We start from the raw sequence: 1,153,433 nt of genomic DNA on the forward strand, positions 1-1,153,433 counted from the left end.
CAAAAGGCAGTGTCAGGAGGAATGGAAGGAGCGTGGCAGGCAGTGCTCTTATCAGCTGGGGGAGGCAGAGCAGATCCCAGGGGCAGAGCAGACCAGGTACCAGGAACCAGATCTTAAGGTTGCATTCCTCACATACGTGGGATTGCCTGTGGTCCCCCCTCAGTTTTCTCTGCAAATTGAAAGTCTAAAACCTGCAAGGGGAAAAAAAAAAAAGTCTTAGTGAATAAAAGGTGATTAATTTTCTGCACTGTATTAATCTATAAAGTAATACAGCACGAAGAAATCCTTAGCCCAACTTGGAGGGAGTGTATTGTTTAAACCCCAGGAGAAGAAATGTTTAATTTAATTTCACAGGTAGCTATTTTGCAAAGCCTCTGAGGGAGGAAACTGCCAATACCACCACTCCAAGAATTTGACACGATATAATTTATGTTGCCTTTGTACTGAGAGACCTCAGAATGTTGCACACACATGTGGGCACCCCCACACGCCCACAGAGGAACCCTCCCGTGAGCTTCCAATGCAACAACACAAAAGGAAGCGGGGGAAAAATGGAAAAGAGCAGTGGAGTTGGCCAAAGTCTCAACACAAGCCTGTGCTGAGCCAAAGAGAGGGATTTCTGGAATCCCATGACCCTGTGCTGGCTCTTCCCTTGGGATCACATTGCTCTCCTGCCTGCCTTTATTTTTGCAAGGATGAGGACACAAATAATTTCTAAAAATGATGTTTTATAGAATCACAGAATGTCCTGAGCTGGAAGGGACCCCCAAGCATCACCAGTGCAGCTCCTGGCCCTGCACAGACACCCCAACAGTCCCACCCTGTGCATCCCTGGGAATGTTTTCCAAATGCTCCTGAAGCTTTCACAGCCTTGGGAATGTGACCATTCCCTGGAGAGCCACCACCCTCTGGGGGAAGAACCTTTCCTGATATCCAGCCTAAACCCCCCCAAACCCAGCTCTGTGCCATTTTTTGCCACTCTTGGTGGCCTGTCAGAATGGCACAGCCCTGCCAAGGCTGCACAGCCTGTGCCCAGTGCTGATGCCAGCAGAAGTCACTGCTCTGCAGGGTAAGAATGGGCACCTCCACACACCATTCCCTCTCATTTCACTCTCCCATCCATCCCAAACCTGAGGGAGTTTGCTGTGAACAGTGAGAGGTTTCAGTTTGCTGGGACAGAAAGCACTAATAATGTCACAGGCAGCCTAAAACTTTAATCCAAGCCCCAAGGGCTGTGATGGTTCAGTGCCTTCTGGCAGAAGTTTTATTTCATTAACTCCTCTGAGGCTTGATTTACCCTTATCTTAAAATGGGAAGAGCCTTTTTCCCATGTTATTCCCATCAGGCAATGATCAGACCTGCCAAAAGATGGGACATGTGGTGCTCAGGGACGTGTTTTAGTGGTGACTTGTGTTAATGGTTGGACTCAGGGATCTTGGAGGTCTTTTCCAACAAAATGATCCTATGATTCCATGATCTCTCACAGAATCTCTCCTACCACATGGGGTGGTGGAATTTCAGGGTTGGTTTCCTCCTTCTCTCCTGCTGCAACTTCTTGTCTTTTCCTCCAAAATCCCCACCAGCCAGACTCAGCTGGGGTGAGCTCTGACTTCCAGCCTGTTTGCACATTGACCTCATGGAATCATGGAACTGTTTGGGTTGGAAAGAACCTAAAGATCATCCAGCTCCATGGGCAGGAACACCTCCTGATATCCCAGGTTGATCCAAACCCCGTCCAGCCTGGCCCTGGACACTTCCAGGGATCCAAAAACAGCCACAGCTTCTCTGGGCAACCTGTGCCAGGGCCTCCCCACCTTCACAGTGAAGAAACTTTTCCTAACATCTAAATTTCCCCTCTTTTAGTTTAAAATTGCTCCCCCTCATGCCATCACTATCTGCTCTGTAAAAGTCCCTCCCCACCTCTTTCATAAACTCCTTTCAAGTCCACAATAAAATCTCCCTCGTCCCTTTTCTCCTCTGGGCTGAACAACCCTAACTTCCTCACTCTGTCTCCACAGCAAAGGTGTGGAATCATCCTGGTGACCTCCTCTGGACCTGCTCTGACAGAGCTGACTTGGAAGGGGTGAGACTAAATCACCCCAAAATATGCCAGGCCCAGGAAAAGGCAAAGGAAAGCCTCAGGAATGGACATGTTTCTCAGGCCCAGACTGATCCTGCAGAGAGCAGACACTGCCCTCCCACTCCAGCCCCATGATGGGATTTTCATGAAGTTTTCACAGGAGTTTCTTGCCAAGGTCCGTGCTCTGTCAGGGTGGGACAGCACAGCCCACATCAGTCCCTCTGCTGGATAAAGGACTGAAGGGACTGGGGTTATGTCCCAGGGGCATCCACTTAGCTCCTCTAATCCCTTTCCATTCCACAGCTGTCCCATGGCACTCTGCCACCCGTGAGCTTGTTGAGTGTGAAAGTCTCTTGCTTCACAGCTAGCTTTGCAAAATCTGCTCTGTCCCCGCTCCAAGATAAACAGAGAAACCCAAGCAGCCTGTGAGAGCAGCCTCCTGATGGGAGAGACCTGAGAGGGCAGATTAGAAAATAAAAGGAGCAAGAAATGTGTAAGTCCTGGCCAAATTATGACTAAGGCCAAGATAGGATAACGGCATTCGGTTCTTTGAAGAGCGTAAACACCACGATGGGAGAGCAGATACGGTGAGGTGGAGGAGGCTGAGCAGAGAAAAACATTTGCTGTGGGCTAGGAGATGATTTGAGGCCATGAAGGAGGCTCAGAGGGAGGAGAAGGAGACCTGTGGCTGTTGTCCATCCCACACGGACAAGCCCACGTGTGGGGAGAGCTCCTGGATGGCAGTGGCAGTGGCAAGCTAGAAATTGGCAAACTTTGCTGGATTTCTCCAAAATTAAAGCTGCCAGCAACTAGGACTCTGCAAGTCCTTACAGCCCCAAAGGCCACCTTTAATCTGATACCCAGACTCTGGGGAAATAACTTCTTTTTCCCATGGAAAATGGCCTCTGTATGTGGCCACTCGCACTGGCAGACCATGGGGTGCCAAGCTAGAAATTGGCAAATTTTATTTCTCCAAAATTAAAGCTGCCAGCAACTAGGACCCTGCAAACCCTTAGAGCCCCAAAGGCCACCTCTGTGCTGATATCCAGACCTGAGGAAATGACTTCTTTTCCCCATGGAAAATGGCCTCTGTATGTGGCCACTCGCACTGGCAGATCGTGTGATGCCAAGCTAGAAATTGGCAAACTTTGCTGGATTTCTCCAAAACTAAAATTGCCAGCAACTAGGACCCTGCAAGCCCTTAGAGCCCACAAAGCCCCCTTTGATACGATGCCTAGACTCTAGGGAAATGACTTCTATTTTCCATGGAAAATGGCCTCCCTTTGCAGCCACTCGCCCTGGCCGACAGGGCGGTGCCAAGCTGGAAATTGGCAAACTTTGCTGGATTTCTCCAAAACTAAAATTGCCAGCAACTAGGACCCTGCAAGCCCTTAGAGCCCCAAAAGCCACCTTTAATCTGATACCCAGACCCTGGGGAAATGACTTCTTTTTCCCACGGAAAATGGCCTCTGTATGAGGCCACTCGCACTGGCAGACCATGGGGTGCCAAGCTAGAAATTGGCAAATTTTATTTTTCCAAAACTAAAGCTGCCAGCAACTAGGACCCTGCAAGCCCTTAGAGCCCTCAAAGCCCCCTTTGAGATGATACCCAGACCCTGGGGAAATGACTTCTTTTTCCCATGGAAAATGGCCTCTGTTTGTTGCCACTTGCCCTGGCCAACAGGGTGGTGGCAAACTTTGTTGGATTTCTCCAAAACAAAAGCTGCCAGCAACTAGGACCCTGCAAGTCCTTAGAGCCCCCAAAGCCCCCTTTGAGATGATACACAGTCTCTGGGGAAATGACTTCTTTTTCCTATGGAAAATGGTCTCTGCTTGTTGCCACTCACCCTGGTCAACAGGGTGGTGCCAAGGTAGAAATTGGCAAACTTTGCTGGAATCAGATGGGAGAAGGTTGGGAAAGGAGGGAGTTGTTCCTGTGGTTCCTGGCAGCAGGGCTGGGTTTGCTCATTCCAGCCAGGGATCACCATGTCCAAGGCTGCACCACACCTGGCAGCAGGTCCAGGGAGGGGAATTTCCCCCTCTGCTCTGCTCAGGTGAGACCCCACCTGCAGAGCTGCCTCCAGCCCTGGGGTTCCCAACATCAGAAGGATGTGGAGGTGTTGGAGTGAGACCAAAGGAGGCCACAAAGATGCCCCCAGGGCTGGAACCAGGCTGGAAGAGCTGGGGGTCTTCACCTGGAGAAGAGAAGGCCCCAGGTAAACCCAAGTGTGAAGGTGTTTGCAGGGGTTCTTGGATGAGGGAAGAAACGAGGATCTGATTCCATGTTTCAGAAGGCTGATTTATTATTTTATGATCTATATTACATTAAAACAATACTAAAAGAATAGAAGAAAGGATTTCATCAGAAGGCTAGCTAAGGATAGAAAAAGAAAGAATGATAACAAAAGCTTCTGTCTCAGGCAGAGGGTCCAAGCCAGCTGGGCTGTGATTGGCCATTAATTACAAACAACCACATGAGACCAATCACAGATGCACCTGTTGCATTCCACAGCAGCAGATAATCAATGTTTACATTTTGTTCCTGAGTCCTCTCAGCTTCTCAGGAGGAAAAATCCTAAGGAAATGATTTTTCATAAAAGTTGTCTGTGACACCCAAGAGTCCTTTCCAGGGCTAAAGGGGCCCTATAAGAGAGTGGGGAACAGACCTTTTAGCATGGCTGCAATGACTGGACAAGGAGAGATGGTTTTAAATTAAAAGAGGCTCCATTTATACAAAAATAAGAATTTTTCTACAATGAGAATGGTAAAACACTGGCAGGTTGCCCAGAAAGGTGGTGGATGCCCCATAACTGGAAAGATTTGTGGACAGAGTGGACAGGGCTTGGACCAACCTGGTCTAGTGGAAGATGTCCTTGCCCAATACAGGGGGTTGGACTAGAGGGGCTTTGGAAGGTCCCTTCCAACCCAAACTGCTCCATAATTCTCTGATTTAACTTAACAAAGCACAGCTTGCAGCTTTTCTGCCACATTTGGGACAGACTGTGCCTTTCCTGCCACATCTGGGACACAAACTGTGCCATGGGACTAAGGGATGAAGAATTGGTATAAAACCCCTTCTGTAAATTAAATACATCTACCTTTAAAAGAACCTGGCCCCAGATGCCTGAGATCCCTGAGTGCCCAGGGTGTAACCTGTGCAGCCAGCCCTGGCAGAGCACCAGTCCCTGCAAAACAGTGATTATGTTGCAAAATAATCCCCAAACGTTAATCAGCTCTTAATTAAGAGGTGCCTCAGAACTAAAAGAGCACATAGCATTTAAATCCCTTGGTGCATTGCACCAAGAAATCATCCTCCTGTCTGCAATCCCAGGATTGCACAGCTTTCCAAGGGGGCAGAGGAGTGAGTATTTCTCAAGCAGTTCTGAGGCCAACGTGACAGCACATTTAAATAACATTTACATAGGGCTGCTGAGAGATCTACTTTTTGCTTTTCAGCCTACCAAATCAAATAAAGTGAACTTGACACAGAAAAGGAAAAAAAAACCCTCCAGGATTTCCAAGCTCTGTAGAAAATCACCAGGAGCATTTTGGGAAACTTGGCTTCAGAGCCAAATCTGCAGCCTAAGCTCAGGCATCTGGGAGCAGTTTCACTGGTGGGATACTGCAGTGAAAATTGTTTCAGCCAGAAAGTCAGTGTAATACCAGGGGAAATAGCAGAATTGGTGTTGCTAAGCCTTTCAATTTGATCACGTGTGTTTTGGATGTAAAGCCCCACAGCTGCTGCAGTGATGGTGTGTCTTGGAGCTCCTAGAATTGCACTGCAGTTGGAGCACACTTGACTGCAGAGAAAAATGGTAAAATAGGACAGCTTCCCCATCAGAAGGGAAATAAGTGTCTTGGGCAGGGTTTCAGCAGTGCTTTAAAATAGGCAGTGACAAAACTTGAACAGGGGGAAGAGGACATGCTGCTCCAGAGCAGCACATGGGGATCAACACAGAGAAATCAAAGGGTCAGCTCTAACCCTGGATGGAAATTTTACCACCAGCCATCAGTCTGGGCATAAATATTTGCTTTCCACCTGCCACCTTCTTTTATTTAGAGGAAAAATTATCCATGGTGGAAAGAGAGAGGATGGAGAACTCTGAGGTGTTTTGGAAGTGGGACCTTTGCTGTGCAAAGCCCACCTGCACCTGAGGGCTCTGCAGGAACATAGAGTGAAGCTGTCAGCGCCCTTTCATGAGGGCTTGCAGAGAGAGGTGGAGGCAAAACTCATTGAAACAGAAGATTTTGGGAGACCACAGTGGGACACAGCGTTTGGAACAAGGCACCTGAGCAAGGATCATCCCAGAACAGCCTGGGAAATCAGTGCCTTGGGCAGGGTTTCAGCAGTGCCTTTAAAATAGGCAGCGACAAAACTTGAACAGGGGGAAGAGGAGATGCTGCCCTTGAGCAGCACATGGGGATCAATGCTGAGATTCCAAAGGGTCAGCTCCAACCTTGGGCAGAACTTTTAGCACCACCCATCAGCCTGGGCATAAATATTTGCTTTCCACCTGCCAGCTTCTTTAATGTAGAGGGAAATTATCCATGGTGGAAAGAGAGAGGATGGAGAACTCTGAGGTGTTTTGGAAGTGGGACCTTTGCTGTGCAAAGCCCACCTGCCCCTGAGGGCTCTGCAGGAACACAGAGTGAAGCTGTCAGTGCCCTTTCATAAGGATTGCAGAGAGAGGTGGAGGCAAAACTCATTAAACAGAAGATTTTGGGAGAGCACAGTGGGACAAAGGTGTGGATTAAGGCACCTGAGCAAGGATCATCCCAGAACAGCCTGGGGGAGGGACAGAAAAGGAGCAACATTTTATTCATTTTATTCTCACTCCTTACCATGAGATTGCAGGGAATCTCCCTCTGCAAGAGCTGGGAGCACTTCTGCTGCCAGACAGATCCTGGCAGAGCCACATCCCCTCCCTGGTGCTGACAGGGCTGTGAGTTAGGGGCTCTGTGTTGATGTGAGGCAAAGACAGCCTGGGATGGATTTTTTAAATATTTATTTATTTTTTCATGCTGCAAAGGTATCAGCAAATAGTTTCTCCTCGTTCCGTGTGGGAAAAGAGCTGTAGCTGAGTGCAGAGGGGCTCTCTGCAGCTTGGGGGGATGCTGTGTAATGCAGACAGCGTGGGAAAATCCTGGGAGTGACCCCAGAGAGAGGAGGAGGAGCAGGCTGGGGGCAGGACGTGGCCTTGCTTTACAGGAGGGCAGGTTACACAAACATCTGCCAGGGGGGCCAGAGGAGAGCTGATCCTGCCTTGGGGGATGTCATGGGCTGGGTGACCTTTCCAGGGCCCTTCCCACCCTCTGAGGCTGTGGGCAGGGGGGGGCTGGGGGCAATAAACCCCCTCTGGCAGTAGGGAAGGGGATGTGTGGGGCAGTCCTTCCCTGGGTACAGGCAGCACCAGCACGAGTCCCACAGCTGGCTGAGACCTGATTTGGGTGAGCAAATGTGGGACACATTGGTGTCTGCAGCCCTGCTCAGCTGCATTTGGTGCTTCTTGGCTGCACTGTCCATGGATTTCGACCTGGAGAGGCTGGGCTGAGACTTTTAACAAGGGAGAACTGAGATGAGGATATTTTAATGTGCAAACATAAAATAAACTGGATGTCGCAGACATCTTTTATGAAAAATCCTTTCCTTAGGATTTTCCTCCTGAGAAGATGAAAGGCCTCAGGAACAAAATGTAAACATTGATTATCTGCTGCTGTGGAATGCAACAGGTAGATATTTGATTGGCCCATGTTAAATGTTTGTAATTAATGGCCAATCACAGCCCAGCTGGCTCAGACAGAGAGCTGAGACACAAACCTTTGTTATCATTCTTTGCTGTTCTATCCTTAGCTAGCCTTCTGATGAAATCCTTTCTTCTATGCTTTTAGTATAGTTTTAATATAATATATACAATAAAATAATAAATTAGCCTTCTGAAACATGGAGTCAGATCCTCGTCTCTTCCCTTATCCAAAAACCCTGTGAACAGTCACAACTGGAGAGCACTGCAGCTTCCCTGGGGTTGTGATCTCTGCTACTTCCCAAGGATGGAAATCAAGGGAAAACCAAGGATGGGCTGGCAATCACCTCTGGATGAGTTTGTGTGAACTGACAGCCAAAGCAGGATCAGAACACAAAGCAGAGCAGGAAATTGGGAACAGTTTAGTGCTGCCACCAAGGCTGAGCGACTTGACCAAGGTCATGCAGAGTCAAGATGCAATCCTGGAAAAGCTGTGGCTGGTCCTGGATCCCTGGAAGTGTTCAAGGCCAGGCTGGATGGGGCTTGGAGCAACCTGGGATAGTGGAAGTTGTCCTTGTCCATGGCAGGGGTTGGAACAGGATGGTCTTTAAGGTCCCTTCCAACCCAAATCATTCTGTGGTTCTATAATTGCAGACCTTTTTTAGGAGCCCCCAAACACTACGAACGCCCTGACCAAAAATTGCCAAGGGTCTTAGGAACACTTGGGACCGGTAGCAGCCATAAGAGAAACTTCTGCTGACTTCACCAAATGGAAACATCCTTTTATTGCAGTGCTGGCTGTGAGCAGCACCATCTCCTCTGGGAGCACCCCTCAAACCCCACAGAGGAGCCAGCTGAAGGTGTCCCTGGGATGGAGGACGGATCTGGGCTCTGTGTGTGTGCCCTCAGAGGGAAGGAACTCAGGGTGGAGCCCGGGGAAACAATCCCGGCTTCGTAGTGGTGATTAAAGTGGAGTTAGATTGGAGCACCGGATCAGGTCAGATTAAACAATGAGGTCAGATGACGGAAAGGAGCCATCTGTGCCTTGTGGAGGGCTGGGCTTGCTCCAGGGATGGAGTGTGACTGACATCCCGCAGCCTGTCCCTGCTGGCTGCAGCTCCCTCCCGCAAGGAATGCTGTGGGGAGCAGAGCTCTGCCCAAATCTTATCAGCTCCTGATAGGGAAATACCCCACACAGTGAGAGGGTGTGCAAAGCCAGGGCACACAGGGAATATTCCTCTGTCTGCTCTGGGGTGCCCTGACCCCCAGGGCAGCACTGACTGTGACCCTCATCCATGGAGAAACTTTCCCAGACTTCAAGATGGACTAGAATCCACAAAAGTGTGAAATAGATTATAGAGAGTAGTGTAGAGAAATTAGTGATGAATATGGTGGTGGTGCTGTGTTGATGGTTGGATTTGATGATCTTAAAGATCTTTTCCAACCTAAATGAGTCTATGAAATGGAAAGGACCAGGGATGGTGGATAAACACAGCAGTAAATTCAAGCAGAGTTTATTGGAAGGACATCACTTGGTGAAAATTTGATGTTTTGGGATTTTTAGTGTGTTGTGGATGGGAGCAAGATGGAGGGCACAGGGTGTCGTTCTGAGTTCCTTCTTCATGCTTCTTCTTCCTCCTTCTCCATGGGTTAGGGTGGCATTTTGTAATTGGGCAGAAAAGTCCCTATTGCAGCTCTTTGGGATCAGTTATTGGGTTAAAAGGGAAAATAATCCAGGTGTCAGTTCTTAATTGGATAGGTCAGTCTTAAAAGCCCTTGTAACAAGAGATTGTTGGCCATTTTGTGCCTTCTAATGAAAAGCTGCCCAACTCACAGTAGTGAGACTATTTTACTAATAAGAAATAATAAACACCTGAGTGTGAACATGAACTGCCATCTCAAGTGCCTTCAATCCAGACCCAGAAAAACCAACAACTGGTACCCTGGCAACTGGGACCCCCACAAGAGGGGAAGGCATGTCCACAGTCCCCTTTCCTGTCTCTGCTTCATCTGTCACCTGTGCAAGTCAGGGATGTGAGGAATGATGGAATGGAGCTTCCTTGGGCCATTGGGCTGGAGGGGTGGGAGTTCCACCATGGCCAGGGCACGTAGGAATGGACAGGAGGGGCTCTGGGCATGTAGGAATGGGCAGGAGGGGCTTTGGAGGGTCCATCCTCCTGTGTTCACTGTGAGGATGGGGGGCACAAAGAGTTGCAGAGGTTGGAGAAACACCTTCTTAGGGAACTTGTGTAGTTCCAGCCGCACTTCTCACCCTTGATTTACACAATGAGATGTTCCTTGGAGACATGAGGTCTTTTCTTTTTCCTCCCTCAGCCCTGAGCTCACAGCCTGGAAAGAGACGCTTGATTTTAGAGAATTTTTGTTGCTTCTCCCTTCTGGCCTCCTGCATCCCGAGGCTCAACCCTGGTGGGCAGTAGGAAGATGCTTCAGGGAGCAGGGGGACTCTTGGCTCTGGATCTCCTTATTGCTGTGTTTATCCACCATCCCTAGTCCTTTCCATTTCATAGACTCATTTAGGTTGGAAAAGACCTTTAAGATCATCAAGTCCAACCACCAACACACCACCACCACCATGTTCATCACTAAATCATGTCCTCAGGTGCCCCATCCACATGGTTTTGTAACACTTCCAGGGATGGGGACACCATCACTTCCCTAGGCAGGCTTTTCCAATTCTTTACAACCCTTTCCATGATTTTTTTTCCCCCAAAATCTAACCTAAACCTTCCCTGGTGCAACTTGAGGCCATTTCCTCTCATCCTATCACTTGGTACCTGGGTGACATTTGTTGTCCCTCACTTGGTTCTCCAGTGTTTTTGTCCCAGGAAGAACTGCAGGGACTTGACCAAGCTACCTGAACACAACTGATGTCACTGGAGATGTCCCAGAGCACCTCCAGTGTCCACAGAGGAGTGGCAGATGTGGCACAAGACCATGGGAGACCTTTGCATCCTTTGAGTGGCACTTTGGTGTCTGGCAGGACTCTGGTGACACGAAGCATGACTTAGAAAGTTAATAATTTAAATTATTTATGAAACTGTTCTAATTGTTTTGATATTAAAATTATTATTTTTAATGACATTTTAAAAGTAATTTAAACTTTTAAAAGTTTATTTTCAGGATGGATCTAGGCCACCCCAGGAGGAACTGTGGAGAGAGTGAGAAGCTGCAGATATGGTACAACCGTTGTCTTCTTCCCCCATCCTTCCCATGGCCTAACATTGATTTTTAAATGTTGGTGACAACTTAATTCCTTCTGTGTGCCTTTGGCAGTTTTCTACTGTTATTAACCATAACAACCCTTGGCTGCTGGCAAGAGCTGATAGAGTCAGGCTGGGGTTTCCCAGGAAGCATCAGGAGGGCTTCCAAAAACTAAATTATCAAAGACAGCAGAAATGCTTCTCCAGAGGAAGGTGTGTGGAGAGGATCAGCCAGGACCTTCCCTTGGTGTCAGCAAAGTTAATCATGAGCTGAGCTATCCCCTGCCCTGTCCCCTGCCCCTCTGCTCTCTCCCATGTTCTGCAGGGGAACACGTGTGGCTGTTTGCAGCCTGGACCTCTGTTGCTGTGGGAATTATCGACTGTGAGGTGCACTGGAAAAAGCCCTAATCTCCTTCCTGCCAAACTTTGTGCTTATCTGCAAACCAAAAAGGCCATGTTGGGTTCTTGCCTTTTTTTTTTTCCCCTTTTCTTTCAGGACTTTGGTGATTTACGAGTTTACGGAGTTACAGCTTTTTTTCTCTCTTCATTTGCCACCTCCTTTGGCACTGAGTGTGAGCCAGCTTCTCCTAAAAGGAGGAGATGTCTTTTGAGGCCTGTGTGGCCCCAATGTGTCTTTGAGATGGTTTGAAGGGGCTTTAGATGCTTCTTAAAGCAGTACAGCTCCAGAGGCCTTCTCCTCACAGCCTTCACCTGGCCAAGGAGCCAATGTGGGGAAGGGAAGGATTTGGGAATAGCAGCAGAAAAATGAACAACTCTCCTTTGGTGTCAGGAGATGAAGAAAAATAGAAATCTTGGCTTGCTCGTTGCTCAGAAAAGCTGTGGATTCCCATCCCTGGCAGTATTCCAGGCCAGGCTGGAGGGGGCTTGGAGCAGCCTGGGAGAGTGGAAGGTGTCCCTGCCCATGGGATGTTCTTTAGGCCTCTTCCAACCCAAACCATTCTGTGATTCTATAGAAAACCATGGAGATGTTTGAGTCCCCATCCTTCAGCACGCACAGGCAGATGTGGGAATTGCTGCAGTGCACCAGAGAACAGAATGTGACCCTTCAGGACCCTGTGCCACCACTCCAACATCAGCAGCATCCTCCAGATACCCCTCCTCAGGCAGTGGGAGTGTCTGGGGAATGCCCATCCCTCATGTGCCGTGGAATCATTATGGCTGGAAAAAGCTCTGAGGGCACTGAGCCATACCCCCCCTTGCCCTGTCCATCCAGACCCTTGTCCAAAATCCCTCTCCTGGAGCCCCTTCAAGCACTGGAAGGAGCTCTAAGGTCTCCCTGGAGCCTTCTCTTCTCCAGGCTGAACACTCCCAGCTCTCTCAGCCTGTCTGAGAAAGGTGGATGGAATTTTTTCAAGATCATTACTCAGAACTGCAAAAACCAAACCAGCTGGTTGCCAACCCCCTCTGCCATGCCCTCTGCTTTCCAAGGCATCACATCTCAGCAGCTGCCTTGTATCTGGCCATCCCTGCCTGTCCCTTATCTTACCTGAATGCAGGAGAAAACCCCTGGCCAGGCAGGAGCAGCTCACACTTCACTGTGAGCTGAGGGGAAGCTCTGACTCTCAGGGCAGCTTGGTTTGAACTTTGCTGGTGTCTTGTTCACCTCAGCTCTGCTCTTTCAAAGAACCTGGTGCTGCAGAAGCTCTTGAGACTCCTTTCACAGAGCCCTTGTGCTTCTTGCCACCCCTGCAGAAAGAACAGTAACCTCTAAACCAGCTTTGGGGTATTTTATCCCCTAAATCAAAAGGGTAGCACAGAGAGCTGCTGTGGCAGAGTCCTGTGTCCTTTTTGTCAGAGGACACTTCTGCATTGACCCTCACAGAAATTTCCTGTCACAGCACTGTAGGTTCAAAGCAATCCTCAGTGGGGTCTCAGACTTGAAGGGACATCATAAAAAAAAGGGCAGAGGAATAAAGATATCTAGAATCTGCTCTGATGGGCAGGCTGATGAATTATCCTCCATGTCCTTCATGATGGTGATATAATAACTCATCATTTTGCTTTTTTCCCTATCACTCCGAATTTACCTGCTCTGTCCTAACTTGCAGAACCCATTCAATGTCATGCAGCACCTGTGAACACAGCTCTTAGGTAGAAAATAGTTCCTAAGTAGAAGGTTTTTTTTTAGAGTAAACAAAGGTGCACTGTTTATCTTGACAGGCTGAGAGAAGTGGGGTTGTTGAGCATGGAGAAGAGAGAGGGCTTTGAGGAGACCTTAACGTGGCCTTCCTGTACTTAAAGGGGGCTGATGAAAAGAGGGAAAACTGAATTTGCACAGGCAGATAGTGATAGGACAAGGGGGATTTTAGGACTTTGATGATTTACGAGTTTACAGTTGCAGTTTTTTTCTCTCTTCATTTGCCACCTCCTTTGGCACTGAGTGATAGGACAAGGGGGAACATTTTTAAATGAAAAGAGGAGATATTTAGATGAGATATTAGGAAGGAATTCTTCCCTGTGAGGGTAGGCAGGCCCTGGCACAGGCTGCCCAGAGAAGCTGTGGCTGCCCCTGGATCCCTGGAAGTGTCCAAGGCCAGCCTGGACAGGGCTTGGAGCAGCCTGGGATAGTGGGAGGTGTTCCTGCCCATGTCAGGGGTGGCACTGGATGATCTTTAAGGTGCCTTCCAACCCCGACCATCCTGTGATTCAGGCTGATAAATGTCCTCCCACACAGATGAAGAGCAGGTGAGGTGGAAATCAAGGTGTCATCTCTCTCATTTGAGGTCCCAGGCTGGATCAAAGGGAATGTCAATATTCACCTTTCCACCACCCAGCCTTTCCTCCCACACTGGAATTCTCTCCATGCCCTGATCCCCTCTGTTTGAGCCATGAGGGTGCCAAGTAGGAGAGGATTTCACAGCTCTTCTATCCTGAGCAAACCTTTTCTGGGGTGTCCTGAGTTAACCCACTTTTATCTCATCCCACATTTTCCCTCAGCGTGGTGCCAGGATAAGAGGACGAATTTCTCTGCAATAAATGGCCAATTCTTCTTTTACATGTTTATCTTTTTGTGCCAGTTGCTTGCTAATTTATTTCTTATTTGGAAGGGTTGGCACCAGAATAAACCACACCCAGTTATCTTTGGGTTTGCAGAGAATGGATGCTCCCCTTTCCCCTCTCCTTCTTGCCAACGAATTAAAAGCACACCATCCTCTGATGCACAAATTGCTCTGTCAGATATAATGATTTTTATCCCAGCTCTTAATTTGCTTAATATGTTAAGGCTGGTGCCAAATTCACTCCTGCTCCGATAGTCAATTGCTCATGTTCAAGCAAAGTGGGTGTAAATTGATAATCTTCCTGATTAACTTGCTGGGACAGTCTGCAGAGCTGAGGCATTGGGGAATCAAGCTCAAGGCTTGAATTTCTGCACAAATTCAGCTTGCACAGGCTGTGAATGTTCATCAGGGTGGGCTCTGGGCTTTTTGACAAACACACAAAACCTTCTGTGTTTGGGTTGTGGCAAGCCCAGGAGGATGCTGAGATGAAGGCTCAGTCCATGGGAAAACACCATTTCTGTCTGGAGAGGGGAAGGAGGAATCCTATAACACAGAGTTAAAACATAACTCATCATAAAATTCTTTAAAGGCACCTCAGGGAGAAATCTGGGAGCAGTCCTTCAGGAGTGATCACAGAAACAAGCTCACTTCATGATGGTCACTGCTGTTCCTCCTCTCCAGAGATGCTGACTGCAAGCCTGGCATCCACAGCTTGGAGACAGCAGGGTTTTAATAATGCTGCAGCTCTGGCTCTTCCTGCTGCTCTCTGCTTTAGGAAAGCAGCTCCTTTACCTCCACTGGGCTGTGAGTGCACAAATCAAGAGGAGGACACAACCCAGGGCAAAATATGTGTGTAATTCAATGCCTTCAGTGGGATGTTCTCTGCCCACACACAGCAGTGACTCCAGCAAACAGCAGCTGATAAATCTGCTGCTGCCTCTGGGTTGCAAGAATCAGCTTTTATTTATCTGCTGTACGTGGTGGCTCTTGATGTAAGAGCCAGAAGAATGAGGTTTGTGCCTGTTGGAGATGACTTGGCCAGGAATTCGGTGTTACTCACACAGGACTCATCAGTCATCGCAGTTATTTCATTTGTTTTAACCCCGTGCTTTCAGTGGCCACAGTTTGAGGTGTGGGAGTACTTTCAACTCTGTCCTTAAGCAATGTTCCTGTAGCTCCAGGCATCCTTTTCGAAAGCCCTGTGATGATTTTTATTTTCTTTTAATACAATAGAACAATATTTCATAGAATAATTGAATCATTTAGGTTGGAAGGCATTTCTAAGATCATCAAGTCCAACTGTCTGTACATCTCTCGTTGAAAATCATCCAGCAGCCGGTGTCACCACAGCAATGCTATCATCAAGGGACCTCAAACAAGCTAAAGAGCCTTTAATCCTGGATTTGGGAAGATTTTTGACACGGGAAGGTGGAAGAGGCTGCCCTCGCGTGGTAGAATTGGCAAAACATCCCTTTCTGACATCTGGCTTTCCGAAGTTCAGGGGATTCCCTGAGAAAGAGAAACTCTGGAGGGGCATTCCCTGGGTCACATCTGCATCCCAGCCAGAGACACTGGGGATTCAAGAGGTGGGGGAAGGAATAGCCCTCTCCCAAAGTTCATCTAGGAAAGAAACACTCTGAATTAGTGTTGGTCAAATTAAAACCAAAGAAAATTCCAACACAAAAACCCCCAAACCACAAAACAAACATCAAAGAAGTTTCCTAAAACAAAGCAAGATCACGTCTCAGGAGGTGCTTTGATGAAGAAACAGGTTTGGGGTTTTTTTTCCCCAAAGGAATTGAAACTTCTGTGGTGCCAACAGGGCAAAACCCACCTGAAAGGCACTTCCATTTTCCTGAGAATCTGCCCTAAAAAACATTCAGACACTTTATAATCATTAAATTGATTTACATGTGGGCCCACAAGCAGCCAGGAGGGTGCATCATGTCCTCTCAGTCCCATGACATCACAGTGACATTAAATAAGAACATTGCTGCTAATTGAGTCATGGTCTGAGTGATGCTGCCTGAGGCAATGGCTGGAGCTGGGCCAGAGGAGGTTTAGGCTGGATATCAGAAGTTTCCTCATCCAGAGGGTGGTGGGGCACTGGCCAGGCTCCCCAGGGAATGGGCACAGCCCCGAGGCTGCCAGAGCTGCAGGAGAGTTTGGACAACATTCTCAGGGATGCCCAGGGTGGGATTGCTGGGGTGTCTGTGCAGGGCCAGGGACTACAGTGGATGATGTTTGTAGGTCTCCAATTCAGGATATTCTGTGATTTTAGGGTTGCAATGCCAGAGTAACTGACCTCATTAAATACCCTGTTTTGTGGAAGGAATTTATTCCCCTTCCTCTTGCCCAGGAGCTGATCCAACCCAGTTTAGCGCCCTGTGCTCTGGGAGCCCATACTTCTTGTTGGGGTCTCTAGCTGCTCAGGGTGACACCAAGATTGTTAAAAGTCTCTTTTCCCAGCCCGGCCCTTGAAGAAGGAGTCAGAGCTCTTCATTTCTCGGTCTCAAGGTTGTTTATTGTTTCTTATCTATAAAATTCTTTCTCCTGCCCTGCCGAGGTCTGTCCAGCAGGACAGTTCCAGGCATTCTGCCTGCCCCAGGGCAGTGTTATGTCTTTATACTAAAAACTACCTGCACATTATTTACCATAACTTCCAATACCTATCACCTGTGTTAGACAGTGAGCTTTTACTCTAAACCAATCTGTAAGTGCCACCATCACAGCAGGAGATGGAGGCCAAGAAGAAGAAGGAGAAAGGCTGGACACACCCAGATCCCTCCATCTTGCCTCCTGAAACCCATACCAGAAACCCCAAAAATCTATTTTTCACCCCGTGATAACTTCACTATCATTCTACCTAAACTGTTGTGTCATGCTGATCTTCATACAAGGTTGGAAATTTGCTCCATGGGTCATAATCAAACCCACAGGTGTTCTGGGCTCTGTGCCAGGGTCTCTGAGCCCCCTGGCAGGGGTTCTGGCCTTCATGGACAGCCAGAGGGATGTCCTGGGTTCCCACAACTACTCACCCCTTTATCAAGGGTAAATCCCTCTTTCCCTGTCTACCACCAACATTTTACAAATCAGACCTCTGTTTTCTAAGCTCTTCCAACATTTCCAGTGCTTTCCCTGCTAGCTGTGATGCTGGAATTAAGAATTAACACAGCCCATCATGGAAAGCTCAGCTTTTCCCTGCTCTGATGCTCCCAGCTCTGGTTGTGTCACTGTTCATGAAGTTTGGAGAGAGGGGCGGCATCAAACGGTGCTTGAATGATGCTGAGGTGAATTCTTCTCTTCTTCCTCACTTCCAGGGGCTGGGATTTTGGAAATTGAGCCCTTTGCATTGCAGAGAGCAGCCAGCTGAGGGCAGGAGAAGCCCGTGCATCAGTGCTGGGTGTTCACACAGCCTGACTGAGAGGAGGAGGGGGAGATGGGGGAAAGAATGAAGCAGCGCTGCCTTCAGCATGCCTCCTGTGCTGATCGCCCCTGTTTTATATCTCCACAACTCAGGGTGATCCCAAAAGAGGGCCTGGAGGGAGGCTGGGATGGGAGGTGGTGGTGTTGAGCACCACAGAGCTGGAATGATGGAAGAGAAGAAGCGTTGGGGCTTTGCACTGGAAAAATTGAATGGTTTGGGTTGGTAAGGACCTTAAAAATCATCTCATTCCATCCCCTGCCATGGGCAGGGACACCTTCCACTATCCCAGGGTGCTCTAAGCCCTGTCCAACCTGTTCTGGGACACTTCCAGGGATCCATGGACAGCCACAGCTTCTCTGGGCACTCTGTGCCAAGGCCTCTGACCCTGAAGCACAAAGAGAAGTCCCCACGAATCTCAGGGGTCACTCTACAAACACCCTGGGATGGAGCAGCCCTGCCCAGGTGTTGGGGAAGATGGAACAGGAAAGCCTTATAAATATGATTGTCTGGCAAAAGATTTTGAGAATACAAAAACTATAAGTGAGATTGAAATGAAAGCAAGCTTTGAGATACCTCAGTTACTGAACAACAGGAAAACAATGGTGTGGCTGGCTGAAGGTGATCCCCTTTTGATGGAACAACACCCCCTGCTTGCAGACAGGCCCAAGGGTCAGAGCAGACCCTGCAGCTTGGCGGAAGGGGCCCAAAGAGGAGTTTTTAGGGTTTAAAATGTAACACAGTATGGTAATGTAATGATTCTTATAGGCTGTATAGAAATGCTATAAGATTTGTATGTTGAACTAGATAAGTTAGTAAGAATCAGAATATTTGACACAGAAGATGATTGATTGTATTGTAACGGGAACTTCTCACTCTTGTCTCTTAGCTCTTGCCTTTTACTCTCTTACCCCTTTTACTCTCTTACCCTTTTACTCTCTTATGCTTTTTCTCTCTTACCCTTTTATGCTCTCACCCTCTCATTGTCTCTCCCCCTCTCTTCTCTTGGGCCTGCTCTGAGCTGTGGCTGGCAGCTCCAGCAGGGCCCTGCACCCAGGCCCTTTGCAATAAACCCCAAATCCCAGCAGGGCCCTGCACCCAGGCCCTTTGCTATAAACCCCAAATCCCAGCAGGGCCCTGCACCCAGGCCCTTTGCAATAAACCCCAAATCCCAGCAGGCCCCTGCACCCAGGCCCTTTGCAATAAACCCCAAATCCCAGCAGGGCCCTGCACCCAGGCCCTTTGCAATAAACCCCAAATCCCAGCAGGACCCTGCACCCAGGCCCTTTGCAATAAACCCCGAATCCCAGCAGGGCCCTGGACCCAGGCCCTTTGCAATAAATCCCAAGTTCCACCACCTGGCTTCAGAGATCTCTCGTCTCCGTCCGTCCCGACCGTCCTACCCCCCGACACTCTTACACCTGGGCACTCAGACTGGTGCTGGTACTATCCCACCCCAGCAACTGGTGGAAAAGGAGCTCCAGGTGGGCAGATGGAGCAGGATATCTCCCCTTCCTGAGGAAGGACGCTGGCCAGGCAATGAGAAAAGTTCTTGTGATGGGAACATCTTCGAGTAGTGGTGCTTCTGTGTACTCCTTTCCCATCCCAAAATGATGTGCAAGAAAATGCTTAAAATTTGTTCTTGTACCCTTAATTTTAAGCCTGACTCTTAAAGGTTTTTGTGTTTTTATCACTATCGTCCTCTTAGATTAATCTTTGGTCTTCAAAATTGCTTTGCCAATCCCATTTTCCTTCAGCTTTGATCCAGAAAGTTTGCAGGAGTCTCATAGCTACTTTCTGTGGGTATTTTCACCTTAGCAGGAAGGAACTGAGTTTTGAATCTCTGGCAAAAATTGGTCTTTCTCCCAAGTCTGATGCTGGGATTTGTGTTAATTAAGAAATCAACCCAAATGAAAGAGTTTTAAATTGTTTGGCCCCTTTTTGCAATGACTGTTCACGATTCACTTCCTGTACTCTTGCAGAAATGTGTTCTCTTGGAAATATCATATTTTCAGTGCTTCAACCAGCATCCATCTTCTCTAATTTTACTCATCTAAAAGTTATGCAGCCAAATTGTAACTGATTACAAAATTTCCTTCTGAGAGCAGATTGAATTTTGCATTGACTGAGGCACATCAGCCTTTCCATTACATTGAAATGTTGAAATCATGTTTGATATTGGCTGCAAAAAATAAAACCCAACACAAAACCAACAAACCAACCCCACAATTTTGATATCTATATATTAGAAAACTGGTTATGTAGGAAGAACTCATTTCAGGTTTGAATCAAATACAAAGGGAAACTGCAATACTAATATAACCATAGCAACGCAATAATATGTGCTTGAAATGATCTGTGTGGTCAAAAAGAGCAGAATATCTGAATGTCTCAGCTAGAAGGGCTAAGAAATGAGTATGGAAAAATAAGATTTGAAGAAGCATGTTTAAAGAGAGGTGGCTGTTGGGAACTTTCTGGGGTGAATGTTTCTGAATGCCCCCAAGGATAAAACCTTGATGGGAAATAACTCCACGTATTCTAAGCCTGGATTTTAACAGAGATTTTCTGTGGTGAACTGAAGCCTGACTGGCCTGAGTTGGAACAAGACGTGCTGATCAGATCCTTTTAATGTTTCCTTGTGATGGACATCAACTTTTGGGCTTGCCTCAGCACTCAGAGTGGGAAACGTCCCCAAATTCTGCAACAGATGTGGTTTTGCCCCAAACCATAGAAACAGAGAATCACAGAACGGTTTGGGTTGGAAGGCAACTGAAAACCACCCAGTTCCACCCCTGCCATGGCAGGGACACCTTCCACTGTCCCAGGTTGCTCCAATCCCCATCCAACCTGTTCTTGGACATTGCAGGGATCCAGGGGCAGCCACAGCTTCTCTGGGCACCCTGTGCCAGGGCCTCCCCATCCTCACAGAGAATAATTTCTTCCTAATATCCAATCTAAATCTACCCTTTACATCTCTAAAATCTCTTTGGTTTTGCTCACCAATAGCAGAGTTTCAAGGTACACCCCACCAGAGCTCTGCCCAAATGATCTCAGGAATGGCACATGGAAGTAACACAGACCTAAATACCTATGAAATATACCCAAAGCAGAGCTGTTTGCCATCCCTTCAAGCATGTCTTGCACCCAGCCTGCATCCCTGGGGATGCACAGGCAGAGGAAAGGACATCTGTACCTTCTGACTGTGCTTGATTAGTTAAATCACCTCCAGGAAATAATTTGCCTTCTCTGTTAGTACAACACAGCCAATTTTCTTCTCCTTGCCCCAGGGAGGCAGCAGCAATGTCTGTCAGTGCTACAAGGCTGGTGCCCAGACCTGGAAATCCTGTGCTTCAGTAAAGAATTCACTGCAGAATGGTGTAAAAAGCCACTGCCTTCTCTCTGTAAATCCCTTTGAGGGTGCAGATTTCTTAGAGCAGAGAGCCTGACCATTCAGCAATCAAAAGATCCATGCAGCTGGCATCCATGGCAAGGGGAAAATCATTTGTGAGTGCTTAAAACTGGGGAAATCACACTTTTAAAACATTGTACTGATTGAGGGTGGAGGAGAAAAAGATAATAGGGACCAGGTGGATTGTCCTCTAAGGAAAGAAAACCTGGATATCTCTTTTTCACAGACCCTCTTGTCCCAGCCCAGGCTCTGGATTTAACACCGGGACGCTCAAGGCAAAGCCATGGAGATGTGGGAGGTCAGGGAGCAAGGCCAGAATACGGGCTGGGGTTTGAGGGCAGAGCCTCAGGCAAAGGGCAAACTGCTCTGGTTAGAAACAAAGGCAGCATTTTTTTTCCTCCTTAAAAAAAATTAATTAAATAGAGAAACAGAAGAACAAAAGAGCGAGGCAAGAACGCCTGAAATACAACATGCAAGTCTGCCTCTGTTTAGGGCCTGGCTGGAGATGAAACCCGAATGTTTCTGAATTAGAATAAAAACAACAAAGTGAAGGACATTGTGTTTTGATGGGTTTCATTTTATCCTTTGATAATTTTTCATTTGTATCCCGCAATGGCATTTCATTTGGGTCTCTGCCTGACTGCACATTTTATTCTGGAGCTTGATTTCACTCTATTACTGCATACATCAGTGGTTCCCCAGATTCACTAACTTGGTCCTGCTCCTTAGCAAATAGACATGTCTGTGCTGTGCTTTGCTGTAGATACTTTTACAAGCCATTTCCCCATTGTGCAGGCTCATAAATATTCCTCTGGCATGGCCTTTTCTTCTGTAGGGAAAAAAAAATGCCCACGGCAGTGAAATTGAGAGTCAGTAAAAACTAACCAATTTGTCAGTGGCATCTTTGGACAATTAAGAAACCTTGTGTCTCTCCTTGCTTTTTTTTTTCTATCCTTCAGAAGAATAGAGAAATACAGAAGTGAGAGGAAATGCACCTGCTGCTCATTTAACTTAATTAAAATCCAGGAATAAGGGGAAAATGCAGATGAATTGGATGCTTTTAATACTGGATCTTCTAAAAGCAAGAAACAACTGATATTAGGAATGGCTGGGAATAACAGGCATAGAGAGTCTTGGCTTTGAGCAGAGAGGAGTGTTTAAAAAATCTCCAAGTCCCTTTAAGCTCTGTTTGCTGATCCCACTTGATGCTGAGATTTGGAGAGAAGCTGTGTCAGAACACGAGTTCAGTGCTCTGTGTCTCAGCCAACCCACCAGAAAAATAAAAGTGCTCCTTCTTCGTGGCACAGGCAGTTAGTCAGGGTTCAAAACCCTGAGCCTTCCTCCTGAGAGGAGATGCTCAAGTGGTCTGCACTGGCTGCGCAGTCAGTGTGCATAAAAAAGGCAAATATTTGCAGATGTTTTCTGTTTTGCCAGGTTTCTCTTTCTCTCTGACATTGCCATCAGGATTCAGAGGTGTCTCTGCATCCAGCTCTTGGGCCTCAGTACAAGAAGGATTTGGACCTGTTGGAACAGCTCCAGAGGAAACCACTAAGTTGATCACAGGGCTGGAGAACCTTTGTTATAAAACAGGCTGAGAGACTTGGAGATTTCAGCCTGGAGGAGAGAAGGCTCCAAGGAGAATTTAGAGCCTCTTCCAGTACCTAAGGAGGCTCCAGGAGAGGTGAAGACAGACTTTGGACAAGGGCCTGGAGGGACAGGACAAATGGGAATGGCTTCAAACTGACAGAGGGCAGGTTTGGGTTTAATATTGGATAGAAATTCTTCCTTGTGAGAGAGGTGAGGGCCTGGCACAGAGAAGCTGTGGCTGCCCCTGGATCCCTGGAAGTGTCCAAGGCCAGGTTGGATGGGTTTTGGAGCAGCCTGGGACAGTGGAAGGTGTCCCTGCCCATGGCAGGGGGCTGGAACTGGATGGGCTTTAAGGTCCCTCCAACCCAAACCATTCTGTGGTTCTTGGTCTTCAACCTCTCTGGCCTTTCCTACAATACAGAGACAGAGGTTGTGGGTCCATCAACACCCTCCAAGGTCCAGCTAAGGGAGATGCCATCCTGAGGCCCAACATGCTGCAAATTCCACTCCTGAGTGAAATTTGGTGGAGGGTTGTGAATCTCCTTGGGGACATCCCTCTGCACTATGGGGTATCTGCTGTGTCACAGCATTCAAAGGCAAAGGGGAGAAAATGGGAGAGGAGCAGAGCAGGTAAACAATACTTGGAAAAGAGCTAAACCTCCCAGCTAATGCAAATATTCCCTTCACCGTGTCCTACAGAATTTGGCCTCCCCAAAGTTGATAAAATATCTCCAGAGCAGCTGCTTCCAGCATTTCCCTTTGAAAACAGTCAAATATCCACGAGACTGCTCAGGGAGCTTTTCCCAGCCATATTTGAACTCCCCAGTCCTGCCCATTAACCTGTTAATGCCTTTCATGTTTTCATAAGTAACCTCACTTCCCCTGTCCAAACCACACCCATCTCATGCTCAGCTTGGTTCCCTTGGTCATTTCCACTTGGCCAAAATTGTTTGGTTCTGTAGGGATGGAAAGCTGAACAGAAGTCAGGATTTTAGCTTCAATTTCCCTTTTCTACCAAAAATGGATCCCTACTGAATCTTTCCTTGAGGTCATAATTTCTGTTTCACACTTGAAGAACAGAGTCTGTGCTGCAAATCCTTTAGAGGCCAGGACTGTGCTCTCTCAGAAAAGAACTCCTTCCTACAAAAAGTTCAGCCACCCCAGCTACAAACAGTGTGATCACAATGCCAAACAGTGAAATTTCTTTTGGCTGAAATGATAAAGAATGGTGGGTTTGGGGCCAGGGAATGGTGTTTTGTGCTCTTGTAGTTCATGCTGCTCATTGTGGCTGTGATTTACAGCCTGTTGATGGGTACCTGGGGTTGTACTCTCCCCAAAAATAGCAGTCTGAGCCCCAAAGATGTGGCCTTCTAAATTGAGCAGCCAGACTGGAAAAAGGGGAATTATTTACTCATTTTGTACAAATTAATCCCCTGGAGTTCTGTAATTAATAGATGCAAAAATAGACTGTGAGCCTGCAGCCAGGTGAGGCTCTGAGCCCAGATCCCTGCCCAGCAATCACAAACCTTTCCCTCCTCTATTCACAGTGCATTAAGAAAAGGTCTCTGTGACCTAGAAAGATCATTCAGTGACTCACTTCTCAATCTTCCAGCGTCCTCTCGGAAGGGAGGAGGGATGGGGAGAGAGGCAGAGCTTTGGTTATTGTTGTTTTCCCTCTTTTTAATTTGCAGCTACATTGCTTGTTAGTCTAAAAGCAAATTGAGACAAGGCTGAAGTAACCATCTCAGCAATAAAAGCTCTCTGCCAGAGAGACAGACCAAACACTCCAGGAAAGTGCAAGCAGGAGGGAAAAATTAGCTGCTGGGGCTAAACAACTGCTCAGGTTGACTTTCAAAGGCAGGTGAATCTCACGGCCTGCAGGGGGACGAACTGAGGGGACAAACTCCTTGATGTCATCCCCTGAGGGGACACTCCTTGATGTCCTCTCCCCACTCTTCCCATCTACATTTAGAGCCCCTTTCCTGCTCCGGGACTGTGTGTGGGACACAGCTGGGGGAGCAGATCTGTGTTGTCCTGTGTTGGATATTTTGCCAGGTGTTTTGTAAGGTGGGAGAATGTTGCTTGGCTGCTGTGATTAAAGAAGTCCAAATGCTTCCTAAGGCAGGCAAATTCCATGTATTCCTTGTCATTCCATGGCCAGGAACCCCTTTGGTGGCAGGGAACCTCAAGTCTCAGGTGTGGGAGGGAAGGAACCAAGTGCCACACTGGGGTTTTGGCGGGAGCAGCCACCCAGCAGGATTTCTGGCTAAAGGAGAACAACATCCTCTCCTCTGGAACCCCAAAACTATCAATTCTCAATAACTTCACCTTTGCCTACACAAATATTGAAATTCCCAGCCTTTCACCCTAGCCTGAAGGGGTTTATGGAATGGAGGGGAGTTTGTATGATGGGCAGTGATAAGACAAGGGGCAATGGTTTCAAGCTGAAGGAAGGCAGGTTTAAGTTAGATATTAGGAACAAATGATTTATTCAGAGGGTGGTGAAGCACTGGCACAGAGAAGCTGTGGCTGCTCCATCCCTGGAAGTATCCAAAACCAGGTTGGACAGGGCTTGGAGCACCCTGGGACAGTGGAAGGTGTCCCTGCCCATGGCAGGGTGTTGGAACAGGATTGTCTTTAATATCCCTTCCAACCCATTCTGGGATTCTATGACCACAAGCGCAAAAGCTGGAAGAGAAATTAAAAAAAAAAAGAAATCTGAAAGTCTGGAAATATTCACATAACTCCAGAAGCAGAGGCTTCCAGAAAGCCACAAAAGTCATCAGCCATCAGACTGGGGGCTTTGTCTTTAAGCATCAGGAAATGTGATCCCAGACATGATTCTCTGGTAGGAGCCAGAGTGGTGCTCTACTTGGAAGTTTCCATGGGTAAATACAGAGGATTCAAGTGAGAGTGTGGAAAAAAAGACCTCCTGAATGCTTTCCCAGCTCAGCAGGGAATGCTCACTTCCCTGCAGAGCCTGGGGATGGTACCAGCCCCACTTGTGTGCTGGAGCCAGGATCTGCTCTTTGCTTTGAGGCTTTTCCTCAGCAGCTGCCTCCTGAACAGGGGTTGCACGTCATTAATGCATGGGAGCTTTTCCAGACTTATCTGTGCTGAACCTCTCAGGGCTCCCTCACTAAACCCCTTCTGTCTAATGAAGTAATTGGATTAATAGGCAAACAGCAAATCAGTGTGCTTAATTGATGTTCCCAGGTAAATCAGCACAGGTAGTGCTTGTGTTTAAGGGCTGTTCCTGAAGGAAAAGCAGAACTGAATTAAATCCTTTTTTGCTGCTTTCTTGTGATGTCTGAGACTGATGTGAAAGGTTATGATTTTCTCCCCATTTGATTTTTGCATTAGGAATAAATTTGGTGTCCTGCTTGTATGTGCCTCAGACTCCTGAAAGGTACCATGGGTGACTGGAAAACTGATGAGGCTGCAATATTGAACACTGAGAAGTGTGAAGGGACTAATATTTAGGGATGGAGAATTTTTTTTCCTAGCCCTGGTTTAATTTGCACCCTTCATTTACCTGCATGTAGCTGAAACGCCTGTGGGATGCTTGAGAGGAAAAGCACTTTTGCTTCAAACCAAACACCCTGGCTCCTCGATAGGGGCTGTGCAGGAATCAGGAGCTTCTGCCTTTGCCCTCCCAAAGGAACATTCCCCCAGAGAGGGAAAATCTTCATGCCACCCTGCTCTTCCTCAGGATTGAAAAAGCAAGGGAAAGAATTCACCTATGTTGAAATAATGTTGTTAAAAACAGAAACAAATATTCTAAATGTGTTCTGATTCCCTTTCCAGCTCCCTGTCACAGACAGAGCACTGCTGCTGCTGTTCCAAAGGCCTGTTAAATCAGGGGAATTCAGGATGTAATATAAAATATCCTAAATTAACTATATAATACCTAGATCCCAAATAATCTCTTCTATTTATGCTAAATAATAAGTTTTAAGAGTAGTTCCAAGAACCAAGGGGGGAGAGAGAAGAAGCGCAGAGTTTGTTTTCAGAAACTCCACTCACTCCTCCCCATTCCAACTCCTTAATTTGGTTTTTCAGAGACTCTAGAGAGACACCACAGTAGCTGGACCCCTGTGCTCGACCACAGAGTCTGTCCCCAGAGAGGGGGACAATGATGAGCAGGAGGGGACAGGGCAGAAGACAATGACCTGGAGGATGGTCAGAGAGAGCACAGCAAGGACGGGAAGGTCTGGGGCAGCTCTTCCTCACAGAGATCTCTCCCTGCCCCAGAACAGGGAAAAACTCTTTGGAGAAACTCAGAAATGTCTCCCTAGAGGTTTGTTCTGGATGGTGGCACAGCCTCTGTTGCTCCTTGAGGCACTTAAACCAGGTCAGGGTGGCTCAGAGCCCGCGTTAGGAGGACAACAGGCAAAGCTGATGCACAGGCAAAATCCTTCCTGCATCCTTTAGAGCAAGGCTTTTCTTGCAGCCCTTCACCTCAGGAGTGAAGTGAAAGGAATGCCTGCTCTGGGGAGTTATTTTGATGTTTTTACAGCTGTCTCTGCTCCCTGTGAGCAGTCCTTGCCTCTGGGCTCACGATGGCAGCAATGCGCTGTGGCAGAGCACAGCCAGGCACCAGGTGCTGCCTTCCCCCACCCAGAAATTCAGCCTCCTCCTGAAACATCCCTTCCTAAGGCTGGATATACCCAGAGGGCAGCTGAACCTGTCCCTGTGCCCTGGGGTGAGGAGAAGCCAGGCTGGACAGAAGCTGGGACCTTGCTTCCTTGCCACAAGCGAAGTCTCCATCCAAACGAGATTTTTGCAGCTGAATTCTCCCCTTTTTCAGGATGAACCCAAGGGGTTCCTGTTGCTCAGCCCCTGCTTTTTCCCAGCTGCTGAGGTAAGGCAGTGGTGGCTTTGTGTGGAGCAGACCTTGGAGAAATGTCACTTTTGGGAGCTTCAGAGTGAAGGGACAAGGTGACAGAGCCCCTGCTCCACCCTGACTTTGGAGAGGAGGAAGGTGGCTTGGTCCAGCAGGAGAGGGCAGCAACACCCTCTGTGCTTGGTGTAAGTGCATTTTGTGCCCAGTTTGGCCCAGGTGCCTTAAGGTTTGTGCCTTGCAGAGCCTGTGGGTCGCTCACTGTTCTCTCTTGGGCAGCAGCTCCAGGCCAGACCCCACAGAGCATCTCCTGCCACCATCGAGCACCTTCCTCTGTCATGCTCCTGCACCTTCCTCCACCTCCTCCTGGCCTTGGGATGAGAGCAAGGACGGTGGGGGACACAGGAGATTTCTTTTCTGGTCCTGCATTTACCATTAGCTTTTTACCTGGCCATGCAAGGGCTGTAAAACCTCTCCCAGTGTGACCTGGGAGGGCTGTGAGCTCCCTTGGGAGCTGGGATTGGAGTTTGGGAAGGATTTTGCACGAGGCAGGAGGGGCTGCGTGAAGAGTCCAGGCAGCACTGGGGCAGAACAACAAGAAATAATTTTTTTAAAGGTCAAACAGATTTACTTCCTTCTGATCTGGTGTGGATGCTTACCTGGACCTGTGCTGGAGCAATTCAAGATAATAATTTGCCAAAACCCCAATGTTTTTTTTTTAAGTTGGGTTAATTTTATTCCTCTTTAGAGAGCTGGACTGTTGCACAGGTGCTGTGCAAGAACCAGAGTGTCACCAAGGATGGTCTGAGTGAGAAAGGGGCAAGCTCAGAGGATTTTTTAGACAAGTCCTGCTGGTGTGGTGAAGCCACATTTTCACAGAGCCAGGATGCTGCTGGCTGGAGTCAGATCCAAGGGTTTGCTCATCTCTGGATGCTCAAGTGCAAAGACAACCCCACAAGCGAGCTGCTCAGTGGAAAGCCATCCTCTCCCCTAGAAATAACGATGTCACAAAGCCATCAGTGACCTCCCACGCTCCAGACCTCTCCCCCAGAAGCCATGCAGAGGTTTCCCAACTCCTCCTTGTGAAGGAGCCTTAAATCCCAGCCAGCAGTTCTCACAAACTTGCCATTGATTTCTGGCAGCTCGCGAATACGGCGAGTGGCATGGAGTTGATACTGCAGATCCATAATTAATGCTTTGTGATCCCACATCTGAAGGCCCTTTCACAGACAGAGGGACTGTTAAACTGCCCCTGAAGATGAGGGATAGAGTCGTGGAAGGGATTAACAGCCAAGCCAGTAATGAGCTCAGAAAAAAAAAAAACCCACAAGCATGGGAGATGAAAAAAAAAAAAATCTGTGAGTGAAAAACATCCATTTATGAAGTGCTCTTTTGCAGGAGGCGAGTGCTGCTGAAGCCACCTAAAGTGCAGATATTCTCATTGCCTCTGGAAGGCTCAGTCAGACAGTTTGGAGTCTAGAATTCCCAGGATGTGGCTCAGGCAGACCTGGCTGGGAGGAGGTTTGGGGGCTGATGGTGCAGAGGGGTGACACAGCTCTCCAGGCTGGGGGATCCATCCCTGGGATTCTCTTTTTAGGAATGTCCCAGTGTTTTTCCTTATGTTTTTTTCACAATTGCATGGGTGGCTTTGGTGGGGGAAGAGAGTAAAAGGACGTGGGGCAAGGAGCTGAGTGAGGACCCAGCACTTGGAGTAGCAGGAAGCATCCTTATTCAACCCCTTAGTCCCAAAAATTCCATGTCCAGCAGAGAACCTGTTTATTGGTGTGTCTTTTTATTATAATGTCTGTATAGAAGAGCTTTTCCCCGTTTCATCCTGCCCTGTTCTAAAATGCTGCACCCAGAGCCCATCCTGTGGTGCTGGCACCCACTCTGAGCTCACCCACTGTGGGACTGGTGACATTCAAGTGGCAGATGGGTCATTTGAAATGTCCTTTCTTCACCAGAAAGGATAGAGCATTGTCTTGTCAAGCTTGGTGATGGATATTCACTAAAACTTAAACAAAAAAATAGATATATAAATAAATAAACAAACACATATATAGAATAATCATAATTATATATAAATTATTTTTGGGCAACAATTCCAATATTTTCATATGGGTTGTGGCAAAAAAGAAAGAAAAATAGACAGTGGAGGGGTTTTGAGGACAGATGCAGGCAGTCTCCCTCTTAGGAATATTGTCTATCTTGAAAAAGGAGGGATTTATATCAGCTGGAACCAATAGGTAGATAAAGAGCCCACTTCAACAGGAAAAAGAAGCCATTATCCATTGCATAGTTAGCTTATGGGAATGAAAAAAGAGCATTTGGAGAAAATATCTGCCCATTAAATATGGAGTTAAGAGCTTGGCTTAGGCTCAGAAGGAGAAAAAAAGGCTTTTGATTAACCAATAAAGCCAATGGTGATGTTGAGATTATTCAGGGTTTATTGCTTTTATGAAAAGGGGGGAAAAAAAGGAAAAAAATTAAAACAAAAAAAAAAAGGAAATAAGGAAAAGCCAGTCTGTTTTACATTTGTTGGGACTGCAGTAGATTGCTTTTGCCAGGGTAATAAACAGTAGCTTGGATGCATCATGCAAGGCTGGTTATGAAGATGAAAACATGCAGCTCTTTGGGTTTTAAAATGCTGGGAGGCATTTCAGCTGACAGTTCCCCCTGCTGATGCCTCTGTGGAGGGAAGATTGACTGCAATGGCCTCGCTTGTGGTTACTTAATCTCGGTGCAATTCTTCTCCTTGATGGATCAATGCGAGGCCTTCAGCTGGGTTATGACATTTAGATGGACCCATTAGAAAAAATCAAGAGGAGAGAGATCCCAGGGCTCCCTGTCCATGGGGAAAGGTGGGAGGATGAGGAAGGCTTCATCCACTGAGGTGGGGGCATGAGAGGCATGGGGGCACCTCTCAAGCTGCAGAAGATCAGCACAGAGGGAAAGGAACATGCTCTTCTCCATGGGATAAGTCAACATATAGGTTTGAAAAGCCAGGTGTCTGCTAAGGAAGGTAGGAACCTTCCCTGAAATGGAAAATGTAAACCCCTCCCTCCAAATTATTATAATTTTGTAATTAAGGGGCTCTCAGGCAAAGATATGGGCGCAGGAATAACAGTTCTTTACTAGGAAAATTAAAAATACAAATGCAATAGTACAAAAAAGAGAACAACCCCCTGTCAGAGTGAGAGCAGTCCCTGCCCCTGTGTGTCCCAGCCCCATCCCATGTGGGCTCAGCCCTCCTGCAGTGCCAGCTGTGGCTCTGCTGCAGCAGGGATCCTGCACAAGGGGGGAGTTTTCCTCTGCAGCCCCAGGGCTGCTGCAGATGGGCCTGGGCTCCCTCTGGCCATGCAGGGCAGCAGAAAGCTGCTCCTCTGGCAATGCAGGGGGCAAAGGCTGCTGTGCTGTGCCAGGCCCAGATTGGATCCAGGTAGGAATGCTTGGCTCCTCCCCTGGGCGGAGCATCTCCCCATGGGATGCTGGGATTGGATCAGCCCTGCAGGGACACTCAGTGGCCATGGACAGCAGAGATCTCCTGGAGGGAGGGTTGGCTGTGGGAGAGATAAAGAAAAAACTGCCCCATGGACAGAGAGAACTGCCCCAGCACTGACAGAATAGAACACACAGCCCCAGCCACATCTTGTTACCTTAGACAGTCAGGGAACTCTACAGCTCCAGAAGAAAATCAGGGAAGGCACAAATAATGACCTGTGAGTCATTTCCTAAGGGGACACTGGAGGTGGTTTGGGGGGATTGGAGGAATCTCACAGCAGATTAGAGGCACATCAGCCTGGGAGTGCCCAGCTTGGCTCCGCATGGTAACACAGCTCAAGGTTCCTCCAAGACTTTGCTATCAAAACTAAAGCTGTGGATGGCATAAAATGTGGGAAATCTTGCCTTTAAATGGACTAATGAACAGGACGTAACACTGCTCAGGCCTCTCCTACAGCAAAGCAAAGTTGCTGCTGCCTGGGAAGTAAACATAGACGAATATGAATGATAAATAGAGGTAAATTATCTTTAAAAGAAATTTTGAGATTAACTGTTGGAATAACTTGCCAAATGAGCTACTGAATTCCTCTCCCCAAAGGGAAAATGGATTGTCCCCTAGTCAAAATCTGAAGTAAGTTTTGGAGACATCAGCACAATTTATACAACAAGCACTAACTGATTTCCAGCTATAGGCATTGTAGGAACTCAGGGTTATCTGAGAGGTCCTTTTTAGCCTGGAGTTATCCCCTGTTCCACTGAGTCTATCAGCTCTTGTGTCCCCTCAGCCTGGGGCTCTCTTCATTTTGAAGACATCAGTCACACAGAACTGGACTCTGGCCATGGCCAGGACTTGACACCCAGAACAGTCAGAGTCTCTTGCAAAGAAGGATTCCCTTCTCTGGTCCTGACAGCTGAAATCCCATCAGGTTTCAGCCCAAGTTCCCTCATTTCAGCACTTTTTCTAGTCTGAGTCCGGAAAGGCATTAGGACTCTTCTGAACTAACTGTGAGCATCCTATGGGGCCCCAGTAGGGTTTTAATTAAAGCTTTAGGAACCAGGACAGATTAAAGGAGAAACAATCACTGCAGAAATCCAGTTTGGCTTTGCTGAGTAATAGGAAAGAAAAGAGGAAAGAAAGCAGCCCCATTTTTTTTTTTTTTATTTTTTTTTCACCTGTCAGAAGACAATTCCTGGCTTTTTCTCCCAGTGCTCCACATTACGTGTGCCCCTGGGTGTTTTGGAGGTCCATGTTCATGAAAAAAGACACGTTATTTCCATAGGAAAGTTCTCACAGGAGACCATTAAAAAATGGTCTCCCATTGCTCAGCTGTGTCCTCCTGGCTCCCCATAGAATTGTAGAGACATTGGATTTGGGAAAGACCTCTGAGGTCATCAGGCCAAGGTCACCAGTGATCCACGTCCCCAAGTGCCACATCCACATGGCTTTAAATCCCTACAGGGATGGGAACTCCACCCCTGCCTTGGACTGCTCTGCCAGGGCTGGATGCAGCCACAACCACAACCTCAGTGGTTGTATTGGACAGATTGAAATTAGATATTCTTGGACTGCTCCAAGCCTTCTTCCAGTGATAATTTAAAGTAGGGTAAACTGAACCAGCTGCTCCAGAAGCAGGTCCCAGTTCTGGGACTCCTGTGGATTTTAGCAGGGGTGCAGCAGTGCCAGGGACTGTGCTGGGCAGTGCATGGTAAGGGAGAGACATAAAGTTTTCTGAATATTCCATCCAAACCTCCTCACAACTTGAGGCCATTTTCTCAATTATGGTTGATCTTAGAAGACTTTTCCAACCTTAATTATTATAGTCCTCTCATTCTGTTTTCCTTGGGAGCAGAGCCCAAACTCCCCTGGATGCACTCTCCTGTCAGGAGCTGTGCAGAGCCACAAGGTCCCCTCTGAGCCCCCTCCTCTTCTCCAGGCTGAGCCCCTTTCTAAGCTCCTTCAGCCACTCCTGGCCCTCCAGACCCTTCCCCAGCTCTGTTCCCTTCCCTGGACAAGCTCCAGTGCTTCTTGGAGGAAGGACTGGAGCCAAACTCAGAATTTGAGGTGGGGCCACAATGCTCCCAGCCTTGCGCATTTGAGAGCCCCCATTCAGTGGTGAATGACCAGTGGGATGTGGGACTGACCCACAGTCCTGCAGCCACCCTCAAATCATCACCCAGCACCCCGTGGGAGGAACTCACCACCCTTTAGTGAGCCACCAGCACCTCCAGGCAGACTGTAGCAGACCCAGAGCATCCCTGCTGTCCCCAGCATGGCTCCAGGGTGTCCCAGCCCTCCATCAGGGTGCAGGGATTTCAGCTTGACCTCCTGGGCTGGGTCCTGCATCCCTCTCCCTCTGCCCACAGCCTCTCTCTAATCCCTGCCTGCCTTCCCAGAGGTTCCCTGCAGCCATCAGCAGAAGCAGGGGCTGTGTGTGCTGCCAGGATAATTAGAGTGCTGCAGGGTGCTTAATATGCAGGCAACGCTGTGCTATTGCCGGGAAAAAAAAAAAAAAAGAAAAAAAAAAGAAAAAGAAAAGGAAAAAAAGCAACTGAAAAAAAGCCCATTTGCCCAAGCTAAAGAAAAACACTTTTTACCACTTGTTTCTCTGCTTCCCCAAGAAAGCCAAAGCTCTGCACAGAGGCACTTCTGGCTGCCATGGGAGGCTGGCTGTGCAGGGATTACCAGGCAGTTTTTTGCCCCAAAACATGGCAATGCTTTCTGCTGATGGCTGCACAGGGAATGGCTCTGTCCCTCTCTTTCTGCCATGGAGAAGCCTGAGATGGAGCAGGGGGGGCAGGTCCAGTGCTCCCTTCAATAGCAAGGGCTGTACTGGGGTCTGATGGAGCTGAGACATTCCAGGTTTGTGTGTTTAGGGCCAGTTGAGCAATGCAGACATGATGCCCTCCTGGTGTCCTTCATCCTACACACGGTGGGAACCAGCTTGGATGTCCTTGGTGTGGGAAGCAGAATCCAGACACAGCCCCAGGGGTGAGTGAGGGCACACCTTCTACCCAGGGCCTTGTTCTTCTTCAGACATTAACAGGGGAAATCACCTCTGGTTCAGTCTGCTCCATGATGAGAGAGGAGAAAGCAGGAGAGGCCACTCATCCAGGAGCATTTCCACAGCAGATGGCAAGCAGGAGGCTGGGAGCTGTCTGGATGCTGTGTTTGGGAAGGGAATGAAGCAGAGACCTGATGCTTGGCCAGCACAGAGCAATCACCACCTGCCTGCCACCAACCTTCAGTTTGCAATGGCCAGGGTCCTCCCCTATTCCCATCAGGCATTCCACCACAAACCCTGCAACTTTCCACCAGAAGTGGTGGCTTTTCAGGTGGAGCTGGAAGGGTTAAACTTCTTTTTTCATCTAAAGCACGTGAACAAGGCAGTGATTGTAACAGCAGAGGTTGCAGCAACACCTCAGAGTCTGAGGCACTACTGGTGCACCTGGCACACAAAGGCAGCAGAATCATCACCCACCTGTAAAATTCAGGTGGAAACAAGGGAGGAGAGTGAAAAAAGGGACATTCTCTGTTACAGATATCTTTTATGAAAAATCCTTCCTTTAGGATTTCTCCTCCTGAGAAGCTGAGAGGCCTCAGGAACAAAATGTAAACAATGATTATCTGCTGCTGTGGAATGCAACAGGTGGATCTGGGATTGGTCTCATGCAGTTGTTTCTAATTAATGGCCAATCACAGTCAGCTGGCTCGGACTCTGTCTGAGAGAAGCTTTTGTTATCATTCCTTGTTATTCTATTCTTAGCTAGTCTTCTGATGAAATCCTTTCTTCTATTCTTTTAGTATAGTTTTAATATAACATATATCATAAAAAAATAAATCAAGCCTTCTGAAACATGGAGTTGAATCCTCATCTCTTCCCTCAACTTGAGACCCCTGTGAACACTGTCACAATTCTCCTTTTTCTGTTCCCCATGGAAGGAGCTGAGGTCAGAGGGGATCAATGCCATGAGCTGGCTGTGGGATCTCAGGGTTCCTTGTTGTCATCAAGAAACCAGAGCTTCCAGATAACACGGGCTGGGAAAAGACCTTATCCCCCCTCCTGTACCCTGAACCCACCTCCTGTCCCTCTTTCTGTGGTGAAAAGGTTGCTATTGAGGATCTTTTGCCATTTTGGGTATCTCCACATTCTTGTGGCCACCCACCAGACCAGGCAGAGCAGCTGGCCAGTGTCCAGCAATCCCAAGGAATGTCACTGTCACTCCATGGGATTGCCTGTACCTGTGACATCCATGGAATTGCTGTCTGTGCAGATGTGACAGGCAGGATAACCTGTCCCAGCACAAAAGAAGTTGCTGCAGATGTGACAGGCAGGATAACCTGTCCCAGCACAAAAGATGTTGCTGCTTTCCCTCCCCAGGAGCCTCCTCCAGTGTTTCACAGCCCGGGTGTGAAGACAATTTTCCTCATGTCAGCAACCCTTGCTGGAAATTAAGCAAACTAAGCAACTTGGCTTTCTTGGAGAGCTCCAGGGACAAATGAAAGGAATTGTCCTCCTATCTGCATGAAGTACAGAAATGCTCAGTGTTCTCCTTTGTACCTCCCAAAATGAATTTGCTTTCAACCTCTGAGTGTTCTCCATTCATGCCCCTAATTCTCTGTTCCAAATTTCTGCCTATCCCATAATTTCCCTTTTTTCAGTCATATCTAATTCTCTTTCATAAGTTCAGCCACTTGTACTAGGAATGAGGGCAAAAATTTGGTGAGCTGTTTTCCTGGATGAGGAAAGGACACACTCAGGATCATTCCTGCACTGCTGGTGCTTTTTGCATCTTGTTTCAGTCCTTATCTCACTGGGCAGAATTCTAAGCAGGTAGGTGTGAGGGAGGGCATTTGCCTTTTCCCAAATAAACTGTATTTGCCTTTTCCCAAATAAACTGTATTTTCTTCAACCAAACATCTTCAAGTGTCTGGAAATGTTGACTCAGAATCCAGACAGATTTTCCTGACTGGAGATGGAGCAGTGGGCAGGGTGTGTACCAGAATTACAGATGGATGATGCAAACAGCTTTCTCTCTTGCACATTTACTGATACCTGATATCCTGAGGCAAAAAGTTCTTCTGATGGACCAGGAACTTTGTGAACAAAGACGCCCTTGGCTTCGGTTGTGATGATCTGACTTTTTCACTGGGAACCTCTCAGCCCTTGCATGGTGGGGTCAAATTAATTTCAGTCAACCCCAGCAGGCCAAACTTTAGAAATCCTCAGGTGTTTCTTTCCTCCACTGGAGAGCCCTGTGCTGCACAAATCAAACAAATTCACCTCCAAGACCTTCTCTCTGAGCTGATTTTTAAGCTGTTTCCAGCAGTTTGTCTCAGTTTGGTTTTCCTCACAACGAAGTGTTGCTGTGTGGCTGTAGGCTTGCTGTCCAGGAGTCCTTGATCTTGGGGTAGGAGAAACTTTTCCAATGTAGTAACACCTCCAGACCTCTCATAAATGCTGCCTTAACAGCAACCAGGTTTGCCTAGGCTTTGATGCAGAAATTGGCTTAATTCACATCGGCTGCTGAGGGATTGATTTTGGGTGTCTGGCTCTGTCCCACAGAGGGGCAGGTTAACCCTTTCTCTGTGGAGAGCCCCAAGCACCCTGCCACAGGCCTGGTGGGAGGGAGAGGGGCTGTTTGCCATGGCAAGGGAGTACTGATGCCTTAAATTTTAGTTTTTACATTTCCCAGCTCCTGTCCTGCATCAGTGTGTAGCTCTGAACTCCCTGCAGTGTTTGTGAGCTCTCCTCACACTTTGGGCACACAGAACAATCCCTCTGCCCTGAGAACCAAGGACACCTCGCAGCCTCAGGCCTGAAAAGCACAAACAAAAGTGAACTGGGAGGAGCAAACTGGGGGAATGTGACTTGATCACCTGAAGCTGCAATTGGACAATTAACCCCTGATATGCAAATAGACCAAACTTATATCTGCCAAAAAAACTTGTGGCTGTCGTGAATCTTGGTCCATCTTTGGTGTAGCCTCTGCCAGGTTCTTGCACTGCCCAGGTGTATCTGTTAAATGCCTTTAATAAATCCCACTTTATTCTCTAGCTCTGTCCAGCCTCTGTTCTAGGCAGCCAGTCCAAGGCATCAGTACAGGCTGCTGGAGAGGATGGGCTGGCAAATCCAACCTGGATTGCAGTTGTGGATAATATGAGGAGTGCCTTGGCCTCCTCCTCAAGATCCATGTGTGTCAATAAACAGATAATCATTGTTTATATTTTGTTCCTCAGGAACAAAATATAAACAATGATTATCTGCTGCTGTGGAATACAACAGGTGGATCTGTGATTGGTTTCATGTGGTTGTTTCTAATTAATGGCCAATCACAGTCAGCTGGCTCAGGCTCTCTGTCCAAGCCACAAGCTTTTGTTATCATTCTTTGATATTCTATTCTTAGCTTAGCTAGCCTTCTGATGAAATCCTTCTATTCTTTTAGTATAGTTTTAGTGTAATATATATCATAAAATAATAAATCAGCCTTATGAAACATGGAGTCAGATCCTCATCTCTTCCCTCATCCTCAGACCCCTGTGAACACAGTCACAGTACTGGAGGCTTCGGAGAAATCTGATGGAGAGGAAATCCTGAGGGGCTCCAGGGAGGAATGTGAATCACCTGTTCTAAGATCCAAGGACAGCTGGGCCAGCATCTTCTGTGCTGAAGTGATTCCCAAGCACATCCTTGCTCAGGCAAGGGGAGCACAGGCGGATTTACCCCATCCTGCAGCTGACTGGGAAGAGGGATTGCCAAAGTTTTCCTATCGAGTTTTCCTCCCTCTCCTTCTCTGCACCAGGTCCTGAGTCATGGTGACTCATTTAGCACTCCGTGGTGTTGAAGTCACTCAGCGCATTTTTGATGGGTTTTCCTCCGGCTGAAGGCTTTGTGGGACGTGTGGTACAACAGATAAGGCTGTGAATGGGGATGTAGGGGACTTTGGGAATTCTTTTCCTTGTGCCTCTGTTCCTGCCTTAACTCGAGATGATTCCACATCTGAGGGAGCCCATGAATCATGATATCTTTGATGAGGATTTGGGCTCTGGCTCTGCTCCACTCCTGGAATTTGTGTGTGGGTGTGAGTCCCTGTGTCCCTGCTGCCCTCATCCAGGGAATGAGGTGATCCAGGTGGAAACTGGTGCTGAGAGGTCTGTCACAGGTTGGGGGAAAGGCAGGGAGTGATTCTTCTGTTGAAAGCAGGATTTGGGCAGTTCTCAAAGGGAGAGGCCCTTCTCAGCTGTTGAAAAGTGAAATTTCTTGTAAAAGCAAGTTGTCTAAACTTCTTGGAGGAGGTGGTAGAGAGACAAATGAATTTTCAGGGAAAATTTCCGTCCAGCTCTCTCCAGCTGGGCTAACAACCTTCTGGAAGTGTCTGTCTCTATCCATCTGCTACCAAAGTGGCTGTTCAACCTGGGCACTTACCTTGCTAAATTCTACAATTAGGTGGATACTAAGGGAAAGGGAATTCCTCCACTGAGGAGAGAGTTGTTTCAGTGATGTTGTTGAATTCCTCCAGCAAGGAGAGAGTTGTTTCAGTGCTGGAGATGTGCAAGACAACATGGAACATTTTTGGGTACTATCTGTGGAACCCTCTAAGGGAGAAGACAGTCATCCAATTGGTCAGAATATGGGATTCTGAGCAAATTTCCTTCTTCTTTCCATTTCAGCCTTATTTCTGTTGGGTACACAGCAAAGCTCAGAATAGCTGATTGCCCTTCCTCAGAATGGCTGGTGTGACTGAAATGAGAACAGAGACAGCTTCAGGGCTTCACATTCTCCTTTCTCTCTGCTCCTCCCGGTCCCTCCAGCAGCAGGGAGCTGTTTGAAATCCGTGCTGAATCCCTTTCAACACCTTCACCCACCTCAGCATCTCTAACAGGCACGTGCACAAGCAGCCACAAAAGCTGCCATGGTCTTTGTTGCTGCTGCTGTTGTTTTGATGCTGAACAAAAGTCCTGGCTCCAACCCCCCTCCTTACTGGATCACCTTCAGGAATCAATGCTGCAGATGTTGACTTAAGCCATGGTGCTAGCAGGAGACTTTTAATACATTTCAGATACAACAACAAAGAGCAGATGCCAGTTCATAGGGAGGGAAGGGAGGTGTTTTGATCTGGGGTTTTTTGGAAATGAATTTTCATGCAGCCTTTATTTCAAATGTTATAGTTTTTTTCTTTTCCTTGGAATGCATATTAAATGCTGATAGCCTGTTATCCTTGACCTTTAGAGCCTGTGAATTTGAAAATCCAATTCCCTGTGAAAAGCAATGCATACAATATGGACTTTGAAGAAAATGCCAGTAAGTGAGTTATTTTCTTTATGGCCCTGCAAGAGTCTCTTAATGACTGAAAAAAGGCAGGAGCACAACTTGGGTGTGATAGAGGCAACAAGGAGAGAGGTTTCCATGCTTTGCAGGCTGTGGGTCTTGTTCACCCAGTGGGTAGGAAGGAAGATTAAGTTGTTAGGAGAGATAATTCACATTCCTCTTTCCCAGCACTCCAGTTCTTATGCTTTTTAACTCCTCTAGTGCTGCCAGATGGGCTCGGAGCATCTTGGTAGAACGTGGCACCAGATGTGCCACTGTGTCCTGGTTGGATTGTCTTCAAACACGGATAGGTTATGTTGGGAATATCATAATCACCTTTCCTTTCTGGTGTGCTGATGGAGTTCTGGTGACCTCCAGTCCTGTTGGTGAAACCCCTGGAAGCTGTTTTCTGATGTGCTGGAGATAGCCCAAGGGAGTTTTCTTCCAGCTGTGCTAGGAGCATCCTTGGGGAGTTTTTTTCCAACTACTTGTCCTACAACCCAGTAAACCCAGTGCAGTGCTCAGTTTGCCAAATATTTCCTTTCTCTTGTCCTCAACCTATAACAACTTTTTTTTAAAAATGCTTTTTTAAAATGGCACTTACACACTCTGCTTACAACAGCAGAATTCCCCCGCTCTCCAGCTTCTGGCCAGGCATGATGGTCACCTTATTCTTGCTTTAAAAAAATATCCCATGGAAAAATATCCCATTGAAAAAGGCTGTGAGGGGTGTTTAAGGACTGTGTTAAACCCATAACTGTACTTACTGTACTTATTAATGACAATTAATTTATTAATTTATTAATGAGAGTCATATAGCTGTGTGGTTGGTAAGATGGGAAATCCAGATGTTTTAAGAACAAAATAAGATATTTCACAAGTGACAGGGTACATTCATCAGTGGCAGACCCCATGGATCTGCTGTCTTCTCTGAGCATTAGAAGAGCATCAAAACCAAGGAACAGGAGATGGAATTTACAGAAGAAATCCTTCTCTGTGAGAGTGGTGAGGTCCTGGCACAGGGTGCTCAGAGAAGCCCCTGGATCCCTGGCAGTGCCCAAGGCCAGGCTGGACAGGGCTTGGGGCACCCTGGGATAGTGGAAGGTGTCCCTGCCATGGCAGGGGTGGAACTGGATGGGCTTTAAGGTCCCTTCCAACCCAAACCATTCTTTGGTTCCATGAGGTTCCATTCCTGAAGAATCCAGGCATGATCGCATTGCTTTAGGATCCTAGCAGATACACGAGACTTCTGCAGGAGGAATTGGAATTACCCCTGTGTGCAGGAACTGCAGTTCAGGACCAGCACAAACCACAAATTACTTGGGATTAGGTTCTCTGACTTTTACAAGGAAGCCAAATGTTGCGTGAAATCCAAAGGCTGGAAAGGCACATGGACCCAAACTCCCCAAAGTCAGGAGCTTTCAGAATCGTTTTGCTGGCAGCTAAGCCCTGCCTCAAACAAGACACAGCTCCTAAGCCCCTTTGTGCATCTGGACCTTTTCCCCACACGCAGGCTCAGGCAGGGAACCAGGTCTGTCAGACTCCAGTGATGGGTGGACACCTTGCCTCTGGCTGTGCTGCCTGTGAGTGGCATGAAATGAACCTTCAAAGGGCTCTGTGGATCCCCTGCCCTCTCTCATCTCAGTGGGGGCAGCCCCTCAGGTCTTTGCTCTCAGACAATGACACCACGGGGTGGTTGGCACACACAGATATTCTCTGCCATGCTTGGCTTTTCTGATTTTTTTTTCCCCTCCCCTTCTTATTTTCTCCCCACTCTTTTCCTTCTAATTTAGAGCTCTAGATTAAATTCAACTTAATTAGAAGGATTATACATCTTATAAATTTAATATTTAATATGCAAGCGTAGGCTTTTATTAAAGGTGTCCTAGGAGGAATGGTAATGAGTTATTGCACAATAAATAGTTGGGCGGAAATGAGTGTGATAAAGGACTGGAACTTCTGGAGAAAGGGAGGGGGAAAGGGGATGGGAATGCTTAGGGAACATCTCTGGTGACTGCTCAGAGCGCTGCTGTCATCTCTCTGCTGCTCACGCAGTGACCCTTCCAAAAGCAAGAGGAATTTTCCTTCAGCACAGGCAGGAGAAAAGATTTGAGAGGCCAGGGAGGGCAGCAGGGAGGGAAGGGTGTGGGGAAGGTCAGGAATTAAAGGTCCTTGCAAAGAGAAGAAACTCTGATGTAGGATCCAGTCCCAAAGCCATGAGCAGGAGCTGTGAGCTCACTGTCTCCAGAGCAGAGGTGACAATTTGGGCTTGGTTGGGGTTTTTTAACCCATCCAAGTCTCCTGCCCTCAGGAGAAAGAGCCAGGGCCCAGTTGTGATGTGTCAAGGAGAGCCTGTTGGGGAACTGGAACATCCCATTAGGCTGTTCTGTTCTGTTCTGTTGCGTGACCGTGTTCACAGGGGTCTGAGGATGAGGGAAGAGATGAGGATCTGACTCCATGTTTCAGAAGGCTGGTTTATTATTTTATGACATATATTATATTAAAACTATACTAAAGAATAGAAAAAGGATTTCATCAGAAGTCTAGCTAAGAATAGAAAAAGAAGGAATGATAACAAAGGCTTGTGGCTTGGACTCTCTGTCCAAGCCAGCTGACTGTGATTGGCCATTAATTAGAAACAACCCACATGGGCCAATCACAGATGCACCTGTTGCATTCCACAGCATAGGTAACCATTGTTTGCATTTTGTTCCTGAGGCTTTTCAGCTTCTCAGGAGAAAAAATCCTAAAGAAAGGATTTTTCATAAAAGATTTCTGTGACACTGTTGTCCTTCACATCTGCTTTTTACAGAGCTCATCCACTAACTATGCCAAGAACAGGAGCTGGGTGATGGAGGGATGGATTCTGCTGCATCTCCTTAAACCCTGGTGCAGAACTGGTCCCCTTTGGGCTGAGATCTCAGGTGGGATTCACCTCTTGGAGTGTCTCAAAGGTGGGTGGCTTGTGAGCTGTGTAGATAAGAGGGATCTAATTAACACCATCATCAGACTGGGGCCGTGAGTCAGGGACCAGGAGTGGGTGTTTGCTTTAGGATGACACAACTTGCACTCTGAGTTGTGCACAGGAGGCTCCTCCAGGGACTCTGAGGGATCAAAGGCTTTGTTTGTGCTGGCAAATAAATAAAGAGGGCCAGGGATTTGCCCTCTTCAGCCTTGAGGGCAAACAGAACAGTCTGACTCACGCTTGGCATTGTCTGTGAGAGCTCCAGCAGGTCCCTTACCTGTGGCAGGATGTTCAGCAACAAAATAAAGTGGATGCTGTAGCTGGTACTTTGTACCATGCCCAGTCCCTTTTTGGTTCCTGGAGATGATATTTCATGTTCAGACCTAGGTGTTTATTATTTTTTATTTATATTACAGCCTTACTAGGTGTGAATTTTGTAGTATTTTATTAACAAGGTACAAAATGGCTCACAATCTTTTTCTATAAGGCCTTTTAAGGTTAAACTATTTAATTAAGAAATGGTACTTAAATTGTTTTTACTTTTACCCTAATAACTAATCACTCGAAGTCTACAATATGGACTTTTCTGTCTAATTTTAAAATGCTACTCAAACTTATGAAGAAGAAGGAAGAAGAAGGTAAAGAAGGACTAGCTTCTGTTCTAAAACTTTTATCTTACTCTCTATATATTACTATATTCTAAAATTTTAACCTCTAAGTTTTCTACCCTGTGATATTATACACTTTTATTCAAACTACACACTTGCAGTTCCAGTGTTATTAATCAATTTTGGAAGCTTTCTCGATGGCTTCAGGTCAAATGTAGTATTTTCTTGTGGGTCTGTGCCTTTTAGCACAGAAAGTTTAAAAATTCTCAACTTCCAGGGTTCCAACAAGCAGCCACTGTCCAAACACTGAAAGCACCCAGGTGAGTTTTTCCCCTCCTGTCAAGTGATTTTCACCACCAGGGTTGTCCAGCAGTGGCAGAGCTGTTCAGGGCACTGGTGGAGTCCCCATCCCTGGAGGGATTTAAAAGACATGTAAATGTGGCACTTGGGGTCATGGTTTAGTGGTGGCCTTGGCAGTGCTGGGTTAATGGCTGGACTTGGTGATATTGGAGAACATTGATTTTATATTTTATGAGGCCAGCCAGGGGAGTGTCACTGACATATTTTATGAAAATCCTTTCGCTAGGATTTTTCTCCTGAGAAGCCTCAGAAAATAAATGTAAACAGTAACTACCTGATGGCTGTGGAATGTGGTCTGGAGATGGTTTACCAACAGGTGCATCTTTGATTGGTCTCATGTGGATTGTTTTTACTTGATGATCAGTCCCAGTCCAGCTGTGTCGGGACTGTGGTCAGTCACAAAATTTTATTATTCATTCCTTGCTAGCCTTCTGATGTCTCCTTTCTCTTTCTTTGGTGTAGTTTTAATATATCATTATAATATAATATAATATAATATAATATAATATAATATAATATAATATAATTAATATAATATAATATAATATAATATAACATGACATGACATGACATGACATGACATGACATGACATAATATAATATAAATGTATAATGTAATATAATATATCAGCCTTTTGAAACATGGAGTCCAGATCCTCATCTCTTCCCTTGTCCTGGGGACCCTCAAACACCACCACATTTGGTGACCCCAAGTGAGGAACACGGGACAAGGCACCTTTTCCTGGAGGTGAATTCTAGCCAAGGCTTTGAGGAGTTGGAGCATCTCCTGAGAGTGGTCATGCCTCACTTCATGTCCATCCTTTCAGGGACCATCCTCTTATTGTGCCAAAGCCCTTCCCTCTTACTAACCCAGATTTTCTCAGCCAGATAAAACCTTTTCCAGCACTTCCCCTCTATTTCTGTATGGGAAATTGCTCTGTGGAGGGTGTACCTGAATCCTGGTCTCCTTGCCCACACTCAGGATTCATCTCCATGTGTCCCAGTCTGGCTCTAAGGGATGAGCAGGATAAATCTGCCACCCATGTGACAGGCAAGCCAGGCTTCAGGGCTTGTGCAAATAAACACCTTTTTATTTCCATCCGGGGTGGGAAGGCTGCCCTTGACAAGAAGGCAGTTAAGGAGCCATGTAAACACACAATTTTAGGCCCTTTGGATTTATGCAGCAGAGCTGGCAAGTAGCTGGAGCCCTCTCTGGTTGCTCTGGTCAGCAAACAGGGCAGTTGTTATCTCCACAGATGGGCCCCCCCGGCCCCCCACGCCTGATATTTGTAATTACAAGCAGGGATTATGCAGGAAGGAGATGGAATCAAGTCTGAAAACCCAGCAGGCAGCAGGGGAGCTTAGACACCGGCTGGTTCCTCCTGATGGAGGCAGAGATAGCACCAAGCCCTGCGAGCAGGCTTGGGGTGCATATGTCAAACCTTTAGGGATCCTGATAGAGGGATTAAAGCCGGGAGGAGGGAGGGGGGAAACTCTGATTAACATTTCTGATGCATGCCCAGGGCTAACATGGTGTGCTAATGAATCCTGGTGTAGCAGCAAAGCTTTCTTAGTGCCCTCTGCCCTGAACAGCCTCACAGGGAAGCTGGACATGGACAGGATTTAATTCTTGCCTTTTTTAAGGACAGCTTGGGACCCTTTGACAGGGACCTTGTGGTGACACAGCCCACAGCCTCCCCATGTCCTTGGGAAATGGGATGGTGGAGTCAGCAAAGAATCCTCACAGGCACCAGCTTCAGGAAAAACTCTATCTCCTTCTTTCCCTACAGGAATGCAGTGGGGATGTCAATCCTCACTCCTACCCTGAGGGTAAAACAAGCACAATTTCCTAGGGAAGCTGAAAGGTGTTCCTGCAAACAGCATGGAGTGTTTAACTACCTCAGGATTATAGGAAAAAGGGCGTCCAGGCCTTTCTATGGGATATCTGCCATATCTTTCTATGGCAGATATCCCATAGAAAGATATGGCAGATATCCCATAGAAAGGCCTGGTTGAGGAGGTCATTCTGATCCCCTCAAAGATCAGGATAACATGAGGACGCTGCACAAGCCCAAGGCAGGATGATCCCTTTGGGCTGGAAACACAAAGCTCCCTTGGTCTTTAGGCAAGAAGACATTCCCTTGGCATGAAGACACCTGGGGAATGTCAGTCTGGGCAGGGGATGGGGAGATCATCCCATCATGGAGATTTGGAGCAGGCTATGCCCCCTTTTTGGGCTCCAACACATCCCACTGGCTCACACTGCCCTACAGAACACAGCAAATCCCCCTTTTCCTTCCTTCTCTCCCTTCCCTGCACCAAGGATTGGGAATTCCTGCAGCAAATTCCCCTTTTCCTTCCTTCTCTCCCTTCCCTGCACCAAGGATTGAGAATTCCATACATTCTTGGGAATGAAAACAGACAGAAAAATATGGGTGACAACACTCTGCTATGTATTTTTATCAGAAAGAAAGGGAAAATTTGTGGTAAAAGAAAAGGAGGAGGAGAGAGGGGGAAGACGCTGTGTGGGTCCAAACTGTGTTTTCAGTCTCCTGCATTGTCTTTTTTCCTCAAAGCATCCAAACAAGACAACAGGAGCTGATGATTCAATAATGCAGAGCCAGGAGACAATGGGGGGAAGAACAACAACAAAGTGAAGAGGGTTTTAATAACCGCTTATTGAGGCTGTAATTAAATTTTGGTGTCTGTTTGGAAAACAAGAATCTCATTTTGTGCGTGCCCCTGCCTCCCCACCACATCTGCACCCGCGTTTCCTCGTGGGCAATTACTGAGCATGCTGTGAGCTGATTAGCAAATACAGGTGTGGCAGGCAGGGGAAAAGGAGGAGGAGAGGAGAGGATGAGGAGATTTTTCCAAGTGTGGCCCCAGCCCTGTGCAGGTGGGAAGCAGGATCCTGGAAACAAGGTGTGGAACCAGCTTGGGACCTGAGAGAGGTGAGGGAATGTGGCAGTGCTCACAGGGGTCTGAGGATGAGGGAAGAGATGAGGATCTGACTCCATGTTTAAGAATTGATTTATTATTTTATTATTTTATGATATATATTATATTAAAAATGTGCTAAAAGAATAGAACAAAGGATTTCATCAGAAGACTAAAAGAAAGAATGAAAAACAAAGGCTTGTGGCTCAGACAGAGTCCAAGCCAGCTGACTGTGATTGGCCATTAATCAGAAACAACCAACATGGAGCAATCCCAGATGCACCTGTTGCATTCCACAGCAGCAGATAATCATTGTTTACATTTCTTTCCTGAGGCTTCTTAGCTTCTCAGGAGGAAAAATCCTAAGGAAAGGATTTTTCATAAAAGATGTCTGTGACAAGGGAAGGTGTGGAGTGGGGGGAAAGTGGGGCTGAGCCCTGGTCTCAGTGGTTGCCAGCCAGGCAGATTTGGCTTGGAAAAGGGATTCAGTCCCTGTAGAAGGGCAAAAGGATGCTGAGAGTTGTGGCACCACTGTGTTACAGTCCATGTATTTTCCAAGGAAAGTTTTTGTGTGGCTAAAGGAAGTTTTCATAGGTGCTGTAATGTATGAATTAAACACAGCAGAGCACACGCCCTGTGGCTCAGGGCACATAGTACAGGTATTTATGTCCACAGATCTCTTCTCCTTTCTCCCATCACATGGCCTGATGGGCTCAGGTGGTGTCCATGCCATCTCCTCAACCCTGCCAGGGCGCTGCTGGACTGTCAGGGTGAGGGTGGCACTGGCCAAGGCTGTGCCAGCAGCTGTTTTCCTGGCCCTGCACTGTGTGTTTTACAGGCTTAGCCTCAGAGGTGAAGGTTTTTGCAGAGGGATGAAGAGCACACCAGGATCACAATGCCCTGCCCACATGGAGAGCCATGGCAACCCTGGGCTGACACAGCTGTGGCCAGAAAATGGGAGAGAGAAAGATGCAGCTCACTGTCCCTCCTGGAGGGAATTCCACTTGGAGCTGCAGTTTTCCAGCAGTTGTCTTTCCTCCTCATGCTTCAGTTCAAGGAATGACCAAGGAAAAGTCTACCCCAGCTGGACGAGGCTTCCTGGGGGACTAAACCAGCATTTGCCCCATCACAATGTGCTGCAGGTCTCATTGCCTGGCTTCTGCCTGCTCATTAGAAGGCACAGCAGTGACAGTGCTCTGGTCACTGCCTCAGAGCCCATCACCTCCCTGCAGTAGCTCTGCCTGCTAATTGCCAGGAGCTGGGTGGAGGAGCTGCTCCTGGTCCCTGCCAGAGTTTTCCCTGGGCAGAAGGGCTGCACTCGACCTTCATTTGTATTCTGGGAGCACCACTCACTTAGCAGTATCTCCTGCCATCAATAAACCAATGCAAACAGAGATAAGCCAGATAAAGAGAAAGTAGGTCACTTCTGCAGCACAATGACATCCAGCTCCCTTACTCCTCACACAGCCTAAAAGTTAACTCTCTCTCCCATCACTGCATTTCTTTTCTTTGCTCTTGCTCCTTTATTTGCCCAGAGTGGCCAGGGAGATGGGGCAGGGTGACAGGGCAGGTGTGAAACCCTCCCCACAGCCCCACCATCCATGAGGATGTGTGCTGGAGCTGATGGAGGGGCTGGTGTCACTCACTGATTCCATCAACCCTTTGTTGCCTTTTTTACCAATTGAAGCCCTGGAAAGCTGTTTTCTGGTGATGCCTGGGGGAAGGTGGCTTTGGTCCTCTCAAGAGCTGCTCTCCTTGGTTGTCACTGTCACATTTTCTGAAAAATCCCTTCGGCAGGATTTCGTCTCCTGGGAAGCTGAGAAGATTCAGAGAGAAATGAAAGCAATAATTATCTGCTTCTTCTGTGTTTGCTGCTTTGGAATGTGGTCTGGAGATTGTTTATCATTGTTTCATTAGTTTCATGTGAATTGTTTTAATTTAATGACCAATCACATCCAGCTGTGTTGAGGCTCTGGAGAGTCACGAGTTTTTCTTTCTCATTCTTGTTAAGCCTTCTGTAAGTATCCTTTCTGTATTCTTTAGGATAGTTTTAGTATAGTATTCTTTTATATAACATAATATAAGTATCATAAAATAATAAATTAGCCCTCTAAGAACATGGAGTCAGATTCATCAATTTCTCCTTCATCCTGGAGACCCCAAAAATACCACAAATGGTGACCTCAGACATTGAGGAGCAGCCAAAGAACAGACCCACACTTGGTGGCATCCCTGGGGTTGGTTGGATCATTTTTAAGGTCCCTTCCAACCCAAACCATTCCATGATTGTGTGAAGGACACAGATTCTGTGTATGCAGAGTTCCCTGCTGCACCTCTGGAAGGAATGTCACAAACTATTCCCTCAATATCAGCTCACCTTTAGGCCTCAGTGTTCATTTAACTACCTCTGGTAGTGAGATAAGATTTCATTCCTAATTGTCAATTACATCATTGTCTTTTTCACTGAGAATGCTAAGAGCTGGTTAATGTCCCATAAAATATCACTTCTGCAACATGAGATGATGGTGGCTTTCTCTTGGTGTCACCTGAGGCCACGTTTGGGCTGATAGCACAAGGTGAAGCTTTGTGACCACCACCAGACACCTCAGTTATCTGTAATTTTACTATCAGAAGGTATCTGTGCTATTTATTGGCTGTTACACAGATTTCAAGTGCTGTTATAAAAGCAGAAGAACCTCTGGAGATGCTTCTAAGACCTTCTAACCCTGCAAAGGAACATGAGTATTATCTCAGTCTTGGATGATCTCCAGGAAAAGAAGACAAGCAGGAGTGATTCAGTGCTGCTTTTTGGAGTTTTCTGTAAATGCTCTCTTCGTTAGCATAAATGCTTATGGGAAATACATTTTAAAATGTCTGCTTTAAGAGTTTGTGCCCACAAAAAGAGGTCCTAAAAGTGACCCTCATCCATCCAAGAAAACAGAAATGACACCATAGTATTGGGTATATCACCAGCTTGAACAGCAAATAATCTCAGTGCTACCTCTGCAGCAGCAAAGAAACTCGTTGCAGAATAAAAATATAAAATAAATAAATCTCAGAAAGCAGCAGCCAAATTTCCAGGTATTAACCAAAACATTTGTCTTGCTCTCTGAGCCTTGCTGAAGGTTCCAACTTCTCCCAAAAGCATTGGTCATGCCTCTCACCAGAATTGCCTCTCTGGTGCCTAAGGAAGGACAGAATACCTAGAGAGGAGATATCTAGAGGGTCTTATCAAAGTTCTGAAACACCTGTGTGTCCTGAGATGCCCCTTGCACTAAGACAACCTCAGTTTGTGACCCTTTGAGCACCATCTGCCCTCCTGATACCCATTATCTGTATTTCACAGGCAGAGGGGGAGCAGGAATGCTCTGGTTCTTGTCTCAGAGGGGTGGTATCGAATTTTCTCCACCCTTTCCAGAAGTGTCAGGGGGGCTGGCACTTCCCACACAATCATGGGATGGTTTGAGTTGGAAGGAACCTTGAAAATGATCCAGTTCCAACCCCAGGGATGCCACCAAGTGGGTCTGTTCTTCAGCTCAGGCTACAGCCAACGTCTGAGGTCACCATTTGTGGTATTTTTGGGATCCCCAGGACCAAGGAGGAATTGATGAATCTGACTCCATGTTCTTAGAAGGCTAATTTATTATTTTATTATATTTATATTGTGTTATATAAAAGAATACTATACTAAAACTATACTAAAGAATAGAGAAAGGATGCAGACAGAAAGCTTAACAAGAATGAGAATGAAAAACTTGTGACTCTCTAGAGTTTCGACACAGCTGGCTGTGATTGGTCATTAAGAGGAGTGCCTGCAGGACAGAAAGGATCTCAGTATGGATGGACTTTCTATTTGGGCCTGTTACCCCTTAGAGGAGCCATCCTCACATCTGTGTCAGCTGCATTTCTTCTAGAACTATCCATCTTCCCATTAAATCTGCCTCTTCCAACAGCTCCACCCTGCTGGGCTCCTGGGCCAGCAGAAATGCCGTGGAAGCCTGTCTGTAGCCAAAGGCATGGGAGAAAGGGTGGACCTGGCTTCACATCCTCTCCCCTCTGCTTCCTTGGCATCTCCTGCATGGGAGTTACTCAGATGACCTTTCTGAAGTCTCTCCTGGAGCACCAGGCTCGTTTACCAGCAGAGGTCAAGAGTAGGGAGCTGAGCCAAGAATCCCTGGAGCTTTGTGCCAGATTCTCTCCATCCACTCTGCCTCTCATCCTTCATCTAAGCCTGCTCTTCCCGCTGTATTTGCCATTATCAAACTCCCCAGGAGGCAGCAAGGAACTGCTGCCACATCCTGCCACACCCCAGATTCTCAGATTTCTGTGATTGAAATTACCCCTGAGGTATTAAAAGTCTTTTTTCCCAGCTCTGTGACCGAAGAAGTCGAGATTCCTCAGCTCTGCTTTTCAAAGTTATTTTCCCTTATCTATTCTATTCTTTCTCTGACCGGCTGAGATCTGTCCAGCAGGTTGGGTTGTGGCACAGTCCCTGCCCTTGGGGTGGTGTTGGCTTTTTATACTAAAAAATGCATGTACTTTATTTACAATAATTTTCCAATCCTTATCACCTATGTTAGACAGTCTGTCTCTACTCTAAACCAATCCAGAAGTGCCACCATCCCAGCAGAAGATGGAGGACAAGAAGAAGGAGAAGGACAGGATACGCCCAGATTCCTCCATCTCGCCTCTTGAACCCCCATTCTAAAACCCCAAAATTCTACTTTTTCACCCTGTGATAATTTCACTATCATTCTACTCAAACTCTTGTGGTTTGTAAATCTTCAGAAGTTGGTAATTGTTTCCATGGGCTAAAATCAAAGGCACAGGTGTTTCTGACTCTGTGCCGAGGTCTCTGAGCCCTCTGTCAGGGTCTTGAGTCCTCCAGGGCAGCCAGAGGAATATCCTGGGTTCTGACACCAGATTTGGTGTTGGATCATCCCTGCATCCACTTCATCTGCTCCTGTTTGGAAATGAAGCTCTGCTGGCAGCACGTGGTGTGGGCACATGCCTGGTCTGGCAATGAAACCTCCACCAGAAGGTCTCCCATCTTCCTCCTATGTTAATATGACCCTGATGGCCTCATTAGTTCTAATTTGTTTGGCCACCAGATTTAGATGAGTGTTCCAGTGATAACGTGAGACTTGGGTAGTGCAAATAGCAACTAATTAATGCAGTTAAAATTCCTGCCCAGGGTGGCTGTGGAGGAGGAGGAGGACAGTGCTGGAAGGCAGATTTTTGTGTACCTGGAAGCTGCTGGGCACAGATTCACAGCTTCTGCAGAGGCTCAGAGCTGGCAAACATCATCTGCAGCCTGGCCTGGAGAGAGCTCAAAGAACCCTCCCAGAAATCACCAAGGCAGGGACAACCCCTCAACGAGCAGGAAAAGCACAGAAATGTGGGGATCAATCCAAGGGGTGATGCTGGATGTTGGAGAAATAGGAAAGAGGTGAAATGACTGTCCCAGATTGCAAGGCAAGATGTATTCAATTTGCTATCTGTATGGCAGCTGTCTTCTATTAAGTGGGCAGTTTTCCTTATCTCTTCCACACCACTCCTCCCTCTGGGCAGACATCTGCTGATAACAGCTATTAAATGTCACTGCATGACTGATAAGAACTACAGCATCCCATTGGGAGATGTGAGCCCAGAGGGAGGAGCCAAGCATTCCTACCTGGATATAATCTGGAGATTCTGGAACACCAGCACAGCTTCTCCACTGGGTTTCCCAGAGGAACAGCAGCTGCCTCTTCCACTGGATCTTCAGAAGAAGAATACATCCTTCTCTACAGATCCCTGCTCCAGCAGAACCACCCCTGACACTGCAGGAGGACTGCAGCCACAATTCCAATGGGACTGCTGCCAGCACCCTGACCCACAGGGTGTCAGGTTGTGTTCTGACTGCCAGCGTTCTAGTTTACTGCATTGTTTATCTTATCCTTTTATTTTCTTGCCTAATAAAGAACTGCTATTTCCCGCTCCCATATTTTTTGCCTGATGGCCCCTTAATTTAAAATTTATAGCAATTCAGAGAGGGGAGGTTCACATTCTCATTTCCAAACCAAGACAATGACTCGCTGCCCAGTTTCTCTGGGGTTCAGACAATTCACTTTAACAGGCTCTGAGGGGAGCTGCCTGCAGAGGCTGGTGTCAGACAGCATCCTGCATGTCAGCACAGCAGAGGGAATTTGCACCTTCATGTGAAAATGTGGATGTGGATGAAAGAGTCTTGAGAGGGCAAAATGCTGGCCAGTGCAGATTTTCAACTTTAAAAGATATTCCCAGTGGAAAACCAGCTTCAAATGCTTCCTCCTTTGCAGACCTTTGCTCTGTCACAGTCCCCGGGGTGTCCTGCTTGGAGTCCTCTGATAAATGTGGGGAAAACAAAGCAGAGAGCAGATGTACTGGAGGGCTTTTTTGGCTGAAGAAAAGTCTCTCAGAAATAGTTGGTCTGTCCTGGATTTTGTTCTTGTGACAAAGTAATTATCCTTACCTCCTTCCTACTCTCTACATCTTCCTGAGGACTGGATTAAATCACTGCAGCCCTTGGATGTACAGGGTGGTCCCTCCTGCTCAGTACAGAGTATTCTGCTTCAGAACTTGCCTGTGACCACAGTATTTACTGGCTGTCTTCCAATCTGAACCCTCTTCCCCCTCTTCTTCCATATTTTCCTTGCACTTTCACATTCATGTCCCCCTTTCTGCCTGAAACAAGAGATGAAAAAATAAGGGACTGTGATAGCAGCAAGTTGGCTGATTTACCTTGGATTTTATTGAGAAAGTCTCATGCAGTCCCCAGCACTGGTTTGCTTTCACTGAGGGCTGCATTGAAACTTCAGCCAAGTTCTGGGACAGAGGGACTCGAGCCATTCTTCATCTCCTGCTGTGTAAATAATTTTTTTAATGGATTAGTGGGTCCTCTAAGAACAGCGATGCTTGAAAAGAAAAATGTATGGGAGACTTCCCATCTTGTATTATCTGTTCCCAAAACACTGAGATTGCTGCGAGCCTTAACTCTATCACAAAACATCCTCTCACCCTTGGCCCCACTCCCGTGCTCCTCCTCACTGATTTCATCTGGTGTTAAACATTGCTTTGCTTTTGCAAGCCGAGAACAAACCCTCTGTGAGGCACTGCAGGGAAATTCCTTTCCTCTCCAATGGCCTCCAGTACCAGGAGAGAGGCAGTTCACCTCTCCCTGTGTGTTTCCTGCCCTGTACTGGTGGTGGCTGGTTCCAAGAGCAATAAAAGGTGTCAATTTTACAAGGTTTTGCTCCACTGACAGGACAAGGATCTCATCTTTGTGACAGTGTAGTCACCAGTTGTTGAGGTGTTGTTGGGGTCTCTAGGATGAGGTGAGAGATGAGAATTGAATCCAAGTTCTCAGAAGGCTGATTTATATTATATTATATTATATTATATTATATTACTTATATTATATTGCATTATATTGCAGTATATTATATTGCATTATATTATATTCTAAAACTATAATAAAGAAAGATAAAGGAGATATCACAAAGCTAGAAAAGAATGAATAATAAAAACTCGTGACTGACCAGAGAGTCTGACACAGCTGGACTGTGATTGGTAATCAATTAAAAACAATTCACATGGAACCAATCAAAGATGCACATGTTGGTAAGCAATCTCCAAACCACATTCCAAGCAATCAGATAATCATTGCTTACATTTCTTTTCTGAGGCTTGTCAGCTTCTCAGGAGAAAAATCCCGGTGAAGGGATTTTTCAGAAAATATCACGGTGACAACAGAGATGGAAATGGTTGGAAGTTTTTGACTGTCAAACCCAACAGGTAAAGACTCAGCTGGGCTCAGATTCTCCCTGTTGGGAAAGGCTGAGATGGGGATGGTGCAGCCTGGAGAAGGGTCTGGGGAAACCTCAGAGCTGCTTCCAGTGCCTAAAGAGGCACTGGAAAATCTGGAGAGGAACCTGGGACAAGGGATGGAGGGACAGAACAAGGGGAAATGGCTACAACTGACAAGGACAGGGTTGGACGGGATATTAGGAAGAATTTTTGACATTGAGGGTGGTGAGACCCTGGCACAGGGTGCCCAGAGAAGCTGGGGCTGCCCCTGGATCCCTGGAAGTGTCCAAGGCCAGGCTGGATGGGTTTTGGAACAACCTGGGGTAGTGGAAGGTGTCCCTGCCCACAGCTGGACATGGAACTGGAAGAGATTCAAGGCCCCTTTAAATCCAACCCATCCCGTGATTCTGTGATAGTCATTAATCAGTAGAATAATGAAACCTGGAACTGCCCCCAGAGCCAAATCCCATGATCCTGCTCTCCTACAGATCCTGCTGTCGTTAAATTAACCTGTATCAAACCAGGGATGCTAACAGCAAGCCATACATCAAGATTATGTCTTCTCTATTAATTAAGTCGAGGTCAAAGCCCTTCTGCAAGCTCAGGCTCAGCACTGTTAAGGACTCACTTTGACACAAATGGTGCCTGAGTTCTGGAAACACAGCAAGAAATGAATGCACACGAGTTTTTTAGTGAGTCCCAGCCCTGCATTTTGAGCCCTGGATGTATTTATTAGGTGTGGGCACTGTGGGCAGGTCTTTGTCCAGCTCATGGGCACAGAACTGGCTGCAGCTCTTCACCTGCCCCTTTCACACCCGAAGCTCCTTCCAAAGGTTTTCTGTGTAGGTGTTTATGATGCTGCATGGATGGGACACTGAATTCTCTAAGGAGATGCTCCCCAGCTCTGGGACTCTGGATTTGATCCTTTTTCCCAGTTTGAGCCCTGACTTTGGCAAGGCTGAGAGGTAGCACTGTCAGGAAAAGCAGACAGAGCACAACACTCATCATTTCGCGGTTTGAACATATCCTTAAGTTACTTGCGCTCTCTGATATCTCTTCTGCTCTGTTTGAGCAGGATCCTCACCATCTGAGCAGTGTAAAAATACCCCCAAATCCACCCACATCCAGATCCTGAGCGTGGCTGCCTAGTCTGCTACCTTTACACACCTTCTCCCACCTTCTCTGAAGAGCAGAATTCTCTTTTCAGGAGACAACAGCAGCCCTTGCTCTCATCAGGTCACACTGCTCATCATTAGCTGTCACCACACAGCATGGGCCAGAGTACAGCTCAGCTAAAGCACGACTGACAAAATTGCTGGAGGATTCATTAGAGCCAACGATCCCGGGGAGATGAGCACCTAAAAAGACACTGGGGTTGAATTCATGAGCTGGCTGTCTAGACTCCTGCTTTAGCTGGAGCAAAACAGGTGCTTCCAGGGCGTGATTAATCTCATTCTGAAGCAGACATCTCAAATAGGTCAGATGACTCACGTCCTGGCAGGGCTTGTTTCTCTCTACACACTCTAAAGATGTCTGAAGGTGACCAGTGTGTGGCTGCAGACACCAACGTGGTGCACATCAAACGCCAGGTGAGATGAATCCCACCCCCAGAGAGAAATCAAAGCAGTGGACTTTGCAGGCTGCAAGGAAGAGGTTAGAATTGTCTGTCTGGCCAGGTAAAGCCACTGGAAAGAGGTGTTGAGGGAGGTGAATTTAAAGAGATGCGGCCAAAGTAAAAAAGCTCTTTGTGTGCCTGTTGTCTGGCAATTATTGCCCCAGGAGCTGTATTTTCAGCAAAGAAGGCAGGGAAGCTGAGGAAGAGGGTGAAGCAGAGCCAGGAATGCTGGAGGCAGTGCAGAGGATCCAAAGAGGTCGGGTGTCATAGTTGAGATGGAGACAATACAAAGCAACACACTCCATTTTCAGAAGGCGTCAAAGTGTTTTTATTCCAGCATTGATGCTTTTTATACACTCTTACACAACTCATCAGTTTGCACTTTACTCATTGGTCACAAGAGACAAACAAGGTGCTCATTGGAACAGGCAGTTGCAGTTTCTCTGATTTATCCTTCTGTCTGTCTTGGGTTCTGTGCCAATGACCTGGGTAGGAAATTCTTTCAGGGGTAAACATGGATCCTCTTCTTCTCAAACATGGATCCTCTTGTTATCAAATACGGATCCTTCTATCAAACATGGATCCTCTTATCAAACATGAATCCTACATGGATCCTCTTCTTCTCAAACATGGATCCTCTTGTTATCAAACATGGATCCTCTTATCAAACATGGATCCTCTCACCAAACACAGATCCTCTTATCAAACTTTTCTCTGGCTCTTAGAAGTTGCTGTAAAACCTCTTCCACACTCGGGCACTTCCCATCTCCTCCGTGGCCATCAACAGCCTCTGACGGCAGGGACAGAAGTGCAGGTGGCTCTTTGGGAAGATACAAACAGCTTAAGGGCAGTAGCCTTGCAAAGTGAAGGGTAAGCAGGGTGAAACTACTCAGAGTTTACAAACTGAGCCTGTTTCTCCGTGTTCAGTGCTTCTGTCACCCTTCAGCCCCAGCCTGTGTGTGGTATGGGGCTACACCAGGATGGAGAGGAGGGACAATTGTGATGGTGTTCACAGGGGTCTGAGGATGAGAGAGGAGATGAGAATGTTGACTTCATGTTTCAGAAGGCTTGATTTATTATTTTATGATATATATTATATTAAAACTATACTAAAAGAATAGAAGAAATGATTTTATCAGAAGACTAGCTAAGAATAGGAAAAGAATGAATGATAACAAAGACTTGTGTCTCGGACAGAGTCTGAGCCAGCTGACTGTGATTGGTTATTAATTAGAAACAACTCTATGAGACTAATTACAGATCTACTTGTTGCATTCCACAGCAGCAGATAACTATTCTTTATATTTTGTTCTTGAGGCTTCTCAGCTTCTCAGGAGAAAAAATCTTAAGGAAAGGATTTTTCAGAAAATATCATGGCTACAGACAATGACCTGCCCCTCTTGTCCTGTTCAAGGGGTAGACTCTCACCGCTCCTACAAGGGATGCAGACTCCGGCCTTGAGGTCTGGAACAGCAGAAAGTGCTTCCCAAAAGCACAGTTTGTGTCTGCAAGAGCATTTGGCAGCTTGGATGCATCTCCCTTCCACTGGTTTACTCAAGGAATGACCTTACAACATCCACACTCTTGCTGTGCTCTGCAAAGTCTTGTCCATAAAAGAAACCCTCCTGTCTGCTGGAGAGGTGACCTGTGTGCAGCCAGAGCAGCTCAGAGCTCAGCTCCAGGTCTCCTGATCAGCTCCAGCTCTGGCATGCACCGTGGCTCAGCTGTGCTTGGCACGCACGAGGGAGGTGAGATGTCTTGGGACACGTTTGTTCCAACTGCGCACCCCGCCTGCTGCCAGGAAATCAGCTCCAGCAGCTTATCCAGCCATATGGGAACCTTCTGGGGCATCTCCATGGGACATCCTTGCACTCTTGGCTTTGCAGGATTGCAATTCCCTCCCTCCTGTGGCCCGCAGTGAAAGCTGGCAGGGAGGGGGCTGAAGGAGATATGTTTGAGAGTGGAGATCTTGGAGGGTTAAAACCCAAAAGGTGTACACTTAAAATGTGTGAGATTTCGCACACTTAAACCCCTCCCATTTAACGAAAAAAAGGAGTATATTTTATATATTTATAAATAAATATATAATATATCTATATAAAATATGTGTTTAAAAGAACCATTTATTATATAACAGAAACATAAACATAAACATAAACATAAACATAAACATAAACATATGAAATATATATATTATATATATATATATATATAAAATGTATATTATATAATAAATTATTCTTTTTTCCTATTAATTTCTTCCAGCTCCCATTATATTTTAGCCTCTGATTCCCTCACTCTGGGAGAGACCTTCCTTGTTTACCTGTGGGCTTATTGAGTGGCATGGCACCAGTCCCAGGGTCCTCCTGTTTCTTCCAGTGATTGGCAAAGGAACAAGTAAAAATATCCTCTCTGTCTAACACCTGAGCTTCCTCCCCTACAAAGCCCAGCCCTGCTGTTGTCTGGGCACAGATCCCTTTTGGAAAAGAGCTTTTAGCTCCTCAGGAGCCTTTTTCTCCCAGGAGGAGGCCCTTCCTGTGAGCAGAATTGTTGGTTAGTTAAAGCCTCTTGTTTGGGAAGCTCAGACTCACTGTGCTCGGGCTGTGATTGCAATTCACACCGAGCCATCACCATGTCAGCTGTCACAAAAACAAAGCCCTTAATGGATGGACAGGGATGGGCTGTCACCACAGCTCCAGAGATGGACATTTGCTCAAAGGGAGATGTCATTCCTTGCTTGACAAGACCTAAATAGTCCCAGGAGCTGCTGGTCCTGGTGTGTCAGGACTTCCTTCAGGCATTTTCTCTTCCCTGATGCCTGATCCAAGTTACAATTTTGCCTGACAAGCTCATCACAAACCCTGCTCTGCTCCTTCTCCTGCTGCATCTCCACCAAACCTGTCTTGCTGCTGCTTCTCACGGGTTCACTCTGCCTGCAGATGAAGGTGAGCACCCATTTTGGGATCTCCATATGTGCCAGGAATCAGATTCTTTCTGGTCCCAGGCTGACATGGCCAGCCTACGGTGTGAAGAGAATGTCCTTGTCCTTGTCATGCAAATTGAAGGCTGGACAAGCCAGGATTGTGATGATGGAGCAACTGCTTGAATGGCAGCACTGTCTGGAGCCTCCTGAGAGGAAACAGAGGACAAAAAGTCACCAATAGCCTGACTGAGACAGGAGGTGGTGGGTGATGATTGCATGGCAGAGCAGCATCGTGGAGCTGAACTTCCCTGCCCCTGGTGTAAAAGGATGCTGGGAACAATTCCTCCTCTGGAGGAGGCTGGAATGGATGGAAAAAGAAGAAACTGAGGACTTGGGAGTGTTCAAATAATTTTAGGAACTCAGACTTTTACTAGAGAAGGTGAAAGTTTAAATCCACAGAAAGGTAACTTTTAATGGAAGTGTTCTGTACACACTGGAAAAGAAAACTTGCTGTCTGGCCAAGGCTGTGCCCACCCAATGGGATGCAGTTCCCTCATCCAAAGTGCCTCTAAAGCAGTAAATCTGGGGTAAATTTAGGGTAAATTTGGTGGTGATGGGCTCCAGATTGCACCATCAAGACCAATCCTTATGCCCAGAGTATGTCCAAAGAGGCTGCCCAGCATCTCTCTGCCACCCTGCTCTGCACTGGGTGGAATGGAAACACAGAACATCCACAGGGGAAAGCTTTGCAAGGTATATGGAATACTGCAATACGGAATATGGCATTTGCTGGCCTCAAACTAGCAGAAAGGAGATTGCGCCTTCCAAGCAGGGCTGCTCTCTTCCCTTTAGGGGATCAGTCTGCCAAGACCAACAGTGAAGCAAAAATTGGGAGAACTCATTGATGCAGAGTTTGTTGCTTTGCCCTAATAGCTCAGCGAATGAGGTCATTGTGTTGTTTTGTTTGGAGAAGGGGCTTGGGGAGGTTTGCAGCATCCCCAGACTGCACTGCAAGTGTCACTGTGAGTTTTATACTCGTGTTACTGTGAGTTTCATACTCATCCCTTCCTCCTTACCTTCTGCAGACACAGTTTCTCAGACAAGAATTTGTTCCAATTCATAGGGGTTACTCAGGCTTATCACTACTTTTAGTCCAAAAGACTTAATTCAGGCCTAACTCAGGTGAGCTGATGATTTAGAGTTGTTACCTCAGGTGACACGTTCCCATTTGAGATCAGAAGCATGGTGTCCACTGAAAAGCCACCATCCACAGAGTGACCTTCTCCCCAAAAGGACACTGAAGGCTGGGAATGTCTCTGTCTTGGCTGAGGGCTGTCACTCAGGTTTCAGAGCCGAGCAGATGCAGCTGGGGAGTGGGGATGGTGTGAGAAAAGTGACTTTAGTGAAGTTTCAGAGCAGAGTCAGGAATAGAAGCAATGTCCCTTGGCCCTTTTTGGGATGAATCATCCCTGTAAATCCGCTTGCCTTGGCTGATCTGGTAAATATAGGGTGGGAGAAAGGGTGATTAAGTGACTTATCTGAAGTCACATGTGGCGTTTATGGGATTTGGACACAATCCTAAACTGGCTCCACTGCTTTAACTCCTATGCTTTCCCTGCTGTAGCTGTGACCCTGAAAGCATGCAAACACCATCATGTATTAGAGCAGCAAAGAATAAATTCACAGCCAGCCCAGAAAATCAGCTCCCTAAGGAAATACAAGCTTAATCCCATACGGGAGAAGATGCAATCTAAAGCAGCCTGTTAATTAATTATTATTATTATTATCTTAACTAACCCAAGTATGGAGTCAGGGACACAAGAAAGGTTACAGATTTTGACAGATGCAGACTGATTTCTTAGAGCATCCGCACCAGGCAGAACAGCTAATCCCTTTCACAGAGGTGCAAATTGTTAATCTGATTTGCATGCTTGGCTGGCTGCTTTTGTCCCACCACTAGGCAACAAACAGGAGGAGCTGGAAGAGCTGGAATCGTTCAGCAGGAATTTGATAGTTGGACTTGCTGATCCTAGAGGCCTTTTCCAAGCTGAATGATTCAATGAATCTGTGATTAGGAGATTGGGAAGTCGCTGGAGTTTGATGAATAAATGAGAAGTTGTGACTCGGCTGCCACCTGAAATTAATTTTTGATTGACTTTGGAAGGCGTCTCTCTGGGGCTGGTTTCTGTCTTCTGAAACAAGGCAAACCAAAAAAGGGGGGAAGCAGGTGGGTGGGGCTGGGGGGAGAAGGAATGAAATTAAACCAAGAACAGCTCTTAATTAAGGCCTAGGAGCACATCTGAAGATCCTGACAGGTGGTAGCTGGCTTTAGTACCTCGCAAGTGAACTCATTAAGCACCAGCCTCTCTCTGCATTCTTAATATCTGTGAAGAAGGTGATTGAGTCTCTTCTCCAAGGAAAACAAATCTGTTTAGATTTATATTATATTTAAAGCAGTGCTAGAATTGTGACTGGATCCCCAGTCCTTTTGAGCCAAAAGGCACAGCTCAATCTGATAAACAACAACTTGTAATTAACAAAACTTTCTTTCCCTCTTAGTGTCTTTCTTATTGCTGATGAAAGTTGGTCTCTTATTTTATCTTTTTGTTTTGGGCAAGTGATTTTATGGTCAGTTTGTACACTGCATCATCCAAATCTCCACACCAAGGGCTCAAACAGGCACTAAATGTGGGCGTCTCTGTCTGTGACCCCAGCCCTAGCCCTTGATATCAAACCTGTAGATGTTTATAAATGAGTTTTTCCCTTCAGTCTCCTTCGATAACCAGTCAAATGGGACTTTCTGCCTTTTGGGGTAAAATCCTGTTGGTTTTGTGGTGTAATTTCAGGGCAAACTCCCCTGACCAAGCTGCCATGGGAGGACTTGCACCCAGCTGGATTTGGGAGCAAGAAGTGACATAACAACGCCTGGGTGAGCCAAGGTGGGCAGATCTTTTGGAAGTCAAAGCTCCACGAAGCAGAGACACCTTGAAGTGTGTTTTTCCACCTGGAAAGAACTTTGAAGTGATCACCCAGCCCTTGGGACTTCCACCTGCCCCATCCTCACACAGATTGGTGCAAACATCTCCATTGATTTGTCCAGTGCTGGAGGTCTCAGCAAAGCTGAGAATTGAACCAAGTTAAATTCCCAAGCCACGAACTTTCCCTCCTTCCCCAGGAAGACCCAGAGGTGAAGTCCTGGTGTGATACAGCAATTAATCCTGCCCGATGCCTGGCTACCACAGCAAGTTTGATGGCTGCAGTTGGTGACACTTAGTTACCCAGAAGTGCTATCAGCTCTGTAACACAATTTGCAAGAAGTCACCATTAATTAATGCTAAGTTATGAAGCACTTCTAGGGAAAGTGACACACCAAATCGACATCAGTGCAAGAGGAGTTCATTATGGCTAATGTTACGACAATAAAAGACAGAGGAATTAATGATGAATCTCAATGTTAAGTATCACTTTTCCCATGCTTTAATGCGTTGTCTCAGGAGGGAGGGGGCACTTGGAGAGGAGCTGGGAAAGGACAGCATAATTTAGCTTGGAAAAAAAAAAATAAAACCAAATAATTCTCCAGCATTTCTGCGTACAGAGTATGTGAGCTGTGCTCTGCACAGTCCCACTCGCACACTCCACTGATCCTCAGCCCTGTAAACACATCCTGAAGTGCTCCCTCACATTCCATAACTCCCAGGAATCCCTCACAGCTCTCCACTTAGAGCAGGTTTGACATTAATAGACTTACCTACAGCTCCCAGCCTTGTTTTGATGGCTCAAGTGCTCATCATTTACTCAAATGCTGCTGAGTCCTTCCCACCCCACTGCAGACAGGCCCATCTTTCTCCCTGTCCCTCCTCTCTCCCCTCTTGCCTTTCCCCTCCAAAATCTCTGCCAGATCTTTTGTTTTTGCCAAATTCTGCTTTGTTTTTTTGTGAATCCGCCTGAATGAGTGAAAACGTGAGGAAGAAGGTGGTGATTTTAGGGGTTTTATTATTTTTTTTTTCAAATTTGTTCTCAGTTGGATTCAGAGGGCAGCATGAAGCCTCAGGGGAAAAAAAAACCTCCCAAACATTGCACTGAAGAAATGAAAAGTTTTCATCTTCACATTGGTTTAAAAATATAAAGGAAACCACCTGAAGAGCTGAGCATTGACTAACAAACTACTGCAAGGTGTATCCACACAAATAACTGCACTGAAAACCTCTGAAGGTTTAGTATGGCATCAAGAACTCCAAAGAAATTAGTCCCAGGGATTAAAACACCTCAGGGTGATAAAGCCATGGGTTTTATTTTAAGGAAGGAGATGTTTGGTGTATCTTCCTTTTCGGGCTGAAACAAGCTTACTTTTATCACTGCTACCCCAAAATTGCAAACCTGCATGAGACTGTAGAACAAAAAACTGTTCTGCAATGGGCTGTGAAGCCAAACCATGGCAATTCCCTCAGTTAATCAATACACAAAGTGCTGCTGAGGTTCTGATCTCAGGCAAAGCATCCCCTCATCACAGAGCCCTGCCAGATCAAACCCAGGAATTCAATAGAAAACCCACTCCAGCACTGCAGAGCGGCACTTCTGAGACAAAACAACATTGGTGCTCAAGTGTTTGATGGTGGCAGCCCCACTGAGCAACAAAGACACTCCTGTCCTGGGAACAGGCCCTAAAAATAATAATAAAAATCCAATATTCGGGAAGCTGGGAGGATCAGAGTGGAAACAAGGAGTTGGTTTGCAATGGATCAGGATGGGATCCAGGATCCCAAGAGCAGAAAATGTGACCTCCTCCCTCTTCTTTGCCCCAGGGTCACACAGCCAGAAGCTTGGGGGTGAATGATTATAGTGGCCCTCGGGAGGAGAGACTGAAAGAGAAAAGTGTTTTCATCTGCATTGTTCCAAATCTGGTGAGATATGAAGAAACTTCCTTTCTCAAATGATCTGAAAGGGAATGGAAGTGTTCATCAGACTGGATCAGGGTTGGAAGCTCCATGACATACCAGGAAGGTGATTTACCCGAGTGAATTTGAGGAAAGTATTTTCCTTTGACTCTGTTTTTCCTCCTTTTGCTTGGTCTTGGATATTCACTTTTTTGTTGGTTTTTTCTTGGTTTTGTTGTTTTTTGTTGGGGTTTTTGTTGTTTTTTCTTGTTTTTGAGGACAGGGACATAAATAAATCTAATCTTCTCCTTTCTTTCAATGCCCTGTGGCCCTGCACACCTGTTCCCAGGTGCATCCCCTTGGGACAGTGCTCTGAAGCTCTGCTGTCCCTTCCAAGGTGTGTCTCTTCCTTCTCAGCCTTGCCCTGCCGCCAATTGACACCTCAGCTGATGAAATGCTTGAATATTTTGGTTTTTGCTCACTCTGAGACCTCTTCCCTCCACTTTCCTGCCACCTGGACATGTCACCTCTTTAGATGCACTTCTGCCCAGTGTGCTGCTGTCCCCTGGCCACCCCTGCATCCCCCTGCCCACAGTGGCAATGAGATGGAGATTACAGCCCCTAATTGCACACAAACAAGTGATTAGGGGGACAATTGCAAAGCACACCCCACCCTTGCACTAATTCTTCATTCCCTGCATAGAGTAATGCCCTTTTGTTTCCCTGCATAAGTCCCTAATGATGTTAGGGGGCATGCAAAGAACACGGTGGCACCAGGGTGAGCTCATTAATGAGATTAGCCGAGTTTTAATTTAGATGAAAAGCAGGCAAGGCAGGGAACAAGGCCTGTTATTATTTTGCATTACAAAAGGTGGGTTTGGGAAGCAGGGAGGCGTGGAGGCAGCTGGATGAGGGCTGGGCTGGAGACCTTACAGAGGGAATGGCAGCAGATGTCCCGGTGAGTCATTCTGTGTTTCTGTCCTACACTTGCTGGCCAGCATACACCTGTAGGCTGAGGCGAGACAGTGAAATTTTTACTTTAATTATGTATTTATTTATTATTTGTAGAGGTGTGATTGGACTTTGCTTCCCCAGGAAGTTGCTGGGTGTGGAGCTGGTCTGGGTGAGGCTCCTGGTTTTGAGCTGAGGGAATTACTGGGGGATGTTTGTGTTCATGGTTGGGCAGTGACCACTCTGTGCCTGCAGCCTTATTTTTGCCTACCAGATCTTTACAGGTATTCCTGATCGCTCTGGCTCAGGTGGGATAATGAGCTGTTGCCTCACCATGAGTTTAAAATGAGCCAGAACCTCTCCCTGCTGATTTCCTTAATGCACCCAAATTTCTTCTCCTAATCCAGTGATGCCGGATGGGGCTGCTGTGGAACGTGCCTTGAGCTGTTTTATTTTCCAGCATCAGTCTCATTCCATGGTTATGACAATGGGAAGATGCCAGCAGCTCCTATCCCAGGCAGCAGACACAGAACTTAATGTTACAACTTACTTTATAAGCTTCTTGACCAATCTCACTAAGCAAAAGCACATTGACAGTAGTTCTATCCAACCACTGTAAGCACAGGTACCTTTGGTTAAACAATGCTGGCTTATTTCAAATTCAATTCCTGCTTGTGAGGCTTTAACACAATGCACAGAGCTCCATTATTAAGCTTTAACCTTCCTAATATCTTGCTAGATAAACTTTCTGTAGCTTAGAGAGCTCTTCAGACAAGAGTTAATACACAGACCATTGTTCTATTTGCCCTTGCTTTTCTAGAGTTTAAATACTTTTTCTGCTGACCAATCTCATGGCTGCTGCACAGCTCTACTCACAGTTCTGCTGCCTCTGAGGCCTGCATCTTGCAGCTTTCCCAAAACCCTCTGATTTTGTGGATTTCCACAGGCCAGCACTGAGGAACATCTCCAGAGAGAGTCTAAATGCCACATCAGCAGGATCTGTCCTATCTCATTCTGTGAGGTCTCTGAAGGGCTTGTGGCCAGGAAATTGCCCTTTCCTGCAGCTTGCCCACTCCAGGAGCTCCATGCCAGGCTATCTGGGGATGCACTGGCCAGCCACACCTGGCGCATGGGCTCCTGGAGCTGTGACCCTTCAGGAGTCTCCCTTTAGGAAGTGTTCCTTTAATGGAGAAGGGTAATGACCTTCTGCTTTCCTATCCCTGCTGAAACACAGCTCAGCTTCCCAAAACAAGCACTCAGGACTCCTTTCCCATCTGCCCTGACTCTTCCTGTGCATCCTCATCAGCTGTGAGCATCTCTGCCCCCAGCACAGATCTGGGATGGGTTGGTTAATCCACATTTATCCCTTTGCTTTGCAGTACTGAGAGTTTTTCACCATAGGAAGAGTCAAACTTGTGCCAAACTATTCCCATTTGTCACTTTCTGAGTAGTTCACTATACTTGGAGCAAAGCAAAAGAAATAAACACTTTGTAGGTGTAGGGCGGGACATTTGAGAGATCCACTAGAATCAGAATTCTTAGAAAATGAAGGAAAGAGACAGACATATTGTCACCATGATATTTTCTGAAAAATCCTCTTTGCCCAAGATTTTCTCCTGGGGAAGCTGAGAGGCCTCAGAGAGGAATGAAAACAATAATTATCTGATGGCTGCTCCTGTGTTTGCTGCTTTGGAATGTGGCTTGGACATTGTTTACCAACAGGTGAATGCTTGATTGGTTCCATGTGAATTGTTTTTAATTAATGACCAGTCACCATCAGCTGTGTCAGACTCTGAGTCAGTCACAGGTTTTTATTATTCATTCTTGTTAAGCTTTCTGATGTATCTTTATCTTTCTTTAGTATAGTTTTAGTATAGCATAATATAATATAATATAATATAAATATGTAATATTATATAGTAAATAATATAATATATATCAGCCTTCTAAGAACATGGAGTCTTATGTTTCTCATCTCTCACCTTGTCCTGGGGACCCTCACAAACACCACAACATATCAAGCAATCCTTTAGCTGCATTTGCAAACTGTGGATGCCACCAGTAAATGGAAGGCAGGAGCTGACTCTGTTTCTATCAATTGCTGGTTGTGAATTATTCAGGGCTTTTAATGGTTTGCAGTTAGCCCAGGTAGAAGAGGCCAACTACAAAACATGGAGAGAGAAATCTGAAGGGCCCTCCACTCTTGAGCAAAAATGCAAGCTGGGAAGGGAAGATGAAGTGTTGCCTCTTCTTCCTTAAATGAGAAAGGACAAAGAAGAACAGCAAAATGGGGGAAAGATGGTGATTTGCTATAAAGTGAACAAGTTTTGTCCCCTTTGACTCCATGAGACCACAGAACCACAGCATTACCTCAATAACCCTGCACCACAGAGACAGAAGAAACATCCTTTGGGGCTGACATTAATTTTAAATAAGCCTCTGTCTCCTTGCCTCTCACCTTACAGACAAATTGCTGTTTACAAACCTGATTTTCTTTCTTTTTGAGCTATTTTTTTTCGCAGGGATGGGGCTGTGGGAAGGGGTATCCAGTGTGCTGGGAGGTGTCTGTCTGTGCTGCAAAGGGTGAGTCAGATAACGGGGTCACTGTGGATCTGCAGTCAAAGGCACCGAGTGCAGAGCATTGATTTTTGTGTCTGTGCTTGTTAATGGCACCTCTATGAGCATGATGACTCTGGCCTTTGCTCGTGCCATCTCTCTGATGATATAATATTGCTCGTGTGGAATAAGGAATAAAATCCTCTGGTGAGAATTATTGATGAAGGATTGAAGCTCCAAGGAGGTCCAGCAGTGTTTTTGATGACCCTTTAACCTCCCCTCCCTCCAAAACTGTGTGTTGGAAAGGCCATAAAGGATTTTTCTGTATTGATAGAAGAGATGGGAATCACACAGGGCCCATGCCTCAGCTCCAAAATCATCCAGCTGCAGAACAGTGGGGAATCAACATAATTTGTAGCCTGAGTTCCTCTCATCTTGAGACAGATCCATCCCCACCTATAATGGAGACCCTCCTCTGGCAGAGCTGGTTAAATGTGAACTAAATCTCAGCAGGGAAAATTTTAGCCAGTTCCTGTTTCTCTTCCTGCTGCAGCTCCCAAAGTAAATAAAAATACTGAAGGCCTGTGTTTGACTTGCTTTTCACTCGTCCACAAACAGGATTTGGGAAGAGGAATGGAAAGGTGTTGGGGCAATGGGATTTGGGAAGAGGGATGGAAAGCTGTTGGGGCAATGGGATTTGGGGAAGAGGAGTGGAAAGCTGTTGGGGCAATGAGATTTGAGAAGATGAATGGAAAGCTGTTGGGGCAATGGGATTTTTTGGGAAGAGGAATGGAAAGCTGTTGGGGCAAGGGCTTGGTAGGAATAAAAATATCTGTTGAGATGAGCAGCCTGGCACAGAGATGAGCTGGGAAGGTGATGCTCAGGGACTGTGGTACCTGGATCAAGGCTGGTTCCTCTGTCACCTGTCCCCATCTGGGATGGCTGTGGGTTGGAGAAGATGTGAGACAACACCAGAGGTGTCAGAATAACCCCTGAGGCTCTCTGGGCATGGCAGGGGAACCAGAGCACAGAAAAAACCACTTGTGAGCATGAAATAAATGCCAATTTTGAGGTGATAGCTCCAGCTATCATGTCTATGGGCTTGACCACCACAGAGAGGCCAGGAGTGATTGGGGAGGCCTGAAAGACCCAACTGGAATTTTCCAAAACACATGGAAAACCTCTGCTCTGACACCAGATGTCAAACTGACGTTCAGCCTGACCTGCCAGATGTGAAGGACACTTCTTGGAAGCCAAAGGGATTTTTGGATCACACATGAGGGGGAAGAAGAATCTGTGCTGCCAAGGGATGATGTGGGGAGTGCTCAGATCCTCTAAAGGATTTACTGATGGCAATGGTGCAGGAGAGGCACGTGAAGCAAGGAGGAAAATCAAGCACATGGATCTATCAGTGCATGGTTGTTATTGTCATAACAAACAATACTGGCTTTCTTCTGGGTATTTCAAGACTTGTTCTTTTGTCCTGAATTCCCTGTGATTCAGGGATAATCCTTGCAGTAGTAGAAAAAAACCTGGTTTTTTGGTGTTGTATTTTTTTTTTAACTGACAGAGAGTTTTAGGTTTTATCCATGATTCATGGTCTGCCCTGCCCTGTCTCTAGAAGCCAGACAATATTTATCCTAGGGTAACCTAAGGGTGAAAATCCAGGATGCAAATAAAAGCAGCGCACGTTATCACGTTTAATCTTTATTTAGTCAATTTTGAGCCAGTCTCCTGATGTTGAGGAACCTGGCCCTGAGTTTGGGCTGCTGGCCAGGCTGCTGGAGGTGGAGCTGGCAGATGGCCTGTTGGCACGCTGACCTGTCACACCAGGTCAGGGAGACAGCAAAGCACTCCCAGGCTGCCAGGTGCGCTTTGGGAAAATTCACTTTGCCTGCTGAACACTGCTGGGGTTTTAAGAGACGGAGAAAAGGGATAAAGACAGCAGGGAGAAGATGCTTCTGTTTAAGATACCTACATAGCAGCTCTGCTTTAATAGCTTTAATTGATGTTTGACTTCAGTGAGAGCAGAAAGATAGAGATAAATGAACGAGCTGTAGAAAGAATGATCCTTGCAGGAGCTGCCTGGTAGGGAGAGACAGGGAAAGCACGAAGGTTAAAAGTCTAATGACAAGCATTCTTAATGATTGCTCTTCCTGTATTCCCTCTGGGTAACATTTCCTGAGACTAAATTGTCTTAAAACCACTCTAACGTGGCTGAAACATTTCTAAATATAATTCAGCTCAACTAATGCTGAAGAATATAATGGAATTTCAGGAAGGAAAATCAAGCACAGTAAGTTTTTTAACCATTACATGTCTTTCAGGGCAGGCCAAATGGTGCATGAATTTGGGTAAATAAAGGGGGAAAAGCCTTTTTTTTTGGGTGTCAGATGGAAGTTCACCTGTCTACAGCAGTGCTGAGGGTCACTGCAGACTGTGTCTCTATGGATTCATGCAGTGTGTTGGCAATAACAGAAATCCCACCTATAATCCTGAGGGGAAAAAAAATCAAGGCAGCTTGCTGAAGCATCACTAAGAGTTGCCACAGATGGTGATTTTTCAGTGCTGGGCACACAGATGTGTGTGTTTGTAGCCATAGGTGTCCAGGGGAGGCTGCATCACCCCTTCTCCAGCAGCCCCACCTCGCTGGCTGCTCCAAAGTGACGTGGAGATGCTGCAGAAAATGGCTTAAAAGCACAATTAACTTTCTGCAACAATAGCCTCTTTATTCTTCATTATGAAAAGGCCTGAAAGGGAATTTGTTTTCCAAGATAGATGTGAAATGAAGCTCTATCAGAACAAGGAACCTTGCAAGCCAGACACAATAGCCGGTATCTACCCATCTCTTCCTCCCCGGCCCTCCCCAGGCAGTGCACAGCTTACATAACTGTAAGCCTGGTTTTGTCTGCTCCCCCTGCTTATAAATTACACTCATTAATGTGATTTTTATTTCTTGGGGAGGCAATAAAATAATAAATGTGCCTCTGCTGCAGTTCCTGCCCTGCTCGGGGCCCGGCTCCGGCGTTTCCCGGGCAGGGAGGTCAGAGGGGTGGGATGGATTCAATGTGCTGGGTTAGAGGCTCTCTGTGCTGCCACCCTCTGATATTGGCACTGCCTCCCTCCCCTGACCCTCCCATGTCCAGCCCCAAAGCTGATCTGTAACTCAGAGACTCACAAATAGCGCAGATTTAGGATGCGGGCACAAAATCCACCTGATGGCCTCATTTGTGCATTTCCACTGCAGTATTTGAGAAGTTAATGCAGGGAATGGCCAGGCTCATGCTTTGGCTCAATTTTGCTGTAGCAGATGTGAGGGAAAACACCTGAGACAGCTTCACCTGTCCTTGAGGGACTTCAGACCCAGACCTGCCTCTAAGCATTGCTGCTCGGGTCTGTTTGTACTTTCCTAATGTGAAGATGATGCAGCTGCTTTTGGTATCATGGAAATATTTTCCTTTTATCTCTTTGGAAAGCCTAGAAGTAAGAACAAAACTGGAACAAAAGGGATTCTGGAGAATAACAATTGGGATTGCTAATTTCTAATTGCTATGTTGCTAACCCGCCCTCTTGGGGGGCCATCAACCCCTCTTCCACTAAAAGTTTCCTTTTGCATATGGGATTGTCACAAAACCTCTCCTTTGCGCTGAAATGTTTGTATTCCCAGTATTTTTGGAGAGTTTTCCAGTGGAAAGCTTGTTTCAGGACCAGGAAATAAAATTCATTGCAAAAATATGGGGCAAAACCCAACAAAACCTTCCCCTAAAATCAATCAACTCCTAAATAATGACAAATAATGTCAGTCAAGAAAAGATGATGACAGAAAGGTGACAGAAATCCAGTGTGGCAGTCTCCAAGCTCCAAAACTGGGTGCTTTTTACAGAGTAACCAAAAGCTGTGCGTACCTCAAAAGAAAAGGTTTCTTAGGAATTTAGGTGGGCAAAGCAGGAGGAAAGGATTTGTTTTCCCAAGCTTTGTCAGAGTCTCAACAGCAGAACAGAGATGTGAGCTGTGCTTCCTGCTGGCAGCAGGACACTGGACACACCTCCCTGGGGTGAGGTGACCCAACCCCAGACAATCCAAATAAGGGGCTCAGTGGCATTTAAAGGGAAGGACGTGGCAAAAATGCTGTGTTCCCTCATATCAAATTGATCAGGAAAAGGTTTTTGGGGAACTTGTTGCTCTTGCAAGGCAGGAAAGGGTCACACCTTTCGACTGCAGTGTAACAAGACTTGGCTGCTGACTCCCTGATGGCCAAAGACCTTTTCAGAGGTCTGACCTGCCTAGAGATCAGTAAATAATAAGGTTTTCTCAGCTCTGAGGCTGCTCCCTCCAAGTGTGCTCATTCCCCCAAAAGGCAGCGGTGCTGAAATGAGAGCTGCAGCTCCAGGCACATCTGGGGGCACAGCTGGAGCTCTGTAGCCTGGGACAGCCCAGGGCTGGGGCAGCCAGATGGGGACAGGCAGGACAACAGGGCAGAGTTAACTGGAGCTGTTGCTAAAGCAGCCAGCTAACCAGGGCTCTGTTTGCAGCAGTGTTTTGACCAACATCTGCTGAGCACAGTCACATTCCATGTCTTGAGGGATAACACAGGCTAAGAGCATCCCATCAAGGCTTCCTGATTCTGGTGTGAGGAAAAAGTTTAGTTATATGGATGAGAGCAGTGCTGCCTAGCCCAGGAGATGATCCCTGGCTTTAGCCATGGTATTTTCTGAAAAATCCTTTCCTTAGGATTTTTTCTCCTGAGAAGCTGAGATGCCTCAGGAACAAAATGTAAACAATGATTATCTGCTGCTGTGGAATGCAACAGGTGCATCTGTGATTGGTCTCAGGTGGTTGTTTCTAATTAATGGCCAATCACAGCCCAGCTGGCTCAGACAGAGAGTCCGAGCCACAAGCCTTTATTATTCTTTCTTTTTCTATTCTTAGCTAGACTTCTAATGAAATCCTTTCTTCTATACTTTTAGTATAGTTTTAACATAATGTATATAATAAAATAATAAATTAAGCCTTCTGAAATATGGAGTCAGATCCTGGCCTGTTTTATTTGGGAGCAGAGCCCCAGAGTGACAATGCCTGGTGCACCAGCCCTGGCAAGTCAGCAATCAAATCACTCTGCCTGCCTGACTGCTCAGCTCAAATGAGTGCTGCCTGTCCAGGGCACATATTCCTAGAGCAAGGAGGAGTTATTAAACCCTCCCAAAGCCCACGGGGGCTCAGATCCATCTCCTCTGGGCACAGAAATGAATTCCTGCTCCCTCCATCAGGTAATTATTTGCCTGCTCAGGTTCCTTGTACATGCATGTGCAGTCGTGATTTGCATGTGGCCAGGGCTGTCTGTCCTCCCTGTGGCTGTGCAGGTAAAACCAGCAGGGAAATGCTGGCTGTGGCTGTCACCAGGCTGGGTTCCAGCTTCTCCAGAGGTTGCTGCTCTCTGTCAAGGCTCAGGAACAGCCTCAGGGCTAGAAGTGATGCAGGGAAGAGGGTAGGACTGAGCTGGTGATCCCCAGGCGATATGTAAAAGCGTCTGCAGGAATTTAAATGGGAAGGGGGGATCTCAGAGGATAGAGGGGAGGAAAAAGAAGATAAAAAAGCATGGAGAACAACAGGATTTATTCAGCTGAGGCTGATATTGCCACATCTAGAACCCCAGTTAGTGGATATTTGTAGTTTCTTAAACCTAAGCTAGAAATAAGGAATTACACAGGTGTGTGGATTGCCCTAAACTATGTGCTGACATGTTGCCTGTCACAGACATCTTTTCATGAAAAATCCTTTCCTTAGGATTTTTCCTGCTGAGAAGCTGAGAGGCCTCAGGAACAAAACGTAAACAATGGTTATCTGCTGCTGTGGAATGCAACAGGTGCATCTGGGATTGGTCTCATGTTGGTTGTTTGTAATTAATGGCCAATCACAGCCCAGCTGGCCCGAGCCACAAGCCTTTGTTATCATTCTTTCTTTTCTATTCTTAGCTTAGCTAGCCTTCTGATGAAACCTTTTTTTCCTTTTCCTTTAGCATAGTTTTAATGTAATATATATCATAAAATAATAAATCAAGGCTTCTGAAACATGGAGTCAACATTCTCGTCTCTTCCCTCATCCAAAAACCCCTGTGAACACCATCACAGTTGCCCTCTGGAGAAAATTATGATTCCTACTCACCTTGTAAAGACCATGGGCTTTCCTACAAATCATAGTGACTACAGCAAACCAAGAGCCTTCCCTGCAGGACCCCATCCCTGCAGGGTCTGATGGGGAAGCTGTCCTGCTTTCAGGAGTTGACATGTGAAGCAGGAGGGCCCCACCAACACCTTTGCAATTTGCATCAAGGCAGGGAAAATTACTGTCATGTTCAAGCTGTCTTGGAGATAAACGGAGTGGGTTTATTATAAACCTCCTGTGTGACAGAAATACTGCACAGAGTGTCTCTCCTCTCTCAGGAGCAGGCACACAGAACTTGGTGTGGCAGCTCCTCTTTCCAGGACCTCAGGGCTGCCACAGGTCTTCCCAGAGCTCCAGCCTGATGCTGGCCTGGTGGGAGATGCTCCATGGGCAGCTTGTGGGCATTCCCACCTCCTGCTTTTCTCTCTGCTGCTCCACAGTGGGTTGAGGAGCTCACTGGGCTTCATAATTTCTGTTTGGTGGGTCCAGCATGAGTGCTCACTCAGCTTCAGGACCAACACACCTATAGGGCACAAAACAACACGAGCTTACACACTGCTGCTCTCAAGGGGAAGAAAAGGGAAATTTATTTTATGACTCCAACATTTATAGATTTCCAAAAGTGACAGTGGATTGGAGGGTGACAGTGCCACCTCGCCAATGACACTGGGCAAACCACCAGTCCATCAACTTTCTCCTCTTCCATAAAAGAATGTGAAACAATGAGTTATTTACAGAAAGTGTGTGAGAAAGTTTGCTGCAAGAATGTAAACATCAGAAGGCTTAGAAAATCATAAAAAATCAGGGTGACACGCACCTGTTGAAGATTGCAATGCAAGTTGTTTTCCATTACCATCTGTATGGCAGATTATCTTTTGTAAAGTGGGCAGTTTGCCTTATCTCTGTCTTTGAGTGACCACATTCACACCTCCCTTGGGAGGGGACATCTGCTGATAACAGCTATTGAATGTCACTGCATGGCTGACAGGAACTACAGCATCCCATTGGGAGATGTGAGCCCAGAGGGAGGAGCCAAGCATTCCTATCAGGATATAATCCAGAGGTTTTTGAGACACCAGCACAGCTTCTCCACTGGATTCCCCAGAGGAACAGCAGCTGCCTCTTCCCCTGGATCTTCAGAGGAAGAATACATCCTTCTCTACAGATCCCCCTGCTCCAACAGAACCACCCCTGACACTGCAGGAGGGCTGCAGCCACATTTCCAATGGGACTGCCACCAACACCCTGACCCACAGGGTGTCAGGTTGAGTTCTGACTCTGTCCATTTTGTTCTAGTGTACTGCACTGTTTATTTTATCCTTTTATTTTTTTTTCATTTCCCCATTAAAGAACTGTTATTTCCTGCTCTATTTCCTGCAGGACTTGGAAGGGCAGGAATCACTCATATTTTTGCCTGAGAGCCCCTTAATTTAAAATTTGTAGCAATTCAGAGGGGTGGGGAGGGTTTACATTCTCCATTTCAGGGGAGGCTCCTGCCTTCCTTAGCAGGCACCTGTCTTTCCAAACCAAGACACACCCAATCAGTTTGCTGCCCCACCACGTCCCAAACTTCCCAAGTGGAAATTACCACAAAAACTTTCCCTGTTTCTGACAACAAGCATGAACCAAAAAGGACCTGCTTGGGGATAGAGAAGAATAGAGAAGAACAAGCCTGAAATTTACAGGGAAAAGCATCCAAGACAAGTTGTCCCAGCTGCTCCCACCACCCCTCTGCAGAGCCAGGTGATGTTTCCAGTAAGGTCACCCAAGCTGCATTTTCACAAGCACGATGAACAGGCTCGCCAGGCTCCCTCCTGCTACAGCAACATATGGTGGTGGGAGGGTGATTGACTGGTACAATGTGATTTTCAATAAAATGTCTCGCAGACAGAAGAGTTCCAGGTGACTAGAAGTAAGCAATCATCGTGCCAATCTTTCAGCAAAAAAGGGTCACACGTTGAGCACGGCAACTTGAGGGAATAAGGCAGCTTTTTATAGCGAGTAATATCTCTTCTGACAGTGCAAGTGAACTGCTTCAAACCACACTTGGCTGGGAATGTGCGAAGATGAATGGCTTTGTCTCTCAGTAAGTATTACCAGGAGCACTAGGAAGGATGAGAAATGGTCTGGAAAGTAAGCAATAGCTAGAAATCCTCCTCTTTCCTGACCTTATTGTAAAGAAACCTTTAGCAGCGCAGGGAGGAAAAAAAAAGAAAAGAAGAAGTGTAACGAGGTGTCCCTGAGGAAAAAGAAAAATCCATCCTAAAGGGAAAGCTGGAAGCTTTTAGTGAGGATTGGATGTGATGAGCTGGGGTCTCATAGCCCACAGTGGCAGCAGCCTCATCTTTCACTCCTGTTTACCTGATGGTGGACTGAGGCCTGGCTGGGTCTGGGAGCACAGTGTGAAAGGTGTTTGTCCCTTTAGGAAGAGATCGCTGGACACACTGCCTAAATAAATAAAGCAGGGTCAGGGGGACTTTTATCCCCTTTATTTTTCAAGGTTACTCTGAGAAACTGAAGCTATGTGGGGAAATGACCTCAGATTCCTGTATCTTCACAGTCTGACCTGTTGGTGGTCACTACATCTTTGAAGGGCTCAGAATTCATTTTCCTGGTGAGGACCTGGTCCTTCACAACCTGAAGTTCAAAATAATGGTGCCTCCAGGATTTCAAGGGAAGTGTTGGCTTCTTCACAGCTCTGGGGGGACTGAAGAGGGAGGCATGTGAAAATTCCTGTTTAAACTGGGATGGGTTTATTTATGGGAATGGTGCACTCTGCCTTGTGTCTTCCCAGGTGCAATCTTGAAAGGATTGGAAAGCATGGGAGGACCTACATTCACTCTACAAAATATCTTGTTTCCAGATTGGAATATGGAATCTCTCATAGAAATCTCTTAGAAACAGGGCTGGGAGCTGCATGGCATTCAGGCACCCATCTCTTACTCAGCCCCAATACCTGCAGGATAATTAACTCCCCTGTGAGTCCCCACCTGTAACCAGCCCTCTTTGGGGGGGCATCAACCCCTCTTCTGGTTAAACTTTCCTTTTGCATGTGGGATTGTCACAAAACCTCTCCCTTGCATTGAAGTATTTGTATTCCCCATATTTTTGGAGAGTTTTCCAGGGGAAAGCCCTCCCAGCACACCTGGACATGCATTACTAATGCATAGAGTTTACTGATTATTGTCTTAATGCAAACTGGCTGACTCGGTGTGTTCAAAGGGAAAAAAACTCTGGTGATGGTATTTTTCTGGATTAATCAAGAGGGGGAAAAAAGTATGAGAGAGAGGAATTGGAGACACCACGAAACAACAGTTGTGTGTCTTGTACTGTGGCTGCCTGAGCATATGGCCTTTAATGGGTGCCATTCAGGCACCTTGGTCTGTGCCAAACCATCTCTTACTCAGCCCCAACACCTGCAGGATAATTAATCCCCCCTCTGAGTCCCCACCTGTGTCCAGCCTTCTTTGGGGCGGCATCAACCCCACTTCCACTAAAAGTTTCCTTTTGCATATGGGACTGTCACAAAACCTCTCCTTTGCATTGAAATGTTTGTATTCCCAGTGTTTTTGGAGAGTTTTCCAGGGGAAAACCCTCCTAGCACACCTGGACATGCATTACTAATGCACAGAGTTTACTGATTATTGTCTTAATGCAAACTGGCTGACTCGGTCTACTCACAGGGAAAAAAACCCAAACTTTGGTGATTGTATTTTTCTGGATTAAGCAAGAGGGGAAAAAAGTATGAGAGAGAGGAATTGGAGACACCACCAAACAACAGTTGTGTGTCTTGTACTGTGGCTGCCTGAGCATATGGCCTTTTATGGGATTGCAGGCCCTGTCAACTCAGAAAGCAAATCTTCCCTCTCTGCTCAGGCTGAGAGTGAGTCTGTTTCTCCCTGACCCTGTCACCGAGGCATCTGGCAGGAATTATGAACTCTCCATCTCCTTGTGTTAAACCTGAGGTTATTGGTTGTTTTGGTTCAGTTATTATTTGTTTTTCCCTCAGGGGAAGAGAGGAGCAGGGACAGAACTAAAGGAAGTTATAACCAGATGTTTGGTATTTCCATTCCAGCTTAGGCTTTGCTCAGATGGAGCTTCCCCACTGATTTAATGAGGGCAAAAGTCCCTTCCACCCTTGTCTCCAAAACCAGCTCCAGCAGTCGTGGGTCTGCCTGTTTCCTTTACCACAAGTGCATCCCAGATGTGCCCTTGTTCTGCACACAGAGGCAGAACATCTGTGCTGGAACAAGGAAGGAAAAATGATGATGTTGTTTGGTTGTCTGGGATGCTGAGATCCTGTCAAATGTATGGGCCAAGGGGAACCTTTGTGGGTCTAAATTAGGGGCTGCAGGACTTGGAAGGGCAGGAATCACTCATGGTTCTCAAACCTGAACAAGCAGATCCTTTTCCTTTCAATCAGGACAGTGAGCACAAGACATGATGCTCTTCATTTCCCAGACCAGTGCTGGGATGATGATGGTGAAAGTGGTGGTCTGACATCTAGCTATCAGGGGTGTGGCAGCTCTCAGGGGGACATGCAGAGCTGCAGTAATGAAAACTGGCATGTGAAAGGTCAAGCAGGAGTAATTGCTGTGCATTTTTGCCTCCCACAGATGTGTGGCCAAACTCCTGCTTGTCACTTCCACAAAGGTTCCAACTGTCCCCTTTTAATCCTTCATCATCCAGGTCACACACCACCAAAATTACCTGCAAGCTCCCAGTATTATAAACTATATAAATTATTAATATAAATCTCTGCTCCACAAGAACAACGCCTGGGTGGACATTTCAAGAGTTAATGATACATATTTCTGGCATAATTGATGTTTACTCCTTTTTTAGTTTGAGATACAAAAATGCCTAGAAGGCATACGGGACTTTAGGATCTCTTTTATACCCTTAATTCCTGAAGATCATTACAATCAAGGAGACTTTAAATCCCTAGATAAGTCTCAGAAAAAGGGATGATGAATAGATAAGAAGCAGCAGTGTATTGCAATAATACTCATCCATAAATCTAACAGGGTACTTAGAGTGAAGGGAAGAGTTTGCAAAATAAAAGTGAGGTGGGAGGAGGGGTAGGCATTCAGCCCAACACAAAAGTGTGAGCTGTACCCTGTGGATGAATCACACTTTTCTCACCAAAAACAAGCAGTCCCATGACACCAGAACAGGGTTTGGTTTCCAGAAGAACTTCATTTGGGATGAGCCAAACACTTCTTTATCAGTCTCTCCTCTTCCCAGTTGTTCCTTCTCCTTAAAACTGGTAAGGTGCTTCGTGATTTTTGGTTAAATTCAGCCAGGGTGTTTCACAGCTCTTTGAAAGGACGATGCAGAGACAACAGAGAAATTCTTCCTTAAGGAATCAGAGATTTAAGGCTACTCAGCCTTTTTTTCAGTCCCTCCCTTTAAGGGGGTTTGGATACGCAATTTTTGGGGAGTTTAGGAACACTGGTTGTCTTGAAGGAGGGAAGAAAGGCAACAGCCTCGAACCGAAGCATCTTACATTAAAGCATTGGGCATTTCCTTGATGCCTCTGAAGCTCCAGCATTGGCCTGCGTGGGAAATTAGGACCAGGCCTGGAGGAGTGTGTGCTGCCCATGGGGTCTGACTGTCAGAGAGACACTGGGTGTTGGTTTGGAAAGCCAGGTGTCTGCTAAGGAAGGCAGGAGCCTCCTTTGAAATGGAAAATGCAAGCCCCCTCCCTCTGAATTATTATCATTTTGAAATTAAAAGCTCTCAGGCAAAGATATGGGAATAGGAATAACAGTTCTTTACTAGGAAAATTAAAAATACAAATGAAATAGTACAAACCAACCCACAGCCAGAGTGAGAGCAGTCCCTGCCCCCTGTGTGCCAGGGCGGTGTCCCAGCCCCATCCCATGGGGGCTCAGCCCTCCTGCAGTGCCAGCTGTGGCTCTGCTGCAGCAGGGATCCTGCACAAGGGGGGAGTTTTCCTCTGCAGCCCCAGGGCTGCTGCAGATGGGCCTGGGCTCCCTCTGGCAATGCAGGGCAGCAGAAAGCTGCTCCTCTGGCAATGCAGGGGGCAAAGGCTGCTGTGCTGTGCCAGGCTCAGATTGGATCCAGGCAGGAATGCTTGGCTCCTGCCCTGGGCGGAGCATCTCCCCATGGGATGCTGGGATTGGATCAGCCCTGCAGGGACACTCAGTGGCCATGGACAGCAGAGATCTCCTGGAGGGAGGGTTGGCTGTGGGAGAGATAAAGAAAAAACTGCCCCATGGACAGAGAGAACTGCCCCACAGATGGGGATAGAATACACACCCCCATTTCCAACCTAAGACATGCAGAATGGAGAACAAGAATACTTTATTTATTTTGCTTTCTGGAGCTCTCAGACCCAGAAGAAAAGATTTTGCAGCTCTAGATTGATCTCTTGGCTGTATCTTCCTGGACTTGTGAGGCCACTCATCAGGAAGAAAGGCTGAGTTTCCTCAGGAATCACACAGCAGTGGTTAAAGTGAGATGCCAATATTGTATTTGCATTGCCCCCAGACAAAGGGAGGAATGATGAGTCTAGCTCCATGCTCTCTGAAGGCTAATTTATTATTTTATCATACTATATTATATTAAAGAATGCTATACTAAACTATACTAAAGAATACAGAAAGGATATTTACAGAAGGCTAAAAGATAATAATGGAAACTCGAGACTCTTTCCAGAGTCTCTACACAGCTTGGCCCCAGTTGGCCAAAGAGTGAAAACAACTCACTGCAGAATCCAATGAAACAACCACCTATGGTAAACAATCTCCAAACACATTCCACATGAGCAAAAGAGAGGAGAGGCAAATGAAATAAGAATTGTTTTCCTTTTTCTCTGAGACTTCTCAACTTCCCAGGAGAAAAATCCTAGGCGAAGGAATTTTTCAGAAAATGTGAATGTGACATGCCATCATATTTCTCTGCTATAATCTGGGATTTCAGGTACAGGAAAAGTGGTGCCACCCTATTGTTTTGCCTAATCAAAAACTGGAGTCAGAATTCAGCTCATTGCAAAATACATCAGTAAGGAAACCCAGCAGGAAAGTTTGGCTTGTTGTGATTCAATGGTTTTTTTTCCTATCTTATATTGGATAGTCTGGTTTTCCCAAGGGCAGAGAATTATTTGCCTCAGCAAAATCTGTATGAAACTGTATGTATAATGTCCAAATCAACTCTCTCTGTCTATCCCATTAACAGCTTTCTTTTCCACTGTTTTTGGTGACACAAAAATGACCTTTCAAATCAAAGACTTCTGAAGCTTATAACAGAAAGCTTTCACTTTTCAAAATTATTTCAGCTTTGTAATAAAGACTGTTTTTTCCTTCCTCAATTTTCTGCTTCCTGCTCAGCACAAGGAATAATGTTGTCTCAACTTTCCACACCCTTTAAAAAAAATTATTGCATTAGTTTTTCATTTCCAAGTGTTCCTTCAAACTGTTTCTGGTGTTGGAAACAGTTCAATAAATAATAATTAATAAAACTGACCAGCCAAACAAGAAGGTGAAATTGAAGTTTGCTAATTGAGAACTTCTGCAAAAATTGAAATGTTTAAAAACTTGAAGTGTTGCAAAATATAAAATAGGAGAAAGAATATGAAGAAAAGCTAAAGTAAACAAACAAAATGCTTAAATTGTTTGAAGTGTTTTTTTAACATCAAATGTTTCCTACTACCAACACTGAAAACAATGGAAAGAGGTCTGAACTTTTCTTTTGGTAATTACATTCTTATCATCAGTGTGGGGCACTGATAAATACTGTGGCACCTCCTTCCTGGTCTATAATGGGATAACTTAGCATAAATTGCAGCAAGTTGTCTGAATTCCCAATATAATCTGGAGGAATCAACTTTCCGCTGGGTAAGACCTTCATCCTTCTATTTCCCAAACTCCTGTGAATGTGTCTGCAAAGGTGGCAAAGCATCCCTTAGAAAAGTTAAGAAAACAAAGTAAAACAAAAGAAGGAGCCCACTGGCACTGATGGACATGTGCGCTGTTACCACTCTGTAATTTATAATTTACAGATCTCTGTGAATTTGACACGATTCTAGAACTGTTGTTGTAAGCTAGAGGGGGAGAAAACGGCTGAATCCAAACTGAAATAATTATTTGTGGGAGCCAGAAAATGAGTGTGTCAGTTGTTAGAAGAGAGTATCAGAAGCATGAAATATAGATCACCAACACTCTGTAGCTGGGAGCGAGTTGTCCCTGCAGTGTTCTGCCAGACTGCTGCAGAATATCCTTGAAATCTTTTCTTTTCAAGAGGCAGCAACAGCTTCAAACCCTTTATGGCATGTCCAATCTCAGAATGCAATCCTTTGCCTGAAGAAGTTGTTGCCCAGAGAGGCTGTGGATGGTCCATCCCTGGCAGTGTCCAAGGCCAGGCTGGATGGAGCTTGGAGCAACCTGGAATAGTGGAAGGTGCCCCTGCCCATGGGAACTGGTGGATGACCTTTAAGGTCCCTTTCAACCTAAAATATCCATTAATTCCATGATTCTCAGTCAGGATCAGAGCTAAGGAAGGTAGAGAAGCTGGCTTGGAGTGCAGGATGCATGGAAAGCCCAGGATATAACTTTCAACTTCTTATTTTTTGGATAGAGGAGCAGCTCAGTCCCATTAACTTGAGACTCCCAGAGTGTGGGAAGCAAGTGTGGGCTTGTGCCACCATCAATCCCATTCCCAGGTCACTGAGTCACTTTAATGCTACCCAGGCAATTGCATAACATTTAGCCACCTGAATTTGTGGGATCACTGACTTTTTCACACCGAGCTGGGAGGTGCCATTCTGCTGAGGGATGGGCTGGAAACCAAACAAAGGCATGAGCTTGGCAGGCCTTGTCTGGGAACACTCTCCTCAATGCTTCCACTGGAGGCAGAGTCATCTTCACAGCAGCTGACCTTAAAAGTGGGGGCCTTGCTGGGGAGTTTGCAGCTTTAGTTAATCACTGGCAATAGCAGGAATGCTGTGATTTTCAGCAGTGATGATGGGAAGTATCTGTAGGTGGCACTTTTCCCAGGGAAATGAGGATGCTGCCTGTTCTCTCTGCCTCTGTCCCAGCCACGAATCACAGGGGCTGCTTTCTGCAGGGTTCTTTACAGGAGGGTTCACTGCTCTGTGCTCAGGTGAATATTTAGGTCAGGCTTCTGCGAATAAACCAGAAATACTTTTTGTTTGCCAGCTGTTAATACAAAAATTAACACCAGCAAAGAGCACTGGAGGAAGAGGTGAAATCAATTCCTTCAGGCTGCTTGGGAGAAATGTGGTCACTGGATTTGATGGGGGTAAAATATTTCACACAAGGACTTATGGGAGTAGATGATGATTCCCACTCACTACACCATTTCTCCTGATTCAGAATGGAGGGAAGAAATTTTAACCATCCTGGGCCACGAGCCTTCCTGCTGTGCCAGTCAAAGAGCTGCCTCTGCTCATGCCTTTCATTCCTGTAAATTCCTGCCCATTCCAGTTGCTGTTTCATTCCCAGAAGATCTCTAAAACTAAAGTTATCCTCCAGTCATTATCAGGGGAAGATGCTCTCAAGCCACAAACTTAAAAGCAAGAGAGAACCATGCCATAACCCAAAGCACAGGCCATTGATTTCTACAAGAGTTATCAGAGAAGAATCCCAGCACTTAACAAAGAGATTAGGAACTAATGAGGAAAAAAATATCACTCACAATGCAAGTCAGAACAGGTCACTTTCCTTTTCCAAAGAACTGAGAAAAAGATTAACTTTCCAGCAGAACTTTCTTTGTGTCAGAGGAGAGCTCCTGACCCAAATGTCTATTGATGTCTTCCTCTCTGTTGGCAAAACAGAGATCATCACTTTACAGAGCCCATGCTGCTGAAACGAATATAACAAATTAGCATTAAATCAAATGAAGTCTATCCATGGCTTTGGACAGCAAACTGCTGGGTCTTGATCTTAAACCTCAATAATGTTTCTGAAATGAGCTTCCGTAGCAGGGCTCTGTCAGCAGGGCTGCAGCTGGAGAGCTGGGGGTTGAGTTAATCACCAAGAAGGGACTCACAGAGCCACCAGGAGCAGGGGATTTTGTCTCCTGGGTGGGCACAGGAGGTCTCACAGTGAGGACCCATTAGTGGTGCAGCAAGATGTGTCATGGTAATGACTCTGAGCCCTGCTGCAAAGTCATAAGGCACTGGTAAGAGTTGGTGCGTGGGAGAAATCTTGCACATCAGAGGAGAAATTAAGGGTTTTTCTTTCCTGCAAAGAGAGGTGAAATGCTTCTGTTGCATTCAGTAGTCAAAACTGAAAAGCGGCTGTCCTGATGCCCTGTGAAGGCTGACCTAGAGCAGAGGCTGGGCAGAGTTCCAGAATAAAGCAGGGATTTATTCACAGGATCTCCTCCATGGCTGCACCTTGGGCAGCACCAGAGCCCAGCCAGGGCTGCACCCAAGATGAACCAAAATGGCCCCAAAATGCACGAGCGCTCCCGGGGTCTCTCCCTGGGATCAGTTCTGCTCCATTTGCACCTTGCAGTTCATTGTCCCATCCCAGCTTTAGCCCAGGCAGTCCCACCCTGCTTGTTTTTCTCTCTGCAGCCCACGGGGTTTGTGCTCCTGGGCTGAGATTTGGGTCATTTGTCCTTGGTGCCCAGCTGGAGCAGGAATTGTTTTGTCTCCCTGCTCTGTGCACAGAGCTCACCATCCCATAATATGAAGCTCATACCCACACACTAAAGCAGTACAGAATGTGAAAAATATAAAAGATAAACCTTAAGGCATCAATGTAAATTTGTATCTCAGATATTGTGTGAGTGAGAGGTTCTGGAAGTTCAGGTGTGTTTGAAACCACTGGACCAAATGTGGAGAAAAGTCCTGGTTGAGACTTTGGGAGCTGCTCTTCACACACAGAATGAAAGTGGAGTGCACATCTAAGACTGGACATTCAACTCAATGAGGGAAAAAAGGTTTATGGATGAAGAGGAAAGGAAAATCTCTTTGCTTTTTTGTGTTGATGGAGAGCTGAGGTCCAGATATCTAAGCCCTTGGAGAAACCTGAATTTGGGTTCTCAAAGCAGTTCAATCCACACCATCTGTGAAACAAACTCCCCATTCATAAATATGGAGTAATCTGAAAAATTTTCCTTCAGGTGACATGTTCAGGACACTGATATTTGTGCAGCATGAGATCTTGTAACATCTTTTACTTCCTCACTGAAGTGAGAGGGTTCACAAGTGAGGAGAGTTCAACTTCTTAGTTCTGTCCATAAACCAAAGGAGAATTCCATGAAATTCCCCATTATCATCCTCAATTTCAGAACTGCACACAAATATTGGGATTGCTAATTTACCATCGTTAAATCTGCCAGTTTCTTGCAAACCTATAAATTACAAGTATCCTTAGAATCTATCTGGTTGCTCTCCACATGCACTGGTCAGGCCAGATCTGGGCTGGAAATGTCCTGTTCTGTAATTAAGAGCTCATTAAGGGACTGAATCCAGCCAGAGAAAACCAGCTGCTCTTTCCACAGCCTGCACTAACACCAGCCCTAAAGACAGACATGGCATTAAAGCTTCACTGCCCACCAGGAGAAATGACCAGGTTTTCCCTTTAAACTGAGGAAAGGCTTGGAATATCAGAGTTGAATGAGATTGGTATAAGCTGAATTTCAACCCATGATGGATGTTTGGGTGGGTTGGCCCTTGTTGATTTGCAGGTCTGTGAGGATTTGCCTGGTGGCTGCCTGTCTTTATTTCCATTTATTTTGTTCTTCTTGCACTGTTTCATCTCCTTTTCTCAATGAGGAAGAATCCTGGTCGAGCTCTGAGAATTTGCCCAAGTGGTTGTAAAATTTTGAGTTTCCTGATGAATTTTGAAAAGCCTGTCAATCCCTGTCCTGTCCTCTTGTCTCTGATTCTCACTTCACAATAAATGCAGGATGAAACCAGAGGAAGCAGCAGCCCCTGGAGTGGTTTAGAAACCTTTAACCAAGAGGAAAGGTTAATGGAGTAGAGTTAATGCAGTGGAGTTTATTTTTAATAGAAAAGAAGAGACTTTGAGATGACTTGGCAGAAATCTTCAGCCTTAGGAAGGAAAAAGATGATAGTGGGTAGTTTTCCTCTCTGATGTCATGGTTAATAAACTCAGGATATAATTTAAAGCTGAGATTATTTGGGAGATGTGCCACATCGGGCAAAGGGAAGAAGATATAAGCAGTGAATTTCTAATAACTCAAAACCTCCTCCATACTTGGGTTAACAGTCCTCTGGATTTTCAGGTTTGTTTGTTATCCAATAAAATCCACAAACACTGACCTTGATTCTTCACAGGGCTGCATTAATAAATTGTTGAAGAAAGGCAACTCTGTAATTATGCCAGAGAACCTTTCTGCAGGTAGGCGAGTGCTTGGTTCTCAAGATGAAATAAGGTACCATATGTTAACATTTTGTGGGATATATTACAGTTTTATGTTTTCCTGTGGCTTAGATTTTTCCCTTGGTAAATAAAGGGAATGTGGAACGCCTCAAACCATGGACAGTATCAGTTGTTGGTTCATAAACATTTACAGAGAGCTTGGATGGCAGAGACTGAATAAGCACAAAGCATTTTTTCGACCCAGCTAAAGAATTTGTTACTTCTGGAATATTTTTGTTTTTCTTTTTTAATGTACATCCTATTCAACCAATTTGCAATTAACTCCAGCCCTGACATTTCTGGCTGTTTGAGCCAGCAATACATCTGTGTGCTGGACAGCAACCACGTGAAAAAATGCAATTTTTGGAAGATAATTTGGAAGAACATCGGCGCCTCTTCATGGCTTGGAATGGATGAAAATTCTGTCGTGTCTTAGGGGTCTCGTTCCCTGAACATTCCCCTGGAAGCTGTGTGGGAAAACCTGCCCTGAAGTGCATTAGCAGCTCCCTCAACACTTACTGTGAGCTCTGTGGGTCTGAAGTGGGGCCTGGTGGCATCACTGTGCTCCAAGCCACGCGGCTCATTAGGTAATCTCAGGAGATGACACAAAGCTTTGGAAGCTCAATTAGCCCTTAATTAAGAGAACTTAAAGAAATGTAAGAGCTCTTAGCTGCTCTTACCACTCAAGCCATGATTAAAATGCTGCATCTAGCGCTCATAACCCCGTGCAAGGAGGTGGGTTGGTGCCAGCTGGCTGGGAAGCAGCTCTGTGCAGGAGGAGCTGGGGGTTTTTGGCAGCTCATGAGTCAGCAGTGCATCCTCGTGGCAAACTGTGCTCAGGGAAGTGTTCACCAGGAGGCCCAGTGAAAGGATTCTTCACCTCTGAGCCGCAGTCCTGACACCGCTTCTGCAATGCCGGGCCCAGTTCTGCGCTTCCCAAAACAACAAAACCAAAGAACAAAAAAAAACCCCGAGAATTCAGGGGTGAGCCCTGCAAAGTGTCACCAGGAGGTTCAGGATTGTGGAGCACACAATGTGGGAATGGCTGAGAGCTGGGTGTGCTCAGCATGCCCAAGAGAAGGCTTGGTGACATCTTGCCTTGTCTTGGTATCCGCAAGACATCTTGTCTTGATATCTGCAATATCCAGTATGGCCCTGCAGAGAAGGTGGATGTTGTAGCTGAGACAGAGACAATACAAAGCAACACATTCCATTTCCAGAAGGCTTCAAACTGTTTTTATTCCAGCATGCCTGTTTTTTATATATTCTTACACAACTCATCAGTTTGCACTTTACTCATTGGTCACAAGAGACAAACAGGGTGCTCACTGGAACAGGCAGTTGCAGTTTCTCTGATTTATCCTTCTGTCTGTCTTGGTTTCTATGTCAATGACCTTGGTAGGAAATTCTTTCAGGGGTAAACATGGATCCTCTTATCAAATGTGGATCCTCTTATCAAACGTGGATCCTCTTACCAAATATGGATCCTCTTATTAAACATGGATCCTCTTCTCAAACATGGATCCTTTTATCAAACGTGGATCCTCCTATAAAACACAGATCCTCTTATCAAACATGGATCCTCTTCTTATCAAACATGGATCCTCCTCTCAAACATGGATCCTCTTATCAAACTTCTCTCTGGCTCACAGAAGTCACTGTAAAACCTCTTCTACAGGTGGAGCCTGAGTGTTCAGGATACAGAAAGATGAGGTTGACTGAAGAGTTTAAAAGATGGTTTATTGCAAAATCAATCTCATGGAAGGGTGAGAAATTTCTTTTCCAATCAGATACTTCCACAAATCTCGCTAGCATCTTCACAACCAATTGCTAATTGCTACGTTTTACACAATTTACCCCAATGCATCTTTTTCTATCCAATCACATAACTCTTTTAATAAGAAGAAACTTATTATTGTATCTTCTACCTTTCATCAACTCTACAACGAGTTCTATTGTTAAACTACAAAATCTTCTACTATCTTGCTTGGCATATTTCTTCACTCATATGAGGCCTATATCCACTTGCTTAAAACATATTTCTGCTTAAACTACTTTATTCTTATTTTGTGTCTGTTTCACTATTCTATTCTAAATCTTCAAGCCTTCTCCAAGGTCTTATCCATCTCTATCTCTGAGCTTGAGGCCTTGGGAGCTTTCTGTGCTTGCATTTTCCACACTTGTCCAGGGCACAGGTGAAAAACCAGAGGTGATGCACGTGGGACGTTCTTATTGGATATAATGGACAAAAAAAGGCACCCTGTGACTGCTGAAACACTGGAATGGGCTTCCCAGAGAGGTTGTTGGCTCTCTATCCTTGGACACATTCAAATATTGGGTAGACAAGCCCTGCTTGAGCATGGGCTCTTTTACATCCTTATTATATTATATTATATTATATTGTATTATATTATATTATATTATATTATATTATATTATATTATATTATATTATATCATATCATATCATATCATATCATATCATATCATACCACATTATATTATTCTCTAAAATTGACTGCTGTCTCCTGTAACAGATTTCTCCTTTTATCAGCTGACAGAGCTCTCTGGTGAGGTTATCCTAACCTGCATCAGTGAAATTGAATGGACATAATCAGTATATCTTTACTAAAAAATGTATTTTTTGTCCGCAACAAGCCAAGAAATGAGAGAATTGATTCTTCCTGGAGAGGTTGTAGCCTTCAGCAGAGTGTGAATAAAGAAAATCTGGGGGAAGTGATCTCTGGATCTAGAAGACGACTGCTCTCGACAGACTCAGATATTTAATTTTTTCTCACTCTCTCAAATCAGGCCAGCTCTTGCCTGGGGCTCTTTTTGAGTTGTAGCATACAAATTGCTTTGGGGGCAGCCAAACCATGGAATTTCTGCCATGGGAAACACATGGAATGATAATAAAGGCAGTGACTGGAGGCAGGGAGATTTTGAGTCCGTGGCTCCCAGGCTTCAAGCAGGGTCTCCGAGCTTGCAGCATCCTGGTGGTGCAGAAGGAGCAGGCAGACACTGAGCTATCAGATTGAGAACTGTGTTGTTCCATGAGAGATACGAGCATAAGATGGGCTGTAGAGGGTCAGACAAAGCTTTCTGCCTCCAGAAATGGCTAACAGCAGATGCCTGGGGAGCAGTGCGAATACGTGGCAGCACGCAGTGATGCTTCTGCAATATGTTCTGCCTGTCTCCAGCAGGTGGGTAAGGGGGTTGAGAATTGCTGTTATCTTTGTCTTTAGAAGCCCTTGAGTTGATTTGTCCTCTGTGAGTGGGTTTTTGCTGCTCCTGGGAGTACTTGGGCTTTGCTATAGGCCACGTGGATGCCCTTTGCTCCTTGTCAGCCCAAAAATGCCAAAGGACGAACTCTGGGTTTGGTATTAAGAGTTAACGAACCTTTACCTTCTCTTCATCTTCTTCATGCTGGTCCAGAAAGGAGATTGCATTGACTGGAGTTTGAACTGAGCATCAAAATGGAGATTGTGAAATGACAGAATGGTTTGGGTTGGGAGGGATGTTAGAGATCATCTCATTCCAATTCCGATTCCGATTCCAATTCCAATTTCAATTCCAATTCCAACTGACACTTTCCACTACCCCAGGTTGCTCCAAGCCCCATCCAACCTGGCCTGGAACACTTCCAGGGGATGGAGCATGAATGCTCATGAAGGTTCCATGGTTCATGAAGGTCCACATGAGGTTGCTCCTGACCTCAGCCAGGAGGCTGGAAGGTCCCCTCAACCCCATTTAGATCTATAGCACAGCCTGGGGGGTGAGAAGAAATTATAAATCATGGAGGGAACAAGTGAAAGTGAACTGTCATGAGTTACAAAAATTTGGGTTGACATCAGCACTTCTGGAGCTAAGATATCATCCCCCAGGGAGAGCAAAATAGGGAAGGCCAGGCTGCAAGAGGTCTTGGAGGCTGGAGCTGACTTCACTGCAGTAAAATAGGCAGCTGCCACGGTTGTGGTTATTCCTCTCTACATTTTTTTTTTTGCCCCTGCTGCTGTTTAAAATGCATGGAGAGGGACTTGCCAGCTCCTGTTCCTGCTGTGAGTGCTGTCTTATTCCTGCATCCCGTGTTTTCAGAGTGAGTATATAATGATGGACCAGGGTTCAGCTCATTGAGAGTTTGTTACAGAGTTGGAGCCATTATTATGAAATTACCAAATAAAACATACATTTTCATTCCCATTGGTAATAAAAATTATCGAAGTACCTCTCCTGGGACAATTATAATGAGATAATGCAGAACTCCTGACTGATTCCTGTGACTGTAAAAAAAAATAAAATCGAAGAGGATTCAACAAGACATTAGTGTATGCCTTGGCTCCAATCACTTCCCTGTCTCAGGGGGTAATGAAGTTATCAAATTAGTTTTAAAAAGGTGAAACTTCCATTTTTCAGCCCATCTGACAGGTTCTTCCCTGAATAATGACATTATGATGAGGTGCACAGGACAGCATGAGCTTTTATTGCTTTAGGTCTAGACACTACAGGACATTAAGAAATTTTGCCCTCCTGTCTCCACGGTGTAATGTTTATACTCAGAGTGTCCAAGCCAATCAAATGATAAAGAACAGGGGTTTAGGTTTTAGGGGTTTTTTTTTCCCTTCTGCACACCCAAAACATAAATACAACCGTATGTTCCAGCCTGCATTTGCAGAAATGAAGCATAAATGGCCTGCTGGGTTATATAGCTCATCTGTTTCCCATTACTGCTCTGCAGCAAATTACATTCTTTCCAAAGAGCAACGCCGGCATGGACAGCCTAACAGCTCCATTCCCGGGGTTCCAGGATGGAGGTCATGAAAGATATTCAATGCTGCTCTAAAAACCAGTTTGTCAGCCTGGCATGAGCAGAAACCCTGCCCTGAGATGCTCCAGTGACATTGGAGAGAGTAAAATGCTTTGAGAAGATGTTTCAACCATCTCTGGAAGCATCCCCTGCCTTTATTGAGCGTTAGGAGTCACAGGACACCAGCGCTCCTGATTCAGGCACTCCAGTCACGTTCCAAAGGCAGGGCTTTGCCCCAGGGCTGATGCCTCCCACGGCGTTGAGTAAGAGGAATATTTTTCATTTTTCAAGCGTTGCCATCTCTCCATTTGCTGGGAAGTGAACCCCAAAGTTTCAGGAGCAAGAGCATCATCTCCCGCGGTTCCCGGCTGAGCGGCTGGGTGACCTCCCCGAGAGCAGGAGCACATCCTGCATCCTGCACCGGGTCAGGCTCAGCAGGGAGTGATTTACATTCCCAGAGACACTGGGAGCCCCCTTTGGGAGCAGGGACGGTCTCACTGCCTGGCTGTGGTAGCCCAGGTAACCTCGGAAAAATGGAAATGGGCAGCAAAACTGCGCAACCTCCGCGTCCTCCCCAGCGACCTGTCAACACATCAGAGCTGGACACCCCCCCACCGTGATCCCAGCCACAGAGCTGTCTCATTTCCCTTGTAAAAGAGCCCCACAGGCAACAAATGCACACACAGAGCAACTTCTGTATTTACCTTGACACTACATGAGTCACGGCGCTCGCCTCTTGCCGAGCAGCCGTATTCATTATCATCGCTTTGGCATCTTGGTTGCTGCTCTCTTCCATTCTCCTTCTGTTCAGCAGAGCAGAGAGGTTGTTTAGGGTCCCCCCCCAGCCCCTCATGCCTGCACTCCTTCCCAGAAAACCATTACCCAGAATTCCAGCTTTCCTTGAAGCAGCACTGAACAAGCTGTGCCGTGTTTTTCCCCCTCCAGGCTTCTTTTTTAAATTTTTTTTTTTTTTTTAGCAGTTCTTGCAGGAAGGAGTAATTTATCCAGAATTAAAACATCTGGTTATCGTGCTCTCTGGGTTAGTCAGCGCTGAAATAAGAGGGAAACAAAGTGCCTGGCTGTCTCCATCATGGGAGGGGAGGAACATGACCCATGTCTCCACAGGACAGCCTGGGTTGGAAGGGACCTTAAAGAACATTCAGTTCCACCCCTGCCATGGGCAGGGACACCTTCCACTATCCCAGGTCGCTCCATGCCCCATCCAACCTGGCCTTGGACACTTCCATGGATGGGAAATTCACAGCATCACTGGGCAACCTGGGCCAGAACTTCACTACCCTCACAGTAAAGATTTTTTTTTTTCTAATATCCAATCTAAACCAACTCTCATTCAGTCTGAAGCTTTTCCCCCCTTGTTCTCTCACTCCAGGCTCCTGTAAATAGACTCTCTCCATCTTTCTTGTCAACTTCTTTCTCTTCTCCAGGCTGAACAGTCCCAGTTCTCTCAGCCTAATTCTTCTGGCACTGCATGGTCTCTTTGTCAGGGACAAAGCAGGATGGCATGGCAGGGACACAAATTTACAAATCATACAATTTACAAATAGTACAAATTTATAAATAGTACAATGTGATAGCAAGTGAGGGGGTATGTCCAGAGGAGAGCTCAACTCCTCCACCTGAAATCCAAGGATATTGAATTGATGCCTTGAGAAGGCTGAGCTAGAGCAGAGGCTGGGCACAGTTCCAGAATAAAGCAGGGATTTATTCACAGGATCTCCTCCATGGATCCACCTTGGGCAGCACCAGAGCCCAGCCAGGGCTGCACCCAAGATGACCCAAAATGGCCCCAAAATGCACGAGCGCTCCCGGGGTCTCTCCCTGGGATCAGTTCTGCTCCATTTGCACCTTGCAGTTCATTGTCCCATTCCAGCTTCAGCCCAGGCACTCCCACCCTGCTTGTTTTTCTCTCTGCAGCCCACGGGGTTTGTGCTCTTGGGGCTGAGGTTTGGGTCATTTGTCCTTGGTGCCCAGCTGGAGCAGGAATTGTTTTGTCTCCCTGCTCTCGGCACAGAGCTCACCATCCCATAATGTGAAGTCCAGACCCACACACTAAAGCAGCACAGAATGTGAAAAATATAAAAGCTAAACCTGAGGTATCAATGGTGTTTGGTGCAGGCTGGGACAGTGGTGCCACATCTGGTGCTGGCCTGTGGAGGAACCTTGAGCAAATCACTCCACCCCTCCACTCCTTCTCTCTCCTCCCATTTTTGCTGGGATGAGTTGGGGAAGAAACTTTCCATTCCAGAGCGTGCACCCAGTGTTTATCACTCCAGTGCATCCTCAGGCTACTGGCGTACAAATAATGAAGAGCAATAATAACTGGTTGCCAATCAGCACAGGATCAGGTTTGCTGTTTCCAAATCAGTTTGGAAATTGTTTTTCTCTTGCTTTGAATAATGTGATGGCAATATGTAAGCAAGAAGAAGCCTTGTTTCTTTTTTTTTTTTTTTTTTTTTTTTTTTTTGGCTAGCAGCTAAAACACCCTTTATCAACATTCCTAAATATGATTAATGCTAATCTTGACCTTTCCAAAGTTCCATGCCAGGCAGTTGATGATGCTTCTGTGTTGTAAAGAATCAAACAGAAGGTGTTTCTATCCACAATGAAGTGTTCTTTATTAATGAATTATTTGCTTACCAGGAAATCCAAGAATTCCTTTGCACTGACTTTTTTTTTTTTTTTACAAGCCTGAGGGATTTTAATCATTTGGAGTGGATTGAAAGCATAAATATATTTATGAATTTCTCATCTCTTTTCCCCCTTTCTCTAAAGTCAGAACACGAACTCTATTAGCTTATTACTTTAGGTCAGAGATCTTTTTTTTTTTTTTTACCTTTCCAAGGAAAACACCTGGGTTATCAAGAAAATTAATGTATCAAATCAATCAACGTTGTGATATCTGGTGTCAGCTGTTTCTGAGACTCCCGACAACAAGCACAGAATACATCTGCAAAATGTGAAGCAGTAAAGGCTGCAGTTGTCCAGCTTCCAAAAAGGAAAATATCAAATAATTTTCTAGACTTGAGTGAGGTGTAGGATCTGACCCTGGACACCCCAGGATGTTGACAAACTTCTTGTTCTCTTCTTCTGTGAGTAAAGCAGAAAATCCTAAACAACTTCCCAGGCACTCATAAACATCATGAAAATATTTCAACCACTGCTCTGAAAACCTGTCAGAACCTGAAGTTTTGTCAGGTCCTTCCAGAATCCTCCAGTCCAAGGGCAGAGAACAGTGGAATGAAGATTATGGAGGGCAAAATGCTTAATAGCCAGAAATTGAGGGATCATTGGACATTTTGCCTAATTAATTCCCAAACGCAGCATATTAAGGTGACCAAAATCTTCTGCCACCAAAAGGGTCACATGGATTCATTAAGTTCTTTGAGAGTCACAGGCTGGGGGTATGAAAGACCTGTAAAACATATTTCTTATTTATCACTATTCCTAATTCAGGCCACTTATCTGCAATCATATTTCTCCTGACTCCTTGTGTTCTCTGTGATGGGGATGTCTCAGGCCATTAGTGACTAACCCTCTGAATAATTAGGCTGTGAAAATCTAATGGCAGGATTTATTATTTTTATTGTTATTAGCCACTTTCCTCTCTGTTGTACTAAGTCCATTTGGTAATGGTCTGTTTTCTTGGAGAACAATGCTCACTCACATAAAATCTTTTTGTTGTTGTTGTTCAAAATGCCTTTCATCATGTGATTTAACAGACCATGAAACATCTTAACGTTGGTTTTTAGATTTTCAAGCCAGTGCCAATACTTTGATGACATTAATACGTTCCTTGCATCACCCCTGGAATACTTATATGAAGTCACTGTATTATCTTCTCCTTTTTCTGCTGTCCTTTGTGTCCTTTCCTCATCATCCTGCTGTGATGCATAACAATTTCTGTGCTAGAGGTTTCACTGATGGGCTTCTTTCACCCTAAATGCCACTCTTGGGCACACCTCTGGATGAGAACCATGAGAAACTCCTGGCTCCTGCCCACCCTGCATAAAAATGCTGATTTTTCTGATTTCCTCATCCTCAGTGACCATCAGCTGGCCAGGGCCCTCACAGTCCTCTGCATTTCATTTACAACCAGATTTGTTTCAACAGGCCCTGCTGCATGTCACCCTCAGCATCCCATGGGGATGAGGGGAGCAGGGGATTCCTGATCAGGAAATAAATCCTGCCCTGGGACTCTCTTGCAGCAGTGTTACAGTCATGGAATCATGGAATTCTTTGGGTTGGAGGGACCTTAAAGCCCATCCAGTGCCACCCCTGCCATGGCAGGGACACTTTCCATTATCCCAGGTGGCTCCAAGCCCTGTCCAACCTGGCCTTGGACACTTCCAGGGATCCAGGGCAGCCACAGCTGCTCTGGGCACCCTGTGCCAGGTCCTCACCACCCTCAGAGGGAAGAATTCCTTCCTTTCCTATTCCTATTCCTATTCCTATTCCTATTCCTATTCCTATTCCTATTCCTATTCCCATTCCCATTCCCTTCCTATTCCTAATCTAAATCTCTCCTCTTTTAGTTTAAAAACATTTCACCTTCTCCTATTGCTGAGAAAAAAGTCACTCTACCTCTGTTTTATAACCCCCCTTAAAGCACTGGAAGGATGAAATGATGCCTCTCCTCTCCTCTCCTCTCCTCTCCTCTCCTCTCCTCTCCTCTCCTCTCCTCCCTTTAAATACCAGATTTTTCTCTCTCTCCACACCTTAATTTCAAACCAGTCCCTTGCATTTTCCATTCCCCTCACGAATCCCTGACTCTGTTGCTTTCTGCATTCCCTGCACTCGAGCAAACTCTGCTCATTTATCTGCAACTTACTGAAAAAAAAACCCACATTTTTTTTTCCCCCACTGCAAAAAGCTGTTGTCAAAAACTTCAAATCATCTCATCCATCAAGTGCTGTGTGCAGGGACGAGTGTGTGACACGTCCAGCTGACAGATCCCTGCTCCTCCTGGGGCAGCTCCAAGGTTAGCTGGGCTCCCTGGGCTTTCTCTGGACCAATATTGAGCTCAGACACAAACCACGCACTCCCCCAGGGCACTTCCACACTTCCCTTTTCCTTAATTTGGGGAGCTAAATTATGGGCACAGCAAAAATGCTGTGAAAATAAAAGGGCCATTTCACCAGAGCTCTTGCCCTGAAGCAACTTGAACCCTTCAAACCCTGGGATTTGTGAGGGAAATGGGTTCCTTCTGAAAGCCTCAATGCCTTCTCCTCACCCCATTTGTTGTATAAATTTATTTCTCCCCCCAAAGGGGGCTGGAACAGCTGGGCTCTCTTTGCTTTCCTGTTTCTGCCTGTTCTGCTGGCTCATCTGAGAGCTCAATCGCTGCATTTTGGAGCCAGTTTTGCCTGTGAGAGTCTAAATGCCTCTATTTCAGGAGGCCAGTCTGTTGGTGAGAGGAGAGGACACCACATTTCCAACGGGCTGCTCTGCCTCCAAAGCCAAGAGGTGACACCAAAATTCCAATCCCATGGACTGGCAAAGCCACTTCACCCCCTGGCATCTCCTGGGGTGCTGATGCTCCACCCTGGCACACAGGGAGGGCTCTGCTGGGGAAGGTTTGAGGGCACTGGGAGCCAGCACAGCCTCGAGCAGAGAGTTCTCTATGGCAGATTGAGCATCCTGCAGGTCCTTGTCCCATCTGTGCCTCCAGCTGGGGCCCGGAGGAGCTGGAATGTGTTTCCCTGCAGAGCTGAGGCTCTCCTTGGAAGAAGCAGAAGTGGAGAATGGTGGTTGAATGGCAGCTGGAGAGGTTAAACTCCACAAATCTCCTTTAACTCTGCTGTTTTGCTTCCTAGAGGAGACATCTTAAAGGCTGCCCCATCCCTGGAAGTGTCCAAGGCCAGGTTGGATGGGGCTTGGAGCAACCTGGGATAGTGGGAGGTGTCCCTGATGGGGTGGAACTGGATGGGCTTTAAGGTCCCTCCACACCCAAAACATTCTGGGATTCCGTGTAAAAATTAAAATGATGTGCACACTTCCCTGAGCTTTGTGAGTGGCACCTCAAAAATTAGGATGTGCCCAAATCACCTTGGAAAGAAAATTACCTGTGCCCCAGCTAACAACAGCTCGTTCTGCCATCCTGTGCCCCGACTCCTCCAGCAGAGACAGATTTCACTCCACATTTCAGATTTCACCCCACATTTCAGATTTCACCCCACATTTCAGATTTCACTCCACATTTCAGATTTCATTCACATTTCTGTGGCCTTTTGTCGTGCCAAGACAACAGGAGTGGTCAATTCCCAGGTGAGATGGGAGCTTCTGGTGGGGCTCAGGGAAGAGCTGTGTGGTTTCTAAACTCACTTTACAGCATTGTAACACTGAGTATCTTGATTTTCAGTGCCATTTCTGAGCAATTTGCAGAGCACAGTTTGCTCCTTCAAGGCACTGAGCCCTTTTTAGAGGACACAATTCCAAAAGGAAGGAAAAACCTGAGTGAAAAGAGGCTGGGCTGGAGGTAAAAGTTGAATTTCAGGGCTGAACTGAAGCTGTGAGGACAGGGTGGTAAATAAGGGGGTGGCTGAGCATCCTGGATGCTCAGGAAAGGAAGGATCAGGCTTGCTGACATCTTTCCTGACTCATCCCTAACAAGACTTGCTGATCCTGCTTCCACAAGCTGCACCCATATCTGATGCCTATAAATACAACTCCAGTATGAGGCAGGCTCCCACAATAAATCAGGGAAAAAGCCATGTGGGAGACTTTCTCTCTTTGACTTTCTCATTTCTGAGTAATTATTTGGCCATGCTTCATTGGGACAGAAGTTGTATCTTTATTACTCCTTATTATGTCTTTATTTTTAGCCCTCTTCACTTTTTGGAAACGGGCACAGCTGTTGTGTCCTTATGGGATGACCTTTACATCAAAACCATTGTCCAGGTCAGTCCCATTTTCCTTGGAAAAATGTAATTCCCCATCTAATTTTGTCTCCCTCTCAGTCTCCCAATCTGTTTGTTTAAATCATAATCATTGATTTGGAAGAGGATATGTAGGTTTTTATTTAATTTTGGAATCATAGCATTCTAAAAAAATTACTAGGCTGGGACGTTTTATAATATTTTTTTTTAATTATTCTCATTTCCTCCAGCTATTTACTTTGAACTGGCCAGGCCTGGAGAATTTCAGCCGAAAGGTGATGAAAAATGAAAGCAGAAATGTAATACTGAAATGTTTAAATAATGTCAACTGCAGCTGTCACCAGTTGTTCTCAAGGGAAGGAGTGAAGAGGGGGACCCTGTCAAACAACCTGGCCATATTTTATAGAATATATAATATTCTATTATATTAATAGATGCATTTTGGAGACTTCTGACTACATGGATCTTTTATCAGTTTGATTTTGGAGAACTCATGGATGCAACAATGACTTTTACTTTTTATTTTAATGAATTATTTTTCCTGGGAAATGTGTTTATATTTTATATTTTATATTTTATATTTTCACTTCTCCCTGCTGCAAATGTGTAATAAGTGGGAAGGAGTCTGCTGGGGGTCCTGTTCTTTCTTTGCTCTCCTTCAATTTTTTGCTGCTGTGGAAACCCCTCCTACCCTGCTGAAAACAGCCTCTTTCCCCATAAGAACATTTGCAAACATAAGGCATTTTCACCACAGATTGGGGGAAAAAAAAACCCGAAAGCGTGCCTCACATTTCGAGAATATTTTGTTTTATTGCCCAAATCTCACTCAGCTCCAGGAAATGCAATTCCCATGTTTGCCCTTTCCCTCACCAGCTCGCCCATGGTCCTGTCTGCAGCATCTGCTCTGCCAACCCTCCCACCAGGCTGAGCTGCCTTCCCCCCATAAACTCCTTCCTGGGTGATTATTTATTTCCAGCGCTGATCTAAGGCTCTTCTAAGGGAAGGATGGAGAGGTTGTATGGACTTCTGAGCAAGGAATGGCTCCTCAAACTGCTGTGGGAAGCAGTTTGCAGGACAAAATCTGGGTTTTTTAAGAGCACCCACCCTTGAAGGTATTGCTCACATCCATTCCAGCCCCACGAGGGAGCCCTCCTGGCAGGAAAAAGAGACAACAGAATCAGACCAAATGGGTTTTTTGCCATGAAAAAAAAATTTGATTTTTTTTTTTTTTTTTTTTTTTTGCATGAGCTGAATGCCAGGAAAGGGAGGAGAGGGCTCGTTGCAGCACATTGTGCCTGCAGAAGCAAACCTGAAGTATTCCCACATGCTCTAGATACAAGATTCCCCTCTCCATCTGCTTCCAGAGCTGAACTGCTGCTGTCCCTGATGATTTCATTCCCAAAAATGCAGCGGGCTGCTTCTGCCACAAGTCATGTGGACAGGAGGTAGCTGGGAGGAGGAGGAGGAGGGGTATAACGTCACGAAGATAACGAAATCATGCCCCTAATGTGCTGTGATTTATTGCTCTGTCTTGTGGCCTCAATAACTTCGGTATCTTTGCACAGCATCTGCTCTGGGTTCTGGAGTTTTACCCTGTTTTGTGCTGCTGCAGCAACTCAGAACTTCCCAGCCTACAGGATCTCAGGCTGGGGTCTGTGTGCAAATCACAAACAGGACAGAACTGCTGGGAATACATCTTGAGCTGTTTCATTTTCCAGCACCAGCCTCATTCCATGGCTATGACAATGGGAAGGTGCCCTCAGCTCACACCCCAGGCAGCAGACACAGAACTCAATGTCACAGCTCACTTTAACAGTTTTGTGACCAATCCCACACAGCAAAAGCACATTGACAGCAGTTCCATCCAACCACTGTAAGCACAGGTGCCTTTGGTTAAACAGTGCTGGCTTATTTCAAATCCAATTCCTGCTTGTGAGCCTTAAACACAATGCACAGAGCTCCAAAATTAACTTAAAACTCCCCAATATCTCACTGATAAACTTTTCTGCAGCTTAGGGAGTTATTCCAGACAAGCATTAATACACAGACCATTGTTCTATTTGTCCTTGCTTTTCTACTTCTTACATATTTTTTCTGCTGACCAATCTCATGGCTGCTGCTGAGCTCTAATCACAGTTCTGCCTTTTGCAGCTTTCCCAAAACCCTCTGAATTTATGGATTTCCATTATTCCCCCTCTCAGGTCACTTCTCCACACAGGAGAAGTTAAGAATGGTCTTGTTGCAGTGTTGTTGTGAGGTTGCCCAGGATGAGGTGAGAGATGAGAATCTGACTCGAAGTTCTCAGAAGGCTGATATGTTATGTTATGTTATGTTATGTTATGTTATGTTATGTTATGTTATATTATATTATATTATATTATATTATATTATATTATATTATATTATATTATATTATTACTATACTGGAGAAAGGAGACATCAGAAGGCTGGACAAGAATGAGTAATAGAAACTCGTGACACACCAGAGAGTCTGACACAGCTGGACTGGGATTGGTCATTAAATAAAAGCAATTCACATGCTGGGTAAACAATTCTCCAAATCACATTTGAGAGGAGCAAAACATGGAGAAGCTGAAGCTTTTTATCTTGCCAGGAGAAAAAATCCTGGTGATTTTTCAGAAAATATCACGATGACAGGGCCTCATCTCTGAGGTTTTTTCCCACAGTTTCAATGTCCCCAAGTTATCTGCAGCATCCTCCATCTCTGGGAGGCATCTGGTTTCCTGGGGAGGGGTGGCCAGGTGTAGATTTGAGATATAAAATCATGTCTGTGCCTTGAGGGCAGGAAACAGAGCCAGGTGTGGCTCTGGAGGTGTGGGAAGGAGAAGTGGCATCACCAGGATGTCACCACCAGGATGCATCAGGGATCACCAGGATGCCTGCCCCAAACTCCTGAGGCAGTGGTGCTTTCTTTAAGGCTTTTCTCTGCATCTGTTTCAGTTTATTTTCCAGGGAAGCCCTGCCTTTCCCAGTCTTGCAATCCCATTCTCACCTGGGCTTAAAGCCCTGGGACCTCTCCTCCTTCTCTGCCCCATTCACCCCAGAGCACAAGAGCTGCAAAAGGATGGGTCAGGGAAATTATTTTGCATTAAAAAAACTCATTTTATCTGAACTTTTTCATGCAGGGAAGAATCCACAGTTGTGCCAACAGGGAATTTCTGCTCCAGGAGAGCAAACAGTCTCATAAACCCACTCATCTGTGATGGTGGAGATCCAGGGCATGAACCAGCACAACCCTCTGGTAAATCCTACTGAAATGAAGAGTTCTAGCTGCAGACCAATCCCCAGGACATTTTTCTTAGGAGGGAGAAATTTCTTTGTTCTGTGACTGGCACAGCAGGGATGTAACATTTGGCTTTGCAAATGCCAGGAGAAAACTGATGGGAGGAAAGGGAGTTCTCCTCTCACCTGCATTTCAGGAACAAAACTTGAATATTCTGAATGCATCCCTACATAAAACAGAAATTATTTTGAATTTTTTCAGGATATAAAATAGTTTCCCAAACAGCTTTAATAGTCACAGACTCATTGAGGTTGGAAAGGGCTTTTGGAGGTCACCTGGTCCAACCTCCCTGCTCATACAGGGACACCCAGAGCCTGACACCTCTTGATCACCTCCAGGGATGGAGATCCCAGCGATTCCACATTCCCTCTGCCATTTCAGGGAAAAAGGGACTCAAGCCTTGCAGCTCACTCTGAGAAACCCTCAGCCCTGTCAGCTGTTTGTGGATGCAGCACTTGACACTGCATGTCTTTAATTCCAAAGGTGTGAAATATCGCCTCGGGTCAATTTGGAAAGCTTTTTTTTTTCCCTAGAATTTAGCCTTGAAACCCACAAATCTCATCAACGAGAAGCAGAATGAATCTTTGGAATTGGGCAGCGTGTAGGGCCTGCTGCCTTAAATTCTCTTTTAACCTTTGCTGTGCTTCTGTTCTTTAAATTGCTGCTACAGCTACTTAATTCCCTCCCCAACATTTTGGTTGTCTATTGTTATTACTATTGATGTTATTGATGGTGAATTATTGTTGTTGTTGTTATTATTATTATTATTATTATTATTATTATTATCATCATCATCATCATCATCATCATCATCCATCATCATCATCATCATCATCTTGGTTAGGGGTTTTTTTTAAGGAAACAGCTCCAGTCCAGATCCCACCATGGTCCTACAGGCAGCTGGAAGTTCCCCACAGCCACCACTGGAGATCCTCATCATCCACCCCCTTAACTGTGTGTGAAACTTGTGACAGAATCAGAAAGGCACAAAAACAACAAAAAAAAAAATCTCAGAATTCTGATTCATGAGTCCCTTCAATAGTTCTGGTGGTTTGTGTTGTGGTTTTTTGAGGGAAGTCTTTTGGGGATTTTCTTTACTGTCCTCATTTTCTTATTATATTTATCATGGAATCATGGAATGGTTTGGGTTGGAAGGGACCTTAAAGCTCATCTCATTCCAACGCCTGCTATGGCAGGGACACCTTCCACTATCCCAGATTTCTCCAAACCTTGTCCTTGGACACTTCCAGGGATCCAGGGGCAGCCACAGCTCCCAGGGCCTCTCCACCATCACAATAAAGAATTTCTTCCTAATATCTAATTTATGTATCTTATCTTTTTAAGCAAAGCATTACTACAGTAGGTGCTGGCAGGGGCATTTCTCACCTTCTGCCCAGATGCTCCCCCTGCCCTCCTGGCTCCTTCCTTGTGCCAGGATAAACATTCCAGCAGCCACAGGGAATCTGATGAAATCAAAATCCACCTTAAAAAAAAAGCCCTGTCCTCTCCCCCTGCAATCTGGAGCAGCTCCCTGAACAAGGGCTGTAGTTTGAGGCCGAGTTATTGCGTTATTATTGCTGCTACAATTGCTACTTTTATTTTTCTATTAGTGTTATTATTTCTGCTATACCCACCTGGCTTTCAGCGGGGAAATCTCTGACAGTGCTGGTTTTGGTTTTTTTTTTTTTTCAAAAACTCATATATAAGGGTTCTTTTACCTCTGGAAGCAGCCAATGATTTGGGTGCAGCTCAGTGAAATTTGCAGATGAAGAGAATTCATCTCAGATGAAGAAAACTCATGGAATTTTCTCCCCCACCATGGCTTTCCTCCAACAGAAAGCGCAAGTTACTCCTAATTTTCTTTATTAGCACTGAGTTGTTGGAGCATGTCTCTCTCTCTATCAACTCAGCGCAACACCTAGAAGAGCCAGGCACTTTCCCCAGGGAAGGCAGCTCCATTTAAAAATGGGAATTACAAGTGTTTTGGTGCTGAAGTCAGTTGTTTGAAGCCATCTGCAGTCTTGCTGCAGTGCTGCTGTATCCTAATTCCATCTGTCAAAGCCCAGGAGGGTTGAGGCGATGGGCTCGGCGCTGTGAAACAGCAGCAAGCTCAGGCAGGCAAGGGAATTCCACATCCATGAAAAAAATCAGGGAATCTGAAGCTGTCACCGCTGCAAATAATGCTCCCTGGTTAATGAAGGCAGGGGCTGCTGAAATGCTGTGCTTAAAAAGATGTGAGCAGCAGAGCTGTGGAAAACGTCCTGTGTGCTGTCTTCAAAAGCCTGTCTGAGGTGTCTTCTGCAGAGCTGTTCTTCCCCCTCAGCTTAAAAGCCAGAAAATTCCCCTTGTCTTCCCCAGCACAATCTTTATTGGAATGATTGCAGTGCAGTAACTCCAGCTCTAAAACCTTCTCCCCCCAATTCTTCATGTGTGAGCCAGGTTAGTGGAGGTGAGGATTTTTATTTTATTGCATCTGTTCACCCCGGAATGGGCCAACTGAGAACATTCAGATCCTGTTCAGGATTTCCTGCCCTTCCAAAGACCTCCCAGGTGTCTTTAACTTGGCTTCCTAAACCCTCCTAGAGGCATCTCCGAACTCCTCAGCCCCTCTGATCTCCATCCTCTTCCTCCTCTGCAAAGCACACAAAATTCCCTCTTTCCCAAGTTCAGGAGGACTGAATTATTCATGGCAGTGGGATGAATTGAGCTCTTTTCATGTGTCCCTGTAGGGATTCTGATTTTTTGGTGAATGCTTATTGTTGTTCATAACTCTTCTCCAGCTAGTTTGGGGAAACAGCTTCAAAACAGGGAGTTTGTTCCAAATTCTACCTTGCTGTTTCACCCAGGGCTGGTGGTGGCAAAGTGCTTTTGGTACCAAGTGGGTGGCTGAAAGTTCAGTGAGGAAAGAAGAAATATGGGAAGCAAGGGAGAAACAGGGAATTATAATTTATTTTTCACACTGCCATCCTTCTTTTTATGCTTATGCGGATATTTGCTGGGAAAATGAGCATTCCTTTAAAGCTGAATCCTTTTGTGGGAATGCTCCCAAACAGCAAATGACAATGGATATGGACACTGTCACCCTGAAGAGCTGTCAGGGATTCAGACAAATGTGTGTGAAAATGGCAAATCTCACTGAAAATGTTCACCTTTCTTGCTCCTCTTCTCCCGCTCCTCCTCTTAGAGCAGCCATTCACCTCCCCACTTTGTTTCTCTCACTGGGAAATCTGGAGGGGCTGTGGAGAGCAGAACACAGCTTTGGATGTGAGGATAAACATCTGGAGCAAAGCTTCAGCTCAGGCATGGCCTGGACTTCTTCAGAATCAAGGTCAACATCTGAATTTGCATCCAGATGAAATATGGGGCTGAGGCTGCAACTGCTGGATCATTTTGTATTCGAGAAATGACTGGATTTGGCACTCAGTGCCATGGCCTGGTTGTCAAGGTGGTTATCAGTCACAAGTTGGACTCAAAAATCTCAGAGGTCTTTTCCAACCTAAGCAGTTCTATAATTTTAAATTCAAAAAGGTTTTGCTCCTTGCTCTGCTTTCCTAAATTGCATCTTTTTAGGGACCTTGAAGAAAACTCTATGGATCACCCCAAAGTAACACTTGGAGTGCTATTCCCGGGTTACAGCGGAATAATCTGCCTTCACTGCTCACACCTCAGCTTGGTTCTCTCAAACGTGTTCCAGGGGATTTCAGGGCTTCTCACAGAGCATTGCACAGTGCACAGTGAGATGACAACATGTAATTACCTGCTGGAAATGTGTCGCTTCCCATATCCATGGGGAGCAGACAGAGCCAGGCAAGGTGGATAACTGTGTCACTGCACCTCTCCCCGAGCTTCACCTTGTCTGATGCTTTGGGAAAAAGGCACCACTTTGGCAGTGACAGGGGAAATTCTGTTTGTAAACAATGTGTAAACCTTCGAGGGGAATGGTAATGGAGTGGGTTAAGCACTGCAGGCTCCTGGGCAGAGGAGAACATTTATCAGGGCAAGAGCAGGCAGGGAGAGACAAACTGGGAGTTTATAAAGGAGTCACATCCAATCTCTGAGGGGAATAAGGAGATTGCAGTGCTGTGCTTGTGTCCAGCTGGAGATCACAGGTAGAGAGTGTGATGGTGTTCACAGGGGTCTTAGGATGAGGGAAGAGACGAGGATCTGACTCCATGTTTCAGAAGGCTGATTTATTATTTTATGATATATATTACATTAAAACTATACTAAAAGAATAGAATAAAGGATTTCATCAGAAGGCTGGCTAAGAACAGAAAAAGAAAGAATGATAACAAAGGCTTGTGGCTGGGCTGTGATTGGCCATTAATTAGAAACATCCAACATGGGCCAATCACAGATGCACCTGTTGCATTCCACACCAGCAGATAATCATTGTTTACATTTTGTTCCTGAGTCCTCTCAGCTTCTCAGGAGGAAAAAATCCTAAGGAAAGGATTTCCCTAGGATGTCTGTGACAGTAGAGAGCTCAGTGAACATTTCTGCAGTGCACACTCAGGGGAAGGATGGTCCAGTGATTCGAGCACGCTCGGGGGATTGTGAATTTATTCCTCCTTCATCCTCCAAGTCCTCATCTTCACTTGCATCCCTGAGCCCTCTATACAGCTGGGAAAGCAGCAGGAAAGCAAAACTTCCACATTATCCCTCAAACTGCAGCTGAAAGTCCTCCTGCAGAAGCTCTTCCCTTGGTGGATGCTGATTGATGGACAGATGGATTATTCGCATTCCCAGTGTGGAAAGTAAGAGAAAAGCAACCTCTTCTTTTGCTTTCCCATCTGAGCTGAGCTGATCTGGAAGGTACTGAGAGTAAATAAATAAACTAGCATGGCTGTCTGTCCTTCCCACATGCTCACAGCTACTGGACTATTGCCATTACCCTAAGGAATAAGTATTATCTCCCACCTGCATAAATCAATACTGGCCTCAGCATGAGTGTGGGCCACATTGTTTGAGCTATTTTAAGTTATCCTGAGAGAAGGAGGGAAAAAAAAAAACTACAAGGAAATTCAGCTGTATTTATTAGGCTACAGCACTGCCACAGGCATGGCAGTGAGATCTCCATGTGAGGAAATCCATGTCCAGAGTTGGGAGCAAGGGACCAAACTCTGAAGAATCTTTGTGATTCAGGACCAGCTGAACCTGTGAAAATCTGAAGACCACTGCTTTTAAATTCAGCTCCCAGATAAATCTAATGAAGTTCTTGATGTTGAGAAAGAGTGGTAGAGTAAAATATGTCTTCTGATAACAAGAGATGTGGCAGGGCACCTGTAACTGGTAACATTGGCAACATTCCCTTAGAGGAACTTTGCACTGGCATGGGTTACATCTGGCTTCTGTAAGGCCAGAAGGAATTAAGGAGGGTCAAGGAGTGATGCTGCCTGCAGGATCTGTGTGTGCCTTCCCTGCTTGCAAGAAAAGCCCAGTGCTTGAGAGGAGGAATGAGGTTGGAGACCTCAGCTGAGGCCATTGCTGGAGCTTGAGTTCCTTTAGTGCATCCAAGACCTGCAGCAACCAGAGTATCAGTCTGCAACAACTTAAAAATGGGGAAAAAAAGAATTCAAGAGTCCGCTTTAAGCTAATATTTACGTGTTTAGAGGGTAGAAGAGAGCGAGTTTTTTTCTTCCTCAGTGTGCAACCATCGCTGTTCGTTGGGGTGTTGGAAAAGAAACATCTCCCAGGTGTTTCTGGGAGGGAAGGGAAAGAAACATCTCCCAGACTTCAGGGCAGGAGGTTTTTCTCTTTATTGTGCTGCAACTCTCCTCAAGGGTCCTTTTATGGGGAGTTCTGGATGGGTGTCCTCTGGTAATGAGTGCCAGCCCTGCTGTGTTATCACAACAAGGTTTACTTCCATCTTAGGCATGGAGCAGGCTCTCAGACTCATTTTGGCTTTCTCCTGACCCAGATGAAAGGGAAAAAGGCATTTACAGACCTTCTGGAGAGAGCCTTTGGTTAGTGCCACTCATCTAGGGTTCCACTTATTTGAGGAGTTGTGTATTTCCCTCACAGCTGCAGTTTGCAGCACAGTGCTCCAGCAGGAATGCAGGTGCATTTCCAGATCCTTCCTTACCTGCTCTCCCCTCTCCTTAACATCTTTGCTTTATTTCCTGCACTCTGGAGGAAGTTTAGGCTGGGGCTGGGATGCCATGGTCAATTTTAGGTCCAATTTGCTGTGAATAATCACGCAGGACTCAATGCATGCATTAGTTGCTCTGCAACTCAGAGCAACTTTGACCCTACATCCCCATCCCAAATGAATGGGAATGCTGGCCTGAGTGCTCACATCCCCCAGGGTGGGATCACTTGGCTCCCTCATGCACTGCTCTTCCATAAACACACCAGACAGTGCTTTGAGTAAGAATCAGCAAATTCTCTTCTTCCATCCTCTGCTCAAGACACCTGAACATTGAGCACCTGGACGCTTTCCCCTGTATCACATATTCTCCACATCTGCAGGATCTCTGCTTTGCCTGGCAGAGCTCCCTAAAGGACTGCACAAATAATTTAAATGGCTGGTTTATTGTTAAAGGCATGTACCTGATTTCCCTGGCGCTGAGGCGGAGTGAAGCGTCCCAGCTCCATTGATTTCAGAATTAGAGTGTCAAGGATCCAGCCCACACCTTATTGGAATCAATAGCAGTGATCAGGACCACACAGAAACTGCTCATAAGCTGTTATCTTGATATCAACCCCAGTTAACTGGCGATGACAATAAGTTCCATTGAATCAGATGGGCCATTGAATTTCCACACTCAAACTCCAGAGCTGAAATTCCAGTCAAACATTAACGGGAGAGAGAGAGAGAGATGCCAGCTCTGAGTCTGACCCTCCTCACGTTGGACTGGTGTTACCAGAGGTTTTAATTACACAGGGTTTCCTTTGGAGCTGCTTTATTAGCTCGCTGCTTTTGCAGGTTTTCTTCTTTAATGGAGCGTGGCTAGACGAGAGCAAAAATAAAAAACTCTGCTCACCTGCATCTCCAGCGAAACCTTGGCCTCCCCAGGGCAGGCAAAGCAACAGTGCACACCAATAAAATCATCATATGCCCAGCTGGAAAGTGATAAGACAAAATCAAACTGCCTGCAATTACAAAGGCAGAGCCTTTTGATGGCCAGGAAAGAGGGAGGGTGTCATTCTGCACATTTTATTACTGCAGCTCTCAAACCTCGTGGTGATGGGGATTTCATTCCCTGCCACACTGGAGCTGCACCTGGAGCAGAGAGGGAAGGAGGGAGTTTTTAGCTATCCAGGGTTGGCAATCAGAGCCTCCTGGAAGCAGGAAGGGTGCCCTCACTTTGGCCATGTGTCTTGGTTTGGAAAGACAGGAGTCTGCTAAGGAAGGCAGGAGCCTCCCCTGAAATGGAGAATGTAAACCCTCCCCACCCCTCCGAACTGCTATAAATTTTAAATTAAGGGGCTCTCAGGCAAAAAAATACAGGAGCAGGAAATAACAGTTCTTTAATAAGGAGAAAAAAAGGATAAAATAAAGAATGCAGTACACTAGAACAACACTGACAGAGTCAGAACCCAACGTGACACCCTGTGGGTCAGGGTGTTGGTGGCAGTCCCATTGGAAATGTGGCTGCAGCCCTCCTGCAGTGTCAGGGGTGGTTCTGTTGGAGCAGGGATCCTGTAGAGAAGGATGTATTCTTCCTGTGAAGATCCAGTGGAAGAGGCAGCTGCTGTTTCTCTGGGGAATCCCATGGAGAAAGCTGTGCTGGTGTCTCAAAAACCTCTGGATTATATCTGGGTAGGAATGTTTGGCTCCTCCCTTTGGGCGGAGTATCTCACAATGGGATGTCACAGTTCTTATCAGCCATGCAGTGACATTCAATAGTCTGTTATCAGCAGATGTCCCCTGGGCGAGGTGTGAATGTGGTCACTCAAAGAGAGAGATAAAGCAAACTGCCCACTTGACAAAAGACAATCTGCCATACAGATGGCAATTGAAAACAACTCGCACTGCAATCTTCAACACCCTGCCAAGCAATTAAAGTGTTGGGCAGCTCAGAAAGTTCCTGTGGGCTGCTGAGCCCTCCTGCCTGTGTGCTCAGCCCTCCCTGGGCTGCAAAGTAAAACGTGTTTGATTAAAGGCAGATTGTTTATTGATTAATAATCCTTTTTAACTTGGCTGCTCCGGATGATTAGGAATGGCCAGCAATCCGAGCTAACATGTTGCAGGTCCTGGTGGATGCACATGTAGGAATAAAGCTCAGTTAGGAGGTAAGTAAGAGTTTTTGGGTTTTTTCCAGTTAAAGGGGAGTTAAGGGCATGTGAACAGCCCTTGGGAGAAGCTCACTCTGCAAAACTGGGGAAGGGGAGGGTTACAGGGACAGGCTATTACTGCTGACAGGCAATAAGAGGCGAAAATGCAGGCATTGGAGCACTTGTGATTTTGTCCCCATGCCCTTTATTTACACACACCTCCAGCTCGCCCTTCACATCAGGGGTTTTAAAGCACAACTATGCACAAAATAATTGAGGTGGCCACTGAGCTCTGAAGGTCACCTGGTCCAACTCCAATCAAAGATCAGATTTAGACCCAGCTCCAAAGTCAGAACGTGTGGATCGAGGTCATGAGCCCATGTCCAACGTGTCACCCCACTTAGAAAATTACATCTAGGGCAGGGTTTCACCCCAGGGGACGGGAGCACCTTTGCTGCAGTTTTCCCACCATCTCTGAGATGGTCAATATGGCCTTGAAATCAACAGGCATCTCCAAGAGGTCTTAATGAAACACATTTCAAAGGCTCTTCACACCTCAGCGCCATAAAAGAGACTGCGGCCAACTAGAAATTACTCTTCCCCCATCATTCACAGCTCAGGCTTATTTCTCACAGGAAGAAGCAGGAAGATATCATTTGTGGGGAAGAAAAGGGGGAAAAAAATCAACTTTTGTTCACCATGCGCCAACAGCCAGTGATAAGGTGCAGCTAAAGTGGCAGCCTGTACTTCATGGGGGTGAACTAATACCCAGATAAGATGGAGGCAGGAGATCTTCCTTGGGCTAAGGGAAAAAAATCCTGGTTTAAGGTTATTACACAGGAAGCGCCCTGCTGCATGAAATCTATGGGAAATTGCATATTTTGTCACATTTAGTTATTGAATCCCAATTTCATCCTAGCACGAGGAAAATATACATCACCCTCCCTTGTAGCTCTTATTAGATTTCACAGCCTCTCAATATTAAAATGCCAGCCCGGGGAGCTCTGCTTCCCTTTCCATTTTCTCCCTCCTCCCCTCCCCTCTGCGACACTGCAGGGATGGAGGTGGGGTGCAGCACAGAATGAGGTGGAATCACCAGCTCTGGGCACAAAGATCCCTCCAGCTTTCTCCCTACCACTCATTTATCCTCTACAAATTCATGGACAGTCCCAGCAGTGCCCATTCCCATGCCAAACCAGCCTAGGGTTGCATCCCCACTCTTTTTTCAGGGATTCCCCAAATCTGCGTGTTTTTCAGGGTGTTTTAGCTCCTGCTCAGACCTAGAGGAGCTTAAGAGGGGCCAATTCAGCCTGTTCTCCCTTTCCACTTGGATTTATTCTCCCAGCAACACCCTTAATGCATTTGAGTTGGTTGATGAACCAATGTGCTTATGCAAGAGGAGGATAAATTGCCTGGCAGCCCAAATTCCGAGGGCTTGGCATGGGTCCTCCAGTGCCACCCCCTTTTATAGTGGGGTGGCACTGGAGGACCCTTCTTGATTGCAGCTAGAAGGATCATGTGGTCAGAGAAGACCTGAGATTTTAGGAATGTTTGAATGGGTTAAGTCATGCTCCCAAAGTTTGTTCAAAAACTGAATTTATTATCCAACCTCCAACCGCATCCAACCTCCAACTCCATCTTCCTGCTGTCCTACAAGTGAGAGAAGGTAAACTCTGCTCTGGTAACAACCAGAAATGTTCCTTTGCCATCCCCAGCCTTGTAAATCTTTCTTTTTTCTGCAGGAACTGGCTCTGGAGTGAGTGGGTGTTGAGGGTTTCAGAGAGGGGCTGTGAGTACTGTTCTGTAAAGTTATCAGTCTCTCTCTAATAGAAACCAAAATGCTGCTGCTGCAGGGAAAAATGTGCTGATTTCTCTAATATTAGAAAAAATAACACTCTGTCTATAAACAGATTGAAGGGAACAACTCATTTTCCCCAGTTAAATATTTTAAAGAGCAATCCAGGCTTTAGTTATCACCTAAGGTAGGGAGGAGAAAGCAGTTTCAGGCTAAAGGAGTGGATTGCTTTCCCAGTCTGCAGGATGCACCTTGCATATTTAACCTGAGTGCTCTCTACCTGTGATGCTTTCCTGGCTTTGGGGAGGAGGAAAATCAGGATGAACTCAGGTCAGGTCAGGTCAGGATCAACCCCAGCTATCTGATCTGAATTTGTAACAGGCCACAGGAGAAATAAGTCCCATGGCTCCACAGCAGAAATGGGAAAAATCCTGGAGTGCTTGAGGCTCAGCTCAGATAAAAGTTGCAGCTAATTATCCAAACAAAATATTCATATCTTTGAATCAGCATAAAACAGGGCTGGAAATGCAAAGGGAGCAGCCTCTCCTGTGATGTCTCAGTCTAAGATTTCTGTCCCTGACCCTTGGCAGAAGGACAGAATTAAGAGAACTCCAACCAGGACTCAGGGAAGACCTTGCCGAGGGCCAGAGGAGCAGCTCACTTTTCTATTTTCCTCTTTAAGGAAAGAGGAAAATAATATTGCACCATCCCAAAAGCTTCACCAGCTCTGCTGGACCTTTCCTAATCTGTTCCCATCCTTCTTAGGTGTGTTCTCTCCCAAATCAGAGCACTGCCAGGTGAGACACAGAGGCACAGGTGTGACATGTGCTTCCTCACACAGCCCAAAAGGATGAGAGCCGAATTCCCTTAGTGCTCTTGGATGAGCAGCCATAAAAAAAAAAAAAAAAAAAAAATAAAAGAAGTACTAAAACCCCTTCTGCCTCTGAAGCACTCCCTCTGAATAAAAATAATACTGCTGAAGCAGCACTTTCCATCCTTAAATCCCTGTGTGCTTTTCCAAAGGAAGGTCAATCCCACTGCCCTATTCACAGGTGTGGGACAGGAGCTGCTGTTTTCCACAAAGGTTTTTCCACCCCACAGCCCAGCCCTGTTTAATGAGCCACTGGCCTTGCCTTTTTCCAGAGGCTGGAGCCACTCCTGAGAGTTTCTACGGGGGCTTTTATGCCCTTTCTTGTCCTTCTTCCTTTAAAGAGTGCAGGGGTGTGTTCCCCCATTCTGGAGGGCAGACTGGCCTGACATTTTCTGTGTTCCCTTTCTTGATCCAGCCAAAATCCCTCAGCTTTACTACAGTGAGCATGGAGCAAAGAGTGAATGGGGGTTTCATGAAATTAGGATTTTGCTCTTCCTTGTGCCCTTCTTGAGATGGCATCTAACCAAAAGTGCTCAGTTTCTGCCTCGCAGCACCTGAGTCTGAATGAAAACCAGACAGTGGGGCCAAATCCACCATCTTCTCACCTGTCCTACCCCTACCATACTCCTTGTTTCTTTTGGAAGTGCTTGTGTTCATCCTACAGGTCTGTCTAACCCCTCTATCCCTGGCTTTCTCTTCCTTTTCAAGTTCATGGACACCTTCCACTACCCCAGCTTGCTCAGAGCCCCATCCAGCCTTGAACATTTCCAGGGATGGGGCATCCATAACTTCCCTGAGCACCTTGTCCCAGTCATGCAGTTATTGTTGAAGGTCTGGTTTCAAGTCATCCTAACTTATGAAGAAACAAATTCTAAAAGAAAGCAATTTTTTTTGCCCCAGATTTACATTAATATGAATAGAATCAGGACCACGTGTGCCATTTTTAGAGCATTAAAGCAAATCTTTTTTAGCAGTCTGCTAATGGCTATAGACTGTAATTCACACCCTGTCTGCTGGGTAATTTTGCATGGCATCAAAGATTTTTGCAGGCAGAAATATGGCCAAAATAACACTTCAGTGGATCAATACCACTGAAGTATAAGGCTATCCAGTTGCTAAAGAGGTCTATTTAGTCTCTGTCAGATGCTGATCCTGGGTAGAATTAGTTGGTTTTCCTTACAAGCCTTAATCCATTTTGTGTGGAGGACTCCTACCCCAGAGCAGGAGTGTTGTTGTTGATAGGGAAGTGGAGAAAGGGCTGTAAAATACATGCAGAGCACTAAAAAAATTAAAATCTGTGATAGTAAAATGGCCTAATTTTGTGGCATGACATCATTTCATCAGTTGTTTAAATTATGGAATTGTTAAGGATTGAAAAACTTCTGAGATCATCAACCCAGCACCACCATCATATTCACCATTAAACAACATCCTCAAGTGCCACATCCACAGGTTTTTTGAACACTTCCAGGGGTGGTGACACCACCACTTCCCCAGGCAGTCTGTTCCAATGCTTGGTAACACTTCAGAGAAGAAATTTTTCCTAATATCCAACCTGAACCTCCCCTGGCACAGCTTGAGGCTATTTCCTCTTGTCCTGTCACAGAAAATAGATGGATGTCTGCTCTCTTGCTGATGGCCTGGGAAATAAAGAACAGAGACTTTCCAGCGTTGGTCAGACTGCGTGGATACAAAATTCTGCCTAGTTCAGGGAGAATATACAACACACATGGGAAAGAATTTAAGGAAGTGTAAAGCTGTGAAGGGATGGAGGAGGCTGAACTCCTCCTGTCTCTGTCATTTTTAATAGGTTTTTGAATTAGCATTGTGCCTGTGATGAAATAAATGTACTTCAACTGCTTTGCCTCAGCCTGTCTTGCAGTAATTACCCCAGAGAAATTAGGACTCCTTGTTTCTTCTCAAAAAAATAACTCATGGAGCTTTTCTTAAAGAGAAATCCCCCAACAACTTTTCCCACTGATACTGTTGGATACTATTAATTAAAAGGGGTCAGACAAAGTTGAGAACTTGGCTGGTGAACCTCAGAGGATCAAAGAGTTGGTGCTGTGGCCTTTGAAAATGTCCTGTCCCCTAATTCAGCCTGTACCAATAGTTAGGAAGAGCATTAGGGGGCACTGGAGGCACTTTTGTAACTTATCTGCATGTTTTGCTTAATTAACAGCTGGTTAAGCAAGTGTTAAGCCACCTAAAAGCCTTTCAAACCCTGCAGTGCTTATCTTCCCAGCACCTGCAGCTTTCTTCCTGCCAGTGCAAACCTGCTCCTTTTCATTCCCCTGCATCAATTGCAGAGAGAATACAGCAGTAAAAAAAAAAAAAATAAAAAAAAGGAGATATTCACTGAGGTCTCCAGGTGCCAGACTCCAAACTGATGAAAGCAGACACAGCTCCACACAATCAGGCCGTGGCTGTTATTTCCAGGAGGTATCAGCATTGAGGCCTGAACCTCTGTGGGTTTCTCCAAAGCCTTGTGCGTCTCTGTGGGGAACGAGGCCATCCAGGAAAGAGATTAAACAGCCTGACACAGTCTCTGTCCTCAGAGTGCCAGCCAACGTCCAGCTAATGAGCTTGGGGAAGGATTTCACTGCCTGGGAAAATTGTTTCATGAGTGTCAGCTCCAAAGTCTTCCTGTCACCTAGAAGGAAACACCCAGCCAAGAGTAACACAATGGAGGCCCTGGCACATGTTGTCCATGAAACTGTGGCTGCCCCATCCCTGGAAGTGTCCAAGGACAGGTTGGATGGGACTTGGAACAACCTGGGATAGTGGAAAGTGTCCCTACATAACAGGAATTGGAGCTAGATGGGCTTTGAAGATCTTTTCCAATCCAAACCATTCTGCGATCCTGTGGGTCTACGAATAAAGGCTTTAATACCTCTGTGGGTTTCTCCAAAGCCTTGTGCATCTCTGTGGGGAACGAGGCCATCCAGGAAAGAGATTAAACAGCCTGACACAGTCTCTATCCTCAGAGTGCCAGCCAATGAGCTTGGGGAAGGATTTCACTGCCTGGGAAAATTGTTTCATGAGGGTCAGCTCCAAAATCTTCCTGTCACCTAGAAAGAAACATCCAGCCAAGAGTGTCCCTCATGGGGACACAATGGAGGTCCTGGCACAGGTTGTCCATGAAACTGGGGCTGCCCCATCCCTGGGAATGTCCAAGGCCAGGTTGGATGGGACTTGGAACAACCTGGGATAGTGGAAGGTGTCCCTACATGACAGGGGTAGGAACTGGATGGGCTTTGAAGATCTTTTTGAATCCAAACCATTCTGTGATCCTGTGGGTCTATGAATAAAGGCTTTAATGCCCCTGCTGCTGAGGGTAGTAGAACATATTTTCCCTTTTGGACTGAAAAATCTTCTAATATCAGAGCCAGAAAACAACAATCTAACATACAATCCCCAGTTTCTGGAAAAGAAGGAAGGACAAACACAAACTTTTTTTTGGGGGGGTAGGGCAAAGTTTTCTGTTGCGTTTTTTTTTTTTTTTGTCAAATTTGAAAATGTTGTCAGCAATTTGCAGATTCCCCACCTGTTCTGTGCATACATGAGTTCCTGCTCCTTTCTAAGTGACTTTTAATGTATAGCAAGAACGCACAGTGTTGACAGCTCTCCAATTTTAGCACAAATCTCATTATCCTATTTTTTAAGCTAAGGCCACCTATCCCAAAATAAAAGATGTGTTGGTTTTGGCTGTTTTTTTGTTGTTGTTGTTCGTTTTTTGTTTTTTGTTTAGTTTTGGTTTGGTTTTTTTTTTTGTGAAAATATGCATGAAAACGTCTATTTTGGTTTTTTCCTTTTTGTTTTAATCAAGAAATTTCAAGTGCATCAAGCAACTCTATTTAAAGATCCACCACTTTTAGGGGGATCACAAGATTACTTGTGATTCTTGTCTTCTGCTTGGAAAAGGAGGCAAGAATGTTCCAAGCCTTCATACAGATGGGCAAAAAATGCTTGGAATGCCATTTCCACCAAAGCAAAGTATGGAAAGCCTAGTTATTATTTAAATATGGGAGGTTTTTTTAGAAGGAGTTTGCCCCATAGCTTTTGCATGTGTTGGATTTGGAAATCATGGAACCACAAAATGGTTTGGTTTGGAAGGGACCTTAAAGATCATTCAGTTCTGCCATGGGCAGGGGCACCTTCCACTATCCCACATTGCTCCAAGCCCTGCCCAGCCTTGCCTGGAGCACTTCCAGGGCTGGGGAATCCAGAACAAGGCTTACAAGAAAGAACCAAAGGTATTTCTTACGGCAGGGTAATCCTATGAAGGTTGTAGCAAGGTAGCAATTGCCTCCAGGTGAAGGTAGGAATTTTGTCAGCTTGAAGTTGTGACAATCAGTAAAAAATCAAATCAAAATAATGACAAGGCTTTGTATCTAGGTCAGCTGTGGGTGGACATTTCCATTACTCTGTTCCTTGGTAGATCTCCTTCTCCTTAGGTCTGAAAACTGATATGAAAAGTTCTTCAGATACCCAAAAAGGGAGTTACAGTGAGTACAGACTTAAGTCTTTAGGGCCTTAAATTCAGCTGGAATTCTGGGCTGAGCATTCCTGTTCTTTAAATGACTGAGACTCAAATCCATGATAAGCATGGAGTTATGATGGAGCCCTCCTGGCTAAACTGGGAGAATGGAGTTAAACCCTCCTTCAGATAGTCTAGATTAGCTTAATTACCTCATAACAACAAATTCAACTCCTCACATGGAGTTCTTGGGTTCTTTGAGTCTTGACTAGTGAATTTGTTTTGCTGACATGCATAAATATCCCTAAAAAGGCATGAATTTCTGTGTTGTCCATTTCCCTTACTGATGCTTCCCCAAGTTTCTATCCCACCAAAGTTTCTCCACATTGGTTGCTTTGTTGCCTCTTTCCCTTCATACCTTGGGTCTCTTTCTCCTCCTGACATACAATCTCCTCTTAAACCATTGCCTGCACTCTTGAACCCATATTTCCATCCCCTTTCCCTCTCTTGGAGTGGGAGACATACAATCTCCTCTTAAACCATTGCCTGCACTCTTGAATCCATATTTCCATCCCCTTTCTCTTTCTTGGAATGGGAATCGTGCACTCTGCCTATGAACAGCTTCATTCTGTGAGGGAGACTTGACTACCCCAGCGAAAAGAAGAGATCAATATAAAGTTCATTGACAGTATAAACACATGAATTATCTGTTCTCCATTTCTCTTACTGATGTTTCCCCAAGTTTCTGGCACCAAAGTTTCTCCACACTGGTTGCTTTATTGTCTCTTCTTTCCCTCCACATCTTGGGTTTCTTTCTCCTCCTGACATACAATCTCTTCTTAAACCATTGCCTGCACTCTTGAACGCATATTTCCATCCCCTTTCTCTCTCTTGGAGTGGGAATCATGCACTCTGTCTATGGACAGCTTCATTCTGTGAGGGAGATGACTCCAACCCCAGTGAAAAGAAGAGATCAATACAAAGTTTATTGACAGTATAAAGGCATCACTTTACATGAGATTGCCTAAAGGGTTTAAGATCCTAAAGGACCCAATATTGCAAGAATTGTACACAAAATTTGCATTCTGTTTGGAGGGAAGTTGTGGCTTTCGAGTCCATTTTCCGCGAGAGCTCTGGTGAGGTCGGACCCAGCGATTTTGACTGACCCCGCACAATGAGAGGAGCTGTGAAATTTAGATCCAAAATTCGAAGCTGGTTTAGTTCAGGTCTTATGATTCCTGTCTTTGCCGTGCTGGTCTTGACAGATTAAGAGAATTACCCATGCTCCTCTTATTTACACGGCCGAGTTGGTTTGTGATCCCCCGTAGAGCTCATTTCCAAACCCCCTTGCGCTTGGCGAAGGAAGAAACTTCAGTAACCATCAGCTGTGGCATTGATCCTTCAGAAAAATTAACCAACTGAACTGAGACTTACTGCGAAATCAGTGATGCTCAGCAGCCACTAACTTCATTTGGAACTCACCAGTGTTAATGCATTTAAAGTATTGATCCTTCCTCGTGTGCTTTGCAGCCCCAGCTCCCTTTTGGCACTGCGAACACAAAGGCAGCTCTCTCCAAAGCCAGGATGAGCAAGCAAAACCCTTCAACCCCGAAAACAAACTCATTATTCAAAATGCTTGTTGGGCTCGCTGCAGCAATTGAATTGATTGGGGAAAAAAAAAAAAAAGGAAAAAAAACTCGCTGTGGCAGATAAAAATCAGATTATTTCAGACCATGGGAAAGGAACAGGCAGAGGAAACATCCTGATGTCTGAAGGGAACAAATCTTCCTTCAAGTCCCTGTAATTTTTTGCTTTATTATTGCATTATTGTGATATTGTTGGGTTTTTACTTATGTGCAGCACGTGGGATTGAGAAGGAGCACTCAGAGCTGTGGCTGTGATGAGAATTGGATATTCAAAACCACAAGGACCACAGGATTTGCCTGACAGCACTTCTGGCAGTTTTGCAGGTAGTTTTGGGGAGGGACAACATTGCCCCTTTCACATCCTGGGCTCCTAAAGGGGAGGCTTAGGAAGTTTAATTTTAACTGATTACTGAACTAGCCTTATTTTTTTTTTTTTTTTTTTTGCTTTTGCAGCAATAAATGAGCCTTCAAATAAAAACTGCAGCTGAAAGCAGAGGAGCTGCAGTTTGCAGCCCACTCTCTGTGCTTTCCAGCATTCCCTGGGCTTTGCAGTGAGTTTGCTTACACAGTGCTTTCCCTTGCCCTATTTAAGTGCCTCTGCAGTGTTCTCATGGTGAATTAGGTTACTCTGTAGAAAAGGATACTGCAAATCCCCTTCTCTGCTTCAGCTGTTCCCTTTCCCTGCATGGCAGGCTGAGGGCTCTCTCTCTTCTTCCAGTTTTTGGAAAATTTAATCCACCTTGTGGGGGCTTCTGCACAGCAGATTTGGTTTCTCCCTTGGATTAGTTTCACTTCAGAAGCTGCTGGTTCTCCAGCTTCTCCACAGACTCCAAGGCTTCTCCACTTCCAGTTCTTAAACTGTTCCTAATTCTTTTATCCAGGCATCCTGTGCAATGCCAGGCTCCAGTTCTCAGCAGTGATTGCACTCAGTTTATGATCTCTGCCTTTAAATGTCACATCTGGGCATCTTCAGATGCACACACCTCACTCCTTAAAATATGCAGGTGTCTTATCCTGACCTTCATTAGTGCTGTGACAGATTCCAGCCACCCTGCTTGTTAGTGCACTATTTAGCTGCCTGTCAGCCACTCTCTGCAGCTCCCTGTTCCTTCTGATGCAGAGATGCAATAATTGGCTGCTTTGTTTTTCAGGCATCTTCAGCATTACTTGAACCTACTAAACTCAGCCAGGCTGAAAATCCGGCAGTATCCAGGCTGTTTGTAGAGGCCCCATTATTTTTAGTGACACAGAACAGCTTGGGATGTGTGGAGGAGTGAAGGATCTGTGGCCCAGACCCTGCACAAAGGTGACTTCACTTACTTTCAGCAATGTCTGCTCCAGGAAACACACAGCAGTGCTGCAAAACTTCTCTTGCACGAACCAGGTAGTTTTTGATCCCTTTTCCGGCATAAACCACAATGAGGTACCTCTAAGTGGTCTCTTAAATAGAGACACACTCCCCAACCACTGTGGAAATGCTCTAATGAAGACATTTCTTCTAATTCTTCTGACTGTACAAAAAATACCTGATTTTTTTTCTGATTCTTCAGGAGTTGTGGTGTTTACACAAACTGCACTTTGATACAAAAGCTTGTGCTGGTTGCTCCTTCTTTTTTTTTTTTTTTTTTTTAATTATGTGCTTTCACCTGCATGCTGCCTGATTTTTTGGGAATAAATAGGATCAGGTCTGTGGTAACATACCTGCAATCTCACCCCCCTATGGATTTACCAGCACTATGATGGAAGGGAGGCTCCAATACCTCTCTCAGGACTGAACAAGTGGACTGAGCAAACCTGAGGTGCAAAAGCTCAGTGGAGAAGGGAAAGGACAGGATTTTTACTCCTGCCCCTTCTCTCTCCTTGAAGAAAGGGGCTGGTTGCTGTGAGATCACCCAAGGCGGATAGAGCCCTATTCCTTCAATGTCTTTTTCTCCTTTTTTCTGATTTTCCTGCCCCTGCCCACTGACCAGACACCATTCCTGACCTTGAGAGGACAGGGAGGTCACTGTTTCAGTCTGTCCCTGAGCATCAGCAAAACAGGAAGCCAAGACCTGCTGGAGATTGTGCTGTGTGAGGGCTTGTGTGTTTTAGATACAGAGAACAAGCCTAATTTATTATGAAACAGAAGTTAGCTTTACATTTTCATAATTAGGGAGGATGCTAATGTTGCATGATTGGAAAATGTCACCCTGCACAACTAATTTGAGGCCTAATTGAAGTTCAGCATCATCTGCAGCTCCTCCAGTGATAACTTTTCCTCAAGGTGCTGCAGAAACATAGAGAGTGCTTAGCAGGGAGACATTTATCACCAGCAGATAGAGAGATCTGGGAGGAAATGGCCAGAGAGAAGCAATCCTAAAGGCCCTGGTGGAACAAAGCACTCCGTATAAGCACAAGTGACAGGGTTAATTATCCCAGAGCACAGTGAATTCCTTGGGCACTCTGTCCAGCAGCTGCTGAGGAAAGTTGGATTGGGTGTGTCACTATCACAGCCTGGTGTCACCAAACTATGGATGGGCCTGCCCTTATCTGAAACACACTGAGGATTGCTTTGTGTTTGCAATACAGAGGAGACAAGGGCCAAAAAGAAGGCACAAAAAAAACCCCCACTACAAGAGTCACATCTTTGCCATCCAGAATCTGTGTTACCATGGGGAAAAGCCAAGCCTTGCTCTGGTTTCAAGTGCTGTCACACCACTGAGGCTTAGTCAGGCTCGATCTAAGAAAAAAAGCTGTGATTTTAACTCTTCTCAGACATCCAAGGTTTATCCTTTCAGTACTTAAAGGGGGCTTATCAAAAAGAGAGAGGGAGACTTTTTACATGAGCAGGTAGTGATAGGGTAAAGGGGAACGGTTTTTAACTGAAAGAGGAGAGATTTAGATTTGGATATTAGGAAGAAATTCTTCCCCTTAAGGGTGGGGAGGCCCTGGCTTAGGTTTCCCAGAGAAGCTGTGGCTGCCCCGGGATCTCTGCAAGTGTCCAAGACCAGGATGGACAGGGCTTGGAGCACCCCTGGATAGTGGAAGTTGTCCCTACCCATAGCAGAACAGCTCCACAGGTTGACCGGCTCTCTCCAAAAGTAGCTCCAGGCACATGAATAATGCATAAGGACAAGTCGTGGGTTTGTGGAGTTTCCTCCCTGGTACTTTCCCTGCCTCCAGCCATTTGAGACTCAGGGACTTCCATATGTTCTCCCTGAATTTAATAACACTGTCTGGATTTTTCTTTGAACTTCTCTGCTCTTCCCTGAACCCTCGTTAACTTTGAGCACCAACTATATATCCCTGGCAAGAAACTCCACAGCTTGATTGCACTTTCACTGGGACCCCCAAGTTCCTGCTCCGGAAAAGTCCATGAGTAACTATTATCCAATCATCCTTTCCTTGGCACTCTTGATTTTATGTATTCCATCTCATGCCTTCCTAGTCATCTCTGCAGCATCCTGGATTTTACTCTTACTCTTCATGGAGAGCTCTTTCCAGCTCTTTCAGCCTCCCTGCATTTGTCTTTCCCTGAGTCCCATGACTCCCTCTCCTCTTTCCCTCTTTGATTAAAGGTTTTCCATTCACACCTGATGGTTTGGGAGCACTAAGGAGATCCTAGCAGGTCTCATGAAGATGAAAGCTTCTCCATGGCCCCCCTTAACAAATAACCACTGGGAGAGCTCAGGTGTTTGCACTGATAATTTCAAATTAAGATAATCCTGCTTGGCCAGGATTAACAGGCCACAGCCACAAGAAAACAAATGAGAAGATTTGGCAGGAGGGAGAGAGGGAAGGCTGCCTATTGAGCTGGACTTCATCCCACTGTCATGCTGATCTAAGATCCTGGAGAGCTGGAGAAACAACAACCCAAAGGCTGGGCTCTGCTGGCTCTGACACAAAAAAATCATATTGGCTCCCACCCAGGCTTCTCTTCCCCAGCCAAATCTCCACCAAGGAGAGGATGCTGCTGCTATTAGCTGGTTTCTCCAGTGCCCCCATAACAACTCCAATTCTGCTTAGTCCATTGAGGAACACCAGAACTGTGAGATCCCACACCCTCCTCCTGATCTCCAGCTGCCTCCTTGCCTTGGTTTGCAAAATGTGGTTGGGGGTGTGTGCTCTATTTCCATTTGTCAGAGCTGGGGCAGTTCTCTCTGTTCATGGGGCAGTTTTCTTTATCACTCCCACAGCCAACCCTCCCTCCAGGAGATCTCTGCTGTCCATGGCCACTGAGTGTCCCTGCAGGACTGATCCAATCCCAGCATCCCATGGGGAGATGCTCCGCCCAGGGGAGGAGCCAAGCATTCCTACCTGGATCCAATCTGAGCCTGGCACAGCACAGCAGCCTTTGCCCCCTGCATTGCCAGAGGAGCAGCTTTCTGCTGCCCTGCATGGCCAGAGGGAGCCCAGGCCCATCTGCAGCAGCCCTGGAGCTGCAGAGGAAAACTCCCCCCTTGTGCAGGATCCCTGCTGCAGCAGAGCCACAGCTGGCACTGCAGGAGGGCTGAGCCCCCATGGGATGGGGCTGGGACACCGCCCTGGCACACAGGGGGCAGGGACTGCTCTCACTCTGACAAGGTTGTTTTGTATTACTGCATTTTAATTTTATTTTTATATTTTTCCTAATAAAGAACTGTAATTCCTATTACCATATCTTTGCCTGAGAGCCCTTTAATTTCAAAATGATAATATTTCAGAGGGAGGGGGTTTACATTCTCCATTTCAAGGGAGGCTCCTGCCTTCCTTAGCAGACACCTGGCTTTTCAAACCAAGACACTCCTCTATCCCAGTGCAGGGTCATCTCACCTGCTGGGGATGGGGCAGCAACTTCTGGAGACCTTGGGACCCCCATTTGCAGGTGGCTCCCATTCAGCCCCATCCTGAGGAGACAGCCTGGTATTTTAGGGTGACTTTGGCTGACAGAAACACACAGCAAAATTTAATGTCCCACCCTTACACAAAGACAGGTATCCATTTCACTGTGTGGCCTCCTCCAAAGCCCAAACACCTCTAACATCTCCCTCCCCACAGGAATACCCAGAACATGCCTCATGCATGGATGTCCTCTGAGAGATTTAACATGGGCAGGGTTACAATGAGACACACACACATCTCAGTTTAATGTGCCAGTGCCACCCAACAGGGGAACCTCACCAGCTCTGCAAAGCCCCCTGCACTACATTAGGGGAGAGTTAATTCACTGGAGGAAACTGTAATCTGATTTCAGCCTGACAAGCCAACATTATTATTCTTTTCCTTTCTATTCTTTCATGCTTAAACTGATCCCCTGTCATCCTTTGTCTCTCTCCATCTCCAGCCTGTATCACTTTCAGGGCAGCCTGTCTCCATTAGATTTTCCAGCTCCTAATATTCAATTTAATTTTAAAGCTTGTCCGTGCTCCCTCCCTTTCCCCCTTCCCCTTCCCCTCCTAACCTGCAAATCCCCCACCCCTCCCTGATGACACAGCTTTCTTCCTGATTTCCTCCCTGTGATTTCTCCTCCCTTTCTTCATTATCAGCATGTCAGATTAGGATCTGACAAGAAAGTGGAATCGACTGTTCATCCAGGGCTTTATAGCATAAGCAGGATTAGTTACCCTGATCTAAAGAACATTTTCATTTTTCTGTAGCTGGAATACATCTGGAGATTCCCATCATCCAACCAAACATATGGGCTCCTGGCCTTTTCCACTGGGAAATGGGCATTTCATCCAAAATTGCTCTTTGGTGCTGTAGGGCTCTTACGGACATGAAGAGGAGAGAGAGCTCGGGCAGAGGAAACGTGGGAGATGAAATCCCAAGGCTCGATGGATGCAGAAACCTGGAATGGGAGATGTTTGGTCCCACAGCAGCCTCACCATGGGTCACTCTCATCCCAGGGGATGTTTTGCTGCTCAAAATCACCCGAGGAGCACCAGCAAGCCCCAGTCCACAAACATTCCTGCTCCCTCCTGCCACACCATCAACCAACCCACCTCAACCATAGGGTATTGCTCCAGGTTTGAAGCAGTGAAGTGATTAACACATTTTAATGATGAGGCTGATTTCCATACCACAGCACAGATTTTCACAGTGAGACCCACTGGCCTAGGAATTTCCTGGCCTGTAAAATCCCTGTGTTTAGTGCAAACTCTCTGGCTGATTTATCCACAAAGTTCACACCAGTAATGCTCTGTCTCAAGCCATAAACCCTTAAAATTGGAAAGGGAACACAGGGGATGGCAGTGTAGAAGCAGAAAAAAGGCAAAGAGGGTTGGTGTTTCCTCGTGGTTATAATGACTGAGGGAGTGAGGGCTCCTGGGTGTCCAGAGTGGGGGATACAACAGCAAAACGAAGGTGAAATTATGTTCCTTGTGGGCTGAGGGCACAGATACATCCCTGCTGTTCTGGCTGACACAGAGAATTCAGGGTGAAGAACCCCATTGTACAAAAACCATGAGCTGGGACCAGCAAGATTTTGCCTTCCTGTGCAGAGTTTACCTTCTGCTCTCACCTTGGCATCTGAACTAGATCACCAAACACACAGATTTAAGGGATATCTTCTCCTTTGTCACACAGGGTGTCTTAGGCTGGGGGTGTGTGTTCTATTTGCCACCTGTCAGAGGTGGGGCAGTTCTCTCTGTTCATGGGGCAGTTTTTTCTTTATCTCTGCCACAGCCAACCCTCCCTCCAGGAGATCTCTGCTGCCCATGGCCACTGAGTGTCCCTGCAGGGCTGATCCAATCCCAGCATCCCATGGGGAGATGCTCCGCCCAGGGGAGGAGCCAAGCATTCCTGCCTGGATCCAATCTGGGCCTGGCCCAGCACAGCAGCCTTTGCCCCCTGCATTGCCAGAGGAGCAGCTTTCTGCTGCCCTGCATTGCCAGAGGGAGCCCAGGCCCATCTGCAGCAGCCCTGGGGCTGCAGAGGAAAACTCCCCCCTTGTGCAGGATCCCTGCTGCAGCAGAGCCACAGCTGGCACTGCAGGAGGGCTGAGCCCCCATGGGATGGGGCTGGGACACCACCCTGGCACACAGGGGGCAGCTCCTGTTCTCACTCTGACAGTTCATATTACTGCATTTTAATGTTATTTTTATTTTTCCTAATAAGGAACTGTAATTCCTATTCCTGTATCTTTGCCTGAGACCCCCTTAATTTCAAAATTATAGTAGTTTGGCGGGAGGGGGTTTACATTTTCCATTTCAAGGGAGGCTTCTGCCTTCCACAACAGACACCTGGCTTTTCAAGCACAGGGGTTCTCCCAGCACCCAGGGATCTGGGCTGTCAGAGCAGGACACTGCTCCTGGCTGAGGTCATTGGCAGAAGGTTCAAAGTAAAGTGTTGGTAAACTCCAAGACAGAGGGAAAATAATTTGCTCCCCCATAACAAGGTATCCTCCTAATAACTGAGAGATTAATTTAAAGTCTGAAGCATAGAATGTTAGATCCCTCCTGAGAGTTTTTTTATTTTACATCGGCTGTTACAACTTCAGATGTTCGGGTTATCCTCACAAATGTCTGAGCCATCCTTGTGTCTGGCTGAGTTCCTGGCCTCATTGACATCTTATGGAAATGAGTCCCTCAGTCTAATTACACTTTGGAAGACAAGAGATTTCCTTTGCATTGAATATCTGTCTCATTCCTGTCATCTGAGACAGAGCGAGCCATTCTCAGCCTACCTCCCTCATTTTACGTGCATCCTCTTGGCTCTGCCCTTTCCCCCCCTTTCCAATATACCAAAGTGTAATTTCATTGGCTTTATTTGCAGAAGACATTTCTCAGGAAGTTAATCCTTTTTATTTTTCCCCAAAACCTCCCCTGTGTCCTTCTACAGATGTGGTGACCTTCCAGGTAAATCATGGCTGCAGTGATTTATATGATTGCAATGCCAGATGTTCTCTAATGTTCACCAATTCTTTCCATGTGCCATAAGGAAATGCGATAATGATATGGTAAAAGGAAAGGCTTGGTCAGTAAAAATATGTCATAAAATATGCAATATTTGGGTAATTTTTGGAATACAACTGTCTGTGGATCTGGAGCCTCTGCTGGGCTGACTGAGTCCCTTCTTGGTATAATATAGCTAAATGAGAAGTCAAAAAAGCCAGTGAAAAGCCTATTTTTATTTTTATCCATGATGTTTTATTCTGGGAGAGTAGATTTTCCATCTGCCTGAAGCAGCCCTTGGTGTTGCCAGAGTTATGGGAGAATCTGATAAGTGAGGAATGCTGTAGAAGATGCTCTGAACTTCTTAGGGTAAGGACAGGTGAATATGGGATGTGAATGGGTGTTAAATATGTGCAGAAAAAGGATGGCAGAAAAATTCTCCAACCAGCCCTTCAGAAATTTAGGGACAGGCTGTGACACTGACACTCCCATGTGTTGTGTATTTCTTTCCTTTAAGCAAGATTTCTTGTAATGGAGGGGATTTGGCTGAAGCTGAAGACTGACCTAAACAGGCTGTGAGACATTGCAGAGAGATCAAAGGGAGTTAAAGGTGAGTGAGAGGGAGGAAATGCATGAGCAAGAGAGGGGAGCAGCATGAAAGGGGGGCTCAGGTGAGAGCCTAAACCACGTTGTTCACATGAAAGGAAAGTCTGTTATTGTTCATGTGATTTCCTCCCAATCAGAGCCTAGAAGCAAAGGAATATCTTATTTTACATTGAAATGCCTCTCATTTTCTGTCTGCAGCTGCTAATTCCAGAGTCATTAGGGGAGCAATTGCCAAGGCACCTTTGACTGAGGTGCTTTTGTGAGACCAAATCTCCAAACCTGCAGGGTGAGGGTGGTCCTGGGACACTGAGTGTCCACTCTGAGCCAGCAGGTCCCACTGTGGAGGCCAACAAGAGACATGAAATTTTAGCCCCCAGCTTGGAGTAACCAGAGGCAATTTAGTGACTCCCACCTGCGGCTGTTCCAGCTGTCCTGGGTGTGTTTAAGGACAAGCTGGATGGGGCTTGGAGCAACCTGGGATAGTGGAATTTTGCCCATGGCAGGGGGTTGGAATTAGATGACATTTAGGATCCCTCATCATGAAAAAAAAAAAATCCTTCTTTATCTCTATTCTGTTATAACCTAGTCTAGAATCCTATGATTCACCACAAAACCCCAAAGCAAATCCATTTACCACTTAGAAACATGCAAACAAATAAACAACCAATAAACCCAACTCAACCCACAGCCCACAGGGGTGAGATCTATAAGTTTTATTTCTCCATTTCCTTACAAATCACTGACTTGGGCAGACCTGAAGAGCTGGGTGAATTTTGATTGACCTGACACCTGCACTTAAGGATAAGAAGCTCCCAGAGCAGCTCAAGAGGAGATGAAACGGTGCCAGCCCTATTTAAAGCAGTGGTTTTAAATTTAATTTCTTAGCTGGGGGAGTTGGGGGAGGGATAGAAGGCAACAGCTGTCTCATTATACCACAGAGGGTTCCTTAAGTGAAAACTGAATAGATTAGTCATGGAGAAAATTAAGACAAGGTCTTTAAGCCATCAATATCTCCCAATTTGAGTGCAGGAGGGTAGGGAGTTGGTATTTCACTTCAATCTCCATGACTAGGGGTTCAAAGTTTATTTTTAAATGTGTCTCAAAGCCAGATGTGAAATATTTTCTTTTCCCCACTTTTTTTTTAAGTTTCCAATCCAGTAATGATGTTTTTCCATCAGTCCCAAGACCAGTGTGTGGGATTGGAGAAACTTGCAGAAGTCTGCATTGCATTTTTAGTCAATTATTTGAGTTTTCCTTCCAAGTAGAAAGGATCAGTTCTGCCTCCCACCAAGGGATTATATCATGGCCAGTATCTGCAGATCCATCCCATCACTTCACCAGAGAGACCTGCAGGTGTCAGGAGAGACACGAGAATGGTTTTGGGGGTATTTTTGATGTGTTGGAGACTCCCCTGAGCATTTGCATCTCACCACCAGCACCCTGGGAAACGATCATTGAGCGGTCAGTGCTTCTGACCACTGGTTTGAGGTGGTGGCTCTCATGTCCTCCAGGGAACCACAGGATGGTTAAGATTGGAAAGGAGCAGTGGGGTCATCATCTCTGATATCCTTTCCTGATGCTGGCTGTGCTCCAGACTCCAGCCAGGTCTCCAACTCCTCCTCCCTTTCTCTTTCTCTCTTTCTCATCCTCTTCCTGCTCCCCCTTGGCAGCTTCCCAAAGTATTTGACTCAGCAAGATGAAATGTGGTAGGGAGGGACCCCCAAACGGATCTTTGCCAACTGCCCCAAACAATTTGGCTGATTTTTGATCTCACCAATTGCCAGTTTGGGGTGACCAAGTCACCAAGACATTTATTGATGGAGAGGACGTTGCGTGAGCATGTCAAGAGCTTTGCTGAGGTTAAGCTGTCTTACATCTGCTGCTGCCCCCCTGACCCACGAGGGTCATTACACTGTCATAGGAGGAAATTAGGTTGGTTGGATGTGATTTGTTCCTCAGAAATTGAGGCCGGATGCTACTTATCCCCTTGCCATTTTCTAGGTGCTAAGAGACAGATTGCTTGACTCTTCACTCCAAGATTTTTCTGAGCACTGAAGCCAGGCTGATTTGTCCCTAATTCCCCAGACTCCCCTTTCCTTTTACTCTCTTTCAAGAGGATGATGCATTTGCTAGGTGATAATAGCTTTACATTTCTACCAGACCTGTAGGTTCAAATTGACAGAGGGTTGTTCTGCAGCGCTGAAGGTCCTTCTGTGGGGTGTGGGCACATCATCATTTGAAGTTTCAGTGATTTTAGTTGCTCCATCCTAGAGATAAGTGGGGCAGTTCTGCCCCAAGCTGGTACAGTTTCTCAGGAGAAGAAACTCACTCCTTGTTTGCTTGTGTTTTAATCAAACCAACCTCTTATTAGGCAAAACTGTTACAGAAGACAGACAGGGAAATAAAAATGTACTCAAACTCCCTTTTTCCTTTTATTTTGTTGTCCAAACGAAGTATCATCTTTGTTGAGATTTTAATTATTTTTTTTCCCTTTAATAACGAGCCGCTGCATTGTTCTCTCCCCGCGCCCGCATTGTTGTGCCTCTGAAAACACAATTAGAGTATACAGAGTATTGCTAATTTAGTTTTGAAGGATGTATTGCGGGGAATTAAAAAATAAAGGCGAGGGGGGGAAACCTTGTGTTGGCTGCTGTTGCTGCAAACAAAAGCGAGCAGGGTTCAGACAATTGGCTGCCTGGGATGGCTCTTTTTCCCTGCCTGGAGAGAATGAGCAGGACACAGAACAAAGCCCGGGCTCACCATCTCGTGGAGTACGCTCTGATGGCCAAAATGTAAGGGTTGCCGTGTGTGAATGGCACGAAACAAAGGAGATTTTAATTGCAAACATTGATCATCCCCTTTGGTCTCTGGCACGGGCTGCTGTGGCTTCCTCACTTGGAAGCTTTGCTCGCTGCAACTTTGCAAATGTTTTTCAGGGGGCCTCCGTCACGAGACCTTGTCAAAATGACAGAAAGTTGCTTTCTTTTTTCCACCCCCAAACAATAACAATCCAGCTTTTTTTTTTTTTTTTTTCCCACTTCCTTCTTTTTCTATTTTAAGGTTGAGGCAAAACCCTGTTAGCAGTGAGGGTGCCACATTTCCACTCTCATCTGACCAAGCTGCAAGAAACCAGGACTCCTGTGAACTCAGGCTAAAGAATAAGGTGGTCTCTGACTTTTTCCCTGCTCATAAATTCTGTTTGGGTAGATAAAGGTAGCAAAAGGTCTGTGTTATGGCGTTGCCGGAGATCTGCTAGCTGGGAGCTCTCCTGGGAGGCCAGGAGAGAGATTACATCTGCCTCCTGGAAAACCTCTGCAAATGCCAGGCTGCAGAGCAAACGGAGCAGCCACAGCAAACGGAGCAGCCACAGCCTCGTGTGAGCACTTAGCCAAGGAGGGGGATGTGGTGCAGGCAGTGGAAGTGGGTCAGGAGTAGCTCTGGGTCTGCCAAGCACACAGAGGCAGAAAAACAGTCCAGGTATTGGATTTGCGGGGTGCCCGTGGCAGAAAGGAAGGATGAATCTGACTCCATGTTCTCAGAAGGCTAATTTATTACTTTATGATACTGTATTATATTAAAGAATACTAAACTAAACTAACTAAAGAATACAGAAAGGATACTTACAGAAGGCTGAAAAGATAACAATAGAAACTCGTGACTCTCCCCAGAGTCCTAACACAGCTTGGCCCTGATTGGCCAATGAATGAAAACAACTCACACCAGAATCCAATAAAACAATCACTTGTGGGTAAACAATCTCCAAACACATTCCAAAGCAGCAAAACACAGGAGAAGTAAATGAGATAATTGTTGTTTTCCTTTTCTCTGAGGCTTCTCAGCTTCCCAGGAGAGAAATCCTGGGCAAAGGGATTTTTCAGAGAATGTGAATGCCACATCCAGGGGCAGTCTTCTCATCCTTCATGCCTGGCATCCACACTGCTGAGCTCCCCTTGTCCCCACATCATTTTCTGTTGGGAATGGCCCTGGATTGGGACAACCCCTGAGTGGGGTTCAGGAAAGTTCTGTCTGGCCACAGACCCATTGCCAGGCATGTGGGTGGTGGAAGGTGAGTGCTTGGTCAGGTATAGCCAGAGCTTAATGCGAGAAACAACTGCTCACTTTGAAATTTTAAAAAGGTTTATTAAACTTTGATAAAAATACAACAAAAGGAATATATAAGGAAAAATTCACAGCACTGGGAACTGCCCTTCATGCATACCACATGGCTGGTTCATCTTCAAGGTGGATGCTCAGTCTTTTATACCCCTGGGGGTTGCATCAGCCAGCCCTGGCCCCTCCCAAAGTCTGCCAGTCAGCTCTTCTTTGCCTTTTATCAGTGGAAACTGCTTTGTAACTGGATTGGAGGTCAGATGTTGCCATGCCTCACCCCCTAAGCACCAATCTTTTCCATTCCCAGCTGCCCCATGCAAGGGACACGTGTGCAGCTTCTTTGTACCTGTCCCGGACAACCCAGGCTGACTGATGGTCATAATACAGGGGGAAAAGGGAACTATGGGGAGAACAGAGGACATCTAAACTACAACAACATAACAAGAACTATATATATAACTATAACTACAATAAAATAACTACACATTACTAAAGCTTTTCTTAATATTCACACAATAGTTATCTTTTAATTGTGAGAGCCAATCATCTCATTTTCCATCTATAACCCAGGGAGTGAAGATGGGTCATGAGTAGCTCTGGGTCTCCCAAGCACACAGAGGCAGAAACAAAACAAATCCAGGGGCAGTCCTCTCATCCTTCATGCCTGGCATCCATATTGCTGAGCTCGCCTTGTCCCCACATCATTTTCTGTTGGGAATGGCCCTGGCATGGGACAACCCCTGAGTGAGGTTCAGGAAAGTCCTGTCTGGCCACAGAGCCATTGCCAAGCATATGGGTGGTGGAGGGTGAGTGCTTGGTTAGGTGTAGCCAGAGCTTGGTTAGGCCAGTGATAGCTTAATGGTGATGTTTGTCTTAGATATGAAACATTTCCTATTTTATCAGTGAGGGCAGCAAGGAAGCCGTCAATGAGGAGCATCATGCCTTGGTTACAATATTTAACACTTTATTTAACACAATATTATTACACCTGAGGGCTCCAGGACAAAGCTGAAGTGAAATAATGGATAGAAAATGTCAGGACTTGCTGTTCAGGAACTCTGGAGTGCTCCAGCATGGCTCAAGGTTTCCTGACAGCAGCAGAGCTAAGCTTAAACCTCTCCTCCTTTGATGCTTTTTCTCTGCAGTGTCGTTGTGACTCTCTGCCTTTCTTCTACCATAATAAAATGTCCTCTCTCCTTTCTCCTTCCTGAACTTTTCCTGGTTTTCTTTAGTTTTTGGTGGGTTTTTTTTGGTTTTGGTGTTTTATTTTTGGGGTTTTTTTTTGGTTGGTTGGTTGGTTTTTGTTTTGGTTGGTTGGTTGGTTGGTTGTAGGTTTTTGGGTTTTTTTGGGTTTTTTTGTTTTTGTTTTTTTTTTTGTTGGGCTTTTTTGGGTTGTGTGCTCTGCATCTTTGGTCTGTTTGGCCTGGAAATTGTAGCTGGAGGTACAGGTGTGAGTGAGCTGGAAAAAGGCAGCATGGCAAGTTCAGCTGTAGCTGGTTTGTTATTTTAAAGTTCCCACCTTTCTTTAATTTTAAAACATTTTTATGAGGTTTTCCCTCAGCAGATAACTGTCCCTCACAGGGCTCCCACTGCCTGGGCCCAGAGCATCTCTGAAATGAGCAGTGCTGCAGAATTACACCGCAGGCTTTGCTAATGTCAAGGTACATCTGAGCTCAGGCACAAATGTAGCTCTGGTTCCTCTCAAGGCTCCTGTGTGCCCCATCTTCCCACCCAGCAGGAGCTTTCCAGAGCTTTTTTCAGCTTCCTCCAGTGCCTCTGGTGCTGGAGGCTGAGGATTTGCTGTGTGCAATGGTATTGACGAGGAAAGCAGTGTTAGAAATTACACATTTAGTGTTGTGGCCCTGGGGAAGGAAAAAACCTCAGTCTCACACACTTCCTGATGTTGTCTCAGGTAAAAACAAGGGGTGAAAAATTCCAGTCCAGAGTTTATTGGGTAAACCTAGCCAGAATCTTGGTTACATTTAGAAACCTTTTGTAGCATGAAGGGTAAAAAAAGCAGCAAAACTCTGACTGTTGATGGTCCAAAGGCTGGAGGAGCTCTGCTCTGGAGCCAGGCTGGAGTAGCTGGGAGTGTTCACATGGAGAAAACTCCAGGGAGATCCTTCAGGGCCTAAAGGGGCTCCAGGAGAGCTGGAGAGGGACTGGGGACAAGGCCTGCTGGGACAGAACACAGGGAATGGCTTCAGACTGATGAAAGGCAAGTTTAGATTGGATATTAGGAAGAAACTCTTTACTATGAGGGTGGGGAGGCCCCGGCACAGGGTGACCAGAGAAGCTGGGGCTGCCCCTGGATCCCTGGAAGTGTTCAAGGCCACGTTGGACAGGGCCTGGAGCAAACTGGGGTAGTGGAAGGTGTCCCTGCCCATGGCAGGAGGTGGCACTGGATGATCTTTAAGGTCCTTTCCAACCCAATTCTGTGTGATTCTGATTGTGTTTGGCACTCTGGCCACACAGAGCTGTCAGACTGGGACATGGACATTCCCAGTGTTCCCTCTCCTTCCCCAAGTCTCTCCACACACAAGGTCACGGAGATATCAACAGCAATAAAGATCCAGGCTCTGACAAAGCAAAGGCCCCTTTGCTGATGTGCAGCAGAAACAGGGCAGAGTGCCAGGCTCCTGTTAACCCCTGACACCTGCTTTTTGAGTGGTCCTCGTGGTTTGTGTATGGAAAACAGACCTGGTCTGTCCTGGGAATCTCAGCAGCTCCCCGGGGTCCTCAGTGCAATGCTGGGGCTGTGTGTGGCCCTGGCTGTAATGCAGCATGGGAAAGTACAAATGCTACTGCAGGGAGATCATCTATAATAAAATTTAGAATGTTTTACAGTCATTTACACAGAGATCTGCCAAATATCTGGAGTTTGTCTCCGATTTTATTTGGAGTTTCTCTGTGTGTGTGTGTGCAGGCACAAGTTCTGGGTGGGAGATGCTGTTGCTTTAAATTCCTACCAGCATTTGCAAGTTTCCAGCCCTTCAGGGATAATTTCTCAGAATAACTCCAGTTCCCTGTAAACATCTGAAGCCTTCATTCAGCCCAACTCAATTCCCAACAAGTCCTTCTGCCCAGTATTCTTGATGGACTGGCTCTCCACATCTCCCTCTGTAGCACTTTCCTTAAGCTGGCTGAGTGGCTGAGTCTCAGACAAACAGGGAATTTAGGAAGGAAGTTTAAGCTTCCTGCATCTGGGCTTTACTTCCCAAAGAGCCACGGGCACAGCAAAACGCTCATCATTTTCCCCAGCCATCCCCAGCTTTGTGAAGGGGCTTTGAATTCTTTGGATGCTTGAAGACATCACCTCACTCAACCATTCCTGTCTCAAGAAAACACTAAATGGATTTGCTTTGCTGCAAAAAAATAAAAATACACCAAAAAAATTCCACTCTGCGAATGGCTTTTTATTATGTTTGACTTAATGCTAGCATAAATTCTCCCAAATTTATTTCAAGTTTGCTTGAAAACCTCATTTGCCTAATTGTAATAATAAAACAACATCATATGCAGATGTCTCCTGTCTCTTTCAAACTCAATTTATTTTCAATTAGCAGTGATTCAGTGTTTGTTTTTTGGGGGGAGGCACGTGGATGGCTGTTGGGGGAAAGGTGTGTATGGCAGGTGGCATCTCAGAGTTGTTAGAAAAACAGCAAATTTGAGCACAAGGGATACACATAACCCATTGCCCTGGTATGACTGTGTAAATATGCAAGATTTAAATCCAAAGCATGAAAAAATCTAATCTGGGAGGCTGGGAAGTGCCAGGATAGGAATGTGCTGTCCAAAGGGCTGTGCCATGGGCAGGTGCTGCCTACCAGCCTTGGAGAGGTCTGGACCGCAGTGTGAGTCATTTGGGAGATGCAGCCATGCAAATTAGGGAAAATCCAGAGAATATGATGAGATTATGAGAGGAAATGACTCCACTTCTCCTTGCTTCGGACAACACTGAGAGTCCTGCTCTGCTCCACAGCTGATGGTGGGCTGAGAACTTCAGACCACAGTTAAACCCTGCAGGCACTGGCTTGGGGAAAATAAATGGCATCAGCTTCATTTCAGAGAAACTGAGACAGAGCAACTCTGCCCATGGCAGGAGCCAGGAGAGGTTGTGTCCTGGGTTGTAAAATACTGTGTATTCTATTTCCCATCTGTCAGAGATGAAGCAGTTCTCTCTGTTCATGGGGCAGTTTTCTTTATCTCTCCCACAGCCAACCCTCCCTCCAGGAGATCTCTGCTGTCCATGGCCACTGAGTGTCCCTGCAGGACTGATCCAATCCCAGCATCCCATGGGGAGGTGCTCCACCCAGGGGAGGAGCCAAGCATTCCTCCCTGGACCCAATCTGGGCCTGGCACAGCACAGCAGCCTTTGCCCCCTGCATTGCCAGAGGAGCAGCTTTCTGCTGCCCTGCATTGCCAGAGGGAGCCCAGGCCCATCTGCAGCAGCCCTGGAGCTGCAGAGGAAAACTCCCCCCTTGTGCAGGATCCCTGCTGCAGCAGAGCCACAGCTGGCACTGCAGGAGGGCTGAGCCCCCATGGGATGGGGCTGGGACACCGCCCTGGCACACAGGGGGCAGGGACTGCTCTCACTCTGACTGTGGGTTGGTTTGTTTGTACCATTGCATTTGTATTTTTAATTTTCCTAGTAAGGAACTGTTATTCCTACTCCTATATCTTTGCCTGAGAGCCCCTTAATTTCAAAATTATAATAATTTGGCGGGAGGGGGTTTGCATTTTCCATTTCAAGGAAGGCTCCTACTTTCCTTAGTGGACACCTGGCTTGCCAAGCCAAGACAGGTTGGAACTGAATGATCTCTAAGGTCTCTTTCAATTCAATGCACCGCATGACTCTGTGATTGTATGAGCTCACTGACTCTGCTGTGGCCTCTCAGAGTAACAGGATTATACAGAGTAATGAATCAAAGCCTGTCACCATCATATTTTCTGAAAAAATCTCCTTGCCCAGGAGTCTTCTCCTGGGAAGCCGAGAAGCCTCAGAGAAAAAGGAAACCAATATTATCTTATTTGCTTCTCCTGTGTTTTGCTGCTTTGGAATGTGTTTGGAGATTGTTTATTCAACAGGTGATTGTTTTTTACTTTTTGGCCAATTATGGCCAGTTGTGTCGAGGCTCTAGAGAGAGTCACAAGTTTTCATTATTATCTTTTAGCCTTCTGTCTGTATCTTTTCTGTATTCTTTGGTATAGCTTAGTTTAACATTCTTTAATATAATCTAGATCATAAAATAATAAACTAGCCTTCTAAGAACATGGAGTCAGATTCATTCATTCCTTCCAACATTGGGGGACCCAGAAAATACCACAAAAGCCTTTCTCTCCATGTTGTGGCTGTTAACAGGCTCAGATGTGAGCTGATGGGGAGCTGAGCTGCCTTCATCTGCTGCAGGATTTAAAGTGACTTGAACCAGGCTAAAACCCACATAGCTGCAACAGATCTGGAATAAAATCATCCACCTCCCTGATAGACACCTCTGAAAATCTTGGATGCAGCACCTGAAAGCAGCAGAGAAGCTGCAGCATGGCTGAAGTGCCGTGGCTTTGCTTCTTCCCTTCCCTTCCCTTCCCTTCCCTTCCCTTCCCTTCCCTTCCCTTCCCTTCCCTTCCCGTGCTGGGATAAATGAGGCAGAGATCTTCCAGGGAAATCAGCATTTTCCTGGCATGTGTTTGTACAGGAGAGGTCAGACAGGGCTTGCAAGAAGTGCAGGAACATGCAGGGAGAGCAAACCATCACTGACCTTTCCAGGTGTTTGCAGAGTCATGCTGGTCATGATGCCCTGGCATATGGTTGGAATTCGAGCCCTTGTACAGCCTTTGGCTTTCTTGAGTTGTGCTGAATGAGATGCAAATGAATTGTGATGAGCATCTGGAATTCAAGGAAATTGCTATAAATAATGCATATGGCTTGCTCAGGTTTGTAGGTTTCCCAGGCAGAACTGTTCTGTAAATCATTTAGGGCCAGTGAAAGGTGCCAGGTCAGTGTTTGTGCAGAAAGAGGCTCAGGTTTCTGTCCCACAGCCCTGATCAGGCTGCCCAGAACTGCCACCTTCTCTCTCCAGTTTGTCTTCCAAAAATTTTCAGCTCTTGAACTTCCCCAAGACACTCTGGAATAGCGTCCATCAGTGCCAGCTGCCACTGTGGTGTTCCAAAATGGTCAGCAGAGTGATAAGAACAGGTTGGAGAAAAAAAATAATAATTTAATAGGTTCTTAAAATCATAGGATCACAGAGTGGTTTGGGTTGGAAGGAACCTTCATGATCCTCCAGTGCCATGGGCAGGGACACCTTCCACTATCCCAGGTTGTTCCAAGCCCCATCCAGCCTGGTCTTGGACACTTCCAGGGATCCAGGGGCAGTGACAGCTTCTCTGGGTACCCTGTGCCAGGGCCTCATCATTTTACAGGATGCTCAGCAGCCATCAGCTGTCAACCACCAACCCTAATATCCCTCCTGCCTCTGAAGACATGCTATTATCCAAGACAAGAGTGCTCCTTTGTCCCATGCCTGGTCTTTCACTTCATCAGCCTCACTCAGCTGGTAAAGAGGCATGGAGGACTCTCCCAGCAATGCTCTCACCACAGGAGTTCTGCTCCCTCTCTGCTGGTTTTAATTGCTTGGAAAAAATCTGACAGAGGGTTTGTGCGCCCTGAAGCTCGTCCACTCCTGCCAGGTGCATGAGCTGATGTAGCAGATGATTCCTCCCTCCCTTTGAGCTGCAGATGAGCTGGGAGAGTTCATTCTCTCAGCCCTGCACGGGGTTGTAAAGCACCTTGTAACTGGGTCACTTGAAGGTTTCCAACTCTGTGTCTGGGTGAAATCCAGCCCTGTGCCAATGTGTGAGGGAACAGATTAGAACTGGGAATTCATTTGCTTTGGTTTTAGCTCTGTGAAATTTGTGAAAGCAGAGAAGCCTGGTTCTGCAGTCCCCAAGGAAAGACCTGCTGTTGACTCCAACATCCTGGCTCCTGCCATGGGACTGGGAGGTTTCAGTGCCATCTGCCAAAGGGCAGAGGGACCCACGCCTGCTGGCTGGGGCACCAACGTGAGACTGAGCACACAAAACTCACACAAAGTCTGAGAGGGGCCTTGCATGCAAATGACTACAGGATTATTGCTTTCAGCATCAGGGTGAGACTTTTCCAGAGTCTGGCAGGTGAAAATTCAGACACATTTTCACATGCCTCCTGCTGTGGTTGTGTTTTGGTTAGAAGCATTGAAGAGAAAACTTTAAATCAGCTCCGTGCCATCCTCTCTTTTAGCCTCTCCCTTGAAAAAGTCACTTATGAAATAGATTTAAATGCAATATTTAAGGCAGGATAGCTGCAGCTGAAGCAATAATGTCTCATGAAATGCTTGGAGCAATCAGAAATCTCCATTTCCTATCAGCCAGTTTATTTTACAATGTTCCTGGACAAAGCAAAATAAAAAGTTGACTTTTGCAGCTATGCAGGCAGGAGAGAAAAGTCTCATGTGGGGATAGGACTTTTCATCTTTGATTGTTCTTGGGCTGCAAATCTGGTCCTTCTGAGCTGAAATAAGACTTTTCTGCAGCTCAGCCTGAGATGTTTATAGGGTCTTTTCTCTGAGGGTTTCACAACAAGGATTTTGGGGAGTGGCTAAGCTCCCATGAGACACAGGAAATTCTGTTTAAACATAAAAAGAAAACAATTTTTTTTTACTGTGAGGGTGACCTAAGACTACTATGGGTTGCCTGGGGAGGTTGTGGCCTCTCCATACATGGAAATATTGAAAACCCAATTGGACACAGCCCTTGGTTGAACTGCTCCTATTTGAACAGTGGGATTTGGCCAGATGATCTCCAGAGGTTCCTCCATCCTCCAGCAATTTGCAAATGGAAAATTTTAATTATTTAGATCAATCATTCTTCCACAGGTCCTTAAGAAAAGAAGAATTTAATCTCTGCCTCACCATCCAGACCCAGGTGTGTTGGCCTAAGATGAGCATTGCCACCCTGTTCTCAAGCCTGCTCTGGGGCACAGACACAAGAAATGGTGAAAGCTCCAGTGCAGGGAGGTGATGGAGCTGCTGAGATGAAGATGTGTTTTTCTGTCTGTCAAACTGACTGCTGAGCAGGAGCACAGGACTGGTACAAACCAGCTCATCAACCAGACACAAAAATGGGAAATGTGGCGCGTTCCAGCTGTTCACCAGCGCTTCCTGTGGATTTGCACAGCGTCTTCCAGTGGCTGCAGCTGCTCACCAGCACTTCTCCCTCTGCATTTGGAGTGGTTTAACAAGCCAGCTGCCAAAATCCAGCTGTTACACATGCACCCAGCCTGCGAGCCTCTTCATGTTACCTTTAACAGCAATTTGTGCTTCCTCATCAGGGGACTGGGCTGGTCAAGCAGCCAGGGCATCAACCTCAGATTGATTCATCTGCTGAGTTACTGACAGCCAGAAGAGAAGGCAGATGTCCATTCAGTTCAGATGATCCCAGCCCAGCTCTTAAAAAACCCTTAATCCAAAAAAAAGAGGAAAAATCCAACAAAATCTAGGCTGCTTTTCTCTAAAACCATCTCCTTTTACTGGTACTCTATGCTTGGTCCTATTTTCTTTTTCAGTCCCCGTGCTGCTCTTGTCTCCAATTAAAGCTGATGAAAATAAAAGCCTTGTCCCTTAGTTTTATGGGGAAAATTATGTATCTAAACCCTGTTATCTTTTGTTTGACCTTTCTTTTTAATTTTTAATTTTTTTAAACCAATTTTTAAACACCCACTCAGTTTTCACAGCCAGAGATGTCAAGTCCAGACTAAATTTGACCTTAGTACTAAATGACCAATGCATGGTATCTCTCTTTCTGTGCTGACCTCCTCTTTTTCCCTCATGTTCTTATTCCAAGCCTCCTTTGTTCCACCTGATTTCTAATCTGATTCCTTTCCTCCTCTTCCCATGAATGTTGACTGCAGCCTGCCCTGCTAAACAATTGAATTTGTAAACCAATATATATTGTAATTACCACCTGAAGCTGATTTCCGGGATGTTATCTTTGCCCTGAGACTGTGAGGCTGGAAAATAATGAGCAGAGAAGGTGAGTTAGGATGGCTTCCAGGAGAAACTGGGAGAATTATCATGGGATGACAGCCTTTGGATACAGGCAAGCATCATCCTTAACTGTGGATTTGCTTTTCTCTCTCATGGGTTATGCAGGGACTCTGGGTAAAGCTGTTGCTGACCTGAGAAAAAGTATTGCAAAACTTTCAGGACGAGATAGGAGCTTTACACCTCCACTGCTTGGATTTTACTGCTCCATCAGTTCAATGGTTCCAACCTTTTGGACTCCTGGACTGTGTTGTGATTCCTGAAATCTTTGTGCTTGTTCACTCCCACAAGCTGATCTGGAAGATAACGCACCTGATGTAGGTTATGGGCCAGTAGAAGCCTGAAGACAGCAAAATAAACCCCAGAGTTTTTTCATTTTGTCTATTCCTCTGTCCCAGGAGAGAGCCCATCCTACCCTGTACCTGCTTTCATTAACCTTCAATGAGGAGATCTCTACACCTGTCAAAGGCATTTTCTTAAGCATTAAATATTCTCCCAATTTCTCCCCTGCATGTCTCTCTCTGCCCTTTAAGCTCATTATTGTGTCCTCCATGGAGATCCCCATCACCAGCAGGCACAGGGAGCAGTGTTGCCTTGATAAAGATTTTTTGTCTGTTGAAGACCATTCTTAAACCACCTCTCAGTCCTGTCTCCTTTCTGCTGAGCAGCACTGACTTTTCCAACAGGATGTGTTTTCTGAGCCCTTTTGTGGCCTTTCCAGACTCTCCAGTCACCCCACATTATTTTGGGAGGAGCACAACTTTTGCTGAAAGCTGTCATGTGCTCAAGAATAACAACTTTATCCTAAGGATTTCATCCCAAATCTTCCAGAAATTTATCCTGTGGTCTGTGACAGCTTTCAAATATCATTCTGGAACGCTGCTGCCCTGCCCTACACACAACACACTGCCCCAAAATATGTTCTGTCCCTGTTCAAATTGCTCCTATTTTCTTTCTCAGTCCATTTTCTCTGCTCCCTGATCTTTCTCTTTCCTACCAGGTTTAGCACCAGGAAAGAGGGATGTTGACTTTTAAAGCTGGTAGGGGTTGTAACAGAAACCAGGTGGATAATTGTGGCAGGGAATAATAATTTGCCTATCAGCTGATTGCAGCTACTTTGAATTTGAAGCAATCCCTGCTGATGTTTCTCTCAGTGGATTGTTCAGAAGTGATTTCCTGGAATGTGTTTCACATTTGACAGCTGAGCTGTGCAGCCCAGCTAGTTTAAAGGAAGAAATTCCCAGATTGGATTTCAGGTGTTTTCCAAGTACCATCCTCTGCTGGAGTGAATTTTAAGCTAGGACTTTGTGGGTACCCCTGGAATGTACTCCCACCACTCTGGGTGTGATGAGGAGCTGCTGCTCAGTTCCTCTGAGTTGTTCCCTCTGTGTTGGTCTTGCAGCAGAGGATTTTTGGCTTTTTTTTTTTTTTTTTTTTTTTTTTCTGAAATGCTCATGGACCATCTCCATGGCTCTTCTGTAATGAGACTGGGACACTTTGCTCACAAGATTTGCTGCTGTGTTTCCAACACTTGATCCAGATTTCCTCCAAGCAGACACAGCTCTGAGCATTGGTTTGGCCTTCAGGCAACCTCTCCTGGGAGCATTGATGCTCACAGAACCTTGTATTACCCAGCACCCATAGGAAGCCCATTTTGTCCTCATTTTGCGCTCAAAAGACCCAGAATTTCCTCAGATTTCTTCCCACTGGAATCAGCAGGTGCTTGAAAATCCTGACCAAGGCTCCCAAGTGGTCACTGCAGGAGTTTGGAGAACTCAGGGGATGTCACCAAGCACCAGTCAGGGTCAGGGATGCAGCTGAGGACATCAAGGCTGCAGGTGACATGGGGAGATGTGAGTGATGGACTAAGGACAGATTCCAAGGGATGATTTTTTTAAATGGTGCAGTCCCAAACAGGTTTCAAAATAGGTTTAAATCATGGTCAGAATGAAACCAGGATAACTGGTGAAACTCGGCAAAAACGAGCAAAAAAATACACTCAAATAAAATCATGGAGTTCCCCACCCCCAGTTTGATGATGGTTTTTTTAGTAGAAAAGTGTAGCAAATAGCCAAATAAATAGGATCACAATCTCATCTTGGAAAGTGAAAAAAAAACAAAGAAAAAGAACCTGTAGATGCAGAAACAGGAAAATTAATTGTGTTTTCTGATTAACAAACACAATTAAGGCACCAAAGCAAGAAAACCTCTGGCAGTGCTGAGCAAGGTTATTTTTATATTATTCTGATTACATGAGACGGTCAGTGCTGGGTGACAGCTTTATTCTGAGAGCTATCAGAGGGACAGAAGCCGATAACACCAGCAACTAATTATTACTGCAATCTGTAATTTCTCTGCAGGGAACTGGAATTGCAGGGGACCGGGGTGAGAAAGAGAAATAACCAGTAACGACAACAACAAACGCGAAATTGAGGGGATGAAGGAGGAAAGTGGAACCAATGGGGAAATTATTCTCATAAAGCAGGAGCGAAAGGATGGGAAAGTTGTTAAGCTGATTTCATGGACTAACACTGGCAGGTCTTTTAAGGTCAAAACAAAGATTAAAGAGTCCTGTACGAGGGAAACCAAACAAACTGTACTGCTGTTGGGAGAAAATAATACATGGCTGGGTTATCAGCAAAAGCCAACAACTATTGCTGCTATTCCTGGAGATTACAGGGACCTTTTCAACTGTGAGGGAAGCAGGACCACACTGTCACTGCAGATGGGATTTGGGTGATTAAGAGTAGCCAGCCAAAGCTGAGCTGGTGTCAGAACCCAGGACATTCCTCTGGCTGCCCTGGAGAACTCAAAACCCTGGCAGGGGGCTCAGAGACCTTGGCACGGAGTCAAAGACACCTGTGCCTTTGATTTTAGCCCATTGAAACAATTACCAACTTTGTATGAAGATGTACAAGTAACAAGATTTTAAATAGAATGATAGTGAATTTATCACAGGGTGAAAACGTAGAATTTTGGGGTTGTAGAATGGGGGTTCAAGAGGCAAGATGGGGGAATCTGGGCGTGTCCTGTCCTTCTTCTTCTTCTTCTCCTTCTTGTCCTCCATCTTCTGCTGTGATGATGACACTTCTGGATTGGTTTAGAGTAGAGACAGACTGTCTAACATAGGTGATAAGGATTGGAAAATTATTGTAAATAAAGTACACATAGTTCTTGGTATAAAAAGCCAACACCACCCCAAGGGCAGGGACTGTGCCACAACCCAACCTGCTGGACAGATCTCAGTGGATCAAAAAGACAATGTATTAGGAAAGAGAAAATAAACAACCTTGAGAATGAGAGCCAAGGAATCCTGACTTCTTCTTTGGTCTTAGGGCTGGGAAAAAGAGACTTTCCAACTTCTTGGGGTCATCTCAACACCAGAGACTTTGTCAGGCCGGTTGCCCTTGGACTCTTTCAGATGAGCCGACCATAAATCCAGCCAAGCTCTGCTCTAGGGTGACAGGATTGTGGGGAAGGGGGGTTTGCTTTGCTGGGGGTGTCTCAAGGAGGAGAAATGACTCTGAGGTAATTGCAGCTTCAGGAGGGTAGGTTTATATCACTGACATATTTTATGAAAATCTTTTTGCTAGGATTTTTCCCCTGAGAAGCTGAGAGGCCTCAGAAAAGAAATGTAAACAATAATTATCTGATTGCACTGGGATGTGGTCTGGAGATGGTTTACCAACAGGTGCATCTTTGATTGGTCTCATGTGGATTGTTTTAACCTAATGACCAATCCCAGGTCCAGCTGTGTTGGACTCTCTGGTCAGTCACAAGACTTTATTATTCCTTCTTTTCTAGCTTTCTGATGTCTCCTTTCTCTTTCTTTAGTATAGTTTTAGTATATAATTATAATATCATATCATATCATATGCAGAAAGGATACTTACTCAATGCTAAAAACACAATAATGAAAACTCGTGACTCTTTCCAGAGTCCTGACACAGCTTGGCACTGATTGGCCAAAGAGTCAAAACAACTCACACCAGAAATCCAATGAAGCAATCACCTGTGGGTAAACAATCTCCAAATACATTCCACATGAGCACAACACAGGAGAAGCAAATGAGATAATTATTGTTTTCCTTTTTCTCCAAGGCTTCTCAGCTTCCCAGGAGAAAAATCCTGGGTGAAGGGATTTTTCAGAGAATGTGAATGCCACATGATGGGACAATCTTGGTGTCATTTTTCCTTTCAAAGATGTAACAGGAATGTATTAAATCAATGAAAAAAAGAAGGCTTCCAGAAGCTGACTTGTTAAAGGATGCATTCCATTGATCTGCTGGAATTAGTTCCTGGTGTAAGAGGGGAAAGAGGACAGGTGGGTTTTGTGTCTGCTGGAACCAGAGGACAGGAATTCTGTGCTTTCTGTAATCCTGCCAACAGGCCTTAGAGACAAGAAAAATCTATCCACTTGGCAACATGGCCAAAAAAATGAGTATTTTACACTATAATTCCAAACCTCTCTCATCTCCCCACTCCATTTTCCTCTTGAGATCTCTTCTGGCACATGAGAGCAGGGAAAACTGTTGTCTGTGGCAGCCCATATTGCTGTAAAAATAGAAGCCTACACCTGACAGCATCATGAGTGACATCAGTTATGGGATCGCAGGCAGAATGTTCATGTGACCCTTGAAACCTGTTACTCCCTCCTGTACAGAGCTGGGTTTGCTTCTTGGGGTGTGGAAGGTCAAAATATCTCAATGTGTGGGTGCTGAGGCAGATTGGTGAGATGGGAAAACATTTTGAAGGGAAAAGATTTATTTTTCTAGATTGTTCAGATTGGAAAACGTCTTTGACATCACCAAGCCTAACCATTAGCCCAGCACTACCAAAGCATATTATTTCCAAATGTCATATCCACACATCTCTTCAGCACTTCCAAAGATTGGTGACTCCACCACTTCCCTGGGCAGCCTGGCCACCCTTTCAGTGAAGAAATTTTCCCTATTCACCAACCTAAACCTCTGAATGCTTTCTGAGGTGTCAGCATCCTTGTGGAAGTCATCAGGAAATATTGAACATTTGAATCCCTTCTAAGGCCTGATCCCATGAGAAGTGGGATCCCCTTCTGCTATACAATAAATTACTTCCTCATTGAGCCTGGCATTTAATAATTCCACCTGCTGGACCATGATGTCACACAAACCTCACTCTATTGAAGGAACCAGAAAACCCTGCAGGATGGGATTTCATGTTGTCCATCACACCTCCTGCTTTCCCTGATCTAGGGGAAAGCTGTGCTATCAAACATTCTTCATGGTGGGTTGCATGTAAAATGTGATTTATATCACAGTATAAATCAGTTTATATCACAGTATAAATCAGATGTGTGGGGCAGATGTAACCCCCAATAATAATTTAGAAATTTCCTCCAAGATCATCCTAAGATTGAGATTAGGATGTCCAGCCTTTAGCTTTTCTCTTTCCCTTCTAAGACACTTCCATGCTCACTGCTCTCCTGTCCTCTGGGGCCTCCCCTGCCATCCCTGGATTATTAAAAGGAGCAAACTGCTCAGAGCCACTTCCTTTAGCATTCCAAACGATTCCACGAGGTCCTGGTGGCTCAGATCCATCTGTGTTACCCCCACACCACTTCTATTTCCCTCACAGGGCTCCTTCTCCATCAATTTTATTACTAATTGTATTATCTATCAGATCACAATTAACCTTTCTTTTTTTTCTTTTCGAAGGAGATAGAAATGTCTTTTCAACTTTGTGAAGATATGGTCTATTTCATGCCAGCTCTGCATCACAGGATGTATATTTTCCTTCCCAATGAAATACCAGACTTGCCCTTTTTTAATTCCCTTATTTTGAATGATTTCCAGATCTTTCTTTTGTTGTTGTTAACTCACTTTTATTCACTATCTACATTAAACTCCCTGGTTTTATTCCTACATAGTTGCACTTTTCCTTTATTTTATCATTCCTGGTTTTATTCCTCCACAGTTGCACTTTTCCTTTATTTTTTCATTAAATTTGCAGCCTCCCTCCCACTTTATGTGCAATTTTTGTTTTCCTTGACCAAATATTCAGGCTTTTAAAGCATTCCTGGTACAACCACCTTGGTCTCCTGCCTTGTTTTTTTCCTGTGACACTGAGGTTTGCTGATATGGATTTGATGGACTCTTTCGGCAAGAGCCAATATTTATTTCATTGCTACTGAGCCTGTTTACCAAGGAAGCAGCATTATTTCGCATTTGTTGCCCACTTTGTCAAGCCTGTTTCTGTTTTGCTGTTTCTACTCCTTCACTTCTTTAATAAAGTGACAGTTACTGCCACTAATATTTCCTGAGAGAAGTTACCTTTCACCTTTAGATTTTTAGCATTTTTTCCCCCTGTATTTTTTTTATTACTTTCCTTTCTGAAATTAAAAGAAAAGACCAGAAATCTCAGCTCTCCCTAGGTCACATGCTGCTGCATTTCTTCTCTAATAAATATTCACATCCCCTGGGACTCACATGGTCTTGTTCAGCTGCAGCTCCCTCTTTTCCCTACAACAAAACTGCATTGTGGAATTCAACTGTTGGGGTTTTTTTGGGTCATTTGCCACCATATTCCTTCAAAATTGGTCTGAAATGGTCCTGGTATTACACTCAAGAGTTTTGTTGTGTGTGAAATGGAGCAGCCCCCATGCAAAAAAAATATTATTATTAGCCCATCTAAGTATAATGTGGAACTTAATTAACTCACACTCATAATCCATGCTGATGAAACTCAGTTATAATTACATTAAAACTGTTATATAAGGAAGCTTTGCATCATCCTCCCTTCTTCTCTGGTCCTGCCAACATCTCTCTGCACCCAAGGGTTGACAGATTCCAGTCCCTTCAGCACAATCAGAGAAAGTTATGAAGAGTTGTCACCATCCTGAGAACTTCCCTGGATGATTTGTGATGTTCATGGTGCTGTTTTTACCTCCTCACTCTTGGGTCCTCCCCCGCCAGGTGTATTTCCACCCCTCCCTTTCCCATCCCACCACACCTGCAGGGACTCTCAGCACCTTCCAAACTCCAGGAATCCTCCTGCTCTGCAGGAATTTCTATTCCCCAGCAAGCAATGCCCACTCCTGGGCTGCTGCTTTTATTTATATTCCTGCCTGCCTCCTGGAAAGTCACACAGAGAAATGTGTTTGCAAACAGAACTTGAAGTAGCTGATAGCTCCCCCCAGCACAAAAGCTCCCTTCTTCTCTGGTCCTGCCAACATCCCTCTGCACCCAAGGATTGACAGATTCCAGTCCCTTCAGCACAATCAGAGAAAGGTTATGAATGCTGTCACCATCCTGAGAACTTTCCTAGATGATTTGTGATGTTCATGGTGCTGTTTTTACCTCCTCACTCTTAGGTCCCACCCCCAGGAGTATTTCCATCTCTCCCTTTCCCATCCCACCACACCTGCAGGGACTCACAGCACCTTCCAAACTCCAGGAACCCCTGCAGGAATCCTCCTGCTCTGCAGGAATTTCCATTCCCCAGCAAGCAATGCCCACTCCTGGGCTGCTTTTATTTATATTCCTGCCTGCCTCCTGGAAAGTCACACAGAGAGAGAAACGTGTTTGCAAACAGAACTTCAGGTAGCTGATAGTTCCCCCCAGCACAAAAGCTGGCAGAGAAGTGATTGCTGCAGGGAGGGATGTTCAGAGGCTTCCCAAACTTTGATGCTCTGTGATTTGCAACTCTCTGTAGCTGGAACTTGCAGCCTTGTCTCTGCTGCACAATCCTTCAGGGGATGCAAACCTGTCGAAAAGGCTCTTGCTGATTTCTGTGGGGTTTTGACCAGATCCTCATTGAACTTTTTAGATGACTTCAAGTGAGCTAAAGCTTCACACATCCTTCTTTACCCCATGCAGTGGCTGACTGCTCTAAAGTTTCCTGGTTCTCAGCTTGCTGAGGAATTGAAGAAATTGTGTCACCTTGCCTGAGAGCTGTCCTTCCCTTTTAGCTCCCTGCTAGGTATTTCATATGTTAGATGAAAATATTTGCCACGTTAGTGAACACATCTCAGTGTCTGAGTGGGATCCCATGGGATTCTGATCCTGCATGCAACCTTGGGCACTGCTCAAAGACAGAGAATAAATAATCACAGCACAAAATATGACTGATTTTGCAGCTGTAAGCTGCTCTCAGTCTGGTCACTTCAAGCTCTATGAAATGTGCCATACAAACTGTCTGGAATTGGTTTTAGCTTCCTCCAAAACTGCAGGCTTGAGGGTTGGGAAAAGATGAAAGAAAAAATGAGATCACAGGAATGGGACAAACCTGTGCCTGGTATGAACTTTTAAGATCTTCTGTGATAATCCTACAACCCACCAGAATGAGTCAGCTGCATGAATATCAATGTCATTAACATCCTACTTGTGTGACAATTAATTTTCCTTGCTCTGTCCTTGCTGATTGTAGCACTGCTGAAAGACATAGAATAAATAATCATAGCACAAAATAGGAGACATGACTGATTTTGCAGCTGTAAGCTGCTCTCAGTCTGGTCACTTCAAGCTTCATTAAATGTGCCATACAAACTGCCTGGAATTGGTTTTGGTTTCCTCCAAAACTGAAGGTTTGAGGGTTGGGGGTTTCCTATTGAAAGAAAAATGTATCAATAGGGGGTTTCCTATTGATAAATCACAGGGATGGGACAAACCTGTGCCTGGTATGAACTTTTAGGATCTTCTGTGATAATCCTACAACCCACCAGATTATTTCAGCTGCAGGAATATCAATGTCATTAACAACATATTTATTTGACAATTAATTTTCCTTGCTGATTATAACTCCAAGCACAGGACAGTCACCACACGTGTGTGGGCAATGCAAAGCACTGCACAAGGAATGGAAGGGGAAAATATAATCTTGCTGTTGGTGTGGCTTCAGATGAAGTTCAGATTGCTCTGGGAAGTGGATTCAATGTGCTGAGAGGCAACCTCAGGTGGGAAGGATGGAGGGGAACACCTCAGCCATGGAGAAAGAATGTGCAGAGAAACCTCAATTAAATTAAAAAGCTCCATCAAGTCGTGCTTGCAGGCAGGAACAGCTGGAGCTGGCTGCACCACTAATCTGAAAAGGGTCAGTGGCCAGCACCAGGTCTGGGGGAGAGACATATGTAGGCACAGATAAGGAATGATCATCACCCTGATTTCAAACAAGGTGAAAACAGCAATTAAAACACTTTATAGTGCTGGAACTGGGAGGAACAGAATCCACTGCCCAAAGCCATGGCCCACCCAGCAGCTGGGCTGTGTGACCTGAGAACACATTCTCTCCTCAGTTTAATTATTCAGGGAATAAATATCTATTTTTCTCAACTCCTTCTGCAGTCAAAGCAGGGAAATGTGGTAGTTTGCTCTTCACACCTTAAGCTGAGATTTCTTCCTCCTCCCTCATGGGTGTCCCCAGGATAAATTCATCCCCTCTTCCCACCATTTTCTCCCTCCTTCCTTGTCTCCAGGTAATTTTCCTGTGATGCTCAAAGGCGTAGCTGGTGTTCTACTTTTGCCTGACAACATTTGTGTCCACCTCTCTCATGTCCCAAAATGACACCTTAACCTCTCTCAAACATCAGCTGTAGGGGACTCAGGATGAGGCAGGAGGCTGCCCCTCATTATTGTATTTGATGGGAATGTCCCAATGAAGGCAGGAATGATGAATCTGATTCCATGTTCTCAGAAGGCTAATTTATTACTTTATTATTACTATATTATATTAAGAATACTATACTAAAGAATACAGAAAGGATACTTACAGAAAGTTAAAAAGATAATAATGAAAACTCGTGACTCTTTCCAGAGTCCTGACACAGCTTGGCCCCACTTGGCCATTAAGTCAAAACAATTCACATCAGAAACCCAATGAAACAATCACCTGTGGGTAAACAATCTCCAAACACATTCCACATGTGAGCACAACACAGGAGAAGCAACTGAGATAAGAATTGTTTTCCTTTTCCTTTGAGGCTTCTGAGCTTCCCAGGAGAAAAATCCTGGGTGAAAGGATTTTTCGGAGAATATGAATGCCACAACTCATTGCTGTGAAAAAATGGGGAAAAACCTCCACTTGAATAAATCATCTTCATTGATGCTCTGTGTGCAACAGGAGGGAAGAGTTTGAGTCAGGTGGAGGAAAAACCAAGATTTGGGTCTCCACAGCCCAGGAGACTCTCCCAAGCTATTTTATGGATGGAGGGAAGAAGGAGCTGTTGCATTTTGAAGTAAACTATCAGCATCTCTGCCTTTGTGGCTGCAGAGAGCCTCAGGCTGTCTGGGAACTGCTGAGGGATAAAGGGATGCTCAGGGTAGGTTAACTAAAGAGCAGGGGGATTTCTAGTTAGGAACTGCTCAGCTTTGCCATGACCAAAGATCTTCTGAACATGCCAGTACAGGGGGGAAAAAAATGGTACCTGTGCAGCTGAGGAACCTCTGGGATCCGGTGATGGATGAGTGGGGATTTTCAGGTTGGCTGTTTCAGAGTTAGGTGCCCAAATTCCCTTTAAATCCCCCTTTAGGTTTGTAAATCCTTTGTGAATGCTCTGGGTAAATAGGATTGCCGCCAAGAAATACCTGGATTGTGTCAGCCATTCCTCTCCTCCAGAAATTAATCCTGCAAAGGAGTCAGGGTTGGTGAGGCTGTGCTGAGCCCCACACGCTGGCAGCAGGAGGATGGAGCAGCAGAGCTGCTGCCTGGTCACTGCTCTTGGAAATAAGGGAAAAGGGAGGGGGAAATGAGATTTAAGCCTCCCAAGCTAAAATGAATCCCACTGTAAACCAGGTAAGGGCATAGAGAGGTAAACCCTGGTTTTGTCACACCACCAGGGCGCTGAGATCTGCCTGGTGCTCAAGTCCTGCTCTCTAGGGCCTGGCTCCATCACAAGGGGATGGATCCTCAGTGAAATTCATTCCTTTAGTTCAGGAATGCCCAGCAGTGGCCAGGGTCCCTGGTTCTCCCTCCTGCCACAGGGAAATAGGCAGAGATAAAGGAGAGTTAACCTCACACCAGGGTTGCTTCCCCAGCCCCAGCACCCCTCATTTTCCTCCCTTTTTTCTTTTCTAATTTACATTTTTCATTCATTTACACGTGATGTTAATCTTTCCTTAATCTCCAATTCCTTGGTGTGTGTGTGGGGGATGAATTCCATTTGTTTTTGTTCCACTCTATCAGACACAGCAGCTATAAGATTAAATGATAACTGTGGACCTAATAATAAAAATACAATATAATGTAATGAAAGTAATGTAGATCTAATCCTCTATTTTATTGCATCCTGAGTGCCTTTGGTGCTATTATTTCTTTTTTCTTCCCTATGTCTCCGTCTTTGACTTAGCTGCATCTTTTCAAGGAAGCAAAGGCATTTGTAAAGATTATGGTATTATTCTGTTGAGAACAGCCTTGCTGTGGGGCACCTTTAATTACAAAATACTATCACTGCTTATAGGGCTGTGTGTTTCTATGTGTGCAAAGCAGATATTCCAAGCCCCCCAAAGCAGCTCAGGCAGCTGCTCAGGGAAACTTTTGCTGCCTCCTCCTTTATTTTTTTGTGCTTCTTGGTGCAGTTCCTACACACACACACACACAGTTTCTTTCTTTCTTTGTTGTTATTTATATTGTTTTAATCTTTGTTTACAGAGAAACTTCAGAAGTGTTTAAAGCAGGAGTGAAAAGCTCCAGTTTGGTTTCATCTGTGGCCTTGCTCTTTGGGCAGAGAGGTCTCAGAGGCACAAGGCACCGTGCCCCCTGACCTGTGCTGCCCTTGCTGTCTCCTGTCTGTCTGTCTCACGCTGGGGATGTCACTCTGAATGCTGAGAGTGGCTCCATCTCCCAGGGCCTCCGAGCAAAGCTAGCCCTTCACCGCAAGGGCGCTCTGAAGGCACTTCAGGTGAGGGCTGGTGTTATGAGTAGAAAAAGCTGTCCATTTTGTTTAAAAGGTTGCAGAGTTCACAAGTTGGGCCAGTCACTGCCAGGGTGGAGTTCTAACTGTTTGTTGTTGTAATCACCTGTCGTTTTCATTAACTACCTGTCCTTGATGGTTAAGAATTCCCCATTTTACACCCTGCTGCTGCCTGGAGGATGGCACCCCGATGGTGAAGGGGAGGGGACATCACATGCAAATGACATCGGATCCAGCATGCAATGGGAGAAGCCCCTCACCAAACCTAGCTAAAACCCCCTAAAAACAACGAGCCAACACAAAATTGATGAATCAAAGTGATGACTAGACGTGAGGAACAGAATCTAGTATCTGCCAAGGCCTTTTTACTCCTTACCCAACCTCCTGTTGGCTAGACAGAGGACCTCGACTGTTAAACCAGATAATTAGGGAATTTCCTGGTGCTCTTATGAGGAGAGATCCCAGCTCTGCCCACAGACCAGGGGACAAAGCTGCACTGTTCCTCCTCCTCCGTGTCACCCCTGTGAGTGTGGACCCATCAACTCTCCCCACCTGACCTGATCACTTTTAATAAAGGCATTAAAAAGGAGAAAGGTCTCTTGCCCGTGTTTACTTCAGCTGGGATGGGGAAACAGCTGGATGACGGTGTTTGGTGGGGTCACAGCTGGAGTTTGGTGTGTCCAGCTGTGCTGGCCTCAGTGAGAGAGGGGAGGAGCAGGTGAAGTGCCTGGTTTGTTGGCCCTGTGCTCACTGCAGTGATTAACATCACCCTGCTGCTGGGTTTGATCCTCTGATTGAACCAGGGACTGTGTGCAGCTCAGAGAGCCTCAGAAGGACCCTCACCTTGTATTTTATCAATCCCAGCCTGGAATTTCACAAACCACTTTTAAATATGGGATATCCAACTTTTCTTCTCAGTTTCCTGTAGGAGGATAGAACATAAGTAAATAAAAGTAGTATAGAAAGTAATTTTGCCCCCCAAAAGAGTTGCAGCTGGGTTAATTATTAAGGATTAGGAGCAGGCCTGATGTTAACAGGCCACAGCTGTAGCCAATAAGAACAGTGGTATAAAAGAGTGGATTGGTTGGTTGAGGAGAACTGGAGTCAGTTGGCTGCTGTGAGGACAAGGAAGAGTCAGTGCTAGAGGAGCTGCCTACACGAAACATCAAGGAGGTGTGAAACTGGTGATATCGAACCCTTGCAATGTAATGGCTATAGGACTCTTGCACCATAATGACAACAGTTTCCCAATGCTCTTATAAAGCTTGTTCTCCTCCCCTAGTCCCCCTGGCCCATGACAGATTAAACCTGTTGCTTCAAACACAGGTTCAAGGAAATAACTTAAACAAACTCTACCATTATTCTGTGCAGGAAAGTAATTCAGATGTAAGCAATTTTTTTTTTTTTTTTATTCTGCATTGTGGAAACATTAAGCCACTGATGTTGCTCCCCAGAGAGGGGAAAGGAGATATTTTTTACTCTGGACATCCCAGAACTCACCTGATGTGTGAGTTCTGGGATGTCCAGAGTAGAAAACATGTGGGATGTGACATGGGCTGCCCTGGCCCAGGAAGGACCTGAGAAACCATTTTAATGTCACATTCATTGGGAGCCCTCTGGAGCCATGAGTACTTTTGGTTCCCGTGAATTGGTGTTTGCTGATGCAAACCCAAATTGTGGGGAAAACTCTGACATTGACTGAGAGCACGTGACCTGCATCTTGGCCTGAGTGCTCCTGCCAGCCTGGCCTCTCTGCAGCCCCCCTGTAAATCAGCAGATGAGAGGGTGCAGTTATACTGCTCAAACACAGACTCCTACCTGAGTCTTTTTCCTAGAGCATCCCCAATGCCCCTGCAGAGAATCTGAGATTTCCCGTTGGGCTCATGTCACAGATCATCCCTATGGGAGAATCTCAGGATGTTACCTCAGGTTTGAGCTTTTATATTTTTCCCATTCTGTGCTGCTTTAGTGTGTGGGTCTGGGCTTCATATTATGGGATGGTGAGCTCTGTGCACAGAGCAGGGAGACAAAACAATTCCTTCTCCAGCTGGGCACCAAGGACAAATGAGCCAAATCTCAGCCCAGGAGCACAAACCCCGTGGGCTGCAGAGAGAAAAACAAGCAGGGTGGGACTGCCTGGGCTGAAGCTGGGATGGGACAATGAACTGCAAGGTGCAAATGGAGCAGAACTGATCCCAGGGAGAGACCCCGGGAGCGCTCGTGCATTTTGGGGCCATTTTGGTTCATCTTGGGTGCAGCCCTGGCTGGGCTCTGGTGCTGCCCAAGGTGCATCCGTGGAGGAGATCCTGTGAATGAATCCCTGCTTTATTCTGGAACTCTGCCCAGCCTCTGTCCCAGCTCAGCCTTCACAGGGCATCAAGGTGACACCAGACCCCATAAAGCTTTGCAGATTTGAGCTTGGTTTCTGCTGCTACCTCAGTTTCCCCTCAATGAACCTCTGTGCTCCCAGCTTTCCCCCTGTGTCTGCTCACCTGTCCAGGCTCTGAGCTCCCCCTGGCATGGGTCTGTTCCCAACAGAGTGCTCAGGTGCTTGAACAGAGGGAAAACAGATCCTGCAGGCAAGATCCAACTCCTTAGGCACTGTGAGTTTAGATACAGATTTCAGGAACCTGGTCTTGTGGAAGGTGTCACTGCCTGGGCAGGGGGATCTTCAAGATCCCTTCCAACCCAAACCATTCTCTGATTCTTTGATGTTTCTCTATCCCACATTAAAACCAGACTAGTGAGTGTGGCTAGGTGACCCAGCCATACAATTCAGCCTCCTATTTACTGTCCTGAAAACTATATTTTTTCCATTTTTGTTTTTCCTTTGGAGAGCTCCAAACTATGAGGCTTCTGGCAGGGGGATGTGAATGCTGTCTGTGAGCTCCTGATGCACCTCCTGTGGTCTCTCCCCGTGGCAGCGCCATGCTAACAGGGTTCATGGTGTATCCACAGGGGCACAACCTCCCGCTGCTGGATATAACGCCCCATCCCTGCTCTCTGAACTGTTGGAACATCAGCAGAATGCAAATCCCAGCTGCTGGAGGATGCAGTCTCTAGAGGGAGATGTGGCCATACCAATTTCAGCCAGGCATTTCCTCCTGGGGAGGTGAGGATTTTAGAACACCAGGGGCCACCCTGCATCCCAAATGTCAACTTTGCATCTGGTCTCCATCACCTGCAGGTGCAAAGTTTTGGGTAATTGTGGGGAATGGCAATTCCTTGGATAATAAACTCCACTCAGCAAACGGTTTTGGCTTTCTCTTTTCCCTTTCTGCAGAGCAATGCACTCCTCCCACTCTGGGAAAGTGCTCCTTAAACACAAGAGTAATTTTTCCTTGAGTGATTTTCTTATCAGTCTCACACTTGAGTGTTGATGTCACCTGTCCTGCTCAGTGCTGCTGTCTCCAACCTGCTGTCAGAACACAAGGAGGCACTGAAGCAGAAGGTGCAAGGCCCTGGATTGATGGAATTGTCAGGTGAGCTGAGTCGGGTGCCAGGCAATCACAAACCTCAGCTGTGGCTGTAACCTGGCTTTGTGGTGATGTTCTGGCACTGGAAAATCACATTAAATGCTGCAATGATGGGGTTTCAGGCTGTCTGATGTGGTGGATGTCATGTCTGGAGGGTTTTTTGGGCACGTCTCTGCTCTTGATGCAGCTGGGTGATTCTGTGAGCTGCAACTTCCAGTGACTGCATCAGATTTGCATCTCAGAGCCACAGGAATCCAGCTGTGCAGTGACAGCACATCTTGCTTTCTGCAGGGCTTAGCAGAGTTTAGTCCCCACCTCTGGAATTTGTCTGCTTCTCTGAAGGAAACTTTCATCCATCTCCAGTTTACCACTGGAGCAAAAGGGAAAATTTTATGTTCTACTTGGGTATAGAAGCTCTAGTGACAAAAACTGGATTGGTTGACTTTCAGAGGACTTTGGGGAACATACAGATTGAAAAATAAGGAGAAAATATTGACATTGTTGAAAGGAAATATTTCTGTCAACTCTTACAAAATCATGATTTTAGGGGTAAATGGTGCTGCTGAATGTCCAGTCTGTGGTTTGTACTTGCCAGGGTGTGGGAGGACAGAAGCTCAGACGCTGATATCTTTCTCCAAGCACAGCTCCTGCTGACAATCCCCTGGATTTACCAGGTCAGGATTTATCTTCTCTCTCCCCCTGTTGATGTTCTAACCTTGCAGGGCAGGTTAGATCATCTCCATATGAGGAGATGTATACCTGGACTTGTTTAGACCTTGGGACACCCAGGCAGGAGAAGTTTCTCTCTACAAAATTGACTTTTCAGCTCATGGGAGGAGCTGTGAGAGGCTTTTCTCACCCTGTCCTGTATTGAAAGACAGTGTTTTTGTGAGACTCCATAACATGCACCTGTGAGGTATTCTGCCTTGACCTTTAAATAAAATGGCAATAATGCAACTCTGTACCCCCCTGGATGGATAAAAGCACAAGAAAAGAGCTGTAATAAAGGTAGAGCCTGAATAAAAGATTATCCAGTGCAGACACAGGGTGTGATGTAATGCAAGACACTGGAAAAGAGCCAGAGAAAAGTGCCCTGAGCATCCCTGCTCCTGTGCAATGTGCAGAAGGACCCTTAATGACCACAGTGGTTGGGTCTGTGTCTTACATCTCATTTGAAAGGCCATCTCATGCAATTAGCCACCTATTACTGGCAGTTAATTGACATCCAAGAGACACCAGGATTACAGTTGGAGCTAAAAGTCAATTAATGGCTCCTTGCTCTGCTCCAGCCGTGTTAAAGTGCAGGAACAGCCCTGGTCCCAGGGACAAGTGATGTGTCCCAGCTCCCCCAGCCAACAGCTCCCTCCCCTTGCCCTCCTCCCTGGCAGAATCAATTGTTATGATTGATGCTAAATGGCTGTGGTTTCCCATTATTGACAGATTTCCTCTTGGTTCACGAGGGGTTTCTCCCTCCAGCAGAAAGCTCTTGGTTCAGCCCCAAGAGAGGCTCAAGGTCAGCTGGGAATGGGGCACTGCAGCCCTCAGGTCTGCCAGCTTCAAGGGGTGCACGGGGGCTCTCCTGGCACTCAGTCTGGGGGGCAAAATGACATGAGAAACCCATGCAGGGTTTGGGACAACTGGGATGTACTCACCCCAATGAGGGGTAAAACTCATATTGTGATAGTTCTTTCAGGGCAAAGGTTGACTTGTGTGCCTTACCGCCAGTCACTTCCAAACTTGCCAGAGCTCCACTTCCATTTGCCAGCAGCAGGAACTGCTCAGAATCAGAGAAGGAATGGTTAAGAGTGAGGGGAGGGTGTACAAGTCAACACAGACATGAATTTACGGAGGGCTTTCCTCAGATTTGTCATAGAGACTGGACACGGCACTTGGTGCTATAGTCTAGTTGAGGTATTAAAGCACATGTTGGACTCGATGATCTTAGAGGTCTCTTCCAACCTCATTATTCTGTGATTCTGTAAACACACAGATCCTTGTTCCCCCTTTACAGTCCAATTTCCCCTCAACAATTCATACCAAAGTCTGACCATGGCCATGTAAAGCTCTGACCAGTTTTGAGCAGGATATTTATTCTCTGGCTCAGTCCTGCTCCCCAGATATTGCAAAGCCTCTGACAGAGAAGTCCACCAGATTATGGGCTTTTGTCTGGGGACAGGGCAAATAACTCCTGAGGTCTGAACAGCCTCACTTTTCCTCCTTAGGGTAATTTTTCTCAGGTTTGCATTAAAAGCCAACAGCATTTTTGTCTACAGCACCCTAAAAATTATGAACATTGAGTGTTCTCATCTGCACTGGGCTTTCCTGTCTTGGTTTGAAATTCAGGTGTCTACTAAGGAGGGCAGGAGCCTTCCTTGAAATGGAAAATATAAACCCCCTACCTCTGAATTATTATAATTTTGAAATTAAGGGACTCTCAGGCAAAGATGTGGGAATAGGAATAACAGTGCTTTATTAGGAAAATTAAAATACAAATGCAATGGTACAAAAAAGAGTCAGAGTGAGAGCAGTCCCTGCCCCCTGTGTGCCAGGGCGGTGTCCCAGCCCCATGCCATGGGGGCTCAGCCCTCCTGCAGTGCCAGCTGTGGCTCTGCTGCAGCAGGGATCCTGCACAAGGGGGGAGTTTTCCTCTGCAGCCCCAGGGCTGCTGCAGATGGGCCTGGGCTCCCTCTGGCCATGCAGGGCAGCAGAAAGCTGCTCCTCTGGCAATGCAGGGGGCAAAGGCTGCTGTGCTGTGCCAGGCCCAGATTGGATCCAGGTAGGAATGCTTGGCTCCTCCCCTGGGCGGAGCATCTCCCCATGGGATGCTGGGATTGGATCAGCCCTGCAGGGACACTCAGTGGCCATGGACAGTAGAGATCTCCTGGAGGGAGGGTTGGCTGTGGGAGAGAGAAAGAAACCTGCCCCATGGACAGAGAGAACTGCCCCAGCTCTGACAGGTGGCAAATAGAACACACACCCCCATCTGCACTTTCAACCTGAGACATTTCCCCACTCTGCCCTGTAGATCAGAGGCAGAGCTGTCACCCCTCTGTAGGACCAAGGAGAAGGTCAAACCCACCCCACTTAGCGATGAGGTGACTTTCCCCGCTCTTCTGCTGCTTGTGATGCCTCCACAGCAATTTCTATTCCAGTTGCACTCTTGCAGTTGAAATAATTTGGCCACCAGGTGTTCAAGGGCTGTCGTTCTCCTGTTCTTCAAGGTCTTTCTCTCCATCATCAGGCACATGCCTGGAATCCCTGCTGCTGTGGCTCTGGCCACAGCAAGGACACAAACTGTGCTCCCTATTTTTGTGCTGAAAAGGTAAATGAAGATAAACAAATCAATAAACAGTGGCAGCTGGTGAGCTGCCCTCACCTAGAAGATGCAGTTGTGTCTGTGTGTTATTAAAAACACATCAGAATGCAAACAACATGAGTGAAGAAATCCAACACAAGCCAAAATAAAAGCACCAAGCCTTTGGTTTGCACCTTTTCCAGTGGGGAAGCCACCATGCAGATTGATAGCATTTTAAATTGGGTTGGTCATGGATGAAGAAGAATTTTAAATGGGATCAATTTGTTTTCTTCTTCTGAAAGACAGTGTGTGCTCCTAGAACAACTTGTCAGGTGAAGAAGAAAAATAAACTCAGCATGAGATTTCTCCCTATTAATAAGATTTTGGGAAAGAGGTGGGCTTGGAAATTTGAGTTGTGCACTTTTTTACCTCTTTTTATTTTATTATGGGGCATGAACCATCACTTTTGCATGAGGTCTGTACAGGACCTGGTAGATTGAAGGGCCAAGAAATCTGCAAAATATGGAGAAAACTGAGAAATTGCTTAATTGTCATAGAATCAAAGGATGGTTTGGGTTGGAAGTGACATTAAAGATCACCCAGTTCCAACCCCTTCCTGTAGACACCTCCCACTAGGCCACAGTGCTCAAATTCTGACAAATTCTGGCAGTTCCTTACAAGGGGAGGGTGGTTTGGTTCATGTCAGCTGTCTGTGTCCATCAGCTCTTTATCAGTCGTGGGTTCCCCTGGGGAGGGCCAGAGCTGGGAACAGAATGGCTGCAGATCCACGGCCTTGGGTGTCACTTCATTTCCCTGCTCCAGACAGCCCACACAGCCACAGCCATCGTTAATGTGTTATGAATCTAATTATTGTCATCCCTCCTGCAGACATCCCCAAGCATTTGAAAGGGCTGTCATCAAAAAAAAAAAAAAACCCAGTTCTGGGTACTGCTGCTATGAATGGAGAGACAGCAGCTTTGTCATTACTACTTGTGCATCCATCTAGTGAGAACTGCCCTAAAAATGTTGGGAACTAAATAATAATTATATAATTAATTATATAAATATATAATTAATTATATAAATATATATGATATTTATATAATGATATAATATATTTTATATATATAATTCTATATATTTTATATATAAAGTATATATATTTTATGTAATTATATATATAATTAATTATATAAATAATAATTAGTAACTCCATTGTTAAAGGCATTTTTAGCTTTGTTTTCTTTAAAAAATAAGTATATTCCTTTTCAAAGAGCCACGGTGAGAGGGTCCTTTTTATTTGCCAACACATTCATGGAGAGGAGGGCAGGAGATTTATCCAAGTGTTGTCAGAGTTTTAAAGGACTTATATTTTAAGTCCTTTACACACTAGTGAAGAAACTGGAGTGACTCTTATTTTAGGCCAGCCTAGCTATGAGCACAACTTTTCTGCTGGGGATTTGAAGAGGGCAGGTTCTGCTGGCTTATCTCCATAGGAGGGTTCCTGAATTTTGGAGAGGCTGCCTGGTCTCATAGTGGCCAGTGGTTTAGAACCTTTACCTCCCATTGCTGCCTGTGGAGCTTGGCTGTGTTTTGTGTTGGTTCCTCTGGGATGGATTATTCTCTGGGAATGCATTGCAGATGGGCTGTGGCACGACAGAAAGCTTAAAAACACAGACAAACTCAGTTTCAGTGTGAAATGTTGCTTGCAAGATTTAGGGATCCTCTCAAGAAAAAAGAGATAATTTCACTGTGAAAGATTGCAGCCTCCCCTCCCAGTTCACCCAGTTTCCCAGTGCAGAGACTGTGCTGGGCTCTGGATGAAGGCCAAGCCCCAGCTGGGAGCTCTCACTCCCCTCTTCCCCAGCATTCCCTCGTCTGGGAGGGTCACTTAAACCTGACAGGACTTCCTGGTGAATTATCTCATCACTCCCAAATAATCCTATTTGCCTGATGGGGCTGCCTCCCAAACAGCCCCCCCATGGGCTATTCCCGCATCTCTGACTCTTCCATGCATCCTCTCCTAATGACAAGCACTCCATTTGGAGCCTGTTTTCCCAGCAGCCTGATGGATGTCACGTGTGGATTGATTTGCAGCTGGAGTCACATCCTCCTCCTCCTCCTCCTCCTCCTCCTCCTCCTCCTCCTCCCCCCCACCACGAGAGGACTGCAGTGCTGTCCACTGACACCTGAGGTTGCTTCTCTTCCCTCTGATACTGGACATTGGACCACCCTTAAATGTTGATGGATCATGGCCCCAGTGCCTCTGTTTGGTTAATTCTTCACCTCTGCCACCTTATTTATAATTTTAATATTATATATTAATTTATAATTAATAGCCACATCTATTCCAGCAGATGAAATGTGCAGGCTCTGCTCTTCTTGCTGCTGGTACAGCCTGGTTTCTCTGCCAGGGTTGATCTCTCTTATCCCTGATAACACATTCCCCTCCTGTACTACCCCTAGAACACCTCCCTGTCCAATGCCCAGGACTGGGCTGTTCGGCATCAGTCAAAAATCAGGAAAATGCCAGCAATGAAAGCACAGGGCTGTGCTCAATTCCTACATAAATAAATCCTGACCCATTCTCACTGCTGCTGAAAAGCTCAGGAATGGCCTGGTGGGAATCTAACTCCCAGGAAGGCTTCTGAGATTAGGCTCAGCAGCAAGAGCTATGTCCTGCTCACTCTGGACGTGCTCTTATCACCGGCAGGATGTGCCCATACTCTGGAGACTGCTCCAGGCTGGCAGGGACAGACATGCACATGCTTGATTGAAATGAATCAGTTCCTCAGCCAAAGCAGCGCTGGTCAGCTCTTTTTTTTTGGCAGTTTATGCCAAGATTCCTGCTGTTGAAGATGGACTGACACCTTGCAATTTAAAGAACATGGAAAAATCCAGTTTCAGGCTCACGGAGTAGAAAACGCCTGCAAGCTTGGGATCTGCGGCAGCACTGGAGGGGGTGGAGGCACATACACATTATGTCTACAAGTGTGCAGGCTCTCTAATTAACTCTTTGGAGGGTCCCTGAGAGGCACAAAATCCCCCTTCAATAATGGAACTTATTCAATATTTAATTGGATGCTAATAATTAAAATATACCTCCTTTCAGCCCAAACCTTCTGAGCACACACGAGCTGCCACCGTAATTACGGAACCGCGCTGATCACTTCATTTCCATGGGCCTTGCTTTGGGAGAGGCAGCACTGAGGGTGTGAGACACGGCAGCACTGCACAATTCCTGGCAAAAGATGCCTCTGCAGATCGTGGGAACAGGCATCCATCACTTGTCCCTCAGTTTTCCAGCCTTTTCCCTGCACCTGTATACAAATAACTGATGTGAGGGATCAGTGAGAGCTGATGCCACGAAGAGAGGAGCAGCCACAACTGCTGCTGCTGCTGCTGGAAACTTCACCTCACAGAGCATGAGCTCAGGGAACTTTGTTGGTGCTGTTTTTACCTCTGTTTGATTGGTTTTGTTTTGGTTTAACAGCAATTGGAGAGATTCTTATAGGGCATTTTCAGATCAACATCTGTAATGGGGCCAAGTTCAGACTACCAGACTGTGACAGTGTTCACAGGGGTCCCAGGATGAGGGAAGAGATGAGGATCTGACTCCATGTTTCAGAAGGCTTGATTTATTTTTTTTATTAAAACTATACTAAAAGAATAGAAGAAAGGATTTCATCAGAAGGCTAGCTAAGAATAGAAAAAGAAAGAATGATAACAAAGGCTTGTGGATCGGGCTCTCTGTCCGAGCCAGCTGACTGTGATTGGCCATTAATTAGAAACAACCACATGAGACCAATCACAGATGCCCCTGTTGCATTCCACAGCAGCAGATAATCATTGTTTACATTTTGTTCCTGAGTCCTCTCAGCTTCTCAGGAGGAAAAATCCTAAGGGACGGATTTTTCATAGGAGATGTCTTCGACACCAGACCACTGAGCTGAATAAATCAAACACTTTTTCCAAGGTGGAAGCCAAACTGGGAATTATTTTGCTCTTCTATGGTCTTTCTATGGACACTTTGGGAGAGGTGTGAAACATTGAGAAGGAGGGAACAGAAAGATTCAAGATGTGAAAACTCAAAAACTCAGAACCTGGGGGTTCTTGTAAAATCATTAAGGATTAGCCTTGCAGCTATTTGTATGAGAGAGATGGAATGGTGTGCTCCTGCTATTATTATTATTATTATTATTATTATTATTATTATTATTATTACTACTACTACTACTACTACTACCAGTGAGAGCTGGATTAGCCTTGCAGCTGTTTGTCTGAGAGAGATGGAATGGTGTGCTGCTGCTATTATTATTATTATTATTATTATTATTATTATTATTATTATTATTTTGCTATTATCATTATCATCATCATCATTAATGTCCCACTTGAACTTAATGTAATTTTTAGTTAAAGGAAGTCCAAGGAAATGTGCTGGTCCATTAGTTCACTGTCTCAAGGATGACCCCAGGGATCAATAGCAGAAGAATTCACTACACCTTAGCAGACAGGGCTCTTTAATCTGACCAAGCCTGAGGGACTTTTCCCCCCTTTTTCTGCCAATGTTATCTTAGTGCAGAGGTTAGAAGAACTCTTAAACTGGCCAAATTATTGCCTGTGAAGACACACAGGCAGTGTGTTCACTGCCTAAGGAGAAAGAGGTGCCATGTGCTTAACTTCCCAAAGGCTCTGCCCACCCTGCTGTCTGTCCAGAGCTGATTTTTATGGAATTTCCTGCAACTTCACAGAGAGTTTGAGCTGTTTCTGCTTTGCCATAGCCCTGCTGCAATGTCTGGGGTTAGGCTAAGCAGAGATTTAATTCCCTTCCTGCCAGGAGATCCTCTGACCCTTTTTAAAATCCCTTGGGAAGAACCTTACTCAGCTCCCTGAGCTGGAGGTGTGCTGCTGGTTTAGAACAACTCTTCAAAGCCAGGAGCTCTGCAAAGTGCCCTCAAATCTGGCATTGGGACAGCAGACCTGGAGCTGAGATCAGAGATGGTTTTTTTATCTAATTTATCTTGAGAGTTTGCCACTTCTATCCCCAGAGCACCAGAGAATGAACCCCTGGATCAACACTGGACTGGCATTAGAAAGGAGCAGGGAATTGTCACAGAAATGGGCAGTTGAAGCTGTGCTTTCCCTGCTTTTCTCCTTGGCATGGACACCAGGGATGTCATTAAATCTTCCTGTCCTGCTTCAGACTCAGTTATTTCCCAAATCTTTATGCACACAGAAATACTCTGCCTCTGCTGGGCTTTTGCTCCAGTGAGCCTTCAAGAGGAATTCCTCTATCAGATCATGCCAAATCATGGAATAAAGGATGGTTTTGCCTTCAGAGGGGACTGGGTAGATCTACTAACACATCCTTTCATTCATTATCAGGCAGGACAAACCTCTCAGGAGTGCTGGGAATAACCCAAATTACATCATTCATTGCCATGGCTCTTCCTCTTGGACCTTGTAGCTGTGAGGAGCAGCTTTCCCCTCTGCAAAGCTGCCACTTTGCCTCCTCACATGAGCCCTTCATGATTTTTGGTGGGTGAAGCCTTGTCCTTTTCTTGTCCTGTTTATCTGCATTTTTCCATCATCTCTCAGCCAGAAATCATCTCACACTGACCATCTGCCAAGCTCTGTGTGCTCACCCTGCTTGGGGTTTTTCATGCACACAGGAGCAACTTCACAGAGAGAAGATCCGGGACCCACATAAGTTAATTTAAGAAAGGAAAATCTGGTTTGCAGTTTCTTTTTTCCCTTCTTTCCCCTCTTCATTTGCCCTTGACTGGCTCAGCTCCTCTGTCACCAGTTTGCTGTCTGGCCAGGGCACGCTGCCAGGAATCCCTTGCCAGCCCTGAATAATAAATACCAGCTAAGTGATGGACTAATGCCAGGGTGAGCTGCTCAGAAATATTCCCCCTAGGTCCCAGATCAATAACACTTAGCTCTTGTTCTGTGATGGAAGACAAGCAAAAAAAAAACCACATCATCTCCCCAGGAGCACAGGAGGAGCCTGCAAAGAAACCCATTTACCCCTCCTCAGGTCCCCAGACATCCACACGTGCTTTGAAGGCCAGAGCTCAGGTGTGAGTTTCTGTCTGGAAATGCTTTGCTGGGACATGATCAGCCAGGGGATGGCTGATTCCAGGAAGGGAAAGATGCCAGAGGAGAAATTTGCTTTTTTTGGAGTGGGGGGCTTATCTCCACCAACATGATAATGGTCATGTGTTGGGGTGTCACTCACTTGGGGTCACCAAATGTGGTGGTGTTTGAGGGTCCCCAGGATGAGGGAAGAGATGAGAATCTTGACTCCATGTTTCAGAAGCCTGATATATTATTTTATTATATATATTATATTAGAAATATAATATATTTAGAAATATAATTATTATATAATATAATTATTTCTAATTATAATATAATTAGAAATATATGTATTATAATATAATTAGAAATATGAAGAAAATGATATATTAAAACTACACCAAAGAAAGAGAAAAGAGACATCAGAAAGCTAAAAAAGAATGAATAATAAAATCTTGTGACTGACCAGAGTCTGACACAGCTGGACTGGGATTGATCATCAAGTAAAAACAATTCACATGGAACCAATCAAAGATGCACCTGTTGGTAAACCATCTCCAGACCACATTCCAAGCAATCAGATAATTATTGTTTACGTTTCTTTTCTGAGGCTTCTCAGCTTCTCAGGAGAAAAATCCTAGGGAAAGGATTTTTATAAAATGTGTCAGTGACAGTCATGAGCATCTTGGATGTATCCAAAACTTCCAGAGGTTCTCCAGAGAATGGAGATGGAGGGATGGGTGATGGAAATGCTGGGATGTGGTCAAAAATGGGAGAACATCCCTTTGGTTCAGCAGCTTTAGTCAAGAGATGGATTTGTCTGGGTTATCAGAGTTACCATTCAGCATCCTGGATTCTCTAGACCCTGTGAATCAGGGCATGGCACTCCAAACTGGGGCCCTGCCAGTGACAGAATTAATATGGATTTATAATAACTCAGCAACCTTCTCAAAAGTTGCTTTAGCACCTTGGCTGTGTGGTTTTGTCCCCCTCTTCCACAGGTGCAACACCTTCTGCTGACCAGGGGTCTCTCTGCTTCTGCATTTTTGATGAAACCAACCTCACAGAGCTCCTCAGCACTGGCTGGGAGTTTAACATGCCAGGCAGATCTCTGAAATCTGATGGCTTTTAAATTACTCGAGTGCTGGAAAATAATACATTGCTCTTCCTGACAGGTTAATTGGAAAAGCCCGTGCCCCAGGCAGTGGGAGAAGCTGCTGGAAGCCCCTGGGGTGAGGGATGGATGTCGGGCAGTGACAGGAGAAGTGTGGCAGCCCAGCCCAAAAGCACTTTTAGGTTTCAGCACAATAATTCTCCTCTCCAGAAGGAGCATGAAGCTCTTCTAGTCCCTCTCCATGGTCTTGAGAAGACTTGTGTCCCACAAGGGAGGTAAATCCTCCTTCTCTGCCTGGGTTCAAGGTTTAAATCAGTCTGGTGTTGGCTGGAATTGCCAACACCCCTGGAGTTCAAAGGGAATATTGGGATTTCTCACTTTTGGGGCAGGAGCTGGAAGCATTTGGGAGATATCCACAAAAGGAGTGCTGAGATTGTGGTTCTCAGTCACAGACTGAGGTGTCCAAGAGGTGAATTTACAAACATTCTTCAGATATGCAAACCCAGTCACCTAAATTCTAATTCATGCCCCAGGAACACTGAAGGTCTGGAGTGAAGAAGCAGGACCCTGAGAGGCTCAGTTCTCTGTCAGTCTAAATAACATAATCCCTCTCCACATGCAACATCTGATGGAAAGGCTGATTCTTTCTGTGGAGATGTGTTCAGTTGCCTAGAAAAAGATTCTGTTTATTTTATTTTATTTTATTTTATTCATTTTTTAATATTTTATTTTATTTTATGTAATTTCATTTTACTTCAATGTTGGTTTTTATCCTCTATTAGTTATTTTATTTTATTTTATTTTATTTTATTTTATTTTATTTTATTTTATTTTTTATATTTCAATTATTTTTTTATTTTATGTCATTTCATTTCATTTTTGTTTTTCTCTTATTTTAGTTTTTCTATTTTATTCTATTTTATTTTATTTTTTTATTTTGTAATTTCATTTAATTTCATTTTTTATACTTTATTTTATGTAATTTTAATTTTATGTAATTTCATTTTTTGGTTTTTGTCTTATTTTAGTTATTTTATTTCATTTAAATTCATTATTTTATTTTATTTTTATTTTATGTTATTTAATTTTATTTTATGTAATTTCACTTTATTTTAAATTTTATTTATTTCTTTTTATTCTATTTCAATGCTCCTCTATTGGAACCCTCTGATGGAAAACCAGATGTCCAAGCACCAGCACCAAGCCTTGATTTGAGACAGAGCCATTCCCTTGGAATCCCAGGAGTCAGGAGACAGTGAAGATGTGTGTTGTGTTCCCCACATGGCTGGCAGGATCTCAGGCACCTGTGGTGAAGGAATTGTGCCCATTCATTTCCTTTGGTTCACTTGACACCATTTTCCTCACTTAACCCTTCCCATCTCAGGGCTCTTCCAAAAGTCTTTGAGTTTTATTGAGCATGAACATGAAGGAGAATTTAGGTTGAAACCCTTAGCTGACAAATAGAAGTGGATTTGTGCAGGCACAACAACATCAGAAAGGGGAAATTTTGCTTCTGTGGGGTTATGGTGGCAAAGTGTGAATTACTGAGCACATCAAAATGCCACATTAATGTGTCATATATAATATGTATGTGTCATATATAATAAAAATGCCATGTTTGCCATGTTTAGGTGCTGTGGCCAAGAGCAGCAGTGATGGAGCAGATAAACCAGTGCCTTTCTCATCCACCTGTGGATGATCTTTCCTTGCCCATCCCAGAGGTGAGCAGGTGAAATTACCTGCATTTATCCCTGTCTGCACCACTGCCTGGGGAAGATGTCTTGTATTAAAATAAAAACCAAGGCAAAACCTGGATAAATTCCTCTGTGGTGTGGCAGCATCCCACAGCCTGCAGATCAGGAGTGAGGCACAGAGAAAAGGGCAACTCACATACAAGTGGAACTAGAACTGCTTTTGTTAAAGCCTAGCAGAACATGAATTTTTCTCTTTGTTTCACACCTTTTCTGGACTGGCAGGAATGTTGTTTCTGAAGAGACTTCCTCCCACTGAAATGTCTCAGAGGGTCACAGGTGGTGAGGGCAGGGACAGGACCAGCCTCTTCTTTTTTTTTGCAGCGATTTTTTTCACCTTGTCACCAGGTTGAGATGGCTTTCTGCGGCATTTACATTCTCTGGAAAATCCCTTCACCCAGGATTCTTCTCCTGGGAAGCTGAGAAGCCTCAGAGAAAAAGGAAAACAGTTCTTATCTCATTTGCTTCTCCTGTGTTTTGCTCATGTGGAATGTGTTTGGAGATTGTTTACCCACAGGTGATTTTTACATTGGATTTTGATGTGAATTGTTTTGACTCTTTGGCCAAGCTGTGTCAGGACTCTGAAGAGAGTCATGAGTTTTCATTATTCTTTTTAGCCTTCTGTAAGTATCCTTTCTGTATTCTTTAGTATAGTTTAGTATAGCATCCTTTAATATAATATAGTATCGTAAAATAATAAATTAGCCTTCTGAGAGCATGGAGTCAGATTCATCATTCCTTCCTTCATCAGGGCATCCTGCAAATACAGTAGGTGTCCTGCACACATCCCCTGTCCCAGAGATTTCCATTTGTGTGCCTTGCATGGGAGATGTCACCTCAGAGCCTGCTCCCCACCAGGCACAGGGAGCAGGCAGAGAGGCAGGAGGAAATATGAGCTTTGTTTGTTTAACATGGAGAAGCAAGGACAGGGATTAAAAGGATTTAAGATTCAACAAAAGGTGAATGCTAAATTGACACATGGCTGATTTAGAATAGAAGTTATCTGAGGAGGATTAGCAATGCAAGGGCAACAGCACCACAGGGAAGGGAGATGGGTGGCAACAAGTGGATCCAATGTCTTGCAAAGCTGCTCCAGCCTTGCATAGAAAATAGAGCATTCCTAACAGCAAATGGAGAGATAATGGGGACAGGATGGATCACATCCATGGGAGAATCTGCATAATTAAGTCATAAATAAGTCACAAGGGGTCAGGGGGGAGAGAGAAGCATGGCCTGAGTGTGAGACGCAAAAAGGGTGCAAGGCCTGAAGATCATTCAGTGCCACTCCTGCCATGCAGGGACACCTTCCACTGTCCCAGGTGGCTCCAAGCCCCATCCAACCTGGCCTTGGGCACTGCAGGGATCAGGGGCAGCCCCAGCTGCTCTGGCAATGCCAGCCCAGGCAGGAATTGCTCATTGCCAAGATGCCACCCATGGCTGCCCTCTGGCAGTGGGAGCCATTCCCTGGGTGCTGTCCCTGCAGGCCTTGTCCCCAGTCCCTCTGCAGCTCTCCTGGAGCCCCTGCAGGCCCTGCCATGTGCTGGAAGCTCTCCCTGGATTCTTCCTTTCTCCAGGTGAGCACCCCCAGCTCTCCCAGCCTGGCTTCATGGCAGAGTTGCTCCAAATCTTTGAGGATTCTAGTGGCCTCCTGTGGACTTTTCCCAAGACATTCCCATCTTTCTTATTTTGGGCTCTCCAGAGGTGGGCACAGCACTGCAGGTGGGGTCAGGAAGCCAAAGAAGCCAGGGCAGGTCTGGGAGGGGTTGGAGAGAGAAGCTTCAGATGCAGAGATCATCTGTAAAGCACTGGCCATGGGATTCTTCTCCTCTGTTTTTCCTGGAGTTTGCTCCTTCCTGCCAACGCTGGCTGCTTTAACTTCTGCAGAGCAGTGGAAAGCCAAAGCCTCTCTCCCATAGTGAAAACCACCTCTGCTGACCAGGGAGTCCCAGGATGAGGTTTTACTTCCAGCATCTTCCATGGCCAAGAGACATTTCTGGTTTGTAATGCCTTTCCTGGGGACTGTGGGATCATCAGGGTCACAGCTTCCATCTCAAAGGAACACATTCATTCAAACACAGTCAAAAGAAACACGACAGACCAAACTGTTCTTTCAGCCAGGTAATTGAGTTAGAATAATGCCATTTCATGGCTTACCCAAATGGCTGCTACCTTCTCTGTCTCAACTGCTTTTCTTCCTTTTCAAACAATACAATAATGTATATGGATTATATCATACCAATTTTTTATTGGTATTTATTTTTTTTATTGGTATTTATTTATTTATTTTTATTGGTATTTAGTTATTTTTATTGGTATTTAGTTATTATATCATGCCAGTACCTCAGTGGGAAGATCATGGTGCCCTGTGTATTCAGAGAGGCAGCTTTGCCCTGCTCTCAACCAGCTGCCTGGAACTCAGATAACCCTGCACTGTAAAGCTGGGACCTGCTGTGCCAGGACAGGAACAAAAGAAGGAAACAGGATAAAACAAAAAAAAATAAGGAGCAGCAGCATCATTCAGTGTGCAGCAGACAAAAACCTGCCTGTGCATTGACCTGAATCATCTTGTCACGGGCAGTTTGTTGGGTGTAAAATAACAATAATTACTACTGGAGTAAATATATAAACTCTTCCCCACACATAAGTGTTTAATGAGCTGGTTTTTAGCTGTCAGGGTGCCTTCCTGCTGCTGTCCAGTCAGCACCAGGAGAGATGAAACATTTAAATCTGTTTATTTCCCTCTCCCTCCATCCTGCCTCCTCTGACGGCACATGAACAATACACAAGATCCAAAGCTAATCCCACCCTGTCACTCTGCTTTTCCAGTCTGCAGCAGCAGAGCTGGACTTGTTTCCTTTGAGTTGCTCTCTCTCTCTTTTTTTTTTTCCCTCCTAGTGTGGCTCAGCAGGAGAAAAAAGCATCCTCCAGTTACAGAGTGATTTGAAGGTTAACACAACGACCTTCATCGGGCTCCTAAGAGGGATAATGATCTCTCCCTCTAATCAACAATGCAGACTCCTTTTGATACCAAAATAGCAACTGTTAAGTAAAGCCGATTTTTTCCCCTCTGCTTTTTTTTTTTTCCTCCCTTCCTTCTTCTTTTCTTTTCTTTTCTTTTCTTTTTTTTTCCTTTGCCTTTTTCCTAACTCTGAGCAGAAGCTCAGAAAGCAAATTGGGAAATCCTATGAGCTTGAAATGGACGTGAGACAGTCTTCAATTACACTGTTGATCATGCTCCAATTCAATTAGTTAGGAGCTGATGCTAAGTTTGTTACGGGGTCCTGGGGAGGAAAGGTGCTGACCCTGTTAAGATGATCACTTGTTGGAGTGGTTCCTAAGTGGTGTTTGGATATGGATATGCTCACAGTGCAGGGTGCAGATAATGGCAAAGCTTTCCTTTCAGGCCCTGCTCTGGAAAGGAGCCTGGCCAGCTCTGGGATCTGAAGGTATTGATGCTTAATTGCCATTTATCTGTGCATATCACACCCGATCTGCAGTGTCAGCCACCAGTGGCAAATGCAGATTAACTGCCTGTGAGTGGTACATCTACTGACACCGTGCACCTGCGTGGGTTAATGGTGTTTGTCTGCATTCTCTGGGGGTACCTGAGGTGTGACAGCCAGTCAAGTGACACAGAAATGTGCCCACAGAAATGCACAGGATGATTCTAGAGTGCTGTGGTGTCCCTCCATGGCATTATGGGGTGTTTTTCTTTGCATAAGCTGCATGGAACTGTTGTTTCTTAAAACCTTGTGTTTGGAAGCTCTGCCTTCATGAGCAGCTGTGGATACTCCAGCTAACGTCAGTTACACCATGGAAGTGTCCAAGGCCAGGTTGGATGGGATTTGGAGCATCCTGTTCCAGTGGAAGATGTCCCAGCATGTGGCAGGGGCTGGAATTGGATGATCTTTAAGGACCCTTCCAACCTAAACCATTCTGTGGGACTTTGTCACTTCCAAATGAAATCTGAAAGTATTTATGCTGCAGGGTGTAATATAAATCACAGAATCATTGAATATCCTGAGCTGGAAGGGACCCAGAGGGATAATGGAGTCCAACTCCTTAACTGACAGTTCAACTGTGTGCGTCTTATTTATCTTTTATCCCAGTTTCCACAATTTGGCCAAAAAGGCAGGAAAAGTAAAATTCAGCACCACCGGGGGCAGATTGCATCCTGTACGGACCCACAGCTCTGGTGCAGGCAGGACATGACCCCAGTGCCTCATCAGCTTGAGGTGAAATCTTCTGCTCAGCCTGCTGACCATTCAGATTTTCATAATTCCCTGACATCCCAAAGTGTCCTTGCTGCTGGGTTGCTGCTGTGTCTGCTCAGAGGGGCAGTGCTGGCAGCACTGATGTCTGTCTGATGTGCTGTCTGGGTCCCTTAGAAAATGGATGGGGAAATGTGTCAGAATCACTTGGGGGGAAATGTCGCAGCATCCACAGGGTTTGGTTTTCTGCCTGGGCAGTTCCTGGTCTGGAGTGCTGAGGTGAAGGACAGCTGAAGGGAGGTTCTGGCAGAATTGTTTCCCACTTCCACACATGCTGCACTGGGAGGTCACCACAGAATGTCCAAGACTGTAGAGAGAAGAGAGGATGTTCTCAATCCATGGAGTTGTGTCCTCTCTCCAAAAAATGACTGAAGGAAAATAGAAAAAAAATGAGGCTGGTACATTGTGGCATTTTTACATCTTGTTGCCTTCTGGGAGTAAGAGGCCTGAAATTATATTTTCATGTTTAATGCACTTTCTATGTTTCTATTTCATCAATTTCCTTACGTTTTGAACCATTTGTATGCCCCATAGCATCCTAAGACCAGGAATTTCAGAGGTGAACTTTTGTGTGTGAAGTATCTCCACCCAGTTATGCTGAATTTACCTTCTGATGATTCTCCCTTCTTTTGGGAACAATCAGCCCGTTTCCCTTTCCTTGTACCTCACACTGATCAGCAACCAATGAAAAATGGGCCAGGTCTGTAAATCCCCCACACAGCACTCAGGAAATGAGGTTTGCTGGGATGATGTGACCCCATCACACCATGGTTTGCATTAAAGAAGGAGGTTATGCAGGAGAAATGTGGAGAACACCACTGTGGATCTTCTGCTAGGGTGGACTTGTGCAGCTCCAGTGGAATTTGAGGTGTGAATACAGCTTTACACCCCTGGTCCAGTACGGAAAGGTGGTGGGAGGATGCTGCTGCCCTGAACCTGGGAGACAAGGCAGAGCTACCTGAGCTGTGTGTGAGGAATGTGTGGTCACCATCAGAGACAGGGCTGAGTGATAGACGGTGATTTGAAATGTTTAATATTCCTGCCCTGTTGAAGGATGTTTCACATTCAGATAAAAGGAGCCATAAATCTTTCCTGGCAATTGAAACTCTGCTCTACCACTACTCCTTCTTTCCTTTTTTTTCTTTTTTTTTTTTTTTTTTTTTTTAATTGAGAACTCACCTGGAAAAGAAAAAAAAAAAAAACCAGATGAAGAAATGATGATGAATCATAGCAGCCATGGAACAGCCCAGATAAGGCACGATTTGCATTTTCATGTGATAATTTCCCTCTCTTGATGCTTTCAAATTACCTTTAGAGCCACATTAATTCTGTCACCACAAACTCCACCGTGGGGAGAGACCAGACATGAGAATGGCAACTCAACGGGCTCTGCTTGGCTTTTCTGGGCCTTGAATGACATCTGGCACACAACAGCTGGATTTGAGAGGACACTTAGGTGGCTTTATCACACAGCCCTTGTCCCTTCCAGGGGGCAAAGCCATTGGTCCGAATGGGCTGGTTTGTTCCTCCTGCTCCATGTTAAGTTCTGGAATAATGATTTTCTTGTGATGTATCAGCCTGTGCTAGGAGAGTACTGTGGTTTCATAAGAGCAGAGTCACCACAGTCAATAAATGCTGAAGGAAAATCAGTGTCCCTGGCTCTTCTGCTCCATCCCTGCAAGTGTCCAAGGCCAGGTTGGACAGGGCTTGGAGCAGTCTGGGATTTTGGGCTCTCCAGAGCTGGGCACAGCACTGCAGGTGGGGTCAGGAAGCCAAAGAAGCCAGGGCAGGTCTGGGGTGGAGAGAAGCTTCAGGTGCAGAGATCATCTGTAAAGCACTGGCCATGGCAGTCTTCTCCTCGGTTTTTCCTGGATTTTACTCCTTCCTGCCAACATTGGCTGCTTTAACAACTTTTCCAGATCAGTGGAAAGCCAAAGCCTCTCTCCCATCGTGGGAATCACCTCTGCTGACCACGGGGTGCCAGGATGAGGTTTTACTTCCAGCATGTTCCATGGCCGAGACATTTCTGGTTTGTAATGCCTTTCCTGGGGACTGTGGGATCATCAGGATCCCAGCTTCCATCTCAAAGGAACACATCAGTGGGAGGATCATGGTGCCTTGTGCATTCAGAGATGCAGCTTTGCCCTGCTCTCAACCAGCTGCCTGGAACTCAGATAACCCTGCACTGTGGAAGGTGTCCCTCTCATGGCAGTGGGTTGGAATGAGATGATCTCTAAAGTTCCTTCCAACCCAAACCATTCCATGATTCTATAATTCTGTGATTCTTACTATGACTACTGGAGTGATTATCTGTGGTATTTTCGGGTTCCCCTGTCGTGGGGAGGAAAGATGAATCTGACTCCATGTCCTTAGAAGGCTATTATATTATATTATATTATATTATATTATGCTATACTAAAGAATACAGAAAGCATACAGACAGAAGGCTTAACAAGATACTAATGAAAACTCATGACTCCTTCCAGAGTCCTGACACAGCCTGACTATGATTGGTCATTAAGTCAAAACAACTCACATGAAACCAATGAAACAATCACCTGTTGGATAAACAATCTCCAACCACATTCCAAAGCAGCAAAACACAGGAGAAGCAAATGAGATAATATTGTTTTCCTTTTTCTCTGAGGCTTCTCAGCTTCCCAGGAGAAGAAATCCTGGTGAAGGAATTTTTCCAGAAAATGTGACAATGACAATTATGTTCTTTAATTTTTTTTTAAACAACGACATGGATTTGGTACAGAAGGGAGCTGCTTAAACAGCCCTGCACTATTTAATTCTCTCTGTCTGGAATGAGCATCCCTCTGAATGGTCTGAAGTGAGCCCAGCCTCAGCTGGATGCTGTTATCACCTCATCCCTATCCAAGAGGCACTGACTGTCTGTGATCCTGCTCCCCAACCTGCCACAGCCAAAGTGAGCCAAACTGCTTAAAAAACACCTTCAGAAGTGCATTTCTGATACTCTAGTTCGTATCAAATGTGGGGAGTTAGGAAGGAGCAACAGCAGCGCTTGGGCTGATCAGCTGGAGGAAGCAGGAGGAAGGTGATAAAGAGCTGCAGGTGCCTTTGGGAGCTGTAAGCGCTTCAAGAAGAACAGCTGGGGCTGGAAGTGCATCCTGAGTATTCCTCTTCACTCAGCACTGCACAGCTGCAGCAAGGCTGAAGTCAGGCAGGTTCAAACCTGACAAGAAGCTGCTGGCGTTGGTGGAGCAAGAAAAGGTTCTTTGAGAGCAGGTTACGGATTTCAGCCTGTTTGATTCCACTTCTACAGCAACACTGCATCCGTGAAAAAGTGTTTGTCATGGGAGAGAAAATAAATAAAAAAAGAAAAAAAAAATTCTTATTGCATTATCTTTATGGCTTCTGCATGTGTGTATGCTCTGGACAGGAGATTTTGGAAGTTAAAATAACCTGGTTTCTTTTCCTAAGCTCTGGACAGGAGATTTTGGAAGTTAAAACAACCTGCTTTCCGACTTTTCCTGTGCTCTGGACAGGAGATTTTGGAAGTCAAAATAACCATTTTCTGCTCTCTTCTATGCTCAGGACAGGAGATCCTAGAAGTCAAAATATTCTGTTTCTGTCCTCTCCAGGACACAGCCAAAAATATTCATTGCTATTTCCCTCCTCATCCTAATAAAGAGCTGTAAATGCTCCAGGTAAGAGGCTCCACGAGATAACTGAGTACTCCTTAAGCAGTCTTGACCCTCATAAAAACCATCCCCACCATGGTCATCTTTCTTCCTGAATAATGCATTTCCCATCTGGTCCTGCTGACGATTATCCAGGCTGGCCAAGCTCATCTTTTTTATGTGCTTATCACTCACATGGCTATTGATTAAGTGCCTTCTCCTTTTCCCTTCAAAGCTGAAGGCACATCTCTCTACATGCTCTGAAACAAGGCAGGATCAAACTGCAGGGTAATGCTTTCTCAAATCCCGTGTCCATGAAATGCAATTCCGTGTGCTGGGGGAAGAGCAGCCTTCCCATCAGTGCTGGTGACAGATAAGTGGAGCTAACACTGGATTCTGACCTCTCTTTTGTGCCAGGAGATAAATAAATGCTCAGGGCACCTGAAACCTCTCCTTGTAACAGTTGCTGAGTGTAAAGGGTTGAGAATCAACTTTAGAAATGGAGCAGAAATTTCTTATTTCACCATTAGTATCAAGCTGGAGAGGTTTTCCACGAAAATGCTTCTCCTGCAGAGCGACTTCATCTAACTGTGACATGAGAACTTTCTCTATTGACCCTGATGGGGTTTGGAGCAAAGGCTGCCACGGGTCACTTGAAACCTGATTTAAGCCTGATTTATTCCACAACTTAGTGTTTTAGTGTTAAAAAAAAAAAAAAATAAATAAACCAGAGAAGGAATGGGTGGACTACATTTTAGGCTGGAGAGAATGGAACAGTGATCATGAACAAGAAGAGGTCAGTGCCCTGTGGTTAATGCCACTGGGAATAACATTGATACACACCCTGGGACATCTCTGTGCTGTCCTTTGCAGCCCAACTAATGTGATTTCAGCCACTGGTAGTGAAAGGCCACTGGCTTTGAGCTGACCTGACACTGGGGGAGCTCAGGATGTCTCTAAACGTGCTGAGCCCAGAGCTGGGTGTCCCTGTGATGACCACAAGTGTCCCATGAATAAGGGTCTTGTGCCTGAGCTCAGCACTGGGGACACCCCATGGCCACTGCCCAGCAAACCCCAGCCCTGGGTGGGGACAGGGGGATGGACAAACCAAGAGTGAGGAGAAGAAACCCCAGTGTGGCCATCACAACGCTGCCAGCAAGGAGCTCAGGGTGGTGATGGCTTTTAATGCCCCCGCCTCATTCCATGGAGAAACACTGGATCTGTCCACTTTGGGGTGAAGAGGAACACTGGGAGGGTCCTGGAGTCTCTGCTGCTCAGAGTGACCCTGAGATGTGTTAGAAAGTCTCTTTTTCCCAGCCTGGCAGTTGAAGAAGGAGTCAGGATTCTTCTGTTCTCGTTCTCAAGGTTGTTTATTGTTTCTTATCTATAAATTCTTTCTCTGCCCTGCTGAGGTCTGTCCAGCAGCTCAGGCAGAGGCACACTGACCACTTTGGGATGGTGTTATCTTTTTATACTAAAAACTACATGTACATTATTTACAGTAACTTCCCAATAGCTATCACCTATGTTAGACAATGAGTTTCTACTGTAAACCAATCCAAAAGTGCCAAAATCACCCAGAAGATGAAGGCTAGGAAGAAGAAGGAAGGAGGACAGGGCATACCCAAATTCCTCCATCTTGGGACCCCGAGCCCCCATTATAAAACCCCAAAAATCGATTTTTCACCCCGTGACAAACTAACTGCTATTTTACTTAAACTCTCTTGACTTGTAATTGTTCATATAAAGGTGATAATTTGCTCCATGGGTCAAAATCAAAGTCACAGGGGTCTTGGACTCTGTGCCAGGGTCTCTGAGCCTCCCTGGCAGGGGCTGGAGCCATCCAGGACAGTCAGAGGGATGTCCTGGCTTCCAACAGCAGGGTGAGCAGGACACCAGAGGTGAGGGATGGACACTGGGAAGGCAGGAATGGCTCTGTACAGCAGTTTGAACAACATCATGAATGAAATTTTATCATACTAATTGGATAACTTGAACTATCAAACTGTTAAAACACTTATTGGCATAAGAATAAATTTTTAGCTCAGATAGATGGTATTCCCTTGTCAGGTTTGTTGTTGCTGGAATGGCTCCTGAGGTATTAAAAGTCTTTTCTCCCAGCCCCGTGCTCGAAAAAGAAGTCGAGATTCCTCGGCTCTGCTTTGCAAGGTTGTTTATTTTCTCTTATCTGTGACATTCTTTCTCTGACCCACTGAGATCTGTCCAGCAGGTTGGGTTGTGGCACAGTCCCTGCCCTTGGGGTGGTGTTGGCTTTTTATACTAACAACTACCTGTACTTTATTTACAATAATTTTCCAATACCTATCACCTATGTCAGACAGTCTGTCTCTGCTCTAAACCAATCCAGAAGTGTCACCGTCACAGCGGAAGATGGAGGACAAGAATGTCACTGACATCTTTTATGAAAAATCCTTTCCTTACGATTTTTTCTTCTGAGAAGCTGAGAGGCCTCAGGAACAAAATGTAAACATTGATTATCTGCTGCTGTGGAATGCAACAGGTGCATCTGGGATTGGACTCTCTGTCTGAGCCGCAAGCCTTTGGTGTAATTTCTTTTTTTTCAATTCTTAGCTAGTCTTCTGATGAAATCCTTTCTTCTATTCTTTTAGTATAGTTTTAATATAATATATATCATAAAATAATAAATCAGCCTTCTGAAACATGGAGTCAGATCCTCATCTCTTCCCTCATCCTAGGACCCCGGCAAACACTGTCACACAAGAAGAAGAAGAAGGACAGGACACACCCAGATTCCTCCATCTTGCCTCCTGAACCCCCATTCTAAACCCCCAAAATTCCACTTTTTCACCCTGTGACAAATTCACTATCATTCTACTCACACTCTTGTGGCTTGTAACTCCTCACACAAAGTTGGTAATTGTTTCCATGGGCTAAAATCAAAGGCACAGGTGTTTGTGACTGCGCCAAGGTCTCTGAGCCCCCTATCAGGGTCTCAAATCACCCAGGGCAGCCAGAGCAATGTACTGGGTTCCCACATTTCCTTGGCCCACAACAGGATTTTGACAGCATTGCTAAGCCCTTTTATCACTCTGGGAGAGAAACGTGCCCTGCTGGTGTTCAGAGCATCTCATCTGGAGACAGAGCTGTCGAAAGCAGGGCAGACAAATCTCATTCTGGAAGTGCCCGTCTCTCTCCCCTGATTATAAAGAGCATCCAGACAGCTGGCTCAGAGGGTGATGCTTGTGCTGAAATAGGAGAGGCTAGGTGAGATAAATCCCCAGCTGGGTGAATAAATTTTCAATTTGACTTCAGGAGAGATGTGAGGGACGCTCTGGGGAGCTTTCCCTGATGGAAGTGTCATTAAATCCAGCATGTTGGAGTGCAGATAGTCCCTGCTCCTCATTGTTCCCCTGACCTCAAACACCACAGAAAATGTCTGTGTTCACCTTAGGGGACTCTGATGGCAGCCTAGAAATGGCCACCCATGTTTTTAGGAAAGAGAAACAAGCTGGAGAGAGATTTTAAGATTAAATTTCCTCTAGTGAGGAAATCCAGATCCATCTGCCACACCCCTGATGGAATAATTTAATAACACGATTCTCCTGCTTTTGGGGGCATCCCTCATCTGTGGGTCTTTTAAGAGAGAAAGGTCTAAAACCTGTTCTTCTTTTTCCTTTTTGTTTTCCTGGAAATTTCTGTGAAATGAGTGGATCATTTGTCAAAAAGAGCTGTCCCTCCTCACCAGACACACCCTGTCTGCTCACAACCAAAGAAAGACCCTGGAAAACGTCAGGAAAGATGTTTTAGAGAGTAAAAGAAGGTATATAAAATAGCAGATAATGAAGTGAATCACAGATTTTATTCTGAGTATTAGAGGGAATTTGAAGCCTCTTCCTAAATGAGTGGAGCAATGGTGAAGTGAAAAACTAAAATGCTGAGTTTGGTTTCTCTGTAGCTAAAATGTGGGAGATGCTGTGCCAGGATGTCAAAAATACCATGAATTCAGGTCTCAGAGGAGGACTAGGCTGTGAAGGAGAAAAAGAGTGGGAATTTCTGTAGGTTGGACAGGCATGAGGGGCAGAACCCATCACTGCTCCCACTGGGTTGAGGGAAAAACCTTTTGGTCAGGAAATTCTTCCTCCTTGAGACTTCCTTTGAAAGCAGCTAGAGGGTGCAGCTATTGGATGTAGGTATAATTTCAATATCAACCACTCTGAGAAGCCCCCTGGCCTGGCAAATTTTACATTCCTCAAATATTCCCAATAGCTGTTATTTTAAAGGGCGAGCAAGAAAAGGAGGCACGTTCACAGATCGATGCCGTAGAAAGAAATCCTGCAGAATTAGCAGAAAGAGAAAAGGGAGTTTCCATGACAACCACCTTCAACCAGCACCACCACCACCACCAGTGAGTTCAGAGTGTGAAAATAGAGAAAAAAATTGGGAGTTTGGGGTGCAGCTCCCTGGGTGTGTTTGGGGCGTGAGCATCTCCCTTGGGAAAGGATCAGGAGAGCTCCCAGAGAACAAAACAGCCTGACAAGGGAAGGTCTGAGCAGCTCCTGGGAGCTGGGGTGATGTGGAGAACCTGGATTTGTGTCTGGTGAGGCTCAGCAGGGCACTGTGTGGGGCTGTGGTGGTCTGGTCCAGAGAATGTGGAGAAATCCATGGGGAAAACTCTGAATTCCATCCCCACGTTCACTGTCCCAGCACTCATCCTGCACCCAGATCCCACCCAAATCCAGCCCTAAAGATGCCCAAACTGCTTCCATGGCCAAGTGGCCACTCCCTGACCACCCCAGGAGGGGCTGATGTTAAACTCCTGCGTTCTCTCTAGGAACAGACTGCCTAACCTCAGCCTCTTGATGAGCATTACCCAAAGGGATTTCCATCAAAATAATTCCCAGGGGTTAATAAATAGACAGCAATACCTGCAGGGTTGGAGTAAATAATTCCCAGTGTGTTGTTCCAATGTCATTGTTTTACTGCCACATAAACACATATATTAGAGGGGGGGAGAATGGGCAGCTGTAAGTAATACAGAGAGGTTTGTATAAAAATGAATTATGCAAATATGATCTCCCTTTCCTTGTGAGCGCAATAATAAAAATGTAAAATAAATCTTAATAGCATGTCTTGGACTTAAAATGCTAAGGGGTAAAAGGGGAAGGGGGGAGGGTCAATGCTTGTTGTTTATTATTGAATTCAGTGCTGAATCCAACATGCCTAATGTTCTTGGAGAAATTGAAACATCTAATGTCAAATAAGATCTCCATGGTCTAATTCTTCATTCAGAGCCCTGGGGATAATGTATCCGACGTGACAATCCAATAAGCTTTCACATCTTCATCCATTTGTTTTCAGGGAGCCCTCACACCTCTGCATAAAAAGTAAAAAATATCTTTAAAAAGTCATTATTTCTTACATTGTAATAAATTTCACCAGAGTAATAGGCGCAATTTAAGGAAGGGGAGGGATAAAAAAGGGAAGGGCGGCTGGGTGACAGATTGTCCACAATTTTAACATACGGGATTCAAGCTGTCATCTATCTATCTGTCTATCTCCATATCTGTCCGTCTGTCTATCCACCTATCCATCTTTATTATCCTGGTGACTTCCATTCCATCTCGAGTGAAGGTTGCAGGACTGCATCTTTGCTGGTGAAATTTCCCCTGATCAATCACTGCCTCTCCTCAGCTCCGAGGTTTGGCAGGGAGGGCCTGAGCCAAAATGAAAAGAGAGAGGAGCAAAGGCAGCAATTCCTGCTGTGGGCTGAGCAATCCCACCGCGGATTCAGCAGGACAGGACAGGCCCCTCTCTCTTCAGGAATCACTGAATTATCCAGAGGCACAGTGTGGGAAACCAGGACATTCCTCTGGATGGCTCGAGGCCCTGCCAGGGGCCCTGGCACAGGGCCCAAGATTCCTGTGCCTTTGATTTTGACCCATGGAAAAAATTACCAACCTTATATGAGGATCTGCAAGCCACGAAAGTTTAAATAGAATGGTAGTGAATTTATCACAGGGTGAAAAGGTAGAACTTTGGGGGTTTTAGAATGGGGGTTCAGGAGGCAAGATGGAGGGAACTGGATGTGTCCAGTCTTCTTGGCCTCCATCTTCTGGGTGACGTTGGCACTTTTAGATTGGTTTGAGGTAAAACTCACTGTCTAACATAGGTGATAGGTATTGGAAAATTATTGTAAATAAAGTACAGGTAGTTGTTAGTATAAAAAGCCAACACCACCCCAAGGGCAGGCACTGTGCCACAATCCTACCTACCTCAGCAGGCCAGAGAAAGAATGGAATAGATAACCAAGAATAAACAACCTTGAAAAGCAGAACAGAAGAATCCTGACTCCTTCTTCGGTTACTGGGCTGGGAAAAGAGACTCTGACACATCTCAGGGTCTGCCAGGTCCACAGAGACCCCTGAGAACACAGTGGGTACATCCTTGGAGGGAACAATCCCAGAGGGGCAGGAAAGCAACAGCCTGGGGTAAAAGGGAGGCAGCAGGGAAATTGGGCTGATCTGAGTTGAATATTCCCTGTTTGGTATTAAATTGTCCATATGAAGAAGGGTTTCTGGGAGGGACTGGAGGCAGGATGGTGATGTGAAGTGGGATGCAGAGACATCTGCTGACCCTAATCTGGGATCTGCCCTAAGTATCAGACTCCTTTCAACTCTCCCAGCCAGGCACAGGATGCAGAACACGAAGGCAGAAATAGTTTTTGAGAGACTTGCAAAAACTCCTTTATTCTCTGATGAGGTATTGTGTCACATTTGGTGACAGCAGCATCCCAGGGCTCCGATGGCAGCCTGCAATCCCAGATGGGAGTGAATGTTAATGCCTGGTGAAAGCAGCAGAGATCTGAGCAGAACCTGAGCCTCCCTCGGGACTGGCATTTGGTGCTGTCCCACGGAGCCCACATCAGCCCTATTCATCTATTTCCCTGCCGCGGATTTTCGCCACTTTTTTGTCGCTGTAATTTGCATTATTATCTGCCAGGTAGGAGCCGGGACTGCAGGGTTCTGCTGCTGGCTTTATCTGCATTGCCTGCTAATGGAGAGGACGGGAAATTAGAGGAGGACCTCTCATCTGTCATTGTGCTCTAAGGCTGGGACTAAGCTGTGCTATCAGAGCTGCTGCACAGCAGCACAGACACATCAAGGTAAACAGCAGTCGCTCTGTTGCCTTTGGCCAGCACGCAGATCAGTCTGCTCCTTGGCACATTAACAAAGTGTTAATTGTTCTTTTCTGATGTGTTTTCCCTGCCAAGCTTGCAGGAGTAATCCTGACACTGCCTTGCGTCCTAGGCTTTGGGGCTTAGGTCAGGCTGGAGCAGGGGTTGTGGAACAATGAGCCAGCATCAGGCTTTCATTTGGAAAGGCAAAGCTCTGCAAAGCCCCGGGGCTCAGGGATGCTGCAGCCAGCTTTGAAACCGAGGTGAGGCTTACTGAGAAGTTTATTAAAAAATGAAGAAGTTGAGAATGAACCCGTGGCCTCCGGTCTGGAGAGGATCTGGCCAAGAGATTTCAAAAGGAGGCTTTGGGTAAATGAAGAGAAAAGGCAGTTTGTATAAAACGAAGTAGAATAGGATCATGTTTTCAGTCACCTTCATTTGCAGCAGCAATGGGAGCAAATTCCAGACTTTCTGAGGAGTCCTGAGGCTCGGTGCTGGACAAATCTGTGGCCAAAGCCCAGGAAAGCATCGTGGGCTAAAGTTCAACTTTAACAAGGAAGCCAAGATTGCTTTCTCAGGCCTCAGATGGGGTTTCAAACAGGTCCAGAGCATCATGTGCTCCATGCAGCACCCCAAGTCTGTGGTTATTCATATTTAGAGATAAGTTCTGTGAGTTGCAGAAGACTAAATAGGGGAATTATTACTGTGGAACCTGATCACTGTGTCATTTTCCCAAACAAAGCCCTTTCTAATAATAAAGATATATATTTATATATAATATATTATATTATATTATATATAATGTTTAAGAATATATTACATATGTTATTCAATATTATATATTTATATATTATATAATATTTATTATATATATTATAAAATATATAAAATTATATATATTTATACGTATATTATTTCTTCATATATAAATTATACATATAAACCTATAATATAAACCTATATATAAAATATAATATATTTTAAATATGTTATATGTAAGAATTATATATTTATATATATAATTTAATAATAATAAATATATTAATCTTACATAAAATAACATTTAAAATTTTAAATAGATTAAAACATTTTAAATTTTTAAAAATTCAATAAAATTTAATATATTTTAAATTTTTTAAATAAGTTATAAATAGGGGAATTATTACTTCCTATCTGTCTCCTGGTAAGCTGTGGATTGTATGGGTTGGAATTGTTTCTTCAGCTCCTGGGGGTAAATGCAGGGCATATCTCTGATATGGGGCTGCTCTGTTTTTCTTTCAGCAAAGGATGAGTTTTCCTGAGATATTCCCATATTCCCTGGCCTCCAAAAACACATGGAACCATGGCAGGAAAAGGTAACCAAAGAGCATAAGCCACATGAAAGGGAGATGTTGTGTTGAGGCTTTCCTTGTCCCAGGAAAACAGAGCAAAGTGATTTCCCTGAGAAAGACTTTGCCATGAGGTTTTCTGGGGTTGGTTTTGTTTTGTTTTCCTTTTCCTGGGAGAAGGGGAAATCCCAGCTTGGACTCTTTTATTTTCTCCCTACAAAACCCGTGTGTTTTTGAGCAGCCTGGTGTTTTTACAGAAACAAGCACAGACACATCACTCAGGTGTCTGTCTCAGCAGCTCTTCCTGAGATCTGCTGCTGTCAGAGAGTTTCTCTGAAGCAGGAAAGGTGGGAATTACCTTTGGCTTTGGCTGCCCTCCATCAGAGCACTTTGTCAGGTCCCTGGTGTGATGTGCGCAAGCTGAGCCCATCCATAACACCAGAGTAACTCCCCCTAAGACTCTTCATCAAGAAAGTCCAAAACAACTTACAATTTTCTCTTTACACCTGTAGCTTTCGCTGCTCCACTCTGTATTTTCCAGGTGATTGAGAACCTGCAGGACAACAGGAAAATAGACTGAAAATAAACCAAAGCTTTTCTGGGCCAGAATGACAAGCCCATGATGCAGAGAAGAAAAATTGATAGAGCTCAACTGAGTGGTGCTGCCATTTTCCAATCTCAACAAAAATAACAATGCAATGAGATCTGGATTTCTGGGATTATTCTTCTGTAGTCCAAGAATCTCAGTTGATGTCCCTTCCACTGAGTCATGAAATGAGTTCTTTGTCCCAGTTAAACAAGGCTGGAACTTGGAAGAAAGAGGAATTTCCTCTCATCTGCATTGCATGGACAGAAAGAGAACAGGAGAAAGAAACAAAATACAGAGTTACTGGAAAAGGAAATAATTCCCAGGCAAATAAAACATTTCAACTTTGCGAGGCACATTCATGTGTATGTATGGACTTCCATCATTTGCACATAATTTAGCAAAAGCAGGAGTGAAATACAGTAGAAAGTTTCAAACATGTAACAGAGCCATAATTTTCCTCTGAATTATGACTGAGTAGTTATTATTTGCTCAGGAAGTCTTTCTTTCTTCCTTTTTTTTCCCTTCTCCTTTAACATCTCATTAATGTTAATGCAACCCCAGCTCGATAAAAATGGGAAGATAGGGCAATAGCAGTTTGGCAAATTTATTTTTGTGAGAGCAATATCTTTGGTCTGTGTAGATGATTGTACTCCACAGCTGTGCAAAATGAGCATCTCTGGGTCCCATTAACCCAAAGTGAAAGGATCTGGGCAGGGATGAGCAGTGGGGAAGTGGAACAGGTTTTTCACTTTGTTTCTTGCTTCCACCTGGGAGACTGAAGGGTGAGTTTAAACCTGGTGGAGCCATCAGAGGGGAAATTAGGCTGCAAAAGGAGAAGACAATTCTGTGGGGTATCCAGGGGAAAAGTGACTCTAGAGCTCCATGGGAAGAGCCTCTGTTTAAACACCAATTTTGCACTGTGCCCGTGGTTGGTCCCACCTGTCCTAGATCCAGGAGAGGCCTGGCTGTTCCCATGGTCCCAGAAAAACCTTCCTGCCCCTCTCAGGAGAGTGGAATGCTGGCAGTGTTGGTCCCCATGGAGTGAGAATCCTTGCAAAGAGCATTATGGCCTCTGTTTTGGGTAATTTTCTTCTGCTTCTTTCCATGGAAAGAGAATCCATGCAAAGAGCATCATGGCCTCTGTTTTGGGTCATTTTTTTCTGCTTCTTTCCATGGAAATCCCATGTGGGATGAAGAAGATGATGGTGTGGAGTCAGACATAGATGCAGCTGAGCCTGGGCAGTCAGGTTTGTTCCCACTGTGCTAAACTGGAGCTGAAACTGCTAAACTGGAGCTGGACAGTGCCCTGGAGGAGCTTTCCTCTTTCCTTCTGTGGGCTGAGCATTTCCAGCTGCAGATCTCCAGGGGTATCTGCTTGTCCTCCATGGCTAGATGTGTTCCAGGTCTCAGAATTCAAGTAATTCACCTTCCCATGAGTTCTGGTGGGTCAAAACAGGCATTTGAGCATCCAGGAAGGTCAGGGAAGCAGCGGACTCAAGCAAACTCAGGATTTTCTGCCTAAAGGTTCAAATTAGAACCTTCAAATCCTGCAAACCCATCATGGTAAAACTTCCTAGGCAGAAGACAGTGGGTGGATTATTTTCCTTCTTTTTCTCCATGCAAAAATAGGACTTTTATTCCATTTATCCAAACTCTACTATTCCTGGTAGAGAAACACCTCCTGGGGGTGATTCAGCCATCACTGGTATCAAGCCCTGCTTTCCACTCTCCCACTTACAAGCCTGCCTTGGTTTACAGCTGTGAAAAGACATTCAAACTTGGTTGCATGATAATGAACCCACACCTTCACAGGTCTCTTGTGCAGATCCCTCTGTCTGAATTAGCCCTTCACTTGTCTCCCTTTACACCCAGCAGGAAGGGATGGATACCCAGAGGTCCAGTTTGCCTTCCTGAGTTAAGAATCACAGAATAATTCAGTATGTAAAAGACCTGAATAGGTCTCTACACCACCACCATCCAAGAGACCGTGCCAGTTAAATTTGCTTCCCTAGAGGTCCCACCCAGCCAAGCTCAGAAATATCCATGGATTTGGAGCCTGCAGAGTCTTTGAGTTCCTGCCCTGATTTTTATCTGTTGGCTCAAGCACCAAAGGAACAAGGGAACAAACAAAGAAACAATTCAGTGCTGACTTTGTCTTTGAAGTAGGTGCAACATCAGCCATTTCTGACTTGGTTTGATAAAGATGGAGCTTGGTGTGTGGAGCTGGGGTTTGGGAGGCATCCATCCAGGGAAAAGGACATCCAACACATCCATTCCCTGCCCAGTGTCAGACAGGACACCCAACCTGGACACCCCAGGACACAATGCCTGAGAGAGGGCAGCTGAACCAACTGGCAAAACACAACCAAACAATTCCTTCTCTTTCATATAAGAGGAACTGAAATGGCCAGGAATATGCAAACAGTGGAAGCCTTGTTTCATAAATTCTGTTACATCCTCTGGAGATGGAAGCCCCCATCCTGTTTTTCCATTTTTTTTTTCCATTCTTAGTGTCCTCCATCAGGACTACACCATCATCTCCTGTGTCAATAGCACATCCAACTCTTCCTTTCCACCTCTTGGGGAAGCCAGTTACTCTTCTCTTTAACAAAAATGTGAAAAAAATAAATTTAAAAAAAATGAAAGGTAGAAAGGTAACAATTATCTTTTTCAATCAACATTCATATGAAAGGTCTCTAATAATAATAGCACTTAACACTCTTGAGCTCCAAAGTGCTTTTCAGACATTAACTAATGAATCAAGGAATCAGGGAGGAAAGGCAAGCAGCTCATCCATCTTGAGCTTTCCAGCTGTCACAGGATTCAGACCAGGCTACTGCAATTGGAGGAGCAGGAGGAGCCAGAGGTTTCTGTGGCTGAAGGCACAGGAGTGTTTTCAGTAGTCCTGGGAGCTCTGAATGCTAGATTGGAGTCCAGTTTGGGGGTCAGGAGCTCCCCATGCTTTTTATTTGAAGGGAAAAGGCAGGATGACTCCACAAGGCACAGCTGTCAGTCCAGCCCAGTGCACATCTGTCCCTGCAGACAGGGCTGGTTTTGGGGTCTCCTGCAGCTGCCTGCAACTGGAACTGGGTCTGGCTGCACCTGTGACTCTCCACTGCACTCCTGAGCTTAGGCTCAGCCTGGTTGAGAGGATTTACAATCTACACAGACAGGGTTTAATAGAGGGAGGCTTAACCCAGCAAGGGCCTTCCTCAGTCACTGGAAATTAGGGATGTAAAGACAGCAAGGCAGGGTCATTTCCACCTAATTAGTTCCTGACAAAGGTATTTCTTCAGCCTCTGGAGGATGGCAGCCCTACCACTGTAATCACCTCCTTGGCAACCTCCCTAAGCACACCAATGCCACCAGGGCAGTTTCTTATCCTGAACCGTTCTTTAAAACATCAATTTCTTGCTTTACTCACTCATGAGATTCTTTCCTCTCATGTATGATAAACCCTTCTCCAGAGCAGCAGAATTTTACCAAATCCAACCCTGACCCCATCTCCCTGCTGTCTCACCTCAAGGAGTGCCTTTACCCCATGTTTCCCAAACCTGTGTTTTTTAATAAAAATCTGTGGCAGCAACAGGAAGAAACCCCATTGTCCTGCCTTTAAATTCTCAGTCCTGATGAGCCTTTAGTCCTTCTGTTTTAAAGTCGTGGATAGAGAGGAGTTTGACACACCATAAACACAAAATTTCCATTCTTAGGGAGCTATGTTATTTATTGTTCAGGACAGAAGGAAAGGGAAAAGGGGAAAGAGAAAGGGAAAAGGGGAAGGAGAAAGGGGAAGGAGAAAGGGGAAAGGAGAAAGGGGAAAGGAAAAAGGGAAGGGAAGGGAAGGGAAGGGAAGGGAAGGGAAGGGAAGGGAAGGGAAGGGAAGGGAAGGAAAGGAAAGGAAAGGAAAGGAAAGGAAAGGAAAGGAAAGGAAAGGAAAGGAAAGGAAAGGAAAGGAAAGGAAAGGAAAGGAAAGGAAAGGAAGCACCAGTTCTTTAAATAACTGCTTTAAAAAAGTATTTCCCCATGGGTGGATGTTTTACAGGGACTGGATCCAAAGTTTAGCCACAAAGTCTGTTCAAGAGGATGAAACAGGCAGAAACTCCCAATTCCAACACTCCCATAGTTTTGCATTTCATATTCAGTGGGAAACAATAAAACCAGAGCAGGGATCACAGGTTTGCCTTGATTTTTTGGGGGGAAATTGTGAAGGTGTGAGGTAAAATCCCAAGTGAAGTCCAACTGTTAACTCTGCCATTGAGAAGGGAAATTGGTCACTCAGGGAAGATGGAAATGGACTAAGCCCTTCTAAAAGTGAAGGAAGGAAGGGAAGAAAACCCACTTTATATCCTGATGAGGATAAAGCTGAGAAATTATAAACCCTTTAAAACAGCCTTTAGTTCACAGCATAATTGGATTTCATGTTTTGGCAGCAAGATGTGATTATTCCTTCCCAAATAAAACATTCTTCCTGTGAATGATGACCGTGTAGAATTACCATGGCTAAGGAGTTTAGTGAGGAAGATGCTTTGCTCATCTTCCATTTCCTTCACACCAGGATCTCAAAGCACTTTGCACGTGGTGATAGCAAATATTTCTGCCCAGTCTCTACTGGTATTCCCATTTGCTGATGGAATAGGGAACATCATTTAAGGACATCCTGAAGTTTGCACAACACCTCAGAGAACCACAATCACTGATGTTCCTGCCTCCAAAATGACTTCAATGTTCTATAATTGATGAGAAATCCAACTGTATTGGAATAATTTGTTTCATTAAGTTTCCTTTACAGAGCTTATTTCTACTCCTCTGTGTTTGTGGAGAGGACACAGCAGGATAAGGAGATTTCCCATTGTGTCCCAGTGCACACAGGACATTTTTGTGTCTTGTTTAGGTTCTTTCTGGACCCCACAATTCAGAGCTTGCAATGCCCAGGGTTTATCAAACCCGCTGCATCTGTAGAAGAAATTTCATATTCTTGCCCTTGCCATCACATTTTCCCTTTTCATATTCTCTTGTTGGCTTGTCTTTGAAAAATCATCCTGGGATTCTGTTGGATTGACTCCAAATACTGGCATTCACAGACATGTGGAAAGATAAGGAAATGCACAACTCGCTGAACTCAATCATAAACATTATCTCAGACAACAATAACTGCAGGCAAGGGGCCAAGATGTGCTATGGTCAGAGCTGTGCTCCAAAACAGACAAGGGATTGTTAAGCACCACAATAATTAGAACAAATTGATTTCTTGGCCAAAAATAATGGTGGTTTGGGTTTGGTTTTGTTTTAGTTTGAAAAAAGCTGCATGGAAACCATGCAAAAATGGGTGTGAGAGTGGAGAGCTCTGATGGCAGAGCCCCTGTAAAATGTTAAAAGGACTGAGAAAGAGAAATACCACTTAGGTACCAATCAGGATGGGCTTGGACATGGAGTTATGGGATATTCTGAGCTGGAAGGGACCCACAAGGATCATCAAGCCCAACTCTAGAGTGAATGGTCCTCACAGGATCTAACCCACAATCCTGGCATTATCAGCACCACACTCCAGCCAGCTGATCTGATCTCAGGGTCCATGTCAGGCAGGTTGGACTCTTGATTTTACACCTGACCCAGAGCCCAGACATGGTTATTAAGCTTGCTCAGCCAGCCAGGAGAAGGAAGCAATTTTACAAGTTAGGAAACTGATAAAAGAGTTATTCTGTTTGCCATGGATTCTGCATCAGTCCTGGAGAACAGGCAGAGCTTTCACTGTTGGGGTTTGGGTCTGCATCAGTCCTGTTCTCTGTAAGTTTCTCCTGCCAAGTCTCCACAGTGCAACCAAGCCATTTCTCCGGGTGGGCAACACACACCAGCCTTAAACTTCCCTGCCAGTGCTCTCCCTGGAAATTCTCTTTTTTAGCCCTGACCACCTTCCCCAGCAGGGGTGGAACGTGGCAGTTCAGGTCAGAAAGTGATGCAAAGTGGAGGGGAAAGAGCTGCAGCCTTTCACAAAGCTCACAGTCCTGTTCCTGAACCCAAAAAAACCTGACCTGGAGCTGCAGCAGCAATTTCATCAGGAGCAAGGTGTTATAAAATAGCTCAAAGCAGAAAATGGGAATACAAAGAGAGAAATACACCCAGGCAGAGCATAAAGCATCAAGGCAAAATGAGGGTCATATAAAACCTTGAGTCACAGAGGAACAAACTTGAACGGTGCTGCTCATTGCCTAAATGAGAAAAACATACAGCAAAGCAAGAAAGAAAGGAATAGTTTCAGTAATTGAAATTTCAGGAGAACACAAAGAAGCAGGCTGTGATTTACCATAGGTAAACATCCTCTCTGATACAAATCACCCCTGTGGCAAACATCTTGTGAACTTTATGGGCAGGAGCTCAGCAGTGAGAATATACGGCCATGGGAGAGGGAGAAATCTCAACATTTGTTTTTCTCTGAATCCTAAGCATGTTTTACAGGGTGGAAGGGGTGGAGATGGCCTTTGGATTGCACTTCCCTGGAGTGCTGAGCAGCAGAGGGGAGGTGGGTGACAGTTCTGCGTGTCAGCAGGTGAGGGGGATGCTCAGGTATTGAATTTTTTGGGTGCCCCATGGCAGGAAGGAATGATGAATCTGACTCCATGTGCTCAGAAGGCTAATTTATTATTTTATGATACTATATTATATTAAAAAATACTATACTAAACTATACTAAAGAATAGAGAAAGGATACTTACACAATGCTGAAAAGGTAATAATAACAACTTGTGACTCTCTCCAGAGTCCCAACACAGCTTGGCCCTGATTGGCCAAAGAGTGAAAACAACTCACACTAGAATCCAATGGAACAATCACCTGTGGGTAAACAATCTCTAAACACATTCCACATGAGCAAAACACAGGAGAAGCAGATGATATAATATAGTTTTCCTTTTTCTCTGAGGCTCCTTGGCTTCCCAGGAGAAAAATCCTGGGTGAAGGGATTTTTCTAGAGAATGTGAATGCAACACTCAGGAGGGGAGGATCTTCTGTCCCCTTGTAGTACCTGACACAACTTTTGTCAGCCTTGGTGCTGATTTATGTGGCTGTTGGGTTGTTAGGACCCAAGACATTCTCCTGACTTCCCTGGGTGGTTTGAGACCCTGGGAGGGGTCTCAGAGACCTTGGCATGGAGTCACAAACACCTGTGCCTTTGATTTTAGCCCAAGGAAAAAATTACCAACTTTGTGTGAGGAGTTACAAGCCGCAAGAGTTTGAGTAGAGTGATAGCGAATTTGTCACAGGGTGAAAAAGTAGAATTTTGGGGGTTTAGAATGGGGGTTCAAGAGGCAAGATGGAGGAATCTGGGCGTGTCCTGTCCTTCTCCTTCTTCTTGTCCTCCATCTTCTGTTGTGATTGTGACACTTCTGGATTGGTTTAGAGAAGAGACAGACTGTCTAACATAGGTGATAGGTATTGGAAAATTATTGTAAATAAAGTACAGGCACTTCTTAGTATAAAAAGCCAACACCACCCCAAGGGCAGGGACTGTGCCACAACCCGACCTGCTGGACAGATCTCAGTGGGTCAGAGGAAGAATGGAATAGATAAGAGAAAATAAACAACCTTGAAAAGCAGAGCTGAGGAGTCTTGCCTTCTTCTGCAGTCATGGGGCTGGGAAAAAAAGAATTTTAATATGTCAGGGGTCATCTCAACCACAGAAACTGAAGATTGGGTGTGTGCCAGGTAAGAGCTAGAGGAGAAAGGAAAACTGAGTCCTTTTCCATGGAAGAGAATCATGGAATGTTTTGGTTTGGAAGAGACCTTCAAGATCAGCTCATTCCAAGCCCTCTGCCATGGGCAGGGGCATTCTGCTGCTCAGAGCCCCATCCAGCCCAGCCTTGAACACTTAACTCACTTTTCTAGTGAGTCTGAGCTGGTGGCCTCAGAAAAGAAACTTCAAGGGAAGGTGCTCCAGGCAAACTTGACCCTGAGCTTTGCAGCCCGCAGAATGCAATGAATCCTCCTCTTTTCCAAGGCCATCTCCACACAGGGGATGGATGGAGAAATGCAATTTTCTTCCCAGAGACTGCCAGTCACTCCTCTTTTTCTGTGGGAAATGGGTTGCAGCCATCACAACTGGACCTGGAAAAACCCAGCTAGACAAGGAATTTTACCAAAGGGTTTGTGCTTTTGGGTGTTTTGGTCTAATAAATTTTAAAGAATTTTTTAAATATGATTTTTAGAAATGTAGAAAAAGGAATAGTGAGGTGAACTTCTGTGAGTGAATTTTCTTCCTGTGCCATAAAAGAAGTTGTATAGAAGGTGCTGTGTGCTTGTGAGGGCTGAGTCTGGGAGGGGAATCCAGAGGGATGTTCAGGTGTGCAGGGCCAAATGCATTGGTAAGAATGCCCAGAGATGGGAGCTGAAAGGACCAGGAGGGTTCTGTGTGGCTGGGGAAAAACCTTTCCTTGCAGTTTCTGCTGGGATGAAGGCTGCCTGGAGAACAGGGTGCTGACCAGAGTCAAGAGTTTGAAAAATCAAAGGAAAAGATCAAAATCAAGAGTTTGAACTAGACAAATCTGGGATGTGAATCTTGCTGTTCCCTTTCCACAGGTGGTGAATGAAGAGGTGAAAAACTCTTTGTTCTTCCTCCCAGTCCTCGTCCTCGCTCTTGGTTTGTTTTCATTCAGGTTGCTGCTGCTGCTTTTGTGAAATATAGAACAAATTGATTTCTTGGCCAAAATGATGGTGGGTTGGTTTTGGTGAAATATAGAATAAATTGATTTCTTGGCCAAAATGATGGTGGGTTGGTTTTGGTTTTGTTTTAATTTTAAAAAAGCTGCATGAAATATCCCCAGTCCAGACAGGAAAGGGGATATTCCAGGCTTTCTGGGGAACGCGCTACAAGCTTGAGACAGCAATCCTGGCTCTGGGGAGGCCCCACTGCCACCTTTTGCTTCCTCTCTCCCACAGCTGTTTGAGACCTGTCTTTGACCTGGGCAAGGTTCAGGCAGTTTTCAAGGGCCAGGAGTGTAGCCATGATATTTTCCGAAAAATCCTTTCCTTAGGATTTTTCCTCCTAAAGAAGAAGGAGAAGCTGAGATGCCTCAGGAACAAAATGTAAACAATGGTTATCTGCTGCTGTGGAATGCAACAGGTGCATCTGGGATTGGTCTCATGTGGTTGTTTCTAATTAATGGCCAATCACAGCCCAGCTGGCTCGGACAGAGAGTCCAAGCCACAAGCCTTTGCTATTCTTTCTTTCTTTTTCTATTGTTAGCTAGGCCTCTGATGAAATCCTTTCTTCTATTCTTTTAGTATAGTTTTAATATAATATATATCATAAAATAAAAAATCAGCCTTCTGAAACATGGAGTCAGATCCTTGTCTCTTCCCTCATCCTCGGACCCCTGTGAACACCGTCACACAGGAGTGCCACAAGTTTTAATAATTTTTTGGGCTTGGTCCCAAACTCACATCATTTCCCAGAGAATTCCCACTCTTGTGCACCATCTCATTTTCCTATTTGTTTTTTTTTTCAAGAGGTGCATAACACCAAGCTCAGGAATGGCCCTAATTCTGCTCCCTGTTGCTGTGCACCTCTCCCACATCTCCTCACAGCAGAGAAAAGTCTTTGCCTCTTCTTTCTCCTCTGTCCAGCAAGGTCGTGCAGAGACACTGCAGATTTCCCCCTCTGCAGATTTCCCACATCACCAGCTCTTTATCCTCTGCTCCGAGAGGACAGATGATTTGATCAGGAAAGCTATTTTCCTGCAATGTAGATTATAATGGAAATCTGGAGAACAGCCCTGACTCCAAGCCTCCGCAGCTTTATCCTTTTAAAAGCACAAGCCAATTAACCTCAGCCTGTAGGGAAAGAGCCCCTCTCTTAGAGGCTGCCTCTTGGAAAATGAGACGTAGGGGATTTAAATTCACAAGGCTCTGAAACTCCAGCACAGAGCACTGCACAAACCTCCCCAGTGATGCCACACACATGGACATGGGGCTCTGCATGCTCCATGGATGTCGGGACCCAGGACATTCCTCTGGCTGCCCTGGGTGATTCCAGACCCTGCTGGGGGCTCAGAGACCTTGGCACAGAGTCACAAACACCTGTGCCTTTGATTTTAGCCCATGGAAAAAAATTACCAACTTCTGAAGATTTACAAGCTACAGGAGTATGAGTAGAATGATAGTGAATTTGTCACAGGGTGAAAAAGAAGAATTTTGGGTTTTTTAGAATGTGGGTTCAAGAGGCAAGATGGAGGAATCTGGGCATGTCCTGTCCTTCTTCTTGTCCTCCATCTTCTGCTGTGATGATGACACTTCTGGATGGGTTTAGAGTAGAGACAGACTGTCTAACATAGGTGATAAGGATTGGAAAATTATTGTAAATAAAGTACACGTAGTTCTTAGTATAAAAAGCCAACACCACCCCAAGGGCAGGGGCTGTGCCACAACCCAATCTGCTGGACAGATCTCAGCAGGTCAGAGAGAGAATGTCATAGATAAGAAAAAATAAACAACTTTGAAAGGCTGAACCGAAAAATCTCTACTTCTTCTTCAAGCATGGGGCTAGGAAAAAAGACTTTTAAAACCTCAGGAGCCATTTCAACCACAGAAACCTGAGACATGGACTCTTTGCTCCACTTCCCTCAGGCTGCTGTGGGGCTTGAAGGGTCAAGGTTAAGGACTGGAATTCCTGGGGACAGGGATATAATTCATATCAAGGTGGTTTGTGAAGGATGGTGTCAAGAGCTCTCTCACCTGGAGATGTTCATGGAAGATTAAAAAACAGCCCAAGGCCCAGGCTCAATAAAGAGATCACGGGAATGGTGTTCTCACCATGGGAAATGAAGGGCACAAAGACTAATTAGCTCCTAAGGGTTACACCATGAGGACAGAGCTCAGCTCATCATGAAACAGAAAAGATGCTGGAAATTTCTGTTTTCCCCCCATTTCAGGAGCTGTGATTGGCACCTGGCTGAGCCAAACCTGAGTGTCACTGATGCTTCACAGCATCACTGGTTGGAAAAACTCTCTAAGATCACTGACTCCAAACATTAAACAGCACTGCCAAGGCCATCACTAAACCATGTCCCCAGGGGCCACATCCAGGTTTTTGGAACCCTTCCAGGGCTTGTGGATTCACAACCACTAAACCATGTCCCAAAGGGCCACATCCATGTTTTTGGAATGCTTTCAGGGCTGGTGGATTCACCACCAATAAACCATGTCTCTAGGAGCCACATCCATGTTTTTGGAACCCTTCCAGGGCTGGTGGTTTCACCATTTCCCTGAGCAGCCTGTTCCAATGTCTGACCACCCTTTCAGTGAAGAATTTTCCCTAAAATCCAGTCTCAACCTCACCTGGTGCAACTTGAGGCCGTTTCCTCTGATCTTTTTGCAGGTTTCCTGGGAGACGAGACCAAACCCACCTGTCTACAACCTCCTGTCAAATCCTTTTTTTTCACCAAAGAAAATGAATGACAGAGACAGGGGAATTTTCCACATCTCTGCTGGTCTTCCACATCGAAATGTTCTCTGCTTATCCCACAAAACTCCTCTGCCATCTGATGTGCTACCCTGGCACCAACTGTTTCCTGGGGAAAGGCAGGCAGACACAGAGCACCCTCTCACCAGACACCTCTCCCCAAATCATGCTAAATACCTGTCTTTGTGTTCCTTCCATGACAACAGCTCCTCTTTGAGACGTTCACATCTCCAGACATCTGACGAGCAGCTGAGTAAATGTCAACACCCTTCCAGAGGAAGTGTGGGATTTCAGGGAATTTAGCACTGACTGGGAAATTGCAGTTGGTTCTGGGGTGAGACATGCTGGTTCCTACAGCTGAAGCCATGCCAGCATTTGAGGCCAGGCAGCAAACACTGCTGTACCCATGGGGGTGAGGGATGGACAGAGAAATATCCCTGCTCCTTTTAAGTCACAACCTGTGTTGTGGTGTTTTACAATGGGGGAGATAATTTGGGGTTATTCTGGAATACTGGAGAAATACAGGAAATATTCCCTGAATAGCCTTGGATGTGCATCTACTAGGTGGCAGCCCTGCCCTTTGTGGAACCAGGTGACTTCTAAGGTCCTCTCTGACCCAAGCCACGGTGGCATTCACATTCTCTGAACAGAGATAATAATAAAATAATAATTAGATGAACAGAGAGAGACATAATTCTCTCTCACAGGATTTTTCCTGGAGAAGCACAGAGAGAAGAGGAGAGAACAATTCCTATCTCTACTTGCTGCTCCTGTTGTTTTTGCACATGTGGAATGGGTTAGGGAGATTGCTTACCTGAAGTGATTTGTCAATTGGATTCTGCTGAGGATTTTGTTTCCTTGGCCAATTGGGTCAAAGCAATTGTGTCCTGACTGTCTGGAGACAGTCATGGGTTTTTCTTTAGTATCTTTTGTACATAACCTAATAACATAACATAACATAACATAACATAACATAACATAACATAATATGATGTGATGTGATGTGATGTGATGTGATATAATGTAATATAATATAATATAATATAATATAATATAATATAATATAATATTTTAATAAAGCAATTATTCAGCATTCTGAATCAATGGAGTCAGATGCCAATCATCCCCAGACATTGGGATCACCCTGAATTTGATATAATTCTATGATCCAGTGGCTGTTGGGCCTTTGATCCTCACCCAAAAATTCCTTGCCAAGGTTTCCTGGACCTGTTCTCCTGATGAGCACATTGTTCTGGCACTAAGAGTAGTCCCCCAAGGAGAACATCAAGGGATTGCTTCAGCACAGCCTCAGTGGAAACAAATCTTCCCTGTTGATTGTAGCATTTCCCAAAACACATATTTCCCATTGGAAAATTATTTCCAATTATTTCCAATTAATTCCATTACTTCCAATTACTTTGCCAGGCCTTTTCCTGTGAGTTCCTACAGCTTCCAGGCCCACAGGTCATTTCCCTGTGTGGGATATATGGGCTGGGACTCATTTTCCTAAAGCTTTTTTGGAAATAAGCACTGCAGGTACCTTCCTCCTTCTTCATCCCTTTGCAGGCAGGAAAAAACACTATTATAGAGAAATCCAACTCACCTGGGAATAGATCCGTGGAAAGGATGAGATGAATAGCTTCTGGACAATGCCTATGCCTCTCCTTCAACAGGTCCTACAGGGAAACCACTCTGGGAAATCTTCCCCAGAGATTTCTTTCCTGAGATCTTTCTCTTTCAGAGATTTCTCTATTGAATTTCTTCAGGAAAGATGTCCATGATCAAGGACAAGGTTCACTGAGTCACAGAGCTCTGCTTATTGGAGATATTTAGGGTGAGGTGGACTTGAATGATGATTTCTCCATGCAAATTTCAGGGAGATCAGGGAGAACGGACTAGGAGAATCCCTTCCCTCTTGGCCTGTTGGATTCTCCATGAAGAGCCATTATTCATTTTAATTCAGAGCACAACAGGCTGGTGGAATGCACTGCTGCAGGACATTAGAGTTTGCTGTGCCTTTAAATCGTGGCTGCACTGAGGGTTTGTGTTTTTAAGCAATAACTCCAAGCCAGTGGGTTGAAAGCTTGCTGAAGCTCATTTAGGCAAGATTAACATTGGAAAACATTTTCTAACGACACAGAGAGGAACAGAATGCCCATGGGGGATGTGGGATGTCCCTCCCTGCAAGAAAAGCCCCAATAAAGAGGTGACAGCACAGTTTTGGATGTCCCTCAACCTGCCAGGAGCAGGGGGAGGCTCAAGTGATTCCTCAGGACTCTTCTCTGTTATAATTTCTGGCAGTGTGGAATTCACTTTTTAACATCTTTAATTAAAAACAAAGAGATTGGATGGCATTGTTGAATAGCACAGGTTGAAAGGGACCTCTAGAGGCATCTGGTTCAGCCTCCAGCTCAAAGCAGGGCCACCTTCAAAGCTGGGCCAAAAGACTTCTCATGTAAAGTTTGCATCACCTGTGTGGGCCCCAGCGACCCAATTGTGCCAAATTGTGAAGATTTTGTCCTTATTTCCAGCTGAAACTGGGGAAATTTCAACCAGTGGCTGCCAGCTTTGGCCATGTCCCTGCTTCTCTGGGGACAGCCCTGCCTTTTCTGTCACCTGCTGGAGCTGGTGCCCACAAAGAAAATACTTCTCCTTGCCAGCTGCCAGGCTGAGCACATCCAGGGTTGTGGTGTTTCCTTCCCAAGTCACACCCCCAGCTCACCAATGGGTTATTTCTTCTGGCATCCCAGGGGCAAAGGGGATCCCAAAATCCAGATCCTGTGTTTACAGCAGCCTCCATCCCTCTCTGCCTCCAGTTGCTAAGCGATATCTCTGCTCTCCAAAGTCACTGACACAGACCCTTGGCTGCTGCATTTCACTATTCAATTTGCAATTTAAATTCTCTGACAGCCAGAAGCAACCAAGCTGTTCACTTAAGATTGCAAGAAGTTATATTGAAATCCAGGAAATCGCCAGTGCCTCGAGCTCTTCATAAATGTCACTTTGATAATAATAAAGACAGAGGTTGGAAGAGGGGAGGAGAGAGATAGGTGCTCGTGTGTGGGACAAAGGATGGAGCAGAGACACTGGGGTGCAATCACAGGGTGGAGTTTTCTCTTTTATTTGTGTTGGTTGTTCCGTGTTCTGACCTCTAAGACCTTGTGCTTCTGCTTGGGCTGGTTAAATACCTTTTAGTGAAGTTAAACACTCACTTTTATCTCTTTTGCAATCCTCCTTTTCTTTGTTAGCATTTCCTAGAGATGGAGATAAGTTCCCTTTGCACACATTTTCCTTTCCTAAAACACCCACAGAAGGATTGTGGCATGAAGGACAACAGGGAAGTGTCCCTCATCCCAGGTAGGAGGGTCAGGTTTTGGATATCCACTGCCTTTAGTTATTCTGGCTATCCCCAGCTGCTTCCAGGGATGTCCAGACCTGAATTTTGGCCAGCTACAGAGGAAGCTGTATTTTAGTTTTGGTCACCTGTGTCCTCCCTGCACACGTGGGATTTGGAGAGAGTGGCATTGCTAAATCAGACAGAAACAGGCAGGAATTATTTGGGATGGGAAAAGGATCAGGAGCTCCAGTGCTGAGGGAATGGAAGCCGCCCTGGGCAGGAGTTGGGTCCTGACACCGGGGGAAGGTCAGGGACCCTCTGGAGGCAGCGCTCCCCTTTGATTCTCTAAAATAAATAAATGTCTAAATAAAATAAATGAAATGAATGTCTCTAAACAGACATTTCCCGGCGCTGAAAGGCTCCGTGGGCTCGGAGCCGTGGGGTTTTCAGGCCAGCAGAGGGAACCCTGCACCGCAGCCATCCCAAATCCCGCAGCTGCAGGGGATGGGAGCAGCAGGGCTGGGGGCACTGGGGGCCTGCAGCTCCCCAAAATGGGGCTGATCCTTCTCTGTCTGTCCAGATTGACGGAATTCCACTTTTTAAACGGGAACACCTTAAAACCCTCTGTGGATATCTATTCCCTTGGGTAAGGCAGGGCAGGGATCAACCTAACCGTTATCTGCAGGACAGCTGCCAGCAACCCTGCCCAGCTGTGGGGCAGACAGGGACAGGGACCTTCCCTAAAACCCTTCAGCAGCAAAAACCAGGCAGCCAAATCCCCTTCCTCAGTGTGAGGCTCTGGGTGAGGGGGCTTGGTGCAAGGATTCTCCCTGTTGGGACAAGAGGGTGACATCCAGCATGACCATGGCAGATGCTCTGCAAGAGGCTGGTGTGAGCATCACTCTGTTTTTTACCTTTTCCTCCTTCACTCTGTGTTTCTCCAGTGCCCTTTGTCTGACAAAGGACAGAGTTTGGCCAGCCAGGTCAGTACAAGGAGCTCTCAGAAGTTTCTCACTGAGATTTGTCCCCTTGGCAGAGGCCACCAGGCGCCCTCAGGGGAAAGAGACAGCTCCGAAAGAGCTTGCTGGAGCTTTATTCCCATTCCTAACTGCAATGCTTTTCACCTCCAGCTTCCCAAAGTGACACAATCTGGGAAATTTTCCCCACCTAAATTCCCAGAGGATCTGCTCCCTGTGACAAAAAGGGACAGCCCTGGAGGTGCTGCTTTATACCCACGGACACTGTGTCACAGACATCTTTTCATGAAAATCCTTTTCTTAGGATTTTTTCCTCTTGAGAAGCTGTGAGGCCTCAGGAACAAATGTAAACAATGATTATCTGCTGCTGTGGAATGCAACAGGTGGATCTTTGATTGGTCTCATGTGGTTGTTTCTCATTAATGGCCAATCACAGTCAGCTGGCTCAGACAGAGAGTCTGGGACAGCTGCTTTTGTTATCATTCTTTCTCTTTCTATTCTTAGCTTAGCTAGCCTTCTGAGATGAAACCTTTTCTTCTATTCTTCTAGTATAGTTTTAATGTAATATATATAGTAAAATAATAAATCAGCCTTCTGAAACATGGAGTCAGATCCTTGTCTCTTCACTCAACATAAGACCCCTGTGAACACCGTCACAGACACTGTACCAGAGGGAGTGTTTGCAATGCATTTTAGGAGTCAACCTTCCTTTTATTTTTGCCTAGGACTGGGTGATATCAAGGCACAGACTGACTCTGAGGAGCAGCCAACAGCTCAGGCTCTGGAATCCTTGGTTTGAAGAGCTCCAGTGGGCATCTCTGGATTTTTCCATCCTGAACACTCTGTGTCAGAGAATCATTCCAGCACCCCCAGGCCCGTTAAATACAGGGCAAGGTTAAACTGAGAACACCAGGATGGTGAACAACCTGAATTTTCCATTCTTGACTGCAATGTTTGAATAATGAAAGCTCCAAAAATAAAATAAAGGGGTGCTTGGTCAAAGGATGTTCATTTCTGCTTGGTCTTCTTGCACTTTCTTGGGATTAAAACTGTTTTGCTCTCAAAAGCATGCTCAGAATGAAGGTTTTGCATTGTAGGTAGCTGGGCCAAGCTCTTCTCCCTCCTTCTCAAACTCAGGGAATGTGACTTGGTGAATTGCCCCCTGCTCCTGCAGCACCCACATATTTTCACTGCTCTGCCTTTATCTTGTGTGCTGCTCCTTCTTTACAGACCAGAAATGATGAATAACTCCAGTCCTTGGATGTGTTCAAGCTCTTCAAGGAAGGCAGCTCTAACCCCCTGTCCCTACAGAGCCCTGAGCAGTTTAGAAGTCTGGTGTTGGTTTTGCTCCTTTCCCATCCTTTTTGGGCTTTGTCACTCCTGAGGTCACTGCCAAGGGCAGAGGACACAGAACAGAGCTGCCCAGCCCAGCCAGAAGTAGGGTTGTGTCCCAAAGCCTGGAATATCAGCAGTTTCACAGGGAGATTCCTCAGGAATATTCTGGGCAGGTTTTGAGAGTTAAAGAAAGTTGGGTGGAATTCTGGTCCTCAGTGTTGAGCACTGATGGAAGTTGATGGCCAGGTCTTTTCACAGACAAGAGAAATGACAAGTGCTCACCTGTGATATTTTCTGGGCCCCCCGCCATGGTTGGAAGGGAATGATGAATCTGACTCCATGTTCTCAGAAGTCTAATTTATTATTTTATGATGCTATATTATATTAAAGAATGCTAAACTAAACTATACTAAAGAATACAGAAAGGATACAGACAGAAAGCTAAAAAGATAATAATGAAAAGTGGTGACTCTCGCCAGAGTCCTGACACAGCCTGACCATGATTGGTCATTAAGTCAAAACAATTCACATGAAACCAATGAAACAATCACCTGCTGGATAAACAATCTCTAACCACATTCCAAAGCAGCAAAACACAGGAGAAGCAAATGAGATAATATTGTTTTCCTTTTTCTCTGAGGCTTCTCAACTTCCCAGGAGAAGAATCCTGGGCAAAGGGATTTTTCAGAAAATATGACAGTGACACCCACCTAACTCTTGGAAGGACAGGGACTGCTGGGGGACACAATTCACCCTCTGCTCCACATTTTCTCCCCATTATTCTCTCTCTCTGGTCTTGTTGTACATTTCTGGATAAACTTGAGCCTGGATTAATTTTTCTCAGGTGCCTGAAGGAAACAGGATGCCACATCCCTTCAGCTCAGCCACGAGCAATCCTGTTCAGATGCTCCCTCTTCCAGGCCATCAAAAATGCTATTTTGAGTGTTTAGGAACCCCAAGAGATTGTTGCTCTCTTTCCAGCCAGAAAAAACTTGCCAAAATCAGAATTTTTTCCCCAGTGTGTCTGGCATGGATCAGCTGCCATGCTCCCCACTCCTTAACCTCACCTCACCTGTGTGCAGGATGCAACAGGCTGGATTTGAGGCAGCACCTGGGGAAGGGCTGGCCTGGCGTCCTCCCCTGCCTTTGGGATTGTCACAGCAGCCTTGTTGGACTCATTCCCCTGTTCCTGCAGAAACAAGCAGAGCCCTGAGCTGCAGCGAATTGATTCTCCGTGCTGTAACTGAATTACAAGCCTGAAATGCTCTCTCTCTCTCACCCTTTCATCTTCTCCCTCTTCTGTTCCTGCCTCACAGACAGGAGGAGTTTTTCTCCCAGTGAATGCAGGGATGGACAGAAGAGCTGGGCTGTGACCCTGAGGGACAGCTCCACTTTTGTCCTCTGGAAAGGAAATTCAACACGTGTTAATGGGAAAAGGTCAGAAAAAGCGGCAGCGCAAGGACATGGATGTGGAAGAAGATGCTTCAGCCTTCAGGAGGAAGTTACCAAACCCTTTTCTCTGTCCCTGAGAGCTGTAGAAACATCCCCAAGCTTCCATGCAGGAACATCTCAGAGGAAAAAGTGATTTAGGGGATGAGACTCAAGTTGCTCTGTCTTGAAGTGGAGATGGAGATAAGGACCTGCTCTCCCAGAGGTTTCCTTGGTTTGACCACAAACTCCCAAAAAACTCACTTCCTTATCAACCTAGGACATTTGTGCATCTCAGAGCCATGAGCACTGACCACGTGGAGTGACCAAAATGAATTTTACCCCCAGGACAAAGGATGTGGGATCTGCACTTCTCTGGCACCATACACTGGCCATGATGACAGGATGCTTCTTTTCCTGATGGTCTGTGCCTGTGTCCAAATTTTGGCAAGTTGATTAATTCCTGGAAATTGTCAGTACTAGGTTGATGATGATCCAAGGGGAAGATGTTTTTCCCTCTTGCACCGTCATGGTGTTTGGAAAGATACCAGTTTCCAACTCAGGGAATGATCCATGGGAAAAATGTTTTCCCCTCTTGCACTCTTGTGGTGTTTGGAAAGACACCAGTCTCCAATTCAGGGAATGAGAGAAATAAAGAAAATCTGAGTGTCCTCCTGTGGAAAAATGTCCCGAGTTCAGGGCAGGTTTGTCCTGTGCCTGGGGTCACTAGGGGAGCACAGAAAACTGACAATCCCACTTTCAAAACCTGGTTTATGGCTCCCAGAGGAAAGGCAGGAGAAAACCTTAGTGCCCAGAGTGGATTCAGCCTGGATCCAGGGCTGCTCTGTGGCTGTCATCAAATTCCCTCTGTAATCAGCACAGAGAAATCAGAGCTGCTTCAGGGAGATTCAGGCCCACTTATCTCACACACCTCTCTCAGGAGGCTGAGATTTCCCTATCTCCTTCCAGAGTGTGGAGATGGGGCCCAGGCCAAGGCCTTGGGAAAGGCGCTGAACTTGCAGGCCGGAGGAGATCCCAGGAATGCATCCAAGGCCAGGAGCTCTGCTACAGATCCTGCGGGATTCAGAGCAGGCTCAGGGCTTTGGGGACCCACTGGTGTCCCAGCACACACTCAGGGGAAAGCCAGACTTTCAAAAGCAAGGGGCAATTGTGGCAATGCATTCCCAAGGGTGCACCAGCCAGCCTGATTCTAAGTTGCTTATCAAAGCCTCAGGAGTTCATCAAGGCTGTTGGAACATAAATTGTGCTAAATTAAGAAAGAGGAGGCTGAGAAACCAAGTACCAAGACAGCAAGAACTGGATAAGAGAGGGCTGTGAAACACCTGGACTGTAACCAGTCACAAACTTGAGAAATGCAGGCAGAAAATGAGGGAACAAGACAAAGGCACCAATCTAGGAGTGTCTACTCAGTAGTTTGTAGAATCCATAAATGTGTGTGTAATGTAAACAATAAACAGCTTCTGCTTGGTCATGTTGGTCAGTTGGTCAGGAGTCCTGGATTTCCTGCAATAGACAATCCCCATTTTGCTGCCACTGGTCACCTCTGCCTGCTTCCAGAAGGTTCCATGCACCCAGGGACCATCAGTATCCACTACAGCAGCCTGTTCTGGAAGCACAGAGCTCCCTCTTCCTTCTTTCCACCTGAATTTTCCAGCCTCTTCCCTTCTCACACATCCATTTGTATCCACAGCCAGAAACCCTATTTTTCCTTCCTATTTTTCCTACTTAACCTACTTCCTATTTAACCCCTGTTTTTCCTTCCTATTTTTCCTTCCCCAAACACAACTTCCAATTCCCCTATGAAAGCACAGAGCTCTCTTTTCCTTCTTCCCTCGTGATTTTTTCCACTTTCTTCCCTTCTCAAACATCCACTCGAATCCACACCCAGAAATCTCTGGTTTTCCTTCCCCAAGGAAAGAGCTCCTTTTTCCTTCTTTCCACCTGATTTTTGCAGCTTCTTCCCTTCCCGAACACAACTCCCAATTCCCCTGTGGAAGTACAGAGTTCCCTCTTCCTTCTTTCCACTTTCTTCCCTTCTCACACATCTACTCATACCCAGTCAGAAGCCCCTATTTTTCCTTCTTTTCTTCTTTTTTTTTTCTTATTTAACCTATTTCCTATTGAACACCTATTTTTCCTTATTTTTCCTATTTAACCTATCTCCTATTTAACCCCTATTTTCTCTCTCCCAAACACAACTTCCAATTCCCCTGTGCAAGTACAGAGCCCCCCTTTCCTTCCTCCCACCTGATTTTTCCACTTTCTTCCCTTCTCACCCATCCCCTCATACCCACACCCAGAAATCCCTGTTTTTCTTTCCCCACAACTCCCAAAAGTGTGGAATTTGTGTTTTTCTCTGCACACACCTTCCAATCTCCCAGCCCAGTGAGGTTTCATCCCCAATGGGTGAGACAGAGCTGTCCAAAGGAGATGAGGAGCAGCCTTGCCCTGCTCTCCACGCCCAAGGGGATGCCAACGCTCACAACCCGGTGATAAATGAGATCCACCCCACATAAATAAATAAAACCCAGAGGGGAGCAAAATCCCCAGGTTATTCCTGTATTACTCAGTCATCTCAAGGAGAGAGCAGCTATCTGCTGGCAGCTGGCTGAATCATCATCTACCTAATGCTGCCTGGAATGAATACAGATGCTTTGGAATTGCCTCGTGCGAGCTCCACAATAAAGGCAGCGAGAGCAGCTTTGCCATCTCCAGAATGGTGGCTGACAAATTCAATCAACAAACCTGCTCTGAAAGCACTCCTGGCAAAATATGAAAAGGGAATTACAGGCTCTGCAAGCCCCAGAGCCCGTTGTCTTTGTGGCTTTGCTGGGGGAAAGGGCTGGCAGTGCCCTGTCTGCTCTGAGCGTTTAACACCTCCTAATTCATCATAGCCACTTGCTCTTGGCGTGATTTATTTCATTTATTTCATTGCTCCCATTATTCCCAGAGCCTCCCTAGCACGGGAGTGTGCCTGTGTAGGAGCAACAGCCCTCTCCATCATATCTAATGGCAAGAGTCTGTCAGCAGGGGCCTGGAGGGATGGGAGCAATGGGAAAGGCACGTTGGGATGGATAGACCACCAGGAGCATTCATCTCAGCTGTGTGCAGGAGTCAAGGAGCCTGGCCTGCAGGACTGACATTTAGGGATGGGATTTCTAGGGGATCACACAGAACCCACATCCATGGCCCAGTTTGCCCCAGTAGGGACTGGGTGTGTTCAAGGACAGCTGTGCCCTCAGGGCTGGGCAGTGCCACCGCAGCCCCTGGCATGGAGGTGTTTCCAGACCATCTATTTTCCCTGCTCTGTGCCCAGGGAAACAGGGCCTGGCTGCTGCTTAGCCTGCAGTGGCTGAGGTTTAATTGATGGATGGCTCTAGACTGAGCCACAAATTAATGACTGCAACACCTACTCATTTTAAATCCTTCTTCTCAAGCTTATGCTCACTCAGCCCAGGGGAGTCCATGTGCAAGGGAGATCAGTAACCTGCAAGGAAAGCATTCATAATTAACTCCTCCCCAGTATCTGCTCTTTGTCCACTTTTTCTTTCACACACTCCCTGTTCATCCCAGCCCCACATGTCACCAGGTTCTGCCTTCCTTCAGCTCCTCAGGGTGGGGGAGATGCACCATCACCATCACCATCACCATCACCATCACCATCACCATCACCATCACCATCACATTTTCTGAAAAATCCCTTCGCCAGGATTTCTTTTCCTGGGAAGCTGGGAAGCCTCAGAGAAAAAGGAAAACAATATTACCTAATTTGCTTCTCCGGTGTTTTGCTGCTTTGGAATATGGTTTGGAGATTGTTTATCCAACTGGCAAATTTTATTCTTTATTCCTTTTAGTCTTTAAATAATGAAGAATTTTTAATTTAATTATTAAATTAATTTAATTATTTAATTTAATTATTAATTCTTAAATTTTATTTAATTCTTTAAACAATAAAGAATTTTATTCTTTATTCTTTATTCTTTTTATTTAAAGAATAAAGCAGGTGAATTGTTTTGATTAAATGACCAATCACAGTCCCCCTGTGTGGGGATTCTAGGCAATCAGGAGTTTCTAATTAGTATCTTGTTAAGCCTTCTGTATAATATATGATATGATATGATATGATATGATATGATATGATATGATATAATATAATATAATATAATATAATATAATATAATTGCAATTCTCCTTGGACTCAAGAATAAAAGGAAATCACTGCCCCCCTCTTCCTGTCCAAAGCCTTCTCTTGACAGTAGTGGGGCCAGCATTTTCATTTTTCTCAGGTGTCCAGAGCACACAAAGCTGGACTGATCTCCCCATAAATCCTGCCCCACCCAGCAGGGATCAACCTCCAAAGACTCTGTTATCTGCATCTGGCAGATCCACCTTTCCCTTCCGAGCTCAATTGTACCATATGATCATCAATTTAGAGCTAATTGCCAGCTAATGAACCCAGTTTTGCTCCCTCCATTTCAATGTCCTTGTGCTGCTGGCTGAACACTCCTGTGCATCCCACTCTGAACCCTCTCCCAGAGCCTTTGCTCTCACCCCTGCTCCTGACTGGGATGCTGGAAGGGAAAATATTTGTCCTTTTAAAGGTGCAATGTGAAGGAACAACTGCTGGTTTTTGTACAGGCCAGAGAGAGCAGGATCCCAGGGTTTCCAAACAGGAATAGATACAGGAGAAATTGAAGCACCTTGAATTATTAGGACAGAATGTTAGGGACCAGCTTGGCACTTGGTTTGAATTCCTGGCTCTGTCACTCTGTTATGTCCCTGAATCAGTGTAGATTTTTTGTACATGGAAGGATGAAATCAGGCTGCAAATGAAGAGCAGACATTTGGAGTGGCAAAAAATGCTGGAAGGGAAGAAGAAAGAGTGGGTCAGGAGAGTGAGATATCAGAAAATCCTCCCTGGTCTGCCTTTCGCACCAGCCCTGCTTCAGGCCAGTACATTTATAGCCTATGAGGGCTGATGTCACCTTTGTCACTCTCCTGGATAACCTGAATGTCTACAGTGACACTAAACATGATGCTTCATATCCCACCTGGGTTTGTTCTCCAACATGGCACACCAAAGAACTTTCATTTCCTGAATCCATGTCAGTGCTCCCATAGATAAATGACTGGGCAAATTTATGGGCAGAAAAACCCAGCCAGGGCTGGTAAATATAAAAACTCAAAACATTCATGATGCGTGGCTTGCTGGGGGCAAAATCACATTTACATGGGTTTTTTTTTAGATAAACCCTTGCCACCTACTTCTGGCCACTCCTGGCAGCAGGACACTGAGCTGGAATGATCTGCTGGATCTGCTCTGGCTGTTCTTATCCTTTAAATCCTGTCAGTTCTGTAAATGATCCCTTATTTATGTGATCAGTGACTCCTCTGGCTTCCCTGCATTTCTGTGGGATACTGTGAGGGATGAGATTGGTCTCAGTCTCCAACAGCACAAGGAGAGCTTTGGGATGGAGCTGTATTGGTGAGGTTTCCATGGAGCTTTGTGCCTGGATAGGCAGAGGGAACAAGAATGGAAGAGAATCCAGACCAAAAACCATTGTGGTGATGTCACCAAAACTGCAGGACAAACAAAACCTCTCCAACTGCATTTTTTTCTGCTCCAGAATTAAGGCATTACTTTATTCTGGCCAGGATGTTTAATAGAAATAACTTCATTCACACATTGCCCAGATGGTCCTTTATTAGATTTTTTTACATACTTATCCACACAAAACCAAACCAATTCTTTGTTTCAATGTTCATTGGTCCCAAATAACACAATTCTTAGTTATTTAAAAAATTTTAGAAGTTGTATCATTTCCAGCAACGATACTCAGCATTATCCAGGGAGGGATGGAGGAAAACAACCCCGATTTCCATGTTGGTGATGTGCAAGACAGGGAGTCTTACAAGAGAAAGGGAACTTAAATCTGCTTCCATCTCCAAAGAAATTGTGAATCCACAACCCAAAGGGATAACCATATCTACGTGGTTTCCATGGAGCTTTGTGACTGGATAGGCAGAGGGAACAAGAATGGAAGAGAATCCAGAGCAAAAACCATCATGGTGATGTCACCAAAACTGCAGGATAAACAAAACCTCTCCAACTGCATTTTTTTAGTGTTCCAAAATTAAGGCATTATTTATTCTGGCCGGGATGTTTAATAGAAATAATTTCACCCACACATTGCCCAGATGGTTCTTTATTAGATTTTTCACATACTTATCCACACAAAACCCAAACCAATTCTTTGTTTCCATGTTCATTGGTCCCAAATGACACAAATCTTCGTTAGTTTAAAAATTTTAGAGGTTGTATCATTTCCAGCAGCCATACTCAGCATTATCCAGGGAGGGATGGAGGACAACAACCCCAATTTCCATGTTGGTGATGTGCAAGACAAAGAGTCTTACAAGAGGAAGGGAACTTAAATCTGCTTCCATCTCCAAAGACATCGTGAATCCACAGCCCAAAGGAATAACCACAACCCAAAGGAATAACCACATCTAGGTGGGAATATCCTGAGCTACTGCTGGAAATTACACAATTCCTACAATTTTGAAGTGACTTTAGTCAGGGGGTTTTTGTTCATCTTTGCCCAGGGGGAAGGAGGCTGAAGTTTCTTTTCAAAGGACTGTTCCACCACTTGAGGCCTGATGAGATTAACATTTCAACAGGCTGAGAGTAGCACAAAAGATATGCACAAGATAACGACCATTAATGAACATCAACTCCAAATATCACCTCTGGCTTGGTGCAAGACTCCTGGCCTGGGAAAAGAGAGATAAGAGAGTGAGGACCTCATTAACATTGTAGGCAAAAGGATCAATAACCAATAGGAAACCAAATACTAAAAATTGTGCAACTTGGGACCAATGAACATTGATCCAATGAATTTCTCTGGATTTTGACTGTACAAAGTTTGTGAAAAATCTAGTGAAGGTGACGTGTGATGGAGTGATTTTCTCCTCACAACCCAGGCAATGTGTGGATGAAATGAGTCCTGCTGCACATCCTGGCCAGAACAGAGTGATGCCTGAATTAACACTAAAAATGTTATTGGAGAGATTTTGTTTTTCTCTCAGTTTTGGTAAAATAGTCCTCTTATCCCTGAATACCTCACAGCATGCCATCACTTCCCCTTCATCCCTTCCAGGGAAAGTCAAACACCTAGGAAAACCACTCTTGGAAGGCTCTGGGGCTCCTCCTCACTGGGAGCATCGATGGGCATCGAGGCACGAACGATGAGCTGACTTTTTGATAAGCTGATTTTCACTGATTTTCACAGCACCCGTGGCCCTGAGGGGGTGTTAATCCACACCTGGGAATGTCAGATCCGCTCAGCAAAGCCCTAATGGATTGCTTGATTTTCAGCAGAGTGGGGAAAGGAGCAATTCCCTTGTGCCAGCTGGGACAGGCAGGATTTGGTGGTGACAGAGGGACACGTTCAGACACTTGATATTTGGGATGCTCCTGCCTCGTCTCTCCAGGGAGCCAAAGTCTGGCAGGCACTGGCAGCAGGATGTCTGAAATGCCTTCTCCTTGCTCGTCCTTGGAGTTGCAAAGAAATAAGTTCTACCCCCACCTCCTGAACAGGCAATTCCTTCTGTCTCAGTCTCCCTGAGAATCTTTCTCCACGACTCAAAAATTGAATCACATTCCGTGCACAGATATTTATGCACTCTCACATAGGTGTACAAACAGGGAGTAGTAAATATCCTTAAAAAAACCCCAACAAAATGAGCAGTTTGCAAATGAGTCTAAATTCACGTTGAATTTAATGAGTAATTTAGAATGAAGAGATGAAAGGGGAATTCCAGGAATAAAATAATAAAAAAAACCCTTGTGCTTGGACAATTTCAAGAAGAATGTTTCAGGTGATTCAAAGCAGGATTTTAATTCAAAGAACTGACCCAATTTTCAAAGAGGAAAAGGACCAAAACAGAAAACATGAATTTGGAGGGAAATTATTTTTCCCTGTTGACTGAAATGTTTTGCTTTTAAAACACAAATGCAAACAAAACTGCTTGGTTTCAGGTCAGCGAGTCACAAACACAACTTCTTCAGATTTTGTAGGTTTATTTCCCTTTTAAATAATTGTTCTGGGTCAAAAGCAACCAACTTGGCCTTTGCAGTTGTGGGTTCTTTGATGTAAAGTAAACCTATTTCTGCCATTGACGTAAAGTGAACCTATTTCTGGCCATTTCCAAAGTCAACAGAAGAGCTATTTTCCTTGTTTTTCTGAAATTTTTCTTATTTCCAGTACTGGGGCACCCCACATCCCCCACATTGGTGGTAGGGAATCCTTCCCAACCCTTCTGGGATGAGTCTTGGATCACTCTGCTGGCACCACACCTCCATGGATGGGATATTTCCATATGAGCATGGTCTGGCTGTCCCATATAATGGAGGTGATGGCCCCAGGAGTGTCACTAGATCCTGGGAAAGCTGTTCTGTTGCCTTCTGGATTTTGGAGGAAAAACAGAGGACAACAAATAGGCCAGTCTGGAAGTTGGGCACCAAGGGGAGCTTGATTTGGGAGAATTTAGTCTGAATTTGGGTTCATTTTGATTGAGGTTGTAGATGGGTCTCACTGACACAAAAACCCCATTATTTTTCATGTGTCCTCCTGACCTGCTCAGGTAATTCCCTGTGAGCCCAGGGATGTGACCTGTCCATGCTCTGGCACAAATGAAAAATCACATCCTCCAGAAAAAGATCAGGAGTTGGACTTTGCTCATCCTTGGGAGTCCCTTCCAACTCAGGATATTCTGGGATTCTGTGATAGATCACTTCCTCTTATCATCATCATCATCATGTCAGAATCTTGGTCTTGAGGTTATGAGCCTCTCAACTTGTGGCTGTGAGTTTGAAAAGAGGAATTTCTCTTGGAAGTTGAGAGCCAACATGAAACATTTCCCCCTCCATCTGCAAACCCAGTTCCCCTCCCCAGCCTCTCCCCAGCTGATGTAAACTGGCCATTCTTAGCAAAGATGTCATTTACTGGTGCTTGAAGGATTTGCTTGAAGGATTAAAGGCTTACAGAGCTGCCTGAATAAGGGAATTTGAAAGGAGAACTTTTTTGTTAATGAGAATGTTTTTTGCAATTATGATGCTTTTGGTATTGTGACATTTTAAATCACGGCAGCATTGTTTAAAGGACTTAGGGAGCAGTCAGCAAAGCAAGTTCAGCAGAGCAGGAATATCTGTCAAATTCCTTGCTTGGAGAAATGTCCACCACAAATCCTTTCTGACCCAGTGGTGTTTCAAACTCCTGGCAAGGAAAATGATGTCAGGGAGTTCACTCCAAACATTATCCTTTTCCACACCTCATTTGTCTCCCTGGTGGCTTTTCCCTGGCAAATCTTGGGTGTGCACCCTCTTTTACTGAAATCCCCTGATTTACAGCAGATCCTCCAGCTCAGCCCTGTGCAAGGCAAGTGACCCAAATCTGAAGGTAAAAAGGGAAAAAAAAAAGAAAAAAAAAAGCCTTGTGAAACTCTCTATTCTGGTGTCTAATCACAGAGAAAATAAATATAAGGCATTGTTTTTCCTTTTTCTTGTGTGGTGTCAGTGATGCTTCTCTGAATTAAGGCACTTTAAGGCTGCTGAGAATTTGTCTCTTGCCTATAATTGAATTTTTCTGACTTCTCATTTCTGAGCTCCTCTGATTATTTGCTGAAAATTTCTGGCGAGCTGGAACTGGCTTCGACAGCATCTGTCAACAGTTCTTGTTTAATTACAGAGAAAGGGGAGAGGGGAGGTCCTGGGAGATTCTGGGGGACACAGGCTCACCAAAATCTGCATGACAGGAAAAAAATAAAGAGAAACAGGACTTAGTGAGCTTGGCATGAAGTTATGCAGCAGTTATCCTGGCAGAGAGGGTGCCTAAGCATTGCTGAAGAGCTGTGAAACTGCCAGCATGAATTGATGGGATCCTGGGGGATAGGAAACATCTCCCTGCAGCCTGGGATTGGAGAGAAATGGGTATTTACAGAGCTGATCCTTAGAGAGCTGAGATTCCTCATGCATTGTGTTCCCACTTCAGACCCTCCAGAAACACACAGCCAGGAACACAATGATTTTTCTCTGTGGTATGGTCTGACCACATGGATAGAAATTGTAGGAAATGAGGCATCTCTGGAAAATGTGGTAGCTTAGGCTGCCTTGTATCTCCAGCACAGGAGCTCTCTTGGGCTCACACCTCCCTCTGTGCTCACACAACACCTTTCAGAGGCTCTGTGTTTTGCCCATACTACTTTCTTCTTCTTCTTCTTCTTCTTCTTCTTCTTCTTCTTCTTCTTCTTCTTCTTCCTCCTCCTCCTCCTCCTAATATTATTATTATTATTATTATTATTATTATTATTATTATTATTATTATTATTATTATTATTAACTAATATGTACCATTGTCGCAGACATTTTTTCACAGAAATCCTTTCTTTCAGATTTCTGCATTTTCTGGGAGGCCAGAGGCCCCAGAAGATGAATGTAAACAATTGTTATCAGCTGCTGTGGAATGTAACAGGGACACCTTGATTGGCTCATGTTTGTATGTTTATAATTGAGGGCCAATCACAAGAGCAAGCCAGGGGACCGAGTCCCTGGGCACAACTTTGTTTTGGATTCTTTCTTTTCTATTCTTGGCTTAGCAAGCATCTGCAACTTCTCTCTTTATTCTATTTAGTACAGTTATAATGTATTATATATCATATATCAATAAATCCAGCCTTCTGATCAAGAAACAAGATTCACCGTCTCTCTCTCACCAGCAGCGACCCACTCAGGCGCAGTAACATCTGGTGACCCCTCGCGTCAGAGCAAAAATTAATTTGATAAGACCAGAGGAGCAAAATTGCTGCACTGGGTAAAAATCCTGTATGTGTAGCATTTGATGGTTGCTTTGAAGCGACCACAGAAGTGGATTCAAGCCAGGAGCTGAAGAACTGAAGATCCTGATTTGGACAGAGTTCACAGCCAAGGCTGACCACAAAGAGAACCTTCTTCTGGAAAACCTTCAGGAAAGATGATGGAAAAGAGCAGCAGACCTGTGGAGCTGGCCAGAGCAAGCTGGACTCTTTCAAAAGGTACTGTGGGCTTTTCTATCCCTGATGAACCAGCCCTTCGTAGCTTGTGGCTGTTTGTATGGCAGACACATGCCTTGCCAGAAGAGATTCAATTCTCCCCTTCAGAGGAGAAACTTATAGCCCTCTGGAACCATTGGTCTAGAGAAGATGGTTGCTTTTTGTCAGAAACAGATCTCTATAAATTCTTTAGATGGGCAAAGCTTTTTGGGTTCTTTACTGATGTCCTGTACGCTTTAGATGCTTTTGTCTGGGAGTGCATGGACTCCATTTTCCAGTTCGTCTGGAGCCAGGGACGTGTCCTGCCTTCTATCTACCCAGCATTTATACAGCTTTTCCCACTTCTGAAACGCAGAGCAGCTTGTTTCCAATGGATTTCTAATTGTTATGGCCAGGCACCGTTTCCCCCCTCCTTGGCAGAAGACCCGGTGGGTGATGACTTTGGACTTTTCCCCCCGCCCTGCTTCGCGGCGGGGGGGGCTGAAACTTCGCTGGGCGAAGAAGTTTTTTTTACTCTTGCTCCGGAGCATGCTCAGATGGAGTTTTCTCCTTCCCCCCCTTCTCTCTCTCCGGGGGGATGGGAGTGGCCGCTCAAGCCAGCGCCGGCCTCTCAGACTCCGCCTTCAGACATGGGGGCGGCACCGGTCTCTGAGGTTTCTCCGGTCCTGCCAGAGCCGTCACTCCAGGAGATCCCGTCTCCGCCTCTCCAGGCTGTCCCGCCCGCGGTTTCACCGGCCTCCCCGCCCCCTGAGCTGTTGCTAGGCAACGACGAGGATGCGTCTCCAGCTTCCGGCTCAGCGTCGGAGAAGGCAGAAGAGACAGCACTTCCTGTGCTTGAGCTGTTGCTAAGCAACAGCGATGCTCCGCCGCTTCTCCCGGCTCCGCTGCTGCCTGTGCCGTGCCTGCCGCCGCTTTCAGAGCCAAGGGACGCAGCAACAGCGTGTTCCCGCGCATCCCCACCGCCTCAAGGCGAGACAGTTCCTGTTCAGGATGGGGCTGAAAACGGCGCTGAACCTGCGGGACCCTCCGAGCAGCCCGCGGCTGATCCCACTCTCAGCGCGGTTCCCTCCCCAGTTCCGGCCCCCCCCTCGCCGCTCGGACTGGCCGCTCCAGCGGCTCTGACGTTGTCGGAGGCTCTGTCCTCCGTGTCGGCGTCAGAGACTGCCATGGCACCGGCGGCTGGTTCGAGCCCGGACCGTCCCGGACCGGCTGCCCCCGCAGCTGCTCCGGCCGGGGGTCTCTCCTTCGGTGGAGCGGGGGCTGCCCGCCAGCTGACTCTTGCGGCAGCCCGGCTGCCGGCTTTCAAGCTCGGCGGTTTGGGGGGTGGTGTTTCGGTTGCTGTCCCATGGAGGCTGCCGCCTCTCCTGCGTCCTAGTGGCATGGGGGGGCAGGTGCATCCCGAGAGCCCTGCCTCTGATCCCCAGCCCAAAGGGGATGGGGATGGTGATGCCACGGGGCGGATGAGAGACAAACCCGATGCAGTGCAGGGGAAGATGGCACAGCTGGAGGAGACCATAGCTGGTTTGCTGTGGGAAACAAACATCTCCAGACCCCAGATGGGATTGCTGGGGAAGGCTTCTATTTCCTCACTGCTGGCATGCCTCAGTGGTTTTGGGGAAAGGAAGCATCTCACTACCCGTGCTGCCACTGTGCTGGCAGCAGGGTTCAGGCCTGCGGGAATGCAGAGCCTCTGTCATGGGTTTGGCCTGGGCCATTGGGCTGAGAAAGTTTCTGGGCCAGGGCCAGCATTTGGCCTCCTGATGTTTCTGGGGGTTGTGGTCTATCCAACAGGCCCTGGTCCCCCTTTGTGAGCCAGTTTTGGGGTTCCTGGTCCAGCATGGGCCAGGGCCCCCAGGGCCTTTACTTCTCTGGCACTGCTCTGCTCGGCTGCTGCTCTTTTGCTTCTCGATCAAAAAAAAAAAAAAAAAAAAAAAAAAAAATTTAAAATTAAATTAAAAAGATTGAAAATAGCGGGCAGCAGCTCTGAAGCACTGAAGCATTGAAGGGCCAGAAAAGGACATTCCAAAGTTGTTCAAATTGTTTGAAATTGTTTGAAATTGTTGTAAGACTCTCAGTGGGTTTTTGATAACTATTGATGGGATTCTTTTTGCAGCAAGTTTGTTTTCAGGACCAAAAAGGACTCTCAGATGTCCAAAAGAAACAACTTCAGCTGATGGACTGTTCCTGAAACTCAGCTGCATGGGCTTGAATTCTCTTTGCATTGTTTTTTGCATTTTCTTAGATTGTAGGATTGTTTTTAGTGATTTGTTAGTATTGTATATTTTACAGTTGAAGAAATTTCCTGTTCATTCCACATCAGCATTTTTCTTTTATTTTATACAATTTAGAAAGGTGAGATGTCGCAGACATTTTTTCACAGAAATCCTTTCTTTCAGATTTCTGCATTTTCTGGGAGGCCAGAGGCCCCAGAAGATGAATGTAAACAATTGTTATCAGCTGCTGTGGAATGTAACAGGGACACCTTGATTGGCTCATGTTTGTATGTTTATAATTGAGGGCCAATCACAAGAGCAAGCCAGGGGACCGAGTCCCTGGGCACAACTTTGTTTTGGATTCTTTCTTTTCTATTCTTGGCTTAGCAAGCATCTGCAACTTCTCTCTTTATTCTATTTAGTACAGTTATAATGTATTATATATCATATATCAATAAATCCAGCCTTCTGATCAAGAAACAAGATTCACCGTCTCTCTCTCACCAGCAGCGACCCACTCAGGCGCAGTAACATACCATCTCACGTAACTCTAGCTAAGTGCCTAAAATTAATTGCTTAGTTATGTCTGCTGACAACAAGCAACAGATTACAGATAACAAATCCAAACTCAAAAGAGCTACCTGTGAAGGACCAGATGATGTTAACTAGTTTTGCCTGTTAGTTATGGAGAAAATATAGACAACTAGATTATTAATAATTAATATATATTAATATATCAATAGTATCGATATTATCAATAATAATAATGATAATTGTAATGATAATTTGATTATAATGGTGATGATGATAATATTAACAACAACAACAACAACAACAACAACAACAACAATAATAATAATAATAATAATAATAATAATAGTAATAATATTATGGGACTGAGCACATCACCTCAGCACAGCATTGACTGCAGAGCCAGCCACGCAGCCAAGAATGAAGATTAAAAGTGGGAAAGAAATCTGGCAGAGAATTACCTAATTTAATACATTTGAAACTCAATAATTATTTCTTTAAAAATAGAATTTGCTGAAACAACTTCTGGCTTTTAATTCTTTTCTTTTCCTTTTTTTTTTTCCTTTAATCACTGCATAATAAAGTAATTAGTAATTTGTGTCACTTCTGCATTTTTTTCCCCTTAGTATAATCACAAGGGGTGACACATTTTCACAGCACACTTAAAACATATAATGGAGAGAGGCAAAAATCAGAGCTGGTGTTTGAACTCTATCAAAAGTCAGTAATGCACATCAAAATGATGATTACATCACTGAAGACAACTTATTAATTAGAGCAACCCAGGCTGGAGGGCCAGGGCAAATATCCTGGGACAGATTTTGGGCTTAAGGGACCCCAAGGATTCCAAGCAGGAGGACTAGAGGCAGGAACTGATGCACAGGAATTTAACCCTGAATATGAGGCTCAGAAGGATCCTGTGAATGCCTGAGAGGGATTTTGTAGGAATTCAGGAAGATCCTCTGGTTGTCCCAACCCTGGAAGTGTTCCTGCAGTGTCTGGAGCAAGGTGGAGGCATCTGGATTTATCCCTTGTCCCTAAAAATGGATGTGAGAGAGACTCCTGAACTCTAGAGCAAGGTGGAGACATCTGGATTTGTCCTTTGTCCCTAAAAACGGATGTGAGAGAGACCCCTGAGCTCTACAGAAAGGTGGAGACATCTGGATTTATCCCTTGTCCCTAAAAATGGATGTGAGAGAGACTCCTGAGCACCCAGGAGCCAAAATATTGCTGGGACTCCTCTCTCTGAGCCTGGCTTGACCAAGGCTGGACCAGCACTGTCAGACTGAGACAGAAAATAATATTGAATTAATTTGGCTCTATTTCTCCAGAAAAGCCCCATCTCACACACACCTTTAGCTGTGGTCTCCGCAGGTTTTGGGCTGCTTTTGTCTAGTTTAGAGCTCTCTGAGCCCTCTTAGCCCTGCCAAGGAGGTCAAACCACACATTTGGGCTGAGAAACTCTGCTAAAAGGAGGGACCCTTCCTCCCAAACTGTTATTCCCAGTTTCTCCCCATAATGGTCAATGTCCTCCCCTCCCTCTCCCAATTTCATTAGTCAGGGCAATGATCCCAACAAGCAGACAGACCCTGAGGGACAGGCTTTGCTCCTCAGCAACCCAAATTTTCTAAAAATACCGGAGTCAGGAGATCACAGAGGAGCAGCACGCTGCTGCATACATATTAATGCTGCCTTTAATCCCCCTCCATGAATTTTAGGAGCTGAGAGGGAGCTTGGATATCCTCGGGCTGGAGGGTTGCTCACTTCTGTCCCTGCCTGCTGACACTCTGTGCCTCTGCTGTTGCCCCCAGTTCCTCCCTGCTGCCACATGTCCTCAGGTCACCTTCTTGTCCCTTCCCTGGCCTGATTTTCCCCCTAACATCACACAGGAGCCGTCACATTTCCCTTTGATCCCAATCTCACCAGTCAGAGACATCATTTACAAACACAAGTTAAGCCCTATCCACTTTTTTCTTGGAAAATAAGTCAAATTTGAAGCCTCTTTTCCCTGACTTTCTGCAGTTCTGGTGTCTCCAGAGGCTGGTTCTGAAGTCCTTGGGTTCAGTAAAATCTCTTTCTTCAGTATTTGTGCCGTATCTTGTTCAGATCCCTGCAAATTAGTTAAAAACAAACAAACAAAGCCCAGTTCCAAAGCTGCTGCCTGAGGTGGCTGCACATATCCATGGCCAAGCCTCAAATCATGCCTGGGAATTGCTTCAGGGCATGCAAACTAAAACTAAAACTAAAAACTAAAACTAACACTAAAAAACTAAAACTAAAACTAAAACTAACACTAAAAAACTAAAACTAAAACTGAAAACTAAAACTAAAACTAAAGCTAAAAACTAAAACTAGAACTAAAACAACCTAAAACTGAAACTAAAATTAAAACACTAAAACTGAAATTAAAAAACTAAAACTAAAACTAAAATGCTCAAACAAAAAAACCCCCTAAAACTGAAACTAAAATTTAAAATATTAAACTGAAAGCAAAACTAAAAAACTAAAACTAAAACTAAAAACTAAAACTAAAACAACCTAAATCTGAAACAAAAACTAAAACTAAAAAACGAAAACTAAAACTAAACAACCTAAAACTAAGAATACCTAAAACTGAAACTGAAATTAAAAAACTAAAACTGAAATTTAAAAACTAAAACTAAAACTAAAACACTAAAACTAAAAAAACCCTAAAACTGAAACTAAAACTAAAAAACTAAAACTAAATCTAAAACTAAAACCAAAACTAACACTAAAAACTAAAACTAAACTAAAAGTAAAACTAAAAAACCAAAACTAAACCTAAAACAACCTAAAACTGGAACTAAAACTAAAAAACCAAAACTACAACAAAAAACCTAAAACTAAAAAAACCTAAAACTGAAACTAAAATTAAAAAACTGAAAAAAAACTAAAACTAAAAAACTAAAACAACCTAAAACTAAGAAAACCTGAAACTGAAATTAAAAAACTAAAACTGAAATTAAAAAACTAAAACTAAAACTGAAAAAAAACTAAAACCGAAACTAAAATTAAAAAACTGAAACTAAAACTAAAACTAAAAACCTGAAACTAAAACTATTTCAGGAGCTTCCTAACACCAAAACACTGCAGGAACTTCTGTTCCTATCCCCAGGAACTTTCCTGCACTGCTGGTTCCCATGTGAAAGGGAAGGTAACACATCACAGCCAGGCTGAGTTTGGTGGACAGAGATTCAAGTCTGGATCTATTCCCAGTTTTCCTGGCTGGGATGAATTGAGTTTATTTCCTGTCAGAGCTCGGCATGTGCAGCTCTACTTCATGGCCAAGGAGGAGATGGGAGCTCCTGGAGCCTGATTAATCTGGGCTGTCCTGGGAGCAGCTCTCCCTCACAGAGGTGATTTTTCAGCCATGTACAGGGTGCACAGTGCAGAAGTGGCTGCAGGCACCAGCCTTTAATGAAATGTGTGAATCTTCCTTTCCCTTGCTTTCCCTGGACAAGTCACTGTGTCTCTGTTTCCCAGCAGAGGAGTGAAGCATTTTTCTTTTTCCACCTCCTCAGAACAGAGAAGGATGTGGCACAGAGGCAGGCTGGATGTCTGACCCTCTGACCCTGCAAATCAAATACGAAATCAGATTTATTTTCATTCCCAGTGGTTTTTATGCACTGACACAGGGATTTGGCCATGCACCAGAGCAGAACTGGTGGTCTCCATCTCTCCAGGCACTCTGCACCCTGCAGCTGCTGTGGGTGGGCTGGTAGGGGGCTACATTCCCCAAAAACACCTTGAATTCCCTTTTTCAGGTGGGTTCAGGAGTGCTGTGACCTCCCCTTGTCCCCAGCACCCTCCTGGCCACGCTGGGGACACACAGCTTGGGCATGGGTGACAACCACGTGTCCTTGACCCTACGTGTTGTGGAGAGCAGAAGAATTTCCTGACCATCCCTTCTGCCAGAGCTGAGCACTTCAGGGGCTGCTTTTGGGCTTTTTCTGGGTGCTGCCATTTCCATTCAAACCTCTTAATAATCCAACACAGGAATGCTTGTTCTGGGTGCTGCCATTCCTATTCAAACCCCTTAATAATCCAACATAGAAATGTTTGTTCTGGGTGCTGCCATTCCCATTCAAATCCCTTAATAATCCAACGTAAGAATGCTTGTTCTGGGTGCTGCTATTCCCATTCAAACCCCTTAATAATCCAACGTAGGAATGCTTGTTCTGGGTGCTGCCATTCCCATTCAAATCCCTTAATAATCCAACACAGGAATGCTTGTTCTGGGTGCTGCTATTCCCATTCAAATCCCTTAATAATCCAACATAGGAATGCTTGTTCTGGGTGCTGCCATTCCCATTCAAATCCCTTAATAATCCAACACAGGAATGCTTGTTCTGGGTGCTGCCAATCCCATTCAAACCTCTTAATAATCCAACACAGGAATGCTTGTTCTGGGTGTCAAAGGTTATTTCAGCCTTGTGGAAAAAGGTATCAAAGGGGGAGAGGGATGGAGGGGGCTTGGGGGAGTGTTGGTACATTGAAACTACAGAAAGATGATTTAATCACATTTTTTCCCCATTAGAATTCCTGGATGCAACTGGCTCTGTCCCAAGACATGAGCTGCCATCACCAGAAAGTTCCTCATAAATTATTTTGGGTGGATCTGCAAAGAAGCAGGTGAACCTGTGGGTTGCAATTTCCAGTTTCTTCTGAGGATAAACACCATTAGCTCCAGCTGGAAGGAAATCCCACAACCAAATCCATTTTGTGTTGTCTCTACAGTATTTACTGAGGACATTTGTTTCTGTGAGAACCCTCTCAGAGTTGGCATTGCAGTGCCCTTGGCATTGCAGTGCCCTGGATTTCTTTCTCACTGAGTTAAATCAATATTCCAGCAACTCCTCTGTCCCCTGGAAGGAGCTGTGTGAGAGGCAAAGGCACAAATCATCCATCCCCAACCCTGGGCAATACTTTAATAATACTTTAATGGCTGGAGGTGGCACTAATGACTGGATGTGGCACTCAGGACTGTGGTTTAGTGTTGGGTTTCTGGGCTGTTTAGATGGTCTGGGAAAAAGCCCAAAGATGGCTTTGGGCCCCCGGGTTCGAAAGGACGAGAGGAAGCTTCAGATTTGTTCTTGGTCTTGGTGTTTATTAATTGCTTATCTAAAAGATTTTCTCTTGGCCTGACAGAGTTCTGCTCAGCAGTCAGCTATGGGCACACACTGAAAGCCTCTGGGGCGGTCACCTATCTTTATACTTGGAGTTACGTATACAATATTTATCATTTTTCTCCAATACCCTCTATCCTTATTAACCAGTGTTCCCCTAGTAAGGTCCAATCCCGGAGTGCCAACTCCACCACAGAAGATGGAGGCCTAGAGGAAGAAGAAGAAGGAGAAGGGCACGCCCCAATTCCTCCATCTTACCTCTCTAGACCCCCCTGTACAGGGATCTTAAACCCTGTATCTCACACTCCAATTAACTTGTCCCTTCACCATTCACCCCAGTGAAATCCTCCCGTCCTCATACTGATGTCATCTCCCATGTGGGATCAAAGTCCAGCCACCAGACATTTCTGGCAACATTCCAGGACTCTCGAGCCCCCCAGGGGGGGTCTTGTTCACCCTGCACCCCAGTTCTGAGAGACTGAGATCCCACAGTTTAGTTGCTGTTGCTTGGTCAGAAGTTGGACTTGATGACACTGGAGGTCTTTTCCAGTCTTAATGATTCCATGATTCTGGAGAAATCCAGGCCAGTCCTGAAGTCCAGGTGTGTGGTGTTTGTGAGGGTTTTTAGGATGAGGGAAGAGATGAATCTGACTCTATGTTTTCAGAAGGCTGGTTTATTAATTTATGGCATTCTATTCTATTCTATTCTATTCTATTCTATTCTATTCTATTCTATTCTATTCTATTCTTATGCTATCCTAAAACTATACTAAAGAAAGAGAAGGCTACAGATGCAAGACTTCACAAGAATGAATAAGAAAAACTTGTGACTCATTCCAGAGTCCCAACACAGCTGGCCGTGATTGGCCATTAAGTTAAAACAGTTTACATAGAACTAATTAAATATTCACCTGTTGGTAAAAAAAGTCTAAGCTACATTCCAAAGCAGCAAAACACAGGAGAAGCGAATCAGAAAATGATTGTTTACATTTTTCTCTGAGGCTTCTCAGCTTCTTCCCAGGAGAAGAATCCTGGTCAAAGAGGATTTTTCAGAAAATGTGACAATAACACAGATGTGTGCAGCACTGGGCTGCCCAGGGAGGGGTCAGGGCTGCCTGTACTATACCCAAAACAAGCAGCAGAAATCCTGATAGAGCTCCTGCTCCCACCTTAGGAGGGATCTGGGAGGCAGCAGCAAGAAGGACTGACAGGGAGAAGCAGGCAGACAGCTCGAGTGAAAGCATCCAACATCTGGAATCCCTTCCCTAAAACCTCTGTACGAATTTCAGCCCTCAAAGGCACAGCAGACATGGATAATTCAGTTTGGGAAGCTGCCGGGGGGATGGGGGGCATTTTGTGCTGCTAACGAAGGGATCTGATGAATGTTTCCATGCTGTGTGAACTTTGTGGCAGGAATCTGAACCATTTCAAACGGAATATTTACTTTCTTCCTACAAGCTCCAGCGCCGGACAGTTGCCATGGGAACTCAGCCCACTCACCAGCCTGCCACGTGAACAGGTTTGTTTTGTTAGGAGTAGTAATATTCCCATTATTTTCGGTGTCAGGGGCTGATCATTGCCACCACTTATGCTTCAATAACTCTTAACTGTGGTATCTTTGATAGGATTGTGCCCAGCGCTGTCCTGATGAAGAACTGCTGGCAGAGGTGCCAGAGTGGCTCAGAGGAACCTTCCCTTCATTAGGACATGATCTATTTGCCTGTTGCTGCTGGGTCCTGAGTCCCTGTGCTGGGAGTGAGCCATGAATCTCAGAATGTCATCACAGCAAAGCAGAAAAGGGAAAAAAACCAGAGTGGTGAGGAGGTAAGAGTGGGAGTGAGCCCTTGGACAGCTGCAGAGCTGATGGGGAGAGTCAGGGACTGACTGAGGAGGGGAAGATGAATACTGGAGGGAAGGAGCCTGCCCTCCAGTGCAGTTTGTCAGGCCCTCTGTGGGTCTGGCCAGGCAATTTGCAGATTTTCTCACTGGCTGTGATGAATGGAGCGTGTAACACATCATGTCTGCAGGAGAGATCCCTTGGCAAGCAACAGCCACAGAGACCCCTTTGTTACAGACACGTTTTATGAAAAATCCTTTCCTTACGATTTTTCCTCCTGAGAAGCTGAGATGCCTCAGGAACAAAATGTAAACAATGATTATCTGCTGGTGTGGAATGCAACAGGTGCATCTGTGATTGGCCCATGTTGGATGTTTCTAATTAATGGCCAATCACAATCCAGCTGTCCAGACTGTCTGATCAGTCACAAGCCTTTGTATTCATTCTTTTTCTATTCTTAGCCAGCCTTCTGATGAAATCCTTTCCTCTATTCTTTTAGTATAGTTTTAATGTAATACATATCATAAAATAATAAATCAGCCTTCTGAAACATGGAGTCAGATCCTCATCTCTTCCCTCATCCTGAGACCCCTGTGAACACTGTCACACCCCTTGTCAGCAGGGGAGGGCTGGAATAAAAAGGGAGGTTAAGGCAGAGGTGATAAACAGGGTCTGAGCAGCAGGGGAAGGTTGGGGCCATGGTGGACTGGGTAGTTCCTGTAGAGACAGAGCAGAGGGTGATGGGCAAGTGTGGGATCTCAGTCTCTCAGAACTGGGGTGCAGGGTGAACAAGACCCCCCCTGGGGGGTTCGGGAGTCCTGGAATGCTGCCAGAAATGTCTGGTGGCTGGACTTTGATCCCACATGGGAGATGACATCAGTATGAGGACGGGAGGATTTCACTGGGGTGAATGGTGAAGGGACAAGTTAATTGGAGTGTGAGATACAGGGTTTAAGATCCCTGTACAGGGGGGTCTAGAGAGGCAAGATGGAGGGATTGGGGCGTGCCCTTCTCCTTCTTCTTCTTCCTCTAAGCCTCCATCTTCTGTGGTGATGTTGGCACTCCGGGATTGGACCTTACTAGGGGAACACTGGTTAATAAGGGTAGAGGGTATTGGAGAAAAATGATAAATATTGTATACGTAACTTCGGGTATAAAGATAGGTGACCGCCCCAGGGGCTTTAGTGTGTGCCCATGGCTGACTGCTGAGCAGAACTCTGTCAGGCCAAGAGAAAATCTTTTAGATAAGCAATTAATAAACACCAAGACCAAGAACAAATCTGAAGCTTCCTCTCGTCCTTTCGAACCCGGGGGCCCAAGGCCATCTTTGGGCTTTTTCCCAGACCATCTAAACAGCCGAGAAATCCCACAACTGGCATCCGCTGTGCGGGCTATCTCCCACCAAACCTTTCGGGGGGGGGAAAAGCCCTGAAGAGCTGAAGAGCCAAGAGAACAGCACTGATAACTCCAGAGGAGAGAAGCCTGAAGAAAGAAAGAAGAAAAAGAAAAAACCGGCCGGGAGAAGCTGCAAAAATCAGCAGTCACTGAGAAATCCCATCTCTCAGCTTCTGCTGAAGACAGTTCGTAGCAGAGCGGCCTGGACTGGGACCAGAAAGGCGCCTCTGATCCATCCCTCGTGACCTGCTGGACGGAGAACAAGGGCCTCCAGACCACTCTGACGACAGATTCGGTAAGAAGGCCAAAATAAAATCATGGGGGCCACACTCTCCCAAGAACAACGGGAAATCTTATCCACCTTACAAAGTGTAGCAGAACTATATACAGAAGGGATCCCAAAGAAAGAATTAAAACAGCTGTTATTATGGGCAAGGCTCAATTACCCACTTGCAGAAACATATCTTTTGTTCGAAGTCGGGTTTTGGCAGGAAATTAATAGGCATTTATATATTTTAGCAACAAAAAAAGATGAGACAGCGTTAAAGCTACTCTCGCCGGCAAGAATCATGTTACAAGGTATTTCAGTGCAGTCTAAAAGACTGGAAAAGCAGCGAGAAGCTGCGGTACCCTCAGAGAAGGGGGCGGAGCGGCAGAGCTCCGGGAAAAAAATTGCTCTGGCTTTGAAAGGCCAGGGGGAAAGGGCTCTCGAAAAAAGAGAGCAGGAAAAAATATTAAAACCCCCGATCAAAAAATGCAACAAACCCCAAGGGCGTCCTGAAACTCCAGAGAGTGTGGAGGAGTCAGGAGCAGAAGGGGGGGAGCAGGAAGATAAGGGATCGGGGGGGGGGCCTGTTCGCGGTGAAAGCGGCGACGCGGCGGCGGCGGCAAACGCGAGCAGCGCGGGTGAGGATGAGGACACGCGCGCGGAGGGCGAAACTCGCAAAAACCGGGGTGTAGACTCACACGCGAGCGCGCAAGGCGGGCTGAGGGAAAACGCGCGGCCCCGGAGGGCCGCCGCGGCGGGACGCAGGAGGCACGCGGGTGTGACGTCAGAGCCGGTGCGACGGTCAGCTCGAATCGCGGGTAGAGCCGGGGTGCCGGCGGGGGAGGCGAACACAACATCAGAGGAGGAGGGGTCGGATTCCGGGACAGACCGAGGGGCGGGAACCTCGGAGGTGAAACAGGGGGGAGACGATGATGACGTTACCTTGGGGGACACCGGAAGTAGCTCAGAGAGCACGCACGCGCAGAGAGTAAGACGCGGGCGGGCCCGAGCCCGGTCCCCTGTGACGTCGCGGGTGAGGAGGGGCCGTGTTAGGGATTCTACGTCCCGCGGCTCCACACCGTCTCCAGATCTGGTGCCTTTGGTCCCGAGCCTCGGAGTTTCAGTTCCTTCCCCTCACGGGGGACGCCGAGCAGGAAGAGGAAGTAGGGCAGTCGAGATCGCTCCGTCATCCGAGCCAGGGAGGCCGGTGACAGCGCCACCTAGTGGCAGGAGGGCAGAAGTGCACGACATGCCGGGTCGGCTCGGCGGAGCCACAGCGCCATCTCGTGGCGAGACTGCAACAATGCAGCAATTTTTTCCAACAATATATAAAAAGAAAAGCACCTCGAAGAAGACAATGTTAACACGACAAAGGGATTATCTATCTGATCCACCGATCGTGAGACATTTTCTAAACAACACACAGGCAAAGCTAAAGGGAGATCCTTTGGTTTTGGTCAGAAACCCAGAAACAGGTCAAATAGAGGGTCCTTTCAAACTAATCACTTGGGGAAAGGGTTTTGCTTGTATCTCCACAGATCGAGGTCTGAAGTGGGTGTCGGCACGGCATGTGAAGCCATTCCGAACGCGAGAACACGAGAATGCTGATCCAAGAAGCAGAGAGACGAGTACTCAGACAGAAGTCGAGACTCGGGCTGCGGAAAACGACCCAGAAGAGAAATGAAAAGAAACTAAGGACTTTGGGGGGTTTTCACATAAAAGCAAAAAAAAAAAAGATCTTTTTGGTGCAAACAGAAGGGGGAGATGTGGGATCTCAGTCTCTCAGAACTGGGGTGCAGGGTGAACAAGACCCCCCCTGGGGGGCTCGGGAGTCCTGGAATGCTGCCAGAAATGTCTGGTGGCTGGACTTTGATCCCACATGGGAGATGACATCAGTATGAGGACGGGAGGATTTCACTGGGGTGAATGGTGAAGGGACAAGTTAATTGGAGTGTGAGATACAGGGTTTAAGATCCCTGTACAGGGGGGTCTAGAGAGGCAAGATGGAGGGATTGGGGCGTGCCCTTCTCCTTCTTCTTCTTCCTCTAAGCCTCCATCTTCTGTGGTGATGTTGGCACTCCGGGATTGGACCTTACTAGGGGAACACTGGTTAATAAGGGTAGAGGGTATTGGAGAAAAATGATAAATATTGTATACGTAACTTCGGGTATAAAGATAGGTGACCGCCCCAGGGGCTTTAGTGTGTGCCCATGGCTGACTGCTGAGCAGAACTCTGTCAGGCCAAGAGAAAATCTTTTAGATAAGCAATTAATAAACACCAAGACCAAGAACAAATCTGAAGCTTCCTCTCGTCCTTTCGAACCCGGGGGCCCAAGGCCATCTTTGGGCTTTTTCCCAGACCATCTAAACAGCCGAGAAATCCAACAGGCAAGAGCAGAGGGGATAGGATGGGGGGAATGGCTTTAGATTGACAGAGAATAGGGTTAGATTGGATTTTTAAGAAGAATTTTTTCCCTGTGAGGGTGGTGAGGTCTTGGCACAGGGTGCCCAGAGCAGCTGTGGCTGCCCCTGGATCCCTGGAAGTGTCCAAGGCCAGGCTGGATGGGGCTTGGAGCAACCTGGGGTAGTGGAAAGTGTCCCTGTCCATGGCAGGGAGTTGGAACTAAATGATCTTTAAGGTCCTTTCCAACCCAAACCATTCCATGATTCCACAATCTCAGCATTCTCCATCTCTCTAACTATGCTGATTCGCTGTCAGGAAGATCACTCCTGTGCATAAATACGTGGATGGAGTTGACACAGGAAAATTACAGAAAGAGCAGCACTCAGGCTGAATTCAGCTTACACTGAAGTGCAAATTATTCCACTTTGGCAAGTTGTCTCTCTTCCAAAACATCCAGAGATCTTGACCAAGACAGCAGGGAGAATGGTTCAGGCATGAGAATTCTGAAATTTATGAGTCTTCTGCATTTTTCAGTCATCAGGATCTGATGTGCCAGACTGGTATAATCCATCCCATGCCTCCCAGGTGGAACACCTTCCATTTTGGAATACTTTCCATTTCCACAAGGGAAAACTGTGAGGATCACATCTGTGTGTGGATGTGAGTGAGTGGTATCAGCATAAATGGGATGAGGTGGAGGGAGAGCAGCAGTGAGCTGGCACAGGTGCCTTCCCCATCTTAGAAAGGGGGGAGAATCACAATTTTACTCCAAAAACCCAAAGCTTTGGTAGGAGCATGGCAGAGAAAAGCTGTCCTCAGTCCTTGCCAGTGATTCCTGAGCAGTGTGTTGGGACATGGGATGTGTTTTCAGGCTTCATCAAACCACTGATGAGCCTCTTACCCTACAACAAGTGTTCCTGCTGTTTGCAAACCCTTCCTGGTACCATCAGCAGCACTGCCATGAAAATAACACCACTCACGGAATATGTGTCCTCCTTCTTTGCCAAAGTTTTCCCAAGGAGAAACCCAAAACCTCCTAAAAACCCAAAATCTCTTAAGAAGTTTGTCAGGGCACTGAGCCCTGAAGAGGCCACAGGTAGATCCCAAATGAGAGATAGCCTGTGGTGGTGAACTATTGACTCCAAAATTCCAAAACTGTGGTGCCATCAGGTTTGTGGGCTACACGAGCTGGTGATTTGCCTCCTTTGGATATTTCCCTGCCTTTGTCAGCCATCACAGCATCCTGTTTGCTATTCCTGTGCTTGGTAGAGTTCCCAGTGCTGTCAGCTTTCCCAGCTGGGATGGAAGCAGTGCTGTGCACATTCTGCCATCCAGAACGGCGTGGGATGCTCCAGAAGAGCCTCCCTTCCAGAAAAACCAGCTGGACCCTCTGCACTCCCCAGGGGAACCAGCTGGGAATCCAGGGCGACCAGCTGCACCAAGAGACTGTCAAGGAGTTTCTGCCAGGAGATGTTTACAAGGGGAGCAGAGGAGGGCAAAGATTTGACCATCAGCAGCTCAAATCCTGCTCTGGATTGTGAATCCTGCAATGAGATTACTCAGTTACTCCTTGTATTAAACTCACATTAGAGCTTTGCCATAGTTACTGATCAATAGCAGCGCTAACAAACATCTCCTCTGTCTGACTGTGGAATATACTGGTTTTGTTTTCCTTTTTTTAACCCACAAACCAGATTTTTTTTTTTTTCTGCAACAAGAGAGCTTTTATACATAATTATACCCACCATTCAACTTGTGTCAAGCAATATTCCTGGGTATAAATCTCCCTGTACTTGTTCCTGCAAAATAAAAACCAGAAACCTCAGCAGGGTCAGTGTGGTGGGGAGCAGAAAAATTCAAAATGCTTTGGTTTCCTGGAGGAGCCACTTGCCAAGTCTGATGCTGTTGTATTGCTGCTCTCTTTCCAACAGTCTGTCTTTGATGCAGATTATTCCTTTAGTAGAAGTTTATCCCTAGGAAAATGCAGGGATGTGTATCACCAGAGATTTTTTGCAGTGCATTATTGAGCAGGAGGGTTTTTAAGCAGATTCCCAAAGCCAAAGGGCATGTGGTCAGCCTGAGTGGTTGTTTCTAATTAATGGCCAATCACAGTCAGCTGTCCAGAGTGTCTGGTCAGTCACAAGCCTTTGTTATCATTCTTTTTCTATTCTTAGCTAGCATTCTGATGAGTAGAAGGATGGAGCTCATCCCAGCAGCTACAGGAATCTACGTGTGGACATCACCACATGAATTCCACATGGGAAATCTGCTCCAGGGGAATCAATAATCTGAGTTATTACAGTCAAGATAATGCCTGAAGGACCTGATTCATTTTTTCCAAAAGTCATCCAGACTGGATCATGAGGAAAGGTCCACTCTGCATCACAGAACAGCAGGTGGAGTAGCTATTCCAAGAGCTGAGGGGATCATTAATAAGTATCTCACTTACTAATAACTATCTCACTCACTAATAACTATCTCACTAATAACTATCTCACTTGATCACACTTTCATTCCAGTTTGACCTTGATCATCCCTGCTGCAAATCACAATGTGTCATTAGGTGCTGGCTGCACTCACACTGGATAAACTTGAGCGTGGTGTGATCCTGTTCTTGGACAGAAGTTATTTGAAAATGCTTTTAGAAGGCAGTTTTTAATTAAAAAAAAAAAAAAGAAAAGAAAAGAAAAGAAAAACAGAAGAGGATTGTTTAAGAATGACTGCTGCCTGCGTGGCTTTTCCGAGTTTTCCTGTGGCAAAGTGATGTGGATAATTATTGGCACATTTCAACACATGGAATGATGAACAGCTGGAAGTGTTACTCATGGACACGGCCCTGAAGAAGCTGTAACTCTTAAAACAGGCTGAAAGACAAATAATTATCATTCAGCAAGTCTGACTGGAGCCTTCCTTAGGGCAAGGGTGGAGGAGGTTACAGAAACTTACTCAATTAATCAATTGGTCCACATTATAATTAAACCCAAAGCAGAAAAACAATTATCTGGGTAAGTGCTGGTTAGAGGACATTTCTTTTAATGGCTTTGCTCCGTTCCATTTTTAGTTGTGATGCACTTGATGAGATGAGGTGGATATGAGCCTTCCCTGTGTAATTCGGAGCTAAAGAGAGAGGGATTATCTCTCCTTAAAGGTGAGAATTCCTGAGATGTGCTTTGGTTTCACATCCACTCACTTTTCATCCTCCATGCCCCACATGCACCATTAAAACAAAGTGCTCTGAGTGTGGAACAGTGGAGCATTAAAAGGCCATTAATCACGGCTTTGTGCTCCTTGCTGCTGGATGTTAATTTTAATTTACAGTCACTTACTCAGTTCCCCTTCAGTGGAGTGGCTGGCTCTGCTCCTAAGGGCCAGGACAATGAGGGAAGGGGAGAAAGTGACCTCAGGCAGGGACAGGAGGGGTGTGGAGGGGCTCCCTGGGGATCCCCATTCTTCTGGTTCCTCCTCCTTCCCCTGTGTTTACATTGGGAATTTGATTGTCCAGATGGAGGAGCTTTCAAACTCTACTGGAGGAGAGAGAATGACATTTCCCAGCTGCTCTTAAATAAAAAGAAAAAAAAAAAAACTAAGGAAGGAAGAGGAAAATTACTGATTAATCATGTCTGGCCCACAGGGTAACAATTACCATGTTAATTGGGGAAGAGTCAATAGTGAGGAAATCAGGACGAGATCACCTGGTCTCCTGCCAGCCACTTTCCACTTTCTAGGAGACAACTCCTGCCGGTTTTGGGGACACAGGCACTGCCACCCATGTAGGTGTGGAGCCGCCCCATCAGAGCTGCAGGTAGGGAATGGAGAACTTTGGTGGGTTCTGATTTATGTTGGCATCCTCATTGTCCTTCCTGGGCTGCTGGGAAAGCTGGAAGTGGCAATGTTCCTGGAGGGAACACCTCAGAGCAGGGCTGGGAAGGAGCTGCTTGGAGGGGGTGGATCACCCTGCGGTGATGAATGTGTCCATGAGGTGAGGAGTTAGCAGATGTTTAACCCAGATGTCAGCTTGGTTGTTCCCAGTGTTAGTCATCATAGGTATTAACTCATGGGGAAAGTGTTTGTTATCATGGAATCATGGAATGGTTTGGGTGGGAAGGGACCTTAAAGATCATCCAGTTCCAACCCCCTGCCCATGGGCAGGGACACCTTCCACCATCCCAGGGTGCTCCAAGCCCCATCCAACCTGGCCTTGGACACTGCCACAGCAGCTCTGGGCACCCTGTTCATTGTAATGTGAAGAAATTGAGACATCTTCCTGCTACAACAGATATAAGAAAACACCTTTATTTCTTTAATAAAAAACCTGTATTTCTATATTAAAAAATCCATTTTTGTTTATTCCTAGAGTGTCTACAAGTTCTGTTGCCTGTCCCCACTGTCCCTCACTCCCTCAGGGATGATCTTTTCATTGCTTCTAGAAGTTATAGTTTCTTGCTATATGGGGTTTAGGGTTAGGGTTAGGGATGCTTGTTTAGGGTTTTCCCTAAACAAGCATCCAGCTTTCCCTTGCACTGCAGGGTGAACCTCCATGGTTACAAGCCTGCAGGAAAACATGGAATTTTTCCATAGAATATGGAGAGCTCCTCTTCACATTTCTGATCAGGGATCCTTAATCATATGGGTCCCACATTGTTATAGATAAATAAATCTACCCAGCACAAAGGGGAGAAGTGGAGAGCAGCAATGTGGGATGCTGATTGAGTGTCCTGAGCCTCTTCAACTTCAGCTGGATGGTCTGGTCTCATTTCAAAAGTGTCAGTGACAGGCAGACCAAAAAGGACAAGATCTGTGAATATGGGCATGTTCTGAGAGTGCATTTCTTTAAGAGGAAAAAAAAAATCCCTGTCATCCACCTCTGGCTTCTACTGGACTGCATATGGGAGCAGCCAGTGATATGGGCAAAATATTGAGTCCTGCTAAGGCTGTGCTGGTTGGCAGCTAGGAATGTCATGGCCCTCAATGTGTTGTTTTCCAAGTCTGCTGCCAGGAAATGAGTTTCATGACCTAGAGCATGACAAAAATTTGCCTGAGTGAGCATTGTCCCTTTTGGGACAGCACTGGGCTCGATTGGTTCAGCATCTACACATGGAGAGGATTCCTGGGAAACTGTCCTGTCAGCTTACCCAGAGTCCTGCCTGCAGAGAGCCACTGGATGTGGCTCTTAAATAAAAAAAAAAAATTATGAAGGAAGAGGAAAAATACTCATTTATTAATCATGGATGGGTGCCCAAGAGCCTGGGCTCTCTGAGAGGTGAGGCACAGCCCTCTCTTGGCTGTGAGCCTCTCTGATCAAGAAGAAAGAATGAAGTCTCCATCTCCTGCACTTCTTCTGTGAGCAGCCCTTCAGAGGCAGCAGATGGGTCCAGCGTGGCACCAACACAATCAGAAATAGCTCTGGCACAGCTCCCTGTGTGATTTCAGACTGTCTCATCCCTGGCCACATGGCCAAGCTGCAGGAACTGCTGGAAAAAGTCAACTCTGAGCTTTGCAGAGCCAGGATCTCATTAGGCACGGCAGGGAGGAGCAGGAAAACAAACACCTGGCACCACCACGTCCCTTCAGCAAGGAGGATTGTGGTGAAAAAGGCAAAGACTGTGGTCTGTGGTAATTATAATTCCCTCTCTCCCAGGATTTCTCCTGAGGAAGGCAGTGAGAAGCTCAGAGAAGAAGACAAAACAATTCTTATCTCTACTTGCTGCTCCTGTTTGGCACATGTGGAACATTTTATGGAGATTGTTTGCTGAAGGTGAGGGTTGTTTGGATTGACTGGCCAGTTGGGTAAAAGCTGTGTTGCAATGGTTGGAGGCAGTCATGGGTTTTTCTTGAGTATCTTTTTAGTATAGTATCTCTTTAGTATTCTTTAGCATTGTATCTCTTTAGTATTTATTGGTGATATTTTTGCCTGATATCCAGGAAGAACGATGAGGAGGACTCCATCTTATCAGAAATAAGAAGTCAGTCAAGAATAATATAGTATAATAAAGAATAATATATTATTATATTTATTCTTTATTATATTATTAGATTATTCTTTATTATACTATATTATTCTATATTATATTACACCATATTACATCACATCTAAATTGAATCTGCCAAGCACTCAATTGCACAGAATCTCGTGACTGTCCCGACACACACACCTGGATTCAATTGGTCAGTGAATCAAAATACTCACACCAGAATCCAATTCCGTTCAGGTAAACAATCTTCCACAATGCATTCCACTTGTGAACAACACAGGAGCAGCAAATGAGGTAAGAATTGTTTTGATCATTCTTTTCTCTGCTTCTCTCAGGTTCAGGGAATGTGAATCCCACAAATATTCTTTAGTGTAGCATCTCTTTGGTATGTAATTTAGTATAGTGTTAGTGTAATATGGTGTAGCTCAATAAAGCATTTTTTCAGCATTCCTGAATCATGGAGTCAGAGCACATTATTCCCTGGATGGGGGTCACTCATCTACTACAGTCGTCCAAGAGGCAAACCCAGTATTTGCAGAGCATCCTCCCACCTGCCGTGGGCTGGGACTGGCAGAAGGTCTCATTGCAGACATCAGCTGTGGGGATGACAGGATTTGTGGATTTGTGCTCCCAGCTGGGCTCTGGGCTGGTCTCAGGGCCTTTGAGATAGGCCAGGCTGCTGCAGTGGGCTAGAACAATAAGAGGGGTCTCCTGTTAGCACCAGCCTTTGAGGATGTGAAAGTGAAAAGAGCAGTGAAAAAACTAAAAAAAAATCAAGTCCAAGCCAGTGGAATGTCTCTGTTTTATTCATTGCTGCCTGACTTCTTATTTGCTATTTACTTATTTACTTGAAGGCAAGGTGACCTTCAAAGCTGCTGCTTGTTCCTGGCAGCCTCTTGGTTGCAGGTTGCATGTTAATTCTGGCTGGGCACTGACACTGAGCATCCCAGGCCTCCTGTGGGGGAATCTCTGTCCCTTAATTTCAGTGCTGTTTAAAAGCAGGAGTCTGCTTTGGGTAGCCAGGCTGGGTTTGGAAGCCTAAACCATGAAAAGCTGTAGGGAAAATGTGAGCCTGGTGATGCAAATTCCCCTCAAATTTTGTTCCACCTCATCCCACTCATGTGAGGGATGAGTGGCTCTGACTCTGTGCCATGGAGGGACAGTTTGCACGTCCCACAGCAGATGTGGGAATGTTCTCTCCCTCCAAACTCTGCCTTTGCAGAGAACAATCATCCACCATCCACAGATCCCATGCAACACAGTTTATTTTCATTTTTAACAGCCTGTAAACCCAAGCATCTTTCCCTCCAGCCTTTTCCACTCACCAGGGATGTCCATGCAGTCCTCAAGGTGCTTTTAGAGCCTCCAGAACAGCAAGGTGACCACAATCACAGCTACAAATGCATCCAAATTGTGTCTGGAGAATGACCAAGAGATGATGACAAGAGAGGCTCCCAGGGCAGGAGCCAAAGGAAAAGATGGGATGTCTGTGGTGTTTACAGCACTGCCAGGATGTCAACAATGATTTGATGGCAGCAAAACACTTCAAGCCAGGACCTTGAAGGCCAGGCATCTCATTCAGGGTCTGTAGTGTGCCCTGGACACTTCCCACCTGGGACATTTCCCTTTATTACTCCAAATAAATTCAGTGCTATGCTCAGTGTCCCAATTAATGCAGCAGGACCGTACTCTGGGATATTGTGAACACATGAAAACATTTCCCTGTGCTCTCAGACAGATGCCACACTTCACCCAGACATGGAGGGGTTTTCTGGGAGGGAAAATTTGCCACCCTGGGTTTCACTTCTGCAAACAGAAAATTCTGCTTCTTTCAAAAGCAGGGGAAATGAAGCCAGGAAATGAAGGCATGCAAAAAATAAAGGCAGGAAACTCATTTCTTGAAGGAGAGGGGTGTGAATGGTCTAAAGTCTTCCTTTTCTAACCTTAAAAATTAATTATGGGGAAAACAATCCCAAAGAGTTGGCATACTGAATTCAAGATAAAGGTGCCACTTTGGTAAATACACAACCTTAATCTGGCAAATCTTACCCATAATTTTAGATGTGCATCTCTTTAGGAAGATTCTTCCCCTTGGCACCAGGAGTGGCTTCAGAGGAAAGAACAGAGACAAAGAATGGTTTGGGTTGGAAAGGACTTTAAAGATCATCCAGTTCCATCCCCTGCCATGAGACAGGAAAATTTCCACTATCCCAGGTTGTTCCAAGCCTTGTCTAGCCTGGCCTTGGGCACTTCCAGGGATCCAGGGGGAGCCTCATCTGCTCAGATATGACCCAAATATATTCTAACCCCTTCTCTACAACACTTCCCATAAATCACTCTATTTTTTAACCAATAAAAGTTCAGCTCTGCCAAAGCAGAGCCACCAAAAATTCCCAGTCACTCCTGACTGTTCCTCTCCACGGAAATCTTTAGTAAAAGGCGAAAGATTTATTCGCTCTGAAGAGAAACCAGAGGATGCCCTCCTGGCCCTGCCCAGGCCCTGATCTGCATGGAGGCTCCTCTGCAGGACACGGTGACCTGTCTCACCCCCAGTTTCACCCTGTGCTGTCCCCAGACGGGTCCCCTGGCAGGGTCACAGCCCAGTCCCGTGTCCCCACCCGAGTTTTCCCACGGCAAAAGTGGGAATTTGGAGCAGAGCTGTGCTGCTGGCCCGCAGTGCACCGCGGGTATGCAAATTGGCTGAATGCTAATGAGGCACAGGTAATGAGCTCTAGGGGAACATGAGACAAGCGCCTTTTGGCAGCTGGGCAGAGCCTGGGCTGGCTCAGCTCAGCTCCTGTTCCACCCCACACAGAATGCCAGCAGGGGCTGGGTGGGAAGGGACCTTAAATCCCACCCAGTGCCACCCGTGCCATGGCAGGGACACCTCCCACTGTGCCAGGGGGCTGCAAACCCTGTCCAGCCCGGCCTGGGACACTGCCAGGGATCCAGGGACAGCCACAGCTGCTCTGGGCACCCTGTGCCAGGGCCTGCCACCCTCACAATAAAGAATTTCTGTGCAATATCCCACCTAAATCTCCCAGGTTTAGTTTAAATCCATTTCCCCTCATACTATCAGTAGCTGCTGGGGTAAAGTCACACACACCTCCTTCTCCGTCAGCCCCTTTGGGCCCTGGCAGGGGCTCTGAGCTCTGCCTGGAGCCTCCTCCTGTCCAGGTGAGCACCCCCAGCTCCAGAGCAGAGGGGCTGCAGCCCTTGGAGCAACTCTGGAGCCTCCTCTGAACCACTGCAATGAGTACAGGGGGGAGTGTGAGAGCCTGAATTAGGGATGTGGGACTCCAGGGGCTCTCCAAAATGCAGTTTATTGCATCCAAAATGCAGTTTATTGTATCCAAGGTGTCACAGCAGCCCAGGGTGGTGGGTGACAGAGCTGTGCCCACAGCTGTCAGCTCCAGCTGCAGCAAGCCCTGCAGACCCTTTGGTTTTGGTTACAATGCATTATAGACTTTTCCTTGCCGAGCATCTTCATGCAGTAGAACCAATCTATACCTGAACTGTTATCTATAGCCTATCATAACTCCTGTAATTACCATATTCATGTTACTGTTCCCCAATCACTAGAAGTTAGTACATTAGTTTAAGCTAGAAGTTCTTTTTCAGTTTTCTTGCAGTGGAAAATTCTGAGACCTTTTTGCTACTTGCACCATTTGCTGCCTTGTTTGCCTGTGCTCTCTTTGTGCTTGGTAAAAAAATCTTCTTGTTTGGGGTGGGTTTATCCTTAAAAACCCTTAAAAAGCCATAAAAACCCCTTCTAACTAACACACCCTTTGCCTCCTTGGTTAGCCAGTAAGGCTGTCTCAGCAATTCTTCTCTTCTAGATTAAAACTTTCTTTCATTTTTATTCCTTAATCACACTCCACATTCAAAAATCTCTCTGCTAAGCACACATACCTGTGAGACCTTCTTGTCAAACTTTCATCCTTCCCAACAGTGGAGGATCCTGAACCCAAATAACTCATTTCCTCAGTCTGAACAGGCTGAGTTACTACCAATTACATTCTAAACCCCACTTTGAAACAGTTTCTACTAGAAAGTTCACTATAACAACTCTATTTTTTAACCGATAAAAGTTCAGCTCTGCCAAAGCAGAGCCACCAAAAATTCCCAGTCACTCCTGACTGTTCCTCTCCACGGAAATCTTTAGTAAAAGGCGAAAGATTTATTCGCTCTGAAGAGAAACCAGAGGATGCCCTCCTGGCCCTGCCCAGGCCCTGATCTGCATGGAGGCTCCTCTGCAGGACACGGTGACCTGTCTCACCCCCAGTTTCACCCTGTGCTCTCCCCAGACGGGTCCCCTGGCAGGGTCACAGCCCAGTCCCGTGTCCCCACCCGAGTTTTCCCACGGCAAAAGTGGGAATTTGGAGCAGAGCTGTGCTGCTGGCCCGCAGTGCACCGCGGGTATGCAAATTGGCTGAATGCTAATGAGGCACAGGTAATGAGCTCTAGGGGAACATGAGACAAGCGCCTTTTGGCAGCTGGGCAGAGCCTGGGCTGGCTCAGCTCAGCTCCTGTTCCACCCCACACAGAATGCCAGCAGGGGCTGGGTGGGAAGGGACCTTAAATCCCACCCAGTGCCACCCGTGCCATGGCAGGGACACCTCCCACTGTGCCAGGGGGCTCCAAACCCTGTCCAGCCCGGCCTGGGACACTGCCAGGGATCCAGGGGCAGCCACAGCTGGTCTGGGCACCCTGTGCCAGGGCCTGCCCGCACAATAAAGAATTTATACCCAGTATCCCACCTAAATCTCCCAGGTTTAGTTTAAATCCATTTCCCCTCATACTATCAGTAGCTGCTGGGGTAAAGTCACACACACCTCCTTCTCCGTCAGCCCCTTCGGGCCCTGGCAGGGGCTCTGAGCTCTGCCTGGAGCCTCCTCCTGTCCAGGTGAGCACCCCCAGCTCCAGAGCAGAGGGGCTGCAGCCTTTGGAGCATCTCTGGAGCCTCCTCTGAACCACTGCAATAGCTCCAGGGGGGAGTGTGAGAGCCTGAATGAGGGATGTGGGACTCCAGGGGCTCTCCAAAATGCAGTTTATTGTATCCAAACCACAGTTTATTGTATCCAAAATGCAGTTTATTATATCCAAGGTGTTACAGCAGCCCAGGGTTGTGGGTGACAGAGCTGTGCCCACAGCTGTCAGCTCCAGCTGCAGGCAGGCCTGCAGACCCTTTGGTTTTGGTTACATTGCATTATAGACTTTTCTTTGCTGAGCATCTTCAGGCAGTAGAACTTATCTATACTTTAACTTTTATCTATAGCCTATCATACCTCCTATAATTACCATATTCACGTTACTGTTCTCCAATCACTAAAAGTTTGTGCATTAAACTTGAAACAAGAAGTTGTTTTGTTTTTCAGTTTTCTTGCAGTGGAAAATTCTGAGACCTTGTTTCTACGTGCCACATCAGTAGACTTGTTTGCCTGTGCTATCTTTGTGCTTGGTAAAAACATCTTCTTGTATGGGCTGGGTTTATCCTTTGCTCTAAGTCATAAAAAACCCCTTCTAACTAACACACCCTTTGCCTCCTGGGTTATCCTTCTGAGTCAGCCCTGCTCAGGGATCTCAGGCATTGATCTGAGATTTTTTTCTCAAATCATTGAACTGAAGTTGCTGCCTTCCAGCATAGATACTCCCCCTACTTCCCATGCTCCAAAAGATTTTTTTTAATCCAAAGTAACCTTTGCAAAGAGTCTGTGCCCTGGACCATCTAACTCAAGGCATGGAGCTGATGTGCCCCTGCCAGCAGCCCAGTCACAAAGATTGTCACCAGATACACCCAAAAGAGTCCCATTTTCTGCATCAGCAGGGGCTCTCAGGATGTCCCTGGATCCCTGGCAGTGTCCCAGGCCGGGCTGGACAGGGTTTGCAGCCCCCTGGCACAGTGGGAGGTGTCCCTGCCATGGCACGGGTGGCACTGGGTGGGATTTAAGGTCCCTTCCCACCCAGCCCCTGCTGGCATTCTGTGTGGGGTGGAACAGGAGCTGAGCTGAGCCAGCCCAGGCTCTGCCCAGCTGCCAAAAGGCGCTTGTCTCATGTTCCCCTAGAGCTCATTACCTGTGCCTCATTAGCATTCAGCCAATTTGCATACCCGCGGTGCACTGCGGGCCAGCAGCACAGCTCTGCTCCAAATTCCCACTTTTGCCGTGGGAAAACTCGGGTGGGGACACGGGACTGGGCTGTGACCCTGCCAGGGGACCCGTCTGGGGAGAGCACAGGGTGAAACTGGGGGTGAGACAGGTCACCGTGTCCTGCAGAGGAGCCTCCATGCAGATCAGGGCCTGGGCAGGGCCAGGAGGGCATCCTCTGGTTTCTCTTCAGAGCGAATAAATCTTTCGCCTTTTACTAAAGATTTCCGTGGAGAGGAACAGTCAGGAGTGACTGGGAATTTTTGGTGGCTCTGCTTTGGCAGAGCTGAACTTTTATTGGTTAAAAAATAGAGTTGTTATAGTGAACTTTCTAGTAGAAACTGTTGCAGAGAGGGGGTTAGAATGTAATTGGTAGTAACCCAGCCTGTTCAGACTGAGGAAATGAGTTATTTGGGTTCAGGATCCTCCACTGTTGGGAAGGATGAAAGTTTGACAAGAAGGTCTCACAGATATTTATGCTTAGCAGAAAGATTTTTGAATGTAGAATCTGAAGAAGGAATAAAAATGCAAGCAAGTTTTGATCTAGAAGAAAAGAATTGCTGAGGCAGTCTTACTGGGCACACACTCTTTGCAAAGGTTTGTTTTAATTTTAAAAAAAAATCTCTTGGAGCATGGGCAGGAGGAGGAGAATCTGTCTTGGAGGGCAGCAACTCCAGCTCAATGATTTGGGAAAAAACCTCAGAGCAATGCCTGAGATGCCTGAGCAGGACTGACTCAGCCCTGGGTGCAGAATGGGACGTGGTGAGTGAGATGAGGAGAGTCATTTCTCATCTGGGCATGGCAGAAGGGGGGACACCCTGCTCTGATGTCTGTGCCTGCAAGGGAGCATCCAGGGCTTGGAGAGAGCAGCAAAAGTGACTCAGAAGTCTGGAGGACAAATTCTGAGCAGGAAATGTGTCAAAATTACCCCATTCAGTTCCTGGGGGTGAGACTGGAGAGGCACCTCCTTATGGTGATGTTTGGCTGATTCTGCAGGGGAGTTTCAGTTTCTTTGATTCGGGTCAAATCAGGCTGGAGGAGGGAAAGACTGAGGTGAATCAGGGAGAGGATTTAACATGCTGGGAAAAGGTCCTGAGCAATCTGGTGGATTTTCTTTCACCTCAGAACAAACTCTGGAAATCAGGCTGTAGTTCAACACAAAGCACTGGATCCCCAACAAGAGTAGGTGGGGAAAAACAAGTGAGTTATTGTATAAAGATATGTAACATTTATGATATTTCACAAGATTTTATTTATTAATTAAAAACATTACATTTATTGTGTAATAAATGTAAAGTCCATAGTTAATTCCAGGTGGGGAGAAACACGTGGGTTATGATATAAAATATGTAGCATTTATGATATTTCACAAGATTTTATTTATTAATTTAAAACATTACAATTATTATATAATAAATGTAAAGCCCATAGTTAATTCCAGGTGGGGAAAAACAAATGGGTTATGATATAAATATATGTAATATTTATAATATTTTACAATATTGTATTAATTGATTAAAATACATTTATTATATACTAAATGTAAAGTCCATAGCTAATTCCAGGTGGGAAAAAACAAGTGGGTTATTATATAATGATATGTAATATTTATAACATGTTACAATATTTTATTAATTGATTAAAAATACATTTATTATATACTAAATGTAAAGTCCAGAGTTAATTCTAAGTATATAAATCTCTGAAGTCAAGCCAAAATTCAGGCCAGCAGAAAGGTGGTGCAGCTCGGTCTAGAGCAAGATCCAAACCCTGTGAGCACATTTAAGGCTCCATCACTCTGCAAAATTTAATTTTGCAGCCTTGCCCTGCTCTGGTCCAGCAGGGGATGATTTGCTGCAGCTGTACAAAGGGAACAGGATGGAGCAGCAGCAGATGCAGAAGTGCAGGAGAGTCCTGAGACTGGGATGTGCTGCTCCTGCTGTTGGGAAGATGCAAAACAGTTGTTTTTTGTTTTTCCAGGAACATCCACACTGATTCCATGAGTTTCTGATGCCCCAAACTGAGTGAAGGCTTGTGCAGGGATCTGCTTTTCTCTGCTGCACCATTTCCTCCATCTATTCCTAGGGATGGTCCTGGCAGTCCAAAGAGCTGAGCTTTATTTTCGCCCCTTCATTTCCCAAATTTCAGCTTGGGGGATTCTAACCTGGGCCCTCCTGTATTTTTTTTTTCCCTAAAAAAGTCTGGTATCTTCAGCCCTGTCTTTCTCACAGAAAGCCCATGTTTTTCTCACAGATCCATATTCTTCTCCCACTCCCAGAAGCCTGTGAAGATCTTGTCCTGCCAGGCTCATCCAAGGCCTCAAGATCTGCTGTCAGAAATGATGAAGATGTTCCCAATTCCCAGGCTGAGCAGCCAGGATGGCGTTTGCAATCAGTTTTAATCACAAGTAACCGAGTGGATTGCGAGCCACAAGCCCTGTCTGCAGGCAGCTGTGATGTAATGGAGATGACACTTCAGAGCTGGGTCTGAGGGTTGTTTTTGGGCAAGGCAGAGAACCACAAAATTAGCCTCAGTGCAGGGGAAAAAGAGAAAAGTATAAAGAGAGTGAGTGCTGCAGGCTCACACCAATAAGAGTTCCCTCCCTGCTGGGCAAGACAATAATCAAAATTAATTTGTGGAGGAAGGCAGGCACTCAAAGAGAAATAAAACAAGTGACCGCAGCTGGTGTGAAATTTCACAGGATGGGAAAGGAAGAGGGCTGGGAGGAAACAGCTACCAGCTGTCCCTGCCTTCCTGAGCCTGCAGGAACAGAGAGCCCTTTCCTCAAGATGCTTGGATGCTGAATGCATGAGAAACAGCCCTTTGGAGGAAGGAGAAATCTTCTGGGAGCAAACCTGATGTCTTTAAATGCATGTTCAGGGTAGTCAAGCAGCACATGGCAAGTGATGGATATCACAGGCTCTTTTCAACAGAGCAGAGTCCCTGCTTGCTGCTGCTTCTGCCCTGCTCTGCTGCATCCACATCCTGGATCCAGCCTGGACAGCTGTGCTCTGGAGCTTAAAACAAAGAATTAATGGCTTTATACTGAAATAAAGTAGGTTTAGATGAGATGTCAAGAAGAAATGCTCCCCTGTTAGGGAGGTGAGGCCTTGGCACAGGGTGCCCAGAGAAGCTGTGGCTGCCCTTGGATCCCTGGAAGTGTCCAAGGCCAGCTTGGACAGGGCCTGGAGCAGCCTGGGATGGTGGAAGGTGTCCCTGCCCATGGCAGGGGTGGAATGAGATGAGCTTTAGGAAAAGGACATGGCTCATGATGTCAGATCTCACAGAATAAAACTGCTCCCATCCTCAGCTAAGGAAGGTCACTCTGGATTTGTCTCATTTACACACACACCATGGAGGTTTTTACCTCTCTGGATTTGTCCCATTTGCACACACACCATGGGGGTTTTGGCCTCTCTGGATTAGTCCCATTTGCACACACACCGTGGGGTTTTTTTGCCTCTTTAGATTTGTCCCATTTGCACACACACCATGGGGGGTTTTGGCCTCTCTGGATTTGTCTCTTTTGCACACACACCATGGGGGTTTTGGCCTCTCTGGATTTGTCCCATTTGCACATACACCATGGGGTTTTTTTGCCTCTTTAGATTTGTCCCATTTGCACTCACACCACGGGGGGTTTTGCCTCTGGATTTGTCCCTTTTGCACACACACCATGGGGGGTTTTGGCCTCTCTGGATTTGTCCCTTTTGCACACACACCATGGGGGTTTTGGCCTCTCTGGATTTGTCCCATTTGCACACACACCATGGGGTTTTTTTGCCTCTCTGGATTTGTCCCTTTTGCACACACATCATGGGGGTTTTGGCCTCTCTGGATTTGTCCCATTTGCACACACACCATGGGGGTTTTGGCCTCTCTGGATTTGTCCCATTTGCACACACACCGTGGGTTTTTTTGCCTCTCTGGATTTGTCCCTTTTGCACACACACCATGGGGGTTTTGGCCTCTCTGGATTTGTCCCATTTGCACACACACCGTGGGTTTTTTTGCCTCTCTGGATTTGTCCCATTTGCACACACATCATAGGGGCTTTGGCCTCTCTGGATTTTTCCCATTTGCACTCACACCATGGGGGTTTTTGCCTCTCTGGATTTGTCCCATTTGTGCTCACACCATGGAGGATTTTGCCTTTTTCGATTTGTCCCATTTGCACACACACCGTGGGGGTTTTTGAGAGGTTTTTGCCTTTTTAGATTTGTGCCATTTGCACACACACCATGGGGGGTTTTGCCTCTCTGGATTTGTCCCATTTGCACACACACCAAGGGGGTTTTTGCCTCTCTCCATCCTGCCCTTGCTGGGTCACTCCAGGCTGCTGGACCATCCATCCACAGCTCTCCCCTTGTCACAATGGATCATGGCATGGCCCTTTCCTGCAGCCTGTGTCCTGCTGCACTGCTGGTGTGCTCCCTCCTGCCCTGTCACATCAAATCACTGCCTCCCCCTGCCTCCAGCCATCTCTAATATTCAATGACTCAGAAAGGAGCTGACCTTTATCAATAAGATGATGTCACCTGCTGAAAGAAAGTCCTGATAAAGGTAAGAGCAGGCAACCTGATCTCCTTCCTGATCTCTGTGTCCAGAACTGCAAACCACAACAAAAGGATCTGTTCCTGATGAAAATTCAGCTCCCTGTGCTGACCTCAGCCTGCTGTGTGCTTGGAGACAGGGATGTGACCAGGGAAGGGCAACCTGCTGCATATTCACTCCCTAGATAAATTCTTCTCTAAAGCCAGATTGGGGGAAGGTCAGTCAGAGTGGAGGAGAGGGGAAAGGTGGCCAGCACATTTCACTTAAATAATCTTTTGTTAAAAATGTACCTGGTGCAGGGTTTTTTTGCCCTAAAATCCCTTGATTCTGTGCTCTTGTTGTCAGAGGGAAGGAAATCTGAGTGAACTGCAAATGTGGATTAGCTGAACTGCAGGAAAGCACAAGTATTTTTATTCAATTACAGCATCCTTAGCCTGACTCATCCCAATCCCTTTGGGCAGAGTTATTTTCCCCACAGATGATAACACTGTGTGACTGCTCCACCTGTCCACTGTGGGCTATCACTTCCAAATTCCCAAGTCCAGCCCAGCTTGGGTGCTGCTCGTGCTGCTCTCTGTGATGGTGTTCACAGGGGCCTTAGGATGAGGGAAGAGATGGAGATCTGACTCCATATTTCAGAAGGCTTGATTTATTATTTTATGATATATATTATATTAAAACTATACTAAAAGAATAGAAGAAAAGGTTTCATCTCAGAAGGCTAGCTAAGCTAAGAATAGAATCAGAAAGAATGATAACAAAGGCTTGTGTCTCAGACTCTCTCTCCAAGCCAGCTAGGCTGTGATTGGCCATTAATTAGAAACAACCAACATGGGCCAATCACAGATGCACCTGTTGCATTCCACCGCAGCAGATAATCATTCTTTACATTTTGTTCCTGGGGCCTCTCAGCTTCTCAGGAGGAAAAAATCCTAAGGAAAGGATTTTCATGAAAATATGTCTGCGACAGCCTTCCAACCAGGGGCTGTCAGAAGGAAAGAGTTTTAGGAGATGTCATGCAGGACACAGGGGTTGAATCTCCACTGGGTGCATGACCTCAAACTGTTGACTCTCTGCACCTCCTTGTCCCATGTTTCTAAACACAGCACTCACAACCATCTGTTCTGCCTCCACATCAAGCCCACAGGTTCCCAAGATGATTCTGGCACCAGCCTGGGTGCTGCAGGCTCTCAAGTGTGTGTGTGTGGCCCCTCATCACTTCTCCAGGGCTGGAAACATCAGCACACCTTGGCTTGCAAATGGATAAGGTGAATCCATCATAAAAATTATTCTGTAGCTCAGCTAAGCCTTCCTGAGGGATGGAGAGGGAGGGGACAAGGCAGGGCACGTCTAGGGCTGTAAAACACCTGTCCACAGTCATTCCATGACCTGGTTGAACTTCATAACCTGAACTCTGCCATTTCTACTCTTTCAGAAGGGCTTTGCCTTCTTCAAACTCTCTTGTGCCTCACCAGTGAAAATATCCAGCTCTGTCTACAGCAGTCAAGGGTCCCACTGATTGTTTCTGCTGCCGGAGGACTGAGAAATATTTCTGAATCATCTGCCTGCCTAAATTCGCTTAGATTAGCTCACTAATATTCCGTTGTAGAGTGGGGGTTTCTTTCCACGATAAGAGAAGGAGAAGGAGAAGGAGAAGGAGAAGGAGAAGGGGAAGGGGAAGGAGAAGGAGAGAAGAGAAAAGAAAAGAAGAGAAGAGAAGAGAAGAGAAGAGAAGAGAAGAGAAGAGAAGAGAAGAGAAGAGAAGAGAAGAGAAGAGAAGAGAAGAGAAGAGAAGGTGTGAATGATGAAGGAGGTGCTGTGCCATGGACAAGGTCATACAGGAATGACAGCAGTTCTCATTCCCTTTGCACTGTGATTCTGCTTCTGGGGCCTTACATGGTCCTGCAGAATTGAATTCTGGCACAGAAAATATTCTTTAATAGAGTTAAATCCTTTTCCTCTCCTGATCTGCCCCTAATTCAGAGAGGCAATATCAGCTTCATAATACAACCACAGAGCAGTGAGGTTTGGTTTGTCCTCAAAACTCCAATAACCTGAGAAAATTTCGAGGTCTTCAAATCCTGCATAACATAATTCAGGAAATGTGAAAAATTAGTGTCGAAAAACTTCTTCAGGAGCCTTGAAGCTGATCCAGAAAAGATTACAGAGAGCTGCCCTCCTGAAAAGCCAGGACCAAGTCCCAGGTCCTTCACCATTTATTCATAGAATAGTTGGGGTTGTAAAATACCTCTAAGATAGTTGGGTCTAACCCATTATTACCAAGTCCATCACTAAACCAGGTCCCTAAGCACCACATCTAGACTATTGCTGGCATGGTGATTCCCCCATAAATCTTCCAGGGGAATAAATCCTCTGGAGGAGACAGGAAATCAAGCACTGATAACATCCCCCACACTCTTGCTCTGCCCAACCCAGTATAAGGTGAAACACTGGATAATGCAGATATTTTTATACCCTCTAGAGAACAAAATCATAATTATTCCTGAAGTATCTTTGTATTTACTATGAATCCCATTAATATTTCCACATTAAGTTGTTTTAACATTTTTCCATCGAGTAAACTTCCAGCATTTGCAGTATCCCTAGGCAAGGGGGGATTATCTCTTGATTACCTTCACCTTGTGTGAAGCAAGTCCTTTGTTCTGACCTGCTATCATCTCAAGCACCCTTTTTTTTTGTCTTTTCAAAGGAACAAAAAACAATAGTTGCTCTCTTTCATCCTCTTCATGCCACTCATAATCTGATAGACTATTATCATACTCTGCTGCTGTCATCTCTTATTCAGATGAAATATTCCTGGAGTACTTCATTGTTCTGTACCTTTGATCACTCTATTGCCCTTCTACACATCTCTCCCTGTTCTGCTGCATCCTTTCTGTGGGTGGAACAGCAGAGCTGCTCAAAAAATTCCCGAGGCAGACACGCACTGAATTTACACAGGGGTGTAATAATGGCTTCTATTTTGATCTCCATTCCTTTGCTATTAATTCTTAACATTCAATTTGCTTTTTGTCACCGCCATTGAGCACAGAGGTGACATGTTCATAGAACTGCTCATTATAAACACCAACTCATTCCTGAGTAAGTAATAGCCCATTCAAAGCTCATCACTGTAGGTAAAGTTAGGATTTCTTTCTTTTCCCCGTGTGCACCACCCTGCACTTATTTCCCCTGAATTTCAGCTGCTCTTTAGTCACAGAATCGCTCAGCAGTGTGACGTCCCTGTGCGAGCCTCCCACATCATCCCTCATCCTTACTGCCTCTCAGAGCACCAGCAGAGGATTTCTGTCACCTCATTGCATCACTCAGCACCAGCACACCTGAGTTATGGCCCCCTTGGGGCTCCTGCTCGCCTTTCCATGCTGCTGGCCAGGCTCTGCAGCCAGCACACCCCTGCAGAGACAACTGTCCTGGTTTAGGGCAAATTTGGGAGAAAACCTCCAAAGGGGGCCCTTCCAGAAAGCAAACCCACTCGGCCCCTCCCCACAACCGGTTCGGGAAGGAGTCCTTGGAGAGAAGTGGAAAGAACCTGTTTATTTAACAGGCACAGCACACAGAATGAACAATACCGGGTGACAACACTCTTTCACTGCTCTGAAAAGGATGACAAATTCAGAAAGTCTCTCTTGGGGGTGGTCACTCTGTTATCAATCCCTCCAGTGCTGGGGCAGCTGCTGCCCAGAGTAGGCCCCAGTAGGCCACAAGGCGCAAACTCTCAGTGTTTGCCAGGCCCCAGTCCAGAACAGGCTCAAGTAGGTCCAAAAAAGGGAAAGAAAAAACAGTCCAGGGAAAAATTCAGACTGGTTAGCTAAACTAACTAATAAGCAGAAGCAAAGAGCAAGAGCAAAGCAAAAAGCCCAGCAAAAAGCAAAAGCAGTACCATGCACTGCCCTGTCTCTGTGTCCTGCCAGCTGTGGGGGAGCGGCTGGTAGCAAAACCAAAACAAAACTTTCACTCTTCAGAGTCAGTCTTGAAGGCACAGAACATGATATCCAGCATAAACAAAACACACGAATGGGGATACAAGCATCATAAGATCATAGGATACGTCACCCTAGGACAACAACACTCCTGTGCTGTTTGCTTCTCCAGCTCCTTGGGCACAGGCAGGTAGCCCTGGCACAAGAGATGGCTCTGCCTTTATCTGTGGGGTGTGTGCTGCATTCAGAGCAGACTGGTTTGGATAGTTTTGGTTTGAAAAGAAATGTAGGAGCCTCTTGTGAAATGGAAAATGTAAACACTTTCTCTCTGAATTATAATAATTTTGAAACTAAGAGGCTTTTAGGTAAATATATGAGAATAGGAATAACAGTTCTGTACTAAGAAAATTAAAATACAAATGCAATAGTACAAACAAAAAAAACCAAAACCAAACACTGGCAGAGTGAGAGCAGTCTCTGCCCCCTGTGTGCCAGGGCGGTGTCCCAGCCCCATCCCATGGGGGCTCAGCCCTCCTGCAGTGCCAGCTGTGGCTCTGCTGCAGCAGGGATCCTGCACAAGGGGGGAGTTTTCCTCTGCAGCTCCAGGGCTGCTGCAGATGGGCCTGGGCTCCCTCTGGCAATGCAGGGCAGCAGAAAGCTGCTCCTCTGGCAATGCAGGGGGCAAAGGCTGCTGTGCTGTGCCAGGCCCAGATTGGATCCAGGGAGGAATGCTTGGCTCCTCCCCTGGGCGGAGCATCTCCCCATGGGATGCTGGGATTGGATCAGCCCTGCAGGGACACTCAGTGGCCATGGACAGCAGAGATCTCCTGGAGGGAGGGTTGGCTGTGGCAGAGATAAAGAAAACTGCCCCATGAACAGAGAGAACTGCCCCAGCTCTGAGAGGTGGCAAATAGAACACATGCTCAGCTAAACCTGAGAGAGAGAGGCTGTGGAACAGAAGCCTCTGTGTGTGGGTTTTCCTCTGGATCTTTTATCTGCTGCGTTTTACGGGCGTACGTGACTTCACGTGTGGCCTCCCTCGGAATTTATTCCCCTGGCTTTTTGATCACAGTAATAATCCCACTGCTAAAAAGGAACCTTCCCCTTTAAATTCCCCAGTGCCAAGAAATGAACTTTGAAATATGAAGGTTAGCAAAGACTTTGGGAACAACTTTGAAAGCAGCTAAGCTGTGAGCGATCTCGGTGTCCTTTAATCAGATGCTCAGCTCTGCAGCTCCAGCCATCTTCACGGATTAACTCCCATGAACTTCCTGAACTGCTTTCATGGAAAAGCACATCAAACAGATGACTCTGCTAAGGAGGAATTAATCAATTAAGTAGAAGCAAAGTGGCCTTGTCTCTGCTGAGAAACTGCTCCATGGACACCTTCATCCTGCCCACCTCCTTCCTTCCGCCTTGCTCCAAAACTTGTTTTATTTATATTAGATGGAGACTGAATTTTAGATTTTTAGAATTTTAGTTTCACCACACACACAGAGCTTCCCTTCCTGCCATATATTTTTGGAGATAAATATGTTTTTTCTAATGTGTTGCTGTGAAATTTTAGGGCCAAGCAGCCTTCAGCTGTCGGAATATTCCTGGTATGCATTTCCCAGTAATGCAGACTGAACCATCTTGCACTGTCCTGCATGATGAGTGTTGTGGTGGAGGGTCTTAGCTTTTCTGTCTGCATCTCCAGGAGAAGATATTTGGGATCTGGCATTTCCAGAGCTATTCCAGAGGCCAGCTGAGTGCCCCAGTCAATCAGTTCTTTGCTTCTGCCTGGTCTTGAGTGAGTTGTGCAGGCTTGGATAAAATGTCCAATTTTAGCCATGTAACAGGTATCTGGCCCAAGCTGGTTTTCCAAGAGCTTTCTAGTGTCCATAGAGAGAGAGAGGAGTTTCCAAGGAGAAAATTACCCTTTCCTGAAACAGGTGTGGATCAGGTGTCATGAAGTGGTCACTGGAGGTGTGGAGGAAGAAATCCAGGTGTCTTGGGGCCATCATGCTCCTTCATGTCATCAGAATTATCTGTACCTATTCAGGCCACCCATCAGTCTCCCAAAGCTGGATTCACAGTGTTTACCTCCTCTTTGTGTGCCAATACAGGGAAATGAGGAAGGCAGGCTCAGATGTCCATTTTTCTCCCCCAGATCAGGTTTCTTTTGACTTAAAAAGGGATCTTTCATGACAGAGAGAGTTATGAAATTATGGCCGTGCTGCAGATGGCATTTAAGGGAAGTTCCTCCCATCTGCTCACTCTCTAGAGTGGAAAATTCCTGAGGTTAAATTTTTTTGTAAAGGGCAAAGAATCTGAATTTTTATTTCTGAGAAGATGAATTCTGAGCTGCCATGTCAGCCTTCACAGCCACATGGACAACAAGCATGGAGATGCTCTGGAGAAAATTGGGTTTGTGGCCTCTGTAAAAGCAGTTCTGCATTTCTCCTGCTGTTTGCAGCAATCTTCTCCCAGGAAAAAAATCTATTCCCAGCTTTAGGAGTACTTGGAGCCCAAGTCACAGCTTTTATGAACAGGAGAGCTGTTGTTTCTCTTGCAGAAGTGAGATGGTTTCTACATTTCCTCTCAGAAACAATCCTTGTGAGCGTGTCCAGGATCAGCTGTGGTATAAGGTCATTCTCTCCTCTGTCACATTCACTCCATCACCTCAGGTGAGGAGGAGGCAAATTAACACTTCTGTTTCTGGTCCTGAAGGGAGGTTGATCAACAGGAAAGGGTGAGTTTTAACTCTAATTCCCACCCTAAACCAATTCCTGGGCTATTTATCCTCATTTTCACTGTCATTTTATGAAGTACCTCTTCATCCTCCCTGGTGCTTACTGCAGGTTTATTTAGGAAAGTGCTTTAATATGTGGAAATCTACTATTTTTCAGCTTATTTCCAGCTGGGAAGGTGTTTGAAGTGTGGCTGTGCAGGGTTCAGGTGGCAGGGGGACAGAAATGTGTCAAAAAGAACAAGTTAACATCAAAACTCCTTCACACAGAGATCCCTCCTTCTTTCCAGAGGCTACTCCATCAGGTTCTGTGGGATACCTCTTATTTCTGGATGCCACAAGAACACCAGTGGTCTAATAATTCCTGCACAGCTCCTTTCCTGCTGTCACCCATCTGGCTCCATGGATGATTCATGCTTTTGGTTATAGTTTGGGATGAAACTCCAGTTTTTCACAGCAACATTAAATCATAGATTGGTTTGGGTAGGAAGAGACTTAAAAGATCATCCAGCTCCAAAACCCTGCCATGGGCAGGGACACCTTCCACTATTCCAGGTTGCCCCAAGCCTGGACACAGCTTCTCAGAGAAACCTTCTCCAGTGCTCAATCACCTTCACAGAAAAAAAAAAATAGTTGTTTTTTGGTGGGTTTTTAAAATTTTTAATTTTTTTTATTCCTTTAAACATGTTTTCTTTATTTATATTTATATGTCCATGCCTCTCTTGCACTGGGAAGCACTCCACATGTGTCCTCAGCAGAGGGGAAGGATCATCCCCCTAAACAAGCTGTCAATCTTCTTCCTTAAAAAAAAAAGAAAAAAAAAAGGAAAAAAAAAGAAAAAAAAGAAAAAAAAAATCCTTCTGCGCTGAAAAACCCAAGACCCAAAAGCAAATCTGTGCTGTCTGTTTGAGAGCTGCAGCACACAGCTGAGCACTTTCAGTGCCCAGCACACTCAGTCCTCAGCTGAGATATTTTTGTAACGGGGAATTCCAATAAAGTCAGAGGATCTGCAGCATTTTTGAAGTTTATCAAGATCGCTTTTGCAGCAGTAAGCAGCGTTGAAATGTCTTGGGAAGAAATAAAAGGGAGAGGAAAAGGCATTTTTATTTTGGGACTGAAAGTTAAGACCCTACAGATTGTACCATTTCCTGACTTTAATGAGCAGGGTATCTTGATCCAATCTTTTTTACTGCATTTTTGTCCCCCAGACACAGGATTTTTTAATTTTAAAGGACACAAACCTGCGAAGATTTTACCCAGCTCTTCTTGAGCCTTCTGTAAAATGATAGGCCAGTTTTGGATAGGATTGCAGGAAGTAACTGGCAAAAAGAGTGGGCCTGTGGTTTGTATTTGCATGTTCATTTAGATAAAAAAGAGAAAGCGGCTGATCACAGAGAGGCAGCTCTGCAGGTTCAGTGCCCCTTCATTTCCTGACCCTCAAAATCTTGTTAACAGGATACACTCTGTCTGCAGGAAAAAAATCCCTCTTATTTTTGGCTTAATTACAGTATTAGCAGTTGGATCAAAATGCTGGTTATTAGTCTAGTTGTACTAACAGTGCAAAGCAGCACAGAAAACAGCATTAATAATGAAATCAAAAGCATTATGTGACTTACCTGTCTCTGCAGCCTTCACCACCCTGCTTCCACAGGTGCTGCCTAAAACTGATCCCATCATTGCCAGAAAAACACAGGAGAACACCCTGCAATTAAGTGTCTTGGGGCAATAAAATTGAACCCAGAAGTGTCTCAAAAGCAACATGTGTTCTCCTGGAAAAAAACCCTCTCCTCTGTGAGCAGTTCCTCTGCATCATCACCATTCCTTGCTCCACACCGTGTTGGGGGAAGCTCAGCTTTGCCCTCAATGGGGCTGAAGAGAGCAGATGACAGAGGAAGGGGGGTGAAACTTCCATGAGACAGCCAGCTGCATTTATTGGGGCTGGAATTGCAGGAGTGGGATCCAGCTGCCCATGAGAAGGAGTGGCATGAACAGAGATGATGGATGAGGAGGGTGATGGTGCCCTTGATCTTCAGTGAAGAAGATGATCTCTGTTCTCAAGACCCCTTGGCCCCAGGGGGTGAATTTGGGGGGGATAGGTGTCCCAAAAGTGAGAGACTGTTGCTTTTTTGGAACTGGGCAAGCATCCTTAAAATGGAAACCCTAGAAGCAGCTCTGGTCCATGTGCAGTGGTGAGAGCACTGGGCATGGAAGGAAGAGGTCACGATGGCAAATGATCTCCAGGCGGTGCCACGTGTGACAGGGAAACACAAGAGGTCTCAGCTGTGTTTCCTGTGATAAAAGAGGGACTCCTCTCTTCTTAATGAACTGAGAATTTATTATCTAAAGGGTCTTGAACTGAGAGTTGGTTATCTGAAGGGTGGTAACTGAATTGAGAATCCAAGGTTTTGTCTTACTGTGATGTGTTGGAAATTTTTTGGGGGGAGGAGGAATGTTTTTGGAAGGTTTTCATACTGAGTTCTGTGTGTTTTACATATTGTAAGTTAATGGAGGAGTTTTTCCCTTTATTCCTAAGTTGGAGCCTGCTTTGCTGTCCTTCTGGTCACATCTCACAGCAGACATTAAGGAGAATATATTTTCATGGGGACACTGGCATTGCACAAGTGTCAAACCATGACAACATGGAAGGAAGATGTCACAATGGCAAATGTTTTATGGGCGGTGACATGGAAGACCAAAAGGTTTCAACTGCGTTTCCTGGGGAATCCTATGGTACAAGAGGGACTCATGTCTCCTTGATGAACTGAGAATTGATTATCTGAAGGGTGGTGATGAACTGAGAGTTGGTTATCTGAAGGGTGGTAACTGAATTGAGAATCCAAGGTTTTGTCCTATTGTGATGTGTTGGAAATTTGGTGGGGGGAGGCGGAATGTTTTTGGAAGGTTTTCACTCTGAACTCTGTGTGTTTCTTTTATATATTGTAAATTAATAAAGTTTTTTTCCCCTTATTCCTAAGTTGGAGCCTGCTTTGCTCTATTTCTGGTCACATCTCACAGCAGACATTAAGGAGAATATATTTTCATGGGGACACTGGCATTGCACCAGCAACTAATGATGGCACCCACAGCCAGCAAATGCCACTTGAGATGTCCCAGCATGTCCCACCTGGCCTGCACTTCCAGCCCAGAAGGGCACAGCACTCCAGCTGGGCCTGTGCTATATCCCCCACCCTCAGGTGGCACTTGGGTGTTCATTTAGAAAAGTGCCTCACCACTCCTGTGACCTCCAGGCCAGGTGAGCTGTCTGACATCCACTGTTTTTCCAAATACAGGCAGGAAACAGAGGAGATGTCTGGTGCTGTTGTCTCCAAGCTGTTCCAAAGTCAGAAATGGAAAAAACGAAGAATATTTCTTGATAACTGCTGGGCCCAGGGACCTGTTTGTCTTGGTTTCATGAGAACATAATTGAAAGCCAGGCTGTTTTCCACTTCATTCTGCATTTTGGTTCATCCCTTCAGCCATAACTTCCCACAGCCCCTTTTAATGATGAGCACAAAAGCCTGCTTTTCAAAGAACAGCTTTTCCTGTGGTTTTGGCCCTGCTCCTACAGAGAGAAGCCTCAGAGCAGTGCAAAACAAACACATCGGGTTCTGCCACGTGGGAACTGCCTCCTCCTGATCCCTTCCTTGGTTTAAGAATTTCTCAAGCCTCTTTTCACTCTCAGATGTGTCACAGAAGAGCAGTGTGGAGGATCAGAGTTTCTTCCCTGCTCTGGAGCCCAGAGGTTGCCCTGTGGAGGTCCATAACCAAGGAGATGCGTCACTATAGGACACAAAACAACACAGCACATACACTGCTGTTCTCAAGGTGAAAAAAGAGAAGTTTATTTCCTGACTCCAACTTTTATAGATTTCCCAAAAGTGACAGTGGATTGGAGGGTGAAAGTGCCACCAATGACACTGGACAAATCAACAGTCCATCAAAGTTCTCCTCCTCCATAAAATAAGGCAGAACAATGAGTTATTTACACAAAGTGTGTGAGAAAGTTTGTTACAAGAATGTCAACATCAGAAGGCTTAGAAAATTTTAGAAAATCTTAAAAAATCAGGGAGATAGAGATTTCTCCCTGGAAGGTGCAGTTGAGGGCTGCTGCCAAAGCACAGCCTGCAGATATTTATCTGTGGAGATTTCACCTCCTAATGATACCCCTCAGCACTCTTATCTGGGCTGGTGGATGCTCCAATGCTTTCCATGCCATCCCTTTCCTGACCCAGTCATTGCTGCCACTTTTACTTGGTGTTTTTAAGCAGTTTGAATTCTCCAAAGAGTTGCAAGGCTGCTCTCATTTTCAGATGTTGGTTTTTTGGTCCTGATCTTGCCTCTGTTAGTCTCACAGCTTCCCTCTATGCAGGAAAACAGGAGAGTCCACTTTGTTCCAAGTGCCTGGGATAAACTTTGTGTTGAAAATAAAACTACACCAAGAGCACAGCCACAGCCCTTCTGTGCCTGTCCCCAGAGTGAAATTTGGCTTTTCTGAGTCCACAAATCTCCCTGCGCCTTGCAAATAAACTTGACAGTGAGCCCTGCCTCATGTCTTCAATCTGATGGCAGGTGTTGGTCTGGTGGCTGCTGAAAAACTCACCTGGCCTCTCCACCAGAGCCTATTTAAAGCCAAGATGAGGAATCCTTCCTACATTTGCAAGGCTTAGATTTTATCTGGATGAGAAAAATCTCATTTTAGCATGTTTTCCAACTCACAGCCTGGTGTTGGTGATGGTGTTACTGGTCAGAGCACTTGCACATTCAGTGGAGAAGGTCAGAACTGGGGAGAAGGGGAGATAAAATCCCAGCAAATCTTATTTTCAGGTGGATCCTCTGCCTTGCTGCTTTCTCTGGTGCAGGTGTGGAGGTGTTGGGACATTTAGTCTGCAGCAGGCAGGGAAGGGCCCTGGTGGGTGTGTGGCACAGACATCTTTTATGAAAAATCCTTTCCTTATGATTTTTCCTCCTGAGAAGCTGAGAGGACTCAGCAACAAAATGTAAACAATGATTATCTGCTGCTGTGGAATGCAACAGGTGCATCTGTGATTGGTCTCATGTGGTTGTTTCTAATTAATGGCCAATCACAGTCAGTTGGCTTGGACTCTCTGTCCGAGACAGAGCCTTCGTTATCATTCTTTCTTTTCTATTCTTAGCTATCCTTCTGATTAAATCCTTTCTTCTATTCTTTTAGTATAGTTTTAATATATCATAAAATACTAAATCAGCCTTCTGAAACATGGAGTCAGATCCTTGTCTCTTCCCCAATCTGAAAACCCCTGTGAACACTGTCACAGGTGTGGGGAGGGTTGGGTCACCCTGGTAAGACCTTTCTGAAAGGATTCACTGGTCAGGAAGGTGAACAGCAGCTGGGAGGTCCAGGGGGGCTGCAGGGAAGGGAAAAAGCCTGAAGTGCAAAAAGTTAGGGGTAAATTGGTGCTGAGAAATGGGGATTGTGGGACCTCAGCTCCCTCCCTGACCTGACTGCAGCTTGGTGAGGCATTGTTATAGGAACAAAAAGTGTGACAGTGCTCACAGGGGTCTCAGGCTGAGGGAAGAGACATAGATCTGACTCCATGTTTCAGAAGGCTGATTTATTATTTTATTATAATTAATATATATATTATAAAATTATTATATGTATTACATTAAAACTATACTAAAAGAATAGAAGAAAAGGTTTCATCTCAGAAGGCTAGCTAAGCTAAGCACAGAAAGAGAAAGAATGATAACAAAGGCTTGTGGCTCGGTCAGAGAGCCTGAGCCAGCTGGGCTGTGATTGGCCATTAATTAGAAACAACCAACATGGGCCAATCACAGATGCACCTGTTGCATTCCATAGCAGCAGATAATCATTGTTTACATTTTGTTCCTGAGTCCTCTCAGCTTCTCAGGAGGAAAAAATCCTAAGGAAAGGATTTTCATGAGAAGATGTCTGCGACAAAAAAGCACCATTTAACACTCTTTTTCTGTCTCATCTTGAAACTTTGAACGTTTTTTTTTTCTGTTTTCCCTCCAGGGTATTGCTTGTGAGCAATGTACCTCTGCCTGTCTTATCTGCCTGCTGATTCACAGGCCTCTTCCAGACCCACATCACTTTCCTGCCTCTTCATATCCTAAATTTCACCTTAGAAGTGGTGGGGTCTACCAGGCAGACTTGATGTGGATGGATTAGGGAGTGATGGATTTTATTCCATGATAAATGAACACCTCTCTACCCTTGACTTTCAGAGTAAAGGTGACCCAGACACAGCCCTGGAGAAAGGACTGGTGCATCTGGTTAATTTTTGCTTTCTTCCTTGCTTGTTCCTTATTCTGACAAGAAAAAAAAGAAGGGAACAGCAGAGGGGCTGCTCAGTTCCTCATCTGGCAGTACCCCTGGAAGGTCAAAGGAACACCAAATCGTGATGAGACTGGCACATTTTTAATTCTCTCTCATTACAGCCTCTGTTAAACTACATTACAATAATTGCTTTAGTTCTGCTATGGTATTTTCAGGTCTCTTAATACAGCTGTCAGCTCAGTGTGCTGGGAACTAACACCAGAAAAAAAAAAAAGAAGAAAAATCCCACAAAACCACAAAAAAACCAGAATAAAAATAAAAAAAGGAAAGAAAAAGGAGAGGAAACGCACAAATGAAAGCCTGGTGGACTGGCAGAGAGGGGCCAGGACTGGGGCAAATTTGGGATGAGAGCAGGAGATTGCAAAGTCCAGGTTTGCCTGGGGGGCTGCTCAGATCCTGCTCCTGAGGGACCTCTGTGAGCTGGAGACAAGGTTTGGATTCTCACATCTCACCACAGGGTTTGCACCAACCCTGGCCATAGGAATGGTGGAGTTTGGCACTCTGCAAGGTCTGGCATGATGGGGAGAGGATGCTGAAGAGGCATTTGGTATTTTGGATTTGCTCGAGAGGTTTTGAAGCACTCCTCTATATGGGACACTCATTCTAACCAGCTCCCTCCTTGGGGCACGAATTTAGGACTAACTCAGCTCTGTGGATTCACTGCAGGGCTGACATTTACTCACAGCACATGGACCATGGAGAGGGAGGATTCAGCATCCCCACTGAGGTGTTTGCTCAGCTCAGGAGCCCTCCCAAAAGTCAAGGAGCCCAAGTCACAGCTTTTATGAACAGGAGAGCTGTTGTTTCTCTTGCAGAAGTGAGATGATTTCCACATTTCCTCTCAGAAACGATCCTTGTGAGCGTGTCCAGGATCAGCTGTGGTATAAGGTCATTCTCTCCCCTGTCACATTCACTCCATCAGATCAAGTGAGGAGGAGGCAAATTAACACTTCTGTTTCTGGTCCTGAAGGGAGGTTGATCTACAGCAAAGGGTGAGTTTTAACTCTAATTCCCACCCTAAACCAATTCCTGGGCTACTTATCCTCATTTTCACTGATGTTAGCACTGTCATTTTATGAAGTACTTTTTCACCCTCTGTCGCAGACATCTTTTCATGAAAAATCCTTTCCTTAGGATTTTCCCTCCTGAGAAGCTGAGAAGCCTCAGGAACAAAATGCAAACAATGATTATCTGCTGCTGTGGAATGCAACAGGTGGATTTATGATTGGTCCATGTGGTTGTTTGTAATTAATGACCAATCACAGCCCAGCTGGCTCGGGCTCTCTGTCTGAGCCACAAACCTTTGTTATCATTCCTTTCTATTCTTAGCCAGCCTTCTGATGAATCCTTTCTTCTATTCTTTTAGTATAGTTGTAATGTAATATATATAATAAAATAATAAATCAGCCTTCTGAAACATGAAGTCAGATACTTCATCTCTTCCCTGATCCAAGAACCCCTGTGAACACGGTCAAAATCCTCCCTGGTGCTTACGCCAGGTTTCTGTGATTTCAGCTTTCATTGAATTATAGAATCATGGGAGTTTAAAGGGATTCAGAAGGATCATTGAGTCCAACTCCTGGCGCTGCAAAATCCCCCAAAATCCCACCCTGTGCCTGTGGGCATCGTTCAAACACTTTTTGAGTTCTGTCAGGCTTGGGGCTGTGACCATTTCCTGGTGAAGAACCTTTTCCTGACACCCAAACACTCCCTGGCACAGCTCCATGATTGCCATGGTCCTTTCTGCAGCCACTCCTGGATTATTTGCTGCCATTCTCAGACAATGATCCAGCTGTGCCTGAGCTTTCCAGGCCATCCCACAGCCAGCTCTGCATCCCAAACCCTCGTGTTCCTCCACATCTGCAGCACCATCTGCACCCCAGCCCCACAGAGCAGCAGCTCCTCATGCAAACCATCCCTCCCACCACAAGAGAGACCTCCCCACCCTCAGAAATGCTCCCCTAAACCTCTGCCTGCTTCATAAAACCATAAATACACACTTCAAAGGTCAGACACTCCCTCCCTCCCCACATGTGCACTCCAAAAACAATCCCACCACAAAAAAATCCCCTTTTTCAACCCCACACATGCTGTCACACTTTCTCCATTCCCACAGCCATGCCACATTCATTAATGGCTCCATAGGAATTTTCAACTGTGTGGAGAATTGTTCATAATTAGCTAACAGGAAAGAAAAATAAAGTCTCCTAAGCTGTCAGCAATCCTCCAGAAAACCAGCAACAGATCTGAGCACCATTTGGTCTAATTAGTCTTGATATTTCACACAACATATTTCTCAATTTTTGGTGGAGAAGAGGATAAAAAAATCCCTCTGAGGAGAACAACAGGAGTATTTTTGTAGAGGGATTCAGTGGCAAAGCCAAAAGGAACTCTTAATCAACAAATGTGCATTTCTATTCCTTTACTAAATCTTTCATAACAGTTGCTTCATCTTCTGCTTCTATGGGCATGTGCAGGCCTGGGGTGGGGCCAATCTGCAGCTGACATGGATCAAAATAGTTCTTTTGTCAGTATATCCTTAATTTCTCTCCTGTGGCGAGGTTGAAAGCCTGCAGGAGGGTGTTGGTGGAAGGATGCTGAGATTTACAGCACAGGATCCAAGCACATCATTCCCACCTCACACCTTCATGGACATTCACATGAATATCCATGGATATTTCCTCCTCTTCATGGATATCCACATGAATATCCATGGATATTTCCTCCTCTTCATGGATATCCACATGAATATCCGTGGATATTTCCTCCTCATCATGGATTTCCACATGAATATCCATGGATATTTTCTCCTCTTCATGGGTATCCATGAGAATATCCATGGATATTTCCACCTCAAAAACTTCATGGATATCCACATGAATATCCATGGATATTTCCAGCTCACATCTTCATGGATATCCACATGAATATCCATGGATATTTCCAGCTCACACCTTCATGGATATCCACATGAATATCCATGGATATTTCCAGCTCACACTTTCAAGGCTGCACTGAGAGCTGAGCTCTGCGGTCCCATCCCTGCAAGTGTCCAAGGCCAAGTCTGACAGAGCTTGAAATAAAACCTGGTTTAGTGGGAGGTGTCCCTGCCCATGGGTTTGGAAGAAGATGATCTTTAATGCCCATTCCACTTCACACCTTTCTATAATTCCCTGATTTTGTGTTTCAGAACAAAATTATACAGAGCAAGTGAGATCTGCCTCCTCTGAGAGGTGCTTTTCAATCCCCATGTGGTGTCTCCGGGGTTCCTCACATTCCTGGGTGGACAACCAGAATTTAAGGTGATGCCCTCAAGGTGACCATGGTGGTGGTAGTGGTGTCCCACGGATTGGAGCAAACTGCAGATTTGTCATGTCTTAGGTTGGAAATGGGAGTGTCTATTCTATTTGCCATCTGTCAGAGGTGGGGCAGTTCTCTCTGTCCATGGGGCAGTTTTTTCTTTATCTCTGCCACAGCCAACCCTCCCTCCAGGAGATCTCTGCTGTCCATGGCAAATGAGTGTCCCTGCAGGGCTGATCCAATCCCAGCATCCCATGGGGAGATGCTCCGCCCAGGGGAGGAGCCAAGCGTTCCTACCTGGATCCAATCTGGGCCCGGCACAGCACAGCAGCCTTTGCCCCCTGCATTGCCAGAGGAGCAGCTTTCTGCTGCCCTGCATTGCCAGAGGGAGCCCAGGCCCATCTGCAGCAGCCCTGGGGCTGCAGAGGAAAACTCCCCCCTTGTGCAGGATCCCTGCTGCAGCAGAGACACAGCTGGCACTGCAGGAGGGCTGAGCCCCCATGGGATGGGGCTGGGACACCGCCCTGGCACACAGGGGGCAGGGACTGCTCTCACTCTGACTGTGGGTTGTTCTCTTTTTTGGTACTATTGCATTTGTATTTTTAATTTTCCTAGTAAAGAGCTGTTATTCCTGTTCCCATGTCTTTGCCTGAGAGCCCCTTAATTCAACACTAAAATAATTTGGAGGGAGGTAGTTTACATTTTCCATTTCAAGGGAGGCTCCTGCCTTCCCTAGCAGACACCTGTCTGTTCAAACCAAGACATGTCACCACATGAGGCATCCAGGAGGGAGGCAGGATGCAGGTGCCAATCTCAGCAGTGATTAGGGAAGGAGTCTGGACAATCACCCAGGGATACAACAGAGACTCTGCCTCTGAGCACGTCACCCTCAGTGATCTCTATCAGGAGAGACAGTCGGTGTGGGCACTGAAATTTCGTGTGGTTCATCTCTCATCCGCTTCTCGTCGCTTGAACGACAGCTTTAACTGCACTGATGATCTCAGCTCAAGCCCAGCTGCCTGCAGGGAGCCAGGACACTCAGCTCAGGTGCACATTTGTAGATTAAAGATGCTCCAGAGGGGAGGGGAGTTTAGCTGTGTGAACAAAGATGTTCGATGACATTTATAGTTAAGGATGGATTTATAAACAAACCCACGTATGAGCTCATGAAGATCTCAGCATCAGTGTCAGTGATCAACCCAGGGTTCACAAAATCCTCTACTTTAGGGTGAGATAAAGCACTTTTTGGTGGCTTTAGGGGGTTTGGCATGATTTGGCAGAGGATGGACACCCAACTCCCATGGAGAGCAGTTCCTCACAGACCCCAAAACTCAGGAGTTTTTATGGTCTGGTTGGCAAGGTGGTGCTAGGTCATAGGTGAGACCTGATGATCTCAAAGCTCTTTTCCAACCTGATTCTGTGATAGGAGATGCTAAATTTTAGGTGGAAATGTCCATCTGAGATGATCCCAAGACAGAGCACAGTGGTAAGTTAGAGCCCAATGAGCTGCAGATCCCAGGTTCTACAAACCCTGGCCATAGGAATGTCATAAATGGCATGAGAAATTAGTTCCCAGAAATATGTGGGGCATCCCATGCATCTTGCTGATAAACATCCTTGGATTCATGACATTTCTGATGAACTCTCAGCTAACAAACTGTAAAAATTTCACCCCCTCCCCAGAAAATCCTCTGTAGGAAATCCAACAGCACCTATTATAAGGACTTGGAAATAATGTATATTTATATAATGTATTATTATTATTATTATTATTATTATTATTATTACTACTACTACTATACTACTACTACTACTACTACTACTACATTATACTCCCAAAATATTTTAATTGATTTTCTTTTTGTTCTTCAGAAAAAAAAAAAATCAAATTCTGCTGTTAATTGACCCCTTGGCATCTCCAGAAAAACTCTGACATTGTTTATGCAGAATTTTGTCAACTTTAGGAGAAAATCAGTCCTGGAATGAGCTGCAGCTTTTACCTTTGGAGTGTTAGGACTGAAAGAAACAACAGTCACTAAGTAAAGGATGAGCATCTTTGGCATAAATACTGAAAAAATAAAACCTTTCCACCCTAGAGGGATGGGAGGGCACAGAGGACTTTGAAAACAGAAGTAATATGAATTTCTTTCTCCAGACAGAGCAACTGAGGCCCAGAGATGAGAGGACAAGAGGACATTTCCCAGCGCTGAAGAGCAATTGAGGTGTTGTCCCATCTCCTGGGACATCTCCCATGTCCAGGATTTAACATGATGGATTCGGGAATCAGTCTGACCCCCAGCCTGGGAATACTCATTTCCCAAAGTGTTTTCAAGTCTATTTTGAGCTTATTTCAATAGTTAGGAGTAAAGGTGATCACTTACAGGTATTTTTGAGGTATTTAGTTTTAAAAATCTCTGCTTTAAGCTCTTAAGAATCATTATAACCTTAGGAATTCAGTCTCCTGGTAGACTAATAACCATTAGATCAAGAAGTAGGGTCACAGAGCACATGGTGGGGACAAATTTAAAGATTTCCCCTTTCAGCCATGAATACAGGAGAGCAAAAGCTGATTTAATTCATATATTTTACATTTATTTCATATATTTTATTCATTTATTTCACACGGCACTGAGGAAGAAAGAGAGGGATTTTATGGAAGCAGGAAGAGACATGAAGGGGAAGATATTTAGCGTCTGGATTGGAACCTGTCTGCAAGTTTAACAGCTGTTTTTACCAAATGGGAGCAAACCTCCCCCAAAACCAACGAGCCGTGGTGTGTACAGCACTAAATCTTCAAGGGGGAAAAAAGGAAAAGGAGATTTAAACTGGTCTGCTGTCTCCATCAGTGATCCTGCAGGGAATTGTGCAGTTGTTGAGAGGTTAATGTGGGTCCTGACTGTCCCCCTGACCCAGCCTGCCTGCTCCTCTGGGCTGGGTATGGAAATCTTTTCCCTTTGCTGTCTTCAAGTAGGGAACAGCTCAGCCAGGGAGCGGTAATGGAGCCCAGCAGGGAGCAGCTGTGTTCATCTGTTGCTTTCTGGATGAAAAACGATGCCTGAAATGCACAGAAGAAACCAAATCCCTGCTCGCTGCAAACCCTTTGTGGGTTTTGAGCCCCAGTGTTTGGTATCCGTGAGGAAACTTTTCACTCTCCCCAGGGGAAGAGCCTGAGGGTGTGAGAGGAGAGGTGGAGCAGTAAAAAATACAGAGTTCTTATCCCTGGCTGGAGATATCACCCAGAAATCCATCCCCATGGGTCTGCTCACTCCCTCCTCCTCCTCTACAAAACACAAAGGATGTTCCTGAACATCCTCTGGAGTTCATGTCAAGTACCAGAGCTACAAATGACACCAGGAGGGACAAGGGATTCTCTAGGGGTACGTTTTGGCCTTGCTGCAATTGGTTCTGTATGGTTCAGGGCCATGAAAGAACTGATGGACTAATGTGGAGTGCAGAGGTTCAGGGATATCACATCATAACCAATATGATCCAGTGAAGCCAAATTTATTATCCTTAAAAAGGCTATATTTATAATAAGTTTCTACTGTCCACGCATCTCTAGCTAATACATGATTTGTTAATCCTAGCTGTTCACACGTCTAAAATAGAATGCTGATTGGATTTTCAAATTTTTCATGCATCTTGCTGTGGTCGTCTGGCCCACCCATGACTCACTTTTTTCTCACTTTCCCAAGCTCGCTGACAAACTTGCTGAGTCCTGATGACTCTTCTTCTTGTATCTTTTTCAAGGATATACCCACCCCATTTCTGAATGTGTCCATTATTCATTGTTTGTGAACGTGTCCATTGTCCATTAGTACAAGCAGGCTGGATTGTGCATTGGCTGAATATGGCCATTGTCCAGCAAGAACTCCTCAATCTGCAAAAAACTCTCAACAGACTAAAGGCAGAGAGTGGTGCCTCATTTTGCACACATTTTTGGAGAGTCCTCTCCTCATAAAACTCAAACCCAGGGCTCCACGCAGCTTCAAAGCAGGAAAATCAGCTCTGCCTGTGCAGCTCGAGGCTTCACCAGCACATGCTCCTTCATGGAACAGGGTTGGGCAGTCATGGTCCCTGGGCTGAACCTCCTTGGAGCTCCTCCTTTGCAGCCTGGCAAGCAACAGGAGCTTGGGAAGATCCCCAGAGGCTTTTATCTGTCCTTGTGGGATCTTCTGTGCACAGCTCTGGGTGTGAAGGGAGTCTGAAAAGACAAAGAAAAGCTCTACACACTATTTCACACCCACATCTAGGACTCAGATTCCTTCCTTCCTTCCTTCCTTCCTTCCTTCCTTCCTTCCTTCCTTCCTTCCTTCCTTCCTTCCTTCCTTCCTTCCTTCCTTCCTTCCTGCCTTCCTGCCTGCCTTCCTCCTTCTTCTTCCTGGCCTCCATCTCCTGCTGTGATGGTGGCACTTTTGGATTGGTTTAGAGTACAAGCTCACTGTCTAACATAGGTGATAGGTATTGGGAAGTTATTGTAAATAATGTACATGTAGTTTTTAGTATAAAGACATAACACCACCCCAAGGTCAGGCAGAGTGCCTCTGTCTGTCTTGCTGAGCAAACCTTGGGAGGACAGCAGAAAGAATTTTTATAGATAAGATACAATAAACAACCTTGAGACTGAGAAATGAAGAGCTCTGACTCCTTCTTCAAGCGCCAGGCTGGGAAAAGAGACTTTCCAACTTTTCTCAGGGTCACTCTGAGCAGCTAAAGATCCCGACACCTCCTCCCCGTGCAGGCAGGAGCAGCACCCCATGCTTTATGGCCCTTGTCACCAGCAGATTAATGAAAGCTGGGAGGACAGAGGGGGTCACAGCCCATGAACCACGACCAGACCCCAGCACCACCCACCCCTCTGGCACAGGGATGATTTCTGCCTCAATCTCCCCCCCTGACAAGGTGCAGGACAAATGGTGAGCTCTGGTGATAAAAGGGACCCTGAGCATTAAACACAGGGCTGGGATAAGCTCAATCACATCCCTGGGATTTTCCCTGGGATGATGCTGTACTGATGGAGGAGGCTGGAGAAGATTTTGGGCTTTCCACACCTCATTGTTTTGTCTAGCACAGCCTGGTTTTGTTTTGCAGCTCCCTTTGACATAATCTTCGAAAATACATCTGAATTTCCTTCCTAGACAAGTACCATGCATTTCCTTTCCTCGTGCCATCTGAGATGCTCCAGGCTAGCAGATGTGACACAGACTGAGACTCCCAAACCCTTTGGAAATTGTGCTGGGGCCAGGTAGGCAATGGGATGTCTAAAATGACACCTATTTGCAGACAACCCACGAGCCTGGCTTTTCCCAGGCTGAGCAGCAGCCAAGTAAATACTTCCTCATTCCTGGAACCATTCCCACCATTTGATTTGCACAATATTCCTTCAAATTTCACAGTTCCTGGCAGGAGGAAGGTCTGAAGTCACCCCCAAAAGTCATGACAGGTTTATTCACTTAAAGGGTGCCACCCCACCACGGGTTTATTCAAGATTTTCTGGCAGTAGGCAAATAAAAATGTCAAGAGAGCAAGAAGTTATTTTAAATAGCTGAGGTTCTTAGCAAGATGAAAATTGATATTATTAATATGGGATGAAGTCACTTTTGTCCAGGATCCCAACTCTAATTTCTGTGGCATTGCCTGCACCTCACCATGGCATTTTTAGACTGAAAATTTACCAAAAAAAAATTAAAAATCTGTGCTGTGACTTAGTGGAAAAGTGGAGAGAAAGGAGGAAAAACTTCAACATTTGGGGATTTGTTTTGGTCAAACTCTGCAGGTTTGAAATATGAAATTTATTATCTCTGTCCCAGCTGTTGTCTGTCTGGAAACCTGAGAGGGAATTTGGATGTCTTGCACCTGGGGAGTAGGTGGATTTTGGGAAGGACACTGATTGGACCAAGGTGCTCCTGAGATCCAGCCCAGTCTCCCAGGAGCAGCTGATCACACGCTCCAAGACTGAATTTGCACCGGAGATGGAAGCAGGAGAGGGACTGAAGAATGAGGAATTGCAAGGGAGATAAGAAGAGGAGGAGGGTAAAAAACAATCCCCAAAGACGTTTTCAAAATGAACATCTGTTAGGAGGGAGTGTGGGAGATAAAATAATAATAACAACAACAACAGCAGCATAAACAACTCGACTCTTCTACCTGCCTCTGAATCCCTTATTTTGTCCCTCTTGCAGGAATAATTTGGCTGAGGATGTGCTCCCTGCCACATCCCAAACTCTCTGTCAGGAAGGGAAAGTTTCCTGGTGGCTCAGAGGTTTGCAGAGCACATCCCAGGTGTCAGATGCAAGAGGAAAGTTAAAAGAGAGAAAAAATTTGTTCAGCGGAGCATCAAAAGCAAATATTCCTTTGGCACTGTCATTGATTCCACACCTGCCCCAGAAGTTCCTCGCTGTTATTCAAATCACTTTATCCTGTTAATCCACAAAAGGCAGGTGAGATTAGACTGGGTTGGCAGAGAATGGCAAATATATTATTGGGATACTTTCTGTGAAGACAAATAGGCCTTAAAGCGCTTTAATGCCTGATGCCAGAACACCGTGCTTAATTAAGCAGCTACAGGGGCCATTTACAAATGTGATTTCTGCATTGATTATCTATAACTCTCCCTGCAGCCCCGATTAACAGCCTCCTATGGAGAGGATTGTTTCCCATAAGTGGCTCATCCAGGGAGATGGGGTGGCTGCCTTTGCCAGGCGTCCTATTCCAAACCATCAGCCTGAAAATATTGAATAATCAGCAACAAATGTGGATGGGGCAGAGGAGGAGGGATAAATCTCCTCGGGGGCTCGTGGGGGGAGGACAACAGTGATGAATCTGCAGATTAAAAGGCTGTTGAGTTATCATTAGGAGAGAATAGGATGTGTAAAAGTGTTTTAGGCCAGATCCCAAAGCTTGTCCTGTGTGTTTGTATAGAAGGCTGGGTAAAAACCTTGCCCAAGGTAAGAGGGAGAGATTTGGGTGCCCTGTTGAAGTGGTCACTCAATAAAATGTCCAGAGGAAACTGTCAGAGCCAGGACAGGCTGGCTGTAAAGCCCTTCCCAGGAGGATCTCAGAACAATATGCAGCATTTTCTATCATAACTTCCCATTGATTTCTATGGAGTTGTTCTGCTGTACATCACCTGTTCTCTGCCCCTAAATAACCAAGATTTACAGCCTCCCTGCCAAGAGGCATAGCCAGGAACAGAGCTGGTTCTTTGTCTTCCCATCAGGAGCTGCTGGCTGCCTTATGTGCAATTTGAAAAACAAGATTTGGGCAAGTCTGGCAAAAAGCACAAGAGAATCCCCCCAAATGGAGAATCCAGCAGGAAGGGCACACAAACACCTGTCCAAAGGACACTTCCAGGGGTGAGGCATCCATAAGTTATCTTAGCAGGAGAGAGGGATAGCCAGCATCTCTAGCAACAAAAATAACATGATCCTGTGCAGAGAAAAGCCTCCAGATTTCCAAAAGCAGTTGGTTTTTTTGGGGGGTTTTTTTGTTTGTTTTTGTGGTTTTTTGGGGGTATTTTTTTTTTGTTTGTTTTGGTTTGGTTTTGTTTGTTTGTTTTTGGTTTTTGGTTGTTGTTGTTTGGGGTTTTTTTCCAAGAAAGGGACATTTTCTGCTCTGCAAGGAACAGCCTTGTGCCCACTCAGGTCAATGAAACAAAGGCATTATCCCTCATCTGATGAATGGAGCCAGCCCTATCTGTTGGATTTTTCCTGAGAGGACCACGGGGATAAAATCTGCCTCCTCCCAACTGCCTGTGCGCCGTGGGGAGGAGAGGGAAAAGAAGAAAAAAAAGGAAAACACACAGAAGAAGAAAAAGAAAAAAACAAAAAAAGGAAAAATATATCAATAATTTAAGAGACAAAGCTCCTGCCATGGAACCCAATCTTTTCCAGGCGCCTGCAGCAGCATTTGGACACCTTGATTAATCATAACTGGCTACATATTATTTCCCTATAAGCAAACTACAATGTTACTCATACAAACAGCTTAATCTTGACAGCTGCAAAATGCCAGGATTTAATGTGGGATGGAGGGAGTTTTGCCATATGTTGCCACTCCGGGCCTGAGCCATTGTAATCCACAGCATATTGCCTGCTGGAAACAGCCATTCCAGGGAATGCCTCCCTTCCCTTTTAATTGCATTTCTTGTCTCCATTTCACGTTGGCTCCTCGTTTTCCTGCCAGCACAGAATAAATCAGTCTCTGGTGTGGGGAGTTTGGGTTGGATTGTTTTCTGCTCTCTGTTCCTGTTCTTGAGGAAAGGGGGTTGAGTCTCAGAGTCTCTGTGGTCAGGATGACCCCGAGATGTGTTAGAAAGTCTCTTTTCCCAGCCCAGCAGCTGAAGAAGGAGTCAGAGCTCTTCTGTTCTCATTCTCAAGGGTGTTTTATTATTTTTTATCTATAACATTCTTTCTCTGGCCTGCTGAGGCCTGTCCAGTAGGTCAGACAGCGGCACTGTGCGTGCCCTCAGGGCACTCTTACCTTTTTATACTAAAAACTAAGTGTACATTATTTACCATAACTTCCCAATACCTATCACCTATGTTAGACAGTGAGCTTCTACCTTAAACCAATCCAAAAGTGCCAACATCACCCACAAGATGGAAGCTAGGACAAGGGAGGAAGAAGGACAGGACAGGCCCAAATTCCTCCATCTTGGGACACTGAGCCCCCATTCTAAAAACCCCAAAATTCTACTTTTCACCCTGTGATAAGCTAACTACCATTCTACTTAAACTTTTGTGGCTTGCATATCCTCATATGAGGTTGGTAATTTTTTCCATGGGTAAAAATCAAAGGCACAGGTGGGTCTTGGGCTCTGTGCCGAGGTCTCTGACTCTTGAGCCATCCAGGGCAGCCAGAGGGATGTTCTGGGTTCTGACAGGGGAGAAGGCACTGAGGGTTCTTGTAGGGGTCACACACCCATCCTGGCTGGTCCCACTCCCAGCCCACTGTCCCACAGGCTGCCAGGTCAAGAGAAGATTCCTGATGTCTATATTCACTGGAATTGCCAGATGGCTCGTGCAGGGGAGACTTTTAATCTCCTTTTCATCTCTTGCTTGCTAATTTTCCTTGATAAAACAACCTGGAATGGCAATGTTGACCTCAGTTTTTTTCCTGCTCTCTGTCTGAAATTTGAGGATGTGGTCAAGTTCTCCACCCCTGTTTGGAGATGTGAGCACAGGGAGGCCAGAAGGCAAGAGGAGTGCTCAGGAGGGGATAAATTGGTTTTGGTTTACGTGTGTCCCCACCTTTTTCTCTCTCTCAAGACCTATCCCAGTTAGCAGAATTGTAGCCATGATATTTTCTGAAAAATCCTACCCTTAGGATTTTTTCTCCTGAGAAGCTGAGAGGACTCAGGAACAAAATGTAAACAAAGATTATCTGCTCCTGTGGAATGCAACAGGTGCATCTGTGATTGGTCTCATGTGGTTGTTTCTAATTAATGGCCAATCACAGCCCAGCTGGCTTGGAAAGAGAGTCCGAGCCACTAACCTTTGTTATTCATTCCTTCTTTTTCTATTCTTAGCTACCTTTCTGATGAAATCCTTTCTTCTATTCTTTTAGTATAGTTTTAATACAATATACATCATAAAATAATAAATCAGCCTTCTGAAACATGGAGTCAGATCTTCATCTCTTCCCTCTTCCTCAGACCCCTGTGAACACCATCACACAGAATATGTGGAAAATGCACCAGTGCTGCTTGATCCTGGGCAGGAATGAGGTGCTGTGGGTACCATCTGAGTGGTGGTGGACAACAAATAAGGGAAATCCTCTGTATCCTTCATTTTCCAGCGCCAGGTAAGACAAGTCTGGAATTTTACACTGGCTGTGATTGAAGCAGAATCCTGGGAACACACAACTGTACAGAAATGACCCAGGACGAGTGGAAATCAGCCAGGTCCCCACCTTCCATGCCAGATCTCTCCTGTGCCTCTAACACAGAATAATTTGGGTTGGGAAGGACCTCTAAGATCACCAATTCCAGCTGTTAACCCAGCACTGCCAAACCCAGCACTGCTCCATGTCGTAAACACTCCTGCCTGCACATCTGTATTTGCTGTCCCTTGGTTTTCTGCAGGTGGCCAAAGAAGGGAATTTTTTGCACTTTTTCTTTTTTTTTTTGCATAGGTTTGGTTGGTTTGAACTTGTGATTCTCTTTACAGCTGCTGAAAAAGGAGAAAGTTTTGGCCACCAAGCTGTTCCAGCTCCTGCAGGCTCTCACAAGGCTTGGATGCAGTTTCCAGCTCTGTTGCAGAATTCCTGTGTGACCCAGCTCATGCAATTTTTATAAGTTTCATTTTTTTCCCCTTATGAAAAAGGAAAACAAACAAGATACCTGCTTTTCTCCCTGTTCCACTGCTCTTCCTGCTGGTTCCTACCAATTTCTCTGTTACATCTTTATGGGGTGGATGAGCCCTCAAATCCCTTTCTCGAACAGTGGTGTCCACCTCACAGTCCCTTTTATGCTATAAATCAGAATTCTCCACAGGCATTGGAGGCAAGAGAGGAAAGCCATGGGGTCAAATTGCAGCAGGAAGATTAACCTTGATATTAGGAAACAGTGAAAAGGAGAAGATTGTTCTGATCCCCAGCCCTGATCATTGTTTTTCAAGGAGCAAAACCATTGTCCAACTTGTTCCTGGATCTCTGGTGATCAAGGGACCTTTCCCAGTTCCAGTACCCTGATGCTCTTGTCCTTTGTCATTCCATTTTTCTCCCTGTTCCACTGCTCTTCCTGCTGTTTCCCACCAATTTCTCTGTTACATCCTTATGGCGTGGATGAACTCTCAAATTTAAATCCCTTTCTCTGTCAGTGGTGTCCACCTCACAGTCCCTTTTATGACATAAATCAGGATTCTCCACAGACATTGGAGACAGGAGAGGAAAGCCATGGGGTTAAATTGCAGCAGGAAGATTTAACTTTGATATTAGGAAACAGTGAAAAGTGAGGAAAAATTGGGAAAGATTGTTCTGATCCCCAATTCTGATCATTGTTTTTCAAGGAGCAAAACCATTGTCCAACTTCTTCCTGGATCTCTGGTGGTCAAGGGACCTTTCCCTGTTTCAGCACCCTGATGCTCTTGTCCTTTGTCATTCCTCATGGGCTAAATCTCCCTGTCACAGTGAAATCCCAGACTTTGCTCCCTCCTGCCCCACTCTCCATGAGAAGAGCCCCTGTTCCTCCCAGGAAGGTGCCTGAGGGCAGGCTGCTACATGATGCATTTTGTTAATCAGATCCGTGCCATGACTCAAATGATGGAGAGGCACATGGTAATTCTTTGGGCTAAATAATTCACATTAAAGCACTTCTTTGTTGCCCCTTTTACCTCATAAATCCATAACTCAGCGTGGAAAGGGGAAAGAAAGGTTAATTGCCCACTTGCCCGAGTGGAATTGTGATGGAATTCATCTTCCCCCATCTCAGATGTCTGATGACAGTACCCACAACTCAAATTCATGTCTTTTATGCAAAGCAATCTCTGCACAGCTCTTCTTAGGAGCACAACATGAATTGGAAAATCACTGGAACAATTTTCCTGGCTAAAAGGCACTGAAATCTTGAAATACTGAAATCTTTCCTCTAGATGTGGTGCAAGGGCTTCACCTGTGTCTGGTGTGGGAGCAGGGTTAAATTATGTCTGCTCATAATGAGTGGAATATTGGAATGGTTTGAGTGGGAATGGACCTTAAGGATCATCTTGTTCCAGTTCTTGCCATGTAGGGACCCCTTCCACCAGCCCAGGCTGCTCCAAGCCTCATCCAGCCTGGCCTTGGACACTTCCAGGGATCCAGGGGCAGCCACAGCCCAGCCAGGAATTCCTTGCCAATATCCCTCTGACAGTTTTAAGCCATTCCCTTTGGCCCTGTCCCTCCATCCTTTGCCCAAAGTCCTTCTCCAGCTCTCTCCTGGCTCCTTTAGGTACTGGAATGTTCTGTAAGATCTCCCTGGAGCTTTTTCTTCTCCAGGCTGCTGAGTTGCTTGGGGAGCTTCCATCAGTCCTGATTTAAGGGGCCCTTCAAAGAAAATCAGCTCTTGCCTGGTTACTTGGACAAACCTTGTGAGCAGTGGGAGAAAAGAGCATCTCCAGACATCTCATCCTGCAGCTGTGGCCTCCAGGAGAAAAGTATGGATTGTGCCTTGGATACAGGAATGATTTGGGGCTGAGGGGCTCAGACACAAACTCAGCTTGGTGGCCAGGGGATGTCTAAGGTCAAACCAAAGGAATTCCAGCTGGAATGGAGCTGGGCTCCATCCAGCATCTGCACACTTCAACACCAGACCAAACAGGTCATGGATAATTGTCCAGTGTTGCAGTGAGGTTGAAAAATCATAAAGAAAGGTTTTGGAACCCAGGACATCCCTCTGGCTCTCCTGGATGGCTCGAGCCCCTGCCAGGGGGCTCAGGGACCTTAGCACAGGGCCCAAGACCCCTGTGACTTTGATTTTGACCCATGGAAAAAATTACCAACCTTATATGAGGAATTACAAGCCACAAAAGTTTAAGTAGAATGATAGCTAGCTTATCACAGGGTGAAAAGTTAAATTTTGGGGGTTTTAGAATTGAGGTTCGGGGTTCCAAGATGGAGGAATTTGGGTGCGCCCTGTCCTTCCTTTTTCTTCTTCTTGGCCTCCATCTTCTGGGTGATGGTGGCACTTTTGGATTGGTTTAGAGTATAAACTCACTGTCTAACATAGGTGATAGGTATTGGAAAATTATTGTAAATAATGTACGTGTAGCTTTTAGTATAAAATGTTGACACCAGCCCAAGGGCAGTCAGTGTGCCACCAACTGACCTGCTGGACAGACCACAGCAGGCCAGAGAAAGAATGTAATGGGTAACAGAAAAACAACCTTGAAAACCACAGCTGAAGAATTCTGACTCCTTCTTTGACTGCTGGGCTGGGAAAAGAGACTCTCTAACACATCTTGGGGTCATCCTGACCAACAGATATTCTGAGAGAAAGGCTCCATAAAACCCAGCCTGCTCTCCTGGAATCAGTGGTTGGCCTTGTCAAAGCTGGCATTTTGCAAGTTCCCATGTGAAAGCAATCCTGGTGTGAGCAGTTCATTAACATAACAATCTATTCCTGGGTAAAAAACAACCAGCACCTGTATAAACTGGTTTTACACTGTTAGATAGAAAAATGAAAACTATTTCTTACAAACAACTTTCTCTACATGTACACCCTGAGAGTTTGAGTGACCAATAAATACAGAATAAGAATTACTAACCGATGAAGTAATTGGCAAGAAATCTCCCAACCAATTGGAGTCACACACGAGCTCTGTAAAACTATATAAAAAGGAGTTATGTGTATAAAAAAATGGCCTTTTTTCCACCACAAAGAAAATAGAGTCTGTGTGATTTATTCCCATAGTCCAGGACTCTTCTCCTGCTCTTTCCTCTCTTCCTGGCAGTAGATAAAGTTGTTATTTTAAGCCTAACACATTTGTACACAAATGGGGATCCATGTCATGAGAACAAATCATGTCTGAGCTTATCAAGAGTGGATATCTGTAAGAACCTAAATGAGAGATGTGAGACTCCAGGGGCTCTTCCAAATTCAGTTTATTGTATCCAGGGCCATGGGTGACAGAGCTGTGCCCACAGCTGTCAGCTCCAGCTGCAGGCAGCCCTGCAGACCCTTTGGTTTTGGTTACAATGCATTATAGACTTTTCTTTGCTGAGCATCTTCATGCAGTAGAACCAATCTATACCTGAACTGTTATCTACAGCCTATCATAACTCCTGTAATTACCATATTCATGTTACTGTTCTCCAATCACTCAAAGTCAGTGCATTACAGTTTCAGCTAGAAGTTGTTTTTCAGTTTTCTTGCAGTGGAAAATTCTGAGACCTTTTTTCTACTTGCACCATTTGCTGCCTTGTTTGCCTGTGCTCTCTTTGTGCTGGATAAAAACATCTTCTTGTTTGGGGTGGGTTTATCCTTTGTTCTAAGCCATAAAAACCCCTTCTAACCAACACACCCTTTGCCTCCTTGGTTATCAGCAATTCTTTTCTTCTATATCAAAACTTGCTTCCATCTCTATTGCTTCATCAGATTCTACATTTAAAAAGCTTTCTGCTAAGCACACATATCTGTGAGACCTTCTTGTGAAACTTTCATCCTTCCCAACAGATATCCACACATCTTGTAAGTGCTGTCCCTGCTGTCCCCAAACCCTCAGCTGCCAGCTCTGGAAAAGGGTCTGGATTGGAGCACAATTTCAGTTTGCCATCTCTTTTAGAGCAGCAAGAAGTTTTATTGTTTAATTTTTTTTTTTTGTGCTAGTGAATACTTTACCTGTAAAATAAAAACTTTTTCCCACTTTTCTCCAAAGAGGTATTTTTCCCAAACCAGTTAAAATAAGAGACAACTAAATCTACTTTCTAGAAGAACCCCTTCAGAAGTTCTCTCCCAATTTACCCTAAATCAAGATGCATACATTATTGCTGACTGTATGATTCCCGTATCCCCATTTGTCTGTTTTGCCCAAAAATAAGTTTTACACCTTTAAAATGAAGGGAAAAATGCTCCCTAGGACAGTCATGAAAAGCATCAAAAAATGTTCAGTAAAGTTCATCTTCAACTCTTCTCAAGAAATATATTTCACTATTGCTGAGAATATTAAGAGCTACGCAGCACACAACCTGTTAAACCCTAATTAAAATTGAAAAAAAAAAATTCCGCTTTTAGGTCTATAAACTGGGAGTGCAGAACCCTCAGAAGACGTAAATTATACAAAATATTTTTTATCTCTGTATGTATATTTAATTGTATCATTATTATCCCCAATTACATCACAAATCTTTGAAAATTTCATGAAACAGGTAAACTATTTATACTTTTTATGCAAAATATGACAGTAATTCAGCACCAGCTCGGCCCTGCACACACGCCTTCGGATTTGCTCTCATTTGCATATTGCTGAATTTACACAGTGTGTTTTGCTAATTAATTTTTATCTGGAAGCCTCTAAAGCAGTGCTGAGGTTTTCCCTCCTCCAAGGATGACTTGTGTGGTTGTCTCTTCCCAGGGAATGATTTAATAAGAGAGAGGGACTTTTCCTGGGGAAGTTAATGGGGTTCATAAATTCCAAGTGAAGAGTCTTTTTTATGGCTTGGGTGGTTTTAAACAACACAAAAGATGTCCTCTGGCCTTGACTTAAATCATTCCCTGTGAACTCACCTGATTTCAGAATCACCAGCACAAAACCTGAATTTTTTGGGGGGTTTTTAGAAGCAATATCAGCCCAACCAGAGAAAATCTTTGTGCTGCATCTGAAACTCTTCATGTGATCACAGACTCTCAAAGCTGACCTGATTTTGTGATAACTTGCAGAGGTCAGAGTTGTAATCCCATGGCTTTCAGCTTCCAAACCATCACAAAATGTGCAGGAAAAATTGCTTTGGCCACCAGAAGAGTTCCCATTATTCTTTTTGTAAGCAGTTATGTAAGCACCTTGCACTTTAATGGGAGTTTTTAGTAGTAATTTCTCCCCTTAAAACTTAGGCTCATTTAGGCTGGAAATGACCTTTCAGATGGAGAACAAAATCAGCTTCAGCAAAATCAGCTGAAATCCTTGTAAATCAGAGGAGTGCAGCTTTTGGAGAAGCTTTCTCCTCCCTTTATGATTGCAGCTAATTAACATAACACTCTTTCTGCCTTACAAAATGTTCATTTCATCCACCCCCCTGAATTTTGCAACAATTCACCAAAGATTAATCACTAAAAGTGGCATTTCTCTGTGAAACTAAATTAGTCAGTGTCATTAGAATTTCCCAACACGATTGGTACCAGTCAATGGGAGCTCGTGGGTCCAGCATGAGGCTGAATTCAGAGGGGTTTGCATGAAATTAATTTTAGTCAGGCCTTACTGCCAGGGCCTCCAGCTGTGCTGAACTCTCTTCTGCCAGGCACTGGAGTGAAATCAGCACCTGCCTTAATCCTGACTGCATTTGGGTGAGCTGAATCATTCCCTGCAAATGCCAGGATCTCCCTAAAAGTTCCAAATGTGATCACCTATTGCACAGATGTTTGCACTCAGTCAAAGGAATCCTACCCTTCAGAGGGTTGTTTGTGCTCTTTTTTCCTGCTCTGAAATCATGGGAGGACCCACCAGTCTCACAAGGTTTTGTCTGAAGGTGATGGGACGTGCTGGGAAGCAACATTTGAGCAACCCAGTACTGCCCTGTTGATGGCAAATGTGCAACCTCCAGGCACTCAGAGCTGAACAGCTCAGAATAAAAAGGGAAACTTAAAGCTGGCCTGTCCCACTCCCTGCTCCAGACAAAGCTGCCTCTGCCATGCTGAGCATGGTCAGGTTATGAAATATCAGTGTTTTTAAGACCAAGCTCTGCAGCTGTCAAGCACCACAAGAGAGACACCCTGGTGCTTCCTCCTCCTCCTTTTTCCCATGCTCCTGCCTCCAAACTTGGTTCTTTTCCATGCTTTTTGTCAGGCCTTTCTCCTTGGGTGATCCCTGGCAGGAATTTAGGATTACAGCAACGAGTGACCCATTTTGGGCTCTGGGGAAACTGTGGAGAGATGAAACCAGAACTGAGGCTGGCCTGGGAACTGGGAAGTAAAGGTTATTTCTTTAGATGTCAGCAAGGAGAATGAATCAGTCACAAGTACTTAAGGAACCTCAGGGAACAGTTCAGGCATGTGTGATGCATGAAGGCAGATCTAATTGGGGTGATTTTTTTGGGAAGAGGTTCATAAAAACCTGCCTATCTCCATGGCAACTGAACATGTAGGGGGGCACTTAGCCTCAGTTTGTGACTGTCCATCTCTTAAATAAAACCAAATTCATTGTTTTCCATCTTCTTTCTTAGGCAGCAGCCTAACTCTCTTCTCCCAATGTTACATGAATGATATTTTTTCTTTCCCTTAAAATACAAAAAGCTGAACAGATCCAGTCTGCTGGAAGTGCAGGGGGACATTCAACCCCTTGGTCTCCAAAGAAAACTTTATCTCATGTGTTTATTGTGTGCTAAATCTGGCCCAGATGTGGCACATTTCCTAAAAATCTCTGGGCAGCACATGCAGGGGACGAATCAAGCAAAGCAATCATGACCTTATGTCAAATCTGAGGACTCTGCCCATGGTTTCCATTAGTTAATTGAATTTAATCCCCACGTGGATCTGTCCTTATCAATCAGCAGGTCCAAACACACTCAGCCAGAATCCTCTGCTCCTGCCCAAAGAATGGGAATGGATCATTGGAGAGAGCAAAAAGCCTTCCCCAGAGCAAATATTAAAGTTGTATCCAAGTTGCTTGACATAGATTGGCAAATACAGGAAAGCAGGGGAATATAAAAGATGATAAAAATAGTTCTATTGCAGCTCCTAAAAACAAAACTCTTAAAAGTGTTTTTTGTTCTGGAGGAGGGACAGAGGTGCTCTGTAGTGTCATTATTGTAGCTCTTTGTGTAGATCACTGGATTGGGGCAGTTAATTGTTTTCCAGGATTAGCCCATGGATAAAATCATGCAGATCTGGAGGACAGTGCTTTGTGTATTGCCAACAATATATTAGCTCCTCTTTCAATTGATAAAATAATTAAGGCCTTGGTTGAAAGGGCACATTTCTCTCTGTGGCCACTGATGCCTGAAAGCATGAAATTTCAGAATGTTTCCAATAGTTGTTCATTGAAAGAGGAATAATCCATTTTCTGTCTAATTATTTTCAGGAGAGCAATAAAAACTGAATTAGGAATATTTAAAAATGTAAAAAGTGCTCTACATTCAAATGGCTTGAACTTTGGTGATGTACCATCGTTTGCAGATGATAATAAAAATGTTAACCTTGGGAGAAACCATTTTGTCCACAAATTAATGACAAATAAGAGGAATATTAGCTGCAGATTAATTGCTAAATTCACATACTGCAGAATGTGCTATATTTAAATTGTCATTTGGTTCTGCAGGTTATATAACTAACTTTTAATTCACTTTTCCTCATCTAGCAAAAGGTTTCAGAATGACAGAAGAGACTTAATAGCTTTCACTATGGAAAATATGAAAACACTGAGGAATGGCACCAGTAAATGGATGACTGAATAACCTGAGTGAGTCTTACGACATTTCCCAGTTATTAGAAATTAACTATTATGGCAGGAGAAAATTGATCAGCTACAATTTTCATATTCCTGAAGGATGATGAAAATGGAGATGATACTTTTAGGAACTCTAACTGATTTCATTTCTTTTCACAGAAAGTTAAAAGCTGATCTGGGTTGTGGAGTTTCTTGATTTTTTTTTCTTCTTTTTAGTAGCACAGTCATAAAACTAAAACAGTCTGATGTTGCATGAGAAGGAATTTATGATATAATGAGTTTGCTGAAGAGTGAAGTTAAAACAAAAAAAATGATAAATCCTTTGGTCACACTGGTAACTCCTATCAGAAAACAAACCATGACAAAATAGAAAATACAGAAAGGGACTTTAGTTCTCTAATGCTTGACTTCACAATTTGATTTCTGCAGGGAAAATCCCATTCATCAAGGACCTATCTCTGAAACACATTTACTCTGGGGCTATTTTCAACCCTCAGTTCTCTTATTTTTTTAAAAACTCATGGAAATTATGCTGGGCAGTTTTATCCTAAATGCAGCATGGAAGGATTATTTTTTGAAAAAAAAAAAACCACTCTGGGCTTACTGTGCCCTGATCTGGGTATCTCTGGGGTCACAAATGTCCTGAGGACAAGGGCAGTGCCCAGAAAAATATCAGCTCTGGATGTGCCTGGGCTGGGCACTGGGAATCTGACAGCAGCACTGGGGACCAGGGACAATCAGTGAAAATCAGAGTTTGGACAAGGAAATCAGTGTTTGGCTGTCTTTTCTTTATGAGCATGGATTTAAAAGGGCTCTGAGTGAATTCCTGGGTGCAATGGGGTCTGTACATTTGTCCTCTGCTGCATTTCTCCTCTATTCAACTCTAATTCATGGTGAAGGCTTGTCTGGCCAAGGAAATAATCTTCTTTTCTTATGGGATAAACAAATGGATTCCAAGTACACACTGCAGGAAATGAGTACCCAAAACTACTGGAATTAATTTGCAGACAATGATTGACTCAGGTAGTGCAAGAAAAGCCACCAGCTGCTGAAATGGCACCTGCTGGGATGTGAACTAAGCTGCATATGGGAAAAAAGAGCAATTTTAATCATTAATGTTGCCCATGGCACTTGGCCAAGCATCCCTTAGACTTCAGGAGTGGATTCTCTGGTGTTAAATTGGCACTGACACCCCTTGCAGGGTTGGGCTGACACCAGTTGCTCCATCCTTCATATGGATTATTCTTGTAGACCTCACCCAGATCAAGCTGTGACAAGGTCTCTCCTGCCTGTGCAGCAATGTGCTTCCACAAAATCATTCAAGATATAATTTATGAATGTTTGACACCAGTATTCCCAGAGTGAGACCATGGAGAGAAGATTCATTGCTTCAGCTGATGGATAAAAGTTTGAATTTTGGTCATAGAGTCCTTAACAGGTTTGGGATGGAATTATTCTTAAATTTCATCCAGTGCCACCCCCTGCCATGGGCAGGGACACCTTCCACTATCCCAGGGTGCTTCAAGCCCCATCCAGCCTGGCCTTGGGATCCAGGGGCAGCCACAGCTGCCCTGGGAATCTATGCCAGGGCCTCCTCACCCTCCCTGGGAAAATTTCTTTTTTAGTATCACATCAAGACCTGCCTGCTATCAGTTTCAAGCCATTACTTCCTATCACTTCATTCCCTTGTAAATAGTTCCTTTTCATAACATCCTCCAAAATGGATATGGGCTCCTCCAAGGAGTGAGGATTGTGTGGGAAGCCAGGGAAATGCCTATCCTCTTGCTAGCTGAACCATTCAGAGAAAAATGATGGTTTTTCACATCATTTAAATTCTAGGTATATTTGTGGTTGGTTTCTTTGTTCGTTTTTATTTGGTTTATTTTTTTCCTATTCATTCCTTTCCTAGCTGTACCATCTAGTTCACATTTCATAAATAAATAAAATAAATACTTTGATCTGTCTTCTGATGGTTAGTGTGATTTTCAGCTAACATCCCATCACTTTCCCCTTAGAGGTATCATGATCCTAAAATTGGGTCCAAACTCCAAAGCTTTAACATAAGCTATAAAACACTTCAAGGGATAATGGGATATGCATCCACTTTCTCTGCATGGATGAGCCAGCACTGCAGAGGTCAGGAGAAGGAGAACTGTCTTTAACACCCAGAAATGAGCAGGAAAATTTGTGTTGCAGGGAAGAAGGGAGCACTCCTGACATGCTGAGGTGCTGGGGAAAGGCTTGGCAGAAAAAAAAACTAGAAACAAGTTTTAAAGATGGCTTTGCAAAAAAGACCAGATATTTTAGAGAATTAGAACTGTGAAAGATGTATGGTAGTAAGACCACATGGAGTAAAATAATAGGTGATTGGTGTTAGAAGTGTTAGTAGCATTGTATGGCAAAAGTTAATAGGTTGAAAAACATTTATAATTAGGAAATAAGTTGGTTTCTGATAGAATGGAATGTTTCACTTTTTCATGAGACTGGAAATGGAATAAAATCTTTTACAACACTACTCAGCTGCCCCATCTCTGCAGAGCTGGGATCTTCCAGCAGGGAAAGGCTTGGTGTCACAGACATCTTTTATGAAAAATCCTACCCTTAGGATTTTTCCTCCTGAGAAGCTGGGAGACCTCAGGAACAAAATGTAAACATTGATTATCTGCTGCTTTGGAATGCAACAGGTGCATCTGTGATTGGTCTCATGTTGGTTGTTTGTAATTAATGGCCAATCACAGCCCAGCTGGCTCAGACAGAGAGCCGAGCCACAAATCTTTGTTATCATTCTTTGCTATTCTATTCTTAGCTAGCTTTCTGATGAAATCTTTTCTTCTATTATTTTATTATAGTTTTAATATAATATATATAATAAAATGATAAATCAGCCTTCTGAAACATGGAGTCAGAGTCTCGTCTCCTCCCCGATCCAAGAACCCTTGTGAACACGGTCACAGGCTTGGCAGGGAGGTGTGGAGGCTCTGGAAGCAGGGAAGGACAGTGGGAATAGGGCTGTGACCATGAATCCAACAGCACAGCCAGAGAGGAGCGGGATCATAAAGATAATTAATGGCTGTCACTCTGGCACTCACATTTTTCAGCCAGACCCCCTCGTGGAAGAGGAAGGATCCATCCTCTCCTGGATGTTAGATGGTGGTGAGATTAGTGGCCTAGGAATTATGAAGTCCTCCCTCTGACTCCCTCTGGCTGCCAGCATCAATCAGGTTCTTGTCTTGGGTGTGAGGTATTTCCACCTGCTCCTTCATCCCAAGCCTCTGTGCTAAATCTTAGCCCTGCTTTGGGCTGGCTTCACCCAGGCTGGGCTTGGCTGCTGTGGAGTTTCTGGCTCCTTTATTCTGCATTTCTGCAAGAAAACAGAAAATGCAGTGAAGAGGGATGGTTTTAGGGACACAAGACCAGGCGAGATGCCTCAGTCCTCTGCTGTTATGATATCTATGCTATAAAATCTTTTAAATAAAATTGGTTAAATAAAGGCATTAAGATCCATTTAAGCAGCTTAGTTCCTTACCATTTCTCTTCTGATAGCTCCTCTAAACATTCTGGTTCTGATGATTTAACTGATTTTTCTTCATTATCAGCTAAAATTTATTCATGAGCTCTGTGATCTCTCCCTTTCTGTGTTCATGGTGTCAGTCCTGCCCTTCTTCCTAAAACCCAACCTAAACTTATCTGAAGAGGTTTTACCACCTTCCCTTGTTTTCACACAGTCCAGTGGAAATTTTCTGAGTGATAACTTCCTTCAGGAAATGAAATGTGGTGAATCTCCTCTCCTGAAATGTGCCTTGCTGCCCCTCAATCACCTGATCAGCCTTTACCTGGGCTGTTCCCAGGAAAAGTTAATTTATGGAATAATGTCTTAGGTTGGAAATGCAAGATGTGGCTGGGGCTGTGTATTCTATTCTGTCAGAGGTGGGGCGGTTCTCTCTGTCCATGGGGCAGTTTTTTCTTTATCTCTCCCACAGCCAACCCTCCCTCCAGGAGATCTCTGCTGCCCATGGCCACTGAGTGTCCCTGCAGGGCTGATCCAATCCCGGCATCCCATGGGGAGATGCTCCGCCCAGGGGAGGAGCCAAGCATTCCTACCTGGATCCAATCTGGGCCTGGCACAGCACAGCAGCCTTTGCCCCCTGCATTGCCAGAGGAGCAGCTTTCTGCTGCCCTGCATGGCCAGAGGGAGCCCAGGCCTATCTGCAGCAGCCCTGGGGCTGCAGAGGAAAACTCCCCCCTTGTGCAGGATCCCTGCTGCAGCAGAGCCACAGCTGGCACTGCAGGAGGGCTGAGCCCCCATGGGATGGGGCTGGGACACCGCCCTGGCACACAGGGGGCAGCTCCTGCTCTCACCCTGACTGTGGGTTGTTCTCTTTTTTGGTACTATTGCATTTGTATTTTTAATTTTCCTATTAAAGAACTATCATTCTTACTCCCATATCTTTACCTGAAATCACCTTAATTTCAAATTATAATTTGGAAGGAGGGGGTTTGTATTTTCCATTTCACAAGAGGCTCCTGCCTTCCTTAGCAGATACCTGTCTGTTTAAACCAAGACAACACTCATGTCCCAAACTGCACACTGTATTTACCTCCTCACCAGCACAAAATGAGATTGTGCTGACCTGCAAAGAAACTCAATTTCACAGAGAGAGTTATCAGGGAATATATGGGAGTGGAAGACAGATGGGAAAGGCTGGATATTATTCCCAAGATCATGCCTGAGACGGGATCCATCACGTCTGGTACCATAAGGAAGCAGTGCCAGCACAACTTTGGCTCTCAGGGGTTCCTTTTATGCATTTTTTAATCAGCATCAAAGCAACTGGCAATCATGGCTTGTACCAGAGCTTGGAGACAGCAACCCCCTGAGAGGAGTGGAGACAGCTGTGCCTCGGAGATGTGGGGTCCTGCCCTCTGCAGATGCTGCTGGCTCTGTTTTCATCTGCTGCACCATTCAGGGATTTCTCTGCAAACCCAGGACCTGCCTGGAATTTGTCTGGCTGGGTGTGGGCACAGAATCATGGAATCATAGAATCACAGAATCATGGAATCACAGGGTGGTTTGGGTGGGAAGGAAGATCATCTGATTACAACTCCACCTTCCACCATCCCAGGTTGCTCCAAGCCCTGTCCAACCAGGCCTTGGGCACTTCCAGGGATCCAGGGGCAGCCACAGCTTCTCTAGACACCTGTGCCAGGGCAATTTCTTCCTAAAACCCAACCTAAACCATCTTTCTTTCAATTTAAAGCATAAGATGGACACTTCTCTTTGGACAATCAGCCACAGCTGCCTTTACAGCCTGGGGAGTGCATGAGGCTTCTTGATTTAGGACCCAAAAATTCTGACCTTAAAGAGTGCCAAGGATGGGATGCAGCCATATGTCCTGGATCTGGCTAAAAGCAGCTTGGATAAGTCCTGTGGATATTTTCCCCTTTGAATGAGAGCTAAGAGTGAGCTGAAATGCAGCAACATCCACAGGAAAGGAGACTCAGAGCCCCAGGACCTGCTGGAGTCCTTGTGCTTCACAGCTGCCTCTCTCCACATCAGGATTTTATCCACAGGGTCCAGAAGTGTTTTATATGCACATGACATCCCTCACATTTCAGGCTTGCATGGCCACTGCAGTGTGGGGAGTAATTTTTCTCATGGCTGCTGCTAAGATTTCATCTCTGACAGTGGGATACACCTTGCTGGATATAATACGAGGAGCGGGAAGAATTCTGAGTGACTTTTTGTCTGCCAAGCAGGGGTTGCAGCTTTGTAATTCCACACAAAATAAGTTCATTGCTGATTTGTAAACAGGGTTGTACTTGAGGAGGAGGAGTTGAAGGGTTTTCCTTTGAAGGCTCTTGTCAGCGCTGTCTGAACACAGCTGGCAGACAAATGCAAAATGAGATTTGACGGCATGAAGGGGAAGGTGGAAAATAAATGAAGGTGGAAAATTTAAAATGAAAATGTGAAGCAAACTTGTAATTTTGTTGGTTTTTTTTTTTTTTTTTCTGGTGGGATGGATCATCAGTAAAATGAATCATCTTGGGCAAGGAGTGAGATAAGTTGATCAGTCCTGCCCTTGAGACCTTTAAAGAATGAGAGAAAAACTTTGCCTGCCTCAAAGCTAAGAGAGAGTGGTCAGATTTCTCTGGAGGTCAGGCATGATCTTCTGGTTTTAATACCAAGGAATCTCACCTTGCAGGGCAGAACCCCTGTTTATGGACGGGGGAAGCAAACCTGGAGGCAGCAAGGGGCATCCTGAGAACTCAGGATGAGCAATAAATGGAATTCTGCCCAGAGAAGCTGTGGCTGCTCCATCCCTGCGAGTGTCCATCCAGTTTCGATGGGGCTTGGAGCAACCTGGTCTGGTGGGTGCCCATGGCAGGGGGTTGGAACGAGCTGGTCTTTTGTGACCGTGTTCACAGGGGTCTTAGGTTAAGGGAAGAGACGAGGATCTGACTCCATGTTTCAGAAGGCTTGATTTATTATTTTATGATATATATTACATTGAAACTATACTAAAAGAATAGAAGAAAGGATTTCATCAGAGGGCTAGCTAAGAATAGAAAAAGAATGAAAACAAAGGCTTGTGGCTCGGATAGAGTCCAAGCCTGCTGACTGTGATTGGCCATCAATTAGAAACACCCACCATGGGCCCAATCACAAATCCACCTGTTGCATTCCACAGCAGCAGATAATCAATGTTTACATTTTGTTCCTGAGTCCTCTCAGCTTCTCAGGAGGAAAAATCCTAAGGAAAGGATTTTTCATAAAAGATGTCTGCGACAGTCTTTCTTGTCCCAACCCAAAATTTTCAGGGTTTCTGTGGTCCTCTGGCACCCTGAGGAACTAGTCACTTCCCCTTCTCCCAGGGAATGGCTTCTCCCACCTCATGCTTGGCTTTCCATGGGCTCCCAGGAGGTGCAGGCTCAGCCCTAGTGCAGGTTCTCGGCTCTGCTCCCACGTCAGGAAGGGCAAAATGCAAGGAAAGCAAAGTTGCCTGCAGGATTGGCCAGTTCTCCCTAAAAATAAAATAATGTTTAGAGGTAAAACACAGATCTTGGGCTCCTTTCCTTGCTTTGATGCAACCTCCCTCCTCCTCCTCCTCCATGAGGAAGTTCCAGGTTGGGATGATGAGAAAGGAGAATGTTTTCCCCAGATCTCCAATCTACCCCTGGGAACTGGCATCCCTGCTGTGGAACGTGCCTTGAGCTGTTTTATTTTTCAGCATCAGTCTCATGGTTATGACAATGGGAAGATGCCAGCAGCTCACATCCCAGGCAGCAGACACAGAACTTAATGTTACAACTTTCTTTATAAGCTTCTTGACCAATCCCACAAAGCGAAAGCACATTGACAGCAGTTCCATCCAACCACTGTAAGCACAGGTACCTTTGGTTAAACAATGCTTGCTTATTTCAAATCCAATACCTGCTTGTGAGCCTTAAACACAATGCACAGAGCTCCATTATTAAGCTTTAACCTTCCTAATATCTCACTGATAAACTTTCTGTAGCTTAGAGAGTTATTCTAGACAAGCTTTAATACACAAACCATTGTTCTATTTGTCCTTACTTTTCTACTTTTTAAATAATTTTTCTGCTGACCAATCTCATGGCTGCTGCTTAGCTCTAATCACAGTTCTGCTGCCTCTGAGGCCTGCATCTTGCAGCTTTCCCAAAACCCTCAAATTTTGTGGATTCCCACAGATTGACCAGTTCTCCCTAAAAATAAAATAATGTTTGGAGGTAAAACAGAGATCTTGGGCTCCCCTCCTTGCTCTGATGCAACCTCCCTCCTCCTCCATGGACAAATTCCAGGCTGGGATGATGAGTAAGGAGGATGTTTTCCCCAATCCAGATCTCCAATCTACCCCTGTGAACTGTGGGAAAGAGTCAAAGCATGATTCCAACACATCACAACTCATCCCAGAAAATACACAGAACTTTCCAGAGGAGGAAGAAACCCATAAAATCCAGCTGACACAGCCCTGGGAATCCGTGGCTGTTGTCATTACTTGCCTGGTAAGGAGTCAGGACCACGCAGGGATTGTCACTGCCAGGAGGCTTTTGAACATCTGTGGCAACTGCAGCAGCATCCCAATGAGGAGGGAGAGATTAATCATGCTCTGGCCATTCCTGGCTAATGCATCTTCCCTGGCAGCCTGCAGTCAGTGACAGGGATGTCCTGAACTCTGATTTGCAGTGGGCTCAGCAGGGACACCCAGACAGCTGGGAGGATCTGCCCTTAAATGGCTTCATTTAAAAGTTGCTCTCTGGTTAAATTGCTTTCAAATGTTGCTAACTTCTCCCTTGTTTTTTGTTTTTGGTTTTTTTTTTTTTTTTTTCTCCACTTAATCCCAGCTTTGAGAGCAGCCTGGAAGGGGATGCAAACAGAATTTGGAGCTGGAATCAAGGCTGGTTTCATTTGAGCAGAGCAATCAGCACAGGCAGCGGGGTTCTTTTGGCTTTTGGGATGGGAGAATGGGGATGCAGGTGGGGATGTCACATGTATAATAGGTGAAAAGAGGAAGCAGTTACAGCCCCTAAAACCCTGCTGGATCAGTCAGGGAGTGTCTGCCTCCCCCACAGGTCACAGCTTTTGTCCCAACATCAGGAAAGGAAAAGGGAGGGGAATTTACTGGGGCCATTAATGAGCTGCACAGAAACATAGAATTATTAAGGTTGGAAAAGACCTCCAAGATCATCAAGTCCAACCTTTGTCTGAACAGCACCCTGCCCACCAAACCATACCACAAAATGCCACATCCACTCATTTTTTGACCATTTCTATGGATGAGAACTCTAGGAGCTGTCCCAACAGAAGGGTTTACAGGTTTTACAGGCTTTTAATGTCAGCTGAAGGCACTGGGGAGTCTTGTGTGGCTCATGGTAGGTGGAAGAGGTGGTGGTTTTATGGTCCCTTCTATTGGCTGTCTGATGAACATGGTAGTGATGGCTCCATCTCCTACACACCCACTCTCACACAAAAAGACAATTTTTATACTGGATCACAACATTTTTTTCTGCCTTTGAAAAGTCAAAGTGATCTCTAGAGTTTCACCTCACACAAATAAGATTCACTCAATTCTTATGATCCCTTAAAGACTTCTCCTTTCTGAGCCGTCTGGAAAGGATGGAATTGCAAGGGATCCAACCCAGCCCCACATCAGGAATAACCAATCTGTCTGTGCAGGTGAGGGGCAGCAAATCCATCAGTGAGCACATCAGGGGAAGCACCAGCAGTGCTGATCAGGTAACTCCCAGGGGCTGAGGTGGTGGAAGGTAAAATTATTGAGCTGAGTGCAGGAACAGGCCGTGGAGGCAGCAAATTTTGGTGCTGTAGCACTTCACAGTTCCCTCACATTTTTGTTACCTCACAGATTCATGGTGAAAATGGGGTTTTATTCAGCTTTGACAAGATCATCTCTCCCTCTGCAAGACAGGCCAGTTAAGATATAAAGGTTGTGGAACAGCATTTATTTGAAGGCTGTGGAAGAAGGAAATAAAACAGGGAGCAAAAGAAACGGTTTCTGGCTCTCTGTGAAGGCAAAGCCACAGAAAGCAAAGAGCAGATTCAGCCAGACAGATTCCTCTTGGCCCCATTGGTGTTTCCTGCTGCCTTCAGAGGTGAACAGGCATCCAGAACCAGAGAGAAATACCATGGGGTAATGGACAGTGACACCTGACCTCAGGGAGAAAAGATATTCCCAGCTCTAAAATACTATTTCTAGGTAATTTTACTCCAGATTTTGCTGCCATGCTTGTTCCATCTCCTTTGATGAAGCAGAGCAGGGCTGTGCCCATTCCATGCTAGTCACCCATGAGGAGCCCTGGGCTCTGGACAGAGCATGGCCACAAGCCACAGCTCTCCTGGGGCACACAGGAGGGTTTCAAGGTCACTCTGTCTTGATTGTGGCACAACCCAAGAGCTGCTGGCAGCTTTTGTTCCCAAGCTCCACCATTACAAATCTCCCCCTGCCTTGAACTATTGAATTTGGTAGGACCCCTGTGGCAGGAAGGAATGATGAATCTGACTGCATGTTCTCAGAAGGCTAATTTATTATTTTATGATCTAGATTATATTAAAGAATGCTATACTATAGCATATATATACTATACTATGCTAAAGAATAGAGAAAGGATACTTACAGAAGGCTAAAAAGATAATAATGAAAACTTGTGACCCTTTCCAGAGTCCTGACACAGCCTGACCCTGACTGGTCATTAATTAAACAATTCACATGAACCCAATGAAACAATCACCTGTTGGGTAAACAATCTCCAAACACATTCCAAAGCAGCAAAACACAGGAGAAGCAAATGAGATAATATTGTTTTCCTTTTTCTCTGAGGCTTCTCAGCTTCCCAGGAGCAAAATCCTGGGCAAAGGGATTTTTCCAGAAAATGTGAATGTGACATTGAACCACCTCATCCTTCCTTCAGGAGCCATGGGGAGCTGGGATTGGCACCTGGGAGTGCTCCCAGAGCAGCTGGGAGTGAAGGCAAGTGGTGTCTCGGGCCATTAGCCCTGGCTCTGTGCCACCAAGCCCTTCCACAGCGTGTCTGTCACTGTGATCGATGATAGCACAGCTCAGCTTGTCCCCAGCCAGGGACTCACAGAAACCTCCTCAGGGGGCTGAGGGCAGGGAAGAAATAAATTGGGTGTGAAGAATCTGTGGGGGAAGGAGGGAATGCCCATTCCTGACCACACAGAGACATCACCTACAGGGTGTGGTGGAGCTGGGGGAAGGATAACTGGGGGTGGTAGCCAGAGGAAAGGTCATTCTCAGGAGAATGGAGATTCAGGACACTGCTGGGGGTGCAGGGAATGGGGTGGGAGAGGGAAAAACTGCTGGAGGGGCTGAGATGAAGCAGAGCTGGGGAAGTGCTGTAGCCAGGTGGGTGGCAGGGATGGAATAAGGAATGAAGAGAGGTAATGTCTTGGTTTGGAAATTCAGCTGCCTGCTAAGGAAGGCAGGAGCCTCCTTTGAAACAGAAAATACAAACCCCCTCCTTCCAAATTATTATATTTTTGAAATTAAAGGACTGTCAGGCAAAGATATGGGAATAAGAATTACAGTTCTTTACTAGGAAAACTAAAATACAAATGCAATAGTACAAAAAAGAAACCAACCCCCTGTCAGAGTGAGAGCAGGAGCTGGTCCCCTGTGTGTCAGGGTGGTGTCCCAGCCCCATCCCATGGGGGCTCAGCCCTCCTGCAGTGCCAGCTGTGGCTCTGCTGCAGCAGGGATCCTGCACAAGGGGGGAGTTTTCCTCTGCAGCTCCAGGGCTGCTGCAGATGGGCCTGGGCTCCCTCTGGCCATGCAGGGCAGCAGAAAGCTGCTCCTCTGGCAATGCAGGGGGCAAAGGCTGCTGTGCTGTGCCAGGCCCAGATTGGATCCAGGGAGGAATGCTTGGCTCCTCCCCTGGGCGGAGCATCTCCCCATGGGATGCTGGGATTGGATCAGCCCTGCAGGGACACTCAGTGGCCATGGACAGCAGAGATCTCCTGGAGGGAGGGTTGGCTGTGGGAGAGATAAAGAAAACTGAACAGCAGAGAACTGCCCCAGCTCTGACAGATGGCAAATAGAATGCACACACCCAGCCACATCTTTCAACCTAAGACAAGGTCACCCAGTGCCACCCCTGCCATGGCAGGAACATCTTCCACTATCCCAGGCTGCTCCAAGCCCTGTCCAACCTGGCCTTGGACACTTCCAGAGATCCAGGGGCAGCCACAGCTGCTGTGGGCACCCTGTGCCAGGGCCTCACCACCATCACAGGGAAGAGTTTCTTCCTAATATCCAGTATAAACCTATTTATTTCTGTTTAACATCACTTGTAAAATGCTCTTTACAAGGACACACCACGCCCTTCTAAAAGTTCTGTCCTCCTTGCCTTTGCTATAGAAGCAGCAGCAGGGCAGCCCCAGCCCTGTTCCACCTCCATTTCTGTGATCCTGATTGTTCCTAATGATAATAACAGCATTTACAGGCCCTAATCAGAGCCAGTGCTGGGCTGGCTCCTGACTCAAACACCCCACAAGCAACACAGACACCTCTTACATCTCCCTGTTCTTTTGTGACACCGTAGGAAGGTGTAATTAACCTGACACCAGCAAGAAAGCTGCTTCTTGGTATTTCTCCCCATCTTGCTCTCCCAAAATTTTCCCTTTCCAGACCATATTTGAGATTCACCATTAATTTTCTGTATTTTCTCCAGACACCAAAATGCTGCTCCTCCCTTCTAGAACAACTAACATTACCCTGAAAGCAGAAATGTTGTTTTTGTCGACTTCTATAAATCACTACCCAAATATTTCACCACCTGTTTGATTTGTGTAGTCCTATTAATTTCTTTCAGGTTTAAGCCCTGTCACTTATAAACCCAAGGCCTGTGGTGTGCTGTAAATTTGAAAGCACATGAAACATTTGTGCCCAATTTAAGAGCAGTTTGATAAAAGAGCGGTTTTCTGTGCTGGAAACCCTTGAACGACGTGCAAAACCCTCTCAGTTTAGGAAGTAGTAGATGGAGAAATTATGTGTATGTTACAGTTCTGATTATATGTGGGGAGACATCGTTCAGAGGTAAAGAAAATGCCTTGTAAAATTGTCAGTGACCAGCAGAAGGAAAACATTCTGGATCTGCTGCTGAGGGTGCACTGCACACCAAATGCTTTGCAGAGAGCTGGATTCTGATCCTGACATCCAAAATAGCCAGCTTGTACCCCCCAAAAAATGATGTCTGCCCAGCTGGTGCTGTCAGAACTCAGTACATCCCTCTGGGTGTCCAGAGTTGCTGAGGACCCCGCCAGGGGTCTCAGAGACCCCTGACCAAAACACCTGGGTATTTGATTTTGACCCCTGGAACAAATTACCAGCTTTGTATGAGGACATGAAAGTCACACAGGTTTGAATGGTGTAATAACAAAATAATCCCAGGGTGAAAATGCAGATTTTAGGATTTTTGGTATGGGGGTTATGGGGACAAGATGGAGGAACTAAGGCGTGTCTAGCCTTTCTTCTTCTTCTTCTTCTTCTTCTTCTTCTTCTTCTTCTTCTTCTTCTTCTCTTCTTCTTCTTCTCTTCTTCTTCTTCTTTTCTTCTTCTTCTTTTCTTCTTCTTCTTCTCTTCTTCTTCTTCTTCTCTTCTTCTTGTCTTCTTCTTCTTCTTCTCTTCTTCTTCTCTTCTTTTCTTCTTCTTCTTCTTCTTCTTCTTTTCTTCTTGTCTTCTTCTTCTTTTCTTCTTCTTCTTTTCTTCTTCTTCTTCTTTTCTTCTTCTTCTTCTTCTTCTTCTTCTCTTCTTCTTTTCTTCTTTTCTTCTTCTTCTTCTTCTTCTTCTTCTTTTCTTCTTCTTCTTCTTGTCTTCTTCTTTTCTTCTTGTCTTCTTCTTCTTTTCTTCTTCTTCTTCTTCTTTTTCTCTTCTTCTTCTTCTTCTTCTTCTTTTCTTCTTCTTCTTTTCTTCTTGTCTTCTTCTTTTCTTCTTCTTCTTCTTTTCTTCTTCTTCTTCATTTTCTGCAGTGATGTTGGCACTTTGGGATTGGTCTAGAGTAGAAGTGCACTGTCTAACATAGGTGATAGGTATTGGGAATTAAGTGTAAATAGTATATATGTAGTTTGTAGTATAAAAAGACAACACTGCCTTGGGGGTGGTCAGAGTGCCTGTGGCTGCCCTGCTGAGCAGATCCTGGCTGGGCAGAAAGAAAATTTTATAGATAAAAATTAGCAAACAACATCAAGACTGAAAAGTGAAGAGTCCAGACTCGTTCTTCAGTTGCGCAGGCCGAAGCAGAGACATCCTGTACATCTCAGGGCAGCAATTAACAACAGCAACCCAAGAGTGCCACCCAAGTGTCACCTGAGCTGGGATTTCACCTCCCTCCCACCCAGCCTGGCTTACAGGACTCCAAGCCCACGAGCTCTGCTGCTGCCAGCTGATGTTCCCAAGGGACAATGAACATATTTCAGCAATCAGTCATTAGGAGCCTGTTTGCTTCCACTCGTGCCACAGCTGAGTCTGGGCTCCTCTGGGGAATTGTCTCACTTCATTGCCATGGAGAGATCAAGTCTTAGGTGATCTTGCAGATATTGTGGACCTACCTAAAAAGTATAAAATCATTCTGCAGGAAAACTTCTGAGGAAACTTATTAGCAAACCCTGAATGTGCATTGATCCAAGTCACTTATCTCTCTTCCTCTCTGGGAAGTAAACAGATTTTTTTTGTTGTTTTCCAAAGTAAAGCAGACTTGAGGCTGAAGTGGGAAGCCAAACACACTCTCTTCAATATTGCTGCTGTCATCTTTGTCCCCATGGGGTTCCTCTCAGCCATCACCCATCCCTGGCAATTTTCCTGGGCTGTGAGCAGTGAGCTAGGACAGATCCCCTGGTGCAAGGGGAGGCAGAGTTTCCAATATACCAGCACTGCAGTGGGAAGGGAGAGCCCTCTGCTCTGCTCTGCTCCTTCCCTGGGCACAGAGAGAAGCAGGTGGGCAGCTAAAGGGAGAAGTCGGCAAAGTTTGAAGCAGATTTTTTTATTACAAAATGTAATGCTCCAGAGCCCTCTGGGCCCTGTATTATTTTGAGTTTTGTTCTGCTTCCAAAAGGTGCTGCTCAGCCCTCTCACTTTCTCAGTGCTGAGGATTGTGAACTGTATTTGCCTTCTCCTTTTTCCTGTTGTTTCTCACTGTAAAACCATCCATGGCAGAGGAAGAAAAGGGGATGGATAATTCTTGAATTTCACTTCTTAAACCATTCCTAACACCCTGAATTATCTGCCCCGCCTCCAGGTGGTTCTGCAGAGCCACAGGTTTCTATATCACATTGTTCCTGTGTCTCCTTTACCAGCCCTGTGTGGGGCTGTTGGCATTTTCAGCCCTCTTGAATCCAGCTGATGGATCAGCCTTGCTGATGAATTAAGGTGAGGAGGTTCCTCTGAGCCCAAAACAGGATAAAAGCATGAAACATTTGTGCCCAATTTAAGTGAATAAACAAGATGTGCAACAAGGAGTAAGAATTTAATTTTTCTCTTTTGCTGACAGACATCTGGTGTGGCTCAGGTCCACCTGGGAACCAGGAGGAGGCAGGTGATCTGCCCTACCTGCCTCCAAGGGACCAGCCCAGCCAAGGAGGGATATTTTTAATTCTATTATTTTTATTATTTATTATTAATTCTGTTATTTTTAATTCCTGCACCTCATGTGTTCAAGCCAAGAGAGAGAGGAGGGATCCCTTCACAAGACAAGGAGGAGAAGAAAAGCTGCATTACACAGCGCTGTGGACTTGAAAGCTTCAGCAGAAGAAAGAGCAAGCCCTGGAGCTCTACCCTAGCATAAATTATTCCCACTTCTCCATTCTTCTCTCTTTTCCTCATTTTCTCCCCTTTGATCTTGGCTTGCTGCTCCTGAGGTTTGTGTAATTTACCCCCTGGGCAAGGCGAAGAGCTGCAAACCTTCATTTTCCCTTCTGAAGACAGAACCCCATGCACTTTTCTCATTTGGGTGCCTGTGGACTGGATCTGCCTTCCAGCACCAGATCACCTTCACCTGGGGTCTCCAGGAATATTTTTTGGCCTCAGAGGACTGGCCATGACTTTTCTCCAGAGAAAACTTCACCTGGGATCTTTCCAGGGTGTCTTGGTTTGGAAAGAAAGGAGCCTGCTAAGGAAGGCAGGAGCCTGCCCTAAAATGGAGAATGTGAACCCTCCCCAACCCTCCGAATTGCTATAAATTTTAAATTAAGGGGCTCTCAGACAAAAATATGGGAGCAGGAAATAACAGTTCTTTAATAGGGAAAAGAAAAAAAAAAGGATAAAATAAGCAGTGAAGTACACTGGAACAACACTGACAGAGTCAGAACCCAACCCGACACCCTGTGGGTGTTGGTAGCAGTCCCATTGGAATTGTGGTTGCAGTCTTCCTGGAGTGTCAAGGGTGGTTCTGTTGGAGCAAGGGGGATCTGTAGAGAAGGATGTATTCTTCCTCTGAAGATCCAGTGGAAGAAGAGGCAGCTGCTGTTCCTCTGGGGAATCCAGTGGAGAAAGCCATGCTGGTGTCTCAAAAACCTCTGGATTATATCCGGGTAGGAATGCTTGGCTCCTCCCTCTGGGCTCCCATCTCCCAATAGGATGTTCTTGTTCTTATCAGCCATGCAGTGACATTCAATAGTCTGTTATCAGCAGATGTCCCCTCCTGAGGGAGGTGTAAATGTGGTTACTCAAAGAGAGAGATAAAGCAAACTGCCCACTTTACAAAAGATAATCCACCATACAGATGGTAATTGAAAACATCTTGCATTGCAATCTTCAACACAGGGACATTTTCTGGCCTCAGAGGACTGGCCATGACTTTTCTCCCGAGGAAACTTCACCTGGAATCTTTGTGATGCTGGTGGCTGGCAAGTTTGGAGTCCACGGCCAAGCCAGTGTGGCTTTGGTGTCTGAGGATGGCTCAGCTCCTTTCCCACATCCCCAGAATGATTTGCTGGTGTCTTAGAGCACATTAATCCATCAGGGCTGCTTGTGCTTGAAATAAATTGAGTTTGAGAGGTGCTTCCATGCATTGCTGAGCCCACAGCAGCCAGGAGAGGAGAAGAGCTGAGATATTTCAGTCCTGCAAGGCTCAGGCTGCAGGTGACACTCAGATAGTCCCACTGGATGTTTCTGGAGTGATCTCTATACAGGTGGATAAAGGCAGAACTGGATTTTTTTCCCCCAAGATTATGCTGTGACTGGAAAAGGAAATATTGTTTCACCAACACTTACTGGCCTCATGGTTTTAGAAAGACTTTTGGGGTTTTTTGTCTTTTCATGTCACTGAGAAAGAAAAAAATAGGAGATTTTTCTCAGCACAGGGAAGTCACTATCAGGACCAGGGAGCAGTGATGGCTGAGCTGGGCTCTTTTCAGTGCTTGAAGGGTTAATATGGGCTTAAACCAAAGCAGAAGTCCCAAAAAAATTGCTCAGCAGGCCTGTGGGGGACCCCAAATCTTCTCTGTGTTCAATCTTCTGCTGCTGACAGCATCTCTGCAGATCAGAGCCCTCTCTCTGTGTGCTTGGAGTGGTTTCCTCCCCTTTGATGCCACTATTCTGAGTTACACTTCATCCTCTCTCGTCTGAGATGAAGATGTAGAGGGATTGCCCTCCCATCACAAGGAAATTCCTGCTGTTCTTAAAGAAGCCAGAATCTAACCCTGAGGAAAGTCTCAGGGAAGAGTTCATCCTCCAAAAACTGCTGCTGGCCCCATGCAGGCTTGAACTATTTTAGAGCTTTAACTCATCCCCCAGACTGAGAATTTCTGCCATTTTTCCTGTGAATTATGTCACATTCCTCATCAAATCTATGCTAGTCACATGTTTTCCAGCATTTCTTAAACAGGATTTTTAGGCTCCAAATTACTGCAAAAAGCAATGATGGTTTGTTCTGCATATAATGTTTTAATTATGATTTTTGTTTCTGCTTCCTGACTGGAAAGATTCTTTTTTTTCCTCCTCTTTTCTCTTTGCTGATTGTGAATATTCAAAGGCATTGGCCAGGTGCCTGGAGCTGTGCACACTTTTCTGTTGCAGGTATTTATCCTGAAAATATTTAAAGGAGATATTGGCAGTGGCACAAACACTCAACTTGCTGCAGAAATCCCACTCTCAAGCAAGTTGACTAATTTCAAATAAAGAGAAAAGGAGCTGAAATCTGATGATTTTAATGTGAAAATACCTATTCAGTTGAAACTGAGGAAACAGTTTTAAAGCCCAAATCTGCCATAAACTGGTGATGTAAAATGTCTTAGGATCAGCCCATACTTCAAAAATAGGAAAGTTGCCTTACATTGAAAATCTTGGTTTCTTAAGAATGAGAAAACACCAAATGAATGCTCCTGCATTCTAGAACCATCTCAATGTCCTCCACCCCACCTGGGTTCCTGCAGCTTTCATGGGTCTCTCAACCCTCTCATAAGGGAAGGTTCAACAAGAAACTTTCAGCTGGATTATGGAAATATCCACTCAAAAGGTGTTTATAGGTGTGCCTAGAAGTTTATATTGACATTTTATGAGTCAGATGCTGCAGTTTGGGTGTCCCTAATGTACCCTTTTTTCTTTTATCATCTTCTTTTGCAGTTGAAAGTAGCAATTCATAAAACAGCCTCATTCCCACCCATTTCATTCCCTCTCTGAAAGTCACAGTGATTATTTGTCTTTTTTTATTTTTAAGGGTAATCTAAGCTTTACAGGACCTCTGTTGTCAGGCTGCTCCAGATATTGCATTGACAATTCCCAGCTAGATTTATCTCCAAGGATATTCAGTGCTTCCCAATGGCATTATCCTTCTGCTAATTGAAATTCTGTCCTAAGGAAGAAAAAAATGAGAGATTTCCAAGGGAGGGCAAGAAATTGCAAGGCAAAAAAAGTAAACCAAAACAAGCCTCTAAGGCAATTCCCCAGGCTAGAAATCTGGAACAATGTTTTATTCCTTTCCCTTACAGTCAGCTTCCCAAAGGGGCTGTGTTATCAAATATTACATGGGGTAATCTTAGTAACTGAAGAGTTTATACATATAAATGAAACCCCAAAATGCTGATCACAGGGCACAATCCAGTGTACAGAGCACTTTTCTGCTGGGATTCACCAATACTCTTGCTGATTTCTTATCAGTTGTTTTTTATAAGGGTTCCGAGTTTTCATCCATTTTTTCCCAGATGTTTTGTCCCATAACATTTCAGGGTTTGTTACTTGGCTTAAAGCCCATGTATGACCCTACCTGTATTTTTGAGTAGTGAAAGAATCTTCCCAGAGTCAGGAGCACAAAATACACTCAAAATTTGTACAACTTTTCAGAAAAAACATTCCAAATGTTCTGGAGCTGCTGCCTAGGTCAGAGCACCACAAACCCTTTGGCTTTTCACCTTTGAGCTCACAATAGGATTTAAATTTAAACAAACACAGCAAATCTGGTTTAATTGTGGTTTGACATGGGTACAACTCCCTCCTGTCTTCAAGGGAGTTGGCGATCATTTATATCATAAAATGCATGACAAAAATGACAGAGAAGGCACAGAAATCCCTGAGTCACTGAGAAATGCTGTGCTATCGTATCTCATATTGGGATGTCCAGCACTTCCAGGTCCTGCTTCTTGACCTATCACACCAAATTCCTGAATGCAGGAGGTTGTAGAAGTTCTGGTGGAAGGAGAAAAAGGGACTCTGAGGAAATGTGAAGTGTCCAAACCCAGTTTTATCTTACTTATTCAGACTGACCAGCAGGTTAGGTAGAAGAGATGGGGTGACCCAGCATCTTCCAGTCTCAGCTTTGTGCCTGACCCTAGAAAATCCTTCCTTTATGGACTTTTTTTTTTTTTTTTTCTTGCTGAATTAGTGCTGAGGGTGTTTTATGATGCTTCCCAGATTTAACTTCCAAAGGATTTGCAGTCTTGTTTGTCAACAACTGAAGAGATTCTTTGGGGAACATTGACCAGCCCTGAAGCCCAGGGTGCCCAAAACACCTCACAAACAGAACAAGGCTGCAATCACTTAATTTTATCTAACTTATAATGCTGAAATATTCCAGATTTTGTAAATACCAGCAAAATTATAAAGGGGTGTCCCCAAGCCCCTTCTTGTCCCTTGAATCATCAAGAACAAACAATTAGGGGAAAATTGTTGTTTGGAAACAGAGCAAGTTTGGAATCACTTAATTTTATCTAACTTATAATGCTGAAATATTCCAGCCTGGTTTTGTAAATACCTGCATGTAAAAGCCAGCAAAATTATAAAGGGGTGTCCTCAAACACCTCCTTGTCCCCTAAACCATCAAAAATAATGCAATTAATGGAAAATTCTTGTTTGGTCCTTGTTTGGCCCAACTGTAAAAGAAGCAGGGTGTGTTTCCATTGAGGAGGTTTAGGATGTTTGCAGTCTGGCTTGTGCCAGGGAATTGGTTGTGGATAAAGAGGATTGAGGAGTAGAGTGAGAGCTGCTCTCACTCTCCAGGTGAAGGGGAAGGGATTGGCTGTGAGCGGCCAGCAGTGTGAGACACCCACTGCTTTTATGGCTCCATTAAGAAGGAAGAGAAGGAGAAAGGAGATGAAGATTGGATGGGTGGGGAAGGCGAGGAGCCCTGGGTGAAGGCTGGAAGCCCCATCCTGTGAAGATGGAAGAGTGGCAGGAAAAGGGATGGATTTATAGCCCCAGATGGCTCCTTGCATTTGTCCTCCGGCAGACAAACAGCCCCCCTTTGAATCATGGGCCTGTAATTCTGCTTGGGGACGGTGCATGGGAAGAGGGGGAGGCTGTGAGAGCTGTTTGGTGGTTTTGTGACCTCCCTAGAAGCCCTTGGTGGAATTCCAGCCCCATAACTCACAACTGCCTCCTCTGGATCCAATTCACTGGCAGTCTCTGATGTGGAAGCTGAGCTGGGGCTGGGAGCTGTGCCTTGCTCCTGCTGGGGAGTTAATCACATTGCCTCTGCTAATGCAGAGCAGGGCAGGTTTATGAGCCAGTTTCTCTGGATTCTGGCCCAGCTGGGGCACTGGGAAAGCACAGAGCAAACTTGGGTGCTGTTAATGGAATTGGATCAGTGTCTGAACTTCTCCTTTTTGAGCCATCCATCACCCAGAAGGAGCACAGGCCATGGTGTGGCCCCTGAGGTGACCCTAGTGAGCCCTGGAGATTTTCCATGTGGCTCTTCCCAAGGGCTGAAAGCTGCCTGCAGTGTAAGCGCCTGAATGAGAGATGTGGGACACCAGGGGCCCTCCAAAATGCAGTTTATTGTATCCAAAATGCAGTTTATTGTATCCAAGGTGTCACAGCAGCCCAGGGTGGTGGGTGACAGAGCTGTGCCCACAGCTGTCAGCTCCAGCTGCAGGCAGCCCTGCAGACCCTTTGGTTTTGGTTACAATGCATTATAGACTTTTCTTTGCTGAGCACCTTACTGCAGCAGAACCAATCTATACCTGAACTGTTATCTATAGCCTATCATAACTACTGTAATTACCATATTCATGTTACTGTTCTCCAATCACTCAAAGTCAGTACATTACAGTTTAAGCTAGAAGTTGTTTTTCAGTTTTCTTGCAGTGGAAAATTCTGAGACCTTTTTTCTGCTTGCACCATTTGCTGCCTTGTTTGCCTGTGCTCTCTTTGTGCTTGGTAAAAACATCTTCTTGTTTGGGGTGGGTTCATCCTTTGCTCTAAGCCATAAAAACCCTTCTAACTAACACACCCTTTGCCTCCTTGGTTATCCAGTGAGACTGGCTCAGCAATTCTTTTCTTCTAGATCAAAACTTGCTTCCATCTCTATTCCTTCATCAGACTCTACATTTAAAAATCTTTCTGCCAAGCACACATATCTGTGAGACCTTCTTGTCAAACTTTCATCCTTCCTAACACTGCAGGTTTTTCCTGAACTGCAGACAAGCAAGACTCAACTCAGGGCCACCAGTCCTGATTCAGTGTGGGAGATCAGGACTCCTGGACAACTAACCAATATGATTAGGCAGAAGCTGATTTATTGTTTACATTACGCTTTATTTATTGTAAAATAGAACTTCTACATTCTAAAACTACTGCACACACTGATCACACATTTCTTGTCTGATTCCTCTGTCTTGTCCACCTGTTCTGCATGCACTTCTCAGGATATGTGATTGGTTACAGTCACATGTTCCAGGTGCATCACCACCCTCTTCTACCTAGTTCTTGTGGTCTTGGCATTCTGTTCCTCACCCTCTTCTTTCTTAATTTAGCACAATTTATGTCTTAGCAACCTTGATGAATTCCAGTTATTCTTATTCCAGTAAGAATAACCAAAAGCGCTTTGGCTGGAGCACACTGTGGCCTAAACCTTGCAAATGCATTGCTACAATCCAGGACATGAGATCTGGATCAGTTCCACACCTGTGGCCCTGTTCCATAACATTCCAGAGAAGGACAGGTCCTGATGGTAGCTCAGGGTCTGTATTTTGGCACCCCAATGCTCCTCCAGTAAAAGTTCATCCAACCCAACAGGACACCATGTCCAGGCTAACCTGACACCAGCCACTCTCAGACAAAGCTGGAGTGTCCTGGGATATAGAACTTTTTCCAGTAGATAGATTTCCCTCTGGCATCCTCTCTCTGCCCCCAAACTCTGTGTTTCAAAGCTTAAATCCAACTCCAGACCATTTTTTAGGGCTCATTCTCTTCCCCCTACCAGCCCCAATGAAGTGAACACCACACTGTCACTGTCAGAGCAGACTGAACCTTTAAAGCACCTCCTTTTCCAATATTTTTTAATAAACATCTCTTGATCCAGTAGACCTTTTCCCAGTAATTTTTTTTGTTTAGCTCTGTATATTTTGCTCTCTGGAGCCACAATGTCTTAGAGCTTATGGGACAGAGAGAGCCAGACTGTGTCACAGACATCTTTTATGGAAAATCCTTTCCTTAGGATTTTTCCTCCTGAGAAGCTGAGAGGCATCAGAAACAAAATGTAAACAATGATTATCTGCTGCTGTGGAATGCAACAGGTGCATCTGTGATTGGCCCATGTTTGTTGTTTGTAATTAATGGCCAATCACAGTCAGCTGGCTTGGACAGAGAGTCTGAGCCACAAAACTTTGTTATCATTCCTTTCTATTCTATTCCTAGCTAGCCTTCTGATGAAATTCTTTCTTCTATTCTTTTAGTATAGTTTTAATATAATATATATCATAAAATAATAAATCAGCCTTCTGAAACATGGAGTCAGATCCTCGTCTCTTCCCTCATCCAAGAACCCCTGTGAACACCATCACAAGACTGGATGCATTTTTACCCATGAAAGGAAAAAAAAAAATCCACGATAGATGCTCATCCCAAGCTGTGCCTGGCCATTTTCTGGGAGAAAATCATCCAAAAGTTGTGCTGGGGGCCTGCTAACAGCTGAACACCACAGACACCTCATCACAGAGCCTGGTTCTCCACCTTGGCCTCCTTTTATTTACTAGCACAGATGCAGCCAGGAAAAACACGATTCCTGCTGGTGTTCTCTGCTTGTCACATCCCTGCCCACAACATGTTTGTGTGCCATGAGCTCTGCCTGGGTGCTGACCTGCCTGCCTGTGCTGTAGGAATGAGGGCTGCATCCCAGATGGCAAACTAGAGGAAAGCTGGCCCGTGGAGAAGTCGTGGCATCATGTTTGGTTTGGGGACTTATGAGGTCAGTGAGTAAATTTCCCACTAGAATTTATGAGAAGGCAGGAAATTCAAAAGGAATAATAATAATAATAATAATAATAATAGTAGTAGTAGTAGTAGTAGGAAGAAGAAGGAAAATAAGAAGGAGGAGAAGGAGAAGGAGAAAGAAGAAGAAGAATGAGGAGAAGAAGGAGGAGGAGGAGAAGAAGGAGGAGGAGGAGAAGGAGAAGAAGAAAGAAGAAGAAGAAGAAAGAAAGAAGAAAGAAGGAAGAAGAAGAAAGAAGAAGTTGTTGTTGTTTTTCTTCTCTCAGTTTTCTTTCCTTGAATGTCTTTGCTGAAGGCAAAAGACCAAATACCAAATTGATTCCTGCTTTCCTCCCAAATGCTTATTTCATTGTGGGAACACATAGCACATGGCAGAGAAGTTCAGGGCTCTGCTGTGCAGAGAAAAAGAGAGTTTCTTCCTAAAACCATTACAGAAAAAAGGTCAAGGGAGAGGCACTGCTGGGATTCATCCCACCTGGCTTTGGAAAGGCGCAGTACAGCTGGGTGAGCTCCTCCCTGGAGCCAGCCAGAGGAAACAGCATTTCCCTCTGTCACTCACTGCTTTGTTTGAGCCAGCAGGGCTGTAATGAGATTAATTGGAACCTGGAAGGGCTCAATTATCACTGGTGGCTGCACAGAGAGAACAGGACAAGCCCCACAGGAGAAAACACCCACAGCCACTCAGAAAACTCCTCATCAGAAGGGGTGATTCTGCAGAGATCCTGCTCTGATCAACCTGATCTAGTGGGAGATGTCCCTGCCCATTTCAGGGGGATGGAACTGAATCATCTTTGAGTTTCCTTCCAACCCAAACCATTCTGTGGTTTTATGAATAAAGCCTCATTATCTGTGGTTTTATGAATAAAGCCTCATTGACCCCAGGATCATTTTCTTGCTGCTCAATAAGCTGGAACACCTTGGCACTAAAGCTGGCAGGTCTCTTCAGGGCAAAGGATTCAGAATTATTGTTCCAACCCCTGTCACCACCTTGGTGAGCTGCACCTGGGGCTGAACACAGGGAAGGGATGCCTTGGACAAGTGATATCCAGAGAGAGCTGATGCTGGAGTCATTCTCTGCTGAAGCAGGATGGGGAATGGTGAGGGGAACATCTTAACGCAATCCAGGCAGCTGAACCTGGGAAGAGTCAGAAAGCAGGAAACAGGAAATCATAAAGGCAAATTGAATCCTCCCCAGGGTGCTGGAAATGGTCCCTCTCAGCTGACATCTGGGATTGCTTTGGGAAGCTGAGCTGCAGAGGAGTTACCTGGAGATAAAGGCCATCTCTGAGCTTTGCAGGGCCCTTTCCCCTGCCAGGTTTCTGTGGGACACTTGGGGATGTTATTTACTCCAGGGATGTCACAGACCTGAAGCAAATGGTCACCATTTCCTCACTGGAGGAGCTAAAAGAAGGCAAAGACTGAGGTGTAGGAAAGGGTTTTAATTTCTCACAGACCATAAAAGCAGGAAAGCTTTGAAAGCTTTGAAAATGCCTCTTTTCTGTAGCTTGTGGGAGGGAGAATCCAGCATGGACAGAGTGTGACGGTGTTCACAGGGTTTCTTGGATGAGGGAAGAGATGAGGATCTGACTCCATGTTTCAGAAGGCTGATTTATTATTTTATGATATATATTATATTAAAACTAGACTAAAAGAGTAGAAGAAAAGGTTTCATCAGAAGGCTAGCTAGGAATAGAATAGGAAGGAATGATAACAAAGGTTTGTGGCTGGGACTCTCTGTCCGAGCCAGCTGGGCTGTGATTGGCCATTAATTACAAACAACAAACATGGGCCAATCACAGATGCACCTGTTGCATTCCACAGCAGCAGATAACCATTGTTTACATTTTGTTCCTGAGGTCTCTCAGCTTCTCAGGAGGAAAAATCCTAAGGAAAGGATTTTTCATAAAAGATGTCTGTGACAGACAGAGAAACTTTAGGGAAAGGATGTGGCACTTGGGGACATGGGTTAGATGTGGCTTGGCAGAGCTGGGTTAACAATTGAATTTGGTGATTTTAGAGTGCTGTTCCATCTTTAATGATGGCAAGGTGGCTCCTGCCTGCTTTGTAAACACCTGCTTGGCCTAGAGTATCCAACTTAGCTCATTTGGGAGCTGGACAGAGCCATTCCAGAGGCTGGAAATGGGAGAAGAGGCTGTTGCCTCCAGTCTCTGTCACACAAATGTGACCACAGCCAAGCATCAGAATGATGCCCTGTCCTGCTGCAGACAGATCCATGTCAGAGCCTTTCCTCCTTCCTCCTATTCTTTCATTAAATCCACAGGGAAATTCTCTGCTGAGCAGCAGCAGGAAGCCCACACATGTAATCCCCCCAAAAACAAACATTTTCCAGCTGACAACAGGGAGTTCCCTCGAGCCTGGAGTCTGTTTGCTTGGCTGTGCTCAGTAATTCCAGCTCCATTTAATATTTGTAAGGGTGTTTTTGTGGGAATGGTTGGTGTTTTGTTGTTTCCCTCTCTTGGCATAGAAGACAAGAGGAAACTGGTCCAGGATTTATCAGCAAGGTCACAATATTGGTGCCAACCATGCCCTGCCCTTTGGATTCTCCCAAAGCTGTGGCCAGACACAAAAACAGTGATTGGGTGGGTCGGGGTTGGTATTGGGCTGCACAGAGCTTTGCTTCTGAGATTCCAGGCAATCCATTTCACCTCTTTGTGCCTCAGGTCCTTTTCCTTTTCCTTTTCCTTTTCCTTTTCCTTTTCCTTTTCCTTTTCCTTTTCCTTTTCCTTCTCCTGTCTGGTCTTACTGACATGGAAGCTGTTATTTCTACAGGGACATTCTCTCTCTTGTTATGCAGTTTCTGATGGAGACACATCCTAAAACTACTCTGGTGGAAGTGTAAATACAACCACTTTGTCTGAAAGGAAGGTTTTAGTGAGATATTTTAGGTTTAACAATGCCCTGGAAAACAAAACACTTTGTAATTCTTTATTTTGAGGTGGTTTTGGGTTTTACCCTCAACCCACTGATAATTCAGAAGATCGAAAACCTGAAGCTCTTCCTTGCACACAGAAGTTTTAGCATCAATTCCCACAACTCACCCTGCTGGGCTGAGGGGTCTGGTGGGGGATGCTTGTGTGGGTGACACTGGTGGGACTGGCTGAGCTGGGGCTGACCCCCAAGGGAACCCTGCATTGACCTCAGGCCATGGAGAAGGCTTCAAAAATTCACTGATAGCCCTGGGATTGTGGGTGTGCAGTTTGAACAGAAGTGTGTGATATCACAGGGCGGGAAACTCAGAGTTTAAGGGTTTAGAACACAGTAATAGATATATAAAGCAAGATGGAGGTTTTGGGTTTTGGGCTGGTCCTTCTTCTTCACCTTCTTCTCCATGGGTTTGGGTGGTTTTGTGTCGTTGGATAAAAAAGTACCCATTGCAGGGCATGGGTGGTTGGTTATTGGGTTAAAAGTGAAAATAATTTAGGTGTCATTTCTTAATTGGACAGTTTATCCTTAAAAGACCTTGTAGAGAGAGATGGGGCAATTTTGTAGCTTATTAAAGTACTGTAGAACTCACAGTTTGTGAGACTGTAACACAGATAAGAACTAATAAACATCTGAGTCCCAACAAGAAATAGCATCTCACACATTTAATCCTGACCCTGGCAGAGAAAAGAAGCAAAAGAATCTGCATTATTTGAGCCCCAAGCCTTTTCCTCTGTGTCCCAAGGAGCAGCAGGACAGAGATGTCTCATTTCCATGGCTGGATGTGGTCAGTTACAGGTGTGCATGTGCTGCTCTTCTATAGGTGCCCAGACATTGCTGAGCAGAACCAGCTGAAGCTGTCAGGGCTTCATTCAACTCCTTTCCCTCTCTGAAATCCACTCTCTTGCTTCCTTTTCGTGGTCTCCATGGAGCTGAGACTGTGGAAAGCTGTTTGCTTTCCACAAACCTCGTATGTGGTTCCTTTAGTAGCATCCCTGAATTAGTCAGCTTGTCAATATTTTTTTGTTTATTTTTATTTTTTAATAGAGCTAATGACACCTCTAAAGCAAATGGAAAGGTATAACCTGTCTGGATCCCACCTCTGCAAAGAAAAAAAAAATCAAATTATCCAAAAAATGTCTTTTTGTGTGATGGGAGAAGGAAAAGAGAGATGGCAACAAAGGGGGGAAGGGAAGGGAAGGGAAGGGAAGGGAAGGGAAGGGAAGGGAAGGGAAGGGAAGGGAAGGGAAGGGAAGGGAAGGGAAGGGAAGGGAGTTTGGTTCCAAAATGTGGATATGGGGACATGGTTTATTGCTGGATGTGGCAGTGCTGGGTTAACAGCTGGACTCAATGATCTTTAAGGTCTTTTTCTAACATTTCCTTGACTTCAGTTCCCTCCCTCTGGCTCCATTTGACACAGAAAGCAGCAATCACACCCTGGGGCATTTTTATTTCTTTATTTTTTTTTTAATAAACTTTATTCTATATTACAAATAGTTGTTTTTTTTTTTTTCTTTTTTGTTCTGGACTGCAAAATAGGAATGCCTTATATTTACATACACAGGTATACAATTAATTATAACAAAGGTACAGAAGCTTTGCCTTTACCAAGTAACAACGGGATTCCAATTTAAATAGTATAGATTTTATTTCTTTCTTTTTTTAACTAGGATCAGTTCAAAAGAAAATCAAACTAACAACAACAACAACCTAAGAAAAAGGATCCCAACCTCCTTTCTAATGCTGTCTTGACATCTCTTTGAGGCTGTTAGTAACACTGTGGTGAAAGGAAATGTCTTTCCATTGATTTTGAGTTGGAAGCTTTAGCAAAACAGAGAATGAGACTTCTGGGCTCACGTGTATGTCCAAGACACGGGGTCAGACACAAGGAAGGGCCTCTCTTGTGACCTTAAATAATCCAGTTGCCTCTCTAATCCTTGGGGAAAACACTGGGAGCATTTAGCTAGCACCTAATCTCTCTGCTTCCTTACCCCAGCCTGGGCTGGAAAGCGGAATTTCTCCAGGGAACGGAGAAAGAGCAGCATAGAAAGTTCAAATAACACCAAGTTTCTCTTAAGATACTTCAGAAAGGACTTCAAGCTTGGACATGTGCCTTGATTTCTCCAGCTGGCTCTTGTGCCTCAGTTCTGTGTGAAAGTGAACAGCAGCTTCTCCACTGGGGAATGCCAGACCACACCAGTAAAAGAAGGGAATGCTGAGAAGAGCCTGAATGTCCTGGTTTTCCCTCTGTTTTCCACACCCAAGTTTGCTTTACTGAGCTTCCCTGCACACTGCTCTCTGCTGCAAGCGTCTTTGAGGTGATCTGTTTCCAAGCAGAAAGAATTTCTTGAGGTAAACTCTCCATTTTTAGAACAGAAGATTAAAAAAAAAAAACACAACCAAAACCAACACAACAAAAAAACCAAACCAACCAAACAATGAACAAACAACAACGACAACAGAAATCAAACACGTGACAGGTTGATCAGACTAAGCAGCTTTGTAACTTCTGTGGGGTTTTTGGTGGTTTATTTATTTCTCCAAGTGTAAATCCTGTTTGGTTATTTTTTAAACTTTTTTTTTGACATCTTTCTACAAATTCTTTTTTTTTTTTTTTTTTTTTTTTTGCTGTAAGTCTGTGTCCCCTTGGGTGCTTCTCCAAGTGTAGAGAACTGGGCCACCCCAAATAAAACACGGTTGACAAGCCCTATTTTCAAAGCATTCTCCACAAAGTCATTATTCCCAGTAAGACAGCAAGATTTTTTTGGGGGAAAGGGGCATTGCACAGTCACAGAGGTGAGGGAAAACTGCAGGATTTAATGGATCAAGCACTACCCTGAAATGGGAGCTGCACCAGGTGCAAAGCAGGAAAATTCAGGCTGGAAATGAGCAGGAGGTTGAGGTTCACACCATGATGTTGAGGTTCATATGTTTCACCAATTTCCTGCCACACAGCACACCAAGTTTGGATGGCAAGAGTTAAGACATCCCAAAACCTCCTCCTGCCCTGAAGGACAACTCTCTCTACTTATATTTTCTTTTCTCCTCTTTTGGAAGAGTCCCCAAATAGCAGTGTCTCTTCCCAAAGCACTTTGTTAAAGCCTTGGAGAAGGACAGATCTACATTTCATGTTTTGACTTAGTTCTGAACAATTGTCCTTCTGATAGTGGCTGTTGTGTGCTTGGGTTTTTACCTCACAGGCATCCCAGACTCCAGGAAATTCAGAGGGGACTCAACAGGAATGCTGACCACTTACTGGACTCCTCACATTTGATCTGTTGGTTTGCAACAGCACTATTAAAAATAATGATAATTATCTGATTTGCTCGGTCTCATTCCCTTCATGGCAAACATTTTCATGTGGGTGAATGCAGAAGATTGGGAAACTTTGGTAATCATTTTTTTAATCTAAGAAATTACCAAATGAAATTCTGGTAAATCTTCTTTATGACCCAATAAATTTTATGGTCTTCAGTGTCAAAGATGCAAGATAAGACAACTGCAGTGGTACCACTACAGGGATGAAAATTGGCATCGCCCTCTTATCTAATGGAGCAAGGCTGATGTGTGCTGGGTGAGACCAAGCCTTTGGATACGTTCAGGACAGGATGAAGAGTGGGAAGAGAAGGACTGGGGCGTGATTTAACATTCAGACTCTGTGATCTTAGAGGTCTTTTCCAGCCTAAATCATTCTATGATTCTGTGCTAGGAGAGGAAGGTGGCTGAATTTCTCCTCAATTGTTCTCCTGTGCTGTAAACCCTGCAGTGAAGAAATAATCTTGACTCTCTCCACAGAACCTCAGAGAGTCTTCATGAGTTCTCTTTCCCCTGTTTCTGATGGTGCTGCAGGTGCCAGCATTAATTATTTGATTGCAGCGTTTGAGAAATGCCCATAAATATCAGCCTATCATCAGGAATATTCTGGATATTAGGAGCCTGTCCATGGGCTTTTAGGAACTTTGGGTCCAGTTCTCTCCATGGGACTTGAAAAACAGTGTGGGACACTACTTATTTGTCAGGAATTTTTGGTCAGTGTTGAGAGGGAGGTGGGGGGAAAAGAAATCAAAGGAAAAGAAAGCATCCGTGTTGTAGTAGGGCTCATTCTTCTGCTTGTGTCTTTGTTTTTAGTTGTATTTTACATGCACTTAAAAAATAGTTAGCTCAACAGGTGAGGCTGGGAAGAAAGATGCCAAGACTTCTCATAGACTGGGGGATTCTGGGACACTGGTTGGAAATGGGAAGGGCACTGAAGGGGACAGGGGAGGAAGCCCACGCATTTACATCACAATTCTGGCACATTTTCCAAGCAAAAAAGCAAATCCAGCTCAAACACCAAACTAAAGAGAAACAGAAAGACAAAGAAATAAAGAGGAGATGAAAGAGAAGCAAAACGCAGATTTTCTTTCAAATCCTGGGCATGGGGGAAAGAAGAGGGTGGAGGGAAAGCAGAAATGCCTAAATGGGAAGTTTGGAAAGGGTTAAGACACCAATCTCCTGGTGCTTCCCATTTCCCCTAAGTGTTTCATTCTCAGTGTCTCTGAGGTGTTCAAGTTTTTCCTCAAAAAATATATATATATAATATACAGATGAAAAACTCCGTACCAGCAAGAAGAAATAAAATAACAACCATGGAAAACAACCATAACAAACCAAAAACACAGCCCTGAAAACATCGAAAAGAAACAGGGTGAGTCTCAGATTTCCCCTGTGGTGTTCCTCTGACTTCAGTAACAGTACAGGATCACACCAGTTCATTTTGATTTTTTTTTTGTTGTTTTTTTTTCTGTTAAACAGCTTCTTCTTCCTCTCATGTGCGCATGTCCAGGCAGGATCGCCCATCACTCATAACCACTTCCCTCCAAGCCAGCTCTTTGTCCTTAGACTCCTACCATCCAGCTGTGAGTACAAGGCATGACAATAGGGTCCATATTTATCTGTTGTGGCACTTTGTTTGTCAAAACCTTTGGTTTCTTCCTTTTTTATTTTTTTTAATTTTTTTCCCCCTTTTTTTTTTCTTTTTCTTTTTTTTAAATTTACGTACTTATAAAAAATACTGTGTTTGTGTGTTGTTTGTTGTCATTTTCTTACCACTGGCTCTGGTGGGACTTCCCACTTTCACAGCCATTAATCAATGGATCTGGAACATGCGCCGACATTACTAAAATGGATCAACAAAACCATGGCAGAACCAACCAAACCCAAACCATCCCCAATGCGCAGGCCTCTTAAAACTGCTGAGATGTCCATAAGGTGCATGATGAGTCCATCAGCTCAGCAATCCCACAGAAAGCAAGCAGAACCAAAAATAAAAAAGAGGAAGGAAACGCACACGCGCACACAGATACACACGCACACGCACAAAATAATTGGAATTGCAATCAAGAAAGAAATGTCTGGGGGGTTTAAAACCAAGACGTGTCCCTAAGTTTGCTGTTTCAACGTGAATGTGGTGATTTTTCTCCCCACAGACACGTCCAGTGTTGGACTGAGTGGTTTTGGACTCGCCTACGTGTGTATCTGCCTGGCTGAAGGAAACCCTCCCGCTGCCTGGCTCCTGCTTGCACCACACCATCCCTCACGCACACCCGGGATCTGTCACTCCCAAAAGGTTCTGGTTTGACAGCAAGAGACAGGAATGAACCCAAACAAACTCGCTCTGTAATCACTTTACACACCCTGCACCCCTTCCTCCCTCCAGGTGCAAAGCAGATCCAGGCTGTTGCTCCAAGGATGGGGTGAGGTGGATGTGGGCTGATCCTCCAGCCACTCCTCCATCTGCCAGGGAGCTATGCTTTTGGCTGGAGAGATGGATGTTGACCCAGCTCTTGCCTCCCTGGGGAACAAGGAAGGTTCTCCACACCCGGAGGGTCTCTGGTCATGGTGTTATCTGGGCTGGCAGCCGTGTGAGTGGAACAGCTGAAGGCAAAAAGAGATGCAGGAGCTCACTCCCCTTTGGTTGGCCATAAAACGAGTTGAGATGGTCTGGAGAAGCTGAGCAGAGGATGGCACAGGGACAGGGTGATCCCCCACAATTGTCCCATGGTGACAGCGATCCCTGAAGGGATAAGAAGTGCAAAGAGAGATAAAATCCTTCCTAGGCAGCAACTGTGCCTTCAGCAAGGCCTGTTGGTTCCAGAAATGGAGGAGAGGAAAGGCCAGGAGCTGGCACCAAAAGGCAGATGGGCTCACAGCAGTTCAGAGACCTCCAGGAGACAGGCAGTTCAGCTGGGGGGATCTAGGTAGAAGAATTTTTTTGCAGTGTTTCATTTGGATTTCCTCCAAGATTTCCTTCCAAAGTGTGTGGTGACATTTCCTCTTAGGAGCAGCTTGGAAGGAAGGCTTCACCATCAGCCTCGTGCACCACCTCACTTCACAGCAAGCATTTCAGTAACCCTCTGATATTCCACTGTGGGAAAACAACAGCTGTGTTCCAGTTGAGGAAACAAAATGGAAAGAACAGCTTAAAAAAACAAAACAAAACAAAAAATCCTTCTGGTTCTTCTTTTGAGGCTGAGCTCCTTGCCTGGAACAATCCGAGGCCTGTGGCTCCTGCTTTCCAAGCCAAGGTGGGAACAAGGGGCATGATGCTGTGCTCTCCATGGCCGGGAGGAGCAGGACCACCACCACTGACAGGATGCCACCCAGCAGAGAGAGCGTTTTGCTGCAGTGCTACGACCAACAGGACACGACGGGAAAGACGGAGGGGGACACGCGGCTCTTGGGAAAATAAGAAGAACCATATGAAACACATGGGCAGGGCAGCGTCGGTCTCCTCGTCCCCTCTTGACCCTTTCCCTGGCCCAGGAGAGCAGCTGTTTACACAGGCAGGATGAGCCACGGTGGCCCTGCTCTGGACAAAAGCTGTGGCATTTTTCGGGGAGCCTCCTCTCCCAGTGGGTGGCTATCGAGGGATAGAATTGCAATGGCTCTGCCCTCCAGGAGCCCTGCAGGCAGGCTGCCTTCCCCTTGGGGACACTTGAGTAATACTGAGTTCATTTCCATGTCCTCTCCAGAGGCTACAGCCCTCGGAGGGCAGTTAAAGCAGCATGACAGAAGTTACCCCCCATTTCACCTCTGCAGAGTGAGGATGCGATGCTGGGCGAGGGTTGGTGGGGTTTTCACGTGTGTTCAATAGTTTCTCTCTAGGGCAAAAGGCAGAGGGGAAGCTGTGAAAAGGAGAGCTCCACCCAGATGTCTTCATGGCCCCAGAGCCAAGATTCCTCTGCAGTCTTTTCTTTTAAACCCTGGGGCTCTGATGCTTTGTCCATAGATTTGGAAAGAGAAGGAAAAGAGAGAAAGAGAGAGGGAGAGGAGAGAGAGAGAGAGAGAGGAGCGCTGTTCGGGTGACTCTGCTTACAGCCCATCAAAACTTGCACTTGGTAAAGATGATGATCTTGAGTGAGGCACGACTTGGTTTATCCCTCCCAGGGTGTCCCTGGCAGGACAGTTCTCAGCTGTCTATGCTCATGAGGGTTATAACTTGTTCAAGTTTGTAGGCAAGTTTCTGTTTCCCAGCCTGGTCGTCTTGATCGAGGGCTCCGAGAATCTGGAAAATGAGAGAGGAAGAAATGATAGGGATTTCAGTTTCTTTCCCCAAAATGACTGAGCCCATCATAAAGCAGCAGAGGAGGTTGAGCTTTCTCTAAGGCAGGTCTCAGGCTTAGTTTAGATCATGCAAGGCAAGTCAGTCAGCCAGGAAGGAGCTGGGTGGAGAGTTTGAATCCAATCTGACTCAATGCAGACCTTTGGATTGCAACCAATCACATGGATTCTTATCTTGAAGATCTGTTATTTTTTTATTTATAAGCTTTATCCATCACCTGGCCATGCCACTTGAGATGCCCTAAGGGGTCTCACATGGCCTTCAATACATAGAACCATGCTGGACACCTTCAAGTCTGTGTTGGACCATTTTGGGGTGTTTTAGGGTATCTGGAATGATGTTGGGCACAGTCCTTAAGCAACTTTTGGCCATTTTAGGTGTAAAACTCATGTAGGGCTTCTCTGCAGTGAGTTAACATCTGACTATCAACTACTTCAAACCAGCTGAGCCTGACTGAATGAGACAGACACAAAACAGGGATCCAGAATCCCAGACCTTCCCTTTCCAAACCCCAAGCCTGGTCTCTCATTCCTTAAATCCTCCACCCTCCCAGCAAGGATGCAGACAGGTATCAGTGACCCACCAGGGGATGGGTGGGCTGTCCCCTGGTCCTCCAGAGGTGTCCCCAGGCTCTCACCTCCTCTCCCATGGCCCCTCAAAGGTGTCCCCAGGCTCTCACCTCCTCGCTGTACTTGCCCACGTAGGAGTAGATCTCGGAGAGTGCGCTCATGGTGTTGAACTCGTTCATGTGCATGCGGGACTGCTCAGCCAGGTAAGCATTCATGTCCTGGTCACTGATTGCTGGCATCTTGGCGATGTCTGAGTAGTACCTGAGGGGCACAAACACAGGGGTTTCTTGAGGGGAAGAGAAGGAGATCAAGAAGTGAAAGCCACAAGCAAAACAGAGAAAAAAACTCCACACGTAGTGTTGGGTTTTTCTGGTTCCTGAGTGAAACACCTGCTCATGCTCTTCTTTTACAGCAAGAAAGGATGATTTAGCCAAGGTGGAAATGACTGAGCATTCATCCTGAGCACCACATATGTCTTTTTACTCACCCCAATCTGAGAATGAAGCCCCAAAGAGTATCCTGTAAACTTTCCCAGTCAATAGAAGCTGGACTGAAGCTGGATCACTTTGTCAGATACTCAAGGGTTTTTAGCCCTGCCTCTCTTCCCAGAGAGACCTTGCTGCCCACTCATGATTTCACTCCCACATAGAGAAAAACCCTAAATATTTGTATTTTTTCCTTGCACCATTCTCACCACTACATCTGCCCCCATTGCTGGCATCCCCCACCTTCCACAGTCAGTCCAGTCTATCCCAACAACTCTCTTGCCCAGCATCTCCTTTTTTCCCCATATTTTAAGCTAGCCTGATATTTGTGGCAACAGCCTTCAACTCCAGTCTGACTGGGAAAAAATCTGCTTTTCCTAGAAGAATCTGCTTTTCCTAGGAGTCAACAGCATTCCCCTGGAGCTCAGGAGGACTGGGGGTTTATCCATAGGCTCTGGGTCCCCCAGAACCATTGCCCATCAGGCTTCATGTGCAGAGTGATGTCTCTTTAAGGAAGTTGCTATTTTGGATGTCCTTCCTCCCCTGGGTAAGGCAGGTCTTGGAGGACAAGGTTTGCAGAAGGTAATCAGTCACTGTCACTCGCAGCTGTGCTCTGCTGTCAACTGGTTAATTAGACACCATCATTTACATTTTTAATTTCTGCAATTTGACATTTTGTGCAGAAGGAAAAAAAAATACGAAGAGGAAGGAGGAAAAAAAAATAAAAAAATCCCATAGCTGCAGCAATCCACAATTTTATAATTAGGAGGCAGAGGGGACGGGGAGCCAAAAGAGCTGACAGGTGTCCTGTAAACAGCGTGGAGACACCTGCTGAGATGGGGGCTGTGTGCCACTGCAGGGGAATTGGACATGGAAATGCTGTGTGGTGAGCATCCTTGAGGTGAGTGAGTGGGAAAATACTCCATGACAGAGCAGGATGAGCAGCTGCTGGAGTGAAAACAGAGCAGTGCAAGAGCATGGGGGGAAACCCTTCCACACCAGGAGGCTCCAGCTGTGCCCAGTCTGGTTTTGTGCCCTCCAATCCCACCCTGATTTACCCCAATGAGTCAGTCCCTGTTGATAACCTGTTTTTGGTGGTGGGATGCTGATGTAATCCTTGGCAGAGGGAGGCTCAGGAGGCAGAGGTCCTTCTTGCTTGACATTTTCCAAAGCTAAACTCTGTTTCACCACAAAAACTCATGCAAACCTCATTAATTTTACTGCAACTTCCAGCAGGCACAGAAACATCTCTCTCCCTGGAGCCCTGGCATTTTGTCTTCTGGGCTTAGGACCAGCCAGAAATCTTAGGCTAACTCAGTCCTGTGGTCTAAATATTCCCCATTGCCAGTGCTCTCAGTGAAAAGTGGTGTGGGTTTGATTTTCTTTACACTTTGCCTGACCCTCCATCCCCAGGGATTGAGGTGGACCTGGGGATCCAGGTCCAGGTGGGCCTGGAAAGTTGTTTGTGATTAAAGTGAGCACCTGGAAATCCCAGGAGGCTCTGTCCTGCAGAACTACCCCCAGGAGAAGATGCTGAGCAGGAGGAATTAATATTTCTTAGACATTTGCCACTTGCAGAAAAATTTCAACAGGTCATGACATCACCTGCTGGAGAAGATCAGATCTGTGCTGCACACAGGAGTTGGTGGCATGCATAACATGGGAAAACAGGCAATCTTAGGGTCAAAGAGCAAGGAATTTTAGGGTTAAAAAGCAAGGTGTGCCTTGGCACTGGAAAAAAAAAAATCCACGTGCCACCAGCACAATTCACAGACCCGTGGGGAAAACAGGCTGCAAAGCAGTGAAATACATTGATTTATATTGGATAGGCACCCTCCTGATGGGTGAAATGAGAAGAGGGCTCACCACAGCAAAAATAAATGGGGTTGCTGGAGGAAATCAGAGGTGCCAGTCTGGCTCTGACAAGAAGTTAAAATCCTCATTTTCCTCTCTGGCTGAGCTGTCACCAAGTGGTGGCAGGATAGTGGGTGTAGGGACAGGGTGCTCCCAAAAACTGGAGCACAGACACACTTATCAACTCCTTCTCCAAGTTTGTCCTGTTTCCTTTCCACCTGGTAGCAAACAGACTCTTGAGTCTGTGACTCACAAGGGTTTGAAAGCTCCCCACCCCGCTCCAGCCCTGCAGAGATCATTCCCCAGCAGCACAACACTCCTGTGACTCATCCAAACAGGGAAAAGCAGCGGGAAATGTTCCCTGGAGCCAGGGATGGCATGCACAGATCTGAGTTTCAAGAAGCACAGTTTCAGGGCTCTGGCCATGACAGACTCCCAGGATGTGATCGCAGTGCTCTGGGGTCACTGGCCATCACCCACCAAAGTATCCTGGTCTTCTCCAGACTCAATTCCCTGGCATCTCACACCTAAACAGCCATTTCCCATTCAACCAAGGTGTTTTGTGGCAAAAATAAAAGAGAAAGAAGTGGAAACGAACATGTACCAATGCCTCAATCTAGCTGAGTGAGAAGATGTAATATCCTTCCATCCAAATTCTGCCATGGCCCAGTGACTTATTTATGCAGAAGAGTCTCTAATGAAGCCATCACTGTGCTCTCTAAAGAAATGATGAATGTGTGTATTAAAGCATCCTAGCAGGGAGATGACAACATCCCTGCTGAGTCTTTATTTACCTTCCATTCCAGCCCAGATCCTCAGAGGTACTTAGAGCCTCTCTGCCATTTGCATACCCCTAATGCAAAAACCACTGAGGAGCTGTCACCAAACCCCAGAGGCCCCTTCCATTCCCACTGCTGGAATTTGCTGCCTGTGCTGCTTCCATCAGCCCTGCAGCTGACAGGTCCCACAGCACAGCTGGGCTGGGAGGCAGTGCCAGGGGCACAGAGGGGCTCTGTCACCTGTGGAGGGACACCTGGTCTCACCTGAGACAGGGACAGGGCTTTGTCTCACTTCCACAGCCAGCAGAAGGTTGGGAACACAACACTGAGCCATATTCTCTCTCAATGAGACCGAAAATAGCAAAGCAAAGCAGTAAATGCAGTTTAATCTGCTCCCAAAAATGAGAATCCTGAGCAGATTTGCTGCTATTGCTGTACTCCAGTTTTGCTCATCTCCAGTGGATCCTTCCCCAGCTGTTTCCAGAGGATCCTCAGATGGAGATCAGAAGATCCAGCCTTATGTGTCTGAGTTTCCCTGGATTCACAGGAGCAGCCTCCATTCTTGCCTCAAGGCTCTCCGTCCTCTGATGTGACCACAGGAAATTTGTTCATTAAGCTTCATAAGCAATTAAAATCATGAGGAACTGGGGTGAACCCATCATTCCAGTACTCCAGGATGTGAGGATAACCAGGCCATGGGATGTGTCCTCACAGATATAAAAGGAAAAACAACTCACCCCAGCCTGCCTTGAATGGAGAGAGAGCCCAGGAGACCCCACATTGCCACTGGAGGATGGAGAAGGATTTGGGATGTACCAGGATACAGCTGGCACTCTTCTACTGAAAAAATAATTATTCTTGTTCCTTCCAACCTCATCTTTCCCCGGGTTGTGTTTTGTTTTTTGTTTTGTGTTTTGTTTTGTTTTGTTTTCCCAAGGAAAGCAACACAACAGTGACCTGGGCATCCATCACAGCGACCTGGGAATACATTTTGTCTTCTGTTTATCCAGGGATAAATGCTCTTTCCCTCGGCACCGACAGGGAAAGGCTCCTTAGTGGAGCTGTTTCACAAGAATGACTGTGCCTGCTGCCGCTCAGTAACTCATTAACTCATCAAAAGAGAAGAGAAAAGCCACGTTTGCCAGTGCTCCCTCCCCAGCCCCAAATTTCCCAGCACAGCCCATGGTTTAGGCAGCTTAGCATGGAGCTAATTGCCTTCCAAAAGATCTTTTTGTCATGCCTGTTGTTTGTCGCTGGGATGGGACTGCACTCATTAATAATCATTTTAGCATATGAAAAGCTTGTAACGAATCCATGTGCTGCAGACGGCAGACGCAATTACAGCAATAACATAATTAGGGTTATGCAATAGCCGGCTGGATCCAGACCACTGAAGGATGGAGAGGTGTGTGAAAGGGATCTGGGGGGCTCTTCCAGCAGGGAAGGGCTGGTGGAAAGCTTGGGAACAACCAGCTCTTTTTTTGGGATGCACTGAAGCAGTGCAAGGACATGCACTGACACAGAATGGCACTTGGAGTTTCCTGGGGAGCATCTGAGCTGCTGGTGAGGCACTGGAATAGATTTCCCAGGGAAATCCAGAGATTCCCCATCTCTGGAAGTGTTCAAGGCCAGGCTGGACGGTATCAAAACAGGATGAACCCCGTGGCAGGGAGAAATGATGAGGAGGATTCCATCTCATCAGAAGGCCAATTAATTAATTTATTATACTATATTAGTCTATATTATATTGCATTATATTGCACTGCATCTAAAGTGAATCTGCTTAGCACTCAACTCTGCACACACTGCACAGAATCTGTGACTGTCCTGACAGTCCTGACACACACACACACACCTGGCCCTGACAGGCCCTGACAGGCCAAGGAAACAAAACACCATCACTTTGGTAAAACATCTCCATATTGCATTCTACTTTGGCACAAACACAGGCACAGCAAATGAGATAAGAATATTCTTGGGAAGAATTGTGCCTTGCTTTTCTCTGTGAAGAGAAATGTGGGGCTACACACTTGGCCCTGACAGGCCAAGGAACCAAAACACCATCACTGTGGGTAAACCATCTCCATATTGCATTCCACTTTGGCACAAACACAGGCACAGCAAATGATAAGAATTGTTTTTCCTTTCTGTGAGGTTCAGAGAATGTGAATCCCAGAAATATTCTTGGGAGGAATTGTGCCTTGCTTTTCTCTGTGAAGAGAAATGTGGGGCTACACACTAGGCCCTGACAGGCCAAGGAACCAAAACACCATCACTGTGGGTAAACCATCTCCATATTGCATTCTGCTTTGGCACAAACACAGGTACAGCAAATGAGATAAGAATCGTTTTTCCTTTCTCTGAGGTTCAGAGAATGTGAAACCCAGAAATATTCTTGGGAGGAATTGTGCCTTGCTTTTTTCTGGTGGTGACAGGATGGGGCTTGGAGCGCCCTGGGACAGTGGGAGGTGTCCCTACCCATGGCAGGGGCAGAACGAGATGAGCTTCAAGGTCCCCTCCAACCCAATCTGTTGAAGGGAACAATTCTGTGTGCGCAAGCCCTAGAAAAGGAAATGCTTTTATTTTGCCTGTTCATGGCTTTTGCTGCTGCTTGTCCCTTCAGAATAAAGAGTGCAAGGCTGATGGGCAGCCCTGCCTCAGTGGCTGAAGAGTGAATTGGTGCACAGGTAGAGCCTCTGGGAGAGGAGATCACCCAGCAGCACCTAAACCAGAGGATGTGTGGGGCTGCACCCTCCCCATATGGACACATTTTCATCTTGCCATCTTTTCTTCACTGTGTAAAAACAGCTCCTTGGCATGATGAGAAAACATTGGGATGATTTTATTTTTTTGTCTTTTGAGATGAAAAGTGAAGAAAGACAAGCGAGCAATCTTCAGATACGCCAAAAGCTGCCCCAGAGAGGCTGGGAATGAGCTGTACCCCCTGCCACGGCCATGCCTGAGCTTTAATTACAGCCAGGGAGATTTTGGCTGCCCAGCAGGGAAAACTCTGATGGGGAGGACAGGGAAGCACGGGAATGAATTGCCTGAGGACAGCAGAGGCTCTGTTGTTGGAGGCCTTTCAGATGGGGGTAGACAAGCATCTGTCAGGACGGCTTTAGACAGAGCTGATCCTGCCCTGAGGCAGGAGATGGTCGGGTTGACCTCCCGAGGCCCCTTCCAGCACTGTTTTTTATTATCTCCACCGACAACACCCCCTGCCTTGACCTTTGGTATGCTACTTCTTGAGCCTTCCTTCCAGCAGAGAGAGAGGGGGCACAGAAAACTCATTTTTTTAAAGCAGAGCCAGGATTTGCACATCTCTTTTTTAAAGCCCTCAGAGTTTCTCCTTAAAACCTCAATAACTCACAATGTTAAGGTACATGCAACTTTTTATTGCTTTAAACTGGTCCAGTTTGTCTTTCTTTCTAAAGTTAGCTGTAAAGTGGCCAACAGACATCACAAGCATTGCACAGGTAGAGATTTCCCAGTGACTTGAGAGCCCTAAAACACCAGGCTGACACTGGCTAGGTGAAATCCCAAATGGGTACAGGATGTCTGTTTTGTGTACTCCAAACATGCTCATAAAGCTCTTCCTAACAAGACCTAGACCTTGACATCTAAAGGCTAATGGGATGCAAATCATAGCTGCTGAATGAATCACCGATTCAAAAATGGTTTGGGTTGGAAGGGACCTTAAAGATCATCCTGTTCCATCCCCTGCCATGGCAGGGACACTTTCCACTGTCCCAGGGTGCTCCAAGCCCCATCCAACTGGGTCTTGGACACTGCCAGGGATCCAGAGACAGCCACAGCTGCTCTGGGTAACCTGTGCCAGGGCCTGCCCACCCTCTGAGTAAAGAATGGCTTCCAAAAATCTCACTTAAATCTCTCCCTTTTAGTTAAAAATTGTTCCCCCTTATCCTAAAAGTATCTGTACTTTTAAGGAAAAAAGGTAGATGGGATCATGGCATCAGGAGCAGCACCAGCTGTGTCAGGCACTGTTTGCACCCAGGTTAACACAATGAAATGCAAATGTTCTAATTCTGAAACCACATATCAAATCACTTTAAGCTTCTTTTGATCATGAACCTGGCAAACCTATTTTGAACGGTCTTCATTGGATGACTCCTAAGTTAAGAACACTTGTGATGTCTCCTTTAAGTTTTTCTTAGAGGGGCCCTTTTCAATGCACAATAAGCAGCCAAAAGGAGACAGAGTCCCTGCAGGGATGAGGGAAAAAAAAAAAGAGCACCAGATCCTCTCCTTGCAGCCCTGCAGGTGTTTTGGGCACCAGTGTGAAATGGAAAAAATCTTTGACTTCTGCTTTTTGTGCTCTGCCCCTTTTCAGTCTCCCACATCCTTGCCTCCGTGCCAGGCTTCAGTAGGGAAACATCATATTGATTGTGATGCAGGCAATTAAATGGTGTTAATGAAGTTCAAACAAGTGTTATCATAAGCTTGGCAGCATGGAGAGAAATGAAAGGTCAGCCACAGCCCTTTGTCATTTTTCAGTGTGGTGTTGAATGCTAATGAGACAGTCCCAATTAGAACAGGCTCCCCTTTGTATTGCTTGGGGATTGCATCAAATGCTCCCAAGTTCTCCAGATTTCCAGGCTCAAAGGGGACATTTGAAGTAAACTTGAAAAGATGCAGATCTGAAGCTGCTCTAATGTAAATTCAGCAGAGCCTATGGAGTTTTACTAACTGAAGTCAGATGAGATTCTGCTCTATCATTACCATTCTTTTCCTTTTTTTTTTTTAATGATAATTGAAAAGCCTCCACTTTGTTTTAGAACTACAGCCTGACTCTTCATGGTGGCTTCAACAAAAGCCAAATAGCCTGTCCCAATTTCCTGGGTTAATTGTCCTGCCTCATCAGGCCTCATGTTCTTCAGCAGGAAATCCAAGATGTGCCTGCACCAGGACACTTTTTTAGCCACGTGTTTCCAGCTCTCTGTGTCCCATTTGAACAGGGAACCTGCTTTTTCCCAAAAGCCAGAATTTGTCAGCTGGATTGCTTCAGCAGGCACAGTCCACCTCTGCTTCCAACAATGTTATAAAAGGACTTTCATAAAATCACAGAATAGTTTGGGTTGGAAGGGACATTTAGAAGTCATCTAGTCCAACCCCCCTGCAATGAGCAGGGAGCATCTTCAACTAAATTTAACTGATGTAAAATAATCTTTCTATTGCTGTTGTCAGCAAATCCACTATCTTGAATAATTATAGAAATGGGCACTGAAACAACCAACCTCCCAAAATGTCATGCAAGATGTCCATTTCTTATATAGTTTTCCATTAAGTCGACAGGAAATTACAAAAATTGGTAAATTTTAAAATGTCTTAATTAGTCATTGTCATGCATCCCAATTCCGAAGGCAACACTTGCCTCACCACAAAGAAGTAAGTGAAAACATGAGAAAATCCCACGCTAAAACATGAGCCAAACAAATAAAACCAGTGAAGATTCCTGAGAATCTTGCTGTTGAAATCTTTTGGAATCAAATTTCCAGTTGACCACCCTGTGGTCAACTGGTGAGGCCAGAAGCTGTAACTATTCCCTTCCCAATGCACATTCCCAGGTGGAAAACAAATGTTTGAAGGATTGGAGAGAAGTCCTTTCATCCCTGCCTCCTTCTCAAGCCAAGGTCATTCCGTGCTCTGGGTTTTGTGAGTCCTAAAGGTGAAAGAGAGAAAAGAGAGAAAAGAGAGAAAAGAGAGAAAAGAGAGAGAATGAAAGGGGAAGGGGAAGGGGAAGGGGAAGGGGAAGGGGAAGGGGAAGGGGAAGGGGAAGGGGAAGGGGAGGGGAGGGGAGGGGAGGGGAGGGAAGGGAAGGGAAGGGAAGGGAAGGGAAGGAAAGGAAAGGAAAGGAAAGGAAAGGAAAGGAAAGGAAAGGAAAGGAAAGGAAAGGAAAGGAAAGGAAAGGAAAGGAAAGGAAAGGAAAGGAAAGGAAAGGAAAGGAAAGGAAAGGAAAGGAAAGGAAAGGAAAGGAAAGGAAAGGAAAGGAAAGGAAAGGAAAGGAAAGGAAAAAAAAGAAATAGCTTGAAGTAACCCAGCTCAGCTTCATTTCCAGACCTCTAAATCGAGGCATGTTTTAATCCAGAGTGCCTCAAGTTGGGTACAATCTTCCACTGACTAATTAACCCTCTTAGAGTTTCCTCTTTCTCAAAGAAGTTTGTTTGATTTCAGGTTTTTCTGATTTACTCAACCACTTCTTAAACTCCCTGACTTTTTATCTCCTGATTCACTCTTTGAAGAAGTCTAGTGGTCTTGAAGGATGCCATCTCCAGCTGATGCTGACTACAGAAATAGCTCCAACCAGCACTGGAAGCCTTTGGATTTGGAAAAAACTCCCTCAAAGCACAATCGCAGAACGGAGAGAAGGAATTCATTAGCTCGGGGTAGAACTCAAATTATATTTTATTCATCCCTGATAGGTTTTTTCTTTTATCTCCCAGAGCATCCAGGTGCCACTGCCTTGAGTCAGTGGAACTGACACACAAAAATAAAAGCAAGGAAGAAGCTCTAACCATATTCCAAAACCTGCAGTCTCCCCTTGGGCTTCAGTTCAAGTTGACAGGCATCAGTGCAGATAACAACCCAGCACATGCTGGGGACAGGAATCCAGGGCTGTTTACAAGCAGCAGGAGGTGTTATGTACCACGTTTGCAAACCCAGTTGTTTGGGAAAACTTCCAAGGAAATGCAGCACCTATTGCTGAAGATCACTGGGCACCAGGATTTAGCTCCAAAAAATTGTAAAGTGAAATCAATACTGGAAAAAAATAAAACAAAATGGAAACTGCAGCTTTTTGTTTATCCAGAGGGAAAAGAGAAAAAGAAAAAAAGATGTTTGTTGATCAGGAAATATCCCATTCTCCACTTAAATACCTCAGTTTGTCACTCACATGTAGCATCTCCAAGGATAAAATCAACCCCTTTGAGATGAAAACCATTATTTGTCTACAGAAACAGCCCAAACACATAGATTGCTGCTAAAGCATCACTAGAGAATGACACCTTTGGGTCACTGTGGGTGCAAACTTGATTTCTAAATGGAACCTCCAACACTTGCTTTCCATTATCCAGGTCAATCCAGCAATCAGCCTCAATACATTCTAAGAAACTTGGACACGGTACCAAAAGTAGGTCATAATTAAGCAAGGTAGCTCATAAGAGCCTTGCAGGTTGCCTAGAAACGACATTTGCTGAAGTGTTTAACCACGTCTAAAAATAATTGTCCAGACAAATCACAGACCAATGGGAGAATTGTTGGGAAAAAAAGCTGCCTCGTGCCGAGTAGGGGACGGAGCTCTTTGATCAGCCACACTCCTGTCACAAAACGAGAGAAAACCATCCCCAGCAAAGGCAATACAGGGATTTATAGCCCAGTGTGAGGTGTCTGCAGCAGCAGAGGCCTTGTACAGCCTGCAGGACATGGTGTCAATTTTAGGCCATGCCTGGGAAGTCATTCAGAGGAAATCAAGGCTGGAAGCTGGATGCAGTGCACAGGAATGATCTGTAGGATAAACCCGCCTTTGTATTTACAGAGCAGCAACTGTTCTCCATCTGTGCAGTTCCCAAACCTGTCAATAACGCCAGGCAAGTGCAGAATATTGGAAAGCAAAGCTCAGCTCCTGCTGGATGAAGAACAGGATGTGCTGTTTGCTTGTCCTGGGGGAAACCCTATGGAAAATGAGGCCCCAACATGCTGCAGGAAGAGATGTTCTGATTGTATTCCCCGTGGAGCAGCTTTGCCAGGCACTGACCCTTGGTACAGCAGATGGAAGTACAGTCACAGGTCTTGGGAATGTGGACAAAATGCTTGGAAAGACCTCTGACCTGACATAAAATACCTGCAGAGCTTCAGTCAGCAGCCAGTCAATTGTCTGGCATCTCACAAAAGAACCTCCAAGGGAATTTGCTGGGGGATAATTATAAATCCCTTGGGATCCAGACAGTGTGGGGACTGTCACAATGGTGCTGAGAGCAGAAAACCACTCCAGGCCTGTGTGGAAAGGCTGAGAAGCCCGGGTGCTTCCCAGGGTTCATACACATCACCTCCCCTTCCTTCCTCCCTCTGCCGCTTCTCAAGAGTTTCTCCTCAAAGGAAACCATGATGGCAAACACCTTCAACTCCCACCATTAGTTAAATTTCCATCTCTGCTGCAAGGTAGACGAATAAAAGGCTGACATGGAGATTTCTACTAAGTAAAAGTCAGAGACAAAAAAGCCCCAAGGGCAGTTTCCAAAAGCAACAGTGATGCTGCCTCCTACCTCCACCCACAAAGCAGAGCTTGGTTGTGTCACTTTATGTGATTCTGTTGGAACCCTGGGCGTTGAGAATTTCAGAATTTCTGTGCTGCCAGGCACTGACCCCCAAGAGAACACTGCACTGACCTGAGGCCTGGAGAAGGTTCCAAAATTCAATGATAGCGCTGGGATTGTGGGTGTGCCGTTTGAACAGAAGTGTGTGATATCACAGGGTGGGAAACTCAGAGTTTGAGGGTTTAGAATATAATAATATATATAAAGCAAGATGGAGGGTTTAGGGTAGTGGTTGGTCCTTCTTCTTCACCTTCTTTCCATGGGTTTGGGTGGTTTTGTGTAATTGGATAAAAAAATCCATATTGTGGGCATGGGTGGTCAGTTATTGAGTTAAAAGTAAAAACAATTTAGGTGTAATTTTTAAAATTTTTAATAATCCTTAAAAGGCCTTGTAGAGATAGATATGGGACCATTTTGTATGTTGTTAAAGTACTGTAGAACTCACAGCTCGTGAGACTGTAACATAGATAAGAATTAATCAACATCTGAGTCTGAATACAAAATGCTGTCTCTGAGCATTTAATCCGAATCCTGACCCAGGCAGAAAAAGAAGATAAAGAACTGACATCATTGCATAGCTGAAACTCACCTTTCCACCCAGTTCTTGTAGCTGGGGATGTCCTTGGCGTAGAGGAGCTTGTTGGAGGGAGAGTCTTTGCCCAGGCGGTGCTCTGAGGTGGAGCAGGAGTCCATGAAGGTCTGAGCCACCACGGACAGGCAGGCGTCGGTGATGCTGTTTTTGTGAATGTCGAACACAAACTGGGGGTTCTTGATCATGTTGACCCAGAACCGCAAGGGGAGGCTGCAGGAGGGGCAGCAGAGGGGACACAGTCAGGGCACAGCTCACAGGAGACACCACAGCAGCAAATGGAGGGTGGGGAACAAAGATTGGGCTGTGGATATGAAGATTCTGGGATAAACTTTGCTATGCAATGAATCCCTCCCCTACAAAGTCTAGGAATCACCTTTTGTCCCTGTAATCCTTATAAGGCAGATTTTGTGAGTCTTAGAGTCAATGCAATCTTGTTGAAGGCACCCATAAATTAATGGGAGTAAAATTTAGGTGATGATGACAAAGACTCTGGATCTGGATATGAAGGTTCTGGGATAAACATTGCTACAAAATGAATCCATCCCCTACCAAGTCTAGGGATGGTAGAGACATCACCTTTTGTCCCTGTAATCCTTACAAGGCAGATTTTTTCAGTCTTAATACAATCTTGTTGAAGGTGCCCATAAATTATTTGGAGTAAAATTTGGGTGATGATGACAAACACTCTGAATCTCTCTGTGTTAAGTTGCAATGGAAAGTTGACCCTGTTGGTTGCTCCACCAGATGAAGACAGGCATTGAACCCACAGAAATTATTACAGTGTGGGTTATGAAGCATTGGGACAGGCTGTCCAGAGAAATTGTGGCTGCCCCTGTATCCCTGGAAGTGTCCAAGAACAGCTTGGACAGGGCTTGGAGCAACTTGGGATAGTGGAAGGTGACCCTGCCATGGTGGAGGTGGCACTTGATGAGTTTAAGATCCTTTCCAACACAAACCATTCTGGGATTCTACACATTTGTCATTGAGGGACTTGGCTTTTAGCTCTCACAGCAATCCCATGGGAAAAGAGGCAGGTAGAGCTCCCAGGTGGAGACTGGGAATGCTCATGGCACACCCTGTAGGACAATATGTCCTGTTACTCTCTGCTGCTCCAGCCTGAGCCTGCATAAGATCTCAGTACCCTGAGCAGCAAGCAGTTGCTACATGACAGGGAAAGCCCCATTGCCTCAAGGAAAAAGAAAAAAAAAAGGAGCTGGGAAACAAGTACCACAGCCTTTGATATGAAAATATATCTGCCCTAACCAAGGAAAAGCTATTCCCGTTGCAACCCAAAGCCCTTTTCCCCCTTTTCCTCCAAAGAGCAGCTCATTTGTATGAGATGCCCTGAGGTACATGTATGAGGTACCTCCAGCCTTTGCCTGGAGCCTTTTGTCAGGGCAGATGCACTGCAGTGATCAGGCCCAGGAGCTGGGATGTGTCACTGAGCACAGAGCCCAGCCCCTGTGTCTCTCTCAGGCAGATTGCTAAATCTACCTTCACTCTCTGCATCTTTCAGCTTAAAGATTTCTCCTGATATTCAGGACAAACTCCCCAGTTCCTCCCATTTGCTGATTGCATTCACAACACTGTAAAAAACTCATCCCCGAACCTGATGGATTTTGGGTAACAACTTTCCTGACACTGTGTTTTCCTAAACCCCTGTGTGTTCTCCTGAGCAGCAAAATTACAGAACAAATGTGAGGAAAGCCCCACAAAGGGAATCTGGTCAGCCAAGTTCAGGGGAAGAGGGAGATGCTGGAAAACACAGAATCATAGAGTGCTTTGGGTGGCAACAGGCCTTAAAGATTATACAGGTGTAGGGACACCTTCCACTATCCCAGGTTGCTCCAAGCTCCATCCAACCTGGATTTAAAGAATCCAGGGATGAGGCAGCCACAGCTTTTCTGGACAGCCTGTTCCACAGGGTCTCAGGGAAGAATAAGTAAAAAATGTCAATGAGACACGATGGAGTTTTGGGAATTTATGCTGGGAATGGAGAATCATCACTGGGGGGATGAGGTGGATGGGTGAACCTTGCAGAAGTCCTTGTGCAGGTGTTTGGTGAGGAGCAGAGCGTGTGTATGTGTGCCTGGCTGTGGGGAGGGGATAGGGGACGATGTCCCTGGCTGGGAATAAAGGAGCCCTGTGATGTGACTTTGAGTTAATTTGATCTGATTGAACAGATTTCTTCACACTGCCCCTTTTCCCACAAACACACACGCTCTGCCTTCCCCCCTCCCCCCTTAAATAAACCTCCTGCTCATTTAGGCTGAGTGGCTGCAATCAGCCTTAGATTAGCGCCGCAGATAATGTTAATAATATGCTAATGTTTCATTAGTTGAAAGCCTCTTTGGTGCATGGGGTTTCTTTTTTTATGTCACCGGCGCTGTGACGATCTGCCAACTGCATGGCTGGGAAAAGGAAAAAATGCATGAGCTGGGAGCCCCACGGCTCTCCTCTGCTGCTCCTTTTATAGTCCCTGTGTTTGCACAGGAGACGGGGAGGGAGCCATTCCCCAGGGAGCTCTTTCCAACCGGGAGACTCAGCAGAAAGGAGAATTTTCTTCACCGATCCTGGCTTTTCCCACTGTCCCTTTGCAGGGATGAGGAGCTGGAGCAGGGGGCTGATGTCACACTTTGTCACTGATGTCACACTTTGTCCCTGATGTCACACTTTGCCACTGATATCACCCTTTGTTACTCACTCCAAAGAAGACACACATCCAGCTCCATGTGTGGGCAAACAAATAGGGCTGGGAATTAAAACACCCAGTGCACATTAAGCCAGTGGTGTTGAATATTCTCCCATTCTTCCCTAAATATTCCTATGTGAGCCTGGGCATATTCTGGCATCTTCTGCATATTCCTATGCAGCAGGGGGCTGATGTCACACATTGTCCCTGATGTCACACTTTGCCACTGATGTCACCCTTTGTTACTCACTCCAAAGAACGCTCACATCCAGCTCCAGACCCTTTAAAAACCTAGCACCATTGGAGATGCTCTCCTGGCCTCTACCCAGGAGGGTACAAATCTCCTGTGGGCGCTCCACATCCTCTGAGGATGTCTTGGGTACCTCAGAATTCTCAGCTGGCATGAGATACCTCTGTGTTGGCAAACAAATAGGGCTGGGAATTAAAACACCCAGTGCAGATGAAGGCACTGGTGTTGAATACTCTCCTGTGCCTCCCTAGATATTCCTATGTGAGCCTGGGCATATTCTGCATATTCCTATGCAGAGCCTGGGCACTGCAGCAATTAAAAACTTCATTTTTCCTCATCAAATCCCTCACAAATCCTGCCATTTCCATGTAATACAGGGCGATCTGGGACCCGTTTAGCCAAAAAGTGCTGATCCTTTAGATTTTGGTATCTTCCGACTTCTCCATGGGCTTGGCCAGACTGAGCCTCATCCTTTGAGCCCCACACCAGATTCCTCAGCTCTTCCAGCAACCAGATGCCAACCACACTTCCCTCTGGTCTCCTTCCAGCCCAGTATCCATGCTGGGCTGCGCTGGGCTGTCTCTCTCACTCACCAGTTGCTTTTCCAGGTGTGCCGCACGTGTGGGTCGTGGATGTTGTGCTTGTCTGCCTGCTCATCCAGGAAATCAAACATGTACTTAATGGCCAGGGGGAGGGCGCTGCCACGGTGGGCAGTGCTGAAGATGGTCTCAAAGAGGTCGTCCACAAATTTCTGCAGGGTGCCCTGGTGGGAGAAGGAAGGAAGGAAAGAAGAGCATGAGGTACAAGTGGGCAGAGGATGTTGAATTTTGGTACCCCACTAAGACAGGGTATGTCTGTGGATAAACCAAGGTGTGATTGAAAATTGGGGGCCATCTAATATCAGTTAAACGTGACACGATCTGGGAATTTCAATACAAATGTCTTGAAGCAGGAAAGTTTATCATCACAAGAACCATTACACCTCATTTCCACACAGATTCCTCTCTCTGCATCCCATCCTCAGTGCTTTAATGCATCCATGAGACAAAACCTAGCCATTTTCCAGGCTGGCTTTCACCCAGGGCCATCTAAACTGGGAAGAGAAGTCTGTAGAAGGTGTCACAGAGGCAAAAAGGACAAGAGAACCTAGAGAGGTGGGTGGTTAATGTGTGACCAGTGTCCTAAATAACACAAACTTCATTCCCAAGAGGCCTCTTTATCTTTTATTCCCCACTGGCAGAAGAATCTCAGATTGAGAGCTTGGAGTCACCCTTGTGAGGACAATTGACTTTTAGCAGGAATGAGAGGAGCTGGAATATCTGAGGGTGGCCAGGCTTGGAGGAGGGGACAGCTGAGGAGTTCTAGGCTGGGTTTGGGATGGAACCAGGCAGGGCACGTTTTCTCTGTCACCAAAGCATTTATTTAGCACCACAGCTGCTAAAATAACCAAAAATCACCTGAATCTCCAACAAACATCCCCTGCTATGAAAAATTTCCTCTCCTGCAAGATAAAACTCTGCCCTTTCTCCAAGGACCTAGGGAAGAAATGTCTCCTTTCTAGAAACAAAGCCCCGGGTTCCACCAGAGTGGCTCAAGTTTACCTAGAGCTAACAAACACTTAATTAGAAAGCTGGTGTCTCTGGCTGATTCACCACCTGATTTATTCTTTGGGAAACAAACAGAGGCAGGCAAACTTTTTGTTTGTGTGAACTCCTGCGGGGTGAACAAAGCCCTGCAGCACATCTGACTCAGAAAGGGCTCAGGAGGGGAAATCCTCTTGGTCTGACATGGGAGAGCTGCCCTCAGGTTCAGTTCCTGCAGGGAATTAGTTCTCTACATGCTCACCCTCACAAATGCCACAGAAACCTTTGAGGCTTTTAGGGGAGAGGCTCTTGGGTATCAGAGGTCAGGGATTTACCAGAATAAAAATCATTGTCAGTTTAACAAAGTCTTCCTGGGGATTGTGTTACAGCAACTGCTCTCTCCCCTTCCCTCCCTCAAACGGCCACAATGAGAAAAGAAAATTGTTCAGCCCAAGAGGGGAAACAATAAAACCCCAACCTTCCCACTCTTTCTGTTGCTGTGCAGGTTTTGCAGCTGCTTTCCAGGTACCTCCACAAAAAAACAACAACAACAAAAAAAACCCCCAAAACCAACAAAACGCATACAAAAAACCCCCCAAAAACCCCAACAACAACCCCCCCCAAAAAAAAATCCCAAAACCAAACCAACCAACCAAACAAAAGAGCAATAACAATAAAAAAGCACCCAACAAAAAAGCCCAACCCAAGTGTTGAGTTTGTGACCTAGAACAGAAAGCAAAAGCAGTTCAGTGGTGGGGTAGGGGCTGCATCCCCAGACAACATAAATCAGCATCAGTCCAATGCTTGCTGGTCTACACCAGCTGGGGCCTGAGCCCTGGGGAGCAACACTTTCCTTTTTCAACGTTTTTCACATGCTGTGTGATCCATAAAAGCCTCCTGATGCCAGGGAATGGGGCATGGACCAGGGGCTAAAGACAAAGCTGCCTTTCCTCCAAATCCCTCTGCAGCTCAGCCAGCCTGAGTGGGGCTGCAGGGACAGCCAGACATCAGAGGCAAAATGAGCTGAGGAATAAATGAGCAGGTAAATCTGGAAAGTAGGACTTAAACTAGTGATGGAAATGTGTCTGATACGGCAAACTCAGGCAGCATTTGCGTGAGCACATGGAATTGTGTTTGTGCCTATTAATACCTGACAGAAAATGAAAAAGTTACGGATGTGTTTGGAGACTCAGGTCAGGATGTCCCTGCTCTGCCCCCGCTTGATTTCATCTGTATTTTCTCTCTGTGCATGCTGAGTTTTCATGTCTCACTGTAATGTCAATGTAACCCTCTCCAAGTCATCAGCACAAGAGTCTTTATTGGCCCAGGGAAAATATGGAGGAGGATTTTTACCACAAAACTCACGATTTTGTGGTATAGGAGCCATTTCAGACTGTGAGGCCTGACACATCTTTGGAGCTTGCTCTGAGCACCTGCCCTGGCTCTTCACTTGCTCAATTTTGGTACAAATTACAAACCACTATAATTGACAATTCCAGCACCTCCTGCTGTGCTTTCCCCACCAATCTCATGGCCCTGGATTGTTACTCCTCCTTGCTTTTTCAGTGTCTCTTTTCGGACTCTGCTTTCAAAGCTCAAGCTCCTTCTCCACATGCTTAGAACTCTCCCCTCGCTCTATTTCCCTTCTGTTCCTCTCTTTTTACCCAACTTTGGCATCCTTTGAGCGGCCTCTCATTTCTTGCTGGCAAGAAATTCCACCCCGCTCTCAAACCCACCCTGTCCCCTGCCCTCACCACATACCTTGGTGGCCAGTAACCTGGTCAGGTAGATCTCAGAAACCATCTTGCTGCCTCGGTCACCCTCTTTTTGGTCTCCATGCTCGTGGTTCTTGACCAGGTGCCACATCTTGACGCCGCTCTCCAGGTCAGGGGTGATCATGGGCGTGCGCGAGCGGAGGCTGTCGGGGCTGCCTGTGTAGCGGATCATGTTTTCTGCAGAGACACACACACAAACAGGGGTCCCCACGTGTCTCAGCAGCTCTCGGTGTTATAAGTTAAGTTATGCTAAATTAGGGTATAGTTCAATTATATTGTATTAATTATATTAACTGTATTATGTTAAGAGGCTATTTGGGCTGCCCGTGTAGCGGATCATGTTTTCTGCAGAGACACACACAAACAGGGGTCCCCACGTGTCTCAGCAGCTCTTGGTGTTACAAGTAGAAGTTTAGTTATGTTAAATCAGCGTATAGTTCTATTATATTGTATTAATGGTGTTATATTAATTGTATTATGTTAAGAGGCTGTTTGGGCTGCCCATGTAGCGGATCATGTTTTCTGCAGAGACCCACACAAACAGGGGTCCCCACATGTTTCAGCAGCTCTTGATGTTATAAGTAAAAGTTTAGTTATATTAAATTAGGGTATAGCTCAATTATATTCTATTAATTATGTTATATTAATTGTATTATGTTAAGAGGCTGTCGGGGCTGTCCGTGTAGCGGATCATGTTTTCTGCAGAGACACACACAAACAGGGGTCACCATGTGTCTCTGCAGCTCTCGGTGTTATAAGTAAAAGTTAAGTTATGTTAAATTAGGGTATAGCTCAATTATATTGTATTAATTATGTTATATTAATTGTATTATGTTAAGAGTGGTTATTAGAATGTTCTAGGAGAAGGGTCCAGGGTTTGGTGGAAGGGTAGTCTGGAGGGACAAGGTGAGGTTGAAGAGGGATTGGATGGAAGATCTGACCATCATTCGAAGCCCTGCAGAAACGATGGGTCCAGAATGAATGGCGTTCAACACCAATGAGAAGCCTGGAAATGAACCAATCACCATGCGGATCCAAAATGGACCAGTCCTGGACTCAAAGGGGGCTATAAATGGGGGAAGTTCAGTTGGGTCAAAGTTCTTCTTTTTGGAAACTTGTTTTCTGGGGAGAACCCAGTGCACTTGGGGGTAGCGCACTGTTCTGTTTTTGGCTTGCTGTGTGGGTGTCTGGGCTTATCCTGCGTACTCCATTCCTTGTAGCTATTTTAATAAACGAGAACCTCTTTCTCCAGAGAAAGTTTGGCCTTGTTCATATTCATATTCATTGGCACTGGGATTTTCAGGAATTCTGTTTGTGACGTGCCACCAAGTGCGTTTTTCAAAGCATTGCCCCTGTGGTTGGCTCAGCAACCACGAGCCAGGTGTGATGTCACAGAGCCAGGTGTGATGTCAATGTCTACACTACTAAATTAAGTGAGGCTCAAACACTGATTTCCAGCTCTCTGTAATCTTTACCTCTTATCATGTTCCCTGGCAAGTGGCACTGTCACTGTCAGACACTTTGGTTCAGGGGGTAGCGCCAGTTCCTTTTGGTAACCAGTTCATTATGTGACTGGTTTTCCCATATTTTATCCATGCCATGCCATGTTGCTTAACATAAAAATAATGGTGTCTCTAATGTGATCTCCTATTTAGCTCCTTATCCCCTGATTTATAAGAAGCTGCCTCCCCTCCCTCCCTTGGTTTCAAAGCAAACAATTCCTGCCCAGCCATCCTCCTTACTCCCTGCTCCAAAATCTTGTTTTGGCAGAAATCAGCCAGAACCCCAGGTGGGCATCCACAAATTTCCTCTCCAAGAATACTTTTAAGCTCCAAATTTTACCTCTCTTTGCCTCTGTGTGATGGCACAAGGCATTCCCCTCTCCCTGACCTTCTAGCAATGTTGCCTTTTCCAACCATAATTATCAGAAGTGTTGCACCTTTCTGTAGCAAGATCTGAATCAGCCTCATTAATGCATTACCAATCTCTACATATTAATTATCAGATGGAATATCCTTTTTCTCTCTGGATGCTGTTTTCTTAATTGCAATTAACAATCACTTTTTGACCCACCACATCTTCTCCTCCCCCTGCCTCCTTCCCTATTCCGTCCTCCTGAAAAAATCAAATGGCAAAAGAATTAAAGAAATCCAACAGAAATTAACCCCCCTCAAATCTTCCTTTCCAAAGGTCACTGTGTCTTTCAGTAATTGCAACAACATGGCAAAGAGGATGAATATTAATAAGGCCTCATGGATCATTTATGTCCTTGGAGAAAGAGGAAGGGGGCACCTCTGGACATTGAGTAACTGCTCTTTCCTTTAAGATAAAGGGAGTAAGGAGGATTGGAGATGCTTCCATAAATTAAAAATATGAATAAAGTGATATGACAGCAGCATTCAGGTTGGAAGGGGGTCTGCAGCACCCTGGTTGTGCATCAGGGATGTTTTGCTTTGCTGTCCAGCATCACCTTAGTGAGACACGGGCTGGATGCAATTCTAGTGCAGGTAGGAAGGTATGGAGGAGGTGGGTGACACTCAGGAGGTCCCTGTTTGGCCCTGCAGAGGAGTTCCCACCTGGTGTCCCTTCCACAGCGGTGTCACTCTGCTGTCTCATGGGGACAGTGGGAACAACAGTCCACTGCCTTGAGATCTGCTGATAAAGACCTCAGATCTAAAGAGTGACATTTGGTGATCTAAGAGGGAGGCAGCTAATTATACAGACTCCTCCCTTCATTAATGAGGGAGGAGAACCTCCCAAGAGCAGTCCAACCACTTGGACCAACACTTTGAATGAGCTGCCAGAGTTTTAGATGGCTAAATCCTCCCCTCCTGCCTAATTTCACCAAATAATCATCTGCCCATCATTGTCTCTACTGGTGCTTAGAGTCTGGTGACCACTGTGACATTTGGGATCTCTTCCCAGTGCTCTCCCAGTCCATCCCAGCACACATGTCGGGACCCAGGACATTGCTCTGGCTGCCCTGGAGGACCTGAGACCCTGACAGGGGGCTCAGAGACCTTGGCACAGAGTCACAAACACCTGTGCCTTTGATTTTAGCCCATGGAAACAATTACCAACTTTGTGTGAGGAGTTACAAGCCACAAAAGTTTGAGTAGAATGATAGTGAATTTATCACAGGGGGAAGAAGTAGAATTTTGGGGATTTAGAATGGGGGTTCAAGAGGCAAGATGGAGGAATCTGGGCGTGTCCTGTCCTTCTCCTCCTTCTTGTCCTCCATCTTCTGCTGTGATGGTGACACTTCTGGATTGGTTTAGAGCACAGACAGACTGTCTCACATAGGTGATAGGCATTGGAAAATTATTGTAAATAAAGTACACGTAGTTCTTAGTATAAAAAGCCAACACCACCCCAAGGGCAGGGACCGTGCCACAATCCGACCTGCTGGACAGATCTCAGCAGGTCAGAGAAAGAATGGAATAGATAGGAGAAAATAAACAACCTTGAAAAGTATAGCTGAGGAATCCTGACTTCTTCTTTGGTTGTGGAGCTGGGAGAATAGACTTCCTAACACCTTGGGGGTTATTTCAACCACAGAAACCCAAGACACACACACCCTTACCATACTTGCTGGCTGACGTCCGGGACACCGTGGAGTTGTTGACTGCGTTGTAGGCAGTGACTTGCTTGGAGACCAAAGCCACCACAGATCCATCTGGGACCTGCATTACAAAAATGACTGGGTCAATAAACTTCTGAAAAGTGGCTGAGGACCACGCCCAGGGCAGCATGAGCTGCAAATCAGTGTCTCTGTAGGCAGGGCACAGTTTACGCTCAAAGCTTCCATTTCTTGCTTTGTTGAGTTGGTCTAGTAATAAAAAGGGACAAAAGCTGCTGTTACACAGCCAGAATCTGCACTTGGACAAAGGGACAAGTGGTGACAATTGGAGATTCTGCTCCATCCAGGCCCTGATTCAAAGCCCAGTGACGACAGTGTGAGTCATCGAGTCATTTAGGTTGGAAAAGGCCTTTAAGATCATGGAGTTCAACCATTTACTCAGCCCCACTGTGTTCACCACTAAGCCATGTCCCCAAGGGCCACATCCAGAGGCCTTTTAAACACTTCCAGGGGTGGTTTTTGCGTTAACCCCAGTAAATCTGACAATAGGTGCATCCCAGGGAAGGTCTTAGGCAGAGAAGGAGCATGAGAATAATAAAACCATCTGAGCTACTTCAAACAGGCCTGTTCCATTAGGATGATAAAACCGATGTGAAATGTTCCATTGCTTTCTCCTGGATTGCAGGTGACATCTGGGTGCCTGGTTCAAAAATTCCTGTCTACAATTTTCCACTACGATCCTGTCACCCTTCCCTGTGACAAAGGCACTGCTGGGCTGAAGGGACAGGCACAACTTCTTTCTCTTTGTGGTGTCAGAGGGTGGAAAAGCAGCAGGTTGGAGTGGCTGATGTCCAGGATGTCGTGGGACAATATTTTGAGGGACCACAGGACTCTTTTAAAGGAGCCAGGCTTTCTGTTTCTACAACAAGGCAAATCATGTGGGTCCCATGTCAGAAATGTTAACAAGCCTGTGGCTCAAAAGAGCCCTATCAGGAACATCTGTGATAAATAAGACATCATAAAGAGGAGATGGGTGAAAAAAATCCCTTCTAACGACATCTAACTCTTGTCTGTGTAATAATAATAATAATAATTAGCACTTGCATGGAGTTTTTCATCTTCAAAGCACTGCAGAGGCTAATTAAATAGCCCCTCAGCTATCAGGGAAGGCAATTATTGGCTCTTTGTAGTTTTAGCCCCACACCACAGATGGGGAAACTGAGGCAAAGGCAATCTCAGTGTCTGTCCCAGCATGATCTGTGTCAGCCTCCAGGACAGCCAGGAAAATGATGTTTCCTGAGGACCTGGCCCAGCTCATCATACAGCTAGGAGCTCATTGCCTGAGGCAAAGAAAACATAGAAAAAGCACAGAGAGGGAAGAAAATTATGCCTGGTTTGTTGATGAAATAAAGCAGGAAACGTCCTTGCTCTGTCTGGGGAAAAAAAAAATCAAATCAAAATCAGCCAGCAATGCTTCAATCAATCTGAAGTAAAAGTTTTGTTTCCTTTTCAAATTATTGCTTGCTGCCTCCTCAGCTCAGCTCTTAAGTGACAAGAGAAAATAATCTTGTTATGAAACAGAGGTTGCTGAGGTGTGATGGAGGAAATAACAAAATCGTCAGCATCAGATTAAATTTAATGAGGTCTTTTTTGTAGGTGTTTTTTTTTGCAAGGGAGAAGACTTTGACCAAAACTTCACTTTTTTTTTATTAAATCTACCACTTGTGTAAGACATTTCAGACATCTCTAACCCTCTATTATGAATTTCAGGTCATGCAGGGAGGAAGGGAAGCAGAGCAGGTCACCTGGACCAGGTTAAAGATCAAAAAGTTCCTTGTAATAACAACTCCACTGCTCCATGCTCTCCAGCCACGCTGTTTTCCACCTCCTTTGTCCAGCCATCAAGCCTCCCTCTTTCCATTTTTCCTTTTTCCATCCTTCTGAACTCTGCCTGCATTAAAAGGCCATGGATACATTGGGAAAAGGGGCAAGAGAGGCCTTGGATTTGTTTGTCTGCAGGAGAAATGTTTGCTCATGTTGTCCTCATCTCCTCTTCACCCCCTCCACTCACCAGGGGTGTCCTGGGAGGGAGAAAGAAGAATTTTTTTCTACCCTTGTCTTTCTCTTTAGTGCTATTCAGGATAACTGGGACAAGGGTAGGATGTGCTCAACATGGGAGTTCTGCCCAGTTACTGCCCACTCAACCACTCTTTACCTCTGCACCTTAGCACAATAAAAACCACAGAATTCTTAAGGTTTGGAAAAGACCTTTAAGATCATTGAGCCCAACTGTTCACTCAGCACTGCCAAAGCCACCACCAACCCACGTCTCCAAGTGCCACATCCACAAGGTTTTGAATGCTCCCAGGAGTGCTGATTCCACCACTTCCCTGGGCAAGAGAATAAATAATATTTTGCTTTTTGCTTTGCTGAAAAGAAGACCCAACTCCTGCCCACCCTCTCCAACAGATACCTGGTAGTGTGCCAGTGTGTTGAGTCTCTTCCAGTCATTCTCTATCTTGGTGGTGATGTCCTCATCCTGAAGGATCATCCTCGCCCCGCTCGTCTGCCGCCACTCTGCAAGGAGAAACAAAACAACCAAACAAACAAACAAATAAATAAATAAATAAATAAATAAGACAGGTGTTTGTTGCCTTTTTCCCCACCTGGAAATGAAACTTGAGACAATTTTAGCAATATTTAGTAATATAAGAGAGGGTCTTTATTTGAAGGACTTCAGGGACAGTTGTGGAAAGATGTCCACAGAAGTCCAGTGAATATGATTTTATAGGTTTTAGGAAATTAGCATAATTGATAAAAAGCACCAGTTAGGAGGATAAGTGGTGATGCAATTCCAGCCTCCCCAGGTCAAGTCCCTTCTCTGGAGCCCCCCTTGGCATTGGCTGTGCTTTGTCCATGAGAATGTAACTCAAAAAGTTGTTCTCGACCTTGGCTCCCAGGAAGAACCAAGGTAGCACTGGGACCCTGCACCTCCTGGGGCTTGGGGCTCTGGTATTTTGTTTTGTCTTTCAGCCTAGGGAAAAGACATGGAAAATTACTGGGAAAACTAGCCATAAATACAACAGGCTACCAATATATGTGTGAATTCACAGAATTCACAAAATCCCTGGGTTGGGAGAGACCTTCAAGGCCATGGAGCCTTCATCAAGCTGGACCATTCTTGGTTGTCACATTTCAGTCACAGTGATCCAGTCAAATACAGCTTAGCCAGAGCCACATCTAAAAGTCCATTCATTAGCAGGAGTTAATTAAAATGAACTCTTGGATTTGGAGACATCACCTGCCACCCTTGTTTGTTTTTCCCAATATAAAAATGCAAGGACTGCTGCAAATTTCTTTTGGTTTCAGCACTTTTCTTATCACATAATTAAAATGCAATGGGAAAGCTGCACTTGCCTTTATTATTCATTGAAATTAGCAGCGAGGGGTCAGCAACTGTGCTTATTGCTGGGTGTTACTTTGGCTGGAGACACTGAGGGTGAGCAGGGGTTGTGTTGGCTGAGCACTGATCCTGAACCGCCCTTCAGCCACTGCAGCCCCTCACATCCTCACCTGCTGGGGTGGCTTTGCATGGGAGGCATTGATGGAAGGGATGGAAAGCTTCCAGCTACTATAAAATTGTACACACTCTTGTGAAAAACAAATGTTAAAGGTGAAAGAAGCTCAGGAACTTTCAGGAGGTACAGATAACACCTATAAGTGAGCATAAGACTAAAGAATAAACCTAACCATAAACAATATTTCTCAGATTATCCATAACTGTGAGACTACCATCAAACAAACCAAACAAACAAAAGCCATACAGAATAGCAGACAATATTCCAAATATAAGTACAGAAAAGCCTAACTACATCTGACTACCCCAAACACACCAAAGTAAACACTGTGTACTCACAATAATAAAAAACCAACACTTAATAATTTTTTAAAATAATTAGAGACTTACCCTATACCTCACACTATGTCCTGTAACACCATCTTAGGTCTTAAAAAACAAGTCCTTTAAAACATAATACCCTTAAAAATATTGAATCAAACAACAAAACTCATTTCAAAACCAACCTTATTAGCACCCAAACTAAAGAACATGACATTGGGTGTACCATATCCCCTGCCATACACCAAATACAAAGTAAAGAAATGCAATAAACTATTAAAAACCACTGCACCTACATCACCCCTGTGGAGCCTGAGGATGATGCTCTCTGCTCATTCCCACCTGGGCCACATCCCTGCCATCCAACTGCTCCCAGACACTGCTAAGAAGAGTAAAAAAATGCTGAAGTTTGGGCTGGGATGGGAAATGGTGCTCTTAGGAAGTGCCTCACTCAAGGCCAAAGCCCAATTCTGCTGTCACAGAGCATTTCTTGTGTGCCTTTCTCACAGGGTCATGGGGACAGTGTCACTTTGACCTCCCTCCTTCATGGCTCTGCATGTTCCCGTTTTCTGCATGTTTTCTGCCCTGCCTCATCTTTGGAGAGACACACACTCGTGTTTTGGGAGGGATGCACAGGTTCTTGAGCACAGATTTCCTCGTTCTGGGGTTTATTTGTATCTCAGGGCTGGGCAAGGTGCTCAGAGCAGGTTTCCCCCTGCTCCAGGGACATCCTGAGATGTTTCATCAAGTCTTTTGTGCAGAGACTCAGGGGATCCCTGAGGCCTTTCCTTGGCCTTTCTGCAGGGAAGGGTCATGTGAGGAAGAGTCAGGGCCAGCCTGACTGCTCAAAACAAGGAGGAAAACCTCCAGGGCAGGCTTAGAGTCTCCAGTTTCAGTTTTACAGCCTGATTTCCCTGCCCAAACACAAATCACCTAATCTCTGATAGTTCCTGGGCTTTATTTGTATCCCAGGGCTGGGCAAGGTGCTCAGAGCAGGTTTCCCCCTGCTCCAGGGACATCCTGAGATGTTTCCTCAAATCTTTTGTGCAGGCTCAGGGATCCCCTGATTCCTTGGCCTTCCTGTGAGGAAGAGTCAGGGCCAGCCTGACTGCACAAAACAAGGAGGAAAAGCTTCAGGGCAGGCTTGGAATCTCCAGTTTCAGTTTTACAGCCTGATTTCCCTGCGCAAACACAAATCACTCCACCTCTGATAGTTCCTGGGCTTTATTTGTATCCCAGGGCTGGGCAAGGTGCTCAGAGCAGGTTTCCCCCTGCTCCAGGGACATCCTGAGATGTCTCCTCAAGCCTTTTGTGCAGGCTCTGGGGATTTCTGAGCCCTTTCCTTGGCCTTCCTGCAGGGCCTTCCAGTTATGTAAGGAAGAGTCAGGGCCAGCCTGACTGCTCAAAACAAGGAGGAAAAGCTCCAGGGCAGGCTTGGAGTCTCCAGTTTCAGTTTTGCAGCCTGATTTCCCTGCCCAAACACAAATCACTCCACCTCTAATAGTTCACTGAGCCCCTGAGCAATGACAGGGAAATGATGGGGAAAGGAGCCCCAGTTGTCCCCAGCTCTTCCTGGCCTCACTGCTCCCCTTCTCCACGAGCTCAGGGGGTCCCAAACAGACCTGCACGAAAATGGGGAGGGAGAAGGTGACCCTGCCATCCATCCTCACAGCATTCAGTGTCAGCTCTGTCCTGCTGGCAGCACCCTGTCCCCTCTCTGCTGGGATCCAGCACAAAGGACAGACACACTCCAATCCAATTTGTTACACTCCCACCTTCCAGAGAGAGGGAGGAGAGGGGGAGGGAGGTAAAAATCCCATTAACTTTATCAAGTCTTCCAATCAGGAGCAGTGGTAAATGCAAACTCAGGAGACAGCTGCTGTGAAGCCTTTATATTTCATTCAGCAGATAGTGTATCTTTTTATTGCACGCAGGAATTACTTCTTTGCCTCTTTTTTTTTCTCTTTTTTTCTCCTTTTTTTTTTTTTTAAGGAACAACCTTTCTGTTCAACTTGACTGGGAAAAAGGAAATTCCAGGGGCCCTTTGGCAATGAGGTGAAGGCAGCAATGCCTGGCTAGGGGGTGACTCTGTGGGGAGAGGGAAGATGGGGAGATGTCACCCTGCACCTCAAATCCTACAGAAAATGTTACATGTCCCTCTGATTCAGGTCTAGGAAGAGAGGAGAAACTCAGCTCTGTTTTTGGGATGGAGAAAGGGATGGGAACAAAAGTTTATCCCAGAACATGGAGCTGGGAAACGACAGAGAAATATTTTGTCCTGTATGGAGTGAATATAGAATCAAGGATTGGTTTGGGTTGGAAGGGACCTTAAAGCCCATCCAGTGCCACCCCTGCCATGGCAGGGATACCTTTCACTATCCCAGGATGCTCCAAGCCCCATCCAACCTGGCCTTGGACATTCCAGGGATCCAGGGACAGGCCCAGCTTCTCTGAGCACCCTGTGCCAGGGCCTCAGAACCCTCAGAGTAAAGAATTTCTGTCTTAAAATCTAATCTAAAGCTCCCCTTCTTTTAGTATTAAAAAAATTTTAGTATTTTCCTCTGTCCTGTCACTCCAGGCCCTTGCCCAAAGTCCCTCTCCAGCTCTCTTGGAGCCCCTTTAGGCCCTGGAAGTTGCTCTGAAGTCTCTCTGGGGTCTCCTCCAGCTCTCCCAGCCTGTCTTCAGGAGAGATGAATGCAAACTCTCTGTCTTACTCTATGCATTCTAAATTAGACCCAGTTTAAATGTTTCCAGCTTAAATGAACCCACATCCCAGCCCTGCAGGGCTGGTGAGGCAGTGAAATCTCACCTGGCATGGTCCACAATGAACCTGGGACAGCATCACTGAGAGCAAGCCAAGCCAGCAGCTTCCTCCCTCCACCTCTGACCTCAGCACCACCTTCCAAAAAGCATCCAGACCCCAGGGAAGAGCAAACAGCTCGGCATGAAGCCACATTCCTGTTTTGTGACCCTCACACCTTGATGCCTTCCCAAAGATGGGGTGTTTCATGTGCGGGAGAGATCTTTTAAAAAATGATAATAACAAAAATCACCACCGTGGAAAGAAGTCATTACTCAGAGGGCTGCAATTTGGGGGTTTGCACTAAAACCTAACCTCAGGGTGTCCAAAATCAAGGCTTTCAGCTGACAACCCCCTCCAGGAGTTGCCTGGGCAACTGCAAAACGTTGTGACATTTGCCACACACACAAGTCCCTCTGCCTGCAGCTACCCTGCATTTAACAGCTCAAAACAACTCATTAGCTTGTTTGCTTTCTGCCTTGCAAGCAATCTGGCCTGAGCGTGGACAGAAAGCCCAGAAAATGGTGATGGGAGCAGGAAATGATGCTGCTGTTTGAAAGCCATGGGTTCCAAGGCCAGATTGCAGCCATCTGCTCTGCTCTGCTCCAGCCCCTGAGCTCAGGGCAGGCTCAGGCTGATCCTGAGAGCTCTGGGACGGTTCCTGAGGGCCAGCAGGGCTTTCTGCACTCTCCTTGCTGCCTGCAGCATCTCTGAAGGATGCCAGGTGCCAAGGAGCATCATTTCTTTGAGGAAAAGCTGGGATGGAGCTGTGACTTGGTGTGTGGACCCTCTTGTATTTGTATTCCCCCCAGATGAAGGAAGGAATGATGAATCTGACCCCATGTTCTCAGAAGGCTAATTTATTATTTTATGATACTATATTATATTAAAGAATACTAATCTAAACTATACTAAACAATACAGAAAGGACACTTACTGAATGCTAAAAAGATAATAATGAAAACTTTTGACTCTTTCCAGAGTCCTGACACAGCTTGGCACTGATTGGCCGAAGAGTGAAAACAACTCACAGCAGAATCCAATGAAACAATCACCTGTGATAAACAATCTCCAAATGCATTCCACATGAGCAAAACACAGGAGAAGCAAATGAGATAAGAATTGTTTTCCTTTTTCTCTGAGGCTTCTCAGCTTCCCAGGAGAGATATCCTGGGTAAAGGGATTTTTCCAGAAAATGTGAATGCTACACTCTTGTTCCTGTTTCACCCATGCTCCCCCCACCTTGTTATCTGCATTGCTGCTATCTTCTACTGGATAAGGACTTTTTATTTATATTTTAATTGTTTTTTCCCCCCAGCTGCCTCATCAATGCTCCCAGAGCTGCCCATTAGCCAGTCTGTCATCACTGTGGGCAAGCCTGTTCTCTGAGGGGTGCACATGCTCATGCCAACTTTCTGGAACTTTCTGCTCCTCAGGAGGTCATAGAATCACAGGCTGGATTGGGTTGGATAGAGAATCACAGTCTAAAATGAGTGGGAAGAGATCTGAAATCTCCAGCCCCTTTCTAGCTTCCGCCAGACCAGGTTGCTTCAAGCCCTGTCCAGTCTGGTCTTGAAGAGGTCAATATTTCCTAAACCAGAAACAGAATTGTCAGGCCCCAGCTGGGACCCTGCACACACATACAGTTCTGGCTCCCAGAACTACAGTGGAATCCAGTTAATCCCTGTATTTACAATGTGCAGGTAAAATTCCTGCATCTCATTACGGACGCATCCCTCATCCTCTCAGCAGAACAAACAATCCCCAGCCACACCCAGCCTGAGATCTGCAGGAATTGCTCTCTGTGACCACCAGATGGGCCAGGAGATGTGGCTGTGAACCCCATTGCTGTGCTGTGCTGTGCCCTGGCACCCTGCCCTGCCTTCCCCCAGGCTCTCCCCACCTCTCAGCACTCCAGAGCCATAGTGGGTCCTCTTCTGGATGATGTACGTGATCTGCTCTTTACTGCTGCTGCTTTTGGCAGCTCCTTCCGTTATTCTAACTGCCTTTGATGGGCAATTTCTGTCAGGAACTCCTCCCTCCCCTACACATACACACACTCAGACACTTAACTTCAATCCCTGACCTCTCATTGCTGCCTTCATTATTGCTGTGAATCGTTTCTTGGCCTCGGTCCATTCCTTCTCCTTTTGGTTCCTCTACAGCTCAGCTGGTTTTATAGACTCCATCACTTTCCAGCCCAGTCTCTTTCACTGAAGGTCACTGAGAGCAAATTCTGGCAGATTCAGCCACAATGGAGTCCCCAGCTCTCCACCAGACATCTCAGCAATGGCCTGAGCAGATTTTTCTACAATTTTTCATACCCTTCAGATTTTTCGACATTTTTTTCATATTCTCCAGGTGTGGTACCACACCTGCCTGTGGATCCCAAATTCAGACTACAAACAGCATTCTCTCTCCAGGTTTCTTTTTTCCAGGGGTCTTTGGCAAGAGAACAAGAACAGCCCCACTCATGCCTTTTCCAGACATTTGTCCAGGATGAATTCTATGGGCAAAAAGCATGGCACTGGTCTTTTTATGGCCAAATATTTCCTAAGCCAGGAGCATAAACATCACCAAAATGTCCCCTCTGCCCCACTGTGGTTTCTCTGCCTTGCAGGGAGTGTGGAGAGGGGCACTTGGTGTTCTTTAAAATGATCTGAGCTGCCCTGCCAGGCCAGCAGCTGGTGCAGAAGAGCCCAAAATCTCTTGTGGGTGCTGACCACACCAGCACCCAGCTGGAAGGTGACAATGGTTACTTGATCTGGGATATCCTGGAATTTCACAGGGATACGTCAACTTTAGAAGGTGCCAGGAAAACTGTGCTGAGTGAACCACACTCAATCCCACCCTGTAGGGGGATACAGTATGGGTAAATGAAGGTGATATAAAATGTAATCTTATCCCCTAAAGAGTTGCAGCTGGACCAATTACTAAAGATCAGGAGCAGGCCTGATGTTAACAGGCCACACTTGTAGCCAATAAGAGCAGTGTTATAAAAGAGTGGATTGGTGGGATCTGGAGTCAGATGGCTGCTGTGAGGACCAGGAACAGTCAGTGCTTAGAGGAGGTGCCTGTGAGAAACATTGAGGAGGCACAAAACTCTGGCAGTATGGAATCCTTGCACTATAATGATAATAGAACTCTTGATGTATAAGACAACACCACCCTGCCTGCAGTAATCCTTGCTTCCCTCTTTTCCAGCTCAGCTGGAAGAAGGAGCAGGGCAGGCAATTCTTCCAAGGGCTGTTCTTGTGCTCCAAACACAGATGGGGCAGTTGGCGACCCCTGAAAACCCCAAAACACCTCTTTGCTCTTTGTCCAGAGCAAAGTCTCTGCATGGAGTTTGTCCATCTCCCAGCTCCCCTGTCCCCCCCTGGCCAGCAGCAGTCTCCTACCCAGGTCCATGTCAGCAGCTTTGGGCCGGTGGGAGCAGGGCACGTTCTTGAAGATGGCATCCAGGATCTTCTCCTTGACCTGGGTGATGGTGTCGCAGTTGAGGATCTTCACCGGGATCTCGGGGCTGTTCACGTTGTCGGGGTTCACGCAGCTCAGCACCTGAGGAGAGGCACCAACACCTTGCACAGGCTACTCAAACCCTCTGCCTGCCCCCCTTGAGGTGTCTGCATCCTACAGGAGGGGTCTAGGGTGCAGAAAATTGTTGCATTTATGGGGTGCCCCATCATTGGAAGGAAATTATGAATCTGACTCCATGTTCTTAGAAGGCTAATTTATTATTTTATGATACTGTCACCCTGGTTTTTTAAGATTTTCTAAGCCTTCTGATGTTGACATTCTTGTAGTGAACTTTCTCACACACTTTCTGTGAATAACTCATTGTCTTGCATTCCTTTATGGAAGAAGAGAAAGTTGATGGACTGTTGGTTTGACCAGTGTCATTGGAGAGGTGGCACTGTCACCCTCCAATCCACTGTCACTCTTGAAAAACTATAAACGTTAGAGTCAGAAAATAAACTTCCCTTTTTCCTTCATCTTGAGAACAGCGATGTGCGCTTGTGTTCTTTCATGTCCTATAGCGACATGATACTAGAATATATTAAAGAATACTAAACTATACTAAAGAATACTGAAAGGATACAGACAAAAGGCTAAAAAGATATTAAAGAAAAACTCGTGACTCTTTGCAGAACCTCGACACAGCTTGGCCCTGATTGGCCAAAGAGTCAAAACAATTCACATGGAACCAATGAAACAATCACCTGCTGGATAAACAATCTCCAAACACATTCCAATGCAACAAAACACAAGAGAAGCAAATGAGATAATATTGTTTTCCTTTTTCTCTGAGGCTTCTCAGCTTCCCAGGAGAAAATCCTGGGCAAAGGGATTTTTCCAGAAAATGTGAGTGCCACAAAGAATGGGTACCAAGGGTATTTCCTCCCTCACATGGGCACAGAGATGTGGTCTCACCTGGGGGTATCTTCATTGTATTTAATCATGGAGTCACAGAAGGGTTTGGGTTGCAGGGGTCTCAATAATCACCTCATTCCACCCCCTGCCATGGGCAGGAACACCTTCCATTGTCCCAGGTTGCTCCAAGCCCCATCCAGTCTGGCCTTGGACATTTCCAGGGATCCAGGGGCAGCCACAGCTTCTCTGGGCACCTCTAACCCTCACCACCCTCACAGGGAAGAATTTCTTTTTTAACAGCAGAAAACCCATGAACACCAGCTGAGTGCTCTCAGTAAAAAATGCTCATTGAGATGTCAAGGTGACCTAATTCAGGAGTGTCCTCCTTGCATTGTCACCTGGTTTTGATAATCCCAGGGAAAAGCTTTATGTTTGTCCATCAGCACAGCCATGGAGCTGAGCAGACCCTCCTCAGAAGAATGTTATTAATCTGAAATGCAGGGCTCTTTAAGAAATGAAACACAAAGCAACATCAGCAGCCTTTGCTTTCACATACAGAATAAGAAAATCAACCCAACTGGAGAGGCCTCTCTTTTCTCAGAAGGAAAATTTAATTTTCTCTGCTCTGTCCAAGAGTAAATGCAAAGCATGTGGTGAGGGGGGGGGGGGGTACCTTAAACACAGAGCATTTAACAGCAATCTCCCTGCTAAGCCTTGCCTGTGTCTCTGTTGATCATTCTGCTCATTTCTGGTGGCACAAGTGTGAAGTCTATAAAGTTTTATAAACTTAGCACACCTTTGCACTTGAAAGGGGTGTTCAGTGATGCTCCAGGCTGTACATGGTCATTAAAATGTTTCTGTGGCACTTTTACAAGCACAGAGATGTTGGTTTTTGTGCTTCAGACAAATTTTAACTTGACTTAAATTCCCTTCTGTAGCATGCAAGAGGTGCTGGACTGTCCATCTCTTTCCATCTTCACCTCCTAAAATGCAGTGGGAACTCAAAAATGGGGTGAAATCCTATCAGCCTAATTACACACTGCCTCACCAGGCTTCCTTTGGTGATGCTGTGCTCAGGCAAGAGGGACTTGTGAAGATACTGCTTTCAAAGAGCTCTGTGATCTTGCTGGATGAAAGGGGAGATGTAAATAGGAGATATTGATTAGATCATAATGCTATTATTTGTATGTCACTTCCAGAAGTATTGAAAAAGCATCAATTCAGATCATAATAACAGCACAGATTTACAGTTCTGGGGCACCTTTCATCTCAAAGGATCACAGAATTGTACACAAAACTGTTGAAATGAGTCCAGTGTTGAAGGCCATTAGTTGGTCTGCAGCTCTCCTGGGTTATGCCCATTCCCAGCCCAGAGGAACCTCTTCCTCTGCAAACTTCTTGGGTACCTCCAGAAAATCTCACCTGTTTGCTGAGAGCCTGCACTGGTGTTTAGTTTATGATCTTAATGATCTTAAAGATGTTTTCCAGCCTAAATTATTCTGTCACAGGGAAATGGAGCAGTGAGGGCAGCCTGGGACAGCTCTTTGGGGTCACACCTGGCTCTGGGCATCAAGTTACTCTCCAGGTTTCTCTCTCAGTGGTCTGAGCTCAGCTAAAATGAGCTGGTGCCAGTCAAGGCAAGCTCTGTGGTGTGATAAATCTCTGATACAAACAGCTGGATTTTGGGTCAGTTTCCCACAGAAGGCACTTGGTGATCTTTAAAATGATTTGAGCTGATGATGCCAGGCCAGTAGCTGGGGCAGAAGACCCCAAAATCTCCTGAAGGTGCTGACCAGTGTCCCCACACCAGCACCCAGCTGGAAGATGACAGTGGTTACTTGATCTGGGTTATCCTGGAGTTTTACAGGGATTAATCACCTTTAGAAGGTGCCAGGAAAACTGTGCCTGAGTGAACCACACTCAATCCCACCCTGCCTGCAGAAATCCTTGCTTCCCTCTTTTCCAGCTCAGCTGGAAGAAGGAGCAGGGCAGGCAATTCTTCCAAGGGCTGTTGTTCTGCTCCAGGCACAGATGGGGCAGTGGTGACCCCTGAAAACCCCAAAACACCTCTGTGTTCCTTACAACGACTGTCAAGGCTGTCCCTCCAACATTTTAGGGAATTCTAACCCCAGTTATGGAAGCCAACTCCACTTCCAGAGCACAGTGGCTTTGGCATATATTCCCCAGGTTTTACATCATCTTTCCAGTGGAGTTTTCCAGCTGTTCTCGAGTGAAGTATGAGAACTCAATACTCAATACTTCTCCATACTCAAACCAGAAACAAATCCAGCAGTGCTGCTCAGAGACTTCAACACAATCTCTGATGTCAGCTGGTGGGGAAGAGACCCCTTGATGGGTTGTGTTCCTACAGGACTGGTCACTCTGAGGGAAGTTTTGTGGATCTCCCAAATGCAGTGCTGCTGCTCCATCACCCACCAGCTTCATTTGGCCTTCAGGGTCACTCAAGGATGTGACTATTTGGGCACTGAGAGGACACCAGCACTGTTCTGTCACTCTGTGTCCCTTCAGGATGAGGGGTCAGCATGGATGGGAATGGGACTGGAAGCAAATGGAGAAGTTATCTCTGAGCTCTGCTCTCCCACTGACTCTGTGTTGCCTTGGGACATCTCATTTCTCTGGATTTCTGTTTATTGACCTTTTACTCCATCCTTGGGCTTTTTTATTTTTTATCTGCCAGCTCTTCCAGCCATGATCTGTCTCTGAGTGTCTGTGCACATGCAAAGCTTGGCTCAGCTAAGCCCTGATTTCCACTGCACATTAGTGGCGTTTAAATAATAAAGGCACAGCTTGTGATTACTCCCATGGTAAGGAAGTAATCCAAGGTGGCAGGGACACCTTCCACTATCCCAGGGTGCTCCAAACCCCATCCAACCTGGCCTGGGACATTCCCAGGGATCCAGGGGCAGCCACAGCTTCTCTGGACACCCTGTGCCAGGGCCTCCCCATCTTACAGGCTAGAATTTTTTCTCTGATTTCCAGTCTAAACCTACTCTCTTTCAGTTTGAAATCATTCCCTCTTGTCTTGTCACTCCAGGCCTCTGTAAATATTCTCTCTCCATTTTTCTGTTGGAATTCCCATATTGCAACCACTGAATCAGTTCTGGCTTTATTTCATTACTCTATATTTTTAATAAAAGATGTCAGGCAGCTCAAGGAAGGTAGAAGAAGGATGAAATAAAACAGAAATAAAGAGAAACAGAAACGAAGAACAATCCTATTCATATTCTGCTCCTTCCTAATCTCCTTCACCAGAGCTGATCTCTGTAAATCTGCTGAGATTCCTATCGGGGTATATTTGTCTGCTCTTGAGATGTAAGAGGGAGAGCTGATTATCATCAAACAGCACAAAGCCAGCAGAGGAGAGCTTTGTTCAGCCTGATGTATAATTACTACCCTTTGCTGGCTGCTTCAGATCAAGCCTAAAAGGATCGGGGGGATTTCCTTGGGTGAAAGTGATCGCTCTGTGGCTGCATTTTTTTCTCTTTTCTGCTCATTTTCTCCATGTGTGATCAGTCTTCTGAAATTTTAGACAGCCACGCATAACAGCAGAGAAGCAGCACTCTGCCAGCTCAGTAGGAAAGTCACGTTTTTAATATGCAGAATACAACTGTGGCCTTATTTAAGAATTAAGTCCACCCCCTCATCAGACTTGGATTCAATCAAAGCTCAGCTCTAGACTGGAGTTGAAGAACATGAAAGGGCATTTCTAGCATCAGCCTGCCTGGGCTGAAGTCTAAGACAGGTCTAAGACAGGTTAAGGTCTAAGACTTGGAACTAAATGATCTTTAGGGTCCCCTCCCAAACCACCCCATGATTCTGTGATTAGACACAGCCCTCAGAGGTATCTGGAGCTAAGTGAGATGAATTTCCCTCATTTGAAAGTGCAAATAAAATAATCTGATCAGTTTAGAGCATCTTCCGACTGTCCTGAAGCTTGGGATTTGCTGAGAATAAAGATAGGAAACAGAAAAATTACAAGGATCATTGAAGGCTTAGAAAGTGTTTTTCATCCAGCAGAGACTTAGAGTGGATTTAATGCATCCAGGGAAGAAAGAAGGCCCACAAACACTCTAAGAAGAGATATCTAATGCTCTTTAATTGATGCTCTTTAATCAAGTGGGAAGAGGGTGTAATCTCAGAGCAGAAGCTAAAGCTGCACATATGCAACGTGTATCTTACCCTATGCAAACAATTCCATTTTGGGGAAAATGGCTCAGTGACAGGGATTGGTTTTCTTTCCCTTGAAATCTTTAAATCAAGCTCCTTTTTCTTTGACTTGTGCTCTCTCAGGAGGGAGGGTTGCACCAGCTCTAGAGCTGACCTGATAGGTCTATCTACAATCTCTGACTATTCCTTGATGCTGAAATCCTCATAATTTTAAAATTTTCACAGCCATCCTTAGGCAGTATTACTCTACTAAAACACAAGAACAAATCACCCCAGAGGTTCAACCACTGCTTTCTGCTGTCTAAAGGCCCTTTAGGCCTTAGAAGGTTGTGGATGAGCCCAGGGGAAGGCATGCCCAGAGCACTCACCAGGGTCTTGTAGTCGATCTGCTGCCGGATGAGCTTGTCCTCGCTCAGCGAGTACCGCGCCTCCCCCGTGATGGAGTCGATGGGGCCCTTCTCCATCTGCTGCTTGATGGCACAGAAAAGGGAGAAGAGAGGCTCTCCAGCACACTCCTGCAGGGATGAGAGGCAACCACCAGGTGAAACTACAGGCTGGAATTGAGAGTCCAGCATGGGCATCCCAGGTCCACCATTCAATATGGCTCATGGTGGATATCAATGGAAACCAGTCCATTCCAACAGCACAGGATCAGAGGTGACCCTCCACTTCCACAGAGTGCAACCAGCATGGTGGGACCCTTAGGGATGGTCCTATGCAGCCCCAGGAATTAAACTTGATGGTACAAAGCTCTTGGGAACATGGTGGGACCCTTGAGGATGGCTTTGTGCAGCCCCAGGAATTAAACTTGATAGTAAAAATGGTGGCACATGGTGGGACCCTTGGGGATGGTCCTGTGCAAGCCCAGGAGCTGGACTTGATGGTACAAAGCTCTTGGGGACCTGATGGGACCCTTAAGGATGGCTTTGTGCAGGCCCAGGAATTAAACTTGATGGTACAAAGCTCTTGGGCACATGGTAGGACCCTTGGGGATGGTCCTGTACAGCTCCAGGAGTTGCATTTGATGGTACAAAGCTCTTGGGGACATGGTGGAACCCTTGGGGATGGTCCTGTGCAGCACCAGGAATTAAACTTGATGGTACAAAGCTCTTGGGCACCCGAGGGAAGTTTTGTGATGTGGATCTCCCAAATGCAGTGATGCTGCTCCATCACCCACCAGTTTCATTTGGGCTTCAGGGTCACTCAAGGATGGGACTGTTTGGGCACTGAGAGGACACCAGCACTGTTCGGTCATTAAGAAGTCTGTGTCCCATCAGGATGTGGGGTCAACATGAATGGGAATGGAAGCACATGGAGAAGTTATCTCTGAGCTTTGGGACCCTTGGGGATGGTCCTGTGCAGCACCAGGAGCTGAACTTGATGGTACAAAGCTCTTGGACACATGGAGGGACCCTTGGGGATGGTCCTGTGCAGCACCAGGAGTTGGATTTGATGATCCTTGTGGGTCCCTTCCAGCTCAGCTTATTCTGTGACTCTCTGAGTGTCCTGTCATGGTGTTGGTGTTCCCTGACAATGCCAGGGCTGTTCTGGTGATTGCCACTAGGCCAGGGCTTTGCACTGGTGGAGCATGTAGTGGGATAGGTCCCAAATGGCCTGGAAGGAGATTTTAAAGGGAGATGGATGGCTGGTGCCACGTCCTGGGTGTCTGGGCAGAGTCCACAGACTCCCTGAGCACTCTAATGCTGCAGGCAAACAGAAATTTGCAGGCAAACAGGAATTCTCAGGCCCAGATGTGCCCCTGAACCCACGTGGAGGTGACAGAGGTGTGGGACCCAGCACAGGACAGCCGAAAGCAGCCCCAGGCAGGCACAGTCCAGCTCATCTGTCCCTAATTTCTCCTCCTCATCGTTTCCACTCACTCTTCCCACGCTTTCCCTCCCTTGCTGCACCCCGAGCTTTCTGCTCCTGCCTTCCTTCCCCTTCATCCCTCCCTCCTTCCTGCCCTCCTCACCCTCTCCTCTCGTGTCCCAGCTCAACCAGCCAGGTCATTTTCCTCTGGTGTAAATCCCGGCGAAAACAAGTTAATAATCGAGGCAAAGTGGCCCCTTTTTCAGTCCCTACACCTGTCTCCCACTTAATTAGCTTATCTGCCAGCAGCATATTGCTTCTGTGTGCCTGTCTCCTGCCCTTATCAGGCCTCTGTTCAGGCTAAGGCAAGAAGACAAGTAGCTGAGTGGGGTGAAAAAAGCCTATTATAAAAGCAGCTCTTTAGAGAGTCACCTCCTTATATCCTTTCCTTTCAGCTGAAAGCAGGGATCTGATACTGGAGTCACTGAAATTACCTTCCAGGGACCTTCAAAACTTTCCCATGTGCTCGTCCTTGAACTGGGGAAGGCTCAGGAGGATTGGGGTTTATTTGTGCAGCCTCAAATTGCCTGGCAGAGGTGGTTATTGTGTCCAAATGAGGATGTGAGGTGGGAGGATATTTAGCAGCTGCAGTGGGAATGGGGGAGAGGTGCAGAGCTCAGCTCCTTCCATGAAGGCTGGCTCTGAGCTTGGCAATTGTGATTCTTGAGGCTCAGGGAAAATTGGATTCCCGTGCAGTCAGTGGCAGGGCTCAAAGACTGAAAGACTTTTTCAACTCCACAAAGCCCAAGGAGACCTTCCAGGAGGAATGAGAGAGCTCAGGGGCTGCCCCAAATCCTTGTACTCAAGCTTTGCTGATGGGTGTCCCTCCACTTCTCATGGGGCTGTGTCTCTCTCAGTGCTGCACCTGAGCTGGGGTGGAAGGAGATCTCCATCCCCTGTGCACTGGAAATATGGGTCACCACATGATGGAGACCTCAGGCTGCTGTTGAAAGGACAGCACTTTCCACACAGGTCTCAGGCAGGCTCTGAAATCCTTCCCATTTCTGCACTGACCCTTAGATCCCACCTCTGTACAAGAGAGTGACCACAAGTTGCCTCTCTCTAACAAATTGTCCCTCTTTGTTCTCCCTGGGTCGGAAAATAGCCCAGCTCCTATTAGGCAGTGACCTCCTTCCAGAGGCAAAAAAAAAAAAAGCCTTTAACTTGTCATCTGGGAAGTTTTCACCCCAAGTAATCCTCACCAAGAAGGAATGCTTTTAGAGCAGCTGTTTTTCCAGGTATGGTCCTGCTCTTACCTTGAGGAACTTGTAGAGGAGGAAGGTGAACCAGTTGGTGAGCATTTTCTCAGCCACAGACTCTGTCCTAAAGTGGAGAGAAAAGAGAATTGGAAATGAGTTTGTCATGCTGGTCCTATCAAAATATTGCACTTTTCCATCTTCCTGCCCAGTGGGAATTCCTGCATGGCACCATCAGGATTTAGCACGTCCTAGGTTCCCTGTTTTAGTTTTGGATTTAGGAAACTTGCAGGAAAACCCTTGCTGCCCTGTTGACTCTCCTGTGGCTACAAGTCCCTGTGTGTGTCTGTTTTCCAGTGTCTCCAACAACGAGAAGGAGTTGATGACATTTGAGGGAATCTTCTCCAAAGAGCTCAGGACGGATAAATCCATCAAATCTGAGGAGCTCAGAGTGAGGCCATATGTCAAGGAGGCTGGATAAATACTCAGGAGAGACAGATCTAAGTCTCTGGGGAGCAGTTATCTGGCACTGCCTATCTCCCTGGCATTTGGGAGTGATTACACTCCTCAATGTGTCACTGTAGCACACGCACAGAGCTCATCCTTCTGCCCTTGAGCACTCCGTCCTCAATCAAACAAAAATCCATCTCCAGGCTTCAGGGTGAGCTTCTCCTGCAGAAACTTGTGCTGGCTTCAGCACAGGCACTGTTGTCCCTCTCTTCTGCTGATTTCCACTAACTCCCAGCTATGGGAGAGAAATGAGATCCCAAAATGCAGCTGAAGACTCTCCAGGTGTCTGTAGTTAACTCAGGAACAAGAGGCAAAGCTGGGAAATCCATGTCCCAGGCAGGAGATGGAGAAAAAAAACAAGAGAAATTTGGGGAAACCAAGAAAGAAGAAGAATCCCTGCCTGGAAGAATTAAAGTGGGTCCTCCTTGTCATGGCTCTCATCAAAGCCATGCAGAGGTTCTTGTTTGTTGTTGCTGCTGCTCCTGTACAGAAAACCTTTTTGGGGCCATAAATGTCATGCAGGGTGAACACTGGACACAGGTGAGGTGGGAAAACCACTTCTACCAGCTCCTTTCTTCTGTCAAACTCCTCCAAAACTGCAAAAGACTCCCTTTCATAGACTCATGGGGAGAGAAGGGAAGCACCAAGTTAAATCCAAAGAGCTGTCTGAGGACCTCACACCAACATCTGACCCAAGGCACTGAGCTATTCACGTGTTCTGCTCTGGTGCTGCTCAGTGCAGAACTTCTCTGACTTCTCCTGGTGCTCCCAGGGTTTGGAGCACTGGACGTGCCTTCTTTGTTCACTGGCTCTCATTCCAAAGACCACAATTAGTGTCCAGCAAAGAGGATTAGACTTAGAAAAGGGCTGGAGGAAGGAAGAAGAGAAAAGATGGGATGCTCAGAGTGAGCAAGAATCTAAGACAAAGAGATGGAGAAAAGGGAAGGAAAAGGAGGAAATGAAGGGGGAAGGCTGTGCCATCCAGCATCAGGAAAGAAGCACAGGCAGGATGTCTGGGGACAGCCGGAGGGTGGTCACCAGCCAGGCTCTAGGGCTTGATCACATCAGAAAGTCAACTGACACCAAAGCAAAGCCTCTGCCCCTGGCATTGCTGCCCTGAATACCAGCAAGTGCCTTCTGCTCCTTTTCTGCTGGTTCTGCACAGTGGGCCATGTGCCAGATGAAAAATCCCCCCAGCCCAGCAGGCACCAGAGATCTCCTCTGGGTCCAAGCTGTCCATTGTAATCATCTGGGGGCTCCTCAGAGTCAGCTCTGAGCTGTGGCAAAGGCCACTCATCCCCAGAAACCCCCCCTTATTTTATGTAGGGTCCTTGAACCAGGAGGGTTGGTCCAGTCTGTGAAAGGGAGATGAATCTGATCCTAAAGGCAGAAGAGGGAGCACTTCCCTAGGCAAGGAAAGGGCTTTAAGTACAGAGCAGTAGATTCCAAACTTGAGGCTTCCCCCAGAAGTGTGGAGTTTAGACCTTAGGCCAGGCCAAGAAGCATCAATTCAAACTTGTTCCCTGTATGAATCCAGTTCTGTTGTCTCTCTCTTCTGCTGATTTACACTAACTCCCAGCTCTGGGAGAGAAATGAGATCCCGAAATGCAGCTGAAGACTCTCCAGGTGTCTGTAGTTAACTCAGGAACAAGAAACAAAGCTGGGAAATCACTGTCCCAGGCAGGAGATGGAAGATGACATCCTCTCACCAGGGATTTAATAGACCATATATGTGATATTCCTATACACAACATGATCAGAGTTTTCAGATTAAAAGGAAATGTAAGCATAAATTAACATTTTAAGCATACAAAGAGCCCAAAATAAGGATTGAGCTTTTTCTGTCCTTATGGAACTTTCTGAGGATCCACATGAAAATCCAGAGGTGGATTCATTCTGTAAATTTTGATCATTGATTACTTTCTGGTTAGGGAGGAGACAGAGCAATCATCTCCAAAGATGATTTTGATGTTTATGTGGGCATTGTGGGAAATACTAAAGGTAAGAAGACTTCTGTAAAAGCAGGACTTAGAAACAGAAAGAACAGAAACTTAGATCTAGCTGCAGCTGCAAAGTCTGAAAGTAGAAAAAGTTTCAATAGTACAGCAAGCAAGGACATGAAACAATAGCTTGAGTTATAGGCTTGTCTAAGATAGACCTTAAGGCTGCAGAAAAATATGCTCAGCAAGATAGTAGAAGGTTTTAAGCTTAATAATGGTTTAGGTAGAAGGTTTTAAGCTTAATTGTGTACTGCTAATAGAACGCATACAAGCAAGCATGTGTGAAGCAGGTGTACGTGTGCTTTTAGTAACTGGCTAGAAAAATTGTATGCAAGCTTTAGCAATATGCTATTGGCTAGAGAGTTTTTAAAATGCTCTGTAACAAAGTGTCTTAGGTTGGACATGGAGTATTTTATTCTTATCTGTCAGAGGTGGGGCAGTTTTCTTTATCTCTGCCACAGCCAACCCTCCCTCCAGGAGATCTCTGCTGTCCATGGCCACTGAGTGTCCCTGCAGGGCTGATCCAATCCCAGCATCCCATGGGGAGATGCTCTGCCCAGGGGAGGAGCCAAGCATTCCTACCTGGATCCAATCTGGGCCTGGCACAGCACAGCAGCCTTTGCCCCCTGCATTCCCAGAGGAGCAGCTTTCTGCTGCCCTGCATGGCCAGAGGGAGCCCAGGCCCATCTGCAGCAGCCCTGGGGCTGCAGAGGAAAACTCCCCCCTTGTGCAGGATCCCTGCTGCAGCAGAGCCACAGCTGGCACTGCAGGAGGGCTGAGCCCCCATGGGATGGGGCTGGGACACCGCCCTGGCACACAGGGGGCAGCTCCTGCTCTCACCCTGCCTGTGGGTTGTTCTCTTTTTTGTACTATTGCATTTGTATTTTTAATTTTCCTAATAAAGAACTGTAATTCCTATTCCCATATCCTTGCCTGAGAGCCTCTTAATTTCAAAACTATAATTATTTGGAGGGAGGAGGTTTGCATTTTCCATTTCAGGGGAGGCTCCTGCCTTCCTTAGCAGACAGTCTTTTCAAACCAAGACACAAAGAAATCTTTGGCTCCTGCTGGTTGTACATCAGCTGTTGCCATCTTCCAATTGTCTCAAAAATGTAATGATGCTGCAATAAAGCTCAAAGAACATCTCCCAGCACTCCCAGCCTGTTCATGAAAAACCCCAACACAGGCACAGCCCTCCCAGCCCTGCTCCCTCCATGCCCAGCCATCCTTACCTCCGGAGCAGCAGCTTGGGGTGGTTCTTGCTTTCCAGGTTCTTGTCAATGAGGTCAGCCAGGAGCTGTTTGAGGACGTCGGTGGCGTACTCCAGCTTGCTCTGCAGCACCGTCATGATCAGCGAGGCCACGTTGCCGCGGTCGCGCATGGAGAAGCTGCGCTGCGACTCCAGCGTGCGGATGAACGACAGCAGGAACACCTTGTTGTTGATGAGCTGGGCAAAGAGCTTCAGGCCCTTCTCCACCCGCTCCTGACGGTAGCCAGGGACCTGAGCAAGAAGAAAGGGAGTTTTCTTGGGTTTTGTGTTGCTGGAATGGCTCCTGAGGTATTAAAAGTATTTTTCACAGCCCCGTGACCGAAGAAGAAGTCGGCATTCCTCAGCTCTGGTTTTCAAAGTTATTTTTAATTTTCTTCTTTATTTTTCTTTTCTATTACGTTCTTTTTCTGACCTGCTGAGATCTGTCCAGCAGGTCGGATTGTGGCACAGTCCCTGCCCTTGGGGTGGTGTTTGCTTTTTATACCAAGAACTACGTGTGCTTTATTTACAATAATTTTCCAATACCTATCACCTACGTTAGACAGTCTGTCTCTAAACCAATCCAGAAGTGCCACCATCACAGTAGAAGATGGAGGCTAAGAAGAAGAAGGAGAAGCCCAGATTCCTCCATCTTGCCTCTTGAACCCCCATTCTAAATCCCCAAAATTCTACTTTTGCACCCTGTGACAAATTCACTATCATTCTACTCAAACTCTTGTGGCTTGTAACGCCTCACACAAAGTTGGTAATTGTTTCCATGGGCTAAAATCAAAGGCACGGGTGTTTGTGACTCTGTGCCAAGGTCTCTGAGCCCCTGCCAGGGTCTTGAGTCCTCCAGGGCAGCCAGAGGGATGTCCTGGGTCCCAACAGGAGTTTTTCCCTTTCCCTCATTTTCCCACTGTCAAATGTACTGTTGTTACTCTCTCTTTGCTCTCATCCCTCCAGCTTCTCCACTAAGGAAAGACAGGAAGGGAATCCATACATCATCTAAAGATTAGGAAGTCTGAGAAGACTCCCAGCCACGTTCAGATGATGTTTCCAGTCCTGTGTTCCCCTCTCTGATTAGAACACCTGTGGCAGCAGCTCTCTGGCCACAGAGAGAAACACAACTTTCCCAGGAATTGTTCTGGGAAAGGCTGTGAGAAGAGCAGAGAAAAGAATGAGAAACAATTCTTATCTTCAGTTGGTGCACCTGGTATTGTGAATGTGTGGAATGTGTTATGGAGATCTGTTTACCAAAGGGTGGTTTCTTAATTAGCCAGTGGTGATGCTGTTTTAATTAGAGGACAAATTAGGTCTACCTGTAGTGAACTAGGGTATAAAAGTATGTGTTTCTTAATAAAGATTTTTATCATGAGCCTTCTGAAATGCATGGAGTCCATGCTAATTATTACCCAGCCAGGGGCCAGCTTGTGTTAAAATGCCAAATTTGGGTGGTTATTAATTCATATATGCCTTGGTGACATGTGTTGCTCTGTGGTGAGACCCTCCAGCTTCCAAGAAACGTTTTCAAGGGCTTTCAATGCACCCAAAAGGGATTTCTGGTGCCTGAATGTGTCGTCATGCCACATTATATTTTTATTTTAGTCAGGCTGAAGTCTTACTCTGATTTCATGCAAAACTTCTTTCTCATTCCTGGAAGAATCCTGCTTGCAGGGGTGTGGGGTTCAGCTTTAGGGAGCTGGGAGAGGCAGCAAGAGAGTGAATGTTAAAGAGAGCCCAGTGTGAGGTTTTAAGGAGATGAAGAGAGGCAGTGAGGCAGTGGCTGAGATGGTGACCATAGAACTGGGCCTTGGTTTGAAGAGCCGGGCAGGTGAAAGTGTGAGAGGACACCCTGAGCTCCAGCAGAACCCCTGGGCTTGGGAGCTGAGCTGTTTTGAAGACAGAGTGATTGATAAGTCTCTTATTTCTCAGCTGTGAGAGACCGATGAACTCATTTTTATATGGAACAAATTATATGGACCTCAGTGCTGGACCTTGGGCTCCACACAGGTCTTTTTGATCCTTCTGGCTCTAGGCAAAGATGGAACCTAAATAGAGAACCCCAAACTCATCCCTCCACTTGCTGAAGCTGTTCCAGCCCTTGAAAACTTTTATTGGAAGCTGGAGGGTCTCACCACAGAGCAGCACATGTCACCAAGGCATATGTGAATTAATAACCACCCAAATTTGGCACTTTAATTCAAAATAAGTTGGCTTGCTTAAACAGACAAGCAATGCAAGGCCTCTTATAGAGTTGTTACTTTTTAATTCTGGAAATTAGAGTTCTGAACTCTTTTTGCATCCAACAAATAAATTACTTCCTAAATAGATTGAGGCAACCAACCAACCAAAAAACCACCACCACCCATCCTGCCAATAATTATTTTTAACTCACTCACTTGAACATTTAATATTGTCTATCCCAGGGTTATTATGGAGAATTAAAACAAAATAACAAGAAAAGTATTTTGTGCTGCATCTGGAAGCAGTTAATTAGCAAATGAACTGGAAATAAGTAAGGCCTTCTCACTGTGGGATCTGTGCTGGGGCCTTTTGCAATAAATAGCAATTCCTTCTGGGTGCTACAGAGAAGGGAGGAGAATGGGAGCTGCCTTCACGTTGGTAGCCAAAGATGCTGACACAGAGAGAGCTGGTGAAGCTTTACAAAGGATTAAGGGAAAAAAAAAAAAACTCAACAAATGGAATGAAAGGAAGGAGAGATCAAAGGTGCTGGATTGGAACATTAGCTCAGTGTGTATCTACATAGGGGAGCATCCGTGCTAAGGCCTCTGCAGGGGTCAGATGCTGCTCTGTGATCAGCTGGATGGGGTTAATGAATGTAGGGATGGAAATTGGCTGTAGGGATGCTGGAAATGTTTGTGTGTACACACATGTGAGAGGGAGGTTCAGCACCCCCCGTTCCTCCTTTGTTGGAGCTGCTCGTCCTGAGGGAAAGCGGCTGGAAGCCCCTCAACCGGCACTCCAAATCTGTATGGTAGCTACGTGTAACTCAGCCTCCTGCCCAGCCCCACAAGCCCTCCTTGCTGACAGATCAGGTTTTTTAATGTCTCTCTCCACACAGTGGATGAATTTTGGCTCTTCGCCATGGCAGGAGCAAAGGCGAGCAGGCATCTCTGATTACACAGCCAGCCAAGCGTGGGCCTGCCTGTGCCAGCTCCTGCTCCTCCTCCCTGCCAACCAAGCCCAGGCCTGGCCTCCAGCAATCTCCCAGGCCTATGCCAGAACCTCTCTGGAGCTCAGAGCCTGCCAAAGGCTTTGCAGAGAGCTCAGCCAACACCTTGGCCGTGGTGTCGCTCCTGATTCTCCAGCCCAGGTATTCCTAGAGCAGAGCCTGTCCATCTGCCTAAGCCTGGAGCAGATTTTAGCCTGGCAGACCTCACCTGGGCTGCCACCAAGCTCCTGTCACCACTCAGGTGATACAGGCTCTGTGTAGACCCAAAGATTTGTGAACAATGTCTCACAAATCTCCATCCAGAACGTTGGGGTGGAGGAGGAAGATGTGGGCAGTGTATGGACAGACTGACACTGTGTTTTCTGACCTCACTGAAAACCAGAATGCAGCAAAGGTGAACCTCCCTCAGTGGCAGAGGGTTATTTTTATAGGGGTGGGTTATTTTTATAGGAGTGGGTTATTTTTATAGGGGTGGGTTATTTTTATAGGGGTTGCCATAAAGAAAACCTGGCCTCATAGTAGTGTGAGGGTCATGAAAAGCTGGATGGCACAGGCAAACATGCTCCTCTGTCACACAACAGGTTTTCCTTGCCCCTGCATGGCAGAAAATATTGAATCCAATCAAAAACTCAAGCCACAGAAGGGTTAAGACCAAAGAGAAGCTTAATTGAGTAAACCTATGATTTATGAGTTTTCCAAATAAGGGAGTGATCAGACAGAATTTAGCAGGTAACAAGTGACAGGATGAGAGGAAACAGCCTTAAAGTTGTGCCAGGGGAGGTTTAGATTGGAAATTGCAAAAATTTCTTAATTGAAAGGATGAAACATGGTGTAACAAGCTGTCTAGGGGAGTTCTGGGATCACAATCCCTAGAGGTTTTCAAAAAGTGTGTGGATGTCACAGAGGGGGACATGACTTAGTGAAGGAATTGACAGCTTTAGGTTGATGATTGGAACAGATGGTCTTGGAGGTCTTTTACAACCTAAATGATTTTATGATCTAATATGATCTAAAATAACAGCAAACTTTTCCTCTTTCAATCCAGATTTTTAATGAGGACCTGTTTCACCCCTTGTAGGACACAGCATAATCAAATCATCACATCCCCACCACTGACACAGAATCTCTGGAATTTAGGACTGAACAGGGAGGCATGAGAGAAGCTAGAAGCAGGAAATGTTGTTTTACCTCCAAATCCCTCAGGACTGGATGATCTTCAATGCCAGGGAAAAGCACTCTCATCGTGTAGGTTCGGTAATCGAGGAAAGGGATCCCAGCTCCATCCAGGTCACTTGTCAGCTCATGGATGTCTGTCTGCAGCTCTGCAAAGGCTGGCACAAAAACAGAACAACTCAGGGAGCAGTGAAAATGCAGATCAGCCTCACCAGAATGGGAAAAACCCCTGACCCTCATGACTGAGAATAAGGAATAAGGCAACATGTGGAGAGGAAGAAGGTGGATGAGAGCAGGGTCACCATTCCCCAGGGACGTGTGCCAAGGCTTTCTGTGGATTTTGAATTATCAAGTCCAGTTAGGAGAGGATTGGGTGAGAGAAAGTCTGAACTTTCCTGAACTCTAGGATAGGGTGGAGAAAGTCTGAACTAAGTGAAAACAAGGAATGTCAGATTAGATCCAGGCCTGAGCCGCACCCACAGGGTTCAACACCGTGGTTCAACACTGTGATTTTGGCTCAAAGCTTTATGACTGATGTCTCCCTTCTACCAACACTGACACATCATGCCTCCCTCAGCCTACCTTCTTTGCACTCCAGGGCCACCCTGGACTCCAGGTTGTCCATCTGCATCTGCAGGCGCTTGAGGGTGAGGTCGCTCTCCCGGGACTTGCGCTTGTAGGCGATGAGCACGGCCACGATGAAGATGATGAGCAGTCCGCCGGCCACCGCGATGCTGACGATGGCTGGCAAGCTCAGAGGGCTGTCTGGGGAGATGTACACCATCCCTGGGGAGAACTCCATCCCTCCTACACGAGCCTAGAGGGAAAGCAGCAAAGAGACTGTCAAACTGAGCAGGAGCACAGAGGAGCTCTGTCACCCTCTGGCTGAAGGTGAATGGTGACAGCCCCTTGTCTCCCAAGCCAAAAGGGAGGTATTTGGATATGGAATAGCTTAAAAACACTTGAAATGATAGAATCACCTCTGTTGGGAGTCATCATGAACCCAGCCACAAAAGGATTTGTGGTGAGATAAGTCACCAGTCACAATTTCTCCAAACCAGTTTGGGTTTCATTCTGGACTTTTCATACCCCATCTTGATGTGTTGTGTGGGGCACTGATGTCACTCAGGCCCAAAATACACACAGAAAACAGAGCTCAAATTGTGGTTTGATGGGTCCTAACCCCACAATGGGGCAGAGGAGAGCTGACCCATTGAGTATAGTGGGACTGCAGAAATCAGAGTCACTATTTTCTTTTGACTCTCCCACCAGATAAAACTCTACTTGGGAGCCTCTGGGATAGTGAAGATCCACCACAAACCCCACAAAGCCTGGCCCATTCCCTTTACGGCCCCTGTCTTAGCCACACATTGTCAGGGTGACTGCAGATGTGCACCAGTAGGAGCTGAACACAGCTTTTTGTTCTCCATCTACTTCCAGAGGTTTCCATAGCTGCTTCCAGCCTCTGGAAGAAGTACCTGTGAAAGGGCCTTGGTTTTAACAACCAAGAAAGAAAGAAACCCTGCAAGCACTCCTGTTCTGAGCAAAATGTTCTGCTGAAGCAAGTCCCTTAGAGCCCTTTTTTACAACATGAACACCACTCCCAGCAGGAATCCCACAGGATACCACTGGCTTTAGGCTGCTGCAAGGCTGTTCAAAGCTATTTGTAGAGTAGGCAAAGCTTGAGTGGTGGTAGAAAAGCTGTTCTGGCTGGACTGAAGTACAAAAAGGCTTCTAGGTCTGTATTGTGCTTTGGCAATGCTGGTTGTAGGTCAGCAGAAAGCTGGGAAGGTGCCATGCAAAGAGCTTGAAGGATGATGAGCTCCATCACTTCACCCCAGCTGAGCTGTGTCACAGAGAGGCACAGCTGGCCCTGCACAAAGGGCAATCTCTTATTGCCAGGCAGAAATGCAATTAAGACCCCAGGAATGGCTGTTTCCTGCTCCCATTGCACCTGGGACCACTGCAGTGTGGAATTAAACTGTTTTCTTCCTCCATTGTGAGGAGCTCTCCCTTACATTTCCTCACGTTTCTCCCCCACACCCCAGCCTGGTGTTCAGCCTTGTCCTGCATCCCACTGGCTCTCAGTTAATCTCCAGCCTACCTGCATTTACTAATCCCAGGGCTTCCCCCATCTCAGCTCAGGCACCTACTCAGGTTTCCTCTCGAGGCTGCAGAGGAAGAAACTGGGCCAGCTGGAGCCAGCAGAAGGGACTACAGAGCAGAATCATGAATTAATGAATTTTCCCAGGTGCTCTCCACTGCAACCCTTTTTGGGGACTTGAATCTCAGTGACTTTATCACTCCTAGATGTTGTTTCAGCCTCAGGGAAGAAGGTTGTTTTGCTTTACCACCAGGCGTAGGCTGCTCCTCAGTGGCCAAAGAGACACAACTACAACCCTCATGTCATGGACAAGACCAAAGTGAATGTCTAAAAACTGCTAATTTCCATCCATCCCGCTCATGCCATTTTGGGAGGGGACTGGAGAGATGAAATGTCCACAATGAAAAACAAAGCCAATCTTAAACTCATCTTCAAACGTAACAGTTTCAAGATGACCAATTGCTACCATGATACTAAGGGCTTGGTAGAGCATTTTCAGTGGCCAAAGAACCTCAGACACACAGTTGGGATGCAGCAGTAATGAGTTTTCCCATCTATTTCAAGATGGAGGGTCAAACTCACTTATAAATCCTGAGTTTTGTTGTTGGAATGTGGCCTGCTCAACTGGGAAGGCAAACTGCCAAAATCACATCCTAATCCACGCACTGCAAGTTCCTCCCTTTTGCCTTAGACCACTGTCCCAAAATTTTCTCACAGCTCGCACACTTTCCTTCCTGTCAGTGGATCAATAAATTGCTTAATTCTTTCCAATTTTCTCCTTCTCCAAGCCCTGCAGTCAGACGAGTCCATTCAAGGAATATCAGACTAGACTCAGACAACCCCAATCCCAAATCCCAGTGCAGATCCATCCTCAAAGCTGGAAGAGCAGCCCCTCTCCATGGGTGGCATTTCTCTCACCAAATATTCCGCGTGCTCATCCGAGTTCAACACTGCAGCATGATTCCAGAGCCAACAAAGAGAAAAAACACTTTCAGGATGTGATTTATGTGAGCTGCTCCCGACACTTTTGACATTGGGATGAGGCATTTCATTGAGTGGAAGTTCCCATTTCTCTCCATTCATGACAAGGGGATCTAAGCTCCAAAAAAGCAGATGTTCAAAGTCAGGCCCAGTGTGTTCCCCTTCAAAGGTGGTTTCATCACTGGGAAGGTCTCACAGTCCACAAGTGAAGCTGCCATGATCTGAGGGAATCTGGCTCTTGAAGAAGAAAGCCTATGAGGCTGCAGTGTTATTGTGAGCTTTTAAAAGAAACACAAGAAAATATGCACATACAGCTGTCCTTTACTTCTTAATCCATCAAGTTGCTCTGGAGGAAGCGCATTTTACCTTCCCGAAGACTGACCATGAACCCACCAAAGAACAACAATCTGGCCATTTTTAAAGACTATTAATAATGAATTTGTCTTAAATTAGACTAAATGTTCTAAATGTTTTCTCCAATGAAGTCTTAGTGGCCACCTGTAGGAGTTCAGGAGTTCTGAAGGAGCATCTTTCCTGGTGCAAATAAAATTATCCCTCTAAGGATGAAATGAATCATGCCCTGACCTTCAGCTGCTGCATTTGACCATCTCTCCATTCATTATACAGAGTCTGGTGTACTTTCCAGGCTGTGTCAGAAACCAGCAAACCTTCAGATGTGTTCCACATTTTCCCTCCAGACCTTCTCTGGCGTAGCCACTCGTGGATTTTTCTCACATCTCTTTCTTTTCCTTGGAAATACTTGCCTCTGGGTTTTAGTCAATCTTCTTTTTAACCATCACCCAAACCTTTTATTTCCTCGCTATTTTTTTTCAAACACTTAACTCTGTCATTGTGTAAAAGACAGCTCAAAAGAAGACAGATCAAAAGCGTGTTGACATCAACGTGTGTCATTGCCACTGCTCCTTCACTTAGAAATAATCTCTGTGTTGCACCAGTTGATTCATTCCCATGGCTCCCTCTCAGTTTATGCCACCTCACTTTGCAAGAAATGGTTTGTTCAACAATTTCCTCAAGGTCAGAGAGTAAATTTTTGGCAAAATCAGGAGGAGGAACTTCTATCAGTTATCCAGGGCCTCAGAAAGATGATTTGATGCGTTAAGAAGGCTGAGCTAGAGCAGAAGCTGGGCAGAATAAAGCAGGGATTTATTCACAGGATCTCCTCCATGGATGCACCTTGGGCAGCACCAGAGCCCAGCCAGGGCTGCACCCAAGATGAACCAAAATGGCCCCAAAATGCACGAGCGCTCCCGAGGTCTCTCCCTGGGATCAGCTCTGCTCCATTTGCCCCTTGCAGTTCATTGTCCCATCCCAGCTTCAGCCCAGGCAGTCCCACCCTGCTTGTTTTTCTCTCTGCAGCCCACGGGGTTTGTGCTCCTGGGCTGAGATTTGGGGCATTTGTCCTTGGTGCCCAGCTGGAGCAGGAATTGTTTTGTCTCCCTGCTCTGGGCACAGAGCTCACCATCCCATATGAAGCCCAGACCCACACACTAAAGCAGCACAGAATGTGAAAAATAGAAAAGCTAAAACGTGAGGCATCAGTTTGTGTGAAACGTGGTCCCAGCCTGAGCAGCAGAGATGCTGTGCCATGCTGGAGGAGGCATTTTCCAGCCCTGGTTCCAGATGCAAAGTCCATCCTTGAGCACCACCATCATCTTCCCAGTTTCCCAGCAGTATCCCTCATTTCACCAGCATCAAAATAAAAAACAATCAAAAAGGGATTGTTTTTTAATCTTTGCTTCACTTAAACTGTCCAAAGCTGCAGGAGCAGGGGAGTCTTCCCAATTAGTGCAGCCTGGCCAGATGCCATCATCCTGGATCCCCAGGGGTTGATTATTGCTCACCTAGCTTTGAGTTTTGTCTCCCCAGGATTGGCTTTGTCCGTCTCTGACTAACCATATGTTTAATCATATCCATGAAAATTACAGGGAACATTTATTGCCATGCTCAAAAGCTTTGGTTTTCACACAGAGAAAATCTCTCACTTCATTATTGCTCTTCTTGGAGAGTCTTAATGTGCTTTGCAATGAATCGAGAGTCATGGTGTATTTGCATGGCTGGAGAGGATTATTGCCTCTATTTTCCAGATGACAAACTTTGGCACAGAGAAGTTAAGTAGCCACTACAAGGGATCCCAGCAGCAGCCACAAACAAGACCCAGAATGGTCATCATGAGCTCTGCTTTCTTCAAAGTTCCCAGAAAAATCTTTTTAAAGATCAAACTCTCTGAGTCTCATTGCACTGAAATAAATAAATAAATTAATATGTGACAGATACAGCTTTGGGAGGCACAACAGAAGAACAGTTGTTCACAAGGAACGAGAAACACTGATGTCAGTTGTCAGCTTTTGTTGTTCCCACCCACAGCTTGGTACAACTCCAGGGTGTTTGCTGATATGATGTTTATCAAGCACCAGCATCAAGGAATTCAAATTATTGAGAGGAAAGTGAAAAAAAAGGAGTAAATAAATAAACAGTGAGAGGAGGAGAAGCTCCCTCTGATGTAATCACCAGGTCCATTCTTCATCCAGGAAGGATTTGTAGGAGCACACTGAGTTTTATAGAACTCAAAATTCTGGAGTCCAGTCACACTACTGTCCACATGCTGTTTTTTTGGTTTTTTTTCTCTCTTACATAAAGGCAAATTTTAGTCACCATCCTGTCAACAAAGTGATGGGGACTGTGCTGAATTTAACACTTTCCTGTAGGAACATGTTACACGTGATCTCACATGAGAATTCAAGGTTCATACAGCCCATACAAAAACAGAAGAGAGGCAAACTCCCCTACTGGGGTTTGATCATGAAAAGTGTCTCACTGCCCACAAAGACCTCCAGGTCACTTTTCCATTGTTGTACCTCTCCAAGTTACCCTTGATGAGAATACTATATGAAGAAGGGGTCTTGATGTTTCTGGGAACTCAAGCAGTGATGCAAACCCCTTGGAGCCCTCTGCCAGCTCTCCAGCTCTGCTGTGCCCTCTCAAACCACCCAGGGAGAAGGGGCTGGGGGTCAGGCATCACTTACCATCACCTTGTGCCTCCCAATGAGGTTTGGGGACTCACAGAGGAGCTGCACGTCTGACACGGTCACCGCACAGGGCTTCTCCCCCACCAGCACGGTGTAGTTCAGCCTGGCGTTGCCTCCTGCCACAGGTGGGATCAGATTCCTGCCCTGCACAGAGAGGAACATCACACCCCAAAATAACCAAATAAACACCAGGAAAGAGTTCTCTTTCCCCCTCTGGTTCATTCTTGGGATGCAAGTGTTGATACTGCATTTGATGGGATCACTGCTCCAGGCCAGGTTGGATGGATGGGGCTTGGAGCAACCTGGTCTAATGGAAAGTGTCCCTGCCCATGGCAGGGGGTTGGAATGAGATGGTCTTTAAGGTCCCTTCCAAGCTAAATATGATTCCATTATGACATTTGTAGCTTGCCATTTGCTCACACAGAGAGGAAAAGCCAATTTAGGAACTCACGCAGAGAACAGCATGAGTGGTCACAGACTCAAAGCAGTCACAACAGCCTGTCCTGCTCCTCCCTCTCTGCAGCTGAGTGGGAAATGCTCCATCTAAGTCCTGCACGATAAAGCCCTCACTAAGCATAGGCAGGCAAGCAAGTCAGACCCCTTTCCAAACATGTAAAAAGTATCTGCAGGTAAAACAACCTCTTTGCATATTCACAGTGTAAAAATAGTGATACAGAAATGCTGCATCATAAAATTCCTTCTCTGTACTGCTGTGAAGCTTACAGAAATTTCAAGGGACTGATTTGGGTTAAAACAAAGGGAAGAGGAAGGTCTTGAATTAACAAGAAATGAAACAGAGTTGAATATTTCACCATCAACCACATTGCAAGGGTAGAAGATGGTCTCTGGTGAACAGCAGTGGGTGCAAATTTAGGCTGCACCCAGGGGTTTATAATTTTTAGTTATGATTGTGGGCAGTGCTTCGTGTTTGCTGATGGTGACTCTGATATGGTTGGAATGGAAGAATAGAGGAAATTTCTGGGGTGCAATCAGGATGATTTATGGGGGTGCGGGCAGGCACAGAGAGGCAGAATTTCAGTCCAGTCCTTGGAGCCCATCTCACCTTCAGGATAATGGGACTTCCAGGCTTCAGCTCCAGGATCCCTGAGGGATTGAAAACCTCAAAGATGGGGTTGGGATAGTAGGTGAAGTTGGTTTTGTTGAGGATCAGCAGGGACTGCACATTGTCAAGGATGAAGCCAAATTCCTCCGGGCGCTCGGCGAGCTCAGACTGGTGATTGGGGTCCACAGCCAGAGCTGGGGCCTGACAGGTCATCTCTGTGCTGTTCTGCACCTCACAGTTCTGGGGAAAGAGAAACCCAAAATGTTTATGGGAATAGGGACCCTGGGAAGTGATCTCTGTGCTGTTCTGCACCTCACAGTTCTGGGGAAAGAGAAACCCAAAATGTTTATGGGAATAGGGACCCTGGGAAGTGATCTCTGTGCTGTTCTGCACCTCACAGTTCTGGGGAAAGAGAAACCAAAAACACTGAATGTTTATGGGAATAGGGACCCTGGCAGGTCATCGCTGTGCTGCACCTCACAGTTCTGGGGAAAGAGACACAAAATATTAATGGGAATAGGGACCCTGGCAGGTCATCTCTGTGCTGTTCTGCATCTCACAGTTCTGGGTAAAGAGACCCAAAACAAGGAGTATTTAGGGAAATAGGGACCCCGGAAGGTCATATATGTGCTGCACCTCACAGTTCTGGGGAAGGAGACACAAACCAAGGAGTGTTTATGGAAATGCCCCCACCCTTCCTGGTGGGCAGACGGATCTCAGGGAGAGGGAGGAGCAGACTCCCATGGGTTATTTTTATCTTATTCCCCACCACACAATCAAGGTTAGGAAAGCCTTGCTGGGGCAGGTGTATGGAGCAGTTTGCACTGCAACAGGGCCTCCTGTGCCTCTTGAGAGAGCTCAGACTCTGTTGCCAGCATCAGAATCTTCCCCGACTTTGTTTCCTTCTGGAAATAGAAGATTCTTCCCTTATTTTTTGCACAGCACAGATTAGTAAAAACCTTGCTGCCACCTTGCAATCAGGTCTCTCACTCTGGTTGTTTTTCCAAAAGTGTTTGTGCAGTGCATGCTCAGTTATGCTCAGTTTGGATATCAGGTTACCTGAAATTAATCCCAGCAAGCTGGAGAAGCAAAAACAAAGGTGAAGGTCTCAGAAGACCCTGAAGTTTGGTTCCAGCCCTGCCAAAAACCTTTTTTTCTGTGTGTGTCCTTCAGGGATGGGGTAATATTTCTGGAATCAAACCATGCCCTCTTTTTTGGGCTGCAATAGGAGATTTCAAGCTCCAGAGGTGTCAGCCAGGCCCTGTCTCCAGCGTGGCATGTCCGGTCCTATTGGAATATTACCAATAGTCCAGCTCTGCAGTCATACTCACATTGACATGCTCCTTTCCACCGTGCTTTGCCCGGATCTGGGGGTTTTGGATGAGGTCCAGGTGAGTTCCCCACACAGCAATGGGAGTGTTGCCACTGGAGAATAAGAAATGGAATTAAAAAAGAAACCCAGGTGAGGGATGTCAGAGCTCATCACACCAGGAATGGGTGATCTGTGTTCCTAAATGTTGGTTGCAAAGTGTCTGACCACATCTCATAGTCCCATAGAGAGGGAAGGAAGAACAACACAAAAAGTTTTCATTCATTCATAAGGGGAGAAATAAGTTGTTGGGAAGGATGAAAGTTTGACAAGAAAGTCTCACAGATATGTATGCTTAGCAGAAAGATTTTTAAATGTGGAGTCTGATGAAGGAATAGAGTTGGAAGCAAGTTTTGATCTAGAAGGAAAGAATTGCTGAGCCAGTCTCACTGGATAACCAAGGAGGCAAAGGGTGTGTTAGTTAGAAGGGGTTTTATGGCTTAGAGCAAAGGATAAACCCACCCCAAACAAGATGTTTTTACCAAGCACAAAGATAGCACAGGCAAACAAGGCAGCAAATGGTGCAAGCAGAAAAAAGGTCTCAGAATTTTCCACTGCAAGAAAACTGAAAAACAGCTTCTAGCTTAAACTGTAATGCACTAACTTTGAGTGACTGGAGAACAGTAACATGAATATGGTAATTACAGTAGTCATGATAGGCTATAGATAACAGTTAAGGTATAGATTGGTTGATAATGTATGAAGTTGCTCAGCAAAGAAAAGTCTATAATGCATTGTAACCAAAACCAAAGGGTCTCCAGGCCTGCCTGCAGCTGGAGCTGACAGCTGCATGCACAGGCTCTGTCACCCACAACCCTGGACTGTTGTGACATCTTGGATACAATAAACTGCATTTTGGAGAGCCTCTGGAGTCCCACATCTCTCATTTAGGCTCTTAAAATAAGTGAAGAAAAATGCTTGCTGAAACTGCCATGTGAGGCAACCTCTGGGTATTGATGCAGGGCTGGTGGGGGCAGAATGTTCCAGGGCTGAAAGGAGAAGAGATGTCCAAGAAAGCAAAACCTTCACCTGTTGTCTTATATATCAAGAGTTCTATTATCATTATAGTGCAAGGATTCCGTACCACCAGAGTTTCATACCTCCTCCATGTTTCTCACAGGCAGCTCCTCTAAGCACTGACTATTCCTGGTCCTCACAGCAGCCAACTGACTCCAGATCCCACCAATCCACTCTTTTATAACGCTGCTCTTATTGGGTACAGGTGTGGCCTGTTAACATCAGGCCTGCTTCCAATCTTTAGTAATTGGCTCAGCTGCAACTCTTTAGGGGATAGGATTACATTTTATATCACCCCTACTGTATCCCCCTACATTCACCTGTCAGGGCTCCCCCAGCCACGACAGGAGGAGGATTTGCCGTCAGCACACAGCCCCATCTCTGAGGGTTTCCCAGGGTGATCAGTGCTCTCAGCAGTTTCAGCACCTGCCTCCGTAACTCCCTTTGGAAACTGTCCAGGATGCAGTTTATTTCCTGCTGGGAAGGGGAGGCCATGTGGAAATCAATGGGGCTGTGAGAAGAAAGCTCAGAATCCCTTTCCTGCCCCCAGGTAAAGCTGCACATAGAGGAAAGGTGAGGCATGTGCATTATAAATGAGAAAACACCAGAGAATAAACACCCTGGGAGGAAGAAGGCAGCAAATCTCCCTCGTTTCTGACCTTTGTTTTCAGTGCTCCTGATTTATCTTCCATTATTAATCAGCAGGAGTGAATGCAAACACACACAGGAGAGCTGCCAGGTTTGGGTGAGCTCTGCTCCAGCCCCTCCAGTGGTACCCACACTGATGAACCAAGCACTTTTGGGGTTTATCCAGAGAGAATTGGCACAACCACATCTCTCAGCAGATGTTGGGGGACACTTTTCTGGGAGGCTCCTCGTGGTCTTTCACTCAAGGGCTGGACTGGTCCATGCTTAGGGCAATATTTGACCTTGAGTTTTGCAGAGTATCTCAAGTTTTTTCTCTCTGAAATATCAGCTATAGTGGGAAATTTTACTGAGCAAACCCACATTTTGCTGTTTCTATAAGATCTGGGTGAGTTTTTTTGAATGCACAAGGGATCCTGATGAAGTCACATGTCTTACAAAAGACCTTCCCTGCTTTACAGAAAAAAATATCCTCTCTCCAAAAGTCAGCTTCCATGTAAAGATTCCTGACATAATCTAGAGAGAATTCTTCAACACTCAAAAGTGGATAAACCAAATTGTTCTTTCTCCACTGTCCTGGATCTTCTGAATTTTGGCTGTGTGCATTTATATTATTGATAAAAATATAATTTTATTGCTATTATTGTATAATTTAATGATAACATAATTACTACCATAAATAATATATATTATATATAGTACATATATTATATAGATTACGCATATATAATATATATATTATATATACTATATATATAATATATATTATATATAGTGCATATAGTATATATATTATATATATTATATTTATATATATATATAGCATATATATAATATATATATTATAATTAATCTCTGCTGATTTAAACTAGAAGGGATTTTATATCTTTACTTGGCTAAAAGTTTTATGTGTTCCACAAAAATCCAATGTGTGAACACACCTACAGATATGTGTGTCTATATAAAGACAAATCCTTTTATTTATTCAACCAAATCTGTGCACACAGCTTTAAACCCACGAGTTAAATATCCTCTATTTGGGTTGGAATCTGAGCTTGCAGGCTCAGACCACAGGTAATAAACACAACCACAGCGCCCAACCAGATAGAGAGGAAGAAAAAAGGTAAAGCAGTTTTTTGTTTGCTGAAGACTTAAAATCACCCCCAAACCCTCTCTGGCTTGAAAATAAAGGAAATAAAAATGTTTCTTGCCTTGAAAATCACTGGCCATTGGCATCTGGATGCTCAGCCAGGTGAGAGCAGAGCCTGGAGACCTTTCTGCTGCCCAGCAAAATAACAGAGGTGCCAAAAGCCCTCAGAATTTAACAGTTTATTGCCCCAAAAGACCCTGAGTATCATTTTCTGCCTTCAGACTCAGGTAATTGCTGGATGTAACTCAAATCAAACCCAGATCAAAAGTATTAATGGAGCTCATAAAATTTTATTTACTTGCCAACCCAGTGTGACTTTTTTTTTGGCTATGGAAATAAATTGGCAGTAATATTTTCTTTATTGTTTTGAAAAACAAAGGTTTTAAGCCAGGCTTGGTGCATTCCTTCACTGGTTTTGCAAAGCTGGTTTAGTGGCAATCATCTCTCCCTGGGAACAGCTCGGTCCCACAGTTATAGCACCTAAAACTGTCCCTGACACCACAAATCCCCATGGTAATCCTGGATATTCCATCTTCTCTCTCCAGGGTTGTGCACCTTTGGAAGGACTCAAAAGTGCTTAAGAAGGAGGATGAAATTGGAGAGGTCTGGTTAAAAATGCTCAAGTTGATGCTTCCTGATCTCAGATGAAGAAAGCAAAGAGGAGAGGTTGTACCCAAAAAATGCTCCATCCCCCTATGCTCAAATAATCCCTGGAAGTGTTCAAAAGTTGCGTGGATGTGTCACTTGGCGACACATTTTGGTGGTGAACATGTCAGTGCTGGGTAAAGAATTGGAGACAATTATCTTAGAGGTCTTTTCCAGCCTTAATAATTGCATGAGTGATGAGACGTGCAGTCCCAGCCATCCATCCCAGCAGCTACACACCCCACAAATAACCCAGTACCCCCTAAACAAACACCTCACCCTTATTTCCATTTTTGGGGGATTTGGGATGGGAGATCCCATCCATCCTAGCAGCTACACATCCCACAAATAACCCAGTACCCCCTAAACAAGCACCTCACCCTTATTTCCATTTTTGGGGGATTTGAGATGGGAGATCCCATCCATCCCAGCAGCTACACACCCTACAAATAACCCAGTACCGCCTAAACAAGCACCTCACCCTTATTTTCATTTTTTCTGGGATTTGGGATGGGACATCCCACCCATCCAGCCATGGGACACAGAGTCCCTGCACCTGCAGGCTGGGCAAAGCTTTGCTGACACACCTGAGGCCAGAGAGGAAGAGGAAGGTCCCTGTGCTGCAGCTTTCCAGGGGATTTTCAGGAATTCACTCTCCTCGGCTGTCAATCTTGCACCTTTTTAAGCAGCACTGAACTGGCTTTCTGAGGGAGTAAAGTGATTTCTCATTTCACTGATAACCTGGACTCTGACTGGAAATAAAAGCCCCAAATGGAAAATCCTGACATTAAAGCTTCAAGCCCAACGTGCAAAGACTCAATCCGGCTAAATCAGTAAATTCCCTCACGGTAATTAAAGGCACTAATTGATTTGTGAAAACATCTTTGGGATGGGAGCTGAAGTGGGGGGATTTACAAGCCCTGCTCCTAATCCCCAGGGACTCCAATCAGTCAAGTTTGACAGGGAAGCAGAGAGCTGCCCTGGATGAATGAGGGGAGACTAAGATTTCTTATTTTGTATCTTTTCAAGGAAATACCAGTGCATTTAATGACCAATTTCTCCCTTCCTGAGGCCATTCCTCCAGGCTTCTGAGAGTTTGGGCATCACTTTGATGCTTTCCACAACCAGGGCAAACGCTGCTCTCAGGCACCTTCATGTGAACCCTGTGAATTCACCAAAGCAGCATCAAGGGGGTGAGGAGAAAAAGGGATCCCTAACGAGGAGAAAGGCTCTTGGATGGGGCAGGGAGCAGGGCTCCCTTTGTGTTTCATCTCAGGACAGAGCCCTGGGGCTTCTAGGCACCATGGCCAAGCAGGCAGAGCTTAGTACTGAGGCATCAAGGCCATGAAGGCTGTGGGAAATGTAGAAATTTCAATTCCATTAAAGCTGTGTGAAATATAGGAATTTTAAGTCCATGAGGGCTGGGGGAAATGTAGAAATTTCAAGTCCAAGAAGGCTCTGAGAAATGTGGGAATTTCAAGTCTATGAGAGTTATGAAAAATGTAAAATTTCAAGTCTATGAAGGCTATGGGAAAGGTAGGAATTGCAGCTTGCAAACTGTGAGAGAATGAAATGGTTCTTGGCTTAAATATTGATAAAATCATGGAAAGGCTTTTTCCCACTGTAGCAAACTCCAAAGAAGCAGCTGCTCATCCGTGACCACTGAAGCCACCCCTCCCCAAATACACCTATAAACAGAATTTGGAGTGTGGAGGGAACTTGGGATAAGACAAATGTGATACAATTGTCCAGTCCTCCCAGGTCTAGGGAGAAGAATGTGATTCCAGAAGAGACACTGGGATGCTCAAACACTCAGGGGAAGCTGCCATGGGCAAAGCATCCACCCAGGTGCCAGGGCCAGGCTCAGCCCAGCTCAGGCTGCAGCTGGTGTGGGACCAGATAAGGAAAGAGGTGAACTCTGGGAGGAGGAACTTTGTCCTTATCAAGTGTGATGCCTTGAGAAGGCTGAGCTAGAGCAGAGGCTGGGCATAGTTCCAGAATAAAGCAGGGATTCATTCACAGGATCTCCTCCATGGATGCACCTTGGGCAGCACCAGAGCCCAGCCAGGGCTGCACCCAAGATGACCCAAAACGGCCCCAAAATGCACGAGCGCTCCCGGGGTCTCTCCCTGGGGTCAGTTCTGCTCCATTTGCACCTTGCAGTTCATTGTCCCATCCCAGCTTTAGCCCAGGCAGTCCCACCCTGCTTGTTTTTCTCTCTGCAGCCCACGGGGTTTGTGCTCCTGGGCTGAGATTTGGGGCATTTGTCCTTGGTGCCCAGCTGGAGCAGGAATTGTTTTGTCTCCCTGCTCTGTGCACAGAGCTCACCATCCCTGAATGTGAAGCTCAGACCCATACACTAAAGCAGCACAGAATGTGAAAAATATAAAAGCTAAACTCTGATGGAGTGAGCTGGGCTGGTGCAAGAGGCAGCTGTGTTGACTTAGAAGGTGTAAAAAACTCATGATCCACCACATCCACCTGGATGATCCACCATCATCCAGGTGCCCCTGATCCACAGCTTTCCACCATCCAGTGGGAAACTCCCTGCTGGGTATTCCCACCTGAGTATAAACCCAAGAGAGGTTGTGTTCTGAGAATTTTCTTCATCATTTCTTTGGGATGCCCCTTGTCCTCTGATGGATCGAGTCTGTGACCATCACTTCAACTGACAGACATCAAAATTGCAATGACCAAGTTCTGTGGAGCCTATGAGTGGTGCAATCTTTCTACTCTCATCCTTTCCTTTTCTTCCTTGTGCTTTTTCTTATGTGATATTTTTAGGCTTTTGTATTTTCATATTGTTGGAGATAATAACAACCAGAATGGCTTTGTAGCTGCTTTCCCTTAAAACCAAATTGTTCTAAAATAAACCTATATATATATAAATATAATATATATATATTTACACATATATAATATATATCTATATATCTATATATCTATACATATATATATATATATATATACATATATATATATATTTACATATCTATTATATTATACAAACACTAATTATTCAGTGTCATTTCACTCTAATCCACCCTGAGGGATCTATTGGCTTTGGAAAGTATCACTGCACAAATTCTTGGTGGACACAATGCTTGGAAAGCAATGCTTTTGCCTTCCAAGCTCCAATGCTTGGAGTTTTCTACACCAAGGGCCAAAGTTATCAGGGCAGTGCTCCTTTAAAAAACCATGGGAGTTGGGAGAAGGGTTTTCCTGGGATTCTCACCTGAAGATGCTCCACTCAGGCTCGATCCTCAGGATGGTGGGATCCTCTACATATTCATAGTGCAGCTCCTGATGTATCTTGGCCTTGTCCACTCTCACAGACACCTTCACCTTCTCAAAGCCTTCATAGGAGGCCGTGGTGTTACAGACAATGTGCTTGGTGGATCTCCTGGGAGGAGGAGAAAGTAAAAGTGAACCAGCAGCAAAATGGTGCCAAAAAGAGCCCAGATATTTATTCTCATGTCCTGTGGCCCAAACCTGTGCACTGAAGAGGTGGAACTCAGTGTGAACCATTTGTGTTCCTGTAGCAGTCTCTGGGGAAGTGGCATTGCCTTTTCGCTGGTTTAAACAAAACCACAAGAGCCCTCATCTCTCAGGACTCAGAGCAAAATCTGAACCCCAAGGGCAGTCCAAAGCAGGCCTCTCTGCAGAAGTATTTCTCTGTGATTAAACATTTGATGGATGTTTCCTTCCTGCCTGCAGACATGTGCAGCAGCAGCTCGTAAAAGGGGTGTTTGCACCTCAGCTTTGCAGCCTGGGATCATAAAGTTTGCTTTGCATTAGGACTCTAAGTCTTGTTTTAAGTGCAGTTTGCAGCATGCCTGGGACCTCTGGAAGTGGTAATACAGTGGGAAGCATTTTATGATTAAAGAGGATTCTGCATAAACCTTTCCTTTTTGGCAGGGCTCATACCCAGCTCCAGGTCTGCATTTCTTTCAAAATGAGTCAAAAATCTGGGCACTAACCATTCTCAGACTTCCCAGTCCTGTGATTTGTGATGCAGCCTCACCTTATACCCCTAAAATGGGGTGTAAGCCACCTCCAATGACTGCACCCTCCAGGTGCCCTCTGAATTCCCCCAAAAGACAGTGCTCAATCCCTCCTAAAATTCCCCAGCCTTCAGCGAGCATCTCCAAGCAGCTGTGGCTCCCACTTGGCATTTCAAATCACAGGCTGTGACTTCACCCTGCTGAATTTTGGATGCTGGATCACTCCACAGCCATGACAGGCTGCTAAAGAGGATCCCCACAGCCAGGAGAGGGAAGGGCATTGCCCCAGGGCAGTGCTCCCAGGTCTCCTGCGAATGAGCTCTTCCTCTGCCAAGGACATATTTGGGAGAAATGTGCCAACTTCATCTTCAGCCCCCATCTCTACTGGCAGCAAAATGTGTTGCTCTGGGTAGTTTGGAGCTGCAGGAGCCCCTGGGAATGGGATTCAGGCTCATTCTCACAGGGATCAGGGAACATCCAGCAGGTAACACTGACATTAAGCCTCTCTGAAGCGCCATTGAGCAGGAGCCAACACAGAGCTGAAATGTTGCAAATCATTCATTTCTTAGCACTACAGGACTATTCTGGGATAAAAGGGAGGTGGTTTAGTACTTCGAACTGATGTTGTCAGATTTTCTTTGTCACCTCCACTAAAGCAGGGACATGAAAATGAATCTTTTAAACGACGCACTCCCAGAGCAAGTAGCGGAGCGCAGGACCGTGGAGAATTGTACTGAAATCTGACAAGAGGCCACGGGAAAAAGCACATCAAATACTAGTCAAAACAATGAAATAAATCCTATTTTCTTTCCCCAAAAACATGGCCAGCAAGGCTGTGCATGGTGCAGAATGCACAAGTCCTGTTGCAGCAAAGGAGGCGCTTGAGGGACAAGGTGTCAGGGCTGCAGGAGAAGTTTCCTGCCTTTAATTGGCATTTAATCTTTCACACTCAGGCATGAGCAGCAGGGAGGGCTCATCTGTACCTGTAGAAGAGGCAGGGCTGTCTCCCAAAGGTCACAATGACATTGCTGCCAGCGTTGAGGTTGTTGCCTGTGATTGTCACCTGGGTGCCACCCGACACTGGTCCTCGCTTCGGCTTCAGGTCAGAGAGGGTCAGAGTCTGTGGAGGCAAAGGGAGGTGTTGGAGACACAGCACAGGGACCTTCCCTCTCCTGTCAGTGCTGGAGAGAGGGAGGCACCCCCAAGGATTAATCAGGGTAATTCTGAAGTTGGCCACATCTGGCTGATAAAGGAGCCTGGGGTGATCCAGACCTGTCAGAGACCCTCTGCTCGAATGCCAGGTTGGTGGGATGAGTTCAGACCCAACCCCAGTCTGTTCTCACTCCTCCAAAATGAGATCTGCCCTTGTACCCACTCAGAAATAATCCTACAAAGACAGGCCCGTGCCTGGAGCACCTTGGATCACAACCTCTCATCCCCACTGCTTGTTTGGCACAGACCAGGGCTCTTTTATCCAGCTCTGCAGGATAACTCAGGCAGTGAACTGGTTTGATTGCATCTGAATGGGGAATCTCCACCTCCAAACTGTGGAACTCAGATGGAAATTGTTTGGTTTTGAGAAGATCACTCAACTTAATTGATTCTCAGAATCACAGGATAGTTTGGGTGGGAAGGGACCTTAAAGATCAGCCAGTCCCACCCCAGCAGGGGCATCTTCCACTATCCCAGAGTTCTCCAATCCCTGTCCAACCTGGCCCTGGACACTGCCAGGGATGAGGCGCAGCTTCTTTGGCCTCCCCACCCTCACAGGGAACAACTCCTTCCCAATATTCCATCTGACCCTGCCCTCTGGCAGGGGGAAGCCATTCCCCTTTGGATGGAGGAGAGCTCAGCAGAACACCTGAGTGTGCTCTTGCCTCTCCCACACAGGATCCCAGAATCACTCCAAGGTCATCCAAGTCCAGCCTGTGACCCACTGCCAGCCTGACAACCACAACAGAGCTCATTCTTTGAACACCTCTAGGGATGGGACTCCATCACCTCCTGGTGTGATTCCAATGTTCAACAACCCTTTCCATGAAGAAATTCCTCCTGATGTCCAACCTGGACCTGCCGTGGTGCAAAATGCCCTAAATAAAACCCTAAATCTTTCTCTTTTCTGGCCTGGATGTTGAGACAGCCTTGAGCTGTCCTTCAGTGAGACATGGTGGTGGTGCTTCTCTGAAATGCCACAGCCACAGGAGCAGCACTGCCCCTTGATCACCTTTTCCCTTTTTCTGCTGATTTTCTGAGCCTCTTTTCCCAGCCTAACACAGCGTTCTGTTAATACATCAAAAAGGGGCACAATTCCTTTAGAGGCCCCAAATCTCAAAACTCTTTTTCTTACCTTGCCACCCTCCCTTCTTCCCCAAATCAAGATAAAATACTCGCGCTCTGAAGGCACAGATCACCCTGTTACCACAATGCAGAGAGGAGACATCAATATTCAGGGAGAAATTTGGTGTTACAGTTTATTCTTTCATTTGCATTTTAATAGAAAAACTTTCCATTCAGTCCCAAGTGAAAAGCTACTATATGCATTTAAATGAAGATTATTTCTTTCCCCCTCTCTTTAAGAATGATGACACAAGTGCTTGAAGCTCTCAGCTCCTCTGAGCGAGCAGGTACATCATGCAGTCACCTTATTGAGCTTTGGAGACCATTAATCCATGTTTATAAAACCACCTGACACACACCACAGCTCCCACTCTCACACACACAGAGCCACCTCTGTTCCCAGGCCCCTCTGGTTTAATCATTTTGAAAAACAGCGGCAAGATTTCCATTTTTCCATTTTGCTCCTGTTCTAAATGCAGCTCTTGGAGGAAGGGCAGAACATGAAAACCAGCTCTGTAGAAGGATCTGCTGTCAGAGCCGGGCACTTTCTGTGTTTAAACCTGGCTGGTTTTCACCTGATGGTTTGGAAGCTGGTTTTATACTTAGAATCATGGATTTTTTGAGGTTTTTGAAGGACCCCTATGATCTGCCAAGTCCAGGCTTTAACCCACAACTAAAGCACAAGGTCCTCCCTGAGCCTCCTTTGCTCCAGGCTCAGCCCCTTCCCAGCTCCCTCAGCCCCTCCTGGTGCTCCAGACCCTTCCCCAGCTCTGTTCTCTTTCCTGAGGAGCTCAAAATCCAGGATTTGAGGTGGCGTCTCATCAGTGCCAGCACAGTGGGGTGAGCACTGCCCTGCTCCTGATGGCCACACTGTTCCTGATATAACCCAGGTGCCCATTGGCTTCTTGGCCACCTGGACACACCTGGCCTCATGTCCAGCCACAGGTCCTTTTCCACTGGGCAGCATTCCAGCCATTCTCCAAGCTTGGAGTGTGATTTTCTGGGAATATTCTCTACCATTGTCTTTTAATGGGATAAAAAACCACAGGAAGAGTATGGAAACGCAAAGGATGCACTTCAGTACTGCTCATTTATATTTTGGGCACCACCTTAAGCTCTTATGGCAGCTCCCTTAATGATGGACACCCCCACCAGTACAAATTCCCACTGACGTTGATGGCTGGCAGAAAATGGGTTGGGAATGGCCAACCTGGTGCCCAAAGCCCACACAGCATCACTGTAGCAGTATCTGATTCAAAAATCATAGAGAACATCTGAGTTAAAGACCCAGAAGAGCTTTGTCCCACCCCTGGGTGGGTTCCCTGCCCTCTCCTTGGGGTAGATAAAGCAGCCATGGCATTTTGAGGATCCTCACAGGTCGCAGCCACACCAGGAAGGCTCCTTGGCAAAGCTGTGCCTGGAGCCAATCTTACAAATGGGTTTGTGGCTCAGCTTTCAAAGGTGTGATCAGCCTTAAATTATTCACAGTGGCATTCCTGAATATTGCACAGCACATTCACAGCAAAACTCTAAACTATTCACCATTTCCTCACTGGTGAAAGGTGGTGGAAAATGCAAAGACAGTCTTGTGGATCTGTGATAGGCTGGAGAGTGACAACGAGGGAAAGAGGACATGAAATTTTCTGCGTTTTTTAGGATTTTATCTACTTTCCTCAGCTTCCCAATCCTTTTTTTCCTCCAGCATCTCCTGCACACAGGTTTTCCACAGAGAAGCACCATCAGAGGTGGGTCTGAACTGTTCCCCATGGAGCTTGTCAGAACCTTGGTTCCCATTCCATTCCTCCTGGGAACAAGGAAGAGCAAGCTATGACTCAAACATAGCTTGGGCACCTGAGTTTCCTTCCTAGAGGTTCCACAGTAGCAGTAAGAGGGGAAAAGATGAAAAGGATGGATGGGAAGTGCTCTCCAAAACAAGGATTTCAGGAAGAAATGTGGAGCAGCCCACAACACCTGCACTGAGACACAATATTTTCATCTAAAGCCAGAATAAAGATAAATATTCTTCAGTAAATGTAACATTTTTTTCATTGAAAGACTGGGGCAATAATTACAGCAAGAAAATGAATAATTAAAAAAATATATTTCATTTAGATCATCATAAATTTCATTTCAGCTTTGTTTCCCTCTTGGCTTATTGTACTTTCTAATGCAATTTGCAGGTTTTGATCACAGACAAGTTTAAAACAAACGAGCAGCTATTTGAATTTAAAAGTTCTGGTTAGAAAGGTGGAGAAGAACCATTCTGGCATCTCTAAACTAAGCCACCTCTTTCTTAAAACACTGAAATTAAATACTCATCTGAGCCCAAACTATCATCTCTTCGAATTCCTGCAAGACAGGGAAAGGCTGAACCAATTGGCCAAACTCCAACCAAGTTTTCCTTCAAACCTCTTGAAAACCAATTTTCCAGAAGATTTGCTATGAGTCAAGAAGTGACATTTATCTCCCAGGTGCTGCCCTTCCTTGCTTTTCAAACATCTTCTTTCCCTTCAAGCTGCCACGCACCGCTGCAGGATGCCAAGGCGCGTTGAGATTCCTGCAACAGCATCTCTGCCCTCCTGGCAGAAAAAACCCAAGGAAGCCAAAAAAACACAGCTCCCACTGTGAAAGCAGCAGACACGGGAGAGGGAATATGATGGGCAGGCTGGAGAGTGCCTATATTTTGGGTTTTTTTTTCGTTTAGCACAAAGGTGTGGAGGTACTGAGCAGAGAAAAACCCCGGTGGCTTCGTGCTTGCGCCCTGGCAGCCGGGAAGGCAGTGAGAGGAGGGAAAAGCTGTCACAGATGGACACGGATGATCAAAAGCAGACAGTAATTCCAGGAGTAGCAAAAGGTGACACGTTGAAGTGTAATGTCCTGGAAAGAGCCCTTCTGGCTGCCTGGTAGGGGCTTTCTCTCAAGGTGTTTCTGTGCCCCTGCCACCGCAACACCTGAGTGACACCGAGAGATGCAGAGAACAGAGGAATTTCTGTAGCTCGAGGGGGGAATCCAAGACATTTGCATTCATTACAAGTTCCCTTTACCATAAAGAAATGTTCAGGCATGTGAATAATTTCAGAAGAGACCCATTCTCTTGCAAGTGCGGAGAGCTTTTGATGGGAACAAAGGGACCCTCTCATCTCAAACCTGCACAGATCTGAACAGATCAAGGCCAGACAATGCTTGCATGTCCCCAGCAAGGGGCCTTAGAGGAATAATCAGGTCTCTTGGACAAGGAACATCATCAGAAGGGAGGAATAAAGCACAGGTTGAGTGTACAACATGTGTTTGCACTTGAACTGAAGCTGAAGCTTGCAGGTGTCTCTTGTTTCATCATGGAGCATCCAAAAGCAGCACTGAGCCCCAGTCACATCCTACAGCTCACCAGCAGCCTGAGCTGGATCTGTCCTGATCCCAGTGGTCCTGGGATGAATAAACACCTGGGGAAATCCAGGAGGGAGGAGAAAGAAACCCAATCAAGACCATCACACTCATGCTGCTGAAGATCCTGAGGTTGTAATCAGTGGTGACAGCGCCCAATTTCTTCTGGACAACACTGGTGGCTCCAAGCAGCGGGTGTTGGTAGCAGGAGCATCATACCCAAAAAAATAAGATACTAGGGAAATTTTCCCCTTTTTTAGCTCTTTTTTATTCTTTCCTGTACAGCACTTTTAACTATTAATGAGAATTTTCTGTATTAATTTGGACCATGACTGCATGGAACTGTAACTGGACTAATAATCTGGACTATTATTAGGTTGTTAAAACTTTAATTACACCAGCTATTTTTGCTGGGAACAAGATGTTGAAAGGAAATGGAATGAACAATTTGGTGCACTGGAACGGCAGAGAAAGCTCAGAGGCTCAATGTAGTGAAGGACAATGGACAGAGGGAGCAAGAGGAGCAAGGCCAAGGAGTTCAGGGCCAAGGAGAACTTTTTCAGGAACTTACCATGAAGTAGTAGAGCTGAGAAGACCTGGCCATGAACTCTGGCTTGCACTCGGCCACGCAGATTTCCACAAATCCGGCGTGCTGGCTGGGCTTGGCCTCCCCCATCTCACACACGATCCTGAGGGGAAAACACCAACCAGGAGCAGAGTTTGAGGAGAGGTTCTGGTAAGATGGAGTTGCAGCTAAGAGCCCTCAGTGCTGGGGGATGGACTGATGATTAATCCACCCTTTTCTGTCCCATCCAGAACCAAAATTGTGGATGAAGTTATTCTTTAGAAAGTGGTGGCTTCTGGCTGAGACAAGTGCTGAGGTGGTGTAAATCCACTTAAATACACAGAGAAATGTTAGGCTGAAGTCTAGCTCCATCCCTCTCAGCTCCAGCCTGGCGTGTTGGAGGCAGCTCTAAGGTTTAATGATCACTCCTGCATTTAGCAAGAGGATTTTCAGGATTGCTGCCTTCCAAACTGGGATTGAACACTTTGGGGTGACTGCTTGGTGAAAAGCAGGATAACATACGGGCATTTGCCATGAGGATCACCTATGTATGCAATCTAAACATAGTAATAACTGGATTATTAAATAAATGGAATATCCTGAGCTGTACATGAGGAATGGCCTCCTCCATCCCTGAATTCCCAGGCTGGAATGGATCCCTTGGAAGGCACTAAAAGTAGGAATGTTATTAGGTGTGCTGTGGCCTTTGCTGTGCCACACACCCCACTTACTGCTCTGCTGGGATGTACCCTTCCACCAGGGGCTTGCACTCCACGCCGGCCACTTTGACGTGGGAGGCGATATCCCGGAATTCCAGCCCCAGGTTCTCCCCACGGATGGTCACTCTGGTGCCTCCCTCACGAGGGCCCGTCACGGGGTTGATCTGGGGAAACAAGCCAAAAGAAAGGAGAACAATCAAAGCAGGCACCAGAATCCTGTCCGTGGCATTCACATTTTCTGGAAAAATCCCTTCACCCAGGATTTCTTCTCCTGGGAAGCTGAGAAGCCTCAGAGGAAAGGAAAACAATTATTATCTCATTTGCTTCTCCTGTGTTTTGCTCATGTGGAATGTGTTTGGAGATTGTCTACCCACAGGTGATTGTTTCATTGGTTTCTGTAAATTGTTTTTACTCTTTGGCCACCAGTGCCAAGCTGTGTTGGGACTCTGGAGAGAGTCAGGAGTTTTCATTATTATCTTTTTAGCCTTCTGTAAGTATCCTTTCTGTATTCTTTAGTATAGTATAGTTTAGCATTCTTTAATATAATATATTATCATAAAATAATAAATTAGCCTTCTGAGAACATGGAGTCAGATTCATCATTCCTTCTCTTCATCTGGGGGCAACACAAATACAAAACCTGTTAGGTGAAAGAACAGACAACTTTTGGGGATCACTAGGGACACTTATAAAGGCTGAACAAACGTACTTCAGATACACAGAGTATGCAAAATTCTGCCTCAGACCTCATTTACTCTCTTTTAACTACTTGCAAAACATCCAGAGATGAGTTTAAGATTTTTTTTGTGGGGATCTATGGAGCTGCAGCTGAGCTCTGCACTTTGTAGATGTAAGCCATGGAAAGGCAGCAGAGGCACACGGTGGAGAGAAATGGGAGTAAGGACAAGACAAGGACATAAAGGGTTGTGCCAGTCACTGGAAATCCAAAATTCCCAGCCCACAGCACATGGAGGGAATGGTCATGCAGCAGAAATTCAGCTGAAAATGTCCACCTGGAAAAAAACCGGCCAAGCCACAGCAGGAACAGGGTGTTGGGTTAGGTGTGGAGGAGTTGGATGGTGACTGAGACAGCAGCAGCAGCTGCTCTGTGCCAACACCTCCTCCTGAAAGAGCTCCAGTTTCCCTCCTGGTAGAGCTGGAGCCATTGGAAGGGCATGCAGGGAGCATGGACAGATTATTTGTGGAGCCTCTGGGTCTGAGCATGAGAGGACCAACCATCCCAACCAGCCTGGGGGCTGCTGGGATGGTGTTTGCATGCCAGCCTGGCCCTGCATCAGACCCTCACAGGGCCTTGCTCCATCCCCCTTGTCCAGAGCCAGGCTGGAATCAGCACTGGAACTGTCTCCTGAGCATTGGAACAACACCAGAATCACAGGGCTGGCCCTTAATTATCTCCATCCTGCCCTTCCAACTCCTCACCATGCCCACTTTGCCATGCCACTGCCCTCTTGAGAAGGGTTCAAACACTTCCCTGCTGCCTGCTCAGGATGCCATGGCTGCCATCTGCCAGGGCTGGCACAGCTCTCCCTGCAGGGAGCAAAGGGGAATTCCCTGTCTCAGGGCCATTCCCACCTGCCCCTGGCTCTGCCAGGTGGGAATCCGGGGCTGGCAGCCATGCCCTGCTGCTCCCAGCACCCAGCCTGGCACCAGGGTTGGTGTGATGCCCACCCAAAGGGTGAATTTTAGAAGGTCCAACCTTTAATAGAAGGAGGGAGAGCCAGGCGCCTCTAGGAGATATTTAATTTTAGGATATTAACTTTAGGATATTAATTTTAGGTGTTGTGAACCAACTCCTCAGTGAGTGTGAGTTATCTCTGACTCTAAAGGGAACCAGGAGGTGTTTGTAGTGGTTTGACAGGAAAGAAAAAAGAAAGGGAAAGAGGAAAGGGAAAAGGGAAAGCGAGAGGGAAAGGGGAAAGGGAAAGGGAAAGGGAAAGGGAAAGGGAAAGGGGAAAGGGAAAAAGGGGAAAGGGAAAGGGGAAAAGGAGAGGGAAAGGGAAAGGGAAAGGGAAAGGGAAAGCTGTCTAAAACACAAGATTTAAAAAAATTCTTGCTATGACTCAAAAAGCATCAACAGGAAGCCAGGTTGTTTTCACAGCAGGAGAGGAGGAGCCTGTTCTATCACAGGTGGAAAATGTGGCACGAGACCTGTCAGATTTGGAGAGGAAAACCCAGGCAGGGAAACAAAAGCTGCCAGGAAGCCTCAGCTTCTCTGGAAGCCCCAGAGCTGCATCTCAATTTCCAGTCTCTGCTCACATCAACTGCTTCTTGTCACTCCTAAAGGAGGTTTTTGTAGCTCAGCGAGTCTCTGAGTCCCTTAATTTCCCTGTGTGGCTCTGTAAATGCCAGGGCTGGTACAGAAATGGGGGGATCAGTGCTGCAGGGGGTGTGAGTGCCCCTACAAGTGTGAGTACACGTGTTCTTCCCTGCAGAGACCCAGCCCTGGCTCCTCTCCAGGCTCTGGATGCTCCCATCCCACAGCTCCAGACCTACCATTAGCTGCAATATATATCCAGTCACTTGAGATTACTTCCATGCTAATGGCTCAGAAAAAAGGCCTTCCAAGAGCTACTTAAGGATTGCAGCAGGCAGCTGGAATATTTCATGAGTGAGTGTTGCAATGATCTGTTTGAGCTCAGAGAGCTGTTGGAGGAAATGCCAGCAGAATTTGAAGCACTCGGGAACTGTAGGGTGGAGAATGAGGGGTTTGCTTTGCAAAATGAGGCTGGAGATGAAGGATTAGGGTTAAAGCATGGCAGGGAAATGTGGGTGAACCTTCTGCACACCCAGGTCCTTGTGTTTTGGATTTCTTCTCTAATTGATCCTCCATCAGCTGCCCCTATACCAAATTCTATCATTGTTTCACAGGGTCTGAGAATCTGAAAATATTTTTAAATGTTTCCCCCAGCTCCAAGTGATTTTCAAGACCTCAAAGCTGAATTTTCAGTTGAATTTAGCTGTGCTTTCTGGCTGCCTGGGTTTGATTTCACAGCTTCAGGTGGTTCAGGTGGGGTCAGAATTACCAGTCTGAGATAAATCCAAGTAAAGTAGAGACCTTCACCTTGGAAACACCAGAATGAGCCATAAACATCAGAATAAACTGAACTCCAACAGTTCAACTGAGAGAGAGCTTTGAAAGCTGGTGAATGACAGGGAGATGGCTCAAAACACAGGAAAAGGGGTTATTTTCAGTAACATCTAGGAAAAACAGATTCAACCCAGCCTTTGCTCTCCTCAAATGTTCAAGCACAGATATTGGTTTAGGGCTCCTCCATAACACCCACACTTTTTGAATCTGAATCAAATACAACTTTAAAAAGCTTTTCTTGCTTTCTAGGAAAATAACCCACCTAACTATTCCTATTAAAGCACCACTGTGGAGGCTGGATTTTCCTCTTTTGCATTTCCCCATGTTTTCCCTGTTTCGTTTCCCTCCTGACTTTTCCCATTTGTAAATCAGGCCCTGCCACACTGAAAGGGTGCTCATGTTGAGTAAGGCCTGGTGACTGAGAGGTGCCCAAGGCAGGAGGCAACTGGAAGGGATGGAGCCCCCATTTTCAAGGCTCAAATCTGTCCTGTGACCCTGAAAATGTGCCTGGCATTATGGCAAAGGCTTCCTAAGACAGCAGAAAAAAATTCCCTTTAGATTTCAGGCCTGACTTGCCTTCCCTGCCTTCTCTCCCTTATTCTGCTCCTTGTCTTATGGTCTTCCTATTCTCTTATTTCCTTTTTGAACCTTTCCTCCAGCTTTTCCTTTGGCCCAGCCAACATGATCAATAGATAACTCCAACAAGCTAAAAATGGAGCCCCATCTTTCTGTCTACAAGGCCTTTTAAGGATAAACTGTCCAATTAAGAAGTGACACCCGAATTATTTTCACTTTTAACTCAATTACTAACCACCCATGTCCTGTAATGTGGACCTTTTTATCCAATTACACAAAACCAACCAAACCCATGGAGAAGAAGGTGAAGAATAAGGAGAAGAAAGAGAAGAAGAAGATGAAGAAGGACCAGCCTCCACCCTAAAACTTCCATCTTACTTTATAGATATTACTATGTTCTAAACCCTTAAACTCTAAGTTTTCCACCCTGTGATATTACACAGTTCTATTCAAACACATTCAGTACTCCACACCCACAATCCCAGTTCCATCATTCCATTCTGGAAGCTTCTTCAGGCCTCAGGTCAATGCAGTGTTCTCTCGGGGGTCAGTGCCTGGCAGCACAAAGTCTGAAATTCTCAGTAACCAGGATTCCAACACCCAATGTCACCCCTGGGTTGAAAAAAAAAATTGTAAAAATTCTGTTCCTGCCTTTGAAGCCACCATGGCCTCACACTCCCAGAATGCCTGAGGCTTTTCCTGACCTATCAGAACTCACTCCTGACCTCCCCATCCCCAACCCAAGCCCAAACCAAGAAAACAAACCAAGGAAAGGGAATCCCCCAGCTTCTGGCAGATCCACGACTTACATCCGTGATCTTGGGGTTGGTGCACTTGCCCTTGGTGCTGGAGAGCTCCAGCCACTGGCTGTCCTGGGCTGGGCAGTGCTGCTTCAGCGTGCACTGGTTCTGCCCCTGGCACCAGCCGCACTCGAAGTCGGGGTCGGCTTTCAGGCAGAGTCCGCAGCTGTCCCGCATGGCCCCGCACTTGTACAGGTGAACTGCAGGGACAGCAAACACACACAGGGCCTGAGAGAGGCAGGCAGCTCAGGGGTGGGCGGGATGGCAGTGGGAGAAAGAGGGGAAAGTGTTCTGGGCTGCTCGTGCCAGAGGTACGACAGCAACTCTCCAGGGAGGTGAGTAATGGGGCGAAAAACATGGACATCCTCCTTGAAATAAAGTTCGTTAGTTCATTCTTCATCAATGGTGGTTTTGGAAACTGAGAGCAGGAGGGATGAGGTATGGGAGAGGAAAAGGTATGGGAGAGGAAGAGGTATGGGAGAGATAGAGGTATGGGAGAGGAAGAGGTATGGGAGAGATAGAGGTATGGGAGAGGAAGAGGTATGAAGAGGAACAGGTATGAAAGAGGAAGAGGTATGGAGAGGAAGAGGTATGGGAGCAGAAGGTAAGGTGAGGGGCTACAAGCAAGAAGTTGGAGTAAATGATGCCTGGGCAGTGATTTGGCCTCAGTCCCTTCCTTTCTCACGGACTGAATGCCATAAAGTGTCACCAACAACCAGCCTCAGACTCAGCACTTCATCCTAAAGGAATTTTCTAGACCTGGCCTGTCACTCTGGTTTTTTAAGATTTTCTAAGCCTTCTGATGTTGACATTCTTGTAGCGAACTTTCTCACACACTTTGTGTAAATAACTCATTGTTTTGCATTCCTTTATGGAGGAGGAGAAAGTTGATAGACTGTTAGTTTGACCAGTGTCATTGGAGAGGTGGCATTGTCACCCTCCACTCTGCTGTCACTTTTGGAAAACTATAGATGTTAAAGTCAGAAAATAAATTTCCATTTTTCTTGAGAACAGAGGTGTGAGCTTGTGTTCTTTCATGTCCTATAGTGACACAGGCCAACCCACAACTTAAACTTGGGTGTGAAACTCCCCAGGATTTTGGGTTAAGGTGATGCCACTCAGGTTTCCCACTTGACAGAAATCCCAAAAGGTAACAGTGAATACACAGTGGTTCATTATTAGGCTGATTCCACAGATCTACAACCAGCCTTTACCCTTTCTTCTGCTCCAGAAATTCAGTCTGCTTCCCACTTTGAAGCAGAGTTGATTCCACTCTAATACAGACAGCAGTGATTAATGCTTAGCTCCATTTTGAGCTGTTAAGTGATTAGAAGCACTCTGAGGTTTTTCTAATAAAACCTAAAAATATTGAAGTCCTCCTACAAAATGAGATCATATTATTTATCCTTATTTTACAGATGTAGAAATGGAGGCCTGTCTTGCACAGGAGACTGATAGCAGGATTCTCCTCCTGGAAGATGAAGGTGACAGGACCAAGGCTCTCAGACTTTTTTCTTTCCTTCATTTGTGGGCATGTTGGGAAATTTTCCCTCTGTGCTTGTGTTTTGCTGTGTCTGTGGGTGACTAAAGTGGTTTTTATCTTTATACACAATCCCAGAGCTCAAAGGCTTTGGAAATATTTTTGCTGAAAGGCTCTGTCTCTCCATACCTTCCCCCTTAATGTCAGCAAGTATTGGCCAATGCAAGAAAATCTCACAAACTCTTTACTTCTGCAGGCTGTGTGCAAGAACAGCACCTAAAAGTACCCCAAAAAGCCTGAAAAACATCTGTCAAATACAGTGTTTTCCAGACCTCATGGAATATACTTCTTTCCTTAGTTTTTTTTTGGGATTTCCTCAAATTTGCTGAGTTGTTCTGCTTGAGCTGCTACCAGTGGATATTTCTGTAGATAATTTAGCAGGTTTGGGTCAGTTTGGCATTTGAATCTCCCAGCCCAGCCCATGGTGATGCTGGATGTGAAAGCAGTGGCATCTTGGTCACCTCTGTGTGGCACTGCTTCCGTGTGGTATCTCTATGGGCACATGCCTAAACTCTCCTCCTGACCAAAAAACATGATGATAATATCCAAATTACTCATCTGGGAGAGCCACCAGCCAGTGCTGCTTCCCAGATTTTTTCCTAGTCATTATTTGCAACATTTTGGCTTGGAATAACCCAAGAAGGTGCTGGAGATAACTCTTGAGTTCATCCCCTGGTCTGTTTCATGTTACTGGCACAAACAGTCATAAAATATTGTCATCATGATTATGAGATTTATTTCACTCCCACATCACCTAGGATAGCTCAACGCAGACCAAGAAAAGGATTTACATTTTGGTGTGGATCACCTTGTGTTGGGGTGCTCATTTTATGGCAGCAGAAAACTAAGCAGGACTGGAGAAAGCATCCAAATTCTGACCTCCAAGCCACACTGTTAAAGGTTCTCCCAGTCCTTGGCACTCTTTGGGCCATGGAAATCAGCAGTGTCCTGAAACATAGCTTGGAGAGAAGGAGACAACTTCAGAGCAGAGGCAGGGTGGACTTTGAGCACAGGCTGTGCCTGAGCGCCAGGGCTGGGCAGGAATCTCCAGCCTGTTGTGTTTGCTGAGTGGATTTAACCCTCAAAAAAGCCACAATTTTCGGGTTTTGGTGCCAGATCTCTGCCGTTCAGAGGTGAAAAAGGGCAGATGGGGCTGTGCCATGGGGAGAAGTGTTGCCTTCTGTGTTGCTGCCCAGGTTGGATGTGGTGTTGGGTGGAACCTCTCTCACCATCCCTCAGCATGAGGGTGGGTGTGTGCCCTAGATTGCCAAGTAATGTATATTCTATTTGCCATCTGTCAGAGCTGGGGCAGTTCTCTCTGTCCATGGGGCAGTTTTTTCTTTATCTCTCCCACAGCCAACCCTCCCTCCAGGAGATCTCTACTGTCCATGGCCACTGAGTGTCCCTGCAGGGCTGATCCAATCCCAGCATCCCATGGGGAGATGCTCCGCCCAGGGGAGGAGCCAAGCATTCCTACCTGGATCCAATCTGGGCCTGGCACAGCACAGCAGCCTTTGCCCCCTGCATTCCCAGAGGAATAGCAGCTGCCTCTTCCACTCGATCTTCAGAGGAAGAGACTGCACCTTTCTACAGGATCCCTGCTCCAACAGAACCACACCTGACACCAGGAGGGCTGCAGCCACAATTCCAATTGGACTCTACCAACACCCTGACCCACAGGATGTCAGGTTGTGTTCTGATTCTGTCAGTGTTTTTTTATTTTACTGCACTGTTTATTTCATTTTTATTTTCTTCCCTAATAAAGAACTGTTATTCCTATTCCCATATCTTTGCCTGAGAGCCCCCCTTAATTTCAAAATTATAACAATTTCGAGGAAGGGGATTTGCATTTTCCATTTCAGGGGATGCTCCTGCCTTCCCTAGCAGACACCTGTCTTTCCAAACCAAGATAGTGTGGAACTGTGTGACAGCACCATGGCAGAACCTGCTGGGGACAGATTGAGTGGGAGAAGGTGTGGGAAGTGTCCACGACAAGGTAAAGAGAGGGAGGGAGACATTTCTGAGAGGTGATGATGTGAGAAGAGGAGAATCTGCAGGTGTGAGCTGCAAATGCAGGGCAGCCAAGGGGAGGGGTTGCCTGGGGGGAAGGTTCCAGGGTGGAAAGACAAGAAGGAAGAAGAAGATGTGGACAAACCATCCATCTCCAGAAACACCCAGGGCTGTGGCTGGATGTGCAGCCCCCTCTGAGAGGGGCACACCAAACCTGTGCTACCAGTGGTGCTTAAACACAAGTGGTTTTCAGATCCTTTTTATCATCATCATCATCATTTCATTTTGCTCAGAATTCTCGCACTGGAGAGCTGCAGCCTTCCTGCTCCCCTCCTGCCTTCCCCTGCTCATTACTAAATTGCCTCTGAGCAGAGAGCCCGTTCTCCTGGCATGTTAACTTGAAGAGCATCACTGCAGGAGAAATAAAGAGGGGGAGAAAAAAAAAAAAAACTGGAGAGGGAGGGGCGTGAAAAGCAGACACGAGGATGCGGGAAGAAGCAGGGATGGTGAAGGGAGAGGGGGAGCAACACAAGTGGGAGGGAGAGCCACGTTTCTCAGGTGGAATGAGAGAACTGGAGGGCTGGGGGGAGGCACACAAAGCACTCAGAAATTGGTAATTTGCAGAGTGCAGAGAACAAGTGTGCGGCAGCCAGCACGGGGAGACGGTGGCGGCTTTGTTAAGTGTAGGGAGCGAGGGCCCGTTGCTAAGGTTACTGCTTCCAAGGACAAGTTGAAATAACTCTTTACCTTTGTTCTGTGCTGGGTTGTCAATGTTGAAATTCCCGTTCCACACGACTGTCAGCTCCACTGGCAGGCTGTTAATCTCCATCCCTTCGTACGAGTACTAGAAGTGGGAGAGGAAAAACAAAACAAACCAAAAAAAAAAAAAAAATAAAACCCAAAGCCAGACTTAGAGAGGAGGTGGGGAGAGGATGGGATGAGGCAAGAGGTGGTGCTGAGCATGGAGAACAAGAGAAATGGAGCTGTCACTCACCTCCCTAATCAGCAGCACCTGCCAGAATGCCATGGGATGCTCCCAAAGCTGTGGAGCTCCAACCATGCCCCTCCCAAAAGCCCATTTATCCATTAGATGAACATTCATAGAATCCCAGAATGGGGATGGAAAGGACATTAAAGATCATCCAGTGCCATCCCTGCCATGGGCAGGGACATCTTCCACTATCCCAGGTTGCTCCAAGCCCTGTCCAGCCTGGCCTTGGACACTGCCAAGGGCAGCCACAGCTGCTCTGGACAGCCAGAGCCTCACAGCCAAGAATTCCTTCCTAATATCTGATCTGAACCTTTCTTCAACTTAGAGCCACTCCCTCTTGGCCTATCAGTCAGAAAAATATTCCATGATGTAAGTGGGTTTGCACGTGATGGGCCTTAACTTTGAAATCCATTTTTTGGGCATTGAGCACTGCTTTGAAAAGTATTTTTCCAAGCTGGGAGCAACTTTGAGGTGTAAATCACACATTCGGGGTCTTCCATCCAGCTGTGCCTCTGCTGGGTATCCCATGGGTGCTGAGGGGGTAGGTGAGGTTATTTACATTAAGGACGTCCTGAAGAACTCTTGGAAGCTGAGTAAAGTCTCAAAATCAGGGAAATCCTCTGAAAAAGGGGGAAAATGGAGCCACTGTGTGATTATAGACCTGTCAGCCTAACTTGGCTTCCCAGAAAGAAAGAAAGTACATCAAATTATTAAACAATCAATTTATAAGCACCTGCGAGATGATAAGGTGATAAAAATCAGCCAGCACAGATTTGTCAAGAACAAATTGTGTCAACCCAATCTAATTTCCTTTTTGAAAGGCTTAATGACTTTGTGGATAAAGGGGAGGCAGCAGATGTGATTTATCCTGATTTCAGGAGAGTGTTTGCTACTATCCTACAGCAGATCCCCATAAACAAACCAGGGAAATATGACCTAAGAAAGGCCACCATAAGGTTTATGCAAAAAAACCATTAAACAAAAAAAATCAGATAATTCCATGTCAAGCTGGGAGGATGTTTCAAAAGCAATATTGTCCTGAGTCTGGCATTACTCACTATTTTCACTACTGACTTGGATGATTTCATGACTGTTCTGGAGGGGCTGTAAGAACCTTCAACACCAGGGTTAAGAATTCAAAACAAACTTGACAAATTGTAGAACTGGGCCAAAATCAACCAAATGAAATTCAGTGCTGGCAAATAGGGACGATTTTTTTCAGTAGGAGGAATTGATGCAAACTGCTCTGAAATTGGAGTGGCTGGGCAGTGCTGCAGGAGAGGGTCTGGGGACTGCTGGGGATCATGAACAGACTGTAAATCAACAATGCCATTTTGCTGCCAAAACCCAAACAATTCTCCTTTGGGGATGGAGCAGATAGAGCTTGTTACATGTGTAAACCCCTGGAGGCAATCACTTTTCCCTACTTGGATCCAGAAAAGCTTCAGCTGGAGCAAGGAGTATCCAGTTTCCAGCAAATATGTCTTAAAAAGCTGCAAAAAAACTTCTGAGAGAGTTGGACAGAATTAAACAAACACTTGTCAGGGGCAGTCAAGGCACACAGAGGTGACCCAAGGAGGGAAATGGAAGCTGCTCTCTGGAGGCCCTCTCCACGTGGTGCTGAGAGCCTTTTTTCCACCTAGATTTTGATTTATCTCAAGCCAGTTCACCCAGGGCTCACCCCACTGCCCACCTCCATCAGCAGCTTCCACCCAACACCTCACCAAAAGGCCAAAACCTCATGGTGGGAGAGGAGATGGTTGATGAAAGGACAGAAGGGAGCAAGAAAGAAGGGGAGAAACATTTTGTGTCTGCTGCTATTGCTGAGCACAGTGCACAATAGGATTTACCCTCTCCAGTAGCATCAGATGCTCCTGCAGTTTGTGCAAATCCATATCCATGCCTGAGCACTTGCAGCATCCTGCCCTTTGGTGATTTGGCTTGAGCACACTCAGGATGATAAATCCAGAGTGGTTTCATGGTATATCCCCCCTTGTACCTCAAATATTTCCAATAATGGGGAAACTTCTGCAGAATTTTAAGAGCAGGGATCTCCCACTGCACTGGGATCTACAGCAGGACAAAATCCCACTTTGCAAGAAAAATATTCTTCCAACTAGATATAACTCAGCAAGCTGGTTTGGCTGGGCCAAAAAAGTCACTAAGAGTCCCCCATCCCTTAAACTCCTGTTGTGCTTATCCACAGAGATGCCAAAGCTCTGAGCATTGCAGGTAGGTTTTCCTGGATCCATTAATTGCTCTATAATTGGGGAGTAAATGGTAACTGGTGATTTCTGTCCATTACAGCAGAGTGGGAGCTGCTTGCTCAGTAATTCCTCTTTGCACAGACTAAACACAATTAGCCATTAATCTGCAAAATGCTGTGATTATGATCCAGTTGTGGGGAATTGATGGGTATTTGTGGTTTCCATGGAGGTAAAGAGCAGCCCAGGTGAGCCAGGCCCTTTGTAGTAGACATGCCATCATTCAGGATTTGCATTTTTAGGACAATTTTGGGTGTCACTGCCAGCAAGATCCAAGATGATGCTGAGCTGTCTGGACTCACACCACTGGATGCAAGGATGGAGAGACAGGAATGGGAAGGAGAGTGCCTGAAGAGTGGTGAATAATTAAACTTCTGCCACTCAGGAACAGCTGCTTTGCACAGCACTTTGAAAACACTGATTGGGAATGGAAAATGAGATATATTCAGAATAACTGGTCATCCTGAAGTCAGAAAATGAGTCTTAGAAAGGGTCTCCCAGAGCCTTGTGTGTGTTTTGGGATTGAGCTGGAAGCAGAGTCTAGGTAGAGACAGGCAGGTGGAATCTCCTGGAGCCTTTCTTCCCATGGAAGACCCCACAGCAGGAGCTCAGCTGGGATTTTAGACCTCATCTGTCTGCAGCACCAGGGGCAAACACATATTAGACTTTTTAACCCATCAGGCTCAATCCAGACCTGGAAAGGGGTGTGAGGGGATGAATCCCATGGCAGAACTGTGGGGATGAAGCCAGCTGGGATGAGGATGCTCACACTGGCAATTTGCAAAGGAACCACAAGGAAATGCTCTGTAATTTTGACACCACCTTCACTGTTTTGCTTTAGAGAGAACTTTGCTTTTCTTCGTAAGAAGCAATCTAGTTTTGAAAAATTCTATATTCATCTCTAAAAAAATAAGACAAGTATTTGTATTAAAAGATGGAGATCATTGATTTCAGCAAGTTATGGCTTTTCTTTTTTCCCTAGTGTAAGCATAGATATATATTTTTGAAACAAGTTTCAGTAAGTGTCTGGGTGTTAGCACATATTTTCTGTTTCCAGAAATGTTCAGTATTGTATGTGCTTTGCACCTCAGAAGTGAGTCTGCCAAGGCACTTAGAGAATGTAAGCAAGTCTTCCAGGGACTTCATGAAAATGGGCTACCACTGACAAAACACAAGAATCCACCTGCAGAGTCAATCCCCCAACCAAGCACATTTCCTTAATATTCACCTGCTAGAAATTCCACAGTCAATAACAGCAGTATAATAATAATTTTAAAAAAAGTTATTTACCACATGTCACTAACAGAGAAAAGATTTCCCCTAATAAAAGCTCAGAAAAGTAGATCTCAGCTGTCACTGATAACAGCACAGGGGGGTTGTTTTGTTGTTTTTTTTTTTTTTTAATTAACAAAAAACAAATACCACAGGCTCACTTAAAGAAACAAGTGACTCCAAGAAGTCCTTTTCCTTTTACCTGTCCTTGGAGGTGAGTTTTAGACATATTAGATTTTTTAACTCATCAGGCTCAATCCAGAGCTGGAAAGGGGTGTGAGGGGATGAATCCCATGGCAGAACTGTGAGGATGAAGCCAGCTGGGATGAGGATGCTCACACTGGCCCTGCCTGAGCCCATCTGACGCTGTGTGGGCTGCAGGGCAGTGGAACAGAGCAATTTGCAAAGGAACCACGAGGAAATGCTCCGTCCTCCTCAGACCACAGGAGCTGCTCACTCATTGTGACCCCTCTTCAAAGCCCACTGAGCTCAACAGGAGTCTTTGAAGAGGACTTGCTCAGCCGTGACAATAAGATGGGAATGTGTTTCAGGGGAGAATAAAGGGCTGGAGCATCGATCTCCAGGAGAGCGGAGCTTCCCGGACACTCCTGAGCAATGCTCATGCCGTCAGGGCTTGTGTCTCCACCTTTCCTGGCACAGCTGCCTCCAACACAGGCAAAGCACCCCAGAATATGTAAATCTGATCCCTAAGTCTGACCAGTCTGGATTCTAATCACAATAATCTCATCAAAGCGGGAAATTGTGGGCAATTCCCAAGAAGGAAAGTCTGTGCTGCCTGGAACACAGACTGGCTCTCTTCAGGAAATGGCAAAAATCTACTAGAAGGAGCTGTTGCACTTCAGAGGAGCAACGTTTAGAACTCACAAGTATCCTTTCTTTGCTTTTTAAACTCTCCAATAGCATCAGACGCTCCTGCAGTTTCTGCAAATCCATATCCATGCCTGACCACTTGCAGCATTCTGCCCTTTTGTAACTTGGCTTGAGCACACTCAGGGTGATAAATCCAGAGTGGTTTCATGGTAAATCCCCCCTTGTGCCTCAAACATGTCCAATAGTGGGGAAACTTCTGCAGAATTTTAGCAGAATTTTAGTGTTGGTCTGTTTTCTCTGACACCAGTTTTGTGATTAGAGCTCAAATCCAGGGATTGATTCCTGTACCTGGTTCTGCCATCAACCCCAGGGCTGATCCTGTGGAAACCATTTAATCTTCCTTGCATCAATTTTCCAGCCATAAAAAGGCAGAAAACTTCTTGTTCACTGTCATTCTGTTCCCTTGGATCCAGAAAACTTCTTGCTCACTGTCATTCTATTTCATTGGATCCTTTGCTTCCCAGAGCTGGGACTGAAATTTTGTATCTGGATATCACCCACAAATAGAGTCCACGTGATTATTGGGGTTTCTCTTTCATTTAAATATAGATAAATAACAATTAGAGAAGTGGATGCACAAGGGTGACATTGCCAGTGGGAGGTTTGGAACTAGATGAGATTTAAGATCCCTTCCAACCCAAACCATTCCCTGATTCTACAACTCGCAGCCCTGTGCTTGTCTTTTAGCCACCCACTGCTGCAGGCATCTTTTATGGAAAATCCTTTCCTTAGAATTTTTCCTCCTGAGAAGCTGAGAAGCCTCAGGAACAAAATGTAAACAATGATTATCTGCTGCTGTAGAATGCAACAGGTGCATCTGGGATTGGTCTCATGTTGGATGTTTGTAATTAATGGCCAATCACAGTCAGCTGGCTCGGTTTCTCTGTCCGAACCACAAGCCTTTGTTATCATTCTTTCCTATTCTATTCTTAGCTAGCCTTCTGATGAAACCTTTTATTCTACTCTTTTAGTATAGTTTTAATATAATATATATCATAAAATAATAAATCAGCCTTCTGAAACATGGAGTCAGATCCTCGTCTCTTCCCCAATCTGAAAACCCCTGTGAACACGGTCACAACCCACAACTCTGTTTTCCCATGACTTCTATGAATAGCTCATTTTTTTTCTCAGCTTTGCTTTCTATTGGAATTTTTTATTTTTTTATCACTCCCTTCACTGTGAGCCACACCACGGAGTCAAATGCCACCGAGATCTCTTGCAGGAGTGCGATGATGTGACAAATAGAGCTGACTTCTCTCCTGTCCCTGAGCCACACAGCACTTTGAGCTGCACCACCTCGGGTCTCACAGCAGGCAGAGGTGCGAAGGATTCAGGACAAAACCATCAGCAGGGATTTTGCTGGTGGGAACCAGGGTGTGCCAAGGCCAGGAACCAAGCAAGGATGAGGGATCAGCCCCTGGAGCAGGTAATGGCCCTGATCATGGCATGCTCAGGTGGGTCAGCCCTCCCCATTCCCTCTTCCTCGATCATTTTGGGCTGATTGAAGTGCTGGGGCTCCCATTGCTTCCCACTGGGAAGATTGCACTCTGCCCTGATACATCCAGCAATTTCAGCCCTTCCTGCTGACATTTTTACTTCCTTATTTCTGCGTCTCCTTAGCTCCCCTGCTTTTCATCCCCTCCCATCCCTCCACGTCCAGGCTGTTGGCAGAGCTATCACCAGCGCAATAAGGGATGGCAGGAAGGGTCCCTGTGAGTGGTAATTGTGTGCCTTGGGTGGTGTGACAGAGGACAAAGCCCAGAGCTGAGAGTCTCAAACCACTTGACAAGAACAATAATTGTCCCGAATGGTGCTGCCTGCAGAGACTTATTGCTGTTATCAAATGAAATATCTCTGGGAAAGACAGGGGGAGAGGCAGATCTGCCTCCTGACAGGGCTGAGCACCCAGGGGTCATCAGTGCTGGATGTGGCATTAGTGACAGACAGGCTGCTCACACCTGGGTGTCCTGAGAGCATCTTTCACTGGACTTGGAGCCACTTAGAAAAGGTGCTTAAGCTGGCTCTGACTCCTGGTATAAATCCTGAGGGAAGAGGAAATGCAAAGCAGAAGTTAAGGCTCTTTCCCTGATTCTATCCCATGTGAAAATAGGAAAAATCCTGAGTTTTGCAGAATTTTTTTCTGTCAGAGACAAATTTGAGCTCCTGGGTGCCTCGTATGAGATGGGAGGGGGCAGATCTTGGAGAACAAGGCAGGACTGACTGCTTAGTCTAGCATGCAGCACCAACAGAGGGATCTGCTGGCAGGACAGCATCCCTTCAGGGACATCACAGCACATCCTCCCACCCTCCCCTGGACCTCCTCCAAGCCTGCAATGCAGGTGCTACCTTCAGTGCCTCCTCCAGCAACTGTGCTGAGTAAAACAGCTCTGTCAGAGGGGGTTGGTTGGATTTGCAAACAGGCTCAGACAGCTCTCTCCAAAGCCAGGTGACCCCCGGAGCAGAGGCTCATTGTGCTGCAGTGGCTCCTGCCTGAATGCTAATTCTGGCAGGGAAGGAAATAATCATGATGGAGACAGATCTCCAGCACTCCTTCCCTATTGTCTGTGTCCTCTGCCACCTGCTCCACCAGCCAGGGCTTCTCTGCTGCCTTTTTGTATCTCTCTGAATGCTGCTTTCTTTTGTCTGCCTCTCCCTTCCACATCTCTTTCTCTCAGTGTCTGGCAAATTCCAAGCAACAATGAAATAACATTTCTCAGGGGAAAAAAAAGGAAAGAAGAAAAGAAGAAAGACCTCAAATCAGAGAGTCAAAGCTCCTTCAAAAGGAAGGGGAAGAAAAGGGGTGGAAAGGAAAGACAAGAGAAGGAAAGGGGAGGAAAGAAAAGACAAGGGAAGCAAAAAGAGGGAAAAAGGAGGAAAGCAAGGGAGAGGAAAAGGGGAGGGCAGAGGGAGAGAAGAGGCAGAAACAGGATAGAAAAGAGTTGGTTTTATTCCCAAATGAGCTTCTCTCCCTGGAGAAGAATTAAATCCACCTGGGCCACCAAAAGCACAGGACAAGCATCCTGCAGACAGCACTAAGAAAGTGAGGCCATGCAGTGCCTTGGCACCAGCCTGAGGCTCAGCCCTACCACCCTCTGCAGCTCTGGCTTAGGAAAACACACATTAAAGTCAAAATGGTGCAGTCACAGCACTCAGACATCCTATGAGCAAATCCACCGGGGGACTCATCAAACCCCACTTCTCCAGTCCCAGGCACTGGCAAGTTCTTGGAGCATGCAGGTAGTGTGGGAATAATCACCATTGCCTGTCAAAACCACTCTTTTAGTGGGTTCTGCACAGTGGAATGCTGAGGCTGGCTGGAGTTACTTTCCTGCTCAGCCCAACTATGCTTAAATAATCCTTAAATGAGATAATTCATTGGAATACCTAAGTGTGCCAGAGAATTCCTGACTCTAAAGAGTCATTAAAGGTCTGTCTTGCCTGCTAAGGCTCTTTGGACAGATATAATCTCTGCCCACCACCATGCAATTCCCCCTTAGCTTCCACCATTTAAAAAATAACACTCTAAAGAAAATGTGCATCCCTCCTGAACTTCCCAGTCTGTCCATTTCTAACCTGAAACCTGAATGCTCACAGGTCATTAACCAGTAATGGAAATCAGGGAGAGATGGGAGGGAGGGAGGGAGACAAAGGAACAAATAAAGGAACATCGGTGTGGAAGTTGCTTGTTTGCAACAGATGTAAAATGTGTGAACTGCCTGCAGTCCTCAGCCCTGCTTAATGCAGCAGAATGTGTTGTGACAAGCACTGCCCAGCGTGGAGTGGCTAAAGCCTGTAATTAGCTCTTTGACTAATAAATCATCTCGCAGCAGCAGCAAAGGAGATGACTCAATGCATATCCTGGAGACATGGATAAACCTCTGGAGAAGCAGGGGCCTCCATTGCATTGGGTGCTGACTGGGTTTGTCCCCAAAAGTGACATTGCTGTGGTGACAGCACTGTCGTGACTCACACAGGTTCCTTGCAAGGAGAGTCACAGGTCCTGCCCTTCAGGTGGGGAGCTGGAGGTGGGCAGGGACAGACAGGCTGCTCAGAGGGCATGTCAGGGCTGGAGGAAGGTTTGACTCAGCCTGATCCCATCCATCCTTGGATGGCATTTGGTGCAACCTGGTGCAGTGTTGGTGTCCCTGCCTGTCGCAGACATCTTTTATGGAAAATCCTTTCCTTAGGATTTTTCCTCCTGAGAAGCTGAGAGACCTCAGGAACAAAATGTAAACAATGGTTATCTGCTGCTGTGGAATGCAACAGGTGCATCTGTGATTGTTCTCATGTGGTTGTTTCCAATTAATGGCCAATCACAGTCAAGCTGGCTCAGACAGAGAGTCTGAGCCACAAACCCTTGTTATCATTCTTTCTTTTTCTATTCTTAGCTAGTCTTCTGATGAAATCCTTTCTTCTATTCTTTTAGTATAGTTTTAATATAATATATATTATAAAATAATAAATCAGCCTTCTGAAAGATGGAGTCAGGTCCTTATCTCCTCCCTCATCCTAAGACCCTTGTGAACACTGTCATACCTGCCCACACAAGGGGTTGGAACTGGATGATCTTCAAGGTTCCTTTTAACCCAACCCATTCTGGGATTCTGTGTTCTCACCTTCTTCCTGACCTGTGTCATGCTGGCACATGTCAGACTGTTTATACGGGGTTTTATCATCAAACTCCCCCAAAATAACCTTCACTCTCACGTTGACATCAACACCTGTCCCACTGGAAGCCCTTTTTGTAGGAATATGAGCAGGTTAAGCTGATATTGCTGCCTGTGGGTCGCAGCTGAGGTGCTCCAGCCCAGCCTGAGGATGAGATCCAGGGGCAGAAGCAACAACTGAGTGGTGGCACCAGCCAGCCCAAGGCGAAAAATGGGCAGTCTCAAGCTACCAGCCAACCTTCTCCTGCCTGAGTTTGGAACCACAGAATCATGAAAGCTGGAAAAGGCCTCCAAAATCATCAAATCCAACCTTTGAACACTCCTGCGCCCACTAGACCCTATTGTGAAGTCTGCACCTCGTTTGAACTCTGCCAGGGATGGTGACTCCTGCCTTCATTCTATTTAAATGTTTAACTACTATTCCAGTGAAGAAATTTTTCTTAATATCCAGCCTGAACCTCTCCCAGGGATGGTGACTCCACCACTGCCTTCATCCTATTTTAATGTTTAACCAGTCTTCCTGTGAAGAAATTTTTCTTAATATCCAACCTCAACCTCCCTTGGCACAACTTGAGGCCATTTCCCCTTGTCCTATCACCATGTGCCTGGGAGAAAAGCCAAACCCCAACCTCACCACAACCTCCACGTTGTTCCAGAGAGCAATAAACTCTCCCTTGAGCCTTCTTTCCTCCAGATAACCAACTCCAGCACCCTGAATGAGGTGAGAAGGGCTGTGCCAGGAGCCCATCTCCCCTGGGCACAGTGCTGTGGGCACGTGTGTCCCCTGCAGCTCACCGAGGTGTTCTGGCACTGCACGCTGGAGCTGTTGAACCTCAGGGCCGGCACCCTCTGCTCGCTGCCCTGGATGTTGAGGATGCACTCGTAGCCCCGCTGGCCTGACTGGGGCTGGGGCAGGTTCTTGGCCTTCAGAGTGATGGGCTTGATCACCTCCACGGGCACCAGGATCTTCTCGGCCTGCAGCAGCTGGGGGCAGTCCTGGGGAGAGAGCAGACACCAAGACAAGTCAGCACATGGGTTTGCCAGCCTCAGGAAGAGTCCTGTGGTGTCGCAGATGTCTTTTAATGAAAATCTTTTCCTTAGGATTTTTTCCTCCTGAGAAGCTGAGATGCCTCAGGAACAAAATGTAAACAATGGTTATCTGCTGCTGTGGAATGCAACAGGTGCATCTGTGATTAGTCTCATGTTGGTTGTTTTTAATTAATGGCCAATCATGGCACAGCTGGCTCGGACAGAGAGCCTGGGATAGCTGCCTTTGTTGATTCATTCCTTTCTATTCTTAGCTTAGCTAGCCTTCTGAGATGAAACCTTTTCTTCTATTCTTTTAGTATAGTTGTAATGTCATATATATCATGAAATAATAAATCAAGCCTTCTGAAATATGGAGTCAAATCCTTGTCTCTTCCCTCAGCATAAGATCCCTGTGAACACCGTGACACTGTGGTGCTTCCCAACCTTCTCAGTTTGCCTGATTACAAAGCCTTTGCAGCTCCCTGGGCTTTGGTTAATAAAGGAGCATTCTCCTTTATGAATGCTCCTCAAGGAGCATTCCTGGGTAGGCTCAGATAAACAGGTGAGGAAGGATTGCTTTCCTTCCTCCTTTCCTACATACCATCCCTTCCTATCTCCCTGGCTTATTTCAGCCTCCAGGACCCAGGGAAGACACCTCTGGTACTTTTTTATACCTGCCCTGTTTATTCAGGTAATGGAAAAGCAATCATGTTCTCTCCACAGACTTAACCCAGTCACAATGCCATGATAAAAGTGAATAAAGCAAAAATCTGAGCACAATTCCTCACTTCCCAACAGCCAACACACCACTGTACAAAAGGCACAGCTCCAGCAAGACCTGTTGGAACCTATGGAGTCAGGGTTGTTAAAAAGAGAATTTATTTTGGCTCAGAAGAGGACAAAATATCCATTGCAGAGATCTAGACCCAGCTGCCAAGAAACAACAGTCACAAAAAGCATGGAGACCCCTTGGAAAAGCTTTCCACTGGCTCACAAAAGGAGAAATGCCAAGTGGATGTTGCTAATGTGGTGCTTTTTCATGGGTCCCTCACACAGGTGAACCCTGGGCACCCAAAGCTGCCTAACAGGTGGCTGCATTTAAAATTTCATTAATTAGCACAGCTTAATTAGACAGAGTAGACATGCTCTGCTTCTTCATAGCACAGTCAGGCAGCTGCAAGATGTCCCTTTCATGGATTCTGGGGTGATATCAGCTCTTTAGGAAATTACTGCAGCCTTTGCCTGTCCTGCCCAAAGTTAAACCCAGGTCCAGTTGGTTCCAGTAGAGACAGGGAATTGAAGGTGAGGGCAGGAGGAAAATGAGTGATTCAGGGCAGAAGAGTAGGGAAGGGTTCAAAAGTGGAATTTATGGCTCATTGAGAGCCTGGGATCTTGTTAGAGCAGATGGTGGGAGCATCTTAGTGAAGCAAATAGCTGAGGGAGATAAAGAAATGGATCAGATGTGCAACATCTGTAGCTACACCAACCAGAGACAGAATTATCAGAGCCAACAAACAGCACATGGAGGATGTGAGCTCATCCCTGGCCAGGGGCAGGCAGAAAATCCAGTAACCACCCAATCCATCCCTGCAGTGAAAGTCCAGAACTTTCCCCAGGCCCAGAGAGGATCTGAGGGTCTGTCCTAAGGGGCTGCCAGACTGAGGAGCCTGAGAGATGATTTTTCATCTGCATTTACAGGGTGATGCTCATGGAAGAAGTAACTGAGAGCCACTGATGGGCTTCAACTGGGCTGGCACCAGAACCAGGAGAGCCAAGCACAGCCCCTGGAGCTGGGTGGAGCTGAACCACCTCAGATCCAGTGGCTTTTTTGCCTGAGATAATCTGGCACAAGGCCTGACTTGATGTGTGATGCCAAGGCTTAACAGGCCATGCCATTAACCTGGCTGGAAGGAGGAAGGGTTGGAGGTGGAAAACCCATGCAGTACTGCAATGCAGGGATGAGCTTTATCACTGCCACCCTCTGCACTCTTGGGGCTGCAGGATTGAGGAGCTACACCCTGATCCAGCCCTCCCTGTCCTTGCTGCTGTTCTGTTCTGTGATGGAACCTCTCCAGGGAGCTCCTAATGCTGAAACACAATGGGTAAAGCGTCACTGAAACATTTTTCTTGATAAAAGAGCAAGGCTTAACCATCTGGAAAGTCTTCCCAAGCTTGGGTTCAATGGTTCTACCATACCATGGCACACCAGCATGAAGGCTCCTTGCAGCTGCTCAGCACAAAAAAGTGAGGCATAATCTGTAATCCTGGCTGATTTAAGACAAATAAAAACCCCAGAGAGCAGAAGAAGGAGGTGATCTAGGCTATAATAAAGAGTTTTCATTACTGATCGCACTAGCAGATGCAGACACCATTTGGGACCTTTATCTTCAACACCCCTGACCCTTCCCCATCACCTGCCCAACAAATCCTGGAGCCTCTGCCTCAGCTCCCTCTCTCTCTCCTGGCACAAGGAAAGACATTGGCAGCAGCCTCTCCTTGTTTGTTTCCAGGAGCTGAGAGAGAGAGATGCCCTGGCAGAGGGAATCAGTGGGGCAGGAGGGTGGGTGAGCCCTATCAGCCGCCGCACAGCCGTTCCCCAGGAGCGGGCATTTCACTTGATGTGTGTCACAGAGAAAAGCCTCTGGTGGGGGCTGTGGCATGGAGGATGGAGATAGTCCACTCTGCTACCTGCAGGCCAATCCCAGCCCTCCAGCCTGGTCTTTCTTGTGGGGCTTTATCCTGTCCCCCTCCACCACTGGTGCTGTAACCTTTCCGATAACACTTGTTTCAAGTTCATTAACGAGCCGTGATTGAGGCAGCCCCAAAACAGGGTTCGTTTGCATATAAAAAGCTTTGCAGTGCTGTGAGGAAGTTCATTATAGATAATTGAAGAGGCAAGCGCCATAAAGAGGAAATCCTCCCAATGTGGCTTTATCTGATTGACCTAATGTTCTTTCTAATTGAAACGGGGAGGGGAAAAGGCAATTTCATTGGGTGATGTACTGCATAAAACCTCAGAGCTTGGACCAGGCTCTGGGTTCAGATTCAAACACAGAACTCATTTTGCAGCCTGTGTCAAGCTTTGGGTGGTTTGTGTTTTTGGGAGTAAAACAGGCCAGGTTTGTATTTTTGGGAGTAAAATGGGCCAGGTTTGTATTTTTGAGAGTAAAACATCAAGCTGACCAGAGTAGACCCAAGCAGAAAGCTTTGTAAAAAAGAGTTATTTTGGACATTTTGCAGTGGAGACACTTTCTCTTCACCCTTCTCCTTGTTTGGAAAAATACAGTTTTCACAGGATGTAGGGAAATAAAATCATAGACTGCCAACAAATGCACCAAGGATGGGCACAATCCCATCCCTTTTTGCCTTTGATATATAATAAATTGAACCTTTTGCCTGACTCTAAGGGGAGCTGGCAATCCAGAGAATCATTGTTGATTCATTTTGTGTGTGTAGCTTCATTCTAGCTCTTGAATGCTTTCAAATGAGTCAGTCCATTTAAAATAATATCTTCCACCCTTGCCAATTACTGGTATCAGCAGCGATGCACACCTCACATCACCAAAATTTTGCCAATTACCGAGTCAGAGAGCTTTTGCAGTGAAACCACTGCACGAAATGAGCTGTACTCATTGGGTCGATGGTAGTTTAATTTTCTTTATTTATAACTCCTCATAGAGCGCCTGCAAATGTGTTTTTGTTGTAGCTAGCAGGAATAATAAAGTCTCAGAAATATGAGGACCTTTTCTCTCACATGTGTGTTATGGCCTTCATCAGAGCTGAGCTGAGTTGGTCTCCAGTGAGAGCCATCGAGAGGATGCTGCTAAAGAGGATGAGGAGGCTTCTCTGAGGCTGTGTGGTCTTAGCCCTGAACTAATTAGTTTGGTTTCTTTATGGTGCTTCATACATCCAGAGTTACGATTTTATGGAGGTTTCACTGTGTTGTTTCCCACTATAAGCTGGAGACTGACAAAACACCCCAAGTTCCTCTCCTAGGAAAAGGCACATCAGGATGTCTCGCAGCCTTGTGATACTGCACAGGTTTTCTCCCAACTTATTTTCACAGTTTCACTCTCTGTTAGTGTTTCTGGCCAGGATTGTGATCCAAAGGATCATTAAAGTGTTTTCCAGTTCCCAGTAGAAAAGGAGTTTTATCTACCTTGGCTGACAGACATTCCACATGGGAACAGGGAACACATCCATGGAGGTTTAATACAATGAACCCCCCACCTACCAACAACCCCCAGGTTTTACTGGGGCTCACCCATCCCCAGTTGTGCATCTCTTGTCAGCCAGAGCATCCAGGGGAGGGAACTTTTCCAGCTTTTCCTTCATACTCCTCCCTCACCATCCCTGGCAGCATTGGCTGGATCTCCTCTTTCCATAGAAGGAAAATAAAGCTCACCTAATGCTGAGGGCACTGGGGGCACCACTGCCCAGATATTAATTTACTTTATTTCTTTACTCAACCCTTGGCAGTGGGTTTTCACCCTTCCTCTCCCAGAAGAGTAGGAGTCACCTCCATTCAGGAACAGACCATTAATTCCTTCACTGCTCCTTCATTACTTCATTCCAGCACTAACTCCATCAAAGTATCCATTTCCTCTTTTCTTCTGCCATTAAAAACCATTTCTTTAGCTTTATAGGGTTTTTTTAAGACTTTCCTTTCAATATCCTTCATCCAGCAAACATCTTTGTACCTTATCTAAGGCATCTTGCCTGAAAAAAAAAATGACCACACAGTGAATCTAAGCGGTGACCAAGATTGACTCACTCAGGCCCTTTGGGACCATGTAAGAAATGAAACTCAGAATGTTATTTACTCAGTTATTACGTAAATAAATACATCTTTTGTTCATCTGCTCTGCCGAGCTGCAATGTTCTGTTTTCTCTGCGTTCCCTCTGGCTTTGTCACCCGCCCACTCTGCTGTAATCAAGTCAAGAGGGTAAGAGTTGAGAGGCAGGGATTGGGTTTTTATAAAGATATCTAGACCACAGCATCTGGATGCTCTGTAAATTAAACTAGATTAAAAAAAAAAAAAAACTAGATTAAAAACAAAAACAGACCAAGGAAAGAGAAAGAAAAGGCAGAAGAGGAATGGGAAAAAGGAGAGGGAAAACAGGCAAAAGAGAGGCAAAACCCCCCTGACCTTTCACTGACCTTGCAAAAATCAGATTTCATCTGGATAAAATGCAGGAAAAAAGCAAGTTTACAAAAGAGAGGCAGCAGGGACTGCCTGGAATTTGTTTCCTGCAGTTGTCTCTCACACCTCTGCACAGTCACACAGGGTCACCACCCTGTACTGCTGCAAACCCAGGGCTCCAGGGCTGCCAAGCTGGTTCCTTTTAAACTCCTGCACAGTTTCCCAGACCTTGGATAGTCTGGAGAAGGAAGCAGCAAGGAGCTCTCCATCCCCAGTGCAGGAGGAGAAGGGGTGAGTTACAGTCCATGCTGTGTTTACATTATTATACCACTAATTCTTAGCGTCATAAAAATTATATTTAAAATTTACACAAACAGTGCTGGGGAACGTTATTATGTTATAAAGTGGAATCAGGTCAATGCCTTGTAGGCAGGAATCCAAGCTCCATAAATTTCTGGATATACTTCTCCCAAATTTACATCGGCACCAGCAGCAATCAAACCAGCTCCGAAAAAAAGCTCACCCGGTCAAAGAATTTTTTAATGCACCATATATTTTATCTGCACTTCCTAAGTTTACAGTGTTGTTAGCTTGATTGATGGTGTGCTTATTTATTGGCACAGCAAAAGTAATAATACATGAGGAAAACGCTCCGAACTTTAAAGGCAGCTGATGAGGAGAAAGCAACAGGATTTATGGGAAGCGTAAACATCTGCAGAGACAACAAAGGAATAATTGAGTCCCTGCATCTCTGTCACTTCTGGGGGCTCCTTTCTAGTCAAGAGTCTTCCATGCACTCAGGAGCAAATTCCAGCTCTCTTTTGTCAGGCATTGCAAAGGGTTCTGGTGCCTGGCAAAAGGGGGTTGGCCTGGAAGCTGGTTGCCAGGCTAGGGAAAGATTTGGTTCTGTTTTAGCTCTGTCCACTCTGGCAGCTGCACATGTCTATTGTATTTCCTAGGTGCCCTGTGGCAGGAAGGAATGATGAATCTGAGTCCATGTTCTCAGAAGGCTAATTTATTATTTTATGATACTATATTGTATTAAAGAATACTAAACTAAACTATACTAAAGAATACAGGAAGGATACAGACGGAAGGCTAAAAGATAATAATGAAAACTCATTATTCTTTTCAGAGTCCCAACACAGCCTGACCCTGATTGGCCACTAAGTTAAAACTATTCACATGAAACCAATGAAACAATCACCAGTGTGATAAACAATCTCCAACCACATTCCAAAGCAGCAAAACACAGGAGAAGCAAATGAGATAATATTGTTTGCCTTTTTCTCTGAGGCTTCTCAGCCTCCCAGGAGAAAATCCTGGGCAAAGGGATTTTTCAGAAAATATGACTGTGACACATGTCAGTGGTGGCTTGCACAGATACCACAGCTGGAGGGAGACCAGCACGTCATAAAATGGGCTGGGATGGAAAGGATATTAAAGATCATCCAGTTCCACCCCCTGCCATGGGCAGGGACACCTTCCACTATCCCGGGTGGCTTCAACATGGCCTTCAACCCTCCCAGGGATGGGACATCCAAAACTCCTCAGGAAAACCTCTAGCAGAGCCTCCTCACTGATGGACTGGAGATCATCATCTCAGCTGCCCTGGGTCCCTGGCCTGGTGCTGTGGAGGCTGGGGAGTGATGAGTGATGCTGATCACCAGAGAGTGGCTGCTCACAAGCAGGATCTAAATGAAGACAAGCAACCTCCCCTGCCATGGCTCACTGCCCACTCCTGGTGATTGGGAGCAAAGTGATTCCACCAAGGCCATGCAGGCAGTGCTGGGAAATGACCCAGGTCTGTTGAGAGCTTGATCCTAACCCAGGACTGTTCTGCCTCTGAAGTCAGTCCACACATCACTGCTGATGAACATTAATGATTTTACCCTGCTTTAATTCTTTATTAATAGAGTCTTTCTTAGCTGGTCCATTATTTCACGAGGATCAAGGTCAGGCTGCCATAATTATCCAAGCGCCACATTTATCCTTTTTAAATAGAGACACAACATTAGCTTTCTTTCAGCCCTTTGCTGCTTTGACACACTCTCAGAAGGAGAAGTAATGATCCAGAGAGCAGGAGCCTTCTGGTCACTGGATTAGGGGAGTGGACCAGTGACAAAAATAGTCAATGGTTTTGTCATGAGGTCCATCTGCTTGCTGGAAAGAGGCTGCTGGGGACACATGAGCAGCCTCGGTCCTGATGCTTCCCGAGCTTGGAAATAATAAATAATATGAATATGTGCATTGAGAAAGGTGGTGTGTGTGCAAGAGACAAGAAAACCATGTATTTACTTGGGCAATCTGCCTTTTGTTAAAGGAAAACCCTGGTTAAGTAAGGGAGTTCTTCCGAACAGCTCACACAGGAAAAGTGGATTGTGCAAAGCTGTGGAAGGCACGGAGTAGAGCACAGACAGCTCATAAAACAGTAATTAATTCCTTCTCTTATTATGCCTATATAAATCAACACCCTTCCCAGGCAGCCTTCTGTAAGGAGTTCTACCAGAAGTTCACAAGAACTTCTGTGCATGTTCCTGCCCACAACAGAGGGGTTGGAATTAGAGGATGTTTAAGGTCCCTTCCAACCAAAATCACTCTGATTCTATGATAATGACCTGTAACTCCTCAATGAAGTTCATTATTAACCAGTGCCAAGAAATGGGTTTGGCACACACAAGGGACATTATCCAACTAAGAATTCCTCAGAAGTGGGAGGCATTCCCATGACAACACCCTCCCATGGGGATTTCTGGGGTCTAACAATGGTTGAGCCTAAGCTGTAGTGCCTTCTTCCTAAGAGGACTGAAGGCCTATTTCTCCTCTAAAGCTGTGCATTTTTATAGCCAGCAGGAACCTGAGAACTCCAGACTCTCTGGAACTTTGAGGGCTCCAGACTTTGGCCCAACGAGGCCCAGAATGGTCAGTGAGCTTGGCAGTGGATGGAGGAGACAGAGGAACAGATGGGCTGGAGGTTGCACAGAGGCCACTTCCTTTAGAAACCAGGACAGAAGCCCAGGGAATCATCACAGCTTGGCTCCCACAGTGGGAAGGTCAGGACCACGATATCACAGCTCTTATCATCCTTTCCCTCCCCGAGATCCATGGCATCATGAGATAACACCCAAGCCAAAGCAAATGGACTCATGCTCAAAGAGCAGGCAGGAAAGGAGGGTTTGGGCTCCTGGAGATGCCCCAAGAGAGGCAGGACACACATTCCAGCCTCACCTCTTATCTGCACCCCCAACATCCTGAGAATGTTTCTCCTTGGCCAGCCCCCAAAGCGGTGAATGCAGCTGATGCTACAATGCAGAAAAGCAAATTCTTCCAAGCCAAGACATCACCCTGGACTGTCTGAATGGGGAATTGTCCTTCCTTCCTCAGACTGCAGGGTGCCACAGGCATCCCAGCAGTCCTGACAGACATCCAGAGAGCCCAAAAACCCTGTAGCCACTTGAGGCATTACAATAGCACTGCACTGAGCTGGGCTTTCAAAACAACATAAGCTCTTCCCGGTGTTTTGTCAAGGATGCTGTGTTGGCGGGGACAGATGAACATTAGCCTGCTGCATTCTGAGATCACTCTGTCCTGTGGGATAGATAATCCTGCATGACAAAGATGAGCAGCCCAACTGTTATGAAAAACAGCAGGGACACAGTGCTGAGTGTCAGATGTTTCTTGTATCTCTCATTCCAACCCTGAGCCGCTCCTCGAAATCACACGAGCAGGTCCTTGATTAGTCACTCACAAGGTGAGGCTGAGCTCTAAGAAAACAAGATGTGCATTAAGGTAGGATGTGCTGCTCTCAGAAAAACCCTTTTCCATCATTTCTCAGATCCTCTGGTGGTTTGGCTGGACATCTCAACAAGAGGACAAAGGATGGAGCTGTTGTGCACCAGGGCAGATTTCCTGAAGGTTCACTACCATAATGATCAGAAATAGATTAGATATTAGACACATGAGATATATATTAAGAAGAAATTATTTATTCTGTGGGTGGGGAGGCCCTGGCACAGGTTGCCCAGAGAAACTGTGGCTGCCCCTGGATCCCTGGAAGTGTCCAAGGCCAGGCTGGACAGGGCTTGGAGCAACCTGGGATAGTGGAAGGTGTCCCTGCCCATGGAATGAGATGATCTTTAAGATCCTTTCCAACCCAAACCACTCTATGATTTTATGAATTAATACATCTCTGAAACTCTGCAGAAATGGAACAAGTTACCAGCCTTTTTCCCTGCCAGCTGGATGACTGCAGGGCAGAAAGGCTCAGAGATGGCAAAAGATACCCAAAAATAACAGAAGAAGCCTCTTCACACTTTCCTTCTTCACCTCAGTGCAAGTCATCGTGACTGGCAAACAACAGCAAATTATCTAATTTGTTTTTACGTGTTCAAAGGGCTTCTCATGAGCAGCCCCCACTGTGAGATCACAGTTCCAGGAACTAAGGATGGTACGAGTATCCATTAACTGGAAGTACTTACCCAAATCAGAAGGTGTGAGGGAATCAGGGGCACGGAAAGGTGAACGTGTCCAAGCCAACTCAGAGTCAGAAATACAACTCTCATCTGCTGAAATCAAACCTGTGGCTCTGAGCAGCATTTTCATGCTCTAACAAGGCTCCCTGAAAAAAGGGCAGCTTTTTGCCCAGCCTCCATTTTCTGTGTTTAATTTCCTCTCATCATTATCTGAAGCACCCCCTCTGAAGAGGATGTACCCACTACAGGACACATCTCCTTTTCTGGGAAAGTGCTGTAATGATGGATGAGGGCTGAAATGCCACAGCCTGAAATGCCAAACCACCAGGAGTCCCAAGGCACAGCTGGATCCAAACCACCAGCTGCAGCCTCCTCCTGGATTACCCCTGCTTTCCCTGGGCATGATGCAGAGCAGACCAAACTCCATCACACGTGCCTGGAAACCTTTCTAGGAGTGAAACAGATGCTAAACACCAACCCCCTGTGCTGCAGGTGCCATGAAATGTGTGCAGATCCTACCTGCATGGGGTGGCTGCCAGTGCCCCTGAGGCCTCAGGTATAAAATAATATACCTGAGGCATATACAAGGTATAAAAAAGGCATATTTTATATGCCTTTTATATTATTTTTCATATATTTTTCACATTCTGTGCTGCTTTATTCTGCAGTTCTGAGCTTCATATTATGGGATGGTGAGCTCTGTGCACAGAGCAGGGAGACAAAACAATTCCTGCTCCAGCTGGGCACCAAGGACAAATGAGCCAAATCTCAGCCCAGGAGCACAAACCCCGTGGGCTGCAGAGAGAAAAACAAGCAGGGTGGGACTGCCTGGGCTAAAGCTGGAATGGGACAATGAACTGCAAGGTGCAAATGGAGCAGAACTGATCCCAGGGAGAGACCCCGGGAGCGCTCGTGCATTTTGGGGCCATTTTGGTTCATCTTGGGTGCAGCCCTGGCTGGGCTCTGGTGCTGCCCAAGGTGCATCCATGGAGGAGATCCTGTGAATAAATCCCTGCTTTATTCTGGAACTCTGCCCAGCCTCTGTCCCTGCTCAGCCTTCCCAAGGCATCACCCCTGCCTTGCCCAGCAAGCTGCCTGCAGTTGCCATAGAAACTCCACCTCACACCCTCCCCTTAATGACAGACAGGTGCCAGGATAAGTGAAGGGATAATTGACAAGCCAGGAGAGGGTTTGGAGCTCTGGGATTGGCCTGGCTGGAGCTGTCATTGCAGCCCCTGAGAGAGGAGAGGTGCATTCATTTGAGCAGGGATGGGTTTTCTCCTCTCCCCATGCTGAGGCTTCCAGCAGTCGCCTCTCTGGATGGGTTAAGTGAAGCTGGAAAGAGGAGAGGGATGGAAACTGAGCAGTTGCCACAGCAACAGCTGAAGATGCATCACCAGAAGGGTTTTTGATGCAAAGGAGCAAGGAGTTGGCCATGCTCCTCCCCAATGGCCCAGCAGGTCCTTTGTCCCCTCCCCAGTGCAGCCACCTCATTCACTGGGGTGCATTTTGGGAGCAAGTGGGTGCAGCGATTTCCTTCTGCACCTCAAAAAGAGGACAAAACTAAACATTTGGAGGGCCTAGGAACACGTCTGGGTTTTGGAGGCCTTGGGGCAAAGTCCCCTCTGAGTCTGAGAGGGAGCAGCAGGATGGGGAAGGCACTGCTGAGTTTATTACAAAGTCCATGATAAGGAGACATGGACATTAAACAAATAAATTGGGATGGGATGGAGTAGAATAGAATAGAATTACTTTCCCTAACAGAGCAGAACAGAATAAAATATTGTATTTTCTGTTCAAAGGGACCTACAACCACCATCCTGCCCAACTTCAGAACTAACAAAAATTTAGAGCCTGTTACTAACGACATTATCACAATGCCTCTTAGATGCCTGTCAGTTCAGGCATCATCACCCTCCTTCTTTTTCCCCCCTTCCTTCCACTCCATTTCCCAACAAACACCTTCCCAAGAAGGACCAGCAGCCAGGCCGAGCCAAATCAGTGCAGGGGCGATGGAGGCCACCAGGGCCGCTCTTGGTTTGGCCCAAGGCAGAAGCAAAGCCATGCTCTGCTCCTCAGCAGCTGCTCGCCAGCACGCAGCTCACAGGGCTCCCCATCACTCCTGACAAATGAATATTTGAAGCAGTTGTTCCTTTTATGTGGGCTTTGCTGTCATTAGCACGTACAACTCCACATAAAACACCTCAGTGAGAGAGATCTTTTCTTCTCTCCCCTTTTTAGGCAGCAGATGAAAATCCTTTTAATGAAAGGCTTGTTTGGGGGAGAAAGAAAAACACATGCACGCACATGTCGGCTGAACAGGGAAAGATGAAAACCTCCTTCAAGGTAATTAAATTATTATGTATCTGTTAAACCTGGTGAATAACAGATTTGTTATCTAGGCTTGCTTTTGGCTTGTGCCATTTTCCCCCTTCTTTTTTCTCCCTACACAAAGCTAAAATCCTTGCGAGGCCTGGAACAAGATAATGTTCATCTCAGAGAGAAAAGCACAAATAAAAGATTTATTCCTTTATCCCATCAACTCAAGCAGGCTATCCCAGCATCCCATCCTTTTACAGAAACATTGATATGAAAACTCCTCCCTGGATCAGAGCAGATCTGAAAGGGGACAAGACAGATGATGTAATCAGCATTGGGTAATTGATATATTTTATCTGATATCTAATTGAAACCACAGGTGTTGTTTCTACAGCCCCTGTCACACTGGAGACCCTCAAATCCATTGTTTTACCCCTCTTGCCTCAGTTTCCCCCAGTTCTTGTTGACTGTCTTGCCCATTTACAGAAGAAGTGGCTGACCTCCCTTGCCTGGGGATTGTGTCAGGTGAGGGTTGATTTTAGAACAGGTATCTGCAATGCAATGGTTTGTACTTAGACTCTGAGCCTGCACTCTGACTTCAGCTCTGGTCAGCAGCAGATGTCAAAAGCAGAGACAAGATGAAAAAGAAAAACCCCCAGAAGTCCATTCCCTTCTGTCTCTGAGACTAATTCTCTCTACTTTTGCCATCAGCTCTTTGGGAAAAACAGCAACAGCAGCAACAACAACCCACTCCAGTATTAAAATGTCCTTTTTCCCTCATGCTTTCCCTTCCTGCCTCAGCAACAATAATATCAGCTCCCCTTTCTAAAGCAAGAAGTCACTCAGTATATTTCAAGTGAGTGGGCCCGGCTTTAAAAACCACACTGTAAAGGGAAATTACACGCCAAGGTGAAGTATTTCTTCTACAAATCATCTGGGGACATCATGAACCCTCTGTGATTAAGATCAGTGCCATAATCATAAATACTCCTGCTTTATGACTAAGCTGGAGCTCTTCACTGGAGCAAACCTGGGCTTTCCCAAAGCTCCCAGAGTGGCTGATCCACATCGGTTACAGACAGAACTGATTCACCTGACAGGTAAGAAAGTCAGATCTCAGAGCTGATGGTGAGGGATCAGACATTTTCTGTCCTTTCTCCATCCCTGGTTGTTTTGCCATTCCCAACCTGGGGCTGTGATCCCAGCTATCCACAAGGCAATTCAAAGGCTCCCTTGGATGGCAGGTTACAGGATTTTCTGGACAATGTGGGTCACTGCCAAAGCCTTTCTGCTGTCCCTCTGCATCAGTCTCACATCCATCCAGCATCCAGCACTAAACAGCAACTCATACTACAAGGAAATACAAGAAAAAATCCTGATATCCTCTCAGAGAACATGAATAAGGTAAGAAAGTCATATCTCAGACCTGATGGTGAGGAAACAGACATTTTCTGTCCTTTCTCCATCTCTGGTTGTTTTGCCACTTCCAGCCTATCCACAAGGCAATTCAAAGGCTGCCCTTGGGTGGAAGGTGACAGCGTTTTCTGGACCATGTGGGTCACTGCCAAAGCCTTTCTGCTGTCTCTCTGGGTCAGTCTCACATCCATCCAGCATCCTCCACTAACCAGCATCTCACACTACAAGCAAAAACCCCAAGATCCTTTCAGAAAACATGAATAAGGCCTAGATGAAAGGCTGAGCTCAGAAATATGTGAGGCATCCTAAGGAAATGATGGAATCAGGAGGACACAAAGGCACAACCTTCCTTAGAGAGCACTCCAGACTGGCTCAGGGCTGAGGGGTGCCAGCCTGAATGAGCCCATTTGCAACCCAGACCATCTGGAGAGTGGGAAGCCTCTTCCCACAGGATGGCAAGATATTGTACAGGCAAATAGAGAAAAAAAAATCACCTGAGGGTGGGCATAGCAAGAGAAGGTGAAGGCCACAGTGATGGGGAGGGGGAAGGCTTGGTGTGCCAGCACTGATGGCTCCAGAGGGAAGGAGGAAGGAGTTTCTGGCATGGGTCCATGTGACAGAGTAACACCAATATTTGTTTTGGGAGGATGCCTGAGTTAATCTGCTCAGCAAACTCATGGAGAGACAGCAAATGGGATGGTCCAACCACCCCATGCTTCCCAGTAAGATTTACTTAGCAGGTACTCATGCCTGGATGGAGGCAAAACCTTCCCTCTCCTCATCCTCCAAATGCTCCAAGGCTCCAAATGTTGGTAGAGGAAAGGATTGAAAGGAGAGTGGACGTGAGAGGCCAGAGAAAATAGAGCCACTATTATAGTGAGGGTGACTTTGAGCTCTGCTGAAGATGGGGACAGACCTGGGTCTTGCCAACCAAGTGAGTCATGTTGCACCACCAGGAACCAGGGAAGGTCTGGGTGTCACAGACATCTTTTATGAAAAATCCTTTCCTTAGGATTTTTCCTCCTGGGAAGCTGAAAAGCCTCAGGAACAAAACGTAAACAATGATTATCTGCTGCTGTGGAATGCAACAGGTGCATCTGTGATTGGCCCATGTTGGATGTTTCTAATTAATGGCCAATCACAGTCAGCTGGCTTGGACTCTCTGTTTGAGACACAAGCCTTTGTTATCATTCTTTCCTATTCTATTCTTAGCTAGCCTTCTGATGAAATCCTTTTTTCTATTCTTTTAGTATAGTTTTACTGTAATTTATATCATAAAATAAATAAATCAGACTTCTGAAACATGGAGTGAGGTCCTCCCCTCTTCCCTCATCCTGGGACCCCTGTGAACACTGTCACAGTTTGGGTTGGCAGTGAGGAGCCAGGCTGGGCTTCTTCAGGGAACAGAATGGTTTCTGTTGTTCAGAGAACCCACTAAAGTGCATAGGACAGAAAATTATAGAATTGCAGGTGACAGTGAAAAACAGGTAGTGGAAGTTTTGGTGAGAGCAGTGAGTCAGTGACAAGATGGCTTTGAGGAGAAGCGTGGGAGATAGACATTCCTTCAAAGTGCCATTTGACAAAAAAGAAGAAAAACAAAAAAAAAAAACAACCTTTCTGGCCATAGAGTGATTGCAAATCTGTTTGTCAGAGGGCACTTGTGATGCCATCCTTCCCCAGCCCTTGAGAGGCACAAACACAGAGGGAATGAGAAGGAGCCTGAAGCTGCAGGGCATTTCTCGCACTGCCAGGCACAAAGCAAGCTCTGAAAGTTCTGGGAGTTGCAAGGCCTTTATTCTTGCAGATTTTATCATTCCATTCCTTCCTCTGTGGAGCAGACAGCAAAACGAGTTCCTGGGTTTAGCAGATAATTCCAAATGTTGGATCCCACAGGAATGAGATCCCATTTGTGCCCAGAGAAGGCAAAGAAATGCTGCAGCCCCAATTAGCAGTGTGACATCCATGATGCTGTCATTGCCTTGTAGATCAGTTGTGGCTTTCCCAGGTCAGGTCTGTGCCTCTTCCTGCTGCCATGAAAATCTCACTTTTACAAGATCAGAAAGGGAGTACACAAAGCTTAGCAGGGAATTCTCTGTTAAAGGGGGTAGAAGAGAGGAACAGCAAACTCTGCTGACAAAGCCCCCCCAGAATGGAGCTGTCTCCTGAAGAGGACATCTTTCAGAAACAGAACTAGACAGAAGAGAAGTGATGAAGCTCAAACCAGGCAGAGTTTGATGAATTCCTGCCTCTCCTCAGCTCTGCAGAGCAACACCTTGGAGAGAACAAAGCAAAGAGCACTGGCTGTGCCACCCCCTGTCCCTACCCTAAGAAACTGGGATAACTCTCATGATCTCCTCTTTTCTGGTGGATCAGGAGATCCACTGAGGTTTGTGGGCATCTCACTTTGGGCAGGGGATTCAAGGGGAGGAGAGCTGGGAAGGTGAGTCCTGGGCTTGAAGCACACCAGAGGAGAGCAGGGGTGGTGGTGGTGATGACATGGCACAGTGGAAAACTAAGACAAAGTGTCCCAGAATATCCCACTGAGTGAGAAAATGAGGTTCCCATAGTGCCTGGAGTGGATGGGACAGAAACCTGTGGCCAGCAAGACTGGCCAAAGTGTGACAATGCTTTAGAATAACCCAAATTTTGGAATAATAATTTGGAATAACCTTGGGCTGCCTCTCCTCACCCCTCCACCACCAAGCTCAGGGTATCAAACTCTCCAGCTCCTCAGCACATTTTCTAGTACTTCTACAGAAAATCCTGAATCCTGGCAGGTGGAGAACTCATGAGTATTTATGGCTTTTCCCAGTGCCAGAGCAGGTCAGGACATCTGATGCAGGACATCTCAACCAGCACAAATGTGACAGCTCCACCAGCATTTACAGAAGGGGTGGGAGGGAATGGCAATGTCACAGACACTACATGTGGCACCAGGAAGGAATTAAGTGGTTTCCTATTTGTATTCTCCTTGCCTGCAAGGGCTCCTTGCTTACAACATCAGCCAGGCAGCATTTGCAGCTCTGTGTTAACACCCAAGCTCCAGTTCAGCTCAGTCAGTGGCAATCTGGATGCATCTGCCATTAGGCACCAAGCCCACAAAGCCCCAGAGGTGTTCCAAACACAGCTGGGATCTACTGAACCCATGGCCAAAGCCCTAAATTCTCCCCTGGGGTTGGTAACCTCCTTCTCTCTTGGAGGAAATGCACAACCAGTGTTTACCATCCCTCCCTGAGCTCTGGGGCCAGAAGTTTGTGATGAGTTTCCAAGGTCACACACTGTTGTATTATGCCCTTTTCTGACCCAGAGATGGGGCAGCTGAGAGGCATGTTAAAAACTTTTATTCCAATTTCAGTCTCATGTGAAGGGTGATACAATACAGATGTTTTAATTCACACCATCACAATCAGAAGACAACTATTTCTTAATTACAAGATATTATAAGTGTTTCTTGGCCTATCAGCTTTAGCCACACAATGCTGTAAATGCCTTAAAGCCAATCATCTAAAATTACCCCTTGTGGGTCCCACTGCAATGCATCTTTCGCAGTTCTATTTCTCCAAAGCATCCATTCTTATTTGCAAGGCCACCCTTTGAAACTTGTTTCCAGTTCCATTTCTCTCTCAGTAATGTCTGTCCCATTCCAGGGCATTCCTAAATCAGCATTTCTCATCTCAAAGTTTGCATACAGATGTGAGCTCTCTGTCAAATTTTGAGAATTCTCTACAAATCCATTTCCCACACTACACTGCCTGTGGTGTGCAGGAGGGAGGGAGGGATCAGGTCCCTGGGGTCAGGCAGAGCAGAGAGAAGAGGAGATTCCTGCAGAGAGAATGGGGAGGGCGAGCAGAGGAGGGAAAGAGTGGGACTGGAGATGGAGAAGGCTTTGTGGGCTGACAAGGCTAGCAGGAGCAGGGAGGTCACTGTGCCCTGGTGGGGTGGCCAAGGACCCGGTGCCACCTGGCTGTGCCACAATGGAGGGCACAGCAGCAGGGAGGTCACTGTGCCCTGGTGGCCAAGGACCCAGTGCCACCTGGCTGTGTCACAATGGAGGGCACAGCAGCAGGGAGGGCACTGCCCTGCCCTGGCACGGGGAGGGCTCAGCTCCAGGGCTGTGCCAGCTCTGCCCCCTCAGCCTGGGCAGGACCTTGGCACACTGAGCAGGGCCAGAGGGGCAGCGGGGCTGGAGAGGGGCTGGAACACAAACCCTGAGGGAGCCCTGAGGGAGCTGGGGGTGCTCAGCCTGCAGGAAAGGAGGCTCAGGGTGCCCCCAGCACTCTCACAGCTCCTGAAAGGTGCCTGTGCCCAGCTGCCCTTGGGCTCTGTCTCCAGCAGCACTGGCACAGCCAGAGCACATGGCCTGAGCTGTGCCAAGGGAAATCCAGCTTGGAGAGCAGCAAAAAGCTTTTCCAGCAAGGGGGAGAAAGTTCTGCAATGGCTGCCCGGGGAGGGGGTGCAGTCACCATCCCTGGGTGTGTTTAACCAGCCTGGAGGTGGCACTGGGTGCCAGGGGCTGCGCTGGGCTCCAGGGCCTTGAAGGGCTCTCCCAGCCCAGGGATTCTGGGAATTCTGTGAAGGTGGCACCAGCCCTCTGTGGCACATTCCCTGTGCCTGTGCCTACCTCAGGCATCTTGACTCGTCCCTCCTGGAAGGAGCAGGAGCTGGGGTCGTGGGTGCACACGTGCCGGTACTTGCACCAGTGGCAGCGGTAGGGGCTCTCCACGCACGACAGGCACCTGCAACAGACACAGAGAGCAATCACTCGGCCAGCTGGGTCCTTAAATTTTAGTTTTTACATTTTCCAGCTCCTGTCCTGCATCAGTATGTGGCTCTGAACTCCCTGCAGTGTTTGTGAGCTCTCTTCACACTTTGGGCACACAGAACAATCCCTCTGCCCTGAGAACCAAGGACACCTCACAGCCTCAGGCCCAAAAAGCACAAACAAAAGTGAACTGGGAGGAGCAAACTGGGGGAATGTGACTTGATCACCTGAAGCTGCAATTGGACAATTAACCCCTGATATGCAAATAGACCAAACATATCTGCCCAAAAAACTCATGACCATCATGCATCTGAGGTCCATCTTTGGTGTAGCCTCTGCCAGGTTCTTGCGCTGCCCAGGGTGTATCTATTGAAGGCCTTTAATAAATCCCACTTTATTCTCTAGCTCTGTCCAGCCTCTGTTCTAGGTAATCCAAGGCACCACTGACATCTTTTCCCAGAGGAAAATGGGAAATGTTCTCCACAGCCTGGAGAATTGTTTTTGCAGAAAAACACAGGCTTTGCACTGATCCAAAGAGCTGGATTTGCTCTGGACTGAGCTGGTTGTCACTGGCGTCTCAAATGTCTGATAGGATTAAATAATTTAGATTGTATTCATATCACTGCAACTAGAGGAATAATAAATATTTATTATATTTTGGCTGCTCTGGGCACCAACAAACCAGTCTGGTTAATTCTCCCACACATGATACAGAGGCCAGAGACAAACTGGGATGTACCAAAGCCAGAAAACCAAAGACGAAGCAGGGAATTTTCTCCCCCTGGGTCCCACAGGTTTATTGGTGTGAGTTCTGCTCAGGGTGATGAGGTTCCTGCCAATGTATTCACTCATATTTTTCATCTCAGAGGAGAAGTAAAGACCACTGGAGCAAGTACCTGGGAAGCAGAGGGCATATTTAGGGCATCACCTCCTCTGGGTGCAGGAAAGAGCCATTCCCTTCATCTTACAAGGTTTTGCTCTCCTGGGCACAGAGTCAGGGCTGCAAACACCTCCCCTGGCTGTGTTACACCACTGACTGGACCTACATCACACTTCCCTTTCAATTTAATGCGATGTCTGCTCAGCAGCAACCAAACCCTGCTCTCTGCACAGTCCTGGTCGTTCACACTCTGGAGACCTTCATGACAAACACCTGGAGGGACTGGGGAGTGTCCGCGGAAGGGAATGGAGCTGGGGAAGGGTCTGGAGCAGCTGAGGGAGCTGGGAAGGGGCTCAGCCTGGAAAAAAGGAGGGTCAGGGGGGACCTTGGGGCTCTGCACAAGTCCCTGCCAGGAGGGGACAGCCAGGCTCTTGTCTCAGGTAACAAGTGCCAAAATGAGAGGAAACTGCCTCAAGTGTGTCAGGGGAGGTTTAGATGGGATATTAGAAATTTTTTTTCATGGAAAGTGTTGTAAAGCACTGGCAGAGGCTGCCCAGGACAGTGGTGGAGTCACCATCCCTGGAAGTGTCAAAAAGCACTTGGGGACAAGGTTTAATGGTGACCGTGGTGGTGGTGCTGGTCGACTTGGGCTTGGTGATCTTAGAGGGCTTTTCCAACCTTAACAATTTTGTGATTCTATGAAGGCTTTTTCAACCTTAACAATTTTAGCTTGGGCTTTTAGAGGGCCTAACCTTAGAGGGCTTTTCCAACCTTAACTATTTCAGAGGGCTTTTCCAACCTTTAAAATTTTCTGATTCTATGCAGCTGCAGTACCTGGAGGGTACCTTGAGGAGACTACAGGGAAGCGAATTTTCCTGGTCCTTCTACGCCTCTGGGTTTTTAATGGGCAGGAGAGAAAAAACTCCAGAGCTCCTGTGTGAGCCCAACAGGCAGACACACCCCCTCTCTCCTGTCTCTGCGAAATCTTTCTCAACCCCAATCCACTCTCAGCTCTGGTACAGCAACTTATTCTTCAAATTGGTAACAAGTGCTTGCTCTGATATATCGAATTAAAAATGGATAGCGTATTATAGTTTGTCAAGTAAGAAACCAAAACACGCCATAAATATTTAACAGCACCATCTCTGCTGCTCTCCCCCCGCCTTCCCCAACACTTGCTTTCTGACACTGTTTGTCAAAGCAGCAGGAACATGGAAATAAGATTTGCCTTTCCTTGTGAATTGCTGAGCCGCAGTAATTATCTGCTTTTGGCACTTGTGACGGCTCAGTGGTGGGGACAGAGCCACTCAGCCTTGCTCAGGGCTGGAGCAGCCTGCTGCAAGGGCATCTTCTGCAGGTATTTGGGGGTCTGCTCCACTGGGACAGATCCTGGGTGGCAGCAAAATCTGAGAAAAATGGGGTGTGAGGCAGGGAAGGTGCTCACATCATGGGAACCTGGTCTTTAGGGATGAGCTGGGCTCAGTGCATGTCCTGCAGGAACCACAAGCTTTATTTTTCCAGGTTGGGGGGTTTAAGTCTATGTTAACCATCTGGGGTGGGCTACTGGTGGGACTGGCAGCATGGATGAGGGCTGGAGGTGCATATGAGGAGCCAAAATAAGGGGACCATATGTGTGGGAATCCACAAAATTAAAAGGTTTTGGGAACCTGCTAAAGGCAGCCTCAGAGGCAGCAGAACTGTGATTAGAGCTAAGCAGCAGCCATGAGATTGGTCAGCAGAAAAATTATTTAAAAAGTAGAGAAGCAAGGACAAATAGAACAATGGTCTGTGCATTAACACTTGTCTAGAATAACTCCCTAAGCTGCAGAAAAGTTTATCTAGCAAGATATTAGGAAGTTAGAAACTTAATAATGGAGCTCTGTGCGTTGTGTTTTAAGGCTTACAAGCAGGTATTGTATTAGAAATAAGCAAGCATTGTTTAACCAAAGGTACCCGTGCTTACAGTGGTTGGATGGAATTGCTGTCATTGTGCTTTTGCTTTGTGTGATTGGTCAAAAAACTTATAAAGTAAGTTGTAACATTAATTTCTTGGTCTGCTGCCTGGGATGCAAGCTGCTGGCATCTTCCCATTGTCATAACCATGGAATGAGGCTGATGCTGAAAAATAAAACAGCTCAAGGCACGTTCCACAGCAGCCCCATCTCGTTCATGATTTGCACAGAGACCCTGGCTGGCGTCACATGTGCTGACAGCACAATTCAGTTTTGACTCAATTCTGTGGCAAATTGCTCCTAATTTGATGCTCTGCCTGCAGATTAAGTGGTCCCCACACTCTGAGTCGTCTCAGGAGGGACCCACCACTGTGGGCATCACACAAGTGACCCCAGCCCCTGGTCACCTCCACACTTTAACATCCTCCTGAGGGACACGAGAAACAGGTACCAAAGGAACTGAACATACGAGTTGTGGACGCTGCAGTTGTAGAAGACAAAGCTGGTGCTGGCAAAGGTCATCCCTGTTTCCTTGGACTTGAGCTGCAGCTGGACAATGTGATGGTCACCTGGGGGAAAAATAGGCACATCAGTGTCACAGACATCTTTTATGAAAAATCCTTTCCTTAGGATTTTTCCTCCTGAGAAGCTGAAAAGCCTCAGGAACAAAATATAAACAATGGTTATCTGCTGCTGTGGAATGCAACAGGTGCATCTGTGATTGGTCTCATGTGGTTGTTTCTAATTAATGGCCAATCACAGTCAGCTGGCTTGGACTCTCTGTCCGAGCCACAAGCTTTTCTTGTCACTCCTTGTTATTCTATTCTTAGCTAGCCTTTTGATGAAATCCTTTCTTTTATTCTTTTAGTATAGTTTTAATATAATATATATAATAAAATAATAAATCAGCCTTCTGAAACATGGAGTCATATCCTCATCTCTTCCCTCATCCAAGAACCCTGTGAACACCGTCACACATCAGGGTATGACTGCTCTGTTAGCCCTGTTGGCCAGGCCACCAGCCTGAGCCTGGAGCTGTCCCACATTTTACATCAGTACAGATGTAAAATAGATGTAAAAAGTGTTATAAACTCCTTCTAGAGCCCAGTTCTCCCACAGGCACAGTATGTTTTTGCCACTGGAAATTGAAATTCTTGTGCCTGGTAGCAGAGTCTGGACTGGAGGGTGACAGCAGATCTAATTTCAAAAATGTGGTGACTGAATTCATCAGGTAGGAGAACCAAGCTCAAAGAATGAGTGAGATGTCCGGAATTTAGAGGCCATTAAAATATAATTTTGTCCTTAAAGTTGTTCTATACTGCTGGTTCACTCAACATTCCCACAGAAAAAGGGCATGTGGACATTCCTTCCATGTTCACTTAGCCCACTCACCCCAAGCTCCATTCCCCTCAGCCTGTGGCTGCAAACAACCCATCTCAGTGTGAGAGATGTGAAATCCATTGCACTTCCAGGGGGATCCACCCATTTCTGCAGCTTTCCCTTCTCACCTCAGCTCCTCCACACCATTTCCCCATCCCTTTTCCCACTGCTCCCAAGCTGGGCAGTCAGCTGCTGCTTCTCCCCACAGTTCAGAGAGGGCAATCAATGGGTGCAGTGGAAGTGACCCAGGTTTAATTCAAGATTTACCTGGGTGGCCCTTCCCCTGTTATTTATAAAAGGGCACAGAGTGATAGGACAAGGGGGAATGGCTTCAAACTGAAAGGGGGCAGATTTAGATGAGATATTAAAAAGAAATCCTTCCCTGTGAGGGTGGTGAGGCCCTGGCACAGGCTGCCCAGAGAAGCTGTGGCTGCCTCTGGATCCCTGGAAGTGTCCCAGGCCAGGTTGGATGGGGCTTGGAGCACCCTGGGATAGTGGAAGGTGTCCCTGCCCATGGCTGGGGGCTGGAATGAGATCATCTTTTAGGTCCTTCCAACCCAAACCAGTCTATAATTGTATAATTTTCCTCCTCACCTGGAAGATTCATTAATCAGTGAGGCCAGACTGAACTTGAGAAGGGGTCACAACGAGCACCTGGTGCTCACTCACCCACCTTGGGGCACACACACCCCACACACTCCACTGGACACATCTTGCTTGGCCCTGCTGCACATCTGCTCTGCCATATTTAACAACTTTGCCACCATCCTGCACATATTTTAAACCAGGATATGAGGATTGGATGGCTTCAGGTGTGATAGTCACACATCCTTTGGTTCAAATCCAGGGAGAACTATATTTTTGCAGAGGTGCAGAGCAGCAGCCTCTGAAGCTGAGACAAGCTGCCGGGGCCCTGAAAGCAGATAAATCTCTCCCTCTTTTCCTGTCTCCACCTTTCCCTGCTGTTTTTGTTTGCTGGTTGATGATAGCATGGCCTGGGACAGATGTCCATAGCAAGGAAAGAATTTCTGGTGCCTGTCTTGGTCAGCAAACATGACTGATAACTCAGTGGGACTTGAAAGTGGTGACAGCCTCCTGGGAGCTTGTTTTGGGGCTGCAGTGGAGAGCACAGCAGCTGTGTGCTGCTCAGGCAGAGCACAGGTGATGGTGACAGTTCATGCCACCTCATTTTCTGCGGTCTGAGGGTCCCCAGAGGCAAATTTTACAGCAAATTTTCACAGGATGCCAAGGACAAAAATTGGCAGCATCCTCTCTGTGTCTCATGGCGGTGATAGCAGGGTCAAGGTTTTTGTAATAAGTCCCTGTAAAGAGCCACAGGAATTCTTGAAATTACCCAGAAAGTTTGTTAGAAGAGGGAAAGAAAAAGTGCCGGAAGTTGTGGACAGGACAAGCACCCTTGGAGACAAAGCAATTTTCTGTGCTGGACCACTGTGGGAGAAGGAGCCAGAAGCAAACCTGGAACAGCTGAAGGCAGTAAAGGATGGGAATAGAGACAGAGAGCTGAGCACACAGACTTAAATCTGGGAGGAGCAGGGTGAAATTACAGACAGGATTGTCCAGCTCTGCAGGAATTTCTGTCTGTTATATGGGATGGGATGTGTTGGGAGCCTGTAAGCCTGTACCCCTGGTGTGCAACTCCAGCCTGGCCAAAAGGAGAGGGAGTATCTCACATCCATGTCGTGTCTCTGCTGGATTCGTGCAATTGCCACTCGGTGGCAGCCTGCAAACACCTTGTGTCACACAGAGGAGCACCTCAGGGCAGGTGCTGGGGCTGCAGATCAAGGTTGGCGCTTCTGAAACACTCTCACATCCACAAAACTTTGCCATGATGCGCTCTCCTGCTCCCAGGCCTTCCTTGCCCTCTCCTCAGGCTCTCATGAGCCAAATCCTGCTTTGTGCAGATGCAGGATGATGCCTCAAGTTTTAGCTTTTATATTTTTCACATTCTGTACTACTGTAGTGTGTGGGTCTGAGCTTCATATTAGTGAGTTCTCCTCCCAGAGCAGGGAGACAAAACAATTCCTGCTCCAGCTGGGCACCAAGGACAAATGAGCCAAATCTCAGCCCAGGAGCACAAACCCCGTGGGCTGCAGAGAGAAAAACAAGCAGGGTGGGACTGCCTGGGCTGAAGCTGGAATGGGACAATGAACTGCAAGGTGCAAATGGAGCAGAACTGATCCCAGGGAGAGACCCCGGGAGCGCTCGTGCATTTTGGGGCCATTTTGGGTCATCTTGGGTGCAGCCCTGGCTGGGCTCTGGTGCTGCCCAAGGTGCAGCCATGGAGGAGATGCTTTCCATAAATCCCTGCTTTATTATGGAATTCTGCCCAGCCTCTGCTCTAGGGCAGATTCACAGGGCATCAAGGACAGACACACAGGGTGTGGAGTGAGGATGGGAGGGAGAGGTGCAGGTGGAGGAGCTGTGGGGTACTCACCATTCTCTGTGATGATCTGGGGCACCTCCTTGGCAGCTGGAGAGATGCACTGGATCTGGCTGCCCACCACCAGCCCATCCATCTCCGAGAGGTCCTCGAAGGTGCAGTTGACTCCTGCAGACAGCTCGGGGACGTTGTAGGTCTCCAGGACCAGCTGCAGGCAGAGATGGAGGCAGACAAGGAGAAGCAGAAAAAGAGAGAAGAGAGAACACTCAGCCAAACACCAGAGCTGGGCCAGCAGGAGAGAATTACACTGGAGAGGTCGCACAAAGAGCCTCTTGCTAGAGAGAGCATCCTCCTTCAGCAGAAAGCAGCGACTGGGGAGAGGGACGAGTGAGGAGGGGAGGGCACGAGATGCTGGTGCTGGCACAGGTGGCAGGTGGCTGTGCAGGGACACCTGCACAGTGTCCCACTGCTGGCTGGGAGGTGCAGGGCAGGGAGTGCTCGCTGTCTGTCATGCAGGTGTCAGGTTAGGCAGGGAGCCTTTGGAGCCAGCCGTGGGTCCCAGGGCTGTGGTGGCCCCCAGGGTTTCTGAGGAAGGTGACTGCTACTCACAAGAGGCACTCTGCAGACTCCAGAGAAACTGGAGCGCTCCAGTCTAACTCTCTACGGGCTGCTCTGCCAGCACCAGCAGGGGGGAGCACTCTGTCCCCAAGTTTCCTGTGTGAGGAGAGTCTAGTTACAGCCTGTCACAGACATCTTTTATGAAAAATCCTTTCCTTAGGATTTTTCCTCCTGAGAAGCTCAGAGGCCTCAGGAAAAAAATGTAAACAATGATTATATGCTGCTGTGGAGTGCAACAGGTGGATCTTTGATTGGCCCATGTTGGATGTTTGTAATTAATGGCCAATCACAGCCCAGCTGGCTCGGACAGAGAGTCCGAGCCACAAGCCTTGTTATTCTATTCTTAGCTAGCCTTCTGATGAAATGCTTTCTTCTATTCTTTTAGTACAGTTTTAATGTAATATATATCATAAAATAATAAATCAGCCTTTTGAAACATGGAGTCAGATCCTTGTCTTGTCCCTCAACCTAAGACCCCTGCGAACATGGTCACAACAGCCTTCAGTCCACCACAAAAACATCCCCTGTCTCTGCAGGCACAGAAACCTCTCCTGCCCATCCCACCAATTGGCTCCTCGTGCTATCCTGGGGTTCCATATGGGAAAAAAAACCATGAAGGAGGATTTCCCCATGTTTTCAGAGTTCACAGCATTCTCTGGCATTGCTCATGGTCATGGGAAAATGAATCTCAGGGCTGGTTTGCACCATGTCCATGCTTTGGAAGAGCACAGTCATGCTGCCAGCTTCCCAAACAAAGATCCTGTCCCACGGCTCTCCATCACTGAGGGTCCTGCTCAACTCACCAGGCCATGCCTGAACACAGAGGGCACCCCAGGGGACCCCAGCACCTGGTAATTGGTGTAAATTTAGTGGTTTTGTGACCAAACACTGGAGCCAACCACTCAGCACATGTTCAAATGCAGATATTCTCCACACTTGCCTCATCCCTGAGCTGGCTGAGGTCCCTCTGAGGTGACAGGCACTGAAAGGAGACACAGGTGCATGCTGAGGTTGTTGTTGTACCAGCACAAAGAACAGGGGTCAGTCCAGGTGACAAAGCAGGACAGATGAGAAGGTGACACTCAGTGCTCCCACACACTGTGCTTTCCTCTCTTAGGGAAAGGCTGGAGTTGTTTCTCCACACTGAGGACCATCAGGGAGGAACGCTGAGCAAACAGGCCTTAGCCCTGGATGCCATTAAGCCTTTGAGAGAGTAGGATCTCTCTCAAAATTCTGGGGCCATGGGAATGGCAGTGGGAAAGGTGATTATTTTTTTGTTTCGGATGGGGAACAGGAAAAAGGTTTGGTTGTTTGGATGGGTTTTGCACTGAGGCTGAATTCATTCTCCCTGCTAGCAGTGGAATCTGGAATCTGTCCTGTTAACAAATCTCCCTCTGGGGATGGGTGATGCAGGTGGAAGCTGTGCCATGCAGAAGATGATACTGTCTGGTGGGCAGAGCAGTGCTTACCCACAAGCTCCATGAGCCTGGGCACACCCCAAGCAGACCAGAAGTCCTACATCCCACACTCCTGGGACAGCCTAGAGCCTTCCCTCAGCAAGAAGCTCCTCTCAGAGAGCCCAGAGCAGTGAAACAGACTCAGGTAAGATTTTCCAAGGCTCTGTTAGTGCCCAAAATTTACAAGCATGGCTGACCACACAAAGACCTGCTCTGCCTCTATGGGAAAGACTTCACTGTCACTGACACTTTGCTAGAACTCAAGATCCTAGCATTCTAGATTTGAGATTTGCCAAGGACACCATCAACCCTTTGTTTGTTCCCCTCCTGGTTTGCCTCTGGTGATGGGATGAGCTGGGTCACCAGTTTAGCTGGGACTGGGCTGAGACTTCCTTCAAAAGGCCCATGCAGATTGTTGGGTAACAGATGATGGCAACTTCTGATCCCAGCAGCTCTGGGCTGACTCACCCTGGGGGTAACCCAGAGGAAAAGGTCTCTTATTCTGTTATCATTTTCAGTCTCCCCGAGCCAGCCAGTCCCTCAGGATTTATTCCAACATGAAAGAATTCAACAGCTACTGAGAGAATACGGAAAGGAAACCTTGAACTCCCAGAAGAACAAAGAACTTAAGATGTCTCAGATCAGTTTTGTTTGAAGCATGGGGAAAGTAAAGTCACAGCAAAGTTAAGAGGCTGAAACAAAGCAGCAATGATTGGACATGCAGGCTTTGAAAGGCTGATTTCATTATCCCTGGAGAAATCCAAACCTGTCACCTGCTGGAAGGGGTCTGGCAGCTGCCTAAATTCCATTTAGGCCTTTCAGGGTGTGGGGCTAATGACCAGCTTGTCTAGGAATGGAGCTTTCAGGGCCTGGGTTATTAACTTTATTGCAGCCCAAATTAATATGGTCAAAAAGAGCACAGGTAGCCTGAGAGAAATGGGGTTTTGTCTCCTTCTTGGAGCATGTTGGGATCTCACCACATCTGGTGCTGCTGCCATGAGTCAGGAGGGAAACCACAAACTGGTCAGATCTTCAGCAGAGATTTCCTGCCTCAAGTCCAGGGATGATCAGGATCATCTGCTGCTCTGCCAACACTCACTGTGAGATTTCCTTGGCTGCTGACTGAGTAGCTGGAAGCCAGAAAGGTTAAACCTTGTGATGTGAAAAGTCACAGGAGACAGCAGGAGCCCTGGAAACCTCAGGTTCCTCTACACGGCATCCTGCCTCTCTCCTCCCTAGTGCTGGAGCAGGGTGGACTTCCTGGGGGCTTAGAAGGAGACATTTCCACCCAAAATGATAGGAACTTGGAGCTCACTGACATAACATCATCCTTCACTTGGCTTTCTTCTAGAATGCAATTTCTAACCACAAAAATGTCCCTTGCCTAAAGCTATTCATTAATTCCTCTCCCATGGCAACACAAAACGCTTGCAGGACACAAAGTCCCTTCAGATCTGCTCTCACAGACAACAAGGAAGACTCTTCCTAGTCCACTTCTAGACTTCTAAACAGAGAATAACCAATGGCAAAATGTCAGAAAATAACCAATGGCAAAATGTCAGAGAATAACCAATGCCAAAACGTCCTCCTGTGGCGAATCCTTCCCTGCGCCAGCAGAGCCACTGGGGAAGTTAACGGAATCTGGAGAACCTCTTGCTGCTGAATCCCTGGACCTACCACGCTGCACATGCAGGTGAAACCCAAAGAGAGGGGGCAGGGGTTGTCATTGCTCACCAGAACGTTGTACTGGGACACGGAGATGTTGTTGGGGTGCACGGTGAGGCGGACGCACTGCTTCATCTCCGAGGCGAATCTGCGCGGCTCGCTGGAGCGCTCGCACCGCTCCTTCCTCGTGCAGCTGGGGAAACAGGAACACACAGGGACAGGGTGAGCACACAGCCAGGCTGGCAGCGTGGGGACAGCCCTGGGCAGTGGGAGCAGCAGTTAGTGTGGATAGAAAGTTGGCTCTGTGCTCTTTGGGAGGGCACAAGTGGAAAACCATGCTCGTGCCCTGGCGCGCTCCGGCTCATGGGATGGTGGGGAATATCCTGAGCTGCAGGGTGTTATAAGTAGAAATAGCTGTCCATTTTGTTTAAAAGGTTGCAGAGTTCACAGGTTGGGCTAGTTGCTGCCAGGGTGGAGTTCTAACTGTTTGTTACTGTAATCACCTGTCATTTTTATTAACTACCTCTCCTTGATGGTTAAGAATTCCCCTTTTGTCCAGTGACACCCTGCTGATTCCTAGAGGATGGCACCCAGACGGTGAAGGGGAGGGGACATCTGAGTTGGCATGCAAATAACATTGGATCCAGCATGCAATGGAAGAGACCCCTCACCAAACCTAGCCAAAAACCCATACAAACAATGAGCTTACATGAAATGGATGAATCAAAGTGATGTCTAAACATGAAGAACAGAATCTAGTATCTGCTAAGACCGTTTTTACTCCTCACCATAACCTGTCAGATAGACAGAGGACCACAAATGTTAAGCCAGAAAAGCAGAGAATATCCTGATCCTCTCATGAGGAGAGAACCCCCCAGCTCTGCCCACAGACCAGTGGACAAAACTACCCTCTTCCTCCTCCTTGTAGTCACTCCTGGGAGCAGGGGCAGCGTGAGCGTGCGCCGGTCGGTTCTCCCCACCCGAGCTGATCACTTTTTATAAAGGCATTATAAAGGAAGAAGGTCTCCTGCCCGTGTTTATTTCAGTTAGTGTGGACAGAAAGTCGACTCTGTGCTCTTTGGGAGGGCACAAGTGGAAAACCACGCTCGCGCCCTGGTGCACTATTGGGATTGTGGAGAATATCCTGAGCTGAAGGTTACCCACAAGGTTCATCATGCCCAACTCCTGGCCCTGCACAGGACATTCCCAAGAGCCCCACCACATGCCTGAGAGCATTAACTGCTGCTGGCAGCTGTGGGGTTGCTCAAGCAGACTGAGGAGTCACAAGGAACCTGTAAGAGGAGGGAGGGTGATGGGTGAAAGCTCCATCCCAGCTGCAGGAATTCTCTGTCTCCCCACACACCAGCACAACCTTCCCTGGGCCAAACCCCCAGCCCTTCAAACTCTGCTGCCCAAGGGCTGGGGAACACCTCAGGCAGGGCTGTCCTTGTAGGGAAGCCATGCACAGCCCATGGTTTTTGTCCCTCCTGAGAATGCTGCACACTTGTGGTGTCTCTGGGCTGCTGGTACCTCACCTCTGGGATGGAGCCAGCCCCCAAGCAGTTATGCCTGCAGACTGAGGAGCTTTTTGCATCTGCCTTTGTGGGATACACCAATAAATACTTATAATGTATTGTAATTCAGAAGTAGTTAGCTTCTGATTGTGATGGTGTGAATGATAACATGTGTGTTGTCTCACCTTTCTCATAAGACTAAAAATAGAATAAAAGTTTTTAAAACACTTCTCAGTTGCCCCATCTCTAGGTCAGAAAAGAGTATAATTCTACATGTATTGAAAATGGCTGACTAGAAGTGCTGAGAGTTGAATCTTAAAAATTCAGGTGTCCCCAGTAAGTGACAGCCCAGTGAAATCTGTGTGCACACACCTGGGCTGCACAAATGCATGAAGTTCACACCACTTGCTAATTGTTGATGTTTTCAGTGCTGTCACTACCCCTCATCTCACCTGTGAGGTGCAAACACAACCCAGAAAAGTGGATTGGTGGCTGTTTCCCCCGTTTCCACCCAGGTTTGCACTCGTTTAACATAAACCACATCTGTAATTCACTCCACACCCGCTGCCAAGGCCACTGCTCCAAGGAAGGTGTCTGCCTGGAAATCCACAGGGTTAATCCAAAAGGACAGCTCCAGCTGCATGCCAATTACCTCCTGCCATTAAGTTAATGTTATGGACTTGCACAGGGTGTCTTCAATGGATTTTGTTATTAGCAGTGCTATTACCCCCCATTAAAAGCAGCTATAAAGACTTAAGTGCGGATGTTAAATTATTCACCCGCTCCCAGACTTCAGAGTCTCACTTGTGAGAGAACCTGGGGGCTGCTGGAGCTCCAAGATCACCCCACACCTCAGCATCCCTGCTCCTTGGAGCAGAGACTGCACCCTCGTGCACAGGGATTTGCAGATGAGGATCCATGGAAACACACACCAAAAATCTCTATATGTGGTTAATCCAAATGTTACAAAGCTTGAGGCTGGCTAAAACTTCAGGGCTTGGCTTCTCTCTATGGAATGACTAGATAAAGTGATAACCCCAATTCCAAACTCCAGTTTCTCCATCTTTCTGGCAAAGTTTTGTATTTCCAGAGGAAGAACCTATAAAGGGATATTTAGGCCATTCTCAGCACACTTTGCAGGTTTGAGAGAGCAAAAGGAGCACTGCAGCTCCTGTTCTCTGCTCCCCAGGAGTCCTCATCCCATTAAATCTCCTCTGGCACTGCCACATGCTGGACCAGGAATTTTAAATGGGCATTCTCCAGAGGGTTGGACCAACAGCCCATTACATATCCCCAAAAATTCTGAGTCCCCCATGGTGGGACAAAAGCCAAAAGGCAAAATGCTGACCTGAGATTTTTCCAAGCACTTCCATAAAACAATCAGCCACAGCAATCCCATTAAAGCTCCACAGGGTGTGTGGGAGCTCCTCTCCTAGGAATAGCTTGGAAAGGAAACCTTTTTGGGCTCAGAATCAAAAGACAAGTGCCCAAATTCTTCAAGGTGTTCCGTTATCTCCCATTTTTTTCCTTCAGCTGCAGCACAGCAGAAATATCTGAATTTTCTAAAATTAAACAGGCTCAGTTCAAATCTGTGGATATGGATTAAGCATCCAGGAATGTGGTTTGTATTCCCAATCCAACCACTGAGCAGGAATATAATAATCCACATTTTACCTTGCTGTTTACAGGTCACACACATTTAAAAAATGAAACTTTTCAGCCTAAACTCTTGCTCCATATTAGACTGATGTGCCTTGCAGCCTTGATATCTGCCATAAGGTGAAAATAACGTCATCCAAAGCATGAATTTATGAAAAACCAAACCAAACTAAGCCTGGGTTTAACATAATGTTAAGGCTGCTGTGTCAGGGTCTCAGGAATTAGGGACTGCCAGACTGAAAGCAGCTTCTGTACTTCCAAATCTGCTGCCTGCACTCACACACTGCAAGCCAGATTTTAATTACAGGATCACAGGTTATTATTCCTTTTTTCCACGGTGACCTCAATTCTGCCACTTCCTAACTTTTGACTTTCACTGTCTGACTTTTTCAGTGCAATTCCTCAGTTGGAAAAGCTCTAAATACCTGTTCCTGGAGCTGGAGTCTGGTGGTGGGAGTGTTCTGCTGAGCTGGGCTCTGGGTCAGGGTTCAGGCTCTGGGGTCAGCACCCACAGCTGCCTCAGGAATCAAACCTGAAGGGATGGAGCCACCTGCCAGTGGCTTTGGCAGGTTTGTGCATGCAGAAAGGAGTGATGGTGGCTCCTTGTTGGAACACAGGACATTCCTCTGGCTGCCATGGAGTACTCGAGACCCTGGCAGGAGGCTCAGAGACCTTGGCACAGAGTCTAAAACATCTGTGCCTTTGATTTTAGCCCATGGAAACAATTACCAACTTTGTGTGAGAATTTACAAGCCACAAGAGTTTGAATAGAATGTTAGTGAATTTATCACAGGGTGAAAAAGTAGAATTTTGAGTTTTTAGAATGGGGGTTCAGAAGCCAAGTTGGAGAGATTTGGGTGTGCCTTGTCCTTCTTCTTCTTAGCCTCCATCTTCTGGGTGATGGTGGCATTTTTGGATTGGTTTAGGATAGAGACAGACTGTCTAACATAGGTGATAGGTATTGGAAAATTATTGTAAATAATGTAATTTTAGTATAAAAAGATAACACCACCCCAAGGCGGTCAGTGTGCCTCAACCCAACCTGCTGGAGAGATCTCAGCAGGTCAGAGAAAGAATGTAATGGATAACAGCAAATAAACAACCTTGAAAAGCCGAACAGAAGAATCCTGACTCCTTCAGCTGCCAGGCTGGGAGAAGAGACTCTCTGACACGTCTCAGGGTCATCCTGACCACAGAAACTCCAAGAGCTCCTATTCAGATCATTTTGACCATGGTTTCCCCCATCTCCTCTCCCATGACCACCTCATGTCTCCTAAGCTGGAGCACCCTGTGTGTTCACACATCACCCAAGGTATCTGTCCAGCACTGCAGCTGAAGTTATCCATGTGGTGGGTTCTCCTGTGATGGATTGCCCTGAAGGAAGGGAGATTTAGGTTGGATATTATGAAAAAATTCTTTGCTCAGAGGGTGGTGAGGCCCTGGCACAGGTTGCTCAGAAAAGCTGTGGCTGCCCTTGGATCCCTGGAAGTGTCCAAGGTTGCATGAGGCTTGGAGAAACCTGGGATAGTCCCTGCCCTTGGCAATGGGTGGAACTGGATGATTTTTAATGTCCCTTCCACCCCAAATCCTTCTGTGACCCTACAATTCAGAAAAAGATACCTGACACAAAGAAACCTTCTCCCTCCAGCCTTCCTCTACACCACCAAAAATGTTCTGCCCTCCCCACAGAGAGGAAAAAACAGCAGAGAAAGTTGTTCCAACACAGGCAGAGGGAAGTTTTTCCTTCCAGCAGCAGCCTCAGATCCCTGGGTGGTGAGGCTGAGACACAGGAACAAAAGTGACAAAAGATCTGGTCACAGAAGGATCTGCCCAGAGGGGACGTGGCAGCCCCAGAAGTTCAGCAAACTGTAAATAAAGGCAGATGGACTTTTAATAAACAAGTACATCCAGGCCCTGCTGATGAAAGTGGTCACCGGGCAGGCAGCTGGGCTGAGGGAGGGATAATGAAATATCCCAACCTCAACTCATCATTTCTGCTGTCCCGGGTGGCAGTCATTGTCTACCCTGGGAGCTCCTGTGGCTCTCACCTGGTGTGTTTATTATTGTTTACACAGAAAAAAACCCCTTTTACTGCCAAATTTAATTTCATAAAATAATAAAATACCTGTAGCCCTAACATTCCAAGGGTGTCCATACACCAAGATCCTTTTCCACTGCCACACTCCCTAATTCCTTAATTGGGGGATGTGTAGCTCCCACCCAGTGGCACCACATCCCACTCCAGGCCCCTAAAAGAGCATTTCCCACCCCTGAGCTTGTTTTGATCATGTTGCAGACACCACACACCTCTGGGTGCCTCACCAGCAGCTCCTCTTTCACCATCAGCTGTGACTTCAACAATTCCAAGTGTCCTGCTTGGTCCAAAACTATCAGCACAAACACTGAGGAGCTGCTCCTACCACTGAACCATGAGGAATGTGATTTCCTCCTCATCTCCCATTAAGAATAAATACCACTGGTGCTCACCCTCTGCTCGCCAGCCACCAACCAATTATTTTAATAATGTTCAATTAATACTTTCCTCTTCTCTCGTGTCTCTCCCCCAAGAATCTCAGAGGGCTTTGCCTGCAGCTAATTAAACTTCAGGATACCTCCATGAGGTTGGAATTAGCAGGCAGACAGGAAAATGAGGCACAGACTGAGAGCAAGGCAAAGCCTGAAGTGGAGGTCCTGGTTTGGGACACAAGAAATCATCATTAAATCCCTAAATCAGGCCATTATATCCCTAAATCTTGGCCAAACCAAGCCCAGACTCTCATCTCCATCATCCTGTTGTAAACAAAAAACCCCAAACCATCACCCTACACACATAAACCTCTTCCCAGCATCCCCAAAATGACCTTTATTTTTCACCTGACCAAGCCTTGCTTGCTCATAACCATTACTGTTGAAAAAGGAGAAGATTTGGATTCTCTTTTACTTTTTTCCCCATAATTTCCCGCAAAGCAGACTAAAATATCCAGCTATTTGAATGTGAGACCCAAAAAAGTCAGTTTTCTGGCAATGGAAAAGGTCTTATCTGCAATTCTGTTAATTAATAACAAATTTCAAGACAAAAGAGCGGTGATTGGATCTGATCAGAAATTGCTACTCAGAACAGAGTGTTGGGGGGCTTTTTACAAGTGGTAATTAGCACACAATGTAATTTTTTTTTTTATTCAGTGGGGAAAAAAAAACATCAAAAATTTTTAATTCCCAGAAATAAATTCTAAAGAAATTAATCCTTTTTGGAGAAGCCTCACCATTTGATGCACAGCAATTTTCTTTTGACTCTGGGTGTTCAGGTGGGCTCTCAGGGAAGGAGAGGGATGTGAAAAATCTGTGTTTGATGGCAAAGCTCAGAGACAGCTCAATGGTTTGGGTCATCCCAGTAGTCCCAAATGACACCTTTCCACCACCTCCAAACAGGTAATTTGCTGGAATCACTCTTTTGCAAAAGGTTTTGACATTTCAGTTTTCCTTTCTGGTTCTAAACAGTGACATTTCCCTCAGGGGATGAATTCTCTCACCCTCTGATGGATCAGCTCAGCCCCCTTTCCTCACACCTTCCCTCCAGTGCTGGGGGGCAATCAGGGCACCCCCAGTCACACCAGTGAGGAGGGGTCACCAGGCCAGGGTGGGATATTTTGATAAGATACAAGTTTCACGTTGGAATTCTCATTTTCACTCCCAAACTGTTCATTCCTAAGCTTTTTTGTGGTGTAGGGTCCTCCCCTTGTCACGTTGGGAAGATCTCAAAGTCCTGGTTAACTCAAGGTTCTATTATTATCCATTGCTGAGGCAAAGAAGTTCCCTGGACTGTGTTTTTTTTCCTTTTTCCCTTTTCTTTGGAGCTGTTTAAACCTGCTCTGGACTGAACACCAGAAGAGCACCAGCAGCTACACCTGTGGCCCACCGGGCTGGGCCGGGGCTGCAGCAATTCCAGCACTGATAAGAGACTGAATGAGCTGAGCTACAACCCAGGGAGGGGATTTCTCTGTTTGTCATCCCTTTTGGAGCAGCAAGGGGTTTTATTGTTTAATTATTATTTAAGTTTTATTGTTTAATAAACAGTTTTTTTCCACTTTTCTCCAAGGAGGTATTTTCTCCCAAGCCGGCTGGGGGGGAGAGGCCGATTGAATCTGCTTTCCTAAAGGAGCCCCTTTGGGAGTTCTCTCCCAAATTTGCCCTGAACCAGGACAGGAGTATAGCTACCAAACGTGGAGAGACTAAGTCCTTGTAGTCCAGCTGATAGAGTTTGCCTAGTCATGTCGGGAAGATCTCAAAGTCATGGTTAACTCAAGGTTCTATTCTAGTCCATTGCTGAGGCAAAGAAGTTCCCTGGACTGTGGCTTTTTTTTCTTTTTTTTTCCCTTTTCTTTGGACCTGTTTAACCTGCTGTGGCCTGAACACCAGAGGAGCACCAGCAGCTCCCACCTGTGGCCCACAGGGCCGGGCCTGGCCTGTGACATTTCCAGCACCGGAGGGACTGATCAGAGCCTGAGTGAGCTGAACTGCAACCCAGGGAGGGGATTTCTCAGTTTGTCATCTCTTTTGGAGCAGCAAGGGGTTTTATTATTTAATATTGTTTAGGTTTTATTGTTTAATAAACAGGGTTTTTTTCACTTTTCTCCTGGACCGGTTGAGGGGAGGGGCCCATTGAATCCGCTTTCCTAAAGGAGCCCCTTTGGGGGGTTCTCTCTCAAATTTGCCTTGAACCAGGACATACTATAAGCTGGAGCAGCACAGAACCTAGGAGGTGGCAGAGGGGTTTCTGGCACTGCTGCAGCCCTTGGGTTTCCCCCTCTCTCTCTACAAAGCCCCACGTTCCCCAAGCAAGCACAGGCTGATGGATCCCAGAGCATTGTGCCAGCATCACCGAGGGGTGCCTGTCCCTGTTCCCGTGAGGAACAGGCAGGTCTGAGGTGCCTTTGGGGAGTGATCAGCAGCGGGAGCTCAGTGGGAGCCAAGTGCAAACCCTGGGAATGTCATTTTCAGCCAGAACTGGGGGGCAGCAATCTGGGAAAGATTCAGGACAGAGATGCTTGGCTTTGGGAGGCTTTGGAGATATAAATTATCCAGCTCAGGCTCATCAGTCTGGTCCCTCTTTCAGGGTGAGATGAAATGTGACAGCTTCATTCCTTAGTGGGCAAAAGTTTTTTTGATTTTCCAGTCAGAAAGGAGGGTGAGAGGAGAACAGAGCAATTAAAGGAATCTGGGGATGCACGAAGAAATTTGTTTTAGCCCAAATCTGACCAATGTTCAGAGCCAGCTTTGGGTCTCCTGAGGTGGATTTATCACCAAGGGGGAGCAAGGCTGGGGAAAGAGGGAGCCGCTGAAATTTGCCTTTCCCTCTGCTGCAGCCAAAGCAATTTTCTGGCTGGAGCCAGGAAAAGGGAGAAGACTCAGTCCCACTCTCATGTAAAGTTTAAGGTCAGTTTTAGCAATGTTTTGACATTTTCCAGGTTCCCTGGGGGTCCTGAGAACAGGGATGCCATAAATGTCGAGACACAGACATAATTGACCTTAAACTTTACATGGCCATGTGGTGAACACCCCACTGCCTCCCTGCCCTCACTGTTTGGCCTCCAGGCTGCCCAGGGCATGGCTAAAATTTAGCTCTCCCTGGCACCAAGAAGTTTAATTTGACCAACTGCCCAGGATACTCCATTCTGGACAAAAAAAGGCAGGAGATGCTCCAAGAAAAGTGACAAATTGGAGCTGGGATAATGCACAGGATTATTGCTGGGAAACCTGTCCTGCTGGTGAGGAGTTTTCTCAGCAACTTCATGAGTATCTGAGGAAGGAGTTGAATATTTCATCTGTGGTTCTAACCACAAACAGGCTCAACTCTCCAAAAACTGCTGTTTGGGCATCAAAGATGAACTGGACAAAGGAGGGAAAAGTCATTGGGGGAAGCAAAAGCTGTAGGGTCTTCAATATGGGCACCAAGACATCTGTAGATTTTTCCAAAAGGACCTGGAAGTAGAAACTCAAAAAATCTGGGTTATTGCTGGGAGTAATCACTGGGAATTTCACTCTTTGGAGCTTTGCATCTTCCAGGGATGCAATGTTCAAGGGACCACAAGCCACGAAATTCTTCAGACCACCATCCAAAGCTGCTCTTCTCAATGTCCCAGCAGGCCAGTCCTGGGTTGAAAGAGCAGAACTCCATCCCTGTCCTTGTGCTGCAGTTTGAGGAGGGAAAATCTGCCCTGCCAAAGCTGCTCCCCCCAGCATCACCGCCCCTGTCGCCTGGCCAAAGAGGAGCGAGGCTGCTAATTGCTCTGCCTGCTAATCTATTCTAATGCATGGTAATAGAAGCCGAGTTTCTGCCCTGATAACTCGTGCGGCTCACGCTGCGGAACCGCAATCCCCCCGCCCGCCCCTTATCTCTGTCCCCAGGTGGGCTCCTCCCTGCAGCCCAGCCATTGTGCCAGCCCACCCCCGGAGCCCCACGGGGCGTGGGGGAAAGGGATTTATTCTCCATCTCCCGCCCTACAAAGCCAAGAGATCCACAAACAGCATCCCCCTCCCCTGCTTTGAGGGATTTCATGCCCCTTCTCCTCTCCCCCAGCATCCGTCTCCCTCTTCTTTGAAGGTTTTCATGACTCTTCTCCTTTCTCTGAGCCCCCTCCCCAAGTTTCAGCATCTCTCCCCACTCCTTTGAGGGATTTCATGTCCCTTCTCCTTTCCCCCAGCTTTCAGCATCCCTCCCCTCCTGTTTTGGGGGATTTCCTGCCCCTTCTCCTTTCCCCCAGCCCCCTCCCCAAATTTTCAGAGCTGTGCATTGTCTTGGCCCTGCTAATTTTGTCTGGGGGAGGCAGGGTTGGAGCATCAAATGCAACCACAAGTAGCCCAGATCCTCTCCTGGATCAAGACAGGCTAAGAGACAATGATTTTCCATCTTTTCCATCTCCAAGGGAAAATTTGAGAATTCCCAGCCCAGCCAGAGCCCATGGCAAGCCAGGCTGTACCTGCAGGCAAGAGTCCAAACTGGAAAAATGGAAGAGATCATCAAAATTGGGGATCTGCAATCTAAGATGGAGTGACCCCAAGAACCAACCCAGATCATGCATGGCTGGAGTGTGGCCAGGGACCAGGGATTTGAGCATTTTTCACATGCAAATCCCTGGGAATTTGGACCCTTTGTCCAATAGCAGAGTGGAAATAGTTTGCTGGCACAGAGAAGGAGGGTGTAGGAATGAGGGAGGGGTTCTGTGGAAGGTGATGTTCAAATCAGCTGTTGAAACCATCCATCCATCCATCCATCCATCCATCCATCCATCCATCCATCCATCCATCCATATCAACTCCTCAGCTGGTTGACATGGAAAAGTGGAGTTCTCAGTGAATCACAGGATCATGGACAGGCTTAGGTTGGAAGGGACAATAAAGATCATCCATGGGCAGGAACCTTTCCAGCACACCAGGCTGCTCCAAGCCTCACCCAACCTTGGGCACTTCCAGGGATCCAGGGGCAGCCACAGCTTCTCTGGGCACCCTGTGCCAGGGCCTCCCCTTCCTCACAGCCAATAATTCCTTTCAAAAATCCATTCCTAAATAATTTCCTGCTGTAGAAAGCAGCCTGAAAACAGCCAGCACAGATGGGGATCTCCTCCCTCCATCCTCTGACCCTTCCCAACCTCCTACAAGGGTCAAAGACACAAGAAAAGGACATCTCTGAAGCTGCAGGGTGTCTGCTTTGCTGCCCCTTCAATCACAGCCCTCCAGGTCCTTTTGCTGCTGAACTTACCAGGCACAACATAAGCTTGGTAGCTTAAAGGAGGAGGAGAATCTCAGAGCACAAAAACCACAGAAAAGAGGCAGAACTTGAGCCAAAGGCATGAGAACTGCATTCAGTCCAGGGCACAGGAAAGGAATCACAGGAATCTTCCTTTTGCCATCTGTCTATGAATGGCTGAGCTTCAAATGGAGATGGAGAAACCCCTGGAGGCTCAGCTGAAGGCTACCTGAGTAATACAAGCTGCTGTCTCTGAGGAGGCAGCAAAATAACTTTCCCCACACTGAATTCACTTAGAGGCATTTTAAAGAAAATTAAAAGAAGACGAAAGAGAGAGAAAAGGGAACGAGGCTGCTAGATAAGGCAAGTAATTAATGAACAAAATTACTTTTCCCAGAGAGCATCCTATCATGGTGCTTCCTATTCATGCTAATAATATTTGTGAGTGTCTTCCCCAGAACCTGAGTTGATAACACCTACACTCTCCCGTGCTCCTACACGCTCTCCTCTGCAAGGGCTGATGCAAATAATCTGTTCAAAGGGGCTCAGGTTCTTTGTTCCTGGCCTGATTCAGAGCATCATCCCCAAATTCTTCGTGGGAGTTTATCTGGAGTTGCTCCAAGGAAATTCATTTGGTGTTTTCCCTATCACTGTGGTCCAAATGCCAAATATCTGTTGGTGAAGATGATGAGAGCTACCCTTGCCTTCACAAAGGTCAAATTTGGGGTGTCTTGCACCTGATTAATGGTGCTGAGGCTTCCTCAAGGCTGCAGTGAGACCTGGAAGTCCTCCAGGTGGAGGGTTTGGTGCCACTTCAGCCTTGTCTCTTAGAAGGCAAATCAGGTCTGTGTTCAAGGATGATCTGTAAATAACAACTTAAATAAACAATAAACACTCACAAGCAACAAGCTGATCTTCAAGGTCCTTTTGTTGCAGCAGACAAAGGGCAAACAGTAACAAGAATTTGGAAACCAATGCTCAAAATTCAAGCTAAAAAGATGTCTTAAACACTTGGAAGAGATGCAAGCCAACAGAAGGAGCAGTGACCCAGCCCTGCGTGCTGCCCTCCTCCTCCTGCTGGCACCAGCATCCCCACAGCTCTTAGGTGATCCACACTGGGAACCAACCCACATCAGCTCAGCACAGAAAATGGCTCCTTCCAGCCTCAGCTCCTTCCCACTTGGCTCCACAAACACTTGTGCCAGCAGGAGGAAAGGAGAAGACACAGGAACAACCAGAGCAGCTGGAGCCAGATGATTGAAATACCTCTCAAGGTGGTACAGTTTGAAGTGATTGTTGAAAATGTGGCCAAAAAGTCCTCCAGGTGGGAAGGTCTGGTGCCACTTCAGCCTTGTCTCTTAAAAGGCAAATGAGGATTTGTGTCCAAGGATGATCTCTGTTCAAGGATGATTTTTGTTCAAGAAGGTTTTCCAGAAGGTCAGGGAGCCATGGGAAGGGTGCTGTAAGGAGTCCCCACTCACACAGACACTGAATTCCTGCCAGGCTCACCAGCACCTCGTTTCACTGCTCTTTTGCTGTCAGCATCTGCTGTCCTGCCTTGGGGGAGCACAGCAAGGAGAGGGAAAACATTCCCACATATTGCATTTGTGGGGTGCCCCATGGCAGGAAGGAATGATGAATATGGCTCCATGTTCTCAGAAGGCTAATTTATTATTTTATGATACTATATTGTATTAAAGAATACTATGCTAAACTATACTAAAGAATACAGAAAAGATCCTTACAGAAGGCTAAAAGATAATAATGAAAACTTGTGACTAGTTCCAGAGCCTCAACACAGCCTGACCCTGATTGGTCATTAATTCAAAACAATTCACATGAAACCAATCAAACAATCACCTGTTGGATAAACAATCTCCAACCACATTCCAAAGCAGCAAAACACAGGAGAAGCAAATGAGATAATATTGTTTGCCTTTTTCTCTGAGGCTTCTTATCTTCCCAGGAGAAGAATCCTGGGCAAAGGGATTTTTCCAGAAAATGACTGCCACGCCCACAGGATAGACTGATCAGGCCTGAACACTTCTCATCCAAATGTCCCACCCCTGGAAACCTCTGGAGCAGTTTTACCCAGAAAGGTGCAAGGCAGAGGGAATCCCACAGAGTTCCTCAAACCAGATTCTCCAAACGCACTGCTCCTTTTAATCTTCACCAGTATCTCTATTTTCACACCGCTAACTGATAACCTCCCTTCCTCCTCCTTATCCATCCCTCCGTCCATCCCTCATCCATCCATCCATCCATCCATCCATCCATCCATCATCCATCCATCCGATCCGTCTGTCCGTCCGTCCCCCAGCAGTAGAGCCTACACTGATGGGTGCTGTAACTCCAATATTTGCTCCTGGCAGAGACATTTCCTCCCTCTGGGCCCAGAGTTTTCTGCAGGAAAAGCAGAATTTCTGCAGTGAGCAGCCAGAAAAGCCAGAGGACAGCACAGAGGGAGTTGCATTGAGTCCCCATTCCCACACAGGCCTGGGAAGGGACTCTCCAGAAGCTCCATGGCTTTGGTGGGAGAGGAGACTGTGCAGGGAACTGGGAAAAATAAGCCAAGGAACCTCTCAGCCCAGGCTTGGCTTTCCCTGTGGGCTGTGAAATCAGTGGGATGGGATTTGCTACCTGAAAAAGGCACCCATGAACCTCCACCAACCCCACTCAGACCGTGCCTGAGGCTCTGGATCCATCCCTAAGCTATTTGTTCCTTGGAACAAGGAAAAAGGCTGGTCTGAGCTGGATGCACAGCCTTCAACAGGTGAACAGAGGTCAGAAATAAGGAGAAGCTGTGTTTCCATGGCAGTTTTCAGACCCTCACATGACCAATGCACAGGCTTTGGATCAGAGCTGCAGCTTCCCAGCTACTTCAATCAGCTCTGAGAAATACAACAATAAGAATTCTGCCTTTCACCCCCCAGCTCCTTCTAGGAATGGGAATTTGGGGGGCAGAATGATAAGATGAAAAATAGAGCAAGAAGGATTTTAATTTTAGTCTCACTGCCTTTCTCTGCCCAAGCCTGATCAAGCCAAAAAGTCAAGGAACAAGCTGAGTTTCTCTCTTCCTAAGGCTCCTCTCAAGCTGGCTCTGCAGAGAGGTTTGTAGTGGAGGGAGGATCCATCCAGAACCAAGCCATAAGAAACAGAAATAGAAAATTTTGGGGCTCCAAAACACCTTAAAACCAATCCTGGCTTCATCCCTCTGGTAGTTTAAACATGCGGCCAATAATAATAATAATAATAATAATAATAATAATAATAATAATAATAGTAGTAGTAGTAGTAGTAGTAGTAGTAGTAGTAGTAGTAGTTGTTTTAATTATTCTTATTTTAGGAGTAATTCTCCTGAAGCAATCAGGTCATGCACATCCTCCCTCACACTGTGAGGCTCTGGGAAGCACTCCCTGACCCGAGGCTACCCCAGGAACCCCTGCTCACACTCCAGCTGCCAGGAAAACGCTGTCAGCAGGTGATGGATGGATTTCCCCCCTCTGCATGGCTGGAGGGGGTGGGTTAAGCACTGAGAAATCACCCTGGTGCTGGGGGTGACCTCCAGCAGCCTGGGCTGTCGGATGCACGGTGATGGAGCCATCCATTACACATTCCAGGTGTGCCTCTCCCAGGCTCATTTCCTAGTTCCCTGCCCTTTAAAAGCACGGAATTTCTGGACACAGCTCATGTGGTGCTGCTCTCTGGGCATGCCTGGGGTGAGCCACATGTGATGGGAGTGACCATGGGAAGGGGTTATTTCTTCTGGCTGAGGCAGTGCTGTGTCACATTCACATTGTCTGAAAAATGCCTTCACCCAGGATTCTTCTCCTGGGAAGCTGAGAAGCCTCAGAGAAAAGGAAAACAATTATTATCTCATTTGCTTCTCCTGTGGTTTGCTCATGTGGAATGTGTTTGGAGATTGTTTACCCACAGGTGATTGTTTCATTGGATTCTGCTGTGAATTATTTTCACCCTTTGGCCAATCAGGGCCAAGCTGTGTTGGGACTGTGGAAAGAGTCACAAGTTTTCATTATTATCTTTTTAACCTTCTGTCTGTTTCCTTTTTCTATTCTATAGTATAGTTTAACTTAGTATTCTTTAATATAATATAGTATCATAAAAAAATAAATTAGCCTTCTGAGAACATGGAGTCAGATTCATCATTCCTTCCTTCATTGGGGCCTTTCCCAGCAAATACAATAAGGAAGGATCCACTATGGGCAGCTGGTTGGAAAAGGCTGGGAATGCTGAAGGAGGCAGGAATTCAAGTGCAGTTTCATGATGTTGTCCTTCATCCACCTATACAAGACATCTTCTCCCAACATGATAATTTGTGATGGATAGAAGTCCAATTATGCACTTGAAGGGCAAAAATGTCCTGCTTGAAGTCCCTCAGGATCAATATCCAATCCAGAATCCTGGATTCAAGCTATCCATCTTACGGGTTGGTGGCAGAACTCAGGTTTTTAATTGCACCTCCCAGTTTTCAGTCTCTCCTTCCAGGTAATAAGCAGCAGGACAAGAGGCAATGGCCTCAAGTTGTGCCAGAGGTGGGTCAGGATGGATATTAGGAAATGTTTCTTCATTGAAAGAGTGGTTAAGCATTGGAACAGGCTTCCCAAGAAAGTGGTGGAGTCACCATCCTTGGAAGTGTTCAAAAAATGAGTGGATGTGGCACTTGGCTCTATGGGCAGGGGGGTTCAAGACAAAGTTTGAGTCTCATGATCTTTGAGGTCTTTCCAACATGATGATTCTGTGATGCCCCAGCAGTGGAGAAGGCTTTTACCTCAAACTGCAGAAGTGTTCTTGGCAGATTGGCAAATCCAGGGGACAAAGGGTGCTTGGTGCAGGCTCTGCCCCTTCCCCTTCTCCTGTGTATCCATCCCTCCAGCCCAGGGTGTTAAGTGCCATTGGAATCAGGTGCTGTGCAGGAGGTGAAGGTGTTATTATCCAAGCCACTGCTTCCAATGAGATTATCCAGCCTAATGGAGCAGCTTGCGTGGACCTCCTCTAAGCCTGAATTTTCACTGTCAGAGGATCCCCAGTCAAGTGGAAAATTAGAAGGAGAAGGGAAGAGGGGGTTGTGGAGGGGAAAAGGGAGGGGATGATTAAGTCCTCTAGAAATTAATTCATAACTAGAGAAATGGAAATAATAACTCCCCAAGCCAATGGACAATCCCCAGCAAACATATTTCAATTTGGAAGCCGGCTCTGCTGCCGGTGCATCGTTTGCTTTCTGGCTCCTGCTGCTTCACTGATTTAATTTTCCACCCAAGGTGTTGACTTTGTCCTGGGATTGTGGCTCCTGCCAAGGCTGCAGTGGCTCAGAGCCCCCTCATTGCTGCTGGTTGCTCAACCTGCAATGCCTGCTGCTGGGAGCACTGGCTCAAAGGGAAAGGCCTCACTTTTTAATTCTCTTTGGGTTTGGTTGTTTGGGTTTTTTTAAATTTTTTTTTTTTTTTTAATCCCAGCATCCAACAGGTTTAGAAGCTCTTGTGCAAAGCACACTAAGGCTTGGTGGTGTTCACAGCCAACACCAGCTCCACCCTGATAGTAAAATGTCCACACACCTTTGGTGGGCTGGGGTCCCACACTCTGTCCAAGGGCAGGACAGGATCTGGTCAGAGCCTCTGGACTGTCAAAGCTCTTGGGTGAAGCAGCTTCTAAGCACAGCTGGATATTTAATTCAAAGCCAGCTTGTCTTTGTTTAATAGCAGTGACACAAACAGCAGATCTATCCCCTGTTGTCAGAGATACCACAGCACAGGTTCATGAATGGTTTCTTATAACCTGACTCTCAAAAACCACATCCTCAGCCATGAAATGCCAGGCCTCTTCCCCAAAATCTGTGTGGACCTCAGAAATGGCAAAATAACAATGCCGAGCCTTTGGTCACAGCCTGGTCCAGTGGGAGGTGTCCCTGCCCATGGCACAAAATAGGAACTGGATCATCTTTGAGGTCTGTTCCAACCCAAACCCTTCTGGGATTTGATGATTCTGTGCCAGGACTATGGGTTCAACTGAACAGCCACACAAAATTGGGACCTCAGGCTGAGTCAGGGACAGAGGATCTCCAGCTGAGCCTTCCATCTCAGGGGTTCCTGAGCTCAGGGACCTTCTCAGCCTGGCTGGGTTTGCACAGATGGGCTTGAAATGGGGCTGGAGAGAGTTAACAATTGTTTACCTGATTCCCCAGTGCAGCTCTGTGAAATGTTACTTCTTCCCAGAGGCACAAAATATAATTTTGCCTTAAAGGTTAATAGTATTCGACTCACTGAGGGAAGAAAGGAGTGCTCAGGAAGCTCTTTCATTCAGATCCCAGCCTGCTGCACTTCAGGTGGTACCCAGGGCTCTGGTCATTGAGGGGAATTGGCCTCTCCTGGCCAAACCCTGCTCTCCCTCTCCTCCTGCTCTTTGGCAAGCAAGATCTCTTTCCAGTGATTCAGAAGTTTCCAGCACTGAATTTAAATTAAAGGTACTACTCCTGACCTGAGGCAAGAGTCAGCCCCTTACTCATGAAATGCCAGTAGTGTCTCTGTGCTTTGTGGGGATTTATCAACCCTAAAAATTATAAATTCTCCAAAACAGAGTGGGGGAAAAGCCCAATCTTTGTGGCAGGGAGAAAGCTGAGTCCTCACTGACCCAGAGGCCAGCCAAGAACAGCCTCAGTAGAATTTGGGGGTGGGAAAGGAAAGGAAAGGAAAGGAAAGGAAAGGAAAGGAAAGGAAAGGAAAGGAAAGGAAAGGAAAGGAAAGGAAAGGAAAGGAAAAAAGGAGGAAAAAAAAGGAGGAAAAAAAGAAGGAAAAGGACAGAAATTTCAGGAGAGGAGAGGAGAGGAGAGGGAAAAGGAGGAAAGGGGAAAGGAAATTTCAGGAAAGGAGAGGAGAGGGAAAGGAAAGGGAGCTGCTCCCAGTTTATGTGTAACCACGCCAGGTGCTCTGGCCCAGTTGCTTCCTGCAGCCACAGAGGGTTTAGTGAGTGTCTGATCACAGAGTTTCCCACCAGGCAGAAGCTGTCTGGGTCCTCCTGGGCTGTGGGTGACACTCACAGTGTTTGTTGCCTCTGAAGCCTGTTCCAGGGTGGTTGTGGTGGTCCCTGGCTGGATCAGACAGTGCCTGCTCACACTCAGCCCTGCCAGGCTGGCTCTGCACCCTGATCCTGAGGGATCCTGGTGGGTGTCTCCGTGTGTTTCCTCCCAAACACAGCTATGGGAACACCTGGATGGATTCAGGGCTGTTTAATGGCCAGTGTGTGAGTCTGAGGCACACATGAGGCTCAGAGAACCTGTGCTCCACCCTTGCTCCTGCTCTCTGCTCCCTGCTCTGGGCTCAGATCACCCAAGGAACAGGCTGCCAGTCACCCTTTGCCCAGCTGGTAGCCACAGACAGAAAAGCAGAATAATCACTGGGACAAATAAAAGCTGCAGGGCACTCCCCAAGCTCCATGAGCCTCCCAACAGATCCATCACCTCCCCCAGCAGCTCGGGAGGGGATGTGAGCCATGAAAGGCAGCAGAAGTTAATCCTTGTGCTGCATAAACCAGCCAATAATATGCAGGAGGTTTCCTATTAACCACCACACATCCAGACAATTACTCTGATTGATTCCAATCAGGTTTTACACCAGGCTTTATCCATCAGCACAAAGCTTCCCTGCCTGTTAATATCATGGGGAAAGCCATTCCTAATGGAGGCTGCCAAACTCTACAGCATCAGCATTAAGCAGTCACAAGAATTGATGAAGCAAAGGCAGCCTTGGGATGGCTGGGGATTTGCAAACTGCATGGAAAGTGCAATAAAAAATCCATTGGAGCATCCACACAACACCAATCACTCTCCCTGTGCTCTGAATGGATTTCTGTTCTGATGGGGAGGAGTGGAGAGATACCTGGAGGTAGATGTCTGCTGCAATCGGGATTATTACAGATGGGGGATGGATGGATGGATGGATGGATGGATGGATGGATGGATAGAAGATCTGTTTTTATCCCTGCTGTCTTTTAGAGGGAACCTTCCCCTCTGTCTATTCCAGCACAAATTCTGTGTCACATTCATATTTTCTGAAAAATCCCTTGCCAGGATTTCTTCTCCTAGGAAGCTGAGAAGCCTCAGAGAAAAAGGAAAACAATATTATCTCATTTGCTTCTCCCTGTTTTGCTGCTTTGGAATGTGTTTGAAGATTGTTTACCCACAGGTGATTGATTCATTTGTTTCATGCGAATTGTTTTGATTAATGAACAATCACAGTCCAGCTGTGTCGGGACTCTGAAAGTAGTCACAAGTTTTCATTATTATCTTTTAGCCTTCTGTAAGTATCCTTTCTGTATTCTTTAGAATAGTTTTAGTATAGCATAATATAATATAATATAATATAATATAATATAATATAATATAATATAATAATAAATCAGCCTTCTAAAAACATAGAGTCAAATTCATCAATTCCTCCTTCATCAATTCATCAATTCCTCCTCCTGGGGACCCTGAAAATAGCACAATTCTGTGATTTTTGTGTTTTCTCTTTTTAACACATCTGCAGCAGGCACAGTGACCAAAAGGAGGGTGCTGGATGTAAAAAACAGAGATATCCATGAACTTTAGAGTCATCAATCAACTATTACTTTCTCAATTATTTTTGTCCTCTGCCTCCTGTCCTGATGCCAAAATCTCTGTGCAGCAGAGGGTAAGGTGCATGAGGAGGATGCTGTGCCTCAAGCTGTTCAACCTTGAACTATTGCTGCCAGAAGCAGCATAAAAACAGAAAATCACAGAATATCCTGAGCTGGAAGAGACCCTCAGGGATCCCTGAGTCCAAAAGGAGATTCCCCATGGGAGACCCTGCAGGGTGAGAGTGATAAGACCTTCCCCCATAGGGAGAAGGTGGCCCAGCCATCCCAAAAACCACACTGAGCACACAGCAGAGCCTTCCAACCCCAAACACAGCCACAAAATCTCACCACAAAACCAGCAAATCAGTGACACAGTAGGTCCAGCCCAATAGCTCTGCCTGCAGCAGCTCCTTGGGCCCCTCTTAGTTATTCACCCCCAAAATCTGAACCTAGAGCCAACATCTCAAATCACCCTCACTGTGTTTTCCAGTCCATAATGTTCTCCAGCCCCTCCTGGATGCTTTATTGATGTGTTGCTGCCTCTTCTACTAGGAAAAGTACTCCACAAGCAAATGAATGCTCGTGTCAGGATTTCCCTGGTGGCAGTCTCAGGTGACAGGTTCACTCCCAACCAGCCACTCTGCAGAATCCCTGTCCCACACTGATATTCCCTCCCCCAACCTGTTAATTGTTTACCTACAGCAGGTGGATTTAGCTGTTTTGGCCATAATGATGAGATTCTCCACAGCCTGCTGTTGAACAAGACCTTAATTCAGAATCATGGAAGTGATAAGAGCTGGGCAGTTGTCCTTGCTAATTCCATGGCTGAATGTGTGCCAGGATGGATTAAAACCTTCCCAGCACTTTATCTCCTTGTATTTTCAGTTCAACAGCGCTAAATTACCAGCACTGCACCTCCAGTAGGTGTCTGTGACCACCTTTACACACTTTACCCCAACATCAGTTTTCCCCCTACTTTTTTCCTGACTTGATCAGTTTTCCCCCATTTTTTTCTCTCTTTCTTACCCAGCAGGAAAAAAATACCCAACACTTTCAAAGTGCTATCAATATCGCAAAATACTTTTATTTTTTGACCAAAGCCCTGGGTTATTTTGTCAGATGTTGAGGAGAAAAAGCAATGGCAAACAGCCCAGAGCACTGATCAGAAAACCTGGTTCAGCTTATTAATTTAACACCTGGCATTGGCTGCCTTGTGCAGCAAGGTCCATAATATGGATTCCAAATAATTAGAGGAAGGTCAGGGGCAGGTACAGACCTTCTGCCTGCACTGAGGCAGCCAGCTCAGGCACAGCAGGTGGGAGATGCTGACCTCAGATTTATGTAGGGGTCTCATTTCTAGTCAGTGACTCAATATCTAATTAAAGCATGTGCAGCACCCATGGAGGGATTTGTTGGAGCTGCTCTGAGGAAGCACCAATTGGACCAGAACTTTGTGAGAAGCAAATCCTTATTCCCACCCAGCAATGTCCCACTCTCACACAGCCCCTGAGGTACAATTTTATTTTTTGTCCTTCTGTAATAGCCTTGAATTGTTCCCTCTGATTTCATAGGTGTTTAAAGGAAAGAATCAGAGATTTCTGCCAAGAAGGATGAGGACAAACTGGAATGTTCAGCCAGACTGTTAATTCCAGCCCTAATTCCTTCCCTAGGCCCAAAACCCCCAAAATTCAGAGGATAAATCCTTACATGTGAGGAGTGACAGCGTCAATTCGCAGTGACACACACATAGACCTGGGTGGAGGCAGGAGAGAGACTCAGAGAGCTCTAAAGATATTTAATAACTTAATTACTCTGGAACAAGGATCGTGATGCATCCTGAGAAGCTCTTCTAAGGAGCTTTTCTTGTAACACAAGAGGAAATTCACTTGGAGGGTCTGTGGGATGCTGGGTGATTCAGGTGGTTGATCATTATTTCCATCCTGCTGCAAGGTTGGTGTTTCTTTTATTTGCACTTTCCCTCCATCCCTTCAAACAGCTCAATCTCAGTTTGTGTTTGCTTTATGGATTCCTTTCCATACTTTCCCCCTCAGGTCTTTGGCAATTGCCACATGGAAGGAAAGGGGATTCTTTCCAGAAAGATCCTCAGCACCGAGGAGGTGGCTGGAAAAGAGGAGCCAGCAGCAGCAAGTCAGATCCCTCTCAGGCTCAAAAAACTGATCCTGTTAAAATAACTCTTCCTTTATTCCCAGTCTGACCAGAATAGGAGCTCATCAGCTCATCCCAGAGCTCACAGTGGGCACAGATCTCACCAGACATCCACATTCGGGGTTTTCTCAAATCTGCCATTAAGTCTGAGGTCCAGCAAGATCCATGCAGTAATTCCCTGAAGGCTTCCTGCAGCTCAGCTCAGGGATTTCTCCACCCTGCTATCTCTCACGACCTTGTCACAGTGAGTGGCAGGTTGAATTTTAGCCCAGCTGGTGGCTGTGACATTGACACACCTCACGCTGGAACCATTTAGATGAGCGGATAAAGTTGTCCTTCAAAATCCACCCTTAAAGCATTCCCCATCACACGTCCAAAGGGAATCCATAAATCCAGCACATGTCCCCCCTGTGCTGGAGGGGAGTAAAACTTTTAGTCATATTTTTTTTTATTTTTCAGGCTGTGGAACCTGAGATCCACAGGACAAATATCACTCACCCATGGAACCTCAAGTTTTAGATGGAAACCAAGAATCCTGATGGATTCTGCAGGGAAAAGACCACTTAAAATGAACCCAGCACGACAGCACTGATCCAAACTTCATCAGCTGCAATCAAAGGCAGGAAAACAAAGGAGGGGATGGAGGGACACAGCAAAAATGAGAGAGTGGAGATGAGCCGAGCACACGTTTTAATGGGGATTTGGGCTCCCCGCTGCTGCTGCTGAAAGGCTTCTGCAACAATCTTGGCTTCCCCTTCCTGGATTTACTGAGCTAATCAAACACAATTCAGTCTGGACTGTGAGCCAGCAAAATCCACAGCTGCTGAGACGCAGTTTGGGAGCAGGAGCACGGGGTGGCTGAATGGGAGAGAAGCCTCTGCTGCAGGGAAATGCCACAGGGAAATGGCCAAACATCACTCCAAAGAGCCAGAGCTGCTGCCAAGAGCAGAGCCAGGGGCACCTCCAAGGAGTGCTGGGCATGGGGAAGAGCAGTTTGGTGGCTCCATGTCTGCAAAGAGTGTCCAGACTCCTCCTGGCTGGATGGGCAAGGCCAAGGTGCTCATCAGGCTCTGCATCAGCGGCTCTGGGTCAGTGCTGGGGGCTGGACTGGCAAGGACACATTCATGGAGGGGTCTCATTATTAGTCACTGATTCAATATCTAATTAAAGCATGTGCAGCACCCATGGAGGGATTTGTTGGAGCTGCTCTGAGGAAGCAACAGTTGGTCCAGAACTTTGTGAGAAGTATTAATTCCTATTCCCACCCAGGAATGTGCCACTCTCTGGTCTCACACAGCCCCTGAGGTACAAATAGTATTTTTTGTGCTTCTGTCATAGCCTTGAATTGTTCCTTCTGATTTCATGGGTGTTTCAAGGAAAGAATCAGAGATTTCTGCCCATGGCCTTGCCAAGGAGGACAGGGATGAACTGGAATGCTCAGCCAGGCCCAGGCTATCAATTCCAGCCCTAATTCCTTCCCTAGGCCCAAAACCCCCAAAATTTAGAGGAGAAATCCTTACATGTGAGGAGTGACAGTGCCAGTTTGCAGTGACACACACACACACGGACCTGGGTGGAAGCAGGAGAGAGACTCAGAGAGCTCTAAAGATATTTAATAATTTAATTCCGAGGAGAAATCCTTACATGTGAGGAGTGACAGTGCCAGTTTTCAGTGACACACACACAGACCTGGGTGGAGGCAGAAGAGAGACTCAGAGAGCTGAGGACACAGATCAGGGGGTTTTCATGTGCAAAATTTCATTTCAGAGGGTCTTGAAAATGCAGAAAAGCAGAAATGGCTGCAACAGCTCAGCCCAAACATCCATAGAACCCTTCATTCATTCTCCCGCTCCAATGGCAGGAAAAAAATGACAAAACAAAGATAATAAAGTGAAAATTCTCCTGGTTTAACCTCCCAGCTTCCAGCCAGCACTGGCAAGGGACTGCCTGCCCTGGAGCCTGCACTGATGTCATTGTATTGAACAGCTCTCAACAGATCTTTCTTTCATTAATTTGTCTAATTGCTTTCCAGCCAGTTGTGTTGCTGGTCTCCATAATGTGCCTCTCAGTGCTGCACAGATGAATGATACACTGTATGAAAATATCCTTTCTTCTGTTTGTTTTAATATTCCGCTTGATAAGCTCATATAAAGTTCCCCAGATCTTGTGTTATGAGAAATGGGCAGTAATCATCCCTTCTTCCCTGTCTTCATTGCCCTCCTGATTGTCTGGATCTATTGTGGCCCTCTCAGTCATCTCTCTTTTAAGATGAAAATTGCCAAGTCACACAATCTCTCCTTGTGTACCTCTGAAAAACCCTCTCTAGCACCAATTACCTTTTCTACTTCATTCTTCACCCATTTTTAGCCCATTTATAAATACACCAAACACCCTCAGCAGACATTCCCATGGGACCCTCTCAGAGTCTCCCTCCCTCCACCACAACCCTTTATTCATGGTCTTTATTTCCCACCTTTGAACTGGCTGCTGATCTATCAGAGGACTCATCTTCCTGTCCCATGACAGCATTGTTGAGGTTCCTAGCTATGGGAAAAGCATAAATTCCTTTGTATTAACCACATCATCCCTATCACATGGGCTTTGATTTATTTAAAGAGCAATAATTGACTCGTGACACCCACTGCCCTCCCCCAGTGTGTCATGTGCTTCTTTTTTTATTTCATCTATTCTTAATCATGGCTCAACCAAATTAATGGGAATAAAAATATTCCACAGAATCATAGAATCCCAGAATGGTGGCTTGGAAGGGATCTCAAAGATGATCTAATTCCAGTCCCTCTGCCATGGTTTCCTTCCACTATCCCAGGTTGCTCCCAACCCCATCCAGTCTGACCTGGAACACTTCCAGGGATGGGGCAGCTAAAGCTGGATTCAAATTTCATGGTTTCAAATTCCAGATCTTGAACCATTCACGAGTTTCATTTAAAAAAACCCACAAATATATATATGTTTTCCACCTTTCATTCTTCCATCAAGGCCAGAATAGGCAATGAGGTGTAGAGCAGATTTAATAACGTGGCAATTTCACACCAGAGTTTCCCAAGATCTTACAGTGAACATCACTTTTATGCTGTAAAAGCATTTTTTTGCTGAGGCCTCAGCCACTTCACACAGCTTGTGCCCTTTGGAAAGTAAACTTCCGGGGGAACCTCGTTAAATTTTAATCGGTTATTTTTATGAGGTCAGCAATGTGTTTCCTATGTGGGCTGCCTGATGATTGTTTTGCAATTCACACCCCAGACTCAGTGATCTTTTTATTCTTTGTTTTTATCTTTTATTGAGTGCAACTTCTAATTTTAAATAATGTCTCTTGACTTTGCCATTTAAGCAGGTATTTTAATTCTTTTTTCATTCACTTTTACTATCTTTAGGTCTTTTTTCACAGCTCATATAACTTCACAAGCCTGTTACATGATGTTTTTATGCAGGATACTGTGAGGCAATGCACCTTTTTTTTTTTTTTTTACCCTATCTGCTCCTTTTAACAAGCTACTCAATTTTACGTTGTCTCCACTTTGAAGTTGAACTCTGCTAATTTTTATTTATTTATTTTACTCTGCCTCTACATGATTTGAGCACCATGTGGTCGCCCTTTCAGAGCAATGCACTGCATATCTGTGTCCTGCAGCACATCCTGGGAGCAAATCAAGAATAAATCCACAATTGTGTCTCTTTTCCTGGGTTCACAGGTAGGAGCTCCGAGCGTTGTGACATTTGCTCGGTACCGCGGCCACTTGAAGCCTCTCATTACCACATTCTCTGCCCTCCCAACCTCCTGCATTTCTCTCAGCGTGTCACTGTCACTGTCACAGCCTTCAAGTGGTCAATAAAGCAGCCTTAACACCCTGCCCTTCCCTGGGGAGACCTTGTCACTCGTGCGCACATTGACCTTATTTTCTTTCTTTGATTTTACATTTTCTTTAACACGGAAGCCCTTCCTTTATCATTTTGGCCTCCTCTATTGTTCCTGGGTGATTTATGCCATAAATGAGCTTCCCTTTATCGAGGTTTCAGGCTGTGTATCCCATTAGCATCTTCATTTAAAGCAGTCTGTGCACAGGAGCAAGTATATATTTAATTCTGTCTGATTGCCTATTCTCACGTGCCTTGATTAAAAGGGACATTCATTGGCATTGATTTTTGATGCTTTAACCTGAATTTTATCAAGTTCCAATCCAATTGCCTTCCAAGGATAAAGGCATGTTATGACTTCACCTTTAGACAATGAGTTTCAACCTTTAAAACCTCTTCCCTGCCTAATTTTTATTTAACTGGCAACAAATATCTTGCTTCCTCTGTCAGTTCCCATTCTTTGAAAAGGTTTCCTTATTCCTCCCAAATTTTTCTTACTCTCTGTTTTCTCTTTCCTACTCTACTGTTTTCTTAACTAATGCACTGAAACATTTTCTCTGTCCCTGGCTTTGCATTTGAGAAAATGTCTCCATAAACACATTGATTTTTAGCCTGTTATCTCAACAGTGTGAGTCTTTCCTTCAGGATTTTCCTCCTACTGTCCCCCTGCAACTGGGAGCTGTGGCAACATCCCATTAGTGCACTGAACAATACCAGGAAATATTCCCTAATTCTGGGGGAAAATGACATGGTCTGATCACAGCCACATTACTGAACTCTATTAACTTCCAAAACACCTCCTGGAAACCCTCCCTGATCCTTTTAATGCCCAAACACGTCCAGGAATTGTTTGAAGGAGCCATAGGTGGCCCAAGCCAAACTCCATCCTAATAAATTTGCAGCATTAGGAATTGTCTTCCAGTGCCTAATAATATTCTATGGAGTTGTTTTAATTCCTGCTGTAAATATATTGTTATGTGGCCCAACACCACAGGATTCCTCCCACTGGAGCCTCTCTGATTGCCCTCAGAAATGTGCAGAGATATTCTCCTGTCACCAGTTAATGGCTTTAAACTGAGAGAGGGCAGATTTAGGTTGGAGAGTAGGAAAAAATTCTTTATTGTGAGGGTGGGCCCAGGGTGTCTAGAGAAGCTGTGGCTGCCCCTGGATCCCTGGAATTGTCCAAGGCCAAGTTGGATGGGGCTTGGAGCAACCTGGGACAGTGGAAGGTGTCTCTGTCCATGGCAGAGGGTGGAAGGAAGTGGTCTTTGAAGCTCCTTCCAACCCAAACCATTTTATGATTCTGGCAGACCCACACCAGCCTCTTCTTGCCCAAACATCTCTCCCAGCCCACCTGAAAGCATCTCCTATCTCTATTTGTGGTTTGGGTTTTTTTCCCCAGTGCAAACAAAGAGTTGAAGTGTCCTAACCTGGTAAACCAGGGAAAAGAACCTCCTTGATATGAACACTATAAAATACAAACCAAGGCAGCAGGAGAAGGCACTTGGTCCATGTTCCCACCCTACAGAGATCTGTCAGTCTGTCCAGCAGTGCAGTGACCCTGGGCCTGCTCTGGACCCCTCCAGGGTTACACCAATGTACCCTTGAACAGATTTTCTGCTCCAGGATTACACCAATGTAATCCTGATCAGATTTTCACCTCCAGGTTTATGTCAATGTAGGTCTGATCAGATTTTCTCCTCCAGGATTACTCCAATGTAACCTGGACCAGATTTTCTGCTCCAGGGTTGTGCCAGTGTAACCCTGGACCAGATTTTCTCCTCCAGGGTTGTGCCAATATAACCTTGATCAGATTTTCTCCTCCAGGGTTATTCCAGTGTAACCCTGCTCAGATTTTCTGCTCCAGGATTACTCCAATGTAACCCTGCTCAGATTTTCTCCTTCAGGGTTACTCCAATGTAACCCTGCTCAGTTTTCCTCCTCCATTTGTATTGGAAAATGTGAGATAACTTCATGCCAAGTATCCCAAAGGGGCAGCTGCAGGAGCGGCAGGCAGGCCAGACAAATTCCCATCCACTTTGGGAGAGATGTTTCATCTGCAAATGGGTTGTACATGACAGAGACAAGTTGCTATTTCAGATTTTTAAAGATATGCTATAACACACTGCTTGGCCTTAATTTTGGGCTCCAGCAAGCTATTGATTTTTTGATTCTTTATATAATGTTAATGATGTCATGATCATATCAGAGCAGCAATGTACTCCTGCAAAGCTCCAGAGTGCAATATTTAATAGATACTGTTAGTATTAATTGATTTTGCTGTAATTCATTCTACTCATGTTTTCACGCTTAAGGGTTGAGGTTTTTCTTGTTTGGTTTTTGGTTTGTTTTTTTTTTATTAGCAGTAAATTCCCTAAACATCCAGGCAGAATGAAAAAGTCAAAGCATTTACTTATTTTATTTTTAAATTTGGGGATGGGGGAAGTGGGGAAGGCTGTCCTCTCCAGCTCACCCCAATCAATAGCAGATCAAATATAACACTCAATAATAGGACTGATGTGCTCCTCAACAGCTCAAGAGGCCATCAAATGATATTTTGTCAATTGGACAAATGAGTTTATGCTGTGGGTCCACTCCCCTTCCTTTCTCATCAGCCCTTTATGATCCTGATCCAGATGCCCCTGGATCCCTGGAATGTCCAAGGTCAGGTTGGACAGGGCTTGGAGCACCCTGGGATAGTGGAAAATGTCCCTGCCCATGGCAGTGGGTGGCACTGGATAATCTTTTAGGTCCCTTTCCACCCAAACCATCCTAGGATTCTCTAAATCTATTATCTTCTACCAGATAAACCCAGGAGGGAATTATTCAGGTCAGGATTTTTTTTTATGTCCTTAAAAGCAGAGAGGGGAACAAAGAACACAGACTTACTGTTGCCCTACAATTTGGTAAAATTTAACTCTCCACCACACAGGTCCAGGTACACTGAGACCCTGCCCAGAGGTACTCCAAAATTCAGAAAATTTTCTGGAAATAGGCAATAGCCTCAAGATGGAGAAATCATTTCTGCTTCTGCTTTCTTGGCTAATCATACACTGAAAGTTATTTGTGAGTTGTTTGCAGGGCTGGAGCTGGGTGAGGATGAGGAAGGGATCAGGTTGATTTGCTTGTATCCATGTTTGCATTTTCTCTTCTCCCTGAGAAAAGCACAGAGCTAAAGCTCCTGGCAAGCATCCCAACACTATCCTCCTTCTCCTGTTATTAACTGGCTGCCTCTTCAGAGGTGCTGGGTGGAAAAGGGCCAGGGCCACCTGCAGAAAAGGCACCTCTGGCCCTGCCACATCTCAGAGATGCTCTGCTCTGATAACACCTTATCAGGCCAGGCAAGCTCTGAGAAAGCAGACAAAGCAGGCAAGTGTTATCTGAACTGAATCCCTGCCCTCTTGCCCTGCACAAAATCACCCTGTGCTCCCTGGCAGGGCTGGCTGGCAGCCCTTCCAAAGTGGTGTTGGGGGCAGGACGTGTCTGGCTGCCTGTTCCCATCCATGGGGAGGCACAAGGTCTAAGGGTATTGTATTTGCTGGAATGATGAATCTGACTGACTCCATGTATTTAGAAGGTTAATTTATTACCTTATAACTTACTATTATTATTATTATTGGTAGTAGTAGTATTAGTATTTACTTTTATATATTTATAAAATAAATAATATATATTATATAAAACATTATATATTTATATAAATATAAAATATTTATATTTTCATATGAAATATATAATTATTAAATATATTATTATATAATTATTAAATATATTATTATGTAAAATATGTAAACATAAATAAATATAAATATATAAAAATAAAATCATTATTAAATATATTATTAAAGAAAACTAAACTATACTAAAGAATACAGAAAGGATACTTACAGAATGCTAAAAAAGATAATAATTAAAACTTGTGACTCTCTCCAGAGCCCTGACACAGCTTGGCCCCAATTGGCCAAAGAGTGAAAACAACTCACAGCAGAATCCAATGAAACAATCACCTGTTGGATAAACAAACTCCAACCACATTCCAAAGCAGCAAAACACAGGAGAAGCAAATGAGATAATATTGTTTTCCTTTTCTCTGAGGCGTCTCAGCTTCCCAGGAGAAAAATCCTGGGCAAAGGGATTTTTCAGAGAATGTGAATGGCACACAGGGGGGCTCCTGTCCCTCAGCTACAGCTGAGAAAATCTACAGGCAAAACCTCTTTGTGGTGGGGGTTTGGGTCTGAAGGACAAAAGGAACTTGGTTTTGTTGTGGTCATCTCCTCACCTCAGCTCTGTGCCATTAGATTGACGTTTCCTTAATAAAGGAGACTCATTAATACAGGGGTCCCACTAATCCAGGGTCCTCATCAATACTGGTTTTCATTTAATGCTGGGTCAATTTAGGTGAGATATAAAAAGATTTTTTTACATTAATGGTGGTAAAATACTGGCAGAGGCTGCCCAGAGAAGCTGTGGCTGTCCCTGGATCCTTGGGAATATCCAAGGTCAGGTTGGATGGGGCTCTAAGCCACCCTCACCCCAAAATATTCACCAAGCTAGCAAAGGAGAAGCCTTCCAGGCATGGGAAGTTAGGCTGAGTTAGATTGAGGTTATTTTCTTCACATGTCTCAATTAAAATGCAGATCTCCTCCACTGCCTGGGGCAGAGGGGCAGGAGGCACTGGGAATGAGATATGGGAGGGAAAGCAAGGCATGGGGAGTGTTTGCTTCATCCCTGCCTGCCTTAACCCTTCTGCTGCCACCCCTGCTCTGACAGAAGGGGGATCACTGGGATAATCAAGGAATTGCACGTGTGTTTGCACCTTGTCATGTCTGCCAAGGCTCCTTCTGCTCTAATTACACAAACTCACAACCTACTCACACACTTGTGAGATAAAATTATTATTTTTGTGCTTTATATGTGCTTTCTATTTATATATATTTATATATTTTACTGCATTTATAGATATTTATGCATTTTATATATACATATCTATATTATATATGTTATATATGTAATGTATTTATTTATAAATATATAGAATGTATTTTATATATATAATGTATTATATATAATACATTATATATAAATAAATCTATAAAATTCTTATATATATAAAATACATTATATATATAGTCTTTTTTATATATACATATAAATATATAATGTATTATATATAAATATATATTTATATAAATATATAAATATATAAACATATATAAATATATATAAAATATATAAATATAAATATATATAAATAAATAAATATATATATGTATTTTACTGCAGTCATCACATCCAGCTCCTGACAGGACTTCTGCAATCCACCCCTTGTCCAAAATACTTTAAGCCTTAGCATCTCACACCCACTCATGAGCTGCTCCTGTCCTACAAACAAGGGGCTAAAACACAAGGAAATTAAGGATTGGAGTCATTTTAAGTCAGGCATTGTTTGAAATTGTCCTTTAAGGTTCCTCAATGGCTACTAAAAGAAACTGGCACTTCCAGAGGGCAATTATTCCACTGCCTTCAACAGCTCAGGGTTAGGAGGAATGTGCTCAGAAATGTCCTTGTCTCCACTGTGTGCAGAGACAGGAAACCAAGGAGCAGATGAGATAAATGCCATCCTCAGTCATTTGTCCAGATTCATACAAGGTACCACGGCAGAGCAAGGAAATTAATTCTGCTCTCTCTTGCCTAAGGAAAACCCTGTGATCAGTGGATCATGCTGATGTTCCTTTCTCAGTGTTCCAAGGGCTTCAGGACGTGTTTTCTGCAGCCAGAACCTGTCCCAGATCTTGTCTTACAACAGTGACTCAGTTCTTCAGCCCACAGCAATTCCTACTTCCCTGACCTCCCAAATCCCTTTATCCAGGCTAGGTAGGATCATCCTCCAGCTCCTCCACCCTTTCCCAGCATTTCCCATCCTCCTCAGAATATTTATCTCAACTTTTCCTCAGATTCCTCTTTATCCTCTTTTTTTTTTTGCCACAAAAAGATGGGCTAATTGCTGCTGAAACTTCCCAGGCAGGGAAGATGATGGAGGGAAATGTAAAGAAACCTGCTCGTCCTTCCATTACCAGGTGGATGCTTTTCTGCAAGAAACAGCCAAGCTGTTTGCTCTGGGGCTGCCCCATGTCCCTACAGCACACAAGGAAGCAGTGGCAGGAGAAATTCAGAGCCAATATTTCTGTTCTTCACTGGGAATTTGGCCTTCCCTGCAGAAAAAACCACGTTTTCTTTGAATATCATGGTTTCTTGCATCCATATCTGAAGTTGGAGGCAATGGAAGAGAAGATGTTCAAGGAAACAGGACAATGAGTTGCTCAGAGCCACTCACCAAGCAAAAGAAATGCAGTTGTTGCTGGGGTTAGGAAGAAAAGGACTCTGAGGAGGATCCCCCACAAAACAAAGCCCCAGAGCAGGATGAGAGAATCAGCTTCAATCCCAAAAAGCTCCTGTGAATCTCAGAACCTCCCTCTGGAACCACAGCTCTGCTTGGAAGGGAATCCTCAGTTGGAAGGGACCCACAAGGATCATCTCCAGAACACCCTAAAAATCCATCTCCTGGCCCTGCACAGAACAGCCCAAAAATCCCACCCTGGGCATGAGAGTGTGGCCCAAATTCTGCCTGAACTCTGGCAGGCTTCATGCTGTCACCATTGCCCTGCAGAGTCGGTTCCAAAAATACCCAGTTCTTGTATCCAAAAGGTTGTTGTTGTTGTTGTTGCTATTATTATTATTATTATTATTATTATTATTATTATTATTATTATTATTATTATTTACCTGGTACAGAAGTCAAAGGGAAAGCATCTACCTCTGCAGCTCTGCTTGTGGGATGGAGTGCAGGGGATGTGGGAGCAATGGGGAGATTTAGGGGCTGTGCTGGTGGCACAAGGAGAGATTGGTTGGCAGGTCACTGAGTGTGGGATTGTACAGCAGAAGATCTTGGGAAGGAATTCCTGGCTGGGAGGGTGGGAAGGGGCTGGAGTAGAATTCCCAGAGCAGCTGTGGCTGCCCCTGGATTCCTGGCAGTGTCCAAGGTCAGTTTGGACAGGGCTTGGAGCACCCTGGGATAGTGGAAGGTGTCCCTGCCATGTCAGGGCATGGAATGGGATGATTTTTGAAGGGTCCTTCCCACACAAATGGTTCTCTGATGGCCTGAATTTATGGGCAGGAGTGTGAGCAGATCCATGGAGAGACTGAGGCTGGACAAAGACACACCTTAAAGGTTTGCTGTGCTTTTCTTTAGGAGGGATTTCTCCCTGATCCTCCTCTGCTCCATTCCCTTCTGAGACTTGTCATGGGTGGAGGCTGATGAAATGTCAGAGGCAGCAGTGGCAGCACAAGGCTATGCCTCCCTACCTCCCCAGCCTGGTTTCATGTGCCATTTTCCCTCCTGACCATTGGCAGGTCATTGGCTGCAGAAACACCAGGGAGCACCTGACAGCAAAACAGATTCCCTAAAAAGAGAGAGATCCCTTACAAACAGCCCAGCTCCCTGAACCATCCATATTCCCTGACACTCACTGAGTGCCACACTCACTGAGTGCAGCAAAGCCTAGCCCTGCTCCATTGCAAATTAGGGCACTGCAAGACTTGAAAATTCACGGGAGGAGTGAGAGGGGTCACATTGCAAAAAACCACGGAATTTTGTCCATTCTGAGAATTTGAGAGGGGAGAACATCCCAAACTGGGGTTAGGCTCTATTGTGTTGCCAACATGCAGAGCTCTAAAATCACTTGAGATGTCCTCAGGACCCCATCTTATCCTGAAGAGGAAAAGTAGACTCTGTGCCATATTTGTCAGCCCCAGGTGAATGTCTCACACCTGAGATTCCCCAGTTGCAGCACAGCAGGTATGAGCTTCTGAATCAAGTTCTTTGTCTACATAAAACCACCTATAATTCAAAGTCTCCTTATATTTCCGTTCTATCTGTGTTTAAGCACCTGAATTATTGTTATTTTGCTGCTTCTAGAGGTCTGAATCTCCCTTCTGGCTCTGCCAATATCCACATTGTGATTCCAGTCAGGGAATACTCCTTTCCTCCTTTTCATCTCATGTCCGGTGATTTTTAGATTTTTAAAGCTGCTTGGGGTGGCCATGCAGCTTTCCCCTGCCCCTGTTCCCTCCCTGGATGTCTCCTGTGGGATATGTTGATATTTCACCCAGAAACCTTCCCATGAAGGGGCTGAACTTTCCGCAACGCTAAACCCGAGCTGCCCACGTTCCTGTGACGGAGACAAATCCCAAGTAGGACACCAAACTCACAGGGCTGCAGGAGGAGAAAGCTTCTGCTGGAACCCTCTGCACAAACTAATTATCTTCCCACCCTTCCCCACTGCCCTCCAGCAAAATAAGCTAATCAAAGGAAAGGTTGTTATCAAAACACATTTACCACACGCCTGCGTCTTATGGCCCACAGTGCCCAGTGCCGTCCCTGAGTTGCCTCAGGCAGGTACAGCCACAAAGATAATCAACCTGTGAAGGGCACAGCTCTGCCCTGCACTGCCTGGCTCACCAGGGCAGGAAAAGTGCTCCCAAAAGGGACACGATGGCATGGAGGGAAGGGATGCTGCCACGGGTCAGTTCTCTGGTGTCGCCACATTTCTCTTCATAGAGAAAAGCAAGGCACAGCTTCCCAAGAAATTTTTGGGGTTCATGTTCTCTGAACCTCAGAGAAAGGTTCTGATATAAAGAAAAAAAAAGGTCACTAATAAATGTCGCAGACATCTTTCATGAAAAATCCTTTCCTTAGGATTTTTCCTCCTGAGAAGCTGAGATGCCTCAGGAACAAAATGCAAACAATGATTATCTGCTGCTGTGGAATGCAACAGGTGCATCTGGGATTGGTCTCATGTGGTTGTTTCTAATTAATGGCCAATCACAGTCAGCTGGCTCAGACTCTCTGTCCGAGAACCAAGCCTTTGTTATCATTCCTTCATATTCTATTCTTAGCCAGCCTTCTGATGAAATCCTTTCTTCTATTCTTTTAGTATTGCTTTAATATAATATATATAATAAAATAATAAATCAGCCTTCTGAAATATGGAGTCAGATCCTCAACTTTTCCCTCAACCTGAGACCCCTGTGAACACCGTCACAATTAACTATTAGAAATCTATTGATAGTTATCAAACAATATTAAGAAAACTCCTGGAATGCCCTGGCCACAGCCCTTAATTGAACCACTTAGGCTGAGGCTGATTCGTGGCTTTCCAGCACTTTGAACTGACAATGAGAGGTCAGCCTTTTCCTCCACTTGTGAACAAACACAGGCAAATGAGATAAGAACTGTTTTTCCTTTCTCTGAGGTTCAGAGAATCTCAGAAATATTCTTGGGAAGTTGTGCCTTGCTTTCCTCTGTGAAGAGAAATGTGGCGACACTCCAGGGCTGGGGATCTGCTCAGAGGGGTTTATGCAGTGTTATCTGCAGAGAAACAGGATTCCCAGGAGCCTCTGATTCACCCAGGGCTTTATCACCATGAATAGCCATGCTCCCAGTGCTGAGAATTCCCTCGTCCTCCTCCCTGGGGATCTCATTTCAAAAGGCCATTGCAGAGCTGTCCCATTTGGGGCTATTTCCTTGTCCAAAGGTGTGAAAAGATGGGTATTTTTGCTGTACCTCAGCAGGCAGATCAGAGATTCCCTGGGCTGAGGCAGGGTGCTTTGATGTCCCCCTGTTCTGGTTCCCTCTGAAACACCAGCTCCAGTTCCCATAACTGTCCCAGGACATTCCTCTGTCTGCCCTGGGTGATTCCAGACCCTGGCAGGGGGCTCAGAGACCTTGGCACAGAGTCACAAACCCCTGTGCCTTTGATTTTAGCCCATGGAAACAATTCCCAACTTTGTGTGAGGAGTTACAAGCCACAAGAGTTTGAGTAGAGTGACAGTGAATTTGTCACAGGGTGAAAAAGTAGAATTTTGGGGGTTTCGAATGGGGGCGTGTTGGGGCAGGAAAGGAGAAAGATTTTCCTATAAAAGTGGCACCAACCAGGGGGTGGTCAGGCAGTGCAACAGGCTCCCCAGGAATGTGGTGATGGCACCAGCCCTGCCAGAGCTTAGGAAGAGTTTGGACAGTGCTCTCAGGCTCCTAGTGGGACTTTTGGGGCCGTTCTGTGCAGGGCCAGGAGTTGGACTTTGATCCATATGGTGTGATGGTGTTCACAGGGGTTTGAGGAAGAGGGAAGTGATGAGGATCTGACTCCATGTTTCAGAAGGCTGATTTATTATTTTATGATATATATTATATTAAAACTATACTAAAAGAATAGAAGGAAGGATTTCATCAGAAGGCTAGCTAAGAATAGAAAAAGAAAGAATGATAACAAAAGCTTGTGGCTCAGACAGAGAGTCCGAGCCAGCTGACTGTGATTGGCCATTAATTAGAAACAACCACATGAGACCAATCCCAGATGCACCTGTTGCATTCCACAGATATTCAGCAGATAATCATTATTTACAATTTGTTCCTGAGGCTTTTCAGCTTCTCAGGAGGAAAAATCCTAAGGAAAGAATTTTTCATAAAACATGTCTGTGACAATATGGGTCCCTTCCAGCTTGGGATATTCCCTAATTCTATGACTTTTCCATCATTTCAGGCAAGTGCAAAGCACCCACAAATTTCTGCCTTATTGGAGGGACTCCAGTCTGCACCTTGGGAAAAAACAGAGTGGGGAGTACCAGGCAGGGACAGCTGAGGGTTTATAGGATCACAAACCCCTGCAAGAGTCAGGAAATCCCTTTTTTCTCACTGTTAAAACTCAGGAGTGATATTCCAACCTCCTGCCCTACTGAGTCCCTGCAGCCTGACCCACACATCCCTTTCTGGAAGCAGCACTGGAGGAAAAAACTGTGAGACAAAAACAAGGAGGGAAAAAAGGGGAAAAAAAAGAAATAACAAAACCCCTGAGCCTGAAAGAGTCATAGGCTTTCAGACAGCAGAAAGTCAAACAAGAAAAAGACCCCTCAAGAAAGGTCTTATTGCAGCCTGTGTAGGCAGCTGGGGTTACCTGAGACTCTCTGGTGGTTCAGAAGACTTTGACCAAGAAAGTTAAAGCCAGGGTCAATCAATGAGCTCTGCCAGAGGCAGTGCATCAGGTTACCTGCTGAGCCCAGGCACCACGAGCTGCACTTTGGAACTTTTCCCTTTTTTTCCTCCTGGTCTGGCAGTGAGTCTGAGCGTGGATAACAAACCTCCCTCCCCCTCCACTGTGATCACTGGAAAACAACTTGTTTAAATGGCTTTTTTTCCCCCTTCATGGCATGTTAGAAAGGAGAGCTGTAGTTTCAGGGTGGATGAGTTGTCCTCACAAGGGGCTGTGGTGGATGGGAAGAGGTGGAGGGCAGGAGGATGTAGAGGGCAGTCCTGGACACCAGGGTGGGTGTCTGTGCCAGAGAATGGCATCAAACCCCTCTGGACAGGGCTGGTTTATGTTGGGAAACAAAAAAATTTCTCCTATTGAGCCTCAGAGTTTAGCTTTATATTTTTAAGATTCTGAGCTGCTTTAGTGTGTGGGCCTAAGCTTCATAATATGGGATGGTGAGCTCTGTGCACAGAGCAGGGAGACAAAACAATTCCTGCTCCAGATGGGCAAATTGTCACTGTCATATTTTCTGAAAAATCCCTTTTCCCAGGATTCTTCTCCTGGGAAGCTGAGAAGCCTCAGAGAAAAAGGAAAACAATATTATCTCATTTGCTTCTCCTGTGTTTTGCTGCTTTGGAATGTGGTTGGAGATTGTTTATCCAACAGCTGATTGTTTCATTGGTTTCATGTGAATTGTTTTAATTAATGTCCAATCAGTGCCAAGCTGTGTCAGGACTCTGGAAGGAGTCACGAGTTTTCATTATTATCTTTTAGCCTTCTGTCTGTATCCTTTCTCTATTCTTTAGTATAGTTTACTATAGCATTCTTTAATATAATATGGATCATAAAATAATAAATTAGCCTTCTGAGAACATGGAGTCAGATTCATCATTTTCTCCTTCTTCCTGGGGACCCAGCAAATACCACAACAAATGAGCCAAATCTCAGCCCAGGAGCACAAACCCCATGGGCTGCAGAGAGAAAAACAAGCAGGGTGGGAGTGCCTGGGCTGAAGCTGGAATGGGACAATGAACTGCAAGGTGCAAATGGAGCAGAACTGATCCCAGGGAGAGACCCCTGGAGCGCTCGTGCATTTTGGGGCCATTTTGGTTCATCTTGGGTGCAGCCCTGGCTGGGCTCTGATGCTGCCCAAGGTGCAGGCATGGAGGAGATTCTGTGAATGAATCCCTGCTTTATTCTGGAACTCTGCCCAGCCTTTGCTCTAGCTCAGCCTTCTCAAGGCATCACAGTGACTTCTGAGGTGTCTCATAACAGGATCCAAAAAATTAATAGTTAATCCAGACAAGCTCAACCTGAGGAATTGTGTGTGGGAGATTTTGGCCATCCCTTGACTAACCCAGAGCCAAAGGGATCCAGGAAGGTGGCCCAGATATGAGAGATTTATGTCACAGCTTCTTCCATGGGGCGAGGATGCCTTCAGGAGGCCACTGGCTCCCATTCCCAAGGCTCAGGAGCAGCAGGATCTGCTGGCACATGCTCTGCAAAGCCAACAGAACCAGCTTGGGTGCCTTTGGGAGGCTCTGGGTGCCAGAAGGACACACAGAGGACACGAGCAGCTCCTCAGAGCTGAGCAGAGGAGTGCAGGGAGCAGAGCCAGCTCCTGGCTCAGATATCTCCAGGCAGGACAGACTGGAGATGCCTAAACAATCCCTCTTCCCTCCACAGCAAATGTCAGCTTCTCTAAACCAACAGCTCTTGTTGACTGCTTTGCTCAGTCTCAAGGGCTGGTAAAGGTTTCTGGGGGAGAAAGAAATCACAGATGCCCAAATGTTTCATTCTAATGGAAAAAAATAAAATTAAAAAGTAATAATGCTTCCTTTCAGAATGACTTTTTATTTTGAAATCTCAAGCAATTTGCTTAAAACTGAAATCAAACCCCAAAACAAGGACTTCCAAAGTCTAAATGAATCATTCTCCAATTACTAAATGGAATCAGCCCCTTCCAGAACAGCTTTCAAGAACATTTCTTATTAAAAAAATAATTGGCCACTGCGAGCTGGAGGGGAAAAAAAAAAGTTTTGAAATATCAAAAGTTCTCCCAGAAAATGGGACTGTTTCCCTCTCTGATTGCAATTAATGACCTGCCAGGCAAGGAGTCCCCAGACCTGCAAGGGCAGATTCCAGAGCAGGAGGAGGCTCCTGCCTGGGGCTGCATCCTCCTGGAGGACAGCTTGTGTGTGCTCAGCTAATCCTCCTGGAATTGGATGGATGCTGCATGGGATGAAATGAGGCAGCAAAGCCCAAATCCAGGGGTGTCACTGACACAGCAGAGCCTGGGAAAGGTGTGACAGTGTTCACAGGGGTCTCAGGATGAGGGAAGAGAGGAGGATCTGACTCCATGTTTCAGAAGGCTGATTTATTATTTTATTATATATATTATATTAAAACTATACTAAAAGAATAGAAGAAAGGATTTCATCAGAAGGCTGGCTAAGAATAGAAAAAGAAAGAATGATTACAAAGGCTTCTGTTTCAGACAGAGTCCAAGACAGCTGGACTGTGATTGGCCAATAATTAGAAACAACAAACATGGGCCAATCCCAGATGCACCTGTTGCATTCCACAGCAGCAGATAATCAATGTTTACATTTTGTTCCTGAGGCTTTTCAGCTTCTCAGGAGGAAAAATCCTAAGGAAAGGATTTTTCATAGAAGATGCCTGTGATAGTCAGGTCCCTTTGCACCCAGCAGGGGATTTCCCTCTAATAAAATGTTGCCCTTCTCTATGGGGATGCTGCTTTTCTGCCCCAAATTTCCAGTCTGGGGTGATAAGCACAACCCAGGGATGCTGTGCAGGGTTGAAAAGCTGCGTGGTGACCACATGCAGATGGACCAGGGAATGTACATAGAATAAACCTGGAATGGTTTGGTTGGAAGGGAATCTCAAAATCATCCAGTTCCACCCTCAGCCATGGGCAGGGACAGCTTCCACTGTCCCAGGTTGCTCCAAGCCCCATCCAGCCCGGCCTTGGGCACTTCCAGGGATCCAGGGGCAGCCACAGCTTCTCTGGGCACCCTGTGCCAGGGCTTGCCCATCCTCACAGGGAAGGATTCCTTCCAAATATCCAACTAAGGAGAGCTCTTTAAGTAGCTGAAGGGTTTACCTGTGCTCTGGGGATAAAGAGTTTGAACTATGGATGGGAAAGAAGGAAGAGGGGTGGTTACAGCTTGGGTATGGGTGAGGCAGGAGTGACTTGCCAGGGGATTGTGTAGTCAGATTTGGGTGACATCTTTGGGCAGCACTGCCTCTGACACAGGAGGAAGCTGCTGAATTCATTTCAGGCTTGCAGAAAACTTCCCTTTTCTCCCAGCCCTCTGTGCAGTGCCCATCCAGGCTGCTGACATTGCCGTGACCTTGCAGCAGGCACCCGGTGCCAGCTCTGCTCCATCCCCACTGCTCCCACCCCAGCCAGCGAGAGCCACAATTTCAATTTACACCAAGTAAATGATTCATCACCACCTAAAGAGGCCGGAGAGAGCCCGGGAGGGAGCAGGGCTGGGAAAAGGAGGGGGGACAAGATGGGGGTAAAGATACAGAGATGAAAAGCTCAGGTTAACCTGCTCTGTATCACTCCTCTCCTCGGGGCAGCAGCCAATCAATGCTCCCCCCTCTCTGCTGTCTGTGGGTCTGTCTGTCTCTGCCTCTCTCTCAGAGGACTCGAGTTTCTCAGTGTAAGGTTAGGACAGCAGAGCTGTGGAAATCAATTCCTGAGCCCTGGCGCGCTGCCCTGGGCACAGAGAGCCCAGCTCTGCTGGGAAAACCTGGATGGGGAGAGGGAGCTGAGGAGAGCTGGAAATGGGGGTCTGGGGAAGGGGAGCTGCATCAGCCCTTGTAGGGAATATCCCAAAATAAGAGAGGTGTGTCACCCTGTTCTTCTAAACTTTCTGATGTTTACATTCTTGTAATAAACTTTCTCATACATTTTAATGTAAATAATTATTGTTTTACGTTCTTCTCTAGAAGAAGAAAAGTTTAATAAACTGTTGGTTTGTCCAGTATTATTAAAGAAGTAGCACTTTCATCCTCCAATCCACTGTCACTTTTGAAAATCTATAAATGTTAAAATCAAAAAATAAACTATGACCGTGTTCACAGGGGTCCAAGGATGAGGGAAGAGACGAGGATCTGACTCCATGTTTCAGAAGGCTGATTTATTATTTTATGATATATATTATATTAAACTATAGTAAAAGAATAGAAGAAAGGATTTCATCAGAAGGCCAGCTAAGAATAGAAAAAGAAAGAATGATAACAAAGGCTTGTGGCTTGGACAGAGAGTCCAAGCCAGCTGACTGATTGGCCATTAATTAGAAACAACCACATGAGACCAATCACAGATGCACCTGTTGCATTCCACAGCAGCAGATAACCATTGTTTGCATTTTGTTCCTGAGGCTTCTCAGGAGGAAAAAATCCTAAGGAAAGGATTTTTCATAAAAGATGTCTGTGACAATATACTTCCCTTCTTTTTACCTTAAAAGTTCCAGTGTAGATGTAGTTTTATTTCATGTTCTGTAGTGACAGAAGTGTGCATGGGAGAGACAAAAGCACCCTGCTGTAACCCACTGGGCAGTTTTCACCTGTCTCCCATTCCACTTCTGCTCCTCTTGATGGTTTATACTGGAGGAGGATGAGGAAACAGCGTGACTTTGCCCAATAATTTGTCTCCCAGCCCTGCTGTACCCCAGCTCCAGCACAGCCCAGCTGCCTCCTCCGTGCCTTCCACATCACTGGATCCAGCCCTGCACTGGGAATCCCCTGGGATTCCTGACTGAGAGGGTTGGCAGCCAGGATGGGAAATGTTTATGGCATTTTTCCCCAGGGATCCTCGTGCAGGAGTTGTTGATGGCGTATCCCACTGGAGGAAAAGTCTGTTAATGAGGCTTGAGGGGTTCTGATGTGCAAAAATTTCTAATTAGAGACTCAGTATTCCAGTGTCCTTAGCCTGAATATCCTGTACAGCCAAAACTTGTGGAGTGGGATGTAATTGGCTCCTTTGCTCTCAGGGCTGCCCAAAAGGATGAGGAAGCTGAGACTCAGAAAGGAGCACCTGGGGCTGCCCTGAAAACCCTCTCAAACTAGGACTGAAAATCAGATTCCTTAACTGAGAGGGAAGCAACAGACTTGAAGTGGGATTTGATAACATTTGCCTTAAAAGTGCTTCAAGAAAACCCCTCAGGGAGTCAATCTGAGTGACCCTGCTGTGAGGTACATAAACAAGAGGAGTTTCTCTTTTCCAGATAAGGAATCAGAGGTTAAGTGGCCAGAGGGAGGAGGGCACACTGCCATCAGCCAGTCCAGACTCCAGCCTCACTTCTCCCTCAAGGACTGAGCCTGCACAGAGATGTTTTTAACCAAATTCAATCTGCCAGCCCCACCCATCACTCTCCATTTCATTTCCAGCACTCCTCACTCTGCATTGTCTGTGCCCCTTCTCTCTCTTTTGGGGATTTATTGTTGCAAGTTTTGACTCTTTGTTGCCACTGACCCTGGATGCAAGGAGATGAAATATCCAGCATTTCTGTGGTACAACCAGTGGACAAATTCATGCCTTTCTGTGCTGCTTTCACATCTCTGTGCTGTCCCTTCACTGACAGCAAGCACACTGGAGGATGGATGCAGGGTGAGACGGGGTGGGAACACACTATAAAGCTCTGTGTCAAATGGAAATATCCTCAGCTCAGCAGGATGAAAGTTTTCTGGGCTCTTACCCACCACACCACAATTCAGGACTGGTTTGCCAAGGTTCTCTTGAACAATTCCAGAGAATGAGCCCCATTTTTGGGCATGTTTTGGGATGGATCCCCCAGATCTGATTTGAAATCAGGCAGACTGCCGTGGTTTTGGATGGGGGTCACACAAGCTGACAGAAGCAGAGCATTCAGAGAACTGACAGAAGGCTGGAATATGGTCCAGGTTTGTTCCCTTCTGTTCCAGTAAGGAGAGGCAGCAAAGTCTATCACATCAACTGGATCCCTGTCTCCACCTGGAGAGTTTACAACTCAACAGGAAGAATTCAGGTGAGCTCAGAGGGTGAAGACCTGTGGGAAAGACATTCTGTGCTGTCCCTGTGAGCTAGCAAGGGCCTCCTGAAGATAAGGAGAAGCCCTATATGTCTCCTGAAGGAACACCAAGGTCATTAGCCTGGAGAACAGAGGAAGGAGAGAAAGTTGGGAGATTTGGATTCTCACTGGCTCACAGAGTGACGTGGCTCTCTGGTTGTCTACTGAGAACTTTGTTTCTCTTTTATGGCCAATGGGCACTGTATATGTGTTAGATGGGTGTCAATATCTGGAAGAACTATAAAAGCTATGTTGGTTTAATAAATCTCTCTTTTTCACCCTTCTGATGGAGTTGTGTATTATTGTACTGTGTCGCGCTCTGTAGTGACACACCACAATTCAAGACTGGTTTGCCAAGGTTCTCTTGAACAATTCCAGAGAATGAGCCCCATTTTTGGGCATGTTTTGGGATGGATCCCTCAGATCTGATTTGAAATCAGGCAGACTGCCATGGTTTTGGATGGGGGTCACACAAGCTGACAGAAGCAGAGCATTCAGAGCACTGACAGAAGGCTGGAATATGGTCCAGGTTCGTTCCCTTCTGTTCCAGCAAGGAGAAGTAGCAAAGTCTATCACATCAACTGGATCCCTGTCTCCACCTGGAGAGTTTACAACTCAACAGGAACCATTCAGGTGAGCTCAGAGGGTGAAGACCAACAAGAGCACCAGAAAAATCCTCCAAGGCTGCCAAGGACACCGTGAGCCTTGGAGTGACAGCATCCTGCAGAGCCACTCTCAGCTGGAAACCTGGGCTGGACAGATCCCAGCCCTTCCCAGCCCCTGTCTGTGCTCAGAGGGGCTTGGCAAAGGAGACTTCCCTGCCTCTCACGGCCAGGAGCTCAGCCAAGCTGACACCTCCCTCTGCAGGGCTTTGGCAGGAGATCACTCAGGGAAAGGCTGCAGAGAGGCAGCTTCAAGATCAATGGCATCATTAAAAGGCTTAAAGAAAAACAAGAGTGAATTGATATCCCAATGAACTGATATCCCAATAATTGATAACCCAATGAACTGATATCCCAATAACTGATATCCCAGTATTGAGGACACCTGGACCCAATATTCCTTGTGAGACAGTGGATAAACCAGTACAGCAAAATGATGGGAGAGTGGAATGAGGCCCCTGCCTGACCTGTTAAACCATAAGGTACCAATGAAAACTACTTTGGAGTGGACCCCTTGGAGTGGACCCCCATGGATTCCTCTCTAAGGGCGATAGAGATAATGACAAGTCCAAAAGAAGAGAGGTTCAGGTCATCACTGGAAATCAGGAGGTGCTGAGACAAGGGCTGATGGCCGGAGTCAAATTCCCTCGAATGGAATGGGAACCACCAGGAAAATGTGACCCAGAGAAGAGCTGCTGGAGTGCTGAATTCAAAACACCAACCAATTGGTGGAGAAGCTCTGTCCAGCCTTTGCCACCCTTCTTTCTCTGAGTCTTCCAAAAAAACCCTTCCAAAAAAACCCTGGAAGTCACTCCCCAGCAAATCCCAGAGACTTTTTTGGAGTTTCTTGGCTCAGACAGGGACTGAGACATCATTTTGCCTCTCTACCTTGATGCCTTAAGTTTTAGCTTTCATATTTTCCAGATTCTGCATTGGTGTGTAACTCTTAAATTCATATAACTTCAATTCTTAACTTCAAGTTCTCCTCACAGCTCAGTCAGACAGAACAATCCTTTTCCAGCCTAAAAACCAAGGACACTATTGCAGCTTCAGGCCCAAAAAGTGCAAACAACAGCAAATTGAGGAGAGCAGTCTGTGAGGATGGGGCTGCATAACCTGGAGCTGGAATTGGACAATTAACCCCAAAATGGAAATGGAACAAAACTTGCAAAATTGTGAAAACTCATGACTCAGAGTTCATCTTTGGTGTAGCCACAGCCAGGCTCTTGCACAGCCCAAGATGTATCCTTTGAAGACCTTTTAATAAATCCCTATTTTATTCCTTTAACAGGAAATCCCTATGCAGGAAAGTAGATAAATAATCTGGATTAAGTTGAGTGATTATTCAGACTGTTGAAAATAAACCATGTACGGTGTGCTGCTAAGTGCAAAACATAAGAAAAAGGAAATGTACTCACTTTTTTCCTCACAATGGCAATAGATGATGCAGTGAGGTAAGCAAGCACATTTTGGTCCTAAGAAAACTGTTACATTGAACACCCTGAACCTGTTAGTTTTGAAATATTTCCATTATAGAGTTTGCACTAGAATCAAGGGTTAAGATTATCATCTTAGAGGGTTGGATCATCACCCAAACATCACTGTTTTCTTAGGTTTTAATAATGCCACTGCTCACTTCATTTTGCAGGATATGGCTTTGCTACCGAGTAAGTTGGGTTTTTTCATGAAAGATGATTTCAGGTATATGTATTACCTTCATGTAACCACTTAAATCCCTACTTAATGAAGAAAACTACTGTTTTCCTGAGTAGCCTCTGCTCTAGGCAGCCTCTGCAGGCCTCAGCTGTGTTTCTGTGAGGGCAGGAGGTGGGACAGGCAGGGCTGGGGTGGCGGCAGAGCCCAGAGGTACTCACGTGTTGTGGAGGACGCACCATCCGCAGTGCGGGTCTCCCGAGCCCAGGCACTCGCTGCAGGTCTCGTGCTGGCTGCAGGACTCCACGGGCACCCTGGTGAGCTGCAGGAGGAAAGGAACAACCCGTCAGGCTCCTTACACAGCTCAGAATGGCTGGATGGAGGTGCCACCCTCCCTGTTCCCTTCCCCTGGTGCCGGTCTATAGTGGATATTTTTCGCCCCCGATGAAGACGGAATGATGAGGAGGACTCCGTCTTATCAGAAGGTTAATTAATTACTTTATTATATTATATTAGTCTATATTATATTTCATTATATTTCATTACATCTAAGCTGAATCTGCCAAGCACTCAACTCTGCACACACTGCACAGAATCTCGTGACTGTCACCAACAGTCCCAACTCACACACACACCTGGCCCTGACAGGCCAAGGAAACAAAACACCATCACTGTGGGTAAACCATCTCCATATTGCATTCTACTTTGGCACAAACACAGGCACAGCAAATGAAATAAGAATGTTCTTAGGAAGAATTGTGCTTTGCATTTCTCTGTGAAGAGAAATGTGGGGCTACACACTGTGAGGGTGATTGCAGGGGTCTGAGGATGAGGGAAGAGATGAGGATCTGACTCCATGTTTCAGAATGCTGATTTATTATTTTATGATATATATTATATCAAAACTATACTAAAATAATAGAAGAAAGGATTTCATTAGAAGGCTAGCTAAGAATAGAAAAAGAAAGAATGAATAACAAAGGCTTGTGTCTCGGACAGATAGTCTGAGCCAGCTGACTGTGATTGGCCATTAATTAGAAACAACCACATGAGCCAATCAAAGATGCACCTGTTGCATTCCACAGCAGCAGATAACCATTGTTTACATTTTGTTCCTGAGGTGCCTCAGCTTCTCAGGAGGAAAAATCCTAAGGAAAGGATTTTTCATAAAACATGTCTGTGACAACACACTTGGCCCTGATAGCCCAAGGAAACCAAACGCCACCACTTTGGGTAAACCATCTCCATATTGCATTCCACTTTTGCACAAACACAGGCACAGCAAATGAGATAAGAATTGTTTTTCCTTCCTCTGAGGTTCAGAGAATGTGAAACCCAGAAACATTCTTGGGAAGTTGTGCTTTGCTTTTCTCTGTGAAGAGAAATGTGTCTACACCTGTCCTCCTGCAGGAACACACATGCAGCGCTGGCAGGCAGAGGGATGGGGATGGGCATGGGGATGGGGATGGGGATGGGGATGGGGATGGTTTGCTCCAGAGCTCAGCCTGGAGCAATCCCTGTCCACATCCTGGTCCACATCCCCTATGGCCTTTCCCTCTCCCTGTACCCCTTCATGCCTTGCAGGATTTCCCAGCAATCAGCAAATCAGGCAGGCTGTGGGGATGAGGTACCTTGAAATAAGGTTAATACGTTTCAATTGGACAACAGGAGATCTTCTGCAGTAAGTTAAACTCCCTGAATCTCATTGATCTCTCTGGTTTTGGACTGTGTTTCCTTCTGGCTTCCTGTGAGAACTGAGGTCTTGTGATGTCTTTGTCTCCCTCCCATGACCTCCTGCCACCCCCAATCCCCACTGCCACCATCACTGCTGGTCCCAGGGAAGGATTAACTCCACTCCCTTTTGTCCATGCATCTTTCCAACCATCTCTTGTCCCATCCCTGGAGAGGTTGCTCCCAGCAGGGAAGGGACAAAGGCTACCAGGCTGGGTATTTTCTTCCTCTAGCCCTGCTTTTGCAGCTCAGAAGGCGTCAGAGTAGGACCTGAAACACCCAGGTACTGCCAAAATATCGCATTTTATCATCTATTTTTTCTTTTATTTTTCCTTCTTAATTAAAGTGTTTCAGCGAGAGGTTTCAAAGGTTGAAGGGACTGCCCAGCCTGACCTCCTGTCTCACAGATTTTGATTCCCTTTACATTTTGTAAGCCCCTCACAGCTTTTGAAGCCAAACACACAATTTGGGCCCAATGACCTGCTAGTCCCTTTTCCATTGAATAAGCTTCAGAGAGCCTCTGTAATATCCAGTCAATTGCTGGTGTCTTCACCCCAGTTCCTGTCAGCAGGGAGAGTTGATTCCCTCAGATGATGGAGTGAGGCATTATCCTGATGAAACGCCACTGAGAGCTGCCAGCTCTAAACTGCAGAACAGTTACTCCTGACAAATGACGAGGGAATGCACCTGGATCCCAGGGACAATTTTTTTACTTGGCACTGCGTTCAGGAGAGTTTGAGCTGTGGAGTGACAGACTAAGATCCATCTCCACTGTGTCTGTAAAGGAACCAAGAACTGGCTTTTCAATTTTTTTATTTATCCATTTTAATATAAATATATATCAGGCAAAATTCCAGCTGCGTACGAAGACCATTTACTGGTTCTATCAGAAATTGTTTTTCTCACCCCAAATCCCAGTTGATAGTCTATAAGCAAAAGCTGAAAATGTACAGCTTTGCCTCTGGCAAGTGGCAGAAGCTTTAGAAAACTCCAGGTAGTAACACGATGGGGTTTATTTATTTACCATTGCACCAGTGCCTGTGCCAAGTCACCCAGAGGAGCCAACTGCGGCTACTGAAAGCCTTTAATGAAAAAGTGAGAATGGGGGGGAAAAACTCAAACAAAAACCAACACAAACTCACTTTTCTCAAGTGAATCTATGGCCATGAGCATAAAATCATAATCAGAACAAACCACAGAGCAGTAAAAGTTATAAGAATAAGACAGGGAGGGAGTAATTCAGATTTCTCTAATTATGGTGGCTGTGGCAGTGGTGAATTAATGGTTGGATTTGATGTTTTTAAAGGTATTTTCCAAGATTTTATGATTCTTCCAAGAAGTTTAAAAATTAAGATTGTTTGGCCATGAATGAAGTTGTTTCACCTTCCTCAAGCTTCTGATCAAGAAGGTATCACCTATTAATGAAGAATAAATTTTATGCCTCAGGTTTTCACCCAATTGAACTTGTTGAACCCAATTGCCTGTGTTGGATCCAAATTCCAAAAAGACAAAAAGTTTTTACAAGAAGATACCAAAAGGTATCATATAATATATAATATATAATATATAATATATAATATATAATATATAATATATTATATATTATATATTATATATTATATATTATATATTATATCACATTATAATTTGTAATTTACAATTTATTATTTATAAATTTATAATCTATAAGGCTCACATTATAATTCATTATGTCAGTCATTTCCACCTCGTATTTCCACCTGAGATAAATATATTGTGAGTTACCTCAATCACATCAAGCTTGGCCATGTCTGCACTGCGGCCACCAGAGGATTTGAAGAAGAAGCAGATAATTTAATTTTGAAAGACTCTAAACCTGCCATTCCTCAATCCAGATGCAATTCCCACCTGGTAATTAGAATTTTGTGAGCACAGTTGGGTTTGGCTCTGCAGTTCCCACCCAAACCACCCTCAGTTTGACATATGGTGCTGCTTGATTTATCCTCATTAGCTCTAGATAGTTCCATCCAACCTCGTTTCTGAGCCAGTTTTACACCTGTCTGGTAAAAGTGAGCCTTGGTTGAGAAGTTTAGATCAGAAAATGAACTTTTCCAACACCTGGTGATCCTGGCTTGAATATTCAGAGTTAAAATCCACCTGTGGCTCAGATATAGGTAGAAGAAAGAAGTCCTAGAGGATTGAAATTTGCCATTTCTTGGCAAATTGCTGTAAAAAAAGTAGATAAAAGTTGGTCTCTGTATGTTTTACTCTAATTAGTTAATTAGTCATCAAAGGACAGCCAAGTTCATTGGCAGGAGAAACCTACTGGGAACCCAGACTTCATCTTTGCAGAAATGTTTTCTTTTCAGTGTGTTTGGGGATATTTTGTGGGATTTGAGTTGTTTTTAGGAGCACACTGGGCCTGTGCTGCTGCCCCAGAGCCCACAGGGATGTGTCAGGAGCTGCCCACACCCCAAATCCTCTCAATCCCACCAGGGTGTGTCTCTGTGTGCATTATTCCTGCCCTAAAAGTCCTTTTAGGAGCTCACCTCTAGCAGCTTTATTGTGAGATTAATTAAAACTGTACCACGCTGATAAATGTCTTGGGCTGCAAGTGTCAGACCTTCCAATTAATGCAGAAGGAAAACACAAAAAAACAAAGGAGCTGCAGCAGAAAGAAAAGCCACCTAAGGGTCGTCTGCTGAAAAGAGGAAGAACATCAAGCAAATAAGGCACATCAGAGGTCTTATTTTCTTTTTTGGAGCATAAACTGTAATTAATTCAGCTCAGCTTTCCACGTTGAAGGGTTTGAGAGCTGACTGTGTCCCTCCAGGGAACAGCCACTGAAATGTCAGCACAAGGGAAGCCCATGCAGCCTCCCAGTTACAGAGCCTTGCCATTATTCACTTGATGAATAATGATGAAGGGACCAAGGCAGTGCTGGAGGTGGAAATCTCCATGGCAAACCAGGCTGTGCTCACTGCCTCCACCCCTTCTCCATCCTTGGAGAGCCTGACAAATTCTTCAAGGTTATTTCCTGACCTTGGTGAGGGTCCCTAGCCCTGGTTCTTCGTGGGAGTGAAACCTGGAATCAACATTTTGCAGAAAATACCACAGAATCCTGGAATATCCTGGGTTGGAAAGGACCCACAAGGATCATTGAAGTTCAATCTTTGATTGAAGGGCAACTCCAAGAATCCACCACATGCCTGAGAATGAGAGAGGGTCCCTACTCCTGGTTCTTCGTGGGACTGAAACCTGGATTCAACATTTTGCAGCAAATATCACAGAACTCTGGAATATCCTGGGTTGGAAGGGACCCACAATGGTCATTGAAGTTCAATCCTTGATGGAAGAACAACTCCAAAAATTCACGATGTGCCTGAGATATATCCCAGATATAACCAGGGATTCAGCAGGATTAGAAAAGGAAAGTGTCTTTCTTTCATTTTTGGGCATTAGGAGCCTGTTTGGAGTAATTTATATTCCTGCAGTGGTCACAGCCTCACTGATATTTTAGTCTCACTGTGCCAGAGCAATATATGGATATAAGAACAGACTGCTGTTGTCCTCAGGGCTTAAATCCCATATATTAGGAAAATACTTGATATCAGGAAAAGTTTCTGCCCCCAGAGGGTTGTGGGGCACTGAACAGGCTCCCCAAGCAATGGGCACATTCCCAAGGCTGCCAGAGCTCCAGGAGCATTTGCACAATGCTCTCAGGGATGCACAGGATGGGATCTGCGGTGCCTGTGCAGGGCCAGGAGCTGCACTGGATGATCCTCACAGGTCCCTTCCAGCTCAGGATATTCCCTGACTGCATCCCCACATCTCCCCATCTCATCAAGGAGAGCTGAAGCTGGAAGACAGGTCTCAGCAGCAGAAGGAGGAGCTGTCTCAGTGTCTCTGAAGGTGTGGGCTTATGGCATCTGAGCAAGTTTGAGGAGGAAGTTCAGCTAACACCTACTCACTGAGCACCAGGTTATTAAAAACAACATATTTAAGCTCTGAGTTCATGGGAGTATTGAAGATATGAAGGTAAGGTCCCTTCAGATACCTGTCCACACACCTGGTGGACATCCAGGAGCTGCTGGCTCTGATATAGGTACAAGAGAGAAGTCCTAGAAGACTGAAATTTGCCAGTTCTTGGCAAATTGCTGTAAATCAGGTTATTAAATACAACATATTCAGGCTCTAGGTTCATTGGAATATTGAAGATATGAAGGTAAGGTCCCTTCAGATGCCTGTCCACACATCTGGTGGACATCCAGGAGCTGCTGTGCTTCCAAAGATCTGCCCAGGGCAGAGCAGAAGGACGGATGATCCCTGTCCCAGTGAGATGCATCTGAGCACATTTGAGGAGGAAGTTCAGGTAACACCTCCTCAGTGAGCACCAGGTTATTAAATATAACATTTTCAGGCTATGGGTTAATGGCAATATTGAATATATGAAGGTAAGGTCCCTTCAGATGCCTGCCCACAACCCTAGTGGACATCCAACAGCTGCTGGCTCTGATATAGGTACAAGAGAGAAGTCCTAGAGGACTGAAATTTGCCATTTCTCAGCAAATTGCTGTAAAATAGGTTATTAAATCTAACATATTTGTAAATTAGGTTATTAAATATTGAATATGTGATTAAATACAACATATTCATGGGAATGTTGAAGATATAAAGGCAAGGTCCCTTCAGATGCCTGTCCACACCCCTGGTGGACATCCAGGAGCTGCTGTGCTTCCAAAGATCTGCCCAGGGCAGAGCAGAGGGACGGATGATCCCTGTCCCAGTGCGATGCAATCCCAGAGCCAGGGCTGGACAAGGGGAAGGTGACTCTTGTGCCCTTCTCAGGGACAATGAGCAGGCCCAGCTGCCATGGCTGCAGCAGGATTGCAAGAGATATTTCACCTCATCACCACATTCATTCACTGCTCCCCAAAGAAATCACACAGGAGTTTCTGGCTCACAAGGACATCTTTAAAATCTGTCGAAATCTGCAAAGTGCTGGATGGTTCAGGGCTCAACTGCTCCTTCAGGGTGTTTCACACAACACTCACCTCTGATCCTGCCTAAATTCCAAACTGCACATGGCCCAGCTCCCAGCCTCCCTTCCCCTCCCTATTCCTAGTATGAATGAGTTACAAAAAGTCATTTAAAACAAAATGATTGAGTTTTTTTGGATCTGATAGACAGGAACAGCTAATCCTGTTAGAAATTTGGCTCCTGCTTCTGCCATTATGCATTCACAAAAGCTCCTGCTATGTGCTCAGTCACAATTTTCTGGCTCCCATATTTGACTTTTTTATTTCAATATACATTACTTCTTTTTTCCCCCTTAAACTGCCAACATTCTGGTCAAAACCTGAATCATTGCTCAATCTCTGTTGTTATAATTGGATGTTAATACAGCAGCAGGATTTATTCAGTCTGATGGGCTAAGTTAATTTAAATGTACAAAAAGGCATCTTAAGTAGCCAATTTCCTTCCCAACAGTGAAAAGATACATTTCCAAAATACTGAACAGTGGCTCTGTCAAGCCATGTGGGTTCTGTGAATGCTGCTATCTTTCAAGGCTCAGCCAGCCCCACAAAACTGCAGGGAGATTAGGAGTGGAGCTGATTTGATTTCAAAGCCCTGAATAGAGTGTTCATGATAATACAGTTTATTAAATAGAGGAAGGCAAAAAACCACCTGAAGGAAGCACAGGTTGAAGCACTTCTGCACCTTTATAGCAGTCAGTGAGGGTGTTCAATCACCTGCACAGCATCCCAAGATGCTGATTCTATTCTGGCCTGAATTATGGACAAAGGGATTTCCCCTGTCATGTTTGATATCCTGGGCCTTATTACCTGATCTACAGACCCAGTAAAAAAGCAGGAACAGGGAAAAGCAAAGCCTAGAGTGGGTAAATAAATAAAAATTATGTATCTATAATTAAAAAATAAAATATATTATTAAATAAAATAATTTATTAATATCAATATTAATATATTTCATTAATACTAATAAATTTTAATAAAATAAAAATAAAATAAATTATTAATATTAGTACTAGTATTAGTATTATTATATCTTACCAGGGTAAATAAATAAAAATTATTTATTTACCCTGGTAAGAAACCCCAAAAAACTACAGGAAGATTTAGAGTGGAGCTGATTTGATTTCAAAGCTCTGAATAGAGTGTTCATTATAATACAGTTTATTAAATAGAGGAAGGCAAAAAACCACCTGAAGGAAGCACAGGTTGAAGCACTTCTGCAGATTTATAACAGCCAGTGAGGGTGTTCTATCACCTGCACAGCATCCCAAGATGCTGATTCTATTCTGGCCTGAATTATGGACAAAGGGACTTGGATTTCCCCTGTCATTTTGGATATCCTATGCCTTATAAGCTGACCTATAGACCCAGTAAAAAATCAGGAACAGGGAAAAGCAAAGCCTAGAGAGGGTAAATAAATAAAAATTATATATCTATAAATAAAAAATAAAATAAAATAAAATAAAATAAAATAAAGTAAAATAACTATAAAATAAAATAATTTATTATTCATAATATTAATATAAATTGTTAATAGTAATAATTTATTTAATGAAATAAAATAAAAATAAATAATAAATTTTTATTGTTAATATTATTGTTGTTGTTATTATTATATATCTCAACAGGGTAAATAAACAAAAATTATATCTCTATTAAAAAAATAAAATGCATTATTAAATAAAAGAATTTATTAATATCAATATTAATATATTATATTAACATCAATAATTTATTAAATAAAATAGAAATTAAATAAATTATTATTAGTATTAGTATTATTATATCTCACCATGGTAAATAAATAAAAATTATATCTCTATAAATAAAAATAAAAGATATTATTAAAATTTAGTTTATTAATATCAATATTAATATATTTTATTAACATTAATAATTTATTAAATAAAAATAATAAATAAATAAAATTAATTATTAGTATTAGTACTAGTACTAGTATCAGTACTATTATATCTTACCAGGGCAAATAAGTATTAAAAAAATAAATAAAAATTATTTATTTATCCTGATGAGAAACTCCAAAAAACTGCAGGAAGATTAGGAGTGGAGCTGATTTGATTTCAAAGCCCTGAATAGAGTGTTCATGATAATACAGTTTATTAAATAGAGGAAGGCAAAAATTTATATTTAAATTTATATTTATATTCATTTAGATTTATACATCATCAGAGTAAATAAATAATTTTTATTTATTTACCCTGGTGAGAAACAGGACTCACAAACAGGGAGATGTCAGACTGCTGGGAGAGGAGCTGGGTGTGATCCCAGCCTGTCACTTCTGCAGGATAAGCACATAACCTGCCAGTCCCGCTGGGACAGGGAATGTCATTTCTCATCAGACCCCTCCAAGCTCTGCCTCTTTATTGTAGCCCTTTTCCCAGTAAATCCATGCTTACATCCTTGGAAAACCAGGGGGTTTAATTAAGAGTGTTAATTGGAAGCAGCAGTAGCTGTCAAGGACAAATGACACAATAATTAAAGTGGGGGTCAGTGTCCTGCTGTGTGGCAGGATAAATTACCTGATCAAATATCCTTGTTCACCCCTACCTCCAGTTGTGTGTTTGCTGTTCCTCCTCTCCTCTCTCTGTTCTGGGCACGTTTGGTGAGAGATTTCTCCACTCTGGCACTGCCAGAGCAAATCCCCACTCACAGTCACACAACACTCACACCAACAGAGGCTCACCAAGAAGATGAAAAGATGAACAGAATGATTTGGTGCCCACAGCCTCTGTGGCAACAGCTCCAGGAGGCTTTGAGGTGAGGCTGAGCGCTGGCAGCTCCCCTCAGAAGCTCTCAGGATGAGATTGCTGCTCCTACAGCAGTGAAACTGGCTCTGCACACCTTGCAGTGCAGCTCTTCTCTGCATCCACCCCTTGGCAGGACCCTGCCCTGCAGCTGGCTCAGAAAACCCCTCAGATCAGGGGTTTTCTATGTAAACCATGCTGGGCTACATTTCTGATCTATCAGGTCTGTCAGTCTTGCAGCTCGTAGGGAACAGCTTTGTCGTGGCAGGTGTGAAAAGGGACGGCTCTGCCTTCTCACTAAACTCTGTCTGCAACATCAGAGTCCAATTCTGAGCTAGGAACTCGTGCTCTGTTGAAGGAGAGGCCTTTTGCAGGGCAGGATTTGTCTGCTCTCTGTTTCAGATGTCAAGCAGGGATGAGATAAATCACACCCTGGATGTTTCTGTGGCTGTTCAGTGAATAGAAAGGACAGCCAGGTCAGGTGGAGACACAATGTACACCACAGTCACTGGGTGAGGTGACTCCCACACCAATGCCACACTGCTTGAAGAGCATTTTCTGCTCATCCTCAAATTTTTGTCGCTGAGAACAATCCCCAGATATGTCCAGGCCTTTCCTCTGCCTAATCACAGCACCAGAATAACCAGAATTTTGTGTCACAACATAAAATATATTTTCTTTAATTTCCTGGGGAGTGCTGTAGAAATTCCCCTGTATTCCACAGCTTGTGAACCATTGCAGAACCCCAAAACCCCTGTGTGGTGACAGGGGTTTGAGCAAGAGCCTTTCTCCATCTGCTTTGTCACAGCCGTCACACCAACCTCATCCCTGCTCTCTCTCCTGGCTGTATTTACAAGGGAACAGACAGATAACAAAGATTATCTCAGTCCTTTTCTTACAGGTTTGGCAAGTTCCCAGTTTTCCCTGCTCAGCCTCTGCCCTGGGCTGTCCCTTCTTCAAAGCATTCCTCCTCTCCTGGTGACACCGCTCCCAAAAACATCACTACAGGAGGAGCAGGGACACAGCATCCTGCTGGGAACTTGGTTGGCATCCTGGAGGTTGAAAAGTGTGGGAATCCACAAAATTAAGGGGTTTTAGGAAATCTGCAAAAGGTAGCCTCAGAGGCAGCAGAACTGTGATTAGAGCTAAGCAGCAGCCATGAGATTGGTCAGCAGGAAAATTATTTAAAAAGTAGAAAAGCAAGGACAAATAGAACAATGGTCTGTGTATTGATGCTCGTCTAGAATAACTCCCTAAGCTGCAGAAAAGTTTATCTAGTGAGATATTAGGAAGTTTGAAGTTTAATGATGGAGCTCTCTGTGTTGTGTTTGAAGGCTCACAAGCAGGAGTTGGATTTGAAATAAGCCAGCACTGTTTAACCAAAGGCACCTGTGCTTACAGTGGTTGGATGGAACTGCTGTCAATGTGCTTTTGCTGTGTGGGATTGGGCACAAAACTGTTAAAGTGAGTTGTGACATTGAGTTCTTGGTCTGCTGCCTGGGGTGTGAGCTGAGGGTACCTTCCCATTGTCATAACCATGGAATGAGGCTGGTGCTGGAAAATGAAACAGCTCAAGGCACGTTCCACAGCAGTGCTGTTCTGTTTGTGATTTGTACAGAGACCTCGGCCAGTGATAGAAAAGTGTTTCACACACTCAGAGGTTTCAGTTCAGATTTCCACCAAATTCACCCATGTTTCCCTTACCCAAGGGTGCCAAACCCTTCCTCAGCTGGGACTGCATCCCAGTGGCAAAAGGCAGGAAAATCTTTAATTTTCCATGTAAAAATCAGAGTTCACCAGCTCAGAGGTATGGAAGGAAACAGAGGTGATTTTACACAAACCTGATGAAACCAACCACCTTCTTCCCCACCCTACAAACCATCAGCTCTGCCTGATTTCCTCTGCCTGCACCTCTCCATCCTTGTTTCTCCCTGCTACATCCAGGTACCTTCACACTCCCCCTGCCTTGTTTACAATAAATCTTGATCCCCTGGTCAAGTGTTTCACTCTGTAAACTGTGAAACAAATGAGGTTTGGCTAAGCATTTGTGTTCAAAAACCTTCAAAAAAAGAGATTCGTGTCACAATTAATGCAGGGCCAGCCCAGGCTTAATGAGAGCTGGTGCCTGTGTGGCCACTGAAGCGTGGCTGCTGAGCAAGGGAGAGGTTGTTACCCAGGCTCCAAAAAGGCTATAAATAGATTTAATTGGGACCTCTGAAGGAATTCATGCCACTGCAATGGGTTTGTCAAAGCTCAGCATCCCTTGAAGGCTCTTGGTGGAGGCTTGGAAAGTTAAAAAACACAGGGAGAAGTTAGGAGTTGTTTCTGCTGGTGATGGTGCTTTGCAGGTCATGTTGTTCTTTCCAGATGTTCCCACCCCAGCATCAGAGAAAGACTTGAGTTGGAAGGGACCTTGAAGATCATCTGGCTCCAACACCCCATCATGGGAAGGGATCCTTATCCTCAGTTATCAGTGAGCATCTTCCTGTAGATTAATTCTCCTCAGCAGCCCTCTCAGGTATCTCATTGTGTCCATTCCCATCTATTCAATGCTGTCACCACTGCAAATTCCATCTTTACGCATTTAATATTGTCAGAACCCAAAACACTCCTCTGACTGCCCTAGAAGACTCCAGACCCTGGCAGGGGGCTCAGAGACCTTGGCACAGAGTCACAAACACCTGTGCCTTTGATTTTAGCCCATGGAAACAATTCCCAACTTTGTGTGAGGAGTTACAAGCCACAAGAGTTTGAGTAGAATGATAGTGAATTTGTCACAGGGTGAAAAAGTAGCATTTTGGGGATGTAGGATGGGGATTCAAAAGGCAAGATGGAGGAATCTGGGCATGTCCTGTCCTTCTTCTCCTTCTTCTTGTCCTCCATCTTCTGCTGTGATGGTGACACTTCTGGATTAGTTTAGAGTAGAGACAGACTGTCTAACATAGGTGATAGGTATTGGAAAATTATTGTAAATAAAGTACACGTAGTTCTTAGTATAAAAAGCCAACACCACTCCAAGGGCAGGGACTGTGCCACAACCCAACCTGCTGGACAGATCTCCACAAGTCCAAAAAATAATGTATTAAATAAGAGAAAATAAACAACCTTAAAAGCCATAGCTGAAGAATCTCAACTTCTTCTTCAGTCATGGGGCTAAAAAAAAGACTCTTTAATACCTTAGGATCCATTTCAACGACACAAAACACAAAAAATACCTCTCTGGGCTATGAAGTTCCATCCTCATCCAAGAGTCTGTAGGAGCTTTGCCTCCTCTCTCTGCCCTGGCACCCTGACCCTGTCCCAGGTTTCTGGCTCCACCACCCCTGACCCAGGCAGTTCCTGAAGGACTGTGCTGATCCAACTCCCTTGGGCAGGATGCAACCCCTGCCAGCACTACCAGGCTACAGAAACTGGGGCAGTTTGATAAACGCTCCTTTTTCAGTTGCAATCAGATTTTAAATCCCCCATAATAACACACAAGAACAGCTGTGCTGGCTGGGGCCAACACCCCAAAATCCCAGTTTCCATCAGCCATGGCCTGAAAGAATAAGACCAAAGTAAACACATTTACGTCCCCAGTAGCTGCCCAGCTTTTGACTATTTCCATTCAGGAGAACTTCTGTATTTTGTCTGTTTCTCCATCATAATCCCGAGAGCTATTTCTTCATTTATTTATTATTCTGCTTTATCATTGAAATTGCATTGTTGCATCCACAGCATGCTTTGCCAGGGATTTTCACAGATCCACAGAGCCCCACTTGCTTGAAGGAATCACCTGCTTTCATTTGTTCAGGGCTTGATTTTTCAACAGTTTAATTTCATGCCCTGTAATTCTTGTATTGGCAGAGGTGTTGAGCAGTCAGCTCCTATCCATCCCCTCCTGCCACTCCTGACTTTGCCAATGTCTCCATGTACCCCAGAGCTCACCTCCCTCAAGGCTGAGGAGCTCCTGCTTCTCCAGTCACCTCCACATGGAAACAACCTCTGATCAGATTAAGGTGAAGAATCATTAATGATCATTAAGGTGGGAAAAGCCCTCCGAGGTCATGGAGCCCAACCCAGCCCTGCCAAGGCCACCACTGATGTGTCCCCAAGTGCCACATCCACAAGGTTTTGGAGCATTTCCAGGGATGGTGGTTCCATCACTGCTCTGGGCAGTCTGTTCCAATGCCTGACCACCATTTCCATGAACAAATTTTCCTGAATTTCCAATCTAAACCTCCCCTGGTACAACTTGAGGTTGTTTCGTCCTGTCCCTGTTCCCTGGAGCACAGCTTGACCCCATCCTGGCTGTGCCCTCCTGGCAGGGACTTGTGCAGAGCCACAAGGGCCCCTCTGAGCCTCCTTTGCTCCCCTTTCCCAGCTCCCTCAGCTGCTCCTCATCAGAATTCTGCTCATCCTTTCTCTTTTAACCATTTATTCACCCTTTTTAGCCACATGTTGGGCAAAGTAGTGCCCAAGGTCATCTCTGTAGCCTTCACCATCTTGTCCCCTCCCTCTCAGGCCCTTATCTCACCAAAAGCTATTAAATCACTTATTAAATCACTGCCTTTAGCAGGGTGTCACCTCTCAGTTTGATGCACAGGGGTGTCCACATCCCTCAGGCTCATCCCAGGTGACAAACACAGCACATCAGGGTGACCTGTGACTGTTTTATCAGAGGCAGGTAGCTCATAAATCTTGACTGCTTTTAGAGTGAGTGTTCAGTGGCACTGATCTTCACACAGCTCCCCAGAGACCACAAAAAGGGGCGTTTGGATTGCTCTCAGACACCCTCACACACACCCCACCCCAAATTTTCTCCCCCTATCTCTACCCCCTCTCCTTTCACACATCATTCTCCAAGCAGTGCGCTCAAATCTCTCTGACAGGAGCTCCACAGGCAGCATCAATCAGAGTGATAACATCAGCTGGAGAGTTCTGAGGTCACACTGCTTAATCTGCAGCCCAGAATCTTCAGATGTGAGGCAGGCAGAGCCGTGATAATGTTTGCTTGCAGCTGTTCCTGAGCAAACACACACCAGCAGCCCCAAAATTGGGGTTTTCAGGGCTATCACAGCACCTCTGCCTCTGCAGAGCTCTCACCACCAGCAGCCTTCCTGAGGGTTTCACTCAAGAGCTAAGCAGGATTCAGGGAGAAGATGTGAAAATTCCCAAACCTTTAAATGTATGTGTCAGTTTATTAAAGGAGAGAAAAGCAGACAGCACTCCCTGCTCAGCTGGTGCCTGGGGGATCCCTCAAGGTTTGGGGGGTAATCTGTGCTACCAAAAGGGGAGTGGCCAGGCAGAGATGCAGGCCACAATTTTGGGGCACATCCATTTGTCTTTAGATATCCCTGCTGTTTGTTTTGGCATGGAATTAGAGGGAAGAAGATACCAGCAAAGCCCAGCTCTGTTGGGAAGGATGAAAGTTTGACAAGAAGGTCTCACAGATATGTGTGCTTGGCAAAAAGATTTTTAAATCTTGAGTCTGATGAAGGAATAGAGTTGGAAGCAAGTTTTGATATAGAAGAAAAGAATTGCTGAGCCAGTCTCACTGGATAACCAAGGAGGCAAAGGGTGTGTTGGTTAGAAGGGGTTTTATGGCTTAGAGCAAAGGATGAACCCACCCCAAACAAGAAGATGTTTTTGCCAAGCACAAAGAGAGCACAGGCAAACAAGGCAGCAAATGGTGCAAGTAGCAAAAAGATCTCAGAATTTTCCACTGCAAGAAAACTGAAAAACAACTTCTAGCTTAAACTGTAATGTACTGACTTTGAGTGATTGGAGAACAGTAACATGAATATGGTAATTACAGTAGTTATGATAGGCTATAGATGAAAGTTAAGGTATAGATTGGTTCTGCTGCATTAAGATGCTCAGCAAAGAAAAGTCTATAATGCATTGTAACCAAAACCAAAGGGTCTGCAGGGCTGCCTGCAGCTGGAGCTGACAGCTGTGGGCACAGCTCTGTCACCCACCGCCCTGGGCTGCTGTGACACCTTGGGTACAATAAACTGCATTTTCTATACAATAAACTGCATCTTGAATACAATAAACTGCATTTTGGATACAATAAACTGCATTTTGGACAGCCCCTGGAGTCCCACATCTCTCATTCAGGCTCTTACACAGCTCCCTCTCTGGGTGGTTTTAACTCACAAAGGGGGCTTCAAATGCAGAATTCCTACTGAGTGCAGCAAGGGTTGCTAATCACTCACACCATTAAAAACTTGCACATGCTTTACTTTTCTTGTGAATTCATCAGGCTTTGGCTTCCAACCACTGATCTTTATTTTGGCTTTCTCTTCCAGGTTGTAAAGCCCTTTAACCTGCTGGTTTCACCCCATGAAGATGCTCAGAGACCCCAATCAAGTTATCCCTCAACATTCCTAGTGATAAATTAACACTGAGATGCTTTCAAACGCCATGAGGACCTGCCCACTTCCTACAAATAATTTTTGTGGGTCTTTCGTCCTGCTTTTCCCACCTGGCCACAGAGCATGACTACAGCTCTCCCACTCTCCTCAAAGTGCAGGACGTCAACCTGCTTCTACAACAGGCCAGATGAGGAAAAATCCCTTTGGAAGGATGTGAAGAAACGGGCCCCTCATCCATTTCAGTCTCCCACTTCCCAGCCTGACCTAAATTCTTTCCTGTGACACAGCAAAGTTTGTGTTTGTTTTGTCTGAGGGAGCCAAAGTGGCCCAGCCTGTGTGCCCTAGTGGTGGTTAATGCTGAGCTAATCATCGTTCCACTGAATATTTTATCTGTGGGATTTAATATCAACTTCCTGCTCATTCATGAAAGTTTTCAATAGATTTGGGCCCAGTATTGATCCCTGGAGAATACTACTAGGAAAACCCTCAGGTTCTTTGACAGCTACCAAGTATCCAGCCATTTCAGAGATCTCTTCATGCTATTTTTAGGGTTTTGGGGCTTTTTTTTTGTAAATGGGAACAGACTGTGGAGTTGTCTCAAGCACTGTGTGGAAAGGTGAAGACAGGGCATCCACAAAGAAAACTTCATTATTTCCTTCAAGAATGGATCACCTATTTCCTCACAGATTGAAAAATATCCTGTTTTTCATAAAATCATACTGCCCAGATGTCATTTGGCCCAAATCAGGAGCTCCAGATATATTCAACATTACTTAATATTACCCCTTGTAGCCCTCAGTAATCCTTAGAATGGGAGGCTGGATGATCCTAAATCATTAATGTAGTCCCCAGCATTTTAGATGTAGGATAACAAAGAAAACTTCATTATTTCCTTCAAGAATGGATCACCTATTTCCTTACAGATTGACAAATGTGCTATTTTTTCATAAAATCATACTGCCCAGATGTCATTTGGCACCCAAATCAGGAGCTCTAGATTTATTCAACATTCTTTAATATTGCCCATTGTAGCCCTCAGGAATAATTGGAGCAGGAGGCTGGATGCTCCTAAATCATGAATGTATTCCCCAACATTTTAGATGTAGAATAATTCAGGTCTCAGGTGTGCAGGGTCATCCTCAGAAGAGCCATGCATTAACCAGTGCCTGTTTATTGTAGCTTTACACCTAAATTCCCTGCTGAAGATCCCAAAGTTACACAGGATCAACCTGGGAAACCTGTGGAGCTGCAAAACCCTACTGACTCTGGTAATAACCCCAAATTTAGGCCTCTGCACCATCCCCGAGCTTCTGCAGCAGCACACAAGGTTCTCATTCCTCCAATTAGTTTCATTTGTACCCTGGTGAGCTTTATCGCATTCCTCCCCAGCCAAAGCAGAAAGACGAGACTCCCACCGCACCTTTCTTTTTATGGAGCGACAGACCCGGCGCCCAGATTTCCTGGGGAAAGAAACAGCTGCCATGAGGCTCTGCAGAGAAACAGAAGTTTTGTCCCTGCAGGGAACTATTCAAATTTGATTTGAGGCACGGCTTTGGTGCTGTATATAACAGGGAGATCTCGTTTCAGCTCCTCCAGCCAAGCCCTGAGTTCACAAAAGCCGCCGTGCAGGGAGGCAGGGACGGGGATGGGGATGGTGTTCTTGGATGCCAAATGGCATCTGGGCAGTGTGATTTTAGGAAAAAATAGCATATTTGTCAATCTGTAAGCAAATAGGTGATCCATTCTGGAAGGAAATAATGAAGTTTTCTTTGTGAATGCCCTGTCTTTACCTTTCCACACAGTGCTTGAGACAACTCCACAGCCCGTTCCCATTTACAAAAGAAAGCCCCAAACCCCTAAAAATAGCATGAAGAGATCTCTGAAATGGCTGGATACTTGGTAGCTCTCAAAGAGCCTGAGGGTTTTCCTAGTAGTATTCTCCAGGGATCAATACTGAGCCCAAATATATTGAAAACTTTCATGAACAAGGTTAGCACTGCCAGCTGGCCTGTGCACAAAGCACAGAGACCCAAGAGGCCCCACAAAGCCCGTGCCAGCTCCATCCAGGTGGTTCCCAAAGTGGCACCCTGAATGAGAGCGGGATTATCCCGCTAAGGCACCCTAAAGGAGCCCTCCACCTCAAAGATCAAAGGCACGCTGGCTCCAGGGCTCTGGTTACACCTGCCTCCCTTACAATAGGGTTTGGGCTGGGGGATTTGCTCAGGTGCATTTCACAGTGCTCACCAAAAGAAAAAAACCCAAATAATACAACCTCCAAATACCCTTTTGTCCCTGGTCACAAAGGAGGGAGCCGTGCTTGGCATGTCATGCAAGGGGACAGAAAGGAGAGCAAGGAGCAGTGCCAGGCGCTCAGAGAGCACCTCTGAAACACAAGATGCCCTGTGCAGCTCAAAGGACTTTCTCCTGCCCTCCACCTCCAGCAGATGGGAGAGCAAAGCTTCCTCACTGCCCCAGCACCTCCCTGCAGGGCTGGCTCACAGGCAGGTGACATTTCTGCCTCTTGGCAGGACACTAACCTGAACCCCTTTGTCCATTTCTCACCCTCGCCCCCAAAAAGAAACCAGTGACTTCAAAGAGTTTGGAGTCCCCTGAACCCCTTTATCCATGTCTCACCCTCATCCCAAAAAGAAGCCAAAAGCTTCAAAGAGTTTGGAGTCTTCTTGAAGAGCTCAGGGCACTTTGCTTCTCCATCTCAGTAGCAGAGGTGACCTTCTCATTGCTGCTCTTTACTCCTCCTTCCCTCCAGCCAATGCACACACACTCACAACAGGGCCAGTGCTCCTCACCTGTGGCTCTCAGGCCCTTCCAGGAAGGGAACAGGGAATAAAAAGCATCTGGGATAGGAGAAAGCCAGGCCTAGCACTGAAGTGGCTGCCTGAAGGTCAGACACACTCATCCTTTGGTTGGCATGAGAATTGACACCAGTTTTATTAAAGCAATCTGGCCATTGTCTAAATACTGCTGTGGCCACACACGGCCTGGCTGAGGAACCCTCTGATGCACAGACTGGCTGAAGTGCAGGGAAGCTGGGCAAGCTGAGATCCCTTCTCCTGAGCTCTGGACGCTGCCCTGGCCTCCTGCCAGCCACAACGGGCTTGTGGCATGCACAAGATCAGCAGAGGTGCTGATTGTGAAAAATGTGTATTTTATGATTGGGTTTTCGCAAATATTAAAATGAATATTATATGTGTTGTGTTAGAAAGTTATGCTGTGTTAATTTTCTTAAGTAGTGTGGTAAATATAGTTTTAGGTTATAACAAAATGTTAAAATAGAAACAATGCTATGTAGGATACTTTTTTTCTAAAGAAAGGACTCACAGTGAGATAGCAGCCACAGGACACCTGAATCTTTCAGAGAAAGAGAATTTGTTGCCCCATTACCAGGAGAAATTAACTTCTTCCTGCCTTGCTTGAGAAGGACAACACCGTTAGGATTCAGAGGAAGAAGCTGACACTGACCAGACAGAATCCTGTGTTTGAATGGAATTTATGCATCATGTATGAGGTGTATGAATATGCAACAGGCTGTTGTTTTTAAGGGTTAATCCTCTGTTAACGTGGGTCCTTTTTCAGGCTTATTTTGCCCAGAAAAGGTACCCGGACTGTCTGTAACTTTTTGTTTCTATTGTCTCCTATTGTCCTAATCCAAATTGTCCAAAATTGTTATTGCTCTAATTACATTGCTATTTCTATAACCATTTTATTACCATTAAACTTTTAAAAATTTAAAACTGATTGGTGTCTTTCCCACTGATGATCCCCAATCCCACTCCTCCTGACCCTGGCAGCCAGCTCACGGTGTTTGTAAGCCCTGTCAGGTTTGTACAGCACAGCAGAGGGGCTGTGGGGAACATTTCTTTTATTTCTCAGATTCCATTTCACACCAGTGAACCATAAAATTATAACCACAGCTTTTCCCCAGCCCGTTACGGATCTGTGACATCTGTCTGTCTGTCTCCCTCCTACCCACACGGGTGCAGCCTGGTGGCAATAATGGATGTCCTGAAGGAGCAATTTCACCTCTGCTTCCCCAGGATTACAGGCTGCCTCTTCCCAAAGCAGCAATCCCTGCCCCTGGTTTATTAACCCAACAGCAGGCGTGGAGAAAAGCCCTCACCCGGCACAGGCAGGAGAGTGGTTTCCTCAGCATTTATGGAGAGCAGGAAATTAGGGATGTGTTATCAAGCAGGATGAGGATCAGGTTCAAATCTCACCAAAATAATGGGTGAGGAGGAGAGTTTTCTTCCAGCTGTCTGGGATTTTACCTAAGGAGAGCTGTAGTTGTCCTGCTTTAATGCCAGGAGTACAATATCACCTTTTTGGCTCATGTTCCAGGGAAACACAAGAGTTCATGCTCCTGTTCCTTTATCTCCTCCAGAGGACACACAGATTTTATAGGTGTTTGTCCCAAAAGGAGGTGAAGTGAAAGTGAGGTTTAACACTTATTTTATTTCTTGTTTCACCCACTACTCCTTGAATCAGCAACTCCAAACATCCTTTCCTGTCTGAAGATCTTATTTATACCTTTGCAAACAGAAATAGTCTGGGAAGAAAGGAATACAAACCAGGTAGGAGCCCAGCTCTAATCCCTCTCTGGCCAGAGAACCTTTATTTAGAATTTATTTAATCTCCAATTCCCTCCATGCAGCCAAAGCATCTCTGAAATGGACACAAACCCCACCCAGGACAATTTCTGCCCATTCCTTATGAAGAGAGGTGGGATAAATCTGGAGCAGGCTTTTTTTTCTTTTTTTTTTTTTCCCCTTCCCCATACACAGCAAGATTAGATCCTATTTGCAGCTCCCAAGGATGCTGTGAAGCTCCAGGACTGCTGGGATTGCCTGGTGCTAATGGGGGATGTTTAGAAAAGCATGTTCTGAATCCCTGGAAACATTTATCTCAGCTCAGTTTGTTTTCCTAAAAGATATGAAATATTGCTGAGCTGAGGGCTCAGAGCAGACATCTCCCCGAGGAGCTCTGTGACCCGAGTTATGCAGATCACATTAGACAATCACACCAGTCTCTTTTTGCTTTCAATCCCATGAATTTATAACTAGCCACCAAATAGTTCCAACCATAATTGTCAGCCTGGGCTGAAAAGAGCTTAGCTAGGCACACAGGCTTTATGTGAAGTGAAAAGGGTTTTTATTATTATTATTATTATTATTATTGTTATTTTTATTTTTATTGCAGACGGGTTTCGTCTCGCTCAGCTTTAAACTCCATTTTCTCCATCAGGATGCAGATTTCACAAGACAAGTTGCCTGACCCTGTGACCAGGCCTGTAATGGGACTGGGACAGTAATTGCCATATTTGCCAGACAAGGATGAATTGCCTCTTCCAGATGAGCCACACAGACAGCAGAGATGAAGTTTATCATCGCCCTAGATGTGTTTTGTTTTCTGCTGATGCATAAACATCCCAGCAATTAGCTTGCTGTGTTAGGGGCTCCCTTTTCCACCTCATTTTCCTGTTTATGTCAGAGGTTTTGTGGGCTATTGACAGCACAGGCTTTTAAGACAATTCACAGGGAAATAAAGAGTGGTCAGACATTGGAGCCTGCCCAAGGAATCACATCCTTGCAAGTGTTCAAAATCACCTGGATGTGGCACTTGAGGACAGGGCTCAGTGTTTGCCTTGGCAGTGCTGGGTTAATGGTTAGTCTTGATGATCTTGGAGGGTTTTTTTCCAAGCCTGAACAATTCTGTGATTCTATGGCAATTCCAGCAAAACTCCTCAAATATTAGTGCATAAATCTGAATTCTTTGTTGTTTTGGAATCTCTCACAGATTTAAAGCATTTGTGATGCTGGAAACTCTGGGAAAGAGGAGGATGTTGGCTGGTGGTGTAAAAAATTATTTACCAAGTTGAGAGTAATTAATTCAATTCCCACCTAATTAGACCAGGGTTTCAAAAAACACCCCAGTCTTTTCCTACTGATTTCACAGAATTCCAGGATGGTTTGGGTGGAAAGGAACCTTCAAGATCATCCAGTGCCACCCCCTGCCATTGGCAGGGACACCTTTCACTATCCCAGGTGCTCCAAGCCCCATCCAACCTGGCCTTGGACATTCCAGGGATTCAGGGGCAGCCCCAATTTCTCATTTCCTCCAAGATGTTGGTCTGTAGCATCAGTGAAACCTTCACTGGTAATTCCTACAACTTGACCACATCTGAATCCCCGACTTCAAATTCAGAGTAGCCCATGAAAAATCATCAAAACTGGTTTTTTGAATGTAGACTGAACAGTTATTCTCAGATAATACCTGCAGAAATCATAATCCTTTCATAAAAAGAATCTAATTGATTCATTATCCTATGACTCCAGTAAAATTCCATTTCACCGGAACATTTAGTCATAGTTTAGTAATAACTTCTCCATTTCCTTGGCTTTGTTTGTGGTTTTTAATTTTTTTTTTTTCATACAATTTGTCAGGCAGAAGTTGATGCATGGCCCTCCTTGCAAAGGATAGCTCAGAGACCAATTAGTCAACCCAGGGATGGGCAAGCTCCTCCTAACAGAACTGCAGGACTGCCACAAAATGGCAGCTGAACAAAGATCTATCTAGCTTTTAAAAATATTAACCTTTTTATGGACAGTGCCATCTATCAGGGGGTTTATCCTCTGAGTGACAAGGTGGGGGAAGCCAAAAGCTGAGCTAAAGGCCACCAGCTCGCCCATCACCCCACAGATGGGGAGCAAATGCCCTGGGGTGCTTTTAGCCATAAAGGCTCACTAAGAAACCATTTTGGCAAAATAACTGAGATTAAAGAGTGATTTAGAAGTACAATTTATATCAAATGCTTCCTTAATTATTTAGAAATTGACAGATTTAATAAAAACTAATATCCAGCCCTCTCCATCTCCTGCTTCTGCTGTCAGCTCCAGTGAGATGCTTCATAAAAGGGGAAAGTGTCCTATAAAAGCCAGGGCCTTGTATTAGGTATCTGTATTTTCCAGCACCTAGAGAATGGTTTATAAACTGAATAATTTAAGTCTTCTAAATGTCTAGGTAGTTAATATTTTTTAAATTAAAAATCACAATAAAGGATTAAGCTGCAAAATGTTTCTCTTTTTTTTAGGTTTTTTTTTTTTAGGGTTTTTTTTCCTGCCTTTGCTTACAAATGCATTGCCAAGAATGTTGTTTAGAGTGAAAGAATGAGGACTAAAACATAAATAACCACCTCAGTCCTTGTCCTGGGGAAATGCTGTCCAACAATGGAGAGAATCATTGCCAGGACCCACTGCAAGGGCTGAAATTAAACTTCCATGGGGAGATGCTGCTTCACAGAATTCAGTCCACTGAGCCCTGACAGATTGCAAGGAGCTGTTTTTAGGCTCAGCACATCAGAGAGGAGGCAAAAAAACTTGTAATTTGCAAGTTGTGCACCTGAACTTAGAAATGCTGAGCTGGTTTTGGAGCAATAAGAATAATCTTTTTTTCCAAAATAAACCTTTCCCCCCAGAAAGGAATTAGAGGATCAGGAGTTCTGCTGGAAATATCTGTGGTAGCAATTTATCTGGGACAGCTGGAGGGGTGGGAGGTGGGAAGAACTTGGACCCAAAGCACAGGAGATGAAGGGTCTGATGCAGAATAATCCTCCAGAGATCATAATTTGGATAAATATATATGAGCCAGCATTAATAAGTCATTAATGAGTAGAAGTCTGGGAGATCTCTCTGCAGAACCTGTCCCTGCTACAAGAGATCACTGAAATCCTGGGTTGCACATCCTGAGAGGCAGAAATGGTAAGTGAGGACAGTTAATTCTCACCTTTCATGAGAACAAGAGATGCTCTTCAAACTGTCCACCAGAAGGAAGGAAATTAAAACCTCTGCTGGTTGTTACAGAATTCCCAGGCTTGGGAAACGAAGCTGAATTCCCAGAGCATCCTTGAGCTCCCCTGGCTGCTGGATGTTGATAAGCTCAGGACAAACCCCATGGATTATTGGGAAAGGAGGGGGGTCAGAGTGCAGCTCCACCTTTAACAAACTGGTTTGGTTTTCAGTTTTTACCTTTTCTGCTGTGTTTTCTCCAGGTCCTGCAGCCACCAAGCAGGACTGACAGCTGGAATCTGCTCAGTGCTGTTTGTGGGGCAGGATCTCACCTGGAGCTCAGGCTTGGGGAGCTGTTTCCTCCTTTTTAGAGGTTAAAACCATTGGCCTTAAAGGAGGGATTTGCTAGAGAAGCTGTTCTGCTCTTTTCTCCTCATTTTTTTTTTTTTTTTTTCAGTTAAACTTTAAGGAAAGACTGAGGATTGCAAATGTGATATTTGGCTAGGAAGGATTCTAGCACGAGGAACCACAACTCTTCCTCTTGGTTTGAAAAGACCAGTCTATTTAAGGTTCAAACCCATCTGTTGCTCCATCCCCAGTGCAGCTCCATCCCTTTTGTTGCCTGGCTGCCAGCACAGAGGATGCCACTTTCCTTCATCTGGCTCAAAGCCGTGGTGTTGCTGATGGTACAGCACGGATTATTCCCTAAATCTTGCTTGTGTGAGGATGTGACATCTCAACAGAGCTCCCTGCCAATGCTGTGTAAAAAACACTCCCAGCTGATGCCACCGTCACAGACAGAGACATTTGCCTGGGAAGTTGCTGCTGCCTTGGAAAACAGGAAAAGGGCAGGCAAACAAACCTCCTCCTGCTCAGCTCCCTCCTCTAATATTGCCTGCTACCTGCTGGTGTCCTCAAAATTTGAAGCCAGCTTCCTAATCAGGGGTATTGTGTCTTCCTGAACCCAAAAGAATCCCAGATTTGAGTGGCAAAACCTTCAGATTCTGGGGTGTGGGGAATCCACTTCATTGTCCCTTACCATGGAGTCATCAAGGTGGGGAAAGACCTCCAAGACCATCAGATCCAACCTTCAATCAAAATACCCCTAGAACCCAAAAGAATCCCTGATTTGAGTGGCAAACCCTTCAGATTCTGGGGTTTTGGGGACCCATCTCATTGTCCCTTACCATGAAATCATTGAGGTGGGAAAAGACCTCCAAGACCATCAAATCCAACCTTCAATCAAAATACCCCTAGAACCACTAAAACCCACTAAACCATGGGGTGAAGTGCCAGATCTGCTCAGTTTTTTAATGTTTCCACCACTGTTTTTGGCAGCCTCTTCCAATGCTTAACCATTCTTTCAGTGAAGAAATTTTGTCTAATTTTCAACGTGAACCTTCCCCGCCACAACTTGAGGCTGTTTCCTCTCATGCTGTCACTTGTCTGGGAGAAGAACCTGACCCACCTCACCACAAGATCCTTGTAGGTGTTTGTAGGGTGTAATAAAGTCTCCCATGAGCATCATTTTATGCAGAAAACAACTGGAATTATTCTTTCTGCTCAGCACAAAGCCCCACATCTTTTGCTGATGGTTCCTGGTGCCTGAAGGTGAAGAGTGAATTAAGTCCCAGCTCTCATACTCAGAGCAAAAGCAGAATTACTACTGTGAGTAGGATTTGTGCTACTTCATCTGCATTTCCCACCTGTTTTGAATCAAAAAAGAGGGTTCAGCTGATGAGTGGACATTAATGGCAAGCAAAGCCATCAGTGCAAACACGGTTCAGGTGCATGAAGTTCAGTTTTGGAGGAAATAAGCACACACACGTGAGTGAAGTCAGGAGTAATAACATTTTAGCAGTTCTCAGATGACACAGGAGAACTGCAGAAATGTCAAACCTAACCCCATTATTCAAAAATAGGAGCACGAGATTAGACAAGCAATTATACACCGAGGAGCTTAACATAAATTGTGGGTAAAAATATCAGAAACAATTTTTCAGGATTTAGTGAGGGAAGCACCTTGTAAAGCATAATTGGATTAGAGGAGACAGCCAGCATGGATTTACAAGCAGGAGGTCTTTTTGCTTAACTAACTTGTGGGGAGCTCTTTGAAGCTGCAGCATTACTGCCAAGGTAGGCAAGGGAAATGTAATAGATGTTATGCACTGAGATTTCCCAAAAGCAATTGCACAAGTTGTACAGTGAGATTATCAGCTAATGGAAGCAGCCCTGCTACAAAAGTGGGCTGGCTTGGAAAAATGGCTCAGAAGCAGAAAACAGCCAGTGTGTGGGCTGGCTTGCCATGTTCCCTCTCAACCTCAAAAGGGAGTGATTTAAGTGCTTGGCCTGGGGAAGAAGGAGGTGGAGGGCTCCAGGCTTAGAGATCTCTTGTGCTGGGATTTCAGAGAGCTCGCAGCCCTTTGCAATGCGCACATCTGCCAGCAGAGCTCAGTTTATCAGTGCCCAGGATGGGGACAGCCCAGGGACATCATTCCTCCCCCAGACTCTTCAAAGGCAGCACAGGCTGCTCACAGAAGGAAAAACCAACTTTCCTTGCCCTGAATGAGTGAGGAAATTGAAGCACAAGCAGGAAAAGGTGCTTGAGCTCGCCCTGATCAGTGCCAAAAGGAGCACAGATCCCTCTGGCCCAAAGCAGAGGAGATTTGTGCATGTGCAGGGTGGGCACAGCCTGTCCTTGCCACAGGGAGAGAGGAAAGGTTTTGGGAAAGATGGATGCTTCAAGGAGTGAGTGGGCAGAGCCCTGCAGCAGGAGATGCTCTACTCTCAACACTCAGCTGTAGCCACAGACAAATTTCATAGAGTCACAGAGGGGTCTGGGTTGGAAAGGACCTCAAAGATCACCCAGTGCCACCCCTGCCATGGCAGGGACACCTTCCACCATCCCAGGCTGCTCCAAGCCCTGTCCAACCTGGCCTTGGGCACTTCCAGGGATCCAGGGGCAGCCACAGCTTCTCTGGGCTCCCTGTGCAGGGCTCCTCAGCCTCCCAGCCAGGAATTCCCTCCTAACATCAAATGTAAACCTCTCCTCTTCTAGTTTTAAACCACTTCCTATCAGGACTTGTCCAGCTTTCTTCTAAGCTCCCTTTAAGTACTAAAAAGCCACAATAAATTCTGCCCAAAGCCTTCTCTTCCTCAGGCTGGACACCTCCAGCTCTCCCATCTCTGGGCCTGCTCTGAGATCAGTGGATTTCCATCAGGAGGAGGTTAAAGGAGAGGGAATGAGTGATGGGATTTCAACCACAGTTCCCCAGCTCTCCCAGGAGCCAGCTGTTCCCTGTGCTCCCTTTCCACACCATGTCTCAGCATCAAGCAGGGTTTTACTCCCAGGCCCAGCTGCTTTTCTTGGCTGCCCTTGGAGCCTCCAGAGCTGATAATGTTGGAATCCAGGTTCTGCCACCCAGCAGTGGGATCAGCAATTCCCAGGCACTCTGCAAGGCTTTTATGGGATGCCCTGCAGAGCCCAGCCCAGCTCACAGACCTCAGCCTGCCTCTCTCCTCCTCCAGCACTGTGTGTCACCCACATCACTCCTCCTGGCATCCTCAATTCCCTGATTCCCTCTTCCCCCTTTCCCCCACAACATGACCCACGTTTGTTATGGATCATTGTATTTACAAAGCTTAAGCTGAAAATCAATTTTAATTACCAAAATCAGATTGCTGTATCAATAAATCACTTGGGGCCTCTTGGAGACACGGACAGAAGGTTGCACCTGGATGTGAAGGATATATAATGCCTCATTTTCCCCTGCATTCACTGGACAGTATTCATCAGTGTCATTTTCTTTTGTATTAATATGTAAAAGGCTACCAAAGGGACAGGAATAAAACTGGAGCCAGTTTTAAGCAAATAGTGTTGGCTGAAACTTGATTTACCAGTGACCTCCTGACCAGAGCTTTTTAAAAAATATATATTTAGGATAGTTGTGATTACCCATCACCATTTCTACCAGAGTCAGCCTTAGTGGGGCATGTGCTGCTTCAAGAGATTTTCTTCTTTCTATTTCCCTTTCTTCATTCTATTCTTTCTATTCTTTCTATTCCATTTTTCAAGACAGGCCCAAAACTTGAAGAGGAAAGAGGCTCCAACCCAGAGTGTGGGTGGGATATGGGGTATCCCAAAAGGTTCTTGTCTCCTGTACCATGATAAAGGATAAATCTTTTTTCAGAAGAAAGCCAAGGCCCACCCAGTGCCAAACTTCAGGCACCCTTGGAGAGGCCACTATAGCCAAATCAAGCCTGATTTGACAATTATTATTTGACAATTATTTACGCACCTTCGTGTCCAGATCCACAAAGGGATGTAGAGGGTTGCCATCACTGATGTCAGAGTGAAGAAAAAGATTAAATAATCCCAGATCAGCCCAGAGTAGAAAGCCATGATCACACCAACTCTCCAAGACAGACACAAGCATTTCACTGTTCTTGGCAGCCCCAGACCCTTTCCCTGGACACTTCTCAGCACTTGGGGCTGAGCCCTTTGGGAATTCATATTATCAGAGCCAAATCGTGGGGATTTATATAAATTTTCATCTCCTGAGGAAAGTCTAATTAAAATAAAAGCTGGAGTTTTGTATTTTTTTTTCCCTGATGCATAACTGCCAAGGACTTTCTGCATCTTCCTCTGCAAAATTAGACCAAGTGTGAGGAACACTTGGTGAAAAATTGGGGGGAAAAATTGTGTTCAGAGAGCTGTCCAGAAGCACCTGGGAACAGACACACGTTGTCTCATCCATCAGAGTTGCTCTCCCTTGGCTCTCAATTCCCCTCTAATGGATACATCAGGCAGGGTACCAGGGAGCAAATAAATAAATAAATTGGAATTTAATGGAATAAATGGTACTCCCATCAGGGCAGAAACAGGAGAAACACAGAAAGCAGTTCCAAAAAGAGAGAGGTGAGAGATGGTGAATTTGAGAAAAGCCCAGAGACTTCCTCCACCCTCCTCCTGCACCCTGGATGTGGGAACTGCATCCAAACCAGAGAGAGTCAGACAAACTCAGACTCAGATGGAGAAAACAAAGCTCCTGTGAGGAAAAAGAGCTTCCTTGGCAGGCAGCAGAGACATTTCTTGCAAAGATACCTCCTTTATCTCCCTGATACTTTTATGAGCACCCAGACGATGCTGCCAGGGAAATGAGGTCAGCGAGGGCCAAGCCAGATCTTCCCACCAGAGGTGATAACAGCTCCTGGCTGGATCTCTGGCAGTTTCCTCTAGTGCTAAACCCCCAGGAGTTATTGGAGGTGATAAGTTCCCCCCCACAGCCCATCTCCTCACATTGCATCCCCCCCTGTTCATCCAGCATGGACAACACACAGCTGGGCCCTTGCTGGATGCAGCTTCCAGGGACTGCATCCCTTTTCTCTGTAACCTCATGAGGACATCTCAGCTCTCTATCACATAAACCATGAGAATTTCAACCAGCTGAGCCTCCATTTGGGGCAGGAGCATTCCCTGAGTGAATCAAGGTGCAGTAGGACAGGAAAAACCCAGTCCTATGTCAGCAAGACCCCGGTGCGGATGAGCTGGCCGACGGGAACGAGGAGGATTTTTGGCAGCTTCTCTCTGCTGGGCCTGGTGTTTTTCCAAATCCCTTGCCCTTTTTCTGCCGTGGGTGGCAGCAGGAGTGCCAGCTGCTGGAAGTCTGTGTGCTTTTCACCCACCCACGGCCCCACGTGTCCTCTCCCAACACTCGGTCCTGATGCACAGGGAGGAATTTTCCGGGAATTTGCAGCGCTGAGTGATTGCAAGAAAGGATGACTCTGCTCCTCCACAGATGGCCCCTCTTGCCATGCTCTCCTTTCCACAGAGGATTGCTGTGCTCAGGGCCCTTCCCAGATGCTAATATTAGCCAGGCACTCCATTCCCATGCTTCCTATGTGTCCTGGGTTGTCAAGCAAATTGTATTCTATTTGCCATCTGTATGGCAGTTGTCTTCTGTAAAGGGGGCAGTTTTCCTTATCTCTTCCACAACTGGGGAGATATCTGCTGATAGCAGCTATTGAATGTCACTGCATGGCTGATAAGAACTGCAGCATCCCACTGGAAGATGTGAGCCCAGAGGGAGGAGCTAAGCATTCCTACCTGGATATAATCTGGAGATTCTGGAATAATGCACGGCTTCTACACTGGATTCCCCAGAGGAACAGCAGCTGCCTCTTCCACTGGATCTTCAGAGGAAGAATACATCCTTCTCTACAGGATCCCTCCTCCAACAGAACCACCCCTGACACTCCAGGAGGGCTGAGCCACAATTCCAGTGGGACTGCTACCAACACCCACAGGGTGTCAGGTTGGGTTCTGACTCTGTCAGTGTTGTTTTAGTTTACTGCATTGTTTATTTTATCCTTTTTATTTTCTTCCCTATTAAAGAACTGTTATTCTCTGCACCCATATTTTTTGCCTGAGAGCCCCTTAATTTAATAATTTTAATTTTTTATAGCAATTTGGAGGGAGGGGTTTATATTTTCCATTTTAGTAGAGGCTCCTGCCTTCCCTAGCAGGCACCTGGCTTTCCAAACCAAGACACAATGGAAGCTTTGCTGGAGGCACCTGCAGGAAAGAGGCAAAGGGTTTGCTGGATAGTTGAAAAGAACTTTGGGCATCAAATATGAGTTTTCAAACCCTCCTCCCACACACTCAAACTCAGCAGGAAGAGAAATTTTCTCTTTTGTCTTCCTAACATTCCTAAAGCCTAACAAGGGACCAGCAGCTGGAATGATGGCTCTTCAGCTCTGGGTTTGAGGACTTATAGATGTGGCATGTGGGGACATTATTTAGTAGTGACTTTGGTAATGCTTTGTTAATGGTTGGACTTGATGATCTTGGAGGTCTTTTCCAACCTAAACAGTTCTTTGATTCTGTAGAAAAAGAAATTTAAGGATTTTCTGGGTTTGGTATTTTGGTTGGTTTTTTTGGTTTTTTTTCTGATTTGCATTTCTTTGGGTTTTTTCCACTTTAATAAATTCACACAGAGAAATTTTTTCACAGAGACACAGAATTTTTTTCCTTCCTGGAAAATCACAGAACAAGAGTAAGAAATGACACAAATTTGGTTCTCATTGTCTTCCCCAAACAATGACAGTCAAGTTTTAAATAAAAATCTATAAATAAAAGACTGATATTAAGAGGGAGATGAATGCATTCATGAAAAATTTTGAATGAGGTAAAAAATAAAAGGCACAATTGTCTCTGTGACCAAAAATATCTATCTTTGTTGGTGCCTCCAGAGCCTCCTCTTGCATTTGGATGCTGTTTTTTGCATATGTTACCCATCACCCAGCAACTGCCTCCACAGCATATACATGTGTTTTATTTTATATATTTTTTTCAAGTGGATGAACATTTGACCCAAGATTCCTTATGGAGGCAGAGTAGTCTTTTGTTGATTGGGTTTTGGGGTTTTTTTACTATAATGATGCAAAAAAGGGAAAAGGGGAAAACAAAAGTTGGACTTTTCCTTCTTAATGCATGAGGTTATCATGACACAGGACAAGTGAGAAAAATCATCATTGCAGAAATGGCATCCAAATAATGAGATTCCAATGAGTTGCTTCTTTCCTCTTTACTTTTGCCAAAGTTCCAATAGTTCAGTTCCCAGTTTGGTTTCCTGCTTCAGCTGAAGGATATATCCTTGCTACTTGGCAGGGAAATTTTACTTGTGGATGGTGTTTTTTATCATATTTAGACAGTTTTATGGTTATCAGCATGGGGATTGTTTTATTATCCCAACACGTACAGTAAAGCCCCCAGTGCAGAAACCTTAAAATTTCTTTGGGGTGCCTTGATGCAAGATAGCAAAATCTCCTAAATGCTGACCTTCCTCTTTGGATTTGGACTTTAAACCTCACTTGAGCTGGCTCTTGAGACAAGAATTTTGCTGGCCTTCAAGCAGGTGTTTAGCCCAGAGTGGACACCTTGATGTGTTCCCTTGGTGGAGACATGAAAAAGACCTGAGCCTCTCTTACCCTTTACTCTATTTCAAAGAGGAGTTCATTCGGGGGAGTCCCTGGTTTGATTTATTGGGTTTTTCTTTTTTGTTAGGAGATTGCCACAGTCCACTCCCACCTTGCCGGATTGAAGTCTTATCAGATCCTGAGGGTATTCTTGGGAAATAGGGATCACAAGCCTGAACTGTCACACCCCAAAAGAAGTTCCTTTCAAACATCTGGTGCCTTGCACACCCAAATCTGGGTGGGCTGCACTAGGAAGTGAGTTAATTCTGCAGGAGGGGATAAATGCAGTGCCCACTCACTTGTGCTGTCACAAGCAGGGGGGAAGCCCTGAGCTGGAATCTCTAGAGCAGGGACAGAGGGGAGATCAACGAGAGGTGACACTGCTGTCCTAGGCAGAAAACCACGTCCAGGGTCACACTGCACACAGCTCCCTCTCCTTCCAGCCATCTCCTCCTTCTCCTGGCTCCATTTCAGTGATGGGTCAGGTAATTTTTCCCCCTGGCCATGATCAAAAGCAAGGCCCAGGCACGGCTACAGATCTGATTTGGCAAAATCTTCTGAAAAGAAACAATTCCCAGAGCAGTCTGAGCTCCTGGAGAACACTCGGGCTGTCTGACAGCTGATGCTGTTTTGTGCACTCAGCTATCCTTTCATTCACCAGAAATGTATCGTGTTAGGATTTATTAAATTACATTTATTAAATTAAGAAATAAACTTGAAGCGAGCTGCCTCTATTTGCATAATGGGAGGCTGTGCAGCAGATGGGGAATGGGGACCGTGGGCAGGCAGGAGCCTGCAAGTTTGGGAGATGAATATCCTCCAGAAAATTCTCCCAGTTGTCTCTGAATGGAAAATAACCACAAATTTCCATGGGCTGGGTGGTGACAGCAGGGTCAGTGGCAGGGGACAATGAGCAAACTCGTGGACCCCAGCTGGCTGGGACAACCTTATCTATTCAGCTTGTTCATCTGGAGCTGGCTTGTATTCCCAAACAAACCTTTGGAGGACTTCTGGAAAAGCATAGCAAATACAAACAAATGTAATTTTCCCAAGAGGGCAAGTGCTGCCCAGATAATCACACAACTCTGCACAAATAAAGCTGGCAGTGATTTCTGTTCCAACACAGCAAAGTGGAGGAGAACTGCTGGCCAGAGGAAGTCCTAAGTCTCCTCTTAATTAATTGATTTGTTAATTTTGATACCTAGCAATTATCTCATCGTCACCTGATCAGTGTCTGGTTAAATAACAAAGTCTGGAAGACAAACAAGGAAAGGCTCCTGGGGCAGCAGAGAAAGCTGATGAAATTAGGAGCAATTTATGCTTCATAATCCTGATCCTGCTTTAATAAATGGTTTCATGCCAGGTAAAGATCCTGTTGGTGGCATGCATTGCTGTGTCCCCACGCAGAGGCAATCCCAGCAAGACTTCCAGGAATCCTGGCTAACAGTCAATTATTTACCTGATTAACAGATTCCCTGTTAAGCTGCATATCAGGTATTTATCACTGAAATTAACTTAGAGGAATGAGTGCAGAATTGCAAGGAATTGCCGAAAGCCAGCTGGAGAGATGTGGAATGAAATGGTGCTTGGATAAAACATCTGTAATTCAGCTTGTCCTGGATCCACTTCCTTGTGGCTGATCCCATCCCAGAACTGCAGAGGACCCAGCATAGAGAATTGCTTGTGCTGAGCCAGATTATCACAGAAATCTGTGGGTTATCACAGAACCACAGAATGGCCTGGAAGAACCTTAGAGATCACTCAGCTCCACTCTTCTGCCATGGGCAGGGATACAGGGAACATTTGGATACCAGATCCAGGAGGATGGGAAGAAGAACAGAGCAGTCAGAGGGGGTAAAAAGAGAGATGAGCATCAGAGGAAGGTAAACAGCTCAGACAGCACTAGCAAGGCCTGAAGGCCAGGAGGTCAGTGAGGTCCAAGGATGAAAATCAACCACTGGCCTGATTTTCTGCATTTCCACCAAGGTCCTTCAGCACAGTAGAAAACTTGGCCACGTCTGTTTCACTGACAGAAGGGGGTTTGTGCTTGTGATTTTTGGTGTCTTTTTTTTCTGCTCTAAGTAAAACCAAAGACTTCCTTCTCCCATGGGAGAGTTTTTAGCTGTCTCCTACCTATTGCTGAGTTCCAGATCATCAAACAACCCTTCTCCTCCACAAAAAGCTGTCCATTAATGATCTCCAGGAGAAACAAATCAGATCTTGCTCCTTGATTTGAACCTTAACTTGCCAAAACAGAGCCAAAATTAAGATCAGCTGTGGAGAAGTGGTCAGACCCACATCAGCATGTGGTTAGTCAGGGCTGGTTGAGTCCTGGATTAGTTAAACCACAGATGCACAGTGGTGAGAGACAGCTGAGAGCTCCTGACACCTCTGTGCCACACAGAGCTGGCCCTGGGTGGACTCTGGAGTTAAAACTCCCCAGCCCTGCACTGTGTGGACCATCTGGTGTGCAGATCTCCCTGGCGCTAATTCCTCACAGATCAACCTTCATTAGAGCAAATACCTGACAAGTTGCAGCTCCTGCGTTTCTTCCTCTGAGTTATATTTAGTCTTATATTTATATTCCTGGTTTAGCTGTATCCTTGTGTTTATTCCCCCAGGCACGTGTTACAGCCAACTCCAAAATGTTGATATGCTCTAGGTGCTGGTGACAAGATGTAAAACCTGCAGGGCTGCTTTTGCAAATGCTGTTTGCACAAGTTTTGCAGTCCCCACCCTGGGAAAAGGTTTGCTTGCATTGCTTTCTTTTAATTTCCATTTGTTCAGTTTAGTAAAAATGTCATAAACCAGTAAAAGCAAAGGAAAACTCTGTTCTTCTATGTATTAAGTCTCAAACCTCCATTTTCATTGGTTTCTCCTCTTACAACATGATAAAAATGTGGAATTCATCACCAGAGCTCACACACTGTGGGGCAAAACTTTAGCACTATAAATTGCATATTTGAGTGCAGGGCTCATCCAAAACCACCAGTTTATATGTCCACAGAAGTTAAGTTAGGATTTGGACTTGTTTACACACAAGCTTTATGTGAATTTAATTTAACCTAGCATATTTCAACCAGAATTTAATTTCAACTAGCATATTTCAACCCGAGCACGTTGTTCATTGACTTTTATTTCAGTTTAAAACTTTATTTTGTTGGGGTTTTTTTTAAATTTTTTTTTCTTTAGCAGAGCTACTGCTCTGCATCATCCAACAGCAGCTAAACAGACATAGAAACTATGAATAAATAAATAGAACAGGACCATAAAAAATGCTGAGCACATCTAAACACACCAGTTTAAAAATGGACACTGGAATAAATCTTGAGTGTCTGGATTTTAGTGTGGCACCTAGGAGTGCTTTGAAAATCTCTTATTTTGCTTTCTCCTGAGAAAAGGATGGAAGATTCCATTCAGCTCCTAGCCAGAGCTGCTTGACACTGATTCCCTGGGGAGAAGGAGCTGGGAGTTCATCATGGCCCTGTGTAATCACACTATTTTCAAATGGGCATCATCAGAGTAAGCCAGACTCTTCTGCTTAAAGGATCAGAAGAGAATCAGAAGAGACAACAGAACAAGATTCTTTGGGCAAATAATTTTGCCGGGCATTTCTGGCCAGCCTGGGAGCACTGGCATGTGCATGTTGTCCCATGGCATTAGAATGAAATCCCTGACTCCCAGCATGTTTTAATGCATGATTCACAATTTCCCCTGTGGGTTTCTATTTTATGTGTTCCCCTTCAGGCTCAGAATCTCCTCTTCTGCGTGAAAACACCTCCAGGACAAACTAAATTTCATGGGCAGCAATTTAAGAAACAAGGAGGAACGTGCCCCACAACATGAGCTGACATCTGCAACACATGGAAAACTCATCCTTCCCAAAAAACTCATCCATAAAATGTTGGAACCCTGGGGGTTGAGAATTTCAGACTTTCTGTGCTGCCAGCACTGACCCCCAAGAGAACCCTGCACTGACCTGAGGCCTGGAGAAGCTTCCAGAATGGAATGATGGAACTGGGACCGTGGGTGTGCAGTTTGAACAGAAGTGTGTGATATCACAGGGTGGGAAACTTAAAGTTTTAGAATATAGTAATATATATAAAGCAAGATGCAGATTTTAGGGCAGTGCTGGTCCTCCTTCTTCACCTTCTTCTCCATGGTTTTGGGTGGTTTTGTGCAATTGGATAAAAAAGTCCCCATTGCAGGACACAGATGGTTGGTTATTGGGTTAAAAGTGAAAATAATTCAGGTGTCATTTCTTAATTGGACAGTTTAACCTTAAAAGGTCTTGTAGAGAGAGAGATGGGGCTCATTCTGCTTCCTCTGCCATAGTTAGGGATATCTCCCACCATCCCAGGTTGCTCCAAGCCCCATCCAGCCTGGCCTTGGACACTTCCAGGGATCCAGGGGCAGCCACAGCTTCTCTGGGCACCCTGTGCCAGGGTCTGCCACCCTCACAGACAAGAATTTCTTCCCACTATCCAAACTAATTCTTCCCTCAGTCAATATAAAGCCATTCCCCCTTGTCCTATCACTCCATGCCCTTGTCTCAAGTCCCTCTCCAGCTCTCCTGGAGCCCCTTTAGGCCCTGGAAGGTCTCCCCAGACCCTTCTCCAGCTTGAATTCCCCAACTCTCTCTGCCTACCATCATAGGAGAGTCTCTGTTTGTAATCTAGATTGAGGTGTGTGCTTCAACCACATGAATCCTGCAATAATAATGTTCAAATACGCATTAGAGACAGTGCTGCATCACCCCTGTGCCAGGCATGTGTGTGTGCAGTGTGCCCCAGATCCCCTGCAGTGCCCAACACTGGGGGATACTTGACAGGACAAAGTCCCCTAAAGTGCTGTCTGGTAAGAAAAACCCAATTTAAATATGCCCATGTCACCAACAGAGACACAGTTTGACATTTCCACTGCCTGGAGGGAAAATATTTTATGCAGCTGCACATTAGGTTTGTCAAACAAGTCAAGGGAAAAGGAGATCCATCTTGCATCTCATCTCCAGGATGGGGATGGCAAAAGCAGCAGTCTGGAAAGCTCTGCATGCATGAGACACTCTGAACCTTCACTCTCTGTCTCATTCCTTCCAAAAAAAAATGTTATCAACCATGGAGGGAGGCAGGAGGACAGGGAAAAAAAAAAAAAAAAGCAGGAAAAAGAGGAAGTTATGAATGTGAATATAAGTAATGGAAATGAAATAACAAAAGGACAAAGCTCTGATCAGAGCAGCTGGGTTGTCACACTACCCCTGACAATGTTGATTCTCTCTTCAGTCTCATCCCTCACCTCTTGATTGTCTTCTCTTCCTACAATGACTGAAGGATTGGTGCTCTACTGCTAGAAATTATCTTTTCTAGCATGGTTGTCCATAGGAACTCAGACTGTGCAGGTCCAACTCCCATCTCAAGCTGACCAGCCATTTCCAACCCATCTCTTCCTCCTCTCTATCTGTGTCTTTGTGTATAAAATGTTAAATAGAACGGATTAAATTCCCACCTTTTATTGGATCAACTCAAAATTGAATAAATCATGTGTAAGTTTGGGCTAGACTTGAATATCCACAATGTTTTTTTTCTCTATTTCTTTTGCAGACATTTAAGCTGATTATTAGATCTGCTACAGGGCGATGGTTCCATTTAACTCATTTTCTCTAAACACATTATCTGACTTGTAGATATAGAAAAATCCCCCCACATTTGTCCTGTGGCATATACAGGCTATTTATTCCTGGTTTTCTTAATTATTATTCAAAGTAAGCACTGGCTGTGTGGCATTTTGTCATGTGCTGCTAGGATGGACTTGTCCATCATGAGCAGAATTAAAACCCTTCCATAGATGCAGCATCAACAGATTTAAGATCCCTTCTTGGCTGAGGTATCCCAAAGGAAAATTATGAAGTTTAGTGGCAGATAATGTCTGGAATATTGGGCAGCAGCAGGGGTCTCTTCTGTAGGACCCATCATTGCACAACCCAGGAAAAATAGTGGAAGGTTGAAAATGGTGACAGAGGGTTGTTTAATTTACCTGGTTTTGTAAAAAGAGACAGTGGAGCAAGGGAGGTTAGGTCATGGATATAGCCAGGCATGCCATAGATGGGAATTCAAAATTCATAAAAATAAGAGCATCTTATGGTCTATGGAGTAGCTTAGAGGGGGATGGGATATCAACTCCCAAAATGTGTTGCCTGTACCACAGTCAGACACCAAATCCACTCCAGTGCCCCTGATGACCCTTTCAGATGGACAATTAGCCAGGAATTCCACGCTTTGGCCCCTGATAGGGTGAATAGAGAGAAACACTCCTGAAATATGTGGCTGTTTTGAGGAGAATTCTGGCATTTCTGTGCTGCTTGCAGGGTCTGGCAGCAGTGAGGAGCAGCAGGCTGGGCTGTTTACTGTCCCTTCACGTTATCACAGCTAGTGTGTCAAATATGGTTTGGGACCACAGAGGGATTGCAGAAATTCCTGCAGGGTTCGATCAAGAAGCCCGTCTGGCCAGGTCTGTGTGTCCATCCAGGCCACAGCAGGATGCTCCCTCTGGGACAGCTGTCCTGCAAAGGCTTCTGGGGTTTGTTGGAAAGTGACCCAGGACTGCTCAGCTCGGTGTGAAAATCCCTGGCATTAAATGGCATGGGCAGAACCATCCCTGCTTCTGCAGCAGATGGAGAGAATTCCAGGCCAGCCTCTGCTTTGCAAACACTCCCAGGAGCAGCCTCCCCATCAGCAGTGCTGCCACTGACTCACCACAGCATCCCAAACCCCTCAGCACGGCCAAGCACAGACTGTGATGCTTGTGAGGGTACCCAGGATGAGGTGAGAGATGAGAATCTGACTCCATGTTCTCAGAAGGCTGATTATTATATTATGTTATGTTATGCTATATTATGTTATGTTATGTTATGCTATGTTATGTTATGTTGTTATGTAATGTTACGTTACATTACGTCATATATCATATCATATCATGTCATATCATATCATATTTATTATGCTATACTAAAACTCTACTGAAGAAAGAGAAAGGATACATCAGAAGGCTTAACAAGAATGAATAATAAAAACCGCTGACTGACTCAGAGAGTCCAACACAGCTGATGGTGATTGGTCATTAATTAAAAACAATTCACATGGAACCAATCAAACATTCACCTGTGGGTAAACAATGTCCAAGCCACATTCCAAAGCAGCAAACACAGGAGCAGCAATCAGATAATTATTGTTTTCATTCCTCTCTGAGACTTCTCAGCTTCTCAGGAGAAAATCCTGAGCAAAGAGGATGTTTTAGAAAATATGGCAGTGACACCAGACCACAGGGAATGTCCTGGTCCCCATCCCAAGCAGCTCAGGCTGCATCCCAAAGGTCAAAGAGACAAATCCTTTGGTGTGAGAGACAAAATCAGCCCTGTTCCTGCCAAAATGTGGTCTGGGCCATCCCTCCTGGGAAGGTGGTGTGGAGATGGTGGATTTGAAAGCTCCTGGCTGTTTAGAGCTCTTGGCTGTGCCTGATATTTGAGTGCTGGATGACTCCCTCAGACCTGTGGGGTCAGAGCATCCTCCCTGCAGAGGAGATGCAGGATTTCCCTGTAGATCCATCACCAGGCACACACAAAGCTGTTCTCATCCCACTTTTACCTTCCCCACCTGTGAGGAGTCCCTGAGCCATGACAGGGGCTAACCAGTGAAGACACAGCCTCGGGATTGTCACTGACATATTTCCTGAAAAATCCTTTCGCCAGGATCTTTTCTCCCGAGAAGCTGAGAAGCTTCAGCTTCTCCATGTTTTGCTGCTTTGGAATGTGCATTGGAAAATTTTTTACCCAGCATGTGAATTGTTTTTGCTTGATGACCAATCCCAGTCCAGCTGTGTTGAGGCTGTGAGCAGTCACAAGATTTTATTTTCATTCCATTCTTTTCTTTGCAAACCTTCTGATGAAATCCTTTCTTCTATTCTTTAGTGTAGTTCTAGTATATAATTTTCTTTTAATATAATATATATCATAAAATAATAAATCAGCCTTCTGAAACATGGAGTCAAGATTCTCATCTCTTCCCTCATCCTGGCTTCCCTCAAACACCACCACAAGGCATCTCCATCACTGAAAATTGTCATTGTCACCTGAGGACTCCTTCTTTCCCCTCTTTGCTGCGAGATTTGAGCTTCTCCCCCTTTCTGAAGTGTTTTCTGCAGGTGTAAGACACAGCTCTTGACATCATCATCACTGCCCATCCCTCCCACAAACTGGACCTTTGTGATGATGACAGAAGCCAGTCAGGGACACAAACAGTTTGGCTACAGGAACAAAATTCATCCTGAAATAGTGTCAGAGTGAGGACAGTGCTCCCCCCACATCCCACAGGGCAGCCAAAGAGCTGAGATTCCTGTAGGCTCTGGGTTGGGCACCAGAGCTCCCCAAAAAACCCAGGAAATTTGGGTTTTTATCTTCATTCTGTGGTACAATCTGACATCTGCTGCTGAAAACATCTCCCCATGCACACCATCATTTATTTGCACTAATGGGTTAGCACTGATGAATTTATAGAGACAGGTAAATGGGAAGAGTGTTTTGCACCACTGTAATATTTTTTAACCTATTCTCATCTTTTCTATCCGCATTGTAACTTCCATAATTTTTAAAGAAAGTTCAAAGAAAAAAATCAAACTAAATCTCCAAGCTTGAAGGGGGCCAGTGCAGCATTCCAAGACCTTTCTTCCTATTCTTTAATTTGACTCAAATCTAGAGCATTCCCTGTCTGGCTCTGACCATTTAGCTGCACAGAAAAGGCTCTAAAAATGCAGTTTCAGGCCAGAGAAAAACCTGCGTTTTGAGTTTCTCTTGCAGGATATGCTCATTTCCACCCCACAAATAAAACAGAACAGCAGAAGAAATTAAATTATCAATTCCAGCCTCAAAATAACTCTTGTAACAACTTGCTGCTGAACCAGGTGTCTGAACACTCACGCCAACACCCCAACATGTGCCTGCAGACAGAGCCCAACTCCCAGCCCCTCCAGGGCTCCTTCTGTGCCAGTTTTCTGATCAAACTCGCTTCAGGAACCATCAGTTTCATCTTCCCTCACCTACATCAACGTTTTTTCCCTGTGCCCATGGTCATTAGAGGCTTTTGTAGCTTTTTGCTCCCTCTGGTTCCCCTCTTCAAAGCCAATCCTTTCATTCCCACTCCATTGTCATGGGAGGACTCGGGACTTTTGGACAAAGGAAAATGACAAATTTTATTACAATTCATCTCATTGCCCTCCCTATCCGCTGGCCCAGAATGTGGCAGGAGCCGTGATGCTGCAGGTCAGCACTGGAGGCTGCCTGCCCTCCAGTTTACCTGAACGTTGCATGGAATTAATGGATAGCCCAGGAAGAACAAAGTGCATCCCTACATCAAGTGAATGCCATAAAAATCACACACTCAGTTCTTGCAGGGGAAAAAAAAAAAATCTCCTTTTTTTTTTCTTTTTTTTTTTTTCTTTTTTTTTTTTTTTTTTTTTGTGGGAAGATCAGTCGAGCTTACAAATGATCCATGCCTCCATATAGATATATTTGGAAACTACTATTCACCCCAAAATAAATCTCTTTGCTGAGCACAAAACCACCTGAGGACACATAGTAGTTTGAAACAATCTTATAAATATTAGGTCTCTTTGTCTCCTTATCATTATTCATCTCCTGGTGCCATGAAAGCACATAATAAAAATAATCATTTAAAAAAATGTCTTAGAGAGGACATTATTTGGAAGAACAGGGATCATTTGAAAGCATGACCTGTCAACCCAAGGGTGCAGCCAATGGAAATTGGGTCAAAAATATGGTGCAAAAGTGTTCAGTGGGCACAGGAAATAATGTCAAAAACTGGGAGACTGTTGAAACTGTACAAGGGCAGAAGTTAGGGAAAAAAATTATAGTAAACAAATTTTCTCTTGTTATGTCTGCCAGCCCTCAGAATAAATCTAGGAACTGGGATCAAACTGAAATTTGGATATTTGTGGGTTTTATTCCCTCCCCTTACCATAAGGACATTAACAAAAAAACAATGAGAATGGTTGAAGTGGTCTGTAAAGGAAAAAATAATTTCATTTTTGTCTCTTGCAAGGAAAGGGAAGAAATGAACTTCTATTTATAAGAGAGGAGAAAGTCAACATGTCTTTAAACAATGGCTTTCTAGACAAAATCTGCATCCAAGATTGGTTGTTGTCCAAAGTGGTTGAACACAGACTTTTCCTTTACAAAAATACTGACTCCTTCAAATAGCCCAACTTTGTTTTGTCCAGGGTTTTCTCTTTCCAGAGTACAATGAGGATCCCCCAGGGAGAGCAGAAACACACTGAATTTTTTGAGTTTCTGCAGAGGGGAAATTCCCTCTGCACCCAAAGAGCAGAGCTGGTGGTTTGCATGCTGGAAGCAGAGCCTTGCAGAGCCAGGCAGGGTTTGTGCTCTGCTTTTCCCAAAGTCAGCTCTTTTCCACATCCAGCAGTCCCACAGGACACCAGCAGCAACAGCAAGGCAAAGCTGAGCCCACACAGGCCTGAAATCCATCTAATTAGTCCACCTTTCCAGCCTGCTAATGGTGAATCCAAGCTGAATCCAAACTGGGTTTTCCAGCAGCTTGGCTGTGAGAGGAGCCTGCTCCCTGCTCCTTCTGCCCTTGAAGAGGAGAAAGCCTGGACAGACACTTAAAGAGTGACAAACTGTGTCTGGACAGATTTGTCCTGCTTACCTAAGTTGAGTCCAGACAGAGGACAAATTAAATCACATTTATCTGCTCCTGCTGCTTGTCAGACCATCATTCCCACTCTGCTTAGCTGGACAGTGTCACCCTGTCCTCTACAGAGCCACACCAAATGAAGAGTCATGGGTAGAGTGAACCCTGTCAGGATGGGGAGAAATGTGAAAATAATGAGTCTTAGAATTATGGGGCTTGCCTGGCAAAAGGTGGAACACCAAGAGCTCCAAGAACTCATCCAGCTGCCCTTGTTCCAGAGGCAGTTTTGCAATGACTTTGCTTGTCTTGGGGCTGGACACTCAGCACCAGTGCCCACCTGGGTTTGCTTTCCCTGTCCCACAAACAGGTACAGCACAAACACATCCCACACGCTCACAGGTACAGGCAGACACAGAGCTGGGGATAAAACTGGATGTGTGAAATGCCCGTGGCTGTGTGCAAACAAGCTGTCCATGCTGCCTCCCTGGGGAGCACAGAGATGCAGGAAGGATGGGGGGAAGGATTGGTGGAATCCTGGTACGGACAGCTAAGGAAGTGAGAGAGGTCACAGCATAAAAATAACTCTGCCAATGCAGTCTCAGGTAACAAATCAGATGAAAATCATCATCACAGAATCCTCTCAGAAAGGTTTGGGTTGGAAAGGACCTTAAAGATCATCCAGTTCCACCCCTCAGTTCCCTCCCTGTTCCCACCATCCCAGGTTGCTCCAAGCCCCATCCAACCTGGCCTTGGACACTCCCAGGGATCCAAGGACATCCAAAACTTTCTGGGCAAGAAGAGATGCTTCCATGGTAGACAAAAGTTAGTTGAGTTTCCCTTTGTGTGTCTCAGTTTCCTGGGAGCTCTTTCCATCCCAGCACAGGACACCAGAAGAATACCAAAGCCTGAGGTTTGCAGCCAAAATTCCAAATGGATTTGAAGGACCGTGACTGGTTTAGGTCTATTTCTGTTCTACCTATAGAGCCTGAGGATCCAGTTATGGGAGTGAAGCCATTAAATTTACAGGCATTTTAATTCTAAGCAATTATGAAAATCATCATCACAGAATCATCCCAGAATGGTTTGGGTTCAACAAGACCTTAAAGATCATCCAGTTCCACCTCTGCCATGGGCAGGGACACCTTCCACTATCCCAGGTTGCTCTAAGCCCCATCCAACCTGGCCTTGGACACTTCTAGGGATCCAGGATCATTCAAAACTTTCTGGGCAAGAAGAGATGTTTCCATGGTAGACAAAAGTTAGTTGAGTTTTCCTTGGTGTGTCTCAGTTTCCTCTTTCCATCCCAGCACAGGACACCAGAAGAATACCAAAGCCTGAGAGGTTTGCAGCCAAAATTCCAAATGGATTTGAAGGTCCGTGACTGGTTTAGGTCTATTTCTATTCTACCTATAGAGCCTGAGGATCCAGTTATAGAGGTGAAGCCATTAAATTTACAGGCATTTTAATTCCAGGCAATTATATAAACCCTATCTGCTTGTAGAGAAAGCCTCCCTGTGTCAGAGCTAATATTAATTTTAAATCTCCAACCTTTTCAAATTAATGTGAAACTGTAAGTTTCCACATTCTTTGATTAAACATTCTGCTGTGTAATGACTACTTTATTATTTCCCCCCTCCAAATTACTGATTGTTGTCTTACATTACAGCCTCATCGGTACTTATTAAATTAACAAGACTTTGAAACACTTAATGAATCAAAACTCATCAAGTGTTTCCAAAGTTAATAACTAATCTAAAGATTCTTTTTTTTCCCCTTCCTGCGCTCTATATCTGCATGTGAATTTATACATTCCCCACACAATCGCTGAGGTTCAGATGGTCCTAATCTCATGAAAGATTTATTACCCCATAGCTCAGTGATTTATTCAACGTTTGCTGGAGCAACACGTGTGAGGAAGAAAGGGAGGGAGGAGGGTCTCTATTTATTATTTCATTTCCAAGCCTTATTCCAAGTTCTTGGGACCTCTCCATGTGTGTGTGTGTGTGTGTGCAGACTGGAGCTGAATAACGAATTTGTGGTTGTTAAATCGGGAGCAGAAGCTGGGGGTGCAACAAAGGATGGCTGAAATCCAGGGAAGAGTGACTGGATAGTGACAGGGACAGAATAATGGAGAAATTGGTGCTTTGTGTTCTAAAATGTAAAACCAAAAGGAAAAGTACTTTTCGGGATTATGAAAAAGCAAACAAGATTTAACAAGATGTTAAGAGGATAATTAATGATATAGAAGAGATGTGCTTGGTAGGTTTTTAGGAAGAGTATGAAGGTACAGCACAAAACCCAGGGAGAACCAGCGGGACAGCATCCTTATTCCCAGGCTCTTCATCCTGGAGAGGAGAAGGATCCAAGGAGACCTCAGAGCCTCTTCCAGGGCCTAAAGGAAAGCTGCAGAGGGACTGGGGACAAGGCCTGCAGGGACAGCACCCAGGGAATGGCTCCCACTGCCAGAGGGCAGCCATGGGTGGCATCTTGGCCATGAGCAATTCCTGCCTGGGCTGGCATTGCCAGAGCAGCTGGGGCTGCCCCTGATCCCTGCAGTGCCCAAGGCCAGGCTGGAGCAGCCTGGGACGGTGGGAGGTGTCCCTGCCATGGATGGGGTGGGACTGGATGAGATTTAATGTCCCTTCCAACCAAACCATTCTGTGGTTCTTTGAGATCTTATGAGAGCAATTCTTGGAGCAGAATCTGTTCCTGGGGAGTAGCTTGGTGAGCAGAGCTTTTCCAGTAATCCACTAGCTCCAATTATTCCCAAAAATTCCAGCAGAGATGTCTCCCTGTGAGCAGAGCACAGGGAAATGCCCTTCCTGCTCACCTGCACCCATAGAGAGGGAGGGCTGAGAATGGAAATTACCAGGACATGAAAGGGAAAAGGAAATGCAGGAGAGGGAAGGGGAGCAGCAGAGAGCTGGCAGGATGGCCACAGCAGCACATTCCAGGCTCCAGCACCAGCACAGGCCCAGGTGCTCAGCTGCCCATATGGAACCTCCTGCAACTCCAGCAGGATTTATGCTCCGTCCATATAAATTGCATCTCTCTGCCAACAGTGTGATAAATGTACCCTACAAAGCTCCCTCAGGCCCCACTACCCTTTTCCCCCTGCCCTGCACCATCTCTGTTCTCAGCTACCTTGGGGCAGCTGGATTTGTGATTATCCACTCCAACACCCCATTAATCTCAGGCTCCCTTTTACACGTGTAGGGAGAGAAATCTTGGTGTAATGACAGCGCTGTAAAACAGGGAGCCTGAAGTGCAGAAAGAGCTCAGCTACAGGGGCTGTGAGGAGAGACCAACAGAGCAGGCTTAGAGCACAAATCCAACCCAGCCATATGGGGCTGGGTGACAAAACCCATCAGGCGGATACGGGAGAGGGGAAATTCATCTGCAATTTGTGCTGTAGCAGCAGCTGAGACCCCAGAGTGGCCTTTTAACTGGATTTTACACCAATTCTCTCTGATGCATTGTGAGGAGAGAGGCAGGCGCAGGAGGGCCGTGGTTCAGCCCTGCAGGCAATTGTGGAAGAAAATGCAATTACATCTGGCTGCTGAACTTGCCCTTGCCTTCCCCCGGCTGCACGAGCTGTGCTCCCGCCTGGGAAAACAGCCATGCAAAAGGAAGGGATTGGGATAGATGGCCCTTCCGTTCCTATCAGTGACCCCGTGCCCAGGCTCCCTGCTCCCTGGAAAAAACATTCATGCTGTTCCAACCACAGAGTTCTTGTATTTGTGGGGTTCCCAGACATAAAACGAAAGCCCAAGGATATTTAATTCAGGGATCACATAAATGCATAACTTTTAAGATTAGAAGGGACCATTACATTATTGTATTTGCTGGGAATGTCCCAACAAAGGCAGGAAGGATGAATCTGACTCCATGTTCTCAGAAGGCTGATTTATTATTTTATGATACTATATTATATGAAGAATACTGTACTAAACTATATTAAAGAATACAGAAAGGATACTTACAGAAGGCTAAAAAGATAATAATGAAAACTCATTACTCTCTCCAGTGCCCCAACATAGCCTGACCCTGATTGGCCACTAAGTTAAAACAACTCACATGAATCCAATGAAACAATCACCTGTTGGAAAAACAATCTCCAACCACATTCCAAAGCAGCAAAACACAGGAGAAGCAAATGAGATAATATTGTTTTCCTTTTTCTCTGAGGCTTCTTAGCTTCCCAGGAGAAGAATCCTGGGAAAAGGGATTTTTCAGAAAATATGACAGTGACACAGAGTAATTGCAATTAGGGCAGGTGGAGCTTGGCCCAACCACCTCTCACAGAAATCTTGTCCCACGCTCTGGAGACAATTTAGAGCAGTTTCTCTACAGACTGCACTGAATTCCACCCTTCAACTCCTCACTTCTCCTCCTGCATACTCATCCAGGTATGGCAGGGTGAACATCCCATGGCCAGGTGTCTCAGGAGCCACCACGGCTGGAGGACAAAGCAGAGGGAAGATGAATTCTCTGTCATAACCTACCCAGCCAGGCTTCCTTCCATAGGGTTAGGGCTTCCCTCAGGAGGGGACTGGAACCAAATTCACCCCCCAGATCTCAACCACATCTGCAGCACACTGGTTTGGACATGAAAATCCCCTCTGTGTCTTTTCCCTGCTCCTCACAGCAGTGATGGTGCTCCTTCCCTCCTAGTGAGTTAATTAATGCATATGACATTAATTACCACTCTCACCTTCCCTGCTCCAGTTATCCCTCTTGATCCAGAGCATTCATTTGTCCTGAAACACCAAGATCTGGATTGAAACAGGGACAAACTGGAACTGAGCTCCACCTCAATAATATAGCCATGTTTCCTTACAGATTCCCAAATAAGAGTGAAGTCCTGGCATGCCTGGTGCTCAGCATTTTTACCAGACCATGACATGTGATTTTCTGAAGGTCAAAGATGAAGTGACACATCTGCCCTTCTGGCACAGTGTCCTCACTGCTGGTGAGATGTTAAACCAGATGTCCTCACCTCCAGGCTGGTGTCTCACCCCAGAGATGAAACCCCTCCAAACCCAAAGCTGTCTTACTGAGGGTTGAACAGGAATTTGGATGTGGAGCCCGCCAAGGAGGCAATTTTGAGCCAGAGACAACACAGAGCCCTCCAAAATACCCCAACCTGCCAGCAGTGTCAAGTAGTCCATAAATTATACTTGAAGCCTTCTGGTTTTAATCAGTCCCAGTCCCTGATTACTCTTGGAACGTGACTCCAGGCCCCTGCATGGAGTATTTATCTTGCATTAATTAGATTAGAAAAGCAGGGGTATTCAATACACCAACTAATCAAGTCAAGGGATCAATACAGCACGTGGCAGAGCCTTCCAATGTCCTCACTCAGTGAGATGACAATGAATCTGTTCCAGAAGGTGCTCAAAATAACCCTTGGAGACTTAACAGAGGGGAAATCTGAACTTTCATCTGTCTCCCCACTTGAGAAGAAAGAGATGGGGCTGGGGTATAAATAACCATCCCTGCAAGGCAGAACTGGTGGGGCTGAGCACTAAAACACAACTCCAGGTCTTTGGCCAATGTGGAAGGGTTGCCAGGGCTTCAGGAGCATTAATTACAGCCAGCCAAAGTGCCTGGCACCCCTGAGGCAGCAGCTCCAGGGCTTGTTGTCAGGAGGTTTTTCACATCAATTTTGGTGCTCTGTGGTTTAGCCACTGGGCCATGACAATACTGAGTTATTTGATGAGGAGTACAAAAATAAATTAAGGCAAAAAAAAAAAAATTACTTAGCAGCAGCCATCAGCAGATGATGGAAGTGCAGCCTGCTCTGTGTTCCAGGCAATGATGACTTACCCATGGAGGAATGGGCTTACTGAGCATTTCGGGGCGCTGTTTATTATGTTACAGGGCTGAAAGACAGAAAGACAAAGAAAGGTGACCCCGAGTTCACATCAGCACTGAACTGGGGCTGAGAGCCTGTCTGGTGAAGCCCTGTGGGCTCCTCAGGACTCGTAAGAACAGTCTGCAGAGCTGTTCCCACCCACAAGCCATCCCCTGACAAGGATGAGTAGAGCAGAGCCCCTGAGCTGCAAGCACAGATTTGATGTGAAAGACTGTCCAAGCAACCTTTTAACCTCCTGCTTTCCTCTCCTCCCCTCCAGGGCTTTCATCACTGTTAGAAAAGAAGTTATTAGAAGAAAGGAAGTTGTTGTTAAATCAGTAGCTGCTCTCTGATATTCCACATGCTATTAAATTGTCATGTTGGGTAGAGGGATGCTGGTTCCTTGTTTATAGCAATAATAAGGTGAGGATGGAGAGCTCTCAGTTGGTTCTGTCTTGTGTTTCAGCCCGTTTGTTCCAAGCCTTATATTTGTCCAACATGACTTCCTAAAGCAGATCACCCATTTCCATGGAAGCATGGAATGGTTTGTGTTGGAAGGGACCTTCAAGGTCATCTCTTTCCAGCCCCACTGCCAAAATTGATGAGAAAACTCTCCTGACAACAAGCCCTGGAGCTGCTGCCTCAGGGGTGCCAGGCCCCTTGGCTGGCTGTAATTAATGCTCCTGAAGCCCTGGCAACGCTTCCACATTGGCCAAAGACCTGGAGTTGTGTTTTAGTGCTCAGCCCCACCAGTTCTGCCTTGCAGGGATGGTTATTTATACCCCAGCCCCATCTCTTTCTTCTCAAGTGGGGAGACAGATGAAAGCTCAGATTTCCCCTCTGTTAAGTCTCCAAGGGTTATTTTGAGCACCTTCTGGAACAGATTCATTGTCATCTCACTGAGTGAGGACATTTTTGGGAAATGTACCAACAAAGGCAGGAATGATGAATCTGACTTCATGTTCTCAGAAGGCTAATTTATTATTTTATAATTCTATGTTATATTAAAGAATATTTACTATACTAAACAGAAAAGATACTTACTAAATCCTAAAAAGATAATAATGAAAACTTGTGACTCTTTCCAGAGTCTTGACATAGCTTGGCCCCAATTGGCCGAAGAGTCAAAACAACTCACAGCAATGAAACAGTGAAACAATCACCTGTGGGTAAACAATCTCCAAACACATTCCACATGAGCAAAACGCAGGAGAAGCAAATGAGATAATATTGTTTTCCTTTTCTCTGAGGCTTCTCAACTTCCCAGGAGAAAAATCCTGGGTGAAGGGATTTTTCAGAGAATGTGAATGCCACACACAGGGACACCTTCCACTTAAGTGTGGAAATAATACTTCAACCCTAACTCAGAGACTATCCTTCACTGAGAAATTCATGTGAGGGTGAAGACTCTGCCACCTGCCTCAAAAAGACGGGGAAATTGTTCCCACCACTCACTGTCTGGAGGGAAGCGGAATTTCTGCGTAAGCAGCATCTTTGTAAAATAATTAACTTTGTTCCTCCTCTTCTGAGCATTTGCTTCACAGGAATCCTGACCAAAGGGGCTGCATTGAGGGAAGTCTGGCAGTCATCTCCTCCATGCCCCTGGCTGCAGCTCCATCCCAGCCCGGCAGAGCTGGATGTGCTCCCTCCTCCCTGTGCTCTGTCACACACAGAAGTTGTGCAGCATCTCTGCAGATCGAGCTCCCACTCCAGTTAATTTTCTCTCTCCCTGTGCAGCCCGCAGCAGTTGGAGCCTGCACTGAGATGTAATGATCTCCTGTTTTTGTTCTTGTGAGTCAGAGTCTGCTCAGTACAAACCTCTGAGCTAATCCCAGCGTGAACAGCTGTTTCTGGCAAAATGAGGGACAACAGGCAGACAAAGCTGCTCTGGCTGTTTGTTTCCTTCTTCTTCTTCAGGAACTAAATCTTCCCACTTAAAAGTTCTTGAGGACGTCCATTAAGTTTATTGAGCTTGCAGGAGGTCTCAGCTACAGCTCCCTGTTTAGGGCAAGGCTGTAAACATTTAATAACCTGATGGGAGGGGAGAGAGGATTGCAGTTGAAGGGTGAGGGTTTTCTTTCCCCAGGAATTATCATTAAAAACTAAATTCTCTGCAACTGGAAACATGGGGAATGTCAGAGAAGAGATTTCAGTAGTCACAGTCACTGAAGGCTCTGCTTCCATTGTCTTCCATTAAAAATCTTGCCAGAAAAGGCTGGATTGACAAGATTTGGTGTGCCCAGGGGTTTATAGGCATTGAGAATGAAGGAGCTCCTTTACCAACTCCATTTCCCTTTACTAACTGTGTGGATCACATGAATACACATGTAATCCATGTGTATTCATGTAATCCACACAGTTAGTAAAGGGAAATGGAGTTGGTAATGTGTATTGAGGTCTAGGGATGAGATGAAAACCCCAGATCTGATCTTCCTTACAATTTTCCATTATGAAAAACTTCTCCTGGTCTCTTCTCAGCCTCCAGCCTGAGGAGGAGATGGGGAAGAGGTGGTGATGTACCCCAAATTCCATGGCAAGTACAAGCCTAAGGCAGAAATCTCCAGTGCCTTGGCCCCCTCCGCTCTCTGCTTTCCCTGCCAAATTCCCCCAAAAAGTAGAAAAATTTGCTTTTCCTCTCACAGATGTTGGGAGAAAAGGGATGATGAGGAACGTGCACACGCCAGGGTCACCACATAGTGTAGCCTTCTAACTCACTCTGCTCTTACTTCATCTTTCCTTCCTGGGAGCAGCTGATTTATCTTTATTATTCTCCTCTGTTGTCACTGTCATTAAATTTTGTTGAGCCAAGAGACTCCACTGTGTGCTTTAGTAATTCGATCAGAAGGGAGGGGAAGCAGAGCTGAGGTAATAGGCAGCATGGAAGAGGTCAGGACAAGCAGCCAGTGGCACATTAAGGGAAATACAGATCCGGCTTTGCTTGGAAATGCTGATCCTGGAGCGTGCCTGAGCAATGGGCAGCAGCAATCGGGAGCAGCAGCGACCCCGTGTCCCTCTGCTTTGGCTGCCTCATCTCCCTAAGACCTCATCTTGCAGGGATGTCACATCCCAAGCTTTGCTCTGGCTTTACCAATGCAAACCAGCCCCTGGAATCAGCAAGGGAAGAGCTCAGGAATTGCTTTTCACAACTCCCTGTTTTCCGCTCCGTGCGGATTTGGGGGTTGTTTCATTTTAAGCATCAACCACCAAACGATGGCATCAAACCATCCAGCGGCAAAGCCGTCGTTTATCTCTGCTGTTTTATTGATGTGCCACGGTTTCCCTGCTGGGAGGTGCTGTGCCCTCCAATTGGGCCTGGCTGGGATGGAGTTAATTCTCCCAGATCCCTCTCAGCGCTGGGGACTGGCAGATGGGAAGGTGTTGGTAACACTCCAGTGTTTTGGCCACAATATCAAGGCTGTCTCTCCAACATTTCCCCCTCAGCAGCAGGCTGGGGGTGGGAAAGATCCTGGGAGGGGACACAGCCAGGATGGCTGTCCCAAACTGACCAGAGGGATATTGCAGACCATATGGTGTCTGCTCAGCAATAAAAGCTAAGAAAAAGGAGGAAGAGGAGTTGGATTTGTTAGTAAAATATTTGTCTTACAAACTGCTAGACGTACTGAAAAGTCCTGCTTCCTGGACATCACCTGCTGATGGAAAATAGAGGATAAATCTTTTGCTCTCCTTTGCTTCTGTTCACAGTTCTCCTTTCTGCTTTATTTAACTGCCTTTATGCTGACTCACCAGGTTTTAAAATCTCATTTTCTGTCCTGCTGAGGAGAGGAGTGATGGACTGGTTGGGTGGAGGGCACCTGGTGTCCAGCCAAGGCCAGCCCACCCCAACCCTGCTGCACAAATGGAGTAAAAGACATTTTGGTCCACATCTAAATGATGAGAGGGGCAGAAAATTCAGGGAGAAAGGAGCTTCAAGGCACTGGAAATTGAATAGATTGATCTCCTACAGATCAGAATAACAAAGAGAGAAAACAGAAATTATTTACCCCGGAGGTCAGTGGCAAAGCCCTGTTTCTGGAAGGCCTGGTTGCCAATGCAGGTTGGATGAAACCTTGAGCATCCTGATCTGCTGGGAAATGTCCCTGCCCATGGCAGGGCTTGGACCGGATGAGCTTTAAGTTCCTTCGGACCCAAACCATTCCATGATTCTGTGGCTCCACAGGTAACCTCAGCCCCTCAACTACAACAAGAAGATTGTTGCAGACATCTCTTATCAAAAATCCTTTCCTTAAGATTTTTTCTTCCTGAGAAGCTGAGAGGCCTCAGGAACAAAATGTAAACAATGATTATCTGCTGCTGTGGAGTGCAACAGGTGCATCTGGGATTGGTCCATGTTGGATGTTTGTAATTAATGGCCAATCACAGTCCAGCTGGCTCAGACAGAGAGCCGAGACACAAACGTTTGTCATTCATTCTTGCTTTTCTATTCTTAGCTTAGCTAGCCTTCTGATGAAAACTTTACTTTTATTCTTTTAGTATAGTTTTAATGTAATATATATCATAAAATAATAAATCAGCCTTCTGAAACATAGAGTCAGATCCTCATCTCTTCCCTCATCCAAGAACCCCTGTGAACACTGTCACAGAAGATGACCCTGAATGTCACTTTTTTGGTGTTTCTAAGGCAGACCCTCAAAAAGCCCACACAGATTTGGGTATTTTGTCATTTTGTTCTGGGTTTATTTTCTCTAGTGTCTCATTACACTGGGTAGTGTTATAAAGTGCTTTATGATCAGACACTTCTGTCCATGCAGCATCCCCATCCCAGGTACTCACCTGGAAAACTGCAATTTGCTAATTATACAGCCACATAAAATCACATTATTATAGTCCACTGCACAAACCCCACACGTGTTTACCCATACAAAGAGCACAAAGTTCATCTGGTGTGTTTTAAATGGTTGTTTAGAATGAATAAAAAACCTCACCAGGAGCCCCAGTGACCAGCAGTGACCAGTCCTGCTCTGCAGAGAGGTGTCAAGCATCCAAATTTGTGTTGGATTATGAAGGGAGCCTGCACATCCAAAACGGAGTGTTGGAGCTCTTTTTTTTACAAATAATCAACTGGATGATCTTTAGGTCCCTTCCAACCCAAACCCTTCTACGATTCATGTACAGATAGAAATTACAACTCTTTGTTCCTGTTTCTTGCCTTCACATGCACATGCTCTCCCTCAAATAAAAGTACACACACACAAACTTCATGGACTCCCTGAAAAAAAATAATAAAAATTATATAATGAGAATATAGACAAGATGTCCCAGATCCCATGTGCACTCCAAGCTATCTAAAGTTTGGCACAATAAACTGCAATTTCTTCTGAATAAATTATTTATTAGTTTTTGAGGCTTTTGGAGTTTATTTTTTTTTCTTGAAGCTCATAAAGGCAACAATGAAAAATTACTCCAGAATTTATTCTTTCTGCATGCTGGGAGAAACATTGTGTGTCTCTGTACATATGCAGATATAAAGCAGACCATGCTGTGATCTTATGTTGTCATGAGCAGGCTGCAAGTTCCTGCACGCCACAGAAAGAAGCAAAATGCCACAAAAATTAAAGGAGCAGTGCAGAATTGCAGTATTTTTGTGGGCACATAAAAAGGAAGAGGTCCAGTTTGCTCTAGATACTGGAAATGGCTGTTCACCTTCAGGTTATGGAGGTGATTTTTGCCAGATGATCTCCACTCTATCTTCAGTCTGTGCTAGACCTGGGACACTGCCCCAGAGTGTGACAAAATGCACAAAATGTGATTAGGGCTGCCCTAAAAGGATACCGTGCACAAACACCAATGAAGACCTCATTATGCCCCTAATTTTTCCCTGCAGTTTCCTCTCTACACAATCCCAACCGTGCCCAAAGGCTCCCCATGGTCCCAGGTTGGTTGGTAGCAACACCACAGTGGATGTGCCAAAATCTCCACAGCTTTGAAGTAATTTTTCAGTTTTACTGCTCTCCTGCAGCTCTGTTATTCCATTCACAGCCCATGCCCAGCTCCCCCACTGCACCTCTACCAAAGCTTGACAGCACCTTTGAGGTTCCAGTTATGATGATAAATGGAGATAATTTATATTTTCTTTTCCTTCAGTGTGGATTAAACCTTAAGTCCATTTTCAGCTGTTTCTAGACCCTTAGCACTTGATCTGGGCTTTTTGTTAAATTTATATTCCTGTTACACAGAAGCCTGAAAGTGTTCAAAAAATGCATTTATGTGGCTCTTAAGGATATGGTTTGGTGCTGGGCTTGGCAGTGCCGGGTTGATGCTTGGACTTGATGATCTTAGAGGGGTTTTCCAACTCTAATGATGCTGTGATTTGGAGATCAACTTTACAACTTTACTTTTTGAACAACTTGTTCAAAAAGAACAACTTTGTTTTTGTTTTTGTTTTTTTAAGAACAATTTTATGCACTGAAGCCCCACTGCAATGTTTAACAGAATATCCTCCAACATCTAAGAATCAGCAGCTGAATCAGTGCAGTGCCCTGAAGGTCAGAGGAGGATGGAAATAATCCAGGGGATGAACAAAATTTTAGGAAGAATGTCCTGATCCCTACTGCAATTTGTCCTTAAGAACCAAGCCAAGGAACTTCCACACCTCAGGGAGCCATTCCCACAAATTCCCTGCTTCCCTCTGTGCTTGTTGCACTCTGAGAAACAACCCCACAAATGTCCTTGAAGGGCTTTGCAATGGATCACCGATTTTCCTAATTTCTCTGGAGTTCTCTGTCAGCACTTTCACCTCTGGCATCCCCAGACACATTTCTTACAGCAGTGATGTGGGTTTGGGTCTTTAAAAGCCTTGGAACTGAGGGCTAAAATGCTTTAATTAATGGGAGATCATGTGCAGTCATCCTGACACCCCTTGATGTCTGAGCCACGCTGCTGATTCCAGGTGGGTCATCTCTAGTGTGGGGTCTGTGTCCCTGGAGTGTGATGTGTCCTTCACAGAAAGCCTGCGAGCTAGAATAGGAGGTGAGAAGAAAATCTCAGCAGGTAATGTCATGGTTTGACACTGGTGCAATGCCATTACCCCCATGAAAATATATTCTCCTTAATGTCTGCTGTGAGATGTGGCCAGGAATAGAGCAAAGCAGGCTCCAGCTTAGGAATAAAGGAAAATAAAAGTATTAATTTACCATGTGTAAAAAGGAACACACACAGGACTCAGAATGAAAACTTTCCAAAACATTCCTCCTCCTCTGTCGGAATTCAGGACATCTCTCTGGCTGTCCTGGACTGCCCAAACTCCTGCCAGGGGGCTCAGAGACCCTGGCACAGAGCCAAAGATGCCCCTGTGGTTTGGATTATGAGCCATGGAGCAAATTCCCAACCTCATATGAAGATCTGCAGGCCATGACAGTTTAAGTAGAATGATAGTGAATTTATCACAGGGTGAAAAATAGATTTTTGGGGTTTTTTAGAATGGGGGTTCAGGGGGTAAGATGGAGGAATCTGGGTGTGCCCAGCCTTTCTCCTTCTTCTTCTTGGCCTCCATGTTCTGCTGTGATGGTGGCACTTTTGGATTGGTTTAAGGTAGAAGCTCACTGTCTAACATAGGTGATAGGTATTGGGAAGTAATTATAAATATTGTACACATATTTTTTTAGTATAAAAAGATAACACCGCCTCTGAGGTGGGCAGTGTGCCTCTGTCTGTCCTGCTGAGCAGACCTCGGTTGGACAGGAGAAAGAATTTTATAGATAAGATACAATAAACAACCTTGAGAATGAAAAATTAAGAGCTCTGACTCCTCCTTCGAGTGCCAGGCTGGGAAAAGAGACTTTCTGACACATCTCAGGGTCACTGAGCAGCAGAGACCTGAGACGACTCCTCCCAATTTCCACCACAGCACAGTGAGACAGAACCTTGGATTCTCAATCCAGTTACCACCCCTCAGGTAATCAACTCCCAGTTCATCGAGGACTGAGGAGTCCCTCTTGTACCATTGGCTTCCCCAGGAAACACAGCTGAACCTGCTCTGCTTTGTTTCTGGTCACATCTCACAGCAGACATTAAGAACAATATATTTTCATGGGGGCACTGGCATTGCACCAGCATCAAACCATGACACTCTAAAGTAAAGCTCAGCTTGAGCTTGACAGAATGTTCAGTCCAAGCACTCAGATTTAAAGCTGAAGAAGTGATATTATTATGTGACTTCTCAGAACCCATTTCTGGCCATTCTTTGGGTGGCAGACCCCAAAATCATCACTGTTCAGGGCACCTCAGATGCACAGAGCAACGACCTGGGCAAGCTGGGGATGGAAAGAAATGAAAGGGGAAACGCTGCACACTCCCAAAGGGATAAGAATTCATTCCCTTGAGGGGGAAAATGTATTTGTTGCCCAGCAGAGACAAAGGCATGTGCTGCCACTGTGGCAGAATGATTGGAATAATTGTCAACAACCTGGTCTCTGCTTTGGGTGTGAGCTTTGGACAAAAACCTGAGCTGCTCCTTGGAGACAGAGCCAGAGACTCCAACATCTCTGTAAGGATCTCAGGGAATCCTGAGGAGTAAAAACACAGACACTGGATACAAGCCAAGATCCCTTAGCTGTGCTATAAAGACTTGAAGTAAAAATAATTTTTGACAGACATTGCACATAACTCCCTAAAATGAGCTGTTTTGGTTCTCCTTGCAGAGCACTGCTGTGAAGCAGCCACTGCTGAGGGTCCCTCATGTTATCCTAAAGCTAAACCTGCAGGAAATCCAGTGTATTTCACCCAATTCCCACCAATTTCCCACTCCCACCACCAGCAGGTATCTGGATGCTTTCTCTGGATGCTTTATCTGCTTTACCTGCTTAGAAGGGAGGATGCCCCCAGATTCCTCCCTCTTGGGTGGGTTTGGATGCTGCCAGCTTCAGGCAGAGGTTAAAGATGCTGCCTGCAACCCTTTTCTTGGCAGGAACTCACATCTGCAGCTCTGCTGTGCTCCCCTCTCATTGATAAAAGGTGTCCCTTGCTCACAGGGCTCACAGAGATAAGTGCTTGAGGGATGCCCTTGGTGCATTTGCAGCTTTGCCCCAGTAGTTTTATGGTTATTGGCCATAGCTGCAGCTTTCTCAAAGGAAGCCAGAATTAAAATAGCTTTCTATATTCCTTGAGTACCTTCCATCATCCCTTGGCAGCAGCCATCCCTTCACATCCTCCTCTCAATGATGTTCCTGGCACCAAGCACGGGGCCCAACCATTCCCAGCTCTCTGATGCACTTAATTAAAGCAGAATCACTCAATAATTCTGTTGTGCTTTCCTGGGCATCTGCTTGTTCACCTCTCCTGTGCACAGGCAATTAATTTTTAGCTTTTCCTGTACAAAGGGATTGAAATAAGAATATTAATTCCAGCCCAGCAGGAAGTTTTGCTGGGGGGGGGTGAGTGCACCTGCAGGGCTCTGCCCATGGGTTGGGAGGGCAGAGTTGCCCAAAGGCTTCCCCGAGTGCTGGGAGCTGGAAGCAAGGGAAGGTTTGGGAGATGAAACAAGTTCTCCTCTCCTGCTCGATTCCATTAATTCTGAGAATAAATTAATAAGCATGTTCCTGCCTGGAAACCTCACCAAAATCAGTGGCTTTGGGTGTTACATAAGAATAAATGCCAGACTTTTCTGCAAAGAGCTTTTTGTGGCCTTGGGGATCACATGGAGACCACATAGAAATCACAACCCCAAAACTCCTGATTTATGGGCTGGGGTGTTTTCATGAGTTCATACTGTCACTCTCAAGTAAAAATAAAAATAAAAATAAAAATAAAAATAAAAATAAAAATAAAAATAAATAAAATAAAATAAAAATAGGCAGAACAGAATCATCATTTGCCCCTGGCATTTATTGAAATGTCATCTGAATGAGAGCAAACAATGCTTTCTGCTCCTTTGGGTAACTGATATGGACAAAAGTCCATAAGAACAAGCAAACTGCAGCTCTGATCTACTTAATGGATACTAGAGGCACAAAAATGCTTTCAAATGCACACAATTATTTTTTCCTCAGCTAATTGAGGGGGTGAAAGCCTCTTTCTAGGAAATATGGTAATATATATTGATCAGAAAAAAAATAAGCTTCTATAGCAAACCCTGAGCACGATGCAAGGTTAAGGGACTTTAATTAACGAAAAAGCTTTTTTATGAAATGATGCCACCACTCAAGGAGAGTGTACACTGTGACCTCCAGTTAAGTGGAGACACCTTTTAAATATGACACTGCTCACACCAGCATCACTCACTCCCTTTCTTGGCCACATAAATATTGATCAGACCTCCTGCCAACCCAGCCTGCCCTGCTGAGGTGACCACCCCAAAAACGTCAATCCCAGACAGGGAGGTCTTTCAGATGTGCCACAGAGCTGTGAAGGCATCAAGCAGCAGTTGGGTGGGATAAAATCTCTATTGGGGAGTCAAACTGGGGCTGCCCCATCCCTGGAAATGTCCAAGGCCAGGCTGGACAGGGTTTGGAGCACCCTGGGATAGTGGCAGGTAGGCTTGGAATGAGATAATCTCTAAGTCCCCTCCATCAGAAAACATTCTGAGATTCTGTGAACAAATTCAAAACAACAAAGAAGATGCTCCCACAAATCCCGTGCTCTTTGCTGCTCAAAACTGTTCCTCTGCATTTATTTTAGCTCCAGACTCCCACGGTTACCAAACACCCAAGCTGCCATTGAAATTAAAGTCTCCCAGCTCCCCTTGAGCACCTGGATTTATTTACTAGCTGCTACAAGCACGAACAGAAATATAAATTAGCTCCTTTTCTCACTTATTTTGAAACCCGCCCAGCTCGCCTTGCAAATGGAAATATAATGAATTTCAACTTCAATCAGAAACAAGTTCTTTAATTGTTCAGTATATTAGAGCTACACTGTTTACAGGATTATTCTTTCTTAGGAGGCACAGCCAACTTAGACTGAGTCCCTAATGGTTGGCAAATTGGCAGAAATTTAACCTGCAGCAGTGATTTTGCTACCTGCAAGGCAATGTATTTACTTGCACCCCACTGGGATCCTTCTGCAGCTCCGACTTGTAGGGGACAGATGTTAAATTGCCCAAGGAGGCAGAATGGCCATGTCCAAGGGCAGGATGGAGCCTTTGCTGCAGAGTTCAACTGAGGAGCTGCAGTAAAGCAGGGAAACAGAGACACTTTTGTCTTCTATTACGAATTTATGGCTACAACCCTGCCAAAAATCTCAATCTTTTTTGCCAGCAGGACAGGTGAGACCAACTCGGGATGGAGTGACAAGATTATCCTGCACTGATCTCCAGTGAAAAGAGGAAATTTTTGTCATGGAAAATTGCTGATGTGTTTGCACATCTTGCAATGTCCATGGTAAATTTTTGCTGTCCAAATTCTTTAGAGAGCCAAATGGGGAAGGATTGCTGTGTGCTGGAAGTGATTTCACCAGGCTCAGAGGCTGAGTTTAGAGAGAGGAACCCACCAAAGAGCCTCATTAAGGCAGGGAGAAGTGGACAGCACTATACAACCCTCCAAGAGGAGCACTCCCTCCTCCTCCTCCCATGTTTTTATCTTGCTTCTGCCACTGTGCAGCGAGTTTGGGAGAGTCCAGGGGAAATTCAGAGAAAAGCAACATTATCCATTGAAACATCAGACAAATATCGACTTCTCCACTAAGGGCTTACTCAGACGCCCTCAGAGAGTCAATATTTGGTGGGGAGCATTAAAATTTCAGAGCTCCTTGGCCAAGGTGACTTTCTACAGGCAGGAGGGATTGTGTCTCACAGCAAACCTGCCCACCAAAGCTCTGCCAGGTGTGGGCAGAGGTGTTTCAGTTCCCCCCAGCCTCAGGTCTGCCCCAAAGCCAATTCACCTGGATGAGAATGGAAATCTAGAGACTGAAAATGAATCTAGGTGAATTTAGATCTAGAATTCTAAAATCTAGAATGAAAATCCTCCTGCTTGGTGCTTAAGTAAGAAGTTTAAGGTCCCAATAAATCCATCAGAAAAGTGGAAAAAGAAGGGGAAGTCTGGATGCTTCATGAATAGAACTGATTGTTCAGACACATAGAAAGGTAAATTTTGGGCATTTTAGCCCATGAGCACACTCTCTGTAAAGGCCAGACTTAATTCCAGCTGCAGAGAAAAGGGAGATTTTGTGCTCTGCAGGAATTGTTAGTCCCCAGAAAGCTTTCAGGAGCTCATGACTGCATTTCCTGCGCATTACATCCCATTATGCAGACGCCTTAAAGTAAATGTAAATCACATCAAGACTAATTGTGAAGGGCTTTCAGTGGTGAGAAGCAAAGTGCTTTGAGATGGCTCCTGACGCTCCACCAGCCTCGTGTCTTTGCCCTCTTCCCCTCTCCCTCCTCTCCCTGCCTCCCCTCATCCACGTCCTGCTGTCCTGAGCTCTCACAGACAAGGCCAGCCGGGCTCCCTGGGTTAATTAAATCAGCCTCATTTGCTGTCTGGAGCTGGAGTGACAAATGTATTGCCAAGTGATGGTGGCTCAGGGCTCCCCGAGCCTGTGCTGGCATTGCCACCCAGCTGGAGCCACCACAGCCCAGCCACCTTTGGTTTTCCAGAAATCCCCAGCACTGCATCACTGCAGCAGTGTTGGAACCCTGGTTACTGAGAATTTGAGATTTCTGTGACCCCAAAGAGAACACTGCACTGACCTGAGGCCTGGAGAAGCTTCCACAATGGAATGATGGAACTGGGATTGAGGGTGTGGGGTTTGAACAGAAGTGTGTGATATCACAGGGTGGAAAAATCAGATTTTAAGGATTTAGAATACAGTAATGTATACAAAGAAGGATGGAGGTTTTGGGGCTGTGCTGTTCCTTCTTCTTTACCTTCTTCTCCATGGGTTTGGGTGGTTTTGTGTAATTGGATAAAAAGTCCCCATGGTGGGCATGGGTGGTTGGTTATTGGGTTAAAAGTGAAAATAATTCAGGTGTCATTTCTTAATGGGACAGTTTATCCTTACAAGACCTTGTAGTGAGAGAGATGGGGCTCCATTTTTAGTTTGTTATTGAAGTGCTGTAGAACTCAGAGTTTGTGAGACTGTAACATAGATAAGAACTAATAAACATGAGTCCCAACAAAAAATATCATCTCACATATTTAATCCCAACCTTGGCAAAAAGAAAATCAACTCAACAACCTGCTGTCCCTCAATTCCGAATTATTCCAGAGGAAATCAGCAATTAACTTGTTGGAACCCTGGCTGAGGAGAATTGAAGATTTCTATGCTGCCATGCACTGACCCCAAGAGAACACTGCACTGACCTGAGGCCTGGAGAAGCTTCCAGAATGGAATGATGGAACTGGGATTGTGGGTGTGCAGTTTGAACAGAAGTGTGTGATATCACAGTGGGAAACCCAGAGTTTGAGGGTTTAGAATACAGGAATAGTTATAAAGCAAGATGGAGGTTTTGGGTTTTGGGCTGGTCCTTCTTCTTCACCTTTTTCTCCATGGGTTTGGGTGGTTTTGTGTAATTGGATAAAAAAGTCCCCATTGCAGGCCATGGGTGGTTAGTTCATTATAAAATAAGACTCCAACACAGCAGCACATTTTCACTCTGCTGCAAGGCTCCCCTTTGCCTCCTTCCCTTCCTGGGCTGGAATGAGATGTCAGGGGATGATTGGGAAGACTGAAAGGGACAGTTCCCCTCCTCCCCACTCAGGCTGTGAATGCCAGGTTAATTTTATTAGCCCAGGCACTCCATTATCCCCAGAGCCCCTGGGCAGGCTCCCATCTGTGGATGCATTACTGGAATGGTGCTGTGCCCTGCCAGGCCCAGGCTGCCTTCCAGCCCAGCCATGCTTCCCTGGCAGATAAGGTGATCCCGCTGGGTTTGGATATAGAAATGTCTAAAAGTGCCAGGTAATGCCTCTGTGACAGGACTTTCACAGAATTCACAGAATGGCCAGGTTGGGAGAGACCTTCAAGAGCATCAAGTCCAGCCCAGTCTCAGCTCAGCCAGCTCCTGGCACCCAGTCTGAGGTACATCCACAGGGTGCTGTGTGCTAAATCTGAATCTTCCCCATCAAACAGGAAACAGACTTGCAAATACAGGTGGAGGAGACTCCAGATTTGTTTAGAAACCTGGTTTTTTCCACATTTGCTGTGGACAAAATTCTCCATCCTCTGGAAGCTTTGTGGTTTGGCAGCACCAGCTGAGCTCTCTGGGCCTGTGACTGCCTGTGGGACCTGCCATGGTGTCAGGGAAAGCATTGCACAGAATTGCCAGGATCACAGAATCACAGAATTTCACAGAATTCACAGAATGACCAGGTTGGGAGAGACCTTCAAGGCCATGGAGTCCAGCCCAGCCCCTGGCACCCAGCGCCACATCCAGGCACCCAGTAAAATTGCTTTTTTCTCTTTTTCCAGGATCCTGGGGTAAAACTGCCAATGCTTACACCTACAAATAGTCCCTCTGATTTAAGGAAAAACTATTCCAAAGTGCAGTTGTCAGGTGTGAATCCTCCTTCCTTCCAAACTGCGCAGGAGGAAGCAAACAAAAGGCTACAAACACAAAAATACCCATCAGACACAAATACTTCAGTGTTTAAAGGGGTTTTTTTGCATCTTCACCATTACCACTCCTCTAAGGAGAGAGAATAACATCCCAAAAGTGTCAGAGCACTGAAGACTGGGGAAAGGAGTCCCTACAAATTTTGGGCTGCGCAAACTTTGTGCCTCAAAGAAGCAGCAGCTGGATTGGTTGTCAGCTGAAAAAGAAAATCTGGAAAAGAGGAGGGGGGGATGTTGAGTTGTGTGGGAGCAGGGATGTTTGCCACAAGCACTTTTGTCTGTTTAGCTATGAAAATTAATGAAAATAAATCATCAGGCAGGCAATAAGTGGGTCTGCAGTGAAGGAATGCTGCTCCACTGTTTACACATCTAATGTTTGTTTGGAGACTTCGCAATCTCCACGGGATGCTTCAGTGCATATGGTGGTGTCACTGTATTGCCTTTTCCCTTTTTATTTATTGATCCAGTACAGGAAAGTGTTCCCCAAGCCCAGGATTGGTTTCCAGAGGTTCCTGTTGATGCAGGAGGGTGCACCTCAAGAAAACCATTCCTTGAAGAACAAAACCTCAGCAAATGGAGATTTCTCATGGTGTAACAGCTGTAACATCTGAGGCTGTGTCCCTGTTATGAGATAAAAGAGGCCAAGACCCCCACATTTTGTTTTCTCGCCTTTTTCCAGAAGATTTAGGTTGATAAAGCCTCCAGAGGCTGCTTCAGCTTTCCCCAAACATGGCCCCACTCTTCTACTCCTGTTTATAAGAAGCTCTTCATCAAGATTTTAACTGTTTAATTACCACCACAAGACAAAAAAAAAACAAATGAAATGCTTGACAGCTTGAAATGGCTCCTGTCCTGCAAAGTATCACAGAATCAAGGAATGGGTTGGAAAGGATCTTAAAGATCAGTTAATTTCAACTCCTGCCCTGAGCAGGGACACTTTCCACTATCCCAGGGTGCTCCAAGCCCCATCCAACCCGGCCTTGGACACTTCCAGGGATCCAGGGGCACCCACAGCTTCTGTGGGCACCCTGTGCTAGGGCCTCACCACCCTCACAGGCAAGAATTCTTTCCTATTATCTAATTAAAATCCTTCTTTTCTTAATTTAAAACCATCATCCCCTTGTCCTATCATTTCCTGTCCATGCAAATAATCATTCTTCCTCTTTTTTTATAATCTCCCTGTAATCACTGGAAGGCCACAATGAGTAGCAGAGACTCTGAACCCTCCTACACAAATCACACAGCCATGCACTGTGGCATTCACATTCTCTGGAAAAATCCCTTCACATAGGATTTTGCTCCTGGGAAGCTGAGAAGCCTCAGAGTGAAGGAAAACAATTCTTATCTCATTTGCTTCTCCTGTGTTGTGCTCATGTGGAATATGTTTGGAGATTGTTTACCCATAGGTGATTGTTTCATTGGATTCTGGTGTGGGTTGTTTTCACTCTTTGGCCAGTCATGGCCAAGCTATGTTGGGACTGTGGAAAGAGTCACAATTTTTCAATATTATCTTTTTAGCCCTTAGCATCCTTTCTGTATTCTTTAGTATAGTTTAGTATTCTTTAATATAATATGGTATCATAAAATAATAAATTAGCCTTCTGAGAGCATGGAGTCAGATTCATCATTCCTGCCTCCATCAGGGCCTTTCTCAGCAAATACCATTCTGTACCAGTCTGGGCAGCTGTGCCTGCACTGGGAAGTTTCGTGTGCCTGCCTCAATCTGCTCCTGAGGCCAGTGAATGCAGAACATCAGAATTACACCTCATTTGGCTCCCTTAGCCTGCAAATGGAGCAGCTGCAGCCAAAATGGCTCTCAGGAGCTGTCACTGGCTGTGGTCATCCCTGAACCACATCCAAGACTGTCTGGGAGTCACTCCCAGGCCATTCCTGCTCCCATGCCACAGGTACCTTGCTCCAACACAGTCCTGACGCCTTGCCACAAGTCAGGACAGCAAAATTCCCACTTTTAAACACAATTCTAAAAGAGAAATTAATTTAAATATTTTATTTTTCAGCTGTCATCAATCTAGAAGCACAAAGCCCAGGAAGGGCTATCACTAATCCACATTGACACAGGAGATAAGATACCATCAGTCCATGATCTGAAATAAATGTTCTCCCAAAAAAAGCCCCATCTTTGCCTCCTTGGTGGGCCACAAACGGCTGGATTTTCAGATGAGCAGTACAAAAGGTATTTTTTCTCTTTGCAAGCCCACAGTTGAGATGGGCTGTGCAGAGATTGAGGTGGATTTTCCCAGAGGTGTGAGCTCAACCTTGGGAAAGTGCTGAGTGGAGGGATCAGTAATTAGTGATGGATAGTGCATTCACCAAGGCCATTAGCTGGAAAGAAAAGCAAACCTGCAGCATTCTCAGCTGCAAAGAAAAGCAAACCTCCAGCAGGCTCCACATTCCTTGCCTGCATTTTCCTGCCTCCTGACAGCATCCCCACCACCCCTTCCCAGCACAGCCCTCACCACAGCTCTGCTCTCATTGGGGACTGGCATTTCCAATCAATTACAAGTGTCACTACTGAATTTCCCTGCTAATTACTCCAGTTTATTATGTCTAAAGCCAGGTTAAATGCAGAATTGCCCAGGTCAAGCGGGGTCGCCCACACAATCAGTTCCACATTTTCCACAGCAAAAGAGATCCCCACCATCAGTCACTGCCAAGGGGGTCCTAATGGCCAAGCTGCCAGTTCATGGCCTGGGGTGGAAGTTTCAGCAGGAGATAATGCTCTTGGAGAGGAGGAGGAAACCTGCCAGAGTCCAGGGATGGCTTGGGTTTATTCCCTATTAATTTGAATGGGGTTATCCTTTTTGGGGGGAGAGAAGAAAGCTGAGATATAGAGGCACAAGGTACTAAAACTGTTCACTGTTTTATTGCATTTAACCAAAAAGTGGAATAAAACAAGAATAGAACTTGTGGGAATAAAGGAAGCTTTGTCCTGATGGAGCCCAGGTCAGTGCAAACATCTCCCTCTTTCCAATGCTCTGTGAATCCAGCATTAAATATGTGACTTAAGTTTCAGCAGGAGATAATGCTCTTGGAGAGGAGGAGGAAACCTCCCAGAGCCCAGGGATGGCTTGGGTTTATTCCCTATCAATTTGAATGGAGTTATCTTTTTTGGGGGGGAGGAAGAAAGAGGAAACCTCCCAGAGTCCAGGGGTGGCTTTAAGGTTTATTCCCTATCAATTTGAATGGAGTTATCCTTTTTTGGGGGAGAGGAAGAAAGCTGAGATCTACAGACACAAGGCAACTTTTGGCTTCACTGTTCACTGTTTCATTGCATTTAACCAAAAAGTGGAATAAAACAAGAATAGAACTTGTGGGAATAAAGGAAGCTTTGTCCTGATGGAGCCCAGGTCAGTGCAAACATCTCCCTCTTTCCAATGCTCTGTGAATCCAGCATTAAATATGTGACTTAAGTTTCAGCAGGAGATAATGCTCTTGGAGAGGAGGAGGAAACCTCCCAGAGCCCAGGGATGGCTTGGGTTTATTCCCTATCAATTTGAATGGAGTTATCTTTTTTGGGGGGGAGGAAGAAAGAGGAAACCTCCCAGAGTCCAGGGGTGGCTTTAAGGTTTATTCCCTATCAATTTGAATGGAGTTATCCTTTTTTGGGGGAGAGGAAGAAAGCTGAGATCTACAGACACAAGGCAACTTTTGGCTTCACTGTTCACTGTTTCATTGCATTTAACCAAAAAGTGGAATAAAACAAAGATATAACTTGTGGGAATAAAGGAAGCTTTGTCCTGATGGAGCCCAGGTCAGTGCAAACATCTCCCTCTTTCCAGTGCTCCATGAATCCAGCATTAATTATGTGAATCACCCTGGGGTCCATGCTCCATTAAAACACATTCCTGGAGTGATGCTTGGGTTACCTTCCCTCCTAGGGGCAGAAACTACTGACACGTGAACTCACAAGTGCTTGGAAGACTCCTTCCAGGGAAAGCTTCCCAAATTATGTCACGAGGGCAGGGATCTTGTACAAACACTGTCTTTCATCCTCCAGAAACCTAAAGGGGTTTGCAAGTTATAAATCCATCACGAAGGCATCCATGGATCCAGGCTCTCAGAGGAGGGACACAAGAGCAGGTGTTTATGTAGGAAAAGAAGTGAATTCAGGAGGTGAACTGAAGGAAAGGATTCCTAAGAATGATGTGAGAAATTCAGGAGGTGAATTGAAGGAAAGGATTCCTAGGAATGATGTGAGAAATGCTGCAACTGGGATGAGACAGTAAAACTAAAAGTTTAAGGACCATTATTTCAAAAAATCCCATTATTAAAAAAATCTTAACACGCCCTTTTCCAGGCAATGACATGAGGGACATTTGGCAGAGAAATTCCCTTTTCTGTGTGCAAACAGCCACTGATTCATCCACACAACTTTTTGCATGGATTTTGCTGTCCTCTCAAATCTTCCCAATCACCCAAACACGAGTGAAAGCCAAGTTTACACTACAAACTAAAATACAGCAGAGTATTGACCAAGTGCTCAGATTGCTGGTTCAAAATGTCTTTCTAAAGAAAAAAAAACATAAAAAAAAAAAAAAACAAAAAAACCCCAAAACCAAACAACAAAGCAAGACAGACTAATTTAAGTCTCAAGTATTCCCATTATTTCTTCATCCAGTTAGGAAATAAAATAAGAAAATAATTTTCAGGGTAGTTGAGTACACTTGTCTCCAATCACAAAATGGAAAATCACAAGAACTGGGAAGAAAACCCAAACCCTGAAAAAATAGGGAAAAAATAACATAACAGTATGACTTTAAAGGGTTTTTTTTAATAGAAAAGAATATAAAAGCCAGTTTGCTTTTCAAGGGCAGGTTCTGGAATGGATTTCATTTTCCAGTTCTTACTACATATGATGAAAATGACTGTATCAAGTAATACAAAGTGATGAAAGATATTTAGCAGGGGCCTTACAGCAAGAAAGACTTAAAGCCATGAATGCAGAAGACACAGCAAACTCTGGAGCACTGAAAAAAATTCTCCTTGAGTCTTACAATGAAATTCCTATTAATCCACTAACATGGAGTGTGCTTAGGAGTTCAGGGATATCACATGAAAAATAGAAAATGTATTAGAAAATGATAACTCTGTGCACTTATGGTGCAAGGAAATGCCCCCAGAGAGCAAATACTTGCCTCAAAGAAAGTAATAAGACACATGAGCCTGAAATGGAAAGAACTTTGGAAAAATGTTTAAAATACAATAATTAAGAGAATGGTCCCAGACAGGCACTGGGCACCTTATGCCTTCTAAAGGCTGAGCTAGAGCAGAGGCTGGGCACAGTCCCAGAATAAAGCAGGGATTCATTCACAGCATCTCCTCCATGGATCCACCTTGGGCAGCACCAGAGCCCAGCCAGGGCTGCACCCAAGATGACCCAAAACGGCCCCAAAATGCACGAGCGCTCCCGGGGTCTCTCCCTGGGATCAGTTCTGCTCCATTTGCACCTTGCAGTTCATTGTCCCATCCCAGCTTTAGCCCAGGCAGTCCCACCCTGCTTGTTTTTCTCTCTGCAGCCCACGGGGTTTGTGCTCCTGGGCTGAGATTTGGCTCATTTGTCCTTGGTGCCCAGCTGGAGCAGGAATTGTTTTGTCTCCCTGCTCTGTGCACAGAGCTCACCATCCCTGAATGTGAAGCCCAGACCCACACACTAAAGCAGCTCAGAATGTGAAAAATATAAAAGCTAAACCTGAGGCATCATCCCCTTGCAGGATTTGCTTTATGGGCACCCCATCCCTGACACAGCCAAAGTGGTTGGTGTTGTAAAAAATGGGTTGTATTGTTTAACAAAATTGTCACAAGATGTCACCAGGATGTGAATAAGCTCCTAACATCAGTACTAATGTACAACGTGGTATTTTCATGGTGGAAGGTTCCTCTGTGTCTCTGGGGCTTCAGAAGGGCTCAGATGCCCTTTGTAGAGCCAGTGTTGGCCCATTTAGATGTGAAATAAGGGACATCTCTCAAGGTGCAGGGTGAATGATCACTCAGCCCCTGCTCCTGTTAAACCTGAGATTTGGGTCATTTGTCCTTGGTGCCCAGCTGGAGCAGGAATTGTTTTGTCTCTCTGCTCTGTGCACAGAGCTCACCATCCCATAACATGAAGCCCAGACCCACACATTAAAGCAACAAAGAATGTGAAAAATATAAAAGCTAAAACTTGAGGTATCACAGGATCTGGGAAAGTGCTCAAGGGTGTGTTAGATGGAAAAGCTCCACCCCAAGATCTCTGGATGTGCCTGTAGCTCTGAGCCTTTTGGGGCATTATCCTGCCAATTTGGGCATTGTCCTGCCCAAATCCCCCTCCCTGGGAGCTCTGGCTGGGCTGTGGAACCCCAGAGCAGAGGATGGTGATTAACAACCCCTGCCCCTGGGTGACCTGCAAGGGCAGCAGAGGAGGGGACCTGGCTGTCAGGGAGATTGGAGCAGACAGATGTTTAATGGAGCCCAGGATTACACATCTGCCAGGCTTCACATGTAATCACCAACTTCTTAAGTTTCCTCTTTCTTCTCCCCTTCTCCTGGGTCTGTTATGGGGTCAGGGGCTGGGGGAAGGGATGGAGGGAGATTTTCAGATTTCCAGCTCAATTCCTTGAGCTGCCCTTAATACTCTGACCTATTCCTAGCTGAAAACACAACCTACCAGGCTGACAGGACTCAGGGAGAAGAGAATGGGGTGGTTTTTTTTTTTGTTTAAAACATGAGAGGGATGCATTAAACTCCACATATCCACCTTCTTTCTCCCAGAACAGCTGTAGTGAGCAGCCTGTGTGTGACTGCACAGAGGAGCAGCAGCACAATCAATAGTGCCAGGTGACCCCCAGGCCATGTGCTGGGCAGCACTGTGCCCCAGTGGACACATCTCCATGGCTTCCCACCCCAGGATCAATAGTCCCTGCTCTCCTCACCCAGGGAGTGACTCTGAAAGTGCTTTTTTGCATTTCTGGGCATTGCTCACTCCTTCCTCCACACTTTCTTGTTTTCCGTGCAAGGCAGGGGGGAGCTGTCAGCAGACCCCATGAACTAAAGGGAATAATTAAAACCTAAAATCAAGGTGCAGGAGGAAGGAGACCCATTCCTCACGTCCTGACAGCAGGCAAAGCCCTGCAGGTGTGTCCCCCCTACCTTAAGGCCAGGAATCCCAAATATGAATTAAACCAATCTCTAAATACCACAGCACCCTCAGAGCCCTCTGGGAATCCTCCAGCTCCTGTGCTGCTTCTTTGAGCAGCCTGTGGAGGAGCTATCCTGGCATGGGGACATGGCTTTTTTGGCAGGCTGAGAGATGGATGCTGACATTAGTTCAGGCTGCAGCTCGAGCCAAATGCAGATCCACAGATGGCACTGGGAAAGCTGTGGTTCTACCCTCAAATATTGAACACGCAGAGCAGGGTACAACTGGAGAGTTCAGGCACAAATATGCCACCACTGTGTCTGAACACAGGTCTTTTAGTGTGACACGCAATAAATTGTGTTAATGTGGGCTAAATGCACCCAAGTCCTGGCCCAGGGGGGACCCAGAGACTCAGTCCTGATGCTCTGCTCTGTCACAGGCACAACCAAGGATGTGACTCTTGGCCCCTCTGCTCATCAGATGCAAAATTTCACCAGCAGTGCTCTGACCCAGCGTGACAGTGTTCACAGGGGTGTGAGGATGAGGGAAGAGATGGGGATCTGACTCCATGTTTCAGAACGCTGATTTATTATTTTATGATATATATTATATTAAAACTATACTAAAAGAATAGAAGAAAGGATTTCATCACAAGGCTAGCTAAGAATAGAATAGGAAAGAATAGAAAAGAATGATAACAAAGGCTTGTGGCTCAGACTCTCTGTCCAAGCCAGCTGGGCTGTGATTGGCCATTAATTAGAAACATCCAACATGGGCCAATCAAAGATGCACCTGTTGCCTTCCACAGCAGCAGATAATAATTGTTTTCATTTTGCTCCTGAGGCCTCTCAGCTTTTCAAGAGGAAAAATCCTAAGGAAATGATTTTTCATAAAAGATGTCTGTGACAACCCAGAGTTAGAGGAACTCATGTCCTGCCAGCAGTGAGGGTTTAGGCTCTGCCCACGACCAGGATCCATGAACCCAAAGTCCTGCAGCAGCTGCAGATCCTCCCCCACAGCTGGGCCCAGTGATTAATGCAATGTGCTTGAATGGAGGTGATTTCTCTGGGATGGTTCTGGCATGGATCAGCAAGGCCAAGCACGAAGCAAAGGGATCCCAACCTGCATTTTGTGTGAAATCCTTCCCTCCAGTGAGCAGCTGTCAAACTGCTCCCTGCTGGTCCTCTCCACACAGATTTGGCTCATCAAGGTTCCTCTAGATGGGATCAAGGAAGCTCTAACTCATGACACTTAGAGGACAGGGTGGCTACAAATTGTTTTCTGAAGGAACATTTCTCTCTCTGATGCACAGCAAAACTCAGACTGGACATCTGATGGTGACAAAGCAAAAGTCCTTCTGACCTTTGGGAACCAAAGCTCTCGTCAGGGCATGGACAGGAGGACAGCTGAGTTTTCAATGGTCAGTGGCAGGTGCTACAGAGAGTTCCAAAAGAGGTCCTGATCTTTTGCTGTTTGCCCACAGCTGATGTCACAGAATTCCCAGAATGACCAGGTTGGGAGAGACCTTCAAGGCCATGGAGCCCAGCCCAGCCCCTGGCACCCAGTGCCACCTCCAGGCTGGTTAAACACACCCAGGGATGGTGACTGCACCCCCTCCCCGGGCAGCCATTGCAGAACTTTCTCCCCCTTGCTGGAAAAGCTTTTTGCTGCTCTCCAAGCTGGATTTCCCTTGGCACAGCTCAGGCCGTGTGCTCTGGCTGTGCCAGTGCTGCTGGAGACAGAGCCCAAGGGCAGCTGGGCACAGGCACCTTTCAGGAGCTGTGAGAGTGCTGGGGGCACCCTGAGCCTCCTTTCCTGCAGGCTGAGCACCCCCAGCTCCCTCAGGGCTCCCTCAGCGTTTGTGTTCCCAGGCCCTGACCAACCTAGTTGCCCTCAACTGTCATTGAATCATAATTTCCTAAATATCCTGAGTTGGAAGGATCGCCAAGTCCAACCCCAAAAATCATATTGTGTGTCTGAGAGTGCCAGGAGTCTGTGAGCAAGGCAGGGAATGATCCAAGGTCTCCCAAATCCTGGACTTTCTCCCAGCCTTTCCTCCTTCCCAGTGCACTTTGCAGAGTCCTGCTTTTAGGGCAAAGTGAGACACTTCAATACAGCATCGACTGGCTCATGAAAACCTTTCCAAAGCATAAAAAGAGCTTAGTTCAAGTGTGAAAAACCCAAGGTTGAGGAAAAGTGAGAGCTGGAATTCCAGCTGCCTGTGCAACTCATGGGATGGAGGCAGCCCCAAGTGGAGTTCCTTCCTTTGCCATGAATGATGCATTTGGGACACCTCCAAGACCTCAAATCTGTTCCTCTCCTGCTCAGCTTTCTCAGTTATTCACATCCCTTCTGGAACACACAACCAACCCAGCAGGAGGTTAAGGGACTCCCTACTCCCTGAATTATCCCAGCTTACTCCAAAACACCCACATGAAAGCAGCAAATGAGTTAAAATCAAGCTAAATGACGACTTTTTGCAATAATTTGCCTTTTGCTGATAAAGAATTATTTCAAAAGAGTCTGCAGCACAATGCACTGCTGTTTTTGCCAGTGGGCCAAATCAGTTTTATCCTTCTTGGCTGAGAAACACAGGCACTCACACAGTGTCTTTTCCATCCATAGCTGAGCATCCATGCGGGATTTTCCATCTATTCAGCCATTTCTCAGAGGGCATCTGACCTTATTTAACAAGCCCTTAATTAGGTGAAAGCAAATGCGAGGGAGAGCGGAGTTCAGTCTCTGATATTGCTGAGGGTAATGAGGAGTGTTCCAGGGGCAGCAAAGAACAATCAAAGAGAACAAAAGTTGCCTTTGCTGCCAACTGGGATTACACTCATTGCTTGAGAGGCATTGAGTGAACTCTAGGAACTGCTCTTGCCTATCAATTTTGTGCAGGGCTGCCCAAGAGTGGGACAGCTGGCAAGGAAATGGGTGGTTTGGAGTCCTCTGCTTTGGAGGGTTTAGAGGGAGAGGAATGTGACTCATTTTTGCAAAGCTGGCGAATTCAACCAAGTTTTGGGTGCCTTAGAAGCTCTGGTGGCCTTGATGTTATGTAGGACGTCAGTCTGGTTTGGGAGCAGCCAGTTATGGAATCATGGAATGGCTTGAGTTGGAAGGGACCTTAAAGAACATCCAGTTCCACCAAGGACACCTTCTACCATCCCAGAGTGCCCAAATCCCATCCAGCCTGGCCTTGGACACTTCCAGGGATCCAGGGGCAGCCACAGCTGCTCTGAGCACCCTGTGCCAGGGCCTCCCCACCCTCACAGCCAAAAATTTCTTCCTAACTGCCTGACAATTAATCCAAGGAAAAGATGATGATGCCAATACCCTTCCAGAAGTTGAGTAGTGAAGTCCTGAGCACCTCCAAAGAGTGGATGTGCACAGTGGTCATCTTTCACAGCCCTTTCTAAATCAACATCCCAAAACGGCAGAAAAACAGAAATCTGCAACAACAGCACCAAAATTTACAGTTTCTGGGTGTAAATTTACAGTTTCTGGGTTTCTGTCTGCTGCTTTTAAATCCCCTGGTTATAAAGTTACACCTGTAAGATAATCTCAGCTTTCTGTTTTCAAAGATCTCTCTGCATTTTCTGGTTCTGGCCCAATGTTGAAAGACATGGTCTGTACACAACCTGATGGCTCACAACCAATCAAATTAAAATTACAATGAAAACAAACAAACAAACAAAAACAATCTCTTGAGTTATTTTTAAAACTTGTGATCTTGAGCCAGTGTTTTTGGGGACAGCCTTAAACTGACAATCCCCTAGAAACAGCCACTCCAACCCCAGGAGTTAACGCTGCTTGATATCTTGTGCAAAGACCACATTTGAAGAAATTAAGCCATAATTAAGCAAAGTTATTAATGATTGCTTTAACTAATTGATACAATAACATAAGCAGCAGACAAGATTTTAGTCAGTGGTCATGAAACCAGAAGTAAACTGGCCAGACACCCCCTCCTCTCTGGCAGCTAATTTGCAAACAATAATTCTGCTGCTGATAGTGACTCAGCGGCTGAGGGGAGAAGAATAAATCTCAGGAGACAAATAGGTATAAGCCTTCCCCATTTTAATGAGAAACAGACACAAAAAGGCCAAAAAAACCCTGTCAACATGATTTGCAGTACAGTTGCTTAATTTTTACCAAATGTGCTTTCTGCCATGCTTTAGTTGAAGTACATATTTATTTGATATTTCGCTGGCAAAGTTTAAAAGAGCCTCCAAAATACCCATCTGCTTCTGCTACGCATGACCCTACCAGCCTCACCTCTGACACACTGTAATGGTTTTAGGGAATGATAGCACTGCACAGATGTGATTTATTCACAGATTGTGGGTGACTTTCTGCTAATTTACAGGGGAAAAGCACAGCTTTCCACTGGAGCGTGAAGCTGACCCACAGAACAAACCTGCCTGCACAGGGAGGGGCAGAAAATCTCCTTCCTTGAGGTAAATACTGAAGCACAGGATGGTTTTATAGGGGACAATAAAAACCATCCCATTTTCACCTCTGCCATGGGCAGGGACACCTTCCAATAGCCCAGGTTGCTCTAATGTCCAACCTGGCCTTAGACACTTCCAGGGATGGGTAAAGTTACTCATAAGTAACACAAGATTTCTCAAAACCTGGTTGCAGAACAATCTTCCCTAACCTTCAGTAATCTGAAAGTAAGAGGAAGCTCAAAACCATGAGATTTAAATAAAAACCCATTTCCACCCCTGCAATGGGCAGGGACACCTTCCACAGCCCAGGTTGTTCCAATGTCCAACCTGGCCTTGGACCCTTCCAGGAATGGGTAAAGTTACTCATAAGTAACCCAAGGTTGATCAAAATCTGGTTGGAGAACAGTCTTCTCTAACATTCAATAAATCAAAAGTAAGAGGAAGCTCAAAACCATGAGATGTTAATAAAACCAATGTCCACCCCTGCAATGGGCAGAGACACCTTCCACCATCCCAGGTTGCTCCACTCCCATCCAACCTGGCCTTGGACACTTCCAGGCATGAATAAAGTTGCCCTTAAGTAACACAAGGTTGCTCAAAACCTGGTTGCAGAACAGTCTTCCCTAACCTTCAGTAAACCAAAAGTAAGAGCAAGCTCAAACCCATGAGATTTAAATAATATGAAGTTGACACTTCTTTCCCTTTACCTTCTGGACTTTGAGCCTTTAAGGTTATTTCCTGCAGCTCTTCCCTTTGATCCCTCTGTATCAAAAGGAAGGGCTGAGATTCCTGTCTTGGAGTTGCTTCCATGTGTGGTATCAACTTTGTAAAATGCTGGGAGAGATCCAGGAGCCCAACTTGCAGAAACAGAGTTATTTAGGGGGTGATAGAGGTGACCTTCCAAAGGTGGGACAGGGGAGGGAGCATCCTGCACCTCCTGGCATGCAGAGCTGGGCTCTGTGTGTGTGTCAACACTTGGGCAGCAAGGGAACAAGGAGACAGCAGTGTGGAGACAGAGAAACAGGGATGCCAGGAGTGCAGGAGTGTCGCACACATCTTTTATGAAAAATCCTTTATTTAGGATTTTTCCTCCTGAGAAGCTGAGAGACCTCAGGAACAAAATGCAAACAATGGTTATCTGCTGCTGTGAAATGCAACAGGTGCATCTGTGATTGGCCCATGTTGGATGTTTGTAATTAATGGCCAATCACAGCCAGCTGGCTCAGACACAGAGTCCAACAACAAACCTCTGTTATCATTCTTTCCTGTTCTATTCTTAGCTAGCCTTCTGATTAAATCCTTTCTTCTGCTCTTTTAGCATAGTTTTAATATATAATTTACTTTTAATATAATATATATAACAAAATAATAAATTAAGCCTTCTGAAACATGGAGTCAGATCCTCATCTCTTCCCTCAGCCTGAGACCCATGTGAACATGGTCACACAGGAGGGCTGGAAAACCAAGTGCAAGCCTGGAAATGAGAGGAAAGGGCTGCAAAGAATCAGAGATAAAGGCAGAGAGAATGAGAAAGGGGCAGAAGAATTATCTCCATCCCTGCAAGGAGTTCCAGGGAGTTTCTCAGCTGGGAAGAGAAAGAAATTCCAAGATGATGAGGTGAGGGAAGGAAGCCCAGGCACGTGTGATGAGGAGCAGGGAGGATGCAGAGAAGCTGCAGCAGAGACCCTCCTGTTCCTCCAGCATTTCCCATCTGCTCCTCATCCCCTGAGATCAGCACGTGAGGCACAGGGCTCCTCTGCACTCTAGAAACAGAAAAAGGAGAAAGGAATAGCCCCAGCCTCCAGGGCACTGACATAAGAAATGTGGAGAGGAGCTGTTTGCAGGGCATGTAGTGACAGGACAGGGGAGAATGGCTTCAGAAAAAGGGAGTGGGTTTAAATGGGATATCAGGAGGAAATTCTTGGCTGTGAGGGTGATGAGCACTGCCACAGGCTGCCCAGAGAAGCTGTGGGGGCCCCTGAACCCCTGCAAGGTCCAAGGTTGGGCTGGATGGGGCTTGGAGCAAGCTGGGATAGTGGCTGTAGCTCCATCAGAGTGTTTGTGAGGGCTGAAGTTACGGGGATGATCTCCTGATCCATCCTGGCAGTTCCCATGTGCGCACCAACCCTTCCCTGTGCTGTCAACAGGGACTTGAAACCCATTCACACCTAAAGCACAGAGATGTCCATACCTCTGGGAAATGATGGGACCTCTGTATGCTCTGTCTCTGGGTGTCAGTGACAAATCTCGTCTCCCTCCTTCAATCACTGTCTGTATAAAATATGTATTCCTAGATAATGGTGAAAAGCTGTTGATGCTGCTCCTCAGAGCATTGCACCTCTGATTGGGTGGGCAATGCTGCTTGTCACGTCTCAGTGCCCTCAGGAACAGCAAGGCAGGGCTTGTTTCAGCCACAGACCACAAGGCTGAGCTGGGTTCCATCTCCCTTGGAGGCCCAGGGAGTTCAGTTCCAGAGGAAAACCTCCATGTGCAAACCAAGGACCCCCAGGTTCACTGGGGAAAACTCTCGCATGCAGAAGTTTGTCACAGACATCTTTTTATGAAAAATCCTTTCCTTGGGATTTTTCCTCCTGAGAAGCTGAGAGGCCTCACGAACGAAATGTAAACAATGATTATCTGCTGCTGTGCAATGCAACAGGTGAATCTGTGATTGGTCTCATATGGTTGTATCTAATTAATGGCCAATCACAGTCAGCTGGCTCAGACAGAGAGTCCAAGACAGAAGCTTTTGTTATGATTCCTTCTTATTCTATTCATAGCTAGCCTTCTGATTAAATCCTTTCTTCTATTCTTTTAGTATAGTTTTAATATAATATATATCATATAATATATATCATAAAATAATAAATCAGCCTTCTGAAACATGGAGTCAGATCCTTATCTCTTCCCTCATCCAAAAACCCCTGTGAACACCATCACAGAAGAGGCCCAAGGCAGTGGTGGAGTCACCATCTCCAGAAGTGTACAAAACACAAGCAGAAGTGGCACTTCATGATATGGTTCAGTGAGCACAGGAGTATTTGGTCAAAGGTTGGACTTGATCTTCTTAGAGGCCTTTTCTAACTTTAATGATTTTATGATTCTGTGAAAACAGCTTTTAATAATTACACAGGTAATAACAGAACCACTGTTATCTCTGGGGCACAGACAGGGCTGAGCTGAGGAAAAAAAAGAAACACAAAACAAGGAGATACCTCCTCCTTCCCCAGGGATAGCACAAGCCCTGGTGCCTGTCTATCTTTAAAAAGGTCAGGTTAAGTCATCACCCCCTGTCCCTCACCTCCACAGATCCCCCAATACCACTGTGGGCAGTGAAAACCTCTGATAAGTCAGATTTCACCCTTTTATAAAAGATCTGTACATGGCTCGTAGAGTGGGTGGGATATTTGCTCCCCAAGGGCAGCCTCTTCATAATCCTGCCTCCAGCAAAGGCAAACCCCTGCATCCACTCACTGAGGCTCTCCAAATGTTAATTTATTCCAGCATTAAAGTGTGTTCTGTCATGAGCACACAGGTAGTGACTGCATTGCTGGGATGGCAGTGCTGTCACTCACAGTGCCTGCCTCAGATAAAATCAGATTTGGGCAAAGGCTGATGTAGTGCTGAGTGTTCACAGGCTTACATCAGATTTTAAATAACAACAGCCACTGCCTTTTTCACCAGCCTCTCTCACAGAGACACCCATGGGCAGCAAAGATGGGTGGGAGGAGATGATTGATAAATCACAGGGGGTTCAGAGCTCACAGAATCACAGAATAACTGGGTTAGAAGAGACCTTCGAGATCATCAAGTCCAACCCATGCCCTAAACACCTTAACTAAACCATGGCACCAAGAGCTCTCTACAGGGCTTGGGGTCCCAAAAACACCAGCTTTGATTTGTGCTTTGGAACAGCCAAGCCCAAAATGAACCTGCTCATGCTGTCATGGTCAGGGAAGTGCAGGTAGTCAATGGACCAGCAAGAAGTTGTTTTTGGAAGTCTCTGGAGGAAAAATGAATTGTTTCTCTTGTTCCAGATTTCATGTTTTAAGGATGTGAGGGAATGAAGGTTGCTGTCCCACTGCCCTTTCCCCCAGAGGCTTGAGACAGCCCCTGGGAGTGTCTGTAAATCTGAAGGGCTGTGCAAAGGCAGCAGTGGTGTCTGAGTCTTGGGTTTCTGTGGCTGAAATGACCCCCAAGGTATTCAAAGTTTCTTTTCCCAGCCCCATGACTGAAGAAGTCATCGAGATTCCTCTGCTCTGCTTTTCAAGATTATTTTCTCTTATCTATGACATTCTTTCTCTGACCTGCTGAGATCTGTCCAGCAGGTTGGGTTGTGGCACAGTCCCTGCCCTTGGGGTGGTGTTGGCTTTTTATACTAAGAACTACGTGTGCTTTATTTGCAATAATTTTCCAGTACCTATCACCTGTGTTAGACAGTCTGTCTCTACCCAAAACCAATCCAGAAGTGTCACCGTCACAGCAGAAGATGGAGGACAAGAAGGAGAGGAAGAAAGAAGAAGACAAAGAAGAAGAAAAGACTGGACATGCCCAGATTCCTCCATCTTGCCTCTTGAACCCCCATTCTAAATCCTCAAAATTGTACATTTTCACCCTGTGACAAATTCACTACCATTCTACCCAAACTCTTCTGGCTTGTAAATCCTCACACAAAGTTGGTAATTGTTTCCATGGGCTAAAATCAAAGGCACAGGTGTTTTTTGACTCTGTACCAAGGTCTGTAATCACCCATGGCATCCAGAGGAATGTCCTGGGTCCCAACATCTGAGGTGACCTCAGGTGGGGCCGCACAAAGAGGACACTGGGCACACTTGAAAACCCTGGGTTGGTTATTGGCGTATTCAATGTTCTTCTCCAGGGTTTTGGTCCTCAAGGAGCCCCACTCTGTGCAGAAGGAAAAAGAAAGTGCCCAGACAGCAAAAAGATGAGGAAAAGGAATGGTGTCATGCTCAAAGCCTTACAGGAGTTCAGCATCACCTGCCTCCAGCTTCTCACCCATCCCACAAGTGATTGGAACTGTTCTCCCTTCAGGACTGGAAGGGAAATCCCATCCTTGCCCAGCATGGAGCAGATGAGAAGGAATCCCAGCTGTCATCCTGTCCTTTCTCCTGAGTTACGGTACCTCTCTTTAATCAGGAGGAATTTACACAGCTGCTCCCCTCCCCACCCCACACCAAATTTCAGGTATAAATATGCACAGTAGAGGGAAATGGTTGGAAGGAGGAAGAAACGCAGGAGGAAGAAATGGCACTTGCAGATTAAAAATATAACCAGTACTACTTGTATGATAAATCATTGAACATGTATGGGTGAACATGTCCCACTCAAACTGCAAGCCTCCACTGCAGGGCAAGTGCCATCAACCACCACAATCCCTCATTGCTCCCATTCTTTTTGTGGATTTAAAGCTCCTCACGAGCATCTGTGAATCAGCCAGGTATGATAGCTCAAGTAATCCTGCACACCCACAGGAATAAGTATAAACAGTGAGTTCTTCATGTAAAAGTAGCTCCTCCTCCCACCATCATCCCAAGCAGCAAACTCCCCAAGGCCATGAATTCCAGTGAAATCAGCCAGGATTCCATGCTGAATACCCAGATTCCTTCCCTGGGATCTGGCTGGCAGGCAGCACTTTCAATCACAGTACTGACAACACAACAGGAACACCACACTAAACTTGGCCTGAACACCACACTAAACTTGGCCTGCACCCTGGCAGGCAGCATCCTACACTCCTGCCCAGCGTCCCAAAGAGGCTCCAGCCTCTCCAAAAATTCCAGTTAGAGCCAATTATTCAGGGCTACACCTTCCTGTGTCTGTGGCAGGTGCAGTCATAGTTTGGGTGGAGGTGGAAAACAATACAGCAGCAGCAACTCCTTGTCCAGCAGTCAGCAGGGCAAAACAACTCCAGGGGTGGTTCCTGCCCCTTGAGCTCTGTACCCCTGGTCCCTCAATATTGCAAAAGTATGTAAATGCCATGGGTTTATGGCATAAAAACCCCGAGGTCGACAACAAAGCACATCCTTGTGGGAAACGGCGGAATTCATGAGCAGCCTGATATCCACAGCAGGATGGAGCGGAAAGGTTTATAAAGCAGCATAAGCTGCTGGAGTTCCTTACCTGCTTCTCAGACATGATGTAGAGGTGCTCGTGGTCCATGGAGAAGGCCATGTCCCGGAGGATGGGGCCAGTGTCCACCACCTGCACGATCTCGTACTCCAGCGTGTTCTTGGTGGTGCCATCCACACGGATCTGTGCAGCAATAACAAGAGCAGAGGGAGATCATGAGGATTTTCCCCTCCTTCCACTGAAAACAAATAATTACAGAACCACAAAATGATTTGTGTTGAAATGAACCTTAAAGATCATCTCATTCCAAACCTCCTGCCATGGGCAGGGACAGCTTCCACCATCACAGGCTGCTCCAAGCCCTGTCCAACCCGGTCTTGGACACTGCCAGGGATCCAGGGGCAGCCACAGCTTCTCTGGGAAGCCTTCTCTCTCACTGCACTCACAGTAATATATATCTTCTTATAATATATACACAAAATTATATATTTATATACTTATTTTAAAATTTATAGCTATTTTTAATTTTTTATTTATATTCATAGGTTTATTAATATGTTTATATTTATAGTTATATGGTTTTTATCGTTATAGTCATATTTACATTAGTTATATTTTGTATATTTTATATATTTATTTTTATACATAATGATATATTATATATGCACATTATTTATATTATATGCATATATTAGATGTTACATAAATATATACATATGTGTAGATATATAATATATAGTGTGTATATATAATATATAATACAATATATAATATATAGAACATATTGTATATTTATTTACATATATACATATCTATCTGCGTACTTATAGATAGATAGATATAAATAAATATACAATATGTATTTTATATATATATATATATATACACAAAATAATCACTGGACAAATGTATTGTGCCCCAGGTCTTTCAGACAACCACAACAACTGTCAACAAAAAGTGAACTTTCCCCAGCCTCCCCACCAAAAGGACGGAGCAGATTTCATCACTTCTGCTGGTCCCATTAACACAAGAGCACTGTAAGAACAATGCAGATCCTGCTGGCTTTTATCTGGCACTGTCACTGTGCTCCTGTCACCGCCTGGACAAATCCACCATGCTCAAAATGATGGCAATGAGGGAAGGATCTGTGGTGGTGATGAGCAGGAGATAAAAAGCCACACAAATCTGCAGGAGTGACTCACTGGAATGCCACTCAGATAATATTATTGCTCTTATTGCTAATGTTCCACAGGGCAATTTATTATTGCAGGGTGTTCAGTGCAACATAGACTATTTCTCTTGCTGATTGCACATATCAGGTATTGAAATCAGTCCTGCACCAGTGTGGCACCTTATGATCCCAGACACCTCTCATAACAGGGTGTCACTTAGACATCAATAACAGGGATTATGAGGAGGAACCAGAAAAACAGTCCCAGTCTGTCCCTGACAGTGATCCAGTGATGCAGAAGAAAATGCAGAAAATTACAGACTTTTCTTTGCCTGCTTAAAAACAATTTCTAGAGTTTGGGCTCAAAAGCAGCTGGAGAAGGTTTGCAATCTCTTTCAATATAGAAGAAGTCATGATAAAACAGCTGTTCTCAGGAGTTCTCCTGAACTTTGTGAGGCTCTGTAGAGCAGCAAACCCCACAGTCATGTTTCAGAGTTTTATGTTTCCACATTCCTTATCTCCCTCTGTTTCCCATGTGCTGTCTTTCACTTCCTGAAAATATTCCATTCTGCAGTAACACAAACACCCCAGTACCTTTCCCTAAAAGAAACAAAGTTGTAGATCTTCATTACGCCCCACATTATAATCTCCATTCCTTCCTGACCAAAGATTCCCAGCCTGCAGTTGGATAGCTGAGCAAAAAGCACCCTTCCCATCCAAGGGAAATAACAAGCTGTGGAGAACTTATGGTGTCAAGACCTGTTCCCACTATTCCCTGGCACAGTCCTTGAGTTTGCTCCTTCTGTATCAAACTCTCAGCCAAGAAACTGAGCCTGAATCATCTTCTGTACTGGAAAGTCAAAGAGAAGGGAACAGAGGGAATGATAAAGGGTCTGGAAAGTCTGTATGAGGAAAGGACAGCAGTGACATACAGATTGTTATCTTTGTCCTTCCTTGATGTGCTCACCTGCTGTGGGACAACAAAGGAATATTATTTCCCCAAGAAAGATAAGGAAAATGAAGCAGAAAGGACTTAGAGGGGCTTTCTGTGCCAGCAAAGGGTGTGGAGGGTGCTCAGGGATGCTCAGATCCTGCATGTTATCCATCAGACTCCCCAGAAGTGGGAGCACGTGCTGGCCTTGGCTGCTGGGCTGCCCCAGTGGCAGGGGAGGATTTGCAGTTAATTTGTCATCTTGACGGAGCTGCTGGTGAGAGCAACACACGTCCAACAGCAGCACACACAGAGGTCAGGGCATGAAGTCCAGCACTGAGCATCCCTGATGCACCAAGGGGTCAGGGACTGAATCCCCGCACTGAACATCCTTTAAATACAAAGGACTTGAGGTCCAAAGCCCAGCACTGAACATTCTGGAAACACAAAGAATTCAGAGTCTGAAGCCCAGCACTGAACATCCTGGAAACACAAAGAATTTGGGGTCTGAATCCCAAAGAATTCAGGGTCCAAACACTGAACATCACTGAAACACAATGAATTCAGAGCCTAAACGCCAGCACTGAACATCCCCGACTCCCACAAGCTCTAGCTGCCTGGGAGCCAAGGCTTGCTCATTTCTGTGGTCTCTCACAGGGAAATTTAGCTCCTCTGAGTTCTTCTTTCTTGAAAGTGGACCCTGATGTAAATCACCCATGAGGTCAAGGGCAAAGATGCCAAGAGGCTTGGGCTGAGTCATCCCTCTTAGGCCAGGCAGGGGAAAGGAAGGAGGCAGGAGGACCTGCAGGCTGAGGAGCACAGGGTGCTCCCTGTTGGGGCTCTGCTCCAAGCACACCAAATACCCCCAGGGCAGGAGCCTTTCCTCTTTCCCTCTGAGCCTTTCCAGCTCCAAGTTCTCCCTCTCAGAGAGCTTTTTCTGCTGTCTCCACTCTGCCTCCCCTCAGTCCCTCGTGGCTTCTCATTCCTGTCACAGCATCCTCGCTCTCTGCTGATCCCTGTGCTGAACAAACCTCACATCTCCACTTTGACCTTGATTTTCCAGCACCACCGTGGTCAGATCTGCAGGCTGCCAGATATGTAAGCAGCCAATTATCACCCCAGGGCTCAGTCACTGTCCTCAGCCTTTGCCAGGCCCCATTAGAGGGGAAAGAACTGGGAGATGGAAGAGGCAGGCTGGAGAGGAGTTAACAAACCATGGAGACAGGAGGCACAGCCCCTAGGGATCTCCCCTGTGCATTTGGTGCAGGTAAAACATTGCAGAGGCTTCACACCAGGAATGCAGAGCTACTCGGAAGTGATTTAACAGCTATCGCTGGCCTAATAGCCTGAAAAGTCATTATTTGGCAGAGGGGGAGGGAGGGAAGGAGGGACAGAGCTCACATGTGCAAACACAAACACGTGTGCTCACACATCCACAGCTCTACATACAGAAAGCCCTCTCTCTATTAAATCTAGTGGCTAATAAAAAGGAAAATTCAGAAAAAGGCCAGAAAATCTGGCAGACACCAACCCATGCTGCACAGCCTGTGTGAGCCCTGTGCCAGCAGTGAGGTGATTATTGGAGACTGCAGCCACAAGTGTAGCCTCTAACTCCAACTATCCCTTTACCTGTCTTAAACACTCTCTTTCTTATGTTGGGCCCCAGGCACAGAGCCCTGAGGATCTCCACCTCTCCTGCACATTCTTCACAGTCCTGAGCATCAGACAACACAACTGGATTTTCTCTTAGAGATTTATTCCTGCCTCCAAGGCTCCTGCTAGAACCAGGGCACTTGGGCTGGTGAAAAAAAAAAAAAAAAATCAGAGAAGAGTCTGTGAAGGAAAAATGGGAAGATTCTCATCAAAGCCTGCAGTGATCACCACTAAAGTCAGGGAGCCAGAGACAATCTCTGCTTGGAAACACAACTTTCCAGCTGCAGGGAATTTGAAGAATGTACCACCCCTTCCTTCTGCTCCTGCTCTTCTCTGCTGGCATCAACCCCAAGCCCCACCTGGAGCTGGGGTGCTGGCATGGATGGAATTTTCTTCTGACTGAATGATGGGCATTTCCATATTCAAGATGTTTTTGGGGGGCTGTGGGATGAAAACCTGGCTAACAGTGCAGTTGGGATGATTTCTGGGAGCTGCCTGTGAACCATGAGCTCCTCCATAGGGCAAGAGGGAGGGGGACAAGTGACAGAGGGGGCTCCAGGACCATAAGGGAGTCTCAAAATGCCCAGTCCACCACAACCCACAGTCCACAAAAACCCTCATCATCCACCTGCTCCCACTCCCTGAATGTCTGTCCTGGACATGCCCACCCCTCAGAGCCCCAGATGCTCAGCTGTTGCAGACATCTTTTATGAAAAATCTTTTCCTTAGGATTTTTCCTCCTGTGAAGCTGAGAGAGGCCTCAGGGACAAAGTGTAAACAATGATTATCTGCTGCTGTGAAATGCAACAGGTGCATCTGTGATTGGCCCATGTTGGTTGTTTCTAATTAATGGCCAATCACAGTCAGCTGGCTCAGACTCTCTGTCCAAGACAGAAGTTTTTGTTATTCATGCTTTGTTATTCTATTCTTAGCCAGCCTTCTGATGAAATCCTTTCTTCTATCCTTTTAGTATAGTTTTAATATAATATATATCATAAAATAATAAATCAAGCCTTCTGAAATGTGGAGTCAACATTCTCGTCTCTTCCCTCAACCTGAGACCCCTGTGAGCACGGTCACACTCAGCTCAGCTCCCTTGTCCTCCTTTAACCCAGGACATGTGGGAGGGCCCAGCACTCTCAGGCTGCACATTAATCCTTCTCTTCCTGGAAGGCTTCACTCCCTGGGCTTGGCTGCTATTAAAACATCAGCGTGATGCTTCCCGAAGGTCAACTACCAAGGGACCCATTCTGGCAGCTGTTTGTTTGTTTGTCTGAACATTATCTAGGGCTGGCTGTTTATTTACATCCATTGAAGTATCAGACAATAAATATCCTCTCCCAGTAGCAAACAGATGCTTGCACTCGGATGTTCTGGCTTCAAAACGATCTCCTTAATGAGCAAACAACACCATTAATCTTTAAAGACACAGGCTCCGGCCTTCTCTGAGCTCCCACCCTGGCCATGGCTACACACACAGGCATCCCTGGCAAGCAGCCCATGGGTCTGGTAGATGAAAGAAGGTAAAAGATACCTTCCATCCCTTGGCTGGTGGTTTTCAGCCTTATCTGGGCCTCCCCAGCTGCTGAGGGATCCACAGGAGGCTGATGCTCAAGGACAGTTTCCCCAGCAAGTTGGTGGCAGATGCCTCAATCACACTTCTAAGAGGGGCATGGAGGTTGGTATCACGTAGTTATCAAAGGGAGGGACACAATAATCCTCTCCAAATCATGGGGGTGGACTCAAATTTGCCAAGGAAAGAGCAGTGGGATTGGGGGAGCAAGTATTTGGTGCCTTTGCTGGAAGATAAATCATGATTGTGGCAAAAAAGAATATATCTTTAAGCTCAGCAGAGTGACAGAAACACCTGCCTTTCAGAGAGGGCCACATACCTCTGTTAGCACCTCTATTTTTTCCTATAAAGTGACATTTCCTGCTAAAACCCATCCACACCAATGTACTTCAGGAGCTTTACTCCAGGCCCATCAAAGCCTGATCCTGTAGACTGAATCAGTGTTTGGAGCATCTTAACATGGCCCAGTTTTGGTTTATTCAAGAAAAAGGCACTGGCACAGGTTGTTCAGAGAGGTTTTTGATGTCCCATCCTAGGAAGTGTTCAAGGCCAGGTTGGATGCGACTTGGAACCTGATCTAGTGCAATGCGTCCTTTCAAAATTATCTCCAGACTCACTTCACAAACACACTCCTAACCCAATCTCCTGCTGCAACCTCATTTCTATTTTATTTGTCCAAGCACTTGAACTGGTCTCTGGCAGCAAAATAAAAAAAGGAAAATTTCCACTGTGCCAGCTGGGCTCAGCTGTTTCCTGCTCCTCTAAAACCATCACTCCTGGCCTACCAGAGTTAAAATAAGTTCCCCTTCAATTAATATCTCTGTATAAAGCACTTTAAAACCATCCAGAGCTGCTGGAAGTGTGGTGGGGAGCAGATCATGATGACCAGCCAGGCAGGCAGCAGGAGCAGACGCTGGGTGGATGAGAGTCATTACAAATAATTAAACCAATAACTAAGCAGAAGAGGAGCTTGGTGAACCATGGCAAGCTTGGCCAAGCCATCCCTCCCCACCACTCTGCTTTTTGTGCAGTGTCAGCAGCCCCTGGGCTGATGGAGTTCCAGGGAATTCATCACCTCATGCCCCAGCGCTTCCAGCCGCTCTCACTCAAGTCATGCTGGTGGCTTCTTTTGGCCGTGAAATTGCCCCAGTTCCCCAGGGAGGGGTGTCCTGGTTTAGGGCAAATTTGGTAGAGAATCTCCAAAGGGGGCCCCCTCCAGAAAGCAAACCCACACAACCCCTCCCCTCAACCGGTTTGGGAAGGATTCCTCGGAGGGAAGTGGAAAGAACCTGTTTATTTAACAGGCAAAGCACCCCCCAGCACACAAAATGAACAATACCAGATGACACCACTCTGAAAAAGATGACAAATTCAGAAAGTCTCTCTTGGGGGTGGTTGCTCTGTTATCAGTCCCTCAGGTGCTGAGTATGGCTGCTGCCCAGAGTAGGCCTCAGTAGGCCACAAGGTGCAAACTTTCAATGTTTGCCAGGCCCCAGTCCAGAGCAGGTTCAAGCTGGTTCAAAAAAGAAAAGGTGAAACAGTCCAGGAAGAAATTTAGACTGTTTAGATAAACTAGCTAACTAGCAGAAGCAAGAGCAAGCAGAAGCAAGAGCGAGAGAGCAAAGCAAAAAGCCCAGCAAAAAGCAAAAGCAGCACCATGCACTGCCCTGTCTCTGTGTTCCGCCAGCTGTGGGGGAGAAGCTGATAAGAAAACCCAAACAAAACTTTCTCTCTTCAGAGCCAGTCTTAAAGGCACAGAACATAATATCCAGCATAAACAGAACACATGAATGGGGATACAAGCATCATAATGTCCCCCTAGGACAAGGGGATTAAATGGGCTGCCAGGAAGATTGCAAGGGTGGATTTCAAAGGGTAAATCCTTCAGGTCACAGAATCAGGCCCTGCTGCTTCTGCCAGGGTGCAAGGGAGCAACCATGACTGTGGTACTGCCTTGGAAAGTAGGGAAAATATTTTGAGCAGGGAAAGCAAGAGGTGGGAGGAGAAGCTTTGTCCTCCCCATCCTCTCAGGCAGCCTTCCTTTGCTGTCCCTGCTTCTCCTTCTTGCAGGGCACCTCACTGAAATCACCATCATCATTTCTCACTATTGGATTAAGGATCTGCAAACACCATTTCCAAACACCATTTCTAGGGCATCCAAGCAGTCCTGGAGCCCAGCACATCAATCCAAGCTGCTCTGAGAAGGGCCTAGCCAGAGCCTTACGACTGCATAGTGGCCACTAATACTTCATTGCTTTTCCAATAGCAGTTCCTCCCTGTTTTATGAACCTAATGTTCCCCAGAGGATGCCAGGACTGCTGGCTGCTGTTCCTGACATGGAGAGGGAGAAAGGACACAGCAAACATGAGCTCATGTCGGGCCCTTCTGCTGGATCACCTATTCCTGCTTTTCCATTGATTTGTGTCTCATTATGGAGCTCTATTGATCTCAGCAAAGACAGGGAAGTGGCTGGTGACACTCCATGTTCTGCCCATTTCCCTCCTTTTTCCAGTAAAATAATCTGTTCTAATTTGCCTAAAGCCTATTAACAGGAGATCAATTCCTAATAGAACATGGCATTTCAATAGCCTTGTCTATCCACAGATCCTAAAGACCTTTAGAAACACTAATTGAAAAAGCAAGGCATGAGGTATCCTTAACTCCTGCCTCAGCCAGCAGCTCTCTTTCTTCTCCTGTACACGTGTTTTAAAGTGCTGAGTGCCTGGACCATGCCAGCCCAGCCAAACAGATCTCAGAGCACCTCCAGCCATGTGGACACCAGGAAATCCTGGTGTTTACAGTGTTCTTGAAGCTTCTGCTCGCAGTGCAGTCCAGAACCCCAAGTGTCATGACAGGAGCCACTCTGAGCAGAGGGGAGAGCTGATCTGGACAGGAGAGTCATGGAATCATGGGATGGTTTGGGTGGGAAGTTACCTTAAAGGCAATCCAGTTCCCTCCCTGCCATGGACAGGGACACCTTACACTATCCCAGGTTGCTCCAAGCCCTGTCCAACCTGGCCTTGGGCACTTCCAGGGATCCAGGGGCAGCCACAGCTCCTCTGTGCCAGGGCCTCTCCACCCTCACAATGAGGAATTTCCTCCTAATATCTAATCTAAATCCCTCCTCTTTTACTTTAAAAGGGTTCCTCTATCACCCAGGTAAAAGTCACTGTCCCAAAATGTAGGTGCACCTGAGTACACCCCACAAAACAGAAGGAACAGCAAAGCAGGCTGGCCTTGCAAATCCATGAGGTTCTTGGCTTGTATTTCCTTTGTCCAGGAGGTCTCATGTGACTTAATCACTAAGGTTGGAAAAGACCTCCAAGATCATCAAATCCAATCTCACAGAACAAATCTTACTGTCAGCAAACAAGGCTTGTTTGCTGTGCCTACAGCACAGCAACAGCCAGGGAGAATGGTTCTTCTTCAGCTCTCCCCCAGGCCCTTTTCTCCCAGCAGTAACACAGGGTTTTGAAGAAGACAGCTTTCCTGGAATAACTGCTGGCTAATCCTGATCATCTGCAGGCACTGCAGTGTAATCCCCACCCCAGGCCAGGGGGCACAGGGCCTGCACTGGGCAGGCCATAGGGTTTAATCCCCGCACTGGAGTCACCCACTGACCTCTGGTGTAATCCTGGAAAATTGGGTCAAACACAGCTGTGCCTGGCTGCTGGATAGGTGGAGATCACCCTGCAGAGCCAGCACAGAGGGCAGAGAGAGCTTCTGCTTCAGGAGGCCCAAGAGAAACAGGGGACAAGATGCTGGTGGGCATCTGATTTGGTTTTCTAGAGACACAGGGGTCACTAAGCCTTGACAGAGCTCCTGGGTGTCGTGGTTCCATGGTGGGTCACTGTCTCACACACATCCAGCACAGTGGGATCCACTGGGATCATAGACTGGTTTGGGTTGGAAAGGATCTTAAAGCTCAGCTCATTCCACCCCCTGCCATGGGCAAGGACACCTCTGACTACACCAGGTTCCTCCGAGCCCTGTTCAGCCTGGCCTTGAACACTTCCAGGGGTCCAGGGGCAGCCACAGCTTCTCTGAACACCCTGTGCCAGGGCCTGCCCACCCTCACAGGGAAGAATTTCTCCTTAACATCCAATCTAAATCTACACTTTGTCAGCTTAAAGACACCTTCTTTGGGCCAGAGGGTCCTTCAAGCCCAAAGACAAATTCCCAGCTGACAGAAATCCCCTTTTTCCAGTCCACAGCACAGGACTGTTGCCCTATCCCCATTAACATCTATTGCAAGACATACTCCTGGCTGCAATGGAGTTATGAATTAAATTAGACAAAGTGAAAGAATCGCTGTCACCTTATTGCAGTGGTTCCATACCATCTTAGCATTTGAGCAGCTCCTCAGAGCTCTGACTCTTTCTTCTTCACAAAGCAGCCAACTGACTCCAGTTCCCTTCTCAACACCACCCCACTCTTTTATAGCACTCTTCTTCTCATTGGTTACAGCTGTGGCCTGTTAAAGTCAGGCCTGTTCCTAATCTTTGATAATTGGCCCAGCTGCAGCTCCTTAGGGGTAAGATTACTTTCTACACTATCTTTATGTTCTTATATTCTACCCCCCTACAAAGAATGACTTTCTCTTCAAGCCCTTCATTCTGGGCTTGGACATCACCTAACACAGTGAGGGCTTCTGACTGCTGCTCCCAGCACCATAAAAATTAACAATTACAGCTTGAAGTGAACTGCACGGTTCACCCCACAGTGAAACAGCAGAGGGAAGGGAAGGACATGAGTAGGTCCCTGTCCCCCAGCAGGGAGAGCTGTCAGGTATGTGCAGCTCTCACAAGCAGGAGCCCCTTGACAGATGACATCATTTTTGAGAGCGTGGTTTACACGCGCTCCCCCGGCGCTCCCTGATTGATAAATTAGACACTCATGAGCCATGTGCTAATCAATGCAAATCATTAGTTTGTAACAACACAAGGCAAGCTCGGCGCAGCTCATTTTTCAAGGTAATGGCCTGCCAAGCATCCGTGTTCAGCTCAGAGCCCTGCCAGGCAATCCATTATGGGGCTGCTGGCACTCACCTATGGCACCAGGCTGGGTGAGGCCTCTGCAGTCCAGTCCCCACCAAGGGCTGTGAGCAGTGCAAGGGCTCTAAACCTGCTCTTCCTCCTCCTCCTCCTCCTCAGCTCCTGGCTCTGCTGCCAGTGGCCAACCTAAACCGAGACATTTGGGGTGCACTTGCTCCCACAGACCCTGTGGTACCTCAGGTTTAGCTTTTATATTTTTCAGATTCTGTTCTGTGATGCCTCAGGTTTTAGCTTTTCTATTTTTCACATTCTGTGCTGCTTTAGTGTGTGGGTCTGGGCTTCATATTATGGGATGGTGAGCTCTGTGCTCAGAGCATGGAGACAAAACATTTCCTGCTCCAGCTGGGCACCAAGGACAAACTGTCACTGTCATATTTTCTGAAAAATCCTCTTTGCCCAGGATTTCTTCTCCTGGGACGCTGAGAAGCCTCAGAGAAAAAGGAAAACAATAATTATCTCATTTGCTTCTCCTGTGTTTTGCTGCTTTGGAATGTGGTTGGAGATTGTTTATCCAACAGGTGATTTTTCATTGGTTTCACGTGAATTGTTTAGATTCATTGGCCAATCAGTGGCAAGCTGTGTTGCGACTCCGGAGAGAGTCACAAGTACTCATTATTATCTTTTAGCCTTCTGTCTGTATTGTTTCTGTATTCGTTAGTATAGTGTAGTATAGCATTCTTTAATATAATATAATATAATATAATATAATATAATATAATAATAAATTAGCCTTCTGAGAACATGGAGTCAGATTCAGCATTTTCTCCTTCATCCTGGGGACCCAGCAAATACCACAACAAATGACCCAAATCTCAGCCCAGGAGCACAAACCCCGTGGGCTGCAGAGAAAAAAACAAGCAGGGTGGGACTGCCTGGGCTAAAGCTGGGATGGGACAATGAACTGCAAGGTGCAAATGGAGCAGAACTGATCCCAGGGAGAGACCCCGGGAGCGCTCGTGCATTTTGGGGCCATTTTGGTTCATCTTGGGTGCAGCCCTGGCTGGGCTCTGGTGCTGCCCAAGGTGCATCCATGGAGGAGATCCTTTCCATAAATCCCTGCTTTATTCTGGAACTCTGCCCAGCCTCTGTTCTAGCTCAGCCTTCCCAAGGCATCACCTGGACATTTGTTCTCCACTTACCCCAACCCTGAAACCTAAAATTAAAGTTATTTAAGCCTGAAAAACTGTGTTCTGTCCTTTGTCAATGGAAAATGAAGGTGGGTATTCAAGGTGTTGACCTGCAGGTGTGTCCTAGGAAAGCCCATGCTGGCATCAGTGGCATCTCTAAAGGACAATGACTGCATCAAATTGTGCCTGGCCGAATAAAGAGGCCATTGGAATGCTGCAGCCACCAGATTTAACATCCAAATTTCTGGCCTCAGGCTCTTACAAGCTCTGTCCAGCTGAGTGAGTGCTTTGGGGGAATGAAACTCCATCAGGGAAGGATAAGCCACCACTGACCATCCTGTGGAAGGGACAAAGGTGGGACAACTCTGCTCCTGCCCCACAGGAGCCCATCCAGGCTTTGTGTCTGCCTCCCAAGCTCTGCAGGATTTCAGTCTCACTGGCAACAGAGCAGTCTCTTCATCCTTGGGTTATTCTCAGGCACAAATCCTGCCATGGGTGCTCTGCAGAGCCACTCCAGGTCCTTCATGGAAAATAAGGAGTCTCTGTTTGACATTCCCAGAGGTAAAGTTCAGGTCTCACAGAGAGGATCCTGCTGCTGGATGTTCATATTTATGATCCCAGTGGATAATCTCAAAGGTCGCCCCAGTGCCACTCGTGCTTCTGTTTCTCCCAAACTGGTGGAATTTCTTTTAAAAGACCAATATTTTGGGAACTTGCAAACTTCTAAATATTTATGGCTGTTATTGCCATCACTCCTGGTTCTTCATAAAGAGACTGCTTTGGGTCGCAGTGGTTTTGATTGGGATTAAGGGAACAATAATGAAAAAAAGTATGAAAATTAAATTTTTTCATGTGAGAGCATGGATGTCAGCTCGCGAGCTGCAGAAACCAAAATGCTCCCTCAAATCTGGTCAGCTCTTCAGCGGGCTCAAACCCTAGATAAAAATAATTCAGACAAGTTGCAACACCAGAGAGACTCAGAGTTTTGCCTCAGAAATTTCACCCAGTGTGTGTGAACAGGACTGACCAGACACAACGATCCCAACGCAGCTGGCCTGGAGCACAAACCCTTCTGTGGGACAGCTCAAAAACCCAGGCAGGGAGTAATATGGGATGGAATGAAGACAGATGCACCACAAGACAGGCTGGATGATGAATGCAAGCCCTTTATAAGTGTCCGTTCACAGGGCTGAGAGACCAGACTCGGGCAGGGATGAGCTCATCCCGCCGGGAACGCGCTGACCCCGAGGCTTGGGGGCCGTGGGGAGGGGGTCCAGGGCAGCACCACAAAGGGTCCTTTGAGTGTGGCCAGACAGGGAGAGCTTGGAGACACCCACGGATTCTCACCACGCTGTGGCACTTGAGAGGGAGCCAGCTGCCCTTTGGCAACGGGAGGGAAGAGTGGAGACGCGGGAATTTTCATGGGGAAGCGGGAATTCTCGTGGAGATGCAGGCAGCAGGGCATACATCAGCACAGCAGTGTGAAAGGGTATCCAGGCAGGCAAAACAGGGGGTGTGGAGGCACCTGGATCATCCAGGATCATCGTCCTGGCTCGAGGGTGTGCTCACCAAGGAGTGATGGAGAGATGAGCACACACATGTGCTGACCAAATATGAGAGAAAAACAGAATCATGGAATACTTGGGCTGGAGAGGACACCTCTAAAGGGCACCTGGTTCAACAGCCAGGGACATCTCCAACTGGATCAGGTTGCTCAGAGCCCCGTGCAGCCTGGCCTGGAATGATTCCAGGGAAGGTACATCCTCCAGCTCTCTCTACAACGTGAGCCAGTTGTAAAAACTCCCTTATATCTCATCTAAATCAACCATTTTTCAGAATAAAACCATCACCCCTTGTCCTATCACACCCAGCAGAGTCTGTGGAGACCACAGGCATTCCCCCAAAAGGAGCTGGGATAGATAACCCAGGGATAGATAACCCAAAGGGGGCATTTCCACACCTGGGGTGGTGCAGGGCCCTGGGCAGCTCCAGGCGCCAGCGAGGGCAGCGAACTCAATCACAGCCTGTCACATTCAATCTTGGAGATAGAGAGAAACATTTGCAATCTCCCTTTCAAGCTTAAGAGAGGCAGACCAAAGCTCCTGCTTTGCTGAGGATTTGGGCACTTTCTCTTAAAAAAATAAAAGAAAAATCAAAAATCATATCCCAGAGATGATATCACCAGTCAAGTGAGATTGGCTGTTCTTGCACTGATATTTGTGTCAGATGCTGGTGCTAAATGTCTTCAGAATTGCAGAGTGATGGGCTGTGAGTGCATCACTGAAAACAGAGAAATCTGGGACCCACAGCTCTTTCCTCACTCCCTCACTGAGAGCACAGGGTTTGGGTGGGTGTCACGGGAACAATCCCTGTCAGCAAAATGGGAACAGGTTATCTCCAGGGCCAGGGGAAAGGGGAACCTGGAAGAAAAGCTTTCCCCAGCCCCTTTTGTCAGCTGACACCCCTGGCGCTAAGGTTGTGATAATGAGGTCCCACATATCTCTGGGCCCCAGCCCCACTGACAGGGCTGTGCTCTGCAAAAAGGTTATTGTGATTCAATTGCTGACTCTTTCAGCTCCTGGGCTCCTCAATGCCAAGGTGACCTATTAAGAACTTAATATCAGATAAAAAAAACATCCCTCAAAGCTTTTTTAACCTTCATAATCTATGTTTATCCACAGAAAATAGAAGGAGGAGAGAAGAAGAGAAAGCGAATGCTTATCTTCCAATATTGCCTCAGATAAAAGGGAAGCACCACCTGGAGAAAAAACCTCACATTTGACCTTTCTCCCCTCTCATGAAAGCAGCCAGAAAACTGATCCAGCACTGAAACAGTGGACGAGGCCTCATCCATTCATGTCCCATAGACTGAAGGATGCTTCCAATCTACCTCTGATTTTGTGTCTGACACCTGACCAAGGAGGACTCTCTGCAGCCCAGCCCCAGCACAGACTCCTTTCTCCCCATCCAGCCCCAAATGAGCAGCACTGAGCCCAGCAAGTCCCAGCTCTCCCACCAGCCAACCTCAGCAAAGGTCTCACTGAGGTCTTTGTGTCCCCAAGAACTCCTCTCATCTCCCACTGCTCCCTCATTAGTGACCCAGAGATGTCTCTCATGCTTTTTTTCCCAGATTATTTGTTGTTCCTCTCCATTCAGAGAATCACAGACTGGTTTGTGTTGGAAGTGACCCTCAAAGATCATCTCATTCCAACCCCCTACCATGGGCAGGGACACCAACCCTGCAGGGATTTAAAAGCCATATAGATGTGGCCCTTGGGGACATGATTTAGTGGTGGTCTTAGGTTGGACTCCATGATCTTAGAGGTGTTTTCCAACCTTAACAGCTCTATCATTGTATAATTTTTATTATTACCTCCAATAGTGAAAGAATGGCATATATCCCCAGACCCTTAATCACAGGGGTTCCTGGCACATCAATCAGAATTAACCAGAAGTGTATTCAAACCTCTTGATTGAATTATTCAAAACTAATTCAAAGAAGTTTAAAAATAACAGTGTGGCAGGCCCATTTTTAATGTCAGTAAATCACCAGCCAGGACCATCACTGTGAAGCCCTTGTTCAAAGGGAAACAAAAGGTGGGAATCCAGGCTTTTTAAAGCACCACCAGGGATGGTGACTGCGCAGAATCTTTGCTTCTTTTTTGTTAAGGCTGGGATTGAATGTAGATCTCATGAAATGAGATGGTATTTCTTGTTGGGACTCAGATGTTTATTAGTTCTTATCTCTGTTACAGTCACAAACCATGAGTTCTACAGCACTCCACTCTAACAAACTAAAAATGGAGCCCCATCTCTCTCTCTACCCGGTCTTTTAAGGATAAACTGTCCAATTAAGAAATGATACCTGAATTATTTTCACTTTTAACCCAATAAGCAACCACCCATGCCCACAATGGGGACTTTTTATCCAATTACACAAAACCACCCAAACCCATGGAGAAGAAGGTGAAGAAGAAGGAACAGCATTGCCCCAAAACCTCCATCTTGTGTTATATCTATTCCTGTATTCTAAGCCCTTAAACTCTGGGTTTCCCACCCTGTGATATCACACACTTCTGTTCAAACTGCACACCCATAATCCCAGTTCCATCATTGCATTCTGGAAGCTTCTCCAGGCCTCAGGTCAGTGCAGGGTTCTTTTGGGGGTCAGTGCTGGCAGAACAGAAATCTCAAATTCTCAGCAGCCAGGGTTCCAACAGGTGATTCCACCACCTCTCCGAGCAGACAATTCCAGTGCCCTATCACTCTTTCAGTGAAGAATTTTTTCTGGATTTCTAACCTAAACTTCCCCTGGCACATTTGGACAGCAGAATGTGGGGAAAATACTGCTTCCCTAAGACAATCACAGCACTGCACCAGGCTTCCCAAACTGGATATTTCCCCACTATTTTGAACATGTCCATCAAGGAGGTGAACACACAGCAAGCTCAGCTGCACCCATGGTGATGGGAAGGTGATGGAAGAAGAGCCTGGGCAGCACCTCCTGTCTCCACAGCCATCCCCTCTGTCCCGTGGGCAGGGAGGGACAGCAGGATCATGTCCCTCACACAAACAGAGGGATCACTTTCCTCTGGGACCTCAGGGTAACCCGGGCACTGAAACCCGACCCAAAGCCACTCTGACATCAGGTTGTGGCTGGAGACAAAGCAGGGTCAGGAGTTCAGCATCAATACAGCCAGTGCCAGCCAGGACACAAAGCTCAGGGATCAGATGTACCTGAGAGGGCTGCAGGGGAGGGAAGGCATTGAGATGCATAATTACTGCTCCTTTCATCCCTGCTGCTCCTTCCCCCGTTCACACGGCTCTCCTGGCTCTGTGCTTGCACGGGCTGTGTCCCAGCAGGGTCCCCCTATCACAGACACAGCAAAAAGGGGCTGGAAGGTGAGGGGTGTCAGAGCTGAACCCCCCCAGCACTAAAGCTTTCAGCAGAACCACTTGTAAGAGCAGCCAGGTGTATCCATGAGCAGCTCCAGCTTTGGGGTGGAGTAAATCATGGAATTACAGGATGGTTTGGGTTGGAAGGGACATCAAAACTCCCAGGGGGGAGTTCCATTCCCAGGGGGCTTCAAGCCACATCCACCCTGGCCTTGGGCACTGCAGGGATCAGGGGCAGCCCCAGCTGCTCTGGCAATGCCAGCCCAGGCAGGAATTGCTCATTGCCAAGATGCCACCCATGGCTGCCCTCTGGCAGTGGGAGCCATTCCCTGGGTGCTGTCCCTGCAGGCCTTGTCCCCAGTCCCTCTGCAGCTCTGCTGGAGCCCCTGCAGGCCCTGCCATGTGCTGGGAGCTCTCTCTGGAGCCTTCCCTGCTCCACAGGAACATTCCCAGCTCTCCCAAGGTTACCCCACACCGGCAGCACCAAAAACTACTGTAAATCCATGTGTGCTGATGACTGCAGCTAAAAAAAGGACTTTAAACCTCCAAAGTAAGAGTGACTCCTTTTCCTTGAAGTGCTGCCAGAGTGGGATAGTGCAGGTGTTTCATATTCCCAAAGTTTGGGGTATTTTGTACAGAAATCCTGAGTTAAGGAGACATAACATGCAAAACCCTGTGCATTTTGAGGTACACACTGACCTTACCCAAACAACAGCTTGAAACATCTGCAATATTGAGGATTCTCTGAAAAATCAACATTTTACAGGAATTGTCATTTGCTCCCTCTTTCTCAAACCCTCATCTCCTTTTCAGGGAAAGCCTTCCACATTTCTGGCATTTTGTTGTGGTGAAATTAGATCAGTTCCACAAAACTGAAACAAAACAGAGCAACCCCAGGTTTGGAGATCATCACAATCCCTTGAGGATGCTTCACAGAGCCCTGGGGGAAACTGATTGACAACTGCCTGGAGCTCATTTGTTTTATTCTCTCTCTCCAGATCTGCCTCATAAGGCAGAAAAGGAGGAGAAAAAAGGTTTTTTAACAGGTATTAAACCAACCCTTCCCAAACTGCATCAAAAGTTTTCCTAGTCCACCGGAGATGGCAAAAAAACAGCTCTGCCTCAACATCTGCTGCAAAAGGAGGGGAAGTGTCACAGACATGTTTTATGAAAAATCCTTTCCTTAGGATTTTTTCTTTCTGAGAAGCTGAGAGGCCTCAGGAATAAAATATAAACAATGGTTATCTGCTGCTGTGGAATGCAACAGGTGCATCTTTGATTGGCCCATGTTGGATGTTTCTAATTAATGGCTAATCACGGCCCAGCTGGCTCGGACAGAGAGCTGAGCCACAAACCTTTGTTATCATTCTTTCCTATTCTATTCTTAGCTAGCCTTGTGATGAAATCCTTTCTTCTATTCTTTTAGTATAGTTTTAATATATATCATAAAATAATAAATCAGCCTTCTGAAACATGGAGTCAGATCCTCGTCTCTTCCCTCATCCTCAGACCCCTGTAAACACTGTCACAGGGAAGGAGAAGGGGCTGGGACTGGACTGCTGATTATTTTTGGAAAGGACCAACCCAAAATGCTCCTTTTTGGCCAGAGCTTCTCCACATGTGCACCAGATGGCGCAGCTGCAGTGGCTGTCCCACTGCCACCTCTGTCCCCAGTGTCCCCCTGCCAACCCCAGGACCATTCAAAGGCTGTCCCTCTGTCTGGGTGTCACAGACATCTTTTAGGAAATATCCTTTCCTTAGGATTTTTTCTCCTGAGAAGCTGAAAGGCCTCAGGAACAAAATGTAAGCAATGGTTATCTGCTGCTGTGGAATGCAACAGGTGCATCTGTGATTGGTCTCATGTGGTTGTTTGTAATTAATGGCCAATCACAGCCCAGCTGGCTCAGACTCTGTCTGAGCCACTAACCTTTGTTATCATTCTTTCCTATGCTATTCTTAGCTGGCCTTCTGATGAAATCTTTTCTTCTATTCTTTTGGTATAGTTTTAATATATATATATATATATAATATATATATATATATTAAATATATATAATATATTTAATATATTTAAATATATATTAAATATAACTATATATTAGTAATATATATAATAAAATAATTAATCAGCCTTCTGAAACATGGAGTCAACATTTTCGTCTCTTCCCTCAACCTCAGGCCCTGCGAACATGGTCACATCTGGGGGTCCCCTCCTGCCCTTTTTTTGACTGAGTCTGGCCCCAGCCCTGGATTTTAGGACTCTCCAAGGAGTTCAGAGGGATGAAAAGCCACACCAGCTGTCCCAGACAGGGGGACAATCCCACCAGGGATGCAGGAGGCACAACTCCATCATGGATGTGCCATTAAAGCCCAGCTCGGTGCCTCCTGGGGCCCTGGCATCATTCACAGCCCTGAGCCCTGCAGCTCTTCCCAGGCTGTTTAAAACAGGGTGAGACAAAGGACAAGCCCCAAAAGGGACCATGGGGAGCAATCCAGGGCTGGCTCAGGTGCTTCATTTCCCCAGCAGGAGTGCAGAGCTGCATCCCTGGTGCAGGGCAGTGCCAGCCTGGGTGATGGAGGCCAGACCTCATCCAGCTGCCCCAGGAACCAGCAGCCATCCCCCTCCCACCGCCTGCACCCTCCTTCATTCATGGCAGGAGACTGGAGCTTCTCATCCTGCCCTTAATGGTTCCCCCTGGGCTGCTATTTCTGTTTCAGAATAAATGAACATTTTTCTGTGGGGCAGTGACAGAGGCAGGCAGTGTGAAGCCTTTTCTTTTTGGGGCTATCTATCTTTGCAGGCTTTGTTGTTTAAAGGGCCAAGCCTGCTCCGTCCATGACAATCAGCTGCTTCTCCTCTCATCTTGAAAGGCTGCAGCTAAAACTCATCACACTGCCAATTTTATCCCAGGCCAACAACTCCCCCCATCCCTTTTTGAGTCGAGGAGCAGAGCATGATCCTGCCTCTCCTTCTCCTTATTTTTTTTTATTATTCCTCTCCTTTTCTTGCTCTCTCCTGGAGGAGGAGGAGGAGTTGGTGGCTTGTAAAAGGGAGAGATTGGTGTTTTCACAGAGGCCTCTTGGAGGCTGGGAAGGAAAACACCAAGAGGAAAATATTGCTCTGTGTGGAAGCTGTGACTAACCATGAGAGGAGAAGGAAGGAGAAAGAGTTAAAGAAGTTATTTTGGTGAAGAAGTGGCCATGTCTCATATTCATATGTCTGTTGGCCCTGGCCTTTCTCCACCCCAAATTGGGAGCTCTTCAAAGCTTCCTGCCCTCAGCCCATGGCCTTGGGAGAGGAGCAGGGACAGCCACAAGCAGGCAGCCAGCCAGCCAGCTGCCACCTTTGTCCCTGTGGCAGCACAGCTGGGAAATGTCTGCTGCATTTGTTTCTCTCTTTTTCTTTTTCTTTTTTTTTTTTTTTTTAATTCCTAGAACAGTGACTTTTTTTCTCTTTTTCCTGGAAGAACATTTTTCAAGCCCAAATTTGCCCAACCCTCCCGTGAAAATCTCTGCGTTTCTCCCCGACAGCCACAGGGTGTCAGCAGCTCTATGGAGTGGGTTCCTAAAGGGATCCCAATTCCCTGAGATGTCCCGGAGCTAGAGCTTTGGGTTTGGGAATCATCCTGCCCTGTCCTCCCATCAGAGATCCCAGTGGGCAAATGAGAGCTTTTTCCCACAAACTGCAGCCAGGATTTGCCCCAAGCCCCACACACAGAAGATTTGGGGGGTTTTAGGGTGATGTCAGCTCTTCCCCAGAGGTGAAATTATCCAAAATGATCCATGAGTTTGAGTTGGTGGCATGTCCTGGCACAGAAGGACTTTGAGGGGCAGATGGGGATTTGGAAAGGGAAAAAGCCCAGAGGTGACAGGTGACATGTAAATGTACATTTAGTACATTTTTGTGACAACAGAATGGACTAAATTTCTAAATTCCTGTATTTCTGAAGGTTTAAAGCCAACTGCCAGGAAATACTCCCACAGGGACATCATTGGGATTGGGGACAGCCAATTCCCACCTCAAACACCGGTATGGTTGCATTAACACAGAGGTTTCTAACCCACCAAAGAGTTAAAAACTGCCCTTGGCCTTCCCAGCTCCACCTGGGCAGGGAAAAATCCATGGTCACACCCATCCCTGGTGTTGAGAAGGATCAAATCCTGTGCCAGTCCCACTCTGCCCTTCCTTGTCCCATTATGGGAGCAGTGAAGTCTCCTTCCCTTCCAAAGCCTGGGCAGCAGGAGCTGCCTCAAGGATGGAGAAATGTGGCAGAAACTCTTCAAATTCCACATTTGTCACAAACACTGCCCCATCCTCTCCCCTGACTGTGACAAAATGAGGTGCCACTCATAGTAACCCAGCTCAAAGCAGGATATTTTGGGTGCAAAGAGGGGCAAATGAAACCAACCTGAAAGCAAACAGCTGAGGAGAGAGCAGCCAGGCTGTGCTGGCTCTCCAGAGACATTTTGCTGTCACCAGAGTCACCTTCCTGCCCTCCAGGCACGCACTAAATGTGGGATTCATCTTGTTTAACATGGTCCTGCCCAAAATTAGACATCTCACCTAATGAGTCAGGCAGGTTTCCCCTGGAGTGGATGGGAAGAGACAGGTTTCACCAAGGGCTGATCTGTGCCATCCTAAATAGGTGTCTCAGGCAGATGGAGTGAATTGCTCTCTGGAGGTGCCAGTCTCTCTCCATTATCTATAAACAGCAGCTCATTTCGATTCAGTGCTGATGACCAGCATTGGGTGAGACAAATTTCAGGCTCAGTGAGTGTCTGGCATCTCTCACAGCTGGGCCAGACTCATTTTCACACATCTCAACCTTTCCTGGCTTCCTTGTGCTACAAGCTGTGCATGGGCTAGTGCAGAAAAACTTAATTTTGAGGGCAAAATTAATTAATTAATTTTGTTTGTTTGCTCAATGTGGCCTATTGCAACAAGAGGGTCCAAGAGCTGTGCTTTAATCTCTGTTTTTCTTGTTATACTCAACTGGCACACAGTGGGGATTGTTGGGGTGTCTTGTGCAAGCCCAGGAGTTGGGCTTGATGATCCTTGGAGGTCCCTTCCAACTCAGGATATTCTATAATTTCACAATGGAATCAGTTTTAACATAATTTGACCAATTTTCAGCTCCCCACGACCCTGGTTCCCGCATTTTATGGTTGGGAATAAAATCCCACAAGACTACTCTAAGCATCAATTCAGGTGCCAAAGCACATTGATCAGCTGTGAGGGGAATCTGGAAGAAATTACAACCATAAAATCATCAAGCTTGGAAAAAACCTCCAAGCTCATCAAGTCACCATCAATTCACATGAAACCAATGAAACAATCGCCTGTTGGATAAACAATCTCCAAACACGTTCCAAAGCAGCAAAACACAGGAGAAGCAAATCAGATAATATGTTTTCCTTTTTCTCTGAGGCTACCCTGCTTCCCAGGAGAAAATCCTGGGCAAGGAGATTTTTCAGAAAATGTGATGGTGACAGAAGAGGAGGCTTTTGAAGGATTTTTTTTTTGATTGTTGCAGAAATACACAGGAGCCCAGGGCCGTCCAGGGGCAAAAAGTGTTCCATTGTGGATTTGAGCTGGTGTTGGATGTTAGATGGTGAGGAAAACATGGATGAGGGTGGGGAGAGGGGAACTGGACAGAGGTCCCGTGGAGGAGGCACTTAGATGGAGATTGTTTATCCAACAGGTGATTGTTTCATTGATTTCATGTGAATTGTTTTGACTTAATGACCAATCAGGGTCAAGCTGTGTTGGGACTCTTTCCAAAGTCAGGAGTTTTCATTATTATCTTTTAGCCTTCTGTCTGTATCCTTTCTGTATTCTTTAGTATAGTTTAGTATAGCATTATATAATATAATATAATATAACATCATAAAATAATAAATCAACCTTCTGAGAACATAAAGTCAGATTCATCATTTCCTTTTCCATCTGGGGAACCCAGAAAATCCAACACTCTTCCTCCTGCTGTCCCATGGAATTCCTCCCAGTGGGGACCGTTCCCAACACCTCTGGCGCAAGTGGAGCATGCCAGGCTCCCAACATCTGCCAGGCACATTTCCCAGCCCCTGCAAGGGGCTCTCAGAGCAGCCCTCAGCTGGCATGTTTGTACAAACATGTGTATTTACTGTGTCAACACACATTAGAGAGCAAACACATTAAAAGGAAAAGGAAACAGACTGCGAGATGAGGCCTCTCCAAACCTCGCTCCATGGCCTCTCAGGCTGATGGGGAAAGATCTCATTCCCAAAATCTCAGCCCCAGCTTCTGCCTGCCCACACATCCACAGGGATCAGGAGATATCTATCTCTCTGGCCAGGAGATGTCTCTCTGCTGGACACCTGCCTGAAGATGGAACATTGAAATATCTTTGCAATGAAAGGATAGGAATGGTTCAGCATGAGGAAATCCAACTGGGATGGAACCAGGGAGTGGGAAGGACATCCACAGGGATCAGGTCTCTCTGGCCAGCAGATATCTCTCTGCTGGAGAGATAGATGATCTGGAGAGGGATGGTTTCTTCATTTCTGAAGATGGAACATTAAAATATCTTTGCAATGAAAGGATAGGATGGGTCCAACTTGAGGAAATCCAACTGGGATGGAGCAGGGAGTGGGAAGGACATCCACAGGGATCGGATCTCTCTGGCCAGGATTTACCTCTCTGCTGGAGAGATAGATGCTCTGGAGAGAGAAATTAAGATCTTCTCCATTTCTGTAGATGGAACATTTAAATGTCTTTGCAATGAAAGGATAGAATTGGTCCAACATGAGGAAATCCAGCTGGGATGGAGCAAGGACTCAGAAGGAAATCCACAGGGATCAGGTCTCTTTGACCAGCAGATATCTCTCTGCTGGAGAGATAGATGCTCTGGAGAGGGATGGTTTCTCCATTTCAGAAGATGGAACATTTAAATGTCTTTGCAATGAAAGGATAGGATGGGTTCAACATGAGGAAATCCAACTGGGATGGAGCAGGGAGTGGGAAGGACAGAGGGAAACAGAGGAATTCTGCACAAACACAATTCTGGTTCAATCCCAGCCATCCCCAGGGCTGTTCTGCCTTGTCTGTCATGAAGTTTAACCTGAAGGTATCCTTCTCACAAGAGTCCCAGGAGCCCAACCCCTGGGGAACTCTCCTTGATACACCATCCCCAGGCAGGAGCCAAGTTCACACAGACACAACCAATATTTAGAAAACCTCCATTATTTTTTTTTCCCTCCAACAGGCTAAGGATTTCCAGGGTTTTTCATTCAGGAAAAGCAGCATTGAGATGGAGATAAAAAGATGTTTAAAGCAAAACAATCCTTTCTGACGTGTCACATAGTGGATCCAGCTGTTCCTTGCATTCACTGCTTCCTTTTGAGCACAAGTGCACGTGTGAGTGTGCATGAACGCACAGGCAAGACAGACAGAGGTAATTATAAAGCTGGAGCCACCTAGAACTTCCCAGCTGTCAGTCCCAGGAAAATAAAACGTCATCATTTAAATGCAGAGACATCCACTGCTTCGAGTAAAAGTAGGATCCCTGCTACAAGATTTGAAAAGTAATTTAAATATGTCCTGGGGAGGAAGGGGGTCTGGAGGTTTGATGTGAGTCCAGCAAAAAAGAAAAAATATTGAAATAAAAATCATAAAATTGGGTTAGAAGGGCCCTTAACGATCATCCAATTCCATGGGCAGGAACAACTTCCACTTGCTCAGGGTGCTCAGAACTCCACCTAATCTGACCTTGAATGGGTTGGGGCATCCACAATTTCCCTGGGGAACCTCTGCCAGGTCCTCACCACCCTCAAAGGGAAGAATTTTATCCTAATATCAAATCTACACCTATTCTCTTGTCAATCCAGTGCCATCCAAGGACATGGGGAAAACCCCGCTGTTGTGCCATGTGGAAGTTTTCTGGGTCTGTCCCACAGCATCAAGGGTAAAATCAGCTCCTAAATTCCATTCCCTGCCAAGAAGAGCCCCCAGGACCAGGCATCCAATCCCATACTGGTGCAAAGCCAGCTCCCAGCCAGTGCAGCAGCAGGATATGGGAACTCTCATTTGGGGAGCAGGGGTGGCCCCATTTCCAGGAACCCAAATCCAAGGCAGGTTGTGGAAGTATTGCACTGCACATCCTCGAAATTCCCACACCAGACAGCCTGTCAGCAGATAGCCTGGCTCCTGGGAGGGCAGCAGCAGGGAGAGCTTTACAGGAAAATCAATGCCAAATGATGTGATTGACACTTCAAAGGGCGTTTGGCACCTTGCTGAGGAAAACTCTCCATTGTTTTCAGGATCCCTGACCCAGATCCTCTTGCCTGCCTCAAAACCATCCTTCCTTGCTTGTCCACGAGCTGGGGAATCCTGGGCATGTAGATCCAGAGTCCTGCGTGCCACAGGCTGCTGCTGGTGAGGGAAGGAGTGACAGGACCCAGGACATCCCTCTGGCTGTCCTGAGCAGCCCAGACCCCTGCCAGGGGGCTCAGAGACCCTGGCACAGAGCCCACGATGCCCCTGTGGTTTGGATTATGACCCGTGGAGCAAATTACCAACCTTAGATGAAGATCAGCAAGCCACAACAGTTTAAGTAGAATATTACTAAAGTTATCATGGGGTGGAAAAGTAGATTTTAGGATTTTTGGTGTGGGGGTTCAGGGGGCAAGATGGAGGGAACTGGGTGTGTCCAGCCTTTCTCCTTCTTCTTCTTGGTCTCCATGTTCTGCCGTGATGGTGGCACTTTTGGATTGGTTTAGAGTAGAAACTCAGTGTCTAACACAGGTTAGATGGAGTATTGAGAAGTAATTGTAAAAAAAAGTTAGATAGGTATTGAGAAGTAATTGTAAAGATTGTACATGTAGTTTTTAGTATAAAGGCATAACACTGCCCTGGGGGCAGGCAGAGTGCCTGGAACTGTCCTGCTGAGCAGACCTTGGCAGGGCAGGAGAAAGAATTTTATAGACAAGATACAATAAACAACCTTGAGACCAAGAAATGAAGAGCTCTGACTCCCTCTTCAAGTGCCAGGCTGGGAAAAGAGACTTTTAACAATCTCGGGGTCACTCTGAGCAGCAGAGATCCCGACAAAGGAGTCCTTCCCACCCTGGGAGGCAGGAGAAAGGAAATGTACGTGAGCAATCTCCAAGAGATCTCACCCTTCTGCTGCCTCTGGGAATTCAATCCCTCCTTTGAGAGTACCAACCTAGGGCAGCCTGAGCTTTTGCAGGGTGCATCAAGCTCCTGGGAGCTGTGGGAAGACCCCCAAGCCCTTTTGGCTGGCTGATATTCCCTGGATGACCAGGATGAAGGAAGAAGGTTGTTAAATCAGGAAAGGCTGTGAGAGCACTGGAGAGCCTGCAAAAGCAGCTGGATGAACTGAAGAAACAGTTCAGGAAAAGGAAAAAGAAACAGGACTCGACTCAGGGAGGGTAAATACTCTCAGAAAACAAGAAATGAAAGCACAGAGTCAGAGCAGGACTCGGTGGCACTGTGGGACTGAGGAAAAAAGGGGATAAATGTGCTTAAATCAGCTGCTGCAGGAGATACAGACCCCAATCCCAGGGAAAATGGGCACGTGGGCACATGGCACAGTCCAGCTGCCCTGCTGGTGCTGCCAAGGCCAGGAGTGGGGCACTCCAGGGCACCAGGCTCAAGGGGGACCTTGGAGAGCCAGAAATTCCATGGCAACACAGGAGGAACTGGAGGGTTGCTTAGAGGGGAAGCAGAATAATCAGCTTCAAATGTGGAGCAGAAAAATGAAGAAAATAAATCTTTCTCCCTGTCTGGGGTGGGTATTCTGTGGATAACAGTAGGGAGGCTGGCTTTAGACACTGAAGAAGCTTTTTAGTGGTTTGGGGAGCTTGGAAGTGGATGAACAGGCTGGAGGAGCTTCTGTCAGGCTGGATATGGGTAAGAGTGGGTCCTGCCTTCAATGAGATGGGCTGGGCAGGCTCTCAGGTGTCTCCCAACCCAATTATCCCCTGTTTTTGGAGAGCCTCCCCATGCACAGGGGAGGTTCTGGCTGGGGCTGACGCTGCAGCTGCTGCTTTGGATGAGAGGAGCTTCCCAACCCTGCTGAGCTGGCAGGGACCCAAAGCCACCTCCTAGAAATGACAAATCCCTGCTCCTCACCCCTGCTGGCTCCATTCAAAGAGTGGATACTGTTCAAATTAGCAGCCACCTGCACTTCCAGGGAGCCACAGCTCTCCTGAGGACATTTATCCCGGGGCATGGGCTGCATCCTGCTGCACCCTGTTGTTCTCAGTGCTGCAGGAAAACAAAGCACTTTTTAATTGCTTCTTTCCCTGGACACCATGGGAGGTGATTTTCTGTGCACATGGGGGCAAAGATATGGCAAGGATTTTGGGGGGAAAATGTGGTGTTCCCTCCTGGAATGATTAAACAGCACCAGCACACCAAAGGATATTTGCCCACGGCAGGGAATGAGGGGCAATGGAGAGCAGTCCTAGAGTCCATCACAAATATCACCACCAGGCCCTTTTCCCAGCACAATCCATGGAAAAGGTAACACCAGCTGCCAAAACACTCTTTGGGGTGCAAAAACACCTTGGAGGCTGTGCAACCTCTGCTGGTCCCCAAAAAACACACAGCAGCCACACAGAACCCCTCCTAGATTCACAGGGGGAATCTGTTTAGGTGGAATTTCACTCCAGATCCTCGATTTAGGGATGGCTGCCCAGGCTGGACATACAAGAACCTCCTGGCACACAGAATGCAGTTATCCATCCCCACCTGCAGCTCCCAAACCTTCCTGGTAATGGGTCATGTTGAGTCAGGTTTGTTGTCAATCACTGCGCAACTTACCTGGCAAATTCAGAGCTTGTTGTGCAAGTTCATAAATGCACTTAGTTCATTGTTACATGAATTAAATGTGCTCAGGTTCATGGTCTGAGGGTCCAGCAGAGTTTAATCTCTGCAGCTATGAAGTGAATAAGTTATGAAGTGCTTATTCCTTGTTAAAGTACAAAATGGAGATTTGGGGATGTAAAACCTTCCACAGCAAATCTCTCACCCAGGTGGGCTCAGGGGGTGCGGAAGGTGGGATGGTCACACTCTAAATGCTACAAAGATTATAAAGTCAGAAATGAGCATAATTTCTCAGTGTATCTTCTCTGGATCGCCAGGAAAGCAGAAAAAAAGACAAGTGTGCCCCGAACTCCCATCCTGGAGAGAGCAGGCCCAAGCTCCAAGACTTCAAAAAAGTAAAATACACTTCAGACCAAGCTATTGAAAAGGTCTTGTCAGAGAGATCACGGAATCATTGAATGGTTTGGGTTGGAAGGACCTTCAGGACCGTCCTGTTCCAACTCCCTGCCATGGGCAGGGATACCTCCCACTATCCCAGGGTGCTCAAAACCCTTGGAAGTGTTCAAGGCCAGGTTGGACAGGGCTTGAGGGCTTGGAGCAACCTGGGATAGAGTGTGGCATCCCTGCCCTGAACAAGATGATCTTTAAGGTTTGTTTCAAGAAAAACCATTCAATGATTCAATGATTTTAAAGCAGTTCACATGTTATAAAAATTCCTAATTTTTTCCACAAAATGTGTGATTTTATAGGAAACTTGAGGGAGAATTTAATCTGATTCAAGCAAGATAGTCCCTAAATTAGAGGATGGGGAGGTAGGACAGACAGCCTGAGAGTTATGCTGCACTAAATATCTGTTTCAAGTGTTCCAGGCCAGGCTGGATGGGGCTTGGAGCAGCCTGCTCTAGGGAAAGGTGTCTCTGATGATCTTTAAAGTTCCTTCCCACCCAAGCCTTTCTATTATTCTGTGATATATCCAAATCCCAGTTTGGATGCAATACATCCAAATCCCAGTTTGGGACACAGGACAGAGAGGAGCAGTGATCTTCTTAGACTCCTGGTAAATTTAATCCAAAGCAGAAAGTTGGCTGCAGCCTCACATCAGCTGAAAGCTGTGGGGTAATAGCAGATGTGGAATCCCCAAAGGAGGGCCCCAAATGGGGGAGAGAGCAGAACAGAATGTTTGAGGCTGCACACATGGACGTGGACACTGCCATGAGTCACGTTCAGCCTCCTTGCCAAGGAGAGCAGCCAGGATGGAACAGGTCAAGTTTGGCACTGCTGGGGACACAGGGGACATGGACCAGATGGTAAAAACTGAGGATATTTTGGGTTTGGGACAATCATAAAGGGAAAAGTGCATTTTTGGAGTCATGTACCTTATCTCAGAGCACTTCATAATTTCTCTGCACCAGAAGTTTGCAAACCTTGCCTGCCCCAACACAAACCCCTCAGCCCTGCTCTACCAAAGGTTTCTCTGGCTGAAGTTTTTCCATTTTAAGGACAAAAACGTGCAGAATGGGAGCAGTATCCCCTGGGAGGAGGGTCAGGGAAGCTCCTGTAGTGCTGTGTGCCCAGCAAAGTCAGGCTCCTTGCTGTGTGACACGCTCCAGCCCAAAGCCTCCTGCAGCACACGCTGAATATTTATGAGTGCCAGACAAGGATCAGCACAACTACACAACACAGGTTGCAACTTGGCAAAAGGAATGATAAAAAAAAACCAACTGGTTGGAGGAGGGGTGGGATATCAGCTCTAGAGTTGCCAGCCTGTGGAGAGAAGAGAGAGCCAGGATGCTGTAGGGGCATTATTCTGCTGGGTGTTGCCAAAAAGGAATGCAGGAAATACATCTATGGGCCATAAATAAAACATAATACATCTACATCTGTGTGGCCAGGAGGGGCCCTAGGCTGCCCACCCTCTCTAGGGGACATCTCCTCAGCTCAGTCATAACGAGGTGTGTTGGCATTAACTTCATGCATCTCAAAACTGGCACTAACCAAGTGTGATGGCAGCTCTTGAAGTGTGGTGTTTGTGAGGGTCCCCAGGACGAGGTGAGAGATGAGAATCTGACTCCAAGTTCTCAGAAGGCTGATTTATTATTATATTATATTATATTATATTATATTATATTATATTATATTATGCTATACTAAAACTACACTAAAGAAAAAGAAAGGAGACATCAGAAGGCTAGAAAAGAATGAATAAAAACTCATGATTGACATAGAGTCAAATTCTCATCTCTCACCTCATCCTGGGGACCTCACAACCACAACACCACAAGAAATTCTAAAAAGTTTTATTCCATTTTCAGTCTCATGTGAAGAGTGAGACAATACAGATTCACTCCATCACAATCAGAAGCCAACTATTTCCTAATTACAAGACATTATAAGTGTTTTTTGGTTTATCAGCCCTCAGTGTGGTGGCCACATTCTCTGCTTGAACAACCATCTCATTTGTCCCTGAAGCCTCCAACCTTGGCATCTGCAGGGACTTGGCTGAGCAAACACCATGGAATCACTGCCCTTGGCATCTCAGGGATGCCACAGGAGGAGTGGGAATGTGGGGAGGGGGACTTGGCACTGGAATGAACCCAGCACCAGCCAGGAAGGGGCTGTCCCCCTCCCTCCACCAGGATGTCACTTTGACTCTGTCCCCTTCTCCCAGCTGGCTGGAAACCTACCAGAATCACAGAAGAATCACAGAATAATCAGGTTGGAAGAAACTTCTCAGATCATTGAGTCCAACTCATGCCCTAACACCTCAACCAGACCATAACACCAAGTTCCATGTCCAGTCTTTTTTTAAACACATCCAGAGATGGTGATTCTACCACCTCCCTGGTGGTGGGAAGCATTCCAGTACTTTGTTATTCTTTCAGTGAATAATTTCTTCCTAATATCCAACCTGTACCTTCCCAGATGTAGCTTGAGGCTGTGTCCTCTGGTTCTGTCAGGGACCGACCCCACCTGTCTGCAGCCTCCCTTCAGGAAGGTGCAGAGAGCAATGAGGGCACCTCTGAGCATCCTCTTCTCCAGGATAAACAACCCCAGCTCCTTCAAATGTTCCTCACAGGGTTTGTGTTCCCAGCCCCTCTCCAGCCTTGTTGCCTTCTCTGGATGTGCTCAAGCATCTCAACATCCTTCCTGTCAGAACTCAGGACATTCCTCTGGCTGTCGTGGATGGCTCAAGCCTCTGCCAGGGGGCTCAGAGACCTTGGCACAGAGCCCAGGACACCTGTGCCTTTGATTATGACGCATGGAAAAACAATTATGAAGCTTTATACGAAGAATTACAAGTCAAGAGAGTTTAAATAGAATAACAGTTAGTTTGTCACAGGGTGAAAATTAGATTTTTGAGGTTTTTAGAATGGGGGCTCGGGGTCCCAAGATGGAGGAATTTGGGTGTGCTCTGTCCTTCTTCTTTCTCCTTCTTGGCCTCCATGTTCCAGGTGATGTTGGCACTTTTGGATTGGTTTAAGGTAGAAGCTCACTAACATAGGTGATACTTATTGGGAAGTTATAGTAAATAATGTACACATAGTTTTTAGTATAAAAAGATAACACCACCTCTGAGGGTGGTCAGTGTGCCTCTGTCTGACCTGCTGAACAGACCTCAGCAGGACAGAGAAAGAATGCTATAGATAACAAAGAATAAACAACCTTGAGAAAGAGAACAGAAGAATCCTGACTCCTTCTTCCACTGCTGGGTTGGGAAAAGAGACTTGTACCTATCTCAGAGTCACTCTGACAGCAGAGATTCTGAGACCTTCCTAAACTGAGGGGCCAGAACTGGACACAGCACTCAAGCTGTGCCCTCCCCAGTGGCCAGTGCAGGGCACAATGACCCCCCCTGCTCCTGCTGGCCACACCATTTCTGATCCAGCCCAGGAGCCATTGGCCTCCTTGGCCACCTGGGCACACTGCTGGCTCACATTCTACCCTCTGCAGAACCCAAGAGGCACCAGGTTCCTCCTCCCCTCGGGGGTTTCCATTTGGAAAAGCACAGGCAGGCAGAGTCCAGGCTCCCTGGGAACGCTGTCAATGTGGCAGGCAGGGCCCTGTCCCCCTCCCTCCCCTCTCTCCTCCATGCAGAGCTATTTTAAGCCCCACTTGTGGCTGCCTTTGTGATTTCCCTGGCAGAGCTGCCTCCCTGACATCAGAGCAGCACAACAGGCAGCTGGAAACCCTGGAAGCACAGAGGCACCATCCCCTCCTCCATCCCCAGGCTGATCCCACAGGATGATCCCTGTGCAGGACCCTGAATCCCCTTCAAAGCCGCAGGAGTGTGCAGCAAAGGGATTAGGGGAATAGGTTGGATAAAATAACCTCTCCTTGGTGCAGGTATCTGCCAGTACCTGGTGGTCTCACCTGGCTGATTACAGCTTGAAACATGACCAGAATTCCAGAGACAGCCAGTTTGGGATGCTTCCAGCATCCAAAGAGCCTCAGACAGTGGCAATGCATCAATTATTGGGATAACTTGTGGTTTTAAGTAGCCTAAAAATCACCTTGCCTGGCCACATTTGAAAACCACAAGGAAAAACATTGATTAAAGAAACTTCTGGCTCCATGGCTTGTACTGGCTCCACCAGCAGCAGCAGAGGATGGATCCACCCTGATGGAGATGGTGGAATCTGTGCCAGTGGGACGCAGCCCTGGCTGCCCCCATGCTGGAAATTGAGCCTGAAGGGCTTTGAGCACAACATGGGGCCACCAGTGACATCAGTCTCCCTTAGCTGGTGGCTCCCAGGCTGCTGACACTGCCTTGGATGGTGGCAGCAGGATGGAGAGCCAGAGCCCTGCCCCACGGGGCATTCTCCAGAAAAACAGCTCTGCTGCTTCCTTTTGCACTGCCTGATGCCAGAATAGTCTGGAAAATGTCTTGGTGATGTCTACGCCTCTCCCAAAGCTCCTCCTGTGAGTGATAACAGGAAAGATGGGCTGGAAGGAGCCCTAAATTCATCCCAGCTGGCAGATTTGGTTTCCCAGGCTTTGAGGGACCATGGGACAGTTGCTCTATGACTGCCTCAGAAGATCCTATATAAAATAAATGCAATAAAAGTTTGGGAATTAAGGCAGAGGAAAGAGCTGATGTAAGGGCAACCCAAAGATCTGGTGTTGTCACTTGCCTCCACATCCCAAATGGCCTTGGAGCCAGCATTTCCAGGATGCCGTGGCTCACTGTCACAGACATGTTTTATGAAAAATCCTTTCCTTAGGATTTTTTCTCCTGAGAAGCTGAGGAGAGGCCTCAGGAACAAAATGTAAGCAATGATTATCTGCTGCTGTGGAATGCAACAGGTGCATCTGGGATTGGTCTCATGTGGTTGTTTCTAATTAATGGCCAATCACAGTCAGCTGGATCGGAGACAGAAGGCTTCTGAGACAGAAGCCTTTGTTATCATTCTTTGCTATTCTATTCTTAGCCAGCCTTCTGGTGAAATCCTTTCTTCTATTCATTTAGTATACTTTTAATATAATATAGATCATAAAATAATAAATCAGCCTTCTGAAACATGGAGTCAGATCCTCGTCTCTTCCCTCATCCTAAGATCCCTGTGAACACGGTCACACAGGCTCTCCTGTGAGAGAACTCTAACAGAGAGGAGCCAAGGTCCTGCAGTCTGATCAGGAGCACTTCATGTCCCTCCTCTTTCAGACCCCCAAAGTCTGTTTGTATCTGCAGTTCTCTGCTTTTGGAGGTGAGCTGTGACCATGTTCACAGGGGTCCCAGGATGAGGGAAGTAGACGAGGATCTGACTCCATGTTTCAGAAGACTGATGTATTATTTTATGATATATATTATATTAAAACTATACCAAAAGAATAGAAGAAAGGATTTCATCAGAAGACTAGCTAAGAATAGAATAGAAAAGAACGATAACAAAGTTTTGTGGCTCAGGCTCTCTGTCCGAGCCAGCCAGACTCTGATTGGCCATTAATTGAAAACAACCACATGAGACCAATCACAGATGCACCTGTTGCATTCCACAGCAGCAGATAATCATTGTTCACATTTTGTTCCTGAGGCCTCTCCTCAGCTTCTCAGGAGGAAAAATCCTAAGGAAAGGATTTTTCATAAAACATGTCTGTGACAAGCCTGCAGCCTTCCCACAGAGGAAGTTTGGTGCTGACCCCACGAGGGTCCATCCTGAGGCTCCAGTGGCACAGCCTGTCCCAGCATCACCCCAGCATCCCCAGCAAACAGCCTTGAATAACCCCTGTGCCTTTCCCAGCCAAGTCTAAATCCCCTGAGAAGCAGCACCTGGGAGAGAAGGGGACTGCAGCCAGCATTTGGCACCTGATAGTTCTTTTTCTGGAAGGTGCTGAAGTGTCTCAAGGACACGGATGGGAACAGTGCAGCACAGCCGTGAGTGTTTTGGGATCCTCTGCCTTTGTTTTGACACTGTGTCTTGTGCATAATTATTTGAGGCACAGCCTGAAGTTTCCTGCTGCTTAACAGGGGGAGTCAGAGCATCTTGGCAGGATCGTTTTGAGAGAGTCTGATGGTGGGAATAACTCCTCAGAGCAGCAAAACCACTGAGCTCGAGATTCAGCAATAAGTGAGGAGTGCCGGGAGCTGACTTGGACACTGAATCCTCAGGAAGCAAATGCAAACATCAGCCAGAGGTTTCAGCCAGAAGAACTTACCCAAAATCCATGTTATCTGGTAAATCCAAAGAATTACCAGAGCCTGGGCTTCATTTCTTGGGTTCTGCCTTGGTGTTACCAGTGAACACAGAACATCATGGGAGCATTAGGATCCCTTCCATCCCCAACTATTCTATGGCTCTGTGGTGTCTGGGACCCCTCCTTTGTTTGACACAAAGCCTCCAAAGGACTTTTGAAGGAGTCACTCCATTCCCAGGAATGCAGTTGTCCAGTGCCAAGTGGACAGGTCAGAGTCTGCCCATGTGTCCTGTGCTCATGCACCTGTGAGTTTCTGGTTTAATACATAAATATTCTAGTTTAATACACAAATATTCTGGTTTAATTAATTCTGGTTTCTGGTTTACTACACAAAGCTGGAGACAGCCAGCTCAGTACCACCTGGGTCTCCATCAAGACACCCAACACATATTTTCATACTTTTCCAGCTGTGGAGAAGCAGTTCTGTGATAAAACCCTAAACAGAGTGACAGCTTGGGAAAAATAGGTTTGTTGCACCCTGGCTGTGGCATCTACATCTCCCTGCCTCTGGTGGGTCAAATACCACTGCTGGAGGGTTGGATAGCTGCACAAATGGGGAGGGTCAGGTCTCTCACATCAGTGTGATTAACACCTCCTGCTTCACAGCATCGAGTATTATTCCAGGTGACAGCAAGGTTTGCATAGAGGTGCACATGTGGCCACCATCCCACATCTGGGCTCAGCATCTGGGCTCACTCTACGTGGCTTTTGTTTATTTCTACAAAACCTCAGAGACTTTGGCTGTGCTTCTGACAGGAATCTGGGTTTGCTTAAGGGGTAGGAAAAATGTTCAGCCTTCACAGAGCAGCTTGTTGGAAAGGTGATGATGACCCTGGAGTAGCTGTGCTCTGCATTCCTTATCCACAGGGACATACAAAATGCAAGAACTCACTTCCATGAACCCTGTGGCCCCAAGAGTTGAGGTTGTGTCCAACACTGGTGATAAAACTGTGTGAGATAAGCCCAGCACAGGCTGCAGAAGGGACCCCAGACACACAAAGCTGCTTCTCCCCTCAGGGCACAGCTCCTTTCCATTCTGCTTGGCCTCTCCACACCCTCAGGAGGGCCAAGGGGCCACTCTGTCCATCAGGCTGACAGGACTGCAGGGGCAATTTCATGCCTGCCACTGCCCCTCCAGCTCGAGGGCAGAAGCACACAATGGAGCTGCTGATGGTGTGTTTCCTGCAGCTCTGCCTGCATGAGGCCAGGTCTGACCTTGCTTCCCCATCATTGTTCAGCTCTGGCAAGACAGCAGGACCTCCAGCCCTCCCTTTTTGTCCCAGTCTTATTCAACAGACACCAAAGCTCACCTGGAAAAGGGTCTGGAAAAGCCCAGCCTGGCTGAGCACCACACCAGATTGGAAGAGGATGGAGGATTGCAGGCAAGCTCCTGCTGGAGCTGCAGGAATTGAGGACTGAGAGTGAGGAAAACTCTGACAGGGAAAGGAAAAAGGTGATAAGCAGGACACCATCAAACCTTCTTTGCCCTCCTGGCTGGAAGCACCTCCAACCCTCGTCTCCACCTGGATGCAGCTTCAGCCTCTCTGGTTTTGATGATGTGGCAAAGCCAGAGGACCACAGCAACTGCAAATCTTTTGGCTCCTGCAGGAGCTGATCCCTCCCAGACCCAGGCTTCTCCTAGGGTCAGTCACTTTTTTTGGCAGCTCTCCATCTGAGCAGCATCCAGCTAAAATCCATCCAGGGATGGATCTGCTCTGCTCTGTGCTGTCTCTGCAAGAGGGAACCAAGCCAGCAAGCCTCAACAGCTCAGAGCCAGCCCCACTTTCTCTCACCTGTTTTGTTCTCTTCACCTCAGGTGCAGGTGCCTGGCTCCCAACCAGCAGAGCTTTCTGGTGTCTGGCGCTCTCTTCCCCCTTCCCACCCTCCTGTCCCTTCTCCTGTTCTATTCTTGCCCTCTCCACACAAAACCAGGTCCTCTCCTGTCACAGACATCTTTTATGAAAAATCCTTTCCTTAGGATTTTTCCTCCTGAGAAGCTGAGAGGACTCAGGAACAAAATGTAAACAATGATTATCTGCTGCTGTGGAATGCAACAGGTGCATCTGTGATTGGTCTCATGTTGGATGTTTCTAATTAATGGCCAATCACAGTCAGCTGGCTCAGACTGTCTGACACACAAGCCTTTGTTATCATTCTTTGCAATTCTATTCTTAGCTAGCCTTCTGATGAAATCCTTTCTTCTATTCTTTTAATATAATATATATCATAATATAATAAATCAAGCCTTCTGAAACATGGAGTCAGATCCTTGTCTCTTCCCTCATCCTAAGACCCCTGTGAACATGGTCACATTCTCCAACTTGTACCAGTCCCTTTTTGCCAGGCTGTGAGAAGGGCTGACCACAGAGAAGATGCCAACAAGTTCATTTAGGGCAGGAGACCTGTCCCACACACATTTTATTTTATTCTGGGGCATGGGGGAGCAAAGTACCAACCTGCACATCCCACTCCACCATCCCCAGCATGGGGGATGCCTGAGCCTTTGGGTTTTCCTTCTGGAGGGACTGGCCAGGCCCTTGCCCAGCTGGCAGTGGCTGGAGCAGAGTCCCTGTCCCTCCCCAGGAACATCCATGGCTCCTGCATGTGTTAATCAGCATCTTTGTTCTGCACCACCTCACCGTGTAATAGCAGCAGGAATTTACACACCCACAAATGAACAATTAGCACAGAAAGCAGACACATCATCCTGGTGCCCTCCCTGCAAGGGGACAGGGATGCTGGGACACCCAGCCTCTCCACCCTGCCAGCTGGGCTGTGCTGCCACCACTAACAAGCTGCTTCCTGCTGCCAAGGATAACAGAGCCACTGGCACCCAACCCTGCACTCTGCTCCTGGCTGCCTCAGGAACCCAAGTCAGGAAGGATGGCTTTTTTTGGTTTTTTTGCACTTGTCATTTCTCAAGGAAGGAGGAACATCTCTCCCAGCTGTTTGGGCTGAAATCCAGTTTTTATGTAATCAAATGTGACCTCTAGCTGTCTGTGTTTAAGGCTGCTATGGCTGAGATATCACTCAGACTGTTAGGACCAAGTCATCCATCTCCTCAACTATAAATACCTTATAATCATCCCCAAGGACCTGCAGTGCCTGACAGATGAAGATGCCTGGAGAAAAGGGGGGTTCAGCTTCCAGTGTCACTGCACTCCTGAAATGCAGCTGGAATGCACACAGTGGATTTTTAACAGCTTCTGGTCAAAGTTACCAGCAGAAAACCCACGGAAATTGCCAAAAGGATGGAGAGCCACCCACACCCAATCTGCAGCCAGATAATAGACTGCGTTAACACAGGCACTTCTGCAGAAATTATATCCAGACCAGTTCTGCATGTTCATCCCACTTTGAATCCTGCTTTGGGGGGAGGAAAAACCATCCAGGCTATTTCAGACAACACCAGCCACTCCTGCCAGGCTCTGTAACGTGAGGTGGAAGAGAGATCAGAGCAGACACAAAGCCCTTGCAATGCAGGTTTCCACAAGAAACCCAAACTGCCGACTCTTATTTACTCGTGTTACACAGTGTGATGTTAATTCGACAATTAACGCTCGGGCTGATAATTGCTGGTCCCACCTCCTCCAAAGGCTGCACCTGCTCCCCCTTGCAATCGTGCACTCCCCAGGAATCCACAATGAGGTGAGGGAGGCTGCAGCAGCCGCCTTGTGCAGCAGCTCTGCTCCTACAGCCTGTAGAACTCGGGAGGAAATCCCTAAATTTGGGTAAGATGGGTGAGCGTTCACAAATCCCCAAGTTTGGGTGAGATAGATGTGCATTAACAAGTCCCCAAGTTTGGGTAAGATGGATGTGAGTTCACATGCCTCATCTGCAGCGTGTGGCAGCAGCTTTGCTGGGGTGCCTGTCCTAGGGTGATGTTATGTTGCTTGTATCCCCATTCGTGTGTTCTGTTTATGCTGGATATCGTGTTCTGTGGCTTCAAGACTGGCTCTGAAGAGTGAAAGTTTTGTTTTGTTATCAGCCTGCTCTCCCACAGCTGGTGGGACACACAGACAGGGCAGTACAAAATGCTGCTTTTGCTTTTTGCTTTGTTCTTGCTTCTGCTTTGCTCCTGCTTTGCTCTTGCTTTTTGCTTCTGCTCATTAGTTAGTTTAGCTAACCAGTCTGAATTTTTCCCTGGACTGTTTCTCCTTTCCCCTTTTTGCAACTACTCAAGCCTGCTCTGGAGTGGGGCCTGGCAAACACCGAGAGTTTGCACCTTGTGGCCTACTGGGGCCTACTCTGGGCAGCAGCCATCCCCAGCACCTGAGGGACTGATAACAGAGCGTCCAGCCCCAGAGAGACTTTCTGAATTTGTCATCTTTTTCAGAGCAGTGAAAGAGTGGTGTCACCCAGTATTGTTCATTTTGTGTATTGGGGAGTGCTGGGCCTGTTAAATAAACAGGTTCTTTCCACTTCTCTCCGAGGAATCCTTCCCAAACCAGTTGCGGGGAGGGGCCATGTAGGTTTGCTTTCTGGAGGGGCCCCCTTTGGAGGTTTTCTCCCAAATTTGCCCTAAACCCAGACAGTACCTGTTGCCAATTCCCTGACTTCTGGGACTCAGGCTGGGCCCTCCCAGGGGGCTTCCCTGTCCAGGGAGATCTGCCTGGAGTGGTCTTGTGTCAGAAAACAGAGACCCACTGGATCTTTTTGGTCTTCAGGTTCTTGTTTATTATTATCTTATCTAGAGTTTTGCATGCTGTCCACACCAGGCTCAGCACACTGGAAAAGCACTGCACAAAATGGCCAACAATCTCTTGTTACAAGGTCTTTTAAGACTAAGCTATCAAATTAAGAACTGACACCTAGGTTATTTTCCCTTTTAACCCAATAACTGATCCCAAAGAGCTGCAATGGGGACTTTTCTGCCCAGTTACAAAATGCCACCCAAACCCATGAAGAATCATGAAGAAGAAACCCAGGATGACACCCTGTGCCCTCCATCTTGCTTCCATCCACAACATAGAAAAATTCCCAAAACCCTCAATTTCTCACCAAGTGATACACCTATACTACTCTCTATAATCCATTTCACACTTTTGTGGGTTCCAGTCTATCTTGAAGTCTGGGAAACTTTCTCCATGAATGAGGGTCAAAGTCAGTGCTCCCCTGGGGCTCAGGGCATCCCAGAGCAGACAGAGAAATATTCCCGGTGCCCTGGGTTTCTGCACAGCTTCACAAATTCCCTCTGTTCATAGACATCCCTCTCAGGCACCAGACACCTCTGCCAACTGGGATCCACTGGCACAACTTGCCTGTAAGGCCTCTTCCTCCTCCTCCTCCTCATCATCACCCTCAGCCACCATTGCAGTGGGACACTGATTTATTTATTTATTTATTTATTTATTTATCTTTTTATTTGCTGGCTGGTGGTTTGGGGTTTGTTTTCCTTTTGTAGGAAGGGAGGAGAGATTGCGTTGTGGTAAAGAAATCACATCCCCCTTTTCCTGTGCGGTGGTGTCGGGCTGGAAAAGATCTTGAAACCATCGAGTTCCAGCCTCCTGCCTGTCAGGATGGACAGATGGACACTGTGCTGTCCCCTGCCTTCTAAATGGACACAGCCAGAGGTGGTGGGAGCTGCCAGTGCTGTCTCAATTGAAGAATTGATAAAATTTCCCCACTGTCAGGGTCAGGGTAGGAGGAAACCACTGACAGTAAAGAAAAACTCAGCTCCACGGATGCAGGAAGAGCCCTGTTCACACCCACCCCTAAAAACCCTTTCTCCAACCTGTTGCAGCTGTAGCACATCTCATAGAATCCTGGATGAGCTCTGCTCTTCCTGCCAGCCCCTTCCCCTCACCCTATTAAAGGATAAAAGGTGCTCCTAAAAAAGGAAACCACAAAAATCATATTCTGGTGAAATCATGCTCTGCTCTCCATGCCTTCCAACCTCTGCCTCTTTGCATACCGCTTAATTACCTTCATTAACAACATGAAAGAGATTCCTAACAGCTTTGCTTTGTTGTGAATTGTGGTTATTTGCCTCCCTGAGTGTTTGCAGGTTGGGATATAAGAGCAGAGACTGCTTCTGGATTTGCTCAAATTTGCCAAGCCTGATGCGGCTCTGCCCAGGACCCTCCAAGGTTCTGCCCTGGGAAGCCTGACCTCTGGCCAAGGAGCAAAGGCAGGAAATTCCAGAGTCCAAGGAGAAGCCAGGCAGCCAGGGAAGGTGGTGGAAACCTGCTTGTGGACACCTGGGAGATAAGCACGGAGAAGAGGGCAAGAAAAGCTTTGTCTTCTCCACTTTTATACTCTTTTCCTCCACTTTTATACACTTTTACACTCATTCCCAGCACTGCAATGTTGGATAATTCACCATGGAGAAGCTGAGGCAGCGTGGCTGCAGGGCACATGGCATCAGTGTTCCACCAGGATTTGCAGTTAAATGGCAAAATATGGAAAACAAACAAGGGACGACGAAGAGACAATAAAGCTTATTCCCAACCTGGACCAAGAGATGAGATTTGCTGCCAGGCTATGGGAGAATTCCTTCACAGACACACAAACTCCTGCTTTCTATGTTTTTCCAGACTTGAAAAACACCAAGAGCAGCAGGGGAGATGTCCCAGCCACACAGAGTGCACAGACAGGAGAAATAAGTGCTTTTTCTTTCCGTGTTCCCTTTTATTCCTCAGACTGAACACCTTTTAGCACCTAGTGCAGATGCAGTTTAACACCTCCAGGGTGGAATTAGCGGGTCCCAGTGCACCCCAGGAGGGAGCAGCTTGTGTGGGCACTCTGCAGGGAAAGTGCTGAGAGAGGGCAGCGAAAGAAATCTCCATTTAAGGGGAAATTAATGGCATTTATTTAACACAGTCTCAATCTTTTTGTTTCAATGCCATCCTGAGGAGTGGAGCTGGGAATACTCTGAGGTGTGGCTCCACCAGCATCCCCCAGTTGTCCCCAGGTGCTGCTTACCAGGTCACACCAGAAAAAAACAAATCCCCCGGAGCAAAACCCCAACCAGAAGATGGGAACACACTGACCAGGCTCCACCCCACAGCAGGAATTGCCATTAAATTTCCATCAAAGTAAAATCCCTACAAAATATAGGGTGGCCAGTAAAGGGATGGGGCGTGAAACAGCAATTGGGGTCTGCACCAGGTCACACCACAAAAACCAAATCCCCCTGAGCAAAACCCAACCAGAAGATGGGAACACACTGAAGAGGCTCCACCCCACAGCAGGAATTGCTCGTCCTTCCCTCAGGGCTACTAAATTTCCACCAAAGTAATCCCTATGAAATATAGGGTAGCCTGTAAAGGGATGGTGCGTGAAACAGCAGTTGGGGTCTGCACCTCTTCTCCTACAGCCCTGCCCCTTGCCAAGGGGCACATCTGTCCCCTGATTGTGCATCTGTGGGTGCATCTGTCGCTCCAGCCCTGTCCCTCCTTGCCATGTGGCACCGGACTGGAGAAGTTTGCTCCAGCAGCCTTTGAAGTTTTATGCCATGCCGCATTTTTTGCTGCTAAGGGGACCCTCCACGCTGACAAAAAATAAGGGTTGGGGCCATGCTTGTGCCTTGAGGGACAGAGCAAAGTGGTGTCAGCTCTGCTGGCTCATAAATCTCCTCCAAGGAGGTGTTGCTGGTTTTCCTGTTGGAGGGAAGGTGCTCGGGGGAGCGCAGGAGCACTGCAGTGCTGCTGAGCAAAAAGTCAAACTGCAAATCCTGGCTCCTCTGTCAACTCCCAGCTGGAACATAAAATGAGCCACAAACACTTCTGCTGTCCCCAAACGACATGGCACAGCTTGGGTTTGTGCTTCCATGTCCTTTTTGCTACAAAACGAGGGGGATTGCCCCGACTCTGCTTCCTGAGGATGGGTTTTGGGACGTGTTAACCCTTGGAGCAGCTCAGCCCTTGTTGAGACACAACAGATTGGCCAGTGCCAAAACCACATTGGCACATGTGCTGATAATTAGACAAAGTGGGCATTCAAAGGGGCGGGGAGGGTGTTTAGCATCCTCCCAGAGACAAGTCCTGCAAAGTGCCTGCAGCAGCATCAGACAGAGGAGGCACGGCAGCCAGCAGCAGTGCCAAGAGACAGATTCCAGAATTCCAGCTCTCTGGCATGGCTGACAGCCCAGAAGATACTGCAGCCCCTCTCTGGAAGCTGGCTGAGGAGGCAGGAAAGCACAGCTAAAGCTTTGACAGTCTGCCACCTTCATTGTGCACACAGTGCTCCTGTGGGCTGCTCAGAGGTCTGGGGACACGCAGTGTGAGCCCCCGTGTGACCAGCCTGGCTGGGATGCTCTGGGGACTCTTACTGCTACAGAAGGGACCTGTGGGGAAAACTCTGCTGGAACTGGGACAAGAGGGGGTGGCAGAATGTACCCAGGGACAGCTGTGTGCACCTATCTGTGGATAAATGCATGGGCAGGTCCGAATCCTGATTGTAGAATTACAGAATCATAGAATGGTTTGGGGTGGAAGAGACCCTTTAAAGGTCACATAGTCCAGCTCCCCTGCAATGATCAGGGTCAGGGCCTGATTTTAGCAATGTTAATGAACTCAGGGCTGCTCATCAGATCCATCATAATTTTTGTGCTTTAGGGGCATTATTGTCACCCTTAGGAGCTTCAGGAAGAGCCTAGCCCCATCACCCTGAGTGCCCTCCCAACACCAAACCAGAAGGCAGAATCACTCCACAGGAGCACCCAGCTCATCCCAATCTCCCTGGCCCACCCCAGGATTACCTCAGAACAAGGTAAAACCCAGTAAATTAACGATTTCCCTGAACCATCTTTCTCGGAGGAACCTCCACTCACCATCCTTCACAACCAACAGACATCCCGTAACATTTTTCACCTCTCCTGTCAGGAGGGGATGCCCCGTTCTCTCCAGCTGACTCATGAACCAGCCCCACCATCCATCAAACCCCAGCAGCCATCCCCACTCGGTGATTTCACTTTTTGGGTGTATTCCACATGATTTTGGGTCCCATCTGTCAGGCCCTCAAACATCTGCAGGCGTTTAGGAGAGCAGAGCTCAACACTTGGCTCTGGGCTCTGGAGGTGGCACCAATGGCAAGCACAGTGTGGGCAACATCTGCTAACCCAGCCCTTCTCCCCACTGCATACCAAAGTGTGCTGAAGGACAAAGAGTATTTTCTCCATATTTTTAAGCTGTTTTAACAGACCAGGGCTTTGATCCCAACTGCTGGGTCAAATTAAAAGAAAGTCAGAAAGAAAGCGCCCCATGTAAAGGTCAGGCTTTACCTCCATCAAACCCCAGCAGCCATCCCCACTCAGTGATTTCACTGTTTGGGTGTATTCCACACGATTTTGGGTCCCATCTGTCAGGCTCTCAAACATCTGCAGGCATTTAGGAGAGCAGAGCCCAACACTTGGCTCTGGAGATGGCACCAATGGCAGGCAACATCTGCTAACCCAGCCCTTCACCCAGCCCTTCTCCCCACTGCATACTAAAGCGTGCTGAAGGACAAACAGGATTTTTTCCATATTTTTAGGCTGTTTCAACGTACCAGGGCTTTGATCCCAGCTGCTGGGTCAAATTAAAAGAAAGTCAGAAAGCTCCAGGTCAGGCTTTACCTCTAACGACTCGCAGAACACACTGACATATGGTGAGGAAACAGAAAACATGGGTTTGCTGGGGTTTGGGGGGGTTGAATTCTTGCATAATTTGAGCAACATTAAGGGCATTACATGTGGTTTGTTGCTGTTATATCCTGCAGCCATGGAATGGTGTTGGTTGGGGTTTTTTTTTAGTTTCCTCACAGGCCTTTGCACGAGCTCCAGGAACCAACTGTTGCTGAGCGAACTTTTGAACCTCTGCAAAAGCACAATGTGTTAAATTGCTAGAAAAGGGGGAAAACAAATGTATGATGTTCTGTGACATCCACAATCTGCAAAGCTTCACTGCTTTGGACTTCCCAAGGAGAAGAAAGGGATAACTGAGACATTTTTTGCTTTAAACAATCATGAGCACAGTAATAGATCAAGGCTTTAAGGCAACTCAAAAGCCTTCAATACTTCATCTATGAGTTGTTTAATAAAAGAGAGTCAATTAATTTGACCAACTTAGGAAATTGGGCAAAGGCCACCCTTGCATGGAAAGAGACCAGCCACGAGTATGGGTGGGGAAAAATCCCAGCATAAAGCTAAAAATGCCCTCAAGCCCCCCCAGCCTGTTGGGTGGAGACCTGCCCCACAAAGTGAAGCAGCTTTTGCACGCTGCTTTCAACAGACTTGAATAACTCCATCACTCCCCTATTTCACGGGGCACAGAGAAAAAAAAACCCTCTCCAAGTTGAGAAGAAAAGCAGCTCCCCACCCTCAAGAGGGGGAGACGGGGAAGGCTGTCTGCTCCCTCCCAGCCTCTCACCCCCACGTCCCGCTTTGCAAACAAACCCAAACTCGCTGCCTTTCCAACAGCTGCTCCCAGTCTGCCCGGCTCCCACATGGCACAAGCCCCCCAGCCTTCTGTGCAGCCCCGGCACGCTGCCAGCTCCCACCAGCGCCGGCATTCCCCGAGCTCCAGGACAAGGAAGGGAGGGGGATGCTTCAGTGTTTGACTGCTGGTGGGTTTGTTACAGGATGGCCTCTCCAAGACAAGATTTGGGAAGTGATGGGGTCTCTAGTGTTGAGATGACTCCGAGGTGTTGGAAAGTCTCTTTTTCTCAGTCTTGAGACCAAAGAAGAAGACAGGATTCCTTGGCTTTCTCAAGGTTATTTTCTCTTATCTATAAGATTCTCTCTCTGACCTGCTGAGATCTGTCCAGCAGGTTGGGTTGTGGCACAGTCCCTGCCCTTGGGGTGGTGTTGGCTTTTTATACTAAAAACTACTTGTACATTATTTACAATAATTTTCCAATACCTATCACCTATGTTAGACACTCTGTCTCTACTCTAAACCAATCCAAAAGTACCAACATCACAGCAGAAGATGGAGGACAAGAAGGAGAAGGAGAAGGACAGGACATGCTCATATTCCTCCATCTTACCTTCTGAACCCCCATTCTAAAATCCCAAAATTCTACTTTTTCACCCTATGACAAATTCACTATCATTCTACTCAAACCCTTGTGGTTTGTAACTCCTCACACAAAGTTGGTAATTGTTTCCACGGGTTAAAATGGAAGACACAGGTGTTTTTGACTCCTTGACAAGGACTCTGAGCCCATTGCCAGGGTCTCAGGCCCTCCAGGGCAGCCAGAGGAATGTCCTGGGTTCTGACAGAGAATGAAAGGATTTCCTGCCCGCTCTCCATGGAGCTTTCAAAGCACCCATGTGCCCCCAGCACAGCAGCTCGTAAATGCACATTTGATCCCCCAAGGTACTGCTGGCTTTCATCTCCCACAGAATTCAGGGCTCACCAGAAGAGGGGTCCCAGGTGGGAGAAGAATTTGACAGATGCTTGCAAAGGATTAAGAGTTTCCAGTAGCACTGATGGGGACACGAGCAGAGGGGGAAGCTGTATTCAAGCTGCAGCAAGAAAGCACCTCAGTAAGTGGATTAGAGGAGTGTTATCATCCAGCACGAGCCTCTCCTGGCAGGCATGGTACAATATTAGAATAATCTGGGCACCTGGTGCAGCAGCAGCTCTGCAATGAGATTAATGGACCTGCTGATGGGCAAGGAAAACTTTGGGGAACAATCTGCCCTGCTGCTTCTTTCAATTCCCCCCGGCCGTGGCAGAAGGGGGAAGAATAGGTCTGGATTCAAGAGGAATTTAGGGTCGTACATTGGTATTTCCCATGCAAAGCTGGAGAGGCTGGAGAGGCTGGGAAGATGCTCAGAAGCGCTTCACTACAGGATTTAACCTCCCTGCCTTGAGGGAGTGTGGTGTGGAGTGGCTGTGCACACATTGAACGCCACGGTCATTCCCAGGATCAAACACCCTGGTTACAAGCCCAGGAAAACCTCTCTTGTTGGTCTTAATTTTGGTCAGGGTTAATCCACACCACTTGTCTCCTGAGCTTTTCTTACTTAAATGAAAGCCTAGTGAAGGGAAATGGGTCAGGTAAAACAAAACAACTTGCTTGACCTGAAACAAAACATATTTTTTCCGTCTTCTGTTCTTAGTCTTTTATTATTATCATCAAAACCAATGTCACCACCATGCTGATGTTAATCAATAATATTACAGTTGGCTGTTTTGTTTCAGTGAATTTTGAAGATAAGCTCGGTTCCCAGAGGAACAATTCACAAGTTTCATTTCAAAACCCTAAACCCACAACATTTTCCAAATTCCTATCCAAGCCTTGCTTACAGATTGCTTTCATTGAAAAAAAAAATCAAAAATTGCCTTGAATTTGATACAAGTTTTCAGTTAGCATCACCCTGCACTTTTTGGTGATTAAAATAACCAGGAAAAAGAGCTTGCAGCAGCAATTCCACACTCCATGGAATGAAGTGGGATCTCGCAGCAGCAATTCCACACTCCATGGAATGAAGTGGGATCTCCCAGCCTGCTCCAGCGGGGTTGTGCAGAGCACAGCCCTTCCCGGATGTGTTGGATTTACAGCTGATCCCTACACGTGCCTGGGAGCTGCTCAGGGTTTCTGGGTGGATGGCAGCCAGACCAGAGAGGCTTTGCAGTGGTTCTGCTCCTTCCCAAAGGAGAGAAACCCACTGCAGATTTATATACAGGGGAAAAAACCAAAAGACCAAACCCAAACAAAAAAACCACAGCACATGAAAACCTCAAACCTCAAACACCACCTGGACAAGAACTCTAAGTAGGAAAATGAATATAAATGCCCAAAAATCCAGATGCAGCAGAGCTTTAACCTGAAGGCAACTCTCTTAATTCAGCACAGCAAATTCCTTCAATGTGTAGCACTGGTGACAGCTCGTGCTGTTACCCACCCGAGGACACACAGCCAGACAAGTGCTGGCACTTTGGAAGGTGCCACTGTTTTCACCAAGCCATGACCATCTGGGCTGTTGGATACACTTTTTTTTTCAGATATGTTGTGCTTATTCATGTGGTACCTAAGCCCTGAGCAGGTAAATCAGTCAGAGACAGATATTTTCCCTTCTCAGTCTGGTTTTGAGCATCCCTAACTGGGGTGGGACGAGCTCTGAAGGGCAAATCAGTTTTAGTTTGGAGGATGAATGACACCAGGACACTACTGCGTAATTAGAAGTGTCTCAAGCAGATGCAAGTGAAGCTAATCAAGCACTGCTTCACAAGAGTGATCATCAGCCTCATAATTATTATTATTCAATTCCCAGGAGGCAGAGACAAGGGGACTTCTCCTTCACATGACGTGTCGCACAAAGGCAAATCAAAAATCAGAGTCCCTGCTCAAAACTGCTCCTGACTTTGGTCGTGTGCACCTCCCACTCACCGGCCCAGCCCATCCTGAGCCAGCTCATCCCTGTCTGGGGGGAAAAAGCCAGGAAAAGCAGCTGGGACCCCTTTCAGGTAGCAGGGTGAGATGGAGGCAAGGTGTTATCAGGTGCCTGAGGCTGCCTGTGTCTCAGCCCTGTGTGGCTGTGATGTCAAAAGCAGATGGCTCTGTCGTCAGGGGGGAGGTGGGGCTGCACAGCAGATGGGCACTTCACAGACAAAGATCCCTCTCATGCAAATTGCCCCCGATGATAATTTAAAAAAGAAAAAAAAAAAGATTACACAGAGAGAGAGAGAGAGAGAGAGAACTGGAGAAAACATCTGATGTGTGAGCAGTAGAGTCTCTAAATAGAATATTTTCCCATTTTCCCATGAAGCATCAGGAGGTTCTTAAGCTCCAAAGTGTTCATTTAACTCCTCGAGGCTCTGGTCTCTCATTTCCCTTGCACTTTGCTGTCCTAGCACACCACAGCACACCCCAAACTGCTGCCGCTGGGTTTATTTCTAGAAAGCCAAACCTTGTGCAAGTGTTTACACACAGAACTTAATACAGCACAGATTATTTTGTTAAAGGAAATTCCATCCCAAGTGGGATGTTCTCGAGTTCTTTAAGTTTTTAAAATCAGACAATAGTTGTTGGAGCCCTGATTGCTGAGAATTTTAAACTTCCTGTGCTAACAAGCACTGACCCCCAAGAAAACACTGCATTGACCTGAGGCTGTGGAAAAAGATTCCAAAATTAAATTATAGAGCTAGGATAATGGGTGTATAGTTTAAATTGAAGTGTGTACTATCACATGGTGGAAAACTTAGAGTTTAAACAGTTTAAACAATTTATTTTGTAAAATCTTCCATCTCAAATGCCTCCCGGGGATTTAGAGCCAATGCACATCCAGGGTTAGAAATCAACCAGTGTGCACCAGTATGCCAAGTTTATACTTCAGATGGACACACTGTGATTTCAAACAGCATAATCAGTTATTTCCTCCTCTTGGAGCACCACAGAGAAAGAGAGAGAGAGAAAGATAAGATAGGTAGGTAGGTAGATAGATAGATAGATAGATAGATAGATAGATAGGAAAGTTCTTAAAATCAGACAATTGTTTGATCTTCAAGATCATCTTATTCCACCCCCTGCCATGTGCAGGGACACCTTCTACCATCCCAGGTTGTTTCAAGCCCCATCCAGCCTGGCCTGGGACACTTCCAGGGGCAGCCACAACTTTTCTGAGCACCCTGTGCCAGGGCCTCACCACCCTCACAAGTATTTCTGGTTAATAACCAATCTGAATCTCTCATCTCCTAGTTTAAAACACTCAAAACACCCTTTAAAACCTTAAAACACCCTTGTTCTGTCCATACATGCCCATGTAAAACTTTCAGTCAAGTTCACTCCCAGTTTACAGCAGTGATGAGTGAGGGGAGAACCCAGCTCATATCTGAGAATATCAAGATTGGTATAAATTAGAGAGTACAGAAAATCCCTTAATCCATTAAAGAAATGCAGCTGATTTCAGGGTGAGACACAGCAGCAATGGAAAGTTTATTCAGCCTCTGAAACTCTCACAGATGTTCCCAAGGTGCCTAAATGAGCAGTGAACATGGGGAAAGTGAATATGCAAACAAAGCCACAGCTTCAAACCAAGAGACACCATCAAAGAACAGAATCAAGGAGTCATTAAAGCCAGAAAAGATCATTGAGTTCAACCAGTCTGTCACTGTTATCTTCAGCACTAAACCACGTCCCTAAGCAATACATTTACTCATTTTTGGGAGATTTCCGGGGGCAGTGATTCCACCACTTCCCTGGGCAGCTTGTTCCCATGTCTGACAATCTTTTCCATGAAGAATTTTTTTTCCTAATATCCAATCTAAACCTCAGCTGGCTCAGTGAAGCCATTCCCTCCAGTCCTATCACTTGTTACCTGGGAAACAAGAGCAACCCCCAGCTCTCTACAACATCAGGGAGCTGTGGAGAGCAAAATGTCAGGAGGAACAGGTGTATTTCAACCTCCACCAAACAAACAAAATATGTTAAACACAATTCTCCATCCACAGGCATGGGGAGCTCTAAATAATGGATGTGAGATCCATTTCTCCCAAATTAGAGCACAATCCATCTCCAGTGTGGTGATGCAGACAGGGGGGCTCAGGATGTTGGATTAAGCCCAATCAACAAAATCATAGAAAACATAAACCATCTACAGCCTAGACTTCCTTCTCTTTCAATAGTTCCAAAAAACTAACCTCTTGTTGTCATCAACTTAACAGAATATTTTTTTAACATTCCACTGCATCCAGAGGATGCTCCTCAATTTACCTTTCCAGTTCCAACCACCAGTAGGAAAGAACCACAACTCTTCAAAAAAACCCAAAACACATCATTATACTCCAAAAAACCCATACATATTTACACAGAAACACACATACATATTTACATACAAACATACACACATATTTACATACACATATATTTACATGCACATACATATTGACATACAAATATACACACATATTTACATACACATTTATTGCATATATTTGCATACATATTTACATACAAACATACATATATATACAGACATACACATATACTTACATACAAACATACACGTATATTTACATGCACATACATATTTACATACAAATATACACACATATTTACATGCACATACATATTTACATACAAACATACACACATATTTACATACACTTAGATACTATATAAACATTCTATCAACACTTAAGAATTTTCTACAAATCTATTTTTCCCCACAAATAGATTTTCTACGAATCTAGTTCCCCAAATCTAATGCCCCCAGAGAGCATTTTTGGGGTGTCAGAGGAATGCAGCTGATGGAGGTGGGGAGCTGCTGTTGCACAGGCAATGGGGATTGGTCTCCCTAAGGGCTTGGGCAGCCCTGCTCTCCAGAGGCGGTGACAACTGAAAAGTAGAGATGGGACAACCTCTCGCTCTCAGAAGAGCCTGAGAGGCCAACAAACCACCCTGACATGATGGGTTTTGATCCACCTCTGAGCAGTGGGGAGTCAAAGCCAGGAGCTCCAGGGAGCATCCCACATTCCCAGACCCTTTTAATCCCCCTGGCCATGAGATTGCTGGCCGCATGGCAGCCTGCACTCCTGCCCTGCCAGCACCAAGGAGGATGGAAGGACAGGAGAGTGGGAAGAGGGATGGATAAAATCCATCAGGTGATGCTGGAATTTTGAATGCTTTGCTGGCCAAATCACTCAAGCTGCTGAATGCAGAGGGAAGATCAGCCCTGCTGACCAAGAGCCTGGATGATACCAAATATTACTGGCCTGAATCACCACTCATTTCTTTCCCTGCCACCTCTGTGTCAATGAAGCCAGACCAGTGACATGAGAGGTTATGGCCAGCAGAGGTGCAGGTCCATCCTTCCCATGTTACCCATAGTCACTGCTCAGGGGTTAATGCAGGTTCAGGTCAGATTTCTGTCCCAGATGAATGAACTCATGGGCATAAAAACACACACAGAGTGATTTAGGATATCACACCAGCCCCCTCCCAGCCCCTGCTGCCACCATTGGCTGTGCTTTGGGCTCCCAGTGGCATCGACAGCCACGGGATGAAAATGAAACCAGCACCACTCTGTGGCTTCCAGTTTGCAGCAGGCTGGTGTCCAGCTGGCCTGGAGCATCAAGAGGGTGAGACCAGAAGACCAATTGCTTGGTGACCAATTGCTTGGTGACCAGTTGCAGAAGATGGCAAAGGTGGAACCTTGGTTTGGCTGGAAGGGGTCAAAGCAATTGGTCACCAAGCCTGGGTGGACCAACCTTCAGGGCACAGACCTTGAGTCCCTGCAGAGATATTCAAACCACCAGCCCCGAGTGGTTTGAATATCTCTGTGGAGATTTCCCCCTCCACTGTAGCCAAATCCAGCTTTTCACTACAACAATCACACAGAATCACAGAATATTCTTAGCTGGAAGGAACCCATAGGGATCATCGAGTCCAGCTCTTAAATGAGTCCATATGGGGACCAAACCTTAAATCTTGGCATTATTAGCACCATCCTCCAACTAATTGAGCTGATCTCAGGGTCTTCTTCAGCTGTGACTCAGCCTGAAGTCATGTCTAAAGATTTGTCTTCTCAGAAGAAAATAGTAAGGACTAACTCTGAGAAGTTCAGCTCACAGACAGCAGCAGATTGGTGGCAGTTTGGATGGTGGATTTTGGTGCAGAACATCAACTCTGCAGGGCCAGAAAAATAGTCTGATTCATCATTGAAAGCTCCTCAAAACTGAAAGATTGGAGGTTTTGGGGCTCTGCTTTGAATCCATCATAATCAATATCAAGTCTAACAGAGATAATTTTTGTTTCAAACACAAGTTGGTTCAAATAGGAGGCCCTAAAAGCTGTATAAATTATTAGTTTTTACTTTTCCAACACCACTTTTTCTTTTCCTTTCTGAGATCTGACAGCCCCTTTCACAAAAAATGATCCTAGCATAGAAAAATGAAGTCAAAACCAGGCTTGTGACTGCTTTTACCCCACTGAGCTTTAGTTAGTCACAATCTTGAGCTGGAAATTGTCATCTCAGGCTTCCATCCAGTCAACAGGAAAAAGACAGATCCCTTGCCAGGGCAAATGAGATCTGAATTACCTTCTAGAGACTGTAACCACAGAGTAATTGGTGCATTGACTTAACCGGTTATTTTTAAGTCATTTCTAGCAGCTGGACAATGGGAAATAATTTCACCCTCATGGGATCCAGCTGTACAGCCTCTTGTTCCTTCTAAAGCAAGAATCTGGCTGTTGGCAGCTCTTTTGGAAGGGGTCATTCTGGGACAAGTCATCTCTGCTGCTTCCCCAGGATCTCTAATTAGAGAAGGGTCAGCCCTGTGCTGGCCACCTTTGAAAACCCTGCCACAACATTTTACCCAGTGTGTTAACAACCACCTCACATTTAAAACAACAGTAATCCACTGAAATGCCCACTCAGTTGTCAGAACCCAGGAAATTCCTCTGGGTTCCCTGGAGCACTTGAGCCCCCATCAGGGGGCTCAGAGACCTTGGCACAGAGCCCAGGACACCTGTGACTTTGATTTAGCCCTTGGAAAAAAACAATAACCAACCTTGTATGAAGAATTAGAAGACACAAAATTTTGAGTAGAATGATAGTGAATTTATCACGGGGTGAAAAATAGATTTTTGGAGTTTTTAGCATGAGAGTTCAGAGAACAAGTTAGAAGAATCTGGGCATGTCCAGCCTTTCTCCTTCTTGTTCTTGGCCTCAGTCTTCTGGGTGATGTTGGCACTTTTAGATTAGTTTAAAGTAGAAGCTCACTGTCTAACATAGGTGATAAGTATTAGAAGGTAATTGTAAATATTGTACACGTAGTTTTTAGCATAAAAAGATAACACCACCTCTCAGGCAGGCAAAGTGCCTCTGTCTTGCTGAGCACACCTTAGCAAGACAGGAGAAAGAATTTTATAAATAAGATACAATAAACAATCTTGAGACTGAGAAATGAAAAGTTCTGACTCCTTCTTTGACTGCCAAGCTGGGAAAAAAAACTTTCTGATGTATCTCGAGGTCCTTCTGACCAACCAGAGATCCTGAGACTCAGCAGCCTCATGGCAATGAGTGCGCTGAGAGCATGCCCAGGCAGCAGGGATAGAGATACTCTTCTCACCATTCAAAGATCTCACCTCTCCAAAAATTAACCCTTGAAGGATGGAGCTAAAAAATCACCTACAAACAAACTAAATTTCCCCTTCTCTTCAGGATTATTCCATGTTTTAGCTTTGCCTGCAGTCCTGCTCATCTCATGCCTGGCGTCAACTACCAGATTTTATTAAGAATTATTTTCACTCGTATGAGAACGCATCCAAAATGCCTTACACAAAGCCAACTTCACCTGCGTGTCTGTAAAAAAGCTGCCCCTATAGAAATGTGAGCCCAAGAGTTGCCTTTATCCAGTTGCTAATGGATGTTTAGCGTGTGAGAATCCGTATCTGGCGAATTTTGAACATAATAAGCTTTCTGTGAGCTTTTCATATAAGAGATATCGACTGGAAGTAATTCAGAGAAGTTATTCAGCAATTGCTTGGCACAACAAAAGAGCTTGAAGCAGATTTACTGCCAGTTGACAGCCTGCATGCCACACTGGTGCAGCTGCCCACTCCTCCAGGAAAATTCCTGACGTGCTGTCGGATTGGGCTGGCCTAGCCCACCAAGATACCTTCAGAGAGGAAACAACTGGATTTTAACCAGCAAAAACCATCCCAGCTGAACCAGAAAACCCAGCTGTCACCTCTGGAGCCAATAACCTGACTGTTTTATTAATGCATGTGTAGGATCTGCAGGCTGTGGGTGTTGGAAGGAGAAATTCACAGTGAAGATGGTCTCGAAATCCATGCAGGGAAGCCAGCAACACTCACACAGGGACAGACACACTGCAAGATAATTTATTTCTCTCCCCATCATCTGTCATTTGGATACACACATACTATCCTCCAGGCTTGCTCCCTACGTCAAGCAGCACTCCGGCTGCCTCAGTGCAAGATTTGGCTACTTTTACACCCTGCCAGGGGTATCTGATTCCAGTATCTCATTCCCTGGCAGCTTTGAAGTGTCACAGTGTACTGGCTGCAGCCGTTTGGAGCAGGTGCAGCCTCACTGTGGCTTTACAAGGATGCATTTTTTGCCTCTTTGCTCTCTGTGACTCGGTGCTTCACATCTGAAGTGTTTGTGGGCTCCTTGCCAGGGCATTGCTTTCAGCCTGGATCCTGCTTGAGTGTCCCTTGTTTTCCTGCCTCCTGCCAGCAAGTGCCATTTTTTTTTTCCTTTTGAAAAGTCTTCACTGCAGCAAGTGGGAGAGGGCGTAGACTCAGCAAAGTGTGCACAGGAAAAGGCAGAGGGGGGGGAAAAGGGGAACAGAGGTTCCAGTCTCAGCTCCTACTTCTTGTGTGAGTTGGAGATGAAAGGAGATAAACCCAACGGAGTGGTTTGATTATCACAGGGGCAGAGGGGAAGATGAGAGATGGAGGATCTCCCCTCCTTCACCGCCTGCAGGGCATCTCTTCCCCAACCCCTCATCTCAGCTGGGCAACCCACCTGGTTTGGAGCAGGAGAAAAACATTCCGTAAGGATGGTGTGTCACAGACAACTTTTATGAAAAATCCTTTCCTTAGGATTTTTCCTCCTGAGAAGCTGAAAGGCCTCAGGAACAAAATGTAAACAATGGTTATCTGCTGCTGTGGAATGCAACAGGTGCATCTCTGATTGGTATAGAGTTGTTTCTAATTAATGGCCAATCACAGCCCAGCTGGCTCTCACAGAGAGTCTGAGACAGAGCCTTTGTTATCATTCTTTCCTATTCTATTCTTAGCTAGCCTTCTGATGAAATCTTTTCTTCTATTCTTTTGGTATAGTTTTAATGTAATATATATCATAAAATAATAAATCAGCCTTCTGAAACATGGAGTCAGATCCTCATCTCTTCCCTCATCCTGAGACCCCTGTGAACATGGTCACAATGGTATGGCAGAGCAAAGGACCTACAGAAGGCCAAGGAAGGGGGGAAAGGTAAAAACAGCATCAAAAAGAGGAGGAAAGAATAAAAGCACTTCTTTGCTGATCCACAGCTGAGCTGGGCAAAGTTAGACACGATAAATAATGCTGACATTACAAAGCTCTAGTTAATTCATTTTTCTACTTGTCACCCCTTTGGATAATTGGCCTCTACAACAAATGGTGGGGAAGGAGGTTGGCTTCTTTTTGTCTCTTTCTTTTTATTTTTTTTCCCTTCCTGAGAGGTACAGCTAGGATTAGGCGGTGTGCTACAGCACTGATAAAATAAAGAGAATGATCCAAAACACTCCAACTTTAATCCAGAGGGGTCACCAGTGAATAGCAGCAGTGCTGGGGGATGAAGTGAGACCTGGTTGTCTCTATGGCAACTAAACCATCACGGAGCAAGGACTGACCTGGAGCCTTCCAGAGAGTTTGGCTACATCCAAGGCACTGTCTGGTGTGAGCTATTCCCTGTCTGCTCTCCTGATTCCAGGGAGGTTTTCACGGCAGGTCGGAGTTTATTTGGAATTCCTGGAATCACTGAACCATTTGGGTTGGAAGGGACATTTAAAGGTCATCTTGTCCCCTTTCAATCAGCAGGGACAAATTCAACTAGAGCAGGTTGCTCAGAGTCCCATCCAACCTGACTCAAATATTTCCAGGCTTCTCAATTCTCCAGCTTCTGGATTCAAGTGATTCATTTGTAATCCCAAAGTTGGCTTCTTCATGTAAAAGGAAATTCTGAGTTCTTGGGAGGGTGAGGCCTCAAAATACAACCTCAACTACTTCAAACTGAGCAGGGCCAGTCTTGAAGCAGCTACCCATTTAATGGACACCACCAAACAGAAAGCACTGCCTCGAGGGCTTGCAGAATACAAGGAGAATCCAAGATAAAGAAAGGAGGCTGGAAATCAGCCACAAACACAGAGAAACTGTAAGACAACCAAAAAAGTTCAAATTTATGACAATTTTTAAATGTGATGGTTCCTGATGCTTGACTCAGGATTTCAGAACCTGAGGGACTGCAGAGCAGATGGCCCCAAATGGCCACTGGCTTTCAGTGCTGCTTTTTCACTCCATGAAAGGTTCAAAACGTGGCTTTGAACATCTTCCTTCCTATCAACCACAATATTGTCTCTTAACATCCAATCTAGCCCTGCCCTCTGTCAGTCTGAAGCTATTCCCTCTTGTCCTGCCTCTCCAGACCTTTGTCCAAAGTCCCTCTCCAGCTGTCTTGGAGCAGGTCAGGCTTTGCTCCTGGGCTGCATTCACAAGCCTTGGGAAAACACAGGTAAATAAAGGAGAGAGAAAATACCCAGCACCAGGGCTGGGAACGGAAATTTCCCAAATCGTGTCACCTTTTCCCATGGAAAAGCACCCCAAAGCCTGGGTGGGGTGGACAGAGCAGTGCAGGCAAGGGGCATAGGACACACCAACATCAGTTGTGCTGCTGCACAAAGTTTTAGAAACGAGGAGGGAGTGCAATTTCCTGACATGTGAGGCTCTCAGTGCACAGCATTTGGAAATAAATCCATTTCCTCATTGCTTCTCATGTTCTTCTATCTTGCCTCAATAAGCCAGAGACATTTAAGGAACTTTAGGAACCTTTCAAGAAGTTTGTAAAGTAATTTATTGGGACAAGGATTCTTGCCCTCTATGAAACTGGATGACTGAGTCACTCTGGGCTTAAATGTGCAGAGCACAGAAGGAGCCATAAAAACCTTGAAAAGAATCCTGAACAGCTCCAGTATGCATTAAAAAAAAATCACATTTTTATATCTAGCATTTAAATGCTTCTAGGATTAGAAATAAATATGACACTTCCTAATGCAGACCCAGTCCCTTGGATCAGAGAACTTCCACTTCTTCACCTCGCTTATAAAGACATTTTTAGGCCCAAGAAATTTTGGAAACTTGCCTGTCCTGAGCTATGGGAAGGATTAGGCAAGGAATTGAAACTGCAGAATTTGGGGCAGAGATGGGAAGTACAAACCTTGGCAGAATAATGTCATTTTTCTGTGTCCTTGGTTATGACCGTGCTCACAGGGGTTCTTGGATGAGGGAAGAGACGAAGGATCTGACTCCATGTTTCAGAAGGCTGATTTATTATTTTATGATATATATTACATTAAAACTATACTAAAAGAATAGAAGAAAAGGTTTCATCAGAAGGCTAGCTAAGAATAGAATAGGAAAGAATGATAACAAATGTTTGTGGCTCGGGCTCTGTGTCCAATACAGCTGGGTTGTGATTGGCCATTAATTCAAAACAACCACATGAGGCCAATCAAAGATGCACCTGTTGCATTCCACAGCATCAGACAACCATTGTTTATATTTTGCTCCTGAGGCCTCTCAGCTTCTCAGGAGGAAAATTCCTAAGGAAAGGATTTTTCATAAAAGTTGTCTGCGACACTTGGTCGCTGAGGATGCACAAGAGTTTGGGGGGTCAGAGTGAATTGAGGGACATGGATGAAGAGGAGGGGCCAGCTGAGCATTCCATGGCCACGAGGAGTGGTGCAATCAAATCCCACATGCTCCATGAGATCTGGCTTGGGGTCACCATCAGCAGGGAAGGCTTTGGGATGAAGAAGATGACAGCTCCGTTCCTGTCACCACCTCCTGCACTACCCCAACCCTTCCTTCCTTTACTGCCTGCCAGCTCTCCGTCCCCCTTCAATCCCAAACATTCAATCCAAAGCATCCATCCCCCACCCTGTTGCCCCCATCCATCCCTGCAGGATGGATGAGGCTTGGGGTCTGAGATCTGGCATGGGGTCACCGTCAACAGGGAAGGCTTTGGGATGAAGAAGACGACAGCTCCATGCCCATCACCATCTCCCGCCCTACTCCAACCCTTCCCTTGCTCACTGCCTGCCAGCTCTCCCTCCCCCCTCAATCCCAAACACCCAATCCCAGGCATCCATCCCCCACCCTTCTGCCCCCATCCATCCCTGCAGGATGGATGAGCTTGCCAGAGCAATCTGGCCCTGGCTGGAGGAGCTGCCGAGCAGCCAGAGCGAGCGCGGCAATCGATTGGACACGGGACATTTACGGAGCTTTGTCAGGCTGAGCACACGTCAGGATTAGGGCAGTAACAAAGCTCCCTTAACCCACCAGCTTGCCCCTAGGTGGATGGGGGGACAGGGCTGGGCTGGGCAGGAACAGGGATAAAGGGGTGGCAGCGTGAAGTCGCCTTCCGTACAAAGGAGCGGAGGAATAAGAGGTGCCAGAGACACAAAACTGCCACCTGGGACTGCAAAGCCACAGCGCTGCTCATCAGGGCTCTGGGCCAAATTTCCTACCAGCATAAATCTGTTTGATGCCAAGAGAGTAGCCCAGAGATGGATTGGACCCGATGGGGAGGGTTTGTGGCCTTTGGTTCAGGCAGGAGAGCGGAGCTGTGCCAGCTGGGGTGTCAGACTGCTTGACTCAAGGGGGCTTAGGCACCTAAATCTACTAGGTGCTCCAAAAAAAAAAAGTGTTTTCTCTTATTTTAAGATCAAATCATTCCTTATTTCCCCTTTATTTCTTTTCCTGGAAGCAGCTCTGTTTACTATTGTTCTTAATCGAAAAATAACAGTAACAACTTGCGAGTACAAAGGGCCTTTTATGTTCCTGCAGAGGCTTTTATCTCCACGCATTTTAGTAAGTGCTACATCAAAATCACCCCGCCCACCCCCGAAATTCAGTCATCTGTGGGCTGCAGAGCAGCAGCTGGGTAAGTGTGTGCAGGAAAGCTGAGCAGGACAGCCAGGGCAGGGGAGCAGGGGGTGAGCTTGGAGCTGACAGCCCCCCTCCAAATCAAGAGGTACCTCAGAGCAGATGGGCTCTGCAAAGGGTTCAGCAGCCTGAAGCAGGTCCAAGAGGTTGTAGATTAAATATTACAAAAGAATTTCTCTGCTGGGAGAGTGGTGAAGCCCAGAGAAGCCCCTGCATCCCTGGAAGTGTCCAAGGCCAGGTTGGATAGAGCTTGGAGCAATCTGGGATAGTTGAAAGTGTCCCTACCCATGTCACTGGATGGTCTTGAAGGTCCCTTTCAGCCCAAACCATCCTGTGACTCTCTGATTCTAACCAGCATCTTGAAAAGATCAGATTCCCACCCAAACAAGCTCCCTCAAAGCATCTCCAGAACGGCCATTGCCTAAACATTGCAGTTTTTATCTCCTGAGAGCACTCTGCAGGGAAAGGAAGTCTCACCAAGCCTGTCAGATTTCAGGGAGCATTTGGACAGTGCTGGTTTAGTTTCAGGTAGATCTGTGAGGAGGAGGAGGAAATTGGACTTGATCTTTATGGTATTTTCCTACTTGAGATATTCTGTGATTCTATGAAGTGTTAATGCTGGAGCCTAAAGGAATCAGGGATTTATGAAGTTTATCACAGAGAACAAAATGTGGGACAATAATGAGGCTGTTGACAAGTTTTCTGTAATATCCTAAATTTATGGAAGAGAATTAACATCTCCCAAACAAGCCAAGGAAGAGAGCACCATGGGCTGCTAATGGACATTGCAATGTTGGCGTAGAGGGAGGGCACGGGGAGGTTTAGGAACAGAAACTCTGAAAGAGGATGGGGCCAGGGAAAGTTTTAGGGGTATGGATGGATAGAAAGAGCTGTGTCTCTGAAGCTGTCAGTGAAAGGCACCTGCAAAAAGCTTGTTCTGAAGGTCATATCCTGAGCTGGGGCTGAGTGATGGTCAAGGTAATGATTTTGACCATGGTGCCTAAGAAAAGTAAGGCACAGAAAACCTGAAAGGGAGACCTGAGCCTTTGCAGTTTGATATTCACTGCTTTTCATTACAGATTCCAACCTGGGATGCCTTTAGAGAGACTTCCCACAGCCAGCAAATGAAACAAGTGGAAAAGAGGCAACCTGCTGAGGTGAGCTGTCTCCTGGCCCTGCTTTGGAGAGAACCTTTCCCTTCCTAAAAAGGGAGCAGCCATGTGGAGCCCCGTTAGAAGAGAAAAAGGGGCCAATTCCCTCATATTAAGCCTGTTATTAGGCTCAGAATCAAATTAAACCACAGGACTTTTCACTAGCAAAGTGCTATTTTAAGGCTTATTAGACTATATTAGGATTGGCATAAATTTCCACTGACATAATATAGGCTTTTAATTGGATTTAAGGGCGAGGAGGCTGCATTAAACTAAAATCAGTCCTCACAGAGGGAAATTGGGTATTCTCCTCACAACTCCTCTCCTTTCCCTTGGCGTGGATCCCAAACAGCCGAGCAGGCTGGGGAACCCATTGAAATCCAGATGCAATTGCTTATAGGCTCCTATATCAATTTGATAAGCAAGCTGGCTGCCAGAACACAGCACTCACCACTGTTTGTTAGCCAAAGCCTAGCTGCCATGGCCAGAGCTCTGCTTCTCTGGCAGCCTGGGCAGAAAATGGCATTTTCTTGGCCACAGCCTGCCTGCCAGAACTTCATGTGAAGTATCTGCCCGTGCAAGGTTAGAACAACAAAAAATCTCAAAGCCAAGACCTTGACTTAACCTCCAGAGAGCTGAGAGCATCAGAGCCACAGGCAGTAATGAAAACATGACCCTGCTGGTCCCCCCCGTGCTGGGAGGGTGAGTCAGGAGACACTGCCACGACCTGGCTTGTTTCATGTGTCCCCTGATTAGACACGGGAGGGTCTCAGGAGCTCGGAGGTCAGGGGCTCTCTGTGACACGTCCCTCCCTCTCCCAAAAAAACCACTGAGAGCAGCCCTGAGACGTGCACAGACATGTGGAACGTGGTGGGTTTTGCACTCAGCAGTCCCTAGGCTGCTCTCCTCTGAAGGAGATGCTGGAGAAATTAGTAATTTTTGTTTTCTGTCTGCTCCTGAGTCACCCACCCCATGTGAAATATGAAAACTTGGGAAGGAGATAAAACTCACTTACATACTGGGTGGAGCACCCTCAGGTAACAGGAGCAGAGGCTGAGTGATCATCCATCCTGCACATTGAGAGATGTCCCTTATTTCACACCTAAATGTGCCAACACTGGTTCTACCAAAGGACATCTGAGCCCTTCTGAAGCCCCTGAGACACAGAGGAACCTTCCACCATGGAAATACCATTTTGTGCATCAGTACTGATGTTAGGAGCTTATCCACATCCTGGTGACATCCTGTGACAATTTTGTTGAACAATACAACCCATTTTTTACAACACCAACCACTCTGTCTGGCTGTGTCAGGGATGGGGTGCCCATAAAGTAGATCCTGCAAGGGGATAATGCCTCAGGTTTGGCTTTTATATTTTTCACATTCTGTGCTGCTTTAGTGTGTGGGTCTGGGCTTCACATTATGAGATGGTGAGCTCTGTGCTGAGAGCAGGGAGACAAAACAATTCCTGCTCCAGCTGGGCACCAAGGACAAATGACCCAAATCTCAGCCCAGGAGCACAAACCCCGTGGGCTGCAGAGAGAAAAACAAGCAGGGTGGGACTGCCTGGGCTAAAGCTGGAATGGGACAATGAACTGCAAGGTGCAAATGGAGCAGAACTGATCCCAGGGAGAGACCCCGGGAGCGTTCGTGCATTTTGAGGCCATTTTGGTTCATCTTGGGTGCAGCCCTGGCTGGGCTCTGGTGCTGCCCAAGGTGCATCCATGGAGGAGATCCTGTGAATAAATCCCTGCTTTATTCTGGAACTCTATCTCAGCCTTTAGAAGGCATCAGGGAAAGCAGTTAACTCCAGGTCCAGCAAACTTAAGGTTTTCCTGACAGGATGCTTCAAGATCCATTTTCCCAAGGAATGAAAGTTTCTAGAGAAGCTTTAGAGTCTTTCCTCTCCCAACCCATGACCTCTTAAGTTTTGGGGGTTGCTACTAAAGCTTCCTTTTTGAACTTCCCAGTCCATAATCCCTAGACAAACATGTTCATCATTAGTGGAATATTAGGAAAAGGAATGAGCTTTGTCCTTCTCTTCAAAGAAATTTCAAAGGATGCTCCCAGGTGGGGATGGGCATTTTTGTGAAGTAGATTTTAGGAGAAATTCTGTTATTTCACATTCCAGATATGGGTGCATTTGTCCATGCATGGGGTGTGTGTGTGTGTGTGGTGAGATCTGACATGTCACAGCTCTGCAGCTGCAGCCCATTAGCACAAGCATCGAGCTGCCCAAGAAGATTATGCTTTTCATCTGATGAAACAAACCTTATTCCTTCTCTAACAGCCTGGGGATTGCTTCAAGATGTATCTGGGGAGCTCAGACAGGCCAAATGGGGCTGATGGATCCAGGCTGGCAGCACAGCCCAGCAAGGCTCTGTGGCTCCCAACAGCCACAAACCTTTTGCTGTCACATCCCTTCCCAGTGGCCTGAATGGACATGGTTTTATCCATGCTGTCCTGGCTCCCTGACACTCACCCAGCCCAGTTTGAACTCTGTGGGACCTACCTGCCTCTCAGTGGTCAGCAAAACTACATGAGAGTAGCTGGAGCTGGACAAAAATATTTTATTGCTCTGAGATCTCAATCTTTGTGCTTGGCTTTAACCACATCCATTAGAAAAGCCAAGATAACTTTGTTGGGCAGTGCCCAGGGGAGCCAGAGGAAGGAAAAACAAAGCTGGGAACCCCAACTTGCTACTGAACATCAGGAATAAAGACGAATTTACTGGTTGAGAGTCACAGCTGTGAACTTGAGACTCAAAAGTCTCTCTCAGCAACCTCCACTATTCATTTACCTCACCAGCAACCAACACAGCAATGTTTGTAGTGCAGGCATCATGGAAAACATGCCCTTGCTTTGGAGAGTTATTTCTCAGTGGTTGTATTGTAGGGATCTTTTCCCATCAGTTTGGACTGAGAAAACCTTGTTTAAGAGTTTTTGGTGATCTGTGCCACTCTGCAAGTGAGCCATAGACAGGCCAAGGAATGGAGCTGCAATGCTTTAAAGCAGTTTCTGAAATAAGTGCCTCTGACATGGGCTCCTTTGGAAAAACACCATCCTGACAGGGCTGCTCTGGTCTCTGCCCTAGATGCTCCCACAGCCTTCTGGTCCAGTGGGAAACAGGTGATGGAAAAGGAGGAGAGAGCAGGAACTCGGAGCAAGCAGGAGCTGCCTCCTCAGGGCATTCCTATTTTTAATGCTCCACATGATTCTGCACTTTGTGGCTCCAGATGGGACCCAAATACCAATGGATCAGGAAAAATGCTGTCCTCAGGATATTCCTGAAGTAGCCAAACTCAGGGAAATTCTAGACAGAAGATGGATTTCCCTGCTGTAGAGAAACTGGGTCAAACATTTGAGCTTTTGGGTGCTGCCTATGGCCAATTCTTGCCCGAGGTGCCAGGACTGCCCAGTGCTGCCAGAAAGCCAAACCAAGAGGGGGAGATGATTTTCCAGGCAGCTTTAGAGATGCCTTACAGATGCCTTTCTCTTCTCCTCTGCCCTCAGGTATGATCTCAAGCCCTTCTTCAAGAGTCAAGAATGGATTTTCTCTGTTTTGCAGCTGAATTCTGCCTCAGCAGGAAAGCAGAGGCTGATTTTAGAGTCCCATTTCTGTCAGTCTGCAGGCAGCTCCCTCCTGAGACACAGAGGAGAAATCCCATGGCTTGGGGGTCTCTGCAGTCAGGATGACCCCAAGATGTGTTAGAAAGTCTCTTTTTTCAGCCCAGCAGCTGAAGAAGGAGTCAGAGCTCTTCTGTTCTGGTTTTCAAGGTTGTTTATTTGCTGTTATCCATAACATTCTTTTCCTGGCTTGCTGAGGTCCATTCAGCAGGTCAGTCAGTGGCACACTCCCCATCTTCAGGGCAGTTTTGTCTTTTTATACTAAAAACTACATGTACTTTATTTACAATTATTTTCCAATCCCTATCACCTATGTTAGACAGTCCATCTCTTACCTAGGTTTAAGGTTCATACCTTAAACCTATCCAAAAGTGCCACCATCACCCAGAACATGGAGGCCAAGAAGAAGGAGAAAGAAGGGCAAGGCACACCTAAATTCCTCTATTTTGGGACTCTGAGCTCTCATTCTAAAAACCCCAAAATTCTGCATTTCACCCTGTGACAAACTAACTATCATTCTACTTAAACTTTCATGTTATGGTGTTGACAGGGATCTCAGGTTGAGGGAAGAGGCGAGGATCTGACTCCATATTTCAAAAGGCTGATTTATTATTTTATGATATATATTATATTAAAACTATACTAAAAGAATAGAAGAAATTATTTCATCAGAAGGCTAGCTAAGAATAGAAAAGGAATGAATGATAACAAAGGTTTGTGGATCAGGCTCTCTGTCCTAGCCAGCTGACTGTAATTGGCCATTAATTACAAACATCCAACATGGGCCAATCCCAGATGCACCTGTTGCATTCCACAGCAGCAGATAATCACTGTTTACATTTTGTTCCTGAGGTCTCTCAGCTTCTCAGAAAGGAAAAATCCTAAAGAAAGGATTTTTCATACAAGATGTCTGTGACACTTTCATGGCTTGCAGATCCTCATACAAGGTTGGTAATTTTTTCCATGGGTCACAATTAAAGTCACAGGGGTCTTGGGTTTGGTGCCAAGGTCTCTGAGCCCCCTGACAGGGGTTTGGGCAATCCAGGGCAGCCAGAGGGATGTCCTGGTTCTGACAGAATATCAAGTCCCTTTTCTTGATATGGGGGATTTTGGGAATATTTCTTCCTGAGACACAGAGGACAAGTCCCATGGCTTGGGGCATTTAGAGTGAGACTGCCCAAAGCTCCAGGGAGTCTCTGTGGGGAGACAGCCCTGCCTCTGGAGAGCAGAGCAGCCCTAATCAGCCTTCCCTGTGTCTGATTCCTCTGATCCTCTGATTAAAGTATGTTCATATCATTTGCATTTGAATTTGCTTTTATCCAACCCCCCCTCCCCAATGCCAAAACATGTAGGCAGGCGGTTCAGGAGATGATGTGTTTATGTAACTGCAAACTAGGTTTATAGCAGTTTAATTAGTATTAATTAGTATTAATAACGTCACCTAAGCTTAATGATGCCAATTATAACACAGTAAATATTTCTTGTTGGATTACAAGTAGCAATATTGAAGGATGAACTTTCATGCTCGGTCAAACTTTCTAAACATATTATTTAAAAAGAGAGATAAGACAGTTTGCTTTCCACATGTGAATGGCTCTTTTAATCTCAAAAAAAAAAGGATAATTATTGCAAATAAATATTTGCAAGTGGGAAACATTGTCCCATTTGACAGCACCTCTCCTCTCTCTTCTTCTACAGAAAATTGGGAGGGGAGAGTGGGGTTGGCCAAGTGCACCAAGTGAAAATACCTCTTTAATACCCCAAAAGGTGATTATGAGCTGCTGGGATGCACAGAGGGGGAGAAAGGATCACAGATCTGCAAGGGAGGAAGATCAAGATTACATTAATCTGCTTAAGATGTGCTGTGTTCTTTGAGGAACTGTGGATGCAGAGGAGCCAGAGTCAGGAATGAGCCTCCAGGTCATCTGGGGTGGGACTTGCACTTTGGCCCCGAGGCAGCTTTGGAAGGTGGCAGATGGAAACAGTTAAGGCAACTGAGAGCTGTTTAAAACCCCATCAACAGCAGCCCATCTCTCCCCTGACCATGTAGGATTATCCTTGGTGCTGTCTTGCCTCTCAGGACTGCTCAGGTCTTGCTCACTCTGTCCTGAGCCTGGTGAATTTGTCCCACTTCTCATTCCTGTACCCTGATACAACCTGGATTGCCTCTATCTATGCCTACCCCACATTGAAATCTTTGGGATAGGAATTCTCTTTCATACATTAATACCTTTATCAATTATCTGGATGAGGAGGCTGGGAACACCCTCAGTCAACCCTCAAAAAATTTATGGACACCAAGTTGGATGGGGAGGCTCTACAAAGGGATCTGGACAGGCTGGATGCATGGCCTGGGAACAGCTGGATGGGGTTCACCAGGGCCAAGTGTTGTGTGCTTGGGTCCCACCAACCCCATGGAGCTCCACGGGCTGGGCCAGAGGGGCTGGAAATGTCCCTGGGGGTGCTGGTGACAGTGGCTGGACATGCCCAGGTGTGCCCAGGTGGGCAGGAGGCCGCTGGCACCTGGATTTCAGCAGGAATGGAGCGGCCAGCAGGGCTAGGGAAGGGACTGTCCCCTGAGCTGGCACTGCTGAGGGACCCCCTGGAACCTTGGGGGAAACTCTGGGATCCTCAGGGCAGGAAGGGCCTGGAGGGGCTGCAGAGGGTCCGGGAATGGAGCTGGGAAGGGCCTGGAGAGGCTGAGGGAGCTGGGAAGGGTCTGGAGAACCAGGAGGGGCTGAGGGAGCTGGGAAGGGTCTGGAGAACCAGGAGGGGCTGAGGGAGCTGGGAAGGGTCTGGAGAACCGGGAGGGGCTGAGGGAGCTGGGAAGGGTCTGGAGAACCAGGAGGGGCTGAGGGAGCTGGGCAGGGCCTGGAGAACCAGGAGGGGCTGAGGGAGCTGGGCAGGGGCTGAGCCTGGAGCAAAGGAGGCTCAGGGGCCCTGGTGGCTCTGCACAAGTCCCTGCCAGGAGGGCACAGCCGGGGGGTCGGGCTGTGCTCCAGGGAACAGGGACAGGAGCAGAGGGAACGACCTCAGGCTGGGACAGGGCAGGTTTAGGTTGGATGTTGGGAATATTTCTCCACTGGAGGAGTCATCAGGCAATGGAACAAGCTGCCCAGGGCAGTGGTGGCATCACCATCCCTGGAAGCATTCAAAAGCCATGTGGATGTGGCACTTGGGGACATTGTTCCATGGTGGGTTTGGCAGTGCTGAGGGAATGGTTGGCCTCAAAGTTCTTCCCCAGCCTAAAAGATTCTCTGATAAGATCCTTATTTATCCAAAATGCTATCATAGAAGCAGACTGGCTGCATTCTGTCTGTGCTTCCTCAATATTCCCTTCCTGAGCTTGGATTTACTAGAACAGCCTGGAGAAGCAAAAGACCATTCCAGTTTCCAGCAGGGAGGTGCTCTTTAGAAGCTGTGACTGTGCTCACAGGGGTCCCAGGATGAGGCAAGAGATGAGGATCTGACTCCATGTTTCAGAAGGCTGATTTAATATTTTATTATATATATTATATTAAAACTATACTAAAAGAATAGAAAAAAGGATTTCATCAGAAGGCTAGCTAAGCTAAGAATAGAAAAAGAAAGAATGATAACAAAGGCTTGTGGCTCGGCTCTCGGTCCAAGCCAGCTGGGCTGTGATTGGCCATTAATTCAAAACAACCACATGAAACCAATCCCAGATGCACCTGTTGCATTCCACAGCAGCAGATAATAATTGTTTGCATTTTGTTCCTGAGGCTTTTCAGCTTCTCAGGAGGAAAAATCCTAAGGAAAGGATTTTTCATAAAATGTGTCTGTGACAGAAGCACTCCAGAAACAGTTCAAGAATATAATTTTCCTGCTCTTCCTCTTCAGTTCTTTCTACATCACCTGGAAACTTTCTCATCCCACTTTCCTTGCCCCAACCAACACTTCCCTGTTAATCAACAGGAGCAGAGCTCATTTCCATTTGTCCTATGGAAACTGGGGGAGTTTTCAGCAGTGGTTCAATGGAACTGGGGAGTGAGGAGAGAAGGGGAGTCCTGTGTGGGGTCTGTTGCCATTGCAGTTATTTGAGCTCTGGAGAGCACACAGCTCATGGGCTGGGCTGAAAACCAGGTCCCCAGGTCACAGCTTGAGACAAGGCACCCTCAGGAGGTGCCACTGATCCCTGAGCTGACTGCTGTGCAAAAAAATGACAATTTTAGAGGTCTAAAATGCATGGGTGGGAATCCCAGCCTCAATACCACCCCTAGCAGGTCTCACAAAGAAACCAAGGGATGAGCAGAACTCCCAGATCTCCCTTCTCATGGCAATGTCCCCTCTATGTATGTGACATTTTTCTCTCTCTGATTGATGGGGTTTTCGTTTTGTGCTTTGAGGGAAGAAGGAGAAGAGCAAAAGCGTCTGCAGAGGGTAAGGAAGGGGTAAGGAGCAGAGGGAGGGAACCTGTCTTTATTCACAACCTCACCATACGATTTACAAAAGGGGGCAACTCATCATAAATAAGCTGGAGCTCCTGGGAACAGTGACCTAATCAAGATGTATAATTGCATGCCTTATCTAAATGAAAGCATCATTTCAGAAATGATAATGTGCATTGCCGTGGATTCAACTGCTGTGGAGTTCAGCACTGAAGGGTAATTATAATGTTTAACAAATATATTCCCTTTGGTGGGCTGCAGTTAAGAGATAGCATGTCCTGGTTTCCCCTCATGGTGCACTTCTACCACCAGATTCTGAGGGTTTCCTCTCCCTTCTGGAATTTCTTATTGATTTTCCAAAAAATGGTTGGATTTTGTCCTGAAAGGGGGGCAAAGAGGAAAGGAAAGGAAAGGAAAGGAAAGGAAAGGAAAGGAAAGGAAAGGAAAGGAAAGGAAAGGAGAAAAGGAAAGGAATAAACTAAGAAATGAAACAAGGAAAAAAGCAGTTTCAGAGAAAAAGGTGAAACCAAGCACAGCCAACACCACAGAGATCTAACAGCTTTGGGTTAAAGAGTGTGACCAGACTCTCCTCACCCTGTAAGGAAGGATGCTCTCCCCTCTAACAGCCCCTGCTGCCTGGAAATTGGATACGATTCCTCAAAAACCTCTTTGTTAATTTTCTCCCCTTCCTCCTCCTCATATCCCTGCGGATAATTCCTGTCCCTCAGAGGGGAAAACACGGCTCAGATTGCTCCAGGTTGGTACCATGCAGAATTGATCTGCTACAGCCAGTGTGAGAGGAGGCCTGACACAAACAGGTGCTTTTATATTTATGCCTCATATTTATTTCGTTATCTCCATGCAGAAGAAGGGCATAAAATAAGGAGAAGTACAAAACAGCTTCAGAAAAGGAGATATTGGACCAGTAGCTTTTAGCCTGGAGAAGAGAGAAGTGATGAGGTGTCTATGAAATCACAGATCAGAGGCAGGGAAGAGCAAACATATTTTCCTTTTCTGGCACACAGGAGCAAAGGGATCTGGCAGAGAAAGCAGCAGGCAGCAGGTTGAAGACAAAAGAAGGGAAGCACTTTTTCATCCAGTGTGTAATTAAATTACAGAACTGGTCTGGGCAGGATGTCAGGCAGGCCAACAAAATATGAATGAATTAAAGAAAAAATAAATTAAAGCTCGGGTGGTTGAAGGAGGATGAGTCCATTAAGAGCCATTAAACACTGCTCAGGATATAACCTTCACCTCAGGAAGTCCTTACACCACTGTCTGCTGGAAGTCCACAGGATATCCAGGACAAGCTGAATTTCCGTATTCATCTCCATGGTGCAGGTTAAGCACATCGGTGCTCACCACCAACATTTTTTGGCCTCTCCACGACAAGGTCTGTCACCATCATATTTTCTGAAAAATCCCCTTGCCCAGGATTCTTCTCCTGGGAAACTGAGAAGCCTCAGAGAAAAAGGAAAACAATATTATCTCATTTGCTTCTCCTGTGTTTTGCTGCTTTGGAATGTGGTTGGAGATTGCTTATCCAACAGGTGATTGTTTCATTGGTTTCATGTGAATTGTTTTGACTTAATGACCAATCATGGTCAGGCTGTGTCAGGACTTTGGAGAGAGTCACAAGTTTTCATTGTTATCTTTTAGCCTTCTGTCTGCATCTTTCTGTATTCTTTAGTACAGTTTAGTTTAGTATTCTTTAATATAATATAGATCATAAAATAATAAATTAGCTTTCTGAGAACATGGAGTCAGATTTATCTTTCCTCCCTATGATGGGGGACTCAGAAAATACCACAAAGGTCCAAGTGCCACCAAAGGGGCAGAGTGACAACAGAGCTGCCCAAGGATGTTCCAGTTCTCCCTCAGAGGCACAAACAGCACTGGTTGATCCATGGGGATGCCTTAGAAAATATCCCATAAATACCCCACTGAGCCCTCTGGGAGCAGAAAAAACACCCCAAAAACATTTGATATTGCAGTGTTGTCCTGGTTATCCCATGCAGGGAGTGGGACTTTCAAGGCATGGATGAGCTCAGGTCATTGTTGCTGCAGGGAGAGATGAGCTCGTGGAAAAGAAATATTTTTTTATTATTCTTTTCTTTTTTCTATCTTTTTCTGTATTTTTTTAAACTTCATACATGATGGATGAACTCAGCAAGGAAGACAATCTAGTTTAGAGACAGATCTGTCAGCTGCAAAATAGCTGATCCTGCTTTGGGTTATTAGTTGGGAAAACAAAATTGAGCCAGCACTGTAGTTTGAGAATCTTTTTAAACCCACATTAATAAAAAAAGAGAGACAGAAAAACAGAGAGAAAGAGAGGGGAACTTGGTTAGATGAATAATTTTTGTGTCGTCTCCAACACTCTGATTAAAGCCTTGGTGCCTAAATCAAAGATACCAACAGCAACCTTAAAGGGAGACTGAAAACAATTTTGTGCACTGCCATTTTTCCCTCTGCCTGTGTTTCATTATATAGAAAGTTTTATTTTGTCCTCTTTTGATCTTTGAAAGCAAAGAAGCAAGAGGGAGGTAGAGAAACAAAAAAAAAAAAGAAGAAAACCACAAAAAAAAAAGTGACACCAATCTTGTTTGCCTCCTTCTCCCTGCCTGCATCGATAACTCAATTGGATCAGAAGTGAAGCGCCAGCAGAAATGAGCTGAGCAAGGCACCAAATGAAAACCAAATGCTGGGCTGCAAAAGCAATATTTCCAATAACACCAAATTACTGGGCTGGCTCTGCTCCCTGCCCCCATCCCATCACAGCCAGGCTGCTGTGGCCACCAGAGCAAACTTTATCTGCCCCAGAGGGGACAGGGACACGGCCTCTCAGCAGCCCTGGAGCTGCATTGCTTGGCATGAGACTGGCAGAGTGGGAGACAAATAAAAATAAAAATAAAAAATAAAAATAAAATAAAAATAAAAATAAAAATAAAAATAAAAATAAAAATAAAAATACAATAAAAAATAAACTGTAAAATATAAGTATAGATATACATCTAAATATAAATCTAAATATATATCTGAATATAAATATAAAAAAGATACAAATATATAAAATATATAAATAGAAATATATAAAATATATTACAGTATAAAAATAAATATAAATAATATAAATATAAATATAAATATAAATATAAATATAAATATAAGCCTTGGGTCCCAGGCTGCCAGGTGTGTATGGAAAAATGAATTCATGAGTCCAGTTCCATTTCCAGCTCTGCTGAAACACATGCTGGACAAGATATAAAATCCCAGAATGGTTTGTGTTGAAAGACACTTTAAAGATTATCTCATTCCACCCCTGCCATGGGCAGGGACACCTTCCACTGTCCCAGGTGGCTCCAAGCCCTGTCCAACTTGGCCTTGGACACTGCCAAGTCCCAGCACCACCGTCCATATAGAATCACAAAATACTTTGGGTTGGAAGGAACCCCAAAAATAATTTAATTCCAACCCTTTTTCCATGATCAGGGACACCCCTCGCTGGACCAAAGTCACACAAACATCTATATTTACAAATTAGGAGTGATGTCACCTCTCCTCCTTTATTAAACCTTTAGAAACAAATGTGCAAACTGCTTAAGAGTGGGAATTTTTAAAGTGTTCAGCCTTAACCTTAAAAAACAAAACAAACAGGGAAGATTTCTGCTTTTAAAAGCCTTCTCTTTGCTCCCTGCAGAGCAAATTCATCTGTATTACAATTCATGTAATTGCAATGTATTGCAATTATCTGCCATTGCTGGGACAAGGGTCACTGATGAGACACACAAGAGGATGAGGGTGATCCTTCATCCCAATCCCATCCTCCCATGGCTGCTGCCATTTCTCCTCCCTCCTCTTTCCAGGTCTTCCTCTCCCAAGTTATGTGGCAGCTGTCTCTCAATTCCAGGAATACATGATCCATCAGCGTGTCCACCTCTTGTCCAAGTGACAAATTAATTGCCAAAATCCAAAGGGAAGGACCTTCTTGCACACCCAAATACCTGCCTGAGAATGTGGGCTAATGCCTTTTTGAGGTTGGGATTCCTGTTGCAGGAAAAAAATCCCCTAAATGTGAAGTCAAACAACATGATTTGGGGAAATATAATCAAATTTACATTTCCCCAAATATGCATTTCTTCCACCACTGCATTTGCAATCCACAGAGTGGACAGAGAGTGAAGAAAACATTTCCTAATCCTTCATGCTACCCATCCAGGGACACAAACCCTTCCTGATCCATCAGCTCTCAGCAGAGGAACCACAAGCTTCAGACACGTTTCTCTTCACAGCATTCAAGTTCTGAAATAGAAGCCACCAGTTCCACATAAAAAATAATGGGACTTCCTCAGGTTTTTACCTCAGTATCTGGATTATCCCACCCAAAACCTGCCCCACAGTGGTCTCAGCAGTCCCACAGCGTCACTATCATATTTTTTGGAAAAATTCCTTCACCAGGTTTTTTTCTCCTGAGAAGCGTCAGAGAAGAATGAAAACAGTAGTTATCTGATTTGCTTCTCCTGTGTTTTGCTGCTTTGGAATGTGGTTGGAGATTGTTTATCCAACAGGTGATTGTTTAATTGGTTTCATGTGGATTGTTTTGACTTAATGACCAATCACAGCCAGCTGTGGCCTTTCTACTCTGCTGCCCCAGGGTATTCCCTATTCCCCATTTTCCCCACTTTTGCTGTAATTTTGTCCCCTGATTTCACATCCCACTCCAAGCAGAGTGGGGATGAAACAGAGAGGGGATGAAACCCCTCTTCCACGAATGGTCTGATGCCTCCATCCCTGGGTATCTCTGAGGAGCCCAGGTTCCTCCAGCCTGCCCAGAATGGGTGGTGCCATTTTGAGGAAGACCCACAGGAAAGGTGCCTGTGCCCAGCTGCCCTTGGGCTCTGTCTCCAGCAGCACTGGCACAGCCAGAGCACACAGCCTGAGCTGTGCCAAGGGAAATTCAGCTTGGAGAGCAGCAAAAAGCTTTTCCAGCAAGGGGGAGAAAGTTCTGCAATGGCTGCCCAGGGAGGGGGTGCAGTCACCATCCCTGGGTGTGTTTAACCAGCCTGGAGGTGGCACTGGGTGCCAGGGGCTGGGCTGGGCTCCAGGGCCTTGAAGGGCTCTCCCGACCTGGTCATTCTGTGATTCTGTGAATTCTGTGATTCTGTGAAAACACACTGGAACACAGCATCCATCTCCAAGAGCAGGATTTCATCCAGCCCATCCCAGGGACAGAAGGGCCATGAGAGAACAGCCCAGGAGATGTGCTCAGAACTGCACAGATCCCTCAAAAGCACAGCAATACATTCTCCCCACCTTTTCCTCCCTGGAAGTTCATTAGAAAGGGAAAGGAAATGACCTTGCACCCTGAGAAGGTCTCGTGGACCTTGTGAGGGAGCAGCGAGGTCTCCACAGGAGCCCTGCCATAGGAAGAGGCAATTGTCTCATTAGTTTGAGTTGTATGTTTGTTTTTCTGACCACTGCTGCTCCTTTCAACTCTTCTCGTCCCCTCAGGCAAAAATTACTTGCACAGGCTGTATTAAGCTTTTCACTAAGCCTCCTCTTTGATTACAATTCCCAGCAAACCACCAGGGTGCAAGTGCCATAATTAAATACCTTGCTTGCTCTGTAAACAGCCAATCCCCAGAGAAAGCAACCCAGGGCTCCCCAGATGGGCTACCCAGAAAAAGTGTCCCCAACTCCAAGGTGAGACTGGAGAAGCCATAGGAGCTGCATTTCTGTCCCTGAGACACCATCCCAGGAGTGGAGTAACCCAGAAAGGATAAAAGAAATCATTTAAGAGATAAGTGACTTGAACTGATAAAAAGTAATAACTGTGCAAAGTGTGCAGCCAGCGCTCCTTCCCTGCCCTGAATGCATTGCTTTGAACACAAAACTCATCAAAAGCATTTAGTTCTCATACAATTTCTCCAGAATGCCTAATCTAATATCTGATCTGTTCCTGACAAAGCCCTGGGAATGGCCTGGGAAGGAGCACAGATGCAATCCAGCAGTGCTACAAAACCCTTCCCCACTCAAAGAACTTTATTAGAAAACCTCCCTCAGATTTCACCTATGTGGAATAGTGGGAATGCCAGAGGTTTGCCTGTTGCTGTCTCTGGAGAGCCTTCCCACAGCTCCCAGCCACAGCACGGATCTCAGGAGGATAATTAGAGCAGCAAACCCGAGGCACAGCGATGTGTGGATCAGAGCACCTGTGGGAAGTGCTGCAGGGATGTTCCCTGGGGAAGGCTGAGGTGGGTCTCTGAAGACTGGGGTGATCAAGCACACGTTTTTTTAGTGAACTTTGGTGACTTCTGCGATTACCTGAGTGAAGGAGATAAAAGTAAGGGGGGAAAAAAAACAAACCCAGAAGAATCCTCATGCTTCATGAAGGAAGTTCAAAAGTTCATTCAAGGAAGTTATGGAGTTTTTTTCACTTCCAACAGTAAGTGCCCGTCTGCATTTGTCCCCCTTTCTGATAATTCCACCACACCATCAACCAAAGATCTGCTGGAGTCCAAGCAGAGCCACATTTTGAGAAGAGCCAAGGCTGTCAAAGATCCTTTGACATCCCAGAAATGTCTCAGGATGGGCATAGGCAGCATGGCCAGGGCAGAACAGGACACCAGGTGTGAACATGAGCTGATGGAGCCATCCAAGAGTGGAAATAAGAAGCTGTCCCCAAGCAGAGGGATGTCACCTTCAGCTCCTGCAGACTTGTACAAGGAGGCTTGTGAAGGTGTTCACAGGGGTCCGAGGATGAGGGAAGAGACGAGGATCTGACTCCATGTTTCAGAAGGCTGATTTATTATTTTATTATATATATTATATTAAAACTATACTGAAAGAATAGAAGAAAGTATTTCATCAGAAGGCTGGCTAAGAATAGAATAGGAAAGAATGATAACAAAGGCTTGTGGCTACGACAGAGAGTCTGAGCCAGCTGACTGTGATTGGCATTAATTGCAAACAACCACATGAGACCAATCACAGATGCACCTGTTGCATTCCACAGCATAGATAACCATTGTTTACATTTTGTTCCTGAGGCATCTCAGCTTCTCAGGAGGAAAAATCCTAAGGAAAGGATTTTTCATAGAAGATGTCTGTGACGGAGCTTGCTCAGACCTCAGCACAAGATCGGTGGTGCTTCCAGAGCAAACCATGACGTGCCTGGCGGACCATGAAGTCCAGATGTCCTCCAGAACCTGGGGAAACCTCACAGAACAGCATCTTCAGAATGTGAAAGCAGAAGGAATTCAGGCACAACGCCCAAGACACTCTCCTTGACACACAAACCAACTTTGCTCTCCCCTTTCCATCTGCTTCCCTCTGGGAAGGGGGATTGCATGACCCACCAGTGCTTGGGATGCCGATGGGAATCTTTGATGCCATTGTGCTAATTTAGGACTTCTATGGGGCCTTCCTTAAACAATCAAACATTTGTGGTGATAGGGTTATTAATTGCCTTTTCAGCTGTTGCATTAAATAATGAGACACCCATATGGAGTTGGGGGGAGGGGGAGGCCACAGTAGCATAAAGGAAAGGAAACCAGGGAAATGTGAAACTTTCATGTGAGATAAGAACCTCATAACACTGTTATTATATCCCTCTGCAGTCAGGCGGTCTCCTGGTTTTAATAAAATCTCATTTTCCTTAAATTTTCCCATGTGGCCAACGTATTATGTGTGGAGTTTAATGTAGCAGGATATGATCTAAACTTAGACTCAGGTGGTCCAAGCCCTCTGGAACAGACAGGCTGGATTGTCAAGCCCTGATGGGGAATATAAACAGCAATAAAAAACTCTTCCCTTTTATTTTTTTTTTCTTTATTTCTTTCTCTTTTCCAAGATCTGAAAAGACCTTACTATATTCAATTAATGATCCAGCCAGCCCAAATCAAAGAGACATGCATGCAGCTGTGAAGGGAGGGAGCACAATCAACACTCACTTTTCCTTGTTGGAAGCAACAAAGAAATGAAAATTAAAAAAAAAATGCTTCAACATTTTAACAAATGATTGATTGCTGCATTTTTGTTGGTTTTTGAAATTATTTTTTATTTTCAGGGGCATATGTTTTCTGTGAACCTCTACATTTTTATTCCCTGCAGAACTCCTTTAGGTTTTCATTAGGACAGGGATATCATGTTCATTAGGATCACTGGCCCTGATGAATTCATTTTTGTTGTCACATATGATTCCATAAGTGGATTTCACTTAGAGTTCCAAGGGTGATCCTCTGTCACACAGCATCACTCACCAGATCTTTCAGAAATACTCCTGAATTGGGATGGATTTCAGTACAGAGAAATATTCTCTGCCACAGCACTACCCAAAAGCATTGGGGCATTTTGTTTTTTGATTTTCTTGGTTTGTTATCAAAGATGCATTCCGTTAAATTGTTTGTTATTAAGAGAAGCTCACCAAGAGGAGCTTCCAGAGCTGATGCAGCACTGAAGGAAATTCTTTGTTCTGGTTGTAAAGTTGAATCCAGCCAACTTCTGATTTTATTTGCAGTGTTTTCTGCCCTGTGATGTTCCTCCATGCATTTCCAGGAGGCACAGCCAGGTTGTTGCTGCAGAAGGGAGAACGTGGGGGGCAGCTAAACAAGACATAATGGATCTGTGGTGCCCTGCTGAGCATCAATTTAGGAATTTCTGGCCCTGCCTGCAACCTTCCAAATATAGGATCTCACAGTCAGAGATGCTCAGGATTAACTGGCAGGACTTGCTGGATCTGCACTGACTGGTCATCCAAATCAAGGTCAAAACAGGTCCCTTCAGAGCAGGAAAAGGGGAAAAGGAGCCCTGCCATAGCCAGGACTGAGTGGTGGGGACATTTAAAGTGCAATAATTGGGGTCGGATTGGTGAATTTGGGCACGAAGGAAATGCCCAAGCAAGGAAAGGTGACAAATCCACAAAGTTTCTCACAACCTGAGGGAACTTCAGCCTCCTCTACGAAGCCAGCAAGACACCATCCTGCCTGTGGAGGTAGGGAGCTTGAGGACACTGGAACAGGCTGCCCAGGGAGGTTGTGGGGTCTCCTCCTCCTCTGGAGATAATCAGAATGTGCCTGGATGTGACTCAGTGCAATCTGCTCCAGGTGATCCTGCTTTGGCAGCAGGGCTGGACTGTGTGATCTCCAGAGCTCCCTTCCAGCCCCAGCCATCCTGTGATTGAGGCAGAGAAGCTTTAAATGCCAGGATCTGTGGCAGAGGACCCAGAAAGTCTTGTTTTCCTGCTTCCAATGTTACTTTGCAATAAGATATGGAGGGAGCAGGTCTCCACTGGAAATCCAAGGTGTGTTATCCCCAGTGCTTCCCTCAGATACCAGCCTCATTTGGAAGCTCCCTACTTCCAGCTGATGTTCCTGAGCCGCCCTCCTGTCGCAGACAACTTTTATGGAAAATCCTTTCTTTAGGATTTTTCCTCCTGAGAAGCTGGGAGGCCTCAGGAACAAAATGTAAACAATGATTATCTGCTGCTGTGGAATGCAACAGGTGTATCTGTGATTGGTCTCATAGAGTTGTTTCTAGTTAATGGCCAATCACAGTCAGCTGGCTCTGACTCTGTCCGAGACATGCTTTTATTGTCATTCCTTTCTATTCTTAGCTAGCCTTCTGATGAAACCTTTTCTTCTATTCTTGTAGTGTAGTTTTAATGTAATATATATAATAAAATAATAAATCCGCCTTCTGAAACATGGAGTCAACATTCTCATCTCTTCCCTCATCCAAGAACCCCTGTGAACACCATCACACCCTCCTGTCCTGCAGAAAACCACCACCTCCACCACGGTGCCCCTCCAAGCCCAGAACAACACAGCCTAAAATCCTTCCCAAAAACAGAAGCAGAGTTTTAAGAGGGAGCTTGGCTCTTTAACCCTGGAGGAGGCTGAAGGGAGACTCACCAAAGGCTGCAGGTTTCTCCTGAGGGGCAGCTCAATCTCTGCTCTCTGTGACCAAGCACAGGGGACGAGGGAATGGCTGGAGCTGTGCCAGGGAGGTTCAGGTTGGAGATCAGGAAAAGTTTCTCCATCCAGAGAGTGCTGGCACTGCCCAGGCTCCCCAGGGAATGGGCACAGCCCCAAGGCTGCCAGAGCTCCAGGGGAATTTGGGCAATGCTCTCAGGGATGCCCAGGGTGGGGTTGTTGGGGTGTCTGTGCAGGGGCTGTACTGGATGATCCTTGTGGATCCCTTCCAGCTCAGAATATTCCATGATTCTGTGAAACTGCAGCTGCCATTTCTCAGTCAACGTTTTGAAGGTATCAAGTGAGCAAAAGTGCAAAGAGGGAAGGCCTATCTCATGTCACATTGTAGGGAGCAATGGTCTTAAGAGTGAAATCCCACCCAGCTCCTTGCAGAGCTGCAATAATTGCTGCAAAGCAGAAATCCCCTGGTCTGTGTGGTTTTTACCCACGTCGTGCTTCTGTAAATGGTCCTGGTCAGCAACAGATGGGACCTTTGGGGACCCATCAAAAGCTGCAGATATTTTACATCAGAGCTGGGAATTGCACCTTGAACTCCTAAATTGCAGCCCAAAGCATTAACCAGGGGCTCATCCACTTATATTAAAACAGTGGAAACATTGCCTCCCTGAGGACTTGTCTTCTGGAAAAACTCACTGCCTTTAAATTCACACTCTGTTATGCTCTGGAAGAACGTTCGTATGTCAACAGCTAAGCAAAAATGATTAAAGATAACTGTTTCCTATTCCCCTGATTGTAAAAAAAAAAAAAAAAAAAATTAAAAAAAAATAATAGCATCAGACAAAGCCAGCCTCAAAATCCCTTTTTCCATTTCCTACATGAATAGACACAATGAGGTACCCCGAGCCCACAGCATCCCCCATCAACCTGCTGAAACAACTCATTCAGAGTTGTTTCAAAATACATCTGGAAGGAAGAAAATCTTTTTGAATGAGCACCTTTCAAGCCGTGTCAAGTGAACACAGGCTTTGTAACGAAGGGGCGTTGAGCAAGATGCAGCTCATCAAGACTCAGAATGCAGGGCTTAGATGTGAGGCCCGGGAGGGAGGCCCTTGCCTTCCAGATAAAATGCTCCCAGGGTTTTGATCAATCTCAGATAACGCCGAACCCCAAGAGGGAAAATTAGTAAAAAACTGGTCAACTGATCTCCCAGTCCAGCAACAGCATAAGAGCTAATCTCCCTTAATCTGATTCAATGGACTCGACTTAACATCTCCTGCCCTTTCATTCTTGGTGGGGAACGGCGAGGGATGAAATCGGCTCCTTTCCGCTCGCGGGCTGTGCTCAGCTCCTGCAGACCCCCTCCTCTCCCACCCACCCACCAAGTGCCACCCCAACGCCATTCTTCCCCTGCCATCTAAGGTTTCACCCCACCTGAGACCCCTCCGTCCCCCTGCTGTTGGCCCCCACGCTTTGAAGTCTCCTGGAGCTAATTAGATCACTTGATTGGAGCAGGAAAAGGGGGACGCAGCCCGGAGCAGTGTTTGCTTACGGGGGGACTCGTCCTGCCTGCGTGCTTGCTCTTCATCAAACATGAATGTCAACAAAACCTCACTTTCCTCTTTCATGAATTTTGAAAGAGCTCTTCCTGGTTTCTATTTTTCTGCTAATTTTTTTTTTTCCTTCATTTTTTTCCTCCCCTTCCCCTGGGATTTGCAGAAGGGAAATGGTTGAGTTTTATTACAGAGGTCACTACGTCAGGCCTGTGAGTTTGATGGTCCACAGCCTTCCTGGTTGCCTCTTGACCCCCTATAAAATTATTATAAAAGCCTTCCATGTGACACCAATCATACAACAACCCCCCAGGAGAGAGGATGAGCAGAGGCTGCCCACAGACCTCAAATGCAGCAAAGAAAAGGAGAACAGACCCCAAGGAAGAAGGAAAAGGCACATTTCCCTTCCAGAGGCCAGGAGCACCCCTGGGTGTTTAACACCAGTCAAACCCATGGATGAGGACATCACCTGGACAAGGCACTCTCTGATTCACATCCTAATGAGCCATAAATGATGAGAAAGTTGTAAACAACCAGGCTGTGAAATTGCAAGTTTGGCATCTGAATTCAGCCTCTCTGCAGCACTGGGATTGAGTTACTTTGGGCACTTTCTTCTGCCCGAGTGATGAGATGAGCCTGACTGATTTCAGTCCTTTCAGGGTCTCATTCCAACAGATCTGAGCTGTACTACTGAGAGACTTTTCCCAACCCGTGAGGAAAATGTTAATTCCAAACAAGAAAAGAAAAAGTGGAAGACTGGGGAGACTTTTTAAAATTATGACTTTTCTTTAAATTGCACCAAAGTACATTTTTACCTTTATCTGACAGCATGGAGATAATATTTCTATTGCACACAAAGCCCTCATTAGGAGAAATTTTCCACTTAAAAATTAGGCTTTTGCTTTTTATTTCTTCTTAATATTTTTTTTTTTACTGAGAACTATCTCATCTTTATTCTTCATTTATCACCCTCTTTTTTTACAAATACCAGTAGACTGGCTCCCCTACACACACTTCTCCCATTACCACTTTGTTTCTATTGCCCTTTCTCTGTTTATTGATTACAGCAAGAGCCAATCTATTTTTTTCTGCTTTTTTCACCCTTTTTTTTTTTTTAAGGATATATATCACTGAGCCTTACAGCCACAAAGAACAGGTATTGTGAAACTGGTCTGAGCTCCACATGCTGAGTGGGCCAACGAGGATTTAATTCAAAGGCTCCTGGAATCAATACTAGCCTTTGACTTGTCCTTATTTTATCCTTGTTGATGGTTGATGTCTGTTGTCAAAACTCCTGGAAGGCGTCTGCTGTGATTTGCTGTAGTGGCTGTGGAGACTTTAATGAGCAGAGTTGTTCTTCTATTTGAGATCACCTTCAAAATCCATTACCTGCTCTCACTAGAGAGATCTTGGAAATCTTCCACATGGAGAAGCAACCAAACACATCCTGCTGCTCCCTTTTCTCTTTTATGGTAGGACTTATCCTTCCTTAAATTGGCCACTTTGCAGGGCACAGCTCTCGTGATCCCTTCCACCGTCCCTGAGAAGCTGTGCACAGGGTTTGGGGTCATCCAGCCTCCTGCATCCCTCAGGTTCCAGGCTGGCAGCCCCACATTTCACATTTGTCTGGTAGTTTTTTTCACAGGAATATTTCAAAGAGCATCCCAAGCTGACAAGGAGCCATTACCCTCATTGCTCTACCCAGGAGACAATCAAAGGCAAAGATTCGCCCCAGGAAACATTCACTGGTGAGTCACACACAAAACCCCACTCCCAGCCCCTGGTCTAGCATTGACATCACGCTCCACATGCAAGAGAACTTAAAATCTCCCTTTAAAGAGCTCATTAAACCCACCCCAATTCTGCCTTTATTCAGATAGAACAGACTTCTGATAAAAACTTGAGATGAGACTGGATCTTTATCACCCTATTTTGGTCTCCAGCCCTGAGCAAGCAGAGAAACAAGGTTTTTTTCTGGCACTCGTTTCAACTGAGCCATAAAAACTCTCACACCAGCCCTGACCACAAGCCCTCCTGTTTGGTGGATGGGCGCGTTCCGTGTAATTTACCTTCTGCTTAATCGTTCTCATGCACACGTTAATTGTTCTCCTGCATGAGCAGGATACTAATGGGGGCTCAGATAACCCCTCCATCCTACTTTACATGCTGGTTCACGCTTTCCCTTATTTTAACTGGAGCCGTTTTTAATTCCAGTTAGGAAATTGATTATTCACACTTTTATTTGCCTTCTTTAAGAAGAAAGCGCAAGGAGCGCGAGAGGAATTGTAAATGCCTGGGTTAAGAGCAGCAATGGAAACCCTGCATGTCAATGTGCGCCTGTGGACGTGTGGTGTGCAGGAAGGGACAGGCAGGGAAGTGTCCCCATCGTGCCCCTGATCAATATTTGGGATGCTTTCTGCACCAAAGGTGCTGAGGCCAGGTCAGCAGGGCACAGAGGATATAAAGATTTTAGGTTGGTTGTAGGATATCAGAGAAAAAAAGTCTCAACCCAGCACTTGGTTTTGCATTATTTCTGTTTAAACTGCTTTTTTTTTTTTTTTTTTTTTTTTTTTTTGTGAAGCCTGTGCAGGTCTCAGGGGTTCTGAAATTTAGGAGAGAAGCTCAGCTTGGGAACATCAGAAATGAAAGTGTGGCTGCTCAAGAGGTGGGTCGGTGAAAATGGTCACAGAATTACAGAATGGCTCAGGTTGGAAAGGGCCTAAAAGATCATCAAATTCCAACTTCCCTGTCGTGAAAGAGCATCTTCCACCAGAGCAGGGTGCTCTCAGCCTGGTCCAGCTTGGTCTTGAACACCTCAAAGGTGTCCTGGCCTTGGTCACCAGAAGGGAAGAGTGGGGGTGGTTTATTCTCAGCTCCTGCTGGGGTTTGCTTAGGAGCAAGTGGGTATTGAAGTCGAAATGCTGGTCCCAAATCTCTCTGTGACCCCTCAGACCTCATAGCTTTGTCTAGAAACTCTAAACTCAGGCTCCACTGTGCTTTCCTTCATCCTGAGCTGGTCACTCACCACCCTCAGCCAACAGAGAATTGGGCAGCTCTGGGCACCGTCCCCCTGAGCTCTTTGAGGTGGGATGAGAGGGTTTCAGTTCAGAAATTCCCATCCCTCCCCACACAAAGGCATGGGATGACTGCACCCTGTGGAGACATCACAAGGCTTTTGGAGACAACCATGAGATGTCCTCCAGGGCACTGCAACTTTTCTAAGGGGTTTACAGAAAGCAGAGGGAGGTAAAAAGGATCTGCTGGAAAACACACAGCAAGAACAGATTTCAGCTATGAAAAGCCATGAGATACTGGATGTATCCAGAGAAATTCCCCACCAAAAAAAAAAAAAAAAATGTTTTTTTATAATCCAGGCAGCCCATTCAAAGCTGCAATTTAAGTTTAGCCTCACATTCCATGCTTCTGGGCAGCCTGAGGTCTCCAGATGAACACCACCCCTCATTACACGGCACTGTGAGTGGTAGGAAAAAAGGCATCATGTCATTCTCTGGCAAATGGGGAAAATTGGCAAATTCTGCCACAAGTAAGGAAAATTGTGATTCTCTGGCAAATTGGGGCTGTTGTTGCTGGAGCAAAGGAGGACAAACAACCAAACCATAGCAATCCCCAAGCCCAGCTGGTATATTTTCTTTTCTAGTATTCTTCTCTTTCTTCTTTATTTCATTGGGGTTTTTTTGCTTTTGATAGAAATACCAGAAATCTCTGCATAGTGCACATTCTTCTGAAAATAAAACCTGCTCAGTAAAAAGCTGGCTTTGTGCTGAAAACAATCATAATAATAAGAAGGAATAAAGCTATTTTAGGCACATAATGCTTGTCTGGCTCTTCTAAAATCCTAGAGGAAGGATGCAGAGCCTGATTCTGTGTTCACATGCATGGACAGCCCTGGCTTGCTCTTGCACACTTGAATCCACCGAGGTCAAATCGTCAGCCTGGTTACATGATGTGGACAAACTCCACCCTTGGGATAAGAAAACACACCAAAAAAAAAAAGAGCTTTTCTTTCCTTTTGACCTGCTTGGGACTCAAACCCAGGAGTCAGAAGCCAGCATGGTGCATTCACCAGCATCCAGCTATTTCATCTCTGGCCAGACACGCTCCGATGAAGCAACAACAGCAGCAGAGTCCAGATGTATTTGAGATAGGCTGGGTGTCCCTGTGCAGAAAGCAGCAAAACCCCACTCCCCGAGCCTGGCAGGGGCAGTAGCATCTTTATTTCAATCTAGTTTCTACTTTTCTGGTTGAATGCACCAGGAAGTTCCATTATCAGACGTGGAATGTTTGGTGCTGCTGAACCGGAACCGTGTTGCTGATATCATCGACCATTAGGATCCAGGCTTTGCTTGTGATTTCCCAGGTCCCTGTTAAACAACAGAGGACTACAACTCCTGGAAGCTGTGGGGATTTGAGGGCTCCTGCACTGCCTGCACAGCCAGGCAAGTCCTTCCCTTAGTATTTACAACAGGCTTTAAGATCCCCTTTTAGGAGCTTGATTTTTCAAGCAAATAGTTGAGGACACAAATAAATGTTCTTTCCTGCTTGCAGCAAGACACATTTCCAGGACTTGTCGTGTCCTTTCACTCCTGTTCCCTTCAGGCAGTGCATTGCCGAGTCCCAGTGGGATAAAATTTCTTGGATGTGGGCTGAGATCTCAAAAATCAAATCCATTTCCTCCCAATGGCTGCAGTTTGGAAACATCAAATTCTGCCTGCATTTTCCTCCCCCTCCCCAGATTGGAAGCTGACCAGCAGGCAAGGAGTTACTTTGATAAAAGTAGAGGTGACAGCACTGGGTCCATAAAAAATAAAACCAAACCAACAAAACCAACATCTGCCCTCAAATTTCCCTTGAAGTGACAGATATTTTAGGTACTGTCTGCAGACAACAACCCTCTCTAAAGAACATCTGCTCTGGTGAACACCAGTTCTGAGTTCTCCTCCTGGTAAACCTCTATAAATAACAATGCACTGAAGGCTGGGTAAAACCTCATTAAATTTGGAAAGCCTGAGAACTGCTCTTTGCCCAGCACCCAGGGAGGGGAGGGAAAGAGAAGAAGCAGAAGGCAATGCCCAAAACTAAGTCCATGTGCAATGTCAGAAGAGGAGCCCCAGAGGCCAAGCCCGATTGGAAGGCATGCATTGGATGGATTCAGATCCTGGGGTTTGATGAGGTGCCAGAGCCATAAAGAAATCAGGCTGGGCTCCCCATAGATAGCTGGAAGGGTGGAGGGAAAGTTTTTAGGCAACGTGCTAAGTAGAAAAAGGAACCACAAGCAACTTTACCCCCGTTGTTTGGCTGCCAGACGTATTCAGGGAGCAGAACTTTATGCATCCTTTATCCGAGAGTGGGATTGCATCAAAGGGATAATAACTGCATCATCAATTTCTCCTTTGAAATGAAACCCAAACATTGCCTGAATGCAGAAGCCAACAGCAGTAGCAATAACAGTGCTGGAAAGAAGTCTGTAATTGCAATGCCATAAACCATAATCTTTGTTTTAGAAATAACACCTGCTCTCCTAGTGCCTTACTCTCCGTGGTACCACCTCTAGAAACTTCCTGCCTGCAGTGGCTTAGGAGCTCATATAAAACGCTCAAGCACCCCCGCCTCGTGAGAACATATTAACTAAATGGAGCTGCAGGCTTCATTCCTCTTTCCTGGAAGATGATTCCTGCCTCCAGCTCCACTCCTCATAATTTATTTTCCCTTTTTAAGTGCTGATATGCACGCTGGTACAAGAAAAAAGAAATGCTTTTTCTGATTATAGTGGCAGTGAGAAGGCTGCAGAGCTGCTTTGCTGCTCTGCATGGGAAACTTTAGTTCACTTCTCTCCAATGAAGATTTCTTTTTTATCTCCTTTGGGTGTTTTCGTTTTTGGTTGGGTTGTTTTTCATTTGGTTTGGGTTTTTTTAGTTGAAAGCTCAGACATACTTATTATCCTCTCCATCAAGCAACCTCACAGCTGCAAAAATGAGGGGGAAGTTATTAGCCCAGAGAGCAACAGGGACTTATTTAAAGCAGGGAAGGAAGAGGGTTTGCGCAGCTCGCTGGGAGAGGATGGGAGCAGAGCAAACGACTGTTCTGAAGGGGGGCAGATGGAGTTCAAGCCACTCCAGAGTTCAGGGCAAAGTGAACTGAGGATTTGTGGAAGGTGCTGGCTCAGTGGCCTGGGTGGCAAAGCTGCTTTTCCTGCTCCTCATTCACCTCCCTCAGCCCATTCTGGAGCACTACAGAATCCAGGCTTAAGATTTAGGCTAAGTCTGGACCCCTGCCTAACTCTATGCCTGTCTTTGTAGGATCAGCAATTCAGGAGGACTGAGTCAAACTCAACAGTGAAAACCAAGATGTAAAACAGTCATGGGAAGCCTTTTCCTTCATGAGTTTGGAAGAGCAGCCAGGACACAGCTGAATTTCACATCTGACCCAGTACTGTGCACTGATTTAAATACTGACGAGGGCTGTGACGGGTCCTACAACACAGGATCACAAAAGCATTGAGATTGGGGAAGCTCTCAAAGACCATCGAGTCCAGCACTGCCAAACCATGTCCTGTGAACCCAAACCACTCAACCCTCTGCTCCCAAGGCAGGTGTTTTCCTGCCCTGATGCCAGGCCCAAGAGGGCATCCTGGTACTCTCCCTCCCCTTGGGCTCACACCACTAACTCCAAAGTCTCAACTCCAGCTTTGTCATCTTCCCACAGTGACAGAACTCACAGAATTCTCAGAATTCACAGAATTCCCAGAATCCCTGGGTTGGGAGAGCCCTTCAAGGCCCTGGAGCCCAGCCCAGCCCCTGGCACCCAGTGCCACCTCCAGGCTGGTTAAACACACCCAGGGATGGTGACTGCACCCCCTCCCCGGGCAGCCATTGCAGAACTTTCTCCCCCTTGCTGGAAAAGCTTTTTGCTGCTCTCCAAGCTGGATTTCCCTTGGCACAGCTCAGGCCGTGTGCTCTGGCTGTGCCAGTGCTGCTGGAGACAGAGCCCAAGGGCAGCTGGGCACAGGCACCTTGACACTGACATCTTTTATGAAAAACCCTTTTGTCAGGATCTTTTCTCCTGAGAAGCTGGGAATCTTCAGCTTTTCCATGTTTTGCTGCTTTGGAATGAGATTTGGAGAACTGTTTACCAGCATGTGAATTGTTTTTAATTAATGACCAATCCCAGTCCAGCTGTGTCAGACTCTGGTCAGTCACAAGATTTTATTATTCATTCCTTTCTAGGTTTCTGATGTCTCCTTTCTCTTTCTTTAGTATAGATTTAATATATAATTTTCTTTAAATATATAAATATCATAAAATAATAAATCAGCCTTCTGAAACATGGAATCAAGATTCCCATCTCTTCCCTTGTCAGGGTTGCCTGCAAATTCCACAGCACCTTTCAGGAGCTGTGAGAGTGCTGGGGGCACCCTGAGTCTCCTTTCCTGCAGGCTGAGCACCCCCAGCTCCTGTTGGGAGCCTTTCACTGCTGTGAACTTTCTCTGCCTCCAGCCCTGGCGCTCTTTTCCCAGCTCTCTCTCTGTGGGACTTTTGTTCCTCCCAGCAAAGGGAGAGCTCTGTTCCCCAGCCAGGGAGCTCCTTTTCCCCGTCTGGGCCCTGATGAAAGGAGAGACACTTGAAACCAGCCGGGATGGCTCTGGCCCTGTTTCTAATTAGCGCATCATCTGCTCGCTTCTAAAAACAGCCGCCCAAATGTGTGCCTGGAAGGGGAGCTGCTTGCAGCAGCATCTCCCTCTCCAAGCAGCCTGGAATCAGCCTGGCTGGGCCACCTGGACACGCACCAGGGCATCTGACGTGGTTTTGTAGCCCCAAAACCCAGCCACGGGGCGTGCAGCAAAGCCAAGCAGGGTGTTTTCCCCCAAGGGGAAGCAGCTGAGCAGGCAGACTCCTCATCCCCTCCACCCAGGGAGCTCTCCAGGACATCAAATCTTGGTGGAGTTTCTCTCCATGCTTGAAGTTTCGTGTTGGGTTTCAACCTGACTTCAAATTGACACCCAAACTGCTTTTACACAGGGCACAGGGCACAAAGAAGCAAACTGGAATGGGGATTTATGGGGAGATTTTTAGCTGGAAACAACAGTTTTGTTACAGAATCATTAAGGTTGGAAGAGATCCCTGAGATCATGTCCAACTATTAACCCATTTACAATAACATCCAGAACCAACCTTCCTTCCTTCCTTCCTTCCTTCCTTCCTTCCTTCCTTCCTTCCTTCCTTCCTTCCTTCCTTCCTTCCTCTCCTTCCTTTTTTTTCCTTTTCCCTTTTATTTCCCTCTTTTTTTTTAATTCATTAGGCAGCACAGCAGGATCTCAGCCATTGAGAAACTTTCAGTGACACGAAAATACCGTGTGCCGTCTCGGGGAACAGATCCGTGTGGGAGAGAGGTAATTACTGCTCTCCATATCTGTCTTTGGCTCTGGAATTAATCCACAGAGAGCCCTGAATTAACTCGGGAGCGGGGAGATCTGAGGATTGTGTCTGGCAGCCCATCCCAGCAATGCCAGACCTGGTGCAAGCCTCTGGACAGGAGCCAAGGCTGACTGAGAGCCAAAGGCAGGTCCTGCTGGGACACACGCAGGCCCTGGGAGGGATGCACATGGGAAATTGGGGGAGATTTGTTGTCCCATCCGCCCTTCCAGATCATCAGGAACCCAAAATTCTGCATGTTAAAGATCTGTCCTTAAATCTCTCCTAGGAAGGGAGATTTAAAAGGAAAACATCAGAAGGGAAGGAAGAGTGAGGCCCAGGTCAGCATGTAGGACCAGGAAAGGATTATATTCTTTCCATCCTGTCTCCTGTTTCAGATCTGAGCCCAGTCTAATCCAGCCTCTCCTGGGCTTTATTTCTACAACAGCAAGGAAGCAAGAATTTTAATTTTTTTTAACTGTGAAACAGCCACTGTGTCCAGCAAAATCTCTCTCTGGAGAGAAGCAGGAAGGGATGTAAAGATAGCAAATATCTGGTGGGAGGTGTCCCTGCCCATGGCATGGGGACTGGAATGAGATGGTCTTTAAGGCCTCTTCCAACTCAAACCATTTTAGGATTCTATAAAAAAGAAGCAAAGGTTCAAAGAAAGGACAAAGGGTGAATGGTAAAATTCAGATATTTGAGTCCTGCTGGCTCTCAAAAGCTTAGGTCTTCTTTAAACTGAGTTATCAGAGATGGGAAGCATAAATTTGTGTCTATATTGTACCTTTCATTATGGTCTTGTATTAATAAATGAATCAATCCTGGACTGTAGGGCTGTTAAAGATCTGTCCTTAAATCTCTCCTAGGAAGGGAGAGGAGAGTGAAAAGGAAAACATCAGAAGGGAAGGAAGAGTGAGGCCCAGGTCAGCATGTAGGACCAGGAAAAGGATTATATTCTTTCCATCCTGTCTCCTGTTTCAGATCTGAGCCCAGTCTAATCCAGCCTCTCCTGGGCTTTATTTCTACAACAGCAATGAAGCAAGAATTTTAATATTTTTTAAATTGTGAAACAGCCACTATGCCCAGTGAAATCCCTCTCTGGAGAGAAGCAGGAAGGGGTGTAAAGATAGCAAATATCTGGTGGGAGATGTCCCTGCCCATGGCATGGGGACTGGAATGAGATGGTCTTTCAGGCCCTTCCAATTCAAACCATTTTAGGATTCTACAAAAAAAAAAGCAAAGCTTCAAAAAAGGACAAAAATTCAGATATTTGGGTCCTGCTGCCTCTCCAAAGCTTGGGTCTTCTTTAAACTGAGGAATTGGAGATGGGAAGCATAAATTGTGTCTGCATTGTACCTTTCAGTATTATTTCATTAACTCCAAAGCTTGGGTCTTCTTCAAACTGAGGAATCGGAGACGGGAAGCATAAATTTGTGTTTGCATTATACCTTTCATTATGGTTTTGAATTAATAAACTAATCAATCCTGGACTTTAGGGCTGTCAGGTAAATGCTGGATGTGCTCCAGCCTGGATTCAGCTTCCTACAGAGAGCAGGAGCTCTTTGAGCTCAGGCCAGGCTCCACATTTTGCTTGTGACTTCTCCAAAGTTCACATCCCAAACCCAAGTTCAGCTCACACCAGAAGACACATAGTCCCAATCCAGTCTTGATCCCAGGATCCATTCCTCCCACTCATCAGCTCTCAGATTCACTTGGCCCATCCCTGCTCCAATATCCCTGCTGCTCTGCCAGCGTGGGATGCTCCACATGCCCGGAGAGCTTGGCTGGGCAGCTCCAGTGCCAGCTCTGCCAGCTTGCCCACATGACAGGTCTGTGGCCCTCTCCAAAGGGTGTTTGAGAGCTGTGGGATTTCCTTTCTGAGCACAGCTCATCACACACCAAGATGGGACTTCTCTGAAGCTTTGCCCAGTCAATCTCCAGCTCGCTGTAAACCCCTGGGGATATTGAGCTAAACGGGGTCCAGATGGCACTGGGAGACACCAGACATCAGCAAGTCACATCCAGCCCAAGACAGGGATGTCTTTCCAGGGGCTGCCTGTGCCCAGATGATGACAAGGAAAATCAGAGCTGACCTGATAAGGAAATGGAGCTTTCCCTCCCCTCAATGCTGCCTCTGCTTCACGAGACTGTTTCCAAACCTATCGACTCCCTTGCTTTTCCTTTCACAGTTTCTTCACAGCTCCATCTCAGCCAGAAGTTGAGCCATCTGAGCTCACATGAGAAAGACTTTTCAGATGTGAAGTCTGGCTCAGTGGCAAACCTGAAAATCTCACAGGCAAATCGGGCACATTGGGTTCACCACCAAACATCCCAAAGGTTCACGTGTGTCGCCAAACAACTGAGTCTCAAGCACTTAATGAACCCTCTGAAATTTCTCCAGCATGACACAAATCTTCTTAAATCTGTGTTTAAAATCTTATAAACCTTATAAACCACATTTCCCATTCTCCCTGGTGCAGTTCACCTGGCAGTGCCAGCTTGGGAGGATTCAATTCTTACTGAAGGATATCCTGGCATTTCCCAGGCATCCATGAGCACCCTGGAGAATCAGGGACACAGCAAACAGACTCATCTCTCTGGAGAATTAATGCAGAGTAAATTACACCAGCTGACCTTCCCCACATCCCCAGAGGCCATGGCAGCATCCTGTGCATGAGCTCCCAATGCCTGACAGAGATGCTGAACAGCTCTGTGCTCATGTGACAGTGGGCACCGATTGAAAAACCTCTGGCACAGAATGCCCTCACATCACCTCTGAGCACTGCTGACATCCCCCAGCCTGCTCCACGCTGGGGAGAATCTGCTGGATCAGTTTGCAGCCATTTGTCATCAGGAGAACTGGGAGTCACCTTTGGGATGTTTCCCTCTGAGCATCCCCTTGCCCTGCCCTGAATGCAAACACAGCCCAGCAACTCAGCTTGGTTCCCACTGTCATTGTCACATTTTCTGAAAAATACCCTTGCCCAGGATTCTTCTCCTGGGAAGCTGAGAAGCCTCAGAGAAAAAGGAAAACAATATTTATCTCATTTGCTTCTCCTGTGTTTTGCTGCTTTGGAATGTGGTTTGAGATTGTTTATCCAACAGGTGATTGTTTCATTGGTTTCATGTGAATTGTTTTGACTTAATGACCAATCACAATGCCGTTTGGAAGGAGTCACAAGTTATCATTATTATCCTTTAGCCTTCTGTAAGTATCGTTTCTGTATTCTTTAGTACAGTTTAGTATAGTATTCTTTAATATAATATAGCATCATAAAATGATAAATTAGCCTTCTGAGAACGTGGAGTCAGATTCATCATTCCTCCCTGCCATGGGGCACCCCAAAAATACAAGACCCACAAGTGTATCAACCAGGTTGTTTTTATCTCTGCTCCTCTCTGCATAAAATAAATAATAACAATAAAATAAACAATAAATAATAAATAATAAATAATAAATAATAATCAGCAATCTCTGCTTTGCCCACAAGTATTGATGGGAGAGCTCTGCATGCCAGTTGTCAGCATTGGGGAAACTGGGGATACACCCAGAGTTCCCATCTGTGCCCTGCCAGAGCTGCACCTCAGTGCCTCCTTCCCTAACAAGGGGGATCTCTCACCACAGGGGGATTGTGAGCACAGGGATTTGGGAAAGGCTTAGGCATGGAAGGGAGATTAACACAGCCTTGAGCCGTCTGGCTGCAAAACGTGGGAGGCATCAGAGTGATATTCACTGGATCCAACACTCCAGTGAGGTAGGACATTGCTGCCTTTCCTCTCACCTACTGCATGGAAAACTAAACAAAAATTTCCTTAAGATTAAGTGTTTTGTGGGCTTTTTAAATTTATTTTTTAAATTATTCCCAGCTGGCCCACAAGTGGCTGATGCTTTCCAGGGAGTGAATGGCCCTGCAGAGTGCTGGGAGGAGGGTGGTGATGGTCCCTCCTCCCTGGGAAATCCTGCTCTGAGGGATTGCCTGCTCCCTGAGGCAGGTGAGTGGAGGATGCTGCATGGTTGGAGCCCCACAGATGTGGGTTAGCACCCCCCTTGTGGCAGGCTCCCCATCTGACCCTGAACATGCTGCTTAGAGGTTCATCTCAGAGCCGATTAGGGGATTTAAAATAATATTCCTTCAAACTAGCAGGAAGGGTTTACTTAGGGGTTGGTTTGGGGTTTTTTTATTCCATTTCTCTTAAATCTGTTAGGTGGCTTCAAATATCTCAATCCTAATCTGCTTGGGTTGCAGATGCAGCAGATCCAACGGCTCTATGTGATCATTAATGAATTTCAAGCCTTGCAGCAGATCCAACGGCTCTATGTGATCATTAATGAATTTCAAGCCTTGCAGCAGATCCAACGGCTCTATGTGATCATTAATGAATTTCAAGTTCTTTGGACTGAAGGCATGGTCCCCATATTATAATTTCACAGTCTGACCAGATAAACTGACTTTTCAGAATCAAATTTCATTGCAAAAATGAACATGAATTGTGGTACCTGAAAAAAAGAAATCATCTGTAAGAGTGCTAAAAAAAACACTTTGAGAGTATCCAGACAGAGCAGACAGAAATGAGCTGCAAAACACCAAGCAGCTCATCCCTTCACACCAATCATCCTGCTCAGCAGGACTCGGACACCTCAGGTGACCTGGAACTGGACCAGATTTAAAAGTTCTCCTTGGTCTTCCCATGCAGCTGGAGCTAAACTTGCTATGAGATCTCTTGTGGGCTCCACCAAAGGAAGCAGTGCAAGCGCAGGGAGGAATAGAAACCATGCTATATTTAATCTTGTCTCTTATTATTAATGTCTTTTCTGAGGCCAAATTAAAGCACAGGATTTTGCGATACTGGGGTGTGAGCTCCTATCAGATCCTGAGATAAACAGGGACAGAGCTGTGTGAGATTTCAGCAGATAAAATTTCTGCCTTATCCCCGATCACTCTGGCACTGTGACATTTCTGCCCTCCAGCTACAGGGCCTGGGTGATCACAGCCTTCATTTCATCTAAACCAGAACTGGGTTTAGATCTCCTGCTGCATTGTGGATGCTTGTTTTGCTCTCAGGTTGAGAGGACTGCTCCAGACAGAGGAATCATCAATGATCCTAGAGAAAAAGGATGCCACCTTCTGTGTGACCTCCCCAGAGAAAGCTGTGCTCTCAAGTTCAGGTGTTGTTAATATCCTCCATGAGGAGGAAAACACAGCAGCTGGTCTTGTGAGACTGACTAAAAAGAGAAAACTCCCACCTCAAGGCTTCAGTGTCCTGGGAGAGGGAAATATTAATCCAAACCACCTCAAGCTTTTGGTGGAGGTGGTTTAATTTCATCATTTTTCTCCTAAATTATGCCAACACGGGGATATAAAAAGCACTGAGACAGAGATGAGCAAAGCAGGTCTCAAAGCCAGAACTTAACACCAAGATACCTCTGGTGCGAGTGCTTTGGGATTGAGGTGGTTTGGGAACTGCAATTTGCTTCCAGAGACCACCAGAAAAACAGGGAGAACAGACACAGGGAGATGAGGGAGGTGAGGGTTTACTCTGTTTAGATTATATTCCTCCATATCCTGAATTTTCAATGGGGATGGTGGGCAATGCTGGGCTTAAGAATGGGCTGATAAATAGATAATAAATAGATAATATATAGATAAAATGCAGATAATGTAGATAATATATAGATTATATAGATAATATTCTCATAAAGACAGAATAAGAAAGCATAAAATTTTGAAAAACACAGAACCCACCACCAGTGCCTTTGCAAACACCCAGGACTTCCCTTCTGCTGAATCCAGCACACCATCCCCGTCATCTTCTATAAGACCTCTCAAGTGCTCCTAAATTTGGCAGCTGTCATCTACAGGAGTTACATGATCTGGAGCTAATGCAATTAGCTGCGACTTTGAAGGCACACAGCAGCTTCTCATCATTCTCAGAAGAGCCTCAGACAACTTGGGGACAGCAGCCAAGCTCAGAACGACTGCCAGGAGTGTCATGTGCTGTTCCAGAGCTGAGAGAGTGTCTGCAACAGGAGCCTTGAACAGACTGGGGAAGGGATGGAGCAAGGAGGCAAGGCAGGGATGAATGAAGACAAAGAGGGATCAGCATCACAGAAGGGATGGCCACAAGTTATGGGGTCACAGTGCAAAGGGAACGTGGAAGGATGGTGGGAATGAAGGAAGATGGGACAGAGTAGATAGAGGGGGTAAGGTGAGGAAAAAATAATCAAGTGGATTAAACTGGGCTAGCTGGGGGAGAGAATTGAGATCGGGAAGGGGAAGGCAGTGCACTGAAATCGGGAAGCCGAGCTCAGTTTGCACTAACTGTAAGAAGCTTTTCATGGATGGGTATGATTGACCATGGCCTGGCAAAAAAGGTGATACCAATAAAATGCCATCAAACGCAGGAAAGGGACACTTGTCTGCAGCAGATAAAGGAAATAAATCAAGAAATAGTCCCCACTGGCCTGTAAAGCTGTTCCAGTTCATGTGGTTGTGTCTTTTATTGGACTTGACATATGACAAAAAGTTGTAATAACTCCTTCCAAGGATCGGGAGTTTTGCCAGAGGCTCTTAGAGGCTCCATCTTCTTCTTTCATCTTTTTTGCCAGAGAGACACCAATGGTGCAATGCCTTAACCAAAGAGCCCCTTCCACTGGTTTTGGGGGAGCAGGGTCCCCCAAATGCCAATGCCTGGTCCAGCTGGACCAGGACAATGATTTTGTGAATTTGGGGGTGTTCTCCCTGAGCACTGGGGAGGGAGGGACTATTCAGGCACAGCTACACAGGCAGGAGCTCTTCAAATTAGAGGTAAAAGAGAAATTTTTTTACAGTGGGCATGATGAGGCACAATTTGCACAGTTACTTCATCCCTGGAAAAATTCATGTTGAATTTGGACAGGGTTCTGGACAATCTGATGTAGTGGAAGCTGTGGGTTGAACTAACCTTGGAAGGTCCCTTTCAACCCAAATTATTCTATGTCTCATGGAAGGGATCAAAAAGAGCTGTGACATTACAGCAAGCCATGATTGCATTCCTGAAGATTTCCAGCTCTTTCCCCTTATCTGCCAAGGCAGCAGGACTCCCAGATCCCCATTTTCCCCCAGGGTGCACACACGTTTCCCAGGCTGATCTGCGTCACTCCGTGTGCTCAGGGTGGCTGTGCCTGATGTCCCACACGGAGCTGTCACACCCACTGGGGACAGCTGGGCTTCTTGGCCACACAGCATCCCTCTGTGGGACGCCTGTGCTTGCAGACCGAGTGTGGCACCTGCAAAGCAGGCACAGTCAGAGCCTTGTGGCGTGGGGAAGCCTGCCAGGATCCAGGAGCCACGGAGAAATGCAGAACTGCCTCCAGCTCTGCGTGGGGAGGAGCGTGCCCTCGGATGTTCCCCGTGTGTGGAGGCTGTACACAGATATCTGAGCGTGTTTCTGCCCTGGGAGCTGGTTCTTAGAGCAGCTCAGCAGGGAACTGTGCACAGACAAAGTGCCTGGTGTGATTTCGAGCTCTGCAATGAGGTGTGTGTGAATCCACGGGTCTGTTTTCAAGGATATGATGTTCATCCAATCTGAGAACAGATGATAACCCAGCTAGTGCCACCTGTTTTGTGTGGCACAGACAGGAGCATGGAGCTGTCCCTGGGCAGTGCCACAGGCCCACTGTCTGGATATATTCCATTTGAGGTCTGCCTGATTTTACAACTCAAAAGAAAAGCCCAGCCTGGAGGTTCACACCTTCCAGGAAAAGGAATCACAGAGTGGTTTGGGTTGAAAGGGATCTTAAAACTCAACCAGTTCCAATCCCCTGTGTCACATCTTTTATGAAAAATCCTTTCGTTACGATTTTTCCTCCTGAGAAGCTGAGGAGAGGCCTCAGGAACAAAATGTAAACAATGGTTATCTGGTCCTGTGGAATGTGACAGGTGCATCTGTGATTGGTCTCATGTGGTTGATTCTAATTAATGGCCAATCACAGTCAGCTGGCTCTGACAGAGAGCCCGAGCCACAAACCTTTGTTATAATTCCTTCCTATTCTATTCTTAGCTAGCCTTCTGATGAAAACTTTTCTTCTGTTCTTTTAGTATAGTTTTAATGTAATATATATCATAAAATAATAAATCAGCCTTCTGAAACATGGAGTCAGATCCTCGTCTCTTCCCTCATCCAAGAACCCCTGTGAACACCGTCACACCCCTGCCATGGGCAGGACACCTCCCACCAGACCAAGCTGTTCCAAGCCCTATCCCAATGAATGGCAATGAATGTATCCACATGAGCAGCTCCTTTGAGACTAGAGGGTCTGTGGGAGGATATTGATGTGATTATAAATCACTCCAGCATCAGGTTTAGCCCTCATAAGCCTAAATTCCAACATCCCACCTTCCTCACCCTTTCCAGTCCACACCCCTCAGTGCACAGCACAGTAACAAAGAGCAGAGCAGAGAATCTGCTGCAAACACATGCTGAGGCTGGCCCAAAAAGGCATGGAAAGACAAGCAGGTATCAGCATCAGCATCTCCCCAGCCCTGACCCCATCTATCCTGCAGGGCTGAGACAGGCAGTCTGCACACAGTATCCTACACCACAAAAGCCTTGGCTTGGCACGCACTGTGGTGATGCCAACCACGAGAGGACTGATGGGGTGGAGGAGGAAAGCATCTTCCTGTGGTTTGCAAGAGGAGTCTGCCTCCCTTCCTGCAGCAGCTCGAGCAGGCAGTGAGGATGAGGATGGAAGGAGAGATGTGCGGGTGCTCGAGATGTTCCGGAGAGACGAGCGGTTCACCCACAGCACACAACTTCCCCTGCCAGAGCAGCTCAGGTAATAAAAGCTGCACAAACACTGTCTGCACTGCCAGGAGACTGGGAAGTCAATCACTGAGCACTTTAGAAAGTGAAAGGAAACTTGGGAGCAAACATAATTTTTTCCCCAGAGCAGCATCCTTGTGCCTTGATGGAAGAAGGCGACAGCTCCGAGCCCAGCCCTGTGCTGCACCAGGGAGAGATCACAGCTGGGGCATCTCTGTGAGCTGTACCCACCCTGATATAAATTAGATGGAAAAGGACATGAAAACTGAAGCTAATATTCCCAGAACAGCCAGGACTTGGAGGTTATTAACCCCTATTTTCTCATTAAATTCTAGCTTAGACAAACACTTTTCTCTCATCTAATGTAACCCAGAGAGATGAGTCACTTCTCCCCCTCCACAGCTGTCAAAAGCACTGCTGGGCTGTTCCCCCACTGCAGGGAGAGCAGCTTTTCTCTCCTGAGTGCAGCACAGTGGGATAGACCAGAGCCCTTCCCTGTGCCCTTTCCCAGATTTGGTTGTTCACAAGGGATTGGACTCTGTGATCCTTGTGGATCCCTTCCAACTTGAGATATTTTATGATTCTATGAACAAAACCTCCCATTTTAAGCCTAAAAACCTCATAAAGGATCACTTTGGCCACATCCAGCTCCCAATGTCACCATGTGTACCTTTAATTCAGTGGCTCTGCAGAGCATGCCCTGCACTCACCACAATGCAGAGTCACCAAAGTGTTCCCCAAGACTGACAGCACGAGGATAAAAAGCTGTAAAATCCAAATGGCACAGGAGGAGGGAGAGAAGGACAATGCCAACACGGGCTCCTTGCAGCAGCTGCTTAATTTGTCAGGTAGTAATTCATTAGGTCTTAATACACAGGGTGGATTTAGAACAATGAGAACTGAGCAGCGCTCAACGTACACATCCTGTGACGTGCCAACAACATGGAACTCTCTAGACAGCCACAGATTTGTTATGTTAATACCCCCTCGTCTCCTTCTGAGATTATCAAAAGGCAAGTGCTGTCACGCAGGAAAAGAAAAAAATTACAGTTGGGGATGGATGGATGTGACTGGTGCTTATTGCTCATTCACTGCTGGGAAGGCACTCAAAAGAACACTGAAAAAAACAGAGGGAAAAAAAGGATTTTGCCATTTTTCTTCTGATTTATGGAATATCTCCCAGTTGGGGACTCTCTGGACCAGACACTGCCTTCAAGAATATGCTGGAGTAATGGCATGGATTCCTACAGAGAGCTGCTCCAGCCCAGGATGGAGTAAAGGTGGTGGGAATCCCACCTTGCCTCTGGAAGTGAGGCTGCCCTCAAAAGCTGCAAGCCCCAGGGAACGGGGCAGTGTGGGAGTGCTCAGAGCCTGCAGGCAGAGCCCACGGCTCCTAGACAGTGTTCAGGAAGAGCTGCTTTAGTTATCAAGCTCCTAATTGAACTAATTGAGCTCCTGCAATTTGCAGGAGTTAACCCTCCCCTTGCCCACCGCGGGAGGCCAGAACTTGAAGCCGGTTTGGTTGTGCAGGACGTTTTCCACAACAAAGGGGAGATGGAAAATGTTGTTGCTCCCGGACCTCTGAGGGTGTCCCTTTGATTGTTGCATTTCCTCCCGGTGTCAGCACTTGTGATATTAATGATGCAGGCAACGGGTCATTAAAAACCATCGGGGAGGGGGGATGCAGGCACCTAACGAAGGATTAGAGCCCCGGCGTTATTAAAGAGTGAATATTCACTCTGTCCAATTAAAGGGATCTTTGCCTAATAGCGGGAACACCACTCCTCCAGCTCCCCTCTGGCAGCAAAGCTGAGGAATAATTTCATCACCCTCCCGAATGAAGCTGAGGAGATGGGGAACAAAGGAGCTGTTTGCCTGCATCTCAGACCTGCCCACTCCAAAACATGAAAGTGGCGCCGCTCGGGGAATCGCGGGCTCCGGTCTGAGGAGCTTCACAGAGCTACTGCAGCCAAGGGAGACTGGGGGCCACGGCAAAGGGAGCCTTCAATTTCAGTGTCCTTTCATTTTCTTTGAGTGTTAATTGGATTAACATTTCAATTGGTTGGAGGTGTATTTTTGTATGTGTGCGATAAAGGCGCGCCAACGCAAGCGCTGTCGATGGGAGAGGAAATGGGGAAAGAGGAGGATGAAGAGGCCGTGGTGGCTCAGAGAGGAGCATCACCCACAGCTTCTTCTCCAGCAATATCTCTTTATTCAGAGCTGTGAACTTTATCTTACCCCCAGGCTAGAATGGTGGGAAATCCTTTCTTTTGTTTGTTTTTTGGCAAGAAGTACCATTAATACAAAGACAAAACAATGAGCTGTGCAGGAGGAACAGCCCAGGAGGAGTTTGGTGAAATGAATCCAGTGCAAGTCCATGTTACCTTAAAGGGGAAGGAAAAAGAGCCACAAAACCAGAGTCCTCTCCTCTGCACAGCCTTCACCAGAGCTGCTCACAATTCACAGCATCTTCCAGTATCACCAGTCCAAGAGGTCAACAAGCACCAGTCTCCCTCGGAGAGATGGCGCACAAAGAAAATAAAAATTCCAGCTCCTTCTCTCACATCCTTTGCTCTCCTGGCCCCCAAAATGACCCTGCTTCACTTAATTGGACCCCCACCTGACCTCCAAACCCACCTCCACCTGCAGAGCTCAGAGCAACCTGCCTTCTCCAAATGAAATCCCTGCCCACGGGGATCCCAAAATCTGCTGCCAGCTCACGTCTTGCTCTGCTGTTCTCTGAGCTCCCGAAAATCACCTTGCCCAAGCATGAAAAGAGAGCCCCTCTCCCTGCCCTCTCCAGGTTATCGGCTGTAATCTCCTCCAATGAAAAGCACAATGAGAAAATGCGATATTATTACAGCTACTTTCCCCTCTGGAGCTGAATTTAAGGAAGGTAAATAATTGGCATAAAAGAGGCTTTTGAAAAGCAGGTCTCTGTACCCATTTGTTGTGGATTTCTGGCAAATGCATCACACCCAGCTCTCGCCAGCGAACTCCATCACCATCTCATGGGGAGAGAGAGATTAAAAAAAAATTAAAGGCTTCTATTTATTATAAAACTTTAATTGGCTTTAAAGAGTGACTGTCGTGCTGTCTGACACTTGAAAGTGTTCTCTACAGTAAGAGACATAGAACATGAATCATTGCACTTGTTTTTCATTGTCTTTCCTGCCACATTTGCTAATTATTTAATCTCCTGTGTCATAAGTGGGTCTTTTGCTCCTTTTTCTGCCCCTTTTTTTTCCTCCTTCCAATTCTCTCCCACACTAGAATATGGAACAGGTATTGCCCTGGTGCAGTTTGGGTGCCAATGGCAGGAGATTTGGGGGAAGGGTTCAGAAGATGAGTTAAATGTGTAGGGGTGGAAAAATTGCCCACAGCAACTGAACACAACCATCCCAATGCAACTTTTTGCATGGATTCCTCATTTTTTTGGTGGAAGCCAAGGGTTAGGCATCAAGTCCACTCTCTGCCCTTATCCCATTCCCATAACCATGGTCAGAATTCCTGGAGGGATTTAAAAGCTCTGTGGATATGGCATTTGGAGACATGGGTCAGTGGTGGCCTTGGCAGTGCTGGGGAAAGGTTGGACTTGATCTTAAAGGGCTTTTCCAACATAAACAATTCTATTGTTTTATTCCATTATTCCAAAAGACCTTTCCAGCCTGAGCACCACCATGATTCTATGCTGGATATGGGATATTTGTCCCAGGCTGGGAGAGCCTCTCCTGACCCTTTTTCCCTGTTAAATTCTGGCCAACTTCAAGCTCACAGATCACAAGTCCTGTTCACAAGGGACCCAGGGAAATTTGTTGAACAACTCCTGAAGCATCAGAGTAGCTCTGCTTTGTTGGGACAGAGCAGCTGCTTCTCTCCAATCACAAAATAAAAGGGTTTTCTCTGCAGAATAAGGGGAGCAACACCTTCGTGCAGCATTTCCTACCACATCCATCACCCTCTGAAGAGAAACACACTCTGCTCTTCATCCACATGACAGTGTCATCCCCATGGAGAGAAAACATCATAAAATAACAGAATTACAGAAGGGGTTGGGTTGGAAAGATCTTCTGATTCCAACTTCCCTGCCATGGGGATGAAAATCCTGATGGAAGTCCCTGCATCCACTAGGAATTCTTGGAAGATTACAGAGAGCAGAAATGTAATATTTGCAGTTTGTCTAGTTTGTAGCACTGAGACAGAATCACAGAATAATGAGGTTGGAAGAGACCTCTCAGATCATCGAGTCCAACCCATGCCCTAACACCTCAACTAAACTATAGCACCAAGTGCCAGGTCCAGTCTTTTTTTAAACACATCCAGACAGAGGTCCTAAAATAATTCAAGATATTCCAGGATAAAAGAGAAGAGCCCATACCAACAAATGGACAAAGTCACAGTCTTGTTTTTCATACACTGTAACTAACAAAATCCTCCAAAAGTAAAACATAAAACAAACAAAACCAAAAAGGCAAAAAACCCAAACCAAAAAAACACCAAAAAAAAAAACCAAACAAAAAACAAGCAAATAAAATTAAAAAAATAACACAAAAGATACAAAACAAATCAATGAAAAACCAAACAGATTTTCAGCTAGAAGCTATTGATGCTGATGTCTTTTGGAAGTGACACCAGTCCCTCAAGGAGAGTGTGGCTCAGCATGCCTCTGTGGCAGTTTCCACTTCCAACAGGGAAGTTTCCTCCTTGGCAAAGTCTTAAATAACAAAAATGAGGGTGAAAACCCTAGCAAGACCTCATCCACCTTCCCACGCTTCAGGGCAAGATCTGCAGGGTACAAGATCCCATTTTCCAGCTGGGAAAAGGTTTCCAAGTTGTCGATTCCCCATCCTGGAGGTGTCCAAGGCCAGGTTGGAGGGGGCTTGGATCAACCTGGGATAGTGGAATGTGTCCCTGCAGGGGGTTTGGAATGAGATGATCTTTAAATTCCCTCCCAACACAAACCATCGTGCAATTCTATGATTTCCAGTGGAAATTGGGCTTTCTCCTCTGTTTCTCCTCTGTTGCCCAGCTCCCAAGGGCTGGCACCCCAGGAGGATGCTCCCCTCTGCCAGGCTGAGTGCCCATGCTGGGATTTATCTCTTGGCACCAGAGCTGCGTGGCACAGAAGCTTCTGAGGCACACATGGCCCTCCTGGAGAGATGAATCTGGGAAGGGAACAAGAATTCACCCCCCTTGGGACCCCCATGTGCAGTTTGGAGCTGCTGAGTGGTGCCCTGACTGCAGGTTCCTGGAAGCTGCCACAGGATTCGGGAGCAGGGGCAGGGGGGGATGAAGAAGAGTCTCAGATGTTTGCAGAGAAGAAATAATAACACCACTAATAAGGCTGCATAATTTTATGGCTCCTGCTTCCCCATCTTCAAAGGGCATCCCACAGCTTTTGGCAGGGCCCTGTGAAGCAGGAGCCAGCCCAGGGTTCAGCAGCAGAAGGATTTAAGATGAGTGTTGGTACCATTAATACAAACACTGGAACACAAATAGGGAGAGCATGGGCCTGGGGACTGCTTCCCCGGGGGAAGAAATCCTAATTCTGGGTGCTGTGGGGGCAGAGGAAATAATAACAGAGCAATAACTACTCCAGGTAATAACTGAGCACCTTGAAACGAGAGTGACCCAAGGACACCCCTCAGTTTCGTGTCAGGGGGTGACAACATCACTCATGCCCTGCTCCTCAGGGTGTGGCGGGAGATTTGCTGCCCCACATTCCCCCCATCCTGTGCCTCCCTTTGAGCCATCAGAGGCAAAGCTCCACACTGTCTGAGCAGAAGGCTCCAGGTCACCTCTCCCCACCTGAGCTGAGGTTCCCCAGTGTCCCTGTGATGGTGTTCACAGGGGTCTGAGGATGAGGGAAGAGATGTAGATCTGACTCCATGTTACAGAAGGCTTGATTTAATATTTTATGATATATATTACATTAAAACTACACTAAAAGAATAGAAGAAAAAGTTCTCATCAGAAGGCTAGCTAAGAATAGAAAAGAATGAATCAACAAAGGTCTGTGGCTCGGACAGAGAGAGAGCTAGCTGACTGTGTTTGGCCATCAATTCCAAACATCCACACGAGCCCAATCCCAGATGCACCTGTTGCATTCCACAGCAGCAGATAACCATTGTTTACATTTTGTTTCTGAAGCCTCTCAGCTTCTCAGAAGGGAAAAATCCTAAGAAAGGATTTTTAATGAAAAGATGTCTGCGACACATCCCCATCCCCCGCTCCAGGAGATGGAGAAGTTTCTGGGCTGCAGGGAGCACACCCTGGCCATGCATGGCACCTCTGCCAGGTGGCCTCTTGCAGTCACAGCCTTCAGACATGCTCAACAACACTCAAAGGCACCTGAAGAAGGGATTTCTGCACCCATGGAGCCTCTCTGGGTATCGCAACCCTTCCCAGATCCCTCGTGCACTATGAAAACAACATGTGAAGCATTATCAGCGCAGGGCTGCTGGCACAACTGACTGACCCATCCAGGCAATCAGCTTATGATATGAGGGATGGGATCATGCTGGCTGAGCAGGCACAGCTGCTAATGTTATTCTTGTTCATCAGAATATTTAATCCGACTTTTTTTTTTATATTTTTTAATAAAAATAAATCCTCAATGACTATTTGCCCGAGGCTTAAGCTGGAGCAGCTAATGGGAGAGGGGGGGATCACATGAACTGAACCCTCTTTATGGAGTAGTGAACAGTAGCAAGATTGCTGAGCTGGGGTTGGGAGGGCCCAAATGTGGGAGGAAAAAAATCCATTCACGTGTGAGCCTGGGTAGGGAGAGGTCAGGAATTGCTACAGCTGGAAAAAATCCCAAACAAACAGTGGGGATGAGAAATGTGGCAGGCTGGAGTAAGACAGAGCAGAGCCCAGAGGATGAAGGCGCTGGGCAAGCAATGAGGCACAGCTCTCCTCCCAGTGAGGTTTCTCCCCCCTTGGGATGGCCCTGAGATCCTGAGAGACAGCACCCAAACCTTTCCTCCTCCAGAAGCACGAACACTCCAGCTCCTGGCACACGGCAGCAAAGCTCATTCAGGAGGCAGCAAGGAGCACGTGCAGCCCCATTGTGGTGCCACAGGATGGTGTTGGCACTGTCCCACCCTGCCAAGGCATCTCCCAATGCCTGACACCCCCCCAGCACTCCAGGGAGCCAGATCCTGCATTCCTGACACAGCTCACCAGCCAAAGGAACCACAGAGAGCCCTGTAAAGGGGTTAAAAGGTTGAAAAAAAAACCTCATCCAGTGTCAGAACCCAGGACATCCCTCTGGCTGTCCTGGATGGCTCCAGCCCCTGCCAGGGGGCTCAGAGACCCTGGCACAGAGCCCAAGACCCCCCTGTGACTTTGATTATGACCCATGGAGCAAATCACCACCTTTAAATGAAAAATTACAAGTCAAGAGAGTTTAAGTAGAATAACAGTTTGCCACGGGGTGAAAAACAGATTTTTTGGGTTTTAGAATGGGGGCTTGAGGTTCCAAGATGGAGGAATTTGGACATCCCCTGTTCTCCTTCCTCCTTCTTCCTAGCCTCCATCTTCTGGGTGATGGTGGCACTTTTGGATTGGTTTAGGGTAGAAACTCACTGTCTAACATAGGTGATAGGTATTGGGAAGTTATGGTAAATAATGTACATGTAGTTTTTAGTATGAAATGTAGCACCGCCCCAAGGTGGTCAGTGTGCCTCTGTCTGACCTGCTGGACAGATCTCAGCAGGTCAGAGAAAGAATGTTAAGGATAAAAAATAACAAACACCCTTGAGAACGAGAACAGAAGAATCCTGACTCCTTCTTCAACTGCCGGGCTGGGAAAAAGAGGCTTGTACCTATCTCAGTCACTCTGGCCAGCAGAGATTCTGAGAATCCAGCTGATGGAGAGACATCAGGAAGAAGAATGCCAGAGGGACATACCCCAGCCTGAGCAGGCAACTTCACCATGCAACACTTCTTTTGCAGTTTTTATTCTTTATTTTTGCATCTTTTATTCTTTATTTTTGTGGGGCTTGCAGCCCCACTCCTGCTCCTGTCAGAGCAGTTCACACCTGCTTTGCTGTGGGCACTGCAGCCCTCTGAGCCGAGTTTGAGCCCAGAGCCCCAGCACCACACGAGTCCTGAAGCCAACAAGTTTGCAAGGCACGCTTGGCACACAAAGGGAAGAAAAGAAATGCCGGAAGATTAGACCCCGAGCTGAAACTAATTGTTCAATAAGCCATGAACAATCCAGCCCTGGTGCAGCTTGCTTCCCTGCCTTTCATCTGTGGGAAGGAAAAATAAACAGCACGGGGAGAAGGGCAAGAGGTGCCAAGAGCCAGGACAGGGTTGGAAAAGCAGTGTGCGAGCCAGGGTGGAGCTGGGATGCTCCCTCCTCACCACTGAGCTCCTTCAGCAAGGCTGGCAGGTTTTTAGGCCAAAGAAGGCTTGATTTAGCTCAAAATAATTGAACAGCATCATTCTGGGGCCAGCAACATCGGAGTGTAGTCCACGAAGCAGATGAGAAATAAGACTTTACATTCAAGGCTATTATTCCATGAGCAGCAGCAACTCATTCTGATCAGATTAATTGACAGGAATAAAAAAGAGTATGTTGATAACTCTGGACATACAGAACATTTTTATTCATGCTGGAAAGAAGCCCAGATGTAATAGACTTGCCCAGACGCCTCCCCCCTCTCCATGGAGTGGGCACCATCAGCAATTTTTTTTCCTGATCCTTAATAAACCACGGGCAGGACAGGATCTGTGTGCAGGGGCACCCAGCATCGACACAAGGCAGATTTGCTGGTCTTTGGCCTAGTGCAAAAATTAACCATCCACCCAACATATGGGTCCCAGAGAGTCTCCTGCAGAGCCCACTCCTGCCTCCAGTTCCCACCCCCTCAAGGAGGATAATCCCCTCATTGTTATTTAGAGACACAGAGGTGGATCTGAGCCGTAACCCCAAAATCCCTGTGTCTGGGAAGAGCCGAGGAAGAGATTAGAGATTCACCTCCCACGAAGGGAAAGAACTGAAGAGTCACATCTAGGCTGCCCTGAAATCTGAAATCTGTGGGTGTCTGAAATTTGGCCTCAGACCCAAATTTCTCAGACACAGCCCAGCTCCATCAGCACTTTGGGGCTTGCTGCAGCCTAGCAACCAACAGCTGATTTCCTCATGAGCTCAGAGCTTAAGGAAGAAAAAAGAGGATCAACTTCAAAACAAGGACAACCTCTGAGCAAACAGAGAGTTCAGGCTGGGGAAACATCCATATAAGGAGCAATTTTTTCCTGATAGTGGTGGTGAAACATTGGCACAGGTTGCCCAGAGAATTGGTGACTGCCCCATCCCTGGTAACATTGAGTCAGCTTGGACAGGGCTCTGAGCAACATTTTCTTTTTGAAGAACATGGCAAGGGGGTTGGAACTGGTGATCTTTAAAGGTCCAACCCAAATCCCTTATGGAGAAAATTACAAGGAGAAAAATGAGCAACATCTGTGAGTCAATATTGCCAGATGTTTTCTTTCCAAGCACTATCCTTACCCCACTCCTGCTCATGTGGCATGGAGGAGGCAAAACCTTGGGCACAGGACCCAAACATTGGCTACATCAGCATGGTGCAATCCTGCTCTCTCTCCTGCTCCATGGCTCGGGGTGTTGGACACATCCAGGAGACAAATCCCAGCTCAGAGCCTGGCAGGGAAGCAGGAGAGAGCCAAATACTTCATCACCTGAAGACAAACTCAAAGGCAACTTAATCTGCTCCAAGAGGGAGTGAGATGACCATAATGTGCTGAGACTGGAAGGGGCAGCAGCTCACCTTGCCAAGGTCCCATCATTTGGGATGTTTTCCTGCAGGACAGGGTCTCCCAAATGCTGCCTCCCACAAAATGAATCTCTGTTCCTTTCACACACGGTTTCAGCCCCATCACACAAGGGTCAGGTAAAAAAAATCACTTTTATTCCTTCCCAGATTCTATAATTACTGATAAAACAAGAAATTCTGGATTGCTTTGCTCACACTCCAGAATCAGTGCTAGGTCAGACCCAGAGGGAACTGAAATGCAGTGAAAACTTTCTTTCAGCCTACCAACCTGGAAAAGATCAGGAAGTCTGTCAGTGTGCCCCAAAGCAGCCAGGAATAGCTGGGAGGGAGACGAGAGGCTGGAGCTATGGGGGTTTTGGGGAATATCTTCCCAGCATTTGGGAGTGGGAGGTGCTGCCATGTGCTGTCCCTGATTCAGTGCCCAGACCTATTCTAGAGAACACACACTTCCCTGCTGGAGCTGAATTCCCAACTTTTTTCCAACTCTGCTGAGGCAAACTCAACTCTTGTTTCCCCAGATGTCTTGCAGTATCCCTAAATCCTTGCAGGAATCAGCAGGGAGCTTTATTGACAGACTTGTTGTGGCAGCAGAATTAACTGCTGGGCTGATTTTACCAGCCCAACCCATCAATCCCATTTTCCATTATTAGGCACCTGTGTGTTATGTTCATTGATTCTGGGCACTGAATTTCCTCAGGGGTTAACAATACTTTTAACACACAGGCAAAAATCCATGGAAGCTTTAAGAATACTCAAGCCCAAGATTCCCAGAAGTCTCCAAGGCCTATGTTTTCTTCATTTTATACAGACACATCAATATATCTCCTTAATTCCATCTCCTTGTTCCTCCTGTGTAGTGTGTGTTTCCTCTAGATGGAATTGAAAGAGTTTTTGATGACAGAGAGGGAGATTCACTGCCCCACTCTTGAGGTACACCTTGTTTTTTGGGAGCTTGGTGGCCAGGCTTCAAGATCAGAGTGAAAACATGTCCAACTCCTTTAGTTCCCACAAGAAAAAAAAATAAATATATAAGAATTAAGGTCTCTTGTGGATGCAACGTGCGATTCCAAAGGGATCCCATTAGAAAAGTCTAATTAACGCCCTATTAGAAAATGAGATCCAGAGAATATCCCTATTAGCTAAGCAAAGATGGGCAGGGATTTTAACATGCAAAATCAACAGTGAATAGGTAAATGGAGTCTAAATGAACAGTCCAGGGCTGAGGAGAAGAGCAGAGGGAGGACAGGCAGAGGAATTAGAGAGCACAAGGAGAGGCAGGAATAGGAAGAGGGATGGATGGATGGATGGATAATGTTGGCAATTCCACTGTGTTCAACCTAGACCTGTCCTGGCTTTTCACTCCTCAGCACTTCCCTAAAAATGGCACTTGAACACCAAGTCAGGCTCAAAAGAAGAGAATCAAAAAGAAAGGAAAGAAACAGCTTTCCTTTATTTATTTCCTGCAAGGGGGAAAGTGCTTCCCCAGAAATGGTCACAATCCAATCATGATCCCAATGTCTTAAAACCTGGAATCTCCCTCATCCACCAGTATCCTGTAGAGATGATTTAACAAGTACTGAAGGGTAGATCACTGGTGGGGGACCAATTTTGGTGCCACAGTGCTACTCTGAATGCTGAAGAGTTTCTTAACTTCTTCAAAGTCACACCAGAACATTCAAAACCCAAATCAGGCCCGCTCAGAACTGCCATTTACCTTCTGTGCAGAATGCAATTTCCTTACATCTGTTCTGGCTAACAAGCAGACAGAAAGGGTGAGACACTGAAGGCAGGAAAGACAGGAACAGGAGCTAAATGATGGCTAATGGGCAACTGATGGAGTGGAAGGACAGATGCAGAGAAAGATTAATAGAATAGATAAACAGGCATCGGACCCCAATCTCCCAGCAATTACAGTCTGCTCTGGATATCCTAATCTTCTGCAGTGTCTCTCTCCAATAAGTCCAGTTAAATTAGTTATTATCCCTCATTTGTGTTCGTCCCTGGAATTATTTTGGTGGCGTGGATCAAAGAAGCACCACGGGCTTTAATGCGGCGTGTGCTGCCGAGGAGTCAGAGCATTAGGAAATGCTCCCTGCTCTAATGCATTCCCATCTCGTGCCAGAATGTGGATCTTTAACTCCTAATTAGTGCATCCCAGGATCTGTCCAAACAAGCCTGCCGTGCCTCTCCTCACAAACACAAACACAGATGAGTTTCCCCAGGGACCCAGCTCAACACCTATGAGGGGCAGCAGTGCTCTCACAATTAATAAGGCATGAGCAGGCACTAAGCAGAGCTGAATCGAGCTCTGCAGCCCGTTTGTGGTACTTTCTTTTCCCCTTTCTCACTCAATTCACTTAAAAAAAATATATTAAAAATTCCTTCTGCAACCGTAGTGAAAAATAGATGAAAAGGGGGGAAAAGGATCTCATTACACATTTAATTTAAAGCTCTATCAGCAATTAGGATATTTATGGACTGATCACCTGCCAAATGTTATGGTTTGAATCAAAGCTGCTCTGGAGTGCTGCAGTTAAAAATCTGGTGTAGTGGAAGGTGTGCCTGAGCTCAGCAGGGGCTTGGAGGGAGATGGCCTTAAAGGTCCTTTCCAACCCAAACCATGCCATGATTCTATGAATCAAAAATACACAGAAGCTTAGGGATTATTTTTCCCTCAGCTTTGGAAGATTCTTTTAATTTCAAAGTTTAATTTAGGAGGTCAAACAAAATTAAGGTCTCAGACCATAGCAGGAAGGTCTAATTGGAAAACTGAAGTCACACATTCTACGCTTCCCATGTCACCTGAATTTGAAACCAGAGCTGGAGGAACATGCAGAGACAGCTTGGATTCCCAGATCTATGACAGGGTTTCCTCTTTAAAAGGCACAAAAATAATTAAAATTAGCCTTGAACAAACAGCCTCTTCTCATTCTGAGCAGGCCTGTGTGGAGTTCAGCCCCAGTGGAACTGGCCAGGCTATCAGGAATGGCCCAGGGGACAGCCCTAATCTGCTTTGTGACATGCACAACGCCCATAAACAAATGATTACGCTTCTGTGCCTGAGTCTCCCTAATTTGCAAAATGTTGATAATGATCGGGGCTAATTGAAAATTTCCCATCAAGCATTATTAGGATGGGGAATGGGGATTTCGAATGAAGCACTTGCAAAAAGCCCAGTTTCCTCCATCTATCTGATTTCTGACAGCAAAACAAGCAAACAAACAAACCAACCCAAAACAGTCTTGAGAATTTGGGTGATTTTTCTGTGGAAAACAGCATTTACTATTATCTGGATAATTCAATGATTTCCCAGGGTTCATAAGGCTTCAGAGGGTTATTTTATTGCTCTTTTAAATAAGTACAGATGCTTTATTGGGAGGCTCAGTAGAGGAAGCTTTATTAGCAGTGATCATGCTCAGGCCTCTGGCCAAGTGTGACTTAAATCTCAAAAAAGGCATTTCATAAACTAATGAGAGGGACATCCAGATGATGAAGAAATTGCACAAAAAATGGCCAAACCTTGTGGTTTTACACCTGGTGCCAGCAGGTTTTGGAGGAGCAGCCGCTGGCAGGGAGAAGAGCAGGTCTAGACCCTTTTTCCCTGTGTTTTCTGGAGGAGTGGGTGGCTACATCTGTGGATAAGCCAGTAAATCAGATCAGAGCTGATATTCTCCTTGCTTCCTGAAGCAGTTCATGACCACACTCCTACCAGGGCTGAGCTGCTGTCTTGGGGTGAACTCCAGCCCAAACTATCCCAAACCTCATTAGGGCATGAGTTGGGAATTAAACTGTGGGGACAGCCATGGGCCACAGTTTGTGCCTGGTGGAACTTCTAAACCTGGCACTGTCGCAGACACCTTTTATGAAAAATCCTTTCCTTAGGATTTTTCCTCCTGAGAAGCTGAGAGGCCTCAGGAACAAAATGTAAACAATGATTATCTGCTGCTGAGGAATGCAACAGATGGGTCTGTGATTGGCTCATGTGGTTGTTTCTAATTAATGGCCAGTCATAGTAAACAGGCTCAGAGTCTCTGTCTCTGTATAGTTTTAATATAATATATATCATAAAATAATAAATCAGCCTTCTGAAACATGGAGTCAGATCCTCATCTCTTCCCTCATCCTAAGACCACTGTGAACACGGTCACACTGGCACAGCCTGAAAATCCAAGCCAGGCTTGACCTGGTGCATCTCTCCAGCCCTCACAGCAGGGTGGGAGATCTCAACCAACTACCAGCAACCTCAAATTTGGAGGTCAGTGCCAAAATTGACTCCATCCTCTGCACCTGCCTTGATCTCCTGCCCAGCCAGGCCTGGCCTTGGTTAAGGTTTAATTGCAGAGGTGGCCACGGGCTCTGGGGCCAGCAGTGCCACTTCCATTTAAGCAGATTGTCCCTGCTTAGCCCCTGCTTTTCCTGGGAGAGCAAACACACAGGGCAGGAGGACACAGCAGCTGCTGCACCACTGGACTAACAAACACTTAACACACAGCAAAATTACCAAGCAATTAATCAAGGGGAATAATTAGCAGAGCCCTGATTGAACCCATGAGCAGAAACACACTGAAAGCAGAGGAAGGCTTCTGTCAACATTATGACAGTGTTCACAGGGGTCTTAGCATGAGGGAAGAGATGAGGATCTGACTCCATGTTTCAGAAGGCTGATTTATTATTTTATGATATATATTATATTAAAACTATACTAAAAGAATAGAAGAAAGGATTTCCTCAGAAGGCTAGCTAAGAATAGAAAAAGAAAGAATGATAACAAAGACTTGTGGCTCCAACAGAGAGCCCGAGCCAGCTGACTGTGATTGGCCATTAATTAGAAACAACCACATGAGACCAATCCCAGATGCACCTGTTGCATTGCACAGCAGCAGATAATCATTGTTTACATTTTGTTCCTGAGTCCTCTCAGCTTCTCAGGAGGAAAAATTCTAAGGAAAGTATTTTTCATAAAAGATGTCTGTGACACAACATGAGGGGACATTTGGGATCAGGCACCAAAAACACCTCCATGGGCAGTGAGTTTTGGACACCTACACCCTACCCTGCAATAGATCTTCAATCCTGGCCTCTGCTCTTTTTTTGCAGCCTAAAAGGAGCAGAGACGCTGGAAAAACCTACAAGGAGAAATATCACTGACAAGGGTTGAGGTTTCAAAGAAAATTGGTTCCAGCAGGACTGGATTTGCTGCTGCCTGAGAGCTCAGGGTCCTCCTGTCAAAACAGATCTGAAATCCCAGCTCCCACCTGAGCCACAGGAAGGTTTTTGGGTCTGAAACCCCAAATTTCTGTGCCCTGCAGCTGGGAAATCAGAGTTATGAGGGGACCCCAACTTCTGGTTCACAGCAAATTCCACAGTTTGGGCTTTTGTTTGTGTTTGCTCAAGTGGATAAAATGTCATATTTGGATATTTCTATGAGTGACACTTGGAGGCTTCTTTATTGTCAGTGGGGAGGCTTCACTTTGGGTTTCCTTAAATGAATATGGCAGGAAAAACCACTCATTGCAGGGCAAGAGTTCATTAAAAAAGGCAAAGTACATAATTTTACCTCCTGATCAAACACAAAGTAGCTGCTTTCAGCACAAAAGCCCCCCCCAACAAAATCAATAAACCCTCGCAGAGAGATTCATAGAATCATAGGATAGTTTGTATGGGAAGGGACTTTAAAGAGCTTTTAATTCCACCCACTGCCATGGGCAGGGGCATCTTATAATATTCCAGGTGGCTCCAAGCCCTGTCCAACCTGGCCTTGGGCACTTCAGGGATCCAGGGACAGCCACAGCTTCCCTGGGAATTCTATTCCACCCTCCCACACAGGAGTTCCTTCCCAATATCCAATCTAACCCTGCCAGGTTGAAACCATTCCCCTTTGTCCTGTGACTCCATGCTCTACTCCAAAGTCCCTGTTCTGTGCAGCCTTGCTTTAAAAACAAATACCTGGAAATACAAACATAAATGCCCCCTCTCGAAAAAGCCCACAGTGCTCCTCACGATGCTGCAGGGATTGGCAAAGGGGTGCTCCCCATCCCCACTTGGTTCCTGACCATTATTATTATGGATAATGCAATATTTAAAGTGGCCCAGCAGGATTTATGTTGTCATTATAGTGCAAGAGTTCTGTCTTTACGTTGCAAAGGTTCCATATAGAGTTTCATACCTCTTTGATGTTTCTTGTAGGCATCTCCTCTAGGCACTAACTCTTCCTCATCCTTACAGTAGACAACTGACTCCAGTCCCCACCAATCCACTCTTTTACAACACTGTTCTCATTGGCTGCAGGTGTGGCCTGTTAACATCAGGCCTGCTCCTAATCTTTAGTAATTGGTTCAGCTGCAACTCTTTAGGGGATAAGATTACATTCTATACCACCTTCATTTACACATACTGTATCCCCCTACGGATTTATCCCCCAGCACAAGTCACCTGCAAACTCTGAGCTGCAGGACACCCTGGCCACTGCAGGAGGGATCAGCAGGCAGAGTTCAAGGAGGATGTGCAGAGAGGAGGGGATGGGAGAGGAGGGGATGGGAATCCGTCACTGGGGAGAGAGGAGAGCACAGAGGTGAGCTGTGCTCAGAAAAGGGATTAGCCAGAGTGCCTGAGCCCCTGCACCTTCCCAAACCGATTTGGAGCTCCTGCTCTGCCTGCTCAGGGGAGGAAACACGCTTCCTCCAGTGCCCACACTGCTGTAGAACCCAGGACATTGCTCTGGCTGCCCTGGGTGATTCCAGACCCTGGCAGGGGGCTCAGAGACCTTGGCACAGAGTCACAAACACCTGTGCCTTTGATTTTAGCCCATGGAAACAATTACCAACTTTGTGTGAGGAGTTACAAGCCGCAAGAGTTTGAGTAGAATAATAGTTAATTTGTCACAGGGTGAAAAAATAGAATTTTGGGGTTTTAGAATGGGGATTCAAGAGTCAAGATGGAGGAATCTGGGTTTGTCCTGTCCTTCTTCTCTTTCTTGTCCTCCATCTTCTGCTGTGATGGTGGCACTTCTGGATTGGTTTAGAGTAGAGACAGACTGTCTAACATAGGTGATAGGTATTGGAAAATTATTGTAAATAAAGTACATGCAGTTCTTGGTATAAAAAGCCAACACCACCCCAATGGCAGGAACTAGGCCACAACCCAACCTGCTGGATAGATCTCAGCACGTCAGTGAAAGAATGTCATAGATAAGAGAAAATAAACAACCTTGAAAAGCAGAGGTGAAGAATCTCAACTTCTTCTTCAGTCATAGAAAAAGAGACTTTCTAACACCTCAGGGGTCATTTCAACCACAGAAACCCAAGACCCTGCGTGCAGCCCCTTTTCCATGCCACACAGTTCTCACAGCCATCAGGGACCCCTTTTTTCTGCAGGAAAGCAGGGAAAGATTCCAATCACAGCCAAGCTCTAAATGCAGGGTTATCCTTGGCCATGCATTTGTCATGGACATGGATGGAGCCCTGCAGGAACAGAGTCACAGGGGACAGGGATCCCGAGGGGTTTGTAGAGTTTTGGTGGGCTGCTGGTGGTGTTTTGAGGGAAAATGGGAAATGCTAGAAGGTGGGGAAGGTGGGATGAGTAAAATCATTATCCAGGAACCCAGAATCACAGAATGGGTTGGCTTGGAAGGGACATTTAAGGGTCACCTAATCTAAGCAGGGACCTCCCCCACTATCCCAGGGTGCTCCAAACCTGTTCTTGGACAGTTTCAGGGATGAGGCAGCAACAGCTTCTCTGTCACCCTGTGCCAGGGCCTCACCACCCTCATTGTAAAAAACTTTCTTCTCTAACTTACCTAAATCCAACCTTTTTCACTTTAAAACCATCCCCCCTTTTCCTATTGCAAAAGGCCCTGATAAAAAGTCTGTTTCCATCTTCCTTCCAGCCCCCTTTAGGCCCTGCCAGGGGCTCTGAGCTTTCCCTGGAGCTTTGTCCAGGTGAGCAGCCCCAGCTCTGCCAGCCTGGCTGGGGAGCAGAGGGGCTCCAGCCCTCTGAGCATCCTCGTGGCCTCCTCTGGACCTGCTCCCACAGGTTGTTCATTTGTCTCTCCTTAAACACCCCTTCCAGGCAGTAAAACCTGACCTTGCCTTGCCATCCCAAAACCCTTTCCTGGCAGCACTGGGATTTTGGGAGCATGGTAGCCATGGGAAGAGGGATGATTGTTGGGTGGAAAGAGCTCAGGTAGAGCTGCTCTGCATGGCTGGAGAGCTCTGGCTGCCTGTGAGCAGGCATTCAAGATCAAGGGAACACCAACATCCCATCCCATCCCCTCCTTGGAAGCAGAAATCCAGCTGCTGTTGCTGTCCATGCATTGCTCTTCTCTCCATGGGCTGGGGCAGAACAGAGGTCCCCACACTCCAGAGTTTCATACTTTTAAAAGAATAAAATTATTTAAACCCAGTGTTTCTGGGTCTCTGGAGAAAGGCTCATAAACTCCCACAATAATTTGAGGGCTTTGCAGACCTCATCTGCTCCTGCTGCACGTGCAAGGGGAATTTCTGCCTTCCCAAGCACCAACATCTGGCCACACACTTATTAAACAAATACCCCAGTGCAAAGATCAGCTTTTAAAGGCCCACTCCTCCTGCCATTCCCTCAGAACAGGTTCTCCTGCCAGCTCCACACTGTGGAGCCCCTGGTGTCCTGTAACAGGGCTGTGCTCACACTGAGATTTTCCCCAGGGGACAGCTCTGATTTGTGTCTTTCTGCTTCCAGAAATGAACTGAAAACCTTGGAGCCCCTTTCCTCCTGGTGGAAAGAGAGATGATTTCCTTCACTCACCCATTCACTGACCACTTTGCTGGCAGAGGGGTGGGAGATGCTGGGAGCCAGGGTGGGCCAAGGCTCCCTCCAGCCTCCATCCCACCTCTGGCAGGGCTTGTTCTGGATTGCAATGCAAGATGTTTTCTATTACCATCTGTATGGTATATTATCTTTGTCAAGCGGGCAGTTTGCCTTATCTCTCTCTCTTTGAGTGACCACATTCACACCTCCCTTGGGAGGGGACATCTGTTAATAACAGACTATTGAATGTCACTGCATGACTGATAAGAACTACAGCATCCCATTGGGAGATGTGAGCCCAGAGGGAGGAGCCAAGCATTCCTACCTGGATATAATCTGGAGATTCTGGAACACCAGCACAGCTTCTCCACTGGGTTTCCCAGAGGAACAGCAGCTGTCTCTTCTTCCCCTGGATCTTCAGAGGAAGAATTCATCCTTCTCTACAGGATCCCTGCTCCAACAGAACCACCCCTGACACTCCAGGAGGGCTGAGCCACATTTCCAATGGGACTGCCACCAACACCCACAGGGTGTCAGGTTGGGTTCTGACTCTGTGAGTGTTGTTGTAGTGCACTGCATTGTTTATTTTATCCTTTTTTTTTTTCCCCTATTAAAGAACTGTCATTTCCTGCTCACATATTTTTGCCGAGAGCCCCTTAATTTAAAATTTCTAGCAATTTGGAGGGGTGGGGAGGGTTTACGTTCTCCATTTCAGGGGAGTCTCCTGCCTTCCTTAGCAGGCTCCTGTCTTTTCAAACCAAGACTGGGCTTCATGCTGATGTTTCAGGAAAAAGCAACTCAGTCAGAGCATCCCACAGCTGATCCATGCTTCGCAGTGATGTAGGAGAGGGTGGGATTCCAGCTGAGCTTGGGCAGCCTGGGCATTCAATGAGAAGACAGAACATGAGGGTCCTGAGTCAGATCTCAGCATGATCCACAATATTTTGGGTGGAAAAGGACCTTAAAGATCATCTCATCCCAACCCCTGCCATGGTTTCACTAGGATGGTCAGAGCCCCATCAGGGCTGGAGAAGAGGGGTGAAAAATCTTCATCCCTCCACTAGATCTCACACAAAAAAGTAAAATGCTTCATTCCTCCACTAGATCTCATACAAAGTCTGGTAAAAAAGGCAAAGTGGCTTTTGATTTCACTTAAAGGCCCTTAATGAGACTGAACTTAAGTTGATCCACATGGGAAACTCGACAGAATAGTACCAGCTGCCAGGAGTGCACTGGGTGGTCCCATCACTCCAAAACAATCCAGCAAAATCTGTCCCATGCTAATCTCACCAGCTGAAGGCTCCCAGGATAGAGGGACAGCAGAATGAACCTCCCTGAAAAAAGGCAGGGAAATTAAAAGAGAGAGGGTGCTTCCCACATCACCCAGCAAGCCAGGGATTGCCCATTCATTAGGCGATCACATCCTTCCTACCAACAATCCCTGGGAGTGTATCATGGATCCCTTAATTACTCAGATCAGATGGGATTTGCAAATTAATTCCTGTGGAGGTATTGCAGGCTCACTCCAGAAACCATCAACTCCGTGTTAGTCCATCAGCTCTGTGCTGAGCAGAAAGATCTGACCTTCAAGAACTCTTAACTGTGCAAGATTAGATGGCATCTAAACCCCAGATGCAAGTTTGCAAAAAACAATCATTATTGAAAATAATTATAATCGCCTTATTTCGGAATAAGCCTCGGAGTTTTCTGGGAAAAAAAAAAAAAAAAGCTGCTTATCAGAGATCTCTGTATGCTTTAACTCCAAGACTGGAAACCTCATCTAAAGAGCACATTGTCATTCTTACAGCTGAAGTGTCGGCCAATTTCTCTTTAATAGAATAAGATCTTCCTTGGAGGAGATTGTGTGTTGCTGATAATTATCTGGTGACATGTCGGGGTTTAGCAGGTGGATTAATTTCATTTTACATTATTGTATTAGTGCCACAGGAGGGGCGTGTGGCTGCATCCTTTTGGGCATTAAGATGAGTAGTTTGTAGTGTGTTTTACAGGCTGTAGAAAGAGCTGGGCTAAAAACAAATCTTCAGTGTTTTGGGTTTTTTTTTTTTGGGAAAAGCATCCCCTGTGGCTGGTGTGCTGCCATGCCAATCACAGGGAAAGGCCACACTCAGCCTGTTAACTGAAGGATGAAACAGGTGCCCAAGTCCCTGTTTGGGGCTCAGGAGAGCAGGGTGTGATCCCAAACAGCAGCGAACACCCACACAAAGCTGGATATGATGAGATGTGACGTCCTTGAGGGCTCCCTGCCACCTGCAGCACCGAGGAGCTGCGAAACTTTCTGCCCTCCACGGCTCCTGCTGCCAAGCATCCCAGACCTCCTGATCCTGCCAGAGCAATTTTCTGTGCACTCTGCTGCAGCCTGGGCGTTCAGCAAACCAAATGACTCCACACACCACGGGCTTGTTTTTAAAAATGCTCCCCAATCTATCCACCCCTGCTTCCCAGAAGATTTATTATACACAGGCACACGCGATGGGGGAAACAAGAGGCTGCTGCTCTCAGAATATTAAACAAATAAATTGGTTGCCCTCTAACACACCTTTTCTTTCCCTCTCACAAGATGACCCAGCCGACTGAAAAGCTAATCCAGCTTTCTGCAAATTGGGATAAGAGTGTGTAGAGTTCAGGAGGGCTCAGCTGTGGAGCTGGGTTGGATAAACAGCAAAGGTGAGGAGCAGGAGGGTGAAATGGCTCTAAAGAAGGATATTGACTGATTATCATGAGGAATGGCTGGAAGAAACTTGAGTGGTATCTACAGAAAATATACTGACAGTAGCATCTATTAGGCTCTGAAACACTCTCCAAGAACAGGGGTGTCTCCCTGTTCTTCTAAGTTCTTCTAAGCCTTCTGATGTTTACATTTCTGTAATGGAGTTTCTCACACACTTTTCATGTAAATAATGATTGTTTTGCATTCCTTTCTGGAGGAGGAGAACTTTGATGGACTGTTGGTTTGACCAGTGTGGCTGGAGAGGTGGCAATTTCATCCTCCAATCCATGGTCACTTTTGAAAGTCTATAAATATTGGAGTCAGAAATAAACTATGCTCTTTTTACCTTGGATGTCCCAGCTTCTGTGTGTCATTTGGTGTCCTATTGCTACAAGGGGAAACTCCATTACCCTCAGCAGGAACATTTTGGCTGGGCAAAATAAGTGAAGGAATAACCTGGCACTGAGTTACATTACCATCCCTTCTCTTGCTGTGATGGGACTCCAGGGACAAGAGTAGAGCTCAGAAACTGCTGCCACTCTGAGGGGCTGAGCCTCCACAGAGATTGAAGGTCACTGTGCCTGCCCTGGCACAGGGAGGGCTCAGCTCCAGGGCTGTGCCAGCTCTGCCCCCTCAGCCTGGGCAGGACCTTGGCACACTGAGCAGGGCCAGAGGGGCAGAGGAGCTGGAACACAAACGCTGAGGGAGCCCTGAGGGAGCTGGGGGTGCTCAGCCTGCAGGAAAGGAGGCTCAGGGTGCCCCCAGCACTCTCACAGCTCCTGAAAGGTGCCTGTGCCCAGCTGCCCTTGGGCTCTGTCTCCAGCAGCACTGGCACAGCCAGAGCACACGGCCTGAGCTGTGCCAAGGGAAATCCAGCTTGGAGAGCAGCAAAAAGCTTTTCCAGCAAGGGGGAGAAAGTTCTGCAATGGCTGCCCGGGGAGGGGGTGCAGTCACCATCCCTGGGTGTGTTTAACCAGCCTGGAGGTGGCACTGGGTGCCAGGGGCTGCGCTGGGCTCCAGGGCCTTGAAGGCCTCTCCCAACCTGGTCATTCTGGGAATTCTGTGTGTGAAGGAGAAAGGCAAAGTTTGTGTTTCTATGATTTTACATCCTCCCCAAACCAGCCTTCTCCAACAAAACTCCCAGAGGCTGCACGAACATTCCCAGGTTTTATTCCCACTCTTCAAGACCAGGTTTGGTGCAACCTGGTCTAGTTTCAGGGGATGGAGCTGGATGATCCTGATGGCCTCTTCCAACCCAAACCATTCAACAATTCAATTAGAAAAACAGGCACTGATTCAGCAGTGAGTATTCCCACTCTTTGGGCACATTTTGGGGGACATGGGCCATGCTGCCAGACCCGACAGGGCTGGAAGAAGGAAAGCTGCTGGCTCTTCAGGATACCATGGATGCCACTGCTGCTCCTTCCCAACCACAGCAGCTGAGCAGCAGCATCATTCCATGGTGGAGCATAAAAATGACCTTCTGCCCATATTTTGGGCAGCTCTGGTTACAAACATACATAATTTTCATTTTCTTCTCTATAACCTAGAGCTGGCTGGGACAAGGCAGAAAAATCCAGCATGTTACTGGACCAGATTTCAGAGGTGAGGAGAAGCTTTTTGGTCTTGCTCCATTTCTGCTTCATCCCAAAGCTCCCAGGCTCCCTCAGCACAGCACGTGGAGCCTGGTAGGTGTTTAAGCATTTCTCTTGAAAAAAAATGACAGAGCCCGGGGCAGAGGCTTGGGATGAGAAATGGTTCTCATTTTTGTGAGTGCCGTGGGTTCAGCCCAGGTCGATGGCGGCGGCGCCGAGGGAAAGCCACTGGAAAATACAACTAACTTTGCCATCACTCACCTGCCTCCTCCCTCAGCAGCCTGTGGGTTTGTGGAGACAGCAGCTGAGTGGACAGGCTCAGGGAAACGGGGATGCTGCAGCAGCTTGGGCTGAGGGCTTTGAGCTCCTTTCCATCCGAGGATGAAAAGGGCAAGTGATGCCAGAGACACTGATGGACACAGCACACCTCAGCATGGGAATGTTGTGGCTCTCAGTGCAACCCCTCCAAGGATGTGACCTCCCTCCAAGCCCAATTCATTTAAAAAAAAACACCTGTAAGTCACCACACAAATATTATAGATGCAACACAACATGTATAGACATAAAGTCACACATGGTGCAGGCTCTGATTACATCTGCCCATACACTCACATGGGGCTCATGATCCATCCCATGTTGGAATCTGAAATGTAAGGAATTCTCAGAACTTTGAGAATTACTTTGGCCATTAAATTAAAGCCAAATAAACTTTGGTTTTAATTCTAAGCCAAAGCTTATAAGTAAACACAGGATTTGATTTGAGAACTTGGAAAAGGCTTCCAAACTCATGTGTTAGAAGCAAGAATGTGGATTTACAGTTTGAAGTGGAGACACATTAAACTAAGAGGAGGAAAGTTTAGAGTTTTAGAGTTTAAGCTAAGTAGAGGAAAGTTTAGAGTTTTAGAGTTTAGGATATAGAAAAAATAAAAGCAGTTCCGGAGGTAAACAATGCGTTTAGAGTGCAATACTGTAGGTTTGTGTGCCATAACGTGATTGGTTAAGAAAGTTCACACTGTAGCATGGGTCCATAAGACCAAATATTTAAGGATTGGGTCAAAACCATAAATATCTTTCTTGATAGTATTTTATTGGTCAATAACTTCTTAAAAGGTCCTGTAACTAGGGGTCTTGTGACCTTCTGAGCCATGCAGTGAAGATGTGAGCTGAACTCACCCTTCCTGCCTATATAGAAGAAAATAAATTGCACCATCAAAAACAACTCAGAAGTCCCTCTCTAACTCATTGAAAATACCTTCAAAAATCCCCATAATCCCTCACTTTCTAACCCCCTAAAAAGAGCATCTCTCTGGAGCACTGTGAGAAAACTGCTGTTCCCCAAAAATAGTCCCCAGTGTCACAAATGGCAAAGTATTCGAGCAGCTCATCTGTCTCAGGTACCTCTGGGATGAATTTGTGGAATTAGAACTAAGCAGGACCTGCTTATTTTAATGAAACACATCCCCAAACAAAGCTCCCCTGCCATTGTGTGTTTTTACATTAATGATAGAGGGGAGTGGATGAGCACAATGGCCTAAGAGTGAAGTTAATTGGATCAGCCAGAGTTGTGAAATGCTGCTGCCACACAGCCCATGGTTACAGCTGATCCCTGAGCTGTGTCCCCTTGGCTTCCTGAGCTCCTCTGACTCTGGTTGGAAGGCTGCAGGTCTGGGCAATTCATCCCATCAGGGGTGGGATGTCCTGGCAGTCTGAACTGGAATGCTACAGGGAAAGTGAAGAGGAACGGGGATGGCTGCCAAAGGAAGCACAACAAAAGCCAGCCCCAGAAATTCAGTCCCACATTGAAGGCAGACCTTAATTCTGTGAGCAGTTCAGGCTCTGCATTTGTTTTAGTTTCTCTGTACAATCCATTTGCCACAATAAGAAATACCATCACTAACACAGTGCTGCAGGTTGGGTTTTAACTGTGGGATCCCCATTCAGCTCCAAGATTTCTCTTCTGCACCCGTGATCTCTGCATCAAGACTTGGGATTACATTCCTTATCCGTGTTTAGCTCTGAATAAAGATGAATATCCCATTTTTTAAGGCTGCTGGGATCACATTTTAGCTCAGGAGATGTGGTGTTAGTGCTGAAGGAGCTCTGCTTCTCCAACATGGTCATTCCACCCACTCCCAGCACTAATCCAAACCATGTGTGGGGGTTGGCTTGCACATGTGGAGACCACAATTATTATATTTTACAGGAGCTGTATATTAAACTTTAGTCCCCAAACTCCTATCATTTTCCTCACAAGTTACCACCCTGCCCACATGCACGGCAGCAGGACTTCTGAAGGGATTATACTGGGCTTTGACAGGAAAACTGCAGCTGCTCAACAAGAACAGCCCATCCTTTGCTGCCCAGAATTTCCCCCCAGAGAGGAGACCTCTCTGTTAACACTAATCATAAAACCATATAATAGAATTATAGAGAAGGATTTGGGTCAGGAGGAACCTTCAAGATCATCCAATTCCAATCCCCTGCCATGGGCTGGGACACCTTCCACTATCCCAGGTTGCTCAAAGCCCCTTCCAACCTGGCATTGGGCACTTCCAGGGCTGTGGAATCCTTCAGTGACATTTTACCTGGCTGCATAAACCTCCTGCCACATTCCTGGCAGGCCTTTGTCACCCTGTCTCATCACCAGCTCCTCTCTCATGACACAATCCAGGAGGAGCAGTTCTGGGTCCTGGCCAGGTAGACTTGGCACTCAGTGCCTGGCAGGGATGTAGGATGTGCTGCCCACAGCCTTCCTGGGCTCCAGGCTTGTGGCATTCACATTCTCTGAACAGAGAGACAAAATTCTCCCTCTCAGGTTTTTTCCTGGAGAAGCACAGAAAGAAAATTTTTTTTTATCTCTGCTTGCTGCTCCTGGTGTTTTGCATATGTAGAATGTGTTGAAAAAGTTATTACCTAAAAGAATTTATTTAATTAAATTCTAGTGGAAATTGTTTATGTTAATTAGCCTATCAAGTCCAAGCTATGTCAAACTACAGACAGTCACAAGTTTTTAGTTAGTAGTAAGTATTTTTTAATATTCTCTGTAATATATATATATATAGTATAGTATAGTATAGTATAGTATAGTATAGTTTTAATAAAACAAATATTCAACATTCCAAAACCTTAGAGTCAAATATCAATCATTCCCATGACAGGGGCACCCTATAACTTCTATACAAGCTCACTGCAAATGGAAATAAAAACCAATCCAGCTCCTGCCTGCATGTTTTACCCATCCCGGCTGCATCTGCAGGGAGTATTGCACTGTTTGCTGTCATGTCACTGTTTAAAGGTTGACAGGTTTGGTCCCAGGAGGAGATGCAATTAAGTGCCATGCTTGTTTTCTTTTATTCATCTCATTTCACTGTGCTGGAAACCCAGCAGCCAACCCTCAGCTCTGCTGAAGTTAACTCTGAAACTCTGACCAGGCACCACCAAACTTCCCCCAAGACATCATGGAACAGAGTGAGTGGAGTCCTATTGTGTTTGCTGGAAGGAACGATGAATCTGACTCTATGTTCTCAGAAGGCTAATTTATTATTTCATGATACTATATTATATTAAAGAATGCTATAATAAACTATACTAAAGAATAAAGAAAGGATACAGACAGAAGGCTAAAAGATAATAATGAAAACTCGTGACTCCTTCCAGCGCCTCAACACGTCTTGGCACTGATTGGCCAAAGAGTCAAAAGAACTCACACCAGAATCCAATGAAGCAATCACCTGTGGGTAAACAATCTCCAAACACATTCCACATGTGAGCAAAACACAGGAGAAGCAAATGAGATAAGAATTGTTCTCCTTTTTCTCTGAGGCTTTTCAGCTTCTCAGGAGAAAATCCTGGGCCAAGGGAATTTTCAGAAAATATAATGCCACAGAGTCCAACTTCATTTTCCCCTCCAGCCATCTATCTCCCAGGATATTTATTTGATCTGCTGTCACTGCAATATCTGAGTTCTCACAGCACCCCACCAAAGCTAAAGGAAAATCCTCAACAGTGTTTTGGTGTTGTGCTGCCCCTCCAGTGCACAGGAATGAAAAAGAGAGATCCTCCCAAGCCCTCCACTGATAACTCACACAGAGCCTGGGGTTTGCTGAGGGCTGCCTGGGTGCAGGTTGGAGATCCTGGATGAATAATGGTTTAGCTTATTGGAAATTCGCTTTTCATTTTGCTTCAATTAAGTGACCGGCAGAATCAATCACTCGCCTTCTGCAAACACTAAATCTTCCAGAGGGAAAATATTTATCAAGTCCCAAGCCAACAGCTTTAGTCCCCTTATCCCTCTTGCTCTCTAGGATTGCTTAGAAGTGTAGAGGGAAAAAAAAATAAAGGAAAAAAAATGGACAAATTGGAACTTCTGAGGATGAAAAGCAGGTTGTGAAGCAGCAATGAGGGTGCTCAATAGAGAAACTTCCTCTGGATTTTAGCAGAAACAAACCCTAGTGTGCATCCAAGTGTCACTGAGATGACAGATCCTGGGGGAATTGCAGGAAGGTGTGTTAGGGAAGATTTTGGCTGGATATCAGGGAAAGGCTCTTTCCCCAGAGGGTGAAAGGATCCCCAGGGAATGGGCACAGCCTCAAGGCTGCCAAGGATCCTGGAGAGAGTTTGGACACTGCAGGGTGGGATTTTGGGGTGTCTGTGCAGGAGTTGGACTCAATGAACCTTGTGGCTCACTTCCAAGTAGGATATTCTGTGATTCTATGGCACAGCTGAGGATGAGCCTCTCTGCACAGAGTTACTATATTAAGCTATTTTTTAACATCCTCTAGGACCTCAGTATAGGTACAAAACTCCTCAGGCTAGAAGTTGGCTAAAGTGAAAAGTTTGTTGCTTAATTCTGTGAGACTCCTCAGTATGGCAGCAGCAGGGATCTGCCATGGGGGAGCTGAGGTGGAGCTGGAGCTGCAGCAGCTCTGGCAGACTGGAAACAAAACTAGGTTTGTCTCCAGCATCAGGTTCAGGGTAAAGTCTCATCTCATTAAACCTTGCTGAGCCTGGCTCACAGCACAGTGGTCAGGGATGCACAGGCTGTCCTTGGCATTGCCCATATCAATATTACTGAGGATTTTATCTGTGCTGCCTTTTCATCCCAATGGATCCAGGGATCCTGTTCCCATTCCACTCCCAGTTCTCATTTTCTGAGTACAGGGACACTGCAGGACCATCACCCTCAACCCAAACTCAGCTAAGTGGGGAATTTGCATCTGCATCCTCATCCATACCCAGATTTCCTTTAAGTGGGATGAATAGAGACCTGGATTTTCTCTCTTCCTTGCTCACATGGTGTGGGATTTTCTGCTGGATTTGGAAATGCCACCCATGAAATTGCTCCTCAGGAAAGGGAAGTGACTGCAGGCTGCTGGCAGAGGACAGGGGATTTAGCCCCCCTTGAACTCAGTCCCTGCAGGGTGCTCTGAGGTCTGAAAAGGTCTGGAGAACTCTCCAAACTCCCAGAACAGTGGGGCTGAGATCCTTAGTGCTAACACCATGGGGAGGAGCTGATTTACAACATTCCAGGCACTGGAGATCACTTTAAAGAGCTGCTGCCTTGATGCCTTGAGAAGGCTGAGCTAGAGCAGAGGCTGGGCAGAGCTCCAGAATAAAGCAGGGATTGATGAAAAGCATCTCCTCCATGGCTGCACCTTGGGCAGCACCAGAGCCCAGCCAGGGCTGCACCCAAGATGAACCAAAATGGCCCCAAAATGCACGAGCGCTCCCGGGGTCTCTCCCTGGGATCAGTTCTGCTCCATTTGCACCTTGCAGTTCATTGTCCCATCCCAGCTTTAGCCCAGGCAGTCCCACCCTGCTTGTTTTTCTCTCTCCAGCCCACGGGGTTTGTGCTCCTGGGCTGAGATTTGGCTCATTTGTCCTTGGTGCCCAGCTGGAGCAGGAATTGTTTTGTCTCCCTGCTCTGTGCACAGAGCCCATCAACTTAATATGAAACTCAGAACTGCACACCAAAGCAGCACAGAATGTGAAAAATATAAAAACTAAAACTTTAAGCATCAGCTTCACCAGATGCTTTTACATCCTCCTCCTAAAGGTGCACAGGAGATTCTGCTGGGGCAAGGGACAAAACTCAGAGTGCAGACCTTGTCCCACATGAGGTCAGTGCTTTACCTTGTCCCACATGAGGTCAGTGCTTTACCCTGGCCTTTCAGGGCACACAGCTGGCACTGCCAGCTGAAAGCAAGAGCAGAAATCTCAGCAGAATCAGGGTCTCTCCTAGGACCACCGGGACTATGGCTCAATGGAGGAATCTTCTGTGTTAAACCCTTCAAAAAAAGCTTTCAAGTACAGAGGCATTTTGGTGAGGGAGGCCTTTCCCAGCACTACATGAAAGCCTCTATTAAATACATCTGAGAGAAAAGGAAAAATTCCAGTGTGGACTAAGCAGAAGCATTAAATAAAACTGTCTCAGGAAACACCACTTGGAAATGACAGTCACCTGTTCCACTGAGCAACCCACAGGAGATCTGAGTGCAAACACAGTTCCCATCACAGGCACAGAGATTCCTAAAGGAACCAATCCTCTGCCTCTCCCAGCTGATCCATTGCTGGGATGGGGGATGGAAATGGTCAAAAAGGATCAGAGCTCTGGGAGGGACCAGCAGCCACCACCAGACAGCAATCAGGCACCAAAGAGGTTTGGGCATTTGAGATGCAGGCTGAATAAATCAATCCAAAATTCATGGGGAGGGTGAGGGCAGGAACAGGAGTTCCAAATGTTGCTCAGTGATCAGACAAGGGTTTCAGACAGGAATCAGCAGCACGGCATCAGAGACAGCTGAAATGTTTTGTTACACATGAGAAGACACCAGAGCCCAGTCCTAGCAGAGCTCCTGACCCACGGATTCAGCCTCCTGCAGCCCCACATTCCCATGGGATATAAGTGGCTCTCCTCATGCTTGCTTTGTCCCAGGTTTAATTTCCCACTTCTACCCCTTTGCTTCCCACAACAAAGCAGTGTCAGGATGTTTCCTCACTTCACTGCCAGGGTGAAACAACTAAATCCTTATTTCCTATCCCATAACATTCCCACACCTACTTTCCTGCTTCTGATGCACAGATTTTTTTCCTCTCTGCAACTGCACAAGTCATCCAACATCCCTTAATTTACAGCCTTCACAACACTCTGCCTACCCATGCAACATCCACCTGGGAAAAAGGGATGATTTAGATTGGATATTAGGAAGAATTTTTTCCCTGTGAGGATTGCCCAGAGAAGTTGTAGCTGCCCCATTCCTGGAAGTGTCCAAGGCCAGGTTGGAAAAGGTTTAGAGAAACCTGGGATAGTGGGAGGTGTCTCTGGGGCAGAGGGTGGAATTTGTGGCAGGGGGTGGAATTTGATGACCTTTAAGGTCTCTTCCAACCCAAACCATAAAGTGCACATCACTTTTACCTTCACTCTTTCTTGTCTCTCTTCCTACAGCTTTGTCCTAACTCTTCCCTTCTCAGCCATGGATAGAAAACATCCAGAAAAGAGAAAAGGGGTCATTTAGTGAAGACCTTAGTCTAAGACCTTAGACTAAGTGTCCTAGAAGGATTCTGAATCTCAGCCCTGGTTTATATGAAGATAAACCCAAATTCTCCCAGAGAGGTTTCCACAGGTGGTCTTAAAACCCCTTCACATCATCTCGAGATGATCAGCTTAATACTCCTTCCTACTCAATACCTGAAGATTTGGAGAATGTTAGGACTCGATGGTTTTTTAGTCTCCATAGGCACCTTCTCTAGCCACATAAAAAGGTGAGAAAAAAGCAAAGTAATCCATAGATACTATGAGGAAGACATTGTACATGACAGTCCTAATAAAAAAAATAGTCCATAAATCCAAGAACTCGGAAAACACCCACAGAACAGTTAATCCCACTCAAGTTGCTTTGAAGACCTAAGCTGAACTTGGCCAGGATGCTGAGGTCCATCACCTCAGTCTGCTGGTTTGGGCTGTGGGGCACTGTCCATGTAAAACAACCACAAGGAAGTCAGGAATGAAACTTTAACAACTTTAACAACTCCAGCCTAACATCCTGCCAAAACATCAGCACATTCCAGAAAATACCACGCACCCCATTGTTCCACAGCTCCAGCTTCTGCCACTTTGGGGTTTTAAAGCTCCTGTCCAAATGCTAACCCAGCCCAAATATTTTAGCTTAAAAGTTAGAGGAAAATTAATGCTTTGGGTTCCCTAACTTCAGCTAAGGATGCTGCTTCCAGCAAAACTGCCTGACTGAGGACCAAATAAATTCCTCTCACAACTCCAATAAAGCAATTCCAACGGGTGGAAAGACTTTAGAGATTTATCTAGTTGCAGGACAAGGTCGTCTTTTCATGCAAAAATCAGCAACTTTCCCGTGAATCTCATCTAAGTAGCAAGAGAATAACAATTCATTTCAGCCCTTTATGGATCCTCACTCTTGGCTTCCGGAGGACAGAGGTTCCGCCAGGCGTGTCCAGTCCTGTGTTTTTATCAATGGTTATTGATGTTTTTCAATTACTCCTGTGACACTTTCTGAAATACATTTGTGTGTGGAAAGCACTCGATATAATCCCATGCCAGCACTTTCCAGGCCGGGATCCTCTTACTGCTGAGCTGGGCTCACATTTTGGGAGTTTTTACGGCAGCTCTTCGCTGCTTGGCCAACACATCCCTCAGTGCCACCCCATGGATCCTGTCTTTGCTAGGATAACTCCACCTCCCTCTGTGCATGCAGCTAATATGGATTTGGGTCACATCTCTCAAAAGCATCCCTCTGCAGCAATATTTTCGCAAAACACCTTTGGAATCACTATATTAATGTCCTGGAATTAAGACCCTTGCAATAATATTCCGAAGTGTGGTTATTCTGCCTCTCGACCCCTCTCTCTAAAGTTTTTCCTTTCCTAGTCTTAACTGCTTATTCCTTTCACCATTTTCTGAGTCTCCAATTGTATTTTCCTACAACTACCACAATGTGCTGGTTTTGCACCACAGAAGTTTCTGCCTAGTGTCAAACTAAAATGGCCACACACAATCAAAAAAATAATCTCCCAACATCGCTAATACCAAATACTGTCCCACGCTGGATTTTACCAGAGACAATTAAATAATTAAATTGTATTTTCCTACAACTATCACAATATGCTGGTTTTGCACCACGGAAGTTTCTGCCTGGTTTTGAACTAAAACTGCCACACACACTAAAAAAAAATCTTCCAATATCTCCAAACTTCTAGTACCAAATACTGTCTCATGGTGGATTTTACCAGAGACAATTAAATAATTAAATTGTATTTTCTTACAACTACCACAATATGCTGGTTTTGCACCATGGAAGTTTCTGCCCGGTTTCGAACTAAAACCGCCACACACACTAAAAAAAATCTCCCAACATCTCCAGACCTCTACTACCAAATACTGTCCCATGCTGGATTTTACCAGAGACAATTAAATAATTTAAAGCTGTGTGGAGTGAAGACCTTGCCTTGGTGGCAGCACACTCCCAATCTGTGCCCCAGCTCCCAAGCAGTCCAGCAGTCTCCACTGCAATCACTTCTTCCCTCAAACTTCCCACAAGCCAACAAATCACAAATTAAACCAGACCTTGGCACTTTCCATTCTCGCCTTGTTTCTCTGGGAAGGAGCTCAAACTCTGCTGTAACTCTGCTCTACAAGATATCCATGCAAACCCCTGGATCATTCCATTCAGGATCATTCCAAAACACAGCTCATTTCATCCAAAGAACCCAGGGTCCTCATGGAAACTACAGAGTTAGCACAAAACCACGACTCTACCACAAAAATGAGCTAAAAAAGATCATGAGCAGAACTGATGGGAGGAACATTTTTTCCTTAAAAAAAAAACAAACCCTGCTCAGATTTTTTTTTTTCCATTCCTGGCCTTTATTGTGAATTCATAAAATATTTTCAAAATCAATTTGGAGAACTAAAATTCCAGTTTTCACTGAAATTAAAGACCATGGGCTGTGCAGAACTATCAGTTTTATGGCCATATACAGTGATGGCATCTCCCTTCTGCACTGGAATTGAGAGCATTTTTTCCTCTCTCCCACTGTGTGGGACCTGCCTCCTCCACTGTTTCTACCACTCCTCTCGGCTTTTCAGATGCTAATTGCTTTTCTCACTAAATTGAAGGCTTAATTAGATTAAAGGAAGAACAATAATTGTGTCTAACTAGTATTTAACCGGGATTTTCCTGTTTCTTTTCAGATCCCATGAAGAGATTTCTATAGAAAACTGGAGCCTATTTGTTTTGGGTTCTATCTGGAGATGCAGAAGATTTTTTTACCTCTTCTGGAAGATTTGACACACTCATTCCATCAATCTGGAATGACCATGGCTAAACCCACATTAGACATTTAGAAGATCATATATTTATTGTTATTGTACTCACCACACTTGTATTTAGACTAGTTTTATACAGTGGAAATGGACACAGCTAAATAATAAATTAGACATATAATTATCATGGCTGCATTCAATATTTTATAGTGCCTGTCAACACCAAAAGGGATTTCTTTAGCATGATCAGGTGGTTTTCCAGTAAATGGAACACAAATCTTTGTGCCAGGAGGGTTTTTGGTGGAACAGTCAAATTCTGGAAACTGAGATTGGAGCAGAGCAGTCCAAATATTTTCACCTCTCACCTCCCACATTCTGGATGCAGCATTATCCCAGGCATTTACAGCTGAAACCCATGCTGGCTGCAGGAGTTATTCCAGGTAAGCCACAGCAACCCTGCCCTTGGCACAGACTGGCAGGATCCATCAGAAATGAGAAGCAATTTTCTGTCTCAGACAGAGACAACCACATCCCTCTTCGATGCTGCCTCAAACTTTAATTGTTAATAAGGAAACCAGCAACTGGCTCAGGCCCTTCCTGACTCTCGTTTCCCACCCCACTTTTTCACTGCATACTTAGGGCTGCACTGAGCTTGGCAAGAGCCCCTTAAGGGAGGAATATTTAGGATCCTCCTTTTAGCAGTTTGTAGGAATTAAAGGTAATGCAGTACATCAGCAAGATAAAGTGCTTTCCGCCCCAAAAAAAGCCATGGGGAGCTTTTTCTTTGAGGAAAAAGTTATCCAGACCTCTGTGTTTGGTCTGTTACACTCTGCACAATATCCTCATGCCAACAGCTCTGGAAATGGGGTACAAAAAAGAAACTTCTCCTACCAGGAGGACTTGCTGAGGAATATAAGTTAAAGAAGATAGGAGTTTTATTTATGCATGTTAAGACAGGAGCTGAAGAGGTTTAAATCCTCTGGATAATCAAAATTAGATTAAATTCTTGCTGTAAGATGTGATTCAAAATAAATTGTAATTATAATGAAACGCTCAACAGTAAAAGCACTTTCTTACAGGACTCTTTTATCTTGAAAGATCCCCCAAGTCACAAGGGGCAGTGGTTTTCTCCAGGATGAGACACAGCCAATTCATGATAAACCTTGCACACAAGAGAGATTCTTTTCTAGCTGGGAAGAGGGGAAGCAGAACAAGGAAAAGAAGATTACAATTTGCTGGGACACTCAAACTTCTCCTTCCCTGCCCTTAGTGCCCACAAACGAAATCAGGTCACAGCATCACAGAATTGTTAAGGTTGGAAAAAACCTTCAGGTATTTCCAACAATTGTAGGACAGCCTTAGAAGAAATCATCAAAAATCATCATAATCAAGAAGAAATCGTCAAAAATAAACATAATGCAGGGCAATTCCACAGAGCAAGGTAACCACAGGGCAGTGTAACCTGCCTGGCAAATTCAACCTCTTCCTACCCCGTGGAGGGATTCTCAGGGAGTCAGACAATGTGTCAAACACATCTGGATTGGTCAGACAGGGAAAACAGGGGCTCCAATTCACATTAAAGCCTCCTTACTCTGCCTGGTGGTGTAAAATGGATATAAAAAGATGTGAATAGGATGAGCATCCATCCCAACCAATCTCTGCCCTGTTATCCAGAACAGGGTGAATATCCTCACTGCAAAAAAGGATGGGATGCTCAAAACCAAGAATAATTCCCTGAACAAAACCTCATCAACTCTTCCTCTACTTGTTTTGTGCCTGTACATCTTGTCAGCTTCTTGTCCAATTCCAAAGTGAGGTTCCTGCTCCTCACACTGGTCCAGAGGACACCACGGAATCCCAGAATGGTTTTGGGTTGGAAGGGGCCTTAATGATCATCTCATTCCAACCCCACTTCCATGGGCAGGTGATGCCTCAGGTTTTAGCTTTTACATTTTTCATATTCTGTGCTGCTTTAGTGTGCAGTTCTGAGCTTCATATTACAATTCCTGCTCCAGCTGGGCACCAAGGACAAATGCCCCAAATCTCAGCCCAGGAGCACAAACCCCGTGGGCTGCAGAGAGAAAAACAAGCAGGGTGGGAGTGCCTGGGCTGAAGCTGGGATGGGACAATGAACTGCAAGGTGCAAATGGAGCAGAACTGATCCCAGGGAGAGACCCCGGGAGCGCTCGTGCATTTTGGGGCCGTTTTGGGTCATCTTGGGTGCAGCCCTGGCTGGGCTCTGGTGCTGCCCAAGGTGCAGCCATGGAGGAGATGCTTTTAATAAATCCCTGCTTTATTCTTTAGCTCTGTCTGGTTTCTGTTCTAGCTCAGCCTTCTCAAGGCATCACAGGGACACCTTCCACTCAACCAGGCTGCTCAAAGCCCAGCTCCAACTTGGTCCTGAGCACTTCCAGGCATGGGGCATCTGCTTTTCCCGCAAACTGGGAGACCCATGGAACTCCTACACCATGCAGATCTCAGCAGAGCCATTCCTGAGGGCTCTGCTCCACTCTGGTTTCCTCCACGGGACAAACCACACTTGCCACCTCTCCCTCCTGCAGCCTGGAGCCCTCAGCTCTTGTTTACAAAGTTTGTGCAGCTTTGCTTAATTTAGAGCAGCTCTTCTGGTGAGTGTCACCAGTTCCACTTGGCTGGCTTTGACGAGAGCAATGTGACTGCTGGGAACTGAGACAAACCTTCCAGAGCTTCCACTCTGTTTCTCCCTGTCTTTCTCTCCCTGAAGCTTTTTTTTTTGTGGGCGTGGAAGGAGGAGAGAGGAATGAATGCTGTCGGATTGAGCAGCACAGAGTCATTTGCAAACTGGCCTCAGGAATGGGTCACTGCCCCAGGCCTGAGCAATCGGAGCCATTCAAGCCCTTGCTTGACAGCAAGTAGTTTAAAGAAAAGAACATTTTCATCTTCAGAGAAATCAGTGATCACCCCAAGTCAGATGCTTCCAGAGACAGCAATACTCCCTGTCCCTAGGACAGTTAAAATCAAGGTTTCATCTTCCCTGTTTAAAGACTTTTTGAACAAAGGCACAGGAAATAAAAATATTTTTCCCTATATCCTACAGACTTGATAACCAACACTAAAACAGAGCCTTCATCTCCTCCTCTGTGCCTCATCCCTCAATGTTTCACATCTCTTTTTACATTATCTTTGCAAATGCACCCCTGTCTGATGTGTTGGCACTGGACAGGGCAGCAGCATTTGGGCTCCATAGGGCTGCTCCATCAACCTCCTCCCCCAGGCTCTCAGGCATCCCCTCAGCACAGACCACTTCTGGTACCATGGTCTGGAAGAAGAAATTCCAGAGGTTTGCAAGAGCAGAGAGCTGGAAACTCTGTGACAGGAGCCAGCTTAGAAAGAGGTACCTGTGAGAGGAGCTGATGGAGCAGTGGTGTGGAAGGGAAGGACGGTAATGGAAGAGAAGAGTGGAAATGGAAAGGAAGGATGGAAGAGAAGGATGGAAATGGAAGAGAAGGATGGAAATGGAAAGGAAGGATGGAAGTGGAAGGATGGAAATGGAAGAGAAGGATAGAAGTGCAAAGGAAGGATGAAAATGGAAGGGAAGGATGAAAATGGAAGGGAAGGATGGAAATGGAAAGGGATGGATGAAAATGGAAAGGGAAGGATGGAAGTGGAAGAAAAGGATGGAAGTGGAAGGGAAGGAAGGAAATGCAAGGGAAGGATGGAAATGGAAAGGGATGGATGGAAGTGGAAGGGAAGGATGAAAATGGAAGGGAAGGATGGAAATGGAAAGATGGAAATAGAAGGGAAGGATGGAAGTACAAAGGAAGGGTGGAAGTGCAAAGGAAGGATGGAAATGGAAGGGAAAGATGGAAGTGCAAGGGAAGGATGGAAATGGAAGTGGAAGATGGAAGTGGAAGGGAAGGATGGAAATGGAAGGGAAGGATGATGGCAGGAGGTGCCAGAAGCCCCCTGAGGGTTGAGGGAGCACTAATGAAGAAATACATCAAGAGCCAAAGCTGAAAAGCATCAGAGCCCACAGCTGCAGGCTGGGGACCTGCTTTGTTTTGAAAATCTGCCCACCTTCACTGGCTTGATTAAGAAGTATTAATTAGCCAAGCAGCAGTGAACACACTCGCCAAGGTTTGGCCATTATCTACAGAAGAGCAAAAAAATGATGTGAATTCTTGGGGGAAAGGAGGATAAGAGGTGGAAACCAATACAGGTCTGCCCCATGCCACTTGTGTCTCTCCTTCCTCTTCCTCTCACCAAATACTTAAGGAAAGAGCTGGAAACCAACACAGGTCTGCCCCGTGGCACTTGTGTCTCTCCCTCCTCTTCCTCTCACCAAATACTTAAGGAAACCTTGGAAAATTGGTCTCCTTTTTCTCCCTGTGGCAGACTGTGTTTCCTTGTTACTCACAGTGACTGTAATTGCATTATTTCCATAACAACAGACTGTGAGATCAGAGAGCTGCACATGAGAGGCTGGAAAAGGAAATCAGCCACGTAGGAGGACTTAATTTCTCCACGTTTCTTGTTTGCTGAATGGGACCTGGGGAGAATCAACACCAAAACCACCCCATGAAAAGTCACTGGGGCGACACCAGTTACTCCAGTTGAGACTCCAGCTCGTGCCCACCAACACCAAAGGAAGGAGCAAATGTGGAGCCTCTCTGTCAGAACCCAGGACATCCCTCTGGCTGCCCTGGATGGCTCCAGCCCCTGCCAGGGAGCTCAGAGACCCTGGCACAGAGCCCAAGACCCCTCTGCCTTTGATTTTGACCCATGGAGTAAATTACCACCTTTATATGAAGAATTACAAGTCAAGAGAGTTTAAGTAGAATAATAGTTAGTTTGTCACGAGGTGAAAAATAGATTTTTGGGGTTTTTAGAATGGGGGCTCGGGGTCCCAAATTGGAGGAATTTGGGTGTGCCCTGTCCTTCTTTCTTCTTCCTGACCTCCATCTTCTGGGTGATATTGGCACTTTTGGACTGGTTTAGGGTAGAAGCTCACTGTCTAACATAGGTGATAGATACTGGGAAGTTATGGTAAATAATGTACAGGTAGTTTTTAGTATGAAAAGATAACACCACCCAGGGGCAGCCAGAGTGCCTCTGTCTGAGCTGCTGGACAGACCTCAGCAGGCCAGAGAGAGAATGTTATAGATAAGAAACAATAAACAACCTTGAGAACGAGAACAGAAGAATCCTGACTCCTTCTGCAACTGCCAGGCAGGGAAAAGAGACTTTCTAACACATCTCAGGGTCACTCTGAGCAGCAGAGACTCTGAGATCTCTCTGATGTCAGGGTTGGAGGAGATGAACGAACCCTGTCAGTTATCAATCCCTAAACAAACCCCACATGCTCTGATTTGTGTCACAGTGAGGTCCTTTGTCCTCATGTAAGAGATGCAAGAGGCCAGCATCTCCCCAAAAGCAGGGACGAGGCTCCATCCCTGGTGTGGCAGGGCAGGATCTGTGGTGGGAGCAGATGGGGAGAGCGACAGCCCCTGAGCAGGAGCTGCCACCCCAGCTCTGTGGGCTGCACAACCTCAGTGCTCTTGAAGAGAATGGCAAGTGACAGGAGAAGAAGTCACCTCAAAAAGCAAAAGGGGCCTCAGTCTTGTCACGCTAACATTTTGTCCCTCTGAAACCACTTGACATCAGGGGAGAGGGGAAGAGGGAGGGAAACAACCCTGGAAGGAGGCAAGGAGCACTAATGAAGGGAGAACATGCCAAGAGCTGAGCGAAGAAGCATCAGAGTTCACAGCCAGAGGGTGTGGAGCTATTTTGCTCTGCAAAGCTGTCCACCTCTGCTGTGGAGATCAGGAGCAGTTGTCAGTGTCTGCAGGAGCACAGACGGAAGGCACCGAGGGCGATCTCCTGCCGCGGCCTGAGTCACGCAGGACAGACACGTGGGGAGCACAGACCACCCTGGCCCTGTCCTCCCTTCACCTCAGCGCTCAGCATGCTCGGGAAGGATCACAGAACACACAGAATTCACACACAGAATGACCAGGTTGGGAGAGACCTTCAATGTCATAGAGTCCAGCCCAGCCCCAACCCCTCAGGCAGCCCCTGCACCCAGTCTGAGTTACACCCACAGGGTGCTGTGTGCTAAAACTGAATCTTCCCCATCAAACATGAAATAAACTTGCAAACAGAGGTGGAGGAGACTCCAGATTTGTTTAGAAACCTGGGTTTTTTTCACATTTCCTGTGCACATCTGTCGCAGATATCTTTTATGAAAAATCCTTTCCTTAGGATTTTTCCTCCTGAGAAGCTGAGAGGCCTCAAGAACAAGATGTAAACATTGATTATCTGCTGCTGCGGAACGCAACAGGTGCATCTGTGATTGGCCCATCTTGGATGTTTATAATTAATGGCCAATCACAGTCAGCTGGCTCGGGCTCTCTGTTGGAGCCACAAACTTTTGTTATCATTCTTTCTTTTTCTATTCTTAGCTAGCCTTCTGATGAAATCCTTTCTTCTATTCTTTTAGTATAGTTTTAATATAATATATATAATAAAATAATAAATCAGCCTTCTGAAACATGGAGTCAGATCCTCGTCTCTACCCTCATCCTGGAACCCCTGTGAGCACTGTCACACATCCACAGGGTGCTGTGTGCTAAAACTGAATCCTCCCCATCAAACATGAAATAAACTTGCAAACAGAGGTGGAGGAGACTCCAGATCTGTTTAGAAACCTGGTTTTTCCCACATTTGCTGTGGACATCTATGTGAACAAAAAACTCCATCCTCTGGAAGCTCTGTGGTTTGGCAGCACCAGCTGAGCTCTCTGGGCCTGTGGCTGCCTGTGGGACCTGCCATGGTGCCAGGAAAAGCATTACACAGAATCACAGAATGACCAGGTTGGAAGACCTGTTTTTATCATTGAATTGTTGAATGGTTTGGGTTGGAAGGGGCCATCAGGATCATCCAGTTCCATCCCCTGCCCCGGGCAGGGACATTTGTCATTAGACCGGGTTGCTCCAAAAGAGAGGGAATAAAACCTGGGGATGTTCATGCAGCCTCTGGGTGTTGGGTTGGAGAAGGTTGGTTTGGGGAGGGTGTAAAATCATAGAAACACAAACTTTGCCTTTCTCCTTCACACACAGAATTCCCAGAATGACCAGGTTGGGAGAGACCTTCAAGGCCCTGGAGCCCAGCCCAGCCCCTGGCACCCAGTGCCACCTCCAGGCTGGTTAAACACACCCAGGGATGGTGACTGCACCCCCTCCCCGGGCAGCCATTGCAGAACTTTCTCCCCCTTGCTGGAAAAGCTTTTTGCTGCTCTCCAAGCTGGATTTCCCTTGGCACAGCTCAGGCCGTGTGCTCTGGCTGTGCCAGTGCTGCTGGAGACAGAGCCCAAGGGCAGCTGGGCACAGGCACCTTTCAGGAGCTGTGAGAGTGCTGGGGGCACCCTGAGCCTCCTTTCCTGCAGGCTGAGCACCCCCAGCTCCCTCAGGGCTCCTCTCAGGGTTTGTGTTCCCAGCCCCTCTCCAGGGGTTGGAAAGGAGCTTAACAATCTTTCAAAATCTTCAGGGACACTTTCCAGCATCCCAGGCTGCTCAAAGTCCCATCCAAGCCAGCCTTGGACACTTCCATGGATGGAGCAGCCACAGCTGCTCTGTGCAGCCTGTGCCAGGGCCTCCCCACCCTCCCAGGGAAGAATTTCTTCCTGTTACCTAAGAGAACACCCCAAGGAAGGCCAGGCAGAGCAGCCTGGCTGCCAAGGTTTCACTAAACCAAGTGTGAAAATGGCTCTAAAAACAAGAGTTTGTGGCACCAAAGAGTCCCAGCCCTGGCGCTACCACATGATATCAGCATCCATGTGGCAGGAATTTGGCTCATAGGACACATTTGGATTTCACGAGGCCACAGAGAGCCCAAGATTTCTCATGAGTGAGTCAGCAGTAGTGCTGAGTTAGTAGTTAATGTTAGTAGTAGTGTTAGATTAATGGTTGGACTCAGCCTTAAGGGCCTTTTCCAACCTAAAGGATTGTATAATTCCTGCACCAGGCTCTGGCTGTACTCCACACTTCTGTGGAAGCAGAACAGACCATTTTTCATCCTGCTGCATTCCCAATTGGAGTTTTCCCCAGCAAATACCAAGCAGGCACAATTAGCTTGAAAAGAAAAATATCTTTAAGATGCACACGGTCAGACCGATGACCAACTGCTTTGTGGCTTTCATTTAGGGGCTGGGTAAGGGGTGTTTTTAATAGCTCATTAGCCAGCTTTCTCCAGCAGTCATTAAAATCTGCTAATTATCCCATGGTCTGAGAAAGAAGTAAAAAATTTCTCCCTCTGGATTATTCTGGCGCTGGTGAAAAATCTTCAAGGCCAACAAGTTGTCACTTTCAAACCTGGAAAATAAACTCCAGGAACTCAGCTTTGTGTGGGGATTTTCACTGCAGCTTTTCTGCCTTGCAAATGCTTCCTCAGGGCTCAGTGGTGAGTGGGCTTCCCAAGGAGCTGCATCCAAACCAGAGGGTTTTAGAGGAAAGTTTTGGGGTTCCTGATCTTTGTGTCAGAGTTTTACGTGGGTCTGGAAAATGAGATGAAACTACAGGGATTGTGATGGAGCCTGGCAACATTTTTATGGCACCATCAGTGCCACAGCCTATTTGAGCTGTGTTTTAGGAGATCCTCAACCCAGGGGTTTGATTCAGGGGTCAGTGTTGTCCAAAAAGATGGATACCCTGCACCCCTGTTCTGTAGGCCACAGAGAGCTTGACAGCCTTGAATAATCTATCATTTTGTGTTAGTGCTGAACATGCCTCAGCCTGGACACAGCTCAGCCCCTCTCCTGTAGAGTTCATGGCAGCGTTGACCTGTGCAGAGACAGAAAAACCCAGGCTCCCTGGAAATATTGGCACAGAGCTCTTGAAGGATGGCTCTGAGGCCTGGTTTTAAATCAAATTAGTCGTTGAATAGGTCTTCATCACATGAAGGATTTCCCTTCGAGCTCTGTGTTGTTTATTTAAGCCCATACCTTAATGCTTAATGTACTTTTATGAGATGAGCTGAGCATCAGGAAGCTCATTCCAGCAAGAGCCTCACCCTCTGCCCTGGATTTTGGATCATCACTGAGAAGCAGGAGTAAATGACAGCCCCTGGTGAATGTTTTGCCTCATTATCTTACACCTACAGACAGCTCTGAATGCTCATTTTGAAGGTTGAAACCGATTTTCCAGCAGTTTCAGTGCTCTGGTAGGAGAGACACAGAAAATGGGAGGGATATGGATTTACAGGATGGAGTTGGGAGCAACCTATGGGGGTTTAGGACCACAAGAAATCAGACTGGAGCCACAGAAGCAAAGCAGAGAGCGTTTGGCAGGTTGTTGAAATCATTCACAAGGATAAACTGAGACAGCAAAGTTTATTCATCACCAAAAAAATATAGTGTATTGACTCAGACTCCCCAAAGAGAAAGGCATTAAAAACAGCAAGCAAATAAAAACATTGCTCCTGAAGGGGGGAAAAAAATTAAAAAAAACAACTTAGGATTTTGTACTGGGTAAAATGAGCTGCAAATCCACAGGCAGCTAGGGGATTCAGGTAAACAGAACAAAAGCAAGATCCTGCAGAGGAACGTGGCTGGAAGAGAGAGGCTGGGATTTCCCAGCTCAGCTCTGAAGGAAACATCTCTGGATTTTTTGATGACCAGAAGTCAAGACATGACTGTTCCCACCACCAAGGCCTGCCTCTCCCCATGCCCTCCACAGCCTCCCTGAGCTGCACTGAAGCAGGAAAGGAACAAGAACCATCTCACAGCAGCTTTCTGCAGCTCCCAGGAGCTCCATTCAATGGCTCAAATGGGGTAACCTGAGACCAGGACAGGAGGGGAGTGGATGCAGAGATCACCTCTGGTAAAAACCAACCACAAATTCATTTAGGCTCCAAAAACCCTCTGAGACCATCAAGTCCACCATGAAGCCAGCGCTGCCAAGCCCACCATTAACCCATATCCCTAAATCCCTCCAAGGATGGTGACACCACTACCCTGGGCAGTGCTTGGCAACCTTTTTTGATGAAGGAATTTTCCAGATGTCCAACATTTCCTGCACAACATAAGACCAAGAGGAGAAAACAGCTTTGGTGCTGCTGCCTTTGTGCAGAAGGAAACAAGGTCTGCAGGGAGCAGGGACCTGGAGGAGATTTAACTGGAAAACAGAATATTCCAGGGGAAAAAAAAAACAGGAAAAGGATAGAGGGACAGCAGGAGTGCTGCAAGGGTACTGATGCAGGTGAGTCTGGTTGCTGTGTATTTTTATCCAAAACTTAACCCTTAAAAACAACAGCCTGTTGCATATTTAAATACCTCATAAATGATGCATAAATTCCATTCAAACAGAGGATTCTGTCTGGTCATCCTCAACTTCTTCCTCTGAATCCTGACAGTGCCTTCAAGGCTCCTGATAATGGAGCAATAAATTCTCTTTCTCTGAAAGATTCAGGTGTCCTGTGGCTGCTATCTCAGTGTGAGTCCTTTCTTTAGGAAAAATGTATCCTACATAGCATAGTTTCTATTTTAACATTTTTATAACCTAAAACTATATTTAAGACAATACTTAAGAGAATTAATACAGCATTACTTTCTAACACAACACATACAATATTCATTTTAATATCTGTGAAAAGCCAATCATAAAATACGCATTTTTCACACTGATGTATCTCTCTTATGGGATGGGAGGTGCTCCTACAGCAAACAAACCCTCTTGGCCCTTTTGGGATCAGGATCAGCTCTGGAGGAGGCTCTGAGCCAGCCCTGATTTACCTTCCCCATCTCAGCCCCTGAGTGTTTAATTTCTCTCTCAGCCCCCATGTCCTGGCAGTGCTGATAGCTGGGCAAGATGCTGAGAAGGGAGGGGAAAAACAGAATTTTCCAGAGCTGCCCTGTCCTCCTCCAAAGCCAGAGCTGCTCTGCTGTTTTCTGGGGAGCAGAGGTGTGCCAGGGATGGGGGAAGGCTTGGAATTTCTTGAATGCAACACAGAAAATTGCATATGCATGAGCCTGAATGAGACATCCCCAGGCGGCACCTCCCAGCCTGGCAGAGGTTCAGGTGTCCCCTCCATTCAGGTCCTGCCATCCAAGTCTCCACCGCGGATATTTTAATTTTTTTTCCCTCTTTTTCCTTTCCTCTCTCCCTTCCTGGAGAGTGCTGCACTGGCAGCCTGCCATGCTCACGTCTGCCTCCCACTTCACCCCCATCTGCCATTGTTTCCAATCAGTTTAGGAAACAGCACTGAGAACAATTAGAAAAGATAACGAGGAAGAATTACATAATTACAGGCCACCGCATCCAAAGCATTTTCCCAGTCTGAGCTCTGCCTGGGGGAGGGAGAGGGACTTCATCACACTCTGTCTTTGCCTTAACTTGACTGTCTCACCACCATCATCATCATCATCATCACTGTGGTACCGGGAGAGAGGTCCCCTCTGCAGCTGGACACTGCAAGCTGCCTCAAGAAAGGGTTTCTCCCAAAAAACCAGAATTGGGCTCTTGAGGAAGGGAAATCTTTCTTCCTGCCATGCCTTGTCTGTCTGGGGGAGGTTTCAGCCCTGCCCAGCTGGATCTCCTCAGAGCAGCAGACTTCACCAGCAGCCAGAAGGAGGATGCTCAAGGAATTAATCTGCTCTCGAGGTCCCCAGTGGGGCTTATGCAATATTCCCCAGCTAAGCCAGGCTCTGATGTGCCAGCAGGAAGATCAGGGACTGCCAGCAAGACATTGAGGGCAGCTCCACACAATGGGACAAAGCTGCGCCCATATTACATGCACCACCCCAAGCCCATTCCCCCAAGGACATTTTGCTCCAAGGAAATCTGCTTGTGGGGCTGTAGCTCAGCCAGGTTACACCCCTGACCTCTCCTCCACCCCTGTGGCATTCACATTTTCTAGAAAAATCCCTTCATCCAGAATTTTTCTCCTGGGAAGCTCAGAAGCCTCAGAGAAAAAGGAAAACAATATTATCTGATTTGCTTCTCCTGTGTTTTGCTGCTTTGGAATGTGTTTGGAAATTGTTTACCCACAGGTGATTGTTTCCTTGGATTCTGGTGTGAGTTGTTTTCACTCTTTGGCCAATCAGTCCCAAGCTGTGTTGGGACTCTGGAAAGAATCACAAGTTTTCATTTTTATCTTTTTAAGTATCCTTTAAGTATCATGTAAGTATCCTTTCTGTATTCTTTAGTATAGTATCATTTAATATAAAGTAGTATAATAAAATAATAAATTAGCCTTCTGAGAGCATGGAGTCAGATTCATCATTCCTCCCTGCCACAGGGCACCCCACAAATACAATATAAAATACCCCTCACACCCAAGTCCTGCTGGGCATTTCACCTGTGTGGCCCCAGCCCCTCATTGTTCCAGTATTTTCCCAATTTTCTGCAGTGACACAAGAGCCCAGGTTCCTCCAGGTGGCCGGGAGGTGAAGCCGGGAATTCCAGTGCTGAATGGCTGCTGCTTGCCTTGCTGAACACCTGCCTAATTCCCCTTCTCCAATTCCCGTGCATCCCCCCAGAGCACAGGTTCACCACCTGCCACCTCTGGCATTAGAGCTGCAGGGAATAGGAGGCCTGGAAAGGAGAGGTTTTCCCAGGAGAGCACTGTCTTGGATGGGTTTTTTTAGAGGGTATCAAAGCAATTCTCCTGTCATCATGCTGGTGCAGGTGGAGGCAGGGGCTGCAATGTGAACTGGTATTTGATCTGGCTTCAGAGCAGCTCTGAGCTCACTGCATCCTCCTTGCCTTGCTGGGGTTGGTTTGCTGCTCAGCCATTATTTCTGGGAGCAAAAAAACCAAACAACCTTGAATTTAAGAATCGACTTCTTTGGCCGTAAAGTGACTCTTAACCAACATCAGAGTAATTAAAAATCTCCCAAAAGCATGGGAACAAGGAAATGGCTTTGATAGCTGCTCTGAGGATGGAGGCTCTCTCATCCTGGTGTGTCACAGATGTGAACTGTGAATTTCCCTTCGTTCTTTAACCTCCTGAGCTCAGCAATTCCACCATTGCCACGTCCTTCCTGATCGAGGTCTAATTCAGAGCTTTTGAAATTAAAGCCCTTTCATGGCACCTTTGATTGAGACGTTCCTGCTGAAGGACTCCAGGGCCTCCCTGCTCCCTTTTAAGATGACATGAAAGTGAGGAACTGTCCAAGCTTTGAGGGAGGGCTTGAAATTTGAAAAATCTGAGAAATAACACACAACATGGGGATGTACAGAAGCTCCTACAAGCTTGGAGCAAAAGGGCCGGGCTTTTTGGAGGTTTCTTCTCCAATTTTGGCTCTTGGGTGTTCCCCACTTATCATCAGGTCTTGCTGGCATTAGGAGGTCTTTGCCCAAAGCATTAGGAGGTCTTTGCCCAAAAATACTCATTTTGTCATTTAAAATAAGTCAGTGCAGACCAAATTTGGGGAATTACACAGATAAAAGATGGACAAGTTTACAAATTAACTCCTCTGAGGTCCATCGTCACAGGGAATGTTCAGACCTGGATTCACATCACATAAATGTAAGGTAATTTAGGAAACCAGTCACTGCTGCTGCATCAGGCAGTGAGAGGGAGAAGGCACCTTTGGAGAGCAGCTCAGGTCCAAGGGAGTTCACACCTGGATGCAGAATTGGCCCAGCAGGGCCTGTGGAAGGTTCTGGTGGAGCTCTCCTTGCCCATGGCAGGGGGTTGGAACTTGATGGACTTTGAAGTCCCTTCCAAACCATTCTGTGATTCCATGAAGCCCAGGGGAGGTCTAGCAGGTCATCCTTTCTATTCTTTATCTTTATGGCCTGTGTTACTTGGGGATTTTACCATAAATACATAAAATAAACCACAAATAGGGACTGTAGTGTCATTAGCTTCCTTCCTGCTGAGGCAGTCTGGAGAATGATGCAATACTGAAAAATTTAACAGATTTTCCATCTATTTTAGCAAATCCATGTAAGGTTACCTCGGATTTCATAACCCCTGCCATCATTTGGGTTGGAATAACCCTCCAAGAGCATCGAGTCCAACTGTTCCCCCAGCACTGCCCAGGCCACCACTGACCCATGTGTCCCCAAGTGCCGCATCCACAGATTTTAAATTCAGGGATGGCAATTCCAGCACTTCTTAGGGCCTTCAGTAAAGAAATTTTCCCAAATATACAATCTAAACCTCCCCTGGCACAAATTGAAGTTGTTTCCTCTTGTCCTGTCCCTTATTCCCTGGGAGCAGAGCCCAACCCTCACCTGGCACCACCCTCCAGGTAGCTGTAGAGGAAAATCTTTGGAACTTTTAGAACACAACAGAAAAGCCATCCCAGGTTTAGGATTTCCCAGGCCTGCTCTGGATGCAGTAAAACAATGAAATAACTCCTTCATACAATACAGTAAAATAATATATAACATTATATATAACATTATAGTATCATATCCTCACAGCTCCTGCAGAGAGGAGTTTCATGCAGGATTTGAGGAGCTTAGGATGGACTTGAAAAGAGCCAGGGGAGTTCCCAGGGAAGAGACAAAAGCAGCAACACACAGGGAGGAGCCTATGCTTATGCAGATGCTTCTGTGTTTCAGAAGAAAAGGCAAAAAACAAAGCAGGAGGTTGGTAAAAATAAAAAAATCGACGTCTGAAAGGAGGGCTGAATGATCTCTGAGGAAAATTCTCCTCAGAGCTTTGCAGGGGCCCTCAATGGCCCTTCAGCACAGCTGCATAATGACACCAGCCCAGGGGAGGGGCTGCTTCTCTCCCACCTGAGAGCAATGAGAGCTCCTCTCTCCCAAGGTGGGGAGCCCAGGCAGGGCTGGGGAAGGAGGAGGGGGCTCCTCTTTTGCCTCTCAGAACCACTCCTCATGGCACTGGATTGACTTCCCATTGCTCCAAAGGTGGCTTCCCATCACTGCCACCATTCCCAAGAGGGCATGGAGCAGAGTCACCACTGAAATCAGTGGGATAGAGCCCTGCAGGGGCTCAGAGCACCCCAGCTCTGATGGCAGGAGGGTTTCCCTGGGATATTCTCCCCTGCCCGTCTCGGGTTGCTGTTGTTAATTGCTGCCCCAAGATGTGCAGGATGTCTCTGTTTCGGCCCGCGGGTCTGAAGAACGAGTCAGAGCTCTTCACTTTTCGCTCTTGAGGTTGTTTATTAATTCTTATCTATAAAATTTTCTTTCTGCCCGGCCGAGATCTGCTCAGCAAGGCAGCCACAGGCACTCTGACCGCCCCCAAGGCAGTGCTGTCTTTTTATACCACAAACTATGTATAACATATTTACACTTAATTCCCAATACCTATCACCTATGTTAGACAGTGCACTCCTACTCTAGACCAATCCCAAAGTGCCAACATGAGTGGAGAAAATGGAGAACAAGAAGAAGAAGAAGAAAGGCTGGACACGCCCAAGTTCCTCTATCTTGTCCCCATAACCCCCATACCAAAAATCCTAAAATCTACATTTTCACCCTGTGATAATTTTTATTATTATGCTATTTAAACTTCTGTGACTTTCAGATCCTCATACAAAGCTGGTAATTTGTTCCATGGGTCAAAATCAATTCTAAAAGTGTTTCTGGGCTGCATGACAGGGTCCCTGAACCCCCTGGCAGGGTCCTCAGCATCTCTGGACACCCAGAGGGATGTACTGTGTTCTGACATGCCCCCACAACATTGTGACTCTCCAGGGTTCATCCACACCCCACTTTGCAATGTCCCTACAAGCAGAGAGGGTCTCCCATCCTCCCAGCCCTCCCTGGGATGAGCAGCTCCTCTCGGTACCTTCCTGGTCCCCAGAGCCCACCTGGCAACACCTCACCCCAGGAGAGCAAATCTCCAACAAAACAACAGCAGAAAAGAAGCCTGGAGGGTGGGAGAGGAGGGAAAAGTGGTTTCAAAACCTGGACACATCAAGAGAGTGTTTCCATGGCAACCTCTTGTTCCTACAGCAGCTCAAGCCTGTTTTAATCAGTGGTAGCATTTACCAATAAACTCTGCTGGGGTCTGCACTCCCTTCCCAGAGTACCTGAGCTGGGATGGGTGGGGCCAGGCATTCCCAGAGGCAGGGAACAGGGAAATTCTTTGTTCCATGGTTTGTTCCATGTTTGTTCAATGGGGCTTCCTGCCCCATTGCCTACCCCGTGGCAGGGGTGGGGTGCCAGGGATGCTCCAGGCACACTCACCTCTGCCACCATCCTCATTCTCACTACTCCTCCTCCTGGAAAACTTCCACCCAAGCAGCTTCACAGCCTCCTCAACCAGAAAATTTAGTCCTTGGTGGTTTGCAAATCTGCCCCAAAAGCATTCAGGTGGCATTGATGGCTGTAGGGAACAAATCAGGTGGAAAAGGTCCAGAGGGAGCTGTGACCATGTTCACAGGGGTCTCAGGTTGAGGGAAGAGATGAGAACCTGACTCCATGTTTCAGAAGGCTGATTTATTATTTTATGATATATATTACATTAAAACTATACTAAAAGAATAGAAGAAAGGATTTCATCAGAAGGCTGGCTAAGAATAGAAAAAGAAAGAATGATAACAAAGGCTTGATAACAAAAAGCTGACTGTGATTGGCCATTAATTAGAAACAACCACATGAGACCAATCACAGATGCACCTGTTGCATTCCACAGCAGCAGACAATCATTGTTTACATTTGGTTCCTGAGGCCTCTCAGGTTCTCAGGAGGTAAAATACTAAGGAAAGGATTTTTCATAAAAGATGTCTGTGACAGGGAGTTGCTGTGGTGGAGCACACAGGGACACACTGTGCTCATGGAGGTGGCACCTGGAGCAGTTGAGCACCTCAGTCCTCAGCACTGCACACAGGGGATCCTGGTTTGGGTTATTCCCACTGGTCTGGTCCAAGCACACTTTGCTCTTTCCTGCCTGGAGCCTGTGAGATGCCAAATTTTCCATGGATTTGTAATGGTGTCATTCATAAGGAGAAAAGGTTGAAATTCAGCTTTGGTTCAACTCCAGAACAGCAGGTCTTGGTTAGAGGGTTCAAATCAACCCCCAAATCCCCCAAGATACCACAGTGCAAATTTAACCCAACTGATGAAAAACTCCATAATGCCCTTGGCCTCTGGAAAAAAATTAAAATAAAATAAAATAAAATAAAATAAAATAAAATAAAATAAAATAATTCCTCAAGCAGGAAGCATCAGAATCCTCAGTTAAAAATCTTCCTGCTCACTCCTTAAACAGCGTCTCTCACATTGGGGTCTGAGTTAAAACTGGACAGAGATGTTGACTTGGCATCAATCAACACAGGGCAAGTATTACCCACAGCAAAATATTCCTTAATGGCTTGGAAAAGTTTGAGAAGTTTCTTTGTAAAATTGCAGCATTAAAGATTTTGATCTTTCATTTTGAAGGAATTTTTAGTAGATTTTTTTAAATGACAAAAGTTAGAAAGTATCAAAGTGAGGAGGAAAATATTTCACGAAGCTTCAAATATTTAACAATGCTCTGTGTTAAAGAATTGCATTCTCTTGCTGCTTTTTAAATGCCTTCATTTCAACAGAAAACGGAGAAAAAAAGAGTAGTTTAGGTCAACCAGAAGATTTTCCATGTGTTTTTGCTTTGAGCCACTGAACCTAAAATCAATTATTTGTACATGTTTAGCCCTGATCCATGACTAGGACTTATCCAGTAATTCAAATAAGCACAAATTGACAGTAATCTCATTTGTTTGGGTTTGCTCTCTGCAGATGTTCTAATGGACCAGTTTGCTTTCTGCAGATGGGCCAGTGCAGCACCACGGAATTTTTCAAGCATAAACATGGGGAGCAATTTTCAGGGAATGCCTGCGGAGGGTGAATTTTGAACACATTCACCCGCTTTTCTGAGCACAGAAACAAGTGGTCTGTGGCATCAGACCCCCAAATTTCATGGGATTGAGGGAAGTGCCTGATAAAGCTCCCTGCTTTTTCCAGCAGGGATCACCCTGTGGACCTGAAACAAAAAAATTCTTTGCACAAAACAAAATTCCAGGGAATTTTTCAAGCATAAACATGGGGAGCAATTTTCAGGGAGTGCCTACGGAGGGTGAATTTTGAACACATTCACCTGCTTTTCTGCCTAGGGCAGAGCACAGAAACAAGTGGTCTGTGGCATCAGACCACCTCAATTTTCATTGAGGGAAGTGCCTGATAAAGCTCCCTGCTCTTTCCATGGACCTGAAACAAATTCTTTGCACAAAACAAAATTCACTGGAGAAAAATCCACCACCTCACTTAAATACAGGAGCAGCAAATAAACCATGCCAGGAATGCCTCTTCCCCATAGCAAACTCTGTCCCTGGTGCCTCTGTGCACCTTCACTGCAGCTTGTGCTCACTGTAAATATTTCAAATGCTGGATGTCCCTGGGGACCCCCTGGGCTGAGCAGCGAGCAGCTGAACAGCAGCCAAGGTTAACAAATCAGAGTGAAATGTCACAGCTTAGCCCTTCCTTCCCTCCCTGGCACCCTCCAGAGCGTGGATTGGAGCTCCACAAGCCACAGGGTGTTGTTGTATTTGTTTTTTCTTGCAGGGAGCTATTCCCAATCTAATGCTTTGCCTGACAGCTGCTGTGATTAATAGGTGATGTGCCAAAAGCCACAGACTATTATTGTTATTATTGTGGCAACATTTGGAGGTCACCACCAAGAGCAGGGGGGCCCATTGTGCCAGGCACTGCACGCTGCTAGAAGTGGTCCCTGGCTGGGAAAACCTCCATCTAAATAGGAATTCCTGCGAACAGGTAAAAAAAATACACAAAATTCTAAGTGTTGTAGGCTTTTTCTACACTTTCATGCAGAATGCAAGCAGAGGAAGAGAATAACTGTCCCCCAATACCCTGACACCCAACATGCTCAGGATTAATTGATGTTCATGCATAATCACTCCAGCATTTCTCATGGCTACAAGGTTGAGCTTACATCTGCAAGGTTAGACCAGCACATTCATGAGGCAAAAAAAACAAAAACCACAGGCAAAACCAAGAAAAAAAAAACCCAAAATGATGTTAGTCAATGTTAGAAAGCCATGCCTTCAGTATGGATTTCCTGCTGCTCAAGGTTCCCTCTTTGTCACATGCAGGTTATCAGAACTGCCTCACTTTCTAAAAAGATGGACCTGAACACCAGGTCAAGGCATTTGGCCAAGGATTCTGAGAAATTTGGTGGCAAAGGCACAGAGAAAACCCTGAAATCAGAACAGCTTGTCCAGTGTGTTGTTAACTGGATCCTACACCCAGCCCTGGAAGATTCTGCATCCCTCATTTCCCTGCACCATGGGCTTTATTGGAAACCTTTTGGCCTCCCAGGTGGAAAATACAGGTTTTGCTTGATTTTTGTCAGCTGGGGAGAAATGGAGAATCAGGCACTCAGAGGGAATATTTTGTGTCCTACAGTCACACAGATGAATTCCCAAATTCAGTCAGTTGTAAAACAGGGGTGTGTAATATTCTACCTCCAGTTTTCTGTCTGCCTTTGAGCTCAGGTTTCATTCCATCCCCAGTAAGACACTGATGTACAGAGGGAGAGGAAACAGCCAAAAGGATAAAATACACAGCACTAAAAGCACAGACATAAATTATTATTTAAAAGCTGCATTCACCTACAAGCTCTAAGTTCCTTATCCCCCTGAAGTATTTAATTTTCAAGCTTTTAACAGGTTTGTGCCCAGGGGCTGAAATCTGAACCCTGCCTACATCCACTTTTCAGCACTTATTCCAGAATTGATGGATTTTTCAAGTCTTCATGGACACCTGTGTTGTCAGCACTGGGAAATGAAAAAAAAGACCCAAAATCAGGCTGGGTCTGGTTTTGGGTCTTTTTAGCTGAACCCAGACTGGGCAGAAAGAGACCTAAGGACAGGGAAGATCAGTTTTAGGATTTTTTCCTGCTTTCCCCTTGAAGGAAACCACAGGGTGGAAATGGGCAGAGGGATGTTTTGCCCTCTGAAATTCACATTCATAACAAACATGTGCCCATTTTTCTGCTCTTTCAGCCTTGAACCTCCACTGGCAAAATATGGACAAGTGACCTCCTAATCTCTGTCACCCTCCTCTGCCCTTCCCACCTCCCGGCTGTGGATCTCAGCTGTGTTATCCAAGTGAAAAAAAAAAAAAAAAAACCAAAAAAAAAAAAAAAAAAAAAAAAAAACCAAAAAATCTTCTCATGTCATCTCCCAAGAGCAAGGTGTCAGTCAGATCCATGGTAAACCCTCTTCCCAGGGTTATTCCAGCCTCACAGAATGGGAAAATAACTGAAAACAGGGAGATGGAGAAGTATTTCTGGCAATATTTCGTGCAGCACACGAGTGACTGGGATGTTGTTGTGCACTGGGGCTCCTTTCTACACCCAACAGGAATAAATCCTCCATTATCACACAGCACAGTGTGGGCTTCTATATTGAGTAAGAGCCACTTCCACTTCAGAAATAGCATATATAAGTAAATAAGAGTAAATAATCCAGAAAAGCTGCCGTGGATCCTGTTGGGATATCACATTTGCCCAGGCCTGTCAAGCCACACACTCGCCTGCAGGTCAGAAATTCCATTATGATACAAAACAGCCAGCATGGGAGAGAAAGGAAGTTGTCCCCCAATAAAAGCCAATTTGCCTCCTTTTTGCAGTGCTGTCTCTGAACTAACCAGCCTGAAAGTGCCTAAAAACAGCCTGACACGTAATTTATACTATGGTGGAGGGAAATAATTTCCCTTAAAGATGAGAGGTCGTCAAGTGAATTAGAAAAGAGTTACACCTGTGGAAGAGAAGTTTAATGTAACAGTTGTGGGAGAATGAAATCAATAATTCTCCCTTATATATTTCCACTTTAAAAAAAAAAAAAAAAAAAAAACAAAAAGACAAATAAAGCTCAAATCCACCATAACTCCCTGCAATGCTGCTGATGGAATCAAACAAATCTCTCCTCCATGGACAGTTATGAACTGTCCCTTGTTTGTCCAAAGGACAAATCAAACAAGAGCTGGGGCTTTGCAAGTGCTTCTGAGCTTTTCCATGCTCATGAAATAATCATCATGTTTATCTCTGCAGAAGGAAAAAAAAGGAAAATCTCTTCTTAGGGGGGAAAAAAAAAATTAAAAAAGAAGGAGGCTTGAAGGCAAGAGCCACACCAGAGGAGAGGGGGGGAAAAAAGCACCAAGAGCACAAAGCCATCCCCAGCAGAACCTTAGCCAGAAACAGCCCCTGGAAATCCTTTCCCTTTATTACAGAGTGTTAAAAGAAAATGAAAACCAACAAGAAGCAGGGATGGTTTTATCAAACCTCCACAAAAGTTGAACTGCTCCTGGGAGCCTCTTTTTTCCCCGCCCTGTTCTGAGGAATTCAGCAGCGACAGAAGAGATGATTTCTCCTGTGTACACCACCCAGAATTCCACTGTGGGATCTGATGGTTCAAAAGGGAAGCTTCAATCCCCATTAATAAAAGCAAGTGTTTGAAAGAGATTATTCACCTGCCATGTCACCCAGACAGGGGGCAGCTGCTGGCTCACAGCAGGTCTGTGACAGGGCAGACTTCACCCCCCCAAGTCTGGATCCAAGCAATGAATTTCCCTCAAGTGCTGATAGGAGAGAAGTTATCTGCAGCTCTTCCTTCTCTTTGTGTCCTCCTCACACCTGGAGCACCAACCACAGCCTGGGCTGTGCCTTTCTCCCAGGACTGATATGGTTTTGCTATTTCTAAAAGAGCAAAAAAGATCTGACTTAAGAGGGAGCCTTACTTATTTGTTCCAAAGACAAATCTCCATCTCATGGTAATTGGACTCTCCTCCCACTTAAATCTGTTTTTTGCCTGCTCTGAGCTCCCTTCACATTCTCCCTGCTGCTTGACTTTCCCCATATTACCTGTGCTACAGACCTTGGGAAGGGACAGCCAGTGATAACCTTGGAGATAACTCCAGGTTTTCCATCTACTGGGAGGAGAGAAAATAGCTTTAAATAAAAATGTAAATTTAAAGTAGAAGGAGGACAAGAGGTGATAACAACAGCCAGGTCCTGCTGTCAAATAGCTCAGTGTAGTGTTTACCCTTCATATAAAGCCATGAGATAGTCAAGGGCTTTTCAATCTTGAAAAGATCCAGCAGTGAGTCCAGCTCAGTTCCTCTGTTGTGCAGGTGCTCTCAGAAACATGATTAATTAAACAATTAATTAAAAGCACCCTCCTGCCTGCCCAGTTTCCCTCCAAACAGCCCCAAAATCACTCTTTTCCCCCTGCTTTCCTCCTTTCTGGGCCAGCAGGTCTCTTTTGTGTTCCTGGGGCTCATAAAAGCATCATCCATCCTAAAGCATGTAGAAAAGAAAGGAAGAGAGCAGTTCCATCTTCCCAGGAGAGACAGCACCACCTCCATGCTCCAAAGGATGCTCAGACACCTCAGCTGCCCCTCATGAAAAATTGAGGTTTTTTTTTTAAAAAAATTCCCTCAGAACTCTTCCTTACAACACCCACACTACTGGAAGCTGGGAAAATGGAGCTGCTTCATCTTCACACTCTTCCTCAGGGTCCTGCTCACTTTTCGGACACACTGGTCCTAAAAGTGACCTTGGCCAGGCAGCACTTCAAGCACCTGTGTGAAGATGAAAGACAACTCTACCTCTTATTTAACCTCTCTCAGTCCAGACAAAAAAAGGTCACCTGGAATAGCAAGTGTAAAACTTCTGTGAAATTTCAGTGAAATTTCAGTGTAGACAATAAAAACTGTGTTTTACCATAAGTTCATTTATTTTGCTTTAGGGAAGCATTAGGGAAAAGAGAAAATGGAAGAAGCAGAAAGTAGTGGGAGAAGAAGACAGAGGGAAAAAAAAAACTAATAAAGAGGAAGGAGAAAAAAATCTACATTAAAAAATATATAATTAGTAGAAATTCTGCCCTGACACAAATTAGTCCTGATCTTTTAGGCATCATCCCAGGGAGGTAAGAAGGGTCAGGAAGCTCAATTTCCTGCCCTTCTTCAATGGAGATTCTCAGTGCCAAAGCAGCAGAGTATTCCCACCATCCCAGGATATATTTAATGCCACAATAATTTATATTTGCATGGTGGAGGAAAGAAAAATACAGATGCTCTGGGCCAATCCTACAAGGAATTTGTTGTTTTGCTGCCCAAAAGTCCTTTAAGGGAGAAAGCAATGAATCTGGATCTGAAGCCAAGATGAGCAGATGTGTGATGGTAGAGAATTCCAGCATCCAGACCTGGCATTTTGTTCCATGGGTGTAATCTGGTATTTTTGACCCACAATTTGTGGGATAAATGGACTGCACAGTGGGAATTCTGTGCTATCACACTGCTGCTTCCAGCCTCACTCAACCTTCCCACTCATAGGGAAATGCTTGTAACCTCCAACATTATACTGCAGAAAGTTTAGAGCAATTCCCACCTCTGCCTGAAAAGCTGAAACTCCAAGAAGAAGCAGAGACCAGATCACCAGTAACCCTCAGAACCAGCTTGTTCCTCATTCACAGAACATTTCCCCCCAAAAAACAACAAATCCCAGGCAATCTCTGAGGTCACCTGGCTCAGAAGTTTTATTCAGATCCCCAACAGGTCATCCCATATCACCTATTTTTCCTGTGGCAGCCTAATTGCTTTTTTCTGACTGGAAGAAGGATTGAGGTTCTGCTTGTCCTTGGTATGACTGGAAAAAAGTAATAATTTGAAAATAATTAAAACTTGAAATTTTTCATTCCAGAGATGACTCATTCCCTGCAAAAGTCTCTCATTCTTACAAAAAAGACAATGAACAGTTGATCTCTATCCAATTCCCATGGAAATTCCTCCAGCCTCAAAAAGAACACACCAAAACCTAACAACAACAAAATCAAACAGTGCTAAAAGCTGGATTTCTCAGCAAGAAAGTGAAACAGAGGAATTATGTCTGGTAGGAGATCTGTCTCAGTTTCCAGGTGATTTTTAATCCATTCAGACTTTATGTCTTTTGTCCATATTTTGCTGTTTTTACCAAACACTTAACCACTCCATAACAGCTCCTTCTTTACCAAAATCTCCTTTTCAGCACCAAAAACTGACATTTTTCACTTCCATGCTCTCCCAAGTCTTGACTTTATGGATATGTCAGATCCATCTCAGCCTGACCAAACTACTTCCAAATTTCAGCAGCAAACCCAGGCTCAGATCGTTCCAGAGATGACTCATTCCCTGCAAAAGTCCTTCTTTCTTACAGCAAAAAAGACAATGAACAGCTGATTTCTATTCAATTCCCATGGAAATTCCTCCCTCCAGCCCCAAAAAGAACTCACCAATGCAACAACAATCAAACAGTGCTAAAAGCTGGATTTCTCAGCAAGAAAGGAAAACAGAGGAATTATGTCTGGTAGGAGATCTGTCTCAGTTTCCAGGTGATTTTTAATCCATTCAGACTTTATAACTTTTGTCCATATTTGCTGTTTTTACCAAGCACTTAACCAGTCCATAACAATTCCTTCTTTACCAAAACCACATTTGCTGTTTTTACCAAACATGTAACTATTCCATAACAGCTCCTTCTTTACCAAAACCTCCTTTTCAGCACCAAAACCTGACCTTTTTCACTGCCATGCTCTCCCAACACTTGACTTTATGGATATGTCAGATCCATCTGAGCTTGCCCAAACCACTTCCAAATTTCAGCAGCAAACCCAGGTTCAGATCCCCTCTCTCCTCACAGCCTCTGGTTGTGCACACCCATCATGCACATTTTCATTAGGAGCATTTTGCAAGGGATCTGTTGATGCATTGTAATAGAATTGCAAACAAATGGCATCATTTTCCCCTCACACTCTTCCTGGAGAATGCAGAGCTGATTTCCAGGCATTGTCAGGCTACTTGACTGACACTTCTGCTTGATTTGAGCCCTTGGAGGTTTCTCCCTGCAGCCACTTGTGCTCATCAGTTCTTCTGCAAGAAGTCAAGAGCTTGCAGGAACTCAGGCACCTGTTTTAACTGACACAGGCTCCACATTTCCCCATTCTGTACATGATTTATCCCTGCTTTGCCTTGGAATCAGAATGTGGCAGTGAAAAGTGGGGACTGAGGGGGCAAATTCTACATTTCATGTAATTCCACTGATTTCAATATGTATTTTAAGATGTGCATTTTTATCCCACCCAGACCTCCAATGCTCTAGGCAGTCAATGCACTATTTAATCCATCAAGTGCAGAGATTTTTTTTCATTTTTCCTATGTGTTTTTTTTCTTTTTATAACAGACAAATGTGAATTTGCCATGGCTGCTGTTAGATCTGAAACCACAGCAAAATACCTTCAAATGCTGTCACATTGTTTGCTTGCATTGTTATGGTCTCACACCCATTATGAAAATCACAACTATTCCTGGATCCTGATGTGGCAGATTTGCATAGAGAGGTTTAGGATCTTGCAGAGGAAAATAAATGTACAGCAGCAGGAAATTATTTGATCCCAGTTTTGCAAGGAAGATCAATGCCAACAGACCAATCCATGTAAAGGTGGCACTTTGAAAAGTCTTTCTTCTCATCCGAGAAGACAACAGGATATAAAAACTCCTTTTGGGATCTGTGAGGCTCCCAGGGAAATCTGCAGGAATTTTTGCACTGCTGCCACTGGGAGCTGCATCCTGATGGAAGATTTTTAGGATATTTCAGCATATTCTGCCTTAAAACAATGAGATTTGGGCACCTTCAGTAACAAAGTGTCCTCACACTCCCATGAATCAGAGAATCCCAGAATGGTTGGGGTTGGAAGGCACCTTAAACACTGCCCAGTTCCAACCCCATTTCCATGGGCAGGGACACCTTCCACTATCCCAGGTTTCTCCAAGCCAGGCTTGGGCACTTCCAGGGATCCAGGGACAGCCACAGCTTCTCTGGACATCTGTGCCAGGGCCTGCCCATCCTCATAGGGAAAAATTTCCTCCTAATAACTCTCCTCTTAGTTTAAAACTGCTCCCCTCATCCTCTGCCTGGGGATAAAGTCCTTTATCTTCCTCCCTTTTTTCTAACCCCTCTAAGAGCTGCGAGGCCACAGTGAGCCTGGACTACAATGTCAGAGATCAGCTCTCCCTGCAAATGACCAATTAGGGACACCGAGGTCCCATCCATCTACTAATTTATGACTTTAAAACAAAGCACCAGGGCATCAAAGCCACCTTCACTCAGTAGCAGAGCAGCATCCCCAGCCCACGAGGCCAAGGGGGCTTTGGATGGTTCAGGATGTTAAGCAGGAAGTTATTTTAGTGCAGGAAACAATCAATTCAAGACAAATGAAATTATTTGAGACTTTTAAAACCCAATTGTGCAGAGCCCTGGGTAACACACTGGGATGATGTTAACCACGAGGAGAGATAATTGACAAACCCTTCCCAAGTTTGCTGACTGGACAACTGAGCCCTCCTTCAGCTGGATTCAAAGTGATCCTTGCAGAGACCTGAGGGCATCTCAGAGCAGGAATGAGCTCCTCTCTGCTCCTCTGCCTCCTGCACAGCTCGTGGAAAGCCTGGCCCAGTGCCATTAATAATGATATCTCCTGGGTGTGTTTCCCTTCCGACTGGCTGACTGATTTTATTACTGTGGCAGAGAATTGCAAAATATGAAGTGCTCAGTGTAGCAAAATGACATTTGTGTAAGTTATATTGTAAATAGTTCCTGACATGCTGACGTTGTTGGTAATGTAAGGACGGTAAGAGGCTATTAATTACATTAGTGCTTCATCAGCACTGAGCTCTGCTGCTCTCCTCTCCAGCCCAGCTGCTGAGGTGTCCTCCAGAGAGGAAGATGGGGATGCCAGATGATGGTGCACGGCAGGGCAAGGCTCTGCTCAACATCTGTGCACATCTGGAGCCAAGATGAGATAGCTGCCTTTATGAGCCCTAAATGGATGGGGTGTCTGGAAGATTTCTGTGGTGTCCAAGCCCTGAACTGAATCTATGAGGAGATTCAGATTCAGCCTTTTCCTGGTTCCTCGGATGAGCATCAAAAATCATCTTTCTTGTGTTTTTCGTGGGGTTTTTTTCTGCCTTCTCTTCCCTGTTTCTTCACATCCCTGCTGCAAATCTGAGAAACAGTCTCAGTGCTGGAATAATTCAGGCTTTCCCCATGGCCCCAGAAATACTGCACATCCAGGACAGAAAGGACCATTTCACACCTTCATGGTACAATTCTCGTGTTTATGAGAATGTCTAAACCCTTGGGATTTATGGACTCAAATATCTTCATCACTTACTTGAGGAAATGGCCTCAAGCTGCACCAGGGAAGTTTGAGGTTGAATTTTTTAGGGGGAAAAAAATTAATGGGAAGAGTTTTCAAGCCTGGGAACAGGCTGGCCAGGACAGGGGTGAGTCCCCATCCCTAGAGGGATTTAAAAGCCATGTGGATGTGGCATTTGGGGACACTTTGTAGTGGTGGCCTTGGAAGTGCTGAGGGAATAACTCAGAAACAGTGCTAGAATAACTCAGGCTTTCCCCATGGCCCCAGAAATACTGTACATCCAGGACAGAAAGGATCATTTCACACCTTCATGGGTACAATTCTCATGTTTATGAGAATGTCTAAACCCTTGGGATTTATGGACCCCAAAATCTTCATCGCTTACTTGAAGAAATGGCCTCAAGTTGCATCAGGGAAGGTTGAGGTTGGATATTAAGGAAAAAAATTAATGGGAAGAGTTGTCAATCCTGGGAACAGGCTGGCCAGAACAGGGGTGAGTCCCCATCCCTGGAGGGATTTAAAGGCCATGTGGATGTGGCACTTGGGGACACAGCCCAGTGATGGCCTTGGCAGTGCTGAGGGAATGATTGAACTTGATGATCTTAGAGGGTTTTTTGCAACCTTAATGATTCCATGATTCTGTTTGGTAAAATATGTTCTTTTGCTCATTCTGCCTGAGTTCATTGCAGGACACATCCAGAATCTTTGAGACTCTGTATCTAGAGACTGAAATTGAGACTCTAAGCAGCCAGAGCACGAGGGCAGAAAAAGATCTGTAAAGTCATTGAGTCTCTTTTAGTGCAAGAAGAGGCTCCCTTGGGGAGACCAGGGCAAAAGGACACAGAGAGACAGCTCTTGCACTGGGAGAACTATCAGCCCAATGAGTTGAAAAAGTGACAGACTGATAAGAAATAGCCTGAGCATGAGGGATAACTTCCTGACAGCAAGAACCACCAGTCTGCAGGGGAGAGGCCAAGGGGAAACGTCGGGAGGAGCAGCACTCGAGACACTCAGAACAAAATATATCTGCAAAGAAACCTGCAGTGACCAGGAGACTAAACTACGCCCAGTATCTTGGCAATAAGTCTTTTCCATAGCTAATAATTCACAAGGAGATATCTGGAGACACAAACAATGTCCAGAGAGGAATGCAGTTGACATATCCGACTTCATTGAGAGAGCGAACTTCTCCAGCTCGTGTGTCCCCTGGGAGCTGGTGCAGCTGAACTGGGCTGAACACAGAGATTTGCAAAGAGGCCAGAATGCAAATCCCTCCCCAGCACTGGCCAGCAGCAGCAGCCATGCAAGATTCACCACTACACGTGTCCTTACAGGCAGCAATGTCACAGCACTTCAGTCTGTGACAGTCTCCAGGTGATCCAGGAATGATCCAGGAATGATCTGAGGCTTCCAGTCTCCAGCTGATCCCAGGGAATGGTTTGAGAATCATTCAGTGAAGATTTGAAATTAAGGACAGGTCTTTTATCAATAGAAAGCCATGCAGGAAAGCCTCTGCCTGATCCCTTCCCACAATTTTCACCTTGGATATTGAGCACAGCCAAATAAGAATGACAGAATGGTTTGGGTTGGAAGGAACCTTAAAGATCACCCAGTCGCAGCCCCTGCCACAGACAGGGACACTTTCCACTATCCCACTTTACTCCAAGCCCCATCCAACCTGGCCTTGAACACTTACAGGAATGGGATATCCACAACTTGTCTGAGAAACCAGCTCCAGGGTCTCATCACCCTCTGAATAAAGAATTTCTTCCTAACATCTAATCCAAAGCTGCCCACTGCCAGTATGAAACCATTCCCCTGTGACCTATCACCATCTGCCCATGGAAAAAAATCCTTCTCTCCTTTTTTATAAGTCCTTTTTAAGTATTGAGAGGCCACTGAAGAAGTCATTCATCACCACCACCAAGGACAACGTGCTCATCAACATCTTCACGAAGGTCAGGCTGATTCCAAAGAAAAACTGAAAAATGGTTGGGATTATCCACTTGCAGGGCTGAAATCCTCTTGCCTGGGATAGGAGATGCTGGGGCATCAGACCCAGAAAGATTGAGTGCATCCAGCCCTGGAGATGTGAGTGAGAGCTACTTGAGAATCAAAAACTGAATCAAAACTCACCTTCATTCCCTGGATCTGCCTCTGACTCACTGTCTGACCTTGAGAAAGTCATTTAATCTTTCTGTGCCTCGGGATCTGCATAAAAATAATTATTGTGGCTGATGTTTTATGGGAGAAGACTCCTACCATATAAAACATCTTTCCAAAACGCCCTTTTCAAATCCTTCATCAGAAAAAAAAATAAAAAATCTACAGGGGGTCAGAATTGCAGAATCTGATTAAGCCTTTCCCAGTGCCTCAGAGTGTTTGACTAACTCTCAATACATATACTGCTACATTTAAATCAGAATTTGAGACTATGAATTCTACATAAAACCTTCCATCTTACACCCATGGCAGCTTTAAGTTCTGATGACGAATTGTATCTAATTAGTTATTTTGTCATTTGCAAAGATAGCTGGATAATAAATCACTATTTCTAGCTAGAAAACTTTGACTTAGCATCTCCCCTCCTTCTTAATCAACTTTTGAGCCATTCATTCGGTTTTCAACCAGATTTCTTTTTTCAAACTATTGTCAAGCCACCAACATTTTTCATGTTAAAATGAAGCTGGAGATTGGGCAGCTATTTTCTTATTTTAGGGGGAAAAAAATAAAATTTCTGATTGCTGTCAGCCAAAACAGCATCATATATTCAACTTAAAGCTTATCTTCTGTAAAATAAACATTACTGAAATTTTTCACCACATTCTGAGCTCTCCAGCCAGAGAGCCAAGGCAGGGCTTTGTTGACAGCATTGTTGACCAGAACAGATTTTCTGTTTTCTCCCTCTGGTTCTGGTTATCATCTCTGGAGAAGATAGTCAGGAAAAGGGGGAGTTTCTGATCCTTCTTCATGCCAGCATAAAGAAGGATCAGAAATGGAATGGAAGACCATTCCTCAGCTGGAGTGGTCCCTCTAAGAGCAGCAGCCTTCACCACCCCAATGCAGAGTGCAGAGGAAAATGAATGAAGGGATTGATCCGTTCAGAGGGCTCAGTTCTTCCCTCCCACATCATTCCTCCTGCTCTCATGGCACAAATTAGGAAGCAGATCTTTTTATCTGCCACTCATCCCAAGTGCAGAGACAAAAGTCTTCTGAGGGGAGCCACCACAGCTCAATCAGTGTCACAATTACTCCTGTCACTCACAGATTGCATGCTTCCTTCAGATTAAAGACCTCCTCAGAGCTGAAACTCTAAAACACCTTGGCATCACCTGCTCCTCACACAGCAGGAACAAAGGAAAGAGTTCATTCAGGAGCTTTGGAAGCTGCAGTGGTGGTTGTTGATGTTGTTTAATGGACAAAAGAACTCTTCCAGGGCCAAAAAAAAGGTGCTTGGGTGTCACAGACATCTTTTATGGAAAATCCTTTCCTTAGGATTTTTCCTCCTGAGAAGCTAACAAGCCTCAGGAACAAAATGTAAACAATGGTTATCTGCTGCTGTGGAATGCAACAGGTGCATCTGTGATTGGTCTCATGTGGTTGTTTGTAATTAATGGCCAATCACAGTCAGCTGGCTCAGTCAGAGAGTCTGAGCCACAAGCTTTTGTTATCATTCTTTCTTCTTCTTAGCTAGCCTTCTGATGAAATCCTTTCTTCTATTCTTTTAGTATAGTTTTAATATAATATATATCATAAAATAATAAATCAGCCTTCTGAAACATGGAGTCAGATCCTCATCTCTTCCCTCATACTAAGACCCTTGTGAACACTGTCACACTTGGGCTTTTTTTTTTTCTGGCATGACTTATACCTCCAGTGATTTTGAATCCAAATACTGATGGGTATTTTGATTTGTTTTGATTTGAAATATTTGATCAGCTTTCTGATCACAGCTTGGGTTTTCCTCACGGAGTTTCCAGCCAGCAGGATGTTCCCTGCTGCAGCACTGGAGGGTTTCTGGAGCTCTTTGGATGCCTCCAAGCAGGGAGCTGTGAGGCACAGCCAACACCCAGGCCCGGGGGATGGACCCTCCCTGTGCCCTGCACTGCACGGAAGGTCAGGATGAGCAGAGACTCAATGTCAGGAGCAGGATTGAGGGAGGTCTGGAGGCACTGACCCTGGCACCGAGCTCCATCACCCCACGGCAGGAGAATATTCCACCTTCAACTCAATACCTGCCTAAAAAGGCCACAGGGAGTGTCAGAGGGAGTACGAAGGAATACAGCAGGAATATCCAGAGCATGCTGATGAATCCCAATGGTCTGACAGGGAGGCAAACTCATGGCCAGGTCCATCCTCAGTGATTACAGGAGGTCCCAGGGCACCCAGGAGGGAGGGAAATCCCACAGGAGCTTTGATGGAACATCCTGCTCTGCATGCTCAGCTGTGTCCCTGCATTGGTCCCGAGCTTCACCATGAAAAAAATGACAGAACCATTGAATCCTTTAGGTCAGAAAAGACATTTAAAATCAAATCCAACCATTAAGATGGTTTGGGTTGGAAGGGACCTCAAAGATCATCTCATTCTGCTCTCTGTCATGGGCAGGGACACCTTCCACTGTCCCAGGTTGCTCCAAGCTCTGTCCAATCTGGCTTTGAGCACTTCCAAGGATGGGGTAGCCACAGCTTTTCTGGGAAACCTCTACCAAGGCTTCACCACCCTTCCAATAATGATTTTTTGCCCCTAATATCTAATCTAAACCTTCTCTCTCCCAGGTGAAAGCCATGCCCCCTTGCTCTGCCCCTCCACAGCAGCAGGCAGATCCCAGCAATCCAACCCTGTTTCTCCAAGCTCAGAAATGAGCCCCGGTTTCATTCACATGCACTCAAATCCTGGCATCTTTCACATGCCTGAAGGTTTCACCATCTCCTGAGATTTCCACTTGAATTACAGCAGCAGTGGGAAAGGAGTGAATGAGTCAGAGGCTGGAGCTCTGCCCTCCTGCCATCCCCTTGAATCACACTCAGATAACCTGAGGAGAGGCTGTGCCTCACTTTGGAATGTGCCCAATGTCCCATCCCAAAAAACTCAACTTTCAGAGCAGTGGGAGGAGAAGCCAGAGCCAGCTCAGGCACAAATCCAGCCCTGCTTTCTGCTCTCTCAGCCTCAGAGCTCATGCCAAGCTTGCAGGAGAACGTGAGGGAGCTGCCAGTGGGTGTCTGACATGAAGGGCAGGGTCATGGGGTGGTAAAAGAACACAAGGAGGAGTTTTGGATGGCCCTGAATCCCACAGAAAATGGGCTGAATCCCACTGAAATACCCCTGAAATGGGTTGAATCCCCCTGAAATGGACTGAATCCCACTGAAATGGGCTGAATCCCACTGAAATTGGCTGAATCCCACTGAAATACCCATGAAATGGGCTGAATCCCACTGAAATGGGCTGAATCCCACTGAAATACCCATGAAATGGGCTGAATCCCACCGAAATACCCATGAAATGGGCTGAATCCCACTGAAATGGGCTGAATCCCACTCATCCATCTATCTCACACCCCTTCCACAGACACTATTATTTATCCTTCACAGCCCTCAGGGCATCAGTCGTTGAAAAGCTCAGGAGGTCTGCAAGGAACACAGAGATTTATCATGGAGTAACAGAATGGTTTGGGTTGGAAAGAACCTTCAACACCATCCAGTTCCAACCTCTGCCATGGGCAGGGACAGCTTCCATTATCCCAGCATGCTCAGAGCGCAATCCATCCTTGTCAGGAACATCTCTAGGGATGGGGCAGCCACAACTTCAAGGCTTTGGCCTTGAAACTTTACATTTCAATGGAACTTTACATTTCAATCCTATGGATCCACCCCTACAAAGGCAGGTGAAGGAGAAATATTCCCATAGGTTGGAATATTTAATTCCATCATAAAGTCACTACAGCTGGAAAATACCTCTAAGATCATCCAACATAACCATCAACAAACACCACCACGCTCCTTTCCTGACAGTTTTCCTGCTCCTTGTCCTGGAACCAAGGGCAGAAAAACCCCCAGAGGAGCTGGACTTCACATCCACTCAGATTCTCTCTTTGGTCAGCGGCTCTTTCTGCCCCGTGAAGCACTCAGGTGTCATCTTTGTAATGGGAATTTTGGTCAGGGAGACGGGGAGCGGAGAGAAAGCAAGAAGCTGACACTTCTACATGCACCACATTCTAATTGGGGTCAGGGGATGCAACAGTTGGAGAGCAGCAAGTTATTTTCTGCATCACTGGCCTGTCAAAATTATGTTTTTTGCTCAGAAATAAGGAAGGAAAAGGACAGAGTCTGGGAACAGCTCCCTGTCAAGTCACTTCTAGGAAATGTGGAGCGCCAGCAGCTGCCACCCTGAGCTGGGCACAGCAAGGTGCTCCATCCTCATTATGCTGGAGATGGTGTGGAGCTGGGATGGTGATTGGAGAACCTCAAATAGCCACAACTGAAGGAGGAAAAGCAATTTGAGGAAAAAAGTCACCCAGAAATCATTTTCACAGGTAGCTTTTGCCCATGAGGTGACACAATCCTGCTGGCATTTGGTGGACTTTGATTTACCAGGAGCGTTTACCCAGTTCCCAAGGGCATCAGGGGTGAAGTAATCACCTTTTTTACAGCACCTTTGCACTGTCAGGCAAATTTCCCAATTCCCAAAAAAATCCAGCCACACCTGAGTGCAAAAGCCAAACATTTCCCTCCCTTCCCAGCTCATTCCAGGAGAAACATTGTGAGCCAGAATCTGGAAAGCTAAAGACCCAGGTTCCAGCTGGTCAATGGTGTGAGCCCAAATCCCCAATAAATCCCCAAATTTCCCTAGTAAATCCCCAAATCCCCAGCTGGAAAAGTCTCTCCCTGATGATAGAACAGCTACAGAATCAATGTGGATGTGGAAGAAGAGAGAGAAGAGCTCTTGTGGTGATCATCCCCAGCTATGGCTGGAGAGGAGAGAGGGTTTGAAGGGCAGGATGAAAGTGAGGACAGAGACAGAGAGCTAAAATCTGTGAAAGGCAGGACATAATCCTGTGAGAAAACCACAAAAAGTGTTTTTATCACAGAGCTGGAGTGGAAAACATATAAAATTTGGGGTGTTATCAAAGTTAGAATGGCTGAACTGGGGATTCCAGAGGCAGATACACCTGCACACCCCCAGGAGGGATCCCTGCACTGCACTGCCCCACTAAAATGGTTTAGATTGGACACAAAACCTCACAAATCATGCCAAAAGCACAGCTCAGTGTTAGCTCAGGCTTCCCTGCTACATCACTGCATAAACCCCCAGTCTGATGCCCTCCCCATGCCAGAAGATGCCCAGTCCCCCATCACAGACCCCTCAAGAGCAGCACCCAGCTAGAAACAGCTCCTCAGCACACAAAGAGATGTTCCCTGTGCACAGCCCTTTGTAAGCCTCCCTTCCTCATAAATGAGTGATGAGGCCCCTTTAATTGAATTAATTGTGAATGCTGATCCCGGGGTGAAATATCAATGGAAAGCAGCAGCAGCACAAGCACAGGGTGCTCACACACTGTCACTGCTGTGACTGCTCTCTGGTGTTCCCAAACTATGGGAAAGGAGGAAGAAAAGGGCCAGGAGCCCAAGTGGGATCCTCAGGAGCTTCTGCAACACCACTTCTCACCTTCTGGAAACCCCCAGAATGCCCAGGACGTGTTCAGAAGGTTCCCTGGATGCAAAAATAAAATCAAAAAAAATCCCTTCAGATGGTGTGTGAAGGTATTGTTTGAAATAATGGAAGTGTGTGAGAGAGGAAGAGGCTGCTGCTGCCCAAAGAGACCTCCAGGCACCGCAAACCCACCCCATCACCCCAGGCAAGGACATAGAAACAAAGAGTCATGGAATGGTTTGGGTGGGACAATGAAGGATCAGGCACAGCTGAGAGTTTGAACACAGAGTTGTGGGGGCCCAACAAACTCAGGTCCTGCAGAATGGAGCAGCACCTGAAAATGGTTTTTAAGCAGCCAGGTCAACCAGCAATCCCTGAAACATTAAGGGTTTTCCTCCCTCAGCACAAAGGATGTTCCCTGTCTCACTGGAACATCCCATGGAGTAGGATCCAATATCTGACCTGCAGAAACATTTACCCTCAATGGAGCAGCACCTGAAAATGGTTTTTAAGCAAACAGGTCAACCAGCAGCCCACTGAAATATTAAGCATTAAGGTTTTTCCTGCCTCAGCACAAAGGAAGTTCCCTGTCTCACTGGAACATTCCATGGAGTGGGATCGTGTGGCAGGAGCCAAGCAGCCAAAGCTGCTCCCACCTCTGCTCCTCCCAGCAGGCAGGTGTGAGGAGCCCAGCCAAGCAGAGGGAGAGCTGCAGACGGAAATGTGTCAGGCTGTGCTTTATCTCTTCCAGAGCCAGCACAGTTGGAAGGGAGGGGTGAAAAAACAGCAGCATGGTGGAGATAACTGAGATGTGAGCAGCGGTGCAGAAAGCAGGATGGAAGCAGGTGAGAGCAATCCACTCCCCTCCTCCCACAAGCACTTTCTCCAGAAAAGATGCTTCATTCCACTGCCACAGAATTCCCCCAGATATCCCCAGGGCTGTCCACTCTCACAGAAGTTTCAGCAGGACAAGGATTTTACCCATTCAGCTAAAAAAGCCCAAACCCACGATTGTCACAGACATCTTTTATGAAAAATCCTTTTAGAATTTTTCCTCCTGGGAAGCTGAAAGGCCTCAAGAACAAAATGTAAACAAAGATTATCTGCTGCTGTGGAATGCAACAGGTGCATCTGGGATTGGTCTCATGTGGTTGTTTCTAATTAATGGCCAATCACAGTCAGCTGGCTCGGACAGAGAGTCCGAGCCACAAGCCTTTGTTATCTTTCCTATTTTATTCTTAGCTAGCCTTCTGATGAAATCCTTTCTTCTATTCTTTTAGTATAGTTTTAATATAATATATATCATAAAATAATAAATCAGCCTTCTGAAACATGGAGTCAGATCCTCATCTCTTCCCTCATCCTCAGACCCCTGTGAACACTGGATGGCTTCACACAGCCCAGACACACACCCAAAATAAACTGCTCTGTGTGAAGGTGTTGGCACCTCAGCAGCTCAATCCCTCCCTCTGGGATGGGCTCTCTGTCCTGCAAATTCAGCATATCCCACCTGTGATTACCTTCTCTCTCCAGTTAATCCTTGGCACAGCCAGCAGCTCAACACCCTCCATGAGCTCCATCCCTGGCAGTGCTGATCAAAGACTGCTCCTGAATTTCCTGAACCAAAGACTGCTCCAGAATTTCCTGGACAGGTTTTCCAGAGAAGCTGTGGCTGCCCCTGGATCCCTGGAATGTCCAAGGCCTGGCTGGATGGGGCTTGGAGCAGCCTGGGACAGTGCAAGGTGTCCCTGCCATGGCAGAAGTGGAACAAGATGACCTTTAATGTCCCCTCTAACCCAAACCATTCTGGGATTCTCTGATAATTTCCTTACACTAAGCAGCCACTCAGCCCCAGCCCTCTGTGGCCCATCAAATTTTCTTCAACCAGTAATCTAAATCAGAATCTAATCTAAACCAGAGTCTACCAGTAATCTTCAACCAGGGTCTAAACAAATAAAACCAAAGCAACTCTCCCAGTCACAAGTTTTAGGGTCAGATTTTGGTGGTACAGAGTCTATCCAAATCTTGTCTCCTGTCTCCAAAAGCAATCAGAGATGACATTTGATGGCACAGGGAGCAGATTGATTTTTCCTCCAGTGCAGGAAATAAGCTTGGGAAAATCTCAGCAGACACATAACACCCAAACACAACAGCAAGGAGGAAGGAGATAGATGATGGAGCTTTACAAATCCAAGCTGGAGGCATTGGTGGAGGTGTAACCAGTGAATAACTTTGGGTCAGTGCCTTAGGTTGGAAATGGGAGTGTGTGTTCTATTCCTGTCTATTAGAGGTGGGGCAGTTCTCTCTGTCCATGGGGCAGTTTTTTCTTTATCTCTCCCACAGCCAACCCTCCCTCCAGGAGATCTCTGCTGTCCATGGCCACTGAGTGTCCCTGCAGGGCTGATCCAATCCCAGCATCCCATGGGGAGATGCTCCGCCCAGGGGAGGAGCCAAGCGTTCCTCCCTGGATCCAATCTGGGCCTGGCACAGCACAGCAGCCTTTGCCCCCTGCATTGCCAGAGGAGCAGCTTTCTGCTGCCCTGCATGGCCAGAGGGAGCCCAGGCCCATCTCCAGCAGCCCTGGAGCTGCAGAGGAAAACTCCCCCCTTGTGCAGGATCCCTGCTGCAGCAGAGCCACAGCTGGCACTGCAGGAGGGCTGAGCCCCCATGGGATGGGGCTGGGACACCGCCCTGGCACACAGGGGCAGCTCCTGCTCTCACTCTGACTGTGGTTTTTGGAATTTTTTTGTACTATTGCATTTGTATTTTTAATTTTCCTATTAAAGAACTGTTATTTCTATTCCCATATCGTTGCCTGAGAGCCCCTTAATTTCAAAATTATAATAATTCAGAGGGAGGGGGTTTGCATTTTCCATTTCTGGGAAGGCTCCTGCCTTCCTTAGTAGACACTTGGCTTTTCAAACCAAGACAGGTCTTGTAAAAAAGGTCCTGTAGCTACAGAGCACTTACTAAGAGTTTAACCCCACATCAAAGACACATCAATCAATTACCTCAGTCTGATCTTTCATTACACAACTGCCATTAATACAGGCAGAAAATAAGTGGCAAGGCTGTTTTCCTAGTCCTTGCACTCTCACTGTGCTCAGCACCATGGCTTCTGGGGAGTGGATTTATTTACTACACCCAGTTTACAACGTGTTTATTCTCATCCGCGCCATGACCTTTGTGGTTGGGAAATTAGCAATTATTAGAAACAGCTAAAATAATACAAGATAAAATAAAATAGCCGCAGCATCATTAAGTTGTAATTATGATTGAAATGTGACCTAAAAGGGATTCCATCCGTGTAAAAACCCTCTCTCTCTTTAGATGCACAGATATAGATAACATTTAAAAATAAACAGCAACAGATCTCTCTCTTCCTCTGGAGGTGTAATTATTCAGAGACATCATCTATACACAGCCACCCTGGGTGTAAATTCCACCATGCAGATACAGTAGGAGGTGTATGCATGAGAAGAAAGTTATAAACTATATTTAAAACATGATCATTACTCAGAGTATTTGACACCTTGAGTATTAAGAGCTACATTTGCAACAAAATCATGTTCTGTTTGCTAATCATTCAAGCCCCAGTTTCCTATGAGCTTCCCCTCTCCTCCAAGCAATGGACTCAGCTCTCTGAAAAGACCAAGAGATATTTCCTGCTTGTCAATTAAAGGCAAAGCAGAACTGGCTGTACCCAAAATAACAAATAAAATCAGTGCAAATTCCTCTGAGCAAGGGCTGGGTGCTGTATGCTGACTCAGCTCCCCCAGGACACAGAGCAGAAGGAAAAGCAGCCATTAGAGGAGCACTCAGAAGGAAAACCAAACAAAAAGGCAAAACTAACCTTGTCCTGCACCACAAAATCAGAGGAGGCAGCAGCAGGAGCACATTTCATATTATCTGCTAATAAATCCCTTCATCACATTTAGCTGCTCTGTGTGAGGTGAGCACACATCTCTATCAAATATTCCTAGTGGAAGCATTTGCAGAAAAGACATGCTCAATGCACTGGTTTTGCTGCTTTTTATGAAAAAAAAAACCATGGGAGAGGCAATTTTTAAGCATCACTCCAAATCTGGAGTCACTTCCCATCACAGCAAACAGGGAAGACTCAGGTTGGACTTGATGACCTTGGAGTCTGGAGGAATTTCTTCATGGAAAGAAGAAATTCCAGTCAAACACTGGAATGGGCTGCACAAGGAGGGATTGGTGTCCCCATCCCTAAAAGTGTCCAAGGAATCACTGCTCTGCTTTAGCTGAAAAGGTGGCCACAGGTTGGACTTGATGACCTTGGAGGTCTTTCCCAACCCCAATGATTCTGGGACAATGGTTCTGTGGCTTTGGGGCTGGGGTTGCACCCCAAAAGGAGCAGCTGCACCCCACAGACACCTTGCACAACGCAGCATTTGGGCATCCTGAGCTCACCAGCTTTGTGCACACAGATAAAAAACCTCTCCTTGTTTGGGGTGATCTTCTCTCCCGACACTAAGCCAAAAAGTGCCTTTGGCCCAGCCCTAGGATGTCACCTCTGGGCTCCAGCAAGGACATCTGGTGGAGGTGGCACCTTCCTAAATCTCAGTTTAGGCCCAATTCCTGTGTCCAGTTCCAGGGTCTGAGTTTACGCCCAGTTCCTGGGTCTCAGTTTAGGTCCAGTTTCTGGGTCCCAGTTTAGATCCAGTTCCTGGGTCTGAGTTTAGGCCCAGTTCCTGTGTCCAACTCCTGGGTTTGAGTTTAGGCCCAGTTCCTGAGTCTCAGTTTAGGCCCAGCTGATCCCGCCTCTCCCTCACCAGCAGTGAGGAATCCTTGGGCTGGGCCAAGCAGAAAGAATGAAGCCAAGAATGGGCCAAGAAGAAAATTACGAAGGCAAGGATGGAGCCTTCAAGGTTTGCAGTCAGAACCACACGAGGGGATGACATGGCAGGGACAGGGATTTGACCCAAAATTCCCTTTCCAGTCCTAGATCTCGATACAGGAGCTCTGCTCCCTGACCCTTCAACATGTCCTGATGTAGCAGTCAGAAAAGTCCTCCTAATCCAGAGCAGGTCACATTTTGGAGAGGACATTGATCTACCTCCTTCCTTGACCTGCTGTGGTTTGAATTGAAGCCAAGGAAGGAATCAGGAACTGATCCAGCAGCTCTGGGAACGAAGCAGAGTGAAAGTTTTGTTTTTCATCACAAAGCCCCAACTGTGCAGAAAAAACTGCACAGAGGTGACTGGCAATGACCCTCTGGGGACAGCATGAATGAAATCATGGTGACAAGGGGCTCAGAGACAGAGGGAGAATGGGATAAAATGCAAAAATATCTGGCTGATGCATTAGAGGCTGAGAGCAAAGTGTGGCTGTTCTCCCTGGCACAGAGACATCCCTGAGATTGAGAACTCTTGGTCTTCAGGAATCAAAAAGCACGAGCAGTTGAGTAGAAGGGGAGCTGAGATGTTCCCAGGAAGAGGAAGGTGCTCCCCATGTGGCTAATTGTGCAAAGATAGCTTTGGGAAATTTCACCCCAACATCACAGATGTTACATCTCCTAGGAAAATCACATAAAATAATAAAATAATTACAGGGCCATGTGTGTTTGGTGGCAAAGAATGACCACAGTGTCCCCTCTGCCCTTTTAAACATTTCTCTCTTATAGTGGGAGAACCAGAGCCTGCAGGAGTAGTCTTGGGCAGTGGGATGCTGTGATGGCAGAGGCTTTGAGGAGACACAAAACTCTGCCATGAACTCTGTGGGTTGAGGATGTTTTGTTTGAGGATAGAAACCTCTTAGACATCAGAATATCAGGATAGGGCACCAAAATTGAAAAATGAAGCCAGCCATGGCTGGGGAGCTACAAGACCAGAGAAGACTCCTGCAGAAATGTGGGATCAACGAGGGCATAGACGTAAAGAGGGTATAAAATGCCACTGCAAGGCACTCTGGAGGCTGTTTGAGCACCAAGCCTGCTTTCCCTGCCCGTGCACACCCCGAGCTCTGCTTCCCTCCTAACTTATTCATGATGTTCTGGCAGGCTTGCCAAGCTCACCCCAACACAGCTCATGCAAAAAACAAAAGCTGGGAGCATTACAAAGGGCATTTCCCCAGCGAGGCAGAGGGAGGAGGGAGCCCACAGAGCTTTTCCAGGGAGCTGCAAGGGGCAGGGAGGGAAGGTTGTGAACTTCTGGGAAGCCAGGGCCTCCCACAGGGATGCAGAGTCAGCTCCAAGGAGCAGGGTTTGAAGCAGAGCCACTGCGGGGAGCTGTTTCCAATTGGGACTCAAAAAAAAAAAAGCAGGGAAAGGAATCCTATAATCAAGCTGCAGCCCTTCCACCTCTGTTATCCCTCCTCACAGGCACTCTCAGGCTGAAAGAATACAGATTGGCTCTCAGCAGCTTCCCTGGCAAAATAAAAATCAGTTTATTTTAAATGCTACTCTGGCCACTGCCTCCTGGTCATTGCCAGCACATGGACAGAGTTTGCACCCTCCAGATATCCATGGAAGAGGCAGGAGGAGTGTGGTCACCTCCCTAACACCACAGGGCTGGTGTTCAGGCTGGAAAGGAAACAGTCATGGAGACTCACTCATCCAGGCTTTGCTAATTCCCCACTTTTTTTTAATGCTGTTGTCAACACTGGGAGACGTCCCCTCATGTCAGCACTGCAAGGAGGAGATACAGCAAATGTGATAATGCCAGATGCTGCTGATAAGGGAGGGAAAAGAGGCAGGTAGGGCTGCTTGCTCCCCTCCAGGGAGAAGAAGTGAGATAAAACCACAGCTCAGAGCAGCCTGGTACCTTCCCTGTGAGGATCCTGATTCCATCTAAGAGAGATTCTCTCCTCCTGCCATTCAGAAATGCTCAGCACTGACTTGCAGGACTCCAAAAAGATTTCCTGGATCTCCAAGGGGGCACATCCCAAAGAGAGCCTGTTCCTGCACAGAAATTGTGTTCATTTTTAATATTATTAACAATAAATGGGTTTGGCTCAAGGCGAACACACAAACTACAGAGGTATAAAACCTTGAAGAATATTCCCTTTAGTCCTTCCTAACATCATCCTGCAATATATAATTCAGGTTTTTGCTGCATTTCATTCCCTGCAGGCTCTGCCCTGAGGGGAAAATGAGGATGAAGAGGATGAAGCCAGAGCCCTGTGGCCAAGGGCAGCAATGGGTCAGGGTCAGCTCCTGACCCTGGGCTGAAATCCAGCCCTGCTGCAGGGCAGGGGAGCAGGTGATGGAAACCCAAGCTGGGCTCCAGCTGCCCCCAGCTGCTATAAATAACATCCTGATGGCTCTCAGGGAAAGCCAGGGCAGCAAACACAGCAAGCAGGGCACCCCACACACGTGGGGCAGGGCATGCCAAGGCAAATCCAAACCCAGGGAAACATATCTCAGCTCTTGGGCAGGCTGGGGAGAATGATAATCCTTAGGTTTGGGGGGAAAAATTCAGGGATTTCAGGGAATCTCTGAAAGATGTGGCCCCTTGTGAGACTCAGCTGGAGAACTGCACACAGCTCTCAGGACATGGACCTGTCAGAGAGGGTCCAGAGGAGGCCATGGAGATGCTCCAAGGGCTGGAGCTCCTCTGCTGTGTCCAACCTGGAGAAGAGGAGGCTCCAGGGAGACCTCAGAGCCCCTTCCAGGGACTAAAGGAAGCTTTTAGAACAGAGGAAAAATAACTTCTTACACAGGCAGGTGCTGAGGCCCTGGTACAGGATGTCCAGGATCCCTGGAAGTGTCCAAGGCCAGGCTGGACAGGGCTTGGAGCACCCTGGGATAGTGGAAGTTGTCCTTGTCCATGGCAGGAGGTTGGAATTGGATGATCTTTAAGGTCCCTTCCAACCTAAATCATTCTGTGGTTCCATAATCCTAACCTGGCTCTATAAATTATTTAACTCCTTTGCATCCCAGGTTGGACAATGCTTGGAGCAACCTGAGATAGAGGAAGGTGTCCCAGCCATGGCAGGGATTGGAATTGGATGATCTCTAAGGTCCCTTCCAACCCAAACCAGTCTGTGGTTCCATAATCCTAACCTGGCTCTATAAATAATTTAACTCCTTTGCATCCCCAGCCAAGGGAATTGATTTCTTGTATTTCCAGTATTTCCTGAATATCCAGTATTTCCTGTATTTCCAGTATTTCCTGCCTTTGGCAAATTGAGAAATCCAAGGAGGAAGGTCCCTTCAACACTGGAATTGTGTTTTTTCCAGGCCACCCTCACACCCACCTGCTCACAGCAGCCATGGCAAACACTGACCAAGCTACAAATCATGGAAGGGAGAGTGTGAATTTTGCAGCTTCCAGCTTCTCATGTGCCTCCTGCCTGGCCCACCCTGGAGATGCCAGCAAGGTTCAGCATTGCTCCCATTTGAAATCAAGTCTCCCCACATCATTTAAAAATACCCCACTCTCATGCCAACAATAACTCTGTGCCACGCTACGCTGGCTCTGTATTTATAGCCATGATTTCTCCATGTCACACCCCCCAACAGCACATCCAGTCCCATAAAAAGGGATTTTGTTGTTTTAACCCTCATTTCTGCCCAGGAGTGAGCTCCAGCCCCAAAACCACATGTCCACATCAGCACTGAATTTCCCCAGCAGCAATGACAAGGCAAAGCCTCCCGAGGGTAAACACAAAACTACAACCACTTCCATTTGAGCCATAATTGAAAATCAATAGGATTGGTAGCTGGAATGTTCATGTGCTTAAAGCAGAGCTCTGGGAGTCAGGAGTGATTTCTCCTCCCAGCCATGACCATAAGGAGAGATATTTTTTAGTTCTCTCAGCTCGTGATCCAGCACCAGTAAAATGGAGATAATCCAGTGTTGGGTTGGAATGCACCAGAGCTTCAAAAGTGCTGAGGCAGAGAGGCGCTGGGACACGCTCACAGAGGAGTTATTTTTAAATATATTGCAGTGAGAGGCAGAGAGGGATGCCGAGCCTCCCTCCTTTTTATTTTTTTAGGACCATCAAAGAAAACTCTGCATCAGCAATCCCTGCTGCTCCACCTGACTGATGCCAAGGAGCAGCAGTGCCAGGACACCCCAACTGAGCTCAGCATGCCGGTGCTGCCTTAGGTGGAATTACAGATAAAATATCCTCATTTGGGATGGACCCACAGGGATCATCCAGTCCAATTCCTGGCCCCAAAAAGGACTACACAAAATATCTCACCCTATGCCTGAGAGCATTGCCCAAACATTCCTGGAGCTCTGGCAGCCTTGGGGCCCAAATACCCTCTGGATGAAGAACCTTTTCATGATATCCAGCCCAAACCTTCCTGTCAACACGGGCAGCCCATCCTTGCTATCAAAATAATGGACTTTTTTACGTTCCCTGACCTCTGGCACCTGGAGCCCCAGGAATGGCACTGCCTCTTTATGGATATTGCCTGCAGGCTCTGGAAAGAAGGGATTCATTTCACTAACAGGGTGAAAGACCATTGTGGAGGTGAAAGGGAAGGAAGGTGTAATTACTGATTTATCCTAAGTCAGGATGTATGACAAGAGGAGAGCATAAAGGTGCCACCAGCTACATTGTCGTTAAATCAATCAATCAATCAATCAATCAATCAAAAATCAATCTGTTTCCCCCCTCAGCTGCAGAGAATTCCACCATGCACTGCTCCACATTACCCACCAAGGAGAACAGGGGTTTTAACCAAATCAATGCTCCAGTGGGAGCAGAGCTATCCCAGATCAGGAGGATTTGCTGCCACGACACACTGTCCCTGTGCCACGGTGTCCTGGGTTGTAAAATAAATACACATTCTATTTCCATCTGTTAGAGCTGGGGCAGTTCTCTCTGTCCATGGGGCAGTTTTTTCTTTATCTCTCCCACAGCCAACCCTCCCTCCAGGAGATCTCTGCTGTCCATGGCCACTGAGTGTCCCTGCAGGGCTGATCCAATCCCAGCATCCCATGGGGAGATGCTCCGCCCAGGGGAGGAGCCAAGCATTCCTCCCTGGATCCAATCTGGGCCTGGCACAGCGCAGCAGCCTTTGCCCCCTGCATTCCCAGAGGGAGCCCAGGCCCATCTGCAGCAGCCCTGGGGCTGCAGAGGAAAACTCCCCCCTTGTGCAGGATCCCTGCTGCAGCAGAGCCACAGCTGGCACTGCAGGAGGGCTGAGCCCCCATGGGATGGGGCTGGGACACCGCCCTGACACACAGGGGGCAGGGACTGCTCTCACTCTGACTGTGGGTTGTTCTCTTTTTTGTACTATTGCATTTGTATTTTTAATTTTCCTAATAAAGAACTGTTATTCCTATTCCCATATCTTTGCCCAAGAGCCTCTTAATTTCAAAATTATAATAATTTATAGAGGGAGGGGGTTTGCATTTTCCATGTCAAGGAAGGCTCCTGCCTTCCATAGAAGACACCTGGCTTTCCAAACCAAGACACACAGGAACTGCTGTCCTGGTAAGAGCCGTTTCATAAAACATCACGGAAAACATCGAATTTCTTTACTACAGCCCAAGCAGCACAACTCCTGTGGCACTCAGGGTTTGTGCCTGAGCTGCTTCACATCTGTCCTTCAGCTCCCAAGCAGCTCCAAACTTGTGCCAGCCAGGATCAGGAGCACAAACCCTGTAGCTTTGGTGGAAACCCTCATTTTTCCCAGACCCTCCTTTTTCCCAGCCTAGCTCAGAGGTGTCATTAAGAATCCAATCAGTGTGACGTCACGGGTGTAATTGAATTATGTGTATGCTCAGCAGACCCTTTTCCACTTGGTATCCCCATTGGCTAATGTTGAATTATGATGGATCATACACAGGGATATGTGAAACATGCATGAATAACCCAAGCATGCATTTTTAATGATACGATCCTGATAACTTCCCCCTCCTAACAAAATCAAAATGAATTAAACACAAGTAGCTGTCAGTGGCATTAAAGGAAAAAAAGGAAAGAAACCCTCATCATTTAAATGGGAACACGAAATGTTCCCTGAATTGCAGGGTGACTGGGACCGTTTGTTGCAATGATTCCAATTAACATATCTATCTATATTTAAAGTTTCCAGGGCAAGAAGAAAGAGCAGCTTGGGTGATATTCTGGGTAGGGGAAGAAAGGTGAGGATAATGGATGGCTTGGAGTGAATAGGGCTGAAATGAATGGGGTAATTCAGATGAATGCTCTGACAATGGCTGGATAATCCCCCAGAAGAGCACATCCCCAGATATAGGACAGAGCTTGCAGGCTTGTGACATTCATTAAAATAAAATAAGGGTGAAACCTGCAAACCCAACAGTCAGAAATGATCCGAGTCAGGCAGAGGCCACTGGACTCCAGGGGTCTGGCTTGAGACTCTGCAGTGGCTGAGTTAATGGGAACATCCCAGAGGAATGGTTTGGCTGCAGTGGCTTTGTTTTGGGGCACGGGGGATTTCTTGGGGTCACTTCCATACCTGTATTCCCTGTTGTAACTGTATTCCTGATTTAATCAGGATGAAAGAAGAGAGACTCACTTGCAGGAATGCTCTGGCATCTTGTATTTGCATCTGAATTATGACTGAGCTCTTCCAGCTCCATCTTACCCATCCCTGGACATGTCCAAGGCCAGGCTAGATGAGGCTTGGAACAGCTGGCAGAGTGGGAGATGTGCTTGGAACTGGGTGATTTTAACATCCCTCCCAACCCAAACTACTCCATGACTCCATGGCAAGGAGTCAGCATGGCCCCAGGTCTGTGTGTCTGCATCTGTCGCAACCATCCAGATAATCTTTTACCTTCCACCACACCAATTTATCAATATCAATTACCTAACAAGCTGTCATGAGCAGTCTGGTTATAGCTCCAACTACCTAGGGTAGCACCGTTCTGATTTCTGAATCCCTGGAAAAAATGGGCAGCAGCTCTGCCAAAAAATAAAATTTAAAAAAAAAATCCAATTTTATCCAGTTTTTAAAGGTAAGCCCTTGAGGACTTCTAAAGATTTTTGAGTCATAAAGGAGAAAAATTTGTTCCCACTCTGCAGATCAAGAGTTTCTGTGTGTTCAGTGAAAATCAAACATTTATTTCTGGTTGCAGATTTGGGATAAAGCAGTGTCACAGACCTTGTTCCTAATTGCAGGCTGGCTGGACATGGTGGCAGAGGCTGGAGCTGCCAGAGATCCCAGGATATGTCTCATAACAAGCTCATTAGCTCCAACATCAGCCCCCCTGTTCCTCAAAAACTGACCCAGGGCTCTTTCAGGATTTGTGCTGGAGCAGCAAATCTCCTGGAAATCTCCTGTGGAGGGGAAGTCAATACACTTCATAACAGATGAGTGTCCTTTGCAATGACTAAAGAGTTAAATAAATAAATGGGAGGTGTTTATCTCCTCTGAGTGAGTGTCTGCCATGCCTTTCTTGCTTTTTAACAAGAATTTGGCACACCAAGCACCACCAGCACATCCTGAGGATGTTGGGACCAAGGGTAAAACACAATTTAGGGCAGAAATAGGGTCAGGGAAAAACCCTCTTCCCCAAGTGCAGCAGAATAACTTGTTAAGGACAATTGCTGTGATTAAGGGAATAATTTTGCTGTCAGCCCAAGGACCTTGAGGTTTATTTCTGTTGTGCAGCTTGGTGCAAACCCAGAGTTTCTGCTGTGATTTCCCCCATGAAGCCACCCCTGCAGCAAGTCAGGAAGGGAATTATGTGGCTCTCCCCTTAAGGACTGGAGTTATTTATAAAGAAAATAGGCAAATATCTCCAAGATATGCCCACAAATTATGCTTTGAATGCCACTGACTGTACACACAAGGACATCCTGGCTAGAAGGTGATGTGATCCACTCTCAAAATTAAATATCGGCCTCTTTTCCAGGTAAATCCACTTTAGCTCAGAGCCTGAATGGTTTTGCTCCCTCTGCAAGTCAGAGACAGTCCCAGTTCCACACCTATCAGCAGAACTGGGAGGATAAACACATTTATTGATTTGATCTGCTGGGCAGCCAAATCCTACAGCTGGAGAATCAGAGTGGCAGCTTCAGCAGCATCCACAGCACCCAGCAGACACAACCACAGTTTGGTTGGAGCACCAAAACTTCACTTTCCTTCAAAAAAATCAGTAGAGATTTTTTTTAGGGAGCTGGTATTCATCAGGAGATGAAGACTGGGAAAAGACACATTGATTTCTAACAATCCACACATTCTGAAATGTCAGCATTTCTGATGCAGCAAGAGCTCAGAGGTCAAAGTCACATCTGAGTTTTCCTGACCATGGCTTTGAGTTTGTGTTTGAGTTTGTTTGAGAGTGGAAACACCATCCCTTGAAGGGATTGTTGGTGACCAGAGCTGGGAACTTCTCTTCAAAGATAAATAATCCCTTAAAAACTGACATACACCAAAAAAACGCAGACTGAGGTGGGTTTTTTCCACTTTCTTCTTTACACTGCCTGCTCTGCTGTATGTAAATGCTAAATCATGGCATAATTTAGAGACAGGGTTTTTTTTCCAGTTTAAAGAGAAGCAGTTCATCTTTTATGAAGAAAAACCTGAACGAAGAAATGCTTCAGCTTTGTTAAATTTCAGAACTCAAATCACTTCATAAAAAGCTGTTCAGCAATGGCACATCACTGGGAGATATTTAAGTGCAGACAGCAGGTTTTTAACTGTTCTGGGGAAACCTTCCTGTTGAGCAGAACGAGGGCCACGGGGTTAAAACACAGCCATCATAACCTTTATTGCTTCATTTTTGTGAAGTCATTAACCACAGGAGGACCCCAGATGTGCCACAGCTCTGGCAGCTGGAGTGAAATCCAATCCCCGCATCAGAACCTAATTTATGGCCAACCTGTTGGGAGGGGGTGAGGAAATCAGGGATACTCAGGGAGCTGGGGAAAGCCTGGTGTTGACAGAGCTCAGCCCAAGCCCTTGCACAAACACACAGGGGAGGAGCCCCCACTCCCATCAGGGAATTTTTGCACGTGGAAATTTCTGCATCTGAAAGCAGCTGAAGCCCACGACAGCACCCAGCTTTGAACTCTGGACTCAGCAGCCTGGGAAGCATCAGGATGGAATCAAAGGGTGGCTGTGTGTTCAGGACAGGCTCATTGCAAGTGACAGCCCATTCCCCTGAAGAGCTCGGGGAGGAGCAGGGCAGGGATGGGGAGAGGGGAGTGAATTGCCCGAGGTCATGCTGCAATCAGCAACAGAGCCAGGAATAGATCAAGGCTTCCTGCTCTGCCATGATGTCACACTGAGTTGTTTCTGACCATTCCTTGTTGTATTTGTGGAGTTCCCAGATGAAGGGAAGAATGATGAATCTGATTCCATGTTCTTAAAAGGCTAATTTATTATTTTATGATACTATATTATATTAAGAATGCTATACTAAAGAATGCAGAAAGGATACAGACAGAAGGCTAAAACATAATAATGAAAAATTGTGATCCTTCCAGAGTCCTGACACAGCCTGGCACTGATTGGCCATTGAGTCAAAACAATTCACATGAAACCAATGAAACAATCACCTGTTGGATGAACAATCTCCAACTACATTCCAAAGCAGCAAAACACGGGAGAAGCAAATGAGATAATATTGTTTTCCTTTTTCTCTGAGGCTACTCAGCTTCCCAGGAGAAGAATCCTCGGCAAGGGGATTTTTCCAGAAAATATGACAGCGACAATTCCTCATGCTCTCCACATCACCCTCCAAACCAAGCTGGCCTTTCCCATCCACTCCTTCTATGGAATTTGCTCCTCTCCACACTTAGCCCTTTCAGGGTCTGCTCCAGTTACTTGTGCCCTTTTGATTGCAAGTTCCTGGGTGTCAGGGCCTCCTGTAAGTGCAACCATGCACCTGAAAGTATCTTGATTTCATCTTTGCATGCCTAAATACTTCCTTGCTTCTTTAATCCACCCCTTCCTGCCAAGTCCAGTCTCCAAATCACGTGGAAATACTTTGGGAATTCCAAAATACCCTCAAGTGTGCTGTGCCACCCAAAGCATCCCGTGGTGCTGCTGCTGATGCCTTGAGAAGGCTGAGCTAGAGCAGAGGCTGGGCAGAGTTCCAGAATAAATCAGGGATTCATTCACAGCATCTCCTCCATGGATCCACCTTGGGCAGCACCAGAGCCCAGCCAGGGCTGCACCCAAGATGAACCAAAATGGCCCCAAAATGCACGAGCGCTCCCGGGGTCTCTCCCTGGGATCAGTTCTGCTCCATTTGCACCTTGCAGTTCATTGTCCCATCCCAGCTTTAGCCCAGGCAGTCCCACCCTGCTTGTTTTTCTCTCTGCAGCCCACGGGGTTTGTGCTCCTGGGCTGAGATTTGGGTCATTTGTCCTTGGTGCCCAGCTGGAGCAGGAATTGTTTTGTCTCCCTGCTCTGTGCACAGAGCTCACCATCCCATAATATGAAGCCGAGACCCACACACTAAAGCAGCACAGAATGTGAAAATATAAAAGCTAAACCTGAGGCATCAGTGCAGCAAAACTCAGCTGCGAGTGTCAGATGTGTGATCCCAAGGAGATCCCAGCCTCCTCCCTGGACTCACAGGCAGAAACCCTGCTCACTGCAGGTGCCATAAATCCTGCAGGCTTCCTTTTCCTTCTAAGCAAGACTAAAGGTTTTTCCCTCAGCTTTGAGCAGTTTAGGGCGAGTTTGTGATGGCATCAAAAGGAATCGATGGATTAGGGGGTCCTGATGTGCCAGGTCTGTTCCAACCCTTTTCCCCCTAAATCACCTGAGTTGAAGTTGCAGCGCAGTGTCTCTACTCTTGAGCCACCTCCTCTGTACTCTTTGCCTGGACCAGGTAGAAGACCCTGACCTTCAGAGAAAAGTTTAAATTCCACCTGCAGTAGAATGAAGAAAACAGGAAGGACCAAAAGAAATGGCCCCATCTGAACATGTTAATCAGATTTCCAGCAGGAAAACCCTGAAACCCTGCATGAAATAACCCAGCACTGAGCTTTTCTATTATCATAATATTGGAGCACCTCACAACCACCAACTGTTGATGAGACTCTTATCAGAGCAGAGAAACACCATTACTGTCACTTACACCCAGGGAACAGAGAAATAAGGGATGTTCACATCTGAACAAGTTGTCCTTAGCTCTCCTAAGCTCTAATGGAGAGAAAAAAGAACATTTTTGGACATAATTCACCTGCCCTGCTTTAGGGCAGTCTCATTCCCTTGCAGAATGAGATGAGCTGTGTGTTGAAAGGTCTGATTTCTCTCCTTGGAGTGGGAATGAAGCTGGCAGAACTTCCTGGGAATGGAGATTTCCCCATTTAATGAGCTGAAACCCCACTCTCCAAAAGCTAGGTCCATAAAAGTCAGTAGCAAAGCAGGAAGTGAGTGCAGGATTCTCATATTTGAGTCTGATCAAACTGTAGGTGGACATCAAAGGTGAACAGAGCCAAAGGGTCTCCCCAGGAGTAAAAAAATTGTGGGGGCTTGAAGGAAGCTCCTTATGGGTAAGGAACAGAGGGGATGGAGGAGGGAGAACTGGAATATCCTAAAAAGCAAGTTAAAAGGACATTGAAGCAAGGTGATTAGTGGAAGAAAGGGGAGAGATGACAGAACAGCAGAGCTGGGGGTCACTGCACATAAAACACTGCAGATGTGAGGATGATCCACAAGGAGCACACACTGACTGTCCCAGTGAATATATATGGGAAAAATCTTGCTAAGACACCATCTCCAGCCCAGATATTGTAAAGGGGGAACTCAGTCCTGTCCCAAACATCATCTTTCCACCCTGGTCTTCATTTTAGTAACTGCAAGATAAACAGGGAGAGCAGATAGACATGCTGGAGATCATCCAGAGATCACCCATGGAACAAACTGGGAGCAGATCTCACCTCAGCCTGAAACCCTGAGAGGGAAATTCTGGGCAGTTTGGCTCCAATTCCACATTTTGCAGCTTATTTTTATTTAAAAAATAAAAATAAAGTTGTCTGTTTGGGAGGCAGGTGACAAGGCTGACTTGGAGGGAGGGACTGCAAGGTGGCCACCAGCACCTTTCCATCAGGAGAGTGGAAACAACAAAAAGCAAGAGCCATCAAAGAGCAGTTAATGAAATCACCTGCCACAGAGAATTGACAAAACATAGAAAATAAGTCACTGCAGAGTCTGCCAGAGCATCCCTGGCATGGACAAGGGGATATATTTAGTGCCAGTGATCTCATCTTTCCTAGCAGTGAGGAGAAGGGCAGCACTGCCATGGCAATGTCAGGGAGGGCTTGCACAGGGAAGAGCCTGAGATTGCCTTAACAGGGAAGGAAGCAGCACAGAGGCTCCATCACTGGGGCAGGGGCTGCAAAATGAGCAAGGTGAAAACCCTAGAGAGAAAAAATAACCCCACAGAATATCAATGTTGGTTAACGAAAAACGACAGAATCTGTGTAATGACTTTGGGGGTGTTCAGCTCCTGTTGCCCAGAGCTTTTCTGGAGGGGTTGAGCTTAGATCCCCCTTGCCAGGTACCCTGGTTCAAGCTAAAAATAATCTTTTTTTAACAAAAGGGCATAAAACACCTTGGTGAACAGCCCTGCACCTGCACTTCCACCCATTGTGCTGACAATTTGTTAAGGCAGAGCATTGGAATATTAATTACAACAGATCTACCAATCTCCTGCCCTCCATCTCTCTGCCAGTCCCCTAAGAAGAACCAGATTCCTCTAAAAACTGTTGAGAGGTTGGCTTAAAAATCACAAATTAACAATCAGTGCTCAGCTTGTTATTATAGTTGCTTTCAGTGTCAGGATGTGTTTGGGACTGTATTTATGTTATATTTACCTGCATCCCTTCAGCCTCCTCCCCTCAAAACAGGAATATCCCAGTCGTGTGCCCCAAAGCCAAAGCCATATCTCACATCTCTACATGAACAGATGTAATACACCACGGCAGTCCTGCACTGCTCACCACCTTAAAATATATTCTTTTCCTGCTCTATTATGATAATTTATTTCACTACTGGAGCTCCCAGGTGAGTTCAATCCTCCAGCTTCCAAGCAGACAAAAATGCTAACCTGGCAGAAGAAGTTTAACAAAGAGACTAAAGGCAGCAGTCTCATAAGATCTCCCACCTCTCCACATATTGCAGACTAAGACAGACGTGCAAGGAAAACAGACATACAAATTTGCAAACATTTTCCTTTTTTTTTTCCTCTCTCTCTACATTAATAGAAAAATTAGCTAAAAATTCAGAATTTAGGTGGGATTTGGGGAATTAATTTACATCATTGCAGGGGGAGAAGGGGCTTGAAAGCATCAAAACATTTTGACTTTTCCATCTCACGGTAGAAATATCTGTGAGAAGAGAACTAATTAAATAAAAATAAAAAAGAAAGGAGGGAAAGGGAGGAGAGGAGGTCAAATAACCATAAGTGGTTGTTTCATAGACCACACAACTTTCACAGCTTGTTTGTTGTATTGAAAAGGAGAGGAGGGAGAAGCAATCAGTTTTGATTTGGCACGGGGCTGCATTTGGGTTGGGTTTATTTATTTCTTGTAAAATGTTGCTCCGTTCCATAAGAAAACAACAAAATGAGTAATTCTCATTGTAAGAGACACTCCAAACTAACAGGGTGCCACGGTCCCATCTCTTCCCAGAACACAGGAGAAGAGTCCTTGTCACTCAGGTTCCCTCTCTGTCCTCAACACCTTCCCTTAGAGCCCGAGATCAATCAGTGGCACAGGAAACCCGAGAAAAACCCACAGAAATTTGTGAGCAGTGGGAGGGAAAAGATCAAAGTGCCTGTGCTGTGTGAACACACATCCAGCCCAGCAGATATCACAAGCCATAAACTCCCCCTGGTAACCCAGCCCTGATCAGCCACATGACAAACACAGGGAGATGTGCACAGTGCCAGTGGTGGTGTTTAATTAGAATTCATCAGGAGGGGTCCTGAAAAATTCATATGATGAATACTGCTAGTCTCAGTGATAACCTTTTTCCTCTGACATCACTGGGATTTATTGCCAGCTTCAGTTTAAAAATAATTAATGAAATTACAAGAAGTCAGGAGGATGACTCCAGAGCTCATCCATGAGGATATCAGCGGGGTGGGATGCCAGCACAGCTGCCAGGGTGCCACAGATGGAGTGTGCTGGGCTCCTCTGCCAACGCACCACATCAGCTGCAAAAACAACCCTCAGCAGAACTTCCCAAAGCCACCAGAACCCCCCAGGAGCTGCTGCTTTGTTATCCAGAGTGACCCAGCCCTGGGAATCACCAGCAGAACACGTTCAGCACAACAGAGTGCAACCAGAGCTCAAACCCACAGAGGAACTTGCTCCCAACTTTCCTCTCCAGACGTTATTGTATTTGCTGGGTGCCCCATGGCAGGGAGGAATGATGAGTCTGACTCCATGTTCTTAGAAGGCTAATTTATTATTTTATGATCTATATTATATTAAAGAATGCTATACTAAACTATACTAAAGAATACAGAAAGGATACAGACAGAAGGCTAAAAAGATAATAATGAAAACTCGTAACTCTCTCCTGAGTCCTGACACACCTTGGCCCTGATTGGCCAATGAGTGAAAACAATTCGCATGAAACCAATGAAACAATCACCTGTTGCATAAACAATCTCCAACCACATTCCAAAGCAGCAAAACACGGGAGAAGCAAATGAGATAATATTGTTTTCCTTTTTCTCTGAGGCTTCTCAGCTTCCCAGGAGAAGAATCCTGGGCAAAGGGATTTTTCCAGAAAATGTGACTGTGACACAGACTTGGCTTCTCTTGGCACCCCCTGGGGTCCCAAACCATCTCTCTTTAGAGCCTTGGAGTGTTCCAGTGGATTCCAGCACTGGATTCCAGCACACACTTCCAGCCTGGCAGCTCCAAGGGGAATCCCAGCTTGTTGCCTATGGGTGAAAGGCTCTCAGGGGAGATGTTCCATAGGTTAGGGGGTATCTCCACAAAAACAGTCCTGACATCTCTAGTCAAGTGTGGACACCAGCCCAGCTGGCAAACCTTTTTTTTGGGGGGAGGGTTATGAATTCAATCATCACTCCAACTCTATAATTCAATGCCTCTTTTAGTTTAGAGGAGGAAAGACCATCCTTGGTGCCATAGTGACATTGGCCAGGATGAACAAATCCAAGTAATTAAGAGTCAAATTGTGAGAAAAAACTCATTGACATCAACCTAGATTTGACACCCCCAGGTTACAGGCAGGTTTATCTGCTGCTGTCACAGCCAGGAAGATTCTTTTGGGTCACCCTGGGCACAGCATCCCAGGGGGACTTGACAAATCTCATCTTTGATGGACTGCCCTGGTCTGGCCTTCAGTCCATATTTCTACACCCCTCACCCAGCAATCAAAGCCTTCCTAATTCCATTTGGGGCCAGGAACCTGCAGCTCTTCTATGTGGTTTCATTTAGGAGAGGTGAGAGGTCACCAACAGGGTTTGGGAGGTTAAAGGAAAAAAAATCAAAGAAAAACAAAAAGACAAGTGTCAGAACAAGCAGGAACAGACCCCTGAGTCCCACAGAGCAGCACATCTTCACTCCCACAGACACCAGGTGGGCTGGGGCCTCCAAACACCACCACAACTCCTCACACACCAGTCTAAAAACCAGAAATCCATCAAATTTGGAGGCTGGGGCCTCCAAAAACCAGCACAACTTCTCACAGACAAGCAATCCATCAAAGCTTGCCTCCAAAAACCAGCACAATTCCTCACACACCAGCACAACAACCAGCAGGTTTTTGCCTCCAAAAACCAGCACAACTCCTCACACACCAGTCCAACCACCAGCAAGCCAGCAAAAGTTACCTCCAAAAACCAGCACAACTCCTCAAACACCCGTCCAATAACCAGCAATTCAGTAAAGCTTGCCTACAAAACCAACCTCATACACCAGCACAACAACCAGCAGGGTTTTGCCTCCAAAAACCAGCACAACTCCTCACAGACAAACAATCCATCAAGGCTTGCCTCCAAAACCAGCACAATTCCTCACATGCCATTCCAACCACCAGCAATCCATCAGAGCCTGAGTTCTCCCCAGCCAGGCTGCCACCACAGAATGGGACAGGACAGAGCCAAAGCCAAAATGAAAGAAGCACAATGGGAAGGGCTCAAGTTGGAAAGGAGCAAGGGGGATTTTATTTTATTTTATTCCTGCTTGTATTTCTCAAGCCCCACCAGCAGCACTCACAACTCCAGGGTGTGCTGGTGGCACTGAACTTCCCTCTCAGGGGTTCACAATCTCTGCACTGATCAGGACATGGGGTGTGTGCAGGGGAGATGTGGAGAGAGATCTCCAAACCATCCCCAGCTCAACGTTGCTTATCCTAACAAAGAGAGGCACATTCCTTTTTGCCTTCTAATTAAAAGCTGGCTCAAATAAAACCTCTGGTTGCTACACTTCATTGTCATTTGAGGGAAAAGCTCATTTTCCAAGCTGTGGTCCCTTCTCCAGTTCCAACACAACTAATTACACTGCTTTTGTTTGCTATGAACTCACCCTGCCTTTGCCAGGCCAGGAGTTGGACTCCGATCACCACCACAAATGCCTAATTATGGGTCACAAACCAAACAAAGCCTCCCCAGCTTGAGCATCAGCAGAAAGGAGGAGAAAATTACTGTTAAATGCACATTCCCCTGTATTTCCTCAGGGGCATCCCACAGCTGCTCTCAAATTAGAGGGTTCCTAGAGGTGGGCTGGGAGAGCTGCTTAAGGCAAATTGTTTTTATAGTGCAAAAGTCAGAGAACAAAAGCTGCAAGGCATGTGTTTACTTAGGAGATTTTTTTTGCATTCATACACATATTTGCACAAAATACATTTCAGAATTATGCATCTGTGGCTGTTGTGTTTTCAGCCCCTCCAGCCCTGCACAGCAGTGATTTCCAGCACCTGGGAGAAGGTGTCAGCCCAGAGTGCAGCAGCTACCTGCAGGAAATAGCTCAGCTGAGACTCAACAAAACAGTCAATGTGAAGAGTGGGGACACGAAATTTCTGTGCAGAACATTCCCCACAGGCACAATGGGATCCTGTAAAGAGCTCCAGAGAACCACAGAATATCCTCAGTTGGAATGGACCCACGAGGATCATCCAGTCCTGCTCAAGACACCCTAAAATCCCACCCTGTGCATCCCTCAAAGCATTGTCCAAATGCTCATGGAGCTCTGGGAGCCTTGGGAATGTGGTCATTCCTTGGGGAGCCTGGGCAGTGCCCAACCACCCTCTGGGGGAGAACTTTTTGTGTCGGTGTTCACGGGGGTCTCGGGATGAGGAAAGAGATGAGGATCTGACTCCACGCTTCAGAAGGCTGATTTATTATTTTATGATATATATTGCATTTAAACTATACTAAAAGAATAGAAGAAAGGATTTCATCAGAAGGCTGGCTAAGAATAGAAAAAGAAAGAATGATAACAAAGGCTTGTGGCTTGGACTCTCTGTCTGAGCCAGCTGATTGTGATTGGCCATTAATTAGAAACAACTGCATGAGACCAATCACAGATGCACCTGTTGCATTGCACAGCAGCAGATAACCATTGTTCGCATTTTGTTCCTGAGGCATCTCAGCTTCTCAGGAGGAAAAATCCTAAGGAAAGGATTTTTCATAAAAGAGGTCTGTGACACCTCTCCTCTGCCTATCCCTTCCTAAGGCCAGGAGCTGTCAGACTGTGCTCTCTGCATTCCCCCACCAGCAGCTGAGACAGATCAGACATCTGGCCAGAGGAGCTGATTTTGGGCACAGATACAGCAGCAGGGTGGTGAGGAGGATGGAGGACAGTGAAAAACAAGCAGCCAAGGGCCAGTGATCAGCATCCAGGCTCATTCTGAGTCTTCTGCAAAGAGTTTGTAGAAAGATGGCATTTCAATAAACTACATCCATTTTCTAAAGCTTCAGTGCTCTCCTAGCACTAGCTACTTAGTGAGGAGTCCAGACAAAAATTAAGACAATGTGAAGAATCACCCCCCCAAAAAAAATCATCAGGAGAACTACTTAAAAAGATCAGCTTGCTACAACCACATGCAAAGTGAAAAGGAGAGATGGATGCACAGCACCTTATCAGGGACTTGCTCTCCTTTCAACTGGCTCCCTGATAACACATGGAGCTTAATCAAATATGCAAATGATGTCCTATCTAGAGACAAGGGAAACACAGAAATAAACCCAGAGACCGTGCATGAAAACAAGCCGATAAAATAAAATAAGGGAGTGGGGAGAAGGTTTCCTCTTTTTGATAAAATTATTTCAAACGATTAAATTAAAGCAAAACTAATTAGGAGAACCACACTTAAGCCGACTTCCGTTAAGAAGGGTCAGCAGGCAAGAGGCATTCAAATCAAAGGCAGATGCAAGAGGCACTTCAAGGGCTCCCTGAAAAGTCATTATCCCAGTCAAAAAGGAAGGGGCTAGAGAGGAGGAAAGCATCACAAGAGCCTTTTTTGGCTGGGCATCCATCTGGGAATTCACTGGAGTGCATGGAGAGCTCAACAGCCTCTCTGGAGGCTGGAGAGCAGAAGGAGCAGGTGAAGACCAAAGCTGATCACCTGATGTCCCAGCCACAGCATTTCCCTGAGAACAAAGGGACAAAGAGAAGCAAATGGACCAGAGGGACATGGGAATGGATTTGATTTTCCTTGTATCCCACCCCTGCACAATTTCCATCACGCTGCCATGCCAGGCTCTGCAGCCTGACACCATGCAGAATATCGCCTGCCACCACCACTGTCGCAGACATCTTTTATGGAAAATCCTTTCCTTAGGATTTTTCCTCCTGAGAAGCTGAGAAGCCTCAGGAACAAAATGTAAACAATTATTGTCTGCGGCTGTGGAATGCAACAGGTGCATCTGTGATTGGTCCATGTGGATGTTTCTAATTAATGGCCAATCACAGTCAGCTGGTTAGGACAGAGAGTGTGAGCCACAAACCTTTGTTATCATTCTTTGCTATTCTATTCTTAGCCAGCCTTCTGATGAAACCTTTTCTTCTATTCTTTTAGTACAGTTTTAATGTAATATATATCATAAAATAATAAATCAGCCTTCTGAAACATGGAGTCAGATCCTCATCTCTTCCCTCATCCAAGAACCCCTGTGAACATCATCACACACCACCACAGGGCAGGTGACACAGCCAGCTGTCCCCAAGAGGCTGTAGGACCCATGGATTCCAGCAAGGAACAGGATGCAGGACATTGTTACCTGTCCCCTTCTGTTTGCTTTTGTCACTAACATCCCCCTGCCTGCTCAACACCCCTCTGAGGGCAAACTCAGCTCTGCAAAGCTGTCAAACGCAGGCTGTATTTAAAGGAAACTTTGAAGAGATGAAGGCACAGCCTGCTGCCTTCCCTGGGCTCACTGGAGCCTCCTCTATCTCCTGGAGCTGGGAGCAAAAACACACAGTGCACAACTGCTGGTGTAGAATTTGGAGGGATTAGACAGTTATTTGCAAATCTCACTGCATGATCACAAGATTCCATCTCTGACAAGACTCTGAGTCACAGCTAAACCAGAATATCCAAAAAAAAAAAAAGAGCAGCACTCAACACATGTAGGAAAAGCACCCAGTGAAAGCACAGCTCAGCCAAACCCTGCTGCACACCAGCACGGAGATTGCTGAATAGTCAGAAAGCAGAGAGGGGTACTCAAAGGAGAGACATGGAAAATTAATTGCTCTCTGCCAAAAAGCAGGCTTCAGTTCTTCCCAGGAACAGCAGCCTTCATCTCACAGGAAAGAAAAAAAAAAGAAAAGAGAAAAAAAAAAAAAAAAGGAGTTTTCCTCCTGCAGTTTTACACTGCAACAAGCTGCAGTGTGAGACGTGGAGAAGTTGTAGCTGGAAGTCTCAGAGCAATGGAAATGAGGGATGTGAGAGGCAAAGCAGCCACCTGCAGTGATGGAACCCTCAGTGGGTGTTTCAAACATAGTGCTGGCTGCACCAGATCAACAGCAGAGCCTGGACAGAGCCCCTTTGGTGTGGGTTTAGGGCAGAGGAGGGATCTCAGGGTAACCCAGGCTAGAAGGGACCTCATCACAGGGTCTCCAACTGTCAGAACCCAGAAATTCCTCTGGCTGCCCTGGAGGGCTTGAGACCCTGTCAGGGGGCTCAGAGACCCTGGCACAGAGCCCAAGATTCCCCTGTACCTTTGATTAAGCCCTTGGAAAAAAAAAAATTGCCAATCTTACATGAAGAATTTCAAGCCATGAAAGTTTAAGCAGAATGATAGTGAATTTATCATGGGATGAAAAATAGACTTCTGAAGTTTTTAGAATGGGGGTTAAAGAGGCAAGATGGAGGAATCTGGGCATGTCCAGCCTTTCTCCTTCTTCTTCTTGGCCTCCATCTTCTGGGTGATGTTGGCACTTTTAGATTGGTTTAGGATAGAAGCTCACTGTCTAAGATAGGTGATAGGGATTGGGAAATTATTGTAAATAATGTACACGTAGTTTTTGTATAAAATGATAACACTGCCCTGAGAGCAGGCAGAGTGGCTCTGTCTGTCCTGCTGAGCAGACCTTGGCTGGACAGGAGAAAGAATTTTATAGACAAGATACAATGAACAACCTTGAGACCGAGAAATGAAGAGCTCTGACTCCTTCTTCGAGCACCAGGCTGGGAAAAGAGACTTTCTAATGTATCTTGGGGTCACTGTGACCAGCTAGAGACCCAAGATCTAACCCACCCTCCTGCTCAAAGCAGGTTCTGCTGGGAGATCAGACCAGGTTGTTCTGTCCCTTCTGGGCTTGAAAGTCTCCAAGAACAGGAACTGCTTCTTCAAGGTCCTCATGGACAAAAAGCTTTTCCTTGTGTCCAATTGGAATTTTTTCATGCCAGCTTATGCCTGCTGTTCCACATCCTCTCCTGACTCACCAACACGAAGAACCTGTCTCCAGCTCCTCAATAACCTCCCTGTTGGCATGTCAATGCTGTAACCTGGTCTCTCCACGTTTTCTCATCTCAGCCTGAATAAGCTCATTCCCCTCATCCGCTCCTCTCAGGGCAGGTTCTCCAGCTCATGGCCAAACTCTTGACCATCTCCTGAACTTGTTCTGGTTGTCAACAAAGCTTTTGCTCTGAGTAGCCTAAAACTGGGTGCAGTATGTGGATGTGGCCTGGCAATTGAGCCCAAGGTGATCACCTTTCCTCCATCTATATCCTGTGTCTTTGATTTCACTCATGGAACAGAATCCATTCATATTTAGGTGATGTTTGAGGACTTTATGATCACTAGACAATGATTATTACATGATCCAGCAGAAATTGTGACACTGCCCAATGTCCACATTGATTCTGGTGGAAACCCAGGGCACCGGGAATATTTCTGTGTCTGCTGTGGGGTGCCCTGACCTCCTGGGCAGCACTGACTGTGACCCTCATCCATGGAGAAAGTTTCCCAGGCTTTGAGATAGACTGGAACCCACAAAAGTGTGAAATAGATTATGGAGAGTAGTGTAGGTGTATCACTTGGTGAGAAATTGGTGTTTTGGGATTTTTAGTATGCTGTGGATGGAAGCAAGATGGAGGGCACAGGGTGTCATCCTGGGTTTCTTCTTTATGCTTCTTCATGGGTTTAGGTGGCATTTTGTAATTGGGTGGAAAAATCTGCATTGTGGGCTTTTGGAGATCAATTATTGGGTTAAAAAATAATCTAGGTGTCAGTTCTTAATTGGATAGGTCAGTCTTAAAAGCCCTTGTAACAAGAGATTGTTGGTCATTTTGTGTCTTCTAATGAAAAGCTGCTGAACTCACAGTAGTGAGACTGTTTTACTGATAAGAAATGATAAACACTTGAGTCTGAACATGTGCCATCTCAAGTGCCTTCAATCCAGACCCAGAGAAATCAACAACTTCCCACTACCCCTTTCCCCCAACACGATTACCAAGTGCTGAGTTCGCCACAGCTACAAAAACCACAACTTTGAGTGCCTCAGCCAGAAAAATTAACTAATTTCCAGGCATCTAAGCCGGCACCAACCTCTCAAAGAGTGGCTGCGCATCAAGGTAGAGCACAGACAACTACAAACATCAAATTCTGACAGGAACCAGCATCACTCCATCACAAGTCAGTGAAGCACCTGGACTCCTGCTGGCTCAGGAAGCTGTGAGGAGAGGCCTGGGTGAACCAGCCCCTCTTGCAGAAACCATCTTCCCAGCAGGAGCCAGAGCCTCTCCAGCACATTTTCAGAGCAGTCAAGTCCACCTGCCAAACAGCTGGGGGAAAAAAATAAAATTCAAAAGATCCCCAAAGTCTTTAAAGGCAGCAGAGGGAAGGAGAAGGGAGCTGAGTTTCCCTGCTGGGATTCACACAGAGCTGTCAGCTGCAGAATTCCCTTCAGGGAGTATCAAAACTGAGCAGGGCTTCTTGTTTTGTGTGTATTCAGAAACCCCCTGGCCTGTAGGAACAGTGGGGATCTCTGTGCAGCTACAATCAGACTGACATTCCAAGCATGGAAATCCCAGAGCTGCCCCCTCCTCGGATGGGAGGTAAATTCCAACCCCCTGGCTGGAACTGGGGCACCAATTCCATGGGCAGGGACATCTTCTACTCCACCACGCTGCTCCAAGCCCCATCCAAATGTCAGAACCCAGAACGTTCCTCAGGCTGCCCTGGAGGACTCGAGATCCTGACATGGAATCAAAAACACCTGTGCCTTTGATTTTAGCCCCTGGAAACAATTACCAACTTTGTATGAGGATTTATAAGCCACAAGAGTTTGAGTAGAATGATGGCTAATTTATCACTGGGTGAAAAAGTAGAATTTTGGGGATTTAGAATGGGGGTTCAAGAGGCAAGATGGAGGAATCTGGGCATGTCCTGTCCTTCTCCTTCTTGTCCTTCATCTTCTGCTGTGATGGTGACACTTCTGGATTAGTTTAGAGCACAGACAGACTGTCTAACATAGGTGATGGGTATTGGAAAATTATTGTAAATAAAGTACAGGTAGTTCTTGGTATAAAAAGCCAACATCACCCCAAGGGCAGGGACTGTGCCACAACCCAACCTGCTGGACAGATCTCAGTCGGTCAGAGAAAGAATGTCATAGATAAGAGAAAATAAACAACCTTGAAAAGCAGAACCAACTAATCTTGATGACTTCTTTGGTCTCAAGGCTGGGAAAAAGAGACTTTCCAACATCTTAGGGTCATCTCAACACCAGAGACCCTGTCATCCAACCTGGCCTTGCACACTTCAGTCCCAACTGAGCACTTCCCCAATACCACTGTGAGGGGCCAAAATGAGAACTGCAAATCCCAGCTCCCAGATTTAAAATTCTCCCTTATCACAGACATCTTTTATGAAAAATCCTTTCCTTAGGATTTTTCCTCCTGAGAAGTTGGGAGGCCTCAGGAACAAAATGGAAGCATTGATTATCTGCTGCTGTGGAACGCAACAGGTGCATCTGTGATTGGTCTCATGTGGTTTTTTCTTATTAATGGCAAATCACAGTCTGGCTGTATTGGACTCTCTGTCCAAGCCACAAGCCTTTGTTATCATTCTTTCTTGTTCTATTCTTAGCTAGCCTTCTGATGAAATCCTTTCTTCTATTCTTTTAGTATAGTTTTAATGTAATATATATCATAAAATAATAAATCAGCCTTCTGAAACATGGAGTCAGATCCTCGTCTCTGCCCTCATCCTGGGACCCCTGTGAACATGGTCACACTCCTTGTGATGCTTTGTCTCTGGATCCAGGGAAAGCAGGGTCCCAGGGGCTCAGGGTTATCCAGGGGATGGATAACCATGGAACTGAGGATGTTCTCCTAAACAGAGTTGATACCTAGTGGGAAGGGCTGGCCAGATTTCAAAGTGTTGGATCCAAAAGAAAACCTTCACCCCACACGACATTCCACATCTAAAAACCCTTCAAAGACCACAAACTGATTGGATCTGATGAAAAATTAAATACAGCCCACAGAGTGAAAGTGTTGGTTTTTAAGTTAAAGTTCCCTCTCTGCAAGGAATTCAGCATAGAAAAGGCTTTGAGTGAAATATTTGGATGGAATAAAAAGAAACTAAACAATTTCTTACAGGGAAGTTTCAAATAAATGAAAATTTCTACTACTCCATTATCAAATAAACATTTCAAAACAGACCAGATTTTTTTTTTTTTTTTTGTGAGAAATACAATTTCTGGGGCTGCTCCCAGGCTGACATTTTTGTAAGCTCAACTCTCCCTTTACACCTGCACCTCCACACAGAATTATTGCAGCTAAGTTGTATTTCTTTGACTGGAAATGATCTGTACAGAAGCAGTGACCCATAAATTAAATGCCTGGGGAGGGAATACAAGGAATATGGAATACTGCTACGCTCTTTTAGTGATGCCAGGTATTAGTGGCACCAGGAAAGAAATCCAAATCAATCCCATGGGTACATCCCTGCTTTTCTCCTGCACTGAAGAGCTGAGTGTGAATGAGAGAGTGAGCAAAGGAAAAAATAAAAAGCCAGGGAATTTTGGCACCTGGCTGTTTCACAGCAGAGTGGTTTGTAGGGAGAACAATCCCAGGAATAGCTCCTGTGCTGTTTGCAGGGAGATAAACCAGACATTTGCTGAACTCAAGTTTCTTTTTGCATCTCCTGGAAGAAATCACTAAAAACTCCCAGGACTGCCAACTGCATTTCAGCCATGGGTTTTGCCTTAAGCATTCCTCAGGGTGCAGAGGGGTTTGCAGCCAAGGAAGCCCATCAGGATCCTTGGATTGCACCAAACTGTGGGAACACACCACCGAAGCGGTACAGACACATGGGACAGCCAGCACAGGAGGAAATCAAACACTGGGTTCTAACCAAAGCACAGCAAGATTAAATATTTCTCATTAAACAATGACATGAGTGGCCAGGAGTGGTTTTCCATCCCACCTGATCTGTTGAATTAAGCTGTTTGAGGTGATCACACACCTCACAGCACTTAACACATTCATTTTCTGTCACTCTGGTTTTTTAAGATTTTCTAGGCCTTCTGATGTTGACATTCTTGTAGTGAACTTTCTCACACAATTTCTGTAAATAACTCATTGTTTTGCATTCCTTTATGGAGGAGGTGAAAGTTGATGGACTGTTGGTTTGACCAATGTCATTGGAGAGGTGGCACTGTCACCCTCCAATCCACTGTCAATCTTGGAAAACTATAAATGTTGGAGTCAGAAAATAAACTTCCCTTTTTCTTCACCTTGAGAGCAGCGGTGTGCGCTTGTGTTCCTTTGTGTCCTATAGTACAACTTTCTCCAGCACTCTTTGAGCAAGGAAAACATTCCCTGCCATTTGCTGGAGAGAAAATGAGACATGAAGACACACCAGAAGTTTCTGGCAGAGCAAAAGACTGAACTTCTCCCTGGGCCACCCTTCTCCATCCTGAAGAAGCCACAACCCCCATGAACCCTTTAATGCAAGGACAGTGGGTTTTATGTGTTAGATACGGACAGGGAGAATTTTTCCTTTTCCACAGCTCTTCATTTTTATCCTATTTATTTCTTCATTCTGCAGAGCTGAGCTGTGTCACATTCTCTGAAAAAATCCCTTCACCCAGGATTCTTCTACTGAGAAGCCTCAGAGAAAAGGAAAACAATTTTATCTCATTTGCTTCTCCTGTGTTTTGCTCATGTGGAATGTGTTTGGAGATTGTTTAGCCAGCAGGTTACTGTTTCATTGGATTCTGCTGTGAGTTGTTTTCACTCTTTGGCCAATCAGGGCCAAGCTGTGTCAAGACTCTGGAGAGAGTCAAATGTTTTCATTATTATATTTTTTACTTTCTGCCTTAAGTATCCTTTCTGTATTCTTTAGTATAGTTTGGTAATGTATTCTTTAATATAACATAGTATCATAAAATCATAAATTAGCTTTCTGAGAACATGGAGACAGATTCATCATTCCTTTCTTCATTGGGGATCCCAGTAAATACAATAGGGCTGTGCCATGGACAAGGCAGCAGAATTGGAGGGACTATTTCTCCAGCACATTATTCTGTGCCTTCCTGATGGACTGCACAGGGAGCTTTGTGAATGAGCAGGGGTTGCAAAATGTATTTTGCCTGGGGCAGTGAAATAGCTGGGGCCAAGCGTGTCATTCGGTTTCACTCACACTTTCCCTACCCTATCTCTATCTTGGTTTTTCCTTTTCTTTCCCTCTTTGTTGTCTTGGTTACATGGGCAGACTCCTGATACTCTGCTAGTATTCATTTTAATGATATGTTCCCATAAAGCACAATATTTTCCTTCAGTTGTGTGTGCCACTGGATAAATTCCTTTGACACATGTGACATTTGTCTATCAACTAACAGATATTGCTTTATGACTGTGGGTATTTTGCAGAGCATTCATGGATCACATAAATCAAAATCTGATACACAGTCTGCCACTTTCATACATAAAAAAAAACCACACAGAGAGGAAAATACTGAAACTGCAGGGGAAAAAAAGCAGCAAAGTTTCTCCAAAACCATCTTGTAATGACTTGCAGCGAGTCTTCCAAGCACAGAATAAATCCTGCTATCTTGGGGATAATCTCAGAACTCCTCTTTCACGCCATCCCAAAGATTTCACTGCAGCTTGACCGAGGAGCTGCACTGCACCAGGAGAAGCAGCAGAGTGTGACACGCCTGGTAGGACCCAACAGCACAAAAAATAAAAAAAATAAATCCCAGCTCCTGGGATTTGTCCAGGAGTTTCATCTAATCCTGCAAGGCTTACTCCAATTTACCAGTGTTTTTGAACAGAAAACAAACTTCATGCTGAAATAATGGATTATGCTGGAGCTGCAATCTCAATGCAGCATTTTCCTGGCTGCACCTGATTGATGAGCCAAGGTGGAAACCAAAGCATCCAAAGGGTCATTGCAGGGGTCAAGGAGCATCAAGGGAAAGTCCTGAGTGCCAAACCACGCAGAGGAGGTGACAGGTTGCTGTCCCAGGGTCAGACACCCTCAGGAGCACTGGAGGGGCACAACGTGAGGAGCAGAGTCAGGGACTGCAGAAGACACAGCAAGGATTGGGCTGGACCTAAAGGTTTCCAGGAGTCTGGATCAGCTGGTCCAAAACAATCACACAAGGTTAGGGGAGCCTCATTTTGCTTTGTGTTCTGCCTCTTTGGTGGAAATTCATTTACCTGAGCAAATCTCAGCCCAAGGCTCCAGCCCCGCTCCAACTCACCCAAAGTGAGAACTACCGCAAGTAGAATATTCAGCATGTTAGGAAAAAGCTTCATTTTATTCCCTTTCTCAAGTTACTCCAGCCACTTCTGCTCTCCTCTGCTCATTCTTTACCCTATAAGGCTGTGCCTGCTCCCTACCACACTCCATAAAGCACAGTAAGATTTCTCTCCTATTTTCCCCTATTAAAAAGGAATCAGATCTTGGACTCCGCAGCGCGACCTGCAAAGGCAAAGACAGAGCTGTGGCTGAGTTTTCTTCTCCTGAAGCCAAAAAAAAACCCCAACCAAAAGCTTGTGAGTGCAGGGAGAGCAGTCATTAAGTGTTTAGGTCTTTTTGATATTTACCATTCAGATCTCAGCTGTCCCATTTCCCTCCCTCCAAGAGACTGACTGGAGAACTGAACAGTTTATTATGATATCACACATGACAGGGAAGCAAAAGCTAATTAGCCAGGGGAGGAGATTATTTTTATTATGACCATTTTTTAAAACCATTTGGCTCCTTTTTCACATGCCTGAATAATAATAAAAAAAACTACCATATTTTCTTTTCAAAAGCACGAGCAGCCTTTCCTCTGCTTTGAGCAAAGCCAGAGACATTTGCCAGTGGGCAGGATCCCATTCCTCCCTCAGCATGGGGGAAATGCCATCTGAATTTACAGCCCAGATTTGCTTTTCAAGTGAAGAAACAGGTAGAGAATAAAACCAGAGATTCCAGACTATCCCTAAGCATCCATGGACAAACAACTCCCTTCGCTCCCCACAAGCCACAGTGGGTCACCTTTTCACATCACCTTATTTGCCCCAACTTGGAAGTCTTCACTCACAAAAGGGATTTAAACAGGAAACAACATCCTAAAACATCTCCAGGCTCTGCCCAGCCTCCGTTCCCAGCTTCTCCTCCATCTCCATGGCCATGGCCAAGCCACCATCTCCTTGCACAGGCAATGGCTTACAACACCCCTGGGCTGAACATTCAGACCAACATTGTCAGACTGGCACAGAGGGGCTGAAATGGAGCCAGTGCCCATCATTAGCCCACTTCCAACAACTCATCTTACCCTGGGAAAGCCACAGGTACCTCCCCAGTCTCTCTGGGGGTTTCACAAGGCAAACCCCAGCCATGCAATGGGCACATTTCAGTGAGAATGCCCAGAGAGGGACAAAAACACATTCTTGATTCTATTTGTGTGGCATCAGCCATAAACACAAAGCTCATTATGGCTCAGGACACAGCTTTCCTTTGATGCAAACCCTCTTCCTTCAGCACAAACCCCAGGCTGACATCAGCAGGGCAGCCCCCGATCCCGTGCTGGGCTCGTGGTGAGATCACAACCCAGTCACACTGCCCTAAAGAAAGATCTCCAGAGCGTGGATCCTGTTTCCCAAACTTCAGCCCCAGTCTGATTTTCTCCAGCATGCAAAGACACCCCATGATCAATGACTCAATTAGAGATGGTCTGAACACCAAAAAATTCGGTTGGATGCAAATCACATCACGTCCGTCTGTGACTGTGGTTTGACTTCTGAAGCATTAATTTCCTGATGAATAACCACTTGGAAGGAGGATTTTATCCTTTCTCAGATAATCTTTATCCCTTGAGGGTGAAACACAGTTTCTTTGCCAACCAAACCATTTTTCATCCTCAAAATAGGAGCACCTTAGGACAAGGACCGCGCTCGTGCTCGACGCAACACTTAAATCACCATAAAAACATGAAAATCTGAGTTAGAGGACCACGTAGGTCTTACCTTCTTGAGCTTCCCACTCTTGGTGCCCACAAAAGCCAGGGAGTGGTTCTTGTAGACGTAGGCAATCACCGAGGTCATCCTGTCCCCATCCTCAGTGAAAATGGGGAGCCCTCGCACCATGGATGATACTCCCAAGGGGGCATTCATATCCAGGCCACAGAAATTGTCATCAATTGTTAACAGCTGCAAAGGAAGAAAGAAAAAAGTGGGTAAACAGCTGAAGTCACCAATTTTTCAGCCATTTGAAAAGTATCCATCCGTTGCTTAACGTGCCTGTAATTTATGCAGGCTGACGAAAATCAAGGAGGACTGGAGAAAGAGGTGGAAAAAAGGAAAAAAAAACCTCTCTGAAGTTACACAATAAGTTACAGCCAGAAGGAGAACTGGAAAGTTGGTTCTGTTGAATGACAGCCCAGCAGGATACATTACATTAAGCCTTTTTCCTACTGCTGTACCAGTCAGTTTTACCAGTCAAGACTCACCAATCAAGTGAAAGTCTGCTGAAAATGTCTTAAACATCCCCACTGTCAAAAAAAAAAAAAAAAAATAAAAGTACACCATTCCTGTAGATCCAGAGTAAGAACTACTGAGTTAAATCTGCACTGGCAAATAAAATTATAAAATAGACCCTGACCTGTCCTCTGGAACCAACACTAAGAATCACATCTACCAAGCCTAAATAACCACTCCTCTCCTAATTTTAAACTCAGCAAGGTTGCTTATGTTACATCTTCGTAACGGAGTGCCCAGGCATTATCCAAGAGAGAGATGGTCAGTTGGTCAGCCCAGGAGGCCAAATCTGCAGAAGGGACTGTGGTAAGAATTAAATATCATGAACTTAAAGCCCTTTCCAGTACCTCAGGGGGCTCTAAGAGAGCTGGAGCAGAATTTGGGACAAGGCATGGAGGAACAGGACAAGAGGAAATTGCTTCAAACTGCCAGAGAGCAGCATTAGATGGGGAGAAATTGTTGGCTGTGAGGGTGGTGAGGCCCTGGCACACATGGTCTAGAGAAGCTGTGGCTGCTCCTGGAAGTGTCCAAGGCCCGGTTAGACAGGGCTTGGAGCCCCTTGGGATAGGTGAAGGTGTCCCTGCCCATGGTGTGGAAAAAAACACTCTGTGAAATGCCAGTGTCCATAAAAGAGACAGAGGAGTTCTGCAATTTTATTTGAATAAATGGAGAGAGAGCCCACTGGGGCATACCCCCATGGGGTTTCACTCTCGAGGTTTCAGAGCACACAGCCTCCTTTTATCCTAAACTCACCCTCTTCCTTTCCCCGTTACCAGGAAGGTGCAGCCTTCCCAATCCACCTCCCACATATCCCTCCTTGAACCTATAATTTCCCCCAAAACTCAGCAGTTCTGGCTGTCTGCCTTCAGGGGATCCACTACCCAGAAGTGCCAAGGGCTTTACCTGGACACATTTGTCCAACCCTTAAGCTGAGGAGTTGAAACCATAGTTAAAATTCCCAAATTCCCATGTTTTGTGGTTGGTACAGACATTTAGGCCCATTTCAAAGACATTAACACCCATTCCTCCTAAAGACCCCTCACCCATCGAGTTGTTTGTAAGGACAATAACATCCATCTTTCCTTCCTTTAAGGCATCTTCCAACCCAAACCATTCTGTGATTTAACTGGGATTCCGTAATTTCCTGTAGTTCTTTGGAGAGGAGGGAAGCTTCCACAGCTACCACGGGGGAATTTTCAGCTTTTTTTTTTTTTTTTTTGGAGACATCCATGAATTCCAAAAAACCAGAGAAAAACTCCTATCCATCAATCCTGCTGCCTGACCTCCATCACCCACTGCATTTGAACTCAGCAGCATTTTCACCACATGGATGTTCCACTGGGATCCCTTTCACTTAAATTAATGTCATGTCTATTTGTCCCTAAAGGTGTTTCCTTGGGCTTCAGGGAGTTCCAGGAATGTGGCACAGGCAGCTCTTCTACCTTCAGGCACCATCAAGGCAGGTGAAGCTAATACAGGTCACAGATCTCCACAGAATAAATCAAATAAAACCCCAAATATCCCAGCACACAACTGCCAGAGCACTTGGACTTTATTAACTTCTCTGGGGCCACTCACAGATTTCAACACTTAAAGTGTTTAGCTAAGGCCTAGAGAAGCAATAATGAAGTGTACAGGAAGGTTGCCTAGTTTTGATATATCAGAACTAAAGGACCATGACAATTTTCTTTGCGCTCACATCTTCCTGGAAACACAGCTAAAAAAAGTGATGGTCCCTGCTTGAGTTCACCAGCAGTAAAAGCCTGATAGTTGATTCATTTTATCCTCACCCAGCAATTACGGGCAATAATTACAGATGGTTTTGCTGAATAGAAGAATAATGCGTCCTAAATGTGTTTATAAATACATAAAACCTAGGAGGAATTCAAAGGGCCATTAGGAGGGATCAGCTAGCCTGAGCTCTGGCCTGCAGGAGTCATTAGTGTTTGTGGACTGCCCTTTTTAGCAGAGCTAAAAGAGCAATTAGGGAGCAGATCAGCAGCCTCCAGCAGCAGCAGGCAGGATGCTGCTAGTCCAAAATGACAGCAACAAGTCCAAGATAAATCTGCAACCCAGCTTTAGGACGTGGAAATCCATAATCAGCAGGGAAAGGAGGTGTGCCAGAGAAGGAGCCACCCAACCAAACTGGAAAGGCGCCTTCCAACAGAGCCAGGTGGCCACAAAACTACTCCAGGTGATCCAATCGGCCCCAAATTCCAACCCATAATCGGCCTCAAAATTTCAACCCATAATTGGGCTCAAGTTTCAAATCCCCTCGGCCCCAAAATTTCAAATCACCAATCGGCCCAACTGTGTGGTCCCTTGGTGTCCCTCCAAGCTGAATTGTCCTGTGGACAATTAGACTCTTGGATCTTGTAAGATCCAAGCATCCTGGTCTCCAAGTCAGCCCCAATTTGCCCAGAAACCATTAAGCTCAGAGACGAGCACAAATTTATATTTCAGGGGTATAACCAAACTGCCTAAGTGCTCACCCTGACAAGCTGGAAAGAATCACGTCAGGCTGAAAGCAGGAAAATCCCAAACAGCAGAAAGAGGGGAGAGAAAGGAAAGTTTCCAAGGAAAACAAGACAGTTTTCTCCACCACCAAGACGATGAAAAGCTTCAAAGTGCCAGCAGACATCTTACCTAAGGTGCAGGGTGCAAAGCTCCATCCCAGACCAGAGAAAATTATTCTGACAAGCAGTGAAATGAGATGAATCCAGCAGAGCACAGGCAAAACCAACCCCTCCAGCTGAAGCACTTGGGACCAGGAAGGACCCACACAATCCTCTGGCTGCCTTTCTACTCCATCCAGACCCTCCCAACCCCAGGGGCAGGAGCCTGGGAGGACACAGCCCCCAAAATCACAGCATTAAGCACAAACACCTGTGGCTGATTTGTCTACAACCTGTTGAGGTTTCATTAATCTAATTGCCACTGGGTAGTTCCTCCTGCACCTGATTGGGCTCCAGCTGAACTCAGACCTACCCTTAATGGGGCTGATAATCCCATACTGACACAAAATTAAATTTAAGCCTATTTATTTCATCTTTTTTTCCCCTGGCATTACTTACAGGAGAATCCTTATAAGAAGGGCTTACACAGAAATAGGGGGGCAGATCTTTTTAAAGAAGGTAAAGTCACACTAGGTTTAAAGAAGAAATTGGTTATAATGAGGGTGGGGAACAGAGAAGTTGTGGCTGCCCCTGGATCCCTGGAAGTGCCCAAGGCCAGGGTGGGATAAGTGAAGGTGTTCCTGCCCATGACAGGGGTGGAATTTGATGATCTTTAGGTCACTTGCAACCCAAACCATTCTAGAACTCTGTGTGCTGCTGGTTGGGTGCCAGAGAAGCAATTACAACATTGCTGGTTTGCCATGTGGACAACCCTCCCCCAGAAACAAGGCCAGCAAGCCACACGAAAACTATTTTCATTGAACATATTTGGGTTATTTCCTCTGGGGAATCATCTGCCAAAAAAATGCCAGCAAGCAAAACCCTCCAAATAAACAGCACCCAGCTCCTGCACAGCTGTGGCTCTCAGCTGCACACAGGCCTTTGTAGAGCCAGAAATACAGTCATCCTCTGCAGCAAAGACAGACACATAAGGAAGTTTGGATTTATGATGAAAGGGTCAGGAGTTGCAAGCACAGGTTTATTTTCAATTCCAGACACTCCTAGCAGCAATATAAAGTAGCCACGTTAAACTCTCTGGAGCTTCTCTGCCTGGCAATTTCATGTTAACGACTTTGCAGAATGAAGGGGGAGGTGAGGGCAGGAATTCACTTCTAGCGGTGGCTGGGATAGCAGGGAGAGGCAAAGGGAAGGTCTGCGGAGGTGGGGATGATATCAGCAATTCTCACATCCTGGGCAGTTAAAATCCAACCCAGAAAGTCACAGCCAGAGGTAACTTGGAAGGGAATGGGGGCCCTGGAGTTGGAATGCTGGGCTGAGATCAACCACTTCATCGTCCCACAACAAATTCCCACTTGCAAATGAGGGAATGTTTCTCACCACCACCCTGCCCCAGGGAAACTGATAAGCACAGGTGGTCTGCATATCCAAAATGTCTGCATATCCAAAATATCTTCATCTGAGATGGAACTGGCAGCTCCCAGGGTGTAGGGGGATACAGTGTGGGTAAATGAAGGTGGTATAGAATGTAATCTTATCCCCTAAAGAGTTGCAGCTGAACCAATTACTAAAGATTAGGAGCAGGCCTGATGTTAACAGGCCACACCTGTAGCAAATAAGAACAGTGTTATAAAAGAGTGGATTGGTGGGAACTGGAGTCAGATGGCTGCTGTGAGGACCAGGAACAGTCAGAGCTTAGAGGAGCTGCCTATGAGAAACATCGAGGAGGCATGAGGCTCTGGTGATATGGAATGCTTGCACTGTAAATGATAATATGAATTCTTGATATGTAAGACAACACCGGGGTACAAATGCCCTCCCCAGTCCCACCAGCTGTCTCTCTACCTGGTTGTGTCCTGCTCCTGTCACCTCTGTCTGTGTCACCCACAACCTACAGCCCTGACACCATGGCCGAGTGTCACAGCCACCACTGAAACAGGAAGAGTGTGCAAAAGAGTGGCCCTGATTTACAGGATTCTGGCAGGGTTTGCCTTCTCCAGGATTAAACCTATCAAATAAATAATTAACACATCCAAACCCTCCTGGAGAGGATGGCTTTACAAGGCTGGTGCTGGCTCAGTCCTGTAGGGATTGACTAAGCCCCCAAAACCCCAAATTCAGCAGAAGGGCTGGAGATTTGATTCCATCACCTCCTTGCCTGTCCTCATCTCATTCCCAGCAGGAACGAGCGTGCTGGCACTGCAGGAGTGGCATAAGCACCAAATATCAGGGGACAGGGGCAAATAGTGCTCATAATACACCAATTGTCCCTTAAACATCTGCTTTCACTGTTTGCTTCTGAAGCAGCCCCTGATAATCAAACACAGCCTAATCCACATTTGGGGAAGAGCCTTGATAAAGGATTAGCCACCCCTCACTCCTCCTTGCTTTCACTCCAGCAGAACCTTCCTCCTCAATCAAAGCACTGGAGCCTTTTTTTTATTCCCAGATATCTCAGCAGGCTCCAAAGCAATTCCACAGACTCACCAGGGATAAAGGCTGTCCCAGTGGCCAAGCCTTGCCTTTGATTTACAGCTAATACCTAACAGCCCTGCCTTCATGTGGTGGCAGGTACTTGGCTCCTCTCTCCTGTTATCTCAGGCTTGGCTGAGGCAGAGGATGGAGGGAACACACATTAATGGATGTCTGTGCTGCCAGCAGGGCCAGGCAGCCAGCAGCAGTAAGAAATCAACAGTCATAGGCATTTGAGTCTTTGCAAGGAGAATTCCAAGGTCTTTTCCATCACCTGGCTGCAAGAGCTGAATGAGGGTGAAGGTGGGCATATGTCCATTCAATAGAATATTTAAAAATCTAGAGAGATGGAAGGCATAGAAAAACCTCTCAGCAGGAGCTTCATGGTATTTGAAGAGACACAAGCTAAGAAATTTAGGGTCTAGGACACCTGCAGCAGGGGTGAACCATAAATCCCCACGGAGCGGAGCTGGAAATAATGGAAACCATCTCCCTGCAAATCACAGGAATTTAAATTCCAGCAGCAGCAGGATGGTCCCCAAGGATTGTGCTGCTCCTGCTCCTGTTTGCCTGCACACATTCTCTTGGTGGTTTGAGCAGGTTTGAGTGCAAGGTGAATTCATGGTTGATGCTGCTTTGCCCTGCATTAGTACTTGGCATTGCTGGTGCTGGATTGACCCTCCCTCCTGCAGTATCTCTGCTTCTGGACATGCTGCCTCCTGTGAAATCACTGGATTTTGGTCCACCTGCCCTTTCTCCCCACAGAAGCTCAGCAGAACCATCATTTATCATTTTATCCTGCTGCTGTGCCGAGCTGTGAAATCCCAGCGCAGGATGAAGAGGGCCCCTCTGGCTTTCCCTCCTGCCACACCATTCCTGAAATTTGATGTCTGTCACTGCCCTCCCCTCTTGGTTTCTCTGGGTCTGGATTGAAGGCACTTGAGATGGCAGTTCATGTTCACACTCAGGTGTTCATTGTTTCTTATCAGTAAAACAGTCTCACTACTGTGAGTTCTGCAGCCTTTCATTAGAAGGCACAAAATGGCCAACAATCTCTTGTTACAAGGGCTTTTAGGACTAAACTATCCAATTAAGAAAAGACACCTAGATTATTTCCCTTTTAACCCAATACCTGATCACTTGAAACCTGCAATGTGGGTTTTTCTGTCCAATTACAAAATGTCACCCAAACCCATGGAGAAGAAGGAAGGAAAAGGTGAAGAAGAAGGTGAAGAACAACCTGCCTCCACCCTAAAACCTCCATCTTGCTTCATATTTATTTCTATATTCTAAAACCCCAAACTCTAAATTTTCCACCCTGTGATATTAAACACTTTTAACCAACTCCACACCCATAATCCCAGTGCTATTAATCAATTTTGGAACCCTTCTCCACAACCTCAGGTCAAATGCAGTGTTCTCTTGTGGGTCTGTGCCTTTCAGCACAGAAAGTTTAAAATTCTCAGCATCCAGGGTTCCAACACTCCCCATCCTGGGTCAGGAAAAGGCTGCAGGTTTGCCTGGTTGCAGACCTTTGTCATCTGCAGCTCAAAATTTTGTGTTCAAAGAGATGGGCAGCGACCAAAGATAGCACAGATCACCGACCCACCCCTCCTCAGTGGTCAGTCTGGAGTCTGTGACATCCAACAATACCCAGCCCTGTTTCCCCAGGGTGCTCTGTGATACAACAGAATCTGGACCAAGAGCCAGCATTTGGAAATGCATTCTAATTGCGCACAGCTTTTCACTTGTGCACCCACAGCAGTGCTTGCTGTGCAATTACATGTCCCCATGTACAAATGACAGAGCAGTTACAGGAACTTTGCCAGTTATAGGGAAATTGCACCCACTATGCTGAAGAGGTTTCAGACACAGCTCAGGAGCACAAGAACAAGAGGGAAAGTTACTCAAATTGACTAGAACTTCTACAGGCATTTGGATTTTAGGTCTGTAGTTTAAGTACCAGTTCAAGGACTGGTGTCAAGTTTCCAGAGTGCTGCAGAATCTTAATGGAGTACAGACTTTTTATGCCTGCATTTATGTTCTTGCTCTGCTGGGAGTGTGAGGCTCCCCAGCAGTCCACACCATGTTCCTCCACGTCGTAAAATTTGCAATTTCCTGAAGAGGAGGCTGCCTTTCTTGCAGAGAGCAACAGGTTCCTTCAGTCTTCAGAGCTGGGTGATTGTCAGTAATTGTGGATAAAAGGAATTGTGCTGTAAATTTGTGCTATAAATGCAGCATCCTCCAAGTTCTGCCTTTTTAAGTGATTGCAGTACCCAAAGATGTGCACAAGCTAAATCCATTAGTGAGCCCCTACATTTTCTAGGCTCAATATTACAAAATTTAAATAATTCTGGCTGCTTTCCTTTATTTTTTTATCACACCTCAGAGATGCAGAGCCCTGCTTTCAGCTGATCCTCTCACAGCCATGGTGACATCATTGCAAAGATTGGTTTTTGCTTGTTCTCCATCTCTGGTTCCCATTTTTGCTGGGACTGTTCTGGAAGCTGCACTGGGCTGTTGGGGGCTCTGAGCAACTGCTCTGGTCTCTGTCCATGGCAGGGGGTGGAACTGGATGAGCTTTAAGGTCCTTTCCAACCAAACCATTCTAAGATGCTGTGATTAGAGGGAAATTGCTCATGTCCTTGTGAAGGAAACTCATATTGTGATTTAAGTGGTTAAGTGGTATTTCCAGAGCCTTGGTTGGACCCCAGAAGTCTGAGAAGTGACAGTACCTCCAGCAGCAATGCAGGCCAATATAATAAAACATAATAAATAAAATATTACATTCATGGAGATGTTCCCATTCCAAATCCCAAACATCACTGTGTCAGCCAAATCTCCCTTTTGCATATTTGTGAAAAATGTGTATTTTATGATTGGTTTTTCACAGATACTAAAATGAATATTATATGTGTTGTGTTAGAAAGTTATGCTGTGTTAATTCTCTTAAGTAGTGTGGTAAATATAGTTTGAGGTTAGAACATAAGGTTAAAATAGAAACTACACTATGTAGGATACTTTTTTTCTAAAGAAAGGACTCGCAGTGAGATAGCGGCCACAGGACACCTGAATCTTTCAGAGAAAGAGAATTTATTGCTCCATTATCAGGAGAAATGAACTTCTTCCTGCCTTGCTCAGCTCTGAAGATGCAGTCAGGATTCAGAGGAAGAAGCTGACACTGCCCAGACAGAATCCTGTATTTGAATTTAATTTATGCATCATGTATGAGGTGCATGAATATGCAACAGGTTATTGTTTTTAAGGGTTAATCCTCTGTTAACGTGGGTCCTTTTTCGGGCTTATTTTGCCTAGAAAAGGTACCCGGACTATCCCTAACTCTTTGTTTCTATAGTCTCATATTGTCCTAATCCAAATTGTCCAATTATTATTCTAATTATATTACTATTTTTATAACCATTTTATTACTATTAAACTTCTAAAATTTTAACAAGTGATAGGCGTTTTTCACAATATTGCATTCCCATCTCTTCAAAAAATTTCCAGCATCACAACTCCAAATCCCAGCACTCCAAACCATGCAGGTGGGGTGAAAACCCCACCCCAGAGCTGTGTGGCCACTGAGGTTCCTTCCTACAAGCCAGAAGGATGGATGTGACCTGAAGAGCAGCAAGTGTGGCTGTAAAAGTTGTAAAAGGGAGCTGAACTCTCCTATGGTCCCATAAAATTCCCCTTGCTGGCTCAGAGGATCGTGTGGCTGCGGCGTTGAGGGATAAACAGAGGAATATAATCTCTGTGCCTCTCAGATCAGTGCTTTGAAAAATTCACTTAAAATTTTTCACACCCCAAAAAAAAAAAAGAGATTATTGAGTGTGGAGACTCTGCCTTTTAAACTGGCACGGGCTGTTGTGTAAATAAGCATTTAGGGATTTTTCAAAAGGGAAGTATTGATCAAATAAGCTGCTGGAGCTCTTCTGTAAGAACTTATTCCAGCAGCAAAGCTCTGCTACACACCTGAAACACAGCAGCACTGGTGTATATATATATTGTTGAAACGGGGAGAATGAGTCCTAGTGAGAGGAAATCTTAGGTGAAAAGGGGGTTTTGGGTTTCTTTTTTTGCAGAAAGACACCTTTGAGAGAAGGTGCTGCATTTATCCTAAAGGATGTCCCTGATCAGCCCTCTCATTCCTATTGAACACACACCAGCACCTGCTCAGATAAAGTCTGGCTGCCTCCCTTTGATGGCACCACCAGCAATTCACTGCTGCTGCAATCACAATTGCTATAATTATTATTTTGTTACACAGGGAAACAAAAAAATAAAAAAAATCATCATTTGGGCTGCAAAGTGGCGCCCGTGCCAGCAGTGCCGCAGAAATGAAATAACAAAGCTGCTTTGCATGCAGGCAACACCTTCACCCCGAGAGCCCTGAGCCTCTTAAAAGCATTAATTAAGCCTCACCACGGTCCTGCAAAGGTGATTTAAGTGCTGTAATGAGTGAGATGTATGTGCTGCTGGAAATGGTGTGAGAGCTTAGCTCGCTCAACAAATAACAGAGAGTGGAGATCCTGTATCAGGGAGAATGGAGATGTGTCTGGTGCCATCATCTCACAGAAGATGCATTTAAAGAGGCCTGGTTATCAGTTTGAACAACAAGCTAAAGCACTCGAGCCCTGAAAGGGAAAATCTCCAGCTTGTAGCTGCTTATCTGGGCGGATCTTGGTGCTTGAGGAATTCAGAGCGTTTGTACCAGGCAGTGTCAATTCACTGGAATTCCAACTGCTCCCGAATCTGGGAGCAGGACGGAGCAGTTGGGAGGAGCAGGGACACCATCACAGTCACAGCCCTGTATTTCCTGGAGTGGGATCCCCACCAACAGCCCCAACCCAAGAGTGCTGCGTTGTCACTGACATATTTTCTGAAAAATCCTTTCGCTAGGATTTTTCTCCTGAGAAGCCTCAGAAAAGAAATGTAAACCATAATTATCTGATTGCTTGGAATGTGGTCTGGAGGTTGCTTACCAACAGGTGCATCTTTGATTGGTCTCATGTGAATTGTTTCTGATTAATGACCAATCCCAGTCCAACTGTGTCAGACTCTCTGATCATTCACAAGATTTTATTATTCATTCTTTTCTATCCTTCTGATCTCTCCTTTCTCTTTCTTTAGTGTAATTTTAGTATATCATTTTCATAGAATCATAAATCAGCCTTCTGAAATATGGAGTCAAGATTCTCATCTCTTCCCTCGTCCTGGGGACCCTCAAACACCACTACAATGGGTCATTCCCTCATTAGGAGGAGTGAATTTTTATTATTCCCTGCTGCACATTCCCTCACTCTGCCTCTCCCACTCTCTCTCCTTGTCTAAATACGTGCCTGGCTAATATTGCTTGTTTACAGGATAAATCAGCTGTACAAATCCTATTATATTTTGGATCACTGACAGCGACGGGGTAATGACATTGAAACGGGGAAATGCAATGTACTCCTCTAATGTCACCCACATGTTCCATCAGCTGCACCAGTTCCCAGTGCTGCGTGGAGGAAACAGAGCAAATTCTGTCTTTACCATTCAGTTCCAGGCCTGTCTGGCTGTCTTGCCTTTCCTAGTGTTGAGTATTTCTTTAAATAAAGGATCATAGGATGGTTTGGCTTGAAAGGGACTTTAAAGACCAGTCAGTCCCACCCCGTGCCATAAGGAGGGACACTTTTCATTGGATCAGGTTGTTCAAAGCCTCATCCAGACTGGCCTTGAGCACTTCCAGAGATGAAACTCCAGCTCCATCCTGAACCTGGATGCACCAGCTGCACAACCAGGTCTGTGCTGCCTCTGCAAACACCAAATTTTGTCTTAAAGTTGTTGCTAGGTTACCCAAATATCGTCCCATGTCATGGACATCTTTTATGAAAAAACCTTTCCTCAGGATTTTTTCCTCCTGAGAAGCTGGGAGGCCTCAGGAACAAAATGTAAACAATGATTATCTGCTGCTGTGGAATGCAACAGGTGCATCTGTGATTGGTCTTATGTTGGATGTTTCTAATTAATGGCCAATCACAGTCAGCTGGCTCGGACAGAGAGTCTAAGCCACAAACCTTTGTTATCATTCTTTCTTTTTCTATTCTTAGCTAGCCTTCTGATGAAATCCTTTCTTTTATTCTTTTAGTATAGTTTTAATATAATATATATCATAAAATAATAAATCAGCCTTCTGAAACATGGAGTCAGATCCTCGTCTCTTCGCCATCCTTGGACCCCTGTGAACATGGTCACAGTCCCATCCTCAGTAAAATGCTTCTCAAACAAACTCAGAGCAAAAACTCTATCCTCCAACAGCAAAGCCATGCAGGTGCCAGGCTGGGAGTGTCTGGGGCAGAAATATGGTCAGATGTGATTCAGGCATCCTTCTGTGAGTAACTGTTTTTTTCATCTCCATCTCCACTCTATCCACTCTTCAAATATATGTGTTATCCTACCAGGTACAATAGGAACCCATCCATGCAATTTGGATAAATAGAGACATTTCAGGGAGGGAAAAAACAGATAAGTCTTATGTTATACTCGTGGAATATCAATAAATAGACACACACATCAGATCGCTCCCGGAGGCTGAATATCTTCACTGCGCCTCCAAGTTCTGAGACAGAGCCTGCACTGTGTTTCACCCCCACAGCCCCACTGGCATCAGGAGAGGGAAGGAGGAAGGGTCTGTGCAGGATTTATCCCAGAGAGCAAAGCTGAATCCAGCACCCCCTCGACCCCCTCCTCAACAGAATGGGCATTGTACAACCGCCCCTGCTCCGGCTGCTTTAAATAGCAGCAGCCTCACCAAGGGAGATGGAGTCATTTTGCTTCTGGCTCTTCCAGGACATCTGGGGTTTGCTTTCTCTGCATTTTTTTTTTCTAATTTAAAAAAAAACCCTCTTGCACAAGTCTCTTGGCCTGCCAGGCAACCTCCTGGCGAGGCGAGGCGAGGTCAGCCTTGCAAAGTCCTGGTGAGGAGGAGAATCTGAGCAGATCACGTGGAGGCCTCCAAAAACGCAAAGCTGAGCCACAGACAACCTCAGGGCTCGACCACAGAAGAAAACAGCCTGGGTTGCTGGCAGGGGAAGCAGCAAAGAGCAGTTCCCAGGAATAGATCTAATTGTCTGTGGGGTGGGGACGTGGCACAGGGATGGAGGGTCTGGCACTCTGCTCACCTGCACACCAGGGGTGATGCTGAGCTGCTCAGGCACAACTGGTGCAGGGATAGCAGGGATGCTGGGGGAGGGAGCTGTGCCTGGAATATCTCAGACCCAGCAGCCTTGGGTCCTGCTCTGCCCTCAATTGTCACAGGTATCTTTTATGAAAAATCTTTTCCTTAGGATTTTTCCTCCTGAGAAGCCGAGAGGCCTCAGGAACAAAATGAAAGCAATGATTATCTGCTGCTGTGGAATGCAACAGGTGCATCTGGGATTGGTCTCATATGCTTGTTTCTAATTAATGGCCAATCACAGCCCAGCTGGCTCAGACAGAGAGCCTGAGCCACAAACCTTTGTCATCATTCTTTCTTTTTCTATTCTTAGCCAGCCTTCTGATGAAATCCTTTCTTCTATTCTTTTAGTATAGTTTTAATATAATATATATCATAAAATAATAAATCAGTCTTCTGACATACGGAGTCAGATCCTCATCTCTTCCCTCATCCTCAGACCCCTGTGAGCACCATCACACTCAATGAACATTTTGTGTGAGCAGGGTCACCCCGACGTGAGAGAGCAGCTCTGTCAGAGGGTTTGGCACCCAGCTGCTTTCAGGCACAGGCTTTCCTCCTGGTTTGTGCTTTGGAAGGCAATAAATGGGTTTGAGAAGGTTGTTTCCAATGCATGTTCGGGTTTTTCCCCCCAGGACAATGAGGATTTGTGAAGGAGAGGTTTCAGGGTGGGGGTGTTTCACGGTGAAGGTAATTAATTACTGCCAGAATTATTTCTGCACCCACTGGTCAGGCAGTATCCTTTCAAGGCCAGGTGTTTAATACTGAGAAACCTACTTAATACCTCAAATGCAATCATCCTCTCCACGCAATTAGGCCCTGATTTACAGCCCTTAAGTGCAAGCTTCTGTTGATGTAGGGGATTAGGAGTTTTTGTTTTGCTCTCCCTCAGAGCTCCCAAAGCCCCTCTTTGCCATGCCTGGAGTGTAGAGCACTTTGCAGAGGCAGGGACCTGTCCTCATCCCTGCTGGCTGAAAGCAGAGAGAACCATCCCCCAGGGCAAAGAGATGAACCCACACTCTGCCTGAGCTCCCCCCACACTGGGGAGGATTTCCCAATCCCAGTTCAGAGGGCCAGGACCTTACTGGGAGCACTGGAGACATGAACTCAGTTGCTCTCCAAAGGGCACAGCCCCAGACATCTCTGGCCACTTCCACCACAACCCTGACAAATACCAGCTGTGTATCTCCCTGAGCTGCCTCCTGTGGGGAAATGACTGGAATTTCTGTCTGTGGAAGTTTTTCACCCCGGAGCAGAGCCAGCTTTGCAGAGGAGGTGATGGAGATGGAAGGTGCAGGGGGAGATTTGCAAATCCCAGAGCTCAGCTGCAGAAACCCTGAGCCAGAGCCCTACCTGTTGAATTATGCTCTTTTCTCACCCAGAGATGGGGCAGTGAGAGGCATTTCCAAAACTTTTATTCCATTTTCAGTCTCGTGAGACGGGTGAGACAACACAGATGTTATAATTCACCGCATCACAATCAGAAGTGATTGTGTCCCTCTTCCTCCCCAGCTCAGATCCCACCCTCTCCAGCCCCAGAGTCACCAGGATGACACTTGTCACCCCTTATCACAGCTGCTGGGCCAGCACCAGCTCTGCACACCCAGCATCCAACACAAACTGATGTGAGCAAGTGCACAAACACAGATCTGGCAGCCACCAGCCTGTTTGCTCCAGTGAGCATTCCCAGGGAGGCATTACAGCATTGCTCAGGGTACTGCCCTCCCAAAAACTGAACTTTATCATTTCTGGGGGGGTTTCCTGCTCTTATTTGCATTTTCAGAGGAAGAAGACGAAAGTGCTGTTAAAAATTGACCAAGAGCTGACCTCAGCTGTCCATAAACCCTTTGAATCAGAAACTCCAGCCTGTAAAATTTGGAGTAAAAACTTTATCGTTTTTGGGGGGGAGGGTTCTGCTCTTATTTGCATTTTCAGAGGAAGAAAAAGAAAATGTTGTTAAAAATTGACCAAGAACTAACCTCAACTGTCCACAAACCCTTTGAATCAGAAACACCAGCCTGAAAAATTTGGAGTAAAGATGTGTACACAAAACTTGTCCATGGTCTGTCCAGCTGAGATATCGCTGTCATAAAATATCCCTTCACCAGGATTTCTTCTTCTGGGAAGATGAGAAGCCTCAGCCTCTTCATGTTTTACTCCTCTAGAATGTGATTGAAAGAGCAGCATGTGAATTGTTTTTACTTAATGACCAATCACCATCAGCTGTGTTGGACTCTAGTCTGTCACAGGTTTTATCATTCATTCTTGTTAAGCCTTCTGATGTCCCTTTTTCTTTAATATAATTTTAGAATATAATATATGATATGATATGATATGATATGATATTATATATTATAATATCTAAATATTCTATTATGTGATCTAATATAATATCATATCATATATCATATCATATCATAATTAATCTAATCTAATATAAATATTAATATTATATAATACAATATATCAGCCTTCTAAGAACTTGGAATCAGATTCTCATCTCTAGCCTCATCCTGGGGAGACAACACCACAACACTGGGATGAGCAAACAGTGCTGTTGTGCAAGCAGCAGTGGCACTGACACACACAGGGATTTATTTAGGATAGCCCAACTGGGAAACAGGGAGATTATGAGGTAAAATGAAGCTGATAACTCAGCCCTGGGATTGATCCATGCCCCTGGGAAAGAATCAGGCTCATGTCCTCACCAGTGCAGCCAGGAGAAATGGGCAAATGGGCAAAGGTCAAAGCCCCTGGATCTACTTCCACATCTTCCTCTTCCCAAGGATTCACCAAAAGCCAACACTCCTTTCCCACAACCTTTCATTTTTAAGGGAAAATGGGAAAAAATGACAGATAGGGATAGCAATTCCTGCTTTTTTGCTTGTAAAGGGATTTTTTTTCCCCTCAAAACACCCCTTATTTCCAGCAGCTCCAGCTGGTCCTTCTTTCTAAACAACCCTGTTCTTCTGCCCACCATGCCAGAGAGGAATGTAAGAGCAAGGAAGATATTTCCAATTCCTGCAACAGATGGGCAAAGCACCAAGATCCAGGAGACCCTGGGCCACAAATTGAGGGGTTTTGCCTTAGCCACCCCCCCTGTAAAACAGCCTGCTGCTGCTCCCCATCCTGGTGTCTCAGAGGTGCTCTATGTCCTGTGACCACCGGGGATGGTGAACACAAGCCTGGGAGGAAGAGGAACATGAAACAGGCTGAAAAATCTTGGCCATCCCTGTTAACACCAATGATTGCAAAGAGAAGACATGGGAGGAAAAGGAAATAGGCTGAAAAAACCAAAATCTCAGCCATCTCTCCTCTTCCCAGGAGTCAAGATGGCTGTCCCATACCTTACACAAAGACACAAAAGTCTTTCCACCACCTGAGCTGGAAATGGCCCTTCCTATCCTGGTGGGATGGAGCAGGAAGGAGCCCAAGGGTGATCCCCAAGGAGCAGGCAGTGCTCATCCCAATGCTGATAAAGGAAAATATATGTGCACCCAGCTGGCCTCCAAACATGCCCAAATCCAAAAACTAATCCCAAAACTTCTCCTGAATGCAGATAAACCCTGTGACAAGAGCAATGCTTGCTTGGTGGGCATCAGGGATGGGCAGGAGAGAGCAGGAGAGAGCAGGAGGAGCCCTCTCCTGAATTTGTTTTAGGAACAAACGCATGGAGATGGTGCAGAACTCTCAGAGATTTCCCCAGCAGCATCTGCAGAGAGGTTTTGGGGAGTTACCAACAGCCACAGGAAGCCTTCACAGCCAAGTCACTCGTCAGACAATGGCTTGGGACCCAAACATCCACTTCTGGTAGCAAAGTGTTGGGAAAATATTGCCCAGCTCTTCACACAAGGGCTTTTGTTGGCCAGTGAGCTCTGAAAACATTTCTGTTCTGCCCCAAGTGACAGCGCTGCCATGAAAAACAGGAAGAGACTGAATGCAGCAATTTAAACAGTCAAACCCCATTTCCTGCCAAAAGGAAAGGAAAACACCAGCAAAAGGCAGAGGCCAGGCAGGAGTTGGGACTGACACTTGGATTATCTTGGACAGATATTGGTGGAAGCTGCAGTGGTGGAGGTGACAGCTTTCCATGGGAGGGACTGGATTCTCTTAGGCTGGGAGGTGGGTGAGGATGAGGATGAGGATGAGGATGAGGATGAGGATGAGGATGAGGAGGAGGATGAGGATGAGGATGAGGCCAGGATGTGCCAGGAGAGCAGCCCTGGGGTGTGAGCAGCTCCTGAACTGACAGCCAGGGTCACACACCAGCAGCCCACCTGGTTTGGGACTTCCTTTCCAGCCAAAGTTCCAGCAGGATCCCTGCTCCTCTGCTCTCCCCACAGCCCTGACACCCTCAGGCTGCTTTGGGGTCAGTCTCCAGTGCCCTCCTCTTCTTCATCCACTTTTTGTCTCACAGCTTTCACCTGCTTGGTCCCCAGGGTACAGGGGAAGGCTCCCCTGCCTGCCTCCTCCTTTCTCCTGAAGGAATTCTCTGATCCTATAGTCTGGGATGTTCCCCATGAACAAATTCAGAACCCAGCTGAGGTGGGGAAATACCTGAAAGAGAAGTACCAGGATGACCCCTAAGGAGAAAAAGATCATTGCAGTGAGCTGGGCTGAGCATCCCAGGAGTGGAACTCTCAGCAGGCTTCAAAATGCACCCATTAATCTAATTTCATTGTGATGACAATCAACAAATCCCCCAATTATCAACTCCTGGACAGGAATTACACACTTACATTTTCATCCTCCTCTCAAACTGCCTTTCATTCCCACCCTTTTTTTTTTTTTTTTTAAGAAATCCAGCATTCCACAACACTCTCACAGAACCCCAAAATGGTTGGAAGGGACCCCAAAAGTTCATCCAGCCATGAGCAGGGATAACTTCAACCAGCTCAGGCTGCCCCATTACAAAGTTTATGAAGGACATTGAAACCACAGCCTTCCTTACCCAACATGAAGCTGCTTTTCTGTTTTAATAAACCTTTTTTTTCCCATCCAGAGCAGCCCTGCCTCTGCCAACATCCTGCATGTCCACAGGGTTTGAAGGTGCCCTCTGACTGTATAAGCAGGAAGGGTTTCAGCATCCAGAGAGGAGATTTAGATTCCACATGAGGGAAAGCTTCAGCACAGCACAGACAGATTTTAGAGAGAGAGAGGAATCTCCATAGCCAGAGGTTAAGAACAGGTGAGACAAACATCTGTCAGAAGCGTTATAAGTAGGGCAGAAGGGCAAATCAGATGACCTCAGAAGAATCCTTTTTTTCCCAGCCTCATTTTTCTCTGATTATATGAATTTCTAAGCATTTGGGGTCAAGTGTACTGCTTAAATATCAGCTATTATCCTGCTTTTGCAGAGAGGTATTACCTGAGACCATTCATCACCTGAGTGAACATCACCAATTTGCAAATCAACTGCCCAGACATAAAAATCTGTCATTTTTTTCGATTTATGCTGAAGATGAATGGGAGGACAGCAGTAACACAGGGATAGGAGAGGAATGAACAGTGAGGATTCTCCATTCATCTCTGGACTTTCACCTTTCCCACTCTAGAAATTCTGCTACCACATTGCTGACATCTACAACAGGCACTTGGGGGCAACCACAGGCTCATCAGAGAATTTTTTTTTGGTTTTATCTTTGTCTTGACCTTTGCAAACCAGACTGGAACAAGTTCTCCAGGACATCCAACCCTGCAGGACATATGGGGACTCAATGCCTCCTGCTGAACACTGACCATGAGACAAAGTTGGTCCAGCCAAGGTCTTTCCTGACCTCAACTCTCTCAGCTCCAGAGGTAACCAAGCTGCCTGACCATGGGAGCCACAGAATCTGCTGCTGGGGACCAGAGCATTGTTCCCCCACATCCCTGGAATTATTTGTGTGCAGAGTTGTGCTGGGAATGGTCCCCAGGAGATTTCCATAGTCCTGAAATAGCCTTGAGCAAGGATAACACCAGGGCAGGAGCAGAAGTGTCCTGTCACATGGATTCCCCTTGAGCCAGTTATTGCCGTGTTAGAAATATTAGAAAAAATAGAAAAATGTTTATTACTAAAACAAATTGGTGCCTTGATAGGCAAGGACAGAGCAGTGAAAGCAGCTCCTCAGTCCTACAAAGAATCACAGAATGGCTTGGGTTGAAAAGGATCTTAAAGGTCATCCAGTGCCACCCCTGCCATGGCAGGGACACCTTCCACATCCCAGGCTGCTCCAAGCCCCATCCAACCTGGCCTTGGACACTTCCAGGGATCCAAGGACAGCCACAGCTTCTCTGGGCAAGCTGTTCCAATGCCTCAGTACCCTCTGTGTAAAGAATTTCTCCCTAACCCTAATCCAAATCTCTCCTCTGTCCCTTTGGAATACTCAGTGCCCACCACTGGACCTGTTCTCATACAGGATTTTAGCTGCCAGCAAAGCTGAAATTCATTTCCAGCCTGGGCCATAGGCAGGTTAAGGCTCTGTTTGCACCAGCAGAGAAACATTTGACATCCCACAAAGGCAGGGAAAGGCTCACTGATGGCTCAGTGATTGCTTTTAGAGCTGCCTCTAACACGTGTGAGTGGCTGAGCAGCAGTGCTGGGGCTTGGCTGGCAAGCAGGACACCAGCAGAGGAGAGCAGGCTCTCACAGACACACATCCAGCCTCCAAAACACTTCACCAACCATCAAATATTTTCCAAGCTTAGCAGCTGGACTCTGCAGCCTCTTTCAGCAGCCAAGTCACTAATACCCCTTCCCTCAGGCAGCACAGCTGATCTCAGGCAGGGCTTGCCAGCAGCTCTAAGCAGGCTCATTTAAGGGGAGTTCAGCCTACTTAGTTACACACTTCAGACCTGCTGCTTTTAATTCAAGCATCTCCAGGTCCTTTTGCAGTGCCTGTGATTCACAGTGAAGATGTACACTCATAAATATGCTCTGACACTTTTCCTCACCATGTCCTCTCTCTAAGCTCTGCACTCCTGTCCCTGCTCAGTCTGACACCAGTTTCCTTGGTTTGGGACTCACCCCATGGCCTTTTTTGCTCCTGTCTAAAGCCACAGAAAGCAGGACTCAGAGGTTTCAAGCCTCCTAATTGGAGAGGTCCAGCCCTGCAGACGTTAGTGTGGAGCACAAGCAGAGCAAATATGCAAATGCATGTAGAGGCTTAAGAGCCCAGGAAGGAAACTCCAGTGGGAAGCTCCCAGCTTAAATCTAAAGGCAGCTCTTTGAATGTGCACAGGCCTTGAGGCTAAACAAAAAAATCAGAGCCAGATTTGGGCACAGCCTTTCTCCCTGTGCAATGCTCCACAGGGAGATTTGAGGGTCTAGGCAGAGGAGATCCCAACTGAAATCAAGGATTTGTCCCTTTGCTGTGGGAGAATGAGGGCAGGGCAAGGTCAAGCAAGGACACTGAGGGGTGTAAAGGGGAATTAGGGCAGAGCAAGGCAGGAGCAGTGTCCTTGCAATGAGACTGCCATCCACATTCCTCATGGTCTGTCCTTGGAGCATCAGGAGAACCCCCCCAGATACCAAGGCTTGAGCACCAAGGAGCAATCCCATATCCTGAGCACTGCCTGCCTGGAGATTTTGGGCAGGAAAGCACTGTGGCATTTCTCCCTATTCCCTTTGCTCAGACTGGAACTGGCCTCTCACTTGAAAGAGCTCATTAAGGGTGGCAATCAAAGCCTGGGGAGCAGCTCCTGCAGCCCTGGGCTGTAATGCCCCTGTCTGTGCCTGCCATCAAAGCCAGCCCTGTGCACATTCCCGCAGTGACACTCAGAATAAACCGAGGCAATTTCTTCAGACCATTTGTAGGTCAGACAGACCAGCCTCTTCCCCAGTCCTGCCCTTAAATCTTGCAGTGTTTAATCCTTGATCTGCAGCCAGGCCTTAATTTCTCAGTGCAGAGCTGGCTGGAGACCGGAAGGCGAGGGGCTTTGATGGTTAATGGCCAGTGCTTCTCAGCCCTGGATGAAATGAAGCCCTGGCTTCAGAAAGTCCCCTGAATAAATCCTGCCCCAGCTACAGCCCCGGGAAGCAAAAGGACACCAGCATGCACAGAAACTGGCACAAGCTGTGACATTTCTAGGTCTTGTTTTGGTTTAGGTTTGAGCTGAGAGTGCACCTGGGTCTAAGTGATTTCACCCCTGTGATTTGCACCATGACGTAACCTTCACCAGCTTGTCCATGAGCTAATTGGGGCATGAACTGGTTAAATTGGGTGGTGTGGTGAGCTGGAGGCAGAGCCAGCACTGGGACAAGGATTTGCACCATGAAGTAACTACAACAGGTATATTCCTCCCAAATATTCCAAGGCCCCTTGCTTTAGCTCATCAGCAAACACAGAATTTCTGCTTGTTCTGGTACCTTCAGCAGCTTATCCCTGAGCTAAATGGGGGCATGAACTGGTTAAATTGGGTGGTGTGGTGAACTGGAGGCAGAGCCAGCACTGGGACAAGGCAGCCTCAGCTCTTTGGTCTCTGCTTTAAGGTTGGTTATTTGAAGACAAGACCTGTTGGTTATCAGAAGACAAGACCTGTTGATTATTTGAAGACAAGACCTGTTGGTTATCAGAAGACAAGACCTGTTGACAGTTGAGGAGGGCAAAGGGGTGCTCAGGGGCTCACTTACCGCACTGCTACAGGGAATGTCCTTGACCTTGAGCCAGGCCAGATCTAGCGTCCCCTCTCCCCTGTAGCAGGACTGAAGCCTGTCCTTTATGCGGTCATTGATGTTCTTCAGGACAAAGATGCAAAGAGCAGACTCATCCAAGGACTTCATCTTCCTTTTCTGCCCCTTGGAGAAGACTGTGAAGAGGATATCATCCTCAGGGCCAACCCCCAGAGACCTGGCCAGGATGGCTCCAGCCTTGGACAAGTAGGCAGCCTGCAGCAATCGATATTCCACCCCGTTCTTCTCACAGCCAATGGGCACCTCCACGTAGGAGTTGAAGGCCGTGTCCTCCTTGCAAAGCCTCACCAGCTTGGAGGTATAAACCTGCTCCTTCGTGGTGGAGCCGGGTGGGGAGATCATCTCAGGCTGCAGAGTCAGGAAGTAGACAAAGTTCCCGCTGCTGAAGCCGTAGATGTAGTAGATATCAAAGTCGGGGATGATGGTAAAGGTGTCTGAGGGGATCTTGATCATGGAGGCCACAAACTCGTCATGAAAGACATATGCAAACATCCCATCAGCCTCGGAGTTCTTGGTGAGCTTCCTGCTGGAGATGGTGGGGAAATACTCCGGCTTGCCGTCCACAGCCGTGGCGATGAACAGCTTGTCGTCCATGTTGCTGTAAGAAACAATGACTCCAAAAACAGAGCCACTCTCATTCACCCCAGAGAGGTAATGCTCCTTCTTGTGGAAGGGCTCTCCCAGCTTGAAGAGGTCATCCAGCCTCAGGAGCTTGCAGATACCCTGGTACAGACTCCCACAGGCTATCAACCGATTCTCCTTGTAGTCTATGAGGAGCATTTTGTTTATGTTGTTGGTGGGCGTCAAGGGTTCGTTGCAGGTTTGGACTATCCTGGGAGGATAGCACTTGGGATTGTCATCGTCAGGACCAGTCTCATGGGTCACCAGGACCTTCAGGTCACTGGAGAGTTTGTAGATCCTGTTGACGGCCCCCAAGTAAATGTGCCCAGTCCTTTCGTCCACCACCAAGTGGTTGAAGTTTCCCTCTGCTTGCTCTGCAGTGAAGGTGATGAAGGGCCTCTTTGGATGGGGTGGCTGCTGTCTGCCCAGAGGTGACACTGTGGTGGACAGCAGGAGGTGGGAAACCAGGCAAGTCCATTTCCACATGGCCGGCGACATGATTAGAGAGGTTTGTATTCCCAAGGCAACAAGGATTAGAAGCTGTACAACTCCTCAAAACGCCAATTCCCTGGCAGATTCTGTCCTACAAGCAGAGAAAAAAGAAAACAAAAGTACATCACTATGGAGTATTCCTTCCTCCTCCCTCCTTCACAACCATGCCATCATCAGAGCGTATTTAATTGCTAATCCTCCCTTTCTCCACTCTGAGCTCTCTACTTAAAACCAGCACAAAGGGAACCCTCCTGACAGAAAAGATGCTGAGAGAAAAAGCAGAAATCACACAGCAGAGTAATAAATCGGCACCCTTTGCCTCTCCATTACACACCCATGTGCCCCATGGTGCAGCATAAATATTGACTGCAAGTGCAGAAGGGTAATGGTAAAAACATCACCCAGCATTGCTGTCTGCACTGCCAGCACCAGCCCAGCTGTGGATTTGCTATCTGAGATGCCAGAACTGGAGAAGAATTATTGTCCTGCTCTTCTGGACGAGGCACTGAAGCCTGGAGAAGGTCAGGGATCTGCCTACAGGGATGGGGCCAGATGGATGCTGAGCTCTCCTGCAGCCCTTGAAGTTTGCCAGGAAGGAGCCTGCTCTGGTGTGACATTAACATCCTTTCACGGAGATCCCAGCCCAGAACAGCTCTGTTTGAGCAGGAGCTCTGTGAATCCAGATCAAAGCTGCCTCACAGCAGCCCAGCCTGCAATACAGACCCAGGGGTTGTGGTGTGCCAGCTGTCACTGCCACATCTGCAAAGGGCTGGGAACAAAAGGGGCACTGGGTGTCCTCTCTGCCCTGGGCTCTCACCACAAACCACTCTCCACCCACAAAGGGCTGGGACCAAAAGGGGCACTGGGTGTCCTCTCTGCCCTGGGCTCTCACCACAAACCACTCTCCACCCACTTCACAGCCAAGGGAACATCATCTAAAAGAGATCCAGCTCTCCTGGGGATCTCAGCTGACTGAGACTTATCTACCAGCAGTGATAAAGCCTAAAGCACCATGAAGTAGGAAAAACAATGACCCAAGAACCAGCCTGGTCCAAAGAGAGGGAAGAGGCTTTCCTTGCACCACTCAGTCCCTTAAAGTCTCACAGGTTTTGACCATGGTGATGGGAGCAGTGTGGGGTTCAAACATACCAGCAGTGATAAAGCCTAAAGCATCGTGAAGTAGGAAAAACAACAACCCAAGTACCACCCTGGCACCTTTCCAGAGAGAAGGAAAAGACTGTCCTTGCACCACTCAGTCCCTTAAAATCTCCCAGGTTTTGACTATGGTGATGGAAGCAGTGTGAGGTTCAAACATTTAGTGGGCACATCCCCAAGCCCCATGGAAACACCTCTTCCTACTCAGCACATCCATCTGCTCCCTTTTCCTTCACTTTTTTGGTTGGTTTTGTCCTAAAAGCAGCTTTACCCCTTCATGGCCTCACAGAGCATGTGGGAGATGGAGTTCTACCAGCTCAGGCCTCACCAGCCAAGCTCCTCACTGAGTGCTGACCACACAAACCTGGTGGCCAGGCGCTTCATCCCTCTGTCACCCAGATCAGAACTTCACAGAGCTGCTCTTGATTTTAGAAAGGACACAAGCCAAACACAGCACCACTCCTGCCGTGTCCCAGCCCCTCTGTCACAGAGTGACTTTGCTGAAATCAGGGGTGTCATCAGTGATGACAGCCAGGCTGGCACAAGTAGGAGGCAAGGAAAAAAATCCCTGCTTGCAGATCCCAGCAGGGAGCAAGATGAGACAGTGACACAGGCCTGGATGTGCAGCTTTTTCAGATCTCTGCAGCTCTGCTAATGCTGGCAAAACTGAAAAATCTACTTCAGAAAATAAAAGGGAGAATAAATCCCACATTCTTTTGACCCATAGGCTGATTAGATCCTGTCACCATGATATTTTCTGAAAAATCCCTTTGCCAGGATTTTTCTCCTGAGAAGCTGAGAAGCCTCAGAAAATAAATATAAGCAATAATTATCTGATTGCTTTGGAATGTGGTCTGGGGGTTGTTTACCAACAGGTGCATCTTTGATTGGTTCCATGTGAATTGTTTTTAATTAATGACCAATCACCATCAGCTATGTCAGACTGAGTAGTCAGTCACAAGCTTTCATTATCATTCTTGTTTAGCCTTCTGATGTATCTTTTTCTTTTGTGTAGTTTTAGTATATAATTTCTTTTAATATAATATCATAAAATAATAAATCAGCCTTCTGAAACATGGAGTCACAAATTTTCATCTCTCACCTCATCCTGGGGACTTCACAACACCTCAAGATCTGATAGTGGAAAGGGTAAGTCTGGGCTTGTAGAGCAGCCACCACTTTTATGCCAGCCCAAATATTTCAAAATTCTCTCACAGCAGCCAGAATTCCCAGTCTGTTGTAGCATCACCTTCACCTCCTGCTGCCCTCCCTGCCGCAGCAGCCGCAGGCATTGCATGGATGATGGACAAAGGTCAGCCCACATTTGCTTTAGTCATGTTTACCCTGTTCTGCTTTGCCTCTCTGGTCAAGCAAATATTTAATAAAACCAAGCTTATAGTGCAGAGTTTGCAGGACTGGCTCTGCAGGGATAGGCAGGCTGGTCACGTAGGCTGTTAATAACCTTTATAATGATGGATAGAGCAGTGGTGGGATGAGCTCTCCCCACACAACCATTCCTCCTTCAAAAGGGCCCATCCTTGAGAGAGCAGCAGAAGAGGGAAGCTGTCCCTGTTTGAGCCCTGTGTTCAGAAGCATCACGTGGCGACCCTGAACACCAGCTCCCGTCACTGATGAGTTATGATCCACCTTTCTAACAGGCACTGGTTTGATCAGGAGCTAGGCAGATCTAGGGAGAAATTATTCTTTTCAAGTACTAAAAAGGTACCTGTTTTACCCCTCTACTTTACTGTATTTTGCTCTGCAGAGTCAGCAGAGCTGCAGGGAAATGAGAACTGCTGCAATCCCAAGACTGATACCAAGCAGCCCCTCTGTCCAAAATTCATCACAGTACCAGGACACAGCACCTGCAAAAATGGGATAAAATCTGCCCACTAAAACAAACAGCCAACACAAAATGAGAAGAGACAGGCTCCAGACATAAATTCTTCAAGGCCCATGCAGGTGAGAATTGATTTGAGGTCAGGCTATCACTCACAGGAGAAAGGAGTGGTGAGGAGAACCTTGCTAGATCCCTTCCAACCTAAACCATTCTGTGAAAACACAGCAAATTTGATCTGGAAACCAGAGAGACTCCAGTGAGAAACTCCAGGAAGGCTTTACAGCAGGCAAGGACGCTTTCCAAAACACTGAACCTCACAGGGGAGGAAGTTCACCTGTTGAAGAAAGAGCATCAGCAGCCTGAGAGCACCAGGAGCAGCTTTTTGGGACAAAGCAGGGAGAGCCTGGGGCTCTTTTGCCATCTTCCAGCAGCCATCTGAGTGACCCTAGAAGCAGGATTTTCTCTCTGCTTGCTGCTGGCACTCTCTCCTCTCCCATCTGCTCGTGCTGTACCCTCTGTCCTGGAGCCCCAATCAGTCCTGGAGCCTCATAATTTATAATTTGGCTTAATTAATAAATACCAGCAGAGGTCAGGGGCAAGGAGGCCTGGATGTTTAGCCTGCAGAATAGAGCAGGGTTTGTACAAGCCCTCAGAGGATGCACCAAGGAGAAGGGAATTGTGGATGGTTTTTTTTCCCTGTGTCTGGATGGCAGGAATCACAGCAGCTGGGAAGGCAATAATCACTGCCATGGACATGCAGAGACTACAAGAGAGTAATTATGTTCTAAAAACAAAGCAAATAAACAAAAGGCCACAGCCAGCAAGGGCTGGACTTGGGCTCTGAGCTGGCTGTTTCCAAAATAAACCCAAAGTGCCTTTTCCACTGGGGATGTGGCCAGCAGGGATGCCATGAGCCACCACACAGGGCTCCTGTGTGAGGCCAGATCACCCCTCAACGTGGCTCCTGCCACATCTCCTCTCCATCAGCACACCCAAGGTCCCTGGGAAGGTCACAGAGCAGATCCAGCTGTTTCAGACAGCTGTTCCAGAGGTTTCACACCACTGTCCTGCTCATGGAATCACAACTTTATGGCTTGCAAACAACACATTGCCCAGAAGGTGCCTTGAACTCCCAGAGTTTGGTTTAAATACTGGTTTCCCCCTGGAGAACAGCAAGTTGTGGTGCTACCCCACAGCCTGGTTGCTTTTTCTTTTTGTTGTTATTGAGCATTTCCAGCAAAGGTTTGAGACCACTGAGTTAAAGGTTGCAGTTTAGTTCTGCTCAGGGATCTACAGGACACAATCCCAAGACTCCAGAGCATGAAACTCTGTGGTAAATAGATGGGATTCTGGGCAAAAACAGCTTGGGTGTGAAAGTGTCTCAGAGGAAGAAACACTCCAAATGTCTTTTAACTCTGATTATTAGATGGGAAATTTAGGGAATGATGAATACATCCTCGAAATGCAGCAGCGTGCAAGGGGACAAAGTCAAGGATGAGTTATGCCTGAGGAAGTAGGAATAAATCAGGAATAAAGAGGACACAAAGGACTGATCTGTCAACTGAGAGAGAGGGAAGGACTCGGGAGGAAGTGTACAGGGAGAGGGGAAAGAGAGAGCTGGGTTTTGATTGACAGTCTCACAAAATCCATGGTCATGTCCCTAAACTGGAGTCTGGGACAAATCCACCCCACTCCAGTGACAGCTCCTGAAAGGAACACAACACTGGGTGAACATAAGAGCATTTTACCACCAAAAAGGTATCAGGGACAGAGGTGATACAGAGACTCCATCCTCAGAAGGCATGAAAAGACACCTTATTATTAGAAATCTACAGTTCTTATAGAAACAATGGTGGACCTAAGACCTGATTGGCCTTGGTGAATCTTCTCTCACCTATTAGTGACCTATTAACAGCACACTCTGGAGAAGCATATCTATAAAAAACCCAAATATCTGTTAAAAACCCCTATATTTATATATATATTTTTATATATATATCTCTATATATATTTTTATATATCTATATATTTATATATATATTTTTATATATATTTATATATATACTTATATATATACTTATATATATTTATATTTATATTTATGGGGGTTTAATATATATTTTTACAGAAAGAGAGATAATAATTGTTTGAAATCTCTCCAAGTTTCTCACAGCTTCTCACAGTTTCCTAGGAAAGTCCTGGGAGAGCCGTGTCTCTCTCTGCTCAGAGAACGTGTGATTACCACAGCATTTCCCTCAGAGACACACACACACAGCCCTCCTGCCATCAAAGGTGTCAGACAGAGCCACCTCACCAGGTCCCCTGCCACGGCCACGTGTGGCAGCAGGGACACCACAAAGTCAGCAGGAATGGCCTGGATACAGAAAGCCATAGAAGCAATCCCACTCTGGGTGCAGCTCAGAGCAAAAACATGCATGTTAAAACTTGAATACAACCAAAATGACCTGAAAAACAGCTCTGGGAGGGAGGGAGGGAAAATTCAGCACATCCTCATGGACAGGGCCTGGCAGCCCTGGTGGGGTGAGTTGCTCACCTGGCTGGGAGCACCCAGGGCTCCTGGGCAGTGCCAGGGTGGTTAATGAAGCCCAGCTAATGAGGCAGCACGTTCCTGTGTTTGCTTTTCTGTAGCTGTGCCGAGTAGGCCCCAACAGTAGGCCCCAACGAGGGAGGAAATGATGAGGAGGACTCCATCTTATCAGAAGGTTAATTGATTACTTTATTATACAGTAATATTCTATATTACATTACGCTACATCTAAACTGAATCTGTTAAACACTGAACTCTGCACATACTGCACAGAATCTCATGACTGTCCCAACACACACACACACCTGGCCCTGACAGGCCCTGATAGGCCAAAGAAACAAAACACCATCACTTTGAGTAAAAAATCTCCATATTGCATTTTACTTTGGCACAAACACAGGCACAGCAAATGAGATAAGAATCGTTTTTCCTTTCTCTGAGGTTTAGAGAATGTGAATCGCAAAAATATTCTTGGGAAGTCATGCTTTGCTTTTCTCTGTGAAGAGAAATGTGGGGCTACACACTTGGCCCTGACAGGCCAAGGAACCAAAACACCATCACTGTGGGTAAACCATCTCCAAATTGCATTTTACTTTAGCACAACACAGACACAGCAAATGATAAGAATTGTTTGTCCTTTCTCTGAAGTTCAGAGAATGTGAATCTCAGAAATATTCTTGGGAAGTCGTGCTTTGCTTTTCTCTGTGAAGAGAAATGTGGCAACACTTTTCCTACACTCAGGCTTGTGAAAAATGCCAATCACTTGTTTTTAAAATTTTAGAAGTTTAATAGTAATAAAATGGTTATAAAATTAGCAATGTAATTAGAGTAATAAAAGTTTTGGACAATTTGGTTTAATACAATATGAGGCAATAGAAACAAAGAGTTACAGATGTCCAGGTACCTTTTCTGGGCAAAATAAGCCCGAAAAAGGACCCACATCAATAGAGGATTAACCCTTAAAAACAATAACCTGTTGCATATTCATACACCTCATACATGATGCATAAATTCCATTCAAACACAGGATTCTGTCTGGTCAGTGTCAGCTTCTTCCTCCTAATCCTGACAGCATCTTCAGAGCTGAGCAAGATGGGAAGAAGTTCATTTCTTCTGATAATGGAGCAATAATTTCTCTTTCTCTGAAAGATTCAGGTGTCCTATGGCTGCCAGCTTGGTGTGAGTCCTCTCTTTAGAAAAAAAAAGTATCCTACATAGTGTAGTTTCTATTTTAACCTTATGTTCTAACCTCAAACTATATTTACCACACTACTTAAGAGAATTAACACAGCATAACTTTCTAACACAACACATGTAATATTCATTTTAATATTTGCAAAAAGCCAATCATAAAATAGGCATTTTTCACGGGCTGTTCATGCCTGGGATGCAGGAGATGCTGATGAGGTAGACTCCAAGTGCTGGAGCCAGCACAGAGCAATTCAGCACCAAGTGCAGCTACACAATCCCTTTAATCTCATCTAAAGACTTTTGTTCATGGTTTTCTTTAATAAACCCTGATTACCATGGACAGAAGCTTTTCTTTGGGAGCCAACATGGCAAGAAAATCCCATATGGGGACATTGTCAACAGCTTCCCCAACAAAGACTGGATTCTAACTTTGGCTAAATCCTTTCTCCCTGAATTTACAACCTGCCCAAGCTGAGGGCAAGTCTCACTTTGGGGACACCCCACAGCAGAGCAGCTTTACTTTGGAGCTCACCAAAAAGAACAGATCCCTGCAGGAGCTGCAGCTTGTCCCAAATAAAGGGATTTATTTCAGGAGCGGTTTGTTTGCAAGAGAATTAAAATATAGAGGCACAACACAGCCTTTCCTCATCACACAGATTATTTTTCTCAGGCACTCAGATGCTGCCCATCACCTTGTTACCTGTGTCTGTGCCAGAAGGGTATTAAATGATGGGATTAACGCATGCCATGAGTGGGACTTTATTCCCTTTTTTCCCAGCTCTTCCCATGTGATAAAACTGCATGTGGATGTTGTTTCTGCCTGCATTCCAAATTTGGTTTTCTAGCAGCAAAAGCAGGTCAGAGCTGTGCTCCTCTGTGCTTGGGAGAGCAGAGGGGTTTGTAGTGATTTCTCTGCTCCTCCAGGAATTTGCTACAGAGACTTGAATGAAAGAACACAAATATTCAGCGTCACAGAAACAAGAATGGAGTTTTGAGGTCGTGGAAATAACCTACAAATCCAAAGAATGGAGTTAAACTCTCTTTTCTGGAGCAGACAGGGATGTGAGTCTCCAGGGCTGGGTGTTATGGAACATCCAGAACTGGAAGGGACCCAACCTTCCAATGACATGACACAGGTATTTCCCAGCCTCCTGAAAGTGTCCTGAGGACAAATCCATGGAAATGACTCCTTATCACAGTAACTGGAGGAATGTAAACCCCCCCAACAAACAAACTGGTGTAGCAAGAGCACCCAAGGTCACTGGTTTCATGTCACAGCAGTGCCCAGCTTGGCTGATCCCACCTTTTGTGGGTGTGAGATCATAGAGTCACTGAGAAAAGGGAAATATTGCCAATGTCAGGTTGACTTCTGTCTCATTTCTGTCCCCAGCAAGGCCATCACACAGTGCTGGCACTCTGTTCTCCCCAGCACTAAGAGTTTCTCTGCTGTGTTTCACTGGGGTGCAGCTCTCACAGTGTTAGCAGCACCAGGTTAGCAAAAACAAATTAAAATTTTATGGACTATTCCTAATATTCAGGGTCAGCTGTGTTCTTTCCCAATTCCTGGTGCACATCCAGCCTTCTCCCTGTCAGGCCATGAGAAGCTGAAAAGTCCTGGAGTTCATTTAAACCCTATTTAACAGAAACTGAAACCATCAGTGTGTTATCACCACTATTCTCACCCCAAACCCAAAACACAACATCCCAGGAAGAAAATTAACTTTATTCCAGCAGAAACCAGGATAGCAATTCACTGGGAAGGAGACCCTGATGAGCTCTAGACACAAAGAGAAATAAACACAGCCTGTGCCCCTAAAGGAGTGATGAATATTAAAAAGAAAATGAGCTGGGTTTCATCCCAGCAGGTCTTCCCTGCTCGTGTATCCATTCCAGCATTTTAGGACAGCCTTGAGGAAAATGGCATTTCCTTCCTCAGAAGCTCAGCTTATGCTCACACATTCCCTTTGAGGCTTTGGGGGCTCTGAAAAAGCCCAGAAGAAATCAGAATTTGCTGGGTTTGGTTCAGGTGGGAGCCCTAGCACAGCCAGGAAGGGTCTGTGACCTGGCTTTCCCCACGAGCTTCCAGGCATCTGTTTTGTTTCCTTGTTGTCTGAAGCTGTTTTAGCAGAGTTTATGCTGCTCTGGATGCCTGTGGGTGGATGTTTCCCCCTGCCTGGCAATTTTGGGAGGATCTGTGAGACACAAGTCCCCTGTGTCAGGCTGAAGGCTCACAATTAGCACAGTGTGTATCCTCAGGAGCCAAATCTCACTGCTCTTCTGGCAGGGAGAGCCACTCTCCATTCACAGGGACTTGGTGGCCACTCGCTACTTCACTCTCCACATCTCTGTGAGATAAAACATGGGACTTCAAGGGAAAAAACCAAAACCTTGATCAGCTGGCTGTGGGAGCACTGAGATCTAAATTTGGAACAGGGGAAAACACTGGCAAAGCAGGCAGCAGAGAATCCCCAGCCTTCAAAGTCTGAGATTTTGCTATGTATTCAAAACACAGCTGGAGCAGAGTGCTCTGAGGGAAAAAGTAAAAGCAACAGGACTGGGAAAATCAGAGATGATAGCAGGATCAGGGAATCCCAGAATGGTTTGGTGCTGGAACCCTTGCTGCTGAAAATTTGAGATTTTCTGTGCTGCCAGGCACTGACCCCCAAGAGAACCCTGCACTGACCTGAGGCCTGCAGAAGCTTCCAGAATGGAATGATGGAACTGGGATTGTGGGTGTGCAGTTTGAACAGAAGTGTGTGAGATCACAGGGGGGGAAACTCAGAGTTTAAGGGTTTAGGATACAGTAATAGATATAAAGCAAGATGGAGGTTTTGGGGCAGTGCTGCTCCTTCTTCTTCGTGCTCTTCTCCATGGGTTTGGGTGGTTTTGTGTAATTGGACAAAAAAGTTCCCCATTGTGGGCATGGGTGGTTGGTTATTGGGTTAAAAGTGAAAATAATTCAAGTTTCATTTCTTAATTGGACGGTCTATCCTTAAAAGGCCTTGTAGAGAGAGAGATGGGGCTCCACTTTTAGTTTGTTATTGAAGTGCTGTAGAACTCAGGGTTTGTGGGACTGTCACATAGATAAGAACTAATAAACATCTGAGTCCAACAATAAATACCAACTCACACATTTAACCCCAACTCTGGCAAAAAAAAAAAAGAGATAAAAACTCAACATTTTGGGTTGGAAGGGACCTAAAAGAAATCCTGTTCCAGCCCTGTGCCACGGGCAGGGACACCTTCCACAGACCAGGTTGCTCAATGCCTGGATGGGGATGGGGAATAAGGTTTGGAAACCAAGCTTCAGAGGGATGCAGAGCAGTGGATTTGCTGCACAGGATCAGGCACTCTGCACACCAGATGGGCATCAGTCAGCAGTGACCAGCACTTGCTGGCTCATAGCAAATGGGAACTCCTCCCAGATGCAGAGTTTACAAAAACAGGCTGATGTGGTTAATGCAGGGCACAGCTGTGTGCTCCTGGAGAGCCAGGATCCCCCAGGGAAGCACCATCAATCCTGCAACTGCACCAAACCTCGCAGGAAATGGGCTGGACACGCAGCAGGAGTGGCAACATCAAGGAAATGCTGTTAGCAGTGCTGTACTGCTGGCAGGGAGAGTCAGAGGGGTGATAATTTCTCTTCTGTGGCGCAGGGTTTGCAGCAGAGGCGAGAACAGAGTCTCTCTTTATGCTTTACTCAGCATAAAATCTCCTGCTTTCATTTATGGCAGATATCCAGCCCCTTTTGGAGCAGCAGCCACCAGCTCTGGATGAGGCCAGGGAAAAAGATCTGACACAGCAAATTCTTCATGCTCAGCTTCTCCTGTGAGTGGCTGCAGGGAGCAGATGGGCCAGCCCCATAAAACAGGGGTGGCTGGGCCATCCCAAATCCCAGCCAGATCTCCAGCCCAGCACACCCCTGGGAAGCAGCATTTGCTGCTGGCATTTGCTCTCCCAACCCTAAAAAAAAAAGCTGCATTTCACTGCAATCATTAGCAGAATTTTGATATTGACAGGAGATTCTGAAAAATAAACTTTTTAGGTACCTCCTTGTTTTATTTGCTCTGCACTTCCTAACTCTGATCAAATTCCTAAACGCTTCTGGGTGGGTTTTTAGGCACCCTGAACCTCCTGGGCAGACATGTGCTGCTCATTTTATCACTTTGCCTTCTGCATGACAGCTCTTCCACCAACTGCTGCCTGTCTTTCAGCCCTCCTGCAAGTCAGATGAGGTCAGGTGAATCTTTTTTTTCATCTTGTAGCACCCAGGGCAATTAGGTCCCAGTCTGGACATTCAAAACTTGCACGTGTCAGCTGAAGTAATCTATTCCTGCTGCCTCCAAGGGCTTGGAAAGGGCTCGTGAAGGGGTGTCAGAAGGATAAGAAGTCCATATTTCTGCCCCAAAGTTCACCAAATTCCAGGCATCTTCTGCAGATATGAGATTGCTACAGAGCACGACGTCTCCTTCACAAATAATACAGCACCAAATAGACATTTTTTAAACTATTGCTAATTTCCTGCATGCTATTCTTGGCTTTCCCTTACAAATCCCATAAAAACTGCATTACAATTGTTTATCATTTTAAACCATTCTGGCATAAGAGTGCTTTTTGTGATGATCAGAATGAACCAGGGCATGGCACAGCTGCTGCATCCAGAACAAGAAACACCCAAGATCAGACCAAACAAGATCTGCCCTCTTCAGACACTTCCCCTCAGAGCATTCTGGTTAAAAAAAAAACTTAAAACTTCTGTCCCCACTTGACTTGGATGTTTTGAGGAGGCTGAAGGGCAGCTGAGCTGCTCCTGAGCCAAAAGGGAGGCACAGGGACAGCACTGATGGAGAGCCCCACGTTTTCCAAGCAGAGACTTCCAGCTGAGACCCAATTTCCAGCCCAGCAGCAGCACTGGGGAAGGACTCTCTGTGCTGAGAGCTGTAATGAGGCACTGTGGACACAAGCCCTGATAAGCTGCAGCTTTGGGAGCGTTTCAAGGGAAAAGAAAAAATAAAAAGCAGCCTGACATCTGTCCCACCACGATGCCGTGATGTCCCAATTTACAGGTGGCACAGGAGGACCACAAAAGCAGAGAATCAGCAGCAAAACTCAATTCCTACTGGCAGAAATAAAAAGGTGGGTAAAGTATTATTAATTTGCTGTTAATTTTCTCTCCCAGTGACTTTGTGACAAGCCCAGCTACTGCCAACACATCCAAAGGCGAAAGGAAAGTTATTCTTAGAGGCCAGCCCGGCTGTGGCTGCAGGATAAATAATCCCAAATCATGCCTGAGAGTCCTGAGCTGCTGCTGAGCTGGACAGGACACCCATGGCCAGGATCAGAGGCAGGCAGGAGACAAAACAGAGCTCATGTGGGTGAGGAGATCATCACATGCTCTGGTTGTTAGCAGGCGGATTAGAGAGGAGCTGCTGTACACACAAACACACAAATTCAGTGTTTGCAAGGACACACACAACTCCATCCTGTACAGACACATTTATTTTTGCACCAAAATGCTGCAATTCCCGTGCAGGGCGCTGTGTGCATGCATAATTCCAGTGAGCATTAGCAGCAACACCTACAGCTCAGCTTGTCTGACATGTTCTGTGCCAAGGCTCACTTTTAAGGTCCTCATTACTTTGACAGACCTGAACCACTCAGGGGACAATTTCCTGAGCTCAGTGTCTGCCTCAGGCTACCAGCTCTGTGGAAAGCTGCATTCAGAATGACTTGGGCAATGCTGAGAACTAAATTAGGGGAAAAGTTTTTGCAAGTTACTGGTTTTAACTTTTTTTTTTCCTATATTTGACCTCGGTTGGATTCTTCCTTCTGCCTCACTGAAAAGGTGGCAGGCTTTGGAGCAGGGAGGAAAAATCAGAATGCTCCTTCTCTTGTGGCTAAAAGTCTGTCGAAATTTGACCAAGCTGAGCATCTAATAACACACATATTGCAAGGAAAAGTTTTGCTTTTTCCACTGCACCTAGAATGGATCAGACAAACTTGAGCTTACCAACAGAGGAGGAGAACTTGATCCTGATGAGAAACCTGGGCTAGTGGAAAGTGTCCTTGCCCACAATTATTGAAGTTATTGTGTTATTATTATTAATAGTTATTGAAATTATTGTGTTATTCAACATAAACCAGTCTGAGATTCTGTGACTTGCCCAAGGTCACACAGAGCCAGCAAAGCAGAGACAAATCTTCATCCCACAGGTTGAATTCCCATCTCAGTGCCACAGCAGCAACTTTTATTATTTTGCAGAGCTGTATGAGGTTTTTTTTGTTGATAGAGTGACAAAATTATTTTTTGTCTTTTTAAAAGGAAAGAAGTTTAGAAGTTGTTTTTTTTTTTTTAATTAAATGAAAAACACTTTATAGGACCCAGAGGACTTTAAATTTAAAGATAGTTAATTTGACAAAAACTAAAAATTTTTGTTTAAGTGTGTTATAAGCTTCTAAGAGCTTATTAGACCTAACTCAAAGTTACTATAACACAGAGCCAGGCATGCAGCACCAGGGGAACCTCCTTCACTGATGATTTTCTCTATTTAATTAGACAAAAACTAAAAAGTTTTCTTTAAGCAATCTAGTAGAAAAATAAAAGAACACAAAAACTAATTGCTTTTGTAAAGTGTTTTACTAAGAGCAAAAATGTTTAGCACCTAGTTTAGTTTTTCTGTTTGTTATTTTGCTTTTTATGAAACTTTTTTGTTTCTAACGCTGCAACAAAAGCTATCTTGCTGATTTTTATGCCTCCAAAGATAGCTGAGCTATCCTAAGTGTGTTATAAGCCTCTAGGAGCTTATTATACCTAACTCAAAAAGTTACTATAACACAGAGCCAGGCATGCAGCACCAGGGGAAGCTCCTTCACCTCTGATATTCTTTTTTCTTATCTCCTTTGGTGTTTGTATGAGGGATACACACCCAAAAGTCCTCACAGTGATAAATTCCCCTCAGTCCTCACCCATCCCCTGCCCCAGCACTTTCCCAGCATCAGCAGAATTTGCATCGCACACCCGAGTGTCAGCGCTGGAGCCGCTTTAAATAGTTCAGTGGTCACCCTGCTCAGCTGTGGGATGCAGGGATGCATCCAGCACGTCCTGAAGTGATACAGCAGACCCCAGCTGCTGGCACCCAGCCTGGCAGGCCGGGGGGAGAAAGGGAGGAGGTGTCTGCTCCTGCTGCTCTGCTGCTAAAGCTTCCTGCAGCTCATCCCTGTGCTCCCCCACACTGACCAGCAATGAGAGGAGACACTGCCAGCACATTCTGCTCCATGTGGGCAGCTTGCTGCTGCTGCAAAAAGGCAAAATCTCCACTTTTCCGCCCATAAATATCTCCCCTGGTCCACTCAGACACAGATGGGGGCTGCAGGTGCCCTGCACTTCACGGACCTGACCCTTCATCTGCATGGACCGTTCCTGGCGCTATCAGCAGCTCCACAAATCACCCCACTGTCACAGACATCTTCTATGAAAAATCCTTTCCTTAGGATTTTTCCTCCTAAGAAGCTGAGAGGCCTCAAGAACCAAATGTAAACATTGATTATCTGCTGCTGTGGAATGCAACAGGTGCATCTGGGATTGGCCCATGTTGGATGTTTGTAATTAATGAACAATCACAGCCCAGCTGTGTAACCTTTGTTATGATTCCTTCTTATTCTATTCTTAGCTAGCCTTGTGATGAAATCCTTTCTTCTATTCTTTTAGTATAGTTTTAATATAATATATATCATAAAATAATAAATCAGCTTTCTGAATCAAGGAGTCAGATCCTCATCTCTTCCCTCATCCTCAGACCCCTGTGAACACCGTCACACCCCAGGGCAGCCACAGGGAGGGTGATGCAATTGTTTTAGCTGTTTGCACAGCCTCATAATTGCAGATGCACCACCACAAAGCACTGGCTGTGCTAGGACAGGTGTTAGACAGAAACCCAGCAGCAGAGAGGGGCACGTGAGCAGGGCAGGCTGCAAAGGACACTTTAGTTTGCAGTGAGAGGTTGGAGATCTGGGTTGTGCTACCCAGAAGAAAGTTGTTTGTTTGCTAAGCCAGCTGCAAGCAGAACTCTAATTTAATCCAGATCCAAACACCATCTGCTTTGTTCATCTCTGCTCGCACAGGATAAAGGCACCTGTGGCTGAGACAAGAGGTGTTTTTAATGTGGGGGGCGTGCAAAGGTCACCTCTGTTCATAAAATCCTGCTCACAGGAAATGGAGGCCTTGATAACACAGCTTTTAAGAGCTGAGGAAACACTATTAAGCAGAAACACCATTAAGCAGATGCCCAGGTGCTAAAACAGTAAAACCCACAAGAACTGTACCAATGTGTGCTCCAGCCCCTTATCCTCACTTGCCACTGCCTCCACCTCTCCACTCCCTCCAAAACAGGACCTGCTGCTCTCTTCCCTCTCCTCACAGCACCCCAGAGCTGCAGCCTCAAATGCTGTGAGAAGCTGTAAATCTGTGCCCATTACCCTTGGGGATGCAATCACAGCCGTTGGGACATGAGGCAGAGCATCCTCCCTGCTCCTGGAGAGCATCACCTGTGCTCCACCTCCCTGGGCTGGAGGACACAGGGCCTTCTCCTGCCCCCTCTGTGGCTGGGACATATCTGGGGACTGGTTTTAATGACCCAGCATCACTCAGGCAGGAGGATGGGCTGAATTTTGCCCTTGGCTAGAGTTAGAGCCTCTAATGTTTTAGTTTGGACCGAAGGAAAAAGGCAGAGGGAAAGAGGGATGGAGATAAAGTCTGGATTAGAGGAAAAAAGCAGAGGGAGAGAGGGATGGAGATGAAGTCTGGATTAGAGGAAACAGGCAGAGGGAAAGAAGAATGGAAATGAAGTCTGGGTTGTTAGTGGTGGCATCAGGCTGAAAACAGAATTTGTCACCTGTCTATATCTTAAGATATAGAATTTGTCACCGTACTACTGTAACTCCACAAATGAAACATAAAAATGTAAACATTAAAAATGTAAATATAAAAATGTAAACATAAAAATGTAAACATAAATGTAAATTCAGCTGGGCTGAATTTTGCCCGTTCTTATCTTAATTCGTAAGATTTGTCTTAGATATGCTAGATCTTAAGATATAGAATTTGTCACCATACTACTGTAACTCCACAAATGAAACATAAAAATGTAAACATTAAAAACATAAGCATAAAAAATGGAAACATAAATGTAAATTCAGCTGGGCTGAATTTTACCCTTGACTCAAGTTAGAGCCTGTAATGTTTTAGTTTGGACTAGAGGAAAAAGACAGAGGGAGAGAGGGATGGAGATGAAGTCTGGGTTGTTAGTGCTGGCATTAGGCTGAAAACAGCAGTGTTTTGTGCTGGGTGCTGTTGTGCTTTTTATCTTATTGGGAAAGATAAGATATAGATATCTTCATTTCATCATAAGATTGTCAAGATTTCTTATTTTCATTCATAAGATTTGTCTTAGATATTCTATATCTGAAGATATAGAATTTGTCACCTGTCTATATCTTAAGATATAGAATTTGTCACCGTACTACTGTAACTCCACAAATGAAACATTAAAAAATGTAAACATATAAGATCCTAAACATTCCAGTCAAGCATGAGCACAGCATCTCTTTGTGACCAAGAAAATCCTGTAAAAATAAAAATTCTTCCAAAACTACTTAGTTTTTTTTTTCTAAAATTAAGCATAGAAGACTAGCACACTAATGTTAGAGCTGGAGATTGCATCTAGGGGTCACTTCTGGGCTTATTTATATTTTTACCTTAGTAAAGCAAAAAATATAGTAGTAAATAGGGGGAAAAAAGGATTTTTGGAAAAAAAAAACAAATAGAACAAGGCTTTAAATTGAAAGAGGGCAGGTTTAGATTGGATATTTGGAAGAAATTGTTCCCTGGGAGGGTGGTGAGGCCCTGGCACAGGGTGCCCAGAGAAGCTGTGGCTGCCCCTGGATCCCTGGGAATGTCCAAGGCCAGGCTGGATAGAGCACCCTGGGCTAGTAGAAGGCACCCCTGAGGGCAGCTGGAAGTAGAATTTTAAGATCCCTTCCCACCCAAACTATTCAGTGATGCTCTGAAGAAGCAGCAGCCCACAGAGCAGCTCCCAGGCCAGAGTGACTTTGCCAGGTCAGGGTCAGCAAACACCCCCAGGAGCACAGCACCAAAGCCCTGCTGTCACATTCACATCTTCTGAAAAATCCCCTTGCCCAGGATTCTTCTCCTGGGAAGCTGAGATGCCTCAGAGAAAAAGGAAAACAATATTATCTCATTTGCTTCTCCTGTGTTTTGCTGCTTAGGAATGTGGTTGGAGATTGTTTATCCAACAGGTGATTGTTTCATTGGATTTTGCCGTGGATTGTTTTGACTCTTTGGCCCATCAGTGCCAAGCTGTTTTGGACTCTGAAAAGAGTCACAAGTTTTTCATTATTATCTTTTTCTGTAAGTACCCTTTCTCTATTCTTTAGCATAGTTTAGTTTAGTATTCTTTAATATAATATAGTATCATAAAATAATAAATTAGCCTCCTGAGAACATGGAGTCAGAGTCATCATTCCTGCCTTCATCAGGGGTCTCAGAAAATACCATACCCTGCAGCCAATTTGTGAAAAGGGTTCAACACCCCAAATCCTGCCCTGTCCTCTCACTTTGCAGAAAATAGGAAACCCCAGCAGCTGCCTGAGCAGGGAGCCCCCAGCTCCTGTGCTGAGATAAAAATGGTGGCGGAGTTTCCACCCAGGTGGGAAATTGCTGTCACAATTCCGGGCGTTATTAATAACAAGATATTTCTTCTCTGAAGCCAATTTATGATCAGGACTCAACACCCCAAATCCTGCCCTCTGTCTCTACAGTAAATAGGAGACCCCAGCAGCTGCCTGAGCAGGGAGCTCCCAGCTCCCAGCTGCGCTCCTGCCAGAATGCTGGGATGAAAACTGTGGCGGTGTTTACACACAGGTGGGAAATTGCCGTCACAATTCTGGGGGTTATTAATAACAAGATATTTCTCTTCTGAGGCCAGTTTATGATCAGGGCTCAACACCCCAAATCCTGCCCTCTGTCTCCACAGTAAATAGGAAACCCCAGCAGCTGCTGAGCAGGGTGACCAGAGCTCCTGTGATCAAAACGGCGGCGACGTTTCCACACAGGTGGGAAATTGCTATCACAATTCCAGGGGTTATTAATAACAAGATATTTCTCCTCTGGGGCCATCTGCATCCCACACACCCCCACAAATCCGGCACTTTCCTCTTCCAGTTACAACAGCCAGGGCAGATAATTCCCTTTTTTCCCTCTGCCTTCCAGCCAGGCACGAAGGCAGAGCTCAACAGGCAGTTTGCTGCTCCAGACCATGCAGACAAACATTGTGTCAAGCCCCACGAACTCAGAGCTGGGGTTTTCTTTCTACCAAGGTGCCAGAAATAATACAAATAAACTCTTCTTCTCTCCCTGGCTTTATATCTACAGCTTCCACACATCACTACCAGCAGGGCTTTAAAACTAAAACAGACTGGGCCTACGTGGCTTGAATTTATGCTGGAAATTTATCTCTTCTTGCTGAAAGCTCTGTGTTTGCTTGATCTTCCTGCCTTCCAAGCCCTACAAGTGCCACATGTTGCACAGCTGGATTCCTGACAGAGAAAGAAAACAGGAGGGAATAGAGAACAGATATTTTATATATATATTTTTATATTTATATATACGTGAATGGCCAAGGTTTTCAAAAGTCACATGTGAACTTCAGGAAAGTGCCTTCAAATATCTCCAAGGGACCTGTGCACAGGAGAGACAGAGCTCTTGAGCTTCCTAAAATCTGCTCTCCACAGGTAGAAGCAGAAGGAAAAGGAAATGGGGCTCCAAAGGACTTGCTGCTCTGAGGATGCTCAAGTCCAGCCCTTGGAGGAGAGGATTTGCAGCAAAAGCTGTGGCAGGGAAGGCTGGAGATAAGTCAGCCAGAGGAAGAAGGACAGATCCATGTGGCACTGAGGGAAATGAGGAGAATTTTTAATTCTCAAACTTGCTGGAGTCTGACTACTAAAATAATTCTGTGTTTTCCCAGCTCCAGGAGAATTTGTGCACTCTCAGCAGCTGTAACAGGGGAATATCCCTGGTGCCCCAAAAACATGGGCAAGCAACATCCACTTCCAGGGTGACATGCCAAGGGTAAAGCATGGAAAACTGAGGGCAAAAAATCCTGTTCATCTTGAGCAGCACTTTAAAAAAATCCCAGCAAAGGAGAAAATGAAGAAAATGTTATTTCCTTTGAAATGGAGTACTGCACTCTGTAACAGGAGGGGAGGGGGGAGAAAAATCAAACCCAAAGTGAACCAGAGATTCAGTTCATAAACACAGGAGAAGGTCAGCTTCCACCTCACCAATAACTCTGTCCCAGAGGAGCCCAGCATGGCATTTGAGATAGGGCAGATATTTGATTCCTTCCTCTGCGTGGGGAGCCTGACACACACATCCTCCGTCCATCCATCCCCAGCATTGCCAGGGGCTGGGCTGGGCCCCTCCTGCCTCAGAAGCAGCAGGAACCAGTTTAAAAGCTGCTCCTTGAGCTGAGGAAGGGATTATTTTATTCCTGTGTTTGAGAAGAGGCAGTGGCTGTAAAACCTTCACCCTCAGCGAGCAACAGAGAGACCTTGGGAGAGGCTGATGATGGGTGGTGAGAGAAGTGCAGAGAGCAGTGCAGGACAGACAGGTGAGCACAACCCTGAACCTGGAGACCTTTTTGCTTTTTATAAAATGAAGCTGATTCTGCTGCCTGTGTTCCTGGGGAGGGAGAGGCAAGGCAGCAGAGAAGACAGAGACCAAGTGATACCAAGAGGCAAATCACTGAGTGAAAAGGCTTCAGGTGATGCCCTGTGAAAACTGACTTAGAACAGGGGCTGGGGACAGTCACAGAATGAAGCAGGGATTCATTCACAGGATCTCCTCCATGGATCCACCTTGAGCAGCACCAGAGCCCAGCCAGGGCTGCACCCAAGATGACCCAAAACGGCCCCAAAATGCACGAGCGCTCCCGGGGTCTCTCCCTGGGATCAGTTCTGCTCCATTTGCACCTTGCAGTTCATTGTCCCATCCCAGCTTCAGCCCAGGCAGTCCCACCCTGCTTGTTTTTCTCTCTGCAGCCCACGGGGTTTGTGCTCCTGGGCTGAGATTTGGCTCATTTGTTCTTGGTGCCCAGCTGGAGCAGGAATTGTTTTGTCTCCCTGCTCTGTGCACAGAGCTCACCATCCCTGAATGTGAAGCTCAGACCCACACACTAAAGCAGCACAGAATGTGAAAAATATAAAAGCTAAACCCTGAGGCATCACAAGCATCTCACAGTCACTTCTCCATACCCTCGTACAAGTACTGGAGCAGCCTCAGAATTATCCTCCCACACAAATCCCCAAAGGAGGGGAGGCACAGCAGGGTGGCACAGCAGGGCAGCAGCCTGAATGGCCAGCAGGGCTGTGAGTGAGGGAAATGTGGCTCCAAGAACCCTGTGCATCACCCAGCAGGAGGCAGGGAGACCTCTGCACGTGCCCATGCACAGCCAAGGACTGGAAAGCAGAAAAGCAGATTGTCATGGAGCTCCAATCTGCTTGGGATCTCCTCCAGGCTCGTGGCACCTCGTGCTGCCCCACTTGAGTGCTCGTGGCCAGGCTCCAGCTGAGCTACTGGGAAGGAGGAGAAATGCTCACAATCATCCCCTACCCCTGAGAGCCCCTCAGAGACTCCTTTGTCACCAGCACCTTCTGAAAAGCACTGAGGCAGCCAAGCCCAACTGGAGCACATTCCCAGACACATTTGCTCTATTTATTGTCCAAATTTGCTCTACTTATTCCCAATTCTGTGGTGGAGGAAAAACTCAAACTCTTCTCTTTCTTCCCTCTCCTCCCTACCAGCTGGAAAACATCTCTCTGCCACCAGCATCTGATCAAGGAATGCTGCAGGAAAAAGTAAAATTATTTTTTGGGGTTTTTTTGCCTAAATCCCTCTTAACTCCAGCTATGGCAGCAAGGCTGCTCTTCCTTCTCCAAAAATCTGGACCTGCAGAACCTTTCTTGAACTGTGAGGGAAAATTGGCAGTGATCTGTGAAGAGTGCAGGGTGAACAGATTGGCATTTCTAAAGCATGTGCAGTTTGCATTTGTGTGTAGCAATGTGCATATAAATGTGTATTTTTATGTATATGTATAAAACATACACACACACATATATATATCTATATATATGGAGTTGTATTTAGGGAAAAAAAAAAAAAAGGCATCACAACTTCCAGCAAAAGATAATGAGAGAGCTGGGAAACGTGCAGGCAGCATGATGCAACTCCCATCCCTTGCTCACACTGCAGGACAGACAATCAAAGCTTCTTCTCTGAAATGAATGCAGAAAAAGGGCCCAAGCAGCTGGGGAAAGGGTGATGCTGGTGAGAAATGGGATTTTTTTTGTGGCTCATGCATTGCAAAGTGTGTGTGTGTGTGTGTGTGTGTGTGTGTGTGTGTGTGATGAGTCAAAGTCTGAGGGCTGCCTTGTGTCAGCCATTGACTGTGCCAATGACAGCCTTTAATAACACCACTTACAGGCTCTGGAGCAGGGGGAGGCAGCACAAGGGGGGAGGAGAGAGCTTCCCTCGCAGCCTGGTGCACACAAAGCGTCCACAGGCTCGCCAAAATGTGTCACAAGAACCCGTTGATGGCTCCATAATTGCAGCCCACACTGCAATGTGCTGTTCTGAGAGGCAGCAGAGAGCACAGCCAGGAGAGCAGATTTGGGTGCACGGCCAGGAGGACGTGGGGACACCGTGGGGACACTGGGGACATCACGGGGACATGCTGGGCTCAGCTAGGGGTGGCCTGAGTGGGGTTTAGGGGCTGATCCCAATCAGAGCAGCTTTGGATACATGGCCAGGAGGACATGGGGACATCAAGGGGACACTGGAGACATCATGGGGACATGCTGGGCTCAGGTAGGGATGGGCTGGGTGGGATTTTAGGGGCTGATCCCAATCAGAGCAGTTTTGGAGGACATGGGGACATCATGGGGACACTGGGGACATCATGGGGACACGCTGGGCTCAGCTAGGGATGGGCTGAGTGGGGTTTAGGGGCTGATCACAATCAGAGCAGCTTTGGGTACATGGCCAGGGGGATGTAGAGACACCATGGGGACACACTGGGCTCAGGTAGGGCTGGACTGGGTGCTGATCCCAATCTCATTTCCCAATGCACCTCCATGTGCTCACACCCAGGTTTATACTAGGAAGCAGCCAGGAAATTCCAGAAATCCCACTCAGAACAGGTCAAACAAAGATAAATATCTGCAGGAATATTCAATTCCTGCTGCCCACCTTGGTTCTCAGCATGAAAGGGGGAAATGAGTCCCTGCCAGGTCTCATGGATGCTAAGGAGCTCCTGGAAAGCTGGTGAGGATGCTAAAAATCCTCAGCTCAGCCCAGATTTGGAAAGCTTTGGGAAGAGCTTCAGGAGCTCCTGGTGTCCTGATTATTTACTTCTCCAAGCTAAGGAGAGACCTACTTCACACACCGCCTCCTGGAGAGGCGGAACAATCAGGCATGTAAAACAAGGAGGAAATGGAAATCGACTTGATAGCTCCTTCCCCTTCCTAATGGGGAATACTTACCTAATTAGGCCTGCTTGCTGTTTCCTCTCCTTGCTTTCTTTGAGATATTATGCAGAGAGAAATTTGTCCTAAAAGTCGGTGCTTTCATTCAGGGGCATCCCCTTGAGTGTTTGCCTTGCTAAAGGAGCAACTCCTTCCTAAAGGAGGGGGAAAATCCCTCTTGAGTGGCTCTGAGGGGTGTGGGTTTAGGTCCCCAGCTCCTGCCATGGCTCTCCTCCCTTCTCCATCCCTCACCCAGGCAGAGTTTGCAGCTCCAAGGTGCCTCCTGGCCCAGGTGGGCAGCTCCTGATCTCTGGGAGTGGCCTTGGAGACGAGGAAGGGAAAGCCAGAGGATGCAAAGGTGGCCAAAATGACTCCACCCGCAGTGGGCTTTTGGAGGCAGACCAAGACACTGGATGGTCTCAGGGCTGGTGGGACCCACAGGGATTCCCAAATCAGCTGCAAATCCATTCCACCACTCGGATGACCTCTCCAAATCACATATCCAAGCAGCTGGTGCAGCTCATATTGTAAAAAAAGGGTGGTAGAAGCAAACCCAAACCCTCCAGACCCACATGGACAAGGGTGACCCAACCAGCAAGCTCTCATTTCCTATAGCCAGAGAAAACCCCATTTTGCTGCCTTTCATCACCAGAAGGGGTTGGGATGTGCAGGAGCACCTCCCACCCCTCAGGATGCTCCCAGCCATCCCTACAACAGAGCCAGGCTGGATGTGACCCTGGGGTCACCATTCACCCCTAGACCCCTCCACTGGCCCCCTTTATCCCTTCCTCCATTTCCAGGAACAGCCCCCATCCCCCTCAGCCCTGCTCCTTCACCCCAGGAATTTCTTTTCTCTTCCCTGCAGGGAGCAGAGCTTCCAAGAAGGAAAACGCAAAGCCCAAAGGGAACGACTTCAAGCAGGGAGAGGGCTCTGCAAAGGAAGGTGTTTTATTCCTGCCTGAGGGGGTGCTTTCAAGAACCTCCTTTTGTTTCCTCAAAGGCTGCCAAAGGTGGAGACCTGCAGGCATTCAGGGAACTCACCCTGCAAGCAGCAGCAGCAGCAGCAAAGATTCCCCCAAGCCCAGGTTTCTCTCTGCCTCCCCAGCATCCTGCAGTGGTCCAGCCATTCCTGCATCCCTCCCCAGCCCATCACCACCTGCACCTGCAGCACCTGTGTGAGAGGAGGGGCTGAGCCACCCCCTGCAGCTGCTCCAGAACTTCACCTCCCAGTTGTTCATTCAGCATCCAGATTGTGTTGTTTTCCTTTTCTCTTTCCTTTTCCCATTTTCTTTTTTTTTTCTTTTTTTCTTTTTTTTCCCCACTAGGCAATTCCCAGGGAGCAAGAAAGAACTGCACAGCTAATCCCTGCTGCAAGCCAAGCCCCAGCCAGAGAGGGAAGGCAGCCCCACTCCTGCCAGTGCCCCTGGACACCCCTCCATCCTGCCAGCACCTCCTGTGCCCACTGAGCCACCCCTGTGCAGCATCCTCAGGGCTGCCAGGCTGTCAAGGACAGCAGCAGGGAGGTTTCCTTAAGAGCCACCTCTGCAGCACTGCCAGCTTTAAGGGAAGCTGTGAATCCCTGAGAATGCAGGAGAGCCCTTTGCATCCCTCTTGCACCTCCTGAGCATCCCCAAAACCAAGGGATGTGCTGGATAAACGGGGTCCCTGCTGCTCCTACCCCCTGCACACATTCCTGGGGGGCAAGACCCCCCAAAGCAGGATCCATCCCACCCATGGGCACTGGGGAGTGATGGTGAGGGCAGGCAGAGCCATGGCCTGAGCAGGGCTTGCTCTGCTTGGCCCTTGCAGACCCAGGGGGGCTCAGCAGAGCAGGACCCCAGCACAGGAGCATCAGAGGAGGGACTTGCAGACTCCAGCAAACACTGAGGAGCAGCAGAGGCAGAGATAAGAGCAGGTATTCACCAGGCAATGCCCACGAGGAGCTGTGAATGCAGATTTGTGCTGGATGAGCAGACATTGTCCCAGAACTTGATGCACCCCGAGTGGTGACACGAGATTTACCAGTTTGGAGATGAGTAAGCTCATTACAACACTGAAATCCCCCTCCAAAGGAGGGATCTGAGGAGGGAAGGGACCTGTGACAGGAACAAACTGGGGGATTTGTTTAACGAGATCAGCCTGCTGGGCCAGCACAGCACGGTTCCCTGCCTCCAGCGTGGATAAACCTGCATTCCCAGGAAGCTTAACCCCCCCATCCCACATGGACAGGGTGGGCAGTGTCCCACAGCCACCACTGGGGTCTGCTGGGCACAACCCTGCTTTTAAGGCATGAAAAGAAGCACCTTTCAATAATAAATAATAATGCTAAATATGTGTTTCTATAGCAACTCATCACCATAGCAGCTCGGCACAGGAGAGAACTCGGAGCTCATCCCGCCGTCTTCAGGGTGAGGAGGCAGCTGCCCTCCCAGAGGTGGCTTCAGTGGTGGCACAGATGGACTTAGAGCAAGAAACCCCCCTCCAGGTTGTCCCTGAGCACTGCTCTCCCTGGGGAAGCTGTGGGGATGAGCTGGAGAGAGCACTCGGGGATCCAAGCAGTGATTGGGGTGTGGAGTCTCAAAAACACCAAGTACTGATGTCACTGAAATCCCCAAATCATTCCTGGGATCCAAGGAGGGATGGGGTATGAAGCTCAAAAATACTGGGGACTGAGGACATTGTAACCCCCAAAATCACTGCTGGGATCCAAGGAGGGATGGGGTATGGAGTCTCAAAAACACCAGGTACTGATGTCATTGCAACCCCCCAAATCACTCCTGGGATCCAAGTGGTGATTGGGGTGTGGAGTCTCAAAAACACCAGGTACTGATGTCATTGCAACCCCCCAAATCATTCCTGGGATCCAAGGAGGGATGGGGTATGAAACTCAAAACACCAGGAACTGATATCACTGAAATCCCCAAATCACTCCTGGGATCCAAGCAGGGATTTGGGTACGGAGTCTCAAAAACACCAGATACTGATGTAATTTCTGGGATCCAAGGAAGGATGGGGTAGGGAGTCTCAAAAGCACTGGGTATTGAGGTCATTGCCGTACCCCAAATCAGCCCTGAGATCCAAGCAGTGATTGGGATGTGGAGTTTCAAATGCACTGGGTATTGAGGTTATTGCAGCCCCCCAAATCACTCCTGGGATCCCAGCAGGGATTTTGGTATGGAGTCTCAAAAACACCAGGTACTGATGTCACTGCAATCCCCCAAATCATTTCTGGGATCCAAGGAGGGATGGGGTATGAAGTCTCAAAAATATCAGGTACTAATGTCATTTCTGGGATCCAAGAAGGGATGGGGTAGGAAGTCTAAAAAGCACCAGGTACTGATGTCATTGCAACACCCCAAAATCACTCCTGGGATCCAAGCAGTGACTGGGGTGTGGAGCCTCAAAAGTACCAGGTATTTATTATATACTGATATTTAATATAATACTGATGTCATTGCTGGGATCCAAGGAGGAATGGGGTAGGAAGTCGCAAAAGAACCTGTTGAGGTCATTGTAACCCCTCAAATCATCCCTGGGTTGCAAGGAGGGATGGGGTATGGAGTCTCAAAAACACCAGGTACTGATGTCATTACAATCCCCAAATCATTCCGGGGATCCAAGGAGGGATGGGGTAGGAAGTCTCAAAAACTGATGTTATTGCAATCCCCCAAATCACTGCTGGGATCCAAGTGGTGATTGGGGTGTGGAGTCTCAAAAGCACCAGGTATTGAGGTCATTGCAATCTCCAAATCACTGCTGGGATCCAAGGAAGGATGGGGGTAGGAAGCTCAAAAGCACAGGGTACTGAGGTCATTAAACCCCCCAAATCACTCCTGGGATCCAGAGGGGATGGAAGGAAAGGAGGCTGTGACAGGGGACAGCCCCACTCACTGTCCAGCCAGCAGGAAAGGGGAGAGTGCAACGGGTGAGGCACAACCAAAAGGAGGAAACACCCAAAATTATCCGTGCAAATACCCCTCAACACTCACACAACTCAGGAGAACAGCTTAAAAACTCCACGTGTTGCTCTGCTTTTAGCAAGACCCAGAAATTTGCACCAAAACCCTGACAAGTAGAACGAGTTTCCAAAAACAGCCCAAAAACTCCTTTTTTCAAAGCAGGAGTTTTCCAAAACAGCCCAAAAACTCATTTTTTCCAAGGCCCACCTTAATTCGGCTGTGGAATTTTCTTCCCCAGATTGTCCATTTAAGAAAAACCCAAGATTTTGAATGGCTCCACAATTGGTGTGGTTGTATTCCCAGCTCACCTGTTCTCCCTGGCAGAGCCTTTGCCTTGAATACAGAACCTGCTGTTCCTCAGCACCTCTGAAAGCCTCTCCCCAGCCAGCAGAAGAAGGTGGTGGGACAGTGCCCATTAGTGACAATTATCCATGGACATGATGCCATTCCTCAGGCTGCTGAGTGAGTTCCCAGCAAGGCCCCCTCTGGTTTTCTTCCCTTCACAAACATGAGTCATTTTTAAAGATCATTAGAGCAAAGGAAGCATTAGATGGTGGCTGAAGGGACAATCACTTCTAGGAGACCTCCCCCATTTGATAGATGGGGAAACAAGAAGCCAAGGAAGCCCCTGAGGGCCGTGGGACAGCTCTCCATCAAACCCAAGTCTCCCTTTGGCAGCCCAGGAGAAGTTTCCCTAAAGTAAAATGAAGCTGTGTAGCACACCAAGCACTTGCTATTCCATCAATAGGCAATTGTAACAGGATACACCTCCTTAGTCTCTAAATGAGTTTTCTTTCCAGCACTACATTATAGACAAATCCCCTGTCACAAAAAACAAATAAATCCCTTTTCACAATCAAATATGCTCTAACCAAGTCAAACAGGGCCACACGCGCGTGCGGCGAATCCGCAAAGCTTCCCCCACCTTCCCAGCCTGGCCATCCTCCCTCCAGCTGGGGAAAGAGGCAAAAAGGAGAGGAAAGGAAGAATATTTGATGGGAGAAACAAAGTGGCAATTTCCCATTTCAGCTGGGAATCAATGTGAGGTCTCCCTGTGTTCCTGCTCCACCGGGGCTGAGCTCTCGCTGCTGAACCCAGACTGACACAACACCAGAGCTTGACTTACTGGTGCTTCATCCCAGCAAGATATTTTTAATTTAAACCCTGTCACTGCTGAGGATGAAGCCATCCAGGCTGTAATTTACTGCTAATTCATTCTCCTGATCCCTATAACTCTAAAAGTCACGAAGCAGTGGAATGCCCGACCGGTCCCCAGTGAGGCTCGGCATGAATGAGCATCAGGGGGCTGCTGGCAGCAAGTGTGAGCTCCTCATTCAGAAAAACCAGCAAATATATAAATATTAACCATCTCCAGGTGGTCACCAGGCCAGCATCACCTCACTGTTTCCCAGGAAAACACCACTGGGAATCAACATTTTCACCAACCTCACCTTTCCTCCCTCATGGAGTGTTTTAGCTCCAGGAAAAATAACACAGAGGTCGTGGAGCCTCATTTCACAAACATTTATGTTCATTTGGCTTAAGGATCAAGACTTATCCCTCTGGCCCTTGCAGGAGAGCAGAGGAGGGGGAAATAAGTGGGTTTAGGTCATGCAAATGCCTGTAGTGGAAAGCTAACCTGTATTATCTGCATCAGAGCCACACATTCGTCCTGGCAAATCCCATAAATTTATTGCCAATGGCTGGGTGGGAAAGCCCCAGCAGATCAGTGTGGGGATAACAGAGGTGGAAGGAAACTCAGAGATCAGGCATGAGAAGCAGGAGAAGCAGAGGTCCCACATCTCCCTTTTGGGTCACAAGTGCAAATCCTGCCACGCTCAGCAGGACTTTTTATTTATCCCCATGCAAAAGAACCCTGGGAGTCTCAGCCACTTCACTTTTGGGTCTGGATTCCTGTTTCACTGCATGAAGCATTTAAAAAACGCTTTTTTGAAGGGGGGAAAACCCTCTCAGCAGCAAAGCCTGGAGTAAAAGCAAGTCACAGAGCCTGCAAACGATCTTTCTCTCTCTCTGTAGTGATTCCAGGTGAGGTCAGAGCCAGGGATGGGGGTTTGAACTCAGTCACTGCTCTCCCCCAGGTCTTCAGACTCTGAGAACTTGGTGTCTTTTACAAATATTGGTGTTTGAGGTAGGAACAGCTGGGAACATCATATTTCAGCAAAAAGTTGGCTTCCTCCATGGCTGCAGACATCCCCTTGGAAGGGAGCCTGTCCCTGACAATGCTCACATCAACTGGAGGGCTACAGGTGTCTAAAATGAAATAGGGCTTTCAATTGGGTTTTCAAACCATTGTTCAGGGCCTTCAGAGCATCTCTGAGGGCTCACAGAGGTTTTTACCAAGGAAAGGGCTCAGGACAGAGCCACATGGAACACAGGACACAGAGTTGGCACCTCTAACCTGGGTGGCTGCTCAGCCCCTCAAGGATGAGGCAAACTCACAGAGCTCATGCACCAACAAAAAAACCCAGACTATTCTTTGGGATGAGTCAAAAAAACCCCAAGGGAAGATGCCAGACACAGAGAATCACCACACAGGCTGTGGGAACTCAGCAGGTCATTTCTGCAGTGATGTCTCCATCCCCAAAGGTGGTTAAAAACATTTTGCAGCAAATTTTAAAGGCACTAGGACTGAGATCCATGAAAGCACAGCTGCTCCCAGGCCAGTTTTCTAACCTAAAATATTTGCTTCTCTCTGCCCATGGCAAGGTATTGGAACTAGGTGATCTTTAAAGTCCCTTCCAACCCAAACTGTTCTGTAATTCCATGATTCTTTCTCCTTCAAAGCACCCATTTGCCATTTTAACCGGAAAAAATTCAATCCTGGAAATGTCCTGTTGTGTCCAAGGGCTGCTCTTGGCTGTTGAAGCACCCACAGAAGGGCAGGCATCACTCCCTGCTCTCATCAGAGTCCCACCTGGGGCTCAGTTTGCATTTCAGGCTGGTGAGTGAGAATTCCTCACTAATAAATGTGGACTGAGCTGTTTGCCTCTCTCTGCCTCAGTTTCCCAATCACTCAGGAAATGAGTGGGTGGTTCTGTTTTAAACCCTGTGCCTCAGTTTCCAATTACTCAGAAATTGAGTGAATGATTATGTTTTAAAACCCCATGCCTCAGTTTTCCTATTCATACCACAAGAATTGAGTGAGTGGTTATGTTTTAAACCCTGTGCCTCAGTTTCCCTATCCACACCATGGGAATGCAGTGAGCAGTTATGTTTTAAAAATCCACGCCTCAGTTTCCCTATCCATACCACAAGAATTGAGTGAGTAGTTCTGTTTTAAAACCCTGTGCCTCAGTTTCCCCACCCATACCACAGGAATTGAGTGAATGGCTCTGTTCTAAAACCCTGTGCCTCAGTTTCCCTATCCATACCACAGGAATTGAGTGAATGGTTGTGTTTTAAAAACCCTGTGCCTCAGTTTCCCAATTACTCAGGAATTGAGTGAATGGTTGTGTTTTAAAACCTTGTGCCTCAGTTTCCCTATCCATACCACAGGAACTAAGCAAGTGGTTGTGTTTTAAAACCCTGTGCCTCAGTTTCCCTATCCACACCACAGGAATGGAGTAGATGGTTCTTTTTTCAAACCCTGTGCCTCAGTTTCCCTACCCACAGCATGAGAATTGAGTGAATGGTTGTTTTAAACTCCCATGCCTCAGTTTCCCTATCCACACCATGGGAATGGAGTGAGTGGTTGTTTTAAACCCCTGTGCCTCAATTTCCCTATCCACACCACAGGAACTGAGTAAGTGGTTCTGTGTAAAACCCTGTGCCTCAGTTTCCCTATCCACACCATGGGAATGGAGTAGATGGTTATGTTTAAAACCCTGTGCCTCAGTTTCCCTATCCATACCAAGGGAATGGAATATATTGGTGTGTTTTAAACCTTATGCCTCAGTTTCCCCATCCACACCATGGGAATGGAATAGATGGTTATGTTTTAAACCCTGTGCCTCAATTTCCCTATCCACACCATGGGAATTGAGTAGATGGTTATGTTTTAAAACCTGTGCCTCAGTTTCCCCACCCACACCACGGGAATTGAGTGAATGGCTCTGTTTTAAAACCACTCAGAGCCTGAGTGAAAAACATGTGGGCAGCACTACGTAATTTTTTTTTTTTCCTTCTTTTTCTTTTTTCTTTTTGTCACAGGCTCCTTGAGAGCTCAAAGCTGAGGGACATAAAGCACTTTTCAGAGGAAGACAGGCGGGCAGGGAAGCACGCTCATCACTGATGCCCTGCAGGAAGGCGCTGGACTCTCTGCACAGACGGGAAGTCTCCTTGCCTTGGGCGCCTGGAGCTGCTGTCCCTTCCCCGGGTCTCGCCAGCCAGAAGGAAGGAGTGAGAAAGAGCCCTCTGAAGCCTTCCAGAGAGCCAGAAAGGCTCCCCAGATGCTTTGTGTTAGAGCATGAAGCAGTTGGAGGGCTTTGCTGGGGGGAGCAGTCACATCCCCAGTCACAAAACGCATCCCTGGCTGGGGAGGGAGCACATGGACAGCTCCCTCATGGGCTGCACCTGAGACTTTGGAGTCTCAGCTATGTGGGACCCCGCTTTAGAGGGGTTATAAATAATAAATAGATCAAGAGCAGCCAAATGACTCCCAGGACACCACGCCATCCCGCTCCCAAACACATGTGGGCAGTGCCAAGCCCCAAACTCTGGCACTGCAAACTCCAAAACTCAGCAGCAGCCCCACCTCTGACACCCTCCCCAGGTCAGACCAGCGTGGAGCACCACAGCATCCTCCTCAGGGTTCCCTTCCTCAGAAGAAACTGATTCCCACACGGCTTTAACCCTCAGCACAACCCCGAGCATCGTAAAACCTTGCCGGGCTCATCACACGAGCCCAGCCCCGGCACTGCGAGCGGGAGCTCGGTTTGACTGCTTGGTTTTACTGCATCCCTTCGGCATCGGGAGGCAGAGACAAAGCGGCGCGGTAAGAGGAAAAAGATGCAACACAAAAGGGGCGCCGGCATCTCTCCTCCCCCTCGTCAGCCTGCGAAAGTGCAGGAATTGATATGAAAGCGGCTCCGGCGAGGCTGAGCCCCCCGGGATGGAGCTGCCACAGACGGCTCCTGCCTTCCCGGCAGCGCAGCTCAGCCCAGCCGCTCTCCTGCCTCTGCTCAGCCCTTGGCTTTGCCTCACCCACCCCCTCCCTGCTCTCTGGCTGCTGGCAGGTGAATCCGCTGAGAAAATGCTCAAATATTCGCTCTCCCTGCGGAGAAGTTCAGCGCGTCCCTTTGGGCTCGCAGCATCCCTCCCTAGCCGCGCACAGCGCGTTTGACAGCAGCGCCGGCGATCCTCGAGCAAATGCTTCCCTACAGCACCGCGACTGAGCATCTAAAACACCCGTGTTGGACAGAAACAGCGCTTAGATCATGCGGCTGGCATTTATTTTAGGTGGTATAGACATCACCGAGCGCCGCACGTTCCGGATGGGACAGGGAGAGAAGAAGCCTTGGAGTGATGCTTTCGGAAAGGAGACATCCCACGGAGGGTGGATCTGGGCAAAGGAGGGGGAAAAAAGCCCAGATTTTCGTGCCGGGGCTGGGGTTGCGTGTTTAAACCTGGTTGCACACGAGAAACACACACACACACACACACACACACATCTGTTGCACCGCTTGAAACCCGGCTTAGCGAAGGATCCCCCACACACAAACAAACAAACAAACAAACGCGCACTTCCCCCGGCAAAAAAAAAAAAACCAACAAAAACACAAAAACACAAGCGAAACGCTGCTCGCATCCCCTGCACCTCCAGCCAGAGGCTTAGGCGGGGGGAGGAAGCACCTAATCCCACGCTGGGAGGCACACGCCGTAATTAAAATCACAGAAATTAGAATCACACAAGCCCGAGCCCCCCGTGCCCCGCTCGCGGGTTTCTACAAACAACACCCGCAGAAACAGAGGGCAGCTAAGGAAAATAAGTTAGCACGCTTTCCACCCTCCGAAATATCTGTGCACGCTCAAGATAAGTCCCTAGAAGGCTGCGAGCACTTTGCATCGGCTGTAAAAATCCCCCGGCACCGTCATTGTTCCCGCGGATCGTGAGAGCATCCCCCGGCATCTCGGGGGTCCCGCTCCGAACCGAACCTCTCTGCATCACTCACCCCACAACCCGGGGAGCAGCAAACCCCTCTCGCTTTTCCCAAAATCTCTTTTCCCGGCAGCGGAGGGAGGCTGTGGGCTGTCAGGTGCGTTTGCAGCGAGCAGGGCTGGGAAGCAGAGAGGGGTGGGGAAGTTTTGCGGGAGAGGTGCGGAGCCACAACGCGATCCAGAGGCTCCTTCCCATCAGGGCGAGCCCTGCTCGGGGCTCCTACCCCCGCATCCCTTCATCCATCCCTTCCCGGCACAGCGAGCAGATGGAGCCCCGGGAGGAGGATTTCAGGATGGAGCAGCCACATGCAGCCGCTACAAACCCAAACAGCCCTGCTGGGGCTGAGCAAGCGGGTTTGTTTGTCTGGGAGCAACTCGGCTCCTGCCGGAGTATTAGACTTCCAGCGAAACAACGTGGATTTCCAGCGAAACAACGCGCGGCTCGGTGTTTAGATCACTTCTCCCGGTGTACATCATTTAAGGGCATATGTCTGATAAACGCAGAGTATCGATACGCAGCACACACACATGCACCGAGGGAAAGGAGGCAGTTTCGGCTGCGCTGACTCCGCAGCCGGGATTTGGGCAGGGAAACTCTCCAGCACCTTGCAGGAAGGGAAGCCACGAGGGTCTGCCCTTCCCTTTTAGGTGTTCACCGCCAGGGATGGCCCCGGTCCCCTGTCCCCATCCCAGGGTTATCCTCCCCGGGAATTGGGCTCTGCCTCCAGCCCAGTCCAGCTGCAACCTCACCGGGAGCAGGAAAAGTTTGGAAATGCCTCCAGCTCCTCGCCCGAGGAGAGCTCCGGAGCATCGCAGGCGGAAAACACCCCCCGAGGGGAGGCGAACCCGCAGCCGGGGATGCCGGGGGTGACGAGGGACGGGCTGCGAGCTGAGCCGCTACCTCCGGGCAGAAAAGTTGAGCCTTGTGCATGGGGGAAAGGGCATCAGGAACGGGGGACAGCGGGCACCGCGTCCCCTCCGCGCTGGGGATGTGCAGCAGGGGGTCCCCGCCGCGCCCCCCGCCCAGCATCCTCCCAAGGCGGGCCGGGAGGGGCCGTGCCCGATCCCTCGGCTCAGCCCGCTGTCCTCGGGGGTCTCTGCCCTCCAGCCCTCCATCCCCCCATCCCAGACCCCCTTCCCGGGACCCGGGGGTGGCGAGCAGCGGTGGGGGCGCCTCCCAGGCCCCCTCCCTGGGTGCCGCCAGGTGTGCAGGGCAGGTACCGCTGCAGCCCCGCCAGCCCTGCCGGGGCATCCTCCGGGGCATCCTCCCGCAGCCCGGGCGGGGCGGGGGCTCCTTACCTGGGAATGCTCCTGGCTTGCTTTGGGTGGGTTTTGGTGTGTATATATATATATACATATATGTATATATATATATTATATTTCTCTCCTCTCCTTTCCCCCCACTTCAGTCTTCAGAGCAGGCGCCGCATTGACACTGCAGATGGTCTCTGTGTGCGTGTGTGTGTGTGTGTGTGTGTGTGCGCGCGTGTGTGCGTGTGTGTCTCTCTCCAATCCCAAATACTCCACGGAGGCGGAACACGGAGCCCTCTCTCTGCACTGGGCAAACCGTGTCTGGCTCGCCCAGAGCCGGAGGAGGAGGGGGGGAGAACGGAGGGGACGGGGGGGACGGGGGGAACGCCGCTCCAGAACGCAGCTCCAGTTTTCACTCCCCCCCCAAATCACCCCTCCCTCCCTCCCTCCCCCAGCCCTTCCCCCCCTCCGTCTCTAACCCAGCCGGCAGCGGGGGGAGCCGGGCAGGGGCTGCGGGATGCGGGATGCGGGCAGGGGATGCGCTACGGGGCCATGCCCGGCTCCGCGGCCTCTCTGCCGCCCGCCCGCCCGCCGGGGAGGGCTCGCACTGCGGCTGTCTCGCCAGCCAGCCCTTCCTTCCTCCCCAGCCCTCCTCTCTCTCCAATGGTGGCTGCGGAGCCGGCTTGGACACCCAGGCTCTTTTGCAAACACAGGCACACACCCCTTTCCGAAAAAAAAAAAAAAATTATTAAAAAAAAGAATAGCTGGAGAGAGGTGTAGAAGTGCTGTGGCAACCGCAGCCTAATGCACGGGGGAGGGATAATAAAAATAATGAATAGAAAAATGAAGCGATAATAAAAATCCCTTTCTATCCCTTTTCTCTTTCTTTCCTATTTTTTTTTTAGCTTTGCAGAGAGAGTGGCCGCTCGCTCCTCCTTTCTCCAGCCCACCCACCTCCGGGAGAGGGGAGAAGGCGGAGGAGCGCAGGTTGTCTCTGGACGGGGGTCCCCCAAGGCGCTTTTCGTCGTCCTAAAGTTTGCAGGGGCTGGGGAAGGGGCTGGGGACGGGCGGGGAGCGGGGCCGCCTCCCGGGGCTGCCGGCGCCGCTCTCCCCCGGCCGCAACTCCGGCTGCTGGATTCCTCCTGCTGCGGTGCCTTCCCTCGCTCCTGCTCACTACTGACACCTAGGAGCTCCAGCCTGATTGGGCTAATTGGGAAACGTCTCTGCCCTCCCCGAAAAATAGGGGGAAAAAATTAAAAAAAAAAAGGATCAAAACCCCAAACGCACTCACGGCATCAAGCGCATCTCGCTGCCTGCCCCCATCTGCTCCTCAAAAAAAAAAGCCTTTCCCGGCTTTGCTTGGCATCTCCTTTGCCTTTTCCGTGCCTTCCCTTCCCTCTCTGAGGCTCTCCCCCGGCTCGGAGGCAGCGAGGAGGGGAGCGGGGCGTGGGGAGGATTGAGGAAGATCAATCCCCCAGCTGGGGTGAGCAATAATCCCGGAGAGCGGCTGCGAGCTGCTCCCCTGGCCCGGGCTGCCTTCCACTCCCGGCAGCCGCAGGAATAAAGGGATTTTTCAGAAGCTGTTGGTGCTTCCTACCTGAGTTTGGTGTCCCCCAGCGCCCACCCCAAAAGTTCATTCCGTGTGTGAGAGCCGCGCTCCTCCCCGCAGGTGATGCCAGAGCCGGCAGCAGGTGTGGGAAGGGCAGGGATGCTCTCGGGGTGGTGATAGCAACAGGGCTGCTCCCCAGGGAGCCCCGGATCCCCGAGGATGGGCTCCTCACAAAGGTCTGAAAAGAGGGGAGAAGCAGCTGGGGGACATCTCCTCTGCTTCCAGGGGGGCTGGCCGTGCTCAGGCCAAGGAGAAAACTCTGCAAGGGGCCCTGCAGCTTCCCCTTGCCCAGCAGAAGGCACAGACATCCGGCAGGGAGGCAGGGGGTGCTGGGGAAGGGGTGCCAGCAGCCGAGATCAGAGGCAGGAATCTCCTCTCCAGGGGTTGTGCAGCACCAAGCACAGCAGGACTCCCCCCCCTCCCCACAGCCATTGACAGAAAATCAGCCTTAATCCCAGCTTAGTATTTTTAATTATCTTAAATTTATGCCACAAAGCACGGGGGCCGGGGGCTGTCTATTTGCATCCTCCAAGATATTTATTTAGAAACAATATCATGTTTTCCTTGAAACAAGTTTTATCTCCCCGGCACGCGCCTCTGTGTGTGTGTGTGTTTTGCCTGAGCTCCCGTTTACATTTCCTGATGGATGGATGGATGGGGGATTCAGAGCTCTTTTTTTCTTTTCTTTTTTTTTAAGGTGGTGCATAAAATGTATTTATTATTCTTTATCTCCTACCTCTCGCAAGGAGTCATTTGTTTTCATTCAGAGAAATGAATGCGATGCGAAGCCTGAAGAGTAATAACGCAGTGAAATGACAACGGAGGAGCCAGACAGGAATCTGAGAGATACAATGGCAGGTTAGTAACCTCTAAAGATCACTGCTGCTCTGAGTGCTACAGCATTATTGAGTGTCCAGCCTGGCTCACAGCTCCATTTAATAAAAACATATGAAAATCTCAAGGAAATTCGGTCTCGTGTTTAAAACCTGTTCTGCTAAACACGGATAATCTGGATATGCTCAGATTACTTCCCACGAGCTGGTGGGGAGGAAGAAATTAATACCAGCTCTTTCTGCTTCTTAAGACAATGGCAGGAGTCAATAGATGCCCGTGCTGTTTGGGTTCATGAGGGAATGAGTGACAAATGAGACTTTATTTATAGGCCTGCTCATGAACCGGGCAGCGGGGGCGGGAAAGGGTTGGGGCTGCAGAACCCAAATGACCTCCCCTGACCTGGGAATTTCTGCAGCAAAAGGGCCCAAGGACAAGCAGGGTTCAGGCTCACCCTGGTGGGTATTTTCCCCCCCAAGTCACAGCAGAGATCACAGAGAGGTGCTGGGCATCCCCTGCTCTGCTCCAGGGGGAAACCAAGCAGCATCAAAACTATCTCAGCATCATCTGGGATGAGGCAAAATCCTGTTCTCTCCATCCAAACAACCTCACACGCCTGATTTCCCTCCTGCTGCCTCAAAAGATCCCCCAATGCCCCTGAAGTCCTGGGTGCCAACAGCCTCCCTGAATCCCTCTGAGGTTCCTCCAGATGTACTCACTCCCTCCTTTATTTCGTGTTTTGCATTATTACCTGAACCGCACATGGTGGCACATAGGAGTCACTTCCACCAACACCTAAAGAACAGAAAAACCCCATTTTTGCCAGGACATCCACCTGTACGCTTCAAGGCTCCAACAACAGAGGATGAGCCAATCAGGGGAAAGAAGAAGAAATAAAATTAAAAAAAAAAAAAAGAAAAAAAAAGAAAAAAGGGAGAGAGACGAAAAATCTAAGTCAGATTGAGCGGGGATTTTTCCGTGATTCTTTTCCCCCGCCATTTTCCAAGTTTGTTAAAGCAGCGCGGTGTTTAAGTGGCTGGGAGCCTGCGCTGGTGGCTCCAGCTCGGGCTGCAGCGAGCGCAGCGCTCAAACCCAACATCGCAGCGCCACCTGCAGCGGCCGCGCTTGGTGGCACCTCCAAAACGCCCCAAACCGGCCCAACCCTGCACAAAACATCCCGGGGACACGGCTGCCAACTCGACATCTCCTCCCTCCAGGTCTCTTTGTCACCCCCTCCTGCCCTCCGGCCCCTCAGGTCCTCCCAACGTGCCCCTCTCTGCTGGTACACGGAATAAAATTGGGCTCTCCTGGGTAGCTGTCACCATCCCTGCTGCTGACAAAGGATGTCTTCATCGTGCTTGGGGAGGGTGGGAAATGCCGGGCAAGCTGGTTTAAAGCTGGGTCGTGGCTCTGGGTGAGCTCAGGGTGAGCTCTGCCCCCAAGTGACACCTTTAGGGGTGTCACTCTCTCATTTTTTGCCAGCTCCAGGAAGGGTTGTGCTGGCAGAAAATGGGATGAGAGTGCTGCCCAGAAAAATGTAAGAGCAGTTTGTAAGGAAGAGCAGGATTGTGTCACTTGGTCACCTTCCCCTTCTTTAGCAGCGTTGTACAACCAATTTTGGGTGATGGGTGGAGAAAAAAGCTCTTGGGAGGGTCCATCTCAGCCACCCTCTGTTTGTGTTTGTCCAGCATTTCCTTGGAGTCTTGGGGGATTTTTTTGGGAAGCTCAGGGTGTCCTGCCATGGAGCAGAGGGGTTACACATGCCCTTTCTCCTCTGTCACTGATTTGCTGCACAGTCTCTGGCAACTCCCTTAACTCCCCTGCCAGTCTTTGCAGGGATGTTTTTGGGGCAGACTTTTCAGTAGGATATTGATAAATAATTTTTTTATCAGTTATTCAGCATCTCCCTCTTATTTTTTGGGACAGATTTTTCAATAGGATATTTATAAATAACATTTTTATCCATTAATCCAGCATCTCCTTCTTCCCAGCCCTTCAGCAGACACAATGAACTGTTAAACAGAGGGGAGTTGGTTTTTTGGGGGGGGGTTGTTTTTTGGGGTTTTTTTTTGGTTTTTTTTTCCATTTATTTGGGTGTTTTTGAGGGAAGCAGAATCTCCATTTATGTTGTCCCAGGGGCAAATCCAGCAATTCACAGGAGCTACAGACCTGCCCCCTTCCTCTCCAGAGCTCCTTCCCATCACTGTGTGCTCCAATCCATGTTAGCACTTGAGTCAGATACCAACTCACCAACCCCTCCAGTTAAACATTTCCAGTATTTCCAGCCCAAGTTTCCCCTTTTTGCTGCTATTTCATTCCTGTTTTCTCCCTTCCCATCCCCTTTTCTCTGCCTCTCTGCTCCAACTCCAATCTCCCCAGCAAAATGCCCCTTCCAGAGAGGACCTGCCCTTCCAAGCAGACCCAGGGATGAGAGAGATGCTCCTTCCCCATCCCCACCCACCCACCCAGAGGGGATTTATGATGTCCGCAGGCCGACAGCATCATCTGCACATCTTCCCAACCCCATCCCTGCCCTCCCCGCTCAAACTCCCCCAGGGACAATTTTTCTCCTTCCCCCTTAAAATATTTGCCGACCATTATCGCCTCTGGTCACACCCAGGCTGTCATTTGGCCAAACAAAACAGCGGCAGGAGGGACAGGGGAGAGGGGCAGGTGGATGCAGGCAGGGTGAGATGGGAGCCAGGGGAGCACTCAGCCCATCATGATAAGGGAAGCACAAAACCCAGGCTGGGGCTGGCCAATTAAACCAGGGCATCTGAGAGGGGACAAGGAGTGAAAGGGAATAATACTGGAGGCAGGCAGGTGGAGTGATAAGATACACAACCACAGAAAGTCGGAGGAATTCATTGTTGTTTCATTTTGGAGGACAATACCAGGAGGAAGAGCAATCAATCCCAGCTCAGGAGAGCTGGAGAGCTTTGGGGCAAGATAAGGAGTGGGGATGGAGGGATGAGATGGAGAAATGGGTAAAGAATCAGAGGAAAACAGTCCAGGGATATGCAGGAGGAGCTGGAGACTGTCTGGAAAGGGAGAGGGGAAGGAGGAGTGTGGATGGAGGGATGAGATGGAGAAATCAGAGGGAAACAGTCCAGGGACAACCAGGAGGAGTTGGAGGCTGTCTGGAAAGAGAAAGTGGAAGGAGGAGTGGAGATGGAGGGATGAGATGGAGAAATGGGTAAAGAGTAAGAGGAAAACAGTCCAGAAACACCCAGGAGGAGCTGGAGAGTGTCTGGAAAGAGAGAGAGGAAGTCTGGATTCAGCTGAGGAGAAGCAGCCCTTAAATCAGAATAAATCCAATAAACCCCTGAAGAGGGGAAGGGCCTTATCCACAGATTAGGGCTTTGATTTGGGATTTCAGAACCTGGGCCATTCTTGCTGCTGGTGCAGCCCCAGTGGGTTCCAGGAGAGAGATGAGGAGCCAGGATAGAGCTGCAGGGATTTTTCACAGAATCTGCAGTTGGTAACACTCTGGAAAGGTCCTTTTGAGAAGTTTGCCTCCCTCAGATAGCGGGGAAAGGACACACAAAATGCACTTGACAGCCTCCCAGATCTCACAGCTAATTGTGGATGTCGCTGGAGGCTAATCCTGAACAGGGGGGATTTGTAAATCCTACCTTGGCATTTCTCTCACTCTGGGAACATCCACCCAGCTGAAAACTACTTCCAAAAACTTGCAGGAATAAGATCTCCCTGCTGCCTGTCAAATCTGGCTGAAAATGCCCCAAACCAGCAGTGGGTGAAAGATTTATTTTGCTAGAACCCCGAGCTCCAAAGACAACCAGAAAAACCCCCAAACCAAGCCCAACATTTGTGCTATTTTTTTTTCCTTGCTGCAATTCGTGCTTTTAAAGCCAGTTAGAGGCAGACAGGCAGGCAGGAGGGGGAATGTTGGCCCATCTTTTTTAGCACGTGGGGCTGGCAGCACTCAGATTTACCCACTTAGGGAAGGTGGGAGATAGGAGAGGGGGAGAAGCAGGAGCTCATCTGGGGATGCTGTGGGAACCCCAGTGAAGAATAGCTGCTCTTACGTGTCTGCTCCATCACCATGGCATCAGGGAGGGAGAGCAGAGGGAGAAATGGCAGAAAACAGCGGAGAGAGACTGAGGAGACAAACAGGAAGGGCAAGAGGAAGATGTTTCCCTGATGGGCAGTGTCACTGGTTAAATAGTTGGTGTGGGGTACCCTGGGCTTGCAGACTGAGATGCTCTGGGCCCTTTAGAAAGGACCTCTTATCATGTTCCCAAATTCACAAGAGTAGGTCCTTTCTGGAATGCTGGACTGGGGCTGGTGCAGTCAGCCCTTCCTAAAAACGTCAGTAAAAATATAAATATATTCACAAAAAACTGCATATTCACAAGAAGACATCTGCTTTCTCTCCTTTGTTCACTGGTAGGACCTGTACAAAACACAGGGAATTCACTCTCCTGTTATCCTGGGTGGATTCATCTGTGGTGAAAATAAACAGCTTTGCAGACCTGTGGTCCCTTTGCAGTGCTGCAAACTGATGGTGCAGAACCTCAAGTGTACAAATTCCATTTTTTTCCCTCCTAACTTCTTTTTTTTTTAAATCTCCTTCCACCTCTATGTATATTTCCAAGCAGGTTGGGATAATGGTCTGGAATTCAGCCTTTGGCCACAGCCACTGAGGGTGCTTGGGGCCACCACCCATCTCACATCAGCAAAATGTGGGATAAGAGCCTTCCCTCTATAGGGGAGCACCCTTTAAACGTGTTATCCCTATGGATGTTCCCTTCACCAGTATTTATTCTGTTTCTGGATCATGCTGAGATCTCCCCCATCTCTGCTTTCCCCACCTCATGGAAAGCTCTCCTTAATTCAGGAGCAAAAAGGGCACGATGGATTTTTCCTCTCAGCCAGGATTATTCTGGATTATTTTATTCCACCACTCACCCAAAGCAGTGCAGGGGCTGGGAAATCCCAAATTGGTGAACCCAAACTGCTGGAACCCTGGTTCCTGAGAGTTAGGGATTTCTGTGCTGCAGGCACTGAGCCCCAAGAGAACCCTGCACTGAGCTGAGGCCTGGAGAAGCTTCCAGAATGGAATGATGGAACTGGGACTGTGGGTGTGCAGTTTGAACAGGAGTGTGTGATATCACAGGGTGGGAAACTCAGAGTTTAAGTGTTTAGAATGCAGTAATAGATATAAAGCAAGATGGAGGTTTTGGGCTGGTCCTTCTTCTTCACCTTCTTCTTCTCCTTCTCCTTCTTCTCCTTCTTCTTCTTCACTTTCTTCTTCACCTCCTTCTTCACCTTCTTCTCCATGGGTTTGGGTGGTTTTGTGTAATTGGATAAAAAGTCCCCAGTGCAGCCATGGGTGCTTGGTTATTGAGTTAAAAGTAAAAATAATTGAGGTGTCATTTCTTAATTGGACAGTTTATCCTTAAAAGGCCTTGTAGAGAGAGAGATGGGGCTCCATTTTTAGTTTGTTATTGAAGTGCTGCAGAACTCAGGGTTTGTGAGACTGTGACATGGATAAGAGCTAATAAACATCTGAGTCCAACAAGAAATATCATCTCACACATTTAATCCTGACCTTAACAGAAAAAAGAAACAAAGAATCTGCACAAAACCCCTACACCACCATGAGCTCCTTTTGGGAATCCATTCATCCCAAATCCCTCCCACGCTTTGGATCACCCGCCACACCTGCCTGTCTCCCCTTCCCCTTTCCACACCCTCCAGGAGCAGGGGATGTCTCACATCCTCAAGCTGCTGAGCTCTTGTGTCAAAGCTTTTGAATAAAACCACCCAACATCCTCTCCTCAAGCCCAGGTCACCGTGAGCGGCTCCTGACACCAATATCCTTATAAAAATCTCTGAATTAAGTTGTTCCACTCATCTCTCTGAAGCCTTTTGCCTCCCCCCACCAACCAAAAAGGCAGAAACCTCCTCCCCCTTCCCTTCCCTGCCAACACCTCCTGTAGAAATCCCCTTGAAGGAATCAGAGCTGCTGGAGGTGTGAGCTGGCCACGCACACGTTGTAGCCCTTTATTATCTGGGGACCCCCACTCCAATGTACAGAGAGATAATGGTAATGGAATGATGCATTTCCTCTGATCTAGAGCTGTCTCAGAAAGATAAATGCCGAGGCGAAGCAGAAGCGTTTAATCAAAAAATAAACCACCTCAATATGTTGTGTATTATTATTTTTTTTTTCCCTCCGAAAGAAGCAAAGCTTGGTCCTGTCACAGCATGTTATTTTGCCAGCATTATCTCTGTTATTTCTAAATAATTCCATTTAGTGCTGGTGATGGGTAGGAGGGCTGAGATACAAAATCAAATTAATTAGAGTGACCCAACAAACTCTTGTTTGCATTGCGAGATGCAACATGGCAGCAAATCTAGCTGAGAACAAATTGCATTCAAATTAATTTAAGGAAAAAAATAATTTGGGGCAGATCAGGTTTATTTAGGATCAATTTTAATAAGCTAAAATAAAGTCAAGGCACTGGGTGATGCCATCAGCCAGTCAAAAGCCAGCTTTGATAGAGGTTTATACAGCTGAATGACAGTTACCTTCCAAGTCATTATTAGAAAAGCTGGGGGGTTTTTTTGGTGTGGCTTGGACAATTAAAAAAGCACCTCAATTACAGCTGCTGGAGATATTAGCAATGAATAAATTATCCACTAGGTTTGACCCTCCCTTCCTGCACTTCATTTCCAAATAATTAATTTCCTCGCCACGTTTCGAGGCGTGGCATTAAATTCTGCAGCACAGGAGGGGCAGCAGTGGGGAGCCCCTCTTCACCCCCTTGGCTGGTGATGAGGGTTTTGGGGGTTCCAAAACAGAAGGAGAAATTGCCAATATTCCCCTGGCATGTCCCTGAGCCAGTGTTCCTGCACAGGACTTTTTCAGTCTTAAAAATCCAAGGATTCTGAGCACACAGCAGAAGCAGATCCTGGATCTGTCAGTCCTTGTGCCCAGAGGGGAGAGGGAGATGTTTCTCCAGAAACATCTGGAGATCTCAGATCTCCAGATATTCTCCCCTCCAGAACATCAGGTATGGACTCATGGTGGGCTTAAAGGAGAGTTTAAAGAGCATCAGGTGGGTCTCAGATGAACGAGGTGAAGTTGGGGCTTATGGGGATGATGAGGATATTCCTCATCCCTGCTCTGCTCCAGCCCAGGGCCAGCTGTGCTCATGGAACATTCTGGAGCTCATTCCTGCACCACAGCAGGAATGAGGGAATTTGATGAGGATTTTCCCCAGGGCAGCAGGTCTGGAGCACACAGGACAGGAGGGAGAATCGCCAGCCCTGCAGACACCACAGCTCTGCTTCCATCCTGCCCAGGAATCCCTGAACGAGCAGGACAAAGCCACAGGTGAAAATCAAAGAATGACAGAACAGTTTGGGGTGGAAGGGACCTTAAATTCTCATTCCACTCCCCCCATGGGCAGGGCCACCTTCCACCACACCAGGAGATTTTAAACTTACACTTTGCCCCATGCCGCACTTGCCGCACTCATTTCTCCTGCTCTCTTCTTGTCCCACCAGCACATTTTTATCACCCTGATTTAAATGTTTCTTTCACTCCTTCCCCATTATCCTTTACCTAGCAGACACCAACAGCTGATGGCCAATATTTGGAGGTACCTGTCTCTCACCACTGCAAAATGAGATTGCAATCAGAGATTGCAATGCCAGGCCAGGAGACATCACAGAAATCTAAAGGCCTTTCAGTGATTTATGGCTCTTTAATCAAGGCTTTTTAATATTTAATTGCAAAGACACTGGAGTTGTCTTTATTTCTGAAAAATCTGTTTTGGGGGGAATTAGACAACGTGAAACTTGACATATTCTGCATGTCCTGGGACCACAGCCCTCACTGGAGCAGAGGGAGGGTGGGCAACAGGAGAGAGAATGCACAGCTTTCTCCTTATGGCTTTGAGATGCTGCAGCAATTTGAGGTGATAAATTAACCAAATTAACCTCCATTATTTTCAAGGAGCTGGAGAATCCATGAAAGGCTCATCAGAGGATCAGGCCAACGATGCCAGGGGCAGCACATGGCAGAGGAAATGTCCCAGGCAAAGGCAGGAGGTGGTGACCAACAGCAAGTCCATCTCACTCCTCATCCCTCCTGTGCCCTGTGGGATGCTCTGGGAGAGCATTCTCCAAATTCCTGCTGTAGCAGGGAAAGGAGAGGGTTTGGATTTGGGGGTTTGGGGGTTTGGTATGCCTCCACCACCATGGCCACCCTGGCGCCCTCAGCTCACACTCATGGGCTGCCATGCCTTGGATAAATATCTGAATATCCCCTAAAAAGATAGAAAAGGGGTTTTTAATTTTTATTTTCTGTTGAGCATCAAGGGAGGTATCTTAATATAAATATCTCCATTTAAATGAGATGAAGGTTTGGGGATTTGGGACACCACTACCACAATGGCCACCCCTGGCTGAGGCATCACCCTCAGCTCACACTCAGGGGCTGCCATGCCCTGCATAAATCTCTGAACATTCCCTAAAAAGCTAAGTTTTTTTTTTTTTCCTGCTGAGCATCAAGGGAGGTATCTTAAATATAAATATCTCCAGTTAAATGAGATGAATCCTACCCTGTGACTGCAGCAGCAGAAGAAAAACGACCCCGTGAGCTCCTTGCTGGGACAGCATATCCAGAGTTCCTGCTCAGCGAACATTTTGTGATGCCTAAAGAGCAAAAAAAAGCAGAGAAGGAAAGAGGGAGAGTTTCTCCCCACACACATTGGGCAGGAGGTCCACGAACTCAGTTCCCCCACTGTCACAGACATCTTTTATGAAAAATCCTTTCCTTAGGATTTTTCCTCCTGAGAAGCTGACAGGCCTCAGGAACAAAATGTAAACAATGATTATCTGCTGCTGTGGAATGCAACAGGTGCATCTGTGATTGGCCCATGTTGGATGTTTCTAATTAATGGCCAATCACAGCCCAGCTGGCTCAGACAGAGAGTTCAAGCCACAAACCTTTGTTATCATTCTTTGTTATTCTATCCCTAGCCAGCCTTCTGATGAAACCTTTTCTTCTATTCTTTTAGTGTAGTTTTAATGTAATAGATATCATAAAATAATGAATCAGCCTTCTGAAACATGGAGTCAGATCCTCGTCTCTTCCCCAGTCCAAGAACCCCTGTGAACATGGTCACACCCCACCAGCTGAGAGAAGTGCTTCCACCCCTGCCAAAACAGCCTGGGAAGAAATCACGTTATTTTTCCTGATCATTTTATGTTATATAAAAGTTATATAAAAGAAATAAAAGCAATTACCAGTTTAATCTCATTTGCATACTCTGTGGTGGAAGTGGATCTGGGCACCAGGAGGACTCATCTGGTGACCTCCAGATGGGAGCATGTCCTCCTTCCACTGCTCCTCTCTTGAATTTGGACTTAATTTTGGAGCTGTTTCCACCCAGGGCTGCCTCTCATTATGCATGTGGGTGCTGCCTGCCACAGCAGAGATGTGATCTTGCCTGTGGCCTCTGCAGCTCCTCTAGTACAAATAATAATTTCCATCCCATCTATTCTTTTGTTTGCTGCTGATCTATATTAAACAGTTGGTGATGACTACATTTATGGGTGATTATTGCACTTATGCTGTGTTAAATCTAAATGTTTGTTTATCTTTATGTGGTCTCTGTGTAGACGCTTGCACGGCTTTTAACTTTATGTATTGCAGAGTTCCTTAATTATAAAATCAATAAATTTTTTAAACTTATGGCTCTTGCACAGAGAGAAACCCACACACTGTCCGTGGCTGGGTGTGACAATGATTCTTGCCTCGAGCTTGTGGCAGAACACAAACCTCAGCTACAGGAATTGACAGATTATTTTAGCTTGTTTGGGTTTGTTTTTTATTTTTTGTATCCTCATAGCAATTAGTTCAAACCTCAGTCTCCTTCTCCAGCAGCACTGGCACAGCCAGAGCACACGGCCTGAGCTGTGCCAAGGGAAATCCAGCTTGGAGAGCAGCAAAAAGCTTTTCCAGCAAGGGGGAGAAAGTTCTGCAATGGCTGCCCGGGGAGGGGGTGCAGTCACCATCCCTGGGTGTGTTTAACCAGCCTGGAGGTGGCACTGGGTGCCAGGGGCTGCGCTGGGCTCCAGGGCCTTGAAGGGCTCTCCCAACCCAGGGATTCTGTAAATTCTGTGTAATGCTTTTCCTGGCACCATGGCAGGTCCCACGGGCAGTCATAGGCCCAGAGAGCTCAGCTGGTGCTGCCAAACCACAAAGCTGCCAGAGGATGGAGTGTTTTTTTCACATAGATGTCCACAGCAAATGTGGAAAAAAACAGGTTTCTAAACAAATCTGGAGTCTCCTCCATCTCTGTTTGCAAGTTTATTTCATGTTTGAGGGGGAAGATTCAGTTTTAGCACACAGCACCCTGTGGATGTACCTCAGACTGGGTGCCAGGGGCTGCCTGAGCTCTTGGGGCTAGGCTGGACTCCATGGGCTTGAAGGTCTCTGTGATTCTATAGGAATTGACAGATTTTTTTCGTTTGTTTGGGTTTTTTTCTTCTGTCCTCATAGCAATTAGTTCTTTTTTAGTTTGGCTTATCTTCCAACTCTCACCAAGGATTTCCTCCTGCAAGCTCCCAGCTCCTTGAAGGTTTCTGACTTTGATGGAAGATCTGACCACCGAAGGTCACTGAAGGCCCAGTGGTGGCTCTTGAGTCAAGGCTTGGAGAGAAGGATCCAGTCCCCAACCCTGCCATGGGCATTTCCTGAGTCATATCCACACCATGGAGAAGCCCTGGATGGAGTTAGAGCTGTGTGGGCTCTTCCACATCCTCAGTTGATTCCAGCCCTGAGCAGCTCCAGGCTCTTCCAAGATGCCACCCATGGCTGCCCTCTGGCAGTGGGAGCCATTCCCTGGGTGCTGTCCCTGCAGGCCTTGTCCCCAGTCCCTCTGCAGCTCTGCTGGAGCCCCTGCAGGCCCTGCCATGTGCTGGGAGCTCTCCCTGGAGCCTTCCCTGCTCCAGGGGAACATTCCCAGCTCTCCCAGCCTGGCTCCATGACACTCAGGACACAAACACCAGGCTCTGTTTCTCCTGTTCTGTTTCAGGACAGGAACACCAGGTCCTTTTTCTCCTGCACTGATTCACGGCACTGGCACTCACACACTTCAATTTTTTCCACATGGAACCAAACACAATTTATCATCTCTCAAAATCTTTTGCATGTCTTGAATCCTCAAAGTTCATTCCTTTCAGAGAATCCCAGAATGGTTTGGGTTGGAAAGGATCTTAAAACCCATCCAGTGCCACCCCTGCCATGGATGCTGGAATCTCTCCTGGATCCTTCTCCGCTCCAGGTGAGCACCCCCAGCTCTCCCAGCCTGGCTCCAGCCCTGCAGCAGCTCCATGGATTCCTCTGGACTCTCTCCAGCAGCTCCAGGTCCTGCTGGTGCTGGACTGGGGGCAGCTCTGCAGGTGGGGTCTCACCTGAGAGGGGCAGAGTCCCCCATCCCTCCCCTGCAGCCCAAGCTGGGTTTCTGTGCTGCTGGATGGTGGCCAGGCCATGCTGAATTAGGAAGAAATTAGGCTGAGCTGGGCCTCCAAACCACCCCTCCATCATTTGGGGGACAATGCACAACACCCAGAGAACCCATCTGATTGATTTAGGTTCTGCTCTTATTCCTCTTTCACCACATCCATGCCTCATTTTCCCCTGTAGTGTTCTAGTAATGTTACAACCAACATTATAATCAACATTTCTCCCACTCCCACGAGTCCTGCCGCCCCCTCCAGCCAATTAAAAGCTGTGAGCTGACAAATCCATCAGTGCCCACTGCCCAGCACTGCAGAGGAGCCTCCCACAGAAACAGGAGCTGCAGCCACTCGTGTAAACAGCAGCTAATCAGCAGCCAGCATTAGAGAAGTGTAGTCAGGTGCTGACCCCAATTTCTTTGATTTCAGGCTGTGTTTCTCAAGCAGCAGCTCAGATCGGTTCTCTCTTTGCCACTTACATCTAATTAGGAGCCCACAACGAGCAGGAGCAGCTGTAATTAAAGCAAACCAGGGAGCTGGGTGGGGGGAGTTCACTCAGGTGGGAATTTTTGGAATAGCTGGGGGTCAGAGGGTCAGTGGGAAATGACCACCAGGACCCTCACTGTGGACAAAGGGTGCTGTTAACTGTCTAAAGATGTGATATTTACCCCAGTGTAGATGTCACAGATGCCATTGCAGGTGAATTTGGTGAGATACAGTTAATAAATACAATTATGGTTTGAGATCTGAGATCAACCTGGAGGATCGGTTTAAATTGGAAGATCCCATCTTGTCACACTTCAGCCCCTCACACATCTTCACTCACATCAATTCTACACACAGAAATACCAACCTGTGTTAAATCTCATGTAAACTCACCTGAAATTAGGTGATGCAGAGAATTGGTAAAAGAGGAAAAATAATAACCTAACTTAGCACATTTTTTAGCTCAAATTTCCTAGGATCAGTACAACAGCCTCACTCTAGTCAGAGTTACCCTTTTCATGCCAAACCAGGAAAAGTGAGGGGTTGGAATTTTAGGGATAACATTAGGATAAAAACTGGAGAGAAAGAATCGCAAAGAACTGCAATTCTGGGGAAAAGGTGGGAGCATAACTGTTGGAAATGTTGGAAATGCTGGAAAGCAGCCTGAGGTTGTTTGGGCATGTGCTCACCTGAGATCAATCTGAACTATCAGTTTAAATTGGAAGATCCCATCTTGTCACACTTCAGCCCCTCACACATCTTCACTCACATCAATTCTGCCCACAGAAACACCAACCTGTGTTAAATCTCATGTAAACTCACCTGAAATTAGGCAGGTGATGCAGAGAATTGGTAAAAGAGGAAAAAGAATAACTTAGCTCAAATTTCTTAGGATCAGTGCAACAGCTTCATTCTAGTCAGGGTTACCCTTTTCATGCCAAACCAGGAAAAGTGAGGGGTTAGAATTTTAGGGATAACATTAGGATAAAAACTGGAGAGAAAGAATCCCAAAGAACTGAAATTCTGAGGGAAAGGTGGGAGCATAACTATTGGAAATGTTGGAAATGTTTGTTAGAAATGTTGGAAATGTTGGAAAGCAGCCTGAGGATGGAGGTGAATCCCTGGCTGGAGGTGGAGGCACAGCTCAGATGTCACCAGGTCCCTCTGGTGCCACGTGGTCAGAAATGTAATATCACAACTCACTGGAAAACCTCATTTTTGTTACAGCATTAAAACACATCGGTGGCAGAGGCATCCCAGGGACTGTGTAATTTGAAAAAGACACATTCCAGCAATTACCTTGTGGGGATTTTTTTTTTTCTCCTCCTTTGAAATAAAAGCTGATCTTAATGGTTTCAATTATTTTTCATCCACTTGCTGCCCTAGGATGATGTGGAGCTTTAAGTACGGGCAGGAAATAATTTCCAAGGGGACATTAAATGTATGTTTATGGAGTAAAATATGTATAAATGCAGACCACAAGAAATGGACTGCGAAGCATTTTATGGAGCTAATTCCATCAGGGGAGGGAAGGAGCCCACAAGTTCACTTGCACAGTTTATAAGGTCAGTTCAATCCCTCACTGGGAATTATTTCCTTCTAAATAAGTGTTGCCTGCTGATTTTTCCAAAACAAATCCTGCATCTTCCAGGTGGAAACTGAACCTAGGCTAAAAGCTTCCCTGGATGTGGCTGCTTTCCCTCATCCAGAGACAAAACGTGGCCTCCTGAGCACGAAACCAGAACCCAGGAGCTCCAAAATCCTCAGTGCTGGAAGCTCCAAGTGTGCTGTGTGATTTTGGGAAAGGCTTTTCCAGCTCCAGCCTGCCTCCTTCTGCAATAGCTGGAAGGAAATGTTTCACATAACTCAGCCCGCACTGTTGTAAGAAGTCAATCCAGGAAGGCATTTGAGAGTTTTCCAAAGCCAAGGCAGGATTTTTTTAATTTTTAAATTTATTTTTTTAATCTGGAAGACATCTCCTGGGACACAAAGATGACTTCTGAGCTGGCTCCTGAACCAATTAAACTTTGTGAGCTTTCAGATGACTTCCCTGTGAGTTTTGAGGCTGCAGGCTCCTGGCCAAAAGGAGCTGGGCTACCTGCAACCCACAGCTCTGCCCAAGCTCCTGATGGCCCAGAGCACCTCATCCCGTCAGCTCAGCCATCCTGGGGAACTGGGGCACATCTGATGGTGGGATTGGGGGAAAACTGCTGTGGAATTGGGGGAAAACTGCTGTGGAATTGGGGTAAATCTGCTGATGGAATCTGGGTAAAACTGCTGGTGGAATTGGGGTAAATCTGCTGATGGAATTGGGATGAATCTGCTGGTGGAATTGGGATGAATCTGCTGGTGGAATTGGGGTAAAACTGCTGGTAGAATTGGGATGAATCTGCTGGTGGAATTGGGGTAAAACTGCTGATGGTATTGGGATGAATCTGCTGAGGGAATTGGGATGAATCTGCTGGTGGAATTGGGCTAAAACTGCTGATGGTATTGGGATGAATCTGCTGGTGGAATTGGGATAAAACTGCTGGTGGAATTGGGGTAAATCTGCTGATGGAATTGGGGTAAGACTGCTGGTGGAATCGGGGTAAGACTGATGATGGAATTGGGATGTGTCTGGACAGACTGCCAGGCTGGAACCACCTCTCACCTGTGCAGCAAAACTCCTGATTTCTTGCTGGTAATGAAGAGACCCCCATGTCTGGAAAGCTGCTGATGCCAAGATTCACAGATTCTTGTGATAAAATGTCTGCCCTGTGAAGATCTCATGAACAGAGTTAGAGGAACAGGGAGTCCTGCTCCAGTAAAGCCAAAGCTTCCCTGGAACTGCAATCCATGGTGGTTTCAAACAACAGCCAGCTGTTTTGGACACTCATGCCCTTAAAATCCATAATTCCCTTTATAACCCCAGTGAGGATGTGCACTGTGCTTAGCCAGGACAGAGAAATGTTGATGGGACACTTAACAGAGGCTCTCTGTTGTTCCCAAATTCCATAAGTGATTATCCTTACGAGAATTCCAGGGGGATAAATCAGCCACACTCCCTGAGCAATCATTCCAGATCCTCTGACACTGGAAGAGGGACAGCAAACAGAGATGGCCTTGTGGTTAAAACATGGGTTTATATCCACAGAAAAGGCAATTCCTGCCACATCTTCCACTTCTGCAGGTCAGATTACAGGCTTTGGGCACTTGGAGTGGAAATTGCTGGAGAGCAGGAGGCCAAGCTGCACTTCCCAAAAGGATGGAATGGCAGTTCTGCTTGGCATCTGTAAAATCTGCTGCAATGCAATGAATAATAACAATTGTTATCTTTGTTCAGCCCTTCTGGGGTTGGTGAAACCAGTACAGCTCTGAGATTGGAGGTTTACACACAGAGAGCACAGGGAACTCTCTCCATCACAAAAATGTAACCATCAGAAGGCTTAGAAGAACTTCAGAAGAACAGGGAGACATCATGGTTTGGCAGCAGTGGAGAAGTTGGAAGGTATGAAAGAGGATGCAAACCCTCACAGAGTGGTGTGGGCTGTGCCATGGCAGGAGCAGCATCCGCTGAGGTACAAGGACAGACCATTGGATTGCAAAAGGATGGGAATATTGCTGCAGGTTTTCCTGGCAAAGGAGGATCTGAAACAGGAGTCTCCTCGAGCCAGGTCTCATAAGTTCTTGGAGATCTATTTCACACCCAAGATAGCTCAGCTACCTTGGAAGGCATAAAACCAGCAGGATGGCTTTTGTGGCAGTGTTGGAAACAAAAAAAGTTTTAATAAAAGGCAAAATAACAAAAAACTTTACAGAGAAAAACTGATCCAGGTGCAAGAAGCTCTCCTGCCCCTGGTAAAACACCTCACAAAAGCCATTAGTTTCTTTGTTCTCTCCTTTTTCTAGTAAATTGCTTAGATGGGGCTTTTTGGCTCCTGTCCAATTGGCCATCCTTAAATTTGAGGCGAAGTCCCCCAGGTCCTGTGAGATGTATTTCCACCTAACTAAGGAGAGAAACTTCTGGGCTTATTTCCTTTTTAAGGGGACAAAGGATGGTTTTGTCACTCCATCAACAAGGGGCACATTCCTACAAGGCTCCACCTTTCCCTCCTTTCCAAAGATGGGGAAAAATCCTGAAAATATTTCCTGTGCTCCATCAGAGGCTCCATCAGCACAAACACACCCACACCAGCCTAGATACACAGCCCTTCCCCAGGTTTGCTTTTCAGATTTGCCTGTTGACATTTCCCCTCATCTCCTGGTCCTCATTTCCCCCACTGGCACAGCTCGATCCCTTCTATCGTTCACCATCACTGCGAGACCCCGGGCTGCTTCGAAAAATGATAATAAAGCAAAATTATAAAAAAAGGGAGGGGAAAAAAAAGAGAGAGAGGAAAAAAAAAAAAAACTCAGGGAAAATGAGCAGAGGGAAAAAAGAGAGCTGGGGAAAAGAAGAATGCATGTCAGCTCCAAGCTGCCGCACGCGGGCTGCCTTTGCTCAGCACACATCAATGCCTCTTATCCTCCGAAGTTATTTCCCCTGGAGTGAACCTATCAAAGATTTCCAGCCTCTCTGGAGAGAGCAGTTCCAGATAACACTGGATTCCCTTGTCAATTTTTGCCTACCAGGCTCTGGCAGCATTTTCTACCTGGCACTCTGATCCTGACACCGGGCTGGAGCCGTGTGTGCGCTGGGTGTGTTGTGTGTGCATTCCTCTTCCTCAGCACTGCAGATGCTTTCAGACTGCAGAGAGGAAGGGAAAACCCACTAACATTTGGCATCTGCACGCACCCTACTCATCTGTAATTCCTGTAGTGTCTTGCCCTGCTTGTAATTACAGTAATTAATATAATTACGCTAATAATGATGATTATTATTTAGGGTGTGCCAGATCTTTCCTGATACAGCTCCTTCCCTGGAAATCCTGGGCCTATATTTGTAAAAGGAGTCACTGCAAGATTTCCAAATAAATGCTCCCCACAGGAATCCTGATGCTGTGGCAGCTGGGAATTCAGAAATATCCATCCCCTCTCCTCTCTTGGCTGTGACAGCAGTGCTGCAAGGCCCAGCCACTCCAACAGCTCCCCAGAATCTCTCTGGTGGTTCAGACTGGTCTTTTGGCCACTTGTGGTTTATTTTTGGTTGGAGGAGAGAGGCTGGTGTCCCAGGATGGCTTTGGTATCCTTCCTCCTCCCTCTGAGGCCACGTTCCCCTGGTGGAATTCACTGGGATGGGGCTGTTTATTTGTCCATGATCTTCCAGCTTTCTGGAGATCAGGCCCTGGCAGCAGAGTTTCCCCCAAGGGCAATGTGAGACCCTCAGAAGGCCTCAGTGAGGTGGGAATGTGAAAAGAGGATTCTCGATTGCCTTGATTGAAAATTAGTCACTGTTACCAGCATTAAATCATTGAATCACAGAATGGCTTGGGTTGGAAGGGACCTCAAAACCCATCCAGTTCCAAGCCCCTGCCACGGGCAGGGACACCTTCCACTGGACTAGGTTGCTGGAAATGATTAAGGAAATATTGGGGAAATGATAGATCAGAAACCAACAGCTCTGTTGGAAATTCAGCTGCATATTGTAGCCCCTCAAAAGCAAATCCAGCCCCAGAGACGACACTTTTAATTGCCAGCTTTGCTCCAGAACCCACCTGTTTCATTTTTATCTCCCCTTCAGCTCCAGGGCCTGAGAACAAGGCAGGAGAAAGAAATTTTGTTGTGTTGCTCCAGCCCTGTGAATACACTTTGGAGTCCTGGGTTCCTGCTGTTCCCCTCCTGGGAGTTCCAAGCTTTGTGAATTCCAGGAAGATCCAATAACAGTTTAAAGGCAGGATGTGAAATTGGATTACATGGGACTCAGCCTCAGAGCAGAGAGAGGTAGCTGTCCTTAAAGGCCAGCAGCAATGCCTCCTTTCTCCCTGCCTGGGACCTTCAGTGAACCTTGAACAGTGAAGCACATGGTTATTCCATTTCACCTTGCCGCATTCCTGCTGTAATTGATGATATTTGCCAGCCTGCTTTTTCTCTTTTTGAATGCCATGAATGGGAGGATGCAGCACACGTCAGTGTAAGGCACAGGCACTGCCCTGCCACAATTGTTCCCTGCTCACAATGGGAGAGAGATGCATCCAAATAGGACAGAAAAATATCACTTTGTCAGCCTGAAGTAGGTGTGCAGCACCTAATCCAGCCATCCATCATCTCTCTGCTCCCAGCAATGGGAGGGAGAGGGGAGAAGCAGCAACAATAGCAGTATCATGGTAACGGGGACAGCGCTGCTGGATGGGCTCAGGGAGGGCTCTGTGCCCTGGGGAAGCATTAATCAGACACAAAAGGGCACGTGCCACACCAGAATAGCTCTGCTGTTATTGTTATTATTATTATTTACTCCATGCGATGCTTTAGTGTCGCAATAGGACACGAAATAAAACAACGCAGACACTGGAACTCCAAGGTAAGAGGAAGGGAAGTTTATTTCCTGACTTGTTGGGAAGGATGAAAGTTTGGCAAGAAGGTCTCACAGATATGTGTGCTTGGCAGAAAGATTTTTAAATGTAGAGTCTGATGAAGGAATAGAAATGAAAGCAAGTTTTGATATAGAAGAAAAGAATTGCTGAGCCAGTCTCACTGGATAACCAAGGAGGCAAAGGGTGTGTTAGTTAGAAGGGGTTTTATGGCTTAGAGCAAAGGATGAACCCACCCCAAACAAGAAGATGTTTTTACCAAGCACAAAGAGAGCACAGGCAAACAAGGCAGCAAATGGTGCAAGTAGAAAAAAGTTCTCAGAATTTTCCACTGCAAGAAAACTGAAAAACAACTTCTAGCTGAAACTGTAATGCACTGACTTTGAGTGACTGGAGAACAGTAACATGAATATGGTAATTACAGGAGTTATGATAGGCTATAGGTAACAGTTCAGGTATAGATTGGTTCTATTGCATGAAGATGCTCAGCAAAGAAAAGTCTAAAATGCATTGTAACCAAAACCAAAGGGTCTCCAGGCCTGCCTGCAGCTGGAGCTGACAGCTGTGGGCACAGCTCTGTCACCCATGGCCCTGGAATGCTGTGACACCTTGGATACTATAAACTGCATTTGGGATACAATAAACTGCATTTTGGATACAATAAACTGCATTTTGAAGAGCTGCCTGGAGTCCCACATCTCTCATTCAGGCTCTCGCACTGACTCCAATAATTATAGACTTTCAAAAGTGACAGTGGATTGGAGGGTGACAGTGCCACCTCTCCAATGACACTGGACAAACCAACAGTCCATCCAATTTCTCCTTCTCCAGAGAGGAATGTAAAACCAATACTTATTTACATAAAAGTAAGTGAGAAACTTCATTACAAGAATGTAAACATCAGAAGGCTTAGAAGAACCTTGAAGAAGAACAGGGAGACACTTTAGCTCCCCAGTCAGGGCACAGCCTGGTGTGCTCCTTCCCAGCCCTGAGCAGCCAAGTGCAAAAGAGGAAAATCTGCAGCCCCGTTCCCAGCTCTGCCCAGGGATGGACTTTGGGGTCACACAGCTTCTGGAGCAGGCTGGAGGTCAGCCCTGGACTTGTTGGAGTTCTGGATGCTGAGAATTTGAGACTTTTTGTGCTGACAGACTCTGACTCCCAGGAGACCACTGCATTGACCTGAGGCCATGGAGAAGGCTTCCAAAATTAAATTATAGAACTGGGATTACAGGTGTGTAGTTGATTTGAAGTGTGTAATATCACAGGGTGAGAGACTTGGAGTTTAGGATTTTAGAATATAGTAAAATATATAAAGCTAAGATGGAGGTTTTAGGGCAGTAGCTGGTTCTTCTTCACCACCTTCTTCTTCACCACCACCTTCTTCACCTTCTTCATGGGCTAGGGTGGTATTTTGTAATTAGGTTCCCAAGATTCATGAGTTACAAGGTCACGAGTTTTTTTGGCAGATATGAGTTTGGTTCATTTGCATATCAGGGGTTAATTATCCAATTGCAGTTTCAGGTGATGGAGTCACATTCCCCCAGTTTGCTCCTCCCAGTTCACTTTTGTTTGTGCTTTTTGGGCCTGAGGCTGTGAGGTGTCCTTGGTTCTCAGGGCAGGGGGATTGTTCTGTGTGCCCAAACTGTGAGGAGAGCTCACAAACACTGCAGGGAGTTCAGAGCTGCACACTGATGCAGGACAGGAGCTGGGAAATGTAAAAACTAAAATTTAAGGCATCATCCCAGGCTGGATCTGGCTGGCCGAGGTGCCTCCCCCTCCTCTCCCTGCTCTGCTGGCACAGCAGCTCTTTCCAGTCACACATTTGCTGTATGGTCACGCTCAGTGGTGCATGGACGGGCCTGAGCCCAAATCCACCCTCTGTGCTCTGGTGCCCAGCCCTGCCTCTGCTGTGAAACCTCAATAAGAGGAAAGTTGAGAGCTGCAAACGCTGCCAGGGACTGCAGCTTTACTCAGTCACAGAGCAGGGGCTTTTTGGGATGTGTTCTGCAGATTTCCCTCATCCCTGCGTGCCCAGACTCTGCCTGCAAAGTGAACCCATCCCTGCAGGATCAGGAGGAGGAACAACAATCCCTTCCCAGGTTCTGCTGCAGGGAATGTTTGTGCTGGAGGTGTGGCAGCTCAGGGGTGTCCCCAGAGCCACTGGAGTGTCCCAGGTGGGATCTGAGGGCACCAGGAGTCATGGATGGATGGATGGATGGATGGATGGATGGATGGATGGATGATGGATGGATGGATGGATGGATGGATGGATGGATGGATGGATGGATGATGGATGGATGGATGGATGGATGGATGGATGGATGGGGGATGGATGGATGGATGGATGGATGGATGGATGGATGATGGATGGATGGATGGATGGATGGATGATGGATGGATGGATGATGGATGGATGGATGGATGGATGAATGGATGGATGGATGGATGGATGGACGGATGGATGAACAGATGATGGGTCATGAATGGATGGATGGATGGATGATGGATGGATGGATGGATGGATGGATGGATGGATGGATGAATGGATGGACGGATGGATGGATGGATGGATGGACGGATGGATGAACAGATGATGGGTCATGAATGGATGGATGGATGGATGGATGGATGGATGGATACTGATGTTACCCAGCACTCCCCATCCCCTAAACCCCAGAATTACCCTAACAAGCTTCCATCCAGCAAGAGCCCCACTACAGATGCCTGGGAAAGGGCCATTTATATTTACAAAGCATTCAGAATTTGGGGTTTTTTCTCTCAGGAATTTGTCCAGCAGCTCTTTGACCCTGTGCAAATCCCTGCTGTGAGGATGCAGCCATCAGGAGCACCCCCCACCTGCAGGATGTCCTGGTGTTTGTTTTCAGCTCGGTTTTTACAAAACGCTGCCTGCCTGTCAGAGTGGATGCCCCCTGGTTATTGTATCTCTCAGCGGTATCTGTGGTTTTACAGACATCTCCAGGATGTCATTTCTGGCTCCAAGCCACAAACTGAGCAAGATTTGCAAGGAAACACAAAACTTCGCAGTGCCTGCGCTCCTGGCTTGCTGCAAATCACTCTTGCCTCCAACACAAATTTATTTTTCAGCCCTATCCAAACTCCTTGGCGTTGGCTTCGCCTCCCCAAACTCTTTTTACCATCCAAACACAGAGATTTGCTGCAAGGGAAGATAAATCCTTCTGCAGAGTGTCAAAGGACTCCAACCCCCAGCTCCTGCAGGGGCACCTTTATCTGAGCTGGCTGAATCCCACCTGCGGGGTTTGGGGAGGGAAATTCAGCCTCCTCCTTCCCACACATCTCCTACAAACTCAGGCAGCTCTCCCCCCTCACAGCGCTGTTCCAAAGCTCAATTAACTAATGGCCTCAAAGTGCTGCCAAAATGGATGGCACCACAGGAGCAGAAGCTTTTCTAATAACAAAAAAATAAAAGCCACCCGACAAATCCGTGGCTAGAAGGGCCCAAGGTGTCAAAAGAGATGGTCAGCGAGTAAGTGAGATGGGGATGGGATTCCAATTCATCTTCCAGCTGGCACTTGGTTCATTTTTATCTCCCCTTTAGCTCCAGGGCCTGAGAACAAGGTAGGAGAAGGAAATTTTGTTGTGGACTTATGAATGTCTCTGATAAAGAGCAAAAAAAAAAACCCTCCAGGGCACCACAGTGACTCTCCTGTGTCTTTGCTGGTTTTGCTGTTTCTAAGGTAAAATTCAGGCAGGAAAAAAAAACAAAAACAAAAAAACAAAAACAAAAAGTCAGCTGGGAAAGAACTTTTCAGATTAGTTTTTAGAGTCATAAATAAATGCAGAGGTGAGCTAAAGCTGTTATTGTTATTTTACATAGAATCATGGAGTAATAGACTGGTTTGGCTTGGAAGGGACTGAAAATCCCATCCAGTGCCACCCCGTGCAATGGACAGGGACACTTTTATTGTCCCAGGCTGCTCCAAACCCCATCCAGGTAGCCATGAACACTTTCAGGGATGAGAAATTCACAATTTTTGAGTCCAGACAAGTCAGGAAGGTACAAACCTCTCTCCAACTTTCTGTTTAAAATAAACAGAATTAAAATAAACATAATTTTAAACTTCCTGCTTAAAATGAACAGAATTAAAATAAACAGAATTTTCAACTTTCTGTTTAAAATAAACTTACAAACACTGACCCCCCCAAAAAGGCTACGTTTGACCTAAAGCTGTAGAAAAAGATTCCAAAATTAAATGATCAAACTAAGGTTGTGAGTGATTAGTTTAAAATAAAAGGGTGTGATATCAAATAGTAAAAAAGTTCGAATTTAAAGTTTTAAAATATAATAATATATATAAAACAAAAGGCTTAAAACAAGAACTAATCCTCCTTCTTCATAAGTGTAAGTAAAATTATATAATTGAATTAAAAAGTCCACATTACAAACCACAAGTAATTAGTTCTTAAGAATAAAAAGAATTTAAGTATAATTTCTTGATTAAACAATTTATATTTAAAAAACCTTCTAAAACATACAATTCCAGTTTTTTAGTTTATTAGCATAAAATACTATGCTAATAAATATTATGTTGTGTATAAAACTCACAATTTATAAAACAATAACATAAATAAAAACTAATAAACATTGAAATCCAAACAAAAAATACCATCTCACACATTTAATCTCAACCTTAACAAAAAAATAAAATTAAAACTCAACATGTGGGGGATTGCTCTTGGCCACAGGTCAGCAGGGCTGTTGGAGTGATTGGTACAGATAGGTAAATTCTGATTTTACAGATACTCCTGGGTCAAAAGGCTCCCAGCCACACCAAAACTTCACATGTGCCACGTCCATTCTGGGATTTTTGTGCTGAATGAGCGTGATCAGGCCTAAATCAATAAATCACAGCTCGTTTTTGGGTGGGGGTTGTTCAGTGGGCTCTGGGCACTTTAACTCTGCATTTTCTGGCTCTTGTGGCTTTAAATCATAATTTAATGTTGCATTAAGAGAAGGGCTTTTCTTATTTTTTCCCCATTGAAACAATTATTTTTTATCCCAATGAATTAACTCGGAGAAGGGTTTGAGAGTGCCATTTAAAATGTGGGGAAATTGGAGAGACTGACTCAATTCCTATACAAAAATCCACATTTTGGGGTTACTTTAGGGAGGGTGAGCACACCATAAAATCACTTTGTTGAGGGTCAATGATGGAATGAGACCTTTGTAGGAACAAAGATCAGATCCATAAAAACAGAGCAATAAACCCATCAAAGGAGCTTTCTTCGTTTTGTTTCATATGGAATTTTTTTAAAATATGTAAAAATCACAGCTCTTAGTAAAGGGGATTTTCCACCTTTCTGTCCTTCCTTTGAGCTTCACCTTTCCTCAAATCCTCCCTCCTTTGTTCCTGTTCTGAGCAATCCCTGTGACTCCCTCTGCTCCCACATCGAGTGTTTGCCCCATTTCTCCAGTCCCTGACGACTCTGGGGTTTTATTTAATAATCTTTGAGAGAGAAAATGACTTTTTATGGATTTGCAGAGCACTGGGCAAATACTAAACTGTTATTATTCATTTTCCTGCCTTGTGAGCAGGGCTGGGGGGTTACAACTATTGAATAATTTTGTAGAACCACTGTTTTAAACTTTTTTATCCATATCCATCTTATCAGAGAGAGCCAAGGATTCAATGCCCTGCCCTTGGATGGGATTGTGGGCAAGGAATGTGCCCAAGATCACTTATGAAAGTTTCTTTTTTACTTCCTTGGATATCAAGGCTCTTCCTGACTTGTCCAGGAATAAACTGCTCCCAATTTACATCATTACAACAATTAATAGCAGAGATGGAAGATTGCAGAGGGTTTCATGGATAAAATTGTTATAGATTTTATAACAATTTAAATATTATAATATTATAATATTTATAATATGTATACTATAAAGATTGAAAAAACAGGGGTGACAAACTGGATCACAGGGCCCTTTCCAGGCTTTGTATTCAGGATTAGGGCAGGGATTCCACATCCACAAAACTTGTGGAAGACCAGCTCTTGTATTCTTACATAATTTGCAATAATATCTCCTGCTTCCAGTGGAAATGCATCCCAAAAAATACTATTTACTCAGCAGGAAAAGCAAAAATAAAAATAATGGAAGGAAAGACCAGCATGGCAAACAAGCAGCCAGAATTGAGGAAAGATTTCATGGATTGTCTAAGAGAACATCTGGATATATGGAATAATCCAGCAAGGAGCTGCAATCATCATCTGACACTTTTTGTTATTATTAATCTAATTATTAATTAGATATTAATTAATTACTTTCCTACCTCACAGCCTGCTGGACAATAAAAGCTCCTTTTGCTTCCAGCAGCTTTTGGACCAGGACATTTCACCTGTTGCATTTCAGAGCTGTAAGAAAGACACCAGTAAGAGAAAAAACAAAAAAAAAAAAAAAAAAAAAAAAGGCAGAGATAGAGAGTTAGCAGAGTCTGAAAAAAAAGAAAATATTTATGCAAAATAAATGGGGACAAATGTTGAAGCCAGGGATGGTGTTTGCAAAAATTGGCAGCCATTGGCCAACACTCCCTTTCTGATTATTGCTCATTTGTGGAAGAAAATCAGGCATTATCTCCAGGGAGGCTTTCTGAGGTAAATAGATGAGCAGGCATGTCCAGCTGATTTTTGCCATCCCCATGTTTATGTTTCATATTTTTTCCTGGGCACACTTCAATCAGATCCCATCAAAACTCGTGGCAGGATCGGGGGGGTTGGGGCAGAAATGAAGATGAAATGCTGCTCCAGAAAATTTCCAGCTGTCCAAAACTTCATCTAGGAGGAGCTGAGCCATTTGTTGGGCACTTCAGAGCCTCAGGAGGGGGAAGTTTGGTGCAAATTTGGGATTTTGGGATTTTTTGCTCTGTTTTCCCACCAGCTCTCTTTAATAAGAACAATTTCTCAAATCCTCAGGGTGTGTAGGGCAACAGGATTTTCTTTTTTTTTTTCACTTCAGCCTTGAAACCAGGGGGTTGAATTTGAGAATTTTTCCATCTGGGCACATCCAGAGGGACTGGTGGAGCCACAGAGTCTGGATCAGCCCCTCTGCAGAGTCACTTGCCAGCTGTGTCCTCCTCTATGTCACCCAGGAGATTAATGGCTTGAACCATATCCAGACAAAGCCCAGCTTAGGAAAACCTCACCTCTCAAATCAAGCTTTTCATGATAGATGTAATTTTTAGCATATTTTTCTTCAGGATTCCAGGTGAGGTAAAACATTTAAATAGGGTTTTGTTACTTGAAAAAAGGATAATTTGGGATCTGATGGGCATCCCCACAGTTATGCCCCACTCAGAATTTTTCCAAAATAATCTATTGCGAAGGAATTTTGTTCATACAGGAGCTGGGCGTTTTGGAGACAGGAGGAATACACCACTTGCACATTCTTGATCCATCCATCTTTGGACAAGGCTGGATATCATTTGCCTGATCAGGTGGAAGTGATTCTTTGGGAAATTCCTTTTTTTTTTGCATGGTGCACAAGATGAAATCTGGATGAGGAATTCATGAATTCCTCATGAATTTCCTATGGATTTGGTGTCCTAGGGCAAAATAAGTTAATTTTTTTTTACTGCTGAGTCTGGTGGCACAGGGAAAAGGCAAGTCAAGGACTCATCCTGCCAAAGGAGAAGGATCTTAATTTGCTGAATGTTTGCAGACCCTGCACCATGGGAAAGATTTGGGACTTTTACAGCTCCTCCACAAGATGAGTTGGATCTCCCCTCACTTTATTACTGGGGAAGCATCATCCTAAGAGGGTGCCTTGGTGCACTGCATATCTTAAACAGAATTAGATGATTTTTTTAGCTGTTTTATGGGATGCTGTTGATTCACACCTCTCAGCCCTTGGCTGCTCCTGGCTCTCTGCCCTCTGCTGATGAGGAGCAGGGTTGCGCATCTGTCTCTGGCTACTGCCACACCAAGCAGGTCCCTGTGGTATTTCTGGGGTCCCTCATCAAAGGGAGAAAATTATGAATGTGACTCCATGTTCTCAGAAGGCTCATTTATTATTTTATGGTATCATATAATATCATATCATATCATATCATATCATATCATATCATATCATATCTGCTAAACTAAACTATATTAAAGAATACAGAAAGGATACAGGCAGAAGGCTACAAAGAATGATGGTGAAAACTCATGACTTATTCCAGAGTCTCGACACAGCTTGGCCCTGATTGATCATTAATTAAAACAATTCACATGAAACCAATCAAACAATGATCAGTTGATAAACAATGTCCAAACACATTCCAAAGCAGCAAAACACAGGAGAAGCAAATGAGATAATATTGTTTTCCTTTTTCTCTGAGGCTTCTCAGCTTCCCAGGAGAAGAAATCCTGGCAAAGGGATTTTTCAGAAAATGTGATGGTGACCACACACACAGATGAGATTTGGTTCTGTCCTGCATGGCCCACAGGAATCACAGCTCCCCAGGTATAAAAGCACGAAGGAAAAAAGTAAAATAACAGGCTGTCAGTTTGCAGGGAGCTGGTGGGAGGCACTGATGTTGTTCTGCCAGCGTTTGTGATTTCCCTGTGGCCCCACAACATCTCAGGGTGTCTTGAACCAGTGGAAGGTTTTTGTGTGGAGCAGAAAATTTTGGGTGGATGTGGCTGAGGAGCAAAGCCAGCACAGGTGAGCCCTGCAGGCTGTGAAGCCAGAGGGCTGCAGAAGGACCTCAGAACAGTTCAAACCCTGAACTGTTTTCCTTTTCCACTCTGGAGTGGCGATGGTGAGATGAATGGCTGGACCATGCCTGTGTTCTCCAAAGTCCCTCTCTGCAACGACTGATCCCTGAAGATTATCCCTACATCTTCTTCAAGCTCTTTGTGTTTAAACATTTCCTTTACAAAGGCAGCTTTCAAGCCTGCATTTCAGAAAAAAATATTAAGCTGTTTTGACAGAGAAGAGACATGTATCAGAAAGGGTTTCTCTCTGCAGCCTCAGACCTCCCCAGCTCCTATTCATGCTGCTTTTGAGCATAAGCAGAGGCTGCTTTTATCTGTCCAATGCATTTCTGTTGCTGTGATCATTTCTCCCCTGGGAAAGGTGTCTGTGGCTCTTTCCACCACCACAGAAACACAAAAGACCCCTTTCCTTTTTTTTTTGTCAGGGAGCCAATGTGGAGAATTTCCTGCTCTCTCACTTCTTGGGGGTAGGGACTGACTGGGAGAGAACATCTCAATTGAGTTTCCCCAGATGAAACGCCACTTACCTTCCTCTTGCCAATGCCCTGAACACCAATGCTCCTCAAACACTGTGTTTTCTTCTTTGTGGTGGGAAAAAAAAAAAAAAAAGAAAAATAAAAAAAAAAGAAGAAAAAAAGAAGCAGCTTTGCTGATTTGTGGTTTAGAACAATGTCCAACCCCCATATCTCCAGCAGATATTAAAGATTGCCAAGGTGCCCTGTGGATGATAAATCACCCTCTAACCTCAAGCAGAGTTGGGTGATGGCTCAAAGTGCAGGGAAAAGGAGGGCAGGGGATGCCAGGAGAGCAGAACCCAGGCCCACCATGAGTGGAAGGCTCCATCCTCCCTCTGTGGAGTGCTTTCCATCTGGGTGTAAGTGAATTATCCTGCTGGGGCTGATAGCCCCACTCGGCAGCCTGCTTGCCTTTAATGGGTTGATAAAAGGATGGTGACAAGGAGATTAATAGAGATAAGACTCCAGGCTTCTTGCAGGAGAACCATTATCATTAACAGCATTAATTAGCCCATAATACACTGTACAAAAACACCAGATCCATCCAGTCCAAAGGGAAGCAACCTGACAATTGTCAGTAATGTGATAGCTCAGCATTAGCATGCGCTGATCATTGAATATCTTTATCATCCTAACCTGGCCTCTGGAAAAGGGAAGAATTCCCAAGGCTGCCTTGCAGGCAGCATCTCCAGCCAAGTCATTAAAAAGATACATGATTATGGAAGTGAGAGCTGCAAGGATGGCAGCAGACTCCAGAAACCTTTGCTGTCAGGCCAGCCCATGCAGGATCAGTCCAGTTGAGCCCTCTGGAAACATTTTTAAAGGCACATTCAGGTGGACTGAATTCCCTCTAAACCTGACAGCATTTCCCAGCAGAGACTGGCAGGGCCTTTGGAGAGACTCCTGGAGAGATGTGATGAAGAGAGGTGGAGACATTAACCCATAGGAAATCACAGGTAGAGGTAGAATTAGAATAAAAATTAGAATTGGAATAAGAATAAGAATAAGAATAAGAATAAGAATAAGAATTAGAATTAGAACTAGAATAAAATTACAATTGGAATTGGAATTGGAATTGGAATTGGAATTCAAATTAACCATTTCTCTGTAGAGATATAGATAGACTTTGAGTATAGCTCCAGACTGAGGGGTTACAACCTAGAATTAAAATTAGAGTTAGAATTATCTATTTCTCTGTAGAGATATAGATAGAATTTGAGTATAGCCCCAGACTGAGGGGTTACAACCTAGAATTAGAATTATCCATTTCTCTGTAGAGATATAGATAGAATTTGAGTATAGCCCCAGACTGAGAGGTTACAACCTAGAATTAGAATTATTGGAATTGGAATTCAAATTCTAATTCGAATTAGAATTTTCTATTTCTCTGTAGAGATACAGATAGAATTTGAGTATAGCCTCAGACTGAGGGGTTCCAACCTAAAATCAGCTTCATCATCCTGGATGTGCAGAGATGATAAATTATATGAAGGCAGAGAGAAGCGTTGCCCTGTTACCCTTGGGCCAAACTCCAAGGCTGGTGCTAAGGAGAGAAATGAACTGGGGAATCAGTTTGGGTTTAAGGTGATCAGTTTTCTTTGCAAGAAATGTATCACAGAATCACAGGTGAGCCCCTTGGATCAAAGCTGAACCAGGGACATGGCTCATGCTCAGCAGAAGTTTATCCCCGCTGAAAAGCTCTAATCAGGGAATCTCACAGCCATCCCTGTCCAGCCACTTCAGCATTTCACTGTGAACATGAATTCCAGTGTCTCCTAGGATCCAAACGGAACCTTTTTGTTGCTGAAAATTAAACTCACTTCTTATTTTTCTCCTAGAAAAACCAGAGTTGCTCTCATCACTTTTTCAAGTATCTCCAGCCTCCTGGAAGACTATTATTCCATCTCCACTTGGCTTCTGTTTCCTTGGCTGGAGAAATACAATTCCTTCAGCCTGTTTTGCTGATGCCAAAAGCAATCAAACTGCAAGAGAGGTTTCCCTCTGAGCACAGAGCCCCTCTCAGCCAGGAGCCCTGAGACTTTTTTTCATGAAGCTTTCCTGCAGGCTGCTTTTTTCCCAACCATTGAGAGGAACATGGAATTTGAATCCAGCTGCTCCTGGTGTCCCAGCAGCCTGAGGAAGGATTTTGGGAGGTCCTGGGGGGGGTTAAGCTGATATCCAAATGGATTTATATCCATTTATATCCAGCCTGACCCTGGAGGTTATCACAGGATTTTGCATCAGCCATTGCTTTGAGATTACCTCTCCAGGGAGCTCCCAGAAAAAGGCTGAGAGAATTTTAAATTCAGAACCCCATTATTTTATTTTTTAATAATTTTTTAATAATTATTTTATTTTAATAAAAACTCAAAAGCAACATCTCCAGGAGATGTTTCGTCCCAGATGCTCAACTTAGGCTGGAATGAAACTCTGCTCTTTGTGGAGAGAGACCCAAACGTTGTTCAGCCTGGATGTCCAACCTTTAGAGGAATTACACTTGATGAGACTTGAATTACACTTATGCGTGTCTTATTTTAATTTTCTTGTCTCACAAACACCTCTGGTCCAAATAGAAGGAAAGGCTTGCCTATTTATTTATTTATTTATTTATTTATCTATTTATTTACTTATCTATTTATTTATCTATTTATTCATTTCTTTGTTTATTTATTCAGTATAGAGACAATCTTTTTGTTCCCTGTTCCTTGGGTTGCCACCCTTTTTATATCTAAAATTATTTATTTTGCTTTCTTTCAAATGGCTCCAGTCCAACCAGAAGGAAAGGGTGATTTATTTATTTATTTATTTATCGAATTACTTTTTGATGTAATTTGTCATACAGGCAATGTTTATGCTCCAAATTCCTCAGGATTCAGCACTTTTATGTCTAAAAGCCTTTATTTGGCTGTCGAAGTGGGTGTTGCGACCAAACCAACCCTTCCAAGAAGAGCATGACCAGCCTGTGCTGGTATGGTGAGATGAACACAGCCCAGCAAGGCTTTTGCAGCTCCATTTCCCAGCTCTTCCATTTCCACACTGTCCTTCCAAGAGGGAATTGTCACTGTAGGACACAAAATAACACAATGTGCTCACACTGCTGTTTTCAAGGTAAAAAAGGGGAGTTTATTTTTTGACTTCAACATTTATAGTTTTCTAAAAGTGACAGTGGATAGGAAGGTGACAGTGCCACCTCTCCAATGACAGTGGACAAACCAACAGCCCAACAAATTTCTTATCCTCCATGAAAGAATGCAAAACAATAAGTTATTTACAGAAAGTGTGTGAGAAAGCTCATTACAAGAATGTAAACATCAGAAGGCTGAGAAAATCTTAAAAAATCAGAGCAACAGGAACTGGCTTCGCAGTGGCAGGGAAGAACTGTGCTTATCTGTAGAATTCTTCTTCACTCAGGGTCACCAAATGTGGTGGTGTTCACAGGGGTCCCAGGATGAGGGAAGAGATAAGAATCGTGACTCCATGTTTCAGAAGGTTGATTTATTATTTTATGATATATATTATATTAAAAGAAAATTATATATTAAAACTACACTAAAAGAATAGAAGAAAGGATTTCATCAGAAGATTGGCAAGGAATAGAAAAGAATGATAACAAAGCTGGTGACTTTCAGAGAGTCCAAGCCAGCTGACTGTGATTGGCCATTAATTAGAAACAACCAACATGAGCTCAATCACAGATGCAGCTGTTGCATTCCACAGCAGCAGATAATCATTGTTTACATTTCGTTTCTGAGGCCTCTCAGCTTCTCAGGAGAAAAGATCCTAGCAAAAGGATTTTTCATAAAATATCATGGCGACACTCATCCATACCATTGTGGTTTTGGGTGACACAGTTGAGTTGTGGGATTGGAAGTGCTGGGTTAAAGGCTGGGTTCCACAATCTGAGGGGTTTTTCCCAACCTAAACAATTCTCTGATCTCACCTGTGCTTAAGAATCAGCTATGGAAGCATTTCTAGCTGTCCAAATCCTGAAAATAAAAGCTCATTCTGCTTGGGAGGAAGGGAAGAATGAAATCTTCCTTGGGGGGATGAAAACTGTGGGAAATGAAACAGAGCAGGCAGCAGAAAGACTGACAGCCAGAGCCTGCTGGATCTATGACTATTGACTGCAAGCTTGGTTAAGGTGGCAGTTCCCAGTTATAACATCACCCACCTAAAAGCAGAAAGGAAATATCAATAATGAAATGGTAAAAGCACTCAAAAAAAAAAAAGAAATAAAGAAAAAGAAAAAAAGAGCAGAGCAAGGCTGGGAAATAACAGGACTGCACTGATTAAGACAGACAGAAAGTGATGGTGCTGCAACAACTCTTGGCAGTGCTGGGAATGAAAGTCTACATTTCATTGTGAAAAAAACATAAAAGGAGATGAATTTGTTCCCGTGCTGCCTGCAGCTTTTGGTAGGCTGTAAAACAGTTTGCCTGCTTTCTCTGGAGGAATTGCTTTGAGCAAATATCCAAGTCAGGAGGGTTATTCCTTTTTTTCCTTACAGAAAATACCTGGCTATAGGTCTATCCTAGTAGTACACCTACTCCTCCAGTTCTGGATGGACCCACAGCTCTCCATGTATTTTATGAGGTCTGAAATGGCTGGAGGTCAGTGATTTCTGAAGAAAACAAATGAAGCAATTGGTTCTTGCTGCTTGGTGCATATTTCCCACTGCTTGAGGAGAAGATTGGCCCTGGAACTGTGAGCGTGCATCAGCCTGGGAGGGAGCAGGGGTCAGGCAAGCCCAGCATTGCTGTAAATAACAGGGAAAATTATCCCTTTGCATGGTGCTGGGATCCAGGGCTTATTTCCCTGGAGCTCCACATGTCCCATGTTATTTATGATCTTTAATGGCCCCATCCCAAATGGTGGCTGCTCCACAGATGGGCCTGGTTCCCCAAAGGGGACTGTCCCAGGAGCTGGGCAGCACCATCCTCCTCCTCTTCCTCACTGTGTTAATATCCAGGGCACCCTGGAGGAGCTCCTTGCTTTGGGGTCAGGCTCAGCCCTTTGATATCTTGAAGAAATACTGGCTGTGCACAAGACTTGGAAATTATTTTGAAGCGCAAAGCAAAGCCGTGTTTTGTGCAGAGTTTCCTTACAAGAGAAGTTTTTAAGATTGTGGTTTTCCTGTACTCAAGATCAGCACCCTAAATCCATGGATCTCCTCCCCTGTCCTCTGGGGGCTCTCAGCATTTTGGGGGCTGAGTCGGGCTGCCCCCAAATCAGCCAAGTCTGAGCTTTATAGGGTCATTACCCTTTTTGTAAGGCTTTGGAAGCCACTTGGAAAAAGAGCCACTTGGTTTTTGTTGGGATTTAAATGGTTTTGATCAATAATGGGGAAATAGGATCAAAATGGGATCAAAAATGGGATCAAACTGGGATCAAAAATGGGATCAAAAGTGGGATCAAAATGGGATCAAAAATGGGATCAAAAATGGAGCAGCTTTTTCTACCTCCTGCCCCTTCCCTCGATCAGCACCTGCCCCAGGAGGAGGAAGATTTAATGAATTGCAAGAGGATGGGTCTGGCCCTGCTTTTTTTTTATGGAGAAATCCATGGGTTTCTCCATAAATTCATGGATTTCTTCCCCTGACATCTCCAGATCTGTGCATCTTGCTTACAGAAAAATTTCACAAAATTTCTGTTCCTGATGCAAAATCAGCTCAGGAAACCTCAGCCTCCCTGTGCAGCTCCTTTTCCCCACACCCAAAAATTGGCCCAGCACAGCTGCTTGTGGGACCACACCAAAATCACATCCCTGAAACATCTGGGCAACAAAAATACCTGCTGGGGGTTGTTTTGTTGGTGCTCTCTTGGATGAGATGTTGTGCATTTAAGGGTTATTTTCAATCAGGTTTATTCAGCAGATTTTCAAAATCATCCCTACTCAAAATACCAAGTTTGTGATGGCACAAAATCTCTCCTTCCCTCCTGAGGTGAAGGCAGCTGCTCTCCCTTATTTTTTAGCACAGACCAGCCCCTGCAGTCCCAGGCTCAGGTTGGATATTTGAGAAAATTTCTTCCCTGAAAGGGTTTTCCAGCCCTGGCACAGGCTGCCCAGGGAAAAGGTGGAATCACCACCCCTGGAAATGTTCAAAAAATGTGGAGATGTGGCACTTGGGGATGTGGTTTAGTGGTTGGGCTTGGCAGTGCTGGGTTAATGACTGGACTTAATGATCTTCGAGGTCTTTTGCAGACTTAATCATTCCGTGGGTAGCCTGTAAAAGAGAGAAAAAATCTGTTTTACCAGGGGAATATTTCCTCAGCTGGTGTAAAAAATTGTAGCAAAGCATTTCCAAAGGATGGATGATGGCAGCCCAAGGATTTCCCACCAAGCTCCACAAATTCTGGATGAAATAAGCACAATTCATTGCAAGTCCTTAGCAAAACAAGCACACAGCTTGGTGCTTAAATTCCCCCACCACCTCAGCTGTTTTTACGTACAGCCAGCCAGCTCTGTATTTATTTTCCCAGCATCATCCCCTGCTTGTTTTACAGGAGCAGGGCTTGACACAGAGGGTGTCAGGCAAATAACTCGCCCAGTGCTTAAAAAAATACCAGAAAAAAACAAAAACAAAAACAAGTCAGGAATCACAGCCTGGCACCGTGCAAATAAACACATCAGTCCTCTGAAAAACTGTGGGTGTGGGATTTGGGGGAAGGTGGGGGATTGGGAGCAGGGGGACAAGGAAAGGAGATGAGTTCAATGAGTGTGAGTGGCTGGTTTGTGGGGGCTGCATCACACAGGCACAGTCATCTCCCCTTAAAGCAGTCTGAGTTTCCTTTGCTCACTACCAAGGCAACAAATCCCTGCAGGGAAGCAGGGTGAGCTCCCATGGAGTGGTTGTAAACAGCAGTGAGAGCAGCCACTTGTAGTGGTTCAATGGCCAAGCCCAGAGCAGCTAAAAAATACAGGAAAAAACACATTTTTGGCATCTAAAACATCTCCCTGCAGAACCCTGGGGTGGACCTTGTGAATACCCAGTGCAGGGTGCCCCTGTGAGGGACAGGGAGGGTCAGATGTGCTGCTCAGAGGGCTGAGGGATGCTCAGTCACACTCAGTGACCTGTGCTGATGGTGCTGGCTCTTTTCCTGCTCACATCTGACTCCAAACTCCTCTCCTTCAGCTCAGCTGCTCTGAAAACTGAGCAAGGAGAGGTGGTTTGGAAGAAGCAGGGAGCAGAGGGAGCTGTGCAGGGCTTCCCGTTAGTGGTGATGGTCTGACCTGTGGGCACTGCAGGTGTCACAGCCTGGGCTTCACCCTCAGCAGCCCAATCTGGGGCAGGGACTGTCCCCACTCATCCTGGCGAGCCAAAACACAGCCCTGTGACACAACAAGGAGAGGGGCAGCTTTGCCTGTTGTTGGGGAAGATGAAACAGGAAAGCCTTATAAATGTAATTGTCTGGCAAAAGATTTTGAGAATACAGAAACTATAAGCGAGATTGAAATGAAAGCAAGCTTTGAGATCCTTTAGTTACTGAACAACTGGAAAACAATGGTGTGGCCAGCTGAAGGTAATCCCCTTTTGATGGAACAACACCCTCTGCTTGCAGACAGGTCCAAGGGTCAGAGCAGACCCTGCAGCTTGGCAGAAGGGGCCCAAAGAGGAGTTTTTAGGGTTTAAAATGTAACACAAGATGGTAATGTAATGATTCTTACAGGCTGTATGTAAATGCGATAGGATTTGTATATTGTACTAGATTGGTTGGTGAGAATTAGAATATTCAACACAGTAGATGATTTATGGTATTGTGACGGGAACTTTGCCCTCTTACCTCTTGTCTCTTAGCTCTTGCCTTTTATGCTCTTACCCCTTTTACTCTCTTGCCCTTTTACTCTCTCACCCTCTCATCCTCTCTCCCCTTCTCTTCTCTCGGGCCTGCTCTGAGCTGTGCCTGGGAGCTCCCAGCATGGCCCTGCACCCAGGCCCTGTGCAATAAACCCCAAATCCCAGCATGGCCCTGCGCCCAGGCCCTGTGCAATAAACCCCAAATCCCAACAGGGCCCTGCACCCAGGCCCTTTGCAATAAACCCCAAATCCCAGCAGGCCCCTGCACCCAGGCCCTTTGCAATAAACCCCAAATCCCAGCAGGGCCCTGCACCCAGGCCCTTTGCAATAAACCCCAAATTCTCAGCCCTGGATTCAGAGATCTCTTGTCTCCATCCATCCTGACCATCCTACCCCCGATGCTCTTACAGCCTGTCACCTCTCCCAGCAGGGAGAGAAGGGCTGGAGCTCAGCTGGTGGAGCTGAGCATGGCTGGTGACCCCCTGGCCTTTGCGACAAAGTGTGCTCAGCCCTGGGGCTGCAGGGCTTGGACACCTCTGGCTGATTTATCCAGAGGCACCAGCACAGCCCAGCAAGGCTCCAGCCCCAGGAAGGCTGTGGAAGATGGATAATACAGATATTAATGGGCCATGGGGGAAGGCAGCCGGAGATGTGAGGAGGATCTGAACCTGGACTGCCTTCTAAGTATAATTGTGCCTTGTCTGCTGGATGGAGGGATCTGAACCTGCAGCTTCCAGGGCTGGGAGCACAAATCTCAGGGGCTGTGGGGAAGAGTGGGGGCATGGCTGCACTGCTGAACCACCAATGGAGGGGTTCAAAGCTGCATCTCCATCCAGACATGCCCAGTTAGCAGCAGGAACAGAGGAGAGCATCTCCATGCCTGTGGTACTTTTGGAGTAGGAAAATTCCTTCCCCCTATTTCATGGCAGGAAAAATTCCAGATTTCCTTCCCCGTGGCAGGAAGGAAATGATGAATCTGAATTGATGTTCTTAGAAGGCTGATGTATCATATCATATCATATCATATCATATCATATCATATCATATCATATCATATCATATATCATATCAATACTATACTAAAACTATACTAAAGAATACAGAAAGGACACTTACAGAAGGCTTAACAGATACTAATTAAAAACTCATGACTGACTCCTCAGACTCCTGACACAGCTTGGTTCTGATTGGTCATTAAGCCAAAACAATTCACATGAAATCAATGAACAATCACCTGTTGGATAAACAATCTCCAACCATATTCCAAAGCAGCAAAACACAGGAGAAGCAAATCAGATAATTATTGATTTCATTTTTCTCTGAGGGTTCTCAGCTTCCCAGGAGAAGAAATCCTGGGCAAAGAGGATTTTTCAGAAGATATAACAGCGACACGTGCCCATCCTCATTGTCTGCCCTCAGGCAAGCCTGAGAACAGCAGAGAATTTCCTCCCCAACACCTGGGTGGGTTTGGGGTCCCCGTTGGCACAGCCCCTTGTTTGTTCAATCCATGGGTGCTAAGGGTGGCTTCCTGTCCCACCAAAATCCAAACTGATCCCCTGGTCCTCCCTCAAGACAAACAACCACAGGTAATGCAACTGTCATGGTTCGACACTGGTGCAATGCCAGTGCCCCATGAAAATATATTCTCCTTAATATCTGCTGTGAGATGGGACCAGGAATAGAGCAAAGCAGGTTCAAACTTAGAAATAAAGGGGGAAAAAAATCTTTATTAGCCTACACCTATTATAAAAGGAACACACACAAAATTCAAAATGAAAACCTTCCGAAACATTCCTCCTCCCCCCACCCGGTTTCCACCCAAGCACAGTGAGACAAAACCTTGGATTCTCAGACAAGTTACCACCCCTCAGATAATCAACTCCCAGTTCATCACCACCTCTCAGATAATCAACTCTCAGCGCATCAGGGAGAGAGGAGTCCCTCTTGTACCACAGGAGATACAGTTGAAACCGCTTGTGTTCTCAGAGACACATCCATGTCTTCAGTGGCCGCACCAGGTGCCAATATTCATATCTGAGCACCCATTGGTTTGACCACAACCTCCCAAAAAAGTCTCTTCCTTATCAACCTAGGACAGCAACACATCCTAAAATACAAAATGGGAAAGAGATCAGCCAGGCTGAGCCTTGGAACACGGCCCCTGTGAGGACTGGGATTGTTCAGCCTGGAGGAGGCTCCAGGGAGAGTTTATTGGGACATTGCAGGGCCTGCAGGGGCTCCAGGAGAGCTGCAGAGGGACTGGGGACACTGCAGGGACAGCACCCAGGGAATGGCTCCCACTGCCAGAGGGCAGCCATGGGTGGCATCTTGGCAATGAGCAATTCCTGCCTGGGCTGGCATTGCCAGAGCAGCTGGGACTGAGCACTCCCTGGACCCCTGGAAGTGTCCAAACCCTTTAATGATTGCAGTGTGAAGTCTTCAACCAAGTGGAGGAGAGGTGGGAATTTATTACTCTGCTACACAGGACAATAAAGTTCACAGAATTTACAGAATGACTGGGTTGGAAGAGATTTTCAAGATCATCGAGTCCAACCCAGCCCCAACACCTCAAATGCATCCCAACTTCTGGCTTTGACCTTTTCTTGACATGACTTCTCCAATTGTCAAAAGCAGCCAGAGATTTTTGGGTGCTTCTTTTTCACAGGGTCAATTTCCTGCCCCTCAAAGAGGATGGAGCTCCAGGAAGCCCAAGCCCAACCCTCTGAATGGTAAATCCCCCTGAAGGGTTTCCCACAGGCCACCTAAATATTAATCCTCCAAATTCCCTCAGGAATCAATTCCCAGTCGCTGTGCTCCAGTCTGCACCTGATTTTTCCACATGTCCCATCATCTCTAGTGCCTGACTCTTCTCAAGGTTTGTCCCACTGTGTTTCAGCTGAGGGCTTGAAGCAGATTGAGGACAAATGGGGGTTTGGAGTGCTCCTCCCACCCCATTTCCTGCTGGCAATGCGATTTATCTTTCCCCAGACACACAATATTATGTGATTTTAATGTGCCGATGAACAATGATAATCAAGAAGACAAGAAGGAAAAGATTCATTTAATTTTTCTCCGTTCATGTGACACGTTTTATGCTCCTGCCTCCCTCCCCCTGTTTACTCTGAGCTTTCACTGATTCCAGGATCTGTTACTGGGTATTCCTTGGAAACAACTCATCTCTGTTTACTGTCTCTGCAGGAGGTACTATTGTCTCTCAAAGCTTAAATTCATGATTTGTTTTTTTCCTGTTTGTTTGTGTTTTTCAATCTCCAACTTCCCTCCTTGCCTCCATTTCCAGAGCACATGGATATTCCAACTTCTTTGGAGATAAACCTGAGGATATTAAAGGTGTGCAGGACAAGGGCTCATGGTCAGGGGTTGCTCTGGATGCCCAGTTTTGGTACCTCAATGATGGAACCTCACCAGCCAAGGGCTACTCAGGGACTCCCCTCCATGATAATCCAGGAAGGGGTTTGGGTGAAAGGGGACAAAATTTTGGTGAAGGGGACAAAACCACCCAAATTAAACCATTTGTAGACCAAATCACCTGAATATAAGACAGGACTTGCCTCCAGGGCAGTGGTGATTGATTTTCATAAGGCCAGGATGGTCTTCCAGCAGTGAGGGAATGGACAGACCTCACAATGACTTCATCCATGACTTTGGACATCAGGAGCAATTTCCCCATGGAAAGGGTGCCCAGGCATTGGCAGGGGCTGCTCAGGGAGGTTTGGTGTCCCCATCTATCCCTGGAGGTGTCCAAGGAAGGCCTGGATGTGGCACTCAGTGCTCTGGGCTGGTGACAAGGTGGGGATTGGCTACAGCTTGGACTCCATGACCTTGGAGATCTTTACCCACCTCAGTGATCCTGGGATTCTGTGACCTTCATTTCCATGGGCACCAATGCTGTTCTTCCTGAGGGAGGGACACAGTGCCAGGAGATGGGGCTGGGAGATCCAAGGGCTCCATGGCTTACTTTGAGGTGACAGATCAGCTGTAGCCCTCAGCTTGGTCACTGATTATATAGGAGCATTTTGAAATTAGGCATATTCCTTTGGTCTGGATTTTTGTCCTGTGGTCAGTTCAATATCTGGATTTTTGTCTTGAGGTCAGTTCTAGGGTCTTCATTCTTGTCCTAGGGTCAGTTTCGGGGTCTGGATTCTTTTCCTGGGCTCAGTTCTAGGATCTGAATTCTAGTCCTGGTCTCAGTTCTGGGGTCTGGATTTTTGTGTTGAGGTCAGTTCTAGGATCTGAATTCATGTCCTGGGCTCAATTCTGGGGTCTGGATTTCTGTGTTGAGGTCAGTTCTAGTGTCTGGGTTCTTACCCTGGGCTCAGTTCTGGGGTCTGGACTCGTCCTGAGGTCAGTTCTAGTGTCTGGATTTTTGTCCTGGGATTCACTTCTAGGGTCTGGATTTTTGTCTTGGGGTCAGTTCTAGGATCTGGATTCTTGCCTTGGGCTCAGTTCCAGGGTCTGGACTCTTGTCCTGGGCTCAGTTCAAGATCTGGATTTTTGTCCTGGGCTCAGTTCTCAGGTCTGGATTTTTGTCTTGGAGTCTGTTCTGGGACCTGGATTTTTATCCTGGGGTCAGTTCTAGGGTCTGGATTTTTGTCTTGGAGTCAGTTCTAGCATCTGGACTCTTGGCCAAGATCATCAGGATGGGCACCAGCTTGGTCTCCTCCTCCAGCCCCCAGCTGTGCCAGAAGGAGCTCAGCCCAGTTCCAGCAGGAATGGCGATGTGAGGTGTGATCCTTCAGTCTGAGGGTGCTGGGTAAGGCTGTTGTGGAGCAGATTTAGTTCCTGGTGTTTGTCACCACGTCTGTGCCCCTGTTTGGGCCAGCCCCTGCTCTCTCTATTGACAGAGACTCTGCAGGGGTGGCTGGAGAGGGCACAGCTGACCCAGCCCACTGCAGGGTGCCAAGCACAGGGAGCAGAGGGGACAGAAATGGGAAAGGACAGCAGAGACCCAGCCTGTGCAGAACTCTCTGTCCCTGCCTGCCCTGTTTGCACTGCAGCTCTCATTTCCAGCAGCAAGCTGGAACTGTTTCCTTGCCTCTCTGCAGATGCCAAAGGTGCCTGAGCTGAGACAGAAACTTTCAGGGGGCTCCTCATGAAAGGCAGCACCAAAAAACCTTCCCAGGGCTGGGGCTGAGCTCTCCCCAGCTCTGCTTGGGTGGAAGCTGTGCCTTGCTCCGTGGCCCAGCACAGCCTGCCAGGAGTGGGACAGGCACAGCTTTTCCTGTCAGACTGGGGGATTTCTCTCTGTGTCTCTCTCTCTTTCCCTGTCTCGGTGCCTTTGGTGCAATGCAGCATTTTCTGCTCTGGCTGCTTGGCTCACTGGAGCCCTGAGAGTGCTGGAGGAAATGAGGGAGCTGCTCTGCAAAGCTGCCACCATTCCCATCTCCACAGCATCCATGCTCAGCCCAGGGATGAAGCAGAAGCTTCCCGAAGGTTTTTTATATTTTTTACACCCTGGCTCTGGTGCTCCTATCAAACTGGGAATGGAGAACCAGCAAAGCTGTCCAGTGGGGCAGCCCAGTTTCTGAGGATTTTGTGTCCAGAGCAGCTCAGAAAACATCTCAAGATGTTTCTTTCTCCATCAGCTGGTGTGGAGAGGGATTAGGGAAGGCATTAGTAATGCAGTGCTTGTCACATCTAGGATGGGAAAAAAAAAAAAAGGTAAATCCTGAGATTTTCTGGCCAGCAATAGGGAAAAGCCCATGTGCACCTCCCGTGTGGTGTCCACATCCATGTCCACACCACAGAGCACCTGACCCATGGCTTGTCCATCACTCTGAGACAGAAAAAGTATCTTTTGATAGATTTTTTAGTCTCCAAAATGCCTGAAATGTAAAAGCTATCAGCCAAAAAAAGTGCTTTGGCTTTTGTCTGAAAACACAAAGGGATTTGAACACAACAGTGGAACAGGAAGGAAGGAAGGAAGGAAGGAAGGAAGGAAGGAAGGAAGGAAGGAAGGAAGGAAGGAAGGAAGGAAAATTCCCATTTCCTCCTCTCTCCTGTCCCCTCTAATGAGGATCAGGCAGAATTCCTCTTCCCCCAGCAGCCTTGGAGCCAGTTTGAAGCAATTTGGAGGCAATTGAATGAGAAGGAATAAACGAGTGGATATTGCAGTTTATGGATGGCTGAGTCAAACCCACAGGCAGTGATTAGAGGCCCACAGTCCCTTTCATGCCCACAGTAAGAAAATTACCTAAATTTGTTCCATTTTAGCTCCAAACAGGAGGTGAAGTTGTAGTGGGCTGGAATGTCAGCTATGTCACCTTTTAATATTCATCTGGAGGGAAAACAAAACAGAACAGATTTTTTATTTTAATTTAAATAAAGTGTTGGTCAGTCCAAAGCAAATTTCTCTGGCTTTGATCATCTCCTGCTAGTTTAGATGCAAATAAATGATGGTGGGGGAAAACAGAGAATAAATAATTACAACTTCCCTGTTCTTTCTCCCACCTTCATTTGCCCTACAAATAATTTCCAAGGCAGCTTTTTACTTTTTCTTATCATAATCAATGGTTCTTCCTCACCTGTTTGCAGTCTTGATATTCTTAAACCATCTCCTCTCATCAGTGTCACTCTCATGATTTTGGGTTGTTTATTTATTAATATGGAAAAGATACTATAAGATTTAAAATGCATTTGTCAGCTTATGACTCTTACAGTCTTGTTTTTAGCACTCCTGGGATTTAGCCACCATAGCATCTGAGTCTGAATTTGGATATCAAACCTCATCCTCTGCAAACTGATGGAAATTTGACATTTTTCAAGGCTTTCAGAGACGTCACAAACAACAGCAAAAAGGAAAAAAAAAGTAAAAAATATCTGAAAAGCCACAGATGCTTAAAGCACCAACTGCTGAAGACATATCACGTTTTGAGTGGATAAAAAAAGGAGAGAAATAAAACAAACACCTGGTGGATGCTGAATTTTCATGCTGCTGGTGGTAACTCTCACTCTGGTCCTATCAGCTGGGAAGGGATTTTTAGAGCTCACATTTGGCAAAGACAAAACCTGAATGCCAAAATGATACCACAGGAGCCCCTCAGAGCTGTGGGGTCTCCAGAGGGGAAGGCAGAGGATGATGAGCAGGGGCTGAGGTGAGGGATGGGAGCCCAGCTCCTGGGGCAGCTGCAGAACATTGGGTTTGTGTCACTCTGCCACACGGAGAGGATTTGTTAAAAAAATAGACACTTGGAAAGAGAATTTTATCAGTTTGTAGGGAAACTGGAGCTTTCTTTAAAAAAAATATATTTCTGATTAAAAATGTGCCTATTCAGAGAACCTCCATCTTTTTTCTTGCTTATTCTTCTTTATTCTTTTCCCTTTTTTTATATATTTTTTTCTCTCCTTTTTTTTTCTTTCTCATATTTTTTCTCTTTTTCTCCTTTTTATTGTTTTCTCTCTTTTTCTTTTTTATCTTTTTAATATTTTTTATTTTTCTCTTCTTCTTTTTTCTTTCCTTTCCTTTTTTCTTTTCTTTTTCTCTTATTTTTTACTTTTTTCTTTTTTTTTTTTCTTCTTCCCTTTTTCTTTTTGTTCTTTTTCTTGTTTCTTTCTTCCTACTTTTTTTCTCTTTTGGTCTTTTTTTTCTATCTTTTTTCTTCTTTCCCCCTTTTTCTTTTTTTTTTTTTTTTTTTCTCATCTAGTTTTTTCCTAGGTTTTTTTCTATTTTTCTTGGGTTTTCCCTTGGTTTTTTTTCTTTTTCTTTTTTTTTATTTTGTTGTTGTTGTTTTCCTTCTCTTTTTCTTTCTTCTCTTTACTTGTTTCTTTTCTCTTTTTTCTTTTGTTTCTTTTCTCCTTTTCCTTTTTTACTTGTTTGTTTGTTTGTTTTCCAAAAACAGTATCAGCAACAGAAATCAAGCAAACAAATCCAATAACTTCCTTTAGAACAAGTTCCCTGACCATGGGGGCTCCTGACCAAGCACCCAAGTGAGGAGATCTGATTTCCCAAAGAACCTGCAGGAGCTCCCTGGGCTGATTTTTATCAGGGATATTCCTGATTTCAGGAATTCTGCATCCATCAGAAACCATTCCTGGCTTTTTACAAGGACTCAGTCAGAACTCTCCAAGAGCTCCGTCCTCTCCTTGGGAGGGGAGATCTGTGCTTGGTTTTGGGTGGCCACAGTAGGAATTCCATCAACAGGAACAACTGAAGTGCTTCACAAAGCAACCCCAACCACAGAATTATGGAATATTAGCTTGGAAAAGCTTCAGGATCATCAGGTCCAACCATTCCCAGCACTGCCAAGGCCACCACTGACAATGTCCCCAAGTGCCACATCCACAGGGCTGTGAAATGCCGGGGATGTGACTCCACTCCTGCCCTGGGCAGCTGTGCCAATCCTACAGCTGGGGCCAGAGAAGATTCATAGAATTCACAGAATTCACAGAATTACTGTGTTAGAAGAGACCTTCAAGGCCATGGAGAACAGCCCAGCCCCAACCCCTCAGGCAGCCCCTGCACCCAGTCTGAGGTACATCCACAGGGTGCTGTGTGCTAAAACTGAATCTTCCCCATCAAACAGGAAACAGACTTGCAAACAGAGATGGAGCAGATTCCAGATTTATTTAGAAACCTGGTTTTTTCCACATTTGCTATGGACATCTATGTGATCAAAATACTCCATCCTCTGGAAGCTCTGTGGTTTGGCAGCACCAGCAGAGCTCTCTGGGCCTGTGACTGCCTGTGGGACCTGCCATGGTGCCAGGAAAAGCATTACACAGAATTTACAGGGTTGGGAGAGGCCTTCAAGGCCCTGGAGCCCAGCGCAGCCCCTGGCACCCAGTGCCACCTCCAGGCTGGTTAAACACACCCAGGGATGGTGACTGCACCCCCTCCCCGGGCAGCCATTGCAGAACTTTCTCCCCCTTGCTGGAAAAGCTTTTTGCTGCTCTCCAAGCTGGATTTCCCTTGGCACAGCTCAGGCCGTGTGCTCTGGCTGTGCCAGTGCTGCTGGAGACAGAGCCCAAGGGCAGCTGGGCACAGGCACCTTTCAGGAGCTGTGAGAGTGCTGGGGGCACCCTGAGCCTCCTTTCCTGCAGGCTGAGCACCCCCAGCTCCCTCAGGGCTCCCTCAGCGTTTGTGTTCCAGCCCCTCTCCAGCCTTGCTGCCTTCTCTGGATTCACTCAAGCAACATGAACACAGTCCCTGTCCCTGTCCCTGTCCCTGTCTCTGTCCCTGTCCCTGTCCCTGTCCCTGCACTGCAGCAAACACCAGTCCTGCCAACTGCAGAGTTCTGGGAGCCACTTTCCCTCCTCCTCCTCACTCACCAACCATTTGGAGCTCAGCCACAGCCCTGGAAGAGAGCCCAGATATTGATGTTCCTGGACCTTGGCTCATGGAAGCCAGTGTTTGGTTTTGCAAACAACTGCTGATTAAACAGAAATTCCCTGCCGGGCAAACAAAAAGAATGTTTTCTTCCCCATTTTTGCCCATCCATTTCTATGCCTGGGCTGGACCAGGAGTGTTTTGCCAGACAAAATCTCCCTGGTAAAGTCCAAGCTTTGTCTCACACCTGTGCTGATGCTCCCAGGGATTCAGAGCCTGAAGAAAGTGGGAGATAGTATTGGATGAAGGGAAAGTTAAACTAAAACTTAGGTAAAATTCCAAATCATCTGCAGTGCTCTCCATCAGCCATGCAAAGGCTTGGTTTCTGTCCCTAACATCACTTTCCACTGGTGACAGCCAGTCCACAAACACCACTTTACACAGCCCTTCAAAGTGCCCTCAATCTCCCCAAGATAAAAATTATGTGAGAACTCTGCAGTTGCAAAGCTGAGATGCAAAGAAATTACAATGAGGTAAACAGAGAATAAATAATTACAACTTGAGCCAAAATAGCTCCAATTTGAGTCAATTTGGCCTCCAAGAGATCATTCTGTCCATCCCAACAAGGCTTTGTTATCCCCAGCTGGAGGCTGTGCCTTCCCCCAGGTTTGTGTTTGTGTTTGCATTGCTCCTGACCCAGCTGCTTTCAGCTCTGGTGGAACTCTGTGGTTCATGGTGCTGTACATCCCAAAATATTTATAAAGGGAATAAAGTAGATGATGTTTGAGAACAAAAATAATAAAAATAATGTATTGTTTTGAAGGCAGGGGATGGCTGGAGGCTGGCAGTTCTTGGCCACGGGCTCATCCACAGTGTACATTAAAATGGTATTCACAGTTTCACAGAATCATGGAATGTCCTGAACTGGAAGGGATCCACCAGGATCACCCAGTCCAGCTCCTGGCCCTGCTCCCCTGAGAACATTGTCCAAACACTCCTGGAGCTCTGGCAGCCTTGGGTCTGTGCCCATTCCCTGGGGAGCCTGGGCAGTGCCCCACAACCCTCTGGGAGGATTCCTTTTTCAGCCCTGCATTTAGGAATAAATGTAATTTTCCCATCACAAATTATTTCTCAAGGCAGTAATTTTTTTTCCCAACACTGTTTTTCCCACAGCATTTTCAACATCAAACCCAGCAGCTCAAACCTGAAATGTTTGGGTGGGAGAATTTTATACCTGCCTTTAGCCTCATTCTTCTACAGTGGGAGATTTCCTGCCTGGAATAAATAATCCCCCTGGTCAGGGGACTTGTTCTATAGAAAGTTGTTGGATTTGTGTGCTTTATTTCTGTTGCTGATACTGTTTTTGAAAAGCAAACAAACAAGTAAAAAAAGGAAAAAGGAGAAAAGAAACAACAGAAAAAAGAGCAAAGAAAATAGTAAAGGGAAGAAAGAAAAAGAAAATAAAAAAAAACAACAACAAAAGAAAGGAAAAATAAACAAGGAAAACAACAAGAAAAAAAAGAAAAAGAAAAAAGAAAAAAAATAGGAAGAAACCAAGAAAAAAAGAAATCACAGAATGATTTGTGTTGGAAGTGACCAGAAATTTCCTGTAGTTCCAACCCCCTGCCGTAAGCAGGGACACAAAATCTCTAACAAGGTTCCACCACCCTTATTCCTCTAAGATCCTAGAGGAAGATGCTTATCAAGAAATATATCCAGAAAAAAAATGGAGCAATTCTCTTTGGGCAGCAGAGAATGATCCATTGGAAACAATTTTTCTTATTTCCCAGCCTTTGTCTTCCTGAGTTAACATTTTCACTGAACTGAAAACTTGTAAGAATGTAAAGATAGAAATGTCTTCATCCAGCTGGCACTGCAACGGAATCCCATGGAATAAAAATAAAAAGGGGGTTTCCAACTGTCTTTCACACTTCTATTAAAGTTAGTTCTTCGGGAGGGAGTTTGGCATCCTGCTTTGGGATGACAGAAGAGATGCTGGATGATTTCAGTGATGCCATTTCTGGGTTTGCTCTGTCACTGCTGCTCATGTCTGCTCAAGAGGCTGAAAAGTCATCCAATTTCCCTTGGACAAGTGACCCTGTGACCTGGACAGCAGAAATATCCTTTGGCTGGATTGACTTTGAGGCAGTGACCTGGAGGGGAAATCCTCTGGTGTTCCCTTACTAATCGTGGTCAGGCCAAAGGGACTTGTAGGACATGGTGACAGGAAAAGTAGCAAAGCACCTCCATGTGTATTTTGAGTCCCAAACATCAAAGAGCCACTAAATCCACAGAGAATAGCTCTGAAAATAATGTTTGGGTGGAAGTAAGTAAAGAAAAAAAAAAGCTTTATCCTGACTTATTCCTGCTTCACACCAGCCTGAAAAATCTAGAGGAGACTGATGGCAACAGCTTGATGGAATGTGGTGTCCTTGGAAGAGGGGAAAATTATTTAATTTGAGGGAGTGCCTTGGGCTGAACCAAATTTTTAGACAGCTCAATCACCTCTGGACACTGAACTGAGTAACCCAGAGGAGGCTCAAGGGATTATCTAGAGAAAAGCTTCTCTTAAATGCCTGACTCTGAGTTTACAGAGGACACATCCTCACTTCCACCTGGAAGGAAATGGAAACAGAAGTGGTTTGCTGTGTTTGATTCCAGAACCAGGAAGTTCAAAACCAGAGTTAAAGTCAGACATTTGAGAGGAAAAAAGGTGAAAAAACCCTAAACCAGCTTGATTATGAGGATTGGGACATGTCTTGCTCTGTTCAAATCCATATTCCCAGCCCCAGTGTTTGGCTGTGGGAACAGCTGGAGCTCAGGAGTCACCAAGACATGGGATACAACCAAGGCAGCTCTTGATATCATCCCCAGAACCAGGAGAACCCAGATGGATTCTCTTCCCTTAGACTTAGGGATGGAACTGGGAGCTGTGCCGGGGTGCAGATCTCAGTGCTGGAGTGTCACTGTGATATCTCCTGAAAAATCCCTTCAGCAGGATTTCTTCTCCTGGGAAGATGAGAAGCCTCAGCTTCTCCCGTGTTTGCTGCTCTGGAATGTGGTCTGGAGATTGTTTATCCAAACATGTGAATTGTTTTTAATTAATGACCAATCACCATCAGCTGTCTCAGATTCTGGTCAGTCACAGGTTTTTATTATTCATTCTTGTTGAGCCTTCTGTCTGTATCCTTTCTCTTTCTTTAGTATAGTTTTAGTATAGCATAATATGATGATATGATATGATATGATATGATATAATATAATATAATATAATATAATATAATATAATATAATATAATATAAATCAGCCTTCTGAGCACATGGAGTCAGATTCTCATCTCTCACCTTGTCCTGGGGACCTCACAAACACCACAGTGCAGAAGTCTCCTGCAATTTTCGTTTCCTTCACTTGGGTGAGCCCAAGGGGCTGGTGCAGGGTCCCCCTTTTCCTTCTGCTCCCTTCACCCCATAAACAATCCAGAAGAGGGCACAAGACTCCCCTACCCATTTCCAGCCCGAGTTTTAGGACAAAGAAAAGCAGCTGCCTCAAAGAGCAGCCCCAGGATGATGATCCTCACTGAACTGCCTCGCCAGCGTTTTTTACAGCAGTTTAAAACACCATCAAGGCACCATCAAACTGCCTTTCACTTCCAAACCCAAATGGCCATGGAATGGAGCCCAGAGTGAAATGCTAAATTGGATCCCATCAAACCAGGCTCAGATCACACAGGCTAAGGGGGAATGAATGGCTCCTAACGAAGGAGTTCATCATTATAAAGTAATGACAAAGGATACAGAACCACCGAGGTCTCCAGCAGTGCAACCAACCCTTCACCACCCCTTCCCCCCTCTCCAAATGCCTGCTGATTTTTTCCTATTAGGGTGAAACTTTTTTTTTTTTTCCTGGGGTGTGGTTTTTTTCCTCCCTGTAACTGCCAGAGGGTTTCAGGGCTCATTCAGGATAAATTATTCAGTCTGAACGGAGATGCCATAAATCTTAAATGGCAAACAATAGATGATTCTCCCGTTAGACACACGGAGCCTGCAAAACTAATCTCCTGCTAAGCAATGGTGTGTCCCACTCCAGCTGCTGATGGCAAAATTTACAGGGGGAAGCATTTGTTTCCTTTTGTGCATCTATATTTAGGTTGCCACAGGGCCTCCCCTTCCCCACAAAAACCGTGTGAACTGGTCACCATGGGAGAGACAGACAGGGAAACAGCTCACCCAGTTTGGGAAAGGCTCCATCATGCAAACTCCCAGCTATTTTGCCTGTTAAATAAGGACACTTCAAAGTGGGAGAAAGGATGGAGCAGCTTGTGTCAGTGAATTAGGATTAGCAGCCCCATGTGTTGATTTTGCTGAGATTTAAGCCTCTCACGTAGCAGGACTTGTGCTTCTCTCTTTGGAAAGCTTGGCATGAAATCCATACTGGTTAAAGCAATTTTATGCACCCTGAACCCAGCGGGCCCAGCTGGAAGGAGGTGAAGCTTCAGACCCACCTGCAGCACTTGAATCCCTGCTCCATCACCCAGGACAGCTCCTCCTTTTCCCTCCTCCAGAATTCAAAGCACACACATTTTAACTTTGCAGCATCTGGAGGGTGTTGCTGCTCCTTGAGAGGAATTGTGGATTTGCCTTTACAAACAAGCTGTGGGTCTGCTGGTGGATAAAACCAGCACTGGGAGATAAAAGAAATAATGGGAAGGATTCCGCTGATTGATGAATGGAAGAAGATATTTGTTTTTGCAAATAAACCTTAGGTTTGCTGATAAATGAAATTAGACATTGAGAGATGAAAGAAACAGTGGGGAAGAAAAACTCCTAAATTCCATAAGAATTAAAAATGAGAAGGGAGGATTGTACATTAGAGGGAAATCTTTGGTATCAGGAGTATCAGGGAGTCTGAACATCTCAAGTACCTCAGAAATAGGGAAAACCCCCTAAATTCCATAAGAATTGAAAATTAAAAGGGAGGGTTATACATTAGAGGGAAATCTTTGGCTTTAAGGGTATTGGGGAGTCTGTACCTCTCAAACACCTCAGCCAATGGGGAAGGAGAGAAGAGAAATTGGCCAGGAAATTGGGATAAAAAGGAGGCTGTGTCCTCCAATAACTGGAGAGATCCCAGGGGAATGCCCCATGGCCTCTCCCTTTATTTGAATAAAGTCAAAGGACTCCTCTGTCTCCTTTTTGGACATAAACCTCTGGCGTTTGTAGATAAATTTTCCTAACATCCTTAAGGAGGAGAAGCAGCTCCAAACACACACAGAAAATCCCCAGCCCAGCTTGGGTGCCCACAAACACTGTGTGTTATGAGTAGAACAGCTGGAACAGCTGTCCATTTTGTTTAAAAGGTTGCAGAGTTCACAGGTTGGGCTAGTTGCTGCCAGGGTGGAGTTCTAACTGTTTGTTACTGTAATCACCTGTCATTTTTATTAACTACCTCTCCTTGATGGTTAAGAATTCCCCTTTTGTCCAGTGACACCCTGCTGATTCCTAGAGGATGGCACCCAGACAGTGAAGGGGAAGGGACATCGAGTTGACATGCAAATGACCTCGGATCCAGCATGCAATGGGAGAGACCCCTCATCAAACCTAGCCAAAAACCCCTAAAAAAAAATGATCCAACACAAAATTTATAAATCAAAGTGATGACTGGACGTGAGGAACAGAATCTAGTATCTGCTAAGACCCTTTTTACATCTCACCCTAACCTAAGGATGTCGGCTAGACAAAGACCTCAAATGTTAAAACAGAAAAGCAGGGAATCTCCTGATGCTCTGGTGAGGATGGAACCCCCAGCTCTGCCCACCGACCAGTGGACTAAGCTGCACTCTGCCTCCTCTTCTGAGTCACTCCTGGGAGCAGCAGTGGCGTAAGCACGGACCCGTCAGTTCTTCCCACCTGTAGGAGCACTGTGGGGTAGGATGGTCAGGACAGACACGAGAGATCGTGGAACTTGTGGTTTATTGCAAAGGGCCTGCGTGCAGGGCGCTGCTTGGAGCGGCCAGCCACAGCTCAGAGAAGGCCTGAGAAAAGAGAGGGCTAGAGAGGATGAGAGGGAAAGAGAGTAAGGGAGTAAAAAAGGTAAGAGAGTAAAAAGGGCAAGAGAGTAAAAGGGATAAGAGGAATAAAAAGGGTAAGAGAGCGAGGTTCTTATTACAATAGTAAATCTTCTTCTGTGTTGAATATTCTGATTCTCACTAACCAATCTAGTACAAGATACAAACCCTACAGCATTCACATACAGCCTATAAGAATCATTACATTAACATACTGCGTTACATTTTAAACCCTAAAAATTCCTCTTTGAACCCCTTCTGCCAAGCTGTAGGGTCTGCTCTGACCCTTGGGCCTGTCTGCAAGCAGAGGGTGTTGTTTCATCAAAAGGGGATTACCTTCAGCCAGCCACACCATTGTTTTCCAGTTGTTCAGTAACTAAAGGATCTCAAAGCTTGCTTTCATTTCAATCTCACTCATAATTTCCATATTCTCAAAATCTTTTGCCAGACAATCATGTTTATAAGGCTTTCCTGTTTCATCTTCCCCAACACCCACCCCAGCTGATCACTTTTGATAAAGGCATTAAAGAGGAGAAAGGTCTCCTGCCCATGTTTATTTCACTGTGGGCTCACACCAGCTCCAGCCATGGTGCGGTGACGGCTGCCAGCGCATCCTGGCCAGGCACATTTCCCCTGGCTGGGTGAGCAGTGTTTTGGCCTTCTGTGTTGAAATCTTGCCTCACAGTGCCCACCCACCCCTCCCTGCCATCTGCCAGGCACGCCGTGCCCCGGGCCAAGTCTGGAGCTGCAGAACCTTGCCCAGCCCGGATCCGCCCGAGCGCTCCAACTGCTCCTCTCCACACCCAGAGGAGCCAAGTTGGGAGCCCTGCTGCCATTCCCCCTACCCCCACGTCAGCTGTAGCAGCACTGAGAGACTGCCTGGGCTCCTCGCTACCTTCCAGGGCCATCTGGACAAGCTCAGACCTGGTGCCGAGGGGGATGGAGGAGGGCCAGCAGCACCTTGGTGTTGTCAGCCAGGAAGAAAGTTATAGTCTGGAAGCAGGAGGTTTATGTACATACATGGAATGCTCACGGCTTCCTGCAGCTCCTTTATGTCTGCCGAGTCCTCTGGGGATGGCATGGACTCCTAATGGATGCTGCATTAGCTAATCCAGTGATTCAATTACTCCTAAATACTCTCTGGTGGCCGGGGCTGGCCTTCCTGCTCACTTACTGGAAATAAGGGGAGGGGAGCACAGCTTCCATTATAAGAAGCATCCCCCTCTGTTTTCTTTGTCTTGTCCTTCCACGGGGAGTGCTCAGCTTCCAAGGGCAGGGATGGAGGCAGACAGACCTGACCGGGATCCACTGCCCCCCTCCCCATGGAACAGGCACAATGACTCCATGACTGCTGGGTCACACCAGCCCAGCACAGCAATGCCCCCCCAGTAGCCACCAGCTGCTGGGAGCTGGCCTGTACCCACCTGGCTCAGGTGAAGCCAGAGGTGCTGAGTCCTGCTGACACTGAAACCCCTGCTCTCGGGTTTCTGAGGCTAAAATGACCCCTGAGGTATTAAAAGTCTTTTTCGCAGCCCCACGACCGAAGAAGAAGTCAAGATTCCTCAGTTCTGTTTTTCAAGGTTGTTTATTTTCTCTTATCTATGACATTCTCTCTCTGACCTGCTGAGATCTGTCCAGCAGGTTGGGTTGTGGCACAGTCCCTGCCCTTGGGGTGGTGTTGGCTTTTTATACTAAGAACTACCTGTACTTTATTTACAATAATTTTCCAATACCTATCACCTGTGTTAGACAGTCTGTCTCTACTCTAAACCAATCCAGAAGTGTCACCATCACAGCAGAAGATGGTGGACAAGAAGGAGAAGAAGAAGGACAGGACACACCCAGATTCCTCCATCTTGCCTCTTGAACCCCCATTCTAAACCCCCAAAATTCTACTTTTTCACTTTGTGACAAATTCACTATCATTCTACTCAAACTCTTGTGGCTTAACTCCTCATACAAAGTTGGTAATTGTTTCCATGGGCTAAAATCAAAGGCACAGGTGTTTGTGACTCTGTGCCAGGGTCTCTGAGCCCCCTGCCAGGGTCTGGAATCACCCAGGGCAGCCAGAGCAATGTCCTGGGTCCCGACACCCTGCCAGCCTGGGAACAGAATCCAGGTGATGCCATGTGTTGCCTCACCTATTTGCTGTGGTCATCCTTCAACTGGTCAGCCCTGTGTCCAGTGCTGGGGTTGTGACAGACATTGAGGGTCTGGACCATGTCCAGAGACGGGAACAGAGCTGGGAAGGGTCTGGAGAACCAGGAGAGGCTGAGGGAGCTGGGAAGGGTCTGGAGAACCAGGAGAGGCTGAGGGAGCTGGGAAGGGTCTGGAGAACCAGGAGGGGCTGAGGGAGCTGGGAAGGGCCTGGAGAACCAGGAGGGGCTGGGGGAGCTGGGCAGGGGCTGAGCCTGGAGCAAAGGAGGCTCAGGGGCCCTTGTGGCTCTGCACAAGTCCCTGCCAGGAGGGCACAGCTGGGGGGGTCGGGCTGTGCTCCAGGGAACAGGGACAGGAGCAGAGGGAACGGCCTCAAGTTACACCAAGGGAGGTTTCTACTGGATATTGGGAAAAAATTTCTTCCCCTGAAAGGGTTGTCCAGCCCTGGCACAGCTGCTCCAGGTAATAGAATCACCATCCCTGGAGAGATTTAAATACATGTGGATGTGGCACTTGGGGACGTGGTCAGTGGTGACCTTGGCAGTGCTGGGGAATGGTTTGATTTGATGATCTTCAAGGGTTTTCCCAACCTAAATGATTCCATGATTCTATGATCCCTAAAGGGGATGGCAAAACTCTGGATACTGGGCTGGACAGTATCCAAGAAATCATTATGTCTACCCAAGAAATCATTATGTCTTCTACTGCCCAAATTCACATTGCAGCTTTAAAGGGACATTTCCTCATTTCCTACACACTCTGGATGGATAAACCCATGTGTCCTACAGCAAATCTTAGTGCTTTGCAGTTTGGACAGAGATTTATAAGCCTGAGATCACCATTAGTCTCAGTTCTTTAAAGCACAGACGAGATAAAAGACAAATTTGTCACTCGGAGGAGTAAGAAGCTCCTGCCAAAGAAGAGGTTTGATCCTGGACTGTAGGGTGGCTGCAAATTGGGGTGGATACACACATGGAAATAGTGCTGCCCTCTGGAAAGGGCTCAGCCAGACCACAGGAGGGGTTGCCACCAGCCTCAAGTGGCTTTTTCATAATAAAACACTTCCTTAGAAAAGCTATTTCTTAGAAACAGACAGAAAAACGAGGGAAAATTTGCATGGAATGGGAGTGCCAGGCACGCTTCCCTTTGATTTGTCAAGGATGAGCCATCAAAGAAGATCCACTTTTGGCTTAACTTTTACATTAGGATTTCTATATTCACTTTTGACCAGGGAAGAGCTAAAGTATGTACAAAAGACATTGTCTGCATGGCTTTGAAAGGGAAAGATAAAATCTTACAAGCCTCTGCCAAAAGCTTCATATGGCCAGAAACCACAAGGCAGATTTCTTACATTGGTTGTTAGCCCTGAAGAGCAGAAGAGACCAAATGGATAGATTAAAAAATATATATAAAAAATTAAAGCACATTAAAAATAAAAATACTAAATTATTCAAAAGTATTTTTAACATATATGTCTGTATATACACAAATACTTCTCTTCAGGGCTGTTCCAGTATTTTCAGGGCTGAAAATTCCCCATTATATTTAGGGAAAACCCTTTGTCTTAATCCAGCAATCATAGGTGGGACACATAACATGGAGAGAGTGGGAAGGGAGATATAAAGAGAAAACCTGCAACGCAGGACAGGCAGAAGAGACCATAAATACAGGGGAAAAGGATCAGACAGACATAGCCTGCAATTCAGATAAATAGTAACTTTTCTTTGCATTGCAGAACTAATTTAGAGAAGAAATTGTGGATGGGGAAGGATTGGGATTGGAGTCACCTCGGAAGGTGGAACAAAGTAGGAAATAACTTTGTTCCTGTAACCCAGGAGGTGCAAAGTTCCTGCTGTTCTTTGCTTTGGTGGGTCTGGAGACAACCACATTGTTGTGGGGACCACTGAGCCCCAAGGACAGGGGACAGCCAGGCCAGACCCTATTTAACAACCCTAAAACCCTTCTCAATCCTTCAGACCAAACCATTCCATGATTCTGTGATTGGAAGCTAAGCCAGTGTTGGAGGTTCCCAAATTGTGACTGTTGCTGCACAAAGCATAAGCAGGGGATGGTTAGAGGTGGATGGAAGACAAAAAAACAGTGAGGAAGGCAAAAAAAAAACCAGTGAGGAAGGCAAAAAAACAGTGAAGAAGGCATGAAACAAAATCAATGAGCAGGGAAGGGGCAGAAGCTGGCATCAAGAACTTCCATTCAGGAAGAGCCAGAATGAGACAGGAGGACCACAGGAACTTCCAAGCCCTCTTTGTGCACCTCCTTGGTGGCAATGATGGAGTTAAGTCTGCTCCCATCTCCATGTGGAGCATGCAGCCTGCCAGAGGCTCCAAGGCTGGGCAAGCAGCAGGCACATCTTGGCTCCCTGGGAACAGATTGTTACCTGGGCTCAGCTCCTTGCATGGTCACACCTGAGTGTCCCCGTGTCACAGCAGGGGAAATGGCTTTGGATCTCCACCAAGTTCTGGCTCCAGGTTGTTGCTCCACCAGCATCCCCTGTCCTGATCCCTGGGTGCTTCGTGTTCCTCCCCTGGCAACCCCCAGATTTCCACGCTGCTCTCAGGAGATGGAAGTTCCCCAAATCCTTTCCCTCGTGCTGATCCCAGTGCAAGGACCACCAGACTTGTTGGTTTGAGCTGCAGCAAAAACAGTTTGGGTTGGAAATGGCTTTGGATTTCACCAAGTTCTGGCTCCAAGTCGTTGCTCCACCAGCATCCCCTGTCCTGGTGTAACCTGCTGATCCCTGGATGCTTTGTGTTCCTCTCCTGGCAACCCCCAGACTCCCACGCTGCTCTCAGGGGGTGGAAGTTCCCCAAATCTGCCCTGAATCCTTCCCCTCGTGCTGATCCCATTGCAAGGGCCACCAGACTCGCTGAGCTGCAGCAAAACCAGTTTGGGTTTGGGTTACAGGGCACTGATAGACACATAAATGTTGTGGGAGTCTAGAGGGGCAAGGTGGGCACAGCACCATCCCCTCTCCTGGCAGCCACCTCACCCAAAAAGCCTGACCTGCTGCAGGTCAGCAGCTCTGTCCCCCTGAGGAGCACCTTCCCAAGACAATGGACAAGATCCATGGGGGAGCTGCTTTCTCCAGCATTATTTCTGGGGCAGAACCATCAATTGAGCTTCAGGTAGTGGAGCTGACGCCTTGAGTTTTAGCTTTCATATTTTCCAGATTCTGCATTAGTGTGTGACTCTGAGTTCCATTTAAAGTGTCAGCAAGTTCTCCCCACAGCTCAGTGAGACTGAACAATCCTTTTCCAGTCCCAGAACAAAGCTTGGCTTTTGGGCAGCTTCAGCCCAAAAATGCAAACAGCAGGGAATTGAGGAGAGCAGTCTGTGAGGATGGGACTACATAACCTGGAGCTGTAATTGGACAAATAACCCCAATATGGAAATGGACCAAAACTTATAAAAGTGTGAAAACTCGTGACCTGTTGTTCCATCTTGGTTGTAGCCACAGCCAGGCACTTCCACTGCCCAAGGTGTACCTTTGAAGGCCTTTAATAAATACCCATTTTATTCCTGTAACTCTGTCCAGCCTCTATTCCAGGTCAGCCTCTCAAGGCACCAGATCCACACCACCAAACCCCCTTCTAAAACCTGCCAAATCAGAAACCACAGCTGTCAGGAGAGCTGGCTAAATTCTGGAATGTGATCCATTTAGGGGGGAAAGAACCCAGCAAACCCACAGCTCACCCTGAGCTGGAGCTCAGACACAGAATTATGGGCTGTTATTTGGGCTGGAGGGAGAATCCATCAGAAGTCATCAGTGCAGGGCATGCAGTGCTCGTTGGAGCAGCTTCACCTCAGGCCAGGGGGACTCCATCTGCTCCAGCCAGCTTTGCCACAGTGCCATGCCTGCATTTTATTTAAATAAAATCCTTGCTGCACTTACCAGGATCTGCACAGGAGCCCCCTGTAATATAAATCGTTGCTGCAGTTAAATAAAATCCTTGCTGCAGTTACCAGGATGTGCACAGGAACCCCCTCTCCAGCCCCTGTTTGCTCTCAGCATGCAGAGAATTCAAAGCTGAGCTCCCCACAGCATGAGGAGCTGCAGAAGGATCAGCTGCAGCAGGATCGGCTGCAGCGTCACCAAATCAGCTGGAAAGTTTACAGAGCTGCAGCCAGGCAGGAGGGCTCATTTTTCTCAGCTGATGAAAAGCCTGGGGAGCATTTTTTATTAAATCCATCGAGGGGAAACCCCAGGATCGGTGGCAGAAGGGGACAAGGGGTTGTTATGGAGAAAAATCCTCTCTTAAACCACACAGAGCTCTTGGAGAGAGGCCCAGGAGAGGCACAATGAATTATGAGAAATTATCAACAACTTCTACAATTGAAATGGCCATGGTGCTGTAACAAATCAGCTCTGAAAAACACACTCTCAAACCCCCCTGGGAGGTGGAATCCAGACTGTGTGATGATGTGGCTTCATCAGAGCCCACACAGCAATGTGGGGACCAGTCCTTGTGCAGGCAAAGGGCTGCTGTTTGCCTACCCAACCCAGGACAGACCCACCAGGGTTACACCATGAGCCAGACACCCAGCAGGTGCTGGGGAAGAACCTCTGTGATGTGCAGCTTTGAAAGGCTGTGCTGTGCTTTGAATCCTTGCTCTGAACCCACTCTGTAGGAGCATCGAGGGGTAGGACGGTCAGGACGGACGGAGACAAGAGATCTCTGAAGCCAGGTGGTGGAACTTGGGGTTTATTGCAAAGGGCCTGGGTGCAGGGGCCCTGCTGGGATTTGGGGTTTATTGCAAAGGGCCTGAGTGCAGGGCCCTGCTGGGATTTGGGGTTTATTGCAAAGGGCCTGGGTGCAGGGCCCTGCTGGGATTTGGGGTTTATTGCAAGGGGCCTGGGTGCAGGGGCCTGCTGGGATTTGGGGTTTATTGCAAAGGGCCTGGGTGCAGGGCCTTGCTGGGATTTGGGGTTTATTGCACAGGGCCTGGGTGCAGGGCCCTGCTGGGATTTGGGGTTTATTGCACAGGGCCTGGGTGCAGGGCCCTGCTGGGATTTGGGGTTTATTGCAAAGGGCCTGGGTGCAGGGCCCTGCTGGGATTTGGGGTTTATTGCAAAGGGCCTGGGCGCAGGGCCATGCTGGAGCTGCAGCCACAGCTCAGAGCAGGCCCCGATAGAAGAGAGGGGGAGAGACAATGAGAGGGTGAAAGCATAAAAGGGTAAGAGAGAAAAGGCATAAGAGAGTAAAAGGGCAAGAGAGCGAGGTTCCCATTACAAGACAATAAGTCTTCTTCTGTGTTGAATATTCTGATTCTCACTAACCAATCTAGTACAAAATATAAATCCTATAGCATTTACATACAGCCTATAAGAACCACTACATTACCATACTGTGTTACATTTTAAACCCTAAAAACTCCTCTTTGAGCCCCTTCTGCCAAGCTGTAGGCTCTGCTCTGACCCTGGGACCTGTCTGCAAGCAGGGGGAATTGTTTCATCAAAAGGGGATTACCTTCAGCCAGCCACACCATTGTTTTCTAGTTGTTCAGTAACTTGCTTTCATTTCAATCTCTCTTATAGTTTCTGTATCCTCAAAATCTTTTGCCAGACAATCATATTTATAAGGCTTTCCTGTTTCATCTTACCCAACACCATCTCAGTCCATATCCCTTCTTTACTGAAGCCTTCTGCTCCTTGGTGTCTGTCCGTCCCTGACCAGGAACTCAGCTGTGCCTGCTGCTTGCACAGAGCCTTTCCCTGATGCAGTGCCTGATGCTTCTGCCCCTTCCCTGCTCCTTGATTTTGATTCATGCCTTCTTCACTGCTTTTTGCCCTCCATCCAACTCTAACCATCCCCTGTTCATGCTTTGTGCAGCAACACTCACAATTTGGGGACCTCCAACACTGTCTTAGCTTCCAGTCATAGAATCATGGAATGGTTTGTGTTAAAAGGGACCTTAAAGATGATCTCATTCCAACCCCCTGCCATGGGCAGGGACACCTCCCACTATCCCAGCTTGCTCCAAGCCCCATCCTTGGACACTTCCAGGGACCCAGGAGCAGTCACAGCTTCTCTGGACACCCTGTTTCCACAATAACCTGTATCTGAACATAGAGAACACACAGGTGTCCTCTTCCCACTGCAGGATTTGCATGTGCAGCCTTCTTTTTACATGGAATGCAGGATTTGAGAGCAGCCTGGCAGAAGAATGGGGGTTTTGCCATCAAAGAGGCAAAAAGGAAGTTGGCCAAGTGCCTTACTCATAGGGAGTCTCTGTGAAGGAATCCCTCACACCATGGAGCATTTCTGGGGCAGATGCTCGGTGGAGTTGATTAGAGAGAAATAATCTCCCCCTCTCAGGCCTCCCCTGGGCCTCCCTCTCAATTCAGGTGGAGAAAGGGGCTGAAGGGAGAAATCTCTCTCCTCTTTTTCAAGTGCTTCCTCCTCCATGCTACAAAGTGTTGTTCCCACCCTCCTGTGCAAGGAGGGTGCAGCACATCAACCTTTCCCTGGGAAGCAGACTCCCAAGGAACAAGTCCTACTATTTTCTGCAAGTGAACTTTAAAAGAGGAGGAAGCCTTTGTTTCTGGACTCCTGATCAATACCAGAGCTTCAAACCCTCCCACACACACCTTTCCCTACAGCCAAATCGAGCCTGGAGGCTCCTTTTGCTCCTTGTGATGCTGGCCAGCCTTTCTTCCAGCCCTGCTTCCCCACCCCTCTGCCCACAGAGCAGGACCCAGGGCTGCCACATTCTGTATTCTGAAATAGGAGCTTTTTTGAGTTTTTAGGTCTCATAAGCTCTTGGAGGTCTACTTCACACCCAAGATAGCTCAGCTACTTTTGGAGGCATAAAATCAGCAGGATGGCTTCTGTGGCAGTGCTGGAAACAAAAAGGTTTTAATGAAAGGTAAAATAAAAAACTCTTTACAGAGAAAAACCGATCCAGGTGCAAGAGGTTCTTTCTCCTGGTAAAACACCTCACAAAAGCCATTAATTTCTTTGTTCTCTTCTTTTTCTAGTAAATTGCCCAGATGGGACTTTTTGGCTCCTGCCCAATTGGCCATCCTTAAATTTGAGGTGAAGTCCTCCAGGTGCTATGAGGTGTCTTTTCACCTCACTGAGGAGAAAAACTTCTGGGCTTATTTCCTTTTTAAGGGCACAAAAGACAGTTTTTTCTTGGGATTTCTGCTGGTCAGAGTGACTCTGAAATAGGTACAAGTCTCTTTTCCCAGATTGGCAGCCAAAGTAGAAGTCAGGATTCTCTGGCTGTAGTTCTCAAGGTTATTATTTTTTATCTATAAAATTCTTTCTCTGGCCTGCTGAGGTCTGTCCAGCAGGTCAGACAGAGGCACACTGACCACCTTGGTGTGGTGTTATCTTTTTATACTAAAAACTACATGTGCATTATTTACCATAACTTCCCAATACCTATCACCTATGTTAGACAGTGAGCTTCTACTTTAAACCAATCTAAAAGTATCAACATCACCCAGAAGATGGAGGCTAGGAAGAAGAAGGAAGAAGGACAAGGCACACCCAAATTTCTCCATCTTGGAACCCTGAGCCCCCGTTCTAAAAATCTGAAAAATTTACTTTTCACCTCATGACAAACTAATTATTATTCTACTTAAACTCTCTTGACTTGTAATTCTTCATATAAAGGTGGGTCCATGGGTCAAAATCAAAGTCACGGGGGTCTTGGGCTCTGTGCCAGGGTCTCTGAGCCCCCTGGCAGGGGCTGGAGCCATCCAGGACAGCCAGAGGGATGTCCTGAGTTCATATAGTTTTGTCACTCCATCCACAGGGAGCACATCCCTGCAGCATTCCAGCCAGCTCCACACCCACCGAGCCAATTAGTGACCAGTGGCACTTCCAGGGGTGGGCCAGCAGCGAGGGTGACATCTCAGTGACATCTCAGTGACACAGGGCAGCCCATCTCAATCCCAGCTCATCCATAATGCAGCTGGGGCTGCTCACGGCTTCTCCCTGTTGCTTTCGATGAGCAGGATGAGCAGGAAAATCACTGATCATTAGCAACAACAGACAGAGGGATCCCAAGGGCAAACTTTGTGCTGTACTCATAAAACCAACCCTCCTCGCAGGCAGACTGGCTCCCTGCGGCAGGGTTGATACTCTGAGCACCTTGGAAAACTCAGGTTTTGTTTCAGCAGTGCCCAAAAATCAAGGCCAGCTTATGCAATATAGTAAAATCAGGACTTCTGATGAAGGTGATGGTTGGTATGTGACTCCAAGGCTTCAGAATGTTGAACACTCACTTTGTTAAAACTATACTATATTACATTATAACTATATTAAAGAGAGATGCTGTACTATACTATATCATACTTACTACTACTGAAAAACTCGTGACTGTCTGCAGACCCGCAGTCCACACAGCTTGGACCTGATAGGCTAATTATTATAAACAATCTCCACCAGCATCTAATTACTAAATTCCTACAGGTAAACAATTTTCCCAACACATTCCACATGTGTAAAACACCAGGAGAAGTAAGCAGAGATAAAAATTGCTTTCCCTCTGTACTTCTCCAGGAAAAAAACCTGAGAGAGAGAATTTTGTCTCGCTCTGTTCAGAGAATGTGAAGGCCACAATGCAAGGCACCACAGGGTTTAAGGAGTTTAATCTCTGCCCTGTCCAGTTTAAAATTCAAATAGTCAAGAAAATGTGGGAAGGGATCAAGAGAATTAGAGAAGTGAGCTGGCTTTCCAAAATTGGATTGGGAGTCAGTTCAGGGCTGGGAATGCCCCTGTGATGTCCAGCCAGAGGCAGAATCACAGCAGCACAATGGGACTGTCCTGTTAAGGACACATTTAAATATTCCAAGTGCTGGAGTGTTTATTATTTTTCCTTCCTTGGCCATCAGGAATTGATGCCTCTGATATTTAGCCTGAAGTGCTGCTCTCCCCAGTCATAACCCAGTTTACTGCCCAACATTATTTCTCTCCTTCTCTGATTTTTACAGACTTCAGGGCTCTTTAGTGTTTTAGGATCTGTTGTAGGATGTGCTCCTACCTGTCATTGCCTAGTGGAATTACACACCTGCTCCCTGATCCTCTCATGCTCTTCCCTGAATAATTCTGGTTTGTGAAAGTAATTCAGGTTATGCTCCAAATCACCAGCACTGGTCATTTCGAGGTAGCTGCACAAGAAAAAACTACTTTCATTCAGAAATCATTCCAGAAAATAGTGTTTCCCACCCTGAATATGTCTCACCACCATGTGCAGACACCTTGCAGGTACCAGAGAGGATGGCACCAAAATGTACCACACTTAACCCAAGCCTTGGTAAAGTCAGGTCGATTTAAAGCAAGGCATTGGCCTGACAACTTCCCATCAAAACAGCTGGGAGCAGCAGGGTCTGTCTTTGGGATGCAGCTGATCCCTCACTCTGGATTTATAGGGATTAAAACAAAGCCTCTGCCCTCATTTGGGACCCATAAACAGAAACCATAACATCTGATGCCAGCCCAACACTATGAATGGCTGCGGCCAAAATTATGTGTCATTGCTAGATAAAAATTCATGTTTGAAACCATCTTCCATGGCTGCAACATCCTGTGAGGAGAAAACCATTCCTTTGGAAACCAGGGAAGGATTTTTACAGCAGCATCATCCACATAGATTTAGAGAAATAAATATATAAATATAGAAAGGAAGCAATACAAGCATGACTGTTTTCAGCAACCTGGCCTAGTGGAAAGTGTCTCTGCCACGGCAGAGGGGCTGGAACAAGAGTGTCTTTAAAGTCCTTTCAAATCCAAACCACTCTGTGATTCTATAATTTAATTATATTTTTAATCTTGGTTCAAACACAGGTAGTTTGAAATCAAATCTCCAATTGGGGCAAATCACCAAATTTGGGGCTGGCACCCTCTATTTTTTTTTTTTTTAATAACTGATTCAGACATGGGAGATCATTGAATTTTCTGGAGACAATGAAGTGAGGGCAGTTGTTGGCATTCATGGGGACACAACCATTTCACAGGCTGATCTTAACAGAGAAGGCGAGAAGTAGAATATGAAATTTACTGTGATCGAGCGTGGAGTAACTCACAGGGGTAGGATCAGTCTCAAGTTAAGTGCAGCTTAAATGATGCAGAATGAGCAACACAAGTAAAATTCAGATTTCACCCACAGACTCAGCATTGCACAGGGATGTAACATAATGTCTGGGGGTCAGGGGGTCAGCAGGAGAAGCAGGTGAGGGCACCAGCAGGCTCAGCTAATGGCCACTAAGGTAGTTAAAGGAAGATTCATTTTTTTCCCTTTCTGATACCAAAGCCCATCCTCAGCTGCTCCTCGAAGCCATCAGGCCACCTGGGCTACTCATTGCACCCTGCCTCCTGATCTTCATTACTTTGCCAAAGTTTAATTGGCCCAGCTGATGCCTCCCAAGATGAGTGCCTGCTGCAGATTTGGTTATTTGTGTTGTTATTTGCCAGAGGAGGTGGAATCAGGGAGGAGGGGAGGGAGCTCAGGTTTTGATACAAAATGAGTGCGGTGCATTCTGAGTCAAAATGCATGGGACAAACCATGAGAAAATATTGTTTCAGCTTTCTAGAGGAGCAGGGCTGGCTCTTCCATGCTTTGGAATAGGGTTTTGACATGAAAAAAGAGAGGTGGAGTCATTCTGATACCTGGAGAATGGCTTTTTCCAGTCCCTGGGAGCCGTGTGTTTGCTAAGTTAAAAATTCTCCAAAAACTTCAGCTTTCAAGAAAAGCTTTTTGGTACATGGTGGCCACATCCCCTGAGTCATTTGTGTGCACTGGCCATGCTCCTTCCCCTCACCCATCCAGGAAAGCAGCTGCATAAACCCTGGAAGATTTGCCTTGCTAGCCCACCCCCGTGATGGTCCCCTCTTATTTAGGACAAGAATTTGGAGCAAGAAAATTTTTCTCCATAAATTCATCAGGGCCCCTTTTGTCTTCCCAGGAAAAGGAAAAGGAAAGGAAAAGGGAAAAGGAAAAAGGAAAGGAAGGGAAAGGAAAGGAAAGGAAAGGAAAGGAAAGGAAAGGAAAGGAAAGGAAAGGAAAGGAAAGGAAAGGAATATTGAATTTAGAATAAAAAAGGAGGATGGAATGGAATGGAATGGAATGGAATAGAATAGAATAGAATAGAATAGAATAGAATAGAATAGAATAGAATAGAATATTTCAGTTGGGAGAGCCCTAGAGTCACCATCCTGCCCAACTGCCTGACCAGTTTAGGCTGTCCAAAAGTTCCTGTTTTTAAGGGCATTGTCCAAATGCCTCTTCAACACTGACAGGTCTGGGGCATTGACCATCTCTCTAGGAAGCCTTTTCCAGCATTTAAGTGAAGAAATTCTTCCTAATATCTAATTTAAACATCCTCTGGCAGAGTTTTGAACCATTCCCACATATCCTGTCAGTGGATACCAGGGAAATCAGCACCTCCCTCTCTGCTTTCCATCCTCAGGAAAATGTAGAGAGCCCCTCAGCCTCCTTTTCTCCAAACTAAACAAACCCAAAGTCCTTGGACATCCATCACAGGACATTCCTTACAGCCCTGTCACCAGCAAGAGTAAAGAACAGAGAAGGAATGAGAGAGAAGAAGAACTTGATACGAGCAGATGTTGGCTGAGAGTCTCTGGATTGACAGGACAGATATTGATTGTCCAAACCATGACAAGGTATCATTTTGGGATGCACTGTTGGGCTTGGACCAAAACCTCTCCAAGAATCCTGCTCCCAGCCCAAATCCTGGCCCGTGTTTGTCAGCACTGACCTAGCCTGGTGCTCCCATCCCACAATTTTTCCACTGTCAGGCGACAGAAATGAGATTTTTCTACTCTCACCTGCTGCTCAACACAGAGCACCCATCACACTCAGCACAATTCTGCAGGATGAATCTCAGAGATGAATCCTGGTGACAACCAACAGAAATGGAAATTCATGGAAATTCAGCCTTTTTCCTTATAAAAAAAGGAGAAAAGCTAAAAAGAAGAAAGAAAATGTTTATAACTCTGAGCAAAATGAACATAGGTATTTTAAAATCAAAGCTAGGAAAGGCCCAAATTGCCAACGTGGATACTTGAATCCAACCCCTTTCATATTTATTATTACATTATAATCTTGATTACATGAATGGGTTTTGTCTGCAGAGTTTGGCTCCCAGGACACAACTTTCTTACAGAGGCAGGCACCAGCTTTCTCCCTGTCATTCAGGGGGTGACCCCGTCCCTTCTCTCCATGGGATTATGAATTTCCTTTCAAAACACTTACCTGAGATGAAGCTGTGGTGTGATCCTCACATCAAATTCTAGGAACTGATACATAGATAAAAAACATACATCCATTAGGGCTGCTTGATTTCAGCTGCAAAAATTCATTTCTTTCCAAATCTGAGCCTTTTTTAGAGCTTTCTTTGTTAGATCTCTAAGGTACCATTAGGTTTTAGCTGCAATTTTAGCTATTCAACATTTTTACAAAGTGGATTGCTTAGTTTCAATGAATGGTCAACAAAGAAGATTTTAGTCTAAATTACTTTCTGTGTGTGCAAGATGAAGGGGCTTTTGTGGGAGAGCCAAGGCTGAAATAGGGCTGGTCACAACCCAAAAATTCTCTTTTGAAGGAGGAGAAATGAAAAATCAAGATTTAATTTTTTAAATTACTAATCAGGATTTAAATGTTTGAAATGCATTAATGAATCTGAGACCTTCTACAAAGGATAAGAGGGCAAAAAGAAGTTGAGTTGTGGTCAGGTTGTGTTTCTGGAATGAGTTTTGGCCAAAATTTAGTCCCTGATCTGAATCAAGCTGCAGACCACAGCCTTTGCAGATTCTTTGCAATAGAGGAGACAGAGCTTGTTTAAAAAAAAGAAAAATTGGATCTTTATGACAGTTTTTCTTCCCTTAATAAGTCAAGGAAACTGGATATTTGGTAAACCCCACAGTTTTAAGTGAAAATGCCACACAGTCAGCAAGAAACAAAGAATAAATTGGAGAATGACTTGGACTGGAAGGGACATCTGGGGGTGTCTGGCCCAACTCCTCACTCAAAGCAAGGCCAACTGCAAAGCTGGATCAGCTCTGAATTCAGATGAGGTTGCTCAAGGTCGTCTCCTTGGGCTGTGGGTTCAGCAGAGAAACAATCCAGAGTTGTGGTTTAATCCCAGCTGGAAACAGCTCCACACATCCATGGGATGGGGAGACAACGGGAAGGGGTAACAGTGAGAAAACTCATGGGCTGGGATGGAGATATTTTGATAGGGAAAGCAAAAGTCACTCAGGAGCAAAGACAGGGAATTGACTCCCCAATTCCCATCACAGCCACTGCCAGGACAGCAGGGCTCCACCCCATGGAATGGTGACTTGGGAACAAAACACCATCACCCCGACCATCCCCACATCCCTCTCCTCCCAGCTTTATATCCTGAACAGATGGTCTGGAATGTCCCCTTGGTCACTGGGGTCAGCTGTCCTGGCTGTGACCCTTCCCAAACTCTTGGTCTGGAATGTCCCTTTGGTCACTGGGGTCAGCTGTCCTGGCTGTGACCCTTCCCAAACTCTTGGTCTGGAATGTCCCCTTGGTCCCTGGGGTCAGCTGTCCCCTCCCAAACTCTTGGTCTGGAATGTCCCTTTGGTCACTGGGGTCAGCTGTCCCCTTCCAAGGTCCTGTAAGCCTCAGCCTCCCCAGGGTTGGGTGGGGTGAGGAGTTTAAAAGGCCTCAAGAGCTGCCGAGCAGTAACCAAACATCCCTATGTTAGCAAATCCAAAACAGCCCAATTCCAGCTGCTATGATGAAAATTTACTTTACACCAGCCAAAAGCAGCACATCCAGGGGTTTCCCCTGGAAAGGCTCCTAATCTATGGGCAGACACTTTTGTCCAGGACCTCTTCCACCTCTGCTCAGGAGGTTCCTGGCTATAAACGTGTCCTGATTCACCAGAGTAACAAATTGCCTTGTCCACATCCTGTCTGTACAACATGGATGTGTCCATCCACTGCCCTAACCCAAAAATGTCCCAGCTTTGGAAACTGTCGCCAAAACTGCCTTACTTTGCAGTGGGGTAACCCAAACCACGTTCCCTGCTCTCCCCGAAGAAGAACTTCACAGCCCTCATAATTAAAACACATTTAATTGCATCCATTGTGTGTTCTATATGTGAAAGAAATGAGTGCTGAGAGTGTCACCAGCCAGAGGTGTGACACAAGTGATTCTCCAGGCCACGGGAGCACCTTACGAGGGGAAGCTTTGGTGACATCCTCCCATCCTTTACCCTCGTGCAATTAGAGCTCTTCTCCTAATGCCTGTCCCCACGCGGGCACAGGCCACCAGCATCCTGCCCCTTCCCAACTTCATCTTTGTGGCCTTAATGTTCTTTTAATGCAGAATTTGGGATGTAATTATTTATTTACACGGCCGTGCAGCCTGGAGGGGCTCGCTTACAAGGCTTGTGTGAGAAGACTGTGATTACTGGGGCTTTGCAGAAGATGATTAAAGCAGCGTGACTAAAGTGTTTCAAGTGATCTGTCCTGAAAAAGGGCAATGCATAAAGTGCCCTCTTCCTGCAGCTGCTGCCTGTGCTCAGAGACAGATTTGTTAACTGCAGTGACAAAAGGAAGCTTTTTTCCCCACTCTTCCTTCTCATCGCTTCGGCGTTAATCAAATACAGCCCGCGCTGGGTTTTACTCCTTCCAGTTGCCCGCTCAAATTGTTGACTCATTTCCAGGCAGCTCCACGCTCACCAGGCTCTTGACAGCAGCGAGGTGGGAGACGTGTCCCCAAAGGCATAATTTGAAGACAGGATATTTTACAGAGCTGTCAAGAAGTTCTTCATTTGGGCTGCCGAGCCTTTATTACTCGTGACGTGCTGTAAAACAGAGAGCACCCAGCTTGCATCTCACGTTTCAGGATGAGTTTGCAAGAGTGAAAAAGAAAAAGAAATTTTAAAAACCCACACCAGCAAGAGCCCTTCTCGTCAGTGTGGAGCTTATCTAAGATGCTGCTCGCCAAGGGAGATAAACGCGGGTCCTCTCAATCTGATTTTCACAGCCATTTCACAGGCTCGATACCATCGTTAATCCACGGGCCACTATGAAATTAAACTGGCTGATCTGCTTGGAGAGAGGCCAGCCTTGAATGGCTGAGGGATGAAAAGGAAGGGTGTAAAAGGGGAGGATGGAGGAATTTCTTTTCATCTCTTGGTTTGTACAAAGCCAGGCTGAATATTCATGATGGGTGGCAAAGTTTGAGAGAAATGGTGAGGGCAAAAAATAGGAAATCTTAACTTGAGGGAGTTTGTCTGGTCACGAATATTTTCCCTAAACATTTATAATGGAAATGTTGGATGCTGCCTGCTTTTGGTACACAGATGGAATTAGCTATCTGCTCCAAAATCACAGAATAATCTGAATTAGAAGGGACCCAGGAGGGCGTTCAAGTTCAACTCCAAGCCCTGCAATGAGAAAGGAAGAAACTGAGGTGGAATTTAGGAGCATTTACTGGGATTTTAGAGCATTTTCCAGCTAGACAAAGTGGGAAAAATGAACCTTGGAATTACAAAAACTCTCCTGAACAGTAGAAGCAGCCTCCTGTCCCACCTGTAAAGGTTTCCATGAAAATGATGTGATCCTGTAGGAAAAATCACCAGCACAGCCACATGGCCTTATCCAGGAGAAAGGGAAGAAACGGATGAAGCAACACTTGAACACGGCTTGTATTTGTAAAAATGACACTCACAAGGAGGGATCTCATGAAGAAACCACTTTTCCAGAAGGCAAGACCCCTCCTTCTCAAAACCCCCACCCTAAGGTAAAACACAAATACCAGATTTACTCCCCAGAACAGCTTCTCCTCCAACACAGAATAAAAGGAGGGAATTCCACCCCATGCAGCCAAAGTGTGATTTTCCTGAAAAGTGGCAAATCCCACCAGTTTAAGAGATCACAGGTGGGGCTCAGTGACACAAAACAGGCTTTGGATTGTCCCCACCACCACGGGCTGGCTTTGGTCCTGTCCAACTTCCACCTCAGTGGCACCAACCCCACAAAAACAGAAGCAGCAGGAGGGTGTGGGAGAGGCTGGGAAGGCTTTCATGGGAGGAAGAGAGGGGTTGCCACCTTGCCTTTGAAGAGGCAGAGCCCCAGCCAGGAGTTGGAGCCTTTAGAAACAGAGCTGTGTGAGGAGTTATAAATGGAGGGAGCTTTTAATCTCCCAGCCAGCTACAAATCGAAGGTGAACCTCATTAACTTGGGCACTTTGTGTGTTAAAAAATGAGAAGCGTTTCACCTAATGAGGAGCTCTTAATAGGTGTTGTTTTTTTGCTAAATTATCATATTAAGCAGAAGATAATTAACAAGCATTTTCTTAATGTGGTGCTCTACTGATAAAATCTCATTGTCTATAAATCATCAAGACACTGCAAAAAAAAAAAAACAGAAAAAAGACAAAAATTGCTTTTTAATTATGCTGAGCATGATGGACAAAAAGTCCAGATTCAATTGTTGGGGAACTAGGAGGGAAAGACAAGAATCTCCAACCTGCTGGGGCATGCATGAGGTCCCTTCAGGTACATCAAACCCATAGGGCTGGTTTTTAAAACACTTTACAGGACTTAGGGACACTGATATGTCATTATTGAAATTCCTTCATCAGGGGTATGGTGTGGCAGAAACTTCAGAGAAAATGTCAGTTCTTTAGAGGACATGGGGTTGTTTCCTCTAAGAAAAAAAGAATCCTGGAAAGGAAAATGAGCCAAGATGAAGCCTTCAAGGCATTTTTTGAAAGTCAGAGGTATTTGTTGCTGTCAGAAAGATGCAGCACAGCAATGATGCAGGGAACTGCCAACACAGCCATCCCTGGTTGGCTCAGTGTTTTAGGTTGGAAATGCAGGATGTGGACGGGGGTGTGTGTTCTGTCCCCACCTGTCAGAGGTGGGGCAGTTCTCTCTGTCCATGGGGCAGTTTTTTCTTTATCTCTGCCACAGCCAACCCTCCCTCCAGGAGATCTCTGCTGTCCATGGCCACTGAGTGTCCCTGCAGGGCTGATCCAATCCCAGCATCCCATGGGGAGATGCTCCGCCCAGGGGAGGAGCCAAGCATTCCTCCCTGGATCCAATCTGGGCCTGGCACAGCACAGCAGCCTTTGCCCCCTGCATTGCCAGAGGAGCAGCTTTCTGCTGCCCTGCATTGCCAGAGGGTGCCCGGGCCCATCTGCAGCAGCCCTGGAGCTGCAGAGGAAAACTCCCCCCTTGTGCAGGATCCCTGCTGCAGCAGAGCCACAGCTGGCACTGCAGGAGGGCTGAGCCCCCATGGGATGGGGCTGGGACACCGCCCTGGCACACAGGGGGCAGGGACTGCTCTCACTCTGGCAGGGTTGTTTCATATTTTATGTTTACTGTATTTCTTTTTTTATATTTTCTTTTCATTTTTTATTTTTCCTGGTAAAGAACTGTTATTCCTATTCCCATATCTTTGCCTGGGAGCCCCTTTATTTCAAAATGATAATAATTCAGAGGGAGGGGGTTTACATTTTCCATTTCAAGGAAGGCTCCTGCCTTCCTTAGCACACACCTGGCTTTTCAAACCAAGACACTTGGAGAGCAAAACTTGGGGAATTTCCAAAGCACCAAGGCCTCACCAAGCCCCATCCAGCACTCCTCATTGTACACCAAGCCAGGAGATGTTGGAGGGAGCCCTCCAGTAAACCCAGTGATGGAAAGACAGGTTGGAATTAGTGGGAACCTCCTCCCATTCTACAATGCCCTGCATTCCACTTTGATTTCTACCAGCTTTTACTCCATGTAGCCACCACAATAATCTCTAAGAGTTTTCTGTATTAATTCTAATCCATGTCTCTCCATCCCTTGCTTCAGGACATAAGAAAGTTGTGGTTAAACCCAAAGCTGACCTGCAGCTTCCAAAGTCCCTCCTGTTGCTCCCAACCCAGCTGTCTGTTTACCAGGACAGTGTCTGCACAGAAGAATGTCTCCTCTCTGTCTTGCCTTGTGCCATCCCTGGGACCAGCACTGAGGCAGCTCCTTTGCCTCTTCCCAGCTCTCATGGGAACAGGAGAGAGCTGGAGAGACAGCATGTGGTGGAAAATATGGGAAAAAGGGGGATCTCGGGGGTCTCTGTGGTCAGGGTGACCCCAAGATGTATCAGAGAGTCTCTTTTCCCAGCCTGGCAACCAAAGAAGGAGTCAGGATTCTTCTGTTCTGGTATTCAAGGTTATTTATTTGCTGTCGTCTATAAAATTCTTTCTCTGGCCTGCTGAGCTCTGTCCAGCAGATCAGTCAGTGGCACACTACCCACCCTCAGGGCAGTGTTGTCTTTTTATACTAAAAACTACGTGTACATTATTTACAATTATTTTCCAATACCTATCACGTATGTTAGACAGTGAGCTTCTACCCTAAACCAATCCAAAAGTGCCACCATCACCCAGAAAATGGAGGCCAGGAAGAAGGAAAAATGACACGGCACGCCCAAATTCCTCCATCTTGGGACCCCAAGCCCTCATTCTAAAACCCCAAAAAATCTATTTTTCACCCCGTGACAAACTAACTATTATTGTGCTTAAACTTTCGCGGCTTGCAGATCCTCATATAGGGTTGGTAATTTTTTCTATGGGCTAAAATCAAAGGCACAGGTGTCTTGGGCTCTATGCCAAGGTCTCTGAGGCCCCTGGCAGGCGCTGGAGTCACCCAGGACAGCCAGAGGGAGGTCCTGGGTTCCAACAGGGGGAGAGCAGAGCCCTCAGCCTGACCCTGTGCTGGGAGGGGACCAGCCCCAGGCACAGCCCTCCTGTTTGTGACCTGCCCTTGGCATTTATTTTACAACCATCAGCACGAGGGCTTGTCAGAGATAACTCAAGACCACCAGGAGCCTTCATCCAGAAGTAGAAAATTCCATCAACACTCCCTCCCTGACAGCTCCTCTCCCTTTCCTCCTTGTCTCACCTCCAGGTTACGGCCAGGGCTCATCTGCAATGACCTGGGGCTGCTGCTGCACCAGCTCTGACCTCTGTTGAAAATGTTTTTGGGGCAGGGGGACTGACAGGGAGCCCTGGCTGAGCAGTGGGGGCTGCACACCCCGGGTGTCTTCCGCCTCCAGCCACAGTGGGGAGGGCAGGATTCTCTGGGGCTGTTACAGCCAATTTCCTCAGTGATTTATGGGCAGGGAAATGCCATTTGTAATTTAAAACTGCTTTCAGTGTTTGTGTGTCTGTGTGTGTGCAATATATATATTATATAAACCTTAATTTTATTTATGTATACATATATGTATATATATGTGTGTATATATATATCTATATATATATATACACACACACATATATGTATATCCCTCATTTTCTTTTATGTATTTACATATCTATATGTAAGATAAAATGAGTTTATTATTCTTATAGTATATATGAATAAATACATATTTTATATATATGTACATATATATTTAAACATATATAATATCTATATTATACATATTTAAATATTTAAACTCTATATATTTTATGTATATAGTTTAAATATTTAAATATGTATAATATCGATATTTATAGATATAGATATATATGTAATATATACATATATTTATCGATAAATAAATATATAAAAATATAATTATATATACAACATATAATTATATATTTTGTATATTTTTATATAATACATAATAAATATTTAAATATATATTTTATATATATTTAAATAATTAAAATCAAATACATTATATATATAATTTTTGTATTATATAAAATTTTATATATTTAATTAATACTATATATAAATATAGTATGAATTACTATTTTATTATATAAAATTATGTATATGTATTATATATATAACCAAATGTAATATATATAAAATCAAACATAGCAAGAAGGAGACACACAGGGGTGTTTTTCAGGCAGGGAATGTGCAGCAATCTTTACAACTCTCTGGCATTTTCAGGGCATTTGGCTACAAAAGCTGTGGATTGAATTGCTTAGCATCCCTCTGTGTGTCCCTGAGACTCCTCTGTGCTGTTTGAAGTTCCAGAGGAGCTGTTTTTGTGAATGAGACAATCAGTGCTGACTCACCAGCCACGGTGCCTGTGTGTAATCCCTGCACTTCCCAAGCAGGGAACAAAGCCACAAAGTCAGATAATCCCCTTGGGCTTTGCCTTGGAGCTGTCCCTGGGCCCTGTGGCAGGATAGGAAGGGAGGATTATCCTGTCAAGGGCTGTGTTCTCACAGCTGGGGCCTCCTCAGGCCAAATTCCAGGTACAGAGCTCCAGGAGTGAGGCCACCATGGGGCCAGCAGCCACCTGCAATGATGGAACAGTGGTGTTGTATTTGTGGGGTGCCCCGATGAAGAAAGGAAGGGAGAAATGATAAATCTGACTCCATGCTCTCACAAGGCTAATTTATTATTTTAAGATACTGCATTATATTAAAGAATGCTATACTAAACTACACTAAAGAATACAGAAAGGATACTTACAAAATGCTAAAAGATAATAATGAAAACTCGTGACTCTTTCCCAATGAGTCCCAACACAGCTTGGCACTCATTGGCCAAAGAGTGAAAACAACTCACAGCAGAATCCAATGGAACAATCACCTGTGGGTAAACAATCTCCAAACACATTCCACGTGAGCGCAACACAGGAGAAGCAAATGAGATAATATTGTTTTCCTTTTCTCTGAGGCTCCTCAGCTTCCCAGGAGAAAAGTCCTGGGTAAGGGGATTTTTCCAGAAAATATGACAGTGACACAGAGGTGACTCCATTATCCAGCCATGGTCAGGCCCAGCGCCCTGAGCCCTGCATATGGGACATCCCACCCACGAGATTGTCATCTCCAGCAGCTGAGAACACGCCTCAACCACAACTCTTTTGGTCATTTTTTTGTGCTCCTGAATGTTTTTCAGGTTTTTTAAATAAACAGGTTTTTTCCACTTTTTTCCAAGGAAATATTTTCCTGAACCAGCTGGGGGACAGGCCGCTTGAATCTGCTTTCTAAAGAATCTCTTTGAGGTTTTTTCCTCAATTTGCCCAAAACCAGGACAAAGGTGAAATCCCAGCCCACAAATGGTGCCAGGCTGCCTCACTGAGAGGTTCAGAACCAGGGGAAAAGGAAATCTGGGGTTGCTGAGGGTGCTCAGAGCACCTGAGGGAGGGAGAGGAGCTGCTCTGGGCTCTGGGCTGCTCCTGCATTTCACCACAGAGCCCCTGGATCAAACAAACAGCAAAACCCAGGGGAAATCCCCTGGGAAAATCTTACATCCTCCATGGATTTGTGTGCTGTGGAGGAAGGGTGTGCTGTGCCCGTGGGTGAGGGTGCACAAATGCACACCTGTGGCTGGCAAAAAAGCACATTTCTGACCCCACACCTTCTGCAGGAGTCAATCTTGCTGATGAAAATAAACTAAATTTTATAAAATAAATAAATGAAATTTTATACAATGAATAAAATATTTTAAATGTTATCAATTTTATGAAATAAATAAAATATTTTATAAAAGAAATAATATACTTTGAATATATATTTTATTTTATAAAAATTATAAAATAAATGAAATACTTTTTATTTAATTTATAAAATAAATAATTTTAAATTATTCTTTAATTTATAAAGTAAATTAAATAAAATATTTTATAAAATAAATAATAAATTTTAAAATATTTTTATTTTCTGAAAAATATAAAATCAATAAAATATTTTTATCTAATTCATAAAATAAATTAAATTTTATAAAATAAAATAAATAAAAATTGCTGCAGTCAATTTTGCTGATAAAAACAACCTCAGAGCTGCCTTGCTGAAGCCAACAGGTGAACATCCATCTAAGTGTGACCTGTCCGAGTGGGCAGGATGGGCTTTCCAGCTCTTGGGCCAGCCTGAAGGGCAGGAGGGGCTATTTTCCTCTTTTCCAGCAGGTAATTCACGGGATGGGATGAATCCAGAGGATTTGGGATCAGAATGGGGGAGGCAGCAGGGATGACAGGAAGGCAAGGTCCTGGATGGTTATCAGAGGGAAAGAATGGCCAGTCATTAATTCATGTATTTTAAAGCCTCTCAGTGGTTAAAAACACTAAAGAGCTGCTACAGAGAGAGAGCCTGGCTGAAACCTCAAAGCCCACAGGGTGGGTTTGGCTCCCTTCCCCTGAAATGCTCTGCACCTCAGTTTAAAACACAGAAAGCTGCATTCCCCTTTCTACAAAATCCACTCCAGAACGAAGCAGCTTTTCTTCTTCGCTGTCTTTGGAGAGCCTTGCTCCCTCCAGACAGAGGAATCTCCGGTGCTGACACACACCCACACCCAGCTCTTCCTGCTCTGAGCCTCTCCAAAGGGAGCCATCACTCTCTGCACAGCACTCTGCTGCTGTCAGTGGTGATGGGCAATGTAATAATGCCTTTTATTGGCTCAATGCATCAGCTGGCAAACAGCAGCCATCCCTTTCTGTGGGTGATGGCCAGAGACTGACCTGTGTGATGGGCAGGATGGGCTGTGCCAGCTCTTGGGCTGGCCTGGAAGGCAGGGGGAGGATTTTCCTCATTTCCAATATGTATCAGGGTGTATTTTCCGCTTTTCAACAGGTAGCAGGCTGTATTTTCTATTTTCCTCGTTTTCCAGCAGGTATCAGGGTGTATTTTCCTCTTTTCCAACAGGCAGCAGACTGCATTTTCTTCTTTTCTAACAACTATCAGGGTATATTTTCCTCTCTCCCAACAAGTATCAGACTCTATTTTCCTCTTTTCCAACAGGTATCAGGCTTTATTTATTTTCCTCTCTCCCAATAGGTAGCAGGCTGTATTTTCCTCTCTCGCAACTGGTATGAGGCTGTATTTATTTTCCTCTTTTCAACAGGTAGTAGGCTGCATTTTCCTCTTTTCCCACAAGTATCAGGCTGTTTTTTCCTCTCTCCCAACAGGTATCAGTGTGTATTTTCCTCTCTCCCAACAGGTAGCAGGCTGTATTTATTTTACTCTTTTCCAACAGGTAGCAGGGTGTATTTTTCTCTTTTCCAACAGGCAGCAGGTTGTATTTACCTCTGTTCTTTTGTCTCTCGGTGCTTTATTGCATTTCCTGTTCTCTGAGCAGCCTCAATAAAACATCTTTCTGAAGGGTTCTCTGCTGGGCAGTAAATATCCTCCTCCATCTGCCAGCTCAGATAGGGATCCATCAATCAGAGGAAGCCCCTGGGGATGCCAGGGTGCATCACTCAAGGTTAGGGACCAGACAGGCAGGTGACAGCAGAAGGATTGCAGTGTTTCTGCTAGGAATTAACCCCCACACCCATCCCCCTGCTTGCCAAAATAATATTTAAAAAAAGGGGGCTGTAGAATCTGCCAAAGATGGGAAAGTTTTGTGTAAGAGCCTGAATGAGAGATGTGGGACTCCAGGGGCTCTCCAAAATGCAGTTTATTGTACCCAAAATGCAGTTTATTGTATCCAAAATGCAGTTTATTGTACCCAAGGTGTCACAGCAGTCCAGGGTGGTGGGTGACAGAGCTGTGCCCACAGCTGTCAGCTCCAGCTGCAGGCAGGCCTGCAGACCCTTTGGTTTTGGTTACAATGCATTCTAGACTTTTCTTTGCTGAGCACCTTAATGCAGCAGAACCAATCTATACCTGAACTGTTATCTATAGCCCATCATAACTCCTGTAATTACCATATTCATGTTACTGTTCTCCAGTCACTAAAAGTCAGTGCATTACAGTTTAAGCTAGAAGTTGTTTTTCAGTTTTCTTGCAGTGGAAAATTCTGAGACCTTTTTTCTGCTTGCACCATTTGCTGCCTTGTTTGCCTGTGCTCTCTTTGTGCTTGGTACAAACATCTTCTTGTTTGGGGTGGGTTTATCCTTTGCTCTAAGCCATAAAACCCCTTCTAACCAACACACCCTTTGCCTCCTTGGTTAGCCAGTAAGACTGGCTCAGCAATTCTTTTCTTCTAGATCAAAACTTGCTTCCATCTCTATTCCTTCATCAGACTCCACATTTAAAAATGTTTCTACTAAGTATAAATAACTGTGAGACCTTCTTGTCAAACTTTCATCCTTCCCAACAGCTTTGTGTCCCATCCTCAACAGGGTTTCCTCAAACAGCTGGAGGGACACAGACATCCCTGGAATCACCCATCTGGGTGGCTTGGTGTGGTCACAGCAGGATGCCCAGGGCTCTCCTGCCAGGGGACATCAAATCCAGCCATGGATTTTGGAGCTCCACACATGCAAGGACTTGGAAATCTCCCTATGGCCAGGGTGGAATAATCTCCATGGGCAAGGACTGGTGGGGGCTTTGTGCTGCCAGCACAACATGAAATGGTAAATTCCAGCTGGTAAAGCCAGGGTGGCTCCAGTTTGAGCCCCAGAAGCCACTGTCAGAGCAGGTGACAAGGAATCTGTCCCCATGGAAAGAGTTTCCCGACAAAGCCTTGACAACAAAGCTTTCCTGCTGCCTGTGCTTCCCAGCTTTGATATCAACTCTTTGGTGCCTTCCAAAATGCAAAGAGGAATCCAAAGGATGAATTTATTGTGTTGTTAACACATTAAAATGTCAATATTGGCCTTGGGTGGGAGAGGGGAGTGTGGAAGCTCTTCCTGCAGCCCTAAGTAACAATGACCTTTTAACTGGTCCATTACGAGGTCAGAGCTTGGCCACCATGCTGGGAGAGTTCCCTGAGCAGTTAATCCACTTAGCAGAGCCTGGATCTTTGGAGAGGGTGTAAGTGGTGTGGTTGTTGTCTGAGCTGCATTTGAGAGTCATTAAAGGGCTGCTTTGTGCAGGAAGAGTCTCCTTTTAACAGCATCAGCTCCAGCAGGAATTACCCTTCAGTGAAGCTGCAGCTATAGATTTCAGCTTATAGTTTCTGTGGGTAATAAATGACAGCTCTCAGACATCCTAGAAAAGGGCTTCCAACTGGAATGGGGGAGCAGAGAATCCATCCAGGCTCAGGAGGGAATTAAGCCCCAGCTCCTTGCAGACAGCTCCTCTCCAGCTGGATCAGAGGCTGGGTAATGTTTGCAGGAGGAGTTTCCTAAATTCCTGATTTCCTAAATTGGGATTTGCAATAGCTTTATCCTAAGGGGAAAGGTGTCACTGTTTAGTTACAGAAACTCCTGACCAGGCAGCACCAGCCAAATTCTGTCCTCTGATAAATTCACAGGATGAGGCAACAACTGAATCTGAAGGATTTGGGATCAGAATGGGGGAGGCTGCAGGGATGACAGGAAGGCAAGGTCCTGTCCTGCACAGTGGGGATGGTTATCAGAGGAAAAGAATGGCCAGTCATTAATTCATGTGTTTTAAGGCCTCTCAGTGGTTAAAAACACTTAAGAGATGCTATAGAGAGTCTGAGTGAAACCTGAAAGCCAACAGGGTGGGTTTGGCTTCCTTCCCCTGTCTGCTCTCCCTTCTTTTCACTCTGGTGGATCTACATCAGGATGCTGTGCTCTCCACCTTCCAAAAGTGATTATCTAAATAGTAGATAAAATTTAAGGGGACCCTCTAGATCCTTCCCTGGTCAGAGGGACAGTCCTGAACATCTCCTCCAAGACAAAGAGCCCCATTACTGAGGAATGAGAGGGTGGATGGAAGTTGTGGCCAGCAAGGGCACTCAGACCCCTGGGCTCACCACAAGGCTGCAGCAGCACAAAGTCCTGAAAATGATGGAATCATGGTGGGATCACCTGCAGGGAGGAGAGCTCAGGCTGTGGAGGTGCAAACTGCTCAGGTGGGACAAGGTGACACCCAGAGTCAGGGTCAGGAGGGGAACCTGAGCCTCCCATGGCTCCTCCTGGTGACCCCAGCACTGGGGTGACCTGTCACAGCCCTACCTCCACCTGTCCATCCCCTCACACTCCTCTCTCTCCAGGCTTCTTTTCCCAGATATTCCCTGCTCTGCCTCAGCCTCCCAGCCCCATTTACATCTGAGGCAGCTCTGCCTGCCAGCCTCAGCCCAGATCAGAGCCTTGCAGACACAAGCATCTTTGTGCCCAAGCCCTGACCTTTGGCTCAGCTCCTGGTCCCAGCAGGCTGGATGTGTCCAGCTGTTTGTCTTGCTGGGAGGAAGGACAGGGAGCTGAATGAAGCAGGGGTCTATTCTTGGCTCCATCTCAGACTTCCTCCCTGACCCTTGGCCAAATGACCTCCTGTGTCCATTCCCTGCTGCATTTGTGCTCACAGCAGGAGGAGGATCAAAGGGTGGAGGATAAATTTGGGTGGACAAGAGTTGCTGCAATTGAGCCTAAAATCCAAATCTGGCCTTTCCAGAGTCTCAGAAGGACTGCAAGGAAACCAGAGGAATTGTACATATTTACTGCTTCACCTTCTTCATCTCCCAGACCTTTTCTACCAGCACATCCCAGCCCTTCCCAGCACAGCTTCCTCCTCTGGGCAGGATAAATCCAGACCCCACCTCTGCCCTTCCTCCCCATCTCTGGGGACATTGCTCTTACTGATGCCCCTCCACCTATTGCTGCACACGTCAAACCTGGAAAATAACCAATATTTTGACATTTCTCAAGCGTCAGACTTGGCCTCTGGGCCCACAGGCTGCATTCTTGGAGAGTTTGGGTCCTACACCCAAAAACTTGTTGTGGGAAAACCAGATCAGGCCAAATTGAGGAAAACAATGAGTTTAATGAGTGGGGGTGTGATGCTCACCTTGTCAGAGCCCTTGTGGGTCCTGAAATTCAGGTGGGTCATTACCATCCTCAGGAGGTCCTGCTGGGATGGGAGGGATCAGTTGAGGAGTTGTGGAGTCTCCTTCCCTGGAGATATCCAAAAGCTGTCTGGACACAATCCTGAGTAGCTGCTGGAGCAGGGAGGGTTGGACTGGGTGATCTCCAGTGGTCCCTCCCAACCTTCCCCATCCTGTGATTCTGGGATATCCATCCCAATCCTAAAGAAAAAAGGCTGGGAGAAGGTATTGACCTGCACTCTGCATGGAAGATGAGCATATTTCCTACCCTGTACACAAATACAGCTTTACCTCTACATCCACAAGGGAAACAACCAATCACACTCACACTTACCAATATTTTTTATGAACTTTTACTTCATTAAGTGTACCCCAAAAAGTAAAAACAAATAAGCACAGCTCAAAAATTTCCCACATTTTTAATAGATTAGAGTGTTCACCACACTTTTAGAATTCCCCCACAAATCAGACAATCATTAAAAATTCACACCACATTCTAAAACCCATTCTAGATCAACTGAGGGGGGAAATGGCCCAAGCAACACCTCAGGTGAGGTTGAGCAAAGCTTTATGTGTCTTTAATTTTTCGAATAGCTCATTTGTAAAATCTAATCCTTGTTAGGATGAGGTTCCTACAGGGCCTAACTTTATGAGGATGAGCCTCCTCATCCTGGAGGCTGCAGCCAGACCCCTCCTGTCAGTCTGTCCTGGCACTACAAAGACCCTCTTGGTCACTGACAGAGCCCTCCAATGTTCCCATTGCCTTCCACCCTCAGGAGATCAGCTCCACCACCATTCCCATGTCCCTTTTCCCATTTTGGTGGTCACCCACGGGGGCATTTCAGACATTCCAGAAGCAGAAACAAAGGAGGACGAAGCTGAGCATCCCAGGGGAATGTGCTGAACTCCACCCTCGAGCCCACAAAGGTCAAACCCCAAAATTCTTGGAGCTCATTTAAAGTCCAGATGCAAGATTAATTTGACTGACAAAAGACTAATTGGTTTCAGGACTAATTAAGTACATATACTTGTCTTTGCTTAATCAGTGAAATTTCCAGTGGCATTAAAATGTCCGAGAATACAAATCCCAGGAGATTTAAAGCAAATAGTTAAAATCAACTTAGATCCAATTATCATATAAATCACTAATGACCTGGGTAAATTGGAAGCTCTTTGGCTCAGCCTCTAGGGAAGAATAAACCTGATAAAAATGAACATGGTACCTGGATTAATGCACAGGCTCGGGGGAATTCATGGCAAATATTCCAGGAGGACTTTTTCCCTGACATTGTAATTCTGTGCAAAATACCAATATTTTTAAACAAATAGTTTCCACAGGAAGGTTTGGAGGAAACTTCCAGCAGGAACTTTGTGTTCAGCATCCAAAGATAAAATCACTCAAGAATTGCCATCTGTCCATTGCTGGGCATATTCCTGATGGATGCTTTTCCTGGGGGGAAATTAGTAATTTCCATGTTGTCTTCCTACCCTCTGCTTTTCATCTTGCTCAGGGTCACAGTCTGATATCCCAGTTATTTATTTAAAAAAAAAAAAAGGAAAATAAATTTTAAAAAAGAAAAAAAGACAAAGAGAAAAAAAGAGAAAAAAAAAAAAGAAAAAATGAAAAAAGGAAAAAAGAAAAAAAAAGAAAAAAATAAAAAGAAAAAAAGAAAAAAAAAGTAAAAAAAGAAAAAAGAAAAAAGGAATAAGAAAAAAAGAAATAGTAAAAAAAGAAAAAGGAAAAAAATAAGAAAAAGAAAAAAGAGAAAAAATAAAAAGAAAAAGGAAAAAAAGAAAACAAAAATAGGTTTTAAAGATTTTGGGGTTGGGTTTGGATTATTTTCATCCACACTCATTTTTAGGTGTAGGTACAGAAGATCCAATCTCCACTAATCACCTAAACTGTCCAATCTTGACCTGTTTATTTTGCTTATTCCAACCTTATTTTCCATTCTGGGAACCTGAAACCTGGGAAAAGTGGGACATGAAGGAAAGAAAAAAGGAATAAAAAAGATTAAATACGTGGATAACCTATGAAATCCAGTTTTTATACATCCAGTGATCACAAACCCCAGGGGTTGCCAAATTGCAGTGCACTTTAGGAAGTGTTGCCAATAACTGACACTCAAATCCTGCCTGTCCTGACTCCAGAGTTCATCCAGGAACTGCTCCCAGTGAGAAAATCCCTCCCATTCCAGAATTTTATTTATTCTATTGCTGATTTCTTGATGTCCCACCAAGGAGTTAATCTGAGAGCAGAGAGGCACAAACGGGACAAAGATTTAACAGCAAATATCTCACCCACAATGGGATAAAGTGATTAAAGAAATGTCCTGGGACCTTGGGCTGTGTCTTACACAAAAACAACATTGAGGTGCAGCAGCCACCCCATCTCATTTAGTGCCTTCAATCCAGACCCATTGAAACATTTAGGGCTGCACTGAGGCAGGGAGGGACATCCGAGTGGAAAAATCTGTCCTCCCTCATGTGACAATTCACATTTGGCCTGGAGAGGTGGCTTTTCTCTGGAGAGCCGAGCCTTCATCTCCAGTCAGTCCATGAGATAAAAATAGGTCAGGGCTTGTTCCCCCTCAGGGTTCTGTGTTGTGGGTTTGTGGGTTTGTTGGTTTTTTTTGTTTTTGTGCTGGAAAATCCCAGGGAGCTGAATCTGGGATTTCCCTGCACGTGCTGGGAAAGCTGCACACCCACCTGGCCCTGGGTGTCCCCAGAGCTGGGGTTTGCTCTGCTGGCTGCAATCCCCAAAATTTCCAGGAGAACACCCAAAATGCCTCAGGTTTAGCTTTTATATTTTTCCCATTCTGTGCTGCTTTAGTGTGTGGGTCTGAGTTTCATATTATGGGATGGTGAGCTCTGCGCACAGAGCAGGGAGACAAAACAATTCCTGCTCCAGCTGGGCACCAAGGACAAATTGTCACTGTCACATTTTCTGAAAAATCCCTTCACCAGGATTTCTTCTCCCAGGAAACTAAGAAGCTTCAGAGAAAAAGGAAAACAATATTTTCTCATTTGCTTCTCCTGTGTTTTGCTGCTTTGGAATGTGGTTGGAGATTGTTTACCCAGCAGGTGATTGTTCCATTGGTTTCATTTGAATTGTTTTGATTAATGATCAATCAGTGCCAAGCTGTGTCAGGACTCTGGAAGGAGTCACAAGTTTTCATTATTATCTTTTTAGCCTTCTGTCTGTATCCTTTCTGTATTCTTTAGTATAGTTTAGTATAGCATTCTTTAATATAATATAGATCATAAAATAATAAATTAGCCTTCTGAGAGCATGGAGTCAGATTCATCATTTCCTCCTTCATCCTGAGGACCCAGCAAATACCACAACAAATGAGCCAAATCTCAGCCCAGGAGCACAAACCCCGTGGGCTGCAGAGAGAAAAACAAGCAGGGTGGGACTGCCTGGGCTGAAGCTGGGATGGGACAATGAACTGCAAGGTGCAAATGGAGCAGAACTGATCCCAGGGAGAGACCCCGGGAGCGCTCGTGCATTTTGGGGCCGTTTTGGGTCATCTTGGGTGCAGCCCTGGCTGGGCTCTGGTGCTGCCCAAGGTGCATCCATGGAGGAGATGCTTTCCATAAATCCCTGCTTCATTCTGGAACTCCATTTAATCTCTGTCCTAGCTCAGATTCTCAAGGCATCACCCACCACCAGGACAGCTCAGCAGCATCCCCACAGTCAGTGGGACACTGAAATTCCCACTCTGTGGGGTGTAAATGTTGCCAAACACAGATTTTGTATTGCTAAGCTCCGTGGAGCTGACGGGTGAGCTCAGGGAAGCCCAGATCCCAAATCCATGGGGTGAGGAAAGGGCAGTGTGTGCACAGGGAGCCACAGGAGACACTTCCCTGCACAGTCAAGGCTGCAAATGCAGATGCTGGGATGAAATCCAGGGATAGCCCAGGGCTGGATGGCATGGATAGCACACAAGGATGATGGAAGATGTGTCCTTTAAGCTTGTGGAGGCTTTACAGAGCTTATCTCTTCTCTGTAAAAATTAAATCAAACTATGTTATGTAACTCCCAACTCCTTTAAAGCTTCCAGCGGATCTCTTGAAAGTAAAAATACATGAATAAATAAATAAATAAATAAATAAATAAATAATAATGGGGAAGATTTTTATCTGGAAAACCCCTCAACCATCAAAGTAGTAAAAAAAAATCCTAATAAACAACAGCATTTCAAGCAAAGCAAATAAAACCCACACCCTGACTGGGGGAAGTTTCAATACAGCCAAACTGGGAGCCTTCCCCTCCCACCCTCACTGGCGTCTCCCCAGTGTCAGGGCAGACCCCCGGGAGTTTCCTCTCAAGTTTTTTGCTGTGGGAGATTTTCCTCAACTTTTCCTTTTCCTACCACTGCTGTTTAATGAATAAAACCTAATCAATAGTCCTAATAAAGCTTCCCAGGTGGTAGGAGGGGAAGAGACACCTCATAATTACCATTATAGTGGGAGGATTGATTCTTCCTCCAGTGACTCAAGGTGACAAATCTGACTTTTTGTTTGGCTCTGACTGGTCATGGCATTGCCAGCATGGAGAGATGTCCCCGGTGTCACATCAGCTGTTGGGTTTGTGAGGGTCCCCAGGATGAGGTGAGAGATGAGAATCTGACTCCATGTTCTCAGAAGGCTGATATATTATATTAATCATATTATATTCTATTAATTATATTATATTATATTATATTATATTATATTATATTATATTATATGCTGGACAGTGTCAAAAGAATAAAGTGGGGATTTATTAAAAGGCCTTCACAGGCCACACCTTGGGCAGTACAAGAACCTGGCCATAGATGGACCCAAGATGGACTCTGAGTCACAAGTTTTCACACTTTTATAAGTTTTGGTCCATTTCCATATTGGGGTTCATTGTCCAATTCCAGCTCCAGGTTATGAAGCCCCATCCTCCCAGATTGCTCTCCTCAGTTTGCTGTTGTTTGCACTTTTTGGGCCTGAAGCTGCTCAAAAACTGAGCTGTCCTTGGTTCTGGGGCTGGAAAAGGAATGTTCTGTGTGACTGAGCTGTGAGGAGAACTTGCTGTCACTTTTTATGGAGTTCAGAGTCACACACGAATGCAGAATGTGCAAAATATGAAAGCTGAAGCTCAAGGCATCAGAGGGCTCTCACCCACCCCTCTCCAGGAGCTTTCCCAGCCCCTGGATGCAGAGTCAGCACTCAGCACAGAGCACAAGGCTGGCTTGAACCCCCCAAATGCCATTTTCCTGTCCCAGTTTCACCGGGCTGTGGTGAAGAATTCCCAGCACAGCCTGGCAGGGGCCCAGCCCCAGTTCCATGCAGGAGCAGCAGAGTGGGAATGAAGACAAAGCCCTGGGAGGGTTTGATGGACGACAGGCAGAGCTGCTCCCCAGCCTGGCTGCTCAGCCAGCACCCAAACGAGGACACAAATCAATGCAGAGTGTTTGAGCTCCAGAGAAAAAGGGAAAATCAACACATCCATCACACGCTGGCACACATCCACTCGGGCTGGCAGAGCTTTGGAGCGGTGGAGCAGCTGCATTAATGCAGGCTGGGGTGGGCATTCAAAGGAGGGCAGGTCCCTTTGCCTTCACTGAGAGGAAAATGCTTCCCAGTCACCTTCAGGGTCATCATTGGGATACACAATTTTTCCTTAAAAAAAAGGATTTAGCCCCACTTTAAGGAAGGGACGCTGAGGGGATGAATCATACCCTGTGGCTGAGCTGTGAAGAGGAAGAATAAATTTGGGTTAGGAAAGAAACTGGGGAGGAATTGTTGGCTGGGAGGGTGGACAGGCCCTGGCACAGGGTGCCCAGAGAAGCTGTGGCTGCCCCTGGATCCCTGGAATGTCCAAGGTCAGGCTGGATGGGCTTGGAGCAGCCTGGGATGGTGGGAGGTGTCTCTCCCCATGGCAAAGAGTGGAATGAGATTAATTTTAAGGTTCCCAAACTTTAAAATCTAAACCATTTTAGGGTTCCTTAACCCTAAAACCCAAACCATTTTAATGTTCCTTAACCTTAAACCCAAACCATTTTAAGGTACCTTAAGCACAAACCATTTTTAAGTTCCTTAACCTTAAAACCCAAACCATTTTAATGTTCCCTAACCTTAAACCCAAACCATTTTAAGGTTCCTTAACCTTAAACTCAAACCATTTTAATGTTACTTAACCTTAAAACCCAAAGAATTTTAATGTTCCTTAACCTTAAACCCAAACCCTTTTAAGGTTCCTTAAACCCAAACCATTTTAAGGTTCCTTAACGTTAAAACCGAAACCATTTTAGGGTTCTCTAACCTTAAAACCCAAACCATTTTAATGTTCCTTAACCTTAAAATCCAAACCATTTTAGGATTCCTTAACCTTAAACCCAAACCATTTTAAGGTTCCTTAACCTTAAACCCAAACCCTTTTAAGGTTCCTTAAACCCAAACAATTTTAGGGTTCCTTAACCTTAAACCCAAACCATTTTAAGGTTCCTTAACCTTAAACCCAAACCCTTTTAAGGTTCCTTAAACCCAAACAATTTTAGGGTTCCTTAACCTTAAAACCCAAACCATTTTAAGGTTCCTTAATCTTAAAACCCAAACCATTTTAGGGTTCTTTACCCTGAAAAAGCAAACCATTTTAAGATTCCTTAACCTTAAACCCAAACCATTTTAATGTTCCCTAACCTTAAAACTCAAACCATTTTAAGGTACCTCAAACCCAAACCATTTTAGGGCTCCTTAACCTTAAACCCAAACCATTCCAGGATTCTTGAGAGGGATAAGAAGCCAGAAACCACAACCACAGATCCTCACCTTTTTTTCTAGCTCTGGAAGAGGTTCCCAGGGTCCATCCTCTTCCACCTGGAAATTCCAAGCAATCCACCCTAACAAACAACTGCTGCCCCAGTATGTTTAAGGTTATTAAGATCATGACTGTCAGACTGCTCTAAGTGTTTCAAAGAGCCTAAGAACAAGGGGAAAAAAGTATAAAAATCAGATTTAACGAGGAGGTTCCTAATAGTGGGAGTCATTTAGGGAGATTTTCCCACCTGGCAGAAGTCACTGCAGAGATTCTGTCTGTCTGCACACCCTGGTGGGCACTTCCAGCCTGCTCCTGCTTTGTCATGGCTGTGACCTGACTTTGCCCAGGAAAATGCAGATTTGGATTTATCACAGAGCCATGGAATGGTTTGGGTTGGAAGGAATCTTAAAGTTCATCCTGTTCCAACCCCTTGCATGGCAGGGACACCTTCCACCGTCCCAGGGTGCTCCAAGCCCTGTCCAGCCTGGTCTTGGACATTCCAGGGATCCAGGGGCAGCCACAGCTTCTGTGGGAAATCTCTACCAGGGAATAATTTCTTCCCTTTAACCAAATTTGGAGAGAAAAGCACCAGGATCAGTCTCCAGCTCTCAGATCCACTGGTTTGAATCTTGGACAGAAAGACCAATACAGAAATCCACTGAAATCCATAAAAAAACCACTCTCCTGAGCATTTCCAAGGCTCACCTGGGTCACACAAAGAGACTGGGAGGATTTATTCAGAGTTAAACTCCGATTTAGAACCACAAACTCATCTCTAAACCTGCAGCACTTTGGGGTTATTGCCCAACTCACAAGGCTGGAGCAGAAACCCTTCAAATTCCTGTGGGATCCAGCAAAAGGGAAAACTTGAAGCATCCCCCTGGATATTCCCGTGTTCCCTACAAGGATCAGGAGACATTTTGTGGCTCCTTGCTGCCCCTATAAAATCCCTGCTGCAGAGGGCATCAATCCCTCCCTGTTCCTAAAACCAGGATGCAGCTTTTCTCCTGGATTTCCCCAGCCCAGGCTGGGAGTGCAGGATTTCCTGAACCAATGTTGGTGTGGAAACAGAAGGTTTGGAAAATGGACTCATCAAGGGCACTGTAAACCCTTGGATTTGGGGAGCAGCTTTTGTGCCAGCCCATGTGGTGCCAGCCACCAAAGCGTGACCAGAGATGCTTCAGTGATCCCAAATAATTCCCTTTTAATGGGCAGAATGAGAGCTGGGGAAAACCGGCCAAACAGCTGCCAGGAAGGGTGAGGTGAAGTTCATCCTGCCCCAGGGTGCGAAAGGATCTTCTGGAGCTGTCTGGAACAACACAGGGGCTTCATCCATGACATCCAAATCATTTTTTGTGGCATCTCCTTCTGACACCTCTCCCTCCCCAGCCTGCCAGGCCCAGGGGTCTCTTTGTCCCACAGAAAATGCACCCAGACCCCCAATATTGGAAATCACAGCAGCTCTGGGTGTGAAGTAAAGGTGATTTTGTTATTTTACTGGATATTTGAAATTGCAGAGAGCTCTGAAATCTGTAGGACAGGGCTGTGCTCCCATTCTCACAGATACATTTCAGCCTCGCCCCACCATGGCCAGGCTCACCTGCTGATATTCCCTTTGTGCCAACACAGGGCCAATAGGGAAAACCAGTGCAGGGTAAACCAGGGCACAGCAAAACAGAGAATATCAAACCAGTGAACATCAAACCAGGGCACAGCAAACCAGTGCCCATCAAACCAGTGAACATCAAACCAGCGCCCACTAAACCAGTGAACAACAAACCAGTGCCCATTAACCAGTGCCCACCAAACAAGGGGCACAACAAACCAGTGGCCATCAAACCAGTGAATATCACACCAGTATTCATCAAACCAGTGCCCACCAAACCAGTGAATATCAAACCAGTGGCCCAGCAGTTACCCCAAAACCCTCCCTGAGCACCCCATGCTCCCCCAGCTCAAAATGTGGGTGCTGATCCCCCCCAGCCCAGCCTTCCTCTGCTCCTTATCTCCATTCCAGGAGACCCCAGTATCCTGTACTTGTCTATATCCTAAATCTTAATTTTTAAATGGCTGTCACCTCTCAGGAACTCTCAGAAAAGGACCAGAACAAACATTTGCCTTTTTAACCAGTGGCCCCTGGGGAGAGCCCAGCAGCTGTGGCCAGATGTGTCCTCAGGTCAATCCCAGCTGTTGCCATTCGCCAGGAGCAGACAAGCCCAGCTCCATCTATTCCAGCAAACCCAACAGGGTCAGAGCAAACTCCAGCTCACAATTGCACATCCTTTTCTCTCTGGCAGCTCTGTCAGAGCACCCTGAGCAGCCTCCCAGCCTCTGGAGGTCTTCCCTGGGCTAAAGGACTCTGAACCATGGGATGGTTTGGGTGGGAAGGACCTTAAAGCTCATTTTGCTCCCAAGGACACCTTCCACTGTCCCACTCCAAGCCCTGTCCAGTCTGGCCTTCACAAATCACAGACTGGGTTTGGTCACCCTGCTCCGGAAAATTTCATCATGGAAACACAGCTTTGCCATGCTGAATGATCCCTTTCCTGTTTTATTTGTGGTGGACAAACAGCCCTGAGGACGGCAGAGGCCTCCTGACACTGCAAGGGTGGAAGTTGTTCGACAGAGAAAGGGGCAGAAGGAGGAATTCTGTATAAATTAGTATAAATTCTGTATAAATTCGTATAAATCCCAGGCTGTTCCCCAGGAGCTCCACAGCTGTGACCAGCATGGGCCTTGAGTGCTGCCCTGAGATCAGCCCTGGCTGCACAGCCCCTGGCTGAGGGAAGAGCCTCACTCAGCCTCAGGAGGGCTTTGGGAGAGCTGTGACCAATCCCCCCCACCCTGCACCCCAAACTTCAGTGCCTGGTGCTTTTACATTTTACCTGAGGAGTTGGGAAGAAGGAGCCCCTTCCCATCTCTGGGGGAATGGCTGGGATGGGAGGGAGCCCACCCAGCTGGATGGGGCAGGTTTGGGGTGTGTGGGGAGCCTGGGGGGAACCCCATCCCCTCCTGCCACCCAAGCTGGGGGAAAAACTGGGGAAAAGAACGTGCTGAGAGATTTTCAGTGTGCTGTCACCATGGAAACCCCTTCCCCAGCATCCCAGGGATGCTCATGGTGGCCACAGAGCCCTGGGAGAGCACCTGGGGTGGGAGTGGGCAGGGAAGGAGAGCAGGGGCAGGACAGGGGCAGGACAGGGTCAGTCTGCACATCCCAGCCATGGGGAGGGGCAAACTGAGCCCTGTTGAAAATGCAGGCAGCCCAACAAGGGGAGGAATGATGAATCTGACTCCATGCTCTCAGAAGGCTTATATTATATTATATTATATTATATTATATTATATATTATATTATATTATATTATATTATATTATATTATATTATATTATGCTAAACTATTCTATTGCTGTGCTGAAAAGGCCCCAACAAAGGAGGAATGATGAGGATGACTTAATTGATATCAGAAGGCTAATTAATTACTTTACTATAATATATTAATCTATACTATATTACACTACATCTAAACTGAACATGCCAAGCACTCAACTCTGCACACACTGCACAGAATCTCGTGACTGTCCCGACAGTCCTGACACACACACACACACCTGGCCCTGACAGGCCAAGGAAACAAAACACCATCACTGTGGGTAAACCATCTCCATATTGCATTCTACTTTGGCACAAACACAGGCACAGCAAATGATAAGAATTGGTTTTCCTTTCTCTGAGGTTCTGAGAATGTGAAACCCAGAAATATTCTTGGGAAGAATTGTGCCTTGCTTTTCTCTGTGAAATGTGGCTATACTAAACTATACTAACGAATACAGAAAGGAAACTTACAGAATGCTAGAAAGATAATAATGAAAACTCGTGATTCCTTCCAGAGTCCCAACACAGCTTGGCCCCAAATGGCCAAAGAGTGAAACCAACTCACATGAAACCAATGAAACAATCACCTGTGGGTAAACAATCTCCAAACACATTCCAAAGCAGCAAAACACAGGAGAAGCAAATGAGAAAATATTGTTTTCCTTTTCTCTGAGGCTTCTCAGCTTCCCAGAAGAAAAACCCTGGGTGAAGGAATCAAGTTCAGGGAATGTGAATGGCACAGAGCCCTGCCTTACCCGCCATGGGGAACCTGCCACAAAACCAGGAGAGCAGGACGGGGAAAATACTCCATAAAGTTACTCAGCTCAGCATTGCCTCCTGCAGCAGCTGCCCTCAGGCATCCATCACATCCTCCAGGAGCCCTGGTCCCTTCTCCACCCCATGCTCAACCCAACACCATCCTGGGCACAGAAAAACCCCCAAAACTCACAGGGAGTTCACAGGGAACCATGCAAATCCCATTGTGCTTCCCAGAAAAGTGGGATGGAGGATGGGTGGGACATCCAGACCACACCATCCCCTCAAGCAGCTGTTCCCAAGTCCTTGCAAGACCCAGGTCTGCAGGAGAGGAATTTTGGGGCCACACCATCATCTCATGGAGGGGCTCCAGAAACACCTGGAGGTGGCAAACCCCACCTTGAACCATCCTAAAGTGTGGTTTTAGGCTCCACTGTCCTCAAGGGAAACTGAGCAGGATCAGGATCAGAAAACGTACATTTTGTAGATGTTTGACAGTTTTTCAGCATGTTTCAGGGTGGTTTTTTTGTTTTGTGCCACACAGTATTTATTGTGTGTTTTACCAAACAGCAAGAAAGATGTAAACAGCAAATGATCAAAGCAAGAAAGCTTTTCTATCCATAGGCAGGCAAGGCAGATGGAGTTAATTAATGAAGATGTTTAACAAGAGAGGGGTTGGTGTGCAAACAGGTTGTTCCCAGAAGTGTCAATCTCATCCAATAAACAACTTGTGGGGGTGCAAGAAACGCTGCTTTTGTCCCTTGCTTCCCTTTGCAAAGAGCTGAGTGAAAACTTTTGTTGTGGCTGTTTCATCCTGGGTCTGAATTAACACTACCCAAAAAATAATTCCCTGCTCCTTTTGGAAACACCCTGCATGCCCTGATCCTGTTGCTGGAGGGAAAAGAGGAGTCAGGGATGCAGAAGGAGGTTCCATGCTCAGCCTGCCAGCAGGGGAATTAATTGGAATGGGAATTAATTAATTATGGCCAACAATAACTGTGTGGACATCACTGCAACAACTGCAGCCAGCCAGCAACCCTCTCCCCCATCAGAGCATCACTCAGCACGTTGTGTCAGGTTTTATTTTTATTCCACAAGATATTACCAGACATAAACCTCTGTGGTGCCCCAGGGGATGGCCCCTTCAATCCCCCTGCTCTGTGATCGGCCCCATCACTCAGGTGTACAGTGCAGCTCTCTGCCACACATTATTGATCACAATTACCTGTGCAGCGGGAGGGGAGGCCAAGGCTGGCAAGGGGAGGGGAGCTGGCAGCTCTGGGCAGCAGGGATGGGTGCAGGGCCATGGAGAGTGTTGGGAATTCCTGGGGGCTGCAGGGATGGGGATCCAACAGCGCCAGCATCTCCCAGCAGAGACAGGAGGGAGCTGAGGGAGGCCCCAGAGCAGGGCAAGGAGTTGGCTCCATCTGCATCCAGTCCATCAGGATGGACCCTGGACAAAACAATGATGCAAGTCTTAGTCATGGGAATCCATGAAAATGGAAATTCCATGAATGTGGAAACCCATGGTTTGGGTTGGAAGGGACATTAAAGCCCATGCAGTGCCACCCCAGCCATGGCAGGGTCACCTCCCACTGTCCCAGGCTGCTCCAGCCCTGTCCCACCTGGCCTTGGGCACTGCCAGGGATGGAACAATTGGGAAATGTTATTTTTGTGCAGAAAAAAATCTGAAATCTGTTTCTGTGCACCCTCACCTGGGTTTTTCCAAGCTCAGAGTCTGAGAAGTGCAGATAAATGACATTGCTGGGAAAGGAGCATCCAAACCCCTCTGGAAGGGATGGAGAAGGGCACTGACTCAAGGGCTTCCAGCCATAGGTGATGAACAGAGGGTGGTACAACCCTGAAATAAAATTATCCCGGTGTTTTTATAAAATTATCCTCCTGTGACTCTCTCAGGAGCAGCTGAGTGGGTTTGCTGAGTGACCTTCCCTCAAGACAAACAGGTTTAGGGTAACTGTACCAAGGACAAACCCCAAATCAGAGCTTCCCCTGGGCAAAGAAGTGTCCAGGACAGATCCAGACTCAAAGCAGGAACACTCCCAGTTCTGGGGTGATGGAGCAGGGATGTGATGGGAAAATGGCACTGGCATCTCCACAGGAGATCCTCTCCCAGTGAGAATCTGGTTTGTCAAGGTGAGCATTCCCTCTGGCTCCTGAGGTGTGGGAAGTGGATTTGTAGATTTGTTTTGTCTCACACTGTAGCAAGACCCACAAGGAGCAGTTTTAGATGATTGGCTTTAAGGCATCTATAATATAATGTAACAAAAGCTGATAGACCAAGAAACACTTATAATGTGCTGTAATTAAGAAATAATTGGCTTCTGATTCTGATGGGGTGAATTATAACATTAGTATTGTCTCACCCTTCACATGAGATTGAAAATAATTGGAATTAAAGTTGAAAAATTCCACATTAAAAATGGAATAAAAGTTTTAAAAACACCTCTCAGCTGCCCCATCTCAGGGTCAGAAATAGAGTTTTGTCTGACACTGAGGGAATGAGGTGATCTCAAATGTCCCTCCCAACCATTCTGTGATTCTGTGAACTTTCAGGTGAAGTTTTAGACGCAAATGGGGTGGGATTTGCTGTGTTATCTCTGGCTAGGAAAGGTCAGATTTGGTTTTAGACCCACTGACACCCCATGATTGCAGTGAGCAGACACTTCCCCATCCTCCCTGAGCACGGATCAACAACAGCTTTTAAAAATTATCCTTAAGGAATGAAAAGTTTGGCACTCACACCCCCTTAGGTGGCTGTAATACAGAGAATTAACATCAAGCTGCAGCCAAAGGGACTCCCTGGAGCCTGGAAGGGCCTTGGTGATGGAAATTGTGTGGAGTGGCAGCAATCCTTTGTGTTCCCTTCTCCAGCAGTCTGGCTTCTCTCCCTGTCTGCCTTAAAGGGAGATTTCCTGCCCATGGGGACAAGGCCACTGCACTGATGGGGGGGTCTGAAACCCAGCCCAGGTGTGTTTAACAGCTAAAACCCCAGCCCAGGTGTATTGAACTCCTGAAAGTATAGCCCAGGTGTATTTAACATCTGTAACTACAGCCCAGGTGTGTTTAGCACCTGAAACCCCATCTCAGGTGTATTTAACACCCAAAACCCCAGCTCAGGTTTGTTTAGCACCTGTAACCACAGCCCAGGTGTGTTTTACACCTGATAACACAGCCCAGGTTGCTTTAGCACCTGTAACCACAGCTCAGGTGTATTTAACACCCAAAACCCCAGCCCAGGTGTGTTTAGCACCTGTAACCACAGCCCAGGTGGATTTAACAGCTTAAACTACAGCCCAAGTGTGTTTAGCACCTGAAATTAGAGTCCAGGTGTATTTTACACCTGAAAACACAGCCCAGGTGTGTTTAACAGCTGACACCCCAGCACAGGTGTTTTTAGGAGCTGAAACGCCAACCCAGCTGTGTCTAGCACCAAAAACCACAGCCCAGGTCTGTTTAACACCTGAAAACCTAACCCAGGTGTGTTTAGCACCTGTAACCCCAGCCCAGGTGTATTCAACACCTAAAACCACATCCCAGGTGTATTTAACATCTGTACCCCCAGCCCAGGTGTGTTTAAGAGCTGAAACCCCAGCCCAGGTGTGTTTAACACCAAAAACCCCAGCCCAGGTGTGTTTAGGAGCTGAAACCACACCCAAGATGTACTGAACACTTGAAATCCCATCCCAGATGTGTTTAGCACCTGAAACCCCAGCCCAGATGTGTTTAACACCAGTAACCACAGCCCAAGGGGATTGAACACCTGAAACTAAGGTGTTCAAAAAGCCCAGGGGTCTTTAACATCTGTAACTACAGCCCAGGTGTGTTTAGCACCTGAAAACCCAGGCCAGGGGGATTGAACACCTGAAACTCCATTCCAGGTGTGTTTAACACCTGAAACCACACCCAAAATGTATTTAGCAGCTGAAATTGCAGTCCAGGTGTATTTAGCTCCTAAAACCAGAGTGCAGGTGTGTTTAGCACCTGAAACCACATGTTTCATGTGTTTTACACCAGCCCAGGTGTGTTTTACACCAATAACACAGCCCAGGTGTGTTTAACAGCTGAAACCCCAGCCCAGGTGTGTTTGGCACCTGTAACCACAGCCCAGGTGTATTTAGCACCTGAAATTGCAGTCCAGGTGTATTTAGCTCCTAAAACCACAGCCCAGGTGTGTTCAAAACCTGCAACACCAGCCTAGGTGTGTTTAGGAGCTGAAACTACACCCAAGGTGTATTTTACACCTGATAACACAGCTCAGGTATATTTAACACCTGAAATTACAGTCCAGGTGTATTTAATACCTGAAACCCCAGCCCAGGTGTTTTCAACACCTGAAACTACAGTCCAGGTGTGTTTAGCACTTAGAACTCCAGCCCAGGTGTATTTAGGAGCTGAAAAGATATCCAAGGTGTATTTAACACCTGAAATTACAGTCTAGGTGTATTTAATACCTGAATCCACAGCCCAGGTGTGTTTAGGAGCTGAAACCCCAGCCCAGGTGTGTTCAGGAGCTGAAAACACATCCAAGGTGTATTTAACACCTGAAATTGCAGCCCAGGTGTATATAACACCTTCAACCCTATCCCAGGTGTGTTCAGGAGCTGTGAGCTCAGCACCACAGCCCCATCACTCAGGTTTACTGCAGGGCCCTGCAGCATCCCAGCCATGGAGCTGCATCCACATCCCCACACTCCTGCCACCCCTCCTAGGGCTGGAACAAGCACTGAGCTTTGGTTCCTCTTCCCTCCCTGCCCAGCAAAGAGGAGGGTGTGAAATGCAAGCAGGTTAGAGAGAATTTCCCTGGCAATATTTCACAGTGCCCCCAGTCCCTTTTTTCCTGCTGAGGATTCCCAGCCTGAATATTGAGTAACCTGAGCTCCCAGACACTCAGGAGGTGATGGATTGCTGCTGAATGCAGGCTGAAGTTTTAAACCAACAATTCCTTTTCTCTGCAGACTTTTCCCCCACCAGAAACTGGGGGGCATAGCATCTCAGGATTGTTTTTATGAGCAGTGCTGTCTCCTCCAGGGGAACTGGGATCTTTGAGGGATGCTGGGTTATGAATTGCTCTCATTACTGGGGGGGAAAAATGCCCAGGGCCATGTTGGTGATTTTTGTGCATGATCCTGCTGTGTGTGAGGGGATTAATCACCACTTCTAAGGAGGATCAGAGCTGAAATGATTTAACCTCTGAGCAGAAATTCCATTTGAAAATGAAGGAGCCCACTCAGGGATCCTGAGCCTTCCCCTTCCTGCAGCAGGGAAGGAATTGGGGCATCCTCAGGGGCAGCTGGGCAGGAGTGTTTGTAATCCCTTAAATCAGGTGGAGAACAACTTCTGGCAGGGGAAAGAGATCACTGAAGAGCAAACCCAGGAGAAGGGCTGAGCACCCAGAGCATCAGTTTGGTGTTTCTGCTGCTTGCCTTTAGTTGGTTGGAAGTCAGAGTGTGGCACATTGTACACCACCCCTGCAGCCATGATATTCTCTGAAAAATCCTTTCCTTGGGATTTTTCCTCCTGAGAAGCTGAAAGGCCTCAGGAACAAAATGTAAACAATGATTATCTGCTGCTGGGGAATGCAACAGGTGCATCTGGGATTGGTCTCATGTGGTTGTTTCTAATTAAAGGTCAATCACAGTGAGCTGTATCAGACTTTCTGTCCGAGCCACAAACCTTTGTTATCATTCTTTCTTTTTCTATTCTTAGCCAGCCTTCTGATGAAATCCTTTCTTCTATTCTTTTAGTATAGTTTTAATATAATATATATCATAAAATAATAAATCAGCCTTCTGAAACATGGAGTCAGATCCTCGTCGCTTCCCTCATCCTCGGACCCCTGTGAACACCAGCACACCACTTCCTAAAAAACTAAATAATCATTGAAAAAAAGAGCAGCTTTCCCCTTAATCCAACAACATTAAACACATTTAATAAAAGGTTGTTGATGTTTGAGGGTCATGAACTTCCTACAGGCAACTTGTGGGCCCTTTCCTGCCCTCAGCACCTCATGGTCTTGAGCAGGTGATTGTTGCAGGCTGAGATCCAAGGGAAAAAACCACCACATGATCCACATCAGGGACAGCAGTGACAAACTGATATTTTTGGGGGAAATTTTTGGCAAAGTGGTTGTTTGGACTCTGCTGTTTCTCCCCTTCTGAGCTCAAGGGCAGAGCTGCTGAACCATTTCACCTGTGGCTGTGGCTGATGGTTGGACCTGACGATGTTTAAGATCTTTTCCAGCCTAATGACTCCACGACCTCACCTTGAGCACGGGGTCCCCTGGGACCTGCAGGAAGCTCCAACCTGGCTGGGCAGCAGAAGGGCAGGAGCTGCAAGGCCACCAGGTGCCAGAGGCATTGGGAGAGCAGCCAGGGAAGGGCAGCGGCTCTGTGGGAGCCCTGAGTCACCGAGCCTTGGTGACACACACGGGTTTGATTCTCCTTGGTAACAGCTTTGCTCAAACCCCCCAGAGTGCTGCCACGTCAGGCTGAAATCCTTCCATTTAAAGGAAATCAACCCCACAGCAAGGCCAGGCTCGCTGTGACTCACAGCGATGCTGCTTAGAGGCTCCCTGAGGGTGCGCTTGGCATCCAAGGTGAGGAGGTCTCTGGTGTGGAGATGACCCCAAGGTGTTAAAAGTCTCTTTTTTCCCAGCCCTGAGACCCAAGAAGAAGTCAGGATTCCTTGGCTCTCATTTTCAAGGTTATTTATTTGCTCTTATCTCATACATTGTCTGTCTGACCCACTGAGATCTGTCCAGCAGGTCGGGTTGTGGCACAGTCCCTGCCCTTGGGGTGGTGTTGGCTTTTTATACTAAGAACTACCTGTACTTTATTTACAATAATTTCCCAATACCTATCACCCATGTTAGACAGTCTGTCTCTACTCTAAACTAATCTAGAACTGCCACCACCACAGCAGAAGATGGACAAGAAGATGGAGGACAAGAAGATGGATGACATGAAGGCGACAAAGAAGGACAGGACATGCCCAGATTCCTCCATCTTGCCTCCTGAACCCCCATTCTAAATCCCCAAAATTCTACTTTTCCACCCTGTGACAAATTCACTATCATTCTACTCAAACCCTTGTGGCTTGTAACTCCTCACACAAAGTTGGGAATTGTTTCCATGGGCTAAAATCAAAGGCACAGGTGTTTGTGACTCTGTGCCAAGGTCTCTGAGCCCCCTGCCAGGGTCTGGAATCACCCAGGGCAGCCAGAGCAACGTCCTGGGTCCAGCAGGAAGGGACCTTCCAAATCATCTCATCCCACACCAATACCATGGCAGGGGCACCTTCCACTGGGCCGGGCTGCTCCAAGCCCCATCCAGCCTGGCCTTGGAGCCATTTCCAGCTTGGGGTGCAGCTCAGCACCTGGAGATGAATTTTTCTGCTTGTTTCCTATGAAACCAGGTATCTTCAGCCCAGGAAAAGCATCCCTTCTTCCTCACCACGTCCTGTGGGTGGACAGGGCAGTGCAGCTGTCCCTGATGATCCCAAAATTAAGCTCAGAGTGCCAGTGCTCATTTGGGAGGCTGGAGCTGATTCCCCAGAAAACTGCAAACGAAGCAGATTCTTCCTCGTGTTCATCTGTTGCTGGTACAGAAATAGCAGGGCTGGGAGGGACTTGGCACATGCTGGAGTCCACTATTCCATAAAAACTGATAGAGGGAATTCACAGGTTCCTTCAGCTCCTTGCCACGTTGTTCACAAGTTTGATCGTGGTGGAGGGATCAGATCTGCAAAAGGTTCAGTGGGAGCAAGGAGATGGAAGTCCATTAATAGATGAAATATTTTTGCCAGACATGAGAATTCACTGGGTCTCTCTCCTGTTTCCTATGTCAGGTAGTGAGAATGTTTTCTCCCCCCTTCTCAGTTTTAATGTTATTAACACTTGGCCTGCTTTGAAAAGGTCAAAGTCAGCTTGAATGTCTTCTAGTCTGACTCTTGGTGAAAAGCAGGCAAACAAGAAATCTGTATCCCAGAGCTGCCTTTAAACAGCAGGGCCTGGTGAAGGAGTTTGCAGCACTGAGTGGGGTCTGGCTGATAGCCAGGGGCTGCTTGAGGCCAGGGAAAGGGCTCTGAGCTCTGTTTAGGCTCAAAGTCCCACTCCTGGAATTGGGCAGGCAAACAAAACCTCTGCTTTTGCCTGAAAAAATTACCTTTGCCAGGAGAAGCCTGTGACCAGGATGCAGCTGCAGGAGCACAGGAAATCGAGCAGGAGAGATTTGGGGTTTTACACCGTGGAAGTTGATCCTGTCACTGTTTTTGGGAATAATGTGAAGTGCTGGGAATGGAGCACCTGAGTGAGGCTGGAGCAGGTAGATGGAACTGATTTAGAAAGAAAACCATTTTTTTAGCATCAAACAGAAGGGAAATGTCCCAGCTCCTGTGCCTTGGTCCCAGTTTGGTCTGGGAGGAGCAGCAAGGGCACATTGTGGCAAATGAGTGCTGAGTTCTTTGTTCCTGCAGGTCTGGAGGGAAATAGCTGGAGAGAGGAGGTGGGAGAGGGACAACAAGGGATATTAAATATCCTCCAGTAAAGCCAGAGCTGGCTGGGATCCTCTCCAGGCGCTCAGGAGTGGGTGTTTTCCTGGGAAGCACCATGAGGTGTGGGATGTGCCTGTGATCAGAATCATTCACTCCAGCAGAGAACTCCGTGTTCTCCTTGGTGTTGGAACCCAGGACATTGCTCTGGCTGCCCTGGGTGATTCCAGACCCTGGCAGGGGGCTCAGAGACCCTGGCACAGAGTCACAAACACCTGTGCCTTTGATTTTAGCCCATGGACACAATTCCCAACTTTGTGTGAGGAATTACAAGCCACAAGGGTTTGAGTAGAAGGATAGTGAATTTGTCACAGGGGGAAGAAGTAGAATTTTGGGGATTTAGAATGGGGGTTCAAGAGGCAAGATGGAGGAATCTGTCCTGTCCTCCTTCTCCTTCTTCTTATCCTCCATCTTCTGTTGTGATTGTGACACTTCTGGATGGGTTTAGAGTAGAGACAGACTGTCTAACATAGGTGGGAGGTATTGGAAAATTATTGTAAATAAAGTACACGTAGTTCTTAGTATAAAAAGCCAACACTACCCCAAGGGCAGGGACTGTGCCACAACCCAACCTGCTGGACAGATCTCAGCAGGTTGAGATAGAATGTCACAGATAAGAGAAAATAACCTTGAAAAGCAGAACCGACACATCTCGCATCTCGACTTCTTCTTTCAGCACAGTGCCGGGAAAAAGAGACTTTTAATACCTCAGGGGTCATTTCAGCCACAGAAACCTGAGACCTTCCCACCCAAACCAGTCTGGGGTTCCATGGAATGCCTGTGCTGAAGCAGCAAAGCAGCCCAGGGGTGAAGGGATGGGAAGGATCCAGCACAAGGAGGAGGAATCAGCCTCAGCAGTGACACTGGGACACTGCCAAGCACTGCCCAGGAAGTGTCCCCACCCTAGAGGTGTCCCCAGCATTGTTAAGGAAACATAAAACCTTGCAATAAGCACACCACTGCTGGGTGAGCTGCCTTGAATCCTGCCCTGACTGTGGCACCATGGCACAAGTACTTCTGGGTGTCATCAGACGGTGGCTCAGAAGGTTTTGGGCACAAAACCTCTGACAAACTGGGGGTTTAGGGTTATTTTCCCTCCAAAATTTCCCATTTCCACCAATGCCAGCTCAGCTTCCCAGGCAGGGGGTGAAGGGTTAACCTCGGGGGTGCTGCCCTGAAACTCAAGGTGCTCCCTCCAGCCCTTCCCAGCGGTTACTGGCTTGAGAGAGAATCAAACTAATTACCTTAGTAATTACCAAACTAATTGCCTCTCTAATTACCCGGTGTCTTTGTTCACATGGAGCTGACGTTCTTGCAGAGGAGCCCTGGCTCAGTGCCCCACGCTCCCCTGGAATTTTGCTGCCTCTCTCAAGGAGCTGAAGACCCAGGTCCTGTCCCTCCTCCCCAGGGATGCTGCTCCAGAGCACTGGTGATCAAACCAGAGCTGCCCTTTGCTGCCAGGCCCCGTGGGACAGTTCTGGGAGCAGCCAGGGAGGTGACAGAGCCACACAGAGCTGAAAGCAGCAGGGAAACCCTCCTGGCTGCAGGACCTCTCCCTCTTCTGCTCTCTCCTCCCACATCCCCTCCTGTGTCTCCAGCCAACCCCCAGAGTGTCAGCTGAGCACAAACCACCACAAATTATGGGCTGGGCAGGTCACAAAATCCACATCTGCAGCTGTTTGTGCCCAAATCTAAATCCCTGTCTGCTTCTGATGGAACTGCAGTTTGCTGTCACCTGGCACAGGACAAACCGTGACTTCTGGGTCCTGCAAGTCACATCTGACACCCTGGACAGAAATCCTGGCTCTTCTCCGCTCTCTCTGTCCCTGCTGGTGGTGAAGGAGGCTGGCCTTGCTCTGTCCCAGCAGCTCCTGCTGTCACCAGCAGCTGGTGTTGGATTGGGATCTGCAGGTGCTGAAAAAGGTCACAGAATCATAAAATCATGAACAGGAGGGAAACTTCTCCAGAGATTTTCCATGCTAAAAAGGAAACTTCCAAGATTTTAATATTTCAGCACCCACACCAGCAAGTGGGGAGAAGGAAAAAATCCAACACCAACAGCAGGACAGGGGTGCAGGTACACAGAAGGAGAAGGTGAAGGTGGCACAAGCAGAAGTGGTGGTGAAACAACAGAAATATCCAGAATTACTGCTCTGCTTTAAAGGGAAAGGTTGTCCATACCACGGACAGCTCTAAAATCCACACCATGGACAGTTCTAAAGTACACACCAAGGGGAGTTCTAAAGTTTACAACCTGGATAGTTCTAAAGCCCACAGCATGGACAGTTCTGAAGCCCACACTAAGGACAGTTGCACAGTCCATACTGTGGGCATTTCTAAAGTTCACACCAAGGGCAGTTCTGGAACCCACACCATGGACAGTTCTGCAGCTCACAGCATGGACAGTTCTGAAACCCATACCAAGAACAATTCTGTCCACACTAAGGACTGTTCTGAATCCCACACAGTGGACAATTCTGCAGTCTGACAGTTCTAAAGCCCACACTAAGGGCAGTTCTGCAGTCCACACCAAGGATAACCCTAAAGCCCACACTAAGGACAGTTCTAAAGTTCATACCATGGACAGTTCTGGAACCCACACCAAGGACAGTTCTGCAGTCCACACCATGGACAGCTCTAAAGCCCACACAATGGACATTTCTGCAATCCACATCAAGGACAGTTGTGCAGCCCGCACCAAGGACAATTCAGAAGCCCACACCATGAACAGTTCTGAACCCACACCATGGACAGTTGTGCAGCACACCTCAAGGACAGTTCTGAAGCCCACACTAAGGACAGTTGCACAGTCCATACTGTGGACATTTCTAAAGTTCACACCACGGACAGTTCTGAAGCCCACACCATGGACAGTTGTGCAGCCCACACCATGGACAGACAGTTCTGAAGCCCACACCACCACCAGGGCCATTTCCAAACTCCTTCCCCTGCTGCTGCCACCAGCCTCGCCCAAGCCCAAGCCAGGCAGGCTGCAGATGCCAGCCCTGATGCCACAGAAGATGTTTAAAGAACACAACACCTCAAACGCAGTTGGAACAAAGCAGACAAGGCTGACTCTCATTGCTCAAGGCTGTCAGGATGAGAAACCAATAAACATTTGGCAGTAGCAGAGACCTTCCTTCCCGACACAGCTCTTCCCCTGATTTTACAGCATCATCTGGCCTGAAAAAACGTCTGCTTTTCCTCTATGCTGTATTTTACTGCCAATTCTGAGTCTGGCAAGGCTGGCTCTGCCAACTTCTTGGCTCTCCGTTACAAAAGAGAACATTAGAGAGAAGGATTTGTGAGTTAGCTGATTTGTAAACACTACAGCAAGGCACCGTGTAAACACGGTGCTTCTGTCCCTGTTGTTCCTCCTGAGCAGTTTACCTGGCACCTGATGTTCAACTCCAGGATCCTCCCCTCCCACCAACATTACAGTTGCTTGGCATGTAAAAAAAAAAAAATTTAAAAATCCCAGCTTCTCTGAGTAGCATTAAAAAAAAAATCCTTAATTAAACAGTGCTCACAAAGCATCTTGATAATTAGGAAAGTCACTGGTAATATTTTGCATGAATAATAAATGAGATCCACAGGTGCACCCGCAGTTGTTCAGCAGGATGAGGTTCAAACACAGCCAATTAGAGAGGGAGAACAGGTAAATAAACAGCAGAAGGCTCCAGACTCGCTGCTCATTTGACATCATTACTTTCACTATTGTGTAAAAAGTCCTTTCTAAGATTGCTTGGGACAAGGAGTGTGGCAGATTTTACCTGAAGAAAAATAATTAAAGGAAACTGGGTGCTTGCCCAAAGTTTGGAGATTTTAGGGGGTTTCTGGCCTTTCACAGAATCCCAGAATGGTTTGGGTGGGAAGGGACCTTAAGTCCTTGTCATTCCAACCCCCTGCCATGGCAGGGACAATTCCCACTATCCCAGGTTACTCCAATCCCCATCCACCCTGGCCTGGGATGGGGAACCCACACCCTCTCAAGCAACAAGAGCTTGTGCTGCTCCATTCACAAGCATTTCCCAAGGAGGGAAGTGCTGCTGGATAAATCACAACACTCCCATCACATGGGATCCTTTTAGGTGGCTGTGATGGAAAACAGCTCAATCCAAGCCCCCTTCCTGCCACCAGGGCTGGTTGTGCATGAAAGTCTGTGCTTGAAAAGCTTCAGCAACAACATCTGCTGGGAAAGCGTGATTGACACAGCAGAGGGAACACCATCCACCCCCGAGGAGTGGGAAGGGAGACAGACTGCAGCATCAATCTTGTGCATAAAATAGATTTATTGTTGGTACAGAGCGAGGCATTCTCGTCAGCACTTGATACGAGCGAGGAGCACAACAGAACCATCCCATGGAAACAAAGGCCATGGAGCACCCTGAGGGTTGGGTCACAAACATCATTCCAGCAGAAGGCCTGCAGAGAGAGAGACTTCATCAAGCCAGGCCATTTGGGAAATAAGTTAAAGCACAATTTACAATTCTACACTGTGAGGAGAACTCTGACAGAGGACAAGGGGTTATTCCCAAGGAACGGCCGCGTTCTGGTGCTGCAAGGGTTACACCCCTGCCTCTGACAGAGAGATGTTTCTGAGGAGATCCTCCAGTGAAGCAGCAGCATTTGAAGGATATTTCCCCTCTCTGAGGTCAGAGAAAGGCTCTTTTCTTTCTCTTCGTTCAATCAGCAATAAGTGGGCTTTGATGCGGCCTGGACGGGCGAGCCCTGATGGAAGGAGATCCAGGCCTGGCTTCCCGAGCGCTCCTGCTGATTGAGCCCTGAGCGTGCTGCCCTTCAAATGGCTCTTCCACTTCTTCTCTTCATTGGGCTGCCCTGAAAATGGGCTGCTGGGTCGTTCTTGGGGAGGGAAACAAAAAAAAGCTCTTCTGCTGAAATTAGTTGATGGTCTTGTGCTTGATTCGGACAATGCCTTTATCCTCCTCTCCCAAGCATTCTCTGCTGCAAAAATGATCACAGGGGAGGGGAGAGACAGGGAGAAACACATATTTCAGTAACTCCAAATTATTCTGAAGTTTGGCTACAATTCCCCCCTAGGATCTGCAATTTTTTAAAATAAAAACACAGAACAAGAAACGTTGTTGATAAACACATCATGCCAGAGACAAATCCCAGAAGCAGAGTGAAGCAGGTTAAGGACTCAACAAGGCAGAGGTTTGGAGGCCTGAAGAGTCTCACTAATGATCCATTTTCACCTCCCCTCGTGCTATCATGGCTGTAGTGCTGTGGCTATTAAAGGAAATTAAAACACCTCACCTTACAATAAGCAAAATCCCGTTTCCAGCAATGAAACTCTTGAATAAAAATATCCTGGGAACATCCAACACTGAGTATATCCCTCACCTGGCTCCTTCCTGGGTGCTGAGTCAGAATCAAACCCCCAACAATCTGAACATGCTGCACTCAGCTTGGGCTTCATTACAGAACCACAGAGCAGGGAATGGTTTGTCTTGGAAAGGACCTTAAAAATAATTTAATTATTTTCACTAAACCAGGTTTTCTGTCCCTGGAAATGTTCCAGGCTGGACAGGGCTTGGAGCAGCCTGGGACAGTGGGAGGTGTCCCTGCCCATGGCAGGGGTTGGAATGAGATGATCTTTAAGGTCTCTTCCAACCCAAACCCTTTTTCTTGCCTATAAAACCCATCAAATGAGTAAGGACTCATTATGAGTCTCTCCTTGCAAGAAATGGCAGGAAGGGATTTGATAATTCTGAGGCTTTATATCAGGAACAACCCCAAATTTAAACCTTCAAATCCTCCCAACAGCTGATTCAGGTGTCTGAGCAACACTGCACAGCTTGGAGGTCTGGACTGCATTGCCACAGCCATGGAAATTAGGGAAAATTAACAATAAAGGGAATGAAAACCATGTCAGGTTTGGCTTCAACCAAATTCTCATGGTATTATTTAAATAACCCGGTAAACTGTGATATTCCACCCAGCTCCTGCAAGGGTTAAGAGCTGGATTTTATGAAAAATGTCTTTCCCAAAAGGATTGTCCAGCCTGGCCCAGCTGCCCAGGGGCTGGAGTCCCCTTTTCTTGAGGGATTTAAAGCCATTTAAAATGTGGATGTGGCACTTGGGGACATGGTCAGTGGTGGCCTTGGCAGTGCTGGGAATGCCTGGATTCCACGATCCTGGAGGGATTTTCCAGCCTTAACAATTCTGACTGTGAAATTCTCCAAGGCATCCACACAATCAGGTGGTGCCTGTTCCTGTGCCCACAAAATCCTCCAGCATCCACAGAGGAGAAGAAGAGGCTGGAGGAATAAAAGGAGCCAGTTTTGTGCTCCTTGGGTGCATTTACAAACAAAAATCTGGAGAAATTTCATCTGTTACCAAAAACCTCCAATCCATGGCACCCCCATGGAGATTTCTGGAAAGCTCTAGCTGGAAAATTCCTTTTTGCACAGGAATTACAGCCTCACTCCAAGCCATCTCTGAGCTGAATATTAACTTTATGTTGATTTAACACTGCACAGGTTAACAGAGGAAATCCCCAAGGGATCTGAGAAAAATTGGGCTACTTTTGTTTAGTGTCCTAAGGAAAGAAAATGCAGATATTTGTTCATCATATCCAGATTTCTGCCCACAAAATTTCACCTTCAGAAAAACAGGTGTGTTCCAAGCTTTGCTTTGGTTTTATCTACATTTTGGGGGTTTTTAGTGTTTTTTCTTGTCTTTTTAAATGAATGCATTTAAAATATTTCGTTTTTTTCTCTTAAACCTAACCCCATGCAGGGAAGCTGGTCCTTTTTTAAATGAACGCATTTTTTCCTTGCCTTTTAAAATTAATGCATTTAATTTAATTTTTTTTTTACATAACCCCATGGAGGGAAGCTTGTCCATAATAAACTTCCTTCAATGAGGGCAGTGCTAAATGATGAGATCTTTTTGTTGCATTTCAATTCACTGTTTCCAGATACACAAATTCCATCTATTTTTCTCTTAGACTAGAAATTGGGATCAAATGAAAATACAGGAAAATTAGGCAAAAATCCTGTTTTATTCTATTTAGGATGCATAATTAAGGACCCACTTGATCCAACAAATGAAAATAGTGGTTACACTATTTATTTACACTTTATCCAAGGCTAAAGGATAACATTTTGTAGCCAGGCTGCCAGGCACCAGCAGCTGCTAGTATTATTGTTATTTTAAGTACTCTTAAACCTCACCTGCCTGCAGAGGCCTGAATCCTTCTGGAATTCAATGGTTTAGCAGGAAATTATTGCACAGATTTGTTAAACCTGGACTAGTTGTGTTTTTATGTAAGAATCAGAACTTCTTGTAACCCAGGAGGGGAGAAAATTGAGAAAAACACCCTCCAAATGTGTATTTTAACAGTTAAAGTCCATAAAAAAAAGGATTAAAAAGCCATGGATGGTCTGGCTGGAGTCACTTCAGCATAAATAAATGCCAGACACAATCCAAATATCTTCCCCTTAATGGCTCCATTAGGTTAAGTTTTCCTCTCCATTACTGACATTATCATTACAATAACATGCAAACATTAATAACAGAGTTTAATTTATCTCCCCAGCTTCTCATGACTTTGGGAAGAGATTTCAAGGGAAGATACACCAATGTGTCAAACCCCTGTGAATTAACAACTCTCTGGGCTTTTCTAAAGAGGGGAGAAAAGGACAGATAGAGACATGAGATTACAGACAGCATGAGAAATAAGGAGCACACAGAAGAGAGGGGGAGATAATTATAAGCAAGATAGGGAAGAAAGAGGAGTCAATAAATTCAATTTATGAAAAGCACAGAGTGTGCTCAGCCCGAGCACAAGTGCCCAGACTCACCGCCAGGAAATCGGATTAGTTCACTTATTTGCTTTTCAATATCTTGCTCTATTCCCTCTAGCAAATTTTCTTCTTCCCTTTGTTTCTTGTAGCCAGTGTCAGTTAACTTTTTCATTTCTGAATCTGCCATTTATCCCCCTCCTCTGGCTCCCAACCAGGCACACAGAGAAGGTAATTTTGAAGTGATTTTAGAGCAGCGTTTAGGAATTATTTCAAAGGAACTGTCTGGACATGTGGGCAAACAGTGAGTAAAAATAATTACAATTACAGCTGCAGCACGTGGAGGATGGGCTGGAGTTCATTATGAAAAACAATTGCTCCTGCTTGCAAATATTTCCATCATAAAAGGCTTCTCCTTCTCTGTTATCATGAGAGAAGCCTCTCTGAATTCTCATCTTGAAGCATGTGTGAAACAGAATAAGAAACATTTAGGAAACACTTTTAACTACTTGACAGGCTTGGATGAAGATCTTCAACAAAAAAAAAAGGTGTTTAAAAGGGTTCAAAAACCTAATGCTCATATTTATGCAATTTGCTTTTCCTGCACCTTCTGAACATGAATTAATTCATCCCCATCAGAGTCTTCTGAAGAAATTCCTATCAGATACAAACTCGACTTAGAGCTTAAACATGTCTGAGTAATTAATCCATTTTTTTTTCTGGTTGCTTTAAAAAGTAATAAAAAAAATTATACATGCAGTAAATTAGTGCTGCAGATGCTGCAGGGCCATGGGGAAATCCATTAGAGAACAAACCAAAACAGGGCTACAAGTGACAGAACAAGAGGAAACAGCCTTGGGGAGGTTGAGGTTGGATATTGTGCAAGATTTCCTCACTCAAAGGCTTGTCCAGCCAGGGCAGGGCTGGAGTCCCCATTGCTGGGGGGATTTCCAAGCCATGTGGTTGTGGCACTTGGGGACAGGGTCAGTGGTGGCTTTGGCTGTGCTGGACTGGATGGGCTAAAGAATCTTAATGATTCTGTGGTTCTCATGTTGGTGCATTCCAAAATGGGCAGGAGGAGAAATCATGGAATGCCCAGAAGGGTTTGGGTTGGAAGGGACCTTAAATCCCATCCAGTGCCACCCCAGCCATGGCAGGGACACCTCCCACCATCCCAGGCTGCTCCAAGCTGGCCTTGGGCACTTCCAGAGATGGCACAACAAATCCCAATAAAGGATTTATTAAAATAAGTGAATCTGAAGGGACAGGGAGCTCTCAGTGACTGAGGAACAAGGAGCAGTGCTAATTCCAGCAGATCTTTGGGAATACCAGCTCGAGGCTGCAGCATTTGAAAGCAAAAGGTCACGGAGAAGGATCAGAGGCAAATCTCAGGGATTTTGTGCCCAGGCAGAGTTAAGCCCAGGGAAGGTGATTACCATGATCAAACACCAGTTGTACTCACCAGGTCTCTGCTATCACATAGAGATGGGTGTGCTCACGTGCTCAAATATTAACTCACAGATTTGGGCAGAAATAAAGATCAACAGACTGATTTAAGCACTTTTTACACATCCTGCATGTGGGCTGTGAGCACATTTCCTGCTTTGTTTAAGAACACAATTGAGGTCAATATATGCATTTCTGCCTTTGAAAGACGCAAGCTGATGAAAAAGAGTAAAACTGAGAAATTACAGCTTCTTTTAATTTAATGATTTACATATTACTGTCATTTTCCTTCATGCTGCACTAATAAAGCATAAAGATTTTAATTGGCAGTGGCATCCATACCCTACAAAACTGGAAGAGAGGAGGCTAAGAGCAGGTAAAAGGCAATTTTAGAGCCTTGCATAACACATGACAGAAGAAGTCAAGAATTCCAAGTGGTCAACAATGTAGTTTGAGACATCCATGACTTTCTCATATTTATGGCAAAGACAACCAGGTATTTTAATCCCCTTGTTTTACTGCTAAAACTGTAGATAACAGGAAACATCTGCCAACAGCAAGAGCTGCTACACTAAACAACATCTTCCCAGGGGAAGAGAAGGAAACCTGAGCATTTAAATCAACTCTGAGTGGTCTCCACAGAGCTCTGGGAACGCACACACTGGGAAATGCTCAGGCACGGAGGAAGGACTAATTAGAAACCCCTCTGCTCATCATTCCATCATTTTTTCAGTGAGAACAGGCCCAGCTCACCTGTTTGGCATGATTGACACAGTTCAGGTACTGGCTGGCCAGGGCAGAGCAGCTCAGGGTCTCCTGGGCATGTTCCCGGTAGCACTGGAGGATTTTATCCTGCAGCTCCCCACAGATGGGATGGGAATCGTATCTCCTGTGGGAACAGACAACAGCTTCAGGGTTTCCTTCTAAAAACAGCTCAGCAAAGACAAAAATATTGAATTATTTTATTAATATTGAATCTGTTTGGGTTGGAAGGGAGTTTAAAGCACATCCAGTTCCACCCCCTGCCCTGGTCAGGGACACCTTCCAGGCTGCTCCAAGCCCCAGTGTCCAGCCTGGCCTTGGACACTTCCAGAGGAAAGAATTCATCCCTGTGAGGTCCTCATGCCTCAGGTTTAGCTTTTATATTTTTCACATTCTGTGCTGCTTTAGTGTGTGGGTCTGGGCTTCACATTATGGGATGGTGAGCTCTGTGCACAGAGCAGGGAGACAAAACAATTCCTGCTCCAGCTGGGCACCAAGGACAAATGAGCCAAATCTCAGCCCAGGAGCACAAACCCCGTGGGCTGCAGAGAGAAAAACAAGCAGGGTGGGACTGCCTGGGCTGAAGCTGGGATGGGACAATGAACTGCAAGGTGCAAATGGAGCAGAACTGATCCCAGGGAGAGACCCCGGGAGCGCTCGTGCATTTTGGGGCCGTTTTGGTTCATCTTGGGTGCAGCCCTGGCTGGGCTCTGGTGCTGCCCAAGGTGCAGCCATGGAGGAGATCCTTGGAATCAATCCCTGCTTTATTCTGGAACTCTGCCCAGTCTCTTCTCAAGTCATCCCTGGAAGTGTCCAAGGTTGGGTTGGACGGGGCTTGGAACACCCTGGGATAGTGGAAGGTGTTCCCATGGAAATGGGGTTGGAACTGGGTGATCCTCAAGATCCCTCCCAACTCAACCCACTCTGTGATTCTGATTCTCATTTTGCTGATTGGCCAAGGCAGATTTCCTCCATCAGGGGAATGAAACACGAAGCACAAACGCTGCTCCTCCGGGGAATTGATTTCTTGACAATCACTGAAGACGCGGTGCTAAAATAAAGAGACTGTTAAGTCACCTTGATTTTACAGCATGTACCTATATAAAACATCCCTTCCTCCTTTCATTCATTATCTGAATCTGTGAAATCTAAACCAGAATTTAAATGCATTCCCAGGTGCTTCCACACTTTATGATCTCCAAGTTCAAACTTCTGCAGACTCCTAGGGAGGAGGATTTTCCCTTAATCCCCCCTGTGCTGAGATCAGCACGTGCTTCAAAGGCATGTCAGGCATCAAAATGTGCAACCACAAACTGCTGCACATGGAGGGAGGATGGCAAGGTCTGCACTGGGACAGGGAACACTGAAACAGCAGGGATGTTCTCTGTAGACATCTCCCAGCAGTGATGATTTAGGTCCAGCTAAACCAGAGCTCCATTAAAATGCCCAAACTCCTGGTGTGAATTGATAAATCAATACAAGAGAAGCTGAATTAACTAGAAATACCCACAGTAAACCTTGCTGTGCCTTTATTCACAAGCGATTTTAAAGTGAATTCTTATACACAGGTGAAGAGAGAAAGGGATGGGCTGCTGTAGCATGGCTGCATAAATTCTGTCAATGTAAATAAAGCCATTTCAAAGGGGGAACTCTCTAACCCAAGATGAAGAGCTTTTAAATTGTGGGGTTTTTTCCACTCTTAAGCCATGATAAACAGCTTTTGAATTGTGTAATTTTTTCCCAGAGTCACACCATCAGTGACCAAAATTCCTTATTTGAATGTTCCAAAGGATTCTGTACATTGCCAGCCATATGGGAGCCCTGTGAGCCACATCATCTCAGTGGTTTGTTTTCACACTCTCACTTTTCCCCCCCCATTCAGGGGGGATTTTTGTAAACCCGCTCTCAGCTCTGTCCTTGTGAGAACACAGCCACTTCCTCCAAGCCAAGCAAGTCCATCTCCTGGATTAATCTGAAGAGAGAAAGGAATGGGCTGCTCTAGCATGGCTGCATAAATTCTGTCAATGTAAATAAAGCCATTTAAATGGGGGAACTCTCTAACCCACAATAAAGAGCTTTTTAATTGTGTAATTTTTTCCCAGATTCATGCCATCAGTGACCAAAATTCCTTATTTGAATGTTCCAAAGGATTCTGTACATTACCAGCCATATGGGAGCCCTGTGAGCCACATCATCTCCTGCCCCTCAGTGATTTGTTTTCACACTCTCACTTTTCTCTCCCTCCCATTCAGGGGGGATTTTTGTAAACCCGCTCTCAGCTCTGTCCTTGTGAGAACACAGCCACTTCCTCCAAGCCAAGCAAGTCCATTTCCTGGATTAATCTGAAGGTGAGCACTGTCTGTGTATTGATCAGCTGGGCTTGTTCCACTCCCCTAATGCTCTGTTGGCACTTTTGGGAAAGCACTAAATGAAATTGCTGCCTGGCATTAGAGGGCCATAAACCACGGGCTGCAGGATCTCCTGTTGGGAAAGGAGGTTCCATTGTGCATGATGGGAGCCCCTCTGAAGGGTTTCCCATTGATTTCTGGACTCACTCACAGATGGATGGTCAGAAACAACAGCAAGGAAATTCCTCCAAAGGGGAATGAAATATCTCCCTAACAGAAAATCTCCTGAAGGTTCTATGATTACATCAATTAATACTTCAATGGGATATTGGGAAGGAATTCCTGGCTGGGATGGAATTCCCAGAGCAGCTGTGGTTGTTCCTGGATCCCTGGAAGTGCCCAAGGACAGGCTGGATGGGGCTTGGAGCACCCTGGGATACTGGAGGGTGTCCCACTGTCCCATTTCTGCTTTTCTGCTACTTCCAGTTCCCTACTGATTCTCTCTGAAGCATCTGTGACTCCACCTTTACTCCTCACTCCTCTCCATTTCAATTTTGATCTCATTTCCAAAATATCCAGAGCAGCTGTGGCTGCCCCTGGATCCCTGGAATGTCCAAGACCAGACTGACCACTGGGGCTTGGAGCAACGTGGGATAGTGGAGGGTGTCCCTGCCATGGCAGGGGTGGATCTGGATGGGCTCTAAGGTCCCTTCCAACACAAATCATTCAGTGGTTCCATGAATAAAGGTCATTTTACAGAAGCATTTAAGGGTCTGTGGGGTTTGACTGAGGGAAAAGCTCTAAGAAAAGGTAAATAGTGCAAACTCAGCAATTATCTGGAATCTATTGGGAAAATGTGGAAGTTATAAAGGCATGAGTGGATAAAGCAACCTGGTCTGGTCCCAGGCAGGGCCAGGAGATCCTCAGAGCAGGAGGTCCTGAACTATCCCCTGTCCTGAGAGAGATCTGTATTTTGGGACATGTGGTGGGCAAAGTGTCACCAGAGTATCACAGAATGGTTTGGGTTGGAAAGGACCTGAAAGCCTCTTTAGTGCCACCCCTGCCATGGCAGGGACACCTCCCACTGTCCCAGGCTGCTCCAGCCCCAGTGTCCAGCCTGGCCTTGGCCATTGCAGGGGGCAGGGGCAGCCCCAGCTGCTCTGGCAATTCCAGCCCAAGGCCTCACTGCCCTCCCAGCCAGGAATTCCTTCCCAATATCCCATCTAAATCCCCCCTCTTCCAGTTTCAATCTCTTGCCCCTTGTCCTATCACAATCTGCCCGTTAAGTAAACAAGTTTGTGTCCTACACAGTATTCATTTATTTAATTAATTAATTGCCATGGGATTTCACAACTAAACTGAAGGAAAACCACAAACCATGGGAGTGCAGCAGGAATGCCAGGGAATGCTGACAGATCTCCAGAACTCCTTAACAGAACCAACACACCCAAAATCTCCAAGCTTTGCTTTTCTCAGCACAAGTCAATATGAGCAGCAGCCACATGGCATGTCAGGAACAGAGTGCTTTTATCAAGTTTGCAATTCCTTGATCTACTTTCCCTTCTCCAGCTGCTCCTGAAGCACCTCCCATGCCAGAATAATCTTTCAGTGCTGGAATAAACCTCTGAGGGAGCTGTGCACCCACCTTTTCCAGAGAGCTGATGCATCACAACCTCATAAAGGTAATAGGATGAAAACACAAAAGGAAACGAGAGAGAGAGAGAGAGAGAGACAGTCTTAAAAAGAAATATTCTATGCTAAAGCATGAAAAGAAAATTTAATGAAGGCAACTTTGTACTCATCTGGGCTCTCTCAAAGAGCATAGCTTATTGTGCTCCTGGGGGCTTGGGGAGAGGAGCCCCTTCATGACATTCAAACAAAATGTCTACTAAAGAGGAAATTTGAAATCACCACGGTGAGCTTTGCGAGCTTCGTGCTAAAACTGACACTCTCACTGAAGGAATCTGAATGGCTGATGAGTTTCCAGCTGTGCAGGTATCTGGCATAATCCCCCCCCCCCCCCCCCCCAGATCAGGACTTCAAGCAATTGTCATAAAAAATATGGGGGAAAAAAAAATAGCAACAAAAAAGGAGAGCGTGAGATAAAAATAGTGCCATGAGATGGGCAGGAGTACCCAGGGCTTAATCTAATTCCTCATTAAAGTGCTGACACCTATCAAAGGCAGCTGATTTTATTTGTGTAACCCTTGGCTACTTCTGAAGCAGTGAATTAAACAGAGCAGACTGGTGCTCTGTGTCCAAGCACAGCACAGCCCACAGCTCTCTGAGATCAAATCTTGCTGTGCCTCCTCCCCAGAGCAGCTCAGCACATCCAAACCACAAACTGGGGCTGTTCCCAGCATGGGAAATCCAGGGAAGCCTTCACTTGAAAACAAAACCCTACAAATGAACCTTACACTGATCCCAGAGCAGCAGCACAGGGGGGTGTTGCAGAGGATGTTCTGACCTGGTTTATTTAGTCCTACTGATGGAGGAGAGGAGCCACGCTGTGACCAGGCCTGGCAGAATGCAAAATAAACAACAAAAAAAGGGAAAGTGTTTCTTTTCTCGGTGTTCTCAGAATAAACACAAGGATAAGGAACAATAAATAGTGAAACAAAAGGCAATCCACACCCATGGGCAGCCCATGAAATGTGCAACAGCTGAATTGTTTTCAGGTGCTTTATGAAGAGTGGTTTCAGAAGGATCTGTGGGAATTTAATCAATTAACATCGTCTGTGTCCAGCAGAAATTCCTTCTGAGAAAGAGCAAAAGGTGTTTCATGGAATGGTTTGGGTTGGAAATGACCTTAAAGCCCCTCCAGCGCCACCCCAGCCATGGCAGGGACACCTCCCCCTGTCCCAGGCTGCTCCAGCCCCAGTGTCCAGCCTGGCCTTGGGCATTGCAGGGGTCAGGGGCAGCCCCAGCTGCTCTGGGAATTTTGGAAATGAGATTGAAATTGAAATGGGGATGAGTGGGGGGTAAAGGTGGAGTCACAGATGCTTCAGAGAGAAGTCAGTAGGGAACTGGGAACAGCAGGGAAGCAGAAATGGGACAGGCAGGGCAGGGAAAGTGAAGATGTGTGGTTTTCCTGGAGAACACTGGTGAGGAAAGCAGCAGCAGGATGAAAAGGGATGATGTGAATTTGGGTTAGGAAAATTTGCAGTGCTGCTTTCACGTACCAAGTCAGGGCAAGATTCTATTCCTTTTGGCCAGGAGGAAAAAAAAAACCCTAAAATAAAGGTTGGTAGCCTGAGCAGAGATGGATTAACTGAGCAGATGGACAGAAAAGGCCACAGTGGAGGGATTTTACATATGGAGGCAGCAAGAGAAACGTGAGCCCAGCTCAGGAGAGCCTGAGGGAAGGGCAGCTCAAAGCTGAATGTGGAGGACACCTCTGAAACAGCAGCAAGGCATTTGTGCTCTCCATCCCCACCCAAAAAGGTGCTGGTGAGAGGATTCTTCTTTTTTTAACATCACCTCACCTAAAAGGTGATTCTTCTTAAAAAAAGAAGAATCCTCCTTTGTTTAACCCACTTCTCCCAGCAGCATCGCTGCCGAGCGAATCCACAGGACAAGTTTGTAGCACAGAAAATAATTGTAAAACAGGACCCAGGGAAAAAAAAATGACAAAAGGGCACATGGTAATGAAGGCCCTCATTGCTGCACCATTATTTTTAGTTTTTCCATTAATTTACTCCTTCTATTAAGCTATTTTTGAAGCTTGTTTTTGCACATGCAGTAGGTGATGACTCGAAGGCAGGGTACGGAACGTGTGAGGCACAAACCAAATGGTTCAGTTCTTCTCCCAGTGCTTGGGAAGGAAAAACACAGATCTGATTGCTGAATATCTACAAATGCTGGTCCCTAATCAAGCTGTGCCCACACACAGCCCTCACAATCACTGCGTGGGAAGTGCTGCCAGCAAAAGATCAAGTACCGCAGAGTTGATTCTTGCTTTTATTTACACTTGGGTGCCGAGTGTGACTCCTCCAAAAGGTGTCAAAGAAAGAATTTTCCTAATGAATCTCTGCTGAAATGCTGCAAGGGAACCACAGTGGTTACTGCTCTGCAATTGAGAATGTAAAATCCACAGAGGAATATTAAATAAATGACTTAAAGGTTGGAATGCAGCTTACTCCACTTTTTGTGCTACTCATAATCAAGTCCAGAGTTAATCTTCCTTGTGTTATTTTAAATCCTTTCTCCAAAAACCCCTGCACCCCAAAATCCCAGGGAAATGTTTGTCATGCTCTCATTTATTTCATCTCTTACCCAGCCTTGTCAAAAGCAAATAAAGATCCACTCCAAACATTCTGACATTTGGAAACTGGGGAAGGAAAAGGGGGAAGGAAAGGAAAAAAGAAGGAGAGGACAGGAGGGAAAGGGAAGGGGAAAGGAAGAGGAAAAGGAAAAGGAAAAGGAAAAGGAAAAGGAAAAGGAAAAGGAAAAGGAACTGGATGGGCTTCAAGATCCCTACCAAGCCCAACCATTCCAGGATTGAGCAATTTCACATATGCACATGGAAATTTATACACCTTTCTTGGGCAAGGACTGAAGAGGAAGACAACAGAATGATGATCAGGAAAAAATATTCTGGTTGTGAATTCTAATTTGTTGGATGTCAAGGATAACCTTCAGGCCCTCAGGACACCACATGAGGAGCAGATCTCTTCAGCCCAGAGAAGGACAACTGCAAGAGCTGGATCTCAATTATCAATGAATTACAGGATGAAATCATCAATGTATTACAGACAGAGACAACCAGACAGGTTTCCCAGCAGTGGGTTTACAATGCAAAAAAATAATCCAAACCTTTCCCAAAGAACAGCTGATGAAAAGCTGGGACTCAACAATCCAAACCTTCCACAAAGAACAGCTGATGAAAAGCTGGGACTCACTGTCAGAGCATAGTGGGGTTATCAAAAGCACGGTTAAGTTCAAAAATAATTCTGCAGGAAGGTGTGAGGTGCCCAGCAAGAGATTACAAGCAAGATGTGCCTCAGGAAAGCCCCACAGCACCACTTGTTTGAAGGCAAAATGGTATCACTGAACACTTCCCTCATTTTGACAGCATTCCCTAAAATCCCACTCCCAGCTCAGGAGCCTCTGATCTGACCTGCTGTGGTTGCCTAAATTCCAAATACCTCAAGAAGCAAGCTAACAAATAAAGACAGGATTCCCATCCACCCTGAGAGACAAAATGAGTTTGAATACTTTGATTTAAACTGATATGAACCGATTTGCATGATCCCAAACCACTATTTGTTTATAAAATTCCCCTCCTCTCCAAAAATAGAAGAAAAACCCTCAACAGAAGAAAAACCCTCTTCAAATCCAAAGCACACCACCATTAATGCACAAATGTACCTCTCCCACAGCTGGTTCCTGCAGCTGCAAAGGGAGCAGAGTGTTGGAATTACCCAAATTTAGGATGCACTTTTCTTTTTAGCTTAAGGGACAGTTTTTAGTGAATAGCAGGATACTAAAATAAACAATCACATGCATGGCAATGATACAAATTCCTTCTAACAGGGGCATGGATGCTGCTACAAAGTAGGAAAGAGAATTTAGCAACTGCAGGCTTTAATTAGAAGGAACTTGAGGAGGAGCAGTTTTAACTCTCTGGAATATTTTGTAGTACCTAAATGTTATATATAGAAATATATAGAGAAATACTTCTTGGCCTTGCACAGATCAAACCCAGCTCTTAATTTTTGAGAAGTTCAGAGCCAAAGAACGATCCCAGATGTAGCCAAGCCTGTCCCACCACTGCTGAGGACAAAATCCAAACTCTTCCCAGCTCCAGAGTCCCATCAGCTCAGCGTGGATGGAGCCAAGCCCTCAAATTTCATGATCAGCAATCCAACATTTGCATCCAAACCTCATCATGTCAACCCAGATCTCAAACTATTTTTAGAGCTTGCATGTGGTATCACTTGGGCTCAGCCTTACTCACCCGAAAAAGAATTATTTAATAAAGACTGGCAGGATTCCACTTGGCTGATCAGGAGAACACAAGTCAAGGATCATCACTGCAAACAACACCATGTGCTCGAGTTCCTTACTATTTACTCCTAAAATGGAATTTGGAGGAGGTTTCTGAAGGTTTAGAAAGCAAAGGAATCAAAGCTCTCCTCAGCTCCAGCTCCAGCTCGTGGAAAGGCAGATCCAGGCTCTGGGAGACTGAATTGATGTTTTGCTGATATTTTTCATAGAAGTGGCTGATGCCAGTTCTAGAATTACTTGGAGAGATGAAACCTTGGTATTTCTAATTTTCAAAGAAAAAAATAATTCTACAACAGTTTGAAACCTGCTTCTATATGAAGGTGGCAAAAAAGACAAAGTTTCATCCACTTATATGATCTATTTTAGTGTTATTCCTGTCCCTGCATTAAATTTTCCACTGTAACTTTACATCATTGTGTGTGTAAAGCACACAGACACACCAAAAAAAATCCAGACAGGTCCAAATGAGCAGCATAAACCAAATGCAGGACAGCAAAGCACATTGTGGATTTATTAGTGCCACTTATTTCCTAAGAGCTACAACTCACTGCAGGCTCTGTAAAGGCCTCACATCACACCATCATCCCCAAACCCTGGTGATAAAATCTTCACTGAGCCTCACACTGAAAAAAAACCACCCCAAACCAACCAGTTTTGCCTTTCTAAAGGTGCTAAATAATATGTTCTAACAAGCAGGCACTGTTTTCCTCTCTAGCAAAGGTCAACTACAGCACTCAACAAAAAGAACCACAAGACACTAACTCGTGGCACATTATTATCCAAATATTACTCTCCAGAGCGATATATATTTAACTATTCTCTTCAGCTATAAAAGGCCCCAGACCTCTGTTAAGTGACCACAAAAATCAAAGATATTATGGGCAGAAGCAGTGTCCAGAAAAAGCAATCACCAGTTAAACACTTCGGGTGACAATTACTTGAGGAAACTGAAGGTTGTAATCTTAAGAGAAAGCAAAATAAATGCCAATTTTTCATTTGGCCATGAAGTTATTTAGGAAAACAGGCTTGGATTCACTCTGCTAAGCCACAAAGGCCATGTGTGGTTCTACAAATCTTGGGTTGGGATGAGGCTGAGCCACTCTTTTCATAAAACAGAATCAGCTGCGCTGTAACAACAAATTCATCAATCAAATAATTCAACAATCAAATGTCATCAACTCCTACAAAGAGCAAAAATCCCACTGAGAGAGTGCTGAGAACCAGGGGCAACTGCACCTTGCTCTAATATATCTTAAGACTGAGATATCTGGATGATTTTTTCGTTTTTTAAAATACTTTTGTTGTTGTGTTTCTCTACACAATGATGTTATTGATGTATTTATTATAGATGTTGTCATCAACTCCAACAAAGAGCAATAATCCCACTGAGAAGGTGCTGAGAATATATCTTAGCCTTAGCAAATTTGGATGATTTTTTCTTTTTTTAAATACTTTTGTTGTTGTGTTTTTCTACATAATGATGTTATTGATGTATTTATTGTGATTGTTTTGGAATTTAACTTTTTTTTTTTTGATTAGTTTATGGTAGATGGTGGGGTTGTGTTTTTATTTTTGGGGTAGTTGTTTTTAGGTGTACTGTATGTTTTTTTAGGTGAAAGTAAAGTGAGGTTTGTATTTTGTTAAAGGAATGGAGAAAAATGTATTGGTAATGTTAACTGGGGGATGTTATTTTGTTGTTCTGGATTCTAGCTTGTATTGGAGTTTCAATATGTTTGGTATAAAAGTGTTTCCAGATGGAGCTATTTTATTTAAGGTATGATAATTCATAGTTAATCTTTATTTTTTAATAATAATAATTTTAATAATAAATTTATTTGAATAATAAAAACAATATAGTAATGTTTGGTATAGTAGTATTTAATGGTGGAATTATTTTATTTAAGGCATGATAGTTTATCATTATTATTTTTTTAAATAATAATAATGGTAATAATAAAATTATTTTTAATAATAAAAATAAATTAGTACTGTTTGGTAATAGTGTTTAAAGGTGGAGTTATTTTATTTAAGGTATGATAGCTTATAGTTAATCTTTATTTTTTAATAATAATGTTAGTAATATTATTATTTTATTAATAAAATTAATAAATGTAACTTTTAATAATAATGATAATAATAATTTAATAAAAAATATATCATGTGTTACAGAAACATGAAAACAGAATGCCCTCAACATCCTTTGTGGCTGAGGGCATTCTGGGTGTGTCAGTGCCGCTGGGGACAGAGCCCAAGGGCAGCTGGGCACAGGCACCTTGTCACTGACATATTTTAGGAAAAATCCTTTTGTTAGGATCTTTTCTCCTGAGAAGCTTCAGCTTCTCCATGTTTTGCTCCTTTGGAATGTGATTTGGAGAATTGTTTTTCCAGGATGTGAATTGTTTTTAATTAATGACCAATCCCAGTCCAGCTGTGTCCGGAACCCGGTCAGTCACAAGATTTTATTATTCATTCCTTTCTAGCTTTCTGATGTCTCTTTTCTCTTTCTTTAGTATAGTGTTAATATACCATTTTCTTTAAATATAATATATATCATAAAATAACAAATCAGCCTTCTGAAACATGGAGTCAGATTGTCATCTCTTCCCTTGCAGGGTTGCCTGCACATTCCACAGCACCTTCCAGGAGCTGTGAGAGTGCTGGGGGCACCCTGAGCCTCCTTTCCTGCAGGCTGAGCACCCCCAGCTCCCTCAGGGGTTCCTGATTTGTGTTCCAGCCCCTCTCAGAGCAGCTGGGGCTGCCCCTGGAATGTCCCAGGCCGGGTTGGACACTGCGGCTGGAGCAGCCTGGGATAGTGGGAGGTGTCCCTGCCATGGCACTGGATGGTCTGGAATGTTCCTTCCAACCCAAACCATTCCCTGGATCTGTGAGGGCAGCAGAGGAACAGTCTGAGGCAGAAGATCCTGATGGAAACCTCAGTGCCAGCTCACAAAAACCTTTCCAAGGTCTCTCCTCACCCCCTCCCTGTGCTGGCAGCATTAATTAGACACTGCCTTATTTAACAGAACTCACTCTGCTCCAAGAAAGTCATCCTTGTGTTTTATAACCTCAGCACAATTTTCAAGCTCTGATTTCTTTTTGCAAGGTCTTCAGGTGGTTTGGTGAAGGGATGCTTTTAAGTTAAAGCAGCTCAAGTTTGACAAACTTTAGATTAACCACTCACATTTCTCCCAGTTAGGTCGTGCCCCTTGATTTCAATTTGTTCCTCACTAAAGTTTTCTGCTAATTGCTGCTGAGTGAAGAATTCATCTTGCTGCTCCTGAGGCTCATCTTGTCACAGAGGATGGTTTGAGAGAAGGAAAATAGTTCTGAAATCTGGTGATCTTTGCCATCATGTTGGGATTTTTGGGTTTGTTTTGAAGGGGCTTAAATGCAACAGCGTGAAATAACCCTCAGAGAACAGTCATAATTTAGGGGAAAATGAATCAGTGATGGGAATTGTAAGAGAAACAACATTTTCACCACAGACCTTTCCTCCTCCTCCTCCTCCTGGCATCATTTGTGCAAGCAGGTATAATTTCAGTGACCTCTTTCATTCCATACAAACAAAAAAAAAAGCTTCTCTGGGGGTGCTGCCACTAGAAACCAGCAGGATTTTCTCACCTTCATCCCACTCAGTGGGAAAGGTGAGTCCACTTAAAAGCTGAGGAGGGAATAAGTGCAAAACCCCCCCCTAAAAGGTACAGGGAGATCATAGAGACAATAATGAACATAATTACAGTTAGTTATTGTTTGCTCTACTCACAACCCTACTTCATAATGCTCCTGCCAGCAGAGCTGCTTTATGGGATGTCTTTTTCAGGCAGCAAACCTTTTCATAAATCAAAGCCTCCAAGCAATACCAGGCAGTTTCTCCTGCAGCCTGTTTGAAAATAAAAGTTAACACCGAGCCCTGGCTGTTATCAATCTTCATAAATGTGTCCATGATACAGCAAATCTGTTCCATATTACCCCAGCTCTGCTCCTAATGCATGCACAGGAGCAAACCCAGGGGCTTAATGGAGCTCCTAAATGCCTTGGAAGTGGGAGCCACGCTAAGTGGCAAGGGAAGTTTGAAAGGAATAACTGCTTTGCTCATTTCTTTCCATGCAGGATGAAATTATTCCCCTTCCAGCTTGAAAAATGTGTATTGTGCTACAATGCACAAAATAGAGACCCCAGGAAAACGTGGGTTGTGTTTAAGGGACTGCAATTGGAAGGGGAAATTATCAGGATTTCAGGGATTTCTTTTAGCGCAGATCTGTGGGACTGAGGGCTTTTATATTCAGGTAGTGAACTGAAAATCTGACAGAATTAATAAACTTATTGCTGTGGCACCCATCCCCTCTGAAGGAGGAGAAGGGGAACTGATCTGCATTAATTTTTATTTTCCAGGGCCAGCCAGGAACGCTGCAGAGGGACTGGGGACAAGGCCTGCAGGGACAGCACCCAGGGAATGGCTCCCACTGCCAGAGGGCAGCCATGGGTGGCATCTTGGCAATGAGCAATTCCTGCCTGGGCTGGCATTGCCAGAGCAGCTGGGGCTGCCCCTGATCCCTGCAGTGCCCAAGGCCAGGCTGGAGCAGCCTGGGATGGTGGGACTGGAATGGGATGGGCTTGAAGGGCCCTTCCCACCCAAACCATTCTGGGGTTTGGGACACTCAGAATCCATCCCGAGGGGTTTTTATGGAAGCTGGGGATGGCAAAGGGAAGGGAGACCCTTCCTGGAGTGCTGAGATTGCCAGTGAAGCCCCCAGATCCCAAAATTCCTTCCTGGAGAGGAGTCGGGGTGGGGATGGATCCAATGGCAGGCTGGGAGAGCTGGGAATGGAGGGAATTCCCTGGAGAGGGAGCCTGGGGTGGGATTTTGGGAAGGGATTCCCAGAGCAGCTGGGGCTGCCCCTGATCCCTGCAGTGCCCAAGGTTGGACACTGGGGCTGGAGCAGCCTGGGACGGTGGGAGGTGTCCCTGCCATGGCATCCATGACACACAGGATGTCCTTTAAGGACCCTTCCCACCCAAACCATCCTGTGATCCTATGATTTAACCACTTTAAAGAAACCTGAATACTCATTTTACAAACCTTATTTTCTGAGTCTGACAGCCTTTTACAGCCACCCCCATGATTTGAGATTATTTCCCCAAATATTTACTGCCCACTTTGCTTTAAGCTGTGATTTCCCTCAGGTGCACTCCAAGCAGAATGGCTGTGGTGTATTTTTTCTCCCTGATTTTCCAACACTACTGGAAAGGAGATTAAAATAAAAGAGAGGAACCACATGTCATGTGGTAACAGAGATAATCTGTAATTCATTCTTCACCCTGTACCCAGGAACAGGTGAATTCTCCTTAAAAATTCCCACCAGCAGCTCTGGGAAATATTCTCCCTTCCCCAAAGGCAAGTGTGTGCTGGAGGCTCCCAAGTGAGATTTGTAGGATTTGATCCTACAGATGGCTTGGCCTCATTAAAAACATCCTTAGAAAAGGTATTTGCAAATCTCAGCCACAAAAGATTAGGAAATACAGAACAAATTAATAATAAAAAGGAGCTGCTGTGGGGTTTAACCTCCCAGCTTTAATGCTGTAATTGGGAAATCTGTGACTGGTGTTCAGAGGAAATCCCAACAAAGGATAAAGTATTAAATCAAGAGGCTTTATTCCTTGTTTGGAATAAACCTGGGGAGGGAGGAGGCAGCCAGATGTGCCCTGGAATGCCAAACACACCAGGAGGAGCTGCTCATTGCTCAGGAGCAGCTCCCAAACCTGCAGCCACAGCAGGGATGGATGGTCCCAATGGGGGCATCCAGGAACTCCCCCAGCACTGATTCCCAGTACAATTCCCAGTATAAATTATATTCCAAAATAATTTATTCATTTGTAAATAAATAAACTTTTATAAATAAATCCCCAAAGGAGAATCAGAACCAATTCCAGGAGGCCACCAAGGTGTGAGGGCAGAGTTTCACTTGATTCTTTCACAGGGAAGTTAAAATGATTTCTTGAAAATGACTTTGTGTTTCTCTGTAAGCAGAAAACGCTTGAAAATGGAGATGCAGAAAATGCAGAAAATGGAGAAAACCAGCAGTGGCTGAACACATTTCTCTTTCCAACACATCCACCCTGAACAGGAAAAGAACCTTCTAAATAGGGAAAGGACCTGCAGATCATAAAATCACAGAGTGGTTCAGCTTGGAAAAGACTTTAAAGATCATCCAGTTCCAACTCCCCTTCCACAGGCAAATCTTCCCTCAGAGTTATCCCACAATATCCTACACAGTTATCCCATTCCATCCTTCTCAATTATCCAGCTCCATCCTACACAGTTAATTTAAAATAATTCTATTAATTCATAGAAAATTTAAAAAAAAAAAATCCTACTCCTGACTTGGTGCTTTACAAACATTAATTTTAAGATTGCTTTCTCCATTTGAAGATTGCTTTCTTCATTTTTAGATTGCTTTCTCACAGTTATCCCACTCCATCCTACACAGTTAATTTAAAACAATTCTATTAATTCACAGAAAATTTAAAAAAATTCCTACTCCTGACTGGGTGCTTTACAAACATTAATATTAAGATTGCTTTCTCACAGAGTTATCCCACAATATCCTACTCACTTATCCCAGTCCATCCTACTCAGTTATGCCCCCACAACAATATCCTACAATTATCCTGTTCTACCTGTCCCCCCTCCCAAAAAATCTTCTATTTTACATATTAATTCATAGAAAATTTAAAAAAAATTCCTACTCCTGACTTGGTGCTTTACAAACATTAATTTTAAGATTGCTTTCTTAATTTTTAGATTGCTTTCTCACAGAGTTATCTCACCATATCCTATATGAGTTATCCCACTCCATCCTACACAGTTAATTTAAAACAATTCTATTAATTTATAGAAAATTTTTTAAAAATCCTGTTCCTGACTTGGTGTCTTACAGACAGTAATTTTAATTTTGGTTTCCTAATTTTAAGATTGCTTTCTCACAGAGTTATCCCACAATATCCTACACAGTTATCCCATTCCATCCTACTCAGTTATCTCCCCACAACAATATCCTACAATAATTATCCTGTGCTACCTGTGCTCCCTCCCAAAAAATCTTTTATTTTACATATTAATTCATATAAAATTTAATAAAAATTCCTACTCCTGACTGGTGCTTTAGAAACATTAATTTTAAGATTGCTTTCTCCATTACAGAGAGTAAAGGATCTCACTGTGGGAAAAGCTGGGGATAGCCTGAGGGGAGATTTAATGAATGTATCCATGATTTCTAAAAGGGGAAAAAAAAAAGATTATGCCAAAGATGGAAAGAACTGACTTGCCCTCTTTATTAAGGTGCTAAATTTTGAATAATGGATTTTAAAACTTAATGTAACTCTCAAAAACACCACCAGAGCTTCAATCCTGCCTCCTGACCAAACAAGCACGTTTAAATTCCACATCAGAGCTCAGAGATGTGATGAAAACACATCCCCGTGCCCAGATTCTCTGTGAAAGACAAACACACAAATATTTCACCAGGTTCCCCTTTGCTCTGAAGGGATCTGCATCCAAATGCACAATTCATGTTTTATCCAGCCCTTGCTCCTAATGGACTGCACTGATCAAAGAAACAAAGTTAAACACCTGAGTGGCTGCAGGGAAACCCAAAATTGTCATGGCTGAAGTGACAATCACAGGTAAACAAACTGCAAAGGGCCTTTAGGGAACTCTGAGATTCCAAAGGATCACTGGAGAATGGCCAAAGGATTCTCTGATTTGTTTAGAGGTGCAGAGCAACTGAGACAGGGGAGCTGCTGCCCACCAAAATCCCCTCTCTAAACTGGAACTGGGTGATTTTTAAGGCCCTTGGATTAAAGCACAATTTCTTGTACAAAGCAGCAGAAAGTCCAAGAGATTTCTTGAGTGAGCTCTGCTCCTGTAGCCCTCAGCTCTCCTCCTGTAGCCTTCAGCCCACCAAAATCCTTCTTTAAACTGGAACTGGGTGACTTTTAAGGGTCAAAGCACAATCTCTTGTACAAAGCAGCAGAAAGTCCAAGAGATTTCTTGAGTGAGCTCTGCACCTGTAGCCCCCAGCCCACCAAAATTCCCTCTTTAAACTCAAACTGGGTGATTTTTAAGGGTCAAAACACAATCTCTTGTACAAAAGAAAGTCCAAGAGAATTCTTGAGTGAGCTCTGCACCTGTAGCCCCCAGCCCACCAAAATCCCCTCTTTAAACTGGAACTGGGTGATTTTTAAGGATCAAAGCACAATCTCTTGTACAAAGCAGCAGAAAGTCCAAGAGATTTCTTGAGTGAGCTCTGCTCCTGCAGCCCTCAGGTGAATCCAAGCCCTGAGTGAAAGAACTGAGCAAAGAAAAGAGTTTATTCAAAAGGAACGGGGTTTGGGACGTGCAGGGTAAACAAGAGGCTGGAAAGGTTTATAGAAGTCTCTTCCCAGCTGCAGCAGCTCTGTGCACTCAGAACCTGGGCTGGTTTCAAGCTAACAGGGGTGACAGCAGCACTTCCATGCTGGAAAACTGCACCCACACCTGGCTTGTGCAGTGAAATGTGTTTGAGATCACAGCCCTCTGCTTGAAGCACTTCAGAAACCTCTCCAGGCGGCAGCACAGCTGTGTGTGAAGAGGTGCAAGAGCAGAAAGAGGAATGAGACCTTTGGGTACCTCTGTTGCTAAGAAAGGCTGAGGGGCTGAGCTGAGCTGAGGTATTTAATTCTTTAATTCCCAGCATCACTTACAAACAGCTCACACCTCTCTGGCTGGAGTGCAGCCTCTCTGAGTTCCTCAGAGAGAGACATGAATGCAGGGCTTGAATTCAAGCCTTTAGAGAAATTTAAGATATATTAAGCCACACAGATATGAAGTAGAAGTGCAGGTTTAAGTTTTAAGTAAGTGTAAGTTATAGTTTTAAGTTAGCAGGAATATATTTTAAGCCTTAAGAAACTGTGCTAGCTAGTAAAGGCCCTAAAGCCTAGTTTAAAACTTCAGTAACTTAGCTCCAAACATAACAAAAACAGAACCTTGCCACTCTAATAGGTATAATTAGTCATTGAAACAGATAAAATTACATGTGTAAATAGATAGAACTATTCAGGTAGATAGATAAACTCATACCTGTAAATTGTAAGGAAGAAAACAGATAATATTATAGATATAGATAATATTATATAGATAATATTATAGATATAGATATATAGATATAGATATATATAGATATATAGATATAGATATAGATATATAGATACATAGATATATAGATACATAGATATATTGATATAGATATATAGATATACATATATTGATATAGATATATAGATATAGATATATAGATATATAGATATATAGATATATAGAGATATAGAGATATAGATATACATATATAGATTATTAGATAATATCATTTGTGTAGTTTTTGGGTAAGAACTGGCACTACTTTTGTACTACTTTCCCACATTAGAATCAAGTTCACATTGGTTTAGAAAGAATGTTTTAGAATCATGTTTTTTGCTGATTGGATGTTTTATCAATAAAATGCCCTGAAACGGGGGGCAAGAAACAACAACCACAACAACAAGAAGAGAAGGAAAGAAGAAGAACAAAAAGAAAAAAAGAAGAAAAAGGAGCTGTGGTCCCTGCAGCTGCTGCTCCAGCTTGGGACTCTCAAAAAAATGCCAGAAAGCTTTAGCAGGGACTTTAACACCTTGAACTCTTTGCCTTTGAGACTGATATATCCATGCAATAAACAACTTTATAGCAACCAACAACTGCTCGTGTCCCTTTGAAGACCCCAGACCGAGTAACACCTCAGCACTCTCTAGGGGATGTCAGGAGGAACCTGGGACCATCGTCCATGTGACAAAAAAATCACGGATACCACCAGCAACAGCATCACCAAGGCCAACAACCCTGCAGTGATTCTCTCTCCTGACAAAGCACGACTTGTATTTGCTGTATTTGTAAAAGAAAACATTAATTCAGGAGGTTTCTGTGCACAGCTCACTGCCCTTGGCTAAGCAAAAAAAAAGCTGAACTAAAGGCACAAAGCCTGCAGGATTTTTTTGTAGCTTCCTATTTTCTGTTATTGACAAAACAGTAGGTGGGATTTCATAAATAACTGGTAATTTGTTGTTTTAACTTTAGGTTTAAAAGTAGCTGATTTTAATTCAGGGCCAGGCTGGAGCAATTTGGTCCAAGGAAGGTGTCCCTGCCCATGCAGGGGGTGGGATGGGATGGGCTTTGAGGTCCCTTCGACCCAAACCATTTTGGGAATCAATGATGTTAAACTGCAAGTCTGGCTCTGCACAAGGAGAAATAGAGCACAAATTCTTTGCCTGGCTCTCTGCACCACAGATTTCTGTGTTACAGAGTTATGTGAATGCACCATCATGGTGACTAAAGATATTTGCATTAAGAAACTATCAATATTTTTAATTTACAGGCAGTGCAAGAGCCCTTCAAAAGTCACCATATGTGCCCCAGCATCAGAAGGGTAACGAGGACAGAAAATAAAGCCACACTTCCCTGGACTCGCTCCAAAGTCATCAATAAAAAGCTGATTTTCTCTCCATCCTGCTTTTTTTCCCTCAGTGTCCAGAGAATTGGCACCACTGCTTTGTGACACAATTATATCTGAATATCCAAGTGTTGCTGTTATTAATTTACTGTGGTTTCATTGTGCTCCTTCTCAGCTTCACAGCTCACAACAGCATCACTCAGAACACCCAGGAAATATTGGGAATATTTCAAATATTCACAGCTGAGCATCAAACAGAACTTCATGGGGGGGTGTCCATGGCAGGGGTGGAACTGGATGATCCTTAAGGTCCTTCCCAGTCAAAGCACCCATTATTATGAATTTCTGATCATAATAATGCCTTAAATTTTATTTTCAGTAAACATTAATGACCTGGGCTTTGTGATAGAGAAATCCTAATTAAAGGAAGATATTATATACCTTATTGGTGATTTGTCATTTATTATTGGTGATTGGTGATTTGTCATTTATTGGTTATTTGTCATTTATTCCCACTCCTTCTATGGGAATTGATGGAGACAGTCATGTCCAAAAGATTCATAATAAAGGATTAAAGCCCCTTTAGAGGGGCTCAGAGATTCTGAGATTAATTGTGGAGGACCTATTTGCAACTGCACAATCAGAGTTTTTGAAGAAACATTCTCAAGTAGTTTGACACAAATTTACACCACACATACACAGTAGAAGTGGAGGAGCCCAAACTCGGGACTTAACCACAAAAAGGTATTTTTTCTGTATTTATTATGAATCACAAATTCAGAATAAACACCCAACACTTCCAGTTCCATCCTTGGGATCACCACGGTCACTGTCCAGGCAAACTTTGGGGAATTCATTCCATTATTGGGGGGAACCTCACCCCAAACTGATCACCCAATCCCCCAGGAGGATTTGGGGTTTCCATCACTCTGGATGGCTGGGAATGAAGTTTTTCCCACAAAACTCCAGCAGCAAAAAGCAATACCATGTTGTCCACCAGAGTGGCAGTGCAGGAGAGGAATATTTAGGAAATATTTAGGAAATATTTAGGAAAAAGCACTGCTGCACAGCTAGGAATGCTAAATACACCACCAGAAATCAAAACCCACCGAAGAGAAAATTTGTGTGGTGTAAGTTTGACACAAATTTACACCACACATACACAGTAGAAGTGGAGGAGCCCAAACTCAGGACCTAACCACAAAAATGTACTTTTTCTGTATTTATTCTGAATCACAAATTCAGAATAAACACCCAACACTTCTAGTTGCACCCTCTGGATCACCACTGTCACTGTCCAAACTTTGGGGAATTCATTCCATTATTGGGGGAACCTCACCCCAAACTGATCACCCAATCCCCCAGGAGGATTTGGGGTTTCCATCCATCTGGATGGCTGGGAATGAAGTTTTTTCCCAAAAAACCCCAGCAGCAAGAAACAATTCCATAAGACAGCAAAGCAGACAGGAATATTTAGGAATATTTAAGAGAAAGCACTGCTGCACAGCTATGAATGCTAAATACACCACCAGAAATCAAAACCCACTGAAGATAAAAACATTTATTTTAGGCTGCCTTTGCCCTCTCTGCTTCTTAAATGAATAATGAAGATGTCACTTGGCTCCAGACACCACGGGGGAATAAAATGTCACCGCTGCAGCTGCCGAATTTCCCGCTCCCAGCCCTCCAAATTAAGGGAAAAAACCCACAAAACAAAGGGGGAATTTGATTAGGAAAAGTTCAAATCCTTGCCCAAAGCCCAGCTCTTCCTGTAACGTTGCATTCTTCTCTCCTTGTGTAAACTCCTCATTAGAACAGAGCCATGTTCATAATGGAATAATTGGGGTTATAATGGAACTGTGGGAAGATAATTCCAGCTTTAGGAGGGGCAGCATGGCCCTGTAATGTTGTTTTAATGTGATTTGGGGACTGCAGGAACTGCCTGAACCTGCTCATTTAGGATTTGATCAATGAGAATTAGGCTGGTAAAGAGATGGAGCATTTGATAATTCCCAATTTGATCAATGTGAATCAGGGCTTTGGTGGAGATAAAACATTCCTCATGGATATTTGGAATATCAGTTTAATGCAGGCAGCAATAGGAAGTGCAGACACAAGATTTGCCAGGTCTCTGATCCAAACCCATGTGGGATATTTGTATTTTTCCCCTTTTAATAGGGTTTAATTATCCCTAAAGACTGATGAAGCTACACTTGATGTAATTTCAGGGATTAAATGGAGGAAGGAAAATCCAGGAAATATTAAATATATAACAACACCATCCACTTCTTGCTGTGGGAAGTGATGCAGCTTAAAAAGTGGAAGAAATTCAAGTTATAGCACTAAAACTGTGCACCTAATTCTAGACATGCCTAAAATAAAGTCAGACTATTTGCTACCAACACCACAATTAGATCCATTAATCTTGCACTTGGAACCTGCAATCACAGGCAGCACATGGCTTTATGCATTAACAAAATTTAGCAGCTCAACCTTATTTAATTCTTCTTTTACAGCCAATTAAACAACTCTTTAAACACCACTGGAGCCTCTGTCCTCTCAATCCTCACGTGCAATTAAACTGCACATGAGAAGTGCCAAAAGAGCATCTTCAGGTCTCACTAAATCATTCCTCGTTTATCCATCAAGTTCCATAAAAGAGGCAGTGATAAAATAACACCTCCTGCACTGAAACCTTCAATAAAGAGACACTGTGTTTAAAAGGATTTTATGTAAGGAAAAAACCTTGAAATTGTAAAGTAATGTTGGTATTTCAGGCACTTCATCAAATCTGCCACAATTTATGTGCATATTTCAGGCACTTTTTTCTTTAATTTTGTTTTCTTGGAAGGCAATGGACCAATACTGAATCCACAGATGTAAAAATTCCCAATAATTTTTAGGAAATTTGGTTTGAAGTGGAAAAGCAGCACAGTGATTGCAGTGCTGCTATTACAGAGCAGTCAAATGATTATTTCAATTTATACCTTTAGTTTCTAAAAAATTAAGAAAAGTCCAATCCCATCAAGTGTTAGGAATGTGATTCCCTGTCCAAATCTTCCTCAGTAAATATTCCTTGATTTCTGCACCCTATAAAATAATTTTCTTAATTTTCTTAAATTTCTAAATTTTCTTAAATTTCTTTGATGCTCACGACTGGCTCCTGCTCCATCCACAGCTCCATTTGTGCACAGAAAGGAACCCAAAGAATTGGATTTATTTAGGAAATCCTTTATGTATCAGGAAGAAAAACCCAATCCCAAACCCACCCAGAGCCCTTCAGCAAAACCTCAAATCCCACCAAAAGCTTCTTTTGGAATAATGCATGTGAAATGAAAAAATAATTTGATTTAGAAAGGTGAAAATATCCCACTGTAACAGAGGAAGGAAACACCCAGGTGGGAATTTCATCCCAACCTTCCTGGATTTGCAGACATAATGGAAAACCCTCCAAATTATGTTTAAATCAGCCCTTGATCAATGGTCATCCTGTTTAAGGACAGATTAATTTAGTGTTCAATATACTCTGACCATTAAACACTACAAAATTTTTATATATACACCCAAGAATATTCAACAATTCCTGCTGTTAAAGAGATAAAATGAGTTTTTCTTATACTTTAAAATTATATTTGTATCATTATCAGCAGCTCAAAACAGATTTCTCTCTTCCTGCTCAACAAAAACCAAAACAAAACACAAAACCAGAAGGAAATCCCTCCACAAATCTACGAAAACCGTGGCAGAATAATTCATTTTTCTGCAGCATTTCTTGGCTAGAGGAGAGAATTGAGGTTGTAAAAAGTTCTGTGTCCTCACTAAAATGATGAATGGGCCCTGGAGCCTGAGGGATGGAGCAGCCCAAAGGGAAGGTCCAAGGCCAGGGGTCACTGTCACTTTGATCCATCAATTACCAGATCTTCACTTCACTTTCTTCAGCACTAATAAAAATTATTCCATCTGACCTTCACTGCTGAGGGCAGAGTGAAATTCCTCATTTAAATCCTTCCCGTGGTGCCATTGTGATGCAGAGCTGGAATCTCATTTTTGGTGCTCCATCAAATCTATTTTTAGACTAATTCATGCTCCTTATCAACTAGAAATTAAAATAAATGTATACAAAGTGTGCAGCCCATTTCTCTGCAGCTTATGGTTCCTATACATTGGCCTCCAAATTTTCCCAATTTTCCTCCTTTCAACAGCCAGGGGGACTGATAGGATCTGTGAGGGAGGAAAGGGGAATGATTGTGCATTTTAATGGGGTAAGAACTCAGCCAGCTGCCAGGAGAAAACAGGGGGGACTCACTTGAAACGAGCTGAGACTTCATCAGCAGCTTTTTGGTATTGCTCAGTGGTGACTTTGTAGAACTGGGCACTCTGGAAAGAAAAAAACCAGAATAAATACAGATTTCAGTTAGTATCATTTATAATATCTAATCAATAAAGCTGATTTTGGATTTAAGCTGTTTCAAAAACTGTCAAAACTTCACCATAAAATGACAGAGTTTCAGAAATTCTCCCCCCTGCCTCACAGGTGACATTGAGCCAAGCTTCAAAATCCCACAATAAATTAACAAAGGCTGGAATTTCCTTTCTGCTTCTTGCCTTGAAAACGCCTCTCTGAGGATTTACTGGAATATTCCAAACTCCCAGATTGCTTCCATCAGTTGCTAATTTCAATTTTTAAAGCCAGAAGAGATTTTTCATCTCCCCCAAACCCAGGGATGGCTTTGACTCAGTTCTACAAAATCCTTCATTTCCAAAGTACAGGTGAGAGAAGCTCACCAAGCCACAGAAGTTTTCTAGGTGTGAAAATGCTGTGCCACGGAAAGCTCAGCTTTGATTTGGGAAAATTCCTTCATGGAAAGGTTGGTTTGGCATTGGAAAAGCTGCAGGGGAGGAGTCCCCATCCCTGGAAGGATTTAAAGCCCTGTGGAGGTGGCACTTGGGGACATGGTTAGTGGTGGCCCTGGCAGGGCTGGAAATGGTTGGATTTGATGACCTTAAAGGTCTTTTCCAGCCTGGAGAATTCTGTGATGCTGCAGGCTGAGATAAATCACTGGGATGTTGTTTTGCTCCATGTCTCAATAACACAGAGGTGGCATTTTTCAGGAGGATTTTATAGCCTGGGCACAGCTGGACCTCAGCTGTGATAACCAAGGCACCTGGCTGCCCAGCTGGAGGGAGAAAGCAAAGTTTGAGCAGCTCCAAATCCTCTGAAATCATTTTCCTGGGAGTGCTGCTGGAAACAGGGCATGGAGAAGCAAAAATGTTGTGCTGGCACTTGCAGGAACTCTGGTGTGGCTTTGAGTCATGGGCATCCCAGGGAGTGGTGTTAACATGGCAACAAAACCCTGACAATCCCACACTGTGTGATTCCATCAAAGCCAGCTGAACCATTATTTTAACAACCTGGACTTGATCTTGTGCTTTGGAGTTATTGATGCCTCAATATTGACTTGGCATCTTCCAAATATTTAATTTGTGTCAGGCTGAGGGAGATGGGATTGTTCAGCCTGGAGAGGAAAATGTTCTGGGAGAGCTCAGAGACCCTAAAGGGGCTCCAGCAGAGCTGCAGAGGGACTGGGGACAAGGCCTGCAGGGACAGCACCCAGGGAATGGCTCCCACTGCCAGAGGGCAGCCATGGGTGGCATCTTGGCAATGAGCAATTCCTGCCTGGGCTGGCATTGCCAGAGCAGCTGGGGCTGCCCCTGATCCCTGCAGTGCCCAAGGCCAGGCTGGAGCAGCCTGGGATGGTGGGACTGGAATGGGATGGGCTTGAAGGGCCCTTCCCACCCAAACCATTCTGGGATTTGGGACACTCAGAATCCATCCCGAGGGGTTTTTATGGAAGTTGGGGATGGCAAAGGGAAGGGAGACCCTTCCCGGAGTGCTGAGGTTCCCAGTGAAGCCCCCAGATCCTAAAATTCCTTCCTAGAGAGGAGTCGGGGTGGGGATGGATCCAATGGCAGGCTGGGAGAGCTGGGAATGGAGGGAATTCCCTGGAGAGGGAGCCTGGGGTGGGATTTTGGGAAGGGATTCCCAGAGCAGCTGGGGCTGCCCCTGACCCCCGCAATGGCCAAGGCCAGGGTTTGAAGACCCCTGGGACAGTGGGAGGTGTCTCTGCCATGGCAGGGGTGGCACTGGATGGGATTTAAGGTCCCTCCCAACCCAAACCACTCCATGATTCCATAACACACATGGATGCCACAATCCAGTCCATGGGAAGCATCATTCCCATTTTAATTTTGGGTAAAATAAAGCAGTTTAGCTTCAGACATTGATGTATGGAAAAACAATATGATGAAAACATTTTTAGGGGAGGGAAAAAATGGGAAAGGCTCTAAGTGGAGAGATCACTCTTCCATAAAAGTCACACATGACACAGGTCTGTGGTCACTGGGTGAGTAAACATGTCCTGAGGAATATTTATCATTTTATGAGCAGTGCAGGTCTCACTAATGCAAAAACACTTCCTGAAATTCCAAAAGAGGCAACACCAACTACAAAAAATTGCAAAGAAAAACATTTTCCCTTCCCACTACAAGATTTCATCTTCCAAGCTTTTTCCCTGTGAACGATAATCTCAAAATGTACTGAAATCAGTGAATAAAATGCCATCTCCAGACAGGGGTAAAATTGTAGTGCAGGGCTAATATTTTCTCACAAATGATAACAAATTGGGTAAGAGGCAGTGCAGGCAAAGGTCAGGCCTGGATCAGCAGGAGCAGGGAGCTGTGCTGCACTCCCCAGCCCAGCCCCACTCCTCATCACTCATTTGCACTCAAACCCAGCTTGCCACGCACCCTCATTTATTTTTTCATAAATCATTGGTGTCCAGAGAGCAAATGGAAGTGAAATTCTCCTCACACCAGCGACCCCCTGGCACTCAGCAAGCCCAGGCAGGCCCAGGGGGATGGGATGGGATTTGTGGGGTGGGATGGGATGGGATCCATGGGATGGGATCTGTTGGGTGAGATGGGATGGGATCTGTGGAGTGGGATGGGATCTGTGGAATGGGATCCATGGGATGGGAGGGGATCTGTGGGATAGGAGGGGACGGGATCCATGAGATGGGATCTGTGGGATGGGATCTCTAGGATGAGATGGGATGGGATCTGTGGGTTGGGATGGGATGGGATCCGTGAGATGGGATCCATGGGATGAGATCCGTGGGATGGGATGCAATGGGATGGGATCTGTGATATGGGATATGTGGGATGGGATGGGATCCATGGGATGGGATGGGATCTGTGGGACGGGATGGGACAGGATCCATGAGATGGGATCTGTGGGGTGGGATAGGATGTGTGGGATGGGATCTGATGGGATAGGATGGGATGGGATCTGTGGGATGGGATAGGATCTGTGGGATGGGATCCATGGCATGGCACAGCGTGGGACCAGAATGACAGTTCAGGCTTGATTAAAATGAGCCCCAGTTCCTCACACAGGACCAACCAGGAGGGCTTGACACACAGCTCAGATCTTCCAGAGAGGGTGAAACAAAGGCCAAGGTGAGGGGAAAGGAGTAGAAAGGTGCTAAAAAAGCCAACAAATATTCTCTGATTAAATCCAGGATAATTCAACAAAGTTCAGCATCTCAAATCTTCCCCCTGCTCAATTCCCGGAATCCACAGAAAAAGAGTGAGAGTTAAAGCTTAAAGTGCCCACCTGGCTCATCCTCACCTTCACAGCTCCTGGGGACACCCCTGGGCACCAACATTTTGCTTCAGCAGGTTCAAAGTGATGCCTCAGGTTTAGCTTTTATATTTTTCACACTCTGTGCTGCTTTAGTGTGTGGGGCTGGGTTCACATTCAGGGATGGTGAGCTCTGTGCACAGAGCAGGGAGACAAAACAATTCCTGCTCCAGCTGGGCACCAAGGACAAATGCCCCAAATCTCAGCCCAGGAGCACAAACCCCGTGGGCTGCAGAGAGAAAAACAAGCAGGGTGGGAGTGCCTGGGCTGAAGCTGGGATGGGACAATGAACTGCAAGGTGCAAATGGAGCAGAACTGATCCCAGGGAGAGACCCCGGGAGCGCTCGTGCATTTTGGGGCCATTTTGGGTCATCTTGGGTGCAGCCCTGGCTGGGCTCTGGTGCTGCCCAAGGTGCATCCATTGAGTCACTGTGATATTTTCTGAAAAATCCCTTCACCAGGATTTCTTCTCCTGGGAAGATGAGAAGCCTCAGCTTCTCCCGTGTTTGCTGCTCTGGAATGTGGTCTGGAGATTGTTTATCCAAACATGTGAATTGTTTTTAATTAATGACCAATCACCATCAGCTGTGTAAGACTCTCTGCGTCAACCACAGGTTTTTATTATTCATTCTTGCTAAGCTTTCTGATATCTCCTTTCTCTTTCTTTGGTATAGTTTAGCATAGCATTCTTTAATATAATATCATAAAATAATAAATCAGCCTTCTGAGAACTTGGAGTCAGATTCTCATCTCTCACCTCGTCCTGGGGACCCTCACAAACAGCACAATTGAGGAGAACCCTTCAATAAATCCCTGCTTTATTCTTTAACTCCATCTAATCTCTGTCCTAGCTCAGTTTCTGAAGGCATCAGGACGAGCCCACAGTGGGGTGAGTGTGGCCGGGGCAGGGCTGGGATGATGAATGGTTCTCCATCACCCCCTGTCCCCTCCCAGGCCAGCACTCACTGGAATCTTATTTAGGCTGCCATTTATCTTTCTTTGGGCCAGTCAATAAAGATGAACACAACAGTTGTAAGGATCGATTGCAATTTTTTCTCATTTTCAAGCATGAAGGAGCATTTCTGACATAAAAACAATATTCGGGGTGTACTTGTTCTGCTTTTTAATTGCAGTTCAAGTGATCAACTGAGCTGCTCTCTATGCCCAGAAGTTTTAATCCTACAAGCTATCAAGAAATCATTTGTTATCTCAGCTGAAGTGTGCTGTTTGTTGGCTCAGGTCTGCTATTGAAACTCACTCAGATTCTCTTTTAGAGATAAACTCTCTGTAACCCAGAAATGCATTTTCGTTTTTCAAGTCTTCCCTAATCCTTCAGATAAAAGTGCAGTGGTCATTTCCCTAAGTACAGATTAAAAATGGGGCTGTAGCATCATTTCCTCATCTCCAGATAAAGGCAGACACTTATTATTGGTTTATTATTAAACCAATCTGTGATTCCACAAAACAAAGGATCAACCTGGAGAATGGAAATTCACTTTCCACCTGTCCGAGATGGTCCCAGGCCAGCTTGGATCACCCTGAGACAGTGGAAGGTGTCCCTACCATGGCAAGGGTTGCACTGGATGAGTTTAAAGTCCCCTTCAAACCCAAACCCAGCGGTTTTGGGCCAAAAATAATGAAAAGATTGCAGTAAAAATGAGTAACAAGTAGTGCCTTTTCCCTCAAAGTGAACTAAAAGAAACAGAGGCTGAATAAGAACTTAAAGAGAATTTCAATTTCACTTTTAAATCCATCCAATTTGTCCTGATACAAACACAGAGTCACAGAAAATATAAATAATGCTGTAAGTCAGGAAGAGAAAAATGAGATGTGGCCACTGGTGAAAGTGTTTTCACCACGTCTGCCACTGAAATAATTTTCCCTGAGCAAAAGTGGAAGCAGAAGCTTCTTAAAGCTGGAGGAATAAGAGGAGAATTATTTCTCTCAAGAGCTCTGATTTCAAAGGTCTGTGTCAGAAAATAAATCCCTGGAGCCCCCCAGAAGGTCACTGTTTTGTCTGCATGGAGGAACTCAAAGCACAAGTACACGTTTCACTCTGGGCTGAAAATCTTCAGATTTGCAAGCAGGGAAAGTTCTGAGAGATCCTGTGTCATCCAAGCTGATAAAAGATTATCAAAAGAACCAGGAGAACTTGAGATCTCTCATTTAATTCCACCAGAGATGCTTCACCTATATGCACTATTTTATTAAAAATGTGGTGAAACTGTTTTTTACTGCAGATAGACCACGACTGATTTTGGCATTGAATTCTTGCTTTTAAGCACTTAAAGCCCTGAAGAGATTCATTAGGAGAGTAACATTCATGCAATCTATTTAATTATTTTTTTAAAATTAAATTTAATAGTTACATAGTTGATTGGACAAAGGAAAAAAGACTTTTGACTTGCATACAAAAGAGACAAATCTGCCCTTTGCTTCAAGTCAGTGCTGGGAAAGACAAAAATGAGCCCAGCTTGACTCCAGCTCAGCTCAGCACCTGCTCCACCCACCAAAGGAACCAAGGGCTTGGGCTGTTTGGCACCTTTGAGAATCAGGGGAGAATTTTTAATTTAAAGACTTCTCTCTCCTTCTCATCCTCCCCCACGAAAAGACTCAAAGCATCGGCAGGCAAAGATTATCCTGCTCCCTGAATGGCAAATTGGGAAGTTTTCTGTGCCTCTTTTAAATCCATTTCTGCTGCAGTTAAGCTCCTTTTCTCCCTTAATTGTACTTGTGGCCATTTCATCTCGGGATCTTTAACAAAGCCATTTGGGGATAATAGGGAGCATTTTGTTTTAATCATCCTGTTGACACAGAGCCTGAGATCTGAACGGCCTTAAAAGAGATTTTCAAAGCCACAAAGAAATTGCTTCACTTATTTTTAGTCCAAACTCAAGACTCACCAGGCTGCTCCAAGCCCCATCTTTGGACTTGGACACTCCAGGGATCAGGGGCAGCCCCAGCTGCTCTGGGAATCCCTTCCCAAAATCCCACCCCAGGCTCCCTCTCCAGGGAATTCCCTCCATTCCCAGCTCTCCCAGCCTGCCATTGGATCCATCCCCACCCCGACTCCTCTCCAGGAAGGAATTTTGGGGTCTGGGGGCTTCACTGGGAACCTCAGCACTCCAGGAAGGGTCTCCCTTCCCTTTGCCATCCCCAACTTCCATAAAAATCCCTGGGGATGGATTCTGAGTGTCCCAAACCCCAGAATGGTTTGGGTGGGAAGGGCCCTTCAAGCCCATCCCATTCCAGTCCCACCATCCCAGGCTGCTCCAGCCTGGCCTTGGGCACTGCAGGGATCAGGGGCAGCCCCAGCTGCTCTGGCAATGCCAGCCCAGGCAGGAATTGCTCATTGCCAAGATGCCACCCATGGCTGCCCTCTGGCAGTGGGAGCCATTCCCTGGGTGCTGTCCCTGCAGGCCTTGTCCCCAGTCCCTCTGCAGCTCTGCTGGAGCCCCTGCAGGCCCTGCCATGTGCTGGGAGCTCTCCCTGGAGCCTTCCCTGCTCCAGGGGAACATTCCCAGCTCTCCCTGGATCCCTCCCTGCTCCAGGGGAACATTCCCAGCTCTCCCAGCCCCAGAGCAGCTCCATGGGTTCCTGTGGACTACAGAGAAAAAGGCAAGATTAGAAGAAATAAACTCAAAAACCTCCAGTCATGTTTCATCTTTGGAACTGCCACCAAGTGAGCGAGGAGAGAAGGAATTAGGGAAGAAAAAAGACCCAAAAAAAAAGAATAAAACCATCAGCTGCTTTGTGCCTCCACCCCAGATCCAAATTACATTAAATTACAGCTTTATAAATATGACCATTCCAATGGCATTTTCATTGGAGTTTAAAGCCTCTATTTGTGCCTGAATTGATTTTAATAAGCTATGGAAAACCAAGCATTTAACATCAGACAGCTTCCCAAGTAACACTGCATCTTCATTCTGCCTCCAGATGATCTATGGATGAGGGAATTTCTTGTGAAATGTCAGCACATCAGGCCTGGGCTTGAATTTTTAGATAAGTTATTCTTTCTACAAGCTCTGACTGCTCTCATTTGATCCAGCTGCTCTAGTCAGTCAATTGGTGCAGTTTTTATTCCAGAGATGAAACTAAGGATGTCCAAAGCCACATTCAGAGATCCTACATAACACTTAAGAGTTTTCTTATTATTTTTAAATCCTATTAGGAGTTCATTTTTAATGAGGGGACTGACTGCCCTCACTGGGGAAAGTTCTGTGGGTCTGCTATAGGGCTGAAAATCAGGATTTTATGAAATCTCTCTAAAAGGAGCATCTTTGCACAAAAAAATGGTCACTGCCCAAAGCAAACCAGTTTTCCAGTCCTGAGCTACAGCATCAAAGGTGCCTTTGGGGAAGGACCCAACAAATCCCTCCCACCACAATTCAGGGACTAAAGATGAATGGGCAGAGCAGGGGATGAGCTTTCACAGCACAGGAGAATTTTCTAACATGCCACAAGTGGCTGCAAGGCAGGGAGAGGGAATTCAAACTGAAAGAGAAGCCCCACAGAAAATAAAAAAGCAAAGGAAGGAACCTGGGACTGAACCTACAGAGGACACCCAGATAAGGAAGATGAGATTAAGGCAATTATCAGGATTTTGGTGGTGATTGCACAGAGCTCCCCATTTCAAATTCAAGTGCAATTCCCTCTCTTCTACCTTTAGACGACTTCCAAGTGAAGTTTTGGAACTCTGAAATTATCTGCTGTGTCCTGGAAGAAGCTGGGTCAGGACCAGGTTGTCCCTGTGATAGAAGAGATGCCTGAACTGTCACAGACTCAAGGGACGATTAGGGACACCCTAAACCACCCAAGTACCTTTTCCTACAGAGAAATAAACCCCAAAAAGTATCAAAGGTGTTGAAATTGCCACAGACCCACCCAAACAAAACCTTGGAGGTGTCCCTGCCTGTGGAGGTTGGAATGAGGTGGAGTTTAAGGTCCCAAAGCAATCCGTGATTCCACAAAGCAAAGGAGCAACCTGCAGAATGGAAATTTCCAGCAGTGAAAATTCACTTCCCACCAGTGTGTGCTGCATTCCACAATGGGTTTTTGTCAAAAATTTCAGTGATATTCAAAGATATTCAGAGTGCAGCAAGCAGGGTAAAATACTTAACTCAGTTATCAGCAGAAAATGGGGGAAAAGAGAACAATTTTTGACCTTTTCTTTTGAATTTTCAACTCAGTTTTTCAGGCACCACTAACTAATGCCTTTAACTGCAACTATTAATGGCTCTGAAGTTTCTCCCCAGCCATGGCTCACTTCACTTTTCTGCCCTGCTACAACATCGATCTCTAATTTGTTAACACTCAGAGCTGCCAAAGAAAATGAAAACCTTGGTGAAAAGGACAAATCTATTCCAAGTTCTTACAGCTATTCAGCCAAGCAGCTAATCTGCATGTAATTGTAGGAGTGGTGTTAATACAAATGTGCTCAGGTTTAGAAATGCACCTGAAAATGCACAAGTGTATTTACGGCCCCTCCTGATGATGAGAAGCCTCATTTAGATCATTCCCATTTCCAATTTCTCTTCTTAAATCAGTCCTGTCACTATTCCATGGTTTAAATTCTGTTCTCCCAATGGGGTTATTTCTCCACGACCCCCAAAATGAGTGTGGGACATCTTTGAGGCACACAGGAATGGGAATTGCTGCTGCCAGGGGTGATGTCCATGAAATCTAAGCTGGGAATTCCCTTCTGTTGGTGGCATCAGGTGCAGACAGCAGCACAGGAATGAGGATTTCAAATTCCTGGTGCTGGTTTGTTTTTATGGAATTAATTCTTAAAATACTGGTCCAGTGGGCCACTTATGCAAAACAAAAATGACCCCACAGGGAATCACAGCTTAAAGCAAAGCAGGATCAGCACGAATCCTAAAATCCTGGAATGGTTTGGGATGGAGGGGACCTTCAAGATGATCCAGTTCCAACCCCTACCATGGGCTGGAACATTTCCTTCTAGCCCAGGGTCCCATCCAGGAATGGCAGTGACTTCCAGAGAAATCCCAGTGGATTTCATGGATTTATTCAATGGACAGAGCTGTCCATTCTGCATGGATCATTCCCAAACACTCAGCTTTGCTCCAGCAGCTCAAAGTCAGCTCAGTTAAAACCTCCCATTCCATCCCTGCATGGATCACTCCCACAAAGTCCTGAGGTGTTGGACACTCAAAGAAAGACAATTTGAGGTCATCTATGAAGATCTTTAGGGAAAACTTCAGCAGAGTCCAGGGCAGCCCTTCCATGGTCTACAGCAGCCATGATTTTAAGGGGAAATCCCAAATTCTACAGCAGCCACAATTGTAAGGGGAAGTCTCAAAGTCAGAGAAAATCTGGGGAAATCCCTTTAACCACCACTTGTTTCCACCTCATTTTGGCCAGTTTCTGGAGGCAGAGATCCTGTGAAAGTAGTCAAAAAAGTATTTTCCTCCAAGTACTTTTCTCCTGCTAGCCCAGGGTCCCATCCAGGAATGGCTGTGACATCCAAGTGTTTGGAATTCCAAAGTGTTTTGGAACAAAACAGGCAATTCCAAGTGTTTATTCCATGGACAGAGCTGTCCATTCCACATGGATCATTCCCAAACACTCAGCTTTGATCCAGCAGCTCAAAGCTCAGTTAAAACCTTCCTGCACAGCTCAGCTCATCCTGCATGGATCACTCCCATGAAGTCCTGAGGTGCTGGACACTCAAAGAAAGACAATTTGAGGTCAATCATTAAGATCTTTTGGGAAAACTTCAGCAGAGTCCAGGGCAGCCCTTCCATGGTCTACAGCAGCCATGATTTTAAGGGGAAGTCTCAAAGTCAGAGATAATCTGGGGAAATCCCTTTAACCACCAACTCATTTTGTCCAGTTTTTGGAGGCAGAAATACCATAAAAGTGGTCAAAAAAAGTAATTTCCTCCAAGTAAGAGGTTGTGGTATCTCCAGCCCTGGAGGTCCCCAAATCCCCCTGTCAAAGCCCTCGCCAACCTGCTCTGAGCAGGTGCTTGGACCTCCCAAAGCCCCTTGCAGTCACAACAACTCCATAAATATGGAAATCCAGCTCTGCTATCAGGGTGAAAATCTCTTTTGGCTTGTAGATGTGCAATCTGCTCTGCAGCTGGAGGTGAAATTCATCTTGTGGCAGGAGCCCAACAGAAAGAATCACAGATTAGCTCTGTCTTCTTTCAAATCAATGGAAAATAGCTGGGTTTAGCTGTGTTTATTAGATCTCCCCATCACTGCTGCCTGAGATTGGCTGCCTCAGGCCATTATGAGTGCAAGATTACCATTTTTTGAAAAGCACAAATAACACTCACACGCCAGCCTGAGACAGACCATGAATAAAGTTCCTGAAAAAAAAAAAAAATCCTAAAATATTCTGTCTCTCTCAATCCAACAAGCCTGGAAACAATGTCATGGCACAGGCTTGTTGCTGTTTCTCTCACTGCTTTAAAAAGTTTTGTCTGTGTTTTTTTAAGCTAGGGTTTGTGGGAGTTTTCCTCAGGAACCAGCTTGATCAATCCTATCAAATTCTCATTTTGTGGAATTATGAGCTGCAGTATCCAAATAGGAGGAGTTTGATATTCAAAAACACTTTAATTTGGTCAGAGCAGTGAACTTCTTTCAATGTTGCTGCCACAAATAATCTGAATTTTGGTGTCACTGTCAGGTGATATTTTGGTGGTTGGGATTAGCAGGAGAGCAAGGAGGGGGTGAATATGGAGAGCAGGTTTTTCACTGGGCAAAGTTCATGATCCAAGTTAAAACAGCCACAAGGAAAGGCAGAAAATCTGATACCAACTGACTGACAGCTGATGCTGTTGCAAAAAAAAGCCAAACTGTAAAAATCTACAGATCAATATCAGGTTTTGGTGATGCTGAAGCAGCTAAAGGACTTCAAGGATGGTCTCTGGCAGCTGCTTTGAACACCAGGTGAGAGCAGTGAGGAGGAATCAAAAACAGCTGAGGATATAAAACATTCCTGATGAGAAACGATGTAGGTATTCAGTTTGGATGAGTGATGAGCACTGAATCCAAGCTAACTGCATTTTACACTCAGACTAGGTGGAGAACTCTGCTCAAATTTAATTTAGGGAAATTAATTAATTTAAATTTAGGGAAGCAAGAGAGGAAACGAGCTCTGAGCATGTTTAAATCAAAGGAAAGGGAGAATTTTGCAGTGCTTTTCCAAGAGTGGATCCCAGCACTGCCTCCTGAAGGAAAAGCAGCCACAGCTAAGGCAGCTGGGCTCTCCCTAAAAACCTGCTCAGAGTCAATCCAGGACCCAGGAAAATGAAAGCACAACACAGTGGAGTTATCAGCACCAAACACATTGATCTGCAAGTTTAAAAATCACAGCGTTGCTCTCAATGAGGCAAAATCCACCAAATTCCTATGGCTGGCTGACACATGAGGCCAGATAATTCAAACAGACTCCTACAAACCTTCCTCATCTGTAGCTGGGTTTTGTGACCTCTGAAGAGGATTCCCACCATTTCCTGGGCTCCTTTTTCCTGCGTTTCTCATGGGTTTTGTTTATTCCCACTGGCCATTTCTATCTCTCTCCTACCACTGAAGCCAGAGCTGTTATTCTGCATTTCAGCCATCCCACAGCTATTTGGGGGATGTTCTGTCCTACAAACAGACTTTCTCCCACTCTAACCTTTATTTTTCCTTCTCATTCCAAGTGTTCCATTGTGCTGCATTCCTGCATTTCTCCAGATATTCCCCTTTTTCCCAGACTTTTAGTTGTTTTTGTGAATTCACTTTATGTCACACACACTGTCCCCTCTGTCATGGCCATTTATTGGAGTAAAATCTGTGAATTCAGTATTTCCCTGTGTAGGGTTATAAAAGGCCTGCCAATCCCTCTACCCATCCTGGAATTAGTTTTTTTAGGATGGGATTCACCCCTAAAAGTGTCCAAGGCCAGGCTGAATGGGGCTTGGAGCACCCTGGTATTTGGCAGATGTTCTGTCCTGCAAATGATTTTTTTTTTCCCATTGTAACCTTTATTTTTCCTTCTCATTCCAAGGGTTCCATTGTGCTGCAGATCTGCATTTCTCCAGACATTGCCCTTTTTCCCTTTTCCCAGACTTTTAGCTGTTTTTGTGAATTCACCTTGTTGCACACACACTGTCCCTCTACCACAACCATTTCTTGGAGTAAAATCTATGAACTCAACATTTCTCTGTGCAGTGTTATAAAAGGTCTGCCAATCCCTGTACCCATCCTGGAATTTGTCTTTCAGGATGGGATTCACCCCTGGAAGTGTCCAAGGCCAGGCTGAATAGGGCTTGGAGCACCCTGGTATTTGGGGGATGTTCTGTCCTACAGACGGATTCTTTTCCACTGTAACTTTTATTTTTCCTTCCCATTCCAAGTGTTCCATTGTGCTGCACTCCTGCATTTCTCCAGACATTCCCCTTTTTCCCTCAACAGACTTTTCAGGTGTTTTTGTGAATTCACTTTGTGTCACACACACTGTCTCTCTACCACAGCCATTTCTTGGAGTAAAATCTGTGAATTCAACATTTCCCTGTAGGGAATTCCTATGTAGGGTTATAAGAGGTCTGCCAACCCCTGTATCCATCCTGGAATTTGTTTTTTAGGATGGGATTCACCCTGAAAAGTGCCCAAGGCCAGGTTGGATGGGGCTTGGAGCACCGTGGGATGGTGGAATCCCTGCCATGGAAATGAGCTTTAAGGTCTCCCCCAACTCAAATCATTCTGAGATTTACAAAGAAACCAAAATTTAGACCCACAAATGCTCTGCTACAGACTTGTGCCATGCCCAAATACCAGCTCACAACTGAGAGAAGGATTCCACACTGTAGTTCTTTCAAAAAGCCCCCAACACAACCATTTCATTTGCAATTCTCCTTCACTCCTCACAGCAACAGGTCCAGCTGGATAAATTCCATCTCTGTATTGATTCCCCAGCTGGCTGATAACATATGGAAATACTTGTAAATTCGGATTTTAGTATTTTGCTTTATAAAGCATGAGAGCATTGAGGATGAACTTGATATAATCAATATTTTTTTTCTCCTTTTTCTCCCTCCAAGTACAAAAGTGACTCTCAAAAGCTCCCACATCTTTAATCTGAGCAGCTACAGGAGAAACATCCCTTTTGCTACTATAAAATCTGGAATTACCTCATAGGGACAACTCTCTCAGGCACAGGGTGGGATTTTTGGGGTTGTCCTGTGCCAGCAGGAATTGTATTTATGGCACCTGCACCCTGAAATTCCCCATTAATTTTGTCTTCAAATTCTTTAAGTCTGGACAAGAAGAGAAGTAAAACACTGCCAGTAAACTCAGTCACATAAAAGGAGGTTCACATGTCTGCAAACTTTTAATTGCAGCAACTACTGCAGTAAAAAGACATCAAATATCCCCTCAAACACTGGCACTTAATCCTTGTTCTGTCAACCACTGGTACAACTCCCACTTCAAAAACATCCCACATGCTGCATGGTACAAACACACACAGCACTTTACACTTGATTTTCCAATATGAAAGCACAGGTCTTGTAAGGATTTTTCAGTTTTTTCATGAAGTTCTTTCAATTTTATAAGTACCTGAAATAATCTCTTGTCAGCTCGTGGCAACAATTCAAAGAAAAAAAATTCACTGATGTTTTCTGAATTTAAAAGGGTCATTTACTGCTTTTTAAAAGGCCTTTAAAAAAACCCCAATTTCTGCACATTTTCTAACAAAAGGAAGCCCAACCTCTACTATTACCTAATAACTCATCTCACCTATGCACAGAATTATTTTGTTTTGCTCAGTTGAGATCCCACTGAAAAACTCCACAAGAGATTCTCAAACCATCAGCATTCTGCACATTATTTTAAACATATAATTAAAGAAAGTTTCTAAAAAATGCAGTGACAGGAGCAGCAGAAACTCTTCAGTTTCTAAGGAAGGCGGCTCATGGAAGATGCTGGAGAGGTGCAATGAACACAAGGCTGGGCTGCATTTGTTTCATTTGCTGGATTTGGGGTGTTTGGCTGCCAAGGAATTATTTGGAAGTGTAAAGTCAAAAATACTGCATCTGTTCAGAGGAATTAGAGGGACATGGAGAAAAGATCTCAATAGTTACCATGAAAAGATATCAGTAGTTTTTCATTTAAAGACAGCAAATGGAACAGTTTCAGCTACAGGGAACTGCAGAGAGTAAGGACAGACTGAGCTCCTGAGCTCTGGCACACAGGGAATGGCAATCCCCGGAAAAGGCTCTGATTTCACACTGGGGCTTTTCTCTTATTCCAAAACAACTCTGATTTTCCTTTTTAAAGAATGAAAGGATGGGTTGGGTTGAGTTGGGAGGGACTTTCAAGATCATCTCATTCCACCCCATCCATGGCAGGGACACCTCCCACCATCCCAGGCTGCTCCAGCCCCAGTGTCCAACCTTGGCCATTGCAGGGATCAGGGGCAGCCCCAGCTGCTCTGGGAATCCCTTCCCAAAATCCCACCCCAGGCTCCCTCTCCAGGGAATTCCCTCCATTCCCAGCTCTCCCAGCCTGCCATTGGATCCATCCCCACCCCGACTCCTCTCCAGGAAGGAATTTTGGGGTCTGGGGGCTTCACTGGCAATCTCAGCACTCCAGGAAGGGTCTCCCTTCCCTTTGCCATCCCCAACTTCCATAAAAACCCCTCGGGATGGATTCTGAGTGTCCCAAATCCCAGAATGGTTTGGGTGGGAAGGGCCCTTCAAGCCCATCCCATTCCAGTCCCACCATCCCAGGCTGCTCCAGCCTGGCCTTGGGCACTGCAGGGATCAGGGGCAGCCCCAGCTGCTCTGGTAATGCCAGCCCAGGCAGGAATTGCTCATTGCCAAGATGCCACCCATGGCTGCCCTCTGGCAGTGGGAGCCATTCCCTGGGTGCTGTCCCTGCAGGCCTTGTCCCCAGTCCCTCTGCAGCTCTGCTGGAGCCCCTGCAGGCCCTGCCATGTGCTGGGAGCTCTCCCTGGATCCCCCCCTGCTCCAGGGGAACATTCCCAGCTCTCCCAGCTTGGCTCCAGCCCTGGAGCAGCTCCATGGGTTCCTCTGGATTTGCTCCAGGTCCCCAGGGCTGGGGCAGCTCTGCAGGTGGGGTCTCACCTGAGAGGGGCACAGGGACAGAATTCCCTCCTCTCTTCCCCTTACAAAGCAATCCAGAGCTTCCAAAAAGTTTTGGGTTTTTTTTTTGGTTCATTGTGTCCTCTTCCAGCTTTACCTGCTGAATGCAGAGCTTCAGACACCCCAAACCAGCAGGAGATTGGAATGAGAAAAAGAGGGAAAATCTCCATATTGTTGCTGTAATCCCAAAACGCCACACACGCATCCAGCCCCAAACACCACAGAGCAGAGTTTGCTGAAAACTGATGCAGGAATTATTTCAGTATAACCCAGAACAGTCCCTAATATTCAGTTTTGTAGCTGCATTTTGCTGTTGCACTGCACAGCAAATCCACGTGAAACAGGAGCTGCCCTATATGAAAAACAACAATTCCTCATCTTAAAAGCTGGAATCTGATCCAGAAAGGGAAGTGGGATGCACACATGGCAGACAAGGAGTGCCAGAAATGAGTAAATAACCATTGAAAATCACGCCCTCACAAGTTGCTGAATAAAATGGTTACAGGAAAAGACTGCACATTTTAACTGATGTCTCTGGATAATGAATTGTGTGCTGCCTCCTTGCACAGATTTTATCAGAGAATTCACTCAATATCTGCATGGTTCCACTGCTCTTCTCTTGCCTGCTCAAAGTGAGGCAGTGAAAAAATGGTGAGAAGAGAAAAAATGGTGAATTTCCCAAGGGATGAAAGAGAAGCAGTTCCATGAAGCCCTGGGATGGAATTCCCAGAGAAGCTGTGGCTGCTCCTGGATCCTTGAAGTGTCCAAGGACAGAGCTTGGAGCACCCTGGGATGGTGGAAGAGTCCCTGGGTTGGAACTTGATGAGCTTTAAGGTCTTTTCCAACCCCAATTCTTATTCCACAGCTCTCTGAACTCCTGAAATCCACGGGAAGCTTGGCATGAACAGATATCAGAGCTGGCATGGAATAAAAATGATCTGCAGTGCTTTTAAAAACACATATGGTACCAAACAACAGAAAATATTCTGCATTATTGTCTCAGTCTGTGGCAAACAGAGAATATCTTCTTTGGGCTTTAAGTTGATAAATAAACAGACAATTTTTGTTGCAGGAAAAAAGTCTCTGAACTGGATTAAAGTGGTACCAGATATGAAAAAAGTACAACATTGAAAACAATAACAATGATAAAAGGTAAGACATTGATAACAATTAAAGCAATGATAATTCTGAGAATCAGACAAATGTTTGAACTCCTCTGCCAGGGTTCATTTGGATTTGCTTCCAAATTACCACAGCTCTGTTTTACTCTTTCCCTGTGCACAAATTCCCTGAGTGATTCTGGCCTGCAAAGGGTTAAACTCCCTGACATGGAGGGAAAAAAACTCAAGATTTCTAAAGTGGCAGGAGAGCATCCCCTGATTTCAAACACATGATTATCCTCCTCTATTTCAAAAGGCAAAGCCTTTGCAGGCCCAGCAATATGCATGAGAATAGATCTGCACTGAACAGTCCCAGCTCTCAGGTATGAAAATGCTTTTTGGTTCCAAAGGAGGGAAATCTGGGAACTTTCATTTCTCCCTGCCACACTGAAGGGGCTGAACATGCCACCAGCATTTCTGAATTTCAAAAGGTCATTTCTGTCCCCAGCCCCAGCCCTGAGGGTTCAGCCACTTCTGCTGGGGCAAATTCCCAATTTAAACCAAGACCAACAGAGCAAAGCTGGGCCTATTTCACACCCAGAAACAGAACCCACAAAAAGGGTGGAAAAAAGTTCAACCAGAATAAAAAAAGAGAAGAAATTCCCACCTTCCAAGGATTAGTGTAAAAATGGCACATTACTTTTCCAGGAGGACCTCACAAGTACAGAAACTTGATTCAATCTCACCTCTCCTGTAGGAATGGGGGATCAGAGATTTTAAAGGAAATTTGCAGTGCCCAAGACCAATTGGTTTTGCTCTTTAAAGCAAAAATTCGGCTGCAAAGAAGTTGTCACTGGTTTGTCACCAAGTCCATTACTCTGATTTTCTCTCTTCTCTCCTATTTTCTGCCATTTTCTTCCTACAGCTCCCTCTAATCATATTTAATGAGAGTTCCTTCTCCCAGTTTTAAATTCCTTGTTTCAGTTTTGAGGGAGTTTCACAGAACAAAGAAAACCACAGAATTTTGCTTTTTGTAGTGAATTCTCAGGGCAGAAGAAAAACTTTTATTTAAACTTTCATTCCTGTGGCCAAGCCTGGCCAAAGGTGGGATCTGTGTCACAAATAATGTCAGAAAGAGCTGGCGCAGCTCTCTTCTCTCTGCACCAAAATCCCAGGATTTTGGTGCAGCTCTCACTGTGGCCAGACCCTCCCTGATTTTAAGGACCTTGTCACTGGACACAGCCACTCCTGGGCAAGGTTTGACCTCCTGCACATGAAAAGCACAACAAAATGAGGTGAAAAATTTATAAACAGAGCAGGATGTGGTGCAGAGCCCACATTTCCTCAGTGTTGTCATTATATTGCAGAAGATCCATTGTCATTACATTGCAAGGGTTCCACATTGCCAGAGTTTGGTACCTCCTTGATGTTTCTTGTAGGCATCTCCTCTAGGCACTGACTCTTCCTCATCCTCACAGCAGCCAACTGACTCCAATTCCTTTCAACCCACCAATCCACTCTTTTATAACACTCTTCTATTATAGTACAAATATATATATATTTCTGAGTGTTGGTTCAGTTTTGCAGCTTTCCTCAGTTTACAAAGTACTTATCTTCAAAATCTTTTATACTCATATTTAATAAACATTAATAGCTACAATTGATATATTGTACTAATAGTTTAGTATTCAAGTCCTTTTCCCCAAATCCATGGGGTCATATAGTCAAACCCCATCTCCCCAAATCCATGGGGTCATATAGTTTAGTCCCAAGGCCACAGGGTCATTTCTCCCAAATCACATCGGGGTCACCATTAGTTAACATTATATCGCAAGAGTTCTATTGTCATTACACTGCAAGAGTTCCATATTGCCAGAGTTTCACACCTCCTTGATGTTTCTTGTAGGCAGCTCCTCTGGGCACTGACTTCCTCATCCTCACAGTAGACAACTGACTGCAGTTCCCACCAATCCACTCTTTTATAACACTGCTCTTATTGGCTGCAGGTGTGGCCTGTTAACATCAGGCCTGCTCCTAATCCTTAATAACTAGCTCAGCTGCAACTCTTTAGGGGCCAAAATTACCTTCTATACCACATTCATTTACCCATACATTATCCCCCTACAATTCCCCCTTTTTCTTTTAATTACAGAGTTGCAGCATTTCTAGAAATATATATTCAAATAAATTAACATTATGACATATTCATATATTCCATTCAGAACCAACAGTTATACAGATGGTCAGATATCACAGTATGAATATATATATTTCTAAATGTTGGTTCAGTTTTGCAGCTTTTCTCAGTTTACAAAGTACTTATCTTTAAAATCTTTTATACTCATATTTAATAAACATTAATAGCTACAATTGATATATTTTACCACTAGTATAGTATTCAAGTCCTTTTCCATGAATCCACAGGGTTTCATTTCCTAAACTATTTGACCCCATGGATTTCCTCAAATCCATGGGGCTATTTAGTTTAGTCCCAAATCCACAGGGTCATTTCTCCCAAATCACATCGGGGTCACCATTTGTTGTCATTACATTGCAAGGGCTCCATATAGAGTTTCACACCTCCTTGATGTTTCTTGTAGGCAGCTCTTCTAGGCACTGACTCTTCCTCATCCTCACAGAAGACAACTGACTGCAGTTCCCACCAATCCACTCTTTTATAACGCTGCTCTTATTGGCTGCAGGTGTGGCCTGTTAACATCAGGCCTGCTCCTCATCCTTAATAATTAACCCAGCTACTACTCTTTAAGGGGTAAAATTACTTTCTATACTACCTTTACTTACTTATATTCTATCCCCCTACACCTCAGGCATTGTAAAAGCTGCATCTTTTACACAAAGCTCTCCCCAAACCCAGCATACTCTGTGCTTAAATTACAGAAACAAAAACTAAATCTCTTTTTTTCCTGTAACACAATTCATATGGAAAAAGCTGGGTGTAAGTCACAGCTTATTGTTCATAAACCTAAATGGACTTCCCAAAAATCCATCCTGCCAGATGTCAGTGGTCCATCTCCAGCTCCTCTGGCTGCACAGATCCCTCTCTCCCACTGAAGGCCAAGCTATTAATAAATTGTTTTTCAACTTAGATTGGATTGATCATTTATTTTCAAAATCCCTTTTCCCATCATTTACTCATTACCCGCCTCCTCTTGATGTAAGAGGACATTTATTGCCTTCTGCATTTATTGTGCTGGCAAACAGAAACTCTGAGCAGCATTTCCTGGGGATTCTCTCATTTATCTATCAGTTATGGGACTGGACTATTTTTAGGGGCAGGAAAAATTAAAATATCACTCAGAGTGACAGCAGTGAAAATGAAGGCAGTGAGTCCTCCTGTAATAAAAGAAGAGTGTTCTTATGATTTCCATGATTTCAGCCATTGGGTTTGAAGGATTATTTACAACTTAAAAAAAAGGCATAAATTCTCATAAACATTATTGCTTTCTAATGAGACTAATTACTAACTAATGCTCAGGCAAAAAGGGACTGTTTTCCTCTAATCATAAAATCATTAAGGTGGCAAAACCCCTCTGAGGTCATCGAGTCCAACCATTCCCAGCCCTGCCAAGGCCACCACTGCCCCATGTCCCCAAGTGCCACATCCACAGGGCTTTAAATCCCTTCAGGGATGGGGACTCCACCCCTGTCAAGGTGGGCAGCCCTTTTGGGAAGGGATTTTCCCCAAAATCCCCCCTGAGCTGCCCTGTCCCAGCCTGAGGCCGTTCCCTCTGCTCCTGTCCCTGTTCCCTGGAGCACAGCAGGACCCCCCCGGCTGTGCCCTCCTGGCAGGGACTTGTGCAGAGCCACAAGGGCCCCTGAGCCTCCTTTGCTCCAGGCTCAGCCCCTGCCCAGCTCCCCCAGCCCCTCCTGGTTCTCCAGACCCTTCCCAGCTCCCCCAGCCCCTCCTGGTTCTCCAGGCCCTTCCCAGCTCCCCCAGCCCCTCCTGGTTCTCCAGACCCTTCCCAGCTCCCCCAGCCCCTCCTGGTTCTCCAGGCCCTTCCCAGCTCCCTCAGCCCCTCCTGGTTCTCCAGACCCTTCCCAGCTCCCCCAGCCCCTCCTGGTTCTCCAGACCCCAGTTCTGTTTCCTTCCCTGGATCTGCTCCAGCCCCTCTGATCTGAGGTCCCTCAGCAGGGCCAGCACAGGGGAATGGTCACTTCAATTTAGAGTTGTAATCATTTCTAATTATGTTACCTCAATTAAGAAATCCTCCCTGAGGGCTGCTTTAATCCAACATTAACTTAGCACAGTATTTGTTCCCAAACTTCAGCTTGTGATGGGAAGATGGTGGGAGGAGAGAACAGAGCAGGGTGAAGCAAAAGCTGCTTATTCATTAACTCCCCATATGTTAAAACATTTTGCCATATCCTATGTAAAGTGATAAACACAGCTTTTAACATTCAAAAAATGCCTTCAGTTTGGTCCTTTTTGCCCGTTTAAAACGTTTCCATCTCATGACAGCTTTCTTTTCCTCTGTAAGGAGGAGAAGGGGAAAAGCTCAGATGAAGCTACACTCAAAAAAACCCCCACAATCACCAGGGGGGCTGAGGAAATGCTGGAATTTGGACTCAAAAAGTGACTGGTGTGGATAAACTTGGCTTCACTCCCCCTAGAAGAATCCTCTCCTGGAGAGGATTCTTCTCCTCTCCAGGCTGGACATTTCCAGATGGTTTGGAGCACCCTGGGTCAGTGGAAGGTGTCCCTGCACAGGGGGTGGAGCTGGATGAGCTTTTAGGTGCCTTCCAACCTAAATTAATCTGTGATTCTATAAAAACATCCCAGCTCCAGGGCTCTAAGCTATCAGTTTCCATCCAGACACCATCACCCCTTGGGCTTGTGCTAATTTTTCCAAAATAAAACCATGGAATAAAGTAGTATTTTCCCCTGAACTTTCTAAACCTTTTTTTTTTTTTCTTTTTGCACACGCTGGAGAAATAAAAAACTGCAATAACCTGAATAAAACTGTGGTTCCACATTAAAATGATCAGGTGTCTTAATGCACAGCAGGAAAAATCTTGGAATATTGGTTATCACAGGGTTTTTTTGTTCTCTATAAAGACACACATACATAATGGAAAATAATCTATATACAAACATTCAGGGAAACATCAATAGCTGCTATTTAGTGTGGAACAACTCGTCATTTTGTTATTAAGCAGCATTTCAGCCTTGCTATTGATTGGATATGTGATAGTGAAAGATGAGACTGAAGCAGGTATTTTTCATGGCAAACATGAAACTTCTGCATTTTTGGTGCACTTGGAGGAAAAACGCATGGCTGAGGTGTGTGTTTAATAATAAACATCTTAGCTACTTAGTCAGAAAGGGTAAATGGAAGATTATGAGGAGGAAAAAAATGAAATCAAGGCTGAGACCCAATTGTTCAGAATAATGATTGTGGCTGGGCAAGATATGGAGGCAGAGCATTAAATCCAGCACTCCAGCCCGGGCTGTCAATCAGGTGGAGGTTTCAGATATTGTAATTGGTAGCAAGTTTCCTAATCTCAACCTGCCAGGCAAGAAGCAATTCAACAAAAGCTCTGTCCCCCAAACAGAATGAAATCTGAAAAGAGGAATTTTCTAATGTTGGCAAGATCACTGGGTGGGTTGACAGCTTTATTATGCTAAACTGACAAAAACATTACGTTCTGGTCAGTGCTAAAAAGGGTGGTTTTTCAGGAGCAATGTGGAAATACAAAGCACTGGGAAAGTCTGATGAACTCCTACTTTTATCTCCCTGGTGCAGCACATGAGCTGAGACATAGAAAAGTCTCCTGGCCCAAGCACAAAATGAGAAATTAATATATCTTGATTTTCTCCTCAGGTCTCCCACTGCAGCGATTTGGGAGAGCTGCAAGAAGTCACAGTGGCAGCTGAATATCCATTTAGAAAGGAAAAGGCCCCACTAACTTCACAGAAATAACACAATTCATTAACAATGAGATGATATGGCAGTCAGTGGAATTCATCACATGGAAGCTGTAATGTATTTTATTGCTTCTATTGGAAAAGTGCTTGGAAATGGAGTTAAAGTATTGACTCTGTGTGTGTGGGTGCATATATACATTTATTTATTTGATACAGAAAGAGAAATAGAGCCAGGCAAACAGAAACAGGACACTAATACCAAGAGTATCTCAAAAATAGGAGCAGAGTGGGAATGATGGAACTATTTTCTTTCAAACCACGGATATTTAGGGAATATTGGATTAATTCCATGCCTTCACGGGAACGAGAACACCAGGTTTGTTGAGCTGTCCCTGCCTCTTCCCTAAGTGCTCATCAGCCAAAATAATTCCCTACTTGGCTGGATGCAGCCTCAAGTCTCCAAACATGCACCTACATCGCTGCTAGTTGGCTTTGGAACGTGTGAAGGAATGCACACAAATGTAAACATGTTTGCTCTGGCAAACACAGACTTCTAAACACTCTGAGAGGTGAGAGCAGAATCATCCTCTGCTCATGGAATTCTCCCTGCTACAGCCACGTGAGATCACAAAGAGTAAACACACTGATGACTGAACACAAATAGAAACAAAAAAAAAAAACCCTTTAAATTGCTAAATTACCTTGCAGGGAATGAAAATGTTTGTGGTTATTATCTTGCTTTGTAGCAGTCCCCCCTCTGTTATCTCCATCTTGCAAACTGCACTTTACAAAAAGCCCAGCAAACAGCTTCTGATTATTGAGTTGTTGAGATCTGAAAAGGTAAACAAGGCTCTGAAGCATCTGAACAAATGTGGGGCCGGCATTGCTGGCACCTGAGCACTTGTGCTGATGAGAAAAAGCCAATTCCTGGCTGGGAAGCTGCAGATCAGCTCCTCAGCTCAGCACTGGGGCTATCACTGCAGAGCATGTTGGGCCATCCTAAGCCTTGAATAGAAAAAGGAAGAGATCATTAAGTTATAATTTCCCCACACAATTGGTATAAGCATTTCCTACCAACAGGATTAGGATGAATACAAGATCCCAGAATAAAGCTGCTCAGCAGTGAGGATGGCAGTTTAGTGTCTAGTAAATTTGATTTCTCTGAAAATCCTGACACATCATAATAGCAAAATCCTATTTACTGTAGCAAGCAGGATGGATAATACCATTTAACACCTGGGATAGAATGTGCCATCAGCTCAGAGCTTTGTGCTCTGTGTGCTCATCTTACCTTAAGGTTAATGCTCCTTGACAGCCTCCATGGAAAGCAGAATCCCCAAATTAAGTGCAGAGCTTGGGATTTGCAAATCCTTCCTCAACGTTTAAGGCAGGGGGAAAAACGCGCGCAGAGAAGTGGATCAACATTTCCTGAACTCAAAGTCTGCATTCCCAGGCTGGGATCTGCCACTGAGCCCTCTGTGGGGCACGAGTGTCCCCAAACAAAAGCCAGCACAAGAACTGTCAGAGCAGTGAGTTCTAGGCTGTTAAATGCGTGCTGAATCCAGGGTAACACTGAAACCTCCAAATTCCTACACAATGGCAAAATCGTGCAATTGTTTAGGTTGGAAAAGCCCTCTGAGATCATCAAGGCCACCAGTGAGCCACGTCCTCAAGTGCCATATCTTCAAGTTGTTTGAATCCCTCCAGATCCAAGGGAACACTGAAACCTCCAAAATCCTACAGAATGGCAGAATTGTGGGATTGTTTAGGTTGGAAAAGCCCTCTGAGATCATCAAGGCCACCACTGAGCCATGTCCCCAAGTGCCACATCCTCAAGATGTTTAAATCCCTCCAGGGATGGGAACTCCACCTGTGCCAGGGTGGGCAGCCCCTTTAGGAAAGGAATTTTCCCAATTTCCAAATCTGCCCTGGCCCAGCCTGAGCTGTTCCCTCTCCTCCTGTCCCTGTTCCCTGGGCTGTCCCCTCCTGGCAGGGACTTGTGCAGAGCCACCAGGGCCCCCCTGAGCCTCCTTTGCTCCAGGCTGAGCCCCCTTTTCTCCAGGCTGAGCCCCTTTCCCATCTCCCTCAGCCCTCATATTCCTGCTCCAGGACAATCCCATCACCTCACCCCACAACCACCTTCACACCAAACTGCTCAATACTTAAAGTATTTCTAGGATCACAGAAACTTGGCTCCAGTGGAAAATATTATGATTAATATGGGGATCCATATTTTGCTCATTCCCACTGATAAACTAAGTAGTTGTGTCATACAGCAGGGTATTAAAATTAATTTCCTTCTGCTCCCATGACTTGGGGCAGGATTCTCCTAATGATGCATATTAGCATTAGGAAGCAGTGCAACATGAAAATAGCTGGGTTTGCTGGAGGAAATTGGAACTGGGGAGTCCCATCAGTCTCAGAGGCAGAGCAGGAGCAGACACAGCTCACTGAGTGTCTGTGTGATGCCAAAACTGCAGCAAGAAGCAGGAGAGGGTCATGTGCCCTTCGTAAAATGTTGTAAAGCAAAAAGCAAAGGGGCGAAGGAAAACTGGGATGGGCAGCTGCTCTGCATGGAAATTGTGTGTAAGTGTTGATGGGGAATGGAAGCTGCACAGCAAAGGGACACTGGAGATGCAGAGCTGGTTATGAATAAAGTCCATGGACACTGGGACTGAAACCAGGCAAAAATACTGCACCTCTGCACTGGAATTACAGGGACAAGAGTATTGTGTTTGGGTTGCCCCCAGACAAAGGCAGGAATGATGAATCTGACTCCATGCTGTCAGAAGGCTAATTTATTATTATATGATGCTATATTATATTATAGAATGCTACACTAAACTATACTGAAGAATACAGAAAGGATACAGAGAGAAGGCTACAAAGATAATAATGAAAACTCGTGACTCCTTCCAGAGTCCTGACACAGCTTGGCCCCAGTTGGCCAATGAGTCAAAACAATTCACAAGAAACCAATGAAACAATCACCTGTTGGATAAACAATCTCCAACCACATTCCAAAGCAGCAAAACACATGAGAAGCAAATGAGATAATATAGTTTTCCTTTTTCTCTGAGGCTTCTCAGCTTCCCAGGAGAAGAATCCTGGGCGAAGGGATTTTTCCAGAAAATGTGACTGCCACACAAGAGTGTGAAGACATCAACAGTTTTCCCTATAGACACCAGAACTGCAACAGCTCCAGCTTCAGAGAAGTGCATGAGTAAGGACAGACAGAGATCCTGAGCATGTGGCACATGGGGTAGCAATGTCCTTCCGTGAAAAGGGGCTCTGATTTCACACTGGGGCTCTTCTTTATTCCAAAAAAAATTTATTTTCTCCTTAGAGAGTCACAGAATGGCTCGGGTTATAAAAGACCTTCAGGATAACCCAGTGCCACCCCTGCCATGGCACGGACAGCTCCCACTGTCCCAGGCTGGCCTTGGACATTGCAGGGATGCAGGGGCAGTCTCATACCTGAACTTTTATCTACAGCCTATCATAACTACTGTAATTACCATATTCATGTTACTGTTCTCCAGTCACTCAAAGTTAGTGCATTACAGTTTAAGCTAGAAGTTGTTTTTCAGTTTTCTTGCAGCGGAAAATTCTGAGACCTTTGTTCTACTTGCACCATTTGCTGCCTTGTTTGCCTGTGCTGTCTGTGCTGGGTAAAAACATCTTCTTGTTTGGGGTGGGTTTATCCTTTGCTCTAAGCCATAAAAACCCTTCTAACTAACACACTCTTTGCCTCCTTGGTTATCCAGTGAGACTGGCTCAGCAATTCTTTTCTTCTAGATCAAAACTTGCTTCCATCTCTATTCCTCCATCAGACTCTACATTTAAAAACCTTTCTGCTGAGCACACATATCTGTGAGACCTTCTTGCCAAACTTTCATCCTTCCCAACAGACTGCCCTGACCCTTGTGCAGGACCTCGCACTTGTAAATAAATAATTAACACAGTGTGGGGCACAAAAACTCAGTGACTTCAGCACTGTTTTATCTCTGAGTTTTGCTGTATTCAAGAACCACCTTCCTCCTGTGGGTGGACAATGAAAAACAGAGACAAATTCCCTTCCAAGCCCCACGTGTGAGCACCTAAATCACAGCTGCACACCCCAGTCAGATGCAGAGCAGGGCAAGGTTGTTCTTGAACTGCTTTGTTCAACTCTCTGCTCTTGCTCTGCTGCTGTGGAGCGTGTAATAACTAATAGCTTATGTGCTATCTTTGACCTAGAAACACTGGCAGCTGGTCGGGGAATTGCTGGGTTTTGGGGAAGTATCAAAAGGTTTTTAGCACATAAACCAAATTTATGAACAGTTATTCCCCCTGGGAGTAGAATTGTTGATGTTTTACTATCACAGCTGTCACTTGTGCACAGTTATTTTGTCCTGTATTAATACCCTGTAAAGGTTGAGCATCTTCCCTCAGTCACTGAAATATTTTATAATTGACAGGCTTCATCTGGCACTGAATATGGATAATTTTCTCCATAAGGAGCACACTGTGCTGACACTAATCTGTTCTGTTGTCATCTCCCTTTATTATCAACGTCTGCATTGTTTTTTCTGCAGCACTGAAGAACACAAATACGAAGCTTCTAATTGAAAAGGCTAAATAATCAAAAAGCCAATTAATCATCGAGATGAGCTCTGACACTCCATGATGCAACAGCCAGAAATACCACATAGGCATAACTGAAGTGTTTTTAAAGTGTGCTTATTTGATGTGGGAATGATCTGAGATTGTAATTAGCATTCTTTGTCACAGGTGACAGACTCAGATTGAACATTTCTTCATCCTGACACGAATTCTCCGAGCTCCACTTGCTCCCACCCCACCTCCTGTTCCAAAATTCCAATTCTGCTGAGCAGCCCATGCTCTGTCTCTGTGCACCTTCCACTGAAATCAGGACGAGTTCAGGAACAACAAACCAGCCCCTTTCTGTTCTCTGTCATTTCCACACCCATTTCCATCCCAATTTTCAAAATTCCCAGCACAGAAGCTCCCAGGTGACCCCAAGAGGGAAGGTGGGATTGCAGGAGCTGTGACCCCTCTGCTTGTCCAGGTTTGCACTCCTAAATCTCCACCTCTGTGAAGAATTTCCAAGCCAGATTTGGAACACAAAGTTTGCTCCTCTCAGAGCTGGAACAGCACTTGTTTGTGTAGGAGAGAGATGAAAATTTACCTTGATGACAACGTGGAAAAGGAGAGGATTTTACCTCAGAAAAAGGAGTCATAATGAAAAGAGAAGGCTTGGAACCACAGAAACTCCACTCTGAACACAGAGCAAACATCATCCATGGTATAAAACAAGGAATGTAGAACTCCTTGCTGTAATCCTGGGGATTCTGAAACCAAGAGATGGCAGAATTTCCTATTTCACATCCCCTGGGGGTGCCACTCCAGCAGAACTACAATGAAGTTATTTAAAGTTCATTATCTCCCTTGCACAGCACAAAAATGTATTTACACACATTGGAGTCCTCACTGACAAGGAGGAGGAGCAAGTGAAGCCACTGTGCCAATGACCTACATGAATATGAAAAATGACCAAGAAAAACATCTAAAAGGATGTAAAAGGTAAAAAAAAAGTGAAAGAAAAAGCTGTCCAAGACCCATGGTTTATCAGACACCCTTTGCCATGAATTATTCCACACTAAGACCCCAGAAAAATCCAGTTTTGTTAAAATCCCACTGAAGCTTTTTCCTCTAACACCAAGCCAGTTATGGGAGAAAAAGGAAAGTGTTCTGTGGAGTATTTTGGTGAAGGATCTTATTTTTTAATTAAAATATATGAAATAATTTGAATATATGTTTAAATAATGCACCGATTTAGAATCATTAAACTGATTTTCCCTCATCCTTTCAAGCTCTTTTTCATTGCCAAGAACATGGGACTTCATTAATGTCATCTTCACAAAGGGAGGACAAAACACTGACATGGTATCAGTTGTACCCTCGATTTAAAATATTCATTAAGACCAATTACACACCCTGATAATTTATGCAACATGTCCTTGCTCCTAATCCAGAAAAACAAGGGGTTTTCTTCTGGCCTGCTAAGCTGCATCAATGAATATGAATCTTGTTAGCAATTTTCACAACCAACTAACACAAAAAAATCGGAATTAATCACCAATATATAAGCTCAGGAAGAAGGCAGAGGGGTAAAGGAGGGAAATGTATTCAGGCTGGAGGTTACAACCAACCTGGGAGCCAGGAAATGATGACAGCAGTAATTATTTGAAATTAACATCCTGTAAAATAATACCCTGTAAAGAATAGGGGTGTTAACAGCAATATGTTAAGCCACTGTAAGCAAATCCCACAGCTTCCCAAGCTGCTCTCCACAGTTTAATTTCAAGTCTGTGATGAGATAAAGACACAAAGTGCCTTTTAAACATGGTATAAACTTGGAATTAAAATTAAACTCTCCCTGTACTGATGGAGGAATCACTAATTCCACCCACTGAAAGCAGAAATTCGCTATGTCCTTCACACTTCTTTTTTTTTTTTTTTTTTTTTTTTTGTTATTTTAATTTAAATTATTTTACTTGGTGACACTTCTTCATTTCCACTGGCTCTTCATCAGCATTGGTACAAAATAACCTCATTATTTCATTTTTCTGCCTGTAATTGCCATGACAGATGAAATCCCACGGCAAATGTGAGAACTTTGTTAGGAAAGAAAACAAATATTCTCCCATCAAACCTTCCACCTTGTCAATATTAAGCCAGAAACAGCAGCAGCAATACAAAAATAACCCTTCTGGCCAGAATTTTAATCTTTCTCTCCTTAAAAAAGTCATCTTGTAAATATAACCCGGAGGAGAAATGAATAAAAAGGGAAAAAAAGGGGGGAAAAATGTACATTAAAAGGAGAAAAAAAGGTTTTACCCTCTCTTCCAGCCGAGCCAGCTGCTCTTTGTAGTAGGCATCATGTTTCTTCAGCTCCCTGTCCTTCTCTTCCAGCTGCCTGGCCTAAAAAGAAAGGAAAAGAATAATAAAAATACTGAAAATATCAAGGATATTATCCATAGTTCGGGGCTTTTTCCTCCCCTCCTCAACAGCTCTGCCTGACTTTGCCCAAATGGATTTGGAACCATCACCAGAATGCACCAGGCTGGGGTTTATTTTTGGTTTTAATTTGAATTAACTTGGCAAATCGCTTCTGAATTTAATAAAAGCTAATTCTAAACAGGTGGGTATTTGGGAAAACAAAATCCTTTTCTATATTTGCTAAAAAGTGCATCCAAAACTCTCCTGTTCTGTTTAATTAGGAATCACTCCTCTGGAAACTCCCAGATTGAAGCATTCACTAATAACATAGAATCCCTCTCATGTCCAATAACCTAAAATAATACAGAATAATTTAAAATATTTATCTTTTCAATCCCAGTATGACCTGAGTGTTCTTTTAAAAGATACTGCTCCCAGCAAATTGATGGTTTTGGCTTTTTATCTGCAGTATTTCCCATTTTCTAGGATTAAGGGGACTCGTTAAAAAATAGAAAATACATTTAAAAAGCACACATGCACAGAGGAATTTATTAAAAATATATAAAGCTCTAAGTCCTGCAGTGTAAATAGCAGACAAGTGATTTTTAACAAGCTATGAAGGATCTAAAGGACCTAAATTATCAATGCAAATACTCTCTAGGTTCAGCATTTTTTAATAAAATATCTTTAGTGGCTAATAATTATCTAATAAAGGTCATTACAACAATTACACCACATATTGTAGAGATACAAGATTTGATTCCCTTCATCAAGACTCAATTTTTGGGTTTATCAGCAAACACCCAAGGAATACATTAAAATATTTGGATTTTCCCTTGTTTCCTCATTCAACTCCTTACCTTTGCTTCTATGTCCTGAAGCATGTAAAAAATGTTAAAATTCAAATTAAATTTATTTTATCATCATGAACAGAAAGAATGCAAAAAAACCCCACAAACCCCTGCACATGCATTTCAGGTGTATCTGGAAAAATGCAGAAAAGTACTTGGAAATTGTTGGGGTTTTCTGTGCAATTTCTTCAAAAATACCCCAAAAAAACATATTTTGGATGAATTAAACGCTGTCCTCTGGCAGCCTCTCCCTCAGAATTCCATGGAGCACATGCCCTGTCCCCCAGCATTTAAATCAGCCTTGCCTCATTAATTACAGCTTTTCCAGAGCTCGTTCCATGAATTATTCCACAGCCAAGTTCCCATGTTCTGTATTGGTCATGGTTTGTGTCTCCTTGCAGACAATCCCTGATGACGTCCCAGATCCAGTGGTTACAGAACTTCTAAAATTCACTGCAGGTTTTGTGTCCCCCCCAAACCATCCTCTCCCAAAAACGGATTCATGGAATGGTTTGGGTTGGAAGGGAGCTGAAAAATCATCTCATTACAACCAAAAAACTTCCCACTATCCCAGGCTGCTCCAAGTCCTGTGCAACCTGGCCTTGGACATTTCCAGGGATCCAGAGACAGACAAGTTTCTCTGGAAAATTGTGATAGAACACCTCATATTCCAGATCTCATACTCCAGATCTAATACGCCATATCTCACATTTCATATCTTATATATCTCATTTTCTAGATCTCACATTCCATATCTGATATTCTAAATCTCATATTCCAGATCTAACATTCCATATCTCATAGTCCAGATCTGATATTCCATATCTAATATTCCATACCTAATATTCCACATCTCATATTACACATCTCATATTCCACATCTAATATGCCATATCTCATATTCCAGATCTGATATTCTATATCTAATATTCCCTATCTTACATTCTGTGTCAAATATTCCAGATCTCACATTCCAGACTGAATATTCCAGATCTAATATTCCATATATCATATTCCACATCTAATATTTCATATCTCATAGTCCAGATCTAACATTCCATATCTAATATTCCCTATCTTACATTCCATATCAAATATTCCATATCTCACATTCCAGACTGAATATTCCAGATCTAATATTCCATATCTCATATTCCACATCTAATATTCCATAAGTAATATTCCAGATCTCATAGTCCATACCTCATATTCCACATCTAATATTCCAGATCTCACATTCCAGATTTCATATTCCAGATCTAACATTCCAGATCTCATATTCTATATCACATTCCATCTATCATATTCCAGATTTCATATTCCAGATCTCATATTCCATATCTCACATTCCATATCTAATATTCTAGATCTCACATTCCAGATCTCATATTCTAGATTTAATATTTCATATCTAATATTCTACATCTCATATTCCAGATCTAACATTCTATATATCATATTCCATACCTCATATTCCAGATCTAATATTCAATATCTCATATTCCAGATTTAATATTTCTTATCTAATATGCCACATCTACCATTCCATATCTTATATTCCATATCGCATAATCCAGATCTAACATTCCATATATTACATTCCAGATCTCATATTTCAGATCTAACATTCCAGATCTCATATTCCATATCTTCAAGGCATCTTCATGGGTACCCAATGCAAATATCCCATGTTTGACCATCCCATGATCCCCAAAGCACAGAAGATCTCCAGAACATTCCTGATGTCCAAAACAGGCCAGTGGCAAAGAAAAGATAAAATTAATATTCCATAAACCTCAGGAGAACTCGGTCAAGGTTGAGTTCTTCCAATCCAATGGTGTTCCTCATGATTCTGTCCAAGAGCTGGAACTAAAACTGACTTTGGAAAGGCAATGGGATGGAATAAACCCAGGGAAGAACCTCATGATTGACAATTCATGAGGGCACAGCTTTGCAGGGTGTAGAGCACAACAGGTCAAGGGCACAGCCACAACAGAAGAGATCAAACCCATCCTTATCCTCCAGGATTTAAGCTGAGCTTAATCCTTTTCCTCTATCTTGCTGTGATCAGGGAATGCAATAACATTTATTCCAAGGATATCCCTCAGAATGGAAGATTTTGCTCTGGAAATTTGATTAACTTGGGAAGTTGGGTTCATTTTTTGGGTTTGGTTCCCTGTGACACCTCAAAATAATTAATCATCAAACCAGCTGGATTTTATTGCTCTGCAGTGACACTGCTCACTGTGCTGATCTGTCACTGATAAATATATTATATTATATTATATTATATTATATTATATTATATTTATAGTGTATATGTATATATATATACACATATATATAATATGTATATACACTCTATATATATTTATAGTACATATAATATACTATATATAATATAGTATATATATATAGTATATAGTGTATAAAATGCTAAATAATCTATTTATCCAAAGGCTTGTTTCCCTGTGTAGTGAAAGTAACTGGAAGATTTGGTTGGCAAGCAAGAAAATCAGCAAAAAAGAGTTTCTTCCACCCCTAACACTTGTACAGCAACGCAGACACAGCAAAGTTCAAATGAATTAATAATAAATAAAATTATTCATTTATACAGGAGGCTATAAATATGCCAGTAGAGGAGAACTGAGTGCCAAAATAAAAACCTGTAAAGTAATATTATATTTATGGGGCTGCAGCAACAAGATCCTTGTGAATGTCAATGAGCTGCAAGAAAATAATTAAGAACAGCCATGTTTTCAATTAGCTGAATGCTGCACTTCAGGTGTAAATGAGCTACTGGAACAGGTTGGTTGTTTCTTCACAAAAAGCTCTGACAGACAAAACCTTTGCTTGGGTCTTTTCTAAAGAAAAACCACCCAAATTTAATACCCAAATCAGATCACTAATATTAAATACAGGTTCTTCACAATCACAGGGAAATTGGAGCAAGATTTAAAGGCCAACCTGGGTTTTGTTTTCAAAGGTAGCACCTGGATATGGACACCACTTTTCCAGTGATGTTTTTAAAGGTAGCACCTGGATTTGGACTCCACTTTTCCAGACACATTCTTCCAGTGATGCCAGGACTTGCCATCACTGGAAAAATGGATTTCTTCCCTACAAAAAAATTCCAGGAATTGCCTTGTACCTGACTGCAGGGACACCTGCAGAGCTATCTGGGACAAAACCAAACCCTACTCATACTGGATACAACAAAAACACATTTATTTTGTCCTCTGTGAGGCAGAACAGAGCAAATAAGCAGCTGATTGAAAATCTATGTCTAATAATTAAATTTTTAAAATAAAAATAAGGGAATCTGTTGCTGGATGCAACAAGATTCCAAGTGTGTGTGGTCATAAATTGTTATTATCTAAGGTGAAGATAAAAAAAAATCATTATCAGATAGTTGAATGTAGGTTTGTAGGCTCCTGAAACCTTTGGCAGTCCCAGGTTTGGAGAACAGACATTTTTTTGTGTTCCTCCAAACCACTGTCTCCCAAATACGGATTCATGGAATGGTTTGGGTTGGAAGGGAGCTGAAAAATCATCTCATTCCAACCCCAAAACCTTCCATTATCCCAAGCTCCAAATTCATTTACATCCCAAAAATTCACAGTGGAACTGCTGACATGGCTCCAGTTTGGGTTTTTCTGGGAAAAGAATGATCTGCTTCAAAATAAGAGTTCAGTTTGAATTTATAAATTAACATCAGCCAGGTGAAAGTCCCTTGAAAGTCTTGCCTCAGGGTCGTCTCAGTGAATCTCCCAAAATCAGCCTCATCATCCTGAACACAGAGAACATCTCACCAAACATCAGGAGATGGGGCAGGTGGACACCAAGGGACTGGTGACCTCCCAAGGCACATCCAAGGATTCCAGACCTGGCACTGGGGCTGGAAGAGCTCCTGTCCCATCGGGTTTGTGAGTGAAGATTTTCCAAAGGAAATGCTAATCACAATGAGGGTTCCTCTCCTGGGAAAGCCCACATGGAATATCTGCAGTCTTGGGATGAGCCTGAAGGAAAAATGAATGGATTAAAGGTTAAAAGGAAGCAGTGGCAGCTCCCTAAGCACCATCCCACAGGAGATCTGCTGGCAGCTCAGGATGGGTGGGATGCACCAGAACAAGAGAGATCTCAAAACATCATCTTCATCATCTTCTCAAAACATGATGTTCTCAAGGCATGTTCTTCTCAAAATATCATCTCAAAACATTATCTTCTCAAAACATGATCTCCTCTCAAAACATGATCTTCTCCAAACATGATCTCAAAACATGATCTTCTTCAAACATGATCTTCTCCAAAAATTATCTTCTCAAAACATCATCTTCTCAAAACATCATCCTCTCAAAACACGATCTTCTCCAAACATGATCCCAAAACATCATCCTCTCAAAACATGATCTTCTCCAAACATCATCCTCTCAAAACACAATTTTCTAAAGACAACATGATCTTCCTCCACCACGTTGTTGGAGGTTTTCCATGTCTTTTCCAACCTGAGGTTTGCTGGATGAGCACATCCATGGGTTAGAGTTAGGTGCGAATTTCAGAGTGGGGAATTCAGTCCAGGTTGTGAGTGTCACATTATAAAATAGTTTTTGGGCATTTCATAAATCATAGTTTGGGTTTGAAGGGACCTTAAGGATCATCTCCCAAATCCCTGCACAAGCAGAGACATTTTCAACTCCATCGGGCTGCTCAGAGCCCTGTGCACCTGACCTTGGATGCTCCCAGGGATCTGACATCCACTGACTTCCTCTCCCACTCACCCCTGTGCCTCCACGTTTCCGCACGAATAAAATCAGATAAAGCTTTATTATTTGCATAAATTATTATGATCAGCAAAACTACTCTCCTCTTCCACTGCATGGAGTGTCAAAGGAAAAATAATTCCCAATTTCCACATTTCATGGATGTTGAACTGCCCCAGTTTTAATTTTTAACCTTCTATTTCAGCATATAAATGCACTCATCATACTGAACAGGCAACACCAGGAACTTATGGATACTCTTGGGAACAGATGCTGGTCCCTTTCCCCCTCAAATAATTCCTTTTAAATTACCATTAAATGCACAAAATCATCCCTAAGCACAAAAAAATCATGTGGACACATCACTTGAAAAGAGGGATGTTCATTTCCACTTGTGAAGGTGGAGATTTGTTAGGAATTGGAAATGGCAGCACCAATAATGCATCATAAAACGGAGTCTTTGACAAGTGTAATTAAAACAAGCTTTTGTAATTACCACTAAATGTGCTACAGTACATTTTCTAAAAATAATGAAGTCCTAAAAGAGTGAGTCGAGCAGATAAAAAAGATCACATTGAGAGGAGGAGGCTAATGGAGAAAATTAAAAAATTGAATTTGTGAACAAGTAAGGATCTAGTGTAGAACAGAAGATGTGACAAGAAGCTTCATTTACTGAATCTCATTATAGACCAAAGGAGAAAAACACAAATGTACAAATGCCAAGGAAAGAGTTACAGATTCCAATCCTCATGTGAGTCATGGGAATATGCACAGGAAAACCCACAGGAACGTCACTCTCCACCAAGGCAGAAATTCATTGAGGTTGTTGCCCCGATGCTTTGAGAAGGCTGAGCTAAAGAGAGATACAGAATTAATTAGGGATTTATTCACAGGATCTCCTCCATGGATGCACCTTGGGCAGCACCAGAGCCCAGCCAGGGCTGCACCCAAGATGACCCAAAACGGCCCCAAAATGCACGAGCGCTCCCGGGGTCTCTCCCTGGGATCAGTTCTGCTCCATTTGCACCTTGCAGTTCATTGTCCCATTCCAGCTTCAGCCCAGGCAGTCCCACCCTGCTTGTTTTTATCTCTGCAGCCCACGGGGTTTGTGCTCCTGGGCTGAGATTTGGCTCATTTGTCCTTGGTGCCCAGCTGGAGCAGGAATTGTTTTGTCTCCCTGCTCTGAGCACAGAGCTCACCATCCCTGAATGTGAGGCCCAGACCCACACACTAAAGCAGCAAAGAATGTGAAAAATATAAAAGCTAAACCTTGAGCCATCACCCAAACAAGAGCTTCTACTATGCCAGAATAAAAAGCTGAGCAAGGAAAACCTCAGAATCCCTCAGGCTGGAAAAGCCCCCCAAGATCACCCAGTCCAAGCTGTGACTGATCCCCACCTTGTCCCCATCCCAAAGCCCTGAGTGCCACCTCCATGCATTCCTTGGACACCTCCAGGGATGGGGACTCCAAACCTCCCTGGGCAGCCCCTCCAGGATGTGGGACACTGGAGGAGGAGGAGGAGGATGATTTAGGGAGAGCAGACAGACCCAGAGAGAGTCCAGAGGTTTCTGCTCTAACAGCGCCAAGAAAGAACGACTGAGGGAGCTGGGGTTGTTCAGCCTGAAGAAAAGGAGACCCAGAGGTGACCTTATCACTCTCTTCAACTTCCTGAAGGGTGGCTGTGGTGAGCTGGGGTCGGTCTCTTTCTCCGGGCAACAACAGACAGAACAAGAGGACACAGTCTCAAGCTGTGCCAAGGGAGATACAGGCTAGAATTAAGGAGGAAGTTTTTCACAGAAAGAGTGGTCAAATACTGGAATCATCTACCCAGAGAGGTGGTGGAGTCATCATCCCTCAAAGAGTTTAAAAAAAGACCGGATGTGGCACTTGGTGCCATGATCTAGCTGAGGTGTTAGAACATCGGTTGGACTCAATGATCTTAAAGGTCTCTTCCAACCTAGAAATTCTGTGATTCTGTGAAGAGGCCACAGCTGGCACCCCAGGGCTGCATCCAGCTGGAGTTTCAGAACTTCCCAGCCTGGAGACAGAGAAGCTCTGCTGAGCCTCCTCCATCTGCAAGGAACAGGGCTCATGGAGGAGAAGCAGCAGGAGGGAAGTTCTGAGTCACCACTCACTCACCTGAGAGGACCCCGGGTTCTTCCAGCCTGATTTATTTTATGATCCTACCCCAAAACAAGCCACAAAAATTTCACATTTCTACCAAGTGACCAGAAATGAACAATCACAAAACCCCAGCCTGGTTTGGGGTGGAGGAGACTTCCAAGATCATCTCATTCCAAGCCCTTCCACCAGCCCAGGTTTCTCCCAGCCCTGTCCAACCCATCCTTGTACAATATCAGCACTAAAGAAAAGCTGCCACTTCTCACCAAGCTCCCAGTGAACCATCTGGTTAGCTCAGCTTCAAAACAACAGACTCTGAAGACTTGATTTCCTTGCAAATAAAAATTAAAATACACTCATGACTATTCTAGTGATTAGCAACAGGCAGAAAAGCCTCGTGTTTCCATCCAACCGTGGTTCAAAGGAAAAAGAGACGCTGAAAAAAAAACTGAATTACATCTCTGTGTGTCACTGGGAATGAAAGAGAGGCATGACTTATTCCTGAAACTCTATCCATGCTTTTCAGTCAGCCAACACAGTCCAAGGAGATCAAACATTTTAAAGACTATCTGTACTGCTGCCAGGTATTTGTAGCAATTCAAATATTGTCTCTAACCGTGGCTGACAGCTTCTGATGTTTCAGTCATATGTCAAACATGGAGTTTTCCACTAAGCTGAAAGACGCAGACTGCTCCACATGAGCCAAAGTGGATAAAACAGAGCAAGAGGACCGTTATCCTGTAAAATTCAGGGAAAAAACTGACAGCAAACTGATTTAGGACTGTGTTCTACTTCCATCTTTGTTCTCACACTGCTATTGTAGCAAATCATAAATATTTTTGCCATTTTTTACCGTGTTCAGAATTGATATCAATGATGATTTTACAGAAATACTTTTCAATTCCTGGATTAAACAACAGAAGGGGAAAGAAAAGTTATTGCTGAGCACAGTGAGCCAATATTTGATGCATTTTCAAACAAAACATGATGTAAAACAAAGCAAAACATAAGGAAGCACCATCCTTCCAAAAATCCACCACTGAAATCCAAAACCAAGCCAGAGAGAAGAAATTTGCACCTCAGTTGCCTCATATCCAAATATTCAGAGAAAATGTTGAAATTTAAGCTTTCCACCTAGAACTCTTCATTATTGTGTCCAAACCCAGCATTATTTATCAACAATGCTGTATTATTATCATTTTAAAAGCCCCAATTCTCGTGCTTTGTAAACTGAAGACTCAATGGAATGCACAGAAAGACTGAAATAATTCTCAGGGTTGCAGCATTAATAAAAGCAATAAAAATTCACCACCTCACTGAAGGCACTTCAAAGCCAATCTCATTTGGAATCCCATTGAATTCCTCCTGTATTTTGTGTTTATTTGAGGCCTCTCAGCATCAGGGGCCGTTCTCCAGAGTTATTTTCCATCTGTGAATATCCCACTCCTTCTATCAAGTGACCCAAACTCTGCATGAATTGAGATCATTCCCTCCCTCACTGCTCAATCTGTGATCCTGAGAACCAATTCCCACTGAAGGCAAAAAGTGACAATGCCCAAGGAGGGAAATTCACTCTGGAATAGCAAATAAAAGGAATTTATTGCTGCTCTGCTATTCAAGGGATTGATTTCTGCTCAAGACAAAGAACTGAGCCACTTGTAATTACATCAGGTGTTTCTCAGTTTGAAAGATACACAACACAAGCAGAACCTTCACCTTTAGATGTTCAAAAAGGCAATAAAAATACAGATATCTGTTGTCTTAAAGGTATTTTAGCTGTGTTTTTTTTGAATTTTGATCTTGTTAAATTGAATTCTTGTATTTAGTAATAAACAAACCATCAAAAGTCATTGATTCAGTCTCAAATTATGCAGCCATTTTATTTTCCTATTCAGCTGGAGAATAAAAGAACTGTAACCAGCAGATAATTTCAGACTGCAGATGTAACTCAGAAACAAATTCATCTTTAAACAGAATATTTGACTTAACATTGAAATTCAGGGATTTACCTCAGCATTACCAAGGGAAGATAATTTTAGTGGACTTTTGGCATGTCCAACTTTCCCCACAGACCTTTTGGCATTGAGACACAAAAAAAATTAATGTGCTGACGAAAATATTTACACTAGTGGTGTGTACATATATCAAACTGAACATTTATCCCAATTAATAAGTCCATTTTTAGCTCTGTTTCATTTTTTCCAGCACTCTGAAAACTCAATTCAAACAATTAACAGGACAGTTTGCAGTTCTTCACTTTATACCCACAAAATATTTAACTAAGTGTGAAAATCCTAAGTTAATACCATGTAGTTACCATAACTCTCTAAATTACTACCTACAAACAAAGCGCCAGCAAACCCCTGGGAAAGTGGGAGAACACAGCAGGATTTAATGCTCTTTGTATTTTAATTACTAAATTACAACGCTGGTCTTTCAGCATTTTCTTTCAAGACTGAACAACTTATTCTGAAAGAAAAGCACCAGAGAATTATTACCTTGAGTAGAGCAGCTCAGAAAGGGGCTGGGATTGATTTGTGCATCGATTATTGGCGAGCATTTCCCTTTTATATAATCCTATAACACGTGTCATTGAATTCCTGTGTCCAACTTCCACTCGCTGCACTTTGATTTCTCCTCTCATTTGACTGCAGAGTCTCCAGGGCACAGCCTGGAACTCACTACACATCTGTGCAGTGTTTAACAGAATTCAGCTTCAAGCTCTGCTGCTGTTTGTGCTATTCTAACAGAAAGAAATAATATTCTAAGCACTGAAAAGATTCAAAGTGGACGGGAAAAGCTGATTTAATGTAAGATAGGATGGGAAACAAAGACTTGAGCTCTATGAAGACCATAGTAGAAAAATAAAGTACAATAATTTTTGGTTTTAATAAATGACAATAATTTTTGGTTTCAATAAATGACAGTTTTTGTTTTTAATACGCCCTTGCCCTGTTCAGATGGTGAATGTCTGAGTGTGCCAGGAATTTGGGAATGGGCAACTGAACAAACCCTCAAAATTATGAATATAATGAAGTAATTGGAAGCAGAAAATACATGGAAGAGAGGGACTGATGCTGACATTTCTATTCCATGCTCTGACATCCCTGTCATGAACATTTGCTGACACAACATTTAAAGGGTTTAACACTGCAGGGATTGTTCCAAAAACATGGTTCTATGTGGTTCTACTAAAATGTTTATACAGTTTGGTGTAAATTTTTGTCACACTTGGAAAGAATAGACCAGCTCTCCAAGAGGATATTCAAAAATAATTCAACAGCACAGAAAAATATTTCTAATAATTCTGTGCATAATTCTTATGCACAAAAAAAAATGTAAATCAAGTAATAATGAACTTCAACGAAATCCTCAAGGTTTTTATGGAAATGGCTGCATTGAAATGGCCAAAAAGATCAAACCAGAGAATTTCATGGCAGGTAAAATCCCAGACAGGGATTTTAAAATCCCCTTTTAAAATCCCAGAAGGGTTTGGATTGGAAGAAACCTCGAAGTGCCACCCCTGCCATGGCAGGGACACCTCCCACTATCCCAGGCTGCTCCAAGCCCTGTCCAACCTGCCTTGGACATTTCCAGGGATGGATCCAATGAGGATGAGTGGAAAATAACTTGGAAGCAAAAGTCAGCACCAGCCAAGTGAAGCTTTTTAATTCTGACTCCAAATTCCCAGAGAAAAACTTGATTTTCCTGCAGGAAAAGCCAAGGAAAACCTGTCCTGTGTGTTAAAACAGCAAAATAAAAACAGGAGGAGATTGAGGAAGAAAAGGGGAAGACAGCACCACAATGAGATCACAGTATTTGATAGAAATAAAATTCAGATCCTCCCAGAGCTCTGGTCACTCTCTATGCATTTATATTCTGGTCACTGCAGAGAAAAGTTTTGGAAATGAAAAAGCTGGAGATAAATAAAGAGCAAACCCCTGAGAAGAGCTCTGTGTACAGGAGAGAGGTACACAAAATAATTAAATGTTCAGAGAAGGTGAGCCAGGCTCTCCTATTTACTCCCTCTCATAATACAAGACCGAGGAAATATTCAGTGAACAGTGAAATTGAAAAGCAACAAATTTGAAACCAATTAAATGCATAATTAACCTGCAGAACTCATTGCCACAAGTTATCAGCGAAGCCGATCGCTCAGCAAAACCTGAGAAGTTGAGATGTTTGTATTAGCTCTGAAAACACCCACTTTTACCTCTAAAATACCTCAGACTCTGGATTGCTTGGAGCATCAACCCTCCTTTAACAATATAATATTATTTTAAACAATTAACACTGAAATCTGTCATGTGTCAATTATTTGAGATCACAAGCAGAAGGAAACTCCAAGGAACTTTTTTATTTCTGGTGGTGTCTGACAAAACACCTGATTTGAGTCCTGAATTTCAGCCCCTTTCAGCTGCTGTGATGCTGTATTTACACAGCCAGGAAAACAAAATAAGTTTAAAATCGACCTTGCCGGCTTTTGTTACCACACTAAAGATGAGAATTTATATGGGGATGACAGATCCACAGCCAGAGCTTTGAGCAGAGCTGCCTCTCCTTGTTTGGGGCAGCAGCTAAAGGGGGTGAGGAACTGCTGGGAAATGGAACTCAAGGTATAAAAGTACAGAATCTCATCAGCTGGGAAAATAAGAGTTAATGAGGAATTTAAAACTGCGGAGCCACAAACCCTGACTGCATCCAATGGCTTGAGCAAGTCTCTGCTCAGTGAATTTCCCAAAATCAGCCTCATCATCCTGAACACAGAGAAATGCAGGCGGCAAAAAGAGCAAATTCCAGCCTGAAAAAGAACCAAAGTGCTGAGGAGCACATGGGAGACAGGGACAGTGATCCCACGGCCCAGGTTCACCAAAGGAAAGCAGCACTGCTGCTCCTCAGGCTTCTCCTTCCCACTTCCACTCTGGGACTGGAGAAGGATCCAGGGAAACCTCAGGGCCTGCAGGGGCTCCAGGAGAGCTGGGAATGTTCCCCTGGAGCAGGGAGGGATCCAGGGAGAGCTCCCAGCACATGGCAGGGCCTGCAGGGGCTCCAGCAGAGCTGCAGAGGGACTGGGGACAAGGCCTGCAGGGACAGCACCCAGGGAATGGCTCCCACTGCCAGAGGGCAGCCATGGGTGGCATCTTGGCAATGAGCAATTCCTGCCTGGGCTGGCATTGCCAGAGCAGCTGGGGCTGCCCCTGATCCCTGCAGTGCCCAAGGCCAGGCTGGGCACTGGGGCTGGGACAGTGGGAGGCGTCCCCACCCAGGTAATCCATGGTGCCCTTCCTACATCCCCTGAAAATGACCCCAAAATTGAGGAAGCACCATCCCATACAGGAAGATGAGCTGTGCCCTCGGGTCAACTCCTTGTGCAGACTCAGGAAAGATTCCTTTTCTTCTTTTCCTTTTTTCTCCTTTCCTTTTTCCTTTCCTTTCCTTTTTCCTTTCCTTTTTCCTTTCCTTTTTCCTTTCCTTTTTCCTTTCCTTTCCTTTCCTTTCCTTTCCTTTCCTTTCCTTTCCTTTCCTTTCCTTTCCTTTCCTTCCCTTCCCTTTCCCTTTCCCTTTCCCTTTCCCTTTCCCTTTCCCTTTCCCTTCTGTTTTTCTTTTCCTTTCCCTTTCTCTTTCCCTTTCCCTTTCCCTTTCCCTTTTCCTTTCCCTTTCCCTTTTCCAGGCTCCCAGGGATGCCTGCCAGGATCTGAGTTCAGTCTGTGCAGAGTTTGGAGGCTCCACAATCCCTGCATTTTCCATTATTTTAACATTAACATTTTTTCTGTTGTAGGTGAGAGCATCTGGAAGGGAAAGCAAACACTTGAAAGTGCTTTCTAAAAAAGAGGTTTCATCCCAGTCAATAGGAATGCTTCAGGAAAATAGAAACTGCCAAGTACTTCTATAATAAAAAATCCCCACCACCCTCTTTTGGGAGTTGCTAAAACATGTCAATTTTTATACAATCTTTCTTTTTTTTTCTGCCCAGCGCTGTGAGTGCTCAAAAGCAAAGCTCTCTGCTGGATTTGTGAAGTGTAATTTTTTTTTTCCTGCATGCCTCCAATCTATTTCTCATGCAACACAGGCTGTCCTAGCCCACAGTGAGAATTAATGCCTAATTTTCTAAACGTGGAGAGACACACCAACTATTTGCACAAATAATGGCACTGGTATTTGCATGAAATTGAGAATGGCAAAGAATTGCTCAAATTAGATTAATTTGGAAATGATAGAAGAGTTACATCTTTGCTCTGTCCTTTAAGAGGACGAGAGAAAATGTGCAGAACAAAACATGACTGATCATAAATAGAGAAAAAGAGCTCATAAAATGTTTATCCAGCCTTTAGAACAGAGTACACGACACCCTGCTGAGACTCAGGCTATTCAACAAGATGTGGCTCGGCAATGAAACAGGAAAAACACCTGGCTGGGGATTGAAGGAATTCTTGGCTGGGAGGGTGAGGAGGGGATGGGATGGAATTCCCAGAGCAGCTGGGGCTGCCCCTGATCCCTGCAGTGCCCAAGGCCAGGCTGGAGCAGCCTGGGATGGTGGGACTGGAATGGGATGGGCTTGAAGGGCCCTTCCCACCCAAACCATTCTGGGGTTTGGGACACTCAGAATCCATCCCCAGGGATTTTTATGGAAGCTGGGGATGGAAAAGGGAAGGGAGACCCTTCCTGGAGTGCTGAGGTTCCCAGTGAAGCCCCCAGACCCCAAAATTCCTTCCTAGAGAGGAGTCGGGGTGGGGATGGATCCAATGGCAGGCTGGGAGAGCTGGGAATGGAGGGAATTCCCTGGAGAGGGAGCCTGGGGTGGGATTTTGGGAAGGGATTCCCAGAGCAGCTGGGGCTGCCCCTGATCCCTGCAATGGCCAAGGTTGGACACTGGGGCTGGAGCAGCCTGGGACAGGGGGAGCTGTCCCTGCCATGGCAGGGGTGGCACTGGAGGGGCTTTAAGGTCCCTTCCAACTCAAACCATTCTGTAGTTCCATGAATAAAGGTGGAAAGTGTGGGTGGTGAGGCTGGAGAGGGGCTGGAACACAAACCCTGAGGGGAGCCCTGAGGGAGCTGGGGGTGCTCAGCCTGCAGGAAAGGAGACTCAGGGTGCCCCCAGCACTCTCACAGCTCCTGAAAGGTGCTGTGGAATTTGCAGGCAACCCTGACAAGGGAAGAGATGGGAATCTTGATTCTTTGTTTCAGAAGGCTGATTTATTATTTTATGGTATATATTATATTAAAGAAAATGATATATTAAAACTATACTAAAGAAAGAGAAAAGAGACATCAGAAAGCTAGACAGGAATGAATAATAAAATCTTGTGACTGACCAGAGTCTGACACAGCTGGACTGGGATTGGTCATTAATTAAAAACAATTCCCATACTGGGTAAACAATTCTCCAAATCACATTCCAAAGGAGCAAAACATGGAGAAGCTGAAGTTTCCCAGTTTCTCAGAAGAAAAGATCCTGGCAAAGGGAGTTTTCATAAAATATGTCAGTGACAAGGTGCCTGTGCCCAGCTGCCCTTGGGCTCTGTCTCCAGCAGAGAGACACAAGCTCTCTGCTCGATTTGTGAAGTGTGTCAGTCTCCTGACACAGCCAGAGCACACGGCCTGAGCTGTGCCAAGGGAAATTCAGCTTGGAGAGCAGCAAAAAGCTTTTCCAGCAAGGGGGAGAAAGTTCTGCAATGGCTGCCCGGGGAGGGGGTGCAGTCACCATCCCTGGGTGTGTTTAACCAGCCTGGAGGTGGCACTGGGTGCCAGGGGCTGGGCTGGGCTCCCGGGCCTTGAAGGTCTCTCCCAACCTGGTCATTCTGTGAATTCTGTGTGTGAAGGAGAAAGGCAAAGTTTGGGTTTATGTGATTTTACACCCTCCCCAAACCAACCTTCTCCAACCCAACACCCAGAGGCTGCACGAACATTCCCAGGTTTTATTCCCACTTTTCAAGGCCAGGTTTGGAGCAACCTGGTCTAATGACAAATGTCCCTGCCCGGGGCAGGAATGGATGATCCTGATGGCCCCTTCCAAGACAAACCATTCAACAATTCAATGAGAAAAACAGGTCTCCCAACCTGATGATTCTGTGAATTCTGTGCAATGCTTTTCCTGGCACCATGGCAGGTCCCACAGGCAGTCATAGGCCCAGAGAGCTCAGCTGGTGCTGCCAAACCACAAAGCTTCCAGAGGATGGAGGTTTTTGTTCACATAGATGTCCACAGCAAATGTGAGAAAAAACAGGTTTCTAAACAGATCTGGAGTCTCCTCCACCTCTGTTTGCAAGTTTATTTCATGTTTGAGGGGGAAGATTCAGTTTTAGCACACAGCACCCTGTGGGTGTACCTCAGACTGGGTGCCAGGGGCTGCCTGAGCTCTTGGGGCTGGGCTGGACTCTATGACTTTGAAGATTTCTCCCAACCTGGTCATTTTCTGAATTCTGTGTGTGATCTTCAAATTCCCTTCTACCCCACTCTAAAGAAATTCTCCTTTTTAAAAAAATTTAGGGCTAGAGGAGTAACAAATACAACAGAGGTTAAGAGATTTCAAAAAGAAATTTCAAAAGGAGGAAAAAACCACATCTTTGCAGCACAGGAAACAAGAAATTATATTACATGTTTTATATATAGCTATAATTACATTTAATTGCCTTGCTACTATCAGTAAGTTATCCCATCTATCAGCGTGGTAACTCAGATATTCAAGTTCACCTGACACTCTGCCTTTATTTAACACAGATACCCATGGATGGAGAGGCTAAAAGACTGGTTTTACAAGAGAAATCCCACTTTTCTCAAAATAATTTTCTTATTATTTTTAATAATAATTTCTGGTTTCTTATTCTGTAGCAATCTCTGACCATCCAAAATGATATAAAACTTATTTATATGCAGGAAAATACGTACAGGGATCTTCTGGTGCATTTGGAATTATGGAATCATAGAAAGGTTTGGGTTGGAAGGGATCTGGAAAATCATCTTGTCATTCCTTCCAGTGCTCCCAGAAATTCCAGAGCAAAGCTGGAATTGGGAACCTCTGGTATGTGGAATTTCACCCCAGGTGCATAAATTCAGCTGCTGTAAACTAAAATTCAAGAGTGTCTTATTTGTTCCTTTGAAAGCTTAATCTGCAATACAGAGTGAGCAATAATCTTATTTAATGATGGGGGAAAAGCTTTCCACTGCTCCCAGAAACTCCAGAGGAAAGCTGGAATTGGGAATCTCTGGTGTGTGGAATATCAGCCCAGGTGCAGAAATTCAGCTGCTCTAAACTGAAATTCAAGAGAGTCTTGTTTTATTTAATGATGGGGGGAAATCTTTCCAGTGCTCCAAGAAATTCCAGAGTAAAGCTGGAATTGGGAATCTCTGGTATGTGGAATATCACTCCAAATGAAGAAATTCAACTGCTGAAAACTAAAATTCAAGGTTTGCTCCAGTGAAAGCTTAATATGTAATACAGAGTCAGCAATAATCTCATTTAATGATGGGGAAAAACCTTTTCAGTGCTCCAAGAAATTCCAGAGGAAACCTGGAATGGGGAACTTCTCGTGTGTGGAATATCAGCCCAGGTGCAGAAATTCAGCTGCTGTAAACTAAAATTCAAGGTTTGCTCCTGTGAAACTTAATATGCAATACAGAGTCAGCAATAATCTTATTTAATGATGGGGAAAACCCTTCCCAGAAATCCCAGAGGAAAGCTGGAATTGGGAAACTGTGGTATGTGGAATTTCACCCCAGGTGCAGAAATTCAGCTGCTGTAAACTGAAATTCAAGAGGGTCTTGTTTTATTTAATGATGGGGGAAAATCTTTCCAGTGCTCCCAGAAATTCCAGAAGAAAGCTGGAATTTGGAATCTAATCTTTGATATGTGAAGTATCACTCCAGATGCAGAAATTCAGCTGCTGTAAACTGAAATTCAAGAGGTTCTTGTTTTATTTAATGATAGGGAAACACCCTTTGAGTGCTCCCAGAAATTCCAGAGCAAAGCTGAAACTGGGAAATCTCTGGTATGTGGAATATCAGCCCAGGTGCAGAAATTCACCTGCTGTAAACTAAAATTCAAGGTTTGCTCCAGTGAAAGCTTAATATGTAATACAGAGTCAGCAATAATCTCATTTAATGATGGGGAAAAACCTTTTCAGTGCTCCAAGAAATTCCAGAGGAAACCTGGAATTGGGAACCTCTGGTATGTGGAATTTCACCCCAGGTGCAGAAATTCAGCTGCTGTAAACTGAAATTCAAGAGTGTCTTATTTGTTCCTTTGAAAGCTTAATCTGCAATACAGAGTGAGCAATAATCTTATTTAATGATGGGGAAAAACCCTTCCCAGAAATTCCAGGAGAAACCTGGAATTGGGAACCTCTGCTATGTGGAATATCAGCCCAGGTGCAAAAATTCAGCTGCTGTAATCTAAAATTCAAGGTTTGCTCCAATGAAAGCTTAATACGTAACACAGAGTGAGCAATAATCTTATTTAATGATGGGGAAAAATCTCACATCTCCTGAAACTCAACTGGAGTTGATTAAGAAAAAAACAGACACAGCAGTTTTGCCTGAAATTTAAACTGTGAGGGTTCAAAATATTAAGAGAAAGATGAGTTTTCATTTTCTAAATCTGCACCAAAAAGTCCAAACTGCACATGGTCTGTGCTTCACATAAACAGAGCTGCTGCATTAATGAAGACTTTAAAAAACCCAAAAAACCCCAAAAACTGAGATAAAATCAATGAGCAATCCTCAGAGTGGAATCTGCCTATTCAAACCAGACATTTTATTTTTATTATGTTTGATTTTTTTCCTGCCAGGGAGTTTAGAGGTTTCACCTTTCAATGCTTTTACTTCTGCCAAACTCTACATTACTCTAAAAACCAGATAAATATTTCAGACAACACAGGGAATATTTTTATTTTTATTCCTAAATCCATATTCTAGCAGCAAACAAGTAGATTTTCAATGGAAATATTTAATGCTCAGGATACTCAAATTAAATGAGAGCCAATAATGGAGCTGTGATCAATTGAAATAAAAAAATGCAGGCAGAAATTTGGAATTCTTAATTCCACCAAAATTAAGCTGTAAAAAGAACATAAGTGATGTTTTTGGTGTGCTTTAGGCACACAGGTAGATTTTTTCCACACTCTGAGTATAAAATTTTGACCATCTGTGTGTGTGATTAGATATAAATATACTTATATTATTTATAAATATATTTAATATTTGTTTTACTTATTTATATTCATTTACATTTATATAATTTAAAATTTTATTTATAAATATAATTATTTGTATTTATGCTTATACTTAATTTACTACCTAACTACAAATCTATCCCTGAATTCTGTGGGACCAAAACCAGACATTGGGGTTTTTTTTGGTTTTTGTTTATTTTTGATCATTTTTATTTTTAACATTTTAATTATTTATTTATTATATATTTAATGATTTATTTTTAATTATTTTTAATTTTTTGCTTATTTTTAATATAACAGCGAGTATCTAAACACCTGAATATTTGATTTCCTTTTTGCTCAGCTCCTCAAAAAACTCCAAAGCTGTAACACAAACATTCCCAAACTGTTCAAAAATTACAACAACATTTTGAATTCACTTTTTGCACAACGGAAAAGCAAATCTGAAGACAAAGATTCACCCTTTGGAGGTATAAAATTGTATAAAATAACTGATAAGGGTGCAAGGTGTACTCAGCATCCTCTGAGCTCCATGAGAGGAATCACTTTTATCCTCCTATTCCCTGAGTATAATTTAGATTTTCTGTCTATTATTTACGGGAGGAATAATTCTGCCAAGGATTTTATTCCCCCCTCTTCTTGCAGATGTATTTATGTGGAAAAAAAAATTAAAAATTTCATAAAAGCTGAGTAGCAGAGATGGTAAAACCCCAAGCTCAGCTCATCTCCTGCTCCTGTACCACAAAGTCCAAACTGCACACGGTCTGTGCTTCACACAAACAGAGCTGCTGCATCCATGAAGACTTAAAAAACCCAAAAACCACCAAAAATGAGATAAAATCAATGAGCAATCCTCAGAGTGGAATCTGCCTATTCAAACCAGATACTGCTAAAGGCTTCTAAATCAAGAAGACACAGAAATGAAAGAATTATGGAGAAATGAAAATAAAATGGGAAAAACAATGAAGGATTTGGCAGGGCCCTGTGAAGGATCTGTGCCTCTTGCAAACAGAGCTGCTGCATCAATGAAGGCTTAAAAACAACCTTAAAAAACCCCAAAAATGAGATAAAATCAATGGGCAATACTCAGATTGGAATCTGCCCATTCAAACCAGGTATCTTATTTATATTCTGTTTGATTTATTTATCATGTATGATTGATTTATTTCTTTGAACATTTATTCCTCTCTAAGGAAGTCAGAGGAGGAATTGGGGCCAAAATTCAGGTGAGAATCTCCCATTTCCATAAGGATAAATCCCTGCCATGGAAGGAACCAGGAATTCTGGAAGGAATTCTGGGATCTGAGATCTTGGCTCAATTCTCACCTTTGGATACCAACAAGGAAATGGGAAAGGAGTAGAAAAATCTTTTATAATTCCAATTTTATATAATATTGTACTATAGTATAATACAGTATAGTATAATACAGTATAGTATAATACAGTATAGTATAATATAATATAATATAATATAATATAATATAATATAATATAGCATAATATAGTATAGTATAATATAATATATAATATAATGTAATGTAATGTAATGTAATATAATATAATATAATATAATATAATGTAATATAATGTAATGTAATATAATGTAATGCAATGTAATGTAATGTAATATAATATAATGTAATATCATATAATGTAATGTAATGTAATATAATGTAATGTAATATAATATAATATAATATAATATAATATAATAAAATGTAATATAATATAATGTAATGTAATATAATATAATGTAATATAATATAATATAATGTAATGTAATGTAATGTAATATATTATATACATTACATATAATATAATAGATTTTTATATTATGATACATTACATTATAATGAAAATGGTATATTATGAATATTGTATATTATATTATGTTGTGTTATATTATATTATATGTATTATTATAATTCCTATAATTCCAAAATTATAACTTATAAAAACAACTGGACAAGGGGAGCTGAGCCACAAAATTTCCTCTTCCACCTCCCTATCCCAAGCTGATTCCCTCAAGGATGGAGTCCCAGAAATAAGAAAACCTTTTTTGGTCCACACAAGCTTTAAAAATAAGATTTGTGATGTGCCATCAAGGAAAAGAATCAAAAAGAATCAAATCCAGGCAAGAGAAGTTTCAGCTGAGGGTGGATAAAGTCAAAGGTGACAAAATCCCAAATTGTGGCTTGAGAACCTGATTTACCAAAAAAAAATGGGAATTGCAAATGGAAGAAGGGAATTTTCTTCTTTTCTGGTGGATTTTTTTTTCTTTTTTTAAGCTATTGATGGATTTTTAGAAATTAAGATGCACCCAGAGCATGAGGAATGGGAGATACAGATACAGATTCTGCTCCCCTTTCCCTCAGTAAAATGATTTCTAATATTTCCAGAGGTACAAAAAGAAAAAACAGATGTGGAATGCTCAGAAATTCATAATTACTCTTGTAAGCAATTCAAAGATTGCCTTGGTATTAAAAAAATCCTCTGGATAAAAAGGAATAAAAACATCCAAGAGAATAAGTCAAATGGAGGAGGTTAATAATTTGTATTATCTTATCGCTGAGGTTTAGACAGCCACAAACCCATAATGGCAAAAAATTTTAGATCTAAAGGAGAAATTACATCTATAACCTTACCCACTTGCCTGAATATTAAATTTTTAAAAAATTAATGATCTGCTTATGTAAAATATCAGCTCAGAAGCATCTCAGCACAGAGCAGAGGATGGTTCCCATTTATTGTGGAAGCATTCCCACTAATGGAAGCACTCTGGAATTCCATCAATAAAAGTCATTATCATAAAACCTGGCTCCACTCTGCCCTACTCCCTTCTCCCCAAAACATTGATTTATAGAGGAAAAATTATTTACATTTGATTTATATAGGAAAAATTATTTACATTTGACACCAGTGCCTCATTTGGGACAGGTCTCAAACATCACTTCAGGCTTAAGAGCCAAATTCAAGGGATCCCCTTTTCCAAAATTCCTTAAAAGCTTCATGAGGAACAAAAATTATGTCAAATAATCAAGTTACAAACAACCCGTATTTAATAGCTTTGAGTGATTCTTGTTAGCACAAATTCTTCCTGCCTTAAATAAACTACAGAGGTTTTTGTTCTGTTTGTTTTTTTAGACCCATGGAGTTTATTTTTACGTAGAAATATATAAAAATATAAAAATTTAAAAAGCCAAGCACTCAGCATGCAACAAAATCCAGCCATGCAAGCTCCACCTGCCCACAGAGAGATCTAAAGCAGAAATAAATTAATTTAATTTATTATTTGAAGGTGCAGGGCTGGAGAGAGCTGCTGAACATTTGTGGGACCTGTGTCACTCTGATCTGCATTGTCACACAAAAGCTTTCCAATTAAAACCATTCCTAATAAATGAAAGCAGGGCACAGAGCTCTGAGGATTAAATGGGTTCAGGAGAGGCAGAGAGTGAAAATAAATAAAAATACAAATTTTCTACAGTGCTCTCCCACCATGTCAGATCCTTATTTCTCCTAAATTTTGTCCTAAAATTATTTTTAATCACTAAATCCACGAAAACCATGGTGGAAAGAGGAATGCAAAATGAAAAATCTGTACCTGATGTCATTCTGCCCCAACTCCAAAGCAACTGTGAAAGAATTAAATCAATCCAGAAACAGAAGCAGGAACTTTTCTGTTCTAAAATTAAAAATCAGAGGGCAGGAGTTTCATTTTCCCACCTGTTAGTACAGCAGGGTTAATTAAATCCATTCCTCTGTATTTCAGTCTCTATTTCCAGCAAGAAAAAGTGGCAGTGATAATTTTATAGAATCTTTGATCAGCACTGATGCTGGGAATGCAAAGCAATCAATGCTCAGTCCTATAAACAACGCAGGTAAAGTATTAAATCCATTAAAATTAAAATCCTGTGCTAATTCAGCCTCAGGGTAACTTGCAGTTGGTGTCTTTAAAACTATTTATTATAAATTTTCTGTGCTCCAAGCAATTTCTTAGTGGTGATCATGTGAAGATCTCCACCAAAAGCCAACAAAAAAATCATAATTCAAAATACAGATTTGGGCAGACATTTTTGTTTTGGTTGGGTTTGGTTTGGGGTGTATTTGGGTTTTATTGGTTGGGTTTTTTTCTCAGAATTCAGCTTTTTTTCACTGTTTTAATATCCCCATCCCTGGAAGTGCCCAAGGCCAGGCTGGATGGGGTTTGGAGAAATCTGGGATGAAGGAAGGGGATGTGTTTGTTGTGGGTCTAAGGATGAGGTGAGAGATGAGAATTGACTCCAAGTCCTCAGAAGGCTGATATTATATTATATTATATTATATTATATTATATTATATTATATTATATTACATTACATTACATTACATTACACTACACTACATTACATTATATTACATTACATTACATTATATTACATTACATTATATCATATCATACCATACCATACCATACCATATATATTATATTATAAGAAAATAATATATTAAAATTATACCAAATAAAGAGAAAGGAGACATCAGAAGTCTAGAAAAGAATGAATAATAAAAACCTGTGACTGACCAGAGTCTGACACAGCTGGCTGTGATTGGTCATTAAATAAAAACAATTCACATGCTGGTTAAACATTTCTTTAAATCATATTTCAAAGGAGCAAAACATGGAGAAGCTGAAGCTTCTCAGCTTCTCAGGAGAAGAAATCCTGGCAAAAGGATTTTTTAAAAAATATGAAAATAACAGGGGTGGAAGGAGATGATCCCAAAGATCCCTTCCAACCCAACCCAACCCAACCCAACCTAACCCAGCCCAGCCCATCCTGGCATTCTGACTGCCAAAAACAAATTTTGATGAAAACCAACCCCTTTTAGCTGAGCCAGGTGTAGCTCTGGATGATCTCTGAGGTCCTTCAACCCCATTCCATTATTGTATGAAATAAAAACAAGTTTTGATAAAAATTTCCTTCCTCTCACCTCCACCTTGGTGCCCACGAAATATTGCAGACGTGGTGGTGCCGAGTCCAGCACACCCAAAACGCAACAATTTCTCTCTTTTCACTCCAATTGTGTTTAATTATCCTCTTTTCTGTGCACAACTGTCACAGGGATGACACCCAAACCATCAGGGAAGGTCACGTAAAAGGAAATTAAAGACAGGAACAATGATGATGAACAAGGCTCGGCTTGATGAAGCTCATTCTCTGAAATTATTCCTTATCTCAGCCCCATCAGCACTCACCAGCTCCTGCTTTCCTCCAAGAAATTTTTATTATTAACTGCAGCTCTTAATATTATCTTTGCTGAGGTAAAAACAAGAACTAGACAGAGCCATGTTTTGAAATTAAAGTGCCACCACAGGTCATGCTGGAAAATAAAATGAAGGAAGAAATTCTGTGTACAAAAGGTCTTTCCCAACCACTGAGTTAAAGAGGCTGAAAAAAAATGCAATTTCAGGTAATTCTGTGCATTTTTAAGGACTGGCAAGAAGAGTTAAGATAAAGAAATCTTCCAGACACACAAAATTCATTCCTGAAGGTGTAGAGTTCTTCATGGGCACTTTATTAAAAAATAACTCAAAAATAAAATACCTGTGCTGGGGACAAAGGGGTTCCATGGAGTGATTAGTGCAGGGCTGGAATTGCTAAATTGTCACCCACAGGTTTTAGTTGTCCAGAAAGCCAGCCAAAATTATCTTTTTTTGGAAAAATTGCATCTTTAAAACTACTCTTTTCTTTTTGAGTACAACATATTATTGGTCTAAGTCATGTTCATCCTCTTTTTATCATACTCAATTTGATTTCCAAAGGAAAAAAATGTTTTAAACAATAAAGGATTGCTAAAATATCTGTAAATATATTAAATAATATAAAAAATCTGTAAATATATAAAAATTATATAAATATATCAATATATTAAGAATACATAAAAATCTGTAAATGTACAAATACAGATATTCATATTATTTATAGAGACATATGTATAAATTATTATATTATTTATATATTATATATTTATATATTTATATATACATATATATACAGATTTTTATTATTTAATATATTTATTGATATTTAATATCTGTATATTATTATTATATTATCTGTATATATTATATTATATAATATAAACATCTGTAAAAAATCTGTAAATATATTTTAAAAATCTGTAAAAATATTTGTAAATATTTAACTCAATATTGGCTGTATTCTGCTTATTTTCACACCCTCCAGCTTGAAAATAATTTCCCCCATAAGCAGAAAAAAGAAATAAAGGACAACTAATAAGGGGAAAAAATTCTATTTCCTTTTCTGAACTATTTTTTTTAAAGCTTGTCAGTTTGTAGCCCCTCAAAGCCTTCTCTGACTAAAGATCTGAATGAAGAATTGTGGAAATTCAAGCTGGGATGTTGCTGCACTGCAGGGATTTGCCACATGGGGGATCCCAAAGTGAATGGACTTGAAAGGAAGTCAGGGAGGGAAAAGCCATGGGATGATGGCATGGAAAAAAGATGGAAAATTCAGGGTTTCCATTTAAAAAAGGAGAAATCCAAACATGAAAATGTGTTGTTCACTAAACAGCTTTAGAAAAATATCCTCATTTTTCCCTTCCTCTGAAGGCAGAGCTATACAAGTAAATTGCTTCTAGCAGTATAAAATGATAAAAATTCCATAATTTTATTTATTTTTAGTATTTGAATCTTTTCTATTTTACAGAGATGTCAACTTAAAAATGAATTATCTGTAAATGCATCCCCACACAGAAATGCATGCATGGGCATTAGCACACGTGTCAAATCTCTCTTTCATGCTAAATATTTTCACTATTATTTCAAGAATTCACACTTATTCACACCTAGGAGTAAGTCTGAGCTCTAAACCAAACCACATTTCATCCCTGGAGTAAATTAAATTTTGTTTCACATTAAATTTTGTTTCACTTCACTGCTCTAGATGTGGGGTGGAAAGAAGGAAGAGGCTTTTGGTGGAACTAAGATTGGTACCAAGAATTTGGGCATCAATTTGTGCTTTTTGTATTCCCTTTAACACCCTCAGAGTTCAGCAGAGCTCAGCACGCAGGTGGCAGCTGCTCTCAAAGAGAAAAATACATGAAAGGCCATGTTTAAAAACATTTACTGCCCAAGGGAAGTGATAGAAGACATGGATAAAAATCCCATTTATTCATCATTATATGTCAATGGCTGTTTATTTGACTTTATTATCATTTTGGAAGGAGATCTTCTGAGGCCAGCGCTTGATACACACTGCACTACTCTAAGTGGTGTTTTAAAAAGGATTTTAGATCAAAGCCTTAGAATAATTCAATTACAGAATCATAAAATCATTTAGGTTGGAAAAACCTTCTAGGATCATGAGTCCAACCATTCCCAGCTCTGCCAAGGCCACCACTGCCCCAGGTCCCCAAGTGCCACATCCACAGGGCTTTGAATCCCTCCAGGGATGGGGGCTCCAGCACTGCCAGGACAGCTGTGCCAGGGCTGGACAAGTCTTTTTGAGGAAGAAATTTTCCCAAAATTCCCCTGAGGCCGTTCCCTCTGCTCCTGGCCCTGTTCCCCGGCTGTGCCCTCCTGGCAGGGACTTGTGCAGAGCCACCAGGGCCCCTGAGCCTCCTTTGCTCCAGGCTCAGCCCCTGCCCAGCTCCCTCAGCCCCTCCTGGTTCTCCAGGCCCTTCCCAGCTCCCCCAGCTCCTCCTGGTTCTCCAGACCCTTCCCAGCTCCCTCAGCCCCTCCTGGTTCTCCAGACCCTTCCCAGCTCCCCCAGCTCCTCCTGGTTCTCCAGACCCTTCCCAGCTCCCTCAGCCCCTCCCGGTTCTCCAGACCCTTCCCAGACCCTTCCCAGCTCCATTCCCGGACCCTCTCCAGCCCCTCCAGGCCCTTCCTGCCCTGAGGATCCCAGAGCTGCCCCCAAGGTTCCAGGGGGTCCCTCAGCAGTGCCAGCTCAGGGGACAGTCCCTTCCCTAGCCCTGCTGGCCGCTCCATTCCTGCTGAAATCCAGGTGCCAGCGGCCTCCTGCCCACCTGGGCACACCTGGGCATGTCCAGCCACTGTCACCAGCACCCCCAGGGACATTTGCAGCCCCTCTGGCCCAGCCTGTGGAGCTCCATGGGGTTGGACAGCCCCAGGTCCCACTTCATTCCCTCAGACACTGCTCCAGCCATGTCCACTGTCACTGTCACATTTTCTGAAAAATCCCTTCACCAGGATTTCTTCTCCTGGGAAGCTGAGAAGCCTCAGAGAAAGAACAATATTATCTCATTTGCTTCTCCTGTGTTTTGCTGCTTTGGAATGTGGCTGGAGAATGTTCACCAACAGGTGAATGTTTGATTGGTTCCATGTGATTTGTTTTTACTTAATGACCAATCACCATCAGCTGTGTTGGACTCTGAGGAGTCAGTCATGAGCTTTTCATCATCATTCCTGTTAAACCTTCTGTCTGTATCCTTTTTTTCCCTTTAGTATAGTTTTAGTATAGCATTCTTTAATATAATATCATAAAATAATAAATCAGTCTTCTGAGAACATGGAGTCAGATTCTCATCTCTCGCCTCGTCCTGGGCACCTCACAAACTCAACAATCCACTAACTACTCCAAAACAGGAATTTGGTGGCTCCACCAATCAGTATCACAAAGTTGGTCCCAAACAAACTCTGGCTGCTGCACCAGAGCAGACCTAACCCAAAAATACAACCATGAGCAACATTTACAACTCCCCTGAGCAGCCTCATGGTGAAATGCAACAGGCTCACAATTCCCACTTCGGACAGAGCTTAGTCCTTGCCTAGGGGTCATTAAAGCTCCACACAAAGCTTCAGACCATGAAAAATGTTAATTCCACGTCCTCTGCTCTGAAGGCAATTCAAGCCTTCCCTAAGCTCATGCTGCTGATTCATTTTAGGCTGAGCTTGTACTGGTTTTCCTCTCTCTGTTCTAACACTCAGTTGTCGTGGTACACTGCATTTCAACAATACAAGGACTGTGTTTTTCTCATTTATCAGCAAAATTTCACATAGATCTTCACACCATAAATTGCTACTGTGTTCTACTCCAGGAAAAAAAAAACATTTCAGTGAATAGTGTGAGATAATGTACTTAATTATATATTTAACTTGCAAAAGCCCTTTGAGAGCCCTGGAGATAGAATTCATTCTATGGAAGCTCTCTTTATTAATGAAAGTACTTATACCAATTACTTTGAACTTCTATAGACAGTGCCTTATTTCAAACTATTTTAATCAATCCTCACAAAATCTCTTGGCAACGGCCTGCAGAAGTACACAGAGGCAAGGGAGCCGTGGTGCTTCAGTGGAGCTACCAATTCTTTATGTTTATTATTCATCCTTACTATGCTTTTTAATTAATCACACAAAATAAAATGTGGTTTGCCAGCCTCCAAGTTCTCCTTTATTAAAAAAGTGATTACATCCAGTAATCTGGAGTTAATATTAGAAAGGCTTAGAGAATTTTCCAGTCTGTACTACTCACAAAGTAACTAATCATTGCAGGAGATTTAAATTAATTTGGGTCAAATGAGATTCAACATCATCTTGCAGGTGCAGCTGCTCCCTCTGCAAAGGTTCCTGATCCCACAGCCACGGTTCTGTGTCACCCAGCAGCGAGGGAATGGGATTAACTCAAACCATTCATTCCAGATTTTCCAGCTCACGGATAATGCCCAGAGCAAATCAGGGAAGAGTTTGCATGAATGGCTGCAGGGTGAGGGACACAGCTCCTGCAAGGGGAACAGGAGGAGCTGTGGAGGCTTCCATTTCCTCCACTGAAATTCCTGGATGGAGAAGGTGCTGGCCAGAGCCCAGGGTCTGTCCAGACAGGAGATGATGGGGATGAGCCATCCATGATTGCTAATTTCACCTGCTACCCTGTTATGCTCTGCCTGCCAATAATCCTGAATTTATGGGCAATGGGAGATGATTTCCAACCTGGGAGAGCTGGGAATGTTCCCCTGGAGCAGGGAAGGCTCCAGGGAGAGCTCCCAGCACATGGCAGGGCCTGCAGGGGCTCCAGCAGAGCTGCAGAGGGACTGGGGACAAGGCCTGCAGGGACAGCACCCAGGGAATGGCTCCCACTGCCAGAGGGCAGCCATGGGTGGCATCTTGGCAATGAGCAATTCCTGCCTGGGCTGGCATTGCCAGAGCAGCTGGGGCTGCCCCTGATCCCTGCAGTGCCCAAGGCCAGGCTGGAGCAGCCTGGGATGGTGGGACTGGAATGGGATGGGCTTGAAGGGCCCTTCCCACCCAAACCATTCTGGGATTTGGGACACTCAGAATCCATCCCCAGGGATTTCTATGGAAGTTGGGGATGGCAAAGGGAAGGGAGACCCTTCCTGGAGTGCTGAGATTGCCAGTGAAGCCCCCAGATCCCAAAATTCCTTCCTAGAGAGGAGTCGGGGTGGGGATGGATCCAATGGCAGGCTGGGAGAGCTGGGAATGGAGGGAATTCCCTGGAGAGGGAGCCTGGGGTGGGATTTTGGGAAGGGATTCCCAGAGCAGCTGGGGCTGCCCCTGATCCCTGCAGTGCCCAAGGCCAGGCTGGACACTGGGGCTGGAGCAGCCTGGGACAGTGGGAGGTGTCCCTGCCATGGCTGGGGTGGCACTGAGGGGCTTTGAGGTCCCTTCCCACCCAAACCATTCCAGGATTCTTTATCTGAACGCTTTTAGTGATCAGAGGGATGGAATGGAGCTTTAAAAATCCAACCCAAATCACTCTGTGATCCCATGATTTATATTTTATGGAATCATTAATACATTTTACACAAGAAATGACAAAAGTCTTAAAAGCAGGAAGTCATCTCTTCAACAGAAGTTCCTTATCATAAAAGCCAAAATGAGCTTGATTTTACAAGCACCCATTTTATCTCCTACTGAGATCAATGATCATGGCCCAGCCCCAGGGGTTACTCTGACTGGTTTATTCCATCTTTGGAGCCGGCCTGAACAAGGAGCAGTGCCAGGCTCTCTCCAGCTGACAGCTCATGTTCGGCTAAGCCCAGGCTGGTGTCCATTAGCAGGAAAATTGGGACTGCTCTGGCACAGCTCAGCTGGTGGTGCCCGTGTGGGAGCTCTGTGATTTAGTGAAATCACCAACAACTGCTCATAAAGGCCAGAAAGCTTCAGCCTTTTGAAAGCAATAACCATCAGAATTCCCATCTCAGATCATCAGCACTCTGTGCTATCACTCACTGCCGGCTCCTGCCTGCTCACCCCAAGTGCCCATCCCTCCCCACATCTGCAGCTATTTCTCAGCACAAGATAAATTTTAGCAGCTCTGTTTATTCATTCCCAGACTGGCAGTCACCAGGATACAAAAAAAAAACTTTAAAAATCACCACCATGTGAAGTCAAATAAAACTTGAAAGACTGGCCAATTGTTTTCTTCCCATTTTTTACACCAAAGGCTGCATTAGCTAAATTTCACGATTCCCCTAAGTGCCTTTAAAATTACAAGCAATTTAGACTGTGATTCACTTTCATTCAGACTCTGACTGCATGCAATTTTTCCCCCCATCTCAATTATATCTTAATATTATGGGGGCTGAAATGCATTAAATAAATCATATTTCATAGTAAAGCAATAATACTTACATGCATTTTAGAAGAAATCGTCCTGTGTTATAAATGTATTTATAATGTCATTACCTTATTTTCCACATTGACTGAAATATTAGACAGCAGCCACTGCTCCCAGCTACGGATGGAAGCTTTTAGCAAACCTTATGTTTATTCTGCTCTGGTAATTAGCTGGTTTAGTTAATATAATACAACGTTTACAAACAGCAATTTATCCAATATACAAACTCGCTCCTGTAATTAGTGCAACATTGTTATTGATTAAGATTTAATATGGCTGTTGCTGTTTCTGCAATGTTCTACACAAAGGGAACCATCACTAATTTGTCCGAGGACAGTTCCCCAGTCAAAGTCATCTCCTGGCACAGGACCATGAATTTCATTAGCTAGAAAATATTTGCTGCAATATTCTAGCCAGGTTTAAGCAGTTTTAAAGGAGCAGGTAACAATAAAGAAAAATTCAAGATGTTATTACAAACCCACTTTTGCACAGAGACCAAAGCTACTTGATTATTCCTTTAATACAAAACAAGTTTAAGGTGACATTTCTATTATAAATCTACACAAAAATACTTTGAAGAACACACACAAAAACCCAAAAAATCTCTGCCATCATTTAAAATTCAACACTACAACGGTGTTAAACACAACTATCAAGTGTTTTATCAGTGCTATCAGTGAAATAATGAGGATTGGGACAGAGTGTCCAGGGCAGGGGTGGAATCCCCATCCCTGGAAGGGTTTAAAGCCATGTGGAGGTGGCACTTGGGGACATGGTCAGTGGTGGCCTTGGATGGTTGGACTGGAGATCTTAAGGACTATTCCAACCCAACTGATTGTATTTCGTGTAGGAGTATAAACATGAAAACTGATCTGTCAAAAACAAGATTCCTTTGGGGAATGTTTGCAATCTCATTTCTAAGGATGAATTCCCACCACTAAGACTGAAACCTGAACTGTAATTTCTATTAATGGCACTGTGGATTCACCCTTAAATCCAGCACTGCTACCCCAAGTCAAATATCAATTCTGGACACTTCCTCTGCATCACTCACTGGATGAAGCAGTTCCCTTTTAGGAATATCACGTTGTCACTGTCATATTTCCTGAAAAATCCTCTTTGCCCAGGATTTCTCTCCTGGGAAGCTCAGAAGCCTCAGAGAAAAAGGAAAACAATATTATCTTATTTGCTGCTCCTGGGTTTTGCTGCTTTGGAATGTGGTTGGAGATTTTTTATCCAAGACTGATTGTAATTTATTATACTATATATAATTATATAATGCGAGTTGTCTTTATGTAATGACCAATCATGGTCCAGCCGTGTTGGGACTCTGGAAGGAGTGACGAGTTTTTCATTATTATCTTCTTAAGCCTTCTGTTTACATCCTTTCTCTATTCTTTAGTATAGTTTAGTTTAGCATTCTTTTATATAATATCATATCATAAAATAATAAATCAGCCTTCTGAGAACATGGAGTCAGATTCAATCATTTCCTCCCCTTGACAGGGGACCCCAAAAATTCCACATCACATTTTATACTTTCATCAGCAAAAGGAAATCAGGCAGCTCTAAGTGAAGCCCCATTTTAGGCCTTTAGATGTTCAGATCAGGCACCAAACATCAGGAAAACACAGCAGAACACACTGAGAAGCACCAAAACCCTGCATAAATAAACACAACTAGTTCTCCATTCAGACATTTATCTACAACTTTGAACATTTCAGTCACTTTTGAATTCCGCATTTTAAAAAATGCTGTCCAAAAGACTTCAGTTTTGTTGTATTTTTTTTAATCTCCAAGCACATTTTATTTTTACAGTGCTATTTTGTTTGGAGAGTTTTTCACTAAGAAAAAATTAAGATATTTCCCTGGCGAAGCAAAAGGCGTATTTAAGAACACAAAACAGTCTAAAAACCTTCCTGTGTTTCTTTTGAGAAAAATCTGAAAGTTCAGTATAAAGTATAAAAATCATCAATATTCTGGTCTGGAAACAGAGACACACTCATAATATTACATTAGGTGTTCAGACATTTCTGGAAATGATAGAAACAACCAATAAAAATTAGAATATTAATTAAAATGAGCACAATTCTATCTAGACACTGCATATATACCCTGCTGGAGTGGGTGACACTCCTGCCTAAAACAGGAGAGTTGGAATTAAATAATCTTTAGGGTCTCTTCCAACCCAAATACATTCTATAATATATTTTAAATCCATTCCCAATACTTGTGGAACTCAGAGCAAGACTCAAGGACTGCCTTTGGAATGTACTCTGCTCATTTAACCCACTGCCATCCACATAATGACCAGGGGAATACTGCAGGAACGAGGTTTCTGTTACAGAGAAATTCATGGAAATGATGATATCCATTAAAATGCTCCAAAAATGTCGAGTTTATCATCTTTGCTACAGAACAGAGCAGGCTGAGCATAAATTATTTATGATGTGTAACAGTTTAATGGAGTATAAAATAGCTTTTTTTCTTCTCACGAGCAGTACAAGCCCTGATTTTTTTTGTTGTTGTTGTCAGCTCCACACTCGGCGATGTGCTCGACCCATTTACAGCTGTGACATGCAACAATTTGTAAAATTGTTCTATAGAAACTCTAACTCAAAGGAACAACTTACACAAGCTATTTATTACTCCCTTAAAGTGCTATCACAGCACCCTGCCAAGAGCACAGCAGGAAATCCCAGGAAAGCACAGGCAGCTCCTGCAGAAATTTAGGGAAGCCCTTGCATGAGAACCTGCACACAACACCAAAACCCCTCTGTGGGAAGGGGTTTAATCCACTTCATCCCCCTGTGGCCATAATTAGTATTATTAACATCCATAATTAATCCTGCAGGATATGCCCCAATCCCAAGGAATGCAGGAACGAGTACAAATTTGGGGTTTTAAGGCCAAAGAGTTAAAACTTTAAATAACAGAACAATGGAGTGTACAATAGATCCCAAAGGAAAAAGGGAGCCCAGTGTAAAATTTCTGATTCTCCACAGTTCTTCACAAATTATTAAAAGGAAAAAATAAAATGTTTTTATAGGGAATCCTGGAATGGTTTGGGTTGGAAGGGACATTTGGGATCATTTAATTCCAACCCCTTGCCATGGGCAGGGACACCTCCCACTGTCCCAAGGTGCTCCCAGCCCTGTCCAACCTGGCCTTGGACATTCCAGGGATCAGGGGCAGCCACAGCTGCTCTGGGAATTCTGTTCCAGGATCTCCCACCCTCATCACACCAAATGATGGGAAAAGTGAGCCCAGTGTAAAACCCCTGACTCTCCCCAGTTCTTCACAAATTATTAAAAGAAAAAAATGTTCTCATCAGGGATCTTGGAATGGTTTGGGTTGGAAGGGACCTTTGGGATCATTAAATTCCAACCCCTTGCCATAGGCAGGGACACCTCCCACTGTCCCAGGGTGCTCCCAGCCCCATCCAACCTGGCCTTGGACATTCCAGGGATCCAGGGGCAGCCACAGCTGATCTGGGAATGCTATTCCAGGATCTTCCACGCCCATCACACCAAATTTCTTCCTTCCGACCTAAATCCTCTCAGTTTCAAACCACTGCTCCTTGTCCTGTCACATGGATGGTTCTGATTTATCACCAGCAGCTTTAGTGTGCCATGGATGTGGGGAGCATGAAAATATTTACACCTTTTGTGTGAAAAGCACCTTAATTATAGAAGTTTAACACCTTAATTAATTCTATGAGTTTAATCACCTTAATTATATAACAGGAAGACAACCAGAAGGCCTCAAGCCAGAGAGGCATTTACAGAGACATGGACACTTCTTCAGGAAAAGCCACTTCCTCAAAAAGCTGATACCTGAACCAGCTCAGACTGCATCTTTAATATTTTTCTTTAATATTAAAGAGATCTGAGGGTGAAAAATTCTGGCACAGCAGATGACACCTGTAACCACCTGAAATGCAGGCAGGGAAATGTTCTTTTCTTTGCCAATGACTATGCAGGGATACTTTGGATTAAAGCTCTATAGCTAGGCCACTGCACAGGAAAAAAATCCAAATATTCTAAACTTTTAAGGCAGCATAAACTGGAGATTCCCATAATTAGTTTCATTCCTCTGCATAATTAACCATCACACCCTTAAAACCAAATGTGAACAGTAAAAGTGATTTTAAAATCCCCTGTTTTCCTCCCAAATTATGATCAGACTTGCACTGAAAACTACTGGGAATAGAAATAGTTGTTTCCTTACTGTTCCACCAGTGCAAAAACCTTGTGTCACCCTCTCCATAAAATAAAATTACTTTCCATTCATTTTCCACTCCACAGCCCCTCCAGCTACAGTTCCAGAAGCACGAGGGAGAGTTAAAGATGCTCCACGCTTCATCTCCACCTTTTCTGAGGGCCTAAGCCAAATTCATTTCATCCATGTCAAAAAGAGAGAAAACCCTTCACTAATAATAAACAGAATTTCATTTTCTTCTGCTGAGAAATTTCAGCATTTATGGAGTTTCCAAGGAATCTGGTTAGAGCCAGCACAGAGGTGCCCACCATGACAGTTTCAGGCCATTTCCTCCTTTTACCTCCAATAAAATCAAATTTAACTTAACCATGTCCATGAGACCCTGGGGAAAAATAAAATTAAATAGAAAAAGGGAGCACAGAGATCTCCAGAGCTTTGTAGAACACAAAAAGTCCTCTCAGGAACGCAGGGATTATTGGGAATTCTGCTGGAAATTATTCCTTCCACCAACTCTGGAACATTGCAGCATCAAACAATAGAGGTCAAGAGGACAAAATTAAATTAAAGAGTGAAGAAACTCCCAGGCAGCAGAGAAAAAAGGCAGAATTTGTAAAATTCTGGGACAAAAGGATGTTGTGGTTCTTCCATAAAGAGAGGGACAAAAGGGAGAGAGTTGGAGAAAAAGAAAGCAAAAATGAAGAACTGGGGTGAGCAAGGGCAGGAGGAACCTCCAGGAGCTGGCAGAGACGGAAAGAAACAGATCTGAGAAAGAAGTGGGGTATTGGGAAAAATTTAGACAGAAACATGACCAAAAAAACCCAATTTAGGAGCAGAATTTATGAAAGAAATAACCACATTTAAAAAGAATTAAAACTCAGATATAAGCCTACACAAAACCAGCACTGAGTCACAATTCCAACTGTAAAAAGTATTTTTGTTTTCAGGACAACTTGGAAAGTTTAAAGAGTGTCCAGCAGTTCACATTGAATGAAAGTTTCATCACTCTCCCCAAGATCTCAAATATCATATGAACTTCTCTGGACTTTGGAAAGATGAAGAAAAGGAAAATTTGTTTTTTAAAACAGAACAAAATTATTGTCAAGCAAGCAACACCAAAACAACAAAACACAGCAAAATCATGATTTCAGGAGTTATTTTATGTGATATTTCTTCTGTAGTGAACTTCAGTTCTGAACTTTGCATTCCTGTAATCTTTAATTCTCATTTATTTATCACCTTTACCCATTTTCGGGCACCAGACTGTCAACACTGAACAGCTAATTACAAACAGCTTTTTCCATGATATTCCACATCCAATTCACCCTCACAGGGAAAAAATTTCTCCCTAATCTCCAATCCAAAGCTACTCTCTATCAGCTTGGTGTCACCTGCAGATGTGCTGAGGGTCAATATCCCCTTATTTTCCTCAAGGTCAAGTTGGTTCCTAGAAAAAAATTTCAAAATTCCCTTTCCAGACCTATCAAAGGTTGCTATTTTTGTGCTGTGCAGTCCCTCACTGGCAGGTAGTTGGTTCAAAGAACGATTTGCTCAAGTTCAGTATCTCCTTCCCACATCATTACTGTGAAAAGGAAGAACTACAAGCGTTTGGGGGTTTTTCTCCTGCTTCAAACAGGCAGATAAAAGTGAGCAGGAAAATTAAAATATGACATGAGTTACTGGGATGTAAAACAAAGATCCAGCTGACCTCTTTATCTGAGCACTTCTTAGATGTCCCTTCATGAAGGCAGAAACAACCGCCACTAATTATCCTCCTTTCCAGAGCACTACAAGAAAAGCTGATAGTTATTCCACAGAAGTATTTCCTCACTCCAAAATATTGTGTACACGATGCCATTGCTGTGAGTCTGCTGGCATGACTTGAATATTTGGGATATTTGAATATTTCAGTTGTTTTACACACTGGAAATGACTCGTTATTGCTGCACACAATAATTTTCTTCCCTCACAGAAAATTTTCAAGAAATTCAAGAAAATTTCCAAGAAATTCAAGAAAATTTTCAAGATTTTATGGCTCCAAAGGCAGGAACCATCAAAAAGGGTGCAAAAGTTCTTCATTGGGCTCTTCACTGGCTAAGACATAAATAAACTTTAAAAGTCAATCTGTAACCTCCAAAATTACTTCAATTGTTATAATTGACACTCACACTCCTCACGCCCCACAACTCCAACACTTCCCTCAGCCTGCAGCCCAAAGCCCTTTCTCACAGTCATGGCTTTGAGATGCACACAAAATATTGTGCACACCAAGCCATTGCTGTGAGTCTGCTGGCATGACTTGGATATTTGCGATATTTGAATATTTCAGTTGTTTTACACATTGGAAATGACTCATTATTGCTGCACACAATAATTTTCTTCCCTCACAGAAGATTTTCAAGAAATTCAAGAAAATTTTCCACATTTTCTGGCTCCAAAGGCAGGAACCACCAAAAAGGGTGCAAAAGTCCCTCAATGGGTTCTTCACAGGCTTAAAGACATAAATAAACTTTAAAAGTCAATCTGTAGCCTCCAAAATGACCTGAATTACTTTAATTGACACTCACACTCCTCACGCCCCACAACTCCAACACTTCCCTCAGCCTGCAGCCCAAAGCCCTTTCTCAAAGTCATGGCTTTGAGATGTACACAAAATATTGTGCACACCAAGCCATTGCTGTGAGTCTGCTGGCATGACTTGAATATTTGGGATATTTGAATATTTCAGTTGTTTCACACACTGAAAATTACTCATTATTGCTGCACACAGTAATTCTCTTCCCTCACATAAGATTTTCAAGAAATTCAAGAAAATTTCCAAGAAATTCAAGAAAATTTTCAAGATTTTATGGCTCCAAAGGCAGGAACCACCAAAAAGGATTAAACATCCCTCACTGGATTCCTCACAGGCTTAAAGACATAAATAAACTTTAAAAGTCAACCTGTAACCACCAAAGTGACTTCAATTGTTATAATTGACACTCACACTCCTCACGCCCCACAACTCCAACACTTCCCTCAGCCTGCAGCCCAAAGCCCTTTCTCACAGTCATGGCTTTGAGATGCACACAAAATATTGTGCACACCAAGCCATTGCTGTGAGTCTGCTGGCATGACTTGGATATTTGCGATATTTGAATATTTCAGTTGTTTTACACATTGGAAATGACTCATTATTGCTGCACACAATAATTTTCTTCCCTCACAGAAGATTTTCAAGAAATTCAAGAAAATTTTCCACATTTTCTGGCTCCAAAGGCAGGAACCACCAAAAAGGGTGCAAAAGTCCCTCAATGGGTTCTTCACAGGCTTAAAGACATAAATAAACTTTAAAAGTCAATCTGTAGCCTCCAAAATGACCTGAATTACTTTAATTGACACTCACACTCCTCACGCCCCACAACTCCAACACTTCCCTCAGCCTGCAGCCCAAAGCCCTTTCTCACAGTCATGGCTTTGAGATGCACACAAAATATTGTGCACACCAAGCCATTGCTGTGAGTCTGCTGACATGATTGGATATTTGGGATATTTGGAATATTGGGAATATTTGGAATATTTGTTTTACACACTGGAAATTACTCATTGTTGCTACACATAATAATTCTCTTCTGCCCCAGATTTTCAAGACATTCAAGAAAATTTTCAAGATTTTCTGGCCCCAAAGGAAGGAACCACCAAAAAGGATGCAAAAGTCCTTCATTGTACTCTTCACCAGCTTAAAAACATAAATAAACTTTAAAAGTCAACCTGTAACCTCCAAAGTGACTTGAATTGTTTTAATTGACACTCACACTCCTCATGCCCCCCTCAGTCTGCAGCCCAAAGTCCTTTCCCAAAGTCATGGCTTTGTGCCGTTATGGCTTTGGAATGCCCCGATTTGGGAATGCAAGCATTCAAGGTGTGTTAATGACTCGGAATTGTGACAGCTGCTGCACAAAGCAGCCCTTGGCTCCAGCACAGCCCCATTAAGCATCCATCAGAAACTACTCTGGGTTTGCTCATTTATTACTCCTGCGTGGCCCAAGGGGGGAAAAGGGGGAACAGCAAGACTTTCTTCCTCTGAAGCAAAATCATAAGCCACTTACTTATCCTAATGTCACGTTTCCCACTGTTTATCTGCATGATAATTAGGAAAATGAGAAGTAATGAGGTTTATTTATTTATTTAGAGGCGTGATTTGAATTCAGATATCTCTAAAAAAAAAAAGACACTGCAGTATCTTATTATGTTATCAGAGGGGTGGATTTTCCAAAGTCAACTAAATTACTGAAAGTAATGAGACAAGAAATATTATCATCTTCTTTTGGTTCAGCCACCCCAAATCTATGTTGATAAACTTCTCCCATATCACTCCTGTGTGAAACTTTTTACAGCACTGACAGCTGAAACCAATTTCTGCTTTCAAAATTAAAGTTTTGTTGGCTACACCCTAAAATCAGGTCTTGTGTGAAGTGGAAGTGATGCCTCAGGTTTCAGCTTTTATATTTTTCCCATTCTGTGCTGCTTTAGTGTGTGGGTCTGAGCTTCACATTATGGGATGGTGAGCTCTGTGCACAGAGCAGGGAGACAAAACAATTCCTGCTCCAGCTGGGCACCAAGGACAAATTGTCACTGTCATATTTTCTGAAAAATCCCTTCATCAGGATTTCTCTCCTGGGAAGCTGAGAAGCCTCAGAGAAAAAGGAAAACAATATTATCTCATTTGCTTCTCCTGTGTTTTGCTGCTTTGGAATGTGGTTGGAGATTGTTTATCACAGGTGATTGTTTCATTGGTTTCATGTGAATTGTTTTGACTTAATGACCAATCAGGGTCAGGCTGTGTCAGGACTCTGGAAGGAGTCACAAGTTTTCATTATTATCTTTTAGCCTTCTGTCTGTATCCTTTCTGTGTTCTTTAGTATAGTTTAGTATAGCATTCTTTAATATAATATAGATCATAAAATAATAAATTAGCCTTCTGAGAACATGGAGTCAGATTCATCATTTCCTCCTTCCTCCTGGGGACCCAGCAAATACCACAACAAATGCCCCAAATCTCAGCCCAGGAGCACAAACCCCGTGGGCTGGAGAGAGAAAAACAAGCAGGGTGGGACTGCCTGGGCTGAAGCTGGGATGGGACAATGAACTGCAAGGTGCAAATGGAGCAGAACTGATCCCAGGGAGAGACCCCGGGAGCGCTCGTGCATTTTGGGGCCGTTTTGGTTCATCTTGGGTGCAGCCCTGGCTGGGCTCTGGTGCTGCCCAAGGTGCATCCATGGAGGAGATCCTGTGAATGAATCCCTGCTTTATTCTGGAACTCTGCCCAGCCTCTGTCCTAGCTCAGCCTTCACAAGGCATCTGAAGGTGCCTCTTTGTCTTAAAATCTTTCTATTATTTATATAATTCCAGGTTTATTTTTGTTTTCCATTTGTAATATTGTGTCAGATTTCCCCAAACACCCAGCTGTACACACAAACACCCTCAGTATCAAAATTCCTGGCAGGGGATTGAATTCCCAGCTCCAAAGTCGCTGCACTTTGCAGGGCTGAGTCCAATCAAAGACCCTTAAGATCCTTAAGATGATGGGCTATCAAAATATTCATTCTTATTACTGAACTAAAAGGGTATTTTAACATCCCCAGTTTATTAAGTCTTACATTAAACTCTTCCTGTCTTTAAAAAACAAGGAGGCAGAGTAGTTTTTCTTCCAGGCACATCGTGGTACAGCTACCAGAGAACAGATTATATATAAACACTTTCTAGGACTGAAAAATTTCCTAAAATTTGTATAAAACCCCCCAAAACCTACAGACTTCACCATGACATTCCACATTTTTCCTCATCCTCTCTCTGAAATATCCTTTTTAATTGATTTGTGTACACCTGCTTTAGCTGCATTGGCACCTATTGCTACAACACTGCAGCAACTCAATATATTCCAGACATCCAGTGATATGAAAGGATATTAAAAAGATATTAAAAAAACCTTAAAAACTTGAAATTACATCTAAAAAGGACTTCCCTCAGGCTCTTTCCCAGGCTGAGAAAATCAAGTTGTTGGAACCCTGGGTGCCGAGAATTTGAGATTTCTGTGCTGCAGGCACTGACCCCCAAGAGAACCCTGCACTGAGCTGAGGCCTGGAGAAGCTTCCAGAATGGAATGATGGAACTGGGATTGTGGGTGTGCAGTTTGAACAGGAGTGTGTGATAGCACAGGGGGGGAAACTCAGAGTTTAAGGGTTTAGAATGCAGTAATGGATATAAAGCAAGATGGAGGTTTTGGGGCAGTGCTGCTCCTTCTTCTTCATGCTCTTCTCCGTGGGTTTGGGTGGTTTTGTGAAATTGGATAAAAAAGTCCCCATTGTGGGCCATGGGTGGTTGGTTATTGGGTTAAAAGTAAAAGTAATTGAGGTGTCATTTCTTAATTGGACAGTTTATCCTTAAAAGGCCTTGTAGGGAGAGAGATGGGGCTCCATTTTTAGGTTGTTATTGAAGTGCTGTAGAACTCAGAGTTTGTGAGACTGTGACACAGATAACCACTGATAAACATCTGAATCCAAACAAGAAATATCATCTCACACATTTAATCCCAAACCTGGCAAAAAGAAGAAAAAAACCCAACACCAAGTGACCTCAGCCACTCCTGAAAACAGCCTAAAACAAACTGCCTGATGACTTCCATCCCTCTGTCCCTCAAAACCCCTAAATCTGGTAATTGAGCCCAAAATGAGGAACAAGCAGAGCACTCCAAAGTGAATATATCCCTACCCAAAAAAACAGCTTAGTATGAGAGCAAAGAAATATTGAATAAAAGTGAGAGGAAGAGAGGCCCAGCCCCAGGGAGGTCATTCTCCGCCTGCACTCGGCACTGGTGAGGCCACACCTCGAGTGCTGTGTCCAGCTCTGGCCCCTCAGGTTGGGGAGGATGTTGAGATGCTTGAACACATCCAGAGGAGGCAACGAGGCTGGAGAGGGGCTGGGAACACAAACCCTGTGAGGAACATTTGAAGGAGCTGGGGTTGTTTATCCTGGAGAAGAGGAGGCTCAGAGGTGCCCTCATTGCTCTCTGCACCTTCCTGAAGGGAGGCTGCAGACAGGTGGGGTCGGTCCTTGACAGAACCAGGACACAGTCTCCAGCTATGGCAGGGAACAGATAGGTTGGATATTAGGGAAAAGCTTTTCACTGAAAGAATAATGAAGCACTGGAATGCTCTTCCCAGGGAGGTGGTAGAATCACCATCTCTGGATGTGTTTAAAAAAAGACTGGCCATGGCACTTGGTGCTATAGTCTAGGTGAGGTGTTAGGGCATGGGACTCTGATCTGAGAGGTCTCTTCCAACCTCATTATTCTGTGATTCCTCTGTGATTCTGTGGTTTTGTTGAGCAGAGGATGTGACGGTATTCATAGGGGTCCAAGGATGAGGGAAGAGACGAGGATCTGACTCCATGTTTCAGAAGGCTGATTTATTATTTTATGATATACATTATATTAAAACTATCCTAAAAGAATAGAAGAAAGGATTTCATCAGAATGCTACCTGAGAATAGAAAAACAAAGAATGATAACAAAGGCTTGTGGCTGACCAGAGAGTCCAAGGCAGCTGACTGTGATTGGCCATTAATTACAAACATCCAACATGAGACCAATCCCAGATGCACCTGTTGCATTCCACAGCAGCAGATAATCATTGTTTACATTTTGTTCCTGAGGCCTCCCAGCTTCTCAGGAGGAAAACCCCTAAGGAAAGGATTTTCCATAAAAGATGTCTGTGACAAGAGGAGCCTCGCCCACGTCACGCTTTGAGCGCGGTGTCAAACAAACACATTTTAATCCCTCCCCTGGATTTGTAGCTTTTCATGTACAAGGACAAGCCCTGACAAGGCTTTGATGTGGTTTTTGTTGTGTCACACAACTGTCAGGGTGTACATGCTCCAAGGCCCACAAGTAATCAAAAGGAGCCTTGTGGTATTTGCTGGGGTCCCTCATTAAGAGGAGGAAAGAAGAGCCTGACTCCACATTCTCAGAAGGCTAATTTATTATTTTATTATATCAAAGAATGCTATACTAAACTCTACTAAAGAATACAAAAAGAATACTTACAGAAGGCTCAACAAAATTCTAATGAAAACTCATGACTCTCTCTTCAGAGTCCGACACAGCTTGGCTGTAATTGGCCAATAATAAAAACAATTCACCTGTTGGATAAACAATCTCCAACCACATTCCAAAGCAGCAAAACACAGGAGAAGCTAATCAGATAATATTGTTTTCCTTTTCCTCTGAGGCTTCTCAGCTTCCCAGGAGAGAAATCCTGGGCAAAGAGGGTTTTTCAGAAAATGTGATGGTGACAGAGCCTGACTTGGAATATTTATAGCCCAAGAACAAGATTTTAAGTGTTCTTCTCATGCTACCTCCAGGGCAGAAGGAAGACTTGTCCCTGCAAGAGGGAAGGTGTGTAGAAAAAGGGATTATTAGCCTCACTTTTTGCCCAAGCACGACAAGGAATGATGATATTCATTTGGGGAGATAGCAGGGCAATTTTGTTACCGTTCAATAAAAAGGGAGTAGCACGAACAAATTGGTTAATGAATGAGGGAGGAGAGAGCACAGTATTATGCAGTGAATCTATAAAAATGAACTCAATTTGAATTCAACCCAAAGAACAAATTGATGGAGCAGCAGGCTTTGTAAAGCACTAGATCTTCATCTGAATGCTGAAATAACACAGTGATTAATTTTGCTTCAGTCAAATATCTTGGGGTTTGCTATATAAGAATTAAAAAATAACATGCTTTAAATGCTGCTTGACTATCAAAACACATTCACCATTCAAAAAGAAAGCTTAAAGAGAATAAATGCTCCTTTTCTGTACTTTGCTTGCCTTCAAAATTCTCATTTTACCGTGGTTTTCTTGTCTGTCAAACTTTGACACAGAGGAAAAAAAAAAGCCATTAACTGTTACACAGAAAAATTATAAAAAATACATCTATAACATGTTGCCAAGTGAAATGCTGAAGGAAGGAGAAAATTATTTCTATTGTTCCACTGAAACAAATATTTTGAATGTCAGCATGGATGTTGTAAAGGGACAGAAGAGAGACCCAGGAAAAGGCAACGTGTGGTTCCCAGGCCCTTCATGGCAATTTCAGAGAGGAAATACAACACTTATTTACCAATTTATGTGACAAATCATACTGGGATTCCAACTCCAGCACCACCCACAGGCTATTTTAAATTCTTTTTACTGTTTTCCTCCATCAAGGTGGAAGGAAAACTGTTCACTTATTAATTAATTTATTAATTAATTTTAATCAAATGGGCCTTCACTTCTTCAAGGCCAGATAAGAAAATCACTCATGATTTGCAAATATGTGACAGGCAGCCCCTTTTCTTAATGGGGAGAAAATTATCAACTTTATTTGCTTAGCAAGAGCTTCTTTCTCACACAGTGGTTTCACATCACCTGCTTAGGATCCCCTAAAAGACCAACCCCAAAAACCTGAATTTCTATCCCAAACCTTTTAGTGCTGCATTAGAAATGGCAAAAAAGAGGGAGAGGAAGAAGGAATGTGTGCCAGGAGAGACATAAACCAAAGGAGCAATATTCTGTTTATTCCAAGGAACAGGAGTGCAGTCAGTGCAGTAGAATTGTGTGGATTCCAAATATAAATGTCTTGCTCATTGTCGCTCACTTCCTTCTCTAAAAAACAACCAAACTTCTCTCCCCCAAAACAAAACACACAAAAAAAAAGACAAATTCCATCCTCAATATTCCAAAATACCTTCTTCCTCCTGTCTTCTATGACAGGAACAACCAAACCCAGCTTTGCCCATAGGAAAAACAGTTTTTGCTACAACAAAACTGCTACTTCCAAGCCATAAAAAACATCACAAAAACCCCATGTGTGCAGGACGAAATCAGGTTTTATGAGTGAAACTCCCCAAATCTCCACTTTCAACGAGGTTTCATGAAAAATTTCTACTTGCTAAATTATAAAACTGAGGAACAAGAGACAAAACAACTGTCAGTAGATTTCATTTTGTACAATGTGCTTCCCAAACCTTAAATCTCATGTTCAAATATGAGCCTTTAGTATTTTTACCGCCATAAATTGTGAATTACGGTCTCTGCTCTTACTTATCCAAAAGCCCTCCCTGCACCAAGCAATCCTGTTTTGCCTCAGGCTGTGTAGTTTACCTCAAATTATTTCAGAATCATCTAAAAAGATTCATTTTTCTATTAAAATGATGAATGAGCTAAATGAGGTATGTAATAAATACTGCAGGTTTGTAAACAGACTCTTCTCCTGAGAACCAATGCCTTAACTCATTTAATTCCTCCCCCTGGTATTTCCTAGTGAAGTCATCCTTAAAATGTGGTTTGTCCAGGCCTGCTTGGAAAGAGCAGGAAGGGTCAGCATTTAATCTGTTTATGGAAAATAGGAAACGTCCTCATGACAGAGTTAATGAATTGAGGACAGGGAAAATAAAAGCAGCCCAAAGGGGAGGTCATTGCCCAGCCCTGAGTGGGACCAGTCACCCCAGGGTGATGGGGAAACACCAAACCAGCTCAGGCCCAGAGGAGCAGGAGACTCCATTTGAACAACCTGTATTCAATTATGACAACAGGCCAGATTTCCTCCTCACACAACTCAACACACTTCAGCTCTGATATGGCCAGGAATGTGTTTTATCTATTGATTTCAGGGCTCAGACAAGTAAAAGAACTTCACATCTCAAATAGGATTTTGCTAGGGAAAAAAAAAAATCTCCAATAATCTGATTATCACAGTGACCTAAAGTGCAAAAAAAAAAAAAAAAGTGCTTTTGAATATAAAGATACTTCTACCAGATTGATTTTTTTTTTTAAGCAAGGAATTTTTTGATAGAACTTCTTGTGCAGAAAGTAATTTACAAAACAATGAGATTCCTCAGCACCACCAGGTTTCACTCTCAACCAGGTGCTTCAATGAAAGCCCTGCAACAACACATGGGCAAATAGATGTAATTGCATTAGTATGGATACAGACTTCTAATGATAGCAATAATCAAATTTTAATGCTCTGGTTACAGCACATGAACAGAACAATATTTCTGTGCCTCTTCAAAGGGAAATGAGACTTTAATGTCATTGGCAGCTCAATAAAACCATTTTCTAACATAAAGGCTTCTAATGACAACTCGTTTCAGTCCAGACAGAGGAGCAAATGTGTTCACAGTGCACTCCAGGTCATTATTAGGAGATGGAAATACAACAGGTCCTCTGCACTTTGGGGAACTATTGATTTTCTACTCCATATTCTCCTCATCTCACCCTGACTTCCATAATGACTCAAGTGATGGAACATCAATAAACTATTTATGGAAAAGCCACTCTACAAGACCGTGCCCAACTCAACCAGGCTCAAGTTTGAGATTTGCAGCAAAAATCTCCAATAATAAATATGGCAGAGAACAGTTCTAAGTGATGAAATGTAATTCAAGTATTCTTGGAGCCATCATAAGGACCAGAGAACGACACCACCCTCAAAATTCTTCATAAAAGATTTGATTGATTCTGAAGCCCTTTTTCAAGAGGAATGGGCAGAAAAAACCATCATATCCACGTTAAGAGTGTGTGGGAAAAAGAAGTATTTTTAACCAGCTGCAGTTCTTGACTTCAAGCACACGATGCACTTTGTCCTTTGGCGCAATCACACTGAGATGTTTGCAAATGTCACAATTCCAAAGGGAGTAAAGATAAAGGTACAAAGCCACCCTGTTTGGTGGCAAGGCCACTTCAAGCGGTTCTCATTTGCCCTGCACACAGACTCTGCAATCTCCTCAATGGAGCTGCTCTTGGAGTTGTTATAAAGCAGATTGGCTGCATTTGGAAAGGGCTCCAGGATGGCTTTGTGAAGTGTTTGCCTCAGCTCCTATCTGCACTGACAGCAATGAAGAAAATAAAGAAATTCTTCAGCATCAAAGCATCCAACCCTGATGTACTGGGAGCCCTGAAAACAGCCAGGAAACAGCCCTGAAGACTGGGAAAAGCAGAGGGGAAAAATAATAATAATAAAAAAAGGATAATCTCAGAATTATAGAATGGTTTGGGTTGGAAGGGATCTGGAAAATCATCTCAGAACCCAAATCTGAAAACCCAAATCTGTGGGATATGGAAATCTCCAATCTGAGGGATAAGAAAATCTCAAATCTGTGGGATAAGGAAATCCCAGATCCCTGGGATAAGGAAATCACAAATCTGTGGGATAAGGAAATCCCAAATCTGTGGGATAAGGAAATCCCAGATCTGTGGGATAAGAAAATCACAAATCTGTGGGATAAGGAAATCCCAAATCTGTGGGATAAGGAAATCCCAGATCTGTGGGATAAGAAAATCACAAATCTGTGGGATAAGGAAATCCCAAATCTGAGATAAGGAAATCCCAGATCTGTGGGAAAAGGAAATCCCAAATCTGTGGGATAAGGAAAGCCCAAATCTGTGGGACCAGGAAATACCAAATCTGTAGGACAAGGAAATCCCAAATGTGTGGTATAAGGAAATCCCAAATCTGTGGGAAAAGGAAATCCCAAATCTGTGGGATAAGGAAAGCCCAAATCTGTGGGAAAAGGAAATCCCAAATCTGTGGGATAAGGAAAGCCCAAATCTGTGGGAAAAGGAAATCCCAAATCTGTGGGATAAGGAAATCCCAAATCTGTAGGAAAAGGAAATCCCAAATCTGTGGGACAAGGAAAGCCCAAATGTGTGCGATAAGGAAATCCCAAATCTGTGGGATAAGGAAACCCCAAATCTGTGGGAAAAGGAAATCCCAAATCTGTGGGATAAGGAAATCCCAAATCTGTGGGACAAGGAAAGCCCAAATCTGTGGGATAAGGAAACCCCAAATCTGTGGGAAAAGGAAATCCCAAATCTGTGGGATAAGGAAATCCCAAATATGTGGGATATGAAAACCCAAATCTGTGGGATATGCAAAGCCCAAATCTGAGGGATAAGAAAATCCCAAATCTATGGGATAAGGAAATCCCACATCTGTGGGATAAGGAAATGTGTCCAAAATGTTCCCAATCAGTGGCATTTCAAGGACTGCTCCAGGAACTGACAGCAGCCGCCTTAATTTCTGCTGAGTTAAGCACCAGGAGTTGATTAAATCCTCACACTGACCCCACAAGGGATTTCCAGGGTTTGGAAATGCCACTCTGAAGAATAATTTCTACTTTTGCTGGCACAAATGTCACAATTACTGCTTTGCAAGCCTTTGGATCAGCCCAAAATGTGTTTTTGCAGGAGATGACATCCAACCAGACACCCCTGAACTGAGGGCACTTCGTGGGACATGTCACAGCACAAAAGTATTTCAGCTATTAACACATCATTTCATCCTTTTTTTATTCCCCCATTTGTATAAAAAGCTAATTCTAACTTTTGGGACAACACCATAAATTTATTCTTCAAGAATGGGAAATGTGACTTCATTTTACATCTATTTATTAAAACCTGAATTAGCACCCTTTACAAAGGAAACCTCAAGTTCTTCCTTCCTCACCATAATTTCTTTTTCTTTGCACTATTTAAACAATTTAGCAGCAGCAAAGGAATTTATTTTCTTACTGACACTTCAGGAACACTTCTGTTTTTCTCCAAGAAGAATCTGAGAAATTAAATCTGGGCTCCATAAAATACAAACCTGCTGGAGCAGTTTACTAAAACACAGAACTCTTCACAGTACCTGACAAAGGACACACAAAAATGCATTTCCCTGTGGTAGAGACTTTGAATTCTGCTTTGATACAGGAAATAAATGCACAGGTAGGGTAAGCAGTGAAGCCAAGAAATAAAATCTGATCAATTAAAGGAAATAAATGCACATATAGGGTGAGCAATTAAGCCAAAGAAATAAAATCTGACCAATTAAAGGAAAATAAAGGAGCTGATTTACAGGAAGGTGAGAATTACTCAGTATTTTCATTTTTAAGGAAACAGACAAAACCTTCTTGCTATTTAGCAATCTTAAGAGCACACACCTCAAAGAATGAACAAGCTACAGGGGAAATGAAAAATATCTTTTTGTTGATGACAAACCTGCACCCAAGAACCACCAGGTATTTCCAAATTTCCCACATGGAACCAGGAAAATTGACCAAAACCAAAATGACACAACTGCTAACTTTGATATTCTGAAGCAAGTAAAAATTAAGCAGCCAGATAAGTAAATAAAGCAGTTTCATATCCATAATATGGAATTTCTCAAGCATCCTGACAAGGGATACACAAAAATGCATTTCTCTGTGGTAGAGATTTTGAATTCTCCTTTGATACAGGAAATAAATGCACAGGTAGGGTGAGCAATGAGGCCAAAGAAATAAAATCTGACCAATTAAAGGAAATAAATGCACAGGTAGGGCAAGCAGTGAAGCCAAGAAATAAAATCTGACCAATTAAAGGAAAATAAAGGAGCTGATTTATAGGAAGGTGAGAATTACTCAGTATTTTAATTTTTAAGGAAACAGACAAAACCTTCTTGTTATTTTGTAATCTTAGAGTGCCCACTTCAAAGAATAAACAAGCTACAATGGAAATGGAAAACCTGGAGTAGGGATAATAAACCTGCACCCCAGAACCTTCAGATATTTCCAAATTTCACAGATGGAACCAGGAAGATTGATCAAAACCATGAAGACATGGCTGCTAACTTTACATATATATAATATATATATATATATATATATACATTTTTATTTATATATATATATACATAAATATATTTTATATATTTTATATATATATAAATATATATTTTATATATACATTTTATATATATATCATTATATCCAGCTTGTGCTTCCCCAAATCACCACAACAGGGAGAAAAAGATGCAAACCCCCAGTAATTATGCAAATAATCATCTCCATTATAAATCTTCAGCTCCTCATTAGCTCCAGGCCACAAAACCCTTATCTCTCCCACACAACATTAAGAATCCAAGGATTTAAGGCATATAACAGAGGCTGTACCTTGGACATAATTCCTTTCCATTCTCCTTTGTTCCCATGTTTTACACAATGACAAAATATTAAACATTTGTTTACAACACTGAAATTATTCTTCAACAATAACATTAGCACAGAGGTGAAAAAGAATCCAGAAATGGCTGGAAAAGACACCAACACTGAGGTGCAATTGGTTTGGTTTTAAATTGGAATTTGGAAAAATAACAGGAATATCAGATTTTAAATCCCACAGCACAGACAAAGCTATTGCTTATTGAAGTGATTGATTGCTAAGATACCAACCCATAAACCTTAAAAACTTTGGATTTTACTCCCGATTTACAGAGCCCAACAAATGTTTATGTTGCTGCTGACATAAGTAATTCCTATTTACTTTTATAGCAATGCTCACATTAAGTATTTTCAACTTTTTGCCTTGAAAAGACTGATTTCTTTAGTATTCACACTCAAGTATATTTGTATTTTTAAAGCATATTCCCACCTCATACAATAATGATTATTGTTAGAAAGAAGAGTCAATAGAGACTCAGTACAGCAAGCAAACACTCCATAGAGGAAGTGATAAATCTGTCAGACATTTGAAATGGACTGAAGTGTATAATGTCAGTTTTCTGAGGAAAACAGCCAACCATATGTTCCAATTTCCTTGTCAGGAGGTTTAATACATCAGCTCTAATGAGAGATGAATCTTTTCAACAGAATTTTTCACTGAGCTGGTTCCAAAGTTGGAAATAAGCAGCAAAACCCCTTAAAAGAAGGATATTTAACCAAAATAAAATGACATGCTGCTACCTAGTCATGAAAAAAAAATAAAATAAAATATCTGCTCTCCTCTTCTACCAATAGGCTTGAGGAGAAAGTTGCTTGGAATATCTGTGATTTCTGTAAATATATGAGAGTTAGAGCCTTTAAGGGGCTCTCCAAAATGCAGTTTATTGTATCCAGGATGTTTTAAAAGTCCAGGGTTGTGGGTGACAGAGCTGTGCCCACAGCTGTCAGCTCCAGCTGCAGGCAGGCCTGCAGACCCTTAAATTTTGCTTACATTGCATTATAAATTTTTCTTTGCTGAGCACCTTAATACATAAGAACCAATCAATACCTTTACTTTTACTTATAGCCTATCATAACTACTATAATTACCATATTATGGTCGATGCTATCCCATCACATGAGTTACTATGTCACAGTTTCAGATTAAAGCTGTTTTTCAGTTTTCTTGCAGTGGAAAATTCTTAAAATTCTTCCTTGCAATCTAAGAGTACACCCATCAACGAATGAACAAGTGGAAATGGAAAGTATCTCTTAGTGATAACAAATCTGCTCCCAAGAACCACCAGGTATTTCCAAATTTCCCAGATGGAACCAGGAAGGTTGATCAAAACCGAGATGACACAATTGATAACTTTGATATTCTGAAGCAAGTGAAAATTAACCAGCCAGATAACCAAACTTTTTTCCACTTGCCACATGGACATGTCTTGTTTGCCTGTGGTAGCTTTCTGCTTGGTAAAAACATCTTTTTGTTTGTGGTCAGCTGATCCTTTGCTGTGAGTTGTAAAACCTCTTTCCAACTCAACCTTTGCTTTCTTAGTTGTCCAGCAAGACTGGCTGAAAAATCCTCAATTTAAAATTAAAGGAAAATAAAGGAGCTGACTTACAGGAAAGTGAGAATTACTCAGTATTTTCATTTTAAGGAAACAGACAAAACCTTCTTGCTATTTTGTAATCTTAGAGTGCCCACTTCAAAGAATGAACAAGTGGAAATGGAAAGTATCTGTTAGGTGATAACAAACCTGCACCCAAGAAGCACCAGATATTTCTGAATTTCCCAGATGGGACCAGGAAGATTGATCAAAACCAAAATGACACAACTGCTAACTTTGATATTCTGAACCAAGTAAAAATTAACCAGCCAGATAACCAAAATTTTTCTACTCACCACATGGACACGTCTTGTTTGCCTGTGGTAGCTTTCTGCTTGTAAAACCATCTTTTTGTTTGTGGTCAGCTTATTCTTTGCTCTAAGTCATAAAATCTCTTTCCAACTGGACTTAACCTTTGCTTTTTCAGTTGTCCAGCAAGACTGGCTGAGCAATCCTCAATTTATTCAATTAATTGAAGAAAAATAAAGGAGCTGACTTACAGGAAGGTGAGAATTACTCAGTATTTTCATTTTAAGGAAACAGACAAAACCTTCTTGCTATTTTGTAATCTCAGAGTGCCCACTTCAAAGAATGAACAAGTGGAAATGGAAAGTATCTGTAAGGTGATAACAAATCTGCACCTAAGAACCACCAGGTATTTCCAAATTTCCCAGATGGAACCAGGAAGGTTGATCAAAACCAAGATGACACAATTGCTAACTTTGATATTCTGAAGCAAGTGATAATTAACCAGCCAGATAACTAAATAAAGCAGTTTCATATCCACAATATGGAATTTCTCAAGCATCCTGACAAGGGATACACAGAAATGCATTTCCCTGTGGTACAGATCTTGAATTCTGCTATTCTTCTACATCAAAACTTGCTTCCATCTCTATTTCATTCTCAAATTCTACATTCAGAGACACAACCTTTGCTTTCTTAGTTGTCAGCAAGTCTTGAGACATAAACTTGAAGGAATTTAGAGATTTTAGAGGACCTAAGATTTTAGTTAGAGATAAGCTTTGGTGGAGTTAATTAAAATAAATGGGTAGACCTTGATGAAGTTAAGAGTTAGTAGTTAACTAATAATTGATTGCTTGTCAACACAATGTTTGGTTAGCTGGGTTTATAATGAAGAATATAGAAAGTGATAAATTGCTTTTAGGAACATGAGACAATTGTAGGAACATAAGACAAATTCCTGTGTTCTGAAACCAATTGAAGACAGGAATGGGAGTTCTACCAAAGGTTAATTTGTCAGATTTGCATTGAGAAGGTAGAAAGGTCAGAACGAAGAAGACTTCATTTACTTCCTCATTTTGGGACCCCTCCCCATGAAAGGGACCACCAAGTCATTTCAAGGAACAAACTATGCATGTTTAATGGCTTTTGAACTAATTACCACAGGAAGCTGGGAATGGGATGTACCAAAGTTATGAAAGTGCTTTGTATTTTGGGTATTCAATATTTGTATAGATAAAAGGACTCTGGAATCACCTGTAAATTGTGGTGTGTATTTGGGATCTATCCCACAATAAGCATCCACTTTCTAACTTTCAACTGTTAGCGAGTCTTTGTCCATCACAGTTGGATATTGGTACTGGATCAATATCCATACTGGGAGTGGGATGTACCAAAGCTATGAATACGTGTTTGTGTTTTGGGTATTCAATATTTATACAGATAAAAGGACTCTGGAATCACCTGTAAATTTGGTGTGTATTTGAGATCTATCCCACAATAAACACACACTTTCTAACCCTAAACTGTTAGAAAGTTTTTGGATTTTGGTTCTACATCAATATCCATACTGGGAATGGGATGTATCAAAGTGATGAATATGAATTTGTATTTTGGGTAGTCAATACTGGTAGAGATAAAAGGACTCTGGAATCACCTGTAAATTGTGGTGTGTATTTGGGATCTATCCCACAATAAACACACACTTTCTAACCCTAAACTGTTAGAAAGTTTTTGGATTTTGGTTCTACATCAATATCCATACTGGGAATGGGATGTATCAAAGTGATGAATATGAATTTGTATTTTGGGTAGTCAATACTGGTATAGATAAAAGGACTCTGGAATCACCTGTAAATTGCAGTGTGTATTTGGGATCTATCCCACAATAAACACACACTTTCTAACCCTAAACTGTTAGAAAGTTTTTGTCCATCACAGTTGGATATCGGTACTAGATCGATATCCATATTTTTAATAAGATCGATATCCATATTTTTAATAAGATCGATATCCATATTTTTAATAAATCAGACTGGCTGAGCAAACCTCAATTTACACATCTACTATTCTTCTATATCAAAACTTGCTCCCATCTCTATTTCGCTCTCAAATTCCACATTCAGAGATGTGGAGAGCCATGAAGGTATACAGCTGAGGGAAAAGTAAAAAAGGTAGTTGTAAAGCATTTCCCAGGCTTGATTCTATAAATAATTAGGCTCTCTCAAGCACCACTTTATAAACAATAAGATTCTCAGACAGTCTTCCCATAACAGGCAAAACACTCTTGGCTTGAGCCACGTCCTTGGGCTCTTTAGCTACTTTGGGAACAGATATGGAGGTTTTGGGAACTTTTCATATCACAGTGAGAACGCTGTCCTGTTTTCGATAAACAAATCATAGGTATTGTAAAACAAAAGGAGTGGTTAGAGTTTTCTCTGTTAACCTATCGTGAGCTTGGATTTTGCAATATGCATGAAGTTAATTAACACTGTTATATAAAGTGGCTGATTGATCAATAAATTGGAGTTCGATGTTCATCAACGGGATGGTCGTCTCCCTTCACTTCAATACAGAGACACAACCTTTGCTCTCTTAGTTGTCCAGCAAAACTGGCTGAGCAAACCCCAATTTACACATCTACTATTCTTCTATATCAAAACTTGCTCCCACCTCTATTTCACTCTCAAATTCTCCATCCAGAGACCCAAGCACACACATATCTGTGAGATTTCCTGCCCGATTCCCTCCCTCCCCACCCCGTGAGCACTCACAAAGCGCTGAGCCTTCTGCCGCTCCTCCTCGGTGGCCGCTCTCTCGCGGAGGATGGCGCGGGTCAGGTGCTCGTTTGAGGAGATCCTCTCCCGTTCCAGCAGCTTGCCAAGCTCATCCCGGACGTACATTTGCTCTTGTTTCAACCTAAAGGAGGTGCAGAGAGATTCAGGCTGAGAGAAAATTCAAAATCTACTTTCCAAGTGTTGTTTGAGAGAAGAGAAGTCGCTTTAAAAGCTGTCACAGCAATGCTTTTTACTCTTGGCTTCTTAAGACACTTAAATATTCACTAAAAGAATCCAAAAGTTTATTTCTAATTGAAGTATCAAAATCTGAATACACAAAAGCTACAAGTTTTGACATCACTGTTCATTAAATCATATAAATTAAAACTGATTCAATAAATATATTTTTAAGTAAGCTGCTGTCGCAGACATGTTTTATGAAAAATCCTTTCCTTAGGATTTTTTCCTCCTGAGAAGCTGAGAGGCCTCAGGAACAAAATGTGAACAATGGTTATCTGCTGCTGCGGAATGCAACAGGTGCATCTGGGATTGGTCTTATGTGGATGTTTGTAATTAATGGTCAATCACAGTCAGACTCTCTGTCTGAGCCACAAACCTTTGTTATCATTCTTTTGTATTCTATTCTTAGCCAGCCTTCTGATGAAACCTTTTCTTCTATTCTTTTAGTACAGTTTTAATGTAATATATATCATAAAATAATAAATCAGCCTTCTGAAACATGGAGTCAGATCCTCGTCTCTTCCCTCATCCGAAAACCCCTGTGAGCACTCTCACAAGCAGCAGAGAACCCTGTTGGTTGGCTGGGTTTCTCTCTGGTTTTATGGAACCATTTTTCTGGGAAAATCCTCTTCCCAGCAGCCAGCAGGCACTCAATTTCCACCTAAAAGCTCTCCTGCACTGGGGAAGTGCTTTCCTCCCTAAACACACCATAAACCCAAGGACTTCATCCATTTCCCAAGCTCCACGAAGATCGAAGAACCATCATCAACCTTTCCCAGCCGTCTGAGAGGAGCAGAGAAAATAGTTATTGAACTTGCTGCAACAGAGTTAATAAAGGCAACTTCAGGCCCAGAAAATTCTCCATGTTTCCATGGCACAAGCCATAAATAGATTTGAAACCTTCACTGGAGTACTTGAGACGAGCACACCGTGTCTCATTTTCATGGGAACACTCAGTGAATAAAACCTGCGTGTTGTGACACCGAGCACGGAACTCAGAGCAGTAATGGAGCTATGAAACGCTGGGTTTCAAACAGATTTTTTATTTTTTTTTTGTTTGAAAGAGTGATGGAGAGGAAGCTTCAATATTCTCAGTGCATTTATCTGTCGTCAAGGGAGCTCTGGAGAACAAATCCTAATGAGTCGGGTCACTTTGTAAAATGTACCAGCATTAGAGTACATTAGATTCTTCCCCAGGGAATACATTTAAGTGAGGTAGGGAGGAAAAAAGACAATTACAAGATGTATTACTTCAGTGCTCAGCTCCAAACCCTCTGAAATGCAGCAACCAACTGGGAATCTTTATAAAAGTTTATTAAGCTGCATCTTCAATTACTCCAGCTAAAAAAGAAAAAAAAATAAAAAAATAAAAAACTCAGATTATGCAGACATGGACCAAATTCCATTAAGTGATTTCCCAAGGTCCCCTAAATTACTCCAGCAGGATTGATATAACAAATCCTTCATACAATCATAACAATCCTTCACAGAGCACAGTCAAAACATGCTGGTTGTCTTTTGGATTGGAGAAATCATGTTTTGCCTAAAAAGGAAAAAAAGTGTCAAAATAGTAGTCTCAGCACCTTTTTCTGGTGAGCAATAAAAAGCATTTAATGCTTCCTGAGACTGAAGGAAGATCCTTCCTCATCTTTCTTGGATTTGACCTCCTAAAAGTGGTTTTCCATTAAAAATGTCTCTTCTTTATGCTGCTGTACACAGCAGAGTAATTAAAAGATATGAAACATATTTTACATATAAAAGAGCAGAAAAATCCAGCCAAAAGTTACAATATTCTAAACTATGAAAAATTTAAAAAGAAAAAGATCCTCATGAACAAAAACCCCAAAATAAAGCAACCCCTCAACACTCAGATAATTTACATTTAATTCTTTACATCAAATTAGATCTTCTTCCTAATTTCTCATTTAAATCAAGACACTCAGGTCACCTCAGTCAAAGAAAATGTGTTTTACTGTTTGGTTTCTTCATCCCTTTCCCTTTCCTTGCAGGGTGTTCTACCATGAAAGAAAATTACACTATTTCATTATCAAATTTTTTACTATTTAGGCCAAAAAGGAATTTTTTTATGTCCAAGACCGCTCCTGGCAGCACCTTCAAAAAAAATTTCAACTCTTTTTTATCAACTCTCACCCTCATCTGTGTGACCAGGATCACACAACACAACGAGTTAAATTCCTCAAAAAAAACTTTTATTTAGGGCAGTTTTTACTCCCAAAACAATATCCCTAAACTGTCATCTCAACTGATTGAAATTCAGAAGAGTTTTTAACAAAATAAGCGGGATTTTGAAGTCATTTTCATTTATTTGAGTTCCATAATTGGGTGGCTTGTAGGAGCTTAATGAAACAAACATTCTGCAGATCCCGCTGATCGCAAACATTCGCCTGCATCAACCTCCAGTTTGGTTTTTTTCCTTGGCATTACAAATTCATTTTCCTGGCATTCAGCATGTACCAAATAAAGGCAAACATCAGCTGGATTTACAGTAATAAATTCTATTATTATCTATAAATTACATTAGCTAGGCAAAAGTAAAATAAAAAAATAACATTTAAAATAAAGTATATATGTATGTGTACATATATATGAACTTGTCAGTACTGCAGAAATTCCACAGGATTTTTTTTTTTTTCAAGTGACATTTTTAATTACAGCAGAAATAAAGGCTCAAGTTAATGGTTCTTGTGTTTGAGCACAGAACTCCAGACAACAGAGTGTTATACTGATCATTTATACAGAAAGGATGTTAAAAAAGCTGCTGAAGCAGCAGAAAAGGCTGCTGGCTATACATTTTCCCCACACAATTGATATCTTTTTGAATAAAATCCTTCTAAATAATTATGAAATACTGCTTTAAGAAGTGTGGAGTGGCTGATTTAATGAAGTGTGGCATGCAAGGCAATCACTTCTCATGGTGCTATTGGAAAACACACATCAAGCATTAAGAAGCAGCTCCAGTAAAAATCTGCGTTAACACTTCGCAATATTTCATTTCTCAACTGCTTTATAGCGCACAACCACCACAAAAAAAGCAACAATTCCTGCCTTTCCCCAGCACTGTCATTGAGAACTTCAACACTCTAAACTTAATGCTGTGAAGAAAATTTATGTATCTGTATTTTTTTGTAAGAGGATGGGTAAATCCTGACAAACCAATCACACAGGATTTAGGGATCTCAGATGATTTATTCCTGTCAGAGGGGCATAACAGGAATTTGAGTATTTTTGTTATCACATTGTCATATTCAGGCTCCACTGTAAGACAAATTTTGGACTGTTTTAGTCCTGAAGTCACTTTAATCAAAATAATGTTTGCAGTACATTCCACCTCTAAATCAGATCTGGCTCACATTGAACGCAAAAGCCACCACATCACCTCGAGGAGCAATCACACAACAACAAGCTAAAAGAATTCTGGAAGACACTCTCAGATATAAAAAATATATAAATATAAAAAAAATTAATATATTTAAAATAGAAATAAATAAAAAGCCAGGTTTTGTTAATTTAGATTTTCTGAGATATGGGCTGGAGGTACAGAAATCAAATCCACGTGATCAAACCACTCATTCCAACCTCCTCTCCAGCAGAGCTTCAGACCAAAGGGAAAATACTTCACCAAAATAACATTTCTGCTTCTGCATTCCAGCTTTTTATTCCTCTCTTTTCTTTCTGGAAGAGCAGGGAAGGTGGGATTTTAGCTGCATTTGTTATTGTACAGCTTTTGAACTATGAAAGTCCTACATGAAAGATTGGACACAAGAGAATTTACCTGTGAATTTATCAAATATTTCAGTGCATGATCTAAAACAGACTGAAACATTTAACCCACATCCCTTAAAATCAAGTAATAACAACATAATAACACAAAGAAAACAAGAGGAAAAATAATTTCTCAATTAAATCACAACTTAAAATTAATAAATGACAACCATCATATAAAGTCCAACAAGGTAAGAGAAGCCAAATACAGAACTGGCTCCACTTTCCAATTAGAAATTAGAATTAGAAACACAGAAATAGAAATTTAAGACCCAAACAAGAAATCATCTCTGAGGGCAAGGAATTTTGTGTATCACAAGAAAAGCAAAAATACACTTTAAAAAAAAAAGACTGATGAAACTTTGCTGCGCTCCAAGTGGTTTCCATCCTTTTCACATCTAGTTTTTAATTAAGTTCAAGAAAAGCAAATTGTTAATTTTGCCATGTCGGTTTATGGCCCAGGACTCTCCTCATGCCCAGCATGACCCCTGTTAGCCACAATAACAAGATGAGTAATTTAATTCTAAATCCACAAGAACTCCCTCTTTTGTTTACTTCAAAATATCCATTTCTGTTGTTCTTGAAAAACACCTGCAGATGTTAATTAAGGAAAAAGCACCTTTTAATTCAGAGACAACAGCAACACACTGAGAAAAGCTGAAAAATATTAGTTTTGTGCTTTGATGGCCACTCCACAGTTTATTCTCCATTAATCAAGAATCCACAGAAATCCAAAATTGGCAAACAATACTCTCAGAGAAATGCAGTGATTTGTCATTTCCAGCCCTTATTTTCAGATATTGGAAATTTATTACACTATCAAAGCCTAAGCATTTCCTTTTTGCTATTTTTTCAGGGCAGTGATTACTTGCCAGTTGTTTTATCTTTATTACAGTCTCCAAGCTACACAATCTGATGGATCTGTGACGTTCCACCATAAACTCACTCAGGCCTAAAGCACGAACAGTGTCATTTTTCACTACTTCCAACCAAGCAAAAATCAAAATATTCCCCGTTTCAAAGTCCGCTGTCAGGAAAATCACCCTGTCCTCTATGAACCAGGGAAAAATTTAATGATATGGAAACCAAAAACTCACTCCAACTGGAGATGCTACAACATGAGGAGGATTCATGAGGTTTTCTGCTTTCCTGGACCTCAACAAGCTCCTTAATTCCTCCTGACGGACTCACAGAAGGATCCAAAATGTTTTGAGCAATGTGTTTAGGGCAGGCTGCAATATTCATGAGGGAATGATGTCTGTGAGGGCTGAGTTTCAATATTTCATGAGCGGGACGCGCCACGGAAAGCCGCGGCTGGAAACCGGCGAAGCTGCCGAGGGATTTGAAAGGATGGGAGAGACGTCAGGAAAACATCTCCAAGCTGAGCTGAGCTCTGAGAGGTGTGAAATGGAGATTTCTCTGTCTCCACCTCACCTGTCTGCAAAATCACGGAAATCACCTCAAGTTCTTCTGATTTTACAAACATGTAACAAATACAAAAAAAAAACATGTAGCAATCACATTCTCAACAACTGTTCTAAAATCGCACTTTTAAACCTTTCAAATCATGCAAATATTAACAGAAAATATCATTTTTCTGCCCCTGAAAGCCGTGGTGTCAAAAGGATATTTTGCTTTCAAATTTTTTGCTCAGCCTGGAGAAAGGGAGGCACAAGAGGGACCTTGTGGCTCTCCACGAGTCCCTGACAGGAGGGGACAGCCAGGGGAGGATTTGGGATACAATTCTTCTGATTTTACAAACACGTAACGAAGGAGAGAGATAGGAAACAAATAATCTGGGAGGTCAAGGCACAGAAAACACAAAATGTTGTTCAAAATTGAAGTTTCTACCACTGTTCACTCATTAAAAACATTATTCTCCACTCACATAAGACTTTGCACAGCACAAGTGACAGGAGCTGCTCCTAACATTAGTAGCAATCACATTCCTAACAATTGTTCTAAAATTGCACTTTTAAACCTTTCAAATCATGCAAGTATTAACAGAAAATATCATTTTTCTGCACCTGAAAGCCGTGGTGTCAAAAGGATATTTTGCTTTCAAATTTTTGGCGCTCCTGTTGCTCAGCCTGGAGAAAAGGAGGCACAAGAGGGACCCTGTGGCTCTCCACAAGTCCCTGACAGGAGGGGACAGCCAGAGGAGGATTTGGGATCTAACCCCAGGGAACAGGGACAGGAGGAGAGGGAACAGCCTCAAGCTGTGCCAGAGGAGGTTTAGCTTGGATATTGGGAAAATTCCTGCATGGAAAGGGTTGTCCAGCCCTGGCACATCTGCCCAGGGACTGCTGGAGTCCCCATCCCTGGAGGGATTTAAACAATTTGAAGATGTGGCACTTGGGGATGTGGTTTAGTGGTGCCTTGGCAGAGCTGGATTAATGCCTGAACTCCATCTTAAAGGAATTTCCAACCTCAAAGATTCCATGACTTCAAGATTCCAAATCCAAACCCAAAATGCTGAAGCTTTAAAATCATGGGAATATATGAACTCAAAAAGCTTTTGAACTATGAAATCCTACATGCAAGATTAAGCACAAGAGAATTTACCTGTGAATTTATCAAATATTTCAGTGCATGATCTAAAACAGACTGAAACACTTAACCCACATCCCTTAAAATCAAGTAATAACAACACAATAACACAAAGCAAAACAAGAGGAAAGATAATTTCTCAATTAAATCACAACTTAAAATTAATAACTGACAACCATCATATCAAGTCCAACAGGATAAGAGAAGCCATATACAGAACTGGCTCCACCTTCCAATTAGAATTAGAAACACAGAAACAGAAATTTAAAACCCAAACAAGAAATCATCTCTGAGGGCCAAGGAATTTTCTGTATCACAGAAAAGCAAAAATACACTCTAAAAAACTAAAAGTATAGTTTTAGTTCTATATCTGGCTTCTCTTATCCTGTTGGACTTGATATGATGGTTGTCAGTTATTAATTTTAAGTTGTGATTTAATTGAGAAATTATTTTTCCTCTTGTTTTGCTTTGTGTTATTGTGTTGTTATTACTTGATTTTAAGGGATGTGGGTTAAGCATTTCAGAGTTTCACACATTTTATCAAACCCAGATTTATCATCATTTCATGAGTGCAAAACCAGTCAAATGTGATGACAGGGACCCAAATTGTCCCCATTTTACCCGCCAGACCCAGCACCATTAAAACCCTCTGACAAATCCATCACGAGTGACCAGGAGCTCTCATGACTGGCACAGGCAGAAGAGGGAAGGGATCACATTGTGAGCAGTTATGCTTGAACTTCACATGATTAAATTTAATGAGAGCTCCATCTCTTTATTCCATATCCACTTCTTCCTCAGGGTGACTGCTCCTCCTTAACATTTGCCATACATGAATATAAATTACCCTTAATTCATTACACACAGTGCTGAGAACAGTGAAGTGAATCCAGCACTGATCCCTGAGCTGGCACTGACCTTTTCCCATCCCAGTAAGTTCTCCCTCATCTTTGGTCCATCCCAATAAATCCTCCCTCGTTTTTGGTCCATCCCACACTGTCACACAATTCCCACAGGAGTTTTTGGGACGTGCTCCAGAGCAGAGACAAGGAGGGGAAAGGGATCAGGGGATTCTGATCTTTCCTTAGGCTGAACTCCTACCTGGAGTTCTCTGTCCAGCTCGGGGACCCTCAACACCAGCAGGACCTGGAGCTGCTGGAGCAAATCCAGAAGAATCCATGGAGCTGCTGCAGGGCTGGAGCCAGGCTGGGAGAGCTGGGAATGTTCCCCTGGAGCAGGGAAGGCTCCAGGGAGAGCTGGGAATGTTCCCCTGGAGCAGGGAGAGATCCAGGGAGAGCTGGGAATGTTCCCCTGGAGCAGGGAAGGCTCCAGGGAGAGCTCCCAGCACATGGCAGGGCCTGCAGGGGCTCCAGCAGAGCTGCAGAGGGACTGGGGACAAGGCCTGCAGGGACAGCACCCAGGGAATGGCTCCCACTGCCAGAGGGCAGCCATGGGTGGCATCTTGGCAATGAGCAATTCCTGCCTGGGCTGGCATTGCCAGAGCAGCTGGGGCTGCCCCTGATCCCTGCAGGGCCCAAGGCCAGGCTGGAGCAGCCTGGGATGGTGGGACTGGAATGGGATGGGCTTGAAGGGCCCTTCCCACCCAAACCATTCTGGGATTTGGGACACTCAGAATCCATCCCGAGGGGTTTTTATGGAAGCTGGGGATGGCAAAGGGAAGGGAGACCCTTCCTGGAGTGCTGAGATTGCCAGTGAAGCCCCCAGATCCCAAAATTCCTTCCTGGAGAGGAGTCGGGGTGGGGATGGATCCAATGGCAGGCTGGGAGAGCTGGGAATGGAGGGAATTCCCTGGAGAGGGAGCCTGGGGTGGGATTTTGGGAAGGGATTCCCAGAGCAGCTGGGGCTGCCCCTGATCCCTGCAATGGCCAAGGTTGGACACTGGGGCTGGAGCAGCCTGGGGTGGTGGGAGGTGTCCCTGCCCCTATGGAATGAGATGATCTTGAAGGTCCCTCCCAACCCAAACCACCCCATGATTCCATAATTCCATGATGTCTGTTCTCAAACCCAAGCCAACACCAAAAATACAATTTTAAGGTTATTTTCCACCTCGTCCCCCATAACCACCACTGCCTCAGCCACCCTATTTCAAACACCAGACTTGTCCCATCACCCAAACTCTCAATCCAAGCCCCACCATCCAGCAGAACCCCCTCATTATCCCTCTCCCTTTCCCAGCTGCCCTCCAACCCCAGCCTAACATCTGCCAAAGGAAAAATCCCTCAGAATGGCCACGGGATTTTATGTGCCAGGCCTTGATCAGAAGATCCAAGACTCGTTTCAAATCTCAGTTATCTACTCAACTCACTCCAATTAATTCAATTTATCAACAGCACTTCCATGGACAGCTTGTGAACGCTCAGAGCAACAAGGACAGTGACTCTTGTCAGTGGTTGAGTTTTTTTGGAGATTCCTGAGTTGTGGGAGTGTTTTTGGGGCAGAGTTTGGTGTGGAAGGAGGAGGGCTGAGTAAAAAGGGGGGCAGGTTGTTTGAGGGGATTTTTAATTAACTTGAGGGGATTTTTAATTACACACATAAAGCCACTGCTTTTAAAATAGGTGCATTTATATCAGTATTATATAGAGACAAAACAGATGAGCAAATTCCCATTTTTATACCAGAGGGACACGGAGAACCTGAGTTAGAATTGTAAAACTGCTTTACATAATTTCTGTATGTTTAGCTAGCCACATAACTCCACTTGAAATTACTTTCCAACTTAATATCCTTCCCCTTGGGATCTGCAACAGCAGTCCTGGAATTATGACAACATTAATTATCCATTAAAATGAAGTGACAGTTAGAAAAATTTTTATTAGTATCATTATTATTATTATTACTATTTTTAAGTGTTTCTCTGCTTTTCAAAACGAAAGAGCTCAGCAGATTGAAAGCAAAGGTTTGTTTAAAATTGCCAGGGGGGGAATAGTTTTTCTCTTTTCTACCTGAATCTGAAACTATGGCGCAGGATTATTTTTGTGGATGCTCTCTCACTAGCTCCAAGTCATTTTCCCATCTCTCCTAGAAATAAACTGATCAAGATGAAGCTCGGTATCCAAGCCGTCAGCTGAGATGGCAGGTTTTAAAATCCATGTGAAAAATAAGCCCTTGAAAATTGGGGTTTATAAAGGCAGGAGTGAATTATAGCTCTGCTCTCTCCAATTTCCACCTCCCATCTCCAAGATTCATCTCTCCATATCCCGAGAGCCAGACATAATGGTATCAATGGAGAATCAGAGCAGGAAACCTTGGAGGGTAACTCTGCCATTGCCAAACACCTTTTCTTCTTCTGAAAACAAAACATTTTTTTTTCACTGAAAACAATAAAACTTCAACAGGCTTCTGAGGCAGTCTGAAACTTCCCAACTTGATAAACACTTTTACGCTTCCCTGGCATTTTGCAGGTAAAAATCACACACGAAACTTTCGTGTTTTGAAGAGCTGCCCAAAAAGGCACCGGTTGGAACGCTGGCTGCTGAGAATTTTACACTTTCTGTTCTGACAGACACTGACCCCCAAGAGAACACTGCATTGACCTAAAGCTGTAAAAAAAACTAGCAAAATTGATTTATAAAACTAAAATTATAAGTGTATAGTTTAAATAAAAGTGTATAGTATCACCTAATAAAAAATTAAGAGTTTAAAGTTTAAGAGTATAATAATATATATAAAATAATATGTAAGTTTTAAAACAAAACTAGTCCATCTTCTTTACCTTCTTCTTCATGAGTTTAAATAATATTGCATAATTAAATAAAAAAATCCACATTATGAGACACAAGTAGTTAGTTATTAAGTTAAAAGTAAAAATGATTTATGAATCATTTCTTAATTAGACAGTTTATCCTTAAAAAACCCTTATAAAAATGAAATATATCTCCATTTTTAAATTATTAGAGTTAAACACAACAGAACACACCATTTATAAAGAGTGCAATATAAATAAGAACAAAATAAATATCTGAATCCAAATCTTTTGCTGAGTGTGAGATCAGACAAGGGAAGTGTCTGCTGAGAGAGGGGGAAAAATGTTGGAGAGATGGAATGGCTGGGAAGGAAAAATAGGAGGAATTCCAGGTGGGATGTGAGGCCAAAATCTTCACAGCCCTGAGGCTGGAGGGGCCCTTTGGCACTCCAAGGGGATTTTTGGTTAAATTTCAAGTTTTAAAGTTATTATTATAAAGTTTGGATTGTTATTATTATTATTATTGTTATTATTATTATTATTATTATTATTATTATTATTATATCATATTACAGTATATAATACTATATAATACAATAATATTATATAACAATGCAATTAATGAATAAGTATTGTTATTGTTATTATTATTATCCTCACACAATCCATTAAATGTTGGGTTTTGGATTTTTTTTCTTTTGTTTTAAATTGGGTTTTTTCTTTTGTTGGGGTTGGGACTGAAGGTATTTGAGGCCATAGTTTCTGTTTAGATTTAGGTGTTTATTACTTTTATTTACATTATAGTTTTATAGGTAGTGAGTTCTGCAGTTCTTCATTAGTAAGGTACAAAATGGTTAACAATCTTTTGTTATACGGTTTTTTAAGGTTAAATTATTTAATTAAGAAATGATACTTAAATATTTTCACTTTCAACTTAACTATTCACTGGAAACCTGCAATGAGGATTTTTCTGTCTAATTACAAAATACCACCCAAACCCATGGAGAAGAAGGTGAAGAAGGACCAGCACTGCCCTAAAACTTCTATCTTAGCTTTATATCTATTCCTGTATTCTAAACCCTCAAACTCTGAGTTTCCCCCCCTGTGCTATCACACACTCCTGTTCAAACTGCACACCCACAGTCCCAGTTCCATCATTCCATTCTGGAAGCTTCTCCAGGCCTCAGGGCAATGCAGGGTTCTCTGGGGGTCAGTGCCTGCAGCACAGAAATCTCCAATTTTCAGCAGCCAGGGTTCCAAGGAATTAATTGCTGATTGCCTTTGGGATAATTAGGATTTGAGGGACAGCAGGTTGGTGAGTTCATCTTCTTTTTGCCGAGGTTGGGATTAAAGGTGTGAGATGGTATTTCTGTTTGGACTCAGATATTTATTAGTGGTTATCTGTGTCACAGTATCACAAACGCTGAGTTCTGCAGCAATATATTAACAAACTGAAAATGGAGCCCCATCTCTCTCTCTATGAGGCCTTGTAAGGATAAACTGTCCAATTAAGAAATGACACCTAAGTTATTTTCACTTTTAACCCAATAACCAACCACCCATGCCTGCAATGGGGACTTTTTTATCCAGTGACACAAAACCACCCAAACCCCTGGAGAAGAAGGTGAAGAAGAAGGAGCAGCACTGCCCTAAAACCTCCATCTTGCTTTATATCCATTCCTGTATTCTAAACCCTTAAACTCTGAGTTTCCCCCCCTGTGCTATCACACACTCCTGTTCAAACTGCACACCCACAGTCCCAGTTCCATCATTCCATTCTGGAAGCTTCTCCAGGCCTCAGGTCAGTGCAGTGTTCTCTTGGGATCAGTGCTGGCAGCACAGAAATCTCCAATTCTCAGCTGCCAGGGTTCCAAAGAGTTAATTGCTGATTGCCTTTGGGATAATTAGGAATTGAGGGACAGCAGGTTGGTGAGTTCATCTTCTTTTTGCCAAGGTTGGGGTTAAATGTGTGAGATGATATTTCTGTTGGGACTCAGATGTTTATCAGTGGTTATCTGTGTCACACTCTGAGTTCTACAGCACTTTATTAACAAACTAAAAATGGAGCCCCATCTCTCTCTCTACAAGGCCTTTTAAGGATAAACTGTCCCATTAGGAAATGACACCTAAGTTATTTTCACTTTTAACCCAATAACCAACTATTCATGGCCCACAATGGGGACTTTTTATCCAATGACACAAAACCACCCAAACCTGTGGAGAAAAAGGTGAAGAAGAAGGACCAGCCCAAAATCCAAACCTCCATCTTGCTTTATATCTATTACTGTATCCTAAACCCTTAAACTCTGAGTATCACACACTCCTGTTCAAACTGCACACCCACAGTCCCAGTTCCATCATTCCATTCTGGAAGCTTCTCCAGGCCTCAGGTCAGTGCAGGGTTCTCTGGGGGTCAGTGCCTGCAGCACAGAAATCTCCAATTTTCAGCACCCAGAACTCCAACACAAGGAAAAAGGGTTTATTTTGATTTTTTATAAAATCAGTGTTATAAAATAAAAACCCCCTTGCATTTCTCGATGTGATTATCAGTTGGGATCTCTGGTTTTACCACACCAGAGCAGCTTCTCTTGCCAGGAGATATTAAACTCTCATTTTTGAGCTATCCCAAGTCAAAACAATTATCATCACTTTTACTGCTTTGGAGCATTCCCAGCTTTTCCTCTGCCTGTCAGCAGCACAGAAAATGGAGTTTTCCAGACTCTTTCCCCACTTAATCCAAACAATACCAACAGGTCCCTGTGGCAGAAGACAAAATAACTATTACCTAAAAAAAAGCTTTCTGCTCCCCCTGAGGACAATCCTACAGGAAAAAGCAGGTTTCCCAATTCAACATAGCTGATTATTTGGGAAAAAAAAAATAATCATTTAGGAGGAAAAGAATGCTTGGAAGAAATTTTCACCACAATTAATTAGCTCCCCATATGAACTAAAGATACATTAAGATGCTCCTCATATCTTTAACTCACTGAAATATAAAATGAACATTGTAAAGAAATCCATAATTTTATTTTCCCCTCTTGTTCTCCACACCTGTGCCAGGAAACTGGAATAAACATGTCATTACAGCAGAAATCAATAGGAAGTTTTAGAGTATCCACTAGCACAGAAAGGTCAAGGCCCAGTATTGATTTTAATATAACAATTTTGGTTTGCAGTTTCCCAAAGGCTTCTTGTCCAATACTCTTCTTCATTCTTCTCTCACTTTACATTGCACTGGTGAATTTGTTCTGCACCAACTCTTTACTCCAGGTTTACTAAGAGCTCATCATTTATGCAGTGTGCTGCTGAGACATGACAAAAAAAAAGGTTGGGGGAAGCACTCAGAGCATCAATGAAACCTCAGTGATGAGCAGTTATCTACAGACCCTCCTTGAAGCACAACAACAAAACAACAAATAAAAAATCTCATGTTACAACTTTAATAACTCATCACAGAGCAGCTCTGTGCACCAGGGCAGAGTCGAAGCTCATTTACAGTTTAAAAAGATTCCTCCAAATAGATGAGGATGGCACAAACAGAGGCTGCAATCAGTTGTGCAGCTGGTGACAAATAAAATGTCACTTCCTCTGGAGCCCAGTGAGCCACAGAGAACAGAATCCAACAATTCATTCTCAGGGAATGTGTCTCAGGCTGAAAGATGTGGCTGGGGGTTTGTATTTTATCCCCACCTGTCAGAGGTGGGGCAGTTCTCTCTGTCCATGGGGCAGTTTTTTCTTTCTCTCTCCCACAGCCAACCCTCCCTCCAGGAGATCTCTGCTGCCCATGGCCACTGAGTGTCCCTGCAGGGCTGATCCAATCCCAGCATCCCATGGGGAGATGCTCCGCCCAGGGGAGGAGCCAAGCATTCCTACCTGGATCCAATCTGAGCCTGGCACAGCACAGCAGCCTTTGCCCCCTGCATTGCCAGAGGAGCAGCTTTCTGCTGCCCTGCATGGCCAGAGGGAGCCCAGGCCCATCTGCAGCAGCCCTGGGGCTGCAGAGGAAAACTCCCCCCTTGTGCAGGATCCCTGCTGCAGCAGAGCCACAGCTGGCACTGCAGGAGGGCTGAGCCCCCATGGGATGGGGCTGGGACACCGCCCTGGCACACAGGGGGCAGGGACTGCTCTCACTCTGACTGTGGGTTGGTTTCTTTTTTGTACTATTGCATTTGTATTTTTAATTTTCCTAATAAAGATCTGTTATTTCTATTCCCATTTCTTTTCCTAGTAAAGCACTATTCCCATTCCCATATATTTCCCTATTAAAGAACTGTTATTCCTACTCCCATATCTTTGACTGAGAGCCCCTTAATTTCAAATTTATAACAATTCAGAAGGAGGGGGTTTATTTACATTTTCTATTTCTGGGAAGGCTTCTGCCTTCTTTAGCAGACACCTGGCTTTCCAAACCCAGACATATTGCCACCAATACCGACCCACAGGCTGTCAGAAAATTTCTGACTCTGTCAGTGTTTTTATTGTACTATTATATTTGTATTTTTAATTTTCCTAGTAAACTCTTATTCCTACTCCCATATCTTTGACTGAGAGCCCCTTAATTTCAAAATTACAATAATTCAGAGGGAGGGGGTTTGCATTTTCCATTTCAAGGGAGGCTCCTGCCCTCCTTAGCAGACACCTGGCTTTTCCAACCAAGACAGAATATCCTATCATCTCTCACCTGCATTACTCAAGGAAAGGATTTTTCAAAAGAAAGGTTACCCAAGTTTCACCACCTGGTCACAGGTGATGAGATGGCAGACACACACAAAAAACTCAGTTATCAAAAGCCACCAGATAAATCCTGGAATGGTTTGGGTGGGAAGGAGCTTAAAGCCCACCCAGTGCCACCTCATCCATGGCAGGGACACCTCCCCCTGTCCCAGGCTGCTCCAGCCCCAGTGTCCAACCTTGGCCATTGCAGGGATCAGGGGCAGCCCCAGCTGCTCTGGGAATCCCTTCCCAAAATCCCACCCCAGGCTCCCTCTCCAGGGAATTCCCTCCATTCCCAGCTCTCCCAGCCTGCCATTGGATCCATCCCCACCCCGACTCCTCTCCAGGAAGGAATTTTGGGGTCTGGGGGCTTCACTGGCAATCTCAGCACTCCAGGAAGGGTCTCCCTTCCCTTTTCCATCCCCAACTTCCATAAAAATCCCTGGGGATGGATTCTGAGTGTCCCAAATCCCAGAATGGTTTGGGTGGGAAGGGCCCTTCAAGCCCATCCCATTCCAGTCCCACCATCCCAGGCTGCTCCAGCCTGGCCTTGGGCACTGCAGGGATCAGGGGCAGCCCCAGCTGCTCTGGCAATGCCAGCCCAGGCAGGAATTGCTCATTGCCAAGATGCCACCCATGGCTGCCCTCTGGCAGTGGGAGCCATTCCCTGGGTGCTGTCCCTGCAGTGTCCCCAGTCCCTCTGCAGCTCTCCTGGAGCCCCTGGAATGTGCTGGAAGCTCTCCCTGGATCCATCTCCTCTCCTCCTCTGTCATACCTTAAACACTTCTAGAGCAGAGCTGGCAGCAGAATTACTGCTGGGCCACCAAAACAAACCCAAGTCTATTTTTAAGCCTTTTCCTGCCTTAAAATTCCTCCTTCCAGCAGGAGTCTTCCTCTAAGAAACAAGCCTGGAATCAGAGCACATCACAGGACAGTCCCAACTAAGTGCAGGGACAGATTTTTGGCACACCAGCACAATTCCAGGGGTGAATTTAATGAAGAATTGAACAAAATACACTTCCTGCACTACTGAGGGCACTGCCATGCACAGCAGCTTGCAAAAACACCTCACTCTACACATAATTAATATTTGCCCTGTTCCAAATCATATTTAAAAAGTGGAAGCTGGGAAACACTCACCAAGCAAGAAACTGAACCCCGCCCAAATATAATTAGCCTGAGCTGAATGATTAGCAAAATAAAAAGTCTGAAATTTCTCTGATTTTCAGGGGTGGATAAAAAGGCAAGTCATCATTCAGGAAGGTTCAATTTCCATGGGAAATCACATCCATCACTCGCCTCTGAAGCAGTGGTTTGGATATTTTAGTGCAGGAATCCAGCACTCTGATGAGCTTGGCAGTATCTAAAATTTTATCATTATGCTGATGATTGAAGTTGTTCTTTTTGCTGCCTCAAAATACTTTTTACTTTGCCTGCACTTTTCATTTAAAGCAAACTGGAAAAACAGATTTACTGAGCACCATCAGTATCATGGAGCCCAACAAATGAACAAAGTTCATGGATGGAGTGGATAAATTCTGCTCTCTGATGGGAGAAATTTATTTATTTATTTATTTCCCCAATGCTTGTTCTCAAAGCCATGACATTAAAAATTTCCTCATTTTCTGGGAAATTAGAAAAAAAAAAATGCTAAACATTTGCTGAGCTTGTCTAGAATAAGCAGAAAATATGGCAAAATTGAAATTATCACCCACTGGTCCATTGAATTGAGTGGATTTCTGTTATTTATTATTCAGAATTCTTCTCTTAATTATCATTTATTACCTGTCACCATTGTCAAGTTCAAGTTTTTGTGTCCATCCTCTCATTTTTATGTTCCCTTGAGTGTCACCCTCAGACTGCAGCTCTCCCACATTAACTGCTCACAGTTACTGTTGCAAGCTCCACAAATTCTGTTTTAAATTAATGATGATCAATTTTCTACATGAACTTTCCAAAATGAAAACACTTTTCAGATGAAACATTTCAAAACGTTCAAAACTCAAGTGAGGAACAACAGCTGGGTTGAGTAAAATGAAGAGTAAAGTGGAATCAGTGCAGAATTTTGGAAATATATTCTAAGTTGGGTCTAAATCACTATTTCATTAATTATTCCAAGTCCTGTTAAATAAAAGCTGTAATTCATATATTGTTAGAGAGTTGCTGGCATTAAAATACAATTTAAGAGTCATTCTTCAGCTCTAATCCCCAAAATAAGCCCAGATTTTAACTTTATATAGCAGCCCATCTGCACTGTGTGTGGATGTGTGAATAAATAATTTAGCTACAAGTTCAAATTAAGATTTCTTCCCTTCACAGCCTGAAATGAGGAGAAGACATTTTGCAATCAAACCCAAATGTGCTCATGCACTGCTCACAGAACAGCACAAAATCAGCTTCAGGCAGTTGGAATCAGACAACAAACAGCCCAAAGTTTCAGATATTTTTATGCTGAAATGTTATTTCATTGAAATATTGGGAAAAAATCCTGGTTTAGAGAAAGAAGTGAGAATATAAATATGTAAAATACACCATCCATGGTAAAACAATCCATGAGATGAATGTGGAGGCAAAAAGTTTAATTTTTATCAAATCCCAACAGGATTTGTCTTAAAAATTAGCAGGTTATGAAATGAAATTGTTAATAAATCACAAGTGCAAGGTCAAGAAGCTTAGATGTGGAGCTGAAAGTTTTGTTCTATTTTCCAAAACAGCATCAATGTGTTTGTATTTATATCACAAATTATTACAGCTTAAATTCCATGTTTCTATTAGCTGGAACATTCTGCACATGGAAGACAAAAGAATTTACCTGAATGAGTTTCTTGAATGTTTTTAAAACACAAACCTCCACCAGAATTCAACCCATAAACACTTTAAGTTTTACTTATGGAAAAAGATCTGCATCTTTTTTGTTGTTTCACTCAAGACAAAAAAATCCTCTCTGCTCTGTTAAAATCAGGATTTTATAATTGGTGTAAAACATTATAATAATACATTGTAATGAAAAATAATACTGTGAAAAAGAATTTTAAAAATTACAATAATAAAAATATACTGTGTAAAAAATAATAAAACAACCAAAACCATTAATTAAATAAATAAAAATTTGAAAAGAAGTGCAGCTGTTAACAAATTGTGATATTTTTCCTTTCTTTATCATCATCATCATCAATTTACTTTGATATTTTACCCAATCTGCTCCCTCCCTTTGACAGACCAAGGCACAACCCTGCAAGGAGAATTCTGGAAGGTACTGAAAATGCTGAAGTTGCAAACCAAATATTTCCAGATTTTCATCCCATTTAACTCAAGTCTTGAGCATTCAAAAAGCTCAAAAATAACCCAAGTTTTCCTGTCAAAGCCCAGTTGAGGAGAGGGGGAATTTCACTGGAATTTATTGATTTCCTTTATTGCTGATGCAAAAAAAGAGAGATTTTTTTTTTCCCTGGGACATTAATACAGTCCTATCTAATTATATACTCCATCAACCTAACTCAATTAAATACCAGAATGCTGGGTAGGAAACAACTGAGATCTATGCAGACAGCTGAAGTAGGACTAATTACAGCCTAATTTTTCTTAATCCATCATAATGAGCGTTTCTCCCCATTCTCAGTGGAGGACAGTGTGGGATATTTGTATTTATCCTCAGTGTGTTTGTGTTATTTATTTACAACAATCACTGCAAGGAGGAATAAACACAGAAGTTCAGCAGATACCAAAATTTCTAAATTTAAAGAGGAATTTTTAATTTCTGATAATGGCTCTGATCAGGCTTTCAGAATCAATCTCTGAGAATAAAAAATGAAATATTCCTAAGAAAGGAGTATTTCAATATACAGAAAGGAACCAAAAGGGTTTTGCTGGTGTGAACTGGTTTAATACAGTATTTTACACACTCAAAACATCCTGGGAATTCCAGAATTCCCAGCAAACTCCAGAATTCCCATTTCAAGGTATTTTTGCTCAGCCCCTGGGATCACAGGGACCCCACCCCTGTGCAGCACAAAGTGATTATTTGGGCTCCAGAGAAATCACAAAATTGAGCTTAAAAGGCAGCAAAAATCCAAGCTCAAGAGGTCAAAAGGGATTTAGAGCAACAGTTTGGATCAGCTCTTACAAGGGAATTCCAGCTCATTTGTTGTTGAACATGGATTTAATATCCAAACCTGCTGCAGCCCCCAGAGCTCTCCCAGGCACAAAATTCAGTTATTTCCAGTAAGCAGATAAATCAAATCAAAGCATTAAGGCCAAGTTGGTTTGAAATATTGTTATTATTAATGAACCAACCTTCTCTTCTGAGCTTCAGAGTCTCTCCTGGCTCGTTCCAGTGCCAGTTCCTCAGCTATTCTTTTCTTCAGCTCTTCATCACTAACTGCAATTAAAAGAAAATTCAGTGAAATGTTAACAGAGCACAACTTATCCCCAATTACAGAAACAACTGCATTATACAGTGCCCTCCATTGTTTATTTGCTTTTTTCCCCTCACAGCAGTTGGAGTTGCTTTCTTGTGGTTTAACCGTCTTTGAAATTTTAGCCTTTAAAACACTTTCTTATGAAACAGCTTTTCAATTAGTGCAATCTTTCAAAAATGAAACAACATGGACTGTACATTAAATTAAATATTTTCTTCAGAAATATGGCTTTGTAAAGTAAAACCATAGGGATGACACAGAGACATAAACAATAAAGTCATAAAATGCAGCTTTTTATTCATATAGAACCAAAAGAAATATCTTTGTGTAGCAAATCAAGTATTTTCAGATGTGTTTTATACAACAAAGCTCTTACAGCACCCTAAATATTATTATTTCTAGATCCTAGAGAAAGATTTTGCCCCAAATTCTCCAGATTGGAAAGAATATTTCCTTCACTTAAATTCTGTCAGATGAATCAATGAAACTGGTTAAGAATTAAAAAATCAAGGAAGCAACTTCTTCAAGAATATGAACAGAGGGAGATTCACCAATCCTACAAAGCTGAAAGGCTTCTCCAAAACCACCAAAATTCAGTTTAATCCTAATCCTGCCTGGAATAAAACCTGACCCACACTGAGCTGAAGCTGTGCCATGCTCTGGATTTCCAGAAAATTCCCTCACTCCTGCCTCAGATCCTCTCCATGGAAGCCCAGGATGGGATCCCACCCCAAAACACCCCAGAAAACAGAACCCCAAAAAGGGCCATTAAAACCCTGCAAAGGAAAATCAAGCCCAGAGAAATTAAAATTAATTTTCAGGCACTGGAAAGTCTGTGTGACCTCATCTCCAGGAGCTGGATTTATCAGCAAAGATTATCCAAAATCATTATTCCACTTTTCTGTTCTACTCCCTGCATTTCTGCTCATGCTAAAGCAGCCTCACAAAAGGGTTTTAGGAATGAATGAATGAAGCAGCTTCATCAATTTTATGGGAGTTTTGGCCAACTAATCCAGTTAAAAATATCTTTGGAAAAGCAGCAGGAATCGATATCCATCACGGCAGGCCCAGGAAATGCTGAGATCACAGAAACAGAGGGAAAAGTGGGGGGAAACTTCTAAATTATCAGTGAGATCCCAATTTTTATATTCTTAAAATATAAAAGTATTTTAAAATTAAAATTCAGAGGGAAATATGAACCTTTCAACAGATCTCTAGCAAAAAGCTGGGTGAAAAAGGAAACCCCCATTTTATTTGGATTATCCTAATGGACACAACATTAATTATCTTGTTCAACAGCATCTAAAGAATGAAATTTATGGTTCTGGTGTACAAAAATGAGTACAAGAAGTCCAACAGAGCAGAGGATGGTTTATGTCATAATGAGGAGGGATTCAGGCAGCAGCCAATAAAGACATTTGACCTGAACAATCAATTAGGCTGCCCATCGATCAGGCAGATACTAATAGGGAATAAAAGTGGAGCTATAGATCATTCAATGGAATTATTGTAAGATGTAATTGAGGAGCTCCCAAATGGGAGCTTTATGATGTTTTAGTTGAAAAAAAAAATTAAAAATTGTGGTTCTACGAGGAGGAGGGATTTGTTCTAGGGGGGAAAGCGTTTAAAAAGAGAAAAGGTAATTTATTTGAGAGAGGATCAGGAAAAGAGTGTTTAACATTAAATGTTAAATTACATTTCTGATGGCCATCTCTGCTCACACCACAGGACATTAAAAACACACAGCTGACCATTGAAATACCAGAGAATGTTAAACCTAGGGGGTGCAAGACTGCTAAAATATTAATATATTAATATTATTCTATTAAACATTAAATTATTATTGCATAGCCATTCCCAACACCACTCCCTTTAATATTAGAAGTTCCTCAGGATGCTGAAATCAGTGTCAGCTTCATCCCAGAGCAAAGTGGGAAGACTTTCAGGTACATTTAGAAGGTCACATCTGTACTCCAGGGCTTCCCCTGCCCCTCCAGGAGCACAAACCAAAGTGTGAGGTGAGAGTGAGAGTGCACAGCTGCCCTCACAAACCCATCTGGGAGCTGGGCAGGGAAGGGAACACACCCAAAACCCAGGAACAGCTGCTCTGACCCTTCAGCACTCCCTGGGATGGGTGTTTGATTGGCAGAGTTCTTCTGGGATGATGGGAATGGAAAAACACCGGGATAATGGGGATGGGAACCCCCAAAGAGGCTGCAGTGATGCCTCGAGAAGGCTGAGCTAGAACGGAGGCTGGGCAGAGTTACAGAATAAAGCAGGGATTTATGAAAAGGCCTCAATGGATGCACCTTGGGCAGCACAAGAGCCCAGCCAGGGCTGCACCCAAGATTCACAGAATTCCCAGAATCCCTGGGTTGGGAGAGCCCTTCAAGGCCCTGGAGCCCAGCGCAGCCCCTGGCACCCAGTGCCACCTCCAGGCTGGTTAAACACACCCAGGGATGGTGACTGCACCCCCTCCCCGGGCAGCCATTGCAGAACTTTCTCCCCCTTGCTGGAAAAGCTTTTTGCTGCTCTCCAAGCTGGATTTCCCTTGGCACAGCTCAGGCCGTGTGCTCTGGCTGTGCCAGTGCTGCTGGAGACAGAGCCCAAGGGCAGCTGGGCACAGGCACCTTTCAGGAGCTGTGAGAGTGCTGGGGGCACCCTGAGCCTCCTTTCCTGCAGGCTGAGCACCCCCAGCTCCCTCAGGGCTCCCTCAGCGTTTGTGTTCCCTCGCTGCCTCTCTGGATGCACTCAAGGGTTCAAGATGAACCAAAACGGCCCCAAAATGCACGAGCGCTCCCGGGGTCTCTCCCTGGGATCAGTTCTGCTCCATTTGCACCTTGCAGTTCATTGTCCCATCCCAGCTTCAGCCCAGGCACTCCCACCCTGCTTGTTTTTCTCTCTGCAGCCCACGGGGTTTGTGCTCCTGGGCTGAGATTTGGGGCATTTGTCCTTGGTGCCCAGCTGGAGCAGGAATTGTTTTGTCTCCCTGCTCTGGGCACAGAGCTCACCATCCCTGAATGTGAAGCCCAGACCCACACACTAAAGCAGCACAGAATGGGAAAAATATAAAAACTAAAACTTGAGGCATCAGCACAAAGCTCTGAGAGGCACCAAACTGCTCCCAGACACAGAATGGTTGTGCTGGGTTTGTGTGGGCAGCGTTTGGGACTGGGGGCTATGGGGGAGGTTTCTGGAAGCTTCTTCCACATCCAGAGCCAATTCCAGGATGGACCCACCAGGCTGGGCCAGCCAGGAGTGGTGGTGATGCCTCAGCGATAATGGATTTTAGAAGAAAAAAAAAGTTTTGTGCAGCTGGACAGAGCAGAATGGAGTGAGAATATGAGAGGAACAGCCCTGCAGAAAAGCAGGAACTGTTCCAGAGCTGACATTCCCAGCAGATTCCATGGGAATTCTATTAATTCTAATTTCTTTCCCCTGAGGGAGAAGCTTTGATTGGAGTCTGGATTCCACACAGGTCAACAGTGTTAAAACCCAGCAAGCTCCTGCCAGGACCTGGGCAGGCCTAGCAGGGACTGTCCAGGCACAAGGAATTTAATTTTTGCCATTTTGGTGGCCTCTGGGAAACAGCACCCTGACTTTTCTTATTTGTCCATTAATTCTTCAGGCAAAGTTTGAAGGACAGTTTCTTCCCAAAATCAAATCTAAACCCATCCTCCTTCAGCTTAAGGCCATTCCCCCTTGTCCTGTGCCCTTGTGAAAAAGAAGATTTCAACACTTCTCATTCAGTCTTCTCCAGAGCCCAACATTCCATCCATCCAACATCCTCTGGCAAACCTGAGAAAGGCTTATCCCACCACCTTTTTAAAATGCCACAAACCCTGATTTCTATTAAAAATATATTTATAAAGAGTGGACAAAGCCATTTGCTTAACCTTTTGTATGACTGTGCCAAGCCATTTGCTTAAACCTTTTGTATTTATTTTTTATAAATATTTATTAAATTTTTATTCAATTTTTTTTTATTAAGCTGAAACCCACTTGTGCTTCAAAATCAGACAAATAAAGAACCAGAAAACCATGATGTTTCACAGGAATCAAAAGGTTTTGGGGAGTTTCAGGGAGAACTGATAAGGACAGAGGAGCAAAAGGGACTGAAGGACTTCTCACTTCCCATCAGCTCCTCATGTTTCAGATGTTTAAATGTGGATTTAAGGCCACCCATGAGCAGGATGGGAGCAAAGCTTCACATGATGCCAATTCTTGAGGAACCATCAGCAATTTTCTCCTCCAGATCTACAACAGCTTGGCACACAAAGATTTTTACAACTCTTGAAGTATTTAACTCCAACTCCTCAGCCTTTGTTTAACACAAAATCCAAATCCATACCTTTTTCCTCTCTCTTTAAAGCAGTAAAGAAACAAATCAGCAGGATGTCAGGATTACACCCCGAGCAGTAAACAACAAACCTCAGGGAAAGCAGACACCTGCAGCCTCAGAAATGTTAGCCTGAGAAATCAGCAATTTGAGATGGACAAATTATTCAAATAACTTCCAGCCTGCAGAGCTGGGGATCTACCCATTAGCCCTGCATTTGGAAAAAAAAAAAAAAAAAAACCATTAATGCAAACAGCATTTAGTAGCAGGCACCTTCACTAAATTCTCTGGAAAGGGCAGGTGCATTAAGTTATTAATGAAGAGACACTTAGGTTTGATACAATCAAATGTCTTTTAGAAAATACTTAGCTAGGTAATGTTCAGATAATGAATTAAAAAAAAAAAATAAAAAAAAAAATCACCACACAAAAAATGTCCAAGTTCTGTTTTTCCTTCTGGTTAAGCTTGGTTATTTAAAAGGAAAATGCTGTCCAGTGAACAGGATACTGGGAGGTTGTTCAAAGATTTCCACATAATCTTTTTTTTCTTCTCCAGGTTGAACTGCCCCAACTTTCTCAGCCTCTCTTTGTAGGAGAGGTGCTCCAGTCCCTTTATTAAATTTGTGGCCTCCTCTGGATTTATCCAACATAACCTGGATCGTTTGTCCTTGGTGCCCAGCTGGAGCAGGAATTGTTTTGTCTCCCTGCTCTGTGCACAGAGCTCAGCATCCCTGAATGTGAAGCTCTGGAAGTGGTTTCTGGAAGATTCCTCCAGAAGGAAGAAGGTTAAAGGGAAAGAGAGGGTGTAAAGAATTAAAAAATATCAAATATTAGTCAGAAATGAGGCACCTCCACACCCATGTTCAATCAGCCACACTCCAAGCCAGGATAAACTCTGCAAAAATCTCTTTCATTTCCACCAAAATTCATGGATTTAATCCAACAATCCCTTTGAAACACAGCTCCAAGGAACCTCCCAACCATGGGAAGACTCTTTTTTATGCTGGAAAAACCAAATCCCAGTGAATTCCTGCAGTTTCTGGCATTGAACACCAACATCAGGGCAGTCAAACCATGGATCCATCCAAGGGCAAGTTCTATCATCCTTTAAGTGGGAATATTTGGGACAGGATATCTCAGCGCTGCCTTCAGCCCCATCAGCTTCCTCAGCTGCTGGCACAGTGGCAGCTGTGAGGGAATTCATGAAAATACCACTAAAATCTCTTTCACTTCCACCAAAATTCATGGACTTAACCCAACAATCCCTTTGGAACATTCCCCAAACTGAGAACACAGCTCCAAGGTACCTCCCAACCATGGGGAAACTCATTTTGTGGTGGAAAAACCAAATCCCAGTGAATTCCTGCAGTTTTTGGCTTTGGCATCTGGCACTGAAAACGAACATCAGGGCAGCCAAACCATGGATCCACCCAAGGGCAAGTTCTCCCATCCCTTTAAGTAGGAATTTTTGGGCCTTCAGCCCCATCATCTTCCTCAGCTGCTGGCACAGTGGCAGCTTTGAGGGAATTATAATTAATTAATTATATTATTACATTTATATATATATATATATATATATAAAAAATATATATAATTGTCAATTATATTAATTATAGTATGTATTATGTAATTATAATTATATTATGTGATATATTATGATCATATATAATATTATGTGATATATTAATTTTGTTATATATAATATATATTATATATAATTATATATAATTATATATAATTATACCATATCATATTACATCATATTATATTATATCATATCATATTGCATCATATTATATTACATATTATATTATATTATATTATATTATATTATAAAAATAACCAGGAAAATTCCTGATTTTCCTCAGAAATATTGGATCAGGATCCTCATGTGAGCCCTCTCAGCTCACACCCATCAGAGCACTCCCACAATTAAAACAATTTCCCACCCACATTTCAACTCCAGATGTGTAAAACTCAAATATTATTATATGCAAATAGCCTTGATTTATTCTTTCTGCCTAATAAAAGCTCTGGTTTGGTCCAGATCTGAATTCCACAGGCCAAAAATGTTCAGTAAGAACAGAAGAAATTTTTCCCTCAGCTGTAGCTGCCCCATCCCTGGAACTGTCCAAGGTTGAGTGGGATGGGGCTTGGAGCACCCTGGGATAGTGGAAAAGATGATTTCAATGTCAATTAAAGCTCTAGGAAATGTATTTGGTGTTTAAATCAGGTGGGAAGACAACAACACCCTGACATTTATTCTGCTTTCCTTAATTTTTAGCTCTCAAAGAGCACTGGATTTGCTGGGAGCAGCATAGGAGAGAAAACAGAAAATTATTTTTAAATTTAGTGGGTTTCAAACACTGCTGTACCTGATCTTTAACCTTATAAATAACCCAAATTAGCCTTGTACTCAATGAAACAACAATGAACCGTTCCTTCAGTGCACCAGCAAAAAGAAAACCCTAAAACCACTAAAAAGTCATTTCTGTGCTTTAAAACCCAGCATTTAAACCGCTGTGGTTTATTTCCTTATTATTATTATTAATTCCTTAAATATTATTATTTTTAAAGAGCATTCTCAAGAATAAACTCTACTTTCAGATTAATACAATTTTAACTACCAACACATCCAGCAACTTTTCCACAGAAATTCCCAATTCCAGGCACTTCCTCCAATCAGGAATTCACAAACAAAGCTCCTCTCCAAGGACAGAAATTTTTATGAACTGTTAAATATTGGTAATGTGCAGGAATATTTCAGATTAGCTCACAGGCTAATGAAATACAAAAACAAAGCAATTAAGTGTGCATAATTTAAAAATATTTCATATTTTGCTTTCCAAAGGCGCTCTTGCATAGATTACATTTCCTATTTTCCAATGTAAATGTGGGTATCAATCAATTTATACTAATTTCAATTAGAAACAAGACAGTGCATGGTCTAGAAGTAACAAAACAAAGTCAGTTCTTATTATATTTGGAATATTCTCCTTTCAATATCCCATTAATTTGGGAATAAAGCAAATTCCACTGGATTTTTGAGGGGGCTGGAAAAAACAGGATTGAGGAGGTTTTCCCCTGTGGTTCTTTGAATTAGGTTCTACCTGCCTGTGCTAACAGCTCTGTTTTATAAAAATAATTTCTTTCTGAGATTCACACTACCAAAAACACGTGGGTTTGACATATTTTTGATAGTTTGAAATATCCTGTCTTGGAAGAGTTTAATTTGATAAACAGGTGACAGACACAGGGGTGTTGTGGAAGAGAAAACATGAAAAATGTTCAATACAACTCAAACTATGGGAGAGCCCATAAAATCAGGTATTTCTCACCAATAAGTGCAGTGAGTTAAAAAAGCCAGTTAATAAAAATTCCCCTAATTTTTAGTTTCTGCAGGAACTCCTGCTGTGTGGATAAATGATTGTGTGGAGTTTCAATGTGACTTTTTCAATTGTTCTCGATGCCCCTGGAAAGGAGGGAATTATTTCAATCAAACTTTCATAACCCATCCTTCCCCTCCCAACTCTGTCATCAAATCTAGAGATAATAACTTATTATTTGAAGTCATTTTGCCCTCCTGTTAATTTAAAATAATTAATAAAAAGAATGAAACAGAAGTATCAAACGCCTCTAAAATACTACTTTTAGTATTTATTTTCTCCTTCAACTGAATACAGCAGCGGAGAAAATTCCCATTTCAGCTGTTTTAGTAATCCCTGCTCCACACACTGTGGAAAGCTTTTCTTGTGGAACACAATGGATAAAAGCATCAGGATTCCATAATTCAACATTAAAAAAATAATAATCATATTGTAAGCAACGCTAAGAAGGATTTGATGATTCTGCTTTCAAGAGGATTAAGCGTGTGGTGTCCTTTCAGGACAATTTAAGGCGTCCAGTTCCTGATCTTTATGGTTCAGAAGTTTATTGTAAAGCTATTTTATCTGACAGTGCAGGGAAATTTACTGGTGTTCTTTTCATCTCCTTGGAAAAAAAAAATATCTGCTTTAAATTCTTTCACATGTATTTCAACAAACTCCTTCTACCACTGCGGAGGGCAGGGAAATAATTATGGATTTTTACACGTAGCAGATAAGTTAAAAAGGGTTTTTTAACTGAAACATCTCTTAGAAGTCACTACTAATGCTCAGTCCAACACTCCCAAATAGCCCAAAATAGCAAATTTTGATGTTCAGCTCATCTCAGCATCATCTCTAAGGAGGAATCTCCAGCTGGGATTGAGCACCATCAGTGGCACTGAAAAATCATCCTTGGCCCATTTCAGCTCTGCCCTGGAGCCACTTTGGAAAAAGGAGATCACAGAGCTGCTCATCACTCACTCACAGAGACATTTTTGCACCTTTCCATGGGCAGGAACTCAGGCTCCAGGCAGGAATTTTACCGTCAAATATTCACATTCCAACTCTTGGTGGGATGGGTGGCTCTGCTTTTGTAGATCAGCACACCCCAAACCTGCACTCAGAACTCATTTTCACTCATGTTAATTAAAGCCATTCATTAAGTTGTTCCTTGATGTCATGGAGCAAATATGTGTGGCATAAATTCTTTTTTTAAGGTGGGGACATTGGCCCAGAGAAGGTTCTGGATCCCTGAAATGTCCAAGGCCAGGCTGGACAGGGCTTGGAGCAACCAGGGGTAATGAAAGATGTCCCTGCCCATGGTACAAAATTATTATTAAAGTCCTTCCAAGCCAAATCAGTCCATAATTCTATTATTTTAAGGGTCTTTTCCAACCTAAATGAGTGACAAAATCCAGCAAGAAGAAGCATGGAAAGAATAATGCAGAATTTTAAAAGCACTGGTAAGGTGGAAGGGGAAGAGGTGAGACTCGATTTGTATTGAGACTCAATTCGTAGGACCAAATCTACAATTAAACCAGGAAAAGACAAGAATGAAGGAAAAATCAAGTGGACAAGAATGGTGGAAAAGGTGTTTTAAGAGAGGTTTTGTGAGCATTCTGCAGCAGATCCACATCCAGCATGAATTTTCCCCATCTTTCCTGAGCACATCCCTCTGAGGAAGCTTTTAGGAATGCCACAAAACTCCTCAACAATGCCACTGACACCAACCCACAAGATATCAAAAAACATGTCAATAAATTCATTGTAATAAATTGTAACTGTTAATAATTGTAATTGTTAATAAATTGTAGTTGTTAATATATTGTAATTGTTAATAACAATTGTAATTGATAATAAATTGTGATTGTTAACAAATTGTAATTGTAAATGAGTTATCCTTGTGAAATCTACCTCTGTGGTTAAAACTGGTTCATAACTTTAAAAGCTGTTAATTGTTAATATATTGTAATTGTTAATATATTGTAATTGTTAATAAATTGTGATTGTTAACAAATTGTAATTGTAAATGAGTTATCCTTGTGAAATCTGCCTCTGTGGTTAAAACTGGTTCATAACTTTAAAAGCTGTTAATTGTTAATATATTGTAATTGTTAATATATTGTAATTGTTAATAAATTGTGATTGTTAACAAATTGTAATTGTAAATGAGTTATCCTTGTGAAATCTGCCTCTGTGGTTAAAACTGGTTCATAACTTTAAAAGCTGTTAATTGTTAATATATTGTAATTGTTAATATATTGTAATTGTTAATAAATTGTGATTGTTAACAAATTGTAATTGTAAATGAGTTATCCTTGTGAAATCTGCCTCTGTGGTTAAAACTGGTTCATAACTTTAAAAGCTGTTCTGGGAGAGAAAAACATGAGAGTCCACAATCCTGTGAAAAAACCAAGCAGGGGAAGTGTCCTTACAGGTCAAGGTTAATGAGAGAAAAAAGAAGATAACACTCATCAATAGCTCTGCTGATCCCAATAAACAGATTTCTCAGTGGTTGCAGTTGCATGGCAAGATAAATCAGGATATCAAACTTCCACATTGTACATTTAAAGCCATTTCACAGTCAATTTTGAAGGGATTTAAAAATTTTTCCCAGTAGAAGGTGAATATTGAGAAAAGTAAAAAAGGTGACTCCTTTTTTTATCTCCATATCAAGTCCTAATTTCATTTATCGATGACAGGGGCAGCAGAAATCCTGAAAGCAATCACTCCATCTCAAACTGGGGACAAAGAAAGCAGCAGTGAGAAAGGAGTGGATCTTTAGGAGCTGTTGTGGTGTGCTCAAATCTCATCTCCTGCTCATTCAGCCAGCTGATAACAGGAGGATCTTACAAAGGATCCAGCAGAGCAAAGCAGAATTGTACAATTCGTTTATTCAGCTCTGATGGAAACTCCAGCACGTTCAGGCTTGGAATTGCTGACTGGAAAAGGGATGAGGGAAAGAATTTAAATATTTGTACAACGTCCTGGACATGAGAATCATTTTTAAAAAGGAGAATTTTCAAGAATTTCTTGCTTTGAAGATAAGATTTTCATAGTCCAATAGCCCATAGAGCAGCTTGTTTGTTTTGGAGAATAATTTGGAAGTGAATTCAGTGACCAAGTGGGAAAAAAACCATTTCTTTCATGTGATATTAACAGCAGCTTAGAAATAGCCAAAACTCACATTTCAAATATCTGCACCCTCAAGTAACTCCTAGAAAGGATTTATTTCTCTCAATAAAACTGGAGGTGATTTCACACTTTGCGATGCTTTTTCTCCAACTCCAGCCAAACCAGGTTTTTTACTGAATTATCAGCACACAGCTACAGCTTTGTCAACTTTGAAATGTGTGTTTTCAGCCCAATATTCAGGCCTGCATTGCTGCTTTTTATAATTTCATCATTTTATCATTTCAACTTTGAAATGTGTGTTTTCAGCCCAATATTCAGGCCCGCATTGCTGCTTTTTATAATTTCATAATTTTATAATTTCAACTTTGAAATGTGTGTTTTCAGCCCAATATTCAGGCCCGCATTGCTGCTTTTTATAATTTCATCATTTTATCATTTCAACTTTGAAATGTGTGTTTTCAGCCCAATATTCAGGCCCGCATTGCTGCTTTTTATAATTTCATAATTTTATCATTTCAACTTTGAAATGTGTGTTTTCAGCCCAATATTCAGGCCCGCATTGCTGCTTTTTATAATTTCATAATTTTATCATTTCAACTTTGAAATGTGTGTTTTCAGCTCAATATTCAGGCCCGCATTGCTGCTTTTTATAATTTCATAATTTTATCATTTCAACTTTGAAATGTGTGTTTTCAGCCCAATATTCAGGCCTGCATTGCTGCTTTTTATAATTTCATAATTTCATAATTTCAACTTTGAAATGTGTTTTCAGCTCAATATTCAGGCCTGCATTGCTGCTTTTTTATAATAACTGAAAACAGGCTCTAAACAATATGTAATTATGATGTTTATGGCTGTTTTCATTGTTCAGAAATGGTATAAAAATAAAAGATAATGCTGAAATACTTGAAATTCTCACAACATCATTAATCCAACACCTGCATTTTTAACGATTTGCAATGAGATCTGCTAATCAAAATCACTTGTGCCAATGGCTGGTCTCAGCTGATGAAATACTTACTAAAAATTGTGGTTTTTTAGTGCTACAAATTATAAGCAGGAAGAAAATCAAGGTACTACAGGGGAAAAAAAGAAGCTGAAAAGGTGAAATATGAAAATCTTAAGGAGAAGGAATAATTTGATTATCACCAAGATGCTCCCAGATAATTCAGGAATTACTAAGGTTCACTTTGAGTAGAACATTGTGTTTTATTCTGCCAACAGAGTAGAATAAAAACAAAAATAAATGTGTTCAACACTGAAACACAAAACCACTGAGTTTTGACCATGATCTGGTATCAGTGGTGCTCCTCCAAAAATTCCACCTTCCTTGGGTTTCTGATGAACACAAAATCACTCTTCTGAATAACCACTGCCCTTTAATTCTTCCTACCCACTTCTCCTGATATCCTTTTTTTTTCTCCTTAAATTTCCTAAATTTGTTCCAACTCCCCTTGATGAGAAATGTCAATCAGTAGGGTCAGGGATAAGGGAGATTTTGGTCAAGGATAAACTGCTTTCCTCTCATGGATGGGGGAAAAGGAGAGGGGGGGAAAAGGGAAAAAAGGGAAAAATGGGAAAAAAGGGAAAAAAGGGAAAAGAGAAAGGAAAATGGGAAACGGAAAAGGGGAAAGGAAAGAAAGAGAAAGAAAGGGAAAGAAAGGGAAAGGAGAAAAGGAAAAGGAGAAAAGGAAAGAAAGGGAGAAAAGGGGAACAGAAGAAAAGGAAAAGGAGAAAAATAAAAGGGAAGAAAGGAAAGAAAGGAAAAGGAGGAAAAGGAAGGAAAGGACAAGGGGAAAAGGAGAAAAGGAAAAGGGGGGAAAGGAGAAAAGGAAAAGGCAAAAAGGGGAAAAGGAAAAGGAGGAGGGAAAGGAAAGGAAAGGAAAGGAAAGGAAAGGAAAGGAAAGGAAAGGAAAGGAAAGGAAAGGAAAGGAAAGGAAAGGAAAGGAAAGGAAAGGAAAGGAAAGGAAAGGAAAGGAAAGGAAAGGAAAGGAAAGGGGAAAAGGAGAAAAGGAAAGAAAGGAAAAGGAGAAGAGAAAAAGGAGAAAGAAAAAGGAGAAAAGGAGGAAAAGGAAAGGAAGGGAAAGGAAAGGCAGGGAAAGGAAAGAATAGAAAAGGAGGAAAGGAAAAGGAGAAGAAGAGAAAGGAGAAAGAAAAAGGAGAAAAGGAGGAAAAGGAAAGGAATGAAAAGGAAAGAATAGAAAAGGAGGAAAGGAAAAGGAAAAGGAAAAGGAAAAGGAAAAAGGAAAAAGGAAAAGGAAAAAGGAAAAGGAAAAGGAAAAAGGAAAAGGGAGGAACAGGAAAGGAAACCAAAGTGAAGCATCTTGGACAAACCATTCAACTCCTTCGGCGAAAAGTCCCAGAGATAAAAGGAGAAGCAGAACCTTTCTGGGAAGGAACCATCTCTAAAAACCCACCCTAAAAAAGCAGCTGAGATTAAAAGCTTGTTTTTATGTGATTAACATGAGGTGAAATCAAACGTGGTTAATGAAGCTAAAAATGAGAATCTGATAAACTGGCTCTGTGAAGCATTGCCAGAGGCACACAATAAACCTTGCAAAAAAAAGGAAAAGGGAAGAAATGTCCTTTCCTTACTCCTTAAATTTCCATTTCAACCAACAGGTAGGAATATCTGAAGCCAAATTTTCAGTTGGGCTAAACTTTTAATATGATATCATTGAAAGCCAAGGAGTTCAGAGCACAAGCAAAGCAGGATTGGAAGAAAACTGTGGCAATAAAAGTTTTTCCCATTCCCCAGAGGCTGAGGAAAAGGATCTCTAAGTGGTACCTCCTGTTTAACCAAAAAACAACTGCACAAAGCTTTCAAGCAGCAGCACCAACAAAACACTTCACCTGCCTCAGCTGACATGATAAGGAGCTTTAGGAACACTTTGCTGCAGCCTGAAGATGAAAGAATAAAACAAAGATTTTCTTTTCATCTTAATGCCATTAAATCGTCCATTTAAAGGGGTTTTTACCACCACACTGAGGAGTCTCTGCTGTAAATAAATTGGGATGGGAAGAAAAGGAGCAATTTAGTATTAAGCTTGAAGGTTTTAGTACCTGGAAGTCTCCTTGTGCTGCTGAAGTGGTGTTGTATCTAACAAGTGATATTTTTCAATAATACAGAGAAAATAAATGCACTTAAACTCCTCTGCTCCTCCAGTCAGTGCAGTGAGAAATTTGGACAAGAATATTTGGTGTGCTATAAAACCAGAGAGGATTCTACAGAGCACAATAACAATTTCCTTGCTTGGTGCTATCAAGACTCATGTTGGTAAAATCAAACAGCTCTAATTTACTCATTGGCTTTATCTCCTTAAAATGGTCAATGGTTTCTATTTTGTTCTTTAAGATTAAAAAAAAAAATCATTCAAACTGCTCCAAATGATTTCTATTCCAACAATCCCTTAAATGACAAAGCTCTTTATCTGAGCCAACTATCTGGGCTTTGTGACCCATAATCCCAGGAAGGTCTCTGAAGGACAAAGAGGAAAAGGACAAAACAGAGACAATTCTGCAAGAGCACACACAGGACATTTCTAACAAAGATAAATGGGTCCCAAACACCATTTTCTGTTTTTTAATGCATAAAGTAACCAAAACTAAGGAAAAATGAAAGAAAAAATAAACCCAAAACATGTTGTTAGATAGGTTTTTAAAACTAAGGAAAAACAAAAAAACAAAAAAAAAAAAAAAAAAAAAAAACAAACAAAAAAAAAAACCATGTCGTTAAATTTTAATTAATTTTAACATACATAAAACCCCCTAAACTCAAAAACCCTACCACACAAGTCTGGCTCATAAACAGGAGATAAACTCTGGCTGCATTTACAGCAAGCTCAGCCTAAGGCTGGGCTCAAAGTCCTAAAACTTTGCCAGGATTTAACTACAAAACAATTTACTCAGAACTAGGAAAAGGCAATGGCACCATTTCCATCCATAAATGCATCAAGATCCAGTCCTTAAAACTCATTATTTCCTGATGCTTTTGCAAAGGGCTCCATGAACTTAACTCTTCCTCCTGAATCGAGCTTAGTGGAAATTAATGCAAAAATCACACTAGAAATTCATACAAAAATCACCTAGAAATTAATGCAAAAATCACACTAGAAATTCATACAAAAATCACACAGCAGCCACCAACAGCTGTTTTCCAAAATGATTTCCCTGCTAAGCACTGGAAGATGAGGCTTTTACAAGCACAAATCTCGTGCTCCCACATGAAAAAGCAGAAGGTTTTAACTTTTAACTCACAAACCACTGCTAAGCAAATACTTTGGATGTGCTTGTTAAACAGCAGCTATGTCAAAAATCCCTTTCTTTGTGTGCTACACAAGATTTGGAGAGGCAATGTCTGCACTCAGCAAACCCTAATAGAGCACAGGCAGCCTAAAGCAGAATAGCATGAAATTTAATTTCCCCAAATCCACCAGAGACCCAAAAAGCACAGGGAAGGCAGTACATAAAAATTACCTGTTTCTAAGAATAGATGGAAACAAAAAGCGACATTTATAAATGAAGGCTCTCTGAAAAATAAATTCTGCCTCTCTGCAAGAAGCCACACACAGAAAATCATTTGTAAAAGGCAAAAACTACAGAAGAAAGTGGCTGTCACTGCAATGAGTGTGCCTGAGACTTATTTATTTCCACATATGAGGACAGGACCTGGCACATTCAGGGCTCTTCCTTTGAATTTCATCTGGAATAGCCCAAGTTTTCCATCAGTTGTAAAATAAGAAACCATTAAATTAATTAAATGTCCCCCTGATATCTGACAATAGTCATGGGATAAATTGGCTTGCACCCTGGCCCTCATGTAAGGGGAAAAATCAAAACCACAGCTCAAGGCCACAGATTGAAACACTGAATTCCGTCATTTGCAGAACCCTTGGAAACTCAGAATTTGTTTCTTTAGTTCCCTTTCCAACACTGAATAACAACCAATAAAGCAGAAGGGGGGCTGGGAATCACCCAGTGCAATCCCAGCCCACACAGGGGCCACTTTTCCCACACAGAGTTGAGCAGGATGATTTAATTCCAAGGAAAGAAACAAAAAGAGGAAGGGAGAGACAGAGAAATCCCTGCCACATTTGGCCTGGCCAAACTGCACAGTGACACAAACACAGAATTGCAGAATGGGCTGGGATGGACTTTGGAGTTTTCAGCCGGTCCAGGCAGGATAATTTCCACTTCAGGGTGCTCCAGCCTGGCCTTGGGCATTGCCAGGGACCCAGAGCCAGGCACAGCTCCCCACCCTCACAGAAAAAACTTCCTTCTGTGATAAATAGGTATGATTCGTGCTGATAAAAATTGAAACAGTAATCAATATTGATACAGTAATTAATATTTGAGAATAATAAAATAGTTAATAGCTAAAAGGTGTAACGCCAAAGAAGAGAGGGAAAGGAGGGGCTCCACCCACCCCCCCTTCTCAGCAGATGTTTTCAAGGACCACAGGAAAGAAGCTGGAGATACAGTTGCTAAAAATGACCAAGAACCTGGTTGGGTCCAAGAAAATGCTAATTATAAGGGATTTATTGCTTTGATATGCAGATGCAGTGATACGTTAGTCTTGGCTTACATTGTACTGGCTTGGTGTAACCCAAAGGTGAATTAAAGGACAACGAAGAAGACTCCAGGGCCTTCATCAGTGACGACCCCCAAAGACTTGTGCGACCCCAAACCGAGTGGTGGCGCATGCGTGGTAAAGGCGGTAATGAGGGCGGAGACAGAAAAGTGACGAACAGAAAATAGGAGGAGATGGCATTGACACATGGCATGGAAGGGGTGACTTTCACTTGGCAAGCTGGTACGTGAAGGGGCAAGGGTCCCAGAACCCTGCCCTCCGTACCCCGCGGGTGTTTTTGCTTATGCGCTATTATTGGAACCAAATTATCCCTTGTTCATATATTTTCTAAACTATTTAATTAAAATTGTTACTACTTTTAATATTGTTTGGCCTTTTTATGATGGGATAATTGGGCAAACATAACACTTCAACCCAAGTTTGTATCATGTCAAACTCCAGGTTCATGTTAACACAAGTGGCATTTCTCAGAGCATGTTTAAATCTATTTAATTCTATATTTAAGCTGTTCTGGTGGGGAGTTGCTGGTGGTTTAAATCACTGCACACCACGTCAGGGTTGTGTGGTGATCACGGGGGTCTGAGGGTGAGGGAAGAGATGAGAATGTTGACTCAGTGTTTCAGAAGGCATATTGATTATTTTATGATATATATTATATTAAAACTATGCTAAAAGAATAGAAGAAAGGATTTCATCAGAAGGCTGGCTAAGAATACAAAAGGAATGAAAACAAAGGCTTGTGACTGACCACAGTCTGGACAGCCAGATTGTGATTGGCCATTAATTAAAAACAACCAACATGGGCCAATCCCAGATGCACCTGTTGCATTCCACAGCAGCAGATAACCATTGTTCGCATTTTGTTCCTGAGGCTTCTCAGCTTCTCAGGAGGAAAAATCCTAAGGAAAGGATTTTTCAGAAAATATCAAGGCTACAGTTAGGATAATGAGCAGATGAGGTTCATTGTAACGTCAATTACAGGTTAAAAAATCACATTTGCAGGAGATGCTCCAACACTTTTTGCCTTTTTTTCCTGCTTGCTTTTAGTGTGAAATCCCTCATTGCAGGGGGAAAGTTATGTATTAATATAAATATCATATAAATATGATATGATATATGATATATCATTAATATAATATAATATATATAGTATATATATTCTATATACTATTATATTATATATATAATTTAAATATATATAAAATATATGCATATATTTAACATATATACATATATATGTATATTTATATATACAAATAAATATATATTATCATGTATTATAGATATCTATTTATATGTAATGTAATAATAACAGAATATAATATTATACAGGGATATTGTTATGTATTAATATATAATATTATGTCAATAATAATATTAATAATATATAATGATACATAAATATAGAGATACATAACATTATAATTTTTATTATTATATATTATTCTTATTTTGGATATTATTAATAATAATATTACTATTAAATTACAACAAGAAAATCATGGCCTTTCAGGCTATCAGTGATCCACAACCATCTCAGTGTTATATTATTATTATATATTATTATTTTTATTATATATTATATTATATTATATTATATTATATTATATTATTATATATTATTATATATCATTTTATATTAATATATATTATATATTTTATTATTATATATATTATGATATATTATATTAAAACTATACTAAAAGAAGAGAAGTTTTTATTCCTATTTTATTATTACATATTATGTTTATTATTATATATTATTCTTATTGTGGATATTATTAATAATAATATTACTAGTCAATTACAACAAGAAAATCATGGCCTTTCAGGCTATCAGTGATCCACAACCATCTCAGTGTTATATTATTATTATATATTATTATATATTATTATATATTATTCTGCTTATTATTATTATATTTTATTATTATATATTATTTTTATATTATTATTATATATATTATGATATATATTATATTAAACTATACTAAAAGAATATAATAGAATTTTAATTCTTATTTTATTATTATATATTATTCTTATTGTGGATATTATTAATATTACTATTAAATTACATCAAGCAAATCATGGCCTTTCATTGATCCACAACCTGAGTGTTGCCTGAGGCTTTTACTCCATTTATTTCAGGTTTCCAGTACAAGTTTAAAGCACATTTTTAGAAGAATTCCCAGAGCTGTAAATAGAGGAGAGCAAATAATAAACACAAAAGCAAAACCCAAACTCTCCTGGCTCCTGCTACAGGAAAAAAGGAAAAATCCACATCAGGAACTTCCTGAGCTTCGCAGGTGTCTCACAGCAAAGGGAATCAACCCAGGCACTGCCAATATTCTGATTTTTTCCTGTTCTAAAAATAAGAGGAATTCTAGAAATTAACATCACAAATGTCAGTTTATTTCATCTCTCAGCTCATGCAGAGACAAAGTGCTGCTGGAACAAAAAGGTGGATGGAAGCAATTCATACATGAAAGGGCAGAGAGCTGCCAGGTTTATTTGCAGAGGATTCTTGCTTAACTGGCAGAAATTCAGCCCAACTCTCTAAACTTCCAGGTGCCCCCAAAAACTGAAAACACAAAATAATTCTCACAAGCAATACTGCAAAGCCTCCCTCTCATTTCTCCTGGGACATTCCAGTTTTAAATTCAGTTTTTCATGCAGTATCCAGCTGTCCATAATTACTAATATCATCAGGACATGGTGAAACTCTGCAAAAATATTAAATTTTAAAAATTAATAATCGTGATTTTTTTGAGTACTGGAATGTGCAGGGATAGGATGTCCTTAAGGATCTCTTATTTTCCCCAAATGTATCCCTGACCCCACACTCAAAAGGTGAAGTTTGTTCTCCTAAATTCAGTTGAAGCCTGGGTTTGTCTCCAATTAGAACCTAAAACTTGAAATCCTCATTCCTGAAAAATCCCAATAAAATCTTTCCATGTTTCTGACACAAGGTATCCACTGAAACTCCACCCAAAACCACACAGCAACACAAAAAAAGGACACCAAAGCACAAAAATTCATCCATGAAAACAAGCAAGGTATGCCCCAGCTCCAACAGGGATGTTTTGCTTCACCCCTACAGAATATTTTGTGATATAAATCAGCCTTGGTCATTTATTTAATGAGGATACAATAATAAATACAGTGAAAAAAAGGCAGAAAAACCCTCAATAGAATCAGTTTCTGCAAAGGGAAAAAAAAATTACTGAGCTACTGACACTCGTAATAATTTAAGAATTTATTCTTCTTTTTTCTCCCCTAATAAACCATTAGTTTTTCCAATACGTACTAAGCTAAAATGAATTAAAGCATTCCCTCTGTCTGAAGCTTTAGGTATAATACACACCCAGAAAAAAAATAATAAATAAACCTCATTGCCTGACCAAATTACTTTCCATCAATATTGCTTTAGGAATTACAGCCAGACTTGAAAGATTTTACACTTGTTAAATATTTTAGTGCATTTAATATTACTCAGAAGGCAGCAAGTGAGGCAAGCAAGCTGAGATGCTTTCAGACATTGGCTTTAGATGTCAGCTCTCAGTGGAAGTGGGTGTAATTTCATTTCTGACCCCAAACTGAGTCAATAAATTCATCATTATTGGCAAGCAACAAGACACACGTTCTTCCATGGAACTCAATCCATTACTCCTCCACCAGAAGGTACCAGAGCTTGCCTGGAAGAGAGGGCTGGGTTTGAGAGCTTTGACATCTTCTCTTATTTTTGTAAAGTGTTATTTGTCTGGGGTACAGGAGCACTTCCCCAAAATCACAAGTTCTACAAGGAAAAATCCATTTAATGTTTTCCAAGCTTGAGAATGTTCAGCAATTCATGGAATCCTGGAATGGTTTGGGTGGGAAGGATCTTAAAGAGCTTTTAATTCCATGGCAGGGACACCTCCCCCTGTCCCAGGCTGCTCCAATCCTTCCTTGGGCACTGCAGGGATCAGGGGCAGCCCCAGCTGCTCTGGGAATCCCTTCCCAAAATCCCACCCCAGGCTCCCTCTCCAGGGAATTCCCTCCATTCCCAGCTCTCCCAGCCTGCCATTGGATCCATCCCCACCCCGACTCCTCTCTAGGAAGGAATTTTGGGGTCTGGGGGCTTCACTGGCAATCTCAGCACTCCAGGAAGGGTCTCCCTTCCCTTTGCCATCCCCAACTTCCATAAAAATCCCTGGGGATGGATTCTGAGTGTCCCAAACCCCAGAATGGTTTGGGTGGGAAGGGCCCTTCAAGCCCATCCCATTCCAGTCCCACCATCCCAGGCTGCTCCAGCCTGGCCTTGGGCACTGCAGGGATCAGGGGCAGCCCCAGCTGCTCTGGCAATGCCAGCCCAGGCAGGAATTGCTCATTGCCAAGATGCCACCCATGGCTGCCCTCTGGCAGTGGGAGCCATTCCCTGGGTGCTGTCCCTGCAGGCCTTGTCCCCAGTCCCTCTGCAGCTCTGCTGGAGCCCCTGCAGGCCCTGCCATGTGCTGGGAGCTCTCCCTGGAGCCTTCCCTGCTCCAGGGGAACATTCCCAGCTCTCCCAGCCTGACATTGGATCCATCTCCTCTCCAAGACATTCACGGACCCAGGGCCTTCACTGGGAATCTCAGCAAACCATGAAGGGTCTCCCTTCCCTTCTCCTCTCTTTTCTCTCCCCATTTTCCATAAAAACCCCTCGGGATGGATTGTGAGTGTCCCAAATCCCAGAATCCCAGAGCAGTTTGGGTGGGAAGGGACCTCCAAGCTCATTCCAGGGACACCTCCCCTATCCCAGGCTGCTCCAATCCTTCCTTGGGCATTGCAGGGACCCAGGGCATGCAGGATTCCAACACTTCCCAAACTAAAAGTCAGTTTTGATTAAAAGACCAAGAATTTTCCCTTCCCTTCTGAAGGGAAAATTCCCTTTCCCTTCAAGACATATTTGGATATTTGCATGTTCTGGGGTGTTTTGAGTTTTTAAAGTCTTTAACAATGGATAACAGTGTGGAAAACCGACTCGAATTTGTGTTTTACACTTGAAAAAAACCAAGAGGAATTAACTCCTCTAACAACCCACAAGCTAAAGATGATCTGAAAAGTTAAGGTCCAAAAAAAAACATCTTTGTGAAAGGGCAGTGGGTTCATTGTGATGCTCTGAAGGGCAAATCTGATTTGTTTTTTGCCATGAGAAGCTGAGAAGGAGGAGCAGAGCTCACCTGCCCCTCGGTGCTGTCTGCCACTGCCTGAGGAGGGCTCCTTCATCCGATCGATGACGCTGTCAGACAGCTGCAAATAAAACCAGAGAAACCTCAGCTCCTTCCTGGCCCAAATTCCCCTCCAAATGGAGAAAACTCCATAAAAACAGAGCCTGGAGATTCCACACAGCACATGGCAGCTGCTCGAATCCAGCCCCCAACATAAAACACTGCCCTTCACTGTTCACAGCACTCACCTCACAATTAGCACAATAAAATGATTTTGGCTCCCACAGGGAAGAGGAAAGGAAATAAAACACTTTTGGGCGTGTTGCTGGTTATTAATCATTATTTTTGCCTTTCTCAGTGATTTAATTTGTCTTTCTGAGGTGCACAGCACTCAGCCCAGGAAGAGTTTCACCCTTCCGAGGACTTGTGCAACACAGGTGCTCAGAGTGGAACACAAAGTTCATTCTGATGTTGACACAAGCACAGAAAAATATTCAAATTGTGCAGAATCCATCAGTGCAAGAGCAGCCTCCAGTTCCAGATCTGTGGAAACCCATGGATAAAATGAACCAGAGGGAAAGAATTATTTGCATAAGGACTTGTGGATTCCAACTTCTGTCATCAAAGCACGGAATTATTTCGGTTGGAGGAGAATTAAAGAGTTGGAATTCAATGCCCTGGCATGGCAGGGACATATTTCACTGTCCCAGGGTGCTCCAAGCCCCGGCCTTGGGCATTTCTAGGGTCCAGGGGCAGCCCCAGCTGCTCTGAGCAGGCTGTGCCACATTTCAGAGCACAAAAACTCCACCCTGTATGGAATATGTAAATTATATCACATTTATTACATTTATATCACTGTCACCTATTTACTCAAGAGCATTAAATGACCAAAAATTGAAAATATCCATCTGCTGAAACACAATGAACTCTCAGGGCTCATCCTCCACCTCTCTTCCCTAAAATCAGCAATAAATGATAAATTATTATCAGTCCTGGTAGGAGCCACACATGGAAATAATTCCTAAGCTGCAGGAATTCCTGAAGTTGGTTGTGTCACAAGTTCTGGGGTGCCCCAATCCTTCCTTGGATGTGAAAAACGCCAATCACTTGTTTTCAGAACGTTAAAAGTTTAACAGTAATAAAATGGTTATAAACATAGTAATATAATTAGAGTAATAATAATTTGGGCAGTTTGAATTAGGACAATATGAGACAATAGAAACAAAGAGTTACAGACAGTCCAGGTACCTTTTCTGGGCAAAATAAGCCCAAAAAAGGACCCTTGTTAATGGAGGATTAACCCTTAAAAACAACAGCCTGTTGCATATTCATACACCTCATACATGATGCATAAATTCCATTCAAACACAGGATTCTGTCTGGGCAGTGTCAGCTTCTTCCTCTGAATCCTGACAGCACCTTTGAGGTGGGAAGAAGTTCATTTCTCCTGATAATGGGACAATAAATTCTCTTTCTCTGAAAGATTCAGGTGTCCTGTGGCTGCTATCTCACTGCGAGTCCTCTCTTTAGAAAAAAAGTATCTTACATAGCATAGTTTCTATTTTAACATTTTGTTATAACCTAAAACTATATTTAACAGCCTACCTAAGAGAATGAACACAGCATAACTTTCTAACACAGCACATAAAATATTCATTTGAATATCTGCAAAAAGCCAATCATAAAATGGGCATTTTTCACATTGGACATCCCAGGGATCCGGGGGTGTCACAGACAGCAGGGGTGGCATTGCTGCCATCAGATCCTGGATCCCTGCAATGTCCAAATCCAGGCAGGACAGGGTTTGGAGCAGCCGGGGACAGTGGCAGGTGTCCCTGCCATGGCAGGGGTGGCACTGGGTGATCTTTAATGTCCTTGCAGTGCCAGCCAGGCAGTGAGCGGTGTCACACACAGCGAAGGTGAATCCTCAGCGTGCAGGGCAAAGGGAGGAGCTCCGTGTGGAGGTCAGGCAAAGACAAACTCAGCTCCTGCAGCCACACAGAGACCCCAGAGCGGCCCACACGCTCCTTATCCCCGCCGAGAGGGGAATCCCTGCGAGCAGCGGGACGCGAGCGGGGGCAGCCATTGGGACAGCGACACGGGGGAGGGACAGTGGGAAGGGGAGCAGCGGCCAGGCCAGGCCCGCAGCGCTGCGGCGAGCCCCGGGCCGGCCCCGCGCTCACCCGCACGCCCTTGACCACGGTGATATTCTCATTCTCGTCCGCCTCGAAGGTGACGCGCCGGGTGCTGCCGCCGCCGCCCATCTCGGCCCCGCGGACACACGGACGGCCCCAAGGAGACTCGGCGAGCACGCTGCCAGCGCGCCCCGCAGCAACGCCGCTCCCCATTGGCCAGCCGAGCCGCCCCGCCCGTAGAACGCCGCTTCCTATTCGCTGAGCCGGCGCGTCGCCATGGAAACGGCGCGGCCCGCCCCTGCCGGGCAGAAACAGGTACCCGGAAAGGTGCGGGAAGTTTTTCGGGGCGAACTTCACGAGGGGCGCGGGGACTACAAGTCCCGTGATGCTCCGCGCAGGAGGAAGCGGGATGGGCGTGCCCGTCCGCGCGGTGCTCGCTGGGTAGTGTAGTCATGGCCGTCCCTGGAGCTGCGCGGTACCTGAGCGCTTGCCAGCATCTCCGGGGTGCTGAAAATCCTCTGAGGAGAGGCTGAGGGAGCTGGGAAGGGTCTGGAGAACCAGGAGGGGCTGAGGGAGCTGGGAAGGGGCTGAGCCTGGAAAAATGTCCCTGGGGGTGCTGGTGACAGTGGCTGGACATGCCCAGGTGTGCCCAGGTGGGCAGGAGGCCGCTGGCACCTGGATTTCAGCAGGAATGGAGCGGCCAGCAGGGTTAGGGAAGGGACTGTCCCCTGAGCTGGCACTGCTGAGGGACCCCCTGGAACCTTGGGGGCAGCTCTGGGATCCTCAGGGCAGGAAGGGCCTGGAGGGGCTGGAGAGGGTCCGGGAATGGAGCTGGGAAGGGCCTGGAGAGGCTGAGGGAACTGGGAAGGGTCTGGAGAACCAGGAGGGGCTGAGGGAGCTGGGAAGGGTCTGGAGAACCGGGAGGGGCTGAGGGAGCTGGGAAGGGTCTGGAGAACCAGGAGGGGCTGAGGGAGCTGGGCAGGGGCTGAGCCTGGAGCAAAGGAGGCTCAGGGGCCCTGGTGGCTCTGCACAAGTCCTTGCCAGGAGGGGACAGGCGGAGGGGTCGGGCTGTGCTCCAGGGAACAGGGACAGGAGCAGAGGGAACGGCCTCAGGGGAGATTTTGGGGACAATTTCTTCCCCAAAAGATTTGTCCAGCCCTGGCACAGCTGTCCTGGAAGTGCTGGATTCCCATCCCTGAGGGATTTAAATCCCTGTGGATGTGGCGTTAGGGGCAGGGTCAGTAGTGACCTTGGCAGAGCTGGGAATGGTTGGACTCGATGCTCTGGGAAGGCTTTTCCAGCCTAAACCATTCCACGTGTGAAAAATGTGTGTATTTTATGATTGGCTTTTCACAAATACTCAATATTATATCTGCTGTGTTAGAAAGTGATGCTGTATTAATTCTTTTAAGTACTGTGTTAAATATAGTTTTAGGTTATAACAAAATGTTAAAATAGAAACTATGCTATGTAAGATACGACTCTCACTGAGAAAGACTCTCACTGAGATAGCAGCCACAGGACACCTGAATCTTTCAGAGAAAATTTATTGCCCCATTATCTGGAGAAATGAACTTCTTCCCACCTCAAAGGTGCTGTCAGGATTCAGAGGAAGAAGCTGACACTGCCCAGACAGAATCCTGTGTTTGAATGGAATTTATGCGTCATGTATGAGGTGTATGAATATGCAACAGGCTGTTGTTTTTAAGGGTTAATCCTCCATTAACGTGGGGCTTTTTCAGGCTTGTGCTGCCCAGAAAAGGTACCTGGACTGTCTGTAACTCTTTGTTTCTATTGTCTCATATTGTCCTAATTCAAATTGTCCAAAATTTTTATTACTCTAATTATATTGCTATTTCTATAACCATTTTATTACTATTTAACTTTTAAAACTCTAGAAACAAGTGATTGGTGTTTTTCACACAGAGAAAACAGGTGAGAGCCCCTGGACCTGGGCTGGTGCCTCATCCCCTTTTCCACATGAAATTCCCATTAGCACAGCCCCTTTGGGCATCTAATTTCCTTTCCAGCAGATTAATAATGTTATTAATGAATTGTCTTTTCAGCCTGCAAGATAAACTGCATCTGAATCTGGCTGTTCTGGGAGCTTCTTTTTCTTCCTGAAGTCCCAAATCTTCTGCTGGGTCAAATGCTAACAAATAACAACAACCAGGATATTTGGGAAACTTTTTCTTTGCTTCTTTTCCCCTTCCAAGTCCTTCATTTCTTGGCTCAAGGAGGGAAACCCTATTTACACCAAAGTGATCCCAAAATCTTCCCCTCCCCTCTGCCCCAAGGTGAATTTTGCACAATCCCAGCAGCTTTTTGCTGCCACATCTCATTTCTCTGTCCCCACACCACCAGCAGCATCAGCAGAGCTGTTCCTGCTTCCTTGATCCCTTTCCAACCCGTTTTTATTTGGATATAAAGTGTCTGTCAGCCACCATTGCTGCCTTCCTTGGGGCTCAAGATCTTGCTGATGGCCACTTTGCTACCAAATAAAAATTGCTGGGGAATATTTCGAGGACACAAAGCTGTTCTCCTGAGGGGTGAGATGTGATGTTTATGGGCTGTTTTTATAGATGTTAAACCACTTTCTATGAGGGGGCACTGTTAAGAATTCACCATCCCTGAAACTGTGAGGTTTTTTCCACAGAATAAATGTGGATCTCTCTGTCTTCATTCTGAGCACTGTTAAGAATTCACCATACCTGAAACTGGTTTTATTTTTTCACAGAATAAATGTGGATCTCTCTGTCTTCATTCTGAGCACTGTTGAGAATTCACCATCCCTGAAACTGTTTTGGTTTTTTTTCACATAATAAATGTGGCTCTCTCTGTGTTCATTCTGAGCACAAACAAACTGATAGCAATGAGTTTTCTTTATTTTTCTCCTCTGGGAATGTTTTTAAAGGGTCAAATTGTGTTTATTCAGTGAGCGATGGCACTTTTGGAAATGCTCAGCTCCAAATCAGAAGAAGCTCTTCCCAATTTATTTGGCAGGGCCGAGACACAGCCCTTGCCTCACTGAACAGGAAGATTTATATTTAGGAATTAAGGTTTTAACAACAGCTCTTTTCCTACCAGGGGCTTTTTATGATTGTTTTCTATGGCTGGAAATTACAGAACATATGCAGAGATTTCAGCAGGGGGGTTAAAAAAAAAAGGGACAAATGGGCAGAATTAAATCTCAAAATGGCTTTGGGTGATTTTGCTGTGTCTGGGAAGTTCAGTGGCAGTGGGAAGAGCAGGGCTGAGGTACCCCAGAATTTATGGCTCCCCTCTAATAGGTGGAAATGAAAGAGTCTTTGCTGCAGGCCAGGGCTATCTATATGTCAGGAGCTTCTCTCTGTGGGCTGTCAGGCCTATTGGAGAGCTCTTTGGAGGGTATTGCTAGATGGGAAAAATAAAAGAAAATAAAATACTGCTAGAAATTAATGTTGGAAAAAGCTACAACAAATTTGCAGCCCAAAAATCATTTGTTAACTAGTGGCAAATAAATTCCCGTCCAGCTCACAACTCTCAGGAGCAATCTGCAAACAGAGAGGAAAGTTGGGCTGTGTAAAGTGGGACATTTTATGTGTTCACATAAATAATGGGCTCATTTCAGGAGTGGTGTAATTGTGGTACAAGGGATTGTAGGAGTTCCCTTCAGTGGTTAACAGGGAGTGCATTTCTACCAGGGAAAAATACAACAGAAAAGCAGAATGGCAAATAAAAGTGTAGCAATCAAAATCCATCTATTAATTGCTTCTGGTGGTGATTGATCTGAGCCCACTTCAGATGTGTGCGAGCAGAAAATCCACCTCAAACTGGCAAACTCCAGGTATTGAATAGAGAATCTGGAAAACAAGCAGGAACATCAAATCATGGAATCACAGAAAAGTTTGGAAAAGTCCTTTAGGATAAAGTCTGACCATTCTCAGTTCTGTCAAGGCCACCACTGAGCCATGTCCCCAAGTGCCACATCCACATGGCTTTTAAATCCCTGCAGGGGTGGGGACTCCACCACTGCCCTGGGCAGCTGTGCCAAGACTGGACAACCCTTTCAGGGATGAAATCTTTCCTAATCCCCAACCTAAACCTCCCCTGGCCCAGCCTGAGGCCGCTCCCTCTGCTCCTGTCCCTGTTCCCTGGAGCACAGCCCGACCCCCCGGCTGTGCCCTCCTGGCAGGGACTTGTGCAGAGCCACCAGGGCCCCTGAGCCTCCTTTGCTCCAGGCTCAGCCCCTGCCCAGCTCCCTCAGCCCCTCCCGGTTCTCCAGGCCCTTCCCAGCTCCCTCAGCCCCTCCTGGTTCTCCAGACCCTTCCCAGCTCCCTCAGCCTCTCCAAACCCTTCCCAGTTCCATTCCCTTCCCTGGACCTGTTCCAGCCCCTCCAGTTCATTCTTGTCATGAAGGTCCCAAAACTGAACACAGAAATTGAGGTGTGAGGTATTTTTGGGGTCTTTTTTCATGGGGAGGAAAGATGAATCTGACTTTATGTTTTTAGAAGGATAATTGATTATTTTATGATATTGTTATATTAAAACTATACTAAAGAATAGAGAAAGGATACAGACAGAAGGCTTAACAAGATACTAATTAAAACTTGTGACTCCTTCCAGAGCCTGGACACAGCTCCCTGTGATTGGTCATTAAGTCAAAACAATTCCCATGAAACCAATGAAACAATCACCTGTTGGATAAACAATCTCCAACCACATTCCAAAGCAGCAAAACACAGGAGAAGCAATTAGATAATTATTATTCTCATTTTTCTCTGAGGTTTCTCAGCTTCTCAAGAAAAGAAATCCTGGTGAATAAATTTTTCTAGAAAATATAACAGTGACAGAGGTGGAGCCTCAGCAGTGCCAAAAACAATCATTAGGGTATCATTATTATAGTTTTATTTTTAGCTTAAAAGCTTTCACTCTTTGTGTGGCCACATGCTTTTCCACATTTTCCCTTTTTATGGGCAGGTTATAAATGCCTGGTTCTTTGTTAAAACACAACACTCTTGTCCAATCCTGTTTGTCCTTGTCTGAACATATTCCATTGTGGCAGAAATATTTCTTCCACCACTCCATACTCAATTTTTCTGATGTACTCCACCAGTACTGAAGGACAGCCTTGCCAGGCATTCCCAAATAAATCCTAATGTGCCCAGGAACAAATGACAATTAAAATTCAGTCTCTTGTGTGAGGAATTTTGAAATGCCATGGAAAGCCTGGATGGGTGAGGTGCTCATGGCTCATTGCACTCCTGCTGTCAGGTTCTGCTCCGTGGAGAGAACAGTCCTGCTCAGTCACTGTCACACCGGGTGACTTTGCCAGGTGTCCCTTGGTGGTCCTTGTAGGAACCCAGGACGTTGCTCTGGCTGCCCTGGGTGATTCCACACCCTGGCAGGGGGCTCAGAGACCCTGGCACAGAGTCACAAACACCTGTGCCTTTGATTTTAGCCCATGGAAACAATTCCCAACTTCGTGTGAGGAGTTACAAGCCACAAGGGTTTGAGTAGAATGACAGTGAATTTGTCACAGGGTGAAAAAGTAGAATTTTGGGGGTTTAGAATGGGGGTTCAAGAGGCAAGATGGAGGAATCTGGGTGTGCCCTGTCCTTCTTCTTGTCCTCCATCTTCTGCTGCGATGGTGACACTTCTGGATTAGTTTAGAGTAGAGATAAACTGTCTAACATAAGTGATAGGTATTGGGAAATTATTGTAAATAAAGTACAGGTAGTTCTTAGTATAAAAAGCCAACACCACCCCAAGGGCAGGGACTGTGCCACAACCCGATCTGCTGTACAGATCTCAGCGGGTCAGACAGACAATGTATGAGATAAAAGCAAATAAACAACCTTGAGAATGAGAGCCAAGGAATCCTGACTTCTTCAGCCTTGGGCTGGGGAAAAGAGACTTTCCAACACCTTGGGGTCATTTCGACACCAGAGACGTTGTCAGTCCTGTGTGCTCCGTGGAAGTGTTCAGTGTGGAAGGGCTGGGATTGTTCCTCAGCTCCTCCTCACAGCCACTGAATGTCACAGCAGCGTCTGCAAGGTCTCAGAGCATGGAAACAGCTCTTTCCTGTGGCATGGAGCCTTCTGCTGGAAATGGGATCCTGTCACTGTCATATTTTCTGAAAAATCCCTTCACCAGGATTTCTTCTCCTGGGAAGCTGAGAAGCCTCAGCTTCTCCTGTGTTTGCTGCCCTGGAATGTGGTCTGGAGATTGTTTATCCAAACATGTGAACTGTTTTTAATTAATGACCAATCACCATCAGCTGTGTTGGACTCTGAGGAGTCAGTCATGAGATTTTATTATTCATTCTTGTTAAACCTTCTGGTGTATTCTTTATCTTTCTTTAGTATAGCATAATATAATATAATATAATATAATATAATGTAATGTAATGTAATGTAATGTAATGTAATGTAATATTATATTATATTATATTATATTATATTATATTATATTATATTATATAATCAGCCTTCTGAGAACAAGGAGTCAGGTTCTCATTTCTCACCTCATCCTGGGGACCTCACAAACTCAACAGGGATATCACTGAAGCCTGGAGAGGCTGCCTGGAACAGAGGCTAGACAGAGTTAAAGGAATAAAGATATTTATCGAAGGCCTTCACAGGATACACCTTGGGCAGTGCAAGAGCCCAGCCATGGATGGACCCAAGATGGAGGCCTGGTCACAAATCTTCACATTTTTATAAGTTTTGGTCCATTTCCATATTGGAGTTAATTGTCCAATTACAGCTCCAGGTTCTGCAGTCCCATCCTCACAGACTGCTCTCCTCAATTCACTGGTGTTTTTATTTCTTGAGCCTAAAGCTGCAGCAGTGTCCTTGGTTCTGGGGCTGGAAAAGGATTGTTCTGTGTGACTGAACTGTGAGGAGAACTGGCTGACACTTTATATGGAGTTCAGAGTTACATACTAATGTAGAATCTGGAAAATAGCTAAAACTTAAGGCATCACCATGGGTAAATCATAGATTCTATCTTCGGGACATGCAGACAATCAGGAATTATTTGGCGGAAAGAGACCTTCAAGACCATCCAGTTCCAGCCTGATGGGCAGGGACACCTCCCACGATCCCAGGCTGCTCCAGCCTGGCCTTGGGCACTGCAGGGATCAGGGGCAGCCCCAGCTGCTCTGGCAATGCCAGCCCAGGCAGGAATTGCTCATTGCCAAGATGCCACCCATGGCTGCCCTCTGGCAGTGGGAGCCATTCCCTGGGTGCTGTCCCTGCAGGCCTTGTCCCCAGTCCCTCTGCAGCTCTGCTGGAGCCCCTGCAGGCCCTGCCATGTGCTGGGAGCTCTCCCTGGAGCCTTCCCTGCTCCAGGGGAACATTCCCAGCTCTCCCAGCCTGGCTCCAGAGCTGAGGAGCTCCAGCCTCCTCTGGCAAAAAACATGAATTTTTCTGTTTCTGAGCAAAAAAAATACAAAGAAAAGCTGATTTCAGTCCTTGATGTGTTACATGCTGGACCCTCGGATTTACCCGTGGACTTCAAAGTGTGATGTATTCACATAATGTCACATTAATCTGTGATAATTTATGTTGATATCCTTTTATCTGACTGGTGTGGTTCCCATCAGCAGCAAGTGAGCTGTGGGATTTGTAGCCAGCCCGACTGTCATCTCCAAGTCCGCATTTGATTCATGGTCTCATTTCCTGCTTTTTCCTCCCACTGCTCACAGACCTTTTTTTCTTCTTTCCTTTTCCATGGTCCATTTATTAAATGTAGAGTTAGAAACACAATTAGAATTTACTCAAGTCTATAATGTCTGAATATTAAATCTTTGGAGCAATAAAAATTCTTTCCCAAACATTTCTTATCTGTGTTTTCTCTTCAGCTGATGAACTCAGGCCTAATTACTGAATGAGTGACCTGATTTGATCCATTCCAAGCAATCACTGTGTGAATAATCCTGACATTCCCAAGCACAGATAAACCTCCTCTAATCTTAAATTAAGCTTTATTCCAGCACCCAAAATCTGAACTTTAGGGATGACTTCTCATCCATTCCTCAGTACAAATAAAATATAAATTAAGATGGTTGTGGTCACGTAGAGCACATTGTGTATTGGGGTTTTTGTCTTGTTAACAGCCAGAAACGACCAAGGGACTTCAAAAATGAATTTTTAAGTGGCTGTTTCCAGCAGAGTGATGGACTGGATGCCACAAGGAGCTCCATGGGTTCAGGTGATCCCTGAGGACAGGGATGACCTGTCAGGAGTGGTCTCCTGTGCCTGGCTAAATCCAGGAGGGCAGGGCTGAGCACAAATTTGCAGCCCAAAAATCATTTGTTAACTAGTGGCAAATAAACTCCCGTCCAGCTCACAACTCTCAGGAGCAATCTGCAAACAGAGAGGGAAGGTGGGCTGTGTAAAAGTGGAACATTTTATATGTTCACATAAATAATGGGCTCATTTCAGGAGTGGTGTAATTGTGGTACAAGGGATTGTAGGAGTTCCCTTCAGTGGTTAACAGGGAGTGCATTTCTACCAGGGAAAAATACAACAAAAAAGCAGAATGGCAAATAAAAGTGTAGCAATCAAAATCCATCTATTAATTGCTTCTGATGGTGATTGATCTGAGCCCACTTCAGATGTGTGCGAGCAGAAAATCCACCTCAAACTGGCAAACTCCAGGTATTGAATAGAGAATCTGGAAAAGAAGCAGGAACATCAAATCAGGGAATCACAGAAAAGTTTGGAAAAGTCCTTTAGGATAAAGTCTGACCATTCCCAGCTCTGCCAAGCCACTACTGAGCCATGTCCCCAAGTGCCACATCCACAGGGCTCCAGCTGCTCGGGCACAAAAGCAGGAGGATTTCATGTTTAACATCAATGTCAGCCCCAATGTTCCCTGACCTTCACCAGGCTCTGCCTCCTGTGGAGTTTTTCATCAGAGAACTTGTCTGGGCTGGGGCATCATCCAGGCTCCATCCCAGAGCTCCTGCAGGGAGCATCAAGGGCTCGGGACTTCCAAGGATGCTGGGGAAGATGAAACAGGAAAGCCTTATAAATATGATTGTCTGGCAAAAGATTTTGAGAATATGGAAACTGTAAGTGAGATTGAAATGAAAGCAAGGTTTGAGATCCCTCAGTTACTGAACAACTGGAAAACAATGGCATGGCCAGCTGAAGGTGATCCCCTTTTGATGGAACAACACCCCCTGCTTGCAGACAGGCCCAAGGGTCAGAGCAGACCCTGCAGCTTGGCAGAAGGGGCCCAAAGAGGAGTTTTTAGGGTTTAAAATGTAACACAGTGTGGTGATGTAATAATTCTTATAGGATGTAAATGCTGTAAGATTTGTATCTTGTATGAGATTGTTAGTGAGAATCAGAATATTCAACACAGAAGAAGATTTACTGTACTGTAACAGGAACTTTGCCCTCTTGCCTTTTACTCTTTTATGCTTTTACACCCTTGCTCTCTTACCGTCTCATCCTCTCTCCCCCTCTCTTCTCTTGGGCCTGCTCTGAGCTGTGGCTGCAGCTCCCACCAGGCCCCTGCACCCAGGCCCTTTGCAATAAACCCCAAATCCCAGCAGGGCCCTGCACCCAGGCCCTTTGCAATAAACCCCAAATCCCAGCAGGCCCCTGCACCCAGGCCCTTTGCAATAAACCCCAAATCCCAGCAGGGCCCTGCACCCAGGCCCTGTGCAATAAACCCCAAATCCCAGCAGGGCCCTGCACCCAGGCCCTTTGCAATGAACCCCAAATCCCAGCAGGGCCCTGCACCCAGGCCCTGTGCAATAAACCCCAAATCCCAGCAGGGCCCTGCACCCAGGCCCTTTGCAATAAACCCCAAATCCCAGCAGGGCCCTGCACCCAGGCCCTTTGCAATAAACCCCAAATCCCAGCAGGGCCCTGCACCCAGGCCCTGTGCAATAAACCCCAAATCCCAGCAGGCCTCTGCACCCAGGCCCTTTGCAATGAACCCCAAATCCCAGCAGGGCCCTGCACCCAGGCCCTTTGCAATAAACCCCAAATCCCAGCAGGGCCCTGCACCCAGGCTCTGTGCAATAAACCCCAAATCCCAGCAGGGCCCTGCACCCAGGCCCTTTGCAATAAACCCCAAATCCCAGCAGGCCCCTGCACCCAGGCCCTTTGCAATGAACCCCAAATCCCAGCAGGGCCCTGCACCCAGGCTCTGTGCAATAAACCCCAAATCCCAGCAGGGCCCTGCACCCAGGCCCTTTGCAATAAACCCCAAATCCCAGCAGGGCCCTGCACCCAGGCCCTTTGCAATAAACCCCAAATCCCAGCAGGGCCCTGCACCCAGGCCCTTTGCAATAAACCCCAAGTTCCACCACCTGGCTTCGGAGATCTCTCATCTCTGTCCATCCCGACCATCCTACCCGTGATGTTCCTACATATGGAGAGAGCTACTGGTGTTGAGTCACAAGGCCTGGGAGCTGAGCTTTCACCATCAAGGTTTTGATCATTCTCTGTCCTTTCTGCTCTCTCTGAACAGAGAGAGAGATTTGAAGTTATCCCTGTTAATATTCACTTCTTTCACTGCATCATTAAACATCTCCCTCCCTCGTTTTGTTTATTTTTATGGGGGCTGAACTGCAGAATTCCTTTCTGGAAAACATTATCTGATATCTCTGTTTATTGTTTGTACTTCCTCAGCAGCCAGGAAGTGTCGTGGTTGAGATGGAGACAACACAAAGCAACACACTCCATTTCCAGGAGGTTTCAGACTGTTTTTATTCCAGCATTGATGCTTTTTATACACTCTTACACAACTCATCAGTTTGCACTTTACTCATTGGTCACAAGAGACAAACAAGGTGCTCATTGAACAGGCAGTTGCAGTTTCTCTGATTTATCCTTCTTTGTTTTTTGGATGCTATATCAACAAGCTGGGTTGGAAATTCTTTCAGGGGTAAACATGGATCCTCTTCCCAAACATGGATCCTCTTCTTATCAAACATGGGTCCTCTTCCCAAACACGGATCCTCTTCCCAAACATGGATCCTCTTCTTATCAAACATGGGTCCTCTTCCCAAACACGGATCCTCTTATCAAACATGGATCCTCTTCCCAAACTTGTCTCTGGCTCACAGAAGTTGCTGTAAAGTCTCTTCCCCAGGGAGCCCAGGGGAAGGAGCAGCGTGGTCATGGTGAGCTCCATGGAACCATGGAAGGGTCACTGGGTGTCCATGGGGATGTGGGGATTGCTCAGGAGCTCAGCCCCAGCCTGGGGGTGGTCTGACCACCAGGAAAAAGGCTCAAGAGGGAAAGAAAAGAAAGGAAAAATTAGAAGAGAAATTAATTTTCCAATGTGCCAGGTGGGATCTCCTTGAGGGAGCACGTGGGGAAAGGCTCCAAAGTCACAGAGGATGGGGAAGTCTTTACTGTCCCCCAGTAACACAGGAAAGGGGGTCTGAAAAAATCAGGATACAAACACTTGCTTGAATACAAATACAACAGTTTTCACCCTCCTGGAATTAAATTTTCTGTGCCTTGCCTCTTTATTTATGGGTAGGATCCTTCTACTTCCTCACTGCCCTTGTCCTGAATCCCATTCCAGTCCTTCCAGCAGACATGAGAGGAGTCATCCCATGCTGGGACATCACCTCCACTTTCACTAAAATAGATTTTTTTTTTCTATAATAGAGCTTATCCAATATCCAACATCATGTGAAACAGCAGCTCAAACTAAGTAAGAAACTTTAAAATGGTGAAGGATGCAACTTTAAAATGGCGGAAGATACAGCTTAAAATGGAGTAGCATTCATGTGAAATCCTTCAGCGTTTTTGGTGCTTTACTGTTCAAAAGAAAAAGCAATTTTTAGTCCTGGATATGCATTCATTGAAACCCCTCCATTTCTGCAGGGAAATTCAAGCCTCAATCTTAGGGTTGATCTGTGGGGGAAAGTGAAACCCTTGGTTCAATCCAGTGGCCTAAAGTTTATTAGAGGAAAATGGATCAACATCACTTTGCTCCACACTGCCTAATAAAACATTTAATTTTTCAAGAGACCTTAATTCCATGTATCCAAACCCAAAATGGAAAGCAGTCAGATTGTTTCTTTACACAATTTTCTTGGAGAGCTTTCCCCAGGGAGCTCGCGGTTCTTTAATTGAAATGTGCCTGTATTTCCTTCAGCTCATTATAGGAGCTTTAAACAAGACCCAGTCTGTGGGAATCAGCAGGGAAAAGTCCTTTATTTGCCATCCAGGTTACTCCACTGGCACTGTTTGCTTTTCCAGGAGTAAATTTTCCAACAGGCTGACAGCTCCGTTGTTAAAGTGCCATAATAATTAAAGAGGAGATTAAACAATTCAGGAGAACAGTGACTAATTGAAAGAGGTGCATTTCCCTCTGAATGCAGCATGAGGGACACCAGTGATGACATTCTGCCCCAAAAATGTATCCCAAAAAGGTGCACTGTGGATTTGAGCCCAGGAAACAACTCAGGGGTGGAAATAAAGCTGCACAGTGAGTGAGGGAGTTCAGTGCTTGTGCCTTGACTGAAAGATGACTGATGGGTTATTTGACTACAGAGCTGAAACACTTCCACAAGGAGCAAACATTGGAGCTTTTCAACCTCTCAGGAGGAATTCTAACGGAGGGTGGGTGTTAAAGGAGGAGAAATGCATTTTATGAGACAGATCTGCAAGGATTTGGGAAAAAGCTGAAGGAAAAGTAAATCCCCTGTGTCCACCCTGGGTGCCTGGAGCAGCTTCTCCTTCCAGGAGTGCTGGCAAGGGAAGGAAATGTTGTGGCAGGAGGGCAAAGTGGATTAACTGGTGTTAAAAATCCTGTCCCTGGGGCTGCCAGGGATTTCAAAATCATCAATGAATCTGCTGTTGTGGGCATGTGGAAGATCAAGGTGAGGAACAGAGACTTGTACTGCTCTGAAAACTCAGGTGTCTGCTCAGATTGGGGTGAGGACAGCAGGGGCAGTTTGAGGGACTGTCCCATCTTACTGCTGGAGTCAGACACCTCAGTCTGCTGAAAATTGTGATTTTAGGAAGAGATTCTTTACTGTGAAGGTGGTGACACTGGTACAGGGTGCCCAAAAAAGCTGGAGCTGCCCCTGGATCCCTGGAAGTGTCCAAGGCCAGGCTGGATGGGGATTGGAGCACCCTGGGATAGTGGGAAATGTCCCTGCCCATGGCACTGGATGAGCTTTGAGGTCCCTTCAACCCAAACCATCCAGGGATTCTGTGATGCCCAGAAATGGGAGCTGGCTGAGCCTCACTGAGCCATCCTGCCTCTCCAATTTTATTCAATAAAATTTCTCCCAGCGAGGCCAGAGCTTTCAGTGTGAGCCGGATGAAATCTCTGCTCCATGGCTGAGTTTGCCTCACCCTGGCAGGGAGGGAGCAGTGCCCCTTCCATGATGAGCTTGAAATGGGAAACCAGCATAAAAAAGGATTGTGAGAATCAGAGTGGACAAGCACTTGGGTTGTCCTTTCCTTTGGCACAGCCTTGTCAAGGACCTCTTGCCTTTGCTTAGCAGATCTAACAGATTAAAACTAAACATTCCTAAATTATTTTCCTAATCAGATTCTTATTAAGATACAATAAACATCCTAAAATGAATATTTCTTTCTATGGCAGCTGTTGTGGCCATACACTGGGGAAAACAGGATCATGCCACGTTTCTGCAGATGTTTGATCCATTTCTGGGGAAGGTTTTTGTCTCTAATGCCGCACTGACACAGCCCAGAGCTCTCAGGTTTGTGTGGGGAGGTCACCAGCTTCTCCAGAGGTTTGTTCTGTGAAATTTGCTCTTTCCTTACTGGAAGAAAGCATGCAGCCAACCGCCTGTGTGTGCAACAGAGGCAATCCAAGCAAAACCCAGAGTTGTGTGTTATTTGCCAGGATCATCAGGAATGGTGAAACAGCAAACTGATTAATTATGCATGACCCAGGCAGATTATTTACTCAGTCAGACACTAACACAGGATCTTTTGTCTTGTTTTCGGTCTTGCTTGCTAATCTGTTTGATTTGGCAGTTTGTAAATAACTGGTTAATAAAATTTGGGAATATTAAACCTGAGTGGTGAGTAAAGGGCAGCCAATGCTCACATCGAAGGGCAGTGAAAGACACAGATCTTTTTTAATCAGCTGGAATGAGGGAGAAGTCACAAAGCAGGGAGAGGAAACAAAGACAGGCCCCCAAAATGCAGTTTTGTGACCCCACCTGGGTGCTGTGCCCAGGTCTGGGGCTCAGAATCACCTCTGCCAATGCACCATTTCTGTCTGACACAACTGACATCACCCTGGAAATGCTTTATGGTTCTAGCAGCTTTTCCCCTCCCATCATTGAATATTTAACAGTTGTAAATTACTATTGGGTTGTTTTGGCTGAGTTTTGGGCAATGGGCTGAACTGTGCGGATGAGAGGAAATTGTTTATCAGTCACACACTGAGGAAGGACATTTTCTGTTTCCATCTCCAATCTCTCCTATCCCTCTTCTATCAAGGTTCCTGGATCCCTGGAATTGCCCAAGACCAGGCTGGACAGGGCTGGGAGCAGCCTGGGACAGTGGAAGGGTCCCTGCCATGGGAGGGGATTGGAATTAAAAGTGCTTTAAGTTCCCTTCCAACACAAACTATTCTGTGTTTCTATGGTTATTGTTTCAAAAACCTTTAATTTAATTGAAAAATGCACCCATGTAATATATAATATATAATATATAATATATAATATATAATATATAATATATAATAATATATAATATATAATATATAATATATAATATATAATATATAATACATAATATATAATATATAATATATAATATATTATCTACTATCTATTATATATGATACATTATATTTTATATTTTATACATAATGTATAATATATGTTATATATTATGTAATGTATTATGTATTAGGTATTATATATTATATATTATATATTATATATTATATATTATATATTATATATTATGTAGAATGTATAAATTCTAAATTTGTATTGAATAACATTTTGCTCATAAAGGCATTTGGCAAGTGAAGCACTTCTATCCCTATTTTACAGGTACAGAGCAGGAGAGTGGCTCAGGATCACACAGCCCCTGGCAGAGCTGAGAGCTCCTCAGGGTTTACACTCTGGATCCACTGTATAAAAATATATATAATACATATATAAATATTCATAATATGTATTTAATATACCAGGATACACTGTGGATCATCCTGAACATCTGCTGTGATGCCCATCCCAATCCCATCTACATCCCACGTTTATTTCCACCTTCATGTTGTGCTCCGCGAGGTCTGTGACCCTACAGGGAATCCCTGGCAGTGTCTGTGCTGCAGGAACATCAAACACCCCATCCCACAGGGATCCTCCTGCAGGACACATCCTCTCCCTGCTGCAGGAACATCAAACACCCCATCCCACAGGGATTCTGCTGCAGGACACATCCCTTCCCTGCTGCAGGAACATCAAACACCCCATCCCACAGGGATTCTCCTGCAGGACACATCCCTTCCCTGCAGGAACATCAAACACCCCATCCCACAGGGATCCTCCTGCAGGACACATCCCCTCCCTGCTGCAGGAACATCAAACACCTGATCCCACAGGGATTCTCCTGCAGGACACATCCCTTCCCTGCTGCAGGAATGTCAAACACCCCATCCCACAGGGATCCTCCTGCAGGACACATCCCCTCCCTGCTGCAGGAATGTAAAACACCCCATCCCACAGGGATCCTCCTGCAGGACACATCCCCTCCCTGCTGCAGGAACATCAAACACCTGATCCCACAGGGATTCTCCTGCAGGACACATCCCTTCCCTGCTGCAGGAACATCAAACACCCCATCCCACAGGGATTCTCCTGCAGGACACATCCCTTCCCTGCTGCAGGAACATCAAACACCCCATCCCACAGGGATTCTCCTGCAGGACACATCCCCTCCCTGCTGCAGGAATGTCAAACACCTGATCCCACAGGGATTCTCCTGCAGGACACATCCCCTCCCTGCTGCAGGAACATCAAACACCTGATCCCACAGGGATTCTCCTGCAGGACACATCCCCTCCCTGCTGCAGGAACATCAAACACCCCATCCCACAGGGATCCTCCTGCAGGACACATCCCTTCCCTGCTGCAGGAACATCAAACACCCCATCCCACAGGGATCCTCCTGCAGGACACATCCCTTCCCTGCAGGAACATCAAACACCTGATCCCACAGGGATTCTCCTGCAGGACACATCCCTTCCCTGCTGCAGGAATGTCAAACACCCCATCCCACAGGGATTCTCCTGCAGGACACATCCCTTCCCTGCAGGAATGTCAAACACCCCATCCCACAGGGATTCTGCTGCAGGACACATCCCTTCCCTGCAGGAACATCAAACACCCCATCCCACAGGGATTCTCCTGCAGGACATCCCCTCCCTGCTGGGATAACGGAAGGGCTCTGATCAGCACCATGGGAGGGTTTGTTTCCACACCCTGGAGCTGTGTGTGGCCCCACATTTTCCTTTTCTGCACACTCTTCAATCCCAGCTCTCCAGGCAGTGATTAATGCTCTCAAGGACTTCTCCATGGCAACAATCAATCTGCCATTCCCTAATTTTCAAGTGCTTTACTTTGCCACATTAACAGGGTTTCCTGTTAAAGGACGTGTGCTGTGTCCTGTATGTTTTTAATGCAGGATTTGAGTCCTGAATGGGAAGTTTTAATTTGGACATGTCCTTTTATTCCAAAGATTTCTGGAGGTTCCAGCAGCAGAGTGCTTTTCCCTCCAGATGATGTGGTGGCCTGTGATAACCAGGAAGATTTTTGTCCTGTATTTCCATCTAGGGTTGGTGAATAAATGATTCCACAGTTCAGAGATGCAGGAACTGACAAGAGCATCGGAATCCATTGGAAGAGGGAGGCAGGAGGTCCAGACAGACACGGATGGGAACAGCAAGAGGCAATTTCCTCCTCAATCATGGAGCCTGTGCCCAGCAGTGTGTCCTCAGCAGAGTCCAGTATGTAAATTGAGTTTCTATTTTCGTGGCTTCGAGGTAACCAGCAACAGATGGTGTTTTGAAACACTCATAATTTTGGCTAATAGAGTCACTGCTGCCAACTGTCCTGTCCTCCAAGCAGTGATTAATGTATTATTAGTAATAAATAATACCTAATGATGATACAAACAACCCAAACCCTGGAGTCCTTAGTCCTGAGCAACTCCCACACTCTCCAAGACTTTGTGCCCCTGCCTTTGGATGCCAAAGTTGTTACACTCAATCCTCATTCCCAATCCTCATTTTTATGAACACACATCCTGTGGGCATCCTCCAGATGCCACCTCTCCAGTGGGAATTCCATATGGCTGTCAGGAACAGAGCTTGTTCATGCAGGACTCTGCCATGGAAACTTTGATCAGAGCTTCCATTAAATTCCCACAGCACAGGAGTCAAAAATCTCTCGCCGGCTTTGAGCGCTCGCATCCAGATGGTCCCTCCCAGCTCCAGGGGAAGGATTGGAAAGGAAAAGTGAAATCCCATCTTTTATGGTTGTTACAATAACCTGGACATGGCTGGAAGGAGAGTCAGTGATCTCTACCTGAGAGAGTGAGTGGTGCAAGGCCAAACATTCCCAACAAAGGAGCTTCTTATGTTCCTGTTTGGAAAGAGGACAGAGAACATGGAAAATGCAGCAGAAGGTGGGACAGAGTCCAGCTTGTGGCCAGGCTTCAAAAGAGGGAAGCAGGATAAGCCTGGAAGCCACTGTGCTGTAAAAGCAATGCCTGCACGTAAATGAAGGGGAAGAATAGAGTGAGGAGAAAAAGCATTGAAGGATCAGAGGAGAGCCAAGCGAAATGGAGATACTGAAGCCTGGAATGGCAGGTGCAGTACAAGCAAAATACATATATATTATATATTATATATTACATATTATATATCATATATCATATATCATATATCATATGTCATATATCATATATGTTATATGTTATATGTTATATTTTATATGTTATATTATATATTATATGTCATATTATATATTATATATGTTATGTTATGTTATGTTATAATTATATTATATCATGTTATATCATATTATATTATATTATATTATATTATATTATATTATATTATATTATATTATATTATATTATATTATATTATATTATTATCATCATATTATATCATGCTATTACATTAGATCATATTATATTATCTTACTTTATATCTTATATTTATTATATTATAGTTATTACTATATTACATTATACTATATCATATCATATTACACCGTAATATGATATATTATATTTTTATATTATATACTAGAGACTAATATATTTATTATATTAGCATAATACAATATATATTCTATATAATAATATGTAGAATAATATGTATGAATATAGTTGTAAATTAATATTATATTTATTATATTATTCACAGTGGAAACACTCATCTAAAGAAAAGTGCAAAGGCCTTGCACAGCTGTGCAGCTCAGAATATCCTTCCCAAAACCAGCATCCCAGGGATTTCATCCCTCTCTCAGAGAAAGCAGCAGCATTTCAGTTCTCTCCTATTCAGCACATCCAACATTTTCAGGCAGTTGCTGAAATGAAGAGCTGCCTGCTCTGAAATTCCTGGATTTCTCCCAGTGCCCAGGTGGGACATGCTGCTGCTCCCTGGAGTCTTGCTCCTACTCCTCTCCACACTTTGCTCATCCACACCAATTTCTTGGGCACTTTTGCCAGAGAAAGCATTGGTGATTTAAAAACTTGGCCCAAAACTTCAGAGCAGCAGAGGCAATAAACATTAGTCACTGTAGCAAACTAATTTGTTTTCCATATGGCATTTTCAATGGAGTGTGGAAGATTCACAAGTGAAATAATAATTACAAATGAGGAATACTTTGAAAAAAAAAGTGTTTTTCTCCCAATGCATCACTTTAAAGGGTTTCTAATTAAGTCAATACTTGATTATGCTGGAGATGACATTGGCTGCCAAATTACAGTTTGTTGGGTTTTGTTCTCAGGGAAAGATTGTTCCCAAGGGCAGCAAAATTCCTGCATCTATTCAGCCTGTGGGGCTGCTGAGATGTGAGAGAGGTGAGAGAGGTGGTTCACTCCCTTGGGAATAACAGGAGGTGAACATTTTCTTAATAACACTCCTGCCTACAATAGAAAATTCTGCTCAGCAAGATGAGGATCTGATATTTCTGATTCAGCCGAGCCGAGGACAGATGCTCTGAGATACCCTTGATCTGTACCTGGCAAAACCCAAATCAGAGCTGGGAATTATTCTCCAAGGGAAAAGGGACAGAGCTCCCTGAGATCTCAGCCCTGAGATAACAGCAGTGCAGAACACCTTGTTCTCATTCCACACTCTGCTGTGAGGGGTTGTCACCACCCTGAGCTCCTCTCCCCTCTCAGGGGTGTGATGTCCATGGAGGGGTTGCTTCTCCTCACTCCTGAGTGTCCCCAGGGCTGTGTCCATCCCCCTGTCCCCACCCAGGGCTGGTTTTCACTGGGCAGGGGCCACAGGGGTGTCCCCAGAGATGAGCTCTGGCACAGGGCCCTTGTTCAGGGGACATTTGTGGTCACAGGGACACCCAGCTCAGCAAGTCCAGAGCTGTCCTGAGAGCTGAGACCTTTTGGTGTTGGATCAGTCCACAGATGTCTTGGTTTGGAAGGACAGGAGTTTGCTAAGGAAGGCAGGAGCCTCCCCTGAAATGGAGAATGTGAACCCTCCCCACCCCTCTGAATTGCTACAAATTTTAAATTAAGGGGCTCTCAGGCAAAAAATATGGGAGCAGGAAATAACAGTTCTTTATTAGGCAAGAAAATAAAAGGATAAGATAAACAATGCAGTAAATCAAAACAGCACTGACAGAGTCAGAACACAACCTGACACCCTGTGGGTCAGGGTGTTGGCAGCAGTCCCATTGGAATTGTGGCTCAGCCCTCCTGCAGTGTCAGGGGTGGTTGTGCTGGAGCAGGGATCTGTAGAGAAGGATGTATTCTTCCTCTGAAGATCCAGGGGAAGAAGAGGCAGCTGCTGTTCCTCTGGGGAATCCAGTGGAGAAGCTGTGCTGGTGTTCCAGAATCTCCAGATTATATCCAGGTAGCAATTCTTGGCTCCTCCCTCTGGGCTCACATCTCCCAATGGGATGCTGTAGTTCTTATCAGCCATGCAGTGACATTCAATAGCTGTTATCAGCAGATGTCCCCTCCCAAGGGAGGTGTGAATGTGGTCACTCAGAGAGAGAGATAAGGCAAACTGCCCACTTGGCAAAAGACAACTGCCGTACAGATGGTAATAGAAAACATCTTGCTATGCAATCTGGAACAGCATGGTGTTCTTCTGTTTGTTACAACTGTCTCAAGGACATATTTGAACCTGAAATTCCAACTTTTTCCACACGTCTGCCTATCTGAGCACCTGGAGAGGATCCAGGGGGTCAGAGGGATCCTGCACAGCATAGCAGGGCTGTCCTGGAGCAACAGACTTCTGTAAGTGGTGGCCAAAATCCCCTTTACCAGGCTGCAGTTTCAGCCCAGACTCTGAACCACTGGCAGGTTTGGATCTGGAGGTTCAAAATTCAAATATCAAATATAAATTTTGATGAAGATGCAAGATCTGTTTCAGGTCTCTGCTCATTTTTCAGTCTAGTCTCGTAAGCACATCTTTCCTGCAGGGAGTTTTGCAGAGATTTTCTGCTTGTAAATAGGAAGAAATATAAGAGTGATTTGTTTCTACTCCCTTGTAACCAAAGTATTTGACAAGTTTTACTCCAACATCCATTTTCCACCTCACAAAGCAGGTTCAGGCCATTCCTCAGCTCTGATTTTCACTGCCAGTCAATCAGGGAACTTGCAGAAGTGCCACATCCACAGATGACCGAGCCTGTGCAAAGACTCAGACCCTGTGCCTGCTTTTTTTATTTTTTCAGCAGCACAAATGCTGATTGTGCTTTTCTTTCTTTCATGCAACTTGGGCCCTGTCTATTCAGATCTTTATACAAATTTGGATTGCAGTTCTTATCTTTTAATGGCTGTCCAGCACAGAGCAGCCATGGCAGAGCCCTGCTCTGGAGGCAGCAGAACGGGGCTGGATTAATTAAATGACCCTCCCTGAAAGGCAGCCAAGGCCTGAGGCCTCACATCCACAGGGAAATGTCCACTTCTGTCACATTTGTTTTTCCAGGGCCTAAAATGCTTTCAGGGTGAGATTTTTCAAGAGACCCTATGGAGAATGCAATTCTTTTTATTTCAACTCCTCTTGGGAAGTGCCCAAAGCAGACTTTTATATTTTTTTTGTCAGGATTGTCCCAAAATAGGCCACAGGCCACTGTTACTGTCATATTTTCTGAAAAATCCCTTTGCCAAGGTTTCTTCTCCTGAGAAGATGAGAAGCCTCAAAGACAAATGAAAACAAAAATTATCCCATTTGCTTCTCCTGTGTTTTGCTGCTTTGGAATGTGTTTGGAGATTGTTTATCCAACAGGTGATTGTTTCACTGGTTTCATGTGAATTGTTTTGATTTAATGACCGTCCACAGTCAAGCTGTGTCAAACTCTGAAAAGAGTCATGAGTTTTTCATTAATATCTTGTTAAACCTTCTGTAAATATCCTTTCTCTATTCTTTAGTATAGTTTTAGTATAGTATAGTATAGTATAGTATAGTATAATATAATATAATAATAAATTAACCTTCTAAAAACATGGAGTCACATTCTCAATTCCTCCTCTGTCCAGGGAACCCTGAAAATACCACAGGCGATGTTCTGCTGTGGTTGGATTTGAAGGAAAATTTTATCTTTTGCAAATGTATCCAGTCAGCAGAATAGATGGAAAAGCTAAATCAGAGATTCATGGAAAGGTCTGGGTTGAAGGGACCTTAAATCCCATCCAGTGCCACCCCTGCCATGGCAGGGACACCTCCCACTGTCCCAGGCTGCTCCAAGTCCTGTCCAGCCTGGCCTTGGACATTCCAGGGATCCAGGGGCAGTCACAACCTTGATAAAACAGGTTGTGGGATAACAGGGATTGGAGATGGAAACACAAAATGTCCTTCCTCAGTGTGTTACTGATAATTTCCTCTCATCTGCACAGTTCAGTCCATGAACAGCTCAGCCAAAACAACCCAATGTTAAATATTCAATGATGGGAGGGGAAAAGCTGCTAAAACCATAAAACATTTCCAGGGTGATGTCAGTTGTGTCAGACAGAAATGGTGCATTAGCAGAGGTGATTCTGAGCTTTAATATCTGAGTTGAGACTATTCCAGGTTTGGGAACATGCAGAGTTATTGCCATGGAAATTTATGAACAAGCTCCTGAGGCCACATTTGTTTTCTATTTATTGTTTTTCCCTGACTTTCATGACTCCAGGGTTGCCAGTGCTGGAGGACAATTGATGTTGATTTTTATTGTCTGGTGTTTTGTCATCACCATTTCCCACCTGGATTTGGGATTTTTTTCTTTCAATTCTTTTTGGTTGTGGAATTCTAGAATATTGTGAAACTTGCAAAAGTCAGAGCACAGACCTCTAATGTGACTATCAGAGATATTGTCCAGAAGTCATTCCCATCTGCCCTCTCCCCATTCTCCTTCACCAGGATTATTCTGAACATGACAGATTTGGTACAGAAAGTGCCTGAAGTGCGGGGAGGAGGATGAGAGATGATTGCCCTACATCAGAATATGCAACTGTGAGCAGAGGAAAAACCCTTGCCCTCAGGAGAGGCATAATAAAATTAATTTACATGTCAGGATCCTCACTTTGAACACAAAAAGATCCACATCACATTTAAAAGCTGTCAGAAGAGGATTCAATTGTGTCATTGTGCAGTTCAAGCCCTTAAAGAGCTTTGCCAAAATTGTTAAGAGTCTCTTCATCCTTGGGTATTAATTAAGTGAGATAATGCAGGCAGTGTTGTGGCATTACCGAGGTTGCAGCGTTTGAGATGGTCCCTGTCAGCTGCTGAAAACTCTGCCAAAATATTGCTCTGGGGGTGACATTCTTCACAAGGTTTGTCTGCAGAGCAGGGGCAGCATCTTGGAGTTGGGAAAAGATGCCTTGGCATGATTTTGGGGAAGAGCCCACCCAGGAGAGGCTGTTGTGCATGAGCCAGCCAGGGCCTTTTTAATTCAGCATCAACAGCTCCTGTGGGGCTGGGTCAGGCTGGATTTTAGGGAAAGGTTCTTCCCCCAGCGGGTGCTGGGCACTGCCCAGGCAATGGCCACATTCCCAAGAATTCCCATTCCTACACCACTCCCAGGGATGCACAGGGTGGGATTGTTGGGGTGTCTGGCAGGAGCTGGAGTGGATGAACCTTGTGGTCCCTTCCAAATCTGGATATTTTGTGATCCTCTGATTCTCTTATGACAGAACAGGGGCAGGGGATTATTTCACTGAGGAACTGCAGGGTGGGAGAATTCAGACAGCTCCTGTGGAGCTGGGTCAGGCTGGATTTTGGGGAAAAGTTCTTCCCCAATGGGAAGTTCCCATTCCCACAGCACTCCCAGGGATGCACAGGGTGGGATTATTGGGATTGTTGGGATTGTTGGGGTGTCTGTACAGGAGCTGGGCTGGATGAACCTTGTGGTCCCTTCCAAATTCAGATATTCTGTGATCCTCTGATTCAATAATGACAGAAGAGGGGCAGGGGATTATTTCACTATGGAACTGCAGGGTGGGGGAATTCAGGCAGCTCCTGTGCACCTGGGTCTGGCTGGATTTTGGGGAAAAGTTCTTCCCTTAGAGGGTGGTGGGCACGCCCAGGGAATGGCCACATTCCCAAAGAATTCTCATTCCCACAGCACTCCCAGGGATGCACAGGGTGGGATTGTTGGGATTGTGTCTGTGCAGGAGCTGTGCAGGAACCTCATGGTTCATCCAACTCTGGATATTCCATGATCCTCTGATTCTGTAATGACAGAACAGGGGCAGGGGATTATTTCACTGTGGAACTGAGGGGTGGGAGATTTGGGACAGCTCCTGTGGAGCTGGGTCAGGCTGGATTTTAGGGAAAGGTTCTTCCCTTAGAGGGTGCTGGGCACTGTCCAGGGAATGGGCACATTCCCAAGGAATTCCCATCCCTACACCACTCCCAGGGACACACATGGATTGTTGGGATTGTGTCTGTGCAGGAGCTGGACTGGATGAACCTCGTGGCCCCTTCCAACTCTGGATATTCTGTGATCCTCTGATTCTGTAATGACAGAACAGGGGCAGGGGATTATTTCACTGTGGAACTGAGGGGTGGGGGATTTGAGACAGCCCTGTGGAGCTGGGTCTGGCTGGATTTTAGGGAAAGATTCTAATCCCAGAGGGTGCTGGGCACTGCCAGGGAATGGGCACATTCCCAAGGAATTCCCATTCCTATACCACTCCCAGGGACACACATGGATTGTTGGGATTGTGTCTGTGCAGGAGCTGGACTGGATGAACCTCGTGGCCCCTTTCAACTCTGGATATTCTGTGATCCTCTGATTCTGTAATGACAGAAGAGGGGCAGGGGATTATTTCACTATGAAACTGTGGGGTGGGGGATTTGAGACAGCCCTGTGGAGCTGGGTCAGGCTGGATTTTAGGGAAAGATTCTTCTCCCAGAGGGTGCTGGACACACCCAGGGAATGGGCACATTCCCAAGGAATTCCCATTCCCACAGCACTCCCAGGGATGCACAGGGTGGGATTGTTGAGATTGTGTCTGTGCAGGAGCTGTGCAGGAACCTCGTGGTTCATCCAACTCTGGATATTCCGTGATCCTCTGATTCTGTAATGACAGAACAGGGGCAGGGGATTATTTCACTGAGGAACTGCGGGGTGGGGGATTTGAGACAGAGATCACTCGAGCTGGAATCCAGCCAGGTCACTGGATTAACCCCCTGGCTGCTGGGAAGTGCCGAGGGGTCTTTCATGGCCCGAAGTGCGGAGGAGCTCGAATCCTCTGCGGGCAGGAGAAGGGCGAATTATTTACTCTCTTTAACACTGGGCTTCTGTACAGCCAGTGTCACAAAAGATATTCCTTCTCAGGCAGATGTTGGCTGCCAGTGGGAAGCTGAGAAATGCCAGTTTTAATTAAAAGCTTTATTTTCAAATACAATGCGGAGATGATAAGCGGTGAGAGGGACTTCTCCGCTGGGAGGCTTCAATGCGCGGCCCTGAGCAAAACAGCAGTAATTGAAAGACAAGGCCTAATTCCCCTTCTCCCAGCTGGGTCTGAGCACGAGGCAGGGACATCAATCCAGCCCTTGAAGGAGGGCTGGCAGCATCTCAGGTCTGTCATTGCCTCTGTTGTCGGAGGGAAGGCAGCCAGAGCAAGGCTTTGCATCCTCCTGTCCCTTCTCTCTCAAGTCGGCTTAGAAAAAACAAAGGAGAGGGGCAAAAAAGGAGAAGGCCCTGCAGATTTCCATTAGAAAACGGCATTTTTACATTATTTTTGGTGCACTTGCACCCATTTCTGTCCATGCCTGGATGGTTCTGTGTTAGAACCCTCGTTGCTGAGAATTTTAGACTTTCTGTACTAGCACTGACCCCCAAGAGAACTCTACATTGACCTGAGGCTGGAGAGAGGGCTCCCAAAATTAAATAATAGAACTATGATTATCAGTGTGTAGTTTGTATAGAAATGTGTAATATCACATAATACAAAACTTCAAGTTTAAGGTTTCAAGATACAGTCATATATATACACAACAAAATAAAAGTTTTAGAGCAGTAACTAATCCTTCTTCTTCACCTTCTTCTTCATAAGTTTAAATAGCATTGAATAATTAAATAAAAAGTCCACATTACCAACCTCGAGTACTTAGTTATTAAGTTAAAAGTAAAATTAAGTATCATTTCTAATTTGACAGTTTATCCTTAAAAGACCTTGTAGAGAGAGATATGTCTCCATTTTTAACTTAGAGTGAAGTACTGTAAAACTCACAATTTGTAAAACTCCAATATAAATAAGAACTAATAAAATCTGAATCCAAACAAGAAATATCATCTCACACATTTAATCCCAACCCTAGAATAAAAAGAAAATAAAACTCAACAGCTCTGCGTCACAGGAAGGCTTTTCTGCATTCAGCAAACTCACTCATTTTCAGTTTCAAATGAGCACATAGGAAAAATGGAACACACCAGGCACAGCATTCTGTGCTGCCTTTCCTTAGGTGGATAATCCTCAGGGCTTTTATTGGCCGCTTCTAAAGGCATTCACTTCTTTTTAACAGAAAATCAGCTCACAACAACAGCTCCATCTGTTCTACAAATCAGCCTCAATGTACCCAGCCTCTGTCTTTGGAGGGGTTTTGTGGTGTCTGCACATCAAATTCTGATTCCTTGATGGGTCTGTTCTGCTTCTCACTTACTGGAAGTCAAAATAAAGAAAATAGAGTCAATTATTTCCCTCTGGATGTAATTCCTACTTTCAGATATCCACATATTGTCCTTTTGTTCTGGACAGCAGTGACCAAAGCCTTGCTGGGAAACTTCTGCCAATGCCTGACCAGTCTCATATCAAAATTTGTCTTTATTTCCAGTCTGAACCTCTCCTGTTTAGTGTCCACCCTCTCCAAGTCCTCCTGATGCCCTGTGAAGGCTGAGCTAGAGCAGAGGCTGGGCAGAGTTCCAGAATAAAGCAGGGATTTATTCACAGGATCTCCTCCATGGATGCACCTTGGGCAGCACCAGAGCCCAGCCAGGGCTGCACCCAAGATGACCCAAAACGGCCCCAAAATGCACGAGCGCTCCCGGGGTCTCTCCCTGGGATCAGTTCTGCTCCATTTGCACCTTGCAGTTCATTGTCCCATCCCAGCTTCAGCCCAGGCAGTCCCACCCTGCTTGTTTTTCTCTCTGCAGCCCACGGGGTTTGTGCTCCTGGGCTGAGATTGGGATCATTTGTCCTTGGTGCCCAGCTGGAGCAGGAATTGTTTTGTCTCCCTGCTCTGTGCACAGAGCTCACCATCCCTGAATGTGAAGCTCAGACCCACACACTAAAGCAGCACAGAATGTGAAAAATATAAAAGCTAAACTTGAGGCATCATTCCCACCAAACATCACCACGAAGAGCCAGGTTAAGCTGGTCAGGAATGATTTATGATTGGCAAATCCATGCCAGCCCTTCCTGCTTGTTTTTGATCCTTCTGTCCCCAAGGATATGTTACAAGAATCCCACCATGGTTTTTCCAGGGATCGAAGTGAGTCCTTTTTATCCCCAGATCATTTTTTTGTTGGCCTTTTATATTATTTCGTCATCCTAATCAGAGAATCATGGAATGGTTTGGGTGGGAGGGGACCTGAAAGATCATCCAGTGCCAACCTCTGCCATGGACAGGGACACTTTATATTATCCCAGGGTGCTCCAAGCCCCAGTGTTCAACCTGGCCTTGGACACTTCCAGGGATCAGGGGCAGCCCCAGCTTCTGTGGACAACAGCCTCTGAGAAAACTCACGTCACCTTATCTATCAAATTCTACTTAAATATGAAAACAGTTTTAATAACAACAAAAGGAGGATAATTATGAAGTTTTTGTTGGACTGATGAATAAAAATGGGTTTGCTTTTAGAAACATTGTATTTTAATTAAAATAGCAGAGAAATCCAGAGTTAAAAGCATGATCTCTGAGGGCTTTTTATGGAATCATGGAATACACTGAGGTGGAAGGGATCAACAAGGATCCAGCTCCTGGCCCTGCACAGGTGTGGGAACCCAGAACATCCCTCTGGCCATCCAGAATGGCCAAGACCCTGCCAGGGCCTCAGAGACCCTGGCACAGAGCCCAAGATGGCCCTGTGGGTTTGATTGTGACCCATGGAGTAAATTACCAACCTTGTATGAAGATCAGCACGACACAGCAGTTTAGGTAGAATAATAATGAAGTTATCACGGGGTGAAAAAATAGATTTTGGGGTTTTTGGTATGGGGGTTCAAGAGGCAAGATGGAGGAATCTGGGTGTGTCCAGCCTCTCTCCTTCTTCTTCTTGGCCTCCATCTTCTGCTGTGATGTTGGCACTTTTGGATTGGTTTAGAGTAGAAGCTCACTGTCTGACACAGGTGATGGGTATTGGGAAGTTATGGTAAGTATTTTGTATGTAATTTTTACTATAAAGACAACACCGCCCTGGGGGCAGGCAGAGTGCCTGGAACTGTCCTGCTGGATGGACCTTGGCAGGGAAAGAGAAAATTTTTTATAGATAAGAAACAATGAACAACCTTGAGACCGAGAACTGAAGAGCTCAGACTCCTTCAATCACTCGGGCTGGGAAAAGAGACTTTCTAACACATCTTGGGGTCACAGCAACCAAAAGATCCCGAGACACAGGCACCCCAACAATCCCCCCCCCCCCCCCCCCCGTCCCTGAGCATTGTCCAAAGCTCCTGGGCTCTGGCAGCCTTGGGAACCCCACCTTGGATTTCTGGGAATTTATATCCCTGGTTATGCCTGCCCTCACCTGAGATGAAAATGACCCCTTCCCCTAAATCCTTTTTCTTGGTTTGCATTGGAAAAACCCTAAATTGGGGCAGCTCTGCAGGGCTTTTCCTCCTCCTTCCCAGCCTTTTTTTTCCCCTGCCTCTCCCAAGCCCCGCTGCTGCTGTAGCGTATCAAGCTCTGTACATATATTTAAATGTAATAAGATAGATTACAAGAATTGATTTTCCCCAGGGCCGGGTCGATAAGGCTGCATAAGCAGGGGATGTACAATGGCTCAGGAAGAGCTGGCTGGAGTAGATTAATTAATGAGATGCAGGATAGAAACATCCAAAGGAGCTGTGGCTCCTCTGGGCTCACCTGAGCTGTTAACGGGAATCTCCGGCGGCATCGAACGCTCGCTGCCAGCCCAACAATGCACAAATTTCTCTTGGAGTAATCACAGCAGTGACAGAGCTTTTGAAGATCCAAAGGTTACCCTGCCCTTACTCTTTCAAGGAGAAATCACAGTGGGAAGTAAATAAAGTTTTGAGCAGCACGGAGCTGACCTACCTAATCTTTATTGCAATCTAACGTGGGGGGAAAATAAAAGACCTGCTGTAAAATCCCTTCTTGTTTTCCCAGGGATGTTCAGTGTTTGGAAACAACAGGGAAAAAAAATGAGTTAAAAAGAAAGAGATGCTGCTTTCTGGCAGTGTTGGGAAAAATATATTGGGTAGTCTGTATTGAGTAATATGGTTTTATTTATAGAATCATAGAACTCTTAAGGTTGGAAAAAATCATTGAGTCCAACTGTCAACCCAACACTGTGGTCACCATTAAATCATGTCCTCAAGTGCCACATGGATGCATTTTATGAACATTTTCAGGCAGGGGATTCCACCACTGTCCTGGACAGCTATGGCAGGGCTGGACAACCCCTTTGGGAAGGAATTTTCCCAAAATCCACCCTGAGTTCCCCCTGAGGCCGTTCCCTCTCCTCCTGTCCCTGTTCCCTGAGAGCAGAGCCTCACCTTGCATGTGCTGCCCCCTCCTTACTACATTTCTTTCCTTTTACAGTTTCTTGGCTGTTTTTTGGTTGTTTTCTTTTGCCTCCAGATAAAATATTTGTTTATTTTTTTTTCATTTCCTATGGAAGAAAAATATACTTTAAACAGCAAAACTTTCTTTTGAAAGACATTGCTAAGCTCATCAGGAAAAATGGATTAAAAGTTCACTGAGCCACTCTGGCACATGGTGCAGACACTGCAAGTTCAAGATCATTTCAGAGCAAGGACAGGGTTTAGCTCTGTGAATTAGGACAGGCTGGACACAAAAGAACCAGGGCTGTAGCACTGGATTTTCACACCAGCTGTGATTTCCCAAGCTCATTCACCGAGCAGTGAGGTTTTCCTAACAGGTTGCTTGACCTTTTCATTACCATTATTTATGGGCCAGTAATGTGCAGCATCTTTTAAAGCCTGGAAGGAGCCCTGCTGGGTGAAAGGTTGATATTTTAAGGGAACTTTCTTCTGCTTCAAGTTTATTATTGCTGAAAGTGGTGCTGTCGACATCTGACATTTATGGAGTCTGTTTAACCTCTGCAAATCCCTGAACATTTGGCAAAGGAATGACCAGGTGCTGAAGGGTTTCCTGCCTTCTGCAATAACACCAGAGACATCCTAATTTACACCAAATGTCTGTATGGGGCCTGGCAAGGCAATGTCCTTAATCAGGACAACTGATTCCTCCCTAGGAGACAAATTTTGGGATGCTTTGCTGCTTCTTTATGATTTTTCATGAGAAGCTGGGGGCCCTTGTCTGTGTTTTCCAACTTTTTTTTTTCCTTGATCGATTTATCACCATTCCCTCTCCTTCATTTCTTTTGGCAGCCACAGAAGGTCAAGACAGCTCTGATTTTGCCAATATTTCCTTGGGTTTTGTGTGTGCCATGAGTACTGGATTCCTGGTCTTGGGAAGGATAAAGTAGAGCTGGAAAAGGTTATATAGGAAGGAAAAGGATACATGGCAAGGAAAAGTTTATATGGAAAGGAAAAGGTTATATGGGAAGGAAAAGGTTATATGGGAAGGAAATGGTTATATGGGAAGGAAAGGAAAAAGGTTATATGGGAAGGAAAAGTTTATATGGGAAGGAAATGGTTATATGGGAAGGAAAGATTTTATGGGAAGGAAGAGGTTATATGGGAAGGAAAAGGATACATTGGAAGGAAAAGGTTATATGGGAAGGAAAAGTTTATATGGGAAGGGAGAGGATACATGATAAGGAAAAGTTTATATGGGAAGGAAAAGTTTATATGAAAAGGAAAAGTTTTATGGGAAGGAAGAGGTTATATGGGAAGGAAAAGGATACATTGGAAGGAAAAGTTTTATGGGAAGGAAAATGTACATATGGGAAGGAAAACGTTATATGGGAAGGAAAATGTTATTTGGGAAGGAAAAGGCTGCATGGGAAGGAAAAGGTTATATGGGAAGGAAAAGTTTATATGGGAAGGAAAAGTTATATGGGAAGGAAAACTTTATATGGGAAGGAAAATATTATATGGGAAGAAAAAGGATGCATGGGAAGGAAAAGGTTATATGGGAAGGAAAAGGATATATGGGAAGGAAAATTTATATGGGAAGGAAAAGGTTATATGGGAAGGAAAAAGATACACGGGAAGGTTGGGGATTAGTGAAGTGGCTCCCACAGCAGAAATGGTCATAGAGGTACCACAGGGAAAATGGGGAAAAAATAAGGGGAAAGAGAGAATTATGTTAGAAATCTATAAAAAGAGGAAAGTCTTGGAGAAAGTGAATTTGAACGGTTGTTCACTGATTTTTGAAGCCAAGAATTAAGGGAACATCAATGAAATGAGGAGGTGATTGGTTCACAGCACAGAGGGAAAGGCCTCCCTACTGCAAGAGGTGGGTGCTGAAATGTCCCAAGCAGCTCAGAGAAACATGAGTGGATAAAGCCCCCAAAAGTTGTTAAACACTAAAATGGCAACTAAGGCATCCAAAATTCATTATCTACAAATTTCTGGAGGCTGGGAGATCACACCAAGCAAGTCTGTTTGGGTGTTTGAGCAGGACACTCAAGATACACCTTTGGAGTGAGCTGGGATATTTTTCTTGTGTTCATGTCTGTGAATTTGTAAAATTCAGGTCCTTAAATTAAAGGAGAGGTCAGGCCTGCATGCATTTTCTAATTTTTATTTTTTTTTTTCCAGTGGAATGGCCCAATTTTTCTTTGGGTCCAAAATTTTCTTCTTTTTCTTCTTTTTCCAGTATTTTCTGTGGCTGCTTTAAACAGGGACCTGGCAACTCCATTTCATGTGGAAGCAAATCCACAATTCACAGCGTAAATTGGAGTAACAGAACCACTGGGATGTTTTCTGAAGGGGAATTGTCGTGGTGCATCTGACGCAGACCTCTGGTTCTTGATGTGATGTGTTCCTCTGTCTAGGAAATGCTCCATTTGTCTTTTCCTCCCAAAGGTGATTTCACTTGGTGTTTTCAGTCTGGGGTTTGAAAGTGGTGGTAGCACGACATGGAATTTAGCAGCAGTGCTAAATCCATGCTGGGGATGTTCTGATTTGAATTAGTTACTCCCCAATTGCGACTGCAGATGGAAAAAATGAAATAGATGCTAAGAGAGCAGCTGAGTTTTATTTTATTGATATCACTGCCTTGCCTAAGTGCTCTGACCCATTGCACGTGTTCCCAGCATGTAACACGAGGGTAACACACTCTGCTGGGCTGGATCACACCAGCCTGGCTCCCACAGCTGTTTAACAGGACAGGTTATGGCAGAAAGTGCTTCATCCCACCCTGGAGTGCTCAGCTTTGCACTCAGACACATCTCCTGTCAGACCAGGCTCAGGATGGTGGTGGGATCAGCAGAGATTCCTTGTGAGGGATCTGCATCTCCACATTGAGCCAGACTAGCTGGGGAATTCATCTTTGGTTTCTCCTGGGCAGGAGGTGTTCCTGTTTCACCTGTCCTTAACCTTGTGCTCAGCAATGCCCTTGGAGCAGCTCCAGTCTCTCTCCATTTCCTGCCAATGTAAACCAGAGAACCACCAAAAAAATCCAATGAGAAGGGACCTTAAAGCCCATCCCATTCCAACCTCCTGCCATGGGCAGGGACACCTTCCACTGTCCCAGGTTGCTCCAAGCCCTGTCCAACCTGGCCTTGGGCACTTCCAGAGGCAGCCACAGCTTCCCTGGGCACCCTGTTCTAGTGCTTGACCACGCTCTGAATAAAGAATTTATTCCTAATATAATGTCTCAGTGGTTTTAAACTGCTCTCTGCCAGTTTAAAACCACTCCCTCTGTCCTGGCACAATGTGCCTGTATAAAATGTCCCTCTGCCTCCTTTTTGGAAGCCCCTTTAGGCACTGGAAGGGGCTGTAAGGTCTCCCCAGACCCTTCCCTTCTCCAGGTGAACACCCCCAGCTCTCCCAGGCTGTGCCCCTTATGGAATTGTGTATAAACACCCACATCAATGGGCTTTGCAGTACTTGGACATGCAGAATTGTCAAATATGATACTAAAGCAGCATTCCCATGGCTCAGTACCAATGCAAGAAGCAGCAATGCTGTGGGTGTTCCTCCTCCCTCTCCTCACCCCATCCAGTTCATTATCCTACTGGCATTATTTTGACTGTCTGAACTGCTGTGCTGCTGCAGAAATGCAAAGTTCAAGCACGGTGCCCCTGCTGCTGCTCTGGGGATCTCAGTCATGTCCATGCAGGACAGCCCTGCTGTGCTGTACAGGATCCCTCTGACCCCCTGGATCCTCTCCAGGTGCTCAGATGGGGAGACGTGTGGAAAAAGTTGGAATTTCAGCTTCAAATATGTCCTTGAGACAGTTGTAACAAACAGAAGAACACCATGCTGTTCCAGATTGCATAGCAAGTTGTATTCTGTTACCATCTGTATGGCAGATTGTCTTTTGCCAAGTGGGCAGTTTGCCTTATCTCTCTCTCTGAGTGACCACATTCACACCTCCCTTGGGAGGGGACATCTGTTAATAACAGACTATTGAATGTCACTGCATGGCTGATAAGAACTACAGCATCCCATTGGGAGATGTGAGCCCAGAGGGAGGAGCCAAGCATTCCTACCTGGATATAATCTGGAGATTCTGGAACACCAGCACAGCTTCTCCACTGGATTCCCCAGAGGAACAGCAGCTGTTTCTCCTTCCCCTGGATCTTCAGAGGAAGAATGCATCCTTCTCTACAGGATCCCTGCTCCAACAGAACCCCCCCTGACACTGCAGGAGGGCTGCAGCCACAATTCCAATGGGACTGCCACCAACACCCACAGGGTGTCAGGTTGGGTTCTGACTCTGTCCATTTTGTTCTAGTGTACTGCATTGTTTATTTTATCCTTTTATTTTTTTCCTTCCCTATTAAAGAACTATTATTTCCTGCTCCCATATTTTTGCCTGAGAGCTCCTTAATTTAAAATTTGTAGCAATTCAGAGGGGTGGGGAGGGTTTACATTCTCCATTTCAGGAGAGGCTCCTGCCTTCCTTAGCAGGCTCCTGTCTTTTCAAACCAAGACACATGTATGTCAGAATTTCTCTCCTTTTTTCATTTTAGCAGCATGCTGTCTTTTTATACCCTCCCACAAAGTTTATACCCATTCCCTGGCCACAATAAATCAACGTAATGTTCACTGGTGCAGGGTGCTCTCCACAACTGTTTTCCACCAAAATCCAACTGCAGACCCCTTGTTTATCTCTTCTTCTCCTCCATTTCCACACCAATGGTTTTGGTAGAAATCCCTTCAGAGGCAAAGGTGACTTTTACCAGCTTCTCTCCTCCAGCTAACTCTTTCTGACTCACAGATCAGATTGCTGTAGTTACACCGTCATTGCTCCCACTGCCTGCTGGTGGAAGCAGCAAATTCCATGCTGGGAACGACACAGAGAAGGATGGGAACACCTCTTGTGCTCGGGGTAAGCAACTGTGTGGGCACTGAGGGTGTGGAGGAGCAAGAAGGGCATACTGCCTGTTGAAATTTGGAATGATTATTGCTGCTATTTGTCACTCTCCCAGTCAGAAGACGAGGTACAGAGTTTGGCACAAAAGAGATGGACATTGTCCAAAATGGATGCACCTTGCCATGAAAACAGTCCACTACAGGATGGGTTCTCCCTGCCTGTCACTGTGATATTTTAGGAAGATTCCCTTTGCCAGGATTTCTTCTCCTGGCAAGATGAGAAGCCTCAGCTTCTCCATGTTTTGCTCCTCTGGAATGTGATTTGGAGAATTGTTTACCCAGCATGTGAATTGTTTTTACTTAATCTCCAATCACAGCCAGCTGTGTCAGACTCTCTGAGTCAGTCACAGGTTTTTATTATTCATTCTTGTCCAGCCTTCTGATGTCTCCTTTCTCTATAGTTCAGAATAGTTTTAGTATAGCATTTCTTTTAATATAATATCATAAAATAATAAATCAGCCTTCTGAGAACTTGGAGTCAATTCCCATCTCTCACCTCGTCCTGAGGAACCTCAACACCGCAACACCTGGCTGAGGATATCAAGCAGTTAAGAAGAAAATTAAGCATTTATTAATCTGTTCTGTGAACTTCACCCTTCTCAGGAGGCACAAAAAGCAAGTGAGGCATCTCAGCATGTCTGGAGAGTCTGGGAAAAATGGGACACAGGCTGGGATGTTTATCAGTTATTAATCACAGTGGTTTGGAAGGGACCTTAAAGATCATCCAATTCCACCCCCTGTCATTCACAGGGACACCTCCCACCATCCCAGGGTGCTCCAAGCCACATCTAACCCAACCTTGGACACTTCCAAGGATCCAAAACAGCCACAATTTCCCTGGAAAACCTGTGCCAGGGCCTCAGGAGTCACTGAGCATCACTTGTGCATCTCGAGGCACTTGGCTCCAGAAGAAGCAGTGCCTTGTCATCAGTGCCACAGGAGCAACATTTTAGGGATTGATGAAGCAGAGATAGACAGTGGCACATTGATTTAGGAAAGGTGGGGAGGTAATTTAGCTGTCAGGACAAATAAGGGAGGGGTGGGTTTTTGCAGTATTCGGTAGGAAAGGGGAGAAAAGAGAAGTCAAACATGATCTTGGGTTTCATCAGCCAGAAGGCAAGAAGAAGAATGGTGTTATTAAGTGTGTTTAGTTAACAGAGGTAATAGAGGGAGTTTAGAGGGAAGTGACTCCTTTGGGAAGCTGGAGCTGAATTCTGCAGCTCCTGGAGTGCCCCAGTGGAAATTCAGATAAAGCTGTAAACAAGTGCAGATGAGTGGAAGGTGAAAATGAATGATGGGATAAACAATATCCTGAATATCAAGTGAGGTCAGGCAAAGCAGATTAATGTCACCTAATTTGTGCTCCCCAGATGAAAGAAAATGCAAATTGAGACCTCGGGAAGGTGGGGGAAGATGCAAATCAGAAGAGATGGACTGGAGAACAGAAGGCAGATCCCTGCAAGCCATTGATGAACAGGAGAGTTTCAAACCTTCCTGGGATTGAAACTATCACTCACTGGGGTACAAAACCCCAGAGGATTCTAAAATATAGGGGGAAATGGGAGGAAGGAGGGGATGGTGCAGAGAGAGAAATACTCAGGGAATATCCACAGAGATGACAGTGCCACTAAACCATGAGAGGCAAGAGAAAGCAAGAACTCAAAGGGAAAGATCACAATGGGGGATAAAAATAAAGCAAGGTTTGGCCACTTGTTCAGGTAGGAGTCATTACAAACTGGTTTCCATGGAGACAAATGATGCTGGGTGGAAGCAGGTGAATGGAGAGGGGGAAAAAAAATGAATGTAAGAAAGATACACGGATAAAAGAAGTGAAAAGAGATGGGACAATAACTGGAATCACAGAAGATTCTAGAAGAGTGTGTTTTGTGCAGGGGAGAGTGTTTTTGAAAGGGGAATTAAAGTATGAAAAGGAGAAGAAAATGCCCGTAGAGCAGACGAGAGGGAGCCAGGGAAGTTGGAGCTAATTTTAAGATTTGAAAGTGAGTTTCATGCAAAATTAATTTAAACCAACACGAGAGCTGCAAAGCTTCAGAAGGAGCAGGTCCCACTTGTGCACGTCCTATTTGAAAAATTAGGAGCAGCCACATTTGCACACAGATGAGATTTTAGACCCAACTGTTCCCAGCTTTATTCCCATTCCATGTCCGCCCTGCACTGAGCTGATCATGGCAACGTCTGCTGGCTGGCAGCTCTGGGCCTTGCCAAATCCCTGCGTGCTTAAATTGCAGCCCAAATTTAATTTACAGAGCCTGGATTATCACACATAGTGCCCAGACAGAGAAATGAGCTCTCCTCTGCTGTCTGCATTAAAAACCAGCACTGGTTTGACAGCTGTGGAGAAGCAGGGCCTTGGGAAGCCAGGCTGGGATTTCATTCCTGATGCAGAGCAAAGGTTACTGAGGGATTCTTGGACAACAGTGCCCAAACTTTCCATGGACTGGGAAAAACCAGCTCCTCCTGCAGCTCACAGGATTGCCTGAGGTGTGAGACTGACCCTGAAATCACCTCACACGGAAAACGACATCTCCACCCTTCTGTGGAAGGGGTTTTACAGTGACTTCTGTGAGCCAGAGAGAAGTTTGATAAGAGGATCCATGTTTGATAGGAGGATCCATGTTTGATAACAAGAGGATCCATGTTTGCTAAGAAGAGGATCCGTGTTTGAGAGGAGGATCCATGTTTGATAAGAGGATCCATGTTTGATTAGAGGATCCATGTTTGGTAAGAGGGTCCATGCTTGATAACAAGATCCATGTTTGATAACAGGATCCATGTTTGATAAGAGGGTCCATGTTTCATAGGAGGATCCATGTTTGATAACAGGATTCATGTTTGATAACAAGAAGATCCATGTTTGATAGGAGGATCCATGTTTGATAAGAGGATCCATGTCTACCCCTGAAAGAATTTCCTACCCAGGTCATTGTCACAGAAGCCAGGACAGACAGAAGGATAAATCAGAGAAACTGCAACTGCCTGTTCAATGAGCACCTTGTTTGTCTCCTGTGACCAATGAGTAAAGTGCAAACTGATGAGGTGTGTAAGAATGTATAAAAAGCATCAATGCTGGAATAAAAACAGTTGGAAGCCTTCTGGAAATGGAGTGTGTTGCTTTGTGTTGTCTCTGTCTCAATTACAACACCCTTCCCAGCCAGGATTTTCCTGATTTCTTTCAGTAATGGCTCAGCCCAGGAGCCAGCATGGACATCACTCATTTCACCCTGTCCCTTCCCAAAACTCACACCCTGGTAGGAGCCTGCAGGCACAGACATGCCACTTGGTGGCTTCCAATGGTGCCATGTGGTGGCTTTCAGTGGTGTCACTTGGTGCCTTTCAATGGTGTCACTTGGTCGCTTTCAGTGGTGCCATTTGGTGGCTTCCAGCTGGAGAGGGCTGGGCTGGGGCATGGCCAGGACAAAGCTGCAAAATGGAAGAACATTCCACCTTTAAATCCCTTTATCCTTTCTGGGATTAAGCCCACGTGGCAGCAGCCACAGAAACATAGAATCATAGGATGGTTTGGGTTGGAAGAGACCATAAAAATCACCTCATTCCAAGCCCCATCCATGGGAAGAGACACCCTCCACTAGACTAAGTTCTCAGAGACCCTTCTTGGGCCCCATCCAGGGCTCCCCTGGCCAAAGCAAGGTCCTAAATCACTCAGATTTATCTGAAATCACCACTATATCTGACTAAAAAATACATGACCAGAACCGCTCCTCTGTGAGTCTTTCCACACTCATTCAAAAGAACTATGGCAGATCATAAAAACCCAGTAACATCCCCCGAGCCCAGAGGGTTTAATGAAGAATTAAGGAGATTGTAACTGCATAGCTGAAGTAATACTGAGGAAATTGAATTATTCCACCCATATTGAATGCATATATTCTGGAGGTTTCTCCAAGCCAGACTGACTGTGGTGTGGAAATCCAGGCTGTTTTCACACGGGGGCATTAAACAAAGCTGCAGCACAGCAGCTCTGAATGGAACAGAAAGGCAGCAGGATGAAAAAGCGCTCCCGACGTATGGTTGTGTCAGCTCTAAATTGTCTCACAGATGTTTCTGCCTCCATTAGATGGAGCACTGGGTAATTTATAGAAGTCATTTTTAACAATTTGATTGTTGGTATATATCTGCTGAATTGATTGGCTGGGGAGACAGATCTTTATTTTTATAATGGCAATAACATCCTTTGCAGATTACTGCTCAGTTTGTCCCTGATGTTAACCGTGCTAGCCAGCAACTCTCCATTTCTATTATGCTGTTATTTCTTAATTATCAGCTTAATTGCAGGGAAGAGTCCAAGATGGATGAGATTGGCTGGGCTGGACAAGAAGCCACACAAGTGAGGGGTTCAGCACTTTCTCCTTGGACCTGCTCCCAGCTCCAGCCGAGATCAGTGGGATTTAAGCACTCAAGCTTTGTGCCTTCAAATCTTTTTTGAAGTCTGCTAATCCTGTGTGGATTAGAGCGATAGTTCCCACTAAAATCAACGGGAATTTGGTTACAGATGAGACCCACTCTGATAATGTTCCCATTTTTTGCATCTAATGATGCTGGAGATGCTGGTCCTGGCAAAGAAGGAGTTTCCTGTTCAGATCAGAGGGCTTTGATAGGCACGTGGGGGTGTCCATGGATGACCAGAGCAGGGGCTGTGTGATTCCTGGTGCTGCTTTTGAGATCAGACAGTGCTATTTGACTCCCAGCTGGCTCAGCTCCTCCCTGCTCTGTGTCTTGGGAGGAACTTGTCCCCAGCCTCTGAGAGTCCAGGTGTGGTTTATACCTTGTGGTTTATACTTGCTTTGAGAGGCACGTGGGGGTGTCCATGGATGACCAGAGCAGGGGCTGTGTGATTCCTGGTGCTGTTTTTGAGGACAGCCAGTGCCATTTGACCCCCCAGCTGGCTCAGCTCTTCCCTGCTCTGTGTCTTGGGAGGAACTTGTCCCCAGCCTCTGAGAGTCCAGGTGTGGTTTATACCTTGTGGTTTATACTTGCTTTGATAGGCACGTGGGGATGTCCATGGATGACCAGAGCAGGGGCTGTGTGATTCCTGGTGCTGTTTTTGAGGACAGCCAGTGCCATTTGACCCCCCAGCTGCCTCAGCTCTTCCCTGCTCTGTGTCTTGGGAGGAATTTGTCCCTAGCCTCTGATAATTCAGATGTGGTTTATACCTTGAAGCTTGGCAATATTTTGTCTGCTCTGAGCTCTTTTGAAAAAGTGAATTTGTTTCAGCTGCCTGTTTGAATTTGACAAAATAGCATCCACACCTTTGCTTTCAGTCCTTCAAGTCTCCAAGCCTCAGTGCTATTTTGGGACAGTGAGACTTGCAGATTAATTAAGCAATCTTTGATAAAATTCCTTTTTACATTAACTTTGAATTTGTCACCTCTCAGTTTTGTTTCACCATTCCCAGGATAAAACAGAACTGGAAGTCTCACTGTGCTCTTCATAAATTTCTTGTTTTCCTACATATTTCTGTCAATTAAATATTTAAAATTCTGAGGTACAGTTCTCTCCTGCATTTTCAGTCACCCAAGAGGAGACATCACTCAGTGAAATAGATAAGGAACTCAAGTCTTCCCCAAATTCCAGGCTAAATTCCTATGTTTTGTGCTATTAATGTCCTTGGTAGATGAAAATCTTCTTTCAGGTGTTAATTTCAAAAACCAAAAGCAGGAATTATATTCAGAGTTTCCCTAACCTTGGAGAGTGTTTTGTTTGACCAAGGATATGGGAGAGAGGATTCAATCCAAGGAACTCTGAAATAATCTGGTTTTCCTGGAATGAAAGGGAGGAGGAAAGGAGTGAAAGAGTCTGTTGGAAAACAATGGAAAGATCTTTTCTGCTTTTTGGACTTTGGAAATTTTGAGGCAGGAAGGAAAAGCAATGAAAACAGAGGTAAGTCGTTCAGACAGTGACAGTACTGAATTATGGAATCATGGAATCATGGAATGGTTTGGGTTGGAAGGGATCATCAATATCACCCAGTGCCACCCCATCCATGGCAGGGACACCTCCCACTGTCCCAGGCTGCTCCAGCCCCAGTGTCCAGCCTGGCCTTGGACATTGCAGGGATCAGGGGCAGCCCCAGCTGCTCTGGCAATGCCAGCCCAGGCAGGAATTGCTCATTGCCAAGATGCCACCCATGGCTGCCCTCTGGCAGTGGGAGCCATTCCCTGTGTCCAGGCCTTGTCCCCAGTCCCTCTCCAATTTATGTCACACACTCTTCATTCTCTTTCATCAAGGAGTGAACTGCTACTGAAATTCTGCTCAGAGCTTTTTATTAACCCCTGTGTTGTTTGGGGATTGCTGAGAGCAGGATCGGAGCCCTGGGTTGGGGTTTTTTTGATAAAATCCATTCTGTATGTATTAAAAAGAATTGTGTCCACATTGCTTAAATGTCACCAAGCCCAGCAGGCTCAGGGTGACATCAATGGCTTGGATATAGAGAGGCACCAGCTCCCCTGGAGTTTATCAGTGCAAATCAAACCAGTCTCCACTCAGCTAGCAATCCAGGGCTTCTAAATGATGCTCAAATCCAATTTATTAAAAACACATTTGTTTTTCAAGCACCCAGGATTCCTGATTAATTTCCAGCACCGTGGGTTATTTAATGCTGTGGGTTTCATTGTCATCTTTGATTTTCCACAGCGCACTTGATTGATAGGAGCTATTGTGAGCCCGTTCTTTGAGCACATTGTTCTTGTCAAACAGCAACGTGCATCTTATTGATGGAAAGTCAGCAGCCTTTTATAGATGGCAAAGGCAGCCAGAGAGCCCGAGGACCATGTGCTGAGCAGATGCACAAGTGGAGGAGGGCTGCTCGATTCCGCCAGGAAAGTTTAATGTTGTCTGGAAGTTCCTGTGCCAGTGGAACACTCGAATTCAGCTGGTGTGACATACCCAGCAAGCCATGACTCAGATGTTAATCAGTGTTAGATGCTCTTTTTATTTTTGTGCTACTGCTGAGAGGTACAAAATCAAGTGTCTTGTACCGAGAGCGCAAATCAATTTGAAATTAAATTAGCCTTTTGTTTGGGAGGCACTTGGGATTTGTTTGGGCTTTGTTGGCTGCCCCCAGAAATGGCTTTGCAAATTGCAGGTGGTAAAGGGGAGAAGAAGTCTCTGCCTCGTGTTTTGGTTCATCCTGCTGCTGCCTGTAGGATCTCACCCTGCACAAAACCATCTCCTGTGCCCCTGGAGAGCCAAATCCTCCCTGCTGCTCCAAGGGGAAAGGAGTGCAAATTGCTTTTTAGGGGAGCAGTGAGATCTTTGGTGCCTTGAGAAGGCTGAGCTAGAGCAGAGGCTGGGCAGAGTTCCAGAATAAAGCAGGGATTGATTCCAAGGATCTCCTCCATGGCTGCACCTTGGGCAGCACCAGAGCCCAGCCAGGGCTGCACCCAAGATGACCCAAAATGGCCCCAAAATGCACGAGCGCTCCCGGGGTCTCTCCCTGGGATCAGTTCTGCTCCATTTGCCCCTTGCAGTTCATTGTCCCATTCCAGCTTCAGCCCAGGCACTCCCACCCTGCTTGTTTTTCTCTCTGCAGCCCACGGGGTTTGTGCTCCTGGGCTGAGATTTGGGCCATTTGTTGTGGTATTTGCTGGGTCCCCAGGATGAAGGAGGAAATTATGAATTTGACTTCATATTCTTAGAAGGATATATTATATTATATTATATTATATTATATTATATTATATTACATTACATTATATTATATTACATTATATTATGTTATATTATATTATATTAATTATATCCTATTAGAAATATATTTATTATATTATATTATATTATATTATAGTGTAGTATATTATAGTATATTATGCTATAATAGTCTCTACTAAAGAATACAGAAAGGATACAGACAGAAGGCTAAAAGATAATAATGAAAACTCCTGAGTCCTCCAGAGCCCCACACAGCTTGGCACTGATTGGCCATTGAGTCAAAACAATTCACATGAAACCAATGAAACAATCACCTGTTGGATAAACAATCTCCAACCACATTCCAAAGCAGAAAAACACAGGAGAAGCAAATGAGATAATATTGTTTTCCTTTTTCTCTGAGGCTTCTCAGCTTCCCAGGAGAAGAATCCTGGGCAAAGGGATTTTTCAGAAAACAGGACAGTGACAATTTGTCCTTGGTGCCCAGCTGAAGCAGGAATTGTTTTGTCTCCCTGCTCTGTGCACACAGCTCACCATCCCATAATGCGAAGCTCAGAACTGCACACTAAAGCAGCACAGAGTGTGAAAAATATAAAAGCTAAACCTGAGGCATCATCTTCAGGCATGAAAACCAGGAGTGAAAGGTCTCTGTGCTCCTCTCAGGGCACCCTCACAACTCCTGGGCTGTGGCACTGATTGAGCTCACAGAAATGCAAATCCAAAGGTCAGGCAGCTTGGGAGTGGAGCTACAACCTGGAGGAAGAGGTTTCTCACTTTCAGGGCTGCTTTAAGAGTAGAGGAGTCACCTCTGAATATCAATAGCACCTTCACAGGTCTTCCAGCTAATGATACACGAGCCACAAAAGTAAATATTTTCCTTTTCTCCTCTTGTTAAGGATAAAGATAATATCTTCCCACTCTAATCCCACATAATCAAATGTAGGACAGACAACACATTAGAAGGTGGAAGACAGGAATTAAATTCTTTATATTAGAGTCTGGGAATTAAATTGTTTGTATTAGAATGGGGGAAGGTGCAGGAACCACAATGTTAACTTTTTTCTGCCTTTTTCTGCACTTCTAGCAGGACATTTCTGGAGGATTCTTTGTAGGTGCAAGGACTTTGTGAGGCCAAAGACTTTGCACATGGGAGAGGAGTTCAAGGATGACCCCATCCCATCCTTGAGCAGAGCCAGATGCTCACCATGGACTGGCAGCTGTGTCTGGGTGGGCAGCTCTGAAATGAAATCAGATGCAAACCCCCACAGGGAGCTGTGGTGGGCCAGGCTGGTTGAAAGAGGATTTTGTGATCAAAATCTTGCCAATCTTCAATCTAAATCCTCATCCTCATGCCACAGCAAGGCCTGTTCAGAAGGACTTTTTGATATTAGGGTTTGTTTCCATGAGTGGTTTTATGTCAGCTCGATTTTTGGCAGTTCTTGCTTTCTAAACTCTACAATGAAACTTTCTTGGCTGGTCAAGCTGTCCACAGAGCTGCTAAAAATCTCTTTTTACACTGCTGCCAGCTTGTGTTTATGGGGGTTTCTTTCCTTACTATTTGGAGGTGTTAGGGATTTACTGCCTCTTTATTTGCCAAATGTGGGTTTTTAGGGGAATACCTGAATCAGGATAAGAAAAATGGCTGGAAAAACTCACTAGCTATGGAAGAAAGTGGCTTAAACCTCCTCAGCTCCAACCCAGCATCAGGACTGAGCTCCTGTGTGCACATTCTGAACCTTCCCCTATGAATCAGCCCCTCTCCACAGCTGCTCGAAGCTTTGACATAAAGTTGTATAAATCTCCCACTAAAATCCCTGATTTTCCCAGTGCTGGTAAAGGAAGAACATTAATTACCTGAAATTGTCTCTGCTCCACTGAGGCACAGCATTTGCCTCCAGCATAGCTGATTTTCCAGCATGAAAGCGACTCCACACACGCCTTCCTTTCCTCTTTACTCTTACCCACACTCCTCAAAAAAATCCCCTTGTACCCCTCAGCATAAAAGCTTCAAACTTTTAGATTAATCAAGATATAAATTGCACTCCTGGGAGGGAGAAACTTCTCAAAATAAAAAAAAAAAAATTAAAAATCCACATTTTCTACTGCGCTGCAGCCCAGCACCTTGGCTTCAACAAGTGTGCAAGGAGCTGAGAGCCAACAGATTGTGTGCTTTGAAAGTGAGACACAGCAATGCATCAAACATGCAAATCTGCTCTGCTGCTGCAGCTCCTTTCCAGGATATTTGCCCAAGGGAGCCGAGCAGCTGCTGCAGGAGCTTTGATAGTTTTAGCACGGAAAATCCATTATTCATACACACACACTCTGGGGGGAGGATTAATGGGGTTTCAAAGTTGCGCAAGGATGTTCCAATCTGTCCAAGCCAAGAGTGGAATCTCCAGCTCCAGAAGGAACGGGATGGGAGCTGGGTCAGCTTTGGAGAGGAGCAGGGCTGAGATCACTTCCAGGTGCTGCATCCCGCTGGATGAATCACAGGATCACTGAGGGTGGAAAAGATCTCCAAGATCAAGTCCAACCTTTGACACTCACCTTGTCAGCCACACCAGAGCATGTCCAGTTGTTCCTGGAACAATTCCCTGAGCTGTTTTTGTGGAAGCTGTGGGTGTGACTGTGCTTTGTTAACCCTGTGACAGGGGGAGAAGGAGCTGCCAACCCTCCTGCCCAACGTCTCATCGTGGAATCATGGAATCACTGAAGTTGGAAAAGACCTCCAAGATCAAGTCCAGTCTTTGGTCCTCACCTTGTCAGCCACACCAGAGCACATCCAGTTGTTCTTGTAATAATTCCTTGAACTGTTTTTCTGGAAGCTGTGGGTGTGACTGTGCTTTGTTCACCTTGTGGTGGGGTGAGGAGCTGCCCTCTCCTGCCCAACGTCTCATCACAGAATCATGGAATCACTGAGGTTGGAAAAGACATCCAAGATCGAGTCCAACCTTTAATCCTCACCTTGTCAGACACACCAGATCACATCCAGTTGTTCCTGGAACAATTCCCTGAGCTGTTTTTCTGGAAGTTGTGGGTGTGACTGTGCTTTGTTCACATTGTGGTGGGGTGAGCAGCTGCCCTCTCCTGCCAACCTTCCTGCCATCATGGAATTATGGAATCATTGAGGTTGGAAAAACCCTCTAAGATCATAGAATCCAACCATGCCCACCCCTAATCCATGTCCCCAAGTGCCACAAGGCTTTTAAACCCTTCCAGTGGGATCTCTCTGCTCCCTCAGGTGAGGCCCCACCTGCAGAGCTGCCCCCAGCTCTGCTCCCTGGAAGGACCTTGGGATGTTGGAGAGAGCCCAGAGGAGGCACCAGGATGAGCAGAGGGATGGAGCAGCTCTGCTGGGAGGAAAGGCTGGCACAGCTGGCATTGTTCAGCCTGGAGACAAAGCTGAGAAGCTTTGGGGTGACCCCACTGTGGCCTCCCAGGACATGAAGGAGGCTACAAGATGGAGAAGGAGTGTTTACAAGGGATGGAGAGACAGGACGAGGGGGAATGGGCTCAAATAGAAAGAGAGTAGGTTTAGATTGGATATTAGGAAAAAATTCCTGCCTATGAAGGTGAAGCCCTGGCAGAGAGCACTCAGAGAAGCTGTGGATGCCCCTGGATCCCTGGAAATATCTAAGGCCAGGTTGGATGGGGCTTGGAGCCGCCTGGGATAGTGGAAGGTGTCCCTGCCCATGGCAGGGGTTGGAATGAGATGAGTTTTAATGTACCTTCCAACCCAAACCATTCCATGATTCCGATTCTCTGGTGACTCCGCCACTGCCAGTTCCATGTTTGATCACCCTCTGGTGAAGAAATTTTCCAATATCCATCCTAAACTTCTCCTGATCCCTGAACCTCCCACACATTTTCTCACCCAAGGCACTTCCTGGTGTGCCTCAGACCCTCAGGAGAAACACACCTGCACCTGAGCACAGCTGCAGAGTCTGTCCAGGCACAGATCAGGAGCAGAGCTGGACCCTGGAGATGACACAGAGGTTATCTCTATCCACAGCTGTCTGGAGATAACAGAATTCTCACACTCTATGACTGGGCTACTCAAGTATTTTAATATTTTACCTGTGTACACTCATGCCTTGTGTTAGCACCAAAATTTTACAAACAGCAGCAAAACAAAAAAGGAAACAGAATGATTGAGGTGGGAAGAGACCTCTGGGTGTCACCTGGTCCAACTGCAGTACCTGAAGTGGTGAAGGATTAGTGGAAGCCCTTGGGTGAGTAGACAATTAAATCCCTGTGTCCTGGGCCACACTAATGTGAAAGTCACAATAATGTGTTCCAAAGTCCTCAGATTTATCTCTGAAATAATCAGTGTTCACAGCAAGCCCCAGGGCTGCAGAGGATGCTCTGAGGGTGCAGCACTTGAGGAGGCTGAGAAGAACAAATTAAAAGAAGCCCATGTGGGGTCCTCTAGCCCTGGGTCCCTCCTAAACAGGACAGACAATGCTGGCGTCTTCCTGAAAAAGCTTTTTGACATTCTAGTGCATCCTTTTTAATTCATCAATAAATCCCTCTTTATTTGATCATCCAAATTTCCCTGAAATCCTGATTTCCCCAGAGCATCTTGCTAAAAGTGCAAAACTAGAGGGAACAAGAAAAAAAAGATCAAGAAAGGAGAAAGCTCTAGTCCTTTTCTCTTTAATGAGTTCATTTGCTGGTGTTCGACTCACAGATTTGCTACTGATGTTAAATTAGCTGGTTAAATTAGCTAATTATGGAAAATGTGTACAATACTCTCCATTTGGGACAACTGGCAGGGAGCAGCTACTCAGCTAAACTGGTGAAGAACTTTTTAGACCAAAGAAATTGGAAATAAAGGAAACATTCAGATCAATCACTGGCCTCTGCTCAGTATCCTCAGGGCCCAAAATTCAGCATTTGAGCAGCCTGGTCTGGTGGAAGGTGTCCCTGCCCATGGCAGGGGGTTGGAATGGGATGATCTTTAAGGTCTCTTCCTTCCCAAAATATTGTGGGATTCTTTGAGTGAACCAGCTGCATAAATAAATTATATATTTTTACATTTGAAAATGCCTGGCTACAGGCTGTGCCTGTGTTTGCACTCACTTTACACATGGCAGTAAATGGGAGGGTCCCTGTTAGTCTGGTGTCATCAGACACTCAGGAATTCTGGATTCTCTTCCTGGCTCTGCAACCACCCTTGGCTTGGGAAGGTCAGAATCATAGAATTAGTAAGGCTGGGAAAGACCTTCGAGAGGTCTTCAAAAGATCATCACCTTCTTCAAAAGATCATCAAGTCCAGCCTTCACTTGAATGCCCACTAAACCATATCACAAAATGCCACTTCTATGGGGTTTTTTTGAACACTTCCAGGGATGGGGACTCCACCCCTGCCCTGGGGAGCTGTGCCAGGGCTGGACAACCCTTTCAGGGATGAAATCTTTCCTAATATCCAACCTAAACCTGCCCTGGCCCAGCCTGAGGCCGTTCCCTCTGCTCCTGTCCCTGTTCCCTGGAGCACAGCCGGCTGTGCCCTCCTGGCAGGGACTTGTGCAGAGCCACAAGGGCCCCTGAGCCTCCTTTGCTCCAGGCTCAGCCCCTGCCCAGCTCCCTCAGCCCCTCCTGGGGCTCCATTCCTTTCCCTGGACATGCTCCAGCCCCTCCAGGTCATTCTTGTCAGGAGGGGCCCAAAACAGCCCCCAGGTTTTGAGGGGATTTTACCTTGTGCAAGTGCAGCCAAGTAAATGCAAGTTGATTCAACTCTTGGAGTCCACAAGCTGATCCAAATGACTCCTCCTATCCCTCTGTGTCTTTTGCATTCAGGCACCACACAGAGATTCCTTTGACTGGCATTTGTTGACACTTTAGCGTAAATTTTCACTTTTTTGCTGCCTGTGAAAGCCAGCAGATCTCATTAAAAACCGATATTGATACACCGTCGTGGCACCTTGCTCGGCGTGCAAATTCAATTTCTCCTTGTTGCCATACCCTGTTGAGCAAACATACGTCATGGCCTTTGAGGCTGAGCGTGGCAGATGTCTAATTGACCTGAATAAATTTCCAGCAGACACCACAATGGGTCACTGCAAGGTCCTAGAATCCCCTACCAAATTTTAATCAAATCTAATGAGACCAAGAAGAGAATGCAGAGATGAGTTGTGCGATGCAGCAAATGCATCTAGAACCACAGGTGATTTATTCAAGCCCAGTTTTCTCCTCCTGGAGCTTCAGAGGACTTCGCTGGCTGCAAGGCAGGGAAGAGGTTGAAGCAGAGCCAGGTGGATCCCAGCAACATCACGGAAGATTTCTCCCTCCAGAGGGAGTGGTCCCTGTTAGGGAGGAGATATTGTGAATAGACCTGTCATGAAATGAAATTTCATCCAAGAGCAGAGCCAGAAAGCCACAAAACCCTGTGCTTTGCTAGTAATGAGCTGTCTGCCCTTGGAGGAGAGCCAGAACCAGACACATCCCAAATAATTCTTCAACTTGAGCTTCCTCTTGCAGCTACCTGCTGGAGTGATGGATTGTGTGCTCCAGCCCTGAGTGTTTGAATGCAGATGTGGCTGCAACTTACGTTAAAATAATTTGAAAAGAACCAGGGTCATGTCAAGCCTTGGTACCAAATGTGGTAGAAATTCTGAGGTTGAGTGTGTGGGGCTGGGATTTCACCCCAGCTTTTTGTCACCTCCCCCCAATTAACCCATTCGGCTTCTTATTCCAGCAGCACCTGCTTGTGCCACCACGCTGTGCAAACCAATTTGCAAATATGCAAATTAAATCATATTTGCTGCTTGCCTTGAAGAGTTTACAGGCCCCATCAGTAACTCAAGGGACAAGTCTGGACAGAAGAGGTGCCCAGCAAGCAGGAATTCAATTTTTAAAGAATTAAGGGTGGAATTCAGAGCAAAGTAAGCAAAGGTGGAGAAACAAAGGCATGGAGCAATTTAGGTTTGTGCTTCAGAGCCCATAAGGAACCAATACCCAGGAATGGGATGGATCCCAAAATTGACCAAGGAATCAGGGAATGACTGGACCAGCATCTCACTGAACTCAGGGTATTCTCCATAAACAGGGAACTTTTGTCAGTTTTCATCAGGTTTAAGTGAAGCTAAATTTCCCATTTCATCCAAGTTTTTCTTTCTGTTGAGGAATCTTGTGATTGAAGCAGGTGAAATGGCCTTTGAGCCTGCCAGGAAAATTTGCCTCCGCTTCGGACCACAAAAAAGCCTCAGAGCTGCTGCATGAGCCGAATGTGCCTTTGGGAAACTGAATCAGATCCTTTTTGTCATGGCTTCCAAAGCAGAACGAAAAATTGGGTGCCTGACAGAAATCCACCAGGCTGGAGCAGGGAAGGCAGGAGCTGGGAGAAGGTAAAGCACAAAAATGTGTGTTTGCTGCTCCCTGCATTATTATTGCTGCATTAGAGGTGTCAATCTGCCACGGAAATTCGGGATGCAGAGATGATGGATTCAGATTCAGCAAAGCCCATTACATTTACAAAAGCTCAGGAGAGATGTCCCAGCAAGACAGTGATGTAATAACTACACGAAAATGTATTTTCAAAAAGATGGGCCCTTGGCTAAACTATGTGCACCAGGGGATCTCTCAGCAGAAAGCTTCACTTATTACTTTCTTAAAATCCTTATTACATTTCCAGCTCTATAAAAACTGAGTAATTACTGTCTTCAATTACCTCTTGGCGCCAACTTGATTAATGTCCTTTACACCGATTGCTTTGTGAACTGTTGGAGAGAAAAGATGATCTGGGTCAACTCTATAAATGACTTTTTCAATGCCTTGTTAAGCTGAAAAGTGTTCTCAGGGAAGGGTCATCACTTGGTTGCTCTGAGGTGCTGGAATGGATGGGCAGGTGGGAGCCAGATTACAAAATCAGGGTCCTAAATTTTGGTGATCCAGTGGATCAGCCTTTCAAAGCTGGTTCTCTCTCTTTCCTTGCAAATTCCCCTGCTCTAAATCCCTGGCCCTGAGGCTGCAGGGATGGCACTAAGTGGGAGGATCAATGGTTGTCTGTTCTGGCTTTAATAATTAAAGCTATTGAGCCGTTATGTCTTGGATCAACAAACAGGGCTCACAGGTCGCTCTGCCTGCCCTTGTAAATTGATTATTTTTCTACAGACAGCATTAGGGTCAGGGGGTTTACCTGACCTGTTCTCCCAGGTCTGGCCATAAACAACTGCTGATTGGGACCATCTGGCCACCCTCTGGCTCAGGCCATTCATTATTCTCAGCACAAAAAGACTTTTCTCCAGCAGCAGAAGTGAGCAGTGTGTCAGCATGGAATGGGACAGCAAATGGGATTTGCTGCTGGTGTAGTTCTACTACAACCTCAGGATCTGATAGCTCATTAAATCCTAAATTCCCTCTGTTGGCCCAGGTAATTTTGGGACCTGAGTGCTGTGAGTAGCTGGGCAAATGCTCCAGAAAATTTTCTCCTGATTCAGCACCCAGTGCTGACAATGAGGAAAACACAGGAATTTCTTGAGCTACCCATCTGGAAATGGGTAGAAGAAAGGTGGGAGAGGAACACAGCCACTTGTTGGAGATACTCCTTAATAACTCAAACTGCCCTAAGAAATCTCACTCTGCTACGTGGCCTCCTGCCCCACAGGGCCCCATTCCCATTCCCATTCCCATTCCCATTCCCATTCCCATTGGTTTTTGGCCAGTCACTGGGAGGAAGGCTAAGCCAAGTCCTAAAAGAGGAGGGTTGGGTCTCCTGGAATGGCTGCTGGCTCTTTCCCTCAACACAGCAGGGAATGATCCATGGAGCATTCCAGAATCACAGGGAATGATCCATGGAGCATTCTAGAATCACAGGGAATGATCCATGGAGAATTCCAGAATCACAGGGAATGATCATGGAGCACAGGGAATGATCCATGGAGCCTTCTAGAATCACAGGGAATGATCATGGAGCACAGGGAATGATCCATGGAGCCTTCTAGAATCACAGGGAACCATCATGGAGCACAGGGAATGATCCATGGAGCCTTCTAGAATCACAGGGAACCATCATGGAGCACAGGGAATGATCCTGGAGCATTCCAGAATCACAAGGAACCATCATGGAGCACAGGGGCATAGACCCATGGAGCATTCCAGAATCACAGGGAATGATCTATGGAGCATTCCAGAATCACAGGGAATGATCCATGGAGCATTCCAGAATCCAGGCTGTCTTTCTCTCACATCACAATCTCCCTTCTTCCTCACTAAATCAGCCAAGCACTTGTCCTAACTCCCTGATCCCGGCGTTTTTGTGGATCCATCTCTTCTCCAAGGGTTCCCACACCTCAGGGCAATTGAGGCAGCTCCAAGTCCCCACATGGGCCAGTGTGTCCTGGGAAGTGCAACCACACAGGGGTACCTCCAGCTAAGGACCCCACTTTTTGCTGCCAGCTGATTTTTGGGTTCTCCTGGGTCATGACCTTCAAAGAGCCCCAGCTGCCAGGCTCCAGTTTTAACCCATAGAGCCAATTACCAGCAGCACTAATTAGAGGGATGCTGAGCTAAACACTCATTTCTGTTGTGTCTCAGGCAGGGCTTGCAGCTGGCTCTGAGCATCACATTGTGGATGCTGCCCCTCTCTCTGCCTCCCCAAAGAGCTTTCAAAGCTCTCCCAGGCACATCCACATGGTCTGCAGCCACTCTCTGATTGCAGCATGAATGTTTTCATTATGATCCAAGCCTCAGAGACAGATTCCAAACCTCTGGCTCTTCCTCCTGCCCGGCTTCCATGTGGCAGGAGAAGGTCAGCCTGAAAACACTTTGTAATTGCTGAGGATTAATGTTGTTTTGCAACGCCAAATCCAGGTCTGAGTTGCCAAAGGTCTTCTTTGCACAGAGGATTTTCAAGCAGAGACAATGGGAAATTTGCTCCTTGCAGCACAGTAGAACAATTCCCAGCAGAACATTACTCCATGCTTGGGTTTCATTCTGTTATAATCTCACCTGGCTGTACTTTGATGTTTAATTCTAAGCTGTCCTTTCTTATTCCTTCAACAGGCCCACAGTGCCAACCTCCTAATCAGGGCTTTCTGCACCCCTCATTCTCAGCTTGGATTGCCTCCCTTTTCCTTTGATACCTGCATGCGTTTGGAACGCTTCCATTTTACCTCGCTTAATGCCAGATCTCAATTTGTATTTTTTTTTTTTTAGTTTATTTTGCTCATTTTCACCTTTTGGGTGGGTTTTGCAATTTGAAGAACTTCAGCCTGGGACTGCAGGAGCCTCACTGATTTCAGTGTGGGGTTGTGTGGTCCCCAGGAGGGCAGGGGTGAGAAGAACTGCTCAAGGTTGGTTGAGTGCTCTGATCCCTGTGCTACCACCACAGGAGGCCACTCCTTCCTGTGACAGGGGTTCAGACAGTGAGCTGTGTTATCTCTGTGAGTATTGGATAGAAAAAAGGTGACAAAATCAGATTTTCTTAAGTGGGAGACAGGACTTGCCTCATTCTGGCTGAGAACAGGGGCAGTGAGCAGCTCTGCTGGGGTAAAGAGGCTTCTGAGTAGCAGAATGAAAACTTTCTGCCTCAGAGGATGGTTATTGGTGAAAATGTTGGCATTTAGAGAGCCTGCAGGTGTAGCCATGATATTTTCTGAAAAATCCCTTTGCCAGGATTTTTCTCTTGAGAAGCTGAGAGGCCTCGGAGGAAAAGAAAAACAATGATTATCTGCTGCTGTGGAATGCAACAGGTGCATCTGTGATTGGTCCATGTTGGTTGTTTCTAATTAATGGCCAATCACTGTCCAGCTGTCTCAGACTATTTGGTCAGTCACAAGATTTTATTATCATTCCATTCCTTTCTATTCCTTTCTAGCCTTCTGATAAAATCCTTTCTTCTGTTCTTTTAGTGTAGTTTTAATACATAATTTTCTTATAATATATATCATAAAATAATAAATCAGCCTTCTGAAACATGGAGTCAAGATTCTCATCTCTTCCCTCGTCCTGGGACCCCTGTGAACACCACCACATGCAGGGATTAAAAAAAAAAAGAATTTTGCTGCATTCCCAAGATCCATTATCATGGACACCTTCCAGAGGAGAAAGCTGGACCCAGATTTCCAGGTGTGTGCCAGCCCAGCTGCTCCCTTTGCTGGGGACAGTTTAGTAAATCTGATGACAGTTTGGTAAATCACCTGTTGGCTGTTGCCTTGAACGTTGTTCTATCACAGTGTGTAGAAACAAAAAATGAAGAATTCAGCTAAGAAGAGATCATAATTTTAAAATATTTGTGTTACTTGATAACAGCAGTGGTAAGAAAGGCTCTCTCAGGTCAGACAGACATTCCTGTGATCCTTGGTGGCTCCAGGCTCCTCTCTGTATTCCCTGCTCGCTCCCAGCTCAGGGAGAGCTGAGCACGTGGAGAAACTGTGGAAAGCAGGAACCCAAACAAGGGAAAATAATCTCAGGATTTTGTTTCCCTTCTGCAGCATGTTGATTTATATTTCCAGCTGTGGTGGGAATAAAGTTCTCATAGATATTCCAGCCCTTTCTTATTCCATGGAAGCAGGGGAGCATTAACTTTGAAAAATTACACTGAGGAGTATCTCTACCCTCATAGCTTTCCTTGCAACTTCTGTACTCACTGAACTAAACCCACTTCAGACAAACAAATTCCTGCTGAAGAGGCTGCAGCATTTTGCAAAGCTCCCAAAATTTACTGAGCTCATAATGACCACAGCAGGTTGCCAAGACTGTGATTGAGAGACCGAGATGTTCATAACCCAAGGCTACAAACTTATTGCTTCTTCCCTTGGAAAAATGAAACTGAGGCTGTGTTTATGTCCTCTGGTTCCTTTCTGCCTCGGTGTGAGAAGCACACAGCAAGGGCTGTGCTCTGTGATGCACTTCTCAACTCTTCTTGTCTGCCTGAATCCATGGCTGCCCTGTTCGATGCCATGAGCACGGCTGGGTGGGACCACTCTGCTCCCTGGGACAGTGATCCATGAGGGAATCTTGCTACAATACACAGAATTTCAGGAGAGCACAAATCCAGCAGGGATATTTGTTGTTGCCACATTCCAGGTCTTGCTGCCAATACAGAGAATTTCAGGAGGGCACAAATCCAGCATGGGTATTTGTTTTTGTCACATGTCCAGGTTTTGTAGCCCCCAACAGAAGAAAGATGTTGACCTCATTTTCATGAGGGTGCCACAAGCACAGGGACAGAAGAAGAAGGTGGAGAGGTTTGGAGATCTTCTTCCACAGTGGCATCAAATTAGAGAATCATGGAATGGTTTGGGTGGGAAGGGATCTTAAAGGCCATCCAGTGCCACCTCCTACCATGGGCAGAGACATCTTCCACCATCCCAGGTGGCTCCAAGCCCCGTCCAGCCTGGCCTTGGACACCTCCAGGGATGCAGGAGCAGCCCCAGCTTCTCTGAGAATTCCAGCCCAGCCAGGAATTCCCAATTCCCAATATCCCATCCATCCCTGCCCTCTGACAGAGCAAATCCATTCCCCCTTGTTCTAACACTCCATACCCCTGCCCAAAGTCCCTCTCCAATTCTCTTGCAGGCCTAGGAAATGGCTGGAGGCCTGAGGAAGGTAAAACAGGACACACAGGACACAACTTCAGTCAGAAGAACAATTTCTGTTGGGACAGGGTGTGACTGGGTGAGCAGCCCATCAGCAGATCTTCCTCAGTGACAATTTCACTGCATCAAGTCCCCTCACCTAAATTATGAAAGAAGTAAGAAAAAGTCATCACATGTTCACTTTAAGAGCAATGAAACCAACGTGGGTTCCACAATTTCCATTTCAGCCTTCATGAGGTGTATTTTATTATGCTGCTTAATTATGCTACATAATTCTCCACTATGCTACAGTTAAAATGTGGCCTCTGCCCTGATGAGTTTATAATTCAAATAGATGAGGTACATGAGTTAAGGAGAAAGATCTAACACAGGAACCAGCAGCACAGTGATTTGCAAATTTAGGTTGTGCCACTACAATTTTAAAAATATCAGTGCTGTTTAGTGGAAGACACCAGGAAAATGTGAAGATGAAGGAAGAGGGGACACAGTGGGAAGCAGGAGGTGATTTGGGGAAGGGTGGGGAGTGGAGGGTGGCAGTGAAGGGGTGATGAAGGCAGCAAAAGGAGCAGCTGAATGTCCTTCAGTGCCCAGTCACCTCCAGCACCTGCTCTGACAGACACCTCTCAGTTTGTGGGAAATACCTGTTACTTGTGCCGATCTAATTTTTCACCAGACCCCTGCAGCTGGGTACTCCTTGAAATGTTTTTCTTCCCCAAACCCATAAAGATCACGAGAAAAAAAAATGATATTACATTGTAGGAGTTGCCTTTCCTGAAGGGGAATTGTTACACAGCACCAGCAGTCACAGCAATGCCGTTTTTAACGCAGAGATGAGGAGACCTTTTAGTTCATTTTATCACATTACATTTCATTTTATAGATGTACAGCAGCTAACACTTCATTTTCGTGCTGAGCATTTACTACTGCCTGAGCAGATTTTCAATGGGAATCACAAAACCTCTGCTGAATCATTTGGATACACCACCACCTCTAGGAACTTTTCAGGTGTGCTGACAGCTTAAATTCCTGCAGTTCCAAGTGAATCTCGCAAGAGACTCATCTTTCTTGTGCTCCAAAGGTCATGTGGACCTCAAAGGTCACCTCTGCTCCACTGACAACTTTAAAGCACTGTCAGATTTTTTGGTGACTGAAAGATTATGGGTAAAACAACCCAAAATCTCCCACTCTGAAATGTCTCCAGCCCCGCAGTGGTGAAGGAGTCCTGGGGTTCCTCTGCAAGGATCTGTCTTGCTGATTTTGTCCTTCTTGCTGACAAAAAAAAATTGAAGACATCAGTCTTCAGCCTTATTCAGGGCCCACAGAACGCTGCTGTGCAATAAAGTTGATTTAAGTCTGTTCCCATAGATTTGGTGCTTCACTTGGCCCTTTATCACAAGGCTTTCAGAGCCTGCAGCTCTCTGAGCATCCTCACCCTGCCCACAAACCCTTCACACCACCAAATATTTGGGAATTGCCATCACTGACCTCTTGTAGATTGGTTGCTGCTGAACAGGTTTCCAGGTAGAGGCTGCCTGATGATGGGTTTGTCCAGAAATTTTAGATTTGCCCAGCCTGAGAGTCAGAGCAGTTCAGGGTTCATCTTCCCCACCAAACTGGAATAATTCCAACGTGATTGTAAAGTTTTTGGGCAAGGGGAAACTCAAACCCTTCTGCAGAGCTGAGTGTGGGCACATAAAATCATGGAATTGTTAAGGTTGGAAAAGATCTTTGAGAGCATCAAGTCCAACTGTCAATCCAGCACCACCATTTCCCCATTAAACCATGCCCTCAAGTTCCCCGTTCTGACATTTTTTGAACACTTCCAGGGATGTTCACTCCACCACTGCCCTGGGCAGCCTGCTCTAATTCTTTACAACCTTTCCCATGAAAAAAAATCCTAATATCCAATATAAACATCCCCTGGCACAACTTGAGGCTGTTTCCTCTCGCCTGACTTCATGCTGTGCCAGGCATGGGCAAGGAGAGGGATCACAACAATGGTTAGGGTGAGTTTAACTGGCACCATCAAAAGCAACAGAGCCAAAAACCATCAGTCACATGTGACAGACACAGGATCATGGAAATTCAGAGTGGGACATTACAGCACAGAAGGTCTAAAGGACTTTTTCTTCAAGAAACTAGCAAAATTAAACCCTTTTTTCTGCCTAAGTTTTATTTTTTAGTGAAAATGGAGGTGAAGAAGGTGCTGGTCAAACAGTGGCTCAGATTTCTAGCAGCAGTGTGGGAAGCCCTTTCAAAGGCACCTCTCATTCTCTGTAAAATCACAGAATCATTTGGGTTGGGAAAGACCTCTAAAACCATGGAGTCCAACCTGTGACTGATCCCCACTCAGAGCACTGAGTGCCACCTCCAGCCCTTCCTTGGACACCTCCAGGGATGGGCACTCCAAACCTCCCTGAGCACTCATTCCAGTGCTTGACAACCCTTTCCATGAAAAAATTCCTCCTGATGTCTGAACTGAATGTTCCATGGTGCAGCTTGAGGCCGTTTCCTCTCATCCCATCACTTGTTCCCTGGGAGCAGAACCTGACCAGGCATTTGGTGTTTTGGTGACCATCAAAATCACCTGACCAGGTGATTTGGTGTCCATCAAAATTCCCATGTTGAGCTGCAGATTGAGCACAGATCATTCCACTTTCTTCCCCTCTTGGCAGCAATTCCTTGAGATTGTCAGGTAAATCAGGGACTGTTGTGTGCTTGATTTTAGCATCCCTGGGCCACAGTTCCTCCTGTGAAACGGGGGTTGTGGTGCCTGTCAGTGACAGATTTACTTTGTCAAAATCTCTCTAGAAGTACAACAACCATCGTATTACCCTGCTCTTATATCACCTCGGAGCAAATTAAATTTGAGGCCAGCAGGACTGTTCAGCTGCTGCATCTTGTGCCCCATTTTCTGCAAGACAAGCCTTGAAATTGGCTGGCTGATGTCTCATTTCAGGAGGATTGATACCAGCGCTGCTTCCCTTGGAAATACAACAGCGCATTGCTGGTACCGAGAGTTTCACTCACTTCACTTCAAGTTCTTGTTGTTTCTCTTGCCTGGAGCTTCTACTTACACAAAGCAGAAAATATCCAAAGTTGCATGAAATGTTTCTGTGCGCACTGGAATTTCTGAAGCCTTATCTCCAGCATTTGTGGGGCTCAGCTGGCTGTGGTTTCATAAGGTGGAGCTCTGGTCTGAGGGTTTTTCCTGGGGTTGGGCATCCATTAATTCTTCCTCCCAAATGGATTTGCTGGGATAGATGATCCAAGTGGTTCCAACTCAGTGCCAGCAGGACTTCTGGGACTTTCTTTTCTATCCAGCCACCTGTTTTCCCCAAAACTGTAGGAGTTGAGGCTTGGATATCACCCGAGGCAAAGCTGATGCCCAACAAATCTTCAAGTCATGAGGAACTTAATGGAGTTGGGTTAAAATAAGTTTTTGGGTAGGATCTAAAAACTTTACAGAAGCAGGGGGAAAAACCATAATTAAACGTGGGAGAGTTGGAATGGGAGTTGTTTTCTATGTTTCTTGTATACCCAAGGTTTTTCATGGTTCCAAAGGAAGATAAGAATTAAGGATTTTAATTTCAAGAAGCCAACAAGCAGCCTGCACCCATTCACCTGAGGACTTGGAAAATGCCTCTGGATCATTGTAAAAACAGCATTCCCCTAGTGAGGATAAGTAAAATAAAGGGAGAAAAATAAACCAAATAAACCAGTGAACCTGGATTTTTTTTAAGAGGAGGTGAACATCCTCTCTTACAGCACTTTACCTGCCTGTGAAGAGCAACGCCTCCCACCTGCTCTGCTTTCCTTCAGGGACTGCATTACCAGAGGTTCTGTGGATCTGACATTGGAAAAGCAGCAGTATTTTTCCACTTAACTTAATCTTAGCTATTATTTTTCTGCAGCAGCAGAAAGCAGCGCAAGGTGGGAAATGTCAGGAGGCAAAAAACAATTTTTTGTTCAAATGTCTCAAAGGAGACATTTGAATTATATCTCTGCCTTGATTCCCAGCATTGAGCCAGGCAACTTCTTCTCCTGCCCCAGGAGTTTCTCCTTATTCACAGAGACAAAAAGAATTGATGGCAGCTATGTGCTGGAAAAAGAAACTGTGCAGAAATTCCAAAAAACAACATAAACCAGGTTTAGTTCCCACTTATTTAATGGTAAATAGGAATAACAAGGTCATCCAGATGTGTGACTAATCCTAGAGCCAAATCCTGATGTTTCAGCACACTTGTACTCAATTCTTTACTCAGGCAGTTTGGCAGAGTTTGGTAAAGCTTGATAAGAAAACCAGATTTATTATATCGGAAGAAGAGAGTGGCCGGAACCTGATTCTTTACTCATGCACCAATTTCAGCTTAATGCAGCTGATGTGGGAGTGACCAGCTCTGTAAGAAGGGTAAAATTGATTTTATTAAACTGACTGAGAGATGCCAACAGGATTAGGCTCACTCTCTACAGGCAGAACTGCTTCTGCAGCTTAGATAGAAATTCTGGCCTTCACTCTGCTCCCATCTACACTGCTGGAAGTCAAAGGGGATTTCTTTATAACCAATATTAAGGCATTACACACAAGGCAATTGCACCTGTAAGAAGGTGGTGTGGGCTGAACCCTTTGGGCTGACATTTTCACTAATGTTTGAAATAAAATAACGAAGCATTTGTGGTATTTTTTTCAAATGTTAAAGCTGTGGTTGAGAGACCCTATGTGTGCATCAGCCCTAAATCTCTTAGGTTTAGGAATTCCCAAGAATTCCCAGGAAACATTTAGAAAATACCAGAGGATAAACTGGGGAAAGGGATCTCAGGTGAAATTACCTCAGGAAAGGAGGGAAGCAATCCCTTGGTGTCACACAAATCACATGGGGAACAGAAGTCTGGCCAGTGGAGTTTGTAAAGCACTTCCCACAATGGCTCAGGGTTTGGCTTTTATATTTTTCCCATTCTGTGCTGCTTTAGTGTGTGGGTCTGGGCTCCATATTATGGGACGGTGAGCTGTGTGCACAGAGCAGGGAGACAAAACAATTCCTGCTCCAGCTGGGCACCAAGGACAAATGAGCCAAACCTCAGCCCAGGAGCAAAACCCCGTGGGCTGCAGAGAGAAAAACAAGCAGGGTGGGACTGCCTGGGCTGAAGCTGGGATGGGACAATGAACTGCAAGGTGCAAATGGAGCAGAACTGATCCCAGGGAGAGACCCCGGGAGCGCTCGTGCATTTTGGGGCCGTTTTGGGTCATCTTGGGTGCAGCCCTGGCTGGGCTCTGGTGCTGCCCAAGGTGCAGCCATGGAGGAGATCCTGTGAATGAATCCCTGCTTTATTCTGGAACTCTGCACAGCCTCTGCTCTAGCTCAGCCTTCTGAAGACATCACCCAAAGGAATAAATCATATTCCCAAAGAACTGCTCTGCCTGTGCCTCTTCAGAATTCTCTTTGGCAGAACTCTGCACTGCGGGAGAAACTGGCCCAGTTGATGAGGAATAGCTCAGTGCAAGCTCACCCCTCCCTTCCTTTTTTATCATTGAAAGGAGGATGGATGGGAAGGATGAGTGAAACCATCTGTGATTCCCAGTCTGAATGGGAGATCCTCTGCTAAACCAACCTGATCTTTATTGACAAGTTGTGACAAGGATTCATTCATCATCATGAACATTTTGTTTGTCAGTTTGGACTTTCTTTGGTTTGAGTAATCCAGGAACCATCCATTTTACCAGATATACCTCAGAGCACTAAAATACCTTGTGAAAAAAAAAAAAATCCTTTCCTCTGTTTTTCCTTCCTTTAGTTTTCAGCTTGAGACCCTTCTTTGTAAATTGTGTATGGAAAAATGATGTTCTCAAGACCCTTCAGCCTCATTTTATCATATAGTATTAATCAAGAGAGACCTCAGCCTTCACACCTTCACACGCTGCACCTGGCAGGCCTCTGTCGATTTCTCCCCTTTCATTTAAAGAAAACATAAATTCCCACCTGTGGCTTTGCTTGGGAAAGGGCTGCTCAATGAAACCAGGCAGTGGTTCAGCAATTAGAGCCCAGGATTGAAAGGCAGCCAGGTCACAGTTCTGGGGCAGATTTGCTGCTGTTTGTCCTGATGAAGTTCCTCCTAAATGAGGTGATTATTGCAGCTGTCAGGAATGAAAAGGTGGGACCCATCGATTTCACCCCCTCTGCAGGCTCCGGGCCCTGCTGGTCCGCAGCAGTCAATGGGAATTGCCAATTAACAAAAACAATATTGGCAAGTCGGCAGTTTGAGGAAAAACTCCCTCCAGCCAGTGCACAAATCTTTTACCATTCAAGAGATTCAAATCATCGTCCTTGGGCAAAGGCATTGGCAAACCTGCTCAGAAAAACAAGGAAAATGAGATTTTTATTTTGGCATAGCTGCATAGGAAATTGTGGAGCTGGGAGCTTGTCTGCACAGAGGAAATGTGGCAGAACAGCTACACAGGAACACGCTGAAATGCACACCCTGCCTGGAGATAAAAATCACTTTGGAGTAATTCTGTTCTGAAAACACATTGCTTCATCAGGAATAAAGTATCTTTTATTTCAGAATTAAAGTGTCTGTGCTCTTACTCTGCCCTTCTGCTAATGATCACAGATCCAGCTGTTGATTGTAATAAATAGAGGCTTTTCTTCAACAGCTACTGTGGAATTCTTCCCCTTGTAAGTAAGGAATTATCATGCTTCTAATTACCTCGTGTTTCAAATACAGCTCGTATAAATGAGCACTCTTGACTCACCTACAGATTTCAGCAATTTCCATGCAATTAAATCGTTAAGGTGCAGCTTTGGGCAGTAAAACCACTTCTGGAAGAGCAGAGTGTTTCACATGATGGAGTGAACCTGGGTTAGAAAACACCCAGCAGCTCCAAGTGATGCAAATGATGGTTGTTCCTGCCTTTCCTAAGGAATTCTAAGGAATCCTAAGGAATCCTAAGGAATTCTGCCTCTGCAACAACAGTGCTGGGGTTTTCATGGTGTTTTTTAACAAAAGCTCTCAAAGGATGCGACTGGAAAAGTGTCCTAAAAATGGGGAAAGTGAGGCAGCTCTTGGGAGAGGTTAGTTTGATGTTTGGTGAAAAACAAGCTTTGGATTTCCAGCCCTGGACAGGGTGACATCTACCTTTCCTTTTTCCAAAGGTGATCCTGTGGCAAGGGGTGGAGTGTGTCCATGGTAAAGCAAGGAGTGAGGGCAAGGAGGTTGCTGTTCAGTATTGTGGAATGCCAGCATTGTAGGATCATGGAATATCCAGTGTTGGAAGAGACCCACACAGCGAGGGTTGGGTGTCAGAGCATTTTTGAGGTTGTGAACAGATTCCAATCCGTCACCTCCATCTGCTCCAAACCCCACAATTCCTGTGCCAAAAACTCCAGTTTGCTTCCAGAGCTCACTTCAGGGACCACCTGGGCTGGCTTATCCTTGGTCACCTCACTGCCTTCCCATGGAAAACTGGGGGAAATTATTCTTAATATAGCTTAAGGTCATTAAATTCAGGGAAGTGGCAGAAATTCTCGTGGGTGTATTTGTGATCAGACTCATTCAGGCTGTGACACACTGTGAGTATTTAGCATTACGAATTCATAGAACATGTTAATTTAAATACTTAACGCACTTTATCCACTTTTAACTCTATAAACATTTAAACCCCTCACTGTTCAACTAACCCTGCTCCGTGAGTGCTCTGAGAGGATGCTTTGGTGCCATAAACCCCCATCCCATTTCCTATCGCTCTCAGAGTGAATGACGGCTTTTGGGAAGAGGTGTATCTCGTCAGGTCGATAATTTTTTAACCTTTTACTCATTTTTGACCACCTGCCGAAGGTTTGCGTGGGAATCTGTATCGGCGCCGCAAAAAAACTACAACTCCCAGAAGGCTCCGCGGCGCCGCACCCCGCCTTGGTGTGGCGTGCCCCGCCTTCCTCGCTCTCTATTGGGTGTCAGCCCACCCTCCTCGCTTGTGATTGGCTGCGGCGTGCTAGCGTGTGTGTCTGCGCCGCGTTTGGGGGGGTGCAAGATGGCGGCGGGCGACGCGGTTGGGAGGTACCGCAGCACTGTGGGCAGGAGCAAGGACCCCTCGGGGCTGCTCATCTCGGTTATCAGGTAGGGGCGGCCCCGCTCCGCATCCTCCGCGCCTCTGAGGGTGCCCCAGGGCCGGATGCGGGCTCTGCTGTGCTGGGGAGGCCTGCCCGGCTCGGGCTTCCGGGATGTGGGGTCTGTCCTGGGCATGGGGTGAGCCCAGGCTTGGGTCCCTGGTGAGCCCAAGGTGATTCCAGGCTTGGGTCCGTGCTGGCCCTGGAGCGCTGGGGAGGCTGCAGTGCTGGAGGAAGCCTTGTCCTGAGAGCGGTCCCTCTGTCCTGCCGCCCTGCCCGGCGCTCTTCCTCCTGCTTTGCTTCATGCTGGGGTCAAAGAGACCTGGACAGGCTGATGGAGGGGCTGGGATCAGCGGCGTGAGGTTCAGCCAGGCCAAGTGCTCGGTGCTGTGTTTTGGCCACAACAACCTCCAGTACTGCTCCAGCCTGGGGCAGAGGGGCTGGGAGTTTGTGTAGGACCTGGGGGTGCTGCTTGACAGCGGCTGAACGCGAGCCCAGGTGGGCAAGAAGGACAATGGCACCTGGTCTGTGCCAGATTTGTGTGGCCACAGGACCAGGGGAAGTTATTTTCACCTGTTCTGGGCATTGATGAGGTCGCACCTTGGGTGATGTGTCCCATTCTGGGCTCCTCAACTTAGAGGACATTGAGAGAGGCTGGAGAGTGTCCAGGGGATGGAGCTGGGAAGGGCCTGGAGAGGCTGAGGGAGCTGGGAAGGGCCTGGAGAACCAGGAGGGGCTGAGGGAGCTGGGAAGGGCCTGGAGAACCAGGAGGGGCTGAGGGAGCTGGGCAGGGGCTGAGCCTGGAGCAAAGGAGGCTCAGGGGGCCCTTGTGGCTCTGCACAAGTCCCTGCCAGGAGGGGACAGTCCAGGGAGCAGGGACAGGAGCAGAGGGAACAGCCTCAGGCTGGGACAGGGCAGCTCAGGGTGGATTTTAGGAGGGATTTCTACACAAAAAGGGTCTTCAAATGCTGTAGGGACTCCATTACTCCAGGAGCAGTGGTGGACCCCCTTCCCTGGAGGTCTTGCAGAAATACTGGACGTGACACTCAGTGCTCTGGTGAGGTTCTGTCACAGGTTGGACTCAATGGTCTTGGAGAACTTTTCGAAACTCACTGATGCTGTGAGGAAACCCTGCAGGTGGTACCAGCTCAGTGCCATTCATGAAGACCAAAGCACTGTCATGTTATTGCTGTGGGGTCTATAAGTGACCCCCACCTTCAAACTGAGTAAAATTCATCTGGCTGGAAATCTGGAGGAGCAGCAAGTCCAGTGAGGGGACTCCTCTTTGGGACTGCCAAAGTGGGCAAAGTGCTGCTGCTTCCATGTCTGTCTTGTGGGCATTGAAAAGAAAGAGTTGTGTCCAGTCCTGTTTAACCACTGATTTTTGCCTGCCCACATTCCTGACGATGGTTCTGTCATAGACCTGGAAGTGAATTCTCTGTTTCGCCTCAGTATTTTCTTTAACTGCTTGTAAATCTTTTCTGTGCTGCTTAAAACCAGAGGATTGGCAGCTGATTGCCCACGCTGAAGGTTTTGGGTGTTCTCTCGTGTTTTGGGTGTTCTCTCGTGTTTTGGGTGTTCTCTCGTGTTTTGGGTGTTCTCACATGTTTTGAATGTTCTCACGTGTTTTGGGTGTTCTCACATGTTTTGAATGTTCTCACGTGTTTTGGGTGTTCTCACGTCTTTTGGGTATTCTCACATGTTTTGAATGTTCTCACGTGTTTTGGGTGTTCTCCCACAGTGCCTGTGGCAGCTGCAGTCACACCAGCAGGATGCTGGCAATTGTAATGAGCTCCCAACTTTGGCTCCCACTCCAATGTCTTGGAGAGAAACTGTGTTCATTTTGTTACTTTGGAGAAATTACTGTGGCACTAGTTCTGTATCTAGGAAAAGTTCTGATTTAAATATCCTCTGTAAATTATAATGTTTAGGACAAAATTAAATTATTTTTCATCGCTCTGGCCTTTGAAATCTTGCAGAACTTGAGGGAGATGTTGATTCTATAAAACAAAGCAGCTGGTGCCACTGTCTGTGGAAGAATAATAAACATGTACTGGCAGTGCAGCATTTCCTGTTGTAATCATCTTTTTCCATGTTTCCTGTAATTTCCAAGAGTATTTTAAGGTCTTCCTTTTGTACCTGTATTTTAATAAATCCGGGCTTATTAAATTTATTTAAAAGCAGAAGAGTGAGCTCACAGTGCTCTGTTCTCCAAATAAAATGAAATGTTTGTCTTACAATCTTTGGTTTCCAGGCACTGATACCTTGGCTGGTTTAGGCCCAGTTTTTAGACACAACACTGAGTTATTGACTTTATGAAATTAAAGTTATTCAACAGAACAGCCTGATAACTAAACTTGCAGAATTTAATTAGGACTTGGTTTGGATGTAGAGATTCTCTGCAGAGCTGAGCCAGACCATGAAAACCTGAGGGTAGAACTGATTGCAGAGGAAGGAAAAAGTGTTGTGGTGATAATATTGATGTTTCGTAGGCTTAGCCAAGTGCACAAAGCAAAGGGTGTGAAAAGGAATTTAAATCACTTTGCTCCAGACGTTGTTTTTGTGTAGGAGCTCAGGTGAGGATGCACTTGCCAAGCAACAGGTGAATTTTTTAGTGGTTTCTGTGGTCATAAAACAGCACTGCAGACAAATCTAAACCTGTGTGGCTTAAATGTAATTTTACTCAGCTTCAGAAAAATATTACAAATCTTACCAGCGAGCTGTTGGTTTGAAATGTGGCTGAGTTTCCTTTTGTTGATGGCTTTATTTCCAAAACATTTACGCATAATAAAGGCTTGTGCCAATCCTTGTGGTTTTACTCTTGCATGTCCCTGTTTATTTAGGCTGTTTATTTCTCCCGTGTTGCTGTGGGAAAGGTCCATAAAGGGAACAGAGGATGAAAAACAACAAAACTTTCACTGCGTTTTTCTGCTGTAAACAAACAAAACCAGAGGAGCTTCTTTAAGTATTGATGTTTTACTTGGTTATAGCAAAGACAGGGATGTTTTCCAAAAAACAAACATTGTTTAGGTCTGCAAAATCTCTTTGTGTTGTCTATGAAATGCTTTGAAGGGTGAAGCTGAAAGGCTTTCTGTAAATAGAAATTATTTTATTAATGAAGGATAATTTCTGATATTTACTCAAGCTCAGCAGCTCTCACTCACAAGAGACTGAATAATTCCCTTTTCTGTGATCCCAGATTTAGGGATTCCTGTAGTTCTGTGATATCCCAGGAGAAAGTGTCTCAATTCCAGGGGGAGTGTTTGGGGTGAGATCCATGACCAAGTTTAACTTGCATAGCAGCACTAAAATCCAGTCAGAAATGGAATTTTCTGGGCTCTGGTTTGGGACTTTTAAGTTCTCCCTGCTCTCTGTGGTGCTCTCTGTGTACAGAAAGCTCTGAGATGAAGGAAAACCCAACAGGAAAGAGAGAGTCCCACTTGTGGTTCCTTTCTGTCCCTCTGAAGTTTCACTTTCCTGTTGTGTCAGGGAACACATTTGAACTTTGTGAGTTGTTTCCTGTAGGAGGATCCCTGCACTCATGGAATTCACCTTGGTTTTCCAGCCAAGAACAGAGACAGCCTCAAGGATGGATTAATTTGGAACTGTCAGGGTGTGCAGCTGTCCCAGGACAGGACTGATCCATCCCAAAAGAGGAGTTCCCAGGGAATTCCCAGATTTAGGAAGGTGTAGTTCCACCATCAGCAGTAGTGGGGTCACACTGAGTTCTTGGCCAGTTCCCAAAGGAGAAATAAAGGGATTGTCCCCAACAATAAATCTTTAGTGTCTGGGAAGCTTAATGAGTGTTTGCAAAGTCTCTCCTTAATTTCCCAGTTTTGCTGCAGCTCCAGGGAGCTTTCCTTCTTTTCCCTGTGTCTTTACAGCTATTGGAAGTATCTTCAATTTGTTCTTGTCCTCAGAGTGCTGAGAAGAAATGAACATTATTTGCTACAAGAAAACAATTCCTGGGATTGTGACTTCCAGAGTGGATGTTGGATATCAGGGATTGTGATTTCCAGAGTGGGTGTTGGATATCAGGGATTGTGATTCCTCAGTGGGTGTGGGATATCAGGGATTGTGATTCCAGAGTGGGCGTTGGATATCAGGGATTGTGATTCCTCAGTGGGTGTGGGATATCAGGGATTGTGATTCCAGAGTGGGCGTTGGATATCAGGGATTGTGACTTCCAGACTGGGTGTTGGATATCAGGGATTGTGATTCCAGAGTGGGTGTTGGATATCAGGGATTGTGATTCCACAGTGGGTGTTGGATATCAGGGATTGTGATTCCAGAGTGGGTGTGGGATATCAGGGATTGTGATTTCCAGAGTGGGTGTGGGATATCAGGGATTGTGATTCCAGAGTGGGTGTTGGATATCAGGGATTGTGATTCCTCAGTGGGTGTTGGATATCAGGGATTGTGACTTCCAGAGTGGGTGTTGGATATCACGGATTGTGATTCCAGAGTGGATATTGGATATCAGGGATTGTGATTCCAGAGTGGGTGTTGGATATCAGGGATTGTGATTCCAGAGTGGGTGTTGGATATCAGGGATTGTGATTCCTCAGTGGGTGTTGGATATCAGGGTTTGTGATTCCTCAGTGGGTGTTGGATATCAGGGATTGTGACTTCCAGAGTGGGTGTTGGATATCAGGGGTTGTGATTCCAGAGTGGGTGTTGGATATCAGGGATTGTGACTTCCAGAGTGGGTGTTGGATATCAGGGATTGTGATTCCTCAGTGGGTGTTGGATATCAGGGATTGTGATTCCAGAGTGGGTGTTGGATATCAGGGATTGTGATTCCAGAGTGGGTGTTGGATATCAGAGATTGTGATTCCAGAGTGGGTGTTGGATATCAGAGATTGTGATTCCAGAGTTGCTGTTGGATATCAGAGATTGTGATTCCAGAGTGGATGTTGGATATCAGGGGTTGTGATTCCAGAGTGGGTGTTGGATATCAGGGCTTTGAGCTTCTGTCCCTGTGCTGCTGCACTGTGCTCATTCCTCAGCACACCAAAACCTGCTCATTGCTTCCTGGATGAGAAAAAGCCTCAATTTCCTTAAATAAAAGATACTTTGTAAGGTCGAGATGCTGTCACAGAGATTCCTGCTGATCCCAGGGGCTTTGGGAATGGCCTTTTAGAAACCATGCAGATAACAGAGCAAATTTGGCTCACCTGCTGGAGGACAACTCGGGCAATATTTTCTTTTATCACTCAGAGGACAAACACGTGTTTGGATATTGATTTTTCTTAACCTTTTGTTTTGTTGGTAGCTGCTTGAAGCAGCTTTTGTATTCTGAAACAAGCAACCTGGCATTTAGCAAATGTTTTTTTTTTTTTTAAAGACAGAAAGATCTTGTCAGATTTTTAATTGGTGAATGTGTCTGCTTTTTATTTATTGTTGGGCGTTTTTCTTCCCAATTAAAGGTTGCTATTTTTTAAAACTGGCCTTTAATAGCTTCTTTAATTGGAGGAAAACAAACTTTAGCATTGACTCCATAAGACCTCAGTGAAATTTTTGTGCTGAGCTTTCACAGAAGCAGAAGCACCCAACAGATCTCTGCAGAAGCAAAAAACCTTGACCATACTTTATTTTTCACAAGTGGGATTCTTTTTCTTTAGTGCTTGTGGCCATTATTTTTATTATAAGTGAACTTGCTGAATGGATTTTTGCTAATGACCTGGCATTTGGTCTTTTCTGTGTCTAAACCAGCAGAGCTGAGGTGGCAGTTTGTGATGGAGAGTGAGGAACAGCAATGTGGAGCTGTTGCATTTGAGAAATTGCTGCTACAAGGAATAAACTCGAGTTATTCTGATCTGTAATGGTCTCTTAAAACCACTTTTATTGCAAATGGTGTTTTCCAGTGTTATAAAGGTAGCAGTTCTTCTATGAGAAAAGTACTTCAGAAATTCCCTGAAAATAAATTGTATATGGCAGAGTGTGGTTATAAACTATAAATTTCCTTGAAATGATCTCCAGGCACTTGTATAAAATGTTTAGGTATTTTGGGCTGTGGATTGATGCAAACCCTTGGTTGCATTTAAAAATGAGTAAATGTGAATACACAACCACATAGAGAAGGACAAGAGGTGTGACTGTGCCGAGTTAAAAGCTCAGAGTACTTTATTTTTCAGCTCTTATTTTAGCTTTAGCCAGTGCAGAGCTGGAGTTGAACCCACCCTGGCAAAACAAGGAGTGCAAATACTGGGTTTGGTTAGGAAGTGATTGTGATTTTGGTTAGGAAGTGATTTAAAATCTTTCAGAGGTGTTGCCTTCAGCAGCTCTTGCTTGTGGTGCAGGTTTAAAATCTTCAGGTGAGTGATGAAATTCCCCAAGGCTCCTGATATCCAACACCCGCCCTGGAGTCACAATCCCTGATATCCAACACGCACTCTGGAATCACAATCCCTGATATCCAACACCCACTCTGGAAGTCACAATCCCTGATATCCAACACCCACTCTGGAATCACAATCCCTGATATCCAACACCCACTCTGGAATCACAATCCCTGATATCCAACACTCACTCTGGAATCACAATCCCTGATATCCAACACCTACTCTGGAAGTCACAATCCCTGATATCCAACACCCACTGAGGAATCACAATCCCTGATATCCAACACCCACTCTGGAATCACAATCCATGATATCCAACACTCACTCTGGAATCACAATCCCTGATATCCAACACCCACTCTGGAGTAACTATCCCTGATATCCAACACTCACTCTGGAATCACAATCCCTGATATCCAACACCCACTCTGGAATCACAATCCCTGATATCCAACACCCAGTCTGGAAGTCACAATCCCTGATATCCAACACTCACTCTGGAATCACAATCCCTGATATCCAACACCCACTCTGGAGTAACAATCCCTGATATCCAACACCCACTCTGGAATCACAATCCCTGATATCCAACACTCACTCTGGAGTAACAATCCCTGATATCCCACACCCACTCTGGAGTAACAATCCCTGATATCCAACACTCACTCTGGAATCACAATCCCTGATATCCAACACCCACTCTGGAAGTCACAACCAAGGATGGGTTCAAGGTGCAATGTGGGGAACAGCTCCCAAAATATTCTTTGTGTTTTAATGATCCAGGTGTGAGCAGCACTGTCCAGGCTCTGCAATTGCACATCTGGAAATGCTGATCCTCAGGGCTTTGACTTTCTCCTGGGAACGTGGTGATACATGGAATGGCCGATTTAATTTCTGGATCTAAAATTAATTGCCAAAAGAAGAGTTGGTCCCTGTGGTTTCCTGTCCTGGGCAGGGTCTCACACTGTGGAGTGGCAGCTCTGTCCCTCTGTACCTGGAGGTGTAAGTGGCATCTCCTGGGGCTGTTTGCTGCCTCCATCCCTGTTCCTACCTGGGGAATGTGCAGCTGCTTGGTGTCCCTGGGGTTTTCCTGTGTGTGGGACTGAAATTCCTCCTCTGCTGCTGCCATCTGAAGGAGGGGAATTCTGTTGGAGCCACTGCAGTCCAGTCTTTGTTTCAGAAACCAGCTGATCATTCCCTCCCCTGGCATCGTTTGTATTGGGGTGAGGGAATTTGATTAAAGGTTGGTTAATTTAGCAAAATAAAGAATTCCCTGCTGGTGTTTATTTAGATGGCTGGAGGCTGCTCAGCCTTTTTGCTGCATCTCTCCTGTACCCATCTGCAAGTCCTCAATGATAAAAAGATCACCAGCTTCTGTTGAAAATGCTCTAACCAACTGTGTAAACAGCATGAAAGATTAATGGAATGTAAGTAGAGGAGGAAAATGTTTTAAAATGCTCTGTTTGCTCTGGGTGCTTAACAGGATTGTGAACAGACTTGGTGCTGCTGTTCTTGCAGTGAGTTATTTCTTTGCTCAAGGCAGAGGGAGTTCCCTGCAGGCTGAACCTTTGTTCCCCTTGGTGAGGGCGGAAGGTGCTGCCCTCAGGATTTCAGCTCTTTTTCAATTTATTATTTATAATTGTTCAATCAGTTTTTAGAACACATTTCCCTTGCCTATTGACTTGGACACTACAATTTTTGATTACCTGCTTTCCAGCACCTCATGGTCTCTGTGAAGAAATATCTTACCTGAATGCTTTAATTCATTTCCACAAATCCAGAATTTCACAGGAACAATCCATTAACCTATGAAAATAATGAGAAAACATTCAATATGTTGCTGCCAAGTTAAATTGTTAAATACCTTTTGGAGTCTTATTTTTTTTCCTTCTGTCTGGCTTTGTTTTATAAGGACCCAAATTTTACAGTGCTTTCCATGAGCCTCTGGAGAGGTTTCAAAACATGAATTATCAGATTATGCACTTTGAGGTTAAATAGTGCTGGAAGCTGTAGATCACCCCATTTGGGACTTGTCTTTAAGACAACAGTTTTCAATTATAAAATTGAAATAAGTCCATTTAGTTTAATGAACCTGTGGAAATTTGTAGCTCAGTGGAGACACAGTGGGTTGAAGTGAGTTGTTCTTGTCCCATGGAGCTTTATAAAACATTTTCAATGTGATCTTTTGAAATGGAGCTGCTTGTGATGTCTTGTGGGGTGTAAGGGCAGTCAGGAGGAAGAATTTGTGCTCTGGACAGGCTCTTTTTTTATACCCCTAAAAATAAGGTTGGAGGCAGGGGGAAATATGAATACACCCCTGAATTTCAGAAAGGAGCAGATCTTATTGTTTCCTCACTTACGCATTTTATTCTGATTAACACAGGGACTTAAATACTGATAAGGTAAACGTGTTCAAAATGTTTCTTTGATCTCAGGTGTTGCTTGACGTTTGCACAGCAAGGCCCAGTCCTTGAAATGCTCAGTGTCAAAGCCACTGTGTGATGTTGTGTTTGCAGCTTTGAGGGGGAAGGCAGGAACAAATGAGTGCATTTGTCACGGGCTATTGCTTGCAGAGCACTTAAACACATCTTCACACCTCTGGGAAGTCAACACTCGATCCTCCCAACAACTTGCACTTCAAACTCCCTCACTGCAGCAATTCCTGGGAACATTTCCAGTTTGACAGTGCCTGAGGAGCTCTGGCTCACGGTTCTGTGTGCTGGGCAGTGAATGTGGGAGATGATGCCTCTCATCTTGTACCTTGTTCCCCCTCACACATTGACCTCCCTTCTCATGTATTTTGTTCCTCACACACTGACCTTTCTTACCTTCTCAGGTACCTTGTTTCCCCTCACAAGCTGAACCTCTCCTCTCATCTCAAGTACCTTGTTTCCCCCCTCACACACTGACACACTGACCTTCTCCTCACTTCTCGGGTACCTTGTTCCCCTCACACACTGACCTTCTCCTACCTTCTCAGTTATTTTGTTCCCCTCCCTCACGTGCTGACCTCTCTTCTCGGGTACCTTGTTCCCCCCAAAAAAACTGACCTCTCCTCCCTTCCCCGGTTTTGTTCCCCCCTCACACATGGACTTCTTCTCCTTTCTCGGGTACCCTGTTCCTCCCCTCACATGCTGATCTCTCTTCTCAGGTATTTTATTCCTCGCACACTGACCTCTCCTTCCTTCTCAGGTGTTTTATTCCTCTCCCTGACACACTGACCTTCTCCTACCTTCTCCGGTACCTTGTTCCTCCCCTCACACCTTCTTGGGTGTTTTGTTCCCCCCTCCCACACTGACCTCTCTTCTCGGGTATTTTGTTCCACACACGCTGGACTCTCTTCCCTTCTCAGTTATTTTGTTTCCCCCCCTCACATGCTGATCTCTCTTCTCATCTCAAGTACCTTGTTCCCCCTTCACACACTGACCTTCTCCTTCCTTCTCAGAGTTTTGTTCCCCCCTCACACACTGACTTCTCCTTCCTTCTGGGGTACCTTGTTCCCCTCACGCACTGCCCTCTCCTCCCTTCCCGACGCTGTTCCCCGGCTCTCGGCGTTCCCGCCTGGCGGAACCCTCGGGCTCGGTGCCGCTCTCTCCTGTGGCTGTGCTCGGCTGTCGGAGCGCCACAAATGCCACAGCGATCACAAGGGCTTAAACCCAAATGAGAAAGCAAATACTGGAATTGCTGTGTGGCCACGGCCAGCAGCAATGGGAGTAACTGCATTCTAATAGGTTTCTTTTTGCTCTGCTTTTTTTTCCTCCTACTTTTTAATACTGAGGTTCCTTGGCACATTGCAGCTGTTTCCCGCAGAGAGGAGACTGAGCTTTCTAGACATCCACAATGCTCTGCTGAAATTATTATTTGTTGCTTCTAGCAACTGCTTCCTTTGTTTAACTCTACAAATCCTTTGTTGTTCACAATTGTCTTTTGGCTAAGGCTGTACTTTTCTGTACCTTGTTGTACTCTGGTTTGTATTTCAGGTCCTTTGGTGTGGTGTAACATGGAGAATAACAAGACAAAATAACCCCCTTAATTTTCTTTCCTGAGGGGTGATTTTGATATTTTTAATGCTGTACTGTGTATCTTATTATCTGGATGTTTGTATGATAATTATGTTATACATATAACATGAATCCCCCTGTGCTGGACACTGCTGAGGTCCCATCTCAAATCCTGAGGGCAATTTTGGGCCCTATGTGACAAGAAGGATGTTGAGGGGCTGGTGCATATCTAGAATGGAGCTGGGAAGGGTCTGGAGAACCAGGAGGGGCTGAGGGAGCTGGGAAGGGTCTGGAGAACCAGGAGGGGCTGAGGGAGCTGGGAAGGGTCTGGAGAACCAGGAGGGGCTGAGGGAGCTGGGCAGGGGCTGAGCCTGGAGCAAAGGAGGCTCAGGGGCCCTTGTGGCTCTGCACAAGTCCCTGCCAGGAGGGGACAGTCCAGGGAACAGGGACAGGAGCAGAGGGAACGGCCTCAGGCTGGGCCAGGGGAGGTTTAGATTTTGATAACAGGAAAAATTCTTCTTGTGAAGGGCTGAACAGGAGGACATTAAATCCCTCCATTCCCTCCACATCCTGTGGATGTGGCACTTGGAGATGTGGGTCAGTGGTGGCCTTGGCAGTGCTGGAGGAACAGTTTGACTTGATGAATTTATGGGTCTTTTCCAGCCTTAATGTGATAAATTATGAAACATATTCAGCAGAGTTGTACAATACTTTCGTGTTATTTGTACCTGCAGATTTCTGAGTGAGCAGTAAAAGAATTGTCCTTTAACTCTCACCCAAACCATAAATCAGTAAAAACCTCCCCCAGTTTCTTTGGGAGGAACAGATCTTGTGTATCCCAGAAATTCTGGGTTTTGCCCAGGGCTGCTGCTGTTAACAGATTATTGGTGTTTTTGCTGGAAGAACAGGTCAGTACATCAGTGAGTCCTGCCTTGGCCACACATGAAATGCAGCTGGAGCTTTGAGCAGGACAAGCTTTGAGCAGTTGGTACCACAAACTGTGTGTTTGGAGCTTCAAAGGTGTTTTAAAGTGAGGAACTGGGAGCCTCAACAAGGTGTGTGATAGAGCACAGAGCCCTTGGAACAGGTGGTGGGAAGTTTACTGTGGATTCCTGTGAAAAGTGGAGCTTTGTTTGATTCCCCCCCAGCGATTCAGCACTCACTTCAATTGCACTTCACTAAAATGTTCTTTTTCCTGATCAGATGAGAACTATTTATATTTTATCAACTTGCCTTTTTTTTTTTTTTTTTGGTGGTGTTTCCCACTGTCTTTAATGAGTATTTTCATTTGAATGAGCGAGTCTGAGTGAAGAAAAGTGAATTGCACGCTCAAAGAAAGCTGATCCAGAAGGAAAAGAGGATTATTCCTGGATTTCCAAGCTGCACCTGTGCATCCTGTAATACTCTTTTCTGCCTTTAACCACAGATATTTACATAAGTCTGCTCTGATGTTGGGGAGCAGAAGAAAGAAGCAAAAAGAAAAAAGGCTTTTATAGAGAGACAAAGATGCTGAACACCCACAGTTGTGGTCAAAACCAGCAGAGTCTTCAACCCTCCTTTCCTGTCAGAATTATCTGGTCCTAACTGAGCATTAATTTCCTAAAACTTGTATTTGCATTATCTGTTCCTTCAGTTTTGCTTCATAAAAAAGAATCTGCAGCAGCGTAATGCCCACATACTGTTACTGCAATGTTCTTCCTGTGAAACAAATTTTCGAGTCAGGAAATGGATAATTAAGCCTCAGTTTGCCATCCATAGCTTAGCAGTAATCACACTTAACAGGGCTGGCCCTAGGGCAGGTAAAATAGGCAGGCAGTTATGCACCCAGCCTGGCTGGAGGCATCAGGAAAAGCAAATTTACAGAAATGAAACATTTATTATTCATTAATGTTAACAGTTTTCTCTTAAAAATTGACATAATCTAATTTTCTCGCTGTTTTATTGGGCAGGTAGGAAGCTGACAGCAGGCTGGCAAAAGGAATTGCACTAAAAAACAGAAAAAAATATAATACAAACAGTGTGGGGGAAAATGAGTCCTCAGTGTAAAGAGAGATTCTTGCTGAATCTCAAATCTGATTGCTGTTCCAAGTGTAATTGTGAAGTTGATGCCTGTAAAAGGATCATCTTAAAGGTTGCAGCTGAATTTTTTGCCACAGTGCAAAATATAAGGGGGTGGGGGGCAGCAAAATGCAGGGTTTGGTGGCAAAAATACTCCAGTGAAGGGAATGAAGTGACAGGGGATGAGCTGACACTGCAAATTCAGGTTCACAACACTGAGTTTGTGAGGGTTCCAAAGGTATTCAGCACCTCCCTAACCTAAATGGGGATGGATTGTGGGCATTTGGAGCTTGAAAATTCATGGATTTGTCTCTACCTGAGGTATTTTTGTTGTTGACCCTTGGAGAATAAAAGAGAGGGGAAATGGGACAAAGGAGAGTGGCTTTTAGGTGGAGGAGGTTGGATTTAGATGAGGTTTAAAGAAGAAATTCTTGGTGGGGAGGGTGGTGAGGGGATGGGATGGAATTCCCAGAGCAGCTGGGGCTGCCCCTGATCCCTGCAATGGCCAAGGTTGGACACTGGGGCTGGAGCAGCCTGGGACAGGGGGAGGTGGCCCTGCCATGGCAGGGGTGACACTGAAGGGGCTTTAAGGTCACTTCCAACCCAAACCATTCCATGGAAATAGAGCTGCCTCTCCAGTGCTTCAGTCTGAGGTTCATCCACAGGGTGTAAACTAAATCTGAATCTTCCCCATCAAACAGGAAATAAACTTGCAAACAGAGGTGGAGGAGATTCCAGATTTGTTTAGAAATCTGGGTTTTTTCCACATTTGCTGTGGACATCTATGTGAAGAAAATATTCCATCCTCTGGAAGCTTTGTGGTTTGGCAGCACCAGCTGAGCTCTCTGGGCCTGTGGCTGCCTGTGGGACCTGCCATGGTGCCAGGAAAAGCATTGCACAGAATTCACAGAATCCCTGGGTTGGGAGAGACCTTCAGGACCATGGAGTCCAGCCACATAAACCTTGGGATAAAGGTGCTGCTTCCTAAGGACTGTGCCAGTATTATCCATCCCTGAGGAGAGGATTTCCCAGGAAAGAGGGAACAACTTCAAAGGATTAAAAGAGTTTGACATGACCAACAGCCAGAGTCAGTTACAGAATCACAGAATTCACAGAATGACCAGGTTGGGAGAGACCTTCAAGCCCATGGAGTCCAACCTGTTCCCTGACCCCTGAGCCAGCCCCTGGCACCCAGCGCCACCTCCAGGCTGGTTAAACACACCCAGGGATGGTGACTGCACCCCCTCCCCGGGCAGCCATTGCAGAACTTTCTCCCCCTTGCTGGAAAAGCTTTTTGCTGCTCTCCAAGCTGGATTTCCCTTGGCACAGCTCAGGCCGTGTGCTCTGGCTGTGCCAGCGCTGCTGGAGACAGAGCCCAAGGGCAGCTGGGCACAGGCACCTTTCAGGAGCTGTGAGAGTGCTGGGGGCACCCTGAGCCTCCTTTCCTGCAGGCTGAGCACCCCCAGCTCCCTCAGGGCTCCCTCAGGGTTTGTGTTCCAGCCCCTCTCCAGCCCCGCTGCCCCTCTGGCCCTGCTCAGTGTGCCAAGGTCCTGCCCAGGCTGAGGGGGCAGAGCTGGCACAGCCCTGGAGCTGAGCCCTCCCCGTGCCAGGGCAGGGCAGTGCCCTCCCTGCTGCTGTGCCCTCCATTGTGACACAGCCAGGTGGCACTGGGTCCTTGGCCACCAGGGCACAATGACCTCCCTGCTGCTGTGCCCTCCATTGTGACACAGCCAGGTGGCACTGGGTCCTTGGCCACCAGGGCACAATGACCTCCCTGCTGCTGTGCCCTCCATTGTGGCACAGCCAGGTGGCACTGGGTCCTTGGCCACTAGGGCACAATGACCTCCCTGCTGCTGTGCCCTCCATTCCTGCCACAGCCAGGTGGCACTGGGTCCTTGGCCACCCCACCAGGGCACAGTGACCTCCATTGTGACACAGCCAGGTCGCACTGGGTCCTTGGCCACCAGGGCATAGTGACATCCCTGCTGCTGCCCCTCCATTGTGGCACAGCCAGGTGGCCCTGGGCCCTTGGCCACCAGGGCACAGTGACCTCCCTGCTGTGCCCTCCATTGTGGCACAGCCAGGTGGCACTGGGTCCTTGGCCACCAGGGCACAGTGACCTCCCTGCTGTGCCCTCCATTGTGGCACAGCCAGGTGGCCCTGGGCCCTTGGCCACCAGGGCACACCAGGGCTCCTGTCCTGCTGCCCACCAGGTCCCTCTGTGCCTGGCACTGCCCAGCCACACCATCCCCAGCCCGTGGCACTGCAGGGGTTGTTGTGGCCAAAGTGCAGCCCTGGGCACTTGGACTGATTACACTTCATTCCATTTCCTGTGGTTGTTCCCAGTTTGTGCTGAGCTTCTTGGTCTGGGGACTGAGCAGACAAATCTGGTGTGCATTTCACCCACATCAAAGCTCTTTGTGTAGGAGTTTGGTGCAGATAAGCTGCCCACATTTGTGGGAGCAGGAGTGCTACACAGAATAAAGATTAACCTGTGTGTGATGTGTGTTCTGTGGTGGGTTTGACGATGTTAAATCCTGGTTTGAGGCTGGGATGCTTTTGAGGCTGGCAAATAGCATTTTTACAGAGGGAGGTGAGTGGTTTCATAGTGCTGCAGCTGATCGTGCCTGTGGCATTGCTGTGCTCCTGGATTTATCTGTTGTGCCACACGATGAGTGGTACAATGGTGTTTGTTTTCTTTTGCTGCTGACTAGCTCAGTAAACATCATGTTCTCTCAGCTCCCGACAATAACAGAAGTGTATTAGCTTGTGGAGAAATGATAACTTATTTTCTGTCCTTTTACAGCATCTGCCTGTTGTTCTCTTGTGTTGTTTGAATGCTGGAGAGGTTCCTTTTTCTTCCTTTCCTCCCCAAATTAATGCATCACAGTGTGGGAGTAATTTTGGACAGAAGATGGGACTGGGTGGTAGTTGTTCATTGGGCACATGCACATCTGGGCCAGATCTATGGAAAGCATTGATTTGTAAAAGCACAAAGAGCTATCCAAAACTGCCTGCAGTGTGAAATAATTTCCTGCAGAGTGTATGGAGTGTGCTAGTGTTAGATGTTGCTGGGACCAGATAAATTACATTGGTTTGTAGGGAAAAATTCCTTTTATCCCTGCGGAATGCAGAGCATTTCCGAAGCTCTGTCTGCATTTCTGTGGTAAATACACACCACAATTTTATACTTTATAAAAATGAGACACGGTGTGACTTCCTTCAAGAGGCACAGAACAGCTGGCATTGAAAGGGACCTCAGAGCCCATCCAGTTCAGTGGGCAGGGACACCTTCCAGAAGCTTCCAGCCCCAGTGTCCAGCCTGGCCTTGGCCACTGCAGGGATCAGGGGCAGCCCCAGCTGCTCTGGGAATCCCTTCCCAAAATCCCACCCCAGGCTCCCTCTCCAGGGAATTCCCTCCATTCCCAGCTCTCCCAGCCTGCCATTGGATCCATCCCCACCCCGACTCCTCTCTAGGAAGGAATTTTGGGGTCTGGGGGCTTCACTGGGAACCTCAGCACTCCAGGAAGGGTCTCCCTTCCCTTTGCCATCCCCAACTTCCATAAAAATCCCTGGGGATGGATTCTGAGTGTCCCAAATCCCAGAATGGTTTGGGTGGGAAGGGCCCTTCAAGTCCATCCCATTCCAGTCCCACCATGCCAGGCTGCTCCAGCCTGGCCTTGGGCACTGCAGGGATCAGGGGCAGCCCCAGCTGCTCTGGCAATGCCAGCCCAGGCAGGAATTGCTCATTGCCAAGATGCCACCCATGGCTGCCCTCTGGCAGTGGGAGCCATTCCCTGGGTGCTGTCCCTGCAGGCCTTGTCCCCAGTCCCTCTGCAGCTCTGCTGGAGCCCCTGCAGGCCCTGCCGTGTGCTGGGAGCTCTCCCAGCCTCTCTTCTCAAAACCATTTAATTTTGCTCCTCAGAGGAAAATTCTGAGACTCTGAGGTCTGTGGTGGGGAAAAAACCCTTTAATACCACAAGTGAGTTTTTCAACTGCTTCTGAGTACTTAGTTGAGCATTTATAATAAGTACATAAATCAAAAATCTTGCCTTTCTTTTCACTAAAAAGTGAATTACCCTCTAGCTTTTGATGGCTGCAGTCTGTGCAGCTGCTTTAAGGGGACAGGTGAGAGTAAATTCAAACTTTTTCTGGGTTGTGGCACTTTGTCCCTTCACCTGAGGTGCTGAGGCAGGAAGATTCTTGGGGAGCTTTGAGTTCATTCAGATTTTTAGAGAGATGCAGCCTTTTATATATATATATTTATATGTGTGTGTGTGTGTGTATATATGTGTATATATATGTATATATACATATATGTGTATATATATATATGTATATATATGTGTATATATGTATATATATGTGTGTGTGTATATGTGTATATATATGTGTGTATATATATGTATGTATGTATATATATATATATATATGTATATATATAAATATATATAAATGTGAGTACTTTTTCCTGTGTGTTTACCTTTGGAAATGAGCTATTCCTGGCTTTCATGTGAGCTGTTGGAGGAAGCAGTGGAAAGCTTTGGTGTTTGCACAATGACCAGGCTTCAAGACTCCTCAAAAAATCCTTCCGTCTCCTCCCTCTGCTCATGGGGTTGGATGCTGGAAATCAGAGATGAAAAATGTTTGTGACCTACAGATCAACTTCTACTAAAATGAATAGTCCCAAAGGACTTTTTTTATTAATTTAATTCCAGTGTAAATTCAGTGAGCTCAGGGAAATAACAAGGTTCATTTATTTTCTCCTGAGGAAAGTGCTGTACATCCCATGATAAAAACATTTCAGGATTGTGTCTGATCATCTCCTCCTCTATCCTGTCTTCCATCTGTGGGAGTGACTCCAGTGAATGAAGCATTTTGCTTTTGTGTAATCTGTATTTTTAACTATGTAAAATCAGAAGGCTGTGAGATTTGGCTCAATGAATTTCTGTTTCACCATAGCATAAAAATGTCTCTCAGCAGACTCAGAGAGGAATTATTGTAATCCTGGTGAGCTCTTGCTAACGAGCAGGAATCTGCAGCCATCCAGCTGCCAAGTACAAATTCCAGGTATCTTACAGAGGAGGAGGAGGATTCTCATTTGGAAAAAATCAAAATAAAAAAAAAACCAACAAGTGAAGTGCTCAGGAATCCCTCCTGGAAACCCCCACTGAGTTCATCATCTGCTGCTCAGGATCTAAAGTGATTTTCCTTCTGTTTGTCCTCTGTTTGGAATATTTT

The 1,153,433-nt window shown here is 45.4% G+C and overlaps 3 protein-coding genes and 3 non-coding genes across 7 annotated transcripts in view; 2 read left to right on the top strand and 4 right to left on the bottom strand.

Annotated features, from left to right (window-relative positions):
- Nucleotides 1–235,316: 235,316 nt before the first annotated feature.
- On the bottom strand, nucleotides 235,317–235,431 carry LOC128947923 (U5 spliceosomal RNA). Its single transcript, XR_008484064.1, has one exon. It is a non-coding gene; the product is annotated as a U5 spliceosomal RNA (small nuclear RNA).
- A 1,617-nt stretch (nucleotides 235,432–237,048) lies between these two features.
- LOC128947924 (U5 spliceosomal RNA) lies at nucleotides 237,049–237,163 on the bottom strand. Its single transcript, XR_008484065.1, has one exon. It is a non-coding gene; the product is annotated as a U5 spliceosomal RNA (small nuclear RNA).
- Nucleotides 237,164–239,273: 2,110 nt separating this feature from the next.
- On the top strand, nucleotides 239,274–239,388 carry LOC128947925 (U5 spliceosomal RNA). The gene has a single exon (XR_008484066.1). It is a non-coding gene; the product is annotated as a U5 spliceosomal RNA (small nuclear RNA).
- Nucleotides 239,389–309,215: 69,827 nt separating this feature from the next.
- Nucleotides 309,216–811,582, bottom strand: PLXNA4 (plexin A4). The gene is made up of 32 exons (XM_054292393.1): nucleotides 811,367–811,582; nucleotides 776,488–777,751; nucleotides 755,046–755,228; nucleotides 556,855–556,986; nucleotides 476,626–476,726; nucleotides 431,426–431,549; nucleotides 427,671–427,824; nucleotides 424,305–424,404; nucleotides 420,863–420,977; nucleotides 402,657–402,857; nucleotides 392,521–392,617; nucleotides 388,233–388,423; nucleotides 383,751–383,902; nucleotides 383,026–383,143; nucleotides 377,720–377,856; nucleotides 375,968–376,135; nucleotides 369,238–369,331; nucleotides 367,907–368,146; nucleotides 366,841–366,987; nucleotides 361,294–361,528; nucleotides 360,727–360,869; nucleotides 356,326–356,594; nucleotides 352,644–352,710; nucleotides 349,887–350,033; nucleotides 344,358–344,517; nucleotides 336,735–336,838; nucleotides 334,265–334,364; nucleotides 330,668–330,858; nucleotides 327,917–328,086; nucleotides 324,379–324,591; nucleotides 312,452–312,602; nucleotides 309,216–311,715 (listed from the first exon to the last, which is right to left on the bottom strand). Exons 2-32 carry the CDS (start codon nucleotides 777,664–777,666, stop codon nucleotides 311,620–311,622), a joined length of 5,679 nt encoding a protein of 1,892 aa, XP_054148368.1. The 5' UTR covers nucleotides 777,667–777,751; nucleotides 811,367–811,582; the 3' UTR covers nucleotides 309,216–311,619.
- Nucleotides 811,583–917,166: 105,584 nt separating this feature from the next.
- On the bottom strand, nucleotides 917,167–1,073,288 carry CHCHD3 (coiled-coil-helix-coiled-coil-helix domain containing 3). Of its 2 annotated transcripts, XM_054292412.1 has the most exons (9): nucleotides 1,073,138–1,073,288; nucleotides 1,070,967–1,071,036; nucleotides 1,049,210–1,049,294; nucleotides 1,029,925–1,030,069; nucleotides 976,417–976,431; nucleotides 975,455–975,538; nucleotides 946,048–946,118; nucleotides 922,859–922,994; nucleotides 917,167–917,852 (listed from the first exon to the last, which is right to left on the bottom strand). In XM_054292412.1, exons 1-9 carry the CDS (start codon nucleotides 1,073,216–1,073,218, stop codon nucleotides 917,826–917,828), a joined length of 714 nt encoding a protein of 237 aa, XP_054148387.1. In that variant the 5' UTR covers nucleotides 1,073,219–1,073,288; the 3' UTR covers nucleotides 917,167–917,825. The 2 variants fall into 2 exon arrangements, with proteins under 2 accessions (XP_054148387.1, XP_054148388.1); XM_054292413.1 differs by lacking the exon at nucleotides 976,417–976,431.
- Nucleotides 1,073,289–1,135,699: 62,411 nt separating this feature from the next.
- EXOC4 (exocyst complex component 4) overlaps nucleotides 1,135,700–1,153,433 on the top strand; it is a 361,901-nt gene continuing 344,167 nt past the window's right edge. Inside the window, exon 1 of the mRNA XM_054292411.1 lies at nucleotides 1,135,700–1,135,799. Coding sequence (XP_054148386.1) covers nucleotides 1,135,714–1,135,799 — 86 coding nt within the window. The 5' untranslated portion in view covers nucleotides 1,135,700–1,135,713. The remainder of the gene's footprint in view (nucleotides 1,135,800–1,153,433) is intronic.

The sequence above is a fragment of the Melozone crissalis genome, unplaced genomic scaffold, assembly GCF_028551555.1.
Source record: "Melozone crissalis strain CALT ecotype California unplaced genomic scaffold, PUWL_Pcris_2 ptg000110l_1, whole genome shotgun sequence".
Classification (NCBI taxonomy): domain Eukaryota; kingdom Metazoa; phylum Chordata; class Aves; order Passeriformes; family Passerellidae; genus Melozone; species Melozone crissalis.

What these genes read in the sequence shown, in the direction of transcription:
- PLXNA4 (XM_054292393.1), bottom strand. Translation starts at nt 777,666, where the DNA reads ATGTCGCCGGCCATGTGGAAATGGACTTGCCTGGTTTCCCACCTCCTG. An exon ending in CAACCCAGCACAGAACAAAG is followed by an intron (nt 388,424 to 392,520) that starts GTAAAGAGTTAT and finishes CTGTCCCTGCAG; the next exon opens with TTCACCTGTACAAGTGCGGG. An exon ending in AGCTGCTGACATGGACCTGG is followed by an intron (nt 336,839 to 344,357) that starts GTAGGAGACTGC and finishes TTCTCCTTGCAG; the next exon opens with AGTGGCGGCAGACGAGCGGG.
- CHCHD3 (XM_054292412.1), bottom strand. Translation starts at nt 1,073,218, where the DNA reads ATGGGCGGCGGCGGCAGCACCCGGCGCGTCACCTTCGAGGCGGACGAG. An exon ending in CCGTGGTCAAGGGCGTGCGG is followed by an intron (nt 1,071,037 to 1,073,137) that starts GTGAGCGCGGGG and finishes TTTTATTTGCAG; the next exon opens with CTGTCTGACAGCGTCATCGA. An exon ending in GAAGTCTCAGCTCGTTTCAA is followed by an intron (nt 922,995 to 946,047) that starts GTGAGTCCCCCC and finishes CTGTTCCCACAG; the next exon opens with GAGATACGATTCCCATCCCA.